The sequence below is a fragment of the Eurosta solidaginis genome, chromosome 4, assembly GCF_040869045.1.
Source record: "Eurosta solidaginis isolate ZX-2024a chromosome 4, ASM4086904v1, whole genome shotgun sequence".
In the NCBI taxonomy this organism is placed as follows: Eukaryota; Metazoa; Arthropoda; class Insecta; order Diptera; family Tephritidae; genus Eurosta; species Eurosta solidaginis.
The window spans coordinates 11,502,850-12,656,282 of NC_090322.1; the positions used below are offsets into that span (position 1 = coordinate 11,502,850).

A 1,153,433-nucleotide genomic window follows, 5' to 3' on the forward strand; every position below is an offset into this window, starting at 1 on the left:
TTTTTGTAAATAACTTTTTCGTTTTAACAGTTTTTTTCTTAATGTTGTTTTTTGCTTTAACATTATTTTCAGCTTTTACGCTAACAAATTTTTTTTTCTTTTGTTTAAAAAAAACAATTTCGAAATTTTTTTATTTATTTTACATTTGATTTGATTTTTTTTTAAGTTTTTACAACTAGTTATTTTTTCCAAAAATGTTTTCTTAATATTAGTTATAACTTAATAATGTCGTTATAATTAAAGAATTTTTTTTCATTTTTTAAATTTTTGAGATGTTTTCTTTTTTATTGCGATTAATAAAAATCTTAAGCTTTTAAACTTCATCATGATTCGAGTTTTTGTTTTTCAACTTTTTTCAGTTCGCGGTTTTTTTTATTGATATTAGAGAAAAATTGTAAGGTTTACTAACGGCGATGGTTACTAGAACATGTTTCTGAATTTGACTTCTTCATCAGCTAGCTTTTCGGTAGCTGAGCATTGAACTCGAATCTCCAACATTCATATCAGTGCAAAGGCAAATGCCTTTAGCTACTGAGCGATATTAATGTCCCGTTGCTCGCTGTACTATTGGTCTCTAAGAATTGTCTTTTTGTTTCTATTCCTTTTAGTCATCATGTAGGCATTTTTTTATAGTTTTTAAAACTTTATTTTATATTTTTTATTAACAACTTTTCCTGCAACCTAAAAATCTTTTAAAAAATTTGAATTTCAATCAAATTTTAATTAGATAAAATTTTATTTAGTTCCTCTCCTATTTATATTTTTTTCTATGTTTAATATCTCTGTCGTATTTTTTGAGCTTTTCAATATTCTTTGAAATCTTATAACAAAGAAACTCTCTTTCAACGCAGGCTTAGAATTATTTTGCTAAAAAAAACGTTTGCACTTCTCTTGTCCGGCTTAATCACGCAATAATTGTTTCTCCTAGAGCTCCTTGTATTCCCTCTCCCTACGTTTCCCCGTCTTTTTCATTCCATTTTACATGTCTTTTGCCAGCTACATTGCCGCCTCATGCTGTTCTCCGCGCTAGAACCATTTTTCTTATCTACCAACTCACTGTCGCAAGCTCAAATATTGTTTGTCATTGTTGTTAAATGTTCACTCTCGAATTGTATGAAATTTAAAGTTTAATTCGATTTGCGTTTTTTCTTGGTCTGCGCTCAACTTGTATTTATTTAAATATTGCCATATTGCACAAACTTCAGCAACGATGTGTTCGCTGCTTGCACCTCTTTGAGCTGGGCGGGGATGTCAAATTATTGCAAAAAACAAAACTTTTACAACACAATGTAACAAAAAGGTTGGTTAAGTTGTTGATGTTTGTATGTGTGTATGTAAGTGTATAAGTTAGGCGGAGGTGAGTAAAAAAACGCAAGTAGGCTTAGAAAGCAGTTGTTGCTTTGAGGTTCGACGTTGCGTATGAGTAAGTTTTGGTAAAAGTCATGAATGAAGGTTGAGGTTTCACAATGAATCAGAAGCATTTTGTGTGTTAAATACGTTTAAGGTTTTTTCAATGATTTCAATTGAGCATTTCAATAATGTTTATAGAATAAATAAATTTTTCCAAATGCTTATGTAATCTTTTATGTACACAGTTTACTAAAGGCCATGAGAGATTATCGCCTCAGAAACTCATTCTCTAACCAAAACAGGGAAGCTTAGCTCATTATAGTTCTTAAGCTCTACTAAGCATTCCATTTTTCGTCTATTAGTTTGGTTTAAAACTTGAATATTGTAAATAAATATTTTTTTTTTTACTTACAAATTCTTTTTTAAACTTTTTCTACTTGCAGGTGAGTTGACTTTTAATTTCAATGAATTGCTTGTCCAGACGCGCGAAAACTAAAATATTAAGATCAAAGAAGGTAAATAAATAAAGGAGAAAAAAAGGATAAAAAAAGTTCAAAAGTTTATAAATAAAGACAGACAGTGACCATGAAATGCGAAAAAAATGTGAGAAAAAAATTTACAGCTAGGCACTGACAAAAAGCGAAAAGAAAACTTGCACGTAGTCAATATACTGAGGAGACTGGTTACTTTCATTTTGGTTTTATTTAAGCAGAACAATTAAAGAAAAAACTAATAATTACTAGGAGACCCGACACACGTTGTTCTGTCCAAAATATCGCGCATTTTTTCCTATTGCATCCCTCTCTTCGAGAAATAGTCCTTCACCTATGTATCAATTACTGTGGGTAATCATACAGTAACCGTGCGATTTTTCACTGTCACTCCTTAATCGCAGTGAGTTTTATCTCACAGTGATTTCAGTGACAGTGCTCAATAGTTAGTGTTCAAAGAAATGTATTATCTAAATCGCAATTCACAATCACGATTATCAATAATGGCACATACAGTTTTTATCACAGCAGAACATAAGCTGCGACATTACGATTCAGTTAATCTGCCATGTGTGCTGCTAACCACCGCCTGATGTCGCAGTAAGTAAGCTTCAAGTGAGGATATTTGCATATTCGACTACTAAATCGACTGCCTGGTCATGGCAGAAATCACAGGCTAATTCGTTCATATTATCGCCGCTTGTGTTTCCTGTGACGAGAGCTGTGATTGCGATAATTGGTTAGTGTGATACAGAGCGGCACAAAGACGATACCACAATCAGTTAGTCACTGTGATTTTTCCTTAGCTGTGATTTAATCTGACCACTCAGTTGCTGTGACAATTCGAACATTAATGGAAGTACCATAATCTTCCGGAGAACTTTTCCCTTGAGTATTCAAATACGAAGTGCCTATATCAACGTCGTCCATTATTTCGAGCAATACGTAACGAAAAGTATTCATGAGAGATTCATATAGCGTGATTTTTGTTCGTCAACGTGCGACTTTACCTTTCAATTGCCTACTCAGTTCAAGAGAGCGCTTGATAGCAAATTGATAACCCGTTACAAAATAACAGGTACATGAATGTTGTCTAATTCTAGTATTAATGCTGCTTTCAGACACGAAACCCAAGAAATTCAAATTCTTTTTCAGGTTCTGGGATCTAGAAGGGCGACTGTCTCAGCGTAGATTACTTTGCTTGCTAGCAATGAAGATTGCCTCTCGATTTTCGTGTGATTTTCTTTGTCAGAACTAATTTTATTGGGCAAATGCATTTGGTGCATTCCACCGTCCTCCCAGCATTGCAATCCTTTCTCCCTTAACAAGTAGCTGATCTACTAATACCTTTACCGAAACTTATTGACACTTTCAAATGATTTCGGGAGATCCGATTCGAGCAGAGCTTGTAACAAGCTGATTTCAATAAAAAAAATGGCATTCATTATGACAACTTCTTTTGCAACCATTTTCACTCCTTTGCTTATACTATTTTTACTACCATTTATACTACCATTTTTACTGCTAATTTTCCTAGTATTCCTACCACCAATTCTACCAAGTAATTCTGCTACTAAATCCACTTCTCTTTTTAACACTAACCCTACTACTTTTGCTTCCATTATTTGCAATCCTTATTCTACTACTATTTCTACTACCAAGCTTACTGCCATATCTGTTACCAATTTTATCACTAATTCTACTTCATATACTATTTTTACAACAAAAAATACCAAAAAATTCGCTACTTCTTCCACGAGTTCTACTACTTTTTCTGCTACTAAATTTGCAGATATTTTTTCTACGAATACTTTTGCTACGTAAAATGCCACTTAATTGAGCATATTGTATTGTCTTCTCTCTGATGTCGAAATGATTTAATTTAGACTTGAATTTGTATACTCAAACGAGAGCTAATTGGAAAAGTTTTTGATTTCCACTTAAAATGCTTTAACTGCTAAACTGACTTTTCTGCTACGTTCTTACTTATAAAAAGCAGCTTCAACTAATTTCTTTTATAAATTCTATAATTTAACGAACTTACGTAAATTCAAAAAACGTAATCAAATTTGGCTGCCTAAAAGCTTTTTGAAATGTAACCACATTTATAATTAGATTTTAACATTTTATAAACGTAGGCATTCTGTGAAGCTGGCTAATAAATTAAGAAAAGTTACAACTACAGCAATATATGTACATGGCGGGGAAACCGTCTTCAACTTTTTTAACGACATTTTAGTGTATACCAAACCTCAGTAATATTTGATAGTAACAAGCTTTCGATATAAAAGCTTGAAAGTAATTGTTATCCCAGATACACTCAAGGCACGTGCAAAGCTTACTACATTGCCTTTTTAAAAATTTACTTCTAATTTATTATATAATATGTAGGTTATATGTCATGTCCTTTTTTGCTTCGAAATGTCAAGGTCACACAGAAAAGTAACAGCCTTTCCAGCAACTAACAGCACAGATTCTCTAATTTTTCAAAAAGCAAAAAATTTCATGGTCAGACAGAGTAAAGAATCAAAAGTAGCAGATAAACTGAAAACAACTCCAGCTGTATTAAGTTATAAATAATTCAAGACAGTAAAATTTAAACTATATTATAATGTGCTAAAGTTGGCATATTTCAAGCGCTACTAAAAAATTAAAGTTTTATTACAAAACACTTAAGAGCATTTACTGGTACATGACGTAGGTCCACAAGCTTGTCTGTGTGTGTAGCTGCGGCAGAGAAAAACGAATTTCGAAAAGCACTTACTACAAATGCTAATATCTACTAAATACGCCTGCTAGCGCATACTTTTAGGCGTTTTGCAAAAGCTATGCAAATAATGCGCATATGTTTGCATCCCCTTCTTATGCTCCAATTACCTCCACCTCTTGTAAAGTGTAAAACTGCTAGCAAAACCGATTATCGCATAATTAGCGAGACTTTTAATTACCTCAAACTATGAGTTGCTGACGCGCTTAAAAGTGTGCATTAAGTTTAAGTGAACAAGTAAAGTTCTCCTCTTGCAGGTATAATAAAAATAGCTAAAATAAATGGCAAGGAAAATTAAAGCGGAAACTTTTAATATGATTTTATATGCCTAAGGCAAGGCAATAATCATCAATAGCATATTTATAGGCGCAAGCAAGCTAATAGCAAGCCAGAAAGTGAGTATTTCGGCATAAGTAGTGGAAAATCTGAAAGATCTTGTACTGTATGAAGAGGTCTCTTGAACAGAAAGTAAAAAGGAAATTTACATCAAAGAGAAAAGGCAAACATTTTGTTTGTGAATTCGTAAGCTACATTAAGGCGCTTTTTTACTAATTAAGTTAATTAAGCGGCAGTTAAACTAAAAAAGGCCGCTTTATCTTTTATATTTTTGCTTTTGGATTGGATGGAACGAGTACTGACTAAATATCCGTTTTGGTGTGTCAATATTTATAGGATTAGCGCAGAGTGTTACAATTTTTATATATCTTGCTAGTTTGTCTGTCTAAATAATTAACAATTCCATTAAAATAGTAAAAATATTTTTAAAAATGCTTGAAAAACTGGTTTGCTATGAAATATGAAAGAATGTTCCATGTGGTGGCTTGTATACATACATTAGCTTTTTCCCAGCTAAGTCAATTTTCCCAGAAGCATATACAAAGCGTTATTTCAAAAACAAAAGCACCATATGTCCTGTCTAAATTATATGAGGCCTTTTGTTATCCTGTCAAAATATCGTAGAAAACAAAATTGCTTCTACTGTGCGCCTTAATGCATGCACTTCATTGGCATTGTGCACTAAATGTATTTGCTCAAGATAAACTATTGTCATCTGACAACTGCATTGTGCAAATACTAGGAAAAATTGCAGGATTAATAAAGCACTCTACTTGACGTGGCAGTATTGACGTAAAACATGAATTTGTTGCATACTTTAAGGCGCTTTTTAAATTTGTTTAAGTGTACTTTCCACCAAAAAGGCGTAAGAAAAGTGTAAGCGCTTATGAAATAGGAAACAATTAAGAGTTTAAATGAAATTTTCTAAAACTGTCCACCGATGAAAGGTCTTTAGGGTTTTTTGAGCTTTTGTGAAAAAGCTTCTATAGCTGAACATTCTTCCACAGCTTTAGCATTTTTCATCTCGACCCTCCAAGACAAAGGCCTTGCAGTGTGGACACACTTGATTTCCAAGTTATTAAGTCAGTAAGGAAGGTCCTTTCACATCTATCTATTAATTTCGCTTCGTTATGTAACATTGGCGCCCAACGTAGGGCGCATTGCTTGAAATAACCCTCGGAAGCTCCTTTGTTTTTGAGACAAGACAAGTTGTAGATTTCATTCTAGATTTCTGCATTCAAACATTTATGTTATGGAAATAGAACATTCATTGCTATCTAAATAAAAAAAATAAATAAAGATCGCGGGTTCGAATCGAGCTCAAGGCCTAACAATAATTTTTTATCATTATTATTGTTATAATAAATTTTTTCTTAATTGAAAAAATTTTTAAATTAGAATAGAAAAAACTTTTTCTTTCTTCTATTCTATTCTAATTTAAAAATTTTTTCAATTAAGAAAAAATTTATCATAACAATAATAATGATAAAAAATTATTGTTAGGCCTTGAGCTCGATTCGAACCCGCGATCTTAAATTCAGTAGGCCGATATAACAACTAAAATTGTTAATACATCCCAGAGCACGGGGAAAAAAGTGTCAATAAAATATGACACTATGGCAGCATTGCCAACAAACAAGTCCAATTTTCACAGCCATTCTGCAACAGATGTCGCAGTGTTGTGAATATCAATTGGCACGAACCAGAATAGAAGTAGGATTAACGAAGACAAACAAAAAACCGCTGTGATGGCTGAATGGTTATAGCAGCGGCACCTAAACGTTGCCGATGAAGGAATTTAGCAGTTCCCGAAATGGATCTATACAACGAGCTTTGGCAGTTGTCTAAATTTTTTCTTTCTTCTATTCTAATTTAAAAATGTTTTCAGTTAAGAACAAATTTATCATAACAATAATAATGATAAAAAAATTATTGTTAGGCCTTGAGCTCGATTCGAACCCGCGATCTTAAAATCAGTAGGCCGATATAACAACCAAAATTGTTAATACATCCCAGAGCACGGGGAAAAAAGTGTCAATAAAATATGACACTATGGCAGCATTGCCAACAAACAAGTCCAATTTTCACAGCCATTCTGCAACAGATGTCGCAGTGTTGTGAATATCAATTGGCACGAACCAGAATAGAAGTAGGATTAATGAAGACAAACAAAAAACCGCTGTGATGGCTGAATGGTTATAGCAGCGGCGCCTAAACGTTGCCGATGAAGGAATTTAGCAGTTCCCGAAATGGATCTATACAACGAGCTTTGGCAGTTGTCTAAATTTTTTCTTTATTCTATTCTAATTAAAAAATTTTTTCAATTAAGAAAAAATTTATCATAACAATAATAATGATAAAAAATTATTGTTAGGCCTTGAGCTCGATTCGAACCCGCGATCTTAAAATCAGTAGGCCGATATAACAACAAAAAATAAATAAATGTAAGGTGCGATAACCTCCGAAGAGATCTAAGGCCAAGCTTATCTTTCAACTTGCATCGTGCTCCTCTTGATTTTCCCTACAAATTGGCCGGACGGGACCTACATAATTTATGCCCACTCCGAACGGCATCTGCAAGGCAGATGAGTTTTCACTGAGAGCTTTTCATGGCAGAAATACACTGGGAGCGCTTGCCAAACACTGCCGAGGGGCGACCCCGCTTAGAAAAAATTTCGTCTAATTGAAAAACCTTATTTCTAAAATTTTGATGTTGCTTTGCCCGTGGTGTGAACCCAGGGCATACGGTGTGGTAGGCGGAGCACGCTACCATCACACCACGGTGGCCGCCAATTAGAGCTATAACGAAAGCATAATAATAGTAAGTGCTATCTAGAAAGCATAATAATAGAAAATCATAAGGGCTGATTTTTAATCTGTTTAGGAATGATGTATTGATCAGCCAGCGCCATTATATGTGGTTGTAGCTAATCATTTATGCCATCGTATGTCACGCTGCGTATACGTGCGTTAAATCGCAGTTTAAAAATTATCGAAATTCACTATAGCTCGTTAACGGTATTATTTGGCCATTATAGTGAAATTTTTGGTAATTTCATGATTATGCTCTTTTGCCTTTATTTAGATTAAAATCAGTGTACAAATTTACGTGCAATTTTTTTAGTTGGCATTGTGCTCCTTAATCTCCGCATAGATACTATCGGCAAAAACGTGAGCAAATAAGGCGGCTTTGTTAGTAAGACAAATATACGGGTAGTTATTTATTATGCCTTGAGACAAAAGCAGTACAGGAGTGCTGGATATTGGAAGAGAACAAGAAAAATGAAGGAAATGTGTATAAATCGCGTGTACTATGAGCAGCAGTTTAGTTGAAGGCGAGTAAGCTAATCGGGTCGCTCAATGGTTTCCGCTAATTTCATATGACGGCTAACAACAGTTAGGGGTAACAAGGTTAAGAAAATAATGCCTCAGTGTTTTGCAGAGGAGGTTGTACACATTGCCACAATTTACTCTAATCTATAATATGGATAAAGAGATTGTCGATATTTGTTAAAGTATATCCTATTTTTCCCCTACTGTTTTCACAAATTTTATTTCTTATGATTTTTTAAATTTATTCTTTTTCCAAACACAATTGTGTATTAACTTCCATTTTATTGATTTTTTTCTTGCACTACGCTCAATTTCACACCATTTGGCATTTATTATCAAATTGTAATGTAATTTGGTATGACAGACACATACGTTTAAACACGAATTTACTTGCTTAATAAATAGCATATCTCACGAATAGACTCAAGCTTTTTCTAATTTGTTTGTCTTCTTGCCTTGTCAATCCCTGGCGGCTGTACAAACTGCTGTCACATGTTCAAGATTAATGCCAGCTTATATTTGTGCGCACTTACACATACACATGTACTTGCATATATATCGAGATTTTGTTATATATATAAACCTTTCATGAGTGATTACATTCCTTAATATGTACCTTGTACTTTTGTTAGAAATCAACCTTTGCCCCTCTCAACACCAATCACTTGCTTGTTGTCAGCTTAAGTTTAGCATACCTTTTTGCTTTGCACTTTAAGTTACGATTGACATATATGCCTTTGTTAAAGTAAGCAAAATCGAATAAAGGCAGCCATAATTAGACTGAAGTTCAGGAATTACTCAAGAGGTCGATTTGGAGTACCAAATTTGGTATGAAGGAAACGCGTTTTCGATAATCGGTCATCCTCAGTGTAATTTTTCGTTCTGACTTTGAAGATGATCAAACTACTTTCTGAAAATGTCAAAAAAAGCAGCAAAAAGTCAAGCTGCAGCTATTTGCCTGAAGTCCCCTATTAACGCGGTAAATATCTAACCGTAATAGCAATATTAATTTGGTTCGTTATAGCTCTAAATAGACTTAAGTCAAGCTCTTCTCTCATGTCCAGGGAAGACAAACACTTGGAAAATTTATTAATGCATTTCAACTCTGTTAGAAAATTAAAAAGAAATCGAAGAAGAATATAATTTTACAAGTGTGAAGTTGTAGAGGTTACTAATGCTGGTAAAGGTCAGAACTGGATTTTTGTGCATTCGCATCTTGACTCAAGTATCTTCTGAGTTGCCACTGTCGTGATCCAAAATAAGTACTTGACCTCTAGGCCTAGCTACTACTAATAATGGATTTCCGGCCTTATTGGGATATCTCCTTAAAACAGTCTGACTACCATAGGAGCGTCTATCTGCGAACTAGAAGCTAGCAACTCAAGTGATTACTATAGATTTTTCCCTCAGGCCGAGTGTTCCGCGCGTTTCTGACCCGTACATAAAACCCCACCCCAACAATGATAACTATTAAAGAGTTTCGGATAGAAGGTGGCCTTGTTTTGATGATGATCTCGTGAAATCGGTTGTGGGTTTTAAGGCCTACGATTTGAAGCTTGCATTTCCGGTCACTTAATAGGAAAGTGTGAACGGCTGTTTGATGCCTTCATTTCGAAGCAAAATATTATGTCAACGCCATCCAAAAAATTCTGGGGAAGAGACAAGGAAATCAGTATTAAAGCTCTGCGAAGTATACTGGAGTAGTCATGAGAAAAAGAGAGGTTTCTTTGTTTAGAAAGAAGGTAAAGGGAGATAGAAGGGGAGAAGAGGTAGACAAGGAATAGTATTTATTTACATAATAATGTGATGATGTGTGGAAAGTAATAATGTTGCTAGTGATTGTCTTCACTATGAAATGAAAATAAACATAGTTTAAAAAAACTAAAAAAACACGCAAAATATGGTGCCGTTTTGTATCTACAATCCACTTAGATATTTGATGTTGATAGCACCGCAGCACAGAGGTTCGTGTCTCCGCTATTAAGCACAACTCGTTTTGTAGCGAGTTATTTAACCTCTTCAATAATTGTCGCTAGATGTGTCTAACTCTCCTTGTCATCAAAGTCGTCTAACGGAAGTCCAAAGAAACTAGCAGTTTCAACAGCGGTGGATCATAGTGAGGTTGGTTTTAGTACGGTCTGACGAAAGCGTTTACCGACCAAGGGTTGTCATTTTAGTGTAAACTCCTTTTAATTTGTTGGTTAAGCCTTCGGTAATGTTTGCGGGCATGGTTTAGACTACAGTTATTGATACGATGAGCATGGTGATAGTTACAATCCTGTACTGTTACTTTTAGGCTAATACTTACTACTACGCCCAGTTTTTTTTTCTTAAAGCAACTGTTCCGGCTGTGGCTGCGGTAAAAGTTACGGGTACGGTTAAGGCTAAGCGATGACTTAGGCGATGTTTAAACTCTTGGTTACAGTCATTGCTGCGGATATGATTGCGATTATGGCAACACTTACAATTATTATGGTTACGGTTATGGTGACAGCGTGCAGAGCGTTATTATGGTGGCCGGCCCTATACAAGCAATACAACATTAAAAAACGAAACAAGATGCAGTGGCCAGCTATCAGGAGTACTTAAATCATGTTCAACGGACGCGCAAAGTGTTCCAGCTGTCATTAAATTTCAATTGAACTTCCAAATACGTCTGCAGCTGGAACGAAAATCAGCTACATTAGTATTCTAAAGTTGCTTATCCACGCAGACTCGAAAAAAATTATATTTCGTGCACATTGAACTTTGACAGCAGTTTAAAGGTAACGTTTGCCTCAAGAAGATTACCTTGCTAAGGTTGACATGGTTTGCAACTAGGTCGCCATCTCACTCTACACTGACGGGTGCAAATGGGCTGTAGTGTTGGTGCAATTACTTTCTCCGAACATCTAAAAGTCTCAACCTCAATGCGTCTTCCAAACTCAGCGATTATTTACCAAGCGGAGCTACTTGCAATAGAGAGGACCTATAATTTTCTTTTTGAGAATAATTTCATCGGAGAAGCGCTCAAGCTTAGATTTACCGTATACGATCTCTAAGGCCTTCGGTAAATGTTGGACAATACTACTCGAAGCAGCAAACCTTGTGCCAATCGCACTTACTTTTGTATCTGGCCACAAACATTGACGGCAATGTAAAAGCGTAAGAAGCAGCTAAGGCCAGTGCATTCTTTAGACATCACTGTGTCAGTCACTGTGCATCGGCGCATACAATGAAAAGAGATATTCATACCAATCGCACAAAGAGCAGAGAACATGCTTAATAGGTTTAGGAAAGAGATATTCAGGATCACTGCCACAATTAAAGTACGCTACCTGTTTTGCCTACATACGGAAGGAATTATAATCCCCTTCAATTAAAGGTGTAGGAGCACTTAGGTATTTTTATAAACAAGCTCCAGCAGAATGTGTATCAAGAAAGCGCCAAGAGCGCTACTTCAGCAACTTACAACCAATCAAATGAGCACAATTTAATTAAAACAAGTAAGGGTGGGACTGTCTTCGGCTGTGCCGAAGACTTCGTACCTTTCATCTTATCCCATTCGTAATATCCAAATAATCGGCTGTATAAGATATGAAATATATATATTAGGGTGGGTCGATTTGTATGGACGAATTTTAACCGATATCGCGCCATCGATTTTTCAATAGGATTTGGGCTCAAGAAAAAAAGATCCACTACGCATACCCAAAAAAATAATTTTCGAGCCTGCGCAATTTAATTTTTTTGACTTTTTTCGGCTTTGAATTTTAAGGTTTTTTTTCATGACCTGCCAAAAAATTTTTCATAAAACATATTTTTTTTTTTCAAAAAACTGATCGCCACCGTTTTTAGCGGAAATTTTTGGGTCGGGCAGGGGTATACATGAACGTTTTTTTAGTAGGTCATGAAAAGATTCTTAAAAATCAATGTAGAAAAAAATCAAAAAAACGAAATTTCGCAGGCTCGATATCGGTTAATAAATCGACCCACCCTAATATATACCTAAGCTATTTTTAAGATAAATATAAATTAAAAAATAGGTAGGTACTTTGTGTGAGGATGCAATGTTGGTATATATACTATATACACTACCGATCATACAATTTTTTCAGACACCAACATTGTACATATGGTGAAGTTTGAAGCTTCAGTCTAATAAATTGAGGAATATATGATAAAAGTCCGGTTTTCTGTAAAATACGTTGTTTGGGGGATATATGCTTTAATGGTCCGATCCGGTCGGTGTCGACGACAAATGTCTAATTGTACACCTAAATATACCCACTCACCAAATTTTATTAAGACATCTCTGGCGGCCACCGTGGTGTGATGGTAGCGTGCTCCGCCTACCACGCCGTATGCCCTGGGTTCACACCCCGGGCAAAGCAACATCAAAAATTTTAGAAATAATGTTTTTCAATTAGAAGAACATTTTTCTAAGCGGGGTTGGCCCTCGGCAGTGTTTGGCAAGCGCTCCGGGTGTATTTCTGCCATGAAAAGCTCTCAGTGAAAATTCATCTGCCTTGCAGATGCCGCTCGGAGTCGGCATAAAACATGTAGGTCCCGTCCGGCCAATTTGTAGGGAAAATCAAGAGGAGCACGACGTAGATTGGAAGAGAAGCTCGGCCTTAGATCTCTTCGGAGGTTATGGCGCCTTACATTTATTTTTTATTTCAAAATTTGAGGGACTAGTTTGCATATAAACAGACAGACGGACATGGCTAAATCAACTCAGCTCTTCAGCCTGGTCATTTCGATATACTTATTGGTGGGTCTATCTATTTTCCTTTAAGGACTTACAATTTTGAGGTTCGTGACAAAGTTAATATACCATTTCATTTGCATGAAAGTTAAAACAATTCCTACAAGCTTTTTCAAAAAATATTTCCAAAACTTAATTTTTAACTAAACATTTCAAATACTTCATTTAAAAATGTAAATTTATTAATACATTTACTACACTTTGCATAATCACATGCAGCATTTAACTGCGCTTAATTACAGCTCATATTACCAATTACACAACTGAAATTAATTAACAACAAAGCAGCTAAGCAAATATTTGTCAATTTTTTTGGTACACCATGGCGTATACGCAACGCATAATTAAGCATTAATCGGTAAATGAGTTTGCTGTTTGCTGTTTTCTATGCATTTTGTAATAAAGTAATGCAAACGAAACAAATTAAGTTAAATTTCAATTGCAGAAGACTCAGTAGAGGCAAAGCTTTAACACCTTTTTAATTTTCACTTTAATAGCGCGCACCTAAACGTTCATAATGCATAAGCGAAGCATTTAATTTTATAGTCGCTCGCTTTTGTGAAATGCACACCAAGCACATCATTTGATTATGCTTAAATTCATTGCACATATTTGCAATACCAATGCAACAAAAATGCGCATTATAATGCAAATATTTACAATGACAGCACAACTCCCAGCATTTTCGTCTCCTTTCATGTATACGCACTGCTTATTTGTTATGCAAATGCGCTATTTTATTTGAATACCTGTCAGTTTGTCTGTCTGCATTTGATCCCCATGGATTATGTTAATTTTTATGCCTGCCACATATATCCCGCTGCGTATTATTTTTCTATATTGAAGTGCTGTTGTACGCTTTTCATTCACTATCACCATTTTGCATAAAAACTTCCATTTATTCATTTGTATATATTTTTAGCATTCATTTCATGTGCACGCATAAGAGCCGCATTATATGTGGCGTGCATTGTAATAGCAAAAAGCGTGACATATATACAAATATAAATTAAAAGTATAATAACAAATACTTTTATTGCAACAACAAGTAAATATTACAATTTAAGTCAGTTTGGCTTGTAAATTATAAATTATTTTCTGTGTCGTAATAAATTCATACACACACACACTTTAATATTTACACTTGCACAGCAATTAAACGAGCGCTTAGTGCAGTTGCAATGACAGTTTGTATAAATTTGCGGCAACTCGTTTGCAGCCTTTCATTGCCTGCGCGCCGCTTGTTTCCCCTAGTAGCGTAGAGTTATGAGGTATGAATTGGGTTAAGTATCATTTAAAATGTACTATGTTAATAACTTTTTGTCATTGCATATATAATGAGTCTAAGTAACCAGCACTCTTTGTTTATACTAACGACTTGTAGAAAAGAGGGGAAGTGGAGTAAAGGAAGGAAGAGAAACTGAAAGTAAAGGAGAGAAAATGAAATTTTTGTTATTGATGTGTTATTGACGAGCTTTCGACAAGTTATCGACTTGTTATCGAGGTGTTGTAAATTTGCTATTGGCTTGTTCAGTTGTTTGATGGCCAATTTTTATCGTTTTTAGGTTATTTTGTATAAGAGCTATTTGGCCGGTGGTGCTTAAGCGAAAAAATGAAGTTTTCCTTAACCTTAGAACCGTGAGTTCGGCACTCAGTGCCCATATTAGGTTTTGATGTTGAATTACTGGGGACCGGGAAGTCCTATTAAATTTCTTTTTGGCAGACTGATAAATTGTAGATTTGTTTATGGGATTTTAAAATTTCAGGTGTATAACTGTTAAAATAAAATAGTAACGGCATTTCATATGGTTGGTTCTCTGTACGTGAATTGGGGCACTCAGTGCCCATAATATTTCTTCATATATTTTGTATGGAAACATAAAAATTTCTAACGGATTTTGGAGGATATTCTGCATTTTTATCAGTTCTGCCTAAAAGTTTCAAGTGAACAGTTTGATTTCATATTTTATAAAAATTTTGTTTGAAATGAGTGAGCAATTAGCAGTTTATTTGGCAAACCTACGCCGTGAATTGACTGAAGAAGAAGAGCAAAATCTTGCAAATTATTTCAATGATCACGAAAACGATGATGATGATGGTGGAATCGACCCTACATTTGAAGACGATGATGAACCAATACCCAGTGACCAGTCTGACTTTGGAGACGAAAATGCACCGCCCATTCCAGACCCACGTTTTGAAGAATAAGAGCACGAGGAAGCACCGCTAGATATGGATCCCGCTGAAAACGTATCTTTTTTAAGTTCAGCTATTGGGAGAAACCGTGGAGAAAAATATTGTGGTCAAGGAAGGAACGACCGAACTGTATGGTGGTCAATGCCAAGTCAAACTGAAGAACGGCGAACAGAACTGGCATTGGAAATGCCCAGACAATCAACGTCCATATGCACGGAAAGATTTGAGTCAACAAGAGGCGCATTCGTACGTGTTTTCCCAGTGTCTCTTGTTGAAGGTATTGCTCTTGATACGAATAGGAAAGCTAAAAGAGTAATTGAAGCCAATATGCGTCAAGCAGTTCCAAAAAAATAATTTTATACGCCGGTGCTGAAAAAGCAAACTTAGTTTAATCCAAGGGACTTTTTCACAAAATGAACATGCCCTTTTATAGAGCAGTGATGTCATCGGTTTGAGCAATTGTGCCGCTTTTTACGCTTTGACGATTCCAGGACTCGCGCTGAGAGATTACGGCAAGAATATAGCGCCTATTCGTCATGTATGGACATTATTCTTGGAGAATTTTACGACGCCCTAAATTCCATGTAAAGAATTGACAATTGATGAGCAGTTACTTTCAACAAGAAACCGATGCAGTTTCCGCCAATATATTCCATCTAAGCCTGGAAAATATGGCATAAAAATATGTTGGGTTCACAGCTTAATGATCAGAGGTCTACTGGTATCGTGCGCAGTCTCGTAATGCGACTCAGTAATCGCTATTTGGATAAGGGTGTAAATTTCACGATGGACAACTTTTTCACAAGCTACAACTTGGCAGAGGAATTGCTTGCACGGAATACGACCTTGGTGGGCACAATAAGAGGAAATAAGCCCCAATTGCCAAAGCTTTTTACATCTTCTGAAGAAGCAAAAAAAAGGGGTATATTTGAATCAGTGTTTTGCTTTTCAAATTCAATACAATTGGTAAGCTTTATATCACATTAAAAAAAAAACGTCCTACTGCTTTCAACAGCCCATGCCAGTGAAGAAGTGAATCCTGTGACAAAAAAACCACAAGTCATACATGACTATAATGAGCATAAAGGAGGAGTCGATACGAGACAAAATGCTACGCGGATTCACAGGCAAAAGAAAAACAAACCGCTGGCCCATGGCATTATTTTATTATATGCTGGACGTTGCTGCACTTGCTGCACTCAGGCTTTTTGAGCATAGTAACCCTACATAGAACATCCATAAGTCTGAAAGGCGCAAAATATTTTTGAAAGACTTGGCAATGGAGCTAGCACAGAAACAATTGCACAATCGATGCAAAACACAAATTAATTCTACAACTAAAATTTCAATGAACTTGATAGATTTTAAAATAGTTCCTTCAGCAGTACAGGTAAGTTTTCTTAGATTATGTAATTTCAAAATAATTTCATTATTTTCCTCTCCCAGGTAAACACTTTGAAAGGACGTTGTCAAACCTGCAGAACTGTTAAAGCCGACAACAAAACAACGGCAGTTTGCGACCATTGTCTTACTCCGACCTGCACCAAACACTATTTAAGGACTTGCGAAAAGTGCTACTTCAAAAAATACAATGCCGATGCTCCGCACGGCATCCTTTTCGTTACTGTATGAGTACAAAATTTTGAAATTTTAAAATTTTGTACTCATACAGTAACGAAAAGGATGCAGTGCGAAAATATATAGCTTTGACGAAATTTTGTAAATTTAATTTAATGTAATCTAAGTGAAATCCTTAATGTTGTGTTAAAATGTTTATTGTTTTATGTTTATATTGTTTTTGTTATGAATAAAAATAGATCTCCCTGAGGAAGGTACAAAATGTACCGAAACGCGTAGGAGGATTAAGGAAAACTTCGTTTTTTCGCTTAAACACCACCGGCCAAATAGCTTTTGGCAATTTATCGAAAATTTATCGATTTACTTTCGAAAAGTTATCAATTATCGATCGTAAAGGTGTCGATGTATTATCAGCAATTTATACCAATTTGTTACTGTTGTGCTATCGATTTTTTACCGGAAACCTATCAATATGTTATCGAAAATTATTTATTTCTTATCGCAGTGTTACCCATTTGTTGTCTGCATGTTTTCGTTTTTTATCGAAATTTTATCGATTTCCTATCAAAACATCGATTAGTTATAAAAAAGCTTAGTGTTACCAATTTATTATTTGCGTGTTTTCTATTTTTTATCGAAATGCTATCGATTTGCTATCAAAAAGTTATCGATTAGTTAGAAAAAAGCTTTCGAGCAAAATACATGCACGACTGGTCAACTGCGTCAACTGGCAGCCGCTGCTAACATTAGCATCTAACCACCTACCCATACTTCTCCCGCTGGGGCGATCAGCAGATTTCATTACGTCTTAACGATGCACTTCCATCAACTTCAAATAAGGAAAGTACACAGACAATATTTTTGCTCCCAATCCGAACTTATTTCCTTCAAAGGGAACATGTTTTCCGTTAATGTCATTGAATCCGCTTCGGCTCGTTTTATTCCTGCTTGAAGAATACGGCTTTCAAAAATACCTCTAAGTTTTCGGAAGCCGCAACCTTAGCGAAAGAGCGTGACCTTGTGAGACAGCAAAACTTTTGCGACCCCCACATCCGAGACAACAAACCTTCGCATGAGACATCTTACTGCACAGTATACTCAGACTCTCTTCCATTTCTATGGAACCATCGGCGAAAACGTGTGTCGCCTTGTCTGCCTTTTTAGCGGTCTTGCATCAACCTTTCATTTCTATTGTGGGAGCCCCATCCATATATATTAACTCGGTGTATACGTGTGGGTATTCAATTGCACATATGCATTACTAATATATATGTCTTTGTGTAATTTCCTTTACACAAATGCTCATAACAATGGCGTTGTAATCACAATGACACAACGAAATTTGCAATAAAGGCTACAACAACATTAATAAAGACAATTACAATAACAACGGCTTATGAAATAACAAAAACATCGTTGTTTTGACACACAACAACAACATGTCATACACATCAAACAAAAACAAAATCAGCGCTGAATGCCAAAGTCTTCATATTTGCGATTTCACTGCCATGGCGTATGAGTAACATTTGCGTGTACAGCGACATATGCTGACTGTCCAGCTGCTGCTAAACAATGACATGACATTTGAAGCGCCCATCATGCATTTCCGTTTCCGTTAATGAAAAGGCAGAAGCAACACATGCAGCAAACAAACTTGGAACCAATGCTACAACAACAAAGTTAACATGATTAAACGATACTAACAAACACCACAGCTTAAATTTCCTGCGTTCGCCCAAACAATAATATTGAACTGATGCAAATATATATTTTCAATGTAGTAGGAGTAAAAACAGCCCCTCTCACACATGTGCACATAAGCTTACACATCTTCAATTGAAGCACTCAACACCAGCAATCTGTCGTGAATGCTGTCCACCCAATCGACCGCCAAATGCTTTCCATTGTCATTTGTATTTGCTCGTATTTTGTTGTTTTGATGTACAATCTAAACTCGGTGTCGAATGTGGGTACTTCTCTTGCTGAATGATGATATATTTGCCCAAAATCCTAGATTGAGGCATTGTTGCTGCGAAATACGCTTTGCAGTGACTACGGCTGTCGCTATCGCTTCTTGTTACTCGCTGACATTTAAGACCACTTCATGGATGCGTGCAATGAGCATAAGCATAATCGGGGTGTGAATATGAAGACATACTCTTATGCGTATTCAATTTGTAGAGCACTTTCATATGCGTGTGTACATAGCTCCTACTTAGCTTCATACTATTTCAAAGCTTTGTCCAAGTAATTTTGACACTTTTGACGTGTTTTGTGTACTCTAGGGCTTTTATCAAATATGTACACATATGTAATTTATCGCTTTTTCATGCAAAAAATGCCAATATCAATGCTGTAAAAGCACAGATATGCACATAAAACAAATTTTTAGTGTATCACACAATTAAATGCGTCCATTTAACTTGACTATGGGTCAGTTGGGGTTGTATGGGTTAGTAAGCCATTTTATATTCCTATATAGATATAGCGGCCGGTATGTTATAGAGTTAGTGTGCTAGCCCTACCAACAGAAAGTCCGCTACTCATATGTGTTCTATAAACGACCAAAGTTCTCAACCGATCTTAATTTCCACGCCCCCAAGTAATTTAAATTTCATTTTGTCAAAAATCCGCCTTTTTTTTGCCTCAAATGATATTTGAATGTATGTACTCTATAGGCCGAGTGGAGGTAAAGAAGTAGAAGGTAGTTTGGTGGGAGTAGGAGGGAGGAGAAGAATGAGAAGTTTATGGTAGGTAAGGGAAAAGAAAGAAGCTCGGCCTAAATCTCTTCGGTCTTATCGCGCCTTATATTTATTTAATTTTTAATGGACAAGGAAAGAGAAATGGAACAGCGAGTAGACCGAAATCGGATGGATAGTGACAGCGCAAAGGGAATGTACGAACACGAATTTTCGGGCAGGACAACATCTGTCGAGTATGCCAGTATTTGTAAACAGTGGTCGATTTTGTGCAAGTGGTTTTGAAACCATTTTGAGTGCATAATATGCATCTGCCTAGCAGTTAGGGATTACTCCCCATTATAAACAAAAGGATCTTACTACCCTGTAAGAGGCAGTGTTGGCCCACCGTTTTCTTAGCTAACACGAGGCTCATCTATAAAGGAGCAGATCACAATTGACCAGGGTTACTCCTAACTCCCTACAGCTACCTACATTCGGTGCAGTCATAACCGTGCGCTCTAGAGATCCGCGTGACACTTATCAGAGATATATGCCGGGGCCCAGATTGTCTTACTTTTGAAGCAGCTCGCGGTTACGCAGGCTAGGTCAGGCATACTATCTCATACTATCGATCGCACTACAGATGAAATTAGGGATTTATTGTCTTTCGAAGTGTATGTTAAATCGCCTAAACGTGGTACAACTAGACAGCCCATCACATCAAACGCATGTTTAATAGCAACAACTTTCACTTGAAAGAGTCAGTTAAAAAATGGGGCTTACATCGAGCTCTTGACAGAAAACTCCTTCAATCTTCCCGTCCAATTTTGATCCATCCGTGAACCAGTTAAACAGTCCACTGCCCCAGATTATTTTCTTTCGCTACTTTTCTTTCGAGGGTAAGACTCTTCTGAATTTTGCACAAGTAGCAGTTATTGGCACGCAGTCTTGTCTGATATGAAGTCAAACTTATCAGGAATGTTGAAGCCTGATCACCGACCGATATATGTTCAACATGATATTTAATGTCAAATTAGGCTTCATTCTAAGGGCGTGGCTGATACCAACTAGTGATGTACGTTGAACTGGCACTAATAGATTGGTAATACTCGCCGTTTCAAGTGCGTTCCACTAAACCATTATCTCATATAGCTAGATCGGTATGACTACCATTTCATAAAGCCAGTTAACTACCTTTGGCGAGAGTCACTTGGTCTTATCGATGGCTTCCTGCAGTAGTACAAGGAAATCGAGGCCTTGCTAACCGTATCTCCGCATTGGCTCTGCTGGACAGTTTCCTGTCTAATATAATCCTAAAATACTTAACTCTTATCATAATGTACGAACGATAATCCCTTAATCGAGGATGTTCTGAAAGCGGGGATCTTCTAAAAAAAAAAAATCTCCCCATAAATAGAAAAGTTTCGGTTTATTGCCAGTCCACACGAGAATTCAAAACATTGCACAGGATGACCAGAAATTTATCCTTGCGACTTCTAATCCCGCCAGGGTATTTTCAGTGGCAACTGGCAGGCCATGGAACTAGAGGATGGGAGGCGTTATGGGATTCAAGGGGTTGTGTAGCGCAATATATAGCTTCTCCAACCCAATTGTCAACCTCACCTTCGAGCGGCGAATCCCGTTTCACTAACAGACGAGGTTCTGGCGACCCCAAGCTCCTCATGGAACTTGGGGGTGGGGGAGGGAGGGATGGCCTGAAGGTTCAATGTGGCCATATAAATCGTTCCCGAGATGGTCGGGCCAGCACCTTAATGGTGCTGTGTTACCGGAGCGTATCGGATCTGTATTCGACAAAGGACCATCACATCGATAACACTCCCCAAAGCCTTCGGGGAGTAACCTAATCGCTACAACAACAACAGCAACAGGCGTTATGACATAGAAGGTTAAATGTGGACCTTATGACGTAGAAAATTAAATCTTTCCCGAGATGGTCGGGCTTGTACTCTAATGTTGCTGATTATTCGAACGTACCGGATCTATATCAGGCAAGGGCCCATCAACATCGATTAAACTCCCCGAAATCTTCGGGAGTGTCTTTTCCGCTACAACAACAATACTCGTTACTTTTGCGAAAATATATATTAAAATCTTTCTATTCCAAATTTCTTTTTCTGTAAATATGTTTTCTATAGTAAAGTATGGTATGTGATGGTGAAGTAGACATTTTGTCCCCCAGATAACTGCAGTTTATGAACATTACAATTTATACCTCAACACAATCAGCTCGTTATATTATGCACTTACCAGCACCTAACGAATGGACAATTTTTTCTAGTCAAACCACATTGTGTTCAACCAACAAATAGGTGTTTGTATCTCTGACTCGCAATTAAGTCATACATTTATTTGAATACCTCACATAGCAGACGCCATGCTGACCGACCAGTAATTACATATTAAATTTATTCGCTACAAAGCACAGTAGCAACCATGTTATAACGAGTATCGCCAACGACCAAACAACATATGGTGTTAGTATAAAGTAAATCGCCATTGAATTGTTGTTGAATGATATTTGCTAGTGGTCAGAGAATTAATGAGCTGGTGTTAGGTTGGAACACCAAAGGCATACACACATATACACATATACACATATGTACTCGTTACTCGTTTGCGCTTGCATTTGCGGTTGGAAAACGTAATTTAGGGTTGGCTATGCACTTATTTCCATGTCATTTAGATTTTCGTTTTGTTGTTAATTGTTACTCGACCGGAATTTAATACAAACGACACCAAAGGCAATGCAATATACATATACCTAGAGAAAACAATAACACAAGCATACCAATGTGATTTATAGGCAAGCTATTGCATACTTTCAGGCACTCTGCCGCACAGAAATGGCAAGCAAGTTAAACGCATGGGATGTAGCTTTTTGTTTAGGCTTTAGACGTTGGTATCAGCATACCACAGCACATATTGAATAACTTCAACGATAAGCTGATGTGCATGTTGTTGTTTGTTTTATTCGCATACACGCACTCGCTACATCTCTAACTAGGGAGATATACACTTTCACCTCTTTAGCCACATCCAGGTCGTAACCAAAATTGTATGTGGCGTTGATTTGATGTAAATCTGATTGAAATTTGTCGGTTTGTTTTAGTCGTCAAATTACGAAAATGCGTGTCATTCGCCTTTACTGCATTCTTCTCGTAGAAAACGTGTGAATGTTAATATGTGGAATGAAAATTTGTGCTTTTAATGCAATCCTCTATTCAAAGTTGTGTTCATATGTACTGTTAGTGCCATTTGTGAATTTTTGTAATTTAATTAGAATATGAGAGTTAATCCATTTATCGAGGTCAGTTGTTAGTCGTTGTGGGTAAGACACTAGAATCTTACAATATATACTGAATATGAAACCGGTTTGTATGATGAGTGAAGAGTGCTATATAACAACAATCATGTTTTCTCTAATCAACTAAAATATTGGTTTTTTTTACAATTACTCGTTAGAATTACTTATAGGTTTCTCATAAAAGTTTATAAAAACCGCGCTGTGAGTTAGAAACGATGGAAATGCGTTGAATCTAAATCACCTCTAATTATCATAAAATATTTTTGTTTAAATCTACTCGTTACTCGTTAGGTTAAAGTTACATGCGATTTCTGGTTTAAACTACCAGCGATTCTTACTAACTATTTTATAAAAGGCCTGGTACGTAAGAATCTTCTTATCCTCGTACGCAGATATTGACGTTGGAGGTGTTTTTTCACTTTTTTTCTCGAAAAAAACGTCTACTCGTTACTTTTCAAAAATTGATTTAAATTAAAAATAATTTCATTATTCGGACAATTTTTCCCGCTCATATTTAAAAATTCAACACCTGACATGTCTGATCTCTTAGAGCTCATCTTTTCGCCAACAAAGCCTTTCTTTGACCGTATCGCTCGGTGTTAAGCTTGCCCAAAGTTTTGTATGAGATTTTCCAATAATTTTTGTATTGGAAAGAAATATGCTATTGGCTACACGTTGATTTCAAAATGTTTTTTACCGAAAAAAAATATACTCGTTACTTACAATGCATGCTGCTTCCTCATACTCGTTATTACCATATTAATTTCTTTCCTATTTTAAAATTCAATGCGTGCAACTGACATGTCTGATCTGTCAGTGCCAACTTACTCGCCACTCGTTGATTTTAGAAATTTCTCCATTTTATCATCAACTTTGGCTGTGTAACTTAGTTTTAAGCTTGTCAAAATTTTTGTAAGATTTCCTCCAACAAATTTTGTATTAGCAAAAAGTACTCTATTCGCGACTCGTTGCTCTATAAAAATGCCTTGTAGTCTTGTGGCACAAACTTTAGTGATGTTTTTTTTTTTAGATATTTTCTCTATCGTTTCCCGCCTTACATTTACATGCAAACGACTTTTGTTGCTTTTTGTTATTCGCTACTTTCTAAAAATCTGTTGAGATGAAGCAATATTATTTTATTATGACGATTTGTATCGTTTCTATCTTAAAATTCGAAGCGTGCAACTATATTGTCTTACCTCTTAGTAATTTATTGCTCGCCAGCCACTCGCTGATTGCAAATCTTGTTTCTGTTCTTTCAACAAAGCCTTTGACATTGACTGTATTACTCAGTTGCACTTGTTCAAAGGCTTTCAAGTAAATTTTGTATAATAAGAAATACTTCACTCCACACTCGTTGATTTCTCTATCAATTTTTAACACTTAAACTATTACTTTTATGAAGATCGTCTTATTCGCCTACTATTTGTTGTTTTTTTTTATTACGCACTCTGTTGAAAATATACTACTACTGGACTACTCGCCACTCAATACTTTTTACCCTTTATTTTTTCTATGTATTCGATTAACGTGCTCTTTTCCTACTTTTATTTCAATTCATAAAGAAATTTGGAAATAATTTTATAACAGTAGCAATTTTTATCAAATTTCGAACTGTTTTTCGACTTTCGAACGACTTTGTTACGTGAAATTATGCCAACCAATCAGAAAAAACGTTTTCGAAAAAATTCGAAGAAATTTTGTTCGAAATTTTCGTAAATATTTACGAATTTCCGAAATTTTTCGAAAACGTTTTGAGATTGGTTCGCATAATTTGAGTTACAAAATTTGTACAGGTTTTTTCTTTAAGTATCGAAACTAAATTATTGACGAATTTGAAAAAAACTTACACTGCAATTTTTTGTTCACTGCTGTACATATTTATTACACAATAAAAACATATCAACGATTACAAATGTTTTTAATGTTCTCATATTAACAAATGACACTTCCATGCTACCCTTTATAAGTGGTGCGTATTCCACCCACAAGGGACAAGCCAAAGCTATTGCAGCTGTATTAACAATCGCGCTCTTTCAACTGCTCCCTCTCTCATTCGCTGTGTTTGTCGTTGCACATATTTAATTAATATGTATTTTTATTACTACATATTCTTTTGTAAAAAACTTAAATTATGTAGTTAGTGTTTTTTCCACACATCCCGCTCGCTGCACTTTTCCTGGTAGGCGAAACCTTTCGCACATTTGTTTTCTTGATTTTTTTCTTCTGCACTTTTGTGGTGAATGCATCGTTGGGCTCTGCGGAGATGTCTTTCCGGGCACTGCATATAACTGCTGGCATTGGTCTGTGCTGTTGCCAATGAGTTCATTAGTGCGCTCCAACATTTATGAGAGACAAACAAGTCGCATAACAATTAGTCTACAGTTATTATTGTGTTATGACTATTTGATTTTCCTTTTTTTTGATTTCGCTTAACTCAAGCCCGTTTCTTATGGGTTTTGTTTTTGTTATGTGTTGCAAACTTTTGCATTCCTTGCTTTTTGTATCTTAAATTATTATTTTTAATTAACGCATTATGATAATGAAAGCATTCCCTGTTATAGTGATATCGTATTCTTAATCATAAATTTATTTCACCCTTTGACCTCTCTCTTGCATTTATGCAAGTTCATTATAATTAATAACGACATTTCTACTTATTGCACATAATGAGCTTTTCTCGCTATACTTTTTATTACTGGGTGCAATTATTACACGCGTGTTGGAAGCTCTTTCTATAAGAGCACTAAAAGTTTCTGTAACGAGGATTTTTTAATGTCGCAAGCTCGTTTAAAAAATAAGTTTTTTTTTATTTTTAAAAAAGTTATGATAAAGAAACTGCGCGACTTGAAGAGCTTCACTCGCGAGAAAAAGCTTCCTTCGGAAAAAACATTCAACTTTTCGAAAGTTCAAAAACTCTAAGTAAGATCCTTCTGTTACGAAAATTCCTTAACCTTCTTTACACCGAAGCTTTCATATGAAAAGCATGCAACTTAAACTTTATTTTTATTTTGTTGCCATTGACCATTTAGAAAAAAATATAAATTAATGCATACTTGGCGTCATTTACCTCCGGGAGATTTAGGACGAGCTTCGTCGCTTCCAATCTGTGCCGCGCTCATTTTTATTTTTTAGTGCAAATTAACGGGAGGGACCCACATATTCATCCTACACATACGAGGCAGGTGAATTTTCACTGAGAAGCTTTTCATGGCAGAAAATCACTTGGAGTATATATATGTCAAACCACTTCCGAGGGGGCGACCCCGCTTAAAAAAACTTGTATTCTAATTTAAAAAACTTGCTTCTAAATTTTCGATGTTGCTTTTCCCGGGACTTGAAGTCGGGAACTTCGGTAGGGTAGACGTAGCACGCTACTACCACATCACGGCAACCCCCTTCGTTTTAAAGCTTTCAAAAATTTCTGTCACAAAAAAGTTTTGTTTCAATCAGTTAAAGACACATGTGAAAATTTACCGTGGAAAATGTAATAAATTTTATGAAACTTAAAAAGGTGGAGAGCTTTTGCTTTAAAGGAAATTTTCGGATTAAAATAAGTGGCAAAAAGCTCTTATTGATTCAAAATCTTTCTCCCAATGAAATTATACTTTCTTAGTCAAAATAAATATGCAGGTACCAGGAATATTGGCGTACAAAACAAAACCGCCTAAGCTTTCATAAATAGGTTTTAGGAGTCAGAACGAAAAATTTATCAGAATTTAAGAAAAAATCTTGTATATAAAAAGCTCGGTAGACGCTTTAAGGACTCTCAGTTTCTGCTTTTTTACAAATATCTCTCATTATTTAGTTGAAGTTGGCGGTGAAATTAAAGAAAGTTTTTGGAAAGCTCGAAACTTCACCCTCTTAGAAAGCTATGCCAAGTAAGCTTTGAAAATAAAAGTGCTACTATACGAAGTTTTGAGGATAAGGTAAAATGAGAAAGAAAGAAATTACCAATCTCTTTATTTTTGTTCCCAAAGAAAACTAAATAAATAAGCTCCAAATTTCAACTTTTAAAAACGTTTCCTAATTGAGCTTTAAAAAACCGCTGATTAAGTTTTAATGGAATATTTCCACAGATATCTTTGAAAACTGGACAAGATAAGAACACACATAAGCTTAAAGCTCACTTTCTCAAAAGCTTTCGCAAGTAAGCTTTTTTGCATAAAAACCCTTATTATTTATTGGGTGTGAAATATTCGAAAAACAAGTTTAATAAAGTCAAAAATTAAATAAAATCTATTTAAAAAGTTTTAAATTTCACCTTCAAGGCGTTTTCTAGCGAAATACCAACTGCCGTATTCATAAAGAGTACAAAAGCTTAACAAAGCTTTTTACAAATATATGCCTTAAAATATATATATATTAAAGCTTTCAAAATCATAGCGCCTAAAGGTAGGCTACACTTTTCTGTTTAAGTGATTAAAAGCAATAGGAAAAGTAACTTTTCTTTGCTTATTTCGCTCTTTTTGTGATGATTCGTAACGTTTACTATCATAAAGTAACGTAATAGAGGACTAAACAGCAACAACAACAGGAAGAAAATAAATGAACGAATGCAAAACGGAATAAGCAAAACGAAATGAATGCACTCAATAGCGCTTTAAATCGGCTGAGATCAACAGATAGATGGAAGTGTCAATAGGGTAGGCAAAGAAAGTTTTGTATGATGATGTGATGGGCATGCAACATATGATTTCGAACCATCAATGCATATAACTTGATTCAACTTTCCTTGCAAGTCCATCAACACACAGATATGCTTACAAAGCTGTAGTGCTGTCTTTGACAGTTCGATGGAGTAATATTTTTGTATACCAAAAACACTGAAGGAAAGATTATAGCTTGAGTGAGTGCCATTTTAATTTTCCCAAAGCCAACAACAAACAGGCAAAATTCAAGTCAGCTTTCAGGCGTTGAAAGCTTGAATATGAGTTGAATGAAAGTTGAGCGATAGACGAAGGCTGCCTAGCCAATTGGATGTCCGTACTGTAGCTAAAGTGTTGGCTAGGCGGAAAAAGCATCGTTTAACGCCAAGCTTTATTTTCCTCTTGTTGCTGTGGTATTGCCGAGGTTGTTGTGCCGTTGCCAATGACTGCGGTTAATTTCAGAGCAGTCTTCATTGATTGCATAGACATATGGCCGATGTATGGAGGAGAAATAAAGCAGTAGAACAAGCGCTCAGCTCAAAAACACTAGGCAACAAAATGATGCTTGATGCTGTGTTGGAGATTTTTTTTCATTCATTAAGTTTTTATATAGGCGCTTGTGTGTAGAAGTTGAAGTGCATATCCTCAAAGCTTGGTATGTGCGTTTTAACGTTTGTCCGTACGTCGGTAGGTCTCGATGTTGCTGGTGACTAAATGAGCGTATGAACTCAAGTGCCTCTTGTGTCGATACAAAGGTGTTTATACTTGTGTTGGAATGTATGTGTTTGTGTAAATATCGCTTTAATGTCTTGTTAACTTCACTTAAGTATGATTTTCAATTTATTGTTTTATTAAAAAAAAAAATTTTTGCAATTTACCCACGCTTGCTTGAGTGCTTAAAAAGCAGTAATTTCAGCACTTACTCCTTTGAACAATGATAAAATCACTGGTGAAGGCGATGGAGTAGTAAATTGAAAATAAATAAGAATAGAAATTATGGCGGTTTTTGGCTATGCCGAAGTTGAGCGGTAGCCACTCCGGAAGGGAAGCTCACTTGGAAAACATGAAATTGTGATACCAACCGTTGCGTGGCAATGATGTGTTTTCTGATAAGACCGATTTCGACCATGTATAAGTTCTTCGAATATCGTAATGAGACAAGACCGACATATGTTCGCCCAGATCTGGCAAAAGGGGGACAGTGAATTATGAAGTGTCACGATAATTTGACCTCGTTATCCTCCTTGCAGCTGCGGAAAAAAAGCTTCTTAGTATGCTAGGAAAGTGATCCGTCAAAACTCGAATCACACTTGATAGATAATAATTTCAGTAGACCGCTTGCTAACTACTTCCGACCAAAAGGATCTCGCTACCCTGAAAGAGGCAGTGCCCACCCAGCGTTTGCTTGGCTGACTCGAGGTTCATCTATATAGGAGCAGATCACAGGTGTCCAGGGGTATTCCGTATCTCTACAGCCAACTACAATCTGAGTTACACCCATGCGCGCTATGAGGTCCGCGTTGCAATTGCCAGGTGCATTGCTATGTCAAGGGATTCAGATGGTATTAATTTTACAATAGTTCGACACAACCGCAAGCGAGGTCGGACATTCCGGAATTCCAGGGGTTGATAAGCGCAATTCAGAGCTGTACGCTGTCACAGCTTCCGCAACCCATTTTTAACCTCACCTATGCCAGGTTACAAATTTGAATTAATCATACACATGTGTAGGAAGAGGAGAAACTCTGGCGACCCCAAGTTGCTCATGCAACTAGGGGTTGGGGGCTGGATGGCATAGAAGGTTGAACTCTTCTCTGCATAGCCATAGTTGAGGTATTTCGCGACGATATCAACCCGGATGAAGACGACCCTGAGCAGGTAGAAGGAGCAGGTCAACTGCTGTATGATGTCAACATCTTGATTGGAGCTACAACAGAAAACAAAATGTGTACAGATTTATCTGCAGCACTCCAAAAGTGCCACAGATAATCCAAAAGTCCTTTTGAGTGAGGAGGATATCCACATCAGTCTCATACAAGAATTCTGGCTCAGCAACAAAAAGATCATGGGGTTATTAGCAGTACACACAATCTGTTCTACAGGACAGGTGAAGGTAAGCCACGAGAGTGCATTTTAATTAAAAAAGATATAAATGCTTTCTAATGTTAAAATTACAGCACAGCAGACGTAACGGCAGTAAAGATAGAGGGTGAAACCAACCAGAGTTGAAAAACTTCACACAGTGGTGATATAGTAATCAGCAGTGATGCCAATACAAAACACATGCATTGGGAAATATCCTCAACCAATGAAAGAGGTGAATCCCTTCTTCACTATATTCTTAAGTCTAGTTTATGCGTTTGTACCACCGGCACTACGCCAACATTTATATTACCTAGTTCGGATAGGTTTAACGGCTGGGAGGAAGTCCTAGATCTAACTGTGTCAATCGCAGCTGGTTCGGCGTTCCTCCCACACCCCACTCATTCCCCTCCAGATATACGATATAAATTTAATGTTGGCAGCTATTGAAGAGATGTCTTTAGAGCATTTAGGCATATCGACGGCGCATATCGAAGAAGCTTTGGTTATTAATTTGTCATAACTTCACTCCTTGAAAGACCAAGGTAGCACGCAACCCTAACAAAATGCTACTTCCACGCTTAGACTTACCTTTCCTTAAAATGCACTAATTCACTCTCCTTGTGTAAAAAGTAGCTTCTTTTCTTTGACAATCACTTTCACAGGCAAGACGTTTATCATACCTATTCTTATATATGGCGCCCGAGCGTGCACGATGGCTTATATCAGATTAAACGACCACTTCTTTTTCGAAGTATTTATGGGCTTGCTCGCGGCCCTGGCGGCGAGTGTCTAGCCAGATTTTAAATCAGCGATTAACAATAGTGAAGGATCCATGTTAAGCGAATACATGAAGATGCTCTGGGCCGGAAGACATGGAAACGTTAGCCCATCGCTGCGTTGAAAAGCTCAAGTAGATTGCGACTATAATGTCAGCTCGTTCTTGGAGCTTTATTTTATTTTTTTTTGGTCATTTAAATGTTTCCCTCTTTTTTATATTGAAACTAACTTACAAGCCCTTATTTTGCTTTTTTTTTGTAATATGTGAAAGGCAGTATTGAAGTTAGCACATAAAATATGCCCTAGCAATGTTAAAAAAAAATATGACAATACATTACTCATCTTCTAATTTCAATGCTTGTAATGCGTGCTGCGCATATTGAACCCTTACTCTGCATTAGATTTTTCATACCTTAAAGGCGAATGCTATTCCCTAAGCACTAAGCGAAAACAATGATGACGCGCCTAAAAGTAGGTTATCCTTGGCATTCCGCTTCCACTGCTACCTCTTTACATAATATACCTCAGTTAACCTTAGGCCACCTTTTCTATCTCTCATCAACTAGTAAGCCTTAAATTATGCTAAATTTATCAGCACCGACTCGAATTTCTCATTTTTCGAAATATTTCCTCATAAGGGAAATAAATTAACATAAACATTTCGAAATATACCACTTTGAGTATATACGAGTATATTCATTACATAAATCTACGGTTTGCGCCTTCGGTACTCATGAATTATTCATAAACTTTTAGGCGCTTGAAACAAAATTAACATAAAGAGATTAATTTGGGTAATATATGCAATATAAGCAGATATGTATGATAGGTGTGTTGGCGTCAGATAAGAGAAACTCTATAAATGTCGCGTTGTTGACGGCCTCTTGTTCGGGTTGAATAGCTCGAAGCCATATGTCGGATTTGGCAGCATTAAATTGGTGTAGAGTAACCTTAATTTTATGCTTCAGTTTTTACAGCCACCACTGAGTAGGCTTTAAATTAGATTCAAAAAAATTAACTGATTCCATAGTTGCAGTCTGTATCTTTTTTTCGACCTTTTTTCCCTCACGTGTTAGTTGAAGGGTTAAAATAAACAGAAGAGCAGTTGTCTCTAGCCGACTACCAACACAGGAAACATCTTCAAGCCTGCGCTATCGAGAAGGTCATTGTACGATTCTGGGGCCCATAGTGCTGTCGTTCATCGATTTCCCAACTTTTCTGGATCATCGGCTTTTCGAAGCTGCGCATCAGCTCAAATAGTGTACAAATCCACAGCGTTAGGCTTACTGCTGCTTCATTGTCGGCACTGTGCTGCAGAAATTAATATTTTTACTGCTATTTTACCAGCAATAATTTGGGAGGTATGTTGGTTTAGTCTGATCCTAAACTACTAGTCCACCTGTCGTGTTATTTAATCTCAATTATTTCAAGTCATCTTGCACGTCATGCAGTCAGAAGGATATCCGATACTGGCGAACCCCAGGCCTTTTTAGCTGCGAGTTGCTTGCATTTAGGGGCCGAAAACGTTTGGAAATTCGTATTAGGGAGATTTAAGTGCCTCACATACTAGTGACCTCGATGCTTATGGCACGTTGCGTATTTTATAGTTCAGTATATTTAAGTAAATCGAATACTTTAGATACATGTATGTATGTATACATATTCTTTATCATTAACCATTTGTGTGTAAAATATACATTTTGTATAACTTGTTTTTTGAACAATAGTTTACTTAATTTTTATGCTTTGACATGTTGCATACCTTAAGGCTTATCAAGTGGTCAGTAGCGAAGAACGCTAAAAGCATAACTAGATCTGCTTTAAAGTTACCAGCTATGTATGCACTATTACCAATTATACCACAGTTAGCACGATGACTGTGAAACTTTCCATTTTCTTAGGCTAGTTGTATTTCAATTAGCAATAGCATACCATAAGGCGCACTACATTTTGTGAAAAAAACATCAACAAGTTTTCTCCCAAAAAAGAGCTGGAATAAACTCGGGGATAATGGTTCTTTTAGGCGCATTATATTGAAACACGGTTTCTCCGTATTTTGGATATGTTTTGTTTCAATAATCTCTACACTCATTTTAAATGAAGTCTTCATTGTTTATTATTTATTTATGCAATACTTTTCTAGGTTAACTAACTTTTAAACCACCGAGGCCAAAGTAGTTTAAGCACAACAAATCATACAAGTATACTTCACAATTCGTAACACAAACGAGCTAGCATATAAAACCTTTACCACATGGATAAACATGATAGCGTGAGCAACTTTTGCATTGCGTGTGGTGTGCTTTCAGGCGTTAAATTGTTTTGTGTACAACTATGCCAACAACTAGTTTACTTCGTATACTCTTATCAGTACAATAACCATCATTAACCTGCTTTTATTTCCGCTCTTTCACAACAAAGCTGAATTTGTTATATTTATATTTTGATTAAACTTTTTTATTGTTATTTTTATGACCAAATTTCCAGCTTTTGAACTCTGTATTTTTTCTAACTTTTTGTTCAACAACTAGACTTCCATGTCATTGAGCGCTACAAAAAACCTACTTTTAGACAAAAACCTGTAAAAGCGATCTATATAAACGATATGTGTCGGCATGTGTGTACCTACAGTTCTTCTCTTTACTCATCTCCGACTTGAGAGCATCAAAGTTAGCCTTTTTACACATATTTACTCGTAACCTGTGGCTATATGTCTAATTGTATGCCACTGTTTTCATTTTCATTGCATATTTTAGACATCCAGTGCCAAGAAGCAGTATAAACCGAGGTAAGACGAAAATAAAATTAAAGAAAAAAAAACTTTTTTAAAAATAAGCTTTTATTATTTTGGTTAATAAAATAAACTAAAAAGTAAACAATAAATTGACTCTAAAGAAATATAACACTTTATAAGTTCATTGTAAGCTTAAACGATAATTAGGCTTTTTCGTCTGCGACAAAAAAATTCTATATTGTACATAATTATATATTTTTAACATTAAAACTTTACACCTAAATTATTAAATCTTACAGTTGATATCACAGTCCTAATTGTTCTAATAAAAAACGTGTTGAATTTTGATGGTATAATTAAGAACATTTAGGATCTCCTTTTCTTGCTATCGCAATGTAACACGCTTTTATTAGAACAATTAGGACTGTGATATAAACTGTAAGATTTAATAATTTAGGTGTAAAGTTTTAATGTTAAAAATATATAATTATGTACAATATAGAATTTTTTTGTCGCAGACTTATAAAGTGTTATATTTCTTTAGAGTCAATTTATTGTTTACTTTTTAGTTAATTTTATTAACCAAAATAATAAAAGCTTATTTTTAAAAAAGTTTTTTTTTCTTTAATTTTATTTTTTACTTTTTAGTTCGTTTTATTAACAAGTAATAGAAGCTTGTTCTTATAAAAGCTTTAAACATAAGTATAGGGGGTGAAACAAAAACACATATATCAGTTACATCTGCGTATAATGCGTATTGGAATTTATTATTACACATTTTATGCGCAGCAACTTCAGAGGTGTATTTAAAGTTTAAAGCATTGTAAATATAAGTATTGAAGTCATGAGCCTGGGCATTCGCGCAATTTTAGTGATGTAAATTGCATGGCGCCAGCGCCAATGCGGTGCCAGCTCAATGGTAGCTCATTGACGAAATTACTCCAAGCGAATTTTTGACGCTTCTTAGTAGTGAGTGCGTAGTACATTTTACTTGCGCTATTGAGTGAAACGACTTTTGTGTGTCAGGCACGAGTTTGGTGTTATTGGAGCTACTGGCAGTGATGACACTGAGCTGTTGACGGTAGCGCTGGTAGTTCAGATTTTGAATCAGAGAAAGAATTGATGACCCGTGTGAATTATTATGGCTTTGGCCGTGTAAATTATTATGGTGTATTTGTATATTTTAGATTTAATGCACAATTAATATTTGTGTGTTTGAGCGGCCAAATAATAACAGTAGTATTGCTAAAGTGCTGCTTAGTTGATGGAATGTCGCTAATTTCTTAGCGATGATCAGCAGATTGTCAATATTTCGTTCAACGGACGCGCGAAATTGCCACATCTGCTCAAATTTTCCAAAGATTTTCCATTCTTGATTTAACTTAAGCTGTTATGCCAATATTTTTCAGCCAGCTTTTTTCAAATAGGTAAGTTTTCCAAAAGCAAAATAAATTTCAGAAAAGATTACAGGGTTAAACAGCCTTAAAAATTCAGCTATGTTGGTTATACACAGAAATACAACAGAGGGTTGTGTCTCCGCTTTTCGCAAGCGATGAGATTCACCACGCGTGACACGTGATTCACCACGTCCAAATATCACAATCCACGGATAGGTACCGGCGTGTTTGTATGGGACTTAAGCTGTTATGCCAAAGTAAATACAAATCTTTACCGATAACTGTGTTATCGATTAATTTATCGAATTCTAACAAAGTAATATTGCATTGTCATCGGAGTTATACATGTGTGCAAAATTTCAGCTCAATCGGACACCGGGAAGTGTATCAAATTTAACTTGTAAGATTCCATTACAGACAACAAAAGTGAAAGTAAATAAAAGCTTATAAAATACCTTTTGTAGCTCACAGTTGCACTTGTAAAGGCATATCTGCGCTAAAACTCATGCTTTTGCCTCCCCTCTACTTCCAGCGGCATCAGTTCTATTTCGAGATACCTTAGTTGGCATTTGAGGGTCGCATTTTGTGTGGTAATTTTTTGCTTGTTTTGTTTTAAACTTTCATATACTGACAGTTGACCGCATTTCCAAATGCAAAAAACAAAGAATAATAAACTACGCGTAATTGATTCAGCTGTTACCAAGTCGCATATAGGGAAATGAATGACTGTAAATAGAAACTCTTGAAGCAACAGTGTAATAAATTGAATGGAAACTGTGTCGTATTACCGGAAACAAATACTTTAATGCATTTAATAAGCAGAAAGAGGGCTGCTTAAGTTTATTTTGATTGACAAATGAAAAGTGAAAATCGCGTTTGTTATTTTATATGAAAAGGGAAAATGTGTTCACTTAAATGAAAGCTCTGAAAGTGAGTCATAGACGTCGAGCTTTGGAGCTTTCTTAATGGATATTGAAGTTTACTAACTTAAGCTTTTCCATCCACTACTACGAATGCGTTCTTAAGCGGTATATGTACGATATAAAAGCTCCAATTTCAGCTCGAAATTTTTGCTTTACGAAGGCCTTCAACCAAAATTATTATTTGAGAGCTGAGGTATATTGTTCCTTAATTTTGGACTACCTGGCGCAGTACCAAAGTGCGCAAAAATCTAGGTTAGAAATATAGTTTTATCTGCTTTTCCTAGCTTGATAAAGCTTTTGAGCAAGCTTAAAGCTTCGGACCAACAAACGTGCAAAGAAAGCGTATAGCACTCCTTTTCCATCTCTTAACATTTGGCAGCTTAAATTAAATGCAAGCTTAGTCTGAAGAACTTAAATTTACAGAGGAAATGTCCAAACAACTGAAAGATTGTTTTTTTTCATATGCTTAAATATTTTCTATTTTAAACTTCACTTGCTGAATTTTTCGACAGAAACGCTGCAGTTGGCATTTAAGGATAAAAAAAAGCTTACATATTTAAGTAAAATCGTATAGCTCATATTTAGTTTTTGTCGAAATCATGCATCATACGACCCCAAGTCCATCATGGGACTAGGGGGTGGGAGCGAGATGTCCTAGAAGGTTCAATGTGGCCAAAATAAATCTTTCCCGGACGTTCAAACTTGTAGCTTAATGTTTGTTGCCGGAACGTACCGGATCTTTACCCGGCAAAGGACCATCAACATCGATAACAGTCCTCCAAACCCTCGGGGAGTGTCTTTATAAATACAAGAACAACAACACGCCTAAAGTACTCCTTAAATAAACAACTTATCCTAATTCACCATAACAACATTTTTTTTAAATGTGCTAGAATGAGTAAATTTTATGTTTTTCACTTTTTATAAAGATTACTACATAGGTTTTAGAAAAATAAATTAAATTCCATACATGTCTCAAAAAAAAAGTTTGTGTGCAAAATAACACTTTATTTAAGACTCTTCAATGAGCTATTCAAACTTTTACCTAGAAATATGCGAAGTAGTGCTAGTGCTAGTTCCTCCGTCATGAAGTTTCACTTTTTCCCAAGCAATCACCATCAAATATTGGCTTCAAAAACATTTAAATGTGGATTTTGCCGTCACTCATTTTTAAGCGCCTATATTTATTTAAGAGATAGTGAGCAAGCATTTTTTTAGCCTGATACCTAGATTGAGTTCACACAAAATTTATATTGCTTTGAATATACTTAATTTAATTTTTTTAATTAGCATGTTAATATTCTAAGCATAATCAGCATGTTGGCTAATTCGCTTCAAATTTCTAAAAATATCTACGCAGTTTCCTGAAAATAAATGAATTTAATAAATAATGTAGTGAATAATATTTTCGGTATTAAATACCGCTATCCATTTAATGAAAACCAACTTAAATGGAAATAGTTTGATTAACAACCAATGGAGTGTATGCGCCTAAAATCATGCTAAAATAAATTTCTTTGCATTTATTTGCTAAATTTGATCACAAAGCAAGGAGCATTTTTTTCGTAGTAAACTACATAAATTGAATCATTAAATTCCTTTATTTTTGTATTTAAGGATTCAAAATTGTTTTTTTTTTTAATAAAAAAATTTTCACTAAAATTTAATGTAAGCTTACTTAAAATTTGCCACCAAAGGATAACTGGTGTTTTAATTAAGTTATGACAAAATATTTTTTTCAGACGCATTATTTTTTTGCTTTTTGTATTTTTTTGCTGAAATTATGCTGCATGAGCTAGTAAAAGTGTCATTAAAAAAAACTCATTAATGTAATTAAACATTATATAATTACAAATTTATCAAAATTCATTGTACATCGAAACTCGATAATAACTTATAATAAGGTTGGCTCGAAACAAAAGCTAAAAACAAATGCAACAAATTAAGTAAATGTAATTTAAAGTTAACGCAAAATTTATACGCATACAAAAATGGCTATCAATTGGTTCTTTTTTTCAATATTTTGTTTTGTATTTTTGTAATGAAATCCATTCTGACTTACATTGAAATTTCAATAGGCATTTGTTAACAGTATGCATGAAAAGTATGTTTATTATGGTTATTTTATTTTCATTCCCCGTAGAGAATACGACTAGATGATCTTATAACTCTTTTTAATAATGTTCGGTCGTTTTACATTAATTTGAACTGACTACTAATTTTACAAAATGATAATGCAGTAACAAATCAGTTTGTTTTAAAGTTAGTTTGTAACTAGTCTGCTAATGTAATCATTTTGATGCTGTTAGTATAAAAGTTCCTTTTTAACTAAATTAATCAATTGATTGTGAAAATTGCGATTAAACTGAGATACCCGAAAGAACTTTGCATGACTTTAAAGTCAATTAAAAATGTCATTTGTTGAAATGGCGCCCGAACTCATACGCGCTTTGGCAAATGCATATGTGGGTTTTTCATTCACCTTCCGATAAACAACTAAATCACACCCTGCTGTATGCGAGCAAGCCGCGCTAAGCAATCAAGTGAAGATCTACTGAAGAAAATGAAAATGGAGGTCAACGAGTAGGAAGAGAACCCGATAATGCTGCCAACAAAGCCAATTCCCACGATTCAGATTGGGTGTTCCACTCCGCAGTCAAGGGAGAAAGGAACACATATTACCAAGACAAAAAGAGTTGAGCGACACTGAATAAATAAACGCGGTACGCCGCTCGCGCAATATAATTTGCCAGAGACAATGTGCTACATAACTTTTTAGATTAGGAAATAGCACAAAACTATCTTATTCCAGTAAGCCGACTCCTCTAAAAGCCTCCCCCTGTGGGTTAGCGGTTAGAATATGCCCACGGTAGGTATACCGGTCGTAAAAGGCGACCATAATACCATGGGTACCCAATCCATGAGTAAGGTGTTTTACTCGAAAGGTAGCAGGGTGGACGCGGTGTATCACCCTGTGGGACCCTAGGCAAGGTCTTTATAAAAAGTGCTACCGCGGGAGCAGGAGAAGCCAGTGTGATCTGGTGCACTGCATCGAACGATGCTTTGTACTCAGGTCTCACCTCCTGTCCTGGGATGGCCCCCTTGTGGGAGCATCGCGGTGGCTGTGGTTTCAAACAGAGTTCACTTATGACACACGCTCTGAGTAGACTTGTTTTCCCTTGGGGGCCCAAGACCCAAGGGAATTCGGTCTCATGCTTGCCACGGCGGTCCCAATTTCATTGAGAAGCTGACCCTGAGGGGCAGATGATAGGTTGGTCACATCCCTTAAATTGTGACAAATGCTGAAAATAGTTGACGAAAGATGGTGTAAGAGCGCATGTCTATCGTCAGCCAAAAAGCAATCGATAATTGTACGAGTGGGCCGGTGCTCATCTCGTCTTTTGAGATGTTTTGAGGCTGCTTTAGACTGCGCAAGCGAATAGAAGGCGTTCGCTGTGTGGATGGCCACACCCTATATGTGGCAAGATTTGACGATGTCAAATCACTGTAGTGTGGCGGACTGCAGTGCAAAGATGTTGCTGGGGCAGGTACTCGGTACTTACAGGTCTGTGAGCGGAAAAGGTTGGCCACATCCCTTAATTGTGGTAGGAGTGTATTTGGAAGGAGTGGAGTGTATTTGGAGGCAAATTGGTGCATAATTGTTGTGTAATTGAGTGGAAATTGGAGCGAAATTAGTAGCGAAAATGGAAGCCAATAGAAGACGATATGGCACACAATGTTTGTCAACGTAGTGTGGCCTCAAGCGATGTCGAGGGGCATTGTTGAGGCGGGCACTCGGCACTCACAGGTCTGTGTGCGGAAAAGGTTGGTCACATCCCTTGATTTAAATTGTGATGGTGTTGGTGTTGAGGACGGCGCATAATTGGATGCCAAGCTCACTTCGTTTGTCAACGTAGTGCGGCCCTTAAGCAACATCTAAGCAAAACCAAGCGCCGCTAAATATCTCAATCTGGTTAACTTGTTAACCAGATACTGAGATATCAAAATCAATGAAAGAGGGACCCTGAGGCAAGCACGGAACTCGCGGTGGAGTTGCCGTGCAACCGGGTGCCATTACCCGAAAATGGAAGAGGAGGATGGATAGTCCTCCTCGGCCAAACCAAGGCTGGTTGACTTGAACACCCCAGCTCACCGCATTGGTACCAACTTGTTGGGCCGAAGATCAACGGACATTGATCTGTGTTTTACACCGGAGGTAAGTCTTCACGACAGGGACTCCCGTAATTCACGTTCTTTCTTTCCTCTAAAAGCCCTTCGAGCTGCGCGATAGCAATTCAATGGAAGACTGAAAAAACGCCTTACAGACCCGATTTTCTCAAGCCCATGACCAAGTGCAGAGGATCACTTCAAACTAACCTTAACTAGCGTACGCTGGGATGACTGAAGAGCTAAGCTTCTGTCACAACTCTCTGTGTTGTGAAATCTTGTACTTAGTCCCATCAGGCAGCACCAGTTGTATCCCCGAAATAAGGGTTGCTTTGAATTTAGTCACCTCTCACCGTCTTTAGCTCGACACGTAAGCCTAAAAGTATGCTAAACTTTTCAAAAAGAAAAAATATTTTCAACAAAGAAACAAAAAGGACAACTCATCTTCCATACGATTTTCGTTGGCATACATATGTAATATGCTTCCTTTTTGTACATACTTTTAGGCTACATGCAAAGAACAAATGCTGTTAGGCTGTAAAAAAATTGCATCGATATTATTATCTTCTTGAATGAGTTAATTTACTAAAAATGTTACATTCCAAGGCTTGGTTGTGCTTTTAGCGCGCTGACATAAAAACGCCTAAATGTATATAATACGTCACGGATTGCTGAGAAACTGCGTAAGAGTTTAACTTTTGCGATATAAAATAGATATTACTGTTATGTTTAAAATATTTGAGATCAGCAAGATGTATAACTTAAAAAAGGTTTTATCGGCGTACTTGATTGCATACTTTCAGGCACTCAATAAAAAGGTTAGTTAAAAGTACATAAAGAGCTTAAAAAGATTCATGGTTGTTTAAATTTGCTTAAGCAGCTAAAAATCTCGCAAATTTACTGCTTTAAATGTGTATGTATTTTCTTTATATGTATTTTGACATGTGCGTTTCCTATCGTGTGCTGAGGCCATTCCACTGTACGCCTTTTGATGTCAAATACAAACCCACTTAAAAACGCTGCTTCGACACACCTCCAATAATGAAAGCAACAGAAGGGATATGGTGAGAGTAAGACGGCATGAAAACACTGCTGCTCAATTGGAAAGAAAAATGAGAAGAAGAAATCAGATGACGCAAGGAGGGCGGAGAACGGAAGGAAAACATAAAAGAGGTTGGGCATGCACTTGAAAAGGTAGAAAGCCACTTAAAGTGTGACAGCAAATATTTGGTATGAGACATACGACATAAGCTGTCGTGGCAACCTTTCCAGAAAAACGAATAAGAGGAAAAAAATGTAACGAGAGTAAGCTGTAAGCATTGAGGGCATAAACGCTTTAAACGTAAAATACACAGAGAAATATACAGACAAATAACCAACGCTTCGAATAAATAGGCTAACAGCACGATAAATGGATAAACAAATAGTGAGACGATAGGCGAGATATAGAGCGACGAAACAAGTAATGGAAAACATGGTGGGAAATACTAGCGCTGCTAGCAAAACTGGTGGCTATGTAGTGATGGGAGTGGTTGTGAGACAGGTTCGAATGCCGCAAAATTAATAATATGGGCGGTGGGAAAGCCAGCAAGCTCCGGAATACAGCAAACAACTGCGCAAGTGACACAACATGCGACAGACTTTCGTGATTAATTGGCAGAATTTAAAGCCACTGAGTTTAACACGCACACAACTCTCAACGCCTAATATTAGGCTACAGAAAAACAAAAAAGAGCAGTAAAAGAGCATATTCTTTATGTGTCAGTTAATGGCACTTTAATGTTGCAGTAGCGCATAGCAAATGACAACAAATACTCCTTGAATAGCGGAAATTCCAGTAACGCTCATTGAGTAGCTCACAAATTCAATGGCTATGTACAATTTTGTAAACCGAAGACGATTAGCATTTTCGGTAACATGTCTAACAGCAATTTGCGATATTTTGCTCTACTTCTGATGGGCTTTGCCAACAAAAAAGCAAGCGACTAAACCTACTCCTGGCTAAAATGCTTTATTTGTTTTTGGAGATTTTCTTAACTTTTTATACCCAACTGTACTTGTACACAGGGTATTATAACTTTGATTGGATAACTTTTGGTTGTACAGGCATAAAGGAATCGAGATAGATACAGACTTCCATATATCAAAAACATCAGTATCGAAAAAAAATTTGATTGAGCCATGTCCGTCCGTCCGTCTGTCTGTCCGTCTGTCCGTTAACACGATAACTTGAGTAAATATTGAGAAAACTTCACCAAATTTCGTACACGAGCTTATCTGGACCCAGAATAGATTGGTATTGAAAACGAGCGAAATCGGATAATAACCACGCCCACTTTTTATATATATAACATTTTGGAAAACACAAAAAATCTGATTATTTAGTAAATAATACACCTAGAATGTTGAAAATTGATGTGTGGACTGATATTGAGACTCTTGATAAAAATTTGAAAAACAATTTTAAAATGGGCGTGGCACCGCCCACTTGTGATAAAATAAATTTTACAAATATTATTAATCATAAATTAAAAATCGTTAAATCTATCGTAACAAAATTCGGCAGAGAGGTTGCCTTTACTATAGGAAATGCTTTGAGTAAAAATTAACGAAATCGGTTAAGGACCACGCCAACTTTTATATAAACGATTTTTAAAAGGGTCGTGGACGAATAAAATAAGTTTTATCTTTGCGAAAAAGAGCTTTATATCAATGGTATATCATTTCCCAAGTGGATTTATAACAATAAATAGGAAGAACTTCAAATTAAAAAAAAAAAAAATGGGCGTTGCCCACCCCTTTTATGACTTAGCAATTTTCTACGTTTCGGGAGCCATAACTCGAAGAAAAATTAACGGATCGTAATAAAATTAGGTACACAAATATTCCCTATAGCAGGAAATATTTCTAGAAAAAATGGACGAGATCGGTTAAAGACCACGTCCACTTTTATATAAAAGATTTTTAGAAGGATCGTAGACGAAAATAATAAACTATATCTTAGGGAAAAAGAGCTTTGTATTTATTGCATTTAAATTTTTGATTTGAACAGCGCCTAAAAGTATGCAATATTCAGCGAACGAAGGAAAAACACAAAGATATTTCTAAAGAAACTCATCTGGCAGTAATTTGTATTAACTTGAAATTTTGTAAACTTAATAAAATTTATAAACTTAATAAAATGTAAGCATGCAAATCCCTCAACTATTGCATACTTGTAGACGCTATACACAGTCAGGAAAGCAGTCTTGGAGAGCATGCATTTTGCTTCAAGAAACAAAAAAAGTTTTTCATCATTTGTTTTTAAAACTTGCAGAAAAACGTCAGTTGCATACTTTTAGGCTCTCGAATTAAATAAGACAAGTTTTTTGAAAAATAAACTAAAACTTTATTTTTATGCCCATTATTCGATTTTGATATAAATATTTTATATACATATATTCAAAATTCTCAAATTAACAACTACACCAACATTGACGCATATGCTAAGGCGTAGAACATGGTTTGCGAAGGCTTAACATTTTCTGACTTAACAGCAGTACTGCTAGACTTAAAATTTTGAAACTTACCTCTACACCACTCTGTCATTTTATACACCGAACATAACTGTTAAAAAGTCCCTGTGAGCGATACCGTTATCTAGCTGCTGCAAACGGACGGAAGACCGCCATATGGTGAAAAGTGCTAGGACTTTAAATTTGTCTAAGTGGTAGAATTGCTAAAAAACGAATGTAGATTTGGAAAAAAGTGATAGATTTCGATGGCAATTGAAATATTTTCAGGGAATGAATCTATAACTACGTATTTATAGAATAGATAAGTTAGCGTATTTTTATACAAAGATATATTGTCTATATGTACATATTTAGTATATAACACCTCTAACTAAAACATTTTTTTTCATCTTTTAATCATTTCAGAATTTCAATCATCAAGAACCAATGGACGAAAACTATGCTGATTCGTATCATCCATTAGTTCCGTCAATTCGGAAATACGAGATTTTTATAAAATGCAGATACTAACTTGGAGAGCGATATGGCAGTTTGCTGGATTTCTGTCGTAGCCTTGTGCGGAATGGAGTTGCCTCAGCGTCATGTTTACATCGTTTATGGCGACCGATAATACCATCAATGTAGGTCATCTTAATATCGTTCTTTTTTTTACCAAGATTATTAGTCTGCTTCCCTTTTTCCAGATACAAGATGTAGTAGAGCAATTGCGCCACCCACCCGCAGTTAGTTTTGTGGTATATCGGCAAATATAACGAACGTTTTGAGAATCGTTAAGGAAATCAAACAAGTTTATTAATATTTTTAAACAAAGCGTGGACTTTATACTGAACAAAGAAATGGCACAAGTTTGCATTTGCATTTACTTTTCTTAACTACTTACAATTTCAATGAAGTTATGGTAGAGTAAAGCTCTTCATACTTACCACGAATTTGTTGTTGTTGCTGTTGTGGCGATGACAATACTCCCCGAAATTTTACAATGAGTGGGTCGAGAGACCCACAAGGAATACTTCCTGCATCAGGTCACACAAAGTTTGAGGGACTTCGCCTCATTAAGCAATAGCTATCAGCATATAGCACAAATGTCACGTGCAAAACCGGTTTGATAAGCATTTGCATCCAATTAAGTTAGGTATCTTTGGTGCGAAATGGCCAATTAGTTGTCATTTAAGGATCTGTACTATTTCGAGACTTGGATTCCTCCAGTTCAGTTGTTGTTGTTGTAGCAATGCTCGCCCCACCTAATAGCCGCGACCGATCACAAATTGTCATCAATATCCTCTAACGGGAGTCCAAGGAAACTTACCGGTTTCAACAGGGGTGGACCATAAGGAAAGGGGTGTTAGAGGCGTTGGTTCCATATTACAATTAAAGAGATGGTTGGTGTCATGTGGTGACACATTGCAAGCGGGGCATACATTTTGTATGTCGGGGCTGATTCTGGATAGGTAAGAGTTTAACCTGTTACAGTATCCAGAACGAAGTTGAGCAAGAGTGACACGCGTTTCCCTGGGGAGTATGCGTTCCTCTTCCGCGAGTTCTGGATATTTTTCTTCAAGTACTGGATTCACCGGGCAATTCCCGACATAAAGGTCCGACGCCTGTCTATGGAGTTCACCAAGGACCTGCTTGTGTTTTTTCGCTTCATACGGCTGGGTCCTCAGGTGCCGTATTTCCTCAAAATGCTTACGGAGATGACTCCTTAGGCCCCTAGGCGGTGGTGCTGGTTCGTCAATCAGATGTCTGTTGGGATGCCCAGGTTTCTGGGTATTCAACAGAAACTGTTTGGTCAGCATCTCATTTCTCTCCCTGTTGGGGAGTATTCTCGCCTCATTATGCAGATGGTGTTCTGGGGACATAAGAAGACAGCCCGTGGCGATTCTGAGAGCAGTATTTTGGCAGGCCTGTAGTTTCTTCCAGTGGGTGATTTTTAGGCTTGGCGACCATATGGGTGACGCGTAGCACGTAATCGGCTGGCTAATTGCTTTGTATGTAGTCATGAGCGTTTCTTTATCTTTTCCCCAAGTACTGCCAGCAAGGGATTTGAGGATTTTATTACGGCTCTGAATTCTCGGAACAATTGCGGTTGCGTGCGCACCAAAATGTAGATCCTGATCAAACGTCACACCCAAGATTTTGGGGTGTAGGACAGTCGGTAGCGTAGTGCCATCGACGTGGATGTTCAATATGGTCGACATTTGGGGCGTCCATGTTGTAAATAAGGTCGCGGAAGATTTAGTCGGTGACAATGCAGGTTTCGCGAGGCGAAAAAACTGGAGAGATCACTGTCATTTCAGTGTGACCCCATTTAATTCCAGTTCAGTAAGTTGCGCCAGTACGTTAATGCAGATAGTGTTTCATTGGTTATCGAATTTAAAATCGGTGGGTTCGAGGACATGTGAAAGGAGATAAAACACAGATATGACAATCAGCGTCTTCTGATAGAATCGCAACTTCAAAAACTTCGCGATGGCATGACAGAAGACGCTTCCTCTTGCGGTTGATACCGTTCAAAACGTTATGCGAGCTTAACGTGTCTTGGGTCTACCGATGAATCAAAGGGACGCAGTCATTGTGTTGCTTCTTTTCCAATAACTACCAACCACAACGCACGAATGGGATATGAGTCGCAGATATACCAACTCTGAACGAATTTCCAATCTACATTGAGCTGGGGTGAGTAATGTTCATTCATATCTGATTGATGACAATTTCTGGTCGGTCACACTTAATTGGATGGGGTAAAGCACTACTACAACAACAACAACATATCTCTTCAGTTACACAAAACAGCGTCGAATTAAAGAAATCTCATGGTAGGGGGAAACCTTGCTTAGTTTCGAACGTTTTCACTTCTGATTGATCTCATTATCTTGCTCAACGTTAGTTTGCACAGCGTATACGTTTTTCGGGGACATTAAATTCAGACTTAGTGGAATAAAGGCAGCTCCTCTTCGTGTTGTTAAAGACAATCTAAGGCAAAGAGGTGTTGTGTGTAAATTATTTTTTAAGTTTTTTTTTTAAGTTTCTTGCGTAGCAAAAATTTGGTCGATGGCACATTTATAGAATCCTTAGCTGCACTGATTAGGTACTCATACCATTCGCTAGCATAGAATGTACAAGCTTGCCAGCTGTTAGAGTAAATTATCCTAAATGTAGCAAAAAAGACCAGGCATACGACCATCATTTTCCCTTAGGACAATTCAATGGGCACACAAATTTTTTCTCACTTGCCCTCAAGCAAGTATTGTTATCCCTCTCCCTTAAAGAAAAAAAGGTTTTCGCTCAATAAGTATAATAATTCTTAGATTTCGGATATCATCCATATTTCTTTTACATTTTTATACTCCTTACCCCTACTGAGCTTTTACGCTCAAAATAAGTTTATAAAATTTATATAGTGCTACATTGGCATGAAATTGATATGAGGGCAAAAACGGTGAAATAGCTGTGACCCTTAATCCACACTAAGCATTATGATGATAGCTAAAACAACAACATCATGACTTTTCTAAAGGTATATATGAACGTGTTTACTTTGCCATTTAATAAGGGGATGATCAAGGGCATAAATGCGTATCTTGTATTTAGTTATACGAGTAGACCCAGCGGGTGTTGGATGGTCGTAAACTTCATGCGAAAGGGATATTAAAAAAGAAATAGTGAAAGCGGAAATTATTGGCATTTACTGTTATCTTATGGATTTTTCGGTTACACGCTTAAATGCTTACAACTCTAATAAGACATATGCGTAATATAAAACTTTGTTTCGCCAAAGCTTGATGGAAAGGATAATAAGGATATTACTGCTATGCACATATTTGTTTTAGGGTATAAAGATTGGACAGAAGTCGAAAGCTTGAACTGAATTGCGGTAGGGTACAATGGAAAAGTTTCAGATTTTTTTATTAAGGACCTTAACGAGGATCATATTTCATGTCGGAGGAACAAATAAATAAATAAAATGGGCATGCCAGGTATACTGCACGGTGCATTGCCCCCTAGTCATAGCTCTTGGATCGCTTATTATGCTGTCATCTGAGAAAGCATTGCTCTTTTCAAGAAAAGCACCTTTCCTCAAGTTGCCTCATTTTTATTATGCCCTTTTAACCAACAACACTCGAAGGTAAGCAAACATACCTAAACACCCGCGCACCTAATACACAATAACAAACATTCAAACTATAAACTAAATCCCATTTATATGACCTATGCAGCGGTTGCGTAACAAATAGGCCTCATAGCGGCGTTACGCTACATAAGCTTAAGTCCTTTACGCATCGTTTCTCTTTGAATTGTTTGCTACTGTGCTTAGAAAAACCTAAAAAGAAACACAACTGCTTGCGCGGAAAAGTCAAAAAGTAGAAAACATTTTAATTTTGAGCTGGGGTTAATATGGGTTCACACACACCGAACTACAAGTATAGCTGCTAATGGAATATAAGCATTATGAAGACTTCGTGCGCTTTATGGAGCATGTGATTGCATGACTGGGAGTAATTTTGCATGAGGGGAGCTGAAGAGCTGAAGTGGAGATTTTAGCTAGGGGTTGGCTGTTGAGTACGGAATATTAAGTGCGTTAGAAAAATTTTGATTGCTTTGAAAATTTGAACACTTTCAAAAGGCTTATCTTAAAAAATGTTGTCTTGGCTGTATGCAAGTCTGCTGCAATAGAATTCATATTCATATTCATATTCAGTTTATTCAGTCTATGATTTACATCTTACAGACTAGATATAGAAATTATAAAAAAAAAAAAAAAGTAAAAATTATAATATGCATTGATAATAGCTAAAGAAAGTATATGCATAATGATAGAAAAAAGTTAAATTAAATATCTAAATGTAAAAGCAAAAGTATTTGGGACTTGAAAACATCCCTCGACTGAGAGAAATCAATATTTAGCCATCTCGAAAGTTTATTGAATTCTGCTAGAGAGCGAATAATAGGATCGAAAAGGACATAGTTCATTCTTAAAGAGGCCACATAAAAAGGTAGGGAAAACGAAGTGATCTACTGGGCACATTGAACGTGATTTTCCCGAGCAGGTCAGGGCAGTTTACCAAACCTGCCACGAGATCAAACACGAACATAAGCCCGTGCAGGGTTCTTCTAGAGTGCAGGGGTTGTAGGTTAATCAACGTACACCGAGACACATAAGAAGGCAGCGGATCCATGAAATGAAGAGATCCAAGCCCAAATTGAACAAATTTCCTTTGAACCCTTTCAATTCTAGCCGCACGACAGCTGTAAATAGGGTTCCAAATAATAGAAGGATACTCGAGCTTTGAGCGAACTAAGGAAATATATAAAGTCTTCCTGGTATAGGGATCCTTAAAGTCCTTAGCATAACGACGCAGGAAAGCAAGGTTTCTATAAGCTTTCGGAAGAACATAACAGATATGATTAACAAAAGAAAAATTAGTATCAAATACAACACCAAGATCAACAAATTCGTTGACTGCATTCAAGAGTGCTTTCTAAATAGAAATGTGAAAAAAAATTATTACTAGACTTCGAGAAAGACACGTGAAATATTTTTTAACGTTTAGGTAGAGCATGTTAGTATTACACCAGTCAACTAGATTATTCAGGTTACGCTGCAAAAGGAAAACATCTGATGGACTATCAATCCTACGAAAGATTTTCAGATCATCAGCAAAAAGTAGAAAATTGGAAAACTGAAAGCATGTCATTGATAAAGGTAACGAACAAGAGCGGCCCAAGGATACTACCCTGAGGAACCCCAGAGGTTGCCACAAAAGTGTGCGACTTACAATTCTCAATATCAACACAAAGGGATCTATTAGACAGATAAGACTTCAACCAACTCAAGAATACCGAATGGAAACCAATGAACTCCAATTTCTTCTGTAGAAGCTGATGAGACACCTTGTCAAATGCCTTGGAAAAGTCAGTATATATGGTATCCACTTGCGAACCGACTTTAAAGGCTGATATGCAAAAGTTCGAAAAAGAAGCCAAATTAGTGACTGTAGAGCGACCAGAAACAAACCCATGTTGGCGCGGATCTATAATGCTCTTAACAACAAAGAAAAGTTTTTCCTTAATAATTATTTCGAAAAGCTTAGAGCAAACTGAAAGCTTAGCAATGAGTCTGTAATTAGAGACATCATTCTTATGTCGAGACTTAAAGATCGGCGTGATTGACGCGGACTTCCACCTGTCAATAAATAATCCAGAAGATAGAGAAAAATTAAATATGTAGCAAAGCGGAATGCATAAGGTTGAGCTACAATGCTTCAGAACAAATGCACAAAGTCCATCAGGATCACATTTTAGCGAGGGTTTTAACATGCACATAGCTTTACTGACATCCTGCACAGATAAAGACAGTGAACCGAAATCTATGCGTTCAAATAAGTATGAACTAGAGTGGAGGGTATCCTGAATAGTAACTTCATCTTCGAAATTAGATTTGAAAAATTCTGCAAAAAATTCAATAGTGTCATTTAGAGACTGTGAGCAATTGTCATTGTACTTCATGTAAATAGGAATATTGGAAGAACCACGCTTGGACCGAATAAAATCCCAAAATGCTTTTGGATTTTCTTTCAACTCCGATTCTACCTTACTCATATACCGATTATATAAAAATTTATCAAGAACATTGAACTCCTTCACACTGTTTAAATACTGATCTCTAAGAGCAGAATTCGAAGAATCATCCTTGTAAAATTTTTCATATTTATTACGTTTGTTTTTCAACCTTTTAAGAGTAATATTGTACCAGGGTAATTTATGTATTTTGGGGACTCGCCGAGGCACCTTATCAGAAAAAACTTGAGCCAACGTCCTCAAGAAAATCTCGAAACAGACACTAACATCATTAGACTGCAAAATAGTTTTCCAGGGTATATCACCAAAAGTATTATTTAGTTCACCGAAAATTAAAAGAATGGTTACTTAGATCCGAAGAGATCGGGATGGAATCAATATTAAAAAGAATAATGACGAGCGGAACATGATGCTATCAGGTTCCCACAACAGAAAAATGCTTTCAGAGAGGCTAAAAATCGAATTTTTCATCAACAAAAACAAGATCCAAAAGCTTAGCAAGTGCATTAAATACATTACTAATTTGAATGAGATTACAACTTAAGAGGCTATCTATAAAATTTATATAAAGAGTACGCGTAACATTAGCCGGAATATTATGTTTCCGTTATTTTGAAGATCTAACCAAGTAAAATCGGGTAAGTTAAAATCCCCGAGAATACAAAAATGAGCATCACAGTTTCACAAATATTAACAATGTTTTTGATGTGAGAGTTATATAGGCTTTCCGTACTATTTGGTGGAATATAAGATATACAAATGAATGTAGATCCAGCGGAACCGATTATGTGAACACAGAGTTGGTCAATTAACGAATCATTGTGTAAAAGTTGATATTCCGAGTAGCGTAGATTTCTTCTTATGGCGATAAGAACTCAACCTCCTTTACGGTGCCCAGTCTTAACAGAGTCCCTGTCTTTCCGAAAGGTATGAAAAAGACAGGGGCAAAAAACTCTTCGTCGAAAAAGTCACTATTCAGCCATGTTTCAACGAGGACGAAAACATCATAGTCCAAACGGGACGTTACTAACAGAATTTCTTTAGATTTTGTGCGCATACCACCCATATTTTGGAAGTAGCATTTGAGGGAGGTATCATCATCAATAACAGGAACATTAAGATAATTATTAGGATGTGATCCAATTGCACTACATGTCGCTGAATTTACCTTGAAAGAAACGAAATGGCCGAACAATTATATCAGCCGGCCACACATTTGGATTCAAAATTTTGTCATAGAAGGCCGTAGTAACTCCCAGCTTGAAATTCACGCTCTCTAAACTATCCAGCGGAACACCACTTTTTATTAACTTGCGGCAGGATAAATGACTCCGGTCAACACCGGCATACTTCGAAACATAATCAATGACGTTCAATTCAGAGACAGTTGGTTTGAATGAGGAAACATGCAGCCATTTCTTCTTAACAACAACTTCGGGCTCAGCATTTTCATTACGGCCATAAACGCCCCTAATGCCCCTTAACTCATTGCCATTATTGACTCGCACAGTGTTATTATGATTGTAGGGAATAGAAGTAAGAGGCGCAGAGGTAACAGTAGCAACACGAATAGTAGCAGTATCACTATCAGATGGGGTGGCCATGCGACTAGCATAAGTTATGTTGTTAGACGGCGCGACTGCGGGCGTAGAGGAAACAGCAGTCGAGGTAACAATGTCAGCTACGGCAGAGTTGGCTATGCTATAGATTGGAGTAATCCTAGCGAGGGAAGGCGAGAAAAGCGCTTTCCAAGGGAGCCGGTTCTGTGTACCGGGGTTTTTCCCGACCAAGGGCTGCCTTTGTACCTTAAATCCAGAGCCGTAATAAAATCCATCAGCACTTGGGGTAAAGACAAAGAGACGCTCATTAGCACTTGCAGAGCAATTTCCCGGCCGCTTGTATGCTACGCGTTCCCGATTTGGTCGCCAAGCCTAAAAGAAGAAAATACAGGCCTGCCAAAACACTGCTCTCAGAATCACTCTTATGTCCCCAGAACACCAACTACACAGGGCGGCGAGAGTACTTTCCATTAGGGAAAGAAATGAAATGCTGAACAAACAGTTATTGTTGAATACCCAAAAACCAGGGCATCCCAACAGACATCTGACTGAAGAGGCCACACCTCTTAGGGGCTTAAGAATTCATCTCCGCGAGCATTATGAGGAAATACGTCACCTGGGAGCGCAGCCGTATGAAAAAAAAAAACAGAAAGAGGTCCCCAGTGATATAAACAAACAGGCGTGGGACCTTGATGCCAGGAATTACACGGCGAACCCAGTTCTTAAAGGTGGATTCGCTGCACTCTCAGAAGATGAAAACACTATCCCTAGAGAGACGCGCGTCACTATAGCTCAACTTCAATCTGGATACTGTAACAGGTTCAACTCTTACCTATCCAGAATCAACCTCGGCATACATAATGGCCTGCTTGCAATGCGTCCGAACATGACTCCAACCATCTCTTTAATTGCAATGTAGAACCATCGCCTCTAACACTCCTTTCACTCTGGCTCCACCCCTGTTGAAACTGCAAGTTTCCTTGGACTCCCGTTAGAGGATATTGATGACAATTTGAGAGTCGTCGCGCCTATTGGATGGGACGAAGCACTGCTACAACAACAAAAACAAAGGCTTTGTCAAATGAACTTGAGCAACAGCTCTGCAAGAAGCGGTAAGAACCTTCCAAGACCATTCGAACGAGGCTTTAGACCAGGCGACTTGTTATTGTACGATTTCTTTAATCTGGTGATAGAGAAGATTGTCATAACACCAGTTCTAAGCAGCCAAGGTATAATCAATTACTCAGATTGACGTCCATAGTTTGCTCAGAAAGCATCACCGACCATAAATAAAGACAATTAACAGCAAGAATTATGTAGAAATAACAAGTATATCTTTTACGCCGAATCCACAAGCTTGCAATAGCTACGAATAATGGACACTTGACCACAAGAACGCTTAGGCAGACAAGCGTGTAAATGGAGCACTTCCGTAGATCCATTAGCAACAAGAGTGATAGCAGCTTACCTTACACCTTCTCAAGCTAAAAATAAACATCTTCCCATAAGACTAACAAACGTCCGAACTTTAAGTGTTTGCTTTCGCTGCAAGCCCTTTCCACAGCTTGTGAGGCTTCAGCGGGGGTATTTAGCTTAAATGATGTTTGCCACATTGTGCTTGGCGTTGCTTGTAATAAAGTGCAGTAGTCGACTTTGGCTATAGTTGACCATGGGGGAAACCAATATGACAACAACTATAAAGTATGAATGGCTTGCAATACATTATAAAACACTAAGCCTTTGGTCATTAAGTGTGGTTTGTATTAGAGTGATTTGCGGTGTGTAAACAAAAACGGGTGGCTCTCGAGTTAGATGTGAGAGACTCATACTCGCAGAAATGTGTGTAGCTAAGGCTTAAATCAGACAAGAAAAGAACCATTGTAAGCGCTGTTGTAGCTAAAATATTTTTATTTTATGTGAACAAATGCACACTGAGGTTTGAACTAAATGGTGATCTCTTCTTTAAACAAACATGGTTAAAGGGGCCATGTTGAGGAGCCTTCGTGCTGTGAGGGAGTGTAGCGTAAAGCGAGTTAAATAAATATAAAAAGAATAGGAGAAACTAGGGGGAGTAAACAATTTTTACGTAAGCAAACAAACTGATAATCAATTCTGCCAAAGTTTTTATATTCTCTAGCTTTCAATCGGCGGAGAGGGCGACAATATTTAGCAAAAATATACTCCACCGTGGGCTCGACGCTATTAATTACTGTCAGGTCATGAGCAAAATCTGACACGAGAGAATTGTCTACCTCCGTTGCCGACCATTGAATATCGCAGCAAATTAGAGTCGGATGCTTCATTGGGTTAAACTCTGAGCTAATTTAACTGTTTATTCGGACCTTCCAAGGAAATGTGGCGAATGTAGGGAATCAAAGCGCGATATAAATTGCTTTTATTTTCAAGGAGGAATTCGAAAGTAACGTTTAGTGTGTTTGTATTTTCAGGTATCGTCGAAGCTATGTCGAAAATGTCTTCAAAGTAATTTTTGATAAGAACACTTTAGATTAATTTATTTCGCCTCAACAATTTTATTTATATAATCATTACAAGGCAAAAAAAGCTAAAAACATTTCCTTAAGGGTTTTTTTTAAAAGGCTATATTTCAAAATTATGCTAAAATTTAAAAACTGGAATGCAAAACTGCAAAAAAATTTTTGATTCTAGTACTTAAATCGCGATAAATTATCTTCGTCTCTAAAATTTGATTTATATAGTTATCATGACACAAAATAAGCTGCGGTAAAAAAATTTCCCTAAGGGAAATTTTCAAAAAGACCCTACTTCAAAAACTATGCTAAAGTTTAACAACTAGAATGCTACACTTTTAGTTAAGGGAAAACTTTAACTTATAATTAACCCTGGAAAAAACTTTTGCTTCTATTAACAAAATCTAGATAAATTTTCTTACTCTCAAAAAATTTTATTTCTGTAATCATTACAAGGCAAAAAAACTAAAACATTTTTTCTTAAATTTCCTTTAGGGAATTTTTTTAAAGGCTTCATTTCAAAAGCTATGCCAAAATTTAACAGCTGGAATGCAAAAGTGAAAAAAAAATTTTGATTCTAGTACTTAAATCCAGATAAATTATCTTTGTCTCTGAAATTTGATTTATATAGTTATTATAAGACAAAATAAGCAGCGGTAAAAAAATCCCAAAAATGTACCTAAGGGAAATTTTCCAAAAAGACCCCAATTCAAAAACTATGCTAAAGTTTAAACAAATGCAAAACTTTTAGTTAAGTTAAAATATTTAAAATTTCCCTCGAAGGAAAACTTTAACTTATAATAAATTCTGGAAAAAAGTTTGCTTTTATTAACAAAATCCAGATAAATTTTCTTGCTCTCAAAAATTTTATTTCCAAAATTTAACAACTGGAAAATAAATTTTGATTCTAGTACTAAAATTCAGATAAATTATCGACGTCTCTAAAATTTGATTTATACAGTTATTATAAGATAAAATAAGCAGCGGTAAAAAATCCCAAAAATTACCCTAAGTTAAATTTTACAAAAACACCCTTCTTCAGAAACTATGCTCAAATTCAAAAACTGGAATACAAAACTTAAAATTCATTTTAAGCCTAAATACATAATAATAATAATAATATTTATATAAGCATTTCAATGCAAAAAAAAAAAAAATCTAAAAAACATTTCGCTAAAATTTTCCTCAGGGGATTTTTTTTATAAAAAGCCATCGTTCAAAAACTATGCAGAAATTTAACAACAGAAATGCAAAGTTAAAGTAAGGTAAAATACTAAAAATTTCCCTCAAGAGAATGCTTTCACTAATGATAGTTTAAAAAAATGTGTGCTTTTTTTACCAAAATCCGTCACCCACCAGTTCAAATTTACACCAAATAAGATATAATAATAATTTAGCACGATATAGTAGTGTAACGAATTTAGTGAAATTCCTCTTATTTGCAACATTCTGCTAACGTTCGTATCGCTAAACTGTTGAATAAAATAACTCCAATATTCAATAATGAAAAATAGCCTTTATTAGACTACTTGAAAATAACACTTATTCTTCGCAATTGATAGCTTGCTTAAATCAAACTGATTGTCATGCCTCTACTGTTGCTGCTTTTATACTCCGTGATTTCTCGTTCGCATACTTCTAGGCGCTTCCAGAATTTACTTAGTTACTGCTATAAAATTATAAGTACAGATGCACGTGTATAGCTTCTCATATGCGCGTGTATAGGTTAGTGACACTTCCACAGATAATTGCCTACTTTTGGGAGCATCTCAGATAAGATATATGCATATGTATGGACATATGGGTAGACATAACGATTGATTTGTTGATGTGCATACGAGTCACTGCTTAATATCGGCTTAGAGATGATAGGACCCCTTAGTGTTTGTAGTATTCGTCACAGTACATATGAACAATGTACATACATACAAGTATTTGATGAGATTAAAGCCGAGCAGATCTTTCAAATTATAATGATCTTTTTTCATACAAATTGGACGAACTGTATGTTTTACGACTAAAGAAGATGCTTTTGCTGAAAAACAAAAATATATGATTTAGGCCCGGTTTTTCAGTTCAAGTTCAACTCAGTTTGTCAGTTAAACTACGCTTAAACTTAATCTGCAGTTTTTCAGACTACTTTAACTGAAGTTCAAGCTAAGCTTAAGCGGCCGATCTGCCAGGGTTAAACTCTAGTTAACCATAAGTTATTTGCGCTTGTACGAAATTGCGTAGAATATACCCAACAAGCATTTGGGCTTGAGTACCATTAGAGGTCATGTTGATAACTAGGCATACTTCTAAAATCTCAAGAGTTGTTTCGAAACAGTGGCTCAACTCGAGAATCATAGCGTACTCAGCAAAAGAGGAAATTTTTTATAAAGTAAAAAATGGTATTCCTTAAGTTTAATTAACAACTTGTGGGTCTCTAACTGGACTCGAACGTAAGATTCCATACTACAGTATTTTCACGAAAATAAAATGAAATGTATATAATTTATAATAAAATGTAATTTATTTTTGATTAATTACGCTTCATTACTGCTATCAACCAGGTGTTTGTTTCTCAGAATAAAGAGCTGTTGGTTTTGGTGGTACCACCTTGGAGATTTTTTCAACTCCATCTCAACTCGATATATAATGTAGGATTGTAAAGATGTTAATATAAATAAGAGAAGAATGCCGATGTGTAGCGTTAAAAAATGATTGTTCTTAATTACCGAAATCCATTTCTATCTATACAAAAGTTCGTAACCTACATATACATACATACTTACATTAATGCTTACGTACTAAAAGTATTTGATTTCATTATGAATAATTATTGTATTGACCTACATAAAGTCAATATGATCCGAGCGTAAATTGGTTGGTATGACGAATTAATATGTTGGGCGGTTTGGCAAATGCGAATGAACTTATAGTGGTTATCTGGGTCAGTTAAATATGAACGTTGGTATGTATGTATATTTGTAACGTTAAGCGCATTCGAAGTGAGGTGAATTCCACGCAACACTACAGGATATCAACTAGAGAAATGTGTTGAATATTCATTTGAGCATTGCACATTTCTCAAAATCTCGAAATTGGGATAATAATTGGAAAATATTAATTACGTTGGAAATCAACTCGAAACCTCTTAATTTTAAAAATTTCTCAAAAGTTGGTAGTATTGGAGAATGAAGTTAGATATCAACTCGAGAACTATCCGGTTTAAGAATAATTAAGTAATGATGTTGGATATCACCTCCGGAACTAGATATATATTTCGCTGGAGAAATATTTTCTCCCTGTCTGTTGGGTAAACAAAATCCAGCTGTTGCCGTATCTACAAATAATCTAGATAATAAAAAAACAATGCTGCCGCACACAACAGCATACCCCAGAGGCGGCCTTAAACTGTGACTGAAAAACTGCTCAGTAGTTTAACTGGAGTTTAAATTTGACTAGAGTTTAAGCAAACTTAGTTTAAGCTTGGCTTAACCAACTACTGAAAAAACGGGCCTTAGTCCAATATAATTTTAAAATTTTTCCATTAACCAACGCCAATTATTCCGTCTCCTCTCACCAAATAACTGCAGTTGACAGATTTTTTAACGACAATTCAATGGCAATCATGCAGAAATATTTCATGTATACAAAATATTTCCCAAATAATAAATAAATTCAATAAAGTAAAATTTTATTTGCGCACAAAAGTATGCAGCATAGCGTTGGCGTGGACTTAGTATGCGAATGCGCTGCACAACGTGATTTAAAGAAAATCATGTGTAGCTTGTACTAGCACACCATAACTGAGGATGCTAGAAATGTGGGTTGAGAGCTGCTTTCATTCAATATAATAAATAACACATGACTAAATGAAATTGAAGCCCAATTGCAAATATAAAAGTTTATTTATTGAAAAAGTATAAAAATTGTGTAAGCATAGATGCAATAAGTAGCATTGTGCGCATTTTGGATGCATACTTTTTGGCGCTACATAAGATATCGCGTTTGCTATTGTGCTGTCAGGGATGGGAAGTGCGTGAGCGCTTTTATCGAATTTCATGTGGGAAACAATGTTGCCGGTGGAAAGCGGAAAATCAAAGAAGAAAAGAACACAAAAATTTCCACTGTCGGTTTATAAAGAATATCCTGAGACTTTTTCTCAAAGTTATTTAAATGTTTAATAAAGCTCTCGTTGCTGATATGTAATGGGCTGACAATTTTTCGAAACTCCTGACCTGTGTACCTCCAAAACTGTATATAGCAGTAAAAAATGGGGCCCAACGTTGGACACATAAACTTCGATCTGATCCAGAATTGTGAGTGCTAACCAACAATTTAGTGCTTTCATCTATTCAATAAGTGGGATCACACACAAACCAACGGCTGTAAAACTGAGTTGCAGTTCCAACAGAGTTTGAAATTGAAAAGACGGTATCAAGTGAGGGTCCAGTGGGGACAAGTTTCATGCGAGACATTGGTAGGTCGGGGTTGATTATAGGTAAGCAAGAGTATAATCTATTGCAATATTCAGTATCGAAGTTGTGCCAAAGTTATGCGCATCTCCCTAGGAGGACTGCTTGCACAACTGCGAGTTTCGGGTATTTGACATTAAGAACGGGATTCGACGAAATTTATCGGCATAGGACCTTGCCGACTCTGAGGACCCTTTTATGATCTTTTCCTTCAAACGGCTGATTTCTTTTATGTCGGATTTCGTCGTAGTGCTTGCGGAAGACGGAACCTCTTCAATCAGACGTATGTTAGGTTTCCGAGTATTCAACAAAAACTGTTTGCTCAGCATTTTCTTTATCACCTTTATGAGTAGTATTCCTGCCTCTTTACGCAGATGACACAAAAAAAATCTCATAGCAGTTCTAAGCGCAGTTCTTTGACAGACCTTTAGTTTCCTCCAGTTTGTTTCCTTTTTAGCATAGAAGCGGCTGGTCAATTACTTTGTAAATAAGGTCTTCAAAGTTTGGACTGTGATAGGTCTAAATATCGTGAGGTGAAAAAACTGGAAAGCATGTGAAGACAGTTGTTAATTTAAGAGTAAAGCTCATTCATGGAAGAGGCTTAGGAAACGATGCTCACTCTTTCTGATGGGGGTAGGGGGCTTAGATGTGTACAAAAAATAAATAAATAAATGTAAGGCGCGATAACCCCCGAAGAGATCTAAGGCCGAGCTGCTCTTCCAATTTGCGTCGTGCTCCTCTTGATTTTCCCTACAAATTGGCCGGACGGGACCTACATGTTTTATGCCGACTCCGAACGACATCTGCAAGGCAGATGAGTTTTCACTAAGAGCTTTTCATGGCAGAAATACACCCGGAGCGCTTGCCAAACACTGCCGAGGGGCGACCCCGCTTAGAAAAATTTTCTTCTAATTGAAAAACCTTATTTCTAAAATTTTGATGTTGCTTTGCCCGGGGTGCGAACCCAGGGCACACGGTGTGGTAGGCGGAGCACGCTACCATCACACCACGGTGGCCGCCAGATGTGTACAAATTAAACAAAATTGGCGTTAGGACACTAGTAAAGTTAGGAGAACAAAAGGTTGATTGTGGGAAATAGAAAAAACTGCATATAACTGCAGCAGCGCGTTCATATTCGGAAGGTCATTTACGAAGTTCATGACAGCTCCTAAAGAAAATTTCTTGTATTGAATTTTTGGGAGGAGTGACTACCATGACACGACGGTCCATTTTCTGCAGAGGTGGCGTCAATAAAACGGCAAGTTCATTTGGTAATGGGGACTCAGTTAAAGCGGTCGAGAAAAACTTTTTAAGTTAAACTTAAAGTTCAAAAATCTTTGTTTTGATAGCAAATCCATGCATCTGGCAACCTGCATAACAATAAACAATGAAAATAATTTAGCTCATACTTTTTGTTATTTTTCGCTTTATTGGCTTTATCGCTATCGTTGCATACTTTTGGTTGTTTGTTTTGTAGGGATACTTTTCTATTTTAAATTTGATTTAAGAATACTTCGCCAACCTTTTCGAAGGCAAACTCCTGAGCTTACAGTTTTACTAGTGCTTAACTTTGAGCCTGAACATAGGCAACAAAATATTGAAATTTGTTCCAAAACCTCTAAAAGCTCATAAGTTTTATACCAAGGCGTTGAGCTGAAATCATCACAACAGCAGCTGTGCCCTAAATATCTATATTTAAACTTTTAGCTAAACGCCAATAAGTATGATATGCAATTTATGTGGTACTTGATGTGCTTTAAGGAAGCTGAAACGCCACAAAATATATTACATCATTTCTTTATGTTAATAAACTCCGTAAGCAAACACAGCTGTTTAAGTAATAAAAACCTTTTTAAGCTACGCAGAAACTCCCTCCCTTCAGTAAGTGAGTGAGTAAACTTTTGCGGAATCACATTTTAACTGTCAACAGTTGTCATTACATTTTCAAGTGTGCGCATCATCAACTAATTATTTCGTTCAGGCGAATTTTCATTATGTTCTAAAATTCAATTTCATGCAATTTTCAACAAAATATTTGTTCCACACACACATTCGCTTTATATCCATCAAAAGTTGCACAGTAAACATAATTCTAGGCGCTTCAGTGGAGCAAAACATTTTGTAACATGTCAATCATAGTAACTTCTAAGACGATTACTTGTTAGCTGTGGCCCGCATACAAATTTGAAACTGCTGCAACAGCTTAACTGCATGTAATTGTTTATAGCATACAATTAGGCGTATAGTAGAAATGTTGCTAATGCTTATGCTACTTGCTTGCATATGTCTGATAACAGCTGTATGCGCATGCATTTGTGTATGTGCGCTAAGTACGTTTTAACCCTGCAGCTATGTCAACTGCAATTGGTCGTAATAATAGCAGCATTAGACATTGTAATTTCAACTGAGGCGTGTGATAGTGTAAGAAAAGTGTGAGGAGAATGTCAGAGCTTAAGTCTAGAAAAAAAATTTGTATATAACAATTATTTAGACATGCTGTAGTTTAGTGCAGAAATTTCGCCGCGGTTTAGTAGTGTCAAATAAGGTTCACATAAATAATTTTGTTAAACAAATTTTTGTTGTTGCAAATTGCAGCTGCTTGCCTATAAAGTAGCCTAATTACGCCGTTGCAGCTGTTGGCGTTTGAGTTAAATCGTAAACATAAGTCTCGTTTGATGGATTATTATAAACTACTCATGCTCATATGTATGAGTAAATGAGATTACGCCAAGCTATGATGTTATATAATAGTTCCTTTCAATACATATTTAAGTCAAAATGCATATTAGACCTGCTTTGTCTGCATTTCGATTAAAACTTAGTTAGGTAGCAACAAAGTTATTTATATAAATTATTAACGATAAATGCAGAGCAAATATTATCAAAAAACAAAATAAATTTGCTAAAATAAGTGTATTTTATCAGCTGCGGTGTCTGCTGACAGTTTTTCATGTGCTGAATGCAATAAAAAAAATTTCCCTCGTAGGAAAAATTTCCAAAAAGTTTTTCAGAGCATCTCGATCGTTTATTTTTTTATTTTTGAATAACTGAATAAAAACTAAAATTTCATTGTTATTCCATATTTTGTAAATAATGAATAATAACTCAACTCTTTATTCAAAATTTGCAAAAATAAGAATGGGCGTTTATCATCAATTAGAATATTTTGAATAACGAGAAAATGTTATTCATTATTCAAGAAATGCTTGAATAAAAAATAACTTTTTATTCATCAATTAGAAAATTTTAAATGATGAATAATTTTTTATTTTTTATTTTGATTTGTTTCATTTCAAAATGACTCAACCCTGATCTACATAAACGAATAAAACATTATGTCTACACATATGTACGTACACGCAGCAGAGAAGAGATGCTCCCAAAATATGCAATTGTAATTGTTGAAGTGTCGCTCACAAATACACGCATATGAGAAGCTATATAAAATATTTTGATTTTTTGCGAACATTTGCGCGAACTGGCAAACACCACCATACACGACAGAAAAGGTCGCAGAAACATGGCATAACGGGAATGTTCACGGAAATCTTCGTGTCGTGTGTTTGGCGCTTTACGCATACCCAAGAAAATAATTTTCGAGCCTGCGAAATTTCATTTTTGCCTTTTTTCAACTTTGATTTTTATGGTTTTTTTCATGACCTAAAAAAAAAGATATCGGTTAACTTTCGTCTATACAAATCGACCCACCCTAAAGTGAGTAGTTACAAGGAGGCACAAAAAAAGCTTATAGATAAGTTTGTACTCTTCTGTATTTGAAAAAGGGCTAGGTTAGGTTAGGTTGAACTGGCCGGTCCATGAGGACCTCACATAGACTGAGGACCTCACATAGAGTCCGTAGTGTTACCAGAAGTTTGTTTTAACGACCAAACTGAAAAACCCTATCAAAAACCACGACCAATGTTATAAAATAACTCCGTCCTCTTGGCAAATACTAGAAGCTTCCTAGGGCTTAAGCCATTTGCTACTTCTAGATCTGACAGCTGTATCACTATTAATAGCTGGAGTCTTAGCATGTCAAGTGCAGGCCACGAGCATAGAACGTGCCCGATCGTTTCCTCCTCCAACCCGCACTTCCTACATCTGCTATCACTGACCAAGCCTATTTTAAAAGCATGTGACGCCAGAAGGCAGTGTCCAGTCAGAATACCCGTTATGAGTATACAGTCCTCTCCTTTGTTAGTCTAAGGTTGTAAGACCTACACATAATCTTCGACACATAATCTTCAACAGCCCCGCGCTTGAACCCACGCCTTTCCCGCTTGGTCGATCATGTGCACCTCACGCCTTCGCTTAATCTCGCCCAGTCTAATTGAGACGTCTACGGAGCAAGCTTCAAGGGATGCACCCTTTTTAGCTACTTCGTCCGCTTTTTCATTCCCATCTATTCCCATATGCCCTGGGACCCAATATAGATGTATGCTTCTGCCTGTCCCGATTCTCTCCAGAGATTACTTACACTCTAACACGCATTTAGATGCTGTGCTATGCGAGATTATTGCCTTAATTGCTGCTTGACTATTAAGCTATTCTCTTCCAGGGTTTCTACTGCTTTGGTTACGGCTAATATTTCCGCTTATTTCTGCTTATTTCCGGATCAGCACAGTATACCGCAGACCCTACTCCTTCCACTACTTTGGAATCTTCTATGTACACACGTATCGACTCATGCGCCATTTACACACCTTTGCGCCAACCGTCCACCTCTATTGTGGCCTTAAGATCTCCCTCGAAGCACAGAATCAGGTAGTCTGTCCGTCTTGTGATTGATGACGCTATACTACTATGGACATATGGTCGGCGCTCAAGCTACCCCGCGGCACCGAGCCTGGTTGCGGACGTTAACGCTTTGTTCTTTGCTACCAGGTCTACAGGTGGGATGTGCAAAATGGCATACAGTGCAGCCGTCGGGGTTGTTTTCAGAGCTCCCGTAATGCTAAGCATCGATAGTCTGCATACCCCCTCTAATTTTTTGAGGTATGTTGTTTTTTGTGTGGCTTTCCACCAAACAAGAACTCCATAGTATAAAATAGGGCTTACAATCGCTGTAAAAACCTAATGAGAAAGAGAGGGCGATAGGCCCCACGTATACCCCAGCATTCTTTTACATGCATAAAGTGCCGTTGAGGCTTTCTTTACCCTCTCGTCCACGTTGAACTTTCATGACAGCTTACTGTCCAGAATTATTCCTAGATATTTTGTTCAAGGTTTCTCCTGTAAGGTCACCCCTCCTAACTTAGGCCTGGTCCAATTTGGGACCTTGTACCTCTTTGTAGACAAGACCATATCCGTCTTCTCCGCATTTACTTTCAACCCGACATTAAATGCCCAGGTATGAATGTCCCGAAGCGCGCGATCCATCAAAGAACTAATCCTTGGAAGGCACTTTCCACTTATAACAATTGCAACGTCATCTGTGTAAGCCGTAAGTTTTACGGGTCCCTCATCGATTGGCCTGAGCAGTTGGTTGATGACCAGCGTCCACAGCATAGGTGATAGCATCCCTCCCTGTGGCGTTCCCCTGTTCACTGATTTCGTGGCCTCGTACAATCCCCATTGTGATGTAATCTTCCTGCAATTTAATATGCAGCGGATCTATCTGGTTAAGGCTGGTTGTACTTTAATGTAATTAAGACCATCCATAATCGCCCATTTAGAAACATTATTGAAAGCCCCGGCAATGTCCAAGAAGACTCCTAGAGCATACTCCTTATATTCCAGGGATTTCTCTATGCTTATTACCAACCTATAAAATGCGGTGTCTACCGACTCGCCTTTGGTATACGCATGCTGTGTTGTGGAGAGCAGCTTTTCATCCACGTTGGACTTTATGTACACATCTATCAGCCTCTCAAATGTTTTGAGCAGAAATGATGTTAAGTTAATGGGTCTATAGTCTTTGGGATACACGTGACCGATCTTCCTCGCCTTTGTTAGGAAAGTTACAAGAGCAGTTCTCCAAGAGTGCGGTACATGATCCAGCCTTATGCACCCATCGAATATTATTTTAAGCCATTCCACGACGGCCATACTTGAAACTTGCAGCATGGCCGGGAATATACCATCTGGGATCGGCGATTTAAACTTAGAAAACTACTTCACTGTCCTTTCGCTCTTGGTATCCGTCACCAAGCCCGGCACTACCTGCTTCGTTATTGAAGTGTGAGTGATGTCTGCTGGCTCTTCTAAACCGTCCTCCGATGGGAAATGTGTGTCGAAAAGCACCTCAAGGGATTCCTCACTATTACGTGACCATTTCTCGTTCTCTTTTTTTATTAGTCCCTGGACTATGTTTCCCCTTGCTAGGACTTTTTTCAACCGTGCTGTGTCGCTGGAGCACTCTATGTCCGTACAGAAACTTTTCCATGAGATTCTCTTCGCCCTGGAAATTTCACGCTTGTAAATCCTCAGTAGATCCTTCTACTCGTCCCGACACGCTTCTCTTTCCGCGGTCTTTGCGAGCTTAAACATTTCTTTTACCTATTTTCTTAGAGGAATCAGCTCATTGCTCCACCAGGGCGACTTTGCTTTTCCTCTAAATCTTCTTAGAGGGCAAGCTTTGTTATACGCAGTCATAAGCGTCTTTGTTAGGAATTCATTCGACTCCTCTAGTTCCTCCACATTGGCAACCTCTTTGGGTTGTTCCAGTTTTGTTTCTGCCTGTTTCTGAAATTTAGTACAGTTTGTTGACCTAAGGTTTCTAAAGGATCCTCCCTTCTCTACCCTCTTTAGGGGGATGGTGAAGCTGATATACGCATGGTCGGAGAAGGATGGTCTATCAAGAACCATTCCATCATACCTTGATATATCACGCTCGGAGCTCAATGTAATATCCAGGGACATTTCCCCTATTGGATATCTGCAAATTGGTTTGCAGAATGTAACAAAATAGACATTCGCTTCTCTCGTTCGTATCTGCTGCTCCCCACGTATTGTGGTGCGCATTTGCATCTGCGCCTATGACCAACCGCCCTTTGCGCCCTTCCTCCTGTACTAGCTTTTTGCGCTCCGTCGGTGGAACTTCCGCAGTATGGGCCATGTATCAGGATGCCAGGATAAAAACCTGCTTATTCTTTTACTCAATGGCCACCACTACGAGGTCCTCAGTAGTGAAATTAGGCAGCATATATGAATGCAGCTGTTTTGTTACCATTACTACAGCTCGCACCCGTTCTTCCGTTTGTGCGTAGTAAACGCCAAACCCGCGTGCGCTAAGTCCAGAAACTAAAATAAGTAAAGCATGAAGTAAGCATGGATAAATTGGGTTTCAAAGTTTTTTATGGTTAAGCTATGTACATCTGCGACGCATGTATATATTGTCATATGTGTGTGTATATGCAGTTCTGAGTATTTATACAAGAGATGTTGCAGTGCATATCCATGTTTTGTATACTCAGCGTGCTCTGCAACGAAAGAATATTAACTTTGATTGGATAACGGTTGGTTGTACAGGTATAAGGGAATGGAGATAGATATAGACTTCCCTTTGAAAATGGGTGTGGCACCGTACCTTTGAATCAATGATATTTCACTTATCAAGTTTTATTGTAAGAAGAAATGAGGAGACATTTTTTTTTAAACGGGCGATGCCACGTGTTATGTAGAAAAGTAATTTATCTGAAATGAAATTTACAATTGAAGCTCACGCTGAGTATATAATGTTCGGTTACACCCGAACTTAGACACCTTTACTTGTTTTGTTCTGTATTTGTTTTATTTATTTAAGCTTCATATACCGCAAAATGTACAAAATCTCTTCATATTTATTTGCAAAAATATTGCAAATGACTTATGTGGGTTTGCCCTTTTTGTCGGCATCCTTTTTTTTGCGGAACACATAAATTATAATAATACCAAGCAACAATAGCAATATGTATAGATTCTGTGAAAACATGCAGGTGAGTGAAATTAGTAAAACAAACAATGATCATTTTGAAATTTTTTTTTTAAAAAGCTCTTATTTTAAACAAAAGTTTATATATGTATTTGCAAACCTAAAACAAACATTTAAACTTACTCGAGCTTTTTTTCACACAATTTTATAATAAAAGTGTTTAACTTATTTCGTAACTTGAATTTTGATTTTAAAGTTATCATATTCGTAAATAAAAATTTACCAAAAATTTCTCTTCTGGGAAATTGTGCAAGAAAGCAAAAAAAAAAAAACTAGAAAGCAATATTTCTAAATTTAAGATGAAATAAAGCAAAGGAGATCAAAAGTTTTCCTTATCTACCAATGCTTAATCTACATGTGTTTAAAATAGTGTGACGAATATTACCATCTCTAAGGTTATTAAATAAAGGCACAACAACAGACACATTAAGCAAGCTACATAAACACAATTATCATCATTTACCCACATATATACAAGGCAACGAAGAGATAACTCCCATACAGATGTAGTCATCGGTGGGAGTATTACTCACATATACACGCGCATATGGCTATGCGAGAGGCTATAAATGTGTATCTGTAGTTTATAGTTGGTAGCGTATACCTGGTAACCAAGTATAAAATTCTAGCAAAAGAAACGTCTAAACATTTGGGCACAGAGTATAAAAGCAGCGAAAGCTTAGTAATCTGTAAGCAGTTTCATTTAAGCACGCTATTAGTCGCGAAGTAAAGTTTAATTGCGAAGTACTCCTAAAGTAGTCTAATAAAGACCATTTTGTAATACAGAATATTGGAGCGTTTTATTCAAGAGTTTAGCGATACGAACGTAAGCAGAAGGTTGCAAATAAGCGGAATTTCCCTAAATTCGTTACAATTGGTGTCAGAAGAGGAATTGTTGAATAAATTCCGAAGATTTTGAATTTAACTTGGACATGGCAAAGTTAAATGAATTAGGGATCTAGCAACTGAAAAAGGAGTTGGAGAACCGTGGATTGAATACAACCGGCAATAAGATCGAACTTCAAGCACGGCTACGAGAGGCAATGGAGTCAGAAGGAATTAATGTGGACGCTGATGTCTTTCATCCTGATGGGGACGATACAACAACAAAAATTGAAGAGAAAAACGAAACAACGCAGACAGTTACAAGCACAGACTTGAACATGATTTTGGCTGCAATATCTGCTCAAATATAAATATAATAACATTAACATCTCAACTGACAGAACAGAAGACATATATGGAATCGCAAGAGACACGTTTCACATCCAAGATGGAATCACAGGAGATACGTATATCTGAAATGTTGTCACAAATAACATCGATGATTGAAGCACAAGAAACGGGTATTTCAGAACAGATTACATCTAAGATGGAAGCACAAGAGGAGTGCTAATTATTGCAGGTGGCACAAATGTCTTCGCAGTTAGAAGCACAGGAAGCAAGTGTAACATCAAATCTGGAAGCACAGGATACAAGAATTGTACAGCTAGAGGACAAAATTGATGCCGAGATAGAAGCTTTGGGAGGTCGTATACAGGAGTTGCAAATAAATCGCCCAGCTGTTTCAACGAGTAATCCAAAGGTAAAGACACCACCCTTTGACGGTTCTGTTCCTTTCCAGGTCTTTCCAGGTCCAGGCTACAGTTTGAGAAGACCGCAGCAGTGAACAGACATTGAAAGATTTGCTCTTCATGCAAATGCGGACGCACCAGTGGAATACACTGAAAGGGTAAAGATTCAGAGTTTTATAAATGGCATACGGGATGCCGAAGCGAAGCGAGCTACATACGCAAACCCAAACCTAACATTTTCTGAAACGGTATCCCATGCACTGACTCAGGAAACAGCGTCACTTTTGAGTAAGCCAGCATACAAAGCCCATCGTGTGGAAGTGGAAAGACCAGAGTGGGTAGACGCGATTTTGGGAGCATTCAAGGGAACGCAGCAGAAGAATAATGATGCAGCTAAAGGAAAGCCAGGGCATATTGCACGTTATTGTAACACCAACCCTAATAGTTCCAAGAATGTGGGTGGTCGTAAACGCAGAGCTGAAGGAGATGAGCAATAATCTCTATCTCGCAGATTGGAAGAAGGTCGAGCAATCTTACTGTCGGAGGACATGTGGATGGAAAGGAACGTTTACTGACTGTAGATACGGGTGCATCTCATTCCATCATTCGATCGGATTTAGTCAACAAGAAGATAATACAATTACGTACAGCCACGGGAGAGGACACCCAGGGAATTGGAGAAGTAGCATGTGAAGGAGCAATTGGGAACGTCACGGTACTACACAATTTTATAGTGGCAGAGATTGTTGATGAGATCATAATTGGAGTGAACTTCTTAATCGACAAAGGCATCAAGATCGACATGCAAAGCAAGACGATGCGATATAAGAACATGGATGTGCCACTTAATTACGGCTACGAGAGAGACTACAGCAGTAAACGAGTGCTGGTGGAAGAGAGTCAGCAAATACCACCAAAATGAGAAGCAGTCATCTGGGCAAAGGTTGATGGAGATTGTGGGACAAACAAATTGTGGGTTGTCGAAGCAGCAAACAAATCAGCACCTAACCTAGTTGTAGGAAAAACCCTGGCTATAACAAAACAAGATGGACCTATCCCGGCAAGATAACTCAATGAGTTCTAGTCACCACTCAAACTGACCAGAGGAGCTATTTTGGGAAGATGCCAAGAGGCTGAAGTAGTAATCAATTGTGAACAGCGCCAGGAATACGTATCAACTAGCAATATTGATCTTTCAGATGGCATAATGGCATGGACGGAGGGACTAGAGGAAGACTACCTAGATGACATCATCGTATTGGGAAAAAACTTCGAGGAATATCTGAGGAACTTGGAGGAGATTTTCCAAAGAATAGCTGGTGCTGGTCAGAAACTTTGTCCCAAAAAGTGTTCTATGTTCAAGAAGCAATTTAGTTGCTTGTGTCATAAAGTAACAACAGAGGGCATCTGCACCGCGAATGAAAAGATAGAAGCAGTAAAGGATTGGCCAAGACCACAGAATCTTCATGAGTTAAAAAGTTTCCTTGGGCTGTGCACATATTACTACCCATTTGTACCAAATTTTGCCAGCGTAGCCCATAGCCTCCAAGAGGTTGCGAGAAAAATAAAGCTTTTGGAAGAAGAAGCAAGAAGTGGTTTTCCAAACATTGAAAGAGCGTTTGTGCACTGCCCCAATGTTGGCATAAATGTTGGCACATTTATTCTAGATGCATATTACAGCCGATCAATTGGAAAACCAGAGGAACTATTGCGTTACATGGAGGGAGCTGTTGGCATTGGTAGAGCGCATTAAACATTTTCGCAAGTACCTCTACGGGCAGGGATTCCGCGTCAGGACAGAAAGCGTCAGGACAGCAGCGTTGAAAAGGCTAATCCAGAAGAACAATTGGAACGGTGGATCGAGCGACTACAAATCTATCACTTTTCTATTGAACATCGAAAAGGTAGTACCCATGGAAATGCTGATGCAATGTCACGAAGACCATGTAGTTTGGAATGCAAGCACTGTTCACAGGCCGAGGCTAAAGAAGACATTATAGATGTCCGGCTAATGACTATAACATGTACAGATGACAAGGAACAGCTAAGGAAGTGTTCGCTAGAAGAAAGAGATATGTTATGCATGGGCTCGAACGAAACGAAAGACCAAATAGAGAGGAGATGTCAGCAGAGAGTCCCATTGCGAAGTCATATTGGGCACAGTGTAACAGTTTAGAATTGATATCCGGTTGCCTTCATCGAGTATGGGAGAGTGAGGATGGTCAAAGTAAGGGGAAACTGATAGTTGTTCCAAGGAAAAGAATTCCCGACGTTCTCAGTGAGATACACAACGGTCCAAGTGGAGGTCATCTTGGAATTACGAAAACGCTCGAGAAGATTAAGCAGAGATTCTATTGGGTTGTTGCCGTCAGTCGGTCACTGAGGGGATTGCCAACTGTGATGTTTTCAGCAGAGCGAAATGACCCAAAACCCGGAATCATGGCCAGATGAAGCAGCATATTTCAGGTGCACCATTTGAAAGGATCGCAATGGATTTCGCAGGTCCATTTCCTACTAGCAACCGCGGAAACAAATACGCACTGGTGTTTATGGATAATTTCAGTAAATGGCCAGGGGTATACCCAATCCCAAATCTAGAAGCGGAAACAGTGGCAGAAGTGGTTACAAACGATTGGGTTGCAAGGTATGGTGTACCAATGGAGTTACATTCTGAGCAAGGCAGGAATTTCGAATGGGGTGTTTCAAGAAATGTGTAAGAAATTGGGCATTCGAAAAACACAGAGAACTGCATTTCATCGTCATTCCGATGGTATGGTGGTACGTTTCAATAGAACCTTAGAGGACACTTAAGGAAAGTAGTCGACAAGTACCATAAAGAGTGGGATACACACATATCATTATTCTTGATGGCTTACCGATCGGCAGTGCATGAGACAACGGGCCAAACTCCCGCAAAGGAAATTTTTGGCAATGACCTTCGACTGCCAGCTGATTTGATGTTTGGGACAGATGCCGATGCGGAGAGACATGCCAAGAAATCCACTGGTGTCTTGGAAGAAGAGATGAGAGAAATACACCATCTTGTAAGGCAACGAGCAAAGATTATGAGTGACAAGATGAAACCCAGATATGATAAAGCAATGAATTCCGAAGGTTTTCGGGAGAGAGATGTGGTGCTGCTATACAACCCACTACGAAAAAAACTTTGTCACCGGAATTGCAGTGTAATTGGGAAGGCCCATACAAAGTTGTAAAACGAATCAACGATGTAGTTTACCGCATACAAACAATTGGGAAACCACCAACCAAAATGAAAGTGGTTAATTTGGAAAGGCTGGCAGCGTGTAAAATTTGTCTGATCGGGACGATCAGACTTAGGTGGAGAGCAGTGTGACGATTATTACCATCTCTAAGGTTATTAAATAAAGGCACAACAACAGACACATTAAGCAAGCTACATAAACACAATTATCATCATTTACCCACATACATACAAGGCAACGAAGAGATAACTCCCATACAGATGTAGTCATCGGCGGAAGTATTACTCACATATACATGCGCATATGGCTATGCGAGGGGCTATAAACGTGTATCTGTAGTTTATAGTTGGTAGCGTATAGCTGGTAACCAAGTAGAAAATTCTAGCAAAAGAAACGTCTAGAAATTTGGGCCCAAAGTATAAAAACAGCGAAAGCTGAGTAATCTGTAAGCAGTTTGTTTTAAGCACGCTATTATTTGCGAAGTGAAGTTTAATTGCGAAGTATGTACGGTTAAAGTAGTCTAATAAAGACCATTTTGTATTACAGAATATTGGAGTATTTTATTCAACAGTTCAGCGATACGAACGTAAGCAGAATGTTGCAAATAAGCGGAATTTCCCTAAACTCGTTACAATAGCATGTTTTAATGATACTTTCTTGGAATACAAGGGCTTAATTAATTGTGTAATTCGCATTTTGCTTTTATAGTTATAATGCTAAAAAATAAGCAAGCAGTAAAAATTTCCCAAAAAGTTCCCTTCATGGAAATTTTGTAAAAAGACGTAATTTCTAAATTTTAGGCCAAATAAGGCAAAGGAATCAAAAAGTTTTAGTTATGACTATTTGTTGAAAAGTTCCCAAAAGGGAACATTGTTAACAATAATTTATTTGTAGAAAAACAAATAAGCTTTGCACTAAAAATTCGCTTACCCACGCCCTGACAGTTGCAACTCGTTCTAAATAAAAACTGCATTAAAATACATATCTGCGTAGTTGATAAATTAAAAACGATCAGTGCAATTTTCATACTTGCATACAATCCTACCTACCTGCTTTTTTACGCATATGTTTGTAAATTTAGTTCAGATTTTTAATTGAAACCGTTGCAATAAAAATGTAATTGCACAATGAAGATTCGCGCAAAAACATCACCAACTGTTTATTGTAATGCATAAAATTGTAGCGATCAAATTGAAATATATAAAATGTGTAAAATTGTGATATGACTGATGAGGTGTACTAAAAATGGTGTAGTGCAAATAAAGACCATGAAGTGGGAAATTGTAATTAAAAGTGTAATTACGATGGTTCCAAAAGTAAAAAGAGGAAGTAAATTAAAAAGGGACTTGAGGGAGAAACACAATGACACGTTTTGTTGTCGTCTCAAACGAAAGTTGTGCAAAGATTTAAGAATATCCGCCAGAGAACAGCTTATCTGAAATACAACTTCGAAGCTTATCTTCGAAAACATACTCCGATTTTTTGATATTGTAATCGGGTCTTAAGAAGGCTTGTGGACCATGTAGGTGGAGGCAAGTAAGGTAGGTATAATGGCTGCGACCTAGACTACTCAAGCAGCTAATGAAAAGTCGCTTTGCTGCCATAAAACACATCTGAACCCACTAAGAGTTACTCTCGCTGATAAAATACAACAAGTCTGAGCTGTTTATAAAATCAAAAATATTTGGAAGGCTTATTTCCGGTAATCTGCCCAGGTGTTTCTAAGGATCCAGACGTGTTCTAGCTAGAGCCGGGCATTTACACAGAAAGAGGCCAACAGTCTCTATGATAATTACGTCTTTACAACAACAGATCGCTTTAAGTTCATGGGTGTCGGCTGTAGATCTACCCACTAGACTCCTAATCCTACTGTAATTGTAGTCTGACACTGTAGCCCTTGAAATTGCACAGCTCGTGCTGCTCTTCCCTTTTTGCTGAGCTTTGTACATATACAAATTTCGAATTTCGCTCTTGGCTGTCCTTAGGGGTATGCTTACCTCGACGCTGGTTATTCCCTCATTTCCCCTGAGCCCCGATGTACCAGTTCTTCCGTCATTTCATTTCTTCAATTACTCTCTGACGCGAAGCCCAGATAACGGATATTTCTAGAGTGTCCCTTAATGCATCTACTATAAGTTGCTTGCATGTTCCTTCTAGTTTTGAGTTAGTGTATGGTGTGGTGGAGCCTTTATTGCTGCTTGGCTGTCAGAAAAAATAGACACCTTTCTAGTTATGTTCATGATCTCGAGTGATTTACAGGCATGCCAAATCGTGACGACTTCCGCCTCAAACACGCTGCAGTATAATGGCAGTTTGGACGACTTAGTTATCTCTAGAGAATGCGAAAAGATTCGCCCACACTTAAGTCCATTTTGAAGCCGTCGTTATACCGTTATTAGCTGGAACCACGCCCCTGTTCTAATCTTTGGAATTAGCGGGGATGATAATATATTTCGAAGTTTAATGTTCGCAGCGGAAGTAAAGTAAGGACACTGCTATACCCTTTTAGAGTATCTTCCCAGCACCCAGAAACCCTGATTCTCAGCGCGGCTTAAGCCGACGTACACAGTATGTGCATATCTATCGGAAGCAGTGTTAATATGGGGACAGGTGCGACAGGCTCTGGTGGCATCAACACACGCAGTGCCCTGGACTTTCTTTAGGTTGGTGAGATTATCGTTCGTATTAATGGCGTCCCACCATACTGTCCCTTACGATCATAACACCATAATTGGCTTGAAACTTTCTTTTTTATCTAACGTCGTCTTACAGGCGTAGAAAGCTATGCTGGCTTTCTGTACCCGCTCCTCGATGCGCGCTTTCCAGTTGAGCTTACAATCGATACCTAGCCAAGTTTCTGGTACTATTTGATAGTTACCTGTTTAGCTTTGGTAATTCAAAAAACCTGATTTGTACTTCCTCGTGAAGATCCTTCTCCGGGTTGATCCCAAGGCCACATTTCTGTGCCCACCTACTTGGTTTTGTAAACGTTCTTCCCAAGATCTCACTCATCACGAATGGGAATGGGCCAGAAATCAGGCTAGGCACATCGTACCATTTGGGTCGAATTTTGCTAGAACATAATTTATTGTAAAGGAAAGGAGGAATGCAAACATTGAATTCAAGCTTTCACTGATTCGTCTTATATGGGAAACGATTTTTTTCGAAAAAGTTCGAACTAAGATCTGAATTTTTCGCTATTCAGTTCAGTACACAAATTTCAGAATCTTTTTACTTTTTTTTCTTTTTTCGTGGTTATTTTCACTTCATTCCAGATGGAAGAAAATTGGGGTTCCCACTTCTTAAAAAATACTTTTACTTGTTCTTAACTTTGAATAAAAAGATGTACTATTTGCAAAATTTAGCTAAAAACACAATTTTTTGGTACCAAAAGTTATCTAAGACAAATTTCTATTTTACTTATGTGCAAATAAAATTTCCTAGAAAACTTCCCATTTGGGAAATTTTTCAAAAACCCTATTTTCGAACAAGAAATACTAGCGCAGACCTTTAAAGACGTGTTTCAACATAATTAAGTGAAATAAAAAATGTCCCTTATGGAAAATTCAGCAATACAAATATTTCGAATCCTTAAAGTGCTAGTTATAAGAAACGGTTAAAATGGTATGATTTAAAAGCAAAAAATAGAGTGCAAACTTGATGTAATCTTTAAATACTTTTCAGTTTGAAAATAATCGGTTTCGGAAAAATGTTTTTGAGAAATCGGTAGATAAAAAAAATTTTCCGATTATGACAGACACCACCACTTTTGGGTAAGGACTCTCAGAAAGACATGAGATAAGTTAGCTCGAACAGTTAGCTCTGGGGGTGTATTCAATGTAAGAAATGTGACTCATTGCCCACAATAGAGCGCACTCAGCACTCTTAATACATTTTTACTGACATTATATGTGTATCTTACAGCGCTGCTATCTTAAAGGGTGGGTAACGAGTTTCATGAAATTAGTTTCTTAAAAGGTACTATGATGACCTGGGTCACAATTAATCCACCTACCTAAAGGAGATTGCAAGTCTGTACTTTTAGCAATGCAATGTAGAATTTCATTTGATGTGAAAATAAAATTTTTATTTGCTGAACTCGGTTCATGAATTGCTCTACAGGAAACTCAATTATTGAAAATGACTGTCAAAGCGATATAAATTTATAGATAGCATAAATAAAAATAAATCGCATGCAATTATTTGCAAACAATTAAAGCACTTTGGTTAAGTTTTCATGTGGCATTATCAACAAATCGTTGTAAGTGGAAAAATTAAATTGATAAACAATTTAGGTGGCTATACGCCAGAGGTTGAAACGAATGTATGAAAAATATGCGAAAAATTCACAAGGGCTGGTTTATTACTATTTTTAGAATAATTTGTTCCAAATTGAATTCTGAGGAGTTTTAGGCCGAAATTCTCAACTATTGCATAAAGCGTATTTTTGCCCATTGTGAGTGCCCTCAGTGGGTGCGAGATAGCGGCACATTCGTCCAACCAGATTACTTCCTCTTTGATTTATCTGATGAACCTGAGTACTAGTCTACTTTGCCAACCCCTTCCAGTCATTTTGTTTGCAGTCCTGGACATTGGCATAGAGATGAATCTACTACCCTTCCTCCTCATCCTGACAGCTTCTGCCGAGGGCGCTTGTTGGTGTGCCCTACGACGGAGCAATGACCTGTGATGGCACCCGTTAGTATTTTCACTACAAATTTGTGCAGCTTGAGAAGGAAGCTAGTTGCTTTCCTATGCAAACATGGCCATAAGCACTTTCAGACTTCCAAATCTTTCGATTGGTCCATAACAAGACCGTTATCCTAACCCAGCGATGTTCACACGGCGCAGTCCGTATCGCTTATGTCCATTTCGGAACCTTTACTAAATATCGCGCGAAGTTAAAAAAATTTGCCTTTCCAAAGGTAAAAGCTCGCTTTCAATAATTTTTTTTCGCTGTCGATTAGTCAATTTTTTTTAAGTTTACTGCGTGTTTCAATTTATTGGCATCGTTTGCTGTATTTTGTTTCAATCCTTGTTTTTTTTAATGGCTACCAATTTTTTATTTGTTTCCATTTTTTACTGTTGTTTTCACATTGCCTCATTTTACGTGCTCTCCTCCACACACATTTAGCAAATATTGACAATGCCATTGAAAGCGGTTGGCAACGCTACACCAGAAGGAAAATAAAGTAATCGATTACAGGCGCAAATTCAATTCGATTTGTTTTTGCTGCTCGATTACATTTCACGCAATTCCTCTGTATAACGGCACCTTTGCTTTTGTTAATTTTCAATCGTTAGATTTTCAAGTCTTTACAATTGCAATCGAAATTCGCTGCAAGCAAATTGTGGGCGTTTGATAGAATTGTACTCAGAATTTGGGGTTTTAGCATCATTTACTGCCATTGTTATTGTTATTGTACTTTGTTTTTATAGCTTTTGTCTAAGCAGTGTTCTATTTAGATGCAATTTTCGTTTACAAACTGGCATCAAAAGAAGAGGAAGCAGCAACAATGCATTGTAACGATGTATTTGTAACGCACAATGCTTTTGTTCTAAGAAATAAAGCCTTGTTGTTGTTGCCGTTTTTGTTGTTATAATTCTTTTGGTGTGTCGTTAGTTTTTTGTTTCAACTTATTTCATTGAGTTCTTTTTGTGTGTTCGAATTTATTGCGGTTTCCTGTGGATCTTAAACGCATGATTGCACTTTTAAGGTATCATTGCGCATAGACGGTGTTTATAAAAAGAATAAATGTAAGGCGCGATAAGCTCCGAAGGGATTTTAGGCCGAGCTTCTCTTCCAATTTGCGTCGTGCTCCTTTTAATTTTCCCTACAAATTGGCGGGATGGGACCTACTTGTTTTATGGCGACTCCGAACGACATGTGCAAGGCAGATAAGTTTTCACTGAGAGCTTGTTATGGCAGAAATACACTCGGAGCGCTTGCCAAACACTGCCGAGGGTCGATCCCGCTTAGAAAAATTTTCCTTTTATTGAAAAATCTTGTTTCTAAAATTTTGATGCTGCTTTTCCTGGGGCGTGAACCCAGGATCTTCGGTGTGGTAGACGGAGCACGTTACCATCACACTACGGGGGCCGCCAGAGGGTGTTTGTATAGAAAAAATTTTAAGAAATTTTATAACTAGAATATGAAATCGTATATGATGTGTGTGTGTGTGCGTGCATTTTATACGCGCCCAAAGTACTCAACCGATCTTCAGAAAATATTTCAGGGTATGTTACGTGATTACCCGGTATTTTTCTGGCTATATAAAATTTTACAAAAAAAGGCGGTGCACTATGGATAATCCTAGAACAACTGCTGATTAAAAATGTTTTTTTTTTCAATGTCACTACTGGCATGCTTTTTTTACCATAATCAATAGTTTAAGGACCAAACTAGACTATAATATCAAACAATTATACATATTATACTAGCAGACCCGGCAGACATTATTCTGCCCTAAATTTGGGCTATCTGCATACATTTTAATAAGCTTTTTCCGTCTAACTCTGCCCTACCCCTTTACACTTTTTTCTAATCTTTTTATTCACTCCTCCCTCCGTCTTTTTCGCTTCATCTCCATCTTCGTCTCATTCTATCTCTTTCTCAGTCTCCTTTTCTCTTTTCTCTTCTCTCAAGTTTTTCTCCTTCTTCTTCATCTCTTATTGCCAGTCCCAGAGGGTGGTATGTATTTTATTCCAGTCCCATTCCGAGCCTCAGTCCCAGTCCCACTCCCAGTCTCAGTCCCAGTCCTAGTCCTAATCCCAGTCCCAGTCCGTCTCTGGTATACTTCCCGGAAAAAAGCATCGTAAATACTAATATAGGCAAATTTATATACGAAATTTCAGGCAAATCTAATAGGACGTATATAAATAGGTATGTGGTTATTATTAATTCTTGTCTTTATTTCGGCTTCGCATGCATATTTATCAGTTTTGCCAGGTTGATGCGACTAAATCGAATATCACAATGAACTTTAGAGCTCTCAGCAACAGCTTTCATTTGATATCCGTAATGCACACACATTCTAGGGGTATCTGGGTCCATGGTTTGGCCTATATCTCGAGACCGTAGTCACCCAGCGGTGTAAAACTTACTCTGTACTAAAGCATACACCAACAGCTTCAATTTGATACCCATAATGAAAAAACACAATCTAGGTGTATCCGGGCGCACGTTTTAGCCTACAACTCGAGACCCTAGTCACCCACCCAGCGGCATAAAACTTACTCTGTACTAAAGCACTCGTCAACAGCTTCAATTTGATACCCACAATATAAAAACATTGTCTAGGCGTTCACGGGCCCACTTTTGGCCTATATCTTCAGACCCATATTGTATAAACACATTCTAGGGGTACCCGGGTCCACATTTTGGCCTATATCTCGAGACCCTAGTCACCCAGGGGTATGAAAATTACCCTGTACTATAGCACTCATCAGCAGCTTTCATTTGATATCCATATTGTATAAACACATTCTAGGGGTACCCGGGTCCACGTTTTGGTCTATATCTCGAGACCCTAGCCTCCCAGTTGTATGAAGATTATCCTGTACTATAGCACTCATCAACAGCTTTCATTTGATGTCCATATTGTATAAACACATTCTAGGGGTACCCGGGTCCACGTTGTGATCTCAAGACCCTAGGCACGTACCCAATATGCTCATAAAATTTCATGAAAATCGGTTCAGCCGTTTCGGAGGAGTTAAGCCTCTAACACCGTGACAAGAATTTTATATATTAGATATATATCACCGAGTTTCACGTTTATACTTTCTAAATTGCGGCAGGAATGACCAAAATCGTCTTATCTGTACGATCGGTTGTATGGGAGATATATGTTATAGTGGTCCGATCCTACCGGATCCGACAAATGTCTAATATAATACAAAAATACATCCTTGTGCCAAATTTCATTCAGATATCTCAAAATTTGAGGGACTAGTTTGCGTTCAAACAGACAGACGGACATGGTTATATCAACTCAGTTCGTCGCCCTGATCAATTCGGTATACTTAATGGTGAGTCTATCTTCTATATTTCTCAACGTTACAAACATCGGACCAAAGTTAATATACTATTTCATGTTCATGAAAGGTATAAAAAGCTGCGGAAATTTGTGATTTTCGGAGTAACTAGTAAAAATGTGATAAAAGTCAGAAAACGGAAAACCGCTCGCTATCTATTGGGGTTTCAAATGTTTCTATTTACATCAATAGTTTGCGGTAAGTTTTGTAATTTTTCAATGATACTAGGACGTTTATCTTTTTTGCACTCATGTTGCGTGTGAAAATATTAATAAACAAGTTACACACCAGAGAACAGCGCTGAACGATTCTTCTTTCTTCTTAATAAAAATCCCAGTTTTTTGTAGTGACCGCGAAGGGTTGAATACAGTTTTAAACAATAAAAAAAGTAAAGCATTATCTTTTCAAACATCATAACAAAAACACTAAATGCAGTTTTGCCTAAATTTTTGAATTTCAGTTGGCGGAAATATATTATTACTATGTAGGTATTATTCCTATTGTTTATCAATAAAAATTCCAGATCTAAGAATTTGGTTATAGTCAGAATATTCAGTAACTTTACCGAACTCTGAAGACGTTACAACCGACTCCACACCATCTACTTCTTCTAGAAAACGTAGGAGACCCTGCGCATCTTATCCAGATTTGTCAGAATCCAGTAAAAGGAGAAAAAATACAATGGTACTTAATGAATATGGATTTGAACAAATCTATAATGCATATCTTCAAGGGTTACGTTCGATAGGAGAAGGAACAGAAGCTAAACTTTAAACATTAAGGTTTGCTGACAGTGAAAATAAGACTTTATTCTCGAATATCATAGAAGACACAAGGCAGACAAAAATGTTAACGGATGAAGAAGCATTGAGCGTATTTATTGACTTTGATTTAACGAAAGCACAATATTTGTACTTGGGAAATTTAACGAACGAACGAAAACGTTTTGTGTTTCCACCATATCACAAAGTGCAAGAAGTTAAAACTACTTGCTATCCACCATCTTCAGCTATGGAAATTACAGACACAAGTGCAAAAATAGTAAGGCTTCAAGATGTATTAGATCACACTGCAGCTAGAATATTGACAATAGATTCAGTGTATAGGAATGGAGATGTGATGGCTCATCCAGTCAAAGCCAGTACAAAAAAAACTGCCAGAAGAGTCTGAACTAATTGATGCAAACTTATTTATCACTTTTTTGGACAAAATTGGGACTGGGTCTGGAACTGTAGCTGGTACTGGAGCTGAGCCTATGACTGGGACTGTCACTGGAGCTGGGGCTGTGACTGCGACTGGGATTGGGAGTAAGGGATGTAGTAGCATAAAAAGAACTTGAGAGACAACCATGGAAGGGGGAAGAGACTGGGATGTGATAGTGTTAGACGAAGATAGAGGGATAGGGATAGATGCCCCCCACCACTCCAGAAGGATAGAGCGCTAGAAAGAAAAAATAGGAGGGAAACGACGAAGAGGGCGAAAGAGACGCATAGAGAGGAGTGAGTAAAAATATAAAGAAAGGAGGGAGAGAGGGAGGGAGACTAAGAGGTAAAAAGTTATTAAAAGTTATGCATCTGAACTATAGTTAGGGCAGAGCAACGTCGAGTATATTATATAAACAAATTTTTTTTTTTTTTTAATAAAATAAGCTGTTTAAAAAGGAAGTAAGTTACTTGGGTTACAAAGTAACGACTGCGAATGAAAACATAGAAGCTGTAAAGGATTGGCCAATACCACAGAACCTGCATGAATTGAGAATTTTCCTTGAGCTATGCACATATTACCGCCGATTTGTACCAAAATTTGCCAGCGTAGCCCATAGCATCCACGAGAAAATTAAGCAAAGATCCTATTGGGATAGTTGCCGTTAGTCGGTCACTGAGTGGATTGCCAATTACGAGGTTTGCAGCAGAGCGAAATGGCCCAAAACCCGAAGTCATGTCAGATGAAACAATATAACACAGGTGCACCATTTGACAGGATCGCTATGGATGTCGCAGGTCCATTTCCTGCTAGCAACCGCGGAAAAAAATATGTACTGGTGGTTATTGATTATATCAGCAAATGGCCATACGTATACCCAATCCCAAATCAAGAATCGGAAACAGTAGCAAAAGTATTTATAAACAAGGTTTGCAAGGTATGGTGTACCAATGGAGTTACGTTCTGACCAAGGGAGACATTTTGAATCAGGTGTGTTCCAAGAAATGTGCAAGGCATTCAAAAACCACAAACAACTGCATTGCATCCTCAGTCCGGTGGTATGGTAGAACGTTTCAATGAAACTTGGAGGAGCACTTAAAGAGAGTAGTGGACAAGTTCCATAAAGAGTGGGATACACACATATCATTATCCTTGATGGCTTACCGATCGGCAGTGCATGAGACAGCGGGCCAAACCCCGCAAAGGTAATTTTTGGCAATGACCTTCGACTGCCAGCTGATTTGAAGTTTGGGATAAATGCCGGTGCGGAAGGAAATGCCAAGAAATCCACTGCTGTCTTGGATGAAGAGATGAGGGAAATACACGATTTTGTTAGACAACGAACCAGGATTATGAGTGACAAGATTAAAGCCAGATAAGATAACGCAATTAATTCGGAAGGTATTCGGGAAGGAGATTTGGCGGTGCTATACAACCCACAACGAAAAAAAGGTTTGTCCCCGAAATTGCAGTGTAATTGGGAAGGCCCATACAAAGTTGTAAAACGGATCAACGATGTAGTTTACCGCATACAAACTATTGGCAAACCTTGAAACAAAATGAAAGTAGTTCATTTGGAAAGGCTGGCAGCGTTTAGATCAGAAAATTTGTCTGATCGGTACGATCCGACTTAGGTGGAGGGCAGTGTGGCGAATTTTAGCATCACTAAGCTGTTAGTAAGTAAAGGCACAACAGCAAAAACATTAAAGCAAGCTACACTTGTGTACATGAACATATAAATCGTCATTTATACACAAACATAGAAGGTGCCGAAGAAATAGCTCACACACACACATGTAGTCATCAGCCGAAGTAGTTACTCACTCATACACACTCATGTGGCTATAAGCTACAAATATACACGTATAACTGGTAACCTAGCATCAGACACAATTGTTCTCGAACTGTTCGCAAAATCTCTAGACCTTAGGCGAAATGGGTGAACGAGAAAACCGAGAGCATAAAAGCAGCGCAAGCTGAGGAATCAGTATTCAGTTTGATTTAAACACGCTATTAGTTGCGAAGTGAAGTATAATTGCGAAGTATAATTGTACTACTCCTAAAGTACTCGTAAGAAGAGAATTTTGCTGGACATGTGGTAAGATAGGCGTGCTAACTCGTGATTGTTGTCGTAAGCCACAGGGAAAGGACCAGAGACCACATTGGAACCGAGGGTTGGGGTCTTCGGAGATGCAACCTCGTAGAAATAAGAAACGTTCGAATACACAAAGGGCCGCATCTTGGTAACAACGTATGTGAACGGAGAAGCCGTAGCAGCGATTAACACGGGAGAGACGAGGAGCTTTATAAGTGATGCAATGACGAAGAGATTAAAAGCTGGCAAATTCAAGGAAGTAAAGACACGAGTAAGAATGGGCGACGGTAGAGCAATAGCAATGAAAGAAGCGGTAGATGCAGAATTAATAATTGGTTATAAAGTACAGCGGAACGAGATGCTAATCTTACCGGTACTGGGCGATGATGTGGTAATTGGAGTATCTGGTGAAGGTAAACCTGGAGATGAGATGTGGTGGTCAGAAAATAAAGTTGAGAGCAGACGAACGGAAGCAAGAGGTAGGTATATGTACAACTATGGTCGAAACGAATAGCGAAGATTTCGAGGAACACAACCCAGTAGCGTCGATAGCTACTAGCAAGACGCAGGATTCGGTGAGTAAATTTCCGAGCCAAGAATTACAGGTTTTGGCAAAGATGTCAGGAGTATCCCATGTGGCCACACACAAAATAGTTATGAGAGACGACCGCCCAATTAAGCAAAGGTACTATCCGAAGAATGCAAGAGAGGGTTTTGTACCCTCATAACATATAAATACATACATATACATTTTTAAATATAATATTTGAATTTTATAACCTTGAATTTTTAACAAGATTAGAATTTGTAACTTATACATTTCCTATGAAGTACCCGAAATATATATTTATCCTTATAAATTATCCGCCAAAATATATATATTATCTTGTATATTGAATTACTAACTACCAAATTGAAGTAAAATTAGACTTGCGCACCTTTGCACGCAAGCAAAATATTAACATTTCCGTCCCCATAAATTTTTAATATAGGGTCACCTTAATGTGCACCTAATATTTAGAGAAGAAGTCGCCAAAAATAAGCGCCGCTACTAATTGGAATTTTGCTATACATACTTACGCACCAGCATACGATACACCAACACACGCCGTACAACAGAAGTCAAAAGCATCGGGCAAGGCAAACACAACGTTAGAATCATGTGACAACCAACAGATGTACAAACACACAATAGTCCATAGCGGAACGATACAAGGTGGCAGCATGGTGACATACTTACAAACATAAGTAAAAATTTCATGTATTTTGTTTTTGTAAATTCGATGGACAAATGTCAAAATCGTACTGCGCCGTATTTTGATGTATCAAATCAAATAAAAAAAGCTTAAAATCAGCTGCCCCATGCTGCCACCTTGTATCGTTGCGCCATGCAATAGTCAAAGCGGTGGCTGGAAAACGTATGCGGGAAAATGCAAATACATTGTAGGAGTATTATGGTGCATGGATATTTATGGAAAGAAATATTCACCGGAATAACTGTTTTAATAGATTGTTAATATTATTAGATAGAAATTGTTATTATAAAATAACCGTTTGCCTGCGTGCAAAATGAGTATATAAGTGCGACGAATTCGCATTAAAATTCAGAGAGATTAGGAGACAGGCATACGAGTCGGTAGGTTTTATTACTACCGACCAAGAGTACACCTAAAGGTTTTGACTTCATTTGTACTTAAAGTATACTCATCTGGAGGCTTTTTTGCTCCATTCAACCGCAGAGGTTGGCCTAGGGTTTTGTTACCTCAGTCACCTTTTACGCAGCTAGGGAGCGAGCTAGGAGTAAAAAGTTTAATTTGATGAAATAAATATTTATAACGTTATCTTACACGAAATTAACAGGGTTATTCATTTTCGAAGAACCGGTAGGAATTTTTATTTTCAGGAACCCTGGACGGACTGAGGCCAACCCCGGCAAAACCGAAGGAAAAGTCCGTCACAATTTTAAACCAAATTTTTGTTGTTGTACAAAAAAGTTTAATATTTAGGCTCAAGCTTTCAGCCGTGTATTTAAATTAGGTCCATTAAATACAAATGAGTTAAGGTAGTCATTTTTCTTATTAAATCACAAATCGTATTACAGAACATACTATTTCAACCTTATTGAAAAGGTTAAATCAGCACTTTATTTTAAAAATAATAAAAGAAAATTGTTTAAAGGTTAGATATAATTTTTTGTATAATTACATACTATCCCCATTTTTATAAGAAACATTTTTCTCGCACCAAACTTTTAAATATATTATTTTCCAAATTTTTTAATTAATCCTTCTATGAACTTCAGAACTGCTGGATCAGCTACATTTGTATAAATTTGCCGAAATCCTAATTTGGGGTCAACAACCCTAGATATTTTCAAAGCACAAAGTTTTTGATCCATGATGCCCGGTGCTCCTTCCGCTATTATATCACTGGCAGATTTCGTACAATACATATTTTTCCCCAATTTGATTTCGCAAGCACTACATTCCTTGAAGTTTACTGTACTTGCTTCACCTTTTATTAATTCAAAACCTGGGAATAGTATTCTCACTGCAATAGTTTCAATAGTTGTGCCATCCCGAAGTGGTTCTTTGCAAAGTGGTATTAGCTCCACTCCATCATTTTTGTTAAAGGCCTCTTTCAGTTCAATTCCAGCTATATACTCATTGCCTAATCTGTCTTTTGGTATATTTTGCAAATGTATTTCTTTCACTTTACGACTTGGTCCACAGTTAATTACTGATTTAGATGCAGCAACTAAATCAGCTGCAACGATGATTGAATCTTTAATTGCATGTTTGATGTAAACCGAAGTTGTGATCACTATATTCATATTGACTAATGAGCCAGGGCATTTATACTTTCCTTGAACAAGTACTGCTACAAAATAACACCAACTGTCTGTACTTGAAGTTGGGCCAGTACTTGAATTTTGGCCATTATAAAGTCGCAATTGTGAATTTACATTTGTCATAAGACAGGTAAGGAGAACAACCAATATAGTGATATGACTGTGTAAGTTCATTTTAGGGTCTGCCTCTCCGCTACTTGCAAGAAATATAAATTAACTAAAGCAAGACAAGTTTTGTGGACGCTATTTATACATATTCCTAAAGCTTGATTAATTTTTCGTGTGCAAGTACACCGTTAGAAATCTGAGCCAAAATTTTCAACCATTCACCGGTTTAAACACTTTTTTCAACATTTTGCTACTAAATTGGAAACCTCTCAATTTACTACAGTACTTTTAAGTTTTTTTCGATTTCAATATAAAACTTGTTTGAACAATAATTTTAAAATGTTAAAATTGTTTTAAAACAAAACCAAAAAAGTTTCAAAAAATTCAAAAATACAAACTTGTAGTCACTTCTGGGTTTGAAACGAAAGCAAAAGGTTTCAAAAATCTAAAAATAGAAACTTGAATAAAAACGTCTGGTTTTAAAACTTTATCCTAAAGGTTTAAAATTGGCTCTCAAAATTTAAAAATAACACATTTTATTTGTAAAAAGTGCTGCAAGTGTGCTGCTTTTTCAAAAACTTTTGTTATACATATAAGGTGTTATGAAATGATTTCTTACACAGTAGGTAGATCAACGCTGTAGGAAACATTTCTATTTCAAAACTGGTGCGTTTCTCGCCCTCTATATCCTTTACATGCTCTTATTGTCGAATTTAACATGGCTATTTCCTAGTTTGTTCGAGTTGCATTAACTTTTCTATAGTTCCGGGCTAGATACATATTTCCACTTTAGAACTAATTGGTGTATTGTAGCTCTTTCGGTAGTTCCAAACTAGTGTAAAAATACAGTTTAGTGGTTTTCTTGTGACTATTTCGTTGGCTCCGAACCGAAAAGAAATTCTAGATGCTGCTTCTAGTACGATATTAGAACATTTATCGACACCTCCGAGCCAGTGGGAAAGTTTGGGAAAAGAAATCATACTTATAGTCGAAGTTAATTAAATCTGGTAGTAAAATTTATCAATAAAATTTATCAATAACAGGCTTTTCTGATCTAAGTCCAGCGTGCAAATAAAACTAGATTATTCCACTATTTTCCCAACGTTTCGCTAATCTTTGTTAGCATCTTCAGGGGGTATTTATTTTAAAAAAGTATAAGTAAGTATTTATTTTGTTGATAGCATATTTGTCAAAAATAAAGGACCCGCGCTGTCGATTTTATGAATGGGTAAGTAATCTTGTTAGTACCAAACTTGTAATTATTTGGCAATTTAGGTCTAGTTCCGAACAAGAAATGTATATCACAAGTTACTCACTGAAAGACTTTCAGGAAACCGCCCACTTTTTTTTATAGCTCTAATTGTAGGCATCTCCAGTTTCAAATTGAAACCCAGTTCTATGCACTCATTTTCAGGAAGACCGGTATAATCTATATTTTAAACAAAATTTCGTTTGGTCATATGCCTTCAATGTTTCAGATTTAGGCTCAAACTTTTAACCGTGTGCATGACAAAATTTCAAACCTTTTATTGATAAAAAAGCGGCCGCCGTGGGGTGGCGCGACCGTACTGCGCATACCACACCGAAGGCCTTGAGTTCAAGTGCCGGCCAAAGCAATATTAAAAATTCAAAAGAAGTTCTTCCAATGGAAAAATATTTATCTAAGCGCGGTCGCCCCTCGGCAGTGATTTGGCATACACCCCAATCGTATATCTACTATGAAAAGATTTTCAGTGAAAATTCATCTTCCTTGCAAAAGCTTCCGTATGGAATCGGCATAAATCATGTAGGTCCCGTCTAGCTAATTTGTAGGGAAAATCGAAAGGGAGCAAGACGCGAATTCGAAGAGAAGTTCGGCCTAAATCTTCTAGGAGATAAATACCACCAAGTATTAATTAATTTGGTTTTCTTTTTAGTTTTGTATGGTTAATGTGTCAAGCATAATGCAAATTCTAAATCAGTTAAACAAACAGCTTTTGGTCTACCAAACTAACAAATTCAAGGTAGTTATGTTTATTCTAGTGAAATGAAATTAGCGCGTATTTGTTACAATATTTTTCTATTCTTTTTCAGAGCAAAATTTAATTGTACCTACTTGCTGGTTTCCTTATTTGTACAGCTGAATTGTGGTATTAACTTCATATAAGTTAAGTGACATGTGTACAATATGGCCGTATTTTTAACCCTTTCACGCATATGGCACACCGGTGTCCCACAAATATTTCCAAAAAATTTTGTTATGAAGGTATGGCATAATCTTCTAAATAGTTCGACTTGTGCGTTACGTAGCTAAATTTTTTTGACCAAATATTGAACTGTCACCGAGCTTTAAACTATATTTCAGGTCTCAGGTCTCTAGATATCCAGGAAGTTAGTTACAAATCGATTGCAAGATTCCCAATGTAAAACTAGTTTCTTCAATATCTCGATCCATGCGCCACCCAGCGGAATTTTTTTGATAAAATATTGCATTGTTTCATGTCAAGTTTCATGTCTCTAGCTCATCGGGAAGTTACTCGAAAATCGATCGCAAGATTCCCCCCGCTTTTAAAGGATTTGCAGTTATCTTGGCTAGCGCCCCCCTCCCCCCTAACGGAACTTTGTTTTCTATAAGTTTTATTGTCACCAGGCCTCTAACTAAGTGCCAAGTTTCAAGTCTCTAGGTAACCGGGAAGTTAGTTAAAAATGGATTGAAAAATTCCCGAATTAAAATTTGTTTTCTTACTATCCGATCCGCGTACCACCTAGCGAATTTTTTTTGATCAAACGTTGCATTGTCACCGGGTTCTGACCCACGGCCCAAGTTTCAAGTCTCTTGCTCACCGGCAAGTTACTCAAAAATCGATCGCAACATTCTCCTCGTTTTTCAGGCATTTGTAGTTATCTCAATTAGCACGCCACCTAGCGGAACATTGTTTTCTATAAATTGTATTGTCACCGGGTCTCGAACTATCTGCTAAGTTACAAGTCTCTAAGTAACCGGAAAGTTAGTTAAAATTGGTTTGAAAGATTCTCAAATTAAAACTAATTTTCCTAATATCACGATCCATGCGCCACCTAGCGGATTTTTTTGATAAAATATTGCATTGTCACCGCGTTCTGACTTGAGGCTCAAGTTTCATATCTCCAGCTCACCGGGAAGTTACTTAAAAATCTATCGAAAGATTTGTAGTAATCCCGCTTAGAGCGCCACCTAGCGGAATTTTGTTTTCTGTAAATTGTTTTGTCACCGAGCCTCGAACTGTGTGCCAAGTTCCAAGTCTCTAGGTCATCGGGAAGTTAGTTAAAAATAGATTAAAAGATTCCCAAATCTAAACTAATTTTCTTAATATCTCGATCCATGCACCACCTAGCGATTTTTTTTTTGATCAAATATTGCATCGTCACCGGGTTCTGACTCACCTCCCAAGTTTCAAGTCTCAAGGTCACCGGGAAGTTACTTAAAAATCGATCGCAAAATTCCCTGCCTTTTTCAGGGCTTTAAGGGATTTTCGTTTATCTCGATTTGTCTGCCAGCTGGCGGCATTTTGTTTTCCACGAATTGTAGTGCCATCGACTCGCAAACTATGTGCTAAGTTTCAAGTCCCAGTCAAAATTCCCATTTTAAAATTAATTTTCTGTATATTTCGATCCGTGCGCCACCTAGCGGGTATTTTTTCACTTGCATTGTAATGTCTCCCAGATCTGACTATGGTCAAATATCAAGTGTCTAGCCTAACGGGAAGTTACCGAAAAAGGTTTTTCCGTGGGTGAAAAATTCCTATGGAAATGAGGGGACAAACATGAAAGCGACTTAATATAAAGGTAATAAAAAAGGACTATCTATAACTGAGTAAAATCTTGTTAGCATCAAATTTGTACTTATTTGGCAATTTAGGTCTAGTTCCGATCCAGTAATGTGTATCACAAGTTACTGACTGAAAGGATTTCAGGGAACCGCCCACTATTTTTTTTTATATTTCTAAGTGTAGACATCGCCAGTTTCAAATTGAAACCCAGTTCTATGCACTCATTTTCAGGAAGACCGGTATAATCTATATTTTAAACAAAATTTCGGTTGGTCATTTGTTTTAAAAGTTTCAGATTTAGGCTCAAACTTTTAACCGTGTGCATGACAAAATCTCAAACCTTTTATTGATAAAAAAAGCGGCCGCCGTGGTGTGGTGCGACCGTACTGCGCATACCACACCTAAGGTCTCGAGTTCAAGTGCCGGCCAAAGCAACATCAAAAATTCAAACAATTCTCCAATTGGAGAAAAGTTTGTCTAAGCGGGGTCGTCCCTCGGCATTGATTTGGCATACACTTCAAGCGTTTTTTTTTTACTATTGTAACGAAAATATTTCTTTGGAAACTGAACTTTCAAATATATGTCATTGTGAAAATTAATTTAGTGAGTTTTCTTGAATTCGTTCGTGGATAAAGAATCAATTTTTCTTATATAAATTTTATTCACGATTTATTTGATTGGCAATCTAGGGATACATTTTTTTTCACCCGTAACAATTGGTGTCAGAAGTGGGATTGCTAAACGAATAAGAATTGCAAGTTCGAAGAGTTGCGAATTCAACAGCTTAGATCAGAACTAGAAATTCGTGGTTTGCCAACAAACGGAAATAAAATCGAACTACAGACACGGTTAAGGGAAGCTGTAAATCCGATGGTTTAGATGTCGACGCTTTTAATTTTCGCGTTTTAGATTTATCCACCAAACTTGAGAACGTAGAAGGAACGTCGTCTTCAGTAAGTACATGCTTCGACGATTTGCTCATGGCTATTCAAGACCAGTTGGCTGAGAACTCTATAGAAATGGTTGAGAGCTTGGAAACCCGACTGGCTGAAAGATTATCTGAGAATTTATCGAAAATACACAGCGGATATGGGTGAGAAAGTTACAGCAATTGGTGAGCAGGTAAAGCCGTTTGGAAAGAATCGTCGAGAAGATTCAATCTATCGAAGAAAAAGTTGGGTGTTTAGAAAACCATGTTTGCGCAGCGACAACAACGGTTTCTGGTGGAATTTAATTTAATTTAATTTATTTGGATTAAAGTCGACACAGACACAATGCGGTCGACTACTAAGATATATAAAATATAAAATTAATGTTACAATTAAAAATAATTAAATTCAACCATACATATGAAAGAAAGTACAAAATATCAGGCCAGACGTGACAGTATTGAATTATATAATTCGGAAAACGAACATTCAAAACTGATGCAGTTATACAAGTTGTTGTAGTGCGAACACCAGCTTCGCAGTGGATTATTTTTGGCAAAATTTTGCCGGCAAAGTGGTAAATAAAAAGGCACAAAGCGCCAGGAACAGCAAACAAAACAGCAGAAACTAACAAGATCAGATGAGTCGATCTCGCCCATAATAAGCTTGTGAATGAACATTACCCCGAGTAAATCGAACCAGCTGGAGGGGGGTCAAGCTGGTTCCTGTGAGAGGATATACAGGTGGGGAAGAACGTATGCTGACATTGGGTACAGTGTAATGTCATATTTAATTGTAGCTGGCAACTCCCCCTCTGGAAAAGTGCAGGATGCAACCATGCATCAGATGCACTTGGCATCACCGAAAATGTTGGAGTCGAATAACGCGGAGAATTTCTGATTGGTTGAATCTGCCATATAAAGGTTCTATTTTAGGAACAAGCAAAGAATTATTCTACACGCACCCAACTATACGAAAACTCGCACTCACTTATTATTTTAATTTTCCAAGTCAATAAAACTGTTTTTCTTTTTAGTACTATCAAAACGTATTTTTATTTATACATTTTTAGTTCAACCCTCAGTTTCCCACTCAGCATTTAGGTGATTCAATTATGAACTTCCCTACATATCAATACAATTTGTCTAAACTTTCTGACTAAATAATGAGTTATCATACAACTGAACAAAAGAAATAATCAAATATGAATACTTTTGATGACGAAAAACTAAAAAGCATTTTTCGATCACTTTTTGGAATCATTTTTGAAGTCCTTTAATGACTAAATTTTAATATTTCATAAAAACCAACAAAAAGAATAATCAAATATGCTTACGTTTGATGATCAAAAACTGAATTTAATTTTTCAATCACATTTTGGAATCATATTTGAATCAAATGTGTTTACTTCAGGTGATCAAAAATTTATAATCATTTTTCCTTCAGCTTTCTGAATCTTTTATGAATATATTTGTTGACTGAATAATGAATTTTATACTTGTTGAAATTTTACTTTTCATTAAAAATTTTATTTTTTTCACATACACATATTTTTTCAATCATGAAGCTAAGAAAAAATATATAAAAATTTTATTATTTATGCAAAAGATATTCTTCAAGACAAAAAAATTGTAATGCTGGTCGTGAACGAAGATGTCCCCAACCATTTCTCCCCTTCAGTTTCCCAGAAAATGCATAATGATTGGACAATACAAAGTTTGTGAGCTACTTGAACCCCAGGTAAGTGAAACTCTCTTGACATATGTACCTGGATATGTCTTCAACATCCCGTGCCGTATCGTATTTTAAGATATTGACGATCATATCTGATGTTGGATGTTGTAGTCGCAGGTGTATATCGGTCAAGTTTGTTTGCGAGTTAGCTGTGGTTCGAATAGCTCACTTTCGTATGCTTTCTTCCCCTGATGAAATAAGATTATTATGCAGTACCCAATTTTGAATGAGATATGAAGAATAAATGCATTATAATGGCATTCAAAAATGATTCAAAAATCTCAACCAAAACGATTGAATTATATTCACGAATATGATCAGAAAATGACTGTGAAAAGCAGTCAAATATTACTCTAAAACAATTAAAGCTAAATTTTACAATGATATCAAATATGAATAAAAAGCGTTTAGAAATAGGAATAATAAATGATTATTCAAGAATAATCACATTTATGGTACATTTTTCTCCCGACGATACGTTAATTTTCGAATAGAAAATGCTTTTAAATTTGAAAGTTTTTAATCATGTTGGGGTTTGATATTTAAATATTTTTTGATCAAAATTTTCAAAAAGTGCTGGCTAGGTTCCTTTTGTTCTTAGCACAACTGTATTTTTGTAGTTTTATAAACGTTTTAATTTCGCCGTTTGCTTGCGGACTTAAATTTTTCGCGTTCGTTTAGCTGCCGGTTTTCTTCAAACTCCATAATAAAGGCAGGGTTGGTTAAAAAGAAGGTGAAGCCACTTATTGGAGCAAAACTGTGTACTGAAACTTGCGAGGAAACATTTTTAATAGGTGAACTTACTTGTGATGTGGCGATTGAGAATATGACAGCTTTACGTGATTTCATTGTGGCGGATATTGCTGACGAAATTATAATTGACGCCGATTTATTGATGGCTCATGGGATCAATATCGATTTGGAAAGTATGATAGCGAAGTATAACAATAGTGAAGTGAAGCTTTGTTACGGTTACGAGAGATCTCACAAAGTTCGGCAAGTACATGTGGTGGATAGTCAAGAAATTCCAGCCGTATCTGAGGCAGTTATTTGGGCGAAAATTAATGGGAATTTGGGCGGAAACAAGTTATGGATGATTGAAGCGGCACAAAACTCTACACCGAGCGTATTGGTTGCTAAAACTTTAGTAAATTCAAATAACGACGGACTTATTTCGGTAAGAGTTCTTAATGAAATTTAATCACCTAAACATATTTGAAAGGAGCTCTGTTGGCGGAATGTCAAGAAATCGGGGTTATGGTCAATTGTAATGGAATCCCCGAAAATGTGAAATGAAATGTTGCTGAAAGTAAAATGTGTAAAGAAATAAGCAATTGGACAGAAGGGTTAGAGTTGTTAGACGTTGGTAAAGCCAAACAACTTTTACGCAAATATTGTGGTATATTTGATAAGGGTACTAATCCAAGTAGAACTAATATCGTAAAACATCGGATTGATACCGGTGACGCAAGATCCATTCGACAGCCTCTTCGAAGCCTACCCTTGCGAAACTTGAAGTTGTTAACCAAATAGTTAGTGATATGAGTGGGAATGATGTTATCGAAACGTCAGCCAGTCCTTGGTGCTCACCCGTAGTACTCGTAAAAAAAAAAAGATGGAAAAATTAGGTTATGTGTCGATTACCGTAAACTCAATGGTGTAACCGAGAAAGATAGTTACCCTTTGCCAAGAATAGATGATACACTTGATTCACTAACTGGAACGGAATGGTTTTCTTGATTTAAAGAGTATTGGGAAGTAGAAGCTGACGAGGCAGATAGGGAAAAGACAGCATATAGTGTAGGCGAGGGTTTGTGACAATTTTCCGTGATGCCTTTCGGCTAATGCAATGCCCCTGTCACTTTTGAGAGGCTAATGGAGCATGTTCTTAAACGAAAACTTGCTTGATTTACCGCGATGATATAATAATCGTCCTAGGGAGAAGCTTTGATCATCTAAAGAATTTGGAAGATGTCTTGCAAAGAATAGCTTGTGCTGGCTTAAAGTTAAATCCAGACAAGTGCTCGTTTTTCAAATGAGAGGTAGACTATAAATAAATAAGGTAACGGCAGAAAGAGTATCTACTGATGATCATAAAATCAAAGTTGTAAAGGAATGGCCGAGGCCAGCGAATCAGCATGAGCTACGAAGCTTCCTTGGATTGTGCATTTATTATCGACGATTTATTCCAAACTTTGCTAATGTAGCTAGTTGTCTTCATGATCTTACTAAGAAAAACCGACACTTCAAGTGGGGGGAACATCAGGAGGTTGCCGATTATGTACTGCACCAATGTTGGCATAACCCCATACCTAGAACGAGGTTTATATTAGACACTGATGCGAGTGGTTATGGTATTGGAGGAGTCTTGTCGCACGTGAAAAGTAGGCAGGAAGAAGTTGTTGCTTATTATAGCAGAACTAGAGGAAAACCCGAGAGCAACTACTGTGTTAAGCGCAGAGAATTACTTGCTTTAGTCGAATCTATTAAACATTTTCACAAGTATCTTTTATGGAAAATATTTCCATGTACGGACCGATCATGCAGCATTAAAGTGGCTACTTCAGTTCAAAAACCCCGAGGGAAAATTAGCAATATGGCTTGAGAGACTGCAAACTTATGACTTTTCCATAGAAGACCGTGCGGGTAGCTCACACGGGAATGAGGATGCAATGTTCTGTCGACCATGCAATCTGTAATCTAAACATTGTTCGAGAGCCGAAGTTAAAGAAGATGTTATTGATGTGCGGTTAATGAATTTGGGTGGATCCCAACAGGAAGACGTTAATTTGGCATTTTTAATTAAGGCCATGGTCATGAACAAACGGCCAACAGAAGAGGAGATGCTACCTGAACATTCTTTTGCAAGACCATATTGGGCTCAGTGGAGCAGATCTGGATGGTATCTGGTTGCCTTTATCGAAATGGGAAAGCTAAGACGGCCAAAGCTCCAAATCGTTAATTGTTGTCTCAAACGTGCGAATACCAGACGCTCTTGATGAATTACTTAATGGGCCAAGTGGAGGGCACATGGGAATCACTAAAACATTAGCCAAAATTAAGCAGAGATTTTATTGGGTTGGCTGTCATCAATCCGTTGCTGAATGGTTTGGTAGTTGCAGTGAATGTATGGCGGCTAAGGCCCCGAAGCATAGAAGTCATGGACAGGTGAAGCAATTTAATTCAGGAGCTCATTTTGACCGAATCGCCATGGATGTAGCCAGATTGTTTACAACCAGTAGCTCAGGTAATAAGTATGTGCTTATGGTTATGGACTATTTAATAAATGGCCGGAGGTTTATCCGATTCCAAATCAGGAAGCCACAACAGTAGCAGAAGTGTTTGTTTTCGATTCGGTGTGCCTTTACAGGTACGTTCCGATCAAGGCAGATATTTTGAGTCTGCTGTATTCAAGGAAGTATGTAATATTCTGGGAATTCGGACAATTCGTACAACAGCCCTCCATCCCCAATCCAGTGGCATAGTGGAAAGGTTTAACAGGACACCGGATGAGCATCTGAGGAAATTAGTGGAAAAGAACAGCGAGATTGGGATGTGTTGTGATTACTGACTTTTAATGGTAAGGCGGAGGTGGCATGTGGCATGGTTGCAAGCCCCTGCTAGCTCGCCGAATGGGGTGGGGTTTTGCACACCTGCCTTACCCGCAGTTATCTCAACAAAAAAGGTGGTTCATGCCTAGAAGTGAATACATAAATAGAGGGAAAGTAGGAAATGGAAGAAAAAAAGGAAAGAAGGACCGTCCAGAGTCAGGGGGAGTCTACCCACCCTCTTCGCGTATCTTACGCAAAGCCATGGGCGCCGTGCTGACTCCTCTAATTTTACGACGCCCCCAATACCTGACTCAAGTTCGTTTGTCTAAGGGTCCTTCACGTCACTGTCCCTCCCACTTCCCCTCTTCTTACCTGGAACAACACCCACACCAAAGAGTTGAAAAGTTAGCCTTCCATTACCGAAATAAATTTAGCTTCAACCTTTCAAATTTGCCAACGTTATAAACATTATTTTATTCAATTTTAAAGTCGCAAACAAAGTAAATGGATGATACCCTAACCACTAGTCTCAAATCTACGTGTCAGAAAAAAATTATCGCAAACAAAAGGCTAATAAAGTATTTTGACAATTCTATTTAGCAATACAATATATCTATTTAAACAAGAGCTGGGCATCCTCAAATAATTTTTCAACCATAATTCAAAAAAAAAGCAATCCAGTTGGAAGCAAAAAAAAGATAGTCGAATTCAAACAAAATTATGTGAACGATATTGAGGGTTGTGTATAACTCGTCACCCCCTAATGTATTCCGTATTAGGAAGATACTTTGCTTCTACAAAAAAAATCATTGTCATATCTTTCCTTCTAATAAACCTCAAAAAGATCTATCAGTATGTATATATATAAAATAAAGTAACCAAAGCAGCTAAAGTTAATGGAAATTCCTGACCTAGGCTAAGGGATTATGTACATAGGAATATATATAGGTCAATGTTTGTATACGTATATATGTAAAGAGAAGAATATGATAGTTTTTTTTTCTTTGTTTTTTTTTGTTTTTTCTTTGTTTTCTCACTCACCTGATCTCAGCACATCAGCATTGTAGGCGCCTTCAAGCTGTGGGGGACCTGTGAGGGAGGAAAAGTTTACATGCATACGTCTCTTCCCATTCGTACAAATACCATACGTTCATTGCCTAAGTAAGGTTCAATGGAATTTTGCAACCGACTCCACGCTCACTCACTCGCGGTAGCGGGCGTCGAGTGGGTCACAAAATTAAAAAAAAAAATAAATGTAAGGCGCGATAACCTCCGAAGAGATCTAAGGCCGAGCTTCTCTTCCAATTTGCGTCGTGCTCCTCTTGATTTTCCCTACAAATTGGCCGGACGGGACCTACATGTTTTATGCCGACTCCGAACGGCATCTGCAAAGCAGATGAGTTTTCACTGAGAGCTTTTCATGGCAGAAATACACCCGGAGTGCTTGCCAAACACTGCCGAGGGGCGACCCCGCTTAGAAAAATTTTCTTCTAATTGAAAAATCTTATTTCTAAAATTTTGATGTTGCTTTGCCCGGGAGTTGAACCCAGGGCATACGGTGTGATAGGCGGAGCACGCTACCCATCACACCACGGTGGCCGTCACAAAATTACGCGGCCGAAAAAAAGGAAAAAGGAATAAAAAAATCACACAAAAAAAATATGTAAGTGTAATAAAAACTTGCTTATAGAAAAAAAGTATTATTGGTGGCTGGAATACAAAAGTGTGTGGAGATAAAATAGTTAGACCACCAAAAAAAACCCAAAGAAATCCGTGTGCGAAGGAAAAAAAAAATGGCAAGGAAAATATCAAAAAACTAAAGCCCGAAGGCTAACTTAGAAGCCAACAAAATGTGCTTACTACAAAATAAAAAAAAAGATAGTGATACTTAAAGAATTTCGAAATTAACAAATGATTGTGAGGCAAAAAATAAAAAAAAAAATGTGTTCCCTAGGCCCTCCTTGGGCTTTGGTGGTGGTGACGTCGCTGGTGTTGCTGTCGGCGTTGCTGACGGTGGCGATGCTGTCGCTGCTGCTGACTTTGACTGGTGTTCGCTGCTACTGACGTTGGCTGGTTCCGCTCTTGAATGCTGGCATTGGCGTTTACGCTGGCTTTCGCTTGCATGCCACGATCACGCTCTAGCTTGGAAGTTTCTCTCTCGTTCCTCTCTTTCCCTGCTCTCTATGACATTCCACAGCAATCCAGTGCGCTACATATGTCGTTGGAACATATGTGTTCCAAAACTTCCAATCACTCCCTTTAAAAAATGTTTGTAAATGCGGGTAAGTATGTGCCTTAGCCCCATCCTAGGTCCTGCCCCCAAATCTATAAAAGAAACACAAAAAAAAACGAAAAATTGTCTACAGGCTGAATATCATGTCTCGTTGTTTCCTTTATTGCTTCTTGTACCCATGTATGTATGCCCAGCCATACCCTGCATACCCTATATACATGCAATAAAGCAAACCAAAGAAAAAGTTGTTTCTTTCTGTTTTCACCTACTAATCTCTTTTGAACTTCAAATTTTTTTCCAAACCAATTATCTTTGGTCCCTTTAACTAATTTCAAGTTAATTTTATAGCGTTTTCTTTTCTGTAAAAAAAAATGTTGCCCTCATGTTGCCCTCTTAAAGTCTACCTTTTGATCTAGCCACCTGCCGCGATGCAAAAATGGCTCTTCTTCGTAGTTAATGGACCCCTTTTCTTATTCGGTGGAAAATGTTTTTTTTGAAAAGAACAAACAAACTCACAGGGAAGCTGGGAAAAACCAACAGGGCGACACCATTTCCAGAAAAGAAAAATCCATTAATTTAATTCGGATTTTTACTTTAACTTAAATTAACTTCTGCTACTCAAAAATTCAAACTCAAAACAAATTCGGATTAACAAAAATTGTTTTCTTTTTAATTTTTTTTTCTTCGGTTTATTAAATTTTTTTTTTTTTCGTTTTACCCCAATTTTATTTTAACTAATTTCTAACTTTCAAAAATTTAAATTTTTTTCTACCTATTTATTTTTCTATTAATTAAATTTTTTTTTAATTAAATCTTAGCCTGTATTTTAAAGGGGTTATTTTATCTTCCACTTATATTTAATACAAAAAAAAAATCTTTAGATTAGGTTTAAGTTGAAGAAAAATTAGCTAAATTTTAATTTATGTCAACTGAGGGAATAATTTATATGATTTTACCGCGGCGAAAAATAATGTTGCTAAAGTTCAACTATCTGCAAAAAAAATTCTTTTGCGTCATTTGAGATCAAGGTCTATTTTAATGATTTTTACATTTATTGCCAAAGGGAAACTTCGCTCAACTTACGAGTACAAGAAGGGTACATAAAATCGAAAGACGATGGGCTTTTAAATTTTTTCAAACTTTAATTTTAAAACAACAACTACTAACAACTACTACAAAACTAACAAAATAACAAATTCAATGTTTTTATATTTATTCCACCAAAATGAAATTAGCGCGTATTTGTTAAAATATTTTTTTTTTATTCTTTTTCAGAGCAAAATCTAATTGTGCGTAATTGCTGATTTCCTTATTTGTACAGCTGAATTGTGGTATTAATTTCAGATGGGTTAAGTGATATATGTAAAATATGACCGTATTTTTAACCCTTTCACGCATATGCAACACCGGTGTCCCAAAAATATTGGCTCTTTGATTTTAGCACCCCATTTCTGGAATTTTATAAAAAAAAAAACATTTGCCAAATAATTGGTCACTAATTGGTCAGCATTAGAAAAAATGTTATGGAAATTTTAAAATTTTCATGTTCGGGTGTGGGATGTTAGCACCCGATCGGTGGATTTTCGAATCGAAAAGTATGCCAAATAATTGGTCATGATTGGTCAGTGTCCCAGTAATTGGTCAGCCATTGAAAATTTTTATGGCCATTTAAAAAATTTCCATAAAAAGAATTTTCCTGTCTAGACACCCATTATACAAAAATTTTCGAAAAAAATAAATGGTCGCCAATCTTATCACAATATTAATAATATTGTAAATGGGAAAGTTTACATGTTTAAATGTCCAGACGTTTGTTTTCGTGACTCAATCACGCAAGAACGGCGGGACGGATTTGGATGAAATTTCGCACACATATAGCCAATAGTCTAGAAGGATCTACTAGCTATTTTTTTAAAAGGGGGGAGGTCCCCGCCCCTAGGAACAGTTATAATTTAATTATTGTATTTGTTCGTCTTTGACGAAATTTGGGACACAGACAATAGTCTACCGGCGAATTTTTTTTTCGAACATGGTAAGGGGGCAGGGGTCCCACGACTCCTTCGAATAATTACTTTTTAATAATATTTACACATTATAACTTTACGTATACTGACCTTCACCCATATTAGAAACTCAATGGGTCAAATAAGTCGAGGGCTTACAAAGTGAGCAGTGACACCATCCTCCCCCTCTGGTGCAAAATATATACTTTATTACAACTCAATATAAATTTTCTCCTAAATCTATAGTTTTTGTTATCTGGCAAATACGATCGAGATCTAAACAATTTTGGAAAAACGATCGGAGGTACTCTCCGTCTCCGCCCGCCATCCTCCCTCCTTCAGTTGTTTTTATCAGCACGCTTTTATTAACTTTACCTGTATGTTTGATTCTAACTCTTCATTCGCTTCAACACGCCTGCTGCCTTATTCACATGCTTTTATAATTAGCTTCACCTTAGAGACCCTTCCGTGATCATTTCTGTATAGTTTTTGGGATCCGTCCGGGATCCCGTCGGGGTTATTTTGGGACTTTTTCGCGACTATTGCGGTATCATTTCGGGATCCTTCCGGGATAATTTTGGGACTATTTCGGGATTATTTGGGGACCCGTCGGGGTAATTTCGGGAATTTTTCTGGACTATTTCGGGATCATTTACGTACCCTTCAGGGATCAATCCTAGATGGTTTTCGGGATCCGTCCTTCATCCCGCCGGGGTCATATCGGGACTATTTCAGTATCACTTGAGGACTCTTCCGGTATCATTTCTGGGTAGTTTTCGGGATCCGTCCGGCATCCTGTCGGGGTAATTTCGGGACTTTTTCTGGACTATGTCAGTGTCATTTCGGGACTTTGACGGGATCATTTCTGGATGGTTTTCGGTATCATTTTGGGACCCTTCCGGGATAATTTCTGAATGATTTTCGGGACACGTCCGGGATCCCATCGGAATTATTTCAGGATCATTTAGGGACCATCCCGGAATCGTTAACGTATGGTTTTCGGGACCACGTCAGCGTATTTTCTGGACCTTTTCTGGATCATTTGGGGACCCTTCCGGCATCATTTTTAGATAGTTTTCGGTATCTGTCCGGGATAGGGTCATGCCGCGACTATTTCGGGATCATTTGGGAACCTTTCGGTAGGATTTATAGATGGTTATTGGGATTTGTCCGGACGAAATGAATTTTGGTAATTCGAATAACTGTAATGTACGTAAGCGTGCCTTTCAGGCTAACAGCTCGTTTAGTTCTTTTTTTTTCTACTCTATTACAAAAATAAAATACACTGACAAAAATAATTCTTAAACAGATAACTTGATATGCAGGTTAACGTGAAAAGGGCGGGGCCGCGGGTAAAGGCTATAATCATATTTATGACTTATGGCGTTTCAAGTATTTTTGACTAATTAAGGGCTTTTGACTAATCAAATAAAACGTAGCGAATTATAAGTAACACTTTTGAATAACAACAAAGACTCCACGTAACTCAATAGGAAATATATTTTGTTTACTGTTATGATTTTTTTTTGTTTTTGAAAAAAGTGTTTACACACTGACACGTGGCTTTAGAACAATAGTTTAATTAGTTAAAAATAAGAGTTGTTTGCTGCGAAAAATCACGAAATACCGTTAGATCTGAAAGTGGAAATTTTTTAGGCTAGTTTGATTACATTTATGACTTATGGTGTTTCAAGTGTTTTGACTAATTAAGGGCTTTTCACTAATCAAATAAAACATAGCGAATTATATTTAACACTTTTGAATAACAACAAAGACCCCACGTAAATCAATAGGAAATATAGTTTGTTTACTGCTATGATTTTTTGTTTTTTTTTTTATGAAAAAAGTGTTTACACACTGACATGTGGCTTAATAACAATAGTTTAATTAGTTACAAATAAAAGTTGTTTGCTGCGTAAAATCAGTAAATGCCGTCAGATATGACTAGCAGTCCAATCTATATATGGGCGATTCTCCGCGAGCTCTCAGTTTTACTAACCCAAAATGGCGTTTCAAGTGTTTTTGACTAATTAAGGGCTTTGAATAATCAAATAAAACGTAGCGAATTATAATTAAAACTTTTGAATAACAACAAAGACTCCACGTAAGTCAATAAGAAATATATTTTGCTTATTGTTATGGTTTTTTTTTTTTTTTGTTTATGAAAACAGTGTTTACACAATGACATGTGGCTTTATAACAGTAGTTTAATTAGTTAAAAATATGAGTCGTTTGCTGCGTAAAATCACGAAATACCGTCAGATCTGAAAGTGGAAATTTTTTAGGCTAGTTTGATTACATTTATGAGTTATGGCGTTTCAAGTGTTTTTGGCTAATTAAGGGCTTTGAATAATCAAATAAAACATAGCGAATTATATTTAACACTTTTGAATAACAACAAAGACTCCACGTAAATCAATAGGAAATATATTTTGTTTACTGTTACGATTTTTTTTTTGTTTGGAAAAAAGTGTTTACACACTGACATGTGGCTTAATAACAATAGTTCAATTAGTTACAAATAAGAGTTGTTTGCTGCGTAAAATCAGTAAATGTCGTCAGATATGACTAGCAGTCCAATCTATATATGGGCGATTCTCTGCGAGCTCTCAGCTTTACTAACCCAAAATTTTGAAAAATAAAATTCGATTTTCAAATATTTTCAATCATTTTTCTATGAGTTTTTATAGCTAAAAAACATTCCCAAATTGGACGAGCTACAGCTATTAGTTTCTGTTTTTGATACTGAAATCTGCCACGGCTGTGACATTACACGCGTGCCACGGTTGTGACATTTTGACAATAAATTGCACATTAAAAAAAGCTAGTACGACTTGCAAGATTTTCCGTAAAATTTTAAGGTTATGTCAGCAAACTTTAAAGAAAAATGGTACAATAGACGGTACTTAACTTAAAACTACAAAGATACAAGTGCCACGGTTGTGATACAATTTTTTGATACGTACCGTTCTTCAGTGTCTAAAAATGGATATTAGTTATTTTAAGACTGCAAACATTAACATGGAAAAATGCGGGGTCACTTGCTGATCAAAATTCACACTCACACAAAATTCACACGTCACAAACCAGTGTGCAATAAAGCAGGACCAACCTAACGATTTGAATAAAATTGTTTGCTCAAAAACTCATGGACACTTTTCAAAATCAAATTACAAAGGCAAAACAGAAATGTTATCATTAAAACAACATTTAGTATTGCAGCTTAGGTGAAGTATTTAATATAATGACAGTTTATTACTCGTGTAATTAAAGATTAAAAAAGTTACCACCTAAAATGTTATGAAAAATGTGGTTGTGGACATGCCACGGTTGTGACATTTGTAGGGTATTATGAACTATAACTTCATAAAACTCATGACCATTCAATAAAATTCAACATGAAACTTTAAAATAAACATAATTTTAACTCAATTACATAATTTAATTCATAGAAAATGCTTTAATATATTTCAAATTTCGAAAAGACTCAAAACTGTAAGCTCGCGGATAGATATATATAGATCGAGTTGCGTCCTAAACGGATCGACCGATCACAACCAAATTTGCACCACCCACTATAATCCTTCCAAGGATGGTCATAGGCTAAAAATAATATCGATATATAAAAGGGGCGTGACACCTCCCATGCAAAATGAATATTTGGTACTACATAATTTTGAAGGTATTCATGCTAGAACATTGAAATTCAGTAAGAAGTTATATGAGGTCAATTCCTAACACCACCAATAAAATATGGGGTGGGGGAGAAGGGGGCGTGGCACTTCCCATATAAATGGGATTTTTCATTCTGCATATCTCTGGATGTAGTATTGGTAGTATAATGAAAACTGGTAAGGAGCTATATGAGGTTAAGTCCTAACACCTCCAGTAAAATGTGGCATTGGGGAAAAGGGGGCGTGGCACCTTCCCTACAAATGGGATTTTTCAGAACTATGGCTGCCATCAAAGTTAGGTTTTTATAACAGCTAAAGTTTGACTACAGAGTTGTTTGGCTGTTATTCCTTTTGGATGTTTAATAATCTTCCGCCGTTAAAATTTTTTGTTAACTTGAGTCTATCCACATCTTCTATCAATATATATATAAAGTTAAAATTATGAATGTTTGTATGTAGGTATAAATCGGGTTGCGCCCTAAACGGATCGGTCGATCACAACTAAATTTGAATCACCCACTAGACACCTTCCAAAGATTGTCATAGGCTGAACATAACTTCAATATAAAAAAAGAGGGTGGCACCTACAATACAAATGGAATAATGAAAATTGGTAAGGAGCTATATGACGTTAAGTCCTAACAGCACCAGTAATAAATGGAATTAAAAAAAAACAAGTAAGGATGGGACTGTCTTCGGCTGTGCCGAAGACTTCATACCTTTCATGAATGGGGCTGAACAATAATCTTATCCCGTTCGTAATATCCAAATAATAGGATGTATAAGATAGGAAATATATAGTGAACAGATGCACATACCTAAACGATTTTTAAGATAAATATAAAATAAGAAATGGCAAAAATCCCCTTATCTGAACGATCGCTTGTATGGGATATATACTATATACAGCTCCGATCAAACTGATTTTTTCAGGATATCTTCTATGATATATTGGAATATATATCACCTAGCTTCACGTTTATACTTTCTAAATTGCGGCAGAAATTACCAAAATCGTCTTATCTGAACGATCGGTTGTATGGGAGATATATGTTATAGTGGTGCGATCCTACCGGATCCGACAAATGTCCAATATAATACAAAAATGCATCCTTGTGCCAAATTTCATTGAGATATCTCCTAATTTGAGGGACTAGTTTGCGTTCAAACAGACAGACGGACGGACAGACGGACATGGCTTATCAACTCAGTTCGTCGCCCTGATCAATTCGGTATACTTAATGGTGAGTCTATCTTCTATATTTCTCAACGTTACAAACATCGGATCAAAGTTAATATACCATTTCATGTTCATGAAAGGTATAAGAACAGGACAAATGGGACTTTCAGAACTATGGCTACCTTAAAAACTTAGGTTATTTCAGCACGTAAAGTTTGATTGCAGATTTGGGTTTGGCTGTCATTCCTTTAGTATTCTTTTATGTTATCTTTAGAGTTGGTATTTTTGGATACGCCTGGAGGAATCGGAAAAAACATTTCTGTTTAATTTGACTAATTGATGTAAGAGCAAAAAGAGAAATCACTTTGGCAGTTGCTTTCTCAGATACCGCGGATACCCTTTGTGTGGTGGACGTACAACTCCGCATTTAAATGACCACTGTCTGCAAACATCTGATACACCGACGTGGAACATAAGCAAACGGTCAGGTCAAAATGAGGGTGTGCGATGTGTGCCCCATGACTCATAAAGAGTCGCTGCAAGTTTCAGACCGAACCCTTAAGAATTTAAGGTGCAATGATCATCCCAAAGGTGATGCTTTCCTGTTACTTGCTGGAACAGCTGCAATTGAAGTAAATGCGTGCTTTTTCTATAGACGTTTTTACGTACAAAAATTTACTCTCTTTAGAAATATGAGAGGACATTTTGGCGGAAACACTTCAGCAGCAGCTTTTGCTAAACAACTTCTTGAAATTAATTATGGCAAAATTCCTATTTCTTCACTAACATATTTAATTTCTTTTCTTGCAAGTTTTTGGGAAATTATGACATCACCTGAATCTTTAATATCTAATGTTTCTTCCAAATATTGAATCTATCTTTACAAAATATAAATGGCTTTGAGAAAAGGCATTTTAGGCACCTTAAAATGAGGATGTTAATATCACTAGAACCAAGACAACTTATCACTCTATTAACACAGTCGTGGAAGAGTTCCAAGCTGTGCATATCCGATTAAGTTTATCAGCTCTTTTGAGCCATCAGAAATTTCTCCTCATCGATTGATCCCTAAAAAAGGGCGCATAATATGATAATATTTAAGCTTCGTTATTTCGATTCGCTTATGTAGTGGGACAGGGCTTTTCATCACAAAACGTTTACGGATGTTATTGAAACAATTCATTTTATCGGAAAATTTCGAAAACACAAAAGTTTAAAACCAACGGATATATTTGTCTTTTCAATGCCTAAAATTTCCTATCCCTATCAATGAAGCTCAAGGGCGGTCATTAGATGCGAATCAAGGGATTGATGAGCGCAATACAAACCTTTATGGCTTCAGAGCTTCTGCAACTCAATTGCCAACCTCACCTACGAGAGGAGAATCCTGTTACATATATGATTATATCATACAACAACAGTCATTAGCTGTAGCAGAAGTCCACCTTACCAACTCATGTTTTACCCATGGCCAGTTACGCGTAGCTTGCATATTTTTATAGAAACGTGGGGTAAAATCCACGGGCATAAGCTAGTTATAAATATTTCTTAAGAGTTCAACATATAAGTTGCCTTTGGATTTTGGGAATAATACTATAGTTTTTTTCGTTATCTGGAAAACATAAAAAAAGTTAAAAAAACGTTAGACGGCATATCGGGCCTTTTTTGGAAATATTTCGGGATCATTTGGGGACCCTTCCGGCATCATTTCGCGATGGGTTTCGGGATCCGTCCGGCATCCATTCGGGGTAATTTCAGGAATTTTTCTGGACTATTTCGGGATCATTTGCGTACTCTTCAGGGATCAATCCTAGATGGTTTCCGGGATCCGTCCTTGATCCCGCCGGGGTCCTATCGGAACTATTTCAGTATCACTTTAGGACTCTTCCGGTGTCATTTCTGGGTAGTTTTCGGATCCGTCCGGCATCCTGTACCTGAACCCTTCGGGATGATTTATGGATGGTTATTGGGATTTGTCCAGACGAAATGAATTTTGGTAATTCGTATAACTGTAATGTACGTAAGCGTGCCTTTCAGGTCAACAGCTCGTTTAGTTCTTTTTTTTTTACTCTATTACAAAAATAAAATACACCGACAACAATAATTTTTAAACAGATAACTTGATAAGCAGGCTAACGTGAATAGCCCATATATTTTATTTTCTGATTGCGGGCGGGGCCGCGGGTAAAGGCTATAATCATATTTATGACTTATGGCGTTTCAAGTGTTTTTGACTAATCAAATAGAATGTAGCGAGTTTTAAAAAACGCTTTTGGATAACAACAAAGATTCTACGTTAGTCAATAACAAATATATTTTGTTTACTGTTATGATTTGTTTTTTGTTTGGAAAAAAGTGTTTACACACTGACATATGGCTTTATAACAATAGTTTAATTAGTTCAAAATAAGAGTTTTTTGTTGCGTAAAATCAGTAAATGCCGTCAGATATGACTAGCAGTCCAATTATAAATATTTCTTAAGAGTTGAACTCTAAGTTGCCTTTGGATTTTGGGAATAGGTTAGGTTAGGTTAAACTGGCCGGTCCATGAGGACCTCACATAGACTGATTCAGTCCGTAGTGTTACCAGAAGTTTGTTTTAACGACCAAACTGAAAAACCCTATCAAAAACCAGGACCTATGTTATAATATAACTCCGTCCTCTTGGCAAATACTAGAAGCTTCCTAAGACTTAAGCCACTTGCTGCTTCTAGATCTGACAGCTGTATCACTCCTAATAGCTGGAGTCTTAGCCTGGCAAGTGCAGGGCACGAGCACAGAGCGTGTTCGATCGTTTCCTCCTCCAACCCGCACTTCCTACATCTGCTATCACTGACCAAGCCTAATTTAAAGGCACGTGACGCCAGAAGGCAGTGTCCAGTCAGAATACCCGTCATAAGTCTACAGTCTTCTCTTTTTAATGATAGAAGCAACAGTGTTAGTCTAAGGTTGTAAGACCTACACATAATCTTCGACACTTTACAGCCCCGCGCTTGAACCCACGCCTTTCCTGCTTGGTCGATCAAGTGCACCTCTCGCCTTCGCTTAATCTCGCTCAATTTAATTGGGGCATCTACGGAGCAAGCTTCAAGGGATGCGCCCTTTTTAGCTAGTTCGTCCGCTTTTTCATTCCCATCTATTCGCATATGCCCTGGGAACCAATATAAATGTATGCTTCTCCCTGTCCCGATTCTCTCCAGAGACTGCTTACACTCTAACATGCATTTAGATGCTGTGTTATGCGAGATTATTTCCTTAATTGCTGCTTGACTGTCAATATAAAAATTAACACGGTTGCAGCTTAAGCTATTCTCTTCCAGGGTTTATACTGCTTTGCTTACGGCTAATATTTCCGCTTGGAAAATGCTACAGTAATCCGGAAGCCTGTAGGATCTGCTTGTTTCCGGATCAGTGCAGTATACCGCAGACCCTACTCCTTCCACTACTTTGGAACCATCGGTGTACACATGTATCGCCTCGTCCGCCATTTGCGCACCCTTGCGCCAACCATCCTCTATTGTGGCCTTAAGATCTCCCTCGAAGCGCAGATAGGGAATCATGTAGTCTGTTCGTCTTGTGATTGATGACGTTATACTACTATGGCCATATGGTCGGCGCTCAAGCTGCCCCGAAGCACCGAGCCTGGTTGCGGTCGTTAACGCTTTGTTCTTTGCTATCAGGTCTACAGGTGGAATGTACAGAATGGCATACAGTGCAGCTGTCGGGGTTGTTTTCAGGGCTCCCGTGATGCTAAGCATCGATAGTCTGCAGATCCCCTCTAATTTTTTGAGGTATGTTTTTTTTTGTGTGGCTTTCCACCAAACAAGAACTCCATAGTATAGAATAGGGCTTACAATCGCTGTAGGAACCCAATGAGAAAGAGAGGGTGATAGGCCCCACGTACACCACAGCATTCTTTTACATGCATAGAGTACCGTTGAGGCCTTTTTGACCCTCTCCTCCGCGTTGAGCTTCCATGACACTCTAGGATGATTCCTAGATATTTTGTGCAATGTTTCTCCTGTAAGGTCACCCCTCCTAACTTAGGCTTGGTCCAATTTGGGACCTTGTACCTCTTTGTAAACAAGACCATATCCGTCTTCTCTGCATTGACTTTCAACCCGACATTAGATGCCCAGGTATGAATATCCCGAAGCGCCCGATCCATCAAAGAACCAATCGTTGGAAGGCACTTTCCACTTATGACAATTGCAACGTCATCTGCGTAAGCCGTAAGTTTTACGGGTCCCTCATCGAATTGCCTGAGCAGTTGGTTGATGACCAGCGTCCACAGCAGAGGTGATAGCACCCCTCCCTGCGGCGTGCCCCTGTCCACTGATTTCGTGGCCTCGTACAATCCCCATTGTGATGTAATCTTTCTGCAATTCAACATGCAGACGATCCATCTGATTAAGGCAGGATGTACTTTAATGTAATTAACACCATCCATAATCGCCCATTTTGCAACATTATTGAAAGCCCCGACAATTTCCAAGAAGACTCCTAGAGCATACTCCAGGGATTTCTCTATGCTTATTACCACCCTATGCAAAACGGTGTCTACCGACTTGCCTTTGGTGTACGCATGCTGTGTTGTGGATAGCAGCTTTTGATCCACGTTGGACTTTATGTACACATCTATCAGCCTCTCAAAGGTTTTGAGCATAAATGATGTTAAGCTAATGGGTCTATAGTCTTTGGGATACACGTGACCGATCTTCCCCGCCTTTGGTAGAAATGCTACACGAGCAGTTCTCCAAGAGTGCGGTACATGATGAAGTCTTATGCACCCATCGAATATTATTTTAAGCCATTCCACGACCGCCCCGCTTGAGACTTGTAGCATGGCCGGGAATATACCATCTGGGCCCGACGATTTAAGCTTAGAAAACGTCTTCGCTGCCCACTCGATCTTGGTATCGGTCACCCAGCCCGGCACTACTAGCTCCGTGATCGAAGTGTGAGTGATGTCTGCTGGCTCTTCTAAACTGTATCCCGATGGGAAATGTGTATCGAGAAGCACCTCAAGGGATTCCTCACTATTACGTGACCATTCCCCGTTCTCTTTCTTTATCATTCCCTAGACTATGCTTCCCTTTGCTAGGACTTTTTTCAACCGTGCTGTTTCGCTGGAGCACTCTATGTCCGTACAGAAACTTTTCCTGGTAATTTCACGATTGTAGATCCTCAGTAGATCCCTGTACTCGTCCCGACACTCGTCGCTTTCCGCGGTCTTTGCGAGCTTAAACATTTCTTTTACCTGTCTTCTTAGAAGACTCAGCTCATTGCTCCACCATGGCGGCTTTGCTTTTTCTCTGAATCTTCTTAGAGGGCAAGCTTTGTTATACGCAGTCATAAGCGTCCTTGTTAGGAATTCATTCGACTCCTCCAGTTCCTCTACATTAGCAACCTCTTTGGGTTGTTCCAGTTTTGTTTCTACATGTTTCCGGAATTTAGTCTAGTTCGTTGACCTAGGGTTTCTAAAGGTACCTCCCTTCTCTATCCTCTTTAGGGGGATGCTGAAACTGATATACGCATGGTCGGAGAAGGATGGTCTATCAAGAACCATCCAATCATACCTTGATATATCACGCTCGGAGCTCAATGTAATATCCAAAATATTGCTGGATGTTGGACCAATGTATGTAGGGACATTTCCCTTGTTGGCTATCTGTAAATTGGTTTGTAGGATGTAACAAAATAGAGATTCGCCTCTCTCGTTCGTATCTGCTCCTCCCCACGCATTGTGGTGCGCATTTGCATCTGCGCCTATGACCAACCGCCTTTTGCGCCCTTCCTCCTGTACTAGCCTTTTGCACTCCATCGGTGGAACCTCCGCAGCATGGGCCATGTAGCAGGACGTCAACGGCCACCGCTACGAGATCCTCAGTGGTGTAATTAGGCAGCATATATGAATGCAGCTGTTTCCTTACCATTACTACAGCTCGCAGCCGTCCTTCCGTTTACGCGTAGTAAACGCCAAACCCGCACACGCTAAGTCCAGAAACCTTTCCTCCCGATGAGAGCCACGGCTCCTGGATCAGCGCCACGTCAAACGAGCCCTCCTCAAGGGTTAGGAGGAGTTCGCTCGACGCCACTTTACTGTGTTGGAGGTTTATCTGTAGGACTCGCAGCACCATTGGGCTGTTTGTCCCCCTCCAGCACCTTCGCCTTGACGTCGTCGTCCTCCCCTTGCCCTTTTGGTTTAGAGTATTCGAGGCCCCCTTCAGCCTCTCGTGACTGCTGTGCCGGGCGTTCCTCTGTGCGAGTCACAGCACCATTTAGCGGTTGGTCCTCTTCTAGCACGTTCGTGGTGACGTCGGGGACCTCCACCTGTCTTTTTTCCTTAGGCTTTTGAGGTCCTTTTCGACTTCGCCCACCTCTAGCGTGTTAGGGTTTTTATCCTCGGGGCTTATTTTCCTGAGTCGCGTGCCAAAGGACATTTTGCCAAGCGGCGTGTACAAAATATCCTCCGCCTGCTTGTTTATTTGGAAGATGTAGAACTGATCATCCTCGGTAGGCCGAGATACAGTAAGTACCTTCCAATCCTGTGTCGGTATGTTCGGATTCTGATTATGCAGAAGTCGCAGTGTATCCTCCGACTTCACCACGCATGGTATCCATACCTTAACTTTTAGTACCGTGGGGATTTGCGCTTTATCCACCACCTCAAACCGCGCGTACGTGCCTTGCCTTTGGAGGTTTGGAACCACTTCCTCCAGCCATCGCACGCTCGCGATGTTGTCGCACGCTATCATCTTCACACCATTATACCATCCCCCCGAATCAAAGGTTGGAAGGGGCTTACTTGGTTGTTCCCGCATCATCTTAAGCATTAAGCTAATAAGCTCCCTTTCCATAGATCTCCACCATTCAGTAGTCATTTGTCCGAAAGGACTGCTACGATCAACCAGCGCCACAGTCAGTGACTGCTTTGCCACATCACTCATCTTCTCGGGAAAAGCAGGAGTCTTAGTGTTATCTCCCTTTGGCACCTCCGAGAAAGCCGGAGTCTTACCGTTAACTCCCTTTAGCGCCTCCGAGAAAGCTGGAGTCTTAGCGTTATCTCCCTTTGGCTTATCTTCTACTTCCGTAGTTGGAACTTCCCTCTGACTCGCAGCTTTCGAGGTAGTTGCTACCTCGCTATTGGGGCCCATCTGTCTTACAGCTTCGGGCCTACTTGTCTTGTCTATGCGACTGCCCTGCCTCGCGGCTCTAGGACTGGGTCCTTTCTGCCTCTTGAAAGCAAGCTTGTCGCCTTCCGCCGAACGTTGCCTCTTCATTCTGCCATTCGACGCTTCTTCCTCCTCGTACCGGTTGCAGAACCGAGGGTTTCTCGCAGCAAACCTTTAGCACTGCCTTCGATCTACTTCTACAGCTTCATGGGCCCATTCCAAGCGCTCGATCTCCACTTCTGTTGGGTCGACCACTGCTCCCAAGCGTTGTACAATTCTTAGTGCTGCACGGTACTGCGAGAGAGCTCTTTTACTTCCTCTGCTCCGTACCCTTCTCCACTCTTCTACTCCGTTTTCATTTGTGTGCTTCTCCAACACGGAGTTCATTGAATCAGCACTACTCTCGCTCCCCGAGTCCGACGCATCGCCTAATTCGTATTTGTCGTCCTTGGATTGCGACTCAGTCCTCCTCTTTACATCGTCCTTATTACAATCAGGTAGCGAGTCATTCATCTTGGTCGTACGACCACCTGCCCGACAAGGCGGTCTCAGCGTTCCAATATTATATACGGGGAAAGAGCCGTCCGCCATAGCAGCGCCCCTTACTGTGGTAAGGCCATAAATACTTCCAGAGGAGACCCGGTATCGGGAAGGCTCCGTTCGAATACAGCCGAATTTGTCCCCTGGCTGCAAATCGTCCAATAGGCACGGTCCGCATAATACCCTTGATTAGGGGGTTGGCAGTTCTTGGTCACCGACATCCCGCCGCCCTCCTATGAGGCGAAACGGCGTAGATGTCAGTCCTAAATGGCTCCGCCTCATAGTCGCGCGCTATGGAGTTCGGCTAAGCCCTCACACCAACGACAAGGTGCCTACCCTAGTGAGGGGGATTTTGGGAATAATACTGTAGTTTTTTTCGTTATCTGGAAAACATAAAAAAAGTTAAGAAAACGTTAGACGGCATTTCGGGACTTTTTTGGAACTATTTTGGTATCATTTTGTAGCCCTTCCAGGATCATTTAATAAACCTTCGAAACCGGTATTTCAGCACACATGCCTTTTTTAATTATGAGCTTTTATGGCCATGGATTTACTGGAAATTATTCTTTATGTTTTATCGTTCTATTCTTGAGTTTTTTAAATGAACACTGTAACGAACTGCTATAACTATATTATACTTTTTGTAATATTTTAACCAACTAAATACCCGAAAAAGCAACACTATTTTCATTTACAAAATTCTCTTTGGTTTTAGCCGGGATCCCGTCGGGGTTATTTTGGGACTTTTTCGCGACTATTCCGGTATCATTTGGGGATCCCGTGATAATTTAGGGACTATTTTGGGATCATTTGGGGACCCTTTCGGCATCATTTCGGGAGGGTTTTCGGGATCCGTCCTTGATCCCGCCGGGGTCAAATCGCGACTTTTTCGGGACTATTTCAGTATCACTTTAGGACTCTTCCGGTATCATTTCTGGGTAGTTTTCGGGATCCGTCCGGCATCCTGTCGGGGTAATTTCAGGACTTTTTCTCGACTATGTCAGTGTCATTTCGGGACTTTGACGGGATCATTTCTAGATGGTTTTCGGGATCCCTTCGGTATCCCGTCGGGATTATTTCGGGACTATTTCGGTATCATTTCGGGACCCTTCCGGGATAATTTCTGAATTATTTTCGGGACATGTCCGGGATCCCATCGGAGTTATTTCGGGACTATTTCGGGATAATTTGGGGACCCTCCCGGAATCATTAATGTATGGTGTTCGGGACCCAGTCAGCGGCATCATTTTTGGATAGTTTTCGGGATCTGTCCGGGATCCCCTCAGGGTCATGTCTGGACTATTTGGGGATGACTTGGGAACCCTTCGGGATGATTTCGGGATGGTTATTGGGATTTGTCCGGACGAAATGAATTTTGGTAATTCGAATAACTTTAATGTACGTAAGCGTGCCTTCAGGTTAACAGCTCGTTTAGTTCTTTTTTTAACTCTATTACAAAAATAAAATACACTGACAAAAATAATTTTTAAACAGATAACTTGATAAGCAGGCTAACGTGAATATCCCATATATTTATTCTCAGCTGAGCAGAGCTCACAGAGTATATTAACTTTGTTCGCATAACGGTAATCCGTAACGGCATAAACTAATCGAGATAGATATAGCCTTCTATATATCAAAATGATCTGGGCGAAAAAAGAAATTCATTTAGTCATGTCCGTCCTTCCGTAAACACGAGTAAATTTTGAGGTATCTTGATGAAATTTGGTATTTAGGTTTCTGGGCACTCATCTCAGATCGCTATTTAAAATGAACGAAATCGGACTACAACCACGCCCACTTTTTCGATATCGAAAATTTCGAAAAACTGAAAAAGTGCGATAATTCATTACCAAAGACGGATAAAGCAATGAAACTTGGTAGGTGCGTTGACCTTATGACGCAAAATAAAAAATTAGTAAAATTTTGGACAATGGGCGTGGCGCCGCCCACTTTTAAAAGAAGGTAATTTAAAAGTTTTGCAAGCTGTAATTTGGCAATCGTTGAAGATATCATGATGAAATTTGGCAGGCACGTTACTCCTATTACTATATATGTGCTAAATAAAAATTAGCAAAATCGGATGACGAACACGCCAACTTTAAAAAAAAAAAAATTTTTTTAAGTCAAATTTTAACAAAAAATTTAATATCTTTACAGTATATAAGGAAATTATGTCAACATTCAACTCCAGTAATGATATGGTACAACAAAATACAAAAATAAAAGAAAATTTTTAAATAGGCGTGGCCCCGCCCTTTTTAATTTAATTCGTCTAGAATACTTTTAAGACCATAAGTCGAACAAAAATTTACCAATCATTGTGAAATTTGGTAGGGGCATAGACTCTATGACGATAACTGTTTTCTGTGAAAATGGGCGAAATCGGTTGAAGCCACGCCCAATTTTTATACACAGCCGACGGTCTGTCCTTCAGCTCGGCCGTTAACACGATAACTTCTGCCATTTTTTAAATCACAGTAGCTCCGAAATTGTGTATCGGATTAATGAAATATGTGAACTAGGGCCAACGCATACTCACTAGATCCGTAAAATATTATTATTTTTTTATCGCTTGTGTTAATATAGTTTTAGATCCGTGATCGTATGTTACGATCCAAGCCCTGTTTGCGGGCGGGGCCGCGGGTAAAGGCTATAATCATATTTATGACTTATGGCGTTTCAAGTGTTTTTGACTAATTAAGGGCTTTGGACTAATGAAATAAAACGTAGTGAATTATAATTAACATTTTTGAATAACATCAAAGACTCCACGTAAGTCAATAGCAAATATATTTTGTTTACTATTATGATTTTTTTGTTTGTTAAGAAAGAAGGGTTTACACACTGACATATGGCTTTATAACAATAGTTTAATTAGTTCAATATAAGAGTTGTTTGCTGCATATAATCACTAAGTACCGTCAGATCTGAAAGTGGAAATTTTTTAGGCTAGTTTGATTACATTTATGACTTATGGCGTTTCAAGTGTTTTTGACTAATTAGGAGCTTTGACTAATCAAATAAAATTTAGCGAATTTTAAATAACACTTTTGGATAACAACAAAGATTCTACGTAAGTCAATAGGAAATATATTTTGTTTACTGTTATGATTTTTTTTGTTTGGAAAAAAGTGTTTACACACTGACATGTGGCTTAATAACAATAGTTCAATTAGTTACAAATAAGAGTTGTTTGCTGCGTAAAATCAGTAAATGCCGTCAGATATGACTAGCAGTCCAATTATAAATATTTCTTAAGAGTTGAACTATAAGTTGCCTTTGGATTTTGGGAATAATACTATAGTTTTTTTCGTTATCTGGAAAACATAAAAAAAGTTAAGAAAACGTTAGACGGAATTTCTGGACTTTTTTTTGAACTATTTGGGTATCATTTTGGAACCCTTCGAAACCGGTAGGTCAGCACACATGCCTTTTTTAATTGTGAGCTTTTGTGGCCATGGATTTGCTGGGAATTATTCATTAAGTTTTATCGTTCTATTTTTGAGTTTTTTTTTTTGTAATGAACCATGTAACGAACTGTTATAACTATATTTTACCTTTTTGTAATATTTTAACCAACTTAATACCCGAAAAATCAACACTATTTTCATCTACAAAATTCTCTTTGGTTTTAGCCAAGCATTAAATTTGACAATACCTGCTCATATACCTACGAACTATAAATACAGGACAAACGACAACAATGGATCAGAACGAAAATCGAAACTGATGATGGCACAACGCCGACCGGTTTGTCTGGAATACAAATTTGACAAGGGATGACGGAAAATCGTTCTAATATACGTCATTTATCCACCCTGTCGGAAAATCAACAAAACAAAATAAGCTAGCAATATTATTGTGGTAACTTATACCCTCGCCTTTATAGTAATGGAACACACCTATTGATGACAAAAGGCCATCACTAATATATATAAACATAGTGAGAGTTCACGCATATCCGCTAGCTAATTAACCTCGGCAATTATTCAATAAAAACGTGTGCTTTAAGATTAACCGAATTGTCAGTGTTTTCCTCACGCAAGAACGGCTACACGGATTTTGATGAAATGCGAAATTTTGTTCGAACATGGAATGGGGGGCTCCCACGACCCCTTCGAATAATTACTTTTTAATAATTTTTACACGTTATTACAAACTCAATGGGCCAAATAAGTCGGGGGCTTACAAAGTCAGCAGTGACACCCTCCGTCCCCGCACCCTTCCTTCCCACTTTTCACCTCTGGTGCAAAATCTATACATTGTTATAACTCAATATAAATTTTCTCCTAAATCAATAATTTTTGTATCTGGCTCATACGATCGAGATCTAAACAATTTTGGAAAAACGATCGGAGGTACACTCCATCTCCTTAGCTTCACCTTATTTGTAACCCCGTCAGGGTCATATCGAGCCCCTTCCGGGATCATTTCTGTATAGTTTTCGGGATCCGTCCGGCATCCCATCAGGGTTATTTTGGTACTTTTTTGTGATCATTTGGGTAGCCCTTAGGGATAATTTCTGTATGGCTTTCAGAATTTCTCCGGGATCCCATCGGGATTATTTCGGGACTTTTCGGGACTATTATAGTATCATTTTGGAACCTTTCCGGGATTATTTAAGGACCCTTCAAAACCGGTAGTTCCGCACACATGCCTTTTTAAATTATGAGCTTCTATGACCATGAATTTGATGCAAATTATTCGTAATAAATATTCGGTATGTTTTATCTTTACTATCTAACACAGCTTTTTCTCCAAATAATTGGTCATAATTGTTCAGCGGGTCCCACTAATTGGTCAGCCATAGAAAATTTTTTATGGCCATTTAAAGTTTTCCAAGGTAAAAACAATTTTCCTGTCTAGACACCCTGTATACATAGATTTTCCATAAAAATATGGTAATTAATTGGTCACTAATTGGCCTGCAGGTTTCGTTAATTGGTCAGCCATAAAACTTTTAAATTCGTTTTTTAAGTTTTTCTTGCTATCGAAAGTTGTATCGGCTAGGATGTTAGCATCCCATCGGTGGATATTCGATTCGAAAAGTATGCTAAATAATTGGTTCCTAATTCGTCATAATTGGTCAGCGGGTCCCACTATATGGGTTAGCCATAGAAAATTTGTTATGGCCATATAAAGTTTTCCAAGCTAAACACAATTTCCCTGTCTAAAAACTCTGTATACATACATTTTCCAAAAAATTATGCCAATTAATTGTTCGGCAGTGTTTAGGGGTGTAGCTCGTTTACCTGGCTGTGTTGGTTGCAGCGGTGATGGCAATAGCTCCGTTGATGGATGATGGGCGAATTCCGTTTTCTGCTAATCTGCGATGGCAGAGTGCGTTCCTAAAGTTTATGGTACTTGCAGCACACTAAATGTAGAGAATACTTCGCGAGCGAATATTGTTCAAACAAAAAAAGGCACTTTATGAATTAAAAAGGGAAACTAGGGTTTTAGCTTTAAAGAAACTGTTTCTTTTAATATAAAAAGATTTTACAAAATTTTTTAGCGTCACACGCGGGATGAGAAAAAACTCGAATATGTTATGCAACCTTACTAGTATACTTACTATGGGCTGACAAATGTTTTAAAGTTGTACCAAGTTTACCTGATGGCAAGAAGAAATTGGGCGGTGTCTGCCCGTATGCGTCTAGCTGTCCCGGAGCTTCAGCCACTTATGTGGATTCGTTAAACAAACAACCAACCAAACCATCAGTTGAGAAAAACCCAAGGCCTAACAAGAAAAATTTATACGCACACGTAAGGGTTGAGAGGAAATGATTTCATCACTTAAAATGACCATCGAATAAAATGTTAGCAAAAGTAACACAACACTTTGCATACACAACACTTTGCCTCGCGGTTCTACTGCCTATAACTTACCGCGCTTAACCCACCCAAATATAATAACAACAGCAATTGATTTCAGACCATTATAACAAATTAATTAGCAATCCATTTTATTTATATCTAAATAATCTCATTAGCTGTTAACAAAATGTATTTTAACATATTGTAACGAATTTAGGGGAATTCCTGCTTATTTTACACCTTCTGCTAACGTTCGTATCGCTAAACTGTTGAATAAAAAACACTCCAATATTCTGTATTTCAAAATGGTCTTTATTAAGAACCTGATTACTCAGCTTTCGCTGCTTTTATACTCTGTTGTCTCGTTCACAAATTTCTATACGTTTCTCCCTCTAGAATCTACTACTTGGTTACCAGATATATGCATGTATATTCGTAGTTCATAGCCTCTCGCATAACCATATGCGTGTGTATATATGTGAGTGCTACTTTGGTTGATGATTACATGGGTTTGTGAGTATTTCTCCGCTGCCTTGTATGTACATATGTGTATGCATAATTATTGATTTGTTTATGTACATACAAGTGAATGCTTAGTATCGGCTTAGAGATGATAGTATCCCTTAGTGTTGCTAATATTCTTCACAATATTGTAACGAATTTACTGCAATTCCGTTGAATAAATAACTCCAATATTCGATAATGCAAAATGGTCTTTATTAGACTACTTTCAAAATAACACTTCTATAGCTCGACAGATAGCGTGCTTAAATCAAACTGATTTCATTATCACTTGCACTGCTCCTCTTTTATACTACTCGGTTGCCTCATTATTATTTCTCTCAGTGTCTAGATTTTTCGCGATCTGATGCTTATTTACTTCTCCGTCTCTAATTACTGTGGGTACATGTGTTTGTGTATCTTGTCTTAAGCTAGTTGTGCTTGTTGTTGGCGTATGCATGTATGACGTTACGTACATGAAGTGTGGATGCATGTGCAGCGCTTTTTGCTCACATTATTGTTGTTGTTGAGTAGCATTTATTACTATCGGTATAGTGATCTCACGAGCCTACTAATTCGCCACAATATAAATGGTTGATTTCCGTACTAAATTTTTTGTACATACGGGGAACGATATGAAATCGGAACAATATGCAAAAAGGAATCTTACAAACTTACTAAAGAGTGCGTGATATTTAAAAAGGTGAAATATTATTAAGACAGAGAAATGAATCTTATTAAATATAAGGCATTTGATTGAAATTTCCGCGTTTTTCAGTGTATTTTACGAATTCAGTATTAGGAAATATTAATATCAAAGAATCTAAATACATTTCTAATACCAATTCGTTTCATAGATTCTCTCGTTTCTCTTACGATGCACTGATCATATTTAATGATCATTAACACGGTAGTTAAATAAAAAGATGTATGTACATAAGTATGCAAAGAAAAAAACAATGGTATGAAAATATAAAAATTTGATTATAAGCTTACGTGCATTTTGCAGGAACTCGATGAAGGCCTTCTACGATGCTTCTGCTTAGCTGAAAAATGGGACGTTAGCACATAGGTGAATTTTCTAATTAGAATTCGATCTTGCAATTGCTTCGAGTTGCAATTAGATTTTTATTTTCTTATTCCGATTGGAACGCCAATAAGACATTGGAAACTCTCTCTCAAATCACTTAAAAAATATCACTCTCCTCTTTTCTATCTTACCCATTTAATTATAATAAACCATATAATTTTTTCTAATGTTACTTTAATTTTCATGAGCCATGAGAATCAAACAAATTATAAAAATCCTTGTTAAGTTCAAAGGAAATTCATTGAAACTTTAATACAAATTTAATTTAGTAAAGTTATGTTGCCTACACTATATTTTTCTCTCTCTGTCATATTAAGTATAGACTTGTTTCTTTAACTTATTATACAGAAGTAAGTATAAATATTCGAATATTTATACTTTTATTCGAAAGATTTAATATTTTTACATATTTTTATACTCAGTTGAGCAGAGCTCACAGAGTATATTAACTTTGATTGGATAACGGTTGGTTGTACAGGTATAAAGGAATCGAGAAAAATTCGATTGAGCCATGTCCGTCCGTCCGTCCGTCCGTCTGTCCGTTAACACGATAACTTGAGTAAATTTTGAGGTATCTTGATGAAATTGGGTACGTAGGTTCCTGGGTACTCATCTCAGATCGCTATTTAAAATGAACGATATCGGACAATAACCACGCCTACTTTTTCGATATCGAAAATTTCGAAAAATCGAAAAAGTGCGATAATTCATTACCAAATACGGATTAAGCGATGAAACTTGGTAATTTAGTTGAACTTATGACGCAGAATAGAAAAATGGTAAAATTTTGGACAATGGGCGTGGCACCGCCCACTTTTAAAAGAAGGTAATTTAGAAGTTTTGCAAGCTGTTATTTGGCAGTCGTTGAAGATATCATAATGCAATTTGGCAGGAACTTTACTCTTATTACTATATGTCTGCTTACTAAAAATTAGCAAAATCAGAGAACGACCACGCCCACTTTTAAAAAAAAATTTTTTTTAATTCAAATTTTAAAAGAAAATTTAATATCTTTACAGTATATAAGTAAATTATGCCACCATTCAACTCCAGTAATGATATGGTGCAACAAAATAGGAAAATAAAAGGAAATTTCCAAATGGGCGTGGCTCCGCCCTTTTTCATTTAATTTGTCTAGGATACTTTTAATGCCATAAGTCGAAAAAAAATTTACCAATCCTTGTGAAATTTGGCAGAGGCTCAGATTTTAGGACGATAACTATTTTCTGTAAAAAGGGCGAAATCGGTTGAAGCCGCGCCCAGTTTTTATACACAGTCGACCGTCTGTCCTTCCGCTCGGCCTTTAACACGATAACTTGAGCAAAAATCAATATATCTTTACTAAACTCAGTTCACGTACTTATCTGAACTCACTTTGTATTGGTGTAAAAAATGGCCGAAATCCGACTATGACCACGCCCACTTGTTCGATATCGAAAATTACGAAAAATGAAAAAAATGCCATAATTATATACCAAATACGAAAACAGGGATGAAACATGGTAATTGGATTGGTTTATTGACGCAAAATATAACTTTAGAAAAAAACTTGGTAAAATGGGTGTGACACCTACCATATTAAGTAGAGAGAATGAAAAAGTTTTGCAGGGCGAAATCAAAAGCCCTTGGAATCTTGGAAGGAATACTGTTCGTGGTATTACATATATAAATAAATTAGCGGTATCCGACAGATGAAGTTCTGGATCACCCTAGTCCACATTTTGGTCGATATCTCGAAAACGCCTTCACATATACAAATAAGGGCCACTCCCTTTTAAAACCCTCATTAATACCTTTAATTTGATACCCATATCGTACAAAAAAATTCTAGAGTCACCCCTGGCCCACCTTTATGGCGATATCTCGAAAAGGCGTCCACATATAGAACTAAGGCTCACTCCTTTTTAAAATACTCATTAACACCTTTCATTTGATACCCATATCGTACAAAAAAATTCTAGAGTTACCCCTGGCCCACCTTTATGGCGATATCTCGAAAAGGCATCCACCTATGGAACTAAGGCTAAAATACTCATTAACACCTTTCATTTGATACCCATATCGTACAAACAAATTCTAGAGTCACCCCTGGTCCACCTTTATGGCGATATCTCGAAAAGGCGTCCACCTATAGAACTAAGGCCCACGCTCTTTTAAAATACTCATTAACACCTTTCGTTTGATACCCATATCGTACAAAAAAATTCTAGAGTTACCCCTGGCCCACCTTTATGGCGATATCTCGAAAAGGCATCCACCTATGGAACTAAGGCTAAAATACTCATTAACACCTTTCATTTGATACCCATATTGTACAAACGCATTCTAGAGTCACCCCTGGTCCACCTTTATGGCTATATCCCTAAATGGCGTCCACCTATAGAACTATGGCCCACTCCCTCATAAAATACTCTTTAATGCATTTCATTTGATACACATGTCATACAAACACATTCCAGGGTTTCCCTCGGTTCATTTTCCTACATGGTTATTTTCCCTTATGTTGCCACCATAGCTCTCAACTGAGTATGTAATGTTCGGTTACACCCGAACTTAACCTTCCTTACTTGTTATGTTAAAAATTGCTTTTCCGTATTTTTTTTCTCAACATTCTATATTATGAAATTTGTTTAACTTCAATTGTTCTATTTTTTTCTGGATTTTCGCCTAGAAAAAGTAATTGCAGTCAGACTATACCGCGACAAAACTAGTTCTGTACTAGAAGTTAAGAGGAATTTCTCGATTTCTCACGACTCTTGACTGCATTTACTTATGTCATCATGCACTTTCATTTTCATTGGCAGCCCTGTCCTCTCACTTCTATTATTATCTACTCATTCATTCTTTATATTCATTCTCTCTTTACTTTGTACTGAAATATTATTCCGAGCTTAAGTTGTCTCATTTTATGAAATGTAAAGGGAGGCATTCGTTACACTGAATTCAATAAAGTTGGTCATCCAAAACAGTCGTAGTGACACTTATGTATGTATATGCCTTTTTTTCTTAAATTTTGTTTAAAGGGTTTAAGTGTTAACTATTTTAACACTCAAAATTTCGTCACTGCAACCAAGCCTGCGAGTTTTCCGTGATGAAGTTGATGACGATGTAGCCCCAATCCTTGTTTTCATTGCGAGTCCCAATCCGAACATTGATTGCCATTTAAAGTCTTATTGTTTTAATTAGATTGCGGTTTTACGCGTTTACCTTTTCGAAAAACCGAATTATTATTCCTCTAGGGAGGATTAGCGCACATTTAACTTTCCGCTTTACCTGCGGAATTTAATTCCGAACGATTTTTATACTTTTGGCCGATACTAAGACCATTGCGCGAGTATACGTTTAAAGCAAACTTTATCCAGCAAAAATTACTGATATTGGAAAATCTGTGTCTTATAAAGACACGAAAAAGGTGGCGTGATTTTAGAAGAGGATAGTTAGATAGAAATTATCATAATATATCTGCAGCTGTCACTAAATGAGTTTTTATTTGCCAAGATTTAGATTAACCCTTGCATTGCTTGATTCTGGTTGCCAGAGAGGTGAAGTATACGCAAGTGTTATACTGCGCACAATTTCATTAGTTATAATCCATGAGTATATAATGAGTATAAAATATAATGACTACGCGACAGTCCTCAACCATCGTCCCCGTCCTAGGCGCGTTCAGTGGCTAGAGCCTCTGCGATTTCTTGAAGCGTCCGTAACGCATCTCGTACTAAAAGCTCTGACACATTTCCCCTGAAGTTGGCAGTCTGTAGCCCTTGAGCAGTGCACCGAATGGTGCGTCGAGGGGTAGTAGATGCTGGCGGTGGTGCGTCGGTAGTGGGCGAGAACGAGGTCGCACGGAGGGGGCAGAGGGTACCTCAGGTGGTACTGCTTGGCGACCAGGCCGGGGTGCCTGGGTATGACGTGGGGTGCTCGGGGTTGCATCCCGTCGAGTCGTCGTGAATACAAACGCATTCACCGATTTTAGGCTCAGTTTGTGGGTTTTTCCATTTTTGCCGTTTCTGGAGATCTTTTAGGTAATCTTCTTTCCATCTTTTGCTACACTGGTGATAGATGCTTTTTACCCATTGCCAAAGGTTCATAAGGGACAAATCTGCATGATCCATTTCAGGGATGGCCAGGAGAGGACAGCCTCTGAGAAATTGACCGGAGGTGAGAGCAGTGAATTGAGAGGGGTCTTGGGATAGAGGCGAAATCGGGCGAGAGTTTTAGACGGCCTCTATCCTCACTAAGAGGGTGGTGAATTCCTCAAAAGTGAAATTATGAGTTCCTGCAGTACTTTCAAAATGATATTTAAAACTTTTTACTGCGGCCTCCCACAGACCACCCATATGGGGAGCACCGGGGGAATAAACTGCCAATTAATACCTTGAGTGGAGTATTTCTGTATAACTTCTCGTGAGTTTTCAGAGGCTTTTATGCGGAAAGTCAACACCGGTGATAGTAAAATGCGGAGCATAAGTGCATTGTTCCGGGGGAAACGCTGCCATGATTTGCGAGCGCATCTGCTGCTTATGGAGGGTACAGGTATTGCATTGGTGTATACATTTCTTTATAAGTGGTTTTGGCCGGGGGATATAGACTTCCTGCCTTAGGCATTATTGCAAGGGACGTGCCTGGGCGTGGAAATAGCTCATGCGGGAATTGAATATAGAGAGTCGGGAATCGCGATTTTTCAGGGAGGATGATATAGGGCTTCGTTTGTCTATCACCTTGGAGTTTTCTAAACATGCTTTTTTACGAGAAAAGGAGCGGGTTTGCGTGAAGGCTATACTCTTACATTTCGCTTTATGGAGATCATCGTACGAGAGAGTGGAGGACGCGGAGCGTGTGCCTCCTGTTCGATGACCCAGGTTGCGGATGAATTTTAGGACATATGCCATTACCCTAAGGGTTCGTGAAAAAGAAGAGAAAAGGTACAGAAAATCAGCTTCATCTTCAGTGGCGTGTAAAGCTTCGACTCGGCGTACCTCCGGTGTGTTGGTCTTTCGCATAATGCGTTTCGGCCAGATTTCCGGGGGCAAAGTCAGCCACTCAGGGAAATTCCACCATAACGGAGAACTAGCCAAGTCAATTGATTTACAGCCTCTAGTACCCATGTCCGCTGGGTTATCGCGAGAACCGACATGTCTCCATAAAGCATTTCCGACGAGATCCATTATTTCAGCGGTGCATTTAGATACAAAGGTCTTCCAAGTATGGGGGGATTTTCCAGCCATGCTATAACTATTCCCGAGTCAGACCACAGTGTTACTTTTGTAATAGAGATGTTGTGGTTTGACTGGACAGCGACTAGACGTGCCAAAAGAAGAGTCGCGTATAGTTCTAGCCTTGGCAGGCTGGAAGTACGAAGGGGGCAACTTGACCCATGAAAACCAAAAGATGAGAGGAGGTACTGGTATCGTGAGTGGTCCTAACATATATATTGGGGCAGTATGCCTTTTCCGATGCATAACAGAATCCATGCATTGCATCTTTCTGGTTGGGGTTATAGTCGACCCATCGTGCTATCTTAATTTTCGAGATACCGTACACATTTTTACTGAATTGAGTCCACTTTATAAGACGGAGGGGTTTCACTTGCTCGTCCCAGTCGGTTCCGTCTGTCCACAACTCTTAGAGGAGAATCTTTGTCTGAATCATTATCGGCGTAAGCCACCCTGCGGGGTCAAAAAGTTTAGCGACAGAGGAGAGGATCTGACGCTTTGTCCTAGCAGACAACAGGAGTATAGAGTCGACTGCGACGAATCCTGCTGAACCGAGCGCTTGGATGAGAGAAACTGTTCAGCCGTTTGCTTTCGTTCAATTTTTCATGGGAACCCGTTTTTCCATATGATCGAGGTGTGTCCATTTCGTTTGAAGTTCGTTGGTATGTTGGAAGTTGGGGAGCATCTTCATCAGCTTAGGTAATACTATTGCTTCCGCATTTATTTTTGTCTGCATATCGGCGGAAGCTCAGGTCAGGGAACACAGTTTATTTGAGGTTTGAACTAATTCCCCCCCCCCCCCCCATGCCAGAGATTTCAAATTTATACGGTTTATAAGGGAGTCTGATCCTGTCTTGGGCTCTTGTGGAAATAAAGCTTCTTTCAGATCCCTGATCTACGACAGCTCTAAGTTTAAAAATCTCCCCTCTATGTTCTACCGGGACGATAGCCGTGGGCAAAATTATTTTGCAATCGGTTTCTGCGCAGAACGATTGGACTTGGCTTTTCTGCGAGCAGGAAGGTCCTTCATCCAGATCTGCTTGATCAGGAGTTTTATCGGATGGATTAATGGGGTTTGTCGTTGTGCTTTAGGAGGTTGTCTTTTGCGCTCGGGAGGGTTGTCCCTTTGGCGTGGGTGAAGTGTCTTCATGAAGCACTAAGTTGTGCCGATCTCGACATTGATTGCAGGTTTGAGTGCTACGACAATCTTTCAACATGTGTGACTGGGAGAGACATATTGTTTTCTTCCTGTGGTCAGAGGTAGACAATTTATTAAATTTAAAACAATTTATTAAGGGATGAGGAGAGGTTTTGCACATTGAGCATTTGTACATTGTTCGATGCTCTGTTATGTGAGACTGAGTCTGAGCGGTTAATCTATATTGGAACGAATGTGGCTGTTGAGGTTTAAATAGCGGCCTAGTTTGAGGAGTGAATGGGCGCCATTGAACAACTCGTTCTACCACTTCGTATCGAGTTGTGAGGAACTGGTTCATTTGGGCCCAGTTGGGAAGTTCTCTTCTTGAAGTCATAAATTGCCCACAACGTGACTGTATTTCTGGGAGCTTCGAGGTAACCAGATAAATAAGTATCGGGTCCCAGTTACCTGTGGCGAGTATCTGAAGACAGTTGTTAACAGAGGATTGCAATTTTTGAATGTCTTCACTGTTCTCAAATATAATGGGCTTTAAATTCATCAGTGTCCGTATTTGGTTATCTACGAGAACACTTCTGTTTTCATATCGAGCTTTTAAGGCTTTCGTCGCTAAAGCGAAGTTTTGGTCAGTCAAGGGAAATTGCTTGACTATTTCAGTGCCTTTCTTTGGGTTTTGTATCTGAGGTAATACAATTTTTCCGCTTGGGAGAGTTTAGGGTGGTTAATGTAGACCGCTGTGCACATGTCACGAAGCGAGGGTCATTTTTCGTAACCACCATAAAATGTTTCGGTATCACAGGGAGGGATTTTTTAACCGGAGTTGTCAGATGGGCCTGTTGTCACGGTAGGGGGTGCGGGGATTTTCGCTTGGTTTATCAACTGAAGTTGGTCCTCAATCTGAGCCTTTGTTTCCTCATAAGTTATGAGGCGGGTCGTGTATTTTCTATGAGCAGATTTTGCAAATTTTTCGGGCATGTTCAGATCCTCGGTTTCTACCACTTTATCGAACGCTTTCGAGTTTTTAACGTGAGAGAAGACTCAGTTTTATATTGGAAGGACGTTGACTTAAACCGAGCACAATAGTCCATGAAAATATCCGTGTCGGTAATGAACTTTTTAGGGGCAGACGAGAACTTAAATTTTTTAACTCCTTGATGGTTGAAGCCACTTTGCCTTTGTTCATCGTCACTAATTTTTACTTTGTGTTCTAAGGCTCTTACCGTTGAGAATTAACAAAATTTAACTTATAGAGAAAACAAAATTTTTTAAGAGTATTTCTTTTAACTGGGTGTGAGGGAGTTAAGTTTAAATATTCACGTTAAATAGCAAGAGGGAATAATTAAAAAAAAAAACAAAAAAAAAATTTTTTAACGTATATTTTATTTGAGGGGGTGACCGAGCGATTCTGACCACTGTGCCGCCTTTCCATTATATTTAATACAGTAGTATCTAATTTAATTAACTATAGCTCTATTTCGTTGCTAACTATTACAATTAAAACACTAGCTAGCTTACCGAATTGCATGGAAAGCAACAATAAAAAGTAATCGAGTTGAGTTGGCTAAGCGGTTTCTATTGAAACCGCTTGGGTAATTGTCGACCTGACTAATAGTGTTGTGTAGTATTGCATATTCAAAAATAGGGCACTATTGTGATATAAAAAATCACTGTCCCGTTTTATTTACTGGGTTATCTCTCATCACAGCTACATATTTTTTAGTGAGTGCATACGCAGTTTGTTGCTAAACGAAAACTAACATCATAACCAAACAAAGAAAATTGATCTTCGGCTTTAACTGAATTCACTAAGTAGCATTATACTTAGATATTCTTTGTTATACTTATTTGTGTAAAGTGGGCGTATTGTTTAGTTTTTATAAAAAATTTAAACCTTTATTTAGCGTGCACTCGGCGGAAGTGTAGACGTACAGGGGCTAAACTAGTATGGGTATTTCCATAATATGCAAATTGTTGGTGAAGGGACATATATGTATGTGTATTAGCCTAGCGTTATATTTTGTATATAATCTCTTGGAAATAATTCATTAAGGCTAAAATGCGCAGACTACCTGCCGCTTACATATTCAAAACCGAATCTTGGGTTCAGATTCAGTTCAAAATATATGCTTTTGGTAAAATAACAAATAAATCTATATATGTATATGTATATAAATGAAATGAAATGTCCATGTTTTGGGGCCGATACGAGGCCAATTTTATTCGTTCTTTTTTCATATTATAGGGATCAAATAGGGGAAGGTCTTTAGCAAAAAAATTTTTTTTTAATTTCTAGGGTCTTGAGATATAGGTCAAAACGTGGACCCGGATAACCCTACGATATGTTTGTATAATATAGGTATCAAATGGAAGCTTCTGATGAGTACTTTAATATGGAGTACTTTTCGTACCCCTAAGTGAAAAGGGTCTCGAGATATAGGCCAAAGTGTAGACCCGGGTACCCCAAGAATGTGCTTATACAATATGGATATCAAATGAAAGCTGTTGATGAGTTCTTTAGCAGAGGGTAATTTTCATACATCTGCGTGACTAGGGTCTAGAGATATTTCCCAAAGCGTGGATCAGAATAACCTTAGGATGTGTTTTAACGTTATGGGTATTAAAGGGAAGCTGCTAATGAGTACTTCAATATGGGTATAAAAAGGAAGCTGTGCTGATGAGTGGTAATATTTCTCTGGGTGACGAGCGTTTCGAGATCATTTCATGTGTACAACATTTTTTCAATAAATATACGAATTTTTTGATTTGTGTCGTGCTGCTAAGTTGCAAATTTTTTTCGAAGGAGAGTAAACATAAACACCGAGGGTTGGACACTGTTTATGAGAGATGCTTCAGCACGCATACACAAACGCACCTTGAAAATGGCCAACGCATTTATTTTACTCCCGAAAATGCAGCGCTTAGAGCAACAAGTGCACCGTCTACAACTTGGACTGCCTTTTTTCATTTATGTCAATCGGACGATTTTGCAAGAACATTGCTATATGCAGAAGTGCCACAATATTTCACATGGGATAAATCCAGGAAAACATTTCAAAGGCGAAAACAAAGAAAACCAGTTCAAGGTTATCCTAATGTGTTCCCAACATATGCACTAGGACGCATTTATGCAGTTCATCCAAATAATGATGAGTGTTTTACTTGCGATTGTTGTTAATTAATGTTCGTGGCCCAACATCATTCCAAACTTTAAGAACAATTAATGGTGAATTGTGCGCTACATATCGTGAAGCATGTCAACAATTAAATTTGTTGGGGGATGATAAGCATTGGGAAGACACCCTTGCCGTTTCAGTCCACATCAAATACGAACATTATTTTCAATAATAATTGCAATGTGCTCCCCATCTAGTCCATTGGAATTATGGAATAATTTCAGAGATTATATGGCAGATGATATTTTAAACCAAATGCGTCGAAATACTGCAAATATTTTGAGTTGGAATTCACATTGGAAATTTACAATGAAGCATCAATAAGGATTGACGACATTAGTTTGTCGATGTCAAACAAATCGTTAGTACAATTGGCCATGCCAGCAGCAAATCGTCCAATGCATGATATGTTCAATCGAGAACTGGAGCGTGAATACCATTATGATTGTAATGAACTAAACACATTTGTAACATCAAATTTAACGAAATTGAATGACCAACAGCAACATGTTGATATACAATCATGAATAATGTTAGCCATGGAACTGGTGGATTGTTTTTCTTGGATGCTCCTGGAGGAATAGGCAAGACCTTTGATTTCATTGATATTAGCAACATTTCGATCAGATAATAACGTTGCATTGGCACTCGCTTCTTCCGGAATTGCGGCTACATTACAGGAAGGCGGTCGCACAGCACATTCTGCATTAAAGTTGCCTTTGAATATGCAGGTAAATGAAACACCAACATGTAATATTTCGAAAACATCTGGAATGGCAAAATTTCTTAAAGTATGTAAGCTCATCGTATAGGACGAGTGTACTATGGCACACAAGAAATCATTGGAAACACTAGAACTTTGAAAGATTTACGAGGAAGCCAAACAGTCTTTGGAAGTGCCATGATTTTATTGGCTGGAGATTTCAGGCAAACGTAACCTGTGATCCCAAAACCCACGACTGCAGATGAAATCAATGCATGTTTAAAATCATCGTATTTATGGAGACATGTATACACGCTTACACTTACTACAAACGTACGTGTTCAACTACAAAACGATCCGTCAGCAGCTGAATTTTCACAGCAATTACTGAAAATCGGAAATGGCCAAATGTCTGTCGATCCATCAGGAATGATTTCATTGCCTAACAATTTTTGCACTTTTGCACAGTCTAAAGAGGCATTGATACAGAGTGTATTTCCAAACATAGTTCAACATTACAAAAAATAAGATTGGCTCAGCGAAAAAGCAATTTTAGCTGGGAAAAATAAGGACGTCAATGGTATAAAAGCAGCTATTCTGGATCAAATATCATAGTAGCATATACGTCAGTGGACACTATTACAGATCAACATGATGTCGTAAATTATCCAACTGAATTCTTAAACTCACTCGATTTGCCAAGCCTACCACCTCATAATTTACGATTAAAAATTGGAGCACCGATTATTATGCTGCGCAACATTAATGTGCCACGACTTTGCAACGGTACCAGACTCGCTGTGAAGAAGCTAATGGTTAGCGTTATCGAAGCAATAATTTTGAAAGGGAAGTACAAAGAGAAGACGTTCTGATACGCAGAAGTCCACTGATTCCGACGGATTTACCATTCGATTTCAAACGGTTGCAGTTCCCTATTCGTTTGCTTTCGCTATGACAATTAATAAGGCGCAAGGACAGTCTCTACAAATGTGCGGTATTAATTTAGAATACCCAATTTTTTCTTATGGACAATTGTATGTAGCTTGCTCACGAGTAGGCAAACCATCGTCATTATTCACTTACGCGAAAGATGGAAAAACGAAAAACGTTGTCTACCCAAAAGTGTTACAATAAAGTTCGAATGAAATTGTATCAAAGAATTTGCTTTGTTTCGTATTAATTTTATTCTCTTTCAGCAAAACATTGAATTTATCACCTAGCGAAGCGGGCAAGGGTACGCTAGTTATTTATAAATTTTGCACAACCAAAAGATTCTAGCTTTACGGCAAAAAAGTTTCGCATAATATAATGAAGAATGTACTAAAATCGGTTATTATTAATAATTATTATTTCCTTATAGATATACAGATACATAAGTATGTACGGGTACTAACGTTGTTGCTACTGTAGTGATACTAGGTAATAACATAACAAAAACCTAACCTACTCATTTAACGCAAAGAAAACATGTAAATGTCCTTACCGCACCCATTCACAATTTTCCCCAAACAAATGTGCAGTTTTATTATTATACTCAGTTGAGCAGAGCTCACAGAGTATATTAACTTTGATTGGATAACGGTTGGTTGTACAGGTATAAAGGAATCGAGAGAGATATAGACTTCCATATATCAAAATAATCAGGATCGAAAAAAAATTTGATTAAGCCATGTCCGTCTGTCCGTTAACACGATAACTTGAGTAAATTTTTAGATATGTTGACAAAATTTGGTATGTAGATTCCTGGGGGCTCATCTCAGGTCGCTATTTAAAATGAACGATATCGGACTATAACCACGCCCACTTTTTCGATATCGAAAATTTCGAAAAATCGAAAAATTGCAATAATTCATTACCAAAGAGGGATAGAGCGATGAAACTTAGTAGGTGCGTTGAGCTTATGACGCAGAATAGAAAATAGGTAAAATTTTGGACAATGGGCGTGGCACCGCCCACTTTTAAAAGAAGGTAATTTAGAAGTTTTGCAAGCTGTAATTTGGCAGTCGTTGAAGATATCATGATGAAATTTGGCAGGAGCGTTACTCCTATTACTATATGTATGCTTAAAAAAATTAGCAAAATCGGAGAACGACCACGCCCACTTAAAAATTTTTTTTTTTAAGTGAAATTTTTACAAAAAATTTAATATCTTTACAGTATATAAGTAAATTATGTCAACATTCAACTCCAGTAATGATATGGTGCAACAAAATACAAAAATAAAAGAAAATTTCAAAATGGGCGTGGCTCCGCCCTTTTTTATTTGATTTGTCTAGGATACATTTAATGCCATAAGTCGAACAAAAATTTACCAATCCTTGTGAAATTTGGTAGCGACTTAGACTCTAGGACGATAAATGTTTTCTGTGAAAAAGGGCCAAATCGGTTGAAGCCACGCCCAGTTTTTATACACAGTCGACCGTCTGTCCTTCCGCTGGGCCATTAACACGATAACTTGAGCAAAAATCGATATATCTTTACTAAACTCAGTTCACATAATTACCTGTACTCAGTTTCTATTGGTATAAAAAATGGCCGAAATCTGACTATGACCACGCCCACTTTTTCGATATCGAAAATTACGAAAAATGAAAAAAGTGCCATAATTCTATACCAAATACGAAAAAAGGGTTGAAACATGGTAATTAGATTAGTTTATTGACGCAAAATATAACTTTAGAAAAAAACTTTGTAAAATAGGTGTGACACCTACCATATTAAGTAAAAGAAAATGAAAAAGTTCTGCAGGGCGAAATCAAAAGCCCTTGGAATCATGGCAGGATTACTGTTCGTGGTATTACATATATAAATAAATTAGCGGTACCCGACACATGATGTTCTGGGTCACCCTGGTCCACATTTTGGTCGATATCTCGAAAACACCTTCACATATACAACTACCACCACTCCCTTTTAAAATTCGTATTAATACCTTTAATTTGACACCCATATTGTACAAACACATTATAGAGTCACCCCTGGTCCACCTTTATGGCGATATATCGAAAAAGCGTCCACCTATAGAACTAAGGCCCACTCCCTTTTAAAATACTCATTATCACCTTTCGTTTGATACCCATAATATATAAACGCATTCTAGAGTCAACCCTGGTCCACCTTTATAACGATATCCCGAAAAGGCGTCCACCTATAGAATTAAGGCCCACTCCCTTTTAAAATACTCGCTAACACCTTTCATTTGATACCCATATCGTAAAAAATTCTAAAGTCACCCCTGGTCCACCTTTATGGCGATATCTCGAAAAGGCGTCCACCTATAGAACTAAGGCCCACTCCCTTTAAAAAAAAACATTATCACCTTTCATTTGATACCCATATCGTACAAATTAATTCTAGAGTCACCCCTGGTCCACCTTTATGACAATATCTCGAAAAGGCGTCCACCCATAGAACTAAGGCCCACCCACTTTTAAAATACTCATTAACACCTTTCATTTGATACCCATATCGTACAAATTAATTCTAGAGTCACCCCTGGTCCACCTTTATGGCAATATCTCGAAAAGGCGTCCACCCATAGAACTAAGGCCCACCCACTTTTAAAATACTCATTAACACCTTTCATTTGATACCCATATCGTACAAATTAATTCTAGAGTCACCCCTGGTCCACCTTTATGGCAATATCTCGAAAAGGCGTCCACCCATAGAACTAAGGCCCACCCACTTTTAAAATACTCATTAACACCTTTCATTTGATACCCATATCGTACAAATTAATTCTAGAGTCACCCCTGGTCCACCTTTATGGCAATATCTCGAAAAGGCGTCCACCCATAGAACTAAGGCCCACCCACTTTTAAAATACTCATTAACACCTTTCATTTGATACCCATATCGTACAAATTAATTCTAGAGTCACCCTGGTCCACCTTTATGGCAATATCTCGAAAAGGCGTCCACCCATAGAACTAAGGCCCACTCCCTTTTAAAATACTCATTATCACCTTTCGTTTGATACCCATATCGTATAAACGCATTCTAGGGTCAACCCTGGTCCACCTTTATAACGATATCCCGAAAAGGCGTCCACCTATAGAACTAAGGCCTACTCCCTTTTAAAATACTCATTAACACCTTTCATTTGATACCCATATCGTATAAACGCATTCTAGGGTCAACCCTGGTCCACCTTTATAACGATATCTCGAAAAGGCGTCCACCTATAGAACTAAGGCCTACTCCCTTTTAAAATACTCATTAACACCTTTCATTTGATACCCATATCGTACAAACAAATTCTAGAGTCGCCCCTGGTCCACCTTTATGGCAATATCTCGAAAAGGCGTCAACCCATATAACTAAGGCCCACTCCCTTTTAAAACACTCATTAACACCTTTCGTTTGATACCCTTATTGTACAAACGCATTCTAGAGTCACCCCTGGTCAACCTTTAAATCGATATACCGAAAAGGCGCCCACCTATAGAACTAAGGCCCACTCCGTTCTAAAATACTCATTAACACCTTTCATTTGATACCCATATCGTACAAACAAATTCTAGAGTCAGCCCTGGTCCACCTTTATGGCGATATCTCGAAAAGGTGTCCACCTATAGAATTATGGCCCACTCCTTCTTAAAATACTCTTTAATACCTGCCATATACGCATGTCATACAAAGACATTCCAGGGTTACCCGAGGTTCATTTTCCTACATGGTGATTTCCCCTTATTTTGTCTCCATAGCTCTCAACTGAGTATATAATGTTCGGTTACATCCGAACTTAGCCTTCCTTACTCGTTTTAATTTTAAAATAGCCAAAATATTCAAAAGTTGTCTACCACATAATGCTGTTATCTTTTCACCTTATAGATCATGTCGGATTCAGGCACAAACTCAATTCAGCTAGTGTGCAATCAAAACAAAATTTTCGTCAAATGTGATTTCTATTTATTTGCCTCATTAAGGAATTGAATAGTGCACAAGATGGGATGACCTTATTATGCAGTTTCCCAATGTGCGGTTGAGCATGATAAGAGTATTTTTCGTAAACTACCCAAGTACACAGGTAGTTGCATTAGTCGCTCAGTTTTACTGCTACAAGCACAATAACGGCATTTAGACAATCGATCTCGCGACACAAGTATACAACCTTTTATATATGTAGTAGTGTGCCTAAGTTTGATGCTTATTATAGCGTTCATTATTATGTGCGGAAAAACAGCCTTTCTATCACATTGAGGATTGTCAATCTTGCGAAATAATTGTATGTATCCATATATGGGTCATTATTTTACAAATCGTACGGATTTGTAGAAAAAAATTTCACTTTTTTAAAAGACACCAAATTTATTTGTTGGAATCTTTTCGCAATTTAAGTCAACACATATAACAGGATTTCCTCGAAAAAAATAAAAATAAAATAAAAATTGTTTCAGAGATCTGCACGTGCTCAGATTCGATGGGTAAGCAAACTTGCCCACATTCATAATGCTATATCTTTGGTTCCACTCGTTGTATCTTATTCATTTTTGTTTTATTTTGAAGGTAATATTATTTACTTTATACCTGCGTTAAAAAAATATTTAATTTTATAAAATCAAAATGAATAAAAAATGAATTTTTTAAATAATTATTACATACTGTTTTCCCCCACGAATATTTTCGTAAAAATATATATAATATGTGATACACTTTCATCTAAAACCCCTTTTTATTTTAAGTTGGACAATTTTGTGGTTAAAAAGATATTAACTCATTTCTGACCTGACCTCGAACAACTTGCAAACGTTTTCAATCCTACTCAAAAAAAGATTCTACTTGGCTCCATTTACTTCCGAGGAGATTTATCTGAACATTCCTTCTTTTTTGTGCTGCCTTTGAATTTTGACAACAAAGTTTGAATTTTGTCAGCAAACGGCAGGTACTAGAGAAATGCATACTTACTAATTCCATTGCAGAGATACACTCGAAATATTTACCAAACCAGACCGAGGAGCGAGCCCGCATAGAAAATGTTTTACTTATTGATACTAGAGAAGAATTGCAAAGTTTACAAACGACAATGGTTACTAGGACATATTTCTGAATTTCACTTCTTCATCAGCCAGCTTCTTGGAGGCTGAGTATTGAACTCGAAATCTCCAACACTCATACTTTATACTACTGTAAAGGCGGATGCCTTTAAACACTCAGCCATATGAAGATCATGCTGCTCGCTTTGCAATTGGTCTCTAAGTATTGCCTTTTTGTTGCTATTCCTTTACTCACCATTTAGGTACATACTTATTATATATGGGGTATTCCATCCCATTTCGACCAATTTTGAACCCGACCCCTTTAGAATTGGCTGAAAGTTTTTCTTCTTTTTCTAGCTTACGAAAGACGTTTTTCAGAATTTTTTCAAATTTTTTCATCCAACTCAAAAAAAGTTATGAATTTTTAAAAAACACCGTTTTTGTTTTCAAAATGCTATAACTTTTTCAAAAATTGACCGTTTGGGATCTTTTTTTTTAATGTGTTTTTAAATGTACTTTTCGGAAAAAATACAAAAAAATTTTTAAAGTTTTTTTTTTATTTTTCAGTTTTTCGAGATTTTTCGACTTTCGCCATTTTTTTTTTTTTCTCATAAAAAACTTCACTCAAGCCTGCAATCATCCCCACTAATCCCGGAGTGGGCCGATTTTTTTTATATTTTTTTTTATTTAATTGAAAAAAAAATTTCAAAAATAAATATTTTTTTTTATCAATTTTATTTATATATTATGGTAATCTACGATTAAAATAACCAGGATTAATGACTGACACAGTATGTAAGTTTTCTAAAAATAATGTAACATATATAAAGAAAAGAATACTTAAAAATCATTTTCTTACATTTTTTTGTTATATAAATAAAATTGATAAAAAAAAAAAATTTATTTTTGAAAATATTTTTTTCAATTAAATAAAAAAATATATAAAAAAAAATCGGCCCACTCCGGGATTAGTGGGGATGATTGTAGAATTGATTGAAGTTTTTTATGAGGAAAAAAAAATGGCGATATTCGAAAAATCTCGAAAAACTGATAAATTTAAAAAAAAACTTTAAAAATTTTTTTGTATTTTTTCCGAAAAGTACATTTAAAAACAAATTTAAAAAAAAGGATCCCAAACGGTAAATTTTTGAAAAAGTTATAGCATTTTCAAAACAAAAACGGTGTTTTTTTAAATTCATAACTTTTTTTGAGCTGGATGAAAAAATTTTAAAAAATTCTGAAAAACCTCTTTCGTAAGCTAGAAAAATTAGAAAAACGTTCAGCCAATTATAAAGGGGTCGGGTTCAAAATTGGTCGAAATGGGATGGAATACCCCATATGCTTTTTAATCCTAATTGTGTGGAATAATTATAGGCGCGCTCCAAGAGCTTTGTAACATTGGGTGTATAGCATTGCTTTTATAATCAGTACTTCCACTGTTCACTATTATATCAATATTATTATCTGTATTTAATTAGCGATACATGCTCATATTGCTTTATACAATTGTTTTTGGTTTTGATATTAGAGAAGAATTACAAAGTTTACAAACAGCGCTGGTTACTAGGAAGTTTCTGAATTTCACTTCTTCATCAGCTATCTTCTCGGGGAGCTGAGTATTGAATATATATTAAATACAGATGAAAATGTTTTACAATTAAACGAATTCTTATTAATTTTGTATGTGGGCGGAGCACGCTACCACCGCACCACGGCGGCCTACTAAGCTACTGCAATTTTCTAAATTAAAATCCATCAGCAACGAAGCTCTACTAAGTCCTCAAAAATTATCGCACAAACATATTTCCTACACAAAAACTTCAAATGCCAGCAAATCCCTTTTATACATATGCCAATGCAATTTCCAAACAAAAGCTCAGACACAAAATGTTATTGATGCGCGGCTGTTAGCGACGTCAGAAATTATTTGGCAGCAAATCCATTACAAATACAACAAAAGCGTCACAATCGATATTCTATGCGTTGAGGTATTACACAGCAAAAGACATTCATTTGTTGTGTTGTTGTTATTACTATTGGCGTGTATTAGCGTGTAAATGCATCCGTCCGCTCAGGAAAATCCGCACATATGAGGCAGGAAAAACAAAAATAACAAAAAAAGTGTGTGTAAAAAAGGTAAAATGCAATAAAAAGGAATTACGAAGCATATACCATACAAAGTGGTTGTTGTACAATATGTTATTGCTGTCTTTGTTGTTGTTGTTATGCTTTGTTACAATTGTTAAATCGCTTGTTTTGTTTGAATGCCACACGATAATGCAAAGTCTACATCTTACTTTGGCTAGAAAAGTTAGAAAGCAACAACAAAAATAAAAGAAGGAAAAACAAACTTTGCGAAAATTTCACAAAACAATTGAGCTCACATGTGTACGCGTAAATACGGAAATTGCTGTAAAAAAAGAAGTTTCAGTGGCGATAGCAAACAAAAGTTGCAGATTAAATTGTAGCAGGTGCACGCATGACGCTTACTTTACAAACACAACAATAGCAACAATGTGCACGTGTTAAAGGATCGCCTGCATTTCTACATTTCACGCTGTACCCATTTTAGTATATTCTTTGCTCATTCACATGTTGTTTTATTGCATACTTCTAGGGGCAAACCAAATATACCAATATTTGCTTTTCACACAATACCAATAACAAAAATGAAAATATGCTCGTGTGTGTGTGAAAAAAATAACAGCAATCGTCTATAGCACAACGCAGCTGCTCTTTTGCTTACTTCTATTAAAAACAAGTAAGGAAGGTTAAGTTCGGGTGTAACCGAACATTACATACTCAGTTGAGAGCTATGGTGACAACATAAAGGAAAAAAACCATGTAGGAAAATGAACCGAGGGAAACCCTGGAATGTGTTTGTATGACATGTGTATCAAATGAAAGGCATTAAAGAGTATTTTATGAGGGAGTGGGCCATAGTTCTATAGATGGATGCCATTTAGGGATATATCCATAAAGGTGGATCAGGGTTGACTCTAGAATGCGTTTGTACGATATGGGTATCAAATGAAAGGTGTTAATGAGTATTTTAAAATGGAGTAATCCTTAGTTCTATAGGTGGATGCCGTTTCGAAATAACGCCATAAAGGTGGACCAGGGGTGACTCTAGAATGTGTTTGTACGATATGGGTATCAAATTAAAGGTATTAATGCGGGTTTTAAAAGGGAGTGGTGCTTGTTGTATAGGTGGTCGCCTTTTCGAGATATCACCATAAAGGTGGACCAGGGGTGACTCTAGAATGCGTTTGTACTATATGGGTATCAAATGAAAGGTGTTAATGAGTATTTTAAAAGGGAGTAATCCTTAGTTCCATAGGTGGACGCCGTTTCGATATATCGCCATAAAGGTGGACCAGGGGTGACCCTAGAATTTGTTTGTACAATATGGGTATCAAAAGAAAGGTGTTAATGAGTATTTTAAAAGGGAGTAATCCTTAGTTCCATAGGTGGACGCCGTTTCGAGATATCGCCATAAAGGTGGACCAGGGGTGACCCTAGAATTTGTTTGTACAATATGGGTATCAAAAGAAAGGTGTTAATGAGTATTTTAAAAGGGAGTAATCCTTAGTTCCATAGGTGGACGCCGTTTCGAGATATCGTCATAAAGGTGGGCCAGGGGTGACTCTAGAATTCGTTTGTGCAATATGGGTATCAAACGAAAGGAGTTAATGAGTATTTTAAAAGGGAGTGGGCCTTAAATTTATAGGTGGACGCCTTTTCGAGGTATCGCAATAAAGGTGGACCAGGGGTGACTCTAGACTTTGTTTGTACGATATGGGTATCAAATGAAAGGCTTTAGTGAGTATTTTTAAAAGGGAGTGGGCCTTCGTTCTATAGGTGTTCGCCTTTTCGAGATATCGCCATAAAGGTGGACCAGGGGTGACTTTAGAATATGTTTGTACGATATGGGTATCAAATGAAAGGTGTAAATGAGTATTTTAAAAGGGCGTGGGACATAGTTCTATAGGTGGACGCCTTTTCGAGATATCGCCATAAAGGTGGACCAGGGGTGACTTTAGAATATGTTTGTACGATATGGGTATCAAATGAAAGGTGTAAATGAGTATTTTAAAAAGGAGTGGGCCTTAGTTCTATATGTGGACGCCTTTTCGAGATATCGCCATAAAGGTGGACCAGGGGTGACTCTAGACTTCGTTTGTACGATATGGGTATCAAATGAAAGGCTTTAGTGAGTATTTTTAAAAGGGAGTGGGCCTTCGTTCTATAGGTGTTCGCCTTTTCGAGATATCGCCATAAAGGTGGACCAGGGGTGACTTTAGAATATGTTTGTACGATATGGGTATCAAATGAAAGGTGTAAATTAGTATTTTAAAAAGGAGTGGGCCTTTGTTCTATATGTGAACGCCTTTTCGAGATATCGCCATAAAGGTGGACCAGGGGTGACTCTAGAATGAGTTTGTACGATATGGGTATCAAATTAAAGGTATTAAAGAGAGTTTTAAAAGGTAGTGGTGGTAGTTGTATATGTGAAGGCGTTTTCCAGATATCGACCAAAATGTGGACCAGGGTGACCCAGAACATCATCTGTTGGATACCGCTAATTTATTTATATATGTAATACCTGCCAAGATTTTAAGGGTTTTTTATTTCGCCCTGCAGAACTTTTTCATTTTCTTCTACCTAATATGGTAGGTGTCACAACCATTTTATAAAGTTTTTTCTAAAGTTATATTTCGCTTCAATAAAACAGTCCAATTACCTTACCATGTTTCACCCCTTTTTTCGTATTTGGTATAGAATTATGGCATTTTTTTCATTTTTCGTAATTTTCGATATCGAAAAAGTGGGCGTGGTCATAGTCGGATTTCGTTCATTTTTCATACCAAGATAAAATGAGTTCAAGTAAGCACGTGAACTAAGTTTAGTAAAGATATATCGATTTTTGCTCAAGTCATCGTGTTAACGGCCATGTGGAAGGACAGACGGACGACTGTGTATAAAAACTGGGCGTGGCATCAACCGATTTCGCCCATTTTCACACAAAAGAGTTATAAAAAAAAAAACAGTAAAAAATTATAATATGCATTGATACCTAATAGCTAAAGAAAGTATATGCATAATAATAGAAAAAAGTTAAATTAAATATCAAAATGTAAAAGCAAAAGTATTTGGGACTTGAAAACATCCCTCGACTGAGAGAAATCAATATTTAGCTATCTCGAAAGTTTATTGAATTCTGCTAGAGAGCGAAGAATAGGATCGAAAAGGACATAGTTCATTCTGAAAGAGGCCACATAAAAAGGTAGGGAAAAACGAAGTGATCTACTGGGCACATTGAACGTGATTATCCCGAGCAGGTCGGGGCAGTTTACCAAACCTGCCACGAGATCAAACACGAACATAAGCCCGTGCAGGGTTCTTCTAGAGTGCAGGGGTTGTATGTTAATCAACGTACACCGAGACACATAAGAAGGCAGCGGATCCACGAAATGAAGAGATCCAAGCCCAAACCGAACAAATTTCCTTTGAACCCTTTCAATTCTAGCCGCATGACAGCTGTAAATAGGGTTCCAAATAATAGAAGCATACTCGAGCTTTGAGCGAACTAAGGAAATATATAAAGTCTCTTGGTATAGGGATCCTTAAAGTCCTTAGCATAACGACGCAGGAAAGCAATTTTTCTATAAGCTTTTGGAAGAACATAACAGATATGATTAACAAAAGAAAAATTAGTATCAAATACAACACCAAGATCAACAAATTCGTTGACTGCATTCAAGAGTGCTTTCTAAATAGAAATGTGAAAAAAAATTATTACTAGACTTCGAGAAAGACACGTGAAATATTTTTTAACGTTTAGGTAGAGCATGTTAGTATTACACCAGTCAACTAGATTATTCAGCTCACGCTGCAAAAGGAAAACATCTGATGGACTATTAATCCTACGAAAGATTTTCAGGTCATCAGCAAAAAGTAGAAAATTGCAAAACTGAAAGCATGTCATTGATAAAGAGAACGAACAAGAGCGGCCCAATGATACTACCCTGAGGAACCCCAGAGGTTGCCACAAAAGTGTGTGACTTACAATTCTCAATATCAACAAAAAGGGATCTATTAGACAGATAAGACTTCAAACAACTCAAGAATACCGAGTGGAAACCAATGAACTCCAATTTCTTCTGTAGAAGCTGATGAGACACCTTGTCAAATGCTTTGGAAAAGTCAGTATATATGGTATCCACCTGCGAACCGACTTTAAAGGCTGATATGAAAAAGTTGGAAAAAGAAGCCAAATTAGTGACTGTAGAGCGACCAGAAACAAATCCATGTTGGCGCGGATCTATAATGCTCTTAACAACAAAGAAAAGTTTTTCCTTAATAATTATTTCGAAAAGCTTAGAGCAAACTGAAAGCTTAGCAATGAGTCTGTAATTAGAGACATCATTCTTATTTCCAGACTTAAAGATCGGTGTGATTGACGCGGACTTCCACCTGTCAATAAATAATCCAGAAGATAGAGAAAAATTAAATATGTAGCAAAGCGGAATGCATAAAGTTGAGCTACAATGCTTCAGAACAAATGCACAAAGTCCATCAGGATCACATTTTAGCGAGGGTTTTAACATGCACATAGCTTTACTGACATCCTGCACAGATAAAGACAGTGAACCGAAATCTATGCGTTCAAATAAGTATGAACTAGAGTGGAGGGTATCCTGAATAGTAACTTCATCTTCGAAATTAGATTTGAAAAATTCTGCAAAAAATACAATAGTGTCATTTAGAGACTGTGAGCAATTGTCATTGTACTTCATGTAAATAGGAATATTGGAAGAACCACGCTTGGACCGAATAAAATCCCAAAATGCTTTTGGATTTTCTTTCAACTCCGATTATACCTTACTCATATACCGATTATATAAAAATTTATCAAGAACATTGAACTCCTTCACACTGTTTAAATACTGATCTCTAAGAGCAGAATTCGAAGAATCAGCCTTGTACAATTTTTCATATTTATTACGTTTGTTTTTCAACCTTTTAAGAGTAATATTGTACCAGGGTAATTTATGTATTTTGGGGACTCGCCTTATCAGAAAAAACTTGAGCCAACGTCCTCAAGAAAATCTCGAAACAGACACTAACATCATTAGACTGCAAAATAGTTTCCCAGGGTATATCACCAAAAGTATTACTTAGTTCACTAAAGTCAGTTGACCGAAAATTAAAAGAATGGTTACTTAGATCCGAAGAGATCGGGATGGAATCAATATTAAAAAGAATAATGACGAGCGGAACATGATGCTATCAGGTTCCCACAACAGAAAAATGCTTTCAGAGAGGCTAAAAATCGAATTCTCATCAACAAAAACAAGATCCAAAAGCTTAGCAAGTGCATTAAATACATTATTAATTTGAATGAGATTACAACTTAAGAGGATATCTATAAAATTTATATAAAGAGTACGCGTAACATTAACCGGAAACATAATACCATTATTTTGGAGATCTAACCAAGTAAAATCGGGTAAGTTAAAATCCCCGAGAATACAAAAATGAGCATCACAGTTAGTTTCGCAAATATTAACAATGTTTTCGATGTGAGAGTTATATAAGCTTTCCGCACTATTTGGTGGAATATAAGATATACAAATGAATGTAGATCCAGCGGAACCGATTATGCGAACACAGAGTTGGTCAATTAACGAATCATTGTGTAAAAGTTGATATTCCGAGTAGTGTAGATTTCTTCTTATGGTGATAAGAACTCCACCTCCTTTACGGTGCCCAGTCTTTACAGAGTCCCTGTCCGAAAGGTATGAAAAAGACAGGGGCAAAAAACTCTTCGTCGAAAAAGTCACTATTCAGCCATGTTTCAACGAGGACGAAAACATCATAGTCCAAACGGGACGTTACTTGTGCGCATACCACCCATATTTTGGAAGTAGCATTTGAGGGAGATATCATCATCAATAACAGGAACATTATTAGGATGTGATCCAATTGCACTACATGTCGCTGAATTTACCTTGGAAGAAACGAAATGGCCGAGCAATTATATCAGCCGGCCACACATTTGGATTCAAAATTTTGTCATAGAAGGCCGTAGTAACTCCCAGCTTGAAATTCACGCTCTCTAAACTATCCAGCGGAACACCACTTGTTATCAACTTGCGGCAGGATAAATGGCTCCGGTCAACACCGGCATACTTCGAAACATAATCAATGACGTTCAATTCAGAGACAGTTGGTTTGAATGAGGAAACATGCAGCCATTTCTTCTTAACAACAACTTCGAGCTCAGCATTTTCATTACGGCCATAAACGCCCCTAATGCCCCTTAACTCATTGCCATTATTGACCCGCACAGTGTTATTATGATTGTAGGGAATAGAAGTAAGAGGCGCAGAGGTAACAGTAGCAACACGAATAGTAGCAGTATTACTATCAGATGGGGTGGCCATGCGACTAGCAAAAGTTATGTTGTTAGACGGCGCGACTGCGGGCGTAGAGGAAACAGCAGTCGAGGTAACAATGTCAGCTACGGCAGAGTTGGCTATGCTATAGATTGGAGTAATCGTAGCGAGGGAAGGCGAGAAAAGCGCTTTCCAAGGGAGCCGGTTCTATGTCCCGGGGTTTTTCCCGACCAAGGGCTGCCTTTGTACCTTAAATCCAGAGCCGTAATAAAATCCATCAGCACTTGGGGTAAAGACAAAGAGACGCTCATTACCACTTGCAGAGCAATTTCCCGGCCGCTTGTATGCTACGCGTTCCCGATGTGGTCGCCAAGCCTAAAAGAAGAAAATACAGGCCGCCAAAACACTGCTCTCAGAATCACTCTTATGTCCCCAGAACACCAACTACACAGGGCGGCGAGAGTACTCCCCATTAGGAAAAGAAATGAAATGCTGAACAAACAGTTTTTGTTGAATACCCAAAAACCAGGGCATCCCAACAGACATCTGACTGAAGAGGCCACACCTCTTAGGGGCTTAAGAAGTCATCTCCGCGAGCATTATGAGGAAATACGTCACCTGGGAGCGCAGCCGTATGAAAAAAAAAACAGAAAGAGGCCCCTAGTGATATAAACAAACAGGCGTGGGACCTTGATGCCAGGAATTACACGGCGAACCCAGTACTTAAAGGTGGATTCCCTGCACTCTCAGAAGATGAAAACACTATCCCTAGAGAGACGCGCGTCACTATAGCTCAACTTCAATCTGGATACTGTAACAGGTTCAACTCTTACCTATCCAGAATCAACCTCGGCATACATAATGGCCTGCTTGCAATACATGACACCAACCATCTCTTTAATTGCAATGTAGAACCATCGCCTCTAACACCCCTTTCACTCTGGCTCCACCCCTGTTGAAACTGCGAGTTTCCTTGGACTCCCGTAAGAGGATATTGATGACAATTTGAGAGTCGTCACGCCTATTGGATGGGACGAAGCACTACTACAACAACAAAAACAAAGGCTTTGCCAAATGAACTTGAGCAACAGCTCTGCAAGAAGCGGTAAGAACCTTCCAAGGCCATTCGAACGAGGCTTTAGGCCAGGCGACTTGTTATTGTACGATTTCTTTAATTTGGTGATAGAGAAGATTGTCATAACACCAGCTCTAAGCAGCCAAGATATAATCAATTACTCTGATTGACGTCCATAGTTTGCTCAGAAAGCATCACCGACCATAAATAAAGACATTTAACAGCAAGAATTATGTAGAAATAACAAGTATATCTTTTACGCCGAATCCACAAACTTGCAATAGCTACGAATAATGGACACTTGACCACAAGAACGCTTAGGCAGACAAGCGTGTAAATGGAGCACTTCCGTAGATCCATTAGCAACAAGAGTGATTGCAGCTTACCTTACACCTTCTCAAGTTCAAAATAAACATCTTCCCATAAGACTAACAAACGTCCGAACTTTAAGTGTTTGCTTTCGCTGCAAGCCCTTTCCACAGCTTGTGAGGCTACAGCGGGGTATTTAGCTTAAATGCTGTTTGCCACATTGTGCTTGGCGTTGCTTGTAATAAAGTGCAGTAGTCGACTTTGGCTATAGTTGACCATGGGGGAAACCAATATGACAACAACTATAAAGTATGAATGGCTTGCAATTCATTATAAAACACTAAGCCTTTGGTCATTAAGTGTGTTTGTATTAGAATGATTTGCGGTGTGTAAACAAAAACGGGTGGCTCTCGAGTTAGATGTGAGAGACTCATACTCGCAGAAATGTGTGTAGCTAAGGCTTAAATCAGACAAGAAAAGAACGACTGTAAGTGCTGTTGTAGCTAAAATATTTTTATTTTATGTGAACAAATGCACACTGAGGTGTGAACTAAATGGTGAGCTCTTTTTTAAGCAAACATAGTTTAAGTGGGCATGTTGAGGAGCCTTCGAGCTGTGAGGGAGTGTAGCGTAAAGCGAGTTAAATAAATATAAAAAGGATAGGAGAAACTAGGGGGAGTAAAAAAATGTTACGTAAGCAAACAAACTGATAATCAATTCTGCCAAAGTTTTTATATTCTCTAGCTTTCAATCGGCGGAGAGGGCGACAATATTTAGCAAAAATATATTCCACCGTGGGCTCGACCCTATTAATTACTGTCAGGTCATGAGCAAAATCTGACACGAGAGCATTGTCTACCTCCGTTGCTGACCATTGAATATCGCAGCAAATTAGAGTCGGATGCTTCATTGGGTTAAACTCTGAGCTAATTTAACTGTTTATTCGGACCTTCCAAGGAAATGTGGCGAATGTAGGGAATCACAGCGCGATATAAATTGCTTTTATTTTCAAGGAGGAATTCGAAAGTAACGTTTAGTGTTTTTGTATTTTCAGGTATCGTCGAAGCTATGTCGAAAATGTCTTCAAAGTAATTTTTGATAAGAACACTTTAGATTAATTTATTTCGCCTCAACAATTTTATTTATATAATCATTACAAGGCAAAAAAAGCTAAAAACATTTCCTTAAGGGTTTTTTTTAAAAGGCCATATTTCAAAATTATGCTAAAATTTAAAAACTGGAATGCAAAACTGCAAAAAAATTTTTGATTCTAGTACTTAAATCGCGATAAATTATCTTCGTCTCTAAAATTTGATTTATATAGTTATCATGACACAAAATAAGCTGCGGTAAAAAAATTTCCCTAAGGGAAATTTTCCAAAAAGACCCTACTTCAAAAACTATGCTAAAGTTTAACAACTAGAATGTTACACTTTTAGTTAAGGGAAAACTTTAACTTATAATTAACCCTGGAAAAAACTTTTGCTTCTATTAACAAAATCTAGATAAATTTTCTTACTCTCAAAAATTTTATTTCTGTAATCATTACAAGGCAAAAAAACTAAAACATTTTTTCTTAAATTTCCTTTAGGGGATTTTTTTAAAGGCTTCATTTCAAAAGCTATGTCAAAATTTAACAGCTGGAATACAAAACTGAAAAAAATTTTGATTCTAGTACTTAAATCCAGATAAATTATCTTTGTCTCTGAAATTTGATTTATATAGTTATTATAAGAAAAAATAAGCAGCGGTAAAAAAATTCCCAAAAAAGTAACTAATTTTCCAAAAAGACCCCAATTCAAAAACTATGCTAAAGTTTAAACAAATGCAAAACTTTTAGTTAAGTTAAAATATTTAAAATTTCCCCCGAAGGAAAACTTTAACTTATAATTAATTCTGGAAAAAAAGTTTGCTTTTATTAACAAAATCCAGATAAATTTTCTTGCTTATATAAGACAAAATAAGCAGCGGTAAAAAATCCCAAAAATTACCCTAAGTTAAATTTTTACAAAAAGACCCTACTTCAAAAACTATGCTCAAATTCAAAACCTGGAATGCAAAACTTGTAGTTAAGTTTAAATATTTAAAATTTCCCTTGACGGAAGACTTATGATTAATTCTAGAAACAAATGCTTGCTTCTATTTACAAAATCCACATATGTTTTTTTTTTTCACCCTTAAAAAGAGTTTTATTTATATAAGCATTTCAAGGCAAAAAAAAAATCTAAAAAACATTTCGCTAAAATTTTCCTCAGGGGTTTTTTTTTATAAAAAGCCATCGTTCAAAAACTATGCAGAAATTTAACAACAGGAATGCAAAGTTAAAGTAAGGTAAAATACTAAAAATTTCCCTCAAGAGAATACTTTCACCAATGATAGTTTAAAAAAATGTGTGCTTTTTTTACCAAAATCCGTCACCCACCAGTTCAAATTTACACCAAATAAGATATAATAATAATTTGGCACGATATAGTAGTGTAACGAATTTAGTGAAATTCCTCTTATTTGCAACATTCTGCTAACGTTCGTATCGCTAAACTGTTGAATAAAATAACTCCAATATTCAATAATGAAAAATATCCTTTATTAGACTACTTGAAAATAACACTTATTCTTCGCAACTGGTAGCTTGCTTAAATCAAACTGATTGTCATGCCTCTACTGTTGCTGCCTTTTATACTTCGTGATTTTTCGTTCGCATACTTCTAGGCGCTTCCAGAATTTACTTAGTTACTGCTATAAAATTATAACTACAGATGCACGTGTATAGCTTCTCATATGCGCGTGTATAGGTTAGTGACACTTCCACAGATAATTGCCTACTTTTGGGAGCATCTCAGATAAGATATATGCATATGTATGGACATATGGGTAGACATAACGATTGATTTGTTGATGTGCATACGAGTCACTGCTTAGTCTCGGCTTAGAGATGATAGGACTCCTTAGTGTTGCTAGTATTCGTCACAGTACATATGAACAATGTATATTAGGCCGGGTCGATTTGTGGGGAGGCAAAAAATCGCCCATTGCTCTGTGAAAATCATATTCTAGGGATCAAAATAAGAAACTTTTCCGAAGGAACCATACCTCTAAAACGAATTCTGATGCCCCCCCCCCCCCTTTGGGTCGTAGGGGCAAATTTAGAAAAATCCCACTTTGAAATGCCTATGTTTTTTCTTTTTGGAGTTCACTGTGATGTATTTGCATGTCGTAAACATAGTTGTGTGGGTTTTTTATTCAACCGTTTTAAAAAATGAAGGTATCACTGTGACACAATTGCAGATCGTAAAATTGCTTGTGTTGTTTTTTTAAGCCACCACAAGACACAGCAGGTAGAATTGAAATTGCGCCTACCCAAAAGTTCGACTCAAAGGGGGGGCATCAGAATTCGTTTTAGAGGTATGGTTCCTTCGGCAAAGTTTCTTATCTTGATCCCTAGAATACGATTTTCACAGAGCAATGAGGGATTTTTAAATCGACCCGCCCTAATATACATACATACAAGTATTTGATGAGATTAAAGCCGAGCAGCTCTTTCAAATTATAATGATCTTTTTTCATACAAATTGGACGAACTGTATGTTTTACGACTAAAGAAGATGCTTTTGCTGAAAAACAAAAATATATGTTTTGGGCCCGGTTTTTCAGTTCAATTTCCACTCAGTTTGTCAGTTAAACTAGGCTTAAACTTAATCTGCAGTTTTTCAGTCTACTTTAACTGAAGTTCAAGCTAAGCTTAAGCGGCCGATCTGCCAGGGTTAAACTCTAGTTAACCATAAGTTATTTGCGCTTGTACGAAATGACGTAGAATATACCCAACAAGCATTTGGGCTTGAGTACCATTAGAGGTCATGTTGATAACTAGGCATACTTCTAAAATCTCAAGAGTTGTTTCGAAACAGTGGCTCAACTCGAGAATCATAGCGTACTCAGCAAAAGAGGAATTTTTTATAAAGTAAAAAATGTTATTCCTTAAGTTTAATTAACAACTTGTGGGTCTCTAACTGGACTCGAACGTAAGATTCCATACTACAGTATTTTCACGAAAATAAAATGAAATATATATAATTTATAATAAAATATAATTTATTTTTGATTAATTACGCTTCATTACTGCTATCAACCAGGTGTTTGTTTCTCAGAATAAAGAGCTGTTGGTTTTGGTGGTACCACCTTGGAGATTTTTTTCAACTCCATCTCAACTCGATATATAATGTAAAGTAAAAAATGTTATTCCTTAAGTTTAATTAACAACTTGTGGGTCTCTAACTGGACTCGAACGTAAGATTCCATACTACAGTATTTTCACGAAAATAAAATGAAATATATATAATTTATAATAAAATATAATTTATTTTTGATTAATTACGCTTCATTACTGCTATCAACCAGGTGTTTGTTTCTCAGAATAAAGAGCTGTTGGTTTTGGTGGTACCACCTTGGAGATTTTTTTCAACTCCATCTCAACTCGATATATAATGTAGGATTGTAAAGATGTTAATATAAATAAGAGAAGAATGTCGATGTGTAGCGTTAAAAAATGAATGTTCCTAATTACCGAAATCCATTTCTATTTATACAAAAGTTCGTAACCTACATATACATACTTACATTAATGCTTACGTACTAAAAGTATTTGATTTCATTATGAATAATTATTGTATTGACCTACATATTGTCAATATGATCCGCGCGTAATTTGGTTGGTATGACGAATTAATATGTTGGGCGGTTTGGCAAATGCGAATGAACTTATAGTGGTTATCTGGGTATGTATGTATATTTGTAACGTTAAGCGCATTCGAAGTGAGGTGAATTCCACGCAACACTACAGGATATCAACTAGAGAAATGTGTTGAATATTCATTTGAGCACTGTACATTTCTCAAAATCTCTCGAAATTAGGATAATAATTGGAAAATATTAATGACGTTGGAAATCAACTCGAAACCTCTTAATTGTAAAAAATTTCTCAAAGGTTGGTAGTATTGGAGAATGAAGTTAGATATCAACTCGAGAACTATCCGGTTTAAGAATAATTAAGTAATGATGTTGGATATCACCTCCGGAACTAGATATATATTTCGCTGGAGAAATATTTTCTCCGTGTCTGTTGGGTAAACAAAATCCAGCTGTTGCCGTATCTACAAATTATCTAGATAATAAAAAAACAATGCTGCCGCACACAACTCAGTAGTTTAACTGGAGTTTAAATTTGACTAGAGTTTAAGCAAACTTAATTTAAGCTTGGCTTAACCAACTACTGAAAAGCTGGGCCTCAGTCCAATATAATTTTAAAATTTTTCCATTACCCAACGCCAATTATTCCGTCTCCGCTCACCAAATAACTGCAGTTGACAGATTTTTTAACGACAATTCAATGGCAATCATGCAGAAATTCTTCATGTATACAAAATATTTCCCAAATAGTAAATAAATTCAATAAAGTAAAATTTTATTTGCGCACAAAAGTATGCAGCATAGCGTTGGCGTGGACTTAGTATGCGAATGCGCTGCACAACGTGATTTAAAGTAAATCATGTGTAGCTTGTACTGGTACACAACAATTGGGGATGCTAGAAATGTGAGTTGAGAGCTGCTTTGATGTCAAATTATAAATAACAGATGACTAAATGAAATTGAAGCCCAATTGCAAATATAAAAGTTTATTTATTGAAAAAGTATAAAAATTGTGTAAGCATAGATGCAATAAGTAGCATTGTGCGCATTTTGGATGCATACTTTTTGGCGCTACATAAGATATCGCGTTTGCTATTGTGCTGTCAGGGATGGGAAGTGCGTGAGCGCTTTTATCGAATTTCATGTGGGAAACAATGTTGCCGGTGGAAAGCGGAAAATCAAACAAGAAAAAAACACAAAAATTTCCACTGTCGGTTTATAAAGAATATCTTGAGACTTTTTCTCAAAGTTATTGAAATGTTTAATAAAGCTCTCGTTGCTGATATGTAATGGGCTGACAATTTTTCGAAACTCCTGACCTGTGTACCTCCAAAACTGTATATAGCAGTAAAAAATGGGGCCCAACGTTGGACACATAAACTTCGATCTGATCCAGAATGGTGAGTGCTAACCAACAATTTAGTGCTTTCATCTATTCAATAAGTGAGATCACACACAAGCCAACGGCTGTAAAACTGAGTTGCAGTTCCAACAGAGTTTGAAATTGAAAAGACGGTATCAAGTGAGGGTCCAGTGGGGACAAGTTTCATGCGAGACATTGGTAGGTCGCGGTTGATTATAGGTAAGCAAGAGTATAATCTATTACAATATTCAGTATCGAAGTTGTGCCAAAGTTATGCGCATCTCCCTAGGAGGCTTGCTTTCATCAACTGCGAGTTTCGGGTATTTGACATTAAGAACGGGATTCGCCGAAATTTATCGGCATAGGACCTTGCCGACTCTGAGGACCCTTTTATGATCTTTTCCTTCAAACGGCTGACTTCTTTTATGTCGGATTTCTTCGTAGTGCTTGCGGAAGACGGAGCCTCTTCAATCAGTCGTATGTTAGGTTTCCGAGTATTCAACAAAAACTGTTTGCTCAGCATTTTCTTTATCACCTTTATGAGGAGTACTCCTGCCTCTTTGCGCAGATGATGTTCCGGTGACACAAAAAAAATCTCATAGCAGTTCTAAGCGCGGTTCTTTGACAGACCTTTAGTTTCCTCCAGTTTGTTTCTTTTTTAGCATAGAAGCGGCTAGTCAATTACTTTGTAGGTAGCTGTAAGCGTTCCTTTGTCTTTTCCCGAAGTGCGGACAATGAAGGAGTTGAAGATTTCGTTACATCCTTGAACTTCAGGTATAATTGCGGCTATATGCTCGCCAAAATTTAGGTCACGATCAAAGTCACAACTAGTATTTTTATATGTCGGACAGTCGGGAGCATAATGCCATCGATGTGGATGTCCAACAGCGCCGATGTTTGCCACGCCCACGTCGTAAATAAGGCCGCCAAAGTTTGGACGGTGATAGCTCCAAATTTCGCGAGGTGAAAAAACAGGAAAGCCCATGAAGATAGTTGTTAATTTTAGAGCAAATCTCATCCATGGAAGAGTCATTATCTGATGTCATTATGGTGCAGTTATTGACCTAGGAAGCGATGCTCACTCTTTCTAATGGGGAAGTGGGCTTATAAATGTATAAATTAAACAAAATTGGGGTTAGGACACTAGTCAAGTTAGGAGAACAAAAGGTTGATTGTGGGAAATAGAAAAAACTGCGTATAACTGCAGCAGTGCGTTGTTCATATTCGGAAGGTCATTTACGTAGTTCATGACAGCTCCTAAAGAAAATTTCTTGTATTGAATTTTTCGGAGGAGTGACTACCATGACACGACGGTCCATTTTCTGCAGAGGTGGCGTCAATAAAACGGCAAGTTCAGTTGGTAATGGGGACTCAGTTAAAGCGGTCGAGAAAACCTTTTTAAGTTAAACTTAAAGTTAAAAATTTTTTATTTTGATAGCAAATCGATGCATCTGGCAACCTGCATAACAATAAACAATGAAAATAATTTAGCTCATAATTTTTGGGAATTTTTCGCTTTACTGGCTTTATCGCTATCGTTGCATACTATTGGTTGTTTGTTTTGTAGGGATAATTTTCTACTTTCAATAAACTCTGCACTTGACATCCAACTTCTTAATTGGACTACCCAAAAATCTGAAGAAATTTCATTTAAGAATACTTCGCCAACCTTTTCGAAGGCAAACTCGTGAGCTTACAATCTTACTGGCGCTTAGTTTTGAGCCTGAACATAGGCAACAAAATATTGAAATTTGTTCCAAAACCTCTAAAAGCTCATAAGTTTTATACCAAGGTGTTGAGCTGAAATCATCACAATAGCAGCTGTGCCTTAAATATCTATATTTAAACTTTTAGCTAAACGCCAATAAGTATGCTATGCAATTTATGTGGTACTTGATGTGCTTTATGGAAGCTGAAACGCCACAAAATATAATACATCATTTCTTTATGTTAATAAACTCCGTAAGATAACACAGCTGTTTAAGTCATAAAAACCTTTTCAAGCTACACAGAAACTCCCTCCCTTCAGTAAGTGAGTGAGTAAATTTTTGCGGAATCACATTTTAACTGCCAACAGTTGTCATTACATTTTCAAGTGTGCGCATCACCAACAAACTAATTATTTCGTTCAAGCGAAGTTTCATTATGCTCCAAAATTCAATTTCGTGCAATTTTCAACAAAATATTTGTTACACACACACATTCGCTTTATATCCATCAAAAATTGCATAGTAAACATAATTCTAGGCGCTTCAGTGGAGCAAAACATTTTGTAACATGTCAATCATAGCAACTTCTAAGACGATTACTTGTAAGCTGTGGCCCGCATACAAATTTGAAACTGCTGCAACAGCTTAACTGCATGTAATTATTTATAGCATCCAATTAGGCGTATAGTGAAAATGTTGCTAATGCTTATGCTACTTGCTTGCATATGTCTGATAACAGCTGTATGCGCATGAATTTGTGTGTGTGCGCTAAGTATGTTTTAACCCTGCAGCTATGTCAACTGCAATTAGCCGTAATAATGGCAGCATTAGACACTGTAATTTCAACTGAGGCGTGCGATAGTGTAAGAAGAGTGTGAGGAGAATGTCAGAGCCTAAGTCTAGGACAAAAGTTGTTATATAACAATAAATTTAGACATGCTGTAGTTTAGTGCAGAAATTTCGGCGCGGTTTAGCAATGTCAAATAAGGTTCACATAAATAATTTAGTTAAACAAATTTTTGTTGTTGCAAATTGCAGCTGCTTGCCTATAAAGTAGCCTAATTACGCCGTTGCAGCTGTTGGCGTTTGAGTTAATTCGTAAACATAAGTCTCGTTCGATGGATTATCATAAACTACTCATGCTCATATGTATGAGTAAATGAGATTACGCCAAGCTATGATGTTATATAATAATTCCTTTCAATACATATTTAAGTCAAAATGCATCTTAGGCCTGCTTTGTCTGCATGTCGATTAAAACTTAGTTGAGTAGCAACAAAGTTATTTATATAAATTATTATTGGTAAATTTAATAGCCTTGTTCAATATAATTTGATAATTTTGATTGAGCTTTAGGCCAGATTATTGAATAAAACTTCTTTTTTAGTAGTATTCAAAATATATTTATTTTTCGATATTTCGACTTCAATCTGAAGTCATCATCAAGAATCTACGAAAAGAAAACAATTAACATTTTTAAACATACATTTCCGTAGCAAAAATACGACTTACACATATGGATATGTATGATCGACTGAACAGAAATTATGACAACATAATTTTAGTAAAAACAAAAGAGCGAAAAATATAAATAAAGATAAATCAAAAACTCCCGCGAATATAAACAATTTCATGTACTGCAAGTGTAAACAAAAAACATATGTATACAATAAAAAATGTGTCAACAAAAGTTAAAAATATATATATATATATATATTGTAACGAATTTATTAAACTCTACTATTGGCCGCCAGATCGTGCGCTTAATCAATAACTCATTGATTGCTCAGCTCAAACTGAATTACTTCTTACTCGCCTGCCCCGCTTTTATAGTTTACGCTACATACTTCTAGGCTCTTCGATTTCCAGAAGTTACTAGTTAGTTCGGCTAAAAAATCGCCAGCCACAACTACGTGCACAAATTATTGCTCTCTCTTGTGACAACTCAGATAAGATATATGCATGTGTTTGTGCATTGCCGCTCCGCTGCTCGTATACGTACATATGTGTAGATGCAATTATTTATTCGTTTATGTAGATACATAATGATTGAATTATTTATGTGAATGTTTGTAGTTTACAGTCTCTCGCGCATACATAGGCGTATAAGTAAATGCATCTGTGTGTGACATCTTTCGGCTGCCTTATATATGTGTATACATGATTTGATTATTGACGTAAATAATCGTGGCCTTGGCATCGCCTTAGTGATGGTATAACTTAGTGATGTTAATATCCGTGACAATATGTATGTATGTACGTATTTAATGTATGTTATGCTCTCAGCATTCCTAGAGTTATGGTTCCAGCTTAAGTTTAGTGAGTGTGCTTAACTGACAGCAGCGTGATGTTGTTGTTTTAAGACCAAATTTCTGTAGGTTTGTGCACAATGGTCTACATCTGATTTAAAATTCATTTTTATATCATTAGGGGTGTTCAAAATGTGTAAGGTTTCTAAAATGAAGCGCTTATTATAGTGTTTTTCATGTTCCAGAATAGTTACGTTTTCAAAATCTGGATAGTGTCCCGTGTCTTTGCAATGCGCAGCCAATGCTGTCTTGTTTTCTGGATTATTATTTCTCAATTTAATATTCGATTTGTGGGCGGAAAGCCTCGTCTTTAGTTTAAGTTTAGTTGTCCCTACATATACTTGTTCGCATACGTGGGACCCGTCGCCGTTGCATGGAATTTTGTACACCACGTTGGATTTCTCATGATTTGGTATTTTGTCCTTTAAATTACTATAAATTGGTCGTAGAGTGTTGTTGTAAGTAAACGCGATTTCATATTTCTCTTTGTCATATAAATTTGAACCCTTGATTCTTTCAGACACTCCCGGGATATATGTCATTGATTTATAAATTTTATCACCTTTCTCGGTTGTATTATTATTGGCGTTCGCTTTGTGATGTTTGTGAATCAGTTTGTTTATAAGGGACCTGGGAAAAGAATTTTGTTCCAGGGTTTTTCTAATTATGGCTATGTTTTTGTTGTGAAACATCTTATCACTTATGTTAAGAACCCTTCTTATAAAATTTTTCGCTGTGTTCAAAATAAATTTGCTAAAATAAGTGTATTTTAGCAGCTGCGGTCTCTGCTGACAGTTTTTCATGTGCTGAATGCAATACAAAAATTTCCCTGAAAATTTCCCTCATAGGAAAAATTTCCAAAAAACTTATTTTTTAAAGAAACATGCAGAACGAAGCATGGTGCACGTATCCCACATCACTTAAATAAAACAAAAAAAATTCCCACATAGAAAATTCGGCCATAACAGTTTTTTATGATGCTATAAACTGGTATTTGTCTTAAAAGTAGCAAGAATGTTTATTAAATTCTTAAGTAAAATTTTTGTATTTATGTACATTGTTCAAACCTGTGTCGAAATTTTACACCTGCAAACATTTTTATACAAAACCGTGTTAATATCGAAAAGCGCCCAACTAAGATTTTAAAAACTATTTTTAAATCACCTAAATTGCATTATGGTCTTAGTAAAACCCTTTATCACTGAGGAAATAAGCTAAAAACGGGATATTTTAACAACTGTCAGTAGTCTCTGCTGGCAATATTCTACTAAATGATTGGCATCGAAATTTCATTAAAAATATGGAAGACATTTTTGTCTAAAATACCAATTTTACACAGCAGATTGTGTTTGTTTCTATATAAACAGAGTTTTCAAGACGTCTATCACAATATTAAAATAAAATCAAAAATTTTTCACATAGCCAAAAAGCGATTTCTTAAAAAAATGCTCAGTATTTACAAATATTTCAAATACTTAAAAATCTTTTGTACGAAGTATATTTATTCCTGGAAAATACAAAAAGAAACTGTGTTGTTCAACATTGCATTCCACCAAAATTCCGAAACTCCGAATTTCGGTACTGTTTTTATAAAAATATGATTCAAACTTTTATTTACTTTAGTTTTATTGGAATAATAGTGCATTTCGTACAACAGTGGCATATAAGAAAAATTTCCCAAAAAATATCCCTTGTAAAATAAATTCTTTGGTGGCTTGAAATTTTTTCCATATACAACGACAAGCTTGTGAAAACTGCTTACTATCTTCACTCAACACTTGTAATAAATAAACTAACAATGGGATTTTCTTAAGATGAATAAATATACATACTATGTACATATGTATTTACATGTATACATATGTAGTATATACTAGACTAACGGTGAATTTTATTTATCACTAGCTTTACGAGGCGCACGTTGTAACGCCCGAGATCGAATGAATGTTGCGTTATTTTTTCTGTTTTGTTTGTTGATAATTTAATTTATTGTTCTGTAAATTGAATTGAATTTTGCACGCATATTTGGTGGAATTTTCTGTTAAAACATTTTATTCTTGTATCTTATTGTATCTTATTTTATATTATTGTATTGCTTTTACCGCTGATGATTGTTGTTTTGATTACATTCCGAAGAAGCATGACTGGTGAGCCAATTTCCAAAGTTGATATATGCGCAGGCATTCCTTTTGGTTCTAAGGAGTATAGAAATTCATTTGGATAATTCACAATTTTATCTTCATCTGTAACTGTGTCGATCGATTTATATTTCGTTACTTCACCAGGAAATTGATTTTGAAAGCGACCATTGATTTTGTTAACATGACCATTTTTGGGAGCTAAGATAGTTCTTTCGCATAGCCAAAAAACATTTAAATTTAAAATTCTTAATTCTGAAATATGAAAAACTTTCATCTTGATCGAAGGAACCTCGAGCCAAAATTTGGTGATGATCGAAGTATAGCAAACACGTTTTCATAGGGAACACACACACAGAATTTGATTTTTATAGAAGATGTAGATAGACTGAAGCTAAACAATTTTTTTAACACCGGCAGATTACTAAACGTCCAAAAGGCATAACAGCTAAACTCAACAATGCAGTCAAACTTTAGGTGTTAAAATAACTGAAGTTTGTACGGCAGCCATAGTTTTTCCCCATTCCACATTTTACTGGAGGTTTTAGGACTTAACGTCATATAGCTCCTTACCAATTTTAATTATCCTACCATTACGACATCCAGATATATGCAGTATAATATATTCCATTTGTATGGGAGGTGCCATGCCCCCTTTTTCCCAATTCCATATTTTCTTGGTGGTGTTAGGGATTGACCTCATATAACTCCTTACTGAATATCAATGTTCTGGCATGTATACCTTCAAAGTTAAGCATTACTAAAGATTCCATTTGTATGGGAGGTGCCACGCCCCCTTTCTCCAAATTCCGCATTTTCTTGGTGGTGTTAGGGATTGACCTCATATAACTCCTCATTGAATTTCAATGTTCTGGCATGTATACCTTCAAAGGTATGCAGTACCAAATATTCCATTTGTATGGGAGGTGCCACGCCCCTTTTATATATCGAAATTATTTTTAGCCTAAAACCTTCCCGTTGATCGAAGGAACCCATAACCAAAATTTGGTGATGATTGATGTGTGGGAAATACGTTTCCAGAGCGAACACACACACACACAGAATTTGATTTTTATATATATATGCCTAAACCGATTTGGGATTTCAAAATCAACTAACCATCACCTCTCCTTCCTGTATCTTTCCTAAAAATTTCATGACAATCTGGCGAGCCGTTCTCGAGTTATGGAGTGACAATAAAAATGTACACTTGTTTTTATGTATTGTAACGGATTTACTTGCAAATCCTCTTATTTGCAATCCTTTGCTAAGTTCGAATCACTAAACTGTTGAATAAATAACTCCAATATTTAATAATGCAAAATGGCCTTTATTAAAGTACTTCACAATAACACTCAAACTTTGCAACGAATAGCTTGCTCAATAACCAAACTGATTGATAGCTCAAATGAAACTGAATTCTCGCCTCTACTGTCGCACCTTTTATACTTTTTGATTTCTCATTGCATAATTCTAGGGTTTTCCATTCCAGAACTTACTAGTTAGTTATCAGCTACAAAATCGCCAGCCACAACTACGTGTATAACTTCTCATTTGAGTAATACTTGCACAAATTATTACCCTCTCTTGTGACAACTCAGATAAGATATATGTATGTGTTTGTGCATTGCTTCGCTGCTCGTATACGTACATATGTGTAGACGCAATTATTGATTCGTTTATGTAGATACATAATGATTGAATTATTGATGTGAATTCACGTCACTGCTTAGCATCGGCCTAGAGATGGCAGTACCCCTTAGTGTTGCTAATATTCGTAACAATATATAGATATTGCTTTATAAACACAATTGAATGTATTCATAGTCTTCCAGAGTATTAAAGGATTTACTGGCAACCATTAATACCGTAAACCCACTATTTGTTAAAAATCAGGTACTATATGTACACACGTACATATGTATGTATGTAAATATGTATGTACATTAGACTGGGTTGATTTATTAACCGATATCGCACCATCGATTTTTCGATAGGATTTGGGCTCAGGAGAAAAAGTTCCATTACGCATACTCAAAAAAAATAATTTTCGAGCCTGCGAAATTTCATTTTTTTGCCTTTTTGTCAACTTTGATTTTTAAGGTTTTTTTCATGACCTAAAAAAAAGATATCGGTTAACTTTCGTCCATACCGATCGACCCACCCTAATGTATGTAGTTACAAAGAGGCACAAACAAAGCTTATAGATAAGTTTGTACCCTTCTGTATTTGAAAAAGGGTTAGGTTAGGTTGAACTGGCCGGTCCATGAGGACCTCACATAGACTGATTGAGTCCGTAGTGGTACCAGAAGTTTGTTTTAACGACCAAACTGAAAAACCCTATCAAAAACCAGGACCTATGTTATAAAATAACTCCGTCCTCTTGGCAAATACTAGAAGCTTCCTAGGACTTAAGCCACTTGCTGCTTCTAGATCTGACAACTGTATCACTCCTAATAGCTGGAGTCTTAGCCTGGCAAGTGCAGGGCACGAGCATAGAACATGCCTGATCGTTTCCTCCTCCAACCCGCACTTCCTACATCTGCTATCACTGACCAAGCCTAATTTAAAGGCATGTGACGCCAGAAGGCAGTGTCCAGTCAGAATACCCGTTATGAGTCTACAGTCCTCTCTTTTTAATGATAGAAGCAACTTTGTTAGTCTAAGGTTGTAAGACCTACACATAATTTTCGACACTTTACAGCCCCGCGCTTGAACCCACTCCTTTCCTGCTTGGTCGATCATGTGCACCTCTCGCCTTCGCTTAATCTCACCCAGTCTAATTGTGACGTCTACGGAGCAAGCTTCAAGGGATGCGCCCTTTTTAGCTAGTTCATCCGCTTTTTCATTCCCATCTATTCCCATATACCCTGGGACCCAATATAGATGTATGCTTCTCCCTGTGCCGATTCTCTCCATATACTGCTTATACTCTAACACGCATTTAGATGCTGTGCTAAGCGATATTATTGCCTTAATCGCTGCTTGACTGTCAATATAAAAGTTAACACGGTTGCAGCTTAAGCTATTCTCTTCCAGGGTTTCTACTGCTTTGGATACGGCTAATATTTTCGCTTGGAAAACGCTACAGTAATCCGGCAGCCTGTAGGATCTGCTTATTTCCGGATCAGCACATTGTACCGCAGACCCTAGGCCTTCCACTACTTCGGAACTATCTATGTACACATGTATCTCCTCGTCCGCCATTTGCGCACCCTTGCGCCAACCGTCCACCTCTATTGTGGCTTTAAGATCTCCCTCGAAGCGCAGATAGGGAATCAGCTAGTCTGTTCGTTTTGTGATTGATGACGCTATACTACTATGGCCATATGGTCGGCACTCAAGCTTCCCCGAGGCACCGAGCCTGTTTGCAGTTGTTAATGCTATGTTATTTCCTACCAGGTGTACAGGTGAAATGTGCAGAATGGCATACAGTGCAGCCGTCGGGGTTGTTTTCAGGGCTCCCGTAATGCTAAGCATCGATAGTCCGCATACCCCCTCTAATTTTTTGAGGTATGTTGTTTTTTGTGTGGCTTTCCACCAAACAAGAACTCCACAGTATAGAATAGGGCTTACAATCGCTTTAAAACCCTAATGAGAAAGAGAGGGCGATAGGCCACACATACACCCCAGCATTCTTTTACATGCATAAAGTGCCGTTGAGGCCTTCTTCACCCTCTCTTCCACGTTGAGCTTCCATGACAGCTTACTGTCTAGGATGATTCCTAGATACTTCGTGCAAGGTTTCTCCTGTAAGGTCACCCCTCCTAACTTAGTCCTGGTCCAATTTGGGACCTTGTACCTCTTTGTAAACAAGACCATATCCGTCTTCTCCGCATTGACTTGCAACCCGTAATTAAATGCCCAAGTATGAATATCCTGAAGCGCGCGATCCATCAAAGAACTAATCGTTAGAACGCACTTTCCACTAATGACAATTGCAACGTCATCTGCGTATGCCGTAAGTTTTACGGGTCCCTCATCGAATCGCTTGAGCAGTTGGTTGATGACCAGCGTCCACAGCAGAGGTGATAGCACCCCTCCCTGCGGCGTGCCCCTGTCCACTGATTTCGTGGCCTCGTACAATCCCCATTGTGATGTAATCTTCCTGCAAATTAACATGCAGCCGACCCATCTGGTTAAGGCTGGATGTACTTTAATGTAATTAAGACCATCCATAATCGTCCATTTAGAAACATTATTGAAAGCCCCGGCAATGTCCAAGAAGACTCCTAGAGTATATTCCTTATATTTCAGGGATTTCTCTATGCTTATTACCACCCTATGCAAAACGGTGTCTACCGACTTGCCTTTGGTGTACGCATGCTGTGTTGTGGAGAGCAGCTTTTCATCCACATTGGACTTTATGTACACATCTATCAGCCTCTCAAAGGTTTTGAGCAGAAATGATGTTAAGCTAATAGGTCTATAGTCATTGGGATACACGTTACCGATCTTCCCCGCCTTTGGTAGGAAAGCTACACGAGCAGTTCTCCAAGATTGCGGTACATGATTCAGCCTTATGCACCCATCGAATATTATTTTAAGCCACTCCACGATCGCCATACTTGAAACTTGTAGCATGGCCGGGAATATACCATCTGGGCCCGGCGATTTAAACTTAGAAAACGACTTCACGGCCTATTCGATCTTGGTACCGGTCACCAAGCCCGGTACTACCCGCTCCCTGATGTAAGTGTGAGTGATGTCTGCTGGCTCTTCTAAACCGTCACCCGATGGGAAATGTGTGTCGAAAAGCACCTCAAGGGATTCCTCACTATTACGTGACCATTCCCCGTTCTCTTTATTTATTAGTCCCTGGACTATGTTTCCCCTTGCTAGGACTTTTTTAAACCGTGCCGTGTCGCTGGAGCACTCTATGTCCGTACAGAAACTTTTCTATGAGATTCTCTTCGCCCTGGAAATTTCACACTTGTAGACCCTCAGTAGATCCCTGTACTCATCCCGACACGCTTCTCTTTCCGCGGTCTTTGAGAGCTTAAACATTTCTTTTACCTATCTTCTTATAGGACTCAGCTCGTTGCTCCACCATGGCTTTGCTTTTCCACTAAATCTTCTTAGAGGGCATGCTTTGTTATACGCAGTCATAAGCGTCTTTGTTAGGAATTCATTCGACTACTCCAGTTCCTCCACATTGGCAACCTCTTTGGGTTGTCCCAGGTTTGTTTCTGCATGTTTCTGAAATTTAGTCGTTCGTTGACCTAGGGTTTCTATAGGTTCCTCCCTTCTCTACCCTCTTTAGGAGGATGCTGAAGTTGATATACGCATGGTCGGAGAAGGATGGCCTATCAAAAACCATCCCATCATACCTTGATATATCACGCTCGGAGCTCAATGTAATATCCAGAACATTGCTGGATGTTGGACCAATATATGTAGGGACATTTCCCCTGTTGGCTATCTGCAAATTGGTTTGCATGATGTAACAAAATAGAGATTCGCCTCTCTCGTTCGTGTCTGCTCCTCCCCACGTATTGTGGTGCTCATTTGAATCTGCGCCTATGACCAACCGCTCTTTGCGCCCTTCCTCCTATACTAGCCTTTTGCACTCCATCGGTGGAACCTCCCCAGTATGGGCCATGTATCAGGATGCCAGGATAAAAACCTGGTTATTCTTTTGCTCAGTGGCCACCACTACGAGGTCCTCAGTAGTGAAATTAGGCAGCATATATGAATGCAGCTGTTTTGTTACCATTACTACAGCTCGCACCCGTTCTTCCGTTTGTGCGTAGTAAACGCCAAACCCGCGTGCGCTAAGTCCAGAAACTAAAATAAGTAAAGCATGAAGTAAACTTGGATAAATTGGGTTTCAAAGTTTTTTATGGTTAAGCTATGTACATCTGCGATGCATGTATGTATTGTCATATGTGTGTGTATATGAAGTTCTGAGTATTTATACAAGAGATGTTGCAGTGCATATCCATGTTTTGTATACTCAGCGTGCTATGCACACAGAGTATATTAACTTTTAATGGATAACAGTTGGTTGTACAGGTATAAAAAAATCGAGATAGATATAGACTTCCCTTTGAAAATGGGTGTGACACCGCCCCTTTTATGACTAAGCAATTTTCTATGTTTCGGGAGCCATAACTCGAAGAAAAATTAACATATCGGAATGAAATTGTGTACACATATTTTCCTAATAGCAGAAAATATTTCTAGTAAAAATTGACTGGATCGGTTAAAGACCACGGCAATTTAGATATAAAACAAGTTTAAAAGGGCCGTAGACTAGAATAATAAGCTATAACTTAGCAAAAAATAATTTTGAATCAATGATATTTCACTTATCAAGTTTTATTGTAAGAGGAAATGGGGAAATATTTTTTTTAAAACGGGCGTTTGCCACGAGTTATGTAGAAAAGTAATTTATCTGAAATGAAATGTACAATTGAAGCTCACGTTGAGTATATAATGTTCGGTTACACCCGAACTTAGACACCTTTACTTGTTTTGTTCTGTATTTGTTTTATTTATTTAAGCTTCATATACCGCAAAATGTACGAAATCTCTTCATATTTATTTGCAAGAATATTGCAAATGACTTATGTGGGTTTGCCCTTTTTGTCGGCATCCTTTTTTTTGCGGAACACATAAATTATAATAATACCAAGCAACAATAGCAATATGTATAGATTCTGTGAAAACATGCAGGTGAGTGAAATTAGTAAAACAAACAATGATCATTTTGAAATTTTTTTTTAAAAAAGCTCTTATTTTAAAGAAAAGTTTATATATGTATTTGCAAACCTAAAACAAACATTTAAACTTACTCGAACTTTTTTTCACACAATTTTATAATAAAAGTGTTTAACTTATTTCGTAACTTGAATTTTGGTTTTAAAGTTATCATATTCGTAAATAAAAATGTCCCAAAAATTTCTCTTCTGGGAAATTGTGCAAGAAAGCAAAAAAAAAAACTAGAAAGCAATATTTCTAAATTTAAGATTAAATAAAGCAAAGGAGATCAAAAGTTTTCCTTATCTACATGTGCTTAATCTACATGTGTTTAAAATAGTGTGACGAATATTACCATCTCTAAGGTTATTAAATAAAGGCACAACAACAGACACATTAAGCAAGCTACATAAACACAATTATCATCATTAACCCACATACATACAAGGCAACGAAGAGATAACTCCCATACAGATGTAGTCATCGGTGGGAGTATTGCTCACATATACACGCGCATATGGCTATGCGAGAGGCTATAAACGTGTATCTGTAGTTTATAGTTGGTAGCGTATAGCTGGTAACCAAGTAGAAAATTCTAGCAAAAGAAACGTCTAAACATTTGAGCATAGAGTATAAAAGCAGCGAAAGCTTAGTAATCTGTAAGCAGTTTCATTTAAGCACGCTATTAGTTGCGAAGTGAAGTTTAATTGCGAAGTACTCTTAAAGTAGTCTAATAAATACCATTTTGTAATACAGAATATTGGAGCGTTTTATTCAAGAGTTTAGCGATACGAACGTAAGCAGAAGGTTGCAAATAAGCGGAATTTTCCTAAATTCGTTACAATTGGTGTCAGAAGAGGAATTGTTGAATAAATTCCGAAGATTTCGAATTCAACTTGGACATGGCAAAGTTAAATGAATTAGGGATCCAGCAACTGAAAAAGGAGTTGGAGAACCGTGGATTGAATACAACCGGCAATAAGATCGAACTTCAAGCACGGCTACGAGAGGCAGTGGAGTCAGAAGGAATTAATGTGGACGCTGATGTCTTTCATCCTGATGGGGACGAGACAACAACAAAAATTGAAGAGAAAAGCGAAACATCGCAGACAGTTACGAGCACAGATTTGAACATGATTTTGGCTACAATATCTGCTCAAATATAAATATAATAACATTAACATCTCAACTGACAGAACAGAAGATATATATGGAATCGCAAGAGACACGTTTAACATCCAAGATGGAATCACAGGAGATACGTATATCCGAAATGTCGTCACAAATAACATCGATGATTGAAGCACAAGAAACGCGTATTTCAGAAATGTCGACACAGATTACATCTAAGATGGAAGCACAAGAGGAGTGCTAATCATTGCAGGTGGCACAAATGTCTTCGCAGTTAGAAGCACAGGAAGCAAGTGTAACATCAAAGCTGGAAGCACAGGATACAAGAATTGTACAGCTAGAGGACAAAATTGATGCCGAGATAGAAGCTTTGAGAGGTCGTATACAGGAGTTGCAAATAAATCGCCCAGCTGTTTCAACGAGTAATCCAAAGGTAAAGAAAAGACACCACCCTTTGACGGTTCTGTTCCTTTCCAGGTCCAGGCTACAGTTTGAGAAGACCGCAGCAGTGAACAGACATTGAAAGATTTGCTCTTCATGCAAATGCGGACGCACCAGTGGAATACACTGAAAGGGTAAAGATTCAGAGTTTTATAAATGGCATACGGGATGTCGAAGCGAAGCGAGCTACATACGCCAACCCAAAGCTAACATTTGCTGAAACGGTATCCCATGCACTGACTCAGGAAACAGCGTCACTTTTGAGTAAGCCAGCATACAAAGCCCATCGTGTGGAAGTGGAAAGACCAGAGTGGCTAGGCGCAATTTTGGGAGCATTGAAGGGAACGCAGCAGAAGAATAATGATGCAGCCAAATGCTTTAAGTGTGGAAAGCCAGGGCACATTGCACGTTATTGTAACACCAACCCTAATATTTCCAACAATGTGGGTGTTCGTAAACGCTGAGCTGAAGGAGATGAGCAATAATCTCTATCTCGCAGATTGGAAGAAGGTCGAGCAATCTTACTGTCGGAGGACATGTGGATGAAAAGGAACGTTTACTGACTGTAGATACGGGTGCATCTCATTCCATCATTCGATCGGATTTAGTCAACAAGAAGATAAGACAATTACTTACAGCCACAGGAGAGGATACCCAGGGAATTGGAGAAGTAGCATGTGAAGGAGCCATTGGGAACGTCACGGTACTACACAATTTTATAATGGCAGAGATTGTTGATGAGATCATAATTGGAGTGAACTTCTTAATCGACAAAGGCATCAAGATCGACATGCAAAGCAAGACGATGCGATATAAGAACATGGATGTCCCACTTAATTACGGCTACGAGAGAGACTACAGCAGTAAACGAGTGCTGGTGAAAGAGAGTCAGCAAATACCACCAAAATGAGAAGCAGCCATCTGGGCAAAGGTTGATGGAGATTGTGGGACAAACAAATTGTGGGTTGTCGAAGCAGCAAACAAATCAGCACCTAACGTAGTTGTAGGAAAAACCCTGGCTATAACAAAACAAGATGGACGTATCCCGGTAAGAGAACTCAATGAGTTCAAGTCACCACTCAAATTGACCAGAGGAGCTATTTTGGGAAGATGCCAAGAGGCTGAAGTAGTAATCAATTGTGAACAGCGCCAGGAATACGTATCAACTAGCAATATTGATCTTTCAGATGGCATAATGGCATGGACGGAGGGACTAGAGGAAGACTACCTAGATGATATCATCGTATTGGGAAAGAACTTCGAAGAATATCTGAGGAACTTGGAGGAGGTTTTCCAAAGAATAGCTGTTGCTGGTCAGAAACTTTGTCCCAAAAAGTGTTCTATGTTCAAGAAGCAAGTTAGTTACTTGGGTCGTAAAGTAACAACAGAGGGCATCTGCACCGCGAATGAAAAGATAGAAGCAGTAAAGGATTCGCCAAGACCACAGAATCTTCATGAGTTAAAAAGTTTCCTTGGGCTGTGCACATATTACTACCCATTTGTACCAAATTTTGCCAGCGTAGCCCATAGCCTCCAAAAGGTTACGAGAAAAATAAAGCTTTTGGAAGAAGGACCAAGAAGTGGCTTTCCAAACATTGAAAGAGCGTTTGTGCACTGCCCCAATGTTGGCATAAATGTTGGCACATTTATTCTATATGCATATTATAGCCGATCAATTGGAAAACCAGAGAGGAACTATTGCGTTACATGGAGGGAGCTGTTGGCATTGGTAGAGTGCATTAAACATTTTCACAAGTACCTCTACGGGCAGGGATTCCGCGTCAGGACAGAAAGCGTCAGGACAGCAGCGTTGAAATGGCTTTTGCAGTTCCGTAATCCAGAAGAACAATTGGAACGGTGGATCGAGCGACTACAAATCTATCACTTTTCTATTGAATATCGAAAAGGTAGTACCCATGGAAATGCTGATGCAATCTCACGAAGACCATGTAGTTTGGAATGCAAGCACTGTTCAAAGGCCGAGGCTAAAGAAGACATTATAGATGTCCGGCTAATGACTATAACATGCACGGATGAATGGGACAAGGAACAACTAAGGAAGTGTCCGCTAGAAGATAGAGATATGTTATGCATTGGCTCTAACGAAACGAAAGACCAAATAGAGAGGAGATGTCAGCAGAGAGTCCCATTGCGAAGTCATATTGGGCACAGTGGAACAGTTTAGAATTGATATCCGGTTGCCTTCATCGAGTATGGGAGAGTGAGGATGGTCAAAGTAAAGGGGAAACTGATAGTTGTTCCAAGGAAAAGAATTCCCGACGTTCTCAGTGAGCTACACAACGGTCCAAGTGGAGGTCATCTTGGAATTACGAAAACGCTCGAGAAGATTAAGCAGAGATTCTATTGGGTTGGTTGCCGTCAGTCGGTCACTGAGGGGATTGCCAACTGTGAGGTTTGCAGCAGAGCGAAATGGCCCAAAACCCGGAGTCATGGCCAGATGAAGCAGCATATCTCAGGTGCACCATTTGAAAGGATCGCAATGGATGTCGTAGGCCCATTTCCTACTAGCAACCGCGGAAATAAATACGTACTGGTGGTTATGGATAATTTCAGTAAATGGCCAGAGGTATACCCAATCCCAAATCTAGAAGCGGAAACAGTGGCAGAAGTAGTTACAAACGATTGGGTTGCAAGGTATGGTGTACCAATCGAGTTACATTCTGACCAAGGCAGGCATTTCGAATGAGGTGTTTCAAGAAATGTGTAAGAGATTGGGCATTCGAAAAACACGGAGAATTGCATTTCATCCTCATTCCGATGGTATGGTGGAACGTTTCAATAGAACCTTGGAGGACACTTAAGGAAAGTAGTCGACAAGTACCATAAAGAGTGGGATACACACATATCATTATTCTTGATGGCTTACCGATCGGCAGTGCATGAGACAACGGGCCAAACTCCCGCAAAGGACATTTTTGGCAATGACCTTCGACTGCCAGCTGATTTGATGTTTGGGATAGATGCCGATGCGGAGAGACATGCCAAGAAATCCACTGGTGTCTTGGAAGAAGAGGTGAGAGAAATACACCATCTTGTAAGGCAACGAGCAAAGATTATGAGTGACAAGATGAAAGCCAGATATGATAAAGCAATTAATTCGGAAGGTTTTCGGGAGAGAGATGTGGTGCTGCTATACAACCCACAACGAAAAAAAGGTTTGTTACCGAAATTGCAGTGTAATTGGGAAGGCCCATACAAAGTTGTAAAACGGATCAACGATGTAGCTTACCGCATACAAACAATTGGGAAACCACGAACCAAAATGAAAGTGGTTAATTTGGAAAGGCTGGTAGCGTGTAGACCAGAAAATTTGTCTGATCGGGACGATCAGACTTAGGTGGAGGGCAGTGTGACGATTATTACCATCTCTAAGGTTATTAAATAAAGGCACAACAACAGAAACATTAAGCAAGCTAAATAAACACATTAATCATCATTTACCCACATACATACAAGGCAACGAAGAGATAACTCACATGCAGATGTAGTCATCGGCGGAAGTATTACTCACATATACACGCGCATACGGCTATGCGAGGGGCTATACACGTGTATCTGTAGTTTATAGTTGGTAGCGTATAGCTGGTAACCAAGTAGAAAATTCTAGCAAAAGAAACGTCTAGACATTTGGGCTCAAAGTATAAAAATAGCGAAAGCTGAGTAATCTGTAAGCAGTTTGTTTTAAGCACGCTATTATTTGCGAAGTGAAGTTTAATTGCGAAGTATGTACGGTTAAAGTAGTCTAATAAAGACCATTTTGTAATACATAATATTGGAGTGTTTTATTTAACAGTTTAGCGATACGAACTTAAGCAGAAGGTTGCAAATAAGCGGGATTTCCCTAAATTCGTTACAATAGCATGTTTTAATGATACTTTCTTGGAATACAAGGGCTTAATTAATTGTGTAATTCGCATTTTGCTTTTATAGTTATAATGCTAAAAAATAAGCAAGCAGTAAAAATTTCCCAATAAGTTCCCTTCATGGAAATTTTGTAAAAAGACGTAATTTCTAAATTTTAGGCCAAATAAGGCAAAGGAATCCAAAAGTTTTAGTTATGACTATTTGTTGAAAAGTTCCCAAAAGGGAACATTGTTAACAATAATTTATTTGTAGAAAACCAAATAAGCTGCACTAAAAATTCGCTTACCCACGCCCTGACAGTTGCAACTCGTTCTAAATAAAAACTGCATTAAAATACATATCTGCGTAGTTGATAAATTAAAAACGACAAATTCAGTGCAATTTTCATACTTGCATACAATCCTACCTACCTGCTTTTTTACGCATATGTTTGTAAATTTAGTTCAGATTTTTAATTGAAACCGTTGCAATAAAAATGTAATTGCACAATGAAGATTCGCGCAAAAACATCACCAACTGTTTATTGTAATGCATAAAATTGTAGCGCTCAAATTGAAATATATAAAATGTGTAAAATTGTGATATGACTGATGAGGTGTACTAAAAATGGTGTAGTGCAAATAAAGACCATGAAGTGGGAAATTGTAATTAAAAGTGTAATTACGATGGTTCCAAAAGTAAAAAGAGGAAGTAAATTAAAAAGGGACTTGAGGGAGAAACACAATGACACGTTTTGTTGCCGTCTCAAACGAAAGTTGTGCAAAGATTTAAGAATATCCGCCAGAGAACAGCTTATCTGAAATACAACTTCGAAGCTTATCTTCGAAAACATACTCCGATTTTTTGATATTGTAATCGGGTCTTAAGAAGGCTTGTGGACCATGTAGGTGGAGGCAAGTAAGGTAGGTATAATGGCTGCGACCTAGACTACTCAAGCAGCTAATGAAAAGTCGCTTTGCTGCCATAAAACACATCTGAACCCACTAAGAGTTACTCTCGCTGATAAAATACAACAAGTCTGAGCTGTTTATAAAATCAAAAATATTTGGAAGGCTTATTTCCGGTAATCTGCCCAGGTGTTTCTAAGGATCCAGACGTGTTCTAGCTAGAGCCGGGCATTTACACAGAAAGAGGCCAACAGTCTCTATGATAATTACGTCTTTACAACAACAGATCGCTTTAAGTTCATGGGTGTCGGCTGTAGATCTACCCACTAGACTCCTTGTCCTACTGTAATTGTAGTCTGACACTGTAGCCCTTGAAATTGCACAGCTCGTGCTGCTCTTCCCTTTTTGCTAAGCTTTGTACATATACAAATTTCGAATTTCGCTCTTGGCTGTCCTTAGGGGTATGCTTACCTCGACGCTGGTTATTCCCTCATTTCCCCTGAGCCCCGATGTACCAGTTCTTCCGTCATTTCATTTCTTCAATTACTCTCTGACGCGAAGCCCAGATAACGGATATTTCTAGAGTGTCCCTTAATGCATCTACTATAAGTTGCTTGCATGTTCCTTCTAGTTTTGAGTTAGTGTATGGTGTGGTGGAGCCTTTATTGCTGCTTGGCTGTCAGAAAAAATAGACACCTTTCTAGTTATGTTCATGATCTCGAGTGATTTACAGGCATGCCAAATCGTGACGACTTCCGCCTCAAACACGCTGCAGTATAATGGCAGTTTGGACGACTTAGTTATCTCTAGAGAATGCGAAAAGATTCGCCCACACTTAAGTCCATTTTGAAGCCGTCGTTATACCTTTATTAGCTGGAACCACGCCCCTGTTCTAATCTTTGGAATTAGCGGGGATGATAATATATTTCGAAGTTTAATGTTCGCAGCGGAAGTAAAGTAAGGACACTGCTATACCCTTTTAGAGTATCTTCCCTGCACCCAGAATCCCTGATTCTCAGCGCGGCTTAAGCCGACGTACACAGTATGTGCATATCTATCGGAAGCAGTGTTAATATGGGGACAGGTGCGACAGGCTCTGGTGGCATCAACACACGCAGTACCCTGGACTTTCTTTAGGTTGGTGAGATTATCGTTCGTATTAATGGCGTCCCACCATACTGTCCCTTACGATCATAACACCATAATTGGCTTGAAACTTTCTTTTTTATCTAACGTCGTCTTACAGGCGTAGAAAGCTATGCTGGCTGTACCCGCTCCTCGATGCGCGCTTTCCAGTTGAGCTTACAATCGATACCTAACCAAGTTTCTGGTACTATTTGATAGTTACCTATTTAGCTTTGGTAATTCAAAAAACCTGATTTGTACTTCCTCGTGAATATGCTTCTCCGGGTTGATCCCAAGGCCACATTTCTGTGCCCACCTACTTGGTTTTGTAAACGTTCTTCCCAAGATCTCACTCATCACGAATGGGAATGGGTCAGAAATCAGGCTAGGAACATCGCACCATTTGGGTCGAATTTTGCTAGAAAATAATTTATTGTAAGGAAAGGAGGAATGCAAACATTGAATTCAAGTTTTCACTGATTCGTCTTATATGGGAAACGATTTTTTTCGAAAAAGTTCGAACTAAGATCTGAATTTTTCGCTATTCAGTTCAGTACACAAATTTCAGAATCTTTTTACTTTTTTTTCTTTTTTCGTGGTTATTTTCACTTCATTCCAGATGGAAGAAAATTGGGGTTCCCACTTCTTAAAAAATACTTTTACTTGTTCTTAACTATGAATAAAAAGATGTACTATTTGCAAAATTTAGCTAAAAACACAATTTTTTGGTACCAAAAGTTATCTAAGACAAATTTCTATTTTACTTATGTGCAAATAAAATTTCCTAGAAAACTTCCCATTTGGGAAATTTTTCAAAAACCCTATTTTAGAACAAGAAATACTAGCGCAGACCTTTAAAGACGTGTTTCAACATAATTAAGTGAAATAAAAAATTTCCCTTACGGAAAATTCAGCAATACAAATATTTCGAATCCTAAAAGTGCTAGTTATAAGAAACGGTTAAAATGGTATGATTTAAAAGCAAAAAATAGAGTGCAAACTTGATGTAATCTTTAAATACTTTTCAGTTTGAAAATAATCGGTTTCGGAAAAATGTTTTTGAGAAATCGGTAGATAAAAAAAATTTTCCGATTATGACAGACACCACCACTTTTGGGTAAGGACTCTTAGAAAGACATGAGATAAGTTAGCTGGAACAGTTAGCTCTGGGGGTGTATTCAATGTAAGAAATGTGACTCATTGCCCACAAGAGAGCGCACTCAGCACTCTTAATACATTTTTACTGACATTATATGTGTATCTTACAGCGCTGCTATCTTAAAGGGTGGGTAACGAGTTTCATGAACTTAGTTTCTTAAAAGGTACTATGATGACCTGGGTCACAATTAATCCACCTACCTAAAGGAGATTGCAAGTCTGTACTTTTAGCAATGCAATGTAGAATTTCATTTGATGTGAAAATAAAATTTTTTTTTGCTGAACTCGGTTCATGAATTGCTCTACAGGAAACTCAATTATTGAAAATGACTGTCAAAGCGATATAAATTTATAGATAGCATAAATAAAAATAAATCGCATGCAATTATTTGCAAACAATTAAAGCACTTTGGTTAAGTTTTCATGTGGCATTATCAACATTTAGGTGGCTATACGCCAGAGGCTTGAAACGAATGTATGAAAAATATGCGAAAAATTCACAAGGGCTGGTTTATTACTATTTTTAGAATAATTTGTTCCAAATTGAATTCTGAGGAGTTTTAGGCCGAAATTCTCAACTATTGCATAAAGCGTATTTTTGCCCATTGTGAGTGCCCTCAGTGGGTGCGAGATAGCGGCACATTCGTCCAACCAGATTACTTCCTCTTTGATTTATCTGATGAACCTGAGTACTAGTCTACTTTGCCAACCCCTTCCAGTCATCTTGTTTGCAGTCCTGGACATTGGCATAGAGATGAATCTATTACCCTTCCTCCTCATCCTGACAGCTTCTGCCGAGGGCGCTTGTTGGTGTGCCCTACGTCGGAGCAATGACCTGTGATGGCACCCGTTAGTATTCTCACTACAAATTTGTGCAGCTTGAGAAGGAAGCTAGTTGCTTTCCTATACAAACATGGCCATAAGCACTTTCAGACTTCCAAATCTTTCGATTGGTCCATAACAAGACCGTTATCCTAACCCAGCGATGTTCACACGGCGCAGTCTGTCTCGCTTATGTCCATTTCTGAACCTTTACTAAATATTGCGCGAAGTTAAAAAAATTTGCCTTTCCAAAGGTAAATGCTCGCTTTCAATTTTTTTTTTTTCACTGTCGATTAGTCAATTTTTTTTTAAGTTTACTGCGTGTTTCAATTTATTGGTATCGTTTGCTGTATTTTGTTTCAATCCTTGTTTTTTTTTAATGGCTACCAATTTTTTATTTGTTTCCATTTTTTACTGTTGTTTTCACATTGCCTCATTTGACGTGTTCTCCTCCACACACATTTAGCAAATATTGACAATGCCATTGAAAGCGGTTGGCAACGCTACACCAGAAGGAAAATAAAGTAATCGATTACAGGCGCAAATTCAATTCGATTTGTTTTTGTTGCTCGATTACATTTCACGCAATTCCTCTGTATACCGGCACCTTTGCTTTTGTTAATTTTCAATCGTTAGATTTTCAAGTCTTTACAATTGCAATCGAAATTCGCTGCAAGCAAATTGTGGGCGTTTGATAGAATTGTACTCAGAATTTGGGGTTTTAGCATCATTTACTGCCATTGTTATTGTTATTGTACTTTGTTTTTATAGCTTTTGTCTAAGCAGTGTTCTATTTAGATGCAATTTTCGTTTACAAACTGGCATCAAAAGAAGAGGAAGCAGCAACAATGCATTGTAACGATGTATTTGTAACGCACAATGCTTTTGTTCTAAGAAATAAAGCCTTGTTGTTGTTGCCGTTTTTGTTGTTATAATTCTTTTGGTGTGTCGTTAGTTTTTTGTTTCAACTTATTTCATTGAGTTCTTTTTGTGTGTTCGAATTTATTGCGGTTTCCTGTGGATCTTAAACGCATGATTGCACTTTTAAGGTATCATTGCGCATAGACGGTGTTTATAAAAAGAATAAATGTAAGGCGCGATAAGCTCCGAAGACATTTTAGGCCGAGCTTCTCTTCCAATTTGCGTCGTGCTCCTTTTAATTTTCCCTACAAATTGGCGGGATGGGACCTACTTGTTTTATGGCGACTCCGAACGACATGTGCAAGGCAGATAAGTTTTCACTGAGAGCTTGTTATGGCAGAAATACACTCGGAGCGCTTGCCAAACACTGCCGAGGGTCGATCCCGCTTAGAAAAATTTTCCTTTTATTGAAAAATCTTGTTTCTAAAATTTTGATGCTGCTTTTCCTGGGGCGTGAACCCAGGATCTTCGGTGTGGTAGACGGAGCACGTTACCATCACACTACGGGGGCCGCCAGAGGGTGTTTGTATAGAAAAAATATTAAGAAATTTTATAACTAGAATATGAAATCGTATATGATGTGTGTGTGTGTGCGTGCGTTTTATACGCGCCCAAAGTACTCAACCGATCTTCAGAAAATATTTCAGGGTATGTTACGTGATTACCCGGTATTTTTCTGGCTATATAAAATTTTACAAAAAAGGGCGGTGCACTATTAAAAATGTTTTTTTTTTCAATGTCATTACTGGCATGCTTTTTTTACCATAATCAATAGTTTAAGGACCAAACTAGACTATAATATCAAAGAATTATACATATTATACTAGCAGACCCGGCAGACATTATTCTGCCCTAAATTTGGGCTATCTGCATACATTTTAATAAGCTTTTTCCGTCTAACTCTGCCCTACCCCTTTACACTTTTTTCTAATCTTTTTATTCACTCCTCCCTCCGTCTTTTTCGCTTCATCTCCATCTTCGTCTCATTCTATCTCTTTCTCAGTCTCCTTTTCTCTTTTCTCTTCTCTCAAGTTTTTCTCCTTCTTCTTCATCTCTTATTGCCAGTCCCAGAGGGTGGTATGTATTTTGTTCCAGTCCCATTCCGAGCCTCAGTCCCAGTCCCACTCCCGGTCTCAGTCCCAGTCCTAGTCCTAATCCCAGTCCCAGTCCGTCTCTGGTATACTTCCCGGAAAAAAGCATCGTAAATACTAATATAGGCAAATTTATATACGAAATTTCAGGCAAATCTAATAGGACGTATATAAATAGTATGTGGTTATTATTAATTCTTGTCTTTATTTCGGCTTCGCATGCATATTTATCAGTTTTGCCAGGTTGATGCGACTAAATCGAATATCACAATGAACTTTAGAGCTCTCAGCAACAGCTTTCATTTGATATCCGTAATGCACACACATTCTAGGGGTATCTGGGTCCATGGTTTGGCCTATATCTCGAGACCGTAGTCACCCAGCGGTGTAAAACTTACTCTGTACTAAAGCATACACCAACAGCTTCAATTTGATACCCATAATGAAAAAACACAATCTAGGTGTATCCGGGCGCACGTTTTAGCCTACAACTCGAGACCCTAGTCACCCACCCAGCGGCATAAAACTTACTCTGTACTAAAGCACTCGTCAACAGCTTCAATTTGATACCCACAATGTAAAAACATTGTCTAGGCGTTCACGGGCCCACTTTTGGCCTATATCTTCAGACCCATATTGTATAAACACATTCTAGGGGTACCCGGGTCCACATTTTGGCCTATATCTCGAGACCCTAGTCACCCAGGGGTATGAAAATTACCCTGTACTATAGCACGCATCAGCAGCTTTCATTTGATATCCATATTGTATAAACACATTCTAGGGGTACCCGGGTCCACGTTTTGGTCTATATCTCGAGACCCTAGCCTCCCAGTTGTATGAAGATTATCCTGTACTATAGCACTCATCAACAGCTTTCATTTGATGTCCATATTGTATAAACACATTCTAGGGGTACCCGGGTCCACGTTGTGATCTCAAGACCCTAGGCACGTACCCAATATGCTCATAAAATTTCATGAAAATCGGTTCAGCCGTTTCGGAGGAGTTAAGCCTCTAACACCGTGACAAGAATTTTATATATTAGATATATATCACCGAGTTTCACGTTTATACTTTCTAAATTGCGGCAGGAATGACCAAAATCGTCTTATCTGTACGATCGGTTGTATGGGAGATATATGTTATAGTGGTCCGATCCTACCGGATCCGACAAATGTCTAATATAATACAAAAATACATCCTTGTGCCAAATTTCATTGAGATATCTCAAAATTTGAGGGACTAGTTTGCGTTCAAACAGACAGACGGACATGGTTATATCAACTCAGTTCGTCGCCCTGATCAATTCGGTATACTTAATGGTGAGTCTATCTTCTATATTTCTCAACGTTACAAACATCGGACCAAAGTTAATATACTATTTCATGTTCATGAAAGGTATAAAAAGCTGCGGAAATTTGTGATTTTCGGAGTAACTAGTAAAAATGTGATAAAAGTCAGAAAACGGAAAACCGCTCGCTATCTATTGGGGTTTCAAATGTTTCTATTTACATCAATAGTTTGCGGTAAGTTTTGTAATTTTTCAATGATACTAGGACGTTTATCTTTTTTGCACTCATGTTGTGTGTGAAAATATTAATAAACAAGTTGCACACCAGAGAACAGCGCTGAACGATTCTTCTTTCTTCTTAATAAAAATCCCAGTTTTTTGGAGTGACCGCGAAGGGTTGAATACAGTTTTAAACAATAAAAAAAGTAAAGCATTATCTTTTCAAACATCATAACAAAAACACTAAATGCAGTTTTGCCTAAATTTTTGAATTTCAGTTGGCGGAAATATATTATTACTATGTAGGTATTATTCCTATTGTTTATCAATAAAAATTCCAGATCTAAGAATTTGGTTATAGTCAGAATATTCAGTAACTTTACCGAACTCTGAAGACGTTACAACCGATTCCACACCATCTACTTCTTCTAGAAAACGTAGGAGACCCTGCGCATCTTATCCAGATTTGTCAGAATCCAGTAAAAGGAGAAAAAATACAATGGTACTTAATGAATATGGATTTGAACAAATCTATAATGCATATCTTCAAGGGTTACGTTCGATAGGAGAAGGAACAGAAGCTAAACTTTAAACATTAAGGTTTGCTGACAGTGAAAATAAGACCTTATTCTCGAATATCATAGAAGACACAAGGCAGACAAAAATGTTAACGGATGAAGAAGCATTGAGCGTATTTATTGACTTTGATTTAACGAAAGCACAATATTTGTACTTGGGAAATTTAACGAACGAACGAAAACGTTTTGTGTTTCCACCATATCACAAAGTGCAAGAAGTTAAAACTACTTGCTATCCACCATCTTCAGCTATGGAAATTACAGACACAAGTGCAAAAATAGTAAGGCTTCATGATGTATTAGATCACACTGCAGCTAGAATATTGACAATAGATTCAGTGTATAGGAATGGAGATGTGATGGCTCATCCAGTCAAAGCCAGTACAAAAAAAACTGCCAGAAGAGTCTGAACTAATTGATGCAAACTTATTTATCACTTTTTTGGACAAAATTGGGACTGGGTCTGGAACTGTAGCTGGTACTGGAGCTGAGCCTATGACTGGGACTGTCACTGGAGCTGGGGCTGTGACTGCGACTGGGATTGGGAGTAAGGGATGTAGTAGCATAAAAAGAACTTGAGAGACAACCATGGAAGGGGGAAGAGACTGGGATGTGATAGTGTTAGACGAAGATAGAGGGATAGGGATAGATGCCCCCCACCACTCCAGAAGGATAGAGCGCTAGAAAGAAAAAATAGGAGGGAAACGACGAAGAGGGCGAAAGAGACGCATAGAGAGGAGTGAGTAAAAATATAAAGAAAGGAGGGAGAGAGGGAGGGAGACTAAGAGGTAAAAAGTTATTAAAAGTTATGCATCTGAACTATAGTTAGGGCAGAGCAACGTCGAGTATATTATATAAACAAAATTTTTTTTTTTTTAATAAAATAAGCTGTTTAAAAAGGAAGTAAGTTACTTGGGTTACAAAGTAACGACTGCGAATGAAAACATAGAAGCTGTAAAGGATTGGCCAATACCACAGAACCTGCATGAATTGAGAATTTTCCTTGAGCTATGCACATATTACCGCCGATTTGTACCAAAATTTGCCAGCGTAGCCCATAGCATCCACGAGAAAATTAAGCAAAGATTCTATTGGGATAGTTGCCGTTAGTCGGTCACTGAGTGGATTGCCAATTACGAGGTTTGCAGCAGAGCAAAATGGCCCAAAACCCGAAGTCATGTCAGATGAAACAATATAACACAGGTGCACCATTTGACAGGATCGCTATGGATGTCGCAGGTCCATTTCCTGCTAGCAAGCGCGGAAAAAAATATGTACTGGTGGTTATTGATTATATCAGCAAATGGCCATACGTATACCCAATCCCAATTCAAGAATCGGAAACAGTAGCAAAAGTATTTATAAACAAGGTTTGCAAGGTATGGTGTACCAATGGAGTTACGTTCTGACCAAGGGAGACATTTTGAATCAGGTGTGTTCCAAGAAATGTGCAAGGCATTCAAAAACCACAAACAACTGCATTGCATCCTCAGTCCGGTGGTATGGTAGAACGTTTCAATGAAACTTGGAGGAGCACTTAAAGAGAGTAGTGGACAAGTTCCATAAAGAGTGGGATACACACATATCATTATCCTTGATGGCTTACCGATCGGCAGTGCATGAGACAGCGGGCCAAACCCCGCAAAGGTAATTTTTGGCAATGACCTTCGACTGCCAGCTGATTTGAAGTTTGGGATAAATGCCGGTGCGGAAGGAAATGCCAAGAAATCCACTGCTGTCTTGGATGAAGAGATGAGGGAAATACACGATTTTGTTAGACAACGAACCAGGATTATGAGTGACAAGATTAAAGCCAGATAAGATAACGCAATTAATTCGGAAGGTATTCGGGAAGGAGATTTGGTGGTGCTATACAACCCACAACGAAAAAAAGGTTTGTCCCCGAAATTGCAGTGTAATTGGGAAGGCCCATACAAAGTTGTAAAACGGATCAACGATGTAGTTTACCGCATACAAACTATTGGCAAACCTTGAAACAAAATGAAAGTAGTTCATTTGGAAAGGCTGGCAGCGTTTAGATCAGAAAATTTGTCTGATCGGTACGATCCGACTTAGGTGGAGGGCAGTGTGGCGAATTTTAGCATCACTAAGCTGTTAGTAAGTAAAGGCACAACAGCAAAAACATTAAAGCAAGCTACACTTGTGTACATGAACATATAAATCGTCATTTATACACAAACATAGAAGGTGCCGAAGAAATAGCTCACACACACACATGTAGTCATCAGCCGAAGTAGTTACTCACTCATACACACTCATGTGGCTATAAGCTACAAATATACACGTATAACTGGTAACCTAGCATCAGACACAATTGTTCTCGAACTGTTCGCAAAATCTCTAGACCTTAGGCGAAATGGGTGAACGGAAAAACCGAGAGCATAAAAGCAGCGCAAGCTGAGGAATCAGTATTCAGTTTGATTTAAACACGCTATTAGTTGCGAAGTAAAGTATAATTGCGAAGTATAATTGTACTACTCCTAAAGTACTCGTAAGAAGAGAATTTTGCTGGACATGTGGTAAGATAGGCGTGCTAACTCGTGATTGTTGTCGTAAGCCACAGGGAAAGGACCAGAGACCACATTGGAACCGAGGGTTGGGGTCTTCGGAGATGCAACCTCGTAGAAATAAGAAACGTTCGAATACACAAAGGGCCGCATCTTGGTAACAACGTATGTGAACGGAGAAGCCGTAGCAGCGATTAACACGGGAGAGACGAGGAGCTTTATAAGTGATGCAATGGCGAAGAGATTAAAAGCTGGCAAATTCAAGGAAGTAAAGACACGAGTAAGAATGGGCGACGGTAGAGCAATAACAATGAAAGAAGCGGTAGATGCAGAATTAAGAATTGGTTATAAAGTACAACGGAGCGATATGCTAATCTTACCGGTACTGGGCGATGATGTGGTAATTGGAATATCTGGTGAAGGTAAACCTGGATATGAGATGCGGTGGTCAGAAAATAAAGTTGAGAGCAGACGAACGGAAGCAAAAGGTAGGTATATGTACAACTATGGTCGAAACGAATAGCGAAGATTTCAAGGAACACAACCCAGTAGCGTCGATAGCTACTAGCAAGACGGAGGATTCGGTGAGTAAATTTCCGAGCCAAGAATTACAGGTTTTGGCAAAGATGTCAGGAGTATCCCATGTGGCCACACACAAAATAGTTATGAGAGACGACCGCCCGATTAAGCAAAGGTACTATCCGAAGAATGCAAGAGAGGGTTTTGTACCCTCATAACATATAAATACATACATATAGATTTTTAAATATAATATTTGAATTTTATAACCTTGAATTTTTAACAAGATTAGAATTTATAACTTATACATTTCCTATGAAGTACCCGAAATATATATTTATCCTTATAAATTATCCGCCAAAATATATATATTATCTTGTATATTGAATTACTAACTACAAAATTGAAGTAAAATTAGACTTGCGCACCTTTGCACGCAAGCAAAATATTAACATTTCCGTCCACATAAATTTTTAATATAGGGTCACCTTAATGTACACCTAATATTTAGAGAAGAAGTCGCCAAAAATAAGCGCCGCTACTAATTGGAATTTTGCTATACATACTTACGCACCAGCATACGATACACCAACGCACGCCGTACAACAGAAGTCAAAAGCATCGGGCAAGGCAAACACAACGACGTTAGAATCAGGTGACAACCAACAGATGTACAAACACACAATAGTCAAAGCGACGGCTGGAAAACGTATGCGGGCAAATGCAAATACATTGTAGGAGTATTATGGTGAATGGATATTTATGGAAAGAAATATTCACCGGAATAACTGTTTTAATAGATTGTTAATATTATTAGATAGAAATTGTTATTATAAAATAACCGTTTGCCTGCGTGCAAAATGAGTATATAAGTGCGACGAATTCGCATTAAAATTCAGAGATGTTAGGAGACAGGCATAGGAGTCGGTAGGTTTTATTACTACCGACCAAGAGTACACCTGAAGGTTTTGACTTCATTTGTACTTAAAGTATACTCGTCTGGAGGTTTTTTTGCTCCATTCAACCGCAGAGGTTGGCCGAGGGTTTTGTTACCTCAGTCACCTTTTACGCAGCTAGGGAACGAGCTAGGAGTAAAAAGTATAATTTGATGAAATAAATATTTATAACGTTCTCTTACACGAAATTAACAGTTTTATTCATTTTCGAAGAACCGGTAGGAATTTTTATTTTCAGGAACCCTGGACGGACTGAGGCCAACCCCGGCAAAACCAAAGGAAAAGTCCGTCACAATTTTAAACCAAATTTTTTTTGTTGTACAAAAAAGTTTAATATTTAGGCTCAAGCTTCCAGCCGTGTATTTAAATTAGGTCCATTAAATACAAATGAGTTAAGGTAGTCATTTTTCTTATTAAATCACAAATCGTATTACAGAACATACTATTTCAACCTTATTGAAAAGGTAAATCAGCACTTTATTTTAAAAATAATAAAAGAAAATTGTTTAAAGGTTAGATATAATTTTTTGTATAACTACATACTATCCCCATTTTTATAAGAAACATTTTTCTCGCACCAAACTTTTAAATATATTAACTTCCAAATTTTTTAATTAATCCTTCTATGAACTTCAGAACTGCTGGATCAGCTACATTTGTATAAATTTGCCGAAATCCTAATTTGGGGTCAACAACCCTAGCTATTCTCAAAGCACAAAGTTTTTGATCCATGATGCCCGGTGCTCCTTCCGCTATTATATCATTGGCAGATTTCGTACAATACATATTTTTTCCCAATTTGGTTTCGCAAGCACTACATTCCTTGACGTTTACTGTACTTGCTTCGCCTTTTATTAATTCAAAACCTGGGAATAGTCTTCTCACTGCAATAGTTTTAATAGTTGTGCCATGCCGAAGTGGTTCTTTGCAAAGTGGTATTAGCTCCACTCCATCATTTTTGTTAAAGGCCTCTTTCAGTTCAATTCCAGCTATATACTCATTGCCTAATCTGTCTTTTGGTATATTTTGCAAATGTACTTCTTTCACTTTACGACTTGGTCCACAGTTAATTACTGATTTAGATGCAGCAACTAAATCAGCTGCAACGATGATTGAATCTTTAATTGCATGTTTGATGTAAACCGAAGTTGTGATCACTATCTTCATATTGACTAATGAGCCAGGGCATCTATACTTTCCTTCAGTAACTACTGCTACAAAATAACGCCAATCGTCTGTACTTGAAGTTGGGCCAGTACTTGAATTTTGGCCATTATAAAGTCGCAATTGTGAATTTACATTTGTCATAAGACAGGTAAGGAGAACAACCAAGATAGTGATATGACTGTGTAAGTTCATTTTAGGGTCTGCCTCTCCGCTACTTGCAAGAAATATAAATTAACTAAAGCAAGACAAGTTTTGTGGACGCTATTTATACATATTCCTAAAGCTTGATTAATTTTTCGTGTGCAAGTACACCGTTAGAAATCTGAGCCAAAATTTTCAACCATTCACCGGTTTAAACACTTTTTTCAACATTTTGCTACTAAATTGGAAAAAGTTTCAAAAAATTCAAAAATACAAACTTGTAGTCACTTCTAGGTTTGAAACGAAAGCAAAAGGTTTCAAAAATCTAAAAATAGAAACTTGAATAAAAACGTATGGTTTTAAAACTTTATCCTAAAGGTTTAAAATTGGTTCTCAAAATTTAAAAATAACACATTTTATTTGTAAAAAGTGCTGCAAGTGTGCTGCTTTTTCAAAAACTTTTGTTATACATATAAGGTGTTATGAAATGATTTCTTACACAGTAGGTAGATCAACGCTGTAGGAAAAATTTCTATTTCAAAACTGGTGCGTTTCTTGTACATGAGGAACATCTACTAATTCGCCCTCTATATCCTTTTACATGCTCTTATTGTCGAATTTAACATGGCAATTTCCTAGTTGGTTCGAGTTGCATTAACTTTTCTATAGTTCCGGGCTAGATACATATTTCCACTTTAGAACTAATTGGTGTATTGTAGCTCTTTCGGTAGTTCCAAACTAGTGTAAAAATACAGTTTAGTGGTTTTCTTGTGACTATTTCGTTGGCTCCGAACCGAAAAGAAATTCTAGATGCTGCTTCTAGTACGATATTAGAACATTTATCGACACCTCCGAGCCAGTGGGAAAGTTTGGGAAAAGAAATCATACTTATAGTCGAAGTTAATTAAATCTGGTAGTAAAATTTATCAATAAAATTTATCAATAACAGGCTTTTCTGATCTAAGTCCAGCGTGCAAATAAAACTAGATTATTCCACTATTTTCCCAACGTTTCGCTAATCTTTGTTAGCATCTTCAGGGGGTATTTATTTTAAAAAAGTATAAGTAAGTATTTATTTTGTTGATAGCATATTTGTCAAAAATAAAGGACCCGCGCTGTCGATTTTATGAATGGGTAAGTAATCTTGTTAGTACCAAACTTGTAATTATTTGGCAATTTAGGTCTAGTTCCGAACAAGAAATGTATATCACAAGTTACTCACTGAAAGACTTTCAGGAAACCGCCCACTTTTTTTTATAGCTCTAATTGTAGGCATCTCCAGTTTCAAATTGAAACCCAGTTCTATGCACTCATTTTCAGGAAGACCGGTATAATCTATATTTTAAACAAAATTTCGTTTGGTCATATGCCTTCAATGTTTCAGATTTAGGCTCAAACTTTTAACCGTGTGCATGACAAAATTTCAAACCTTTTATTGATAAAAAAGCGGCCGCCGTGGGGTGGCGCGACCGTACTGCGCATACCACACCGAAGGCCTTGAGTTCAAGTGCCGGCCAAAGCAATATTAAAAATTCAAAAGAAGTTCTTCCAATGGAAAAATATTTATCTAAGCGCGGTCGCCCCTCGGCAGTGATTTGGCATACACCCCAATCGTATATCTACTATGAAAAGATTTTCAGTGAAAATTCATCTTCCTTGCAAAAGCTTCCGTATGGAATCGGCATAAATCATGTAGGTCCCGTCTAGCTAATTTGTAGGGAAAATCGAAAGGGAGCAAGACGCGAATTCGAAGAGAAGTTCGGCCTAAATCTTCTAGGAGATAAATACCACCAAGTATTAATTAATTTGGTTTTCTTTTTAGTTTTGTATGGTTAATGTGTCAAGCATAATGCAAATTCTAAATCAGTTAAACAAACAGCTTTTGGTCTACCAAACTAACAAATTCAAGGTAGTTATGTTTATTCTAGTGAAATGAAATTAGCGCGTATTTGTTACAATATTTTTCTATTCTTTTTCAGAGCAAAATTTAATTGTACCTACTTGCTGGTTTCCTTATTTGTACAGCTGAATTGTGGTATTAACTTCATATAAGTTAAGTGACATGTGTACAATATGGCCGTATTTTTAACCCTTTCACGCATATGGCACACCGGTGTCCCACAAATATTTCCAAAAAATTTTGTTATGAAGGTATGGCATAATCTTCTAAATAGTTCGACTTGTGCGTTACGTAGCTAAATTTTTTTGACCAAATATTGAACTGTCACCGAGTTTTAAACTATATTTCAGGTCTCAGGTCTCTAGATATCCAGGAAGTTAGTTACAAATCGATTGCAAGATTCCCAATGTAAAACTAGTTTCTTCAATATCTCGATCCATGCGCCACCCAGCGGAATTTTTTTGATAAAATATTGCATTGTTTCATGTCAAGTTTCATGTCTCTAGCTCATCGGGAAGTTACTCGAAAATCGATCGCAAGATTCCCCCCGCTTTTAAAGGATTTGCAGTTATCTTGGCTAGCGCCCCCCTCCCCCCTAACGGAACTTTGTTTTCTATAAGTTTTATTGTCACCAGGCCTCTAACTAAGTGCCAAGTTTCAAGTCTCTAGGTAACCGGGAAGTTAGTTAAAAATGGATTGAAAAATTCCCGAATTAAAATTTGTTTTCTTACTATCCGATCCGCGTACCACCTAGCGAATTTTTTTTGATCAAACGTTGCATTGTCACCGGGTTCTAACCCACGGCCCAAGTTTCAAGTCTCTTGCTCACCGGCAAGTTACTCAAAAATCGATCGCAACATTCTCCTCGTTTTTCAGGCATTTGTAGTTATCTCAATTAGCACGCCACCTAGCGGAACATTGTTTTCTATAAATTGTATTGTCACCGGGTCTCGAACTATCTGCTAAGTTACAAGTCTCTAAGTAACCGGAAAGTTAGTTAAAATTGGTTTGAAAGATTCTCAAATTAAAACTAATTTTCCTAATATCACGATCCATGCGCCACCTAGCGGATTTTTTTGATAAAATATTGCATTGTCACCGCGTTCTGACTTGAGGCTCAAGTTTCATATCTCCAGCTCACCGGGAAGTTACTTAAAAATCTATCGAAAGATTTGTAGTAATCCCACTTAGAGCGCCACCTAGCGGAATTTTGTTTTCTGTAAATTGTTTTGTCACCGAGCCTCGAACTGTGTGCCAAGTTCCAAGTCTCTAGGTCATCGGGAAGTTAGTTAAAAATAGATTAAAAGATTCCCAAATCTAAACTAATTTTCTTAATATCTCGATCCATGCACCACCTAGCGATTTTTTTTTTTGATCAAATATTGCATCGTCACCGGGTTCTGACTCACCTCCCAAGTTTCAAGTCTCAAGGTCACCGGGAAGTTACTTAAAAATCGATCGCAAAATTCCCTGCCTTTTTCAGGGCTTTCAGGGATTTTCGTTTATCTCGATTTGTCTGCCAGCTGGCGGCATTTTGTTTTCCACGAATTGTAGTGCCATCGACTCGCAAACTATGTGCTAAGTTTCAAGTCCCAGTCAAAATTCCCATTTTAAAATTAATTTTCTGTATATTTCGATCCGTGCGCCACCTAGCGGGTATTTTTTCACTTGCATTGTAATGTCTCCCAGATCTGACTATGGTCAAATATCAAGTGTCTAGCCTAACGGGAAGTTACCGAAAAAGGTTTTTCCGTGGGTGAAAAATTCCTATGGAAATGAGGGGACAAACATGAAAGCGACTTAATATAAAGGTAATAAAAAAGGACTATCTATAACTGAGTAAAATCTTGTTAGCATCAAATTTGTACTTATTTGGCAATTTAGGTTTAGTTCCGATCCAGTAATGTGTATCACAAGTTACTGACTGAAAGGATTTCAGGGAACCGCCCACTATTTTTTTTTATATTTCTAAGTGTAGACATCGCCAGTTTCAAATTGAAACCCAGTTCTATGCACTCATTTTCAGGAAGACCGGTATAATCTATATTTTAAACAAAATTTCGGTTGGTCATTTGTTTTAAAAGTTTCAGATTTAGGCTCAAACTTTTAACCGTGTGCATGACAAAATCTCAAACCTTTTATTGATAAAAAAAGCGGCCGCCGTGGTGTGGTGCGACCGTACTGCGCATACCACACCTAAGGTCTCGAGTTCAAGTGCCGGCCAAAGCAACATCAAAAATTCAAAACAATTCTCCAATTGGAGAAAAGTTTGTCTAAGCGGGGTCGTCCCTCGGCATTGATTTGGCATACACTTCAAGCGTTTTTTTTTACTATTGTAACGAAAATATTTCTTTGGAAACTGAACTTTCAAATATATGTCATTGTGAAAATTAATTTAGTGAGTTTTCTTGAATTCGTTCGTGGATAAAGAATCAATTTTTCTTATATAAATTTTATTCACGATTTATTTGATTGGCAATCTAGGGATACATTTTTTTTCACCCGTAACAATTGGTGTCAGAAGTGGGATTGCTAAACGAATAAGAATTGCAAGTTCGAAGAGTTGCGAATTCAACAGCTTAGATCAGAACTAGAAATTCGTGGTTTGCCAACAAACGGAAATAAAATCGAGCTACAGACACGGTTAAGGGAAGCTGTAAATCCGACGGTTTAGATGTCGACGCTTTTAATTTTCGCGTTTTAGATTTATCCACCAAACTTGAGAACGTAGAAGGAACGTCGTCTTCAGTAAGTACATGCTTCGACGATTTGCTCATGGCTATTCAAGACCAGTTGGCTGAGAACTCTATAGAAATGGTTGAAAGCTTGGAAACCCGACTGGCTGAAAAATTATCTGAGAATTTATCGAAAATACACAGCGGATATGGGTGAGAAAGTTACAGCAATTGGTGAGCAGGTAAAGCCGTTTGGAAAGAATCGTCGAGAAGATTCAATCTATCGAAGAAAAAGTTGGGTGTTTAGAAAACCATGTTTGCGCAGCGACAACAACGGTTTCTGGTGGAATTTAATTTAATTTAATTTATTTGGATTTAAGTCGACACAGACACAATGCGGTCGACTACTAAGATATATAAAATATAAAATTAATGTTACAATTAAAAATAATTAAATTCAACCATACATATGAAAGAAAGTACAAAATATCAGGCCAGACGTGACAGTATTGAATTATATAATTCGGAAAACGAACATTCAAAACTGATGCAGTTATACAAGTTGTTGTAGTGCGAACACCAGCTTCGCAGTGGATTATTTTTGGCAAAATTTTGCCGGCAAAGTGGTAAATAAAAAGGCACAAAGCGCCAGGAACAGCAAACAAAACAGCAGAAACTAACAAGATCAGATGAGTCGATCTCGCCCATAATAAGCTTGTGAATGAACATTACCCCGAGTAAAGTTTTTCAATTTTCTAAAGTTGGCAGATTTATAAGGAGAAGCCTATTTCTATATGGTGGCAAATGCACACTAGAATCCCAGTTAAGACCACTTAGTGCAAATATAATGAATTGCTTCTGTACTGACTCAATACGCTTTATAAAGTTTTGATACCCTGGGCACCAGACACACGAACAATACTCTAAGATTGGTCGTACCAACGATGTGTAGAGGGTCTTAGTCAGATACGGATCATTAAACTCCTTAGCCCATCGCTTCACAAAACCGAGTATACCCGTTGTTTTGCTTACCATTGATGAAATATGCGTATTAAAAGTCAGTTTAGGATCAAAAAGAACGCCTAGATCACTTACGACAGATATACGCTCCAAAGGCGTGCTGTTTAACGTATACGATGTCAAACTTGGCTTCACTCGGTGAAATGTCATTAGTTTGCACTTCGAGCAATTCAAAAGTAGTAAATTTGCAGTACACCAGCATTGAAATGAGTCCAAGTCTGCCTGAAGAAACTCCACACGGGAAGACTCCGAAGGCAAGTATGAGTAACAAAGTTTAACATCATCCGCATACATAAGAGTTCGGGAATGTATGAGAGTTTGTGGTAAGTCATTTATAAACAAGGTAAAAAGTAACGGACCCAAATGACTAATGAATGAAATTTAAAGTTCCTCCTTATGATGGGACTATTGCTTATTAGACTTTTGAGAGGCAGCTTGAGTCGGCAGCAATGAGCAATAACTGGTGTGACTGATAAGGCAACGGCTTTGATCCTTTCGTTGAAAGGGTCTGCAACAGAGGTTTTGAGCATAGTACCTACGGGTGAAGAACGCAGTTTTACGGCCATAACGAATGCACTCGAGAAGAAATTCGGCAGTGGACACCGGAAAAATATTTTTCAAAGGAATTGTTATAGGGGAGACGTTACAGGACTTGGCCACAGAAATTGAACAGCTGTAACAGTGAGTTTATTGAACGTATTAAAATTCAAGCGTTCATTCCCTTATGCCATGCTGAAAACAACGTTTGCGGAGACAGTTGCACATGCATTGACTCAAGAAACAGCCACACTCCGCAGACCTTCGTATCGCGGACGTCGTGTAGATGTTGAGGAAAATGAGTTGCAGACAGTTTGTAATGCTCCTAAATCTGTTCTACCAACTTCGGGGGCTCAGAGGAAGTTTGAAGGTAATGGTTTTAAGTGTGGCAGGAAAGGAAATAAGCTCGAATTTGTGTTGTTGTAGGAGTCAAATCCTCAGCAAAATAGAGCAAGCACTGACAGCACAGCAGACATTTCATTAAAATAAATCGAACCAGCTGGAGGGGGGTCAAGCTGGTTCCTGTGAGAGGATATACAGGTGGGGAAGAACGTATGCTGACATTGGGTACAGTGTAATGTCATATTTAATTGTAGCTGACAACTCCCCCTCTGGAAAAGTGCAAGATGCAACCATGCATCAAATGCACTTGGCATCACCGAAAATGTTGGAGTCGAATAACGCGGAGAATTTCTGATTGGTTGAATCTGCCATATAAAGGTTCCATTTTAGGAACAAGCAAAGAATTATTCTACACGCACCCAACTATACGAAAACTCGCACTCACTTATTATTTTAATTTTCCAAGTCAATAAAACTGTTTTTCTTTTTAGTACTATCAAAACGTATTTTTATTTATACATTTTTAGTTCAACACTCAGTTTCCCACTCAGCATTTAGGTGATTCAATTATGAACTTCCCTACATATCAATACAATTTGTCTAAACTTTCTGACTAAATAATGAGTTATCATACAACTGAACAAAAGAAATAATCAAATATGAATACTTTTGATGACGAAAAACTAAAAAGCATTTTTCGATCACTTTTTGGAATCATTTTTGAAGTCCTTTAATGACTAAATTTTAATATTTCATAAAAACCAACAAAAAGAATAATCAAATATGCTTACGTTTGATGATCAAAAACTGAATTTAATTTTTCAATCACATTTTGGAATCATATTTGAATCAAATGTGTTTACTTCAGGTGATCAAAAATTTATAATCATTTTTCCTTCAGCTTTCTGAATCTTTTATGAATATATTTGTTGACTGAATAATGAATTTTATACTTGTTGAAATTTTACTTTTCATTAAAAATTTTATTTTTTTCACATACACATATTTTTTCAATCATGAAGCTAAGAAAAAATATATAAAAATTTTATTATTTATGCAAAAGATATTCTTCAAGACAAAAAAATTGTAATGCTGGTCGTGAACGAAGATGTCCCCAACCATTTCTCCCCTTCAGTTTCCCAGAAAATGCATAATGATTGGACAATACAAAGTTTGTGAGCTACTTGAACCCCAGGTAAGTGAAACTCTCTTGACATATGTACCTGGATATGTCTTCAACATCCCGTGCCGTATCGTATTTTAAGATATTGACGATCATATCTGATGTTGGATGTTGTAGTCGCAGGTGTATATCGGTCAAGTTTGTTTGCGAGTTAGCTGTGGTTCGAATAGCTCACTTTCGTATGCTTTCTTCCCCTGATGAAATAAGATTATTATGCAGTACCCAATTTTGAATGAGATATGAAGAATAAATGCATTATAATGGCATTCAAAAATGATTCAAAAATCTCAACCAAAACGATTGAATTATATTCACGAATATGATCAGAAAATGACTGTGAAAAGCAGTCAAATATTACTCTAAAACAATTAAAGCTAAATTTTACAATGATATCAAATATGAATAAAAAGCGTTTAGAAATAGGAATAATAAATGATTATTCAAGAATAATCACATTTATGGTACATTTTTCTCCCGACGATACGTTAATTTTCGAATAGAAAATGCTTTTAAATTTGAAAGTTTTTAATCATGTTGGGGTTTGATATTTAAATATTTTTTGATCAAAATTTTCAAAAAGTGCTGGCTAGGTTCCTTTTGTTCTTAGCACAACTGTATTTTTGTAGTTTTATAAACGTTTTAATTTCGCCGTTTGCTTGCGGACTTAAATTTTTCGCGTTCGTTTAGCTGCCGGTTTTCTTCAAACTCCATAATAAAGGCAGGGTTGGTTAAAAAGAAGGTGAAGCCACTTATTGGAGCAAACCTGTGTACTGAAACTTGCGAGGAAACATTTTTAATAGCTGAACTTACTTGTGATGTGGCGATTGAGAATATGACAGCTTTACGTGATTTCATTGTGGCGGATATTGCTGACGAAATTATAATTGACGCCGATTTATTGATGGCTCATGGGATCAATATCGATTTGGAAAGTATGATAGCGAAGTATAACAATAGTGAAGTGAAGCTTTGTTACGGTTACGAGAGATCTCACAAAGTTCGGCAAGTACATGTGGTGGATAGTCAAGAAATTCCAGCCGTATCTGAGGCAGTTATTTGGGCGAAAATTAATGGGAATTTGGGCGGAAACAAGTTATGGATGATTGAAGCGGCACAAAACTCTACACCGAGCGTATTGGTTGCTAAAACTTTAGTAAATTCAAATAACGACGGACTTATTTCGGTAAGAGTTCTTAATGAAATTTAATCACCTAAACATATTTGAAAGGAGCTCTGTTGGCGGAATGTCAAGAAATCGGGGTTATGGTCAATTGTAATGGAATCCCCGAAAATGTGAAATGAAATGTTGCTGAAAGTAAAATGTGTAAAGAAATAAGCAATTGGACAGAAGGGTTAGAGTTGTTAGACGTTGGTAAAGCCAAACAACTTTTACGCAAATATTGTGGTATATTTGATAAGGGTACTAATCCAAGTAGAACTAATATCGTAAAACATCGGATTGATACCGGTGACGCAAGATCCATTCGACAGCCTCTTCGAAGCCTACCCTTGCGAAACTTGAAGTTGTTAACCAAATAGTTAGTGATATGAGTGGGAATGATGTTATCGAAACGTCAGCCAGTCCTTGGTGCTCACCCGTAGTACTCGTAAAAAAAAAAAGATGGAAAAATTAGGTTATGTGTCGATTACCGTAAACTCAATGGTGTAACCGAGAAAGATAGTTACCCTTTGCCAAGAATAGATGATACACTTGATTCACTAACTGGAACGGAATGGTTTTCTTGATTTAAAGAGTATTGGGAAGTAGAAGCTGACGAGGCAGATAGGGAAAAGACAGCATATAGTGTAGGCGAGGGTTTGTGACAATTTTCCGTGATGCCTTTCGGCTAATGCAATGCCCCTGTCACTTTTGAGAGGCTAATGGAGCATGTTCTTAAACGAAAACTTGCTTGATTTACCGCGATGATATAATAATCGTCCTAGGGAGAAGCTTTGATCATCTAAAGAATTTGGAAGATGTCTTGCAAAGAATAGCTTGTGCTGGCTTAAAGTTAAATCCAGACAAGTGCTCGTTTTTCAAATGAGAGGTAGACTATAAATAAATAAGGTAACGGCAGAAAGAGTATCTACTGATGATCATAAAATCAAAGTTGTAAAGGAATGGCCGAGGCCAGCGAATCAGCATGAGCTACGAAGCTTCCTTGGATTGTGCATTTATTATCGACGATTTATTCCAAACTTTGCTAATGTAGCTAGTTGTCTTCATGATCTTACTAAGAAAAACCGACACTTCAAGTGGGGGGAACATCAGGAGGTTGCCGATTATGTACTGCACCAATGTTGGCATAACCCCATACCTAGAACGAGGTTTATATTAGACACTGATGCGAGTGGTTATGGTATTGGAGGAGTCTTGTCGCACGTGAAAAGTAGGCAGGAAGAAGTTGTTGCTTATTATAGCAGAACTAGAGGAAAACCCGAGAGCAACTACTGTGTTAAGCGCAGAGAATTACTTGCTTTAGTCGAATCTATTAAACATTTTCACAAGTATCTTTATGGAAAATATTTCCATGTACGGACCGATCATGCAGCATTAAAGTGGCTACTTCAGTTCAAAAACCCCGAGGGAAAATTAGCAATATGGCTTGAGAGACTGCAAACTTATGACTTTTCCATAGAAGACCGTGCGGGTAGCTCACACGGGAATGAGGATGCAATGTTCTGTCGACCATGCAATCTGTAATCTAAACATTGTTCGAGAGCCGAAGTTAAAGAAGATGTTATTGATGTGCGGTTAATGAATTTGGGTGGATCCCAACAGGAAGACGTTAATTTGGCATTTTTAATTAAGGCCATGGTCATGAACAAACGGCCAACAGAAGAGGAGATGCTACCTGAACATTCTTTTGCAAAACCATATTGGGCTCAGTGGAGCAGATCTGGATGGTATCTGGTTGCCTTTATCGAAATGGGAAAGCTAAGACGGCCAAAGCTCCAAATCGTTAATTGTTGTCTCAAAAGTGCGAATACCAGACGCTCTTGATGAATTACTTAATGGGCCAAGTGGAGGGCACATGGGAATCACTAAAACATTAGCCAAAATTAAGCAGAGATTTTATTGGGTTGGCTGTCATCAATCCGTTGCTGAATGGTTTGGTAGTTGCAGTGAATGTATGGCGGCTAAGGCCCCGAAGCATAGAAGTCATGGACAGGTGAAGCAATTTAATTCAGGAGCTCATTTTGACCGAATCGCCATGGATGTAGCCAGATTGTTTACAACCAGTAGCTCAGGTAATAAGTATGTGCTTATGGTTATGGACTATTTAATAAATGGCCGGAGGTTTATCCGATTCCAAATCAGGAAGCCACAACAGTAGCAGAAGTGTTTGTTTTCGATTCGGTGTGCCTTTACAGGTACGTTCCGATCAAGGCAGATATTTTGAGTCTGCTGTATTTAAGGAAGTATGTAATATTCTGGGAATTCGGACAATTCGTACAACAGCCCTCCATCCCCAATCCAGTGGCATAGTGGAAAGGTTTAACAGGACACCGGATGAGCATCTGAGGAAATTAGTGGAAAAGAACAGCGAGATTGGGATGTGTTGTGATTACTGACTTTTAATGGTAAGGCGGAGGTGGCATGTGGCATGGTTGCAAGCCCCTGCTAGCTCGCCGAATGGGGTGGGGTTTTGCACACCTGCCTTACCCGCAGTTATCTCAACAAAAAAGGTGGTTCATGCCTAGAGGTGAATACATAAATAGAGGGAAAGTAGGAAATGGAAGAAAAAAGGAAAGAAGGACCGTCCAGAGTCAGGGGGAGTCTACCCACCCTCTTCGCGTATCTTACGCAAAGCCATGGGCGCCGTGTTGACTCCTCTAATTTTACGACGCCCCCAATACCTGACTCAAGTTCGTTTGTCTAAGAGTCCTTCACGTCACTGTCCCTCCCACTTCCCCTCTTCTTACCTGGAACAACACCCACACCAAAGAGTTGAAAAGTTAGCCTTCCATTACCGAAATCAATTTAGCTTCAACCTTTCAAATTTGCCAACGTTATAAACATTATTTTATTCAATTTTAAAGTCGCAAACAAAGTAAATGGATGATACCCTAACCACTAGTCTCAAATCTACGTGTCAGAAAAAAATTATCGCAAACAAAAGGCTAATAAAGTATTTTGACAATTCTATTTAGCAATACAATATATCTATTTAAACAAGAGCTGGGCATCCTCAAATAATTTTTCAACCATAATTCAAAAAAAACAATCCAGTTGGAAGCAAAAAAAAGATAGTCGAATTCAAACAAAATTATGTGAACGATATTGAGGGTTGTGTATAACTCGTCACCCCCTAATGTATTCCGTATTAGGAAGATACTTTGCTTCTACAAAAAAAATCATTGTCATATCTTTCCTTCTAATAAACCGCAAAAAGATCTATCGGTATGTATATATATAAAATAAAGTAACCAAAGCAGCTAAAGTTAATGGAAATTCCTGACCTAGGCTAAGGGATTATGTACATAGGAATATATATAGGTCAATGTTTGTATACGTATATATGTAAAGAGAAGAATATGATAGTTTTTTTTTTCTTTGTTTTTTTTTTTGTTTTTTCTTTGTTTTCTCACTCACCTGATCTCAGCACATCAGCATTGTAGGCGCCTTCAAGCTGTGGGGGACCTATGAGGGAGGAAAAGTTTACATGCATACGTCTCTTCCCATTCGTACAAATACCATACGTTCATTGCCTAAGTAAGGTTCAATGGAATTTTGCAACCGAATCCACGCTCACTCACTCGCGGTAGCGGGCGTCGAGTGGGTCACAAAATTACGCGGCCGAAAAAAAGGAAAAAATACAAAAAGGAATAAAAAAATTACACAAAAAAAAATATGTAAGTGTAATAAAAACTTGCTTATAGAAAAAAAGTATTATTGGTGGCTGGAATACAAAAGTGTGTGGAGATAAAATAGTTAGACCACCAAAAAAAACCCAAAGAAATCCGTGTGCGAAGGAAAAAAAAAATGGCAAGGAAAATATCAAAAAACTAAAGCCCGAAGGCTAACTTAGAAGCCAACAAAATGTGCTTACTACAAAATAAAAAAAAAAGATAGTGATACTTAAAGAATTTCGAAATTAACAAATGATTGTGAGGCAAAAAATAAAAAAAAAAAAATGTGTTCCCTCGGCCCTCCTTGGGCTTTGGTGGTGGTGACGTCGCTGGTGTTGCTGTCGGCGTTGCTGACGGTGGCGATGCTGTCGCTGCTGCTGACTTTGACTGGTGTTCGCTGCTACTGACGTTGGCTGGTTCCGCTCTTGAATGCTGGCATTGGCGTTTACGCTGGCTTTCGCTTGCATGCCACGATCACGCTCTAGCTTGGAAGTTTCTCTCTCGTTCCTCTCTTTCCCTGCTCTCTATGACATTCGACGGCAATCCAGTGCGCTACATATGTCGTTGGAACATATGTGTTCCAAAACTTCCAATCACTCCCTTTAAAAAATGTTTGTAAATGCGGGTAAGTATGTGCCTTAGCCCCTTCCTAGGTCCTGCCCCAAAATCTATAAAAGAAACACAAAAAAAAACGAAAAATTGTCTACAGGCTGAATATCATGTCTCGTTGTTTCTTTTATTGCTTCTGGTACCCATGTATGTATGCCCAGCCATACCCTATCTTTCCAATCCCAATTGGCACATAATGCAGTAAGTATGGACATACATACATACATATATGCATGCAATAAAGCAAACCAAAGAAAAAGTTCTTTCTTTCTGTTTTCACCTACTAATCTCTTTTCAACTTCAAATTTTTTTCCAAACCAATTATCTTTTGTCCCTTTAACTAATTTCAAGTTAATTTTATAGCGTTTTCTTTTCTGTAAAAAAAAATGTTGCCCTCATGTTGCCCTCTTAAAGTCTACCTTTTGATCTAGCCACCTGCCGCGATGCAAAAATGGCTCTTCTTCGTAGTTAATGGACCCCTTTTCTTATTCGGTGGAAAATATTTTTTTTGAAAAGAACAAACAAACTCACAGGGGAGCTGGGAAAAACCAACAGGGCGACACCATTTCCAGAAAAGAAAAATCCATTAATTTAATTCGGATTTTTACTTTAACTTAAATTAACTTCTGCTACTCAAAAATTCAAACTCAAAACAAATTCGGATTAACAAAAATTGTTTTCTTTTTATTTTTTTTTCTTCGGTTTATTAAATTTTTATTTTTTTTTTCATTTTACCCCAATTTTATTTTAACTAATTTCTAACTTTCAAAAATTTAAATTTTTTTCTACCTATTTATTTTTCTATTAATTTAATTTTTTTTTAAATTAAATCTTAGCCTGTATTTTAAAGGGGTTATTTTATCTTCCACTTATATTTAATACAAAAAAAATCTTTAGATTAGGTTTAAGTTGAAGAAACATTAGCTAAATTTTAATTTATGTCAACTGAGGGAATAATTTATATGATTTTACCGCGGCGAAAAATAATGTTGCTAAAGTTCAACTATCTGCAAAAAAAATTATTTTGCGTCATTTGAGATCAAGGTCTATTTTAATGATTTTTACATTTATTGCCAAAGGGAAACTTCGCTCAACTTACGAGTACAAGAAGGGTACATAAAATCGAAAGACGATGGGCTTTTAAATTTTTTCAAACTTTAATTTTAAAACAACAACTACTAACAACTACTACAAAACTAACAAAATAACAAATTCAATGTTTTTATATTTATTCCACCAAAATGAAATTAGCGCGTATTTGTTAAAATATTTTTTTTAATTCTTTTTCAGAGCAAAATTTAATTGTGCGTAATTGCTGATTTCCTTATTTGTACAGCTGAATTGTGGTATTAATTTCAGATGGGTTAAGTGATATGTGTAAAATATGACCGTATTTTTAACCCTTTCACGCATATGCAACACCGGTGTCCCAAAAATATTGGCTCTTTGATTTTAGCACCCCATTTCTGGAATTTTATAAAAAAAACATTTGCCAAATAATTGGTCACTAATTGGTCAGCATTAGAAAAAATGTTATGGAAATTTTAAAATTTTCATGGTCGGGTGTGGGATGTTAGCACCCGATCGGTGGATTTTCGAATCGAAAAGTATGCCAAATAATTGGTCATGATTGGTCAGTGTCCCAGTAATTGGTCAGCCATTGAAAATTTTTTATGGCCATTTAAAAAATTCCCATAAAAACATTTTCCTGTCTAGACACCCATTATACAAAAATTTTCGAAAAAAATAAATGGTCGCCAATCTTATCACAATATTAATAATATTGTAAATGGGAAAGTTTGCATGTTTAAATGTCCAGACGTTTGTTTTCGTGACTCAATCACGCAAGAACGGCGGGACGGATTTGGATGAAATTTCGCACACATATAGCCAATAGTCTAGAAGGATCTACTAGCTATTTTTTAAAAGGGGGGAGGTCCCCGCCCCTAGGAACAGTTATAATTTAATTATTGTATTTGTTCGTCTTTGACGAAATTTGGGACACAGACAATAGTCTACCGGCGAATTTTTTTTTCGAACATGGTAAGTGGGCAGGGGTCCCACGACTCCTTCGAATAATTACTTTTTAATAATATTTACACATTATACCTTAACGTATACTGACCTTCACCCATATTAGAAACTCAATGGGTCAAATAAGTCGAGGGCTTACAAAGTGAGCAGTGACACCATCCTCCCCCTCTGGTGCAAAATATATACTTTATTACAACTCAATATAAATTTTCTCCTAAATCTATAGTTTTTGGTATCTGGCAAATACGATCGAGATCTAAACAATTTTGGAAAAGCGATCGGAGGTACTCTCCGTCTCCGCCCGCCATCCTCCCTCCTTCAGTTGTTTTTATCAGCACGCTTTTATTAACTTTACCTGTATGTTTGATTCTAACTCTTCATTCGCTTCAACACGCCTGCTGCCTTATTCACATGCTTCTATAATTAGCTTCGCCTTATTTGTAAACCCGTCAGGGTCATATCGAGACCCTTCCGTGATCATTTTTGTATAGTTTTTGGGATCCGTCCGGGATCCCGTCGGGGTTATTTTGGGACTTTTTCGCGACTATTGCGGTATCATTTCGGGATCCTTCCGGGATAATTTTGGGACTATTTCGGGATTATTTGGGGACCCGTCGGGGTAATTTCGGGAATTTTTCTGGACTATTTCGGGATCATTTGCGTACCCTTCAGGGATCAATCCTAGATGGTTTTCGGGATCCGTCCTTCATCCCGCCGGGGTCATATCGGGACTATTTCAGTATCACTTTAGGATTCTTCCGGTATCATTTCTGGGTAGTTTTCGGGATCCGTCCGGCATCCTGTCGGGGTAATTTCGGGACTTTTTCTGGACTATGTCAGTGTCATTTCGGGACTTTGACGGGATCATTTCTGGATGGTTTTCGGTATCATTTTGGGACCCTTCCGGGATAATTTCTGAATGATTTTCGGGACACGTCCGGGATCCCATCGGAGTTATTTCCGGATCATTTGGGGACCCTCCCGGAATCATTAACGTATGGTTTTCGGGACCACGTCAGCGTATTTTCTGGACCTTTTCTGGATCATTTGGGGACCCTTCCGGCATCATTTTTAGATAGTTTTCGGTATCTGTCCGGGATAGGGTCATGCCGCGACTATTTCGGGATCATTTGGGAACCTTTCGGTAGGATTTATAGATGGTTATTGGGATTTGTCCGGACGAAATGAATTTTGGTAATTCGAATAACTGTAATGTACGTAAGCGTGCCTTTCAGGCTAACAGCTCGTTTAGTTCTTTTTTTTTCTACTCTATTACAAAAATAAAATACACTGACAAAAATAATTTTTAAACAGATAACTTGATAAGCAGGTTAACGTGAAAAGGGCGGGGCCGCGGGTAAAGGCTATAATCATATTTATGACTTATGGCGTTTCAAGTATTTTTGACTAATTAAGGGCTTTTGACTAATCAAATAAAACGTAGCGAATTATAAGTAACACTTTTGAATAACAACAAAGACTCCACGTAACTCAATAGGAAATATATTTTATTTACTGTTATGATTTTTTTTTTGTTTTTGAAAAAAGTGTTTACACACTGACACGTGGCTTTATAACAATAGTTTAATTAGTTAAAAATAAGAGTTGTTTGCTGCGAAAAATCACGAAATACCGTTAGATCTGAAAGTGGAAATTTTTTAGGCTAGGTTGATTACATTTATGACATGGCGTTTCAAGTGTTTTGACTAATTAAGGGCTTTTGACTAATCAAATAAAACATAGCGAATAATATTTAACACTTTTGAATAACAACAAAGACTCCACGTAAATCAATAGGAAATATATTTTGTTTACTGCTATGATTTTTTGTTTTTTTTTTTTTATGAAAAAAGTGTTTACACACTGACACGTGGCTTAATAACAGTAGTTTAATTTGTTAAAAATATGAGTCGTTTGCTGCGTAAAATCACGAAATACCGTCAGATCTGAAAGTTGAAATTTTTTAGGCTAGTTTGATTACATTTACAAAATATCTAGGAATCATCCTAGACAGTAAGCTGTCATGGAAGCTCAACGTGGAGGAGAGGGTCAAGAAGGCCTCAACGGCACTCTATGCATGTAAAAGAATGCTGGGGTGTACGTGGGGCCTATCGCCCTCTCTTTCTCATTGGGTTTTTACAGCGATTGTAAGCCCTATTCAATACTATGGAGTTCTTGTTTGGTGGAAGGCCACACAAAAAACAACATACCTCAAAAAATTAGAGGGGGTATGCAGACTATCGATGCTTTGCATTACGGGAGCCCTGAAAACAACCCCGACGGCTGCACTGTATGCCATTCTGCACATTCCACCTGTAGACCTGGTAGCAAAGAACAAAGCATTAACGACCGCAACCAGGCTCGGTGCTTCGGGGCAGCTTGAGCGCCGACCATATGGCCATAGTAGTATAGCGTCCTCAGTCACAAGACGAACAGACTACATGATTCCCTACCTGCACTTTGAGGGAGATCTTAAGGCCACAATAGAGGTGGACGGTTGGCGCAAGGGTGCGCAAATGGCGGACGAGGCGATACATGTGTACACCGATGGTTCCAAAATAGTGGAAGGAGTAGGGTCTGCGGTATACTGCGCTGATCCGGAATTAAGCAGATCCTACAGGCTGCCGGATTACTGTAGCGTTTTCCAAGCGGAAATATTAGCCGTAACCAAAGCAGTAGAAACCCTGGAAGAGAATAGCTTAAGCTGCAACCGTGTTAACTTTTATATTGATAGTCAAGCAGCAATTAAGGCAATAATCTCGCATAGCACAGCATTTAAATGCGTGTTAGAGTGTAAGCAGTCTCTGGAGAGAATCGGGACAGGGAGAAGCATACATCTATATTGGGTCCCAGGGCATATGGGAATAGATGGGAATGAAAAAGCGGACGAATTAGCTAAAAAGGGCGCATCCCTTGAAGCTTGCTCCGTAGACGTCCCAATTAGATTGGGCGAGATTAAGCGAAGGCGAGAGGTGCACATGATCGACCAAGCAGAAAAGGCGTGGGTTCAAGCGCGGGGCTGTAAGGTGTCGAAGATTATGTGTAGGTCTTACAACCTTAGACTAACACAGTTGCTTCTATCATTAAAAAGAGAGGACTGTAGACTCATGACGGGTATTCTGACTGGACACTGCCTTCTGGCGTCACATGCCTTTAAATTAGGCTTGGTCAGTGATAGCAGGTGTAGGAAGTGCGGGTTGGAGGAGGAAACGATCGAGCACGTTCTGTGCTCGTGCCCTGCACTTGCCAGGCTAAGACTCCAGCTATTAGGAGTGATACAGCTGTCAGATCTAGAAGCAGCAAGTGGCTTAAGTCCTAGGAAGCTTCTAGTATTTGCCAAGAGGACGGAGTTATTTTATAACATAGGTCCTGGTTTTTGATAGGGTTTTTCAGTTTGGTCGTTAAAACAAACTTCTGGTAACACTACGGACTCAATCAGTCTATGTGAGGTCCTCATGGACCGGCCAGTTCAACCTACCTACCTTGATTACATTTATGAGTTATGGCGTTTCAAGTGTTTTTGACTAATTAAGGGCTTTTGACTAATCAAATAAAACATAGCGAATTATATTTAACACTTTTGAATAACAACAAAGACTCCACGTAAATCAATAGGAAATATATTTTGTTTACTGTTATGATTTTTTTTGTTTGGAAAAAAGTGTTTACACACTGACATATGGCTTAATAACAATAGTTTAATTAGTTACAAATAAAAGTTGTTTGATGCGTAAAATCAGTAAATGCCGTCAGATATGACTAGCAGTCCAATCTATATATGGGCGATTCTCCGCGAGCTCTCAGTTTTACTAACCCAAAATGGCGTTTCAAGTGTTTGTGACTAATTAAGGGCTTTGAATAATCAAATAAAACGTAGCGAATTATAATTAAAACTTTTGAATAACAACAAAGACTCCACGTAAGTCAATAAGAAATATATTTTGCTTATTGTTGTTTTTTTTTTTTTTTTTTGTTTATGAAAACAGTGTTTACACAATGACATGTGGCTTTATAACAGTAGTTTAATTAGTTAAAAATATGAGTCGTTTGCTGCGTAAAATCACGAAATACCGTCAGATCTGAAAGTGGAAATTTTTTAGGCTAGTTTGATTACATTTATGAGTTATGGCTTTTCAAGTGTTTTTGACTAATTAAGGGCTTTGAATAATCAAATAAAACATAGCGAATTATATTTAACACTTTTGAATAACAACAAAGACTCCACGTAAATCCATAGGAAATATATTTTGTTTACTGTTATGATTTTTTTTTTGTTTGGAAAAAAGTGTTTACACACTGACATGTGGCTTAATAACAATAGTTCAATTAGTTACAAATAAGAGTTGTTTGCTGCGTAAAATCAGTAAATGCCGTCAGATATGACTAGCAGTCCAATCTATATATGGGCGATTCTCTGCGAGCTCTCAGCTTTACTAACCCAAAATTTTGAAAAATAAAATTCGATTTTCAAATATTTTCAATCATTTTTCTATGAGTTTTTATAGCTAAAAAACATTCCCAAATTGGACGAGCTACAGCTATTAGTTTCTGTTTTTGATACTGCAATCTGCCACGGCTGTGACATTACACGCGTGCCACGGTTGTGACATTTTGACAATAAATTGCACATTAAAAAAAGCTAGTACGACTTGCAAGATTTTCCGTAAAATTTTAAGGTTATGTCAGCAAACTTTAAAGAAAAATGGTACAATAGACGGTACTTAACTTAAAACTACAAAGATACAAGTGCCACGGTTGTGATACAATTTTTTGATACGTACCGTTCTTCAGTGTCTAAAAATGGATATTAGTTATTTTAAGACTGCAAACATTAACATGGAAAAATGCGGGGTCACTTGCTGATCAAAATTCACACTCACACAAAATTCACACGTCACAAACCAGTGTGCAATAAAGCAGGACCAACCTAACGATTTGAATAAAATTGTTTGCTCAAAAACTCATGGACACTTTTCAAAATCAAATTACAAAGGCAAAACAGAAATGTTATCATTAAAACAACATTTAGTATTGCAGCTTAGGTGAAGTATTTAATATAATGACAGTTTATTACTCGTGTAATTAAAGATTAAAAAAGTTACCACCTAAAATGTTATGAAAAATGTGGTTGTGGACATGCCACGGTTGTGACATTTGTAGGGTATTATGAACTATAACTTCATAAAACTCATGACCATTCAATAAAATTCAACATGAAACTTTAAAACAAACATAATTTTAACTCAATTACATAATTTAATTCATAGAAAATGCTTTAATATATTTCAAATTTCGAAAAGACTCAAAACTGTAAGCTCGCGGAGAATCACCCATATATAAAATTCAAATTATGTATGTAGGTATAGATCGAGTTGCGTCCTAAACGGATCGACCGATCACAACCAAATTTGCACCACCCACTATAATCCTTCCAAGGATGGTCATAGGCTAAAAATAATATCGATATATAAAAGGGGCGTGACACCTCCCATGCAAAATGAATATTTGGTACTACATAATTTTGAAGGTATTCATGCTAGAACATTGAAATTCAGTAAGAAGTTATATGAGGTCAATTCCTAACACCACCAATAAAATATGGGGTGGGGGAGAAGGGGGCGTGGCACTTCCCATATAAATGGGATTTTTCATTCTGCATATCTCTGGATGTAGTATTGGTAGTATAATGAAAACTGGTAAGGAGCTATATGAGGTTAAGTCCTAACACCTCCAGTAAAATGTGGCATTGGGGAAAAGGGGGCGTGGCACCTTCCCTACAAATGGGATTTTTCAGAACTATGGCTGCCATCAAAGTTAGGTTTTTATAACAGCTAAAGTTTGACTACAGAGTTGTTTGGCTGTTATTCCTTTTGGATGTTTAATAATCTTCCGCCGTTAAAATTTTTTGTTAACTTGAGTCTATCCACATCTTCTATCAATATATATATAAAGTTAAAATTATGAATGTTTGTATGTAGGTATAAATCGGGTTGCGCCCTAAACGGATCGGTCGATCACAACTAAATTTGAATCACCCACTAGACACCTTCCAAAGATTGTCATAGGCTGAACATAACTTCAATATAAAAAAAGAGGGTGGCACCTACAATACAAATGGAATAATGAAAATTGGTAAGGAGCTATATGACGTTAAGTCCTAACAGCACCAGTAATAAATGGAATTAAAAAAAAACAAGTAAGGATGGGACTGTCTTCGGCTGTGCCGAAGACTTCATACCATTCATGAATGGGGCTGAACAATAATCTTATCCCGTTCGTAATCTCCAAATAATAGGATGTATAAGATAGGAAATATATAGTGAACAGATGCACATACCTAAACGATTTTTAAGATAAATATAAAATAAGAAATGGCAAAAATCCCCTTATCTGAACGATCGGTTGTATGAGATATATATTATATATAGCTCCGATCGAAATGATTTTTACAGGGAATCTTCTATGATATATTAGAATATATATCACCAAGTTTAACGTTTTTATATTGGAAATTAAGGGGGAAATGGCAAAAATCTTTCTATCTGAACGATCGGTTGTATGGGCTATATATTATATAGCTATATATAGCTCCGATCGAAATGATTTTTTCATGAAATCGTTTATGATATATTAGAATAAATATCACCAAGTTTAACATTTTTATATTGGAAATTAAGGGAGAAATTGCCAAAAATCTTTCTATCTGAACGATCGCTTGTATGGGATATATACTATATACAGCTCCGATCAAACTGATTTTTTCAGGATATCTTCTATGATATATTGGAATATATATCACCTAGCTTCACGTTTATACTTTCTAAATTGCGGCAGAAATTACCAAAATCGTCTTATCTGAACGATCGGTTGTATGGGAGATATATGTTATAGTGGTGCGATCCTACCGGATCCGACAAATGTCCAATATAATACAAAAATGCATCCTTGTGCCAAATTTCATTGAGATATCTCCTAATTTGAGGGACTAGTTTGCGTTAAAACAGACAGACGGACGGACAGACGGACATGGCTTATCAACTCAGTTCGTCGCCCTGATCAATTCGGTATACTTAATGGTGAGTCTATCTTCTATATTTCTCAACGTTACAAACATCGGATCAAAGTTAATATACCATTTCATGTTCATGAAAGGTATAAGAACAGGACAAATGGGACTTTCAGAACTATGGCTACCTTAAAAACTTAGGTTATTTCAGCACGTAAAGTTTGATTGCAGATTTGGGTTTGGCTGTCATTCCTTTAGTATTCTTTTATGTTATCTTTAGAGTTGGTATTTTTGGATACGCCTGGAGGAATCGGAAAAAACATTTCTGTTTAATTTGACTAATTGATGTAAGAGCAAAAAGAGAAATCACTTTGGCAGTTGCTTTCTCAGATACCGCGGATACCCTTTGTGTGGTGGACGTACAACTCCGCATTTAAATGACCACTGTCTGCAAACATCTGATACACCGACGTGGAACATAAGCAAACGGTCAGGTCAAAATGAGGGTGTGCGATGTGTGCCCCATGACTCATAAAGAGTCGCTGCAAGTTTCAGACCGAACCCTTAAGAATTTAAGGTGCAATGATCATCCCAAAGGTGATGCTTTCCTGTTACTTGCTGGAACAGCTGCAATTGAAGTAAATGCGTACTTTTTCTATAGACGTTTTTACGTACAAAAATTTACCCTCTTTAGAAATATGAGAGGGCATTTTGGCGGAAACACTTCAGCAGCAGCTTTTGCTAAACAACTTCTTGAAATTAATTATGGCAAAATTCCTATTTCTTCACTAACATATTTAATTTCTTTTCTTGCAAGTTTTTGGGAAATTATGACATCACCTGAATCTTTAATATCTAATGTTTCTTCCAAATATTGAATCTATCTTTACAAAATATAAATGGCTTTGAGAAAAGGCATTTTAGGCACCTTAAAATGAGGATGTTAATATCACTAGAACCAAGACAACTTATCACTCTATTAACACAGTCGTGGAAGAGTTCCAAGCTGTGCATATCCGATTAAGTTTATCAGCTCTTTTGAGCCATCAGAAATTTCTCCTCATCGATTGATCCCTAAAAAAGGGCGCATAATATGATAATATTTAAGCTTCGTTATTTCGATTCGCTTATGTAGTGGGACAGGGCTTTTCATCACAAAACGTTTACGGATGTTATTGAAACAATTCATTTTATCGGAAAATTTCGAAAACACAAAAGTTTAAAACCAACGGATATATTTGTCTTTTCAATGCCTAAAATTTCCTATCCCTATCAATGAAGCTCAAGGGCGGTCATTAGATGCGAATCAAGGGATTGATGAGCGCAATACAAACCTTTATGGCTTCAGAGCTTCTGCAACTCAATTGCCAACCTCACCTACGAGAGGAGAATCCTGTTACAAATATGATTATATCATACAACAACAGTCATTAGCTGTAGCAGAAGTCAACCTTACCAACTCATGTTTTACCCATGGCCAGTTACGCGTAGCTTGCATATTTTTATAGAAACGTGGGGTAAAATCCACGGGCATAAGCTAGTTATAAATATTTCTTAAGAGTTCAACATATAAGTTGCCTTTGATTTTGGGAATAATACTATACTTTTTTTCGTTATCTGGAAAACATAAAAAAAGTTAAAAAAACGTTAGACGGCATTTCGGGACTTTTTTGGAAATATTTCGGGATCATTTGGGGACCCTTCCGGCATCATTTCGCGATGGGTTTCGGGATCCGTCCGGCATCCATTCGGGGTAATTTCAGGAATTTTTCTGGACTATTTCGGGATCATTTGCGTACCCTTCAGGGATCAATCCTAGATGGTTTCCGGGATCCGCCCTTGAGCCCGCCGGGGTCCTATCGGAACTGTTTCAGTATCACTTTAGGACTCTTTCGGTGTCATTTCTGGGTAGTTTTCGGATCCGTCCGGCATCCTGTCAGGGTAATTTCGGGACTTTTTCTGAACTATATCAGTGTCATTTCGGGACTTTGACGGGATCATTTCTGGATGGTTTTCGGTATCATTTTGGGACCATTCCGGGATAATTTCTGAATGATTTTCGGGACACGTCCGGGATCACATCGGAGTTATTTCGGGACTGTTTCGGGATCATTTCGGGACCCTCCGGAATCATTAACGTATGGATTTCGGGACCACGTCAGCGTAATTTCTGGACTTCTTGTGGATCATTTGGGGACCCTTCCGGCATCATTTTTGGATAGTTTTCGGTATCTGTCCGAGATCCCCTCAGGCTCATGTCGGGACTATTTCGGGATCATGCTTAAACATTTCTTTTACCTGTCTTCTTAGAAGACTCAGCTCATTGCTCCACCATGGCGGCTTTGCTTTTTCTCTGAATCTTCTTAGAGGGCAAGCTTTGTTATACGCAGTCATAAGCGTCCTTGTTAGGAATTCATTCGACTCCTCCAGTTCCTCTACATTAGCAACCTCTTTGGGTTGTCCCAGTTTTGTTTCTACATGTTTCTGGAATTTAGTCCAGTTCGTTGACCTAGGGTTTCTAAAGGTTCCTCCCTTCTCTATCCTCTTTAGGGGGATGCTGAAACTGATATACGCATGGTCGGAGAAGGATGGTCTATCAAGAACCATCCAATCATACCTTGATATATCACGCTCGGAGCTCAATGTAATATCCAAAATATTGCTGGATGTTGGACCAATGTATGTAGGGACATTTCCCTTGTTGGCTATCTGTAAATTGGTTTGTAGGATGTGACAAAATAGAGATTCGCCTCTCTCGTTCGTATCTGCTCCTCCCCACGCATTGTGGTGCGCATTTGCATCTGCGCCTATGACCAACCGCCCTTTGCGCCCTTCCTCCTGTACTAGCCTTTTGCACTCCATCGGTGGAACCTCCGCAGCATGGGCCATGTAGCAGGACGTCAACGGCCACCGCTACGAGATCCTCAGTGGTGTAATTAGGCAGCATATATGAATGCAGCTGTTTCCTTACCATTACTACAGCTCGCACCCGTCCTTCCGTTTACGCGTAGTAAACGCCAAACCCGCACACGCTAAGTCCAGAAACCTTTCCTCCCGATGAGAGCCACGGCTCCTGGATCAGCGCCACGTCAAACGAGCCCTCCTCAAGGGTTAGGAGGAGTTCGCTCGACGCCACTTTACTGTGTTGGAGGTTTATCTGTAGGACTCGCAGCACCATTGGGCTGTTTGTCCCCCTCCAGCACCTTCGCCTTGACGTCGTCGTCCTCCCCTTGCCCTTTTGGTTTAGAGTATTCGAGGCCCCCTTCAGCCTCTCGTGACTGCTGTGCCGGGCGTTCCTCTGTGCGAGTCACAGCACCATTTAGCGGTTGGTCCTCTTCTAGCACGTTCGTGGTGACGTCGGGGACCTCCACCTGTCTTTTTTCCTTAGGCTTTTGAGGTCCTTTTCGACTTCGCCCACCTCTAGCGTGTTAGGGTTTTTATCCTCGGGACTTATTTTCCTGAGTCGCGTGCCAAAGGACATTTTGCCAAGCGGCGTGTACAAAATATCCTCCGCCTGCTTGTTTATTTGGAAGATGTAGAACTGATCATCCTCGGTAGGCCGAGATACAGTAAGTACCTTCCAATCCTGTGTCGGTATGTTCGGATTCTGATTATGCAGAAGTCGCAGTGTATCCTCCGACTTCACCACGCATGGTATCCATACCTTAACTTTTAGTACCGTGGGGATTTGCGCTTTATCCACCACCTCAAACCGCGCGTACGTGGCTTGCCTTTGGAGGTTTGGAACCACTTCCTCCAGCCATCGCACGCTCGCGATGTTGTCGCACGCTATCATCTTCACACCATTATACCATCCCCCCGAATCAAAGGTTGGAAGGGGCTTACTTGGTTGTTCCCGCATCATCTTAAGCATTAAGCTAATAAGCTCCCTTTCCACAGATCTCCACCATTCAGTAGTCATTTGTCTGAAAGGACTGCTACGATCAACCAGCGCCACAGTCAGTGACTGCTTTGCCACATCACTCATCTTCTCGGGAAAGGCAGGAGTCTTAGTGTTATCTCCCTTTGGCACCTCCGAGAAAGCCGGAGTCTTACCGTTAACTCCCTTTAGCGCCTCCGAGAAAGCTGGAGTCTTAGCGTTATCTCCCTTTGGCTTATCTTCTACTTCCGTAGTTGGAACTTCCCTCTGACTCGCAGCTTTCGAGGTAGTTGCTACCTCGCTATTGGAGCCCATCTGTCTTACAGCTTCGGGCCTACTTGTCTTGTCTATGCGACTGCCCTGCCTCGCGGCTCTAGGACTGGGTCCTTTCTGCCTCTTGAAAGCAAGCTTGTCGCCTTCCGCCGAACTTTGCCTCTTCATTCTGCCATTCTACGCTTCTTCCTCCTCGTACCGGTTGCAGAACCGAGGGTTTCTCGCAGCAAACCTTTAGCACTGCCTTCGATCTACTTCTACAGCTTCATGGGCCCATTCCAAGCGCTCGATCTCCACTTCTGTTGGGTCGACCACTGCTCCCAAGCGTTGTACAATTCTTAGTGCTGCACGGTACTGCGAGAGAGCTCTTTTACTTCCTCTGCTCCGTTTTCATTTGTGTGCTTCTCCAACACGGAGTTCATTGAATCAGCACTACTCTCGCTCCCCGAGTCCGACGCATCGCTTAATTCGTATTTGTCGTCCTTGGATTGCGACTCAGTCCTCCTCTTTACATCGTCCTTATTACAATCAGGTAGCGAGTCGTTCATCTTGGTCGTACGACCACCTGCCCGACAAGGCGGTCTCAGCGTTCCAATATTATATACGGGGAAAGAGCCGTCCGCCATAGCAGCGCCCCTTACTGTGGTAAGGCCATAAATACTTCCAGAGGTGGCCCGGTATCGGGAAGGCTCCGTTCGAATACAGCCGAATTTATCCCCTGGCTGCAAATCGTCCAATAGGCACGGTCCGCATAACACCCTTGATTAGGGGGTTGGCAGTTCTTGGTCACCGACATCCCGCCGCCCTCCTATGAGGCGAAACGGCGTAGATGTCAGTCCTAAATGGCTTCGCCTCATAGTCGCGCGCTATGGAGTTCGGCTAAGCCCTCACACCAACGACAAGGTGCCTACCCTAGTGAGGGGGATTTTGGGAATAATACTATAGTTTTTTTCGTTATCTGGAAAACATAAAAAAAGTTAAGAAAACGTTAGACGGCATTTCGGGACTTTTTTGGAACTATTTTGGTATCATTTTGTAGCGGCCACCGTGGTGTGATGGTAGCGTGCTCCGCCTATCACACCGTATGCCCTGGGTTCAACTCCCGGGCAAAGCAACATCAAAATTTTAGAAATAAGATTTTTCAATTAGAAGAAAATTTTTCTAAGCGGGGTCGCCCCTCGGCAGTGTCTGGCAAGCGCTCCGATTGTATTTCTGCCATGAAAAGCTCTCAGTGAAAACTCATCTGCCTTGCAGATGCCGTTCGGAGTCGGCATAAAACATGTAGGTCCCGTCCGGCCAATTTGTAGGGAAAAAACAAGAGGAGCACGACGCAAATTGGAAGAGAAGCTCGGCCTTAGATCTCTTCGGAGGTTATCGCGCCTTACATTTATTTTTTTTTTTTTTATGGCCATGGATTTACTGGAAATTATTCTTTATGTTTTATCGTTCTATTCTTGAGTTTTTTAAATGAACACTGTAACGAACTGCTATAACTATATTATACTTTTTGTAATATTTTAACCAACTAAATACCCGAAAAAGCAACACTATTTTCATTTACAAAATTCTCTTTGTTTTTAGCCGGGATCCCGTCGGGGTTATTTTGGGACTTTTTCGCGACTATTCCGGTATCATTTGGGGATCCCGTGATAATTTAGGGACTATTTTGGGATCATTTGGGGACCCTTTCGGCATCATTTCGGGAGGGTTTTCGGGATCCGTCCTTGATCCCGCCGGGGTCAAATCGCGACTTTTTCGGGACTATTTCAGTATCACTTTAGGACTCTTCCGGTATCATTTCTGGGTAGTTTTCGGGATCCGTCCGGCATCCTGTCGGGGTAATTTCAGGACTTTTTCTCGACTATGTCAGTGTCATTTCGGGACTTTGACGGGATCATTTCTAGATGGTTTTCGGGATCCCTTCGGTATCCCGTCGGGATTATTTCGGGACTATTTCGGTATCATTTCGGGACCCTTCCGGGATAATTTCTGAATGATTTTCGGGACATGTCCGGGATCCCATCGGAGTTATTTCGGGACTATTTCGGGATAATTTGGGGACCCTCCCGGAATCATTAATGTATGGTGTTCGGGACCCCGTCAGCGGCATCATTTTTGGATAGTTTTCGGGATCTGTCCGGGATCCCCTCAGGGTCATGTCTGGACTATTTGGGGATGATTTGGGAACCCTTCGGGATGATTTCGGGATGGTTATTGGGATTTGTCCGGACGAAATGAATTTTGGTAATTCGAATAACTTTAATGTACGTAAGCGTGCCTTTCAGGTTAACAGCTCGTTTAGTTCTTTTTTTAACTCTATTACAAAAATAAAATACACTGACAAAAATAATTTTTAAACAGATAACTTGATAAGCAGGCTAACGTGAATATCCCATATATTTATTCTCAGCTGAGCAGAGCTCACAGAGTATATTAACTTTGTTCGCATAACGGTAATCCGTAATGGCATAAACTAATGGAGATAGATATAGCCTTCTATATATCAAAATGATCTGGGCGAAAAAAGAAATTCATTTAGTCATGTCCGTCCGTCCGTAAACACGAGTAAGTTTTGAGGTATCTTGATGAAATTTGGTATTCAGGTTTCTGGGCACTCATCTCAGATCGCTATTTAAAATGAACGAAATCGGACTACAACCACGCCCACTTTTTCGATATCGAAAATTTCGAAAAACTGAAAAAGTGCGATAATTCATTACCAAAGACGGATAAAGCAATGAAACTTGGTAGGTGCGTTGACCTTATGACGCAAAATAGAAAATTAGTAAAATTTTGGACAATGGGCGTGGCGCCGCCCACTTTTAAAAGAAGGTAATTTAAAAGTTTTGCAAGCTGTAATTGGCAATCGTTGAAGATATCATGATGAAATTTGGCAGGCACGTTACTCCTATTACTATATATGTGCTAAATAAAAATTAGCAAAATCGGATGACGAACACGCCAACTTTAAAAAAAAAAATGTTTTTTAAGTCAAATTTTAACAAAAAATTTAATATCTTTACAGTATATAAGGAAATTATGTCAACATTCAACTCCAGTAATGATATGGTGCAACAAAATACAAAAAAAAAAGAAAATTATTAAATAGGCGTGGCTCCGCCCTTTTTAATTTAATTCGTCTAGAATACTTTTAAGGCCATAAGTCGAACAAAAATTTACCAATCATTGTGAAATTTGGTAGGATTCTATGACCATAACTGTTTTCTGTGAAAATGGGCGAAATCGGTTGAAGCCACGCCCAATTTTTATACACAGCCGACGGTCTGTCCTTCAGCTCGGCCGTTAACACGATAACTTGAGCAAAAATCGAATTATATCTGTACTAAACTTAGTTCTCGTACTTATCTGAACTCACTTTATCTTGGTATTAAAAATCGGCGAAATCCGACTATGACCACGCCCACTTTTTCGATATCGAAAATTTCGAAAAATTAAAAAAATTCCATAATTCTATACCAAATACGAAAAAGGGACGAAACATGGTGATTGGATTGGTTTTCTGACGCAAAATATAACTTTAGAAAAAAGTTTGTAAAATGGGTGTGACACCTACCGTATTAAGTAGAAGAAAATGAAAAAGTTCTGCAGGGCGAAATCAAAAGCCCTTGGAATCTTGGCAGGAATACTGTTCGTGGTATGACATATATAAATAAATTAGCGGTACCCGACAGATGATGTTCTGGGTCCCCTGGTCCACATTTTGGTCGATATCTTGAAAACGCCTTCACTTATACAACTAAGGGCCACCCCCTTTTAAAACCTTATTAATACCTAATTAATATAATACTATTTTGGTATCATTTTGGAACCCTTCAGGGATCATTTAGGAACCCTTCGAAACCGGTAGGTCAGCACACATGCCTTTTTTAATTGTGAGCTTTTGTGGCCATGGATTTGCTGGGAATTATTCTTTATGTTTTATCGTTCTATTTTTGAGTTTTTTTTTTTTTTTTTGTAATGAACCATGTAACGAACTGTTATAACTATATTTTACCTTTTTGTAATATTTTAACCAACTTAATACCCGAAAAATCAACACTATTTTCAACTACAAAATTCTCTTTGGTTTTAGCCAAGCATTAAATTTGACAATACCTGCTCATATACCTACGAACTATAAATACAGGACAAACGACAACAACAGATCAGAACGAAAATCGACACTGATGATGGCACAACGCCGACCGGTTTGTCTGGAAAACAAATTTGACAAGGGATGACGGAAAATCGTTCTAATATTCGTTATTTATCCACCCTGTCGGAAAATCAACAAAACAAAATAAGCTAGCAATATTATTGCGGTAACTTGATACGCTCGCCTTTATAGTAATGGAACACACCTATTGATGACAAAAGGCCATCACTAATATATATAAACATAGTGAGAGTTCACGCATATCCGCTAGCTAATTAACCTCGGCAATTATTCAATAAAAACGTGTGCTTTAAGATTAACCGAATTGTCAGTGTTTTCCTCGGGCGGTTTACAGCAATTATAAATGCGAAAATTTGGATCGTTGTGTCGTGACTCAATCACGCAAGAACGGCTACACGGATTTTGATGAAATGCGAAATTTTGTTCGAACATGGAATGGGGGGCTCCCACGACCCCTTCGAATAATTACTTTTTAATAATTTTTACACGTTATTACAAACTCAATGGGCCAAATAAGTCGGGGGCTTACAAAGTCAGCAGTGACACCCTCCGTCCCCGCACCCTTCCTTCCCACTTTTCACCTCTGGTGCAAAATCTATACATTGTTATAAGTCAATATAAATTTTCTCCTAAATCAATAATTTTTGGTATCTGGCTCATACGATCGAGATCTAAACAATTTTGGAAAAACGATCGGAGGTACACTCCATCTCCTTAGCTTCACCTTATTTGTAACCCCGTCAGGGTCATATCGAGCCCCTTCCGGGATCATTTCTGTATAGTTTTCGGGATCCGTCCGGCATCCCCTCAGGGTTATTTTGGTACTTTTTTGTGATCATTTGGGTAGCCCTTAGGGATAATTTCTGTATGGCTTTCAGAATTTCTCCGGGATCCCATCGGGATTATTTCGGGACTTTTCGGGACTATTATAGTATCATTTTGGAACCTTTCCGGGATTATTTAAGGACCCTTCAAACCCGGTAGTTCCGCACACATGCCTTTTTAAATTATGAGCTTCTATGACCATGAATTTGATGCAAATTATTCGTAATAAATATTCGGTATGTTTTATCTTTACTATCTAACACAGCTTTTTCTCCAAATAATTGGTCATAATTGTTCAGCGGGTCCCACTAATTGGTCAGCCATAGAAAATTTTTTATGGCCATTTAAAGTTTTCCAAGGTAAAAACAATTTTCCTGTCTAGACACCCTGTATACATAGATTTTCCATAAAAATATGGTAATTAATTGGTCACTAATTGGCCTGCAGGTTTCGTTAATTGGTCAGCCATAAAACTTTTAAATTCGTTTTTTAAGTTTTTCTTGCTATCGAAAGTTGTATCGGCTAGGATGTTAGCACCCCTTCGGTGGATATTCGATTCGAAAAGTATGCTAAATAATTGGTTCCTAATTCGTCATAATTGGTCAGCGGGTCCCACTATATGGGTTAGCCATAGAAAATTTGTTATGGCCATATAAAGTTTTCCAAGCTAAACACAATTTCCCTGTGTAAAAACTCTGTATACATACATTTTCCAAAAAATTATGCCAATTAATTGTTCGGCAGTGTTTAGGGGTGTAGCTCGTTTACCTGGCTGTGTTGGTTGCAGCGGTGATGGCAATAGCTCCGTTGATGGATGATGGGCTAATTCCATTTTCTGCTAATCTGCGATGGCAGAGTGCGTTCCTAAAGTTTATGGTACTTGCAGCACACTAAATGTAGAGAATACTTCGCGAGCGAATATTGTTCAAACAAAAAAAGGCACTTTATGAATTAAAAAGGGAAACTAGGGTTTTAGCTTTAAAGAAACTATTTCTTTTAATATAAAAAGATTTTACAAACTTTTTTAGCATCACACGCGGGATGAGAAAAAACTCGAATATGTTATGCAACCTTACTAGTATACTTACTATGGGCTGACAAATGTTTTAAAGTTGTACCAAGTTTACCTGATGGCAAGAAGAAATTGGGCGGTGTCTGCCCGTTTGCGTCTAGCTGTCCCGGAGCTTCAGCCACTTATGTGGATTCGTTAAACAAACAACCAACCAAACCATCAGTTGAGAAAAACCCAAGGCCTAACAAGAAAAATTTATACGCACACGTAAGGGTTGAGAGGAAATGATTTCATCACTTAAAATGACCATCGAATAAAATGTTAGCAAAAGTAACACAACACTTTGCACACACAACACTTTGCCTCGCGGTTCTACTGCCTATAACTTACCGCGCTTAACCCACCCAAATATAATAACAACAGCAATTGATTTCAGACCATTATAACAAATTAATTAGCAATCCATTTTGCTTATATCTAAATAATCTCATTAGCTGTTAACAAAACGTATTTTAACATATTGTAACGAATTTATTTTACACCTTCTGCTAACGTTCGTATCGCTAAACTGTTGAATAAAAAACACTCCAATATTCTGTATTACAAAATGGTCTTTATTAAACTTCACTTCGCAACTGATAGCGTGTTTAAAACAAACTGATTCCTGATTACTCAGCTTTCGCTGCTTTTATACTCTGTTGTCTCGTTCACATATTTCTATACGTTTCTCCCTCTAGAATCTACTAATTGGTTACTAGATATATGCATGTATATTCGTAGTTCATAGTCTCTCGCATAACCATATGCGTGTGTATATATGTGAGTGCAACTTTGGCTGATGATTACATGGGTTTGTGAGTATTTCTCCGCTGCCTTGTATGTACATATGTGTATGTATAATTAATGATTTGTTTATGTACATACAAGTGAATGCTTAGTATCGGCTTATAGATGATAGTATCCCTTAGTGTTGCTAATATTCTTCACAATATTGTAACGAATTTACTGCAATTCCGTTGAATAAATAACTCCAATATTCGATAATGCAAAATGGTCGTTATTAGACTACTTTCAAAATAACACTTCTATTGCTCGACAGATAGCGTGCTTAATCAAACTGATTTCATTATCACTTGCACTGCTCCTCTTTTATACTACTCGGTTGCCTCATCATTATTTCTCTCAGTGTCTAGATTTTTCGCGATCTGATGCTTATTTACTTCTCCGTCTCTTATTACTGTGGGTACATGTGTTTGTGTATCTTGTCTTAAGCTAGTTTTGCTTGTTGTTGTCGTATGCATGTATGACGTTACGCACATGAAGTGTGGATGTATGTGCAGCGCTTTTTGCTCACATTATTGTTGTTGTTGAGTAGCATTTATTACTATCGGTATAGTGATCTCACGAGCCTACTAATTCGCCACAATATAAATGGTTGATTTCCGTACTAAATTTTTTGTACATACGAACGATATGGAATCTATATGAAATCGGAACAATATACAAAAAGGAATCCTACAAACTTACTAAAGAGTGCGTGATATTTAAAAAGGTGAAATATTATTAAGACAGAAATGAATCATATTAAATATAAGGCATTTGATTGAAATTTCCGCGTTTTTCAGTGTATTTTACGAATTCAGTATTAGGAAATATTAATATCAAAGAATCTAAATACATTTCTAATACCAATTCGTTTCATAGATTCTCTCGTTTCTCTTACGATCCACTGATCATATTTAATGATCATTAACACGGTAGTTAAATAAAAAGATGTATGTACATCAGTATGCAAAGAAAAAAAACAATGGTACGAAAATATAAAAATTTGATTATAAGCTTACGTGCATTTTGCAGGAACTCGATGAAGGCCTTCTACGATGCTTCTGCTTAGCTGAAAAATGGGACGTTAGCACATAGGTGAATTTTCTAATTAGAATTCGATCTTGCAATTGCTTCGAGTTGCAATTAGATTTTTATTTTCTTATTCCGATTGGAACGCCAATAAGACATTGGAAACTCTCTCTCAAATCACTTAAAAAATATCACTCTCCTCTTTTCTATCTTACCCATTTAATTATAATAAACCATATAATTTTTCTAATTTTACTTTAATTTTCATGAGCCATGAGAATCAAACAAATTATAATTTTCCTTGTTAAGTTCAAAGGAAATTCATTGAAACTTTAATACAAATTTAATTTAGTAAAGTTATGTTGCCTACACTATATTTTTCTCTCTCTGTCATATTAAGTATAGACTTGTTTCTTTAACTTATTATACAGAAGTAAGTATAAATATTCGAATATTTATACTTTTATTCGAAAGATTTAATATTTTTACATATTTTTATGCTCAGTTGAGCAGAGCTCACAGAGTATATTAACTTTGATTGGATAACGGTTGGTTGTACAGGTATAAAGGAATCGAGATAGATATAGACTTCCATATATCAAAATTATCAGTATCGAAAAAAAATTCGATTGAGCCATGTCCATCCGTCCGTCCGTCCGTCTGTCCGTTAACACGATAACTTGAGTAAATTTTGAGGTATCTTGATGAAATTTGGTACGTAAGTTCCCGGGCACTCATCTCAGATCGCTATTTAAAATGAACGATATCGGACAATAACCACGCCCACTTTTGCGATATCGAAAATTTCGAAAAATCGAAAAAGTGCGATAATTCATTCCGGATTAAGCGATGAAACTTGGTAATTTAGTTTAACTTATGACGCAGAATAGAAAAATGGTAAAATTTTGGACAATGGGCGTGGCACCGCCCACTTTTAAAAGAAGGTAATTTAGAAGTTTTGCAAGCTGTTATTTGGCAGTCGTTGAAGATGTCATTATGAAATTTGGCAGGAACGTTACTCTTATTACTATATGTCTGCTTACTAAAAATTAGCAAAATCAGAGAACGACCACGCCCACTTTTAAAAAAAAAATTTTTTTAATTCAAATTTTAAAAGAAAAGTTAATATCTTTACAGTATATAAGTAAATTATGCCACGATTCAACTCCAGTAATGATATGGTGCAACAAAATACAAAAATAAAAGGAAATTTCCAAATGGGTGTGGCTCCGCCCTTTTTCATTTAATTTGTCTAGGATACTTTTAATGCCATAAGTCTCGAACAAAAATTTACCAATCCTTGTGAAATTTGGCAGAGGCTCAGATTCTAGGACGATAACTATTTTCTGTGAAAAAGGGCGAAATCGGTTGAAGCCGCGCCCCGTTTTTATACACAGTCGACCGTCTGTCCTTCCGCTCGGCCTTTAACACGATAACTTGAGCAAAAATCAATATATCTTTACTAAACTCAGTTCACGTACTTATCTGAACTCACTTTGTCTTGGTGTAAAAAATGGCCGAAATCCGACTATGACCACGCCCACTTTTTCGATATCGAAAATTACGAAAAATGAAAAAAATGCCATAATTATATACCAAATACGAAAACAGGGATGAAACATGGTAATTGCATTGGTCTATTGACGCAAAATATAACTTTAGAAAAAAACTTGGCAAAATGGGTGTGACACCTACCATATTAAGTAGAAGAAAATGAAAAAGTTTTGCAGGGCGAAATCAAAAGCCCTTGGAATCTTGAAAGGAATACTGTTCGTGGTATTACATATATAAATAAATTAGCGGTACCCGACAGATGAAGTTCTGGATCACCCTGGTCCACATTTTGGTCGATATCTCGAAAACGCCTTCGCATATACTTCTAAGGGCCACTCCCTTTTAAAACCCTCATTAATACCTTTAATTTGATACCCATATCGTACAAACACATTCTAGAGTCACCCCTGGTCCACCTTTATGGCGATATCTCGAAAAGGCGTCCACATATAGAGCTAAGGCTCACTCATTTTTAAAATACTCATTAACACCTTTCATTTGATACCCATATCGTACAAAAAATTCTAGAGTCACCCCTGGCCCACCTTTATGGCGATATCTCGAAAAGGCATCCACCTATGGAACTAAGGCTAAAATACTCATTAACACCTTTCATTTGATACCCATATCGTACAAACACCCCTGGTCCACCTTTATGGCGATATCTCGAAAAGGCGTCCACCTATAGAACTAAGGCCCACGCTCTTTTAAAATACTCATTAACACCTTTCGTTTGATACCCATATTGTACAAACGCATTCTAGAGTCACCCCTGGTCCACGATTATGACGATATCTCGAAAAGGTGTCCACATATAGAACTAAGGCCCACGCCCTCTTAAAATACTCATTAATGCCTTTCGTTTGTCACCCATAGTGTACAAGCGCATTCTAGAGTCACCCCTGATCCCCTTTATGGCGATATCACGAAACGACGTCCACCTATGGAAATAAGGATCACTCCCTTTTAAAATACTCATTAACACCTTTCATTTAATACCCATATCGTACAAACGCATTCTAGAGTCAACCCTGGTCCACTTTTATAACGATATTCCGAAAAGGCGTCCACCCATAGAACTAAGGCCCACTCCCTTTAAAAACACTTATTAACACCTTTCGTTTGATACACATATTGTACAAACGCATTCTAGAGTCAACCCTGGTCCACTTTTATAACGATATTCCGAAAAGGCGTCCACCTATAGAACTAAGGCCCACTCCCTTTTAAAATACTCATTAACACCTTTCATTTGATACCCATATCGTACAAACACATTCTAGAGTCACCCCTGGCCCACCTTTATGGCGATATCTCGAAAAGGCATCCACCTATGGAACTAAGGCTAAAATACTCATTAACACCTTTCATTTGATACCCATATCGTACAAACACCCCTGATCCACCTTTATGACGATATCTCGAAAAGGCGTCCACATATAGAACTAAGGCCCACGCCCTCTTAAAATACTCATTAATACCTTTCGTTTGACACCCATAGTGTACAAACGCATTCTAGAGTCACCCCTGATCCCCTTTATGGCGATATCACGAAACGACGTCCACCTATGGAAATAAGGATCACTCCCTTTTAAAATACTAATTAACACCTTTCATTTAATACGTATATCGTACAAACAAATTCTAGAGTCAACCCTGATCCCCTTTATGGCGATATCACGAAACGACGTCCACCTATGGAAATAAGGATCACTCCCTTTTAAAATACTCATTAACACCTTTCATTTAATACCTATATCGTACAAACAAATTCTAGAGTCAACCCTGATCCACCTTTATGGCGATATCCCTAAATGGCGTCCACCTAGAGAACTATGGCCCACTCCCTCTTAAAATACTCTTTAATACCTTTCATTTGATATACATGTCATATAAACACATTCCAGGGTTACCCTCGGTTCATTTTCCTACATTGTTATTTTCCCTTATGTTGCCACCATAGCTCTCAACTGAGTATGTAATGTTCGGTTACACCCGAACTTAACCTTCCTTACTTGTTATGTTAAAAATTGCTTTTCCGTATTTTTTTTCTCAACATTCTATATTATGAAATTTGTTTAACTTCAATTGTTCTATTTTTTTCTGGATTTTCGCCTAGAAAAAGTAATTGCGGTCAGACTATACCGCGGCAAAACTAGTTCTGTACTGGAAGTTAAGAGGAATTTCTCGATTTCTCACGACTCTTGACTGCATTTACTTATGTCATCATGCACTTTCATATTCATTGGCAGCCCTGTCCTCTCACTTCTATTATTATCTACTCATTCATTCTTTATATTCATTCTCTCTTTACTTTGTACTGAAATATTATTCCGAGCTTAAGTTGTCTCATTTTATGAAATGTAAAGGGAGTCATTCGTTACACTGAATTCAATAAAGTTGGTCATCCAAAACTGTCGTAGTGACACTTATGTATGTATATGCCTTTTTTTCTTAAATTTTTTTAAAGGGTTTAAGTGTTAACTATTTTAACACGCAAAATGTCGTCACTGCAACCAAGCCTGCGAGTTTTCCATGACGAAATTGATGACGATGTAGCCCCAATCCTTGTTTTCATTGCGAGTCCCAATCCGAACATTGATTGCCATTTAAAGTCTTATGGTTTTAATTAGATTGCGGTTTTACGCGTTTACCTTTTCGAAAAACCGAATTATTATTCCTCTAGGGAGAATTAGCGCACATTTAACTTTCCGCTTTACCTGCGGAATTTAATTCCGAACGATTTTTATACTTTTGGCCGATACTAAGATCATCGCGCGAGTATACGTTTAAGGCAAACTTTATCCAGCAAAAATTACCGATATTGGGAAATCTGTGTCTTATAAAGACACGAAAAAGGTGGCGTGATTTTAGAAGAGGATAGTTAGATAGGAATTATCATAATATATCTGCAGCCGTCACTAAATGAGTTTTTATTTGCCAAGATTTAGATTAACCCTTGCATTGCTTGATTCTGGTTGCCAGAGAGGTGAAGTATACGCAAGTGTTATACTGCGCACAGTTTCATTAGTTATAATCCATGAGTATATAATGAGTATAAAATATAATGACTACGCGACAGTCCTCAATCATCGTCCCCGTCCTAGGCGCGTTCAGTGGCTAGAGCCTCTGCGATTTCTTGAAGCGTACGTAACGCATCTCGTACTAAAAGCTCTGACACCTTTCCCTTGAAGGTGGCAGTCTGTAGCCCTTGAGCAGTGTACCGAACGGTGCGTCGAGGGGTACTATATGCTGGCGGTGGTGCGTCGGTAGCTAGGCGAGAACGAGGTCGCACGGAGGGGGCAGAGGGTACCTCAGGTGGTACTGCTTGGCGACCAGGCCGGGGTGCCTGGGTATGACGTGGGGTGCTCGGGGTTGCATCCCGTCGAGTCGTCGTGAATACAAACGCATTCACCGATTTTAGGCTCAGTTTGTGGGTTTTTCCATTTTTGCCGTTTCTGGAGATCTTTTAGGTAATCTTCCTTCCATCTTTTGCTACACTGGTGATAGATGCTTTTTGCCCATTGCCAAAGGTTCATAAGGGACAAATCTGCATGATCCATTTCAGGGATGGCCAGGAGAGGACAGTCTCTGAGAAATTGACCGGAGGTGAGAGCAGTGAATTCAGAGGGGTCTTGGGATAGAGGCGAAATCGGGCGAGAGTTTTAGACGGCTTCTATCCTCACTAAGAGGGTGGTGAATCCCTCAAAAGTGAAATTATGAGTTCCTGCAGTACTTTCAAAATGATATTTAAAACTTTTTACTGCGGCCTCCTACAGACCACCCATATTGGGAGCACCGGGGGAATAAACTGCCAATTAATACCTTGAGGGGAGTATTTCTGTATAACTTCTCGTGAGGCAGTTTCCAGAATGTCGACAAATTCCTATTTGGTTGCCCTGTGTTAGGTTAGGTCTGAGCACAGCTCAAGGTGGACAGCTTTTGTTGGAAAGCTAACAGAAACGGTCACGTAGCCTTTTAGTAGGGTGTGATACCTCGACATAGAGGCTTTTATGCGAAAAGGCCCCGGAAAGTCAACACCGGTGATAGTAAAATGCGGAGCATAAGTGCATTGTTCCGGGGGAAACGCTGCCATGAGTTGCGAGCGCATCTGCTGCTTATGGAGAGTACAGGTCTTGCATTGGTGTATACATTTCTTTATAAGTGGTTTTGGCCGGGGGATATAGACTTCCTGCCTTAGGCATTGTTGCAAAGGACGTGCCTGGGCGTGGAAATAGCTCATGCGGGAATTGAATATAGAGAGTCGGGAATCGCGATTTTTCAGGGAGGATGATATAGGGCTTCTTTTGTCTATCACCTTGGAGTTTTCTAAATATGCTTTTTTACGAGAAAAGGAGCGGGTTTGCGTGAAGGCTATACTCTTATATTTCGCTTTATGGAGATCATCGTACGAGAGAGTGGAGGACGCGGAACGTGTGCCTCCTATTCGATGACCCGGGTTGCGGATGAATTTTAGGACATATGACATTACCCTAAGGGTTCGTGAAAAAGAAGAGAAAAGGTACAGAAAATCAGCTTCATCTTCAGTGGCGTGTAAAGCTTCGACTCGGCGTACCTCCGGTGTGTTGGTCTTTCGTATAATGCGTTTCGGCCAGATTTCCGGGGGCAAAGTCAGCCACTCAGGGAAATTCCACCATAACGGAGAACTAGCCAAGTCAATGGATTTACATCCTCTAGTACCCATGTCCGCTGGGTTATCGCGAGTACCGACATGTCTCCATAAAGCATTTCCGACGAGATCCATTATTTCAGCGGTGCATTTAGATACAAAGGTCTTCCAAGTATGGGGGGATTTTCCAGCCATGCTATAACTATTTCCGAGTCAGACCACAGTGTTACTTTTGTAATAGAGAGGTTGTGGTTTGACTGGACAGCGACTAGACGTGCCAAAAGAAGAGTCGCGTATAGTTCTAGCCTTGGCAGGCTGGAAGTACGAAGGGGGCAACTTGACCCATGAAAACCAAAAGATGAGAGGAGGTACTGGTATCGTGAGTGGTCCTAACATATATATTGGCGCAGTATGCCTTTTCCGATGCATAACAGAATCCATGCATTGCATCTTTCTGGTTGGGGTTATAGTCGACCCATCGCGCTATCTTAATGTTCGAGATACCGTACACATTTTTCGTGAATTGAGTCCACTTTATAAGACGGAGGGGTTTCACTTGCTCGTCCCAGTCGGTTCCGTCTATCCACAACTCTTGGAGGAGAATCTTTGTCGGAATCATTATCGGCGTAAGCCACCCTGCGGGGTCAAAAAGTTTAGCGACAGAGGAGAGGGTCTGACGCTTTGTCCTAGCAGACAACAGGAGTATAGAGTCGACTGCGACGAGTCCTGCTGAACCGAGCGCTTGGATGAGAGAAACTGTTCAGCCGTTTGCTTTCGTTGAATTTTTCATGGGAACCCGTTTCTTCCATATGATCGAGGTGTGCCCATTTCGTTTGAAGTTCGTTGGTATTTTGGAAGTTGGGGAGCATCTTCATCAGCTTAGGTAATACTATTGCTTCCGCATTTATTTTTGTCTGCATATCGGCGGAAGCTAAGGTCAGGGAACACAGTTTATTTGAGGTTTGAACTAATTTCCCCCCCATGCCAGAGATTTCAAATTTATACGGTTTATAAGGGAGTCTGATCCTGTCTTGGGCTCTTGTGAAAATAAAGCTTCTTTCAGATCCCTGATCTACGACAGCTCTAAGTTTAAAAATCTCCCCTCTATGTTCTACCGGGACGATAGCCGTGGGCAAAATTATTTTGCAATCGGTTTCTGCGCAGAACGATTGGACTTGGCTTTTCTGCGTGCAGGAAGGTCCTTCATCCAGATCTGCTTGATCAGGAGTTTTATCGGATGGGTTAATGGGGTTTGTCGTTGTGCTTTAGGAGGTTGTCTTTTGCGCTCGGGAGGGTTGTCCCTTTGGCGTGGGTGAAGTGTCTTCATGAAGCACTAAGTTGTGCCGATCTCGACATTGATTGCAGGTTTGATTGCTACGACAATCTTTCAACATGTGTGACTGGGAGAGACATATTGTTTTCTTCCTGTGGTCAGAGGTAGACAATTTATTAAATTTAAAACAATTTATTAAGGGATGAGGAGAGGTTTTGCACATTGAGCATTTGTACATTGTTCGATGCTCTGTTATGTGAGACTGAGTCTGAGCAGTTAATCTATATTGGAACGAATGTGGCTGTTGAGGTTTAAATAGCGGCCTAGTTTGAGGAGTGAATGGGCGCCATTGAACAACTCGTTCTACCACTTCGTATCGAGTTGTGAGGAACTGGTTCATTTGGGCCCAGTTGGGAAGTTCTCTTCTTGAAGTCATAAATTGCCCACAACGTGACTGTATTTTCTGGGAGCTTCGATGTAACCAGATAAATAAGTATCGGGTCCCAGTTATCTGTGGATTCCTGTTGTGTGGCGAGAATCTGAAGACAGTTGTTAACAGAGGATTGCAATTTTTGAATGTCTTCACTGTTCTCAAATATAATGGGCTTTAAATTCATCAGTGTCCGTATTTGGTTATCTAGGAGAACACGTCTGTTTTCATATCGAGCTTTTAAGGCTTCCCTCGCTAAAGCGAAGTTTTTGTCAGTCAAGGGAAATTGCTTGACTATTTCAGTGCCTTTCTTTGGGTTTTGTATCTGAGGTGATACAATTTTTGCGCTTGGGAGAGTTTAGGGTGGTTAATGTAGACCGCTGTGCACATTTCACGAAGCGAGGGTCATTTTTCGTAACCACCATAAAATGTTTCGGTATCACAGGGAGGGATTTTTTAACCGGAGTTGTCAGATGGGCCTGTTGTCACGGTAGGGGGTGCGGGGATTTTCGCTTGGTTTATCAACTGAAGTTGGTCCTCAATCTGAGCCTTTGTTTCCTCATATGTTATGAGGCAGGTCGTGTATTTTCTATGAGCAGATTTTGCAAATTTTTCGGGCATGTCCAGATCCTCGGTTTCTACCACTTTATCGAACGCTTTCGAGTTTTTAACGTGAGGGAAGACTCAGTTTTATATTGGAAGGACGTTGACTTAAACCGAGCACAATAGTCCATGAAAATATCCGTGTCGGTAATGAACTTTTTAGGGGCAGACGAGAACTTAAATTTTTTAACTCCTTGATGGTTGAAGCCACTTTGCCTTTGTTCATCGTCACTAATTTTTACTTTGTGTTCTAAGGCTCTTACCGTTGAGAATTAACGAAATTTAACTTATAGAGAAAACAAAATTTTGTAAGAGAGAGTATTTCTTTTAACTGGGTGTGAGGGAGTTAAGTTTAAATATTCACGTTAAATAGCAAGAGGGAATAATGTAAAAAAAAAAAAACAAACAAAAAAAATTTTTAACGTATATTTTATTTGAGGGAGTGACCGAGCGATTCTGACCACTGTGCCGGCTTTGCATTATATTTAATACAGTAGTACCTAATTTAATTAACTATAGCTGTATTTCGTTGCTAACTATTACAATTAAAACACTAGCTAGCTTACCGAATTGCATGGAAAGCAACAATAAAAAGTAATCGAGTTGAGTTGGCTAAGCGGTTTCTGTTGAAACCGCTTGGGTAATTGTCGACCTGACTAATAGTGTTGTGTAGTATTGCATATTCAAAAATGGGGCACTATTGTGATATAAAAAATCACTGTCCCGTTTTATTTACTGGGTTATCTCTCATCACAGCTACATATTTTTTAGTGAGTGCATACGCAGTTTGTTGCTAAACGAAAACTAACATCATAACCAAACAAAGAAAATTGATCTTCGGCTTTAACTGAATTCACTAACTAAATAATTAATATAGAGCGGTAAACGACTCACACAATAAAGAATTAAAATTGAAACTCCTTATAGTCGTTTATATATATATATATATGTTTGTTTTATTTGGCAAAACAATTGTTTCGACACTCGCGACGTGTTATCATCAGTTGCTAGTTATCAACTAACCATTGTCTACAAATATAAACAAAGTATGCCTATGCAAATCAAACATTCAAAATTTTTGTAAAAGCTAATGCAATGCGAAAATAATAAAAGAGAGTTTAAACAACAACAACAAAATACAAAAGTAATTATGTACATATGTATGTAATATGTAATAACAATATATGGAACAATCTAAGTTTACTGGAATGCTGTGAAGAGACTCGAGTACAGTGGGCCTGTATCACGATTTACAGAATCATTTTTGTTTACATATATATGTAGAGATTCTAAAATGTTTAATTTTTTAATATTACATTCCGACTTAATTAACTGGCAATCGTCCTCACTTATTGAATGCTCATTCGCTAAAGCATGTTCAGCGATTCCACTTCTCGGATCAATATTCTGAATATATTTTAGGTGCTCAAGTAATCTGATTCGGACCTAAAAATCTCTAAGTAATCTGATTCGGACCTAAAAATCAAACATAATGTCGATGGAGCTATCGCATTCGATATATATCGGAAGCCGACTTCAACTGATCGATTTATTCCAATTGAGTCCAATCATCATTACTCCCACAAACTAACTGCCTTCAATTCCATGGCTCATCGGCTAGTAAACGTTCCACTCAGTTATGCGGCATACAAAAAAGAAAGAGATAAAATTGTGAGCATTGCAGAAACAAATGGATATAGCTCTAACAGTATAGAGCAGATAATTAAAAAGCACCACAACAAAAAAGAGCGAAGGGAGAGTAGCTCATTTGATACGTTGGACGTTGAAAACAAAAAGACTTGGTGTAGCATGACGTACGACTCTAATTATTTTAACGATTTACAAAAATGCTACAGACAAATAAATGTGAATTTGGCTCCTAAAACAACAACAAAATTAAAATCATTACTTACATCCACAAAAGACAAATGCGAAAATTTGGACAAACCTGGCGTTTATTCAATCACTTGCTCCCAGAAAAACGACAACGGGAATGTATGCGGCGCAAAGTACATCGGCCAATCGACCCGCACTGTACGAATCAGATTACTTGAGCACCTAAAATATATTCAGAATATTGATCCGAGAAGTGGAATCGCTGAACATGCTTTAGCGAATGAGCATTCAATAAGTGAGGACGATTGCCAGTTAATTAAGTCGGAATGTAATATTAAAAAATTAAACATTTTAGAATCTCTACATATATATGTAAACAAAAATGATTCTGTAAATCGTGATACAGGCCCACTGTACTCGAGTCTCTTCACAGCATTCCAGTAAGCTTAGATTGTTCCATATATTGTTATTACATATTACATACATATGTACATAATTACTTTTGTATTTTGTTGTTGTTGTTTAAACTCTCTTTTTAGTATTTTCGCATTGCATTAGCTTTTACAAAAATTTTGAATGTTTGATTTGCATAGGCATACTTTGTTTATATTTGTAGACAATGGTTAGTTGATAACTAGCAACTGATGATGACACGTCGCGAGTGTCGAAACAATTGTTTTGCCAAATAAAACAAACATATATATATATATAAACGACTATAAGGAGTTTCAATTTTAATTCTTTATTGAATTCACTAAGTAGCATTATACTTAGATATTCTTTGTTATACTTATTTGTGTAAAGTGGGCGTATTGTTTAGTTTTTATAAAAAATTTAAACCTTTATTTAGCGTGCACTCGGCGGAAGTGTAGACGTACAGGGGCTAAACTAGTATGGGTATTTCCATAATATGCAAATTGTTGGTGAAGGGACATATATGTATGTGTATTAGCCTAGCGTTATATTTTGTATATAATCTCTTGGAAATAATTCATTAAGGCTAACATGCGCAGACTACTTGCCGCTTACATATTCAAAACCGAATCTTGGATTCAGATTCAGTTCAAAATATATGCTTTTGGTAAAATAACAAATAAATCTATATATATATATGTATATAAATGAAATGATGTTCGTTCCTGTCCATGTTTTGGGGCCGATACGAGGCCAATTTTATTCGTTGTTTTTTCATATTATAGGGATCAAATAGGGGAAGGTCTTTAGCAAAAAAAAATTTTTTTTTGATTTCTAGGGTCTTGAGGTATAGGTCAAAACGTGGACCCGTATAACCCTACGATGTGTTTGTATAATACGGGTATCAAATGGAAGCTTCTGATAAATACTTTAATATGGAGTACTTTTCGTACCCCTAGGTGACTAGGGTCTCGACATATAGGCCAAAACGTGGACCCAGATACCCCTAGAATGTGTTTATACAATATGGATATCAAATGAAAGCTGTTGATGAGTTCTTTAGCAGAGGGTAATTTTCATATGTCTGGGTGACTAGGGTCTAGAGATATTGCCCAAAGCGTAGATCAGAATAACCTTAGGATGTGTTTTTACATTATGGGTATCAAATGGAAGCTGTTAATGAGTACTTCAATATGGGTATCAAAAGGAAGCTGTGCTGATGAGTGGTAATATTTCTCTAGGTGACGAGCGTTTCGAGATCATTTCATGTGTACAACATTTTTTCAATAAATATACGAATTTTTCGATTTGTGTCGTGCTCCTAAGTTGCAAATTTTTTTCGAAGGAGAGTAAACATAAACACCGAGGTTTGGACACTGTTTATGAGCACGCATACACAAACGCACCTTGAAAATGGCCAACGCGTTATTTTACTCCTGAAAATGCAACGCTTAGAGCAACAAGTGCACCGTCTACAACTTTGACTGCCTTTTTTCATTTATGTCAATCGGACGATTTTGCAAGAACATTGCTATATGCAGAAGTGCCACAATATTTCACATGGGATAAATCCAGGAAAACATTTCAAAGTCGAAAAGAAAGAAAACCAGTTCAAGGTTATCCTAATGTGTTCTCAATATATGCACTAGGACGCATTTATGCAGTTCATCCAAATAATGATGAGTGTTTTACTTGCGATTGTTGTTAATTAATGTTCGTGGCCCAACATCATTCCAAACTTTAAGAACAATTAATGGTGAATTGTGCGCTACATATCGTGAAGCATGTCAACAATTAAATTTGTTGGGGGATGATAAGCATTGGGAAGACACCCATGCCGTTTCAGTCCACATCAAATACGAAGTCCATTGGAATTATGGAATAATTTCAGACATTATATGGCAGATGATATTTTAAACCAAATGCGTCGAAATACTGCAAATATTTTGAGTTGGAATTCACATTGGAAATTTACAATGAAGCATCAATAAAGATTGACGACATTTGTTGGTCGATGTCAAACAAATCGTTAGTACAATTGGCCATGCCAGCAGCAAATCGTCCAATGCATGATATGTTCAATCGAGAACTGGAGCGTGAATACCATTATGATTGTAATGAACTAAACACATTTGTAACATCAAATTTAACGAAATTGAATGACCAACAGCAACATGTTGATATACAATCATGAATAATGTTAGCCATGGAACTGGTGGATTGTTTTTCTTGGATGCTCCTGGAGGAACAGGCAAGACCTTTGATTTCATTGATATTAGCAACATTTCGATCAGATACTAACGTTGCATTGGCACTCGCTTCTTCCGGAATTGCGGCTACATTACAGGAAGGCGGTCGCACAGCACATTCTGCATTAAAGTTGCCTTTGAATATGCAGGTAAATGAAACACCAACATGTAATATTTCGAAAACATCTGGAATGGCAAAATTTCTTAAAGTATGTAAGCTGATCGTATAGGACGAGTGTACTATGGCACACAAGAAATCATTGGAAACACTTAATAGAACTTTGAAAGATTTACGAGGAAGCCAAACATTCTTTGGAGGTGCCATGATTTTATTGGCTGGAGATTTCAGGCAAACATAACCTGTGATCCCAAAACCCACGACTGCAGATGAAATCAATGCATGTTTAAAATCATCGTATTTATGGAGACATGTATACACGCTTACACTTACTACAAACGTACGTGTTCAACTACAAAACCATCCGTCAGCAGCTGGATTTTCACAGCAATTACTGAAAATCGGAAATGGCCAAATGTCTGTCGATCCATCAGGAATGATTTCATTGCCTAACAATTTTTGCACTTTTGCACAGTCTAAAGAGGCATTGATACAGAGTGTATTTCCAAACATAGTTCAACATTACAAAAAATAAGATTGGCTCAGCGAAAAAGCAATTTTAGCTGGGAAAAATAAGGACGTCAATGGTATAAATGCAGTTATTCTGGATCAAATACCATAGTAGCATATAAGTCAATGGACACTATTACAGATCAACATGATGTCGTAAATTATCCAACTGAATTCTTAAACTCACTCGATTTGCCAAGCCTACCACCTCATAATTTACGACTAAAAATTGGAGCACCGATTATTATGCTGCGCAACATTAATGTGCCACGACTTTGCAACGGTACCAGACTCGATGTGAAGAAGCTAATGGTTAGCGTTATCGAAGCAATAATTTTGAAAAGGAAGTACAAAGAGAAGACGTTCTGATACGCAGAAGTCCACTTATTCCGACGGACTTACCATTCGATTTCAAACGTTTGCAGTTCCCTATTCGCTTTGCCTTCGCTATGACAATTAAAAAGGCGCAAGGACAGTCTCTACAAATGTGCGGTATTAATTTAGAATACCCAATTTTTTCTTATGGACAATTGTATGTAGCTTGCTCGCGAGTAGGCAAACCATCGTCATTATTCACTTACGCGAAAGATGGAAAAACGAAAAACGTTGTCTACCCAAAAGTGTTACAATAAAGTTCGAATGAAATTGTATCAAAGAATTTGCTTTGTTTCGTATTAATTTTATTCTCTTTCAGCAAAACATTGAATTTATCGCCTAGCGAAGCGGGCAAGGGTACGATAGTTATTTATAAATTTTGCACAACCAAAAGATTCTAGCTTTACGGCAAAAAGTTTCGCATAATATAATGAAGAATGTACTAAAATCAGTTATTATTAATAATTATTATTTCCTTATAGATATACAGATACATAAGAATGTACGGGTACTACCGTTGTTGCTACTGTAGTGATACTAGGTAATAACATAACAAAAACCTAACCTACTCATTTAACGCAAAGAATACATGTAAATGTCCTTACCGCACCCATTCACAATTTTCCCCAAACAAATGTACAGTTTTATTATTATACTCAGTTGAGAAGAGCGCACAGAGTATATTAACTTTGATTGGATAACGGTTGGTTGTACAGGTATAAAGGAATCGAGAGAGATATATACTTCCATATATCAAAATCATCAGTATCGAAAAAAAATTTGATTAAGCCATGTCCGTCCGCGTCCGTCCGTCCGTCTGTCCGTTAACACGATAACTTGAGTAAATTTTGAGATATGTTGACGAAATTTGGTGTGTAGATTCCTGGGGGCTCATCTCAGGTCTCTATTTAAAATTAACGATATCGGACTATAACCACGCCCACTTTTTCGATATCGAAAATTTCGAAAAATCGAAAATTGCGATAATTCATTACCAAAGAGGGATAGAGCGATGAAACTTGGTAGGTCCATTGAGCTTATGACGCAGAATAGAAAGTAAGTAAAATTTTGGACAATGGGCGTGGCACCGCCCACTTTTAAAAAAAGGTAATTTAGAAGTTTTGCAAGCTGTAATTTGGCAGTCGTTGAAGATATCATGATGAAATTTGGCAGGAACGTTACTCCTATTACTATATGTATGCTTAAAAAAATTAGCAAAATCGGAGAACGACCACGCCCACTTTTAAAAAAAAATTTTTTTTAAGTGAAATTTTTACAAAAAATTTAATATCTTTACAGTATATAAGTAAATTATGTCAACATTCAACTCCAGTAATGATATGGTGCAAAAAAATACAAAAATAAAAGAAAATTTCAAAATGGGCGTGGCTCCGCCCTTTTTTATTTGATTTGTCTAGGATACATTTAATGCCATAAGTCGAACAAAAATTTACCAATCCTTGTGAAATTTGGTAGCGACTTAGATTCTAGGACGATAAATGTTCTCTGTGAAAAAAGGCCAAATCGGTTGAAGCCACGCCCAGTTTTTATACACAGTCGACCGTCTGTCCTTCCGCTCGTCCATTAACACGATAACTTGAGCAAAAATCGATATATCTTTACTAAACTCAGTTCACATAATTACCTGAACTCACTTTCTATTGGTATAAAAAATGGCCGAAATCTGACTATGACCACGCCCACTTTTTCGATATCGAAAATTACGAAAAATGAAAAAAGTGCCATAATTCTATACCAAATACGAAAAAAGGGTTGAAACGTGGTAATTGGATTGGTTTATTGACGCAAAATATAACTTTAGAAAAAAACTTTGTAAAATAGGTGTGACCCCTACCATATTAAGTAAAAGAAAATAAAAAAGTTCTGCAGGGCGAAATCAAAAGCCCTTGGAATCATGGCAGGATTACTGTTCGTGGTATTACATATATAAATAAATTAGCGGTACCCGACAGATGATGTTCTGGGTCACCCTGGTCCACATTTTGGTCGATATCTGGAAAACACCTTCACATATACAACTACCACCACTCCCTTTTAAAATTCTTATTAATACCTTTAATTTGACACCCATATTGTACAAACACATTATAGAGTCACCCCTGGTCCACCTTTATGGCAATATATCGAAAAAGCGTCCACCTATAGAACTAAGGCCCACTCCCTTTTAAAATACTCGTTAACACCTTTCATTTGAAACCCATATCGTAAAAAATTCTAAAGTCACCCCTGGTCCACCTTTATGGCGATATCTCGAAAAGGCGTCCACCTATAGAACTAAGGCCCACTCCCTTTTAAAATACTCATTAACACCTTTCATTTGATACCCATATTATACAAACGCATTCTAGAGTCATCCCTGGTCCACCTTTATGGCGATATCTCGAAAAGGCGTCCACCCATAGAACTAAGGCCCACCCACTTTTAACATACTCATTAACACCTTTCATTTGATACCCATATCGTACAAATTAATTCTAGAGTCACCCCTGTTCCGCCTTTATGGCAATATCTCGAAAAGGCGTCCACCCATAGAACTAAGGCCCACTCCCTTTTAAAATACTCATTATCACCTTTCGTTTGATACCCATAATGTATAAACGCATTCTAGAGTCAACCCTGGTCCACCTTTATAACGATATCCCGAAAAGGCGTCCACCTATAGAACTAAGGCCTACTCCCTTTTAAAATACTCATTAACACCTTTCATTTGATACCCATATCGTACAAACAAATTCTAGAGTCGCCCCTGGTCCACGTTTATGGCAATATCTCGAAAAGGCGTCAACCCACAGAACTAAGGCCCACTCCCTTTTAAAATACTCATTATCACCTTTCGCTTGATACCCATAATGTATAAATGCATTCTAGAGTCAAAACTGGTCCACCTTTATAACGATATCCCGAAAAGGCGTCCTCCTATAGAACTAAGGCCTACTCCCTTTTAAAATACTCATTAACACCTTTCATTTGATACCCATATCGTACAAATTAATTCTAGAGTCACCACTGGTCCACCTTTATGGCAATATCTCGAAAAGGCGTCAACCCATATAACAAGGCCCACTCCCTTTTAAAACACTCATTAATACCTTTCGTTTGATACCCTTATTGTACAAACGCATTCTAGAGTCACCCCTAGTCAACCTTTATAACGATATATCGAAAAGGCGTCCACCTATAGAACTAAGGCCCACTCCGTTTTATAATACTCATTAACACCTTTCATTTGATACCCATATCGTACAAACAAATTCTAGAGTCAGCCCTGGTCCACCTTTATGGCGATATCTCGAAAAGGTGTCCACCTATAGAACTATGGCCCACTCCTTCTTAAAATACTCTTTAATACCTGCCATATACGCATGTCATACAAAGACATTCCAGGGTTACCCGAGGTTCATTTTCCTACATGGTGATTTCCCCTTATTTTGTCTCCATAGCTCTCAACTGAGTATGTAATGTTCGGTTACATCCGAACTTAGCCTTCCTTACTCGTTTTAATTTTAAAATAGCCAAAATATTCAAAAGTTGTCTACCACATAATGCTGTTATCTTTTCACCTTATAGATCAGGTCGGATTCAGGCACAAACTCAATTCAGCTAGTGTGCAATCAAAACAAAATTTTAGCAACAGGTCTATTCATCAAATGTGATTTCTATTTGTTTGCCTCATTAAGGAATTGAATAGTGCACAAGATGGGATGTCCTTATTATGCAGTTTCCCAATGTGCGGTTGAGCATGATAAGAGTATTTTTCGTAAACTACCCAAGTACACAGGTAGTTGCATTAGTCGCTCAGTTTTACTGCTACAAGCACAATAACGGCATTTAGACAATCGATCTCGCGACACAAGTATACAACCTTTTATATATGTAGTAGTGTGCCTAAGTTTGATGCTTGTTATAGCGTTCATTATTATGTGCGTAAAAACAGCCTTTCTATCACATTGAGGATTGTCAATCTTGCGAAATAATTGTATGTATCCATATATGGGTCATTATTTTACAAATCGTACGGATTTGTAGAAAAAAATTTCACTTTTTTAAAAGACACCAAATTTATTTGTTGGAATCTTTTCGCAATTTAAGTCAACACATATAACAGGATTTCCTCGAAAAAAAAAAAATAAAATAAAAATTGTTTCAGAGATCTGCATGTGCTCAGATTCGATGGGTAAGCAAACTTGCCCACATTCATAATGCTATATCTTTGGTTCCACTCGTTGTATCTTATTCATTTTTGTTTTATTTTGAAGGTAATATTATTTACTTTATAACTGCGTTAAAAAAATATTTAATTTTATAAAATCAAAATAATGAATAAAAATGAATTTTTTAAATAATTATTACATACTGTTTTCCCCCACGAATATTTTCGTAAAAATATATATAATATGTGATACACTTTCATCTAAAACCCCTTTTTATTTTAAGTTGGACAATTTTGTGGTTAAAAAGATATTAACTCATTTCTGACCTGACCTCGAACAACTTGCAAACGTTTTCAATCCTACTCAAAAAAAGATTCTACTTGGCTCCATTTACTTCCGAGGAGATTTATCTGAACATTTCTTCTTTTTTGTGCTGCCTTTGAATTTTGACAACAAAGTTTGAATTTTGTCAGCAAACGGCAGGTACTAGAGAAATGCATACTTACTAATTCCATTGCAGAGATACACTCGAAATATTTACCAAACCAGACCGAGGAGCGAGCCCGCATAGAAAATGTTTTACTTATTGATACTAGAGAAGAATTGCAAAGTTTACAAACGGCAATGGTTACTAGGACATATTTCTGAATTTCACTTCTTCATCAGCCAGCTTCTCGGATGCTGAGTATTGAACTCGAAATCTCCAACACTCATACTTTATACTACTGTAAAGGCGGATGCCTTTAAACACTCAGCCATATGAAGATCATGCTGCTCGCTTTGCAATTGGTCTCTAAGTATTGCCTTTTTGTTGCTATTCCTTTACTCACCATTTAGGTACATACCTATTATATATGGGGTATTCCATCCCATTTCGACCAATTTTGAACCCGGCCCCTTTAGAATTGGCTGAAAGTTTTTCTTCTTTTTCTAGCTTACGAAAGACGTTTTTCAGAATTTTTTCAAATTTTTTGATCCAACTCAAAAAAAGTTATGAATTTTTAAAAAACACCGTTTTTGTTTTCAAAATGCTATAACTTTTTCAAAAATTGACCGTTTGGGATCTTTTTTTTTTAATGTGTTTTTAAATGTACTTTTCGGAAAAAATACAAAAAAATGTTTAAAGTTTTTTTTTTTATTTTTCAGTTTTTCGAGATTTTTCGACTTTCGCCATTTTTTTTTTTCTCATAAAAAACTTCACTCAATCCTGCAATCATCCCCACTAATCCCGGAGTGGGCCGATTTTTTTTATATTTTTTTTTATTTAATTGAAAAAAAAATTTCAAAAATAAATATTTTTTTTTTATCAATTTTATTTATATATTATGGTAATCTACGATTAAAATAACCAGGATTAATGACTGACACAGTATGTAAGTTTTCTAAAAATAATGTAACATATATAAAGAAAAGAATACTTAAAAATCATTTTCTTACATTTTTTGTTATATAAATAAAATTGATAAAAAAAAAAATTTATTTTTGAAAATATTTTTTTCAATTAAATAAAAAAATATATAAAAAAAAAATCGGCCCACTCCGGGATTAGTGGGGATGATTGTAGAATTGATTGAAGTTTTTTATGAGGAAAAAAAAATGGCGATATTCGAAAAATCTCGAAAAACTGATAAATTAAAAAAAAACTTTAAAAATTTTTTTGTATTTTTTCCGAAAAGTACATTTAAAAAAAAATTTAAAAAAAAGGATCCCAAACGGTAAATTTTTGAAAAAGTTATAGCATTTTCAAAACAAAAACCGTGTTTTTTTAAATTCATAACTTTTTTTGAGCTGGATGAAAAAATTTGAAAAAATTCTGAAAAACGTCTTTCGTAAGCTAGAAAAAGAAGAAAAACGTTCAGCCAATTATAAAGGGGTCGGGTTCAAAATTGGTCAAAATGGGATGGAATACCCCATATGCTTTTTAATCCTAATTGTGTGGAATAATTATAGGCGCGCTCCAAGAGCTTTGTAACATTGGGTGTATAGCATTGCTTTTATAATCAGTACTTCCACTGTTCACTATTATATCAATATTATTATCTGTATTTAATTAGCGATACATGCTCATATTGCTTTATACAATTGTTTTTGGTTTTGATATTAGAGAAGAATTACAAAGTTTACAAACAGCGCTGGTTACTAGGAAGTTTCTGAATTTCACTTCTTCATCAGCTATCTTCTCGGGGAGCTGAGTATTGAATATATATTAAATACAGATGAAAATGTTTTACAATTAAACAAATTCTTATTAATTTTGTATGTGGGCGGAGCACGCTACCACCGCACCACGGCGGCCTACTAAGCTACTGCAATTTTCTAAATTAAAATCCATCAGCAACGAAGCTCTACAAAGTCCTCAAAAATTATCGCACAAACATATTTCCTACACAAAACACAAAAACTTCAAATGCCAGCAAATCCCTTTTATGCATATGCCAATGCAATTTCCAAACAAAAGCTCAGACTCAAAATGTTATTGATGCGCGGCTGTTAGCGACGTCAGAAATTATTTGGCAGCAAATCCATTACAAATACAACAAAAGCGCCACAATCGATATTCTATGCGTTGAGGTATTACACAGCAAAAGGCATTCATTTGTTGTGTTGTTGTTATTATTATATATTGGCGTGTATTAGCGTGTAAATGCATCCGTCCGCTCAGGAAAATCCGCACATATGAGGCAGGAAAAACAAAAATAACAAAAAAAGTGTGTGTTAAAAAGGTAAAATGCAATAAAAAGGAATTACGAAGCATATACCATACAAAGTGGTTGTTGTACAATATGTTATTGCTGTCTTTGTTGTTGTTATGCTTTGTTACAATTGTTAAATCGCTTGTTTTGTTTGAATGCCACACGATAATGCAAAGTCTACATCTTACTTTGGCTAGAAAAGTTAGAAAGCAACAACAAAAATAAAAGCAAGGAAAAACAAACTTTGCGAAAATTTCACAAAACAATTGAGCTCACATGTGTACGCGTAAATACGGAAATTGCTGTAATAAAAGAAGTTTCAGTGGCGATAGCAAACAAAAGTTGCAGATTAAATTGTAGCAGGTGCACGCATGACGCTTACTTTACAAACACAACAATAGCAACAATGTGCACGTGTTAAAGGATCGCCTGCATTTCTACATTTCACGCTGTACCCATTTTAGTATATTCTTTGCTCATTCACATGTTGTTTTATTGCATACTTCTAGGGGCAAACCAAATATACCAATATTTGCTTTTCACACAATACCAATAACAAAAATGAAAATATGCTCGTGTGTGTGTGAAAAAAATAACAGCAATCGTCTATAGCACAACGCAGCTGCTCTTTTGCTTACTTCTATTAAAAAACAAGTAAGGAAGGTTAAGTTCGGGTGTAACCGAACATTACATACTCAGTTGAGAGCTATGGTGACAACATAAGGGAAAATAACCATGTAGGAAAATGAACCGAGGGAAACCCTGGAATGTGTTTGTATGACATGTGGTTCAAATGAAAGGCATTAAAGTGTATTTTATGAGGGAGTGGGCCATAGTTCTATAGGTGGACGCCATTTAGAGATATAGCCATAAAGGTGGATCAGGGTTGACTCTAGAATGCGTTTGTACGATATGGGTATCAAATGAAAGGTGTTAATGAGTATTTTATGAGGGAGTGGGCCATAGTTCTATAGATGGATGCCATTTAGGGATATATCCATAAAGGTGGATCAGGGTTGACTCTAGAATGCGTTTGTACGATATGGGTATCAAATGAAAGGTGTTAATGAGTATTTTATGAGGGAGTGGGCCATAGTTCCATAGGTGGATGCCGTTTCGAAATATCGCCATAAAAGTGGACCAGGGGTGACTCTAGAATGTGTTTGTACGATATGGGTATCAAATTAAAGGTATTAATGCGGGTTTTAAAAGGGAGTGGTGCTTGTTGTATAGGTGGTCGCCTTTTCGAGATATCACCATAAAGGTGGACCAGGGGTGACTCTAGAATGCGTTTGTACGATATGGGTATCAAATGAAAGGTGTTAATGAGTATTTTAAAAGGGCGTAATCCTTAGTTCCATAGGTGGACGCCGTTTCGAGATATCGCCATAAAGGTGGACCAGGGGTGACCCTAGAATTTGTTTGTACAATATGGGCATCAAACGAAAGGTGTTAATGAGTATTTTAAAAGGGAGTGGGCCTAAGTTCTATAGGTGGACGCCGTTTCGAAATATCGCCATAAAGGTGGACCAGGGGTGACTCTAGAATGTGTTTGTACGATATGGGTATCAAATTAAAGGTATTAATGAGGGTTTTAAAAGGAAGTGGTGGTTGTTGTATAGGTGGTCGCATTTTCGAGATATCGCCACAAAGGTGGACCAGGGGTGACCCTAGAATTTGTTTGTACAATATGGGTATCAAAAGAAAGGTGTTAATGAGTATTTTAAAAGGGAGTAATCCTTAGTTCCATAGGTGGACGCCGTTTCGAGATATCGTCATAAGGGTGGGCCAGGGGTGACTCTAGAATTCGTTTGTGCAATATGGGTATCAAACGAAAGGAGTTAATGAGTATTTTAAAAGGGATTGGGCCTTAAGTCTATAGGTGGACGCCTTTTCGAGGTATCGCAATAAAGGTGGACCAGGGGTGACTCTAGACTTTGTTTGTACGATATGGGTATCAAATGAAAGGTTTTAGTGAGTATTTTTAAAAGGGAGTGGGCCTTCGTTCTATAGGTGTTCGCCTTTTCGAGATATCGCCATAAAGGTGGACCAGGGGTGACTTTAGAATATGTTTGTACGATATGGGTATCAAATGAAAGGTGTAAATGAGTATTTTAAAAGGGCGTGGGGCTTAGTTCTATAGGTGGACGCCTTTTCGAGATATCGCCATAAAGGTGGACCAGGGGTGACTCTAGAATGAGTTTGTACGATATGGGTATCAAATTAAAGGTATTAATGAGAGTTTTAAAAGGGAGTGGTGGTAGTTGTATATGTGAAGGCGTTTTCCAGATATCGACCAAAATGTGGACCAGGGTGACCCAGAACATCATCTTTTGGATACCGCTAATTTATTTATATATGTAATACCTGCCAAGATTTTAAGGGTTTTTATTTCGCCCTGCAGAACTTTTTCATTTTCTTCTACCTAATATGGTAGGTGTCACAACCATTTTATAAAGTTTTTTCTAAAGTTATATTCCGCGTCAATAAAACAATCCAATTACCTTACCATGTTTCATCCCTTTTTTCGTATTTGGTATAGAATTATGGCATTTTTTTCGTAATTTTCGATATCGAAAAAGTGGGCGTGGTCTTAGTCGGATTTCGTTCATTTTTCCTACCAAGATAAAGTGAGTTCAAGTAAGCACGTGAACTAAGTTCATTAAAGATATGTCGATTTTTGCTCAAGTTATCGTGTTAACGGCCATGCGGAAAGACAGACGGACGACTGTGTATAAAAACTGGACGTGGCATCAACCGATTTCGCCCATTTTCACAGAAAACAGTTAACGTCATAAAATCTATTCCCCTACCAAATTTTAAAAGGATTGGTTAATTTTTTTGTTCGACTTATGGCGTTAAAAGTATCGTAGACAAATTAAATGAAAAAGGGCGGAGCCACGCCTATTTTCAAATTTTCTTTTATTTTTGTATTTTGTTGCACCATATCATTACTGGCGTTGAATGTTGACATAATTTACTTATATACTGTAAAGATATTAACTTTTCTTTTAAAATTTGAATTAAAAAAATTTTTTTTTAAAAAGTGGGCGCGGTCGTTCTCCGATTTTGCTAATTTTTATTAAGCAGACATACAGTAATAAGAGTAATGTTCCTGCCAAATTTCATCACGATATCTTCAACGAATGCCAAATTACAGCTTGCAAAATTGTAAATTACCTTCTTTTAAAAGTGGGCGGTGCCACGCCCATTGTCCAAAATTTTACTAGTTTTCTATTCTGCGGCATAAGTTAAACTCATCTACCAAGTTTCGTCACTTTACCCGTCTTTTTTAATGAATTATCGCACTTTTTCGGTTTTTCGAAATATTCGATATCGAAAAAGTGGGCGTGGTTATAGTCCGATATCGTTCATTTTAAACAGCGATCTGAGATGAGTGCTCAGGAATCTACATACCAAATTTCATCAAGATACCTCAAAATTTACTCAAGTTATCGTGTTAACGGACGGACGGACGGACATAGCTCAATCAAATTTTTTTTCGATCCTGATTATTTTGATATATGGAAGTCTATATCTATCTATACCCGTAGCAAAACTAAAAAGGGAAAAGTAGAAAAATCGCATAAGCGAGCGAAAAAATAATGTTTAAATATCGTAAAATAGTTGCAGCCACCAACAACAACTAACTACTGACGGTAAATGTTTTAGTAGCACTATTTCGCGCAATGTATTTGTTGTTATTGTTGTTGGCTGTTGTTATGCCGTTGACTAGTGACAATGCCAGTAAAATTGCTGCAAATAAATCTTTCACATAAGTTGCTTGCAAACGTGTTATAATTGTTGTTGTTAATGTTGTTGTATATGTTCTTGTAGTAGCTACTCTTGCTCAACCTGCTACTTCGCTCGTTATAAAGCTCTGTTGTCCTTGTTGTACTTTTTGGTATTTGGCATTTTGAAGTGTTGTTGCACATCGCAGATTATGTTAGGTTAAGTTGGTCGGCCAATAAAGACCTCACATAGACTGAATATGTCCGAAGTGTTACCGGAATTTGTTTGACTACCCAACGAAAGAACCTCTATCAGGTGCTAGCTCTTATTGAATAACTCCGTTATATTGGCTAATACTAGAAGTTTTCTAGGACTTAACTTAATTGCTGCCTCGAGACAGAACGTTCTAAACCATTTCTTCCTGCAGCTCGCACTTCCTACACCTGCTGTTATTGACGCGACCCAACTTATAAGCATGCGACGCCAAAAATCAAAACACCCATACGCTCACATACAAAAATAAACAGATGTGCTTCTTAACAATGAATTATCTGCAGTGAATTTCCAAATACATTTTTTTCGCGTAAAATTATTTGCCAGTTTTTGACTTCATCTTACGCCCCATTATTATTTTTTTGTTCAAAAGTTATTGTTATTGTTTTTGTGCGTCGGTGAAGAAAGACAAGAAAGCTTATACATCACAGCGCTGAGCTTTGTGTGAACTTGTGTTAAGTGCTTTTGTATGCTGCTTTGTTTTTGATTTCATATAATGGAAATTGGCTTGTTGAGCGGATACTTGAGAATATAGCACCCACCCACATGCACTTGTACAAACACAGAAGCATTTTGGGCTCTTTCTTATGAGTACACACACACACACAAGTATAAATAATCTTTCACCAACGCAGCCGTTGAGTTTAACGCGGTACTTTTTGTTTCCTCTCGATATCGCTTGTTATAAGTGCTGAGTTTGCCTTTTTCCGGTCGAGTGGTTTATACTCATAAATATGCGCATACATATATACAAACATAAACATGAAGAATTGGTATGGAGCAGTAAAAGACAAAGTCTTAAGTAGAAGAAAAAATCGCTATATAAAGTAGTTGGTAAGTTCCTGTTGCTCTAACTGTACAAAACCTTCGTAAATGTCATAAAACTGCTGACGGATTGACAGTCTTTCAGCCATAAATTCTCAGGATCGATCCGCTATCGCAATTGAGACATGAGCACACACACACACGAGACAAATGTGACTTTCTGACTTCGATGGTCGCTGTCAATGAATATCGCACAAACCCCATTGAAGCATGGCGAACAAAATTCTCATCGAAGTCTAAATAAAAAGTGCAGCTGAAAGAAATTGCGAGTACAAATATGTATATAGCACATTTTTCTAATAAACAATAAAGCTTCTTAAGTGTTTTTGATTTGTTGCACGCTAAAGTTGACCCTCCAGGCATACACTCCTGTAAGTATGTTTTTATTTTTCTCCTACTCCTCTCTTCGAATTGTTGTCGCTGGCGTTGTATAGCAACAAAAGCAATAAATTCCAAGCACATATGCGTATCGTATTGCAGGATGACATGCATGTGTGTGTGTTCGAGCGTTGGTGTGTTGAAATGTACACTGGTGGATGTTATAAGGTTAATGTGGCTAAGCAGTAAAATGAGCGTATGTCTAAGGGGAGAGTGATGGGATTAATAGAGTATGTCCGCTATATGCATGTAAGTGCGCCCCTCTTTTATGCCAAGCGTATTGTTAAGTGAATTTCAAGTAACTTACAGTAAAATTCACCGCCTAAGGAAGTTTCAATTTATGAAGTTTATGCAAAAACGTTTAAATAAATTTCTCTAATCAATCAGATGGGAAGTGTTTGATTTGTTAACGGTATGTCTTAAGAAAGATAAATACAGAATGAGTATTGCAGTTGAAGTTTCTGTATTCGGAAGGGCTGCATAGAACCACTAGGCAGGCGTGCTATGAACTACGAATTGGTTTGAAAAGTAAATACTGGTACCTATTACATTTTCTAGGGGTGTTCTCAACTCCAATTAGCGCAAATCCATTTTTAAAGAATTTTAAATTCACTTCAGAGATCTCCTTGAGAGACTTTCTTTGTCACATGATATGCATTCACACATTAAAACCGAATGTCAAGACCAGCTAACTAAATGCTGAAGGGCGCAAGTTTAAATCCACGAAACTGCTAACTACGATGCAAGAGATTGTGTAGCTCAACCTCTAAAAGAGACTGCCAGCGCAATTTATAGCTTCTCCAACCTAGTTTTCAGACAACGTACCTATTGCGAATCCTGTTCATTAAGCAGGTGAGATTCTGGCAACTCCAAGTTCTTCAAGAAGAGGGTTTCATGGTCTAGAAAGTTCCACGCGGCCATATCAATTCGTTCTCGAGATAGATAGGCTAGTACCCACATGGTTGTATTTTTCGGAACGTTGCGAATCAATACTCGGTAAAAAATTATCAACATTGATGAAACTTCCCAAAATCTTCAGGTAGAATCCCTATCGCTGCAAGAAGAATAACAAGTTCCGACTTCACTTAACTACACAGGACGAACGGTCAAGTAAGTTCAGGTGCCGATTTATAGTTGGAGTATTTCAAAGTCCCTTTAAAGTATTTGCTTCTTGAGGAAACCCGGTTTCTTAAAATACAATAAGATAAATATTTCGATTCCGTCACAGTTGGTTTTATTTGATGAGCGCAGTCTACATGACCCCAGTCTATAAAAGCTCTGAGCCACAACAAATTTTCAAACACTTTAGATGGAAACATAGCAATAGCTATCAAAACGTATGCGCAGGAGACGAATCTCTCTCATTGGAGCAGTTTTTGAGTGTTAAGCTAATATAAGTATCTTTTCGACACAACATCCCTACAGCTCAGCAGCGTTCGAAAATAGTTATAGAAAACGGATAGCTAAGGCATAGAACTATAGCAGAGGAGTAGGGAGGGGATAGCACAATTCTTGGGTGCACTTCGTGACGTTCTGCGTATTTACCTTGTTTTAACGATTGGGTGGTCCGGGTCATTCAGTTTGTTTTTTCGACAGATGACACAAAATCTCGCTAGTATAGCAAGTTGCGTTATTGAACAACCCAAGAGAATTGAAAAACTTGTACAGGAATGACACAACGCTGAATAGAATGGAGCACATTTTTTCAAAAACTCGAGCTTAAAACGTAACAAGATTTTACCGAACTGATGTTGATACCAAGCGCTGACCTAAAACTATTTACTTCAGTGAGGTGCATCTATGTATATTTGAACCTTCATGTTTTAACAGAGATAGCTAAAATTGGATCTGTGTTAATTCAAATATTAGCGTCTCCATGTGAAATTCTTATCAAACCGGTCCTTTTGTAACTGCGTCTAAATTCGTGGCTTCACAACTAAATTTTAAACTGTGGGAAGTGCTGCCAAAGTCAGAGCTATTTTCCGTTTATCCGAAACTTCTGGAGAATAGCCCGACTGTTGAACAAACAGCTCTCAACCTTCTTCTTCCGCTCATTTGAAAAGTGAAAGACGAAAGGCGGCATTTTACTATACCAGCTACCAGCTTTCTTCTATCCTTCTCCGCAAATATCATAAGACATGAATTTACAATGGTATCGCACTGCAAAATGGATGAGGCTTTCTCCTTGTTTAGCATACAATTGGTCCTTAATCTTTTCAGAGTTTCATCAGTTCTTCTCTACACTGTTCTTTATTGAAGATTTTTAGGGTGAATAGATTTGAAGCTCAGTAGACAATAAGTAGATCCTTTATTTCATAGGAGCTTCATTCAGTCGTGATCTTTTTTAATTTTTTGTCATTATTATGGACTCAAGTAGCCATTCCTGTATTTTTGCATCTGTTTTCCTATTTCAAAATGATAAAACCAAAGTAGTTTTTTTTAGTGGAACCTTCGCATTACTTTTATAAGGCTGATATATTTTTCTATGTCTATAAGGCTTCATTGCTAGGCTATTTAAGAGGGAATACTAAGTGAAAAACTGCCAAGTACTCTGAATGAATTTTGTCTGCAGTAGCACCTTCTATCTATGCTAGGTGGATTCTGCGTATATAAGAATTCAATCTATTAAAGTATACCGCTCGAAGTTGTGTCAGGGTGACGCGCAGCTCCCTGGGGATATTACTTTCCTAAACTGCGAGTTTCGGTTATACGACATTTAGAACGGGATTCATTAGAGATGAGACTGATGCTCACCAGGATCAACAACTGAGCTCATATGAACCAGATTTCATCATAAAGCTTAAGAAGATGACTCGTTAAGCCTTTGGGATCAATTAGATATCTGTTGGGATGCCCACGTTTCTAAATATTCAACATAATCTGTTTGTTCAGCATTTCATTTCTCTCCTTGATGGAGAGTATTCTCACATCGCGGTGTGTAGTGTTCTGGTGACATAAGAAGACATACATGGCAGCTCTGAGTGCGCTGCACTTTCCTCCAGTAGGTTTCTTTTAAGCTGGCGTTCATATCAAGAACGCGTAGCATACAAGCTGCTTGGCAATTGCTTTATAGGTTGATATGAGCGTTTCTTTGTCTTTGCCCCAAATGCTGCTGGCGAGAAACACTTATTGTATCTGGCCAAGGTTATTTCGAGTTCCAAAAACATCGCACTCTTCGGACGTCATATTCCAGCCCCAAATTTAAAAAGTTTGAAATTTCATTATATTCCCCTTCATTTCACACAATAGCTAAAACCAGAGCGTCTAAGCCCCTATACACTTTTAGCACTTTTGTTTTTGTTTTGCTCTGAAGAATAGGCACATATACAAGTTCACACTTTGAATATTAAAAAAAAAAAAAAATCATAGCACTCCCCTGAAAAATTCGATTCATATGAAAGTGCCTGAATTTCATATGAAAGTGCAAAGAAAGGGCACTTCCGTATGAAGCCCAGGCATTTCTTACACTAACAAATTGACAGCAAAAATTTTTCAATATATTGTAGCACTGAGACAAATTTTAATTCAAAATTTATTCATTGGTCCCCATCAAAATCTTTAAACATTTAAAATCAATTTTTTTTTTATTTAAAAAGTTTTAGTGTACAGTTAATTTTGTATATGTATTGTGATTTGCACTTCAATATATAAATTTTTGAACAGCCCTGCCTAAAACCATCATTTATATATAACTTTGCCGAGGGCAATAAATGCGCAAAAAATTTTCAAAAGTCCAAACTATCAAGCGAACTGAAAAAAGTAAAATTTAAGTAAAATCAGCAAAGTAATGCCTCTAAGCAAAATCTCTACCGTTAAAATGTTTTGCTCGTCATATAAAAGATTGTTGCAAAAATAAAATATTGTAACGCTTTTACTGCAAATCATCTTATTTGCAACCTTCTGCTAAGTTCGAATCACTAAACTGTTGAATAAATAATTCCAATACTTAATAATGCAAAATGGCCTTTATTCAAGTACTTCACAATAAATAACTCTACTATTGCCCGACAGATAGCGTTCTTAATCGAAACTGACTCTAGCTCCTCTATCTGTCGCTGCATTTTATACTCTTTCATTTCCTTGTTCGCATCTCCTAGGCGCTTCCATTTCCATCAGCTATCAAATTTCTCAGCTGTAACTACAATTGCACGATTTTATAGCTTCTCTCATTGCATACTTTCGGGAGTATCTCAGATATGTGCATGTGGTTGTACGTTGCTTCTCAGCTGCGTGTACGTACATATGTGTAGAAATAATAATTGATTCGTTTATGTAGAGACATAATGATTGATTTATGGATGTGCATACAAGGCGCTGCTTAGTATCGGCTTAGAGATGGCAAACCCCTTAGTGTTGCTAATATTAGTAACAATATATTTTTTAATTTTGAAAGCAACGGGAGATAAAAAATATTGTTTTTTTAAAAACTGATGGCTGGCAAGATACAAAAAATAAAGAGTAAACAAATTATTAAAGAAAAAACCACTTAAGGAAAGTAAAGGCGCTCCCTCATTTGTACAAATTTGCTTATTTGTGTAGCCTACTTTTAGGCTAATTCACAAATAACAAATTTAAAATTAAATTTAAAGCGATCCACCCCACCAACCCAAACCGTAACTCCCCCCCTTCCTTTTATTTTGGTATCCTCGTTTATTATTTTTTTGTCCCTTAAACTTGTCCAATAGATGCGCTCGGACATTTTTGACTTTAATCAAATTAGATTGAGTTGCTTGACGTGCGTCGACGGTAGCAACAAATGAAATTTAACCAAAAGAAAAAAAGAAAAATTTATCGTGTTTGTCAGTCCTGGTGTTATTCACCTTCGGATGGTTTCATTGGTCAAATACCCGCATTTGGGGAGATTCGTGCTGTAATGGCTTCGTGTTAGAGCGTGGTTGAAGGTCCTGAATGCTGTCAAAGATTTGATTTAATTTAAATAACAACGCGCGTTCGTTGTTATCTCGCAAAGAATCATTTTTTATATTTCTATTTTGTTGACTTCTGCGCTGTTTGTTTTTGCCACTCTCCCACGTTATCGAAAATACTGATGTGTTGCTTTTTTATTAAAGCATACACTTAGGCGTTGTTATGATTCAGTTGGCTTTTGAGAGAAGATTTGTTTAGATGTTTAAATTTTAAAATATTTAATGCAACTAAACAAATTTGAAGAATAAATTACTTTATTTTTACAAAAATTAGTGGAACTGGAATTTAATATCAAAACATTTTTGAAAATTACGTGTTTTGAAAAATGTTTGTGACTTTTGAAGAAAGCAGAAGCTGTCAGGATGAGGAGGAAGAGGAGTCGATCTACCAGTTTTTCTGCCGATGTCCGGAGCTTCAAAGAAGAAGGCTCAGATTTCTAGGCTCACGGATCTTCAATAGCCTGGCAGAGGTTGGGAAGGCGGACGTCTCGCTTCTTCTTGGATTCATCAGGGAAAGCAAGTGGTTCGTTGAAGACCACTAGAATGTAATGGGGTTAAACGAATGTGCCGCCACCCTGCACTTACTAAAGGCACTCACAATGGACAAAAATGTATCCGAGTGGAAGTGTGGGTAATACCCACGCAGGCCTTCTTAACCTAACCTAACCTAACCTAACATTTGAAGAAAAATATTTCAAGTTAAAAAAATGTATATATGTACATGAAACTTGCTTGTTTCATGGAATATTTTAGAAAACCATTTATTTTGAAAACTTAGATTTTTGTGTTAAATTTTTTGTGGAAAATTTTGAATTGGAAGTAAACCAATTTCATCATCGTTATTAATTGTCACATAATCGACTAAGCGATTTTGGCCCTTTCATAACAAGTCACGCCAGCGATCGCTGTTTTGCGATAACTTACGCCAATTGGAAGCACCAAGGGAGGTCAAGTCTTCATCCACCTGCCTCTTCCAACTTAGTGGAGGTCTCCCTCTGGGTTGGCTGATTACTTAATAGACAAAGTCCTTCACAGTTTCTAATTAATATCCATTAACAGGCGGGAAGCACGGATTATTTCTTGGATGAAAGCAAGTACTTCGTTTTGTCTTCATTTACCGCAAGACCCATGGCGCGTTTGTTAAGGTCAATATTATCAAGATAATCAGCATTCAGACATAGGAGCGTACAAGCAACTTCTTTTCGCGCTATCAAAGACTGCTTTGAAGTTGATAAAAAGATGATATAAGTGTCGATTCTCTTATCATAAGTCTTCCAGGTTTTCGCACAGTAGCTAACCTTGTACGATTAGGCAGGCTGATGTCGCGTTAATTGGCGCGGTTTGCGGGATTGCCTTTCTTGTCGATTCGGCAGAGCACACCTAAGTTCCAATCTGAAATCAGGCGCTCACCCGAGCATATTTTGCTTAGGAGTTGATACATCTCTTTACCAACTTTTCACCTCCGGGGTTTGAACAGCCCGGCGGGTAGTCTACCATTCCCTGGTGCTTTGTGCTTTTTTTTAGGGATATTGTCATTCTCATTTCGTCATAGTCGGGTGCCGGAACGCGTTTTCTATAATGTTTGACTAGAGTTTTGGGTCCATCTTCTATCTCGCTAGTTAGCTATGAGGAGAACTGTTCCCTTCACAACTTAAGCACACTTTGTATGTCAGTTACAAAATTTTTCGAAATTGTAATTTTTTTTAAATTTATCACTAGAGAAACCAACTAATATTTTTGTAAAAATTTTTCTTGTATTTCTTTTCCTTTTATCATGAATTTTCTTCATTCTGGAATGTAAAAAAAATATTACGGGTGAATATAAAATTTTTTTTTTCACTTTTTACTTCGCTCCACCTCTGCTAAAAGTTCCTCAATAATTCAAAAAATCCTACTAAATCAAATATCATAAACAAACAGCACAACCTTATTTACAAGCAAAATTTTTGAGTGTTACATATATTTCTCCTTTTCTCCCTGCTTCTCGGCAGTCTTCTGTATTTCTCATAAGTTGACGACCAATAAATGTTGCTTGTTTGTTGCAAAAGTTTACAAATGCTTTTTTGTTTCAATTTTTACGAGCATTGTCGCAGGCTACATTATTCGTGCAATTAGTTGCATACTTTTAGTTGTTAGTGTATGACTTTAGATGCGAGCATGTCTGAATGTACTTGCAGCTCATTTTGTTTAAACTGATAGCGTAAAATATAGTCTGGTTTGTGAAATTTGTTTCGAATTTTGATTTATGTTATTAGTTTATTTGCTGGCATTTTTGTAATTAGCATATTTCGCTTCTTATTGCATACTTTCGGGCTGTTTGCATTTTTTAGTAAAACTAGTGGGATTTGTCTGCTGTAATTGATATATGTAAGCTAAGTTTTCAATGTGAAGTGAATCGATTCATGACCGGGCTTCACAACTGAAGTCAATTAAGTATGACCTATCGAAGGTTACCGCCAATGCAAGAATGGAAATGTAGGAGCAGCCAGTGAAAGGATGAACTTTGATGAAAGTTATGGCATACCCAAGCCCTAATTCGCTGTATATGCGTCTGGGTGTATTGTGGTCAATAAGGCAAAAGCGCTAGCTAAAATAATGCTTCCATACATAGGCTAGATGTAGCGGTCACTAAAGGATCCTTAATAGCTTTAACTTGATACCTCAAAAACTAGATTATTTTGCTTCGGTCATTGCTATTGTGCTATCTTGACACATCTGCATATGATCTACAGAGGAGAGAGGTGGAGACTTCATCTGAGGAGATGGATTTGTGAACTTAAGTACATACGTATGCATCACAGCTAAGCCAGCACAATTTTAAGCTTCTTCCACCCACTTGTCAACCACACCACCCTTCATGGAAAAAAGGGCGTTGGATGACCTTGAAAGTTCAGCGTGGTCACACCAAATCATTCTTGAAATGCTCGTTCTAGTATCTTAATGGTGCTATTTTCTGGAACGTGCCGGACCATCATCAGCCGAATGTCCGTCGACAACGTGAAAACCGACAAAACCTCAGGGAAGTCTTCTTATCGCTACAATAAGAAGAAGGAGGAGAAGAAGGTGAACATTCTACCACAAGTGGTTGTAGATATAGTGACTGGTTTGGTAATTTGTGCTCCTGCGATTAATGAATTTAATATTTACCCGCACATCCTCAGTTCAAATGTTTGGTGGTTGTAGATCCAAAGATCATGGTGGGTGGATACAATCCCTTTGAAGGCCACAAGTTGCTTCGTAAGTATCCCATCATGCTAGTACTGATGTATGGATCGGAAGTATTTTAAACAAATGTTCTTTTAAATAACTTCCCATGATGCTAGTTGCGTTTATATAAGGAGCTGTATGAGCTTTTTGTAGAAATTCACATAGTTAAGAGAATAAAAGACTGTCAGTAAAGTACATAACAGAAAAGGTATCAATTAAAGCTAAGAAGAGATTACTGTCACGATTTCCATAGTTGTCAGAATGGCCAGAATGTTAAAAACCAAGTAATGATCATGATGATGAATTAACATCAAGCCACTCACCTACCAAATGAACGTGAAAAAGAAAGTATTTTGAATCAAAGGAAGTAACAAATTAGAGGTCGGCAGGCTGCAATTTCATTGCATAGCCATTGTTTATTCTGGTTTACCTTCTTAGCTCCTGCATTCGGGCTTTAAAGTAAGCATAAAGAATGTAAATTAATACCTCACTTCACTTACTAAGCTTCTTATGTTAACTTACTGATTTAATTTCGAACAATTAAAACTTCGGCTGCTCCCTTCACTCCCATCTCTACCTGAAGAAAGCTGTGAAGTTTTAACAAGCAATTAAATGTCTTCTAAATCTTCCCATAATCCCAGCTTTTCGTTGAAGTTGCTCACCATTTAAGAAAAAAGGGCGAATTCATATACGCAGGGCAACCCATGTGCTTTTAATCTCATTTAATAAGCAATTTTAACTACAAAATAACTGCAAAAGTAAGTAAGAACAAGAATTATGTGCAGTAAGTATTGGCAAATTTTGTGGGTGGGAGGAAGGGAGAGAGAGTAAAAAAGGGACTTATTCCTTTGACAGCTGAGCCTGTAACTTTTCCCTTTCCCTGCTTCTTACCTCCCTTCTTCAAACACCTACTCACTGCACTCTCTCGCAATAAACTTAAAGGTTTATAATAATTAAAAGTCTTGACAGCTGCAGTTTTTAAAGAAAAAATGTCAAACAGTGTAGAAATAGCAGCAGGTGGGTAGGTTGATGTGAAGTAAAAAGGAAATGCAAGGAAATCGGTGTGGAAAATATAATCAAAATACATAAGAAATGTACGCACTGACAACTTAAGCAACCAGCAAGTCACAATTAAAATGTCAACATTGCAATGTCAAACGGTTAAGCTTACCAAGGTTGTAAGCTGTATTACAAGTGGATTGAGGGAGACGAGGGAGGGTTGATAAATTCGATAGGTATCTTATAAAGTTTTTGTTAATAACCTTAAGAAGGTGAGGTATGGGGGAGGTATGGCTTAGAAGGTTTAATGTGGTAATATTAATCGTGTCCCGAGATGATAGGACTAATACGTTAATGGTGCTTGTTACCGGAACGTACCAGATCTACATCCGGCAAAGGACCATCAACATCGATAACACTCCCCAAAACCTTTGATTTGTGAGGATGTGAGATATATTTTGTCCATCAAAAGGCGGTATCCTTCCGTTATAAACTCATGTATTTGTCTGGTCTGTGTCAATGAGTTTCGCCTGCTTTGCTCATATGTCCAAGGCCAGCCGAATTATAATAAAAGTCATAACTTTCGCAGTCAACTTGAAAGTGGCTGACCTATAAAACTCCATATACGCAGATTTCCACGGATACCTGAATTAGTTTGTACATCATCGGCGAATCGGGTATTGAGAAATTAGGATATCACTTTGATCTGTATTGAAATAGATTGGAAATTATTAGTAGTGAGGCAAGCCACTTTGTCCGACTGTCTCTGTGCGACTTCCCAAGGCAATGAGCACCTTCTTTGAACGAATTGAGATGATAGAAAAGGCTCATGTTTCGCACAACCTCGTTTAGGAGAGAAAAGGAACGCAGTTTCTTCTAAAACTAACAAATTAAAAAAAAAAGGATACTTGCAGGTAATATGACTGGATCCTTTACTGATCGCGTATATTTAAAAGCTCCCTATTTAGACCTGCAGAACAGAAGGAGGAGGAAAAGTATTTAATTCGTGATATTGGTTGTCGATGCAAAGTATTGCAGATAAATGAACTGAAATTTCCTAGGCATGTTCTCCTTATAAAATCACAGAATTTCGTTGTTGTTGTTGTATTAACGATAAAGACACTTCCCGAAGGCTTTGGGGTGTTTTATCTTAGAGGTTAACAAGACTTAGAAGTAAACGAGTATCATAAAAAGGTTAACAAGTATCATAAGTTTATGTTAATGTTCTTATTTTGTTTTGTTGATTTTCCGACAGGGTGGATAAATGATGTATATTGGAACGATTTTCCGTCATCCCTTGTCAATTTGGTTTCGAGACATGTTGATGTTCCTTTGCTGGATATAGGTCCGGTACGTTCCGGTAACAAAGCACCATTAAGGTACTAGCCCGATTATCTCGGGAACGATTTAGTATGACCACATGAACCCTTCTAGGCCATTCCGCCCCACCTCTAGATCCTTGAGGAACTTGGGGTGACCAGAGCCTGGCTGCTAAAGAAACAGGATTCGCCAAGAGTAGGTGATGTTGACAATTGGGCTGGATTAGCTATAAATTACTTTGGCAACCCCTTGAATTAAATTGGTAGTTTTGTCGCCTCATGAAATGCATACCTGCCGCGAGTATATTCTAAGCCCCCTAACCGGCTGGGGTTCATCTTATCTGCTTACTTTAAATGGTGCAACTGAATTTTTATTGAACTTCAGAGAGAAGGCTGTGATGCACATCCCTAAATTGTGATATGTGTAAACGTAGACAAGCAGATGACTATTGTTTGTTGTTAACAATTGGTTTAAAGAGTGTGGAGGCATGAACTAAATGCTCACTCTTCTTTTTGAGATGTTTGAACCTGCTTTAGGTTTGAAGCACAATAGATCTTACCAAAGGTCGCAGTGCATCGATGCCTAATAATAATAACTGCTTTGGGCTATTCTGATGTAGAAGCGAACGGAAATTTCGACCAGAAGTGTAAAGGTTGTAATTACACCCCTTATTGTGGAATTATATATTGTGTCTGATCGTGCCCCAAGAATCAGAACATTATGCACCATTCAATTTAAGAGTATTCATTATGGGTGAGGGAACTTGCGAGGGAGCTGCCATGAAACCAGATTTCAGTGTACTAAAGTGACCTTGTACTTCACCAAGGTAGATTGTATTAGCGTACACCTAATCTATTTATTGGAACCAACGGAGTGTCTGACTGCGTTGGGTTGGTGATCCACATAAAATTATAGAGAGGTACTCAATTTTAAATTATGCATTTAATTGTGATAGCCAGTATTTTCATTCGGTAAAGCTATAGATAGGGCAGATATATCTCTCACACAATTCTAACCATGTCGACTTGGGGCTGTGAGCTACAACTTCTAACACACCTTCTGTAGAATATCTAAATTGTTTCAGTTATTCCATCTTTCAATGCCTGGCACTTCATACTGAAAACTTTTCAGTCGTCTAACAAAGATGTCGCAGAAAAAGAAAGACAAGATGATGTACTCACTGAATATCTGAGCTCTGAGAGGGAAAGCTCCCACTGCCAAAGGCGGACGTTTTTAGTACTAGCGCTCCCGTACCCAAAATCTTGAGTCACCCTCGTAGATTACTCCAAATTCTTTAAATGACATTACTTACGAAATTAACAGAAGCTGTTCAATTTGCTAGCCGGAGTTACAGCGACATTTTCGTGACACAAAACATTACCAGTTACTTGCAGCACACTTACAACACTAATTTATGATATCAACCAAGAATATAAATTTCCCAATGTAGGGAAAATTTGTTAATTTCAAAATGTAAATTTCTTAATTCTTGCGCATCTCGCTTTACATAAAGAATTCATTAGTTTAAATTGTTGCCATACTAAAAATAATAATCGTAAAAATATTCAACACACCTGCTTTTATACGCAATTTTCAACAAATTACAAAACTTCACAAATTTACAACGCCTTATGAGCTTTGCTGTTGGTTTATGAGTTTTCCCTATTTAAAATTCAGAGTTGCATTTGAATGTGATTTTTGCAACATTTTCAGCGATGAACGACACGACGTATGGTGAAATTAATTTTCCCACAGAGTGACAAACATAATTATGAGTGGAATGGGCTGGAGGAGAGAATGCCCAAATACCCAGATGGAAATGTGAGTAACAAGAAATGTATGGGTCAGGAGAGGGACCAGTCGAATTCAGTACAAAGTAGTATAAGCTCGTCATATAATTGCTTGGTCTTGCGATCTTGCTTTCAAAATTTGACAGTAAAACGGAATCGACGCAAATTTCCTTCGGAATTGACATGCTTCTGCACAGCAAATCGGGTTGAAAACGCTCTGATATCACCTTGTAAAGATTCGCTTTGGGAGAGGGTGGAAAGAAAGGGATTTGTGGAGCGAAATTAGTTTGGCTCGAAAAAGCAATGGCCGCCAAATAGGAAAATAAAGATAATGGAAAGTCGAAAGAGCTTAGGAAAGCTTCTCGAAATTTATTTTTAATCGAATCTGATCTCAATTCGTAAGTTTTAAGATCTCAATATAAAACAGCGCTGTCAAAAATAAAAAAAATAAAAACTCCGAAAAGCATCGGTAAGACCGGTCGCTTTTGAACGATATCCTCGTGACTCCTGAAAACATCACCATAAGCATAGTGCGATAGTTGGGGCAAGTCTTGAAGACAATCGCTGATTGTGACATCTTCGACAATAGCCAGGAAAAGGGAAGCAAATACATAGTCGTGGTGTTTGTTTTGCAATGGAAAAAATATATCCCCTGCAAATACACTCGTTTATGGCTAGGAACTAGAGTCTAGCTGCGAGCCTTACCTCCTGCACGTAAGCACCGACAGACGAGGCAACTGACGTGGATGAGGACTCCTTTTCTGATAAACTGGAAAATGCTTACAATCACTGCGCCCATATTGACAGCAAAATCTCGCTTGATTAGGTTAAACCTGTCAAATTGTTGCCAGGCGGCAGCAAAAACTCGTACGCCAAACGATCGGCCGTCTCCAAATCAAAGAATACCAAACTAAATTGATTGACAGTAAGCATTGCCTCACCTGGAGGAGCGCACTATTCGAGGTGCAAATACGCCCTAAGTGAAGCTGCTTACGAAACAGAGAGGCGATGGTTTCTCCATATGGTTATCTCTTATGCGCTCTAAGAGCAATATTCGCCTCAAAGATGAAACCGAGCAGTAAATCACATTTAGGCTCACTATGTTTGCGCACTGCTGACATTATAGAGTTTTAATTAGCCTTGAAAACCTATTAGTGCAATGAGTAACCTCACGACGCCTCCCAAAAGAAGCGTGCTGCTTACAAAGCCACGCTGTGTACGGGAACAGCAACGCGTGGTGTAGTTTAGAAAAGGACTTAAAGCCGAATGTTCATAAGTGTGTAGAGCTTTTCAAATACTATAAGAGAAGAATATGTTCTGAATATTCTATCGGATAATTCGGCGGAACATATTCCTGCATGTACAGTAATGGTGGCCTTGCAACCCACTGTAGTGATAAAATTCCCCAACTTAATACGTAGCGACACATCTGGCAACGCCATTGCTGACAACGCAATATGTGTCATTGTGAATGGTGCACTCTGTAAGAAAGAGCAAGAAACATGTTCAATCATATTGTAATAAGTAGTCAGCTATTGTAATACAATGTGTAAGACAGTATGCAAATGAGTATGTAAAATAAAATATAAAAATGACGAGTGGCAATAGTGCCATTGGCATTTTTATATTTCATCATCATCATCATGGCGGCCACCGTGGTGTGATGGTAGCGTGCTCCGCCTATCACACCGTATGCCCTGGGTTCAACTCCCGGGCAAAGCAACATCAAAATTTTAGAAATAAGATTTTTCAATTAGAAGAAAATTTTTCTAAGCGGGGTCGCCCCTCGGCAGTGTCTGGCAAGCGCTCCGATTGTATTTCTGCCATGAAAAGCTCTCAGTGAAAACTCATCTGCCTTGCAGATGCCGTTCGGAGTCGGCATAAAACATGTAGGTCCCGTCCGGCCAATTTGTAGGGAAGAATCAAGAGGAGCACGACGCAAATTGGAAGAGAAGCTCGGCCTTAGATCTCTTCGGAGGTTATCGCGCCTTACATTTTTTTAATTATTCATCATCATTATAATTTGGACATCGAACACACCAACAAGTGCGAGCAAACTAAAACTAAAATATTTAAAACCCAAAAATACAAAACTAAGTCTATTGTTTAAAACTATTTATTAAATGAAGAAACTAAAACTAACATAAATAAAAGAGTCGAAAACTAAATTAAAATACATTGTTTGGTGTCTTGAGTGGAGTGAGTTGGGCGTGCAAAGCGCACATCATTTTTCAGAGGTTCCGAAATGGAACCTCACATGGCGACCGTGACAGAACATTGTTATGTTATGTTATTGGGAGAATACTTGTACTTATCCTAAACTGCGATGCCAATAGCTGACCACGGAAAATTCTTTCACTAGCTGACTTTGACAAATTAAGAGCAGCGAGATCGTACAATCACTGGCGTATGCTGATTATATTGATGTCATTAGTTGCAACTAAGTTTTTCTGCGAACTCACGCCATGGAAGCCGTGAAGGACCAACTAGTCTATCTTCGAACTGTTACTGCAGTGTAACCAATTAAAACAATGCCAGCTTTTGAATCCATTACCCTCAAGGTAGTAGTAGTTAGTAGGTATGAACATAGTACATTGAATATAAATGAGGTCGAAGGCTTCACTGACCAGGGCGTCGGTCGTGAATGAATAAAGAACCTCCACAACAGAAGAGTTTTCTTTCGACACCCAACTTACAGCAGAGGAAGGGCAGACTTCCGCGGAGTGGTTATAAATAGGTAGCGGAAGACTTGATCTTCCTTGGCGCTCGGAATAGACGTCAGTAATCGCTGAGAAGGATTGAGTGGCCTGTTTGTCTACGATACTTGGCGAGATAAAGGGCTATGAAAATGACCGCGTAAAGACATGCCTGTCGTCGATTAAAATTAAAAAAAAAAAAACAAGGTTCGAGTGGTCAAAAAAATCTTTCCACCGACAGTTGCAGCAGAACCGAAATGTACTAGACTTATATCCGGCAGAGGGCTGCCTACATTCAGAACACTTCTATAAATCTTGGGAGAGCATCTTGTGCTTACAACAAAATCACCAAGGTGGTTAAGCGCTATGTAGCCGAAATATCGTCGATGATTTTGCAAAACCGCCTATCGAAAAATCTCCCGATCGGCTCGGAATAAAGACAGTAATATAAGCTTTTCTACTATTCTGTAAGTATAAATGCCTACAGATTGACGGTTTGGAATTGGTCGGTAAGCGGATTTGCGAAGGCATCGGCGATATGAAGAAGCGGGCCTAGAGTACCATTTGGTTTTGATCTGCCAGAAAACCTCTAGGCACCTTAAACCAACCCATTAAGGACTATAGTTCTGATTTTAATTAAGCTGTTCAAGTATTTAATTTCCAACTGGGATCTCTAACACCGAAGCTCACATGAGCCGCGAATATGCGATCACGCAAAACACATAAACAACTTTGAACGCCAACAACAACAATGTTGTGAGAACATAAAATGAATGAATGATTGAATGACTGAACGAATGGTTGTGGCATAATAAAATAAAACAATAATAACAAAAACGATATTATTTGGCAGCAAAGCCAAATGCGAAGGTAGTTAAAATGCTATGACAGATTGCTTCTATGGCTACCACAACAAATGTGGAGGGGTGGAGAGAATTTTTTGTACATATTGCAGCTCCAATCCATATACTTTCCATTACATACATAGGAGATAAACTTGGCGACAGCAAAACTCATTACAAACCCAAAAACACCTGAGTGCGTGCGGAGAACGACGTCAGCTCGGTGCAGATGAAATGCAGCTTTCAAGTGCCAGCTGATTACACAATCGCACACATCACAAGAACTTGGCGCTGAAATATGATTATATGCCATTGTTGTAGTTACCTTTGAAATAGCTTTCCCTCATTTCATGTCGTCTCCCAACGTTTCGGGAAAATGTGCATTTCATCGTAGAATACATTTTATTGCTATTGTACAGGAATAAAATAGGAAACACTCATCATAAACACTTGCGTGCAAAAGCACCTCATCGTCGTAACGTCAGAAGGTATTTATGCTGTTCAAGGTGCTTTAGGAAGCCGACAGGACGCTCACGTGGCCAGGTGTTGTGTTGGTGCTGTAATACTTATCCATGCTGGCCACTTCTTGCTCCCACTATGCCTACTCAGGCGCACGTGAAAATATTTCAACCCAGCTTAGCTCTTACCCAATCTTTATGGTTCACAGTTACATTTGGCCCGTCACGTTTGCTCGTAAATGTCAGACGGAATAAATCTGAAAATTGCAATCAAATATAATCACCATGAGACATAAAATAAGATGAGATCTACACAAGATGAGCACTGATAACAGAGTTAGAGATTCATTAAAGGAGTAGAGGAGAGGCAACGTTAAAGCAAAACGGCTTCTAGAGCAACGCAGCGGGTAAGAGTTAAAATTTCCCCGTAGTGAGGCATACCTGTCGCAAAAGTCGACCAAAATCTCTGTTACATAGTTCGAGATATTGGCGCATACTCAAGTGGCAGTAAATTGTATCTTTTTACTACGCTTCCTCAACTTAGGAGATTGAGACATTAAGAAGAGTGGGACGGTAGAGCATTTTGGCGGGCAGATCATCTTTTATGCTGCTGCAGTTTAACTTTGGCTTTCCGGCCTTCTCTCGATGAATAAGTAATAGTCTGCGGAGCATTTTATATGTTTATTCCCGGCGCATTCGCTAGGACCGGTGCCTGTTGCCCTAGATTGCAGGCAGGCAAGAGCCGCAATGAACTTACATCCATGCTTCCATGAAGAGATTATGCGGTTCTCAGATAGCTTGGCGTTCTAAGCTGCTTAATTAGCGAAGTATAACATGAAACTCGCGGGACTTTTTCTTTAACTATCCTCCTGCAACTGTAAGAGCCTAACAAAGATGGCTAGCTTTTGGGCCGGTAGATCCAAGCTTTGGGAGACTCTCGCCCTCTTGAATTAACTTAATAAGACTTTGTCTTACTCAAAGTTATTGTAAAAGCAAATCTTAAGCTCTCTTCCTACCCATTAGGGCCTCGCATCTTTTTAAGTGGAGCACTAACGATTTAAATACTAGCAAATTTACCTTTTGACTGAAATTCGTTCACACACACTCTCCGACTGCGCCATCTCCTTTTCTCCACATGTGCTCATATGAAATCTTCAAAAAGCGTGCGGTCTGGAGGAAAGGCATGGACATGCGATGATGTTGGACAAATATACGACCAAGTCGACATATTGAAGAGGAAAATAAATGCCAATACACAAGGATATTGCAGACATACAACAAGTATAAACATGAGAGTCATTGAAGTTTCAGCTGCAGTTGGACATTGGCATAATGGCTTCGCAGAAGGAAGCAAGAAAACAGATACACGGCTTTAGCGTGAACACCTGTCTACACAACATGAAGAGACAAATCATTTGCGTGTGTGTGTAAGTACTCACGACATAAATATAAAGCGCGGTGATTTAAGTAGGCGCAGCTGGAAGAAAGTGTTCGGATGTAAGTGTGGATAGCTGTTGGGTTGCTTGTCTACCGAGTTGGGAGGAATTTATGTGTCCTACGTACGCGCTTAATGAGAAAGTCAAGAAGTGGGAAGCCATGAACTGATTGCGAGCTGAAGTCATCGTTATAATTATGGAGTCATGGAGCTCCAAGGCGCATTTGATGGTTGCTGGCGCTGATACCCGCAATGATGCGGATGATAATAATAGCGATGTTCGTTGGTTGAGGACTTCGATGATGTTTATTGGCTTGTTGTTGTACTACTTAAATGGTTGTGGAGATCAGGTTTTGTTACTGAGATTCTTGCGAAATTGGATTTATGCGAATAGCAAGTTATGGAAATTGTGCGGGTATAACGAAAGTGAAAAATTTCCTAAAGTTTGTGCGGTGGTATAAAAACCCATGTTTGAAATTGTTTTTTCCCCTTTAAGGGATGTGTACATTGTGTGCAATTGACAATAGGCCATGGTGAAATGCGTTGAATGACTGGATGAATGATACATGATGCTCTCAGACGCACAGGATGGCGATTGTATGAGAACAAACAATAAAATTTCAATAGCAAAGGTATGATTTGGACCACATTTGCGGAAAGCAATTGAAATGACACAGATCACAAAAAAGATGAACGTATCTTCTTTTTTGGTCGAGATGTCGGTGGTCTAAAACACAGCGGCTACGTTGGCTAGGTCATGCTATGCGATTGAAAGATGATGATCCGGCCAAAAATGTATTCTTATCGGAACCTGCATATGGAAGTAGAAAAAGGGGACGGCCTCCACTCCGGCGGAAGACCAGGTGAAAAACGATCTAAATTCCTCTGTTGTCATCAATGGGCAACAGTTAGCCCAACGAAGAAGCGGCAGGGGCGCCTTGGACGGCCATAACTGTTTAAAAGGTTAAGCGCCAATTTAGTAAAAATGTAAGTCGGCGCTTTAAGCCGCATCAGTGTGAGACTTTTCCACACTGGGCCCCATAATGTTACCGACTCGGCCAACTTCTAGCCAGTGTTAAGTTTTGCATCTAAATGCACTTTGAGCCGCGGTATAACGGCCAGTATCGCTTGCATTGCGTAGGAGTTCTTTCCAGCACTCCTTCCTAATATTTGTATTGATTTTTTTTTATTTGTACCCGCTCTCAGTGGCCTACTGCTACTGCTGCTTATTGAGGAAATTTTTTTGTCGCTCAGTCATATTTTTGCTTTATATGTTATGAGCTTCCCACGTTGGGCCCAGTTCAAAATTCGCATAAAATAAAATTTTATTATGTTCTGGGTCTTAGGTGAGGTTAGGATGGACTTAGTGAACTTTACTAAGAGGACCTGTAATGCAAAAGAGATTTTTTTGAAATAAAATAGTTTTAAGCGTTCTCTTTATCATCTGGAGCTAGGAACGGAAATCTTTGGCAGACGGTATTCGCGCCGAGAAGGTTTGGAAGAAAGTATTAAGGCAGCTGTTTCCTAATAAGGAGTGCCATGGCTCGGGAAGAAAAGAGAAGATCATGGGATTCATCAAGTGATATCTCTCCAAAAGAGGGACGTGGTAGCTAGCGTATTCGTCCCTACGCTGAGAAAATGCGAAATCTTTGATGGGATCTAAGTACGAGTCGTGTATTAAGAAAAAGTCCTATAAGACCAACCAACTAACCACACTTCTTCTTTACTAGAGGAGGGCTCCACTTCATGCTAAATAGCACTGATTTTCTTTAATAATTTGGGAAAAATTTAAACAACTTGACATCAGGACGGACAAGGCGACAGCTGTTTCGATTATACCTTGTAAATCTCTTCAAAGCCTTTTCTCCCGGGAGTGGGAGTCGAACCCGCACTCCTACGATAGTTGAAATGGTTACAAACGCATTCAGCTACGTCATGTCTTAGTTGTTGTAAAGTTTTTCCCAATTGCCTTCTTTTTGCATATTTTAATCTTTTACACATTGCATACGTCGTATGATTTTCATTTGTAATTACACCGGATTTTCTAGGAAAACTTTGTACTTAAGGGCATTGCCCAATTTTTATCTCAATTTTGAGGAATTTCGTTTGAATAACGTTCCTCCCGCCACTTAGCCCTACTAATTCAAAGTTAATACTCTCAAGTGAAATCCATCCACAATCTCCCCTCTATATTCCCCGAAGATACTCTACTTCCACTAAAAGATTTCTCAAGCTTTCACTGACTGCTGAGCTTAAAGGATGGCTTCCGAATGTGCAACCTAATATCTTAAAATCTAACTCTTTGCACATATAAAACATTCAAGGGCAGACTATACAGTCTTTGAGCTCCTTCCAACTGCGCCTATGGCTGCTTGTATTGCAAAGAATTGCAGCAGCGCATCGATTTGCTTTGGCAGCAAAGCCCACTACACCCACATGCACGCGGGTACATGTTTTCCCTTTGAGCAAATTCACAAAAATTCCAAAACGTTTTTCACTTAAAACACTGCAGGCAAAATTCTTGGACATAAATTATGCAAACACATACATCCGCACCCAAATGTGCACCCACACATTTGGTGCCGCGTCTGTGTTTGAAATAAAAGACTTGTAAAACAGTAAACTACTTGGCTGACTGCAATGTCGATGAAATGGACATCTTGAGCAGGAGGAGCAGCCGTAGCAATAGCAGAGGTGAGATATGTGAATCAGTTCAAGTTCGTAGATGTGTCTGTCCGTCTCCCGTATGCCAGTTTATCTGTCGTCTAAGTGAATTTAATAGCATTTAAAGTTGCATAAAGTTTCAGGTGCAGCGGTGCATCAGCGTGTGAATTCAGATATTGTGCTAGTATTTAAATCACCGTGTGCTGATGGTGCGGTGAAAAATAGTGTGAAAGAAAGAATCTCGACAGATAAACATATCAGAACTAATGAAAAGTTTAAATGAAGTGCTTCAAACTGATGTTTGGCAATAAAAATGGTCGTGGGCTTGCAAGTGAGGTGCCTGATTTCTGAAAGTGTATGAGTGCTTGGACAAAGAAACAAGAAACTTGTGAGGAACAAAGCAGAACTTATGGAATTGAACGAAATGTAGGGGAATTGTAAAGATTGAGATGAGAAACGTTTGGAAATAAAATTTCCTGAAAATAATTTTGAAAATGATGAAAAGGCGCAAAGTACCGACTACTTGCGAGGGTTCGTAAAACATTCGGTTGTCGTTACTGTACCGATGACCGAAAGTTTTAGGAAGTTGATTTAATATCAGCTTCTATAAACCTAACCTGATATCGAGCCTTTATGATCTCCACATGTATGATCTTCAAATCCGTCCGGTTATTGACTCCTTTAGAGCTTTTCAACTTGACTCTCACCTCTGTACTGCACTTTCTGAACTGGAGAGTTTTCTTCTACTTACCTTAAGATGTCAAGTTGTTTGGTATAATAGAACGTAGTTTTTTCTCTCTTGGAAGTTTTAACTTGGGGTACCAGAGAGCTACACAGCAATCGTATCGACTTAGAATCCCTGCATGTGAAACAAGACTTTCGAAGCCTTTTTTTACCTACGAAAGAAGTAACAACCACGTACAGCATATAAATATGATACGCTAAAGACGAAATACGTTCCGAAACTAGCTTAGCTGTCGTGAAAACGATTTCATGTGACCCCCAGAACATACATCCGGTGGATATTGCGAGCAAGGCCGGCTGCTATATGTTCGCTGATCAGGCTTCTTGAAAAGACTTAATGGCTTTCTCAACTGGGGCATTCCAGCAATCTTAACAACTTTGACTACATTCCAGAGATGACAGACGATTGTGTGCCAACAACTGCCCCCTGTGCAAGCGTCAGGACATTCTTCCCCTCGAAAGATTGTGTGGAAAGATACTAGTATGTGACAGTAGAACGAGTTAACTGGTTCGCGGGTGCGCGGAATTTCTACGGGTCTTCAGCCCACCTTTTTTTTAGTCAGGAGGTCAATACAAGCCTCAAGTTTAACTTGCCCGCCCACGGCAGCGTCTTCCGAGCGAAAGTTGCAGCAACTACTGATTCGGGAGATGAGATACTGTCCAGTACTGCTACGATTAAAGATTTTAGCTTCTACTGACATAGCACAGTGGCCATAAGTTCAACAATGGTGATATAGAAGGTGTTATAGGAACATTTGAACTCCTTTGCGGTTGCGCCACATAATTTTAAAATTAATATCATCTAGCTCCCAGGTAATAGCAGTATCCTTGTCAACTATCAAGAAGATCTCCCAGAGTACATGGTTACATTTGAACGAAATATAAATGGCTGAATGGAACACGAAGTACCTCTAGCCACCTGTAGGCTGTTTATCCAGATGAGCCTCGAGTCAGCTAAGCAAACCATAAGCAGACACTACCTTTTGCGAGGGTGGGGAGATCTTTCTGACCGCAAGTGAATGCCAGGCAGTTTTCTAAAATTTTTTGATTCATCAAGGCGCATCCATCAATTGTGATTGGGGTTTTGACGGTCACTGTCCATTGGGACTCCAAGCGGTACGTATCCGCATACTGCAGCTGCATGGATGATGACAAGGTGGAATCATCGAGAAACTTCATGCTTTACTGACCAAATTTTTGCAGAATAAGTCGAAAGTATTTTGTTCTCGGCTCACTAAAACCTCCGAAGGACTTATTTTGGGTCGAGAAGGGACTTATTCGAAACTACATTGTTGCTGCGCAACGACTAACTAAGTACCCTGCAGCGAAAATGGGAGACAGTCACGCAAAGCACCAGTTTCGCACAACAGGTTTAATGATTACCTCCGAACTGGTGATAATTGGATGCAGAGTGAGACAGTTGCTAGCCATACTTTTCAGAGTTACGACTGAACCAGTTAAGAGCGGGTTCAAAAGGTCTGCAAAGGGGGACAGTTGTCATTTCGTAGGATTTCACAATGTTAAAAGTGTCAGTTGGAAGCACTGCGAGGGGATAGAACTAGAACTAGTTCCCTCTCCTAAGGTGATAGTTCTGCGCTAATTATGCAGTAGTGCAATTTCTTGAAGTGTACCTATAATTTACGTCACCGTTATCTATGTGAAATCACAACGGAAAGTGACGATCCCCTGCTCGAGTGGTTACCACTCAATCTAACTTAATCGGGCTCCCGGCTATGATTACTTCTAACTTTTTCGTCTGTTCTCCAACTACGTCTTTCGATTTTACCTGTGTAACCTTGCGTTAAGTAAAACGAGAAAGTTTTTAGGAAAGGTCCAAGGCTTCATATCCCCAGATGGGTTTCACTTCACTGCTCAACCTCGTCACGTTTAAAGTTGATCCAGGACCAACGTGTGCCCTATGTGGTACTTATAATTACACTTCAGGAGATTTCCGTATATTGGCTAGTTACTAATACAGCTGGCAGCCTGGGAGAAAGCCGATTTTTCAGGATGAGGGACTGTTGTTAATGCTGGGCCAGACAATGCGATTGACCTCAAGTTCCCCTTTAGCAGTTTTCCGAACAGTAATGGTCAATCAAATCTATACTAACACTGAACACAATTACACCTCCATTTTAAAAAGCGTTGCTACAGCTGTTCAGCGTAGATCGGATGCTGCATAGGCTTGAAGAGGCTAAACATCGGGTGGCTTTAATGTTATGGTTGGTTTATAATTGTTTTGAATATTCTAAATGTATCGAAAATCCATAACCGATTAATACAGCGGCATAGAGTTTTTTTTAATTCCCCTCCAAGGAATATTTTCGAGGTCTCCAATATCCACCAATTGCAGAAGAATTAGGAAACCACACAGGGAGGATCGTATTACGTTGCCTCTTACCGTATTACATTTTACGATCAGTGGCTGAAAACCATTTCCATTCAAAAGAAAGCTATGCATCTGACGAACTATTTCTGAAAATAGTAATAAGTTATGGATCCAACGAGTACTATTTGTCACTAGTTCAGGCTATTGTGATTTAAAGAACGAGTTTTGATCACTGATGGTAAAACGCAATACGGGCCCTCCTATACGCAACAGTCTTGATATCAGCCTACATTTACCCTATATACCATCTCATCTAGTAATTTATTTTCCGCTGTGATCCAAGCTTGATGATAAGACGATCTCGAAAACAATGCATGACTGTATGAAATGAACTAAATGCTGATACTGCACAATCCGGTTTGTCGACTTAATAGTCGGTATCAATTTCCTATGCTGTGAAATCTTACAAGCTTATTGATCTTACATAGAATGTTGAATATAATTTTTGTTTAAAACTTATTTTCTTATCATCTGACATACCCTGTGCCTTCAAATCCACTTTTCTCAATGCATAGCCAAATGCAACTTATTTACAGCTACTCTTCAGACAGCAAATGGCAAATATCCACTCCGCCCTACTAAGAGAATTTTAAATGCAGCTACATACTCACCAAAGAGCGTATGAGATGCGCTCATTGAAAACCAGCCTCTATTTAGCTCGCCATTAGCTCACTACTAAATACACAACCGTAGCAAACAAGCTAAATAGAGATTTTGATAACGTTGCTATAAAATTGTGTGCGGCGGACAGTTGTTAGGTAGGCCAACTTGTACGGTGTAGTGAATCTGTATGTCAAACAAATGTGCGTTGGCTAACTTATACCGTGTATGGTTGTATTTGCATAGGGCACAACATTGGCGTCTGCTGATGACCTCAAGAGCACAAAATTTCAATTGTTCGCTTGCAAGAGCTCTGTGCGCTCATCAAAACAACTATGAGCATAGTTGCCGTTTTGTGCAATTGAAAAGAATTTGTTACATTTATTGTCAGAAATCAAATACCCAAAACTAGGTTTACGTCAGTACATATGACGAGACAAGGTTACATCACATCGATTCAAGCTATTGGCAACATAATTCAATATACCCAGATCACATCAAGGAAACTAGTTGACAACTTTGTTTCTTTCATTAGATCTAATGATGTCATATCATTATATTAGGTTATACAATATCACATCATCTTAACGACTCATGCCATCACCTCACCTGCAACTATGTCGTAGAATAATATAATAACAGTTAAGCTCACTTCAATCAAATCAAAAGAGATCAAGCCCGATAAAAGCTTGCAAGTTCAATTTTATACATCCGTGCCAGCCATATCACATTATCTAAATAATAGCACTCAATTTCTTATTCAATAACATCATACTAGATCACATCGTCGGCTTAGTTGAAGATATACATATATCGGCTGCCGTTTCAAAAACTCTCAATAAATGATACAATAATGGGACTAAAATATTTCGCATTGCACTATATAAGATCAGTCCAAAAGGGCGTTTATAAAATTTAATCACTTTTAATCGGCTCAAGCCATATTTCCTATGCTGTGAAATCATAGCATACCAGATCAGGTGATATCACACCAAATTGTGCCATATTAAACAAGGTTATACCATGTTCCCCATTGTATAAAGTAATGCGACCCTAATGCAAATAGGACCAAACCAATAAGAGATTAGGCTTTGTGAGAAAACTTGACGTAATTTACAAAGAGACACTGTACGATATCACATCTACACTTAAGACACTTGATGTCAATTTTACAACGATATTTTTAGGAAAAAATTATCAGACTACTTTGGTACCTAGTTAAGGGATGAAATGTGTCTTAGCTGAAATGAGATTTTGTTGCCAAAATATTTTGCTCCCAAATACGGCTTCTCCACAATACTGTGCGGTACCATCTATTGTGGTTATCGCTTACACTGATTTCATCGCTTTAAGAGCCACAGGAAGGCATCCTCAGACCCTATGCGAGCTACTGTAGATCGTATTAGCTCTGGTAGAGTGCTGGACCCGTGCAAGCGGCCTCAAAGTGAATCCTGCGAAGACTAAAACGCTCCTATTCACCAGACGTTACAAAATACCACCGCAATTAAACGGGACAACTCTCGAATTTTCACCAGAGGTTAATTACCTTTGAGTTATTTTACAGTAAATTGAACTTAAAAGAGCATGTCGAGGACATATCCAGAAAGGCCATAACTGCCCTTTACGTTTACAAAGCAGACGTGGGTAAAATGTGGGGCTCAAATAAGCTACATATTTTTTATTGGTTGTAAACCGTGATAGCTAGACCCATCATCACGGTTGTTAGACCCGGAACAACGATTTGGTGGCCAGTACTCGAAAGAAACAGCACAGCCAACAGGTTGACTGGGTGCGACGTCGGCAGAAATGCTTATATCATTGACACTAACTTCCAGGCCCACAAAGACGCTAGCGATTATGCTCAACTTCCTCCCAATAGACCTGTATGGTAAGCTCCAGGTGAGTAGTAATGCGGTAAGACTGAATACAGTGCTGCCTTGCAGCGACATTAGATTTAGCCGTACCACCATTCTGGAAATCGACCCAAAAAACTATCTTCAAATTAATATTATAATAGTCCGATCCTTCCTGTAGATAACAAATTCTCTATCAGAGTCCCTGAGCGGCACGAACGGCTTAGTATCACCAATTCGTACACAGAATTAACAGCCGTCTTCACGGAGTGCTCCTGGCTGACAATGTGTGTCATATAGGAGGCTGCCCGATGGTTACTATCTAAGAAACTCACGTTCGTTGCAATTTACTCTGACAGTGAAGCAGTGATCAAAACTCTTCAAGGCAGGAGCAGCTCCTCAAACGTTGCAATAAAATCTAGACAGTCGTTATATGAACTAGTATCTCGGTGCACTACAATAATTATGTGGTTTCCAGTTCACAGTGGTGTACCTGGAGACTGTGTTGCTGATAAAATAGCGAGGAAACCCACTTCGGTTAAACCACATCGCACCGCCTTTTGCTACGTGCAAACTCTTTAACATGTTTATATTTACCGAGAAAGCCAATGTCAGATGGGTACAAGAACATACCTGTGAAGTATCTCGACGAACTATTTTTACATCAACAAGTTCATTTATTAAAATTTAGTCATGTTTACGATCTAACAACTAATAAAATTCAAATGATATCACATCATGTCAATTCATGTTGCTGGCAATATCAAATGATTTCATTTGGATTGACATTGAGTTGTTGTTATTGAAATGCAGCAATTGAAATTTATAAATTTCATTTAGAGTGGGAAAGTATTAATTAAACGGCAACCATGACACAGTGTATACACAGAAAAATTCGCAAGCCACAAGTAATATAGTGAGGGTGGGTGGGAGTTGGAAGGTGTGCACTATATGTGTTTGTGTATACTTTGCTGCTAGCGCTATTGCCACAGCTAGCAGTCGCATGGGCATGGCATGTTTGTTTGTAATTCGTTTATGTTGATTCGCTTGCTCGCTAGCTGTTGCTTTTCGGCATTTCATACAAATGTAAGGCGAGCGCTGCTCATTGAAACTCGTTGAGTAAGAGCAGTTTTTCAGCTGTCATCTATCAGTAAAGTTCTGTTATCGTCGTTGTCGCGTTGTTGTTCGTTGTCGACTTATCTTGCTTGCCTATGCGATTGGGGTAATGTTTACTTATATATTTTCGATTTTTTTGTGTGTGTGATTTGTGAAGCGAGCGCCCTTGCCGATTATAACTCGGTGTGTAATAAATAAAAAAAAAAAAAAAAAAATAGTGCCTAGAATTTCATTTTGATTAATTTTGCTTTCTTCAAGTAAATTTTCGCTGCAATGCAAATAAAAAGAAGAAGAAGCATATAATCGCTGGCGTGTAAAAAAGTAATAAAAAAATGATTTAAAATATTTTGTTATACGCAAGTACGTGATGTGATGAGCTGAAAATTTTGCAAACGCAAGCTAAAATAACAACAAAAAGCAAACGCGAGTGAAGGGTGCAAATTGAAGTTGAAAAGTTACAAAGTGCATTGACGCGCTGTGGGTGTGTTTGTAAAATGTGGTACAAATTTGCATGAAAATTCATGTAGTTACATACATGTAGGTGCGTGCTTTTGCAATTTGTATGCTTGTATGTATGTATGTGCATACGTCGCATGTAAAAACATCTGTGAGCGGCGCCGTAAATCCAGTAAATATTTGTATATTTGTATGAAACTCGTCTAACGAACGAAAAATGTGCTTCTGACAGCTGCTGACCTCAGCAAACATGTGGCAAGCAAGCTAGTATTAACTTGAAAAACAAATAAAAAACAAAACAAGTGAATTCCCAAATCCCAATATGTAAAACAAATATGAATTAAATTCTCCATGAGATAATTTGTGAGATTTTAAAAATTGTGCGAAAAATCGAAATTCAGTACGCGTTGAATTTAAGAAAATGTGATTGAAACGAATGACAACACGAAAACCAACTCCCAACATTCTTTGACGTTTTTCGCCTAAAACAATAACAATAACAACTACATAAGGCCACCTGCTGGCACTGCCCAAGTCCTGAGGTTTGCACCCACCAAAAAAAAAAGAGCAGTATGAGCTAGAGAGCGTTCGGGCGTACGAGCGACCTAACGAAGCACCGAAGAAGCCTTGCTGAGAAAACGTGGTGAGTGAACATTTATGTAAATATTTATGCAGTAAAGATAACGTGCATTTCTGGGAAACCAACTTTAAAATATTAGAACTACATCATTCAATATGATCACATTGAACTTTCTAGGTCATAACGCCACCCATGGCTACATCTCTTGTGGGCATGGATCGGTTTTTCCTTAGGGATAGAAAGTATTTCTCTTATTGTGCGTCTGCTGATCACGTTGGGCGACCACTTAAGTAAGACGTCTTTTTAGAAGCGCAAACCCTTTCTTGGGCAGTGTCATAGGATGATCCTGTGAGTTTCGTCAACTTTTTGTAACTAACATTGATATCATTCGTCCAAATGTACAACATTATTTTTACGTCGCTACTTGTTCGCATTCTTATTTATCGTTTTTGAATGCTAAACTTCAGAAGATAATACATTTTGAAAAATTTCATGAAACACCAATTCAAAAATAGTTCATTCAAAGCGTACTAGGTATGTCATTACTTAAAAACTTATAGTGAATCTAACTTTGCAGAAATTTCTGTACCAGATCTTATACCAAACATCGTTGCTCTACATAACAAGAACCGAAAAAAGTATACATATATTGTGGGGACACCCTCCACTTGTTTTAGTGGCTAGGAAGAAACCCGGGGTAGGCATTAGCAAAAGGCGACTTAAACTCACCGAACCAAACGCTCGACAGGTCAAAAAAAATCAATCCCAAGGTAGCAAGGCATTGCCCCTTCTGTTACTAGCCCCATTTAGAATTTTAGTCACCTTTTGCATCAGGCATGTCTACTGCGGGTATATTCTTAGTCCCGCTGGGGAAGCGAACCGGACTTACATATGGGAAAGAACTACATACTCACATCTGCAATCTTCTTTACTTTTACTACAACCAGAAGGAAGGCGCATTTTCGCCTCAGCAGCCTGATCTTTAGCAGGTATAAATTCTAGGCTAAGAACTATTCCTGTTATGCAAATGGACGAAGGCGCTCCGACCAAGATAGTAGTTCAGGCGTCACCGCAGCTTGGTAGCAGAGGAAGGGGGATACCTCCACTGCGGCAGGTGGAGGAAGACCCTGCCTCACATGGTGCTCTCAATTGGCAGCAGTTATCACGAAACAGGTATAGTAGTTAAAGACGTTCCCGAGGTGGTCGGGCTTGGTACCGGAACGTACCGGATCTGCATCCGGCAAAGGACCATCAACTCGATAACACTCCCCAAGGCGTTAGGGGAGTGTCCTAATCGCTACAATAGCAACAGCAACAACGTACAATATAAATTCAGAGCTGGAGTATTGTGCTTTTTCATATGGTCTGGTCTAAGCTGTGGAGCGCGGTTGATTTTTGAAAACATTGCAAAAAAAGCTGGCTATTCCAGAAAATTTGCGTTAACTTCTGCTCCGAATAGAAAGTAAATTAATTCGCTTATGACTTACAGTTAAAATAGGTATTTCATTGTAACAAATGTAATTAAAAAACAATAACCAGTTGAAGACAAAAAGCAAATAGGTATGATTTGTTGAATGAATTTCCCACGATACAGACAATGGTGCATTGCACCCACTCTCTCTGTACTTACACGTTTTTACTCTCACGTACATGTATGCATAGACGCGACGCTCACTCTTTCTCATTATTAAACAGTAGCTCTTTGAGTATTCTCTAGTAATTCGTTTGGTATTTATCTTTCTCCACTACCCAACTCAACTGCTTTGCTGCCACGCTGCTTCATCTCTACGCCGCTAAACGTTAACTTTGCTACCGTTGCATTTCAATGAGGCCAACAACCAACGACGCCATTCAGTCTGCACGTTTTTGTTATCAGTAGGGATTAAGGTTTAAGGATTAAAGGTGCTTCAACTGTGAAAAAGGGGGCATACGGAATAGTATAAGTAGGTAGCAAAAAGCAAACATATAAATAACTAAAAACAAGCGTGGAGTAGCATCTCAGTCAGGATAAACCGGCTTGCTATACTCTTGAACGCACAAACACAGCCATGTCGTATATGTCAAAGCAATCAGCTGTCAAGTGTTAGCAGCCAAGAAAAAATTTTCTTTTTGGGTTTTTCTGAGCATACTTGAGGCAGATGTTATATGTATGTTTGTAGTTGTACCCATTCACTGTACACATCACAATTCTACGTGCTATTCCATCAAGTCTCCGTCAACTTTTGCTCTTACTTTGCCGCAACATAATTTTAAGTGGATAATTTACTTTTTCTGCATAAGCATAACATAAATATATGCATATATGCAAGCGGAAGTTAGGTCGTGCTTGTACTGTTGACGAAGCTCCGGCGTCATTGCAATGCTTGCAAATCTGAATGTTTCCGGTTTGAGTGCTTTGCTTAAATTATAAGGGGACAAAAGTGTTAAAGCAAAACTTTTTAATAAAACGCAATGTTAAAGTGACTTAAACTGCCAATCATTTTTATTCCGTTTGTTCCATTAGCCATTGAATGCGCTTGTAATTCTCAACTAGTTTGAGATATATTCTAAAGACATAGTTAAACAAAATTTTGTCGCGATTCGGGTGTTTTTATAGCAAAATGAGGTGGCTCAACACGCAGTCAAACCTCAGAGCCCAAATGCTCGCTCCCTAATAGATCCATAAAAGGTAAAATACATAGAAAGATGTAACAGGAGTGTTACAACTTTTGTTATTCTACGCAGGAACAAACAAATAATTTAATTATAAAATACGATTCGCCCTCCAAATTACCAAAGCTTAGATATCGTCCTTCGAACGGGTTAACTGGCTCATATGGAAGTTTCTCTAGACGACTAAGCCGTCTAGGTGGGCGAGTATGTTTAAGTGACTTTAACTATGAACTTCTTTCTTTCGTTTGTTTTATAACCATTGAGTGCGCTTGTAATTCTCAACTGTTTAGTGAAATATTCTAAGGACATAAATAAAAATTTGTATCCCAAATCGGGGTTTTTCATAGCAAAATGAGGGGGCTCAACACGCAGCCGAGCCTCAGAGCACAATCGAAGTTGATGTTTGTGCAGAATTTAAAAAAAGCTACTTTAAACCATTTTTTTTTTTGTAAGAAAGTGCTTGAATATGTCGTACAAAATTTGTTTTTGTGACTAACGGTGGAAGGGTTAAACATTTTCCCTATCATACATTTCCAAAAACTCCTGTCTCCCCGAAAAAATATATAGTTTAAGGCAGTCCGAAACTATAAAGTCTTGCGAAACTGTTTTAGGGTATTCGCGATAAACAGCAACCAACTTTTCGCAGCATCTACAGCCACCTTAAGGCACATCATTAATCATTTCCAAAATAAAAAATATTTGACACACATTTTCTTCGGTGGCTGCCTTGCTGCGAAAAAGGTAAGGGGAATCAATTGTTGTATTTTCTCTCATAATCATTCTTTTTTGTTTCAGCACACACATATGAATTGCACTGCAAAAGAAATCTGTGTCACTTGCATCATATTTTGTGCAAAATAATGCACATCATGGAATAATAGAAAGAAATGATTGCTAAGGCATGAAACAAAGAAAATGATGAGAAGAGAAAAGGACCAAAAAAAAAAACAAAAAAAAAATAAACTGATAAAAAGAAAAAATTTTACGAAATAAAAAGGAGAAGTAAAATGATGTAAAAAGAACAAAAAAAATTTATGAGAAGGGAAAAAATGGCATCCGTGACTACCTGTTTGTCTGTGTCGCACTGTCTGCATATTCAACGCCATTATTGCCATTGATTTTTCTTTCGGGAATTGGCAGTGTCTATGTCAACTTCAATAAACTCCTAGCTGGTCCTACGACTTTATTGCGCCGGCAAACAGCTATCCTTAGTGGCTGGCTGCTACGTGCTCCGACTACATTTCTAGTACGATGACTGGGCCTATTGCTTTTATCGAGTTCTTGTGTTTCTCTTGCGGCTACAAACAAAATGTATGCTAATGCAGCGGTGCTTCTGTTGCTATTGCTGCCGATTTAGTTAAACATAGTTTTTTTTTAGCGTTGTCAATGTTGCTGCCATTTAAGAGTAATGGTATTGAGGCAATGTTGCGCAGTTTATGCCGTTTCTTTTAACGCCCTGTTGTGGGAATTTTGATTATTTTGCCAATAAAGGTGTTGCTATTCAAATCTCTTAAGGTGTTGAATGTTGGATGTTGAAGTGTTGAATATATGTACATAAGTTGATTTATAGCCGTCCAACAAGGCGCTCCAGTCGCATCTTCATTGGGTTAACTGGCGCCAATCGATCACAACAAGTGAATTTAAATCGTTTTCCACCTGGTCCTTCCAACAGAGGTGCCGCCGTCCTCTTCCTTTGCTGCCATAGTCGGGTTCCGATTTAGATCTATTGTACTTGACATTTCAGCCTATTACTGTATGTGGAGGCTTTTAATGCATTTAAGTACCTCCTCAGGTTTTTTACTCCAGATAAGATTGAAGAGTTACGCTACCTATAAGGGAGAGTCCCTGTCTTGGCAGAGCGACGCATTTGCAAAGAACGTTAACCGTTAGTGATGTTGTAGACTCCAGGGTTCCATATAAAACGCAATTGGAGCTCCGCTTAGATTAATGAGTTTGGCTGATACTCTCGTTGCTGGAAGTATAAACAATTTAGGCTGCAGACCACTTAGGACTCCAATGGATTCATCTACCAACTGCATGTAAGGCTGCCTCGCTGTTTGACATAATAAAGATACTTCTTGAGGATAAGCTTCGTCGTAGACATTCTTTACCGAGTAGCAACCCATTGGTATCGATTTTTTGAAGTTCGGCACATAGATGCCAGCTCGCGTCTTTCCGTAATCAAATTTTGATACATCCGCGAAACAGACCTCTTTGACAGGGTCAGTATCGGGTGGAGTCGAATCGGCGCTTCGCTGTTAAGGGGAACATTTCAACACACAATACAACGACGATTCTAAGTTAAAAGGTAGGGTTGGAGGGAGGGTCTATTCAGAGGATCGAGACCTCTTACTCTCTTTCACACTAAATGATCACTGAATTGTCTGTCAAGCAGCGGACAGCCAAGCGGCTGTTAAATGAATTGACACTTACTCATTCTGTTCTGAACCTACATTAAACTATCGGCCATCTCTTCACCACATCGCCTAACAGAGCCGTTTACATCTCACATGAGTGCAGATGCACAGAGACATTGAGGTAAAATGTATTGCCGCGAACATGGCAGGGCATAACAAAGCAGATTCTTCCTGACACAGAACGTTTAGAAGTTCATCTATCGTTAAGCCAATAATAGATGGCTAGAAATGATGGCAAAGAAGAAAAGGAGCAAACGGTCCATCACCTCATGTGCAATTGTCCGGCGGTAAGTAGTGCCACACAGCGTTTCTAAGTAGCTCCCTTTCTAAACAAGCCAGGTCGTCGAGTACTTTCTTGCCTTTGTCAGGTGTTCGAAAGGCCTCCGCGGCAGCCACTTCAATTTAATCTAGCGCTCTTCTAGGTCTTTCAAGTTTGCAGTAATGATTCTGAGGATAAGCTCGCCTTTTCCTATATATGTGCACCAAAAAATTAACGCAATGCAATTTTAACGGAAGTGCCTTTACTTACTACTTCAAAGTCTAAACTATATATAACTCACCCTTTCAGTCAGTTACCTTCCCCTTTATCCACTGAAGACACAAGCCCAGCCAGTCTACATTGCGAAACAGCGGATGTCTGTAAAAGCGACCTTGCAAACGCCCGCAGCTAGCTCTGTGTAGCCGTTGTAGCATTTTGTTGCTGTTACTACCCATTTTACCATTGCAATTATTTGCATTTGGAATAACAAGATTTCAACGCTTATCGCCAATTTTATTTAAATATCCACATTGGGAAATTTGCCGACACTTCCGGTTGCGTTGTTACTTATTTAAAGCGCTTGTAGTACGTTTTTTGTTCTTGTTTTTTTTTCTTCTATAAAATACTTTTTGGTCTGTCTGGACAGAGCAATTCGTTCAAAGAACTTTGTCTTGTTTCTTGTTTACTTGCATGCTTCCTCTTCTTCCTTTGGCACAACAAATGTCAACACCCATTTTAACTGTACTTCATTACAGCCGCTAATGCCCTGCTGCTACTCTTACTCTCTTTCCTCATTATTCAAATGTTCTTTGTAGTTTAATATAAAGCAATGGACTAGGGTAACCTCTTAGTGCACTGCTTGTTAAATATTTTGTTCTTTCGCTCTTACTACTGCACCCACATTCCATAACTAGCACTGGTGTTGTTTATTTGTTTGCTCTTAAAGGCTGGTTTTGTTTGTTTGATTGTTGTTGGTTGTCGTTTTTGTTGTTGCAGAAGTTGTGAAAATATATTGCAATTGCATATGTCAGGCAATAAACTTGGCCGACATGCGAAAAACCAAAATAAACACCCACTCGCAAGTGCTCAAGCATTCGTGTGTAGGAATGTGCACTGAACAACACTGGTGGTCACGTCATTAACACGAATTCAGAAGTAAAAACAGGTCAGGTGGTCTTCATGCTTAGAGACAACTTACCGAATTTTAGCAATTTTTGTAGCTTTGGCGGTTCTTGATCGCTCTAGTACTCAGACCCGAGTACTGGAGTAGGTGTACAAAAAGGACGCACTCTTCAGGTTACTCGTTTTCAATGATAAACATTTGAGCAAAATGAAGTGACCTATTTTTCAGTACGAACTAGTTCTCACAACTATGTGGCCTCCTCAACTCGGTTACTCTTCTCTTTTCGTTTTTTTGTTGTTGCGGTTGTGGCGAAAGTAATTGCTTTCAGACATATAACTGCTACGGCAGTGACTGATTCTGATTTGTTGTGGATTCAGGTCGTTCCGCTTTTAACATATATCCTATCTGACAGTCAATAATGCTGCCACAGTTAGAGATATGTATATACCAAAACGTTACTAAATAAGCACTTTATTCGAGTTTATTCGTAGGTTCTACATGGTACAAACTCTAACGCATCCAAGATACATATTTTTTGTTCATAAGGGTTAAAAAAGTACTCACTAGGAGCCGTTTTCATCAACATTAGTTGTTCACTTCTCTAGAAGTTATTGAAATATTAGAGTTGTGCTTTTTCGTTCATTTCAGAGATTCGGTTCTTTCGTTCTTTTTCTGATGAACGAACAAGGTGTTCTTTTTGTTCATCTGTTCTTTTTTTTCAAGCAAATTTGTTCACTGCTGCTTGCACCCGCGAAAAAAGCTAACAAGTATAGATGGGGGTGTGTATGCAGCAATGCTTTGTGTAGGTATATTTAAATGTGTTACGAATAAATAAGTTAATATGTATATGTATAATTAACTTCAAAAAAAGTTACAAATTTCGGAAGATCCAGGAAATTGAAAGAGTAAAGAAACAAATTGTAAATATGAACTTTTCAAGTTTAATAAATGTAATAATTAGTTTCTTACAAAAGATGTTTTTCATAAATAGTCCATACATATTGTAACGAATTTACTTGAAATTTCCCTTATTTGCAATCTTCGACTAAGGTTCGAATCACTAAACTGTTGAATAAATAACTCCAATATTAAATAATGGAAAAACGGCCTTTATTAAGGTACTTCACAATAAAACGTATAGCTTGCTTAATTAAATCAAACTGATTGGTAGCTTAAATGAAACTGATTATCGCCTCTACTGTCGTCGCCTTTTTATACTCTCTGATTTCCTCGTTGCATATTTCTAGGCTTTTCTAATTCCAGAACTTACTAGTTGGTTATAAATTTCTCAGCTACAACTACAGATGTATAATTTTTATAGCTTCTCTCATACCCCATGCGCTTGTATGTGTGAGCAACACTTCCACAATTATAACTGCATACCTTTAGGAGCATCTCAGATAAGATATCTGCATGTGTTTCTGCATCTCTTCTCCGCTGCGTGTACGTACATAGGTGTAGACAAAATGATTAAATTATTGATGTGCATTCACGTCACTGCTTAGCATCGGCATAGAAATGGCAGTACCCCTTAGTGTTGCTAACATTCGTAACAATATATTGTTGTGGCAGTGCCACATACAAAGATAACCACACATATCTTTAGTGTAGTGTAAGTGGCATCATCGACATTTGTGCTCACTGTGAATTTCTGTGTATGTATGTATGAATTTACAATGTTCGCGAACGAGAAGAGAGAAAGAATAACATTAGACAAAACGAACTAAAAGAACAAAAAGAACCGAAATCGAAGATCTAGTTCACTTGTTCAGTTGAGAGACCCGGTCAATTGAACAAATTCAGAACGAAACGACCCAACTCTGTGAAATATTCGTTTTCTCCATAGTTACTAAATCTACGCGTCTCAGTTAAGCGCAAGGAAAAAGTCCTCTACAGAATATTAAAAATTGACGATTTTACAGGGGGTTGGCCATTCTGTGTTGGTGAAAACGAAAATTTCAAATGCAGCTTTCTGATAGTTTATTATCCTTAGGGCCGTTTTCATCCTCTTCAATTAAGGTAGAATTAATCTGGAAGATAGCAATGCCTACATTTTTCACCAACACAGTGTGAGCAAGTTCCAATCAAATCGATAAATGTTTTTGAAACAAATCGCAAAATGTTGTAGATACGCGAAAACCAACAAAACAGCTGACTTTTGTTTAAACTTCATCCTTGTACCTAACTGACAGTCGATGCTTTAGTTAACATGAAGAAAACGATAATTTTAGTATTTTATCGATAATTGATTGTAGAGAAATTTTACCTTTCTGCTTTGCCTCGTCCAACGTGCTTCCTGTATGGTAATGATGTCGGACTTTGTCTTGAAAAAGGTTAGCAACTATCCGGAAGGGTAGGGCGTCGATACCTTCTTCTAAAATACCTTCTTCTAAAAGAGTGTGGACGTTCCAGGCTCAGTCACTCAAATCATGGTCTTTAAAACATAGTTCGTTAAAAGTTTGTCATGTTCTTCATCTGAAAAAAGACTTCTCATCCAAAGTTTGTTGTTTTTATGTTTTATTGGATGGCGTTTTTGCGTGGCAGACCCCAAGCCTAGCGCACGACCCAGAATTTTAGTCGCTTTATACGACAAGCATACATATCTTGTTATGCAAATGGACAAACACGCTCCGGCAAAGAAACAGAGAAAGGAGGGTAGTTGGGAGAGGCAGGTGGATAAAGACTTAACCAATAAATGATGGTTGATCTTGAATACCCTAGAAATAAGGGGTATCAATCGAAAAGTAATGTCAAGCGGGTTTCTCCGGCCCAAGTAGAATTTTTTACACTAAAGTTCAATTTTATTGTACTGTTCTAATCGTCTGACCACAAGTGTTCAGACATTCGGTCAGAGAGGTGCTGCAGCATAAGAATTTCAAACACTAGCCTTACATAAAAAGGAAATCAAAAATAAATAAAACGATTTTGTCGTAGACCATAAATTAGGCTTTTTCTTGTACTAGCGTATGTTTTTATAATGACATAAATTTAAATTTCTCTTTACAGGATGTTCCTACAAATAAACATACACGCATACATAAAAGAAACTATATATGAATATTTATATGCAGAGATATTTTTCCTTCAACAGTTCTATGCATTTACAAGATTTTAATGCTAAATTGAATGGTTTTTGTATTTATTTAAAATATCCTATTTTGCATGCAAATGACGTGACAACACAATAAATAAACAAGATTTGCGAATAATGCCGAAACTTTTGTGGATATTGGGCGTTGCTTTGAAGTTGCTCCGTTTGTTTGTAAAGTTCTGTATACAAATTCTTTCATTTTAAAAATATGAGATTTTCTCTATGACTAAATTTGCCAACCTCTTTAGTGTTGCCATGTTGATTTCTTGATACAGATGTAGCTGAGATTTCCACGTGTACTAGGCATCTCTCGATGAATTGTAATCATCTACCCACCTACACTGACATCAGTTAATCTTTCCACTAACAGAGAGCTATCTTCCTATAAGTCAATAAAATATGCAAATACATGTTATTGTTTGAGGCCGTAAAGACCCCAGACCCAGACAAACTCGTTATATGTCAGAAGGTATTAGTGGGTTTTTCCTAGTGGGATGCCAGCACATTGTAACTATTTCTACAGAAGCTTGTAGCACATAGAAATGGTTGTTATGCAAACAAAATTTGCCTTTGTGCTGAACTAGTTAAACATGGACCTAGCTATCTTAAAAATATCAGCATCTCTTCAGAATTTATCAGTAGAGAGGCTTTACTTTATTTCTGTGGTTCAGTGGTATATCGAAAAGAATCAAAAGAATCCGTAAAGGAAGAAGTAACTACTTCCCTGCAGCAAATCGTACTAGTTCTAAACTAGCACAGCACATAGAGACCGTACTAGTTCTTACTATATCCCGTTGCATTGCTTTTAACTGACACTTTTAAAAATGCGATGTCCTACGAAATGGCAGTTGTCCCACTTTGCAGACCTTTTGAACGCGTTTGTTTCTGCTTCAGACGCAGGTGGTAGCCATTTAATTTATTTAAACTCGTTTTCTATCAACTGAGCTGTACTGCCTACGACTGACACCAGTTCGGAGGTAGTCATTTAACCAGAAGTACGAAACTGGTTCTCTGCGTGACTGTCCCCATTTTCACACTATTCTCAAAATTTTTTAATAATATTTTTAGTAGGATGATAATAACAGATAAATGATAAATCACAGAAAATAAATTATTCCACTTCTGAAAAATACAGCAATAAAGTTAACACAATTAACATACATATTTTACAAGCTGTCTTACGATTACCAATTATTACGTTTAAGCTTCTAAAATCAAATATACGTTTTGGGCCCGTTTAGTTGGTCGCTTCAAAGCTGTAGCCGTTACATCTCCACTACAACACAATGCAAGGCTTCCATTAAAAACACACTCAATTCCTTCACCAGCATTCTCTATCTGCTTTGTTTTTCCAGCTCGTGTTCTCACACGTGCTAACTTACAATACATGCAGCTCTAAAGCACAGCATAGCAGTTTACCGTTTTCAAACCTTTATAGGCGGTCATTTAATCAATTATTAAAAAAATTATTCACAATAAAAATGAACACCTTTTAAGAGCGTAACAACACTAACGTCAACCACTTACTTGGATGACAGCTATACGAATACTAAGTGCCAGCAATAAAAGCACTGATTATCTTGTGTTGTGCGGTATGTGTACGCTGAATGAGAGTGAACGTTTACTGCTGCAATCATCACCTCACATAACGGCATCACCTTACACGGGGCCACTACCATCACTGGCGAGATGTTTGCTGCTTACATATACATTTGCAAATATCTTAAACTTTTGCTTAGGATGATGTGCGTCGCAGTGCCTGCCTGCTTCTTTACTGCTCTTTCGTGTTTGTGCGTCGTTGCTATACCTTTTGTATGGTTGTTGCTGCTTATATTATTTTTATACTCAGTTGAGCAGAGCTCACGGAGTATAGTAACTTTGATTGGATAATGGTTGGTTGTACAGGTATAAAGGAATCGAGATAGATATAGACAAATTTGATTGAGCCATGTCCGTCCGTCCGTTAACACGATAACTTGAGTAAATTTTGAGGTATCTTGATGAAATTTGGTATGTAGGTTCCTGAGCACTCATCTCAGATCGCTATTAAAAATGAACGATATCGGACTATAACCACGCCCACTTTTTCGATATCGAAAATTTCGAAAAACCGAAAAAGTGCGATAATTCATTACCAAAGACGGATAAAGCGATGAAACTTGGTAAGTGAGTTGAACTTATGACACAGAATAAAAAATTAGTAAAATGTTGGACAATGGGCGTGGCAACGCCCACTCTTAAAAGAAGGTAATTTAAAACTGTGATAGACGGACGGCATACCTCCAGTGTTTTAGATGTGCGCACGATCCGAGGACCTAACATCGGCTCGGACCATTATCTCGTTGCAGCCAAAATACGCACCAGCCTCAACGCGGCTAAAACCAAGGAACACAAAACACAAGGAAAGCTAGACGTCGAAAAGCTTCAATCACAACAGACTGCCAATGATTTCGCAACTCGACTCTCACACTTGCTCTCTGAGAACACAACTCATCCTGAAGGAATACAGGAGCAGTGGGAGCATATCTCCAAAGCACTTCGTACTGCCGCCGAGGAAAAAATTGGTTAGCGGCGGCCACGAAAAAACAACTGGTACGATGAAGAATGCCACGTTGCAACCGAAAGAAAAGATGCTGCCTACAGGGCTACGTTAAAATCGAGCGCGACAAGAGGAGTGTGTGAACGCTATCGTGAGTTGAAAAGGGAAGCGAGATGCCTTTTCAGGAAGAAAAAAGCAGAAGCAGGAAGGCGTGAGTTCGAGGAGCTTGAGCTGCTAGCCACCAGGAATAACGCCCGAAAATTCAACCAAAAAATACAGCGACAGACGGAAGGTTTTAAGACCGGGCAAACTCCTGTAGGAATGAAAGCGGCGACCTTGTAACTGATGTCCAGAGAGTGTTTAGATTATGGAGGGAATACTTCTCTGCTCTCCTAAATGGAGGCAGCAATTCACCGCGCAGAGATGAAGAACCCGATCCCGCAATCGATGATGATGGAATATATTTCCCCCCGCCCGATTATGACGAAGTTAGAATAGCAATAACCAGATTGAAAAACAACAAGGCCGTGGGCGCTGATGGATTGCCTGCGGAGCTATTCAAGTACGGCGGCGAGGAGTTGATAAGGCGCATGCAGCAGCTTCTTAGCAAAATATGGATGGACGAGTGCATGCCCGACGGTTGGAATCTAAGTGTTCTTTGCCCAGTCCACAAGAAGGGGGATATTGCAAAATGCACCAACTATCGTGGAATCAGCCTTCTTAATATCGCATATAAGGGCCTTTCAAGTGTATTATGCGAAATATTGAAGCCCACCGTGAACCGGCTGATTGAACCTTATCAGTGCGGCTTCAGACCTGGTAAATCTACCATCGACCAGATTTTCACAATGCGCCAAATCGCGAAAAGAGAATCGACACACATCACCTCTTCGTCGACTTTAAAGCCGCCTTCGACAGCACGAAAAGGAGCTGCCTATATGCCGCTATGTCTGAATTTGGTTTCCCCGCAAAACTTATACGGCTGTGCAAAATGACGTTGAGCAACACCATCAGCTCAGTCAGAATTGGGAAGGACCTCTCCGAGCCGTTCGAAACTAAACGAGGTTTCAGACAGGGTGACCCCCTATCGTGCGATTTCTTTAATTTGATGCTGAAGAAAATTATACTAGCTGCAGAACTTAACCGCACTGGAACAATATACTATACAAGTGTGCAATTACTGGCATATGTTGATGACATTGATATCATCGGCCAAACACCCGCGCTGTTAGTTCTGCTTACTCCAAACTGGAAAAAGAAGCGGTAAAGATGGGTTTGATGGTGAATGAGGACAAAACGAAGTACCTGCTGTCATCCAGCAAAGAGTCAGCGCATACGCGCCTTGGCAACCACGCTACTGTTGGCAGCCATAATTTCGAAATAGTAAAAGACTTCGTTTATTTGGGAACCAGCATCAACACTAGCAACAACATCAGCACTGAAATCCAGCGAATAATCAATCTTGCCAATAAATGCTACTTTGGACTAGGTAGGCAATTGAAAAGTAAAGTCCTCTCTTGGCGAACGAAAATCATACTCTACAAGTCACTTATCGTGCCCGTCCTGCTATATGGGGCAGAAGCATGGACCATGACAACAGCAGATGAAGCGGCTTTGGGAGTGTTCGAGAGAAAAGTTCTTCGAAAGATTTATAGACCTCTACGCGTTGGCGATGGCGAGTACCGAAGAAGATTTAATGATGAGCTGTACGAGCTATACGCAGACATCAACATAGTCTAGCGAATTAAAACGCAGCGGCTGCGCTGGCTAGGCCATGTTATGCGAATGAAAGATGATGCTCCGGCCAAGAAAGTGTTTCTATCGGAACCCGCCTATGGAAGCAGAGGTAGAGGGCGGCCCCCACTCCGTTGGAAGTACCAGGTGGAAAACGATTTAAACTCCCTTGGTGTGACCAATTGGCGCCGGTTGGCGGAGCGAATGAGCGACTGGCGCGCCTTGTTGGACGGCCATAACTGTTTAGACGGTTAAGCGCCAATTAAGTAAGTAAGTAATTTAAAACTTTTGCAAGCTGTAATTTGGCAGTCGTTGAAGATATCATGATGCAATTTGTATGCTTAATAAAAATTAGCAAAATCCGAGAACGACCACGCCCAATTTAAAAAAAATTTTTTTAAGTCAAATTTTAACAAAAAATTGCATATCTTTACAGTATATAAGTAAATTATGTCAACATTCAACTCCAGTAATGATATGGTGCAACAAAATACAAAAAAAAAAGAAAAGTTCAAAATGGGCATGGCTCCGCCCTTTTACACTTAATTTGTCTAGGATACTTTTAATGCCATAAGTCTAACAAAAATTTACCAATCCTTGTGAAATTTGGTAGGGGCTTAGATTCTAGCACGATAACTTATTTCTGTGAAAACGGGCGAAATCGGTTGAAGCCACGCCCAGTTTTTATACACAGTCGACCGTCTGTCCTTCCGCTCGGCCGTTAACACGATAATTTAAGCAAAAATCGATATATCTTTACTAAACTCAGTTCACGTACTTAGCCGAACTCACTTTGAATTGGTATAAAAAATGGCCGAAATCCGACTATGACCACGCATACTTTTTCGATATCGAAAATTACGAAAAATGAAAAAAATGCCATAATTCTATACCAAATACGAAAAAAGGGAGGAAACATGGTAATTGGATTGGTTTATTGACGCAAAATATAACTTTAGAAAAAAACTTGGTAAAATGGGTGTGACACCTACCATATTAAGTAGAGAGAATGAAAAAGTTTTGCAGGGCGAAATCAAAAGCCCTTGGAATCTTGGAAGGAATACTGTTCGTGGTATTACATATATAAATAAATTAGCGGTATCCAACAGATGATGTTCTGGGTCACCATGGTCCACATTTTGGTCGATATCTGGAAAACGCCTTCACCCATATCGTACAAACACATCCTAGAGTCACCCCTGGTCCACCTTTTTGGCGATATCTCGAAAAGGCGTCCACCTATAGAACTAAGCCCCACGCCCTTTTAATACCCATATCGTACAAACATATTCTAGAGTCCACCTTTATGGCGATATCTCTAAAAGGCGACCACCTATAGAACGAAGGCCCACTCCCTTTTAAAAAGACCCATTAACACCTTTCATTTGATACCCATATAGTACAAGCAGTCTAAAGTCACCCCTGGTCCACCTTTATGGCGATATCTCGAAAAGGCGTCCACCTATAGAACCAAGGCCCACTCCCTTTTAAAATACTCATTAACACCTTTCGTTTGATACCCGTATTGTACAAACGCATTCTAGAGTCCCCCTGGTCCACCTTTATGGCGATATCTCGAAAAGGCGTCCACCTATAGAACTAAGCCCCTCGCCCTTTTAATACCCATATCGTACAAACAAATTCTAGAGTCACCCCTGGTCCACCTTTATGGCGATATCTCGAAACGGCGTCCACCTATGGAACTAAGGATCACTCCCTTTTAAAATACTCATTAATGCCTTTCATTTGATACACATGTCATACAAACACATTCCAGGGTTACCTCGGTTCATTTTCCTACATGGTTTTTTCCCTTATGTTGTCACCATAGCTCTCAACTGAGTATGTAATGTTCGGTTACACCCGAACTTCCTTACTTGTTTCTCCTATATTTTGTGAATTAATGCTGTGCTTTGTTTATTTTGTTTTCTAACGCAGCTGCCATCTTGTCTCTCTTTTGTGCTTGTTTTTGCTTTTCTTTTTGCAGCAACACGTAGCGTCGCCTTGCATTAATAATTAATTAAATATACAAAACTAGTGTTGCATTCACAAAGACTTATTCTCTTCTTTTGACGCTATCTGCTATTTGTTATTATTGTTTTGGACTTTGTGCAAATATGGCGCGACAGTTGTGAAAGTATTTTTTTTCTGTGGCGTTTGTTGAAGTATAAATATGGGGTTGACTTGCTTTGCTTTAAACTTTTACTTTTTCCATTTTAGGACATTCCTGTTTTGTTCCCTCTTGATTCCCTCCTTAGTTACCTCTAACAACTTCTTTTGAACAAAAATGGTTTAAAAGGTATTAGAAGGCTACTTCAAGATGGATGGTCTTCAACGCAGTAGGCCAATAAGTGGGATTTAAAAAGACTACAATATTGTAACGAATTTCGGGGAATTCCGATTATTATGCACCTTCTGCTAACGTTCGTATCGCTGAACTGTCGAATAAATAACTCCAATATTCAGTATTGCAATATGCTCTTTATTTAGTCTACTTTGGGAGTAGTACGATTACTTACAATACTTCAATATCACGTACTTCACAACTTATAGCGCGTTTAAATCAAACTGATTACTGATTCCTCAGCTTGCGCTGCTTTAATATTCTCGGTTTCCCCGTTCACCCATTCCTCCTAAGGTCTAGTAATTTCGTGAACAGTTGTAACTACTTCGGCTGATGATGACGTCGTGTATGTGTGAGATATCTCTTCGTTGCCTTGTACATAAGTGTTGCCGCTTGTTGTATTTGGTTGTTGTGATTACTTACTAACAGCTTAGTGATGCTAATATTCGTCACAATATCAAAGGCTTTAAGTAGTTCAGGCTGAGTTCTCCATTAATATATGTATCTAAGGTCTTATTAGCGTCATTCCTCATTTTCTGTCAAATTAATACATCCATTTGTTCCATGATGGTGCAATTGTGCCCCAGAGGTCGCTATACTTTTCGGGGGTCTTCTCCGATCGCATTAATTGCACTGTTGCTAGGGCTTCTGGAGACGGATACAATTTGTTTTGTTTGACTCTTCAACTAGAGTTGCGGGCTGCAGGAAGAAACAATTGAGCATATATTGTGTATATCGCAAGGTCAAGGCTGCAGCTACTATGGTCGACCGAGTTGCCAGATCCCGAGGCAGTTATTAAACTAGTTCCTATAAAACTTCATGCGATGAGGACGGAGTTATTTTATATCAGTAGTCCTGGTACCTTATTGGGGTTTCCCCGTTCGGTCGTCAAACAAATTCTGTTAACTTTGTGGACAAATTCAGTCCATGTGAGGTCTTTATTGACCTGCCAGTTCAATCTTACCCAACATTTCAACTGCATCCCGATACTTATGTTCAACGAAGCCCACTGCGTAAGAATCCATGTTTGTGGTTGTTTTGTCACCAAAGTCCTTCAAAGTCGGCCTAGGAATTGTTATTCCACATATCCCTTGACAAGTCCTCGTACGCTGGAAGGTCTTATGATAACGCCACATCAAATGTCGATAGGAGTCTGGTCGTTTCCCTGTATGTTATTGAGTCTTGGAACCCAAATTAAAGGTATGCAATGTCGGCTCACATGAAACAATGTTTAAAACGACTCGTGGCATTACTATCTGAGAATATTGTTATCCTATTGCACTTGCTTTTGGGATGGACGCGTTTTTGACGTATTTGAGATTAGGTTGCCCATTTCTCCTTTTGTTGTAGTAACGAATTATAGGTCGCATTGAAGACGGTGAGGAGATCAACTTTTAGCATGTTTCAAAACCCATTTAGTGGCTCCGTAGGACACGACCTAATCGATCCCAGGTTTTTGGTTGGATACTACTTCTAGTGCCTGACAAGATATTTTCTAAAGATTACGCTTAAGAGGGGAGTATAGTTATCGCAAGTCTAGCAGCCCCAAAATGATAAGCTAGCAAGTTTTGGGGTGTTAAGGGTCTCAGTCAGCAAACTTGTCTTATCAATTTCCAATCCACCACAGATAATAAGGTTAAGGGCGACTTAAAAGTTAAACTAAAGACACAGAAGTTTTCGAGATACAAGCAACAAGATAAATGAATCAAGAAGTAAAAAGTTTACCAAATATAACGCGCAAGAGGAAGAGTAACAAATACTCGCAAATGGGAAACTCGTAAAAATCAGACAAAAAGTTATTTTGAGCTTTAAATATTGCTAAATGATACTGAGAGAGAGGGAAAGAAAAAAAGAAGCAAAACAATGCTACTAAAAGGGTACGAGGTCAAAGAGCGAAGCAGGTCAACAACGAAAGCAACAACATGTGCGAAACAAATACAAAAGCCATGAACCACAAAAGCAATAATAATAGAAAAATCGCATAGCAAGTGACATTAGGGAGCGAGTACGAGTGACAAGTTAATGGAGGAACAAAGGCGGAAACATCACAAAGCTAAAAAGACATTGAGCTTCACTGCAGCTTAAACAAAATCAAGGCGGCTAGCAAGCTAATGACATTTTTTGAGTGCATGCAAGATAGACTTAAAAACAATGGAAAGGCGTAAAAGCAGTGTAGTTAGGAAAAAGTGGTCACATGGCACGTGCAGACAGAGAAGAAAGTGTGTCCTCATTGGCAGCAGGACAGTGGTGCCAACAGTTGTCAAATGAGAGGCAGTGAAGCGGCTAACGAAGATGCTAAAGATATTTGCTTAAATAGAAAAATTTAGCCGGTGTGAATAGGTGTTGGAGCAGGAGGGAAGAGAAAAAGATGTAGGTAGGGAATAAGGCGAAGCGAACAGTAACAATTTTGAAAGAGACATAAATGCAGAAAAGTGTAGCACTAGACGATGAATTAGTGAGTGAGATAGAGGGCAGAAAAGTGTGCGCAGGCAAGAGATGAGCTAATAGTTGCTAGAATGGGCATATTGTTAGTTAATATTTTAGCCCGCATACAACCTTTTATGAACATATGGTGGGTAATAGAGGTTTACGCCGATCACTTTATCGGCGGCGGCGGCGGCTCTATCATATACCGGTGTTCTTACTTTAAAAAGCTCGCTCTCACGCCTCCTGACCTTCCCACCATATGCCAGCACAGAAGCTATAGGACTGCGACTTCGAACTCATACCTTCGTCGACGTCACTTTCCTTGAAGCTCTAAGTTCAGCTCCGAAGACTTTCTAGCCGATGTTTTTGTCGCGCTATGCTGCCGAGCTACACCGAGAAACATCTTGAAACGTTAGGGAGTGACTATTCGGCCAAGGATGCCCCCTCGAAATCATAAGCAGTCTAAGTGGATGTCATTGCGTAACTCATGGGTGAAAATCGTATAATCCTCGTCGCATCTACATAATTAAGTTTTTACAAGGACCCTGGATAAAATTTTTAAAATGTAGACCAAAGTTTGCAGACGTTTGTGTTCACAACATTGATTTCAATAGTCTTCGTTAAATTAAAACGGTATTTTAGAATGAAAGTCGACCGATTTTAAGTTGAAAGATGTTAACTGCTGTTTTCCGGCCTTATGATTGCTTCACCACTTTGAGTGTTCTTGCGAAGGACAAAGCCTCACCTGGTAAATATATGTGCCTATGTATTCACATTTGTAAAAGGAGCCGTAACGTGTAGGCGAAACTTGGTTGATAGGCTATAATCAATGTGATTAACTCCAAGGGACTAGTTTTGAATAGGGCCGCCAACTTTAGAAAATGTCAAACCGGGAGACTTGGGTGTTGAAGGATGAAGTGGGAAAATAAAAATTTAGATTTCAGACGCTATTGTATAGTTTCGCAAATAAATAACAGATGTGTGAATGTAAGCCCAAGTGATTTTTCAAACCTCTCTCATACGTGCATATATCCTCATCTTAAGTATGAGGTAAGAATCATTTCAAAGGAGTGTTTATGCTGCAAGAGCCTATTAAAGGATTTTGCATCACTGATTTCGCTTATTCTTTCAGCCAGTCGCAATATAAAATAATAAAAAAATCGGCACCTTTTTTTGGGTATTTTGTTTTTTTTAATAACTTGACGACAATTTGAAAACATGTTCGCCTTGGGTCATTTTATTTCAGTCATTGTTCATTATTAATTTTTTGAAAAAAAAATATGCAAAGTGAGGATATAAACTCTAACTTGGTGAATTGGGTTATGCCATGTCCGTGTTTACGTGACATCGGAAGCCCCCGTTTATTAAAATAACTTTTGAACAGTTAGAAAGAGTTAAATTTCGCAATTAGTTTCTTATAACTGGCAGTGATGCGCACCCGCTGATACCTCTTCTGGCCGTATCCGACCAATTTTCGACATGAACAATAAATGGCCTAAACAGTCTTAAACGAGTAGAAGTTTTTGACATTCGGCGGCGTATATCTCTAGTGGGTAAGAGGTATGTTGCATAGTGCAGCACACGAGTGAGGCACATTGGTGCTGTTGATGGTAGTGGCATAGTGAATGTCAAGTCGGCTTATTGTTCAACATAACAAGTCTCTGATGTACCCAAAGATGAGATGTGTTGTTAGTGTAAGAGATTTATGATAGTTAGAAAAGGCTGAGCTTGCACTATATTACAAGCAACAAATGCAACAATGAGCAAACCACAGCTAGCTACACATTGGCAGTGAAGTGTCTCGGCACTATGCCTTTGGTGAGTATTGACGTTGCATGTTTACAATGTTGCATTTTTTGTTTTAAGCTTTATTCATCCATTTATACGCACTTGCACACGTGTGCAGAGGATAGTACTTGCTCGCGTCATTTTCAAGTTTTTCTCAGCAAAACTAGTCAAATATTGGCGAATGTGTGTGTGCCTTTTGAGTGCAAAAAAAAATTGTGTTTTAGCTTTTTATTTTTGTTATTGCATATCTTAGCTATTTGTTTGACTACATAAAAGCGTCAAGTGCACACAACAAATGTAAACACACACACAAAAGTGTAAGCGGTAATGAAGAACAAATAAACAACAACAAAGTTCAAGCCACAAGTGAAAATATTGCAAAACCATGTATAAGTGCAAGGGGTGCGACACCTAAAAGTATTTCAAGTTTTATGTTTCCCCCTTTGGTTTTTTTTTTTTTTTTTTGAATTTTCTGCTTGTCATTATTGTCGCTGCTAATGAGCAGCGCGTTCTATAACACAGTAGGGCAGTAATTAGTGTTGTCATGAGCGTGTGGGCGCATGGGAGACAAGTGAGTGATAGATGACGTGTGGTGTCATTGAGAAGTGTTGCATATTTTTAGGTTGTATTAGCATGGGATTTTCAGTAATAAAATATTATATGGCTACGCCCAATATTTTGTGCAAATGAATTAGCCAAAACGAGGTTACAGTGCAGGAGGTCAGTGATTTAACGATAAGGAAGCATTTGGAACAATTCCTTAAATATTAAGGAATTAGATTGCTGGTCCTCTTTCTATTAGACGAGTGCACGACAAAGATAAAAGTAGATGCCTCTTTCGCGAAAAACTGTCTATTTCCAGTAATCTTTAATTTTCTACCTGAAATCTAAGAGATCTATAACGCTAAGGCAGCTATATTTAATTATTCAAATCAAGTCTGTACACGCATTTGCTCTTTTGTCTCCGTATGGCTCGCAACAACATCACCTTGGCTTCGAAGTGCTCCCAACAACCACATCGATTTCGCTAGAATAACACACGCAATCAAATATCGAGACTAAAATCGAGCACGTGATCCTCTCCATTGAACAACGATTAGAAAGCGTATCTCTTAATCAAGTTTTTTACACCTGATGTGACCTTTAGATTCATCCAGTCTTGCTCTACTCTTCCTCCTTTTATTTATTGTATTACCATATGAGAGAGAGGGCTTAGAGGGTATGCTCTGGGGATTTGGGTGAGTGCAAATGCATCCGTAGGTTGTCCCCTCATAGGAAGTAAGGCGAGGCCAACTTGCCGCCGTTTGAATACGCTTAGCTCTAGAAACTTTCATAGTATATCTGCTGAGAAAATCCTGAAGATTTCAACAGCTGGCTCCTGCCGAAATATCCCAGACAGCTGGAATGTAGTACCGAGAACCAAATTCCGCGAAGGGCTAGAAAAAAGTGTATGCTGTTCTCGCATGCTTTCCACCGAGAACCAGATTCCGTGAAGGGATAGAAAAAAGTGTATGCTGTTCTCGCATGCTTTCCACCGGAAAAACTTAAGTCTCTATTCTCTTCCATTAGTCCATCCTATCAAACTCGATGTGCAATTTTTCGAAGAGATCCATTTACTTCCACTGTATTGGCTCACTTTGATCTCCATCGTGGCGTTACCGCAGTTGGTTGTTGGTATACTTGTTCATTTGACATTTTCACATCCCTGGCTCAGATATTCCGGTGTGAATGCTAAGGCAGAGCAATAACTCGACGTGGTTCAAGGCGAGTGCCAACTTGTTTTATCTTCAGAAGGATGACATAGTTTTAATTTTGTATAATGATGATACTCGCACCTTAGTAGCCGCTGAAAAATGTTCAATACTCTCTTAACTATGTTTATTTAAATTTTTTTGAATCTTGCTTCATTACGAGTATTATGCAAACCATTTAAACGACTTTCATTTACCAGTTGATTGTTGCTTCCTCCAGCGCAGCTGAAAAACAGAGAAAAGAATTTGCATAAAATGCCGTTTGAAGTTTTTGACACCACCAGCAGCCAGCAGTAGCAACAAAAACCAATCAAATTTCTGCTGTGTGTTACTCCGTCAGTGACACAACTGCCATGTACATATACACACATGCATTGATATTTACCTATTTATATGACGTGAGTGAGTAAAGCAGTCAGACAAGAGAATCACATCGCGACACGTTTGTTGCTTTTGAAATGCAAATTAGTGAGTAGTGAAATAGCAGGGGAAGATAATAGATTTTAGTATTTTACGTGAGTTCTAAATCCAATAACTTAATGTAAGGGGTGTTGAAATTTGTATGCAAGTATGTAATTGAACTGAAATAATCCGTTTACGGTTTGCTGCAGCACGTTTTGTATACTAAATTTGTGAGAGTATACGGAATTGAATTTTTTAATAAACATTTGGAGTACATTTGTTATAAGCTGACAAATTTTATTAACAGCTTGAATGGACTATAATGCCTGATGGGTTGCAGTAGCTAGTCACAAATTTCAGAAGTGGAATAATTAAACCTCGAAGACAATGAGAACTGAGTTTGAAAATAATTAATAAAAGGAAATGCAAGGCGCGATTTGAGGCCGAGCTTTTTCTCCTATTTGTGTCGTGCTCCTTTTTAATTTTTCCTATAAATTAACAGGGCGGGACATACATATGTATTTTACGCCGACTCCGAACGGCATCTGCTAGGCAGATGAGTTTTCACTGAGAAGCTTTTCATGGCAGAAATACACTTGAAGTGTTTGCCAAATCACTGTCGAGGGGCGACCCCGCTTAGAAAAACTGTCTTTGAATTGAAAAAACTTGTTCCTAAAATTGTGATGCTGCTTTGCATAGGCGTGAACCCAGGATCTTCGGTGTGGTAGGCGGAGCACGCTACCACCACAGCCGCCAAAGAAAGTAATTAAGTAATATATTATATTATAATTTAAATGATCATTTTAATTTTACAAAACGAAAGGGTGATCTTACTGAAGAACGAATACGGACTGCAAATGTTCTGTGACAATAATATTTTTAAAATTAAATATCAAAAGCGTACCAGGCTTATCTGGGCTCGAATAGTATTTTACGATCATGTACGGAAAAACGATTTCACTCAAATGACAAATATGAATCCGTCAAACTTTTCTCAAAAGTGAAAATAAATTATGTATCTAAAGAGTACGAGTAGTCGCTTGTTCACGCATGTCTTGAATCTGATTTACCAAAGGTGTTGTGATTTAAAAATTAATTTCGATCACGGATCGTATAACACGATACGGTACCTGAGCTGCGCTTTTGATAATAATACCTGAAAACAATAAGGTTGTGTTGTTGTTGTTGTAGCGATAAGGACACTCCCCGAAGGCCCCGGTGAGTGTTATCGATGTTGATGGTCCTTTACCGGATGCAGATCCGTTACGTTCCGGTAACAAGCCCAACCATCTCGGGAACGATTTGGAATAACCACATGAAACCTTCTAGCCATCCCGACCTCCCAGCCCCAAGATCCATCAGAGGTCGGGGTCGCCAGAGCCTGGGCTGCTAATGAAACAGGATTCGCCGGTAGGTGAGGTTGACAATTGGGTTGGACAAGCTATATATTGAGCTGGCAACCCCTTGTATCAATTTGGTTTTTTGATCGCCTCTTATGACAGGCATACCTACCGGAGGTATACCCTAAGCCAGCTGGCGTAAACAATAAGGTTCCTGTGATCCTCTTGGTGCAAAATTGTCCATTGCGTAGAGATGTCTACTTAATCACTCGAGGCATGCGACTGCATAAATGAAAATACTGCAGATATGAATCTGCAAACTTGAGTCAGATCTATGTACACTCGGTTGCTAAACAATTCCAGCCGCTATGCAAAAAATTAAAGGAACTCCGTTAGTTACAAAGAGGCTTCCATCGCAAGTATTATTTCGAGACGCGTTAATAGTTGTTGGTAATGGAAAAAGCGCTATCCAAGTTGGAAAACTTGAATAGATGTGGCCTCTTATAGCCTTAGTAGTAACCCACAAACTAGAAATAGTTAACGCGCCTGTTTTGGCTCGGTTAAACGTTTAGCAAATCAGGAAGAAAACCAATAGACCCAAAATCGAATTGCCAATATTATCTTTTTCTTTGCACTATCCAAGAGATTTCAGTATTCGCTCGAAACTGCGACAGCCTTATACCTCAATATTGGTGTTAACATGCTGCAGCTATTGAATCCCGTAAAGAGATTGATTGATCTTCTCAGAAGTCAAATCTGTGAACAACAACTTTTCATGAAAGCTTTTCAATCAACCAAGGGTGCAGTTTTATGTCAGACTGAAACTTTGAAACCGAATGTGGATTTCTTTTCTAGAATGCCCAATTCATTTCCACTGGTTGAGGGTAGTCGATAATATTTTTCGCAATCATATTATCACTTGAATTTCGCTTATTGCCAGCAGCCTAAAATGACGTCAAGCCGTTTCATTACATCTACAATTTTTTTGTAATACTTAAGAGCTTATAATACTTGAGTACGAAAATATTTCCTTAGCCAACAAGTGTCTGTGGGCAGGAAATCAAGCAATTTAAATATCGATGAAACAAACGCTATGAAAGAAAAAATAATATAAAAAAAAGTAAACAGATTCGCATGTTTAGAACAAATAAATTTTAATAGCTTTGTTTTTGTATTACTACATCCAATAAGAAATTTAATTCAAATGGCGTCCCGAATGACCCTGACCTTATTCGATCACATAAAGCAAATGGTTGTACATAAAATCTTGATTACCCGCTTTGAAGAATTTTAATTGGCTGTAAATTAACGAGCTGTGGCGCTTCGGCAAAATACAGAAAATTGTGTATATTTATAAATTTATATAGTTGAATAAACACAGCATTAACTACATAAATACCATACGAATTGCAAAACACAATTAACACATCCTGAAATTACAACAATAGGGGGACTCATGTAACCGTATAAATGCCTTATAAAGTGTGTAAACGTAAAAATTTATCTAGTTTACGCAGGAGCTGTCAAATTTTGTATGAAAAATCATTTACACAATTTGTATAAATTTACGCGCACATTTCATTGTGTAAACGCGGTAAACTCAAAGGAATGCAACCTTGCAGACATTACAGACGGCATTTTCATCAAAAATCTCCAACATCAGCAAGTAAAGGCGTTTTAGTTTTGATTTTACACTTAATCTTGGTATTTTTTAATTTGTATAACAATCAAAAAAATTTTTTTGGAAATAATACAGCTGAAAAACAATCAAGTTTATCAAGAGTATTACTAGGTGCGTTCATATAACCGCGTGTGTAAATGGATATAATTTTACACCTTATAAGTTTATATGCTATCATGAGTCCCCCTAATATAACCAGGCAATCATAAATTATTAAAAAAAAACCAGCAGTTGGCAACGCGCTTCATCTACTCTCAGTGACAGATCATTTCAATTATAATAAAATTAATGGAGTCGTGCGTTTTAGATGTAACTAATTGAATGCAGAGCAATAAAAAGCACAGCAAATAATTGTTAAGTGCTGTAGAAAGAGTGGGTGTGCAAATTAATAGAAATAAAAGGAAATAAAAAGAAAAAAATGTAGTGCAATTAATAAGACGCCGCCATTGAAAAGCAGCCAGTACAAGAAAAAGAAAATATGGTACGCAGTTAAAATGAAGACGCGCTTGATAAAATGATATAAAAAGAAAAAAACTTTACATTTAATTGAAACCTTTTACAGCATGCGGGAAGGGACAGCATCTGTCACAATTGTTAGAAGCCGCACAACAAAAGAACGAAAATTAGTACAAAGTAGGAGCAGAGGCAATACGAAGTAAGCGTCGGCAATTTATTTTCTAGAAAATTACATGATTATGGATTACGTCATGAATGGAAGAATGGACAATAGATTCTATGTGAGGTTCTGCTGAAATAAAATGTATTTTTGCGCTCACTTTATCATCTTGTAGCAATAAGGGGAAGATTGGGAAGTTTTATCGATGCTGTTGGTCCATTGCCAGTTATTTATCCGGTACGTTCTGGAAAAAAACAACGTTGCGATGCTACTGGGGATCGATTTGATTCGATCGCATTGAACCTTCTTCCGTAAGGAACATAAGGTTGCCAGAGCCTCGCCTGCTGAAAAAAAAACAGAATTCTCCGCTGTTAGGTGAGGTTGACGATAGGGTTGGAGAAGCGATGAATTGCGCACATAACCCCTGGATCCCTTCTTCTCTTGCTGTTAGGTGTTTCTGTCTTGGTTTAATGTTTCCAGTCTGAAGTCCTCCTTTTGAATTGTTTGATACCCAACTGTAGGAGCTCACTAATACCCCTGATAGTATCGGATTCATATCTAGGAAAGGACTATCCCTTTCTGCAACGCCCAGAAAGCGTTCAGTAAATGTTCTCGCTGTTAAAACCACAACCACAGCTCAGTTATATCATAAGGTTGAAAAGGAGTTAATAAGAATGTAACCACTATCTTATTTATAAACTCAGTAATGGCTTCTTGAATTTTTAAACATGTAAATTTGCTGAAAAAATCCCAAGAAACGAGAAACCTCATATCGGTTCATATTTCTTTTCATAAATATTGTGCAATATATGTATGTAAGAAAGGAAATCCAAACGTCAAAATGTGTTTACAATGTTACTTAAGCACATATACACTGATATAGAATTATATATGTATTTACTTATATCCAATTCAATTGTATATTCCTTGGAGAGTACCCCAATGTCAAACCTAGGCGTTTACCGCATGCCATAAACAGCTGTTCAGCATGACAGCTGATGTAAGCATCCTGAGCGCAGTCATACAGACTTAAGAGCGTCCATGAAAAGAGATTGTGTAAAAGAGTAAAACTACGTTCGCGTATGTGCAGCGCACTACAAGAGTGTTGAAATTCAAGAGAACTGTTGCCAAATGCAATGAAAGAAATAAACAAATTTTCATGTTACTACAAATTATTGGCATTTTGGATATTTCTTAAAGTATCATTTTCTGAATATCAATCCAGTTCTGAAGTTATTGAATGTTTATGGTTTTTATCGGCTTCGTCAATTTACTCAAGTAATATCTACAAGAGAAGCGATAACTCCGTTACTGATTCTACATTATGCAAGCAAGGGAGCCGAAACGAATTCAGGTTTTAATGTTAAATATACATACATATGTACATCTTATGAAGTTAATGTGCTTGACAGCATCACTTAAGCTGGAGTCATTGGTGCCGTATGTCGTATCGCTGTATCCGTATCCATAACGTAATCAGCTGTTTATCGTTACGGCGGTAAACTAAAACCCAATTGGTTGGCTACGATACGGTTACGACTTTAGCGGCACCAATAATCGGTTGCATTGATTCTCCTAAGGTTGGTCGAATCAGCTGTTAAAAGGTTACCGATACGGTTACCGATAAAGCACCAATGTATCCAGCTTTATTTGGGAATAAAACAGGTATGTATATTAACCTGGGTCGATTTGTATGGACGAAAGTTAACCGATATCGCGCCATGGATTTTTCGATAGGATTTGGGCCCAAGGAAAAAAGTTCCACTACGCATACCCAAAAAAATAATTTTCGAGCCTGCAAAAAAAAATGACGAAAGGTAAATTTTTCGACAAAACACTCCCCAAAACCCAAAAAATATTTTTTTTTTTCAAGGTTCGATTCGAGCTCAAGGCCAGAACAATATTTTTTTTCTAATGATAATTATTGTTATTTTTTAATTTTTCTAAATTTGAAAAATTGTATTTTGTTTTTGGAATAGTAAGTAGAAAATTTTTCAGACAACCTGCCAGAGCTGCGCAGATAGATCCATTTCGAAGGGTGCTAAGCCTTCCTCATCAGTACGCTTTAGGCATGCTGCGCTAACCATTCAGCTATACAGCGGTGGTTTCTTTGACTGGCAAATTTTCTACTTCTATTCCTTTTTACCAACTATATTTATTTATTCAGTGTTGCGCCATCTGGTGCAAATCACTGATAATGCTGGATTTTTGTTTATTGTCAATTACTTTGTTTGACATTCCCAAGTGCTCATGGTTTATTAACAATTGTTTTTGTTTTTATCGGCCTATTGATAAGTGATTCAAGGTTCGATATTTTTTTTTCTTCAAAAAACTGTTGCAAAAACGTTGGCGATAACAGTTTTTTGAAAAAAATATTTTTTGGGTTAGGGGAGTGTTTTGGTCGAAAAATTTACCCTTTCGTTCTTTTTTTTTGTCAGGCTCGAAAATTACTTTTTTGGGTATGCGTAGTGGAACTTTTTTCTCCTGAGCCCAAATCCTATCGAAAAATCAATGGCGCTATATCGGTTAATAAATCGACCCAGTCTAATGTATATGGATTTATTGCGAGTGTACTTCCAAAAAAAACGGTTGAAAGTCTAGAGTTCGAAAGGTAGCAGAAACGGAGACTTCAACTGATAGACTACGTAGACACACAAATTCATATCCCGAAAACGTCTCTAGAAAAAGTCGATCCGAAAAGAAATGAAGCCCATGTTTCTACGAAACACGGTGGGTAATGTGGCCAAAGTTGGATAGGGCATACATTTCTTTTTAAATGACGTCGAAGTCGCTATATAAATTTGGAATAAGTAAGACTTGAGATGAGTACATTTACAATGAGACCTAGTCGAATTTAGAAGGAATTAATTCAGCCAGAAAAGTTCAGCAAAACTCTGTACCCGATCATAACAACGTAGAGGGAAATGAAAGCGCCAATAAGTTTGCCTAAAGATACATGTATGGGAGATAGAAAAAACAACATGAGTTGCTAATGATCAATGAAATAAAAAAGATGTAGCATCAAGGGCGAAGCTGCCAAATCCAGGGAAAGGAAAAGAAGTTAAGGGCAAGGAAAGAAAAGGATATCGCAATCGGACGACGTGATATCAATTTGTTATCGATCGGGGTTTTGGCATCTTATTCGTTTCTTATAGAAGATTTTTCGGTTTGTTATAGGCATGTAATCAACGAGGTACAGACGAACTATCGATTTGTTATTAGCTGTCTATCAAAACGTTATCGACCTATAGGAAAGTTACCGATTTGTTATCGAAAATTTAGCGAATTTTCATCGAATCAAAACGTTATCGACTTTTTATTAGAAAGTTATTGATTTTATATCGAAAATGTATGTAATTGTTATCGAAATGTTATCGCATTGTTATCGAATGTGATTGATTTACTAACGAAAAGTTTTTGATTTATTATAGACAATTTATCGCTATCATAAAGTATCGGCCACCGTAGTTTGGTGGTGGCGTGCTCCGCCGACCACACCGAACATCCTGGGTTCAATCCCCAGACAAAGTAATATCAAAAATTTAGAAACAAACTTCAATTAGAAAAAACACTTTTCTAAGCGGGGTCGCCCTTCGGCAATTAACCAACTCGAAATAAAACAAACTCGAATACGTCAAACGAAATAGAAAAAGGGAAACAAGTCTAAGAGGTAGCGACTCGGTGTTCATTCAATGAATGGCCGGCAATAAGCAACAGGTGTGAAAAGCAAAGAGGGACGAGAAAATGAAACAAAATAAACACCAACAACTGTAAACAAAATACCACCAACGCCACCACTAATACGTGGCAAACGAGTGGCCGACAAACACAGCTACGAACAAAGAAACAAAGAGGCATGAAATTAAATAATAATGAGAAAAAGGGGTTTGTGCAATTCCATTTCATGTTATAGGACCGTCACATAAGATTTTTGATGTAGCATTGTGCGCTTACAGATGAGTAGATTGCATGTATTTGCACAGAGCTCACCGAGTATAATAATTTTGTGCGCATAACGGTACCCCGTAACGGCATAAACTAATAGAGATAGATATCGACATCTATATATCAAAATGATCTGGGCGAAAAAAGAAAACCATTTAGCCATGTCCGTCCGTCCGTCCGTCTGTCCGTAAACACGATAACTTGAGTAAATTTTGAGGTATCTTAATGAAATTTTGCATGTTCCTGGGTACTCATCTCAGTTTGCTATTTAAAATGAACGAAATCGGACTATAACCACGCCCACTTTTTCGGTTTTTCGAACCTAAAAAGTGCGATAATTCATTACCAAAGACGCATAAAACGATGAAACTTGGTAGGTGGGTTGACCTTATGGCGCAGAATAGAAAATTAGTAAAATTTTGGACAATGGGCGTGGCACCGCCAACTTTTAAAAGAAGGTAATCTAAAAGTTTTGCAAGCTATAATTTGGCACCTGAGTATGTAATGTTCGCTTCTGCATAAAAACTCATGGGAAAATTCATTGTGACGCGGCCATTAGTTGGTAGTTAAAATGCATTCAGTAACAGATATTTTGTAGTTGTTGTTAAGTTTTAAAATTTGCCCAACATCAACGTGATTTTTTTTTTGCCAGACGCTACAGTCTTGCTACAACAAACCAGCGGTGTATGTACATAAAACAACAAAATTTTTGACAGCTGAATACTTTTAGTGATGAATTGGAATGATGAGCTAAACGCAAGAAATAACAGTATAAGCGGCAAATAGCGCGGGAAACAGTTGACGAAACACTGAAGCAAAAAAAAAACTCAATAAAAACAAAAAAGTGAAATAAAAAGATATAAAAAACATTGTGCAATTAAATGAGTGAGTGAGTGACCTGGCTGACAGCGCGCTGTTAAGTAACGTTCAAATATGTGTAAAAAACGAAAAAGAAAACAATAATAATAATGAAATAAAAAGGAAAAAAATTGGCATGCAGCTTTTTGAAGACTTTAGTTTTGTTTTCAGAAGCAGCAAAAATAATAAATTGCGTGACGTTTTAGGACGGCGACGCCACCAAAGTATTTTGAAAGCAATATTGCGCCACATTTCGTTAGCTGGAACAGGTTTTATTGTTGTTGTTTTTTTTATGTGCTGTACTTGTTATTTTGTTTTTGGTTATTTATTTCATGCCTGATTACATTTTTATTGCTTTTATTAGCTTTAGGTTAGTGTATAAGATTTTCGTTTGCCGGTGACATAGATTTTCAGTAATTGAATTTGAAATTGAAATGCGCCTGACAAACAATTTGACAGCGCGGGAATAAATAAGGATTGAGGTGAATATACTTAGATAGATTAAATGCGGAGCTGCATGTAGGAGAGCTGAAACTTAATATAAGACAGGCAGCGGGAAAAAAATTAAATAATCCAAATTAAAGCAAAAACTTTCGAATGCAACAAAGTTCTGGTAAACGAAGCAGACAGCAAAATTGCCACCTCTAATTAATTATGTAATAACATATTGCTGTCCCGAGGGTGTTTTTTATTGTGCTATTGTTTTCATTCATATTAAGTGATTTAACTTAATAATTGATTACTTAGCGGTATAAAATATATCTGAGAAATGTGAAAGCGAAAACAACAAAATCAAATGATAGTGAAACTCATGTTGATATGAAATGTATGTAAGTGCAATATTGGATGTAATTAGAATGTAAATTATTTGCAGGTGGAATGAACATTATGCCCGATAAATCGCAGTAACAAGTCAAAATATTCAGAAGTGGAATAATTGGATATTCAAGTTTATGAGAGCTCAATTTGCAATGCATTTAGTAATATATTGTATTGTGATGCAATTGAACTTGTAACATTTTACAAAACGAAGGGATGATCTAACTGAACGCCAGCGGGTTTGGGGGCTTAGAATATACCCGCGGTAGTTATGCCTGCCGTAAGAGGCGACTAAAACCCCAACTGATCCGAAGGGTTGTGTAGCGCAACTCTTTCCAGGGAAGTGTCAGCGCAATTTATAGCTTTTCGAACCCAATTGTCAACCTCACATAGCCGTGGTGAATACTGTTGTCGAGCTTTTAGCGACCCAAAGCTCTTCATGGAACTAGGCGGTGGGGGATGGCCTAGATTGTTCAATGTGGTCAAATTAAATCGATCCCGATACGTTCGGGCTAGTGCCTTAATGGTGCTTTTTACCGGAATGTACCGGATCTATATCCGGCAAAGCATTATCAACCTCTATAACATCCCAAAACCTTCGTGGAGTCTCTTTAACCCTACAACAACGACATGATTTAACTGAATGCTGAATATAAACTGCAGATTTCAAACATTTCATAGATTCCAGCGCTGTGCAAATGTTCTGAGAAGTGAAGTCCTCTTTTTAAAATTTTTAATTACAAACCAAAGGCGAATGATGCGAAATTTGAGATTTATAAGAAAAGATTTTTGCCCACTGATGGTTATAGTCAAAATCTCGAATAGAAAGTCGATTCAGTTAAAAAGGGCTCTAGATTGCCTCATTATTGGCGGGACGGGATCTACATGTTTTAAGCTGACTCCGATTGTCAGCTGGGGCGCAGATGAATTTTCACTGAGAAGGTTTTCATGGCAGAAACACACTCGTAGTGTATGTCAAACCACTGCATAGTGGCCAACCCTGTTTAGAATTTTTTTTTTTTTCAACTCAAGATCTCTGGTGTGGCATGTGTCACAGCATGGCTGCCGTCGACTACTTACCCCAATAATAAAGGAAGGGCTATTACAAACTACAGATAGTGTGTTGGGAATGTATTGTAAATTTTGTAGGGCCTACTCTGCCTTATGAAGCTATTTTACTCCCAAAGATCTCCGAATTTTTATATTAATTGATCTGTGTCACTGTGTGTTATTTCTTAGTTTCGTTCCCTTGCTGAACTTACCTTACCAAGCCAGTAATTCGTCATTACGCATTCCTAGAAACCAAATATAGGCACTACAATTGTCTGGACAGCCTTGAGAATAAGGTCTAAAACTTAAAGTATGCTTAGCTGTAAATCGATCTGAAAAAGCTCTTCGCCTGCAGCTGATATTTCTTGAGTTCTGGGAGGTGGTAGTGAACCCGTCAATGTCAAAGTGTCTCTTTCCTGAGCTGCTGATATCATTTTATCAGCCAAATGAAATTTTAATGTTAATGTGTTAGTGGAACAATTTTTCCTCAAACATAGTTTGAAAACAAATCGGGTTTGACCTTGTGCCATCTTCAGTGTTATTTTTACCAAAAGCAGTACTATTTAGACTACGACTGCAATCTTTCTGTCGTGAAAGTCATTTTGGTATTTGAATACATTGTACGCAGCGCCTGAACATTAAAGTAGCTTTAGAAACCACAGTTTGATGAAAAGCTTTCTGAAGACACGTATCACTATCGCTAAGCTTGAAACTTGGGTAGTCTCTCACTCGTAGTATTTTTATATCTAAGTCTGCTAGTTTATCGTTTACCTTAACTTCCGACACTGACATCTAAATTTTTGACTCCTTTGGGGAGCTCTCCGCATTTCACATCTCTGTTATAATATTTGTATAAATTCTTTCTAAAAACTCTTTAACAGCCAACTTACACTAGCTCCCTAACCTAAAAATGTCAAAAAAAAACTCCAGCCTTAAAGATATTAAAGCACATTTCCAACAGATTTGAGATACTGCCTCAAACATACTTTCTTATTAAAGTCAGTAGGTCTAAGCATAAAATAAATTTTCTATTTTTCTATGTGCTCTTTATGCAAATTGCGCAATTTATTACAAATAAATGAGGTCAATGGATCCAAAAACCAATTCGAACATACAAAACGTAACAAAACTGTCAGCTTAAAGTCAAAAGATGTATTTATATCTGAACGAGTATTAGGAAAGTAGTGTGTATGCTAGAGCAGTGAGCTGCTGTTCGTGGTAGAATTAACCCAGAATGCAAATTACAATGAACATTGAAAACACTGGTGACAACGATTGAACGATGAACGTATGGAAAGAAGAAGGATAGGTGAGGTAAAGAGGGAACGAGCAGCAGCCCTAGGGTGATATAAGCTATAGGAAGAGTCATGATAGTTGGGGAGGAAAGTATATTCGTTAAAAAGAGTGACTCAATAAGGACGTTTGAGGTTAAGGGATACGAACCACTATACTATCGAGGATTCAGCTAAGAGCAACAGCAGCAGAGCTTTACATAGCACATTTATTATATATAGTACAAACCTTTTAATATTGAGTCTCGTTGTATTGCTAGAAAAAACACATAAATTCTGATAAATATGCAACAGCAGCAATTTCATTCAAGTCCGCCTGCCGTCGTTGAGTCATTAATTCGTGCCCTGCTACTAACCAACGGTTTGCAGAGTACACACAGTTTATCCACCGAGACAGTCAGTCAGTTGGCGAGTGAGAGACCAGAGTCAGTCGACTATGGCTTTATTCATTTGTTGGAATTTTTTTTTTTGGTTTTGTTCCATTTTCGCTTCTGCCGCATTTCACGCCTTCATTTTTTATGTCGCCTATATTTTGCAATATTTAAGCTGCAGAAATTTGCATAATGCATCAAAGTCAGCAATTGTAAGAATGTTAGCGGAGAAAAAAGTGGCTAAGAAGAGCGTAAGCTGAGGAACAAAAGGAAACAAGAAACAATAACACTCAAATGACAACAAACAATGAGGTTAAGGTAAAATATTGCTACCACTTGCAAACCCAATATCTACTCTTTGTTCAGTGGAACGGAATGTTGGCTCAGAGGACATTAAGAAAAGGATTGAAGGCTGCGTTGACGGTGGCGCGCATTCAGCTCAGCTCGGCTAGTTCAATATGACTATAACAATACTTGCCATATCCCATATTGATTCTTGCTGTGCTCATCTGTGGGCTACGCGCATAGATGGTTGGTCCTTTGGTAGATGTATCGACTTGATAGCGTTGTGGGTCCAAAAAAAATTAAACAAACAAAAAATGGGAAAAGACCCAAAGAGTTGACATGTGCAGTGGATTAAGCACATGGAAATTTATATGTCTAAGGGTGATAAATCAACGCAAATCACAAGTAGGAGTTAAATGGAAATGAACATAACGCTTGAAGAGAAACAGCTTAAAGGCTCTGAAAAGTAGCCGATTTAAACTGCGGATAAGTATTACGAATGGAAAGGATTTCTTAATGAACGAAATTCGAGGCTGTTAAGAGGCCGTGGCAGCAGTTTTCCGTCATATCTTAGCAGCTACATTAGATACTTTTCTGGTATTATCGTATCAAACTAGACGTGCAGAGATATGAACATACATACGTATAGAGAGATTCGATTGCTCCAACAGAGGCACCCCTGGTGCTAGTATATCCGGAGGTCATAGTAAACTAATTACTTTGGGCACTAAAAATGTGTTTAACACTGTGAACTGAATGAAGAAAATAAGAGCGCTACGAAACTTTGCCACACCTGCACAACTGCGAATAATATTTGTGTCCTTCCCTTTGATACAATTAAGGGAACAAGAAAGCACAACATCACCGGCGGCTATCCTCAGGCATCTGTTCTAGGGCCAACGCTATGGAATGCGATAAATGGCGGTGTGCTACAAAGTGACCTTCCTAGAGACACGTACATTACCGGCTACGCAGATGACATTGTCGTCATAGCAGATCCCAAGAAAATGGATCTGCTCCAAGCATTATGCAATGACGACGTAGGAAGCATAAAGAAATGGCTTACGAATGTGGGCTGGAGATGGGTAGCAATAAGACAGCAGTGGCTTTCGTGAACTCAGAGCGGACTGTGGATGAGTTAGTCCTAACCATTGGAGATTATCAAATAAATGCAAAGCTTTACTTGAAATATTAGGAGTAAACATTGACCCAAAACCAACTTTTAAGGAGCATTTTAGGGCAATGGGAAAGAAAGTTTATAAAGTGGCGAATAGTTTACAACTTCGGCGCTCCAGGCGAAGCTGAACTTCTATACAAATAGCAGTTGCTTAACGGACGGTGTGCGGCGACGCGATCCTTGCTTCGTCTCGGAAGTAGATCTGCAAATGGTCAATCTGTTTGACATTGGAATCGGGCGGCCATCTGAAGAAGCCTAGAAAGCGCAAGTCACGAAAAAAAGTTGGTTGGCAAAAACGGGAGGAATCTAGGAAACGGCGTTGGACTTGCACATTAGTTTGAAATAAAGCGGAATGGTATGAGCGGAAGCAAGGCAAACTGAACTACAACCTCTTGCAGATATTGAGGGCATGGTGGTTTCAAGAGGTATTTACATAAGGGTAGGATAGAGGAGGGTATTTTCTGTACACACTATCCCACCGAATTGGACAACGCAGAACACGTGATATGCCATTGCCCTAATTTTCTCGACGAAAGACTCACTGTCACCAGAGCGTTTGAAAAGGAACCATCTAGGAGGAATTTAGTCCACTTTATGTGCAGAGACCTACATTTTTGGAGTGTTGTGAGTAAGATGGCATTTATAGTTATTACGCGATTGATGCATTACGCCTAACGGCGGTCGCATAGGGTTTTGACACATGAACAGGATTTAATAGGGGCGCTGTCACAACGTCGAAGATAAAAAAAGACACTCCTGTATGAATAAACACTGTAAATCTCAGTGAGTTCTTAAGTCGAGTATGCTGCAGTGGCGTCACCGATAAATATTTTTAATAGCATCAAAAAGCTTATTCGCCTATATAACTATAGCTTTATTTACACTTCAAATAAGATTTTTCAATGCGTAAGAAATTCAAACTGTCAATTTTGTTGCTGTTCGTTGTGCGTGCTTAAATACCGCAAATTTCGTTGCTTTTTGTAATTTTTATTTAATTTATAATAATCCACTTCTTGCTGGAAACCCAAACGCTTTGTCAACAACTTATCACTTTTTCTTCTTCTTTCTCACTTTTTCTTCTTCTTTCTCACTTTTTCTTGTAGTAAAATATGCGCTTAAGTGTCGCGCATTTTAATTGATATTAACGCAACCAAGAGAGATGCTCTAGCCAAGGCAGATAGGGTCTTGCAGGTGACTTGAATATGAATATGAAGCATATGTATGTGTATTTTGCATTTGTGTTTGTATCTATGTGCTAGCCCATAGTAACTGTTGGATGCACTATAATAGCTCGCTGAGTATGTGTTACATAGTGTTTTATAATATTAGTTTTACATATGAATGTATATGCGTATGCTTGTATATTTGCATGAAGTCCTTGGGGAACGAATTGCTAAATCAAATCTGTAATGGCTCCACAATATATCACAATCCTATATTACAAAGATAAAATAATATTTAGATATAAGTTGTTTTGCGATAAAGACTGATTTCGAAATCGGTTTGATCCAAAGTCTATGAAATAATATCATTTAGCGCCTAGAAGTATGCCTCAGTCAGTTTACTTCTCTAAAGTATATCATTTGACGCCTAGAAGTATGCAATATTCAGTACCACTTTATAATCCAGTAATAGGTCGTATTGACAAAAATTAAGCAACTGCTTAATATATCTACCATATACGCCAATTTGTAATTATTCTCCATATAAATTTATCTAAACTTTCTACGATATTAAGAAAACGCAACTCTTTTTAATTTTTTATTAATATGACCAACAATGACGCACTCGTATTTAACATAATTCGTAAACACACTATTTGATTGGATGCAAGTCATAAGCATTTTGTGATACGATCTATATTTCCCTTATCTAGTATCATGCGATCTGCTTATGTGCAAACCTGATAAGGTGATATGATCAGATCAAGTTATAATAAGACAAATAAAATTATGCTAAAATACAAGATTAGATCACAAGAACCGAGCTGTTTGCGTATAATCTAAGAAAAGTATTTTTGGTATGAATTCTGGCCAGAAAATATGGTTTGATGCGATGTCACATGAGCTGCATCCTCATCATTAATTAGCGCTTAACCGCCTAAACGGCTTTTACTGTTTCGTATCAAGGAACGCGACCAAGTAAGATCAAGCCTTCTTCCAACTGCCTCTCCCTTAGTTGGTATAATAACCGATTATGGCATTTGATAATAGCAACGTGATGCCATGTTATGAAATGTGATTTGTTAAATATTTTTGGCAAAACTAGCAAAACAAGGCGACAGCTGTTTCGCTTATACACTGTAAATCTCTTCAATTCTTTTTCTCCCAGGAATGGGATTTGAACACGCACTCCTGCGATACTAAATTTTGTTGACAAATTGAAGTTTGTAATGTGATGCGATATTATGTTAAATGATATGATGTGATGGGACATTATGTCATGTAACAAGATTTGATCTCAACCATTTTTTCACAATATACATAGAAATTTCTCGAAGAATTCTACGAATGATTCTTTTTTTTTTCGTTTTAATTTTCCCTTTCTTTTTCTCCCCCTTCTCATTCAATTTTCGCTTTCTATGTATGCTTGGGTTTATGTACACTCACTGAGCTTTTTTTATTTCTAGCTGCTATCATTTGACTTAAACTATGCATTGTTCAAAACTTCTAAGTAGGCTCTATTTCCTAAAGGGTATTGGTATCAAAGTGCGTCTTACAATGTCATTTCTTATTTTTATTATTGAGTATGTGTTACATAGTGTTTTACAATATTAGTTTTACATATGAATGTATATGCGTATGTTTGTATATTTGCATAAAGCCTTTGCGGAACGAATTGCTAAATCAAACCTGTCATGGCTCCACAATATATCACAATCCTATATTACAAAGATAAAATAGTATTTAGATATAAGTTGTTTTGCGATAAAGACAGATTTCGTAATCGGTATTGATCTAAAGGCTATGAAATAATATCATTTAGCGCCTAGAAGTTTACGTATCTAAAGTATATCATTTGACGCCTAGAAGTATGCAATATTCAGTACCACTTTATAATCCAGTAATAGGTCGTATTAACAAAAATTAAGCAACTGCTTAATATATCTACCATATACGCCAATTTGTAATTATTCTCCATATAAATTTATCTAAACTTTCTACGATATTAAGAAAACGCAACTCTTTTTAATTTTTTATTAATATGACCAAATATGACGCACTCGTATTTAACATAATTCGTAAACACACTATTTGATTGGATGGAAGTCATAAGCATTTTGTGATACGACCTATATTTCCCTTATCTAGTATCATGCGATCTGCTTATGTGCAAACCTGATAAGGTGATATGATCTGATCAAATTGTAATAAGGCAAATAAAATTATGCTAAAATACCAGATTAGACCACAAGAACCGAGCTGTTTGCATATAATCTAACAAAAGGATTTTTGGTCTGAATTTTAGCCAGAAAATAAGGTTTACTCCGATGTCACATTAACTGCATCCTCATCATTAATTAGCGCTTAACCGCCTAAGCGGCTTTTACTGTTTCGTATCAAGGCACGCGACCAAGTAAGATCAAGTCTTCTTCCAACTACCTCTCCCTTAGTTGGTATAATAACCGATTATGGCATTTGATAATAGCGACGTGAAGCCATGCTATGAAATGTGATTTGTTAAATATTTTTGGCAAAACTAGCAAAATAAGGCGACAGCTGTTTCGCTTATACACTGTAAATCTCTTCAATTCTTTTTCTCCCGGGAATGGAATTTGAATACGCACTCCTGCGATACTAAATTTTGTTGACAAATTGAAGTTTGTAATGTGATGCGATATTATGTTAAATGATATGATATGATGCGACATTATGTCATGTGATGTCATGTCACAAGATTTGATCTCAACCATTTTTTCACAGTATACATAGAAATTTCTCAACGAATTGTATGAATGAATCTTTTCTTTCGTTTTAATTTTCCATTTCTTTTTCTACCCCTTCTCAATCAATTTTTGCTTTCTATGTATGCTTGGGTTTATGTACACTCACTGAGCTTTTTTTTATTTTTTTTAGCTGCTATCATTTGTCGTAAACTATGCATTGTTCAAAGCTTCTAAGTAGGCTATATTTCCTAAAGGGTATTGATATCAAAGTGCGTCTCACAATGTCATTTCTTTTTTTTTACATTAATATGTTGCACTTCTCTGTACATGACTTACGTGACAGTGACGCCAACGCGCCATGGCATTTATGCGCTTATTTACTTTGCGTACAAATGCGACTGTCGGTCGCCCTTCGTTTGAAATGCTTAAAGAGAGAAAAAGAAACTCAAATGGTATTCAAGTCGAGTACATGGCAGTTTCCTTCAATTGATTTAACCCCAAAACGTTTACTCCTTCTTCCACTATGGTCAACCTCGGTCAGTATTAGAAATATAAATATTTCGAAGAACCTTTCACTCCCAGAACCGCCTCATTCGTCATCGTCCATGCCCCTGCACATAGCAGGACGGGTCCGCTAAGTGACTTGTAGAGCATGGCTTTCGTTACCCAATAGAGGACTTTACGTTTCAGTTGCCTACCTAGTCCAAAGTAGCATTTGCTGCCAAGAGTAATTAGCAAATCTCCCAAAAAAAAGCACTTAGAACAGCGCAACTAATTACGTATAATTTGCGGCAAAATATCGACCCACCAATTTTTTGCTCCGCCGAAGGTGCTTCGCTAACTTCACCTTCATCTTCAGCTCATAATTCATTAAATAGTTATAAAATTACGCAATTCGAAAGCTGTGCTTTGGCAAAGAGTAGAAATCGAATAGAAAAGAGCAAAGCGCATTTCAAAAGTTTTATTACATAATATGGAGAGATAAATGCACTTAAACACATACTTTCTGGAGTGTGTATACTTAATGCGATTATAAACTTAGCGTAGTGCAATTGAGCTTAAGACAGTCGGAACTGAATAAACCCACCTGCAAAAGCTGGATAGTGGATATCTTTCATTTTAACAAGAATTTAAGCTTTGTGGATTTAATAGGAAATTTTTCGATAGAAAATCAATTAGAATTTTTCGTTTAGCGCACATGAGGCATATGCTTAAGATACAAAGACATGTGATGTTCGCTTACTAAGGCTACACACTCAAGTGAATTTCAGTTGAAATTTGTGTGAGTTGTAAAGGTAAAATGTATAAGCTGCTGCCTTATGCTTATATGCATACATACATATGTCAGACATGCAGCTCAATTACATTCCCTTAAGGATGCAATGCCATATTTGCTGGCTCCCATTGCAAGTGCTCTTAATAAATTTAATTATTTTAACAATTTATCAACTCAGTTTCGAGCAAAGAGCTTGGAGACAATAAGGACGCTTGCATATGATATTCATAATAAAGCTTATAAGCATAGAAGTACATTGGATGTATGTACATCTGTTTGCATGTGCTATTCCTTCTGTCACATGCTAGCTATTTTTGCATCTTGCCTTTCATTAACTTCTTACATATTTGCTCAAAGCAAACTTCTTACAATTTGCCTTGTGTAAAATATCATTTCGAAGGCTGTTGTTGTTTTTAAGTTAGGGCTCTAGCTAAACATTTTCATTTAAAAATCCTTCAAGCAAAATTTGTTAACAAGAGACCCAAAAATTGTTGCTGCATTTCAGGCCCAAGGGCAGTGAGTATCCATACATCAAAAGATATGTGTTTTAAGAAGAATACATTTCAAATAAATTACAAAGTTGTAGTTGTTGCACACACACACATACATGCACACTTTCTGTATCACACGCTTATTACACATTTCAAGTTCATTGCCAAAAAATATCTAGAACAACAGCACCAATAATTTAAGCAACCCGACTCTCATATTTGTCCGTTAAATTTTCCTCCTCTTTCAAGAGTGCACAATTTCTTTGCTGTTTATTAGTTTGTGCTTACTCTTTTGTTGTTGTACTTTAAATTAAAAGTTCAAAAGCCGAACAATCAGTTCAATAAATCTTTAGAAAAGGTTTGAATATGGGTGACGTAATTTTTTGTCTATTGATGTAGTTGAGAATGCAATTTAGTAAGTTTTTAGAGTCGAAGAGGAAGTAAATACAGAGGTAGAAAATCTATTCTCACAATAAATACAAAATAAGTTGATCGCAATGAGATCAAGAGGCTCATCCGCATATTGATAATTACATCCTCTTTTCCGCAATTCGTGAGCCGCCGGTTTTGAAGATGCGGTTGTTGTTGTTATTGTAGCATTAAAGACAGGGAGTGTCGCTGTCGGGTGCGTTATCCCTGTTGATAGTCCTTTAACAGATATAGATTCGGTACGTTCCGGTAACAAGTACCATTAAGGCACCTGCCCGACTATCTCAGGAATGCTTTCATGTGACCACATTGAACCTTCTGACCATCCCACCCCCCACCCATTGTTTCCTTGAGTAACTTGGGGGGGGGGGGGGGGGGGGCAGAGCCTTCCCTGCTAAATATGTGTATGATACATTCACATTTATAAAAGCGTTCCCTACTGGTAGGTGAGACTAACAACTGCGTTGCGGAAGCTTTAAAGTTATAAAGATTTGTATTACGCTTCAACCCCTTGAATCCCTTTGAAATGCGGTTATGAACCCATGTGAGATGTCGGTTCGCAAGGCCTTTCCATATACCGTAGCTCGGTTGAGCGCTGGGCTTGAAACCCGCCACTTAAATACCACTACTAATGAAATGGAAGACAGTGAAACCTCGGTGACAATGTTTGAAGTGCATTTACCTAGAATGGCCGGCCCCTTCTAAGGCAGGTACTGCTGAATAAAACAATTCCGTCTTGCAACGTCTAGAGCAGTTGTTGGCAACATGAGAAGGGTAAGCTGGATTTTATCGAAGGTTGAGGGTAGCACTCAGTCAATCCGGGGTCATGTAGAGGTCCCACAGCCCCCTCATCGAATAAAAACTTAGTATTTATGTGCTAAGATCGAATACACACACCACACACGTATGAAGTGTAAGGAAGGAGTGTTAGCTTTCCGTACTAAGAGTGTGGGGAGCGAGTGACCGAGGTGGCCTGGGTCATAAGCATGCGACGGACGGAGTAGTTGAGAGCAGACGGTATCGGAGGTTACTCCTAAGGCGACCAACAGTCGTAGCAACGAGGGGTGTCAGCACAATACGAGCTCGGTGGCGGTATGTAAGCGGCCGCCAAAGCTAAATTGGCGAGCTGACGGTATCGCGATGGCAACAGCTACGCATAGCCACCATAGCGGAAGAACGAAAGTGTGGGAGCAGAGGCTTGCTTTACCTTTTTACTCTGGCGGTTCCTCGAGGGTAGTTTGATTTTTTGAGGGCGGTTTGAGAGGATACCACCTCCATTGCTTTACGGTGGCAAGATGAAAGGCGGAACTCCGTAGGGCGATCACTGGGCCACGCTAAAAATACCGCAGTAGTCCGGAGTGTTTAGGGTGAGCATAGGCGCCAAGCTCTTCCTCAATCCTTCTATCATGCAGTAAGGGGGCTGCTCTAAATAGGGCGACTACCTCTTCAGCCTATACTTCAAGGAATGAAGTGCAATAGCAAATTCGCTACTGGTTTACCCTTTTCGTTATAATGAATATGAGAATAAAACTGCTTATTTGACTTTTCAATGAATTGCCGTTGCAGTGGTTCGTCACCTGCAGAATGCTTTATTGGTTTTTCCAACCTGTGTGATATTTGCCATGAATGACATATAGTCTATTTGTGGTTTCTTGCCCTTTATGCTTTGATATAGTCTAAAGCGCAGGTGTGGCTACAGTGGAGGTCGTACTATTGTAACGCCACGTAACAGGTTTTTTTGAATTCTATGGAGAAATGAAAAAAGCCTGCTTTTATGACTGAACCCGCAATGGTCAACATGATGGACGGGTGGTGGTTTGAATAACAGTGAATGACTAGAACAATTGGAACGCATGGGATTGAGAGTAGCGTGGAATTTGAAGCACATACATTAAAAACGCCATGATGGCGCCCGAGCAGAGATGAGTGAATGGTATTGACTCTTGCAAAGTAACCCAGTGAAAAAAGAATGACAGGTGTAGGCGATATCTGCTTAAAGAGATAGGGAGACGCTACAACCCATGTGAGGACAGAGAACATCAATAGCCACCATATACCTAAGCGACGGTACAACAACATGAACCTGAAGGATAATTTTAACTCAGACCTTTTTTAGAGGTCATAATTTTGGATTGGTTGTGCTGACAAAAGCCGAGCTACATTATGCATCCCTCGATAAGGGTCTCAGAAGAATTAAAAAAAGTTTGTGGCAGATAATGTACTCTCACTACCTATTTCACATTTTATTTCATCCCTAAAGTCGAAAGTTCAATAGCCGAACATGGCTTATTCCATTTACCATCCAAGAGGTGGTAAACCAGTTTGAGGCGGAAGTTGGGCACTCAACGGTGTCCTCATATTGGTTTTGAATAGAGCACAAAGAAATGTGGTGAACTTTGTGTTTCTTCGAACAATTGGCCTAGGTCTGCGCTCATGTTGGAGTCCCGGTGCTAGCATAGATGCTCAGGAAAGCTTTTGAGTCTGTTTTTATATTGATTCTGATATGTAGCGTAGATGATTCATGGCACTCATGAGAAGGATAACATCATTGACATTATACGGAGCTCTCTGTGAAACCTGCGACTTTCAACTCAAAGCTCAAAGCTATCAGCGAGGCTCCAACGTGAACACACCCGAAGTTGTATGATGCTGTAATAAAGTGTGTTTGGCCTCGCCTTGGCTGAGCCTTTGCATATCTTTCTTGGTAGGATGAAGATGAATATATCAGAAATAAATCCTGTCTCTACTCCATTCGAATCGGGTTTACTTGGATAACCATTGAGGTAGTCAGCGGAAATCGATTACCATATGTAAGCACCTTTTTTTTAATTTAAATCAAATTTGCAACAACTGTTTGCAATGCAAATAAAAAGGATGTTATGACGAATTTGTAATTAGCTGGAGCTTTGTTTAGTTAATATTATGCAGTAAGTGGTGAATTGTAAATGAGACAACGCTGGCGTCAACCATATCGAGGCGATCAAAGAGCTCATTTCGAATTCAAAATATGCGGTTTCCTGTGCGCAGTCGCAAACAGTTGTGACCCAAAGACCGGAAGTTTTGTGAAGTGGCGAAAATTTCATTTAGTGATCATTTTTTCATGCAAATAAATATTTTATGGTCTATATATATTTTCACCAAATTACTGAATATTTAAGCTTTAACCAAACTTTTTTCTTTCTCTATCTTTACAGCTGCACTATGCTCGAGACGAGTACGCGCATTTGTTTGAGCCGATTTTGAACTCAATAATTTTGCGATGCGCATTATTTTGGCTTAAACTGCTCCGCTACCCAGGGAGCGCGCACAAATGTCTGACGAAGTGCCTTCGGGGCGCTTATCGGAAATTTTTGATTCCCTCACAAATTTGCAACAACAGCTGCAGCAAGCGCGCCGCCAATCAGCATCCTCATCATCAACCTCACCCGTCAACTCAGGGCGCGCCACACCATCATCGGGCGCAAGTGCTACACCACAGCCATTTGCGTTTCACCATCAACAATTTAGTAATCATGCCGCGCGTGCGTACTATGCCATGCGCAGCGCGCATGATGGCAACGCATATTTGCATACCTTTCCGGCGGCGGCGTCGACGCACGCGCATCATCATCATTATATGCATCACATGCAGGCGACACACTATTACGCGCAACAATCGATCGCACAAACACCACAACAATTGCACCTCCAGCAACAGCTTATGTGCAGCGGCGCGCAGTTACAACAGCAACAAATGTCACTGCCACCCATGTATGCCTCACAATCGTTGAATTCATCGCCTTTACTCACGAAACGCGCTACTTCATTTAGCGGTAATATACCGTTGACGCGCGCGCATTGTGAAAACTTTGCTGCTATGCGTTTATCTGCAGCAACTGCGACGGGTAGTGGTGGCGCTTCCCAATCGACACCAAACAGTCCACGTTTAATGCCGCGTCGTTCGCAGCGTCCACCGCCTATACCCGCAAAACCAAGCGCAGCAACGCTACAAAGCGCTAGCGCAAGTGGTGGGGTTGCTGGCAATGGTGGCGCTACCTCAAAAAAACAAGCAGGTGTAACAAGTGTTAGCGGAGCGGAACAACCAGATTCAAGCGCTGTTCAGCATTCATCTGCGATAGCTGCAGCGGCAATTAATCCAGGTTTAGCTGCGCTGGATACTGATGCGCCTTGGCCGCATTTTTCTACGCTAACAGAGCATTTAGATGTACATCAAGTGAACAATTACGCGCAACCAGTGCCAGAGGTAAGTGAAGCTTGACACCAAGTACGTTGTGAGAAAAATTTTATAGGATCAAAACTAGGTTTTGACTTAAAACTAATGTCAGCCCATCTATTAGCCGGTTTCATTTTGAACGATCTCAGTTCGTTTATCGACAAGTCTACGTCCGCAGCCCATTTTAGAACAAAATCATCGCCATATATTCCGTAGAAACGCCATGTAAGTGCTCTCCGCAACCAGCCGGTGCTCATATGTTATTAAATGAAATATAGTAAATATGCCATATACTCTTACATTTTTATTGGACCTGTCCATTCAGCATGGTTGTCCTTTGTATGACCACAACACGATCTTTCAAAATCTTTTGAAGTGCTCGAACAAAGACGTCAAGACAAACCCATATCTTCAGATGCTCAATTTTAAAACAGCTTGCCTAATGAAATTATAATGAGCTATATATCAAATTATAACTTTTTGTGAAAATATCGCAGCAAGCCCTTATAAGAAGAATTTTAAAGATTATCTACTCTAATTAAACTGGTAGTCCGCCTCTGGTTTCAGAATCTTCGGCGCGGTGAATCTTTAATGAAGTTTAATAGGAGCGCCATCAATGATAAACGTTTTATCGGAATGCGAAAGGTAAAGGGATTCGATACGGCGTGTTAGATAAATAGATAATTGTTGGGGATTGCACTGCGACCATTGGTCTATTGTCTTTAATCTTTTTCACACCACCTTATCCAAGTTATCTCCCTTGATGAAGCCTAGTAGTTTTCTTGGCGTCCGGGTTTGAAAGTGGCAATACTCTGGCCGTGGTGAGCGCATAAACTGAACCCTATGTCTTGTGTCGGTTTCCAAGAGGATATGCTCCGCCGTCTTTGCTGAACGACCACAGAATCGGCAGGTGCCATTCGATTGCAATCAGACCTTAATAGTGTCGAAAACTGGTGTACTTTAAATCGTTTATCGTTAAACATTAAAAAGTGCTTTAATGTGACTTTCAAAATCAGTTAATACCCTTCGTACTTGCTATAGTATCGCTGGCTATACATTGCAATCTGTTGAAGAAATCAAAGACCTAGGGGTGTATTTTGATACTAAATTTAATTTCTCTACGCACATAAACTATGTCATAGCTCGATCATATGCAATGCTTGCGTTCATACGTCGTACCTGTTCCGCGTTCACTAGCCCCTACACTCTGAAGTCACTATATCGTGCCTTTGTCAGATCGAGGTTGGAATATGCGGCTGTCATTTGGAGACCCTACCAAATTGGCCTCACTAATCGGCCTGAGCGTGTTCAGAAAGTTTTTTTACGATTTGCTCTTCGATCTTTAAATTTTTCTGAACCAATGTCTTCTTATGAATGACGATGCCTTTTAATTGCACTAAACACGCTTGAAAATAGACGTTGCATTCTATCTTGCTCATTTGTCATTGGCATAATTTCAGGGACCGTTGATTCTCCATCACTTCTTGATAAAATTCAGTTTTATGTACCATGCAGAAACCTCCTACAGTTTGAACCCTTAAAAATTAGGTTTTCTAGAACTATTTATGGTGTAAATTCTCCCATTTCTAGGGCTTGTGCTGGTCTGAATACGTTCTTTAACTCCTCAGGTGCTGACTACACTTTTCCTTACGCTGCCTTAATTAACAGTTTAAGATCTTATTTTTCTTAGGATTAAGTTGATGTAAGAATTTGCATAATATATCCTGTAAGAATCTATAAATTCAAAGACTCAACTTAAATAAATAAATAAATAGATTGTATGTCCAAATCCTGCATGTGGCTGTTGAGTCTACAATGTCCTAAAAGAATAGCTGTTAGGATTCCTAGGTTTTTTCGAATGGTAGCCCTGTTCTGATTTGTAACATTAGCTTAGGAGGGTTCGCTTCGCTGACTGCTGTATTGCTAGGTTTAGCGGAGTTATTTCGAGGATAGCCTCTAGCGCTGTTGTGGAGCATGTAAGCATATTCCTCGTGATGCATAAAGTAAATGATTGAGTTCGCAAGACCTCGAGTACCTTCGGAAGTCTATTTAAGGAAGAATCTACATAAACGCTCTGCTCTAGGACAATACAATATGAGTACCACCTGGTTGTAGAATTTTCAATAAAGTAGGTTTCCGTATTTAGCGCGCCATCTATGTGTCAATATCGCATTACATAAATTAATTTGTTCCTCAGTAACACTAAGGCAACATACGTCTACATATTAATCCCTTGTGAAAAACGCTTTATAATCATTGTTCAGGCGTAGCAGTGGTTGAAGCAAATCTGCCTAGCACTCTCTATATTGGAATGGACAGGCTTAGGTCCTAGGACCATTGGAATGTGATTGAAACCTCAGAGTTCATATGCTCGTTGATCCCAAAGACTCATTGGAACCAGGATTCAAGGGTTGATAAGCGCAATACAAAACTTTATAGCCTCAAAGTTTCCGCAACCCAATTGTCAACTTCATCTACGCAAGGACAATCCTGTTACAAATAATAATGTATCGTACACATATTTAGCAGGCGAGCCTCTGGCGACCCTAAGTTCCTCCTGGAACTGGGGGGATGGGAGCGGGATGGCCTACAAGGTTTAATGTGGTCATATTAGTCGTACCTGAGATGGTCGGACTAGTACGTTAATGATGCTTTGTTACCGGAACGTACCGGATCTATATCCGGCAAAGGATCATCAACGTTGATAACACTCCCCAGAGCCTTCGGGAGTATCTCTATCATTAATCCCCAACAACAACGTATTGGAACCGGAAAAGCTAAACGGCTTTGTCGTCGCACTTTCCCAAAAATTGTTCTCAGTAGATGGCGCTGTTCTCAAATAATAACACCAAATGAAGGGCTCAGAACCAAAAGGATCTAAGTGACATATTTTTTAAAATTGAGTTATACCCATATTTGTATATTTAAAATAGTGTCTATTTGTTGACAATGCGATCCAAGCCATTTTGGACATTTTAGTGCCATATATTTGCCAGGCCAAAAACGTACTAAATTTTATTGCATTCATGATTGGAGCCAAAAGGATTTAAGTGCGCTCCTCCAAGCAATACAATTTAATTGCTCGGCCAAAAGAACATGTAGAATTTTTTCGAGTATGCAGTCTTGTAGCTCGTTTAATTTTAGTATAATAAAGTGCTAAACTTAAGTTCGTAGGAAGTCTCGCTGATTTTTGGCAATTTTTTTTCTACGAACTTAAGTTTAGCACTTTATTATACTAAAATTAAACGGGCTACAAAACTTCATACTCGAAAAAGTTTTAAATGTTATTTTGGCCGAGCAATCAACTTTCGAAATTTTATTGCAACAATTTTTGGAGCCAAAAGGGTCTAAGTGCGCTTGGATCCAGAAAAAAAATTGCCAAAAATCAGCGAGACATCCTACGAACTTAAGTTTTGCACTTTATTATACTAAAATTAAAGGGGCTACAAGACTGCATACTCGAAAAAATTTTACATGTTCTTTTGGCCGAGCAATCAACGTTCGAAATTTTATTGCAATAATTTTTGGAAATTTTTGCAATAATTTTTGGAAATCCATCTGCAGTAAACATCCTTTGAATTAGTTGACTAACCTGCATTCATTTAGACAGGAATCATTTCAAACGCATTTACCCAGAATTTACAGTAAGTAATTTACATTAACCTTAATTATCTCAATTCAACGTCGATGTTACTTAGATGCTTTTGGTTCTAAGCCCTTCAAATATGTTTGCTTTGCTAAGTTTGGAAAAAAATTAATTAAATCATTGGCTAGCAAAATATTTGATATTCCAAAATCGTCTTATTTAAATTTACAGATAAACTGGCAGGAACGGTGTTTGGAGTTGCAGCTTGAGTTGCATCGTTCAAAGAATCAGGCCGGACGTATACGTGATATGCTGCGTGAAAAGGTGAGTGCAAATTAAAGAAAATTAAAAATAGAATAAATTAAATTAAAAATTAAAAAAAAGTGGTAAATTAATTTAAAATTTCAAAAATTTGTAACATATTCTCAAAAAAATTACAAAAAAAAAAATAGTATACAAATTTTTGAGTCGAAAATTAGACAAGAAAATATTTACTCTAGCCAAGGCTCTTGCATCTTTGAAGGAAAATTCTAAACAATCCAAGCTCCACTAGTCTATATTAATATATATATTTTGTCTGTACCTGTGGGGGGATTTTAGTGGTAGTTAAGGAGAGAAGGATGGAGGAAGTCAAATGGGGAAGATACGGAATAAAGACAGGCCACAAACATGAAGGTGAGGAGGGAATTTAAAAGAATTTTTTTTTGTAGAAGCTACAGTGTGGCAAGTGCTCTGTAAACAAGAAAGTATATACGTTACAGAGAGGAATATTATCTTATAGCTATGTTAAGCTGAATGCGAAATTGTGCCTGTGTTGGTGTCATAAAGTTGTGTAGAGGTTCAATATATTGAAATCGGACAGTCAAGTGAAGCAGGTATTCCATTTTTGGTATAGGAATTCCAAATATAAGGCAATTGAAGTGAGGCAGAGAGTGAGGGAGTGGGAGTGGAACTGGTAATGGGAGTGGTAGCGGGACTAGGGCTGGAAGTGGAAGTGAGGGTGTGTTAGTTGGAGAAGAAGTGGGTGTGGGAGTAGGAATAGGAGTGAAAGTGGAAGTAGGAGTGTGTGCGAGAGAAAGAGTGGGAGTGGAACTGGGATTGGGAGGTAGGAGTGGAACTGGGATTTGGAGTGGCAGTAGGAGTGAAAGTGGTTGTGGGAGTAAGAATGGGAGTGAAAGTGGAAGTAGCAGTGTGTGCGGGAGGAAGATGGACAAGTATAGGAAGGAAAATGGAAGATAAAGTTGAAGAGAATGGGATAGAGCATGAGGGGAAGAAAGGCTCACTTTTGAAATGCAGGCAAACTAATTTTCGTGCAGGAAAAAGTTTTCCGGATACTCTAGTATCTATGAAAAAATCTATAAAAAAGAACGAAAAAACTAAAAAAGGCACATAATATCATAAGTTTTGCGCTTAAACTTAGACTAGACATACTTTTAGCGATTCGTATAAATCTCCTGTGCTTCAGCGCCAATTCGCCTGTACGCTGTCACGCATAATGAAAATTAAGGGCGCTGATGGGAATAATTAAAATGAACATATGAAATGAATAAGCACGAACACGAAATACCTAAAAAAGGAAAAATACTGTAAACCCAAAAAAAGTCAGGTTCAGCATTAGCACGGAGATAAAAAACAAAAAATGGCAACATGCAGACGAGAAAATGAATAGGGCAAAAATTAAAAGGAATGTTTGAAAGTTTTTGGGAATTTGGCAGTGAGAACACCCTTTTTTCGGATGTGTTTGATTTGCATGACAGTATTTATTATGGTGCGTAATTTGGGTGATTTTCTTAGTCCTATAACAAAATGGTAACACTCCGTTAACAAGTCGATATCCATAACTTTTCTGTAAACAATCGATCACTTTTCGAACATAAATAGATATATTTTCGATAACAAGTCGATAACTTTGGTAACAAAGCCGTAATTTTTAATAATATGTCGATAGCAAATTGGTCACACTCTGATAACTTTTCGATGACCAGTGAATAAGGTTTTGATAACACATCGATAGCTTTTCAATAAATAATCGATAAATTTGCTATAATATGTTGATAAATTTTCGATAACAAACCGCTTACTCGTTGATAAAAAATCAATGAGTCATCGATAACCTACTATAGCACGTCTATACCTTTAAACCGGCATTCTCCAGCTCAGAAAAACAACAGATTTGTGTACTGGATATAGCTTATATAGGTGATATCGAAAACTAGAGCGTCCCTTATAGTACCCAGTCAGAGTTCGTAAGTCCTCTTTGCTTGGATTAATAAGTTTGGCTCATCGCTCTTGTTGCTGGGATTATAAAAAATCCTTACTTATGGTTTCCCTAGTGTTTGCTTTTGTCAGTCCACAGTAGGGTTCTGTACCATAGAATGCTGCTATAGCACTCTGCTCGGGTAGGTAGTCCGCCTGTTCATTAACTTCATAGCCTTGAAGCCCGGGAACCCATTTAAAAAAACCATGTTTTTGTCGCGCAGATCATTTAGGACTCCAATGCAATCATCCATTAGCTTAGAAGTAATTGGTTAGGACTGCAAAGCACGCCGGACTCTGCCTGGCTATCTGACATAATGAGCATGAGTATACACCTCAAGGACAAGTCTCTTCGTAGCCCCTTTTCAACTTAAACTTCTATTCCATTGATTTCTGCCTGAAAAATAGTAAGATAGCATCCTGATGGTGTCGACTTCTTGAAGTTCGTCCTATAAGTACCACGCCCCTTTTTCCGCCATCAAACTTCGATCTATCCGAGAACCAGACCTCTGAATCAGGGCAAGTATATGGATTGCCTGTTTATCAAAGAGCTCTGTCCACAATGGACACCTCAAAGTTACATGCTATTCTCACCGTAGGGGTCATTATATGACAGTGTTGCAATATTCATAGGATATTAATTTTCTTATAACCTTGTCGCAGTTCAATTTTGAAGTACTTGATACTCCTTCCCAAAAATATTTCAACTTTTAAATACTTACTCCAAAATTATCACCACAAATTGCGCCCACCCTAGTGTTTCTGTAAGTGTATACTGTTGTACTGTTCTCGCTTGCAAATTTTTCATTTGGTATGTTGGCAGTCGTATGAATATATGGCTTCATGGCCATTTTCATTTTCATCAAAGGCTCCTACGGCTTAATGGTCATTCATACCAAGATTCCCACGCATATTTGTATTTGAATAGTGAATTTGAATAGTGACTAGATGGAGTTTGCGGAGGATACATACGTGCATATATTCAAATACACATATATGAATATATGTAAGTGAATCCCAGTACCAGATGAATCTTCACCGAGCTCTCAATGCCCTTTCAAAGGTCCGCATCCGCAACAAATTAATTTATCCCTGATTAAACTTCATTTATGCGCCTGAAAATATGCAAAGCATCTGTGACTCGAATTTCATTGCAAAAAGATATTCGTATGTTTGTGTTCAATATTGATGGGGTGGATAACTGTCTTGAAATTTGCGTGGCTGAAATACCAATAAAAGCTTTCACACGAATTACACCCAAATTAAGCACGAAAGAAAGGGGAGACGTGGTTGCTTGCATATGCTGAGCTGCTTAGATTGCGAGAAACTTTAAGATATGTAAATGCACATCTTGAAGTAATATGTTAATATAGAAGTTGGATTACAATGCAGCAAAGACTGAAGACTGAGAGCAAAACTATCAACTGTTAGAATATAGGAATTGATTTCAATATAGCGTTGGCACATACCAACAGCTCATATCGTTTCCGACCACAAGTGACTGTCGTTTACCGTCTTACTCCCCCCTCGTTCTGAAAAATATCTCTCTGGCTGGTCAAGAAAGATCTCACATAGAATCAATGTGTCCGTAGCGTTGAGCTTTGTTACGTGTCTCTTTCTCTTTTAATTTCCGAAAGTAACTAACACGTTTCGGCAGTTGTGCCACCATGTGCCAGGTAATGTAATAAATCTGGCATCTGCATGACGTTCGGGTGTCAGTGATAGTAAGTACCAGTATTCGAATGTTGATTTTTGATCTTTTATTGCACAGCGTAGCCCTTTGGAACAGTTAAACCATTTTCGCATGTGGGAAAGTATTTTTATCTGGTCATTCAAGATGGGAAGCTAATAGTGTTAAACGCTTTAAAAAATAAAAAGTTCCTACTTTAAAACTCTCTAAAGGCTTAAATAGCTCTCACTAGCTTCTCATAAACCTTTCAACCATTAAACACCGCAAAATTGTTGGCGTCATTAAATTTTGATTGTTGGTTTGTGATTTGGTACTTTGACCATTTGCTGCATTGTGCTGCACTACTTATTACACTTTTGCGGATTTTGCGCTATATTTTTATTTGTTTTTTGGGTACTAAAATTTTATTTTATTACCTTACAAGAATGTTGCAAAACGTTTGGTCATAATTTTGGCGCTGAAATACATTGCTGCAATTTGGCTGTTGTTTTGGGTATTTGGAAGAAGTTTTACTTGGTTGCATCGGAAACGCCTAAAATGCTGCAACGTTTTTAGTGGGCATGTGGTTTATGGGAGCTTAATAAAAAAAATTATAAAAGCATTTAGCTACAATTTATTACGTTTGATTATTCTATTGCTCTTTCAATATATTTGCATTTCGATTTTAGTAGTAATTATGGGAATTTTAGTTTTCAATTCATACTGCATTTTTCTCCTATTAATTCTCTTACTTTGTCTAACCTTTTTACTCTTCCCGGTCTACCTTTCGCAGCTCTTTTCCACTACTTCTTTCTCACGTGCTTGTTAATTTTTCTATTAATTTTGCACCTCAATTATTTTTTTTTTCTACTTTTCGCGTCTATCTGCACTTTCCTCAGCAGCCTGGGCAACCAGCCAATTGTTCTTTTCATTGCTTGACATTTTACTGCATACTTACAGGCGCAACATTGTTTGCCAAATTCTTGGGCAGCTCAAAAAAAAAAAATTTATTGTTTTGTGTGCAGCATGTATTTTCACTTTTATTGTCACTACGCTTTTGTTGTTGTTGCTCTTTTTGTAGCACAACTATTTATTACATTATAAATTGCTTGATTGTCATGCTAAAAATATTGGCGCTCTGTTACGCTCCATTTACATTGTTAAAGTTTTTATATATGCCGGATTTCCAGAAAATTATGATCCTTTAATATGCAGCAGTGTTTTGTGCAGGTGTAGGCATAGCTCAAGTGTGAAAGTTCTTAAGTGCATGGTTGAAGTCAAAAGGTAATCGTAGTCTGATCCCATCCTCTCTGCTTTCCTACCTAATGACTTCCAGACGCACCTGATGCATCGGCTTTTTTTGCTTTCTAGAGATTTCATCTTTCTAGAGCCAATAAATCTGTGATGTTGGTTCCTGTGTTGACTTGTACAGTTTATCCGTATACAAAATTAAAAAAAATAAATATTTGGCGAGAGTCATGACTTTTTTGCCTGAGACTTTAACCCAGGACATTCGGTGTGGTAGGCGGAGCACGCTACCACTATACCACTGCGGTCGTCATTCTTTTCCATGCAATTACTGTAGGCTACCCTCAGATTAGCGTTCGCTGTTGTTAATTCTCACCTTGAGTTTTTTGCTCACAGTTTGGATCCACATAAATTTTGGCTTTAAAACTATGCAGGTTTAGATACTTTCCCTTTCTCACGTTTCGAAGCTTATTTTTGCCAGAATGTATTATAATTTTTTTAAGAGTATTAAATCTGCCAGCACCTTTACAACTCGCCATTTTTCGCTTATCTTCATCAGGTTTTAGGTGCTTCCTTATTCTGTGTCGGTATGTCTTCGGCTATCATTGTATCATCGACACTTATGAATTGAAATTTTCATCACAGCTGATGTTCCATAAGTCAGGATCATAAATTTATCCTTTTACTACTCGATAAGTGACTTAAATGCCCCGCAGTCCTTGATTTGTGTGGATGCAATCTCTTATATAGCACCATCGGTCAGCACCTTGTATTTATATCTACTTGAGATGTGACTTAGATGGTCCGCAGATCCTCGATGAGCGGATCCTTGTGAGGCTGCAATCTCTTAGCAGCTTATCAGAAGAAGAGGGACGGTCATAACCGTTCAAACGGTTAAACGCCAATAAAGTAAGTCATATTTTAGATATCTTCCAATAACACAGTGTAGGGAGTATATTGATTGGAAATTGTTGCTCCAAAGCATCTCTTACAGCTGAGACGAAAACGAGCCTACAGTACTTTTAAAATTTCTGTAGCGCCTTCTGCTGTGATGCCGTCTAACAATGGTGTTGTTGTTGTTGTTGTAGCGATAAGGTTGCTCCCCGAAGGCTTTGGGGAGTGTTATCGATGTAATGGTACTTTGCCGGATACAGATCCGGTACCACAGCACCATTAAGCTGCTAGCCCGACCATTTCGGGAACGATTTATGTGGCCACATTAAACCTTCAGGCCATTCCTATGACGAAAATTAGCCTTTCTCCTTTTAGTTTTTGAGTGGTTGTGTCCGTCTCAAGCGCTTCATGGGGGTCTACTACGAGAAAGATATATATGAAGTCGCTTCCAGTGAAATCTCGAAATCCCACTTTCATACCAATTAAAAATAAAAATAAATGTAAGGCGCGATAACCTCCGAAGAGATCTAAGGCCGAGCTGCTCTTCCAATTTGCGTCGTGCTCCTCTTGATTTTCCCTACAAATTGGCCGGACGGGACCTACATGTTTTATGCCGACCCCGAACGGCATCTGCAAGGCAGATGAGTTTTCACTGAGAGCTTTTCATGGCAGAAATACACCCGGAGCGCTTGCCAAACACTGCCGAGGGGCGACCCCGCTTAGAAAAATTGTCATCTAATTTAAAAACCTTCTTTCTAAAATTTTAATGTTGCTTTGCCCGGGGTGCGAACCCAGGGCATACGGTGTGGTAGGCGGAGCACGCTACCATCACACCACGGTGGCCGCCATATCATACCAATTACTAAATGTTTTAATTGACTTCTTTGTGGTGTCTCTTCTAAAATATTTGACGCGCATTTTCGTTGTCATAAAAATCTAACTCATTAAAGCATTTTTAACTGCTTTCAAAATTCCCAAAACTTTATACCCACACAAATTTATGGTTGCCTTCGGTTTCAATCAATGGCATTTGGATTTATTGAGGGGTTAAATTTTCGTCAGCCTCAATTGACATGCAAAAAGCGTACATATCTTTTGGTTAGTAAATGAATTAAAATTTGGGTGCGTGTTTGACGACGAAAAAATGCATTTAAAGGCTTTGAAGTTTAATGAGTTATTGTCTGCTTGAAAATTCTTGTGGTGAAAAGTGCAATTAAAAAGTTTATAATTGAAATTGTTCGAGGAAATTAATAAAATAATCAGTGGAATTATTGAAAACAATTACTGATCTTAATTGAAAATATTTGAGGTCATACTTCAACCCTTGCACAAAATGATTCGTCGTTGTGGAAAATCTAAGACATACGAATTTCGGAGTTCAGAAAAGGTTAACAGTTTTTGGAGTGGAATAGTTAACGGTATAGAAGATCCACACCCTTGTAGTGAAATCTAAAAACCTTTGTGTGTTCTCAGGTCTCTATTTTAGCCTACGGGTATATAAAACTCTAAAGAAGAGAAAAAATCTTTCGCAGACACCCCCATAGTAAAACTTCACGGAATATACCCAGAAGCATCAAAAAGCATTTGAGAGGTTGGTAGAGGGTTAACGTGCTTCAAAAATATATTCATTGGAAGTATCTGCTCCCTTAGACGAAATCTTTTTTGCAAAGTGCAAAAAATGTATAGAGAGTAAAGGAAATGAAATTTGGCGCCTTAAGGTATGCATAAATTTTTCAAGAACACTTTTGTTTACATTTCCTTCGGCGACGGACATTCCTGGAAAGTGGTTTTTGGATATATCTTAAAAGTAGCAAATAATATGTTAAACCTAGAATAATTAAATAAATATGCTGCATGTTTCAGGCGCTATCTTCTGAGGATAATCTTTAAAAATAAATATTTCTGCTAATAATCGGAAAATTGCTATTATTATGAAGGAAATAATAATTACTCTTTCTAGTGGGGATTGGAGCTTTGATATACAGAAATTAAACGAAAGTGGAGATAGGACACCATCCTATGATATTTCATCCAATTATCCTTTTTCATCTGTGCCAATTGATTTTGAAGGCTTAGCCTTTTTGATAGCTTCATTCACATCGGTTGGACTGATGGTAGTGGACGACACGTCGTGCTTGCGTTAATAACCCTGCAAAAATCCGATTAGTGCAGGGTGAGTCCGGGTTGAGTGACAAAGGAGAATGCGACTGTGGCCAGTTTTGATCTCGTAGTGGTCTATTTTGTTTCAGGATATCCTATGGGGAGACTATTTTCACCTGTTTATGCCTTAACGAATTTAGGGGCACTGTCAGTCAGGTCATCTTTTTAACCATAGGATAGATTTTCTTTATCTGCATTCGGGACAGTTGCAGTTTGTACGGTCTTAAAGGACTAGTCATCCCAAGATATTGCAGACATAGCAACCTTTGAGACTAGGCATTATCAGTTCGTTTAAGACGTAGTCATCCGTTTTTCCACCGAGGCGCTAGAACTGCACAGAGAACACGATTGAGTGTGCCAGTTTTATTTTTGATATCTACGAGTCAGGGTAGTTGCACTACAAGGTCAAGGTCTATAGTAGAAGTATAGTAGTATGCTTCACTTAGCGCTTATTCATATTACTTTTTTTTGTTTTTTTTAGGGACCCCAGCGGTTTAGAGGGACTAGAATACGGCAGGTATGCCTGCTGTAAGATACGACTGAAATACCAAATTGATTAAAGGGGTTGTGTACCGCAACCCGCCAGCACAATATAAATCTTCTCCAACGCAATTGTCAACCTCACCTACCCGTGGCGAATCCTGTTTCCTTAACAGCCGAGGCTCTGTCGAACCCAAGTTCCTCATGGATCTAGGGCGTGGGAGGGCGAGATGATCGTACCAAATCGTTGCCGAGATGGCTAGTACCTATATGGTTATTTTTACCTGAACGTCCCGGATCTGCATCTGGCAAAGGACCAAAATCGATAACACTCCCCAAGGCCAAAAAAAAAAAACCATTAAAACGTCTGCATAACTACCTTCAGAGATTTCTAACAAATTCCACTTAAAATTTGCTGCATATTTTCAGGCTGTTATTAAATTCAAATGTTTAGTTTACCCGCTTAATATTGTATTCAAGTGAATGAAAACTACAAATAAATGAGCGCAACTATGAATTGATATAAGAATACAAATATAAAATAATGTATCAATGAGCTTTTGCATACTTTTTGGCGCATAAATTTGATAAATTTTTAAAGCCGAAAAGCCTGAAGAGCACAAAAAATGAATTAAAAAAAACATGAATTAATATGAAATAAATTGATTTAAAGACTATGCGGCATCATTTGTGGAAAAATATAAAAAAGCTATCCGAAAATAACAGAAAAAAAAATTTATAAAAAAACTAAAAACAACAAAAAAATAAATTGTATAAAAAGGCTACCTACATTTATTGCTTGCGTCAATGGAGTTTGTAGCAAATCTCAATACGTTTCACCAACGCATAAAATATTTATTCTCTTACTATTTCCGATTCATGCCATCAGCAGTTTTTTAAATTTTAATTTTTTATTACGCATTTTTTGCGCTACCACGCTTACGTTTCCGCAGCAAATAGTAGCTGAAATAGAAATTTATGTTTGATGACATTGTTGTTATTTATTAATGAAGCTTTTTTCGCTTTTTGCAAAAAACCATAAAGTGCTCATGATTGCATTAAATACCGCATGACAAACTGTCAGTTTTCAACATTATTTGATGTGGTTGAAGTTTCCAGTTTTGACTTGAACGACAGTGAGTTGTTAGTGTTGTAAAAACTGATTTGCTGAAGCGGATACTTTAAGTACAAGATCAGAGAGTTAAACAAAAATATATGGAAAGTTAAGATAACCGTCGTGTTCCACACCAGTTGCTACATACGTTTTGTTTTACACCTTCCATCGTATGCCTTTATTTTGTCTTAATCTTTCGCTTATCTGTATTTCTTCACTTTATAAATGGACCTGTTCGGGCACCAGTTCAATTTCAAAATCTTTATACCTTATGCAACACCAGTTCGCACACTTATTCTCGTATACATATCTTTATTTCTAAAATTTCCGTAATTTACGCTCATACCAATTTAAATTTTCCTTTTCCCAGTATTCCTCTTTATTCTAAGTATCCCAGCTCGGGCGCCGTATCAATTAAAAACCGGTACTTAAATACCATTAGCAACACTAGGTCGGATTCGCTTACATATACGAAAATTGCACTCTAACGAAATTTAAACTTTCCTCTTCCCATGCAATCTTATGTAAATAAATGCAGCAAAACACGCACAATACACTCGCATTAGCATAAGCACAGGCACCGCCTCAACGCCATGTATGTGCTACATTTGCTAAAGTCGTATTCATAATTTCCGCACTCCATACGCTCAAGCGTTTATATGCTTTCAAGCCTATGAACATAGCAAATAAAGATTTAGTATTATGTTTATCAGGACTTGTTATATTTAAATAGACACAATGTACGACGCACAAAGCATAAGTCAATGCGCCTGAATATAGGCAATGCATGGTGTTGAGACGCATGTGAAAACGTTGTGTGTAAATAATGCAAAAGTGTGTTAGTATTTGCTTGGCTTTGTTTCAACTTAGGCTACATATGTTTATATAGACTTATTTACCGCCTGGATGTATGGAAGATAAAAGTGAAAAACTTTTAACAAACGGGTTTCCGGCAAATGACAGTCGCACGGAAGGATGTGCGCAAGCGATCGTATGAAATATGAAAAATGTATAGATATTTTTTTCGAGTTATACTAATAGGAAGTATGGCAAGTGCAAGCGTGGTGAGGGCTGCAAGGCGTACATGCATATGCATGTATTTCAATTCATCGGAAATCAGTGAAACTTACTGACACACAATCTACTACTATAAATACTTGTGTTGGCGTATAGAAATTGCAATATTTCACCTACATATGTCATTTGCGATAGTGGTATGCACAGAAGTAGCACCGTCTGTGCTGTGCTTTATCATTGCATTCACATAGGCGTTACACTTTATGTTAATTCAATGTGCTGCATTTAGACTTTTTCTTTGCAAAAAAGAAGTTTTTGAAGTGTATTGAATAATGTTGATGTCATTTGAAGTGATTTTTAGTCAAACTATTGAAGTGTATTAATCGACTTTTAGGCGCAAAAGTAGATTTACTTGAAATTTGTTGCTTAATTTGCACGTAATTGAAGTGACTTAATTTGCACGGCCACCGTGGTGTGATGGTAGCGTGCTCCGCCTATCACACCGGATGCCCTGGGTTCAAACCCCGGGCAAAGCAACATCAAAAATTTTAGAAATAAGGTTTTTCAATTAGAAGAAAAAATTTTCTAAGCGGGGTCGCCCCTCGGCAGTGTTTGGCAAGCGCTCCGGGTGTATTTCTGCCATGAAAAGCTCTCAGTGAAAACTCATCTGCCTTGCAGATGCCGTTCGGAGTCGGCATAAAATCATGTAGGTCCCGTCCGGCCAATTTGTAGGGAAAATCAAGAGGAGCACGACGCAAATTGGAAGAGAAGCTCGGCCTTAGATCTCTTCGGAGGTTATCGCGCCTTACATTTATTTTTTTTTTTTTTTTAATTTGCACGTAATTGAAGTGACTAGAAGTGAGCATGATAATTTTGTTAGAGTTTTGTGGCTTATTTTATGTTGTTAGTGATTTATTATAGAGCATTTTACTTCGGAGTGATAAGACATGCGATATACCCTAAGGCGTGAACGTGTTGATTTGCAGCGAAACTGTAATAATAATTAGTTTAGTTGTTTTATGGCTAGTACATTAAAGTTGCTAAGGTACTAAGTCGAAATTTACACATTTTTGTGAGAGGCGAAAGCAGATCTCAATGCAAAATTAAAAGGAGCTTACATCGCATGTTTTTCGTACAATTATTTAACATTTATAGCATACTTTCAGGTGCAGATAGAAAATTTATTGAAATTAGTTAATTAATATATTTCGGTTGAGTTTTATCAAGATCGTTGTGCCAATTTAGTATTTTTTTTACTAATGCAGTGAATGACCATTTTAAAAATCGAAGCATGCTTTTGTGTGCTGGAGAGTTATTAAATAGTATAAATCCTAAAAGTACAAGCTTTGAAATATTTTACTCAATATAAAATTCGTTGCATACTACATAAGGCAGCTCATAAGAATATTCGTCGCCTTGCTTCTGAACTACTCATACTTTCGTGCTTCTTATTCGAAATGTATCTATATTAGAGCGGGTCAAATTTGTTTTCCATCAGGAGTATAGCAAAAACGTAATATACAGATGATTCTAAGAAAAATTGTTGAAGACACCATAGCTGTAAGGCCGATTTCGAGTTCCCGACTTTAGCAAAATAGATATTTTGCCATATGAATGTAAGGTTTGGCCAAAAAATCGTCATAGCTTCTGATAGAATTATAGGAAAATATTATATTGGGCTTAGTTTAAAGGTATTTTACGTATATTTCAGAATCTGTATTAATATCTATAGTGTTTTTGAATTTTAGTAGAGATATCAGGCTTAAATTATGAGAAATTAGCCTAAAATGAACTTTTAACTACTATATTATCATTTTTAACAAATTTCTTAGGGAAATTTTTTTTTTACAGCTAAAATAAGTTCAGAACATTTCCAACAACTTTCATTCAGACAGTTTTTTTTTTCGAATTCGTTTTAGTAGAAAACAATTCAAAAAAAACCTATATTTTCAAGTAATAAGCAAAAACACAATTTTTTATAATTTTAACGTAATTTATTTAAAAAATTATTTTTTTACTTAGAATTGACCATTTTAACGTATTTTTCAAAATAAAAGTAATGTTATGTCATTATTTTTTAAAATATTTTTTGCTCTCCATTCGTGCTTGTTTTTCACGACTTTCTGCTGTAACAGCCATAACACCTTCACGTTTTTTTTTTCTACAACACGTTTGGAAACAGATGTTAACAACTGAACATATCTTTCTGTTCCCTGTATATGCATTGGAATATTAGGATCATCTTGTGTTGGCTCATCATAATCTAAGAATTCTACCAAGTGATCGTATGGAATATTTCTTGTGAATGCCGGTTCAGATAGTAAATTATCGTCATTCAGATCAATCATATCAGTATAATCTAAAGCATTAAAATTGATATCATATTTTTTGTAAACTCTGATTTTAGTTGGATCAAGTATTTTTTCTCTACAGTATAAAATTGTTTTGATAGCTTTATCACGAATGGCTTTTCTATCATTAAAAAACATTGTTAATAAAATGTTTTCTGGATGAGCGTAATATGAATTATTTATAGGTAACGTGTCCAACGAATAAACTTTGATAAAAGTACACTGCCGTATTCAACAGAATTATATTATTTTACACTGAAATATTGTAGAAGGATTTGGTTCATCCATTTTAAATTTAAATACAAAAATCTGTAAAGAAAAAAAAATCCATAAGAAATTTTTGAAAAATGATAATATAGTAGTTAAAAGTTTATTTTAGGCTATTTTTTTATAATTTAAGCCTGATATCTCTACTAAAATACAAAAAAACTATAGATATTAATACAGGTTCTGAAATGTACATAAAATACCTTTAAGTAAGTAAAAGGCACTCAGCAACGTATGTTATACAAAATACTGAATTGTGTATATGTTTACATTCACATAATTATTCTTTTGTATGCACAGCCATGTGTAATATTTCATTCCACAACTTATTCGTTGATGTTAATTATTTCTTGATGTTAAACAATAAGCACATTATTACCACATACACTCATATTTTTCGAAAGGAGGGTATCGCGCGTAAGCATACAAATACATTTAAAAGTATGTTTGCATGTGATTTTGTCTTAAAACAGTGACATCCCTCTGTGGGTTAATAATTCCTTTCTTAATTATGCAATCAGCAAATGGGCGTAGCTCTTATGTAAAGAAATGTATAAGGCGATGTACATAAGGAAGTTGGAGTAACAAAATGCATACGGCCACAAAATTCGTACGTAATTCATTTCTAAGTAAAATATACTTATATACATATTCTCTGCGCCTAAAAGTATGTATATGTATAAAAACATTAATTTCCTTTTAGTCTACTTATAACTTCATTTAATAGCATTTAGTGCGTAAACTGCATATATTTGTTCATATGTGGAAGGTATTATAATCCTTAAAGTGTGGGTGTGTATGTGTGTCTGTCATAATATAGAGCAGGGCTCTTCAAAATTGAAAGTGCGCCTGTATTAGTGAGAGCGAAATCGTCGCGATAATCGTGCGGGTGAATTGATTTTTCATTTATTCGCTTACTAGCAAGCAACGAGCTAACAACAAGCGTATGTATCGCGCATAATTCATACATATTTTGATACCGATCAGCCGAATTTAGAGGGCACAATTTTGCTATGAAATGAAGAGCCCTGATATAGAGAGACTAGTTTTCTCAGTCATGTAATAGTTATCCGTCTGCCTGTCACATTATTATCGCGCCACTAAACGAGTTTCCGCTTTATCAGCAAGCAAAAGTTATTTCACTACATAATTTTAGGCGTAATGGAGAGTGAAAATCATTTCTAATGACTGCGCTAACGAAATTACCTTATCAATCATTCCGTTTTTTCTATTAACATATCACAAAATGTTTGAAGCAACTTTAAATGTAAATATGTTAGAAGCCAAAGAGTTTCAATTAAAATTCATTGAATGAAACTATAAAATATCCTTAAGGGATGTGAAGTTTTAAGAATTGAAGGTTTGCTGATCCACTCTGCAATACGCGATGGTTTAAGTTAAATGATTGCTTAATAGCGCCTTAAAGTATGCTATCATCTATTAAGCACATACAATTCTAGTATCACTTTGTTGTCATGAATGAGATCTGAAACCAATTTTGCAATCGACTTGAATTTTTGTACGCATGTAGCTTTTATGAATACTACCTTGACCAAGCTATTGTAGACCCTTTCCCGAGAAGTAGACGAGTGACAAAACGACTACTTCGAGATCCTGAGACAATGCCCATACAACTACAATAAGACAGATAGAAAAGATATGATGTAATATGTGATATGGATTTAGAAGAACATATGCACTGAGGACTTGGTTGCTCAGGAACTCTATATATTTTCTTCCTGACAAACCAATTATAGCCCCTTAAAGTATGTTTCTTGGTTAATCATACTATGAAAAACTGCTATGTAAACCAAACTACAAAGCTCGAAAAAGTCTGTTAGAGATTAAAAAGCTTCTCAAAACCAAAGTAATAAGATATCTGTTCTAAAATTTGGATGTTAAGTCACCAAGTTACAAAACCAACTCCGGCTGTATTTGCAAGTATAGAAACTATGAAAACAAAATTTTCCGAGACCTTCTGCACATAAGCTTCAAATTTTGAGGCAACTTGTTTGTTTGGAGTGGGAACCAGCTCAGTCTAATGCACGATCTCAAAGAGAACCTTAGAAAATGAAGCGCTGTGACATATTTGGAAGCAGAAATGTCTTAAATAAAATAGCGTTAAAACATCTTAGAAAGTTGAGCCAAAACACGCTACTTGACTCAAGAGAGAGCAGAAGTAATATTTCTTTGCATACTTTTAGGCTTTCTCGAAATTTTTAACTAAAATTTCTATTTTTTCAAGTTTATCACTACTAAAGAAGAAGTGATCTATAATTCCTTATACTTAGGAATTTATACATTATATTAATTTTCTAAATATAGCTGATGTACCGAAAAGTATGCTTTAAAGGCAAAATCACTGTACTCTTTAGCTTTTTTACTAAGATAGTTGCTAGAACGCATAGTTCATTATTGTCATAGTTAAGTCATAAAACTTTCGAACTAACCCTTAAATTATGCTTGCTATAAAAATTGTCTTCCTTTACTTTTAGCTAGCCTTATTCAACTTTGCCAACTTTGGTAAGCAATCTTTGCTGGTTAAAGTAAAAGTGATAGGTTTTGCATTTTTTTACATATCCAACTGCTACAAATTCTCATAGCTAGCCCAAATGTATACAATGCTAACAATAATCTTTTTAGAAATTATAACCACAAACTTCTCTATTAGTGCAGTTCAAAGTTGTGGTCTTGGCTTTTACATTCCATTACATCAATTTCTTAGCCTAAAAGTATTCTTTGAAAACGAATTTTAAAAATTCAATTTTTATTTCTTTTGGACATTTCTATTTTTTTATTGCAAATAATAAAGAAAAATCTACTTCCTTAATAAGTTTTTTGAAATTAGCCTTAAAGTATGCTTGGTTAATTAATAAAGAGCTTTCTCGGCGGCCACCGTGGTGTGATGGTAGCGTGCTCCGCCTATCACACCGTATGCCCTGGGTTCAACTCCCGGGCAAAGCAACATCAAAATTTTAGAAATAAGATTTTTCAATTAGAAGAAAATTTTTCTAAGCGGGGTCGCCCCTCGGCAGTGTCTGGCAAGCGCTCCGATTGTATTTCTGCCATGAAAAGCTCTCAGTGAAAACTCATCTGCCTTGCAGATGCCGTTCGGAGTCGGCATAAAACATGTAGGTCCCGTCCGGCCAATTTGTAGGGAAAAATCAAGAGGAGCACGACACAAATTGGAAGAGAAGCTCGGCCTTAGATCTCTTCGGAGGTTATCGCGCCTTACATTTATTTTTTTTTTTTTCTCATGCGTGTCGAAGCTAAATTTTTTCATATACAAAGCTTATGTCTTTAACTAGGGGTTAAAAACGCTAAAAGTATGCATTCCTCATATTTTGCTTGCTATCTCTTTTTATTTATGTTGAACTTTTGTTTTATTTAGGCAATTTTTTTAAATTTTTATAACTCCTTAAAATATGCTAGATAACAACATATTCTTGCCCTTGTACCAAAGCAATTGTTGTGCTTTCTTTTAACATCACACGCTTTACATATTTGCTGCGCCTCAAAGTATGCAACGCAAAACAGGCTTTCAAGTTAATTGCAGAAGAGACTCCTATATAAGCCAAATCTAGTCTGAGTGCTGTATTGAAAAAAATTTTGCACAGCAAAAAATATTACAATATTATCCTTCCCCACACTCCTGCTCGTACCCTTCCTGTCATTGAAGAATAGTTTGTATTATTTGGTATAGAAATTTCAAATGACTGGCAGTTTGTCGAAAAGAGTATCCTATCATAAACTAAAAAAAGCTTGCCATTCAAGCAAGCAGAAAAGTAATGACAATAAGTAAAGCAGTAAACTAAAAAAAAAAAAAAAAACAAGTAAGGACGGGACTGTCTTCGGCTGTGCCGAAGACTTCATACCTTTCATGAATGGGGCTGAACAATAATCTTATCCCGTTCGTAAACTCCAAATAATCGGATGTATAAGATAGGAAATATATAGTGAACAGATGTACATACCTAAACGATTTTTAAGATAAATATAAAATAAAAAATGGCAAAAAACCACCTTATCTGAACGATCGGTTGTATGGGATATATATTATATATAGCTCCGATGGAAATAATTTTTACAGGAAATCTTCTATGATATTTTAGAATATATATCACCAAGTTTCACGTTTTTATATTGGAAACTAAGGAGAAATGACGAAGTTAGAATAGCAATAACCAAATTGAAAAACAACAAGGCCGTGGGCGCTGATGGATTGCCTGCGGAGCTATTCAAGTTCGGCGGCGAGGAGTTGGTAAGGCGCATGCAGCAGCTTCTTAGCAAAATATGGGCGGACGAAAGCATGCCCGACGGTTGGAATCTAAGTGTTCTTTACCCAGTCCACAAGAAGGGGGATACTGCAAAATGCACCAACTATCGTGGAATCAGCCTTCTTAATATCGCATATAAGGTCCTTTCAAGTGTATTGTGCGAAAGATTGAAGCCCACCGTGAACCGGCTGATTGGACCTTATCAGTGCGGCTTCAGACCTGGTAAATCTACCATCGACCAGATTTTCACAATGCGCCAAATCTTGGAAAAAACCCGTGAAAAGAGATTCGACACACATCACCTCTTCGTCGACTTTAAAGCCGCCTTCGACAGCACGAAAAGGAGCTGCCTATATGCCGCTATGTCTGAATTTGGTTTCCCTGCAAAACTTATACGGCTGTGCAAAATGACGTTGAGCAACACCATCAGCTCAGTCAGAATTGGGAAGGACCTCTCCGAGCCGTTCGAAACTAAACGAGGTTTCAGACAGGGTGACCCCCTATCGTGCGATTTCTTTAATTTGATGCTGGAGAAAATTATACTAGCTGCAGAACTTAACCGCACTGGAACAATATACTATAAAAGCGTGCAATTACTGGCATATGCTGATGACATTGATATCATCGGCCTAAACACCCGCGCTGTTAGTTCTGCTTACTCCAAGCTGGAAAAAGAAGCGGTAAAGATGGGTTTGATGGTGAATGAGGACAAAACGAAGTACCTGCTGTCATCGAGCAAAGAGTCAGCGCATATGCGCCTTGGCAACCACGCTACTGTTGGCAGCCATAATTTCGAAATAGTAAAAGACTTCGTTTATTTGGGAACCAGCATCAACATTAGCAACAACATCAGCACTGAAATCCAGCGAAGAATCAATCTTGCCAATAAATGCTACTTTGGACTAGGTAGGCAATTGAAAAGTAAAGTCCTCTCTCGGCGAACGAAAATCATACTCTACAAGTCACTTATCGTACCCGTCCTGCTATATGGGGCAGAAGCATGGACCATGACAACAGCAGATGAAGCGGCTTTGGGAGTGTTCGAGAGAAAAGTTCTTCGAAAGATTTATGGACCTCTACCCGTTGGCGATGGCGAGTACCGAAGAAGATTTAATGATGAGCTGTACGAGCTATACGCAGACAGCAACATAGTCCAGCGAATTAAAACGCAGCGGCTGCGCTGGCTAGGCCATGTTATGCGAATGAAAGATGATGCTCCGGCCAAGAAAGTGTTTCTATCGGAACCCGCCTATGGAAGCAGAGGTAGAGGGCGGCCCCCACTCCGTTGGAAGGACCAGGTGGAAAACGATTTAAACTCCCTTGGTGTGACCAATTGGCGCCGGTTGGCGGAGCGAAGGAGCGACTGGCGCGCCTTGTTGGACGGCCATAACCGTTTAGACGGTTAAGCGCCAATTAAGTAAGTAAGTAAGGAGAAATGGCCAAAAATCTTTCTATCTGAAGGATCGGTTCGGTTGTATGGGATAGGTATATACTATATACACATAGCTCCGATCAAAGTGATTTTTTCAGGAAATCTTCTATGATATATTGGAATAAATATCACCAAGTTTAACGTTTTTATATTGGAAATTAAGGGAGAAATGGCTAAAAATCTTTCTATCTGAACGATCGGTTGTATGGGATATATATTATATATAGCTCCGATCGAAATGATTTTTTCATGAAATCTTCTATGATATATTAAAATAAATATCACCAAGTTTAACGTTTTTATATTGGAATTTAATGGAGAAATTGCCAAAAATCTTTCTATCTGAACGATCGGTTGTATGGGATATAACTATATATAGCTCCGATCAAAGTGATTTTTTCAGGATATCTTCTATGATATATTAGAATATATATCACAGAGTTTCACGTTTATACTTTCTAAATTGCGGCAGGAATGGCCAAAATCGTCTTATCTGAACGATCGGTTGTATGGGAGATATATGATATAGTGGCCCGATCCCACCGGATCCGTCAAATGTCTAATATAATACAAAAATACATCCTTGTGCCAAATTTCATTGAGATATCTCAAAATTTGAGGGACTAGCTGGGATCAAAAAGACAGACGGACGGACAGACGGACATGGCTATATCAACTCAGTTCGTCGCCCTGATCAATTCGGTATACTTAATGGTGAGTCTATCTTCTATATTTCTCAACGTTACAAACATCGGACCAAAGTTAATATACCATTTCATGTTCATGAAAGGTATAACAAGTACAAATAGAAACATTGAAAGGCAAAGCAAAACATGACAACAAAACTGCCAACATCATTTTCAGCATGAAATGCACAAATGACAATAACTTATTGCGTGGTCAAAATAAATAAGAGAACCAACAAAAATAGACAGAAAAAGAAAAAAGAGCAAATTTTTAATAAAAGTAAATTGTGTTGACATTTGACAAAATAAATTTTTTTTACAAACTGGGTGTATGTGAGGGTAGACAAAAATTCCTTTTTGTGGCGGCATTTGCGAAATCTTCTAGCCGAATATTTTCGCTTAGAGAAGTGGGCTCTTCAGACTATCACGCCCAACAAATTAACTGGCGTGCTTTGATAGGTGACTTACTAGAAACTGGCTTGAATATTTTTATAAATAAATTTAAGATTTTTTAATTTTGTTCATTTTTATGTCGAAACAGAGTACAAAGTACGATGAAACGATATCAAAATAAGCATTATTTTTTAGTATTGAAATTTTACTTTCGTTTTTTTGGGTAAACTTGTATCTTTAGTTTGCTGTAAGCTTCAGTTTCCTATTTCAATGTATGGTTAAGTTGTGAACTATGATATTAAAGATGCGCCCGTGGGTAGGCTATATTTACATTTTCACGTTGAATAGAGCTGTAATAAATACTATTATTATTGCTTCTGTCGGATTGCCTATAAATACTCTTCAACGCCTACTCTATTGTCCTACTCTGCAAGATTCTAACATTTCTTAGCATTTCATTGGGAACTTGTCCACGCCTGATTACTAACAACAAAAGTTAGAGCAGCTTTCAGCACCGAACTCGATAGCTTCAAAATCCGTATAAGACACTATGCCAAATAAAAAGGTAATGAAAAGTTTACGTAAGTCAATTAAAGAGATTTCAACGAGAATTGAAGGCTTAGCATACAATTACACCACTTTTTATAAATATGCGCCTATGTATATGCTTCGTTTTTTGAAATGTCTGTAAAAATGCAAATCCTGCTACTGAAAATTTAGAAAAGTTTTAACTTTTTTCATATTTTTGCCACTTCACTTAAACTTTACTAACCAATGCCAGCTGAATTCTTCAATTACACTAGCAATTCGTGCATGAAAAAAACGATTGACTTCAATACTTCTATTAGATCTAACGGTAAGCTACTCTGGCATTATTGTGCACCAAAAAAATTGCTCGATCTACTTCACTTTTTTCTAACGTAAAATAAACGAAAACTGGAGCTGGCATGCTAAAAATTTTGCAGCCCACACTAACACATATTGACGCACACACACATCCGCAAACACTTTTAAATAAAGGCCTTCAAAGCATTTTTGATATGCTGAGTTGAATTTCGAATGTTGTAACATAGACAATTTTGTAGCTGTCATAAAAATATTTCTGTGCTACATATAAAAGTACGCTATGTTCGCTTTAACTTTGTATGAGCACCCAAAAGTAGGCAATACGGAAGTGAAAAGCAATCTGCGGTTGCCACTTTCACTTGTCATGAAGTTATACGTTTTGCATGAACATTTTTAACTCTTTTTGTAAATTTTGATAATGGTATGAATAGGCATTCTTGATGTTGTATGTAAGTACTTCTATGTTGCTGCTTGTTATTGTTGTTATGCCCAAATGTATGCAAACATGTTTTCTATGTCGAAATGTGCTCATAATTGACAAGAGTTCCAATTCGTTTTGCATTCTACACTTCCTCCTTGGCACTTCAATAGTTTGCCTTTCTTTATAACGTCTCGTCTTACGTCTCGCTTATGACTACACGTTTAAGTACCAACGCACTCAGCATGCCATTTTCGTATTTGTATGTTTTTAACTTTCTTCTCACCGCTCATCTCCTACTTTTTGAGGTAAATAATCCTTTTTCATGTCTATTGTCTGTTTGCTTTGCTGTTATCCTTTTTGATTTGACTGTGTATTTTTGTGTTTCTTAAAATTTGCTTTAAGGTGGCCGAATATGTTAATATGTTGCCTACTTTGAGGCGCTGGGTGTTGAATTAGAAGAGAATTATTAATTATTAAAAAAAAAAAAGTGTGAGAAGTTAACATTTTATGACTATATATTTGAGAGGTAGCTTCAATACGATAAAAGCGACACTAAGATCTACTAAGCTCCACTTCTAACTTCTTGATGTTCTGGTTGTGCCTCACTGTAAACAGGAAACAGAAGAAATCCGTCTGCCTCTCTGTCTGTTTCAACGCAAACTAGTCGCTCAATTTTTGAGATATCCTGATGGTCTGTCTATCATGCAAACGATTCTTCAGATAAGATTTTGGCCATTTCTTCCTCTAAGTAACAAGGAAAAAATCTTGAAAAATTTTGATTAGATCTGTCAACCCTATCAAAACGGAACTTTTACCTAGTAGTTACGAGGAGATGAGCTGACTCCAAACGATGCAGTACCACTGATATTGTGTGATAGAAATATATACCTCGGGAGGACATCTTCTCTCAAGGGTTAGTCAAGTTGATATTATTTCGGTCACTCTTGTGCTGTACTGCACTGGACACGGCTAGCACTGCTAAAAACCTACAACAAAGAAACCGTTGGTTGGAAGTAAAGGAGCTTTTACAATTAGACCTGTGAACAGGAAATCGTCTCCTTTGTTCCTGCATAACCTTTGCAACCACGAGAGAGGAACTCCTCTTAGGTAATGGATTGATGTAGATGTTAACAGACGCACGGGAAAATATGCGTGTGGGATTTGAGGCGAGGGGGCGCTGGATATTCTTTTGAGATTGCCTTTAGATGTTCGAAAAAACCCTTCTGTACTTCGAAGTACTTGAAAAGCTTATTCTGAAATAAGTTTTCGGAGAAATTCCATGGTTAGACACAGCTCTCTTTGGACGCGTTTTATGTAGGTAGCTTAGTCCATTATCTTTTTAATCATAACACTTCTAAAGTTTTTTATTTATTTTAGTAACTTTCTTTAAGTGGATCGGTTCTTTAGAGCTATTTTCTCAATCTCATCATCTTCAGCTACCCCTCTAAGTGTTGAGCCCTAACAGGAAACAAGAAAAAAGAAACCTTGACGTCTTGGCATCTTGCCAAAAGTAGCAAACTAAAGACCTTGATATATATCACCCCTTGCCTTATAGGAAGGGCGCCCTTCCACACATTGCAGACTTTGGGGTACACTTTTTCTGAAAATGCCACACTCTGCAGAATTTGGGATATACTTTTTCTCAACAACTTCCACGTTGTAAGCTAAATGCTCTGAAAATATCTAGCGAAAAAGCTTGATAATGGGCATGGTAATAGGGCCATGAGAAAGTGCTTGTCGAACTTGGTATCCTGCCACTCCTAGAGCAACAGGGTTATTATATAGACGAAAGAACTCAACAATAAATTCGGGAAGTCTTCTTATCGTTACAATGAGAGGAAAAAGAAGTATGTAGACGAAGTTCGTCTGTATACTGATTTTTTCTCTCTGATCTAGTGCAGGAACTTAAGAGAACTCTAGCATAGCATAACGCGTATATCTTTTGGCAAGGACCCAGAGTTCTATCCCACATAGATTTCAAAAAGCCCGATATCAAGCACAACCTGCGGAGGGCTCTACGGAATCTCAGTGGTAGATTTTGATGTAGCTCTTGCTGCTGGAGTAAAATTAGAGAAGCCTATCAAAGGTAAATCTGCTCAAAGTTTAGTGCCGCTAAAATCTCATTAATGATCGACAAAAATCATGTATTTATTGCAATGGAAAACACCCAAGCAAGCACTCTAAAAGCTCTTCTAAGCCAAATTTCCGTCCTATACGCTATCGTCTACAATCAAAACGTATGAGTGCTTAGAATGATTGTACTTATTTGGTACCAATTTTCTTCTTTGCCTAATGGGTGAACATATTGAACGTTGTCGCATTTTTTAGCTACCAGCCTTTGGTTTGGGTTATCCTTTTCAGTATCTACATATATCGTATAAAAGTTTCTACCAATCCTGGTGTACTTAAGGGCCCGTATCGGCAATTGATATGCTTTGAACCCCACGTCTTTACACTCACAGTTCGCTTCGTCTTTTTCCACATATGGCAACTTCAATATCATTTTCTATTTAAGCTTTCCTATTGGTCTCGTTCTCTTACCCTTGCACTCATGGTCACACTAAGTAAATGGAAAACCACATTTCACTTGAAAATGCATCTTCTATGCCGAGAAAGTGTAGATTTCAGAAATTTCAACGCAAACACAATCCGATTATTATTTCTTTTAGTTTCAACATAAAATAGAGAAAAAAGTGAGGAATACAGAATTAAAAAGCCAAAGTAACAGTAATATAATAAAAATATTGCTTCTAACAATGACGAAAAAACCAACAAGCTCCACACATAAAAGGATTAAATGTGCTAAATCCGCTTAAAGTGGTCCAAGCGATGTTGGCTGCGGTTGGCTTAAGAGTTAAGCTAGCTTTTTTTTCAACCCATTAGTTATTTGCGATTGCAAGATTTTTGTAGCATACTTTTAGGTAAGAGAGCCACTTAAGCTTTAAGTTGAGTAGCGTTCATAAATTATTATTTATGTTGGGTGTAAAGGTCAAAGTTTTGTGAATAGTGCTTTATATAATGCCCTTGAATAATACATTTCTTTGACCCTAACAAGGACAATGCAGTACCTATAGGGGAAAAGACGCAGGAAACGTCTTTCTTTCGAATTGGTTTTTATTGGAATTTTATTTAGTTTGAATTCATGACTAATGCACTCAACACTGCTCCCTAGTAATCACATAGATGCCGATGTAGTAAAATTATCGAACTGGTTGAACTGGCCGGTCCATGGAGCCTCGCATAGACTGAGTGAGTTCGTAGTGTTAAAATTAATGACAACTAAGAAACAATTTAAATTAAATCCCAATTCCTCATAATAACCTACTGAAGCGCGCTATTAAAACACACCACACATATACTTCTTTAAATACTGTCTAATTTTAGGCGCATATATCGTGTGATAATATCTGATTTTTCTTGTTAATAAAAGTCTTGAGCCCAATTTCATATTCCATCAGCACGTTCACTGACCCCATCCCTTTCAAGTGACGGCAGTGGAAGTCATAAAAATGAAATGAACAAAGATTTGCCTCCAACAATATCGAAGCCTAAAATAATGCCACATTTGTTTGAAATTGTTTGCGCGCTTGCTATGACTTTGGGTCTTTTAAATTTTTGGTGTTGTAGTAGGATTTGCCAGATACATTTAACTTGCATTGAAAGTTCTTGGAAGAGACTGCATCGATAAAGCTGGAAAAATATCGCTCTTGAAAATTTATTTCTTCTTAATACATTTCTACTTAAAACATTTTTCTTCCTGATTTGACGTTCTATCTCTTAGTTAAAAATCCTTTCTTCATATTTTCTTGTCCATTTCATGTCGTTTATTGTTGAGTCAACATATGTGTCCGAATTTATTAAACTTGGCGTTTTGGTTTTGATTAACAACACTTTGCGCAATTCTTCTTTTCGTTTTTGCTTTTCAAATACTATGAAATAGGAAATTTTTATGTGAGAGCGCATAGATAGAGAGCGTGATAAATGTATGCGCAGTAGTGAGCAATATAATACTGGGAAACTTTTTCTTGTGGCAAAATTGCATTTGGTTAGGTATTAAGGCGCATAAAAGTGTGCTTGCTTTTTGCTTGCATATTCGTTAAAATGCAAAAGCATAACGGTCTGTCTATCTACGGGGGAATAGGAGTTAGTGGCTATTATTGAAGCCAGCTTTCCGTGCACTGCTTTATTTTTTAAAATTTTCTAATGCAGTGACTTGGGAAAAAAAGACAAAGCGCCTAAAAGTATGCAAAAAAAAATAAAAATTAAAATTTCTTGATAATCTTAAATGTGCAAAAATATGGTTTTTATAATACTAATACTTTGAACTGATACAGATTTTCATGCGTTCCATAAAAAAATTGCATACAACCAGGACGAATTTCTCATCATAATTTAACTGTTTTACTGGCCAATATCTAAAAAAATTTTTGTTTATACTTAGTTTTGCTAATATTTTCGATTAGTGAAAAATGAGGTCGTGACAAAAGTTCTGCCTGAAAATATGCAACACATTTACTAAAACTCGCCAGAAATATTTTTGTAATTCTTACACTTTGAACGAACTCATATTATTTAACCCAATTTCTGTAAAAATTGCATACTCTTAGGGTGCCTTTGATTGAAAAAGTTCTCGAGATCAACAATTTCATTTAATTTTAAAAGTAAATCCTTTTAATGCTCAAAAACAACGTATCGGTAGCCTTATTTTCGCGTAATCCTTTTAAGGGTCCCCTTTCCACCATTTCCCTGTTTTTTATTTATATTTTGAACTTGAAATTTTGCTTACCTTGAAAAATATGCAGTTCAGCATTATCCTCTGGTCACGTTCGGGTCATGCACATTCAGAGTGCCTTGTTTACTAATCGCATGTAGCATACTTTAGCGGCAGCGCCTAAATGCATGCAAAGAATTTTGTGGTCACAACAAAATATTACTCAACTCAGCCGCATTCTCTCCCTGCCACGGCATTGCTTTACTGCAAAGAAAAATGCTTTCACTATGTCTGCACTCAGTTTCTAAGTTTCCTTTCCTTGCACTCAGTTTCTTCGTTTCCCTTCGCTCTTATTTTTTCATTGCCCACTTTTAGGCACCAATTCGCCAGCTCTCTTTCCAAATTCCCAGTATTTTCCTTCATCCTTTTTCTGTGCTTTTTGTTGACATTCATGTCTATGGAATTTTTGCACACACAGCTGGGATTCACTAAATCACAACCCCAATTGCATTAGCTGTTTCGCTGGTTTGTCAGTTCAACTTTAACTGTGAAATGCGTTGCGTGTCTTACGGCGTATTAGCGCGTGGTTTTCTGTGTACGCTCTACTATGGCGCGAACACCTTTTTTGTGCGCGTTTTCTATTTATAAAATAGAAAAATGTTTTAAAATATGAAAGTTAGAGTGCAGTGCAAAAAGTAGATTAACAAATGTATGGAAAAATAAAGAGCAAATGAAACTAAAGCCTACATTTAGGCTGAAAAAAAGTGTTAATAATGCTTGTGTCTTTTATTCGTTATCTGTGCGGTGCACGCTCGTAATAATATTTGTTGGCTGTTTCGTTGCTTGCCTTTTCTTGTCTCGTTTCATGATTTTCGCTTTGACAACATTTGGTGCGTAACTTAAACCATACAAGTACGCCTTAATTTATGCATAGAATTTTAAATTTTAAATAAATATCAGACTGCTGCTATTGTGGTTGTCCGTTGGTTTCCTATTTTATGTGTTGCTTGCTTTTTGAGTGTCTTCCGTTTGTTGCTGCGAATATGAAGTCTTTCCTGCTTTGTTGCGCTTGAGTTAAATCATGAGATATGCTTTTAGGCGTCTTATCACAATGCAAAAGTTATAAATTGTTTGTGCCAGGCATATGCTTTGTTATTAGTGATGATCTAGAGGGAGTGAAGTGATGTGGGCCAGGCATTTATTAGAATTTGTGATTGCACATTCATTAAAGAGAAATGAAAACATGCGCCTGAAAGTATGCTTTAAAGCAAAACTTGTAGGCAGGGATACTGAAATTACATTTGAAATCATAATTTAATGAATTATGGTTGAGCTGTAAAGAAAATAGCCGTATGTTGGAAAGAACGCATAGAGAACTTTCTCTTGTCAAACACTTAATTAGTTTAGTACGCCAAAAAGTATGCAATAAATTATTAAGCTTCGTAGATTAATAGTTAAGTCGTATGGTGTTCCTTCAGGTGGCTTTACCGTTGCAGTTTTTGAAATGGGCGAGCCCACAGTACCTAGACATCAAAAACATTTCAGTTGAAATGTGAAATAAGCCCCAAAATATGCAGTTTTTTTTTGTTTTTATATTGAAAGCTTGGTTTTTCTGAAAAAATTACCTGTAAACAAAATATTTTGAAATAATAGCTAGACACTGTTTTTAAATACATCTGAAAATGCAATAAATATTGCACTAATTTTGCAATTCGAAAGCTCAGTAGCTCAAGTACTTTTTAAAATATTTGCAACCAGCCTCATTCAAGTAAAAAGTGACATTTTTCACAAAAACTAATTGAAGATTTGTTTAAAAAAGTGGAATATTTATATGCTTAAGTTCTTGATATTAAATTTTTTCAAAAATTTTATTTTCATAAAACGAAAAATTTTGTTCAAAACTAATATTGCGAAAGAAATGAACTGACAAAAAAAAATATCCCAGAAATGTGGACAATTTTCAATATAAGAAAAGAAGATAAAAGTGCGTTTTTTCGATCTCTATTAACGCCAGACCATTTCTTATATTTATTTTTCAGAATATTTTTTTAAATAAGTTAAAACTATAAACTTTCAAGGTATGATATGTAAAAATAAAGTTTTAAGAATTTGTTTAGAACTTTTTTTTATTTTTTATTTCAAAAATTTTAGCTCGACAGCGCTGTTTGGCATCTTATATTGGAACATTGAACATTTTATACATTCATTTTTGGAATTGTTCTGAAATATTAAAAATTTTAACAAAAAAAACAAAAAAAAAAGCAATTTTAATGGAAAACCCAAAAAAAAGTGCCTCTCATTTTCAATTTTGTACAACGTAAAAATTCTTAAACATGTTTTCGAAAGATGTGTTTTCTCTGGATATATAAAAAAAAATTTAACTTGGTATACGAAATTCAGTTAAATTGGTATTTAAATTTTGCTCAAATTTATATCATTGAAAGTAGATGAATTTTGAAACGCTTTTCTTTTTTAATTTTTAAATAAACTTTAAACAAATTTTTTGAAACTTTCTGTAAACATCTTTAAACCTTTTTTTTTTATTTTGTATAACAAAAAAGGCAAACATTTTTAAAATTTTGAATTAAGTTTAAATAAATTTTTTTTTTATTTTTAACATTTAAATTTTTTTTCGGGTTTAATTAATTATATCAAATAAGACACGAGTTCAATTCGTGTGCTAAGTTGCTGTTAAGGAACAAAAATTTTGTACAAATATTTATTCCAAAATGTTGAATACATTTTTTTTAAACATTAGTTTTTTTGGTTTTAATTTCGTATAACAAGAAAGCCACACATTCAATTCGTGTGTGTAATTGCAGTTTAAAAAGTAAAACTTAAGTTTTTTAATTTTTAATTAAATTTTTAAAATTTTTTTTTATTATTTTGTTTTTTTTTTTGTGCTAATTTTGTATTGGAAGTTTTAACGATAGTCAAATTTATATCAAAAAATAATGAATTTCATAACGGGCTTTTAAGAGAGGATAGAGAAATAGCAAAAATGTTTATAAAAGTTAAATTTTATTTCGCCTATTGACTAACTAAGTAACGAGAGAACTTCTTTGCCCATAAAAGCTTTTTTAAATATAAAAATCAATTTTAATATAAAATTAAATTTTTCAATAATCATGTCTTTTTTTTTAAACAAAAAACTGAAATAAATAAAATCTACTTGAATTTATTATGGATGTGCATTTTTACTGAAAAAAAAAAAAACATTTTCCAATATAGAACTTTATCATACCAAAAGTAATCATAAAAGTGCAGTCCAAAAAGATTTTAATTGGTGTTTCTAATGTCGGTCAAAAAATATCACATTCTTTTAATTTTTTCCTTAATAATTAAGAAAGAATTTTTCGTTTATAAAAAAAAGCAACATTAAAAGTGATTAAATTTCGTTTAAATTGCGACAGTAAAATAAAAAAAATTTTTGAGAAGAACAATTTGTGTAAAACTTCAAATTTAGAAAGTTTATATCGATCTTCCTAATGAGTGGGATTCGAGCTCGCACTCCTGCGACCATTGAACTGATGACAAAACCGTTCGCCCGCGCCGTGCCTATGTTGTTGAGCAAACTTTCCCAGTTTCCATCTTTGTATAGATTTCTTTTGACAATCACACTTTAAATGTTAGCTTATACCAAAGCTCTGATTCGTTATGGGCGGTTTATTTGAAGAGCTGGTTTGCTTTGTTCCATCTATAGAAACACAAAATATCAATGACGTCTGCTATTAATTTATATTTGATAAATAGTACTAAACTGAACTAATTTGAGTTAAGCACTATTTCACGAAGTGAAAAAATATGTTTAACTGAACTGAAAATGAATTAAATTAAATCAATTCAAATCACATAAAACAAAATCAACTATAACAAGTAAGGAAGGTTAAGTTCGGGTGTAACCGAACATTACATACTCAGTTGAGAGCTATGGTGGCAACATAAAGGAAAATAACCATGTAGGAAAATGAACAGATGGTAACCCTGGAATGTGTTTGTATGACATGTGTATCAAATGAAAGATATTAAAGAGTATTTTAAGAGGGAGTGAGCCATAGTTCTATAGGTGGACACCATTTAGGGATATCGCCATAAAGGTGGATCAGGGTTGACTCTAGAATTTGTTTGTACGATATGGGTATCAAATAAAAGGTGTTAATGAGTATTTTAAAAGGGAGTGGGCCTTAGTTCTATAGGTGGACGCCTTTTCGGAACATCGTTATAAAAGTGGACCAGGGTTGACTCTAGAATGCGTTTGTACAATATGGGTATCAAACGAAAGGTGTTAATAAGTGTTTTAAAAGGGAGTGGGCCTTAGTTCTATGGGTGGACGCCTTTTCGGGATATCGCCATAAACGTCGACCAGGGGTGACTCTAGAATTTGTTTGTACTATATGGGTATCAAATGAAAGGTGTTAATGAGTATTTTAAAAGGGAGTGGGCCTTAGTTCTATAGGTGGACGTCTTTTCGGAATATCGTTATAAAAGTGGACCAGGGTTGACTCTAGAATGCGTTTGTACAATATGGGTATCAAACGAAAGGCGTTAATAAGTGTTTTAAAAGGGAGTGGGCCTTAGTTATATGGGTGCACGCCTTTTCGGGCTATCGCCATAAACGTGGACCAGGGGTGACTCTAGAATGCGTTTGTACAATATGGGTATCAAATGAAAGGTGTTAATGAGTATTTTAAAATGGCGTGCGCCTTAGTTCCATAGGTGGATGCCTTTTCGAGATATCGCCATAAAGGTGGGCCAGGGGTGACTCTAGAATTTTTTTGTACGATATGGGTATCAAATGAAAGGTGTTAATGAGTATTTTAAAAAGGAGTGGGCCTTAGTTCTATATGTGGATGCCTTTTCGGGATATCGCCATAAACGTGGACCAGGGGTGACTCTAGAATGTGTTTGTACGATATGAGTATCAAATTAAAGGTATTAATGAGGGTTTTAAAAGGGAGTGGTAGTTGTATATGTGAAGGCGTTTTCTAGATATCGACCAAAATGTGGACCAGGGTGATCCAGAACTGCATCTGTCGGGTACCGCTAATTTATTTATATATGTAATACCACGAACAGTATTCCTTCCAAGATTCCAAGGGCTTTTGATTTCGCCCTGCAAAACTCTTTCATTTTCTTCTACTTAATATGGTAAGTGTCACACCCATTTTACCAAGTTTTTTCCTAAAGTTATATTTTGCGTCAATAGACCAATACAATTACCATGTTTCATCCCTTTTTTCGTATTTGGTATATAATTATGGCATTTTTTTCATTTTTCGTAATTTTCGATATCGAAAAAGTGGGCGTGGTCATAGTCATTTTTTACACCAATACAAAGTGAGTTCAGATAAGTACGTGAACTGAGTTTAGTAAAGATATAACGATTTTTGCTCAAGTTATCGTGTTAAAGGCCGAGCGGAAGGACAGACGGTCGACTGTGTATAAAAACTGGGCGCGGCTTCAACCGATTTCGCCCTTTTTCACAGAAAACAGTTATCGTCCTAGAATCTAAGCCTCTACCAAATTTCAGAAGGATTGGTAAATTTTTGTTCGACTTATGGCATTAAAAGTATCCTAGACAAATTAAATGAAAAAGGGCGGAGCCACGCCCATTTTGAAATTTTCTTTTATTTTTGTATTTTGTTGCACCATATCATTACTGGAGTTGAATGTTGGCATAATTTACTTATATACTGTAAAGATATTAACTTTTCTTTTAAAATTTGAATTTAAAAAAAAAATTTTTTAAAAAGTGGGCGTGGTCGTTCTCCGATTTTGCTAATTTTTAGTAAGCAGACATACAGTAATAAGAGTAACGTTCCTGCCAAATTTCATCATGATATCTTCAACGACTGCCAAATAACAGCTTGCCAAACTTCTAAATTACCTTCTTTTAAAAGTGGGCGGTGACACGCCCATTGTCCAAAATTTTACTATTTTCCTATTCTGCGTCATAAGTTCAACTAACTTACCAAGTTTCATCGCTTAATCCATATTTGGTAATGAATTATCGCACTTTTCGATATCGAAAAAGTGGGCTTGGTTATTGTCCGATATCGTTCATTTTAAATAGCGATCTGAGATGAGTGCCCAGAAACCTACATACCAAATTTCATCAAGATACCTCAAAATTTACTCAAGTTATCGTGTTAACGGATAGACGGACGGACGGACGGACATGGCTCAATCGAATTTTTTTTCGATACTGATGATTTTGATATATGGAAGTCTATATCTATCTCGATTCCTTTATACCTGTACAACCAACCGTTATCCAATCAAAGTTAATATACTCTGTGAGCTCTGCTCAACTGAGTATAAAAAAGTGCATACATACATACATACGCAGAAATCCCAAAATTATACTTATTAAGCTAGCCTGTCTGGCCACTGTCTGCCTTAAATAAATAAATTTCAATTATGTTCATATATTTACATATTTACTTTTTTCCCGTCATGAACTGTAACAAATTCCAATCTCACACATAAATAAAAATAACTCAATTGCCAATGACGACTACAAAAACTGCATACTGTTGCATACTTATAGGCGCGTCAAATCGTGTCAATGTCAGTGTCGTTAACCAAGTGTAAGCGAGTCGAGGTAAAGCTACAGTGGGCGCTTAAGCAAGGTGCAATGGCATGAAAATTTGATTATAATAGAGGGCAAGAGCAAGAATAACAAGAACAACAATTAAAAGCGAGTAAGAAAATGTGAAAATAGGCGAGAAAGGTTTATAGTTGCGTTGGTGTGGCAAACCAAAAATGGAAAGCAAATACATATGTGTAAGGGAAAACTAAAAACTAACAATTTCTATATATTTATATAAGCAGGCGGGTGCACGCACACGCACCCATTTTTTCTTGCTATGTTTGCCTACTGATAAGACATATTACACTAGTAATTTCATGATATACACACTAGAGGTTTACGCCGATCACTTTATAGGCGGCGGCGGCGTAGGCTCTGTTATATACCGGCGGCGGCGGCGTGGGCTGCACGCCGGCATATGCCGGTGTTCTTATACTAGGTTCAAACACACGCCAAATTGGCAATTTATACTATTTGGGCAATTTATTACGCAATTTGTCATATAATAAATTGTAATAATAAATTGCCAATTTAAAAAAAATTGCGTAATAAATTGTTTCAAACTGCAAATGCAACATTGTAAAGTGTGTTTATTGAGTATATTTTAACGTCAGTTACGCATGGCTGAACTATGTGGTTGGCTCATCTCATCAGCTGATTTTATGTCTTTCTTTTCACTGGAGTAGGGATTGTCAAAAGAAGATGGCAAACTCAAAATGAAACCAAAACATTGAACACATTTTCTTACAACACACAAAAATTTCAAAGTTTTATGTTTTCATTCCATTTCATTCGCCTAATAATGTGCGTGTTCATTTTGACAGTCTGAACAAAGGTATGTTCTTGCTGTAGAGATGAGCCAACCAGCTATCAAATTACTATTGTGTAAGCTAAATCGAGTTGTATGAACAGCACTCAATTCAAATCGAAATTTCCTCAATTTATTTTTCTGTTTGAACATAGTATTACTTTTCTTAATTTTTTTTATTTTTTAAAAAAATAATATTTAGGAAAGGTTTTGTTTGTATGTATTTAAGGAAATCAACGTTTTGGCCATTTCGGAAAGATCCTGGGTTTTTGCCTCAAAATCTCGCAGATCGTTCAAAAAATTTCAGGAGTAGCTCCTTGCGGAGGGATTTTCCCCCGTTCACTTACTCCAGAGAGGCTTCGAAATTAACCCCGGTTTTTGGAATTGGTACTGCTGCGTCTGCTGAAAAGAAATAGAGATACATAAAATGGTCACACTTTTGCCTGTATATCTCGCGCAAAGCGTAGTTTCACTTGGGGTTAACTCCTAATAATCGTCGCGAACACAATTTCTTTAAATCATTTGTGGCTCCTTGGAGGTCACGCACAAAGGCGACTTACGGTTGCTATTAATGGTCTATTGATACTCATGACTCGTGGCACAGGGCGCCTCCAGTTTTCTCGGCTGTTTTTAAGAGCTACAATTCCCGATGTGTGAACAGTAACAATACCGACCACCAGGCGGTACCACGCCTCCTGCCTTCTCACCATATGCCAGCACAGAAGCTATAGGACTGCGACTTCGGACTCATACCATCGTTGATGTCACTTTCCTAGACGCTATAGGTATAGCTCCGAAGACTTTCTAACGGATGTTTTTGTCGCGCTATGCTACCTAGCTACACTAGAGAAACACCTTGGAACGTTAGGGAGTGACTTCGATGTCGCCCTCGAAATCATAAGCAGTCTAAGTGGATGTCATTGCGTAACTCATGGGTGAGAATCGTATAATCGTCGGCGCAAATACATAATTAAAATTTTACAAAGACCCTGGATAAAATTTTTAAAATGTAGACCAAAGTTTGCAGACGTTTGTGTTCACAACATTGATTTCAATAGTCTTCTTTAAATCAAAACGATATTTAAGAATGAAAGTCGACCGGTTTTATGTTGAAAGATGTTAACTGCTGTTTTCCGGCCTTTTGATATAAGAGCTCATTATGGATGGCCGCATAGCTTCAGTCTTCAGACTAGTTCGACTGTTCTCTATGTTAGGGTAGTAACACACACGGTCATTAGTTCGACTGTCTTGGGAAAGCTTTTACTTCGCCACTTTGAGTGTTCTTGCGAAGGACAAAGCCTCACCTGGTAAATATATGTGCCTACGTATTCACATTTGTAAAAGGAGCCGTAACGTGTAGGTGATATTTAAACTTGGTTGATAAGCTATAATCAATGTGATTCACTCCAAGGAACAAGTTTTGGATAGGGCCGCCAACTTTAGTAAATGTTAAGCCGGGAGACTTTGGTGTTGAAGGATAAAGTGTGAAAATCAAAATTAACATTTCAGACGCTATTGTATAGTTTCGCAAATAAACAACAGATGTTTGAATGTAAGCCTAAGTGATTTTTCAAACTCTTCTCATACGTAAATATATCCTCAACTTAATTATGAGGTAAGAATCAGGATTAAGGATAAAGGATTTTGCATCACTGATTTCGCTTATTCTTTCAGCCAATCGCAATATAAACTTTTTAAAAAAATCGGCACTTTTTTTGGGTAATTTGCTTTTTTTAACAACTTTTTATAATTTGAAAACATTTTCGCATCGGGTCATTTTATTTGAATTCATTGTTCATTATTAATTTTTTGAAAAAAAAAAAAATATGCTAAGTGAGAATATAAGTTTACCATATAACATTTCTTTTAGCATTTTGTTTTAATAACTTGGTGAATTGGGTGATGCAAAGTCCGTCTTAAGCTGATATCGAAAGCACCCCTTTTTTTAAATAACTTTTGAACAGTTAGAAAGAGTTAAATTTCGCATTAGTTTCTTATAACTGGCAGTGATGCGCATCCGTTGATACCACTTTAGCTCATATCTGACCAATTTTCGACATGAACAATAAATGGCCTAAACAGTCTTAAACGAGTAGAAAATATAGTAACGCGCCGGACGCCGCCGCCGCGCCGATATTTTTGACATTCAGCGACGGCGTGCCAAAAACGACAAAAATCGGCGTCGGCGTTTATCGGCGGCGTATATCTCTAATACACACCAAGTACCATAACAGCAGCCACTTGTTTGTGGTTTACGGAGCGTACAATCCCATACTCATTTCCTCTGCTGCCCACTTTTCCCACACATGTGCCTGTTGCATATGCATACATATACATATATCCTGTATGTTGCAAGTGTATGCGTATTTGCTTTTGCACTCTTTTGTAGCCAACGAGAAGAATAGCCACAACTTTGCTGGCCGTTTGTGGTCCATACACACATACATATGTAGTAGTGAATTAGTAGTTAGTCAGCTCATTCATTCACTGTGCGCCCCCTGAGTACGCTAAACTCAAGCCCGACTGAATTGTGTTTTTTTGCTGACGCTGCAAACTCTGGTCACCAAACGGATCAGTTGGCTCATAAAATGATAGAGTTAGTTGACATACACATATACAAAGATATATTGTGCGTGTGTGTGGGTGAATGTACTCTTGCAATATGCTTAACCAACCATAATTCACTTGAGTTATAAAATAAGTCTAAGCTTTAGACAATCTCGCAGCAGCAGCATATTTTTACACCCTCATGTGAAGCTCAAATCCTTTCAATGTCCATTTCCTATTTCCTGCACAGCATTGGTTTGTTCGGCTGCTTTGTATGGGGAGTTGTTGCTTTTTGTGGTTTCATTGTGCAGCAAAAATTGTTGTCTCTTCTTGGGGAAAAAAATATTAATGAAAGGACATTGGCGGTAGCAAAAAAAACGTAGGAAACCGCAAACACTTGTTTAACTGATAATTTGTGATGTAATTTTTTTATTTACTACAAGTTTTTTTTTTTCACTAAACATAAAGCAAATATCGAACAAAGAATGCTCAATTATTTTTTGTTTAATTACGCTTTTTGTGCAGCTTTGATTAAATAAAGTCTTTTTTGCATAATTTTTTTCTACTGTGCTCTTCCGATATTTATTTTCGTTTGCTGTTTTTCATTTAACTTTAAAATTTTATTGTGCATACTTTTTATGAGCTTTTTTATTGCAGTTTATTCTGTCATTTCGCTTTAATATAATTTGAACGTTTTATATCATCAGTATAATCAAAAGGTGTTGTACTGTAGTGAATGGTACCACAGCGCCTAAAGGAATAGATCACAGACATATATATGCTCATTTTTTCAATCGGTGCTATTTTCAAATCTGAATGTTCCAAAACGCTTCACTCGACTATAAACGGTACGAAAGTACCTAAAATTACTTATCGGACACCTTGAAGCTTCAACCCGACTCGCGCATACTTATGCACCAGAAATAAAAATAATCTTATTTTTTCGATTAATTTAGCATTATATCGGAGGGCTTTCCTATCAGTATGACTCAAGTATGATAATATACTAAAGTAGTACATGAGTGCCTAAAAGTATGCTTCAAAAAATATAGGATATTTTAAGATTAAATTGAGGCAGGTTGCCTCTAAATATATATACACTTGTTTTGCTCTCCAGCGGGCTAAGAGGCTTATACTGTTTTCACACAGACGGCTTATTGAATAATAAAGGCAGTTTTCTACATTAAGAAGCTTATTGAGTTCAATCTTCCCTACAAAATTCGAATCTATAATTATTTCATTAGTAGCTAATCGAATGCCTAATGAAGTCAAAAGCACAATGCAACTCTGTTGGGAGCGTTCAGTTTCTTAGTTAGGTGTGTCCAGTGCTTAAAAATGTCATTTGTCAAAGTAAATGTCATTGTCTGCATGGCGGAACGATACAAGGTGGCCGCATCGAACAGTTGATTATAACCTTTTTTGATTTGATTTGATACATCAACTTCCGGCGCAGTACGATTTTGACATTTGTCCATCAAATTTACAAAAACAAAGTACATGGAATTCTTATTTATATATGTAGGTATGTCACCATGCTGCCACCTTGTATCGTTCCGCCATGATTGTCTGTCATATAGCATTGTCATTTTATTCGCTTGATATTTCATCCTTCATACTAATCGAGCAGTTACTTCTGTGTGAAAGCAAAAAATTTACGATTTCATTAGAAGGTGAAATGAGATCATTAAGTTTCTCTGTGAAAACAGTATTAGAATATTCCGCGTTACACATGCCTTTCGTGCGAGGTGAAGAGAAAGTGCATTCAGAAGATTCGATGTGGTCATATCTAATCGTTACTGCGATGGTAGAGCTTGCACCTGAATGTTGCTAATTTCCCGAACGTATTACACAAATATCCATTATAGGACTATGATCATCGATAATACTCCCCAAAACCTTAGAGGACTGTTTTCGTCACTATAAAAGGCACTAAAATGCCTCAATGTATGAATCAGATTGTACAACATAGCAATGCTTTAATGATGATTGATTGATGTTTGATTTCTTAGGGCTCTGATAAGTAGAGTTGGTCAAAGTTTACCGTGATCACACTTAAATCGCTAAGATGAGAAACATACTGAGCGCCTATAAGTATGCAACATCTCGCAAATTGTTCAAGTTTTGAATTCGTCATTAAAATAAAGACATTAAAACGAGTTTCAGGCCCTTCTAGTCACGAAAATATTTAAAGGCTCTTTTTACCTAGCGAGTTCTATAGCACAACATCAAATACTCTGTTACTTCCAGCGCATTTAGAATTTTTCCTACAAAAATCCAAATGATTCATCTACATGAATATTATTTCAAGAGAAGCCTTTGTCCCATCACACTTTGAAATACAAAAGTTTAATCTGTAAAAAAACACGGTTGTAACCTTTTAGATACTTATTTTGTACCATTGTTGATAACTAAATGCACAACTTTTTCATAAATTTATATTATTTTGATACAAACTTAAATTTTTTTGCTCACAAAAGTATGCTTCAAACTTTATAAGTTGAAAGAAAAAGAACAACGAAAAAACTTATTTTCTTCTGGCACCACAAAGCGAGCAACCAAACCAGCCAACAAGCGAAATCACAAAACATGCGCATAAAAGTATGCTATAATATTTTTTTTTTAAATTTTAGGTTGAAAAAAAATTGTTAAATTGAGAAAATAAAAATGTTGCAATTCAGTGAAACAAAATAATAAAAATGAAGTGTTAGTGGCCAAAGGTATATTGTGAATTTTAAACAAATTTTGTGCAAATAACAAATAAGCAAACTAGTAGATAGCAAAAAATATAATAAAACTGCAATGCTGCAGGCCGTGCGCCAATTAGTATGCAATGATACAAGAAAAAGAATTAACGCTAACTTCTAAAAGAGTGTGAATAATGCAAATTAAAAAGAGAGATAAAAAGCAAAAAATATCTAAAAACGAAGCTTAAAAATTACTTAAGTCAATAGAAATATATTTTCAAACATCAATCCAATTAAAAAAAAATCTCAAAAATGGATGCCACAGTTATGCTTGTCGACGCCACACCAGCACAATTGGAGGCACAACAACAACATTTACGCAAAAACAGCATGTCTCCACCGATGCCTAGCAGCTCTGGCCATCACTCAAAGCTGGATTGCGAAGCCACCGTAAACAATTCGACCACCAGCAATGGCCATCAAAAGCAGCTGCACAGTGTTGCAGCCTCAACCGCCAATAGCGGTCAAGCGCCAAATTCAAATTGTTCATCAGGCAGCGGTTCACCATCTAAAATGTTACTTAGTGGTGGTGGCTCAACAGCTTTTCTACATCACAACAATCAGAATTTGCAGCATCAACATCAACATCAGCATCATCATCACCACCACCATCACAACAACAGTCATACTCACACATTACACACGCTTCACCAACATCCCGCTATTGTAAATTTGAAGCAATGCGCTGCTGGTGGAGGTGCAGGCGGCGGTGGTGGTGGTGTTTGTTGCAATTTGAGTGGTTGCAGCTTGAGTGGCAGTAGCACACCAACGCCATCGCAACAAACGTTGCATCATACGCTCTATCCGTTGTTGGTGGGTGGCAATGGCATAGGTTCGAGTGGCCCTAGTTCATTGGTCAATTCACCGGCTATGGGTAGACGTAAGCGATATACAAGCACTTCATCGAATTGCTCAAGTCAATTCAATAATAATTATGCTGGACTCGATATGGAATCGTTGGAGGATATGTTGAGAAAGGTGAGTCGATGGGAATAATTATATTGTGTATAGTTATTTAATGTAGAAAAAGCACTCAGTTTCAAAAGAAGTATTCATTATAAGGTCCTCCCCAGCGGGTTAGGGGGTTAGAATATACCCACGATAGGTGTACCTGTCGTAAGAGGCGACTAAAACACCAAATTCAAGGGGCTGTGTAGCGCAATCTTTTCAGGTTGCCAGCGCAATATGTAGCTTCTCCAAAACTAATTGTCAACCTCACCTATCCCTGGCGAATCCTGTTTCATTAACAGCCGAGGCTCTGTCGGCCCGAACTCCTCATGGATCTAGGGGATGGGAAGGCGGGAATGCCTAGAATGTGGTCGCATGTGATCGCAACAAATCGTTCCCGAGATGGTCGGGCTTGGTACCGGAACGTTCCGGATCTGCATGCGGCAAAGGACCATCAACTCGATAACACTCCCCCAAGGCTACGGGGAGTGTCCTTATCGCTACAACAACAATAAGGTCCTCAGGATTATTTTAAAGGCCCTTTAATGTGTATTTATATTAACTAAATCGGTATCAATTTTTTTTACAAAAAATCCCAAAATGGAAATTTTTATGACCTAACCTTCTAACCTTCTTATTTGTGTCAAGGATTAAAAAATTACTTTGTAAATTTGTCGCTCGTCGTGATGTGATGGTGATCCGTCTACCACACCGAGGGCTTAGGGTTCAAATCCTGAGGAAAGCAACATCAAAAATTTAGAATAAAGTTGTATCAATTAGGAAAAGATTTCCTAAGCGGCGTCGCCCGATGGCAGTGGTTTGGCAAACACTCGGAAGTGGTTACAGGATTTTTGCTTACTTGTCTAAAAGTGATATTTTTTGTAAATTGTTGCGAAATTACAGTTTTTTTACGAAATTTATTGTATTTATTTTACAAAATTTTTTGAAGGGAAATTATTTGCCTAGTTTTGCCTTGAAAGCGTGTTGTATTTTAAATTTTCAAAAATTTAGGAAGTTTTACTTGCCGTATTAATTTTTTAAGCTATATCGCGACTAAAAATGTGTCTTAATGTCAATTATTTGCTTATTTTGCAACCCTTTTCTCACTAAAAGTTAACTTGTGTTTGAAATGCCATCGCCAATTTTATTTAGTAGGTAGCTGTTTTTCCTCAACTTGGGGGGAATATTAAAAGTATCGGTGACTTTAAAAAAAATTCCCAAAAGGGAAATTTTTTGGGAAGTTTCAAGGAAATTAATATTTTGCTTGGTATGCACTTAAAATTGGGTTGGCGTATTTTCTGCAAGTTTAATTTCAAATAAAGCTTACATTCCCTCTACGAGTATGTAGACTTTTTTTGTGCCAACTACAAACAAACTAAATTTTTTTATTCATAACCTTTAGCTTTGCTTTGAAATGTGACGTACTTTATCAAACCATACTCAACTCCTTGCATTCCCATGCAATCAGGCTTCACTAATCGCGTATCAAAGCATTAAATAATGCTTTAACTTTAATGAAAAAAACTCGAATAACAAAAAAAAAAACGCCTGAATTTCTAAAAATAAACTAGCAATCGCTACACTTACATTCCTCAGTTTTGCGCGCCAAGCCAAAGTAATTTTACAGCATTTCGACACTTTTCGCTTGCACTAGATATCCTTTCAACCAATTCACATATCGGCAATCAATGTGGCCAACAATCCAACGGGAAAGTAATGATAAAAAACAGATTTGAAAAGAAAAAAAAAAATACATGAAACAAAGTAAATGGTCTAGTTGGGAATCAGATAGCCAACGTAAATGGCTAGTGATGAAATCCCAAAACGCAAAAGAATGCAAAAACATGAAATACCAAAACTAACGAACGAAAAAAAGGATTGCATACTTTAGGGAGCTACTTAAGGGCAAACCGATAAATAGTTGGTGGTGCAGGCCAAAAGTGTGTGATTGGTAAATAATGGATTGTGGTTACAGAGGCGAGGAAGGACTTCGTGCAAAGTGACTCTTTTGAACTGCTATTAAGCTACACACATAACGAAATATAAAATTTTGCCCGCATAGTGTATGTGTGTCGTGATCACATCCTTAAAACCTAGGAAACGTCCATGCTTCAATTAGGATCAAGTCTGTTCGATGAAAGATAAAAAAACAACATGCAATAAATAGCAGCTGTAGTTAGGAGGTGGTCGCTACACTACAAAAATAACAACAAAGGAAAAAACTTGAAATCACAAGAAAAAAAAAGGAAATAACTTCCCAATTGCTATATGTCCTTAAAACTCACACAAAGGACTTCCTTCTTCCGTGTATGCCCCCCAAATGGCTCCAAGTCACAGAAAACTAGGGTAGTGTGTTATTGTTGTGCGCTTCCTTCCTCTTATCCTACATTTTATTATTAGTATTTATATTTGTTAAGCTGCTTTTTGTTACAGAAAATTTTTCGCTCCAGCATTTGTTTTGACTTTTTTGCGTCAATTGCCAACAATTGTGGTATTATTAGCAAAGTAGTTGTGCTATTGTTGCTGTTGTTTTCTTATATATACTAACAGCTGTGACACAGTGAATAGTTTTAAAAATTTACAAAGAAAAGCAGAAGAAATAGTTGATCCACTTTTTCGGCAACCTTTTTTGTATGCTGTCTGCATTGCATTTATATTACGGACCTTTTTCGCCTAAAAGTAGGCAATGCAAATATTTTCAATATATTTTTTACATTTTATGAGCGCTATAAAATAAATTTTTTAAACGTATAGCTGTCTTTGCTTTAATACAAACAAATTTATACGTTTTTGCATATGACACAAGCAAACGTCCTCTTTTGCTGGTCAACTTTTAGACTCATTTAAACTTTTTGACACTTTTGTGGCATTTCTTTGTCGCAGCGTGTTTTTCTCAATTTCCCAAAACTTTCCCACCATCTTTGGAGTTATATTTTCATTTTACTATGGCTCAACTTAAAATTTATGGAACTTGGCCTAATAAGTTTTTAAGATTAGGTTGATGTTCTTTGAAACATAGTCCCCCCAAATGATTGTCTACATTAGTTCTACCAACTTTTGCTTCTATTTGGCTTATCGACCTTCATTTGTTCATACTCCCCCAACTATTATATAATGTGTATCTTAGTTTTCTTATTGTATCATGTGTCAACTTAAATTTGTAAGCATTTATTTCAAATTTAATAGCTGCAAAAGTTTTCGGTCAAATGTGATAAGTTGCTACAAATGCACCTAAAAGTATGTATAGCTAAGTTGTTTAAAGAGTTTTATCAACTTGTAAATAGAATTATTAAAATTTCGAGTCTAATAAGTTGCTGTTAAGCAAATTTGTTTCCGTATCCATAATAAGTTTTATAAGTTATGTATTTTAAGTATGTTAGGGAAATTTAAGTTAATAATGTTTGTGGGAATACCCTCAGGCATTTTATTTTATTGCTAGACACTTAAACCAACAAAAATATAATATAAAATACAAGTTTTAATATAAAAGGGATCTGGAAAATTTGTATAGAAGCTTTTTTTTTTGTTAGGAGGTAAGGAATTTCGGGCACATTTTTTCACTTAGAGAATCTTTCAAGCATTCATAAACAAAAGTCGACATAAAGTCGCCTACTACTTTACAAATTTTAGTTTATTGTATATTAACATAGGACAAACAAACAAAAAAGTACTGCAGAGGGAAATTTGAAAAAGCCAAAAATTCAGCATATATTGAATATCGCGCTATTCCTTGCCTCAGATTGCCCAAATGGCTACTAAAATAAAAATTTCCCAAAAAAGGGAATTTTTTCATGATGACGGGAATTTCGGAAATTTCCTCTGAGAATTCTTCCCAAAGACTGCTATATTTTAACTAGGCACGTTGAGGTATTTCTGCTACAATATTTCACTTACGAGATCTTTAAAATTACATTTCATATACCAGCCATCGCGTTGTATTTCTATCCTTAAACCACAAATAACGATTCCCATCATGAGAAAAACGCGCCAAAAAATCATTATATGTAATCGAATGCTTACACCATTTGCATGCCATTGCCACATTAATACTTGCCATTCGATGCGGCCTATTCCACTTCGTATGGCAAACAATATTGGCACACACACCAAGCATTGTTACCCTCAGATGGCACAAAGCAGTCGATTTGAGAATTAAAATAACAAAATCCAGTAGACTCTAGTAAATATAAAAGAAATGCCTATCGCAATAATAATGTGCGCCTAAAGTGAAACTACATAGAACCAAAACCTCTCAGTTGTGGGAAATATTGGAGAAGAGTGCGCACATTTGCATTTTATTAGCTTTAATGAAATCTCACAAGCGCGCACACATGCAAGCTTTGTGAATGCCAAATATTGCATGCACAAACATAAAGGCATATTGTGTGGCTGCGGTACACTGCGTTGCTCAGTAGTCACATATTGCATATTTTTGTGCGCATACCTGAACTTTGCTGCATTCTTTTGTGCCTGCACGTTGCAATGTATTTATGGTTGTTACAGAGGCTCCTAAGATAAGAAGTAGTGTGTGTCATTAATTTTGTGTTGTATTATTGCAGTCCACGTAGTCCACGCAACCTATTGCATACTTTTAGGCGCATGGCCTGCCTTTTTATGTGTAGTAGTGAAGAATTCAAAATTGCGTTAGGTACCACTGCTAGTGCTCAGTTTGTACTTTACTTTTGGCATTCTCCTGCTGAAGCATGACATAAGTTTAGGCTAAAGCTGTTTTTGTACACATGTCATACAAACACATTCCAGGGTTTCCCTCGGTTCATTTTCCTACATGGTTATTTTCCCTTATGTTGTCACCATAGCTCTCAACTGAGTATGTAATGTTCGGTTACACCCGAACTTAACCTTCCTTACTTGTTTTATATTTTCTTTAAGTCCCTGAGGTTGAAACGCAATTATATCATAGAAGTCTTTATGTGTAGTGATATGTGAGATGACCTATAACCATTGTATGGCGAGACAACCTTTTTGGCTATTTCGATGTGCAAACTTTCATTATGCTTTTATGGTTTTTAACTTTCCATAAAAACAAAAACACGTTCTTACCGCCTTTGCATGCCTCAGACAAAAAACAAATCCCAGTGGCTGGTGAAAGTGTACTGTCACGGAAATTTAACAAACGTTGAAAAACACTTTTCATTTTCCATAACCACCACTTGAGCAATGTGAGTTAACCTTGAAAAATTTAAAGGAGGCACCTAATCTCAAAGTTGCTATAACTGAAAATGAGTTTTTAGTCCTATTGTTCTGTTTTTGATTAAGCTTGACTTCTGAGTAGCTTTTTTTTTGTATTTCACCAGCACAAAAATAATCATTTGACATAAATCACTTTTGAAATGCAAAGTTTTTAAATGACAGGCCACATGCCGAGCTGCAATCCTGCTGAGTATGCTGAAAGCACCATATGTTGCTGGTTAGGAGATCCTTTCATTCCTATTGACTCCTGTTTCATACTGCGTTTTATTGTTTTCTCCTAAATGGTATTTATATACATACATACATGTGTTTTAGACCTATGTACATACTTTATTCTAAAGCCTACAGCTATGTACTTCTTAATATTATGTATGTATATACGCGTTTAATACATACTTATGTTTAAATATAGTTAAAGAGCACTTCAGGAATACAACTTTTCATAGCACATAACTATGTGAAATATTTTTTTCCAAAAATGTCTTAGATAAAAAAAGTCCTTCTAAAAGGGATTTTTTTGTTAGAAAGTCAGGATTTTCATTAAAGCTATATATTTGCAACACTGTTGAAAAAACATAATTTTCAAGATTTCCCATTTTGGGATATTTTCATAAATAGCGAAATTTTTTGCCAGCGATTGGAATAACCTGTTTTCAAAAAATACCTGCTATTTTCTATATTTAGAAAATAAAGTTCGGCTGCAACCGAACATTATATACTCAGCGTGAGCTTCAATTGTACATTTCGTTTCAGATAAATTACTTTTCTACATAACAAGTGGCACCGCCCGTTTAAAAAAAATGTCTCCCCATTACCTTTTACAATAAACCTTGATAAGTGAAATATCATTGATTCAAAACTATTTTTTGCTAAGTTATAGCTTATTATTCTAGTCTACGACCATTTTAAACTCGTTTTATATCTAAGTTGCCGTGGTCTTTAACCGATCCCGTCCATTTTTATTAGAAATATTTTCTGCTATAAGGAAAATATGTGCACACAATTTCACTACGATGTGTTAATTTTTCTTAGAGTTATAGCTCCCGAAACATAGAAAATTGCTTATTCATAAAAGGACGTCGCCACACCCGTTTTCAAAAATTTTAGTGTTTTCAATTTAATGTTATAATTCAATTTAAAAAGTAAAATTCTATTGATACAAAGCTCTTTTTCGCTAAGAGATAGCTTATTATTTTCGCCTACGACCCTTTTAAAAATATTTGATATAAAAGTGGGCGTGGTCTTTAACCGATCTCGTCCATTTTTTCTAGAAATATTTCCCGCTATAGGGAAAATTTGTGTACCAAATTTTATTACGATCCGTTAATTTTTCTTCGAGTTATGGCTCCTGCAACATAGAAACTTGCTTAGTCCTAAAAGGGGCGGTGCCACACCCACTAGCTTATTATTTTCGTCTGCGACCCTTTTAAAAATCTTATATATAAAAGTGGGCGTGGTTTTTAACCGATCTCGTCTATCTTTTCTAAACATATTTCCTGCTATAGGGAAAATTTGTGTACCAAATTTTATTACGATCCGTTAATTTTTCTTCGAGTTATGGCTCTCGAAACATAGACAATTGCTTAGTCATATCGGCGCCATGCCCATTTTTTAAAATTTGAAGGTGTTGCTATTTACTGTTATAAATACACTTGGGAAATGAAATACCATTGATACAAAGCTCTTTTTAGCAAAGATATAGCTTATTTTATTCGTTCATGACCCTTTTTAAAATCTTTTATATAAAAGTCGGCGTGATCCTTAACCGATTGCGTTAATTTTTATTCAAATCATTCCTTATAGTAAAGGCAACCTCTCTACCGAATTTTGTTACGATAGGTTTAACGACTTTTGATTTATGATTAATAATATTTGTAAAATTGATTTTATCATAATTGGGCGGTGCCACGCCCATTTTGAAAAATTTTTATCAAGAGTCTCAATATCAGTCCACATGTCAAATTTCAACATTTTAGGGGTATTATTTACTAAATTATCAGGTTTTTTGTGTTTTCGAAAATTATATATATAAAAAAAGTGGGCGTGGTTATCATCCGATCTCGCTCATTTTCAATACCAATCTATTCTGAGTCCAGATAAGCTCGTGTACCAAATTTGGTGAAGATATCTCAATATTTACTCAAGTTATCGTGTTAACGGACAGATGGACGGACGGACGGACGTACAGACGGACGGACATGGTTCAATCAAATTTTGTTTCGATACTGATGATTTTGATATATGGAAGTCTATATCTATCTCGATTCCTTTATACCTGTACAACCAACCGTTACCCAATCAAAGTTAATATACTCTGTGTGCAAAGCACTCTGAGTGTAAAAATGCAACGTTATTTGCCTTAGTTCGTTAGGAACTCAAAAGCCCTAATTGTTAAATTTTTTGGATATGCGGGAAAATCCCAAACTACATTAAAAATGATAAAGTAAAAAATGAAGCATAAAAGAGTTGAAAAAAGAATTCTCCTTATAGGAAATTCTTCGGAAATTTTTCAATTTCACTTGATAAATTTTGCTTCGTATGTAAACAGAAGCTTCGACAAAACTGACAGCTATCAGAAAATTACCCTTTCTAGGAATTTTTTTTCAAAGATATATGAATGTTGTGCTATAAAGTCCAGCCCATCATTACTGCGAAGTAATTTTGTCAAGGTTAGAAATTTTTAAATATGAAGGTATTTTAGGCCTTAAAGCGTAAGAGATAAATTTCCCACGGCGATAAAAGTTAAACCATTCTTTAGATCCATCTAACTTCTGCAATATTTTTCTTTAGCTTTATTAATATATTTTAAGCGTTCGCTTGAAAATACGCCTTCAGCAACACTTTTAAGTATTTAGTATAACTAAAATTTCATCAAGAAAAACGCATTGTTTAAAAAATTTACGCCACTGTCAAAGTTTTCGAAGTCGAAAGTAATAAATCTTTAGCATGACAAGTCCGTTGTAGCCTTAATGTATGCAAGTGTGTTTAAACGAATTTCGCGTGCAATAAAAGTTAAAAAACAAACGCTCTCCAAAAAAATTATATTTAAATAAAATTTTGAAAAAAGCTTCAATTCAGCCTCAACCCAGCTACAGTTCGAAATTTGAAAGAAACAAAAAAACAAAGCAATCTTTGCACGTCTTTACGAATTTCCCCACGGGCTCTTTGAGTGCATATCTTAGTGCCCAAATGTATGTAATGGTAAAATTTACATTTAATATTGCTACACGTAGTTCTGCTTGTGGTGCTGGCAAATAGTTTCGCCTGTCACAATTCCCTATTCGATTATTTCTCAAAAGTTTCTCTTCCAAATAATATTTTTGTATTAAGCGAGCAGGTGGTGCGCACAAAAGTATGCTTCTTTTTTTCTATTTTGCCAAAAAATAACAGACCTGCTGTGAAGTAGCACACATGTTGGTGAATTCAAGGAAGACTGCACAACGGTTTGTAGGGGCCTTGAATTTGATGCAGCAACCTCACACATACTCTGCGTGTACTTTTTCAATTTCAGAACATATTTATAGGCTATATATTTGGCTGCTGCTGTGTATTTTTAGTGTAAGCGCCTGTCGTCATACTACACATAGTTAAAGTTTGTTAAAAATGCGGTTTGTTAGCTGTCTTAATAACAGCCGTTAGCTCGCTTGAAATTAAATACATTTTTGGTGCTATTTTCAATATTCCCATAATACCTTTCAAATGCAAAGTGCTTGTAATACATGTTTTTGCTGCATACTTTTTGGCATAGCGAATATTTCAGTGCTGTGTGCAAAAAGGTTGAATAGAGTAAAAGTTTTGCAAAAAAAAAAAAACTGGCGTTCAAATTATTGATACGACATAATTTAATAGATCAATACGTAATATTAGGCGTGTTAATACGTTTTAAAATTTTATTGCCTTAAAATATGCAAAAATTAATTGTACTAAATGAAAATAATGTCATATTTAATTCTCTCAACGATTAGTTCCCTTACTCATTTAGTATTACAGCAGCAATTAATAACATACACATAATATCAACAATTTTACGCCTAGAAGTATGCACCTAAAAACCATACAAAATGCTTTACATGCACTAGATTATATTTGTATATTTACTTTTTAGCCGATTTAAAGTGGCATTGAGCAAATACGGGCGCATAATCATAAAATCGCTGCTATTCATTTTCATAAAATGCGCCTAATATTATGCACTAATGACCATAGAACAAAATAACTGCAAACAGAATTTCTTTACCTATTTTTAGGCTCGCACAACAAAGCCTAACAGCAGTATTACAATGCATGTAATATCATTATAAAATTTACTACTGCCGTTGGTTTTACGACAGGAGTGGCTGACCGAAAACTAACACCATCATATAGGTATTCGAACGGCATAATTAATATGCTGCCTAAAAAGTTTGTGGTAACTATAAAAGTAGTGAGTGTGGCTATGTTTTCGTTAAGCGTATGGAAATGTATGTAAGTACATATATGTGAATTGACACGCCCACCTATTAATTTTTCTATGGTATGTTCATTGTATGCCCAAAGTGCTCGTTAGTATGGCCACATAAAATGTCAATTGTCCTTTATGACAACAAAAAGCTAACGCAAATAAATTAAAATGCCACATAACAATGATAAATATTATTTGATGTTGTTGTTGTCGAACAACGGTCATTATTTAAGGCATGCGACACTTGTCTGCCTCACCACACCAACAAAGTATCTCTAACGTGCTTATTGTGGTCACTCGTGCGTTCTATCACATACTTTTAGGCGTATGCGTTGGAGATGTGAAATTAATGTTCTCTTCTCGTGTGTTACAGTGATTTGGTCAATAAAACGTGTGAGAATGTATGCACAGATGATCACTTTTAGGAGATTTTCCTTAGTTAAATTATTATACGCTTATCATTAGCTGCAACAATTTAAAATTGGATTTTGACAACTATAAAAAAATGATTTGTTTTCCAAAAAAGTTGCATACTTTTGGATGTTAAAGTTATGAGAGTTGCCCGTTTTTACAAAACTCTTAAGATTTTGACTAGAATAGAGGTACGCAAATGATGAATCTAACTTTAAACCCTAAAAGTATGCAATTATTTTTCATTGATCTTACTACAGGAAAGATTTAACTATATATCATAGGCATTCAGTAAAATTTAGAAAGAGTTGATTTAAAATCAGCTTAGTGACTTGATTTTGAATTCAAAATATCATATATAATACAAAGGCCGAATCAATTTTCTCAACACCTAAATTTATACACTTATTATGCAAAACGCCGCATAGTTCTATGGGTGGACGCCTTTCCGGGATATCGCCATAAACGTGGACCAGGGGTGACTCTAGAAATTGTTTGTACGATATGGGTATCAAATGAAAGGTGTTAATGAGTATTTTAAAAGGGCGTGGGCCTTAGTTCTATTGGTGGACGCCTTTTCCCATAAAGGTGGACCAGGGGTGACTCTAAAATTTGTTTGTACGATATCGGTATCAAATGAAAGGTGTTAATGAGTATTTTAAAAGGGAGTGGGCCTTAGTTCTATAGGTGGACGCCTTTTCGAAATATCGCCATAAAGGTGGGCCAGGGGTCAATTTAGAATTTTTTTGTACGATATGGGTATCAAATGAATGGTGTTAATGAGTATTTTAAAAGGGAGTGGGCCTTAGTTCTATAAGTGGACGCCTTTTCGTGATATCGCCATAAACGTGGACCAGGGGTGACTCTAGACTGTGTTTGTACGATATGGGTATCCAATTAAAAGTGTATTGAGGTAATGAGGGTTTTAAAAGGGACTGTCCCTTAGTTGTATATGTGAAGGCGTTTTCGAGATATCGACCAAAATGTGGACCAGGGTGATTCAGAACATCATCTGTCGGGTACCGCTAATTTATTTATATATGTAATACCACGAACAGTATTCCTTCCAAGATTCCAAGGGCTTTTGATTTCGCCCTGCGAAACTTTTCCATTTTCTTCTACTTAATATGGTAGGTGTCACACCCATTTTACAAAGTTTTTTTCTAAAGTTATATTTTGCGTCAATAAACCAATACAATTACCATGTTTCATCCCTTTTTTCGTCTTTGGTATAGAATTATGGCATTTTTTCATTTTTCGTAATTTTCGATATCGAAAAAGTTGGCGTGGTCATATTCGGATTTCGGCCATTTTTTACACCAATACAGTGAGTCCAGATAAGTGAGTTTAGTAAAGATATATCGATTTTTGCTCAAGTTATCGTGTTAACGGCCGAGTGGAAGGACAGACGGTCGACTGTGTATAAAAACTGGGCGTGGCTTCAACCGATTTCGCCATTTTTCGCAGAAAACAGTTATCGTCCTAGAGTCTACTAAGCCTCTACCAAATTTCACAAGGATTGGTAAATTTTTGTTCGACTTATGGCATTAAAAGTATCCTTGACAAATTAAATGAAAAAGGGCGGAGCCACGCCCATTTTGAAATGTTCTTTTATTTTTGTATTTTGTTGCACCATATCATTACTGGAGTTAAATGTTGACATAATTTACTTATATACTGTAGAGTTATTAACTTTTCTTTTAAAATTTGACTTTAAAACAAATTTTTTTTAAAAAGTGGGCGTGGTCGTTCTCCGATTTTGCTAATTTTTATTAAGAAAACATATAGTAATAAGGGTAACGTTCCTGCCAAATTTCATCATGATATCTTCAACGACTGCCAAATTACAGCTTGCAAAACTTCTAAATTACCTTCTTTTAAAAGCGGGCGGTGCCACGCCCATTGTCCAAAATTTTACTAGTTTTCTATTCTGCGTCATAAGTTCAACTCACCTACCAAGTTTCTTCGCTTTATCCGTATTTGTTAATGAATTATCGCACTTTTCGATTTTTCGAAATTTTCGATATCGAAAAAGTGGGCGTGGTTATAGTCCGATAACGTTCATTTTAAATAGCGATCTGAGATGAGTGCCCAGGAACCTACATACCAAATTTTATCAAGATACCTCAAAATTTACTCAAGTTATCGTGTTAACGGACGGACGGACGGACATGGCTCAATCAAATTTTTTTTCGATACTGATGATTTTGATATATGGAAGTCTATATCTATCTCGATTCCTTTATACCTGCACAACCAACCGTTATCCAATCAAAGTTAATATACTCTGTGAGCTCTGCTCAACGGAGTATAAAAATTATAATAATAATATCTAATTAATGGTATGAAATTTCCAGAGTTTTGATTAAGGAAATTTAGCGAAGTTTATGTTTGCCGAAAAGTATGCAACAAATTTTTTCATTCACATATCGCATACTATAGTATCTTTTATGTATGGCAACATATTTGACTGGCTACGTTAGACAACGCTTTTCAAAACTGTCAGATAATAACGAACTAAAGAAAGAGAATTGAATACAAAATTTCAAAATTGAATCAAAAATTCATAAATAAAACTTTGGGGACGCTCACAATAAAGTCGCTTGTGTGTGTGCGCCTCTATTTGGTATGCATTTTTAAGCGCCTAAATGTATGCAAATTTAATCTGATTTTAATTTGTTTAAAGTACTCAGGTTTGTCTGCCCCACAATCTTCACAATTCATTCACTCACTCATTTATTTTACGCAAATGGACCAAAGATTGTGCTGATTTGTATATGAAAGACACACTTTCTCTGGTTGGGTTCGCTTTTATGAACTCCACGAGACATATGAATTTATTATGTAAATATTAGTGGCAAAAGTAAACATAGGGAAATGCTGGAAGGAAAAATGTGTGCGCTTAAGTGGCGGAAAGAAAAGTGACTTATAACGTAGGATGATATAGTAGAAGGAAGAGCTGAAGTGATTGTTTAAGGTGCAAGAGAAAATATGACAAGGGTTGAAAAGGGATAATTGGGGAAAGGTGGATAAGGGAAAAGCATAAAAGGGTTGCTGGGACATATTAACTTTTTTTTAGAAAATTTATGGAGCTTTTATCTACTCGTAAGGCATACTGAAAATACTGATTTTGTATATCGCTTGTTTTTTCTTTTCTTTCAGGTGAGTCGAAAGTTTTTACATACATATGTACCACATAAACAAACAAAAGGTGGGAGAAAGAAAGTACTTCGATTAACAACCCAATATTTGGAAAAAGGGTGAGTCATTTGATGGAGCGATATTGTATATCGCACTTTTATTTAAAGTTACGCAGTTTGACATTTATTCGAAAAAACTCTTTAAAGGGGTTTGAAAAAAAGAGATGGATGAAAAATCTCAAGGTATACCGAAAATAACAAAACTGTTAGCTTTAGGGGTGTTCTAAGCTAAAATACAAATTTCCCACAAATATCCCTTAAGGGAAATTTAAAAAAAAAGCTGCAAAAATTCAATAGTTCATGCAATCAAGCTGAAAATCAATCACTTTTCCCAAAATATTTTCAAATATGATTTCAGATGAAAACTTTTTAAAAGCATTAGCACAAAAATTATGTTTCTTTTTGAAGTTCGCAAAAGCAGCGAGAAAAAACTTACCTGAAAAAATTTTAAAATGATTGAAGGGATAAAAAACAACGAGTTTTAAAATAATTCGAAGGAGGAAAAAAGAGTTCAAGCAAGAAGTCTCCCTTTGGCAGCTCCGAGAAAGCCGGAGTCTTAGCGTTAACTCCCTTTAGCCCCTCCGAGAAAGCCGGAGTCTTAGCGTTATCTCCCTTTGGCTTATCTCCTACTTCATTAATTGGAACTTCCCTCTGACTCGCAGCTTTCGAGGTAGTTGCTACCTCGCTATTGGAGCCCATCTGTCTTACAGCTTTGGGACTACTTGTCTTGTCTATGCGACTGCCCTGCCTCGCGGCTCTAGGACTGTGTCCTTTCTGCCTCTTGAAAGCAGGCTTGTCGCCTTCCGCCGAACGTTGCCTCTTCATTCTGCCATTCGACGCTTCTTCCTCCTCGTAGCGGTTGCAGAACCGAGGGTTCCTCGCAGCAAACCTTTTGAACTGCCTTCGACCTACTTCTACCGCTTCATGGGCCCATTCCAAGCGCGCGATCTCCACTTCTGTTGGGTCGACCACTGCTCCCAATCATTGTACAATTCTTAGTGCTGCGCGGTACTGCGAGAGAGCTCTTTTACTTCCTCTGCTGCGTACCCTTCTCCACTCTTCTGCTCCGTTTTCATTTGTGTGCTTCTCCAACACGGAGTTCATTGAATCAGCACTACTCTCGCTCCCCGAGTCCGACGCATCGCTTAATTCGTATTTGTCGTCCTTGGATTGCTACTCAGTCCTCCTCTCTACATCGTCCTTATTACAATCAGGTAATGAGTCGTTCATCTTGGTCGTACGACCACCTGCCCGACAAGGCGGGCTCAGCGGTCCAGTATTATATACGGGGAAAGAACCGTCCGCCACAGCAGCGCCCCTTACTGTGGTAAGGCCATTAATACTTCCCGAGGTGGCCCGGTATCGGGAAGGCTCCGTTCGAATACAGCCGAATTTATCCCCTGGCTGCAAATCGTCCAATAGGCACGGTCCGCATAACACCCTGGATTAGGGGGTTGGCAGTTCTTGGTCACCGACATCCCGCCGCCCTCGTATGAGGCGAAACGGCGTAGATGTCAGTCCTAAACAGCTCCGCCTCATAGTCGGGCGCTATGGAGTTCGGCTAATCCCTCACACCAACGACAAGGTGCCTACCTTAGTGAGGGGAAGAAGAAGTTAAATTGAAACGAAAAATTTAACTTACTACTTATTTACGTAAAGGGAAATTTTGCAAAAAATTTGTGAATGCTTAAAATTTATTGACATTAATGTTTAGCGATAGTTCAAAGCCTATATAAAAATTTCCCTAAGGGAAAACTTTTTTGGAAGAGGCGAAACTTCCATATTTCATGCAACGAAATTTGAAAGCAAAACTTTTTTCAAACATTTTGATCATTATTCCAAAACACGAAAAAGTCAGAAAAATTATGCAAAACTTCAAGATGGTGTTACAATTTTGCAAAAACTTGCTGCTCCTATTTTAGCAGTTATTGAAAATTGTCACAGTTCAGTTTCCATTGAAACTTTGAAAATTGGGTGCCTCTACTTACTCGGAAAATTTCTTACAAAATTAAAAATGAATAAAAACAGCAAATATTGTTTTCTTCATTGCATTTCAATCTGAATAAAAAAAATTGTCTAAATAAACTGTTATAGTGAAAAAAAAAATGTTTTTAGAAAGCTCCTGGAAGCCATTCTCAATAAAGAGAAAAATCATATATACTTTGAGTTTAGTTAGATTTCATTAAATAATAAACTAAATTATTATCTTGGATGGCTGATTTTTTGTGTTAGTGAAAAAAAAATCTATCTAATATTCACCTTCTAAGTGCATTAAAACTGTAAAAAATATAAGCTATGAGAAGTAAAGAAAAAGGCTGAAAAAGTATAGCCAAACAAGATTTTCAGGAAAAAATAAAATTTCCCACAAATTCCCCTGAAGGGAAATTTTTCAAGAAACTCAGAGACCCCATATGTAAAACTATTCAAGATACCTTATTTTCCAAAGAAAAGTTTCAAATCCTTGTATAAATGGGCAAATTATTAAATGCAAGCCGTTGAAGTTCGTCGCAATAAGGCAAAACGGAGATTTACTTGGATAAACGAAACAGGAAAAAATTAAGAACATATTGTAGGCAAAAAATAAAATTTCCCAAAAAATTCAAAGAAAGGGAAATTTTTCAAAAAATTCAGAAACGCTTTCAGCTGATATAACTAAACAATTCTATAAATGTAAAAGGATTCAATATGTTATTTTTAATCTAAATTTTCAATCCTTGTAAGAAAATGGGCTAATTTTGTGAGAAAAGTCGTTGAAGTCTCTCAATGAGGCAAAAAGGATATTCACTTGGACAGGTGAAACAGCTTCCTTTGGAAATAATAAATCAAGAATAAGCTCAATAAAATATTGTATTTTTTAGAGCACGAAAATACTCTTTTTAGTTTTAAAGTTCGGAAAATTTTGCTTATTTCCTTCAATTCTTTTTATAGGCAATATGTGCTCCAAATATATTTTAACCGCTTCCACAGAAACAAACTCTTCACAAATTTATTGAAAACAATCTCAGTGTAAATCTAATAAACTCCCTGCTGCTTCGGTGTAGTCTTATGCCTCAATACTTTCAATACATTCAGCGCGTTAGTACCTATTCATTCTACTGCTGTTTTCTACTTGCCTTGTATTTCATGTTTTTTACAAACAATGTTTAGTCTTTGCCAAATTAAGTACCATTCACATACATCAGCGCCTTTGAGTTTGTAAAGCATATATGTAGATACTTATACATATCCTTGCAACGAAGTTCGTGGGAATTCTTTAAACCCACAAGAAAAGTCAACAAGCCATTACTTACTGTGCTATTTTGGCAAACATCTTTTGCGGTATGCTTTGAAATTGTTTTTGGTTAAAATGCTTTGCTACAAAATAATGTGATAAAGCTAGAGTTTTGCTTACTGTTTCGTTAGGAAATGAATGTAAGAGCGATACTCAAGCTCAAAGAAGCAAGGTAGCCTGTAAGAAATGGTGGTTGATATAAGGGGCGTTACTGATCATGGTAAGAAGGAAATTGTGAGAACTTTTTCTTCCCAAATCCCTGCCCGTATCAATACATCTAAGCTCAATTTGTTTAAAAATAAAAATAAGTGTTTACTCACTTTGTCCTTGTCAGATCAATTTATTTTCAAGCGAGCTAAAATGATGAAAACTGTTGCATATTTTAAGGGGCTAGGATTGGTTTTTAGTATTCTGAGAACTTTAAGGGAGCCGAAATGATCGTTTTTTGGTTGAAATCTTGAAAATTTTGTCCGAGATTTTTTTGCTTATTCTAAAAATGTTTGTTTTAAGTTATGAAATTTAGGATGGCTATATTCTAGCGTAGTAAAAAGGAGCAAACTTTTCTTGCTTTAAAGCATATTGCGGTGGCTAACGGATCTACTTAGAAAATTTCCTATTGACTTCATTAAATAAATTACCAGCCACACATTCAGCATTTGGCTTGTGAAACACTGCAGTTAAGTTCATATGCAGGCAACGAAAGACTTTGTAACAAGTAAAGAATGAAAGAAATGCCGCCGGTTGTTAGCTGATTTTCGTTTTGTTTCACTAGAGAAAATAAAAGTTTTATACTTCCTATATGATTTTTTTACGGTACTGTTTCGATTTAAAACGATTATTTGTATGCTATCAAATGCCAACAGTCAAAAGGCGCAAACGGCGCAAAAGGACGTGTTTTTCTCAAGTGCGTTCTTCTCTTAGGTAAACTCTGTGTGTTCATCGCCTCATCATTCCATGAAAACTGCACGAGCTTTACGCGCTGTTTGGTAAGCAAACACAATTTTGTGGCAGTTTTGGCCATTTAAAGAACGACGACTATGATGATCACAACGAAACGGGTAGCTATTTCACTACATACTATGCCATGGAGCATAGTTTTAGGCTAGGCACGAGGCTTCATTTCCCTAACGTCTAACATTGTGTCTTGCAGTGCTCACTTTTGTTAGTTTTGCTTGCCTACTTTTGCTTGTAAACTTGTACTTTTTATCAATTTTCACTTCATTGCCTCACTTCATTTCGCTTCAATAGTTTACTGTAATCAATATTTACTTTGTGTCAACCTTTGACATGCCTAATTGTATGAAATGTATAATACAAGCGCTTGTTCTTTACTTATTGGTAAGCTCAGCTGAAGGAGGTTTGACGGCGCTATTTTAGCAGGATATTGTGTGGAGGTGGAAATTGTGTTTACATTTTGTTCTATTAATTGTTAAAAAGTTATGCATAAAGTCGTTTTAAAGGAGGTACAGGGCCAACACCTTTTGCGGCAGTATTTTTAAGTTTTTGTATTGTACTTAAGAAGCGCACATATGTGTACCTTTCAAAGTGTATGACCTTCTCTACTCAAATTACGTTATTAAAGAATACCTGTTATATAAAGTGGCATACTTTTTGGCGCCAATATGCATAAGTATATAAGTATCTTTTACTTTCCAGATATTTTCCTTCAGAAATAGAAACCACTTTTTCATTAACAGCCTGATTCTAATGTGGTAACAACTTTCTTCACCACGGCAACTTTCTTCATATGGTAACTTTTGTACCCTTTTGGTATTCTGCCCACGAAAGTAGCCGGATAAATGTTTACCCACTAAAATAGGTGGTAACATCGATGTAACCACACAAAAGCTGTTGTTCAGAAAAAGGCAATACTGAAAAATAAAGAATTGTGAGCGCAAATAAGTAAACATAATAGTAAAAAAGTGTTGCCTCTTGCTATACATATTTGTTTCCATGTACTTTCACAGTATATATTACAATATAGCTATGTAAAAACGTATGCATGTATGCACATATGTATATACACATCGTCCCGTTTATTCGTTAACATCGTATCTACGAATGACACATTTTCGGTAAAGCCATGGTGGAACCATACACGGTGGCAGCATGTTGTGACATACCTACAAACATAAATAAAAATTCCATGTACTTTGTTTTTGTAAATTCGATGGACAAATTGTCAAAATCGTACTGCGCCGGAAGTTGATGTATCAAACTAAATAAAAAAAAAATTATATTCAGCTGTCCCATGCTGCCACCTTGTGTCGTTCCGCCATGGGTAAAGCGAAGAAAACTAACTTTTAAATTTCACCACAGACACTGGTGAGTTTTTCGGTGATGACAGCGTTACCACTTTGGCCAGAATCGCGAATAAAACAACTGGTAACGATTTTCGGTTACATAATGTTCTGGGTACTATTTTACCGGTAACGCTAAGAATTGGGCCGTTAAGGTCAAACTAGACTTGAAATTTCTATAGTATTCTTCCAGTTGCTGTGGTTGTCATATATATTGTATATATTTGTTATCTTAACCAATATGCAGAGGAATGCGGTGTCAGAAGTACTTGCACTTGATCGTCATGTGAAGTATGTATTTAGCCCCGTTGTTCCATAATCAAGTCCACATAAAACATAGTCAAAGAACGTCTGCATATTTTTGTAGGAACTTTTTTATAAATTCGCTCAACGTCTATGGAAGGATGCCACTTTGCGGTAACCTTTATTTACCATCTGGATACTTTTCCAGTATCTAAGTAAACTTGCCGCAATATGCGATAGCTACCCTACAGCGAATCGCACAAATATAAACTAGCGCAGAACTATCACACTAATAGCGTTTTCTTTTCTGAAATAAATTGTTGCCTAAGTAAATGGTAAAGCCATAATAGAGTTACTCCTACCCCAGAAAATTTTCAACATTTATAATGCATAGAAAGAACATTTCAACTCACCATATTTACTCATATTAACAGAGTATATGTGGAACTTAAGAGCGAATTGAGAGTTTCACAGAGTTGCACTTCCACACCGCCATTTTATACAGGGTAAAAGTGTAACGCTTTTGCGTTGCGAGCAGGCAACATTTTTCACAAAAGAACGAAATACCCCGTAAAGGCGTTGCCTGGTTTTTAGAATAGAACAACAACCCTTGCGCGGCGTACAAAAAGCGTAACGCTTTAGCCAGAAAAGAAAACGTTATAAGAGACGGTAATTGGTCTAATGCTGTCCCGTAGCAGTGCTTTCAACTAACACTTTTAGTATAGTGATTTCCTGCGAAATGGCAATGGTCTCCCTTTATTGAACTTCTGAACGCGTACATAAGTGGTTTAGTCGTAGGTGGCTCTAAAATAGCCGCTGACTTTGAGTAAATAACTTAAATTCATATAGCTCGGACTTAAGTGTTACGGGCAGAAATGTGGCTGCCAACTACCCCGCTCTTGATCCGATTAGCACCAGTTCGGAGGTAGTCAATAAACCTGTGGAGCGAAACTGGCGTTTTGCGTCTCCCAATTTTGCTGTAGGGTAGTTTACCCGCATCCTCTACGACCATTTCGCCTCTGCAGATCGTATCCACGAAAGCTGATATCAGAGTTTTATGCCATAGTAACCGCGAGAGGACATCACCTTGGAGCGAGCCCTTCCACCACCACAGAAAAACTCCACAAAATATGCAGACTAATTTTAGGTGCAAACTTATTTAACTCCCGAAAGTATGCACCAAATTTTCAAAATTAAATTTAAAATATATTTAAAGCTATGCTGCTTTAATTTACTTCTCCAGCCTTTCGGAGTCGCCATACAACCCCCATCCACTCCTCAGGCACAACATATTTGTATCATTGTACATATTTACACATGCCCAAATTGCAAATTTGTCTGCGGCAATGAATAGTTTGCTTATTAATCGAACGTCCTTTGTGTATTTCCGCATACCTTTCAACGCATTCTGGTTTATAGCTGCCTTCCTGCTGCTTGCACTGTATGTATTATTCCGCTTCTTTCTCCTCTTCATATTGAGTCTACTTAAACGTTTGACTTATTTTCTTTCACAATATTTTTTTTCCTTTTCTGCAATGCTGACAATTTCCCAATGGCCGTATAATTCTTTTTTTTGTAATTTTTTCTTCGACAATTTTTTTAAGCGTTACTGCGTTCATGTTTTTCTGTTTTTTTTTTTTAACATTTTTCCACTGCACAAAGGTTGTTGCCAACAATGAATGCATTGAAAATGACAGCATATACAGAAAACGTTTCCAATTTTCGTTTCCTATTATTTCATATGTTTGTATATAAAATTTGTGCATAAATTCATAAGTTATGAAGTGGAAAATTTCGGTATCAGATTGCTATTTTCTTCTCCACGAATAGTACAAGTGAAAGAAATTTAAAATTTTAACTAAAATTTCGTCTGCCTTTCATATACCAGCAAAAGTTTTCTATACAAAATAATCTAATATATAAAATTCTTCTGTCACGCTTTTAGAGGCTGAACTCCTCCGAAACGGCTGAACCGATTCTCATGGAATTTTGTGAGCATATTGGGTAGGTCTGAGAATCGGCCAACGTCTACCTTTTTTTTCGCTACGTATCTAGGATCTTGAGATCAAAACGTGGACCCGGGTACCCCTAGAATGTGTTTATACAATATGGATATCAAATGAAAGCTGTTGATGAGTGCTATAAAAAAAAAAATAAAAAAGTGCTATAGTACAGGATAATTTTCATACAACTGGGAGGCTAGGGTCTCGAGATATAGCCCAAAACGTGGACCCGGGTACACCTAGAATGTGTTTTTATATTATGTGAATCAAATTGAAGCTGTTGATGTGTGCTATAATACAGAGTAAATTTTACACCGCTGAGTGACTAGGGTCTCGAGATATGGGGCAAAACATGGACCCGGATACCCCTAGAATGTGTGCGTATTATGGATATCAAATGAAAGCTGTTGCTGAGAGCTCTAAAGTTCATTGTGATATTCCATTTAGTCGCATCAACCTGGAAAAACTGATAAATGTGCATGCGAAGCCGAAATGAAGACAAGAATTAATAATACCCACATGCGCCTATTTACATACGTCCTCTTCGATTTGCCTGAAACATCGTATATAAATTTGCCTATATTAGTATTTACGATGCTTTTTTCCGGGAAGTATACCAGAGACGGACTGAAACTGGGATTAGGACTAGGACTGGGACTGGGACTGGGACTGAGACTTGGAGTGGGACTGGAATAAAATACATACCACCCTCTGGCACTGGCAATAAGAAAGAAGAAGAAGGAGAAAAACTTGAGAGAAAAGAAAAGAGATAAGGAGACTGAGAAAGAGATAGAATGGGACGAAGATGGAGATGAAGCGAAAAAGACGGAGGGAGGAGTGAACAAAAAGATTAGGAAAAAGTGTAGAGGGGTAGGGCAGAGTTAGACGGAAAAAGCTTATTAAAATGTATGCAGATAGGCCAAATTTAGGGCAAAACAACGTCTGCCGGGTCTGCTAGTAAAATCTATAGATTTCGAGCACTTTAAAACGCCTAAATGCATGCTAAACTGCCAACATTGTAAAAACCGTCCACTATTTACAAAATCTGGTAAAAAAAAACTTGCTAGGTAAACACATTTTTAGCCAAACCTTTTACGCAGAATATGCATTTAAACAATTCAAATGCAGTGACTAGGCGTCAGCCACATACTATGCAACTTTAGCTTACTTAGCTTCAACTGCACCCACAATAGTGAGTTTTACCAAATATAGTTTCACCAAAAAAGGCCACAACAAACTAGCAGCTGACCAGCATCTGCAACAACCATTAGCTATTCATATGTGGCTTAGATATTAGCATTGCATACTTTTAGGCGGTGCTGATGCCGCTGTCGCTGTATTCGCCATGCAAATAGATTTTATGCATTTGCTGGCAAATTTGTTCTGCAAATACCTGCATACATTTTGTGGAAAAACTAGAATATGAATCGCGCTTGTGTCCAAAAATATCCAATGCTTATGCAAGCTGTGCGATTTAGATTAGATTATGTAATGAATGCATATGCCTAGAAGTATACAAACCTTGCGGTGGTCACTTCTGTATGCTGTGCCCTCTCTTTGTTTTGTGCATGGCTTGTTAAATATTAGGTTGCGTATTTTTCGTATGTTAAATATTGATTGTAGTTAGTACTGTAGGAAAAAAATGTGAAGTCTAAAGGTATGCAATTTCTTTTTACTTGATTTATTGATGAATGCTAGATACGGCGGTTCTGCATAAACTTTACATATATTGTTTTATATAAATTTAATAACTTTTTCTCTTTACTGAGAGATGAACGCACGGTGGAAAATGTATTTGCTAGAATTTTTGAAATATTTTTATTAAGCTACTTGATCCTTTAAAGAACTTGAGAGTTTATTACCAGGGAAGTCGTTACACCAAATACGGGCACCTGTAATTCTGTCTCTCCGATTTCAATCGTCTGCGTTGGTTTAAATTTTAGTGCACTTCGCGCACTGCTAAATAATTCTGGTTAAAACCAGTTTAAGGCTGATTAAATCTAAGCGCCTGAAATTATACTTGTTAGCTTGCGCCTAAAATTTTACAAAGTTGAGTTTTTGAAAATTTCTTCTGAAGTTGATTGAGCCTGGAAAATACATGAAGGTCCTTAGGTTGATGAGTTTATCTGAAAAATGAGTACTAAATTAAGCAGCTTTTATATCTGCAATTTCAGTCATGACTTCTTTCAATCGTAGGCTCTGCTATTCACTAGTGTAACCAGCTTTTCATTGGCTGTATTTAAATGCCTAAAAGCATAGTCTTTTGTATATTCTTTTTAACTTTTTCTGCTGTCTGCCACGTCCAATCTTGAAAAATTAAATTTTATCGCGGAGCTTTAAAGTATGTTACATACTTCGGAAACGAACTTTCTGCTTCTTCAAACTTGAAAAGAAGCCCGCGTTGCCCAAAATTAGGGTTATAAATGCCAACGTTTTATTTAATACAGTTAATAAGAACTTGTTTAGCAGAAAAAATATTAACTTCCATTCACTTCTTTCAAAAAATAAATTACATTGGTCACAAATTTTTATTACGTAAAACGTCAAAAATATGCCATTTAGCATCACTCTTCTGCATTCACAACACTTTCACCTCTAGCCAATTTAGCAATCAAGGAATTAGTTAGAACTTTAGCTCCATAGATTGTTAGGCAACACAGAGCAATAAACTTGATTATTTTTGCCTAAAAGTATGTAATACTTAGCACATATTTCAAAAACTTTTGCCAACACTTTTGAATAATTAAAATGCTCCCATGTTAAATGTTGCAGGTGACAAGCAAAACGCGAAAAGAGGGAGAAGGAAACTAAAAAAGAGGTAGAAAGGGAGTAAAATGTGCGTTAAACAGTATTTGATGAATTTCGCACGCTGTCTACATCAGCTTTGTTGTGAACACAGCAGCAATACTCAACTGCGAATATCATTTCCACTGTCAGTTAAGTTGCGTTGGCTGACAGGCACTAAATGTGCATAGCTGGTTGTAATTTTGATTTTAAGCACTCAACTTCCTATATATTTTTTTCCAACGCTCTGTTGACGGTTCTTTATCCTCAAATCAATGTCTTTGCGCGTTTTATCGAGTAATGGATTTATAATATCTACTTTTAGGCTGCATTTGAGAGAGGCAAACCTGTGTTAAAGTGTTATAAAGTTAGGTGTATACTTTTAGGCGCTTCAAAGTTGAGATTGTTACTTGATGCGCTTTTCCGCTGGGGAATATCGCCTTCCAAAAGAAATCTAGAACAGTTTATTTTAAAAGTAATAATACCACCTAGCTTTCGCTGGTATCTTTTTGAGTGTAATACTGTTTTCACACAGAAACTTAATGATCTCATTTCACCTGCTAATGAAATCGTAAATTTTTTGCTTTCACACAGAGGTAACTGCTCGATTAGTATGAAGGATGAGACAGACAATCATGGCGGAACGATACAAGGTGGGAGCATGGTGACACCTACAAACAAAAAAAATTCCATGTACTTGTAAATTCGATGGACAAATGTCAAAATCGTACTGCGCCGGTAATTGATGTATCAAATCAAATAAAAAAGGTTATAATCAGCTGTTCGATGCGGCCACCTTGTATCGTTCCGCCATGCAGACAATGAGATTTGCTTTGACAAATGACATTTTTAAGCACTGAACACACCAAAAAGTAAGAAGCGGAAACGGAAGCGGAAAAATATTGTGGATTTTTTTTTTACTTATTTATTATTCAGGAGCGTGAAGAAAACTATTTTAGTTTTTTAATCGAAATCCTTAATTGTTATTGCAATTGAGTGCGAATGTTGCCGACTGTCTAAGCTTTGGTGATTCGGCGGGCGAATCGGTTTTTTTATAATTATATTGTTTTGTTATTTTGAGTGGACTGTGTATTATTTTATTGTTTAGAGAGAGGTTGCTATGCGCCTGTTACACCTTGTATGTATTCATTGGGAGCGAGCACTGGGGGCTCCAAGGTATTGGCTGCGGGTTGAGGTACCTTGTTTTGCTTTGAAAAACCCCCCATTTGGGATACAAAATTTAAACTATGTCTTTAGAATATTTCACTAACCAGTTGAGAATTACAAGCACACTCAATGGCTAATGAAAGAAACGAACTAAAAATGTTCATAGTTTAGGTCACTTAAACACCGACTTTTAGGCCTTTCCTGGGTGCCCTATTCATAAATTGGTTTTTTATATAAATTGCACTCGGGTTAGTGTAGTTTCATTCCAAGTAAACTTAATTAACTTATGCCACGCATACAAGCAGTAAATAACCTCAGTAACAAAAGTTTAACTCATTTACAGGCAACAAAATTCAGCGCAAAAAAGTATGCAACACTTTTGCAACTTTTAGTTTTCTATAGTTAAACCAAGTCAATCGCGCGATAGCGGCTACTGCAGAATGTAATAATTAGCACTTAAGGCTAAATGGTAGCAGCAGCAACAACAACAATAAAAAAATAAAAATAACAACTAAAACATAGCTAAAGCAATAACAGTGCAACAGCAAAAGAAATAAAGTTATAGTCTGGGTAAAATAATATTGTTAGAAATATTATTGATTCCACTCAACTATAATAATACTTTGATCTTGTCGAAACGATCATAGATCTTCATTGAGGTATTGGAAATTTCTACTTCAGAAATTTTCTATTTTACATCATTCAAATAAAAAACTTCATATTGTTCAAACTTAAATATTATCTTTCCTGAATATCTATATTGGAACTTAATTCCTAATAAAGGTTATGGGCTTTTTCATATAGGATCAAGGACAATAGATTGGCGAATAGATAAATCAAAATTATTATATGGAAATTTAATCAACGTTAAGAATGTCGGCTATCGCAAATATTGACAAATTATGTGGGGACAATTTTTGTAGTTGGTCAGTTCAAATGAAAGGACTGTTAATTACGCAGGACTTATGGGACGTATTCGAATTATCATGCAGTGCTGAAGCAACGGTTGCTGAAAAGGAGCAATGGCATAAACTGGATCGAAAGGCTCTAGCTACCATTACTTTATGCGTAAGGTCTTCTGAATTAATTTATATAAGAAATTGTAAGAGCGCAAAGGAGGCGTGGCAGAATTTAGAAAAGACTTACAAGGATAAAGGTCCTGGAAGGAAGGTAAATTTGTTTAAACAATTGGTGAAATTTCAATTCACAGGGGATAAGAAATATGCGACGCTATTGAACGAATTTTGTTCGATTGTGGATAATTTAAAGGAAATTGATATTGAAGTCCCCGATGATATTTTAAGTATCCTGTTGTTATGCATTTTACCGAAAGATATGGAAGGATTTGTTATAGCAATTGAAACGAGAGACGAGCTTCCCAAACTAGATCATCTAAAAATTAAAATTTTAGAAGAAGAGCAAAGACGTGGAGGTAAAAAGAATTTTGGAGATGGTGAACAAGTATTAGTTGCTAATGGTAATAATAAAAGAAAAAATTTTAAAAGCAAACAGGATAGGAAATGCTTTTCATGTGGCATGGTGGGCCATATTCGTGCCAATTGTCGTAACAGAAATAATAAAAATTTTGTTTTGAGTGCACATGGTTACAAAGATGAAGAACCAGGATAGATTCTCGACAGTGGTGCGTCATCACATATGTCTAATAATAGACAAATATTTGATTATTTCCAAGAATGCGAACAAAGAATAATTTTGGCATCTGGTGAAAGTATCATGGCAAAAGGTATTGGTAAGGTAAAGATTAAATTAGCAGACAAAGACATCTGCTTATCAAACGTAATTTTTGTACCTGAATTAAAATCGAATTTCTTATCAGTTAGTAAGATAATAGAGCGTGGCCATAGCGTAAATTTCTTTGAGAACTATGCAATAGTTGCAGATAAAAATAAGAATAAGATATTTGATGCTAACTTATCAAATGGAATTTTTGTTGCTAATTTTAGAAAAGAAAACGTTGCTATGTTTAGTAAGGAGAATTCAGATTTTGTGATTTGGCACAAACGTTTAGGGCATTTGAATGCAAATGATATGAAGGAAATGTCTGGAAAGCAATTGGTCAGAGGACTAACAATCAACATACCAAAGGATTTCAAGTATACGACTTGTGCGTTATGCAAGATAAGTTGTAAGCCATTTCAAGTATACAATAATGTAGTTAGCAAGGGAATTTTGGATATTGTGCATAGCGATTTATGTGGACCAATGCGTATTGCATCTCACGGTCAGTCATTATACTTCGTTACATACATTGATGATTTTTCTAGATATATATCGATATATTTTGTGAAACGTAAGTCGGAAGTTCTGGATACATTTAAAGATTTCAAACGAAAAGCAGAATTGGAAACGGGACAAAGAATTAAAACACTGCGTAGTGACAATGGAAAAGAATATTTCAATAAAGAATTTGACAATTTTCTACGTGAAAATGGTATAAAGCATCAATCAACTACCTGTTATACACCACAACAATATGGTATAGCAGAAAGGGCAAACAGAACTTTAATGGAAATGGCTAGGTGCATGTTGGAGGAATCGAAATTGCATTATTTATTTTGGGCAGAAGCGGTAAATTCAGCAACATATATACGAAACAGGTCACCATCGAAAGTACTTATGGGAAAAACACCATATGAATGCTGGAATGGATATAAACCAGCGGTATCACATTTCAGAACATTTGGATGCGATGTTGTTGTTTTGGATAAACGTAAAAATAAAAATAAGTTAAAACCTAAAGATGAACAAGTAGCAGATAGTTGCGATAACGACAATAATGTTTCCGTAGAAGTCAATGAAGGTTTAAAAAGAAAGCGAGGGAGACCACAACTTTAAAGAAATGGTTTACCTGGAAGACCAAGAAAGATTTACAAAACCGAGGAATTGCCTCAAGTGAATGAGATAACAGCCATGGAAAGAGATCCATTGACAGTGAAAGAGGCAATGAATAAAAGGAATGCAGAAGAGTGGAAGAAGGCGATGCAAAAAGAATATGATGCATTATGTAAGAATAAGACTTGGGAGCTTGTGGATAAGCCGAAAGATGCAGATTGGGGTTCAAATCCAATTGATAGGAGGTCATATAGCGGATACGTAATATTTATGGCAAATGGTCCTGTGGCATGGGAGGCAAAAAGACAAAATTCGATTTCTTTAAGTTCAATGGAAGCTGAATACATTGCAATGTGCCAGGGTACAAGAGAGGTTATATTTATGAGAAATGTGTTGCGCGAAATCGGTTTGCAGAATTTATGTAACAAACCTACATTAATCAAATGTGATAATCAAGGTGCAGAATTTTTAGTCAAGAATCCATTAACTCATAAGCGAAGCAAACACATCGATATCAAATATCACTATATACGGGAAAAATTCGAGGCGAATGAGATTTCGATTGAATATGTACAAACAGCTGAAAATGTTGCAGATTTGTTTACAAAATGTTTGACTAAAGAGAAACATAAGAAATGTTGTAATATGTTAAATTTAAATGTATAAGCATATTTATACATATATTTGAGTTGAGTGGAAGTTTGTTAGAAATATTATTGATTCAACTCAACTATAATAATACTTTGATCTTGTCGAAACGATCATAGATCTTCATTGAGGTATTGGAAATTTCTACTTCAGAAATTTTCTATTTTACATCATTCAAATAAAAAACTTCATATTGTTCAAACTTAAATATTATCTTTCCTGAATATCTATATTGGAACTTAATTCCTAATAAATATAACAAAAGTTGCGCAGTAAAAGTTTTGCCGCACAATTGCAAAGCTGATAACCTAGCCATATCAAGGCGCTGACACACACAAGGTCAGATGAAAACACCCATGGAAACGCAACACTTTTATCTTTCTAGTGTAATAATCTCTTACACACTGAAATAAACAATGCTGATAGTTTGCTAAGACCATAACTTAGGAGCTACGGCAACCGCCTACTTCCGATTACAATTCTACACTCCTCCCTATCACCACTACATAGATCATGATTTCTCCACCCAAAGCAGTTGTTGCGCATTTTCCCTTACTCACTAATTATACTTTCACCACGCCGCAAACAGAAAAACACGTGAAACTGCTTTACTTTAATGTTAGCAGCATATTTTCAGGTGCACCACCTTTCCCACATGCCTAGACAATGAAGTTCATCCCTTTTATGTTGTTGTGCGTTGGCAAATAATTTCAAGTTGCGCTAACGTCATAAATCTTTGTTACATCATTAATACATTATCATATTGTCACGGATATTAACATCACTAAGTTATACCATCACTAAGGCGATGCCAAGGCCACGATAAGCAGTATTTACGTCAATAATCAAATCATGTATACACATATATAAGGCAGCCGAAAGATGTCACACACAGATGCATTTACTTATACGCCTATGTATGCGCGAGAGGCTGTAAACTACAAACATTCACATCAATAATTCAATCATTATGTATCTACATAAACGAATAAATAATTTCGTCTACACATATGTACGTATACGAGCAGCGGAGCGGCAATGCACAAACACATGCATATATCTTATCTGAGTTGTCACAAGAGAGAGCAATAATTTGTGCACGTAGTTGTGGCTGGCGATTTTGTTGCCGAAAGTAACTAGTATCTTCTGGAAATCGAAGAGCCTAGAAGTATGCAGCCTAAACTATAAAAGCGGGGCAGGCGAGTAAGAAGTAATTCAGTTTGAGTTGAGCTATCAATCAGTTTGATTAAGCACGCAATCTGGCGGCCAATAGTAGAGTTTCATTTGAGTTATCAATCAGTTTGGTTATTATGCCAGCGAGTAGCAAAGTATAAGTGTTATTGTGAAGTACTTTAATAAAGGCCATTTTTCCATTATTCAATATTGGAGTTATTTATTCAACAGTTTAGTGATTCGAACTTAGCAGAGGATTGCAAATAAGAGTATTTGCAGAAAATTCGTTACAATATGTATGGTTAGATGGGTGTAGCGCATTTATTGTCTTAAATCACAACCGTCTTTTGGGCGCACAGCTGCCAATTTTTGCTATTCTGTCCTTGAAGCTATCCAACCAGTGCTGTGGTATGTTGCAAAAGGAATGTGGACACTCCTTATTACTACTAAAGCTTAATTATATGCCTTTGCATAGGGACTAAAATTGGTAGCTCCTATAAGTAGGCTATGTCTTTATTCTAAGTGTAGAGTAATATGAATTATACGAAGTAATTAAAGGCTTTACATAGGAAATTAAAGCAGCGCAAATGCGGTTAAATTATTGATACCGCATAAACTGTTGCAAGGAGGAACAGCAGTTTGAAATAAATGAAAAAACTAATGCTACACTGGGTGGAGCATGTGAATAACTCTATCTTTTCGTCTCTGGTAAGTTGTAGAGAATCGTAGGAACTGAGTTCCTTGAGGCGACGCAAGCTCGTGAGATTCCTTCCAAGATATTTACAGTGCTAAAGCAACTGAATTCCACTTGTTATTTAAATGAATAGATATTTTAAAGCACATGAAAGTAGTTTTAGCAAAAGAATTATTCATTAACCTTTGAAAGTCTAAAAGTATGCGCCTAAAAGCATACTACATGTTTCTATAAATATTAATTTCAAATTATTTTCCCTAGAACGCAAATTATTCAAACACGCATTTGATTTCAAATGATTGCCCAATAATTGCTTAATCAAAATAAATTTTCATAACTAAATATTGCATAATTTGCGGCAAAAAAACAAAACAAATGAAAAATATAAGGGAGGAAACGCCTCTATCATTAACCAAAAACCATAAAAAAAACCCCTGCACTTATTGAGCGCCCATTTGACATTTACACGTTTTTGGTGCGCCTAAAATGCTACTATTAAAAGTTTCATTTGCCAAAAAGGTCAAGCAAATTAAAGTGAGTGAATGCTGGTGTCTTACTTACCTAAATTTAGATGCGGGGAATGCTTGTGTTTCGGTTGGTCACCCAAATTTAACCTAACCAAACCCCAGCCTGACGCGGTCTCAGCAGCAACTCTGGCTAATTAATGTTATGAGATGGCATGCATCATTTGGTAATCGTTATCGATCAATTTTATTACAACACAACACACGATAAAAGTAACAAAAATAACGATAACAGCACAGCACAGCAATACAAACAATGTCAATAGATTTTTCGACACTCCTACCAATTTTCGCATTTTGCTGGTATACTTTTAGGCGCTTTGTACACTGTCATTCACATAAATTTTGTGCTTTTGTCGTTTTTATTTAATTTACGAGACCATAATAATAAAAGTTCAGCGCACAAACGGCACGTACGTTTATGGTGGACATGTGGAGGTAATATTGTTTTGTGTATAGATAAAATAAGTTTGTTTAATCATGTGTAAATAGCTGAATAATGGCAAAAAAGGCAGTCACACTGCATCAAAAAAGGCGAAAATATTGTAGTCAGCGTGTGACATATTGCCAGATTGCAAATAAATAAAGCTCAGTGTTGTTGATTCATGCGTAAAGGTAGCTACACACATAGATGTGGAATGAATTTTAGTAGGCTTGGAAAGAGTGAAAACCGCCTAAAAGCAGTCTACGTTGAAAAAGGTTTTGAATATCACTGTGCATAACTGTAACATTTGATAGTTTCCCATTGTGATCTAAATCAGCGCTGACATTATAGGTTATGCTGATAAAAAAAAATTAATTTACCTAATTTACTACCAACTACATTGTGTTACTGAGCCACAAATCTTTGGCTTTGACGTTTGGAGAAAAATGAAAGTTTAGTATGGAATGTATCTATATGATATGCCCCCTTTGGTTCGATTTTAGACAGTGAATGGTTCCTAATTGATCTAAATTCTGTTCTACGCTGTCCCGAAAAATGCTTAGCTATGACGTTCTGGGGGACTCATCCCCAATATACGCAGATATTTTTATAACGCAATTATCCGCCACCGATCTCTTCAAGAAGCACAGGGACATCAAAGGAAACTGCATTGTAGAAAAACTCGCATTCCGAGTACGGCCAGGCAGGTTCTTCCAAACCAAGAACGCTTAAGTATGCCCCTTGCCACATACAAGCCAATGCTAAAAGCCGATGACAGATGGCTACAAACACTGGGCTGTCGAACATCGGAGGAAACCTGGTCGAAATGGGACCCGTCACGCTTACACCCTTAATAGGGATAAAATTTCCATTTTAAAGGAGTACCAACTGGACTGTGTTTTATAGGTAGGCATGCAGAAAGCTTAGGAGTGCGTTATCGGCGTTGCTGCAGGAGTGTTACTGTCTTATAGGTAAGCACGCGGAAGTTGTAAAGAGTACGAAGAAGAGCAAACGGTGGTTCGACTCATCTGGAACTGTTCAGAGCTAAGTAGCGCGTAACAGCGCTATCTGGGAGCTTCATTACTGCATAATCTACGCCAGGTCGTGTATTACGACATCAAGGATTTAGTAGCTTTCATCAGCTCTTCAAAATGATTCGGAGAGGAAGACACCCGTAACTGTGTCATTTCGTGGTATCAAAGCCACTTGAAAGGGTTTTGGAAAAAATCACCAATAGTCACTAGTACTTTGCGACTGAACAATACATTTCTCCAGATAAGCTCGAACTCAGCCCAGATTCTGAAAATAGCCATTGTCGGACTCGAACCAGTTCTTTTTCTTCAAATATTAAGTTTAATTCCGTTCTTCTCTTATCTCTAGAAGAATTTGCATACTTTTGGAAAATGTTGCGTATTTTTAGGCGCACGCGGTATTTTTAAGCTTATCGAAGATTCTTTACAGTATGACAATGAGTTTCGAGACATATGAAAAAAATGTTCAGAAGAAATATTCAACTTACTGCAATGCCATACAATGAAAAGGAAGATTTAAAAAGAAAGAGATCTTAGTAAAAAAAAATCAGTTTAAATGGTACAGATTTGCAGGAAAGTCAAGTAATTTAAAGACCTTCTTGCTCCCCTTCATATACGAGTATTTAAACTTTCCTGCATTGCATCTGCAGCTTTCCGCTTTAGTATATAAAATTTCCTGTGTACAAAGTTATATACATTGTTTATAGCTTATAGCTTAAAGTCGCCGATTAAGTTCGTTAGAGCGCCAGTATAAAGAAGAAGTAAAGCAAAAGAGCATAAAGGATAAGGTTGGTGATGTGGCTGTATGAAGACGCCACCGTAGCTGTAGCTGCTGGTGATATTAACATCACTGAAACATTGTAGAATATAAAATCAGCTTAAAATAATAACAACAACTGCGGTATGTTTATGGTCGTCAGACTGCATTACAGCTGATTATGAGTCTGCTTTAAATTATGAGGTAAGCGCGTGTGTGAATGTGTGTGCGACCCTTCGTAACCTCTGTGATCTTGTTGATAGCATTACAACGCTGAAAATAGCGACAACTAAAGAGCAACAACAACAATACTAATCGTAATAACACTTACAATATTACACAAAACAACAACAGAAACTAAATCAGCAATTTACTGCAAGTGCAACAACAGCTGTTTACCTCAAGCATTTCCTGCAACGCCAGCGGCTGCGCCCATGATTCTTTCAGCAGCATGCGAAATTGTTGCTCTTAGTGCTATGGCATATAATATTCATGTGCATCATTAGCAGCAGATGCATACATACATATGTACATGCACGCATACTAATATGTATGTAAGTAAATTATGGCGCTGTATATACACTTTGGGTACTTCCAGGCTTGTACTCGTAGTAGCGAAATTTGTTTCCATATGCCCAGGCGCGCTAATTTGGTTTACGTATTAGTGGTAACAGCTATTGCAGCATTGGTGATGGCAATGTTGTTGTTGTTGGTATAAGCTAATACTACAACAACTTACAACATATAAACGCTATAATATTAGCGATAATAAAATATGCAAGACCTACTTATATTCATATAGTTACACGCATGTGTATGAATATGTGCATGAGTAGCGCACTTCATTGCTTCGCCATTCATTGTTATCATTTCATTTAACTTTATTGTTGTTTTAAGGCAAATATTTTGTTAGGGATTCACGTACGTGCCTACGGCAGCATGCGTTTGTGGAATGTATATTTGTACTGCTTATTTGATGTATGACATGTGATGTGATGACTTGCTCCATAAATATATGCTTTAAATTTGGTGTGGCTGATGTCATACAAGAAGGTTCAAGTTTGATGACTTAAAGTAACTGAACATTCATAGAGGAGTTTTTTTCTTCAGAGAGGGAAGCATTGAAACCCTGAAGGCCGGTGTAGGACTTTAACCACACTAAACCTCTAACCGTTTAAGTACCATACCTCCTGGTACTACCGTTTAGTATCTCGACCCGCAACCCATGCCTTTCAATTACTTTGCGGTTCAAAAGGCCTTATTTCCAATTGTCGATTTGCTTCTTATTTCGCTGTCTAGTCGTTATTACTGCGGCGCAGCCTTGCTAGTTTTCTGAACCACCTCATTATGTCTCCGTTGACATTACTCGCTTCCCTGCGTTTTTCATTGCCATGAAAATGTCGGTAGGGTTATCTTCTCCAAATATGCCGCGCAGTCTACAGCTATAGCTATAGTACCTCGTTCATTCTCTATTGTCCCGTCAGCACAGTGATTGCATAGAACAGATTCACTAAGAATGGATCATTAAATCTGCCTCAGAACAATGGGAAGTAAGTTGCCGGCGATCATATTAAAGCGCTAAGTAGCACTATCGCAGATAACATAAATATAAAAGTGTTCATACATACATACAATGTACGACCACATATGACAGCATAAGTAATTACTTGTGTTTAAATTTACATCGCTTTCCTTCACAAGCTCACACGCAGCTATTTATATACACACGCCAACTATCATTTTAAGCCTGGGACACATAATTGCTTTTATAAGTATTCAAAGCCATATGTCAATGCAATTAACAACAATAAATATACAATTAACAATAAATTAGTAAATGGACAGTTAGTTCGTGCTTTCCAAATTAAAGTAAGCAGAAGGTTAAAAAAGACATACAAAAGATTATATTGAAATGTAGTACAGAAATACATAGACAACTCGAAGCGAAGTATATCTTACGAGCAAGTTTGTGACGCAAACATAATTAGAGATCTAGCTCTACTTGAAATTAAAAAAAAATATCTTGAGATTTTCAAATGTAAAAAGTCACGTTATGATAAAAGTAATGATGACATCACATCTAGCTGTTCATAATCGTACAATAAGTGTTGTTTGACATGATGTTATTCGATGAATTCAACAAATTCAGCGATTACTCCTCGCGAACTTAATTGTTACAGACCAAATCATGCTATCACAAATAGTTATACCTGCTAATTCACCTTATGCCCACCATCATATGATATGATGTCACACAATTTTTCTTGTACCCAAGCAAATTTTTATGCTGCTTACTTTTCATTTTCTCACTTAGTTACATCAAGTGCTTTCACGTTCCACATCGTAGACTGCTCAATCAAATGTTATAAAAGAAAGTAGTGTGGCCATTAAGCTTAGTCACCCAAGTGATATGATATAACATAACGCTACCACATTCAATATAACTTTTATTATGAATTTGGGTGATCCAAATAGCAAATTTTAACAGCAGGTGTTTTTGTTTTTATATAATCTTAAGCATATATGGCGATATGATATCACATGACATGACAATTTTGTATATTTTTTATTTTTTCATATATTACTTATTTATACTAATTCATAATCTTTTTTAACTAACGTTTAATATCACATCATTCTCAGTGATGTCACTTTTAAGATTAAGCAGTTAAGTGATATGCAATCAAATGATGCTATATAGGTCAATACATTTTATTTTTGCTTTTGCTGTTTTTTAATATCTCACGAACTGAAAATTTAAAAACTTTGTTAAAAACGCCTAAAAGAAGGCGATTATTTAAACTTTTTATTATCTATTTCAGGCAGCATCGCATGTAATATAATAATTTTTGGAGGACCTTAACGAAAAACACATATATATAAGAGATATGGGTTATTTTTTCAGAAAACAAAACTTGTAGGCTCATATAATTTTCATCCACTTTATTGTTTAACTCCTAAGTTTTCAGTGCGACTGCTTTGTTTAACAACACATTTAATTTCTTAGTACCTTCCGACCACACTATTACTTGCTTTAGATGACCACTCTTCCACGCGCTTGTCATATATGTTTAAACTTTTATTTGACAATCACAAAGCGTGTCAACGTTTTATCGTCATGTATGTGTCGTGAATATATACGTTTACTTATATGCTTACCTTTAAGAGAAGTATACAAAAAAGCATAGCATACAAATAGGCGCATAAAAATGAACTCATATAACCAGGCGCCTAATGTATGTACATTAGTGCCTTTTGCGATTCTAAGGAAAACCATTTAAACACGCACAAATAGTACACATGCTGAAAAAAGCTAAATTATTTTGTACGTTGAAGACCGTTTCAAACCCTTATTTAAATATAAATCTGCATGTATGTATACGCCTACATATAACACTGTACACTTGTAGGCCATGTTCGGATTTCAACACTTATCTTTAAGCGTTTCCGCTTTCTTTAGAAGTCAATGACATGCTGCCACTATGCCATCGTTATGCTACTGAAGAGCACACAGCAATGTGTTTAGTATATAAATATATTGCATACTTTTAGGAGAGTAAGCAGGTGTCAAAAAGTTAAAAGCAAGCAGGTGCGCCAGTAAGACAAGAAAAAGACAATAAAGTAAGACCAAATATAAGAAATAATGAACTACACTAGAAAGGAGATATGTACCAAATCTTATCGTAAAACACGAAAACGCTTTATAGCATTTTTATGTTGATAAAAGGTAGCTCGTATGTACTGCACTTCGACGTGTGATTATCTGATGTATAATTCGGCTTTAGTGATACAGCGTACGAGGGGACAAAATTACAAATTGCTGAAAATCGCAAGTGTGTTTTTAGGCTCAGTGGCAAGTAGACAAGGCAATAACGATGTAATATTTGAAAAAAAGGAAACACAAAGGAAAAGATACAAACAAAGTTTATTGATACGCTCAAATTCAAAGAAAAAATAGCTTCTATTACCAACAAACTAACCCATTTAACAAGCTAATAACATGCAGATAAGGTATATGTGCGCCTGAAAGTATGCTATTACTTCTCTCTACGAGCTGACACTTTATAGCCAGCCCCCAAAGTGGCTGTAGCGATATATGAAATTAGTAAGCTGCGTTTTGGAACAATTATCTAGCAAGGTAAAGCTAAAAATTCTAACAAAATTGGATGGAAAAAATTTTTTTAAATAAATTGCAATAAAAAATTATCAAATTTATATTAAAGTTTCGATGCTCTAAACTTGGATATTATTTTTCTTTTAATACAAAAATGAGGCAATATAAATTTTGTACTTCACGCTTAACAGTATGCACCATGAAAGGCAAAATACAACCACAATTCTTCAAATTAAATGCAATGTGTCATCAAAGCTTGTTTATTTTAGACAAATAGCACGTACGCGTTAATTAATAAAATACACATACACACGTTCAAACAAGTCAGTTATTAATAATACATAACACAATGATAAACAAATAAGCATACACAACAGAAAACGTAAATACAAACAAAGCGCCTAAATATATTCAATGCCATTTGCTTTTGTGCATTTCGTTTGTATGTTCGTTTGTTGTCATTGCATTAATTGCCACGTGTGCATGTATTTGCATGTGTGTTTATGCTAATGCGACAAATGATAACTGATTTGACTTGAGTTGCATACTTTTGGGCGCCTTAAATATTAAACAGTTTATTAAGTAGAAATGTGCTGATTGCAGGAAGAGAATTTTAGATTAATGGAAAATTTTTGTTGTGCTTATAAATCATTAAGTTAATTTTTTGTTTGCTTAGAAGGAATCTCACTTTGAATTAAAATGCATTGCATGCAATTAGGCGCCTTGGTGTGAGTTTGTATTTACTTTCGACTTGCTGCCTTTGTTTTCTTGAATTATTTGGATTTTATTAATGTATTTTTAATTATATTTAATTTGGTAAGAAGCTAATTCATTAATACATAGTGAAGGGCAATAAATATTTAAAAAAATGCGCCATGAAGTATGCAATACTTAATTGCATGTGCAAAAAGTTGTGATGTAAACCTTTCAAAGAAAGGGCTTATCATTTGTTAATTTAATAAATTGAAAGGAAAAGTGCTTACAAATAAAAAGAAGCATAACGAAATTGAAATATTATTTATAAAGTATGCGTCTAAAAGTGTGCTTTCAGAACCTCAGCCCAAAAAAAATTAGAAAATAATATGTGGTTTCTTTCACAGTTTAAATTTGATGGGCTTACCGCCTAGCAATATTCTGTACTATGTTTTAGTCGCCTCATATTTCAAAAGCTTGTAATATGTAAACACACCTCAAAATTTCTATGTTCATTAATTGATTTGTCTATATTTATCGGCGTGATAATTTTTCACAAAATATTTGTCCTGCCACTGCGAACTTTGCAGCTTATGCGAACTTCTTCCCTTGAGTTTTCTTTTAGCTACTCCTTGCGAAAAAAATCAATTTATTTTTCGTTTAATTAATACAACCTCGTTTACAATAATTCATTTAAACTTTTGAAGTTGACTTTTATAAATGGACCGTTATAACGTGCGCCAACAAGTATGCAATGGAAAAAAATTTTGCATTTCACAAATTTGGATTGAAGAAATATTTTCAGCGTTGTAAATTTGCTATGAAAAATTGTGTACTAATATCATTAGCGCAAGATATTGGAGCCAAGGCGAGGGGCAATAGAAGAAAAGTTGAGAACAACTTTTCCTGACACTTTATTCTGAAAAAGTTTAACTCAAATTCGTTAAAAATGTTTGTTTATATTACGATTGCAATAACAATACGAACATTATTACGATTACCGTGGCTATTACCGTTACGATTACTAGTACAATTCCCCTCGCTACTGTTACAATTTTCATTACGCATACGATTACTAATAGAAGTACCATCACCATTACGATTGCTACAAGTATTACCATTACGTATTATCATTATTAACATTACCGTTACGATGACTATTTTGGCTTTCATTACGAATACGATTACTGAAAGATTGATTGATTACTATTACAGTTACCAACACGATTACCATTATGATAACGAATATGATTTCTGAAAGATTGATTGATTACCATTACGATTACTACTACAGTTCCCAACACGATTACCCTTATGGTTACGAATATGATTACTGAAAGAGTGATTGATTACCATTACGATTACTATTACAGACACCAAAACGATTACCATTTTGATTATGATTGCGACAACAATTTGGGTTATCTTATTTAAACATGATTGCCGAAAGGTATTGATTAATTATCATTACCAGTACCATTACTATTTCAAATACCATTGCGATTATCGTTACGACGCGATTGCTAATAAAATTCCTATCACCATAAAGATTACTTCTATAATTAACATTATGTTTGTCATTACGAGTACGATAATTGATAGAATTAACATCATACTAAAGCATCGATTACTAATACGGGTTTCATTACGAATACGATTACAGATAGAATCAATATTACATCGCGAATACGATTATTAAATTATTGAATAAGAGTTACCATTACCGTAACGATTACTGCTGCAATTGTCACTACGATTACTACTACGGTTTGGATTACTACTGCGATTTCTTAGCTTAAGATACGACTGCGTTTTATTATCTTAATTAAGATTAGGACTACAATAAAGGGGAAATACGGTTACGATTGCTATTACGATTAAAATTATGATGACGATTGCGAGTAGAACTACTTGTATACCTATCGCAGTAACTGCAAGTAATTATACTCAGCATGATTCGCAAAACTAGCATATTACTGAAATTATTATCATTATTATTTTTTTTTTCTCACCCCACAATTACTCTTCCTAAAATCATTAGCTCAATCACCTTAAATTATATAATTTTTTTTTTTAATAACTTAACTTCACATTGAATGACAATCTGAGTAACAAAACAGTTCTCATCATACAAAAAAAAATACAAAATTATTAAAAAGTCATAATTGTAAAGCGCTCACAAAACTTTGCTTTAAACTACTTTTCTAACTACCTGAATTCCCAAGCTAGTTACAGTTGTCCTGTCAATTAAAGTTGCTGTATTGCTTAAGCTTCGCTACAGTCTCCCTTCGCTAGCCAACACAACATATATCCCTTCTTACAGTCCAATACTCAGCACAGAAACAACTCTTCATATAACTTGATTTGACTCTTTGGCACACGCACAAGCTTGAGCATTGCTATAACAAGAGAACAACGCATCTCGTGTCCTCAACAGGAACCAAAAACTTTTTAAGTGTCTACATATACAAGCTTTACGAAAAAGTTCCGATACTATAAGACAGCAAACACAGCATGAACTCGAAAACTTTTAAAGATGTCCAACAAGACACAGGCGTACTACTGCATACTTCACTGCACAGGAACTGTGAGTAAGAAAGCAGGAAAGTCTAAGGGCGCAGGAAAGGCGATAAAGCGTAGTTACACCACAGGACACTTGCACAAATTTTCCTCTTTGGTTCGCTTGTTAGTTGGGCAAGTCAATAAACTTTTCTAAGGATATATGAAGGTGACTTGGGAAATGTATTCGAATGTCCTGGTACGCGAATTCTATTTATTTGTCGATATGTATAATGTTATTTCATTTTTTATTTGCTTCGCCTCTGTTTTGTGTAGTGATGTGAAATAAGTGAGTGAAGTGATGGCTGTTCAGCATGTTGAGTGTTTGTGAAAGATGAATTAGTTTCAAGCATGAGATGCGGAAATTGAAATCAATAATTTACTCAAGTTGATGCTTAAGCAGCTTTAAGTGGCAGTCAGTTTTGGTTTAGGTTATACGAAGCTTAAATAAAATATAGTAAATCTAATTTTTTTAAGCTTTCAGGCAACACCTTCAAATTTCAATAATTTCTCAGATTGGTTGGATTTATGGCTTTTTTTTTAAACATTACCACTGTATGAATATAGAGAGCTTCACTAGACTGAGGCAAATTCATGAAAATAATAACAGCCTCTTTAGCTTAATTTTGTCAAATGATTGACTAAATTCGCACGTTTTAGATCTTTTGTTTAAAAAAGACAACATCTTTTCCCAAATAAGAAAAATTCGTGTGAACCATTTTAGAGTTTTTCATTACTTGGTTGCCTACTTTAAGGAGCATCTGCTGGCTAACTTCATGCACACAGTTTTTCCAAGTATCTGATGCTCATTGCATTACTGGCATATTTTCTTAGTATCCTACAGCTTACGAGATTATAACGAGTTCCTTTCGATCTCAGTAAATCGAAAAAGAGCTCTCAAGAGATTTAGCTTACCTTTTTACAGCAGCGCGAAGTTTTCATATTTTTTCATTTATTTTTCTTTTATTTTATTTTATCTTTATTCTGGAATAGCCGGAATATGCCTTCGCAGCCATTAGAACAATTTCATTTAATCAAAATCTATTAAATATTTTCTACTTATTTTTTCAATTACTTTGCCTACCTTGAGGCGTTTGCTATTTCAAGCACTATCTAAGTTTATTTAATTTGAAACATCCCCATTATAAATTTCAAGAATAAAGTGCTCTACCCAAGGTTGGCTTATATAATCTAGGTACTTGAATAGGAGCAATGCAATATATGCAGTACATAATTTCAGGCGAATTTATATCGGTCCTTTTGTTTTAACATTTACAAAAAAGGAAAATCACTGCTTGCCTTCATAAAGTACACAGCTTTCTGCCTATCAATTCAATAGTGCTCTAAAACCTCTTCCCGCGCTACACATGCTTATCGATATTGAGCCAAACTCTGAAATTTGTATGTGTGCCTAAAAGTATATCCACAAGTTATGTATAGCAAAATATACTTAACAAGTACTGTTTGGGGAAAATTCCTTAAAATTTACAATCTCTGCTATTCTTTTCTTATTTGCCTACATTTTTGCTCAAATATTTTGTGGTTGGCACAATCATACCAACTTTACAGCTATTGATTTGAGTTATAAGCATATATACAACTAACGATACTTGAGCTTTCAAATGTTGCGAAAGTCAAACGTGCAAAGTTGACCAATAAATTGGCGGGCGTGCCGATATAAATATTTTGTCAACAATCCTTACAGGCATAAGCAACCGAAATTTCTAGACAAATTGACAATTTTTTCAAGGGTTCTCACATTTACAATGACAAATTTTGTTTGAACGTAAGTGTAGGCGGAAAAAATTCAGTAAAATTTATTTTTCTTTTCTATCTTGAAGTATAAGACATGAGTGAGAATAAAATTTGAAATATACTCGCTAGAAAAGTGAAATCGATTAGATGAAGTAGAGAAAGAAATCAAATTCATGATTGTTATTTATTGATTTTCGTTTTGTTTCGGCAAAATAAGTGTGAAGTTATGACATACTTTTAGGCGCATATATGATTTTATTACGCTGCGAAATTTGATATGATAATTTAAATGTGAAATATGAAGCGTGACATGTATGTCATAAAATTGGAAAGGCAGTGAAATTGTAGGAAGCGAGCAAAAAAACAGCACGCACGCATATGCAACAAATGCGCCTAAAGGAAGGTCGTAAATTTTTTATAGGCGATAAAGCGATATTGAAATACATGAATGTGACACAACAAATAAATAAAATATAATTTGTTTGTTTAATTTTGCACGAAGAAGTTCTGCGTTGAAATAGTCTCGATATGAAAACATTGTGAACAACTACAAAAATTTGTTTTTGAAAAGAAGGTGAGATCGGTGCGCCTAAATTTAGGCTTTAAAAGGATGAGAAACAGGTAGCAATTTCACAGCCTACTTCTGAACAGAAATTTCTAGTGCTATACTAAATTGCATGAGGTATTTTCTTAATAATACGCAAAATTGGTTGTGAATGCCTAAAACTAGACTGGGGCTATACTTTTTCTTTTTTAAGTTGAACCTAGAAGTCTAAAATTTTAATGTATTTTGTACTGTGCGTCGTGTAAACCTCTACCGTCTCAGACGTCTAAGTGGTTGTAACAGGGAAGTGCTAAACCACGTACCACCTTCGGTTGACAGAATAAGATCTAGGACTACTTCCCAGCCCTGAAACCTATCCAAACTAGGAAATACACATGTTGGCGTAAGCCCAGTGTCAGAGATGCTTAGATTAGAGTTGATAATGACTTTTTAGTCGGTTTTCGAGAACTCATTCATACCTCTATATTTCCACTAGTTCAAGATTCTAGAAAAGGACTTAATTAAACACTAATGAAACTGGGCCCGTATTACGTGTTACGATCAGTGACTGAAAACCATTTTCATTCAAGCGATAACTATGCCGCTGTCAAGCTTTTTCTAAAAATTATAATACGTAAAAGATCTACCGAGTACTATTTGTCGCTAGTTCAAATATGCCGTTAATCCGATCACACATTTCAGGGCTATTGTGATTTAAAAAATGAGTTTCGATCACGGATCGTAACACGTAATGCGGGCCCTGGTTAAAGGTCTTTCGATACATCTATATATTTATATCACAAGCGCCTTAAAGTAGACTTTAATAATACAAGTAGCGCACGTTCGTCTGGTATGCGAGTGAATAGACAAAACGCCCTTCAAAATTACACAAGAAAACTCTAATAAATAGTTATCAAACTTGATTAGGATTAAATAACAAAAAAGAACCCTTGGCTTTGAACTATAGTGCCTTTAAGTATGCCATAATTGAATCTATTCACAAAATTTTACAAGAAAACTACTTCCACAATATCGTGCATAAAAATTCTATAAGAGTAATCACGGTGCTTCGATAAAGCCATAATTTGCCAAAATAAAATTTAAAGTATGCAAAATCATGCAAGAACTTCGCTTCAAGTGTTTGCGAGGCTTACGAAATTAACAAACTTTTCCACTTTTCAATAGAGCTGGAAAACCAGCTGGCAGTAGATAAAGAACTTTATATATGCAGGTTAGGAAAAAAATCACTTTTACCACATTGCTACGTGACACGACAGCATAAATTACTAAGCCAACGAAAACTAACACAACTGTGAAGAGTGAAGCGCCTTCTTGCGCCCGAAAGTATGTCAGCCAAATTAATATAATGTAAAGCATGCACAGTTACAACTTTTTGTAGCTCCTTCAGTAAAATAAATTTAAAGTAATTTTTCACGATTCAAGTAAAGAAATGTGAAAAATTGTGCAAAAAAGTTGAAAAATTACCCAATTCAAAAAAAAAAAAAAAACAAAAAAAAAAAAATAAGTAAAAGCATTTTAGGCGCAGCAATCTCTTGTTTACCCAACATAAATATAATTGCTTGAAGAAAAGGGCGGTTTAAATATACACACACACACACACACTCCAGCATATTGCGCTTAAACGAATTTATCATGTGCCAATTGCATTTGATTCCATAAACTCGCACTCACTACAGTTGGCTGTGTATGTACATTGCCATCGCTCCGAATGCCTGTCTCCCTGTCGACATGCGAAATGGATACAAAGCAATCAGAGGTAGCACGTGACCAATCAGTTTATTGAGCCTGCATTTTCATCTTCACATGTTCAAGCGTTTGTAATAAATAGTTTTACTTAGTTAGCACGCAAGGCTGTGTGTCTGGAGTATGGTATACCCACATTGGGAATATTGGATTATTTTCCGTTCCCTTAATATGAGTAGACGCAAGTTCAAACATCTGGTAGACACGGGAATTCAGTTGAAGTTGGCACTAAGGCACATATAAAGCTTAATTTTAGGCGCGTATGCTTCAACAATGCTTAGCATAGTTTCAGGTGTTCGAAATGGAATAAATAAGTGAGTGATAATTTTCGAAAAAGGGTTTCAAGCACATTGGAGTCTCTTTTTAGGCGTTTTAAGAATGTTTTATGTCTTTGATAACTGCCTTAGCTAGGCTTACTTCAAATAGTTTGATAATTGGTAAACTGAGAATTTGTTTAAAAAATACTTTTTCGTGTGCTACTCATATACTCGTTGTAGTCTAATTCTTTCTGATCTTTCAAAAGTGTTTGTGGCCCACGATATTTTAAATAACCATGGTTTGTCATATTGTTCTTTCGGGCTGTAAGAGGATCCTTCAATAAAAGTCAAGATTTCGATAAATTTTCCCAGAATTTTTTTTATTGGATCATATTTCTAGGCTGAAAAAACTTGTTCAGCCTTTAAACGCCTCTAGGCAATTCAAAATTGACCAACGTATAAAATCATTGTCTGCTATTCAGTAGTCTGGTCTAGTTTACTTTACTATATTCACAGTCGTCAAGCCGTCAAAGGGTCCACCACACCAAAGGTTCCTGGGTCAAGTTCCAGGAAAAGACACATCAAAATGTAAATTAAAAAGTTTTTCTAAGTGGCTTCACTTCTGTTGTCGTTGTTTTAGCAATGGGACGAAGCCCATTCAAAAGGGTGGACCGGAGAGAAAGGGGTGTTAGAGGCGCTGGTTTCACATTGCAATTGAAAAGATGGTTGGTATCATTTGGGGTCACGTTACAAGCAGGACATAAATTTTGTATGGCGGGGTTGATTCTGGGAAGGTAAGACTCTAATTTATTACAGTATTCAGATCAAAGTCGAGCTAGAGTGCCGCGCGCCTCCCTGGAGAGGTTGATTTCCTCTGCTGCGAATTCAGTGTTCGCACCTCTTCAGTGTTGTTGCAATCACCTCTAGTGAATTTCTGAATCGAAAACCTCACAGAAAAACCTTCTGCCTTGCAGATGTGGTACTAAAAAGAAGCACCACGAAATTTTTTAATAACAGCTTGGCCTAAAACTCGTCGCAGTTAGATTGCGAAAAGTCACTATTATTTTGCAAGTCAATGCCTGTTAAATGGCTTAGGGATCTAATTTTTTTTAGGTTGTCCCTTTTGGGGTATAATTTCCGGCTGAAACAACTTTATTTCAATATTTACTTCAATTTACCCAGCTTATGAGCGGAATATGGAGTTTCTTTCAACATAATTTACACATTACTACCAATCGTTTCCTAAACATCACTCCCTTACTTGAGAATGCATCGCCGATGCCGCAATGCCAACGTTTCCCATATGTCCGTGAGCACTGCTCGTAGCATACTTTTAGGGCGTGCCTTTTGTTGGATTCTCATATGTGTATCCTATTTGTATGACCTTAAATACGTACTAGCAGTTACTCATAAATTTAACTTCATTACAAATGTTTATAGTGAATATCCAAAATCATGGAATACTTTTAGGCGCTTAGCTTTCTGAATAGATAAATATAGAATATTTTATAAATTTTTTGACTTTTAACGTAATTACTTCAATATTTTAAATGTTTTTCCCAATAAACAATATGACTTCGATAGACGAAACAAGGCAGCTTTTTCACGTGGGAAAATATGTTCCATATTTGTGCCTAAAAATAGGCCACAATTTAAATTTTAGCAAAAGTGTTCAAAGTTTGACTTTGTTCTATCATATGGCACAATTACTTCGCTTTAAACAGCTAACGCAATGCATCTAGTTTCCATATTTGATTGTATCCAAAGAGCGCCTGAAAGTATGCGCTGCGCTTCAAAAAAAATGTAGTATACAATGATTTGTTTTTATTCAAAAAATACAGATTTTTATATTCAATTTCAGTAACGAAACCAATATATGTGCACAATTTCGAATAGAATTGAATTGAACTTATATTGAATATCAATTACAACAACAATAAGTAATATTAGAATGAAAAAACGAACGAGTAAAACTACTCAATACCAATAACAAGCAGAAATACCACACAACGCTACTTCATGAAGTACTTAAGTTAATACAGGCGCAAAGAATGCAAGATATGTATTTTGTGTTCTCTTTTCTTTTCCACGGTTGCCTCCGAGCTTTAAGCATTTCGTTTAGTTTTCTGACCAAAACACTTTCTTGTCACGTACAGCAGTTTGTAGTCGCGCGCTACTTTTTCGTACGAACCAAGCCGATACATTGCGGCCAAGTATGTGGCAAATCAAGTGTGAAGAGCTGTTGTGAAGATGAAGAATCTGAAATTTATTCCACATACGAAGCCCATGAATTTCAAATTACTGTGAGAAACAAGTGCGCTATCATAGGTGAGAAATAAGAGGGATATAGTAGGCAAGGGGGAGGCACAAATCAGGAGTAAAAGTTTAGTGGTCCGAAAATCAAGTCAAGCATCAGACAGTCAATCGTGCTAGCAGTCTATTTGTGTTAAAGTGGCTTTTGGCTGGTTTGGCGTTTGCTAAAAAAGGAATGCAGAAAAAAAAAGTTGAGCGAGTGAAAAAAGTATTATTACAAACATGACTGAAGTGCTAATAGGAGTAGGTGCTAGCATAATTTTAGGAGCTGCTGACTTTTTAGTACGTTTTAGGAAGAAATCGCTCGTTTTAATAGTATTTTTTCGTGTAACTTTTAGCTAAACTTATTTCTTTCTCACTGCGAAATATAATAATAGTTTGGTGAGAAAAAGCGCTTTAATTAATTTAGGCAATATTTTGAAATACTTTCTTAAATAAATCTGCGACTTTAATAACATTTGCATGAGCACGAGTTTCGTTATATGTTTTTTTACTCATGAATCCTTTGGTTGATGTGTCCGGAATTCTTTGCTCGTTTCCAGCGTAAAGCATTCATACACGCAGGCTATGAAGTTCTACAACCGCATTTGTGTCACACGCACACAAACTCATCGTAAATGACAACCCACACGTACCTGCACTTGCTCTGCACCTGATTGATACCCCGGATTGGCTGTTTGATACTGCATCTTGCTCTATATGTTACGTGTACGCTCTAAATAATAAATGAGTACAATGGCACAGTCTGCGATTCTGAAGCTGCCTATTTTATGGCGTATCACGTTTTCTCTGCTGAGCTTTTTAAAAGCTGCTAAATAAAATCAGGTTGATATAAATGTGTTAAAGCTTTTTTCATTGGCCAGTTCAACACCTCGTTATTTAACTGATTTTATTTTATTTACATGGCATGATTTTGATACTGAGCAGTATTAGAGAAGCGCCTTAAAGTATGCAATGAAAAATTCTAAGCGGAATCTTCAAGAAAAAATTATTTTTTTCACAGAACGGACTTTGAAAGGACGTCGGAAAAAGAAGATGTTGAAAGCTATGCATTTAGGCTATTTTAGATACAAATTCGCGGCAAATTTTTACTTGGGCTTAAAAAGATAAGTGTATAAATATTTTCATCTTCTAGATACATCCCAAAAGTGTACCTTCTAATAAGGCTATTAAAAGAAAGAACTTGCTTATATTTAGAATTTCTTAAAAAATATTTTCTACGCCTAAAAGTATGTCTGTAAATGTCATTCGTGTGTACGATCATATTTGAAGAAAGTAATTTTTGGCTGAAGAACTGCTGACGCTTTCATAAAAATATTTTCAACCCTTTTTACATTCACATTTTAGTGAACTCTTCCCTCTATTACCCCTTTCGGCTGAAAGCTGCACCTTAAACGAAATCCCTTGCACAAGTTGTGACAGCAATGACTATGCCTTTTGACATTTTCAATTTTGGCAACGCTTAACGCAATCAAAGTGGAAGCTTGTATCTGAATGCTTGACTGAATACAAGTGACTGGCAGTAGAATATGTTGTGCGAGGCTCATGATGGTATATGAAACAATATTGTATGAGAGCCTAAACGGATATAAGTGAGAGGTAGAGCGCCTACAAAATGTGGAGTACATAATATAAACAAGGCAATTTATTTCTCAAATAAAGAAAATTTGCATGGAAAAGATTAAAACTACACGCAAATTTACTTTTTTCAGTTTAAGCTAACAAATTTTGCTCCTGTATGAGTAGAAAACTTAAGAAGATAATATAGCTGTAAAAGGTAGAAGGTCCAGATCCATTTCATATTAGGGTAAAATATGGGCCTTCACGTGTATGTAAGGGCTTTGGAAGTACCTTTTTTCAAATAGTCACACCTAAAAATATGCAACATTAAGTCACATGTTTCATATATCCGAAAGTCATGAGTCCAATGTTGCAACATGCTTTCCATGTAGCAGATGAAACACTTAAATTTGCATGTCCTTACGGACAACTTATACAACTTATGAGATTTTAAGAAATAGAGCTTGATTGTCAGTTTTTACAGAAATCTTAGCATGAAGCTTTTCACATATGCTGAGTACCTTTAATTACGTTAATCAACACCATATTTGAAATGCAAATTTCGACTAATAGTATCTTACATTTTCTGACGGTTCCCCACAAAGTCAGACTCCATACTTTTAGACGCAGATGATTCTTTTTTAGAAACTTATCAAGACGCAGTTTTGGCATACTTTTAGGCGAGTTTAGCGAAATTACGGCGTTGAATTTGATGAAAAATAGAAAACTACTTTAAAAGCTTTGCCACATCAAAACTTCAACCACAAGCGCAATCCCAAACCCCAGATCTATCGCATAATAAGAGCATTTCCTCAAAAAGTCAATGCTTTTGCTTTAACACCAGCTGTCTGCTGAGTTGGTTTTTGCGTCTGCATACTTCACTTCCTTGGCACCACTTGTCACTATTGTCTCTATGAGTTTGTTTTACTCTTAAATTGAGCAGCATTACGTGATGCCACACTTAACCAGCTGAACGTGTTTGAAATATTTTTATACACCAAACTTATATAAATGAAGAAAAAACTTTGCCCAAAACAATACCAAAAACTATTACAAACCTACACAAAAGCATTTGAACGCACGCAGTTTATTTATGGAGCACTTTTGTGCTTGAGAGCGTTATATGTGCTTCGGTAACTTTAACACGCCTGAAATATGAATTGCAAATAAATAAATAAATAAAATGGGAGTAAAAATTTTTAGTAACAAATAGCTAGCCATAAACAGATTCAGTGAATGAATAAATAAATAATAAACAATTTGACGTGTGTAGCAGAGCAGAGGTACCTTTTGAATGAAGAATTAAGTATTTAGTTGTCTTTTATAATATTCAAGTCGCGTTTGCTTTCAGCTTCGTATTTTGCAATGACGAATGTGGGTAAATGGTTTTTAGTTTAGTTGTATGCAACTTTATGTGCTTATAAGTGATTGAGTGGCTTATAACTGTTTGAAGTGTGAATAAATTTGCGTTTGGGTTAGTACTAAGTGAGGTTGTAGGAGGGGTCAGTATAAAATTTGTACAAAAAAATTAACCACGATTAGAAAAATCAATTGATATTTGGTAAGATTTGAGTTTTGTCAGCAAAAGGATGCTGCTTCAACCTGATATGATATGATGGGAGCGATACTATATATATAATATAATGCCATATGCTATAACATGCTATGATATGTTATGATATTATATATGATACACGACTTGATATCATAAGAGAAAACATGATATTGTGATATTATATAATATTATGTGTGATGTGGACATGATGTGATATGATGTGACATATGGTAGATATGCTGTGATATGATTGGAGAGGAGATTAGTATGGTATTTTATGACGTGTTTTGAAAATAATACTGAATGATATGATATGCTCTGATGACCCTAACGGGTTATGGGATCAGAATATACCCGCGGTAGGTATCCCTGCCGTAAGAGGCGACTAAAATACCAGATTCAAGGGGCTGTGTAGCGCAACCCTTCAGGTTGCCAGCGCAATATATAGCTTCTCCAAACCCAATTGTCAACCTCACCTATCCGCGGCGAATCCTGTTTCACTAACAGACGAGGCTCTGGCGACCCCAAGCTCCCGATGGAACTTGGTGGTGGGGAGGGGGGAATGGCCTGAAGGTTTAATGTGGCCACATAACCGGATCTGTATCCAGCAAAGGACAATCACATCGATAACACTCCCCAAAGCCTTCGGGGAGCAACCTTATCGCTACAACAACAACAACATATGCTCTGATGGGGAAAGTAATGATGTGATGCAATGTTTAAAGATTTGATATCAAATAACATGATATGAGATAAACAAATTAGTAAATTGCAGGAAAAGAACTTCAGCGGTTAATGGAAGTGAAAACTGATTTATTTAGAACCAATAACTCAAATTTTGAAAACTAATATTAAAACGTATAGATCAAACGGTAATATAAATTTATAACATTTTTCAAGCAACTTGTTTAGTAGTATGATAAAAATATTGCCTTTTTATCAAGCCTAAGGGTAGGCAATGTTTTTTTTTTAAATATAGAGAATCCAAAGTATTTTTCTTGCCTTTCCAAGTCCTTTGAACTTCATAGGTAGCAAGTACGTTTTTTGTAAATAATCTCGTCTCTTTACTTAAAACGAAGCCTAAAAGTATGCTACTCAAATACATTGGAAACCCTGGAAATACACAGCTACTTACAAAGTTATTAAAAACCTTTTACAGGCGCTAAGTAATAACTAAGCTGCTTATTTGCTACGCAAAAAAAGGAAAGAAACCTAGTAAGTTATTGAAATATAAGGAGTGCAACGTTGTCTATATTAAACTAGAAAATGCATCACATCATAAGCATAACTAGTGAGAGGAGCAGAAGTTATTTAGTATTGGAATTTTTTTTCAGTAAATGTTTACAAAACATTTGAAGTCATGGCAAACTAGCGCAAAAATATGAGTTTATTTTACCTGAGGCGCGTCAATAGAATAATGCTCAAACGTATAGCAAAATCAACTGAATGATGAAAGAAAATGTGTGAGTTGAATGGACTAAAAAATTTATAAAATATAATGATGTTGCTATCGAATTTCATAAAATCTTGATAAAACGAAAAGGAGGAAGACTGTTGACTTCATGTTCGTGTTATTTTTCCAGCGTATTATTTTTTTCTTTTTTCTTCATTTCTTCTTCTTCGTCTTAGTGCTTTTTGCAAAAAATATCAAATATCAGTGCGAGCATCAGACTGAACTTTGTTGCTTATTAACTCCAAATATATGTAATTCGCTTGGTGATTGGAAAAAAGAAGTACAAAAATATAAACGTTAGAGTATTTTTGAGCTACTATGAGGGTGTGAAAAGTCAAGATGGAGAGTATGGGAAAAAATCTTGAAAAGATGAATTAATACTTGCGTAAGCAAACTTAACTGTAATTTGCAATTTTCCTATCATGCATAGGCCAGTTTTCAAATCAAGTTTTCCGCCTCTGAAAGTATATTAAGAAACAAAGAGAATTATAAACTCATAGTTGAAAAGTGGAAGAACAAACTTGTAGTACTTGAAGAAATTCTATGATAAGGTTAGGGCTCTCGCTTCATATCATGCTGCTAATTTTTTTTACCTCAGAACTTCCACAATGATGCATACTTTTACGCTTTAACAGTATTTTTTTTTTTAAAACATAGTGAGACGTGAATATATTACTTCAGTTCGCAGGGCCTAAAAGAGAACGAAAAAATGTCACTGAAGTCAAGGCATCGCCGAAACCTTATTGTCTCCAAACTGAAATATTTCGTAGAAATTCTGTGAAGAGGCTAGGGCTCTCTCTTTCAGCATTATCCTTTTTATTTTGTTTCCCTCAACTTTTGAACTTCCGAAAATGGTGCATACTTTTTGGCTCCAGTACAGTATTTTCGGAGAAAACCAGTCGAATGCGAAAATATTAAATAATGTTGTAGTGTATAAATATCTCTAAGCCTACTTTGAGGCGGTGCGCCTAAAACTATGCTTCAAGTTATATACATATATATTCTCAAAAACGTATAACGCTGAAATGCTTTGTGAAATTCCTACTATTTATTGCCACTTAAAAAATAATTACTTTTTAATTTCAGCACAATCTCAACCCTTGAAGTTATACATGTTGCCTACTTTAAGGCGCTGTGAGATTTGTGGAGATTTCTCCATCTTCTCATAAAGTTTCACAAAACTCATAAATCAAATGCAATCAACCTTAATTAAATACACATAAAGTGGGCATGACCACAAAATATTATGCGTTTCAAATTATTTCTCATTTCACAACTTACAATGGCATTTTACTTCACCACTTATCAGCTACCATTAAGACTTATTCTCATTGTTGTGTGTTTTAGGCATGCAGCACAGAACCCACGAACTAAATGAAAAACTTTGATTTTACGCTAAAGCCTTTGCCAAACAAATAACGTAAATAAGTGAAAGAAAATGTTTGCCTGTGGGGCAATTGCTTTAAAAGGGGCTTGGCGAAAATACAGAGGTATAGTAATCAATGCTTACATAACTACGCCGTAAAATATGCTAAAAATTGTATGCTTAAGGCATTGGTAATTTGTTAAACTCGCTATGGTTAGGCAAACAAATCACCAGACAAACCGCAACTGGACTGCATGCTGGGCTAAGGGTTTTTGTGCGAATGAATGTTTTGACAAGGTGCTTTGTAAATGCTTACTCCTTTGCAAGAAGTAGATTGTACAGCATATGTTTAGGGGTGCGTTTTTGCTGAAATTTTCTATTGTAGGTTTTTTTTGTTTGCACAAATATCGAAGAAGCGCAAATCCCAATTGGAGTTTTGAAGCTGTGCAACCCTAGCCACTGCTTTTGTATCATGCACAATATCTCCACGTTTTTGACTCTGCCAGCCACGTGTAGCATACTTTTGGGGTTGCATCACCTTGTATTTTCATAGTGTGATATGAGAGCGTTGTCTTTAAAGATGCTTTAGTACTATATTTTTACCCATTTGATTTATCTTTTCTTCTTTTTAAATTCCTATAAATACATTAAAATTATTAGTATTTGGCGCTTATACGCGTGCAACACATTATAGTTGTTGCTTTCAATGCGTAGAAATTATTAATGTAGTTGTATCTCTTTTTTTTTTTGGTTCTGCTAAGGAGTTTCAAATTAATGAATAAATGATTTAATCTTGTTTGATTGAATGCGGGCCCAAATAAATGTAGTCTACCTTCAGGCGCAAAAATTTTGTTTAGTACGCGTACGTGATGTTTATTATAAAAGAAATTGTAGGCAGATTTATTCTGTCAGTGATATGATTGGTGGCATGAAAATGAGTTTTGTAATACTACATTTCGAAGATATCGAAATTAATTAAAAACATATGGATGGCGCCAAAAGTAGGCTACGAAAATTGATTAAATTTACTTTGCCTAAAAGTAGGCAAGGATACTTTTTTTTTTAAAGAAGATAAACAAAATCCTAATTTATTAGCTTTTTTTCTTATTCCGACTAGTTTCTCCAACTAACAATTCAAAAATGAAGACAAAAACCTTTCGTAGCCTAAAAGTAGGCAACGTTAATTTTTTTAAAGAAGATAAACAAATGAAAAGGTTGTGAACCTCAAATTTTGAACTCGGAAGTATGATTTCAATAAGAAGAATGAGATTTCAATATAACGCTAAATGATAAGAAACGAATGATAAAGGCCTAAAATTGTATTCGAATATAGAGCATAGTGTACAAGTACAAGTTGTGTTGACTTCTTTCTGACAGGCACTCGCATAAGTGAGTGAGCATAACGGAAAAATCTGGGTTGCCATTGTTGTTTCGGTTGAAAACGGTCAATTAGGGTTCTGTGCAGGGACGTAAAAAATTGAAACAGGGTTTATGTAGTCACAAAAGTGTTGCTCCTGTTCCACAGCATTTTAATTTTTTTCATGGCGAAAATTTTTCAGTTCAGAGTTATTGACTTTCATTAAAAATTGAATTTATTATACAAGGTTACTTTTCTAAGTGTGAAAAGCATAGAAAACGTAGAGTTTTTCAAATTATTGTGAAAAACTTTTCAAACTCAACAACAAAGTATATCGGTAAAAAATTGTCTAGGATTTCTGAATTTCTGTACCCAAGTTCATTATATTTGTGTAATAAGATCTGGTAACAGCATTTTTAAACGCAAAAACAACAATGTTATTGCATAAAAATGTATCTAATAGTTAAACTTTCATTCATTCATATTTTTGCTCACTTCTTTGGTTTGCTTCCACGCACAGCACCGTTTTATTTGCGGGAGACTTTCACAGCGACAGAAATTAAGGCGGATTTACATAGACGCTTTGGTTGTGTTGCATCGATTTGAAGCCTAGGCAGGCCCATAATATAAAAATGAGACTCCTTGCCATTTTCTTCGCTTTGAAGCGATGAGAGTTGTAAATCCTCCTTTGAGAATTTCTCAACTTTTTCAGTCCTTTAACAATCAAAAAACTTTGCTTGGCAAAATATAGGAGCTGCCATAAATTTAACTCATCTGTCGGCGAAGCATCAAAATATTTTCATAAACGATTTGGTTGCGTGCCTACGCTACAACGCCATACGAAAAACAATCAAACGCCTTGCGTTATCTTTGCTTTGATTCGACCAAAGCGTTTATATAATTTTGCTTTATGCATTTGTGTAAACAGTCATAGAAGTGAAAATTTTCCTCAGGGAAACATGTTACACGCTTTATATTTTGTTAAGTTTATCTAGACCTTTTTGACTCTAATTTAAATAAAATTTGCTTTTGGTATCTTTCCGCATTGTCGGAGGCTACAAATCTTCTATTATTTATATTTCCGCGGAAATATATGCAACTATTTCATCTGTTAAACCTACAAAGTGCGGCCACCGTGGTGTGATGGTAGCGTGCTCCGCCTATCACACCGTATGCCCTGGGTTCAACTCCCGGGCAAAGCAACATCAAAATTTTAGAAATAAGATTTTTCAATTAGAAGAAAATTTTTCTAAGCGGGGTCGCCCCTCGGCAGTGTTTGGCAAGCACTCCGGGTGTATTTCTGCCATGAAAAGCTCTCAGTGAAAACTCATCTGCTTTGCAGATGCCGTTCGGAGTCGGCATAAAACATGTAGGTCCCGTCCGGCCAATTTGTAGGGAAAATCAAGAGGAGCACGACGCAAATTGGAAGAGAAGCTCGGCCTTAGATCTCTTCGGAGGTTATCGCGCCTTACATTTATTTTTTTTTTTTAAACCTACAAAGTTTTATTAAACTATCAAATGCAACTCAGCTTAAAGTACTCTTAGGTACCAAAAATGCAACTCCAGACCTGAGATTTGCATCAGGTGAGCGAGGCTGTTTGTAATTTTGACATTTATCGCTTAGTTGACACACTGGTACGGTACACAATGGTATAGAGTAGCAGTTTTCCTCAGCTTCTCGCAGTTTTAAATTGAGGTACAGTTTCATTATTTCCCGCATTTCGAGAAACATGCTTTTTATTTTGGAGTCCTGATAATAAAGCTGAAATCAGCCTAAAAGTAGGCTAAGAAAATTGTTCCCAAATAAAATTTCAATTTCTAATCAAGTTGGCTTTGTACTTTTTTTCTTCAATAATTTATATCAGTTTTACCTTAAAATTCGTTGATAGAGACAAATAATCATAACGTTGTTGTACCAATGTTACCATTTAATATAACAATAATACCACTTAGCTGATTGCCAACTTTGTTCTTGCAAATGTTCTTTGAACACTTTGCGACACTGCTCTTTCGGGAGTAATAACTACTAAGCGAAATGTATTCTCCTTGTTTCTTTAAGCAATAACTACATCGTATTGAGATGTGTACAATGCATATGCGCCTGAAAGTATGCATGTTTGTTAATATTTCCACACATTCTTATATAAAGAGCTATTTTTGCAGCTCATAAAATAAATTATAATGGAGTGATTATTGAACGAATTGTATCAATTGAAAAACACTTGGCAAATGCTAAAAGACACAAGCAACCCTAAAAGTACACTACAAGTTTTGTTTCTGCACGGAGGAACATATTTTGTTTGTATTACATATATGTTGTTTTTGCATTGCTTTTAGCTTGATTATTTACTTAAATAATTGATTATTTATGAGTTTGTGGTAAAGTTGGCCAAAAAGCTGCTGTGGTCTTGAATTTGAGAAAAAAGGGCTACTGGCTTGTGACGGAATGTCGGCTTCTGGTTGAGGCTGCTTTTATAGCTACTTTCTTTCACAAGTAAACTTGTTAACAGAAAGTTATTTGACCTTCATCAGCCACCTTTGTTCGCTCTCTCTTTCAAAACAATATGCTCAACAAAAAAAGTTTCAGTCATAACCTTAAATTTGTGTCATCTAAAAATATATGAACCCCAATACTTGTTTCAACAAGTATAGCAACAACGTGTCTAACGACAAAAATAAATAAAAAAAAAACTACTTCCTTGCCTCCAAAAAAACTTTCTGCTTCAGTTTATTGTGTTGACATAAAAGTGTCCTTCACGCTTAATGATCAAAGATTAACTGCCAACGTCACAAACTGACCACAACTATGAAAACTGTAATTTGTTATCGGCACTTCGCCTTACATATTATGGTACTTCTATTTCCTCTCCACGCTTTCACTAACTTTTAACGTGTTAATTGATATTTTGTGGTTAGGTTTTGTTTACTGCTCTTGAACAACACTGATTGAAATGTCAGACTTTGTCGATTTTATTCACTTACCTTCTGTTTACTTATGTGACTTTTGATTACTTTTTGTTGCATACTGTTAGGCATAAACTTGCAAATTTTAAACGGGGTAATGGATTCAAGAAATTTATTGCAAGTTTTAGTTTATTTATTTTTGCATACTTTATGCAGGACTTTTAAAAAATTTTTGCATACTTTAAGGAGCAAATTTTTAAAAATTTCCAGTAAAGTTCACGTATTTAAAATCACACGTTTTTACAAAATTCCATACACAAATATTTTGAAGTTTTTAATCGCTTCATTTTGTATGTCTTTTTCCCGACTTTTGTGATTTTTAATTATTTTTTACTGCATACTTGTAGGTGGGAATATCCAAAATTTGTGTGCTTGAATGACGTAAGCTTTTCCGACTACCGTCACTTAGGTCAGCCACTATGTAAACACACTGCATAGCATTTTATTCTATTTGTATAATACAGGAATTATAGCATATTTTAAGGCGGTCAAATATATGTATCGTTCAGATTTGTTGAAGCATAGTTTCGTCGCCAGAATTGCGGTACTTTTTAAAAATGTTGCACAGTTTTAAACATTGTTGTGTTTTATTGCTGATCGGTTTTCTAATTTACTTCTTAGAAAAAAAACGAATTGTTATAAGTGAAAATAGCTAAAAAGAAGGGTACAGTGAAAAAAGTTCCAACTCAGAAATGAAGCGCATGGAAATCCGATATCTTTGGAGATTTAGAGAAATTATTGCATACTTTTAGGAGCATACATTAATATTTCATGTGAAAGTGTTGATCAGTAGTTTTTCGAGAATAACATATTCTTCCGTAAAATATAAACACATTTTTACTTCGTGAACATTTTGTTGCATATTTTTAGGCGATGACGTGGCTAAAAGCTTTTTTTGCTTAATTTTTTAAAGCAAGATAAATTTTGAAAATTGTAAAATAAGAGCCACACAGAAACAGGTTGAATGAAGAATACAAACGGTGTCATTTTGATGTTAATGCAAATACCAGTGATCTTTCGCACAGTCTGGAAATATTTGTGCACACATAACTGAGTTGATGCGATGCAGTACATTGACAATCCAATAGCAAGTCAACGCCACCAGACAGACAGGCAACTAACTCCACAAATAAATGAACAAACTTACTGTCAAAAATAGGACATACATTTAGTTAGATTAGAGTGATGTATGCTTTCAATGAAAAGTGCAAACAATCATAGTCATATGGTACCATGTGCTCCCGCAGTTCTGAACACGCAGACCTTTGCTTTTAACGATTTTATACTAGTTGCTTAACATGTTTTTCGCTATTTCACGCACAGGTAGCGCATGGGGATAATTTTGTTGATGCGCCAAAAAGCATGCTATTTTTTCGTGATTACATGTCTGCTATGCCAATGTCGAATGCACATAGAAAAGGGCACATGTGCACGTGAAATTGTTTGATGATTGTTTCTATTCTAGCCATTTTAACAATATGAGTGGGAATCTGTGAAGAGTATTTATTAAGTGCATTCAACCAAGTGTTATTTAAATGTATCAAGTAAATGTAAAGCATAAACCATTGATAGGGTCTTTTGGCAGACTAATACACAACTCATTTGTCAACTCGAATGCTGTGAAGAACACTTTGATATTAAGGGTAGAAGCGTAAATACTGTTGATGTCTCAATTCAGTTTTTTGCAGGTTGCTTTTCTAAGAAACTCACTATTAAAAAATTGTATGCTTTCTGCTTGATCAAGATTAATTGCTTACTTATGAGAGGAAAGGTTTAAAATTATTTTCTTGATAATTGAGCAAAATGCTTCAATCTCTTGGATAAGTCCAACATTTTGTTTTTGAATAAGCATGACCCTAAATGCTTACGCATAATTGGCGTGTAATCATAAAAAAAACGCTGACTCATTTTCACACACTGCGTTAAAAAAATAAATATAAAGTGTTTAACCTCCAAAGAGATTGTAGGCCGGGACGGGACCTTCATGTTTTATGCTGACTCCGAACGGCATCTACAAGGCAGATGAATTTTCACTGAAAAGCTTTTCATGGCAGAAATACACTCAGAATAAAAAAAAAATTTGTTCCTAAAATTTTGATGTTGCTTTGCCCGGGGCATGAACTCAGGATCTTCAATATGGTAGGCGGAGCACGCTACCACCACACACCGGCGGCTTACATTTATTTGAATCTCATATAAAACATATTTTCCGCATTTGACATTTATTTTTAATTTGTACCACTCCATTAACTGGAACTCCCTTTTTAATTTATTCAATTCAATTTATTTCTTTGATTTTTCGGTTTGATTTAATTTTATTTTATTTTTCATATATTGAATGTAAAATTTATTTCAATTTTTCAGCGCAGTAACAATTTGTCACAGAGCGCTGTGAAACGCCCTGACCAATAAAATGAGTCACAGACAGCAATTAGCTTAATTGATGGTAGCAACAACTGCAAATTTGGCATATTTTTAGGCGCCAGTAAAATTAATTTGCAATTATAGGGACTAGTAATCAAAAAAATCTGACTCAAGTTTTCGAATGTTTTCCTTAGGCCTAATTCATTTTTGTTTTTAAATTTTTTCACTGTCATATCAAGTTTCTTTTAACTTATACTGCTTTAAGCAATTCCATTTTGACTTTATTGTCGCCTTTTGCTAATTATGCTAATTTAATGTCTGGCGCTGCTGCGCCTGCTGGTATGCAACACTAATTACGAAAATCATTAAGAAATGACAAGCAAATATATTCAGACAGGATTGAGTAGGCAGATTATATAGATAAAGTGTAGAGAGAGCAGACACAGGGTGAAGCAAAAAGAGAGAAAAAATAGTACACATTAATGATGAAAAAAGAAATTAAAAAGAAAGGAAAGAGAGAATGAAAAAAAACTATAAAAGAGGTAGTGCTGGCGATATTGCTATATTAAGCCCAGTAAAAATCTCTTTGGTTTTTGTTTCCCAAAACAAAACTGTCGTTTTTTTGATGCCATGTCATCACTTCTAGGAGCCTGTGAGATAATGAGCGTGTATGACCTTTTGTGCAGAGGACGAGGTTAATATCTGATAAACTTCTATTTCCACAGTTCGTATCTTGTACCAGAAATCCTTACGGAACATTGCCCATTCGTCTGCTTGTGATATCAAGTCGATAGCTTCCTTACATTAGAGGTCCCTGTCGCAGGTGAAAAAAATTAATTACTTTAACTTCATTACTTAAACACTAAGAACGCTGTGCAACTCGGCTACGCTATGCATCTACGTTCACTCCTTTGTCCCAGCTTGTTGAACTGCACCAAAAACTATACGTTGAGTTTTTCCTCAAAGGGGTATTAAACCCATTCTTCATAGACAGATTCAACATCCACCAAAACGAAACACTTTTTTTAGCTTAATGAAAGTATTTTTTGACGGTCGTACTTAGTATAAGCTTCTTTTACTTCATTGTAACCCTTTTAGACTATTTCTCAAGAAACAAGCACTCGTAGCTTTTATAGCGCTCATAAGAATATTTCCACGTGGATTATTTTATATTCCATGCATTGGTTGTTATGAAAATTTTAAGATTAGACATTTCAGCTTTGATTAGGTGTACAAGTGTAAATGAAAAGTGAATTGAAATATCAAAAAAACGCAGCATAGCTGATGTCTGTCACTTTGACTTACTACTTATTAAACACGTGGGCACTAAAAGCATCAGAACTCGAGTAGAAAGCGAAAAAAATATTATTCAACGCGTCAAAAGGGCACTCAAATGTGCGTGTAGACATGCAATTTTTTATGATTTTTCTGTATTTTTTTTTTTGCGTTATGTCTGCTTTTGCAAAGTTTTTATGATCTGCGCCTAAAAGCAAATCTCACTTTATGTCCGCGCCATAACAAATTGCGATAACACATACTGCAAACGCTTAACACTCAACTCACATAATGCGTATATTTATTTTTTATGTTCTGCCTAAAGCAAAAATCAAACTTATTATATGTGCCTAAAAATATGCAATAAAAATTTGTTTTGCGCATATTTTTATTAGCTGATAACTTAATATGAAATTGTGCGCGCATTATTTTCTATTTATTTCACTTCTGTGCGAGGAAGCTGCTGTCAGCCTAGAGATAAATTTTTATGACCAAAAAGTTTGCACTCTTAATTAAATAGGAGTTGTATACTTTTAGGCGCAAAATACGGTTTTAGTACCCGTTTTTATTTACTTATTTGAAAGTGTGCAGATAACAAATTAATGTTTTGGAAAATATATTCTGGTTTTTGTTTTTGTTGCTTGTGTTTTGCGTTTTTATTACCACCATAAAATTGTTCAAAAAGATTTTGTTTGCTGTGGGAATTTTTGTGTTTTTACGCTCGATTGCATACTTTTTGGCAGCACTTTAATAATGGAATTTTAATGAAAAATTTGCGAAAAGTGTAATAAAAACAACAAGAGGTATATTTAAATTGTAATACTAATGACTTGCAATGCATAACAATATGTGAATACAACACCACGAAGCGCATAAAAAGTAAAAAAATTATATTATTTTAATGAAAGACTAGCTGATGCTCGCGACTTCGTATGCGTAAAAGTTAGAATGAAGCATCAGTATAATTATTTTTTTGAGAGCGTCGAAATAAAAAACCACTGGGACTGACTTTATTTTATATATTTATTTTAATAGGCATATAACCCGTGTAGCTGGGGCCTCGAAATGTAATGCAATTACTTACAGTTGTATTTCGTTAAATAAATAAAAATTATTTTTTCCATATTCATTAACAAAGTCTAAAGAATTTCTTTATATACAACATTTGATGTTCTTCCCATATCACAAATTATGAACAAATTGTCTGGGCTAGTAACCCTTGCGCAAGCAACATACAATTGTCCGTGTGAGAAACAGTTCGTCCTAAGATCGATACCGGCTGCTCGAAGTGTCTGGACTTGTGACTTATTAATTGTCATAGCGAAACACACGCTCACAGGAAACTGCACGCGTTTGAAGTGAAATGGAAAATTGTTTTGTATTATGGGTATGCGTGGTATGAAAACTATTTCGCCTACTCCACAACCTGTAAGAATTTCTGCTTCTATAATATTATTTCGAAGCGAAGTAACTTTAAGGCGAGTTCCATTACATAACTTTGGAGGGGATAAGTTTCGAAACAACATTGTCGGAATCCCTTTTTTCAAAACGATGCTATGAGCGGGAAGTCCGGGCGCAGAAAGAGAGTTGAGAAACTCAGCAGGCTAACTCGTAGTATCGGCTCTGTCTAAAACCGTGTCTATTGACCGGTATACCTCTTCTCCATCAACTTTCTTTAATATACTGAAATTTATTTCAGCTGCTTGATCATTTTTGGGCGTAAGTATTGCTCGTTCACAAAGCCAAGCATTGTTCTGGTGCGTTACTTGAGAAACGTCTCCATAAACGGAAGAAATAAGTTCTTCCACGGAAGGAACAATATTGCAAAGATTTTCTGGCAGAGTTACTAATCCACTCGATTCGGGAACTAAACCCTGGCCGATTTTTAGCAGGATATCCGAAAATTCTTGCGCATGGGGGTTGCCACCTATGTGCGCTCTCATGTTGCGCGTGAGATACCATTGGCCAGAGCCCGATATCTTGCATAGTGCGACTGACAGCTTCCACAGCTTTCTTGTTTGCCATCGTACACTCGTCCCAAACAATTAGGCTGCACTCTGCAAAAACCTTCGCCTTGTCACTATTTCGCGATACGGCACAAACTGGGGTTTCATTTGCGTCAAGGTTTAAGGGTATATTAAACATGGTGTGCGCAGTTTTACCTCCAGGGAGCAGAGTGGCAGCAATACCCGAAGAAGCGACAGCTAGTGCTATCTTGCCTTGTCTTCTTACCTCAGCTAGTAATAGTGTAGTCAAAAATGTTTTACCTGTACCACCAGGGGCATCAAAAAAAAATATTTCGCCGTCCTGTTGATTGACACTATTTAAAACTTTGTCATATACTAACTTTTGTTCATCTGTAAGCAGGCTGATGTTGTTGTTTACTATGTCGTTCATCTCAGAAATACTATAACTTGTCTCCGCAGCATACTCTCTGCTAACTCGCTGAACTTCAGCAGTCGCCTGTGGCTCTGGAAGTCCATAATGACACAAACGATTACCAGCAATTTAAATAACAATGTCTTGAAGCGAGCAAAGACAACGATTAATAATTCGGTGGTCAGAACCTGCCACACTTTTCCTTCTATACGCCTAGTTTCGAAAAGAAAATCTTCCAGTAGATACCGTTGATATTTCTCCCATAACTGCATAGGATGGGGAAGCCCACATAACACTATCATAATTGCAAACAAATGCCGCAGTCGACTGGGAGATTCACTGACTATAGCTTCTTCCAGAGGTTCCATCCAATTTCGGTCGTCATCCAGCAGACGTAACGCACAGCAAGCTCCGTGAAACGTGGAATGCTCCACGCCATCAACAGTATTCAAATATGTATATGAAGTGGCTCCTCTAATTGTGTGTAGTAAAAGTCGCAAATAATAGCACTCACTATTGCTTGAATGTATTGTGTACATTCGCCCCAATGAGTTATCGCGGAATACATTTGGAGATCCTTCCACAGGTTGTCCTCGTCTTCGTCTATTAAAAACTCCCGTTTGTTTATTGTACGTGTAGTAAGACGGTACCTCATTGTACAGGAGCGTTCTTGCAAAGCTGTCTTGCTGACATAGATTAAAGTATGCGAAGAGTGTTGTGCAGCGGATATTTTCTAGGCGTTCCCTTACGTTTTCAAAGTTGAAATACACCCGTTGACCGTTTTCCAAATGAACATCTAATTTCATTACTGGAGGTTTTCTTTCATGGATGGAAAAGCTAAGAATAGGCCACACTACTTCCGATGTACTAATATACCGACCTGATTGGTATTTTGTTACCTCGTCACGATCGCTACTCTGCAAACCAAATGTCGCTTGATCGCTTCCCTTAATAACATATTTGCAGATATACTTGATTGATTCCACGCTAGCGCAATACTCTACATTCAAATGAGTTTCAAAGGCACGTGAAAGTACCGGTGAATATGGTACTACCCATCGATTGTCAACTGAAATACGTTGTTCGCGAACATTTAAATCAGCAGTGAACCCGCCATTCTGAGGCGATCGGCGGCGGTATGATGGGTACCCATTTTCACCAGTAGCAGTTTCATTCGCGAAACTTTTTGGGAACCTCTTTGTGCAATGACCTTCTTTCATGCATGTGGAACTACTATTGAATGGACCACATGGGCCATGAATCATGTTCGTTGTGACAATTTTGTGTAGTGTGGGGTCAGTTTCCATATTAGGGATTTCAGCACTAATAATTTTATCAATATCTTCGGTCTGATCTTTTCCTCAAGCCAGAAAAGGTTGTGCGAATGAGGCAAGCCCCTCTTTTGCCATTCAACTGAAGAAATATAGCAGCGGACTGCTCCGAAAAGTTTTTCATTTGTTAAAAGGTCAATTAAGCGCTTTTGTTTTAAATGAAACACTCGGGAAATTAAATCATGTCTGTCCTGAGGTGCCTGCCCAGGACGCAAGTTGTTCTCTATTTCGGACCATTTTGGGTTGGTTGTCATAGTTATGAACAAATCTGCACCACCATATTTCCTAACATAACAAAAGGCATCTTGAGTACGCTCGGCCATGTATCTTGGACCTCCAGTAAATGTCGAAGGAAGAATTACCATCCTACCTATATTTTCCGCATCAGTATCTTGTTGTAGGGCATCTCTCAGGTCGATGTAATTTTCCGCACGTAGCTGCCTCTGCTTAGTTCGGATAAATACCAATCGTTCAGTTTCGATCTTTGCATATACATCCACTGAGAAATGATTAAAAAGAGCCCGAAAGCGATGTAAGTGGATGTGATCGGTCACTCGTAACTGGATTAAGAAGCTATAGAACTGCATAGCTGAAGTCTTTTTATTTATATTTAGAGCTCTTGTTGTGGGGTGTACGTCATATACGGCAAAATTGTATCCATCTTCACCTCGACAAAACATTAAAGGGTACTGCAACGAGTCGTAAGCGCGATGAGTTTCACTAATTCTCTGAAGTTGATGATCATGAGTTCGTAGGACGATGTCCCTGCGATCACATTCTTGGTCTACTAAGAGAACAGCAACTTCATTTTCCGTTGGTGCATTGTATCGACCTGGATGTAATCCTGTTGGCCTTCTATCTGCAGGTATTACAAACTTATAAGAAGTGTGATCGTCATCTGGGAGGGATGCAAGAGCAGCTTTAAAACTATTTACATACGGGTTCACATTATGAAGCATATTTTGCAGGCTGCCTACCAAGTCCGAGTCTAAATTAGGGATATCTTTTTGCCTAAGATTTGCCTGCTCTTGATAATTTTCGATGAAGTATATTTGAAGAAACCTCGGAACCTCTGTAGGTAACAAAGAGCCAATTAGATGATATACTTGAGATTAGTATAATCAGCATACTTTATACATGGCTCGTAACGAAATCCACTCTTCTCTTTATCTATCCACGGTACCTCTTCATGTTCAAAGGTAATCGACATATCATCTCCACTAGCAGGTAGTCTTAGAACAACATGCCGCAGTCGGTCTTCTTCTAATCGCATAGAGTGCATGGTGGGCGATTGTGTTTGTCGCAATTCTTGAGCGCGACTCCTTTCTTCGTCAAGGTGATGAGCGACAATTTCTTGCCTGTCATTGTACCGACTGCGAGCAGCCAATAAACGCAAGTCACACTGCTCATCAGTCTCCAACATCCGCGATATTTGATGTCGGTTACGGTCAGCAGTCAAACTCAAGTTTCTTTCCTCCTCTGTTTGTAGAGAGCGCGCGATTTGGAGTTGCAAGCGATCAGCAGATAAACGTGACTCTCGTTCGTCATTGCCTTCTTGAGAGCGTGAAATTTCATGGCGAATGCGATCTGCTGCCATACGTGAATCTCGTTCCTCGTTGGTTTGAAGAGACCGCGCTATTTCGTGTTGCAAGCGATCAGCAGACAAACGTGACTGTCGTTCCTCATCGCTTTATTGAGAACGTGAAATTTCGTGGCGAATGCGATCTGCTGCCAAACGTGACTCTCGTTCCTCGTTGGTTTGAAGAAACCGCGCTATTTCGTGTTGCAAGCGATCAGCAGACAAACGTGACAGTCGTTCCTCATCGCTTTGTTGAGAACGTGAAATTTCGTGGCGAATGCAATCTGCTGCCAAATGTGTGTCTCGTTCCTCGTTGGTTTGAAGAGAACGCAATATTTCGTGTTGCAAGCGATCAGCAGACAAACGTGACTGTCGTTCCTCATCGCTTTGTTGAGAACGTGAAATTTCGTGGCGAATGCGATGTGCTCCCAAACGTATGTCTCGTTCCTCGTTGGTTTGAAGAGAACGCGCTATTTCGTGCTGCAAGCGATCAGCAGACAAACGTGACAGTCGTTCCTCATCGCTTTGTTGAGAACGTGAAATTTCGTGGCGAATGCGATCTGCTGCCATACGTGAGTCTCAGTCCTCGTTGGTTTGAAGAGACCGCGCTATTTCGTTTTGCAAGCGATCAGCAGACAAACGTGACTGTCGTTCCTCATCGCTTTGTTGAGAACGTGAAATTTCGTGGCGAATGCGATCTGCTGCCAAACGTGAGTCTCGTTCTTCGTTGGTTTGAAGAGAGCGCGCTATTTCATTTTGCATGCGATCTGCAGATAAACGCGATAATCGTTCCTCATTCGTTTGCATTGATCGTAGGATTACATGACGGGTACGGTCACTATTTAAACGCTGTTCCCGTTCTTCCCGAGCTTGCGTGACTCGTGCTTCAGATTGGCGATACCGGTCTGCATTCAATCGACATTCACGATGTATGCTACTTTCCACACATCTTGATGAGGCGATGCGACGTCTGTTATCTCTAAGGCGCTTTTCGCGCTGAGGAGAAGTTTCTTGAGACCGGGATGCCGTGTTTCTAGACCGCTGGGACGATAGGCGTACATCTCGTTCAGACTGATTTTCTCGTTCTCTTGCCAACCGCTTTCGTTTGGCCTCAGCCGAAGCCGACGATAGGTTGGTCCGTTTTCGGGAAGGCGTTAGAAATTGTCCGGTTTTAATGCTATGCATAGAAGGAGATATGTTGTATTAAAAATCCTTTATTTGTGGTGATTTTTACCTACCTATTCAGAAATTTCGTGTCAAGTCTGTTTGCAGGTCGCACTTGGGTTGTATTCCAGGCCTGAGCTATTTTGTTCAAATAAAAATATATAATCACACGCTATTATTTTGACTACTATGAGAATCCGTTTAGAAAATGCGCTTCCCCGTATTTGCTGATGAACTAAGTAGTCGCGAATTGTTGCTTCACGGCCGCTTTCATAAAATCTGATTTTCACTAATCGCGCTGACCGTGCAATTTATGCCGATTAGAACTCGGTAAGGGGTTATCGGCAGCAGTTATTTGTAAAGCCCAAAAATCAACGGTAAACACAGAAAAATGTTCTTGACATAATTTGTCCAGACAGATAATCAATTTGATCCGAACAAATAGTGTTCAGACAAGTTTTTTTAAGCTCTGACTGAAATAAAGTGAAACAAGTAAGAACGGGACTGTCTTCGGCTGTGCCGAAAACTTCTACCTTTCATGAATGGGGCTGGACAATAATCTTATGCCGTTCGTAATCTCCGAATAATCGGATGTATAAGATAAGAAATATATAATGAACAGATCTACATACCTAAACGATTTTTAAGATAAATATAAAATAAAAAATAGGTAGGTACTTTGTGTGAGGAGGCAAAGTTTCAGGTTTTTTGTGGTCTGCGTGTAAAAACTATAACTAAGAATCACGTACTTGAACAATTTATGATGTAAACGTAACTATTTGATGAATTTTGAAGCTTCTATCCGTAAAAAAGGGACAAAAATTACAGTTTATATGGGGTATATAATATATATACCACCGATCTCTATGATTTTTTCAGACAACAATATATGCTATATACGTAAGCCTTCGGTGAAATTTGAAACTTCTAGCTGTTAAAATGGGGCTAAAATTGCGAAAATATATATATACTATATATACCACCGATCTTTATGATTTTTTCAGACAACAATATATGCTATATACGTAAGCGTTCGTTGAAATTTGAAGTCTTTAGCGCTTAAAATAGGGCAGTAATTACGAAAAGTTTCTTATCTGAACAATCGGTTGTGGGGGATATATACTATATATGCGACCGACCTCATCATTTTTTTCAGGCAACAATATGTGCAATATACGAAAGTATATGGTGAAGTTTGAAGCTTCAATCTGTTAAATGGAGTAAGATATTACAAAAATCCTCTTTTTCTGAAAAATCGGTTGTATGGAGGATATATGCTATAGGGGTCCGATCCGGCCGGTTCCGACAAATGTCTAATCGGACACCCAAATACACCCGCTCACCAAATTTTATCAAGATATCTCAAAAATTGAGGAACTAGTTTGCATACAAACAGACAGACGGACAGACGGACATGGCTAAATCAACTGAGCTCTTCAACTTAATGGTGGGTCTATCTATTTTCCTTTAAGGGCTTACAATTTTGGGTTTCGTGACGAAATTAATATACCATTTCATTTTCATGAAATGTATAAAAAGAACTAACAAAATGCTAACAAAAATTAGTTCAGAACAAAACGATTAATACACCTCTATCGTCATCCAGTAATGTAGTACTCATTTTTACCTTTCGTTTGACGCCCATGTTGGAAAAACTAATTTTGGGTCAATAATTCTGGAACCGGATAAGATATCCTGATGAAAGATGTCTTAAATTTTAGGATAGACGTCTAGTAATATAATAGTGAAGGTTTCATTCAATTTAATAGAGTAGGTTTTGTGTGTGGTGGGCATAATGGTAAAAAAACAACATTTTTGGTCACCCTGGGTCCACATTTTGGCCAATAACTCGGGAACTGGGCGAGATATCCAAATGAAGGTTATTCTAAGTTTTAAGTTAGACGTCATGTGATAGAATGGTGAAGTTTCATGCAATTCTAACCAGTAGTTTTTACGTGATGCCCGGACAATCATACAGACAAGCAGACAGACAGACAGACAGACACAAATTCTAAAAATTGTAGATTTGGGTTCCGATGGTCCAATAACGACCTCCTCTCAGTTTTTCTTGAATATCATCAATGTACAAACATCAACCTGTTACAATTTTATTATATGTAGAGATAAGTTTCCTTCCATGGATTTTAATTAAATAGAAAATCACAACATTTTTAATGTTCATAATATTTTATGTATAAAACGTTATTAACTTTGAAGGTTAATGCTCTCTTTGTCTTTGTTGCATTATTCTCCTTATCCGTGCTATTTACTATACAAATACACAAAACCTTACCCATACATCCATATCTTAATCTATTCACCATTAATTTGAATGCATTTGCCTTAACGCTTATGCTAATTACTGGTTGCCTTTTATATGGTTTACCCGCGCAGCGTCACACTCTCCTAAAATGTAACGTTGGCATTACAAAAGCAATATCGTAACTAAGGAGTTAATCCGATTATGCAATTAATTATTTTCGCTGACCCAAGCGACGCGCGTAGAGATTTTGTGGTTTTGATGCTGCTCGTTACGTCAACCCTGACTTATGACGTTTGATATCCATGGCATGTGACTATGGAGTTATTCAATATGCTTTAACGTGCGTACTTCTCAGTGGAAGACTCAACCCCACGTTGTCAAACATGGATCTAATTGCATGATTAGTGACCCAACTTTCAACTCCATTTTGCCTCAACACTTCGTAGACGAATTATTGGTACCTAATTAGCTTATAATCGTGCGTTTCAATCACAACTTTTTGCCTTGGTCTGATATGGTGTCTACCCAAGCTCCTGTCATTTGAAGTATAATGGCATCCGATTGCAAGTCAACTTCACTTTGCATTCCATCAATATTCTATACTAAGCACAATAATTTTGCTGTAACATATTCTAATGCTAGGGCTCATCAGATACATGATACAATTACACAATTTTAATACAAGTATTAGGAGAGCAACCCATTCTGAGCACCAGGAATTATAATAAAACAAAATGTGCTTCAGGTACTGTGATTCAATCTTTCCAACATATCATGATTGAAGTGTTCGTTCGCTGCGAATAACTACTTCGACGCCATTGACAATTTTGAGATGTGATTAACCTTTTCCTTGACCTTCCGCAGAAGCGTCTTTGGGATATCTATACTTACGTTAAGATAAGTAAAGGGGCAGTTTACGCTTGTGGGCTTACCAAGAGTAAACTATATGCAAACTTTGCAACGAAGAAGACCGCAAATAGACTGCATACCTTCATTAAGTATAAAGCAACTTGGTCAACTTTCCCTAAAGTGAATCATCGCCTTAAGAAAAAAACAAAAGAAAATCGAAAATGCGATATGAAACCACAGCTCGCGATTCATCTGAATCCTCAAGGCAGGAATCTCGACCTGAAAACAAGCACCAGCGAGACATTGTTTCAGGTCACAACTGGCTGGTCCTGGTCGATATACCGACCACTGTTATGTTCTTGGTCCCTAACCCGCAGGGGGATGTGGCAAGGGAGTGCCAGACATTTTTCCATACTTTTTTTTATAACAAGAGAATATAAGCTAATATATCTATATTTTTTGGTACTCATTCGTACACATTCATTTGGTCTGTTCATATTCGAGCTATGTGCGTTGTTTCAAGTCTTTAGCTCAGCGAGAAGCAGTTCATAACTTGATCACAAAAGTCTGAAATATCAAAAGAATCATTATATTCCTGCTCCATGAAGCACATTTTTTAATGAAATTTTGGTCTTTAAAAAAATGAGAATAAAATTTATTGCAAAGAATTTTGTGTCTATTAAAATCTATTTCGAAATTTCTCGGCTTTTAAGATACGAGTTTTGAACATTTTTTGCAAAGTTTCATTGCCTTGTTTTTGATTTAAAATTGCTAATAAAAATTGAAAAAAAAAACTAGCTTTTTACTTTTGTTATAATTTACGTAGGTGCTACTTTTTTATTGGCATTTACGCTTTTAAGTTTATCGCCGCTGGAGGTCTCTGAAACTTATTGGTGTAAGTATTTCATACATTTTGTGTTTGTCACTTTCACATTATTCCTTGGCTGGCATGTCGAATCCTCTATCTCCAATTAGCGCTGACCGCAATGAAATCTCTGTATGTCCTACTGGTTTCTTATTTTGTTTATTTTAAGGGTTTTCATATTTCCACACAGGCTTGCGAATGCTTCAAAATTCCAAGGTCAAAATATGGTATTTACCATTATCTTTGCAAGAGTCATATATGGCTCTGAAAATCGTCTTAAAAGAGTTTACAGAATCCGATAAATGTAGAAAATGATCTGTTTATGAGACCAATAAATGTCATATATGACTCTTTTTCAGACTCATAAGATATATGAAATTAGGCTCATATCGAACAACCATCGCAAGAAGGGAAATACGTCCATTTAGGACTCCTACTTGAGCTCAAAATGTGTGAAAATGCTCTGATTTAGGTGTATTTGCTGACTCTTTTTGAATTCCAAATGTTTGTTGGGCAAAAAATTCAATTTTTAAAATTCAATACAATTGAAAATGGCTACAAATCTGTGGTTCAGATTTTTTGATCAAAATATGCGATGAAATATTTTTAGCCTATCGAACATATGTATATGTAATACTCCCATAGCTACAAAAGGCTAGGTACATTTCCAAATATCAGAGTGCCGATATACTGCTGTTTAAATGTTTTTGTTTTTGTATTCAATAATCGAATGTACCTAAATTTAATTTTTTTTCTTGTCACACTTATGCTGCTACAATCACAAAAATTTTATTGCTGTCTTGTTTTGATTTCGATTTCAAAACACATTGCGAGCGTTTTCTATTAGCATTATAGGAGTATTACATATATGCTATCGAAACAATTTTGAAGCTCCTATCCTATTAATATAAAGATTGATTTGCGGTATTTGTGTATGTGCTTGTGTTTCTTTTTCGTATGTTAAAGCTATTCGATTGTAGCAAAAAAATTTGGAATGCCATTGATCAGGGTTATACGAAAATTTGTATATTGAAGTGCAAATCACAATACATATGCAAAATTATATGTACTCTGAAACTGTTTTAAATTGAAAAAAAAAAAAAATTATTTTAAATGTTTAAAGAATTTTGATGGCCCCCTTAATGAATAAATTTTGAATTAGAATTTTTCTGAGTGCTACAATATTTTTGAAAAATTTTTTGTTGTCAATTTTTTGGTGTAAATTTTAATATCATACCGAAGTGCCTTGGCTTCATATGGAAGTGCCTTTTCTTTTCATTTTCATATGAAATTCAGGCACTTTCATATGAATCGAATTTATAACTGAGAGCATATGGGAGTGCTATGAAAATATGTTTATATATTCAAAGTTTCAATTTGTATCTGTGCTTATTCTTCAGAGCAAAACGAATACAAAAGTGCAATAAGTGTATAGGGGTTGAGCAGCTGTGCCATTGATAAAAAGCTGCCTGCAAATGCATACATACGGTATGCTAGCATTTCAGCTGTATGCGAGTATTTGCTTAGCTTAGCCTTATGAGCCATGATGTGTCAAAAATCTGACAAAATATCAATATAAAAGAAATATTTTTTGCTCAATTCAAATGTTAAGCATTGAATTTAATATTTTCCAGTTGGTTTTAGTAAAAAGCCAGCAGGCTTATCGCATTCACTAAGCATACATACATACATAGATATGAGTATGTGTTATTTGCATATAAAATTTCATTATATTTGGTTTGAATTTGATAAACAATTTATTTTCTTCTTTTTTCTAAATCTCATACATTTTATGGCAAATCTCATATTGCATTGTAATTCAATACAAATAAATTGCTTATTCTGTGCTGCCTGGCTTTAGACCAAATCAAATATTACTCATACGCTATGGCATGCGGTTAGTTTTGTCATGCTTTGTTTATTTAAATAATTGTTTTAGGCAAACATAATCGATATTTTATCTTCTGTTTGTTAAAAAACAAAGACCAATTAATTAAACTTTAAATTTATTTTCTTTCTATTTGCAGGTAAGCCAGGATATATTCATAAGGTGATCTCTTGTTGGTATGTAAATTTATTTCTGTAAACATTTTAACCCTTGTGCAACTAGTTTGACCTAAAAGTAACAAATATTTAGGTATTTTTAATAAGTTAACAAAACTTTCATATTTAGAAACTTTATTTTAAGTGTGACTACAGTACAGTCCGAAAGTATTAGAACAAGGTGAAAAAAGTTATTTTTGTCAGTTTATCGCTTCATTTGTTAATGTGAATAATATTCACATATTCGCAGTAGTTTTGTACATTCAACGTAGTTGAATGATCCGAAGACATTTTTGATGAATTTTACTGAAAGTTCCATCAAAATTTATAAGAAAACAGTGTGTATGTTACTTTATCGATTTTCTTGAAAATGGCCACCTTTTTCTTTGATGAGTGCAGCGCACAATTTCTGAATTCTTTCGATGAGTTTTTGAAGTTTTTGATGTGAAATATTATTACACGCTTCGTTCAAACAATCCCAGAGGTCAGTAAGGCTTGTTGTTTTTTTAGTTGACCAACGCCAGCGTTGCTGAAACAGCTCTGAATCATCACTGAGCCACCGCCATGTTTCCAAGTTGGCACAATGCAATCTGCTTTGGATCTTTCATTGACGTTTTTGCGAACATATTGACGCCTATGGCTACCGAAAAGTTCGAATTTTGATTCGTCTGACCATAAAACTGACTTCCACTGACCAATCGTCGAGTCAATATGTTCTTGAGCGAACTTCAGTCTTTTCTGTTTATTTACTGGCTATAGAAGTGGCATTCTGACAGCAATGTGTCCAATCATACCTTTTACATTAAGCCGACCTTTGACTGTCGTGAGCGATATTATTATTATTATTAAAAAAATAAAAAATAAATGTAAGGCGCGATAACCTCCGAAGAGATCTAAGGCCGAGCTTCTCTTCCAATTTGTGTCGTGCTCCTCTTGATTTTTCCCTACAAATTGGCCGGACGGGACCTACATGTTTTATGCCGACTCCGAACGGCATCTGCAAGGCAGATGAGTTTTCACTGAGAGCTTTTCATGGCAGAAATACAATCGGAGCGCTTGCCATACACTGCCGAGGGGCGACCCCGCTTAGAAAAATTTTCTTCTAATTGAAAAATCTTATTTCTAAAATTTTGATGTTGCTTTGCCCGGGAGTTGAACCCAGGGCATACGGTGTGATAGGCGGAGCACGCTACCATCACACCACGGTGGCCGCCATTATTATTATTTATTTAATATAGTAATCTTTGAAATACAATGTTTCTTACAGACTACATAACGAATTAGATAAATTTACATTACAGAATAGTGTACAGAAGATTTAAGAAAGCCTGTTTTGTCATTGTAAAATCAATGACAGTAGTTTCTGACAAAGTATTAAATTCTCTCAAAGAGCGCACCAAAGGTGCATTTCCAGCAAATGTCGTTTTTACTTTGGGTAGATAAAATAGATAAGATACACGAAGATTACGTCTAGCGACATTGAAACATATTTTATGCAAGAGATATGGGCAATCAACGATGCCTTGAATCATATTAAACGTAAACGTTAAAGACAAGATAGATCTACGGCTTTCCAGAGATTGCAAGTTTATCAGTTGAAGACGAGCTGTGTAGGCCGGAACCGGGTTTTCAAAATTCAGAAACCGTAGGGCAAATTTAAGGAAAACCTTTTGTACACGCTCAATCCTTTGAATCGGAAGTTGATTATAGGGCCTCCACACGAAGACAGCATACTCAAGATGCGAGCGCACAAAGCTTGTAAATAAAAGTTTCAAGGTATATGGGTCTGAGAAATTAGTGCTGTTACGACGTACAAACCCCAGAACTGAGTATGCTTTCGCGATAATGAAATTAATGTGGCTGTTGAAAGAGAGTTTTGTGTCAAATATAACTCCTAAGTCTTTAACTTCATTAACATTTAGCAGAGTAACATTTGAAATGCTGTAAGACGTACTACGTACATTAAAAATTTTCGCAAAAGTCATTTTGAAACACTTCTTTATATTTAAAGATAAATGTGATTTACTACACCATAGATAAAGAGCATTATTATTGGTGAATCCAAGTCTTCATTGATTTCAGCACGAATTTGTGATGCAGATTTTCGTCGATTGGCCTTACTTATTGCATATATTTTGTTGTCGATTCTTTGATTTGTCTTTCTTGGTCGACCATATCGTTTTCTGTTACTATTTTGTCCAGTTTCCCGATATCTTTTGAACACACCGCCGAGGGATTGGATAGCTCAGATTCCCCGGTGGTAGTGTCGATATAAAGAAATAAAGAGAGAGAGAGAGTTTGAATCAAATAATCGTTATAATATTTATTAAATATTCAATTCATAGGCATGATATTAATAACGTTATAGAAAAAATGAAATTTTATTATAAGTTATTGCTAGATATTTAAATAGGCTTACCCGGTGGTGTGGCTGCTGCTGATCCGCTGAAGGTTGACAGAAAAGTAAAAGTCAAGTTCTTCGCAAAAGACATAAAAACCCTCGAGCCGCAGTCGACATAGCTAACCGTTTTGAGGGGAAATTACCTTTGCTAAAAAGCGCATGCAATAGGAAGAAATCCGTAAGGTATATATGCACGTATATGGATGTACATACTTCGCCATGCATTCAGGCAGATGCCTCAGCAGAGGAATGCAGGCACAAAAAAATATAAAACGGTTACCGATATGTCCATCCATATACTTACATATGTGGCAATAGGTTTGAGCGTGTGTTATCATGCTAAACCTAAGAACTGTACCGTCCGTTCATTGCTCTAAGCAGGCATGGATATGTTCGTGCATGTTATTGGTAGGCATTTGAAAACATAACAAAACAATGGTATATTAATTGTTCTGCTGACTACCAACCTGCTTGTGCGTTGCCAATGCGAAAAACGAGCGCCTTAGTGAGGCCTTAGTATTTTTGCCTGAACGGTTTATATACGTCTTACATTGGACTTAGACGTTGGGTATGTTTTATAAGTTAAGGCATTAGCCTTACCAGAATAATGCACATAAGCTATGCTTTTCTTGCGGGACTGATTTCTTTGTGGGTGCCATGGGCTAACGTTGGCTGACTGGCGATATGGCGATATGCCCAAAGGAGTGTAGGATTAGGGTGGGTCGTCCGCGAAGACATGATACAAGAATTTAGCTTGGTGGCCTAAACATGCCGGCCCCCTTGCGAAAGCAACGGCTATGGATCAGCGCAGCCACGAGACCTGACCGGGATGACTTAGTTTCTAACATATGTGCTTAGATGGAGATTTCATCCCACGTGTCGACTCGTCTTCGTTCGCATCCTTGGTTCTTGCGCTGGAATGAAAGAGTAAGCGAAATTACGAAAACAAGACATGGTTGATATTTCAGTTTGTTTGGCACATTCTTTTATTTTGGTTCTTTATGTACAAGTTAATGATTAATTGAAAATTCATAAATTAATTATTCAAGGCGCTTGCGTATTTTGCGTTTGCGTACTTGGCGTGGCGTATTTTGCGTTTGCGTATGCGTGTGCGCATACGTTGTGTTGGTTCTTTATTCATTTTAACATATGTGGTTTGCATATGATTCTTTGTTTTCAAAGTATAAGTTAATGATTGATCTTTATGCAGGGCACGATCCTGACAAGAGCCACCCAAAGATGCTACTTTGAGCCAAAAAAGGGCCCATCGTTGTTGGTTGCGCTCCGGTTAGCAACACTTCGGCGTATGCGTCGGCTCCCAGGATCAGTCGAACAGGCGCGGAGGTGTGGAAATTGGGGTCCGCAAGTCTCATGTGCGTGAACGTGCTAGCGATCGACGGATCAACGTTTGCGGTTGGACTTATCACCGCGAAGTTTTGTTTGATAATAGTGTGCACCGTCAACCGCTTATTTACTCCTTGCGAACCTCGTATTCGAAGGAGGCACCCTCGGAGAGTACCGGGGGCGTCATCCGCGAAGTGTAATTCTCGCGCTAGGTCGTATGCGATGATGGAAGTTGGGGCGCAGGCGTCGATCAGCGCTCGGACCATGTGAAGGCGTCCGCGTGCCTCTATTTTTACCAATGCAGTTGGTGATATTGAAACGAACGGCCTCAAGGCGACCGGTAGCTGCGCGGCTCGGGAGGTCGTTCTGGCTACCGTGCGGACAGGAATCATTTGGCAATGTGACGATTTCTTTTCGTGCGGCTTGCGTCGAAGTTGGTTGGATGGGCGGAAAGTCCGTGATTCCGCTCCACGCCGAGGTGGTGGACGGAAAGTCCGAGATTCCGTTCCAAAATGGCGTCGTTCTCTCGTAGGCCGGCGGAAAGACCGCACATCCGCTCCCCGCTGGCGTTTCTCTCTTATGGGTGGACGGAAAGACCGATATTCCGTTCCACGCTGATGTTGCTTTCGTATGGGTGGGCGGAAAGTCCGAGATTCCGCTCCACGTTGATGTTGTTGTTGTTGTAGCAATGGGCGGAAAGGCCGCGATTCCGCGCCACGGCGCTTCTCATGCGCAAGAAGAGGTCGGAAAGTTCTGGCTTCCGTTTCCCTCGGGGGGGGCCGGGCGGAAAGTCCGAGATTCCGCTCCGACTTCTACAATTTCCCCTTCCTCAAGGTCGTCGGTTTCAATGCCAGATGCATCTAGGGTCAGCCAGTGTTCATCTTCTTCCTCGCTCTCCACTTGCACACGCCACGGTCTTGTGTCGATTTCTGGCTGGTCTTCTCCGTCGATGTGTAGGGTTGTGTGGTGTTTTCCCTGACACCTATGGCACCGTCCTTGGCTGGTACATGCGCCGGCGCTGTGCGATATTGACAAGCAGTTGCTGCAAAGCCGTTCGACGAGTACCTCCCTTAGCCTCTCTTCGGGAGTTTTTGCCCTATAGCTTGGGCATAGACGAAGGGGGTGATTGCCTTCGCATAGGTGGCATGGTGCGGGATATCGTTGTGCCCTGCTCTCTGCCTTTTCCCGCAGTGCCGTAAAGCGAGTCATGTTGAATCTGGAAAGAAAGGTTCGCTAGATAAACCAATGCATGACCGTCGATATTTTCCGATGGGTTGGGTGGCGAGCCAGTCAGAGATTGACAGGAATCGTGAGAGGTACGGGGAATTATTGGGCAGCTGGTGGTTAATTTTGCATAATAAATTCTGCGACCTATCATGCAGGCCATCAAGATATTGCTTTATGTTCGCCTAGTCCCTGATTTCCCGTGTGCCTTCAACGATCGGGTTCGTGCAAGCTGAATGCGCCTATACGACGCGACATGTAGCGACGGGACTGTCCCGCACGTATTCTTATAGAAACAGATCTAGCGACCGTCAGACGACACGACACAATCAAGTTGACCAACTAAGCAGAGTGCGCACCATACGACGCGACATGTAGCGACACAATTTTCCGTGCAGTGTCGCGCCGCATAGAGTTCAAGCGCCCCTATTAGGCAAAAAATGCCGCGAGTGCTCAGGGGTCCCATTCGCCCATTGTAAGTTTCAAGAAATTGTGTAAACTTTGAAATTATGATTCTGTAAAGCGAGTCGTGAACCAAAAGGACTCGCTGATAAAAACTTCGTGAGTTTTCTTGGCAGCCAGTGTACACTATTGTGACATTCAAAACTCATACGCTCTGTGACGGAATGACCTTTTTGTTTTCATGGCGTTTGATGAGTATTTTCTCACTGACATAAGACCTTTACTCTCAGCGCTCATTCAGCGAAACAATGTGCACAACAATTTACAGAATCTCATGAAAATTTAAAGGGTAAATTATGTGGGCAGATGAGTTTTCAATGACTGAACATTCTTCAGTTTTTCACAGTTAGGAAATTGACCCCCTGTAGTTCGTGCCGCAAAGTGTCGCGCCGCTAAGGGTTGCGCCGCCTAATGTCGCATGCACCTTTATCTCTTACTGGTGGTGAGCAAAAACGAAAGTATCGAAAAATCGATAACTTATAATACGATATTGAGACAGGAAGTTCGTCTTTATCCCAAATGTCTTTTGGATTAAACTCTGCTCCAGCGATCACTACGAAAATTTGAATTAGTTGACCTCCCGTAAATGTGTAATATTCCTATAAGTCTTAAGAATAGACCTAACGCTTAACTTGGCAAGTTTGTAGTAACTAAGTTTCGTAGTGCGATTGGACAGCGACCATAAAAACGCCAATTTCTCGCAGTTATATTGTTGAAAGATTGAGCTGAACCAGAAAAATATCTTGTCATCTTTAAAACACAAGTTTTCTCTTGGGAAGTGCACCTAAAGGCTGCCGAAAGTACCCAATCAGCAAGGTGAACGCAAGGTAAGTGTCCAAAGCTCTCCTCAACTATATAAATACCCATATATATACATAAATATATATACACATGACCTTACAAAAAATTTCAAGAATCAAAATGCAGTGCAACAGAATAAAACAAAATTTGCGTCATATCAAAGAAGGGCTTGGAGATTGCTGAAGAAAGTCTACCAAATGGGCCAGTTGGTGCGCATATGGCTAAATTAGCTATTGACGAAGGCTTGCGGGTTGCTTTGACTACTGGGTGTTCCATGAGGAGATATGCTATTCACAAGTTTTGCCAACTACAAATTGTTTGGACGGTTTGCATGCGTTTGTCGAAAAACGAACGCCGGTCTACACGGGAGAATCAATTCGCTATTCATCTTTAATTTTGTTTACAATGCAGATTGTGGAATTTTTTCTTAAAAAAGACATAAATAAACTGCACGATGTGTAATTCGAAATATTTCAAAGCAAAGCTGCAGTTTTTTCATAAATACGCCCTAATTGAATAATGTGCTTAGTTTAGTTGAGTGTGCTTTCAAGGACACCAACTACTTGTCCACTCAAAGGTACTGGGGTGTTCCTCACAGAGCCCTTGAAACTTATGAGAGGCATTTTGCATTTGTTCAGTAGCAAGGCTTGAAGCAATCCATAAATTAAAGGGTCATGGCGCGCATAAAGAAGTGTAGGGTTTGTAAATTTTAAATGAGTACTATAAATAGAAAAAGTGGTTGTTATATATGTAGATAGATAATGTTGTTGTGGTGATGATGAAAATGATTTCAATATCAAATGTGAATGTGACCATGTTCAAGAGATGGAAAAATTACAAAAAATTTGCAAATGACAAACAACGATCAAGTTGCGTTGATGTGGTTAAAACCCATAGAGGCATAGGTTATGTATTTAGGGCGATAGAAGATGAAGTTGAGAATGGGTCTGGTACTGGGTGGGTTGCTGTTGAATCACACGTTTGTTGTTATTCATCTTAGCGTTCATTTTCAATTTCATACTATTGTCATTGCCCATTAACGAAGACTCCAATGGTTCGCATATCTACTCTTTGAACAGTTTGAGAAGTTGAATAACAACAACCATACCAACGACAATACCGATGTCAGCAGCACTACTGAAACCAAGTCGAAAGAGGATGAGCTGATTGGCTTATCGTCGGACGAATATACCTCATGTTGAATGAGTATAACGTATTACCAGAGGAATATCATCCTATATTGCTGTTGCCGAGAAAATCCCTGACGTGATGGCCCCGTGTATATTTCGCGTTGCCTTGAAATGTGGTATGAGCGATCTTCCGATGTATTATTCTCAGCAATAAGTCTTGTTGATCGCTTTCTAGATCGAGTGACCGAGAAGACGAAGCCTATGACCGGCGTGAGTGTTTCGTCATTTAGCAGGGCGGTTGCACAGCTGGATTGGGAGTGTATGGCTTGTGTCATTGCTAATAATTTGGGTGTCCAAATAGGTACACCGGTTGCTGCCCTCCCCATTTTGCATGTTTTCTTCCTTAATTTAGTCCAGGGGAGAGAATTCTATGTACTTTTTTTTGCGTATTATCAGATGTATTGTAGTATTATCAGTTATTTTTCAGGTAGGACGATCAAAGTATAGAAGAGTAAGCAAGAGAAAGAAAACCAGAAAAGCAGAGTTTGCTATAAATCGATAAAAAGTTATCGTGTAGAAGTTGAAATAAAATAATTTTGTAAAGGAAAATTGAAGTTGTAAAACGTCAATGACACCATACTCTGCATGACACAATAACAGAAAATTAAAACAATCAGCCAACGCGAAACCGTCAACAACGTAAGAACCTGGAACAACAACCCTGATCAGCATGGCTTAACTTTTCATTTTGTCGTCTAAACAGTAACACCCAACTTTCCACTGCGATGTACTTATGTATATTTTGCTATGCAACGTAATAAAGAAAGATCTTGAATTTGTTGGACTTTTCTTTTCTTACAAAGTATTTGTGTGTACGTAGCTTGAGCGTAAGAAGAAGAAAAGGAAGAAAGGAAAAGACAATTAGAAAGGGATTAAGAGCGAGCGCGCAGTTGAAGGGAAAGAGGTTTGATTCTATTTCAAATCTTAAAAAATAACGCGAAAGAGAATTTTTATAAACAGCTTTCCTTTCAATTACTAATTCCAGTATTATAGATGTATGTACATACAATAAGACTTGCAATTCTCGTCCATTCACACGTTCTCGAAAATAATTATTTTCCCACCTTATAGCATGATGGCCCGTAGTCTTATTGTGTTTTTGTGAACATTTCCAATTTGCTTTCAGAATTACGCAAAACCTGTCCAGCCCTTGACAAGGAGAAATTACCTTTACCTTTGCTAATTCCATATGTGCAAATAAGGAGGAAGCTTGAGGAAAGTCGCCAGGACTCGAAATAAAGTAGGATATTGGTGAGTGCCGGAGGCGACAATACTATAAACTAATCATTCGTCTTTAATAGTATAATTTAATAGTATAATTATTAGAATAGTACCTAGAGTAATGCAAAGTAGTGTATGTGGTTCGTAGTATAGCAGTACGTTAGTTAGTAAAGTAGTTACTTTCCCTGTGTATATCGTTGATATTTCAATAAATACTTGACCACATTCTGATGTGGCTGACAGTCCCTGTAACCGATAAATGAATTCTTGTTTTTTGTTGCCGTAAGCTACCGCACTTGATAGTTCAGTTATGCGGTCATTATAGCTCGTTTTTTGAAAAAATAATCTTCATTGTTGCAAAAGCAACGATAACAAATCTGACCTGTCAAGCAAGATGTGCTGTTGTTTGGGTTTCGGAACCTTAAAATGTGTGTAGTTTTGTCCCGGTAGGATGCGTTGTTGAGTCGTTTGTCTTGTGACTGTACTATTTGTTAGCCTCGTGGTCCATTAAGGAGCCGATGCGTTGATTGGTGAAAGGGAGTAGATGGGCACGTAGGTAACCCTTACAAATTAACTCATTCGGGTTTCTTTTCCCTTTCCAGAGTCATGTCACGCGTGGATTTTTCGCTATTATTAGCTGAGCTCCCGGGGGATTATACGGAAAGCCAGTTTCCCGTGCCATTCAGGCAGTTTATTGAGCTCACCTTTTGGCAGCGGGTGGTGCGCCACGTCCTCATGGATGTCCGTGACGCCACGGGTCTAGATTTAGTTGAGGATAATCTTTTCCAGGACAGGGTTCGATGGAACTACTATGTTCTCTTCTATGAGTGTCCACGGGTGAGGGAAGTTTATCCTTTGGAGCTGAGGCCCGCTCCCCGGAGCGTACGAGAGCTCATTCTTAGAGTGCCGAGGGTGCGGGACAGTCCCGTCAGCTCCAGGGACATCCTCCTCCCCCCGAGCCTGGCGAGCGGGGATTCCGGGACGCCCCCCGCGGCCGCCCCCCCCCCCCCCCCCCCGCACCCGTTCGGCCGTTCGCGGAAATACGGTTGACGCCTGGAAGCTCGGCTTCCGTCACCGTATTTTCGGGATCGGTCCGGATAGTGCGGGAGGGGTCAGCGCAGGGGACGTAACCTCGTTTTCCCGCTCGCCCCTGGAATAAGATACAACCTTTCTTTTTATTTTTTTTTCTAAATCAACTTGCATAATAAAGTAATGAAAATAATCTTGATGTCTCATTCATTGTCATGTAATAAGATGGAACGCTCGTTTTCGGATGAGCGGCGGTTTCTTTCTGGTGGATGTTTGTTTGATCGCATTGTCAAGCTCGACGATTCGGGCTTGTTTATATTTATATTTTAGTGAGCAGTGGACTGTATCAGGTTTTTTTTTTTTTTTTTTTTTTTTTTTTTTTAAGTGGGAGATGTTAAATTTTAAATTAGGAGGAGGTTGTCGAAGCCTCCTCTTGAGTGGAGGGAAGCAGAACGAGTTTCACCAGGGGTCTCGTCACTTGCCCTCGAGATGTCCGGACATCGACCACGCGGATGCGATTATCGGGACCGGGGTGAACATCGGTGACTCGGCCCATTCTCCACTCATTGGGCGGGAGATTGTCTTCCTTGATGACCACCAAGTCCCCGACCTTCATGTTGGTTTTCGGGAACTTCCATTTGTTTCTTTTTTGCAGCTCCATTAGATACTCGGATTTCCATCGGTTACAAAATGAGTGGTGTAGGGCCTTTAGTCTCTGCCAGCGGTTGATGACTGATGACGGGCTCTCGCTGGCATCTGGCTCAGGGGGGGCTAGTAGATGTCCCCCTGTCAGAAAATGACCAGGAGTAAGAGGCTCTAGATCGGTCGGATTGTTGGAGGAAGGAGTGAGGGGTCGTGAATTGAGGCAAGACTCGATTCTGCACAGCAAGGTGGCGAATTCCTCAAAGGTATATTTGTAATGAGACGCTATCTTGTTGAAATGCCTTTTAAAACTTTTCACGCCAGCCTCCCACAATCCGCCCATATGCGGGGCGGCGGCGGGGATGAAGTGCCACGCGATTTCTTGATGGGAGTAGTACGCTAGGGTTTTGTCGCGGGCGTGAGTTAAAAACGCTTTGATTTCGTTTCTTAACGACCTCGCTGCCCCGACAAAGTTGGTTCCATTGTCGGAATAAATGTTTTTTGGACAGCCTCGTCGTGAAACGAACCTGGCGAAGGCTGCCAGAAACGACTGAGTGCTCAGGTCTGTTGTAGCTTCCAAATGTATGGCCTTGGTCGAGAAGCATACAAATAAACAGACATATCCTTTGGATACCCTACAGCCTCGTCCCTGAAAATTCTTTATTTCGAATGGTCCCGCAAAGTCGATGCCAGTGTTCGTGAACGCTCGGGAGTAGGTAGTCCGCTCTTTCGGCAGGATCCCCATCAGCTGCGATTGCGAACGTTTGCGGTATATCGTGCACACTTTGCAGTTATGGATTACTGACTTGATCATGTTTTTTACACGGGGAATCCAATACTGCGTTCGGATTAAACGTAACATAAGTTGGTTCTCTCCGTGTAATGATTCCTTGTGGACAGCCTGCACGATTAATCGAGACAGTCGGCAGCTGTATGGCAAGATTATCGGGTGACACTCGTTATAGGACATATCGCGAGAAGCTCCTAGACGTCCGCCCGTCCTTATAATGTTATCTGAATCTAGAAATGGGACAAGAGATAGTAGTTCACTCTTCGAACCTACCGACTTGTCCGCTACGAGTGCAGCGTATTCTGCCTGGAAATGGCTGCGTTGGACATTGATTATTACCTGAGACATAGTTGACTTAATTTCCTTTGGAGAGATGGTAAGGGATTCTTCATGAAAAAATGCCTTTCTGCTAGGATGGGTTCGATGATAGAAACGCATGACATATGATAAGACCCTTATCGCTCTACGTAACTCCGAAAATCTCTCTAAAACGTCTTCGCCGCTGCGGCTGGTTTTAGCTATGTGTGCCTTTACCGCTTTTTCTTCTATGAAGGTGTGGTAGTCCAATTCCTGAGTGGGCCATTGGATGCCGTTCTGTTGTAACCAAGACGGTCCTTCCCACCACAGGGAATTGTTGACCAGTTCTTCCGCTGGCAGTCCTCTGCTTGCCAAGTCTGATGGATTGGAGGCTGAGTCTATATGACGCCAGTCATTGTTTCCTACTCGGTCAACTATTTTCGTTATGCGGTGAGCAACGAAGGTGGACCACGAGCATGGCGGTTTTCGTATCCACGCTAAAACAATAGTTGAGTCCGTCCATAAAAAGTTTGCATGCTGGCCTAGGTTGAGGTTATTATTTACCGCCTCCATTGTTTCTGCTAATAATACGGCGCCACATAGTTCCAATCTTGGCAGCGATATGGTTTTGACAGGCGCTACTCTCGATTTGGCTAAAAGCAAGTTTATAAAAACTTTATCATTTATTTCTGTACGAAGGTAAATACAAGCTGCGTATGCTTTTTCAGAAGCATCGCAGAAACCATGAATTTCCACCTTGGCCGTTGGTGAAAAATGTACCCAGCGAGGTATGCGAATCTGTTCAATGTGTCGGTAGCTGTCTGTAAAGTTTTGCCAACGCTCCATGGAGCTTAAGGATACATTTTCATCCCACCCGGTTCCTTCAAGCCATATGCCCTGCATTAAAATTTTTGCGATTACAACAAATGTGGCTAACCAACCTAAAGGGTCGAATAATTTTGCGATAGCTGACAGTATCGACCGCTTTGTATAGATTTCCGGATTTTCGATAGGCTTAGTAGTGAAATAGAAGTTGTCTGAGTGGGCGTTCCAACGAATACCTAAAGCCTTGACCATGCTTGCATCTTCGAAGGTCAAAAAGTCTTCATTCAGAAGATGGGTTCGGGGTATCCCTTCTAAGAGCTTATCGCAGTTGGCCGTCCATTTTCGTAGAGCAAATCCCGCGGATTCCATGGCTGTTGTTATTTCTTCCCTCGCCCTGATCGTTGCCTCTATAGTGTGTTCCCCTGCCAATATGTCATCTACATACATTGCCCTCCGTAGGATGTCGGCTGCAACCGGAAAGTTACCTTCCACATCGTCGGCTAGCTGAAGTAATGTTCTGATCGCGAGGTAGGGGGCACAGTTCACTCCAAATGTGACTGTCTTCAATTCATAGAGTTGGGTAGGGTGCGAAGGATCCGTGCGAAATATTATTCGCTGATATTTTGTATCGTCGGGATTTAATAGAATTTGGCGGTACATTTTTTCAATATCGCTATTAAAGACATATCTAAAGAATCGCCATCGTAAGATTAAAATGGTCAGGTCGCTTTGTAGGACTGGACCTGGGTATAGAACGTCGTTGAGGCTGACCCCATTAGTGGTGCGTGAAGATGCGTTGAAAACCACTCTTACCTTTGTGGTGGTACTGTCCTCCTTTCTGACGGCGTGATGGGGGAGAAAATAATTATTGCATTCTTCTCCGTGAATGCGGTCGGTGATACGCGACATATGTCCTAGGGTCTCATATTCGGTTAATACTCTATTATATTCTTTTTGTAGGGGTGGATCTTTTGCTAACCTAGTTTCCATTCTAAAAAATTGTGAGCAGGCAATTTTGAGCGACGGACCCAACTGTACGTCGTTTGGGAAATTTTTTTTAAATGGAAGTGACACCACATATTTTCCCTCTGTAGTTCGTTTCGTCGTTCTCCTGTACAGCTCTTCGCAGTAAGCGTCATCTTCACTGTGTGGCCTCTTATTAGGTACGTTTTCTAATTCCCAAAATGAACGTAGAGTTTTGTCTAGTATTACATTGCTCACAAATGATACACACTTTTCGGAAGGGGGTGCTATTTCAGTTTGGCCGGTCAGTATCCAGCCGAATACTGTTTCCTGGGCGATTAGAGTCCCTAATACGTCCTTCTTGATGCCCCCTAGCATCACCTGCGCGTAGATGTCGCCGCCTAATATCAGGTCGACCGGTTCGTTAATAAAGAAGCGCTTGTCTGCTAATATTAGGTCAGGGAAAGCTTGCATAGTGGTTGGATTCACCTGGCAGGTTGGAAGGTCCCCTGTCAATTGTGGTAAAACCAACGCAGTTGTACTAATTTGTACTAAAGGATCCATTGGTGATCGCAGTTGGAGAAGGCACGCTTCCTTCACTTGCGCAGACACCTGATTAGTGATGCCCGAAACTTGTGCAGACATCTTTTTAGGCGGCAAGTTAATACGGCGCTTAAGCCTTTCCGTTATAAACGTACATTCGGACCCAGAATCTATCAAGGCGCGCGCTGAAAAATTGGTATCGTTGTGATAGATGTTAACGCGTGCTGTGCCTAGTAAGACACCTTTGTTGGTATTTGAGAAACATGATGTTACATTATTGACGCTGTTTGCATGCTTGTTTGCAACATCACGTTTCTGCTGTGCCTGGGCCGAAGTGCTTGGGGAGTTGTTATGGGGGTACGACGTTGTAGCCCTACCCGCTGGTTTTGGTACAACTGCCTGAATATGGAGAAGCGTATGGTGTCGTAGGTGGCAAGTGCTGCAATTGTACGAGCTCGTGCACTTAGACACAGTATGTCTCGGGGATAGGCAGTTGACGCAACTATTGTTATTTTTAATAAAATTAAGTCTGTCGAGGGGGGTTTGATTCCTGAACCTCGGACAGTTTTGAAGCCTGTGCTCATTTGATGTGCACATCTTGCACGAACCCTTGGACACACTCGTTTGGAATGCGCCAAGCTTGCGGTGCGAGGTATCGGTAGTTTGTTTACCAGGTTGTTGTTGTTTCGGGGCTGTAGTGCTCTTGCTACCTGTAATGCCCGAGACCGTTTCCAATGTCTGAAACCTATGGGACAAGAATTTGTCCATGTCCTCCCATTTGGAGACTTCTGTCTTATTCTCCACTGTTTGTTCCCAGAGCGCCAAGGTGCTTTCTGGTAACTTAGTCGAGCAGAGATATGTTATGATCGCATCCCAGTTGGAGATGTCGATTTGATGGGTTTTGAGTGACGCGATACAATTGTTTATTTCGCGTTGCAGCTTTTTAATCGAGGCGCCACACTCACATTCAATTTTCCCTAAGCTAAATAAAATCTTCAGTTGTGTGTTTATCAGAATGCGTTTATTTTCGTACCTGTCTGTTAAATTTTTCCACGCCGTGGCGAAACCATCGTTAGTTAACTGGCATTTTTGCACGATTTCTTTTGCTTCCCCCTGAGTTTTCTGATTAAGGTAGTACAATCTCTCAACATTTGAAAGGCTCTTGTTTTGAATGTATATGGCCGTGAACATATCACGGAATGTTGGCCATGAGAGATAGTCTCCCTTAAAAACTTCTGTGTCGCAAGGAGGTAAACGGATATTTCGTTCGCGCTCGCGCTCGGGTCGTTCCTCTCCATCAGTTTCTTTCTTATTTAATGTTGCCTGAAGCTCTGCCATATTGGACATACAGCGGAGGAAAATTGCATAAGCTGCTTTATGCTTTATTTTTACTGCCGCAATATTTTTTGCCTCCAGTGTGTCTGAGTTTAAAAGGTTTTCGCACGATACCTTCGCCTTTTTCCATATGGCTTTTAACTCTTCTTGTTGGATGGCAAGGGTGTGTTTTGTGTGGTTAGCCTCAGGCATGTCATTGTAGTCAGACTCGAATTCGATGACGGCATCAGCCAGCCTGATATATGACTCCATAATTTCGGTTGAATAAAGGACACGATTCTAATCAAGGAGGGGGATCTGATCCTTTTTGTTTTCAAAGCAACAAAAATGTGCTTTTCGGAGAGCTTTCTATACAGACGTATATATGTATTTTGCAAGGGATAACTGAAGGTTGGAATCGTTTGGCAATTAGTCTCGCCACCCAACTGCCACTAATATTACAATGTTTTTTGTTTCGCTAACTTAACGTATTTTATGAGTGCTCTGGAATTCGTTCCCGAATATGCAGACCGAGGGAGGATTACGGAATTTAATTCCTTCACTTTGAGCAGTATCCGGAACCCCTTACCACTGGTGGGGGGAAGTACCAGACTGAATCAAAGTTTCGTCGACGCAGAGGTATAGAGCACTAGGGAGTCGATTCGCTAACCTGACCAATAACTAATACCCCTTACCGCTGGTGGGGGGAAGTACTAGAGTTGCTCCAAGTTATTTGCGAATTGAACGGAGTGGATAACGAAGTTTTGCGCAGGATCTGATACCCCTTACCGCTGGTGGGGGGAAGCAACAGACTGACGCAAGGTTTTGCCTTTATTGGCCGAGACTCAGGATTGTTTTTGCGCAAGTTCTGGCACCCCTTACCACTGGTGGGGGGAAGTGCTAGAAATTTACGCAAGAAAGACAAAAAAAACACTACCGCGGGTTTTATTCTTGGCTCTGGGCCGTATCTTCGTTTCTATACCGTTTATATAGCCTAAGTGCCACTGAAATACAACCACGTACCTTTTAATTATTTCCTTGACTTGTATTATGGTGTCTGTATCTGCTTCTAATAGCCTCTATTTGCTTGCACGCCTTTGTCTCGCTTTTCCAAAATTATATGGTCGTATCGCCTGAATGCTTTTTATATATTTTGTCGCTTTTAACCAATTCGATGGATGGTGGATTTTGGTGCCGATCTCTATAGTTCCCGGTGAGTAAGGACCATGAACACACCGCCGAGGGATTGGATAGCTCAGATTCCCCGGTGGTAGTGTCGATATAAAGAAATAAAAAGAGAGAGAGAGTTTGAATCAAATAATCGTTATAATATTTATTAAATATTCAATTCATAGGCATGATATTAATAACGTTATAGAAAAAATGAAATTTTATTATAAGTTATTGCTAGATATTTAAATAGGCTTACCCGGTGGTGTGGCTGCTGCTGATCCGCTGAAGGTTGACAGAAAAGTAAAAGTCAAGTTCTTCGCAAAAGACATAAAAACCCTCGAGCCGCAGTCGACATAGCTAACCGTTTTGAGGGGAAATTACCTTTGCTAAAAAGCGCATGCAATAGGAAGAAATCCGTAAGGTATATATGCACGTATATGGATGTACATACTTCGCCATGCATTCAGGCAGATGCCTCAGCAGAGGAATGCAGGCACAAAAAAATATAAAACGGTTACCGATATGTCCATCCATATACTTACATATGTGGCAATAAGTTTGAGCGTGTGTTATCATGCTAAACCTAAGAACTGTACCGTCCGTTCATTGCTCTAAGCAGGCATGGATATGTTCGTGCATGTTATTGGTAGGCATTTGAAAACATAACAAAACAATGGTATATTAATTGTTCTGCTGACTACCAACCTGCTTGTGCGTTGCCAATGCGAAAAACGAGCGCCTTAGTGAGGCCTTAGTATTTTTGCCTGAACGGTTTATATACGTCTTACATTGGACTTAGACGTTGGGTATGTTTTATAAGTTAAGGCATTAGCCTTACCAGAATAATGCACATAAGCTATGCTTTTCTTGCGGGACTGATTTCTTTGTGGGTGCCATGGGCTAACGTTGGCTGACTGGCGATATGGCGATATGCCCAAAGGAGTGTAGGATTAGGGTGGGTCGTCCGCGAAGACATGATACAAGAATTTAGCTTGGTGGCCTAAACATCTTTTAATGGCCGTATGAACTGAAGACAGAGATATTTTCAAACGTTTGGCTATTACTCGATAGTTTTCCCCTGTATTTTGCAAAATAATGATTTGGGCTCGTATCGACGGATAATCCTTTCGCTTGACCTTTTCCAATCTGGAAAAATAAAATTCTGAGGCTATTTCATCAACATCTTTTTTATCTTGTTCTAATACTTTCCGACCGTACTGTAGTATGTCACACCAGTTGCTTAGCGACGTAGGTGCTTATGGTGTATTTATGACAGTTGACTCTGTTGGAGTATATTCACACAAATAAAATGAAACAAATACGAAAGTAGAAAAGAAATAGGAATGCAAGTGTAATTGAAACAAATTCATAAATACCAGCAGCATGAAAACCCTAACCCAAGGAAAAGTAGTTGTACCAAAGACAACAGAGCTACAAGTAAAATACTTCATAATTCAACTACAGCTAAGCTTCCAGCGCCTTAGTGCACACTACGAAACTATTTTACCATTTAAACTAAACAAATTCTTCTACTTGCGCATCGAGTACTTAAAGCAGTGTTTATCTACAGATAAAGCATTCCGCGACTGATATTGTAGATAGTAAATTTGTTTAGCTTAAAACTTGAAAGCATACATAACCTTTGACTGAACAAAGCAGAATTTTCATCCTCAGCACGTGTTTGTTAGCTACTTGCAGCAGATATGAGAGCGCAGAAGACGATGCTTAAAATAGTTAATCACAGCTTGTCGCAATTATTAAGCATTCTGAATAGAGTATCCTTCTGTTTTAGCTTCCTAGCCTGGTTTATATGGATTCGCTAAATCCGACGAGAGGGTGATGAAGGAACTTATAAATTTTCATTTTAGCGCATTGTTTGTACATTTGAAACTCCTCGTGCGCTTTTCTGCATGGCATGGAGTCTGCGAATTGTTGCTTTCTGCTTTTATTGTCTTCGGGTGTATTTGTAAAGCTTTGTTACGCATGCTAGAAGTTGTTGCCAATTTTTCGACGCATTTTCTGCTATTGCAACAACAATTATTTGCGTTGCTGTTTTTGGAAATGTACAGTAAATGGGTGTTGTTCTGCAAGTTTTCTATTTTCCGTTAAGAATTTTATTCGCATTCGCTTTAGAACTTTAAAAAAAGCTACAAAATTTAATTGTTTGTGCCGCCTATAAGTATGCAAGAAATATCTTAAAGAGTAATGTATCCTGCAAACAGTAAAGTTATTAAAGATGCTTTAGTTCGCAATCGGAAACAGAAGTTGGGTAAATAAAGTTCTACAACGCCTGAAAATTATAGTGACGAACAAAAAATAGCAGTGCCAATTTTTTCTAAATTTCGTCAATCAAGTTCTTATTTTTATTTTCGGTACTTTGCGAAAAAAACCTTTATGAATTTTGTTACTAGAGTTCGAGCGTGGGCTGTACAGTGTCGAAGATCATGTGTAGGTCTTAAAACCTCAGACTTATAAAAGCACTCTTATCGTTAAAAACAGAGTACTGTAGCTTCATGACGGGTACTCGGGCTGGACACTGCCTTCTGGCATCACAAGCTTTTAAATTAAGCAGCTATAGCAGATGTAGGAAGTGCGGGTTGCAGCAGGAAACGATCAAGCATGTTTTGTGCTGGTGCCCTGCGTTTGTCAGGCTAAGACTCCAGCTATCAAATCTAGGATATCTTTTATAACTTAGGCCCTGATTTTGGCAGGGTTTTGCAGTTTGGTCGTTAAAAAAACATCTGGTGACACTGTGGACTCATTCAGTCTATGTGAGGTCCAGCCAATTCATCCTAGTCTTTGTTACTGTAGCTCTGCAAACACGTTTTCAAAAAAATTTGATAATTCGAGAAAATTTAACGAAAGCTTCAAAGCTTTTATTTAAAGTTTTTGAAGTTTTTAGAGTATGCGGGTTTGTAGCCCAATACATTTTAGCTTAATAAAGTACATGTCATAGTTTCCTCAAAATTTGCATTGGTTTTTGACATTTTTTTCCGACTTTGACAATTTGACAGACCAAAATTTAAATTGAAAAAAAAATAAATAAAATAAATAAATCTGAAAACTCTAAACAAAATGTTGGAAATTTTTCTCGTTTTTTTACGAAAAAGTTTTGGACATTGGTTTACATAGTTCCAGTGCATAATTCGTACAAGTTTTTTTTTCCAAAAATTTAAAAAATAAAATAAATTTGAATGAATTCAACCGGACAGAGCTCTTCATTGGATGAATTTTCCGTGGGGTGAATTGTTCTTTGGGAGGAATTGTCCGCGGGATGAATTATCTGGTATGAGCTGTGGATACATTGTATGGATATTATTGGGCTTGGTATGAAATCTTCGTGGGTTAAATATTACAATTGTGGGATGAATTATCCATGGGAGCAGTTGTCGGGGGTATAAATTGTCAGCGAGATGATTTGACCACGGGATGAGTTGTTCGCAGAATGATTTTTTTTTCTATTATTCTTGTATGAATTTTCCAAGTATAAAATGTCCGTGGGTTGAATACTTAAATTTTGTTTGGATGAATTTTCCGTGGTTTGAATATTAAATTTTTTTTATAAGTTTTTATAAATCCGCAATTTTTTGAATATTTATACTTTTTAACAACATTTTTGCTTTTGTTATTGTGTTGCACTTTTTAATTAAAAAAGAGGTAGCAAATTGCGCAAGCTTGTTTATTGCTGCAATTGCGGTATCCACACATACATACAAGTGCGTGACGCCTCTTATGCCATAACTCATGCTAACTAACACACATACATGCAAATATCAACAAACAAATTCAGGAATGAAAATAGCATTGCTCCTCATTTTAGATTACGTATACCACCTGTACGTCCTGTCTACGTTACTCGTTCGACCTCCTCTGCCTGCTAAGCTGTGAAAATTGAAATTTTTAATGAATGCAATTGTTTTTAAGTATTTTTTCGTTCAAACGTTTCCGCGTCCTTTGACAGCAGTAGCAGCAACGCCTCATATTTCTGTTTTTTTTTTTTTTTTTGTTTGTCGTTGATATCTGTTGCTCGACTAGAAATTTCCAGTATTTGCTTGCATTTATTACTTTGCTTATTCATACTTTCGACTTCGTTTGGTTTGTTCGTTGGTTAGTTAGTGGAGTTGCGGTGCACAAAGCCTTGGCGACAATGCGGCCCAATGCACACCATAATGAATGTCCTCTTACGTTTTTCGTGCGCAAACTATTTAAGCAGGTTATGCAAATTATATGTGTTTTTGAGGAATTTTTTCTTTGGTTTATTTGTTAAATAATAGCATTAATAATTAAGAAAAATTCAGGTTGACTTTGTATGGTTTTTGTGGTTTTAGTGCTTAGTTGCGTGCATTTAAAACTTAGTTGGTACAAGGACTGTGAAGTATACGGAGAGCTTAAGTAATTAAACTTGGGCTTTTGGTACCTTGAACAGGAAAGAGGCATCCAGCTTCTGTCTTGAATACGCTCAAGCTTTTAGGTAGAACAAGTTTTTGGGCATAAATAAAGGTCTTTTGGTGTGCACAGCTATCAATTATAATGAAAAACAAAAAGATGCTTAATAGTAGTCGGCTTTTGAAGATTTTTTTTTCTCACAAATTCTGCTGAATACATAAAAGTATAAGAATGATGAAGTGGCCATTCGTTCGGAAAAAGTTTTGCAAAATGAAGGGAAATAGCAAAAAAATAAATAAAAAGCACAACAAAATTTCGAAACGTTGTGTACTAAATTTTTCAAACGCATAAGGACAGATGAGAAAGTTCGTGTCATTAAATGATTATTCCAAGCAATGACCTCTGCCTCGATCAGTTGACTTATAAAAGCTTAGCCCGTTTTCTGGATTAGCCTCAGTATTAATTATTTGGAAAAATATGTTCTAAATATGTTTTAACTTTCGTTGAGCTAGAAGAAGGCTTCACAGAATGAATAAAACTTATTTTTATGTTTATATTCATTTATAATTTATTTGGTCCATATTTCGACTTCAATCTGAAGTCATTATCAGGGACATATGTATATGTATGATCGACATATAAAAAAAAATAAGTTTTATTTGAAGCGTTCTATCTCAACAAATCTAACAATTTACATTATTCAAGGCTATTAACTTTTATTAAAAATGTTTTAACTTTCGTAATTCGTACATCAAATATATATAAATGCTAAAAACGAGTTTACTTAACACGATTGTACAGAAATATTTTTTAAAATAAAGATTCAAAAATTGTATTTTCTTAAAAAAATATACAACTAATATGCTTAATCAAAACTTTGCTCAAAGGGCACGAAATTGGTTTTTTTTTTTTTTTTTGATGAAAAATCTATTTTGAAATTTTGTAAAACATTTAATACAAAATGTCAATTGTTATTGAATATCTATTCGAAAATCTACGCACTAAAAAAGCAGAAATGAGAAACCAATATTACCGTAACTTAGTACTATTTGAAATTGTACTAAAATATTACAAACTATCACCATATAAAATGCTTACTCTCCAAAAAAAAAAATATAATATATACCAAACGGTGATAAAAATTGCTTGAAAACTTTGTGCCAGCCTTTGCTTAAAATAAATATTAAAAATGGATATACTAAACTGAATTTTTCACTAAACTAGTTCGTACTAAAAATGGGAATTCCTTTTAAGCAGAATTTGGTTTAATATTTTATACTAAGAAATTTCAAATAGTTTTTTCTACAATTTCCTCAAAAAATATAGTTGTGTACTAAAAAATCCAGAATTTATAAAAAATTTCTACAAAATTCGATACTAAGTCAATTCTAAAATTCAATTTAGTAAATTGAAAACTCATAAAATTAAATAAATTTTGAATATTTAAAAATTGGATGTATTAAATTAAATTTCGAACAAAATCATTTGGTCCTGAAAGTTTGAATTTTTGAAAAGTAAATTTTTTAACCCCCATTTCCTTCAGAAATTAAAAAAAATCTATTATGGTAGTGGTGCTAAAAACCGTGTGTCAAAAAATTATATAGTTAATTTAAAAAACTTGTTCGCCACAATTACCTTTAAATTAGTTGAAAAGTATATACTTAAAATATTTTGTAGAATAGTGCGTTAAATATACTACTAAGCTAGAGATGTGTCGTTATACTATGCATCATTCGTACACGTGTTTAAGCAACTTGCCAAAAGTATTTCGAGAGCAGAGTCGATATATTAGTGCTGAAACCCGTCCATTGTAAGCTTAATTCATAAACAGTTGTATTGAAAGCAAAAAGCATTTCTTTTATTTACTCGCTGTCTTTAATATCAATTTGAAACCATTTGCTGAATTTTTACAAAAGCAACATGCTACTCGTAATAAAGCACGCAACAACAACAATGAACATTAGCAACATTTTACTGTACTAAATCAACATCACTCAACGCCATGAATAGTTGCATTTGTTTTGCAGCTGCAACACTGACTTTTTAACATTACCGATATCACTCACTTCTCAACAGAGCGCACCGCGTTGCATACGTCGCCCAATATGCCATTTCGTAAGCGATTTGAAATCAAGCGACTACCAACTTAATAGCAGCATAGATGGAGCATATCAAATAGAAAAGGTAGCAAGTAAATGACGGCAGTATATAGTGAAATCACGTTCGTTACACGCCATTAAATACGCGCTTTACTTGCCACAAATACACACACCCACTCATGCTAACATCAGTAGACCTTGGAGCAACTTACACCTGCCACACTACTAACTATTCTGCTGCACCCTTCAGTATTTACCGCGTGCCATGGAGTGTATTTTATGTTCGAAATCTTCGTTTTTGGATCGTCTAAATTGTATGCGTTCCCAGTTGAAGTCCCTTAGTATATTTGTCTTTGGTCACGACTGGCGGTGTTGTTGCTGCTGCTACTGTGTTTAAAGCGGCTGGACGTTAGCAGTTTTACTTATTTCGTTTTCTTTGTTTTTCTTCCTGCATGAGGTATAATAGTAATGCTTTTACAATTTGGATTTTCTTTAGATCTTGCCTCCTTTTTTAATTTTATACAAAGTTTTTATTTTTGATTTGTTTTTTTTTTTCTATCTTCTTTCACCTGCACATCAACGCATTTCTCATGTTTCGAATCTCCCTACTCTGCCTCTTAGTACTCCTTAGCTTGGGAGAGAATTTATGCAATTCACTTACAGCATGTTGCAAGCCTGAGTTGCAAGTACATATAAAAAGCTCCTACACATGAAGTAAATAAGCGACATGAACAGAACGGCAAGAAAACAAGTTAAATGTATTCAAACTTTGTTGTTGTAAAGGTGAAGTGAGATACTAATATGTAACAAAATTAAGCTACGAGAATATCAATTCATCTATCATTGCAATGAACTTGCAAGATGTGCAGTTTTAAAAATCGATGGAGATGCACAATCGTGCAGAATATACGCAGTTTCTGCTTGAAATAAACTTTGTTTTAGCACAAATCTTTGAAATATAATTCTAGTACTAATTTTTAGTACTAAACTTTTAGAACTAAACTCTAATGTTCGTGCATTAAACATCCAATCTTCTTTAAATTTATTTAAAATATCAATTAAGAAGTAGTTAAATTTTGGTACATAGTTTAGTTCATTAATTTTTAGTAGGGAGTCGTATATATACCAGAGTTTTATTTTGTACTAACCACAAATAAGTCGTCAACGTATTTGGTGAAAAGTCTGGGTTTTTGCCCAAGCTTTTTACTAGTAGTATCCAACAGCTGTTCCATTATAATATCGGCGATCACAGGCGAGGTTGGTGATCCCATTGGTAATCCTTTAAGTTGTGTATATATTTTGTCGTTGAATTTAAAATACCTGTTATCTTGGATACAAAACGTCACTATCTCCATAAATATTTGTTTCGGTATTTTCGTATGTTCCTTTATTATTGCCCATTTTTCTCGTATAACGTCCAGCGCCAGTTGTATTGGTACGCTTGGGAAGAGTGACACCACGTCAAAAGAAACGAGTGTTTCATCGTCGCAAATGGGTGTATTATTAATTTTTTCCTTGAAATCGATAGTGTTTTTCACATTATATACTGAGTTGGCTGTTACGTTCTTAAGGATATTTACAATATACTTGCATAGACCGTGCGACGGGGACCCAACGGCGGAACATATGGGTCTGAGTGGCATTCCAGGTTTGTGTATTTTTGGGAGCCCATAGATCTCCAACCGTAAAAAAATAACAATAATTACAAACAATTGAAATTTTAATACATACTTCAAGTGGTACTTTTTGAAATCTGAAAGGCGAACTAAGTGCTTATATAACAAACTAAGCATAATTTTAACTCTAAAATTAATGATTTCTAGTATATATTCATGTAGCTTAAGGCACTAACTTTTAGTAATTAGTAGGTACAAGAATTTTAATACTAAACTTATATTTTCAAGTATAAAATGAGTTTTTTCTAGAAAAGTAAATTAAAAGAACAATATTTAATTAGTTATTTCTTGTGCGGAGTAATAATGATTTTCTACTATACTTTTTAGCACTAAACCGCAAAACTTCACCTGTTATTTATTTCCTTAGTTTGGTAAAATGAAAATAAAAAGGAACTAAATGTTTAGTTTATATTTCAGTACCAAATTTTGGTTCGTATTCAAATTCTGAAGGTCAAATTTCAATTCATTATAGCGAGCTAACTAAACCTGTAGTTTAAGTATGGCTTTTTTTAGAACTTAACTTTAACTAGGAACATATGCTTAAAGTACTAATCAATGTTTCAGTATTTAAGTATTAAAATTTTATTTTTCTTATTCTAAAGCAGCTTAAGAAAAATGTACAAAAGGCGTAATTTAATTTCGGTATCTATTTTAGTACATACAATTTTTTGTTCTAATTGATATTTATTTTTTGCTTTATCTTAACTAAAACGCTAATTTTTCAGTTTTTCCAGCCAACTAAACTATACTAGTAGTTGACCAGAAACCAGTTTTAGTACACATTTGTACACACTTGTTTTAGCACTTTTGCGCCATTTAAAAACTTCCAAAATTGGCGTAAAAGTAAGGTTATTAGAAAAGGTAACCAGCAAAAATTACTACAAACAAAAAATTCTTAGAAGAATTGCTTCAAATAAAATTTAGTACATATTTGTTTTAAAATTCTCTTTTGTGAAACATAAAACTTTGGCACTTTACAAAAATTAGCTTTCAGTAAAAATCTTTCCTTAGGTATATACATTTTTTCTACTAAAGAATGAACTACTAAGTAAAAATTTATTAGTACTAAAAATTCTCTTTTGTTTTGTACTAAATTGAAAACTTCCTCGTCTTGTTGAGCAACTCAATTTCAGCATCGTTGATTATTAAGTGAAAACTCGTAGCAAATTTTGGTATAAAAAATTTTAGTACCAATATTTTAGTACTTTTGTAATGTGTACTAAATGGAAAATTTTGACATTTGATTAAGAAATTCAACTGTCAGAATATTATATTCAAAATTTAGAACTTATTTTTAATCAATACTAATTACTCTCTGTTTTTTTTTTTTTTGTGAATTATCTCTATAGGGAAGTCAGTAACTAGTGATACAAATTTGTAGTTGACATCTAGGCCTTAAGTACCAAATAAGAACTTGTTCGATGGTAGTTAGATTCTCTCTAGTTCGGAACTATAGAGAAAGTAGTGCTGCGGGGGACAAATTACACCACCTAGGACATCGCCATGTAAAATTCGTCAGTTGAAAACTTCGAAAAGGGATTGAGGGCGAACTAGTTATGGTTCTGTATGTACTAGAAGTGCACCTTTTCAGAACTAGACATTTTCCTCACAGGGATATTATATATGCAAGTAATGTTTTCTCTTGAAATTCGTAGAGATTACTTTTCATTTATGTATCTTTTGTATTATTTTAATATCCATTATTTAAAATCACACCAAATGTCAAACTTTAGTACTCACAATAGTTTACAATCCCACCAGCAATGCACAGTTGACTATTTACTGGTACATGCAAAAATTTTTAATATACAAAAAAACAAACACACTTTTAGGAGCACAACAGCAACACAAAACTAGAAAGTTAGCAAAAGCACAAACGAAATAAAGAAGAATAAAAACGTATTATTTGTAAAACTGTGTACTAAATATTTAGATGTGACCAATGGTGACTGTTGAATGTTAAATGCGACACAGCAACAGAAACTAAAAGATAAATAAACGTAAAACAAAACAAAAGCAAAGCACTGGACATGCTAGGAATTAAACAAGCACTTGCAGCTGCTCAATAGACTAGAAAAACAATAGAAGGAATATGAAATTTCATTAGTTGAAAAATGGAAGGAGGAAATAATAAACAAAGTAAACTAAATGGAAACACGTTGACATGGAAGTGAAGAAAGAAGTAAAGAAGAGAATCACTTTGAATTTTAGGATAGGTGTACGTGGCTATAATTTAATACAGTTCTGCCGTCGGTTTTAGGGCGAGAGTCACAGATTATTTGTTAAAGCATTCATTTCGGTCACATTTGTATGCGGATTTGTTTCGGTGTTTGCTAAGAAAATTAGTGCGCATTTAGGCGCAAAACCGCAGAAACAAGCTTTGCGCGAGTAAGTGGGCGGCGAGTGGTGGAGCAGATCTACAGACGCTGTAGAACCAAAATTCTTGGGGCAGAATTTATTTTGATTTTCTTTGGTTTTGCTTTGGTACTTATTTGTGTTCCGTCGATGAATGGGGAGAGCAGAAAGGTAGGACAAGGCAAGCAGAATCAATTGATTTCGAAATCGCAGCTACTGAAGCGATTTGGATGACATCCTCTTTTTTTGTTATATTGGTAAACTATTTTTGAAACATATTTTAAGGTGCTTGAAATTTACTGAAATAGAAGTAATTTTGTTGAAAATGCATGGAACTAAACAACTTTGTAATTTTAATAAGTATTTCAGTTGATTGGCAAATTTATAAAATGGAAAGTCTGCATTTATTTGAAGGCATTCTCAAATATTTTTTAGAATCTTAAAAAAAAACTCTGCCGTGAATATTATTACAAGAAGTACACCCAACAGCATTCTCAGTTAATTTGTGTATATTTATTTGTTTCTGTATAAATGTAAATGAATTCGTAACCAATATATTTGAGAAATCATTAACCACAATTTCGACAACCTTCCAAACAATGCGCGTTTCACTCATTTACAACTTTGATCTAATTTCCGTTGTTGCACATTGGCACTTCCGTTTCGTTCGCTGAAAAAATCTCAACTTAATATCCTTTTTTAATTTCCTCAAAGGTAAAAAGCGTGCATAGAAAAATATTTATCATAAACAATCTAAGGGGAATGAAATGGGAACTTTGAAAGGCGTTGAAGGTGGCATGATGGCGTAGCAACGAATAGAAAGCCAGTATGAGGAAGAAAATCGTAAAATCTTAGAAATGAAAGCTGATAATGCAAAGTATTTTAGAGCGAAAAAAGCAAAACAAAAACATAGTGAAGGATGTGAAGTGATTGAAGATTGATAAATGCTCAAGGCAATAGTTAAAGATGAAAGAGATATGGCGCTACTATAAGGAGAAGAAAACATGAGAAAGCTGTCAGTTGCTTGCAATATTTAAAAAGCAAATTAAGGGAACTATACGCAGCATATTTTAATTTATTTCAGTTTAAGAACGTCTGTAGTTTTCTTTCATTTTAATAACTTCGTCCCTCATTTTTGCTAGACATACATGTGTAGGTCCCTAGGCCTCAACATGCAAGTTGTGACACATCACCTCTTTCATTTTCTAAAATCACCAGCAGAGGTATAAAATCAAATCCCAGGAGATATTTAGGTTTAGGAGTATTTTGTTTTGGTTTAAGTACAAGTATCGACCCAATATAAAAGATAAAATTAAACTTAAATATTTTATATTAGCTTTTGTTAGCCAATGTTTGAATCCATAGAAGTCATGGTAGGTCAGTCATGTTAGAAGCCTTGTCCAGATACAATTATGATACTCTTAATCATAATGGACGTATACTGTGTAACGTAAGTTGTATTCCCTAGCGCCGACAGGCACTCAGTGCATGAATCCGGGCACCTAGATCACAACTTTTACCCAGGACTAACCACTCATTAACCGTATGAATCAAGTCCACCACTTATTTATCGATAAGTCTTTCAATTGTAGCTCTCCTTCACACATTTTATTTAAGCGACATTTTTTGTTTAAGCCGCCGTTCGGGAATGAAAAATCTTAGCGACAAGCGTATGTTCGAAATCTAGCTACCCCTCAGTCTTTAGAGCTTGTGTCCCATAATATCAGGTATGTGGGTGAGGGTCCCACGTTGGGCGCCATTTCTGACGGGGCAGCTCATGTTTGTGGACGAGAAATCATGACAATAAGAGAGACAAATATACTATAGGTAGTCAGCTAAGACAAACTTCAATAAGAATTCAACAAACTTTCATCTTTTTTCCTGATTGCCTCTTACCACTTCAAAATCGTAAACTATGCAGCTTTTTCTACTCGAATGCTGAGCGCATGAAAGGACTTCTTCAATTTGTGTACGTTTGATGAAGCTACCTTACAGCTTATGCAATCACAAATTGTCACTGTGGCTCGCGTTACCGTCAGCATTCCCAAAGGGGCGGACTATCATTTACATTCAGCGTTCTCTATTCCGTAAAGCATAATCGCCACTATCGTTGAGAATTTTCCAATTTTTTTCAACCTTTTTTTCCTATAGCTCTGCAAAAATATGCAAATTTAATGCTTCAAATATTTTATTTGCTATTCTTTTCCTAGTCCTTCTCCCTATTTATTCCGCTTTCAAAATTTGTAGTTTAGCGTAAAAAAATCTTGACTCATTTTCTCTAAGGGTAACTATTATAATATTATCGATGTCATGTTATGAGTTAGAGCATAGTGGAGCAGCGATATCATTTTCATCACCTTTAAGGTTTTTGTTGGTATTTTTGGAAGTGATGACGAAAATCACTCAACATTCACGTCGATGTTAAGACATTTGGTGCAGTGCTCTCACTTTTCCCATGCATCTTGTATATTGTCTATCCTGTAATCATATTTCGATGTAAAACTTCAAAATGATTGGGCGATGCATGCATAATGAAATTAAAAATAGCGAAAGGAACAAAATAACCCCCCTCTCTTTGTCCACCCTTGATCCTAACTTAAAAACTGCACCCGATATTCTGGTTTAACTATCTTTTATATTCGTTGCAAAATCTTAAAATTTTATAACATGCGCCTTAGAGTATGCAATATTTAGCGGTTTAAAAAGTGGAGTTAGAAATTTGATATAGATCAAAGATTTCAAGTCTTGTTAGTATTATGGCGGAACTTATAAGACTTATAACGTTCAAATTGTAGTGTGAGGCTTGTAGGATCAACAATGCATTAAAACTAATCAGTTCGTAGAATAAATTCCAGGAAAGCTTGAGAATGTTATTGAATGCAAGTTGGGCGTCCTAGGTTAGGTTAGGTTAGGCTGCAAAGCCGCTGTCTCAACCAAGGCCCACTCACTCAGCATTCAGCTCACTTGATCACTTTTATGGTCCGTTGTGATCATACAATACTAACGCCGATACTGTCTTCTTATCATTAAGGAAATCGCTGCCTAGAAAACAGCGATTCTGAAAATTTCCCCGGAGATGCGTATGAATCTATCGTTTTGCCAAAGTTCAGCAGTTAAGTATATAGTGATAAGATGGTTCTACGTCTTCATCCAACATACAACTTATAGAGCTCATGGATTGTCCCGAATAGTAAGTCGCACCGCATTGATTGCTCTCCCCCAGTAGTCCGTCGGTACTCCAATCGCCATTGAACGATGTAGTGAACCCTAGTAGTTCCGTTAGGCGCTTGGCATCAGCTAATAGCTAGAAAAATATTGGAATTTGGCAAGAGGTGGTGTCATCGTTCAAGGTTTAGTTTAGTATGTGATCGATTTTAAGCCCCCAACCGAGCAAAGTTCTCAACTTTCCATAGGAAATCTGTTCGAACTATTTAAAGGAATTATATATGTATATCAGTCTAAAGCTTTAGAAAAGTGAGCGATACCACTGCCTAGAGAAAAATGGAAGAAAAGGGAAACAGATATGGAGAAAGAGAGAGGGAGAAAGGAAAGTATGATAGGGAGTGGTAAAGGGCGATGGAGGGAGAAGGGAGAGAGAGGCAGAGAGAAGTATGGAGAACTATTGGAAAGAAAAGGGTGGCTGTCAAGGGAGGGGGAGAGTGTGATTGAAGAGAAATAGAGAGGGAAAAGGAAGGAGTGGTGAAGGGAGAGGGTAGTTATAGACGGGGTGGAACTGGGGGAAACGTTTTAAATGAACTAAATGTTTTGTAAATGTTTTGAGTGATCTTCAACATAGTTTAACATTTCGGTATAGCCACCATAACATAAAGAGCTTAATTCGTTCTTTTTCTGAGGGAATACCATATCCTTGAAATTAGTTCAAAGTGTCTTCTTATTGTACTCACGCTCTTGCTATCCGAATTCGAGAATGTAGAGGGAAGATAAATAGATTCGGTTTACCTTTGCTGCTTCTTAGGAGGTCACTGGAAGGCACTGACCTCTCTGAGCAATGCCAGTAATTAACTTTATGGCTATTAGTGTAGACCAACTTATCTTCCCAAGCATAGTTTGAAGAAAGTAAGAAAAAGACAAAGACCCTGGCGATTTTGAGAGCTGTGTCAATGACAAAATATTTCTGCTGAATCGCTCAATTAGAACTCTTAGGTTTGCTGATTGAAAGAACTTTGCAATCCTTGCAGTGTAATTTAGAATCCTAGACGATAACTTCCTCTCAAGCATTCTCGTTGGCGCTAAACTCTTTAAACGGTTATTACAGTCCTACCTCCTCCTGTACCGCTTTTATTTCTGCCGACTTTTTAGCTCCCCCGAAACCCGAGTGTTTAAAACCGTAACACTGAATTTGCTTTTCTACATTTTAGTTTTACTATAACCCTTGTAACTCAAGTCAAATCTACAAGCAAAAGTGAATACAAAATGAAAAAGTAACAATTGCCAATTGCAATTACCGTTGCCTGCACGACTGACCGCAACCATAAGCTATGTACATGCACCCATACGCAACCCCCTCAGTTGCACAAAAACCAAGCGAACAGCGGGCGCGAGCCAACGCTTAATGGCACTTCATCTTCTGTTATGCTTTCACTTGCATATTTCGGGCGACAAGATTCAAGTTTCGCGAGTATCTCTTGAAATATTTACTTGCACCTACATACTCACTAACACAAGCACCAGCGACTCACCGGCGTCATTGATAGTGCAATCTGAGCCACGTTTAAACAGAAAAAGTGTCTGGGGTCAATTGATGTTGTATGGATTGCAATTGGCGTAAAAAAAAAGAAAAAATTGCGCGAGCTCCAAATAAACTCAATGAATGATAAAAAAGTAAAAGGTCAAAAACAACAAGAAAGAAAATGCAAATTAAAAACTGAAATTGAAGCATCACCGGAAAACAATTCGCTCGGACTTCGAACCCAAACAAACGTGCAGGAATGTTGAACGTTGTTGGTAAGCGGACAAAGCGCTGTGCTTCGGTGGAATGATGTTGCGTTGTGGGAGATGAAATGATGCGCTCTGCTTTGGTACGATGTAATCCGAAAACGCGAACTCGTAGATCCAATCGACTCTTTTAAGCGAACTCGCTGCGTTGTTGATCTGTTTGTTTGGGACAAATAAAATAGTTGATTGGTTTTTTATGCAGGAGTTGATACGTTAAAGGAATATGCGGATAGCATACTTATTTTGTAGCTCTACGGGCATTTCGTCCATTATGTTCATCGCGCTGCTAGCCATGTCCCTAGCACAAGGTCATCTATCTCCTTTTTGGATGGCGCAGCGCTCGTTAATTACCTTTTGAAAAAATAAGCATTTGAAATTTAAAACTTACATTATTATTGCACACAGTTCATTTTCCAATGGCGCAGACAGAAAAAAAAACAAATACAATTAATAGCAACAATAACATTGGTGTTACAAAAAATATTTAAATCAAACTGCTAAAGCAAATTTTCAAACGAGAAGACAAAACTTGATTGGGTTGTCCAAACAAGCGCCCAATACATTTTTAAATACGAAGAGATATAAAACGAAAACCCAGTACTCCACTCCCTAGGTCAGACCCACAGCATATGGCGCATTCGATTTCGCTACTTCACCCACTGGCCACGTGGAAGGGATCAATGCTTTGGCATAACATACCCTTCTCGCTCGGCATGTACAAGGCTGTATTTGCGGGTTCTTCGCCCATCCTCAAACTGACCTACCGAGAAAACCTTGACACACTTCCACTCGTGTTTTGGCACCTACGATGCTAGTGTCTGTTAACAGTGAGTGGGAGGTGCTCAATACGCCAATAGGATGACGAGATCTCTTTAGGGGATATGGATCTGGTTGTATACCATATAGTGCACACAGGGGACTACCGCTAAGCATGCATTGTGTGCTCTTCATTCGGAAGCTTTCCAAGTAAAATTCGAATGTGGAAGCGTGGTGCCCAAAGGGAGAGCCATCATCCTCTGATAAGTTTCCTTAGTCTCGTCCTAGGCGAATACCCTCTTAGCTATATATCTACCAAAAAAAATCAACCGAAGGACGCATCCGAATGGTAAAATTATACAGCCTCTGCGGTTTTTTTCTATATTTACAGCCACATATCTCAATTGAGTAGCTGCAACCCCACTCGTCCGCCCACTATTCAGATGCGGCAATATGATACCATACCTCCGATCACCTGTTGCCATCCTCATACTCCCTGCTCCTATACGACGGTTGGTTGACCGCTATTACACTTAAGCCCACCAGTTGCTGTGGACATAGGGCCTCTTGCTACTTCGACCGGTGGTCGCAACGCAGTTGTCGTTCCGATACTACTCGTTGTTACCATCGTCCGTGGTAGCCTCAATTTTTAAGCTTCTCTTGTAGTCAATTTGCTCAGATGTTGCAGACCCAACATACACCACTGCTGAAACAAATTCCGATACTGTCCACTCCGAACTCTTTCGTCCATCGCTCGTTTTGTACGCAGAACGTCTGTCATTCTAACACCACAGTCTTCGAAAAACCTCACCTCATACCTGATACCGCTACCAGAAAAAGTAATTTCCCATGAGATTTTTTGGGATTGGGCGCTTAGTAAGCTTGCTACAACACTTCGCTCCTACGTAATAACTCACCAAGTTCTACTGCTCAATATAGCAAGGTAGAGGTATTTAGCTTTAAATAGGAAAGAAACCTAAGATAAACATTTGGTCGAAGTTCTGTTATCTCAGATTTCCAAAAGTGGCACACAAAGACTGTTATCGGTCAAAATCGCACGCGAGATCATACAATTTGCAACCTTGTTCACAGCGCAAGTTCTCTTTTACTACTTATATTAGCGATTTCATGACAGAGTTGCATTAACTTCATTACATTACGCATCGCTAGACCTCTTTAATTTCACGAAGCCCATTTTCATAACAACGTAATTCAAACATCAGGAACGCCTTAGTCAAAAGTTGAGTTCAGTATATCAGATTTTTATTTCCTCTTTAGACGGATCTAACGTAGCGAACGGCCAAGATAGTTAGGTCTACGGTGCCAAAACTAGGTTTTAATGAATTCCTGAAAATTATTTCAGACACGGTGAGAATGCCGGAGATCTATTTAGCCTTCGTACCAACTTCTGCTTTATTAGTCACTCCATCAACGAGGTAATTGTTTCCTACCTAGATCCTCAGAACTTCATCGAAAGTGAATACGCTGCTTCTTAAACTTCTTAAAGTCTGATTTAAATAAAGATTTTTGGAAAGGGGAATCTGAATATTGTCCCCGATGTCGACACCATGTTTTGGCTATGCTGCACGTATATATTCATTATTATATTTTTGTTGTTGCTGTCATCACCTTGCAAGCTATTAAAATATTTCAGAGCTACCAAAAGCAAACATTATCTCTCTCCAGCTCACTTAAGTACTACGATTGAGCACTGAGCACGGAGCTACAGTGGGCGTTTTTCGACAATGATGCCATTAAATATTTACAACGTAAACAAAGAAAACATAAATATAAACGTTACTTTTTATTGCCGGCAATCATTGCTTGTGATTATTATAAGCAGAAAGCAGTGTTGGTGAAGCGAGAGAAAGACCAGGAAAGTTACAAAAGTAAAGACAGCTTAGTGAATTGGAAAGTTGTGGGTTGCTTTTTGAACCACATACCTGCTGAGTAAGGCAAAGTAGTTATCAACAGTTAACTGAATGCGAGTGAGCTGCTGTCCGGCTGAACTCTCGTAAAGTAAAACAAACCTAGAATAACTGTGTACTCAACACTTTATTAAGCATAAATGTATTATTACATTTTCTTTTCCCCTTTTTGCTTAAGTGCTTTCTCGGCTTACTACACCCATCCATTGCTTCATGGACAGATTTCCCCATAAATGCGTTTGTGTTTGTTTGTGTTCTTTTTACCTTCTTCTCGTCCTAACGTCATTTCAAACTCTTCATTACTTTCCTATTTACTTTCGCAAATACTTACCCTTTTATTTCAATTAAATCTTGAAAATGCAAAAGAGAATCTTTGTGTTTTCTTTAAAGCAAACTTTAACATAATTTTAGGCGCATTTAAATGAAATTGCTTTATTATTTCAAGTTAATGTAATACGTTTTTTGCGCAGCAGTTACTGTCTTTTTTTAGATGTAGGATCTGGCTGTGAGGCTTCAAAATTTAAATGTGTTGTCGTATTTATTAATGCCTATTTTTAGGCAGATTACTTTTCATTTATGTCTTTTTTTAGATATAGGTTCTGGGTTTGAGGCTCAAAAATTTAAATGTGTTGTCGTATTTAATAATGCCTATTTTTAGGCACTGATTGGGATGTGGGATCAAAGTGTGAAGTTGATTTATTGTATTAGTTTAAAAATATATTCTTTCGTATTAAAAAAATCTAGTTTTGCACAACAGGGTGCATAATCTGTAACCCAAAACTGAACTCTATACATCTATAATAAGTTGAATATGTTTAGAGAATTTTTAAACTAATATTGCTACCATAAAACTAAACTAAATCATTAACTAAAAAAATTTAGTACAGCATTTTGTTTTTGCAAATATATTGCTTCCACTTTCACCACCTTCAAATATGTGCTGCGAATTTCTATGCGCTGGTAGCAATTTGTTCTGACTTATCTTAATAACATCGAATAATTTGTCGGCTTTTCGCGCAGGCATATGAAAATAATTCAGCTGGGCGTTGAATATCTTTTTACAAACACTTTTCAGAAGTATTATTTTTATTTTTATCTTCTTCCACACACCCTGTGTTTGTCTAAAAATATTTCTCTAAAAAGTTGCTTCCTCATTAACGATGCACTTAGATTAATTTTTTAATACATTAAAATGAACGCGAATAATAGTAATATTGCTTTTTTTCTGTATGCTGCTGCACTCAATTGCCTTAGCGCTGTTGTTGCCTACTTTTAGGCCCCAAGTTAAAGTTGAGCACACAGGGGGCAATCTCTTTTACCACTTCTTTGGAAATTTTCTTTTGTTTCGTCGATCAAACGATGTTCTTTCCAAAATAAGAAAATTTTTTCAAAGTCGTTCCACTTTTCCCACAAATTCTCCTAAGGAACAAAGTTTTTGACAATAAAATAGATTTTCTTAGTTTAAATTTATAACTTACATCTTTTTTATATTTTTATTTAACTTATTTATTTCTTGTAGAAATATTCAGTTTATTTACTGCAATTAAATAAAACATCCCGACCCAAATTTATATTTCCGATTCTGTAAAAAATTCCAAGTAGTTTTTGGCATTTTGAATGGTTCAAGAACAACGAATTGCCTACTTTTAGGGGCCATGCTAAATTATTGCTTACTTTGATTTTTTTATACAGAAGTATTGAAAAATCATTCCCTTAAATACTTAAAAGATAAATATGTTAGATCTAGACACCACGTTATGTTGTTTTATAAAAAAAACTTTTACTCATCGCCTTTTTTATAATTATTTTTTTATGAGGTACGCTCTGTGCTTTTTTATAAGCAATAAATAAAATATTGAATTTTTCTAGCTTAATAGCGCATGCAAATTTGTGTCGCGCCTTTAAGTGTATCATAAATAGTGTTGCCTACATTCCGGCGCCATATTTTAAAACCATTTCATTCAAATAATGTACATAAATATGGTTGAAACTAGATTATGTAACTACACATTTCCATTAAAAACGAATAAATTTAATATATTCTTTCTGGTAACACACTTTTTATTCATTAGACCTACCCTGTCGGTTGAAATAAAAAAGTTATGGCCTGTTGAGAGATCTTCTTTACAAAATAAGCTTTGGTTAGTTCTAGATCGCCGTTTGAAATTTATGGAAAACTCGTTTCCACTCAAAAATTTATGCGCATGTCCTCGTTTAAGTTTTTGTACTGCCTACTTTCAGGCTTATTTTACATCGAGAGCTATGTAATACCAATTTTTTCTAGCGCACAGCTTTATTATGCAAATTTGAATGCGAAATAATTGCATACAATTTTTTTGTGATTTTTGTCGTGATTATATCACCCTGTGCTTCATAATGTAATCAATTTCCAGGCGCAAAATTATTTAATAAACCTTCTTGCTTGCTCAATTGAAATGCCAATTCACCTAACTAGATTTCTAGTGAATTTCTATAAAATTAATTTGCTTAAAACTTGTTAAAAACTAATTGAAATCAAATCGAAGTATTTCTATCTAGGACTTCCAATTCATATTCGTGAGTAATTTTTAATCAGAAACTGCACATGAGTGAGCACAAAAATTGTTTTTTTGAATGCAAAACAACGAGCGACACTAATTTCATCATGGTTCAAAGGCATTAGCTATTTGCTTACTGTTTTAAACCATTTTGAACTCCCTGTGCCATACATTCCTCACACAAAGCAATCAAATTGAAATTTGAAAATTTTATTATGAGCAAATGGCAAACAAAGAGAAAAGAGCGGAAGTCAGAAAGAAATTAGAACAAAAACAAAGTTCAAAGTGCAACGCCGAGAGTCGAGCTGTCGTAAGGAAGTAGCAACAATACAAAAACTTACGAAAAGTTAGTAGGAACTTGAAACTGCAGCATGGCTAATTTAAAACTATGAGAGAACAGTGAGTGAGGCGGGGAGAGTATAACGGAGTATTCAACCAAACAAATAAACTTTTCATATTTTCATTAACTTTTAAAATTTCAATCAAACATTGACGTATGTTTGAGCGTAGTTGACTGACAACGATTGATGTATATATAGAGGTGACTGTGTGAATATAGAGGTGACTGCATGATTTTGTAGAGTCACGAATGCACAGTGCATGCAACGCGCACATTTCGGCAGAGGTTCCTAAGTAATTTTGCCAATTACGCGCATAGCAATTTGAGCCAAGGAACTGGAACTGCGCTCCCGACCTACTCAGTCTACCACTTGCGCGCTAAACTTATATTCTTCTTTGCCTTTTCATGACTCGCATGCAAGGTTGCATTTCTTACACTCCCATTTGTGCAATCATCATGTAATTGGCATGCTATGTGTAGATGTGGCCAAGTCAACTGAGGAATTCAACAGAGCTAGTGAAATTTTGCGAATTCAAAAAGTAATACAATTTTGCGAAAATTTCATGTATTTACAAAGTAAAAGACGAATATGAGATCACATATGTAAATTAAATTTATTGTTGTAATATAAAAAGTAAAGCGCTGCTTTTGTGCTGCTCGGCAATGCACTGGTGAGCTATAAGGATGAAAGAACAAAAATGAAATGAAATCTGAATGCGGAACAGGGCTGGAAATTCGAACTTAAATTTCGCTGGAATTATTTAATAAAACAATAGAAGTTTTAGTTAATCGAGTACTCACTACAATATGAAATGCTCAGCTGAAGCATAAAAGGCTCTGGAATATTCAAGAATCCATGTGAAGTTATTTGACGGTACCAAAACTGCACTCAATAGGTGCTACCGGCCACTCACAAATTGTCATCGAAGTCCTCTGACGGGAGTACACGTATACTGTCATTCAATATGATTGCACCATGGGGATGTTGCTATTAGAAGCGTTGGTTCCGCATTACAATTGAAAAGATAGTTGGTCTCATGTGGGGACAGAGCTGTTGGTGTAAGTGCTGAAAGGAGAATCACAATGACGGACGGAGGTACCGCACTCAAGTCTTAGGGACGATCAGAAATGCTAACCGTAAGATGGTTGACCAATCCAAGTTCTTGCTGATCGTTTATTACAGTGAGGTGCATACAGTGGTGAAGACTAGTTGTGTAAACACTTGTGATGTTACTGAAAGCAGCCTAATGATTTGGTATGTACGTAAATAATTTCGATGCCATTGTATTACCAAGCAGCATGGAACTTTAGGCTATAGCAAATTAGGAGCTATTATTTCCAGGAGGAGACAAAATTATTGATTCATAAGAAAATTTCCGCCACGGGAAATCTAAAATTAGTAAAGAAAAAATAATGTTTGCAAACTGAGTTAAGCACCTTTAGTGATTCAGTAGTCCGCGCCCAACGTCGGTCTCTGCTACTATTTTCGTCAAATGTCGCCAAACATATGTAAGTTTCAAAAACGTCAAATAACTACTCCACTGAAGCTCAAAAAGTATCTGAACTGATGATCAACTGAACCATTGCCTACAGGTGTATATTAAGTTAAGACGTTACTTACATGGTGTTTGGTCTCATTGGTGCGCTTTTCAATTTAATTTTCAGCTTTGAACCATTCTGCCTGCATCGACAGGCGTTATCAAAAAGTTTGAAATGGTTACTGCAAACAAGCTAAATTCAGTCCTTTAAAAAGAAAAAAGTTTCTTTCAACGACCCGTGGCTCACAATTTCAATAGGTCAATAGCCTGCGCCCAACGTTGGCCTCTGTCACAAATTGTTCTCCAACTATTGTTTAATACAAATCGCAATAGTTAATGAAAACACGAGCTCAAGAAGAGGTGCTGCAATGCAAAGGCCCTACCAAACTTTAGTTTAGCATACGCTATTTGAAACCTTCTTTCTCACCAGAAATTGGTTAACCTATGACTGCCTAATTATATCTACAAGAGAAGGCAATGAACTTAGCGAGTTAGAAAATACCCAAATGCTCTTTTAAAACTACAATAAGTTATCAGAAATGCGCTTTGTACTTAGCAGACCTATTTCGTCTTCGTGAAGTTCTCATCTTTTGAAACCAAATTTGTGTCTTTTTAAATCAGTGGTGACCATACCTAAACACTTGACTTTGGAAGGCCACCACTGCATCAAATCTTTTGTTCTTGGAAATTTCGAAGTGACATTACACGAAATAAATCTTTCGAAAAAGATCTGGTGAGATAAGTGAAACTAAAAAGTCTTTACACATAAAGAACGAAAAACTTGGGAAAGTTAGCTTAGCGACCAAAGCAACAAGCATAAAGCAAAAAAATCTACCCAATTTAACACTGATGGGAAAATTTAAAGTTATATACAAATTGTATTGATGTACGTAAAATCGGTAGTCATATCAAATGGTTCAATTTTAAAACAAGCGTTTTTGTTTGCTATATATCTTTTAAGACTCAACAAAAACTGGTGAATGTAAAAATGAAATAACAAAAAACAGCTGAGCCGCTGCTAAAACCAGATGCGAACATCGATATTATATTAACTATCAACATCACTATCAATAGCTGCTACATTCTTATGTTTCGTATATTATAATTTTTAGTAAAACTTCACTGGCCTCCCTCCACCGTTGCTCTAATTGTGCCTGCTCGCATTGCTTCACAGCTGAGTCTCCCACAACGCTTGTTACAACTGCTTTAACGACCGCCGTTTTAACGCTGCCATCAAAAGCGGCATCAAAACAATAATAACAGCAACAACATAAAAATTAATATCATCGTATATTTCCCCCACCCACGCGGCTTCTTTAGATTTTTGAACATTTTTATGTTTTTATCGCAAAATATCGCTTACTTTTGTGAGGTTATGGGAAACTCAGTTCTAAATTCAGCCCTACATTAACATTAATCGCTACCGGCAAAGTTTCATCGCTAAGGATAGTTACAGTATTAAACCGCCTTAAGGTATGCAGTAGGATGGAGTGATACCCTATGGATTTTTTTTTTTTTTATAATGGCCTAGCAATGAAAAGTTGTCTTTATAAGAGTTAACCTAAACCACCAAATATTATTTTCGTAGGATGGCGTTTTGAGGTTCCCCCAGCCCCAAGAAGTAGAGCAAAATAATCGCGATTTTACAAGGCTCATTATTTACATATTTATTTTATTTCTTTTTTAATATACATAGCTTTAGTAAAATTACATATTGTCACGGATATTAGTATCACTAAGCTATACCATCACTAAGGCGATGCTAAGGCCATACCAAGCAGTATTTACGTCAATAATCAAATCACGTATACACATATATAAGGCAGCCGAAAGAGATGTCACACACAGATACATTTACTTATACGCCTATGTGTGTGCGAGAGACTGTAAACTACAAACTCACATACATCTGATAGACGATGAAAAGTAGAAAATTGTAAACAAGTAGAAACAATATGAGAACTATAAACACTCGAAATAGTTGGTAAGTTCCGGAAATAGAAGAGCCTAGATGTATGCAGCGTAAACTATAAAAGTGGCGCAAGCGAGTAAAAAGAGATTGAGTTTGATTTGAGTTGTCAAGCAGTTACGACTAAGACGATATCTAGCGAGCAATAGCAGTATTATTTTGAATAGTGGAGTTTCATTTGAGCTATCAGTTGGTTATTAAGCTATTCGTTGCACAGTTTGAGTGTTATTGTGAAGTATTTTAATAAAGGCCATTTTTCCATTATTCAATATTGGAGTTATTTATTCAACAGTTTAGCGATACGAACCTAGCAAAAGGGAAATAAGAGGAATTTGCAGCAAATTCGTTACAATATTATAACTAAAAACGACTATTTTTAAATGTTTTATAGTTTTTTGTTGATAATAGTATGTTTCTAATCAAGTGTATAAGTAAGAGTTTGACAGGCAGATAGTAGGCCATGAAAATCAGTAGGCTTTGAAATCAATAAGCACAATAACAGCAAGCGAAAGTAAATCAATGACAACAAAAAAAAAACACATTTGTACCTACCGTCTTTTTCAAAGTTTAGTTGCGTTGGGGCACCTCTAAACATACGATGAGTGAAATAAAAATGTTCAACCTTATTTCTTGTCTAGAAAGGCAACTTTCTGTAGGTCAGCCAAAAGCGATTTCAAAAAAAAAAATAAATTCACTCCACCCTAGTGTGCAGTAAACTAGTAATATTTTGTCGGAATTTTAGGCGAATACTTCGAGTTTTTGAAAACATACCGAGCCATAAACGCACAAAGGGCTTAACCGACATTATTGTTGATATTTTGTTTTTGATGGAAACCAAAAAGCCATTACTATATGCACCAGCTCAAAAAAAAAATCTAAGTCCTACGAAATACCGATACGAAGTTATAGATAAGCCGAATTTGGCTCAAGTGCACAAAACACTTTGTTTATATTTTTTTGTGTGTGTAGGTTAAGCCTTTTTTTCCGAGAAATTTTGTCATTTTAATACAAAGTTTTTACATTTTGGTATGCGTGTTTCGTAATTTTCGTGTTTTTAACTTAAATATGGACTTCTTGCAAACACAGATGATTATTTTTTAGATTAAGATTTTTCTTAATAAGGATTATAATGAATATAGCCAAATGATTGTCGCAGATTTCAAATAAAGTTGCACTAGTTCCATAAAGCGACACCTATTCTTCAGAGGAAATAGTTGTAAAAGATACTTGTGTTGGGAAACGAGGTAGGAGGATCCCGAAACCACTACCCAAAAGAATTCTACGAAAGTAGGGACCTTCTACTTCAGTTTATACAGCAGCTTACAGAGAATTTCATCGTTAAATTAATAAGATTTGAAATCACTTTGTAAAAAAATGTAATTCCTGAAATTTTCCACAGAGAGTACCTCAACTTAAAACACAACTATTTTATCACAGATACATTACCAGTTACTGATGTAGAAGACGGCAATGTGAAATGAATAGATTGTACCTTAGTTATATAGTTTTTATTTAGAAAAACTTAGTTTAGTTGTAAATTTAAAATATTTGTTAATCAGTCTGCATCTTTAAATATGGATTCCGTCTTGAAATCTGAATAAAAACGTTGATCTGCATCACCAACATTGTTTTTATTGTTTTCAAATGTGTATTTTTTATTAGTTAGGCATAACCGACACTTTCAAGTAATGAAATCTTTTTTTTTTTTGGAAAGCAAAACGGGCGTAAGCGACAAATGCGCCATTATTATTAAAGAAATGCAAAAAAATCCCACATTAGTATACGTCAATTATATAGTCTTATATACACACCAACTTTGACGTTACTATCTAAAGTAATCGCAATATAAATACAAAAAAGGCGTCTACTGAACAATTTTGTTTATGCCGGTTAAGCCCTTTCTGCGGTTATGGCTCGATACAAATAGATATTGCATGCTTTTAGGCGCATGCTTTCTACTTGACACATTTTTCTACACAATCGAATTTTGTATTTCACTAGCCCCCTTGTTGTTTGTGCCGCATTTTAATAATCATTGCAAGATCTTTAATACCTTGGATTCAATTTTATTGAATAAAATTACTTTAAACAAACAAAATGATAAAATGTGAGAGTGGCACTGAAATGCGTCGTGCCCAACCATCTGGAAACGATTCATTCTAGACATTGTACCTCATACAGTAGATATGGCGTGTTACTCGGAATCTCGTCTACTTCGACAGCATCACTAATCCATACTGTGGATGTAGGATGAAGGCCCTGCAATAATTTTTTAAACTAGTTGACTCGACAGAGCTTGGAAACACATCCGTTCCGACCTTCCTATGAGATTACACTGCGGTGCTCGCAAAAAGCGTTAATTATATATATATATATATATGAGACTGATGAATAAAAACCGTTGAGATATTATTTTAGCGATAGCTTTTGGGGGACCCCAGCATCCGAATGCTGCATTGGAATTTCTCTCTCATTTTACTTATTATTTGAATACCTGTCTTTCGGCTTAAAGGCGTGTGCTAAGCTCTGCCGCATACTTCTAGCTATCACTTACCCCATTTTATTTTACTCCACCCCCTCCATGGCACCCATTAATTCTTAAGTATCGCAGGTACAACATGAAAAAGTTTTATGTTTATGATTTGAAAATAAATATTTTATTGCTAATGCATCACACATAACTACTCACACATTCCCTCACGCTTGTATTTGCAAATAAATTTATGCTCAAATATAATTCTTAATCGTAAACTCATATATGAAAACTGTGGATAATGGATAAGCTTAGCTGCTAACATAAATTGAGTGGAAGGAAATTTATGTGTAATCTTTATGATTCAGCTTTACGAGTAAGCTATAGCAGTAAGTTTTGATATTCAATTAAAATTAAAGCGTCAATGCGCTGATGGTAGCAAATATGAAAATCTTAAAATTTCTCTCTCTTAGCTCAGCAATTTTAAAACCAACTCTGCCAACTTAGCCAGTGTAGAAAGTGAAGCTTGTGAAATGAAGCTGGAGAATCGACAAAGAGTTTCTTCAATTTGGGTGTCGGCCATGTACGAGATCGTCCATCTGATTTCCTATAAACTAGCATGCGCCACACCCAAATTGTCTACACTGGCTTAGCAGATGTGGCGGTACAGTTGCTGAGCTAAGGAGAGAAGCATCGATAAGTTATCAGTGAATTTATACATACTCAAAAAATATTGAAAAAATATTCCTCATATGAAATTTTAAGAAATTTATAATTTTCAAGTTGATCTCCAACATCATCTTAAAGCTCTCAAGTTGATCGACTGTTTAGAACAGCGCTTAAGATTTGAAAAGTATGTTAGTATTGAGCTTTAATGTGACTAAAGTTTAGATGCTTATTGAAAGTCATGTCACATATTCCCCCTAGATAGCGAAGATTTCAGCTTGAAACACGTTCGCTTAGGCGGCAATGCGCATAGTTATGGGCGTGGCTGAAGTCTCACACACATATAACTCGGGATCCATAAAAATTGAGATTCGGTATATTTACGTGAGCTTCCCATATTTACATTCCATCCTTTTGGACTGCCCTCGTCCATTTGGTCCGCAATCTGAGCTAGTTCAAGCCGACAATTTTACCGAGCTTGTTCTATTTACTAAAAAAAGCTATAACTCTTGAAACTTTATCTGCGCTTTGAGTTTTGGAAAATCTGTCTACGTTTTTGGATCTCAAATATCTGTCTGCAGTTGAATTTACCGAAGTAAATCACAAATTACCTAGTCGTAGCTGGGACTTAAAGAAGAGGTGCCAGTAAATAGCAATACTAAGCGCCTTAACCCAGATATGCCGACGGACCTCCTGGTGAAGCAATTTCCACAATTTTTTTTAATACCGTTCTTTTAAAATAAAATATTACAGAAATTAAGATAAATTAAAAAAAAAAAAAATATTTTTAAACGATTTTGCAGGGTGTACTACATGTAGTAAGTACGCTAGCCACATACACAAGGAAAAAGTAGTAATTTTTGGTTATACAGGAAAAATCGTTTTTATTCTTCTACAGTACTTATTATTTCATTTAAAGTTAAAACTGAAAACAAAAAATGTGTTGTTTTTTTTTATTTTTTTTTTTTTTTTGTACTCTAATGCCGAGCGTACTACATGTAGTACGCCAGCAAATAAATCAACAAAAATCACATATAATTGGGTTTTACACTTCGACTACTGGTGTACCTCAATTTCGACAACTATTTTTAATAAAAATATACAAAAACTAGAACAAAACAAAATAGGCGTAAATATTTTTTTCTTACCGATTACGCGACATTTTCACACTTTTGACAATTTCACAAAACTCGCATTTTTGATATTAAAAACGGCAATCAAAGAATTGCAACAGAAATTTTTTTCAAAGCCAACTATGATGCCTGTTTTGTACAGTAGCACATCGACAGGTTGGTTACTTAGTTTAAATTACTGTTTACGAAATATTTTGAAAATAACAGGTGTTCTACATGTAGTACGCTCGGCATATCTGGGTTAAAATGCACCATTATGTAATTTATTTAAAGACATTTTTAGTCATAACAGCTATGAAATTCATTTTATTTGGTTAAAGACGCCGTGGTCAAGGAGTGCGTTATATTGACAAATAAGTATCAAATTTGTAGTAAAAAAAATATTGCATATTTTAAGGCGCATATCTTTGCATATCTTTTGGCATACAAATCCGCTGACTAATTCTTTTCTCCAGCGTTTTAACCGTCTACCGACTGCGATTTATGTTGATCTGGTGTCTCTGAGGCGCTCGGATAAATTGAATGAGTTCGTATTGTCTGCGACTTTATCCAAACTTTTAGAAAATATGAGTCAAAGTGAACTTGATAAAATTTTCAATTGCTTTTCGAATTATTTGCCAACTACAATTTTGCAATTATTCTGAAAATTTTTAGATTAAAAATATCAAACTAAATATGAGGTAGAAACATGATGTGAGCTGAAATTGCAAGTAGCTCTCAAATAAAATTTAAATTATTGCCTCTTAAAAATGTTTGGTTGTGTGCTCAATTCAATTTTTTTTTTAATAAATGTCCAATCAAGTGAATCTATTTTTGCTTCTACTTTTCTTTTGTCTTTTTTATTATTATTCTTTATTAAGCGACGTGACCCTAACTCAAAAGTGCGCCTTTGCATATGCAACGCAAAATATCTTTGCACAAAAAAAACCAATGCTTCTGAAATTTTTTATAGTATTTCAAATCTACATACATATTTACATATTTTTACAAGCAAATGAAAGGAAAATATTCTGCATACTGATGCTCCTTTATAATCTCTGTGATTAGATATGTACTGTATACTATGTGTGCATATTTTCCTACCATACACTAACACAAACACATTCTAATGCTTTAATACATGCACACCCACTGACCACTCAATCAACATGACAGTTCAAGCGTAGCATTCTCTATCAACAGCATAGTACAAAATAAAAACTAACAAATGACAGCAGGTTGTGCAAAAAAAACGCATTCACAAGAGCAACTCTGCTGGAAACTCTGTAGCCGAAATAGCCAACATTTAACCAAATTTTTAACTATTTTTTCTGGAAGCTGCGTGATAACATGGCATACGAAATTCCTTATCGAATGAAAATGCGCCTTTAAATATGTAAGGATTTTTTGCTGGTTTTTATTAAGAATACAATTTAAGTTTGAAAAATATGTTGCATATATTTAGGCCAATGATGATGTTGAGTGATGCCACGGCGAGTATCGAAGAAGGTATAGTGATGAGCTTTACGCAGATATGACGATAGTAATAAAAAATTGAAAGGCTTCGCTGGCTAGGTCATGCTATGTGATCAACGACACCGCAGTTTGGAAGCAGAAGGGCGGAGACCTCCACTGAGTTAGGAGAGACAGGTGAGCAAGACTTGGCCTCCCTTGGTGCTCCCAATTGGCGTCAGTTATCGCGAAACAGGGATAGCTGGTGTGACTTGTTACGAAACGGCCAAAATCGCTAAGGCGTTTAAGGGAAAGTAAATGATTATGATAATTTTATGCGAAGCATAGGATTTTATATTTCGCTCTCATATTAATTTCTACCCTTTTGGCACTTATTCTTAAGTACATTAAGGCTTTAAAGACTGTTTCCGGGATAATTGACCATTTTAAACAAGTTCTAACAAGAAGAAGGTACGCATCTAAGGGTCCCCCGCCATAAGATATCCTATTCTATTCAAAGTAATGCTTTCAAGGGACTGCCACGCTCAAATCAAATGTAGTTCGCACCTTCATCGAGTATCTCAACGTCATTTCGTAGACTAAGCTGAGATTAAAAGTGACGTCAATTCGAAGAAAGCTGTAAGCGTCCTGTTTGTCCTAAGGTATAATATACCAGAAAATTGTGGAAAGCGTACTACAGCATTTTAATCTCTTGTATGAGAAACAAATTTCTGACGAGAATTTCCGAGAGTTAAGAATCAGAGAACATCATTACTCTGAAGCTTTAATCCACACTCATCATCACGAAAGCTATAACCTGACTACCAAGGTGCACAGTGGTTTTTACTTGGAAGATCTAAAACTCCTCAAAAGCATGAGTCTATGCAGCTACTGCAACGACTTTTAGTTGGAATATACAACCGTAAAGGAGGCTGCATGATGACTACTTTCTAAAAATCCTTAGTGTGTTGTTTTTCTCTGCGAGTCGAAGTGCCAGCAGGACAAGAATACTTGATCAGACAAATCAATTAAGTACAGACACTCACTTAGCGATAAAGCGACGCTGTGCACAACATAATGGTGTGGTTCTCGGTTAAAAATGGTATACTTGGGCACTATGTTGACTACGATCACACCGAGGGGAACTATTCGATGAACATGGTTGGTGCTATTACCTGCACTTACTGAACCCATACTCGCAAGGCATTCAACATTTCCGTAATACTCGCCTTAAACCTTCCCGAAAGAATCCAAGGGAAGCGCAGTACATAACTTTGTAACACCTTCAACATAACTGTTACGTATACATGCCCATATGTGGCAGGCGAAGGTATGGCGACACCTTGATTGATACATAGAAGATTAGCCGTGGTCGGATACTAAGCTCAAAGTGCCAGTTCCGGAGAGTGCCGGATCTATACCCGTAAAATCGCTGTAACCTCAATAACGCCTATAAAATCTACTGGTGGTGACTCGGTTTAGCGACTACAAAAGTAGATGCTCGTCATACTGGTTGGAGTCTGCCGTCATTGGGAAAGTAAATGTGGGATGAGATGTATGCGCTCTTAACAGGGTTTTGCCACATAGTGAAAACATGAGAAACTCTTACTAATCTCGCAGCTCAATGAAAACGAAGGCGATACAAAGTATTGGGCTCTTCCTGTTAAGGGTACTTGCATATGTAAAGTCCGAATGAGTACTTCACTGACTGTTAAACTCAACTATTTTAGCTGGAATGCAAGCATATTTTGGGGCTTAAAAGTCTGGGACTTCAATTCTGAGTCTAAGTAATTCCGCCTTCAGATATTGGATATTGGTAACTTCGTTCGTCATACTTCAACTAAGTACTTGTCAGTCCATAAATATCTAGTTTGTAGCTAGCTAAAAAAATACTGATTTTTTCATATTTCGATTATGTGAAATTAGTCAAATATAAAACAATACTCCACTAACCACCTACAGGTCAGCTAAAAGTAAATAGTTTGTAGTTAGTTGGAAGGAAACTAAGTTTAAACTAGTCAAGTCTGATCTTTAAAGTATTCAGTTATGTTCAACCTGATAAGCAGAACAAAATCGTATGTTTTACAAAGTTTATTCACATTCGAGTTCCTTCAGGGCATTTATTAACATTCATATATGTTCACATATATTTGAAGAAATAGAAATAAAACAGATAGCACAGCTATTTGAAAGAAAATCAAATGTTGTTTATGTGAGAATATGTGAGTAAAGGACAGTGAAGCATGCCAATGAATGGGACACTGGACTATAAATGAAAGTCTGTGCATATAATAGCAACAACAATATCTCAATGAAAAATGAAAGGCCATAAGGTCGAGTTAAATACAGAGCATTTGTGTTATAGAAAGTCATCTAAATCAAAGATCTCATGTCATAAATTGTCAGTTGACCGTTTTGATTTGAGATGCCTTTTCTCTTTTTATTTGGTGAACTATTTTTATTTTCAGCTACCGGCTGTTCACTGACTCTTTTGACAAAGCGTTGGTTATTTTAGAGTTTATAGTCCCTCATTATTCGGGTGGCTACACAACTAATGTTTTCTAGTTTTTGATTTTCCTTTCATACCTTTTCTAATAAAACACAGTATGTGCATGCTCACGTAAGAAGCTCACTCATAATTGACCTCGTCGTCCCCGATATGGTTTGCGAGCCTAAAGGGTACTCACTGCAAGAAAATACAGACCTGTTAAACTGCTCTCTTAACCGCTTGGGGCTGTCTTTTTATGTTCCCAGAACACCACCTACTTAGTGAGGCGAGAGTACTTCTCATTAGGGAGAGAAATGAAATACTGAATAAATAGTTTCTGTTGAAATTTCAGAAACCTGGGCATACCAATAGACATTTGATTGAAGAGGCCCAGCCTCCCAGGGACTTGGGAAGTCATCTCCGTAAGCATTATGAGGAAATACGGCAACTGAGATCTTAACCGTATGTAGAAGAGGAGCACAAAAATGTCCTCAGGATATCCACAAAAGGCGTCGGACCTCTATGCCAGGAATTTCTTAAAGTTAAATATCCCGAACTAGCAGAATACGAAAGCAATCTTCCCAGGGAGACGCGCGTCACTCTAGCTCAAATTCGATCTAGATACAGTAACGGGTTAAACTCTCACCTATCCAGAAAAACTTTTTTTGTGAAAATCACCCTTAAATATATTTTGAAATATTTTTGATTTAATTAAAAAAATATAAAAAAAGTGGAAAAACCTTGAAAAAAATTATTCTATATTCAACTTGTTTTTTCTTTGGCCACTACTCTATGTTTTTACTTAACTAAGGACATCAATCATTTTCTCGCCCACATTTGCTAGCAATCAATCTCACACGACCAATTCTTAATCCACACTGCAATTACTTGCCATTCATCCTACGAAATTACTTCTGTTTTATCAAGCCATCAAGAAACCCAAAGTAGTAGAAAAAGAAAAGCAATAAACAAATTGAGGAGGAAATAAAAGTAGGGAAATTGAACATAAAATATGGAAAACTTAAAATAGCAAATGAAAATTATGTATAAATAGGGTACTGAAGGAAAATTCATTTTGTAGGTAATGTCGAAACAAACGCGCGAGTAGCAGAAATTTAATATTCAGTACATGTAAAGAAAGGCTATATGCTATCACAGGAAAGCAAAAAAAGTAATACTAATAGTAAAACCACAAAAGATCCAAGATTAAAGCACACAAACACACCACAGAGCTCAGAAACTACAACATTAGCTCCTGCCTGAAAAATGAGTGAATGAGCGATAGATTAAATGAGGAAGCAATGTTGAAAAAAGCTAAGGTCAAAAAACGTCATGTGTAGAAATAAAAACAAGAACGAAAAGGTAGAAATTGTTGAAAGCCAAAGAACAAAAAAACCAAAGCAATTTGCACAGCCACAGGAAATGGACATGTGAAATGAAAAATTAAATGAAAATTTGTGAGATTTCAGTAAATGTAAGAATGTAGATATTTAAATCTGCGTGTGGGATCGGAATGCCTTGCAGGGCAGTTTTTTGAAGAGTAACGATCAAGTGTGGTAATGCCTTTTCCTGATTACTCAAAACATTTCTCTAGCTTTCCTTTTAACTTTGTTTTCATTAAAGGGCGAATAAACGCAAATTATGCTTCAACATTCATCAACCAACAGCCAGTTTTAGAACTGGCCATTTCATTGATATAGCTCTAAAGACTGTTTCCAAAAATCAGAAAGTTTGCATCTTCAAGAGAAGCGCAGGTTTACAAAATATGAGGTGCTCTCGCAGAAAATGAAAGTGCATATCCATAAAGTTTTAGTCGCATAAAGAAAGACAAGTTCTAACTCATGTACAGCCAGAACGTAGAGACATTTCATTACCTAAATAAAACCATTATCCAAACAGCAGTGGCGCCCAACGTGGGGCTGCGTAGTAGGAAAGTAGAAAAGTGTCCCTAATACGATGATATATGCTGGTATTCTTCGTTGCCAGCTAAAACAAATAAAAAAAACCACCCACGTAACTTATTGTAAAACATGTAGGGATCTACTCTGTTTCCTTTTCCTTGTTCTGACGTAACCGAATCAAAGTGTTTTGATTACTTTTGTGTAAAGGTAATTTGTGTGGTAACAGAGCATATTACTGAGAAACTTATGAAAGTGAGAAGAGAGTGTTGAACAAATAATAATAACAAATCGAACTGATTCTGATGTAGCACTAAGTCAAAAAAAGGCCAATCGAATACGAATTTCAAACTAGAAATCTATTATAATTTTTTTGTTTTATGCCAACAATAGATAAACAAACTAACGCCGAATCGATAATTGGACAGAAAAGCTTGCGAATACATTTTTCTGTCTCAACTTTCACCACCTCTCTGGTACCATCTCAATAACTTACTCAACTCCTTACTTAGGCTACTTGAAAACAGCCACCAAACTTAAGCAATAAAACTGGCTCAACTTCTCCAGCAATACTCGCATTTTTCTCTTCTGTATATTTGTACTTTTTTTCTAACGCCACACTGCTTTTAATTTAGACTTTTTCGTCTTTATCGTTAATGCAGCGCAAACATGACTTTGAGCAAAAATTACAAAGTTGTTTGGCAAAAACATATAATAAAGTTCAAAGTCAAAAACTAAAGGGAAAATAAAAATTCGTAACAAAGTAAGCAAAAATTATTTTTGAAGTACTTAGCTACACGAAGGCAATTGAAGGTAAAAACGTGGCAAAATCATTTTTTTTTTTTAATTTGCTGCCTTTAGAACAATTTTAATATTTAAAAATATATTTCTTTGTATTTTTACGGCTTGTGGATTTATTACATTTTTTGTTGAAGTTATTTATTTCGAAAACCTCTGCTTTTATTTGCATTATATTTTCGCACAACATAGTTTCAAACATACTGGGTTCATTATATCGTAATTTTTTAAAATTTGCTTTAACTTTATTTTTTGCCTTCTCTTTGGGTTTGATAAAATTCTCCAGGTTCTTAGAAGGTTTTTCGATTTTCTGTTTAAGAAAATAAATATAGTTCTAAACAATTTTGCGGTTCTTAGATTTTATATTTAATTTTTAAGCTTTAATATTTTAACATTTTGGATTTTTTATGTAAAATTATTTTAATTTTTGAATTTTTTAAATAATTTTTTTTTATTGTTTTATATTTTTATTCGTTCTTTCTTGTTTCATTTATTTACCTTCTTATTTAGTACTAAAGGTTTTTTTTACTTTTAAAATATATTTGTAGCTTCCGTTGAATTTTTATTTAAATATTGTTTCTCTAAAATACAATATTTTGTAGTTTTTGAACTTTTTTCACAAAGTGAATTTTTTTATATATCTAACCTTAAATTTACGATATTTTTCAAATTAAGTTTTTTTTACTCTGATGCTTTGTAAACTGCTATTTGCAAAATTTTCATTCTTTTATAAAAGATTTTGTAAATTAAAATTTTTTTAACTTCCTGGGAATTTTACATTTTGTTTTTAATGTTGCTCAATTTTTTTAAATTTTTTTCATTTATCTAAAAAAAATTATTTTCAATTTTTATATATATTTTTTGCAAGAGCTACTTCTTGATTTTCTTTTTTTTTTCAGTTACCACAGTTTGTTTATTTTTATAAATTTGCTTTTATTAAAAGCTTCAATTTAACAGTTTTTGACATTTTTAAAATTTTGGTCGCTGTGTTTTATTTTCGAGTTGGAAGCATTGAAATCATTAGTTTCTGATTTTTTAATAGGTATTTATCTTACAATTTTTAAAACTTTTATCTCCAAATATGACAAGAACATTTCAAATTTTTTTAGATTTATTTAGCTATTTTAAAATCTTTTGAAACTTTAATTTTATTATGTTATAATATTTTTTTAATTGCAAAACTGTTTTGTTTAAAATTGTTTGGCACTATTTTTCTTTTGAATCGAAAACTTAAGATTTGCACATGCTTTAAATAATCTTTTTTTATATTTTAAAAGAATGTTTCTTCAACTAATATAATTTTTTTTGTTTATTTTTATTAATAAATAAATAAATAATAAATTTTTTAATTAATAAAAAATATTTTTTATTTCTTTTTAGCTTTTTGTTAGCTTTGTTTTACTATTATACGGTGGGCAATTAGAGTGTTAGGGTTTTATGTTTTTCCCAATTGTTTAATTTTTTATTTAATAATTTGGGAAAAATTTAAACAACGTGACATCAGCACGGACAAGGCGACAGCTGTTTCGATTATACCTTGTAAATCTCTTCAAAGCCTTTTCTCCCGGGAGTGCGAGTCGAACCCGCACTCCTACGATAGTTGAAATGATTACAAACACATTCAGCTACGTCATGCCTTAGTTGTTGTAAAGTTTTTCCCAATTGCCTTATTTTGCATATTTTAATCTTTTACACATTGCATACTTCGTATGCAATTATGTGTTAAAACTATGCTTGTTGGTACGGCGGTTTTCAAAGAAACTTTGGTATTGTTGCTGTTTTTTTAAACGGTTTTATTTAGCTTGAGTTGACAGGCCGCATGGCCGCATGCACGGCTGCACGGCCGTTGTGAACGAATCTTGTAATTGAAATTTAAGTAACTTCCCGATAAGCTACAAACATGAAACTTGGAATATAGTTCAGAACCCGATGACAATGCAATAATAAGAAAAAATCGCCGCTAGGTGGCGCATGGATCGAGATATTCGCAAAAATCGTATTTGTGGACCGATTTGGCTCATATTTGGAACACTTAATACATACAAGAATAGAAATCGACCTGTGAAAAAAATCGCCGCTAGGTGGCGCATGGATCGAGATATTCGCAAAAATCGTATTTTTGAACCGATTTGGCTCATATTTGGAACACTTAATACATACAAGAATAGAAATCGACCTGTGAAAGTTGGACGCGTGATATTTCTACTGATAGTCATAAGTACAACTAACTGAAGCTTAATCAGTCACATTTTTAGAAATTTCACGCGCCCAACGCTTTTAATTAATTGTCTGATCAACGCCATAGATTGATAAGGAGTGTGATGACTAGTACCTAGGACCTACCTCATTATTTTCTAGCTTTTCGTATTATTATTACTTCATGTAAGTATTGTTTTCTATAAAACCGTTTAACTTAAAAAATTTTTTTTAATTATTTTATATTAGATATTTTTGTGATCAATATTATCAGCATTAGGGTCGATAGGTAAAAAGCAAAGTTTTACGAGCGTTCGAGTGAGTGTACCGCTTTGCGTACGCAGGTCAACTACTCGGATGTGACCGGCGGAGCCATAGTGTACCTTTACAATGCTGCCTGGCCGCCATTCAGTTGGAGGGAGACATTCGTCATGAATTAGGACGTATTCTCCAATTTTTGGGGCTTCTTGTGTATTTTTCCATCGATATCGTTTAAGGAGGTCTTTTAGATATTCCTCCTTCCATCGGCGACTGAATTCGTGATGGATAATTTTAATTCGTTCCCATCGATTTATGAGGGATAGAAAGTCCACATTTGCGTCAGAGATAGCCAGAAGTGGAGCTCCTCTTAGAAAATGCCCAGGAGTAAGGGCTGTAAAATCGGAGGGGTCTTGCGAGAGCGCTTAGAGTGGCCGGGAATTTAGAACGGCTTCGAATCGTATTAAAAGAGTCGTAAACTCCTCAAATGTAAATTTATTATTGCCAGCTGTTTTTTTAAAATGTAACTTAAAGCCTTTTACTGCTGATTCCCATAGTCCAACCATGTGTGGTGCACTGGGGGGAATAAATTGCCAATTAATGCCTTGGGGTGCGTATATTATCTATGGTCCTTAGCAAGCCGTAAAGAAAGGCACTTATGGACAGTGAAAACAAAATTTATCAAAAGAGACAATACAGTCCACCAGCAAAAAATAATTCAAAGCAAAGAATATTAAAGAAATAAAAAGCCCAAGTGAAGAAAAACATTTTAAAATTCATAAACAACAAAAACTACAACATACAATATAACTAGAAACTTAAATATCAAAAATAATACGGGCACGATAAATATTTACAAAAACAAAAAACATATACGGGTCTTAAAACACAAAAAAATCACATAAAATAAAACAAACAGAACGGGCGCGAAAACCTTAAAAATATATAAAAACATATATATATACATAATGTGAAACTGGATACACATTAGGGTGAAGAAAAAATTAAATAAAAAATCCGCAAAACACAATATTTTAAATTTTTATTAAAAGTTTAAAAAATTAAATTGAGGGTCAAGTATAATTCCGGGCGTGTATTTATAACAAAAAAAAAAAAAAAAAAACAACACTAAAACTTGCTTAAAAAACTAATACCAACAACACAGGTACCCACTCAAACCCCCTAATATATTGCGGTAAGTTGTATCTAAACAGTTATAGAATTGCCTTAGTGGAAAAAGGAAAATAAATAAAATAATAAAAAAAAAAATTTAAGTTAAAGGGTTTTATTGAAAACAATACTTACATGAAATAATAATAATACGAAAAGCTAGAAAATAATTAGGTAGGCCCTAGCGTTGGGCCCGTGAAATTTCTAAAAATGTGAGGCGTAGCATAACCTGATTAAGGTTCACTTGGTTTTACTTATGACTATCAATAGAAATATGACGCGTTCAACGCTTTTATTTAATTGTCTGATCAACGCCCTAGATTGATAAGGAGTGTGATGACTAGTACCTAGGACCTACCTAATTATTTTCTAGCTTTTCGTATTATTATTATTTCATGTAAGTATTGTTTTCAATAAAACCGTTTAACTTAAAAATTTTTTTTAAATTATTTTATTTCTATTTATAGAACTACAACGAATTAACCAATTTTGTCTGTTTGTATTATTTAATCGGGGATTGCCCGTATTGTTTTTTTTTTTGTTTAAATGTATGAAAACGTTTATTTGAAGCAATTTTTAATTTTATAATTTATTTAATAATTTGGGAAAAATTTAATTTTTTGTTTTAAATATTTGTTAGCATTCTCTTTCATTTGAATTTAAAACTTAATTATTACAAATGTTTTAAAACATTTAAAACATCGATAAAATATTTTATCTATATCTTCCAATTCATTCAGTTTGTAATTTTTAAATATTTCGTCTTTTTAAATTTTTGCTGTAAAATTAAAATTTTAATTAGTTAAATTTTTTCATTCGCTTATTTTTCATTTGAATTTGATTTAACCGCAATTTTTCAATTTATGCATTTTGGTTTTTTAAATTTTCTTATTTTAAGAACTCTTAAATGTCATGTTTTCAAAAAAACCGAAATCCAATTTTAAAATAAAAAAAAAAAAATTTTCACTGCTTTTTATCTTGCCCTTATTTTTCGAAAATGCTGTTAGGTATAAATTTTCCTTTAGCTTTGAGACTGTTTTTTTTTTTTAATTTGCGTCTTATTGATCCATTCTTAAAAGCTTTTTCAACCAACATTTTAAAATTTTCTTTATTCGTTTATACTGTTTTAAGGCTTACTTACAATTTTCAAACAATTTTTGGGAACCTTTTCGATTTTGTAATATTTTTTCTGTTTTTGTATACTTTTTTCTGTTGTCCCACAATTTTTAAAACTGTCTATTATTTTATGCAGATTTTTACTCAAATTTTAAGAACTATCAAAATTTATTTACAGTTTAAGTTTGCTTATTTTTTTTCTATTTATCGCTTTTTGCGTTCTTCTATTTTATCGTTTCCTGCTGTGGGTTTTTTAATTTGCATTTATTTTTAATTTTTTCGTAAGCAAATTTGAAGTATTCAATATCAGTGTTTTGTATCAACCAACAAAGAAACTCTCTTTCAACGCAGACCCTCCATTATACGAAAATCCCGTATTCACTTCTCTTGTCTGGCTTAATCGCACAATACTTGCTTCTTCTATGGCTCCTTGTACTCCTCCTCCCTTTGTTTCTCCGTCTTTTTCATAACCATTTGACATTCTTTTTTTTCAGCTACATTGTTTCCACCTCATGCTGTTCTCTCGGCTAGAACCCCTTTTTTATCAACCAACACACTGTCGCAAGTTCAAATATTGTTTGTCATTGTTGTTAAAAATGTTGTTATTGTTGTTAAATGTTGACTCTCAAATTGAATGAAATTAAAAGTTTAATTGGATTTGCGTTTTTTCTTTGCCTGCGCTCAACTTATATTTAATTAAATATTGTCATATTACACACACTTCAACCACGATGCGTTCGCTTCATTGCCAAAAACAAAACGTTCACAACACAATGTAACAACAGGTTAGTTAAGTTGTTAGATTGTTGATGTGGTGTATGTATGTGTGTATAGGTTAGGTGGAGGTAAGTAACAATAGCGCAAGTAAGTCTTGAATGCAGTTGTTGCTTTAATCCGAACAATGTTAAGGTTCGACGTTGCGTATGAGTAACTTTTGATAAAAGTCATGAATGAAGGTTTAAGATTCCCAGTAAACCAGCAGCTTTTGTGTGATAAGTTAAATTAAAGTTTTTTCAATGATTTCAATAGAGCACTTACATACATAATGTTTATAGAACAAAGCTCAGTTTACTTAAGGTCATGAGAGATTATAGCCGCAGAGGTTCGTTCTCTAACAAAAACAGCTCTATTAACCATTCCATTTTTCGTCAATTAGTTTGTTTTAAAAATTGACTCTTGTACATAAATATTTATTTATTTACTTACTTACAAACTCTCTTTTCGGCTTCTTCTACTTGCAGGTGAGTTGACTTTTAATTTCAATGAATTGCATGTCCAGATGCGCGAAAACTAAAATATTAAGTAAAAGAAGGTAAATAAAAGAACGAGAAAAAGAAGGCTACAAAAACATTCGAAAGTTTATAAATAAAGCCAGACGGTGACCATGAAGTGCGAAAAAAATATGGGAAAAAATTTGGAGCTAGGTATTGCAAAAAAACAAAAAAACTTGAAGGTAGTCAATAGTCACTGGAGGCCTGTTACTTTGCAATTTGGTTTTTTTAAGTAGATCAATGGAGAAAGAACTTATAATTACCAGCAGGCGTTGTTCTGTCCGAAGTTTGGTTTACAAGCATAACTTTAAAAAACCTTCAAAAATATTTGATATCTTCCGTTCATTTTTACTCCTCCTTTCAATAGCATATTTTTATCGGAGAAATAATGCACTGCACGTTGTATCAATTATAGTTGGCAGATCCCGAAATATTTGAGTCCCACGTGATTTTTATTTAATACCATAACTGAATTGTATTCAAAGACCAATATGATCTACATCGCAATTGACATTCCCGCTTACTAGTAAAAGCACTCTCAGTTCTTATCACTGCAAAACATAGGCTGCGATAATATGAGTCAATTAATCTTGCGTTTGTGCTGCTATCTAACGGCAGATGTAGCAGTAAGCTACAGGCAAGGACATTTACAAACTCGACTACTCTCCATTACCCGCTGTGACGAGAGATTGACATAATTGGTATGTGTGATTTTGAACGACACGTATATTGCATCACGATCAATTATTCACAGCGATTTTTCACAAGCTGTGATTTACTGCTACCAATAAGTCTATGTGACACAGCTATTATTATAATCAGTAAGGGAAGTACATCATTCCGTTCTAGTCAGATCGTCGGAGTGGTCGTGCAGTGTCATCCTTGGCTAAACTGCAATTTTTCGGGCTTTTTTGGTTGAGCTGAAAATTTAAATAGGCCCCAAGGTTGGCTTTGTGCTTCCTTCTGGCGTTTTGGCGGAGTTGAGAGATGCAATGCTTCCCTTATCTGCAGTCAGGGTGGTGGTTTTGCACTCCTAACAAGAATAGTGAATTTATAATTAATCGCATATTGAAGTTTAAAAACTGATGTGGTGCCATTTAAAACCCCAAAAATTTACATTTCGAGAAATAACGGAATTTAAATAATATTGAATAAGGGAGCTATTTTGAATAACGGAGGAACATGTGAAATGAAACGACAATCTAGAAAGACCATTTTGATTTTGTACTTGGCGCTATGGTCATAGAACCCTAGAATCTCATGTAACGTAATTTTTTTTTCGTCGAGAGTCGACATAATACTACAATTCCTTAATCAGTTCAAAGGCTAGCAAAAGTGATCGTGATTACAGTTACATGAATATTGCCTAGGTCTAGTATCAATTCTCTGCTTTCGGACACAAAATCCCAAAAATATAACTTCTTTTTCTGGTTCTAGTATGTAGGAGGCGGTCTCAGCGTAAATCACTCTGCATTGCTAATGATGAAGACAATCCTATGATTGATTTGTGCACGATTTTCTTTGTCATAACTACCACTCTCGGGCAAAATCATTTGGTTGATTCTAGCGCACTCAACACGTCGCTCTCATTTTCTCCAACAACAGCTAACTTGAGGCTGCCAAACTTTGAGTCATCCGCAGACTTCGCATCTTTACTGTCTTTCAAAAGAGAGCGGTTCCCCTATTCAAACAAAACTACTGTTACGAATACTTCCTTTGTAGTCATTACTATTCCTCTACTCTTTTACTACCATTTATACTACCCTGTTTACTACTAATTCATACTATCAATACCGTTTTTTTTTTCAATGAGTAATGCTGCTGACTAATTCTTTATCGTTTTGGACCATTATTTGTAATACTTATTCTACTAATATTTCTACTACTAATTTCACTGTCATTTCTGTTATTAATTTTTTCAATAATTCTACATCTTCCGCATCTATTTTTACAAACAAACAAAAAAACACGAATTCTACTACTTTTTCCGCTCCTAAAACTGCGACTAATGCCACTTAACTGGGAATATTGAACTGTTTTCTCTCTTATGTCGAAATCAATTAATTTAGACTTGAATTTTTAATCTCAACGAGCTAATGGGAAAAGTTTTTGATTTTCACTTAAATTGCTTTAGCTACCAGATTAACTTCTCTGCTACGCTGTGAGTATTCATTAAAAAACAGCTTGAAATAATTACTTTTACAAATTTCATCAATTAAAATGCTATCTTAAATAAAAAAAACATCATCAAATTTGGTTGTCTAAAGCTTTTAGTAAGCATATTTATAATTAGAAGTAACATTTGTTAAACGTGAAAGTTCTGTGAAGCAAGCTAACAGATCAAGTCAAGTTACAACAACAGCTACATATACACATCGTTTTCAACTGTTTTTACGACATTTAAATTTATATAAAACCTCAGTAACATTTGGTAGTAACAAGCTTTCGATATAAAATCATAGGTTATATGACATGTCCTTCTTTTGCTTTGAAAAGTCAAGGTCACATAGCAAAGTGACAGCCTGTCAAGCAACAGGCAGCACAATTTTTCCTATTTCTCAAAACGCAAAATGTTTCTTGGTCATGAGGAGTCAAAAGTAACAAATAAGCATAAAAGCAGCGCCATTAAATTATAAATAATTCAACACAGCTAAATTGAAACTAAATTGTAATTTGCTGTACGTACCCCGCTTAGCGCTGACATTGCACTTATTTCATAGCTTTTTTTCATGCACAGTTTAAGCTGGCATACTTTCAGGCACTAATTAAAAATTAAACTTTTGTAAGCCAAACACTTGATAAAATTTGCGGGTACATGACATACGATTCAGAAGCTTCTGCGTGCGTGGAAGGTAAAAACTAATTTCGAAAAGCATACAAATATGTACCAATTGGGCATGCTAGCGCATACTTTTAGGCGTATTGCACAAACTATGCAAATAAGCCTCACATGTTTGCATTCCCCTCTTATGCTTCAATTACCTCCACCTCTTGTAAAATGCAAAACTGCTACTAAAAGCGATTAGCGCACAATTAGTCACGCTTTAATTACCTCAAACTATATGAGCAGCTGCGCCTTAAAGTGTGCATTAACTTAAAGTGAAGAAGTAAAGTTTTCCAATTGCAGGTATAATAAAAGTAGATAAAACAAATTGCCTGGAAAATGAAAGCGCAAACTTTAAATAAGTATTTATAACAGCCTAAAGTAAAGCAATAATCCCCGTTAAGCATGGCATATTTAGAGGCGCAATCAAGCTAATAGAAAGCCATAAAATGAGTGCTTAGGCAGAGGTAGTCAGAGATATAAAAAAGCAATTACTGCATGAAACATTCACTCAAAGAACAATTAAAACAAAAACAAGATCAAAGGGAATATGCAAAAACTATGGTTGGTAATTTCTAAGCTACTTTTAGGCGTTTGATACTAATTAAGTTTATTATGAGGCAGTTGAAATACAAATTGTTCATTTCATCTTTATATTTTCTTATTATTGCCATAAAGCGAAAGAATGCTGAAAAAAAGCTATGTTCTGGTTAAATTGTGCTTAGTTACGTTAAATGTGTTGCATATTTTTAGGCTTATAAAAATAAAATAATTTTTGCATATATACTACTTATTCCAGATTGCTAAGCTGTCGTACAACTCGCTAGTTCGATTGAATTACTAGATCATATACCGTTTTTGGAAGTGCTTTAAAACTCTTAAACAAAAGAAAGCTCCATTGTGCAGGTATTCCAAACAATACCGCTCTTTTTTGCCATTCTGTCAAACCAATTTTCCTAGAAGTATTTAATAACCATTACTTTAACTAAAATAAAAGCATCATCTTCCGTAAATTACATGTTTCTTTTTGTTATTCTGTCAAAATAGCGTATAAAGCAAAATCGCTTCTCCTGTGCGCCTCAATGTGTGCACTTCATTGGCTGTGTGCACTAATTGCACTTGTTCACTATACTATTATGATTTAACAACTGCATTGTACTAGTACTAGGAAAAGTAGCTGGAATAATCGAGCACTCTACTTGGCATGGCAACATTCATTGTTGCATACTTTAAGACGCTTTTTAAATGCATGTAAGTGTACTTCCCATAAAAAGGCACAGCAGTTGTGTGAGCTTTAAAATCCTTTTAATGTCCAGTTTTGAATTTAAGCACTCGCGTTGTATGCATGCTGGCATGCTTAGACACCAAACTACTTCGTCGTTGAGGAGGTTTCTTTACTCTAAAAATATCACTGAGTAATATGACATTGGCGCCCAACATAGAGCGCATTGTTTCAAAGAAAAATAATCCTTCAGGTCCCTTTTATTCGCGGAACAAAAGGAGGGTTCTTTTTTACTTACTCTAATAATTTAGCTGTGTGATATTATATTGGCGCCCCACCTCAGCCTGAAAAAATATGGGAAAAGAGTAAAAATACAACTACAAATACTATAAAAAACAAAAATACAAAATTATATATGTATAAGTAGTCATGTGCCTTGTACAGCTAAACAAACGCATATGTTACGCTGCGCATACGTGCGTGAGAGCGCAGTTTAAAAATTGTCGAAACCCACTGTAGCTCGTTAACGGTATTATTTCGCCATTATGGTGCAACTTTTGGTAATTTCATGATTATGCTACTTGTTTGCTTTTATTTAGATTAAAATCAGCGTACAATACACGTGCGATTTTTTTTTGGCATTGTGCTCGTTAATCTCCGCATAGACATTATCGACATAAACGTGAGCAAATAAGGCAGATTTGGTAGTCAAAGAAATATTCATGGGTAGCTATTTATTATGTGTTGAGACAAAAGCAGTATAGGAGTGATGGCTGTTTGAGGGTGAGGTGCAAGAGTAAAGAAGAAAATCGATTGTGCGTGAGTCATGTGTACTATGAGCAGGAGTTAGTTGAAGGTGAGTAAGCTAATCAAATCGGTCCGGGCCTTTCGCTTGTGGCTGTGGCTGCTAACAACCGTTTGGGGTAACAACGCTAAGAAAATTATACTTTGTTGTATTAAGTCAATGTATTTTACGGATGAGTTTGAACAAGTTGATACAATATTTATTATAAGGTATTGTGGCGAATATTAGCAATTTCGATACATCACTATGCCGCTAGTAAATAAGTGCTACACAACAACAGCAAGCCATATACACATACACTCATACATAGAAGAAAACGAAGAATATTTCACATACATAATTAGCAGCTAAGAGCGAAGAGAATATTTCACACACACTTAACCAGCAGCTAACAGCGATGAGAATATTTCACTCACATGTAGATGGCAATGGAGTGCGCTTATGGCCTTACATAAACAAGAAATAAATAAGCACCTATCCGAGACGGCTGTTCGCGAAAAGTCTAGACCCTGGGAGAAATGGGTGAACAAGGCGAACAGAGAAAATAAAAGCAGCGCAGTCTAAACGATGGTCAATCAGTTGGATTCTAATACGCCATAAGTGAAGTGCGTGAGCAGTCTAATTGTGAAGTGTTACTACCAAAGTAGTATAAATAAAGAATCTTTTGTGTACTGAATATTTGCGTTACTTATTCGATAGCTCAAAAATTCGAACGATAGTAGGATTGCAGAATAATCAAGAATTTCTGTATATTCGTTACATTTGGTGTCAAAAATGGAATTGTTGAATACATTTCGTAGTTTTAGAGGACAGCAAGCACATGGCCAAGTTGAGAGAATTGAAGATCCAGCAACTGAAAAAGGAGTAGCAGAACCGTGAGTTGAATACAACGGACAATAAATCTGCACATCAGGCACGACTACGAGAGGTTATGGACTGGGAAGGAATTAACATGGAAGAGTATGTCTTTCATACTGATAGCGACGAGACAACAACACCGCAGATCATGCCGAACAAAGACTTGAACATGATAATGGCTGCAATATCGGCACAAAAGTCCACAATATCTTCACAATTGGAAGTACAGAAAACTTATATGTCATCACAACTTGAACAAGAGAAGATTTACATGTATTATATGACAACCCAACTGGAATCGCAGGACACACGTATAACATCCAAGATTGAAGCACGAGAGACGCGTATTTCAGAAATGTCGGCACAAATGTGGAAGAACAGAAGACGCATATGACATCTCAGTTGGCCGAGCAGTTTAAAGCACAAGAGGCTCATATTTCTTAGTAGCTGGAAGCACAGGTGTCAAGGGTATCATCTAAGCTGAAGGCACTGGATAAAAAAATTGTATAACTCTAAAATAAAACTGATGCCGAGATAGGAATTTTGAGATATCGTATACAGGAGTAATCCAAAAGTACAAACTCCATCCTTTGACGGTTCTGTTCCCTTCCAGGTTTTTAAACTACAATTTGAAAAGACCGCAGCAGTGAACAGCTGGAATTCTGAAGATAAAGTTGCTGCATTGTTCGTTAAAAGGGCCTGCTGCTGAAATCTTATAGATGATTCCTGAGGGATTATGAGGCATTGATAGGCGCTCTAGACAGGCGATATGGAAGCGAGCAAAGGAGACAGATACACCAAATGGAGTTTTTGAACCGCTTCCAGAAGGCTTGTGAAACAATGCTAATATTCGCCACAGTATAAACTGGATATGGTAGTTAGTAGTTTTTTTAAATCGCTTCTTGATTTTTTTTTACAAATTTTTTTTGTAATTTTTTTGTTGGGAATATTTTTTGTAAAATTCTCTTTGCTTTTTTTTCCCACCAATTTTTTTAGAATTTTTTTTTTTTTCATTTCACTTTTCTTGTTTATTCACACACACACAACTGCCATTTTATCGAGTTTTTGGTTGTACTATGCTCAATTTCACAGCATTTGGCATTTACTATCAAGTTGTAATGTAATTTGGCATGACAGACAGTGATACAGTGCTGCACACATTTGGAGACACATACGCTTACGCACGAGTTTTCTTGCTTAATAAATAGCATATCACAGACTTTAGCAAAGTTCACAAACACACTAACGTTTTTTTTTCTTTTTTTTTTTTTGTCTTCTTGCCAGTCCCTGGCGGCTGTACAAATTGCTGTCACATGGTTAAGATTAATACCACCACATATTTGTGTGCACACACACTTACTCATGTACTTGCATATGTATCAAGATATTGGAAGATATATACACCTTAGCATGAATGATAACTTTCCTTATTATGTATCTTGCGTTTTTAAGCAACCCACCTTTGCCCCTCTCATCAGTAATCACTTGCTTGTTGTCAGCTTAAGTTTAGCATACTTTTGTGCTGTGCCCTTTAAGTTACGTCTGACATTAATGTTTCACTTAAAGTAAGCAAACGCAAAGAAAGCAACGACAAGAAGACTGAAATAATGGAAATTACTCATTCTAGAAGTTGATATCTCTCGTAGCTGAACCCGGTTTGGAGGCTACTTGATTTCGGCCTTAAAGCCATACTCAGTATAAATTTTTGTTTTGAACTCGAAAATACCCAGGAAAGGTAGGAAAAGGAAATTTCCCGGTACTTGCCCATATACATCAAAGAAGTAGAACTCAATTTGCATCATTGTCTATATAATTGTGTACGACCAGGAAGAATAGTTTGGATAAGGTTCCCAAAGCTCATTACTTTATCTATCCTCTGAGGAGCCATTGAACATCCGTTTGCTGGTGAGCCTAGGTGAACACTTTACAGCCTAACAAGAAAAAAACTCTTGGCGCGCTTTACGTCCGGAAAGATTTAGGCCGAGCTTCTCCTCCAATTTGCGTAGTACTCCTTTGCATGTTAAATGCCGACTCCGAACAGTATCTGCAATGCAAAAACATTTTTACTGATATATATAAGCTTTTCATGGCAGAAATACAAGCAAGATTTTATTTCGTAAGAAGCAGCCCCCTATACAAACTTTTTATATATAATTCAGTGCAGATTGTACATTCGGCTCAGAACCTGCTCCATAAAATCACATTCGAATGAAAACTATAAGACCATGGGAAATATGTATTGGCCTTCAAAAGCCCATTATTAGGAAAGGTAGTTTATGACTTCATAGAAACCAGATCTGATGTTACCACCATCCAAGAATGGTCCGGATAAGGCAAAGAAATGTGACCATTAAGTCTTTGCGATATCTACCGAGCTGATGACTTCAAATGAAATTGTGGGTAAGGAAAGTTTAAAATACTATCCCCATAGTCGGAAAGTTCGGTCCTCACAACAGACATACATATCCTCATATTTTAACGCATGGGAAACCAAAGCAAGGCAAGGAAAGGAAAAAAGGTTAAGAGTGGAAAGGACAGATAAGAGCTCTTAACCGAAACCGGACTCTATTTTGTCTCGAAATATTGCCTGCTATAAGGAAAATATGTGGACCCAATCTTATCACTATCCAGTAATTTTTCTACGAGTTATGGCTCTCGAAAACATTAGTCATAAAAGGGACCGTGCCACGCCCATTTTCACAACTTTGAATTTTTTTCCTATTTCTTGTTATAATTACACTTGGGTGAAAAGAAAAATATATAACTCTAGTCAACAAGAGAAATTACTTTGAAGTCTAACTATTTAATTTAGATGTATTTTGGCCCCCTAAGTACAAAAACACCCAAAATTTTAAATTCTATGGATACAATTTTTATTTTTATTTTTTTCTAAAATCACGAATTTTCACAGAGGTCTTTCCATTTATTTTATCATATCTTGGAAATTACTTATCTAAATTCCTTGAGAGAAACCATTGGATCCATTTGGATTCACCGCAAAATTTTCTTCAAGTCTTGATAAGAAATTTTGTTTATATGATCGACGGTTGTGGAGTTATTCACATAAAAATATAAAAAAAATTTCTTCAAAAATTCATAAAAAATCTAAGGTTTTAAAAACTTACCAATTTTATTTCGTAAAAATACATGAATAAATGTTGGTTTTATTGACAATAAAGTGAAAATACCCAATTTAGCGAAAATTTTGCATATCAAGCCTGTTATAGTTTTTTACAAACAAATTATTTAGGTATGACATTTTGCGCAACTTTGTCTTTTTAAAGCTTACTACGGGCATCGCCAGAAATGAGAAAACTCCATAATGACACTCAAGAAATTTTTCCCCGTCAATTTTTCTTAAGGCAAAATGCAGATCATAAGAAAAAGTGCCTCATACTGTATGGAAAATTTAAGTTGCCAACGCGGGTTTTCGTAAGAATGAAATATGGTCATATATATTTGTTATCAAATAAATACAACTTTTTCCTTGAGGCATTTCTTGCGATGTTCTTAGAATGCTTAAATCATAAAAACAAAAAAAATCAAATTATCACTCCGTCATAGAAACTGTTATACCTACCTACTGAACATCCCAGCTTGCACAGGCCATATAGCATATGAAGTTTTTTTGAAAAACCCTTTTTTTCATACCCTTTCGCAGGTAGTGGTTAAAAAATTTACAGACTCATTAGATGCCTGCCCTGTATGGTATATTGTCGTCGATTGTGACAAACTTAACGAAAAAAAAGATACATACTTTTGAAAATCGAAGTGGCCTGCGACTATTTAAAGTAATTCATTTAGTTCATTCAATGTTATTTAACTAGCATTCCTGATCGCCAAAAGTCAAGTTGTCAACAACAGCAAAATACTATTAATTGGTTTATGAATTTTAAAAAAATGAATAATAACAGTAGAAAATTTGTCTGCAAAAATTACCCGAACATATTTTGTTATGTATGTGGTCTTTACACTACAGCAAAAGGACGGAGAAATTTCACTATTTCGCTACAAAATTCATGTAAGGATTATTTTAAAATAGATTTTGAGAATTTGAGCCAATATTGGACGCCAAATTCAATTTGTGATAGCTGTATATATATTTTAATGAAATGGAAATCCTACCCTCAGTAAGTAACGATTACATTTATTAATTAAAAATATTTATGGTACTCATTTTTCACAGAGAAAACATGCAAAAAACCTATGATGTGGAGAGAAACATGTTATCCTACTGTTACTTTTATTTAAGTAAAAAAAAGGATTTGGAAAACATGATTTGGTCTTATCCCACGATTTCAGCTGGTAGTTTTACTCTTCCCGTGCTAGATTCAGATGGAGTTCCACGTCCTGAAAATCAACATGATACGTATACTGAAGTTCCTCCATCGCCTATTTCTTCGTCTTCAAAAATCTCCAGCGTATCAGATGAATTTTGCCCAAAGCCTCTGACACAGTCCTTGTTAAACGATCTTATAAGAGACCTAGAGCTTCCAAAAGATAAGTCAGAGCTACTTGCATCCCGTCTAAAAGAAAGACATTTATTAGAAAAACAGGTTACGATAACTACCTATCGTGAGCGACATAAGCCATATGCTTGTTTTTATAGAAATAAAAACAATATATGTTTTTGCTATGATATAACTGGACTTTTTGGAAAGCTTGGCCAAACATATGACGCAAGTGAATGAAGACTATTTATTGATAGTAACAAAGAAAGCCTTAAAGCAGTTTTATTACACAATGTCAATCAGAAGCCATCAATACCCATCGCTCACGCCGTAAATATGAAGGAGACTTATGAAACCATGTCCAAACTTTTAAAATATATTCATTATGAAAAACACGATTGGAAAATATGTTGCGACTTGAAAGTTGTAGCTTTACTAACTGGACTGCAAGGTGGTTACACAAAACATTGTTGTTTTCTTTGCCTTTGGGATAGCCGAGATCGAAGCGCACATTATGCAAGGAAGGACTGGCCAGCAAGAACCAATCACGAAGTAGGCACACACAATATAAAATATGCTGCTCTAATAAAAAAGGAGAATGTGATTTTTCCGCCATTACACATCAAGCTTGGATTAGTCAAGAATTTTGTTAAGGCGCTAAACAAAAATGAAAAAGCATTCGATTATATTCAAACAATATTTCCAAAATTATCCGCTTCAAAAATTTCTGAAAGTGTTTTTGATGATCCACAAATCCGAAAACTACTACAGAGCTCAACATTCGAGACGTTACTATCACCCGATGAAAAGGCTGCTTGCAATTCATTTAGGCCGATTGTTTCAAAGTTTTTAGGAAATAATCGGGGTCCAAATTATAAGGAAATCATTTCTGATTTATGAGGTGGGTTTGGCCAAAGGCTGAGGTATGCTCAAGTCGATCTAGAGTCGGATGGATGTCCCACTTCCCCCACCTAAATAAATACACAGTAAATTAGTACCATCGGCAGAACCGACCTTGTAACTTTTACCCCCCGTCGACCCAAAGGGAGTCCCTGGAATAAGTGTTAGGGCTGCCCAATAGGCCGGGGGGGAGTACCATCGGCAGAACCGACCTTGTAACTTTACCCCCCGTCGACCCAAAGGGAGTCCCTGGAATGTATTTATATTGGCTCGGGCCGTGTGCCAGGGTAGTGGCGAAATCCGCCCCGCCACTGGCGTTGGGACGGGTTTCCTTCCTACCCGAGAAGGCTGCTCGTGCATTACCTTTCCAGTGAGTATAAGGGATGTAAATCCCGTCATACTCGCCGGAAATGTGGGTAAACCGGCAGGGCGCCCGATAAGCAGGGGGGCGTACCATCGGTGGAACCGACCTTGTAACGCACCCTCCTAACCCAAAGGACACCCCTTGTCGACCGCCGATGGCGGCCGATACGCACTTCACTTACCTACGGCGAAGTGTGCCTGGTGTATTCCGGCCAATCATTATATTCATATGTAACTATGAACACATTGAGAATTATGCTCGCATTGTCGCGCACAGCGCGCCACGAACGAAAATTCCTAAGCATTGTGCGTTCACCATCGCTGGCTTGTCTAGTGCTTGCGCGATGGTTGTTGGGCCAGTATGTACGTATATGTATGTCGGTACATACAATACTAGGGGTGGGCAGTAAATGGAAAATATAACGTTAGGGGTGGGCGCTAAATGGGAAATAGATATTGTGGCGTAGCATTTGCTACGTTACAGATTTACTAACCAACTATTCGAAAATCGGTAAGTAGGAATATGATATGAGTTTTGTATATTCATCGTAATTGTAACCTCTAAATTACATATACATATAATTTCAGGTGCAAACATGTCTCTAAAAATGCATTTCTTACACTCCCATTTGGATTTTTTCCCTTCAAATCTTGGTGATGTCAGTGACGAGCATGGAGAACGATTTCACCAACAACTTAAGTCAATGGAGGAGCGTTATCAAGGATTCTGGAGCGAAAATATGATGAGGGATTATAATTGGTTTCTTATACGAGAATCAAATTCAGAAAATTACAGTAGACAAGCAAAAAGCAGAAACTATTTTTAAATATTTCAAGTACTAAATTTTGTAGAATTTCTTTAATAAAGGTATCTTAAATAGCTAAATAAACAAAAATATTAAAAATACGTATTTTCCCTTCATTCACTTAATTGCTAATAATATTACCGTTTATCCATGGATTTTCATGAAGTAAAGCTTGCCTTATTTGGAATGTTCACAGTTTTAATCTAATAAAAGTTGTAAGTTTTTGTCTCTTTTGATTTTTTACGAATAAAAGTGGGTGTGGTCCTTAACCGAATTCGTTAATTTTTCTTCGAAGCATTCTTATAGTAAAGGCAATCTCTCTGCCGAATTTTGTTATGATAAGTTTAACGGCTTTTTAATTTATGATTAACGAGCCGGACCTATGCGCATCTTGCGCAACAAATATAAAAGTCTCATATCAAATATCAACAGAAATCAGCTGTTCTATCAATCAAACATTTATAAACTTACATGCGCTCGCGCTGCCATCTGGCGAATGTTAGCAACTGCCGGTAATGCAGTGTTATTTCTAATCAAATATTCAAAATAGTGCCATAGTACAAATAGATTTCTTTTTATGCTCACAATCGTTTATTTTTAACAAATTATTTTAATAAAATATAGCTAAACAAACGCACTACGACTAAGAATGCCCAAAGCTCGCTAATAGCACGAATCTCCATCTTTACAACCAAAACTTTATTTATAGATTTGGATACCAAATAAAAACGAAAAAGGGACCTGTACATAAAAACAGCAATTAGAAATAATATATAAGAGAGTATTTGTAAAATAGATTTTATTACAAGTGGGCGGTGCCCTACACGCATTTTCAAAAATGTTTTCAAATTTTTATCAAGAGACTCAAATCAGTTCACACAACAAATTTCAACATTCTAGGTGTATTATTCACTAAATAATCAGGTTTTTTTGTATTTTCCAAAATGTTATACCTATATATAAAAAGTGGGCGTGGTTATCATCCGATTTCACTTATTTTAAATACCAATATATAAACTGTAGGGTTAATAAACTGTAAGGTTTAATAATTTAGGTGTAAAGTTTTAATGTTAAAAATATATAATTATGTACAATATAGAATTCTTTTGTCGCAGACGAAAAAGCCTAATTATCGTTAAAGCTTACAATGAACTTATAAAGTGTTATATTTCTTTAGAGTCAATTTATTGTTTACGTTTTAGTTAATTTTATTAACCAATAATAAAAGCTTATTTTTAAAAAAGTTTTTTTTTTCTTTAATTTTATTTTTTACTTTTTAGTTCGTTTTATTAACAAGTAATAGAAGCTTGTTCTTAGAAAAGCCTTTTTCTTAAATTTAATTTTAATAGGAATTTTTTTAAATTTTTAGTAGGGTAAAATATTGTTTAAATTAGTTCCGTAATCTTTACTTAGTTATTTGTAACGTTTCTCATTCTATCCATTTCTTTTAATGCATCAACTTACTTTTTAGTTAATTTTATTAGCCAATAATAAAAGCTTATTTTTAAAAAAGTTTTTTTTCTTTAATTTTATTTTTTTCTTTAATTTTATTATATCATAATCCGAATATATTGGGGCATATTCATAATCGAAATAAAATGTGACTAAGTTAGTTGAAGCATTTTTGACAGAGAGCACATATAAAATTATGTCAAACAGTGTTAAATAACTTAACTTTGCCTATGCCGCGTTCAGTTTACAACTACTTATTGCAGATCTCTCATCTGTGGGTTAAATCTGTTTTAAAATAAATTTCTACTTTCGCTTAGCTAAAATTCCATCGCCAAAAATCTGTAAAACAAAATGAAGTGCGCAGAAAAGTATGCAACACTTACCGATAATAGCCTAACGGCGTTAGCGTTCGTTGTATCGCAGAATTTTTACACTTTGAAAATGACGGCTGTTGTTTGCAAGGTTGCATTCCTTTGAGTCTTCGTTTTCACCATCTGGATTAACAAAGTCATGAGCCTGGACATTCGTGCAATTTTAGTGATGTAAATTGCATGGCGCCAGCGCCAATGCGGTGCCAGCACAATGGTAGCTCATTGACGAAATGACTCCAATCGAATATTTGACGTTACTTAGTAGTGAGTGCGTAGTACATTTCACTTGCGCTATTGATTGAAACGACTTTTGTGTGTCAGGCACGAGTTTGGTGTTATTGGCGCTACTGGCAATGATGACACTGAGCTGATGGCGGTAGCGCTGGTAGTTCAGCTTTTGAGTTGTATATTTTAAATTTAATGCACAATTAATATGGGTGTGTTTGAGCGGCCAAATAATAACAGTAGTATTGCTAAAGTGCTGCTAAGTTGTTGGAATGTCGCTAATTTCCTAGCGATTATCAATAGATTGTCAATATTTCGTTCAACGGGCACGCGTAATTGCCACATCTGCTCAAATTTTCCAAGTTTTTCCATTCTTGATTTAACTTAAGCTATTATGCCAATATTTTTCTGCCTGTTTTTTTCAAATACGTAATTTTTCCAAAAGCAAAATAAATTACAGAAAAGATTACAGAGTTAAACAGCCTTAAAAATTCAGCTATGTTGGTTATACACAGAAATACAACAGAGGGTTGTGTCTCCGCTTTTCGCAAGCGTTGAGATTCACCACGCGTGACACGCGTGATTCACCACATCCAAATATCACAATCCACGGATAGGTACCGGCGGGTTTGTATGGGACTTAGGCTGTTATGCCAAAGTAAATACATATCTTTACCGATAACTGTGTTATCGATTAATTTATCGAATTCTAACAAAGTAATATTGCATTGTCATCGGAGTTATACATGTGTGCAAAATTTCAGCTCAATCGGACAACGGAAAGTGTATCAAATTTAACTTGCAAGATTCCATTACAGACAACAAAAGTGAAACTAAATAAAAGCTTATAAAAATCGCCGATTTTTTGAAATGTTTGTATGGTGAACCCCCAGGGGGGTTCCAGGGGGTGTGCCACTGGCATCGGTGGGTCGGGCCTCCAAAGTTAGTGGGGGTCTGCCATTTAGAGTGCTCCAATCGAGTCCAAATGTATGACCGACCCCCACTAACTTTGGAGGCCCGACCCACCGATGCCAGTGGCACACCCCCTGGAACCTCCCCCTGGGGGTTCACCATACAAACATTTCAAGAAATCGCCGGTTTTGCACTTTACATGCACCTTACCCCCAGGGGGGTTCCAGGGGGTATGCCACTGGCATCGGTGGGTCGGGCTTCCAAAGTTAGTGGGGGTCGGTCATACATTTAGACTCGATTGGAGCACTCTAAATGGGTCAAAGTGGGGTTTTTCAAAATTTACCCTTACCTGGGGGGGGGGGGGGGGGGGGGGGGGGGGCATCAGTATTCGTTTTAGAGGTATGGTTCATTCGGCAAAGTTTCTTATTTTGATCCCTAGAATACGATTTTCACAGAGCAATGAGCGATTTTTAAATCGACCCGCCCTACTGTACAACCAACCGTTATCTTACCAAAGTTTATATACTCTGTGTGCAAAGCACGCTAAGTATGAAAATTCAAGTCAATTTTAAAACTTTGGATATATCATATTAAAATTTTAATTTATGAAAATAAATTTATTGTATATCTATTTGCGTAATCTTATTCGACATTTTGCGGCTCTTAATTACATCTCATATTACCAATTACACATAAATTGATATTAATTAACAACAAAAGAGCTAAGCAAATATTTGTCTATTTTTCGGTAGACCATGACGTATACGCAACGCATATTTAGGTATTAATCAGTAAATGAGTTGGTTTTTCTCTTTTTATCCTTTTTGTTTAATAATAACAAAGCAATGCAAGAGAAATTATGTCACATATACAGTACCGTCTGAAAATATTAGAACAAGATAAAAAAGATGTTGATGTTGAAATAGCCTCAGAATTGTATTTTTCCAGATAGAAAATGGTCAAGCGAAAGGAAAATAACCAAACTTTTGAAAATATCTCTGTCTTCAGTTCATACGGCCAATAGAAGATATCGGGAAACTGGACAAAATACTAACAGAAAACGATCTGATCGACCAAGAAAGACAAATCAAAAAATCGACAACAAAATATATGCAATAAGTAAGGCCAATCGACGGAAATCTGCATCTTCTACGGCCAGTAAATAAACAGAAAAGACTGAAGTTCGCTCAAGAACATATTGACTGGACGATGGATCAGTGGAAACCATTTTTATGGTCAGACGAATCAAAATTCGAACTTTTCGGTAGCCATAGGCATCAATATGTTCGCAGAAATATCAATGAAAGATTCAAAGCAGACTGCATTGTGCCAACTGTGAAACATGGCGTTGGCTCAGTGATGGTGTGGGGCTGTGTTGGTCAACTAAAAAAAATTGAAGGAATTATGAAAAAAAGAGCAGTATCACAGTATACTCTAACGTCATCTGGCACTAATTTGATTGGTCGTGAATTTACGAACAAGATAACTATCCGAAACATACATCAAAACATTGTACTTCTTATTTAGAACGAAAAAAAGACGCAGCTGACCTTGATACAATGGAGTGGCTACCAAAATCCACCGATTTAAATCCCATCGAGCTATTGTGGGAAGGATTGAATCGACGTGTGAGAGATCTAAAGCCAACAAGCCTTACTGACCTCTGGGATTGTTTGAACGAAGCGTGGAATAATATTTCACATCAAACACTTCAAAAACTCATCGAAAGAATTCCGAAATTGTGCGCTGCAGTCATCAAAGAAAAAGGTGGCCATTTTCAAGAAAATCGCTTAAAGTAACATACTAACTGTTTTCTTATAAATTTTGATGGAACTTTCAGTAAAATTCATTAAAAATGTCTTCGGATCATATAATTACGTTGAATGTACAAAACTATTGCGAATATGTGAATATTATTAACAAATGATATGATAAACTGACAAAAACAACTTTTTTCATCTTGTTCTAATACTTTCGCGCTGCACTGTAGTCACACTTAAAATAAAGTTTATAAATATGAAAGTTTTGTTAACTTATTAAAAATAAAAATACCTAAATATTAGCTTGTTACCGATTTGTTGTGTAAATGTTGTCGGTTTTTTTTCAACAAATTTTTTATTGTAATTGATATTAGAGAAATTTTTTATTGATATTAGAGAAAAATTGTAAAGTTAACAAACGATGGTTACTAGGACATGTTTCTGAATTTCACTTCTTCATCAGCTAGCTTCTCGGGAGCTGAGTATTGAACTCGAATCTCCAACATTCATACTTCATACTGGTGTACTAGTAATGCTCCGCTGTTCGCTTTGCAATTGGTCTCTAAGTATTGCGGGTTTGCTGCTATTCCTTTTATTCACCATTTATATACATACTAATTCTGTATGCTATTTAATCATAATGCAATTTTTCTCTAAATCAATAACAAAAACAATTCTATAAAACAATATGAGCATGTCTCGCTAATTAAATACAGTAAAATATTTTGATTTCTTATCAAAGAGTTATCTATTTGATATTACAAAGTTATCGATTTTTTATCGAAGTGTAACCAATTTGCTATCGACTTGGTATTGACGTCTCATTGGTTTGTTACGAGGTAGATACTGAAAAAACTAAACTACAAAATCGATGATATGACGACAATAACTCGCCGATAATAATTTCTGTCGATGATAAGTCGATAATAAAACAACTTATCGGCATCGATTGTTACAGATAAGAAGCCGACGAAGCTCCTCTTAAAAAGTCCGAAATTAGATGTTTCTACTAAAAGTCTGTTGAGGTTTAACTTCAACGCCTGAGCGAGCTGTAGTTACCTCAAAAACCCACCGCCAACGCGCAGAGGTCCGTAAATCTTTCGAAGAACTTTTCACGCTCAGCGCTGCTTCATGTGATGTTGTCATGGTCTATGCTTCTGCACTATATAGCAAGACGGGTACGAAAGGTGACTTGTAGAGCATAATTTTCGTTTGCCGCGAGGGGGGACTTTACTTTTCAATTGCTTAACTAATCCAAAGTGGCTTTTAATTGCAAAATTGGTTCTTTTGAATCCGCCTAATTTATTTAAAAGTGAAAAATTATATAAACTTTTTGAAACAAGTAAGGGTTCTAAGTTCGGCTGCAACCGAACATTATATACTCAGCGTGAGCTTCAGTTGCGCAGTTCATTTCATATAAATTGCTTTTCTACATAACACGTGGTAACGTCCATTTAAAAACAAAATGTCTCCCAATTTCCTCTTATAACAAAACTTGGTAAGTGAAATATCATTAATACAATACTATTTTTCGCTACGATATATGTAGCTTATTATTCTAGTCTACGCCCCTTTTAAAATTGTTTTATATAAATGTGGGTGGTCCTTTACCTTTCTCGTCCATTTTGTCTAGAAATATTTCCTGCTATCCAATCTTATCACGATCCGGTAATTTTTCTGCGAGTTATGGCTCCAGAAAACATTAGTCATAAAAGGGGCGGTGCCACGCCCATTTTCAAAAATTTCAATTTTTTCCATTTCTTGTGATTATTTCACTTGAAAAAAAATATAATAGATATAAAGCTTTTTTTGCAAAGTTATAGCTTATTTTATTTGTCCATGACCACTTTAAAAAGTGGGCGCTGCCACACCCATTTTCAAAAATGTTTGCAAATTTTTTTCAAGAGTCTCAATTTCAGTCCACACGTCAAATTTCAACATTCTTGGTGTATTATTTACTAAATAATCAGGTTTTTTGTGTTTTCCAAAATGTTATATACATAAAAAGTGGGCGTGGTTATCGTACGATTTCACTTATTTTCAATACCAATCTATTCTGGGTCCATATAAACCCTTATACCGAATTTGGTGAAGATAACTCAATATTTGCTCCAAGTTATCGTGTTAACGGACGGACAGATGCACGGACGGACATGACTTGATGCATTTTTTTTTTCGAGACTGAAGATTTTGATTTATGGAAATCTATAACTATATACCTCGATTCCTTTGCACCTGTACAACCAAACCGTTATGTTACCAAAGTTTATATATTCTGTATGCAAAGCACGTTGAGTATAAAAATTAATGTCAATTTTAAAACTTTGAATATGTCAGATTGAAACTTTAATTTATGAAAATAATTAATTGTATAACTATTTGCATAATCCTATTCGACATTTTGCGGCGCTTAATTAGTGCTCATATTACCAATTATACAAAAACTTAAACTAACAACAAAGCAGCTTAGCAAATATTTGTCTATTTTTCGGTACGCCATGGCGTATACGCAACGCAGAATTTAGCATAAATCAGTAAACGAGTTGGCTTTCCCTTTTTAGCCTTTTTGTTTAATAATAACAAAACAATGCAAGCGAAATAATTTGACATATAAAAAAGGTGGATTAAACACTGAAAAAAATTTGATTCATTAAATTTTAGAAAATTTATTCAAACGAGATTGAAAACATTTTTACTTTTCGTTTTAATGAAGCATTTGATTTTACTTACGTTCGTTGTTCTGTAATGCACTCCAATCAATTAATATCATTTAATTACACTTGCATATACTGCACACAAATGCAGCAGCAGTGCAACAAAAATGCGTATTATCAAGCAAAATATTTGCAAAGAGACACCAGCAATGAACACAACTCCACGTATTTGTTTCTCTTTTCATTTATACGTGCTGCATATTTGTTATGCAAATGCACTATTTTATTTGAGTATCTGTCAGTTTGTCTGTCTGCATTTGATTCCCATGGATTATGTTAATTTTTATGCCTGCGACTTATACCCCACTGCGCATTACTTTTCTTTATTGAAGTGCCTTTGTACACTTTTCAGTCGCTATCACCATTTTGCATAAAATCTTTCATTTATTCATTTGTATATATTTTTAGAATTCATTTCGTATGCACGCATAATAGCCGCATTATATGTAGCGTGCATTGTAATAGAAAAGCATGACATACATACAAATATAAAAAAAAGCGCCACAACAAAAACTATTATTGCAACAACAAGCAAATATTTCAATTTAAGTCAGTTTGGTTTGTAAATTATAAATCATTTTCTGTGTCGTTTAATTTTGTCATAATTAATTATGCACTCAAACACACACATACACACACACTGGCTCTTTAACATTTACACTTGCACAGCATTTAAACGAACTCTTAGTGCAATTGCAATGCCACTTTGTATAAATTTGTGTCACCTCCCTTGCAGCCTTTCATTGCTCGTGCGCCCCTATTTCGCTTCGCTTTATTGCAAAGAGTTACCAAGTGGGTTAAGTATCGTTTAAAATGTGTTGAATACCTTTTTGTCAGTGGGCATTTAATAATTCATAGTAAGCAACACTCGTTGCTAGTACCAATGAGTTATAGAGTTGGGTAAATAAAAAATGTACTCGCTTTAATGTAGCGAATAGCTTTGTATTAATCGTTTTTATTGCTCAAAAGGCCTGATACGTTTTCTTAAGCTTAGGTTAGATTAAGAGAGTGTGCCTGGGTATTACCCACACTTCCACTCGGAAACATTTTTGTCCTTTGTGAGTGCCCTCAGTAAGTGCAGGGTGGCGGCACATTCGTTTAACCCTATTACCTTGCAGTGGTCCTCAACGAACCACTTGCTTTCCCTGATGAACCCAAGAAGAAGCGAGACATCCACCTTCCCAACCTCTACCAGGCTGTCGAAGAACCGTGAGCCAAGAAATCTGAGCTTTCTTCTTTTCTAGCGGTATATTGACTCCTCTTCCTCCTCATCCTGACTGCTTCTGCAGAGGGAGCTTGTTGGTATTCGCCACCGTCGGAGCATTGGTGCGATAGCACAATGACCTGTGATGACACCCGTAAGTACCCTCACCGCAGATTTGTTCAGTTAGAGAAGGAAGCTGGTGCCTTTCCTATCCAAGCATGGTCATAAGGACCTTGAGACTTCGCAGTCTACCCTTTTGATCCATAGCAAGTCCGTTGCCCTGTTCTCATATTCCTCGATTCTCCCCAGGAGATAATCCAGCAGTGGTCGGCCGTAGCTGTCCACCTCACTTATGCCCAAATCTGAACCTTTCTTATCAATCTCATCTGCGAGTTCATTCCCTTCAATACCACTGTGCCCAGGGACTCAGCAAAGAGACATTGAGATATTGATGGTGCTTTTCCAGTAACAGATCCAATATGTTGCGGTAACAATTTAATAAGACCACATTTAATCTTCTAGATCATAAAGACCCCACTCCCTAATTTAATGAAGAACTTGGGGTCGCCAGAGTCTCACCGGCTAAACATGTGTAAGATACATTGATATTTGTAACAAGATTCACCTCGTGAAGGTTACCAATCGGGTTAGGGAAGTTGCGAAGCTATAACGCTTTGTATTGCACATATGAAACCCCTTGCAACCCTTTTTCACTCGCCAAACAGTGCAACTCGAGCAACTGTGACATGCATAAATGCTTCAGCACTTCATAATGGGAAAACAGCGCCCGACTATATGGCTGAGTCATTAAGGGACCTGCATTTAAACCGCTTCGCTTCATAGGAGGGCGGGCATACCTGTTGGATAATTTGCAGCCGAAGAGCCTTCACAGTATCGGGGTACCTTGGGACGTAAAGATAGCCTTACTACAGCAAGGGATGGTGCTGTGGTTAACGTTTATTTATCGCTCAAAAACTTCGAAACAAAGGATATATGAGAAGGAAAGAGCAACAGGCTTAAAAGCCGGGGAAGAGGAAATCGTTATCAGTGATAGATAATTCGGACGCAGATGGCGAGGAAAGTGTACATTCACTACGCTCGGTAGAGGAGTGGTCTGCCAGCCTGGACAAATTAAGGATGTAACGTGACAGGGAGTTTATTAATTGTGCAGCACTTGGCTTTAGTGGTTGACCCAACCGACCGTTAAAGAGAGCGTGTGACAGTAGACGAATGTCGAAGACGTTCACTAACTAAGACTTTGCTACGAGCAATCATCGATTTTGCAACAATATCGAGGTTTAAAAAGTTCCGAGTTGGAAGTAGAAGCAGGATCGACTTAAGCCGACAAGCATACCTTCAGGATGCAGAAGGGGAAGGACAAACGCAACAGTCCCGAAAATCTAGCCGGCATGACGGCACTCACACTCTAGATCCGGCAAGCAGAGCGAAGGAGAAAACAATCAGGCCCTAGTTTACACCGTTGTCAATTTTTTGGATTATTTTCATAGAAAGCCTCTTGAAAATTAAGGGACTCTTACTTCACTAGATTGTGTTTATTTATTGTTTATTTTCAAAAGGTTTTGGAACTTCGGGTCTCGTAAGAATTCGCTTAAGATCTTCTAGAATGATCTCTGGATTCGAGATATTTTATGAATATTTTCGTCAAGCGTTGTGATTAGTTTGAGATCATTTTGGAATGACTTTTGTACTTTTGAGTAATAAATTTGAAACCTTTTCCTAATGACGTCGGTGCTGCTTCAATAATAGTTCGAATATCTCGGGGTTTCTCTTTCGGAAGTATTTTTCGAATTGTATCCGTTTCGCGATTGTTGGGACTTTTCCGGACTCATATTAGGAATATTTGAGAATAATTTTGATCACATATTGTGGTTATTTAGAGACCATTTTCGGATGCTTCGGACAAGCTTCGACAATACTTTGAGACTTTTTCACGATTGATTTAGTCTTTTAAAGTTTTTCGCAGCAACAAATAAAAATTACGAACTATTTGCCCCCATCGGGTTAGGGGGCTTAGGAGATACCCGCGGCAAGTGTGCCTATCTTAAGAGGCAACTAAATTAACAAATTGATTCAAGGGGCTGTGTACATCGATAACACTACCCAAAGTCTGCGGGGAGTGCCCTTATCGCTTCAACAACGAATTAGTTGCTTTATTCGCACTAATTGTAGCTTTTTTTTTTAATTTTCATTTAAGTGTTCATAGAGAATTTTTAGTGTGCGATACCCCTTAACCATCTTCAATCGGGACTAAAATATATCAGTTATATATTTGACCAAGGTATTTATATGTCAAGGTATGAGACTGGAAAACTGTTTATTTGATCTGCAAAGACCACCTTAATGAACATTTGTATATATATCAACTCATTAATAGCTTAATTGGAAAGCAGCGAAAGAGTTTGTTCTACTATTTGTGTTTAACATACACAGAAAACAACAAAAACACAGTCTGGTTTAATTGGGATTCAAATTCTTCTCATTTAAATGTAAATGATAAGCCATGCAAAGGGTTCAGGGATTCATGCGGCATAAACTCACTTCTATTACAACTTCTGCTGTTTTAGTTCCTTTGCTTTAATTATTTACTCAGCACCTGCCGAATTCCTTTTCCTTGTCCCTCCTTTTATTTCTCTTCTTTCCTGTATCACATTAATTGTTTACAGTTGCCAAAATTTGTAACTTTAATTAACTTTAACAAACAACAATTAAACTCTACTATTTCCCTTTTCCCAGTTCCTTCCTTTATGGGTTGGCTCGCTGACATTTGTCATTTGACAAACAGAGGAAAACATTCCTTCAAATACAAATTCAAAATGTACCAAAATATATTTCCACTCCTTCACCCTAACTACTTCAACCGCCGGTTTCCTCAGTGCTTGCAATACCTGCAATAAAACTCGCTTTCTCACACCCTCTCTTGTCTTTTATCGCTTCGCCTCCTTAACCTTTCTCCTAAAACCATTTTAAGTTTTATCATTCAACAAACTCCAATTAGCTTTCGTACACATTTCGACTTTTGTGTTAATGACTTTGCCCCGTATCATATAAACTCGGTATCTACAGCAGCACAATCTTTGTACATATCTCGACTTCACTACCTGTGCTTCACTCGCACTCGCTCGTATGCCCCAAAGTCTTTTTGCTGAAATGTCAAATGTTTTAATGCATGCGCTTTGACCGTTGACATTTACAATAATAATATTGACACACAAGCTCACTCCAGCTTGCTCAGCGCTCCGTTTTACTAAAAACGTTTTCATTATCTACTTCTGCGCTCATCCAATCATACTCTTTATCCTTATTGTCCTTATTTTCGTTCATCGATGTTAAATTTTATTGCAACCCCTTTAACAGAACTCTTTGCTTTTCATTTACCGTTTTATTAATTGCAGTGCTATGCTTTGCTTTTTGAAGCAAATGGAAAGTGGGTGATATATATGGGGCGCATCAATTCATTCAATTGTAATATTTACTTTGAGTTCGCACCCGCACTCGCACTCGATACTTTTGTATTCATTTCAAATGAACAGTGCAACTGTATGATGTGTCTGTTGAAGGTACACTAATCGATTGACGAAAATTGTGTTCATTGATTTTTAGCCCATTGGCCCAATTATAAGTCACTCGGTACTAGTTGGCGTATAAAATACACGGGAGCAAATTAGTGAATTAGTTTATAATGTAATATCTTCGCTTATATTTAGTTCATGAGACAAGTGTTGCCTGCACATTCATATATTATGCGAAAGTATTCCGAAAAGGAAACAAAAAATAGAAGAAAAGAAACAAAATAGAAGAAAAGAGATAAGGGAAATGTATGTATCATGTATATATAACAGGTGAACATACGTTAAGGTTATGGTAATATTCATACTGTGGCGAATATTAGCACCACTATGCTGTTAGTAAATAACACAACAACAAAATTAGCAAGCGGCTACACTTATGTTCATGTACCCTTTAAAGCAAGCAACCACACTTATGTACAAGGCAACGAAGAATATTTCATACATATAACCAGTAGTTTGAAGTAGAGAGATTATTTCACATACATATATGTAGCCGGCAGCTAAGATCAGAAGTTAATACTCACACATACACACGCATATGGTTAGAAGAAAAACATAAAGTACAGATATACATACATGTATATAGCTAAATAATCAAGCATGTGATACAACTGTTCTAGAAGGCATGTTTGTGAAATGTTTAGACCTTAGGAGAAATATGCGAACGAGGCAACAGAGAGTATAAAAGTAGCGCGAGCTGAGGAATAGTAATCAGTTTGAATTAAACACGCTAAGTATAATTGTAATCGTACTACTCCCAAAGTAGTCTAAATAAACACCCTTTTGCAATACTGAATATTGGAAACAGTTCAACGATTGGAGCGTTAGCAGAAGGCGTATAATTATCAGGAGTTCCTCAAAATTCGTTACAATACCTAAGCCAGGGAAATCCGAGCAACTGCCCTCGTCATATCGACCAATTAGCCTCAGTTAGTTTCCTATAAAGGGTGTCCGAACAATTTTGGATTAGCATAATAGGGAGGTCAAGCTAAATAAACTCCCTCTGTGTAGGATTGAATTTGCTTATCAGTCACGAAAATTCAGAATACGACTATTGAAAAGATTGAAAAGGCTTTAGAGTCTAAAAATATAGCTTTCTGCGGTTTTATTGACTTCTCAGGGATTTTAGATAACAAGACACATCAAGCTATCGAACAAGATATGATTGGCAAGAATACCAGACCGTTTATTATTCACTATCCATGCCAAAGGAAAGAGATGTCCATTTTGCACAGGACTCTTTAGAATACATATGCTGACCCTGACTCAGATGATGCCCGAAAAAACGGAAGCTGGCATCTATGGGCCGAACTTCAAGAAATTTATATCAATGGGATGCTACCTTACTATTTTTTCAGCTAGAAATCCATGCAATAAAAGTAAGCGCTAGAAAATGTCTACGGTGAGGTTTATCCTCGAGGTGTGTCCTTATTATATCAGCTGCCTGACTGCCTTATACAATTACTTCTAATCTAGTAGATGAATGATTGCAGTCCCAAATGATCTGGGGCCCAAAACATGGTTTTGTTATGATTGTTTCCCAGCCATCAGAGACATGAAGGTATTGAACAGAGAGACTGCCCAGCTTCAATGTGTTATAGCAAAGTCCTTCTGGGGACTCACAGAGGCACACACTCCAAAAACTATAGGTAGCTGGGAAAAAAATCAGTTTAGGCAACATTGGATTGAATGCCCATGGCAAAGACAGGCTCTCAGCAACGAGATTATCATCATTAATCTAAACATAGAATACTCTCTCTGGGTACTATAGGACTGTATTGAAAATATAACAATGAAAAGCAAAGAAGGGAAATACATAAAAATTTATAGAAAAATTTAAATAAAGAATCAATAGGAAAGAATTAAAATCAAATGGAAAAAGTAAAAAAGATGTACTGTCTTTATGTGGTGCATTGTTTTGTTTTAGTGATCTTTGTTACAATTTCTTCTCTCTATCTCTCCGCAAAGTTCACAAACTCTTGTTTAGGTATGATGGAACTGCAGAGCCAATAATAACCAATATAGACTGAATGCGTACATAGTGTTACCATAATTTGTTTGACGATCAAACGAGAAGGCAGGTAGGCACCAAGTTTTACGTTACAAAATGTTGCCGTTCTCTTGGAAAATACCCGTAGTTTTCTAGGACCTAACTTCATAGCTGCCTCGAGATCCGGGAACTCTGCCGTCGCTAGAAGTAGGGGCCTTGATTTCGCGAGCGCAGGACACGAACACAGAACGTGCTCAACCGTGTCTTGCTGCAGCTCGTCTATTGTCGAGTGCTGCACTCTCCTTTGCCAACCCATTGGCACTTTTGTTACCTTCTATTACCTTATGACCTGGGACCCAATATAGTTGTATACTCCGGCCAGTGAAAAGTCTCTTCAATGCTACTTTGCACAAAGTCTGTTCAGCATATAAAAATATTCAATCATAGACTAGAAGTACGCCTGCAGGATTAAAAATGTGATTACTCGAATTCGATTCTGAACCCGTTTCTTATAGCCATACATACAAATATGTCGGAAAAGTAACTAAAATTCGACTGCAATCCTTCCCAACTTTCCAGTGCCAAGATTGAAAAAATATCTTGTTTCTCACCACAGCTGGCGAAATCCTCTATATTTGGTATTCTCATGGTCTTCTGAACAGTGTTCAATGTTTCTAATGCATAGCTCAGAGGGACTAACTTGGCACCGAACTTTTGTGGGAACTTTTATTTTTTCAACACATTTTTGAGAGTACTTTCAAAAAGAAACTTAATTCAAGTCATAGTGTGCACGTGGATTCCTTTTCGTTTTCAAACTGCAAAACGCTTAAAATTTTAGTTAAAAGGTCATATTCTTGTCTCTTCAGCCTGTCCGTATGTAACTTGATTTGTTGAATTGAATTCAGTCGCGTTCTAGCGCACACAGAGAAATATTGATGAGCTCACATTAATGCTATTAACTATTTATGTAAATGAATCTACATATGGATATACATATATATAATAACTCGGTGTGTACACGTATTGATGCTCAAATGCATTACTAATAGATATGGCTTTGTGCCATTTCCGTTACAACAATGGCGTTGTAAACACAGTATGCTTCAATAACACAACGAAATTTGCAATAAAGGGTACAGCAATAATAACAAAGACAATTACAATAACAACAGTATATCATATAACAAAACAACGCTAGTATCAACACACAACAACAGCATGCCATAACTATCAAACAAACACAAACAAAATCAGCGCTTAATGCCAAAGTCTTCATATTGTCACGGATATTAGCATCACTAAATTATCCCATCACTAAGGCGATGCTAAGGCCATGCCAAGCAGTATTTACGTTAATAATCAAATCAAGTATACACATATATAAGGCAGCCCAGAGAGATGTCACACACAGATGCATTTACTTATATGCCTATGTGCGCGCGAGAGACTGTAAACTACAAACATTCACATCAATAATTCAATCTTTATGTATCTACATAAACGAATAAATAATTGCCTCTACACATATGTACGTATACGAGCAGCGGAGCGGCAATGCACAAACACATGCATATATCTTATCTGAGTTGTCACAAGAGTGAGCAATAATTTGTGCACGTAGTTGTGGCTGGCGATTTTGTAGCCGAAACAACTAGTAAGTTCTGGAAATCGAAGAGCCTAGAAGTATGCAGCGTAAACTATAAAAGCGGCGCCAGCGAGTAAGAAGTAATTCAGTTTGAGTTGAGCAATCAATCAGTTATTGATTAAGCACGCGATCTGGCGGCCAATAGTAGAGTTTAATTTGAGTTATCAATCAGTTTGGTTATTAAGCCAGCGAGTAGCAAAGTATAAGTGTTATTGTGAAGTACTTTAATAAAGGCCATTTTTCCATTATTCAATATTGGAGTTATTTATTCAACAGTTTAGTGATTCGAACTTAGCAGAGGATTGCAAATAAGAGGATTTGCAAGTAAAATCGTTACAATTGGTGTCAGAAGAGGAATTGTTGAATAAATTCCGAAGATTGGGAATACAACTTGGACATGGCAAAGTTCATTGAATTGAAGATCCAGCAACTGAAAAAGGAGTTGGAGAACCGTGGATTAAATACAACCGGCAATAAGATCGAACTTCAAGCACGGCTACGAGAGGTAATGGAGTCGCAAGGAATTGATGTGGACGAGGTTGTCTTTTATCCTGATGGGGACGAAACAACAACAAAAATTGAAGAGAAAAACGATACATCGCAGACAGTTACAAACACAGACTTGAACATGATATTGGCTGCAATATCGGCACAAATGTCCGAAATGTCATCACAAATATCCACCAACATGTCATCCCAACTGGAAGAACAAAAGACAAATATAACATCCCAACTGGAAGAACAAAAAACAAATATAACATCCCAACTGGAGTCACAGAAGACATATATGGCATCCCAACTGGAATCACAGGAGGCACGTATTTCAGAAATGACGTCGCAAGTGTCATCTCAACTGGAAGACCAAAAGACATATATGGCATCTCAATTCGAAGCGCAAGAGGCACGTATATCTGAAATGTCGGCAGAAATTTTGGAACAGGTATCATCAAAACTGGAAGTGCAGGATGCAAAAATGGCTCAATTTCAGGCAGAAGTAAATGATTTAAAAGGTCGTATGGAGCAGTTACAACTAAATCGCCCAGCTGTTTCAGCGAATAACCCAAAGGTAAAGACACCATCCTTTGACGGTTCTGTTCCTTTTCAGGTCTTTAAGCTACAGTTTGAGAAGACCGCAGCAGTGAACCAATGGAATGCTGAAGATAAAGTTGCAGCTCTGTTCGTGGCACTGAAAGGGCCTGCCGCGGAAATCTTACAGCCCATCCCAGAGTACGAGCGGAACCATTACGAAACATTGATGAGCGCTTTAGAGAGACGTTACGGAAGCGAGCATAGAAAACAGATATTCCAAATTGAGTTGCAAAACCGCTACCAAAAAGCAAATGAGACATTGCAGGAGTTTGCTTCAGATATTGAAAGATTGGCTCATCTTGCAAATGCGGACGCACCCGTGGAATACACTGAAAGGGTAAAAATCCAGAGTTTCATAAATGGCATACGGGACGTGGAAACGAAGCGAGCTACATACGCAAACCCAAAGCTGACATTTGCTGAAACGGTATCACATGCATTGACTCAGGAAACGGCCTCACTATTGAGTAAACCAGCATACAAAGCTCATCGTGTAGAAGTGGAAAGACCAGATTGGGTAGACACTATTTTGGAAGCACTGAAGGGATCACAACAGAAAAATGCCGGAGTTATTAAATGTTTCAAGTGCGGCAACCCAGGTCATATTGCACCACATTGCAACAGCAGTCCCAATAGCTCCAACAATGTGGGTGGTCGTAAACGCAGAGCAGAAGGTGATGAGCAAATATCCAAGACCACTCAATCGTTAAACTAAATCGAGTCAGCCGCAAGGGGCGACAGCTGGCTCCCGCAATTGAATGCCCCATAATCTCTATCTCGCAGATTGGAAGAAGATCGAGCAATCTTACTGTTGGAGGACATGTGGACGGAAAGGAACGGTTACTGACTGTAGATACGGGTGCATCTCATTCCATCATTCGAGCGGATTTAGTCAACAAAAAGATAAGACCACTGCTTGGAGCAAGATTACGTACAGCCACGGGAGGACACCCAGGAAATTGGAGAAGTAGAATGTGAAGTCGCAATTGGGAACGTCACGGTAGTACACAATTTTATAGTGGCAGAAATTGTTGATGAAATCATAATTGGAGTGGACTTCTTAATCGACCAGGGCATCAAGATCGACATGCAAAGCAAGACGATGCGATATAAAAACATGGATGTACCACTTAATTTCGGCTACGAGAGAGGCTACAGCAGTAAACGAGTGCTGGTGGAAGAGAGTCAGCAAATACCACCAAAATCCGAAGCAGTCATCTGGGCAAAGGTTGATGGAGATTGTGGGACAAACAAATTGTGGGTTGTCGAAGCAGCAAACAAATCAGCACTAAACATACTTGTAGGAAAAACCCTGGCTATGACAAAACAAGATGGACGTATTCCGGTAAGAGTACTCAATGAGTTCAAGTCACCACTCAAACTGACTAAAGGAGCTATTTTGGGAAGATGCCAAGAGGCTGAAGTAGTTATTAACTGTGAACAGCTCCAGGAACACGTTTCGGCTAGTAATACTGATCTTTCAAATGACATCACGGCATGGATGCAGGGGCTAGAGGAAGCATATCAGAGTAAGGCAAAACAACTGCTCCTAAAGTACGCGAACATATTTGACCAGGATGATTCTAAACCAGGCCGCACCAACGTTGTGAAACATCAAATTGACACTGGAGATGCGAGGCCGATCCGTCAAGCTCCACGTAGTGTTCCACTGGCGAAGCGGGAAGTTGTGAGTCAAATCATTCAAGAAATGAGCGACAGCGGCGTCATCGAACCATCAGCTAGTCCATGGAGCTCACCGGTAGTACTTGTAAAAAAGAAGGATGGAAAAATGAGGTTTTGCGTGGACTACCGGAAGTTGAATGACGTAACGAAAAAGGATAGCTACCCATTGCCAAGAATTGACGACACTCTGGACTCGCTATCTGGTACGAAATGGTTTTCCACGCTGGACTTGAAAAGCGGCTACTGGCAAGTGGAGGTGAAGGAGGAAGATAAAGAGAAAACAGCCTTCAGTGTCGGTGATGGTCTTTGGCAATTTACAGTGATGCCTTTTGGACTTTGTAATGCACCAGCTACTTTTGAGAGACTCATGGACCAGGTACTGAAAGGACTACATTGGAAAACATGCTTGGTGTACCTGGACGACATCATCGTATTGGGCAAGAACTTTGATGAACATCTTAAGAACTTGGAGGAAGTTTTCCAGAGAATAGCTGGCGCTGGTCTGAAGTTAAGTCCCAAAAAGTGTGCGCTGTTTAAAAAGGAAGTCAATTATTTGTGTCACAAGGTAACGACAGAGGGCATCTGCACTGCGAACGAAAAAATAGAGGCTGTAAAGGATTGGCCAAGACCACAGAACCTACATGAATTGAGAAGTTTTCTTGGGCTGTGCACATATTACCGCCGATTTGTACCAAATTTTTCCAGCGTAGCCCATAGCCTCCATGAGCTTACAAGAAAAAACAAAGCTTTTGAATGGAAGAAGGAGCAAGAAGTGGCTTTCCAAACATTGAAGGAGCGGTTGTGCACTGCCCCAATGTTAGCATATCCGATTCCAGGAGCATCATTTATTCTAGATACAGATGCGAGTGGATATAGGAGGCGTTTTATCACAACTGGTCGATGGACAGGAGAAGGTAGTTGCATATTACAGCCGTTCGATTGGAAAACCAGAGAGGAACTACTGTGTTACGCGGAGAGAGCTGTTGGCATTGGTAGAGTGCATTAAACATTTTCACAAATACCTCTACGGCAAGCGATTCCGTGTCAGGACAGATCACGCAGCGTTGAAATGGCTTCTGCAGTTCCGTAATCCGGAAGGACAATTGGCACGGTGGATCGAGCGACTACAAAGCTATGACTTTTCCATAGAGCATCGAAAAGGTAGTACCCATGGAAATGCTGATGCAATGTCACGAAGACCATGTAGTCTGGAATGCAAGCACTGTTCAAAAGCCGAGGCTAAAGAAGACATTATAGATGTCCGGCTAATGAATATAACATGTACAGATGCATGGGACAAGGAACAACTAAGAAAGTGTCAGCTAGAAGATGCAGATCTGTCACGTGTTATGCAAGGGCTCGAACGAAATGAAAGACCAAACAGAGAAGAGATGTCAGCAGAGAGTCCCATTGCGAAGTCATATTGGGCACAGTGGAACAGTTTAGAATTGATATCCGGTTGCCTTCATCGAGTATGGGAGAGTGAGGATGGTAAATACAATAATAAACTGATTGTTGTTCCCAGAAAGAGGATTCCTGATGTGCTCAGCGAGCTGCATAATGGTCCAAGCGGAGGTCATCTTGGAATCACGAAGACGCTCGAGAAGATTAAACAGAGATTCTATTGGGTTGGTTGCCGTCAGTCGGTCACTGAGTGGATTGCGAACTGCGAGGTTTGCAGCAGAGCGAAAGGGCCCAGAACACGAAGTCATGGCCAGATGAAGCAATATAACTCAGGCGCGCCATTTGAAAGGATCGCCATGGATGTCGCAGGTCCATTTCCTACTAGCAACCGCGGAAACAAATACGTACTGGTGGTTATGGATTATTTCAGTAAATGGCCAGAGGTATACCCAATCCCAAACCAAGAAGCAGAAACAGTAGCAGAAGTGGTTAAAAACGAATGGGTTGCAAGGTATGGTGTACCAATGGAGTTACATTCTGACCAAGGCAGGAATTTTGAATCAGCTGTGTTCCAAGAAATGTGCAAGAAGCTGGGCATTCGGAAAACACGGACAACTGCATTGCATCCTCAGTCCGATGGTATGGTGGAACGTTTCAATAGAACATTGGAGGAGCATTTAAGGAAAGTAGTAGACAAGTACCATAAGGACTGGGATACACACATATCATTATTCTTGATGGCCTACCGATCGGCAGTACATGACACAACGGGCCAAACTCCCGCAAAGGTAATTTTTGGCAATGACCTTCGACTGCCAGCTGATTTGAAGTATGGGATAGATGTCGATGCGGAGAGGAATGTCAAGAAATCCACTGGTGTTTTGGAAGAAGAGCTGAGAGAGATACACAATCTGGTAAGGCAACGAGCAAAGATTATGAGTGACAAGATGAAAGCAAGGTACGATAAAGCAATGAATTCGGAAGGGTTTCAGGAAGGAGATTTGGTGCTGCTATACAACCCACAACGAAAAAAAGGTTTGTCCCCAAAATTGCAGTGTAACTGGGAAGGTCCATACAAAGTTGTAAAACGAATCAACGATGTAGTGTACCGCATACAAACCATCGGTAAACCACGAACCAAAATGAAGGTGGTCCATTTGGAAAGGCTAGCAACGTTTAGATCGAGAGATTTGTCTGATCGGGACGATCAGACTTAGGTGGAGGGCAGTGTCACGGATATTAGCATCACTAACTTATCCCATCACTAAGGCGATGCTAAGGCCATGCCAAGCAGTATTTACGTTAATAATCAAATCAAGTATACACATATATAAGGCAGCCCAGAGAGATGTCACACACAGATGCATTTACTTATATGCCTATGTGCGCGCGAGAGACTGTAAACTACAAACATTCACATCAATAATTCAATCTTTATGTATCTACATAAACGAATAAATAATTGCCTCTACACATATGTACGTATACGAGCAGCGGAGCGGCAATGCACAAACACATGCATATATCTTATCTGAGTTGTCACAAGAGTGAGCAATAATTTGTGCACGTAGTTGTGGCTGGCGATTTTGTAGCCGAAACAACTAGTAAGTTCTGGAAATCGAAGAGCCTAGAAGTATGCAGCGTAAACTATAAAAGCGGCGCCAGCGAGTAAGAAGTAATTCAGTTTGAGTTGAGCAATCAATCAGTTATTGATTAAGCACGCGATCTGGCGGCCAATAGTAGAGTTTAATTTGAGTTATCAATCAGTTTGGTTATTAAGCCAGCGAGTAGCAAAGTATAAGTGTTATTGTGAAGTACTTTAATAAAGGCCATTTTTCCATTATTCAATATTGGAGTTATTTATTCAACAGTTTAGTGATTCGAACTTAGCAGAGGATTGCAAATAAGAGGATTTGCAAGTAAAATCGTTACAATATGTACGGTTTAAGTGACTGCCATGGCGTATGAGTAGCATTTGCGTGAACAGAAACATATGCTGACTGTCAGCTGCTGCTAAACAATGACATGAATTTGAAACGCCCATCAGGCACTTCCGGTTCCGCTAATGCAACGTTAATGCAAAAGTAGAAGCAACACATGCAGCAACCAAACTTAGAACCACCAAAACAGGGACAACAATAAGGGTGACTTGATTAAACGTTACTGTCAGTCATACAGCACGGCTGAAAAAGCCTGCGTTTGCCCAAACAACAACCTTTCCCTAATACATGTGTAGTAAGGATAAACACAAAACTCCACACATACGTGCGCATAAGCTTACATATCTTAAATTCAAGCACTCAGCATCATCAATCCACCGTGAATGCTGTCCACCCAATCGACCGCCAAGTGCTTGTCATTGTCATTTGTATTTGCTCATATTTTGTTGCTGTGAAGTGCAGGCTAAACTCAGTGTCGAATGTATGTGTATTTCTGTTGCTGAATGATGATATATTTTCCCAAAAGCCTTGATTGAGGCCTTGTTGTTGTAAAATTCACTTTGCTGTGACTGCGGTTGTCGCTATCGCTTCTTACTCGCTGACATTTAAGGCCAGTCATATGTGCATTCAATTTGTACAGCACTTTCGTATGCGTGTGTATATAGCTCATACTTAGCTACATACAATTTCAAAGCTTGCCATCATCTTTGCCCAAGTGATTTTGACACTTTTGACGTGTTTGATGTACTCGAGGGCTTTTATTAAACACACATATGTAAGTGAGTATGTATTTATCGCTCTTTGAGAAAAAACAACTCCATATTCGAATGCTGTAAAAGGCACATAACGTACAAAGAACAATCAATTGTACTACAGATAAAAATTTGGCACACAGTTTTTGATATTAGTTAGTAGGCAATTGAAAAGTAACGTCCCATCTCAACGAACAAAAAACACGCTCTACAAGTCGCTTATCATACCTGTCCTGATGTATGGCTCGGAATCATGGACGGCGTCGATTGCAGATAAGATGACTCTTGCAGTGTTCGAGAGAAAAGTTCGCCGGAAGATGTATGGTCTTGTACGATATGTCTGGGCTCTACGCAGGTATGACTATAGTGCAGCGAATAAAAACCCAATGGCTTCGCTGGCTAGGTCATGTTATGCGAATGGAAGAAAACGGTGCGGCCCCGAAAATATTTCAGTCGCCACCTCTCGTGGTCACTCGGTTATTTTCTGGCTATACATATTTTTAGGAAAATTGAAAAGGGCTACGAACAAACAATTTAAATTTCATCCAGAAATTCGAGTTTGTTAGTCTTATTTAAAATTATGTAAAAAAGTGGACGGCGACAAGCCCGCAATTATTTGAAGCAGATGTCGAATAATCGGTAAAGATATTCCATATTTGTGTTAGGCAATTGAGGTTTGCGTGGTGGAGGGAATGGAAGTGGGAATAAAATAGGAAGAAGGTTGGGGTAGGAGAGGAAGTAGGTTTGACGGTGAGCATACGAAAAAGACGAAGAATGTGAGAGATAATGCGGCCTGCATCAAACTCCATGCAATTCTGACCCGGCCGTGACCTGTTAACCCGTCCACTTCCTCAGATTAACTTCTTTCCTCACACATCTCTCGAGGAGATGACTGTTCTGAACCGCAGTTGTTAACACGCAATAGTTTGTCTTGTCGGGGAAGAAGTCAAAGTTGATAAAAAGGCTGAAATGTCCTGGGTGAATAAGTTTATAAGAGCTATATCATCTTAACTACCGTTTCATAAAGCCAGTGTACTACCTTTCTCGAAATTCCCTAGTTCTTACCGATGGCCCCCGTGCAGCGGCAGAGGGCAACTCAGGCCTTCAACCTAAGGGTATCCTGAATCCCTCTCTACTCCTAAGCTAACCAGGGACATTTTCGAAGGCCCTGGAAGGACATTGTTAAATGCTCCTTCAAAGTCAATAAAGGCACCCCGAACAAATTTCTTGCGTTCTATTCTATGGACCCACCGGCTCTAGTTAGTGCAAGTCTAAGTTTCTTCAGAAGTCTCTTTTTGGAAAATCCGGATAGGTTATTTGAAATTGAGATCTCAGATATTCTTGATTGTATAAACATCACGGCCTTATTCTAAAAAGTATACATTAGCTCCCTGAATTCTCAGACGAGTTGTATGGCATACAAATGGCTTTTCAATAACTGCTAGGTCCTGAGTCGCAGCCATTATACCTCCCACCCTGCCTACTCGCTCGTTCATTTTACTACTTGGGTTTCGGCTTTCGATATTTTTGCTTGAACAATTTACTTGTCCACGTGATTAAACAAATGCAGATGGCGAAAATTTTATTTATTCGCTACTCGTTACTTTTGCGAAAATTATTTCTAACATCTTTCTATTCTAACATCATTCGAGTGTTTTCTACAGATAAATATGGTGTATGATGGTAAAGACAATTTTGTTAACTACTCGTTGCTTCTCACGAAAAACGTCTACTCGATTATCTGAGTATATGATTACAAGTTCAATTTATTAGCTACTCGTTGTTCTTGCGGGGAAAAAATTATTTTATTATATGATCACATTAACTCGTTTCTTTCAAACACATTTTAAACTATAATTAAAACCATTTTGAAATATTTTAAGTACGCCACACAACTCAATTTTACGCGCATTAGCAGTTAAATGTATACCCAACACAATCAACTCGTTGTATTATGAACTTACGAGTACATATGTATATACCGTGTGCAAATTATTTTCCAGTCAAACCACATTGCGTTCAACCAACAAATAAGTATATCTATCTGCAACTCACAATTAAGTCATTCATTTACTTGAATACTTCACACAGCAGACGCCACGCAGACCGACCAGTAATTGCGTATTAAATTAACTCGCTACGAAGCCCAATGGCAATTATGTAACAACGAGTATCGCCAATGACCAAACAACATATGGTGTTAGTATAAAGTAAATGGCCATTAGATTGTTGTTGACTGATATTTGCTAGTGGTCGGAGAATTACTGAGCTGGTGTTAAGTTGGAACACCAAACGCACACATATGCACATAAATTTATTTGCTACTCGTTTATGCTTGCATTTGCGGTTGACAAACGTAATTTATTGTTGGCTATACACCTTTTTTCATGTCATTTAGATTTGTTTCGTTTTGTTGAAAATTGTTATTCGAGCGGAATTTCATACAACACAACACCAAATATACAATGCGCATAAACATTGACAACACAAGCATACCAATGTAATTTTTAGAAAAGCTATTGCATACTTTCAGGCATTCTACCGCATAGAAATGGCAAGCAAGTTAAACGCATGAGATGTAGCTTTTTGTTAAGGTGGTATCAGCATACCACATCACATATTGAACAGCTTCAACGATAAGCTGATGTGCATGTATTTGTATATTTTATTCGCATACACGCACTCGCTACATCTCTAACTAGGCAAATCTACATTTTCACCTCTTTAGCCACATCAAAGTCGTAACCAAAATTGTATGTGGCGTTGATTTGATGGAAATTTGATTGAAATTTGTCGGTTTGCTTTAGTCATCAAATTGCGAAAATGCTTGACATTCGGCTTTACCTCATTTCACTCATTGTAGAAAAAGTTTGAAAGTTAATATGTGGAATGAAAATGTGTGCTTTAAAAGCAATCCTCTATTCAAAGTGACAATCAAATACACTTTAAGTCTCAAGATTTGTTGAATTATTGAAATTTACTAGTTACTCGCTGATGGAAAGAAACCAGGGTTGTACAATTTCGAGTATACATATGTATATGAAACAGATTTTAGTTGATGACTGACGAATTCTATATAACTGCAATAATTTTTGCCTTATTAAACTAAAATACTCTTTGCTTATATATTAATCAGTTTAATTGCCTTTAGTTTTCTCGCAAAAAGTGTACAAAAAAATTCTACCCGTTACTCATTACTAGCGCCATGCGATATGTTTAAAATTCCCAGCGATTCTTACAAACTCTTTTACAAAATACAAGAGTTTTGTAGTTTTATTTTTTTATAAAATGTATTCTTGGCGGCCACCGTGGTGTGATGGTAGCGTGCTCCGCCTATCACACCGTATGCCCTGGGTTCAACTCCCGGGCAAAGCAACATCAAAATTTTAGAAATAAGATTTTTCAATTAGAAGAAAATTTGTCTAAGCGGGGTCGCCCCTCGGCAGTGTCTGGCAAGCGCTCCGATTGTATTTCTGCCATGAAAAGCTCTCAGTGAAAACTCGTCTGCCTTGCAGATGCCGTTCGGAGTCGGCATAAAACATGTAGGTCCCGTCCGGTCAATTTGTAGAGAAAAATCAAGAGGAGCACGACGCAAATTGGAAGAGAAGCTCGGCCTTAGATCTCTTCGGAGGTTATCGCGCCTTACATTTATTTTATTTTGTATTCTTGCAACAAAACTTTTGTTTCATTTGAATAAATAAATAAATGTAAGGCGCGATAACCTCCGAAAAAAATTTAGGCCGAGCTTTTCTTAATTTTTTTCATTTACTCGCTATATTCTTAGGCTCGACCGAAAAATGTTTACAGTTTTTTGGTAATAATTCCAAGTTGTTCTACAAAAATGGTCTTTAAAGAAGTTTTTAAAGATACGATGCGGTTCTGCAAGCAAAAACTATTTCTATGCTACTCGTTACGCTCCGAAATTCGACTGAAATCAGGTAAAGTGATTTTATTAGAAGGCATTTTTATCGCTGTTGGTTTGAAATGTTGGGTATGCAGCGAACCTCTAAGTGACGACTTACTCGCCACTCGCTGATTTCAAAACATTCTTATGTTTTTTTTAAGTAGCTTCTACTTTGACTGTTATACTCAGTTCCAAGCTTGTTTGAAGTTATATATGACTTTCCAGTAAATTTAGTATCGGAAAAAAAAATTTATAATAAAAATTAAATTTTTCAAACACTTTTTGTTGCTTCTCCTTACTCGTTATTTCTTGAAAATCATTTGAGTGCACGCAACATGATTTTATTATTATAATAATTTCTATCTCACCTTTTCTTAAAATGCGGTGCGTGCAACGGACATGTCTGCTGACATTGCTGCTTGCTTACTCGCCACTCGCTGATTTTAAAAATTGGTCCGCTTTATTCTCAAATCTTTTACCTTGACTGTGTATCCACTGGCCAAATTTGTATAAGATATACTACAACAAATTTTTAATAGCCAAAAGTACTCTACTCGCTACTCGTTGTTCCAAAAGATGCCTTGAGTTCTTCTTACACAAATGTGGGCGTTGTTTTTGTAAATTTTTTTTATTGAAAAAATGTGTAGACGTTACTCGCGTGAGTACATGCAATAAACTTTTAATGCTACTCGTTACTTTTCAAAAATTTAAATCGAGTAACATCATTTTGTTATGACAATGCTATGCAAATATAATTTCTTATCTCTTAGTAATTTATTTCTAGCTGCTCGCTGATATCAAAATGTGCTTATGTGTTTTCGACAAAGCCTTTATTTTGACGGAATTCCTCAGTGCCAAAGCTTTGTCTAAGTTACATATGAGGTTTTCTAATAAAATTTGTTTAAGGAAAAACTCGCTACTCTATTATTATATATATAGAATTTATATACAGATCGTATTATTCGCTACTCGGTTTCCTTTAATTTCACTTGCAATTTTTCTTCTGATAACATTTCCTCTATTGCACACTTTGTGCCATTGGACTACTGCTCGCTTTTCGTTACTTTTTACTCATTACCTTTTTTTATATTCGACTAGCAGACCCCGTTGCACTTCGTAGCAACCAACCAAAAAAAGAAATGAAAGATTATAAATTTTTTTTATGAAATGAATGCATTGTATTTCAAAATTATTAATGTCAATCCAAAACATTTGGATATACAATATTTTTAGTTTGCCCATTGGAAGCGAGCACAAACAAACAATTTGGAGTTCCAACTCTTTAGCAGGCCACGTATAGCTGTCCATGTGAAAAGCACGGCTCCTCCAAATTTAATCCGCATATTTGAAGCGTTTGTCCTTGTGCCTTATTGATGGACATGACAAATGATAGACGCACTGGGAATTGCAAAGGCTTAAATTCAAATGGCATGTCTGTTGGAATCAGTGGAATACGTGGTATGAGTACAATTTAATTTTTCGCTGTTCCGGTCAATATTGTCGCTTCAATTAAATTCGGCATCAATTTTTTTACTACTGCCTTTGCACAGTTTTGGTGCATTTAAATTCCGCAGTAAAATAATTGATGAGCCAACCTTTAAATTCAAATAATGCGGTGGCATACCAGGTGTTTCCAATGAATTCAAAAATTCAATTGGATAATTCACTGCATCATCTGCATTCATTGCGCTATCAACAGATTTATATGATGTCACTGCACCTGGCAATTTTTCTTGAATCTGATAATTGATTGCATTGACGTGTAAATTTTTTTGGTGCCAGTATTGCGCGTTCTCTCAACCAATTGTGATTCCTGTAATTTTGAACAATATTTGGAAACACACTTTCAATCAACTCTTCTGTTGATTGGAGAATGGTACAGAAATTGTTCGGCAATGTAATCAATCCATTTGTATTATCGACTCGAACTTTTCCATTGCCAATATCTAATAATTGCTTCGAGTGGGAGTGAGTGGGAGTGCAGTGCATTGAGGAATATGCGATAATAGCAAAATGATAAAAAAAAGCGAAAAACAAAAGCGAAGACGGAGACGTTAGATTGTACAACAAAAGCATGAATTCGTGCGATGAGTGGGAGTGTGTGTTTGTATGTATGCAAATTATTAACTTAACGAAGATATGTTGGAAAGGCAGGCGTGAACAATAGTTACCATCAGAAGATAGTGATTGATAAATATTTGCATTTGGACAGGTTCATCTGTTTAACATTTGTATGCTGTCGATGAAATTAACTTGTAATAGGTTGGATCGATTTTTTTCGTTAGTTCGGACCGAAATGTAAACTTTTTTTTCAAATTTTGAATTTTTTCTAAAAAAAAATCATAACTCAAGAATGGCTAAACCGATTTGGGATTTCAAAATCAACTAACCATCATCTCTCCTTCCTGTATCTTTTCTAAAAATTTTATGGCAATCTCTCTATCCGTTCTCGAGTTATGGAGTGGCAATCAAAATGTACACTTCTTTTTATATATATAGATACAAACATATCAACGAGTGTATGTAAATATTTTTTATATATATATATTTTTTTTGTATTTACAAATGACAATTCAATACCACCCAATCATTATGAATGGTGAGTGTGCCGTCCACAAGGGACAACCCAAAGCTGTTACAGTTGCATTCACCACCGCGCTATTTCACCTGCTCTCTCTTCTCTCACGCGTTGCCTTTGGCATATTTAATCGCTGCACATATTTCATTAATATATATTTTTATCACAACATATTCCTTTGTATAAAAAGTATAGACCAACAACAATGTCGCAAAATGGCGTGCCATTAAAAAGTGGTTGTGCAGTTAGTGTTTTTTCCACACACTCCGCTCGCTGCTCCACAGCAACGAGTAACGCGCAAATAATAAAAAATGCAGGTCTTTCGCACATATGTTTTCTTAGTTTTTTTTTCTTTTGTTGTACTTTTGTGGTGATTGCGCCGTTGGACTCCGCGGAAATGACTTTGGTGGCGCTGAACATAACTGCTGGCATTGGTCTGCTCTGTTGCCAATGAGTTCATTAGTGCACTCCAACATTTATGAGAGATAAAGAAGTGGCATAACAATTATTCTACAGTTATTATTGTGTTATGACTATTTGCTTTTCTTTTGTTTTTAATTTTTTTATTTCGCTTGACGCAAGCTTTCGTTGTGTTTTTACACCACTGTAGGTTTCTCTTAGTCGTTTTTTTTTTTTTGTTTCCCTCCCCCTTATGTGTTGCAAGCTTTTGCATTGTTTGCTTTTTGTATTCTGCAGTTTTTAATTAACGCATTATGATAATGAAAGCATTCCCTGTTATAGGGATATCGTATTCTTAATCATAAATTCATTTCACCCTTTGACGTTTATCTTTTATTTATGAAAGTTCATTACAATTAGTAAAGACATTTTCACTTATTGCACAGCTTTTTTCGCGATATTTTTTATTACTGTCTGCAGTTAATGCACTCGTGTTGGAAGCTCTCTCTATAAGAGCAACAATTAATTAAACGCTTAAGATTGGCGCAGCAAAACTTTGTTTACCTACAGATCTTTCTAATTAAGCTTCTATAATGAGCTTCAAAGCTCCCAAGCTTATTTAAAAGAATGGGTTAAGAAGTGAGAAAAGGAAACTGCACAACTGGAAGAGTGTTCAAAAGCTCAAAGATCATTCTGTAACAAAAATTCCTTAACCTGTTTCACACCAAACCCGCCATATGCAAAGCATGCACCTAAAGCTCCCAAGCAGTTTGAAAAGCTGTCGTAAAGGATCCTGATGTTTTTGTTAATGACGATCTAAAATCTTTTCGAAATATCTCTCACAAAAAAATCGGTTTCAATCAGTTAGACACATGCCAAAGCTTGCCGTGAAATGATTCAATAATTTTTATGAAACATGAAGCGGTAGAAGGCTTTCGGTTTGAAAGAATTTTTTGAATTAAAAAAAGTGGTAAAAGCTACTATCGATTTGAAATATTAAAATTTGATTATTAAGATTTGAAATCGATCTCCCAATAATACCTCTCACTCTTAGTCATAGTAAATTTGCAGGTAATACAAACATAGGCTAACAAAAAAACTTTATGAAAGCTCCCTTAAAAGCTTTTTAAAGTCCTTTATAAGAAACAGATGAAAAGCTCTTGTAAGTCTAAAGAATAAATTTGTCAGAATTGAAAAAAAGCTCCTAAATAAGAAGTTCGAAAAACTTTCTAAGGGCTTTAATACAACGCTCTTGATAAAAGATGAGAAACCGTTCAGTATTAAATTAAAAACCGTACTTCACTTGGTGAATGGATTTTCGAATTAGAATTTTTTACTAAAAAATTTCATTACCTAGTCGGAGAAACGTTTTTTCATTTAATTAATTAAAGAAAGCTTTGCCAGTTGAAGTTTTGAATAAAAGCGCTTTTATTGAGTTTTAGTCGAATATTTGTATACGGTGATTCGAGAACAAGCGAAAGCAAGAGAGAATTAAATCAAGAATTTCGAAATCGTTCTTATTAACTTTAAGTGAAATACTTAAAATTAAAAGTTTGAGGTTTAAAAAAAGTTACAGAAATTTTAATTAAGGAAATTAAAATTTTGCGCTCCCAACAGAACTTTTTTCAATAAAAGCGCCATATTTTAGTTGTAATAAAATATTTTCCCAGGAAATTTTTATAGTAGTGGAGGATAAGAGAAAACATAATTAACAAGCTGCAAATTGCGATTTCTAAGCATGTTTCATGATTGAGCTTTTTTTAATAAAAGAGCTTTTATTTGGTTTTTATGGAATATTTCCACTGATAATGTTGAGAGCTATCCAAGATACGAAAAATTTATTAAAAGCTCCAAATTTCACTTTACTAGAAGCTTTCACAATTAAGTTTCTTTCAATTAAAGGCTTTATTATTTATTTTCAATGACATATTTTAAAGAAATATATACGAAAGTGAAAAACCAAATAAAATTTATTTTAGAAGTTCTAAATTTCGCGGACAAAGTGTAAAGAGTACGAAAGCTTTAAACAACTTTTTAAAATGACGTAAAAGTTTCCAATCGTAAGAGCTTTATATACTTTTAAACACTTTGTGAGTAAGAGGCTTAGTTTGAGCTGATAATAATAATTGGAGTTATTCTCAAAGTTTTTTTTTCTTTTCATTATTTTCGCAAAAAAATGGTTTAAAAAATGTATCATTAAAGCTTTCAAAATCATAGCGCCTAAAGGCAGGCTACTTTTTTCCGGTTAAGTGTTTGAAAGCAATACGAAAAGCAATTTTGCTTTTCTTATATCACTCTGTTTGTGATGATTGGAAACGCCACAAGGTAACGTAAAAGTTGTCTAAATACCAACAACAGGAAGAACATTAATGAAGGAATGCAAAACGGAAAAAACAAAACGAAATTAATTCACTTAAAAGTGCTTGAAATCAACTGAGATCAACATATAGACGAGTCAAAGGGCTTGCCAAAGAATTTTTTGTATAATGATGTGATAGGAGGGGAAAATATAGAACAGCATAGAGGAACAGAAGCGGGTAACAAAGTGGTTAAGGCTGTAAAGGAAGATTGTGAATTGAAGGCTACACAGCAGGCTATATTTACCTCAGATGGGCATGTAAGATATGATTTAGAGCCATCAATGCAGATGACTTGATGCAACTTTCCTTGCAAGCCCATCAAAACAGACGTACATACAGAGCATTGATGGAGTCAAATTTTTGTATACCAAAGACACTAAAGGAAAGATTATAGCTTGAGTGAGTGCAATGGCAATTTCCTCATTTCTAACAATAAACAGGAAAAAGTAAGGTCAGCTTTCAGGCGAGGAGTTGAAAGTTTGAATGAAAATTGGGCGGCAGACGAAGATTGACTAGATCTGCAACATAGCTGATGTGATGGATAGGCGGAAAATGACGTTTAAAGTTTTTTTTCTTTTATTGCTCTTGGTGTTGCTGCTGCTGTTATGCTCTTGCCAATGCCTGCGCTTAATTTCAGAGCAACCTTTATTGATTCCACAGCCATATCGCAGCCGCATAGAGGAGAAGTTAAGCAGTAGAATAGTTGCTCAATTCAGAAACGCAAGGCAGCAAAATGATGCTTGATGCTGCGCTGGAGAATTTTTTCCATTCATTAAGTTTTTATATCAGCTTTTGTGTGTTGAAGTTAAAGTGTATATCCTAAAGCTTTGTATTTGCACGTTAACGTGTTTTTAAACTCATCGAAAAAATGTTGGTAGTCGTTACGTCGTTATATGCATCTCGATGTTGCTGGTGACTAAATGAGCGTATGAGCTGAAGTGCCTCTTGTCTCGATGCAAAGGTGTTTATACTTGTGTTGGAATGTATTTGTTGGTGTAAATATCGTCTTAATGTCTCGTTAACTTCACTTAAGTATGGTTTTCACTTTATTATTTTATGCATTTTATAAAAAAACTGTTTTGCAATTTTCTTACGCTCACTTAGGTGCTTAAACGACTGTAATTCCAACACTTTCTCTATTGAACACAGAAAATATGCACTGGTGGTGGAGCATAAGTTTTGAGGTAAACATAATGATGATACAAATAACGGAGTAAACTCAGGATAGTTTTCGGGTATGCGGAATTCCTCTTCCCTCGTTTGTTGCACAACTACTTAAGATGACATTCCCCCCCCCCCCCCCCCCAGCGGTTTAGGGGGTTAGAATATACCCGCGGTAGGTATGCCTGTCCTAAGAGGCGACCAAAATACCGGATTCAAGGGGTTTTTTGTAGCGCAGCACTTTCAGGTTGTCAGCGCAATACATAGCTTCTCCAAACCCAATTGTCAATCTCACCTATCCGTAGCGAATCCTGTTTCATTAACAGCCGAGACTCTGGCGACCCCGAACTCCTCATGGATCTAGGGGGTGGGAGGGCGAGATGGCCTAGAAGGTCGCATGTGGTCATAACAAATCGTTTCCGAGATGGTCGGGCTTGGTGCCGGAACGTACCGGATCTGCAAAAGACCATCAACTCGACAACACTCCCTAAGGCCTTCGGCGAGTGTCCTTATCGCTACAACAATAACAACATGACATTTGCTCGGGTATGCTCACTCCTAGGTTTGGTTATGTTTGATTGAGTGATGGTAATGGACAACATGAAGGTCCGTTTTGATACCAAGCGATGTTGTTTCAAATAAGACCGATCTCAACTTGGATAAGTCCTACGAAGATTCTTTTGAGCCGAGACCGAAATACTTTTTCCTAGTTATAGCAAAGCTGTACAGTCAAGCATGAAGTGTCTCCATGACTTCACCTCGTCATTCTTCATGCTGCTGCGGTATGAGGGGTGCACTCCCAATGGACAGTGACCCGTTAAACCCCGTCATGCGAATGAATAAAGTGCTCTGAACCAGTAGATATAGCAACGGTTAGCCATCACTGAGCTGAAAAACTCAAGTAAATTGTGGCAAGAACTCAAATCCTATTTCACGCTTTTTATTTTTGGCCATGGAACTGATTTCGTTTTTTCTCTTGAAGACTAGCTTAGAATTCGTCGAGTATCATACGCTTTTTTTAGTGCTCTATGGAAATAAATTATGGCAGCACAAAAGTTAACGCCTAAAAGTATGCCTTAGCAGTGTTAAAGTTAAAAAAATAAAATTAAAACACATACTCAACGTCTATTCATTTCACAGATTGCAATACGCTAAGAAAACTTAACCTTTACTCTGTAATAGGTCCTTACAGCTTAAAGGAGAATTCTATTCCCTAAACACTAAGAGAAAGTTGTGATGACGCGCCCAAAAGTAGGTTAATATTGGCATTCCGCTTCAATGGCCTTCAGCTGCACTACTCCCGTAATTATGCAAATATTTCTTGATATTTACAATTTGCTGAAGTGAACCTTATTTCACCTTTTGTATCACGTAAATATGCCCTGTACACAAATCTACTTTCATGTATTATGAATGAAATTTTAGGCGCAACAAAACTAAATTAACATAAAGAGATTAATTTGTGTAATATATCCCAATGAATACAAGCAGGTCTGTGTATGCTAATATTCAAAGCCACGCTCTTGACGGCTAATTGTTCGGGTTGAATAGTTCGACGTCAAGTGCAGAATTTGGCTGCATAAAATTGATGTGGAATAACCTTAATTTTATACTTCATGAATACTCAAATCCGAATGGCAAAAATATTAATGAGTAAATTAAAGCTTATACTGTTTCCACACAGATACTTAATGATCTCATTTCACCTTCTAATGAAATCGTAAATTTTTTGCTTTCACACAGAAGTAACTGCTCGATTAGTATAATGGATGAAATGTCAAGCGAATAAAATGACAATGCTATATGACGGACAATCATGGCGGAACGATACAAGGTGGCAGCATGATGACATATGTACCTACAAACAAAAAAATTGCATGTACTTGTAAATTCGATGGACAAATGTCAAAATCGTACTGCGCCGGTAGTTGATGTATCAAATCAAATAAAAAAGGTTATAATCAGCTGTTCGATGCGGCCACCTTGTATCGTTCCGCCACGCAGACAATGACATTTACTTTGACAAATGACATTTTTAAGCACTGAACACACCAAAAACTAAGAAGCGGAAGGCTGCCAACAGAGTTGCATTGTGCTTTTGACTTCATTAGGCATTCGATTAGCTACTAATGAAATAATTATAGATTCGAATTTTGTAGGGAAGATTGAGCTCAATAAGCGTCTTAATGTAGAAAACTGCCTTTATTATTCAATAAGCCGTCTGTGTGAAAACAGTATTAGATTGGTTTACTCTAGGCATACCTAGCTGAATCTTTCTCGAAAGGGTAGCCAAAAAATCACAAAGCTGAAAAGTGCGCTAATAATGGTCATTTGAAATTCTTACGCTTGCGAGTAAACTGAATTTATTAATAAATGTGTTGTATTATACCGTTATAAGTCTATAAATTTTTTGAAAAGTTAAGTATATTTTATAAGTATCGTCCACTTAAAGGCGTAGAATTCATACATAATAAATGCAAATTAGTTCCTACGTTTCGGTGCTATTTAATATTGCGCAGGTACATTGACCTTTGCATATTTTTAGGCGCAGAATAAACTTAACATAATTTTATAATTCATTATTATATAACATACTTTCAGGCGCATTTAATAATACGAATTCTTGTGACCACAGAAAGCATTTTAATTTAGTATGCTTTTCGGCAAAAAAGTTTCTGCACGAGGTATACTTTTAGGCATACAATTAGTTTATGAATGCCCATATGTACAGTTCAGTGAACTACGGCTATAGTTACAGCACATTCGAGTTAAAAAACCGCTCCAAAACTGTCATTCTACTTCCGCAGTTCCATCTTCATCCAGGCTCTCTGCTTCACACTGCTATGATTATAGTATTAGCAACATGATAGTAAGGTATCTTATGTGGTTGGGGCTTTAGTTGTACTTGACAGGCGCACGCAGTGGCAACACGCATGGCAAGTACAACTGCAGCCAACGTCACACAATAGAAAGAAAAAAGAGAAATAAAATATACACGGGCGGCCATTCCAATTTTGACCGACATCGTGTCTAGTACAAACTTTCGCGAATAAAATTAAAAATAAGAAACAAACATTTTTGAGTTTTTTTCTAAAACGTTATTAATAACAACAGTTGACTTGATGTTCTGGCGGCGAAGGCCCCCTCGCGTAATATAAATACCGATACCACAAAAATGGCAACAATTTGGAGGCGGCGACCTCCCAAAAGAAGGCTTCCATTTTTGGAACGCCACATGATCATCAGTCGCTCTTTAATTGATCCGCTGTTCCTGCAGTATATCTGTTATCGGTATCATGTAAAGATAGTTCTGGAAAACGGGGAGCCGCAATGAGCTTAACAATGTGTCGGCTCAAAAATAGTTCTTCTGGACGCCGTTTGACTTACTTCTACTCTCTACTCGCTGTAAGAGGACATGTTCTTCTCTAATTCTACCTTTTGTATGTTGTTATACAACTACACCTTTTTTTGGCCAATTCTCCTTGCTAAATAAATAAATAAATAATCAACTCAGCAACTAAAATATGCCTGTATATCAACTCATCGAGCTTCACGTCGTCTGTAGAAGAGAAATCCCTTTCCTACCGGGATCTATTACTCTGGTCATCACAAGCTGAGTCAGGAGCGGCAGATCTTTAGTGCTTTCTTCCTTTAGTTACCTCGATGCTTTAGCACGTTGCATCCTTTTAGGCTGAATATATTGAAATCAAATACTTTGTGACCATTTAAGTAAACAACTGTACTTAACTTTGAACTGTCAATCCCCGAAATAAATCTTCATTAAACTTATTAGTTGTGAAACCTTGCTTTAAAAATAACCCCTTCCGGAGATCTGGAAGAACCGGATAAGTAGTTTCTAAGGAAAAGAATGCAGTATACGTTTAGGCACAATATATATTAAGTTAAGGCTAAACAAAATGCCTTTAATATAAGGCGTGAAAGTATCAGTCAATAAATTCGTCGTTGATGGAACTTTGTTTACTTTTTGGGGCATTTTGTTGAAACTTTACCCACATTTTTCATTATTCTTTAGTGTTCTCTTATTTAAGCAAAACTTTGCTTAGATAACTAGCTATTTAACAGCTGCAGTCAAAGTACTTCAAGCACAACAAATCTTACAAGTACACTTCACAATTCGTAATACAAGCGAGCAAACATACAACAACTTTTACACTTGGGCAAAAATAGTGGCTGAGCAACTTTTTTCATTGCGTGTGGTGTGCTTTCAGGCGTTGTGTGCTTTTGTATACAACTAGGCCAACAAATAGTTTATTTGGTATACTAAAAAGGGCACAATAACATTCATTAACCTGCTTTTGTTTCCGCTTTAGCACAACAAAGCTGATTTTATTATGTTTAAAATTTGATGAAACTTTTTTATTGCTATTTGTATGTAGCATACTTTTAGCTGCCACCAAATTTACCACTATTGTTCTAGGTATTTTTGAGTGCTCTTCTAAATAACCTACTTTAAGACAAAAACCAACAAAAGTTGTGTATTTAAATGATATATTTCGGCTTGTGTGTAATTACAGTTCTTCTTTTCGACTTGAGAGCACCAAAAGTATCATTTTAGCATGTGTTTACCCACAACCTGTGGCTATATATGCTCAATTGTATGCTACTGTTTTCATTTAGCTTGCATCTTTTTAGGCATGCAGCGCCTAGAGGCAGCAAAAAACGAAATAAGTAAACAAAAACTGCATTTTTGAAACTCATAGTTGCACTTGTAAAGGCTTAACTTCTCTAAAACTCATGTCTTTACCTCCCCATATTTCCTTTAGCCTCAGTTTTAGCTTTAGATACCTCAGTTGGCATTTAAGGGTCGCGTTTTGTGCTATTGTCTTTTGTACTTTAGCTTTGTACGTTGAAACATTCAATGACTGACAGTTGACCGCGTTTTGAGTGCAACGACAACGAATAGTAACAACAACTAAACGTAATTGACACAATTGTTAGTAAACCGCTGATAGAGGACTGAATTACTGTAAATAGAAACTTTTGAAGCAACAATGCATTAAATTTAATGGAAACAGTGTCGCATTTCCGGGAAGAAATGTTTTGATTCATTTAATAAACATAGAAAGGGCTGCTTAAGTTTGGAACTTTGGCGCTTTCTTAATAGATATTGTATTTTGCAAAAAAACATCTAGTTTACACAGATAGTTTTATTTTATTTCACTGATTTCACATTGTATGTATGATATATTTACTTTTCTTGCCATTTTGCTGGCATTTTTGGCTTGCTAAAGCTTTTGAGAAAGCTTTAAGCTTCTGAGTAGCAATGAAAAGGTCTAATGAGCTTTCCCCACAATCTCCATCTCTTTACTTTTAGCAGGTTAATATAAACTCAATTTTTCATGCAAAGCTTTATTAGTGAAAGCTTACCCAGGAGCTTACATGAAAGCTTAGCCTTAAAGCTTTTCTACTTTCAAGATCAATTGCTAAAGGCAATTAGAAACATTTGGATTGCCACAATTAAGGGATGTGTCCGACTGTTTCAACTGTGAGGTGACACCTATATTTTAACTGATGAGAAAATCGTGCCTTTATCACTGCTTTTCTTTTTATAATAAATTATCCCAAAAATGCTTTTCGGCAAGAAAAAAGTACTAAGATTTATTAATGAGCGCCAAATGATAGTACTTATAAAACTTTCTCCTTTCAGAGATTACGTTTTTTACAGATTTTAAATAAGTTGAAAAAGATTAAAGCTTTCTGTGAGCTTAATTCATGGTTTCGAACGAAGGCCCTTGGAAAGAGCTTTTCTAAGGCTTAGTGAACATTCTTAGACTCTTTGAAGAACTGCTTAGGATTTTACTCAAGCACCCTCAGTGATAGATGTATATTGGGATGATTTTTCGTCATTCTTTGTAATTCGGTTGTCGGTTTATGCTTTTAAGGACTTAAGGGATCCGATATTCCGAGTTGTCCTTTCAAAATTTTTACTTCCTCAAAACCAAATTTAAGCTTTCACTACTGTTGTTTCCTAGAAACTTAAAATTCTATAAATTTTACGGCCGTTAAAATGCCCCCATACCTCAGCGCCTAAAAACATACTACTTTTTACTAATTGTATTATATAAATAAGAGATTTTGATTGAAGATTTTCAAGCATAAAGCAAAATTGTATTTGTTCAAAATTGAATTTATTGTAAATATAATTAAGAACAAATATTTTTAAGGTTGCATGTAATTGTTCTAAAAACACAATAAACAACAAGAGCATTTTGACCAATTCGCTTAAAATTTCTAAAAATATCTATGAGGTTTCCTGACAATAAATGAATTAGATAAATAATGCGATGGATAATAGTATTTTGTGTATTAAATGTCAGTAACCATATAATAAAAACCTATTTAAATGCAAATAATTTGATTAACAACAAATGTGGCATATGCGCCTAAAAGCTTGCCAAATTACATAACAAAATGTTTGATTAGATTAATGCTAAATTTGAGTATAAAGCGCATATAGCACACGAATTTATTCAATATTTTTTTAATTTTTGCTGCAAGAGTTAGAAAAATTTTCGAAAAAAAAACACCAATATATGTAGTTTAATATTTACATATAATTACAAATATATTTATTATCTTTTGTGCAACGAAACAATTCCATAACCACGTTGCTTCGCAATAAATTTACTACAAAAAAGGAAACAATTTCAATAAAATACAGTAAATGTAATTAAAAGTTAACGCGAAAATTATACGCATATTTTTTTTCATCTTTTATTGTCCTCGCATAATTTTGTAATTAAATCCATTATAACTTACGCAATGAAATGTCAAAAAACATTCGTTAACAGTGCACAGCAAAAATATGTTTACAAGCGATTACAAGCCAAGGTTATGAAAATGTATCGTTTGCTTTATAAATATTTATTTATGAATTGAAATCAAGACTCATGAAGACACCCTGTATGAAATGCGACTTGTTATAAATGGTCTATTAGCTCAGCATTTTATGCAATTATGCCTCAACTATTCAAGCTTCAAGTTTCAACATTATTTTTAACTGTATTTTACTTTTAAAGGACGAAAAGCAATGACAAGTAAATTTATTTGGAAGTAACTTCAAACTAGTTATTATAAAGCTAATTTGTAACTAGTTTATTAGTGGAATCTTTATGGCACTGTAAGCTAAAAAGCTTTTTCTGAATTAAATTGAAAAACTTAGCGATAAAATCTCGATAAAACTGATATATCCGATTTCACACCGCATGACTAAAATAAATTAAAAGTCTCCATTTTTGAAATGGCGCCTGAGCAGGTACTCATTTCAGCAGATGAATTTGTTATTCAATAAAACACTATCCCATGAAAAACTTAATCAGAGCCTAATACTGTATGGAACCAAACCGCATTTATCAACTACGTGAAGATATACTGAAGAACAGAAAAGTGGAGGTCAACAAACAGAAAGCAAACCCGGCAACGCTGCTAACAAAGTCGATCCCCATCATTCAAATAGATAGATCTACCTTACAATCAGGCACAAACAGATGAGTGAAACCGAATTGATGAACGCGGTACGTCGCTGGCAGCTATAATTTGCCAAAGGTAAAATGCTACATAACTTTCTAGATTAGAAAATAGCACAATGCTATCTTATTACTTCTCCTAACACTCACCGAACCGCTAGATAGCATTTCAATGGAAGGTAGTCTAAATGAAACACAAAGGTTGTTTAAAAAGCAACCACAATAACCAACACAACACAAGGCCGGAAAGAGAAACAGCCAATGATCAGTCGGCACGAACAGACTCGGCGAAACCAGCCATCTCTCGCGCCCGCCTATGAAAGCAATACTATGGTTACATTACATGTCAAGGATTCTACCAATAAAAATTTTGCACAGTCCGCAATTTTTTTAATCCTAACACCTCCTGTCCTGTGCACTAAGCTTCTGTCACAGCTCTTTGTCTAGTGTAGTCTTGGACTACGTAGCCCTTTAAGATAGTACAAGTTTTAACGTCCAAAATGAGTGTGCTCTAAATTTAGTCACTTTTCACTTTCTCTAATTTCGCACGTTAGCCTAAAAGTATGTCATGCTTTTCAAAAAGGAAAAATATTCTCAACAAAAACGAAACAAAAACTAGGGTGGCATATGTAATGCCTCTCCTTTTGTGCATACTTTTAGTACTTAGGTTTTATTGTATTTTCTTATTAGTTAACTTGCTGATAAATTTATGCTCCAAAGCCTGTTTGTTCTTTTAGCTGACCTTAAGGTGCCTAAAAGTATGCAATCCGACGCAGATTGCTGCAAATTAAAATTTCTGCGAAATAAAATAGATAATAATTTTATGCTTGGAGAACTTGAGAGCAACCACAAGATACATGACATAAAAAAGTGTAGATGTACACCTAAATTTACTGCATACTTTTAGGCACTCAATAAAAACGCTAGTTAAAAATATAAAAAGAGCTAAAAGGGATTTATTGGCATTTAAAGTATCTTAAACAACTGAAAAGCATGTAAAATACTGCTTTGAATAGAGCTATGTGCGTTTTTTGCATGTACATATGTCTTTATATTATTATACACCTATATTCATGTTTGTGTATATGTTTCCTGTCGTGTGTTGAGACCATTGCATTGTACGGCTTTCGCTGTCAAATACAAATTCACTTAAAAATGATGTGTCGACACACCTCCAATAATGGCAGCGGCAATAAAAATACTATGAAACGAAGATGTTAGGAAAACACAGCTGCTCAATTCAAAAGAAAAATGAGTAGGAGAAGTAAGATGATGATAAGAGGGCGAAGAACGGAAGGAAAACATAAAAGAGGTTGGGCATACACTTGAAAAAGCAGAAAGCCACTTTAAGTGCGACATCAGAAATCTGGTGGGAGACATACGACATAAACCGCCGTAGCAACCTTTCGATAAAAACGATTAAGAGGAGGAAAAAAGTAACGAGAGTTAGCTGTAAGCATTGAGTGCACATACGCTTTAAGCGTAAAATAGACTGACAAACACACAAACAAATAACCAACATTTCGAATAATAGGCTAACACCACGATAAATAGATAAACAAACAGAGAGACGATAGGCGAGATGATGATGACGAAAGTAGTGGCAGGAAAAGCGATGCAAAATACTAGAGCCGCTAGCTAAACTGGCGGCTATGAAGTCATGGGAGTTGGGAGTGGTTTAGGGACAAGTTAGAATGACACAAAAATCAAGATATGGGCGACGGGGAAGCTAGTGAGCTGCGGAATACAGCAAACAAGAGCGCTACGAACACAACAAGCAAAGCACTTGCGTGATTAATTGATAGAATTTGATGGCACTAAGCTTTAGGCGCACATAACTCTCAACGCCTAATATTAGGCTACAAACGAAAAATAACAGAGCAGCAAAGAAATTTCCTTTACGTGCAAGTTAATGGCACTTAAATTTAGCGGCAGCGTATAAAAAATGACAACAAAAGTCATGATTCTCCTTAAATGCCGGAAATACCAATAAAGCTCATTGAGAAGCTCACAAATTCAATGGCCCTGCACAACTTTGTAAATTGAAGTGGATTGGTATCATGTTTAGCTTCCATTTAACCTATTTTGTTCTACTGAAGCAAGCAGCCAAGCCTACTATTGCACGAAATGTATTTTGTTGTTTTTTACTTTTACTTTCGTGTTCGTTCTAAATTTGTTAGGTATTCGTCTATGTGCCATTTTTTAGCTATTCCCATGGTGCAACTATTTTGGGACATTTATTGTCCTTATTTTTATATTTTTAGGTTGTTTTTTATATTTTAGCTGCTTTGACTTTTTAAATTGGGTCACAAAGAGCTAAAATTTACTGAGAGCATGAATATTGATTTTATTTTACTTAACAGCGTAAAGTTTTACTACTTAAAGCTAAATTTGAATGATAATAGAAAGAGCTAACAATTTGATATTTTAACGCTACTCGTTTATTTTTTTGTAATCATTGCATACCTATGGGTGCTTTACATAAGATAGAAAACTAGACTTGTCAGGGAAGTGCGTTTTCCTAACCTTTAACCTATAAACATTTTAAAATTAATAACTGAATGTTATATAATACGCGCGCAAATCTCATCTTCATTGCATACTATTAGGAGATATGCATAATCCTGAAACTATATTTTTATAAACCCTGCATCTAGCGTGAAAAAAACTAAGATATGTCGATAATAAGTAAAAGGCTTGTAGAAGGACTCTAGTAATATTTGCATACTTTAGGCGTTTTAAACAATAAAGTTTCATTTATGAACCTAATACTTCTAACTTAAATACATTAACAGCAAAGAACTCACCGCTACCCTACAGCATCTGCTAAAGTTTAACATTGCCTTACACAGCTTCTCTGGTGGAGTTGAGATTATAGATATTTACATTGAGTCTGTAACTTTATTCACCACCGATAAAAAGTCCCATCTTAAAGTGACTGAGTGACTGTTAAAAAGACCTATTGTGTAACGGAGCCACCTAGCGGCCACTATTAAAAGTATCGCTACGATGTGGTGAACAGTGTTCGGACTTTAAGTTTTTTTACATACCAAACTATAATATGGTCGTCTAGTGTGTAGATTTTTTCTGCAAGTGTTTTTTTTCACCCTCGATTGCAATGATAGCTATTCAATTAACATACAACGAACAAAATACAAGCCAATTTAAATTTTCACGCAAAATTTTGTTCTCGCGTATTTTTTCCCGTTGAAAAATTCTCCAAATATTTTCTCCTAGGGAAAACTATTATTGGGGAAAAGGAATTGCTAATTTTTGAAGACAGCTGTTTAGCCAAATGACATTTCATTACTCATTTCTACTTTTGTTTAAGAAATTCAATAATTTAATTCTTGTTACGAATTGTTTTCAAATATAAGAATAAAATGCATAGTAGTGCGTTTCATAAGATTGTGTACAAAATTTACGATGAATTAGATACACAGAATCATTAACAGGGCAGTTTAGGAAGAAGTCTCCATAGAAGCGCAACTTCGCTGGAACTGCCTTCGATTCACAATGTATTTTGCCTAAGGCCCTGCTGAGTTCAACCCTTCTTCAGCTTTGCTTCTTCTGAGCCCTTTAAAAACAAATCTTTTCACAATTTCTCGACGATTTTGCTTTAAATTTCCGAACAGGTGTATCTGTTAGCATTACTTTTAAACGATTTTCCGTCAATTTTCGTTTGGAGAGAAATCAGTTTTGGCTTTGTACCATCTTCAGTGATCAATGTCATTGTTCTATCTGCTATTAAGTTGCCCTTTTGACTTTAAATAAAGATTATTATAATAGAATTGTAATATATTTTAGAAAATATTTATACAAGTAAGTATTCTTTCATTAAAAACACAATTAACTGCAATATCTTTGCTACGCTGCTTTAAAATAAACAAATAAAAAATGTCATAAAATATGTCAAGGAAATCTCCTCTTCACTTGCATTAACAATTACTTTCTAAACTGGATTCCCTTTTTCGAAAATTGTTCAGATTAACATGAAAGGGAGAAGTTAAAAAATTTCGAAGTTTTCGGAATAGAAGTGAGCCACTGTCTAGCGGTCGTAATATTGCGCTACATTTTTATATTTGATGTGTTCCACTAGCTTTTTATACACTAGAGCGTGGGTCTCCAAATATTTATAGTGATTGCCCTTTCGTATACAAAATGAGGTGGAGCAACTTTGAAAAGTTGCTTCTGTTAAGCTCAAAGATCTAAGTGGGTGCGCCGATTTTCGATCTTTTTTTGTTAAAAATATATATCTGTAATACCATTTTTTCCCCCCATGTCATTGGGAAGCTTCTTCGGAAAACTTTCAAAAGAGATGATTGGTTTCTCATATATGGTGACAGAAGCGGTGGAATCTCCTACGAGCTAAGACTTAAGGGGTGCAGGTCCGAACACTGGTGGTGAGTAGTAAGTAGCGATGTAAATTTGGTGGGCATGGGAAATGTTAATTTCCCTACAATGGGTGTTGAGCGGACTAAACGAAAATTTGCCAATTTAAAGGAAATTAAAAGATGCAACGTGGATACATAGGCAGTTCACCTAGCTGTCTTATTCGTCGTATGTGCTTTATTTTAATCAAATTATATATTTCAAAACTTGAAAACAACTTAAACTTTACGACTTTACAATGAATATGAGACTCTTGTGAATTGACCAATGACGAGTTCAGAAAAAAGTTAACAGCGAAAAAGAACCAGAGGACAAATAAGGAATAATAAAGGGTTGATGGAGAAAACATCGGACACGTTTTGTGCTCATGCCCTGCGCTCGCCAGGCTTAGACTCCACATATATGGAGTGATACAGCTATCAGATATAGAAGCAGCAAGTGACATAAAGCTTCTAGTATTTGTCAACGGACAGAGTTATTTTAGAACAAATGTCTTGGTTTTTGAAAGGGGTTTTCAACGAACGTATAGTGACTTCTGGGGACTCATTTATTGAGGTCCTCACTGACTGGCTAGTTGAACCTAACCTAGCTAGAATGCAATACCGAATATACGCCTCTTGCCTACTCAGCTGTTCCATCACCATCTATATTGCCAAGGCGTTTGGGGATTTCACCCATTCTTAATTTTTTTTGTCAGTCCTTTTTTTTTTTTTTTTCCTAATTAAAGAAAAATGTCACTGGTTATATTTTTATGATTCAAAACTGCTCTTGCCTTCTTATCAACAGCTTTGCATTCCTTTATAAATCAAAGCCAATCCAAAATCAGGCTAAGATTCAATTTCTACTCAACTTCAAACATTTCAAAATCATTAAATTAACTTCATTAAGTACCCACATACATTTTCTTCAAAACTCCGTTCATATCTGTAGTACATTTTCACATTTTTTATTGCATACTTTTCAGCGTGAATCACTCACTCCACTATACATACCAAATCAACCCTGAAATAGTCTGCCTGCAGTAAAAAAAACAAATTCCTCTTATCTAATTCCACATCATTTGACTTTTATTATGAAAACTTCGCTAACCCAACTCTTCAATATTTTCTATTATATTTACAGTTATCTGAGTTGGAGCAGCGCGTCATCGAGGCGGAAGAACGTGCAGAGGAAGCTGAGGATAAGGTAAGTGAAAAATATGCATTAAGTGTGTAAAATCCATGATAAATGTAAATGATGGAGAAAAGTTGCGAAAATAATACGCAATTTTTTTTTTTTATTATTCGAAAAATTTGGCATAAATTATTTAAAACTTTTAAATTGCAGAAAAAAGGTTGTTAAACTGATATTTCATGTTCTCACCTAAACATTTTTCAGTAGTTTAAAAATCCTCAAATTTTCATGCAGTGAACTCAAACCCCTTTTTGTGGGATGTGTGCGCCTTAAAGTATGTTTTCTTTTATGTAAAAGTAGCGTATGCTATAACAGCATCACTGTATGCTACTGAGTTACATACTTTTAGGGTGTCTTTCACCATTTTCTATTTGTGTCTACCTTAATCCTTAAAGCATTAACGTGGAAACCACGAAAAATAAATCAATACAAGCATTTTGCCTAATTTTACATACATAAATTTGTAAATCTTACAACATTCACTTAAGTTTCTTTTGGTGCGGGAAGCCCAAAAAATATATGGGCACGTGCCTGAGTGTATGTTAAGGATTTGTATCTTGTTTCATTAGTAAGCACTCGAAATTCACAAGTAGTCAAAATAATTTGTAAAATCGAAAAAGGGAGAGAGAAAAAATTTAAGTAAAAAATCAAGGGAGATTTTGAGAGCTTGTAGCTGATAGATGCTTGAAAGCAAGCTTTTGAAAGAATGTATGAGACATATGCCGCACAACTGGATCTCGTTTCAGATTACTAAACTTTGTGTATATTTGAAGTAGGGTTAGGCTAGGTTGAACTGGCCGGTCAATAAAGACCTCACATAGACTAAATGTGCCATAGTATTACCAGAGTTTGTTTGACGACCAAACGGAAAAACATCAAATATTTTTAGTTTTCTAAAACCTTGGTTAATTGCTGCCTCGAGATCTTAACACAGTGCCGTCCCTAGTAGCTGGAGCCTTGACCTCACTCACGCAGGAGACGAACACAGAATGTGCTCAACCGTTTCATTCTGCAGATCGCACTTCCGGTATCTGCTATTACTGACGAGTCCTAACTTATTAGTATGTGATGCCAGCAAGCAGTGTCCAGTAAGTATGCCCATCGTGAGCCTTAAGTCCTCTCGCTTTAGAGTAATGTGGAACTTTGTTGGTCTAAAGTTATAGGATTTGGTCACGCATTTTCTGTTCTATGAGTCACATGCGATTCCCGTCTTCTTTTCATTTCTCCCAAACCGATTGGGACATCTGCCTTTGATTCATCGAGTCCTGCAGCCTTCTTTGCCAACTTTTCGTTACCTTCTACCCTGTATAAACGAAAACCCATTATAGATGTATGGTCCGGCTTGAGTGAAGTTTTTCCAATGCTTCTATGCATTCTAGGATACTTCTTGATGAAGTGCTGTGTGAGGTTATTGCCTTGATCGCCTCTATGACTATTAATATATACACAGCTTAAACCCGCTTCCTTCAGAGTGTCTGTTCTTTATGTCTATAATTTCAGCCTGAAAAACGCTGCAGTAGTCTGGCAGTCCATAGGATTTGTTTATTTCTGAACCGACAGAGTAAACAGCTGACTCATTAATTTGGAAACATCGGTACACACGTTTATAGTATGTTCTACCATTTCTGCACCATTGTGTTAACCCTCCTAATCAGGCCTCAAGATGTCTTTGGAAGCTCAGACACCTCAGACACGGAACCATGTAGTCCGTTCTGCGTACATTTTACTGCTATACCTATTGGATCTGCAAATGGGTTGTGCGGAATGGCATGCAAGGCCGCTATCGGGGAAGTTTGCAGGGCTCCCGCTATGGAAATCATTGATAATCTGCTTACCCCCTCAAGTTGTTTAGTATATGTACGTACTTTTTTGTGTGGTTGTCCACCAAACTTGGATCCCATAGTAAAGTACGGGTTTGACAATTGCCGTAAATACCCAGTGTGAGAGTTTGTACGATAGGCCGTACTTGCATCCTAGCATTATCTTGCATTCATACAGTGCCAGAGGCTTTTTTTGCTCTCTCTTGCAAACGGGGTTTCTCCTACAACTTGTCTGGTATAACTCCTAAATACTTTCTGCTATACTTTTCCTGTAGGGATACCAAGCTAAGCCTTAGTCCAATAAGGGGCATTATATTTCCTAGTAAATAATACTAGGTTTTTCCGCCTTGGCGGTTAACCCGACTCCAGATGCCCAGTCAAGTACATCCCGAAGCGACTGATCTATCACTGAGCTGATTTTACCTGCCGCTTATGATAGCGTTTGATTGGGCCTCTGCCGAACGGCTTAAACAATTGGTTGACGACCAGTGCCTACAGCATTAGTGATATTACCCTGCGCCCACGCATACACTCCATTGCGACAAAATTGAAGCTAAAAATGGTTCGCATACAATTTCTCTCAACTGCTTTTAATTTTCAATTATACGTTATCTTTTTAAAAGCGCATTTTTTTTAATAGCTTGTCCTCTAACCGACTACTCATTGAAAGGAAAATTATGGAACAACAAAGCGCGCTTTTCTCTCTACCACATCCCTTCCCATAATGCTTGCATACAAGCAACTCTAAATCATAATTAAAATTAATGATGAAGTTGTGTTAATTATTACTCACATTAAGCGCAATAGCGGCGCCCAACATGCGGCGCAGACTAGAAAGAGCAACAAACACAAGCAGCAGGTAATTATCTATGCCAGCTCAACACCATGCAAGCGAAGGGATGTACAGTAAAATATGCATAGCAAACAAAGAACAGTTAACAGCAACAAAAAAAAAACATATATGCAATACTTTACTGCTGAAGCTGAAATACAACAACAAATTAATGTTGTGAGAGCTATTAGCGGCAAGCAAGCACTGTACTCTTACTACTTTGTGCGCACTACTCCGACTCCGACTTTTACTCAGCATCATTTCATATTAAGCATAAGAACGCGCAGCAACAAAAGTGATAGCAAAAAAAAAAAAAACAATTACAACAAAAGCATTTTTTGCACTCTCAGTGGCTGGCTTGTTGTTCACCAAACTGACTTACACTCAAACCAACAACAAAACATGATTCATTTCTCCTGCCACTCACCTCATTTCACTGCACACGAAACACTCTGAGGCAACCTAGCTACGATAGCAACAGTAGCAAACCGGAACTACGCATTAAATTCAGTGAGCGTATGAAGGTGTGAGTGTTTGTACATAAATTACTCTTTATGTGTATGTGTGTAGGTGTGTTGTGCATGCTTTGTAAATGCTCTATAAGCGCTGACATTTGGAATGGAGGTGGTGGTCGAGTTGAGACCGACTTTTGCGGTTGTGTTGCAGCATAACATTCAAGGATTTATGCCAGTTTACCTTTTTGTTGTTATTATTGCTGATTTGGCTGTTGCTTTGGTAACCTTGTAGTGCTAGCATCCCTGGCAATGAGAGTTCTTACACTTTGCTCCTCTTCGCCTTGCCTCCAACTTTATAAACGCAGGCAAGCCATTAACGTTGAACTTTGTTTCGCGCGCACCCACAGCTTTTGCTTGGTCGTTGTTGATGGGAACACGAAATGTGAGGGTGAGTAGAAAGGCACTTTTATATATGCATACAATGTTGTGTAAAAAATAAGCAACAAGCATTTCTTATTTTAATGTGAGTAAATTGTTCATTTCATATCAAATCGGCTTGGCAATTTTCTGCATGTAACAAGAATACTGTGTGCCGTGCCCTGCGCTTGCCAGGCTAAGACTGCAGCTATAAGCCGTCAGATCTAGGAGTAGCAAATGGCATAGGTCCTAGAAAGCTTAAGTATTTGCCAAAGGACGTAGTTATTTGATAACATAGGTCCTGGTTTTTGAAGGGTTTTCAATTTGGCGGCAGCCACCGTGGTGTGATGGTAGCGTGCTCCGCCTAGCACACCGTATGCCCTGGGTTCACACCCCGGGCAAAGGAACATCAAAATTTTAGAAATAAGGTTTTTCAATTAGAAGAAAATTTTTTTAAGCGGGGTCGCCCCTCGGCAGTGTTTGGCAAGCGCTTCGGGTGTATTTCTGCCAGATGCCGTTCAGAGTCGGCATAAAACAAGTAGGTCCCGTCCGGCCGATTTGTAGGGAAAATCAATAGGAGCACAATTGGAAAAGAAGCTCGGCCTTAGATCTCTTCGGAGGTTATCGCGCCTTACATTTATTTATTTTTTTTTTTCAGTTTGGTCGTTCAACAAACTTCTGGTAACACTACGGACTCATTCAGTCTATGTGAGGTCCTCATGGACCGGCCAGTTCAACCTAACCTAACGAGAATACGGGTGGAATTCTTGTCCATAGAAAGTGCGGCCTCCTATAAGCATTTGGGTCGATATGTGCTGCTGAAAAATATTTATGGGCCAGTTAAGAAATCGTGTCGTAAACCTAACATTGTGTCTTCGTTCTTCCTCCGTTGTTTAGGCGGCCTTTAATCCAACAATGGCTTACTTGTTCTGTTTTCTGTTTACTTGAAAGTGCAAAGTACCAATATGTTACCATCCAATTTGGATACGCCATCTTCTCAAATTATGTAGCGTCGCTCGGTATCGGTGAATCATTTGAACAGAAGTCTACTTTTTCCAGTATTACAATGGATCTATAAGGATTTGGGTCGCCTTTTACGACAGGCAGACAGTGTAAATATGGCAAATATTAACCCGTTTGGGTTAGGTAGGGGTAACTTACTAATAATTAAAACATGAAGAAGTGCCTTTGGCTTATCAAACATCTCTTTCCCGGAAGACCTGATCCCCATGACGAATGCAACTTTTCTAAAAATTTGTAGATTTGGGAGGAATAGTCGAATATTTAGTAGGACTTAGAAGCACACAAGAGGGTGTATAAAATGGAAGAAATTCTGAAAATTCTATACATTTTTTTTGAAATTTCTAAGAGCTTCCAAGCTGCTTGTTGCAATTTTATTGCACAACGCTGTTCGCACATGTGTATGTGTAGCTCGGTTTTAAGTTGAGTGTGAGAAACTGTTGAGAGTGGGGTATTCATGACAAACAATGCTGCTGCATTAACACGTCCCGAGGGTATTTTTCATTACGCAACCAACAACACCGTTTGTAGCTGCTACTCCCAGGCCAGAAAAAAAAAACAACAATAAATGGCAATCCGTGTGCTCACATCCTAACACGATACTTTAAATCATACAACGTTGTATTTGTAAACGTATGCAAATTTATTTTTATCGGAAGTTATTTAGACTGAATTGACCATAGGAAAAAGCGTTGGTCATTTACTTATCGTACGGTTTGTCCTTCATTTATCACACGAATCACCTTAACTCAGCCTCATTCTAAAACTCTATCCTCGATACTTGCCTATTTGCCTCATATCCTTCGGCAATTTCCTGCTGACCTTCTATTTTCCTACTTTGCGTTCCCTTACTCTGTTTTTCACTCCCTCACTTGCGCATCCGCCTGCCTCACCATTTCTCGATTATCTCCAACTCTGTTTACACAGTCCTGTTTAGGGTTGGACTAGCCTATTGTTCAACAAATTGCATTTACCTTATTGCATTTATTAAAGTATTTAAAAATTAATACTACAGAAACGCACTCCTTTGCCACAAGGGAATAAACAAAGCCTTAATCTCTCTACTCAAAGCTTTTGATGGTATTCTGTATGGTAGTAAGTATTCTTGTTTGCGAACATAAGCCCTTGTCACTCATAATATTTATTCACATGATTCGTTTGTCACATTGACTAGCTCACGCTAATCTCACTCGGCCTGAAATGAACTACTAAAAGACTCCCTTGGGTATTGAGCAAAATACTGGAAAATGTTTTGATTGGAGATTCTTCTCTTGGTTTTAAAGCGTACATTTAAAAACGCTGGTAGCATGCTCTCTTCTCATACTAAAGGTCCTGGGTCAAGTCCTGTAGTATCAAGTTTTTTGTTTTTTAAAACTCTGGAGCTACTCGCTCCGTGTTTTTAGTATTAGGGTATACTTAAGGAATTTATGTAAAGATAATTAAACTTTTCACTACTACGTGACGCCCCTGAACTTTTTAAGCCGTAGATAACACTTTTGATGATATCTCGCTAGAGCAATCTATGTCGGTCTGGTAATTTTTTTATGAAACACTTAGCCGTGTTAATTTTTTTTTTTATATCCTCAGATCATTCGTATACTAGTTCCAGCATCTCTCGCGTTTCGCTTCCCTTGCTAATTGTTCTCTTTTGCAGTTTTGTTGTGATACTAGAACTCTTTCAGGCACAGAAGCTGTTGTGAGCTTTTATTAACGTCTTGGTTAACATGATCTTCGTCAAAATCTTCTAAAGTCGCAGCAGGTTTTAGGTTATCCAAGATTCCTCTCTTACTATCTGGAATTAAGCCCGGTCCATTGGCATAGGGTTTCTAAACAAATTCCACTCTCTCTTCCTATTTTAGGGGATATTGAAGCGGATAAATGAATCATGGTCTCAGAAAGAAGGCCTGCCAAAAGCCCTTCAGTCACACATTGATTTATGAAGTAAGTTTTAAATCAAGAACATTACTCACCGCCCAAAATAATTATGAACGCTACGGCTTACCCTCCCATCCTAAAGTAACATTTTTTATACTCAGTTGAGCAGAGTTCACAGAGTATATTAACTTTGATTGGATAACGATTGGTTGTACAGGTATAAAGGAATCGAGATAGATATAGACTTCCATATATCAAAATCATCAGTATCGAAAAAAAATTTTATTGAGCCATGTCCGTCCGTCCGTCTGTCCGTTAACACGATAACTTGAAAAAATTTTGAGGTATCTTGATGAGATTTGGTATGCAGGTTCCTGGGCACTCATCTCAGATCGCTATTTAAAATGAACGATATCGGACTATAACCGCACCCACTTTTTCGATATCGAAAATTTCGAAAGCTGAAAAAATGCGATAATTCATTGCCAAAGACGGATAAAGCGATGAAACTTGGTAGGGGGGTTGACCTTATGACGCAGAATTGAAAATTAGTAAAATTTTGGACAATGGGCGTGGCACCGCCCACTTTTAAAAGAAGGTAATTTAAAAGGTTTGCAATCTGTAATTTGGCAATCGTTGAAAATATCATGATGAAATTTGGCAGGAACGTTACTACTATTACTATATATGTGCTAAATAAAAATTAGTAAAATCGAATGAAGAGCACGCCCACTTTTTAAAAAAAGTTTTTTTAATTCAAATTTTAACAAAAAATTGAATATATTTAAATTTCAAAATGGGCGTGGCTCCGCCCTTTTTCATTAGTTTGTCTAGAATACTTTTAATGCCATAAGTCGAACAAAAATTTACCAATTTTTCTGTGAAAATGGGTGAAATCGGTTGAAGCCACGCCCAGTTTTTATACACAGTCGACTGTCTGCCCTTCCGCTCGGCCTTTAATACGATAACTTGAGCAAAAACCGATATATCTTTACTAAACTTAGTCCACGTACTTACCTGAACTCACTTTATCTCGGTATTAAAAATGGCCGAAATCCGACTATAACCACGCCCACTTTTTCGATATCGAAAATTACGAAAAATGAAAAAATGCCATAATTCTATACCAAATACGAAAAAAGGGATGAAACATGGTAATTAGATTGGTTTATTGACGCAAAATATAACTTTGGAAAAAACTTTGTAAAATGGGTGTGACACCTACCATATTAAGTAGAAGAAATGAAAAAGTTCTGCAGGGCGAAATCAAAAGCCCTTGGAATCTTTGCAGGAATACTGTTCGTGGTATTACATATATAAATAAATTAGCGGTACCCGACAGATGATGTTCTGGGTAACCCTGGTCCACATTTTGGTCGATATCTCGAAAAGGCGTCCACCTATAGAACTAAGGCCCACTCCCTTTTAAAATACTCATTAACGCCTTTCATTTGATACCCATATCGTATAAACACATTCTAAAGTCACCCCTGGTCCACCTTTATGGCGATATCTCGAAAAGGCGTTCACCTATAGAACTAAGGATCACTCTCTTTTAAAATACTCATTAATACCTTTAATTTGATACCCATATCGTATAAACACATTCTAGAGTCACCCCTGGTCCACCTTTATGGCGATATCCCGAAATGGGAAATATAGAAATATGGCTTACTCCTTTTTAAAATACTCTTTAATACCTTCCATTTGATACCCATGTCATACAAACACATTCCAGGGTTACCCGAGGTTCATTTTCCTACATGGTGATTTTCCCTTATTTTGTCTCCAAAGCTCTCAGCTGAGTATGTAATGTTCGGTTACACCCAAACTTAGCCTTCCTTACTTGTTTCTTACTATAACTGAATCTTGGTTGAAAGTAAATTTTTTTTAATTAAATGTCGAAATTCCGCACGCAGGACCAAAAAACTTTCACCCACATGAGAGCCCTTATTCTTCATCGTATGAACGCTCCTTAAGAGTCAGAACGAGTTCCATTAGCTATTGTTCCCTATCTAACAGCATTACCGTCTAGCTCTTCAAGGTTTGCAGCTTTCTGTCAACCACCTTTGCGTCCCCTGTACCTAGGGCTTGGTTTTTTTCCGAGAGCTAAAAACTACTTATTATTCATTGCAGCTTCGCTAACCCTGTCTGTGGCATGATCGCTGATTTGTAAGACACAGTGCTTTCCCTCTGTGGTCGACTGTGCATCAATTGACTTCACCACAAATGGATGCCATACTTGTCTTTTAGTATAGTGAGGATCTACGCTTTATGTTTAAAATCAAACTGTGAGCTTGGCCCTTGGAGGTTCGATACCACTTTTTTTAGCCATAAGTAAAGTCTAGGATAGTTTATCGTCGTAATTTACACCGTAGAGTTGTGATTTGATAGCGCTTCCATATTACTTGAGTATGTCACTGAATAGATCCATCTACATAGATCTCCATCTTACCGTATCAGTTATCCCATAGGAACACCTAACATACGTCGCTCATCCTATCGAAGAAAGCTGGATTCAGGGCGTTAGCCTTTTTTACTTTCACCTAGTTGCAGGGTCGCAAGTGTGAGTAAACGCTCGCTTTTTAGACGGGGCTCATTGAATTAAGAAAATGGTCAAGCATTTTAATTTTTAACCGCCCAAAAAAATCTAAATCAAAAGACATTTCTTCTAAATTTTTTTAAATAAGAATTATATGTAACAAAAATATGATCCCTTTTCCTTTTGAGCTATTAAATCAGTTTCGTCTCAACTTTCAATATTATCCTTTCATTTTCAGCAAATATTTCCCGCAAATTTAAATTTCAAAGGTTGCTTTGGCAATAGATTTTGCTTTACTCACGATGCCTGAAATATTTTTCCCAATTAATTTTACTTTTCTTTCGTTACTTGGTTACTCATACACTTAATTGAATATTTGACATAAATGCTGCATACTTTTGGGGATAAAATCAAAAGGAACAGGACTTTAAGCTAACAAAGAGAAAGCAAGAGTGAGGTGATCGAAAAAAGTTTTGCAAATATATACAGCAGCGAACAGAAAAACAGCAGTGGCTACTATTTTCAGATTTTCCAAACAATTTTAATATTTTTGTTGCTTTAAGAAAAAAACTTCTTTAAATTTTGTTACTGAAACTACGTACTTTTGAGACTAGCAAAAGCTTTTTCGAAAAAATTTGAGAACTCGAAAAAATTATTAGAAAATTTTAAACTTTTTATTTGGAGTTCTATAAATTTTGTTGGTATGCAGTATTGAAGCAAACAGAAACATAGCAGTAGCAATATTTATGAAATTTCCTCAATTAAATTCATCTTTCTTTATATTTTCGATGATTTAAGAACAAAATTCTACGAATTTTCTTACTAAAACTATGCAAACCAATCTCAAAAATATTTTCGCAAAACTTCGAAAATTCGAAAAAATTTTGTACTTTTTATTTGCAGATCCCTGAATTTGTTTTAGTAGCAGTTCTGTAAGGTGCGATAACCACCGAAGAGTTTTTAGGCCGAGCTTCTCTTCCAATTTGCATCGTACTCCTTTCCATGTTCCTACAAACCGGCCGGACGGGACCCACTTGCTTTATGCCGACTCCGAACGGCATCTGCAAGGCAGTGAGTTTTCACTGAAGAGTTTTCCATAGCGGAAATACACTCGGAGTACTTGCCAAAAACTGCCGAGGGGCGACCCCGCTTAGAAACATTTTCTTCTAATTGATAAAACTTGTTTCTAAAATTTTAATCTTGCTTTGCCGGGGCGTGAACCCAGGATCTTCGGTTTGGTAGGCGGAGCACGCTACCATCACACCACGACGGCCGCGGTTGGTTGTTGGTTATTGGTCTCTCAAAATTCACATTGTTTATTTAGAGTTTTTTTCCGAAGGGCGTTTTGGATTTTCCTACATATAAAAAACATGTTTCACACTTTGTAAGGAGAAAGATCTAAAGCAACCTTCGAAAAAAAAAAATTGACAAAAATCAATGCGAATTTCGAGGGGCCTATAACTTGTACTTTTTGGACCAAAATGTTTTGGGCTAAAAGGCGCATGCTCAAAAACATTAAGAATACCTCCAATAAAAAGTTCGAAATTTCGAAAACGTTTTTAAGATTTGTATGCTTAGCATCCAAAATAAAAACTATTTGGGATATACAGTTCTAAATTTTCAAAAAATTTTATGTCTCGCACTTTGTAAGGAGAAAAATTTAAAACACCTTTCGAAAGAAAATTGTCAAAAATCAATGCGACTTTCGAGGGGCCTATAACTTGTACTTTTTTAGACTGAAGTTTGTTGAAAACTGCACGTTCAAAAAAACTCATAATCTCCGTTCCCAAGCTCGTAATTTTTTTTGCTTGATATCGAAAATGAAAATATCCCAAATAAAAAGTTCGAAATCAAAAAAAAATTTTTGAATTTTTCGAGAAAGTTTTAGAGATTAGTTTGCAAAGTTTTACCTACAAACGTGATACAATTTGCTTTTTAAGTATCGAAAATAAAATTGCTTGAAATAAATGTTTTCATACATTTAAAAAAGCAATACGATCAATCCCGATTAAATCATACAAAAAAGAGTTGAGTTGACATAATTTGAAAAAAAATTGTCAATGCTATTTTTCTGCGCGCTGCTGTATACTGCTATATACCAACGCTGTCTGTCTATTCTGGGTACATTTCTGTTGCTTTTTTGTTCATTTAAATTATTTTCTTAAATTTTTAAAATTCTACTTTTCTTTGCTTTTATATTTGAATTTATATTCTACGCATTATTTTCATACTAATTTTACTCTACAAAAAATTTCTCAAGTATTCTTCTCAGTGAGAAGTTCTCACTCTTCTAAAATATTTCAAATTTCAATTACTTGTCAAACAATCATACCAAGTTATTTGCGATTCTCTAATTGCACATTACTCAGAATCTCATAAGCTGCTTCATTTTATTGTTTGAAATTCTTTTCTGTTTCTTACAAACTCTGCAAGGATTTCATTTAATTTTAGCATTTTTTTTCCCAGTATAATTATTCCATTTGCTGTTTGTTAGACAATTCAACGTAACATTTCTTTTCTTTTTACTGTCTATTCATTTTTTGTTTTCCTCAACTAAGAAGTAAATTTTCTTTTTCCTCTTTCTTTTCATAATTTTTCTTTGTTTTGTTTGCTTTTTATTTATTTTTTTTTCTCGCCACTTCCTTCTCGGTTTTATGTTGACTATCTCATTGAGAGCAGCAGTTTTTACATTTAATCCTTCGAAATGGTTTTCCTCCTCTTCATTTCCTTTCCATTCAGTTATTGAAGCCATCATTTTGTCCTTCCTTTCATTCTTTTATTTCTTTTTTTCTTCGGACCCCCTTACAGTTGCCGGTCATTATCTATCTCATTATGTTGTTGTTCAGAAAATATTAGTCATTTGCTTTACGTAAGTATTTAAATGGTTTTCTTAATTCAATATTCCTGGCGGAAAGAAGAAATGCATTTAGTTTTAAGAAGCTCAAGAAAACGAATAAGATTGTTACTTAATCGCTACTTTCTATTTATTCAAAACGATGCAACAGCGGTCTTCCGCATACGTAATGGAACCACCCTAATGTGCTATTCGTTTTCAGATAAACTTCTTTGATCTCTTTTATTTTTGTATTATTGGCTAAGCATTTTGGAAATAAGTGGCAATATATTGAAGTTATATCCGAACGAAGCTTCTAAAAGCTATAATAGCTGTATTTCGTTGCAAACTATTACAATTAAAACACTAGCTAGCTTACCGAATTGCATGGAAAGCAACAATAAAAAGTAATCGAGTTGAGTATGTAATTGTCGACTGATAGTGTTGTAGTGTGTTGCATATTCAAAAATAGGGCACTATTGTGAACGAGCGAATGAAATGAACATACGAATGTGCAGATAAACAAAAATAACAAAATAACAGCGTGCTTAGATTATGGAGGGAACACTTCTCTCCTCTCCTAAATGGAGGCAGCAATTCACCGCGCAGAGATGAAGAACCCGATCCCACAATCGATGATGATGGAATATATGTCCCCCCGCCCGATTATGACGAAGTTAGAATAGCAATAACCAGATTGAAAAACAACAAGGCCGTGGGCGCTGATGGATTGCCTGCGGAGCTATTCAAGTTCGGCGGCGAGGAGTTGGTAAGGCGCATGCAGCAGCTTCTTAGCAAAATATGGGCGGACGAAAGCATGCCCGACGGTTGGAATCTAAGTGTTCTTTGCCCAGTCCACAAGAAGGGGGATACTGCAAAATGCACCAACTATCGTGGAATCAGCCTTCTTAATATCGCATATAAGGTCCTTTCAAGTGTATTGTGCGAAAGATTGAAGCCCACCGTGAACCGGCTGATTGGACCTTATCAGTGCGGCTTCAGACCTGGTAAATCTACCATCGACCAGATTTTCACAATGCGCCAAATCTTGGAAAAAACCCGTGAAAAGAGAATCGACACACATCTTCGTCGACTTTAAAGCCGCCTTCGACAGCACGAAAAGGAGCTGCCTATATGCCGCTATGTCTGAATTTGGTTTCCCCGCAAAACTTATACGGCTGTGCAAAATGACGTTGAGCAACACCATCAGCTCAGTCAGAATTGGGAAGGACCTCTCCGAGCCGTTCGAAACTAAACGAGGTTTCAGACAGGGTGACCCCCTATCGTGCGATTTCTTTAATTTGATGCTGGAGAAAATTATACTAGCTGCAGAACTTAACCGCACTGGAACAATATACTATAAAAGCGTGCAATTACTGGCATATGCTGATGACATTGATATCATCGGCCTAAACACCCGCGCTGTTAGTTCTGCTTACTCCAAGCTGGAAAAAGAAGCGGTAAAGATGGGTTTGATGGTGAATGAGGACAAAACGAAGTACCTGCTGTCATCGAGCAAAGAGTCAGCGCATATGCGCCTTGGCAACCACGCTACTGTTGGCAGCCATAATTTCGAAATAGTAAAAGACTTCGTTTATTTGGGAACCAGCATCAACATTAGCAACAACATCAGCACTGAAATCCAGCGAAGAATCAATCTTGCCAATAAATGCTACTTTGGACTAGGTAGGCAATTGAAAAGTAAAGTCCTCTCTCGGCGAACGAAAATCATACTCTACAAGTCACTTATCGTACCCGTCCTGCTATATGGGGCAGAAGCATGGACCATGACAACAGCAGATGAAGCGGCTTTGGGAGTGTTCGAGAGAAAAGTTCTTCGAAAGATTTATGGACCTCTACGCGTTGGCGATGGCGAGTACCGAAGAAGATTTAATGATGAGCTGTACGAGCTATACGCAGACATCAACATAGTCCAGCGAATTAAAACGCAGCGGCTGCGCTGGCTAGGCCATGTTATGCGAATGAAAGATGATGCTCCGGCCAAGAAAGTGTTTCTATCGGAACCCGCCTATGGAAGCAGAGGTAGAGGGCGGCCCCCTCTCCGTTGGAAGGACCAGGTGGAAAACGATTTAAACTCCCTTGGTGTGACCAATTGGCGCCGGTTGGCGGAGCGAAGGAGCGACTGGCGCGCCTTGTAGGACGGCCATAACCGTTTAGACGGTTAAGCGCCAATTAAGTAAGTAAGTAACAGCGTGACGGCAGGGTGACATACATACAAACAAACACACGCATTTCATGTATTTTGTTTTTGTAATTCTCTGGTTGAGTGTCAAAAACATACTGCGCTAGAAGTAGAAATGTCAAAGGAGCTAAAAAAAGTAACCATCTGTATGGTTTTGCCATAATGAAACTGTTTAGCTAGTTGGAGCGTTTTTTTCGAGCTCGCGTAATAAAAAAAACCCCTAATATATATAATATATTTAATCTAATAATTTGGGTATGTCAGTAACAGGTTAAAATTTGTTATAGAACTAAAGGGTTAAAATTTGTACTGAGAAAACTTACTATTTATTATTACTATTTTCTGAAATCAAATTCTTATACAAAAAACCAATAATTGGATTTATAAGACGTCGTATACAAATATTTTCTTTCAAGAGCGCCCAACATCGGGCCCAAATGTATTGAGTTTATAGAAAAGCATTCTTCAGCTGAATTCTTATAAGCCACTCTCACTTTTCCTTATCAATGTTCCGATTTTGCTTCATTAAGGATAACACTCTCCTATCTCCATACAACTTTTTCGAAAATGTATAAGAAATATATGATAAACTAAATGGCGTTTTCATGCGGCAGCCGCGTTATTCGTTTTCTTATTCCAAATGTTTTCGTCTGACCTAGCTAGCGAAGCCTTCGAGCTTTTATTTCTCTGCGTTAAGCTCCTAATATTTATGGTTATACCTCCTTAAATTCTCTCCCCCGGCATCACGGATAGGGCCGTATAATAACTTTTCTCTCAAACATGCCAAGGGCCATCCCATAGTCTATCGACACAGTCCATGCTTCCGAGCTAAACATAAGGACTGTTCTTTAAAAGCATCATATCTCTGTTGTGGGTGGTTCTAACACTTCGAAGTTTTTACTGTAGATGTACTTTAATATATCATCCCAAAATCTTGTGAAAAGCGCGTTTTTGAAAAATCTGTTTGTTAGGGCCTTTGTGAATTAAAGTAACGGTATGGAGCTCTTTTTTTTTATGGAGCTCTTGTCTAAGAAACTGGCTTCCTTAAAAAAGCTAAATAAATTCGATAGTACTTACGGGCGTCGTAACAAGTCATTGCGCTATTGCACCAATACTCCGACGATGGCGCATACCAAAAAGCTCCCTCCTCAGAAGCTGTCAGGATAAGGAAAGCGGAGCGAGGAATACAGACCCGTGCGACCACCTCTGGGCTATCTCCTGAAGGAAATCGAGTAAAATAAGATTAGACAAACAGGCTTGCTGTGAACCAACCGAGATAATTGCGAGGCCTCAAGGTCCTTACTTCAATGTTTGGATAGAAGAGGAACTAGCATCCTTCATAGGCGATGGCGCATACCAACTTAGTCCCTCCGCAGAAGCTGTCAGTATACAAAAGAGGGAGACCACTAGGCAGTAATCTGGTGTGACGACTATGTCGCCACCTGGCACTCACTAATTTCCACGCACGCCGTCTTAACCTTACCTAACCCAACCTTCTCTTTATCTCTCTTTCTCACCCTTCTTCCCATTTCCTGATTTGCCTCTTCTTACGATTCATCTTTCTCGACAGCGCTTTTTTCGTGTTTTTTTCCGATCTTTCTCTTTGTTCTCCTTTTTTCTTGTTATTCGCTCCAATATCTTTCCTCTCAACTAAATGAACATGTTATGGCTCATTGTGCCTATTTACCTATCTTGAATAATACAGAAAGAACTCTGCCGCTTATGTTAGCGTAAAATTTCTTGAAGCCCGGAATAACTTTAGTATCAAAATCAAAACACTCTTACACCGTTAATTTTACCCGATTTTCCACTTCGACATTGCTCCATCCGGAGGAAACATACCCTTAACATTAGCTTTGTCATTGATAAACTTTGTCTTATCTCTTTACAAAATCGATTTATTCGTAAATCGACCAACTTTTCCAATGCTTTTCCGTTTTACTTTTCGCTGCATAAACTTTGCGTTTGCCAAATGGAAAGCTTTCACGCTTAAAACTTTCCCCGCTTTACATTGTACAACTTTGCATTCTCGATTTGGTTTTAAGTGTCTTTGGAAGCTATGTAGCAACTGCATCACTTTGTAATGCTCCTAAGGTCGTTAAAACTCTCAGTAGTAGCCGCAAAATTTCAAAGTAATGGATAACGTTTAAGTTAAGCGGATTTCATGTAGTATCAGCTGCTGATGATGCAACAAATGATGTTATCTCAATTAAATAAAAAGATGATACAAAAATTTTAAGGACTACCTCTATATAAATGGACCAAAAAATAGAAGGCAATTTTTCCTTTAATACAGACATAATCTTGTTGAATTTTGACTAAAAAACTTTAACAATAGCTCTTGTAAAAGAATTTTGGGATTTAAAACTATAAAGGTGGAGCGCAATTTAAGGCAAGCCATGCACTTGGGATTAACTAATTGATTATTTAAAATTTAAGCATGCGCTCTACTTTATAACTTTATATCCCAAAATTCTTTTACAAGAGCTATTGTTAAAGTTTTTTAGTCAAAATTCAACAAGATTATGTCTGTATTAAAGGAAAAATTGCCTTCTACTTTTTGGTCCATTTATATAAAGGTAGTCCTTTAAATTTTTTTATCATCTTTTTATTTTCACGTTTTTAGTGCTGCCTACAAAAAGGCATTTGGAATTTTGGGTTCTGACTCACGGCCAAAGTTTCAGGTCTCTAGCTCACCGGGAAGTTACTTAAAAATCGATCGCAATATTCCCTGCGTTTTTTCAGGGATCTTCAGGGATTTTCGTTTATCTCGATTCGTTTGCCACCTGGCGGTATTTTCTTTTCCACGAATTGTAGTGCCATCGACTCGCAAACTATGTGCTAAGTTATTAGTCTCTAGGTGACCGGGAAGTTAGTTAGAAATGGATTGAAATATTCCCAAATCAAAACTAATTTTCTTAATATCTCGATCCATGCGCCACCTAGCGAAATTTTTTTGATCAAATATTGCATTGTCACCGAGTTCTGACTCACGGCCTAAGTTTCAGGCCTCTAGCTCACCGGGAAGTTACTTAAAAATCGATCGCAATATTCCCTGCGTTTTTTCAGGGATCTTCAGGGATTTTCGTTTATCTCGATTCGTCTGCCACCTGGCGGCATTTTCTTTTCCACGAATTGTAGTGTCATCGACTCCCATACTATGTGCTAAGTTTCAAGTCTCTGCATCACCGAGAAGTTAGTTAAAAGTCGATCGCAAAATTTCCATTTTAAAACAAATTGTCTGTATATCTCGATCCGTGTGCCACCTAGCGGATTTTTTTCACTTGCAGTGTAATGTCTCCCAGATCTGAACTATGCTCTAAGTATCAAGTGTCTAGCTCAACGGGAAGTTACCGAAAAAGACTTTTACGTGGGTCAAAAATTCGTATGGAAATGAGGGGACAAACATGAAAGCGACTTAATATAAAGGTATAAAAAATACTGATTTGTGTGCCACTGTCTGTTAAAATAGGTATAAGGACAAAGTGAAAGAGTTTGAAACTATAATGACTTCTGAAAAAAAAAGGGGAAGATTTGACACAGTTGTAAGCTCTAGTTTGAGTTTCTAGTTAAACGTATTGCCTATATTGATATTTAATTTTTTTAATAATTCGGAAATAATCGTCTTTATGGACTGTATAACACTTCGTATTGCCCCAGTCCACTTCACTCCCTTGATGGTAATGGTCACCACACCAGGGAGTACATGGGAACTTTTGACATGGTCGATCACGGCCCGTTACTGCAAGACTTGGAAGGATCTACCCTTCTACCTAGTTTCAAAACGTGAACCGCAAACTATTCAAGTTTAGGAACGCTACATCCATTTTTGCAATCTCGAAGTTCTCTTCGCCACCAGAAAGAGCTACCATCTTTTCCTACGCTCATGACTGCACGCTAATAGCAACAGGTGCTGTCCTACCATAGATAAGCTATACTCTAAAATTAAGAACTTTCTCCCTAGTCTTTCCGTTTTTTTTTTGGTTAAGAAAAAAATAACTGGAAGAAGCAACAGGTCTATACAAACACCGCGGCCAGAACTTCCACAGATTGTATTCTTATGGCGCCAGAACAACAACTCTCATTAAGGCGATAATTGAATTGCTGGACAAACAGTTTTTATTTATTTCCCAGAAACCTAGATATCCTAACAGAACCCTGATTGGTATAAGGAAACATAAGGATATAAGGAGCTAATGCATGCCGTTTGAGCCAGAAGAGCATAAAAAGACACTCTGCCTCATGCACTAAGAGTCGACAAAGTTTTATGCCGGTAAATTGCGGTTTCCTGGGGGGATGCGTATCAATTTGGCACAACTTCGATCTCGCTCCTGTAAAAGATTAAACTCTTACTTATCTGGAATCGAGTCCGACATACAAAATATATGTTTGTCCTGCATGTAGGGCGTCCCCACATGATAACAAGCACCTTTTCACCTGTAAAGTGGATCCCATGCTCTAACACCGAAGTCTCTTTGGTCCAACGCTTTTGAAACTGTAAGTTGCATTGGTCTTAAGATCTTGATAACCATTTGTGAATATCGCACCTATTGTATGGGGCAAAGCAGTGCTTCAGGAAGAAAACGACCGGAGAGAGATAAATGTAATGCATCTTCATTATTGCTATCATAGCGATATTCGTACCAAACTAAGTGGCCAATTGAGTTTAACGGCCTGAGCTTTCCACAGACTTGAAGGAATTTAGCCTCAAACACAGTATTTGAAGATTGAACTTTCTTTGCTGGTTTTAGATGTCTAAAACCACCTCAAGCCCAATCTCGTAAGGTCTTTTGCCCATTCGAGGCCCTCAGCTGTTTTTTTAGCTTAGGTAACATATTTTAAGCAACATTATCTATGCAAAACTCATAAATGGCAATGCCTTGTCTGTGGACTACAACCTGCTTAACGAGAAAATATCCTTTCTGAGTGATTGAATCCACGTTTTACTCTTTAAGGGTTGCACTCAGCTATTGCCTGCGAAGAGAGTTGAAAACTTTTAAACAAATAAGCGCTCCGTGCGTAAAGTTCATAAAACTCTATACAAAGAAAAGGCAATTGTAGTGACTTAGTTTAAGGGTTGAATTCCACAAACCGATTTGACAGAACAGAATGAAAGAATATTAAAACAAAGGATATAGCACAAATTGAATGGGATGTTGGCGAGCGTGTGAAGATGGGAATGAAGAAACACTCAGATGCAAGGTTAAAAGTAGCAGCATATAAAGCAAAAACGGAAAATGGTGAACAAATTTAGAGGCGATAGACTAAAAGTTCAACTTACATGTTGCATAAATATCATGGTAAAATTTTAATTGACATGGAAAGCAATCAGAGCGAAAGAAGTTTATGATGGCCTAAAAACCCACCACTAAGGCGAACAAGTAAGTAAGTAAGTAAGGCGAACAAACTACTGCTACCGTGCCATGGCATTCAAATGCGAGTTAATCTGAATTTCTTCCAACCGCTTCAGTTAAGGATACACTCAGAAAAAAATTTCTCCCGATTGAAGAAATATGGGAATGAAATGGTACTTAAGAAATTTTTTCCTCATTCGCATGGCCAAATTTCTACAAAATGAGGAAAAGTTCTTCAAATTGAGCAATTTTTCCTCATTTTGAAGAAATTTTGGCCATGCGAAGAGGAGTGTATAGATTTGGAGACTACTGTCGGCTCCTTTGCCGAATAAAATAAAGTAATAAAAAAAAATCATATGTATTTAATTAGCGAGCTTTGCTCATATTGCTTTATACAATGGTTTTTGTAATTGATATTAGAGACCAATTGTACAGCGAACAACGGGACATTCATATGGCTTAGCAGATAAAAAGGCTTGCACTGATATGAATGTTGGAGATTCGAGTTCAACGCTCAGCTCCCGAAAAGCTAGCTGATGAAGAAGTGAAATTCAGAAGCATGTCCTAGTAACCATCGTCGTTTGTAAACTTACAATTTTTCTCTAATATCAATAATAAAAAAAATGTTTAAGTTGAATGGTTTTATTGAAAACAATACTTACATGAACTAATAATAATACTAAAAGCTAGAAAAGAATTAGATAGGTCCTAGGTACTAGTCTTCACACTCCTCATCAATCTAGGGCGTTGATCAGCCAATTAAATAAAAGTGTTGGGCACGTGAAATTTCTAAAAATGTGAGGTATGGCATAACCTTATAAAGTTAAGTTGGTCATATATATGACTGTCAATTTGACGCGTCCAACGCTTTTATTTAATTGTCTGATCAATGCCCTAGATTTATGAGGAGTGTGATGACTAGTACCTAGGACCTTCCTAATTATTTTCTAGCTTTTAGTATTATTATTACTTCATGTAAGTATTGTTTTCAATAAAACCGTTAACTTAAAAATGTTTTTATTATTTTATTTTCAAGTTTTTAGTCTTCATTTAATTGCCTGGGTATTGTCACCTATCGGAGTTTTTTTCTTATTATTACATTGTCATCGGGTTCTGAACTATATTCCAAGTTTCAAGCTTGTAGCTTATTGGGAAGTTACTTAAATTTCAATCACAAAATTCGTGCCGGCCAGCCAGCCACCCTGTCAAGTCAAGCTAAATAAAACCGTTTAAAAACAATTCTCGGCTATTTCGGTTCGCTTGATCTGGTGAACGAGCTTTGTGATATCTTCCTGTTTAGTTTGAATATTGACTTTCATTTGCTGTTGTTGTTGTAGCGATAAGTACACTCCCCGAATGCCTTGGGGAGTATTATCGATGTTTGATGGTCCTTTTCCGGATGCAAATACGGTTCGTTCCGGTAACTAGCACCATTTAGGCACCAGCCCGACCATCTCAGGAACGATTTAGTATGACCACATGAAAACTTCACGAAATTTCGGCAACGAAGGTGTTGATGTGATGTCCCACGCCTAAAAGCCTCCCGAAAATATCACTGCGACCATATCCCTAAAGTTACAAGAATGTGTCAAACAAAGGGTTACGGTCGAACAAGTTACATTTTCACGTATGTGGGCATCCACTGGTAACTGCTTCAAGGCTCCGGATAGTGCGACAATTAGTACGAGACTTACCCATACTACATGACCAATAAATGGTATCTTAATAATACAACTCTATCACAAAGGGAGTGAGACAGAGCCTTAAGTTTTTATCACATGGTCAATATACTCTGAGAAATAGTCATGTTTGCAAAACGGGGTTCACGTAGAATGGGTACGTTCACTTATCGTCCTGTATGCTATTTTGAATTGTATGAGAGCTGTGTTTAGTCACATAACAAGTTTTGATTTTAAGCACTGGTTTCTGGTGAACAAGCAGTGCTACTATGTTAGCCTTCTAGTCCAGTCTTCATGTTAAGCGGGATGTTGGTGCCATTAAGTGAAGCCAGTCGAAATTCCCTCCGTACTTCAAACGCAAAATGAGTAATAAACGCGTTGCCGAAGATCTTGAGGGTATGAATTTTGGCACAAATAAGTCTGAATAAGAGCGAGAACCGACGTAGCTAATTACAAAAACGGAAGCTATTTGACTGAAAGTCGAAGTCCCAAATGCTAGAAGACTCTTCCTATGCCTACTTAAGCAAAAACCCATTCTCATAAAATGAGAAGAGTTGAAGACTACATATCAATAATTTATGCAACTTTTGCAAGATTGTTCCACTGTATTGTTCAACATGAGCTCGCGCCTACTTTGAGACTCAGTTGAGCAACGAAAATTAACATAACCGTGGTGTATTTAGCATACAAGAGAGCGCACAAAGCAATGGCGAAATGAGTGAGTACAAACTTTAAAGGAATTTTTTGTTGTCTATGTTGATGTTCGACGCCGAAGGCTCGTTTTTTCTGTCGGGATAGTAGAAGGCACTAAAACTAGTATTTTACAAAGCAAGCAAACGCCAAAAAAGTGTTAGTAATAAATTTTATAATTTCTTTATTTTCTATTTATTTACATGAATTTGATAAAAGCAAAAAGTACGCAATTTATGAGGTGCCATAAAAATATTGCAAAATTAAAAAAATTTATAATTTCAAGTGGTGTGAACTAAAGCTGCGAAAAAAGTGAAAAAATCGAAGTAAGCGATGTTGTGAATGCAAATTTGTGGATAAAAGTGTCTGCACCGTGCATAAAATACTCACTTTTTTCGAAAAGCTCGAGATCCAATTAATAAAAAAATGGGAAGACCGAAGACATTTCACCAGCTCCTTGGTTTTATGTAGAGTCTGAAAACGTGAAAGAAAGACAAATTGCGAAGTGAAAAAATTTAATTAAAACATTTTCGAAAAGCACTCAATGCTATGAGTAAATAATTTACAAAGTGCAAAATTAATAGATCATAGATAATATGAATTTAGTTTAACTTTTTCAATGTACTTAAAGTATCTTCAAATTGCTGTGCAATAAAGTTAGCTAAATTCTTTTGAATCCTACAGGAAGACCAAACATATTTCTTTAACAGCAGCCCACTTGCAACCCCTGAAAGCGTATACCACACTTCACTTCACTCATACATACACAAACAAACAACTGACGACACAGCCATAAAACGCGTCAGCGGCTCCCAATACATTGAGCTGTCGCAAATCAAAAAACGATTTTCCTCATTATTATGTTATTGTAAATTAAAATAGACCCTGATTAAGGGGCGAACATGTGTAGAAAAGCGTAGGATGAAATAAACCTGTGCTTCTAAATAAAAAGTCGGTCGAAAACGCCACAAAACTGTAAAGGTTTTCCTTATAACACGGCATCTAAAAGGGTAACCCAAGCAAAGATATCTTCATAAAAAATAAAAAAAATTTTAATTAGTTGGATTCTTCTAGACGAACCCCATGTATGAAAGAAAATAGAAAAATTCTGTTTCCAGCGTTAATATTTTGGCCCGAACTGTGGTTAGTAATATTAAATTGATAAATTTTGTATACCTTACATGACAAGAAATCGTATTGCAACGAATTTAGGGAAATCCTGGTTATTATTCACCATCTGCTAACGTTCGAAAAGCTGAACTGTCTAGTAAATAGCTCCAATATTAAGATTGCAAAATGGTCTTTATTTGTACTACTTTGGGAGTAGTACAATTATACTTCAATATCACAAAAGCGTGTTTTAATGAAATTGATTACTGATTCCTCAGCTTGCACTGCTTTTATACTCTCGGTTTTCTCGTTCACCCATTTCTCCTAAGGTAATTTCGCGAGGTTGTATCTCGAGAACAGTTGTATCTCATGCTGCTTGGTTACCAGCCATATACATGTATATTTTTAGTTTATGCTTTTCTACTAGCCATATGCGTTTGTATGTGTAAGTAACAACTATTAGCTGATGATTGATGTGTTCATGTACACAAGTGAGGCTTGATTTAATGTTTTTGTTGTTGTGATTATTTACTAACAACATAGTGATGCTTTCAGTATGTTAAGTTTGGTCCGATATTTCTCGAAAATTGTAAGTCATTGAAAGAGATGAGTTATGTTCGTCTGTCTGTTTAAACACAAACTAGTCCGTAAATTTTTGCAATATCTTACTAAAATTCAGTGAGCGGGTTTATTTGTGTTTTCGATTAATCATTTGTCAGAACCGACCGAATCGGACCACTATAACATATATCTCCCATACAGCCGGTCTCCCGGATAACAAGATTTAAGTAATTTCTTCCTCATTTTATTATGAAAAAAATCATAAAGATCGGTCGTATATGTTATATAAATCCCATATAACAGAATGTGTAGTTTCTGTGCATTTTTGAAAGTTCATCAGATTATTGTCAAAGACAGTCCCGTCTTTAATTCAGTTGCTTTCGCTAGAAAACGATAGCAAAGAAATTATCTTTAAAAATATCGAAAACGAATGAACAGATCACTTATCACAGGATTAGAGAAACGTAACTAAACTCGGAGTGAGTGAAGAGCGACCCCGCTTAGAAAAACCACGGCGGCCTTTGTTTTAGGTTGCTTTTACGTTTGTCCACGAATTGCAGTACGAATTCGCGGTCTCTTGCTATGGATTTTTGTGTAACTTCCAGTAGGTCTAGAATCTTGAAACTTGGATCGTACTTCAGAACTTAATGATAATGCAACATGAAGTTAAAAAACCATCACTAAGAGACGCAGGGAACGTGATATGTTATAAACTCGTCCGAATTTGGAAACTTTCGCGGTCAAGATATAAGTAACTGCGTAGTAAGCAGGAGACTTAAAACTTTGAACATAGCCTCGAATTCGAATAAAATGCAATTCGAAGTAATACATACACCAAGATGGATCAGGGATCGAAATATTCAGAGATCCTTGGAAAATCCATACAAAGTTAATGGAATCTTGCGATAGTTTTTTAAGTAACTTCGTATTGAGCTAAAAACTTCAATTAACGTAGATCATGGCGCGGCACGTCGAGAACCCGTTGACAACATATTAAATAAGAGGAAAAATTCCGATAGGTGGCCCGGGCATCTATCAAGGTCGTTTTCCCTAGAGTAAGACTTGAAGCTTTATTCAATATAACAGCCTTTTCAACAGCTCCATTATTGATATTAGAGAAAATTGCACAGCTTTACAATGTGCAGGTCGAAGTTAAGCTTCTCTTAACTTTTCTTCTCGAGTTCATACTGAAATGCAAACCAATGCCCCAAAACTAGGGCTAGTGTGATAATCCACGCAACTACCTGAAGACCTGTATTGGTAATGTGATTTTGCTCTAAGTGCTGTTTTATTAAAACAAGTAAAGGTGTCTAAGTTCGGGTGTAACCGAACATTATATTCTCAGCGTGAGCTTCAATTGTACATTTCGTTTCAGATAAAGTACTTTTCTACATAACAAGTGGCACCGCCCGTTTAAAAAAAATGTTTCCCCATTTCCTCTTACAATAAAACTTTATAAGTGAAATATTATTGATTCAAAACTATTTTTTGCTAAGTTATAGCTTATTATTCTAGTCTACGACCCTTTTAAACTTGTTTTATACCTAAGTTGCCGTGGTCTTTAACCGATCCCGTCCATTTTACTAGAAATATTTTCTGCTATAGGGAAAATTTGTGTACCCAATTTTATTAAGATCCGTTAATTTTTCTTCGAGTTATGGCCCCCGAAACATTGAAAATTGCTTAGACAAAAAAGGGGCGGTACCACACACATTTTCAAAAATTTTTGTGTTTTTCCAATTTAATGTTATAATTCAATTTAGAAAGTAAAATTCTATTGACAGAAAGCTCTTTTTCACTAGAATATAGCTTATTATTTTCGTCTACGACCCTTTTAAAAATCTTTTATATAAAATTGGGCGTGGTCTTTAATCGATCTCGTCCATTTTTTCTAAAAATATTTCCTACTATAGGGAAAATTTGTGTACCCAATTTTACTACGATCCGTTAATTTTTCTTCCAGTTATGGCTCCCGAAATATAGAAATTTGCTTAGTCATAAAAGGGGCGGTGCCACAGCCATTTTATTAAATTTGAAGTTTTTCCTATTTATTGTTATAAATCGACTTGGGAAATGAAATACCATTGATACAAAGCTCTTTTCTGCAAAGATATAGCTTATTTTATTCGTCCACGACCCTTCTAAAAATCTTTTATATAAAAGTGGGCGTGGTCCTTAACCGATTTCGTTAATTCTTCAAAGCATTCCTTATAGTAAAGGCAAACTCTCTGCCGAATTTTGTTACGGTAGGTCTAACGATTTTTGATTTATGATTAATAATATTTGTAAAATTTATTTTATCACAAGTGGGCGGTGCCACGCCCATTTTAAAATTGTCATCAAGAGTCTCAATATCAGTCCGCATATCAAATTTCAACATTCTTGGTGTACTATTTACTAAATTATCAGGTTTTTGTGTTTTCCAAAATTTTATATGTATAAACAGTGGGCGTGGTTATCATCCGATTTCGCTCATTTTCAATACGAATCTATTCTGGGTCCAGATAAGCTAGTGTACCAAATTTGGTGAAGATATCTCAATATTTACTCAAGTTATCGTGCTAACGGACTGACGGACGGAAGGACATGGCTCAATCAAATTTTTTTTCGATACTGATGATTTTGATATATGGAAGTCTATATCTATCTCGATTCCTTTATACCTGTACAACCAACCGTAATCCAATCAAAGTTAATATACTCTGTGTGCAAAAAATTATGAGTATAAAAAATTAAAATTGAAAACCACCTCTCTTCGTCACATTGGGAACCACTGATATAGACAGACAACCGATTGTAGCACCAGCGCAAGAATTTCAGATAAAAGCAAACAAACAAATATATAAATTGACAGTTTGGGTTCCACCACTTTGAACTAACACAACACACATGAAACATGCAAACAAAAAACTATAGGGAGCGTTGCAAAAATGAGAGCGCATATAAAAAGTGCAGTGAGCATTTCTTGCTTTAGGGCGCCTAAGCGCCCGAGTGAATACAATTCAAAGCAAACTGAACGTAAAGAGAATTTGCAACCCCTTTTTTCAGTCGATATGTTCATACAATTGCTGTCAAAGTGCCGCACCACACTAACAACAAAAACAGTATAGCGTGTAAAAAAATTCAATTTTTTTTTCTCAAACTCCAACATGAAATTTTACGCACAAACGAAATGCTGCCAGCGAAATTGACAAAAAAAGTTACGTAAAAATAACAAATAAATAAATGTCAATACATAAGTTTGTCGCGTGTATACATTGACCACACTGACACATGTCATTGACAGCTGACACATTTTGTGTTGTTGTTGCCTTTGTTGTTGTAGTCAATTTTGATTTTGCATTCCGTGGTGTATCTTTCACTGAGCTTTTGATTACTGTTTTAGTGAATTGGGTCGTGCTGCTGCAGATTTGGAAAGTTTTACATAATCGGAAAATGTTATTAGAAAAATTTTATATAAAAGAAAAAATAAAAATACTTAGAAATTTTAATTAATTAATTGTTCGCTAGGCAGATATTAAAATATATGTAAATAAAAGGAAAAAAATTGCTTTTTGGTTTTTTAAGTTGAAAAGAAATATTTTTTATTGGCTTTTAAACAATTTATTAAACGAAATTTTTTTTACATCATAATTTTCTTTATTTTTGTTTTCTTTAAACATTTTCTTTATAATTTCAAATTTTCTTCCACAAATTAATTTTTCTGTAAATTTCTAAAGAATTACTTTGTTTAATTTCCTTCAAAATAGCTGTGCTGGGATTAAAAACAAGCTTTGTTTTTATTTATTTTTTTTAACTGGCTTAAAAAATTATTAAAAAAATGTTTTTTAATAAAAATTTTTTATTTGTTTTAGATTCAAAACATAAATTTTTGTCACATAATTTTATTTTTTTTTTTTTTGTTTAACCATTTTCTTCTATTTCAAATTATTATTCCAATTTTTTTTTATTTTTTTTATGAATTTCAAAAGAACACAATTTTATTATTTCCTTAAAAATAGATATCCAGCATTAAAAATAGTTTTTATTTAAATTTCTTATCCCTCTTTATGTCAATTTCATTTTTAAATTTTTGTAAAATTTTCCATAATTTTTTATTTGTATTTACTCAGTTTTTATTTATTTCTTTTTTTAACTTTTTTTGGTAAAACAATTTTTTTTTTTTCATATTTCGGACAACTTTTTATTCTATTTATTGGTAGTTTTTTAACACTTAGATCGTTTTTCACTATTTATTTTTTTACTTCAAAAAATTACAAATTATTTTGATTGAATTTTCTTAAAATAAAATATATTTTTTCTATAATTTTTTTATATGTACGTCGAGCATTTTTTTAGTTGCATGCATTTTTATTTCATAAAATTTTATTTATTTTTTTCTTAAAAACTTCGCAACTTTTTTTTTAAGTTTTCCTTCAAAAATAGTGTGCTCTCTTCCGCGCTTAACTTATTGTGGAGTTTTATTATTCTTTTATAAATTGCTTTAGATTTTCAAACACTTCTTTGATTAGTTTGCATTTCTCAGTTTTTGTTTTTCTTTTATTAAATTTTTTTTTTTATTTTTGGCTAAGCATTTCACAATGGTTTACGGTTTTTGATACTTTTTTAATTTTTCCTTTGCTATATTTAAATCTTTTTTTTTTTCATTTTACAAAATTTTTTTTTTAATATAATAGATATTATCTTGAAAGTTTTTATTCATTTAAAAAAAATGTATTCTGATTTGCCAAAAAATACATTTTTTTCTTATAGAAAGAGGCTTTAAAGATATATTTTACTAAAATTTTTTTCAACTTTTAAATTTTTTCAGCCTTTTTCTAGTTTGGTTCATTTCTTAATATCTTTGATTTTTTTTTTTGTAATACCTCTTAAATATATTTAAAATTTTATATTTTTTTATTTTTATTTCAAACAAATTTTGCCATTTCATTAATCTCAGCAAAATTTTTTAACACTATAACCTTTTGTCTTTGTAAAGTTTTATTTAGTGTGTGGCTTTGCTCTTTACGTTTTTTATTTATTTTAATTTTTAAATTGTTTAAGCTAGTATAATTTTAAAATCTCTGATTTTCAACTAGTTATATATACATATCTAATATTTATTATCAAAATATAAATTTTTAATATTTAATAACTAATATTTCTATTGTAACCCAAAACTCTTTTCAATAAGTTTAATGTAATTCATTGATTAAACTTCTATTTAGCTTCGACCTTTTTTCCTTCACCTAATTTAAAGCATATACACTGAAACTTGAAATATATTCTTTGGTGTTTTTTTATAAATTATTTTTATTTAATTGTGTAGCAGTTCTATTAAAATTGTAACTTTTCATATGTAAAATAAACTTTTTATATTTGATAAACTTTTATTTTTTATTTTTATTGTTTTAAGGACTTTTTTTATTTTTTCTTTTTTGCTTTAATTTCTTTCCAAAGTTTTTATCTTTTTCGGTTAATAATACTAATTTCTAACTAAACTTTCTTTAAATTTCCTGTTAAAATTTTCCTGTTAATTTTTTTATTTAATTAAAACTTTTTTGGTTTGCTGGGTTGAGCTTATTGGTCGTCTAAATAAGCAAAATTTGTTTTTGTTTAATTTGTTTCAACGCGTTTCAACGCTTCATGCGTCATCCTCAGGAAGCTATTTATTGAAATATTTTATTAGTTTAACAATTTTTTCCACAATTCTTTAAAATACAACTCTTTAAAATTTTTTTGTTTTAATTTTTTTTTTGGCTGTAATGTTTGATATTCATTCAAAGCAATTTCAAGTCAAAAAGAAATAAAAAAAAACTTTCAAAAAATTTATGATTGTGTTAAATTAGTGCTGGTTGCGAAATGTACAATCAAAAGTGAGCTTAATACAGAAAATACAAATAAAAAACTTTAGTATGAACTTTAATCGAAATAGAAAAAACAACAACGAATTTTTGTAGAAAATCATATTACTTAAAACTGAAATTGACAATCATTTCAACACCGCTAACATCTGCCATTTAACTGTGACATATCAACAAAGCACGACTGACGATCTGTATACGCTAAGTAAGATTTAAACAATTATTTAACAAATTATATTTAACTAAAACTTAAAAAAAAAGACCAAAAGTCTCAGAAGTCGTCCAAATATTAAAAAAAAAATATCAACGTTCGCCGCCACACATATGCTCAAACGCCAAAAAGTAGACAACTAAATATATTTATGAACCACGCATGCGCCTCAATACGAGAACGAAAAGGTATTGCCAACCCCAACACTATTTCAAATGTCAAACGCCAGCAAGTGAATGTAAGACAAAGAAGAAAAGAATTGTGAAAAAATGTGTAGTTGAAGCAGCTGAAAAATCTGTGTGTGATTGATTAAAAGCAGCAAATTTTTTTTAGAATGAAAATGTGAAAAAATTTCATTGTGCGCCTAAAAATGCGCTACAAGAGCAGAAGGAAAAGTTTACTCAAACGAACTTTCTTAAGGCGTGAAAAAATTGTTGAAAGAAGACGTGTACGAAGAAAATGCGTGCAACACTTGGCTGTGAATAAAATGAAGCCCTACACTTAGGCGCATTCCATCATCGCCCCACATACACAAAAAAAGTTGTAGAATAAAAGGCAAAAGCAAACGCAAACAGCAACAACTACAAAGTACAACGAAGCAACGAAAAGCAAACAACAAATACTATACAACACTACAAAGCAAGCAGTCAACGCGCTCTTTAGCATCCACATAGTCGTTCCACAAAGTAACGTTGTTTCACATAGGGAGAGAAAACAACGTTTTATGAATGGACAACTACAGGAAGAAGGTGGGTGTAATTTTAATGATTTCTCCGACTCTTTGTTTCAGTTGCATGTGGCTCCTAAAATAGGCTGCATATATTAGGGGTTAATTGAAACAAGTGTGTATTTTTACATATGAGTTAAAGTTTTGAGGTATGATAAATATAATAAAAATCCTCTCTTTTAAATTTTTCTGCGGTACTAAGCCTAAAGGTTACCTTAACCAGTTTCCTTTTTTACGCGCATTTTTGCTTAATTTTGGAGTATGCGGAAATACGTATATTTTTTCATTGGAAAAAAATAATTACTTTCTTTTGCTTTATCAAAAATTAAATTCCAACGAAATAATTTTTTATATAAATTTACACCAAAACCAATACTTTTCTTGTGCGCTCATTAGCTTCGAATGTCGAAATCGTTGCATGCTTTAAGGATTTAAGTAATATTTGAATGCGATGATAATGTTATACGTCTGACAAAATATTTTTATTCTTATATCAATTGACCCTGCGTACGATTTGGATGATCTGATTTCATATTCCACTAAAAATCAACTCGAAAATTCTTTTAGAATCTTCGAGAGTTTTTTTATTATTACAAATACAAACAATGAAAGGTAAAAGAATAAGTTTTACACAATTACTTCTAAGCTAGTGGACGAATGCATTGGAGTCCTTAATGATCTGTGAGCCAAAAGCAAGGTTTTGTTAGAATGGGTTCCCGGGCATCAAAGATATGAAGGTAATGAGCAGACAGACTACCTAGCCAAGCAGGGTGCTTTAACAGCATTCTATCGTCCAGAGCCCTTTTGTGAACTCACAAAAGGAAACAATAAGTAATTGGGAATCAAACCAGTTCAGACAACACTGGATTGAATGCCCCTGGCAAGAACAGGCCAAATTGTTTATACTCCCTGGAACCAGAGTTTCAGACAAACTCCTTAATCTAAGCATAGTCCTCTAAGTCCTCTCACTTGGTACTATAGAGGAACATTCTTTTGTAATGCGTCACTCTGGCAAAGCAGAATCTCTCCCATCTAGGTTGCGTGATGCTTAATCCCTTTATGATATGAAGTAAAAACCCTTAAGGATTCTTAAACTCATTAAAAGCCTCCATATACCGTAATTACCTGCAAGGTAAATCACGATAGGTCGCAGTGCATTGAGGCCTTATAATAATAATAGCATTACCGCTGAAATGCCTAAAAGTATGCAGATGTATTTCTAGCTTCTCGTAGAGATCGTCTCCTCATCTTCTGTTCTCATGTATCCATTCCTACCTACCTTTTCTCATTTTTTTTTTGATTTTTGATCTATTTGAAACTATACGGTATACATAGGTGTATTAATCAATTTTCTTATCAACACCTAAAAGTATGCGATTTTTCTTCCGATTTTTTTTAAATGTGTTCTCCGGATTCTACGTCGCTTATAAAATATGTTTCCATACACATTTCTCTGGGTTCTCTTTTGGAATTAACATCTAAGAAAGGGATAGGAAAATTGAATGAGCGGATTAAGGTAAACTAGAAAATGCAAAGGGGAGAGGAACTATGAGAGGAAGAAGGTTTATAGGTGGATAGATGAGAGAGCCAGAACAATGTCCGTCGGGTCTTATCATACGGCTAAGAGTATTTAATGTTTCTCAGGGTTAGACAGAGCTGCTTAAAATAAAGTTCTGTTAAGGCAAATTTTTTTATGAAAGGCATACAGTTACGGAATATTTTATTCATAAATTATGTAGATACTCAAACGAATATTTTTCGAAAACACCTTTCGATCTATTTTACATAACTTTCGTGATACAAAGCATTAAAGTGTTTTCTAAGATTAATGAAAAAATAATGGTTGCTTTTTTTTTGCTGCTATTTGTGTGCACGCAGCTGTATATGGTCACTCTGCATACAGAAGAAAACCAACAAACACAATAAAATAGACAATCAAAGAACTAAATCAATTAACGCCAGCAAGTGAAAAGCTGTGGCTTATCTTTTCAAAAGACAAATAGAAAATGAAATAAAAGTAAGAAAATAATACAAATTCAACGAAATGTAGGGCACAAACGAGAGTGGGAAATTTATCACATTGATATATAGCTGGCGGGGTCTACTCAATGACGAAGCGTGGGTGTTTGTGGATTAAATGTTGAAATGAAGCAAATTATAGTGGCATCGTATTACAAAACATACAAATATACAAACACACAAACACATTGTCAAAATTGCATATGCATTTCTCATCATATGTTTAGTTAGATAAACTTAATTACCGATACCCTGTAGGAAATACTTATGGACGTAGCACTTAAGAGTCGCAGTAGCAATTTTTTTGATGTATATTGGAACATTTTCCGTCATCACTTGTCAAATTTGGTTTCGAGACAAATCGGTTTCGGCGTTGTGCATCATCAGTGTCCATTTTCGTTCTCATCATCATCATCTGTCGGAAAAGCAACAAAACAAAATAAAGCAATTTTTTTATTTGGAATATCTTTGCATTTTGAACTTTTCTGGTTTTTAAATACGATTTGACTTCAACAAGGGGATCAAAAATGTAATCATTGTATAGTAAAACGTTGTCACTTTTGCAAATTGCCACAAATTTCAATTCTGTTTTGACCAACAATTCCATATATTCTTCTTCAAGGGGACATTTTTTTTACATTTAATCACATCAATCCAAAATTTAAGTTCTTAGATATAACTCGACTCCTACGCCCACTATCCTTAAAAATTATTATTCTAACTGACTCCAAAACGATCTTAACTATCGAACTTTAGCTCAATCTATTAGCTCGTTTTACCAGTAGCAAACAACGCGAAAAAATTGCTATATTTAAGTATAGACGATTTTTATACATATAAATGAAAACTTTAACAATTGCATCGTTAAAAGAATTTCCTACACGGTGACTTTACACTTTGTGCGCTGAGTGATTGACCCTTTAGCATGTTGCAGTAAGAAACAATTTGCTTCCCACATAAGCACACAAATAAATGCATGTGCGTGTGTTTGTGTGTGTATGTTCAATTGTAGTACAACTTAACTGCACAACGTTGACGTATGTATGTCACTGATTGATTGCCTTTAGTAAGCGCGCAAAGAAATTGACTTATTTGCCCTGCATGCCTCTCGCACCTCTTGCACAGTCACTTAATCAGTTTGTGCCTTAGTCAATCACTTCATCAGTTCATCCATTGCCTTGTTGTATTGGCAATCAGCAAAATGATCGGATTTACATTCGCGTGCTCAGGCGCCTCCGAGCAAAATGAGTTGTGATTTTCATTTCATTTCCACCCACGTTTGAATATTTCTATTAAAGTTGTACAGAAGTAAACTTGAAGAAGTAGATTTGATTTCATTTTACATTTCAATTGTAATTCGATTTTTTCCCGTTGTTTTTATTTTCTAATTCAATATACATATGTACATTAGGGCGGGTCGATTTAAAAATCGCTCATTGCTCTGTGAAAATCATATTCTAGGGATCAAAATAAGAAACTTTGCCGAAGGAACCATACCTCTAAAACGAATTCTGATGTCCCCCCCTTTGGGTCGAACTTTTGGGTAGGGGCAATTTCAATTCTACCTGCTGTGTCTTGTGGTGGCTTAAAAAAAACAACACAAGCAATTTTACGATCTGCAATTGTGTCACAGTGATACCTTCATTTTTTAAAACGGTTGAATAAAAAACCCACACAACTATGTTTACGACATGCAAATGCATCACAGTGATACCTTGGTTTTAAAAGGGGGTTGTAAAAACGCCAATTTCTAATAACCTTTTTTAATTTCTTTTCTATTACTAAGTTAAATTCATTTTTTCATTTACATATGTTCTGACTAAATAAATTTTTAAAGAGAAAAATAAACTCCAAAAAGAAAAAACATAGGCTTTTTAAAGTGGGATTTTTCAAAATTTGCCCCTACGACCCAAAGGGGGGGGCATCACAATTCGTTTTAGAGGTATAGTTCCTTCGGCAAAGTTTCTTATTTTGATCCCTAGAATATAATTTTCACAGAGCAATTGGCGATTTTTTTGCCTCCCCACAAATCGACCCGGGCTAATGTACATATATTTGACCCTATGGGTGGAATTTGATTTGTCCTGCATTCTTTATTTGATTGCTTTTTGTTTATTATCAATTGTAAATTTTAATATAATAGTAGTTTTTCCTATTTGTTTTCTTGTAACTTTTTAATTTTTTTTTACCTTTATTTATTACATTTTTATACTCAGTTGAGCAGAGCTCACAGAGTATATTAACTTTGATTGGATAACGGTTGGTTGTACAGGTATAAAGGAATCGAGATAGATATAGACTTCCATATATCAAAATCATCAGTATCGAAAAAAAAATTTGATTAAGCCATGTCCGTCCGTCCGTCCGTCTGTCCGTTAACACGATAACTTGAGTAAATTTTGAGATATCTTGACGAAATTTAGTATGTAGATTCCTGGGTGCTTATCTCAGATCGCTATTTAAAATTAACGATATCGGACTATAACCACGCCCACTTTTTCGATATCGAAAATTTCGAAAAATCGAAAAATTGCGATAATTCATTACCAAAGAGGGATAAAGCGATGAAACTTGGTAGGTGCGTTGAACTTACGACGCAGAATAGAAAATAAGTAAAATTTTGGACAATGGGCGTGGCACCGCCCACTTTTAAAAGAAGGTAATTTAGAAGTTTTGCAAGCTGTAATTTGGCAGTCGTTGAAGATATCATGATGAAATTTGGCAAGAACGTTACTCCTATTACTATATGTATGCTTAATAAAAATTAGCAAAATCGGAGAACGACCACGCCCAGTTTTAAAAATATTTTTTTTTAAGTGAAATTTTTACAAAAAATTTAATATCTTTACAGTATATAAGTAAATTATGTCAACATTCAACTCCAGTAATGATATGGGGCAACAAAATACAAAAATAAAAGAAAATTTCAAAATGGGCGTGGCTCCGCCCTTTTTCATTTGATTTGTCTAGGATACATTTAATGCCATAAGTCGAACAAAAATTTACCAATGCTTGTGAAATTTGGTAGCGGCTTAGATTCTAGGACGATAACTGTTTTCTGTGAAAAAGGGGAAATCGGTTGAAGCCACGCCCAGTTTTTATACTCAGTCGACCGTCTGTCCTTCCGTTCGGCCATTAACACGATAACTTGAGCAAAAATCGATGTATCTTTACTAAACTCAGTTCACATAATTATCTGAACTCAGTTTCTATTGGTATAAAAAATGGCCGAAATCTGACTATGACCACGCCCACTTTTTCGATATCGAAAATTACGAAAAATGAAAACAGTGCCATAATTCTATACCAAATACGAAAAAAGGGTTGAAACATGGTAATTGGATTGGTTTATTGACGCAAAATATAACTTTAGAAAAAAACTTTGTAAAATAGGTGTGACACCTACCATATTAAGTAAAAGAAAATGAAAAAGTTCTGCAGGGCGAAAGAAAAAGCCCTTGGAATCATGGCAGGAATACCGCTCATGGTATTACATATATAAATAAATTAGCGGTACCCGACAGATGAAGTTCTGGGTCACCCTGGTCCACATTTTGGTCGATATCTCGAAAACGCCTTCACATATAAAACTACCACCACTCCCTTTTAAAATTCTTATTAATGCCTTTAATTTGACACCCATATTGTACAAACACATTAAAGAGTTACCCCTGGTCCACCTTTATGGCGATATATCGAAAAGGCGTCCACCTATAGAACTAAGGCCCACACCCTTTTAAAATACTCATTATCACCTTTCGTTTGATACCCATAATGTACAAACGCATTTTAGAGTCAACCCTGGTCCACCTTTATAACGATATCCCTAAAAGGCGTCCACCTATAGAATTAAGGCCCACTCTCTTTTAAAATACTCGTTAACACCTTTCATTTGATACCCGTATCGTAAAAAATTCTAAAGTCACCCCTGGTCCACCTTTATGGCGATATCTCGAAAAGGCGTCCACCTATAGAACTAAGGCCCACCCACTTTTAAAACACTCATTAACACCTTTCATTTGATACCCATATCGTAAAAATTAATTCTAGAGTCACCCCTGGTCCACCTTTTTGGCGATATCTCGAAAGGGCGTCCACATATAGAACTAAGGCCCACTCCCTTTTAAAATACTCGTTAACACCTTTCATTTGATACCCGTATCGTAAAAAATTCTAAAGTCACCCCTGGTCCACCTTTATGGCGATATCTCGAAAAGGCGTCCACCTATAGAACTAAGGCCCACCCACTTTTAAAATACTCATTAACACCTTTCATTTGATACCCATATCGTACAAATTAATTCTAGAGTCACCCCTGGTCCACCTTTATGGCAATATCTCGAAAAGGCGTCCACCCATAGAACTAAGGGCCACTCCCTTTTAAAATACTCATTAGCACCTTTTATTTGGTACCCATACCGTACAAACAAATTCTAGAGTCACCCCTGGTCCACCTTTATAACGATATCCCGAAAAGGCGTCCACCTATAGAACTGAGGCCCACTCCCTTTTAAAATATTCATTAAAACCTTTCATTTAATACCCATATCGTACAAACAAATTCTAGAGTCACCCCTGGTCCACCTTTATGGCAATATCTCGAAAAGGCGTCAACCCATAGAACTAAGGCCCACTCTCTTTTAAAACACTCATTAACACCTTTCGTTTGATACCCTTATTGTACAAACGCATTTTAGAGTCACCCCAGGTCCAGCTTTATGGCAATATCTCGAAAAGGCGTCAACCCATTGAACTAAGGCCCACTCCCTTTTAAAATACTCATTAACACCTTTTATTTGGTACCCTTATCGTACAAATTAATTCTAGAGTCACCCCTGGTCCACCTTTATGGCAATATCTCGAAAAGGCGTCCACCCATAGAACTAAGGCCCACTCCCTTTTAAAATACTCATTAACACCTTTTATTTGGTACCCATATCGTACAAACTAATTCTAGACTCACCCCTGGTCCACCTTTATAACGATATCCCGAAAAGGCGTCCACCTATAGAACTAAGGCCCATTCCCTTTTAAAATACTCATTAAAACCTCTCATTTGATACCCATATCGTACAAATAAATTCTAGAGTCACCCCTGGTCCACCTTTATGGCAATATCTCGAAAAGGCGTCAACCCATAGAACTAACGTCCCATTCCCTTTTAAAATACTCATTAAACCCTTTTATTTGGTACCCATATCGTAAAAATTAATTCTAGAGTCGCCCCTGGTCCACCTTTATGGTAATATCTCGAAAAGGCGTCCACCCATAGAACTAAGGCCCACTCCCTTTTAAAATACTCATTAACACCTTTTATTTGGTACCCATATCGTACAAACTCATTCTAGACTCACCCCTGTCCACCTTTATAACGATATCCCGAAAAGGCGTCCACCTATAGAACTAAGGCCCACTCCCTTTTAAAATACTCATTAACACCTTTCATTTGATACCCATATCGTACAAACAAATTCTAGAGTCACCCCTGGTCCACCTTTATGGCGATATCTCGAAAAGCTGTCCACCTATAGAAGTATGGCCCACTCCCTCTTGAAATACTTTTTAATACCTGCCATTTGATACGCATGTCATACAAACACATTCAAGGGTTACCCGAGGTTCATTTTCCTACATGGTGATTTTCCCTTATTTTGTCTCCATAGCTCTCAACTGAGTATGTTATGTTCGGTTACACCCGAACTTAGCCTTCCTTACTTGTTTCAATATCTTTTGAGGTACTCTTTTAAATCTTTTATTGTTTTTGTTTGATAATTTTTTTATCTTTTTTTAATAATTCTAATTTGTTTTTAGTAGTTGAATAGTTTTTTTTAATTTTTTTGTTTGTTTGACATTGTTTGAAGAATATTCTCTCATATTCAATATATTTTTTTTTTTCATTTTTTTATATAATTTGCTTTCTTATTGTTTTGTATATATTTTTTAATACCTTCTTTAAACTGATATTTTGAGGATAAATTTTTTAGTTTATTGTATTTTTGATAATTTTGCATATTTTTTTAATAATTTTTATTTTTGACAATTTATTTTTGTTCAAAATCTTTTTGGTGGTTTTTCTTTTTAAACATTCTTTATGTTTGGCCTATAACTCCTTTTTTGAGGGTCTGGAGCCACAGTTAGGAACTGAACTTCGTCCGGTTACTGGTACATCTACCCTATATAGGGAAAATAAAAATATTCTTGCGCATTTTCTTACCTTCTGAATACCTCGCTTTAGTCGGAAACCGTACTTTTGGAAATAAGGCTAAAATTACATATCACAATTTGGTCGGCTTAGTTGAAGACAGTACGACCGATTTCCATAATCTCCCCATATTTTTGAAGTTTGTTGCACTGTGTAATTGTTGCACTGCAAAATTGAGAATTGCTCGTAGTAAAGTCTTTACCAGCGAGCAGTATTCGACATTCTTTTGCTGTCTCACGGGCCCATGCCAAACGCTCCGTTCAAATACAGCCTAAAGTCCACCTGCCTGCAAATCGTCCAATATGCACGGTTCGCATAGCATCCAAGATTAGGAGGAAGGCAGTTTTTGGTCAGTGCCGCCGCTTTCATATAAAGCGAAACGGCGTAAATGCAGGCCTCAAAACCGCTCAGCCCCATAGTCCGACGCCGTGAAGTTGTGCTAAGCCCTCACACAATCGACAAGGTGCCTGCTATAGTGAGCGCAATAACATTTAACAACAACAACTAATGTTTTTTATCCTATTATTTTTGGTTGATCATTTTGAGCATATTTTTATTTCATTTTTTTTTTATAATTTGTTTCTAAGTTTATGCTTGCAGATATTTTGACAATTTTTTGTTTGTTTCTATAATTTCTCTTTAGTTCATAATTTTTTTTTATCGATTGTGAAATTTACATCGGTATCTTCATGATAAATTTATAAAATCATATCAGCTGCGCCTAAAAGCCTGCTATATTAATCCCTTGAGTTACCGGAATCTGCTGATTACGTTTGACATTATACTGGAAATTTAGCCAAAAATTGCATACATTTAGGCGTGCACAGTATTCGTGTAGGTTTTGGTGGATATCGAGCTTCATACTGTTTTCACACAGAAACTTAATGATCTCATTTCACCTGCTAATGAAATCGTAAATTTTTTGCTTTCACACAGAAGTAACTGCTCGATTAGTATGAAGGATGAGACAGACAATCACGGCGGAACAAAAAAATTCCATGTACTTGTAAATTCGATGGACAAATGTCAAAATCGTACTGCGCCGGTAGTTGATGTATCAAATCAAATAAAAAAGGTTATAATCAGCTGTTCGATGCGGCCACCTTGTATCGTTCCGCCATGCAGACAATTTGCTTTGAAAACTAAGAAACGGAAACGGAAGCGGAACGCTGCCAACAGAGTTGCATTGTGCTTTTGACTTCATTAGGCATTCGATTAGCTACTAATGAAATAATAATATATTCGAATTTTGTAGGGAAGATTGAGCTCAATAAGCGTCTTAATGTAGAAAATTGCCTTTATTATTCAATAAGCCGTCTGTGTGAAATTAGTATTAGCGTTAACAATTTACAGAACTTGGAGTGGGTTAAAAATAAAAATAAATGTAAGGCGCGATAACCTCCGAAGAGATCTAAGGCCGAGCTTCTCTTCCAATCTGCGTCGTGCTACTCTTGATTTTCTCTACAAATTGGCCGCACGGGACCTACATACGTGTTTTATGCCGACTCCAAGGCAGATGAGTTTTCACTCAGAGCTTTTCATGGCAGAAATACACACGGAGCGCTTGCCAAACACTGCCGAGGGGCGACCCCGCTTAGTAAAATTTTCTTCTAATTGAAAAACCTGTTTGGCCGACCGTACCTTCGATTTTTTTTTACTAGGGCTTATCGGTTCTCTAAAAGATGGAAGGTTACAATGTCGCACATGGTGAGATAAAGCAGAAGATTGAACTCGGTTACAAAGAAAGGAACGTTTTTGTACGCTCAATTCTTAAAGCAAAAGCTACTACCCAATGCGTTAGCACTCGCTTTATAATTTAGCCAAATTTCCTTTCCCTTTTTTTAAGCATTTTTCTTAAAGAAGGATACAAAGCAGCTCTACAGCAATTATTTTTCCTTAAAGACTAAACAATAAAAATTCCAAAAAAGTTGGCAGAAAGACATTGCGTGCTTTACTTATTTATTCCTCATTTTGAAAGAACAATACAGAACAGCTGGGAAGATAAATGTGTCTATACAATTGAACTAACAAGTAATCCAACAATTCGACTACACAACAACAACAAAACAGCATAAAAGCCAAGTACCAAAGAACTGACATTCTAAGATTAAGACTTTTTTTACACGCATACAAAAGTTTACACATGTACGGTAAAAGAAAATTAAGACACATGTTCGGTCGCACCACAGTCGCACGCAATTTTTATAAATTTCTTTCTTTGGCATATCCGAAGTTTTTCAATATTTAATATCCACCTTGCTACTGCTGCTACTTTGATTCCTTTTGTTTCTCTTCAATGAAGTTGTTTTTCTATATTTGTGTATTTTTTCATCTTTTTTGATTCTAAATGTTGTATTTTCTTACTTCGCTATTTCACGCTGCTTTATTGCTTTTCTTTCTTGTCAATACATACAAGCATAGTGAAGACTCATTGATTCGCTGCCTTGCCGGAAGTGCAATTGACATTGTTCGTTAGATGATGTACATCGTCGCTTTGCTCTTAAAATCACCGCCCCAACCCCCTCACTCATAAAAAATGTAATAGTAAGGAAAAACTTTGAAAAAGCTGTTCAATTTATTGTTAGCCAAAGTCGTTATATGTTTTTGCTCATATACGATGATTCATACCACTAGCATGGCGCCTAAAATTCGGCTTCAAATGTGCGAGAGCAAATGTGACTTTTTTAAGTCTGGTGTAAGTTTTTCATTCGCATTTCTACTATGCCAAAATCGTTTAAAAAGCATTAGCTCTTTAAATAAAATATTTTCATACTAAAAAAACTCTTTTTTATGAAACAACCTGAAAAGGTCGGGTTAATATGGTCCAGGAAACTATTTGGCAGACAATTGAATAAGAATTTTGCTCAAACTAAAACTAAAAATTGAGAACACAAGCCCAAATACCTAAACAGTGAGTTAAGAAAAACGTCGCCTAGAAGTTTGCAACATTTACTTGCACTTCATAAGCTCAGTGAGTTATGACTATAACACATAAGCACGAAAAATTTCTGAGACGCCCAACTACGATTATAGACTGGAGGATATAATTTTTTTTTATGTCCTTGATGGTGTTTGGTAATTTGAAATTTTCCTTTTCCAGTGTAGTCTTTTGGGACTTGAGACTTTACAATCATACTGGTTGGTCCACAGTAAGTCTTTTGCTCCACTCTCATATTCCTCGATTTTTCTCTGGTGATAACCCAGCGGTGGTCGTACGTAGCTTTCCGCCTCTGAACCATTCCTGGTCATCTCGTCTGCAAATTCATGCTTTTTCAATATCGCTGCTCCCCAGCAAAAGGAAACATTTAGTTGCCTTGTGGACGCCAGCGAGGTTCGACACCTCCGCACGATATTCGACCTTATCAGATTCTAGTCACTAGATTCTAGCTGTCGACAAAGATAGTTACATTGAAGTCTGGAACCGTCCTATCCTGGAGCAGTCCGTGTGCTCTCTCTATAGCATAAATCTCCGCCTGGAAGACTCTGCATAAGTCAGGAAGTAGGTCTGATTGATTACTTGAAAATGCTTTGAGTACATTACAGCTTCAATTCCCGTTTATATTTGCATTTAATCAGACTCCAAATATTTCCTCCGATACAACTTCATTTCTCAGCTGTATGACTAATATTTTGGCTCCACTTCTCATGTTTACTACCAATAAATGGTCCATGGAAACTTGTCACACTTTTTTGTTGTAATTTAAATTACTATTTGAACATTGGCTCTTGCTGTTTTTATGCCTTTCGCTGTAGGTATGTGTCATCACCATCATCATGGCGCATATGCGATGAAGCAACAAAACCAACCAGACGTCGAGACTCTTTGGCAGCCAAGTGATGATTTTAGAACTTGGCGCGCAGCAGCCGAGACGTTATGGAAAGGGAAATTCGTAAAAATTTATTGAATATTTAAGTGTTGATATTCGTTTAAATTGAACTCAGCTGGTGACACAGTTCGAGTATAATGTCGACGAAAATTGAAGATGGAGATTAGGGAATAGAAACCCCCTTAGGGAATAGAAATACCCCTAAGATAGAAAGGCGGGTAAGGCGTGGGTTCAAGCGCGGGGCTGTAAAGTGTCGAAGATTATGTGTAGGTCTTACAACCTTAGACTAACAAAGTTGCTTCTATCATTCAAAAGAGAGGACTGTAGACTCATGCCGGTTATTCTCACTGGACACTGCCTTCTGGCGTCACATACCTTTAAATTAGGCTTGGTCAGTGTTAGCAGATGTAGGAAGTGCAGGTTGGAGGAGGAAGCGATGGAGCAGGTTTTGTGCTCCTGCCCTGCGCTTGCCAGGCTAAGACTGATACAGCTGTCAGATCTAGAAGCAGCAAGTGGCTTAAGTCGTAGAAAGCTTATATTATTTGCCAAGAGGACGGGGTTATTTTATAAAATAGGTCCTGGTTTTTGATAGGGTTTTTCAGTTTAGTCGTTAAAACAAACTTCTGTTAACACTACGGACTCATTCAGTTGATGTGAGGTCCTCATGAGCCGGCCAGTTCAACCTAACCTAACCTAAGATAGATATGTAAATGTTTAGAAATTCTAATATACTTTCCTTGCCCACTTATACGGGTGTGGTTTTCAATTCCCTAGCATAGCATAGACTTATAATTCGCAACATGTTTATGAAATGTTTTTAATATGGCAGACAACTCAGAAAATCTGGTATTATGAGCGAAAACCCGCGCCCATTGACTTTATCATATATTTTTTCTAGAAATAGAACTGAAGTGAGGGACTCACTTATCAGAATCTCGGGGCACGCCACATGTTCAAGCTGCCCCATCACTGTGATTTCATGCAAGCGTGAATAGCCTCAATTACGGTTCTGGTAGATGACATGCTAGCCAGTGGCACTATGTTTAGGAAGCTCAACATTTTCTCAACTAGCCAAGCGCCAGTTAAGTCTCTTAACTATAACTTGCTACGATTGCATCGTTTTCGAATGTCTTGTACCATTTTCAGATTAGTATCATCTGGGTACAGCCTCATATCAATGTCCTGGCAACTGTCCTGCGGACTTTTAGCCTGAAATAGGAACTTGTGTACCAGAATTTTCGTGTATCCACAAACGCTTTTCATTAGATACCAATCCAATTGGCCATAAGAACTTGAATGAAATGGATTAAAACTTAAACTCCCATCTAAAGCTGTAACTTTAGAATAATGTGCATACATTATATATATATGTACAAGTGTAGAAAGAAAAAATCAGCCCAACACCAATCCTCTCTCATTTTCTTCTCTCCCAATATTTACTTTCTCACTTCATACGCACAGTGCTCTTGACTCTCCGGGAAATATCTAAAAAGTAGCATCCCTGCATAAAATATCAATTTGAATTATATTTTCTTATATATGTCGATACTAGTGTAGCTAAAGTAACAACAACAATTGTGTGTGTTTTCGTGCCAGAAATATTCCAAACACTCGCTCGTCTATTATCTACTTTTCCTACCTTTTGCACAAAATAAGCGCCTCGTATTGTGAGCGTTTGTTGTGCTTTTCAGCCGGCGTCTGGTCTCCTGCTATCACGACAAGCTACACGAATCCAATTGGAACTTCAATGCGTCAGTCTGAAGTTGTTGGTTGCCTTGTCGAGTTTACTCGTTCGCAAGTGAATACGTGTTGCAAAACATTTTACCAAAAATGTGATTGTGAAAAAGAAAAAAAATTAATTTTGAAAGATGTATATAAAAACTGAAAAAACAATTATTTTTTGGAAAAAACTGTGATTTTGTGAAAAACTAAATTACTTAGTTTCGAATTTTTATTGGAAAAACTGTGTATGTAAAAGTTCTAAATAATAAGTTCTAAATAATACTGCACAACCTTAATTTATTATTATTTTTGTAAATATTTATCTTAAGTAAAAAAATAACAAAATTAAAATCTGTTAATTTTGTAAAAAAATTCAATGTTTAAAAAAATTTTTAAATCACAAAATTTAGCAAAAAGATACTCTTTGTCAACCGCAAAACTTTTACGTTAAAACGACAAAGTATGAAAATTTGTTTGTTTTACAAATTTTAATTTTAAAAGGCTCATAAGTTTAAAAATGCTTGATTCATAAAAATAAAATAAAATAATAAATTAGCAATTAAACTTGCAATAAAAAAAAAAACTTTTGAAAATTCAAAAATTGGACTGTAAAAAAAATTAAGACTGTAAAAAATTAAAAAGAAAAATTTAAAACTTAAAAAAAATTCTGAATTTTAAAAAATTTGACTGCCAAAAAATTCTGACATAATGACATAAAATGTAACAAATTCAACAAAAATTTAAATTAAAGTTACTAAATAAGAAAAATCATATCATTTTTACATATAAAATTTAAAAGCCAGTGAAGACTAAAATTTTAAAGCTCTGTGCTCCTAAAATAATTTAAATAAAAATTAAATTAAATAAAATAGTTTAAAAAACTTTTCCTGGTAAACTTTAGTAATAATAACAAAATATTGTTCATTATTATTATTATTTTTTTATTAAAAAAAGTATTTAAGATTCCAATAATATTAAATCTAGAACAGCAGTCCAAAAATACTAAAATTTAGACAAATTAAAGTTTTGATCTCGTGCTATTTGAGAAATCAAAAAATTCGAGCTGAGGTAGTCGTACTGTACTTTTTAGATTTTTTAAAAATGTATTTACATGCTTAGGTTTATTTTTTTCGTTTTCATGGCTGTTCTGTTCCTTACAAAAAATTTTATTTTCCAAGATTGTAGTACCTGGACTTGAATTTGAAAAATCTAAAATTTAAAACTTGAAAGTTTAGAAATTTTAGAAATTTGAAAATATGAAAGTTAAATAAAAAGCTGTTTCAGCTTGTCCGTAAAATTCAGTACAAAAATTTCTGTTTTACTTTCTCATACGTCACCCAGGACGATACCATTTTTTCGTACGTATAGCCAATTCCTGAATAAAATTTTAACAATCTTAAAGTTGAAAATGGTTTTCTTATAAACAATTTTAAATTTAAATTATGAAATTTCGAAAAATTATACAAAAAATTTCAGTTAAACAACTCAGCGCTACAAACAAAACAAAAAAATTTTTGGGAATATTTGTTTTTTTCGTTTCAAGAGGATCAATAAAAGATAAAACATATTATTGTGAAAACATTTTTTTAACAAATATCTTTTTTTTTATTTAAATAATTTACAAATTGACGAATTTTCTTTAAAAGACACTTAATATTTTCTAATTTTAAAAATTAATTGAGTAAGAACAGAAAATTTGAAAAAAAATCTAAAATTAAAAAGTATTTGATGAAAAATTTTGAAAAAATTAATTGTGCAAAACAACAAACATATGTATTTAAAAGTTAAAAAACAAGATCAGCAGACACATGCATAAAAAAATTCATGCTAAAAATATAAATAACTTATTGAAAAAATAACAATTCCAAAATATGTTAAACAAATAACTCGAGTTATTAAACTGAAACATTTTTTTACTGTAAAAATTTAAATTACAAAATACTTATTTATGAATGATGAAGATAAAAACAAAAATGGAACCAAATTTTATATGAATTTCATTCACACATTTTTACATATGAATGTACCTACAAAAAACTTTAAATTTTAATTTAAAGCTTTTTAAGTCACAAAATATAAAAAGTATACTTTCGGAATTTGAGAAGTTAAAAATTTCAATTTTGACAGTTAAAGATATTTAAATTTGCTATCTGAAAAATTATTTACTAAAATTTTTTTTATGAAAAATTAAAATTAAACATTTAGAAGAAAATATTTCTTAAAATTTTTGTTACATATTTGAAATTTGTTTTTTTTTTTTTACATTTTTATAATGACATCAGTTCGAAATATTTCAAAAAGTTGTCAATAATTTTTTATCTGCTGCATCCAAATCGTGTTAAAAAGAATAAAAGATATTTCATAGTTTTTTTATCTAAAAAATTTCTACCATAAAGCCAAAGTTGTTTTAGAATAATAAACTCTTATTAAATTTTTTTATATTTAAAATAAAATTTAAAAAAAAACCTAATAAAATTGTTGAAAAATTTAGTATTTGGTCATGAAATGTTTCATAGTATCATTAATTTTTTCTTAGAATGAATTTAAAAATTTGTTTACTTCTTTCAATTTTTTTATTTCGATATTAAATTTTTTTAATAATAATACTTTTTTTTAATAAAGACTATATCAGTATAAGTACTTGCTGTAGGATTCTCGATACTCCACTTCAAAATATTTAATTAATTTTTCTTTATACAAAATCTTATCATATCAACCGCTTCAAAATGAAAGGAAACAAACAAAAAAGAGGAAATATAAATTTAGTTCAAACAACTGTTCGCTTAAAATCATAAAATTAAAACAATTCACCTAAACAAGCAGTCACCCCTATGACAGCCAGCAACCCTCTTTCAAGTTGACTTACATTACATAAATGAGTTAATGTTTGTATATATTTATAAGCACATATGTATACTCATATGCGAATGCATACAACCTATGTTTGGCCGAAATTTAACCAAAATTTAGCCTTGCGCCTACAAATATATTTCATTTTTCGCAGCGCCCGCAGTACAGAAAAATACGCACCCTCGGATATGTTGCATTGTGTTGAACCACCAAAGCAGCGTACGCGTCATCATAACTGACACCTCATATGATATTCGAGGAATAACAAAAATTTACAATTAGTCACCTCGTTTTCAGCTTTTTTTTTAGCTCACTCACCCTCGCAGACCGAATTTTTAGCCCTTGCACTTGGTATGCGCTGATTATGGCTATGCACTCTTACCTCCAACCCTTAAAGCCAAGGCCGTCAGCTTTGCTATAACAATAATAAACATAAATAAAACCTTTTAATATATGGCATATACTATTCGACTAACACCCCTGTTTTTGTTTGTTATTATTATTATTATTATTATTTTTTTTTTTTTTTTTGAATTGCGTCAATCTCTTCTTTTCTAATACTTTAGTCACTTGCGTTTTGTTTGTTTCCTCTTAATTTTTCTCATTGTTGGTTCGGTGTTTGTTATTGTTTTCAGGTTTCTTATGGGAAACGTATTTTCCAGTTGGAAATCAGGGGTGCAACATTTTGTATGTCACACGTGCATCGTTTGTTAGCCTTTTGTTGCCTGTTTGGTAGATTTATTTTTAGTATTTTCAAAGATTTTTTAGAGCAAAGATTCTTGAAAATCACAAAATTAAATAATAAAAATAAAAGAGAAAATGAAAATAATTAATTTAATTTACTTTACTAAAAAAAATTTAAAAAGAGTTTTGAACATAATTATTAAAAAGAAATTTTAACTAAAATAAAAAAAAAGAAAAATATTGGAAAATATTGGAAAATTAATAAAAATTTAGAAAATTATTTTCTAAAAAATTAAATCGTAGGCATTAAAAAAAAAATAAGAACGCAAACAAAAATAAAAAATATAAAAACAAACATTGATCAAATTAATTAATTTATTGAAAAAACCTACGACAGTAAAACAAAAAATTTAATAAAAATAAAAACGTATAAAAATTTTGAACATAAATATAAAAAAAGATAATATAGAAAAAAATATGAGTAAAACTTTAAAGGAAAATAAAAATGCAAATTAATAATAAAAAAACACTAAAAAATATATATTATTATTACTGAATTAACTAGAAACATTATTTAGAATTATTTACAATTTTGCAGTAAAAAAAGCTAAGAGCAAACTTAAGCCACAAAAATTAAGATTTTCAACTAAAAATATACAAAAACAAACCAATCATTTTTATTTATGAAAAAAAGAGATCATTACCAACAAAAAAAAATAACAGTAATGCCATATAACTTTTAAAATCAAAATTAATTGGTTATTAGCAAAAAAAAAACTTTCAAAAAAAGTGCAAATCAACAAAGAAGTGTTCTGAAAATTGTGAATTTGATGTGAACGCATTGTACAAAACAAAATATTGCAAAAGAAAGCTTATGAATTTTTAAAGCTAATAGTTCAAATTACCGTTTTCATTAAAGTTTGCGCAAAAACCGGAAAAAAATGCCACTTCCGCTTTTGCCATCAGCTTCAGCCGCACTTAAGTGCCAAGCAGCAACAAATATGATTATGAAATGTAGGTAAACATATTATTTCAAAAAGCTATAAATTTAACTCAAACATTATGCGATTAATACATTTATGTTTTGGTTCAGCAAATCTGACTGCCACAATTATGACCAATCTTTGATTGCGAAAACCATATATATGGATATAAAGTAATACATTCTACCTATAATGCAACCCTGCTGGACCAGCGTCGCTTTCAAGATTCTATGAGCTACTATACCTAAACAAAAAACATTATTTAATATTTCAGATGTCCCAAAGGCGTTGAGTTGATTAGTTCTGTCTGGATAGATTTTTATGCCGTTTGGCCTCTCTAACTTGGGCAACATAACTTCTGTGTCTTATTTGTGTTTAACAAACAAGCGTGTGTGCATCTTGCCGAGTTGTTCGTTAATCAACGACTAAATCACCACCACTACGCTGATTTTACTCTTACCCACACAGCCACAATTTCAATTTTGGCGACTACTGATGTTGTATATGTTTTCGTTTGAAAAATATTTTGCTGTAAACTTTGAAATTAATATTTTCAAAGTAGTAAAGCAAACAAAACTACGGTAAAACCAACAGCAAAAAACAAATCACTTTTCAACGAGTTTTTACGCTTAATTAGGCACAGCGACTGTAAATCATGTCTCCCCCAACTAACGGTCTCACTCCCATATCAACAACATAATAAAACAAACAAAGAACAACTAAGAAAAAGTTTGAGGAACGAGTGAAAAACTCAGACAAACAATGTAAACACACCGGGCAGTGGGCGCACCCCGTAAAAGTTCTAAACTTCATTCAAGCAGAAAAAGGTGTGCGGGACGAGTATGGTGACAGTTGAAGTTGTTATGGATAAGCCGTGCTTTGTATGCAAACCTTTGAAGATAATTGCTTTGTTTAATTTTTTTCTTTTGATACTTCTATTTTATTTTTTCTTGTGATAACTGTTTGTGTTGTTTTGTGATTATAATGGAAATTTTCTTTGCCTTTCGCTTGGTCAGTCTTTATCGATTTAAAGACTTCTAGAAACTTGCCAATTTTGAGCAACTTTTTTATAAATAAGTTTTATTTTCAATTTAAATATTTGTGTAACGCATACAGTGATATTGTTTTCTAGCTCTTCTAACGGTCGATTAAAAACTTTAACGCAAAAGGGACCGAGTTTGAAAAAAATTTAAATAAAATAATAAAAAAAAAAGTCATTGCTTGCAAATTCCATGCATTGGTCGCATTGGCTCGCTCCATTTATTGCAGCCGCTCTCGCCCCAACGCAACATTCCGCACATCACAACAACTTTTTATTGAATTTTTCTCAACTTAACGTTGCCTTTGTGTCTGCCACTTCCCTGCAAAAATCGCGAGTCTCCATGCACGCATGTACTCGCTATGGACCAACCGAGTGCTCCAAAATTAACCCCAATTCATAAATCGCGAGTACTCCATGCACGCATGTACTCGCTATGGACCAACCGAGTGCTCCAAAATTAACCCCAATTCATACAAAGAATATGGTCCAATTAACATTGCGATGTCCTAGGACTGGGCCATATACTCCAGCTCCGCATTACATCAGAGTAATCCATGGAGTACCCACAGTCCAATAAACATCGTGTAGTGATTACAATCGTTAAAAATGTGCAATGATCGGCTTACAATATGTTCGTGTAGAAACATGAGTTGGTCCATTGCTGCATTAGGTTAGGTTGAACTGGCCGGTCCATGAGGACCTCACATAGACTGATTGAGTCCGTAGTGTTACCAGAAGTTTGTTTTAACGACCAAACTGAAAAACCCTATCAAAAACCAGGCCCTATGTTATAAAATAACTCAGTCCTCTTGGCAAATACTAGAAGCTTCCTAGGACTTAGGCCACTTGCTGCTTCTAGATCTGACAGCGGTATCACTCCTAATAGTTGGAGTCTTAGCCCGGCAAGTGCAGGGCACGAGCACAGAACGTGCTCGATCGTTTCCTCGTCCAACCCCAACTTCCTACATCTGCTATAACTGACCAAGCCTAATTAAAAGCATGTGACGCCAGAAGGCAGTGTCCAGTCAGAATACCCGTCATGAGTTTACAGTCCTCTATTTTTAATGATAGAAGCAACTGTGTTAGTCTAAGGTTGTAAGACCTACACATAATCTTCGACACTTTACATCGCCGCGCTTGAACCCACGCCTTTCCCGCTTGCTCGATTATGTGCACCTCTCGCCTTCGCTTAATCTCGCCCAATCTAATTGGGACGTCTACGGAGCAAGCTTCAAGGGATGCGCCCTTTTTAGCTAGTTCGTCCGCTTGTTCATTCCCATCTATTCCCATATGCCCTGGGACCCAATATAGATGTATGCTTCTCCCTGTCCCGATTCTCTCCAGAGACTGCTTACACTCTAACACGCATTTAGATGCTGTGCTATGCGAGATTATTGCCTTAATTGCTGCTTGACTGTCAATATAAAAGTTAACACGGTTGCAACTTAAGCTATTCTCTTCCAGGGTTTCTACTGCTTTGGTTACGGCTAATATTTCCGCTTGGAAAACGCTACAGTAATCCGGCAGCCTGTAGGATCTGCTTATTTCCGGATCAGCGCAGTATACCGCAGACCCTACTCCTTCCACTACTTTGGAACCATCGGTGTACACATGTATCGCCTCATCCGCCATTTGCGCACCCTTGCGCCAACCGTCCACCTCTATTGTGGCCTTAAGATCTCCCTCGAAGCGCAGATAGGAAATCAGGTAATCTGTTCGTCTTGTGATTGATGACGCTATACTACTATGGCCATATGGTCGGCGCTCAAGCTGCCCTGAAGCACCGAGCCTGGTTGCGGTCGTTAATGCTTTGTTCTTTGCTACCAGGTCTACAGGTGGAATGTGCAGAATGGCATACAGTGCAGCCGTCGGGGTTGTTTTCAGGGCTCCCATAATGCTAAGCATCGATAGTCTGCATACCCCCTCTAATTTTTTGAGGTATGTTGTTTTTTGTGGGGCTTTCCACCAAACAAGAACTCAATAGTATAGAATAGGGCTTACAATCGCTGTAAAAACCCAAAGAGAAAGAGAGGGCATAGGCCCCACGGACACCCCAGCATTCTTTTACATGCACAGAGTGCCGTTGAGGCCTTCTAGACCCTCTCCTCCACGTTGAGCTTCCATGACAGCTTACTGTCTAGGATGATTCCTAGATATTTTGTGCAAGGTTTCTCCTGTAAGGTCACCCCTCCTAACTTAGGCCTGGTCCAATTTGGGACCTTGTACCTCTTTTTAAACAAGACCATATCCGTCTTCTCCGCATTGACTTTCAACCCGACATTAGATGCCCAGGTATGAATATCCCGAAGCGCCCGATACATCAAAGAACTAATCGTTGGAAGGTACTTTGCTACATTACAGTGGAGTATAATGGTAAGTGGACCACATGATCCAACGATTTTTGCAGGGTTTGTGTTCGGACTGCCATAGCGCGTAGCCGTTTTAATTACACTCAACTGCGAGCATCTATCATAATTTCTCCATTAGCTTATGACCATGCCTGTTTTTATTTTTATTTCCTTTTATTTAGCCACTTTATAATCGGGAGTGAAAATTAACCAAATGCATTAAGCTAGAACTCCATAACAGAGTCCACTCTGTGTAGCAAGACCTCAAGACTCACCTAAACCATACATTGAACTCAGTAAAAGGTTACTTTTTAAAAACTTTATTTTTATTATTTTTTCTTTTAAATTTTTTTCCTATTTTGTTTCAACTTTCTCTTGTTACTCCTTGAAATTAGTTACATAAATTTAAAACTGTGTTATCTCAACTCTACCAATAAGAGGCTAGTGGGGAACAATTAAAGCACTTTTTAGACGAAAAAGACTAATTGCGGGCCACTACCCTTAGGGATTAGTCGTGGGCAAAAATTTTTAATTTACAACTAGAAGTTTTCGACTAATATCAAACTTAAAAAAATCAATGCAAGGCAGATGAGTTTTCACTGAGAAGCTTTCCATGGCAAAAATACACTCGGAATGTTTGCCAAATCACTGCCGAGGGGCGACTCTCTTTCAGGCAGTGCTTTAAGTTTTAATTGAAACTTCCGATATATTCGCGTATGGGACGCTGTTGGTTGAGGCTACATACTTCTATTATCTCAGCATTAACAGTGTTGGTGGTTCTTTAATAGGACAAGAGTAAATATGACGGTCATTAGAACTCATCTCAACAGAGTTTCCCAAGGTTTAGTAAGCAAGCCACTCTGCCCGACTTTCATATAGGGAGAAAAATCAGTTTCCAATGTTACCATGAGAACAAACAAGAAATCTTTTCAATACTTGTGTTTCTCTTTAATCCCTGAAATATTTTAAACTTGCAAACGAGGCTTTTTGAATTGCACTTTTGAAACTTTGAGTAACAGGCTAAGAGCTATGCAGCTCACATTACAACGGTCGCAAAAAACCAAGTAAAAAGCCGCTTCAAGCCAACAGCCAGCTCTGCATGGAGCAAAGAAAAAGAGACGTTACTGGAAATGTACAAAGGGAGAGGCCGGCCGATTTTGAATGATATCTGAATGATATCAAGCTGCCTCTCTTGCACACAAAAAATTTTATTGGTAACAACGAAGCAAACTAGAAGCTTTCAATATGCAGACAGCTCGGCAGCGAATCAAATGATTTATGAATCCATGTCTGCTTGTGTGTTAGGAATCTCAATATGACACCAATTTCTCTACAGTCCTAACAGCTACTTCATATTTTCACTTATTTTCTAACTTCTCAACCTTTATTGTATAAGCCTAGAGAATCACTGCATTTTCTTGTCCCACCTTTATATATATTGGTCGACGTAACGCTCGAAGTACTCGAAAAAGGTCGATATGCTGGAGCTCAAGCTGGAAAATGTTCGAGCAAGTGTGCGAGTACTCGTTGCACCAATTCCCGGGCTGCTCGAAACTGTGCGCATAAAGTCGAGAGCTCTAGTAAACATAGTGAAGAATATAATTCAGTTAAAGAGGGCCTTGTCTCAAATGCTTTTCGAAATCAAACTCTCTATCTAAGGAATCGGCTGAAGAGCACTATAACTCAGTAATTTTTTTTCATAAGTGCCCTATTTCAGCTCAATATGTACCAAGTTTAGGTTGAGATGTGCAGTGATTTGAATTCATAGCGTTATTCTCGTAGATATCTCATAGGAAGGTGTGAGGTGAAGTTTACCAATACCCTTGAATGTACTGTCCAGGAGATTTACACGAAAACTACCCTCAACTTGAGTTAGCCATTTCAAAGTTACAGTCCCTTTTCGAATATGATGCCAAACATGACAAAGGCATAAACATTTTTACCAAATTAGCAAAAGGGATCCTTGAAACCTATCTTAATAGCGTAGTAGGCGAGCACTATAAATATCTAAGATGAGGATTTTTCGATAATCGACTACAGTCCTTCTGCACGCCACCTGCTTTTTATTTAAGGATGCGCTAGTTGCCTTGGCTTAAGAGCTATTTCATTAGCCTATTATCAATTCAACTTCTGAATTACTTTGCAAATTCCACTGTTGAATTACTAAGCAAATTACACTACTGCTTTAGAAAACGCTTCCATATCGCCTGATTCCTAAATTAAACTGCTTCGGTACTTTCCACCTTACACCACACTTTCTATTATGGCTTTTCCGCTACCACAAAAAAGTTATTAATTTCTTACTGATTACTTATCTTCTTTCCCGTTACGTTCACTGCATCTGTCAGCTAATTTTTAACATTTTCGAAATTTTATCTTATGACTTTGCTTCACTCTTATTCATTCCATTCACAAAGTACTTTTGGCACCCTTTCATTGTTGCTCAAATCCATTAATTTTTTTTGCTACTTTTTTGCTGCTTTTCTTGTAACAAATCATACCTCCGTGGATACTCAATTTCCAAATAAATTTTCTTTACTTCAACCGTCTTTTTGGCAGTTCATTCATGCGTGGAATTGTGAGGGATGCCGCTATTCATTCCATTCACAAAGTACTTTTGGCACCCTTTCATTGTTGCTCAAATCCATTAATTTTTTTTGCTACTTTTTTGCTGCTTTTCTTGTAACAAATCATACCTCCGTGGATACTCAATTTCCAAATAAATTTTCTTTACTTCAACCGTCTTTTTGGCAGTTCATTCATGCGTGGAATTGTGAGGGATGCCGCTCCTCATGCTAACTCTACTAACTATTACCGTCATTTGCACTATATTTAGCTGCTATTAACTGTCAGAAACAACAACGAATGCCATATATCCGTATAATAGGTGAATGCGGTAGTTGACGAATGTAGCAGCGTTGCCAACTTAGCTGGTGTGAAGGGTCGCCCAATTGTTGTACTTAGGTTTTTGGTTATGCAAGATATGTAAGATTTAAAAAAAGATTCCTTTTTCTTTAAGTCGTGGTGTATTTGCGAATTTGCCTGCAACTTCCATTTACTCGGCATATTACACAAAAGTGCTTCCTTCCATTATGTTCACAAAAGTAACTTCAAAATCACATACTGTTACGCATTGCCGACGCCTGCTTGTCGTATAATTTGTGCTCCACACCTCAAAAGTATTTTCCTGCCTTCATTTGTGTCACTTTCTTGCGCTTCTTTGTTGTATTTCCAACATTTCGGCAGTATTTTTATGTTTTTTTTTTCACTTCACAATATTTGCTGTAAAGTTTCCATTAATGTTGAGTGTCAATATTTCTTAAGCAAATATTACAAAATGTACTCTTCTATGTTGTGACATTTGCCAAATTGAAAGTATCTTCCGCTATACAGCGTTGCATGTCTGTGGTGCAGTTGAGTATGAGTGTGTAAAGCATGCGGCAAATTGTCGCTAGGCTCGCTGTGCATTATGATGGCCTGTCACTTGACGGGCTTGCTATGAAAGTGGTGAAACGTGATTTTTTCGCTAATTTTAAATTTAGAAATGAGAAAGCAAAAAAAAAGAGCCGAAAATTATGGTAAAATATTTTGTATATAGAAACGAACGATTCAAAAACCTTTGCTTTATAAATATATAAAGAGATACGGTGCAATTTGACAGCTATCCCCAAGTATTATTTTTATTATTAGACCACGGTGCACTAAGACCTTTATATTGATCTATTGTACATGAAGTTTAAGCCTGTTACTGGATGTGGAGGCTTTCAATATATTTAAGTACCTCTTCAGTCTTTTTACCTCATATCACAAAGGGATTAAGAGTGACGACACTTAGATGGGAGCGTCTCTTTCTTGCCAGAGCAACGCATTTGCAGAGAACGTGAGCCGACGTTTCGTTATCCAGCTCGCAAAAACGGCATATATCGGATAGATTTAACTTACCTAAGTAATATCGTAGACTACCGTATCCGATATAGTACCGAGTGAGACTTCATAGGTGCTCTCTGCTTAGATTAATGAGTTTGGCTGATACTCTCGTTGCTGAGAGTAAAAACAATTTGGCCTGCCTTTGCACTCGTATTCAATCCAGTGCTTTGTTTACCAGTTACTTATGGTTTCCCTAATGTGCAACTTTGTGAGTCTACAGCAGGGCTCTGGACCATAGAATGCTACGTAGCCTGCTTGTTTATTACCTGCAAATCCCTAATGCCCGGGACGTCATCCTAGGAAAACCTGGTTATTAGCTCACAGATCATTCATAACTACAATGCATTCGTCCACTAGCCTAGAGGAATCCCCTAGTGGCTCCAATGCTGCTAGGCCCTAAATGCCTTCTACTCTCAGAAGAACAGACCCCACCAATTGCGACAATTCGGCACATTAAAATAACTGGGCAGAAACCATAACGAGGTTTTATTTCGGTGTATATAAGATAGATTTCTTGTTACCTTTTCCAGATTTCGTTCGCAGACAAACCGGTTTCGGTGATGGGCCATCTTCAGTGTAATTTTTCAATTTCTGTCTTAAAATCAATAAAATGAGCTTCTCCTTTCGTCATTTTCTTGACAGTTTCTAACCCTCTAGAATACCAACAACACTTAATTTAGCATGGTGCTTACCACAACTCTCAAATGTTTTGTGCTAATTAAAAGTAGCCCATTTAAATGTCAAATACATTACGCAATGCAAAGAAAAGGTCGCAAAACAATAACATGAATAAATGAATAACAAGGACCCATAAAAATGAAAATAAAAAAAAAATTCTGATGATAATATCTGAATGAAATGAGCTCAATGCCTACAAGCGATAGGAGGAGGAAGTAGGTATTTGAAGCTACAAAGGGCAGTAGCCCAAAGTTGAGCGTGAGCAAAATTTGAGTGCAGATCTTCTTTCAGAATACACTCCATCATGCGACGTACGTCAACTTAAATGTCAAGGCAAGCAGACGTACCGAGATGAATCGAAGTGGCACGAAAGCCATAAAAGACCATTACTGAAGTAGAAGAGACCAAAGCAATTTATGTTATGCGTCGCGTGGGTAGCTGCAGCTCAATGTTTGGTTGGTGTGAGTGCAAACATACAGCGCGTATATAGCATACAGTCCGCTTTAGCGACGCTTCTTATGCTGCAGCGAGTACTCAAATATTTATGCTGACAAATGGTCAGACAGAGTCAGCAAATAGACAGACAGTTCAAAGTGCTGCCACTTCAGTGAGTATGTTTGTGAAGGAGAAGATACTGAAAAAAGCGAAGGGAGCGAGGAGTCAAAACGCATGGCTTGCGCGCTGATATAACCTCTTTTTACACGCTTGTGAGCTCGAGCAATTTTAATTAAAATGCATTCCGGAAATGAATGTTGATATTAATTCTGGGTGATTTATTTTATACATAGATGGCATGAAAAGTGTTTACTAGGGCAATTTTTTTATCTTTGGAAGATCAATTTATAACAGTATGATGTGAAGAACAAATAAAGTCGCTCGAAAATTTCGTCAGATTCTTGGAGAGCTCATTGTCAAGCGATCTATCACTTAACTTAAGTCCAAGCTGAAATAAATATTTCAACTGATTTTCAAAATATGGCATTTATGGTTTCTAAGAAGCAGCTGAAGATGAACTTTGCGCAATCAGACACCTCAACAGAGTCGGAAGTAGAGTTTTAGTGTTGGAATTGCAGGCTAGCTCCATGCGACAAAATGGAAAGTAAAGATGTGCACGTGCTCTGGAACATCGAAACCCCGAAAAATACAAAAACCTATTCATAAGGAATGAATTGGAAGTAAATTTTCTAGCGCCCAATTGTAAGTGGAAGATTATACGGTATCCGTGGCATCAAAAACCCCAAAAATATGTAAGAAGTTCGTTATACGAGGTTTAGTCGAAGCTAATATTCATGAGATAAAAGATAAAGCAGCGTTCAAGTAAATGAAGTGCGAGAGAGAATCCACACGAAGGAATGTAAATAAGATATATGTATGTATATAGATTCGGTCAAAGGCGTAGCAGAAAGCAGAAAATTATAAAAACTCTATCATAAGGAATTGCATCTGCATGCGACAAAGTGGAGTATAGGGTCTTTGTGAATTGAGTCGTGGTCAATTTCTTCCAATAATATCTGAGATAGCAATATTACCAATCTTAGATGCAGATGAAACTGAACTGATGTTTATTTGGGGGCACAAACTCTTATTTATTGAAGTGTAAGTGATAAGCAGCTTTAATGAAATCGAGCTCATCTATATGATTCCTGAGCTGGCCCTTATCGGGTGAGGGGAGTTCTAAAAAAAGGCTGATAAGCATTTCTTCTTGAACTGAATTTTCTGCATACAATTAAATTCACGAAATGTGGGGTAGACTGGGTCGATTTATTAACCGATATCGCGCCATCGATTTTTCGATAAGATTTGGACTCAGGAAAAAAAGTTCCACTACGCATACCCAAAAAAATAGTTTTCGAGCCTGCGAAATTTTATTTTTTAACTTGTTTTCGACTTTAATTTTTAATTTTTTTTCATGACCTACTAAAAAATTTCATTTGATTGTAAAATTTTCATGTTAACTTTTGTTTTCAAAAAACTGTTATCGAAAACATTTTTAGCAGAAATTTTTGGGGCGGAGAGGGTATACATATAAAAATTTCGCAGGCCCGAAAGTTATTTTTTTGGGTATGCGTAGTGGAACTTTTTTTCCGGAGCCAAAATCCTATCGAAAAATCACTAGCGCGATATCAGTTAACTTTCGTCCATACAAATCGAGCCACTCTAATATGGGGTATTTCTATAACTTTGCGGCATTACCTTGCGCTGATCTAAGTCAGATCAGGTTATAAGAATATTCATAGGAAATCCTCACGTAATTTGAGGTGTCCATTGTGAACAGAACGCTTTGTAAAACAGGGAATACATATACTGACCCTGATTCAGAGGCTTGGTTGACTGGCGAACCATTATCCTGAACATGTGCTTTCAAGGCCCTTCACCCAAAAGATACTTATAACACGATATCTCTTTTATTTTTGAACAACCAGCATATATAGTAACTTCATTACCTCTTCTCCGGTCTATGCCTTTCCCTTTTCTTTGATATGGATTCTAGATCGTACGCTCTTAACCTTAGAGCTCTTTTTGCTGCAACACGTTCTCATAAATTAAAATTTTTTTAAAATATCAAATATTTATTATGGCATCCCCATGCTCTCAGGCACTTTGTTGTTCCAAACTCAAATATGAAAATTGTACGGAACAGGGAGCTGTCATTTTACTGATGTGCTCATAATAAATTAATCTAAGCATCAACTCACATGTTTACTTTTTTTATCTTCCACCAACTTTCAACTCTTACTCCAACAACTCTTTTTGTCTCTCCCCTCCCTTCGTTTTATCTTCACGTTGCTTAGAGTATTTACTCAGCCAACAAGACTGAAAACCATTTGTCAAAGTGCACATACACATGGACACCACCCCATCTCCGCCTACAATTTGTTAGCTCTCTGTAGCACAAATATGTCAAGAAACATGTGTACTTAGGTCTGTGTACTTTGGTATGTGTGAAGCTACTTGACTGCCTGTCTCGGCGTGTTTTATTTAATGCGTATTTGGTAAACATAAATTGAATTGAATTGTCACACATTACGAGCTCGCTAGTAGCCCACAAAGGGGAGCGTACGTAGAGTATTAGATGACAGCTAACGGAAATGTTTGCAATTTCATTTTATATCCACCAAATAATGCTCAAACAGGAAATTACATTCGTGCAAATGGCAACGAAATGCAATCGTGCAAGCAAAATACTTAGCATCAGCTGTTCAATTCTGCCACAACTGTCAATATGACGAAGATGATATTGGCAGGAGATTTATGGGAGGGAGTTTAGAGAGGCGAAACTTAAAATTCTTTGCGGAAAAAATTATGGCACTATGAGTGGGAGACCGCCCACTTTAATTCCTTCTCAATATTTTTCAAACGCTCCAACACTGGACGGGACAGCTTTCCCAACCTACTCCATCAGTTGAAAGCGCTTTTCACAAAATCTTTAGCATTCTCGTGACATCTCTGAGCTACAAGGAGTGCACCCAGGTAGTTTTAAATACCCTTAAAACGAAGGCCATCCTTAGGGTACTTGCACGACATGGAATCGAGGACTCTATATTAGCATGAGTGGACTCTTAGCTGAAGTTCAGGGTCAAGAACGCAACCTCGGACGACTGCTGTGTAATACAAAACGACATGCACTCCTCAAGTAGAAGTCGTTTCGTCACTCCTGTAGATACTGTTACTAGAGCGAAGCTGGTTGCATACGCTGTTGACTTGCTGATACTTATCACAGCTAGATAAATAAAATTCCCCACCGTCCTCCAATTTTTCCGAGACAGAACGACAAACTTGCGTTAATGAAATAGCAGTCTACTCAGGCTGATATATGAACAAGAGAACTATGTCTGGGCTATGTTCGAGGTATCTACAGGTCTGACAATCCTATCGGCATTCTTACTCTTACAAAGTTTCCCCAAGCGGTTGTTTATGCTTAACAAAAAGCAGCTAGATTGAGAGTGAAGTTCCAGCGACATATCGCTTAATAGACAGTAAGGCTACAAAAAAGGCATTGAGATCCTCTTTGATAAAATCGGGAATTTGACACAAGTGTCAGGCCTCGCAGCTGTCCATAGAGCACCTCAATGCCCGTTCTGGTCTCCGACACAGCAATATCGAAAGATATGAAATTGCAGATGAGGTGGCTTAGAAAAACTTCAAAATTGGTGAACACGAGGCAGGGATTCCTGTACGATCAGAATTGAGATATCTTCAAAGGAAAATCGAGGAATACACTGTTAAAGCTTTTATGCAGATAACCTTAAGAGCAGAATATGGTACCGGTGGCAGTCGAGCTGGTACCAGAATGTGCTAGTACCTGATCAATATCCGGCAAAGAATCGTCCCAACTGTTCTTGGAGTGTCAGTCGGTGTCATGTTCCATATCATGTCATTTCATATATCGGATACTAAGGGCTCTTTGATCATGACATTTTCCTCAAAGACAAAAGGAACTCGACTTCACCTGGCTTGCACTCCAACTGCGGCTCTCATTACTTACTTACGTACTTAATTGGCATTTAAACGGTTATGGCCGTCCAACAAGGCTCCTTCGCTCCGCCAACCCGCGCCAATTGGTGACACCAATGGAGTTTAAATCGTTTTCCACCTGGTCCTTCCAACGGAGTGGGGGCCGCCCTCTACATCTGCTTCCATAGGCGGGTTCCGATAGAAACACTTTCTTGGCCGGAGCATCATCTTTCATTCGCATAACATGGCCTAGCCAGCGCAGCCGCTGCGTTTTAATTCGCTGGACTATGTTGATGTCTGCGTATAGCTCGTACAGCTCATCATTAAATCTTCTTCGGTACTCGCCATCGCCAACGCGTAGAGGTCCATAAATCTATCGAAGAACTTTTCTCTCAAACACTCCCAAAGCCGCTTCGTCTGCTGTTGTTGTGGTCCATGCTTCTGCCCCATATAGCAGGACGGGTACGATAAGTGACTTGTAGAGTATGATTTTCGTTCGCCGAGAGAGGACTTTACTTTTCAATTGCCTACCTAGTCCAAAGTAGCATTTATTAGCAAGATTGATTCTTCGATGGATTTCAGTGCTGATGTTGTTGCTAGTGTTGATGCTGGTTCCCAAATAAACGAAGTCTTTCGAAATTATGGCTGCCAACAGTAGCGTGGTTGCCAAGCCGCATATGCGCTGACTCTTTGCTCGATGACAGCAGGTACTTCGTTTTGTCCTCATTAACCATCAAACCCATCTTTACCGCTTCTTTTTCCAGTTTGGAGTAAGCAGAGCTAACAGCGCGGGTATTTAGGCCGATAATATCAATGTCATCAGCATATGCCAGTAATTGCACGCTTGTATAGTATATTGCATCAAATTAAAGAAATCGCACGATAGGGGGTCACCCTGTCTGAAACCTCGATTGTTTCGAATGGCTTGGAGAGGTCCTTCCCAATTCTAACTGAGCTGATGGTGTTGCTCAACGTCATTTTGCACAGCCGTATAAGTTTTGCGGGGAAACCAAATTCAGACATAGCGGCATATAGGCAGCTCCTTTTCGTGCTGTCGAAGGCGGCCTTAAAGTCGACGAAGGGGTGATGTATGTCCATTCTTTTTTCACGGGTTTTTCCAAGATTTGGCGCATTGTGAAAATCTGGTCGATGGTAGATTTACCAGGTCTGAAGCCGCACTGATAAGGTCCAATCAGCCGGTTCACGGCGGGCTTCAATCTTTCGCACAATACACTTGAAAGGACCTTATATGCGATATTGAGAAGGCTGATTCCACGATAGTTGGTGTATTTTGCAGTATCCCCCTTCTTGTGGACTGGGCAAAGAACACTTAGATTCCAACCGTAGAGTATGCACTGTTCCGCCCATATTTTGCTAAGAAGCTGCTGCATGCGCCGTACCAACTCCTCGCCGCCGTACTTGAATAGCTCAGCAGGGAATCCATCAGCGCCCACGGCCTTGTTGTTTTTCAATCTGGTTATTGCTATTCTAACTTCGTCATTATCGGGAGGGGGACATATATTCCATCATTATCGATTGCGGAATCGGGTTCTTCATCTCTGCGCGGTGAATTGCTGCCTCCATTTAGGAGAACAGAGAAGTGTTCCCTCCATAATCTAAGCACTCTCTGGACATCAGTTACAAGGTCGCCGTTTTCGTTCCTACAGGAGTTTGCCCCGGTCTTAAAACCTTCCGTCTGTCGCCGTATTTTTTGGTAATATGTTCGGGCGTTCCTGGTGGCTAGCAGCTCAAGCTCCTCGCACTCACGCCTTTCTGCTTCTGCTTTTTTCTTCCTGAAAAGGCGTCTCGCTTCCTTTTTCAACTCACGATAGCGTTCACACACTCCTCTTGTCGCGCTCGCTTTTAACGTAGCCCTGTAGGCAGCGTCTTTTCTTTCAGTTGCAACGCGGCATTCTTCATCGTACCAGCTGTTTTTTCGTGGTCGCCGGTAACCAATTTTTTCCTCTGCTGCAGTACGAAGTGCTTTGGAAATATGCTCCCACTGCTCCTGTATTCCTTCAGGATGAGTTGTGCTCTCAGAGAGCAGGTGTGAGAGTCGAGTTGCGAAATTATTGGCAGTCTGTTGTAATTGAAGCTTTTCGACGTCTAGCTTCTCTTGTGATTTTTGTTCCGTGGTTTTAGCCGCATTGAGGCGGGTGCGTATTTTGGCTGCAACGAGATAATGGTCCGAGTCGATGTTAGGTCCTCGGATCGTGCGCACATCTAAAACACTGGAGGCATGCCGTCCGTCTATCACAACGTGATCGATCTGAGTGCCAGTATTTCGATCAGGAGACAGCCATGTAACTTGATGTATCTTTTTATGCATGAACCTCGTGCTGGATATGGCCATGTTTCGAGCACCGGGTAAGTCAATCAGCCGCAGTCCGTTAGGAGAAGTTTCATTGTGTAGGCTGAACTTTCCGACTGTAGGACCAAAAACACCGTCTTTGCCCACCCTGGCGTTAAAGTCACCAAGCACGACTTTTATATCACGACGGGGGCAGCGCTCGTATGTGCGTTCCAATTGTTCATAAAAAGTGTCTTTCACCTGATCGTCTTTCTCCTCTGTCGGCGCATGGGCGCAGATGAATGATATATTAAAAAATTTTGCTTTTATTCGGATAGCGGCGAGACGTTCGTCCACAGGTGTGAACGCCAGAACTTGGCGACAAAGTCTCTCTCCCACCACGAATCCGACGCCGAAACTGCGCTTATTCGTATGGCCACTCCAATATATGTCACAATTTTTGATCTTCTTTCTTCCTTGCTTCGTCCAACGCATTTCTTGGATGGCGGTGATGTCAGATTTTGCTTTGACGAGGACATCAACCAGCCGGGCATCTGCACCAATCCCATTCAGGGAGCGGACGTTCCAGGTGCATGCCCTCAATTCATTGTCCTTCAAACGTTTGCCATGGTCGTCATCAATAGAGAGTGTATTTATCCGAGGCTTATTGTTATATTTCATTGGAGTATGGTTTTACGTGGCGGGTCCCAAGCCCAGCGCACAACCCGCTCAGCGGGGGTGAAAATATTACTTGTCACGTTTATATAGCGAGCCGCTTGCTCCAAGACAGACGCCCGCTTGCAACCGCACCTAGAAGTGTACAGACGCTGTCGATGAGATCTCCCCCGGCTAGCCCTTAAACCGATTATGTCAGAGTGGCCTAGCCAGGTTGTCGCCTTCTCACATTAGCTCACCCAGAGACTACCCAGAGGATACTTGGCCGCAAGCGACCGGCAGTAGTGAGCTGCTTGAACCGCATGCTAAAGAATCGCTCTTGCCATTCCCAGGTGAATGGCGGTCAGAAGCTTTCCCCACTTTCGTGGACTTCTACACGCGGCTCTCATTGTGCTACTCAAATATTCATGCCACAGAAAAAACTCCACTCCTCCTCCTTATTGGGATAATAATATTTTTTCTTAACAATTTAAGCTTGTGATACACACAAATATCAATGCTAAGCATACCCACATCGTAACCAATACCAAATCCCAACAAAGCTGCCATATCTTAATTAAGCCTCCTACTTAAGCGGAATTTCATTCAAAAAAAAAGGTAGTAAAATAAAAATCTGAAAATTTAATATTTTTTTACGAGCGCTTAGTCGATGTTATGAGCGGTTTTACTGCAAAATGTGCACATGAGATATGTCACTCTTAAATGTGCGATTTAGATGATGTTGTTGGAAAACAAACAAAAGTACGAAAATCAAATTGAAATTTCCCATTTCAATTGCCTTCGTAGAGTAGGTAATGTGCTTGACTTGCATGCAAAAGATCACGAGCCTGAACTCGAAACATTAAAGAGATTTTTGAAATCGGTAGCTGTTAGAGGGGTCTGGTTAGGTTGGCTTAGAGGCAGCTTAACTGTTGTAAATCCTTTTATTTCGATGGTGAAAAAACAAAACAGTAACCGCGTGTGCTTCAAAAAATAAGGAAGAGTGATTCGAATCTTAGTCCACGAGCGACGGTTTAGAGAAAAGGGAGCAAACTCTATGGGCACTCTTCAAGCGTGGTTCATTGGCTGTGATATGGTGTTCTAGCCGATTCTCGTTTATGGCATTCTGGTCTGGTGGAGAGCACTAGACACATCTTCTACGGTCAAAAGCAATGCAGAGATTGGCGATGGTTTGAATAAACGCGGCTCTTAGTATAAGCAGTGCTATGCACCGCACTGTCACTTAAACGCAACGTAGACAAAATGGCCGCAGCCGGCCGTTAATACGCTTTCGTGACGCGGAATATAAGATTGTGACCGACTTTGACTTCTTCACCCCTTTTAAGGTAGACTACTATGCGCCGGCTTCCGCTTCTGTTGCCACATTCAGCAACCATATTCCCTCAATGGAGGAATGGAGTGTGGAATTAATATGGGACGAGAGTCTGTTGAACCTGTTCATGTATGGATCCAGGCTGTACGGGAGTGTTGGGGTAAAACATTCTGCCATAAACTTGGCGTTAGCCGGAAATTTAGGCTGCCCTATCACTGCAACGTATTCGAGGCGGAGGATGATGTTATAAAGTATGCGGTAGATGGGATGTAATCCGTCATTCTAACTTTTTTTGATTGCAAATTATATGGGTGCCGGGGCCTAACGCTATCCCTTGGAAGTCAGCATAGCAAATGCTGGGCTAACACCACCTTTTGTGATGTGTCGACGCCTTCCCGGCCCTCTGTTGACTCCAAACGCTCGGCGGAGCTTTTAAGGTTTACTAAAGCTCATCTATCCATGGTTTTTGAAGTGTTTACAGGGCACTTCCCAATGGTAGTCCGTGGGGTGCGCCTTAATGTACTAGAAAGGCCTAGCTGTATTAGCTGTGCGGGAAATGATGACTTGGAATCATCAAGTCGCTTTATGATCAACTTTCCGGCCTTTCCGAGGACAAAGCATAAATATCTCGGTCGGCGCGTATTCGACGAGTGATATACAAGATCTATGTGTGCCTTATTCGGAGCTTTATCATTGCCACGCAGTAATTCGCTAAATAACTGGAATTTCATATCACCTTTAATGTCGTGGTAACAAAATAGACCAAAAAAATGTTCAAGTGATCTATCCTTAAACTGGACACAACCCACCACTCAAACTGACTTAACCTTACCTGTTGTTGGCTCAAGCGATAAAGATAGTATTTCTGGGCTGTGTTCAAGACTTTCACACTGAGATTTTCCAACTATCAAGACCGAGTGCAGTATTCAATAAAGCCAGTATCTTTTTTTGCTGATCTTAAGTTTTATCATGAACTTGATGTTTCACTGATCCAAAACTGTTAAAACAAAATTGTTGCATACTTTGAGGGATGCACTTAAGAAGCGATTTTGAACTAAGACTGCGAAAATGTTTGTAGGTTAAAGTGCTGAGTTTTTGACCCTGAGTTCTAATCATCTCCCCAATAAAATATTCAGTAATTTTGTACAATTTCAATATGAAAAATATTTTCCTTTTTCAAGAAGCAAATCTTTCCCCACTCTTGTAGCATTCCAAGAGTAGAAAGAAATACGCAGCATACAAATCACGAAGGGCTTAGCCAACTTAACGCACATTTACGGACATAAATATAAATGCCATTATGTATGTGTGTGTGTATGAGCTTGCAGCAAGACAGAGATGGCCAAGTGGTAACCTATTCAAATATAAACAAGTAAGGATGGCTAAGTTCGGGTGTAACCGAACACTACATACTCAGTTGAGAGCTTTGGAGACAAAGTAAGGGAAAATCACCATGTAGGAAAATGAACCTAGGGTAACCCTGGAATGTGTTTGTATGACATGTGTATCAAATGGAAGGTATTCAAGAGTATTTAAGAGAGCCATTGTTTTATAGGTGGACGCCACTTAGGGATATCGCCATAAAGGTGGACCAGGGGTGACTCTAGAATTTGTTTGTTCGATATGGGTATCAAATGAAAGGTGTTAATGAGTTTTTTAAAAGGGCGTGGGCCTTAGTTCTATAGGTGGACGCCTTTTCGAGATATCGCCATAAAGGTGGACCAGGGGTGACTCTAGAATTTGTTTGTTCGATATGGGTATCAAATGAAAGGTGTTAATGAGTTTATTAAAGGGGCGTGGACCTTAGTTCTATAGGTTGACGCCTTTTCGAGATATCGCCATAAAGGTGGACCAGGGGTGACTCTAGAATTTGTTTGTACGATATGGGTATCAAATGAAAGGTGTTAATGAGTTTTTTAAAAGGGCGTGGGCCTTAGTTCTATAGGTGGACGCCTTTTCGAGATATCGCCATAAAGGTGGACCAGGGGTGACTCTAGAATTTGTTTGTACGATATGGGTATCAAATGAAAGGTGTTAATGAGTTTTTTAAAAGGGCGTGGGCCTTGGTTCTATAGGTGGACGCCTTTTCGAGATATCGCCATAAAGGTGGACCAGGGGTGACTCTAGAATTTGTTTGTACGATATGGGTAACAAATGAAAGGTGTTAATGAGTTTATTAAAGGGGCGTGGACCTTAGTTCTATAGGTGGACGCCTTTTCGAGATATCGCCATAAAGGTGGACCAGGGGTGACTCTAGAATTTGTTTGTACGATATGGGTAACAAATGAAAGGTGTTAATGAGTATTTTAAAAGGGCGTGGGCCTTAGTTCTATAGGTGGACGCCTTTTCGAGATATCGCCATAAAGGTGGACCAGGGGTGACTCTAGAATTTGTTTGTTCGATATGGGTATCAAATGAAAGGTGTTAATGAGTTTTTTAAAAGGGCGTGGGCCTTAGTTCTATAGGTGGACGCCTTTTCGAGATATCGCCATAAAGGTGGACCAGGGGTGACTCTAGAATTTGTTTGTTCGATATGGGTATCAAATGAAAGGTGTTAATGAGTTTATTAAAGGGGCGTGGACCTTAGTTCTATAGGTGGACGCCTTTTCGAGATATCGCCATAAAGGTGGACCAGGGGTGACTCTAGAATTTGTTTGTACGATATGGGTATCAAATGAAAGGTGTTAATGAGTTTTTTAAAAGGGCGTGGGCCTTAGTTCTATAGGTGGACGCCTTTTCGAGATATCGCCATAAAGGTGGACCAGGGGTGACTCTAGAATTTGTTTGTACGATATGGGTATCAAATGAAAGGTGTTAATGAGTTTTTTAAAAGGGCGTGGGCCTTGGTTCTATAGGTGGACGCCTTTTCGAGATATCGCCATAAAGGTGGACCAGGGGTGACTCTAGAATTTGTTTGTACGATATGGGTATCAAATGAAAGGTGTTAATGAGTATTTATAAAGGGAGTGGGCCTTAGTTCTATAGGTGACGCCTTTTCGGGATATCGTTATAAAGGTGGACCACGGTTGACTCTAGAATACGTTTGTACAATATGGGTATCAAATGAAAGGTGATAATTAGTATTTTAAAAGGGAGTGGGCCTTAGTTCTATAGGTGGAAGCTTTTCGAGATATCGCCATAAAGGTGGACCAGGGGTGACTCTAGAAATTGTTTGTACGATATGGGTAACAAATGAAAGGTGTTAATGAGTATTTTAAAAGGGCGTGGGCCTTAGTTCTATAGGTGGACGCCTTTTCGAGATATCGCCATAAAGGTGGACCAGGGGTGACTCTAGAATTTGTTTGTTCGATATGGGTATCAAATGAAAGGTGTTAATGAGTATTTTAAAAGGGCGTGGGCCTTAGTTCTATAGGTGGACGCCTTTTCGAGATATCGCCATAAAGGTGGACCAGGGGTGACTCTAGAAGTTGTTTGTACGATATGGGTATCAAATGAAAGGTGTTAATGAGTTTTTTAAAAGGGCGTGGGCCTTAGTTCTATAGGTGGACGCCTTTTCGAGATATCGCCATAAAGGTGGACCAGGGGTGACTCTAGAATTTGTTTGTACGATATGGGTATCAAATGAAAGGTGTTAATGAGTTTTTTAAAAGGACGTGGGCCTTAGTTCTATAGGTGGACGCCTTTTCGAGATATCGCCATAAAGGTGGACCAGGGGTGACTCTAGAATTTGTTTGTACGATATGGGTATCAAATGAAAGGTGTTAATTAGTATTTTAAAAGGGAGTGGGCCTTAGTTCTATAGGTGGAAGCTTTTCGAGATATCGCCATAAAGGTGGGTCAGGGGTGACTCTAGAATTTGTTTGTACGATATGGGTAACAAATGAAAGGTGTTAATGAGTATTTTAAAAGGGCGTGGGCCTTAGTTCTATAGGTGGACGCCTTTTCGAGATATCGCCATAAAGGTGGACCAGGGTGACTCTAGAATTTGTTTGTTCGATATGGGTATCAAATGAAAGGTGTTAATGAGTTTATTAAAGGGGCGTGGACCTTAGTTCTATAGGTGGACGCCTTTTCGAGATATCGCCATAAAGGTGGACCAGGGGTGAGTCTAGAATTGGTTTGTACGATATGGGTATCAAATTAAAGGTGTTAATGAGTTTATTAAATGGGCGTGGGCCTTAGTTCTATAGGTGGACGCCTTTTCGAGATATCGCCATAAAGGTGAACCAGGGGTGACTCTAGAATGCGTTTGTACAATATGGGTATCAAACTAAAGGTGTTAATGAGTATTTTAAAAGGGAGTGGGCCTTAGTTCTATGGGTGGACGCCTTTTCGAGATATCGCCACAAAGGGGGACCAGGGGTGACTCCAGAATTAGTTTGTACGATATGGGTATCAAATGAAAGGTGCTAATGAGTATTCTAAAGGGAGTGGGCCTTAGTTCTATAGGTGGACGCCTTTTCGGGATATCGTTATAAAGGTGGACCAGGGGTGACTCTAGAATTGGTTTGTACGATATTGGTATCAAACGAAAGGTGTTAATGAGTATTTTAAAAGGGGTGGGCCTTAGTTCTATGTGTGGACGCCTTTTCGAGATATCGCCACAAAGGTGGACCAGGGGTGACTCCAGAATTAGTTTGTACGATATGGGTATCAAATGAAAGGTGCTAATGAGTATTTATAAAGGGAGTAGGCCTGAGTTCTATAGGTGGACGCCTTTTCGGGATATCGTTATAAAGGTGGACCACGGTTGACTCTAGAATGCGTTTATACAGTATGGGTATCAAACGAAAGGTGATAATGAGTATTTTAAAAGGGAGTGGGCTTTAGTTCTAAATGAGTATTTTAAAAGGGAGTGGGCCTTAGTTCTATAGGTGGACGCCTTTTCGAGATATCGCCATAAAGGTGGACCAGGGGTGACTCTAGAATTTGTTTGTACGATATGGGTATCAAATGAAAGGTATCAACGAGGGTTTTAAAAGGGTGTGGTGGTAGTTGTATATGTGAAGGCTTTTTCGAGATATCGACCAAAATATGGACCAGGGTGACCCAGACCATCATCTGCCGGGTACCGCTAATTTATTTATATATGTAATACCACGAACAGTATTACTGCCAAGGGCTTTTGATTTCGCCCTGCAGAACTTTTTCATTTTCTTATACTTAATATGTCTCACACCCATTTTACAAAGTTTTTCTCTAAAGTTATATTTTGCGTCAATAAACCAATCCAATTACCATGTTTCATCCCTTTTTTTCGTATTTGGTATAGAATTATGGAATTTTTTTCATTTTTCGTAATTTTAGCTATCGAAAAAGTGGGCGTGGTCATAGTCGGATTTCGGCCATTTTTTACACCCATACAAAGTGAGTTCTGATAATTACGTGAACTGGGTTTAGTAAAGATATATCGATTTTTGTTCAAGTTATGGTGTTAACGGCCGAGCGGGAGGACAGACGGTCGACTGTGTATAAAAACTGGGCGTGGCTTCCACCAATTTCATAAGGATTGGTAAATTTTTGTTCGAATTATGGCCTTAAAAGTATTCTAGACGAATTAAATGAAAAAGGGCGGAGCCACGCCCATTTTGAAATTTTCTTTTATTTTTGTATTTTGTTGCACCATATCATTACTGGAGTTGAATGTTGACATTGTTTATTTATATACTGTAAAAATATTAACTTTTTTTTTAATTTGACTTTAAAAAAATTATTTTTTTAAGTGGGCGTGGTCGTTCTTCGATTTTGCTAATTTTTATTAAGCATATATATAGTAATAGGAGTAACGTTCCTGCCAAATTTCATCATGATATCTTCAACGACTTCCAAATTACAGCTTGCAAAACTTTTAAATTAACTTCTTTTAAAAGTGGGCGGTGCCACACCCATTGTCCAAAATTTTACTAATTTTCTATTCTGCTTCATAAGTTCAACTCACCATCGCTTTATCCGTCTTTGGTAATGAATTATCGCACTTTTTCGATTTTTCGAAATTTTCGACATCGAAAAAGTGGGCGTGGTTATAGTTCGATATCGTTCATTTTAAATAACGATCTGAGATGAGTGCCCAGGAACCCACATACCAAATTTCATCAAGATACCTCAAAATTTACTCAAGTTATCGTGTTAGCGGACGGACGGACGGACATGGCTCAATCAAATTTTTTTTCGATACTGATGATTTTGATATATGGAAGTCTATATCTATCTCGATTCCTTTATACCTGTACTACCAACTGTTATCCAATCAAAGTCAATATACTATGTGAGCTCTGCTCAACTGAGTATAAAAATTGTCATTTTAGTGTGACGCATCGCAATTAAAATTCTATACTCCAATTATGATGTCAGCCACAAAGGCATTTTTAATTTGTTTTTCTAAGCTTTTTTGTTCTTTCTGCTCAATTTCAAAAAATATTAAAATTATTTGGAGTATTAGTAGAATTAAATTTTGCCAGCCCTTTGTATTTTAGGCACGCCATTTTTATAGCCTTCTATAATTTTTTAATTTTTATTATTATTTATTTTTCTTCTAAATTTGTCTTTTCTTTATTCTTCCATTTTTTTTCTTTTTTTCTTCCCGGTGTTATTGCTACCCATCGCTACCACTTCATCTACTCGATTTTTTCGAGTTTATGTCGCTACAACTGTTATTTATAGCCCTCAATTTCTCCCAACACACATACATACATACATACAAAGTTCCTCGCTAGCATACTCACACACTTAATGCATACTTTCAAATCTGCATACATATTGGTGATGTTACGAAGCTTCTATTACGATACCGAAGCGTTAGAACTTCTGATTTATTTATGCTTCTGATTGTGGTCGGTCTATGTCAAACTGCCAATTCGTTTCCCAATCGGTCAGAAATCTGACTCGTGCAAAGTAGTCCCATAACGTATGTGCATTTCAGTCGGTCCTTCATCATACACAGCAGTGTTATCCACTTTAAATAATATTTTGTATGCATTATTACATGAACCGGCAAACGTTCAACATCCTACATTCGTCTTCTCTCGCTTGCTTTTCTTCTAGCATCCATCGCATTATCCCTTTTTTCTTTGTCCTCTTCCTATTTCCTCATCCCCCTGCAGAATAGGGGTTTAGAACATACCAGTGGCAGTTTTGCCGGGCGTAAAAGCCGTCCCAAATTCCACGAGTACCCAAATCAGAATAAGGTGTCTTTACTCACTCATAGGAAGCAAGCTGCGACGTTGTGTATCTCAACCGAGACCCACCATGGTCTATAAGAACTAATGCCACGGGTCGTCGGAGGTCAACGGGTGATCTGTATATATTGTATACTTGTATACAGGTCTCATCTCCAGCTTGCAATGAGAGCACCTAACAGGGAGTTTCGCGTTGGCTGTGGTTACCTTATATGCGGAGAGAGTTCTTTCATAGACTCGCTCGGAATAGAGTATGCAGTTTTCCCCTGGTCTTATTCCTTCCATGAGAATTCGGTATCGATGCTTGTCTGACGCTCTTGATAATGTTGAACAAGCGATGTAGCGGATGTATATCGTCAACTGAAAACATAGGAGTGAGCCAGTGCTCATGTTGTATTTTTAGATGTTCAAAGCTGCTTTAGGCTATCTTAAAAAGGACTTTTATTGTAAATAGTCGTATACCTCCCATAGCTGGGGTTGGAATTTACGGTTGTTATTTTAGTTTGAATTTGACTGTTTACAGCGGCAGGATAACTGCCTATTGCGAAGCCATTGTTGAATCGAAAAGTTTGACCGTAGCCCTTAATTTTGGTTTGAAGATTAGACGGTTAGAAGATGAATTAAAATGGATAGGGTTAAGTAAAATCGTTTGAGTGAAACCCATCTTAAGTGAAAAGTGGATTGTTGTCAGCTTAATTGTGATAGATACACATATATCACATAATGAGATCATATTGATCAATGTGAGGGATACTGAGTCAAGCTTAGAACTCGCAGTGGAGTTGCCGAGCAATCACGCATCATTACCCAGCAATATAAGAGCTTTAGATAGGCCTTGGGCTTGAACATTCAACCTCGTTCCATTGGTACCAGCAAAGTTGGGCCAGTGATCAAAGAATATTAATCTATTTGTTTGTTTAGAATACGGCCATACTTGGCAGGCACCCACGTAAAAATACAATATTCCCCTTCTATTTTTCCTGCTTTTGTTTCCCACTACGTCTTCCTCCTTCCTATCCCCTCCTACTCTTCATAAATTTAATGCAGTTTGATATATACAACACGAACATCTAAATATTATGTCACTTTTCCAAAACCATATTAAGAGATCTGAGACAATTTCTTAAAATTTTACTGAGAGCTCTAGAGGCCAAGAAAGCACACATAGTGACAGTCATTTATATTTTGATCATATTTTGATACATGGGTTGAACTGTCTGGCCCGTGAGGACCTCACATAGACTAAATGAGTCCATAGTGTTCATTTGTGTTCATAACCTACTTACATTTTACATGCATATGTGTCTCCTCTACCTTGCTTCGACTTCCGACTTCGATTCCCAAAAATTGTAAACTCCAATTCCGGTAAACTCACTTGCGTCGCATCCCTAATACATATACACACATCTACAAACAAATGCTGCGTTATTAATGGCACGCGTCCGCACTCGTTTCATCTTGTCAACGCGGTCGGTTGCGTCCCGTTTCATATTTACTGCACCCCATATCACTGATGGCTGAATACTTTGCTTTCCAGCAGCCTTTGAGTGCTTAAAATGTACTTATTAAACGCACACAGAAATGACATTGCATGAGTATGTGTGTGTGTAAGCGTGCATTTATTTTTTTATGCATACTTCATAAATTTTATTTTTTAAAAATTTTCTCCTGCTCATTTGAAGTGGCTGAGTGAAAAAACGCGAATAAATAAAAATGAATCAAAGCACTTACAGTACAAAAATAGAGATAGCAAAGTGAAATGTACCTACCTAAATTGCTTTAGAATCCATTCGTATGCCACCACGATAAATCAAGAATGCAATTAAGTTTTTTTGTACAACTTGTGACTATTTATATATTACTCGATTAATATATCTCATTGGAGGTGCAGTTTTTCCTCCTCCGCTCGTAGCTGGGTAAAAGAAAAACGTCAGACATTTCAATATCTTACGACATTATTTCGATACTCTTCTCACCTGATGACTGTGGCTTGAGCTTGATAGATTCGAATATGTAAATAAAGTTAAACATCCACAACATTTTCACAATTACTAACATAAATACTTCAAAACATTTTCAAAAAAATTCAAAACTGTTTTTAATTTTCAAGTATACAGTTCAAAAGATTTTTATAAGCTAATATTTCGTGCTAAATTCGTTCAAATTCATCATATTTGCGTATACATTTTTCAAAAGGTTTTTTTTTCATTATTGAAGATTTTAAAGTTTGAATTTCGAAAGATTTTGAGATTCTGAAGTGTGGAAGTAAATATGGAATAAAGTTTAAGTCTTGTTACAAATTCGTTCAAATTCTCTATATTTGCAAAAGCATATGTATGAATATATAAAAATTTCAAAACGTTTTTCACACGATTTTAGGAAAAATGTTCAGGATACCGATTGCAAGATTTTAAAATGCTCAGCCCGAAAGTGTGAATGAAGTTAAAGTTTAATGCAAAAATTCGTCGAATTCACTATATTTTCAAAAAAGCATTCAAATATTTGTTTAAAAAAGTTTCAAAACTTTTTTTATGCATATGAAGAACGAAATTCATTATAATTGCAGACGCACACACACAAAAGATTTCAAAATTTTTTTTAAATTCTCATGTTTGCAGTTTCTATTCTATGAATATGTGAATAAGGTTAAAGTTTTGTGCAAAATGCGTTAAAATTCACTATATTTTCAAAAACGCATAAAAAGATTTAAAAAACATTTTTTTTTTCAAAAAATCTCAAAACTTTTCTAAATTTTTTTTTAAATTTTCCAAAAAAAGATTCTGTATAATAAAGATGTGTATACGCAATAAGACGTGCGCAATAAAAAAATTCCTAAACTAAAGATTATATTTTTCGCAGTTTTCTCTATGGTGTGGTGGTCACTTGCTCCGCCTATCTAAGCCGAGAGTCCTGGGTTCAAGTCCCGGACAAACACTTCGAGTGTATTTCTGCCCTGAAAAGTTTCTCAGTGAAACATCATCTGCCTTGCGGATGACGTTCGGAGTCGACATAAAACATGTTGGTCCCGTTCCGTCAAATTTTAAGGAATATGAAAATGAACACGACGCAAATTGGAAGAGAAGCTCGACCTAAATCTCCTCGGAGGTAAATCGCGACAAGTATTCATTATTTTATTTTGTCTCTCAAATATGTAAATAAATTTTAAATTTCGTACTAAATTCAATCCAATTCAGTTGAAACTCATACAAATATTTCAAGACTTTTTCAAAAAATTTTAAAAAATTCTCTTTTATAATTGTGTGTGATAATGTGCTTGTATCTAAATATGTAAATTAGTTTAAAGTTTCGCTCTAAAGACTTTCCCATTCAATTCAAATTCGAAAACTTATACAAATAATTCGAAACATTTCAAAAAATTTCAAAATTTTTTGTTTTTCTAATTTTGTGCAATAATATGCAATGAGTTGCCTTGACTGCAGAGGATGAAACAAAGCGTCAAATGCTTCATATTTATTTAAAAACGTTTGTAAGGAACGTAAGATATTCTTTCTAGACGTGTCTGCAGCGTGCGCAATATAAAATATTGCTAAACTGAAGATTGATTTTTTCGCAATTTTCCCCATCCTAAGTACTCCTTTTTCCCTTTGCTGCGGATTTCACTTGTATTTGCGTTAGTTAAGCATTTCAACACTTAAAATTTTCTACTCAAGAAGCCATAAAGTTACAAATAACGACTTGCTAAAAATAAAGCCATATTTACATACGACGTAAGAGTGTATTTATTTATGTGGAAATGTTATGACGTTAAATATTTGCTATTGAAGACATTTATGTTAAGCTTTAAGCAACACGACTCGATTTCTTTCTTCTACGAATGTCACTCTTCACATGTCATTGCGCTTTTTTATAGTTCATTGAACTGTTAAATACTTTGTTGGCAATTTATTTACATACGTGCAGATTTTCCTCGAGATTTTTCTTATTTTTTATATTTTTTTTTTTTTAGAATTTGTATGAGTGCTGCTAAGTGCCAATCTTTGGTTGAATATGAATCCGTCTCATTCCAATATCTTAAAACGACTGTTGTGCAAAAGATAGCGTGCTGATCCGTTTTTTCAGTTGTGTTTGGGAAATATACCCCGCAGGCTGATTTAAAACTACTTGTTAATAGTGCACTTATAGTTAATTCATACTTAAATCAATTTCCTGCAGGGGCTGCTATTGTACATTTGTACAAATATTTGTATAATCGTCTGAGTTCTATTCCGAAAGTCATGTCTTTTTTCGAGAAAGGAGAAAGGAAGTAATCTCATGTATTATTAAGCTCTATGCGCATACAAATGTGAGAAAACATTAATCTTTTTGTGAATGAAAGTAATACTTTAACATTTATGTATGTAGTGCTTAGCATAAGTCCGGAACTGAATTCTTTTAAATGCATGCGAGTAAGTAATGCGATGTTATTGCTTTTATCTGGGTTGGGGTTACTTAAGAAATTACAAGCATGTCAAAAGGGATGTGGTGTTTGAGAATGCAAAAAATGGAAAATTGGTTTATCTTAAATATCAGAAAAAGTATCTGTATACATTAGAGTGATCTTGGATTTAATCGTCTGTTCATCTATTACTGCAGCGAGCAAATAAAAATATCAACAATAACAGCGTTTATGCCGTTGACTGAGTTAAACAGCATACAAACAGATTGAGTCATAGCCTAGTCGTAGGCCTGTGGGATTAGAAATTTGACGACTCGAGCTCAAATCTCAGCTCGGGGAGAATATGGCTTCTAATTTGAAAATACAAAGGTATCTGGAGAGATCTTTCGCAGCCAGTAATCTTCAAATCCTTTCCATTTTTATACCTTTCATGAAAATGAAATGGTATATTAACTTCGTCACGAATCTCAAAGTTGTAAGTCCTTAAAAGAAAATAGATCGGCCCACAATTAAGTATACCGAAATAATCAGGATGAAGAGCTGAGTTGATTTAGCCATGTCCTTCCGCCCGTCTGTCTGTTTGTATGCTAGTCCCTCAATTTTTGAGATATCTTGATAAAATTTGGTAAGCCAGTATAATTAGGTGTCCGATTAGACATTTGTCGGAACCGGCCGGATCGGACCACTGTAGCATATATCCCCCACACAACCGATTTTTCAGAAAAGAGGATTTTTGTCAAATCTTCCTCAATTTATCAGATTGAAGCTTCAAACTTCACCATATGCTTTCGTATATTGCACATATTGTTTTCTGAAAAAATGGATGAGATCGGCCGTATATATAGCATATGTACTTTTTTATGTGATTCCGGAACATACCTCACACCTTGTCGACTTTAAAAAGTGCGTCATTAATCGATTGTAAAGTCATGCAGCATTACCATAGCAACCACTGTATCTGTGAAATTGAAAAAAAGTCAAAGATAAAATAATAAATGTTCTCTTTTTATATCGTTTTTCATATAATTTCGTAAAATTTAAAATTTTTTAAAAAACGTGGTCCAGGTATCCAACTTGTAGGTATAACGCAGTTCTGCTTCTTTTCACGCTGGTAATTTTTTAGGGCTACTTTAAATAGCAAATATAACCAATCGGAAAAATTTCTTTTTTTTTTTTTTTTGAAAATTTATTGCGCTAAACCCTCAAATTGTTGTATTTTCTATATAAAAAATTAGGTTTTCAGGTAGGCCAGCAAAAAAAAATTCCTAAAAATGAAACACCCTAATGCACATACCTTTGTACTTAGTCTATTTTTGTTGGTTGTTGCTTTTTTTGTTTATGTACGACAAAGAAGTGATTTATACTACAAATCAAAACATACTTGAGGCTCCAGGGTACATTTATGATTATAATAGACGCCTTTCTGGAACGGAAGGGCAAATTAGGCTGAGAAGATGGAGCGCGATAAAAAGTTGGAGGTAAAAGTTCAAAAATCTGCTATAGTTTAATTTAAAATACATTTCACGAGTTTTAGAAGGCAAACTTTGTTATAAAAAATAAAAAACAAAAGCGAAATTTCGCTTAACCCTTTAGTGCAAACCAGCTCAAGTGTCAACGTTTTACGGTTTATAATTTCCATATTTCGACATACAAAACTATATATTTGTACAGTTAATAATTGGTAAATATATAAATAGTTTTGTTCGTTATATTTTTAAGGACTGCCTAAATTCGACGTTATTGCGTTAATTTCTTCTGTTTTTTTTTTTTAAGTTTTTATTTTTCATATTTATGTAATTAAAAAAAAAATCAGTTGTAAAATTTAATAAAAAATTGTATTTTCTTTTTTTTTTTTAATTTAGTAAAATGTATTCTTTTTAATAATTTGGGAAAAATTTAAACAACGTGACATCAGGACGGACAAGGCGACAGCTGTTTCGATTATACCTTGTAAATCTCTTCAAAGCCTTTTCTCCCGGGAGTGGGAGTCGAACCCGCACTCCTACGATAGTTGAAATGGTTACAAACGCATTCAGCTACGTCATGCCTTAATTTCTTTTTAATTAAGTGGCAGCATAACACAAAGTTTTTTAGACAATAATAATATTTAATTTCTTTTTTTGTATTTTTTTTCGAATTTGAAAATCGACAACCCTAATCGATAACAGCTTATTTCTTCAAGATTTCGGATGCATACAATTTTTTTTTAAATAAGTGGCAACATTGCGGGGGGTAAAGATTTTGGTTTCCTTTTATAGAACTAACTCTAAATACAGCCAAATTTTTGTAAACAAATTTTCAATAAACTTTGTACTTCCAAACTGTGATGGCAAACGGCGAGGTGTAGAGATAGTGTGCCCCGCTTACCTCGTAACAGGTCCTAGGTTCAAGTCTCGGGCAATGCAACAAAATTAGAAAACAGTTTTTTCAATTAGAAAAAAATTCTTAGCGGGGTCACCTTTTACCCCTTTGCCCGGTCGCAAGAAAACCTCACTACGCCACTGCTCTTATAGAAGTTTCACCACACCTAAAGCTTCTTTCTTGACAACTTCATAGTTTATTATCCATTTAAGTGCCAAAAAATACGCTCAACTTCCATGGCTTTGTACTAAATACATAAATTCTGCTGACTTTCTTATTTCCCCAGCTGGCTCACTTACATCTTCCTCTCCCGCACATTCCCCTCTCCCTCACATTCTCAATTGACTGCCCCAAAAAAATCTCCTCTTTCAATCATAAACTACAAAACTATCGAAGTTCACGCTACTGCAATGCCTAAAAAGAGGCTATTAATTTCAAACATCAGCAAAAGAAATCTTAAAATTTTTTTTTTGTCGACAGCGGCCACGACAGAGTTTGCATATCGAAAAGCGTCAAGTTAGTCTGCCTGTTATACGCCTTCAAAAAGTGTTTACTTCTTTGCGCTTTTAAAATCACTGCTGTGTAACAACTTTAGTGAAGCACTTGCAAAAAACATGAAGCCATTTCGCTAGCAGATTGTGTACCAAAGTGGCTTTTAAGAAAGTCGACAAGAATATTGCAATTCCCTTTCTTATCGCTCGCCGCGTGCCATTAAAGCAACCAATTCAACTTAGGCCTTGCCATTGAAAATATGTTGCATACTTTTGTGCATATAATTATAGAATAGAACTACAAGATATTGTAGCAAGCGGCGTCTAAAATGTCACCATGAATTCTATTTACTTATATAAGAATATTTAGCACTGAACTTTTGCTTTGTGCGCTTGTTTACAAATACTTCCTGCCAAGTGTGAGCAAACGCCTGGTGTATGCGTGAGGATTTCTTGTCGCCTAAAAGTTTGTCAGTAAGCAAAATCTCACGCGACTGTCATGACGGCGCCATTAACAAAAGTAAAAAAAAAATACTTTGCATGCATGCATAGCTTGACATGTGTATCGGTTTGTAATCTAATGCATGTTTTTTGTCCATTTCACGCTTAAGCAACTTTTGTTGCATACTTTTTGGCGTTTGCAGCTTAACAGCTTTTTTGTAGTTTTTTTGTTTTTGCAACTTATTGGTTAACTGTCTGCTTAGTGGTTAGACTAAAGTTTTATTTGATCCTTTTTTTCTCGCACGAACATGTAATGAGCTTAACAACTTTTGCAAGAAGCTTTGCTCTGCATGCTTTTGGGACATAAGAAAATGCTCTTATGAATATCGCATTCTTATCGCCTGCACAATTTTTATATTGGCCAAATATTGTGCACTGCTACAATTTGTTACATGTAAATATTTGTATGCTTTATCGCTTTGGTTATTATAACGCTAACCACTTATTCTTTACCAAGGGTCATTGCATACTTGTGTGCGCATGAAAGCGACATTTTCTGCTCATTCTCAAAATCACAAAGTTTTAAAAGTTTGTCCGCATTTGCCTTAAGCACTCTTGTGGCACAAGTAATAAAATACATTTTGAAAATTATCTCTTTTTTATATTTTTCTTCATTCGCTGTTCATGCGCTCTGCATACCCCTAAATGTATGCAACAATATTTTGTTTGCATAAAATATTGCTTGTCGTTGCATAAGATAAGGCGTTCACACCCTTGTAAAAGTCTATGAATATCTGCATTTGCATATTTATCGCTGTCTGGGCATATTGGCATAATATCTTTTGCCGTTAGCCAAAATTGCAAAGAAAATATGGCGAGAAATTATCTTGGTGACTGCGTCGCGACCACTACTCCACCTTCACCCGAGGCATCTTTTTACAATGTTGGTCGACAGTATTGTTAGCGATTAGTTATACCATCCTTTGCAGTCGATGGAAGTTCGGCTCCCGCTTCTTCTCATTTCCCCTTTATACTTAACTGAACTTTAAAGACTTTAATGGCTATTATCAGCGTAAACAGAAGCAACTTATTTAATTGATATAAATTGTAAATTAGTAAGATTAATTAATTGATTTGCGATTGTGTAACCTGACTAGAGATGAAAGTTATTTAATTGTTTAATTGGTTAATTGATACAAATAGCAAATTTTTCAGTTAATTGATTAGCGAGGATTAGAACTGCATTTTATTTAATTGTTTAATTTGGATGAAATAAATAGTAAATTATTCAGGACGAATTTACCTATTAGCGACTATTTTAGCTGATTAAAGCTGAAAGTTCTTCAATTGTTTAATTGGCTATTTAGTTATTTAATTGATATAAATCATAATTTATTCAAGATTAATGAATTGATTTGCGATTGTGTAATCTGATTTAAGATGAAGTTATTTATTTTATGGGTTATTAAATTGTTTAATTTATAAAAAAGTAAATTATTCAGGATTAGTTAATTAGCGATTGTGTCAATTGATTAAAGGTGCATTTTATTTTATTGCTTAGTTTGGATGAAATAAAGACAAAATTGTTCAGGATTAATTATTTGATTAGCGATTGTGCAATCCGACTAAACTAGTTTTCTGAGAAAGATTTTTCGCTATGAATTTCAAAAATTCACTTTTCTTAAGCGACTAAATAAGTAGCAGAGGTGTGCTGCATTCATTTGACTTCAAAATCATAACTAGCCTAAATTTCGGCTTTCTCATTTCAAAAATGTTCTATATACCAGCATATCAAGCGCTACAAACGCTTCAATTACATGTTTAGCTATTTTTGTGACATTTTTAATTTATAAGCACGAACACTCAAATCACTGCACGCCTTTATTAGCATGGGAATTTGCTAGCACAACTGACAGCTGCATTTTATTACTGACAAAAATAGAAGAAAGTTTTGCTTATGTCAAACGAAAATTACATTTCCGTGTGCTTTGAACAAACTAAAGAAATTTTGGTGCCAAAACATGGTGCTTGTAGTTATTCTTTTTTATTTTATTTTTTTTTTTTCAAGTAAGTGTATGCATACAAACTTTCTGAAGAAATCGCTGTAAAATAAAATTTTACGATTAAAGCTACAAAAAAAAAAAAATATATTTAAGAAAATATGTATCCGAAGCAAGTTCGATAAAATAAAATTATAAGCCTTTAGGCTCCAAAATTTGCTTACCTAAAAATATGTTTTTGCTGAAATAAAATTTGTTGTAAGGCGTGCTAGTGTAGTTCCACTTTTGTCACTAGCGGCCAGGTGTGAATTTTGGTACTTGAAACAAATTACCGTAGAAAGCACTTGCAAGAAATAATCAGAAACCCACGATGCATTGAAAGCACTTGCAATCGAACTATTACAAGCAGCTATGGAATCGTAACATACGATTGCTTTGATGCAGCTTTTCGGCCAAGAATTGGGGAAAGCAGAGTTAAATTTCCCCTCCTACGCGTTTCGACGCTTTCTCGTCTTCTGCGGGGAGCTCGATAATTTTATTAAAAAAAAAACACGATCATTAGCAACAAACATACATAAATAAACTCAAATAACAGAGGAAAAATTAATCTTGCATTCTTTATTCTTTCCCAAAAAGCAAAAAATTAAAGATTTTTTGTTTTTCCCGGCGGATTAAGGTTAGTATTGTGACGAATATTAGTATCACTAAGCGATACTACCATCACTAAGCCGATACTAAGCAGTATGTACATAAACAAATCAATCATCATCTACACTCATACATACATACAAGGCAAACAGAGAGATACTCCCAAACGCATGTCAGCATCAGCCGAAGTAGTACTCACATATACACACGCATATGGATACAAATTACAAATATGCATGTATATAGCTGTTAAACAAGCATCAAGTTCACGAAATTACTAGACCTTAGGAAAAATGGATGAACGAGGAACCCGAAGAGTATAAAAGCAGCACAAGCTGACGCATGACTATGCAGTTTGATTTAAACACGCAATTAGTTGTGAAGTAAGAGTTATTGTGAAGTACTCTCAAAGTAGTATAATAAAGACCATTTTGCATTATTAAATATTGGAGTTATTTATTCCAGAGTTTAGCGATTGGAACGTTAGCAGAAGGTTTGGAATAAGCGGAATTTCTCGAAATTCGTTATAGTATATTTCCGCGGTAGGCGCACCTATCATGAGAAACGACTAAAATACACAGACCTAGAAGCTTCAATGTGGTCATATAAAATCCTTTCCGAGATGGTCTGTGAAGCTTCGTAGTGCTAGATTACGGAACGGGGAGTGTCTTTATCGCTACAAGAAAAAGAAGAAGAAAGCTAATTTTTTTTTCGTATTTACTTAGTCGTAGGCCTTTATTTTGTCAAATGCCTTACAATGCAGCTCGCAATTTTTCATTGGGAAAGAAAATTCATATGATATAAAACCTTCACAGACTTAAGTGAATATGGAGAATGACTGAGCTGCAAATTATCACGGTACGGTGCCTTCAAACTCTTGGCCGGTAAGCTTAGAAAGTGCGTCATTATCTGTACAAATTAGCTTCCTGTGTCTATAAAAGAGCTTTGCCACCACATTTGATACCTAAACTTGTTTTTCTTCGTCTAATACGAATCCAACTTCACTCTACTTTTCAGTGTTGAGGTTCACTGTTTGCGTTGTCAATTTACGACCTTTGTCTAAGATTTGCAGAGTTTATGTCGAATGAGTTCCAAGCAAGCGTTTTAAAGCTTGCAACCAGTTGAACTACTTCGGTTGTCAGAACTACTGTACCACACAGCTTTTTTATTCAATTCGATATCCTACCCTAGTCTTATTTCTTATAATTTTCCAATAAACTTTTGATAATCAACCTTTTGGATACCCTTTGGCAGCCACTGTCTGAGGTTTTTGCAAGGGAAAAGCAGCTACGATTTTCGATTTGGTGAAGTGTACTTACTCGTTAATTTTTTTTGTCTTTTCGATCATTTTTTATGTTGATGAAGATAAAGAAGAGGCCAATCAAAATATTTCTAAGGTATAGCACGGTCAAAAGATCTATGATTTATAATATTTGATAGTTAATTCCACATTCGTGGTGCACAAACCTCCACAGCACAGCATCTTCCATGTTATGGTTGAAGGCCTTTCTGTGGGCTTCCCAAATAACACGTAAGTGCGTGCAGCCATGAGTTACTGGGAAACTAAATAATTTAGGCAACACTAGATAGACTGTTTAGGACAACAACATGGCAAACTATAAGTCGCTGGGTCTAATAAGCCTTGATATGGCTAGGGAGACTCTTTTACCTATGTAATTCGTGTGCCTCTTAATTCATTACTGAAACATCAAACTAGTGTACTTTTTCCCATGTCATTCGAATTCTGAAATATTACGTTCTTCAACATGAGATAGAAGGTTTTTAATCAGAAGCCAAGATAGGGTGATAGTCCACTCAGTCGATGATATCTACTTTTGGCTCACCATACACAACTTTGCATCATTCACAAAGCCTCTTTCCGTTCATATACCCAACCGATCTCCTTTTATAAGTTAGCCCGTAAAGTTTCTAAACTTAATTCACAACTTAAAACCGTAAATCTTTCACAGCGCCATATCCCACTTGCCCTACTTGCCTACTGAGCACCTTATCACCTTAGACTACATTTACACTCAGCCATCTTCTTACTTGCAGTAGCACCCGCATAATTAATGAGTACAAATGGCGCAGTTAATTCTTAGTACACTGCAATCCACAAATTCCAATTTAAAATTGTACATATATATACATGAAACCGATATAGCCGTGTTCTCTTTTCAGCAAGAAAATAAAAATCAAAAAAACTTGAATGAAGCCGTTAATACCAATGTGCTCGTAAACGCCTTATAAAAATCAAAGATTCGAAAACTTTTTGATCTGCTGCTTTCATACCTCAAGCGACGTTGTTATGTGCAGCATAGTCACCTTTATTGGCTTCTTTTTAAGCGTTAAATTCAATGCTCCGCAAAATGAATCCTTTCACTACCCACACGCCGATGAACCCACAAAAGCACGCCGTTAATTTCTTATCAACTTTTATCTCATATAAACTTAATTGCTTTTGTTCTTGCAATCGGCAGTGCGTGATTGCTATGTTATAACTAAGGGGGGTCAAGCAGAGCAGATGGTTGGAATTAGTTTTTTCGTACTTTAGTAGATTGTATAGACACAAATATAGAGATATCAGCACAAAGGAAGATTCAGTTTCTATTCTACAAATCCTAACTAAGCAATAAAGAAACATATAATTCCAAACCACGATTTTACTATAGGCTACTGGATTTTGCCTTAAAGTAATTCAGTCCTTAAAAGGTCGGAGGTACAACATAATCTGCCTCTATCCGAATTCCGTGTGGTATGTCGGTTTTGAACCTATCGCTAGGATGACGCTTTCTTCTACCAAAATCAGAGTTCGAGGCGTTGTCGATTCTACTGGCGAAATTTGACGATGTTCCACTTAGCCGTTGGTATGTTGTTGTTGTTGTTGTAGCGATTAGTTACTCCCCGAAGGCTTTGGGGAGCGTTATCGATGTGATGGTCCTTTGTCGGATACAGATCCGATACGCTCCGGTAACACAGCACCATTAAGGTGCTGGCCCGACCATCTCGGGAACGATTTATATGGCCACATTAAACCTTCAGGCCATCCCTCCCTCCCCACCCCCAAGTTCCATGAGGAGCTTGGGGTCGCCAGAGCCTCGTCTGTTAGTGAAACGGGATTCGCCGCTCGAAGGTGAGGTTGACAATTGGGTTAGAGAAGCTATATATTGCGCTACACAACCCCTTGAATCCCAGCCGTTGGTATATTGTCATCATTTGAGTTTATGTGTCGAAAAGTCACACAAAAGGATATTCTTCTCAGTATTCATTGGTATCAGAAGAATATAGTATTAGGTGGGGATATATCTATAGAAAATGAGTAAATTTATATGAATTTTAATATAGTTTCACTCATTTGATGATAGGATAAGTTTTCTGCAAGCTAAACGAAGAAATAGCGTATCTCCTTTTACTTTATTTCCTACTTTTCATTACATATACGGCAGGTTTTACCTCGTTCAAAGTTGGAACTCAAATGGTCAACAGCTCTTCGGTTAGCTAACCTAAGACAGTCGAACAGAGTAGATAGATATATCTTCCATGGTTTTCGGCTTGCGAGCAGGCAAACTTACATATTGTAACGAATTCTGAGAAATTACGATAGTTATACCCCTTCTGCTAGCGTTCGTATCACTTTTTGGTAACGGTTTTGCAATATGGGCTTTATTTAGTCTACTTTGGGAGTAGTACAATTATACTTCAACATCACATACTTCACAACAACGTGTTTGCATCAAACTGCTTAGTCATTCCCCCAGCTTGCGCTGCTTTTATACTCTCTGTTACCTCGTCCGCATATTTCTCCTAAGGTGTCGACGTTTCGCCTTCTAGAACAGTTGTATCTCCTGCTTGTTAATTGAGCTATATGCGTGTTCATGTGTAAGTAACAACTTCGGCTGATTACTACATGTTTGTGTGAGATATCTCTTCACATCGAGCTTCTGGTTATGTGTGTGCATGTACATACGTTTTGCTACTTACAGTATTTGTTGTTGTGATTATTTACTAACAGTATGGTGATGCTAATATTCGTCACAATATATAAACTTTGCCTAATCGAATTGGGTGAGTTAAAAGAAATACTCCGAACACAACGTTAATCCTTTTCTTCCAGTCATCAGTAGACTGCACAAGCTAAGTTCAAACAGTAGACAGTTTTTGACCTCTCCAGATGGGAAGATCAAAGCCTCCAAATCTATACACCTTAACGACATTTCATGTGTTAATTTTGAAGCCTGGGCCTTGGGCCTAGAGTTTACTACCAATGTCGTCAACCTCACGCAGGCCAATTATGCTATTCGCGGCGTTTAGAAAATGAATAGTCTCGCCATTGCTTGAACCAGCATTTTAAATATTAAACGTTTCATAATCTATTGCTGCTTTCTTTAGAATCGGGAATTTTTGAGACTCTGCTAACTGTATTAAACGTCATACTTGCCTCCTGCCTCGCAGTAGCATGACTTTCGAAAAGTTCTTAACACGAACATTGCATACAAGAAGCTCACAGCGTTAATCTAGACAAAACTTCTTTGAGTGCCATATTTGAATTATTCAAGAACTTGTTCAAGGTTAGTCATGCAATGCTTCCGAAGGATATTGAGAACTCCATCCTACTACTCAATGTTCGGTGAAGCACCGCGAGGTACCGTATTTGGTCTACAAAAGTTAGTCATACTGCGAGATCACGTATCTAATGCCAGAAGAAGGCAAGGCATGTCGTTGTTGTTGTTGTAGCGGTAAGGACACTCCCCTTGGGGCATGTTCCGGTAACAAGCACCATTAAGGTACTAGCCCGACGATCCCGGTACCGAATTGGTATGACTACATAAAACCTTCTAGGTTATACCGCCCTCCCACCCCCTAGATCTATAAGGAACTTGGGGTCGGCAGAACCTCGGCTGTTAAAGAAACAGGATTCTTCACGGATACCTGAGGTTGACAATTGGGTTGGTCAACTATATATTGCGCTGGCAACCCCTTGAAAGGGATGCGCTACACAACACCTTGAATCACTTTGATATTTTAGTCGCCTCTTACGACAGGCATACCTGCGGCGGGTATATTCTAAGCCCCCTAACCCGCTGGGGTAAGGCAAGGCATCTCACATGTTGGTACCCTACCTTAACGAAGGTGAGCGCATAACCCTCATCGGACCTAGACGTCCTTAGGGAATATCTCACAAATCAACACAACACCAAACTTTCTTTCACATACTCACTCAGATCAACTCAAACGATGTCATCATATCTATCGCACGGCCCTACAGAAAAAGCATTAATCTCGGCTTACATTAAGATGAGTCGAACGACGTCTGATGACTTCTAGACCTGTCCTGTCCAAAAAAAACAATGCATACTTGATGGACTCCCTTTTTTCTTTAACTTTCCTATTCACTTCACCTACTACAAAAACATACATTGCCCCTTGAAATCCCATTCTCTTCCCTTTTGTGCTTATAAAAATTATGCCAAGGCACGATAACTTAATTTGTCGTTTGCATGGGTCGCGATTCGTGATTTTATGTGCTAAAAACAAATTTAGCTAAACGAGTTGTGGAATCTGCAGTGGTGAGCTAAAAGCGCTAAGCAGTTGTATTGGTTCTAAGCTTACATACTCATTCAGCGCACACTTAGTCGGTGAACAACAAAGAACACAACAACTTACGAAAATGTCTAAGTTTCACGCGACTTCTTTTTACTAAGCTCCCGTGCTTGCCGCTGTAGCGTGCATCAAGAACATGCTATGAGTCTATCTGCGTTTTTGGTTCGGCTGTTATGCCATAAAATGTCTTGTACCACAACACGCATTACTATTGAGACATTACAGTTGAACCCTACCTCTCTCTCGTTGCCCTTAAACTCATTCACCTCACAATCGTCGACTTTAACATAAAGTTGCTGCGCTACGCAACCCCTTTTGAGTACATAAGAAAGTGGTAATTCGATCTGAGCGTTCCTTTGCAGTTAATTAAATTTATTCGCTTCGCGGGTGTAAAGAGACTCTCTCAAAAGTTTTAAATTAAATTAACTTTATCGCAAACTGGTTTTGGGTCGCTAACTATTAATTGGTGTTAGACGATATTCAAATGCGGTGATATGTACATCGTGGGGGCGCTGTGGTGTGGAGTATAAACAAAAACTTTGCAGACAGCCACAACAGAAGGGTTGAAGTTAAAAGGCGAGCTAACAACTTTGTAAACGGGCAATATATTGAAAAACTTTTTAGAACTTAGAAATACTAGAATTTTGTGATTGATTGTGAGGTTATAGGAATGGGACATAGAAAGATATAAGTTAACATGACAAGAGAATTATGACCTCTTCCATGAAAAATAAGACGACGTCGGCGCCTGCTCATAAAACTTTGTTAGGCCATTCGAGCTTCTTCGACTTTGCATCCTCCTGTGAAAATGCCTCATTGATTTCGAAGATTTCATTATGAAGTACATAAAATGATTTCTGAAGAAAAACCTTCACCGCAGTTCCGAAACAACTAGTTTTGTTATTTGCCAAGAAGCAAACGTGTCTGACTTATCAGCAAATTATGTACTTATATCTTAAGTTACTAGGAACCAAACATACTAGCGGTCTTTTCCCACCTCCCTTGTAGCGCAGCCCTACTTGTTGATTGAAAAATGTTTTCTGCTGCTCGGAAGCGCTTCCATTTCGAGTGGTTTTCAACCCCCAGTAAAATTCTGCAGTGTTTTCAGCTTACAAGTATGATTCGCTATGGCTTGAACAAGCGTCTATTCCGACAACATAATCAGTGTATACAAATAAACTCTACTTAACCAAATTATAGTACGAGATTGCTGTAGATAGCCAGATACGTCCTTCGACTGTTCTGAGATCGAAAGTTATACTGCAAGAAACTAACTTTTGTGTTAGTCATCACTAACTTTGATTCACCTCACATTCAGCAAAGATCGACGCTGAGGAAGCCTCATCTTTAAAAAAAAATATGATTGGCGCGGTTAACCTCCAAAGTAATTTAGGCTCTTTTTCTTATATTGTCCTACAAATTGGTGGGACGGGACTTAGATCTTTTATGCCGACTCCGAGTGACAGCTGCAGGGCAGATGCATTTTCACTGAGCAGCTTTTTCAATGCAGAAATACTCTCGGACTGCCGAGTGGCGACCCCGCTTAGAAGAACTTTTTTCCATTTGAATTTTTTTTTGTTTTGATGTTGCTATGCCCGGAACATAAACTCAAAACTCTCGGCGTGGTAGGCGGAACACACTACCACCACACCACGGCTAAGCCTCTTCTTACATGCAATTATTTTCCTTTGAAGTTATTTTTCTACTCTACTGCTCTTCTCTTGGATATACTTTTTTTAAACTTTATTTTTTGTAAAATCCAAATGAAGAGCGGCATCTAAAAACAAAAGAGGTCTTAATCTTCTTTTGAAAATATTGAGTCAAAATCTTCATGTCCTGTGCCCTTTCGAAAATATTTTCAGTTGGTCGTTCCAAACTTATCCAGTCTTTGTCGGATTTCCTATGGGCCAGCCCTCCTCCCTGAAACAGACGGACTTTAGCTCGCGATCGACCCGCATTCATATCTAACCAAAGACAATTTTCAAGATCTTCGGTGACTATTTTTGTCCTACAGCTTAGATCAATAGAGCAAAACTCCTGCTTTGAGGACCTCGAATTTCGTCAGATCATGACAGACTGACTTTCACATTTGATCCTAACTCTAAGCTTCTCTAGACTGGATTCCATTGCACCAAAGAACTATAACCTAAGATGTCGTCGGCGTCACATTTTGCCGGTTTTCTGAATCATGCATCCTGAAGGGTAGGCGAAAGAATACCTTTAGCTTCGACATAATCTAAACTCTTGGGAACTTTATCTGTTTTATCTGAATCCATTCGGGATGTAGAATAGAATTGTTTCTTCGATATTCGGACCTATATTACTCGAATGGTCCGGACTCGTATCCAATTTAAAACTCTTGCACAAGAGACTATACCAAACCTCTGTGGGTATTTGGGATATCGTAAGTATCATCGTATTAGTTGCTCTATTTAGACTGACTTTTTCCGGTATCATCGCTAACCAATTCTTAATAATTTACTAATCAATCTCTTATTCCTTCTTTTACTATCATTTCAGGTGCGGGCTATGGAACAGCGGCTGAGTGAATGGCCCAAACCACCACAGTCAGCCACTAACTCGCCTATTAATCAAAGCCAATTACAGCAACAACAACAACTAGCCGTAGTTACCGCACAGCAAACCGTAAGTCTTCCCAATCCCGAAGCTGAGAAAACCATAACCTCATTGGAAATACAAGTTGAAGAACAACGTCAATTGCGTCTACACGACGCGCGACAAGTCGAAGCCAAAGCGGCCAAAATCAAAGAATGGGTTACCAATAAACTACGCGAACTCGAAGAACAAAATCAGCTGCTACGCGAACAAAATGTCAAATGTAATCAGCAATTGGAGTTACTAAAGAATCATATCGCTAATCAATCGAACCGACATAGCAGCGTCGGTCCACATCCTGTACGCAATAGTCTTAGCTTGGATGTACAAGAGTTTGCCGACTCAGCAGATAGCCGTCGACGCAGTGAAAGTTTAGATCCACAAGAGATAATCCATCGTCCCTTGACTGCTTCATATCCACATCATCAGCATCGACGCAATCTCAGCATGGAACCGCAAGAGCTTGAACGCAATTTGGTTGCAGCTGTAGATGGTTTAACGCTTACACCACTCGCTAGTATATCGAAAGTTTCCTCCACGCGTCCTGATAGTTCGGATACAGATACAGCGCACGACTATGCGGAGATTTATACGCCGTCGTGTGAGAAGTTACCCGCTTGGATGAAGAATAATCCAGCGTTGATGGCAAGTGGCGGTAATTCAAGCACCACAACTACAACTAGCGAATTGGGTGTGCCACGCCCACCAACGCCACCATTACATCGTTTTCCCAGCTGGGAGGCGAAAATCTATCAAGTGGCCAATGATGGTTTAACTGGCGTGAGTGAGGAGAGTCTGGCACAGCATACGCAGCAACAGGACGTACACCAAACGCAGTCGCACCCACAACCACAGCCGCCACCCGATATACAAGAGTCCACTAACAGCGCAGCTTCGGCAGGCAGTAACAGCGCTTGTAATACGTTAGCGAATGGTGGTGGTCATGGACGCGCGACGCCAGCCAACAACGGCACGCTGGGTAGCACGCGTGGTGAGAGTGGCGGCGGCGCAACACCTGGTAGGCCACAGCTGCCCACACGCCAGCAGCAGACAGCGAGTGGAGGTTTCTGTGATATTTCGGTGCCCGTTTATGCCACGGTTAAAGGGGTGAGTGCGATGCTGGTCTTTGTTTCTCAGCAAAATTTAAACGTTCTTTTAATTTTTTGCAGCGCGCTTCCCAAATACGTTCCATGCCATTTACGGGTGACTCCAGCGATGATTCGAGTGATGGCGAGGATCATGCCGTTATGTTAACGCACAACTCACACAATTCATCTAGCACAGACAATACGGAAACGTCTACCTCGGGTAGCGCTTCAAGCCCATCGAAGAGCTTGAAAACATCGTCGAGTTTGAGTCCTGCGAAACGTAGTGGTTCGGAGAGTCCAAAGAATACAAAAGCGCGTGGTATGTATGGAAGCATGTGATGGCGTGTGAAGCCTACCTAGTTGATTGTGCCTGCAGACCCTACAATGATAACAACTAACCACTAGCAACTATACACCCACGCTCCCTTTACAACTAACTCTGCTATACTTACCTTACCCCTCTCCATCTTTTTTAAGCACTTTTTTATGTTGGTGAAATGTAATATTTTCAGAACCGTAGGTTTAAAAGTAGAAGCTTCAGTATCCTGTAGTCTTAATTCCTTATTTTTATTCAGCTATTAATATATATTTATACTACAATATTTCGACTGCTGGGTGGAATTTCACGCTATCTCAGCCACCATTTCGAAAACGCGCTACCTCTGCAGAAATTTAAAATATTTGGAATTGAGCTGGGGCATTTATACAAAAAATTCTGTAATGGGGCTTTCAGCCAAGATAGGGCGATGTTCCACTCAGCAGTCTGATATGTAATACTCCGTTATTGCTACAACAATATGCGCGCAATGAGTTTTTAATTCACGAAGTATTTTGATTGAAGCAGTTCAAGTTTTACAATAAAAAATTATAATTTAGGTAAATATCCTCATAGAAAAGAAAAACGAAAACATTTTAACAGAAATATATTAGCACTCTGATGTTTGCGAGTGTACGCTCTCTGTACTCTTTGTTTCGAAGTATTACATAATTTTATGACAGCATTTAATTTATAATACCACTTATGTACATCCCGTTTCTTCTTCTATATACAATCGAGCAGGACTTTCAACAGATAAATCTGTATATAGCATTCTCGAATACATGAAAAGACTTCCTGCCACAGCACAAAGAGCTCCGTCCACAGCGCCCGGTGCTCCAGAATCTACTCCAATTGTTACTTCATATCCAGAAATCTCTGTACTTCTAAATCTTCCTTTGTCGTCATAGAAAACACGAAAAAAACTGTAAATTTCTCCTATAGTTTCGCGAGTAGAACGGATATTATCACCTTGTCCACTTCGCGTATAAAATCCACTAACTCGCATTTGCTTGCCCGCTTTTAATTTAGTTTGGCAAAGTCCTATTGTTCCCACTGTAGGAACTTTGTCAAAGGGGGTTTTCACTTTAATTATACTTATATCCAAATAGTCGCTTCTCTTGACTGGTTTATGAAGAACACAATCCACTTCGCGAACTTGCCCCGTTTGAGATATACTGTTTACACCAGCTTTAACTGTCCTTTCCGCTTGTGTTCCCCTCACGCATTCTAAATTTGTAACCACGTATTCCAAAGTGATCAATGATCCAACACAAGCATATCTTTCGTCTTCATATATTGCCACCACATATGGTGTATCCTCTGGATGCACAGAACTGCTAGAACTACCAGCGCGAAATTGCGCATTCGTGTAGGTGAAAGGGAAGCTAAGCGCGACCAACAAGAGCCCAAAATAATTTCTTAAACTCATTTTCAATTATAACCTTTTGAGACGCTTGTTAAATATTGAGTAAATCAAGATAAGTTTTGTAGGCGGTATTTATACATTAGTGGATTGTGTGAATAACAAATAAGTAGAAACTTCTAGATTCAGAAAATGGGCACAAAGCAAATATTTGGCAGTTTTCAAAAGAAAATTTCCTTGTGATATGTTTGGATATTTGCACAGTTTAATTGTGCTATTGAATTGAGAAAGGCCACGTGATATAAACCAGAGTTCGAAGCAGTGCACCACGTTTTGAGCAGCAACGTTGCTCGAAGTTAAGTTGACTGACATAAGCAAGGTCATGTGTTAACTGTTTATGAGACGTGAATTGGTTGTGGACCTACACGTTTGTTCTTCCTTCCCATATTCGTAAAATTTAGTCATTTCTATAGCAATTTCACACAGAGGATCAATAATATAATTAGCCAAGTTTTCTACATTAAATCCCTTAATAAAACGAATGTTCCATACAAATTTGTAGGAAAAAAAGAGGAGCACGACGCAAATTGGAAGAGATGCTCGGCCTTAGATCTCTTCGGAGGTTAATGCGCCTTACATTTATTTATTATTTATTTAGTTTAAGTTTTACAATAAAAAATTATAATTTAGGTTTATTTCCTCATAGAAAAGAAAAACGAAAACATTTTAACAGAAATGTATTAGCACTCTGATGTTTGCGAGTGTACGCTCTCTGTACTCTTTGTTTCGAAGTATTACATAATTTTATGACAGCATTTAATTTATAATACCACTTATGTACATCCCGTTTCTTCTTTTATATACAATCGAGCAGGACTTCCAACAGATAAATCTGTATATAGCATTCTCGAATACATGAAAAAACTTTCTGCCGCAGCACAAAGAGCTCCGTCCACAACGCCCGGTGCTCCAGAATCTACTCCAATTGTTACTTCATATCCAGATATCCCTGTTATAAATCTTCCTTTGTTGTCTTCGAAAACATGAAAAAAACCTGTACATTTCTCCTATAGTTTCGCGAGTAGAACGGATATTATCACCTTGTCCACTTCGTGAATAAAATCCACTAACTCGCATTTTCTTGCCCGGTTTTAATGTAGTTTTACAAAGTTCTATGGGTACTACTGTAGGATCAAAGGGGCTTTTCACTTTGATTATACCTATATCCATATAGTCGCTTTTCTTGAGTGGTTTATGAAGAACACAAGCCACTTCGCGAACTTGCCCCGTTTGAGATATACTGTTTACACCAGCTTTAACTGTCCTTTCCGCTTCTGTTCCCCTCACGCATTCTAAATTTGTAACCACGTATTCCAAAGTGATCAATGATCCAACACAAGCATATCTTTCGTCTTCATATATTGCCACCACATATGGTGTATCCTCTGCAATCACAGAACTGCTGGAACGGCCACCTCTAGCGCAACCAACAGGAGCCCGAAATAATATCTTAAACTCATTTTCAATTATAACTTTTTGAGACGCTTGTTAACTATTGAGTAAATCAAGATAAGTTTTGTAGGCGTTATTTATACATTAGTGGATTGTGTGAATAACAAATAAGTAGAAACTTCTAGATTCAGGAAATGGGCACAAAGCAAATATTTGGCTGTTTTCAAATTTAGATATTTGCATAGTTTAATTGTGCAATTGAATTGAAAGGCCACGTGATACAATGTTTGTATTTTTAATGAACAAACACAGAAAAATACAAAAGGTGCACTAATTAGTTTTATCTGTTTCCAAACTACTAATTTGTCTATTTTATACCCCCACAAAACCAGAGTTCGGAGCAGTGCACCAAGTTTTGAACAGCAACATTGCTCGAAGTTAAATAGGCTAAAATAATCAAGGTCCTGTGTTAAGAGTTAATGAGACGTTCATTGGTTGTGGACTTTACCGTCTGTGCATCCTTCCCATATTCCTAAAATTTAGTGATTTCTATAGAATTTCACACAGAGGTTAATGATATAATTAGCCAATTTTTCTACATTAAAGCCCTTAATAAAACGAATTTTCCATACAAAATAAAAATTCTTAATTATCTCATTATTGCTTTATTGAGTGCCTAATGGAGTCTAAAATCTAGACGGTTTTGAGGGCGGTATTTATACATTAGTCGATTGTATAAATAATAAGTAGAAACTTCTAGATTTCAGGAAATGGGCACAAAGAAAACATTTGGCTGCTTTGAAAACAACATTTGCTTGTGATTATTTTAGATATTTGAACAGTTTAATTGTGCTATTGAATTGAGAAAGGCAACGTGATATAATATTTGTATTTTTAATGAATAAACACAGAAAAGTACAAAAGGTGCACTAGTTAGTTTTATCTGTTTCGAAACTGCTAATTTTTCTATTTTATTTCAAATCTTGCAATACCGCGTACATTATTGAAGTCTATTGACTCGAAAGCGGGCTTTGGGCATACCCATCACAGTGAATTCTGGCACCTGGAATAACCGGAGTCATGCATCCTATCCGGCAACGCTTCCAATGCTCTTTCCCAATTTCTTTTGTAGCAAGCAACGTAGCCCATGCACTGACCGCTTTACTTCGCCTCGTGACTTTATTTGTGCTCGACCCCAAAGTAATATTGATGTAATTTCGTCTGAGACAGCCTTTTTCAACTCTATATCATACTTTAGGTCATTGAAAGCCACAAAAATATGAGGGCCCAATAGAACTTTTCCCAACCTAAACACAGAGCTCAGATTGTATTTGCTTCCATGTTTACATTTTCCGCAAAATCCATATCCATAGCACTCTCATTTCTAGTCTCAACAAAGGACGATGTGTATAACGGTTATGGCGCCTCTCAGTTCTCACTATAAATATCCTGATTAAGGTTGTTGTGGCAATTCGACAGTTCGAGAGCCGAAATAGTTCGCTCCAGCAGCATTTTGTAAGAATACCGTCTTAGGTATCACTCCCGCAAACAAAAGCGCTGTTTGCTATCGTTAAAATAGCATCCGACCGTTGCAGTCCTATTTACTGAAGAATTAAACTGAAGTTTGCCTCATGAAACTCCACGTTCGCAAGGTCATGGGACTGCTTCATTGTTCCATATTGCTTCTCATTTTGTTGATAAAGTATTCGTATGATGTTCTCTTTATAATCTCTTTGCTTTATATTCGTCAGGTGCCTCTACAGCTTCACTGGGCATTTTGCATGGTCCCATAATCTAGAGCGGAGGGAGAGAAAGTTTCCGCAACATTGAAACTTTCAGAGTGAAACATTTTGGCGTGGGACCACATCAACGTCCTACATCTAATAGTTCTGCAATATATACAGTAGATGATACACAGAAAGCTGTAAGCCATATCCCGTGCTTTAAAAGAAAATAAACTTCTTGGAAGGGGCAGAATGTATTAATCCTGTGGAGACAAATGTTCAGTAAATCCTTTCCCCTTCACGAAATTTATAGCAACTGTCACAAAATTAAAATTGAACTGATTAAAACGGACCCAATACCAGAAAGATCTCCAGTGACGCAAATGATGTAAATTACCACTTAAGAGTCATCCTAGTTGTGCATCCTTATTCACCATTTCAGTTGCCCTGAAGGAGCAAAAAACTGAAATGATACCTTTCGAAATTATTCCCAACTCAACGACGTACAAAATTCACACAGCTTTCTCAAAGTCCACAAATGAATGTCTGGATTCCCCCACCGTGACTCATCACAGGTCTACCACCATAACAGCTATATGGTGTTAAATAGTCAACGCTAAGGCCAGCTACGTGTAAACTTCCCGCCTTTTTTTTATATAATAGTACCGGAGCGAAACGCGATAAGTCAACTTTTCCCTGCAGGGTTTTTGTTAGGGTAATGAAGATTCAGCCGATTGTTAGGCAGCAGTTAGATTGCCGGAATGTTTTTATGCAGTCGTAAGGTTTCCGGTAAAGCATTTCAGCCATAATTTTGATTCACTCAGAGTACTTATACTCTTATAGATGCTATTTTGAATATGCTTATGTATGTACCTATACGCATATTTGAGTCACTACACAGGGTTCTATAAAAAAGTTCCGTGAGATCACAGTTAGAGTATGGCGGTTTTTTAGTCGTCCACTAAGGCTAAAATTCCTAAAAATGTTCACTCCGTCCATCACCAAATAATAGTTGTCCTTCTTAGCAAAAGGTCTTAAGCAGTGTTGGAAAAGCTGTAGGTTTCTTTAGTTACTCAATGAAATCTCAAACTCATTGGCTATTCTCACGTATAGTTCATAAGACTCGCCGTTCTCACAATCCCTTCAAGAAACGTTTCCAAACTCCCTCTCTATGTAGTATGCCTACAGTTTAACTCTCTTTATTTTTTCCGCATCTCAGTAGTTATTAATTGACTTCGCTTCCACGTTTCCTTCAAACTCCTTGAAACCTTCTTATCAATTAAAAAAATATTTTACTAAATGGAATTTTCTAATAATTTACTTTTTATATGCGCCCATTAAATTTTCCTCTCTCATTAACCCTCTCCGTAAAAATATCAAACTTTAATAATTTGGCATTCCTTTCCTTCCAATCTTTTTTGGTCGAAAACATTTCTCTCACGAAGGTCACCAAACGCACCTCTCCTCTACACAAATCACCAATACCAATAACAAACACAACAATCATTACAATACAATGCACTCATACAACAACACCAATAAAGCACATGTCATGGGTACATATTCCAATACACAAACATTACCATTACCTATTCACAACAACAACAACACCACCAACAATCATCTACGTCTTCCCCACATACGTGGAACAGTAATTTCAGATATTTCATTTGAATCAGGCCTATCGGATGATTATGCTTTACCACCAGATGCAGTTTCCGAATCCACATGCATGGACGCATCCATGCCCTCGTTGTTAATGCGTCAATCGTATGTGGATTCGCCAAGTAAGAAGATTGAATCATTGGAGAAAGTAAGTCATACACTCACACTTAATACAGTTCACTCTTTTTTAAAGCGCGCTCCTCCGCTTACTACAGGTGGGGCATCTCGCCAAACTTGGCGGCAAGTTGAAAACATGGCGTAAACGTTGGTTCGTTTTAAAGAATGGTACCTTAACCTATTGGAAGAGCCAACATGACGTTAATCGTAAGCCACAAGGTCAAATAATGTTAGATGAGGCGTGTCGCATAAATCGCGCTGAAGGTGCTTCCACTTTTGAGATTGATACGGGCAAGAAGGTCTACTACCTCACAGCTGATTCGAATGCGACAATGGATGATTGGATACGCGTGCTGCAGAATGTGCAAAAACGTAATGCCACAAAGCTGCTGCTGAGTCGTGAAGATCAGAAACCCACCATACAAGGTTGGGTAACCAAAGTGAAGAATGGTCATGCGAAAAAGTGTTGGTGTGTGCTGTTGGGTAAAATGTTCCTGTACTTCAAAGCGCCGGGTGAAACGGTAAGCCAAATTTTACTTTTAGATCATTGTCTTTGGTAACTAATTCATGCCCTCCTTACGCACAGAATCCACTCGGTCAAATAAATATGCGCGATGCTCGTGTCGAAGAGGTTGAACACGTTTCGGACTCTGATTCGGAGGAGCGTGAAGATCCTACACAAAGTCAAGCACGTTTGACAGTAGCCATTTATCCAGCACATCAAGGTCCTACATACCTTATACTACCCGGCAAACAGGAACGTGATAATTGGCTATACCATTTAACTGTAGTTTCGGGTGGTGGTCCAAATGCGGGCACTCAATATGAGCAACTCGTTCAAAAACTTATGGAGACTGATGGAGATCCCAGTGAGTATTTGCTTGTTTTCGTGAAAGCTTAAGAAATGTGCTGGGCATAAAAAGATTAGGAGATTTGGGTGGTGCTTAGGGCATTTGACACAACGCACTGACAACAACCGTCTACTGATTTAGTGGGAATTGAAGCGGTAGGGGGTTGCATTGATTGGAGGAAAGTAAGCTTGAGCTGCACGGCTTTTAAAGTTTAATGTTTCAACAGCATGGAAATAATATCCAACGGTATTTATATTGGTTTGTTCTCGAAGGAGAACGGACCCAAAAGAAATGTTTGAGGAAGTAGGCGGAGAATATACCAAACCAAGCAAGGTTTATTAAGGGTCAAACTGCAATGGGGGTCCTACTTCATCTCAAATCCGAGACCTTAAAACTTGTCTGTTGGAGATACCACTGAAAATAACAACAATAAAACGCATATTTAACCAAATTGTAATGGAATCCGAGTATACATGATTTTTGTTTCAGACCGGAGCCGTATCACTGCAATGACTTTTTTACTGCAGTGGAAAGGTGAATACTGGTAACAGTACCTAGTAGTTTCCAGAGCACATATGTCATTAGTTCGGGCTAATGAGGACATTACGGGCTTATAAATTTTGCTTTACTTATAATCAGTTTTCAAGCAGCTGTCTCTCAGAATAGCAGCCTTCAGACTCTTTTTCGCCATGTGTACTTACATCCCGAAATCCCTCAGTCCTGCAGCCTTTTCCATGGAAAGCTACTTTGAGACTATAAGTTTTGAGGGTTAGAGTTTTGAATTTAGTAGAACAGGTCTTTCGTGTGGGTTTGATTGAACAACAACTATAATAAGACTTTCTTAAACTTTATATTTTCAATCTCTTCCAGATTGTGTTCTATGGCGGCATCCAATTTTATTACATACCAAAGACGCCATCACATCACCACTTACCTCGCTGCACACGGAAGCCATGCAACCAGAAGCTATTAAATTATTTAAGGTAAGCTTTAAGTTTAGCTCTAAAGATTTTATCCTATTTCACGCTTCCTTGAAATGAACGCTCTCTACTCTCTCTCGCTCTCTCAACAGAGTATTCAGTTATTTATGTCGGTCGCTGTTAATCAACCCGGCATCGATTATCATGTCGTGTTGGCACAAAACGCTTTACAACACTGCCTGGACATGCCCGAATTACAAACGGAAATGATTGGTATTTTAGTTAAGCAAACATCACGGCACACGGGTCAAAAATTGAGTGTCGGCGTCCAGGTAAACAAGAAACTGGGCAAGCAAACGCGCGTAAGTTTTTTTTAGTTGCAAAAGCTTTTCATATTTAGTTCCCTGTTGTGTTTTTGTATTAGTTTCATGAATTTGTTGTTGATTTGTTTGTATAGATTCAAATAGTTTTAGTGATTTGTCGATTCTACTAACCCAATTGAACTAAAACCAGTGCACTAAATAGTAAAGTAGATCGGTAGTTTTTTTTTTTTTTTGTTATTTGTATAATTTTTTTAATTACATTTTTAAAATAGTTTTCTATTACCGGGCGGGTTCTTCCATATATTTTGTTCCAGAAGGCAACTTCTACCCATAGACCTTTAATGCACTAAGCCAATTGGAGCTATTATCCGTATACTTGCTGTCCGTTGGAGCCCGAAAATGTCCCGCTGGAAGTAAACACGCAACTCCGCCTTTCAGGATTGACTACATATGGAGTATTGCTCAAGGAATAGCTCGAAGGCTCGGTTCATCCTTGAAAAAAACCTGAACGTTAATTGTACAGAATCTTATGCCAAGCGAAAGAATAAGCTTTTAGGCCGTCGGTTCTATGTACCGGAGCGACTCGGGATTTTTCCCGACCAGGGACTGCCATTTCAGTGTAACCCCATTTAATTTGTTGCGTCACTCCCACAAATTGTCATCCTCCCAGCAGCTCCTGGCAGCGGGACTGCTCCATATTCTCTTGCTCCGGGAAGGTATCGAACCCAATCCGGGTCCGTCTCCTGACCCCGATCCTGAGAAATGGTTTTGCTGCATCTGCCGGAAAAGAATCTTTTTAGAACGGTCTTACTCTTGTCAGTGTGTCTCGTGTAAGGGATGGTTGCATCGGACAGGTTGTTCTGGGCTAGACCCCAAATCCAGACGTCCACGTAACTTCTATATATCTTTTGTGGCTCCTTGCTGTCCACGTCCTAGGACGTCCCGTAGACTGCGCCTTAGCACCCCCCCCCCGCTACCTTCCAGCAGCCCCGCTGCTCAACAAGCCACAACAAGTACCCGCTGTTGCTCGAGCCCCACGGCGCCACCAACTCACACGGCTGCTCTCACTCATACCTACAATCTCCGTAGTAGAGTCGGGAGCAACGCCGAGCATCAGCCCCTGCCCCCGTCTTCTTCCCCCTCTTTTCCGGCAGCAATTGTGTAGGTCAGGGAAACAGACTCTTAGTCCCTACCTCCCTTTGCACGGTTTGCCAGCACAGAATATATACGTTTGCGACATCCGCCCAATGCAGCTCCTGCCATGGACGGTGCCACTTTCCTAGATGTTCTGGTCTCCGCGACGGCAACCCCCCGACGGCTTTCATTGCGCCATGTTGCCAAGCCGCATACCCAAATACACCGGGTACCCCAATGCCTACCCAAGGACGTCTAGTCCCAGGGCCTCAACAGCAACCGCGTTCTGGCCTTCCACAACCCAGGCGTAGTCACCCGTCACTTACTCCCAGAGTGACGACCTCTCCCCCTATGCACTTCAGAATTCTGAACTCACAGCAAGATCTGCATTGTATACCTGTTTTGGGTATAATGTCCACAGAAAATATCGCGAGAGCGGAAATGGAGGCGGCCTCGCGTTTATCATACACCACATTGTGCAATATCATATATTTGATCCCGACATCGACCGCAGGGACAGTGTCTTGGAACGTCAAGGATTATCTATCCGGTCGGGCGATGCAAATCTAGAAATCATCAACATCTACATCCCTCATTTCACCTGTTGCCCCAGTGGATACCGCCTTGATATCAGCGGCGTACTCACTGGAAATAATCGCATTATCTTATGCGATTTCAATGCCCATCACGATCTATGGCATTGAAACTTGCGGGTGGACAGTAGGGGTGAGATGTTATCGAATCAAATAGAAGAAACGACGTTCTGCACTATAAACGGAGACGCCCCCACACGTACGGTAGGAAGCTGTGACAGTTCGCCGGATATTTCAATCGTGAGCGCAGAACTCGTAAACTGCGTCAACTGGCACCCGATGGTAACATTGGCATCCGACCACCTGCCTATACTTATTTCACTCGAGCGTCCCGCCGACTTCATCGTCGCAGAAAAACGCACTTTCATTAACTTTAAAAAAGGAAAGTGGGACGAATACAAATCCTTTACAGACAACCGCTTTGCTGCCCTCCCTATCCCAACTGATGCCTGGCAAGGAGAGCGTGCTTTCCGCAAGGTCATTGAATCCGCCTCGGCTCGTTTCATTCCCGCCGGTAGAATTCCCGAAATTCGGCCCCACTTCCCGGCAGATGCCGCAAGTTTAGCGAGAGAACGTGACCTTATAAGACAGCGTGATCTTCGCGACCCCCAAATAAAGGATATAAACCAACGCATCAGATTGCTTGTGGATGAACACAAGCGTGCGAAATGGGAGGAGCACCTAAGCGGTTGTAACCTCTGCCGGTGTAGGTAAACTTTGGTCCACTGTAAAGTCCCTATCGAATCCGTCTAGGCACAGTGACAAAGTTTCTATCGCCTTTGGCGACAAAGTGCTGTCGGATGCGAAAAAATACGCGAGCGCTTTCTGCCGACAATACATAATGCATTCTACGGTCAAAAATAGACGGAGGGCCAACAGACACGCACGTAAACATTAGTTCAGCGCGTCACCAATTACCATCACCGCCAAAGAGGTTGAGGATGCCATCGGTCATGCTAAACCATCCAAAGCAGTGGGCCCAGACGGCATAGCCATGCCGATGCTTAAAAGCCTAGGGAAAGAGGGTTTCAAATATTTAGCACATGTCTTCAACGTGTCTCTTTCCACCTTAGTCATACCCGAAAAATGGAAAATGGCCAAGGTGGTCCCGCTACTAAAGCCTGGGAATCCAGCTAACATAGGAGAGTCATATCGCCCGGTATCTTTCCTATCGCCAGTAGCGAAGACGCTTGAAGCTATTTTTTGCTCCCCCACTTCAAAGCAAATTTGCAGCTAGCCTGTCATCAGCATGGCTTTAGAAAACTCCATAGCACTCCCACCGCGCTAAATGCCATTAGCACCCAGATAAATTGTGGTTTAAATCAGAAGCCTCACCATAGAACAGTACTCGTAGCGCTAGGCCTATCAAAAGCTTTTGATACGGTCAACCATGGCACGTTACTGCAAGACTTGGAAGAGTCTACCCTTTCCCCATGTCTTAAAAGGTGGACCGCAAATTATCTGGGTAGTCGGCAGGCATCGGTGAAATTCAGAAACGCAATATCAAAGCCAAGAAGAATTAAACAAGGGGTGCCTCAGGGTGGTGTCCTATCCCCACTTTTGTTTAATTTTTACATATCAAAACTACCTTCGCCACCAGAAGGAGTTACTATCGTTTCTTACGCCGATGACTGCACAGTAATGGCCACAGGCCCGGGCCCAAAGATCGATGAGCTTTGCAACAGAATAAACGGCTACCTCCCTGATCTCTCTAGTTTTTTCGCCACGCGAAACCTGGCATTATCACCGACTAAATCATCCGCGACCCTATTTACAACCATGTCGACCATTTTGAACATCCACGTCGATAGCACTACGCTACCGACTGCCCTACACCCCAATTGGCCAGCCGTTTGAGTGCTACGCGTCCCCTATATGGTCGCCAAGCCTAAAAACTACCCACTGGAAGAAGCTACAGGCCTGCCAAAATACTGCGCTCAGAACCGCCACGGGCTGTCTTCTTATGTCCCCAGAACACCATCTTCATAGTGAGGCGAGAATAATCCCCATCAGGGAGAGAAATGAGATACTAACCAAACAGTTCCTGTTGAATACCCAGAAACCTGGGCATCCCAACAGACATCTGAGTACTGAGCCAGCACCGCCTAGGGACTTAACGAGTCATCTCCGTAAGCATTTTGAGGAAATACGGCACCTAAGAACTCAGCCGTATGAAGCGTTCTGGATACTGTAACAGGTTATACTCTTACATATCGAGAATCAACCCCGACATACAAAATGTATACCCCGCTTGCAATGTGTCCCCACATGACACCAACCATCTCTTTAATTGTAACGTGGAACCAACGCCTCTAACACCCCTTTCATTATGGTCCACCCCTGTCGAAACAGAAAGTTTCCTTGGACTCCCGTTAGAAGATATTGATGACAATTTGTGATCGGTCGCAGCTATTAGGTGGGGCGAAACATTGCTACAACAACAACAACAACATAAACTTTTAGTTGGTAGATTACACGAGATTTCGAACGAAAGTCCTACATGAATCTGCTTCATAAGAAATGAAACAGTTGTGTGTATAAAATACTTCCCTGTGACACCAGTTATTTAATCCTTATTGTTCTGAATGCCTAGTTTCCTAATTGTCACACATACATTCCGAGCATTCAGGTAGTTTTTAGTCCATCTCCTTAGTTTTTTAAATGATGCCCCGTCTATGATATGTAGAGAACGTATCGAAGACTTTCAACAGATCGAACATCACACTGCCGCCCTATTATAAGGGATGTCTTAAGAAATCATCTCTGACGAATATCAGACTATATGACTTTTACTGTTTAGCTGGGGACAGGTTAAAGGCGTGAACTACATCAGTGGTCTCCACTCTCACACATGCCAGCAGTTCATTGCCTATCGCAACCAGAAGAAGAAGAAACAATGAGATCAGTATAATTTAGACTACTAATCGAGCATGAACGTAGTGCCTTTGTGCGCATTGAGCGGTAATCACTTCCGCTTGGAAGTTTCTTTGCTACCTTGCAGTTTTGTGTTATTTCTTCCTGCTGTATGTGTGAAATACTAATATTCTCACAGTCAGTTTGAGAGCCATACTACACCGATACCAGCATTAGATAGTTCACTCCTGCAGAATTTAGGTTTTTTTAGCATCAGCATTCCATTGCCCACACGAAACATTGATTTGGAGGCCTAGGCCTTATTTAGGGATTCTTCAATCTCATTGGTTGGTAGGTTTTCACCCAGAAGCTTGCCCACACTAGCAATGAAGTTGCAGGTCCCTCTATTGAGACGATTCGAATGTTGCACCTGATATGCTTTCGTTAGCGCAGCTGTCTCAGCTGAACAATTGGTTTTTACCGCTGGAGGGTTCTCCAATTAAGCAAAAAAAGATTTTTATCGAACCACTTCACGATTAACGATAAACTGTTATTTCCAACATCTGCCTTATGGGCAAGCATTGTATAACGTCTGGTAGTCTGTAAACTTTTTTTAATTCTTTCTATAATTTGCATTTTGCTGTTTAATTTTCTTTTTTTTTTTAGTTTTACACTGTAAAAAATGATCAGGCTTTATATTTTGAGTTTTTAAAGTGCGCTTTTTAAAAGCTTGCGATTGCCTGAGTAAGAAATAAAAAAAATTTGGTGACCTTTTGGTGTAAAAAGCATAAACAAATTACTAACATACTAAAAACAAAATTCACAATAACATGAAATTCACAAAACCCTAACGACATTTACTTTATATATTGCATACTTTTAGGAGCAAATGTTTGTGAGTGGATAAATCTAGATAGATATTATTTTATTAATTAAGAGCCGGTTTTTCGGTGCGAGTTTAAATTTCAGTAAATGTTGACTAGTATTTAACCTTGACACTTTAACCTTTTTAACTGATATAAGTAGTACAAATTTTTATTATCGGCCAAACTGGCAACTTTAACTGAAATTTAATCTCCCACTGAAAAACTGGGCCTAGTAATAACGAGGATGCAGATAACGATTTTACGTTTTCTTTTTAATTCTTAGTACAGTGATATGGGCCAAATCCCTATAAATATGCTACACTTTTAGGAAAATTTTAAAATTTAGGGTTACCCACATAACTTAAATATTTGTTTTTTCAAATGGTTTGAAAACACATAATTGAAATTTTGTTAATATATATGTATGTTATACATTTCGGTGAACCAAACGAAAGGTAATACTTCCAAATTTTTTTACACCGGATTTCCTTTTTAAAAATTTTGAAAGTGTTACTTTTCGTATAGCAAGTCAGTTTTATCTTTTTAGTGTTATATACATTAGTTATACATACATACATACATAATTATTAGTTATAACCATATTTTTTTATAGTCTTTCTCTGTATTTTAGAACAACAAAATAGTGTTGCATGCCGCGTAGTTGTACAAATTAGAAAAATGTTTATTTCACTCACTATTTACTTGAAACAGTGTAGTTTAACCCCCTTATTCATAAAAACATAAAGAGTTAAAAGTATATTTGTAATGTTAATCTAAAACAAAACAAATGACCTAGCTTATTTTCTAAAATTTCCCCCTATAACTGTCTTTGAAATGGATCTTATTGTACAAATATGTGTGTTCGTATGTATATTTTACGGTTTCTTTTTAAAGATCAGGGGTTTGAATCGAGCTCAACGCTTTAACAATAATTTGTTGTCATTGTTATCACAATTGATGTTAAAATTTTTGGCTCGACTCAAACTCATGACCTTAAAAATTTATAGGCATATAAAACAAAAACATTTATTTTATAAAACAACTATATTTTTTTCTTTATGTCAAGTTTTAATATTAGCTGCTCCCAAAGAGAAAGACTATTTTTTACATTAAAAATTAATAAAACACTTTAAGATAAAAACAACTGTGAATACTACCTAAAAATAAAAAGTTTCCTATTTATGGGGCTACCACTCTATGTTATGGTGGTCCTTAAAAATCCTTAAAAAATGTGTTCAGTCTCGATCGTGAAAAAAATTTATATGCAGTGGTGAGGCTGAAATAATTTAATTGATTAATAAGGACCACGCTAATGTACATATATGTATGTTAGACTGGGTCGATTTATTAACCGATATCGCGCCATCGATTTTTCGATAGGATTTGGACTTAGACAAAAAAAGTTCCACTACGCATATCCAAAAAAATAATTTTCGAGCCTGCAAAAAAATATGGTGAAAGGGTAAATTTTTCGACCAAAACACTCCTCAAAGCCCTAAAAATATATTTTTGTTTTTTTTTTTTGAAAAAACTGTTATCGCTAACGTTTTTATAGCAGTTTTTTGAAAAAAAAAAATATTTTTAGGGCTTTGAGGAGTGTTTTGGTCGAAAAATTTACCTTTTCGCCATTTTTTTTGCAGGCACGAAAATTATTTTTTTGTATATGCGTAGTGGAAATTTTTTTGTCTAGGCCCAAATCCTATCGAAAAATCGATGGCGCGATATCGGGGACCTTTCGTCCAGGTTAAAGTATGTATATGAATTTAAAAATTAGAACATTCGTTGTTTATTTTAATTAGAATTGTTCATACTATTAGTTTTTTTTCACATATTAGAGCACATACATATGTACAACAAATACATGACACCTGTGTGCAAAAAAAATAGTAGCAAAAATTATTATACAATTTTGTAAACCCTTTCGAACCGACAAGAAACTGCTGGGTACACGATAATGAAACTATGTTAATGTTAAAAATTACAGAAATATAAGAACTTTCACCCAGCCAGAAAAGACAAAACGAGTAACCATCGCCGAGTGCAAATTTTGTAGTTTTTCTCTACTATCAATTACAATAAAAAATGTATAAAGCATTGAACGAACCAAAAATTATTTCATAGAATTTGGGTTGAAAAACACAGAGTAGCATAGTAGGAATATGCAGTCATCCAGTGAGTTTTACAGCTCCGGCTCACGCTCAATTCTCACGGGAATGTCTGGACCATTGAGAGACTTGAGAAGCAGATGTCGTGATATTTTCGCACACGTGAAATGTGATAGGCAGATGTCGCCGCTGTTTTTCATTTAACTCATACCGCGAAAGGCTAAGCAGCGACATCTATTTTTGAAAAAGTAGGTTTATTAAAGGCAACGTTACCAAACTAAAGACAAGTAATTAACAAATTATCTGGCTCACAAATTGAACCAGACTTCTATCTGGACTTATCTGGCTCAAATCGTTGTTGTTGCATTTACATGCAAGATTATTTATCTGGCTCAGGCTCTTTGCCATCGGATGATGGCTATAGTAACGTACAACCAATACTTAGGGCCAGTTTATGTATGACGCCGTGACACTTTGCGTCGCATTCACAGTCAAGACTATATAATACCAAAAATTGCACAGGGCCATTCAGGTTTACTGACACTCACTGAAATGAATAAATGCTGACTCATTTTGTTCTGCTGATTTTCCGACAGGGTGGCTAATTGATGTATATTGGAACGATTTTCCGTCATCCCTTGTCAAATTTGGTTTCGAGACAAACCGGTTTCCGCGTTACATGAATGAATGCTCTTATATGATAGAAATTTTGACTCACAAAAGAAAAAACGATTCATTGCGTTATACATAATTTGCTCCTTAGAGGCGAGTTACAAAGCGTGCAGCTTGCCATTCATATGGATGGGTGGATAGAGGCATCTGGCTTTACACCAGTATGAAGTATTAATGTTGGAGATTTCGAGTTCAAAGCGCAGCTACCGCCAGCTAGCTAATAATAAAAAAAAATAACCGATACCATATGTCTGATTTTTGCTCCTATTTTTGTGCACACAGGTGTCCATACATACATTATGTAATATTTACATACTTAAGCATTTTTAAAGTATTTGCTGTAAATTTTTACTACATTTTCGTCTACAACATATTCGTACATACTCAATTGTGAAAATCTTCATTAGGGATGTTGCATACGCCTACGCAAATGGATAGCTGCTGCATTAGTTCTTATATTGCATTGGCAAATTTAAAGCGTAGGATGCGTTATGCCAATTTCACACAGAGACTTATGGAAATAATTAGTCAAGTTTTCTACATTTTACTTTTTTTTTGGTTAAAAGCATAGTATTTTTTTTGCGGCTGCTTACAGATGTTCGTTAATGAAGAAAAGAAAAAAATTATTATTTTATTAAACAAAGATGTGATTTCAAAAAAGTTTCCATGTGAAATTGGTATTAGAAATATTCTCGCAAACTTTTTATGTTTGACCATTCGAACCCAATATTTGCATTCGCATGCATGAATGTCTAAATAAAACATTCGCAACATCTCTAGTTCGTACGTATGATTCTTTCACTCACCTACTAACCACTTACTCACTCAATCATTTGTTAAACTCTACCAAAAAAGTAGACGAATACTATTTTCTAGTTTCTTTTTAGTTCTCTCAAAAAATAAAATTCAAGTTTTCCTGAGCACCCAAAACACATACATTTTTTTTTTTGTTAAAAAATAATCATAAACACAAGTAAGAAAATTATTTAAAAAATGTTTCGCCACATCGTAAGGCACGAAATCATACATAGGTACACAAAACGTTTGTAATCAAACTAGTTTAAAAAATTAAAATTTAAAAATTAAAAAAAATTAAAAAAAAAATCCAAACTTTGCTTTAGCGTATGTTTTAGTAATTAATTTAAGTATTTTTTTTCTCTTAATGTAACTCATTCATTATAAATATAAAAGTATTTTTTTGTAGAAAAATAACAACCTATAAAATTAAACAAATTTGATAATTTTCTTTGTTAGTAAAAAAATGTCGTGAGTTCTTTAACGAAAAATTTTCTAAATCAATTTAAAAATCGTTCTTGTAAAAAAAATTTTAATTCGAAATTTTTTTGAAAATTTATAAATCTATACTCAAGAGTTTGTTTTCAAAAATTTCCAGTATGAAATTTTTAAATCAATCAAGTACTAGCGAGGAATCTCTCAAAATTCAGTTTAATTATAGAATTTGTTTTAAATGTTGTAGGTGTTGTTTGAACTTCCATTGATTAGACTATAAAATTCTATATTAAAAAGTTTGTTGCTGATTCTAAATTTAAATTTTAAAATTCTCCTGAAGAACTTCAAAAACTTTTTAAAATTACGAAATTTTTTCTAAAATCCTTTCGAAACGGGTTTGTATAGGTTTCAATAAGAAAAGCAGTGGATAAAATTTGCTAAGAATTGTTACTGCTATTGTTCTGCACGCAGGTGTAAATTTAAAAAAAAAATAAATTTTTATTAAGTTTAAATTTTTTCTTGTGGTTTTTGGCGAATCAATTTTTTTTTAATATCTTTTTATATTTTGTAAATATATGTATCTATGTAAATGTATTACAATACCAAGAAACGTGTAAAAATAACTACATATTTGAAAAGAGAGAGCAAAATTTTAAATTATTAGTTGTAGTCAGCAATCCTTCAGTTTGAGCCAGAGTTGGGCATTATTAGAATCAATTTTTATTTATACCATGGAATAAATAATCCCTAAATAAATTTTTGATAGATATTTTTTATAATAATTTTCCCATTGAAATTATTTTCAAAAACTCATAATTTACTCATTAAAATATGAGGCACCTTCTATGCCGATGTCCGGAGCTTCAAAGAAGAAGGCTCAGATTTCTGGGCTCACGGTTCTTCGACAGCCTGGCAGAGGTTGGGAAAGCGGACGTCTCGCTTCTTTTTGGGTTCGTCAGGGAAAGCAATTGGTTCGTTGAGGACCACTAGGAGGTAATGGGGTCAAACAAATGTACCGCCACACTGCACTTACTGAGGATTCTCACAATGGACAAAAATGTCTCCGAGTGGAAGTGTGGGTAATACCCACGCACACCTTAACATAACCTAACCTAAAATATGAGGCAAAAAATGCTTTTTTATACCCAGCTGAGCAGAGCTCACCTAGTGTATTAATTTTGTTCGCATAACGGTACCCCGTAACGGCATAAACATACGAGATGGATATATACTTCTATATATCAAAATGATCTGGGCGAAAAAAGAAATTCATTTAGCCATGTCCGTCCGTCCGTCTGTCTGTCTGTAACCACGATAATTTGAGTAAATTTTGAGGTATCTTAATGAAATTTGGTATGTAAGTTCCTAGGCACTCATCTCAGATCGCTATTTTAAAAGAACGAAATCGGACTATAACCACGCCCACTTTGTCGATATCGAAAATTTCGAAAAACCGAAAAAGTGCGATAATTCGTTACCAAAGACTGATGAAGCGATGAAACTTGGTAGGTGGGTTGACCTTATGAGGCAGAATAGTAAATTGGTAAAATTATGACAATGGGAGTGGCACCGCCCACTTTTAAAAGAAGGTAATTTAAAAGTTTTGCAAGCTGTAATTTGGCAGCTGAGTATGTAATGTTCGGTTACACCCGAACTTAGCCTTCCTTACTTTTTTTCATAATTATTTGTTATTCCAATGAAGAAATAAAATAATTTATTCGTCACTCAAATTGAAAAAATCATTTATCGAAAAAATTTTGCCCTACTCTGTTTTTAGCTACGAACAAAATTATAAAAATGTAAATACATATTAAGAGTATAGCGGATGTGTATTTTAATTAAAATGTTAGTAGAAAAAAATTTTTTTTTAGTTTGTACTATGTAGTAAGTTACACATTTCATACACTGCAAAAAAAAATTATTAGCCGTAACCGGTAAACGCTTTTGACACTAGTGAATGTAATGCAAATGTCTGTTTTTAATTATTGGTAAAACACGCAAACATAGAATTAAAATACTAAAAGCAAGAATCTAGAAAAAATCATAAAAAATTTTGATTTTAGCCTGGAAAATAGCTGCGCTCAGTGAAAATGTGACATTTCTTAGGAATATACATTTTTTACGAAAAACACTCACACACACAAAACATACACCGACCAACACTCCACTACACTGCAAGAAAACTCCTGCTATTTAGATGAAATGTACCCTGAAAAAAATATTCAAAATTTTTAACGCAACAAACAAACTTATTCTCTTGTTCTCTCCGCTCTTTTTATTTTCTTTTGTTATTTCTTGTTTTACAAATAAATTAAATCCTACAAAAAAATTAAAAAAAAATCCTAAAATTTATAACGGAACCCCATCAAAAATAAAATAAAAATGTGTACTAACCAACAACCAAATTTAACCTGCACTCGTCACACGCTCGTAAATGTATAACGAATATGCGTTTAAATATTAAAATTAAAATTCGAAAAAAAATGGTATTCGAACATGTAAATCGAAATTTACAGCAACTACTATTGTGCGCCACGCAGAGTCTATTTACTTGTGATACACAACAGGGTGGCACAGCTCAGGCCAATGGCAGTTCACCAACATCCTTACAGGTATGGGGGGAAATTTATATAAAAATAAAAAAAATATTTGCTAATTTTCTTTAAGCATAAACTAACTAAGGGTTAACTCCTATCAATCAGTTTTTCGTTTTTCAATTGCGCATGTCTTTACTCCTTACATTTTAAGCGTTCTCTTTGAAAGTTGTATTGTACTACATATCAGCTGATTGAGCTAATATTTATCTTTCTCACTCTCTCTCTCTCTCTCTCTTTCTCTTTCATACATCTAAAGGCGCCTGTACCACCACCTATAATCGATTGCAAATCAAATCCACCTGCCTATTCATTCGTCCAAGGTTGGCAATTACTCTCACTTGCTGTCTCTTTGTTCGTACCCAAATCGAGTCGCCTTTTGTGGTATTTGAAGTTGCATCTCTCGCGTAATGCGGATACTAAGACGGAAACGGGCAAGTATGCAGCATATTGTGAGCGCGCTTTAGAGCGTACTTTGAAGAATGGTGGACGCGAGACCAAGCCCTCACGCATGGAAGTGTTGTCAATTTTGCTTAAGAATCCATATCATCACTCACTACCACATGCCATACCCGTGCACATGATGAACTCAACTTATCAGGTAAGAGTATAAGAATAACGTTAGGAAAACCTACGTAGGTTACCAAGTCCCTAAAGTACTGTGAACGTTTTGTATAGCTTAAACGCTCCTTAGCTGCTGTTACTTTGGAACTATAAGAAAATTCACATTCACTCTTTGTACTAAATGCTTTCTCTTTCATTTTCTTTTCAGGTCGTGTCCTTTGACGGCTCAACGACGATCGAAGAATTCCAGACAACACTCGCTCAAGAGATTGGCACACGCGATGCCACAAACGGTTTCTGCCTCTTCAGCGACGATCCAATCGAAAAAGATCTTGAACACTATCTTGATCCGCTTGCTAAACTTTGCGATGTTATATCTAAATGGGAAACAGCGCTACGCGAAAAAGGTTCCGGCAAGTTCGAAAATACGCGCGTCATCCAGCTAACTTATAAGAATCGTCTTTACTGGCGACACACAGTCAAGTTCGAAACAGACAAAGAACGTTTACTATTTTGCTATCAAACGAATGCACAAATAGTGCAAGGACGTTTTCCGTTGTCGCGCGATCTTGCGCTCGAGTTGGCTTCGCTGATGTCACAAATCGATATGGGCGACTACTCGCACGAAAAATCGCGCGGCACGGGTAGCAATGTTGGATTGAAAGCGCTTGATAAATTTTATCCATATCGTTATCGAGATGCGCTCAATGCCGAACAGCTGAAAGAGGTGCAAGAATTGCTCATCTCAAAGTGGATGCTATTGAAGGGACGTTCAACACTGGATTGTGTGCGCATTTACTTGACATGCTGTCGCAAGTGGCCCTACTTTGGCGCTAGTCTCTTCCAAGCCAAACCACGTCATTCCGATCAAGCAATGGCTTGGTTGGCCGTCTCCGAAGATGCGCTCAACGTACTTGAACTTAGTTCGATGACACCAATGGCACGTTATCCTTACACTTCTGTTATGACATTTGGTGGATGTCAGGATGATTTTATGTTAGTCGTCTCCAGTGAAGATACGTTAGCGACTTGCGGTACGCAGGAGCAAAAGCTCCTTTTTGCCATGAGTAAACCAAAGATACTTGAAATTACATTGTTAATCGCAGATTATATGAATGCGCTTGGTCATACCGTACCCGGCACACCACAAATGAATACGCTTACACGTAATGGCTCACATCGGTCGCTACGTTCACGTCCTACAGGCGGCACTGGCACTGGTACTGGCACCGGTACTGGCGTGGGTGGTTGCGGTACCACCACAATTGGTATGTCTACCAATGCGACGACAACGGCGCATAACACACTCAACTCCCATGCGACGCATACACTCAATTCAACGCATTCGCATACGTTAAGTTCATCACATTACAGTGGTGGTGGTGGTGGTGGTGGTGGGGGTGGTACACACGGCGGGTCTCTCGGCGGCAGTCATCAGGGCACTATGAGCTCTTCGCATGGACATGGTCATCATCATCAGCCGGATATATTGAAAAGTACGCCGGATCATCAGCGTATCAAGTAGAGATTTAAATAATTTAGATAATAAGCTTTTTATGTGAGCCAAAAAGTATGCTAAGCTTACGTGTAGAAATAGTAAAACTTGGAGCTTCAATTTGCTGAATTTTTAACTCCATAAACAACTCAATTAATTAGTACCAAGTCTAAATGCAGTTGTGTGAATTGATATTGATGGGACAAGTGTAGAAATAGTACGAAGATGCGAATACTTACCGCGATTGCAGTGTTACATACTTTTAGGCGTACACGTTACATATTAGGCTATTATTCTTAAGGTAGAGAAACACCCAATCTAATTTGCTCAAAATTATTTTCGTGCTAGCATGCATTGCATGGCTTCAATCACGTTTTGATAGGTAACAATAATGCTCTACTTCCTTATATCTCTTCCCGGTTTGAGGAATTTTAAAAAATAGTCAAGTCTTACTATCAAATTCTACTAGTTTCTGGAAGTACACTTCACACAATTGAAAATAAGGATGTAGCTTTCCGTCCCGAATGCGAAATTTTACAGACTCCCGTTAGAAAAAAAAAATCAAAATTACACCCAAAACCAAAAAGTTTTGAAACTAACCCAGTTCATATAAATTTTTAAATTTACATTTCATTTCCATCGTCTGCACATTATCTTCCCCTTAACTTTTTTTCTATTTGGCCTCCTCTATTCCCAAATCTCCCACCTTTTCCATTTTCTGCAATAGTTGTCCTTCTAATTTTCCTCTCTTCCTAGCTTTCCCTCCCCTCTTCGTATTACATGGGGAATATGCCATCTAAACAGCCAAGTTATTTTAACCAAGAATCACCCAAAAAGTATTTATATTTAGCTATAAAAACTATGTAAGACATAAGAAATAAAATTTAAGTTTGATATGAAAAAATGCAATCAAGAATCGAAAGTCGAACTGCTATGTTTCCTATTTAAGATACAATAAAACAATAAATTTAATAGAATGTGAATGTACATATACAAATAAAGTTATAGCGGTAGGTTGATGCTGTCAAAGCTCTTCGAAATTAACACAAAAAAAGCTTGTTAAAGTTTTGGATTTTCAAATAAAGTTAAGACTCAAAAATGTACAGAAAGCTGTTCAGGAAAATGAAAAGCTTACGCTATTTTAAAGCTTTAAAAAGCACAAAATTGTTTTTAAAAAGCATGGTTAATAAACTTCTCACATTTATCGTTTTTCATATTTTCGAATCAAATGAAAGCTTTATAAATATATGAAAAGCTTAGCAATTGAAATGGCTACAATTATTAATTTAATTGAATGTTGGTTTGAAGAAGCTTACATTGCTAGAACGCTTTATTTAGAAAATTATGAATTTAACAAAGCAACGTTTCAAAAGGCTATGCTATGCAAAAGATTTAAAAAAAATTTAGATTAATAGAATTGGTTTTACTAAAAAGGTTACAAGTTTGTCGAAATTCTAGCAAAAGCTTTAATCTATTGAGCCAGACTTTGAATTGCTCAGCAAGCTTTCTTTTTCTTCCCACATTTCAAGTTTAAGAAAGCTCTTTCTTTTTCTTTAAATTCATTGCGTTGCTGTTGTTGTTGTAGTGTTAACGACACTCCCCGAAAGTTATGTTGATGGTCATTTGTCGGATATAGATACATTACGTTCGGGTAATAAGCAACATTTAGGTATAAACCCTAACATCTCGGGAACGCTTTAACTGGACCACATTGAACCTTCTAGGCCATCGCGCCCCCACCCTCTAGTTCCATGAAGAATACGGGATCGTCAGAACGTCGGCTGCTAACTAAACAGGATTCGCCACCGTAACATTTGAGTTGGAGAAGCTACAAATTGCGGGCAATTGTACACCGACAAATTCCCATCTTCGCCTCAAGGGTTAATGATGGAACTGTATATCAAATTGCCTATTGATCTAAAAGTGAGTGCCTATACATTGGAATAACAAAATCTTTGTCATTTGGCTTGGCTCAAGAGATATACACAAATTTACTGTATTTTGTGGGTCATCTGCACTTTGAACATATAACGTCAGCCTAAAAGTATGCAACGTTCGTTTTGAGTTAGAGGAAGCAACAAAATTTGACACACCCACGCGTATTAGTGAAAATTGTCTGCTTTTGTAGTTCTGCGCGCCTCGTAGTTTATCAATGTGACCAATGTAGAAAAACGAAAAATACGAATGGAAAAAATTAGCCGCCAGGGATGTTTCTGTTCTGTGTGGAGTAATTTTGGCAAATACAGAAGTCATTTCTGTTGGTAAAGATGCTTAGCAGAGATTCCGAGTTCAGTAGGGAGGGTCGCTCCATAAAGGATTTAAAAAAAGCACAAAGTTGTGGAAAAGAAGACATTTTGATGATACTTGCCTCGCTGAAGTGCAATGTAATCTTCGCCGTAACCGCTAATGGTAGAACTTGGAATCAAATTTTGGATTAATCTATAAATACAAAAGATATTAAAATTTTGCTTTGTTCAAGAGATATACAAAATAATCGGTTTAGTCGTCAGCGCTGATCGATCAGTCGCACGTAGAAATTGAACCGTTAGTGATAGAATCTTGAATGAAATTGCATTATATAGCCACCTACTTGTAGATTAATCTACAGTTTGATATAAAGTTCCATCATTAACCCTTCAAGGCAAAACTAAGAATTATCGGTACACAAATTATCCAGCACCCAAATTGCCTTATATGTCGCGAACCAAGCAAGATTTTCAAAATTCTTTTTTTTTGCATTACCCAGCCACCTTCCTTTAGATTCATCCACATTTTGCTATAAAGTTCCAGCATTTACCCTTCAAGGCAAAAATGAGAATTGTCGGTATACAAATGACCCAGCACCTAAATTATTCAATATCTCTTGAACCAAGAAAGATTTTCTGAATTTACAATGTATAGCTACCTTCTTGCAGATGAAGACACAAGTTTATTCAAGGTTCCATCATTAACGGTACCAGCGCTATGTGAGATAACTGTTTGCCGAAAACTACCAACCGATTACTGTGTATATCTCCTTAACCAAGCAAAATTTCAAAACTTCTTATTGCATTATGTAGCAACCAACCCGTAGATTGAGACACAATTTGACTTAGGGTTCTATCGCTAACGGTTAAGGCGCTAAGTGCATTAATCGGTTTTTCGATTATTACTGTTCCTTTTGTGCATATCTCTTGAACCAAGTCAAAGAGAATGCTGAGACAAATTGTGTCTTAATCTATTTGCTGGTGGCTATAGTATACAAAAATAGTTTAGAAAATCTTGCTTGGTTTAAGAAATATAGGTGTTGAATCAATTGTGTACCGATAAATTTCGATTTTCGCCTGAAGGGTTAAAGATGGAATTATATATTAACTTGTCGATTAATGTACGACAAAATTTTATATTTTTCAAAAACAAAAGCTTTGTCATTTGGCTTGGTTCAAGAGATATACACAAATATACAGTAGTTATGTGGGTAATTTGGAACATATAACATCGGCCTAAAAGTATGCAACGTTTGTTTTGAGGAAGCAACAAAATTTGACACACGTATTAGTGAAAATTGTGTGCTTTTATAGTTCTGCGTGCCTGGTAAAATTCAGCAGTTCGAAAAACGCGAATGCAAAAAATTTCTTCGCGGCGACGATGGCATTTTTTGATCTGTGAGTTTTAGGGACCATTTTATTTATAGTTCGTAAAGTTGCTTAGTGAAGATTCTAGGTTCAGTTTTTAGGTGGGCTTTGCACAATAAACGATTTGAAAATAGCAGAGGCTCAAAACTGGTTTATGACATTCCTTTTTAAATTTCCCATCCATTTTTTGTTTTAATGCAGAAGATGCAAACTCTCTTTATCAATTCCACAATACCTTTCCAAATAATTGTGGTGTCACCAGCGGTTAACCAGATTATCGAGCAAAAGATCTGATTTAACGACGTGGAACCCTACAAGTCTTCTTGCCTTCAAAAGTCGGGTAAGTAGAAGTCGTGGAGCGAGCATCGTTCTTGATCCCATGAAGATCAGTGTACAGGCGGTGTAACCAGTCTGAAAACTTCGTTCTGCAAGCACTTTGACCACATTTCGGCAAAGAAAAGCTTCGAAATATGCCGTTCGGATTCGGCATAAAAACTCAAGCGTGAAATGTACAGGTGTGGATCGGTTTAAATCTTCTCCGAGTCTTCAATCTTCACATAATGGACTTTAGTTTGGGCGGTCTGAGACAGGTAGAGATTAGAGTTATTTACTGACGGTAAGTACCGCGTGGCGTGTTGTGTAACCGCAAGAAATTTTTACTCTTCCGACCTTCCTGGCAATGTGCCAAGTAGTAAGAATACGGAGCCGCAGTATGTGTGCGTATTTCAGAGTGACCCGCTTTAAATTCTCACTGATGTATGCAGCTTCTACACATCGGTACAACTACAAGGTCTGGTCAATTTTGAGCCCAGCAGCTCGTTTAATAAAATTGGAAATTGTATTCACCGATCCCGAAACCTATCTACTACTTAACATAAACGCTTTAGCCACTTCAATGCGAAGAAACAGGCAAGGCGTTTCATTGTCATCTTATGACGGTGTAAAGGCTTAAAGGAGGCTTAAGAATTGCAACTACCAGAGATTGTTAAATACTGTAGGTGGCTCGATGCAAATGCTTTTGTATATGACGACTTTCGTACCTAAAGCCTTTTTTATACCCTGGTCCCGATGATTATATTGCACTTCAGCGAGGCAAGTACCATCAAAATGTCTTCTTTTCCACAACTTTGTGCTTTTTTTAAATCCTTTATGGAGCGACCCTCCCTACTGAACTCGGAATCTCTGCTAAGCATCTTTACCAACTATTCCACAGCGGTATCAGAAATGACTTCTGTATTTGCCAAAATTACTCCACACAGAACAGAAACATCCCTAGCGGCTAATTTTTTCCATTCGTATTTTTCGTTTTTCTACATTGATGAATTACCAGGCTCGCAGAACTACAAAAGCTGACAATTTTCACCAATACGTGTGGGTCTGTGTGTGTGTCAAATTTTGTTGTTTCCTCTAACTCCAACGCTCATTGCATACTTTTAGGCCGATGTTATATGTTCCAAATGGCCTACATAACTAATGTAAATTTGTGTATATCCCTTGAATTAAGCCACAGTTTTTGTTTTTGCAATATATAGGTACGTACCTCTAGATTAATCCATAATTGGATACCAAGTTCCATCGTTAACCCTTTAAGACGAAAATGCGAATTGCCTTGTATCTCTTGAACCAAGCCAGATTTTCTAAACTTTTTTGCTGCCTTATATAGCTACCTATTTGTAGATTAAGATACAATTGGATATAAAGTTCCATCATTGACTTACGTAGCACCTTACTCGTTACGGCTTTTAAGTAGCGAACCTCCACAACTTGTTGCAGACTTCTGTTGTTGTTTGATGATCTATCAGGTAGTATTTTCAGGTTGTTTTTTCAACGAAATTTACTTTCAATCTTCGGTGAAAATATTTCATAATTATAATTGAACGTAAAACGTTGTGTAAATATTGTTTGTCGGAAAACTTACGTATATCCATAATACAAGAAAACACGTTATGCAATTTTTTTTATCATTTTTTATTTATCTTAAACAATTTTTCAACAAGCGTCCTAAAGCCCGTCGAACAGTTTTTTGTCTTACCAACAATGAAAGATGAAATTTTCCGCATTCGACGAGAATTTTTGAAACCTTTAACATAAAAGTCGCTACAAGAAATAAGAGTATTACAATCCAACTTCACACGCAACAAACGTAATTGATTTCAAAAAATTTCCAAAAGCACTGAACTTCCAAAATTTGAGCACAAAACGCTCTCGCGGTTTCAAATTGATGTAACTTTTACTTAAATATTAAGAGAGTAGTTAAAAGTTGTATGCCAGCAAAGCTTTTCGAGCTTTTAGTTACTGTGGCAGCACCAAAATACCGTTAAAAAGCGAAAGCGAGGTAAATAAATCAAAATAATTATGTAAACTAAGAAAAGTTGATATTTTTTCAAAGCTAAGTTGCACTCATTATTATGCTGAAAGTCACAAACTTATTTGCTTAGTACTGAAAAGAAAAATTAAAATATTAAATATGCATATTTATTAAATTCTTTATATATAAATGAGTAAATTCTAAATGTAAATTTTCGCACTGTATTATTATAAATACAAATTTGCAACAAAAAAAATTGTTAGAACTAAAAAAACTTTGCGAAGAAGTTTTAGTAATTTATGTGTGTAAGGGTTTTTGGGGCATTTTTTTCGATTGTGAAGGGGCATGGGTATAAGGGAAAACTTATTTGCTTGCATACCAACTCATACTTTGTGTATTAGTAGGTTATGGACTTGTTGTATGTACTGTACATATTTATAGAGGCAAACAAATAGAAATTCAAGGTTCGATTCGAGTTCCAGGCAAGAACAATGATTTTTTTCTTTTGTTTTTTTAAGCTCGAATCGAACCTTGAATCTTTAATCAATAGGCCGATAAAACAAAAACAATTCCAAATAGAAATTGTAATTAAGTAATTTTAGTTAATTTAAAATTATTTTATAAACCTTTTTTATATTTTTTATGTTTACAAACTTTTTACGATTATTGTTGAAATAAAATATTTGAAGACTACTGTTATTTAAAATATTAAATATTTATTATTTTTAATTATTTTACTATACTTTAAGTTTTTTGACGTACACTCGCGAAAAAAGTAGTGTACAGAAGGACTTTTTGCTGTTTTTATCTAGTTTTGCGTAAGAAACTTAATTTTCACTATTTTTTATCAAGACAAGTAAAAATATGTAATCAAACCAATATTAGCTAAAGTTCAGAACCGTACACAAATCAAAACACGATTCTTCAATAAAATCAGTTCAGCTGAGAGCGCCAAAAAATATTCCACACAATTTGGACTAACAACATATAATGTACATGTATATGTACGTGCAGCATTCAAAGTGTGCAGCGGGGCATTTATATGATAAAGTGTTAATCCAAATCCTGTAAAAAATTTTCATTATTTTCTGCAATTTTTTTCTATCAGCTGAATTGAGCGTTTTCTTTCTTATAAAAAGCTATTCCTGTAGTATTTTCGGCCGTGTGAATGTTATAATTTAAGAGAATTGTCGAGCTCCAGGCCACAGCTTTATGTTTAATTAAACAAAAACAAAATACTTTTTTGCGTTACACATTTCCTGTCTGTTTATTTTTCCAATATTTCGACGTCAGTTAGAAGTCATCTTCAGGGACGCGCGAATACAAATTGTCGACGTCCCTGAAGACAGGAATTGTGTAGCGCAAACATTTATTTTGTTTTTGTTTAATTAAACACGAATCTGTGGCCTAGAGCTCAATATCTCTTAAAAAAAATTCTTTTATGTGTGGATGAAATGCTCAACTCATCTGAAAAATTGCCAAAAATTATGAAATTTTTTAGAGGATTTGGATTAACACTATCTTATAAATGCCGCGCTGCACGCTTTGTAATTGGTCTCTTAGTATTGCCTTTTGTTGCTTTTGTTTTTATACACAATTAGGAACATACATATGTACATATACTATGCGTTTTGTATACAAATTGTGTGGAATATTTTCAGGCGCGTTCAACAGAATTGATTATATACTGAAATTCAATGAGCCACAAAACTGCATACTTAGAAAAATTCTAAAAATTCTTGGTGACAATTTTAAAACTTTAAGATCTTAAACTTTAGTTTATATTGACGTTATTAAATATTTATACATGGTTTAATGTAAAAAAGAAGAGAAATTTATTTTCTTTGGCAAAACTAGTAAAAAAAAAAGCAGAGTCCTTGTGCCAATATATATTTTTTTTTTGTGTGAGTGTATGTATTTTAAAAACAACCAAAATTACTAATATATGCAAATCAAAAAAAAATATATTCAGCCCTATTCTGCATTTCGACTTGGATTGGAATTTTTTCGTTTTGGCAAATTTGGTATTCTGTGTTCCAATCTCTTTCGATCCAACTTCAAATCGTTCGATTTTTTGTATTCTGCATTTCGATCGTAGTTCCGTTTTTCTAAGTTGCAAATTAGTTAGCGGAAAAATATTTTTTTTAATTTTTTTTATTAATTTATAACAGAATTTTAACAAAAATGTAAGTAAAACTTGTTAAGAAACGTACAAGGCTTGATGATGATTGTTTTTTATATGTTTCCAGGTCAAAAATAACATGTCGATGTCGAAGTCCTTGGACGTATTTGCCCCGCAAAAGTATCTAGCACATACTTGAAAGCATCCTTGTTAAGTAGAAAGTTTTTTTGAACCTAAATAAGAAAATAAGTCATTAAACTTTACCACTTTTAAGTTCAATTTCTTGCATTTCGCCACTCATCTCAAATGGATTACACAAATCTCGCAATATTTGCCTTTCCATTCTCGCCTGGCAATTTTCGTATGCGTTGCTTTCCAACTCCATAAATAATGCCGCGGCTATTGATTCCATTATAATTTGTGTCTGTTCGTTGGGTCCAATTATATGCCAAAACAAGCTGCTGGCGTAGAGGAAGGTGAAGCGGAAACGTAAACAATCCTTGCGGAAAGAACAAATAAACCTTTATAAAGTATTTTAGGCAAGTGCAATGAAATTAGCATCCTTAAAATACAAAAATGTCAACTATATTCGTGCAGGAATCCGTTTTAACAAAACTTGGTGGCCACTGCAGGGAATTGGCCAAAAACGACAAAAACACACTTACAATTATGAAAGCACTTCACTCAAAAAAATATAACACTGCGGCAATATATTCTATTGCTTTTTTTTGTGCAAAATGGTGTGCATAATAAAATATAAACGTTTTTCAGTGTTTTTTACAAATTTTCTTTAATTTATTTTGTTCCATTGTTCACACATTCCTTACCAACAGCTTATTTCGAAAAATCATTTGATCTTCCTCTTCTCTTTACGATTCCGTCGTAATGCAGAATACCAAACTTCGATTAAAGCGGAGCGTAGAACGGGAACGTAATCGAAATGCAGAATAGGGGTGATTTACTTACAAATTCTTGTTTCTCGTAAGTTTTATAAATCAGTAAAAATTAACAACAAAAAATACTCTACACACTGTTTATAAAAAAAGTAGCATAAATTCAAACTTATTTTTCCATTAAAAAATATACCAAGCAAACATTTGTTTATTTAAAAAAAACGAAAAAAATATACCAAAATATTATACAAAACCATACAAATAATTGTCTAAAGGTACTAGAGTTAATCATACATATTTACTATGTATCGTAGTTGTAATAAATATTTATATTGTGTGTAGTAATATAAATGATCGAACAAGGAACGCGTATTCTACTCGCAATTATTATTATATATGTATGTACTATTTACATAATTATTTTAATTTTTATATAATCTATAAGTAGCAGGGATATAAACCAAAACAACTCCAAAAAATTAATAAAAAATTATATATTGAAAAAAATTTAATTTCTTTTTAAGAATAAAGTGATCAGGTAAGTACTTCGTATATCTGGTCCCAAAAATTCATTTAAAAAGTGAGCCGCGCTTCCCCTCATTTCTCTATACCATTCTCGATTACTTTACCCTGCATTTTTTTTTTCTTGTTATGGTCCATCGTCTTCCATTTATCTCCATCACATTTCCACTGCCACTTAGACATTAACTCCTGCTCCAACTCTCACTCCACTTTCCATTCCGACTCCCACTCCCAATTCAACTCTCACTCCCACTTCCACTGCACCCCCACTCATATATGGAATCTCTGTAATAAATTTTGGATACCTTCTTCAAATAATTGTTGTTATAAAGCGATTTTAAATGTTTCACTCCCACACGCGGTCTCACTCACTCTCGCTCTTACTCCAACTCTCACTTCGACTCCCACTCTCAATACAATTCTCACTCCCACTCTCACTCCACGTCCGTGGCAGCGCCCACTTTCCCAACATTTTTTTCCAAACCACCCATGAACTATAACAAACAAAACATTTAGAGCACACGTCCAGGACGCTCGAACTATTCCTTCGGCGGAACACGTAAATTTTTACGTTTTTAATCACGAGAAATCCGGTTAGCTTCATGGTTATTTTATTCCTAAAGCTGATGCTACCGTTTAGTTAATTTTGCGCTAGTTGAAGTCGACCAGCTCCGACGGGGTGATCTGTCTTACCCACCCTGCACTATAACTGGCGTAGCAAAGGCCGTTATTTTCTTGTTATGGCCCATCCGTCGTATTTCTTGTTTAGCGTTGATATCAGCAACTACAGTCACAGCAACCAGCCGCGCAGAAGAACTTTGCCTGGTAGTATAAATTTCTTACTGAACAGTTTGTTAACTATGAGTTATCGTTTAGTTATAGGTTTGTTATCAACGAGGTATAGATTTGTAATCGAAGTTTTATAAATTTGCTATACATAAGAAAAGTTATCAATCTTTAAAAAGAAGTTATATATTTTTTATCGAAAAGTTATTGATACATATACGCTATGGTTATTTGTTATCAGAAATTTATCGATTTATTACTGAAAAGTTATCCAGCCAAATTCTATACAAAAATTCCGTGAGGGTTTTTTTCCTTCTCCCATTCCTCGTATTCTAAATAAAAATTCCTTGTGAGTTTTTTCACTTCTACCTTTCCTCCTATTCTGAACAATGTTTGAAAAAGCGGAAACCGGTTATAGGAGAAAAGTAGGTGTTCTGAATGTGAGTGAGAGGGAGATTTCTCTGCCATTTCTTAGGAGTTTTTTCACTTGCTAAATTAAAGGGAATGCATCAAAATAGTTAAAGGAAATTTGTTCTTTTAAGAAAGAACACTTATTTGTACAAATTTGTGCTAAAATGTGTACATTCTACCACAATATTCTTTATTTTAAGTCGAAAAGTATAGCAACGGAAGAGCTCTCGGTATATTTGATGCAGCCATCCAGAAATTGCGCAAGGATTTTTTAAGAAGGCTTAAATAGATATTGGCATATGACGAAAGGCGAATTCAAGTCGACTTTACCGCCAGAAAATTGCTTTGCTGAATGGAAGCAGGCAACTCCGGCGGATTTGTGTTATCCCGCCGTCTTCTTCTTCTTATGCTCCTCTGTTGATGTTGCTGTGGCACCATTTCATTACTCATTTCAGTGAATACCACATGAAATGCAATACTGTGCATTATTTATATTTTATTTATTTATTTCAAACAAATTTGCAACAATAATTAAACTTAAATTTTTTAAACAAAATAAGAAATGCGCAACGAAATTTCAATTGACAAAACAGCTGACTTCGAAAATTCGAAATTCCTATTCCCCAATTATTGTTCTCCCTAGGAGAAAGGAATTGGAGGAATTTTTCTGCGGGATTAAAAAATCCGCGAGAACAAAATTCCGAGGGAATATTTAGAATTGGGCTGATCGATTTTTTCGGAGTGTTTTGAAACACTATCGGCATTTAATCAAAATGTTATGTATCTTAAGAAAATTTGCAGAGTTAGTTCGTTTATGAATAAATTATCCCTGAATAAATTTTTTTAAGGATAATTTATTTTTGAATAATCAAAAAATCAAAAAAAAATTTGTTTTCAAATATGAAGCAAAACAAAATTATTTTGTATACTAACTGAAAGAAAACAAGTGTTCCTTTTCGTTTTAATTTATTTAGGCAACTCATAAGGTCTCCTATGTGCTATGTCTTATTCAAATTTAATATTGGAAACCATGGAAACATCTCAAATCTTAAAATTTTAGATGAATACGACACCCTAGTGAATTGCACAATTATTCGAATAAAGAACAAAATAATTTATTCGTGACTTACAACAAAATTTCTTTAAACAAACAAAATTATCGCAAATTCGAAAATAGCCGACTAAAAAGTTATTTATCTTTTATTCGTTATTCGAATAAATTTTTTTCATACATATAACTCAGTAAAAATAAAAATGAAAAGAAATGAAAACGAAAAGAAAAGTGAAAAATCTGTTTGCCACTGTTTTTATGTGATTATTTATTTATTAAACTAATTATTTTTTTTTTTTGTTGCAGCAAAGTTTATATAAATTAAATTTAGTTATCATCGTTTCGCATTTGTATTTGTTTTGTCTTTAAGAACTAAAACTATTTAACAATTTCTTTAAGCAAAATGCTGTTCACAAACAATTACAATTACAATATTTTATATAATAATTATATGCATATATATATATACGTCTGTATGTAGGTATTTTTAATAATATAGTGATAATATTTTTAAGAATCGTTTATTTAATAATATATAAAAATAAAAATAATTTAAACATATAAACATATAGCAGCAATAAACATATATAAATTGTATACGTATGAGCGTGAGTGTGTTTGCATTTGCATTGGTTTATTTATTTTTGCTATTTTTCTTTATTAAAATTACAAATTATTATAAGCAAAATAGTTATTTATTTAATTTTTATATACGTATATTTAATGTCGTAATTGCGTTGCATAGTTTTCATCGCACACACACTGTATTAGTAACAACAATTTTTGCTTTTGTTTTAACTCTTAGAACTACATACGTACATACATAAATATTTTAAGACAATTAACCAGTTTCCCATTTTTTTATATTTTTTTTAGGTTTTTTCTACTTAGCAACATTCACTTTTTTTAATTTTTTTCTCAATCAAATTTTGCCTTTCGCTTAGAGTAGTGCTATATATAGCTTTATCAAAACACAATTTAATTGCTTAAATAATTTTTTTTTTCCCTATTTCTCTAAATTATCAATTTTACTCTGTAAATTTTTTTTCAAGCTTTTCCGTTTTCGGTTGAATTTTATATGTTGTGGTATATGGTATCTGTAAGTTGTGCATGTATGTGTGGATGTCTACCTCAACTTATCTAATAAGCACCACCGCCGAATTGATTTGGATTGTAGAATTGTGGCACCTGAAATAGAGAGCAGAGGGAAGGAGATTTCGTAAATTTTTTTATATGGTTTATTGGTTACAAAAATAATAAAGAATGTATAATTATAATATTTTTCTTATTTTAATTTTCCTTTTTCGTCTAATCTTTTATATTTCATGTTCATATTTTTCTTTTCTTTTTTTATATACTTTTTCATTCATTGATTTTTTTATTTATTTAATTTTTTTTTTATATTTTTTATAATTTTTTTATTTACACTTTTTAATTTTATTTTTATTTAGATTAATTTTTTTTTTACTTGTTATTTTATTTTATTTTTTTGTGGTATTAAGCTCATAAATTCATAAAAATTAAGTAAAAAAGAACGCACAACTTAACGTACAAACATTGTTTTTATTATTTTTTTATTTAAAAATTTTTTTGTTTTTATAATTTTTTATTGTATTTTTTTTTATTTTCTTATTATATTTTTGTTTTTTATTATATTTTTGTTTTTCTATCATATTTTTTGTTTATTTTGTTATTGCATTTTTTTTTTTTTTGGATATATTTTTTTTATATATATTTTTTATTATACGATCATACGATGTTCTCTTTATTGTACGATATTTTTTTGTTTTTTTTGAAGGGTTACTCCGAAAAAGTTAGTTCGTTTATCCGAAGTAAATAAACAGCAAAAAATAATAGAAAAAAATATAAGCAAAAAATATTCGACTTCTTTTTTTAGTGTCAGAATTTGAGTAGCGTTTTTTTATATTCAACATATGAGACTTATATTAATTGTTTGTTTTTAACCCCAATTTTGACGTTTTTAATCCGATTTTTAATAATCTGGTTTTGACTTTTCATGCCATACATTTTCTATTATCTAATAATACGACTTTTTAATATATTTTTTTAAAACTTTCGCATACACCCAATTTTTATTTTTTTCTTTTATTTATATATATTTTTTTTATTTCTTATATTTTTTTAACCTTTCCGTTAATTTTTATTTTTAGTTTTTCTACTTCTGTGTTTTTAACGTTTTTTTATGGTTTTTTTTTTGTTTTTTGTTCTAATTATATTTTTTTGTTTACTTAGTTGTCTTATACATATTTATTTTCTAATCAATTTTATTAAAAAAATTTATTATTTTAATGAAATATTTTTTTAAATTATGATGCTTTATTTAATTTGATAAAAATTACGTTTTCTTTCGATCTGGGGCCGAAGCGTAACATAGGATAAAAAAGAAAACTACGTTATGCGTTAGTCGTAGAAGTTAAATGGGATTATAGCATACGAAAGCAAACAAATCTCAATTAATTTTGAATAAATTGCACTTTTCAGGACCAAAACTACCTTGGAACATATATTCCATAGTTGGTTTTCATTACAAACTCTAACTTACATCTTGTTGTAGCATTGGTTGTTGTTGTTGTTGCTGCTGCTGCTGATAGGCGCCATCATCATTATTGTCACCTGTCGCAGCTACGGGCGCCGATCCCGGTATAAAAAAACCACTTTGAGGCAAAGCAGCCGGTGGTAAAGCCGGTGCCAGTACATTTTCTGTAGTTTTCATAGGTGCACCTGAGGGATTGAACACATCAACGTAGGAGTTCTTCAAAGCTGAAAGGAAAAAAAACAAAAGGTCACATACAAAATTTCATGACTTGCCGCGTTTTCAAGCTTACTTCGATTACGTTGCATTTTAAACATATTCGACTGCAAACTAGGCGTTTTAGTTGTGCCAGCAGCATCAGCACCAGTCAGCGCATGCGCACTATAACCAGAGATGGGTGCTGGTGCTGGTGCTACAGCTTGTGATGGAACAGCACCAGCATATTGATGTGTATCGAGTAGAGGCGAAGGTTGAGGTGCTTGTGTTAATTGTGGTTGCGGTTGTGGCTGCAGTTGTTGTTGTTGAGGCATTTGTTGCAGTTGCTGCTGCTGCTGTTGTGGGTATGACTGCGAAGGCAGCGCTGTGGGTGGCATTTGTCCCATTATATCACTCATTTTTGGTGGCGGCTTTAAACTTTCTTCGGTTGCCTCATCGCCATCAGTATTCACCCAGCGTTTCTTATCAGGATCCCAGACGATGCTTGGATTTTTGTCATCAGGCAATATCATTTGATTTTTCGGCTTCAGTGATAGCTTATTAAAAATGCCACCAAACCAGCCGGAATTTTGATTGCCTTGCTGAGAGCTGTGAGAAAGAAGTAAAACTATTTTGTTAAACATGATGAAATCGAAGATGAAAGCTTTGTGAAAGCTCATAAAGTAGAGTAGAGCTTTAAAGCGCCAACGCTTAAAATAATCTTCAATGCACGCGTTAAATTTTTCGAGCTATTGTACAAAGCATTTGAAAATCTTCGAAGAAGTGATTTACTAAACTTACCTTTTGTTTGTTTCTTTTTCATTTTTGGTGCGCTGATCGTTCTTCTTGTCGTTGGCGCTATTCTTCTGCTGATTTTGTTGTTTTTGTTGCTTATCCCCATCCGAATCATATATTTTAGATTTTGGCATCGAGATGGTGGGGCGCGCATTCTAAAGGTTATTTATGAGTTTTAATGCAACATTTTTTTAAGAAGAATATTAGATGTGAAAAGGAAATAACAATAACTGTACAGATTAAATTTGACGGAAAGAGTTAGTTGCGTTTATTTACAAAATAAAAAATACAGAGAGAAAAAAATGCAAGCTTGAAAGCTTCCTTCAAGCAGTTCGAGTGCGCAGCGGTTCTTTTTTTTTCCTAATGCTGCTATGTCGCTTGCAGCTTTCACAGCTTCCACCAAGCAGCTGCTTTCGATGAGATTTTGACGATTTTGTAGCCGAAGAATTAAAAATTTTTCTTAGGAGCATGTTTTTATTTATCGTTTCTGCAAAATCATAACATTAATATTCTTGACTTCATAAAAGCTTTCAAAATCGATTAATGAAGTGCTTTCGGGCGTGCTTTCACTGACATAACTTGTATGGTTTATCCCCGTTCAATGCTTTAAAATATATTTCGATTAGACATTCACCCCTATTCTGTATTTCGATTACGTTCCCGTTCTACGCTCCGCTTTAATCGAAGTTTGGTATTCTGCATTACGACGGAATCGTAAAGAGAAGAGGAAGAGCAAATGGTTTTTCGAAATCAGCTGTTAGTACGGAATGTGTGAACATTGGAACAAAATAAATTAAAGAAAATTTGTAAAAAACACTGAACACGTTTACATTTTATTATCCACGCCATTTTTACAAAAAAAAGCAATAGAATATATTGCCGCAGTGTTATATTTTTTTGAGTGAAGTGCTTTCATAATTGTAAGTGTGTTTTTGTCGTTCTTTTGGCCAATTCCCTGCCGTGGCCACCAAGTTTTGTTAAAACGGATTCCTGCACGAATATAGTTGATATTTTCTCAATTTTAAGGATGCTAATTTCATTGCACTGGCCTAAAATACTTTATAAAGGTTTATTTATTCTTTCCGCAAGGATTGTTTACGTTTTCGCTTCACCTTCCTCTACGCCGGCAGCTTGCTTTAGCATATAACTGGACCCAACGAACAGACACAAATTATAGTTGTCTATTATAACGGAATCAATAGCCGCGGCATTATTTATTGAGTTGGAAAGCAACGCATACGAAAATTGCCAGGCGAGAATGGAAAGGCAAATATTGCGAGATTTGTGTAATCCATTTGAGATGAGTGGCGAAATGCAAGAAATTGAACTTAAAAGTGGTAAAGTTTAATGACTTATTTTCTTATTTAGGTTCAAAAAAAACTTTCGACTTAACAAGGATGCTTTCAGGTATATGTTAGATACTTTTGCGGGGCGTATTTGCCAAGGACGTATCTGCCAAGGCGTATTTTCCAAGGACTTCGACATCGAGATGTTGTTTTTGACCTGGAAACATATAAAAAACAATCATCATCAAGCCTTCTACGTTTCTTAACAAGTTTTACTTACATTTTTGTTAAAATTTTGTTATAAATTAATAAAAAAATAAAAAGAAAATATTTTTCCGCCAACTAATTTGCAACTTAGAAACCCGTAACTACGATCGAAATGCAGAATACAAAAAATCGAACGATTCGAAGTTGGATCGAAAGAGATTGGAACACAGAATACCAAAATCGCCAAATCGAAAAAATTCCAATCCAAGTCGAAATGCAGAATAGGGCTGATTTTTTCAATACATAATCTTTTTAATTAATACTCGACAGAGTTCTTTGAATTTGATTTCATTTATTTCACCTAAAATAGAGAAAAATAACAATTCGTGTTCTATTTTTGTGTGTTTTTACAATTACAATAAAATATTTTTTTTGAAATATCACATCTCCAAGACAAAACAAATACCTTTTACTGGCGAAACTTAATAAATATTATTGTTTATTTTTTTATTTTGATTTATTAAAAAAAATTATGATAATTAAAAATACTGAATATACGTCATTTTAATTTTGAAAAATTTATTAAATTTTGCTACTTTTGCCGAGTGCAAGATCACTAAAGATTTATAAAATAATTTTGTGTTAACGAAAAATAAAATGTAAGTAAAATTTTATATTATAACAACAAATAGTAAAAACACAACAATATCAAGAAAATATTTTAACACAACAATAAAGAATTAATAAACTAGAATAAGAATGCAGATTAGTATTTTGGAAAATTCACATATACATTTATTTGAAGAGACAGTTTTTAAAAATTTTATTTTTTTGTTTACTTTTTTAATTAATTTTAACAAATAATTTATAATACTTGACATTTATGTAAATAATTTTGAAATACAATTTATTTGTTTTCGAGGTTGTTGTAACAGCTCAAACAAAGAAATAATAGCGAAATCAAGGAAACTTAAACAAATTTTAAGCAAAAAACAAAATATTAACTACAACCTATTCAAAAAATTAATTGAGAGATTACAAAATGTCTACACATCATCATCATCATCATCAGTAATCGCCGCTTAATCGCCTAAGCGATTTTGGCCGTTTCGACACAAGTCACGCCAGTTATCCCTGTTTCGCGATAACTGGCGCCAATCGGAAGCACCAAGGGAGTTCAAATCCTCCTGCACCTGTCTCTTCCAACTTAGTGGAAGTCTCCGCCTTCCTCTGCTTCCAAACTAGGGTATCGACTGACCTAGCCTGCAAAGCCCTTGGGCTTTTATACGCTGCACTATCCTCATATCTGTGTAAAGCTCATACAGCTCATCTTTATACCTCCTTCGATACTCGACGCTGTCCATGATTCCGAACCATGCATCAGGACAGGTATGACGAGCGACTTGCAGAGCGTCATTTTTGGTCGTCGAGAGAGGATTTTACTTTTCAATTGCGTATTTAGTTCAAAGTAGCGCTTGTTGACAAGAATTATTCTCAGTTTGATTCCTAATCTGACATTGTTTTGCTGTTACTGTGTAAAGTGGCATTTCGATGCCACTTAATTTTGGGCATACAGCCCCTCGCGCGCCCACACACGCAAAATAAATAAACACCGCACTTGCTTTAATTTTAGTTACTTTTTTATTAAAGTTCTCTTATGTTTGTTTGTTAAGTTGCTTTAAGTTTTATTTGCACAATAAATGTTTAGTTTTAATAAACCTAGTCCTTAGTTATTTTATTCTTAGTTTTATTAACTACGCCGTTCTTTCTCGCGTGTATTGCGGCAGCCGGTTCACTTCAAACTCTCCCCAAAAACTCAAAACTGCTGACGCTTCAAAGCAGCCCTGCCGCTATGCCAAAAGTGCATAGCGGTAAAATCGCATGATGCAGTGGCGTGATAGAGTCGAGTAACGGAAGATTCAGCCAATCAGAATTCTCTCCGTCATTCGACTCTCTCACCCAGTAACACCAAGTGCATACATGCATGGTTGCATGTGGGGGTGATGCCAGCTATTTTAGTTTTTAGTTTTATTTTAGTTTTTAGTTGGCTGGCACTACATGACGCTACATCATCCCCCTTTGGAAAAGAAGAATTTGGCAAGGTGATCAGTCTTGCCAGATTCTTCTTTAGGCTTTACTAGGGTTAAGATATAAATTTATAAGAAAATGAAATATGTAAAAAATAATGTTTTTAGTTTGAAGTGAACCGTTACTATTTATATGCTTATTATTAAATTGAGTAAATATATATTTATTAAGTATTTCAATTTAACATATGAATTTTGTACATTAGGCCGTATTAAGAATTAACATTAATAGTTTGTTTAGTTTGGCTTTCATTGGCGTGTTCTTAAAGTAGGTTTATATTTAAAGATTATTTTCGGCTATCAATTTAATTAATTTTTTGTATACGATTTTTGTGTACAATTTTTTCAATTTTATTAATTTCATCAAAAATTTTACATTTGGTCCATCGATATTCTTTATTATGTAGGGACCTTGATATATATTTCTATGTTTATTTCTCGGTTCTGTTTCCACTAAAACCCTATCATTAATTTTAATTTCTAAAGGCTTAGCCGTTTTATCGTATAATTCTTTATTTCTAATTTTATGTTTACTAATCAAATTTCTTGCCATTTTATGAGATTTTTGCATTCTATATTTTAGTTCTTTTGTATAATTTTCTACGTTATAGATCGGATCGATTTGTTCCTTTTGTAATTCATGTGGCATTGTAGATTTTCTGCCAAATATTAATTCGAAAGGAGTAAATTTATTATCAAAAACCGAACTACTTGTAGTATTATGTAAAAATGTAAAATACTTCAAATACGTATCCCAATCTGAATACGTTTCATCTAGATATGCACGTAAATATTCGTTAAAGACTCAATGGTTTCTTTCAACAGTACCAACAGTTTCGTGGTGATAAGCTGTTGAGAAATCATGATTAATTTTTAAAAGTTTTGTTAATTCCGAGAATAATTCATTTTTGTATTCCGTCCCTAAATCGGATCTAATGGCTCTCATTGTACCATATGTTAGTATAAAGGTTTCAAAAATAGCACATGCGATAGTTTTTGCTGATTTATCTGGTACAGCTACTGTTACCAGGTATTTAGAAAAGTCACAAATCATAGTAACAGCGAACTTGTTACCATAGTTTGATTCTGGAAGTGGACCTATTGTATCGATAATCACTATGTCAAATGGTTTACAGGGTGTTGGAGTAAGGACAAGATTTTCTTTTGTTTTTGGTCTCACTTTATTTAAAAGACATTTATTGCAATTTTTCACAAATTTCGCTATATCACGTGTCATGTTTTTCCAGTAATATTTAGTTCTTAATTTGGCATATAACCTTTTTGTTCCGCAATGGCCTCCTAACAGTGGATCTTCGTGATAAATTGTCATAAGTTTTTGTTTCTGTTCATTGTCTGTTACGGTCTCTACAGGGTCCGTCAATATTATTTGTAATGATTTTATAATTTCATTTCCGCGGATTTTAAAATTCGTAATTGAAAAATTATTGAAAAAGATATCATTTTTTGGCCATTCTAATTGTTTAATATTGTGATTGTCGGCTGCTTTTTCCAGCCTCGAAAGTAACTCATCTAAATTCGTTATTTCGTTAACAGTCACGAGATTAAGCAAATTGTATTTTTTGTGTTTTAAATGCGCATAAATTTGTAAATTGAAGATCTCCTTATGTTTATTATATTGTATTGTTGATTTTACTCGCGGTATCTTTTTTGAAAAATCGTATGAAAATTTATCATAAACTTGTACTTTATTATCGTTAGAGGTCGTATCATTTAAACTTATTTTTTCATTTTGTAATTCTTGTTGTTTAATTTGTGATCGCGTTTTAACGGGTAAAACGTGTTTTGTCGAATCTTTAATCTCGTCTATACTTATACGCGAAAGAGCATCAGCCACAACATTCGATTTTCCTTTAATATATTCAATTGTAAAATTGTATTCTGATAAATCTAATCTGATTCTAGAGAGTTTCGAGGAAGGATCTTTCATATTGAATAGATAAACTAATGGTCTATGGTCTGATTTTACCGTGAAATCTGTACCGTAGACATACGGCCGAAAATGTTTTATAGCAAAATGTATTGCTAAAAGTTCTAATTCTATGATTGCCTTTTTTCTCGGCTTTATTGAAAGATTTTGATGCAAAGCAAATCGGTAAGTCATTATCTCCATGCTTTTGGCTTAATATAGCGCCACAACCACTCTTAGATGCATCTACAGTGATAATAAATTCTTTTGAAAAATCAGGGTATTGTAATAATTGAGGAGACATTAATGATAATCTTAATTTTTCGAAAGCATTTTCGCAAGCATCATCCTAAACAAATTCAACTTTTTTTCGATTTAGACGATTTAAAGGGGCTGCCAGTGACGCAAAGTTAGGTATAAAACGCCTATAATAATTTGCAAATGCAACGAATCGCCTAACAGCGTCTTTGTCTTTTGGCTTATTGTATTTTTTAATTGCGTCTATTTTTGAGTCATCTGGCAGCAGGCCTTTGGAGGTGCATTTATGGCCTAAAAAAGTTACTTCAGAACGAAGGAAATTGCATTTGTTGGGATTTAACTTTAAATTGAATTTTCTACAGGTTTCGAAAACTTTTTCTAAATTTTTGAGGTGATGTGTCTCGCTACATCCGATGACGATAACATCGTCAATGTACATAAAAGCTTGATTTGGCGAAATGCCTGAAAATGCTAATGACATCATACGTGAAAAAGAGTTTGGTGCTATATTTAAACCGAAAGGTAAAACTTTCCAACGAAAAGCTCCTCGATCTGTACTGAAAGATGTAACGTCTCTAGAATTAACATGAAGTGGTATTTGGTGAAAACCAGAAAAAAGATCTAAAGTCGAAAAATATTTGGCTCTGCCAAGATTGTCGAGTATGTCGTCTACGCGTGCCAACGGAAATTTGTCTGCGATAAGCTTTTTGTTGACTGCTCTGAAATCAACGCACATACGGTAAGACTTTTGGCCTGTAGGATCCTTTTTCGGCACCAAAATTAAAGGGCTGTTATAATTAGAAAAGCTGGGTTCTATTAAATCATTTCGCATTAAATTTTCGACTTGTTTATTAATTTCTTCACGTTGTGTATATGGTAAACGATAATTTTTTATATAGACTGGATTTTTATCAGTTAAACGTAGCTTTTGTTCGTAAAAGTTATTTAAAGTCATACGATCAGTTTTTAAAGCGAATACATCGGCATATTTTAAGCATAAATCTAGTAATTGTTTTTGAGCATAACCCGGCATTTGATTTTTCAAAATTTTCGTTAATTCCTCTAAGCGTTTTTGATCTTTTGAAGTTTCATTGATTTTGTAGACATTGTAGTTGGTGATATCTTCCGTTACGATATTGCAATTGTTGACATGTTTTACTTCGTCAGTAATATTTAAAATTTTTATAACTGGATTATTTGTGTCAACAATGCACTTTGCCGTAAAAACACCATTACAGATTTCTTGCGAGTCTACAAAAACAGGATTATCGCATTTTGGTAATTTAAATAACCGATAAACTTCACATCTCGGAGGAATAACTAAAGAATCGTTACTTGTGCCGTGTAAAATTGGTATATTTGCGTTATCTAATCCGGTATTAATGGTTATGCTATCGCTTGCGTAATTAATAATGCATTTATTAAATTTTAAAAAGTCTTTGCCGAGTATTCCTGAAGTCTGAAGGTATATTGAAATCGTCGTTAACTACATGTAAAGTATGCGGTATTAAGAATTTATATGCAATTAAGTTGGTTTTTAAGGTTCCTAAAGTTGAAATTGTTTCAGGCGTTACGCCTGTTATGTTTGTTATTTCGTTAGTATTAAAGTTACAATTTTGAGATAAACTTGAAATTTTGATTAAAGAAATATCTGCTTGAGAATCTACTAGAAAAGTACATGGTTTGTAGGAATCGCTACATTGAAGTTCAATAAAATCTGAATAATTAAGGTTCAAGCAGTAGATGGATTTTAATATTTTTGAAGAAGATTCGTTTAATTGTCTAAATCGTGATTCCGATCCCCCAGTGTTCGCTCCTGAGGGTCGTTCACGTTTAAAGCGCGTACATTGGCATTACTTCGTGAATTTGAACGTCTATTATTATTAGCCATATCGTTACTACTACTAGGCTGATTGTTTCTATTAGTGCTATATCTGTCATTATTACCTCTATTAGAATTATTGTACCCGTAATTATTATTGTTGTAATTATTTCTATTTTTATTGTTGAATCTCGCATTTGGATTGTTGTATCTATTATTGAAATTATTACCTCTATAATTTCCTCGAAAACTATTTTGCCAATTACCACGAGTACGGAATGCTAGTACTTGTCTCTCTTTTACCTCATTATTACGTTCGACTATCATTTTTGCAACTACGTCTTTTGAATCACTGAAGGTAGTTGAAGACAGGATGGATTTGACCAATTCTGAACGAGTGTTCAACCTGCACACATTCACTGTTTGCTCTACGGCCATTTCATGTGCCTTGGCTTGTGTCATACCTTCAATAATCAAAGAACGTTCCAATGCGTCGGATAGTTCTTCAACGCGCTTAGCAAAGTCTGAGTAATTATTATTGATGACATGTAAAGACGCGATTTTACCAGAAACAACTTTCGAGTTGTCGGGTTTTATTCTATTTCTCAAGGCAGTCTTTATGTCATCGACTGAATTTATTACGGTTGGTAATGCTTCGCGTGCTTTTCCCTCAAGTTTGGATTTCAAAAATGCAATAAAAGTACTATTTAAATTTTCATCTGAGAAGACTTCAATTAATTTTATTTTGTCGATAAAAGATTCTAATGCCAGTGGATCGCCGCTGTAGTTGTCCCTAATAATTGAGGCGCAACTGGTAATGAACACCTTTTTCTGTTCTGAGGTTCCATGATTGAAATATTGTTATTCGATTGTAAATCTGAAGAATTATTTGTTGAAGGCAAATTAGAAGAATTTGAAGTAGAGTGAGAATTGGAAAAGTCAGTTCCTGACTGAAAATTGGAAGTGCTAGTTAGTAGGTTGTCTGAATTATTAGACGAATTTGCTGAAGGCTGAGTGTTTATAATATTAGTTACTGACTGAAAATTTGAAGTATTATTTTCTGCGATATCTGAATCATTAAATCCTAAAAAATCTTCTTGACGAGCTAGTGAACACCTTCCTTTAGGGCTTGATTTATCGCTGGAATTGCCCTCAGAATCGGACATGTGTTTGAAACAGGGTAATTTTATTGAAAATTATTTTAAGAGAAAAAATTTTGTAAATCAGGTAAATATTTTGTAAATATTATTTGAAAATCCGGTTAATATTTGTCGCGTTTGGTATGAATTTTATAAAATGGTAAGTCTGGTTAAGAAAATTATATAATTTGTTTTTTTTTTTTTTTTTTTTTTAACAAAGGAACATCCGGTCTGCGGATTTTCTCTAAATTATAGGCTAGAGAAATGCCTACCCCCCTTCCGTGCCGAACTTAGTCGGACTTACCGACTGTCCCCCACTAGGTTAGCCCCGCTAGCTAACCAATGGACAGGTTGTCCTAAAAAGGACACTTGGTCTGTGGTTTCTCGCCCCCCAGAATGGGCTTTGCAAAAGGAAATAGGCAAGCGTGTTCCGGTTTTATTTATTTTGTAAAAACCGAAACAGGCTGGTATATTTTTTTTTCGGACTATTGGAAAAAAATATAAAAAACCCGCACTTGTTTCCACAAGCCTAACCAAAATTTTATTTTTTTTCGAATATACGGCGATGTTTACGTCCACATCGCTTTATATTGAAAGTATGAAAAACGTAGTTTGTATCACGGACGCACTGCTTTCTATCAATCTTCTATTATATTGCGGACGCACCGCTATTAATAAAATCTCCAAACTGTTTCACGAGAACATGTATATATATAATTTCTACAGCAAACGAAACGCTTTGTTTAAAATTGTAGTTGATGAAAATTTTTTTTTTATTTTTTTTCATATTAAATTCATGTGTTATATAAAGGCAAAAATTTCATTTTATGGCATATCATTATATATGTATTAGTGTATGTAATGTATTAAGACTTTTTTTTTTGTATTGAGGGGATATGTTTCTACGTATTTAAACTGTGAAATGTTACTTGTAAATGTTTACAAAAAATACTATTAATGGTTTGAAAGCATTTGAGAAATATTTGGAAAAAGTTATATTTATTTAATTTTTGAAAACCGCAATCGGTTGATTTTCAGCATTTCTAGGCTACATAAAAATAGTACATAAACCTTTGTATGGCGCTTACGATTAAAACAAGTATTTGAAAATAAAATACATACTTTGCTCCTTCCCTTGATATTTCGTGGTTCATCTGCAGGTTGACATCTTCACCGGTACCTTTTAATTGTATGGCTAATGGGTGTTCCACGCCTTTCGAAGTGTGATGATAATCTGCCTTTATGTAATTTTCATTTGTTTCCAGGCAAGTGATGAATTTTGGATGATTTTTTTTTTGTTGAAAAATTTTAGAATCCATGTATGTGTTTCGTAGATTTCTTTTAAATGTAAATGTTTATTGTTGCCATTAATTCAGTTTCTTCGCTTTGAAATCTGTTTTGTTTTTTTTTTTTTGTGTGATTGTGTAATTTTGAAAATTTTTTTTTTTTTGCTTTAATTTTTCAGTTTTTGATTTTTTTGTATTATTTCCAGTTTTTTCAATTTCTAGATTTTGTACTTTTTTGTAGATTTTATATATAGTATATATACATATATGTCTTTTTTTTTTGGATTATTTTTGTAGTTTTAGTTCAGTTCACCCATATCTTTGTATATTTTGTTGATTTAAGCATATTTTGTGTAATTGTGTAGTTTACAAATTTTTTTTTGTAGGTTTTGTATTTTTTGAAGATTTTCCTTTTTAACACTTGAGTTCGTTTAAACTGTATTATGTATGTACAATGTCGCGCCGTAATTTCGGAGCTCTAAAACGACACCGCAATTTCCAATTTTTTTCCTTTGCGAAATTTTTCCATCGACGCCGCAACTTAGGAATTGAAACGTAATTTTTCCCATATTAAGGTAGCAAACTCTCACCACCTTCACTTTTATTCGGTGAGAAACCATCACTGTGATAATGTTGATATTTAAAAAAATGTTCAACATATTTTTATGGCAAAAATTATTTTTGGAAATCTTTTGTTTCTGCGATTCGCAATCAATTTACGTTTTTCCACGCCTACTTTTTGGTATTAAACGGTATCAACTCCCCATGGGACTGTACTACGTTAGGCACAATAATTTTCACTGCTACTGTCTTCTGATATCCCGTTTCGTGGATTTTCGGCACCGTCATTCGGTTATTAACGCGAAGCGTAGAAAATTAGTATATATATTAAAATATGCTGCACTTTGAAATAAAAAGTTTTGGCGATTTTCTTACACAACAGTTTTTATTTTTTCCGAGTTAAAACATGGAAAAGAATCGCATTATTCTAACAAAAAAAATTCTTTCGTTGCGAACGCATGTCACGGTCGCCATGTAAAGTGGCATTTCGATGCCACTTAATTTTGGGCATACAGCCCCTCGCGCGCCCACACACGCAAAATAAATAAACACCGCACTTGCTTTAATTTTAGTTACTTTTTTATTAAAGTTCTCTTATGTTTGTTTGTTAAGTTGCTTTAAGTTTTATTTGCACAATAAATGTTTAGTTTTAATAAACCTAGTCCTTAGTTATTTTATTCTTAGTTTTATTAACTACGCCGTTCTTTCTCGCGTGTATTGCGGCAGCCGGTTCACTTCAAACTCTCCCCAAAAACTCAAAACTGCTGACGCTTCAAAGCAGCCCTGCCGCTATGCCAAAAGTGCATAGCGGTAAAATCGCATGATGCAGTGGCGTGATAGAGTCGAGTAACGGAAGATTCAGCCAATCAGAATTCTCTCCGTCATTCGACTCTCTCACCCAGTAACACCAAGTGCATACATGCATGGTTGCATGTGGGGGTGATGCCAGCTATTTTAGTTTTTAGTTTTATTTTAGTTTTTAGTTGGCTGGCACTACATGACGCTACAACTGCCGCTTCCGAAATATACGAAATCATGCACATTCTCGAAATTATATCCGTCAACAGTGACGACATTTTTTAACTTCAATAAAAGTTAGTCTGATTGTTTGCAAATTTTCGTAAAAGATATAAAAAATCTACACAGCGTCATTTTAAAATCTACATAAATGTCAACGATATACGAAACCTGTTTAAAAATTACGGATTGACTGGAGATCGTTGTAATAGATTTACAAATGTTTGCACAACATTTTTGGGAGGTCTCAAATTTCAGCCAACGAGTTCCGAAAAAGCAATCGGTAGAAAACTAAAATTCATGTGAAGCAAAAATAAGAACTGCGGTGCAGAGACTGGTATCGACGAAACCCCCCGCAACAAGAACGGTTTATGTATACAACAAATACTAAACCGGTCTACGTTTATCATACGATTTATAAATACATGCTTTATCGCTGTGTGCGCCCTCTATTCAGGAGATAAAAAGTATGGAAAATTGTATACAGTTGTTTTTTCGCGAATCGATTACAATAATAATATAATATAGCTAATGTAGACAGCCTAAGAATTTAAAAGTCTACACAAAAGTATTCAATATTCAAATACCGATTACAAGAAAAAGATAGGAATGATCAAGAAAGTTTAAACAATTAACGGCAATGCTGGAATTTTTTTTATAAAAGTATTTGAAGCAAGCAAAATAATCAAAAAATTGCGATCATAATTAGAGGCAAAAGACATCAGTACAAAGAATAGGCACATTGGAGTTTTTAAGCCGTCACAACAACCAAAAGGGAAACATAATTTCAAACGAACGACAAATGTTCGATAAGGGAGCACAAGTTTCGAAAATGTTTTATCGGTTGGTTATAAAAATTTTGTTTGTTAATAATAATAATTTTAAAAATGTATAAATTATAATACATTTACAGACCCATTCATAAAAGTAACATATTTATTTGTAAATATTTAATTTCTAACTCAAAAATAACACATGTAGTACACATACATAGTTACAGTCTAAGCTACGACAAAGCACTAACTAGTAGGTAGAAGGTGTCTGTATTCAAATTTCAAATTTCTTTGTATGATGGAGAACACAGATTTGCCATATCCACATTCGCGCTTACGCATCCAACTTTTAAATTTTCTTCTTAATATCTAGCTCCTCAACCGGACCATCGATATCAAAAGTACGCACTGGCTGCTTCTGCGTAGTTGGCTTGCGCTGTTCAAGTGTTTTCGAATCCAGGTACTTTTCAAACGATGTCAAACTTTGCTCAACTTCATGACACATTTTTTGATAGTTCAAAGGTATAGATGGATTAGCGATTAGCTCCTGCATAGACCAAACTGCATGATGTTTATTCTCATCACTCCCGCTATTAACCAGCGGCGACTTGCTGGCAATACTCGACTCTTTTAAAATACCTAATCTGCTTAGAAAACTAAGTTGTGGTCGTTCATGTGGCGTTATAAATTCTTCCATAGCATTTGGCAGACGCTCAACGTCTTCAGCAATATTTCCATTCTCATCTTCGACATCATCTTCTTCGTCATAGTCCTCATCGTCATCGTCATCATAAATGAAATCTTCGTCATCCTCATCTTGTTCCGCTACATCGTCCAATATATCACATTCATCCAAATCATAATCGTTCAGCATATGCGCATATTTAAGACGCGCTGATTCTGCATTCGCTTCGGGATCGTAATCGCGCGCCAATACCTCGAAACGTGATTGCAATGGCAAATCGATGGGATAAGTGCCATTGTAAACGATTCGTTTTTGCGGCGAATGCGTGTAATGGTGGTGCAGAGATGATTTTTTATTGCTGCTTAAGCTAGTATAATTGGAAGCCCCGCGCTGAGTGTGCAATAGGGAGTTAAGTGGTTTGGAAGCATCAATATATGTGCTACTCGTTTGCCGATAGGTGGTAAGCGTTTTATTAGATTGAAGAGCAGCTTCCAAGGGCAATGCTGAGATGAACGATGTGCCTGATGTGGAAGCAACTGGGGTTTGGTGTGCACTCGTGGATTCGGATGTCACTATATTTTCGACCCTACTACCTTTATTACTGCTACTACTAACATTTCTACTACTACTGCTAGCTTTAGTACTTAATTTATTAACACTGTGTAAAGGTGGAGGTAGCCCTAGCTTATTTTTTGTCCCCTCTACGCCCTCCACAATTTGTGGCAAATCGAAATTAACACGCTTTATGTGCGCACTAATATTCGAAGTTTTACTCGAATTCGTATATAATTTTTCATTAAATACATTAATATTTGTTGCAAGCTTTGGTTGTTGTTCTAGCTGTTTATGCGGCATTTCATTTAGTATTTGTTGCGCTGGCTGCTTTATTTCAATTTGCTTTGAGTGTTGTTGTAGCATGTCAATATTTGATTTACTTACATTTGGCAATGTACTAAGAAAAGATGTGGTTTGTGATGAGGATTTTAGTTGTTGTTGCTTCTCCGAAGAACTAGTTGTACGCTGATTGTTGATATGATTAATATTAGCCTTTTTCGCAACAAGCGTTTGTGGACCATCATAACTGTTATATAATTTGGCTGCTGCTGGTGTTATTTTTATTGGTTGTTGTTGTATTTTATGGCTACTCTCCAATGTTGTTTTATGTGCTTTAGTTGTTGGCATATCCTTCGCGAGCATTTGCTTTAAAGCCAATATTTCGCTGGATTTTAATTTCCGTTCAATATTTTTTGTAGAATCGTAAGGTACGTGTTCTGAAGCAGTTTTTGTTGTTGTTTCTAGCGCTAAATCATTCGCAGCGTGCTGGAGTAGCACGATTCGAAACCATTCCAGTAAATGTTATGGTAAGCATGCGTACAAATTGGTATTAAGATGATATATTTGAGTAAAAGCTAATCAGATTGTTGCTAAATATGTAAACAAGTAGTCAAATAAAGTGAAATATTGGAAGATTATTTACAATCTACACTATTTTCACAAAACACAAAGCTACATCATTACTGTTGTTGTTGTGTTAACAGTGCTTCACCCCATTCAATAGGTACTACCACTCAAAAAATTGTTTATAACGGGAGTCCAAGGAATCTGGAAGTTTCAACAGGGTTGGACCATAAAAAGATGGTTGGTCTCATGTGGGGGCACATCCCATGCGGGGCATACATTACATATGTCGGGGTTTATTCTGTACAAGTAAGAGTTTAACCTGTTACAGTATCCAGAACGCATTTGGACCAGAGTAACTCGTGCCTCCCTTGGTAGTCTGCTTTCTCTTTCTGCAAGGGTTGGATAGTGTATATTGATAACGGGGTTTGCCAGGCGCGATTTAGTGAAGGAGTTTACCGATTATGTGTGCTTTAGGCTTAGGGCCACCTTATGTTTATCTGGAACAAGCGGCTGAGTAGTCCAAAGCGGGGCTACATCAACATTTGTTTGCTAGGTTGTCCACGTTACTAAAAACAATTAACGATTACCACATTCGGGTAATATAGAAGTCTACATATATCAGCAACATTTTTAAGCGCGTTCAAACTCCTCTGAATATTTGACACACATTTCTAAAAGTCTATAACAACTTTAAATGCTAAAAACTAGTAGACTTTATACACAAAAGTCTCTAAAACCCGAAAACGGTTTGAAATGGTATTTAAAATCACTGACTAAAATCCTTGCTTACCTAAATATTAGAAATTCCACCAGATATTTTCTTAGAAAATGCTACCAAGTCTACAGATAAGTAGCGCAGTGGCTGCTTTAAACGAAGCAAGACTTTTTCCGCAGCTTTATTTTACCACTTTAATAATATCGGATTGAACCAACAAAATTTCTTTCCCCCGCGTTTGGTGAATGCTTTAAATGAATACTATGAAACTGTAAAAATGTTTCCACATGCGAACATAGGACATTTTCGTTCTTAAAACTACACTAACTTGGAAATTTTAAATGAGATTTTTTAACTCTTCACTTACCGCATCGCCATAGCTGCCCTGTTGTTGTTGTCGTTCTTGACCCCAATAATCATATGAACCAGCATTATTTTGTGTATCTACTGCTTCTGTGCCATAACCTTGATAAGCTTGCTGTTGTTGTTGTGGCTGAAGTTGTTGTGTTGGATCATAATACGGAATTGACGTGGGTTCTTGTTGTTGCTGCTGTGGCTCAGGCTGCATATAATGTTGTTGCGATTGTTGTTGATTATAATAAGCATATGGATCGTTGGCATCTGCAGGCTTTTCAGCCATTGCATCAGTCGAGTGTGCTGCATTTACTTGCTGGCTATTGTAATCAGCAGCAACTGCTGTTGGTTGCTGCTGCTGGTGATTATAATCATTATGTATGTGTTGTTGTTGTTGTTGTTGTAGCTCTTGCTGTTGTTGCTGCATTGTGTCAGGATTATAGAACGTAGGCACTTGTTCTGTATTGCTGTGATTATTGTATTGCATATTCAGCGCATTAAATTGTTTATTCAGCTCCACAAATTGTTGATCGATTTGAGTTTGAGCGTCGGGTATTGGATCGTAGCCAACTGCAGCAGAACTGGTGTAAACGGTCTAAAACAAAATATTTTTTGTTATTTTAACAAAAAAGTGAATCATATGTTGCATTAAATGATATCAAGAATTGAATAATACGCGCAGTTAAGTTTAAAAAAAAGGTGAGACCAAAATGATGAGATCAAGATGACAGCAATCTGTAATAACAACAGCGTTGCAAATGTATTTCTTTACGAGCCCGTCTATTCAGGCTTGCAACTTTGTTGTAAGTGTTTTATTTAATTTTTACATGTAAAACATTTATAATGTATCATAAACTCATTAAAAAAAATAAGGCCTATTAAATAAGTAAATATTTAATGAGCAAGTGGTTTAGTACTATCAAATATTCATAAGCCCAGAAGTGCGTGAAGACTATAATTGTGGGCTTAAAAGGAACAAATTGGAGATATACCCTTGCGCTACGTAAATTATGAATTATATGAGTTACTAACAAAAAAGCGTTGAACTCATTTTAAAAACTCACCTTATGTTGCACAGCTATGGCGCGCAAATCTTGCAACCATTTCTGCTCCTCGAAATTTGCCAACTGATTATTATTTGAATTATCATCTGCATTTTGTTGTTGTTCATCCAGTGAGCGCTCCAAAACAGGGTCATAATATTTTAAACGATCAGCAAACTCATAAATCTTTGCAGCAAAAAAGGAAGTGTAAAAGAGTAAAGTTGAATATTTGTTTTGATTTTTCATTTCGTTAAAAATGTATGTCTTAAATGCCAAAAGTAAGCTCACCTTATTTATGAAGCTTAGCTCATATTTGCTTGGATCACGTTGTATATGCAACGCAATTTGTTCGAAATACATTAAACTACGTAGATGATAGCCATAGTCAAGTAGGCGTGTGGCCAGCAGATATTTATAAGGCTAGAAAATGATTTAGATATTGATGACTAGATGCTAAAGGGGAGAAAAAAAGTTAGAGATTACCTGAAACTCTACTAATGAAAATTTCTCATCATTCAATGAGCAAGCATACTCATAAATCTCGGTCATAATAATGGCTTCATTTGTGGCAAAATCATTGAAAGTTTTATAATGCGACGTACCAAGCAAAACGAGTCTGAAAAAAAATTTTATGAAATCAGATATTTTTTCAAGAATAATATTCTACTATGAAACCTTTTAAACAAAATAGTCTAGGCTTTAAACTTACTTTGGCAAATGCTGCTGTAACGTGCTCTCTTGCGTAGCGAACTCCTGATAACGCCCGAAGCCCACCTGTGCCATGAGATAACAAAAATGTGCCGCAAATAAATCACCACGATTCAACAACGAATCACCAAGTGTTGTTATAGATTTACGATCCAATTCTGGTTTTTGTGACGTATTCGATAGTATCATTGAAAGATGTGGGCGCCAGTCACCCCATTTCTCATCTTGCACGCTTGTCACGCTAGAGGGCTGACGGCCGCTCATTAGCTGGTAAAGCGTTTGCAAAGGATCGTTCAAGGATAGCTTATTAGCAAACTTCATCATAACATTTGCATGTGAGCGCCGATCGACCTTGGAGGCTAGAAAAAGTGCATGACCCCACAAATTGTTATCAGTGGCCCAATCGAGTGCCTCATTAACATTGCCATAAAGCAAATAGTTGCGAAACTTTTCAGTTATCTCAACTTCACTAAGAGTTGGTGTATGGCAGATATTAGTTGTAGATTTTGGCGTTTGCTTCATAGCTGTAGCATTTATATCGGTTTCATGTATTACTACATCTTCGGACTTACGCTGCTCTGCAGCGGTTAATTCAATTTGTTCCACTTCTGCTTCATCGCTGCTGAGCGAAGATACATTTCCATCGCTATTTTCAATTTGATAGGGAAATTGTTGTTGATTCTTCAAAAGTAACTCAGCTATATCCGTGCCAACGACCATCTATGAGTGAGTGAAAATAAAAACAAAATTTAATTTTTGGCACACCAACTTTCAATTCCAAACAACAAAACTTACGCCATTTTGACGCAGCAATAAAATCAATAAATTCCACATTAACGTGTAGGATCCACGATATTTCTCAATATTATTGCACACCAGCTGCTTGGCATATATAGTGGTCTCCATGGGTCCCATACGTATTTGCTCTTCGCAGAATTCAATAATTGTTTTCTTATGTGTAAGACCACGTACCAACGGACCAGGGTAAGCCTGGAAAAGTTGGCGCGTCGCATCGTTAGCGCCCAATCGATGCAATTTAACAATATTACTAATAGCACCATGCGAGGTGTATTTCGGTTTAACGGTAACAATTATACCGGCCGATAACGTAACGATTGTGTGTTCGTTGACGAATTTACGTGGTGTGAGTCGTTGTGGATCGGATTCGGCAATGGCATCAGCATCGCGCAACGACAAATGACCAGATCTAAATCAGAGATGAGTAAAATTATAAATTAGTAAACCTTGCAGAAAAAGTTGTCGAATATTAATATGACAAGACATTTATATAATCTGAAAGTAATCGAATCTTAAATTAAAGGAAATTGTAAGCAAGAAAAGGAAAACAAATTTAAAACTAGAAGCATATATTACATTTTTTAAATTTGTATTGTTGCACATGCGCATAATTCTGTATTCATAAGCAAAAATCGCCCAAGTCCCATAAAAAAAGATAAGACTCAGTCAATTATTGCTTGTGACCACAGAATGAAGAACATGTATCTGTCTTAAAATCATGCATTTACTAAAAGATTTGAAATTATGAAATATGTAGATTTGAACCTTGAACAAAAAGACACTTGATTGTATTATAGAGCTAACAACGAAGCGCACTGTCTAAAGATTTATAGTTCCTTTAACCTTTTTGATGCAGTGACGGTTTATCACAAATTTCTGTTGTCTGAAATATAAGAAGTTTTTTCCAAGAATCACATCTGACCTATTGAATATAAAAAATGTTACCAATTGTTTGCGAAGTACGAACCGTAAGTTGCATGTTTAGCTCAAAAACGCTGAATTCTGGACACTCTTTGCAGTAGGAAAAAAATTTTGTTTTTTTTTTTTCGAAAATCGAATTACTTCGAATTCGAATTTTTTGAATCACTGATTTGACCAAAAATATAATTTCAAATAATAATCTGCTCTGCTTTTTTTTTTAGAAAAATTTTATTCAATCCTCTGAGCACATTAAAAACGCTGAAATCTTCAGACTTTATGTAGTTGAAGAACAAATTTCGATTTTTTTTAACTTCGAATTCATTTTTTCTAATTTAAGTTCAAATCTTTCTATCATTGCTTAATCCTTTCTTTTACATGACAATTTTTTTTTCACTTTTCGAAGAGTTATTAGTTGTTTTGTTAACTCAGTTCAAAAAATCAATTCGCAGCACAAAAAACAATGAAACAAGATATATTTTTTGAAAGTATATAGTTTATCAGATTGGATTTTCAGCCCTTTCAGCATACGGCTAATTCACGTTTTTATTTAAAATTGCTAAAGTTTCTCTGCTCTTTACATGCGAAAGAGCACTTTCGTTTTTTTCGAACTACAAGTATATTTTTCTGAATTTTTTCAAACTGAAAACACAATCTAAAGTGACTTATTATCTTTCCTTACTTCACGCTTAACTATTTAAATAGTTTGGACTGCAAAGAGACTTGCCTACAAAAAATTATGGGATAAAATTGTTGAACTGAACAAAAAAAAACTTTTCTTATATTTTTTATACGCCTACTTAGAGGTCCAAGTTCAAAAATGCACTTTCTTCTAAAATAAAATGCCTTGATTTGCAGAAATGTGCTCTAGACTACGAAATACAAAAATTCTGGTAATTTACACTTTAAAATTTTTTTTCGAATAAAAGCTAATTATTTGTAACCAAAAAAAAAAAATACCGATTTTTCGAAGTTGTTCGAATTGAGAATTTGTAATATACACATAATCTATATTCAGAGCTGCTCAACCCCTCCCTATACACTTACAGCACAAAAGTTTTTGTTTTGCCCTGAAGAATAGTTAGGCACAGATACAAAATCACACTTTGAATATACATACAAAAAATTCATAGCACTCCCATATGCCCTCACATATGTATAAATTCGATTCACATGAAAGTGTCTGAATTTCATATGAAAGTGCAAAGAAGAAGCACTTCTATATGAATCCAAGGCACTTCGGTATGATATTCAAATTTACACTAACAAATTGACAACCAAAAAATTTTAGAAAATATTGTAGCACTGAGAAAAATCTTAATTCACAATTTATTCATTAAGGGGACTATCAAAAACTTTAAACATTTAAAAAAAAATTTTGTTTTTCAATTTAAAAAAGTTTTCGTGTACATCTAATTTTGTATATGTCTTGTGATTTGCACAATATAAAAATGTTTGAACAGCCCTGATTATATGTATGGAAAAAATTAAGTCTGACTTAAGATCATAGATATTAAATTAACTATATATTTTATTTTAAACATGCAATTTAGCAAAACTCATTTTTTTCTTAAATAGAAACAAATGTTGAAAATGTGCCTTGGGTTCGATCACTTACTTCATGTATATTTCAACAAATTAAAAAAAAAAAAAACAAATGCTACGCAATGAGCGATACATTTTTGTTAAGGTATTCACTCAGGGCACAATTCGTTCGAAGAAATCCTTTACCCATCTGGGGTCTTATTCTGTAACTATATTCAAAAGGAAATGCGAAAATGTGAAAACTAAAAACAAACGGAAAAAATATTTAAATAATTTCAAATTATCAATACTAGGGATGCTCACAGTCTTCATTTTGGTAATTTTCACATTTAACCATTTTTAACATTAAAAAAAGTAACTGTGAGTACCCTAATAGTAACAAGTAAGGAAGGCTAAGTTCGGGTGTAACCGAACATTACATACTCAGCTGAGAGCTATGGAGACAAAATAAGGGAAAATCTCCATGTAGGGAAATTTACCTAGGGTAACGCTGTAATGTGTTTGAATGACATGTGTATCAAATGGAAGGTATTAAAGAGTATTTTAAGAGGGAGTGGGCCATAGTTCTATAGGTGGACGCCATTTAGGGATATCGCCATAAAGGTGGACCAGGGGTGACTCTAGAATGTGTGTTGTACGATATGGGTATCAGATAAAAGGTGTTAATGAGTATTTTAAAAGGGAGTGTGCCTTAGTTCTATGGGTGGACGCCTTTTCGAGATATCGCCATAAAAGTGGACCAGGGGTGACTCTAGACCTTGTTTGTACGATATGGGTATCAAATGAAGGGTGTTAATGAGTATTTTAAAAGCGCGTGGACCTTAGTTCTATAGGTGAACGCCTTTTCGAGATATCGCCATAAAGGTGGGCCAGGGGTGGCTCTAGAATTTGTTTGTACGATATGGGTATCAGATTATAGGTATTAATGAGGGTTTTAAAAGGGAGTGGTGGTAGTTGTATATGTGAAGGCGTTTTCGAGATATCGCCAAAATGTGGACCAGGGTGACCCAGAACATCATCTGTCGGGTACCGCTAATTTATTTATATATGTAATACCACGAATAGTATTCCTGCCAAGATTCCAAGGGCTTTTGATTTCGCCCTGCATAAATTTTTCATTTTCTTCTACTTGATACAACAATTGTTTGCGAACATTTTACAAAGTTTTTTTCTAAAGTTATATTTTGCGTCAATAAACCAATTCAATTACCATGTTTCATCCCTTTTTTCGTATTTGGTATAAAATTATGGCATTTTTTTCATTTTTTGTAATTTTCGATATCGGAAAAGTGGGCGCGGTCAGAGTCGGATTTCGGCCATTTTTTATATCAATACAAAGTGAGTTCAGATAAGTACGTGAACTGAGTTTAGTAAAGATATATCGATTTTTACTCAAGTTATCGTGTTAACGATAACTGTGTATAAAAACTGGGTGTGGCTTCAACCTTTTTCACAGAAAACAGTTAACGTCGTAGAATCTAAGCCCCTACCAAATTTCACAAGGATTGGTTGATTTTTGTTCTACTTATGGCATTAAAAGTATTCTAGACAAATTAAATGAAACAGGGCGGAGCCACGCCCGTTTTGAAATTTTCTTTTATTTTTGTATTTTGTTGCACCATATCATTACTGGAGTTGAATGTTCACATAATTTACTTATATACTGTAAAGATATAAAATTTTTTGTTAAAATTTTACTTTAAAAAAAAATTTTTTTTTAAGTGGGCGTGGTCGCTCTCCGATTTTGCTAATTTTTATTAAGCATACATATAGTAATAGGAGTAACGTTCCTGCCAAATTTCATCATCATATCTTCAACGACTGCCAAATTACAGCTTGCATAACTTTTAAATTACCTTCTTTTAAAAGTGGGCGGTGCCACGCCCATTGTCCAAAATTTTACTAATTTTCTATTCTGCGTCATAAGTTCAACTCACATAGCAAGTTTCATCGTTTTATCCGTCTTTGGTAATGAATTATCGCACTTTTTCGGTTTTTCGAAATTTTCGATATCGAAAAAGTGGGCGTGGTTATAGTCCGATATCGTTCGTTTTAAATAGCGATCTGAGATGAGCTCCCAGGAACCTACATACCAAATTTCATCAAGATACCTCACAATTTACTCAAGTTATCGTGTTAACGGCGGACGGACGGACATGGCTCAATCAATTTTTTTTTCGATACCGATGATTTTGATATATGGAAGTCTATATCTATCTCAATTACTTTATACCTGTACAACCAACCGTTATCCAATCAAAGTTAATATACTCTGTGAGCTCTGCTCAACTGAGTATAAAAATAAAGAAAGGCCCAATTTCGCTGCTTTTACAGGGTGCCGAAAATGAATTTTTTATATTTTTTGAATTCTTTATAAGGTAAGTGTTCAAACCGGGTGGGCAAATTTTCAACATTTTTTATTACACTCATACAACGTAATACGCTTTCATGTACACGTCTACAAAAACATATATAAATATATACATAATTTTAATTATATTAATTTAAAAAAAAGTAAATAGGCCATTGGAAAATTTAAAACACCCTTCGGGAAAAATTTGTCTAAAATCAATGTGAATTTCAAGAACCAAATCTCAAAAAACTTTTCGAGAAAGATTTACGAACATTACGAATTTTATTTTTGTACTTTTTACTTGTACTTTTTGAAACTAAAATTGTTTGATCTACAACACTGTATGCTCGAAAATGTTCAGAGAACTACAAAAATAAAATTCGTAATGTTCGTAAATCTTTCTCGAAAAGTTTTTTGAGGTTTGGTTTGCATAGTTCCAGTTATGAAATTAATGGAATTTTACTGTTAAAATTCGAAAATAAAATAGGCGAAATTTAATCGACGAAATTTGACAAACATTGAATCAACTTAAATCTTCTGCGTTTCGAGATTTAATTTTGTATGATAAAACTTGCAAAATTTTGCGTTAAGTCCTTTCATATGTCTAAATCTCGAATAAAGCTCTAAGTGGAGATTGCTATAAGAAGTCATAGTATAGTAGTTAGCTTCTTTGCCACGGTTTAATTGAGTTTTTAGCTTAACATTTTTTTTCGCCTCTGCATGGGTTAATGTCGAAAGGATTCGCTTAATACAAATTGACCTACACTAATATACATAAATGAATGCATACATGAAGATAGTAAATGAATACTCATACATTTAACAGAAAGTTTTGCCAAAATTAATTAATTTAATATCGTCCCTGTGACAAGAAAAATAATTAGATGTTTTTCAGTTATTGATTAAGGAGCTGAAATTTTGTTTAGATCGTTTATACTTAGTACTTTCAGCGCACGACAGCTTTTGATTACTTTTAAACCAAAAGATATATCAAAAAATGGTCAAAGCAGAAATAAAGATAATATGTATTATGTATCTTATATAAATAATTGGAGAAAATAATGTTATGACTATTGGCACAGCGACGATATAATCCATTATAATATCGCATACCAAGTTTTAAATAACGTTAACTCAAAAAACATATTTTCCGAAAAATGTGAAAAACTCATAGCCACAGTCAATTGCGCTCTTTCAGGTTTATCAAGATTTTTCTCCCTCAAAACAAACACATTTTGAGTTACCTCTATTAAGAGCTAGGTATGCGATATATATACATAAGAAATATTTACTTATTTTTATGCAAATATAAAATATGCAATTATGTAATGCCACTAAAACTAGTTTGCAAATATTTACCAAAGCCAAACAGTTTGTACACAGAAAAGCCAATAAAGTAGTTCAACCCACAATGAATAGATATGATTAATGGGTATTCACAGTGTAATTAAATGTGCAAGTAAGTAGTATGCAGTTTTCTTTAGAACCCAAGCAGGAAAAATATGCATGGAAAAGTGTTTAATATGAATAATTTGTGTATGATGTAAGGAAAATCGTTTAATCAATACTTATTATGGAGCTCAAAAACCATTAAGCAAAGCCACTGAAGATGACATATAAACTGTCTGAAAGTCGAACAAGTGTAGTGAAATTTTGATTTCTGGAACTACTTCACAGGAAGTGTTCAATTTTGGAATTTTTTCTGTTCATGAGAAGTTTTCCATATGTGGAACGACTTGTTTGTTGAGTGAACTATATGTATGTTTTTTTTTTTATTGTAAGCGAACTTTATTGAGCAAAATTCATTTTTCAAACGAAATATTCAACCCTTTCACATACAACTTGCACACACAACCCACTGTGAATACCCTAAAAAAGTGTATGTAATTATTTTCTCGAATGTCTTCTATTTTTACTAGCAAAACGAAAATAGAAAATAGTAGTTGAAGTAGTAGTAGTAGTTGTAAAGTTGTTGCATGGCAGCACCTGGACTCTGCATAATCGGAGCGCGCATAGTAAGCACCAGCAATTCCGCCAACGCCTGCATAATATGCCGTCAAACCACTAACACCACCGCCACCACCACCAATGCTGCTGCCGATTTGTGATAAATTGCTTGTAGAGCGTGCTGTGTGCAATACTTCAGCTTTACTGTCATCTAGCATAGTTGAATTTAGCGACATATTCGTATGTTGTTGCTGGCTGTAAATCATGTTTTGTTGCGTATGCATATGTCGCTGTTGCAAATGACGATGATATTCATTGGCTTGTGATATGTATGCATGTGTATACCTAAAGTTGATTGGATGGATGATTTGCATATTGAATTTCAACAATTTATTTGCTTATAATTTTCATCTTTTTTTCAAACTCAATTTATGTATTTTTTTTTATTCTCCGTTTTATTGCGTATTTTGCTCTAAATAGTAATTATTTTTTTTTAGTAATTACAAATGTATGACAACCACGTAAGGTTGAGTGCTTTTTTTAATTAGTTAGTAACACAATTACGGGTTTCAGATAGGTTTTAGATACTACAAATAAGCCACACTCGCACACATTCATACAGACATACAACACTAAGTTAAAGGGATCAATATTTGAATACTTTCACTTCCTTCGCTTTATGTGAGCAATATTTATAGCATACTTTTAGGAGCTGTTAAACATACTTTTCTTGCAGCCCTAAATGCACCATCACATAAGATTTTTGATGCAGCATCGTGCGTTGACAGATGAATAGATTGCACGTATTTGCATGGAGAGCGACAAACAGCGCATCAGCAGCGCCATATGACACGAAAAAATAGCCTTCCAACTTTTTTTGCAAACCAAACACAGGAAGAAGAATTTTACACGTGTCTTGGTTATGAGCGCTTTCAGACTTTGCAAGTGTAACTATTTTTCCCACTCGTTGGTACTTTTATAACATTTTTCACAATTAAAAACTGCATTTTAACAATGAATAGGAGCCGAAATATGTTAGCAAGTGTCTTTTTAGTATAGTGAGAGTGTTTATAAATGTGGTTCGAAAAAATTTTTTGTGTGAATTGGCAAGCCGTAATAAATTCCAACTGCTAAGTCTCAAGTTCTTTTATATTTATAAACTCAATATCTTGCGCGATTGTGACGATGTGCGCTTTTGCATCAAAACTCATGAACATGGGAAATTTCATTGTGACACGGCCATAAGTTTTAATGTACTGTGATATGTTCCTAAAAGAATGCAACGAGTTTTCAAAGTAAATAGGGAATAATAAAATATTTGCACATCAACCAGCCTTTGTTAAGGATGAAGACTAGAGTGGAAGCGAGAAGCATTGCTATAATAGGACGCGAGAAGCATTGCTATAATATAAGAAAAGGAAGCTATGGAAAACTAGAATTACTTATCGCCTAGCATAGCTTATAGCGCGCAGTCTGCCGTCAACCTTTGGTTCAAACGAAAAAAGTTCTAGTCTGGATTAAGTTGATAGTAAGAGAGTGTAGATGCTTTTATGTATCGATAGTGGAAGGAAAGTTGTAATAAAAAACGGTTAGGCAAAGATTTTGGGACTTTTAATACAAATTATTGTACTTTTTCTTGTAAATTAGTTATTGTTAGGCATGCAGTAGCGAGCACGAAAATAGCAATTCAATTTATTTATTACGTTCTTATTTTCGATGATTTAACTGAAATTATGCAAACCCATCTCAAAAACATGTTCGTAAAAATTCGAAACAAATTTCACGAAAATTTCGAACTTATTATCTAGAGTTCTCTAATCCAATTTTAGTTCAAAAAAAGACAAGTTATAGGTTTCTCAAAACTTGTATTGAATCTTGGCAATTTTTTTTCCGAAGGGTGTTTTGGATTTTCTTTCATAGCTTAATTTTTTACATGTAGCAAATTCTGAGACACCCTTCAAAAAAAATTTTGTTAAAAATTTATGCGAGTTTTCAGAGACCCATGACTTGTACTTTGTTAAAATGAAATTGATTGGGTCAAAAAACTGCATACTCAAAAATATACAAAAAATACTAAATAATTTTGTTTAATGCTTTAAGATTGGTAGTTTCAGTTACAAAATTAATAGAACTTTGCTTAAGCTATCGAAAATAAAAAAGAACAGTTTAATTGATGAAATTTGATTTTAAAAAAGTTGCCACTGCTATTTTCATATTCGCAGCTGTATATGTATGTATTATTGACTGCATATTAGGTATTTCGTGCATTTTTCTATGGTTAAATTAGTGCGGAAATCAACTCGGGTTATAAAAAATTTTAGTTTAATACATCAGAAAAATGCATTTCCCTATAACATATGAAAACAAGTCGAAGACTAAAGACCGCCGCCTGAATTTTTTTTACACAAAAAATTTACGAGATTTACCTTTTTTCTCTGATCCATATAATTAATATAAAAATGTTACATACTACAGAATAAATACAAATTAAAGAAAACGAAGATAATGATATCTGATTAACAAAAAACAAAGTGTTAAAATAACATACGTAAGCATAAAGTAAAAACAGCTTTAAAGAAACTGATTATCACGAAAAACAATTGACGTTCTACATCTATAAGCTCTGTAAACACAGCTACAACTACTTCCTACTCATCTAATTAAACTATTACCAAGAGATACCTACAAAGTTTTCAAAATTTCAAATATTGTAAATCAAAGCTTAGTAATTCAATGATAAAGAAAACAAAAACAAAATAAAAAGTAAATCCATCATGGAACGCGAAAATAGCAGCGGCATTTTTTTTTTTTTTTTTTTGTTGCAAATTTCTTCAATTACATTCTTCTTTTTACTATTTTCGTTTATTTTAGGAAAAAACGTTCATCATTTGTGTAGCGGAAACTAGTATGCAAACCAATCTCAAAAACGTTTTGAAAAATCTTGAATTTTTATTCAAAGCCTTATTTTTTAAAAGCAAAACGATCTGAGAAACCCTTTGGAAAAAAAATTGTCAAAAATCAATGCGAATTTCGAGAGACCCATTACTGATACTTGCCCTGAAGGGAGTCGTACTAGTTCCAAACTAGCGCAGAACTATCTCATTAAGAGACGAGTACTAGCTCTAATTTTGTCCGCTCGAAATGGCAATTGTCCCCATTTTGCAGACGTTTTCAACGCGTTCTTAATTGGTACGGTCGTAGAGGGTTCTAAAATGGACGCTGCCTTTAAAAAATCAATTAAAAATAAAATAAATGTAAGGCGCGATAACCTCCGAAGAGATCTAAGGCCGAGCTTCTCTTCCAATTTGCGTCGTGCTCCTCTTGATTTTCCTTACAAATTGGCCGGACGGGACCTACATGTTTTATGCCGACTCCGAACGGCATCTGCGAGGCAGATGAGTTTTCACTGAGAGCTTTTCATGGCAGAAATACACCCGGAGCGCTTGCCAAACACTGCCGAGGGGCGACCAGCTTAGAAAAATTTTCTTCTAATTGAAAAACCTTATTTCTAAAATTTTGATGTTGCTTTACCCGGGAGTTGAACACAGGGCATACGGTGCGATAGGCGGAGCACGCTACCATCACACCACGGTGGCCGCCACGGTGTTACATACTACAGAATAAATACAAATTAAAGAAAACGAAGATAATGATGTCTGATTAACAAAAAACAAAGTGTTAAAATAACATACGTAAGCATAAAGTAAAAACAGCTTTAAAGAAACTGATTATCACGAAAAACAATTGACGTTCTACATCTATAATCTCTGTAAACACAGCTACAACTACTTCCTACTCATCTAATTAAACTATTACCAAGAGATACCTACAAAGTTTTCAAAATTTTAAATATTGTAAATCAAAGCTTAGTAATTCAATGATAAAGAAAACAAAAACAAAATAAAAAGTAAATCCATCATGGAACGCGAAAATAGCAGCGGCATTTTTTTTTTTTTTTTTGCAAATTTCTTCAATTACATTCTTCTTTTTACTATTTTCGTTTATTTTAGGAAAAAACGTTCATCATTTGTGTGTCGGAAACTAGTATGCAAACCAATCTCAAAAACGTTTTGAAAAATCTTGAATTTTTATTCAAAGCCTTATTTTTTAAAAGCAAAACGATCTGAGAAACCCTTTGGAAAAAAAATTGTCAAAAATCAATGCGAATTTCGAGAGACCCATTACTGATACTTGCCCTGAAGGGAGTCGTACTAGTTCCAAACTAGCGCAGAACTATCTCATTAAGAGACGAGTACTAGCTCTAATTTTGTCCGCTCGAAATGGCAATTGTCCCCATTTTGCAGACGTTTTCAACGCGTTCTTAATTGGTACGGTTGTAGAGGGTTCTAAAATGGACGCTGTCTTTAAAAAATCAATTAAAAATAAAATAAATGTAAGGCGCGATAACCTCCGAAGAGATCTAAGGCCGAGCTTCTCTTCCAATTTGCGTCGTGCTCCTCTTGATTTTCCCTACAAATTGGCCGGACGGGACCTACATGTTTTATACCGACTCCGAACGGTATCTGCGAGGCAGATGAGTTTTCACTGAGAGCTTTTCATGGTAGAAATACACCCGGAGCGCTTGCCAAACACTGCCGAGGGGCGACCAGCTTAGAAAAATTTTCTTCTAATTGAAAAACCTTATTTCTAAAATTTTGATGTTGCTTTGCCCGGGGTGCGAAATCAAGGCATACGGTGTGATAGGCGGAGCACGCTACCATAACACCATGGTGGCAATTCATTTAACTCAGACTTTAGCGCTGTTGGTATAAGTATGACTACCAACTATTCCGCTCTGCATCCGAGTAGCACCAGTTCGGAAGTAGTCTTTAAAACTGTATTGCGAAACTGGTGCTTTGCGTGCATGACTGTCTCTTAATTTCGCTGCAGTATGCAATTCATACATTTTTTTTCATAAATTATCGAAATTTTAATAGAAGAATAAAGTTTATAAAATTTGAAAAAAAATGTCCACTGCTATTTTCGTGATCGCAACTGTTTATACATATTACGATTAGAGTAATCCACCCGTCTTATCGACCAAAGCACGAAACAAGATAATTTGCAATGACTTTGCAATTGTTGAAATAAAAAGGTTTTTACTTTAATACTTGTGACTGCATATAGTTTAATTTATGTTCTTATTATTATTTAAATCAAATGCAGAATGCTAGCAGACCTGCTTTGTGAACTGTCGAGTTTTTAAAATTAAGATAAGAAATACAAGATAATGATCATTAAATGATCATTAAATTCATTGTGAATTCATACAAGTGGCGAATGTTTGAAAACCCGTTCACAACGGCAAAAAGCCTATTAAATCACTGTTCGACTACTTGAATTATTTGCTCAATAGTTTTATTTGACCATTTTTTTTAAATGACTGGTATATTACTTTTTTACATATTTCAACATGTTTGCTTAACTGAATGCTCATATTTTCTCTAATAACAACACTTTAAAAATTCCCAAGAAAAGTTCGTATGAAACACAAATGGGCAGCTCATGGAAATTCAACTTCTTTACCACGGGAAAACAAACAAATCTCTCTATCATCCGCGATAGCCATTCTCCCTTTCAGATTATTTGATATTTACATAGGTATGCCAATGGAGGAATGAAAAGATTCACTTGTAGGAATTCACAATGATAAAATTATTCTTCGTGATGCACTGCTAGACGTGTTCCTTAATTTTAAGATTTGAAAACAATTAGATATCGAAAATTTCGAAAAACCGAAAAAGTGCGATAATTCATTACCAAAGATGGATAAAGCGATGAAACTTGGTGGGAGGGTTGACCTTATGACGCAGAATATAAGATTAGTAAAATTTTGGACAATGGGCATGGCACGGCCCTATTGCAAAAGGAGGTAATTTAATTTGCAAACTGTAATTTAGCAGTCGTTGAAGATTTCATGATGAAACTTGGCAGGAACGTTACTCCTATTACTATTATATATTCTATATAAAACTTAGCTAAATCGGATGACGAACACGCTCACTTTTAAAACACAAAATCCAATTTTAACAAAAAATTGAATATATTTACAGTAAATGAGTAAATTATGTCAACATTCAACTCCAGTAATGCTATGGTGCAACAATATACAAAAATGAAAGAAAATTTCAAAATGGACGTGGCTCCGAACTTTTTCATTTAATTCGTCTAGAATACTTTTAATGACATAAGTCGAACAAAAATATAAATTCTTGTGAAATTTGGTAAGTGCATAGCCTTTATGACGATAGCTGTTTTCTGTGAAAATGGGCGAAATCGGTTGAAGCCACGCCCAGTCGACACAGTGTTACACAGTCGACCTTCTGTTCTTCCGCTCGGCTCTTAATACGATAACTTGAGCAAAAAACCAAACTTAGTTCACGTACTTATATGAACTCACTTCATCTTGGTATAAAAAATGGGCGAAATCCGACACCGCCCACTTTTTCGATATCGAAAATTTCGAAAAATTAAAAAAAATGCCATAATTATATACCAAATACGAAAAAAGGGATGAAACATGGTTGTTGTTGTTGTTGATGAAACATGGTGATTGGATTGGTTTTTTAGACGCAAAATATGACTTTAGAAAAAACTTTGTTAAATGGGTGTGATACCTACCATATCAAGTAGAAGAAAATGAAAAAGTTCTGCAGGGCGAAATCAAAAGCCCTTGGAATCTGGAAGGATACTGTTCGTGGTATTACATATATAAATAAAATAACAGTGCCCGACAGATGATGTTCTGGGTCACCCTGGTCCACCTTTATGGCGATATCACGAAAAGGCGTTCACCCAAATCCCTTTTTAAAATACTCTTTAATACCTTTCATTTGATACCAATGTCATACAAACGCATTCCAGGGTTACCCTAGGTTCATTTTCCTACATGGTGATTTTCCCTTATTTGACAAAGGATGAAGGAAAATCTTTCAAAAAAATGTCACCCTTGGTCTACAATTTGGTCGATATTTCCCAAACGTATGTGATATGGAATTAAAAACCACTCAGCTGAGTATGTAATGTCCGGTTACACCCGAACTTAGCCTTCCTTACTTGTTTTTCCCTAACATCAATAACAAAAAATTGTGGAAAGCAATATAGCCTGTCTCCCTAATTAAATACATTTTTTTCATTTATCTTTTTTTCTTCATTTCTGTTCTATTTCTTAGTTATCATTTTATGTTTCATTATTCCCGTGTATAACGTATTTTTTCTTTCCTAGGATATTTTTTTTAGTTTGTGTTCAACGCATTTTTTTTTTGTAATGTACACTAAGAAAATAACGGTACATAGTAAGCTATGCTCAAAGTTTTTTTGTAAAATAAAATTTAAGTATGAGTCGTAATACAGCTAATTGAATGCAACATATTTTTAATTAACCCGTTTATTTCATTATTTTTAAGTGAGAATATGTTTAAAGGGAACAAGTTAGTATTCCATTAAAGATTAAAAGTGAAAATGATAAGAAGGTAGTAGTAATAGTAAAAGAACAGCAACAGTTACGGCAGAAACTCTACAAAAATAGAACTCAAACATATGTGCGCACTTCAAACACGCGTCAAGCTACATTTTTTCGCATAATTTTACATAAAGCAAAGCATAAACAAAACAAAAACGAAATATAGTTAAACTCTAATAAATTTTAAAACTCAACTAAAGCTTAATAACGCAAATTGGAAATCCAAACTGAAGTTATAACTTAAAACATTTAAAGAAAAAAAGAAAAATGTGTATTACAAAACATTTCAGCCAACTTACCGCTCTTTGTCGTTTTGCACTGAGCTGCGTCCGGAATGCACCGACTCACGCCCATCTGCAGTCACTGCTGCCAATGAGCTGCTATTTAAACTAGCATGATCGCCACTTGCTGTGGCATGCACACCACCCAAAGTCGCAGCTGTTGTTGCCGCCGCATGACCATAGTACTTTTTGTACCACTCTGAATATGCTTGCGGATTAGTGCGTGCCATTTGCTCATAGTAATATGAAGCGTATGGATCATAACCATACGATCCAGGCGCGTAACCATACATAGCGGCATGTCGTGGATCATAACGTGCTCGTTCCTTTTCCAAATCAATTTCGCGTGCATTACGCGAGCTTTGTTTACGATATTCTTCGTATTCGCGTGCGTCGCCGCGTTCGGCGCGCATTGATTTGTCGCCGGCGCCCGCCCGATGTCGCCGCTCAATTGTATCATAATCATTACCACGCTCAGGACGTGTACGTCGCTGCTCTCGTCGCTCATCTTCTACATATGTGCTACGGCGTGCTTCTCGTCCATCGTCGTTATTCTTATCGACCACGCTACGCTTGTTTGCGCCACGCGGACGACGATTGTAATCATCATATTCGCGTTCACTTCGATCGCTGCGCCCAGCGCGATCCTCATTGTGATGACGCGCACCGCTGCGCCGTGATTGCTCTTTACGCCGGCCCGTCACATCATCTACATTCTCTTCATATTGACGATTGTGACGCGTGCTACGGCGGAATGCATCCGATTTGCCGCTTTCGCGAACATAATACTTGTCACGCAATTTGTCGCGTTCGTGTTCATCACGTTTGTCACCGCCACCACGACGGCGCTTATCTTTAGCATATTCACGCTCTTCACGTTCACGATCACTGCGTACACTACCCTCACGATAGCCTCGTCGACGTTCACGATCTCGCTCGTTATCACGATCACTCGAATAGGGTTCAGTCCCGTCGAGTTCCAGATCATCACTTTCATAACGATCGGCAGAACTGCGTTGTTTATCGCGACGCTGATGACGGTCTGTCACTCTGCGTTCCAACTCGTCGTTCGAGTGTTTGCGCTGCTTGTTGATGCCGGTGTAACGCTCACCGTGATGGTGAAGATGCTGATTATCAGTCAATGGATCACTCTCATCATTGCCTGTCGAAGCGTTGGAGAGATCCTTAGATTTCATTTGGTGATGATGATGATGGTGATGCGTTGTATGGTGATGATGATGATGCCCCTCTTGACTCTCTGCAGCGACAGGTGCCGTTGGCTCAGCAGTGGCTGCTGCACCCTCCAAGGGGGGCTCATCGCGACTATTTCCCGGAAGAAGTGATTGGTGCAACTGTTGTTGATCTTCCAAATTTTCTCCATCCAGTTCGATTTCACGCCGCCCACTAGCAATTTGTGGCGGTGGCGGGATCGCATTAGTTTCTGGTGACATTTCAACGCCTGTAACAACCCGCGGTTCGTTATGGGCATTGCTTTCGCCGGGAACCAAATACAAATTACGATCTGTGGTAATATCAATAGTGTTGTTGTTGGAAGCAGATGTGGACGACGCTGTGAAACAAATATTGAAAATGCGTTATTTAACATCAAATATGGTCAATAAAAAATACACTACCTCCCACACTAGTGATACGCGATGAGACATTCAACAATGCCACTGGTGGCACCTGCTCTAGCGATGTATCCTCCCCATCAGCATGACGTTCATCTCTATGCATATTCGCCGGCTCCTCCGTGCCGGTTACCATACGCTGTGACCCCTCCAATAACTCAGGCTGCCCCAGCACTAGTCGCGAAAGACCTGGTGGTGGTAAGCTATCTGCCTCCAAATTTAGTTCCTCATCGGGGTTCTCTGACAGCGGGCTTGTTTGCAAGTATTGATTGCGTTCATCGTTTGGCGGTGGTTGTAACGCGGCTTGTGCAACACCTGGAGATTCCATTGAAGCTCCTGGCAAAGTAATTGTTTGCGAAGTAGGGTGTACTATAAGTGACGGTGATGAAGATGACATGGTTATACCCAAAACTTCTTGATTTTCATGCAAAATTTCCGAATTATCTGGTTCTAAATGACTAAGCAAAGGATTAGCAAAATTTGCTGGTGGCGGTGGTGGTACCGTAAAGGCTGTGGCAATTGCAGCAGTCGGTAACTGTTGTACTGTTGTAGCAGTCGCCGATGTTGCCAAAAGACCAACACGATGATGCTGTGGGGCGCCAGCACGTTTAAAAGGATTACCAGCAGCGGCACCAACACCAGGTGGTGGCGGCAAATTGCTAGGCGGTGTCATGGCAGGTGATGGTGTTTGCAACGGTATACTGCTGTTGGCAACAGCTGGAGGTGCCGCCGATAGTACCGTTTCCTGTTGTGTTGGAGATATTTCATTTTGAAATCCTTGTGGTGGTGTTAATGCATCCACTAATGGATCATTTGTTGGACTAGCAACGCCTGGTGGTGAAGCGTATTGGCGTGATGGACGTGAAACTGGTTTAGCTTGTGATACATAAACAGAGTTGGGGATGTTGGTATTAGTTGTAGCAGCAATGCTGGCGACTGACAATATGGGTGCAGAAGAATGTGCGCCGGAACTGGTATTGTAGTTTTCATTGGTTATTTCGGAGAGAGGTAGTGAAGTGGGTTTAGCTGCAAGAAGAAAATATACGAATATGATGATAAAATGTAAATTGAGCCTGTTTTTAAAAATAACCTTGAAAATTGCCAGAAGACTCTGTCTCTGCGAACTCGGCAATTTTCTGCTGTGGCACTTGAACAATATTTGCAAGTTGTCGCGGCACTTGTGCCGTTTGACGTGAATTTGTAGTTGGCACTTGGGATGGTTGAGTTTGTGGCTTTTCAAGCGTTACCGTATTTGCATTGGTGTTCACGCCATCCCCCAAGTTCCAATTCCAATTATCATTTGGTTGCGTACTAAAGCTGTCTGCAATTACATTTGAATTTGCATAATTCGTTGGTTTTGAATCAAATGCTTGATGTTGATGCTCTGGGTGAGTTGGTTTATGAATCGGTAACTGTGTGGGTTGTTGGTGTTGCGATTGCTGCCCGGCTACGGCTTGTTCAACTACTTCACCACTAATTACATTACCATTATCATTCCAATCCCAATCGCCCCAGCCATCACTTTTGTTTGTATTATTGTTATCGAAAAACTCAGCGACAGGTTGAGTTGGCAGTGATTGCGGCTGTTGCTGCTGAGGTTGAAAATAATTGGATTTATCATGTGGTAATGACTGCAATGTCTGCTCATGTTGTGTAGGCTGTGCTGCGGGTGGTAGCGGCAGCAGCGGTAGCAGCTGTTGCTGTTGAATTGTTTGATTTGCCGAAAAATAGTTGTCATATGTTGTTTGATGTGAATATTGCTGCTGTTGCTGTATTGGTATATTATTGGATGCAGGTGCCGCTTGCACATCTGGGGGTTGCCAAATGTTATGCTCAGCACTTGAATGCTTTTGATTTTGTTGTTCTTGTTGTTGTTGTAGCTGCTGTGATGGCCAATTGTTGGCTGCAGCAATATTCGGTTGCATTATTTTTGTTGGTTGCACGTAAGTTTCTTGTGGCCAAGCAGCAGATGCTGTTGGTGGCTGCTGGAGAAAAGAGAAACCATTTTGTTAATAAAATGGTACATATTTTGAGATAGTATAAATACTGTTATCCTGAAAAAAATCAAGGAAACATTCATTTGAAAAAGATATATATAAAAAAAGTTAATGAGAAACTTGCGCCTACCTATCTTAAACAAGCTACAAAAAACGTGAAGACATTTTAGATGAAGAGACCTCTTCGGCGACATCTGCCTGTAACATTACTTGCAAGTATCCCGAAAAAAGCTTTCTCAGGGTAACGCCGTTTGCCAGAAGCGTAAATTTTTGGCAAGGGGATATTGATTCAGGAGGAGGTGTTTTAAAATATTTTGGCTGGCTGAAGTGGGTGCTCTAGTTTGTCATTGGGGGTAACCACAGATAAATTCAGTCATTTGATACATATGAGCGGTACAAAGACACTCAAAAAATTATAGAAGGGGTTAAAATGTTCACCCGCCCCCCCTCTCGCAGACTTCCATGCCGATAAGGCTCTAGAGTTCACATTAATGTTAATGTTTTCCCGCAAAATACCTCCGATAAGATCAAGGCCGAGCCTCTTTTTCTTATTAGTATTATGATTGTCTGGTCACCTCTACACTAAGGCGGTCAAAAGTGCAAGGGGTCAAAATAAGAGTTCCTGAGGCAGTCATATTTTGTAAACATTTTTTCACCGTTGCACCGCAATATGAATTCGTGGTTACCTTATACTTAACCCAAGAGGAAAAGTAACAAGAGATTCCTCCTTATTTATTTGTCGGGATGGGGCGAGCAACGCTGAGGGGAGGACTTATGAGCCGGTTACAAATCGAAGTGAGCATGCATCTTAATCAATCTAGAGACGCCTTGATATCTTACATTTGTATTTCAACTGCTGAGTGGACGATCATTCTGCTGCAGAAAACAATACCGTTCAAACACGTTTGCTAATATGTATATATGTATACCTTTACATGTACATATGTATGTATATTGTGAAGAAATTGCAATGCAAATATTGTCACGGATATTAGCATCACTAAATTATCCCATCACTAAGGCGATGCTAAGGCCATGCCAAGCAGTATTTACGTTAATAATTAAATCAAGTATACACATATATAAGGCAGCCCAGAGAGATGTCACACACAGATGCATTTACTTATATGCCTATGTGCGCGCGAGAGACTGTAAACTACAAACATTCACATCAATAATTCAATCTTTATGTATCTACATAAACGAATAAATAATTGCGTCTACACATATGTACGTATACGAGCAGCGGAGCGGCAATGCACAAACACATGCATATATCTTATCTGAGCTGTCACAAGAGAGAGCAATAATTTGTGCACGTAGTTGTGGCTGGCGATTTTGTAGCCGAAACAACTAGTAAGTTCTGGAAATCGAAGAGCCTAGAAGTATGCAGCGTAAACTATAAAAGCGGGGCAAGCGAGTAAGAAGTAATTCAGTTTGATTTGAGTTGTCAAGCAGTTGCGATTAAGACGATATCTAGCGAGCAATAGCAGTATTATTTTGAATAGTAGAGTTTCATTGAGCTAGCAATCAGTGTGGTAATTAAGCAAGCTATTCGTTGCACAGTTTGAGTGTATTGTGAAGTACTTTAATAAAGGCCATTTTGCATTATTACAAATTGGAGTTATTTATTCAACAGTTTAGTGATTCGAACTTAGCAGAGGATTGCAAATAAGAGGATTTGCAAGTAAATTCGTTACAATTGGTATCAGAAGAGGAATTGTTGAATAAATTCCAGAGGACAACAAGGACATGGCAAAGTTCAGTGAATTGGAGATCCAGCAACTGAAGAGGGAGTTGGAGAGCCGTGGATTGAATACAAGCGGCGTTAAACTTGAACTTCAGGCACGGCTACGAGAGGCAATGGAAGTAGAAGGAATTGACGTGGAAGAGTATGACTTTCATCTTGATGGCGAGGAAACAACAAAAATGGAAGAGACAGTTACGCAGACATATCTGCTCAAACATCGACAATGTCATCTCAACTAGAAGAACAGAAAACGTATATGTCATCTCAACTAGAAGAACAGAAAACGTATATGTCATCACAGATGGAATCCCAAGAGACACGAATAACATCGAAGATGGAAGAACAGAAAACACACATGGCGTCACAAATTGCAGAACAATTAAAAGAACAAGAGGCACGCATAACATTACAGCTCGAAGCACAAGAAGAGCGTATCTCAACAAAGATGGAGGCACAGGAAACAAAATTCTCATCGCAGCTGGAGGCTGTTAGTGAACGACAAAATAAAGTGGAGGCCGAGATGGATGCTTTGAAAGATCGAATGCAGGAGTTACAATTGAACCGTCCAATCACTTCAACGTCTACTCTGAAGGTAAAATCCCCAACGTTTGATGGTTCTGTTCCATTCCAGGTATTTAAGCTCCAATTTGAGAAGACGTCGGCAGCGAATAACTGGAATGCGGAAGATAAAGTTGCTGCATTGTTCGTGGCATTGAAGGGACCAGCAGCGGAAATCCTACAGACGATTCCCGAAGGAGAGCGGAACAATTATGAAGCATTGATGGCTGCTGTAGAACGACGTTATGGAAGCGAGCATAGAAAACAGATATTCCAAATTGAGTTGCAAAACCGCTACCAAAAAGCAAATGAGACATTGCAGGAGTTTGCTTCAGATGTTGAAAGGTTGGCTCATCTCTCAAATGCGGACGCACCCGTGGAATACACCGAGAGGGTAAAAATCCAGAGTTTTATAAATGGCATACGAGACGTGGAAACGAAGCGAGCTACATACGCGAACCCAAAACTGACATTTGCTGAAACGGTATCACATGCATTGACCCAGGAAACTGCCTCCCTATTAAGTAAACCAGCATATAAGTCTCATCGTGTAGAAGTAGAAAGGCCAGAATGGGTAGACACAATTTTGGAAGCACTGAAGGGATCACAACAGAAAAATGCCGGAGTTATTAAATGTTTCAAGTGCGGCAACCCAGGTCATATTGCACGACATTGCAGCACCGGTCCCAATAGCTCCAACAATGTGGGTGGCCGTAAACGCAGAGCTGAAGGAGATGAGCAAATCTCCAAGTCCACTCAATCGTTAAACTAAAGCGAGTCAGCCGCAAGGGGCGACAGCTGGCTCCCTCAATTGAATGCCCCATAATCTCTATCTCACAAATTGGAAGAAGGTCAAACAATCTTACTGTCGGAGGACATGTGGATGGAAAGGAACGTTTACTGACTGTAGATACGGGTGCATCTCATTCCATCATTCGAGCGGATTTAGTCAACAAGAAGATAACACCATTGCATGGAGCAAGATTGCGTACAGCCACTGGAGAAGACAGCACGGTTCTAGGAGAAGTATCATGTGAAGTCGCAATTGGGAACGTCACGGTAGTACACAATTTTATAGTGGCAGAGATTGTTGATGAAATCATAATTGGAGTGGACTTCTTAATCGACCAGGGCATCAAGATCGACATGCAAAGCAAGACGATGCGATATAAGAACATGGATGTACCACTTAATTTCGGCTACGAGGCTACAGCAGTAAACGAGTGCTGGTGGAAGAGAGTCAGCGAATACCACCAAAATCCGAAGCAGTCATCTGGGCAAAGGTTGATGGAGATTGTGGGACAAACAAATTGTGGGTTGTCGAAGCAGCAAACAAATCAGCACTGAACATACTTGTAGGAAAAACCCTGGCTATGACAAAACAAGATGGACGTGTTCCGGTAAGAGTACTCAATGAGTTCAATTCACCACTCAAACTGACTAAAGGAGCTATTTTGGGAAGATGCCAAGAGGCTGAAGTAGTTATTAACTGTGAACAGCTCCAGGAACACGTTTCAGCTAGTAATACTAATCTTTCAAATGACATCACGGCATGGACGCAGGGGCTAGAGGAAGCATATCAGAGTAAGGCAAAACAACTGCTCCTAAAGTACGCGAACATATTTGACCAGGATGGTTCTAAACCAGGCCGCACCAACGTTGTGAAACATCAAATTGACACTGGAGATGCGAGGCCGATCCGTCAAGCTCCACGTAGTGTTCCACTGGCGAAGCGGCAAGTTGTGAGTCAAATTATACAAGAAATGAGCGACAGCGGCGTCATCGAACCATCAGCTAGTCCCTGGAGCTCACCGGTAGTACTTGTAAAGAACAAGGATGGAAAAATGAGGTTTTGCGTGGACTACCGGAAGTTGAATGACGTTACGAAAAAGGATAGCTACCCATTGCCAAGAATTGACGACACTCTGGACTCGCTCTCTGGTACGAAATGGTTTCCCACACTGGACTTGAAAAGCGGCTACTGGCAAGTGGAGGTAAAGGAGGAAGACAAAGAGAATATAACAAGTTTAGTGCTGCTTTGAGTTCGAAGGAAACCTGGAAGTCGATTAAACATATTGGTATCGGAAAATCCAAATGTGATATTTCTGTCCTCCCTGATGTAGACATTAATGAGATAAATATAAATTTTGTAAATCTGCCAATCTCAACTGACAATATATGTGCTGATAATTATTGTATTCGCGCTAATGTTGATTTTGGTCCTCTTGAGTTTGCTAGTGTCGATGATTGTGATGTCGTTCAAGCCATTCTTTCAGTAAAGTCTAATGCTATGGGGTTCGATGGTATATGTCCGAAATTTTTAAAAATAATTCTTCCTAAAATCTTTCCTCACTTAACCTACTTAGTTAACTCTGTGCTGACGTCCTGTGTATTTCCCAAATGTTGGAAAGTTGCTAAGGTAATCCCAATCCCCAAGCAAAACAAGGAGTATAGGCCTATAGCTATTCTGCCTTTCCTTTCCAAGGTCGTCGAACGAATTTTGCACTGCCAGATAAATACTTATGTGCAGAATAATAACCTTCTCACAGATTCCCAGTCTGGATTCAGGTCAAATCGTAGCTGTAAAACGGCGCTCCTATCGGTGATAGAGGATATTCGAGAACAAGTTGACAAAAATTTTACTGCTTTCCTGACATTTCTCGACCATTCAAAAGCGTTTGACTCGGTCGACTACACCGTTCTCTGCAAGAAGCTGGACAACCTATTTAATTTCTCCAACTGTGCAACAGCCCTAATCAGATCGTATTTGGCCGACCGAACTCAGGCAGTAAGTGTTGGTAGCAGAAAGTCTGACTTCGTCAGTGTTTTAAGAGGAGTCCCACAAGGCTCAATCCTTGGTCCCCTGTTATTTGTTTTGTATATAAACGATTTGCCTGGTGTTCTCAAGTATTGTAATATTCACATTTATGCTGACGACGTACAATTGTATATGTGCTGTCCTAGTGATCGTACCAGTTCATGTATTAATAACTTAAATTACGATTTGTGTCAAATTGGTACGTGGGCTTCTATGAACGGCTTATGTCTTAACCCTAAGAAGTCGAAATGTATAGTCATTCATAGAAGGTCACTAGATAAAAGTGGAATGGAAAATTTAATTTTAGACAACACTATTATAGAATACGTTGACACGGCAAAAAATCTAGGTATAGTTTTTAACAAAACCCTGACATGGAAAGATCACATCTTCCTCACAGTGGGAAAAGTGTATGGGATGCTTCGTACACTCTGGCTTACACAATATTTTACTCCGTTACATATTCGTCTACTAATAGCAAAAGCGTACTTAATACCTACGCTCCTTTATGGTTGTGAGGTTTACTCCAATTGTGACTATGTATGTAATAGGAAACTTAATGTTGTGTATAACAACATTGCTAGATACGTCTATGGGTTGAAAAGACTTGACCACGTCTCTCAACATGCTTACAGGTTGCTAAACATTTCTTTCGATAACCTTATTAAACTTAAAACGCTCACTACGCTACATAAATTAATATATATGAAGGAACCTGACTATCTGTATCGGAGGCTAAATTTTCTCCAGTCGTCTAGATCTGTTCTCCTTACCCACTTCAGACATCGTATGCTAATATCTGATCGCCAGTTCTTCATTAATTCCATACGTCTTTGGAACTCGCTCCCTTCTAGACTTAGGCTTATAAGCAATGCTCTGCTCTTCAATAAAGAATTAACAAGTTTCTATAATAACCTAGACAATTAAAATACTGATTCCTTCTAAGCAAATGTACTCTATCATTCCTTTATTTATCTATTTACTATTTATTAAATATATTATTCGTTGTAACCTTTTCTTAGCCATAGTCATTAGCTTTAAGTTTCAAGATTAGATTGTTCCTATTTTATGCCTTTTACCGACTAGCACTGTAAAATAATTTTTGTCAAATTGTTGTGCTGGGATGAATTGCCTAATAAATACAAATACAAATACAAATACAAAACAGCCTTCAGCGTCGGAGATGGTCTTTGGCAATTTACAGTAATGCCCTTTGGACTATGTAATGCACCAGCTACTTTCGAGAGACTCATGGATCAGGTATTGAAAGGACTACATTGGCAAACATGCTTGGTGTACCTGGACGACATCATCGTATTGGGCAAGAATTTCGATGAACATCTTAAGAACTTGGAGGAAGTTTTCCAAAGAATAGCTGGCGCTGGTCTGAAGTTAAGTCCCAAAAAGTGTGCGCTGTTTAAAAAGGAAGTAAATTATTTGGGTCACAAGGTAACGACAGAGGGGATCTGCACTGCGAACGAAAAGATAGAGGCTGTAAAGGATTTGCCAAGACCACAGAACCTACATGAATTAAGAAGCTTCCTTGGGCTGTGCACATATTACCGCCGATTTGTACAAAATTTTTCCAGCGTAGCCCATAGCCTCCATGAGCTTACAAGAAAAAATAAAGCTTTTGAATGGAAGAAGGAGCAAGAAGTGGCTTTCCAAACATTGAAGGAGCGTTTGTGCACTGCCCCAATGTTAGCATATCCGATTCCAGGAGCAACATTTATTTTAGATACAGATGCGAGTGGATATGCTATAGGAGGCGTTTTATCACAACTGGTCGATGGACAGGAGAAGGTAGTTGCATATTACAGCCGTTCGATTGGAAAACCAGAGAGGAACTACTGCGTTACGCGGAGAGAGCTGTTGGCATTGGTAGAGTGCGTTAAACATTTTCACAAATACCTCTACGGCCAGCGATTCCGTGTCAGGACAGATCACGCAGCTTTAAAATGGCTACTGCAGTTCCGTAATCCGGAAGGACAATTGGCACGGTGGATCGAGCGACTACAAAGCTATGACTTTTCCATTGAGCATCGAAAAGGTAGTACCCATGGAAATGCCGATGCAATATCACGAAGACCATATAGTTTGGAATGCAAGCACTGTTCAAAAGCCGAGGCTAAAGAAGACATTATAGATGTCCGGCTAATGACTATAACATGTACAGATGAATGGGACAAGGAACAGCTAAGAAAGTGCCAGCTAGAAGATGCAGATCTGTCACGTGTTATGCAAGGGCTCGAACGAAATGAAAGAACAAACAGAGAAGAGATGTCAGCAGAGAGTCCCATTGCGAAGTCATATTGGGCACAGTGGAACAGTTTAGAATTGATATCCGGTTGCCTTCATCGAGTATGGGAGAGTGAGGATGGTAAATACAAGAATAAACTGATAGTTGTTCCCAGAAAGAGGATTCCTGATGTGCTCAGCGAGCTGCATAATGGTCCAAGCGGAGGTCATCTTGGAATCACGAAGACGCTCGAGAAGATTAAACAGAGATTCTATTGGGTTGGTTGCCGTCAGTCGGTCACTGAGTGGATTGCGAACTGCGAGGTTTGCAGCAGAGCGAAAGGGCCCAGAACACGAAGTCATGGCCAGATGAAGCAATATAACTCAGGTGCGCCATTTGAAAGGATCGCTATGGATGTCGCCGGTCCATTTCCTACTAGCAACGGCGGAAACAAATATGTACTGGTAGTTATAGATTATTTCAGCAAATGGCCAGAGGTATACCCAATCCCAAATCAAGAAGCGGAAACGGTAGCAGAAGTGTTTATAAACAATTGGGTTGCAAGGTATGGTGTACCAATGGAGTTACATTCTGACCAAGGCAGGAATTTCGAATCAGCTGTGTTCCAGGAAATGTGTAAGTCATTGGGCATTCGAAAAACACGGACAACTGCATTGCATCCTCAATCCGATGGTATGGTAGAACGATTCAATAGAACATTGGAAGAGCACTTAAGGAAAGTAGTGGACAAGTACCATAAAGAATGGGATACCTGCATACCATTATTCTTGATGGCTTACCGATCAGCAGTGCATGAGACAACGGGCCAAACCCCTGCAAAAGTAATTTTTGGCAATGACCTTAGACTGCCAGCTGATTTGAAGTTTGGGATAGATGCCAATGCGGAGAGAAATGTCAGGAAATCCACTAGTAATTTGGAAGAAGAGCTAAGAGAAATACATGATCTGATAAGGCAACGAACAAAGATTATGAGTGACAAGATGAAAGCCAGATATGATAAAGCAATTAATTCAGAAGGTTTTCAGGAAGGAGATTTGGTGCTGTTATACAACCCACAACGTAAAAAAGGTTTGTCCCCGAAATTGCAGTGTAATTGGGAAGGCCCATACAAAGTTGTAAAACGGATCAACGATGTAGTGTACCGCATACAGACCATCGGTAAACCACGAACCAAAATGAAGGTGGTCCATTTGGAAAGGCTAGCAACGTTTAGATCGAGAGATTTGTCTGATCGGGACGATCAGACTTAGGTGGAGAGCAGTGTCACGGATATTAGCATCACTAAATTATCCCATCACTAAGGCGATGCTAAGGCCATGCCAAGCAGTATTTACGTTAATAATTAAATCAAGTACACACATGTATAAGGCAGCCCAGAGAGATGTCACACACAGATGCATTTACTTATATGCCTATGTGCGCGCGAGAGACTGTAAACTACAAACATTCACATCAATAATTCAATCTTTATGTATCTACATAAACGCGTAAATAATTGCGTCCACACATATGTACGTATACGAGCAGCGGAGCGGCAATGCACAAACACATGCATATATCTTATCTGAGCTGTCACAAGAGAGAGCAATAATTTGTGCACGTAGTTGTGGCTGGCGATTTTGTAGCCGAAACAACTAGTAAGTTCTGGAAATCGAAGAGCCTAGAAGTATGCAGCGTAAACTATAAAAGCGGGGCAAGCGAGTAAGAAGTAATTCAGTTTGATTTGAGTTGTCAAGCAGTTGCGATTAAGACGATATCTAGCGAGCAATAGCAGTATTATTTTGAATAGTAGAGTTTCATTGAGCTATCAATCAGTGTGGTAATTAAGCAAGCTATTCGTTGCACAGTTTGAGTGTATTGTGAAGTACTTTAATAAAGGCCATTTTGCATTATTACAAATTGGAGTTATTTATTCAACAGTTTAGTGATTCGAACTTAGCAGAGGATTGCAAATAAGAGGATTTGCAAGTAAATTCGTTACAATACGTGAAAGAAACGGTGAAAGAAAGCGGTGAAAAATATGCGCATATTCTAAAATCTTTTTAAATTAGTTATACGCACTAAATATTTGTGAGAAATATACATAAAAACTCTAAAATTCAACTACAATTAGCGGACATAAATGTTCTGCAGTTATTTGATGCAAAAACATTGTAAACTACTTTTATAATAAATTTTGTATATGTGTAAAGAAGAATGGAGAAAAAATGTGACAAATGCAAAAGTAATATACGAGGAGAAGCGTCAAAAATTCGGTGTGAAGGGGTGTGTGGTAAATATTACCACCTAACAACAAAATGCTCAGGCTTGGATCAATACAGCGTCACCAAACTTGAAGAATGTGAGATGCTTAGGTTTATGTGTACTGACTGTGTGCAGTATGTACATAACGTTGATGACATCCTTAAAGATATGCAAATGGTGGTAAAGCAGAATGGACAACAATTAGCAGAGTATAGAAGTGAGTTTGATAATTCACTAAAGAAAAATGAGCGAGAGATTAAACAAGTACTTAAAGCAGTGGAAATTGCATTTAGTGAAAGAATCAAAGCAATGCAAAAAGCTCAAGAATCTTGCGAAAGAAGTGTGAAAGAAGTAAACAAAATCCGTGAAATAGCAGAAGGGTTCAAGCGAAGCAGTGAGCAAGTATGCGAAGAGTTAAAAAGCAATAAAAATGACAATAAGAAAATGATTGAAACAATTAGTAATGAAAATAAAAAAATATGCACAGAAATAAAGAGAAACAGCAATGTTGAAGCCAAGGCATCGTATGCAGCTGTAACAAAAGCGTTGCCAGAGATTAGAAAAGTTGTTCCCTTAATAGTTAAGCCAAATACAAAGCAAGGTGCTGAAAAAACCAAAAATGATCTAAACTTGAATGTCGATCCAAAGGAGCTACAAATTACAAATATAGTAGCAAGACAAAGCGGTGTAGTGATTGTAGAGAGTGCAAATGACCATGATCGTGAGAAAATAAAAAATGCTATTGAGAACAGCCTCGGAAATAACTACAATGTGAAGATTCCTATGAAAGTGAAACCAACCGTTATTGTAACTGGTATAAATTTCAAGTATGATAATGATGAGCTTACCCAGAGAATTAAACGTCAGAATAATTGTCTATCCGAAACAGATATAAAAATTGTCAAGCAGTATGAAGTTAAAAAAAATGAGAAAATTTACTATAATGCCGTACTTGAAGTGGAGGTTGAAGCTTTTATGAATATACTAGCCGGAGAAAGGCTCAATGTAGGCTGGGAGCGGTGCAGAGTATATGATGCAGTGCAAGTACTATGTTGTTTCAAATGCAAAGGCTTCAATCACAAAGCCAGTGACTGCAAAGAAAAAGAAGTATGCACGAAATGCTTGGGTGAGCACAAATATGTGGTATGCAATAAAGAAGCAATAAATAAATGCATCAACTGCATCAGGGCAAATAAAGAATTAAATTTGGGACTGGACGAAAATCACGATTCCATGGACAGAATGTGTCCTGTGTATCAACAAAAGCTCATAGCAAGGAAGAGGAAGATTGGCTATTAGCAACCAACGAGGGAATCTGTAACCACAAAGCACAAGTCAAAAACTAAAACAAACCTGCGTAACAAAGTGCTCAACTTGGACTGTATATATCTTAATATTAATAGTATTACAGCAAATAAGCTAGAGCTGGAACATCTTATAGAAATAAAAAAACCCAGCATTGTTTTATGCGCGGAAACATGTACAACAGATAAAATCATGGATTCTGAGCTATGCATTTCCACATATAAATTCATCCGCTGCGATTCCCACAGTAGACATACAGGTGGTGTTCTAATGTATGTACATGAAAATTTACAATATAGCATAGTGTGTAATAAAGCTATTGACAGGAATGTGTGGTGCATTGTCATAAAACTTAAAAAATATGCGTTAAAATGGCAAATTGGTGTACTCTATCACTCACCAAATAGCAGTGATGCTGACTTCATGACATACTTAAACAATGTCATCAATGAACACCTCAGGGAATCTGACAACATTATAATAGTTGGAGATTTTAACATTAATATGAATATATCATCAACATACTCAAACCAGCTTATAAGTTTATTTGCACAAATGGCTATGGTACAAAGAATAAATTTCAACACAAGAATAACTGAGCACTCCTCTACGAAAATAGACTTGCTCTTCAGCAATAATGAGCAAGTTAAAACTGAACATGTAAGTGGATATAAAATTTCCGATCATGAAACAATTCATTTCAAAGTACCAACAGCTAAATATTGCAAAATGAGAAAAGTTGCTACTGTCACCAACTGGGAGTACTATAGCGCAGAAAATCTTTTAAATCTGCTGCGAACGTGCGACTTTAGCTCTGTGTCTCATGTAGGAATAGAACGTAGAACTGAGATCCTGAACAATATTTTAACTGGAGCTATGCAAGCATTGACGTATGAGAAGAGGATCCAAATACAACTGAGGAATAAGTGGTATGACCGTGAGCTAAGGGAACTGCACAAAAGAAAAATTGAATTCTATAATACTGCTAGAAATACTGGCAACTGGGTGGATTATAATGGCATAAAAAAAAGATATAAAAAAACTGTTATGTATAAAAAGAAGAAATATATGGAAGATAAAGTGCTCGATAGTGCAGGAGACATGAAGCGGATGTGGAAGTCTTTAAAACATCTTGCTGAGCTCACCGATGACAGAAAGGTCGTTAGCAAAATAGTAATTAACGGTGAATGCCTCGAGAAGGAATACGATATAGCCAATGCCCTAAATACATTTTTTATACAGAGCATAGCTGAAATTAATGATAGCATTGAAATAATTCCGATTGCGGCAGAAACAAGTGTAAATAATGCAATTGAAACTTTTCAATTCACCGACGTAGAGTTAGATGATATAATGAACATTTCTAAATCTTTTAGAAACAAATATGGTGGAAAAAAGCTTTTGTCGGAGGGGGTATTTAAAGATGCCATGATTTACATTGCTCACTTCTACAAAGATATAATAAATGAATCAATAAACAGTAGCATTGTTCCAAATTGCTGGAAAGTATCAACTATAGTACCTGCGGAAAAAGTCAAAAATACAGTAAGGCCAGAGGAACTGCGCCCAATTAATACGCTACCCGCAGATGAAAAAATTATGGAAACGGTGGTTAAAAATCAATTAGTGGCATATCTAGATAAATACCAAATTATTATACCTGAACAATCTGGGTTTAGGAAAAGCCATTCTTGCGAAACCGCACTGAATATGGTTATTGCGGAATGGAAAGAGGATATAACTGATAAGAAAGTTGTGATCTCAGTCTTTTTAGACTTAAAACGTGCTTTTGAAACTGTGGATAGAGAGGAACTGCTGAATGTTATGTTTAATAATGGGATAAGAGGAAAATCCTTGGAATGGTTCAGAAGCTATTTGAGTAATAGAAAACAGAAGACGATAATTGGAAGTGCAGTTTCACCGGTTGCTGATGTACATATTGGGCTACCGCAAGGTTCAGTATTGGCACCGCTATTGTTTACAATATATATTAACGATATTAAAGAATGCTTGAAATATTGCAATATTCGACTATTTGCGGATGATGCATTGATAACCATTAGTGAAAGAAGTGAGGGCTTTGCGGTATCGAAAATGCAAGAAGACTTAGACTCCCTTTACAAATGGCTATGCCATAGAAAGTTGAAAGTGAACGTGGATAAAACCAAAAGTATGATATTTTGCAAAAATCAAAGCATTATGGGTGCCAATACCCTTAGCAATATTACTCTGAAGATAAGAAATGTTGAAATTCAGCAAGTAGACAAGATCAAATACCTAGGAGTCTGGATCGACAAAAACCTTAGATTTGGAGAACACATAAATTATTTAGAAAACAAAATTGCAAAAAAAATTGGTTTTATGTACAGAACTTGTAAATATATTAGTCAACGACACAAATTATTAGTGTATCGATCAATTATTGAACCGCACTTTATCTATTGTCCAACAATCCTGCTATTAGCAAATGACACACAAATAAAAAAACTGCAGATACAACAAAACAAGGCAATGCGATTAATTTTAAAATGTTCGCTTAGAACACCAAAAACTACAATGCTAAATATGTTAAACTGGCTCAGTGTAAAACAGTCGATATATTATTTCACATTGAAATTTATACATCATATGAAATTAGGAATAACACCGAATTATCTGAACGGGAGAATACATTTTAATCATGAAATACATAACTATGGAACTAGAAGCAGCGGAAATATAAGACTGCCTAGAGTAAGAACGGAGTTCGCGAAGAAGACTTTAGAATATATAGGTTATAAAAAGTACAATGAATTACCAAATGCGATAAAAGACTGTGAAAATATTAATAAGTTTAAAGCAAAATTATTTTTATACTGTAAGTCATTAAGCATTTAATGTATACAATTTATTTATATATATATATATATATTTTTTTTTTTTACCTTGAACTAGGTCTTAAAGACCGTAAATAAATAAATTATTATTATTATTATTATTATACAATATGATAATGTGATCATGAACTGGCATTGTCAATGTTCATTGCATGTAATCAGCAATACCCAATACAATAACAAAATAAAGTATAATCATATAAATTATTACGAAAACAAGATAATGGGCGAAATTGGGAAAACGTTTCAATAGTACCTATTCCCTAGCCGCACATACATACGTCTGACCCAGCGATAAGACACAAACAAATGTACAACATGTACATACATTAAATTCATATTAACGAAACCCATAATAAAATTACCTGTTGTGCGCCGAAATGACCCGGCTGATGCTGCTGCGTAGGCTGTTGATGTGTAGCACCGCCATTGGCATGCATTTGTGACCGTATGGAATTATGTTGGGACTGCAACGCATTATAACTATTGTTGTTGTTATTAGCTGTTATCGGTTTGTTTAAATAAGCGCCTGTGGTGGGAGGCAAATTGGACACAAGGGGCGGTGCTGGTGCTGCTTTTAATTGCTGATTTGTATTGGAGTTTGCTTGTGCCAATGATTGTTGTTGATTATTAAATGTTTGATGTGGCTGTTCTGTCACAGGATTTGTTTGTAATTTTTGTTGTTGCGAGTATGGATTTTGCTGTGACTGCTGAGGTGGTGGCTGCTGCGCTGGTGGCTGTGGCAGCGTAGGTGCTAACGCTGGTGGACTTTGCGGCGCCCAAGACATTTTTTTTTTACAATTTACACACTAAATTTTACGCTGAATGCAGAAAAAGATTGGAAATAAAAAAACCAGGGCCGCAAAATTGATTATTGATATGTATGTACATTTAACGGCACATGATATATATTTATTACTCAACTGTCATTGACCGTAATAATTTGAATTAAAAACCAGTTGTGCAAATATGAAGTATGAATGCATGCATGTAAGTGATGAATAGGGGTGCATGAAAAAAATACAGTAATAAGCTATAAATATTTTGTTGCTGTTGTAGTGGTAAGAACACTCCCAAGAGGCTTGGTAGTGTTACCGACGTTGATGGTCTTTTGCCGGATAAAGATTCGATACGCTCCGGTAACAAGCATCAAGGTATTGGCCCGACCAATATGACATCATTGAACGTACCCCAGCAGGTTGGGGGCTTAGAATACACAACGACTCGGCCCAGCAGTCGGAGTAGTAGTACCAGAAAGCGCTGGTAGGGAAGCCCACGGGACTCATATCCGGCAAAGAACTGCCTGAATTCACCCTGTTACAGTATCCAGATCGAAGTTGTGCTTGAGTGACTCGCGTTTCCCTAGGGAGTGTGCGTTCCTCTTCTGCAAGTTTAGGCTATTGTTCTTTGAGTACATGATTCACCGGGCAATTCCTGTCATAGAGGTCCGACACCTGTTTGGGGAGTTCACTGAGGACCTGCTTGTGTTTTTTGGTGTTCTCAGGTTCCGTATTTCCTCATAGTGCTTACGTATATTACTCCTTAGCCCCTGGGCGGGGTTGGCTCATCAATCAGATGTCTGTTGGGATGCCCAGGTTTCTGGGTATTCAACGGGAACTGTTTGGTTAGCATTTCATTTATCTCCGTATTGTATGGGGCGAAGCACTGCTACAACAACAAAACCAACAACAAGCAAAAAAACTCAAGCAGGTCGTCAGTGATATCCACAAACAGGCTTCGGACATCTATTCCAGGAATAGCCCATCTAGTTTTTAAAGAAAAATACCCCGAACTCGCAGAAGCGGAACGCACTCTCCCTAGGGAAACGCGGTTACTCTACCTCAACTTCGATCTGGATACTGTACAGGATACATATCCAGAATCAACCCCTACATACAAAATGTATTTCCTGCTTCCCATTTCTTCAATTGCAATGTGGAACCAGCTCCTCTAGCACCCCTCTCACTATGGTTCACCCCTGTTGAAACTTCAGTTTCCTTGGGCTCCCGTTAGAGGATATTGATGACTGCTACAACAACAATGACATAGCAGTTTCCTATAGTACTACAAAAACAACATCCCTCTTTTCTAGTGGTCGAAATTCACCAATGTTGACTGTGTTTTCGAAGTCCCCAAGAGCATGTATAGGAAAGCAAATACCGTTGCCTCTCTGCTTTCATAGGCACTTTAGATTTTGGTAGAAAGTGATTATTGGATTCTGTTCCTGCTTGATATGATCGTATATACTTAAGGGCTATTAATCATAGCTCGCCGAAAATGGAAAGCCGAAATTTGCGTATTGTACTTGTTTTTTATCGTATGATCTTTAAGTGCTCTGAGGGCCACATTTACACATTTTGTAATGAGCAGAAATCAAAAACAGCTTTTACAGGGAAAAATGCCCAATAAGAGGATCGCCCTGCCATACCATATGTTTTGCAAAGAATATATAAGGCTATATATAGCCTTTTCGCTACTAAATCATACCTACGTTAATAGAATATTTATGTGCATGTAAAAATTTAATTGAAATCTTGCGCCGGATTTATTTTTTTATAATACCTGCAGCTCGCATAAGACCCCCACGTCAGAGAATTTTTTCGGGTTTTCGCGAATATCTTTTGAAAGACGCAAAATTTTGACTTCCGTTTTTGGGATTCGCGATCCTGGATCCAAACTCATCTTTTCATACCTCTCCCGATATTTTTGGAAGTTTATTAAGTCATGCTGCCGTATAGAATTAATTACCAAGTTTTCATTAACTTATTGCAACTAGGTACTCCCATACTTCAACCCTACTTTAACTATTATTGCTATTGTTGCATTTCCGCGGATGGTAGTAGGGCATATAAACGAAAAAGTTTACGTGGAAGTTTTCTTAGTTTCTACTTACGACCACGATTAGCACCACCAATGAAGTCTTACCTTTTTTTGCAGCCAATTTTTTCAGTACTTTTCGCTATTTACAGTTATCTAACATATTCTTTGTCCCTTCTGTGATAAATATTATATCCCTTTGTTGCAAAATATCTAATATATGCGATTTTTCTTGATATAAAATTTTTCCAATGGAAAAAATATACATATCACGAATGAAAAAGCACAATGCGTGAATGAATAAAAAAGTGAAATGTCAAAAGCTATGTTGAAAAGTGGCATGACAAGTGAACGCAAAAAACAAAAAGGAAAAAAAATGAGTGAAATTTGACAGGGTTGCATACTGCAATTGATTTCGGCCCAAAGGATGAAACGTTTATAAAATTTATGTGCTTGGAACTTTTTTAAGAAATTAAGATTTATAAGATCAGAATTAATAAGAAAAACTTTCTTTTTTTCGTTAAACAATTTTCGGCAACAGCTTTTCAACCACGATAATTGCTCATTTAACATGCACACTCAACTCACATACATAGCCACCCAAATCAGCCTTGGCATAATCAACTTACATCTTCGAATTTTAATTATTTTTTCTATTCGTTATGAGCATTTGCACACAATTAAATGCATACTTTCGTTGGCTTTTTAAGCTCTGCTTAACTTGCTGTCGCTTGCAATCGATTTTGTTTCGTTTAACATACGTTTTTTTAATAAAATAACATTTGTTCACAAATCGCAACTTCGTTTCCATTGTAAATTTTACCAAGTAGCGCAACTAACAGCTGATCGGTGAAAATTCGCACATTCACACGCACAGTTCTCGACTCAATTTCAAAAACAAACTTTAGATTATTTAACTCAATTTTTGAAGTGAGATAATCCTAACGAATTTATGTATATAGAATATATAAGGCGTTTTTGTTGTTATTAAAACAATAGTTTTATTTATATTAAAGCTTTTAACATTTTTTTTTTAACTTTGAAAAAACTCCGAACACCATTTCTTCATTATATGACATTCGACTGCCTAGTCCACTGCCTTCCACTCTATTCGCAACATAACCTCTATTTAAGCTGCCAAACTATATAGTAAACAATGTTCGTTTCGGTGAAAAGAAAATTTCATTGTTTACTATATAGTTTGGCAGCTTAATTCGAGGTTATGTTGCGAATAGAGTGGAAGGCACTCGCAGGCTGTGAAAATAGGCACTCGAATGGAGTGGAATGAAGAACAGTAGGATGACCAGAGTTGCATTGGATCAATCATTGCATCAATATTAAAGATAAATTTAGAAAAAATAATTAAATACTTGAGTATAAGCAAACATTTTCTTTCAATTACTACAATTAAGGTGTCCTAGATGCTATTTATTCCAAAATTATAACATTTTATGTCTGTTTAAAAATTTAACTTCAATTTCCCTAAGATTTCCGTAATATGGCCATTAGTGATGTTTGTGTGTGTGTGCAAATTTTGAGCGATCAGCTGTTAGTTGCGCTACTTGGTAAAGTTTACAATGGAAAATTTCGCTTCCAATTGTTTGTTTTGACATTTCTCTCCTCTTTCTGGGTTGCAACACAGAGTCAAGTTTATATTTTGGATTAAACTAAAATTTTAATTAAAATTCCCATTAACCTTGAAATACAGGTACATCCGATCCCAGATCACGTAGTTGCTTTATTTCCTGCAGAGATAAGGAAGCTCTCCTGTTGTTGTTGTTGTTGTTCCTTTATTCTTATTATATTCCTTGCAAAACTATTAATTTTGGACTTTTAATATATTTGGATCAAGATAAAAATTATTTTCCGATTTTTATTACCAGAGTCCGATAGAACTAGTTAGGGACTTTTAAAAATAAAAGTTCGTAAATAAAAGTTAAATCCGGACTTTTATTTTTTAAGGCCAAAATAAAAGTCCGGCTTAATAACAAAGAAACGGCGTTCCGAAATAAAAAAAACAATTTTAATTCGAATAAGCTGTTTCTTTGTTATCAAGCCGGACTTTTATCTTGGCCTTAAAAAATAAAAGTCTGGATTTAACTTTTATTTCCGGACTTTTATTTTTAAAAGTACGAGTTTAACTAGTGCTATCGGAATCAAAAAATAAAAATACAGATTTTACTTTTATATGTGGACTTTTATGGAAAAAGTTCGGAAAATAAAAAGGATGCATGATTCGACATTATATTGCTATAGGGATACCTATGAACTTAAATATTTTCACCTAGGACAATTTTTTGAGCCGGACTTTTTCGACTCCGATAAAAATAATTATTATTTTCCGTCCCTGCTCCTAAGGTTTTGGGGAGTTTTGTCAATGTTGGTGGTTCTTTGCCTTATATTGAAGCGGTACGTTTCGGAAAATAGCACCATTAATGTACCAGCCCGACCATCACAAAATCGATTTGTTATAACCACGTTAATTCTTCCAGGTCATCCAACGCCCTCCCCAACCCCCGTCTGATCCATCGTTGTATCTACATTTTATTACCAATAGCGGTTTTGGAGCCGCAAAATCCTTTTTCATTTCCCTCTAGGCAACCAAGTTGCAATTTCCAAATACTATGTCCCGTCTTAGTCATGCGCCAAATGTTCAAACAGAACAGTTTTTGGCGAATGCAGTCTACTCAAATATCAGTATTTTCCCTATGCGGCATTCACAAAAAACAAGAATACTAGCTGTGTTTTTTACATCTATAGACTTTTACACTTAAACTTTATATGGACTACTAAGCGTTATACTTTATCTACTTTTCTGAAATTGCCGCGCATAAAATTAGTACTACCAAATTTCAATACGCATTATACTCAGATACCACTGAAATATTAAAAAAAGTTTGAAATATGTGTCTATGTTTCACCTCTACACTAATTCTATATATCACCTCTTAAAATGGTGCGTGTCCACAATTCATCGCAACTGATTCAGCTATAGGTTATATACTATGGCCATCAGAGGGTTGTGTCTCCGCTTTTCGGTACACCCTGTGCTGTAGCTAGTTATTTAACCAGTGCCGCTAGATGGGTCTCCTAAGCATTATCTAACCGAGGATAAGGCGTTTTTTACGCGCAAACGTAAACGTATACGCGTGTAAAAAATTTTAAAATACAATTCTGTGTACAACGTACATATTCATGCAACCCTAAACTTTGTCTGTTCTTTTTTCGCTTTGTATCCATTTTAATATATTCGGATTCTCATGCCCCTATTACGGTATACAACTCAACTTAGTTGGGTTGTAATTAAAACAACTCAACTTTCAGACAACTCAACTCCTGTTTGGTATTACGAATTACAACTTATTTCAGTTGAAGTTGAATTGGCGTTGCCAACCTTGGAAAGTGATGATTTGACAGATAAATGAACAGCTGCTCAATTTGTGGCTGAAATTTAAGCATTTGCAAAAGTGATTTTTGCCGTCTTTCAGTGAGTTTTACAGCTCCGGCTCACGCTCAATTTTCAAGGAAATGCTCTGGTTCATTGAGAGACTTGAGAAGCAGATGTCATGAAATTTTCGCACACGTGAAATGTGATAGGCAGATGTCGCCGCTGTTTTACATTTAACTCATACGGCGAAAGGCTAAGCAGCGACATCTATTTTTGAAAAAGTAGGTATATTAAAGGCCGCGTTGCCAACCTAAAAAGAAGTAATTAACAAATTATCTGGCTCACAAATTGAACCAGACTTCTATCTGGATTTATCTGGCTCAAATCGTTGTTGTTGCAAAGGATTTTGCCACCGGATGATAGCTTTTGTTATTACAAGAATTATATAATATGAAATCTATTTTATAATGGCGAAAATGTTGGTAAGTGACATGTCGCGAATACGGAAAACATTCGCGTGATCATTCCAATTCCTTGGAACTACTTAGCACCAAGTAAGAAAATTTTAAAGTGACAAATGATGAGGTACCAGAGTCTGCAGAGCAAGCATTATCAAGTAAATATGCTAAAAACTGGTATGAGGTCATGCAAGACGAGTATAATTCTTTATTAAAAAATGAAACGTGGCAACTTACAGAACTTCCTAAAAGGCAAAAGGCTGTAAAGTGCAAATGGGTATATGCGATTAAGAGAGATACGAATGGTAACATGGAACGTTTCAAAGCTAGGTTAGTCGCAAAAGGGTGCTCACAGGTATATGGCGTGAACTACGACGAAACATTTTCACCCGTCGTTAGGTATACGAATGATTTTTGCGATAGCAGCAGAATATGGATTACATCTCCATCAAATGGATGTGTCCACCGCATATTTAAATAATGAGTTAGGCGATAACATATACATGAGTCAGCCGGAAATGTTCGTTAATAAACGGTTCCCTAATCATTGCTTACAACTGAAAAAGGCCCTGTATGGACTTAAGCAGTCCGGGCGTCAATGGAACTTGAAATTAGATACAATTTTAAAGAAGATTGGTTTCCAACTATGTAAAAGTGAACCATGTGTATACGTAAATCACCGAAATGGGCAAATGAATATTATCGCGGTCTATGTTGACGATTTGCTGATATCTAGTTCTGACTATAAGCAAATGCATGATATCAAAGCCAGTATAGCAAGGGAAGTAGAGGTAGTCGACAAAAGACCAGTGCAGCATTTTCTAAGTATGGAAGTGAATCGTAATGGTGAAACAGGTTCTATATCCATTGGGCAAAAGGCTCATATCAGAAAAATATTAAATGATTTTGGAATGATGGACAGCAGACCAATTGCTATTCCCTTGGATGCAGGGCACCAGGTGAATTGCGATAAGAAAAATTGTAAGAAAGTCGACCAGGTTCAGTACCAATATTTAGTCGTTAATGTATTTAGCTGTGTGCACACGACCAGATATTTTGCATTCAGTTTGCAAACTGGCGCAGGGAAATAATGATCCGCATTCCGAGCATTTAGCAGCAGCCAAAAGAATATTACGATATTTAAATTCAACGCAAGATAAAATGCTAACATATCATTGAACGGGTAAAGATGTGCAATGCTTTGTAGACGCAGATTGGGGCGGAGATGGTAGTGATCGCAAATCATATACGGGATATGTGTTTATACTAGCTGGCGGAGTTTTTTCTTACGAGTCGAAAAAACAATCAACGGTAGCGCTCAGCAGTACTGAGGCTGAATACATGGCTCTTACATCTGCAGTTAAAGAGGCTGTATTTTTACGACAAATTATAGGTGAAATGAAGCTCGAGTTCCCTAAGGCAATCGTAGGAAATGGAGATAACCTCAGTGCTATGAATCTTGTGAAGAATCCCGTATACCATGCAAGAAGCAAACACATCGACATTAAATACCATTATATACGAGATATCTATAGAGGAGGCGACATTGATCTCAATTATTGTTGTAGCAGTGACATGGTTGCTGATATTTTGACTAAGAATTTGCCTAAACCTAGCCATGAGAAATTAATGATGATGCTAGGTTTAAATTAATTGAATGTATATTTTTTATTTAATATGCATGCATATGAACGTTGAGGAGGCGTGTTAAAATACAATTCTGTGTACAACGTACATATTCATGCAACCCTGAACTTTGTCTGTTCTTTTTTCGCTTTGTATCCATTTTAATATATTCGGATTCTCAATTTGAACTGCAAAAGAACAAAACGCATAATTTTTAAGCATTGTGCTTGATTTTTTCACTTGGACATACAAAAGTAAGATAATAAAATTCCAACAAAAAAAAAGTTCTTAAACCAAAATTTGTAAAGAAATTACTCCATCCATCAATGCACCCCTGCATATTATCACCCCATTCAGCATTTCGATTACGTTCCCGTTCTACGCTTCGCTTAAATCGAAGTTAGGTATTCTGTATTACGGAATCGTAACTAGAAGAGGAAGAGCAAATGATTTTTCGAAATCAGCTGTTTGTACGGAATGTGTGAACAATGGAACAAAATAAATTAAAGCAAATTTGTAAAAAACACCGAAAAACGTTTATATTTTATTATCCAAGCCATTTTGTACAAAGAAAAGGAACATAATACTGTGCTGCCGTGTTATATGTTTTTGAGTGAAGTACTTTCATAATTGTAAGTGTGTTTTTGTCGTTCTTTTGTCCAATTCCCTGCCGTGGCCACCAAGTTTTGTTGAAACGGATTCCTGCACGAATATAGTTGATATTTTCTGAATTTTATGGATGCTAATTTCATTGCAGTGGCCTAAAATATTTTATGAAGATTTATTTATTCTTTCCGCAAGGATTGTTCACGTTTTCGCTTCAACTTCCTCTACTCCGGCAGTTTGCTTTGGCATATAGCTGGACCCAACGAACAGACACAAATTATAGCTGTCTATTATAATTGAATCAATAGCCGCGGCATTATTTGTGGAGTTGGAGTGCAACGGATACGAAAATGGCCAGGCGAGAATGGAAAGGCAGATATTGCGAGATTTGTGTAATCCATTTGAGATGAGTGACGAATTGTAATAAATTTAACTTAAAAGTGGTAAAGTTTAATGACTTATTTTGACAACTGTGTTTTAAGCTGCAGACATTGGTGCTTTATCTGTAACCGTATCGGTAGCCTTATAACAGCTGATTCGACCAACCTTATGGGAATCAATGCAATCGATTATTGGTGCCGCTAAGGTCGTAACCGTATTGTAGCCAACCAATTGGTTTTTGGTTAACCGTCGTAACGATAAACAGCTGATTACGTTAGGGATACGACTACAGCGATACGACATACGGCACCAATGACTCCCGCTTTAATTTTTTGACCATATGTGCTCAACCCAGCAAACACTTATTTTCTTATTTAGGTTAAAAAAAAAACTTTCGACTTAATAAGGATGCTTTCAAGTATGTGTTAGATACTATTGCGGGGCAAATACGTCCAAGGACTTCGACATCGCGGCCACCGTGGTGTGATGGTAGCGTGCTCCGCTTACCACACTGTATGCCCTGGGTTCACACTCCGGGCAAAGCAAAATCAAAATTTTAGAAAATAATGTTTTTCAATTAGAAGAAAATTTTTCTAAGCGGGGTCGCCCCTCGGCAGTGTTTGGCAAGCGCTCCGGGTGTATTTCTGCTATGAAAAGATCTCTGTGAAAACTCATCTGCCTTCCAGATGCCGTTCGGAGTCGGCATAAAACATATAGGTACCGTCCGGCCAACTTGTAGGGGAAATCAAGAGGAGCATGACGCAAATTGGAAGATAAGCTCGGCCTTAGATCTCTTCGGAGGTTATCGCGCCTTACATTTATTTATTTTCAGCCCTATTCTGCATTTCGACTTGGATTGGAATTCTTTCGATTTGGAAATTTTGGTATTCTGTGTTCCAATCTCTTTCGATCCAACTTCGAATCGTTCGATTTTTTGTATTCTGCATTTCGATCGTAGTTCCGTTTTTCTAAGTTGCAAATTAGTTGGCGGAAAAATATTTTCTTTTTATTTTTTTATTAATTTATAACAGAATTTTAACAAAAATGTAAGTAAAACTTGTTAAGAAACGTAGAAGGCTTGATGATGATTGTTTTTTATATGTTTCCAGGCCAAAAACAACATGTCGATGTCGAAGTCCTTGGACGTATTTGCCCCGCAAAAGTATCTAACACATACTTGAAAGCATCCTTGTTAAGTCGAAAGTTTTTTTTGAACCTAAATAGGAAAATAAGTCATTAAACTTTACCACTTTTGAGTTAAATTTCTTACAATTCGTCACTCATCTCAAATGGATTACACAAATCTCGCAATATTTGCCTTTCCATTCTCGCCTGGCAATTTTCGTATGCGTTGCTTTCCAACTCCATAAATAATGCCGCGGCTATTGATTCCATTATAATAGACAGCTATAATTTGTGTCTGTTCGTTGGGTCCAGTTATATGCCAAAGCAAGCTGTCGGCGTAGAGGAAGGTGAAGCGAAAACGTAAACAATCCTTGCGGAAAGAATAAATAAACCTTTATAAAGTATTTTAGGCCAGTGCAATGAAATTAGCATCCTTAAAATTCAGAAAATGTCAACTATTTTTGGGCAGGAATCCGTTTTAACAAAACTTGGTGGCGACGGCAGGGAATTGGCCAAAAGAACGAAAAAAACACACTTACAATTATGAAAACACTTCACTCAAAAAAATATAACACTGCGGCAATATATTCTATTGCTTTTTTGTACAAAATGGCGTGGATAATAAAATATAAACGTTTTTCAATGTTTTTTACAAATTTTCTTCAATTTATTTTGTTCCAATGTTCACACATTCCGTACCAACAGCTGATTTCGAAAAATCATTTGCTCTTCCTCTTCTCTTTACGATTCCGTCGTAATGCAGAATACCAAACTTCGATTAAAGCGGAGCGGAGAACGGGAACGTAATCGAAATGCAGAATAGGGGTGAATATTTTTCCGCCAACTAATTTCCATGGTTCAATTATGTACAGGTTGGCTCATCTCATCAGCTGATTTTATTTATGTCATTGCATGGTCGAAGGGATTGTCAAAAGGAGATGGCAAACTCAAAATGAAACCAACACATTGGCAACATTTTACTTACACATACAAAAACTGCTAAGTTTTATGTTTCCATTCCATACCATTCGCACCAACACCAATACACAGATTTTGACAATTTGAACAGACATATTTTGTTGCTTTACAGATGAGCCAACCTGTATATAGTTGAACCATGCTAATTTCCAACTTAGAAAAACGGAACTACGATCGAAATGCAGAATACACAAAATCGAACGATTCGAAGTTGGATCGAAAGAGATTGGAACACAGAATGCCAAATTTGTAAAATCGAAAAAATTCCAATCTAAGTCAAAATGCAGAATGGAGCTGTATATTTACGCAACAACGCATTTTGATTAGCCGATTTTGACATTTAGCTGACGTGTTCGAATTGCTTCATAGACGTAAATTTCACCAAATTGCAGGAAAACGGAAGCTTTAGTTGTTTTGTTGTATTCTGGCATTAATTTATTAGATATTTTGCTTTAAAAGAAACTTAACTATTGAACATAAAAAGTTATAATATTTATAAGAGACAAAACCATAACTCCAAACAAAACAGCAAAAGCTGTAATGCGAGCAAAGTGTGCTGCTTGGAGAGAACAAAAGAAGCAAATTCCAAGGGACTACATGAATCATATCCTATAACAAGGAAGCATTAACAAAAATAAGATGGCACTTTTGACATTGATTGCGCGTGTAATCGATGGACTTCCATTGGTTGGTACCATGCCAGATGACGAACAGGTAAGGCAAATGGCGTAATTTAACTTTTGAACCGTTTGTCACTCCCCACTAGGAAAAGAAATGGAATGCCGAACAAACCGTTTATGTTGAATACTCAGAAACAACAGACATCTGATTGAAGAGGTCACACCTCCCAGGGGTTTAAGAGGTCATCTCCGTAAGCATTATCAGGAAATACGGAACCTGAGAACACAGCCGTATGAAAAAAAAAAAAACAAACAGGTCATCAGTGATATCCACAAACAGGCGCCGGACCTTTATACCAGAAATTGCCCGGCGAATCCAGTTCTTAAAGAAAAATACCCAGAACTCGGAGAAGAGGAACGCACTCTTCCTAGGGAAATGTGCGTCACTCTAGCTCAACTTCGATCTGGGTACAGTAACAGGTAAAACTCTTACCTGTGCAGATCAAACCCGACATACAAAATGTATGTCCTGCTTGCGGACCAACCATATTTTCAATTACATAGGGAACCAACGCCTCTAACTATGGTCCATCCCTGTTTTATTTATTTACGGGCTTGTAGACCTAAATTAGGTACATGTATGTATCAGATCATTATCTAAATGGTAGTGCTTTGCAATAGTTATATAATAATTTCTTAAATTTATTGATATTTGGACATTGTTTTATTTCACATGGTAGATCGTTGTATTCTCTCAATCCCTCGTAGTATATATTGTTCTTGTCGAATTCTGATCGAACAAATGGCAGACGAAAGTTATTTCTGTTTCTTGTGTGGTAGTCATGAACCTCGTTGTTGTATGTTACTCGGTCATTTAAATATTTCGGCAGGTTGCCTAGTTTCATGTTGGGTATGAATTTTAGAGTGTAGTATACAATGAGTTGCTTTACACTCAGCCAATTTAAACTTTCTAGCATTTCATGTATTGCGGTATCATATCGTTTTCTAAGAATAAACCGCATTGCTTTATTTTGTTTCACCTATAGTTTTGCGATGTTCGAGTCGGCTAACATGAATAATATCGTAGGGCAGTATCTGAAATGAGGTTCTATAATGGACCTATAAACCATAATTTTATAATATTTGCTGGCGTGCTTGCATGTGCGGAACAGAAATTCAATTTTTTTTTTATATTTTTGCATCTGTATATTTAAGGCGCTCATGCTTAAGTTTCTCATCAATTATAATTCCTAGGTATTTGATTTCTTTGACTTTTTGTATGGTACTGTTTGCTATTTTCAAGGCTATATTATTTTCTTCTGCATTCTTTCTTCTCATGATCATCCACTTCGTTTTTTTCAATATTTATTTTAAGATTAGCTTGACACAACCTGTTATAAACAGCATTCAATTCCGCTTGCATTTTAGATATAGCTTCTATCTCCGACGACCAACTTATCGTCAATAATGCATCATCCGCGAAGAGTCGTATCTTGCAGTGGCTAAGACAGTTCTTTATATCGTTTATATATACAATGAATAATATTGCAGCAAGAACAGATCCTTGGACCTATTTCAACATCAACTTCCGGCGACGATGCGCTTCTAATTATGGTTTTCTGTTTTCTGCCAGTAAGGTAACTTTTAAACCACCGCAGTACTGTATTACGTACCCCAATGTTATGCAGTTTCCTCAGTAGGATGACCCTATCGATGATTTCAAATGCCCTTTTTAGGTTGAAACTGCCAGTTTCCTTGTACTCCCGTTAGAGGATATTAATGAAAATTTGCGATCGTTCGAGCTTATTGTATGGGAGGAAGCACTGCTACAACAACACCAACAATGGGTTTAATTTGAATTAATAATGATTTACATATCAGCATACATGCATAAGCACTGATTGTTAACTTTGTTTTTCTTTGCGCACTATCAATTAGTCCGGACGCAGCATACTGGAGTATCAAAATCAAGCAAAAATGCTCTTCAGAAAATTAAGTTCACAATCGCCAGCGCGTTGCAGCATTGAGACGGGACCATATTTATTCCAGTAAGTTCATTACTGAGCTACAAAGTTGGGTGCAAAGTGCATATCATTCGTAAATATTTTTTACCCAACTTATCTGTTTTTTTAAAAGCACTTTCTCAATAACTTTACGTTTTTTTTATTTTAGTTACCTAATAGAAAATGATGTTTGCTATCTGGTAATGTGTGATAAAATGTACTCCAAGCGTTTGGCCTTCAATTACTTGGAGGATTTGGCGCAAGAATTTCATGCGACCTATGGGCGACGTGTCAATTCTGTGACGCGACCATATGCATTTATCGCATTTGATGTTTATATACAAAAAGCCAAAAAGCAGTTGACCGATCGAAGAAGAAATATTAATGCAATTAATACACAGCTACAGGATGTGCAGCGAATTATGGTAAGTTATCTATACATACTAATTCATTAAGCAAGAAAGCATATTTAATTCTTTCTTTTTTTAGGTACAAAATATAGATGATGTACTGCAGCGGGGTACAGTGCTTTCAGGTAAGTTTTTTTTTTTTTTTGTATTATATCTTATGGCATATACGTATATTAAAGAAGCATTCTACATTTTCAGAATTGGACACTAAAACGCAAAATCTTTCAATGATGTCACAGAAATACAAAAAAGATGCAACTTATTTAAATCGAAAATCAATGTATCTAAAACTTGGCGCCGCTGGTATTGCTATAACCGTATTTATTTTATACTTTTGGGTTTTGTAATAATTGTTGAATGTTTAATTAAAAAAGGAAAAAATTTATTAAAAAGTCTTTGCGTATTTTTAGCATCAGGAAGTATGTATCTTATGCTTTGGCGACAATTTAAATGTTTACTACATATATGTACATATTTAAATATTTTTTTAGTGACAATTGAACGATAAGCTGTTTATTATATTTTTATTTTAAAATTAAAATTATGTGTAGTTTTTCATAGCGATGTTATAACAAGGGTTAAGAAAGAGTTTATATTCGATTTTAAAATACATATTTTAATGCTATAATTATTAAACAAATATTCAAAACTAGAATCTTACTGCATATGCGTAAACAATATATTTTTACGGTCATTTTGTTGCTGAAACGGTCTAATGTCTAAGAGCGTTAGTTCATCCATATGGATCGGTGCTCCGCTGCATTATTAACTTTTACTGTCCTCCTCAGTTTCAGCACCCGAGGAAGAAGACGATAACATTTCCCATAACTGCTCGTCAGAGAAGAGAAAATTACTAGGCGCTTTCTCAAACTCTTCACGCTTGCGCGCACGGGCTTCACGACGTTTTTGAGCTAAAATACTCGCCAGCTTTTTAGCTTCAAGCGCCTCTTCTTCTGCATCTTCACTTGCTTCAGAATTTTCCTGTTTCATTGCATTTTTATCTGTCGAATGTTGCTTGTGTAATGCTTCTATAGCAGCTTCATGATTCTTTGTTTCACTCTCAATGTCTTCGTCTGTTATATGCAGTTTCTTTATACTAAAATCAATATATTTATATAAAAACTACTTACCGCTATCAATGATATCACAACCTGCAGGATTTTTCTCATAGCTTACGTAGATGCAGGGAAATTCTACTAAGGTTTTGCCTGCTAAATTGTCTTTCAAAGTTTTGCGCACATCCAAAGCATGATAACGTGTACGCGAACACTTTATACCCTCTGCTTTAAGAAGCAGCTATGATATAAGAAAGAAAAATGGTTTAGTTTTGAGAAATTCTTTGTCTCCTACCGACTTACCTTCGAGCCATAAACTCCTGCACTTTGATAGTATTCTAGTGATTTCTTCTGCGGCACCACCTCTATACACTGCACATTCACATATTTCTCAAACAATTGTGCCAATAGCATGTCTTCATCACAACGCTCATCCACATACTGCAAACAACCCGCATTCACAAATACCCATTCAATGCGCCAAAAAATTCTACGTAACTTCCAATCATAAAACGTCGTATTACATTTGTGGCGTGTAAAATTTGGCAATAGAAAGCGTAGGATTGTTTGCCTCTCAGCTGCTGCACCTCGCAAACGAAACAAGTGTGTTGGCAAGGTTTTATTGTAGCGTGTAAAACGTTTGATTTTATCACTTTTTCTGTCAGCCACATAACGTGTGCATTCCTCTAAAAAGTAATAATCATTCATAAAGTCCATTTTGGTCATTTTACGCAAAGGAATGTATTTTGTGCGGTCACGTATGCCATCACAATCGAGCTCTTTCTTATGTATTTGTACGCAGCGCAGGCAACAGGTCTTCACCTCGCATTTTGGGCAGCAGTAACGTGCATTCGCATTGGCACAAACTTCACATTTTCCCAGGCGTGGCGTGACGTAACTGGAAAGAGTTGATATATGGTAGAAACTATTTGAAATACTGATACACGTGCATTCAAAAGGCAAGCAAGTAGTTTTTCTTAAATTCTAGCTAGTGCTTTAATGCCCCCTTTTTCTTATCATATTCCATTTGTTATCAGCTTGTTTACCTCGTAGCACGCTTTCATACCTGCTGTTCAGTGCTTCATTATCGTCATCACTGCTGCTGCTCTCATCTTCGCTATCATTATCTTCCTCCGAGGCGCAACTGTCATCTTTTTTAGCAGCCTTCTCCTTATCGCCATCAGTTGAATTTGCAGCTTCAGCTTCGTGTGAGCGCTTCATCTTTAAAGTCAAAAGTAATCTTAGAATAAAAGAAGGTTGCAAATGTGTTTCGTTATTAGCCGACAATTTATCGTTTAATCAATATTGTTTGACCGTGTGCGCACTTTAATCGTTTGCTTTTTCTAATATTTTTTTGCCACCAATCAGCTGTTTGTACGAGTTTTGTGATATTGAGTTGCAGCAAAGGTTGATTGTGGAATAAATTTGATGGTATTTTGCATAAAACTAAATATTACTGTGAGTGTTGAAGATATTATATATGTAGCCATTAATCAATTGTAGATGCTTTTATAAACTAACTTAATTCATCTGCTTGCCGGGGCTGTCGCTGGAAACAATTATTTGCAAAGTATACGTACTAATTATCATAGTATTGAAAGGCTATTTTTTATGTTATGCGCATTTTCAACAACCGTTTACAAACTGTTATTAATGATAATCGGCGATGAAATATGAAAACAAAAAAGGTCACTGGTGATAATTTATAAGCGAACCACGTGCACACAGCGAGTTCTAAAAAATTGTGTCTCCTTTTATGTTGTTGTTTCGTAAACAGTTTTTTTGTTGTTGTCTTTCATCCACTTTCATCAAAAAGATTGGACAACTTAACCCAACAATAAAAATAGAGAAAATACAAAATAGATAAAATAAGCAACCCAGTCGTCTAACATGCCAACCTAATATAAACGCACGCAAGTCATTTTCTGTCTAAAATGTCTCATGCACATACAACTTGTATGAGAGCAACCCAAATTGAATTTGCTGCGTGAAAACCTAACTCGATTTCCAATTTTTGTTCTGCGTGACATTTAGATTTGACGTTTGCACACATGCTTGACATTGTCGCAACGCATGTTTATTCGGGTTCGGGCAAAAAACGCCGGTTATTTGCGTGCGCTAAAAAACTCAGTGCGGTTTTATTAGGTTGGCATGTTAAATATAGTTCCCAATTCATACCAAGAGCACGTTTACACGTGCACTAATCTACAGTAAGCCCATAATAGTTAATTTACGCGTTTACATATACCCCATCCCTAGGAACTAGACTACTAGCTGTAAAATTGTCACGTTTCTCTCTTATGTCGTGCTTCAATTCAGAGATGGCACTAGGAATGGTTCTAGATCTAGGAAAAAGGTAAAAGTCTAGTTGGGGATCGACTGCTAATACGCTACCAAAAATATCGAGAGAGGTGTCAAAAGACGCGTATTGACCTCGACAATAATAATCCAAAGGCGGAACAGAAAAATTTTATCTACGTCTGGAGATATTTGCAGTTGAAGTTGGCGATTTTCGTGTGGTTGTTGTAATGTTGGGGTACCCACAAAACAAATTGTGAACATAAGTGTTTTGTGCGGATATAGTTTTGGTCTCCAATCCGGTGTCGGACCCAACCCGGGTAAATTTTTATAGGCGCGGCCGAAGGCCGCCAATACCGAAAAGTGTTCTGCGCAAAAATACTATGGATCCCACCTCCGGTTTCGGAGGGACCCGCGGGTAATTTTTCGTTTTTTCGTTAATATCTTTTAAAATACTGAAACATTTTTATTTTCCGCCTTCGGGTTATTAATACTGATGTCAAGACGCGTCGTTTGACACCTCTCTCGATATTTTTGGACGCGTATTAGCAGTCGACCCCTCAACTAGACTATTACCGGAAAAAAAATCGGCATCTAATTTTTTTCATAATTACCGATTATAGAAGCAAAAATTTGTATGGGAAATCTAGTTATTTAACTGCCGATTAAAATTTTGTACGCAAATGAAAAAAAAAATAATCTTTTATATAAACTAAATTTAAACGATAATTTCAGCATTGTTTTGCTGTTCAAGAAAAATATCAATTCAAAACGAATTTACTGGAAAACACTTTCGCGCTTCGAGTTTCAAGGTGTTAAAGGCGTCCTTCACACGACTAGATTTATTTGGTCGATTTTATGATTTAGACCTAGTTTACATCTAACGATATTATATTCATCTTCGTACTTAACTCCTAATCGTTAAACACCTAGGGTTTTCCATATAAAACTTCCCCTTCGATAATCGGTAACTATGAAGAAATTTTAGGGATGCCGATTTTATCATAGCCAAAGAACCACCTCTAGCAACGTAAAAATTTGACAGCTTATAATCTAGTTTCTAGGGATGGGCTGTGAACTGCATCCGGATTTTTCAACTATCCATATAAACCGGATATTCGAATAACCGGATAGCTAAGCAAAAAATCATAAATGGGAAATCCGGATATCCGATAACGTGCTCCGCCTACCGCACTCTTTGCCCTGGGTTCACACCCCAGGGGTCGCCCCTCGGCAGTGTTTGGCAAGCGCTCTGGGTGTATTTTTGCCATGAAAAGCTCTCAGTGAAATTCATTTGCCTTGCAGATGCCGTTCGGAGTCGGCATAAAACAAGTAGGTCCCGTCCGGCCAATTTGTAGGGAAAATCAAGAGGAGCACGACGCAAATTGGAAGAAAAGCTCGGCCTTAGATCTGTTCGGAGGTTATCGCGCCTTACATTTATTTTATTTTAATATTAAATAAACATATATGGTACATCAATTTGTTGCTTTCACTGGATATCCAAAAATACGGTTATTAACCGGATCTTCATAAATCCGGATAGTTTCACAAACGAATATTAACCGGATATCCATGCCGCACGGATTTTATCGGTGTCAACGGTTATCCGCATGGATATCCGGATATTCGAATATGCGGATAGTCTCAGCCTTAGCTACGTGTGAACGCTTAGATTAACTATTGCGAATTTATTCTAGACTAGTGCATGTGTAAATTTGGGTTTAGACCATCAATGGCCTGATAATTTTCGTTGAACATTTTAAAATAGACTATTGTACAATGACCCTAAGAAAAGTAGCACCAATACAGAGTATGTTTTATAATTAATGGGTTTTCTTTTTTGAAAATAATGTCGCCATGTTGATTCTTTTCAGCTTTCTTGCAATTTTGTGTGCTTCTTTCACAAAATATTTCCCTTTCAGTAAGAAAAGGGGTAGTGTTACTAGTGTTCTGTTTGTAAACAGCTTACAGTTTCGTCAAAAACATCTATTAGCTATTTCACGTCACTGCATCCGGCTTTATAATAACTTCCTAAATTCTTTCACTAGCTGTTCAAGGACTTTTTCTCTCTGTTCTAAGCTTTTCGCCTCTTATTACCTTGTTTAACAAAATTCACATACGGAGCGCTGCCACTTCTCCTTAATAATTAAACAAATATGTAACAGGCCATTGAGAAAATTGAATCGTACAACAATTTTCACAAAAGAACGAAATACCCCGTAAAGGTGTTACCTTCTTTTTAGAACAGAACAAAATATATTTACAACCCTTGCGCGGCGTACAAAAAACGTAACACTTTTGCCAGAAAAGAAAACGCTATTAGTCTTTTATAACTGGAACACGACTCCCAAATACTAAACTTTTTTGTAATTAGCATACATGTGTAGACAATTTATGCTCTAGCTTTCATGCTTATAACATGACAACCATTTTTTGAGTACAGCGAGTTCCACCATATGCCCAAAACAGATGAAGCATGCGTGCAACATTTCTTGACAGATAGCTCAAAGAAAATTACGTCAAAAAGCTGCAACTAAATTTAAAACCTATTTTATTTTAACTATGACTATGCGCCAGAGTACATACATATCTTTAAAAATAGACGCACATAGAATTATTTATTTTTTTTTTATTATCTCAGTTCGCATCAGGTCTAGTTTTCAGCTCGTGCACACGCAAAATGTCTCGACGGACGCTATTCAGTCGCTTGTCAGCACTCGATGATCGAACTTGTTTTTCGCGTTTCTTGTCTACGTCTCACTCACCTTGTCGTTCCTACACCATGCTCAGCACTGAAAAGCCAACCGCAGTGGGCTTGATACTGCAAGGAATAGCTATCGGATCGAAATCACCAACTTCACATTATTTTTCCACGCAAAATCATCAAAATCTACCAGAATTAAGTATCGATCTGCAATATGAGGTAGGTCGAAGTATGTTTTGTACATATAATGGACGCATGCGTTTATTCTGCAAAAACTCAATGGTCATGTTGCACCATTACGTTTAACGTGCAACAGGCGCGTAACGCCAAATACATTTGCTTAAGTGATTTCTTTGTGGGCTATAGATGTATTGTTGTTGTTTTCTACTGTATTTTAATAATCTTTTAATTTTTAGGAATGTATAGGTGATCTGAATACACTGCAATCTAATGCGATAACGATACGACGGTCAATTTTAAATAATAATAAACAAATGCCGCTAACAGACATGTACAAATACATGGAACGAAGTGGGCTTTGTTTGGATCAATTAGAACAGATACCTTTCATACACGTGTCTGGTACCAAGGGCAAGGTGAGTCGATAAGATAATACTTATTTAAATAGTCATTAGGTACACCTTTACACTAGACACTTACAGAGCCGAATTAACCCTCAACGGGGCCCTAGGCACTGCCTATTCTGCCTACTTGTTAATCCGGCCCTGGACACTTACTATACATTTGGTACCAAAAATTGTTGACAGTGGTAAGAAATGATGCTTTCGAGTGAAAACGAAAATTAAAAATTTACTTGTAAAAAAATTACATATTGCAAAACCCGAAAAACCACCCTGGTAGTACCCGGATCCATAGTTTCTGTACAGAACACCTTGCACAAGATCATGCAAAAAACAGCCACGTGCAAATTACTGCCGATTTTCATTTTAAAAATCAGTTGGTCGGTTCTATTTGTTAATTTGACGTTTATGCTGAAGATATTACACTTGTATTATCCACAATTTAAGTAATTTCTCATTGGAATTGGAAACCTCGTATCTATAGAGCGTTTTTTAGTAGGACAATTGGAGCAGGATTAATTTTAAATCAACTTTTTTTCAAATTTAAGAGTTGTCTTATCTTTTTGAGGAAACTTAAGTGTAGTATCTGGTATATTTAATTATTCTTTTGTTTCGGCGAATATCGAAATATGATCATGTCAGCAATAGCAAGCCGCCAAATTGCAAACTTTGCTACCGCTTAAACTCCATCGCCAAAAATCTTAAAAAACTTGATACTTTGGCATGGAGTCCCGGGAATCCCGATTCCGGGATTCCCGAGCCATCTTACAATCCCGAGATCCCGGGACTAAAATTTAATAAAATCCCAGGAATTCGGGATTTCTTTATCTAAGCACAATTTACTGATAACCGTATGATCCCAATAAACACAATTTATAATTTAGAAGTGCCATTAACCTGCAAATATGCGATTGCAGTAAAATGATTTGGGATGTGGTTTCAGAAAAGTTAATAACATTTCCCATTGTACCGTGGTTATGTAGCCTTAAAACTAGCTTTCATATTACCCCAGGTTTTTCAGCAGGCATAAACGTGCGAAAACACTTTCTTTCGCGACCCTTTGTCACTGGTAACAATTTCCCCGTTCAAGTCTACAAATTTGTAACCTATAGGCTAATGTAAAACCTTTTGCTCAATGGGCACTTTCAGAAAACGCTATTTTTGTTGATACGAGGCAAACATTTTTCCGTAAATTCTGCCGTCTTAGTAAAGAATGTGGATTAACCTGGGTCAATTTGTATGGACGAAAGTTAACCGATATCGCGCCATCGATTTTTCGATAGGATTTGGGCTCAGGAAAAAAGTTCCACTACGCATACCAAAAAAAAATTTTCGAGCCTGCACAAAAAAGGTGGCAAAAGGGTGAATTTTTCGACCAAAACACCCCCCAAAACCCAAAAACATATTTTCTTTTCAAAAAATTGTCAAAAAACAGTTTTTAGAAAAAAAAAAAAATATTTTTTGGGTTTTGGGTTTTGGTCGAAAAATTCATCCTTTCGCCATTTTTTTTACAGGCTCGAAAATTATTTTTTTGGGTATGCGTAGTGGAACTTTTTTTTCCTGAGCCCAAATCCTATCGAAAAATCGATGGCGCGATATCGGTTAATAAATCGACCCAGTCTAATTTGGGTATCTACATGTCAACTGAAATTAAGATAATGAACATAACGTGTTTGCATCTGCACCTTTCAACAAATGTTGTTTTTTTAATTAAAAATTAAAGATATAGACTAATTTTGATGTGATCTTTGGGATTATGCAAAAAAAATTAAAACTTTGACTCATTATAGGCGAAACTGTAGATACTAGGGTTGCCAGAGTTTTATTTCGGGTTCCCGGGACAAACCTCAAATTTGAGCCAAAAGATTTTTTAAAATTTTCCGGGACATTTGAAAAATAAGAAACACCTACATATATAGTTTCGTATGGGTTGCTCATTCGGCGAAATAATTTTTAGATAGAATTTAACTTTTTAAACTCATTTATTTATAACAAATATTTTAATGAAACAGGCTAATAATTAATACGTTTTCTGTGTTTAATGCGAATTCAATATTCTATGGATTCATTTTCCAAACTTTATTTTAAAATACAACACTTTCCTTGCAAAATGAATATTTAGGTGTGCGAAATGTCAAACATTAACAATATTCAGAACCACAGTAGGGATGAATTTTTTTTCTTTACAGAGTTGCATGCAATATGCTAATGAGCTGCATACAATCGAAGCCGCAATTATGGCCATGTTTTCTAGCAGATTATAATTTGTTAATTTTGATATTGTGAAAATGCCGGGACATAGCATTTCCCGGCGGGACACTTTAAAATTTGTGAAAAATACGGGATGTCCCGGGCAATACGGGACATTTGGGAACGCTAGTAAATACTGCTATACAATTTTTTATGTACATTTTTGTAGATACGGCTTTCTATAAAAGGAAAGTAGTCATACAGAAGCTGGCAATACCTATGAAAAAGCCGTATCTGTGTAGATACGATGGTTTTTTTATTAATGCCCGGGTTTTCAGTGCGAGTTTAAACTACAGTTAAAGTTGACTAGAGTTTAACCTTGCCACTTTGTTTGATAACAAAAAATTTTGCTGTAATTTTGTTTCATGAGCGGCGAGTTGAGTCAACTCTAAAATGAAATAACTATTCTTAAATTTTGAGGATAAGGACTTCTTAAATTATTTTTTCCTGTCACCATAATATTAAGAGGAAAAATGTTATTCATAACCAACACTTTCAAATGTTCAGATGTTATCACTCAACGACTGATCCACAGCTGTCTTTTCTGAAAGCGCCCAATGACTGGTTAAAACTCATCGGAAGAAAATAGTCGCCGCAAACCTCCAACTAGTTGCTTAAGTACTCACCTTGCATTCTGACTCCGGGTAATTTTTTTCTTTTTATGTCAATTTATTTTAGGGTTCAACTTGCGCCCTCACTGAATCTATACTGTGTGCACATGGCATTAAAACAGGATTCTTCAGCTCACCACATTTAATATCCGTTACCGAAAGATTACGCATCAGCGGTCAACCCATATCGAAGCAAAAATTTGTGCGGGCATTTAAACGTGTCTACAATCGCTTGCATAGCCAAAAACAGTATGAAGATGATATGCCGGCATATTTTAAGTTCCTAACGATACTTAGTTTTCATATATTCCTTGAAGAACAAGTGCAGGTCATTATTATGGAGGTTGGCATTGGCGGCGAATTGGATTGTACAAATGTGATAAGGTAACAACTACCTAGAATGAAATAAGAAAAATGTATGTCATATTTGTTGGGAATATATATATATTTTTCTTTATTAATTGTGTATACGTATAATATAATACATATCCATTCTCAAAAGAAATTACATTTTTGTGCGAGCATCTACTTCATCTAATTTATAGTTTCCGCGTATACAGTTGTGCTGATAAGCTTATCAAAGATAGTAAAAGAATAATACATTAATTATAATAAATAAAAATAAATTCTTGAATTAAAAATTAAGAGAGAAAGAAAGGGTCTTATATGTGGCGCGAAACGCATAACAGAAATTTCTTATAAGTATTCTTTACAGTCCGTAGAAAAGGAATTTATTAAAATTGAATTCTATTAAAATTGGGATTTCTTAAAATTTATTCGAGTTTTTATTATTATTTTTTTTTTAATTTATTAAAATTGGTCGATGCCGAAATCATAGCTTTGAAGTAAGAGCATTATCACATTTTTCTTAAAGGCATTAATATTTAGACATGCTCTGACATCTTCCGGCAATTTCTTGAACAATCTAACACCATAATTGCGAATAGAGTTTGCACTTTTCCCGGTTCGAAGAAAGTTGTCCTAATATTTGTAACACATCGCAGACTATATACCGATCGATCTATTATGTTGAGTTCTATGTTGTGCTTTATCAAGTTATTTTTAATTTTGAAAACTACTAAAAGTGTTTGTAAGATACATATTTTTTTAATGTCTAGTCTGTTCTCATAAAGGTTTGCAGTGGAAGTTCTTATTGGTAAAGACAGTATATTCTTTATTACTTTGTTTTGTAAACGCTGAAGTTCGTTTATTTTATATTCTGCACACCGATTCCAAATTGGGTTTAAATAGCTGATCTGCGACATGAAATACGCGTTGTATAAAAGCCACAGTTGTTTTCGGGGAATAATGTTTCTATTTTTGTATAATGCGAAGTTAAAGGGAATTAGTTTCAGTTTTAAGTTATTTATTTGCTCGCTCCAGTTTAAGTTGGAGTCCAACCAAATGCCTAAGTATTTAAGCTTTTCTTCCCTACAAATCTTCACATTGTTAAACATGATCCTGGAAAATTCATTAATTTCCGGCACTGGCTAAAGATAAAACCAGAACAACTATTGTTTACAACTATTATTCACTCGCGCTAATTGATTTGTTTGGCTAGAAATTAAATAAGCGTTAAAACGATTGTGAATTCATACGTATTAATTCACAATGGTTAAAACTTTGTCAAAAACACCGCCTACTTCCAACTTTTTTTTCATTTCAATAATTTCAAATCTGACAATTTCTAACGATAATAGTAAATCGATATTTACTGTATCGATTTTATATGTCCCAATAATTTACTTAAGATGTACACAGATGGTGACTAGAAGTTGTAAAGAGATCATGCTTTAAAAATAATCAATTAAATTGGCGTATAACTAGTCATAGTCAAATTAAAACAGGTTCTAAATTTAACTCCAGCTTTTAACAAAATTTTCTTTGGCAAAAAAGCTGCAAATAAATAAAAACCTTCTTTATTTTGACTGTGACTATGCGCCATTGAGTTAATTTTTTGTTTTAGAAATACCCAAACGGTTGGCATATCTTCACTTGGGCTCGAACATACGCATCTGCTAGGTGATACACTACACGAAATTGCTTGGCAAAAAGCCGGTATTATAAAGGACCACTCGGACGTGTATACATCGGTTACGCAAAAAGAGTGCCTCGATGTCATCAAAGAGCGTGCGAAGGAACGTAATGTAAGTAAATAAAACTTCGTTTGTTTTAATATTTCATTTCCTGGAGTTCCGTGTTATGTAGCCCATAGAGCCGGAAGGTTTTGTTGCACTCTTTTTCTGTCAATGATTAATCTAAAAGTGGCAGTTTAAACTATTGAACGCGTAATTCATAATTTCGTAGGTCAAGCTTTCGTACATAATGGTTGGAAAATATATCAACTAAAATCTAGACTTATGTTTAATTGAAAAACAAGTTAGTGGTTTTAGGCCGTCAGCTCAGCATAAGGAGTCTATAACTGTAAATAGAGACTGAGTTCCAAGACACGAATCCGCAGATTTTCGTATGATGGCAGCAGGATCAGTTTTTTTCTAAATTTGAGTATGTGAGCGGCTTCGTATATTTAAGGACCAACGTTAAGCGGAGCTTATGAAGCTTATGAACTCACTTTTTCCAGCAAGCGCTGCTTTGCAGGGCGTAGGCAATTGGAAAATAAAGTCCTTTGTCAACCGCCAAGAATCACACTTTTTGAATCTGTCATCATATCTGTCCTGATATATGGCTCGGAATCTGGTGTCAGAAAAAGATGGGATAGGCTTTGGAGTGTTCGCGAAAAGAGTTTAGCAAAAGATTTATGTTCCTCCCGGTGAGCCGTATGTACTTTACAGCGATATGAACATAGTACGGTGAAAAAAGTGGCTTCGCTGGCTGATTAATGGATGAAGACGTTCCGAACTGGAAAGTATTTTTATCGACAACCGAGGTGATGATGATAGGGATCTGCTTCATACCGATTTCCGATCAATTACACACCCAATTTTTATAAAACTTGTTTCCCCTATCCTTTCAGGCTTCGTTACACATTGTACCTGAATATAAGCAGTATATTGATAAACCGGAAACTGAAGAGTTACTCTCAAATCTCAATGAAGTTATTAAATTGAATGGGTCTTTGGCTATTCAACTTGCCTACGACTGGTTGCGTAAGAATGGTTTTACAAGCTACAAACAAATCAAACCCACAGAATTGACTAGCGAAGTGGAAATTGCTTTGAAACTTTGCAGATGGCCGGGACGTTGCGAAATCTTGAGCGTTGAAAATTTAAAGTGAGTGGAAAATTTGTAATCCAACGTCTTCCTTTATAAATAAAATGAACATTTCTTATTACACAGTTTTCACATCGATGGCGCACACACTGCGGAGAGTATGCGTGTTTGTACAAATTGGTTTAAACGTGTGACCGCAGAGAGGTTAGTTGAAAAAATCTGTAAAAAATCCTTCACCAGCCGCCTTTTTCTCTCCTCAGCCCGAATCCACGCGTTCTCATCTTCAATACCACCGGAGAACGCGATTCACGTCGCCTGCTTGAGATCATACATGCAAGCAATGAGTTTGCTATAACTTGCTTCGTTCCCAATATTTCCTCAGGAGCATCAAATCACAATGATAATAATTCCGTTTTTGGTATAACCGATCAGCTGAAACGCGCGCGTCTAAATTCGAGTATTTGGTATCAATTGTGTATGGAGTCGGGAGAAGCGGATACGTCGATGACTTTTGGCTCCATTTTAGATTGTTTGCAACATATACGTGCGGCATATGGCGCTCAACAGCAGGTGGATATATTGGTAACAGGTTCCTTGCATCTGATAGGTGCTACAATGACGACGTTCCAGAAATTTCAAATAAAAAAAGGATAGCATATGTAGAGTTAGTTTCCGTATTTCGAAGAGATCGGTATGTGTAATTGTTTATAAAAAAAGTTAAAAAATTAGATTTATTAAAAGAAGGAACTGCCGAAAACAATAAAAAATGTCTGTGCTAAGAGTTTGCTTGCAATTCTCACTCGGTTTTTAGTACTAGGCAGAAGGTCTGATGGATTCAGTAAGTAGCGTGTTTTTATTTTTATTGATGTAAGAAGAGTGCGCTGGAACCATAAGTAGTCCTTTCACAGATAAGAAACAGTGATCTTTCAGAACGGAAAGTTAATGCTATGTACCACCGAATGTTCAAGAGGCACACTTTTAACGGCGCATTCACACAAGTCGATCTTTTTAGTGTTCACTCTACAATACGAGACAATTAAAGATTGAACATCAAAAAACTACTATTAAAATAAGCTAAAGTTCGCAGCACAGCTCCCTTTACTTGGATAATACAACTACAGGATAAGTTACGTTACACACTTCATTAAGGGATAGACATGTCGGCTTCATACGGCGATAATGGTTTGTATTGCAGATAAGACTTGGTTTGACAACGCAAGGTCATTGATATGATGAGGTTATTACTACGAAGTGTTAAGATCATAAGGACAGCTACAATGCGCGTATCACGATTAATCTGGATTTGATGAAATAATGACAACTGTGGCCTGGACAATTAATCCAGTGTTACCCAAACAACAAGACTCATCATTAATATTGGCGACCTTTACAGGCCACCCAATTGTGCCAGAAGGTCTACCATAACATTATATGTCACAATCCCCTATTGCGTGAATCACTGCCTGATAAATGTGATTGCGTAAGATCCTGAGCACATGAACTATTGTATCACAATATAAAAGTGTGAGATTATTATTATTATTATTATTATTATTATCTACCGGACATAGTCCTCACAGATATGTAACAACTTAAACAAAAATTATCGAGATAAAAAAATATATGGTAACAATTTATAAATACAACGACATTATAACAAAAAATTTTTGTAAAAAATTCGCTACTGCTTAAATAAAACTATATGTAAAAACATTTATATAGTAATACGAATACTGAAACATATTAATTGAAAAGAAAGTAATCAATAACATCAGCTTTAAAATGTTCTTTACATGAGCTAAAATCGGCATGATTGCAAACAGAGTTACATAAGGAGATCATTCTGTGAATAGGTTCATTATTTCCAAAATTCGTTCTACGCGTTTGGACGTAGAAAATGTATTTGTCCCTTAGACACCTTTCAGGTGCATAGAAGGGGAGAAGAAAAAGTAGTTCCGGAGAATCGATTTTGTTGTCGTAAATGTCTTTGATAAAGAAAATACCACAAATTTTCCTTCGAGTATTAAGGCACTGAATATTTAAAATTCTACATCTTAGTGCATAAGATGGCATCGATTCAAAAGTGAACATTCGTCGAAGCGCGAATTTAGTGAATCTCCTTTGAACTCTTTCTAACCGGCTGGAATGTGTTACAAAGTCTGAGTCCCAAATGATGCAGGCATATTCCAAAGTGGATCTTACAAGGCTAATGTAAAGACTTCAGCGTTAGCGGATCAAAAAAGTCTTTGGAATTACGTTTGAGAAAGCCGAGTTTTGAATTGGCAGCACTGATTATGTACTCCCTATGAAAGTCGAATCTAAGCTTCGAGTCTAAGTATACTCCTAAATCCTTAACAGTAGTTGTACGATTGAATGAGTCGCTATCGTTAAAGTAATAGCTGTTCATTATGCATGCGTTTCTCCGAGTGAATGTGATAATGTTACACTTGGAGAAGTTCAAGAAAAGACCTTTACTATTACACCATTTTATCAATTCCAAGATGTCTTGCTGTAGCTCTATGCAGTCGCTAATGTGTTTAACTCTGTAATAAAGTTTTAGATCATCAGCGTACATCAGGCAACTACAAAATTTAAAACATTGGCAGATATCATTTATAAATAAAGAAAAGAGTAAAGGGCCCAGATGACTACCTTGTGGTACTCCTGATGTAACGATTATAGGCTTGGAGAGATTGCTGCCGATCTTTACTATTAATTTCCTGTTTTGGAGATACGACTCAAGCCAACTTAGGGCGTTGGAGTGGATTCCGAGTTTCTCGAGTTTATTAAGTAAAAGATTATGATTGAGACTATCGAAAGCTTTTACGAAATCAGTGTACAGAGTGTCCACTTGTTCGCCGTCCTCAATCGCATTAACCACACAATTAACAAATATTGTGAGATTTGTGCTGATGGATCTCCCTGGATAAAAACCATGCTGTTGAGGAACAATATAGTTTTTAAAAACTGCAAATAGCTGGTCATTTACAATTTTGTCCAGCAGCTTTGGGATGATGGATAGCTTGGCAATGGGTCGATAGTTGTCTACCTTGTTTCGAGGGCCAGACTTATAAATTGGCGATAAGAATGCCACTTTCCATTCGTCAAGGAAATTACCACATTCAAGGGACTTGTTAAAGATTTTAGTAAGAGGCGGATAGAGTGAAACCGCACAATTCTTTAAGAACAAGGGTGGCAGAAGATCGTATCCAGCCCCCTTAGATACATCAAGGTTCATAAGGGACTCCAGGACTTCTTCCTCTGTAACCGTGAACTGACCAATATTTACAGACTCCGCTATGGCAGTTGTATCACATGACGTACTAACTGTCCGGAACCTGTTAAATACCGACCCGAAGAAGTCGGCAAATAGCTGACATGCTTCCTGAGTTGAGGAAGCAACTTTGCCTCCAAACTCCATTGATTTCGGCATACCGTTATATTTTCGTTTTGAGTTAACAAAAACCCAAAAAGACTTCGGGTTGGCTTTTATGTTAGTCTCAAGCGAATTAATATATTTATCATGAAGGAACTTGGATAGGCATTCAAATTTCTTCCTGCACTCAGCAAATTTTGCTTCGTCATCAGCAGAGCCAGTTTTCTTAAATTTTTTATGCGCTTTGTTTCGTTGGTTTTTTAATCTCAAAAGTTCTTTTGTGTACCATGGGAGATTGAAAGATCTCTTTTTTCTGTGGGCTGGGACGTATAAGTTAAGGCTTTCTTCTACTACGCTCTTGAACTTTATATACATATTTGATAAGTCTAATTGCTCAAAGATTAAATTCCAATCAATGGAGTCGAAAAACGCATTCAGAGCCGTAAAATTCGCCTTATAAAAATTGAAGTAGTACTCGGGTTCAATGGAGTTATTATCGTATTTATAGAAAGAGAACTGGATAGAGATTGCTTTGTGATGAACCGATTCACAGGTGAGTGGCATATCACACTTATAAATATCACAGGATATATCATTGTTTATAAAAATTAGATCTAACACTCTGTTTAAATCATTTCCAATGTCGTTAATTTGAGATAGGTTAAAGGAGTACAATGTATCACAAAGTAAGTCCTCGACATCCTTTTTAGATGTAAAGGGGGTTAAAAAGCCGTCATCAGGATCTCTCACCCATTGAATAGAAGAACCCAGATTAAAGTCACCCAAAATACAGGGCGTTTGGTGAGGTAATAGAGAATCAATAATAAAGCTGATATTATCAATATGTGACTTGTACATTCCATAATTGTTATTTGGTGGGATGTAACTAGCAATAAAGAAAATTTCATTTATACTATCAAGGAACGTTTCTCCTATATTTACAGAAATACAAATTTGCTCAATGTTGGCATCATTAACGTGTAGTTGCACTTCACGACTTGCCAGAGAAGATGCTACAGCCACCAAAATACCGCCCCCTCTTGTTACCCCCGGTTGCAGTACTCTGTCCCTTCGATAGACATTATAAAAACGATCAAAAAGCTCTGATGATAAAAAATCTGCAGTCAGCCAAGTTTCCACGAGTATGATGACATCAAAGTCGTGGGTTGCTGCCGATTGAAATAGCTCATTTGTTTTTGTACGCAGACCACCGGCATTGTGATAATATATTAGGAGCTTTGGACTTGTGATAGGCGCATCACTCACTGTCCTCCCTCTGTCGAGACAAACTTTTGAAAAAACTCAAACGGCCGGATTTTGACATTTGACGGCCACAGCCCCGAGTCCATAATTTTTGCTCTATCTGAGGACGGAACTCCAATTTTGAAGTTTACTTTACTTACTGTCTCTACCGCTACATCTTTTTTTATTAATTTATAGCATGATATAGAGTTTTCTTTGATGCAAGTATGTTTTGCTATATACGTAGCGATGTCAGTAGTTTCTACGGACGGTTTGAACGATCCTACATGAAACCATTCCAGACGAGCAGCGACATCAAGCTCACAACTTGTTCTAGTACCAACAACAACTTTACGTGCATTATAGGTGTTAGCGGCAGCAGAATTATTTTCAAAAGCATTGGTATTGGTATTAGCAGTAGCAGATTTATCACGAGCACGCTCACTGGTGTTAGCGGACGGTGACGAAGCGACAGACGCAAATGAAGGAGGGATAGGTGCAGCGGGAGCTGTTGTTGTTGTTGTTAAAGACGATGTGTTATTAGCTGTCTGTACCACCGACCCAGGCCGAGAACTGTTGAGGGGAAGAACAGCAGACTGCGAACGTCGTGGAATAGGTGAAGGCGAGAAAGCAACTAAATCTAATGCACCATTGCAATTGTTATTATTGTTGCCGTTGTCCGAAATGAATGCATATGAATTAACAGCTGTTTTAACACCGCTGTTACCGCACGGGAAATTCTTGCGATTCCAATCATTGTAGACAGACGGACCGTCTTAAATATGGGCTTCAATCCATAAAACCGAGGGATGGAAAGAAGCGCAACGCTTCGCTGGCCTCTTAAGGGGTGCGGGTGCACGCGGCCGTATGGAGGGTACGACATTATAGATAAGGTGAACAGAAGAACGCCTAAAGTTTAAAATCAATTCAATTTTGTCATCAATGAGATAAAACCAAGTTTAAATGGATTGACGACTCGCTTTCTTCTCAGACTCAGAACAACTACCGTGAGCCATATTGGCTACTGCACCGACGCACCGACGATTAAGTTTAGGAACAAGCCGTCTCTACCAAATGTGTCCCCCCATTATTAAGCGGAATTTAACTGTCTTAGAGATAATGTCCGTCTCATAGCAAATTATGCAATCCATCGTTTTAAACGATAACCAACTCCAATTCGCAACACCAATTAACACAATTTGTCTTCCACTTAGACTTTTCAACTTAGCGGTGAAGACCTTCCTGTGCTGCCAATTCCGGGTGTCGATGGGAATACTTTTTGGCCCGGGGGATATATTCGCGTCAAACGCACACATTTCGACAAGAAATTTAGGTGTATTCGAAAAAGCATTCAACCCACTTATACAAATATTTGCTTCCCAAAACATAATACCTGCCTGAAATATCGATTTAGGAAACTTTTAGCATTTTTTTTTTTATTTGAATTGGTTTATCCATAAACCTCCTAACAGTTATCTAGCTTATCTTGTATAATCGTTCAGCTGTTGATTTGAGATTCCGCCTCCAATAAAGCAAGTTTGTGAAATCCGATTCCTTTCCCGGGAATATCACTTAAAGAAAACCTTTGTTGATATCAGGCTAAAATATTAACATGTATATATATAAGCGGAATAAATTAGTTGTACAACGCGCAGGAGATCTTCGCAACTCTTTCTCAAGTGCGCCACTCTGCCCAAATAATGCAAAATTTCTACCTAATTAGGCTGCATGCGTTCGCCAGTTGACCTTCTCAAATACAAACTACCAAAATGGTGACCGGAAAAGGCTAAAGTTGGCAAAGCAAAGCTTAATGCGATTTGCCTAAAATGCCAACAAATTATGCTAAGCGCGCCCACATCACACACATAAACGAACGAGAAATTTGTGTGAGGACGAAGAAGAAAAAATTAAATGGGAACATTTATAAAATCAGCAGGGGGTTGCTAAACGGGCGACCAATCAACGTAAAGCGTGTTTTAAATGTGCATTAAAGGACGAGTTAACGTTGGGTGAGTGGGTGGAGAAGGATAACAGTTCAATGAGCAGAGAGAGAGAGAGAGAGAAAGCAAGTATCGAGCTAAGCAATGGAGTGCGCAAAAGTGCGATTGAGTGAACAACGGTGTTTTTATCAAAAACAAAATGGCCAACATATGCCAAGAGTGGGTGGATGGTTAGGTGAATGCTTAAGTGGTGGAGAGTTACTTACACTTGCAAAGTGAGAGCGCATAGATACATTTGCAATAGAGATAAGCAAATGGTAGTTGCCAATTTCACGGCTGGTGTTTTGGTACATTTGGGCCAAAAATGGTGGTTAAAATTAATATTTTAACAATTGTTTTTGTTTTATCGGCCTATTGATAACTGTTAATAAAACCAAGAGCACTTGGGAATGTCAAACAAAGTAATTGACAAATCCAGCATTATCAGTGATTTGCACCAGATGGCGCAACGCTGATTAAATATAGTTGGTAAGGAGGAATAGAAGTAGCAATTTATCAGTCAAACAAACCACCGCTGTATAGCTAAATGTTAACACAGCGTGCCTAAAGCATAGTGATGATGACTTAGCATCCTTCCAAATGGATGTATCTTGGATGGATGTAATTTTCCACTTATTATTCCAAAAGCAAAATACAATTTTTCAATTATAGAAAAATATAAAAAAACAATATTAATTAGAAAATTATTGTTCTGGCCTTGAGCTCGAATCGAACCTTGAATCGTTAATATTTTAATATATTTAGTCATCATAGCGTAATCTGAACTGTGAAATATTCCGTTTCCAATCGGGACCAAAATTTATATGTGATATCGCCAATTATTATTATTATTATTGATTTTGGGTATGCGAAAACAAAAGATTTATTTAAATTTTTTGACTCCTTTTAGAGAAATCTGAGCTTGGATCCCTGTGTTGGGAATCGTCTTCAATCGGCACAAAAAATCTATATGTGATATTTTTGGCCTTGATTTTATGAAGTGATGAGACTGGAGGAAGTTGCAAATTTTAGTTTAAAGGATCACCCTAATGTATTTATAATTGTTAGTGCGATTTCAATTAAAGTACCTTTTTTAGCATTACAGAAAGGTGGAACAAATTTAGTCCTCATTTTTGAGATTTGGTTCTTTTTTCAATGAATTTTGGCCCTAAAGATGTGCATGGTATGTCAACCGTGGTCAATTTGCATATGGCAGGATATTAGCAAATGATGAGCGATGGAGAGTATTTTATTGACGTATGCGTGTATAGAATAACGGTTAACCGTGATGCTGCCTGAGATGGTAGCTCAGACGTTTTTTTTTTGGTTTTGTGCTCTCATAACTGCAAGTTAATTTGTTTTTATTAGAAACGCTGTCAACAATGGTAAATATTCTCGCTACCGTTATCCTGTGAGCAAGAAGGATTAGTAATTTAATATTTAAACTGATTTAACGGCACATTCAGTTGTTCATTTGACTTCGCTTGTAGCGGTTATGAGTAAACGGCAAAAAATTGTGCTTTGAGAAAAAAAACCGCAAAAAATATTGTTTGTATTAATTTTATAAAATTATATAAAAATCTTTAAAAAAAACACGAGCGCGAAATTCTTTCAACAAAGTTTAAATAAATGCCCGTGACCGTGTGACCGTTTAAATAATTAGATATGAAGTAAATTAAAGTCACGTGGTTATAAAATATTACAAAAAAAAAATAAATAAAAAAGAAAAATTATAAAATCTATTTCAAAATAAGCTTAAGTAAACTACAAATATTTTATTTAACGAGAAGAACGCAATCAAAGACACAATAAGGATTTGGTGTTATTTACTAAAGTAATAAAATAAAAAATTACTTTTTAAATAAAAACTCGTTAACAAAATAGTAAGTGTCTTAATTTGAAAATGCATCATCATCCGAGCGCCAAATCGTTTTTGATACGGGATCTGTTAGGAGATTTGATAAATCAGCCTTCGCCGGATACCGGTAAGTTTAAAACAAATCGCGTTTTTTGTGTTCGTCTCAGTAAATGATTTTTTACTCCTTAAAATTTTTTGTTCTAAAGGAAAAAATTTGTAAGGGAATTTTTTTACACATTAAGGCAACTCAAGAAAACTCGCTAAGCCTGCAAATCGTGTAAGGACCGTTTCTCAACGTACGGTTAACGCTAACCGGAGAACTGTCAAATAGTTAATCAACCTGTCGGCATTAAGCGGATGTTGAAAAGGCCTCTCAAACTTATAGGTAAAATCGTTTTACTTACAAGGTTTACGAGACATTTGCGAGTTTAAATGAGTTGCTTCATCTTACTAAGACCATATTTTTACACATGCACTAATCTAGAATGAATCCGCTTAAATTAATCTGCACGTTCAACTATGTCCCATCCCTAGAAGCTAATAAGCTGTTTCGAAGAAACTTTACGCCTCTCCTAGTTATATGTAGGCTCATTTTTGCCTACGATCTTACGTGTTACCTATAAATCAAAAACGAAATAACTTAACACAGGTCCTACTCCAGCTAGTATTTCCAAGGCTGTTCTTCCGCCGAAGAAACGGCAGGAGAAACATAAAAAGAACTAGGGCTTAGGTTATAAAATAAATATGTTCTCAAGACAAAGTTAATTGCTGCTTCTACATTTGATAACCGTATAGCTGAGCATGCTAGGCCGGGGCAAGATCTAGCCAGCGAAAACTTCGGGCTTTTATTCGTTGTTCTATCTTCATATCTGATTAAAGCTCATACGGCTCTTCATTATTCCTCCATCGATACTTGCCGTCGGCAACTTTTCTCTCGAGCACTTCAAGGGCATTTTCATCTAAAGTATGGGGAGCGACTTGTAAAGCGAGATTTTTTCAATTGGCTACTCAGTACAGAGTAGCACTTGTGGACAAGAGCTATTCTTCGTTTGATTCCTAAAGTGATATTGTCTTCGCCGTTATTGCTGGTTCACAGATAAAAGAATTCCTTCGAAGTCTTGTATACCTATAAGTCTTGGATTACAGCAATTGCTTCGCCTTATTCTCGTTAATGGCCAGATTGTTTTTACCTCTTTATCCAGATAAAGTAGAGCTCAAGGCACGTTTTTTAGGGCCAATGATGTAAATATCATCAGCATACATCAGCAATTTAAAGCTCATGTACCATCGCGGTTTAGATCTGCTGCTAGAACTTTCTTCTCCAGCATTAAGTTAAATAATCGCACAAACAATAGTTGCCTTGTCTGAAGCATCGTTTGGTGTCAGGATTTACAGAGCTGGCGGTGTTGCTCAACGTCGTTTGCAATGCCCAGGCATACTCCCTCGGTATAAAAATTATATTAGAGAAAGTATTATTAGTTTTTGAAATACTTTACCTGTGTTCATGAATTTTTGAGCCCAACACCCGTTATGTGGAATGCGACGTTAATATTCAATAACGTGGGAACATTGAGAAGACACCGTATACTTATTTTTAAACGTTTTTTTTTAGCTTGACTTGACAGGCTGGCTGGCTGGCACGAATTTTGTAATTGAAATTTAAGTAACTTCCCGATAAGCTACAAGCTTGAAACTTGAAATATAGTTCAGAAGCCGATGACATTGCAATAATAAGAAAAAACTCCGATAGGTGGCGCATGGATCGAAATATTTCAAAAAATCGTATTGGTGGTCCGATTTGGCTCATATTTGGAACACATAACACATACATGAATAGAAAGCGACCTATGATGTCCGATTTGGCTCATATTTGGAACAAATATTACATACAGTCCGATAGAAGTGACATCAAAATATTCGAGGAGGGACAAGCATACGTGGCGCAGAGTCGAATAAAGTGTTGTAACAAATTGTCAGGAAAGAGTCCTTGTAATAATGAGTCACTAAATGAACTAAATATAACGATAAATAATAGGCAATTAAAGACTAAAAATAGAAAAAGTCGGTCCCAGTTTAAAATTTTGTAGCTCCTTTTTTGTTTATTGTAAATAATGGCATTTTTCTTATACACAGAGAGATCTACTTCCTTCTTTCCCGTTTAGACTAGAGAAAGGCAGAATTACACTCAATATTCTTTTAAAATAGGATTCGTCATTGGTTGGATCTGCTGCTCGAAATATTTTCTTCAACGCAATGTTTTTTAGTCTGAAACATATTTTAGCCGCTAATGAATCAGAGAGATTAGATCTTTCCCAATCTAGGCGTAGCTGGCGGTGTTAAAAATTTGTGAGTTAAGTCTACTTCAATTTGCATCGTGTTTCATTTAATCTATCCTACAAATTGGTAGGACGGGACCTACATGTTTTATGCCAACTCCGAACGGCATCTGCAAACAGATGCATTTTCGCTGAGAAACTTGTCATAGCGTGAATACACTCCGAATGTTTATCAAACCACTGCCGGGGACTACACCTAGAATTTTTGTATCTAATAGAACACATTTTTTTTTTTTAAGATTTTGCTGTTGCCTTTCACGGGACTTGATCCCAAGACCTTTTGTGTGGTAGGGGTGCACGCTAGCTCCACATCAAAGCGGACGCAACTGGTGGTGTGGGTCAACGTTATTAAGCACTTTTACCCGCTATATGGCTTTTCCTCCTGTGAAACCATCTCTCCCCCTCGATTGCCACCACTCCTTATTTTTCGCTTAGATCTTGTTTTGTCCATGACGTCAATATACATACCTGTATATATAATGATCATATAGTTATTGCTGTCATCAACACAATGCACAGCCAATTAGCGACGTATTGTTTGAAAATAAACCGCATACAAATACCGTTAATAGGACAAAAATCTGTTGTGGTGTAAAAGTCAAAAAGTCATTATGGCAAAACAAAAGATAAAACATTAGGCAAGGATATGCACGCATACTCCCACATTTGTTTATAGAAAAACGAAATGCCTGAGGTAATAATTTAATTTGTCGAATTGAGAATGTTAACGCGTTCATAAGCAATTTGTCACGTACAACCACTTTGCGGAGCTGGAGCAGTAACAAAGCTGCATAAATAGAAATACCCCCATACGGTTAAGAAAGATGAAATAGATCCCCCCTCGCTTTGATTTTGGCCATTACTGAGGTTTGCTATTACGATGCTGGTGCAGTTGCTGCAATTTTCTACTTGTTCCAGTGCAATGCTTCTCTTCCTTCATTTAGATCAGTAGTTTAGCCACGCATTCGGTGTAAGCTCGTACTGAATCCAATTGCGAACTAAGCTAGAGCCATCGAAGTCTCACAGAAAGTCCAAGACAAAGAAAGAAACAAACAAATAAACACAAAGCAGGAAAATGGAATGAAAAGGCCAAAATTTTGTTATTGGGTACAAAAGATGTATGTAGAAGTAGCAATGTGCTAAACATAATATTGCAGCTCCAAACTAGCACTTTCCAATCTGCTGCTGCGAATCGAATGACGAAGGAGTGAAGAAGACCCGTGTAGACAGTACACTTAGCGAAGAAAGTAGTTAATTATGTCCAGCCCTAATTAGATATCGTGTGGGTAGGCTTTAATATTCGATCTTTAATTCTTTAAAATAATGCAAAGTTCGAATTATCGCAAGTGGTTCTATTTCGATGTAAGTAACTGTATGAATGCACACGAAATTGACACATTATTCAACAGCAGCCGATTTTCATAACAAGAATGCCTAAAAACGGATTCAGCTGCCGACAATTATCGCTGAGTTGGCTGTGGATCTCGAAACTGGCTCGCAAAGGCTATGCTTTTTGAGCGGGGGAGTGTGGCATGCAACTTTTAAATGAGTGCAACTTATGCATTCACAGTGCTATTTGTGCATTGCACGTATTCTTAGTAATATTTTGTTGGCAATTAAAATGTAAATATTCCCCCAACTCTCTCCTCAACCCACAACACTGCCAATTATCTGCATATGTGAGAGGAAAAGTGCCTACAGCGGGTTAAACATTTGCATATGTGTCCTTATAAGTATAGCTCCGAGTGTATCTGTGTGGTAAGTATGTATGAGTATATGTCACACACATGACTAATATCAGGCCAAGTTGAATGCGCTGCTTTTTCCATTCACACTAAAGTGTGGCAACATTACAACATTGTTCAGGCAATTAAAAAACTATTTATGAGTTAAATGCAAGTTTAACTGTAATTTATGGCAGTTGTGGACGAGCGCTGAGTCGTTTACTTATTCTGATTGTAATTTTGTATGATTACAAAAATGAGCACTTCACAGCATTGCATGATGAATGCGTGATGGGTGGTTGACATATTTTGCAGAATGTCTCTGATGAGTATTTGCTAAAAATGCCAACTTAGCAACTTCACAATAAATCTAAAGGTTGAAAGAGAACTTTTTAGAACTATACATATGACAACGAATTCGAGTGTATCTTGCAAGGGATACAAAGGTAGCCGCAGTCATTGCCCAAAAGGCATTTCGAAAAGTTCTATAGAATATTGCTAACTTTTGAAGTTTCCTCATTAGTTCCTTTATTGTATTGCTTACCCTATAATATTTTGGACTGTAAAGCTTATCAGTCAGTATCCCCAATCACAAGGATGCGAAAGTGATCTGGCAACCATTGCAAATTTCAGACTCAGAGATGAGTTACTGGGGGTAAGGGTCGACTTTATTAATGTCTTTGGCATAAAACTAAATTTTTTTCGAGACTAAACAAAATGGAAATATATAAATTCAAACGAAGTAGAAACTTCCCTTTATATATCGGGGACAAAAAAGCATACAAGAAAACAAAAACGATCGAACTTACAACTTGCCTGGATGGCTCTAGGGTTTACAGATGAGGATTTTTTTTCTTTTGTGCGCGGCGACGAAACACAGCAACCCTATGTCACATTGTAGGATAAGTGGGGTTACGATCCGAGCTACTGCTTGCTGTACACGTTTGCCCAATTCGATTGGGATGTCTACGATACAAGCTTCGAGGAGTGCGCCCTGATTAGCTAAGCTCATCCGCTTTTTCATTTCAATATATTCACATATGCCTAGAGATCCAATAAAGATGTATATTTCTCCCTATCCTGATTCTTTCCATGGATTTCTTACACTCTGTAACACACTTTTAGATGTTGTGCTATGAGAGATAATTGCCTTAATTGCTGCTTGGCTGTCAATGTAAAAATTTACGCGGCTGAAGTTTTCCTCCTATTAAGCGCTTTCACTAGTTCCGCTTGAAAAACACTACAGATTTGGCAACTTTTAGGATATGTTCAGACCCTCCTCCTACCATTACTTTAAAACCATCGGTGTACACTTGCATCGCCGCATTTGCCAATTAAGCACCCTTTTCCTAACCTTTCACCTCTATTGTGGCTCTAAGAGAACCATCGTATTGCAGGTAAGGAGCTAGGTAGTATTTTCGTCCAATATTTTATAACGATTTACTACTATGGCCGCATGATCTGCGCTCAAACTACCCTGAGGAATTGAGTCCCGTTGTAGTTGTTAACGCTATGTTTTCTGCCACCAGGCCAGCAGGCGGAAATTGCAGAATGGCATACAGCACAGCCGTCGTGGTTGTTTTCAGGGCGTCCCTCCACCAAACAATGATCCCATAGTATAGGAAAGGCTTTACAATCGCTGTTAATATCTAATGAGTTAGAGAGGGCGATGGACCACACTCCCTAGCACTCTTATACATGTATAAAGTGCCGTCGGGTCGTCTTCACTCTCTCCTCCATGTTGGGCTTTCACTACAACTTACTGTCTAAAATGATTCCTAGATATTATGTACAAAGGTTTTTTTTGCGGGGACACGCCTCTTAGCTTAAAACGTTTTTACGCAGCCGTCCACTAAACAAGGATCTCAAAGTATAGCATGGGCTTTACAATCGCTGCAAATATACAATGAGTTAGAGGGGGCGATAAACCCTACGTACACCCCAGCATTCTTGTACATGCACAAAGCGCTATCGAGGGTTGCTTCCCTCTCTCTTACATGACAACTTACTGTCTGGAATAATTCCTAGATATTTTGTACACCGTTTCTCCTGCGAGGACACCCCTCTTAGCTTAGGCAATTCGGGACCTACTAGGAGGTATAGTAAACAAAATCATATTCATATTTTCCGCACTGGCCATCAAAGCGCTAATTGCTGGAAGGCACCTTTCACTTGTGACAATTGGAACGTCATCTGCGTACGCCGTAAGTTTGAATTTGGTCTAAAAACTTTCAGTGAGGAAGAGGAAATGGCATATCGAAATCAATGTGCTATTAAATTTTTTTACCCCTCTATGAAAGAGGAAAATCTGTATTGACTTGTGATTGCATCCAAAATTGATGCGACGTGACTTTTTTCAAAAACATACAATTTTCTAAAGCCCGCTACCCCCCAAACGGTTTCATCATATGTAGAGACATACATGCATACATACATATAGATGTATTCTTACTGAAACATACATATTACGAATTTCATATGGACTATCTAATAGTTACTCCATAAAGGTAGGAGCGAATTTCTTTGTGGTACATCCAAAGCGCCAATATGAATGCGTGACCCAGTAGGAAATTTTATGTAGCTCAAAATTCAAAATTATCAGGCATATACTGGAAATCGATTTTGTTTGGTATTTTCGGATTTTTTCATTTTTAAATAAAACGAATATTTTTATGAATTGTATCGAGTGTTCAAAAATTTACACATTGGGGGTTTAACGTGTTGTATAATTCAAAATCGCTTAAATCTTAGTTTGTGGAAAAATCGCAAAGCCATTAGAAAATTTGACCACATCTCCTAGAAAAAATACAGTGTTTCAACCGCAGAACATGAGGAGAAATATTCAGTTTTGTTAAGATTCTAGAATTTATTACTTGATACGACACTGGCTGTCATCAGTTTGATTGGTAGGTTACGTTACGTTAAGCTGGCTGGTCTGCGAGACTGAGTGAGTGTATAGTGTTACCAGAAGTTGGCTTAACGACCAAACTAAAAAATGCTCTCAAAGGCTAGGATCTATGCTATAAACTAATTCCGTCCTCTTGGCAAATACTAGAAGCTTTCTCGGACTTATGCCGCTTGGTGCTCTTGGATCTGATAGTTGCATTACTCCTAATAGCCAACCACAGTAAACCAACCTAAAAATGTGCTATCACTCAAATTCTAATGAATTATCATTCATACAAAGCAAAGTCAAAATTCGTGTGCAAATCCCACAGCTCCAGCGGACGCTGCTAACATGCATTGTGATGAAAATCGGTATTTTGCTCATTAGCATCCCGTTGAGTTGCGCGTGTAAACGCTTAACCGCCCATGCAGAATATGCTAACGTTGTGAACGTATAAAAATAGCGCATAGTATATAAAGTGCTGCAAGCCCACTCAAACAAGTTTATCATATGAAAGGTTTGATAGTCTCGGTGGGTCAACACTTAAGTGGTATTGCAGACTGTTGTTCAAAGACAATTTCGATTTATTTTTAAAGTAGGTAAATCTTATTTGCGAAATAATGTTATGAAGGTATGTTCACTTGTGTATGTGATTGTTTTTTTTATACATTACTGTATTTTTTAAGTGGATGAACGAACGTGCAAGCACTGCATTAGTACTGTGTCTTCGCAGCAGTTTTACGTTTTTTAAAACTTTCAATGAAACAAAAAATAATCGAAGCATCCATTAGAGGCAACACTTGAAGTACCTCGATGAACTCGTACCCTGCCGCCACTTAAAACACACATACGAAAGGATACAACAAATAAATTGGTACATCATCTACGAAAACCTTTCAACCACTTCACATTGACTTTGACTTCTTCAAGTCAACATCAATTTGTACGCAAAAAATGAATGAAAATTGAACAATAAAAATTGGCATATAAAAAGAATCAGCATTTTATTTATATCCGCCGGAGATATGTGTATATCCTGCGGATGTGCGAATGCAGCCCAACAAGTTATTTATGCACATGTGTACAGATGTGTGTCATTGTATATCTGCTTTGGCACTCACCGCACCACAGGCTGATTATATTCACGTGTCGTCGTGGTATCCTCAATCATTCTCTCAATTATTATTGTACTACATACTTTCCTACTGGAATCTTTAGCTACAAGCGTTTTTCTTACGAACCCCCACCCAACTTAATCGCGTTCATTCTAATTTTATAAAAACAAGTCAACTCAGTCAGGCACCTTTCGCGCTATGATATCCATATGGTGAAAGATATGCGTAGGCTATCACGTGTGTGTCTGATGCACAGCAGGGACGCACTCGAGCACGAAAAATCCTTTGGTTTGTAGTTTAATATATCCGTATGACTTTGAAAATTACACTTTAGAGTCGATTATTATTTTTGTTATTTTAACCCCTATTTATAAAATTGGGATTTTTATTTTCGCTCCCTTTCTTTCTTAAATATTTTCGACTCTTTTGCAAGTCTATTTATGTGGTTGTTAAGTACTAAAGCAAAGGGATTGAATTAGGTGAGTAGTTCATACTAAATCACTAAACAGGGACGCTACTTAAAATAATGTGCTTTTTTTAAACTGACACGGCTTGACCACCAACGCGGAGAAGACGGACATGATCTTGTTTACAAAGTGATACAAGGTTCATACGTCCTGGTTTTTGATAGGGGTTTTCAGTTTGGTCGTTAAACAAACTTATGGTAGCACTATGGATTCAGCCAGTTGTTGTTGTTGTTGTAGCGATAAGGTTGCTCCCCGAAGGCTTTGGGGAGTGTCATCGATGTGATGGTCATTTGCCGGATACAGATCCCGTACGCTCCGGTACCACAGCACCATTAAGGTGCTAGCCCGACCATCTCGGGAACGATTTATGTGGCCACATTAAACCTTCAGGCCATTCCCTCCCTCCCCACCCCCAAGTTCCATGAGGAGCTTGGGGTCGCCAGAGCCTCGTCTGTTAGTGAAACAGGATTCGCCGCGGATAGGTGAGGTTGACAATTTGGTTTGGAGAAACTATATATTGCGCTGGCAACCTGAAGGGTTGCGCTACACAGCCCCTTGAATCTGGTATTTTAAGCGCCTCTTACGACAGGCATACCTTCCGCGGGTATATTCTGACCCCCTAACCCCCTGGGGGCGGATTTATTCAGTCTTCGTGAGGTCCTCACGGACCGGCAAGTTCAACCTCACCTAACCTAAAAGTGACACGGGGCCTCCTGCTTGAGTCAATCTTAGGTATGAAGGAGGGTATAGATTTCGTAGGACCTCCGCCTGTCTCCAATACTTTCAATGGAAATACTCTCTATCGCTTTTAGTTTTTCGCACATCTCTACATAGGGAACTCACCAATAGAAGCTTAATATCGCATTTACACTGCACCAAATTTTGGGTGAATTGCGAAGCATGTCTTCATACAAATTGCAATACCGAAAAGATTCATTTGTTCGCATTATATCGTATTTGGCATGCAAAAGTGATCCACGCACCATAAACCCCACAAGAACATAATGGTTAAATGACTCATTTAGAAGTAAGCATTTGGGGCCAGTGTAACTGTAATAAAAATGATCTGAGGGCATTCCTGTGCAGAAAGTTTGGTCTAAAAACTCTTGGGAAGATATCATCACCTTGAAAGGACTATTTGCATTACATTTTATGTTACGAATTTAACCGGAGTGTTTCCAGAAGATGTCGAAAGTACCCACAGTCACGTTTCATCAATTATATTTATGGATTTGTCTCTATCATCCACATTAGAGATTATTTAGCTAATCGACTAGTCGAGTAGCAATTTTTACATTGATTGAAAATCGAAAAGCTGGTATTCGATTTCAACAAAGCATGCAATCGACTAACAGTCATTATTCGAATACTGAATACATATACATAGTAAATTTGAATGAAGTTGAAATGAATTTTTTCTGCAAAATGTGATTCCGAAAACGGAGCTAGATATTGAATTTATTTTACAGTTACAAAGATGCCAAAGAACCAAAGTGCAAAATATCTGAGCTGTAGATAGCTTATCTATATTCGGATAGTCGAGTCCATCACTAGTCGAAGGCAAATACCTTGTCGGTTAGTGATAATCGCTTAATTTAATAACAACTTTTGCCAATCGATTATACGAATCGATTATTATTTGAATAGTCGATCACATACCTCAAATCTAATACTTCTTAACGTTACTATCATTTCAGACTCCGATTTATCTGATGACAATTCAGAAATCGATATCGAGGATCGTTCCTCACCCGATTCGGATATGCTACACAGCCATCAATATGGCACAAATGCGCATAACAATGGCCAATTAAATTTTATGGTCAATGAATCCAGTATCGAATCAAATCAACACTCACCCAATGTTGAAGAAAACACCAGCAATCGCAAATCAAATTCTACCACCACCATTTCAAACACATCAACCAATAACCATTTGGATCTACCCACAACACACCTGCAGCAGGCACATGGTTATGGTGGCAGTAGCGCTGGCGAACACATGCACAAGTTGGGCTTAAATTTATACAAAAGTGGACGGAAACCACGACGTCGACGCACTGCTTTTACACACGCACAGCTGGCATATCTTGAACGTAAATTTCGTTGTCAAAAATATCTATCAGTTGCCGATCGCAGTGATGTTGCAGAAACACTCAATTTATCAGAGACGCAAGTGAAAACTTGGTATCAAAATAGACGGTGAGCGTGATGCAAATGTTATTATTTTGTTCTTTTTAGGTCTTTTTATTTAAAACTAACTAACTTTCAACTTTAACTTACCCACATACAGCACAAAATGGAAACGTCAAAATCAATTGCGCCTTGAACAATTGCGACATCAAGCTACACTAGAGAAGGAATTTGCTGGTGATGGTACTTCGGCTACAGCGTTAGGTTGCTGCCCGACGGGATTATCGACTTTTAGTTCAACAAATCCATGCAATTTTCTTACTTCAGCGGCAGCGGCGGCGATTTTTCGTAATGTGGGTTATGTGCATGGTTGTCCGCTGTAAGAAAAGAAGAAATATCAAATTTAGTGCAAATTTTAATTTAGTTCCAATAATTTGTGTTTATTTAAATTGTAAATATGCATTATAAAATTTAGGTTTCTGTGCAAATGTTATATTAAAATTAGTAAGAAAAGGCAGCAATGCTATGAAATCACAAATAAAAAGTGATACAAGTAAAATTAAAATATTTAAATATAGATAAGAATTAAGTGTAACAAAATAATTGCTGTTATCGATAAAAATAAATAAATAAATATAGCTCATGTAAGCGAATTCCTGAATTAAAGTGCGTGCGCACTAAGCGACGCGACACGTAGCGACACGTTCCACAAAACATTCGCGGCATTTTTGCCTAATTGGGTTTATTTACTTAGTATCAGATTAGTGATGTGAGTATCACTTAGTGTTACTAATATTCGTCACAATATAATAAGAGCCGTCACTCGTTATTTTGTGGCGAGTAACGTGACGAATGTTTTCTATGAGGGACATGTTTGAATTGTCTCCCATTTATCCATGCGGTGTAGGCACTTTATGCAAACGTGATTTTTGGAAAGAGAATTAAATAATTAATTAAATACTGTCGGAAAAATAAACACAAATACCCCATGAAAATGTATAGAAGACATTTATAAACATCTCGCCCAAAAAAAAAGTAAATGCCTAAAAAATATTAATTATTATATTTATCCTCTTTGGTCGGACTATTAGCTACCAGGAATGTTCTAAGACCATATTTACACATGCCTTAATCTACAATAAATCGTCAAAAGATAATCTACGTGTTTACATATGTACCATCTCCGGGAACTAGATTAGTTCCTATAAAATTTTTACATTTCTCTTTTATTTTGTGCTTCCAATTAGGGATTACTCTGGAGGTAGATCTTTTTCTATGAATAAAAAATGTATATGGGAAATCTAGTTATATAATAAACGATTAGAAGTTAAATACAAAAATGAAGATAATCTCGTCACATGTAATCTAGGTATAAAAATAAAAATGTAAGGCGCGATAACCTCCGAAGAGATCTAAGGCCGAGCTTCTCTTCCAATTTGTGTCGTTTCCTACAAATTGGCGGGATGAGACCTACTTGTTTAATGCCGACTCGGAACGGCATCTACAAGGCAGATGAGTTTTCACTGAGAGCTTTTCATGGCAGAAATACACTCGGAGTGTTTGCCAAACACTGCTGAGGGGCGACCCCGCTTAGAAAAATTTTCTTCTAATTGAAAAAAACTCGTTTCTTAAGTTTTTGGTGTTGCTTTTTTCGGGGTGTGAACACAGGATCTTCGGTGTGGGCGGAGCGCGCTACCATTACACCACGGCGACCGCCGTGCACTCAAAACACACTCAAAACGCCGCCGTGGTGTGATGGTAGCGCGATTCACCTACCACACCGAAGGTGCTGAGTTCAAGTCCCAGGCAAAGCAACATCAAACTTAAAAAAAAGTTTTATGAAGCGGGGTCGCCCCTCGTCAATGATTTAGCAAACACTTCGAGTGTATTTCTGTCATGAAAAGCTTCTCAGCGAAAATTCATTTGCTTTCGGAGTGAGTGGAGTGCTGTTCGGAGTGGGCATAAAATATGTTGGTCCCGTCTCGCTAATTTTTAGGAGAAACTAAAAAGGTGCATGAAAAAGAAGATAAAAAATTAAAAAGGAGTACGGCCTTATCTCCTCCTTATCGCGTTAAGTATTTATATTGTTTTTTATATTTGAGGTGTGTTCAGAATATTTGTCGTAAGAACTTCTTAGAGGTTCCATAAGTTTTGGTTTCTTGGCCTGGTTTGGGGTTTATAGCTCCACTTTTCCTCTCGGAAGGGTATACCGCATCATTCCAAGCTAAACATTCGTAATCTGTACCACACTTTGTTTTCTGATTGACTGCGTGCTCTCTCATCCGAGCCTAGCTAAATACATATGTACATATATGACCATGGACCAGCGGGTTAGGGGATCAGAATATACCCGCGGTAGGTATGCCTGTCGTAAGAGGCGACTAAAATACCAGATTCAAGGGGCTGTGTAGCGCAACCTTTCAGGTTGCCAGCGCAATATATAGCTTCTCCAAACCCAATTGACCTCACCTATCCGCGGCGAATCCTGTTTCACTAACAGACGAGGCTCTGGCGACCCCAAGCTCCTCATGGAACTTTGGGGTAGGGAGGGAGGGAATGGCCTGAAGGTTTAATATGGCCACATAAATCGTTCCCGAGATGGTCGGGCTAGCACCTTGTTGTGGTACCGGAGCGTACCGGATTTGTATCCGGCAAAGGACCATCACATCGATAGCACTCCCCAAAGCCTTCGGGGAGCAACCTTATCGCTACAACAAGAACAACAACAACCCTGGACTCTATATCGAATGCATGATATCGAAACGGCTCTTTTTGTTTTGTTTGATACGGAGCTCCTTTCAAATATCGCTTTACAAAATCGAAACAAAACGACTCGATACCAATATCAAAAGGTTAAATTTTCCGATACAAGTAGGGTTGGTAAATCCTAATCTTGAGACAAAGTACTCGATACCTAGGCAATACTGCCTTTTCAGGTTCCTGAAGTCCTCGAAGGAAGAGGCGATTGACTGGTTGATCTATGTGCTGATAGAACTTAACCCCGATACTTCAACTAGGAAAATAACATCCTTGTAGATTTAGTATCGATGTTTTAAGTATCGAGTAATTTTCCTTCGCTGTCTTTATATAACTGATATTTTTAGAGAGATACTGAATATTGGCTTCAAAAGAAATGAGCTTGTTCTACCGTTTAGAGAAAGTCTTCTCGCTGGATGATACTCGTGGTCATGTATTTTTCCATTATTACCATTACACTCACGGCCGACACGCAGCTTCTCCACAAAGAATTCTGCTGCTCCTATTTGGTAATAGCTCCCACGGGTCTGCACTCACGCTATCTTATTTCTTTCAAAAACAAAGATGGTCGGATATCGAAACAAGTAAATGAATACTTATATATTTGTCTATAATTAGTTTTATTTAATTAGTTAAAAGTTGCTTATATACGATTTGGTTGTCAACGTTCGACCGGTCAGTTTAAATGCGCGTCAGCCATAAAAAAATGAAATATTGACCTTAGCGTAGGTGTACGCGATAAAAAAGTTACGCCGAAATCGCAACCTGAAAAACTCACCAGGAAAATTGTTTGCGCTGACTGCCGACGGCGGGTGAGTATTACTATGCCGATGTATACCTGAAAGTCATTGAAATGTTTTTCTCTCTCAGTCAGTTTTATTGAGGTGGAATAATGTTTTTGCTTTTAGTATGCAATTTTAATAATAAAATACCAATTTTTGATGGGGGTTTTCAGTTTGGCAAACTTCTGGTAACACTATGGACACATTTAGTATATGTACCATAGTCCATTACGCACCGGTCGTGTATATAAGAACATATTTAGACAAATCTACGTCTGTGATTTCTTTTGAATGATTTTCATACATTTTATATTCACTACACATAAATGAATTTATCGTGCCACCATTTGCTTGGTAAATGTACAAGAAAATACTTTTTTTTCTCTCCAATTAAAATATGGAAGTCATTCATTGCATCGCACCCCTCCTGCCGAAACCATTGAGTCTTTTGTATGAGCTTTATTCCGATTAAAAAATTATTTCAATCATAAAAAATTGTTGCAAACACAGATATAAAAGGTTACAAAAACAAAAGCATTTGCTGGTTATTTGTGGTTTTATGCGTTTATTAAAAGTTCCATAAAGGAAGCTGCGCTCTCGTTAGACGGAGCTAAAAGTGATGATGAACTGAATTAAGTGTTGAGCAGCGAAAAATTCTGTACAATTTTCTGCCACTTGCGAGTGCAGGAAAAAAATGTTTTTTAAGTATTCGCTATATACACAAATACAGAGGTTTTTATGTATTATATATGTACATGGAAGCAGAGTTTCTCTTAGATCTAAGTCATTAACGCTGAAAAGGATGTACAATGTATTTACATAGCCACTAAACCCAAACATTCAAATTTGTCGGAATCACAACTTTTTTAGGCATTTCGTAAAAAAGTGGAATGTCCATACAGTCTGCGTCGGGCAGAGCTCCTTTTTGATACCCAGATAATAGACATTATTAAATATTTTTACAGCTTCCTCCATCGTCGTATTTAAGCTGGTAAGCATACGCACATAGATTGATCCTTCGATTTACAGACGATATCTTAATTAAAACCTTAGGTGGAATACAGTTCTGGCAGTCCCATGTCACTTTCCCATATTGTTTCCGGCAAGTAGGTCACATATATAACTTCAAACGCCGAGAAGGGCGAAGTGTACAAAGTCAGAATTGGTATTGTTGTTGTAGCGAGAAGAACGCTCCCCGAAGGCCTTGGGGAGTTTTATCAATATTGATGGTCCTTTGCTGGATGCAGATCCGTTACGTTCCGGTAACAAGCACCATAAAGGTACTAACTAGCCCGACCATCTCGGGAACGATTTGGTATGACCAAATGAAACCTTCTAGGCCATAGCGCCCTCCAACCCCCTAGATCCATCAGTAGTTCGGGTTCGCCAGAGCCTCGGCGAGGCGCTACACAACCCCTTGAATCAATTTGATATTTTAGTCGCCTCTTATGACAGGCATACCTACCGCGGGTATATTCTAAGCCCCTAACCCGCTGGGTGCAGTCAGAATTGGTAAACATGGTAAGTATGTACTACTTATATATCCTCCTAACGCTTGTCACCTTAGCTAACTAAGAGATCTTCAGTACTCTACCATTTTCGCTTATAAGTCTGGCATGTTCGAATACACGAAATAAGCACAGAAATTCCTCTGATTTCTGCAGCTGCAAAGTGTGTCAAAATTGCATTGGTCGATAGATGAGTGTTGGGAATGGAATCGCCAGGATAGGTCGAAATGGATATAAATGAGACAGGCAGTTCTGTGTGACCACCATTAGATGATCTCTTGAGAAATATCAAGGAATAACTATTTTTTCAGCGAGCTTGCTATGAACCAAACGGGGCTACTGGCATGTATAAAGATCCTTATGACTACGTTTGGATAGGAAAGGGACCTCGTCATAAACTAAATGAATCTGCACTAAGAGTGCCTACATTGTGAACTTATCCCTATGACGATAGCATATACCCACAAGCTCAACCTGCAGAGAATGTCAGGATAAGGACGAAGGGGGCTCGATTCAAGACTATCTCTGGTGGTATTTAGGACTATAGATGACTCTGATTTCTGGATGCATGTTTTTTCAATAGTCGAGCGGAAAATATGAGTGGTTTAGTTGGGATTAATTGGGAAATATATAGTTTTATGAGGAATGTATTCCCGTCCGGTACTCATTGAGAGCGTTCATGTACAAAGACCTCTCCGAATTGAAGGAGAGATTCCCTTGCACATATTATAACTTAATCCTAACTTACCTACCACTCACTCAAATATAAGGGTAATGTTTTTCTTTTTTTACTCCAAAGGCAACACACAATGAATTTCATTTGAATTCGACGACGTGCTGAGAAATCACGCACTCGTTTCTCCCGTTTGCTGAGGAATTCATCTTCGACACCGAACGTTATTTTCCAGCCCATTCCACTAACTCAGGGGGTTCCGTATTTAAACTGGATATATCCGTCCAACGCTTTTACAGAAGTGTAACTGCGAATTGAGCTTTTACACCCAACGTTTCCCGTTCCTGAGGAATTTAGCTTCTACACAGAACGTAATTTTCTATCCCCCCCCAGTAACTCAAGGAATCCCCAATTTAATATGTATATATCCCTCCAAAGCTTCGACAGAAAACTAAATATGGTTGTGGGACAACTAACTGATTAGGTTCTTGACGTTGTCAATATGTGAAATACCTTCCTGTAATTACTTTGCGGAGGATCTGCATGCTGCTTATGTGTCAAACTAATTATATAAAGAAAACTGAGACCACGGGCTAGCGGCTACTCAATTCGACCTAGTTTAGTGAAAGTTGGATCGGCAGCTCGAATAGTTTTATCCCTGACTTTGAGAGTTTTAACAAATCATTATCGGATGAGGGCACAAACACTGAGGCTTCGCAGCACGTTCCCTACGCATCAACTGCCTAGATTATGATAAGCTGAAATCTTATCTTCAAGTACCTTGAATTTAATGGGGTAATGCAAATGTACTTCAAATCAAGTTTTATTGCGTATACTGCATAAAGCCTCAGCTACTGATCATATTTACTCTAGATCCGATGCCACCGTTCAGCATGGCATAACGCAGTTTCAAACATTTCAAAAAGAGGAGTGAGCACAAACTCCCTATAACAATTATCAACTGTTATGTTGTTGTTGTATTAAAGATACAGACACTCTCCGAAGGTCGTGGGGGGTGTTATCGATGTTGATGGTCCTTTGCCGGATATAGATCCGGTACGTTCCGGTAACAAAGCAGCATTAAGTTACTAACCCGACCATCTCGGGAACGATTAATACGACCACATTGAACCTTCGGGGTCATACCGCCCCGCAGTCTCTAGTTCCAGGCGGAATTTGGGGTCGCCAGAGGCTCGCCTGCTAAATATGTGTATGATACATTCATATTTGTAACAGGATTCTACTCGCGTAGGTGACGTTGACAATTGGGTTGCGGAAGCTTTGAAGCTATAATGTTGTGTATTGTGCTTATCAACCCCTCCAATATCAGTTGTTATCCACAAACGATAGGCATCTACTTTGTCACGATTTATATCCAAGATACAACGCACAATTTAGGGATGTGATCAACCTTTTTTTACCTTCCGCAGAAGAATCTATGAAAAATGTATGCTTAGGTTAGAATAGGTAAAGAGGTCGATTTACCCTTGTGAGCGAACCAAGGGATAACTTTATTACCAACTTTCCAACGTAGAAATCCGATTACTCCGAAGAGAATGCTTAATTGTCAACTTCAGCGGTGAAGAGACTGCATAGCTCCAAAAGTGAACTCCCTTCAAATTGAGCCCCTCGTCTCTATAAGGAGGCGAACCCAAGGACAGGAGCTGAGACCTGTATATAAGTATCTATGATACAGTATATACAGATCAAAACTGGCTTCTTCTGCTCCAGCTACGGTTTTTAATAACGACCGTGAAAGAGTCCCTTTCGAGCATACACCATTCATAGATTGGATAGCCATGGTATTTTGGTCGCCTTTCACGACCAGGTATACCGTGGGCATATTCTAAACTCCTTACCCGCAGGGAGAAGTCACTCAAAGTACATATGCACACATTCAGTTATTTTGAAAAGTTATTCAATACAAATAAAAAAATACTTCTCAAATGGGAAAATATACAAAATGTAGCCGACTGGAAAACCTGAAACAAGGATGGAATTTTTAAGCACAATAAAAAATGTTATGTATGTACCTTTGCATACTAATATGTACATATGTATGTATGTTTCTATTTATGTACATGTAACAACAACAAATGTAATCAATCTATACAAAAAGTGATACATTTTTATGCATATTTACACCGCGATAAATAGAAATAAAATTGTACATCAAACAAAGAAGGATGAGAGAAAACGAGGCCTGAATGCCATGTAATGGTGGGGCAAGAACCAACTAAATGCAGTTAACAAGTAAAGGGATGTTGGGAGGTGCACTTATGTATGTATGTATAAAATCAAGTGCAGAGTATATAGAAGTACATATTGCTGCAGCAAAAAAACAACAACAACAACAACAAATTAAAAATGGTGTAGAAAAATTGCATGGAAGCATTTTATTTCTCGCACAACATTTCATATTTTTAAACGAGGCAAATTGAATGGCGAATGTCGAGTGGCGATTGCCGACTACAGACTATTTCAGAATTGAAAAGGATGAACGTGAGGTGGTAAAGAGACGGAATAATGGAAAAAGTTATTAAATAGAAATCTCGAATTCGTTACATTCAAAGCATGTACAGACATGTGTATACATGTTTCAACGCTAATTAAAAGCAGCCCAACTTGAGGATGCTCGGGGAAAATCAGTGCAAATCAAATGCAGGTGAATTGGAAGGAAATAAATAGTAATGAGCTCAACAAAAAAAAAAAAAAAAAAAAAATACATCCTTTTTATAAAAGAAAATGTGGAAAATAAATTTGAGTGGAAAATGTTGAAAATAAATCAGCGCTTAATGTTGCAAATTATCAGTAGCAAAGTTGTTGATAAAAAAAAAAAAGTTTAATGAGCATTAAAATTGAATAAGCGCAAATTGCGAAAAAGGAAAATGCGCGCGTAAATGTATTCATGAGCTATAAAGCAATGTTTAGTGTTGTTTTTGTTAACCAAGCAATGCAATCGACACAATTTATTTATGGCTCTCGATAATGGCGAGAAAATTTACCATGAAATTGGAAAATTTTTACACTCAAAGCAAATTGAAAAGAAAATAATTTATGCAAATAGTGCTGAGGAATTGAATGCAAAAATTGTTTTATATTGGTTTGAAAAATAAATAAACTAAACCCGTTTTCAACTCCAGAATCGGTGCAATATTGAGTTAGCTAAGGTTGAACTGACCGGTCAATAAAGACCTCACATAGACTGAATGTGTCCATAGTCTTATGACCCAATTAGTTACCAGGACTTATGTTACAGAATAACCACGTCCTCTTAACAAACACTAGATATTTTCTTAATTACTGCCTCGAAATCTGGCAACCCTGCCACCCCCAGTAGCTAGAGCCTTAACCTTGCGAGTGCAGAACACGAATATAGAACGTGCTCAACCGTTTCTTCCTGCAGCTCGCACTTCTTACATCTGCTGTTACTGACGAGGCCTGACTCATAAGCATGTGACGTCAGGAGACAGTATCCAGTTAATATTACCATCGTGAGCTTCAATTCTTCTGTCTTAAGTAATATGAGTCACGTTGTGAGTCTAACGTGGTAGGATTCGCTCATGATCTTAGACATTTTGTAGCCCCCCACTTCTATCTACGTCCTGTCCTACTTGATGTATTATATGCAACTAATTCTTCTTTTGGTTTCTCCCAAACTACCGTCGATTCATCGAGTTCTACACCCATACAGATTGTCTGGCCCCGCATAGACCCCATTGCGACGTGATCATTCTGCAGGTTAATATGGGGCCGGTCCAATTTGTTACGGGCGGATGTACTTCAATCGAGTTGAGGCTGTCTATTAATGTTCGTTTCCAGACATTGTTGAAAGCCCCGACAGTCTCCAGAAAAACACCTAAGTCATATTCATGGTGTTCCAGGGCTCTATGTTCATGAACACCCTATGCAATGCAATATCGACTGACTTGCCTGAATATTGATTCAAGGACTGGACTGGTTTTGAAAGTGTTACGTGTAAATATTTAACCTATCCCGTGTGCCCGGCATACTATTGTTAAGGTCGATAGTAAAATTTTTCCTAGAACTTAATTTTTTTGTTTTTTATTGACAAATTCCTAGAACTGAATTTCCACACCTCGTATATTTTCCAACGATAGCACAGGCGTATACATAACCTTTTTTCAAGCACCCAAAACTCTCCAAGGGCTATGTGGGGGGCTGGCCAAATGTTTATTTCTTTCGTGCCAAAAATGCCACATTTCAACGTTAAACTTTCTGAATCATTGCCCTTCTTTATCCCTTGAGAAACTTGGGGCCGTCAGAGCCTCGCCTTCTAACTAAGTGTCCGAAAATTTCATATTTGTAACAGAATTTGCCTCGCGTAGGTGGAGAAGTTACATATATACTACGCATCACGATCCCTTGAATCCCATGTTTTTTATACTCAGCTGAGCAGAGCTCACAGAGTATATTAATTTTGTTCGCATAACGGTACCCCGTAACGGCATGAACTAATCGAGATAGATATAGACTTCTATACATATATCAAAATGATATGGGCGAAAAAAGAAATTCATTTAGCCATGTCCGTCCGTCCGTCTCTCACATCGCTATTTAAAATGAACGAAATCGGACTATAACCACGACACGACCACTTTTTCGACATCAAAAATTTCGAAAAACCGAAAAAGTGCGATAATTCATTACCAAAGACGGATAAAGCGATGAAACTTGGTAGGTGGGTTGACCTTATGACGCAGAATAAAAAATTAGTAAAATTTTGGACAATGGGCGTGGCACCGCCCACTTTTAAAGAAGGTTTTTTAAAAGTTTTAGAAGCTGAGTATGTAATGTTCCGTTACACCCGAACTTAGCCTTCCTTACTTGTTTTAGTTGTAAATCGTTGTAAAAATATGTATGTATGAATGTGTGTATGCAATTTATTCCACTTCAACCCATCGCGTTAATTATTTTGATCTATATGCCTCGCAGCACAAATACAATTTGTAACAATTTTCCAAACGGATAATACTCTAGCAAACATTTTAATAATCATCAAAGCTAACAGAAGCCAAGAGTCACGAAACCCACACACCTACAAATGCAAACACATCCCAGCCATCATTTTTTGAAAATTTTGATCAAAAAATATTTAAATATCATACACCAAAATGATTAAAAACGTTCAAATTTAAAAGCATTTTCTGTTCGAAAATTAACGTATCGTCGGGAGAAAAATGTACCATAAATGTGATTATTCTTGAATAATCATTTATGATTCATATTTCGAAACGCTTTTTGTTCATATCTAATATCATTGTAAAATTGGGCTTTAATTGTTTTAGAGTAATATTTGAATGCTTTTTACAGTCATTTTCTGATCATATTCGTGAACATATTTCAATCATTTTGGTTGAAATTTTTGTATCATTTTTGAATGCGATTATGATGCATTTATTCTTCATATCTCATTCAAAATAAGATACTACATGCTAATCTTATTTCATCAGGGGGAGAAAGCATGCGGAAGTGAGCTATTTGAACCACAGGTCACTCGCAAACAAACTTGACCGATATACACCTGCGACTACAACATCCAACATCAGTTATGATCGTCAATATCTTATAAAACGATAAGGTGTGGGATGTTGAAGCCGTATTCAGGTATGTCAAGAGAGTTTCACTTACCTGGGGTTCAAATAGCTCACAAACTTTGTATTGTCCAACCATTATGTATTTTTTTGGAAGCCAAAGGTGGAGAAATGATTGGGGACATCTTCGGTTACGACCAGCATTTACAATATATTTTGTATAAATAAAAAAAATTTATATATTTTTTCTAACTTCATGATTGAAAAAATGTGTGCACGTGAAAAAATAAGATTTTCAATGAAAAGTAAAATTTTAACAAGTATAAAATTTATTGTTCAGTCAACAAAGATAGTCGGAAATGATTCAGAATGCTGATTGAAATATTATTAAAAAATTTTGATCACCTAAACTAAACACATTTGATTCAAATATGATTCCTAAATGTGATTGAAAAACGATATTCGGTTTTGATCATCAAAAGTATTCATATTTGATTATTTCTTTTGTTCACTTGTATTATTTAGTCAGAAAGAGTAATCTAATTGTACTGATATGTAGGGAAATTCAAAATTGAATCACCTAAATGCTGAGTGGGATGTAGTTATATCGTTCTAGAGACTTTGTAAACAAATGCAGTATAGTGTGTGTGGGCACATGGCTGCCCGTGTGTGTGTGTGTGTGTGTGTTCACGCACTTGAGTTCTAAATAAAATGAAACCACAAAACGAAGTTTTATCGACACTCAAGCAAACATTCAAAGTAAAACAAAAAGACACAAAGATAGCGAGGAAGTGTGTGAGTGGAACTAAGTGAGCGAACAGCAAACAGCAAGAACAACTAAAAAACAACACAATGTGAATTTGGAGCAAATATGAAGCATACGCACAGGCGCAAACTCCCGCTAAATTACTCATAATCACACACACACAAATGTACAAATCAAGCGCTACCAAATTGGTGGTGTCTATATAAAATTTTACGCAATATGGCGAGTCCTTCAGCCGGAAGTCAAGTGCGGTATTCACTAATGATGACATAATAGCTTGGGCATTTGACGTGCTTTATGCTTTTTTTGTTATTGTTGTTTTTTCTTTGTTATACTGTTGTTATAGCTTTTGCGGTTATGCTTGGAGTGGTTGTTTATGCTATATACTTTTGTTATTGCTTTTGACATTGTTGTTGGTTTTTTTGATGAGACCAACCGCTGTGCTTCATTTATTTGGTTAATTTTAAAAGTAGAAAAGTTTAAAAATCATTAAAATCAAGTGCCGCAGGTTATAGAAAGTCGAAAAAAACGAACAAAAATGATATTCCAATTGTACAAATGACAGTTGGCAAATTGTTAACCGTATTTTTTAACATTTGCCATATTCAAATTGTGGTCGTATTTCAAAACCGACTACATACATGATTTTTTGCTGCGGATAGGCTTTAATAAAAGAGGTAGATGTAGATTTAAAGGTAGAGATCAGGATAGGCTCTGACCTAAAACACCTACTCGTCAAGTTGGGTTGCTTTCTTACGGACTGTGGGGATGGAACCAACTAAAAGACTGGTCGAATCGTTCTAGACACAGCAAGTACCTTAAGCTACTATTATGAGACTTTCCCATACCCTCTTAACATGGGCTGTGTTTTTTGGGCCCTTCTTTTTTGAATATCCATACACCTGTTACTTTTCGAATGTTAATATTTAACGCGTAGTCCAATTCAACTTAACATCCAAACATCGCAGAAAATTGGCGCATGGAATATTCAACGTTTTCTAATGTTGCTTGCCTTAGCAACTGGTTCTGCATTCGACCGCGGGGAGCCTCATGCATTTGACAAGTTTACACGTCTGACGGATCCTTGCCCTTATTCCACTTAGTTGCCGTATGGAAAGCCATTTTATTGTGATCTTGATTTTGTTGTCATTGATACGGATCTATATTTTTCTAGCTACCCCACATGTAAAATCTTACGGCTGGACTATTTGTTAATTCCAAACAAATAAAATCCTCTACGTCACTTACGGCCACACTTTGATGAAGCTCACACTGGTTCTAATTATAAAAGTTGATAACACACTAAACCGAACTGCAAAGAATCTTGTAATGTTGAAAGTGACTTGCCATTTTTTAGAAGCATGGAACGTGTCTATGACTATAAGAGGAACCCGGAAAAGTGCTTAAGAATTTATAAACTGAAGCTGAGTGAAATTAAGATCACTACATCCAGGTTGGATGGGAACATTTTGTTGTTGTTGTAGCAGTGATTCGCCCCATCCAATAGGTGCGACCGATCACAAATTGTCATCAATCTCCTCTAACGGGAGTCCAAGGAAACTTGCTGTTTCAACAGGGGTAGACCATAATGTGAGGGGTGTTAGAGGCGTTGGTTCCACATTACAATTAAAGAGAATGTGGGGACACATTGCAAGCAGGGTATACATTTAGTACGTCGGGGTTGATTCTGGATAGGTAAGAGTTTAACCTGTTACAGTATCCATATCGAAATTGAGCTAAAGTGACTTGCGTTTCCCTGGGGAGTGTGCGTTCCTCTTCCGCAAGTTTTGGGTAATGTTCTTTGAGTACTGGATTCACCGGGCAAGGATGGTCCGATATCCAGATAAAGGTCCGACGCCTGTTTGTGGAGTTCACTGAGGACTTGCTTGTTTTTTTTTTGCTCATACGGCTGAGTTCTCAGGTGCCGTATTTTCTCATAACGCTTACGGAGGTGACTCTTTAAGCCCCTGGTCAGTGTTAGCTCATCAATCAGATGTCTGTTGGGATGCCCAGGTTTCTGGGTATTCAACAGGAACTCTTTGGTTAGCATCTCGTTTCTCTCCCTGATGGGGAGTATTCTTGCGAGTATTCTGGATGGGAACATCTTTCGATTCTATCCAAGTACTATTTCATCGAAGAGTCATTTTCGTTTTATGTGGGAACTTACGACGGCTACTACTTTCATTACCAATGCACTACAACACCTTAATAGTCCAAACTGGATCCAGAGAGCTAGAGGCAGATCTTAAAATATTTTTTAATTGGATTTTTGCATCAAGAACGTAACCTAGAGGGGTCAAGTTGCTTTTATATTTGAAATAGGCATTCGTATTCAACGCTCCATGGTTCTCGATGACATAGAATAGAAGGAAAAGAAAAGGCCGATGAGTTGGCAAAGGAGGATGCAGTACTCGATGAAACGATGGTATCGTCCTAATCAGCTTGAGAGACATTAAAAGGAGAAAGAAGTTGCTACATCAAGACTCACAAAGTTGCTCATATCCCTAAAAAGGAGCGACTTAAAGCTCACAGTGAACATACTAACTGGGCACTCCCTTCTAGCGCCACATGCTTTTAAGTTAGTAACAGCTGATGTAGGAAGTGCGAGCTGCAGGAAGAAACGCTTGAGAACGTTCAGTGTTTGTGTCCTGCGCTCGCGAGGTCAAGGTTCCAGCTATTAAGGGCGGTAAAGTTACCAGATCTTGAAGCAGCAATTAAGCTTAAGCCTTAGAAAACTTCTAGGATTTGCAAATAGGACAGATTTATTCTGTAACATAAGTCCTGGTACCTAATTTTGGTTTATCCGTTCGGTCGTCAAACAAATTCTGGAAACACTATGGACACATTCAGTCATGTGAAATATTTATTGACCGGCCAGTTCAACCTAACCTAACCACCAACTCACAAAAAGATATTGGGTTTCCACAATTTGAGGTAAATTCGCTCAAACCACTGCTTCCAAAACCCTCAAAGCTTATTACTCTTTAAATTTCCTTAAATCAAAACAAAAACACCCCATTAACACAACTAAAACTGTAATAGATACTTAAATAAGTCAACAAACAAAATCTCTTCAATCAATGTACGCACGTGGTGGGTGTCAGAGGATATAAAAAAAATCACTAAATACGCCCATGACAATACGTTATGCACACTCCCTTTATGTGACTCGAAAAGAGAGAAGCTAAGCATATGCAAACTACTACTAATTACTCATATTAGAGTTGATTTTCATGATTTTTAACGGAATTTACATTTCGGGATTGGTGATGTATTACTAGAAAACAAATTATCACTTCATTATTTAAGTGATGTATCACATCGCTCGGCTTCCGATGCGAATACGCCCTATACTAGAAAACCCATATGGGCTTAGTTAAGGCCCAAACACATTCGACTTTTGCGTCGTTTTGGCGCTTACGTTGCGTTAACAGTTGCAGTTTTTTCTTTTGCATTCAACGTGCGTTGTTTCAAAGTGACGCCCGCTCGATATCGACGCAATAGTCGAATGTGTTTAGGGCCTTTAGTTTTGATAAATTGTATCCCCTTTTTTTGTCAGAGTCAATGATGACAATGATTTTATATCACTTGAAAATTTCAAATATTATAAGTAAATTCAAATAAACAAAAAGACTTCACTGCAAGAAAACAGAAATAAGGAAAACAAAATTTATAATTTTTTTGGTTCTCCTATATGACAATTTTTGTTGTTATATCGGCCTACTGATTTTAAGATCGCGGGTTCGAATCGAGCTCAAGGCCTAACAATAATTTTTTATCATTATTATTGTTATGATAAATTTTTTTTCTTAATTGAAAAAATTTTTAAATTAGAATAGAAGAAAGAAAAAATTTAGACAACTGCCAAAGCTCGTTGTATAGATCCATTTCGGGAACTGCTAAATTCCTTCATCGGCAACGTTTAGGCTCCGCTGCTATAACCATTCAGCCACCACAGCGGTTTTTTTTTTTTTTTTGTTTGTCTTCATTAATCCTACTTCTATTCTGGTTCGTGCCAATTGATATTCACAACACTGCGACATCTGTTGCAGAATGGCTGTGAAAATTGGACTTGTTTGTTGGCAATGCTGCCATAGTGTCATATTTTATTGACACTTTTTTCCCCGTGCTCTGGGATGTATCCCATTTCGGGAACTGCTAAATTCCTTCATCGGCAACGTTTAGGCTCCGCTGCTATAACCATTCAGCCACCACAGCGGTTTTTTTTTTTTTTTGTTTGTCTTCATTAATCCTACTTCTATTCTGGTTCGTGCCAATTGATATTCACAACACTGCGACATCTGTTGCAGAATGGCTGTGAAAATTGGACTTGTTTGTTGGCAATGCTGCCATAGTGTCATATTTTATTGACACTTTTTTCCCCGTGCTCTGGGATGTATTAACAATTTTTGTTGTTATGTCGGCCTACTGATTTTAAGATCGCGGGTTCGAATCGAGCTCAAGGCCTAACAATAATTTTTTATCATTATTATTGTTATGATAAATTTTTTCTTAATTGAAACAATTTTTAAATTAGAATAGAAGAAAGAAAAAATTTAGACAACTGCCAAAGCTCGTTGTATAGATCCATTTAACTGCTAAATTCCTTCATCGGCAACGTTTAGGCTCCGCTGCTATAACCATTCAGCCACCACAGCGGTTTTTTTTTTTTTTTTTTTTTTTTGTCTTCATTAATCCTACTTCTATTCTGGTTCGTGCCAATTGATATTCACAACACTGCGACATCTGTTGCAGAATGGCTGTGAAAATTGGACTTGTTTGTTGGCAATGCTGCCATAGTGTCATATTTTATTGACACTTTTTTCCCCGTGCTTTGGGATGTATTAACAATTTTTGTTGTTATATCGGCCTACTGATTTTAAGATCGCGGGTTCGAATCGAGCTCAAGGCCTAACAATAATTTTTTATCATTATTATTGTTATGATAAATTTTTTCTTAATTGAAAAAATTTTTAAATTAGAATAGAAGAAAGAAAAAATTTAGACAACTGCCAAAGCTCGTTGTATAGATCCATTTCGGGAACTGCTAAATTCCTTCATCGGCAACGTTTAGGCTCCGCTGCTATAACCATTCAGCCACCACAGCGGTTTTTTTTTTTGTTTGTCTTCATTGTTCCTACTTCTATTCTGGTTCGTGCCAATTGATATTCACAACACTGCGACATCTGTTGCAGAATGGCTGTGAAAATTGGACTTGTTTGTTGGCAATGCTGCCATAGTGTCATATTTTATTGACACTTTTTTCCCCGTGCTCTGGGATGTATTAACAATTTTTGTTGTTATATCGGCCTACTGATTTTAAGATCGCGGGTTCGAATCGAGCTCAAGGCCTAACAATAATTTTTTATCATTATTATTGTTATGATAAATTTTTTCTTAATTGAAACAATTTTTAAATTAGAATAGAAGAAATAAAAAATTTAGACAACTGCCAAAGCTCGTTGTATAGATCCATTTCGGGAACTGCTAAATTCCTTCATCGGCAACGTTTAGGCTCCGCTGCTATAACCATTCAGCCACCACAGCGGTTTTTTTTTTTTGTTTGTCTTCATTAATCCTACTTCTATTCTGGTTCTCCTATATGTATTTGTTCGTTAGAACCTTTCTACATTCCATCAACTATATGTAAGTATTTACTCACTACCAATAAAACAAGCCGTTTTTAAACGTAGCGCATGGCCCGTATTACGTTTTCCAATCTGTGACTGTAAACCATTTTCAGTCAAGCTGTAACTATGCAACTGTCAAATTATTTCTTAAAATTATAATAAGCTATGTATCTAACGAGTACTATTCGTCGCTAGTTCACATACATATGTTATTAATCCGATCAACCATTTCAGAGTTATTGTGAATTCAACAATTAGTTTCCATCACGAATCGCAAAACATAATGCGGGCCCAGATCATTTCGGGCTTGACATCTCGCACACACATATATTACGTGCTTAGCACTTCTGGCGCGGAAACGGAAATCGCGCTGTTAATAGTTATTTATAGACTAATAAAAAAGTGTTATCAATGGCTTGCTTATGAACAACCCTATTAAGGGTTTAATTTGTTTGACAGTTTTTTCAGTGCCAATACAAACGACACTGCCACTGTGGTAATAACGAAATTTTTGTGTGGCTCTTGTTGCTTTTTTTGGTTGTATAGTATATTTAAAATGATGAATGTTTTTATGAATGGATAATGGAATTATTGGGTTCTTTGTTGTTGTATTTTTTTTTTTTAATTTCATATCTTCAGAAGCTAATGAAAGGGCACTTGTAGCAAAAAATCACTGCTTGCTTAAATTTTACGCTTCATTTAATGGGAATTGATGTACTACAAATTGTGGGGTAGAGTCACCCCTGTAAAATATACAATAGCCGGTGATTTTGGTGTTTTTTTTTTTTTGGTACATATAATCATTATTATGCGCTTCAAATTATGTTGTCATTTTATATTCAGAGCGTCTGAAGTGGTGACAACAAATTACTATAATGCTTTTTGCGAATATTTCAGTGTTGCTACTCGCAGCCTCAAGCACTTGTTACATGCTATTGCATATGAAGTGACTAATGAATGTTCGATGGGATATGTGGAAGAATTTGAATACATTGGAATTGTGATTTCTCTGTGAAATCTTTGATACGTAAGTCAAGCACTCAAACTAAATTCTATATAATATATAATATAAAATAATAAATTCTATAGTTTCCCGGAGGCGAGAAGAAGCAAAGTCCGAATTACTTTCCACTTGTCAGTGCCATTGCTAGGCCGCTAGTTCTTACTTAATTGGCGCTTAATCGTTTAAACGGTTACGGCCGTCCAACAAGGGGCGCCAGCCGCTCTTTCTCTCTGCCAACCGGCGCCAATTGGTTACACCAAGGTAGTTTAAATCGCTTTCCACCTGGTCCTTCCAACGGAGTGGGGGCCGCCCTCTACCTCTGCTTCCATAGGCGGGTTCCGATAGAAAAACTTTCTTGGCCGGAGCATCATCTTTCATTCGCATAACATGGCCTAGCCAGCGCAGCCGCTGCGTTTTAATTCGCTGGCCTATGTTGATGTCTGCGTATAGCTCATACAGCTCATCATTAAATCTTCTTCGGTACTCGCCATCGCCAACGCGTAGAGGTCCATAAATCTTTCGAAGAACTTTGCTCTCGAACACTCCCAGAACCGTCTCATCTGATGTTGTCATGGGCCATGCACCATATAGCAGGACGGGAACGATAAGTGACATGTTGAATAGGATTTTCGTTTGCCGGGAAAGGACTTTACTTTTCAATTGCCTACCTAGTCCAGTTCTTCGCTGGATTTCAGAGCTGATGTTGTTGCTAGTGTTGATGCTGGTTCCCAAATAAGCGAAGTATTTTACTATTTCGAAAATATGGCTGCCAACAGTAGCGTGGTTGCCAAGGTGCATATGCGCTGACTCTGTGCTCGATGACAGCAGGTACTTCGTTTTGTCCTCATTCACGATCAAACCCATCTCTAGTTCTTAGGTGCATAAAAAAGTATACCTCGCTATATAGCTATTACAAAAGAACCACTCGTTGCTTTTCGTTTGTGCAGTATCCTATTAAAATATTCGGAGAACTGCAATTAATTAGTTCAGATAGCTTTTAGCGTTAATACCTGACTATAAGAATCTCTCTACATTACTTCAAAATTACTTCAGAACCTTTTTTGCTAGCCATCGGATCACCGGTTAATAAAGGCTGCAAGTAGATGTCAGAACTCCGATGAGCCTTATGCGATCTTCACTGACAACACGCAGCAACATGAAATCGCTCCTATCCTCGAGTTATTGACTACCAAACTTCGTTTCACACATGATCTAAAGTTCAGCGCTAATTTCCGGAGTATGGATTTAATATCAAGAAACTAAAACTGCTTCACGTCTTACCATAGTATAGTTATTGTACTCTGCATCTACCGAACTTTTGTTAAATTAAATTTGTTATTTTTAGAATTGTTATGCGCTGCGCTCCTTTGTTATTACAGCATTTTGGTTCATATGCTAATCACCTTTATTGTTCGTTTATCAGACACACTTACAAGACGATGTATTGCGTAAGTCGGAGGGCATGTAACCGCATTAAAACAAACTGCACTAATTCACAAAATGTCCGTTTAAGCTTTGAAAATAAACCGCGTCATCCAATTTTGACACACTTGTTGTATTTCCGCAATATTTGGTTAGAGATCACAGTAGCGATAGCGATAACTAATTATCCCCGATTACAGCTGTTTGACATTTGGATTAAGTGAATAAAGCATTAATTGTGTAACAAGTGCGCAGTTAACATTTATTATCAGATAAGATATACGATAAAAAATACTGAATAGAGTGAATGTGTGTAAATTGAAAAGAAAATCTGATGTGCAGACAAAAATTGTGATATTTCACTTATAAAAGGATATGAAAGGAAACACAAGTGTCTACCACATTTGTGGGAACACATTCTTGTGTAAGTTCGCTGCACTATTTTAATGACTACCTTTTGCATTCTGAATTTATTTATGTAGTTTTGTATGTTTTTAAAAAGATTTAAATAAAGCTACATCATAACTTTGACATATTTCTTTTTAATTTGCACACAAGTTGCAATAAAGTTTTCTAGCCATTTTTTTCTTTATACATAATTGTTGAAGTGAGCAACGCAACTATGCACTTACAACATAATTTGCACAGTAATTATACCAAACGTGCTGAAGAGTTTTCTTTCACACACATTCGTTTATTTCATTTCATATAGCGGTTTTGAGCACCAGACAGAATTAGTGCTTGGATTTTTATTTGAATATAATAGATAAACGCGATATACATACCACAGATATTCTGAGCCTCTCTTCCAATTTGCGTTCGTGCTAATTATACTCAGTTGAGCAGAGCTCACAGAGTATATTAACTTTGATTGGATAACGGTTGGTTGTACAGGTATAAAGAAAGGAATCGAGATAGATATAGATTTCCATATATCAAAATCATCAGGATCGAAAAAAAAATTTGATTGAGTCATGTCCGTCCGTCCGTCCGTTAACACGATAACTTGAGTAAATTTTGAGGTATCTTGATGAAATTTGGTACGTAGGTTCCTGGGCACTCATCTCAGATCGCTGTTTAAAATGAACGATATCGGACTATAACCACGCCCACTTTTTCGATATCGAAAATTTCGAAAAACCGAAAAAGTGCGATAATTCATTACCAAAGACGGATAAAGCGATGAAACTTGGTAGGTAAGTTGAACTTATGACACAGAATAGAAAATTAGTAAAATTGTTGACAATGGGCGTGGCACCGCCCACTTTTAAAAGAAGGTAATTTAAAAGTTTTGCAAGCTGTAATTTGGCTGTCGTTGACGATATCATGATGAAATTTGGCAGGAACGTTACTCCTATTACTGTATGTATGCTTAATAAAATTTAGCAAAATCGGAGCATGACCACGCCCACTTTAAAAAAAATTTTTTAAGTCAAATTTTAACAAAAAATATAATATCTTTACAGTATATAAGTAAATTATGTCAACATTCAACTCCAGTAATGATATGGTGCAGCAAAATACAAAAATAAAAGAAAATTTCAAAATGGGCGTGGCTCCGCCCTATTTCATTCAATTTGTTTAGAATACTTTTAATGCCATAAGTCGAACAAAATTTTACCAACCCTTGCGAAATTTGGTAGGGGCTTAGATTCTAGGACGATAACTTTTTTCTGTGAAAAAGGGCGAAATCGGTTGAATCCACGCCCAGTATTTATACACAGTGGACCGTCTGCCCTTCCGCTCGGCCGTTAACACGATAACTTCAGCAAAAATCGATATATCTTTACTAAACTCAGTTCACGTACTTATCTGAACTCACTTTGTATTGGTATAAAAAATGGCCGAAATCTGACTATGCAGGGCGAAGTCAAATCTTGGCAGGAATACTGTTCGTGGTATTACATATATAAATAAATTAGCGGTACCCGACAGACGATGTTCTGGATAACCCTGGTCCACATTTTGGTCGATATCCCGAAAACGCCTTCACATATACAACTACCACCACTCCCTTTTGAAACCGTCCACCTTTAGGGCGATATCTTGAAAAGCCGTCCACCTATAGAACTAAGGCCCACTCCCTTTTAAAATACTCATCATCATCATTATCACGCATTCTAGAGTCAACCCTGGTCCACCTTTATAACGATATCTCGAAAAGGTGTTCACCTATAAAACTAAGGCCCATTCCCTTTTAAAATACTCATTAACACCTTTCATTTGATACCCATATCGCACAAACAAATTCTAGAGTCACCCCTGGTCCACCTTTACGGCAATATCTCGAAAAGGCGTCCACCTATAGAACTAAGGCCCACTCCATTTTAAAATACTCATTAACACCTTTCATTTGATACCCATATCGTACAAACAAATTTTAGAGTCACCCCTGGTCCACCTTTATGGCGGTATCTCGAAAAAGCGTCCACCCATAGAACTAAGGCCCATTCCCTTTTAAAATACTCATTAACACCTTTTGTTTGATACAAATATTGTACAAACGCATTCTAGAGTCACCCCTAGGCGCACTCCCTTTTAAAATACTCATTACCACCTTTCATTTGATACCCATATCGCATAAACAAATTCTAGAGTCAACCCTGGTCCACCTTTATAACGATATCTCAAAAAGGTGTTCACCTATAAAACTAAGGCCCACTCCCTTTTAAAATACTCATTAACACCTTTCATTTGATACCCATATCGTACAAACAAATTCTAGAGTCACCCCTGGTCCACCTTTACGGCAATATCTCGAAAAGGCGTCCACCTATAGAACTAAGGCCCACTCCATTTTAAAATACTCATTAACACCTTTCATTTGATACCCATATCGTACAAACAAATTTTAGAGTCACCCCTGGTCCACCTTTATGGCGGTATCTCGAAAAAGCGTCCACCCATAGAACTAAGGCCCACTCCCTTTTAAAATACTTATTAACACCTTTCGTTTGATACCCATATTGTACAAACGCATTCTAGAGTCACCCCTGGTCCACCTTTATGGTTATATCTCGAAAAGGCACCCCCTATAGAACTAAGGCCACACCCTTTTAAAATACTCATTAACACCTTTCATTTGATACCCATATCGTACAAACAAATTCTAGAGTCACCCCTGGTCCACCTTTATGGCGATATCTCGAAAAGGCGTTCACCCATAGAACTAAAGCCCATTCCCATTCAAAATACTCATTAACACCTTTTGTTTGATACAAATATTGTACAAACGCATTCTAGAGTCACCCCTAGGCGCACTCCCTTTTAAAATACTCATTACCACCTTTCATTTGATACCCATATCGCATAAACAAATTCTACAGTCAGCCGTGGTCCACCTTTATGGCGATATCCCTAAATGGCGTCCACCTATAGAACTATGGCCCACTCCCTCTTAAAGTACTCTTTAATACCTTCCATTTGATACACATATTATACAAACACATTCCAGGGTTACCCTAGTTCATTTTCCTACATGGTGATTTTCCCCTCTTTTGTCTCCATAGCTCTCAGCTGAGTATGTAATGTTCGGATACACCCGAACTTAGCCTTCCTTACTTGTTATTGTTAGAAATTGAAAGGCAGATGCATTTTATCTAAGAAGCTTCGTGCGATCCCGATTAAGGAGACATTTTATAAAGTAGATTGATGCATAATTCAATTACAAAAGGTTTCGCATGTAGCTTTTTTAAAAATGTGACACTCCGCACTCATGGTTGCTTTTAAGAAGAAGTGGAGAAGGGGGAAAAATTAAATCCCCTTTTTCAAAAAGGCACAAATTCGACAAAAATCTCCTTTTGAGACATGACGATTGATAAAGCTTTAGCCAAGGGCTTTGTTAGAGAATGTGGCCGTAATAAACAACCTGTTAGTCACATTTGACACTGAGGGAAAGTGATGGTGTACATAACGCGTCATAGATAAATCCTATGATGGATATATGGACTGTGGTTTAAGAGCTGACAGCTTCTCAGCGATTTTAGCTGTCGCTGTCAGTCTGCCTTTCAAACTCGGCTAGTATCTTCCAAGCAGAAGTTCTGGGGTTTTATCATATATTCGAAGAAAATTGCGATTCAAAAGCCTTCAAATCGAAAAATTTTCTTTTTAATCCGAAAAAAATTTCTTTCGAATAGAGTTACATAATAACACACCTGAGCACTTACTGAAGCAGCGCTCATGACGCTTATCTCCTCCATCACTTCGTCTAAGATCATCAGCAGCTGAGAGAGGGCGCTTTAGGCTGAAGCTAACTACGCAACAGGCACCGATGAATGCAGCGTAGGTGGTCGAGATGCATAATTTAAGAAAATAAATCTTTAGGATCATTGCCACAATCACTGGCCACTGGCCTGCATGAAGAAAGAAGGGAAATCAATCCCTTTTACAGCATTGGCATGAGAAACTATCAACACTAAAAAAGTGTTCCCAATAAACATTTTTTTTTTCGGGAAAGTGAAACTTTCAGTACTGTTTTAAAGTTTTGTTCATTATTCAAAAAGGAGTTTGAAAAGAAATAAATCTTTTCATTTTTAGGGGCGACTTGGGAGTTTGGAATGTGAAAAGGCTGTATGGGTAACCTTTAATAATTAAACCATGGATTGATATTACTTCTGCCGGGACTTTAGCCCAGGAACTTTGATGCGGTAGGCGGATACGTTAGTTCCAGGTCTCGATAGAACTTTGGCTAAAGAAATCCCGCGAACATTCTATTCAGTGTTGTTAACCGTCACAATTGTATCAAATGTTAAATTTCCGCCGTGAAACCGCATAATCGGTTAGTACCCATTATTATATCAATCGAAAAACCTAACATCATCAGATTTTACAGGACAATTTCGGCATTCTGACGTAAATTACCGGAAAGAAGGCCTTGACCACATAGTTTTCCAACGGTTTAGCTGTGTAAGATTCCTTCCCTGATTTCTGCTTTACTATCGTGCGTACAGTTCTAGCAGCATCCGAATTATAGACATTTTGTCTTAACATTTCTAACCCCATTTTGAGGATGTATATAGTTTCTTTTATTACGGCGGCAGCCGTGGTGTGGTGTTAGCGTGCTCCGCCTACCACACCGAATATTCTGGGTTCTTGCCCCGGAAAAGCAACATCAAAATTTTTGAAACAAGTTTTTTAAATTAGAAGAAAGTTTTTCTAAGCGGGGTAGCCACTCGGCAGTGATTTCGCAAATACTCCGAGTGTATTTCTGCCATGAAGATGCCGTTCGGCGTCGGCATAAAACATGTAGGTTCCGTTCCACCAATTTGTAGGAAAAATAAGGCCCCTATTATGAGACAAATTCGATCTTCGACTGTGGTCGAAAGAGCTGATCGAACGAATTTTCATTCGGTATTATGACGCGCGTTCGATGAAGGCAAGCGTTGTTGTGAATTTCGATAAATTCAAAAGTTCACAATAGCACATTTCCAATACTCTGTCAAATAAAATAAATAAACAAAAACAGAACTAGTTATTAAATGCAAATAATAAAAATAAAAGTATGACTACGACGGGATTGTGGTTTGATGATTCGTCAGATGAAGCGGAAAGCTTAGTGGAGCTAGCCAGAAGAAGAAGACGGGTGAGGGATGCTTCAAATCCTTTGAATATGAATTTTATCACGTAAGTGTAGCTTTATAAATAAGTTGGTTAATTGTTGAAATTATAAGTTTTGTTTATAGATTTATTCAAAACTTCAGACTGTCCAAAGAAGCGTTCATGGACTTGTTGTCCAGTACAGATGAACTGCTGCAGCAATGCAGAAGAGCCAAGTCTATTCCTAATATTCTAAAATTGGCAACAGTTCTCCGATTTTGTGCTCAGGGTTTCTACCAACTGAGCTTTGGAAACGAAAATGCACTCGGACTTGCCCGGCCGACTGTGTCTGTGGTACTATCAGAGGTGTTGAATGTCTTGGAAAATTTTATTTGTGAAAGATGGATAAAATTGAAATACGAGGAGGCTGAGCTGCATCAAGCAAAGTTGCATTTCTATAATGTGCAAGTTCCTTTTGCTATATGGGGATTTTGTTCCATAATTGAAACCAGTCTTTCAAGCTGTTGTTTTGTACTCACGACCTTGGACCTATATAAAATTAATTCAAATAGTTTAAAATTACGACTAGGTAGTAAAAAAATAGAATATAAATACAAAAAACTTGTAACGAAACTTTTCCTTGCCCCGGTGCTTCTTCAATAAGTAATGTAACAAAATGTAATAAAAGAACGATGTGTATGTATGCTTCACTTCGTTTGATGCTTGCTCTATGATTAGTGCTGGGCTAACGGTCCCTCGTGTCCCGTTAGGAGCGTTCCGTTAGGACGCCTTGCTGGTCGCTGCCTGAATATGTGTAAATGTATCTCAGTGACGCCTTGCGTCGGCGTGTTTCTCTTACGGTTAGTGACTGCGCTGTCTCCGCTGCGGCTTATGTCGGTGCGTCTGCGTGAGTGTAGCTGTGGTACGGTCGATGTCGTATGTTTTTATGTAGAGTTTTATTTGTGTTAAGTTGTCTGTGTTACTGATCCTGTGGTGTGGGCGGTGGTTTCTGTGTGCGCCAAATTAATGGTTTATATTTGGTCCTCACAAACTTGCAATTTAAACAATTCTTTTTCTATTCTATACAGCGTCGACAACAAATTTCTATTCGCTTGAAAATTAGATACACAACGAAAATTTCGACAGAGATGAGGTGTCATAATACCAATTTCAAATTCGATTTTCGATGCTCATAATAGGGGCCTAAAAGTAGCACGACGTAAATTGGAAGAGAAGCTAAATCTCCTAAAATCTCTTCGGCGGTTATCGCGGGGGGGGGGGGGGGGGGGGGGCTATTTCCTGTTACCCTACTTTCGAAGAAGAAGAAAGTTTAGACCCCAGTGAAGCTAAACCAGCGCGTTTGCCTAATGAAACGCAAGATATCGTTTGGGTTTATAGATTCAAGCTCCGCAAGGCACAGAAAGGAGTGTCTGTGGAGGCATTGGTACCTGGTTTTTGACAGTGCGGGACAGTGGCACAGATAGTGCTCTACGCTTTCTATCTCATCCTCGTCCCTACAGCTGCGGCAGAAGTTATTTGTCTGCAGGCCTATATAGGCACCGTGAGTGCCCATGAGACAGTGACCTGTAAGAAGGCCCACTAGTGGGCTTATAGAGATACGGTTTAACAATATCACTGATTGCGATCTCTTTTCATCCAGCTTAGGCCAGATTTGCTTGGATATACTACAAGTAGGTTCCTTGGCCCATCTGACGTTTGCCTGCTCCGTGAAAAGAGATCGCAGGCAGTGTTTGCAAGTGTTTAGAGGAGGGCTGGCCCAACCCGCGGAGCATATTGTTTGCAGGTTGGTGCCTTCCCTAGCTAGCTCATCCGCGGCGCAGTTTCCTGAGATGTCACAGTGGCCAGGAACCCATATTATGCTTAGGTTGCAATTTTCAGCTAGTTTGTTGAGGGTTTCTCTGCACTTCAATGCCACTAGTGACGAGGTGTTACTGCATTTTCCTAGGTCTAAGCACATCTTGATTTTTAAAAACCAAGGGCTGTGAGTAATATAGTCCCAGTGGCTTCAATTCGTGCTACCACTGTATCTCATATAGAGCAACAGCTAAAATAATCTGACTATCGAAATGCGCAAGCAATCTTTTATGCAATTTATACAAGCAAGTGTCATTGTCCAACTTCTTCAGTCGCATCTACTACTTAGAGAACGCGCTTCCCTCTACATCCTCAATTTTTCAAAAGCTTGTAAGATTGGATGTTCTCTGTATGTTGGTACTAAATTTGTATACTGAATGAACAGATGTACATATATCATTTGGGCACTTGTAAATATCTTATTATAAATTCATATTTTACAATTATTTTTTTATTGCTGCCATTTTTTCCTACCTATTTGCACTCATCACTGATTTTTTGCACCGGTTTCTTAGGAAGCGCTTGACTGTTTTCATTCAACTGCCTTTTTCAACAATTTTTTCCGTTAATTTATTCTTACATGTGTACCTTTTTTCTGTTTCGCTATCAATATGCAGACAGTCAACGTAAAGAAAAATTAGGAACCGTTCATGCTCCTCATTATTAACCCTTTTTTAGAGATTTCGTCTTAAAATCAAAACTAACTCTTCCTAAATGAAGACGAACTACTTAAGTATTCTAAAAGAAGGACCCAACGGCCGTCTGACCAGGCAAAGCTCTCTGCACAAGGTGAGTATAGGCAAAACGACGGGTGTAAAAGTATGTTCTTCAGATAACGAGTCCAAAATAGCGCATCACATTATTCAATAGTACATCTCTTAATTCTGATGCACGAACACATTATCAATCCCATCCCAATAAGTGAAAACTAATATTTTTGACTGAAGGCCACATAGTCCGCACATAAATTGATTGAAGTGATATTAAAACCTGGCTAAGGGTGTTTTAGATTATTTCAAACGGGTATTGTTTCTATTAAAAAATATGATATCGATACGGTCTAGTACAGTGCATTATCTATAAGTGAGTTTAAATTTTAAATACCATAGATACAAATCATTGAAAAATTCTCCGAAAGCTGCCAGTAATTGAAAAAGGTGGTATTATTTCATTGCCTGCAAGGGTAGCAGGTACATGAAGCAGGCATGAGCAAACCCTCATAAGAAAAACACGTAACAACAAATGGCTAACGAGCAACAACATTCACTTATCTTCTAGTACTTAATGTCGCTGAAGTGGGATATTCGCATAGTAATGAAGTTACTAGGCGCTGAATAGGTGGGTAGAGTAGAATTGCACTCGTACCTATTTCTTTAGTTTGCGTTTCTAGTTAAAAATTTTGAATTTTTTCATGTTTATTTAGATATTCATTTCAATTATACATGTACATGAAAGGATTATCAACTTGCAAACTTATATGACGTTTGCTTACGAACTCTTTTATTTGTAAGGATGATGTAGGACTGCGGCCGTGATGCAGTTGCAAAAAAAATGTTAATGCATCTTTTAGAGCAGATGACACAATTGTGTTTATTACGGTTTCATGTCAAGTATAATTTGTACAAAAATGGTTAGAGAACACCAAAACGGGAACCGAATAATATATTTGAGAATATGGCATGTTACTGAAGAACTTTAATTATCAGTGAAGATCGTGATGGACTGTAGGTGTGTATGGTTGAGTAACCTTGCAGAAAACCAGTGTCCACTTTATCATTTAAGGTCAAATTGTGTATATGTAACGCAACGAATAATTGTATCTCCTGTGAACTGAAATTCGTAAGACATAGGAACATTCACTTGTCACATTACTTTGAATGCACTTCTTCAATGCATTCTTGATGGTATAATATACACTCATATCGACCACCCAAGTATTCAAGTTAAACTGACACACATAGTTTGAACCCAGCGGGAGTTCAACATCCGACGCACACGACACATATCTGTTTACATTTGTTAACCCGTTCCATTGACCAACACACTTATCGATCAGTCACGCAGATCGACATATCTGTCTGTTGGTCATAGTGACTGCCAAAATATTGTTACGAATATTAGCAACACTAAGGGGTACTGTCATTTCTAAGCCGATGCTAAGCAGTGACTTGTATGCACATCAATAATTCAATCATTATGTCTACACATATGTACGTACAGCGGAGAAGCAACGCACAAACACATGCAGATATCTTATATGAGATGCTCCCAAAAGTATGCAATTATAATTGTGGAAGTGTCGCTCACAAATACCGCGCATATGAGAGCTACACACGTGCATCTGTAGTTATAATTATATACCAGTAACTAAGTAAATTCTGGAAGCGCCTAAAAGATGCAACGAGGAAATCACACAGTATAAAAGCAGCAACAATAGAGGCGCGAAATTCAGTTCGATTTAAGCAAGCTATTGGTTGTGAAGTATCAGTGTTATTGTGAAGTACTTTAATAAAGGCCATTTTGCATTACTAAATATTGGAGTTATTTATTCAATAGTTTAGCGGTACGAACGTTAGCAGAAGATTTAGAATAAGCGAAATTGCAGTAAATTCGTTACAATATTTATATGCATCTAATTACATGTGTCCATAAATAGGTCACCATAATAATATGCTGACTTTGCATATATGCACTATGAATTAATGTACTTTTTAGTTTGTAAGTATAAGTGTAAACACATATTTCTAATATAAGAAATTTTGTACGAGAGGCAATGGAAGCAGAAGGAATTAACGAGGGGTACTTTCATCTGTAAGCCGATGCTAAGCAGTGACTTGTATGTACATCAATAATTCAATCATTATGTCTACACATATGTACGTACACGCAGCGGAGAAGCAAGGCACAAACACATGCAGATATCTTATCTGAGATGCTCCCAAAAGTATGCAATTATAATTGTGGAAGTGTCGCTCACAAATACACGCGCATATGAGAGCTACACACGTGCATCTGTAGTTATAATTATATACCAGTAACTAAGTAAATACTGGAAGCGCCTAGAAGATGCAACGAGGAAATCACACAGTATAAAAGCAGCAACAGCAGAAACGCGACATTCAGTTCGATTTAAGCAAGCTATTGGTTGTGAAGTATTAGTGTTATTGTGAAGTACTTTAATAAAGGCCATTTTCCGAATATTGGAGTTATTTATTTCAACAGTTTAGCGATACGTACGTTAGCAGAAGATTTAGAATAAGCGAAATTGCAGTAAATTCGTTACAATATTTATATGCATCTAATTACATGTGTCCATAAATAGGTCACCATAATAATATGCTGACTTTGCATATATGCACTATGAATTAATGTACTTTTTAGTTTGTAAGTATAAGTGTAAACACATATTTGTAATATAAGAAATTTTGTATAAAAGAGAAAGTATTTTCTAATAAAGATCAATTATTGTCAGACTCTAACCAACGCCGCTCGTCTTTTAATTCTTTTATATTTCACACTCAATTTAGTGAGTGATAGTACCCTAGTGCCCTTGTAAAATTTTTGGTATTATACAGTTGTAAATGTAAGTGTGAGCTACTGCGACGCAAAGTTTCACGATGTCGTACAGAATTTACCCCTTAATATTAAGCTGCAGGAAAATAAAGGCGGTAGATAGTCACGCTCTATCTAAGCGCAATTAAAAACCTCTACAGGAAGAAGTTCGTGCAAGTCTGCAAAAACGCTGATAGCTACACCTTTTTTAAATTTCCGATATACTTGTATCTAAGCTTCAATTTATAATCACCTTGAGGACATACTAGGCAGAATCGCTTCTCTAGATATGTCTTGTTGTCATATTCAGTCTATGTGAGGTCTGTTATTGACCGACCAGTTCAACTTAACAGAATCTTTAAGGTACCGAAATAGTTATACCCATATGTCAGTTCATTGTCGGCATATACGGTTTCTAAAACCGCCTTGCCCTATGACCTTCTTTTATGACGACTAATTTGGACAGCCAGTTAAAGAAGACTATCATCATAGACAACTTCAATCGTAATCTGTTTAGTGATGACCATCCTAAGAAAATAAAAAAAATCTACCGACCTGTAGGTTGAAGATGGTGCTGTTGTTGTTGTTGTAGCAGTGCTTTGCCCCATCCAATAGGAGCGACCGAATTGTTATCAATATCATCTAACGGAAGGCCAATGAAACTTGCTGTTTCAACAGGGGTGCACCATAATGAGAGGGTTGTTAGAGGCATTGGTTCCACAGTACATTTAAAGAGATGGTTGGTGTCATGTAAGGACACATTACAAGCAGGACATATGTTTTGTATATCGGGGTTGATTTTGGATAGGTAAGAGTTTAACCTGTTACAGTACCCAGATCGGAGTTGAGCTAGAGTGGCTCGCGTTTCCCTAGGGAGACTGCGTTCCTCATCTGCTAGTTTTGGATATAGTTCTTTGAGTACGGGCGGTATAGGCTCATCGATCAGATGTCTGTTGGGATGCCCAGGTTTCTGGATATGCAACAGAAACTGGTTGGTTAGCATTTCTCTCCCTAATGGGGAGTATTCTCGCCTATTATGTAGATGGTGTTCTGTGGACATAAGAAGGCAACCCGTGGCGGTTCTGAGGGCGGTATTTTGGCAGGCCTGTAGCTTCTTCCAGTGGGTCGTCTAAAGGCTGGGCGACCAAATCGGGAACGCGTAGCATGCAATCGGCTGGCCAATTGCTTTGCAAGTGAGCGTTTCTTTATCTTTACCCCAAGTACTGCCTGCAAGAGATTTGAGGATTTTATTGCTGCTCTGGTACAATTGCGGCTGCATGCTCACCAAAATGTAGATCCTGATCGAACGTCACACCCAAGATTTTGGGGTGTAAGACGGTAGCGTATTGCCACTGACGTGGATGTTCAAAGTGGTCGACATCTGGGACGTCCATGTTGTAAATAAGGTCGCCGATGATTTGGTCGGTGAGAATGTCAGGTTTCGCGAGATGGTTGGTATCATGTGGGGTCACATTGCAAACAGGACATACATTTTGTATGTCTGTGAAGATAGTGCTAGTAACGGAGAATATGGGATTCGCTATCTGTGAAAGGGCTGCCCATATCCGTAACTTTCTCTAACTCTCGGGACTATTTTTGCTGTGACAGTAACAAAAACAATCAGTTTTACCTTTGTATCTTGATGGCATTTAGTTCTATTCTGTAGGGCACAGAGTATAGCATAATGCGATTGAATTCGAATAAAACTGTCTTTGGTAGGTAATAAAACCTACTTCCTTTTAAAACAAATAGGCGAACGCTGTATAATAGGGTCCACTGGCTAGTGTTCTTGCTTGCCACACGAAACAATTTGAGCAATCCCTCCACGCTTCCCAAGGCAGTCGGTTCTATGTACCGGAGCGACTCGGGATTTTTCCCGACCAAGGACTGTCATCTCAGTGTGACCCCATTTAATTTGTTTCGTCCCTCCCACAAATTGTCATCCACACAGCAGCTCCTTGCAGCAGGACTGCTACATATTCTCTTACTCCGGGAAGGTATCGAACCCAATCCGGGTCCGTCTCCTGACCCCGGTCCTGAGAAATGGTTTTGCTGCATTTGCCAGAAAAGAATCTTTTTAGGACGGTCATACTCTGTTCAGTGTGTCTCGTGCAAGGGATGGTTGCATCGGACAGGTTGTTCTGGGCTTGATCCCAAAACCCGACGTCCACGTAACTTTTATAAATCTTTTGTGGCTCCTTGCTGCTCACGCCCAAGGGCGTCCCGTAGTCTACGCCTAAGCGCCCCCCCCCCCCCCCACTACCTTCCAGCAGCCTCGCTGCTCAGCAAGCCACAATAAGTACCCGCTGCTGCTCGCGCCCCACGGCGCCAACAACTCAAACAGCTGATACCACTCATAACTACTACCTTCGTAGTAGAGCTGGTAGCAATGCTGAGCATCAGCCCCTGCCCCCGTCTTCTTCTCCCCCCTCTTTTCTGGCAGCAATCGTGCAAGTCAGGGAAACAGACTCTTAGTCCCTACCTCCGTTTGCACCGTCTGCCAGCACAGAATATATAGGTTTGCGACATCCGCTCAATGCAGCTCCTGCCTTGGGTGGTGCCACTTTCCTAGATGTTCTGGTATCCGCGACGGCAACCCCTCGACGGGTTTCATCGCGCCATGTTGCCAGGTCGCAAACCCAGATCATCCGGGTACCCCAATGCTTGCCCAAGGGCGCCCAGTCCCAAGGCCAAAACAGCAATTGCGTCCTGGCCTTCCACAACCTAGGCGTAGTCACCCGTCACTTACCCCTAGAGTGGCGGCGTCACCCCTCATGCACTTCAGAATTCTGCAGTTAAACTGTAATGGACTAACTGGGAAGATTACGGAGATAGTCGATTTCATGAAGCGGCACAACATCCGCATTGCTGCGATTCAAGAGACTAAACTCACAGCAAGATCTGCATTGCAGACCTGCTCTGGGTATAATGTCCACAGGAAATACCGCGAGAGCGGAAATGGAGGCGGCCTCGCGTTTATTATACACCACTCTGTGCAATATTATATATTTGATCCTGGCATCGACCGCAGGGACAATGTCTTAGAACGTCAAGGCCTATCTGTTCGGTCAGGCGATGCAAATCTAGAAATCATCAACATCTACATCCCTCCTGTCACCTGTAGCCCCAGTGGATACCGCTCTAATATCGAGGCCTTACTCACTGGCAACAATCGCACTATCTTAGGCGATTTCAATGCCCATCACGACCTATGGCATTCAAACTTGCGGGCGGACAGTAGGGGTGAGATGTTGGCGGATCAAATAGAAGAAACGACGTTCTGCACAATATACGGAGACGCCCCCACACGTATGGTAGGAAGCTGTCATAGCTCGCCAGATATCTCAATCGTGAGCGCAGAACTCGTAAACTGCGTCAACTGGCAGCCGATGGTAACATTGGCATCCGACCACCTGCCCATACTTATTTCGTTCGAGCGTACCGCCGACTTCATCGTCACCGAAAAACGCACTTTCATAAACTTCAAAAAAGGAAAGTGGGAAGAATACAAATCTGCAACAGACAGCAGCTTTGCTGCCCTCCCTATCCCGACTGATGCCCGCCAAGGGGAGCGTGCCTTCCGTAAGGTCATTGAATCCGCCTCGGCACATTTCATTCCCGCTGGGAGAATTCCCGAAATCCGGCCCCACTTCCCGGCGGGATATAAACCAACGCATCAGATTGCTTGTGGACGAACACAAGCGGGCGAAATGGGAAGAGCACCTAAGAGGTTGTAACCTCTCTACCGGTGTAGGTAAACTTTGGTCCACCGTAAAGTCCCTATCGAATCCGACTAAGCACAAAGACAAAGTTTCCATCGCCTTTGGCGATAAGGTGCTGTCGGATGTGAAAAAATGCATGGCTTCAGAAAACTCCATAGCACTACCTCCGCGCTAAATGTCATTGGCACCCAGATAAATTGCGGTTTGAATCAATACCCCCACCATAGAACAGTACTCGTAGCGCTAGACCTATCAAAAGCCTTTGATACGGTCAACCATGGCTCGTTACTGCAAGGCCTGGAAGGGTCTACCCTTCCCCCATGTCTTAAAAGGTGGACCGCAAATTATCTGGGTGGTCGGCAGGCATCGGTGCAATTCAGAAACGAAACATCAAAACCAAGGAGAATTAAACAAGGGGTGCCACAGGGTGGTGTCCTATCCCCACTTTTGTTTAATTTCTACATATCCAAGCTACCTTCACCACCGGAAGGAGTCACAATCGTTTCCTACGCCGATGACTGCACAATAATGGCCACAGGCTATGCAATAAAATAAACGGCTATCTCCCTGATCTCTCCAGTTTTTTCGCCTCGCGAAACCTGGCATTGTCACCGACTAAATCTTCCGCGACCTTATTTACAACATGGACGCCCCAAATGTCGACCATATTGAACATCCACGTCGATGGCACTACGCTACCGACTGTCCTACACCCCAAAATCTTAGGTGTGACGTTTGATCAGGATCTACATTTTGGTGCGCACGCAACCGCAATTGTTCCGAGAATTCAGAGCCGTAATAAAATCCTCAAATCCCTTGCTGGCGGTACCTGGGGAAAAGATAAAGACCCGCTCATGACCACTTACAAAGCAATTAGCCAGCCGATTACGTGCTACGCGTCACCCATATGGTCGCCAAGCCTAAAAACTGGAAGAAACTACAGGCCTGCCAAAATACTGCTCTCAGAATCGTCAGGGAGAGAAATGAGATGCTGACCAAATAGTTTCTGTTGAATACCCAGAAACCTGGGCATCCCACAGACATCTGATTGACGAACCAGCACCGCCTAGAGGCCTAAGGAGTCATCTCCGTAAGCATTTTGAGGAAATACGGCACCTGAGAACCCAGCCGTATGAAGCGAAAAAACACAAGCAGGTCCTTGGTGAACTCCATAGACAGGCGTCGGACCTTTATGTCGGGAATTGCCCGGTGAATCCAGTACTTGAAGAAAAATATCCAGAACTCGCGGAAGAGGAACGCATACTCCCCAGGGAAACGCGTGTCACTCTTGCTCAACTTCGTTCTGGATACTGTAACAGGTTAAACTCTTACCTATCCAGAATCAATCCCGACATACAAAATGTATGCCCCGCTTGCAATGTGTCCCCACATGACACCAACCATCTCTTTAATTGTAATGTGGAACCTACGCCTCTAACACCCCTTTCCTTATGGTCCACCCCTGTTGAAACGGCAAGTTTCCTTGGACTCCCGTTAGAGGATATTGATGACAATTTGTGATCGGTCGCGGCTGTTAGGTGGGGCGAGCATTGCTACAACAACAACAACAACAACAACAACAACAGCAATCCCTCCAAATGCCTAAGCAGATCCCTATCAGAGCTAATTTGTAGGAAATTCCTCCGCAGAACTAAAAGCCAAATTAAACTTCCTTAACCCTAACGCCATAGTCGTAACCATACCCATATCCATAACCATCTCAATGTGATCGATTAATGGTGCCTTAACCTAAAAATCGTGAAAATTTCATAAAAATGCTGAAAACGCAAAAAATTATAAACATATTCCACAAAAAATAAGTATCTTAGTCATAACGTATCCAAAACAATGAAGAAAATCTAAAAAAAGTTATTAAATTCACCAACTCAAATATTTTTAGGTTATGGATATGGCGAGAAACCAAAAACCAATTGATTGTTTATGGCGTTAGCGTTATGGTCTGGCACCATTAATCGATTACATTCCTTTCCATAAGGTAGGTTCGATCAGCTGATTTATCTGGTTATGGCTTTATGGTTATAAGTCACCATTAATTCGCCCTTAATCCCCCAAACTGGTTTGGAGCCACTGTATTTCGTGAGAATATCTTGTGATATAGAGTGCACCTTATACCACACAAGTCAGCTGATGAACCAATTAACACCCTGTGTTTAACTTAACCAAACAAATTTGGCATTTCACCTTGGCAACGTAAACAAACACCACCCAAAAAGGCGCCTTAACCAGGATATCAATATGGAAGGCAAGGACGATCGATCGAAAGGGTGAGCATAGCACGAAATTTGCACTGCTGATGAGGTCATAATCTGAATAAATTTTCAGTAAACGCAACAACATGAGACAATATCGTAAAAAGCCGCCACACCAACACCACAATAATACTTCTTCCAGTTCGCAAGTGAAGGTGGTTCGCGGCGTGGTCGATGTAGCTGATTCCAGTGATGACCGTTTCATTTCACGACGTGCCTGGACCTCATCTCGACCAAATCCGCAAACTCGCCGATTTTCATTGGACGATGAAGAAACTGACTTGAATGAAATCGAATCAGCACAAATGCAGGCAGGAGATTTTGGTTTAATGGCACAAATGCCCAAATCAGTTGGTGGACATTTTCAATTCTCATCTGAAAAGAATTGGGAAACAATCGAAGGTGAACAATTGCTAGACAACACCGAAGCTAGTCAATACTTCACACTCAATTTGAAACTATTAAATGTGGGCTTGCAAACGATACCATTTCATAAGCGTATGGATTATGATGCATCCATGTTTACGCGTGAACAATTGCAAATGATGGAAGAAGCTGCGGAAGAGGCAGAGAAAAAGCTATCAAAATGTTTTGCGTGAACATAAAACAAATCCACGTAAGGTTAATAGTGTCAGCCGTAAAAGTGGATCAGGGCGTTCGCAAAATAGCACAAAAGCGCCTAAATCACCACCAGCGAAGCGGATGCACCAGATGAATTAGATGAGTTGCTTAATTTGACAACGGCTGCTGTATCGAAGGTGGGCATAAGTGAGGGAAGTGGTAGTGGTGCAGAGAATGCCGCAACGCCATCGATGAAAGCGAATGCAAAAGCCAACAATGATGACATACAAGATTGGTTGGACAATGTGCTGGAGGAATAGTAACATTAAGTAAATTTAGTTAGCGTTTTTTTGTATCACTGAAGTTATTCTAATGCCTGAAATTTCTGTAAACTAAGCGTAGCACAGTTACTACGTTGTGGTAGTATGTCATTTGCGTCGGTTGGCTACTGTTTCAGCTCTTATCTATCATTGAATAATGCTTTATGAATAACTATCGCATATATTATTATCCACCTCAAAACATCCAGCGGGGTTTCATCATAGCTATTTATTAGCGCCTTTGAGCATTACTAATCATCTATGAATACTAATCAATTAAAAATAATTGAAAATAAAGTTACTGTAAAAAAACACATTCTTCTATATCTAATTTAAAATAATCGAGAGATGAAGACAAGGAAAATTATAGAGTAAAATCTGCTTTGAGGACTTACCTTTTTAGAAATCATACTGTGAACCAATCTGCCAGCAAGAATTGAACTGCTGAGAAGCTTTAAAGATTTTCACCCCGTGATGCCCACATTTGACGCTGAACAAATATCTGACGCCGGAAAAGGAAGATGTGCTTAAGTACACTCTCACGGGTGAAAGTCCTCTCGATATATGTCTCATCATTTTTATATCAAGGCGCAATAATCTTCCAAATGTTTCTGTATTTTGGTAATACGGCGTCAACAGACTATATGCATTCTTAAGTACAAATATGACTTGAAATGTTGATTTCTTTTATAGATACATTGGTCGCACCAAGATAATATTGTACGATGATATTAAACATTTATACACATGGTCACAATATGAAAAACAAAAACTTTGTGTAAAAATCCACAATAATTAAAAATTTTGCTTTTACACGATGTATTATGTTAACAAAATCCTGATCGAATTGGCGGGCACACGAAACTGCTGCTTAAAGGGCCAATTATTGGTGACTTATAACCATAAACCATAACCACATAACACAGCTGATCGAACCTACCTTATGGAAATCAATGGAAGCGATTAATGGTGCCATACCATAACGCTAACGCCATAACCATATCATAGCCAACCAATTATTTTTTGGTTTCTCATCATATTCATAACCTAAAAATATTTGAGTTGGCGAATTTAATAACTTTTTCTAGATTTTATTCATTTTTTTGGATACGTTATTACTAAGTGACTTATTGTTTGTGGAATATGTTTGTAATTTTTTGTGTTTTCTTAATTTTTATGAAATTTTCACGATTTTTAGGTTAAGGCACGATTAATCGATTACATCGAGATGGTTATGGATATGGGTATCGTTACGACTATGGCGTTAGGGCTAAGGAAGTTTAATTAGCCCTTAAAAGCCCGGCCAAACTTGACTTAAACATAATACCTTAAGGGCTAATTAAACTTGCTTAACCCTAACGCCATATCCATAACCATCTCCAATGTGATCGATTAATGGTGCCAAAATCGTGAAAATTTCATAAAAATTAAGAAAACGTAAAAAATTACAAACATATTTCACAAAAAATAAGTCTCTTAGTCATAACGTATCCAAAACAATGAATAAGATCTACAAAAAGTTATTAAATTCACCAACTCAAATATTTTTAGGTTATGGATATGGCGAGAAACCAAAAACCATTTGATTGTCTATGGTATGATTATGGCGTTAGCGTTATGATATGGTACTATTAATCGATTACATTGATTTCTTAAAGGTAGGTTCGATCAGCTGTTTTATCTGGTTATGGTTTTATGGTTATAAGTCACCATTAATTGGCCGTTTAGTCACAAACATATTTTTACTAAACCGTATCTATTGGCACCGGTTATAATAAAAATGATTGCTTATGAGAAAAATTTTGTCAAAATGAAACTAAAACAAGAAATAATATATGCAAAAGTTAATAAATTCACCAACTCGAGTATTTAGGTAACGGATATGGTGAAAACCAAAAACAAGTGGTTGACTATGGTATGGTTACCAATTACATTTATTTCTATATTGTTTGTTGAATCAGCTGTTTTATATGGATATGGTATAGGAAAACCCAGAAAAAAATAAAAAGAAAATATTCGAAAATTTTATTCCGAATTTTCCGAACGCATAGGGACAGCCTAATTTATAATTTTCACTTATTTTCGAGTAATATGGTAGCCTTTGTAAAGGCCTCCTGCGATTTACAACGAGATTGACTGAATTTTTGTATGTGTGCGTGTCGGGTATTTGACGCTTGCCCCGCGTAACCGTAGCGTTCGGTCGTGAATATGTCGTCATCGGATGACGATTTTTTTACTTGCACTAAAACAGTTGTATTAAAAAATTTTAATAAATAATAATAAAAGCTTTACATTCAATAAAGCTGCTAAACATTGATGATTTGTGGGTACAACACAACGACAACAACATTAAAATCGTCAACTTCAACTGCAAATATCTGCGGACAGAGATAAAATTTTGGCCCAACTTTAGGGTGGGTTCCAAAAACTGCACTACTACCGAATTGCTGTTCTTCCGCGCACTTGTGCATTTTGAATGTAGACACAAACTAAATACAACACTGCTGTTTTGTCAATCACACCCCGCGACTATCAAATAAGCAAGCGTCAAATGAAAAAATCAAAAATTTTTGTAATGACTTTTTCCGGTCAATTTATTTATAGAATTAAATTTTGGTTAGGCTTTTTTGACCAATGTATTTTAGATGCAAAATAAAAATTTTTGATTTTCATCAACTTGTAGCCGACAACAAATACGTGCATTGTAAATTTTACCAAGTAGCGCAACTAACAGCTGATCGGTGAAAATTCGCACATTCACACGCACAGTTCTCGACTCAGTTTCAAAACAAAACTTTAGATTATTTAATTCAAATTTTAAAGAGAGATAATCCTTACATATTTATGTATACAGAATATATATGGCGTTTTTGTTGTTATTAAAACAATAGTTTTATTTATATTAAAGCTTTTATCATTTTTTTTTTTAACTTCGAAAAATCTCCCAACACCATTCCTTCATTATATGACATTCGACTGCCTAGTCCACTGCCTTCCACTCTATTCGCAACATAACCTCTACTTAAGCTGCCAAACTATATAGTAAACAATGAATACGTGTGTACGTACCCGACTGCACTAACCCACACAAAATTCAGTCAAGTCCGTTGTAAATCGCAGGAGGCCTTAAGCCTAGTAGACAATATGGCACCGTTACAAATAAGTCAGCTGTCAACCTTTTTTTCAGATCGTTTCTTTCATTGTTTACTATATAGTTTGGCAGCTTAATTCGAGGTTATGTTGCGAATAGAGTGGAAGGCACTCGCAAGCCGTGAAAATAGGCACTCGAATGGAGTGGAATGAAGAACAGTAGGAAGACCAGAGTTGCATTGGATCAATCATTGCATCAATATTAAAGATAAATTTAGAAAAAATAATTAAATACTTGAGTATAAGCAAACATTTTCTTTCAATTACTCCAATTAAGGTGTCCTAGATGCTATATATTCCAAAATTATAACATTTTATGTCTGTTTAAAAATTTAACTTCAATTTCCCTAAGATTTCCGTAATATGGCCATTAGTGATGTTTGTGTGTGTGTGTAAATTTTGAGCGATCAGCTGTTAATTGCGCTACTTGGTAAAGTTTACAATGGTTTCTTTGTTTCCTTGCACTCTGTTTAATTTGGAAAATATAAATAATTGTGAAATTGTTCAATTTTTATATTAGATTCCCCAAGAACGAGTATATCAAATTAAAGAAAAAATAACAAATTCAAAATGTCAGCTTTCACATGCATAAATTGCTGCGTAAAATTTGCATCAGCCGATTTGCAGCGCGATCATTACAAAACCGATTGGCATCGATACAATCTAAAACGTCGCGTTGCCGAACTGCCACCCGTCAGCGCTGAAGCGTTCCAGGAGCGTATGCTCCTCATGCGGCAGGAGAAGGCCGCCGAGGAGGCAGAGAGTCAAATGAGTTTCTATTGTAATGCCTGCCGCAAACAATTCGGTAATCAGAAGACACACGATAATCACTTAAACAGCAAAAAGCACAAAGAAAATCTATCGCGCTTCGAACGAGAGCACGAGGATGAGGGCGAATTGGAGGTGACCAAAAAGTGTGTGATTCCACAGAAACCACATCCAGCATTAGCGGCAGCTGCCGAAGGTAAAGGCAGATTTGCTTTGCATAAGCAGCAAGGGGAGAAGACAACAACGGAAGCCGAGTATGAAGATATGGGGGACGATAATGAAGAGTTTGAGGATATAGAAGTAGAAGAGGTAAAGATACAGTTTTTGAATTACAATCAATTCACATTTTTTTTTAGCTTATCACTATGTTGCCGTTGTAGTTGTTACCCAAGCCATAAGGCATGGTAAATACAGCTATTAATTGTTGTCTGATTTTTCTAGCCCTATGCCCAGAGAATTTGCCGTTTTTATATGGCTCATGGAAAGAAAAGTCAATTTGGGTGTTATAAGGTGATTGTCAAAATATTGGATATTCGTTGAGCTCAGTGGACATTGAAGTCACGTTAATTCTGGCTGCTTTATTGCATGATGTTCTCAGTTTGCCCACTGCGTTGCACTTATTGCCTGTGTCCGTCCAAAATTTTTTAAGATTTTATGAAAACTTCTGCAGGCTGCTAAGATTGTTTCCACTTTAGTGCTTGAAATTCCGCTGTGTTTGAATTATGAGTGAATTAGGATCCAAGCCTTCAATACTAACCCGTTGCACCATTAAGGTTCTAGTAATAATAGTTAATAGTATTGTTATATTTCGTCATTTTTCGGGTATACGTTCGGTATTTTGCCTTTAGCACCATTAAGGTACTAGCTTGACTATCTGCGGAACGTTAACACATCGCACACGTAGATCAAAACATGGATCAACTCCAAAAATCACAATGTTCAAAAACCCGGAAAAACTGACAGCGTTTCCCATATGCGGCGATGTACTTTTTTTTTTAAAAAAACTTTCCCGCTTAGTAATTTTATGTACGTATTTAGCTGGGAAGCCCGGACGTACTCATACCTTCAAAATTTCAGATTTTAGAGTTAGCACCCTATTGCCCTAGATGTGCGATATGACTACAAGGCTATCCCACCAACCCTCTTCGTATTCATTCATATTTGTAATATGATTCGCATTAAGCTGTAAGGTCAAATATGGGCGAGAGAATTCCGCGCGATTAGACAAATAGCCATACACAACCCTTTGCTGCGTAGAGAGCCATGGTAGCCGAACTCCTGATAAAGGGAAGAGTATTTCGGCTGCTACAACAATATCACTTACCGGAAGCATAATTTCGCCCTAGAAGACGCGTGTTAGGTCCGAACGTAGTAGGGAACCATGTATGTTCTTACGCCATCACCAAGTCCATAGATAATTCCTCCCAACTGCTTTCATTTAAATTTATATGTATGTACATGAACTTCTTACAGGTCGAACAATTTGACTCAGATGAGTGGGAGAAGTTGGCTGAAAACCCCCTCACCGAAAAGGATTGCCTATTTTGCACACATGTCAGCGAAGATATGGTCGAAAATTTGAAACATATGTCTGTAGCCCATTCCTTCTTCATACCCGACACAGAATTTTGCACTGATCTGGAAGGCTTACTCTACTACTTGGGCGAGAAAGTGGCAAATTATTTCATTTGTCTTTGGTGTAATGATCGCGGTAAAACATTTTATTCGCTAGATGCAGTGCGCAAGCATATGGTGGATAAGGGACACTGTCAGATGTTGCACGAGGGTTTAGCATTGGCTGAATATGCAGATTACTATGATTATAGCTCCAGTTATCCAGATCATGTAAGTATGCATGTTCCTATTGTAAATTTTTTAAGTTATTTAATAACCATCGTTTATTATTCAAAATAGCAAGAAGGCATGGATGCCGATGAGGAAGTCGTACCCGATCTACTTGATGGTGATGAATATGAATTGGTTTTACCTTCTGGCGCTGTCATTGGGCATCGCTCGTTACTGCGCTACTACAAACAACGTCTAAATCCGCAACGTTCAGTGGTACCCAAAAAGTCTGATAGGCGTTTACATAAAGTGCTGAGCGAATATCGTGCATTGGGCTGGAATAATATGCAACAACAGGCGGCAGCACGCAAAGCTCGTGATTTGCATCTTATGAAACGTGTACAAGCTAAATGGCTAATGAAACTTGGTTGCAAAGCAAATAAACTACAAAAACATTATCGTCCACAAGTTCCATTATAAGTGCGGTGATCTTTATAATTTATTTCTTTTAAGCATTTTTTATTGCTGCTACTACGATTTTAATTTGCATGGAAATAATTTCTCTTCATGTTGTAGATTTGACATTTCTCTTGATAAGCTGGAAGTAATACATATTAAATGGAAATATATGACTATTTGAAATGTAAACCCTATACACTTTTGGAGTTTTTCTTATTTGCTTAAAGTATGTATACTAGGGTGGTCCTTTTAAATCAAGTGCACGATTGTTTCCAGTCTCACCCATTCAGATTATAATACTTAGGCAAAAAATATCACATATAAATTTTGAATGCTCAAAACATTAAAATAGAATTTTTATGTATTGAGTCTTCATAGGACAATCTGAGCTTAGATCCATTTAAAATACGCCTTAAGCGTTTCCGATCGCGATCAAAGCTCATATCTAATGATATCTGGTATTGAAAATCAAAAAATTCAATTTCACTTTTTGAACAATCTTAACCTCGGCCCCTATGGGAAACCCTTTAACGGTCTTCAATCTGGACCAAAACTTATGTGTGATATTTTTGATCTAGGTATTATCGTCTGACGGACTGAAACTGTAAAAAATCGTTTATTTGATTTATAAGGACCCCACACCCAAAGGAAAATGATTGTAGATAAGTAGATAGTAAGAATTTAGGAGCGCTAAACTGAAAGGACAACGTCGGCCGGACAAATCTCAAAACTTAGTCCGATATAGCCCCGTTGAACCTTCTAAGTCATCCAACCCGTTACCATACGTGAGTCGGAATCGCCGAGCCTCGCTTGCTAGGTAAAGTGGATTTGCCACGCATTGGAGAACCTATAAACTGCGCAACGCCTTGAATCCCTGAAGTACTTCATCAAGTAAGGAACAAGTATTAACACCAAAAACAAAGTCTGTCCACGCACTTCAGGTCATATTCCGATCTCAAGTTTTTCATCACCTGCAATATGCTTTTCAACCTCTATAATGAAATAACACATCTTTAAATCTGTAAGTTTAACGGTTGCGTTTAGTAAATAAAACTATGGTGAAGGCTTCTTACACTTATCATAAATGAGTTTGTATATTTCCAATGAAATATAGTAAACATACGTATATTATAGGCTTTGTAATTAAATAGTTAGAATATGTAGATTTTTGCGCAGATAAACGAAATTTTGTTTTTTGTTTGTCAATAAATTTGTTTTTAGCTTTTTTTGTTGTTGCTTGTTTTTTTTTATGTAATTAGCAAAAAGCGGACCTAAACTTGTCTTTACAAACTATATGTAGGTATATTTAACGTTTTAATTGCGAGAGAATATGTTATATAATGTAAGTGGCATATATATTTCAAAGTAAGGTATGTTAAATAACTACACTAGAATACAAGTTAAGAGTAGTGTCGATTGGCTGAGCAAATATATGAAACAGCAAAGCAAAGAAAAATATATATAAATGTATAATAATAATAGGACGTATGATGAGGCATTTACAATTGTACAGCGCAAAACAAAATAAGAATATAATATATAAACTAAATTAAATTAAAACTATAATTATTTAGTATACTTTTTTTTTTTTGTCAAACTACAGTATTTGACGGCACTTCTCCCACTAAAGATAAGGCAGACAACACAATTTTTGAAATACATATTTAAATTTAAATTACAGCTATTTAAATTTAATCAATTTGAAGCAAATTGATTTAAATGTTTTGTTCCACAATAGTAATAGAGTTGTTGCTGCCGGCAGTTGAAAGCACATATCATAATTACATATGCGCACGCACCTAAGTTTTGTTTATTTTGTATGTGTGTGTGTATGTGTGTGTGTGTGTATACAAGTGAATGGGACCAAAGTGGTCTTCCTAAATTCCTCGTTTAGGAAAATTTTTAATACAAATGCGTTACTTAAAAAGGCTGTTTGCTAAAGCAAACAAATGTGGAACCCATTTGTAAGGTGAGTCAAACTATTCCAATTAAGTTTTAATGTTGGTATAGGCATGAATTGATATACGAATTTTGTATGGAACGTATGTGGATTGTGTTACATACTCGGTTGAAACGTAGCACATATGTATTTTTAGTTTTCCACATTTAATAATCCAACAAAAATAATAATTTTATTTAAAATTCAGTACATGCTCGCCAAGAAACACAGCGCTTAATTTCTTCCAAAAGCTTATAAGTTCCACAAATATTTGCAATAAAGTGATGAACTTGACCGCAAAATAGTTACAGGAGAGTAATAGTAAACGTACGAAAAACTTGTGGATCGTGTGCAGCTGAAACTACACATTAGGGCCGTTTTCAAAGTTCCGAGTTAACTTGCATTCCACATTTATCAGACTTGAATCACGATTCACATTATAGTTTCTAAGTAGAGTTTAACTCGCCAACATTGAACGCTTACACTTTAGTTAACATGTAAATTTTGAATTGACTGTTAACTGTGGAATGCAAGTCCACTCTCCACTGAGAAAATGACCATAACAAGCTCGTTAGAGGAGCTCTATTGACAGAAATGTAAATGCTAATATGATATAATCGCTCGACCGGTTTCGTCGATTTAAGCTTCACAAAGTCTGTATAAGGTGGAAGACCATGCATTGCAGGGGCCTCAAAGTGGATATACACTGAATCATTTACCCATCCTTCCTTTGACAGATGCGGTCTCGCTACTCAGTGTTTTTGGAAAATAAAACGAGGAAAAAGTTTAGATATTTGTAACATCTAATATCTGTCAACGTCGATGTTACTTTATGTCCGTTTAGCAGGGCATTTTATTGTGGATCGCGATTAAGCAGTAAAATACATTTTTTTACATACTCTTGCTATGCAGTGAGTAAAAATAAATGTCTATTGTGCATGAGTGTGTGTGTGTGTGTGACGATGTGTTGCTATTTCTTCACAATTTAGTTTAACGCGCTTTTTAAATTAAATACAAATATATTTAGAATTTATATATAAATTCATATACATATATCTATGTATACATACATACGTAGACATTATCATATTTATAATAAACTAATTATTTAATGAATTACTACAGGACTCTGTTGAACACAAACGCCAACCATAGGCGACGAAGCCTCAGCACCGCCAGCACCAGAGCCACCAGCAGCGCCTCCACCATTACCACTACTAACACCACCCCCACCGCTTACACCAATATTGCTGCCACTAATAACACCAATGCTGCCTGACAAGCTGCCACCACCGCTACCGCCCATAAGACTGCCACTACCGCCACCGGCTCCAATCAAGCTGCTGCCAGCAAAGCCAGCGCCCCCGCTACCGCCACGCCTTAAATTTTGAGCATGCTGCTGTTGTTGTTGTTGCAAATGATGGTGCTGCAGCGAGAGGTCACCAACAGACATCATATGTTGCATTGGTGTCGAAGCATACATATGCGAGGACGGCGCTTGCAATGGTTGATGCTGCGACTGTTGCTGTTGTTGCTGATACAGCAAAGACGTATAAGAGGATGGCCCAGATGTATTGCCAGCTGCGCTAGCCGATATAACACTTGAATCGGTCATCATGAGATGAGAGGCAGCAGCTGAGAGCGGATGATGCTTCAATTCGACCGGCAGTGTGTTGGGCGCATAGCTGTTATGTGTTGTAGACGGTTGTTGATGTGGCTGTGCGGAGGCGAGGAGTTGTTGCTGTTGTGCATGCGATGGCTTTTGTGGTGGTGTAATAAACGTATGATGAGCAGAGCGTATACGGCCAACACCACTACCACCACTGCTACCACCGCTATTGCTGCTATTCGAAGCAGATGAAACCGAGGAAGAGTTGGACAAAGAAATGCCGCTGGTGCCGATGAAACGTGTCGGTGGTGGCATTTGTGGTGGATCACAATCCATGGCATGTGGATAGCTGTTGTTGTTATTATTGTTGTTATTACTGTTTTGCTGATTACAATTACTATTACTACCGACGCTGCTGCTGCCAATGCTATTGTGACTCGATGCCGACGGTGAAAGTAACGCTTGTAGACCCTGTTGTGCTGCAAGCAAAGCGGCCGCTTGTGATTGTTGTTGCTGCTGCTGCTGCTGTTGGCTCTTATACACCGATTTCGGCATAGAATATGAATTAGATAGTGCAGCGTTACCACGTAAACCGCTGCGACTGTGTAGCATGCTATTCGGATGTTGTAGACCCGTTATACTGCTGCTGCTATTCAAACTACCCAAACTGTTTGGCTGTTGTTGGCTGATATTGTTGTTGCTATTATTAAGCGCTGCCGAACTTGCAGTTGTTAAATTAGAAGAGGACGAATGCGAGCCGAGATGCAGTAGCATGCCTGCAAAAGAGAGAGAGAGATAGAACGTGAAAAGGATGGTTTAATAAAGTGAAAACTTATTGAGTTGAGAAAAAAAGGTTAAAATAAATGAAAATGAGATGATTTTTGTTTGTTTGATATTTATTTTAATACTTAAAGCTTAATAAGTCTAGCTTTTAAAAAATTAAAAATGTACATAAAAAAAATATAAAACACTAACGTGCACTATTAACATTTAATAGAAAAATTTATAATTTGAATAATACGCACTCTGCTTTCCGTTTTTTGGCTGCATGTATGTTCAAAAAATTAGAATATATGCATTTATTGTTTGTGGAACGCATGTGGATTATAGCTGCAACTGTTTAAATTGCCTAGCAGCGCTTAAACTACATGCAGCGTTTGAAAAAGTAATCTTAGGGAAGTGGCACGCGTGTGTTTTCTAGCTGAAACTGCCTCTGCCGCTCGGCGGAATGTTTACATTACCTGTCTTTCAATGACAAAACAAACGCCTGGTTTTTTTGTTGATTATATCATAATATTTTTATTAAAGATTTTGCAATTTTTTTGTTTATAATTGTTTTTTTTTTCAACTTATAAGTTTCTTACTTTTAATTGCCACCCTTCAAATGCGGCATTAGCGATTTAGCATTTTTTAGTTGTATTTTTGCTGAGTTTACTTGCATTGTTATGTATAATTTAGTTTTACTTTATACGCGTTTTTATTTTTCATTATTAGATAATCAATATTTTACTTTAAATGGAATCTTTATGCGTCTAATGCTGCTTTTGTTGTTCGTTCTCGTTAATGTTTATTTTTTTGTTTTATATCGCTTGTTATTGTTGTTAGTAAATATTTTCATATAATTATATAAACTTAAAATCAGTAAGTCATATTTATATATTTTTATTTTTGGTATGTGTATGTATGTAAATACATATTTGAATGTATGTATGTCAATTACAGTCGCCCACTATTTGCTGTATACCACTTTATTCACTACTTCACAAGAGAAATCAAATTTTTAATCTTCGTTCTAGCCACAGATAACTCGTTTTTTATTTTAATGCATTTATTACTATTGTAATTGTATTTTCAATAAATTTTGTATATTAACGCTGGTTGCCTTGTTCTACGCGCAAATTTCGTGAAAATTTAAATATTTTTTGACGAAAAAAAAAAAAACAAAACACTTAAAAAAAAAAAGAGAAAAAATAATAAAATAAGAAAAAATTGTAATTGATTAATAATAAAATGAAATAAAAAAGAAAATACAAACAACGAATAAAGTTAAAAAAAATGCAAATTAAAAAAAAAATAAATATGTAAATACAAATTAAGAAAGAAAATATAATAAGTTAAAAGCATGAATGTAAAAATATGAATAAAAATATATATATTAAAAAAATATAACGAAGTTAAAAAAAATATGAATGAAAAATAAAAATTTAAAAAATGTAGTAGTAAAAATATATGGGAGCTTCGATGAGAAAGAAAACCTCAGACCAAAAATTTGTTTTTTATTAAAACTAACAAACCCTTGCGAAAAACGCATCCGAAAAATAACAAATCTTAATCTTTTTTACTTTTTAAAGTAAAGTATTTGGCCCGCATTTTTTGTAAGGATGAATAAGGTAGTTTTGAAATAGCTTTCAAATTGTTTGTGGTTCTCAATTCAAGTGAATGATAATTGTAATAAATACAGGAGCTCGTCTTTATTTAATAAAATTTAGTTTTATCTCACATTGGGTAAGTTATTACTATTTTTTGTACAATAAATAAAACAGTATCGGCCTTGTCCCACCCGTGACAAAAAAAAAACAAAATTTCTTTTTTCCTTAATTAGTGATGAAAAGTTTTTTTCGTGTTTATTGCCTAAAACTAGAATTATATTGCGAATGTATACCACAATTGGAATTTCGTTTATACAAAGTTATTTAAGAGATATGAAGTAGTGAAATATGCCCCATCCGTGACAGATATGGGTGGGACAGATTTTGCTGAAAACTATAGCGTAATAATGCAAGATGAGATTCAGTCTGCATATTGGGGCCATGCGCAGTATTTGCTGCTTGTGTATGGCTGGCTGAAGGTAAAAGATATTCGTACGCCATTGTTAGTGACGTTTTATGTCACGACAAGTATAATGTGTATGTATGCCTAAAAAAGGTTATCGTGTCACTAAAAAATTAAATCCCCGGACTAAAAACAATTAAAGTGTTCTCTGATGGTGCAGCATCACAATTTAAAAACAAGTATACCCTATCGAACCTTTGTTATATGCCTACAGATTTTAATGTACAGGTAGAGTGGTATTTTTTCGCCATTTCCCATGGAAAAGGAGCAGTGCATGGAGTTGGCGCCGTTGTGAAAAGGTCGGTGTGGAGTCAAGTACGGCAACGTAAGGCTGATATCAATAATGCTGTAGATTTCATGTTAACTGCTAGAAAGGTTATAAAGAATATTGAGACTATGCATTTATCTGAAGAAGAGGTTGAAGCTAACAGAATCATGCTTGACCGAAGATGGAACGATGTACTCGCTATTAACAAGGTTCAAACACACCATTTCTTAAAAAGATGTAGTCAAGAGGATCATTCTATGGGGCTTACATTCAAGTCAAAACTTACTAGTCTTAAAGTATTTAAACTTAACGTAAATAAAATTGATTCCGACGATGATGAAAGTTCATGGAACGAGTCCGACTCTGAACCTTTGGCATCTTTAATTTATGGTAAATCATCGAACGAGTCCGATTCTGAACCTTTGGCATCTATAAATTATGGTAAATAAGCTTCCAAAGTACTTTAAGTTCGAACGTGTCCCACCCGTGACACTACAATTTTGAATTATTATTATAAAAGTAGAAACTGAAAGTAAGCTAGTTTTATGTTATTATATTCCATATATGTCAGTGCAAGTGGAGATATTTAAATAAAATGAATTACTTTTATAAATTCACAGTTTAACTAATACTTTATGTGACTTGAGAATAGCTTCTTTTTTGTCTCACCCGTGACAATTTTTAAAATTAAATTCTTTCCAAATTCGTGGTAATTTTACGGTTCTTTTTTTAATTGGTACATTAATAATTGACGATATTTTCCAAAATCTATATTTAAACTAGGAAAAACTTGTAAAAATTATTAAAATCCTTTAACAAACATGCAATTATGCGTACAAGAGTCCCACCAGTTACGATGGAATACCCCATATAACTTAAAAAAAATTATTACAAACTTAAAAAAATCAAATAAAAAAATATTTTGCAAATTTAATAGAGTGAAAAAATACAAATTAAAAAATAATATCACAATGTAAGAAAAATTAAATTAAAAATTTTTAAATTATTATTATTAAATTTCCCATGGAAAAGGAGCAGTGCATGGAGTTGGCGCCGTTGTGAAAAGGTCGGTGTGGAGTCAAGTACGGCAACGTAAGGCTGATATCAATAATGCTGTAGATTTCATGTTAACTGCTAGAAAGGTTATAAAGAATATTGAGACTATGCATTTATCTGAAGAAGAGGTTGAAGCTAACAGAATCATGCTTGACCGAAGATGGAACGATGTACTCGCTATTAACAAGGTTCAAACACACCATTTCTTAAAAAGATGTAGTCAAGAGGATCATTCTATGGGGCTTACATTCAAGTCAAAACTTACTAGTCTTAAAGTATTTAAACTTAACGTAAATAAAATTGATTCCGACGATGATGAAAGTTCATGGAACGAGTCCGACTCTGAACCTTTGGCATCTTTAATTTATGGTAAATCATCGAACGAGTCCGATTCTGAACCTTTGGCATCTATAAATTATGGTAAATAAGCTTCCAAAGTACTTTAAGTTCGAACGTGTCCCACCCGTGACACTACAATTTTGAATTATTATTATAAAAGTAGAAACTGAAAGTAAGCTAGTTTTATGTTATTATATTCCATATATGTCAGTGCAAGTGGAGATATTTAAATAAAATGAATTACTTTTATAAATTCACAGTTTAACTAATACTTTATGTGACTTGAGAATAGCTTCTTTTTTGTCTCACCCGTGACAATTTTTAAAATTAAATTCTTTCCAAATTCGTGGTAATTTTACGGTTCTTTTTTTAATTGGTACATTAATAATTGACGATATTTTCCAAAATCTATATTTAAACTAGGAAAAACTTGTAAAAATTATTAAAATCCTTTAACAAACATGCAATTATGCGTACAAGAGTCCCACCAGTTACGATGGAATACCCCATATAACTTAAAAAAAATTATTACAAACTTAAAAAAATCAAATAAAAAAATATTTTGCAAATTTAATAGAGTGAAAAAATACAAATTAAAAAATAATATCACAATGTAAGAAAAATTAAATTAAAAATTTTTAAATTAAAAATTTAATAAAACTTTATTAAAAATATAAATTAAAAAAGTATAAATATATATATATATATCAAAATATATATTAAAAAATATAAAAAAAAAAAAAAAATGTAAGGCGCGATAACCTCCGAAGAGATCTAAGGCCGAGCTTCTCTTCCAATTTGCGTCGTGCTCCTCTTGATTTTCCCTACAAATTGGCCGGACGGGACCTACATGTTTTATGCCGACTCCGAACGGCATCTGCAAAGCAGATGAGTTTTCACTGAGAGCTTTTCATGGCAGAAATACACCCGGAGTGCTTGCCAAACACTGCCGAGGGGCGACCCCGCTTAGAAAAATTTTCTTCTAATTGAAAAATCTTATTTCTAAAATTTTGATGTTGCTCTGCCCGGGAGTTGAACCCAGGGCATACGGTGTGATAGGCGGAGCACGCTACCATCACACCACGGTGGCCGCAAAGTTAAAATAGATATAAATTAAAAAATATGACGTGAAAAAATATAAGTTAAAAAAATATAGATTAAAACAATGAAAATAAAAAAAAAAAAAACAAATGCAAAATAATGTAACAAAGTGCAAAAAATATAAATTAAAAAAAAAATATAGACTAAAAAATTTATCAAAGTTAAAAAATACAACAAAGTTGAAAAAATCATAAATTAAAAAAATTTATAAATAAAACAAAAATTTCCCAAAGTAAAAAAAAATATAACAAATTTAAAAAACTATAAATAAAAAAATACAAATTCAAAATATATAACAAAGTTCAAAAATATATAAATCAAAAAACAATTTGATAAATTAAAAAGGTAAAGCGGATAAAAATATTCAATCAGAGTGAAAATAAAAAAAAATATAAGGTATATAATGAAAATAAATACAGGTTTCCATATTTTTCTTTTAATAAGAACACAAAAAATAATTTTTAATAGCTTATATTTATTTATTGAAATTTGCAACTTTAATTAAACAACAAATTAAAACATTAACAAATTTAATCACTTAATAATTTAGAGATTTAAAACTAAAATGGGGTGAAATATTTAAAGGTTAAATATATTTTTTAAATTGTTTGAAACCTACAATTAGGTAATGTGAAAAACGATAAAACAACCTATGTATGTATATTGTTTTTAATTATAATAGAATAAAACATTAAAAAAATTACATAAATATGTAATAAAATCTTATGAAATTTGAAAACATCTAAAAATAAAATCAAGATGTTAAACAAACTGAAAAAAAGTTTATATACTAATAAAAAAAGGCCCAGGTGCAAATTCGAGCTCGACCAATACATTTTTTTATTTTTTAAATATATAAAAAAAATTTGTGAAATAAGTTACACCTTTTATGAAAAATAAAGCATTAAATGTTTTATGTAACTTGAATGAGCCGATCAAACATATCCAAAGTCAAAATGGAATTAATGCAAAAATTAACAAAAAATATATATGAAAACAAATAAATAAAAACAAAATGCGCAGACCTTTAGCTGTTGTTGTTGTGTTAACAGTGCTTCGAGAACGAAAATCGAAACTGATGATGGCACAATGCCGAAACTGGTTTGTGTCGAAACCAAATTTGAACAGGGATGACGGAAAATCGTTCCAATATACATCACCATTATCCACCCTGTCGGAAAATGAACAAAACAAAATAAGTGCTTCGCCCCATTCAATGGGCACGACCACTGACAAATTGTCATCAAAGTCCTCTAACGGGAGTCCAAGGAAACTGGCTGTTTCAACTGACCGTTAGCTCAACAAACCTAACAAAATAAAATGTGCGTAAATATAATATACAAAAAACAAATACACAAATAAAAAAATGTTAATATTTATAATAAAGAAACATACTATAAAATTATGAGAAAACAATTAAAAAAAAAAAAAAAACTTAAAAAAATATAACAAAAATTCAAAAACACTAAAATTGAAAAAAAAACTGGAGGGTCTTTCTAAACTACAAGCAAAAGAAAAAACACTGATCTAATTTACAAAAGAAAATCCAAATTTCAAAACAAAAATTAAAAAAAAAAGTTTGTAGTTTAAAAATATGCAAAAAAGTTTTTTTTAGTTTTTTTCTTCTTGTTTATAAAATAATACCTTTCAATCAAATTTTATACAGTATATGAACTGCCTAATAAAAATATTTTTAGTATGAAGTTAAAAAAAAATTAAACAATAATAATAAAATAAAAAGCACAAAATGCAAAAAACAAAACAAAATAAAAAACAAAGAAAAAAAGAGTGTAGAAAAAAATAAAAAAAGGTAATAAAAAAGTGAAAAAATTAAAATAACCATAAAATTTGTGGATCTTAAAAATAAAACATAACTTTATAAAAAATTTTGATATTAAAAATAAATGAAAAACGCAGAGCAAAATCCAAAATAAAAAAACTGTGAAATTTGTCGCTTGAAATTACTAATTTTCGCTTTGAATTATTATTATTATTGCGGCTATTTGCTCTCTAATAAATTTTGCATGCATTCAAATTAACACATTTTTCATTTCTAATTTTTATCATAAATATAATTTTATTATCTCTTCAATTATTTGCTTTTCGTTACTTTTATGTATATTTTTAAGTAAACTCTTAATGGTAATTACTAAATGCTTACAATTTCTTTTTATTCTTAAGTTATTATATATGTATGTACTATATTAAATAATTACGTAGGCCTAAAACTATAAATTGCATATTTAACTTTTTACATGTGATGCTGCTTAATTACGATTTTTTTTTTTTTTTAATTTTAATTATGGTTTTTATGTATGAAGAGCTTTTAATATGACCGATTTTCTTTTATTATTTCTATTTTATTTCATATTTTTTACGCGTTTTTTTTATTTATATAGTTTTTTATTTTTGTCTGTCAATCTAATTTGCTTGCTAAAATTACTTGCTATGATTTGTAGTTTTTCATATTGTTTATAAATATTTTTGTTTTTTATTACATCCTAATAATCGCTTGCTTTACAAATAAATTAGTTCGTGTAGTATATTTTTTGTTTTCTTGTGTTTTTCACACTGTACATACATTCCTACTCAAATCTTAATTTTTTAATTGTATAAAGTTTTGTAGTTTAACGCATGACGTTCTCCCTTTTTAATTTTTTTACAGTGTAATTCTTATTTTTTTTTTTCTAATTTGTTGCTTATATTAATTATTTCAGTTTTTTTAAATTTATTTTACAATTTTGTCTTGCTTCAAATTTGGTTTATTTTAAATTTAATTTAATTTTTTTAGCCACCTGTTATGCAATTTATATAGAAAACGCTTAATGTTTGATTTTTTTATTCAAAGTTTTATTTAGGTTTTAAATTTATATCATTATTATTGTTTAAATTTTTTATTATTTTTAAAATTTTATTTCTATATAAAGCTTTGTCATAATTTTTTTATTTTTTTCATTTTTTATTATTTTATTGGTTTGTTATCTTTTTTTTATTTCAGTGGCTTTTATCCAAAAAAAATTTTGTTTAATGTTGCTATAAATTCCATTTTGTTAATTTTTCTTTTCCTATTATATATATATATATATATATTTTAATTTTTTTAAACTTTCATAATTTCTTACTCTTTTATTTTCTTTAAAGCTTTCTTGAACTTTTTTTTTAACCTTTTTATTGTTTTATTTTTTAATTTTTATTATTTAAATTTAATTTTTTTGTATTAATTTTTTGTTGTTACCTCTAAATGGTTTTTTAATTCTTTTTATTTAGATAAATATTTTATTTGTACTTACATTTTTTTTATTTGAATACTTTGTTGCTAGTTTTTATTTTTTCCGCGTATTTGCTTTTTTATATCTATTTTTAAGTTTACATTTAATAATCAATCAATACTTTTATCGTTACTTTTTTTTGGTTCGTAATGCAGTTTTTACTTTTTATATTTTTTTATAGCTTTATTTATTTTATTTATCTTTTAGTTATTCGCATAATCGGCTTTTCACGGCTTATTTGTTGTTTTTGTTCGTATTTGTAATGATTTTTTATAACTATTTTTGTATGGTATGTATGTTTGTTAACAGTAGCCTTAAATTATGTTAGTTTAGTGAATAAACTGTAAATTCTATGGTGGCAAATTCACCTATAAATGCAATTAATTTCGTTATGCCTTATTCAAATTTATTTATTATTGTTCTCAATTAAATTTTTTCTTGTTTATGTATAAAGTTTTTGAATTTAATTGTTTATTGTTATTTTTATTCTATTTTATTTTTAAAATATGTATTAAGTTGCGCACTTTTTAGGGTTTATGGCGTGGAATTATTTTACACTGTTAATGAAACTTATTTTTTTTTTGTTTATTTAAAAAAAAAACGCTGTTTCCAATCATCTGGAAATTATAAATACTTCGAATAATGTTGTTTTTTTCTTTCGAAACTTGGAAAAAATTGAAACAATGTGGCATCAGGCCGGACAAGGCGACAGCTCCTTCGATTATATCTTGTAAATCTCTTCAAGGCCCTTTCTCCCGGGAGAGAGAGTCGAACACTCACTACTGTGATAGTTGAAATGTTACAAACACATTCACCAAGGTCATGCCTTTGTTGTTGTGCAACTTTTCCCAATTGCCTTCTTTACATAGTTTATTCTTTATACAGTATACACTTTGTATGTAAGTTTGTATCAAAGCTAAGTTTTTTTGGCGGTTCATTTCTAAGAACTGGTTTGCTTTGTTGTATTTATAGAAATACAAAAATTGTTTTCTTATTCGTCCGAGAAACTTATTTTAGTATCATTTTTCTGTTTGTTTTTATTTTTCTTGTGGTTTTGTTTGCTTTATTTGGTTTTTGTTACTAGTGTTTCTTTTGGCGTTTCTTTTGTTGGGTATAATTTAACAAGTTTTCCGGAAGAATAAGAAAAAATTATTCGTTCGAAATTTCCGTATGAATAGCTACTTACTAATAAAAAATTTAGCTCGATTGAAAAAAAGAAAATGTTGTTTAGGTTAGGTTGAACTGGTCGGTCCATGAGGACCTCACATATACTGAATGAGTCTGTAGTGTTACCAGTTTGTTTTAACGACCAAACTGAAAAACGCTATCAAAAACCAGGACCTATGTTATAAAATAACTCCGTCCTCTTTGCAAATACTAAAAGCATCCTAAGACTTAAGCCACTTTCTGCTTCTAGATCTGACAGCTGTCACTCCTAATAGCTGGAGTCCTAGCCTGGCAAGCGCAGGGCACAAGCACAGAACGTGTTCGATCGTTTCCTCTTTCAGCCCGCACTTCCTACATCTGCTATCACTGACCAAGCCTAATTTAAAGGCATGTGACGCCAAAAGGCAGTGTCCAGTCAGAATATCCGTCATGAGTCTACAGTCCTCTCTTTTTAATGCTAGAAGCAACTTTGTTAGTCTAAGGTTGTAAGAAAATGTTGTTTAAAAGAAGTTAAAATTTACATCACATTTTTACTACCAGGTAACACTATGGACTCATTGAGTCTATGCGAGGTCCTCATGGGCCAGTCAGTTCAACCAAACCTAACCTTGCTAAAAAGTCAATGTCGTATCTTGAAACGGCATGCTTGAATATCTAGACGGGTTGTGGTCAGAATAAATATTCAGTACGAATTCTTTAAATTTGAGCGAAAAAATTACTATTCGCTGACAAAATATGTGCTAAAAAGCATAGTTGGGGGTAGTTCACTAAATTTTGATTGCATTACACTATATTGGAAAAGTTTGAGTACGCACTTTTTTAAACAGCTTAGTGATAGTGCTGCCTTTCTCCAATTATTGGAAGTTTTCTATGCTCCACTCAAATGAGTGAATAATACATTTTGTACACTAAATTGAAGCTTTCAGATTTCCCCACCACAGAAGCTCAGTGAGGCTGATATTTTTTTGCATTACCACTGCACTGTGAGTGAAGGCTGGTGCATTAATGCACAACCCCCAACTCTGCTAAAAAGCATACGCACCGCAACGAAAGCAAGACTTTCCCGACAGTCAATAAAACGTTAAGTTTTCAGGCGATAGCAATATATGTGACCCGGTCTATGAAAAGGTGGCTTATGACTGTTAACAGCTGTTTCTAGCAATTTCTTTTTTGAGTCATAAGCCACCTTTTCATAGACCGGGTCACATATGTGGAATTGTAAGAAATCTGAAAATTGATCGTCAACTAAAAGCAAAATTGATTTTTTTAAATGCAGATATTTAAATTAGGTTTACTTAAACTAAATTAATTTATCTACAGCGCTGTGATGACGGACGGTAAATGGTGGCATTAAAGTAGTTAACAAAAATAGCACAAAAAAAATGTTATGTAAATTATCATTTTTTCCCACAATACATTTACAACATATATCGGATTTAAAATTTAAAATGATTGATTGCACTGATATACTTTAATATTGTATTAAATTGAAATTTTTAAAGTGGTTTACAAATATTGATTAAATATATTCTTAAAACTTAAAAAAAAAATTTACTTATTTTTAAAAGTAAAAAAATATTTTTTAAAAACTTTAGAAATTGACAAAACAACAACTAAAGAAAATTATATATATATTTTATTATTATAAAAAATTCAAAACTTCGGTATTCTGAAATCCTGAGAAAATTTAGTTGCTTAATTTCAACTAATAAGGCCCAATACTTAATTTATGGGAAACATTCAAATAAATTGTTAGTTAAAAAATAAGAAAAAAGAATGAGAAATTTTTACGATATTTTTATTTCAAATATAGATTTTTTTATTAAACACTGCCACGCCATTTACCGCGCCAAAAGCACAGATTACAAATCTATTTATTGTTTAGAGTGCTAAATAAAAATTTTTATTTGTTTTATTTTTATTACTTTTTAATGCAATTGAATAACGGAATTATCGGATTTTTAGGTATTTTTTATTGGTTTTGTTTTGAATTTTATTTATTTAAATAGCACAGACCGACAAAATTTGCAGACCCAGAAATGAGCCGATTCCTTTAGAAAGCCCTTTGGTTCACTTAATCTGAATAACGAAGCAGATTTTTAATTTTTTTCTTCGTTTTCGGCTGCAGTCAATACGTAATTTTGTCGCGAAAACTAATTTTTATTAAAACTCGACATAATATGTTTGAAAGCAGAATCTTTTCCCTTACAAACGCTGTTTTATCCCTTTCGATATATACTTTCAGACAGAACCAGAAAGGATATCAAAATTCTGAAACCGGATTCAGATTCAACGTTTCGAAGGTCTTTGGAAAAGTGTATACCCTTTCTGGGTCTAAAATTTGTCAATCTGTGTAATTTTTGCCCATTTTACATATGTATATTTTTTTAGATTTTTGTTCGTAATTTAAATTTAATATTTTGAAGGTACTATTCTGTAACCGGCATTGAAGGAGTATGTTTTGGAAGTACTGGTTTGGTATTGGTTTTGGATTTTGTTTTTTTCGTTGGTGTTCTTTACATTTTCTTGTTTTTTCCTCCTCTTTTTGTTTTAGTGAAATTGAATATTTTTTATGTAAGTGGTTTCGGTTTTATTACGATAAAGGAATGCTTTTTTACAAAATGTATTTTTTGAAAAAAAAAAAATAAATAAATAAATACGAAATTTATGTCAACAAAACTTAAACTGAAGTCTACAGAAAATGGCGTCAGATATTGATTTAAACCAGCAATTGAAGGCACCAAAATGGGTGGGACAAATATGTTTTAATTTACGTTTATTAGCTGCTGTATCGATCAAAGTCTAAAAGTATGCAATGTGTGAATGTGCGCCCAAAAGGGAGCAATATCCTTTGAATGCAGATGTGACATTGAAAACAAAATTTTCAAAACCCTCATGTTAAGAATATCACAGTCGCAATTCAAATATTATTGCTGATTTCGATTACTTAACTCATTCTGAGACAAAAATATTTGATTCAACGAAAGCCGAGCATTCGGGGAAAAACATATTTAACTGTGTGTCGATATTGGCTGACATGTTCACACTCACCATAAACAAAGTAAGAATTGCTAAACTAAACAACTCTCTGAGAACGAAAAGAGTCGTCACTGGTCAAGCGCCGATTATGTATTTCGTACTATTGTATCTCGAATGTCGTTATTGGATCGTGAAGGTTCGACGAGGTCATATCAAAAATCTCCCGAGGTAGTCGACTAATGCTTTAAGGTGCTAGTTCCAGAGCGTACCGGATCTACATCCGACAAGAGATATCAACATCGTTAACACTCCACAAAACCTACGGTGAGAGTGTTTACTGTTAATGCAACAACAGCAGTAGCCGTCGTAAGACATATCAAGTCTGTCACAGTTTCGATTTGCATTATAAAAACGATTTATGCGGTCTGAAAGACACATATGCAATGGATGGCCTTATAAAAAATAACAGATGTACGCCAATCGCGTAGAGTACTCTGCGTCGTAAAAATAGCATAATTTTAGGCTTTACAATTTTCGGCTGCTAAAATTAAAATTCTATGATTTTAGCAAATCTTGCAGCAGCTTATAACTAAGCAAACTTTTGCCTGTTTTACGCTAAGAACCTTCAAAAAAAAGCTGCTTGAGGCTCTGAAATTAAGGAGCCCTAAAATTGAAATTATATTTTAGTCAAACTTAAGCCAATATTTTGTATCTGCCCTATTTCGTGTGCCTTCAGCTGCGCTACAATTTAACACTGCGCGATCAGTTGGTTAAACATTGCCATAGAGTGCCTAAACATGACTGCATTTTTTTAAATCCCTTTTTTATTTGTTTATTTATAACAAAATTTCTTTTTATTTACATATTTTCATGGTCAAAAGTGCTGAAATATTTATTTTTGTTTAGCCGAAATTTTTTACAATATTTCTTTTTTTTTTGTTCGAAAATTATGCAACACATTTATCTGAAAATAGTAGCGTCTATGTGATTATTTTTTTATTAATTCTATATACGTTCTCGAAAGCGCAGAAAAGTGTTTGTTTTAGCAAAGCAACTGAGTACTAGTGAGAGCTGTTTTTTTTTTATATACGCAAAGCTATGTTCTTTCGTTAAAGTGGCAATTGCATAAATTTAGTTTTTGTTAATGAAATAATTTTTTTTTCTTTAATATTTTCCCAACGTTTTTATATATTTTAATATGCCGAAATATTCTCTTTTTAATTTAGCTGTCTGTCTTAAAATATTTTTATTTTTAGTTTTTTTTTTTTTGTATCTGCGTCATAGCTTTTTTTGCCGAAAATTTATGTTTTATGTCTGTTTTTTTTTTTTTTATTTTAACAAAAATATATAAAATTTAAGTTTCTTATGCTACATTTTCACCCACAACTGCTCTGCCTTTTTTATAGTTAAATTTCGTTTCTACCAAATAGTAACTTTTGTCTGTTTTCTTAATATTTTAACATAGTCCTACGTGTGCCCCTTTTCTTCTATTTATCTGTGTTTTTGCATTCTCCCCTTTTTCAATTATTACTAATCATACAAATTTTAATTAAATTTCAATTACGACAATGTCTAACCCAACTAATCCCTTAAACTTTAACACTGGTCTATGAATTTTGCATTATTTCGATTTTTGGTTGCTTTGTTTTGCATTTGGCTGCCCTAAGAATAGTTTTGTGCTAGCCAACATCTTTATAAATACAAATTCTGTCTGCATAAATTAAGAGAAGCTCACTTTAAGATTTCTACCTTTACATTTTTGGTTTTTTGATAAATTCCATGTTATTTACTTTGTTGGCAGTCAAACGAGCAATTTATATATTTTAGTATGAAATATTTGGTAGTATATATTAGTATATGTATAAATAGTAGTAGATTTAGTAATTAGTACATAGTAATGATGTTATAAAAAAATTAGAATAATAATTCTGGTACTCAGCTTTGTATTTTTGTATGTATGTATGCATGTAAATATGTGTTACAATGAAAAAAAGCGAGTGCAAAATATTATATACAATATTTTTAAAAGCTTAAGGGGAGACAAAAGCCCAAAAAAAATTCACTGAGCTTGTGATTAAAATCTTAAAAATATTTCAAAGCTGTAAAGAGATCTAAAAGTTTAATAGTATAAATAGTAAAAAAGGCGCGAAAAAGATCCTTTCAAGAGAAAAAAAGCTCTAAGTTACTCAGCACCAACCGTCATGATTGAAAAGTCTCACCCTCAGAAAAAAGCTTAATATTGTTCACGTGAAATCTGAAAAAAGGATGTAAAAACACTAAACAGCTTGCGAATTTGAAAGCTCCATAAAAGCTAAAAGCTCGTAAAAGCACTTCTCAGTAAAAAAAAAATCGTAGCTCAAAAGCAAACGAAACCTCGAAAAAAACTTTTTCAAACAAAAAAGTTGTAATTGCGTCAAAAAACGCGCAAACCTCTTAAGAACAGCTCAAAAATCTCATCCGCATGACGAAGTAAAAGCGCAAGGCAAAAAAGCATAATATCGCACGTTTTATTGTAAACAGAAGTAGTGCAAAATTTTAATTTTTTGGGAAAATGCAAACAATTTTTATTTTCATAGTTCCATTATAAAAATTAGATTCAAAGGCAAACTATGTTCACTATTGTGGTGTTTTAGGTATTCTATAAATGTACAACATAATCTCGTCAGTTGCGTTATCTTCGTGGGTCATAATATCTAAAAAAAAATCAATACTTCCGAGTTGAATCAGTTTACAATAAAATCAATTTAGTCATAAAAACCTCGAAAGCTCTAAATATCTGAAGAGCTGCAGCAAGCCGAAAAGGCTAAAAAAGTAGTATCTCAAAAGAAAAAGGCTTAGGAAAAAAGCTGCAAAACTTTCAAAATCACCCTCTAGAGAAATAAGTTTTATATGTAAGAAAAAAATCTTGAAATGTCTAAAAACATGGAAAAACTCTTAAAACTGAAAAATTTTGCGAAAATCAAAAGCAAGAAAACACAATTAAGAGCATAAGCAAACTATTTAACTACCAAAACAAAGCTTTCTAGCCTGCGACGACAATCGAACGAATCACTGCAAAAGTATGCGTGCTGTCAACCTAGCAGTATGTCAGCAACTTTCAAAATACTTTGACATTAAAAAAAGCTTCAGATATTTCGAAAAGCTCACTCTCACGAACTTTCTAAAGATACTTTGGCACTAAAAAAAAGCTTTATAAATTTTACAAAGGAAAAATTCGCATAATTTGTAAATATATTTTTTAAACGTATCAAAAAAAACTGTAAATCTCTAACGTGATAGCAAGGGAAAATAGCCATAAGAAATTAAGAAACTCAAAGTGAGTGTGTAACTTACAAAACAGAGCTTTAACATGTTCTTATGACAATGGATCGAAAAGTCCGACAGTTTTAAAAGTGCAGAATACTGGGGAATGATAATCGAGTTTGATAAAAGTATCTATCTTTTAAATTGAAACATATTTCCATTATCGCTTCTACAATTTGATCTGACGACAAACCGGTTTCGGGTTTATGCCAACTTCTGTTGAATTAAAACAATGTAGGGCAGTGTTTGCAGCGATTTTTTGCGAAAATATTTTACTAAGGGAATGAAAAAAAATTTAGGACTGTAAATGGCTTATTTGTACGTAAAAACGGCATTGTATGTAGGGATGTACGTACTTTGTTTGGAGCTAGGGTTCGCTGATTGCATAATAATTTGTGTTTATATATGTATGTATGTATGTTTATACTTTTTTTTGTTTTAAGCAAGTATAAAAAAAGCATTGAATTTTTAGTACTTTTTAGTACTTTTTTCTTCGCCTAGCTCTCATCAATTTAATTCCACTCTATTTATCAACACAATTGCTGCTTAATGCCTATATGTTTTAGTTTTAAATTTAAGTGTTTTTTTTTGTTTTTCTAAATATATTTAATTCCACATTCGCATAAATGTTATTAAATATATGTTAGTATCTATATATGTATATTATTTATATTTAGGTATGTATGTATATATGTATAAGTAAATGTATGTGTTTTGTATGCAATGAAGTGTTTTGTTGTAATGTTATAAATATATACAAAATATCAATGCCTATGCTCATGATAAGGATAATGGTGATGCTACTGATGATGATGCTGACTAGCTAATGATGTCGTCTTTAACACAATTCTCTCTTGACTCACTGACTGACATGTCTGCTAACTGACTGTCGGACCACCCCTTCTCCTCTCTCTTAATGACTACTTGACATTTTTCTTTCAAATTCCTATGCAAGCATCACATCTATTGTCACACATGTGATGGTAGAGTGTGTTTGTATGCCAGTGTGTTGGTGTATGAGCATGTCCTTAATTTCACAGTGCATTTTTTGTCTATTTTTTTCTGTTCATTCACTTAAACATAGTGTTGTGTCTGGCCTGAACCGCCGACGCCACTGCCACCATATGCTCCGGTCATAGCTGCTGTTGTTGAACCGGAGGAGGCCGTTGATGATGAAGATGATGATGCTAAACTGCCTTGCTCCCGAGGCATTACCGGTCATCGGCGATCATCTGCGACAGGATGAATATGTATGTGTGTGCGTTAGTTGTTGTATATTAGTTTTTTTATTTCAAATGTTTTTAATTTGAAAATTTTGTTTATAAAATTTTTATGCAATATTTTTTATTTTTTTTTTTTCAAATAGTTCGATTTATAAATTTTTGGATATTTTTTTTTAATTTTTTATTTGCGAATATTTAAATTTTTCGGTTTTTTATAAATTTTTTTTTTTAACATTAAAAGAAGAAAGAGAAAAAATTACAAGTTAGTAGTTGTTTTTGTGAAAATATTCTAGGTACATATATTTATTTGCATACATTTAATGAAGAAATTAAATTGCTTAAGTGAAACTAAAGATGTATAGTATAAAACAGAATAAACAATTATGGACTCCCAAGTCAAATTAACATTTTTTTGTGAATAAGAGGGGCACTATTTATGTTTCGGAATAAGCCAATTAAAACACACACATTTTGAATAAAAACGACTTTATTCTTTTACGTTTTGTAAATGTTCAATACAATGTGACATTACAAGTACCATTATCACACCCATTCAACTACCACCAAACATGAGTTTTGAATGGATCAACAGCTTTTTGCGCATAGAAAAACGTGCCAAGTCAGAGGTGCTCGAAAAATTATCCGCTGATTGCGAGATTATTTGTTTGAATGTGTGAGAGCTCGCATTGTCATCTTCAGTCTATGCAAAATCTTGTATAGGCTTGTCGAACTAATGATTCGGAATTCCTCGATTTCACGGTTGGTCACTTGACAGTCCTTCAATATCATTTCAGCCACCGATTTTAGACAATCTTCGCGGAATTCCTCGAAAACCGAAGTATAACCATGCCTGATTTAGCTGTACCATCTATGTATCGCAGTTTTTCTGAGTTCATCTACACACCCTTTTAATATAAATAGTACCCCTCGTAAATGTAAGTATGTATGTATGTGAATTGAAATTTATTATCAACCTCGGCCTTTAGTTTTTGTCATAAAAAAATTTATATTTTCTAATATCATTATTTAAAAGCCTGTAAATATCGAAAACTCAGTGTTTGCCTGTTTCGTACTTCTTCGAAAACATGTCTAAAAATATCGGGAGATGTGCGAAAGACGTGTTTAACCTCGGTATCAATAATGTGAAAGCAAAAATCAAAAATTCCATTTGTCAAGAGATAATTTGTATAAATGATTTGGCAAAGACGGAGTTTGGGTTCGGTGTAAACGTAGTATACCTCGGCTGCCAGTTCGAAAGCGCTCTATCTAACGTCTCACAATATTAATGTATGCTTAGATAAAGTGTTTTAAAACCAATTCTAACGTAAGTTTTTTTTTTATAAAATTCGGAGGTGGATAGGCAGATATGTCGATTTTCAAAAATTTTCTAAGATAGGCATTCTCGGAACGGCTGCTAAGATAGCGTGATATTTCAAAACAAAACGTACTGTAGTACAATATCTAATGTATGGTTTGTTCTTCAATATTGACATAAAAAAATGTATCATCCCACAAAATTATTTTCCATGATCATGTCAAAACTGTTCAGTGTTTGTGTTTGAATGTGCTTGTTTGTTACATATTAACGCTTTATTTGTACTTGATTAGGTTTTACAAAAAGTTGTAAATTTAAATCATAATTAAATTATTAAATTATATAAATCTTGTTAAGTAAATATGCACATATTTGTATGTATGCATGTGTATTTTGGAGACAAAATATGGCTGTTTTTCTGAATCTGTTACAAAGCTATGACCGATAATAACATATACAATTTTTATAATTTTAATAGTACAATACCGACAACTGAGTGGAAGGACGCTCATTTCAACAGAGCTCTAGCACAGCAATCGATTAATGTATGTAATGATGAATGTATGTACTCAGGATGTTTTTGAAACTTATTCTGATATGTGGCAGTCTTCCACTCAGCTTCTGATTTCCAAAAAATAAAAATCTTAATTTATATGAAACTAATTTTTGGGTAGTAAGCTTTAAAGGGCTATTAATCCTACATTTTACTTTTGAAAGAAAAAAATCATGTGATCGCGAATGTGCAAAATAAAAAATTTGTTAAATTTTCTATAACATCTTTTAAAATTTCGATTTTTTTAAGTTTTTAAAGTTAATCGTAATAAAGCAATAAATAATTTTACATTTATACTAATGTAACTTAAGTAAATACTGAAAATGGCTAAATATCAAATGAAGGGTTGGCTCGAAAAACGTTGTAAGCGTCAATCATAATTGTTTAGGAAAGCAAAAAAAAACTTAATTACATTATTATTAATTTTTTTTCATTTTATCATCATAAGCTTTTCTTTCAGTTTTCGAGCCGACCCTTTAAATAACACAACACTAAACAAATCTTAATTAATTTGTTTTTATTTTAAGCTTATTAACATAACGCTTAAAAATTAAAAATCTCAATAGGACTTTTTACTGTTTTATTTTTATTTTTATTGTGAATGAATGTGAGCATGAGCGTATGTTTTACGTAAATATGTGTGAGTGCACTTTGTATGTATGGTATGGATATGTATGTATGCATGTACCATTAGTTAATAGTATTTAGTGCGTTTAAACCACTCACCGTGCGATTGTTGCTCTTGATGTTGCAACGCACCGGCCGACACCAACTGTTGCTGCTGTTGTGCCTGTTGACTTTGTTGTTGCTGACCACCAACTACCATCCCTACAGACGATGATGTCGAACTAACCGACGGCGATGATATTGCTATACTCGCTGCCGTATTCGTACCTTCATCGGTTGTACGTTTAAAGAAATTATGTTGCAAGGCATAATATGGTGTGACACGTGTTTTTGGATCAAAATCCAACATTCGTAATATTAAGTCTTTAAATTTCAAATAATCAGCTATTGAATGCCCGGGCTCATCCAAACGTCGTCCACCCGGTCCGCCTGTCTCAACACCAAGTATATCATGCAGTTTACGCGAACCTGGCGGTTTATATTTACGTCCATTTTGACTCTTCTTCAACACATACGAACCATCAGATACGATTTTGTCGAAGAATTTGCGCGTCTTGTGAGCTTGATCAAGTAAATATTTTGGCGGCATGCCGAGCACCTCGACAATTTTGTTCATTTGATCGACTTCGTTGCAGCCAGAGAATAGTGGTTCGCCGGTATGCATTTCCACTAATATGCAGCCGAGCGACCACATATCGATCGCCAAATCGTAGGGGATACCGAGTAACACTTCCGGCGAACGATAGAAACGTGATTGAATGTATTGATAAATCTGTGAAATAATAAAAGAGCTTTAGTATTTGAATTTTAGTGATATAAAGATAACTTGGACGCCTTTTCGTTTGCAAAAAAAAAACGTTAATTTAATATTACCGAAAAATTAGTTTGGAAATAACAATCCCATTGCGCATTCTAAAAATTCGAAAATAACTAAGCAGTTCAAGCAACAGAACTAGTCAAATTTTATATTTCAAAGATTTCGTTTTTCTTTTTAAATTGGACCATACTATATGGAATACCACCCTATCTCTGTTGCCAGTTTGAAAACGCCCTATCTGAGAATATTTTTCAAAAACACCCAATTTCAGAATATGCTTCAAAAACGTCCTTGCTCAGATTTTTTTTCATAAACGCCGCAGCTGATCACAAAATGTGTTTATTTTAAGTTCACATAGGGAGTTTTCAAAATAAACTATGAGATAGGGCGTTCTTCAGCCGATTTCTGAGATAAGGTGTTTTTAAATACAATTCTGAAATAAGGTGTTCTTCAAAAAGCTTTTTTAAAAATGGCGTTTTCGTAACGGCAGTCGAGATAAGGTGATTTTTACGCAGCAGTCGATATGCATATACGTTTTTGAATTTTGACTTTTTTCGAACTATACTCAATTGAAAACTTAGACCTTCGAATCAAATTTTCAAAATCGATTGTTTTTGGTATTTAACTAATATTCAGTGTTCGGTATCTTTGAATATTTAATTTTTTGCGAGTTCTGAACAATTTCGAACAAATTTCGTTATATAAATTTTTTGTCATAGTATTTACTCTTTTGAATTTCGAAAATGTTTAAAAATTTTGATTCTTGGCAAAAGAACTATTGCATATTGGTATTAAGGATCGAAATTATTTTAATCCTGAAACTTCCTGTCATTTTATAGTTTGAAAATATTTTTGGTGGCTGACTCGTTTGAACTAACCAATTCAAACCATTTTTTTTTTTGCAATTTATAACTTCGAAATATAGAACAACAATTTTTTAATATGCGAATACGAGCCGGACCCGTGCGCAGCTTGCGCAACCAATATAAAAATCTCTTATCAAATATCAACAAAAATCAGCTGTTCTATCAATCAATTAAAACCTATAGCTTGCGATGCCATCTAGCGTATGATAGCAACTGCCAGTAATGTAGTGCAAATATTCACAATAGTGCCATAGTAAAAATTATTTTAATACAATATAGCTAAACAAAAGCTCTACGACCAAAATTGCACAAAGCTCGCTAATAACCCGAATCTCCATCTTTACAACCAAAACTTTATATATAGATTTGTATTCCAAATAACAGCGAAAAAGTGACCCGTACATAAAAACAGCAATTAGATATATATGTATGATTTTTAAATCGTTCATTCAAAATATGAATACAAATTTCTTCGAAAAAAATGAATACCTAAGCATTTCGTATAAAATCGGCCACCTTTTTGCGCCATTTATACTCACCCTTTGCCCCAGTTGACATGAACTGCCGAAATCGACAATCTTAATTGCAGAACGCTTCGGATTGCAAAGTAATATATTCTCGGGCTTAAGATCACAGTGGATTATATTCAGTTCTGGTGTACTCAAAAAGAGTAGTGCAGTGCAAAGCTGTTGGGCAAATTTACGTGTTAGATTTAATGAAACACCACGAAAATTCGTATTCCGTAGTAAATCGTATAAATTGTAGGACAACAATTCAAAAACTAAACATAAATGATTGCGCCACATGAAATGTCGTTTTAATTTTACTGCAAAATATGAGGAAACAATTTAATTTAGCATTTATCAAACAAACGAGCGTAATCAAAGCGTAAAACTGCTTTAAACTCACCAATATAATATTTGTTCTCTGCATCTGCACGATTCATCATTTCCAGTAATTTTACTTCGATTTGTGCCTGATTTAGGAACGGTTTCTTATTTTTAATTATTTTTATCGCTACATGACATTGTTCTTCATGATCATACGCTTTGACCACTTGTCCAAAACTACCTTTGCCTATAAGAGAGTAAAAAAATCATAAGTATATACGTGCCGGATAGCTTTCTCAATCAATACTCTTACCAATTAGTGAATCAATTTCATAACGATCCAGAAATTTTTCACCATTCTTAATTATATAATCGTGATTATCATCATCGTAACCGTCGTTATATAATTTACGTTCTTTCTTGTTCGAAGAGTCATCCTCGCCTTGTGTTTGCTGAGCGCGCCGCTTCTTTTTCGCATAGTAAACCTGTAGAAAGTTCAAAAATGAAAATTTAGTTGGCAGCTAATTAAGTTTAATTAATTGCAATATTTTGTATATACTTGATTTAAAATTCTCTCAGTTGTATAATTGACTAAAAAATACATATATTTAACAGAAGTGCTGTAATAAAGCTTTTTTTTTTTGAACTTCGATTTTCTTACAACTTTCTTACGACTATTTTCGAATCCCATAGCAAAATAAAAAACTCAAAATATACTGAAAATTTTTGAACATTACTATAAGACAACATGTCAGAATTTGACGTTTTTATTTGAAAAGTCGAAAACGAAAAAATATGTTGTTTTTGTTAGTAAAAGCTCTGTAGGAAAAAGTTCGTTGCTTACGATTAAAAAGATTTAAAGAGGCGCTCAATAATATCTTCTTCGAAATGTAGTTCAAATCTTTGCTTATATAATTTATGAAGCTTAAAGCTTTTGACTTTCACATGAGCTTTCGCTTTAAACTATACAAAGCTTGAACTATCATATGTTTCTATCTTTGATTAAGGAACTAAAAGAAATATTCTCTGCATGCATTCATTACAGCCACATTCCGTTCTTGTGGAGGAAAACAGTGTAGTTTTCATCCCAAAGTCGGGAAGGAGACATGAGCTGGCCAAAGATTTCAGGCCAGTAAGCGTGACAACTTTCGTGTTAAAAACACTCGAGAGATTGTTTGATATACAAATAAGGGAACTTCTTGATGCAACTCCCATTTCCACGGCACAAAATGCGTACCTGTGGGGAAAATTTCGCTTCTGATTTGGTTAGTTACAATAAATGATATCATAGCAAAGCTTGACACGAATGGTGTGAAGTATGTGGCGTACACTGACGATCAAGATTTCAGGTACATTGCCCTCCGTGATGAGTGACATAATGGAAAGAAAGTGGGCAAAACTAAGTAGGTGAGCACAGGGATATGTCATACGGCTCAAACCGGCGAAGACGGGTCTGTTATTATTTACGAGAAAGTAAAAACCGCCTTCCTTTGAAATACCTGGGTTAAATCGGCAACAATTAGCCCTACCATATTAAACCTGCTTCCGATAGACATGCACTGAGACTCAGGGAATCTGAGTGCTGGAAATATACTCAGAAAGGGCATAGCAGTATCCTTACTTTACTTCTGGTGGGAACATTCTACTCCGAAATAGTATATTATACCCGCAAATCGCAGTTCGAAGGCAGCGTTATTAAAAACAAAAATAAATGTAAGGCGCGATAACCTCCGAAGAGATCTAAGGCCAAGCTTCTCTTCCAATTTGCATTGTGCTCCTATTTTTTTCCTACAAATTGGCTGGATGGGACCTACTTGCTTTAATGCCGACTCCGAACGACATCTGCAAGGCAGATGAGTTTTCACTGAGAGCTTTTCATGGTAGAAGTACACTCGGAGTGCTTGCCAAACACTGCCGAGGGGCGACCCCGCTTAGAAAAATGTTCTTCTAATTGAAAAAATTTGTTTCTAAAGTTTTTGATGTTGCTTTTTCCGGGGCGTGAACCCAGGATCTTCGGTGTGGTAGGCGGAGCACGCTACCATCACACCACGGTGGCCGCAGCGTTGTTACTATCATTCAAAGTAGAAATGATTAGGAGGGATGCGGTTCGAGCTAATAACTGTATACAAATCCACACCGACGGCTCAAAAATGGTGGGTTTGGGGCTGGAATCTAATCGCGTTCTATAGAGATATCTATCAGGCGGCAAGGGACTTAAAGGTACATTAAAGGACACTACAGAAAAAGGCGTTTTCTTGGTTCCGGGTTATAGGGGAATCGAAAGAAATGAGATGGCGGATGAGCTGGCATATAGGAGCTCAGCGGAAGGAAATTTTTTGGAAAAATGGAAAAGGAAGCACGACGCAAATTTGATAATATATTGCGCTCTGTATTTATTTCTTTATTTTTATATTAATGATGTCCCTAAAAGTATGCAATTACATACTTTTAGGATGTTTCTTATTCAATTCATGCTTCGCAAAAGTATGCAAGCACACTACAATTTGAAGTAAAGAAAGGGTTGTGCAATGAAAGAGGGAAATGCGATTTTTCATAGAAAAACACTTCAAATAAATGCATTTCTAAAATTCATTTCCAACGAAAACAAAATTACAAAAAAATAGATTCACTAAAAATTCTAAAAATCTTAATACAGATGAAAAAAGGCAAAGCAGACAAGTGAAAAAAGCGCACAAGAAAAAGCAATAGAGATTGTGGCTGGTAGGTACAAAAGAAAGAAATAGCAGAAGAGAAATGTAAACACTAAACCGGCGCAACGACGAACAATGAGTTAAAAAGTCTGGTAGACGGACGGAAAATTGCCATAGGGGGTAATCAAGGGAAAGGAAGAAAAGCATACGGTAAGGTCCTAATATTTTTTAGCGAACAAGGTAAGGGAAACGCTACATACAGGGGTAGCAACAGTGATAATCCAAAAAACACACACGCGCACAAGCTGCAGTAGAGAAATATTTACAAATCTATATGTATGTTTGCTAAAATGGAATGAAAACTCTGGCGAACGAAAGAATGGCAAAACGGAAAAAGTTGTTGCTAACGCCACAAACATTAGCAGGGAAAGTCAAAACGTCGATAATGCTCAGAAAATGCGCGCGCCTTGTTTATATGTTTGACAGAGTGTGTATTTTCCACAATATGTATGTATGTGTATGTTTGTAACTGAGCTAGCTAGCTAACACACGTTCGCAAATATAAATGGGTTGATGCGCATGCGCGCGCAGTGTATCTATACTGTACTTGTATATGTAAAAGGACGAACGACGGCGACTGCAAGGACAGCGACTATGATGTCGCTATACATATGATGAATGAAAATGAAGGATACGAGAAGAATGATGCTGCAACATTTTGGAGAGATTTGCAGAATCCCAAAGGCGCTGAGAAACAGAAAACACTGCGCATGTAAATATGCAGAGCTGCAAGTAGTGCAAGATAGTGAGAGCGAGAGAGAGATAGTCAGTTGCATTTTAGGCCACTTTCTAGTTGCTGAGAACAGTTGCTGTACGCTTTATATGGAGCAAGTTGCAGACGCCTTGTGTATGCGCCTAAAAAGCTGCAAAGCATAACGACGACTGATTGCATGATAGCTGCAGCGACCGCACCACAAAACGAGCCGAAACAAAGTAGGGAAATTGTAGAAAAATGTAGAGAAATAGAAATGCTTAAAAATGGGTGTATGCCGACGCGTGGACGCCAACAGCGCTGCAAACGTAGCAGCATGCAGCAAGGCGATAAGCGACGACAGCTAAGCAGTCAACCAACAAGCAAGCAAATAACTAAGCAGGAAAGACCAGACAATCCTGTGATGAAGAGGGTAGACAACAACCAATTGGGCGCTGCATAGAAGGGTCTATGATAGCAGACAGTGGTGGTGGTGGCGGCGTTGACAGCGGTATTGGTGCTGGTGGCAGCAACAGCCACTGAAATGTGAGATGTTTGCTGATGTTGAAGGCAAAAACGCGTCCTCCGTTGGTATAGAATTTCCGTTAAGGGAAAAGTAACAAAGGGAAAAAAGTATTCTAAAAATAAAATTAAAATAAAAAACAAAAATGATAAGCCACAAAAATAGCATAGCAGATGTTTTTGAGGGGACCATGTTGTAAGTTAAGACGAACAAAACGGCATCAATTGACGTTTGAAAAGGCAAACCAAAATAGCCTGTTTGCTGGCCGAGACACTGTGGTTGCGAAAATTTGAACGAATGTGTACAAAAATGTATGTGGCTGGAGTGAGAAGTCAACCGGGGATTTTGAATATTTTCGCGTGTGACTCTTGGCTGTTGAAATTATTTGCCGCTATCATTGTTGATCTCCCCAGATGCTTTGTACATACATACATGGGTATATGTGAATTTGTATGTATGTTGCCTTTAGATTCAATATTTCCAGCTCTTAAAATTCTGCTAAATTTTAGCTACATAATTACTCAAGTAAAGGCATAAGAGCTAATTAAGAGGTAATTATTTTTTTACTTTAGGTCCTTGGTGGTGGTTAAAATCTCAAAATAAATGGATTATTGCAAAAAAATAATATTGAAAATCAACGAGATATTCCTACACACATCTAAATTTGGGTACATACGTATAATTAAAAACAAAAGAATAAAAAAAAAAATAATTTATTAAAATTGATTTATAAAATAAAAATATTAAAAATAATATTACTAAAATCAAAATAAAAAGTGTTTAAAGCTAAAAATTGATATACAAAATTTAGAGGTTAAAAAAAGCAAATAAACCATAGATATTGAAAAAATTTCAAAATAAAAAAAAATACTTAAAATTAATTACGGATCAAACAAGAAATTTACTTAAGAATTAAAAAATTATAAAAATAATAAAACTAGAAAAATGTTCAACAGGAAAAAATCCAAAAAATTAAAAATATATACAAAAACTAAAAACATATACAAGAAATTAAAAATATTTACAAAAGATAAGAATATATACAAAAAAATTTAAAATATATACAAAAATTGAAAAAAAACCTACAACAAAGAATAAAAAATAGAGTACAGAAAAAATTACGGAGAAAAATCAGAAGGTATCTAATTAATAAAAATTACAAAAATTAAAATAATAAAACGAATAAAAAAACTAAAAGAACAATATTAAAAGATAGACTAAATTGAAATAAAAATGTTTATTATAGACAAACATTTTAGTAGGAAAAATAAAAAGAATAAAATAAAAAGTAGTTAAAAGAAATACAAAAAGAAAAAGAAATACAAAAAAGTAAAGAAAATAAAAATTTAAATGTTAGTGCAGAAAAAACTACAAATTAAAATAAGAATCTTACCAAAAAAAAAATTTAAATTAAAACTAGCAAAAAATAAAAAAAAAAATTATTAAAATGGTTAAAAAAAATACGTTTCTTACAGACAAAAATTTAAAAAATACAGAAAAAGTCAGGAGAAATCTAAAAATAATCTAAAAACGTTTGAAACAAAGGAAAACTAAAAAATTTAGCTAATATTTATTAAAAGTTATAAAAAAAACAAGAAGAAATATTATACGAGAAAAAAATTTATGCAGACAAAAATCAAATATATAATATAAAAATTTACAAATAAAAAAGGTCATACATAAAAATGAGAGATACTATATTAATGTAGAAATAAAAAAATTAAAAAGTTCCGGATTAAAAATATTAATTTTATTGTAGAACAAAGATATTTTGGTAGAAATATAATCAATAACTTATTAAAAATTTAGAACTATAAAAATTAGTTTTTTATTAAAAAAAAATTTGTTAATTAAAATTTATTTTTTTTTTAATTCCAAAAAAATTAATACCGAGATTAAAATTTTGTGCAATCTTTGTAAAAATTTCCTTTATCTTTGGGTTTCTCTTTTTTTCGAAATATCAAAAACCTAAAGAAATAATTTCGAATAAAAAAAAACTATTAATGCCTGTCCACTTTAAGTCAGGCGCCCATTCATCTATTATTTAAAATCAATTTGAGAATCAGATATTTAAAATTTTCCGATGTCGTCAATTGTTCTTGCCAATTATAGTTAGCTTTTTTCTTTAATCAAAACACGCACACGGACGCCAATCTGCATACATAAAAAAGTACGATCGCCATTGAAGAAAAAAGAAAGAAAGCTCATTGCGCCAATGGACGTAATTTGGGGCTTAGATAAAAGGAACAGCTTCAAATAATAATGAATCCGAAAAAACATATACCCTACATAGAAACATATTAAACAATGTAGATATGTACACAGCAATGGCCACAGTAAGTTTAGAATTACGCAGACCTTTCCTGTCCGTACCCCCTCCGCAGTTCGCTCCGTATGTGCGAGCATTTCAAGGAACAACCAGCAAGGTCTCTTAAGCTAGCCCAACCTTTTCAGCCCAATCAAAAAACGAGACCGTACTAAATTGCACAACATTTATTACTAATTTAGTACCGATTAATTAAATTTATTACCCTTGTATTTTAAAAAATATCGAGGGTTGGGCTAGCTTAAGTTTAAGCCAGCCCAACCCATATGCACAATCAAAAAACGAGACCGTACTAAATTGCACAACATTTATTACTAATTTAGTACCGAGTAATTAAATTTATTACCCTTGTATTTTAAAAAATATCGAGGGTTGGGCTAGCTTAAGTTTAAGCCAGCCCAACCCATATGCACAATCAAAAAACGAGACTGTACTAAATTGCACAACATTTATTACTAATTTAGTACCGATTAATTAAATTGATTACCCTTGTATTTTAAAAAATATCGAGGGTTGGGCTAGCTTAAGTTTAAGCCAGCCCAACCCATATGCACAATCAAAAAACGAGACCGTACTAAATTGCACAACATTTATTACTAATTTAGTACCGAGTAATTAAATTTATTACCCTTGTATTTTAAAAAATATCGAGGGTTGGGCTAGCTTAAGTTTAAGCCAGCCCAACCCATATGCACAATCAAAAAACGAGACTGTACTAAATTGCACAACATTTATTACTAATTTAGTACCGATTAATTAAATTGATTACCCCTGTATTTTAAAAAATATCGAGGGTTGGGCTAGCTTAAGTTTAAGCCAGCCCAACCCATATACACAATCAAAAAACGAGACCGTACTAAATTGCACAACATTTATTACTAATTTAGTACCGAGTAATTAAATTTATTACCCTTGTATTTTAAAAAATATCGAGGGTTGGGCTAGCTTAAGTTTAAGCCAGCCCAACCCATATGCACAATCAAAAAACGAGACTGTACTAAATTGCACAACATTTATTACTAATTTAGTACCGATTAATTAAATTGATTACCCTTGTATTTTAAAAAATATCGAGGGTTGGGCTAGCTTAAGTTTAAGCCAACCCAACCTATATGCACAATCAAAAAACGAGACTGTACTAAATTGCACAACATTTATTACTAATTTAGTACCGATTAATTAAATTGATTACCCTTGTATTTTAAAAAATATCGAGGGTTGGGCTAGCTTAAGTTTAAGCCAACCCAACCTATATGCACAATCAAAAAACGAGACTGTACTAAATTGCACAACATTTATTACTAATTTAGTACCGATTAATTAAATTGATTACCCTTGTATTTTAAAAAATATCGAGGGTTGGGCTAGCTTAAGTTTAAGCCAGCCCAACCCATATGCACAATCAAAAAACGAGACCGTACTAAACTGCTCAACATTTATTACTAATTTAGTACCGGTTAATTAAATTTATTACCCTTGTATTTTAAAAAATATGAAGGGTTGGGCTAGCTTAAGTTTAAGCCAGCCCAACCCATATGCACAATCAAAAAACGAGACCGTACTAAACTGCTCAACATTTATTACTAATTTAGTACCGGTTAATTAAATTTATTACCCTTGTATTTTAAAAAATATCAAGGGTTGGGCTAGCTTAAGTTTAAGCCAACCCAACCCATATGCACAATCAAAAAACGAGACCGTACTAAACTGCTCAACATTTATTACTAATTTAGTACCGGTTAATTAAATTTATTACCCTTGTATTTTAAAAAATATCAAGGGTTGGGCTAGCTTAAGTTTAAGCCAACCCAACCCATATGCACAATCAAAAAACGAGACCGTACTAAACTGCAAAACATTTATTACTAATTTAGTACCGGTTAATTAAATTTATTACCCTTGTATTTTAAAAAATATAGAGGGTTGGGCTAGCTTAGGTTTAAGCCAGCCCAACCCATATGCACAATCAAAAAACGAGACCGTACTAAACTGCAAAACATTTATTACTAATTTAGTACCGGTTAATTAAATTTATTACCCTTGTATTTTAAAAAATATCAAGGGTTGGGCTAGCTTAAGTTTAAGCCAACCCCACCCATATGCACAATCAAAAAACGAGACCGTACTAAATTGCACAACATTTATTACTAATTTAGTACCGAGTAATTAAATTTATTACCCTTGTATTTTAAAAAATATCGAGGGTTGGGCTAGCTTAAGTTTAAGCCAGCCCAACCCATATGCACAATCAAAAAACGAGACTGTACTAAATTGCACAACATTTATTACTAATTTAGTACCGATTAATTAAATTGATTACCCTTGTATTTTAAAAAATATCGAGGGTTGGGCTAGCTTAAGTTTAAGCCAGCCCAACCCATATGCACAATCAAAAAACGAGACCGTACTAAATTGCACAACATTTATTACTAATTTAGTACCGAGTAATTAAATTTATTACCCTTGTATTTTAAAAAATATCGAGGGTTGGGCTAGCTTAAGTTTAAGCCAGCCCAACCCATATGCACAATCAAAAAACGAGACTGTACTAAATTGCACAACATTTATTACTAATTTAGTACCGCTTAATTAAATTGATTACCCTTGTATTTTAAAAAATATCGAGGGTTGGGCTAGCTTAAGTTTAAGCCAGCCCAACCCATATGCACAATCAAAAAACGAGACCGTACTAAACTGTTCAACATTTATTACTAATTTAGTACCGGTTAATTAAATTTATTACCCTTGTATTTTAAAAAATATCAAGGGTTGGGCTAGCTTAAGTTTAAGCCAACCCAACCCATATGCACAATCAAAAAACGAGACCGTACTAAATTGCACAACATTTATTACTAATTTAGTACCGATTAATTAAATTTATTACCCTTGTATTTTAAAAAATATCGAGGGTTGGGCTAGCTTAAGTTTAAGCCAACCCAACCCATATGCACAATCAAAAAACGAGACTGTACTAAATTGCACAACATTTATTACTAATTTAGTACCGCTTAATTAAATTGATTACCCTTGTATTTTAAAAAATATCGAGGGTTGGGCTAGCTTAAGTTTAAGCCAGCCCAACCCATATGCACAATCAAAAAACGAGACCGTACTAAATTGCACAACATTTATTACTAATTTAGTACCGGTTAATTAAATTTATTACCCTTGTATTTTAAAAAATATCGAGGGTTGGGCTAGCTTAAGTTTAAGCCAGCCCAACCCATATGCACAATCAAAAAACGAGACCGTACTAAACTGCTCAACATTTATTACTAATTTAGTACCGGTTAATTAAATTTATTACCCTTGTATTTTAAAAAATATCAAGGGTTGGGCTAGCTTAAGTTTAAGCCAACCCAACCCATATGCACAATCAAAAAACGAGACCGTACTAAACTGCTCAACATTTATTACTAATTTGGTACCGGTTAATTAAATTTATTACCTTTGTATTTTAAAAAATATCGAAGGTTGGGGATCACGTTTAATGCTAAATGCCGACCGGACAATAATAAAGTTATAAGCAAAACTTATGTATATGATTCGATCTACGGAAAGGGGGTTTTGGTCCCTAACTCCAAATTTTGGGTATTTTTTGGAAATTATAAAAATGCACTTTTTGTATACTCGAGCAGACCTACAACTTGATGTATAGATCGCAAGAAGCATACTTAAACTTTTTTTATTTTGTCACAGTTTTATTTATAAGTTCTTTTATATCAGTAATAAAAATAATAAAATGAATGGTGTTTTGTATTTGTTTTCAAAGTTTTATATGGAATTATCTTGGTGTACATTGTATATGTACATCCAATTTTTCTATAAAATGAAATTTTTAGCCTTTGTTTTAATGGAATATACATATATAACATTCGTAAAAGCTAAAAAAAACTCAAATAAAATTATTTAAGTACGTTGTTCGTAATAAAAATTGTAAATGCTTCGAATATTTTTAAACGTCCGGGAGCCCTGAAATGGTGAAATTTGCGGGGCAGATAATTTCTTTAGGTTCCAACTTTTAATTTGGACACACAACAAAGTTATAATTTTTAGTTCGGACACACCTTCGTTCAGCCAGATAATTTGTGCGAGATAATTTGAGCAAGATAACTTGTTTAGTTTGGACTCTACCAATGATGAATACTATTTCAAAGATAGATGGCGCTGCTTAGTCAGGTAGCTATTTAGTGCCAAATTATGTAAAACGCGGGGAAAGGACTCAATTTTTGTCTTCAAAATCAAAGTTCGTATTTTATCACAGTGTTCACACCCCCAGTAAATCAGAGGTTAAACATAGACACATATTTCAGTTCAATCTGAGTATAATGGGTATTGAAATTTAGTAGTACTAATTTTATGCGCGGCAATTTCAGAAGAGTAGATAAAGTTTGACGCTTAGCAGTCCATATAAAGTTTAAGCGTAAAAGTCTATAGATGTAAAAAAACACAGCTAATGATTGAAGCGAGATAAATCCAGATAGATGTCCATAGCCATCATCCCGTCGCAAGGATCCTGAGCCAGATAACTAATTTTGCATGTAAATGCAACAACAATGATTTGAGCCAGATAAATCCAGATAGAGGTCGGCTCTATTTGTGAGCCAGATAATTTGTGAGTTTCTTATCTTTTGTTTGGCAACGCTGCCTTTAATAAACCTTCTTTTTTCAAAAATAGATGGCGCTGCTTGGCATTTAGCCGTGTTAAATGAGATGCAATGGCGACATCTGTCTAACAACTCATATGTACAAAAATATCACGACCTCTGCTTCTCAAGTCTTCCAATGATCTAAAGCATTCTCGTGAGAATTGAGCGTGACACGGTGCTAGAAAACTCACTGGATGATGGCTTATTTCGATTTGTTAGCCAGATAATTTGATTCACCTTCAAAAAACGCGAGTACTCCATAAATAGTGTAAGGAATACTCCATTAGGAGTATAGGAGGGAGTTTTCCAAAACTAATCTGTATTCATAAAAAAATGTGCTCCAATTAACATTGCGATGTCCTAGGAGAGGAGTAGGTGATCCCACTCTCGCTTTGTTTGTGAGTATTCCATAGAGTACATACGTGAGAATACTTTCCAAAGTAATAAACCGACTTTTTCAAAAATAGATGCGCTGCCTGTCCATTAGCCTTATTGCCGCGTCACGATGCTATTTCTCATGTTCATGAATTTTGATGCAAAGCCGAACATCGTCACAATCGCGCAAGATGTTGCGTTTGTAAACATAAAAGAACTGCAGACTTCGAATTATTTCGGCTTTTCCATTCACATACAATTTTGTTTGAAGCATTTTTATAAACACTCATTTGTTAAAATGCAGTTTTTAATTGTAAAAAATGTTAGATAAGTACCAAAGAGTGGGAAAAATAATTTCACTTGCCAAGTCTGGAAACACGCATGGCCAAACCAATTTCAAATTCTTCTTATGCTTTGTTTGCAAGAAAATTTGAAAGTACGCTACTTGTTCATGTCAGATGGCGCTGGTGATACGCTATTTGTATATTTGTCAGTAAGTAATGCAATACATACCTACTCATCTGTCAGCGTACCATGCTGCATCAAAAATCTTATGTGACTGGCCTTTTATGTGTGGAATAAAACACAACAGCGGCACCTGCCTATCACAACGCATATATACAAAGATTTCAGGAACTGCTTCTGAAGAGCGTTCCCATAAGAATGGAGCGTGATGCGGTGCTAGAAAACTCATAGAATGATGGCTAATTTGTTTAGTTTGGGCACTAACCATTGATCAAACGATTTTTTCAAAGATAGGTGACGCTGCTTCGCCATGAACCTATTTAGTGCCAAATTATGTAAAACGCGAGGAAAGGACTCATTTTTGCCGTCCTCCAGTGAGTTTTACAGCTCCGGCTCACGCTCAATTCTCACGGGAATGATCTGGATCATTGAGAGACTTGAGAAGTGGTTGTCGTGAAATTTCCGCACACGTGAAATGTGATAGGCAGATGTCGCGGCTGTTTTTCATTTAACTCATACGGCGAAAGGGTAAGCAGCGACATCTATTTTTGAAAAAGTAGGTTTATTAAAGGCAGCGTAATCAGGCCTAATAGAAGTTACTGCTACACAAAGTGGAATTACCTACCTCTGCCAATGAGAACTCATATTTACAAAAATATCAGGAACTCTGATTCTGAAGTCGTTCTCATAAGCATATCGAAATGATCAGGATGACGAGCTGAGTTGACTTAGCCATGTCCGCCTGTTTATCTGTCCATATGTCTGTTTGAACGCAATCTAGTCCTCCAATTTTTAGATATCTTGTAAAATTTTTTCAGAAAATAGGTTTTTTTGTCATATCTTCAATTTATGAGATTTAATCCTCAAATTTCACGAAAGCAGTATAGAGCACATGGGGATCATCAGCATACTGCAGGAAAGTCAAAACTACATTCTGAAAATTCTGGCCAAGAAGAAAAATTTATACGCACCAAATGTTCAACGTAATAGAGCATTAAAACTACTGGATGCCAATTCCATTTTCAAACTAACGGTTTTAAATGAATTTTATGATGAAAATGACTTTCAGGTCCCACTATCTCACAGTCATCTCATCACATCTCGTTTTTTGATTGTGCATCGATATTTTTTAAAATACAAGGGTAATAAATTTAATTAACCGGTACTAAATTAGTAATAAATGTTTTGCAGTTTAGTACGGTCTCGTTTTTTGATTGTGCATATGGGTTGGGCTGGCTTAAACTTAAGCTAGCCCAACCCTCGATATTTTTTAAAATACAAGGGTAATCAATTTAATTAATCGGTACTAAATTAGTAATAAATGTTGTGCAATTTAGTACAGTCTCGTTTTTTGATTGTGCTTATGCTGGCTTAAACTTAAGCTAGCCCAACCCTCGATATTTTTTAAAATAAAAGGGTAATAAATTTAATTAATCGGTACTAAATTGGTAATAAATGTTGTGCAATTTAGTACGGTCTCGTTTTTTGATTGTGCATATGGGTTGGGTTGGCTTAAACTTAAGCTAGCCCAACCCTCGATATTTTCTAAAATACAAGGGTAATAAATTTAATTAATCGGTACTAAATTAGTAATAAATGTTTTGCAGTTTAGTACGGTCTCGTTTTGTGATTGTGCATATGGGTTGGGTTGGCTTAAATTTAAGCTAGCCCAACCCTCGATATTTTTTAAAATACAAGGGTAATAAATTTAATTAACCGCTACTAAATTAGTAATAAATGTTTTGCAGTTTAGTACGGTCTCGTTTTTTGATTGTGCATATGGGTTGGGTTGGCTTAAATTTTAGCTAGCCCAACCCTCGATATTTTTTAAAATACAAGGGTAATAAATTTAATTAACCGGTTCTAAATTAGTAATAAATGTTTTGCAGTTTAGTACGGTCTCGTTTTTTGATTGTGCATATGGGTTGGGTTGGCTTAAATTTAAGCTAGCCCAACCCTCGATATTTTTTAAAATACAAGGGTAATAAATTTAATTAACCGATACTAAATTAGTAATAAATGTTTTGCAGTTTAGTACGGTCTCGTTTTTTGATTGTGCATATGGGTTGGGTTGGCTTAAATTTTAGCTAGCCCAACCCTCGATATTTTTTAAAATACAAGGGTAATAAATTTAATTAACCGGTACTAAATTAGTAATAAATGTTTTGCAGTTTAGTACGGTCTCGTTTTTTGATTGTGCATATGGGTTGGGTTGGCTTAAATTTTAGCTAGCCCAACCCTCGATATTTTTTAAAATACAAGGGTAATAAATTTAATTAACCGGTACTAATTAGTAATAAATGTTTTGCAGTTTAGTACGGTCTCGTTTTTTGATTGTGCATATGGGTTGGGTTGGCTTAAACTTAAGCTAGCCCAACCCTCGATATTTTTTAAAATACAAGGGTAATAAATTTAATTAACCTATAACCGCACTGCGTTACACGCTTTACGTAACAAAATGCACCCCTGCGTGCAGGTGGCATCGCCGTCAGCTGTTGCTGAACAGCAATGCCAATTGCACTCAGCAGTGACAATTGCCTTCAGCTATAGGAAAAATGGCAACGCAGCGTGGATATACATAGAGACGAGAACAGTTAAGTAATAACCGGTAAATGAGACACGACAATTAAAGTGAAAAATAAGTGACTAGAAAAATTGAATTAAAGTTAAAGCTAGACACTAAGTAGAAACTAAAACGTGTACAAAACAAACTATTGCAAATAAAAATCAATTAAATTTAAAACATTAAAATAAACATTTATTGAACTAAAAGGGAACTGAAGAAAAAAAGTAAGTGTGTATCGTGGTGAGTGTGCGTGTAGGGTGCACAGCATAAATTTTTGGATGTCCAAAATGGGCATCTTAAATGGCGACCGTGACGCCGGGCCTCGACATTGCGGCCATAGTGGCAAAGAGGCACGAAAAATAAAAAAGAAAAAAAACCTAAAAAATTAAAATCCCAAAAAAAATATTTATCAAAAATGAATTAAATTATCAATATTACAAAAATTTTTTTCTCTTGAATTAAAATTTAATTTACAAAACCACAAAAAAAAAATTACAACAAATATTACATATATACATATATAAAATATTACACATATACGAAAGAAAAAGTTACAAATAAAAATCCAAAAAAATCTACAAAAAAAATCATAAAACCAAATAAAAATCCAAAAAAAATACAAAACTTATAAAAACCCTACAAAAAAAATATAAAAATGCAAAAACCCTACAAAAAAAAAGTTCCTTTGAAAACTATAAACAAAATTACAAAAAAATTACAAAATTTAAAAACCATTACAAAAAAATTATAAAACTCAGAAAAATTGTCACAAAAAAAAATCTTTAAATCCTACAAACTACACAAAAGATATTCTTTCAAAACTTTAAAAATTACAAAAAAAATTAAAAAAAAAAAAAACCTTTACAAAAAAAATGTTCTTTCAAAAACTTTAAAAATTACAAAAATACAAAAATTTGAAAAATCATTACAAAAAAATTACAAAACATTTAACTAAAATCTCTACAAAAAAAATACAAAATCAAAAAAATTACAAAAAAATACGAACATTTAAATCAAAAACGAAAAATTATTAAAATTAGCAAGGAAAGGTGGATGGCAGTGGCTAGTGAAAAATTATCCTAATTTAAAAGACATGTAAAGAACATAATACAAAAACTAATTTAAAAAAAAAACGAAAATAATAAGAAATTGTTTTATTAATAATAGAAAAACTAAACGGCAGCAGAAATAATACATAATTTAACATTTACAGTTAAAACAACAAAAACTAAATTTCAGTAAAACTGTACCAAATTCTTGGTGAAAAAACAAACGGCACTAGCCACGCCACATCAATAACGGCAAACCACCGTACGACCCGAATAGCGGAAAAAATAAGGGACGCCATCTAAATGCAGCAGCATCAGCAGTAGCAGAACTCAAAGCCGGCAGGAGAACAACAAGTACAGCAAGCGGTAAATCTATCCAAGCAGTAACGGGTATGGTGTGCAAAAATTATACATTATTAAAAATAAGCTTAATATTTTCAATTTGCCTAATATTTAATATTTTTCAATTTTCTAAAAACACATTTCATATTATATTCACATTTTCATTTTTGACACTAATTCTTCATACTCATTAAAATGTAACATATTTTATATTATACTCATATCTTTTTCTCTTAAATTTTCAAATATTATTTTTGCAAACTCATTACAAAATACAAATAAAAATTAAATTAATCAAATTAAATTACTCACAATACTTAGTACAAACAAATTTTTCTTGTATTATATTCATACATATTTTTATATGTGTAGGATTATAGGTAGGCACTGTGGGACAGGGTCGGACAAAAACAGAAAAAAAATTTTTTTTTTTTCCATAATTGCATTGCTTCAACGTTTTGATTCTTAAAACAATTGCCAAAACACAATAAACGCTTTTTTTCTAATTTTAGTCCCACTCTGCCCTACAGTGGGCTCCATCAAAGAGAAAAAATAACATGAAAAATATTTTTTTTGCATAAAACGGTGGTTCCGTAATTAACCAAAAAGATTTTTTTTGCGTAAACGGTGGTCCCGTAAACAACCAATGTAAATTTTTTTAATCCCGGTGCGTCCGAGGATATTCGTAATACAAATTTTGAAAAGATGCGGTGCGCCCGTATCTATAAAAATAAAACCATACAATTTTAATAAAAACGGTGCGTCCGTTATTACACAAACACATTGAGATCTTTTCAATAAAGCGGTGCGTCCGTTATCAACAGCCAAGTCCTTTTATCAAATTAAAATATTTTCCTTTAAAAGCAATTTAAATTAAATTACTTCAATATACATTCAATTTATCATTAAATATTCAGTCTCTAATTAAATTACCGAATAATTCTTTCAATATTACATCAACATTCAATTCAATTTCAACTTCTGTTAAATTTTCGTAAGCAATTTCTACAAATTCGACTTTAATCAATTTAAATATTTCTTCCTTTGCTTCCTACTACATATGTTCCTTAGAAATCAAAAAGTGGTTCCTAGAATTTCAGAACAAAACTCAGATTCCGAAAATTCCAAAAATTCAGATTCCAATTCCAAAAATTTTAATTCCGAAAGTTCCGATTCCGAAAATCTCAATTTTAAAAGCCCAGTTTCCGAAGGCTCAACCACATATTCGCCCAATACAATCAAAAACCTTGTTGTTAGACTTTCTTTGTCCGGAGAATTTCACGGATTTGAGGAATTGCCCGAAACTAATATTTCAAATCCTCCTAATTCCGATACAAATATGGCGACTCCTGAAGAAAAAAGAACGTTTATCGGCATATGTGCTGGTATTATGCGTGAAAATTATAGCGGTGAGCCCCTAGGTCTCGAATCTTTCATTACTAAAATTGAGTTAATCGAACAATTTGTCGACGAAAATTTAACTAGCATTTGTATTTCATATATTAAATCCAAACTCGATGGTAAAGCTCGAGAAGCGATACCAACTCAAGTACTTTCAGTTAACGATATAAAAATAGCACTACGTAACCGTATAAAACCCGACAACTCCAAAGTTGTGGCCGGAAAATTCGCAGCTTTGCAAGTTAATAATAATAATTACACCGATTTTGCAAAACGCGTTGAGGAATTGTCTGATGCTTTAGAGCGTTCGCTCATTATCGAAGGGATTACTCAGACCAAAGCCCGTGAAATGGCCATCGAGCAAACAGTTAACGTTTGCCGATTGAACGCAAAAACCAGTTTAGTAAAATCAATCCTTGCTTCAACCAATTTTTCTGATTCCAAGGACGTAGTAGCCAAACTGATTGGAGAGCAATCAAATGAAATAAAAGAACGTCAAGTTTTGGCATTTAGAGCGCGGAACAATAACAATTTTAGAAATTTTCAAAGTAATAACCGAGGTCGAAATTTCCAAAATCAAAATCGTAACTTTAACAATTATAGACAAAATAGACCATCCTTTAGTAACAGTAATTATGGCAACAACTTCAATCGCGGCAATCAAAGGCAAAATTTCCGTTCCAGCGGCGGAAATAGGAATCAGCCTAATAATAATAATAATAATAGCAACAATAGTCGTACTAGCAATAACAACGGTTCTAACACTTCCAATAATAGAGCTAGAAATGCAAACGTTCGGGCTTTAAACAGGGAAGCCCCTCAGGAGCGAACACTGAGGGAGGACGAGACAAATTACTAACTGATTCAGCTCACAATTTTTCTTCAAAAAACATTTATTGTCTTAACTTAAACTATTCCGATTTTATACAATTAAATATTACTGGCTCTAACAAATTTTGTACATTTCTAGTCGATACACAAGCCGACATTTCGTTAATTAAAATTTCCTCTCTTAATACAAATTTGTCAATTAATAACAATGATACAATTAATATTACTGGAGTAACTACAGATACAGTTTCTACATTAGGTACTTTTACAACTAACTTACACTTTTCAAATTTTTATATCAAACATACGTTGCATGTGGTAGACAATGATTTCAACATTCCATCAGATGGAATACTTGGTAAGGATTTCCTAAAAACAAATAAATGCGATATCAGCTATGCAACAAATTGCATTTCCTTCTGGATAGGCAATGAAAAGATCGCACTTCCCATCCATCACGGAATGGAAAGCGATACATTTGTTATTCCACCTCGTTGCGAAGTTTATAGAATTTTCGCTTTAAAAAAAGACTCAGAACCACTTTTCGTGGATTCTCAAGAGATTTCCGACGGTGTTTTCACAGCGAAATGTATAGTTGATTCCAGTAATCCGATCATTAAAGTAATAAACACCACAAATAGCGTAAAATACGTAAACAACCACAACATTCAAACCGAAAAACTTTCTAATTATCACGTTTATAAAATTAATAATCCAGTAAAGCAAGATAGTCGTATTAAAGAACTTAAAAGCATTTTAGAAAAACAAATACCTAATTATGCTGAAAACAAACTTATTAACTTATGTTTACAATATTCCGATATTTTTGCGCTAGACAATGATAAGATGACAATCAACAATTTTTATGAACAAAAACTAAGACTAAACGATACGACGCCAGTATACATTAAAAATTACCGCCTACCGTATTCTCAACGTGAAGAAATCAATAAACAAGTTAATAAATTATTGGAAAACGATCTGATTGAAAATAGTTGTTCGAATTATAATAGTCCCTTGATTTTGGTACCGAAAAAAGACCTAAATGGCCAAAAATCGTATAGAATGTGCGTTGACTTTAGGGCTGTAAATAAAAAGTTAATTGCCGATAAATTTCCTTTGGCACGTATAGACGATATTTTAGATAACCTTGGCCGTGCGAAATTCTTTTCTACATTAGATCTTTTTTCGGGTTTTCACCAAATCCCACTTCACAAAGATTCAAGAGACATAACATCTTTTAGTACTGACCGCGGAGCTTTTCGATGGAAGGTTTTACCATTTGGTCTAAACGTAGCTCCAAATTCATTTTCAAGAATGATGTCAATTGCATTTTCTGGTATTTCACCCAACCAAGCCTTTATGTATGTAGACGATATAATAGTAATTGGATGTAGCGAAGCACATCATCTCAATAATCTAAAAAAAGTTTTCGAAACCTGTAGGAAGTTCAACTTGCGACTTAACCCAAAAAAGTGTAATTTTCTTAGACCTGAAGTAACTTTCTTAGGGCATAAATGCTCAGCAAATGGTTTGTTACCAGACGATTCAAAAATTGAAGCAATTAAAAGGTATCCTAAGCCACGCGATAAAGATGCTGTCCGAAGATTCGTGGCATTTGCAAATTATTATAGGAGATTTATCCCAAATTTCGCTTCTTTAGCAGCTCCACTGAATCGTTTGAGTAGAAAGAAGGTTGAATTTAATTGGGATACGGCATGTGAGTTAGCTTTCGAAAAACTAAGAAAAAGTCTGATTTCTCCAAAACTTTTACAATATCCAGATTTCACCAAAGAATTTTTAATTACGGTTGATGCTTCAAAGTTAGGGTGTGGTGAGATACTGAGTCAAAATCATAATGGTAACGACTTGCCAATTTGTTTTGCTTCAAAATCCTTTAGCAAATCAGAACAAAATAAAGCAATAATAGAATTAGAACTTTTGGCAATACATTTTGCAATAAAGCAATTTCGTGCATATATTTATGGCACTCACTTCAAAGTTAAATCAGATCATCGTCCACTAGTTTATCTGTTTAATATGAAAGATCCGTCGTCGAAACTTTCCAGAATCCGTTTGGAATTGTCCGAATATAATTTTACCATTGAATATATTAAAGGAAAATCTAACGTAGGTGCAGACGCATTATCGCGAATTTCAATCCAAGAACTAAAAAATTCCAATAATCAAATTTTAGCGGTACAGACGAGGTCTATGACGAAACGTCACGAACAATTACAACAATCGGCTGAAGACGTAAACGAAGATAATGTCAAATTACAGGTAGTCGACAAGTTTTCATATAATTTTTCCAAGAAAATCCATAGGATAAAAAGCCAAATATGTCACGACAACGACAATGATAAAATCAATTTAAAAATATATGCGCATTTAAAACATAAAAAACTCGAGTTACTTAATATTGTGTGTACTAACAAAATAATGCAATTAGATGAATTACTTTTGAAGCTTGAAAAAGAAGCTGGTAAACACAACATTAAGAAAGCAGAATGGCAAAAAGATGATCAAATATTTAAATATTTTTCTATTTCAAATTTTAAAAAGACAGGAAATTCAATTTTAAAAAATTTAAAAATACTATTAATAGAACCTGTTGAAACAGTTACAAACAACGACAAAAAACTTAAATTAATGGAAATTTACCACAATGACCCGATATCAGGAGGTCACTGCGGAAATAAAAAGCTTTACGCAAAAATACGTACGAAATATTATTGGAAAGGTATGACCCGTGACATTGTCAAATATGTCAAAAATTGCAAAAAATGCCTTTTGAATAAAGTCAAGCCAAAAACCAAAGAAAATTTAGTGCTTACACCAACACCCTGCAAACCTTTCGATGTCGTAGTTGTAGATACAATAGGACCTTTGCCTGAGTCGAATAATGGGAATAGGTTCGCGGTTACCATTATGTGCGACTTTAGCAAATACCTTGTTACCATATCAGTCCCTGATAAGACAGCAAAAACAATTGCAACAGCCATTTTTGAAAGCTTCATCCTCATTTATGGCATAATGAAATCAATTAAAACCGATTTAGGAACCGAATATAAAAACGAAATTTTCTCTGAATTAACCAAACTCCTAAAAATCGAACATAATTTTTCTACAGCTTACCATCATGAAACCCTAGGTACAATTGAAAGAAATCATCGGGTATTTAATGAATATTTACGAGCTTTTTTAAATGATAACTTCCCCGAATGGGACGTTTATTTGAAATATTTTACATTTTTGCATAATACAACTCCTAGTACAGTTTTTGATAATGGATTCACTCCATACGAATTAGTATTCGGTAGAAATGTTACCTTACCAAATGAAGTTCAAATGGAACAAATCGATCCAATTTACAATGTTGAAAGTTATGCAAAAGAAGTAAAATATAGACTACAAAAAACGCATAAATTAGCAAAAGATTTAATTAATAAACATAAAATTAAAAATAAGGATCTTTATGATAAGAGGGCGCGTCCGTTAGCTATTAATATAAACGATAAGGTAGTAATACAAAAAGAACCTAGAAATAAGCATGAAAGCATTTACCAAGGACCATATATAGTCACAAAAATTGATGGAGTTAATGTTACGGTTTTTGATGAAGTAAATAAAAAGGAAAAAACCGTTCACAAAAACCGAATCCATAAGGTAAATTAAAAATTTTTTTTTTTCTCTCATACAAATTTATAAACCAACTTGTAACTAATTTTAAATTTTCATTACTTTGTTATTAAAGCATGAAATATCAAATTAAAATTTATATTAATATTAATATACAAAAACAAATAATTTTTTCAATTTGCATGTAAATAAAATCAAAAATTAATATGCACGCACTATTTGTAATAAATATATAATACAATAATTTAGTGCAATAGAAATTAGAAAACAAATTACATGTAAGTAATTAAATTAATATTAACTAAATTTCATATGTGAAAGAAAAAAATTGTTCTGATTGAACGAATGAGGAAAAAGGGGAGGAACACCCTAATATCATACATTCATTCAACCAAAACAATTTGAAAGTCAGAGAACAAGAAGAATATGACAAATCTGATCAACTTGTCAGATTCTTCTTTTTCTAAGGAAGGGTGGTATAACCGCACTGCGTTACACGCTTTACGTAACAAAATGCACCCCTGCGTGCAGGTGGCATCGCCGTCAGCTGTTGCTGAACAGCAATGCCAATTGCACTCAGCAGTGACAATTGCCTTCAGCTATAGGAAAAATGGCAACGCAGCGTGGATATACATAGAGACGAGAACAGTTAAGTAATAACCGGTAAATGAGACACGACAATTAAAGTGAAAAATAAGTGACTAGAAAAATTGAATTAAAGTTAAAGCTAGACACTAAGTAGAAACTAAAACGTGTACAAAACAAACTATTGCAAATAAAAATCAATTAAATTTAAAACATTAAAATAAACATTTATTGAACTAAAAGGGAACTGAAGAAAAAAAGTAAGTGTGTATCGTGGTGAGTGTGCGTGTAGGGTGCACAGCATAAATTTTTGGATGTACAAAATGGGCATCTTAAAAACCGGTACTAAATTAGTAATAAATGTTTTGCAGTTTAGTACGGTCTCGTTTTTGATTGTGCATATGAGTTGGGTTGGCTTAAACTTAAGCTAGCCCAACCCTCGATATTTTTTAAAATACAAGGGTAATAAATTTAATTAACCGGTACTAAATTAGTAATAAATATTTTGCAGCTTAGTACGGTCTCGTTTTTTGATTGTGCATATGGGTTGGGCTGGCTTAAGCCTAAGCTAGCCCAACCCTCGATATTTTTTAAAATACAAGGGTAATAAATTTAATTAACCGGTACTAAATTAGTAATAAATGTTTTGCAGTTTAGTACGGTCTCGTTTTTTGATTGTGCATATGGGTTGGGTTGGCTTAAACTTAAGCTAGCCCAACCCTCGATATTTTTTAAAATACAAGGGTAATAAATTTAACTAATCGGTACTAAATTAGTAATAAATGTTGTGCAATTTAGTACGGTCTCGTTTTTTGATTGTGCATATGGGTTGGGTTGGCTTAAATTTAAGCTAGCCCAACCCTCGATATTTTTTAAAATACAAGGGTAATAAATTTAATTAACCAGTACTAAATTAGTAATAAATGTTTTGCAGTTTAGTACGGTCTCGTTTTTTGATTGTGCATATGGGTTGGGTTGGCTTAAACTTAAGCTAGCCCAACCCTCGATATTTTTTAAAATACAAGGGTAATAAATTTAATTAACCGGTACTAAATTAGTAATAAATGTTTTGCAGTTTAGTACGGTCTCGTTTTTTGATTGTGCATATGGGTTGGGTTGGCTTAAATTTAAGCTAGCCCAACCCTCGATATTTTTTAAAATACAAGAGTAATAAATTTCATTAACCGGTACTAAATTAGTAATAAATGTTTTGCAGTTTAGTACGGTCTCGTTTTTTGATTGTGCATATGGGTTGGGTTGGCTTAAACTTAAGCTAGCCCAACCCTCGATATTTTTTAAAATACAAGGGTAATAAATTTAATTAACCGGTACTAAATTAGTAATAAATGTTTTGCAGTTTAGTACGGTCTCGTTTTTTGATTGTTCATATGGGTTGGGTTGGCTTAAACTTAAGCTAGCCCAACCCTCGATATTTTTTAAAATACAAGGGTAATAAATTTAATTAATCGGTACTAAATTAGTAATAAATGTTGTGCAATTTAGTACGGTCTCGTTTTTTGATTGTGCATATGGGTTGGGTTGGCATAAACTTAAGCTAGCCCAACCCTTGATATTTTTTAAAATACAAGGGTAATAAATTTAATTAACCGGTACTAAATTAGTAATAAATGTTGTGCAATTTAGTACAGTCTCGTTTTTTGATTGTGCATATGGGTTGGGTTGGCTTAAACTTAAGCTAGCCCAACCCTTGATATTTTTTAAAATACAAGGGTAATTAATTTAATTAATCGGTACTAAATTAGTAATAAATGTTGTGCAATGTAGTACGGTCTCGTTTTTTGATTGTGCATATGGGTTGGGTTGGCTTAAACTTAAGCTAGCCCAACCCTTGATATTTTTTAAAATACAAGGGTAATAAATTTAATTAACCGGTACTAAATTAGTAATAAATGTTTTGCAGTTTAGTACGGTCTCGTTTTTTGATTGTGCATATGGGTTGGGCTGGCTTAAACTTAAGATAGCCCAACCCTCGATATTTTTTAAAATACAAGGGTAATCAATTTAATTAATCGGTACTAAATTAGTAATAAATGTTGTGCAATTTAGTACAGTCTCGTTTTTTGATTGTGCATATGGGTTGGGTTGGCTTAAACTTAAGCTAGCCCAACCCTTGATATTTTTTAAAATACAAGGGTAATAAATTTAATTAACCGGTACTAAATTAGTAATAAATGTTGAGCAGTTTAGTACGGTCTCGTTTTTTGATTGTGCATATGGGTTGGGCTGGCTTAAACTTAAGCTAGCCCAACCCTCGATATTTTTTAAAATACAAGGGTAATCAATTTAATTAATCGGTACTAAATTAGTAATAAATGTTATGCAATTTAGTACAGTCTCGTTTTTTGATTGTGCATATGGGTTGGGCTGGCTTAAACTTAAGCTAGCCCAACCCTCGATATTTTTTAAAATACAAGGGTAATAAATTTAATTACTCGGTACTAAATTAGTAATAAATGTTGTGCAATTTAGTACAGTCTCGTTTTTTTATTGTGCATATGGGTTGGGCTGGCTTAAACTTAAGCTAGCCCAACCCTCGATATTTTTTAAAATACAAGGTTAATTAATTTAATTAATCGGTACTAAATTAGTAATAAATGTTGTGCAATTTAGTACAGTCTCGTTTTTTGATTGTGCATATGGGTTGGGCTGGCTTAAACTTAAGCTAGCCCAACCCTCGATATTTTTTAAAATACAAGGGTAATAAATTTAATTACTCGGTACTAAATTAGTAATAAATGTTGTGCAATTTAGTACGGTTTCGTTTTTTGATTGTGCATATGGGTTGGGCTGGCTTAAACTTAAGCTAGCCCAACCCTCGATATTTTTTAAAATACAAGGGTAATAAATTTAATTAATCGGTACTAAATTAGTAATAAATGTTGTGCAATTTAGTACGGTCTCGTTTTTTGATTGGGCTGAAAAGGTTGGGCTAGCTTAAGAGACCTCAACCAGCAAGAGCTCGTTGACTTTTGAATAAATACACGCAAAAAATGTATATATGCATGTACGTATGCAAGTGCATGATGTAAGAAGAATGCGAGTGTATGTGTTTATGTGCGCACGCTGACGCAGGTGGATCGAATACATGCATATGATAGGAATATCTGCTATAGGTGTTGTTGTTGCTGCTGTTTTTTGGGGCAGCTGATGACTTGGGTCAAGGACGGCGGCATACAACTAACGTTCAGTTGAATGCGTTTCGGGTTTGATTTCGTCGATGCTTCAAAGGAAAGCAGTGTGTTGTTGTGCAGCATTTTGTTGTAGCTGTCAACAGCAGTAAATATTATAAGGATAAAAGTACAACAACAGCAACAAGAAAGTAAGGATATCTAAAACCTTGACTTTTTTAATTTAAACCACTAATAAAAATATTCTGTAGAACTAATTCTCTTTCTCGTCATCCCAGCATGCGTATATGAAAGGGAAGTCAACGGAGACCGCCTTATATGCAGTTGTCTCCCAGATCGAGAAATCCTTGGCGTACAAGGACTTCACACTCATAGCTTTTCTCCACATTGAGGGAGCTTTCAACAACGTTACGTCTGCGATAACTGATGCACTAATCGGCTTGGGGACCGTTTCGGGGCTAGTCGAACTCGTTCAGCAGTTGCTGTTGCGAAGAAAGGTTCAAGTTGACGCTCTTGACAGAGCTTTGTAAATCCGGCCTGATTTCAACTTGTTTTTGACAAATCCAAAGATATATTAAGATTTCATTTCGAGATGTATTACTGATCCGCACACGTGTCTTGTCAATTCAGCATCGATACTTTAAGTATCGAGTCTTTTTAATTCGATACTATTGCGTTCCCGATACTTGTAGAGCAATACTTGATATTTGTCCCGTATCGATACTTTGCATTCGGTATCTTGTCCCTAATAATCCCATCTTCCTTACAACGATTTGTTTCAATTATTATCTAATTATTCTTACAATGTGTTTCATTTAACCTTTTAAGCACTTTATAAAACAATCATTTATTTGGCTTACCTCATTTATATGTTTGTAGGTCTTAATTAAATCTACGCTTAATTTTCGCAACGGCGCCGAAGCTGGATCACGAAAATGTGTTGGAATTCGTGCCTGCATTGCACGCACCTCAGACGATGACGTCGGACTAGATCGCTATTGAAAAAAAAGGAAATTATTATAATTAATTGCTAATAATTATGAAAAAATTGATATTAATTATGAAAAAATGTAATAAAACTTAGGACCGCTTTCTCATGTGAGCTTTAAGGTTTATCCGTCCGATAAAAACATTTTATGTGAACGAAGTTAATAAGAAAGATAAATTTTAAAGTTCACATGAGAAAACTGCCCTTAGTAAAATTTTATATAATCTGGTCTACAAACTTTGACTTTATATAAAGTTCCAAAACTTTTGCCATTGACATACAGAAAATAATCAAGAAATATTCGTAAAATACTCCGTCTTTTACGTGATTTGTTCATCTTTGAAATGAATTCCCCATTCGTCCTTTAGATGAATTTTTCTTCGTGTTTTAGATGAATATTTCTCCTTCATCTTTTGTATGAATATTGTATCCGTCTTATAAATAAAACAATCGCAAAATATTTCGCCTTTTAGATGATTTGTTCATCTTTTAGATACATTTTTTATTCGTCCTATCCATGATTTTTTATTCGTCCTTTCGATGAATTTTGCACCATCTTTTAGATGAACTTTTCTGGTTCATCTTTGTATGAATATTTTATTCATATTATAGACACAATTTTACTGGTATTTGCGAAGGATATTTAGTGCTAATATCGAATCGTGCATTTTAAAATTAATGCATCTTTTTGATGAATAAAGCATTCAGTATTTTCTACGCTAGGGGTAGAAAATGTATACTAAAAATACGTAGCACATTGAACAAACATGGTAAATAACTTAATGAAATGCCGGGAAAAACAGTGTCTAACGTTTAAGAATTTTTATGTAGGCACTTTGGATAACTAGTATAATCTCCACTCGATAAAATCTTTAGAAAACTACGCTATTAATCGAGTCGAGAATGATAAAAGAACTATTGCAAATTCAGTTTACATTTGGATGCCATTAGAGAAATACATTAGAATTCGATTGGCGAGCTATAATTTTTCTTGATTCGATAATTAGATCCCATTTTGTCTGAGAACGCTATGTTTCTCCAGTTTTTCTGGAGTCGACTGCTAACATTAGAGATTCGAGAACAGGGGTAGTTATCTAATCTTTCTCTAACTTCAGTATTTTTTGAGATGATGTCTCGATTCGAATCCAAATTAAAGTTCTAATTTTTTAAAGCATGCTTTTAAGTATTCGTATATCCTTTTTTTGTTGACTTACGTGATGCATAACATCTCGATGTGTTGCAGGAAGCTCTTCTTCGACTACAAATCGTCCGTAGAGCGGCGCATGACGTTGACGTCCCGACTCAACACCCACTGCCGCACTGGATACATAAACTGCGGATACTGAAATATAAGAAAAAATTAAGCATTAGAAAAATCTAGCAAAATATGCGTTACGACTATAGACTGGGAGGTAGAAGGAGCAGAAGTGCCTCCTCTTTATGCATTTTGCTTAGGCTTCAATTTTGTCGGCTTTAGTGGCTCAGCTATGTTGCGAACAGATCCAACTCCTTTGGGTTGATTTGAAATTTAAATAAGCCAGAAATTATGATTTCCAAAATAAGCTCAGTGTCGGGAAAACACAAAGGCGGTCAAAATAAAGGTAAGCAAACGAATACTCTTATACATACATACCTTGGGGAAAACTTGCTATATATATAAGAATACATTGCTTTTGTTATTTCTAGTCATAAATTCTCTGTGATTATAACAACCATACAACATATTAAACTAAATATTTTTCACATCAAAATTGTCTGTTTATTAGCCATTCATTCGCAAAATTATATGTACAAACATTAGTCCACATGTTGAAGTCAAAAAATTGAAAGTGCATTGCACCGCTTAAAAAATGTAACAACAAAACAAAACTTATAAAAATTTGACAAAAAATGTATTTTGATATCGAGCACACACATAAAGCGATGATGACAACGGGGACAGTCAGGTGCCGGTCGGATGATGTTGCCACCAACGGCGAGATGTCACATACATAATTTTGAGCATCACCTAAATACCGGGTGCTGTCAAAAAGCTAAGTAGTCTCGTGAATTTGAGCAAACACACATATACACAGAAAAAAAATTGCTTTAATAAACAGGCAGGTAGGCAGCAAATAAAAGAGGAATGCGTTTTACGACCGTGGGCGACCTAATAAAAAATGTTGCTAAAAAAAGAGTCGCGAAATGGAAACAAAACAAATAGAAATTCTGACGACAAAAGCAATATTTTTGTTAAATTTTTTTTCTTTTTTGTAAGAAATACCACAAAATAATTTATGATATTCGAAAACCTGTGGCTAAACTCATTAAAACAAGTGTGTGTTTGTATGTTAGTAAATGACGAAAATAGCTGCACATAATGCCGTGCTTTCTTCCTAGCTCACAAGTTTGTATGCGTATATGAGAAGATTAACAAAAGTTCGCTTGTTTGCAAAGCCTTTAATAAATATTTTGTTCTAAGACAGAAGTTTAAAACGCTTTGCGTGCGTTACATTGAACTGACTGGTTCGAAGGGGCTCCACATAAACTAAATGTGAGGTTAGGTTCGCCCAACTAGACTGCTTCCTAATGATCCTCAACAAACCACTTGTTTTCTCTGGTGAATGAGCCACCTTACCAACCACTGCCCGGCTGTCGTGAGCCCATAAATCTGAGTCGTCTTGTTTGCTGTCCTGGACATCGGCAGAGAAAGTGATGAACCCACTCATATTTCTCCTGATCCTGACAGATTCTGCAAACAGAGCTTGTTGGTATGCGCCACCGCCGGAGCATTGGTGCAATAGCACAATGACCTGTGATAACACCCGTAAATACTCTCACTGCATATTTGTTTAGCTTGAGAAGCTAGTTCCTTTCTTGTCCAGATGTGACCATAAGGATCTTAAGGTATCGCAATCATCCGGGTTGATCCACTTCTCGATTATCCTCAGGGGATAACCCAGCGCTGGTCGTACGCTTCGCTTTTGTTAATTTCGTAAGCTTTCCTGCCATCTCATGTGCAAATTCATTACCTTCGATGACGTTGTGCCCAGTGTTCCAGTCTCTTATATGAAGGTGCCTTATGAACGCCAGCGAGGCACGACACCTCTAATTCATTTAAGGTAGCCTGGCTGTCGACAAAGATCGTTACATTGATGTCTTGCACCGTACTATCCTGTAGCAGTACTGTTGCTCTCTCTATGGCAAAAACCTCCGTCTGAAAGACACTGCATGAGTTGCAAAGTCGGTACGATTGATGCATCTTTTCCATTTTGGAGCTGTCCGTGTGAATTGTTATGCCCCCATTCCTCCATTGCAGGATATATTCTGCACCTGAAAGTCAAAATCCGCTGTGATATAGTCGGTATTGGATGTTATGTCAGTAGTCATTCTGAATGACTGCGTAGCACAGTTCCTTTTCGAAAGCCCATTTACTGGTGTGGTATGCTGCCAAAGCTTTCTTTGATCTTACCCTAAGATTCTCTTTCCAGCTTTATTTGGAGTCGAGAAATTTATCGTTTTGCCCTTTAGCCTCGGTAAGTTAAAGGAGATTTTCGTTGTTTTTGTGAAGATGCTAGGTTTTTGTTAGGTCCGTCAAGCTGGAATGTTACTAAACTTTCAAAAGCGCGCCTAAAAATCATATCCACACCATTAGGAATAAACTACATACAGAGTGTATGTGCCTACATGGTGATCAAAAGGAATATAAACAAAAAGGCAACTCTTAGAGACCAATTGTACAGCGAACAACGGGACATTCATATGGCTTAGCAGCTAAAGGCTTGCACTGATGTGAATGTTGGAGATTCGAGTTCAACGCTCAGCTCCCGAAAAGCTAGCTGATGAAGGAGTGAAATTCAGAAACATGTCCTAGTAACCATCGCCGTTTGTAAACTTACAATTTTTCTCTAATATCAATTACAAAAACCATTGTATAAAGCAATATGAGCAAAGCTCGCTAATTAAATACATATAAAAAAATTTTGTGCTCAAAATTTAAGTACTTTTTTTTAATCTCAAAATGGGGGGTCCAGCTAGACCCCCCCCCCCCCCCCTCATAAGCACTAGGTCAAACAAAAAAATTTAAATGTGGGAATTATCTGCTATTTATGTTCTCCAACATAAACTACGGTTTGTCCAGAAAAACAAAGGGTTGGTAAGGGGGGAGCGGGGCATATAACCCCAGACGGCAAAATCGAAACGGAATAGGTGCAGAATTTTGTGCTATTTATGGGCTCGATAGTTCCAAAAACTATTTACGTGCTCAATAGTGCCAAAAAGAATTCGGTTTTTTGACAACTTTTAATGATTTTTTTAAAACTTCAAAAGGGGAGGTCCAGCTGGACGTCCAGCTAGACCTCCCCCCCCCCCCCCCCCTCATAAGCACTAGGTCAAAGAAAAAAATTTAAATGTGGGAATTATGAGCTATTTACGTGCTATATAGTGCCAAAAAGAATTCGGTTTTTTGACAACGTTTAATGATTTTTTTAAAACTTCAAAAGGGGGGTCCAGCTAGACCTCCCCCCCCCCCCCCCCTCATAAGCACTAGGTCAAAGAAAAAAATTTTAATGTGGGAATTATGAGCTATTTACGTGCTATATAGTGCCAAAAAGAATTCGGTGTTTTGACAACTTTTAATGATTTTTTTAAAACTTCAAAAGTGGGGGGTCCAGCTGGACGTCCAGCTAGACCCCCCCTGATAAGCACTAGGTCAAACAAAAAAATTTAAATGTGGGAATTATGAGCTATTTACGTGCTATATAGTGCCAAAAAGAATTCGGTTTTTTGAAAACTTATAATGATTTTTTTAAAACTTCAAAAGTGGGGATCCAGCTGGACGTCCAGCTAGACCCCCCCTGATAAGCACTAGGTCAAACAAAAAAATTTAAATGTGGGAATTATGAGCTATTTACGTGCTATATAGTGCCAAAAAAAATTCGGTTTTTTGAAAACTTATAATGATTTTTTTAAAACTTCAAAAGTGGGGATCCAGCTGGACGTCCAGCTAGACCCCCCCTGATAAGCACTAGGTCAAACAAAAAAATTTAAATGTGGGAATTATGAGCTATTTACGTGCTATATAGTGCCAAAAAAAATTCGGTTTTTTGAAAACTTATAATGATTTTTTTAAAACTTCAAAAGTGGGGGGTCCAGCTGGACGTCCAGCTAGACCCCCCTTCATAAGCACTAGGTCAAACAAAAACATTTAAATGTGGAAATTATGTGCTATTTACGTGCTCAATAGTGCCAAAAAGAATGCGGTTTTTTGACAACTCAATGATTTTTTTAAAACTTCAAAAGTGGGGGGGGTCCAGTTGTCAAAAAACCGAATTATTTTTGGCACTATTGAGCACGTAAATAGCACATAATTCCCACATTTAATTTTTTTTGTTTGACCTAGTGCTTATGAGGGGGGGTCTAGCTGGACCCCTCACTTTTGGAGTTTTAAAAAAATCATTAAAAGTTGTCAAAAACCGAATTCTTTTTGGCACTACTGAGCACGTAAATAGCACATAATTGCCACATTTAAATTTTTATACTCAGTTGAGCAGAGCTCACAGAGTATATTAAGTTTGATTGGATAACGGTTGGTTGTACATATATAAAGGAATCGAGATAGATATAGACTTCCATATATCAAAATAATCAGGATCGAAAAAAAATTTGATTGAGCCATGCCCGTCCGTCCGTCCGTCCGTCCGTCCGTTAACACGATAACTTGAGTAAATTTTGAGGTATCTTGATGAAATTTGGTATGTAGATTCCTGGGCACTCATCTCAGATCGCTATTTAAAATGAACGATATCGGACTATAACCACGCCCACTTTTTCGATATCGAAAATTTCGAAAAACCGAAAAAATGCGATAATTCATTGCCAAAGGCGGTTAAAGCGATGAAAATTTGGAGATGGGTTGAAGTTATGACGCAGAATAGAAAATTAGTAAGATTTTGGACAATGGGCGTGGCACCGCCCACTTTTACAAGAAGGTAATTTAAAAGTTTTGCAAGCTGTAATTTGGCAGTCGTTGAAGATATCATGATGAAATTTGGCAGGAACGCTACTACTATTACTATATATGTGCTAAATAAAAATTAGCAAAATTGGATGAAGAACACGCCCACTTTTTAAAAAAAAAATTTTTTAAATTCAAATTTTAACAAAAAATTTAATATCTTTACTGTATATAAGTAAATTAAGTCAAAATTCAACTCCTGTAATGATATGATGCAACAAAATACAAAAATAAAAGAAAATTTCAAAATGGGCGTGGCTACGCCCATTTTCATTTAGTTTGTCTAGAATACTTTTAATGCCATAAGTCGAACAAAAATTTACCAATCCTTCTCAAATTTGGTAGGGACATAGATTCTATGACGGTAACTGTTCTCTGTGAAAATGGGCGAAATCGGTGGAAGCCACGCCCAGTTTTTATACACAGTCCACCGTCTGTCCTTCCGCTCGGCCGTTAACACAATAACTTGAGCAAAAACCGATATATCTTTACTAAACTTAGCCCACCTACTTATCTGAACTCACTTTATCTTGGTATAAAAAATGGCCGAAATCCGACCATAACCACGCCCACTTTATCGATATCGAAAATTACGAAAAATAAAAAAAAATGCCATAATTCTATACTAAATACGAAAAAAGGGATGAAACATGGTAACTGGATTGGTTTATCGACGCAAAATATAACTTTGAAAAAACTTTGTAAAATGGGTGTGACACCTACCATATTAAGTAGAAGAAAATGAAAAAGTTCTACAAGGCGAAATCAACAGCCCTTGGAATCTTGGCAGGAATACTGTTAGTGGTATTGCATATATAAAAAAATTAGCAGTACCCGACAGATGATTTTCTGGATCACCTGGTCCACATTTTGGTCGATATCGCGGGAACACCTTCACATATACATCTAAGGGCCACTCGCTTTTAAAAGCCTCATTAATACCTTTAATTTGATATCCATATCGTACAAACACATTCTAGAGTCACCCCTGGCCCACCCTAATGGCGATATCTCGAAAAGGCGTCCACCTATAGACCTAATGCCCACTCCCTCTTAAAATGCTCAGTAACAGCTTTCATTTGATTCCCATATCGTACAAACACATTCTAGAGACACCCCTGGTCCACCTTTATGACGATTTCTCGAAAAGGCGTTCACCTATAGAACTAAAGCCCATTCCCTTTTAAAATACTCATTACCACCTTTCATTTGATACCCATATCGTACAAACACATTCTAGAGTCACCCCTGGTCCACCTTTATGACGATTTCTCGAAAAGGCGTTCACCTATAGAACTAAAGCCCATTCCCTTTTAAAATACTCATTACCACCTTTCGTTTGATACCCATATCGTACAAACACATTCTAGAGTCACCCCTGGTCCACCTTTATAGCGATATCTCGAAACGGCGTCCACCTATGGAACTAAGGATCACTCCTTTTCAAAATACTCATTAACAGCTTTCATTTGATACCCATATCGTACAAACATATTCTAGAGTCACCCCTGGTCCACCTTTATGACGATTTCTCGAAAAGGCGTTCACCTATAGAACTAAAGCCCATTCCCTTTTAAAATACTCATTACCACCTTTCATTTGATACCCATATCGTACAAACACATTCTAGAGTCACCCCTGGTCCACCTTTATGACGATTTCTCGAAAAGGCGTTCACCTATAGAACTAAAGCCCATTCCCTTTTAAAATACTCATTACCACCTTTCGTTTGATACCCATATCGTACAAACACATTCTAGAGTCACCCCTGGTCCACCTTTATAGCGATATCTCGAAACGGCGTCCACCTATGGAACTAAGGATCACTCCTTTTCAAAATACTCATTAACAGCTTTCATTTGATACCCATATCGTACAAACATATTCTAGAGTCACCCCTGGTCCACCTTTATGACGATTTCTCGAAAAGGCGTTCACCTATAGAACTAAAGCCCATTCCCTTTTAAAATACTCATTACCACCTTTCGTTTGATACCCATATCGTACAAACACATTCTAGAGACACCCCTGGTCCACCTTTATAGCGATATCTCGAAACGGCGTCCACCTATGGAACTAAGGATCACTCCTTTTCAAAATACTCATTAACAGCTTTCATTTGATACCCATATCGTACAAACATATTCTAGAGTCACCCCTGGTCCACCTTTATGACGATTTCTCGAAAAGGCGTTCACCTATAGAACTAAAGCCCATTCCCTTTTAAAATACTCATTACCACCTTTCGTTTGATACCCATATCGTACAAACACATTCTAGAGTCACCCCTGGCCCACCCTAATGACGATATCTCGAAAAGGCGTCCACTTATAGACCTAATGCCCACTCCCTCTTAAAATGCTCAATAACACCTTTCGTTTGATACCCATATCGTACAAACATTCTAGAGTCACCCCTGGCCCACCCTAATGGCAATATCTCGAAAAGGCGTCCACCTATAGACCTAATGCCCACTCCCTCTTAAAATGCTCAGTAACAGCTTTCATTTGATTCCCATATCGTACAAACACATTCTAGAGACACCCCTGGTCCACCTTTATAGCGATATCTCGAAACGGCGTCCACCTATGGAACTAAGGATCACTCCTTTTCAAAATACTCATTAACAGCTTTCATTTGATACCCATATCGTACAAACATATTCTAGAGTCACCCCTGGTCCACCTTTATGACGATTTCTCGAAAAGGCGTTCACCTATAGAACTAAAGCCCATTCCCTTTTAAAATACTCATTACCACCTTTCATTTGATACCCATATCGTACAAACACATTCTAGAGTCACCCCAGGTCCACCTTAATGGCGATATCTCGAAAAGGCGTCCACCGATAGACCGAAGGCCCACTCCCTCTTAAAATGCTCAGTAACACCTTTCATTTGATACCCATATCGTACAAACAAATTCTAGAGTCAGCCCTGGTCCACCTTTATGGCGATATCCCTAAATGGCGTCCATCCATAGAACTATGGCCTACTCTCTCTTAAAATACTCTTTAATACCTTCCATTTGATACACATGTCATACAACCACATTCCAGGGTTACCCTAGGTTCATTTTCCTACATGGTGATTTTCCTTATTTTGTCTCCATAGCTCTCAACTGAGTATGTAATGTTCGGTTACACCCGAACTTAGCCTTCCTTACTTGTTTTGTTTGACCTAGTGCTTATGAGGGGGGGTCTAGCTGGACGTCCAGCTGGACCCACCACTTTTGATGTTTTAAAAAAAGCATTAAAAGTGGTAAAAAAACGAATGGTTTTTGGAACTATCGAGCCCATAAATAGCACAAAATTCTGCACCTATCCCGTTTCGATTTTTCCGTCTGGGATTATATGCCCCCGCTCCCCCCTTGTCTCCCCTCTGTTTTTCTGGACAGACCGTGACTTATGTTGGAGCACATAAATAGCACATAATTCCCACATTTAAATTTTTTTTTTTGACCTAGTGCTTATGAGGTTAAAACAAAAGTACTTAAATTTTGAGCACAAAATTTTTTATTTTGGGAACAAATTAGCACATAAATAGCACATAATACCTGGCCTACCAAATTTCGAATCCATCGTGGGGAGGGGGTTTCCAGCTTGACGGACCTGTTTTTGTTGCGTTTATCCCGCGCCAGTTTTGCTCTGCCCTTCGCGAAATGCCGCAAAGTATCGTATCTATAAACTCGTTCCTTCAGCTCAAAGATTTCTAGAATTTCATTAGCATCCAATGTCCAAAGAAGAGGCGATAGCACGTCGCCTTGCGATGTGACCCTGGTAGCCATTTTACAAACTGAGCCAACTTCTACCCCTGATCCATGCAAATATAGTCTTGGGTTGCATAAGTGCACTGCAGATGGCCTCCGTTTGAACGTTATTGAAGACACCCTCAATGTCAAGGAAGGCTACCAAAGTGTATTCTTTGTAGTTCAATGATTTCTCCATAACGCTAGCTACCTCGTGAAGGTCGATAAGTCTCCCCATAATTTTAAGGATAATGGAGGAGGGGCTTATTGGCCCCTAGTCCTGCCTTCCGTGTAGTTTAGTTTCCCTGCTTGCACACACAAAAAATTGTGTGCAGTATTAACACCTTTCGGAGTAATATCAAAACTAATTTGGAGTCAACGTGCTCGTTGTATTCAGATAATGGCAGATGTGAACAGCAATCTGCGGGGGTGTGGTGGTAGCGTTATCCGCTTTTCACACCGAACGCCCTGGATTCAAGTTCCGGCCGAAGCAACATCCAAGTTATTATAATTTAAATTCTATTCTTAGAATAATTTTTTGGAGCAATTCTTGGGAATGATAACACAACATTTCGCACCAATTTTTTTTTTTGGGAATAGTTGAACCAAGAAATAGCGAAAAATGGAACAGTTATATTAATGAGTGGATAGGTCGTGATAATTCAGAGAAATATCCCAGCAATTCTCGCCATGTCAAGTTTTATAATTTTGCTCTAATATACATAAATAAAACAAGCGAACTTTTGTTATGCCCCACGCACATACATATGAGGAAGCTAAATTATTTAACCTGTAAGAATATTACATAATTTTCATACAAAATTCGAATATATATTTGGCTGCAATTGAATTGCAACACACACACCTATATCTAGCATATACAAACGTACATATACGTATATGTCAACCGAAAAAGTAAATTATACATATATAAAAAGCCAAAATTTCTTTGCACAGTTATGCTGTTATCGCGATAGTATATAATACAAATGTATGTACACTTATGTGTGCTTTGCAGCTGAGTATTTATATTTATGGCTCATTTTTGATTTGCCGGCCACCCACTCAGTGTATTCCTTTTAGGAATTGTCAACGTCAAATTTGCCCACACATGCATATGTACATACACCTACACATATTATTTGTGTTGATTAGGTTGGTGGCATTGACTTGTGGGCGGGGCAGCGGTAGCTTTCAATTTAGTTTTTGATGTATGTACCTTACATAAAAATTGGGAAATTTGCAAAATTTGGCAAAATAATGCGTGCAGCTGCGCTTACATGGCGATCGTAAAATTTTGTCAAGAAATGTATACAGAAAAGATTTGATTATTTAAGTATTTTTCATTATTTCGAAATTCATTGTAGATCTTATTTTAAGTGAATTTGACAGTAACAACATTAATTGAAACAAAAAAAAAAAAAAAAAATATTTCAACTATGAAAGAAAATGCTACTTTGTAATTGGTCAAATTAAGCAAAATTGTATAAAGGATTTGAAATTGTCAAACTTTTTCAAATCAAAAATATGTATGCATGCAAAAAACATTCTAAATTCATAAAAATACATATATTTAACAAGTAAAAACGAAAAAAAAAACAAAAATTATTATGCATGCACGCAAATAATTTTATTTTAAATACATAAAAAACGTAGGAGAAAAATGTATTAAGAAAAGCAAAAGGCTTTCATCAAATATTTAAAATTAATTAAAATAAAGCAAATAAATAAATAAACAAAAAAAGAAACAAAAAAAATTAAAAAAAATAACAATATATATAAGAAAAAAATTTAAATAAGAAACGAAACAAAATAAAATATCAATAAATAAAATACTAGAAATAAAAATAAATAAGTAAACAAAAAATTTAATAGACAAAACAAAAAACAAAAAAAAAAAATAGAAAAAAAATTAAAACAAAAAAAATATATATAAAAAATAATAATAAGCAAGTCAAGAAGGTACCCCTGTGTCAAATTTTAAGAGAATCGCATAATAATTACTATTTTTTAGTAAAGGTTAGTTCCTGGTCTACTTCCCGGAATGAAAAGTTTCTCATAATATTAAATTGACCACAGAGGTACCCTTTTATGAAATTTCAAGCAATTCGTAAGAGAACAGCCCCTGATTCCCTTCCCGGAAATATAAGGGAAACGGACCAAATTGTGAATCGGAAACATCCTCAAATACCCTTGAAAACACACCCAAAATTTCATCAAAATCGGTCGAGTCTTTTAAAAGGAGTTCAGTTACTAACACATGTACGTGAAAAATATATAAATTAAGGTGTATTTTTTCTCAAACTCTCCATGAGATATAGGTCAACGGTGTACCTGGTAATCCCTGATATTTTTTTGTAAAATATAGGCATAAAAGAAAAGTTCTAAACACGTGTATTTCACAACGGATTATTACCAAGGTATAGCAGGGGAGTGAGCGAGGGGTTGAGGCTTGTTTTGCAGCAGTATCGTCACGCTACATAGTGCAAAAGCATGGACCATGACAACATCAGATGAAGCTGATCTGGGAGTGTTCGAGTGAAAAGTTCTTCAAAGTATTTACGGACCTCTACGCGTTGGCGATGACGATTACTGAAAAAGATTTAATGATGAGCTGTACGAGCTTTACGCAGACATCAAAATAGTCCAGCGAATTAAAATTCATCGGCTACGCGGGCTAGGCCACGTTATGCGAATGAAAGATGATGATCCGGGTAAGAAAATATCGGAACCCTCCTATGGAAGCAAAGGAAGAGGGCGGTATCTGCCAATGCCTCAATTCACTATTTTACATAACTTTTTTGTTTATAGTTTTTTAATATAACATAATTTTTTATTATCTTTTAACCTACGGTTTCTATACAGCCGCTTTTGTTGCCCATTTGCGGCAAATTCATTGCTGACATTGAATTTTTGGTGGCTTTCAACGTACTCGCCGTAAATGCCATTGCTTTCATTGTGATTCGAGTTGCTGGTAGCGTTGCTGCCGCCATCCAACATATCCCAATCGTTATTGAGTTTGGCGTTGGTGGCAAGCGATGGCCAGTAGCCCAAAGCGGCTGCAGACATGACAATTAGCGAGATGTAGGATATTTTTTTTTTTACCACAAAATTCGATCGGAAAAGTTTATGGATTTTTCTCTTTAAGGCGGCACTCAATGTCACTTTAAAAATGGTATGAAGTTATTTTTAAACTCTTAAAAAAATTGTTTGTTAAAAAAAGATATTTAAAAATATAAAAATATATTTTACATTGAGGTAAGTCTCTTAAGTTTTTTAATTTTTATTTTTGCTTAAAAAAACGATTTATCAAGTCAGCAGTTTAAATGTAGGTGGTCTATGGCGACTAGCTTCTTTTGTTTTTTTTTTTTAGTTCTGCGTCCCTTTCAGTTTTCATAAGCGCTTTGTATACATTTTTGTTGTTATTTTAAGATTTTTTTGTTTTAACTTTTTATGCAAAATACACGATTCGTTTTTTTAAATTATTATTTTTTTTAAGAATCGTCGGCTTTTTGTTTATTTATTATTTAATTTTTCTTTTGCATCTACAAATATATTATATCATGAAGCTAGCACCAATTTCATTTGTTTAAAAAAATCACTTTAAATAAACTTATTCTTTCACACATTTGTCTTCTGTGCCGCACAAATTTCCACTGAGCATTGCAAATTTTCACCACAAACGTCGACGAAATTTCAACGCTGCTCCGTCTGTCAGCCAAATATGTTTTTGTCTTCAAAAATAGCGCAGAAAAATCTGTTTATGTGTGTTTTCTTGATTTTTTGCATTTCGTAAATACAGCGCGCATAAAAAGATTAAAAAAGTAAAAGAAAGAAAAAATTTAAACAAAAAACGAAAGCGCAAAGTGAAAGAATCAACCAAGAAAGTGCGAAATGCAATCTGTGATGCGTCTGAGAAAAAATGTATGAAGAAACAAAAATAAAAAATAAAAAAAAAACTAAATCAAGTGATGGACAAAAAGAAGCAAAGTCACTTAAAGAAAAAGCTGGTAAATTCAACCGAATTACGAGTCAATACAACCGATATTTCTGTCAATGTTTATCCATGGAAAATAGCTGTTGAATCAACTACGCACAAATTGTTGATTTTGTTTTGAATGTTTCAACAGTCGAATCAAAAAAAATCGTCATCACAGCTCGTTAAAAAATCAAAAATAAATACAATAATTGCGCGGCATCACCGCTAAGATTTTTTTTAAATAACCTTTGGTTAATTTCGTCAAATTGATCGCAATATAGTTAGTTCAACCACCGATTTTGTGTTTGCGGTATGGCCTAGAAGGAGTTGTAAAGAGAAGAAAACAGTGGCTCACCTCAGCTGCAACTGCCCGCCACTAAATGGGACAGGCAAGGGCTTTGTGAGAGCTCCCTCTCAGGACAATCTGCACCAGGTCGTAGAATATGACATCAAGAACTTGACAGCCTTTATGAGGTCCTCAAAATGGTTTGAAGAGGAAAGATTATGGTGGCTTTTCGTGGTATCACAACGAGCCTAATGTTACTGGGCTAGGTGTGCCATCGGGCAGCCACTTTCAACATAACCTAACCTAGTTTATTTACTTATATCTACCTTATATAAATTCATTTCTTTGTAAAAAACTGGCATAAATTTAGTACATCACTCTGCTATTTTATTGCTCAACACTGCATTTTAATGCAGGTAAAGACTCTGGTAATACTCGGCACATTTGTTACAATTTTAATATAAGATAAAAAGGCATAAGGAACCAGTGTACATAAGTAAATACATCAATTTTTTCAGACTGAAATCTACCATAATTTCCATCGCGTTGTGTTCTTTTGTTGAAAAACGTTTTAAATATTTCATCAACGATTATTATTTTCGCGCAGGTACACAAAGGATTGTAAAACAACACAATAACGATGAACGTACAGTGGGATATGATTGTCATAAATGGTATCAAAACATAAGTTAATATAAGCTAAAATACAAATTTCGTTTGAGCAGGAAAAAAATTCTTATGGCCTGAATTCAATGACCTTACAATCTAAAACTTTACAAAACCAAATGTTTCTGCACGAGCTTACGTTTTTCAGTGTGTATTAGCAACCCTTTTTTTTTTTAAAAAGTACCCACTGTGGTCTTTGTCCTGACGCTAATTATCGCCTCTTTCTTACCTGCTTTCCACCGAAACATGTATGCATAATATGTTTCATTAACAACATTACGCATAAATACGATAACAACCGTAATATGTCAAGCAGTTGTTCAGTGACTTTAAGAATGCTAACATGTCTTGGGATTCAAACTTTTCTACTTATTTTATGATATTCATGACAGAGAATCGCCATTAGATGACTTGTGTAAGAAAAGGGGTACACACGGACCATCTCGATAAAGCTTACATGAAACAGAAGATTGGCATCGAATAACTCCAGAAAATTGTGAATCTGAAAAAAAAAGATAGCAGAAAGAAAATATCTATGCAATATCACGAAAATGAGCTGAAGTAGCATACGCGTCCTTTTTTCGCAAATGGAGCAGATTTAACATAACATTACTCTTCGGCTTAAAATAGAGACGCAATGACGCGTAACAGAGGCGCTATGACACGTAACAAAATACATGAACAAAAAGCAACATCGTTGTTGAACTGCTCCGCCGTTCAAGCCATTGATGAAAGATGCGAACTTAAAAGTTTTCAAAAGTTAAAATTTACAGGAATTAATGCGAGCACATTATCACCAACAACGCCGAGCCTAGAGAGGTTGCGAAAATTCGAAGAACAAGAAAATTACAACGGAGTTACGTACGAAGGGACAAGCGCATCACCAGTGCCTATTTCACCATCAAACTCTGTCGATATTTCTACCGATAACATTTTGAGTACAATGAAACCGATTTATATTTCAATAGTAGACAGTTACGATTTTTCTTTCCGACTTTATGGCGAACTGCCTGGTGTGATGGAGGAGAAAACTTTTAACCAGCTTTTAGATTGTTTGTTTATACCTGATAGGCTGTTAATGCCATGTTATAAAAGAAATTTATAGAAAAAAAAAAGAAATGTTTACTTTGTTTCATTTTGTATTTTGAAATTTTTAGTTCGTTATTATGCATAATTCAAATGCATCATTTTTAGTTTTCTTCAAATCAAATTAATTTAAATTTTTTAATTTTATTCCTTATTCCAATGTTTTATTATATTTTTTTTTTACTATTTTTAATTATTTTGATTTTCATTATGTTTTCGCTTTACTGTTTTTATTTAATTTTTTTAATATATTTTATTTTTTACATTTTTTATTAGCTTTATTTATATTTACTTTATGTTTTTCCAATTTTTTATTTGTTTTATTATATCCTTATTATCGGCTTTTAAATAGTACTTTTTTGAAGATTATTCGAGCTCGAGGCCAAATACATATGGGGTATTCTATCCCATTTCGACCAATTTTGAACCCGATCCCTTTAGAATTGGCTGAAAGTTTTTCTTCTTTTTCTAGCTTACGAAAGACGTTTTTCAGAAGTTTTTCAAATTTTACTTCAGTTACGCAAATTTATCAAATTGAACTATCAACGAAACCAACGGAGAAAAAACAACTTAGTACGAAATCTTCTTCAGCTAAAAAACAAGAACAATTTATGTACCCTCGTATAGTTTTTCGCACTTCTACGTGAGAACCCCTTTACAAGCAAGTTGTGGTGCAACACAGTCAAAATGTCAAGTGCCAAATAAATGTTTGGTGACAATATGGCGACGCGTTGCAATGCTAAACGAACTTTGTTGTACTTTTTTTAATAAAAATCAATTTCGACGCAACAAAATAAGAAGGAGCTATTGGGAAGCAAATGGCAAAGGAAGGTCAATCTAAAAAGCTATTTTTAACTAAGTAAGTGCACGCACCAAATAAAATGAAACAGACTAAAATAAAATGAAAACGAAAAACACAAGCAACGTAAAAATAACGAATATTATATATTTACTGTTATCCCTTTTAGCTTGCGCCAAAAATTCGTTGATATTTTACGTAAAAAATTAGAAAGTCAAGCAGCAAATATAAGCAATTTGCGTCAAGAGCCAGACTTTGCGCTTCAACTACAAAAACAATGCAGCAAAATTCCCACACTTCATTGCTTACTATTTTTAGTTGAGTTTTGCCGTATTTTGCTATTTCACTTTGCTGTTTCTCCCTAATTTTAGGCGTTTTAATTTTTTCCACTTGAGTTCAATAAACCTGCGGTGTGATGAGTTGCTCTTTTTTCTCAAAGATTTTTTTTCGTTTTTTTTCTGTTTGTTTTGGCATTTGCCGCCAGTTCTTGCGCCTAATTTTAAACAGCTGTAATGCGTTAAGCGTTCAACGGCAGGCTGCTAGCAACGATTTTATTTCTCATTTCCCCCTATATTCCCAGAAAATTTCACATATGCCACGTTCCCTTCACTTTTTACTTAATTTTATTTTCTAAATGTTTTTATTTAGTATTTACAGCTAAGCATTTGCACATTGAACCCCTTTCTTATGCGTCGTCAATTTATATTTATGAACGCCCAGCAGGCGAAATGGTCCCCCTAGCTACCTTCCCTTACCAATTTGTCAATTTGTGGCATTTTTATTTACTCATTGCTTAACGCACTGTCGCTCTTTTTTTCGAATCTAACTAAATGTAACATTTACCGTTTATTCAACCGTTGCTTTGCCATTTACTTTTTTCGTACAAAATTAAACTTTTGATTGCTACTATTAGAGCGGGAAGTTTTGTTTATCGAAAGGATGACAAATAATGTTTAACGGCGTTAGTTAGAGCAGTGTGAAGAAATTGGTATAGAAACAGAGAATTAAATGAGTTGATAAGAAAGAAAATGAAAGATCGAAAAAGAAAGAATATAGAGTAGTCCAAGTGACCCAGAATTGATCATCGAGAACTGTCAATCGTAACATCAAAATTCATAGTCGCTGGAGTCATGAAATGCTCTGACAAAATGTGTATCACCCGGCTTTGCGATGAACGTGAAGTTAACGGAGCATTTTTGACGGATCAAAAAATTACTAAGTCGGTATTTTGTCGCAAATTATCCTCTAATTAGTTGCGAAAAGTGTTTTTTTGTTGTGCTTAGCTAAGTTGACGTCGAGTTAGCGGTTTCTTTTCGCAACTGATTAGCGCCTAATACGCAACAAAATCCCATGCAGGTCGCTTTGCAATCAATGAAGGGTATACGTTTTTACGAGGGTGCTTCGCTAAATTCACAAAGCACCCAAAAATAAAAGCTTTTAAATACGAGGACACAATTTTCTCCTCGCAACTAATTAGCGGCTAATATGCAACAAAATACCAACTAAACGCAATTCGATGAGAGAAGTGTAAGTCAGTTTTCAAGAGGCATCAAAAGAAAGCACTTAATAAGGTTGCAAAAAAAGCACTCAGAAAAGCGCGGCAAATTTGTTCTCTTCGAAACTAGTTACCGAATAATGTGCGGCAAAATACACAGCAGTTATTTTTTAGATCCGCCGAAGTTGCTTCGCTAACCTCACGTTAATGGTTTTGCGCGTCTTTAAATGTGATTTATGTGTTGATTATTTTTATTTTATGCTTCGGTGGTGTTTTAGAATTGAGTTACCGAACTACTTATACAGCGTGGTGATGTTCATTGTATAAGTTGAACGCCTCTCCATATAGTTTGTTAGCTATAAAACTGATACCAACTTCAAGCCTCGTCACCTGGGGCCCGTTTCAAAAAAAAATATATATGTAAGTTTTGTAATACAAGTAAGATTTTTCAAAAACCAAAATTTTCACAACAAATTCGTTGTATTATAAGACCTGTATTTTAGTGAAACGAACCCATGATAGTTTGTTACAATTTCTACACTCCTTTAATGGGATTTTCTTTTTTGGGTTCTTCATGTAAGCCATTGCGTTTTAAAAAAGACAAACTCCAACTCGGAGCAATCTATTCTGACGCATTTCGAAACATAAATAGGCACCTTAGTATTCCGGTGTTGAAAAGTTCTTCACTTAAGTTTCTAAAATCTTTTATACTTATCCTTATACATTCTAAGACTATGAGTTGCATCTTCATTCGATACTTTTATTTTAAGGTATTTTCTGTTTTTTATTTATTTATTTTTAACACTCAATGTAGAATAATTGTCATTCTTATCACTTCTGTTTTTTTGCTGTTCTTTTCCTTGTCGCCCTTTGACACTCCTTCTCAAGCAAGTATGCGAACACTTTTTGGTTAACGTTTGCCCGTGCGGCCACCGTGGTGTGATGGTAGCGTGCTCCGCCTATCACACCGTATGCCCTGGGTTCAACTCCCGGGCAAAGCAACATCAAAAAAAATTTTAGAAATAAGATTTTTCAATTAGAAGAAAATTTTTCTAAGCGGGGTCGCCCCTCGGCAGTGTCTGGCAAGCGCTCCGATTGTATTTCTGCCATGAAAAGCTCTCAGTGAAAACTCATCTGCCTTGCAGATGCCGTTCGGAGTCGGCATAAAACATGTAGGTCCCGTCCGCCCAATTTGTAGGGAAAAATCAAGAGGAGCACGACGCAAATTGGAAGAGAAGCTCGGCCTTAGATCTCTTCGGAGGTTATCGCGCCTTACATTTATTTTTTTTTTATTTTTTTATTTTTTGATTGACCATCTTGAATTGTTAGTCGCATTTGTTGTCATTGCAATCGTTTCAGCACCATCCATTTGGTGCGTTCTTTCTTTCTTAATTTTGAAACTTAAAAAAAAAATACAGCTCTTATAGTTCATATTCTCACCCTTTCTCCGTTTTTTGCGCTTTAATCATGGTTAATAGAAAAAGATGAGCGATTTCAACAGTTAATAGTGTACTTTTATTAGGTCTTTAATTTCGATTCGACTGACAAATGTGCTCTTTAAATGTGGACGTGGGTGTTGTAGACTTTGTCATGACAATGAGAAAAGATTAATAAATTAAAGAGCATCAATTAATGGCAGATTTTGTTGTCAAAAAATGTATTTTTACACATTTAATCAGCTTTGGTGACCTTATAGGTTTATTATAGATAGCCGAACAATAAGCAAGCACTTAGCCAGAGAAACACCTCAGGGCGGCGGGCTATCGCCTCTTCTTTGGATACTAGTAGGTAATGAAATTCCAGAAATCTTTAGGGCGATAGGAGTAAGGGTAATCGCGTACGCCGACGACTTAGTGACTCTGATGACAGGCAAATTCCTGCCACGAATAAATCTCTCGTCTGAAGCCAAATATCTTGGCTTGATACTCGACTCCAAATTAAGCTGCAAAATGAACCTTGAGGTGACATCATAGAGTGCTTTAGCAAGCAGCATACTAAACCTGCAATAAGACTTTTGGCTGGAACTGGGGCTGCCACCGCATATCATCCATGGTATGTACAAAACAGTCATTCGACCGATACTAACGTATGGAGCACTTTTCTGGTGTGGAAGGTGCTAGACAAAAATAGCATTAAAAAAACTAGCATGCCTGGATATGTCAGGCGCAATGAGCAGCGTACCTCAGGAAGTGTTAGACGTAATTTTTCACTTGATGCTTCAACAAGCGTTCGTGCAGATTGAAAAGCTTTTGAAGCGAATGAAAAAATTAGTTGTTTGTGCAAAAAACTTTGTAAAAAAATAATTTTCCTATTTAGAAAAATGTTCTCGTATTAAGTAGAACTAAAAAAAAACAATAAAGATTGCAACAATTTGTAGTGGTAATGCACAACGGACAATAAACTGCCGAAAACCCACATACACATACCTACACTTGCTTGTAGATAACAGAGCATGAATCACCCTAAAAATAAATATAAAAACATAATAGTTAATGAAACAAAAAAAGGCCACCAAACGAGACCAAAAAACCAAAAGCCAGATGGCAGATAATTAACCGAGGTGAATGTGTTTTGGAAAAGGCCAAAGTGGGTTGTTGAGAAATTTGTATAAAAACACAATAACTCATAAGCTAAACCAATGACAAAAAAAAAACGATTATATAGTACTTGAAAACAAAAAATTTGCCTTTTTAAGTATAAAAAGTTTTACAAATTTCGTAGTGAAATACAACGCAGCTAACAGTTTTGTCATCAGCAGAGTCTTTTTGCCCTCCAAATACGTAGGAGGCCACACCAAACTTAAAATTAAAACAAAAATTAGAGTACAAGTATTTATTGTAAAAACTGCAAAACAATGCATGACTCACAGGGATTGGCGTAAAATATTTGTATTTGTAATTGGGTTTAGTAGGTATTATGAGATGACTCATATCTCAGAAGTGGTAGGTTCAAGTTCAATGTTAGGCAGTACTGAATATTTTTTTAAATAATCGCACTTGCTAGCAGACAGTGGCAGGTAATGCAATTTTTTTTTATTTTTATTTTAACGTAGTACATTTTTTTTTTTTCAATTTCTTAATTTACTTTTCAATACGATTTTTTTTGCAAGGAATATGCTTTCATTTAAGTTTTTTATAACAACATTCCTCCTTCATATAATTTTTTATCACTTTTATTTGTAGTTTTTTAATTTTATTGTGAATCCTCATTTGATCATTTTATTTAATATGCTTATATTGCTTCTGAAGCTTTTATTTTAAACTTTTTTTTTTTGTTGATTTTCCGACAGGAACGATTTTCCGTCATCCCTTGTCAAATTTGGTTTGGAGACAAACCGGTTTTGGTCTGTTGTCATCTTCAGTGAAATCTTTCGTTTTTATTTTTTTAACTAATTTTCTTAGAAAATTGTTTTTGTTATTTTTCAATTTTTTTATTTAATAATTTCTATTTTTAATTTTTTCTTTTTTGATTTTCTTAATTTATTTCTTTAGATTTCTTTAACTTTTTTTCTAAATATATTCATGCATTTTATAGTTCTAGTGAAAATTGTATCAAAGCAAGAAAAAATTAAATTTGTTAATTTATTATATTTTATATTTTAATTTGGTAAGCTGTTTACAAAAGCTATAGTAAAAATTTCAAAATCAAAATTCTGTGTTTATGGATAAATTTTCCGATGCCTATTTGTTCTTTTGTTTTTAGTTTTTTGTTTATAGTTGTTATATTCCTTTTCACTGTTTTTTGTAGATTATAGCCTTTTGCTTTTATATTTTTATTTACACGTACACATTATTCTTTTTTTTATTTAGTTAATTTTGTATTCTTATACTTTTTATACTTTTTTATTTTTATAAAATTTTTTAATTTTATACTTTATTTTTTATTGTTTTATTAATTAATTAGAATTAATTTATTTATTAATAAATAGTACCTGGGCGACCGAGCTTTGCTCGGCAATCTTCGAGTATGCCGCATAACATACTTTGTTCTACATGTCATCAGTAGAGTACTATTTCGTCTAACTACCCCAACTCTAAATGGTAACCCTACTCAAAAATGTCCCTATTGTAATGCGGAGTGAAATACCTTTCGTTTGACACCCATATCGGCATATCTCATGCATTTTTTTTTAATTTCAAACAGGTGGCAACCTTGTGAAACATTCTGAGTGGCAACACCTAGGTAGAAAGTCTTAGAAGGTGATACATTATCTCTGTGCCAAATTTCATTTAAATCGGTTGAGCCCTTCCCGATATCGTTCGGCTATACAAACATACATATATACGAATATACAAATAATATACATATACAAATGTCCCTATTGTAATGCGGAGTGAAATACCTTTCGCTTGACACCCATATCGGTGATACATTATCTCTGTGCTAAATTTCATTTAAATCAGTTGAGTCGTTTCCAAGATCGTTCGGCTATACAAACATACAAATATACAAGAATTGCTCGTTTAAAGTTATACGATTTATTTAATTAAAAGTTTTTATTCTTTCATTTCTTTTATATTTTTTATGCTTCCTTTTTTTTTTTTTTTTTGTAAAAACTTTTTTTTGTTGATATTATTAAATTTTTTATTTTTTTCAATAGTTTATTTTTTTCCTTTTTTAAGCAACCTTCATTGAATGCTTAAGCAAAACATCTTTCTTAAACATACTTGAAAAAACATTTATTAATATTTTTACTTACATTTCTGCTTTGTTTTGTCCATTGCGGCACCGCTGGTATCCTCTATTCTATACATAAATGTATTTTTTTTATAACAGCTGCTTACAAAAAAATTCTTTAAATTAGCTTACACAAATACGCAAATACGCCGGTAGAGGGAATTGGGGATTTTTTTATTTGACACAAACAAATATGTACGTTGATTTGATATTGCAAACAATTTTTTTAGTGAGATTTCTTTTATAATTTTATTCTTGCTTGCGCTTTGTTGACACGTTTTAACACACTGTTGCTGTTTGAAAGCCAGCAATTTTTATACAAATTTTTTAACAACTTTTTTTATTTTCGACTTTTGACATTTATTTTGTAGTCGATTTATATTTCACGGCTTTTAATAATCAATTATTTGATTAATAATTATTTTTCAATAATGTTATGTTTCTTTCGTTGTTTCACATGCACACCACTGCACTGTGGTGTAAAATTGTTGGTTTTTTATTATGCCGCAAAGTACTTTGTCGCATTTTGACATTCAGAAATAACGATGACATTTTGACGCTTCACTTTGGGTTTTCCACTATTTTTGACTTTATTTTCGTTAACAACTTTAATTGTTTAAAGTTGACATTTAAACATTACTTTAATTGATTTTAGACTTAATTTTTACATTAACGGTGACGCACAAAATTACTGATACTTTCTTTGATCCTTTTTCGGCTGGAACACTTTCTTTTTTTTAACTTTATATCTTTGTAAATATATAAATTTTTTATGTAATTTCAGTACTTTCTTAGTACCTTATGTCAAATTGATTTAATATTTCGTTACCTTGTTATTGTAATTGCTTACAACTTGTTGTGACTTGTAAAAATATTCCAAAGATATTAGGTGCTAAGAATCTTTTGATTTGGAGCATTTAAAGTTGGGAGCTGACTGTAAAGAAACAGAAAAAAAAAAATGAAAGTTAGTTACACAATTTATGCTGTAGTTTGAGAATAAAATCAGTCAAATTTGAGTATAGTTATTCGCAAACGACATAAAGAGTTCCAGACTACCGGAAACTTGAAGCCATTCGATTTATAATGATCAGCAATCCTCAACTCACATTGGAATTGACATAAATAAAACCGCTTAAAAAAAAAGATGTTATTGATATTAGAGACATTACAAAATTTGCATATTGATAAAATAGTGAATATCGGAAGGATTGCTAATAAAGCATTGCTATAAAACCAATGTCACTGATCAAGTTCTGTTGAATGAGCCAAAAAATCTTCCCAACAATTTGTGTTTATCTACCAAACTGTGAATTAAAGGAATAGCTATACATGCAGCGGGACATTGAAAGAGCTGAGTGGATAGAGGCATCTGCCTCAACATCAGTATGAATATAAGAACTCAAGTTCAAAACTTATCAACCAAAAAGCTAGTTGATGAGAAAGTGAAATTCAGTCGTGTAATTTTGTAATTTTTCTGTAATATCACTAACGGTTAGATTTTGTTTTAGTTTTTTAGTAGTGCAGATATTGAGAGATCGGTTGATATTAAATTAAGAACTAGGGTAGTGTAACGAGTTCTGGGAATTTTTGATAATTATGCACCTTCTACTAACGTTCGAATCGCTGAACCGTTGAATGAATAACTCCAATATTCAGTATTGCAATTGGGAGTAGTACAATTAGACTTCACAATTATACTTCACTTCACAACTTATAGCGTGTTTAAAATCAAACTGATTACTGATTCCTCAGCTTGCGCTGCTTTTATACCCTCGGTTTTCTCATTCGCTCATTTCTCCTAAGGTCTAGTCGTTTCGCAAACAGTTGTATCTCATGCTTGTTTACCAGCTATATACATGTATATTTGTAATTTATATTTTTCTTATAGCCATATGCGTGTGTATGTGTGAGTAACTATTTCGGCTTATGACTACATGTGTGTGAGTGAGATATCTCTTCACTTCGAGCTACTGGTTATGTGTGTGGAATGTTCTTCGTTGCCTTGTACATAGTAAGTGTAGCTCCTTGCTGTATTTTGTTGTTGCGGCTATTTACTAACAGCGTAGTGATGTCAACATTCTCCACAGTAGTATGCACGTTAGTTATTTGTATAAAATATAGCTAATATAAGTCTGTTGAGAATTTCAAAGAATCGCTAAGCGTATGAAATAACTCTTGAGCATCATGGTTTATCACTTTCGAAAGAAGCAAATTGCATTCCTCCCTATCACTCTTTGAAATTTACACTTCCAAAATTAGACACAAATCCATTCACTTATTCATTAAATAAGTACATATCAGCACTGCATTCTCAGTTCTGCTTCAGGTTTCGGCGAGGAACGGCTTTAACCAGATTTTCAAACTTGCTTAACACTTATTGGGATTTCTGGTAAATTTCAATAGAAATAAATTTGAGACAAAAAACCAATCAATCATATGATTTAGTCAACGCTTATATTACCACCGTTTTAATATTCGTATACAATCCCGAAACCGGAACACAAAAAAAGTAACCAAAGGAGAAATCATTGAAAAATATGATGTAAAAACTTAGCAAGAAGATTTTGAACATCAAAACAAAGTTAATAGAAACAAACACAGCAGATAAAACCATAAGCGATAAGAGAGCACCCACATGGGTGCTTTACTTTTAAAGTATCCCAAAGTGTTTTAGACAGAGCATGGCAATAAGGCTTTCGAGTACCTTGGAAGTCCTACATAAGAAAGCGGTTGAGAAATCGTTGCCCGTTATTCTATGACCAATCCTTTCCGAGCTTTGAAAGAGGCCTGTTTAGCGCTTCTAAGTATTGACGGATGCATTTAGGCCGAAAATTTACCTGATTAGGGTGGATCTTAGAATACATATTGGGAGTATAATAGCAATGGAAGTATATCCACTGTAAGTGACGATGGAATGAAGACTATCTTTACCAAATAGCACGACTAATGTCGGCCACAATAAAAATATCTCATAATTCCGATACAGACCTACATAATTCCTTACAAGCTTTTTCTCCACATAAACCCCCACACAAGATGCGCTGCTAATACCATAAGGAGGCAATTGAAACATATAAATCAAATCAAATTATGGTTAGTGTGTAAGCAAATCGAACAGCTGCAACGCGCACGCGCGACAGTCTTACCACCAACGAACAAGCGAACACAAAACTCAAGAAGAAAAAATTATGTACATTAGGGCGGGGGAAAAAAGCTTCAGGTGCACATCCAGTTTCTGAATCTATGGGTCATACTGAGTAATATTGTCCATGGGACCATACGTCTGAAATGAATTTCGAACCTCCCTAATTTTGTAAGAAAATTTTATATCCCAATCCGAATCCGAATTGGACATTTATTTTCATGTATTTTATTTGTGAGAGCCGCTATTCGGATTGGGATAAAAAATTTTCTAACAAAATTAGGGAGGCTCGAAATTCATTTCAGACCTATGGTGCCATGGACAATATTACCCAGTATGACCCATATATTCAGAAACTGGGTGTGCCTTTTCAGCAATAAATTTGACCCACCCTAATGTACATATTATATTATATATGTAGGTAAGAAGTCAACACATGTATAGCATGAACTGTAATAATATGCGCCTGACTTTTTTGCCCACGCCAAACAACACGCACCACCAACAAATCTATATATGGGGTATTCCATCCCATTTCGACCAATTTTGAACCCGACCCCTTAATTGGCTGAAAGTTTTTCTTCTTTTTCTAGCTTACCAAAGACGTTTTTCAGAATTTTTTCAAATTTTTTCATCCAACTCAAAAAAAGTTATGAATTATACAAATGAGAACAAAATGCGTACATGACTCAAAAGCCTAATACTTTCCAATGCGCCCATTTTGGACGTCTCTGCGCTGATGTGATGATGTCCCCACTTTCGTTATTATTATAGTTAAGACAGATTGTTTTTGTAATGACGCTAGTTGTTGCTGGTTTTATTTTCCATCAACTGTTGGCGCAATCAGCAAATTAAAAGATTTTCAGTGGCTCAAAGAAGGTACGCGTGGTTTGTGTTTATTATAAATACAAAGATATGGAAGAATATGCATGTTTGCACTGGGGCAGCGGAAGAAAAGGAGAAGCAAGTTCTAGCATAATAAAATATAAGATTATTGTTGTTTCCAAAGCAACAACGTAAAGGTTAATGCTCGAAGAAGACGCTCAAGTTTGATAGCAAGATCATTGAAGTAATGAATAAACATACGAATACAAAAATGAAAACAGAAACGAAAGCAAAGCGTGTAGAGGTGGAAAGTAAGTGATTACGAGGGAGCAAATGTTAAAATAAACCAGACTTGTCGAAGCGTACAATAAAGAAGCAATAAGATGGCACGAACTTACAAGTATTGGGAAGGGTGACAATATCAACAGCAGCAGCAGCAGACAAGATAGCAAGAAGATACAAAGTATAATTTTATAATTTACTCTCTCTTGGGTATAACTGATATTTTTGTATAACGCCGCTCTGCACGAATTAGGGCTACGTGACCCGTAATTCATCAGAATGCGGCCCCTTTTGTCATTTCGCTCCAAAGACTTCTTGATTTATTTGCACGAGATCTTCGCTCTGCATAGCAATTGTATTTCTGAAATTTATTTACTTGCTTTTCCAATTCCTTATTCTTTTTTTTTTTTTTTTGTCAAGCGTACTGATCGCTCACGTTTAGGTTTTATGTTGTTGGTTTCAGTTCCGTTCGTGGTTGTTTTTGTTCGGTTCATTCATCTTCATCTTATCCACTTTTTCATTGCTTCGCGTGTTTTTTGTACCGGTCTGTATTGTCATTCTTTCGCTCCTGTTTAACGTGTTTTTACCACTTTTTTTCTATGGCTTTCTATTTATTTTTCCGTTCTTGCACATGTTATACTGATTTTTCGTGGAATTATTTTTATATATTTTATTATTATTATTTTTGGACATTTCTCTTTGCTGTTATCGCGCTTTATTTTTATTTATAGCCTTTTAAATAGTTTACTTTCGTGTTTTCGAATAAAAAGTGAATGAGTTCTTCGTTGTTGTTGGGTGACGCAAAGCAATGCTTATTTTTGCAAAAGAAAAAACATAATTTGTATCAAGCGACGAGTCTGAACCACCAGCCGTCCAACTAACCCCAAGTTTTTTAAACTTATAGTGTGTACATACGTACATATACGTACCTTGCTGTGTTTTTATATGAAGAACGTCAGAATGGTGGTCTGGGATATTAGTGAATTTGAAATTGTTCGTTGTTGCTAAGCGCATACAGACAGAATGTGTTCCCCAACTTCAAATCGTTGTCAAGTGTTTATTTAACTTGAAGATAGGTTAACTCAAAACGGTTTCTATTTGTAGGTACAAAGAAACTAGAAGTACACGTCCAACGTTTTTATTTAATTGTCTGATCAACGCCCTAGATTGATGAGGAGTGTGATTACTAGTACCTAGGACCTACCTAATTATTTTCTAGCTTTGCGTATTATTATTACTTCATGTAAGTATTGTTTTCAATAAAACCGTTTAACTTAAAATTTTTTTTTAATTATTTTATTTTCAAGTTTTTAGTCTTTATTTAATTGCCTATTATATCTCATTCTTTTTAGTTTATTTAGTGACTCATTATTACAAGTCCTCTTTCCTGACAATTTGTTACAATCTAGGTCCTTAATACATAATCCTTCCAAAGACTTTATTCGACTCCGCGCCACGTATGCTTGTCCCTCCTCCAACTCCAAAATATTTTGATGTCACTTCTACCGGACTGTATGTAATATTTGTTCCAAATATGGACCAAATCGGACCACAAATACGATTTTTTGAATATCTCGATCCTTGCCGTTTTCTATTCATGTATGTGTTATGTGTTCCAATATGAGCCAAATCGGGCATCATATGTCGCTTTTTATTCTTGTATGTATTATCTGTTTCAAATATGAGTAAAATCGGACCACAAATACGATTTTTGTGAATATATCGATCTTTGCGCCACCTAGCGGCGCTTTTTTTATGGGTCGCTTTTTATTCTTGTGTGTATTATTTGTTTCAAATATGAGTCAAATCGAAGTTCAAATACGATTTTTGTGAATAACTCGATCATTGCGCCACCTAGCGGCGATTGTTTTTCATATGTCGTTTTCTATTCTTGTATGTATGATGTGTTCCAAATATGAGCGAACTATTTTCCAAGTTTCGAGCTTGTAGCTTATCGGGAAGTTACTTAAATTTGAATTACAAAATTCGTTCACAACGGCCGTGCTGCCTGTCAAGTCAACCTAAATAAAACCGTTTAATAAAAATAAACGATTGTGAGCACACAAATAAATCTATTTGTACTATGGCACTATTGTGAATATTTTCACCGCATTACTGGCAGATGCTATCATACGCTAGATGGCAGCGCACGTTGTAAGTTTTAATTGATTGATAGAACAGCCGATTTTTGTTGCTATTTGATAAGAGATACTTTTATATTGGTTGCGCAAGATGCGCACGGGTCCAGCTCGTTTTCCATTAATTGTTAACTACTTGACTTTAAATTGTAATTTGCTTTAATCAATTTAATAACATCTGGCTTTTCGGTGTGCTTGATGATGACAGACTTTTAGCAGCTCGTCTGGCAAAAGCACGATTCCTCTTTCCCATATGTGGTTTTCCGCCCCTTTTACATGTTCCTCGCTTCATCTATAAATCGTATAAAATAAAGTCGCTAAATGCCATGTACGCACATAACATCACACAGAATGATCCGATTTTAAAACGGTTTTTTTGCATTTGAAAGCTTAGCTACGTGAGATGGTACAGTTAATATAATTTGAAGGTATATATTATAGGGGCGTGGCAAATTGCCAAAATGTAGTAAAAAATCATAAAATTTTTGTTTACACAGCTATAACTCATAAACGGATGGATGGATTTAAAAAATGCTACTTTTCAGTAAAACTTTGAAATATTTACCTTCGATCTGGATCAAAAAAAAAAATACTTGATTCCTTTCTTATATCAGCCAAATTGTTTAAACAAAAGTAATATTTTTAACAAAAAATGCGTATGTGTGGTTGTTCGCTGTGAACTGTGCGCGCTAATTGCTTTTGAGTGAGGCATGATGCGCCACATACATACGTACATATATAGCATTCGCTGCGTTATTTAACTTCGGGCATAGGTTTATAGGTATGTATGAATGTACATCACTACATAGTATAAAACAAAGTCGCTTTTCCTGTCCCTATGTCCCTTAGAATGCTTAAACCTTTAAAAATACGCAACGGATTTTGAGGCGCTTTTTTTTAACAGATAAAGAATGATTGAAGAGGAAGGAACGGATGAACATATTTCGCTGAAAATTGGTGGAGGGGTAGCTTAGAACCAGAAGACAGACATAGCATAATTTTTATCCCGTTCTGGATAGGGCTTTGAGATCAAAACATGGACCTGGGTAATCCTGGGATATGTTTGTACAATACGGGTATCAAATGTAAGCTGTTTATGAGTACTTTGATACGGGGTATTTTTCGTACCCGCGGGTAACTAGGGTCTCGAGATATAAGAGAAAACGTGGACGCGGGTACCCCTAGAATGTGTTTATAGAATATGGATAACGAATGAAAGCTGTTGATGAGTGCAGGGTAGTTTTCATACCTGTTGGTAACTAGGGTCTCGAGATTGAGGCCAAAACGTGGACCCGGGTACCCCCAGAAAGTGTTTATACAATATGGATAACAAGTGAAAGCTGTTGATGAGTGCTTTAGTACAGGGTAGATTTCATACCTATTTGTGAAGGGTCTCGAGGTATAGGCCGAAACGTGGATCACTGTAACACTAGGATGTGTTTTTACATTATGGTTATCAAATTGAAGCTGTTGATGAGTGCTTTAGTACAGAGTAATTTTTATACCGCTGGGTGACTAGGATCTCAAGATATAGGCCAAAACCTGGACCCGGATACCCCTAGAATGTGGGTGTAATATGGATATCAAATGGAAGCTGTTGCTGAGAGCTTTAAATTAATTTTCTTTGTGATATTCGATTTAGTCGCATCAACCTGGCTAAACTGAATAATATACATCCGAAGCCGAAATAAAGACATGAATTAATAATACCCACATAACTATTTACATACGTCCTATTCGATTTGCCTGGCAATAAGGGATGAAGAAGAATGGGAAAAACTTGAGAGAAGAGAAAAGATGGAAGGACACTGAGAAAGAGACAGAGTGAGACGAAGATAGAGATAGATGACGCGAAAAGACGGAGGGAAGGAGTGAATAAAAGGATTAAGAAAAAGTGAGGGGGGAGCAGAGTTAGACGGAAAAAGCTTATTAAAATGTATGCAGATAGACCTAATTTAGGACAGAACAACGTCTGATGGGTCTGCTAGTTATGTGTATAAGAGCTAAAAAACACTTGTTTGATTTTCAAGTTTCGAATGCTACGCCTCGATCGGAGCTTGTGTTTGGCGATCGTATTGGCACGTTGAAAGGATGCCCCTTTAGAGCCCTTTGCTGGCACTGAAACTTTTGGTATCCATGCTCCTTATAGCGTCCGCAAAATTGTTATGCTTGACCTCATCGCTTTTCAGAAGCACTAATTGTTGAGCTCTATCAGGCTGAGGGCAGAGTATTTGCTACATGCTATGCTAGGCGTGAGGCGATATTTGTTTTCATATATATTTTACAAGCTGTCATTTCACAGTTTTTGCAATTTTCAATAAGAAATAATTTCTTAGGTTTTTTATCTTTGTATTAGAGCAACGCTTCTCGCTTCCACTCTGTTGTTTTTCTCACGACATTCCCCGAAAGTTTGGGGAAATGTTATTTATGTTGATGGTCCTTTGCCGGATATAGATTCGGTACGTGCCGGTAACAAGAAACATTAAAATACAAGCCTAGCCATCTCTGGAACGATTTAATACGATTGTATGATGACATTGAACCTTCTAGGCCTTCAGAGTAGCTCATATCATAGTGTCTTCCCGTCGTTATTTCTCGAACTCTAAGTCTGGATTATGCATACTGTCTTCGTTTCTAACTTGATGAGCTTTCTTTGTTTCTGCTTATTGTTAACTATTGTTTAACTTTGCGGCCGTGATGTGGTGGTAGCGTATTCGCCCAAAACACCAAAGGTCCTGGTTCAAGGCCCATGAAAAGCAATATTAAAACATTTTAGAAACAATTGTTCTAAAGGGGGTCGCTTCTCGGCAGTGGTTAAACAAACACTCGGATTGTATTTATGTCATACAAAGCTTCCCACCGAATAGTAATTTGTCTTGCAGATGCTGTTCATACTCGTGTCACGTTAAGTAAAATACAACTACTGTCAAGCCAAATATGAATAAAATATGTACTCTGAAATACTGTTGCATACCACCAAATTACTACTCTGAAAAATAATACGACGCTACCGACTTAGTTTAAAAAAGTCGAACCGAAGATATTGTACTGACGAGTAGAAAACGAGTACGCGACCGGCTAACATAGAAATCTTGGAAAATTGTAAACTTTAATTCAATAAAACCTAAATATCTATGAAATATACTAAAATACCCTAAAATAACAACTATTTTTCTCTTATATGGACATCCTGAACGGTAAGAATAATAGCGTATAAATGAACGTATAGGACATTTCATTTGCTACACTCGGGATAAAGCATGTGGTCGCCGTCGCGCCAATTTGTGGACAAAAGTTAAAAGTAGCGCGAGAAGTTCGACCTAAATCTCTTCGATGATAAAAAGGGCTTTGTATTACCTATTTTTTGTTTGTTTTGGTTTATTGAGCAGCCTTCTTTGTTTTCCTATTTAGAAACAGCTCAAAAGTCAGATTTTATATACAGCGGAAACATAATGCGCATGCGCCAATTCAAAGTGTGTAATAGACTTAAAGAAATGTGCAACTGTACATGTAGAGGAAATATGGAGAGAAGCAATTGTAGAAAACAAATAAACATGGTCTAAAAATAGCAAGAGACGCGATATATTTATTATGCATCGAATCCACCTGAGACACAAATAATAGCAACTGCATAGTCACAGTCAACTCTTCTAATGTGAGAAGGATGTTTAAAATTGACGCAAAGCGTGGTATGCTTGATCAGCGGAAAGGGCCTATTTTCAAGAGTTTATGTTATTTTCGCTTCCCCATACAACCAGAACGTCTTCAAATTGAACTGTCTCACGCAGGTTAAAGTAAAGAAACCACAAAACACTAACGCAGGCGCAACAGAAGCAACATTTACATTTGCCTCGCCTTTTGCAGAATGGAGCGAGTAGCAAAGGGCAAAACAAAACGTATCGGCGAACGAAGTCAACAACCGGGCAAATGGTTAAACAAAAGACAGTGCAGCACACGCAAAGTCCGGAGTTGTTTCGGCTACGCTTAAAGTCAAGTTTTTATGAAGGAAAAAATTTAAAGCAGCTGCAACTTTATTGGTGGGTTATTCCGATTGCTGCGAAAGGCAGGCAGTATGGTTGATTAGGTCCGGTATATGGATCACACATTGGTATATGCATTTGGAGAAGGTACAATTATAGGAATAATAAAAGCAAATGAATTAAAGGCAAATAAATACGCATTTATACAGGGTGATTGAACAAAAGTACTACTGATTCGAAAGTCGGATAAAAATGCGTGTCATTCTGGAGCTTTAGCCCGACTATGATGGGAAGTTTTTTAGAAGGGTTCCCGGGCAACAGGCACATAAAGGTAATGAACAAACATACTACTTAGACAAGCAGGGTGCTATAGCAGCATTCTATGCTCCAGAGCACTAATGTGAACTCACAAAGGCACAAAATAGGGAAACCATAAGAGTCTGGGAAGCAGTCCCCAGCCTGAGTTTTCTCGAGAGTCTCGACCTGGAAAACAATACTTCCTTTCGTGAAGACGTCACGCCGGTTGCGAACAACGCCCTGGAGGGCCACCAAAGGCTTAACTAACAGCCCCCTGCTAATAAATATTTCTCTTTGCTCTCTTCTAATCTATTCCTTCTCTGTCTTTTTCTCCACCTACAACATCACAAAATCATTAATTATGTTGTTAGCCAAATTCAGTGTAAATCATTCACTTAATTATTTTTATAATGTTGGTCTGCGATAATGAGTCCCCGAGTTCCAAAGACTGTCTATCTACTTTGTTGCGCATAGTCAGTAAAAAAGCCAACGGGCTGAAAGTTATTCATATCAATGCGCAAAGCCTTTATAAAAAGCTTGACGAGTTGAGGTTTCTGTCAGAAGGCTCCGATATTGATGTCATATGTGTTTCAGAAACATGGTTTTCTTCGTTTCATAGAAATGATATGGTGAAGATAAATGGCTACCAACTTTTCAGAGTTGATAGAAGTGGTCATGGTGGTGGTGTTGCGATATATGTAAAAAGTAGTGTGTCCTGTAAATTGTGTTGTTGTTCTAGTCCAGGTGATCCTGTGGAATATGTGTTTGTTCATATGTTTTCTGATAATAATAGTAGGCTTCTTATCGGCTGTGCATATAGACCGAATCGACTAATAGATTTTTCCGCGTTTATTGAATTTCTTCAATCGTTACTATTAGACTATGACAATATTATCATCGCTGGAGATTTTAATAGTAACCTACTGGTGGATGCCACTTTAAAACAAAACATGGAATCTCTGGGACTTTTTCCCACAAACTGTGCTATACCAACGCATTTCACAAATACTAACTCTTCTCTATTAGATTTATTTTTTGTCAATGATCTTCATAAAATGATTCACTACACGCAACTATCCGCCTCCTGCTTCTCAAAACACGACCTGATATTCCTAAACTACAACTTCCAAACATCATGTAGGCCAAGTTCGTTCGCGTATCGCGATTACAGAAGTATAGATTATTATTCCCTTGCTGAGTCCGTTGAGTCGGTTGAATGGAGCTTGATTCGTACGTTAACATCGGTTGATGACCAGACAAAGTTTCTGCAGGATAATATAAATAAGTTATTCGATGATCACGTTCCACTAAAAATAAAAACACTTAAATACAAGAATAGCCCTTGGTTCAATGCTACATTAAAACACCTTATCCACCATCGTAACCAAGCCTACTCACGGTGGAAAAGGTACAAAACAGTCGAAGCGCATAGCTGCTTTAAAACAGCTCGGCTTATTGCAAACAAAGCCATAAGGCTGGCCAAGGCAAATTATTTTAAGTATAAGTTTAGTTCTGCTTTGAATACAAAGGAAAAGTGGAACAAAATCAAACAAATAGGAATTGGTAAGCCCAAAAGTGACCTGTCTCATCCCCCTGATGTCGACATCAACGAAATAAATAATACTTTTGTAAGACTACCAAACTCAGCCGACAATGTGTGTATTGATAACTACTCCGTGCGTGTTAATGTTGACACTAGCCCTTTCGAGTTTGTTTGTGTCGATAATTGTGATGTTATCCAAGCCATACTTTCTGTGAAGTCTAACGCAATGGGGCTTGATGGTATATGTTCAAAGTTTTTAAAAGTCATTCTTCCCAAAATCCTTCCCCACATTACTTACTTGGTCAACTCAATTTTGACGACCGGTGTCTTCCCAATATACTGGAAAGCTGCAAAAGTTATTCCAATCCGTAAACAAAATAATGAGTATCGACCAATAGCCATACTCCCTTTCCTCTCTAAGGTCGTTGAACGTATTCTACATGGGCAAATCGTATCATATGTACATGAATACAAGCTCCTGTCAGATAGTCAGTCCGGTTTCAGGTCAAAGCGGAGCTGTACAACGGCACTATTATCTGTGACAGAAGAAATTCGTGAGCGAGTGGATGAAAGTTACATTGCCTTCTTAACACTTCTTGACCACTCCAAAGCTTTCGATTCTGTAGACCACACTCTGCTCTGTAGGAAGCTGGAAAACCTATTTAACTTCTCTGGTCATGCAGTTGCCCTTATAAGATCATATCTTGGCGATAGGACTCAAGCAGTATGTATAGATGGTGAAAAGTCTGACTTCCTTCATGTCTTAAGAGGCGTCCCTCAAGGCTCTATCCTGGGTCCTCTGTTATTTGTTCTGTACATCAATGACTTACCCGATGTCCTTAAGTATTGTAATGTTCATATCTACGCTGATGATGTGCAGTTATTTACGTGTTGTCCTCGTGATCAAACTAGCTTGTGCATAAGTAACTTAAACCACGATTTGAATCAAATATTTTCATGGGCTGCTATGAATGGCTTATGTATAAACCCGAATAAGTCAAAATGTATTGTTATTCATAGAAGGTCTTTTCCCACTAATGATTTAGAGAATGTAGTGTTCGACAATTCCGTTATAGAATACGTAGATACGGCGAAAAACTTAGGTGTAATTTTTAACAAAACATTGACATGGAAAGACCATATTTTTAGAACGGTTGGGAAAGTGTATGGAATGCTTCGTACACTATGGTTAACACAGTATTTCACGCCTTTGCACATACGACTACTTCTGGCTAAAGCGTACTTAATACCTACGCTACTCCATGGTTGTGTGATTTACTCAAACTGTGACTATCTGTGCAAGAACAAACTAAATGTTGTTTACAACAACATTGCTAGATATGTTTATGGGTTGAAAAGATTTGACCACGTATCTCAACATGCTGAAAGGTTGCTAAACATTTCTTTCGAAAATCTTTTAAAAGTCAAAACACTGTCCTTCCTCCATAAACTGATACACACGAAGGAACCTGACTATCTATATCGTAAGCTTATTTTTCTGCAATCATCAAGATCGGTGCTTCTTCTTAAGCACATCAGATACCGCTCGCTAACCTCTGAGCGCCAATTCTTTGTTACTGCAATACGTCTTTGGAACTCGCTACCTACTAGTCTTCGACTCTTAAGTAATGCTCTGCACTTCAGAAAAGAGCTAACATCATTTTTTAACGACTCTTAAACTGGATCTCAAATTGTTGTTGTTAAAATGTTCATTTCTAAGTCCTTTTCCTTTCTCTGTGTCTTCTTTCTTTGTTTGTTAAATACTATTCAATCTATAACCAGCCAAAGGTTATCATCACTACTGCTGTCTTTTAATATTTATTAACTACTTTTCTTTAGTTTTAAGATTTACATTTACATACATAAATATTTCACTATTGTCCGCTATATTTAATTTAATTTGATTAATCTAATTTATTATTATAAATGTTCAATTTTTATAGCTCATGCTATTCATGACTAGCACTGTTAAATAATTTGTCAAAATTGTTGTGCTAGGAACAAATTTTCAAATAAATACATACATACATACAAAGCAGTTCAGACATCACTAGATTGAATACCCAGGAGAGAGCCAGCCCAAGTTATTTATACTCCCAACAACGAAAGTATCAACCAAACTTATTAATCTAAGCAGAGAGGAACTACGAACTCCCACCGGGTACTATACGGGGCACTGTATTCTATATCACCTAAAAAATAAAATTAAAAAATAAATGTAAGGCGCGACAACCTCCGAAGAGATCTAAGGCCGAGCTTCTCTTCCAATTTGCGTCGTGCTCCTCTTGATTTTCCCTACAAATTGGCCGGACGGGACCTACATGTTTTATGCCAACTCCGAACGGCATCTGCAAGGCAGATGAGTTTTCACTGAGCTTCTCATGGCAAAAATACACTCGGAGCGCTGAGCTGCCGAGGACGACCCCGCTTAGAATAATATCACCTAAGTAAGTTAAATTTTAACTGATACGCAATTCTGGTACTTTTGTGAGCTGGAGTATGAAACGCCGGTTCACGTTCTCTGTGAATTCGCCGCTATGGCAAGACAAAGACTCTCCCATCGAGGTGGCGTGAGTCTCCATGCCTTCGTAACATAAAGTAAAAAAGCCTGAAGAGGTACTTAAAAACATGAAAATCCTCCACATACGGTAATAAGCTGAAAGGCCAAGCACAAAAGATCAAAGTAAAGGTCACATTGAACCGAGATCCAATAATAATAATAGTGGGAAGTTTGTGTGAGAGATAAAGATAGTCCTATTAGCTAGTTGGAAACAGTCAAACTTACAGCAAAATATCTTAAAGAATCTATGAAATATGACAAATAACTTTGCAACATCTCATGTGAAGCTTTTTTCATTAAGATGTATCCCAAATGCAAATTAAAAATGAAACAATCTGTCTAAAAACGCTGTCCGTGAATGAGAAACTGTAATAAACAATTGCAAGTTTATATTGTTATTTTTTTGATTCATTCAAAGAACAGCTTATCATCATCATAATCATCAAGGCAAAGGCCGAAAAAGTTCAAAATAATCACAAATTAAAAAAGGTCTGCTGGTGAGCGCAACAACAAACAAATAAGCAAAGATTTCATTCAACGAATTGGCATCAACACCATTGGCGTTTCCAAGCCGCAATAACTTCGGCAAAACAGTCAGAGTGCAAACCGGACAGTTGCACCGAATCAGACCGGATTAGCAGCACATCATCAGGCGGTAAATGGTAAACATAAAATAAACAAGCGACGTTCACACCCAAATACATATACACATATTTCTTACATGTATACATACATTGGTCAAACCGATAATGAACTGACAATGCCGAACCAACAAATACATGTGGTAGGAAATAAAAGTTGCTGTTGTTGCATGGCTTGGGCGATAATATACAGGTATGCCCTGCCACGCCGCCATAACATCAACCATCATCCTCACCGTCACTGGCGCTGCTTGCCACCGCAGTTGTGCTGCAACGTGTCTGGCGCTTAATCCAACACCAACCAGCAACCAGTTCGTCGCAGTCTTAGTCTATAGCCTGTGTCGACCAGCCGCACAAAAAAACTGGTTTATCGATATGCATTTGCGCCTACTGCCTGTGTTTTGTTTGTGTACATATGTTGTTGCTCTTATAGTTGTTTGTGTCGCCACGTTGTTGGTTTTTATTTGTGCTTTTCAACTTCTTGCGTTTATATTTAACTTTTTGAGCTGCTACTTCTTCTTGGATTCTGCGCTAGTCGTTATGTTCACAGTTAAGTCAGCGGTGTTACATACACAAGTTTCGTGCACATTTTTTGTCTCTTCTTTGTAATTGAATGTTACACTTTGCATTTCCTTTTTTGAGTACTTTTTCCGTTTCCGCTTCTGAGTTCTTTACAGAGTTTTAATTCTTGTCATATTTGCTGCATTACTAATTGGTATATTATCGTATATATTTCATAGTGGCGTGGTTCGATGGTAGCGTGCTCCGCCTACCACACCAAAGATCCCGTGTTCACGCCTCGGGCAAAGCAGCAGAAGAAAGTTTTTCTAAGCGGGGTTGCTCCTCCTCTGTGTTTGGCAAGAACTCCGCGTGTATTTCTGCCATGAAAAGCTCTCAGTGAAAACTCATCTGCCTTGCATATGCCGTTCGGAGTCGGCATAAAACGAGTAGGTTCCGTCCCGCACATTTGTAGGGAAAATTAAAAAAGGAGCATGACGCAAATTGGAAGAGAAGCTCAGACTAAAATCTCTGCGGATGCTATCGCGCCTTACATTTATTTATTTAAGTTTAGTGGATACGATGCTGCAAGAATCGCCCAATAAGTATTTGCGGTTTACCTCAATAACGGATTGGTCAGCCGATAAAGTTAACAAAGGAGGCGTACGGGTTCAAAATGAACAGTGTCGTTGGTGCGGGGGTTTTCTGCGAACAGCTAAAAGTCGCTATATACATTTGTCTTCTTAAGTCAAATACTATCTTCCAAGCAGAGATACTAGATATACAGAGGGCCTGTATTTTCCTGTCGGAGAATCGAGTAAGCTCAGTGAGATACGCATATACTAACCAAGTGGCGTTCAATCCGCTAAATGCACCATAAACGTTCTCTTAGGCCGTCGACAGCTCTAATAGGGCAGCAAACCTAACCCTCATCACGCTCACTTGGGTATCCGATCACAGGAACATTGGCGGAAATGAAAAAGCAGATGAACTGGCAATGGCCCGTGCATCGTTAGACACCGTTATTAATAAAAAAAAAGCAATTTGCGATTGATACTCTGCGGAGTATCTGCTGAATATGTCTAGGAAAAAGATGTTCAGGATCACATTGGACCACACGCGGAAAGAACGGTAATCCCCTTCCACGACATGTGCAGGAGCTGTAGTGAGGACGGTTGAAAGGAGACACGTCACCCATTTCCTCTGCAATTGTACAGCCCTAGCAAATGAGGTTCCGATAGTTTTGCGTTGTAAAAATTCTCCATAAAGGACATCAGAAGGTCTGAGTAAGCACAAAGGGTACATTATGCAATTGGTTCCAGGAGAATGTGCATCAAAATGACGCCTAGAGCGTTACTTGGGCCCGGCCGCAGTACTGTAAGTAACCAAGCATTCGCAGCCTATGAAAAATTGAACGCCAACATAACTCATTGAGTTGGCGAATGCCGATTAATGAGTATGTTTAATCAGCAATGAACTTCATTGAGTAGTAGATGTCGCCATTGCTTGCGAAATAAAACACTTAATAAATTTGATTGCGCATAAAAATGTTGATAACAAGAAGTAAACTCAAAGTTCAATAGATAATCCAATACGCGCCTACTCACTCGCATGCTTCCTCACTAACTTTGCTCTCGCTGTCCGAATACTGTTTTAGAATATGTATGTAGGAAAACATCCTATTTTCATACATACAAACACTTTCGTGTGAATCTTCAAGATACATATGTACAAATGAAGAGCAACCACCCGCCCACCAAGTTAAACACACAAATTTCTAGTGCTCAGCAACAGCGCTGAAGCAACGATATGCATAGTTTTGCAGTAATGTTGTGCGTCGAAGACGTAGACATTAAGTCGGTGTGTTGAGTGAACAGACTTTTAGACAAAAAAATTGGCCGTCTGGCTATATGGTCAATCGGCTGGAAACACGAGCATGTAGACAAACCGACAAATTGTTTATTTGAATGTGTATTGAAATGTTTGTGCATGCTTGAAAGCCGACAGCATTTAATCGGCCCGGCCACTCGTTCGTCATCATAGTTGCCGCTGTCATCGTCGTCGTCATGTGTGACCTAAATTTTATTAAATTTGCTGCCACCACCAACAACGCTTTGCCGTTCGGCCGACTTTTAATTTTATGTATGGTTTTGTATTAAAAAGCACTAGTTTTTGTTGTATTGCACCTTTTTCCGCTCACACTTACCTATTGTCCAAGTATTTTTGGTTGATTAATTTGTATGCTCAATTATATGTTGGTGTTGTTTTTAGTTTAATTTTATTTTCTTGATTATTAGTAAAATGGAAATGAACGATTTATTTTTAATTTCGAAAAAAAAGTTGAAGATTTGTTGGCCGTTTCGTAACAGATCAAGCCAGTTATACCCGTTGCTCAATGCCATTTGGCATAGCCTTATTAACTTTGCAGGGAACTCAAATTATGGCATAGCAGCATATATGTATATATATATAGGCTTTAAAACCGACGAAGAGCTGATGGATGCCAATTCTTGTTTTTGGCGCATAGTGAAAATCTGGTCGATATAGTCTAATCAGCCTATTCGCGGTGGGCTTTAATTTTTCGCACAGTACTTTTGTTAGGATCTTATATGCGATACTAAGATGGCTAATTCCGCAAGGCGCAGTTTGCAGGATCCCCCCTCTTCTGGACTTGGCAAAGAACACTTAGATTCCAATCGTCGGATATGCACGCGTTCGACCATATTTTGCATAGAAGGTAATGCATGCGTCTTACCAGGTCCTCGCCGCCTGTACCCTTATTTTTTAATGTGTTTATTGCTATTTTTACTTTGTCGTAGTCGGGTGGGAGAACATCATTAAATGCGGGCTCGGGTTCATCATCTTCTCTTTAGAAGCAACAAGAAGTGTTCCCTCCATAATTTCAGCGCCATCTGGGCATCGGTTACAAGGTCGCCGTTTTTTGTTTTTACAGGAGTTTGCCACGGGCTTAAAACCTTACTGTTGGCGGTAAAAAGTGCTTTATTCTCCCACATTTCCAGCATTCCGCCGGGTTATCCAGTGCTCTCAGAGAGCAGGTGTGAGAGTTGAGTTGCGAAATTATTGGCATACCGTTGCGAAGTAAAAGTCTGCTTACTTACGTTGAAATACGAGTTTCGTGTTTATTTCTACGCCAGATGTGTTCATTTTTTTCTTTTTAAGTCCTTTTGTTTTCTTTTTTCAAAGGCTATTTACTTATTAAGTGTACTTACCGTCTTTCCTTGGGCCTGTTTCTTTAAACTTTATCTTTTAACTCTTGTGTATAATTAATATCTCGTGTTGATCTTTCTTTGTTTAAATGTATTTCTTAATAAAGCGTGACATTTTTAGTGCGTCATTCCATTTGGAATTTCTGACGTTACGAATTAAATTTGTTATCAGGTCTTTCATCTGCGTACACCTTTTTCTGCAAGTTAATTCTTACCAGCTGAATGACTCCACATAATTTTCGCACATTTTGGCGATAAACAGTTCTATGTCTCCAATTTCGTCTCAATTCAAAATTTTAAGAATTAAATGACAAATTCTCTTACTGGAGCTGGTGCTACTGTGAATGATCAACAATTATTTAAACTTTTTGTTAACTTGTAGATCATCTCTATTTAAATACGAGAGGCAATAAGCCACACTGCTAGCACGATAACAAAACATAAGAATACGCGCAGCTACCCGATTTGAGATCAAAACGTTTAAAAGCTGTTGAAGTCATTGAATTTCGAGTTTCAATGTTGTTGTAGCGATAAGGACACTCCCCTAAGGTTTTGGGTTTATGGTCCTTTGCCGGAATTATGTCCGGTACGTTTCGGTCGCAAGCACCATTAAGGGACTAGCCCGACCATCTCGGGAACGATTTAGTCTGATTATATGGAACCAACTAGGCCATACCACCCTCCCATCCTCTAGATCCTTGAGGATCTTGGGGTAGCTGGAGCCTTTGCTGCTAAAGAAACAGGATTCGTCACGGATAGGTGAGGTTGATAATTAGGTTGAAGAAGCTATGAATTGCGTTACACAACCCCTTGAATCAGTTTAGGTATTTTTAATCGCCTCTTACGACAGGCATATCTGCCGCGGGTATATTCTAAACCCCTCACCTGCTGGGGGTTTCAAGTTTCAATTTTTGCTGCTTATCGCTGGTGAGGTGTTTATGCAGTCGGTAGACATGAGATAAGAAGACTGTATCTTCCTACTTTTTTTTTTTTTGATTTTCATGGACGTTGAATCTCTTATATTTAGAGACCAATGTTCGGCATGTAATCATTTTATCTAGAAGATAATTGCCATTCTATATTTAAACTGAAATTGCACCTCGAGTTACTTAACCAATATAAATCTGTACAAGGTGATGGCAAAGCGAGTTCAACCCAATTCGCCGTGCAGAAAAATTTCGATGATTCCAATTAAGTGATATCTTGTTGTACATACCAAGGCTTTGCTTTTCCAAGTTATTAAGAAGAAGCAATCAGCTGATGGGATACACCAGCTTGTATTGAATTCGCCTTGGACCTAAGAAAGAAAAAGAAGTGGATTAACAGTGTTTTTTTTTTTTTTTTTGGAATATTTTAGTAATATGTACTGTGTAGATCTAGCAATTATTCTTACCCAAGGCGAATTGCCAAAAGCAAAGCGAAGTGCTATCTCATCATCTGATTGCTTCTAACACACAACGGCTTGGTACAAGTTCACTTGTTGAAATCGGTGCTAATTTTATTTTGACTCAACATTGTTCTGCACGCCGAATTGAGCTGGATTTGGTTTAATATCACATTGTATCCAGGCGAAATCAGTACCAGGTGTTGTTATCCCAACAGCTGATTGCAATTAGCCTTACCCAAGACGAATTTACACATGTCAAAACCAAAGCGGAAGTGCTATCTCATCATCTGATTGCTTCTTTCTGACATTTTCCATAAAACGGCTTGGCACAACAGGATGTAACTTAGTGAAATCAGTGCTAATTTTATTTTTACTCGACATTGTTCTGCACGGCGAATTGAGTTGCATTCGGTTTGATATCACATTGTATCCAGGCGAATTCAGTACCAGGTGTTGTTATCCCAACAGTTGATTGCTTCTTCATGATTATTTTCCATACAGCGCCTTGTACTTTAATATGCCAGTTAATCGAAATCAATTAAAATTTTCTTTTGACTTGACATTCTGCATGGCGAATTGGTTGAATTCCCTTTGCCACCACCTGGTATGGATTCGCCTTGCATTGTATAGATTCGCCGTCGCGCTATTGATAGCAAAGCGATGCCAACTCAATTCGCCGCAGAGTAAAACGCCAATACCAAAGAAAATTTACGTCGACTTGGTTTTACTGATATTTTGCTCTACCAAGGCGTTGCGTGGAAAATATCAAGAAGTAGCAATCAGCTGATGGAATAACAGCACCTTGTATTGAATTCGCCTTGACATTTACTAAGCATATGAAGCTGTCAAAACACATTTTCACAAAATATGTTCACACGAAAGAAAAGTAGTGTGATTTTAAGTAACGAATATCACACAAAAATTAAGAATAATTTTCGATTTAGGAAAGGTGTAAAAAAGTTTAAAGGGTTTCATGCGCCTAAAGCAGAAATAACGAAGTGCAGCATAATTTTGATTATGTTATAAGAAAAAGTGAACAATTAAGATACAAACCAACAAACGCCGGTGTAGACGCTTGCTCAAACAAACTGTTAGATGCATATAAATGTAGTTTAAGTACCGTATTTCATTGAACAAAAGGCAGTTGCATACAAAATGAGCAAGACTACGAGGAAGACGGGAGCAAAAACTAATCATTAAATAAAAAAGCGTGGAATTCCATATTATTGACTGTCGGAACATTAGTGAAGTAACAAGACAGCAAAAATGCGGTGAAAGAAATGAAGAAAGTATGAGCGAAAAGCAGCAGTTACATTTGCTGTTAATTTCATCGTTAAACATCTTGGCATGTTTTGGAGATTTAAACGTTTATGCTGCATATATAGACGAAAAACAACGGTGATAATGAATGAAAAAAGGAAGGAAATGCCGGGTGACTGTTTTTGGTTTATGACTACGATAAACTGCCTGCAAAGTCATTGTTAGAAAGTTAACGCATAGAAAGTTGTAAGCAAAACTTAATGAAGAACGTGAAAGAAACGAAAAAAACACTTCGAAATGGCAACGCAAGACGAAAAGTTAGAATAAAAGAAAAATGCTAACATAAAACTGTGTTATATAACCGTGGGAATGTAAAATGTTATTAAATTAACACGTCTAAGCAAAAGGTCTTAAATAGCTGCGCAGTAAGCGAACTGCTGAATGAAAGCTGGAAAATATTTAATTTTTTTTTTGTTTCGCTACAACACGCAAGAAATTATGAATATGGAGCAAACATAAAGTGGTACAAGCAGTTGGTGAAGGCACAACAAATGATTTTATGGGATTAACAAGAAGCAATCAAATGATGTTAATCATTAAAGTGGTTTATTTTGTGAGATAAATGAATAAAAGTATAATTCAAAGAAAAAAAAAACCAACAGTTACCCGAAAAAGTGAAGTGGGAAAACTAAAGGCGCTACAAAGAAAAAACTGAGCAGGCACATTCACCCACACGCACCACACATAAAGCTCTACGGTGCGCCGACACATGCATGCGTGCACTGAAAGAAAAATACTGGTAAAATCAACCGAAATACGGGTCAATTCAACCGAAATTTCTGTCAATGTTTATCCATCGCAACAAGATGTTGAATCAACTGCGCACAAATCGTTGATTCGTAATTGACCGTTTTAGTAGTCAAATGAACAAAAAAAAGCTGTTGCGACAGCTTTGTACGAAAACACCTATGTTGCGGCATTTGCAAGGCAGAAATACACTCGGAGTGGTTGCCGAACAGTGCCGAGGGGCGACCCCGCTTAGGAAATTTTTCTTCTAATTAAAAAACCTTATTTCTAAAATTTGCGGGGTGTGAACCCAGGGTCTTCGGTGTGGTAGGCGGAGCACGCTACTATCACACCACGGCGGCCGCCATATACATACGTAAATATGTGCATACATATAGTACACAGCATACATAAGTACAAAGCAGAGAGTGCAGTGAGCGTAAAATTCTCTTTGAAATTTGCTCATGTATTGACTGTTGATCGCTGTTGAAATGACCAGTGAGATCAGTTGTGTTAACAAAAAAATCAGATTGATTAGTAATCTGTCAATTTTACAGAATTTTGTTAACTTAAGAGCGACCGTTTCTCTTCTGTTGAAATGACTGAACTAATTTGTTCGCTTGACAAAGAACTCGGTCGAATTAACCATAATTCGATCAATTTCACCGAATCTCCGTTAAGTCAAGAACAACAGAACCGATTTCTTGATTTTACTAGCAACAGTGTGGAGTACTCGCGATTTCTGTAGGGCCGCTTTCGAGTTTTCATCTGACGTTTTCTAATTTAAAATTGATTAGTCTTATTTTCAACTGACTCACGCTGAAATTAATATTCAGGTGTTCTCATCCCATTGACGTTTTCCTTTATTCTGACAAGTTCGGCATGCATAATTTTGAGGGGTCTATCAAGCATAACTGCCTTTGAATTATACTACGATCGGAGTAGATTTTACTATACGTTTAGAAATATAATAACTATGTAAGACGCTACCAGAATTGTTTAGACATAAACATAGACGTAACTTTGTATTCCCTAAAAGATTATAGACAAAATTTTCCAAAACTTTATTTTTGAGGAAATTTGTATGAAAAATTTAGCAATAAAAATTTCGTACTTTTGTAGTACAAGTAAATACTGGCAAATAGAGCTGCCGAAAAAGTGAGGTTATGTTGTTGACATCACCTTTATTATTTCATCATGCAACTGACTCTTTCTCATTTACTCTCCGTATGCACTCTTCTTCTGCTTCCATAGGCAGGTACCGATACGAATACTAGTTTGGCCGGAGCATCATCTTTCATTCGGATAACATGACAAAGCGAACGTAGCCGCTGTGTTTTAATTTGCTGGACTAAGTCGGTGTTATTTCATCTTCTTCAGTATTAGCCGTCACCCACGCGTAGTAGAAGCCCATAAATCTTTCGAAGAATTTTTCTCTCGAACACTCCCAAAGGCGGTTTATCTAATATTTTCATGGTCCATGCTTCTGCACCATATAGCATAACGGCTACGATAAGTGATTTTTTGAGCATGATCTGCGTGTGTCGAGGGAGAACTTTATTTTTCAATTGCCTACTAAGTTCAAAGTAGCATTTTTTAACAAGTCATTCTTCGTTGGATTTCTAGATTGATGTTAATGCTTGTTCCCAAGTAAACGAAATCCTTTACTATTGCGAACATAGGGCTGTCAACAGTGACGTGATTCCCAAGGCGCAAATGCGCTTGATGACAAGGTACTTCGTTTTGTCCTCGTTCATAACTGAACCAATCCTTTGCGCTTCTTTTTTCACTTTTGCGTAAGCAGAACGGCCAGGTGATGATGTCAATGCCGTTACCTTATAGCAATGTCGTGCTCTTTTAGAATATTTTTCCAGAGAAGTATAAGTTTCTTCAGCATCAAATTGAAGAAATCGCACGATATGTGGTCACCCTGTCTGAAACCTCTTTTAGTTTCGAACGGCTCGGAGAGGTCCTCGCCTATACTGACTGAGCTTATGGTGTTGCTCAAAGTCATTTTGCCCAGCCGTAGTTGATGCATACACCTCACGATCAGCGCCCGCGGTTTTGTTATTTTTTAATCTGATTATTGCTGCTTCGACTTTGTCATAGTAATTATTTATTAGTACCCTCATCATCGGTTGTAAGCTCGTATTCATCATCTTTCTGGTTGTTTCATCGCTATCTCCACTTGGAAGCACCGCAAATTGTGCCCTCCATAATTTAATCACTATTTGGACATCGGTTGCCAGGTCGCCGTTTCCGCCTTTACAGGAGTTTTCCGCGGTTTTAAAACCCTTTGTCTGTCGTCGAATTTTTTGGTAAAATTTGCATGCGGTATTCCTGGTGGCTAGCAGCTCAAGCTCCGCACACTTACGCCATTCTGCCTCTGCTTTTTTCCTCCTTTAAAGGCATATGCCTTTCCTTTTCAACTCGCGGTAGCGTTCACACACACTCTTCTTTTATCGTTTGCTTCAGCGTCCTTTTTTAGGTTGTAACGCGGCATTCTTTTTCGTACCAGTTCTTTTTCCGCCGTCTTACATTTCTTGTTTTATTTTGGCTGCGACAAGTTAGTGATTTGCGTGGATTTTAGGTTCTGGAATCGTACGTATGTATATCTAAAACACTTGAGGCACTTTGCGTTACTACAATCTCCTTAATAAGAAATATGACGTCTTACGAAACTTTTTAGTTCGTCGTTATTTGCGTCGCATTTGCAATTTATACTAAAAGGTTAACAATCAGTAAATGTTTGAGCAATAATTATTCACACTAACATTAATCGTGTGCTAAATTCCCAGAAGACCTTTGCCATCAACGATAATGCATTTTTTTTAATAATCGGGGATTGCCCATATTGCTTTTTTTTTTTTTTTTTTTTTTTTTTTTTTTAAATGTATGAAAACATTTATTTGAAGCAATTTTTTAATTTTATAATTTATTTAATAATTTGGGAAAAATTTAAACAACGTGACATCAGGACGGACAAGGCGACAGCTGTTTCGATTATACCTTGTAAATCTCTTCAAAGCCTTTTCTCCCGGGAGTGGGAGTCGAACTCGCACCCCTACGATAGTTGAAATGGTTGTAAACGCATTCAGCTACGTCATGCCTGTTGTGAAGTCTTTCCCAATTGCCTTCTTTTTGCATATTTTAATCTTTTTACACATTGCATACTTCGTATGCAATTATGTGTTAAAGCTATGCTTGGTACGGCGGTTTTCAAAGAAACTTTGGTTTTGTTGCTGTTTTCGTTCTATTTATAGAACTACAACGAATTAACCAATTTTGTCTGTATGTATGATTTTTAATAATCGGGGATTGCCCATATTGCTTTTTTTTTTTTTTTTTTTTAAATGTATGAAAACATTTATTTGAAGCAATTTTTTAATTTTATAATTTATTTAATAATTTGGGAAAAATTTAAACAACGTGACATCAGGACGGACAAGGCGACAGCTGTTTCGATTATACCTTGTAAATCTCTTCAAAGCCTTTTCTCCCGGGAGTGGGAGTCGAACTCGCACCCCTACGATAGTTGAAATGGTTGTAAACGCATTCAGCTACGTCATGCCTGTTGTGAAGTCTTGTTGTGAACAGCAACAAAACCAAAGTTTCTTTGAAAACCGCCGTACCAAGCATAGCTTTAACACATAATTGCATACGAAGTATGCAATGTGTAAAAAGATTAAAATATGCAAAAAGAAGGCAATTGGGAAAGACTTCACAACAGGCATGACGTAGCTGAATGCGTTTACAACCATTTCAACTATCGTAGGGGTGCGAGTTCGACTCCCACTCCCGGGAGAAAAGGCTTTGAAGAGATTTACAAGGTATAATCGAAACAGCTGTCGCCTTGTCCGTCCTGATGTCACGTTGTTTAAATTTTTCCCAAATTATTAAATAAATTATAAAATTAAAAAATTGCTTCAAATAAATGTTTTCATACATTTAAAAAAAAAAAAAAAAAAAAAAAAAAAGCAATATGGGCAATCCCCGATTATTAAAAATCATACATACAGACAAAATTGGTTAATTCGTTGTAGTTCTATAAATAGAACGAAAACAGCAACAAAACCAAAGTTTCTTTGAAAACCGCCGTACCAAGCATAGCTTTAACACATAATTGCATACGAAGTATGCAATGTGTAAAAAGATTAAAATATGCAAAAAGAAGGCAATTGGGAAAGACTTCACAACAGGCATGACGTAGCTGAATGCGTTTACAACCATTTCAACTATCGTAGGGGTGCGAGTTCGACTCCCACTCCCGGGAGAAAAGGCTTTGAAGAGATTTACAAGGTATAATCGAAACAGCTGTCGCCTTGTCCGTCCTGATGTCACGTTGTTTAAATTTTTCCCAAATTATTAGATAATGCATTGCTTTCGTGTCACTCACCTCCATGTAAAATTATAAACAAAATTGTTCAACAATATACGCCGTGTTTTCCATTGTCTGGAATATTTATAATATTTTGCATTTGTTTGCAAAAATCAAACGTTCTGTTTACATGTTGCTTTCACTTACACTTGACGACGACGTCACACATCCGGTAAACAGACTGTGAGATATCTATAAATAGTCGCATTATCACATGGCGCTTAGAAGCTTGGAATTGCAACGGCGCATTTGATTTCCCGGAAAATCCAATAGAAAGACTTGTTCTCTCTTGTCGACTAATTGCAATATTGTTTTTAAGTTTCTTGCATGCTACATGCTCTATCCCGCTCTTTCAGGTGGCCTCCTTCTAACACAGTGGTGCACTCGTCAGCTTCGGGAAGCTATTCGGCGTTCACGTACATGCGCGTGAGAGCAGCGGCAGAGATTCAGTAAAGCAAGCAGTCAATCAGTTTTAGCCACGGATGCACCTTAACGTTACGCTAATCGTTTATCAAAAAATGTCCACCGTTTCCGTTGAAACACTTCGAAATATCGATAAAGAAATTATCAAGATAAATTGTATCTCGTTTTTAACCGAAACGAAAAGCATTCGTTAACGATAAAAACGTTAACAAAAACGTGATACTTTATGTTTGATGGCAATGCTATAGCCATGGTGAAGCCGTAAGGTGCTAACAGCGAGCGAACATACACGAACAAACTCCATGTAATTTGTTTGTGTAATTCGTTGGTGGTAATGTCAAAAATACTCTGAGAAATGTTCGTACTGTCAAAATTCATGAGAAAAGCTGCAATCAGCTTGGCTAATGCTTTCAACTTTAATGACTCCGCCATCAATCAGCTTTGCCAGCATAGCTTGAAATTAATAATCAACATAAACGATTTGATTTCGTTTTGATATGGCAGAAAACGAAACAAAATCGTTTCGTTAATTTGACGTTCTTAACGCTAATAAACGAAACGAAATGACTTTGTTTCGTTTATTAACGTTAATTATCGTAACGAAATGATATCGGTTCGTTGTTTAAGCATGCCTGGTTTTAGCATAGATTAATGGATTTGCGACTCTTTGTTTCGAGAGAGCGCTGTCAAAATACACATTTTTTCCAACATCGCCACTCCAAACAAAAATGAATAGATCTGAATATGGGGATTTTTGACATACATTCCGGCGATTTTATAGTTTCAATCTTTAATAAAAATGATTGTCGAAAAATATTAATTTCTTTAAACTTATAATACGATAATACGACTAGTTAGAGATAAATATAAACAAATATAAGTAAAATTTACATTTTAATTAAATTAATTAGTCAAATATTGTAACGAATTTAACTCAAAGTGAAAACTAAACCTTCTTTTGAAATTTGAGTAAATCGGACCCAGGATATAATAGTTAAGATCATTTAGTGGATAGGGTTTATCTTACATGTCTGACGTTCCAGGTTCTGTGATCAAAATCGACTGGTTGCATCGGGACTTCATATTTACAAAACCTGGTTTTAGTGATAACTTTTGAATGGGAAATAATAATTACCCTACACCTTCGATCTAAATATATTTACACTAAAATAAGTATTTTTATCTTTTTCCCATAATTTGTTAACGCATTTCTACAGTTGTAGGTCAAACTAAAGTTTACCGAAATTTTTGGCCCGTTTTTCGTTTTAGCTGGCACATTTTTTGTTCTGGCCCCCGCTTCAGCTGACCCGAGGGATTTATCTGTGATTGTTGCCAGCAAAAATTTGAGATAAATACCTCGTGAGAACGAAAAAAATTAGAGCGTAAACAAATGTATCAAGTCATCTTTGAGTTTTAGCTTGTACTTCAAGCAGCAAACATGTCATGCGTGAATTATATGCTCACACAATCTCCATGTAAACACATACTACTACAAAAAAAAGTTGCGTTTGTATTCGATTCTCTGTCGGCATTGTGCACCACTGTTCGAATTACAACGTTACACATAATGTATGCGTTTGTATAGATTGAGCACCCTACGTATTTCTATTTAACTTACCCTTCCAACAAGTAAGTTATCAGGCGCCCTGCAATTTTTCCAGTGTTGCGTTGTACTTCTTTATTATCTGTTGTCGAAATACAAACTCATACATAGTAGGTGTTTCCTATGGGTTGTACGTTGGTGTAAAGTTCATTTTGTTTACAAAATTCAACGTTTCATGTTTTCTCTTGCACTTTTCATACAACGTGCAAATTTTTTGTTTTTATACTCAGTTGAGCAGAGCTCACAGAGTATATTAACTTTGATTGCATAACGGTTGGTTGTACAGGTATAAAGGAATCGAGATAGATATAGACTTCCATATATCAAAATCATCAGTATCGAAAAAAAATTCGATTGAGCCATGTCCGTCCGTCCGTCCGTCTGTCCGTTAACACGATAACTTGAGTAAATTTTAAGGTATCTTGATGAAATTTGGTATGTAGATTCCTGGGCACTCATCTCAGATCGCTATTTAAAATGAACTATATCGGACAATAACCACGCCCACTTTTTCGATATCGAAAATTTCGAAAAATCGAAAAAGTGCGATAATTCATTACCAAATACTCATTAAGCGATGAAACTTGGTAGGTGAGTTGAGCTTATGACGCAGAATAGAAAACTAGTAAAATTTTGGACAATGGGCGTGGCACCGCCCACTTTTAAATGAAGGTAATTTAGAAGTTTTGCACGCTGTTATTTGGCATTCGTTGAAGATATCATGATGAAATTTGGCAGGAACATTACTCTGATTACTTTATGTCTGCTTAATAAAAATTAGCAAAATCGGAGAACGACCACGCCCACTTTTTAAAAAATTTTTTTTTTAAATTCAAATTTTAAAAGAAAAGTTAATATCTTTACAGCATATAAGTAAATTATGCCAACATTCAACTCCAGTAATGATATGGTGCAACAAAATACAAAAATAAAAGAAAATTTCAAAATGGGCGTGGCTCCGCCCTTTTTCATTTAATTTGTCTAGGATGCTTTTAATCCCATAAGTCGAACAAAAACTAACGAATCCTTGTGAAATTTGGTAGAGGCTTAGCTCCTAGGATGATAACTGTTTTCTGTGAAAAAGGACGAAATCGGTTGAAGCCACGCCCAGTTGTTATACACAGTCGACCGTATGTCCTTCCGCTCGGCCGTTAACACGATAACTTGAGCAAAAATCGATATATCTTTACTAAACTCAGTTCACGTACTTATCTGAACTTACTTTGTATTGGTGTAAAAAAATGGCCGAAATCCGACTATGACCACGCCCACTTTTTCGATATCGAAAATTACGAAAAATGAAAAAAATGCCATAATTATATACCAAATACGAAAAAAGGAATGAAACATGGTAATTGTATTGGTCTATTGACGCAAAATATAACTTTAGAAAAAAACTTGGTAAAATGGGTGTGACACCTACCATATTAAGTAGAAGAAAATGAAAGTTTTGCAGGGCGAAATCAAAAGCCCTTGGAATCTTGGAAGGAATACTGTACGTGGTATTACGTATATAAATAAATTAGCGGTACCCGACAGATGATGTTCTGGATCACCCTGGTCCACATTTTGGTAGATATCTCGAAAACGCCTTCACATATACAACTAATGGCCACTCCCTTTTAAAACCCTCATTAATACCTTTAATTTGATACCCATATCCTACAAACACATTCTAGAGTCACCCCTGGTCCACGTTTATGGCGATATCTCGAAAAGGCGTCCACATATAGAACTAAGGCCCACTCCTTTTTAAAATACTCATTAACACCTTTCATTTGATACCCATATCGTAACAACAAATTCTAGAGTCACCCCTGGTCCACCTTCATGTCGATATCTCGAAAAGGCGTCCACCTATAGAACTAAGGCCCACGCCTTTTTAAAATACTCATTAACACCTTTCATTTGATACCCATATCGTACAAAAAAAATCTAGAGTCACCCCTGGCCCACCTTTATGGCGATATCTCGAAAAGGCACCCACCTATAGAACTAAGGCTCACTCCCTTTTAAAATACTCATTAACACCTTTCATTTGATACCCATATCGTACACAAAAATTCTAGAGTCACCCCTGGTCCTCCTTTATGGCGATATCTCGAAAAGGCGTCCACCTATAGAACTAAGGCCCACACCCTTTTAAAATACTCATTAGCACCTTTCATTTGATACCCATATTGTACAAACGCATTCTAGAGTCACCCCTGGTCTACCTTTATGGAGATATCTCGAAAAGGCGTCCACCTATAGAACTAAGACCCACTCCCGTTTAAAATACTCATTAACACCTTTCATTTGATACCCATATCGTACACAAAAATTCTAGAGTCACCCCTGGCCCACCTTTATGGCGATATCTCGAAAGGGCATCCACCTATAGAACTAAGGCCCACACCCTTTTAAAATACTCATTAACACCTTTCATTTGATACCCATATCGTACAAACGCATTCTAGAGTCACCCCTGGTCTACCTTTATGGAGATATCTCGAAAAGGCGTCCACCTATAGAACTAAGACCCACTCCCTTTTAAAATACTCATTAACACCTTTCATTTGATACCCATATCGTACACAAAAATTCTAGAGTCGCCCCTGGTCCACCTTTATGGCGATATCTCGAAAAGGCGTCCACCTATAGAACTGAGGCCCACACCCTTTTAAAATACTCATCAGCACCTTTCATTTGTACCCATATCGTACAAACAAATTCTAGAGTCACCCCTGGTCCACCTTTATGGCGATATCTCGAAAAGGCGTCCACCTATAGAACTAAGGCCCACGCCCTTTTAAAATACTCATTAACACCTTTCATTTGATACCCATATCGTACAAAATAAATTCTAGAGTAACCCATGGTCCACCTTTATGGCGATATCTCGAAAAGACGTCCACCTATAGAACTTAGGCCCACTCCCTTTTAAAATTATCATTAACACATTTCATTTGATACCCATATCGTACAAAAAATTCTCGAGTCAGGCCTGGTCCACCTTTATGGCGATATCCCTAAATGGCGTCCATCTATAGATCTATGGCACACTCCCTCATAAAATACTCTTTAGTGCCTTTCATTTGATAGACATGTCATACAAACACATTCCAGGGTTACCCTAGGTTCCTTTTACAACATGGTGATTTCCCTTACTTTGTCTCCACAGCTCTCAACTGAGTATGTAATGTTCGGTTACACCCGAACTTAGCCTTCCTTACTTGTTTTTGTTTATTTTTCTGTCTTTTTTATGTGTTTTTATTTCCATTTATTAATTTGATATACAATTTATGCAGTGTCAATGCCTCATAACATTGCAATTTGCACTTTCAGTGTCAAAACTTGAACTTTCACTGAATTTATTTTGTTCTCATAATAGATGCGTTGCTCGCTTTTATGAATTATCCAACCAGCTCATTGATGAGTGCCTGACATCCTTTCTCTTTGGCCACAATGTTCAGTCGGCACTTGTCACTTCCGGCGTGTGTTCATTGATTGACTGGAATTTTTGGTTTTCTCGCGCGTGATGCTATGATCGCTCAATCTCAGACTTCTCGTTTCGACTCTCTGTGGCCTCTAAAATGCATGTGTTTGATTGTGTTTTGTCTGTCAGCACAATTGGAGCGTTGCACTTATTTATTTGTGTTGTTGTTGTTGCTGCAAGGTGATGTCGTGTAATGCGCAGATTGCAGGCATGCTTAACCAACGAACCGATATCATTTTGTTACGATAATTAACGTTAATAAACGAAACAAAGTCATTTCGTTTCGTTTATTAACGTTAAGAACGTCAAATTAACGAAATGATTTTGTTTCGTTTTCTGTCCTATCAAAACGAAATCAAATCGTTTATGTTGATTATTAATTTCAAACTATGCTGGCAAAGCTGATTGATGGCGGAGTCATTAAAGGTGAAAGCATTAGCCAAGCTGATTGCAACTTTTCTCATGAATTTTGACAGTACGAACATTTCTCAGAGTATTTTTGACATTACCACCAACGAATTACACAAACAAATTACATGGAGTTTGTGTGTGTATGTCCGCTCGCTGTTACCACCTTACGGCTTCACCATGGCTATAGCATTGCCAGCACAATTCAAACATAAAGTATCACGTTTTTGTTAACGTTTTTAACGTTAACGAAGCTTTTCGTTTCGGTTAAAAACGAGATACAATTTATCTTGATAATTTCTTTATCGATAATATTTCGAAGTGTTTCAACATAAGCGGTGGAAATTTTTTGATAAACGATTAGCTTAACGTTAAGGTGCATCCCTGGCAGATTGCAATTCATTACTGCTTGTTTTGCTGTTACCGATCGTTCCTGTTTCTTATTCTCTTTCGTTTTTATTATATATTTTTATGGCTTTGGCTCTTTAATCGCACAAAACAAACAAGTCTGCAATATTTTTGTGGAATACTTTGGTTTTTCGTAAAATAAATCAAAGCGCGTCTATCTGTCCAATCGATGATTGTCTTGTAACTACCAGTTTGACGCTGTCGCCGTTAAGCCGGAGTCATTGGTGCCGTATGTCGTATCGCTGTATCCGTATCCCTAACGTAATCAGCTGTTTATCGTTACGACGGTAAACCAAAACCAAATTGGTTGGCTACGATACGGTTACGACCTTAGCGGCACCAATAATCAATTGCATTGATTCTCATAAGGTTGGTCGAATCAGCTGTTAAAAGGTTACCGATACGGTTACCGATAAAGCACCAATGTCTCCAGCTTTAATTGATGGTTGCGTTTCTTTGTCGTTCCATTTATAACGCATTTTTTCAGTTTTTCTCGGAAATGGAGAGCAAAAGTCATGAGTCAGCAGCGTCACAGCCAATTGTAAAAGCCAGCACGTTTAAAGCTTGTTCATCGCATGCTTCCAACAGCTTTATATTTATTTGTACATTTTTGCCTTGCATTGTTGCAGCATTTTGCTTTTTTATTAACTCATACTTATTATTATATTTTTAACATTTTTTTTGGCGTTGTATTCCTTTGTTTAATTTCTCCATGTTGCTGGCTTAAATACTGCGTTGTTGTTTATGTCGCCCACGAACGCTGTACATTATTTTCCTTTTTGTCTGATGCAGCGCTTTCTTTTCTATGTGTCATAATTCGCATACAAATTTCTTCATTTGTTTGATGCCGTTAATTTTATTAGTTTGCTTTGTTTTTATCTTGATGCTGGCTAATCGTCAAGATTTTCTTTGTCATCGTCTACCTGTACGGTTGATTTGTTTCACTGTCACTAAGTTGTCTGGTTTCATTTCAAGCTTGTTTAATGCGCAGTAGCTATTGTTGCGAATTTCAGCAATTGTCGAGTATTATTTGCGTTCTGCTATATTTCGAGTCACTAAACTAATGAATAAATAAACTCAAATCTTCAGTATATTAAAACTTTATTTATAGCATTACTATGGTAGTAGAACATCTCAGTTGAAATTGTTCGCGTACTTCACTTACAATGTTTTAAAATCAAACTGATTGACTATTACATAGATTGCGCTGCTTTTACACTCTTAAATTGCCTCATCCGCTTATTTCTCCCAGAGTCTAGACTTATCGCTAACAGCCTTCTCGATTAGTTACTTATTTACTTCTCTCTGCATCTCACACAGTGTAGCCACTTTACCACAATTAAAGAGGCAAGTTATTTTTTTAGTTCAGAGTTGATTTAAAAAGTGTATGACTTTAACCCCTCATGTGAGGTTAACTCTGAGTTAAAAAGTTAACTTGTCCTTCTGCTACTGGTCCTAAGATTTTCATATTAAAATCACGCAGAAAAAATATTTTAGCGACCTCGGTTGGCATTTTCTAGCACACTGAAAATCAATCGACTTCTTAGGAACAAGAACTTATTTTAAAAATTCAACCACGCTTTTTTAGAGATCTACCACGGTTTTTTTTTAAATCTACAAGTGACGACACTGATTCGTAGATGTTTGTTTTCTCATTTGCCTAGATTGCTGATGTAGTTGTGCAGCATTTATTTACTAGCGGCATAGAGATGTGTCGGAAATGCTAACATTCGCACTAAACTTTTTCTTTAACCAGCTTGCATTCTAATCTCTCTTCCGTGAGGCGAGAACATATATATCGTATCGCCTCATTCTTATTGTGAAAACGTGATTGATTATTCCAAAAATGTTTTTCTACATTCTGCAAGCTCGTAACTATTATGGAAATGACAAAATATAGCATTTTTAAGGGATAAGTTTCTCATGCAAAGCGCAAATCTCTCGTAAAAAGTTTTTAATTTAATGAGTTCCATTCATGAAAGTATGAAAAACTACGCTCCTTTTGTGAATTTAGTGCAATTCATATATACAACCATATATTTATTCTCCACGTCTTCTTTTGCACTCGCTTGCTTTGTGTTCTGTTGTAAGGCGGCGTCATTTTTTATTCGCCATTCGAGGTTCTGAGTATCTTCACCTTCATTGATAATTATACTTTTGTTATTCGTGTTTTTTTTTTTCATATTTGTTAATTATATTATAGTTATTATTGTTGGTAAACCACTAACGACGCCTCTATCGTATATTATTTTTGCGGTTGCTTGCAAATGTTATATTTGTTATTTTATTGAGTTCCTCTTAATTGGTTATTTTAGATGGATTTTAAAGCATGTTTCCGAATGCACTATAACTAAGTGCACCAGTCCAGAACCAAAAATTTTCTCCTACAATGTACTTGACCCCAGCATGAAATGAATCAAAAATCAGACATGTTAGCCTAGACATCACTCCATAAGTATAATTTGTTTCTATTTGTATTATTAAGAGGAGAGTGCCCTTATTGCTTCTAATGTATGAAATAATTGTTTCATTGTTAGTTTTTCTCTTTGTTTCGTTACTTGTTGATTCCTCACCTTTTCTTGTTTATTTATTAAATGATATGGTGTAGTCAATATTAACTTTCCTGAGTATATTATGTCTATCTATCTGAAAGCCAACCATTTTTGTGATTCTTAATTCTTATCAAATAGTTTTCTTTATTTTATGTTGACAGTTATTCTATTTTATTTTATTTTGTTTACTAATTTTAATTAAATAGCATGGCGCCAAGCACGCAAGTGCTTTTTCTCAACGCATGCTTTATAAAAAGAAAAAAACAGGTGTTAATATAGTTTCCGTATTAAATTTATAGTCACATCGGTAGACAGTAAAAACTTATTTTTAGTACCACCAGAGAGTTGTTCCCTATGAGCTCAGCAGTTACAATCTGTCACCGTAAATAGGTGTGCCATTTTCCATTGAAAGCACGTACATGGCGTGAACTATGACGGATGCCACGGACTGAAGCGTAGGCGTTTACCATTAAAATAAACACAGCCAACTCTGCTGTCAGTGCCTTTCTTGTTCGCTAAGTAAAGCGGGAGTCATTGGTGCCGTATGTCGTATCGCTGTAGTCGTATCCGTAACGTAATCAGCTGTTTATCGTTACGACGGTAAACCAAAAACCAATTGGTTGGCTACGATACGGTTTCGACCTTAGCGGCACCAATAATCGATTGCATTGATTCCCATAAGGTTGGTCGAATAAGCTGTTATAAGGCTACCGATGCAGCTTAAGTGACATATTGAAACGTGCTGATTGTTTTCGACTAACGTAGTTACAATTTAGTTTTTCGTTGTTGGGCTATTAACGGCTGTTGGGATACTAAGGCCCGGTTTCACCAACTCGACTTAACTTAGTTAAGTCATATTTTTTAATTTTTCTGTTTCACCACCAATGCTTAGCTAAGTCGCAAATTAGCCTACCTGTTAGCTGGCTTATTCTCGACTTTCAACAGTGTTGCTGTAGTACAAATTTTGAGTCGAATTAATTGGCAGTATTGATACTTATTTCATTATGCAAATATAGCAACCACGCTATTGTTGACATCTGCAATTTCTCGGAAGTGGCTTATTTGTATTCTCGGTGGAATACAAAGTTTAATGGATCTTCGAGATTCTGATGAGTGATTCCGATTTTGAAGATCTGCAGGTAATCGTGCTTCGACGAAAAAGAAAAATTAAAGAGCGTCCTGACTTTTTTCATTATTATGACGATGTTGACTTTCGCGAACGATTTCGTTTGTTTGTTTTTTCTTTAATAAAAGACAAAATTTATCTTGGAGCACGGTAAGTTTACATCATATTTTATAAATGTTGCCCTAAATTACTTCTTCGTTTACAGCAACAACGCAATGCAGCCACGTCAAATGTTTTTCATCGCACTCCGGTTCTATGCTTCAGGATCTCTTCAGCAAATTGTGGCAGACCTTTCCGGAGCTTCAAAAGCAAGTGCCTCACGTGCAATTACGCTAGTTTCCTACCATCTAGCATCCTTGCGACCAGATTTTGTGAAAGTTCCTCAAACGGAACAGGAGCGCTTGGAAACACAGGCTGCTTTTAAAGAAAAGGCAAATTTTCCGCGTGTAATTGGGGCAATGGACTGCACCCATGTTAAAATCAATTCCCCAGGTGAATATGCGTGAATAGTAATTGGTAAACAATATCTCTATATTAATTTATAAACGCTTCCCAAGGCAGCCGGTTCTGTCCGGCTTCATTTCAGTCTAATCCCATTTAATTTGTTGCGTCCCTCCCACAAATTGTCATCCACCCAGCAGATCCTTGCAGCGGGGTAAAATTTTAGTTGAGGGGTCGACTGCTAATACGCTACCAAAAATATCTAGAGAGGTATCAAAAGACGCGAATAATCTCGAAAATAATAATCCGAAGGCGGAAAATAAAAATTGTATCTCAGTAATGAGATATTTGCAGTTGAAATGGGCGATTTTCATGTGGTACAAACCGGTGTTGGACCCACCCAGGGTAATTTTTTATAAGAGCGGCCGAAGACCGCCAATGTAGAGGTGTTCTGCGCAAAAATACGATGGATCCCACCGCGGTTTCTGAGGGACCCTCGGGAAATTTTTCTGTTTTTCGTTAATATCTTTTGAACGAGTTAAAATACTGATGTCAAGACGCGTCGTTTGACACCTCTTTCGATATTTTTGGACGCGTATTAGCGGTCGACCCCTCAACTAGACTGTTACCTGCAGCGGGACTGCGCCATACTCTTCTGCTCCGGGAAGGTATCGAACCCTAAGGGCGCCCCGTAGTCTACGCCTCAGCGCTCCTCACTACCTTTCAGCTGCTCAACAAGCGACGCCCCACGGCGCCACCAGCTCATACGGCCGCTTCCACTCATGACTACAATCTCCGTAGTTGAGTTGGTAGCAATGCCGAGCATCAGCAACCGTCCCCGTCTTCTTCTCCCCTCTTGGAACCAACGCCATTAATAACCCTCATTCATACGGCTGAGTTCTCAGGTGCCGTATTTCCTCAAAATGCTTACGGAGATGACTCCTTAAGCCCCTAGGCGGTGTTGGCTCATCAATCAGATGTCTGTTGGGATGCTCAGGTTTCTACAGGAACTGTATTCAACAGGTATTCAACAGGAACTGTTTGGTTAGCATCTCATTTCTCTCCCTGATGGAGAGTATTCTCGCCTCATTGTGTAGATGGTGTTCTGGGGACAAAAGAAGGCAGCCCGTGGCGATTCTGAGAGCAGTATTTTGGCAGGCCTGAAGCTTCTTCCAGTGGGTCATTTTTAGGCTTGGCGACCATATGGGTGACGCGTAGCACGTAAACGGCTGGCCAATTGCTTTGTATGTAGTAATGAGTGTTTCTTTATCTTTTCCCCCGGTACTGCCAGCAAGGGATTTGAGGATTTTAATACTGCTCTGGATTTTCGGAACAATTGCGGCTCGTGCTCACCAAAATGTAGATCCTGATCAAAAGTCACACCCAAGATTTTGGGGTGTAGGACAGTCGGTAGCGTAGTGCCATCGACGTGGATGTTCAAAATGGTCGACATTTGAGACGTCCATGCTGTAAATAAGGTCGCCGAAGATTTAGTCGGTGATGCCAGGTTTCGCGAGGCGAAAAAACTAGAGAGATCAGGGAGGTAGCCGTTTATTCTGTTGCAGAGCTCATAGATCTGTGGGCCTGGGCCTGTGGCCATTATTGTGCAGTCATCGGCGTAGGAAACGATAGTGACTCCTTCTGGTGATGAAGATAGCTTAGATATGTATGTTTAATTATTTTTGGTTTTGATGTTTCGTTTCTAAATTGCACCGATGCCTGCCGACCACCCAGATAATGTGCGGTCCACCTTTTAAGACATGGGGGAAGGGTAGACCCTTCCAGGTCTTGCAGTAATGTGCCATGATTGACCGTATCAAAAGCTTTTGATAGGTCTAGCGCTACGAGTACTGTTCTATGGTGGGGGTTTTGATTTAAACCGCAATTTATCTGGGTGCTGATGGCATTTAGCGCGGTTGGTGCTATGGAGTTTTCTGAAGCCATGCTGATGAGAGGCTAGGTGCAAATTTGCTTGAAAGTAGGCAGTTATTAATGATCAATAATATGTCATTTAAACCGTTAGAAATAACTAATTTAAATATTTTGAATTCCAATTTCAGTGATGAACGATCCTCTGGAGCACGCAACCGGTATTAAGAAGCGTGAACTTTTAGCCAAAGCTGCTGGCAACGATAATCCCTTCGACATGAAAGTGTTCAAACGTGGCGCAGGCACCAAAGAAAACCCTAATCTGATACCATCCGCATTTGATGCACGTATTGTTGGTTGCATCTGTGAGTGAAGAATAAATAGCACAAGCGAACAAAAACTATTTTTTTAACATACTAAACATTTATTTTATATTATTTCAAGGCAAAGAAGATCAAACTTATGTGCAATGGGTGTGGCTGCAAAAAGGTACATTTACTTTTAAATAAATGCAAATATATTTTTATTAAGAAAAAAGTAACCAAATAAATTCACAAAACCAACAAATGAAAACATGGTGAGATATTTAGTAAAAATAAAACGAATATAAGTGCTTACAAGTAAACAGCAAATGGAATAGAAAACGTACATTTGACGAGAGCTGCTTTCAGTTTAGCCAACAAACAACTACTGGCATAATATTATTAATATAAATAATAATAATTTAATACTTTATAAACACTGTAATTAATTTATGTTGATTATATTTAGTGACTGCTTCCCAAGGCAGTCGGTGCTATGTACCGGAGCGACTCGGAATTTTTTCCGACCAAGGAATGTCATTTCAGTGTAACCCCATTTAATTTGTTGCGTCCCTCCCACCAATTGTCATCCTCCCAGCAGCTCCTTGCAGCGGGACTGCTCCATATTCTCTTGCTCCGGGAAGGTATCGAATCCAATCCGGGTCCGTCTCCTGACCCCGGTCCTGAGAAATGGTTTTGCTGCATCTGGCGGAAAAGAATCTTTTTAGGACGGTCATACTCTTGTCAGTGTGTCTCATGTAAGGGATGGTTGCATCGGACAGGTTGTTCTGGGCTAGATCCCAAAACCAGACGTCCACGTAACTTCTATAAATCTTTTGTGGCTCCTTGCTGTTCACGCCCAAGGGCGTCCCGTAGTCTACGCCTAAGCGCCCCCACTACCTTCCAGCAGCCCCGCTGCTCAGCAAGCCACAACAAGTACCCGCTGCTGCTCGCGCCCCAAGGCGCCAACAACTCAAACAGCTGCTACCACTCATAACTACTACCTTCGTAGTAGAGTCGGTAGCAATGCTGAGCATCAGCCCTTGCTCCCGTCTTCTCCCCCCCCCCCCCCTCTTTTCCGGCAGCAATCGTGTAGGTCAGGGAAACAGACTCTTAGTCCCTACCTCCGTTTGCACCGTTTGCCAGCACAGAATATATATGTTTGCGACATCCGCCCAATACAGCTCCTGCCTTGGGTGGTGCCACTTTCCTAGATGTTCTGGTCTCCGCGACGGCAACCCCCCGACGGGTTTCATCGCGCCATGTTGCCAGGTCGCAAACCCAAATCATCCGGGTACCCCAATGCTTGCCCAAGGACGCCCAATCCCAGGGCCACAACAGCAATTGCGTCCTGGCCTTCCACAACCCAGGCGTAGTCACCCGTCACTTACCCTCAGAGTGGCGGCGTCTCCTCTTATGCACTTCAGAATTCTGCAGTTAAACTGTAATGGACTAACTGGGAAGATTGCGGAGATAGTCGATTTCATGAAGCGGCACAACATCCGTATTGCTGCGATTCAAGAGGCTAAACTCACAGCAAGATCTGCATTGCAGACCTGCTCTGGGTATAGTGTCCACAGGAAAGACCGCGAGAGCGGAAATGGAGGCGGCCTCGCGTTTATCATAGTCAGGCGATGCAAACCTAGAAATCATCAACATCTACATCCCTCCTGCCACCTGTTGCCCCAGTGGATACCGCCCTAATATCAGAGCCTTACTCACTGGCAACGGTCGCATTATCTTAGGCGATTTCAATGCCCATCGCGATCTATGGTACTCAAACTTGCGGGCGGACAGTAGGGGTGAGATGTTGGCGGATCAAATACAAGAAACGACGTTCTGCACAATAGACGGAGACGCCCCCACACGTATGGTAGGAAGCTGTCACAGTTCGCCAGATATCTCAATCGTGAGCGCAGAACTCGTAAACTGCATCAACTGGCAGCCGATGGTAACATTGGCATCCGACCACGTGCCTATACTTATTTCGTTCGAGCGTACCGCCGACTCATCGTTACAGAAAAACGCACTTTCATAAACTTTAAAAAAGGAAAGTGGGAGGAATACAAATCTTTTACAGGCAACCTCTTTGCTGCCCTCCCTATCCCGACTGATGCCCGCCAAGGGGAGCGTGCTTTCCGCAAGGTCATTGAATCCGCCTCGGCACGTTTCATTCCCGCCGATAGAGTTCCCGAAATTCGGCCCCACTTCCCGGCGGAGGCCGCAAATTTAGCGAGAGAACATGACCTTATAAGACAGCTCGACCCGGGCGACCCTCAAATAAGGGATATAAACCTTCGCCCCAGTGAAATGGCTCTGTAAGATAACCTACGCCTTTTAAACTCTATTAATCAAAATCTTAAAACGGGTAATTTGATAGCAGACTTCTTTTTTTGAAGCATTTTTAGCCTGATTTTCTACCAAAGCCTAAGAATCCAAGAAGTTAATGCATGTCTTGTCTTAAGCCGGCAGAGCTGCGAACGCCAACGAACCTTTTTGTAGTATTTAGTATGTATTTGCGTGGAGAATGTTTGAGCATGGAATTCACGCATATCACCAGATGTTTACTGCTTGATGTACAAGCTAGAGCTGATTCGACTGCTTGCTTTATTGAAAATCTCTCTCGTTGCGCTTACATGACATGTAGGTGAGAGCTGAATAGATTTCCGAAGCTCTCGAGTGCACCACTAATCTAATTTCGTAAAATAACACGCTATAACGGCTGTAATTCAGCAACTCCTTGCCTCAGAATTTGTTTCAAAAACGCCATATCTAAGAATTTAATTGAAGAAGGTCTTATCTAAACTAACAACACATTGACTTCGTATTGAGATAGCGCATTTTTGAAACATAACTAGAGATAGACCTGAACTGAATTCTAAAATAGCGTGTTTCCAATTGAAATTCCGGGTTAGTGCGTTTTTGAAAAGCTTGCCGCATTTCATTCATTAGTCTACTTCCTTTTGTTTAAATTTTTTTTTCGTTGCCTTTCTGTTAACATTATTTCCTTCAGTTTCTTATTCGAAGAAGCTTAGTGCATACAAAAAAGAGTAAGAATATATTTCTTAGTTCAAAATCGTACTTTGTGAATATATTAATGGAACGCAGATAAATTAAAAGTCACGAGAAACAAATAAATGATAAACAAATAAGTTGCAAAAATTACGTCCGAGTACAACGACCCAAAAAGTAAAAAATGCTATATATTGCTGAAAACAAAAAATTATTTAAAAAAAGCTGAAACGCTAAAAATAACTGAACACACGCAAATTAGCAACGCAAAAACCGCTGCGAAAGCGTGCGAAGTAAAGCGAAATTTAAAGAATAAAACAAAAATATAAGAAAGAGGTACATATTTATAAAAAAAATGTATTTAAATATTTGAAAAAGAAATAAGCGCAAAATATTCGATGGAACGTATTAAAAAGACAAAGAAGAAAATTACGCTTTTAATATTTTTTTGGACCCGATAATTCCTACCTACAATCCATCGCCTTACTCATCAAATGCTTAGTTAGGCCAATTATTGAGAAAGTCGTAGGAAGCCAAATAATTTCGAAAAATTTCACCAGCGGTTTTCTCGGAGAAAATCTTTGTAAAAGGAACGTGTGACACCATAGAGAATGAGAAATGAAATTTGCCGCCTAAAAGTATGCAATCATCTAAAATCCAATTTTTAAAATATAAAGCTTTTAAACACAGAGCTCTATAAACCTCAGAGGACACTTTTCTTTTTTCTACAAATTGGCTGGACGAGATCTACAAACATACTTTATGTCGACTCCAAATGGCATCTACAAGCAGTGGGTCAGGGGGCTTAGAATATACCCGCGGCATACCGTCTGTCGTAAAAGCTGACTAAAATACCCAAATGATTTAAGAGGTTATGTAGCGCAGCCCATTCAAGGGTTCAAGGGCCTCACCTTATCGTGGCGAATCCTGTTTCTTTATCAGTCGAGGCTCTGACGACGCAAAGACCCTTATGGAAGTATGGGGTGGAGGGCGTCATAGCTTAGAAGGTTCAATGTGGTTCTCTAGATGGTCGGGCTTGTACCTTAGTGGTGCTTGTACCAGAACGTATCGGATCTATATCCGGCGAAGGATCATCAACATCGATAACACTCCCCAAAATCTTCGGGGAGTGTTTTTGTCGCTACAACAACAATAATCAGAATTTTCGCAGAGAACCCTTTTTGGCAGAAATACACACGCAACGTTTTCCAAACAACTTCCGACGGTTGGCCCGCTTAGAAATTTATTATGATAGGCGTAGCACGTGGATCCTAGGCATTCTATTTAGAGTTGGAATCAAGTAGAACTCAGACGGTTACTTTCAAATTGTTGCACAATGTAACCGGCAAAATAAACGCTGTTCCGATCAAATTGAAATTATTCAAATACGCTCACATTCTTTACAAAATCAATAAGATCACACGCCTGAGATTTTTACAAAACTTCCTACCGCAGAATCGCATTCCAGCAACAATTTAACGGAAATAAACAACAGAGGAAATGACCACGGGGAAAAGTAGCGCTTACTCAAGTGGAATTTCCGAACGGCACAAATTGTCATTGACATCATCTCTATATGCGAAATACTTATTAATACAACAAAAAAGAAACAACATTAAGCACGCAAAACGCCAGACAATAAAATACGCCAACCGCTGACGACTTGATAGCAGCTCGGTAGAGCTCAAATATAAAACGCTTAGCAACCATATGTCAGAGAGGTGGGGGTTTAATAATAACGATGAATGTCATTTGAGCTGTGAAGTTAGGCGAGCGCGTTGATGCGATTGTGGCGCTTTTTTTGTTGTAGCAATTTCTTTTTTATCATTGTTGCAATTAATCGCAAGACGGCGGCAAAGTACAATGCCCACTTAAACAACGACGCAATTGCGCGCACAACAAAAAATATGCAAAAAATAAAAAAATAACAATAAGCACGAAATCCAATTGATCTGTGGTTGTTGATTTTTTTTTTATTATTTATGACTGGGGTCTTTTTTTTCTTTTTTGCACACCTTTAGCATTAATTTTATATGCGCACAAATTGCGCCTGTTCAAGCAAAAATACACAAATGTAAATCTAATAAAGTGAATATAACAACAAAGAGCGTGCAATAAATAAGGTCGCTTATCAACAAAAAAAAAAAAACAAAACAAAAACACCGGCGCCACACTGCATTGAATGAGCGCATACTCACATCTCCTCTCACACCCACTTTCCATTCATTCTCATGCGCTAGACGTCTAATAAAAGCTTGCTTTGGTAAGCACTTCTGCTATTTAACAAACCAATGAATGGCTGAGTAAGCGTTGTTAGACAGAGCGAAAAATTTGATATGGAAAATGTTCAAATTTTTAATAACGCGGAGATTATTAGTCTAGGAATTCGTTGTTCTAAGTAGAGATTGCGCAAAAATAGTTCCCGAATGGTTTAAGAGCGTATTGCGTATGTGGACAGTATTTTGAACCATGCGGTACTAGAACGCCTGCCGCAGGAGCGATTTGTTTGGCTCCTTTAACCTTAGGGGTCTGTCTATTATCTAATATTTCAGCATTACTTTAAATCAAGTTCGCATATGATTCATAATTAGTTGTCTTAACGCCGAATTTCCTTTTTTTATTTATTGTAGTCATTGAATCCTTGGAAAAAGAAACTCCATTTTGAGAATCAATTTACTATGCAGTTTATCAAGAAAGTCTTTACATACGTGTTTTTCTTTCGGTCCTGTTCTTTGTTATGATAAAGAATCTGATCTTCATACAGTATTCCGCTGGTTTCCACAATAGAGACAGGGATTTAGAGCCGTTGGTCCCACACTGAAATTGAAAAGTTGGTAGGCACACATTACATGCAGGACATACATTGCGTATGTCGGGGTGATTCGGGATGGGTAAGAGTTTAGCCTATTGCAGTATCCAGATCCAAGTTGTCGCATAGTGACGCTCATCTCCCTAGGAAGGCTTCACTTTGCCGCCTCTTTGTGGATGAGGCCGAGGGCCTTTTTATGCCTTTTTGGTTCAAACAGCTGAATTCTTGTGTGTCAGATTTCTTCATGTTTCTTACGGAGATGAAATCTTCAATCATTTGTAAGGTTCCCCAGGTATATGGGTATTCAACAGATAGTGAGAAAACTAATAAGGCTAGTAGAAGGGCCGAAACTGTTGCCTTTAATGGGCAGTCATCGGCGAAGGAAACAATTGTAACTACTTTGGATCATTAAGAAAGTAATGATGACAATTTGTGATCGGTCACACCTATTGGATGGGGCGAAGCACTGCTACAACAACATAGGGCACCATCCTTCCTATCCCTTGTTTAATTCTTCTTGGATTTGCTGTTACGTTGCTGCACTGGATAATTGCCTTCCGACCATCTAAATAGCGGTACAATTTTTGAGACTAGGTGGAGAGGTATACCCTTCCAAGTCTTGCAGTAACGCGCTGAGTTTGACTGTGACAAAAGCTTTTGGTAAGTTTAGCATTACGAGTTCTGTTGTAGTGGGTTTTTTGTGTGTTGATGACATTTAGCGCGGAGGCTATGTATGTATTTTGCACACATTATTTTGGAGGTAAGAATTTGAACTGATAAACCGCTCCGACGGCGAGTAGATGATAAATAAAATACAAACAAAAATTTGTTTGGATATAAACATCGACACCGCCTTAATTTAAAGTGGTCCTTTAAACATCTGTTCTATCATACTCAGAGTTCCGGAGAAGTTTTATTATTCCACCTGCCTACGTCTAAAATGAAAAGAACACCTGCTTTATCTTCGACAGAGGATTATGAAAATTATTCCACCAATATCAATAAAGCGACTCAATAATTTTAGTTCCAAAAATATAAATATTTCGACTCCACGATGCAAGACTGCGTAAACAGCGTACGCAAAGGCAAAAACAAAATATCAAATCGCTCACTGAAACAAAGTCAGAAAGGAGGTGAGAAAAGCTTAACAACCACAACCACCAATATTGTATTTACAGACAGCCGTGGTAACGAACAGTCAATAGAAAAAATGTACGAAACAGCAACGCGGTAGCAACAACAAAGGCCAACCAAGTGAACAACCAAATAAAAAAACAATGAGTCCGCTACTTTCAGCACCACCACCATCGCCTCCACCACTACAATAACTTTATAAATGACGCTCATTCGCCACAGCAACAAAACTTGAATTCAAAGTTATGGGTTTGGTTTTTTTTACTCTGTCCTTCCCCCTTTGCATTAAATTTAATTTCTGTTGGATATGTATTTGTTTTTGTTGGCATAAGTATTCCCAGCAAACAATTGTTTATGCCAATTTCTTGTATATAATGAACACGCTATGTGTAATTTGTCCCGTCCTCTCTTCTAAAAACAATAAAGAAAGGCTGTTGTACCAGAGGCACACCACTGGCTTCAGCGAGTGGCTATGTTGTATTTTGTATTTGTATTTATTAGGCAATTCATCCCAGCACAACAATTTGACAAAAATTATTTTACAGTGCTAGTCGGTAAAAGGCATAAAATAGGAACAATCTAATCTTGAAACTTAAAGCTAATGACTATGGCTAAGAAAAGGTTACAACAAATAATATATTTAATAAATAGTAAATAGAGAAATAAAGGAATGATAGAGTACATTTGCTTAGAAGCAATCAGTATTTTAATTGTCTAGGTTATTATAGAAACTTGTTAATTCTTTATTGAAGAGCAGAGCATTGCTTATAAGCCTAAGTCTAGAAGGGAGCGAGTTCCAAAGACGTATGGAATTAATGAAGAACTGGCGATCAGATATTAGCATACGATGTCTGAAGTGGGTAAGGAGAACAGATCTAGACGACTGGAGAAAATTCGCTTCCCAAGGCAGTCGGTTCTATGTACCGGAGCGACTCGGGATTTTTCCCGACCAAGGACTGTCATTTCAGTGTAACCCCATTTAATTTGTTTCGTCCCTCCCACAAATTGTCATCCTCCCAGCAGCTCCTTGCAGCAGGACTGCTCCATATTCTCTTGCTCCGGGAAGGTATCGAATCCAATCCGGGTCCGTCTCCTGACCTCGGTCCTGAGAAATGGTTTTGCTGCATCTGCCGGAAAAGAATCTTTTTAGGACGGTCATACTCTGTTCAGTGTGTCTCGTGTAAGGGATGGTTGCATCGGACAGGTTGTTCTGGGCTTGATCCCAAAACCCGACGTCCACGTAACTTTTATAAATCTTTTGTGGCTCCTTGCTGTTCACGCCCAAGGGCGTCCCGTAGTCTACGTCTAAGCGCCCCCCCATTACCTTCCAGCAGCCCCGCTGCTCAGCAAGCCACAACAAGTACCCGCTGCTGCTCGCGCCTTACTCAAACAGCTGCTACCACTCATAACTACAATCTTCGTAGTAGAGTCGGAAGCAATGCTGAGCAACAGCCCCTGCCCCCGTCTTCTCCCCCCCCTCTTTTCCGGCAGCAATCGTGTAGGTCAGGGAAACAGACTCTTAGTCCCTACCTCCGTTTGCACCGTTTGCCAGCACAGAATATATATGTTTGCGACATCCGCCCAATGCAGCTCCTGCCTCGGGTGGTGCCACTTTCCTAGATGTTCTGGTCTCCGCGACGGCAACCCCTCGACGGGTTTCATCGCGCCATGTTGCCAGGTCGCAAACCCAAATCATCCGGGTACCTCAATGCTTGCCCAAGGACGCCCAGTCCCAGGGCCATAACAGCAATTGCGTCCTGGCCTTCCTCAACCCAGGCGTAGTCACCCGTCACTTACCCCCAGAGTGGCGACGTCTCCCCTCATGCACTTCAGAATTCTGCAGTTAAACTGTAATGGACTAACTGGGAAGATTACGGAGATAGTCAATTTCATGAAGCGGCACAACATCCGCATTGCTGCGATTCAAGAGACTAAACTCACAACACGATCTGCATTGCAGACCTGCTCTGGGTATAATGTCCACAGAAAAGATCGCGAGAGCGGAAATGGAGGCGGCCTCGCGTTTATAATACACCACTCTGTGCAATATCACATATTTGATCCTGGCATCGACCGCAGGGACAACGTCTTAGAACGTCAAGGCCTATCTGTCCGGTCAGGCGATGCAAACCTAGAAATCATCAACATCTACATCCCCCCTGCCACCTGTTGCCCCGGTGGATACCACCCTAATATTAGAGCCTTACTCACTGGAAACAATCGCATTATTTTAGGCGACTTCAATGCCCATCATGATCTATGGCATTCAAATTTGCGGGCGGACAGTAGGGGCGAGATGCTGGCGGATCAAATAGAAGAAACGACGTTCTGCACTATAAACGGAGACGCCCCCACACGTATGGTAGGAAGCTGTCACAGTTCGCCAGATATCTCAATCGTGAGCGCAGAACTCGTAAACTGCGTCAACTGGCAGCCGATGGTATCATTGGCATCCGACCACCTGCCTATACTTGTTTCGCTCGAGCGTACCGCCGACTTCATCGTCACCGAAAAACGCACTTTCGTAAACTTTAAAAAAGGAAAGTGGGGAGAATATAAATCCTTTACAGACAACCTCTTTGCTGCCCTCCCTATCCCGACTGATGCCCGCCAAGGGGAGCATGCCTTCCGCAAGGTCATTGAATCCGCCTCGGCACGTTTCATTCCCGCCGGGAGAATTCCCGAAATCCGGCCCCACTTCCCGGCGGAGGCCGCAAACTTAGCGAGAGAACGTGTCCTTATAAGGCAGCTTGATCCAGGCGACCCCCAAATAAGGGATATAAACCAACGCATCAGATTGCTTGTGGATGAACACAAGCGGGCGAAATGGGAGGAGCACCTAAGAGGTTGTAACCTCTCTACCGGTGTGGGTAAACTTTGGTCCACCGTAAAGTCCCTATCGAATCCGACTAAGCACAAAGACAAAGTTTCCATCGCCTTTGGCGACAAAGTGCTGTCGGGTGCGAAAAAATGCGCGAGCGCTTTCTGCCGACAATATATAATGCATTCTACGGTCGACAAAGTTAGACGGAGGGCCAACAGACACGCACATAAACACAAATTCAGCGCGTCACCAATCACCATCACCGCTAAAGAGGTTGAGGACGCCATTGGTCGCGCTAAACCATCCAAAGCAGTGGGCCCAGACGGCATAGCCATGCCGATGCTTAAAAGCCTAGGGAAAGAGGGTTTCAAATATTTAGCGCAGGTCTTCAACCTGTCTCTTTCCACCTTTGTCATACCCGAGAAATGGAGAATGGCCAAGGTGGTCCCGCTACTAAAGCCTGGTAAACCAGCTAACATAGGAGAGTCGTATCGTCCGATATCTCTCCTATCGCCAGTAGCAAAGACGCTCGAAGCCATTTTGCTCCCTTATTTCCAAGCAAATTTGCAACTAGCCTCCCATCAGCATGGCTTCAGAAAACTCCATAGCACTACCTCCGCGCTAAATGCCATTAGCACCCAGATAAATTGCGGTTTAAATCAAAACCCCCACCATAGAACAGTACTCGTAGCGCTAGACCTATCAAAAGCTTTTGATACGGTCAACCACGGCTCGTTACTGCAAGACCTGGAAGGGTCTACCCTTCCCCCATGTCTTAAAAGGTGGACCGCAAATTATCTGGGTGGTCGGCAGGCATCGGTGCTATTTAGAAACGAAACATCAAAGCCAAGGAGAATTAAACAAGGGGTGCCACAGGGTGGTGTCCTATCCCCACTTTTGTTTAATTTCTACATATCTAAGCTACCTTCACCACCGGAAGCAGTCACAATCGTTTCCTACGCCGATGACTGCACAGTAATGGCCACAGGCCCAGGCCCACAGATCGATGAGCTATGCAATAAAATAAACGGCTACCTCCCTGATCTCTCCAGTTTTTTCGCCTCGCGAAACCTGGCATTATCACCGACTAAATCTTCCGCGACCTTATTTACAACATGGACGTCCCAAATGTCGACCATTTTGAACATCCACGTCGATGGCTCTACGCTACCGACTGTCCTACACCCCAAAATCTTGGGTGTGACGTTTGATCAGGATCTACATTTTGGTGAGCACGCAGCCGCAATTGTTCCGAGAATTCAGAGCCGTAACAAAATCCTCAAATCCCTTGCTGGCAGTACCTGGGGAAAAGATAAAGAAACGCTCATGACTACATACAAAGCAATTAGCCAGCCGATTACGTGCTACGCGTCACCCATATGGTCGCCAAGCCTAAAAATTACCCACTGGAAGAAGCTACAGGCCTGCCAAAATACTGCTCTCAGAATTGCCACGGGCTGTCTTCTTATGTCCCCAGAACACCATCTACATAATGAGGCGAGAATACTCCCCATCAGGGAAAGAAACGAGATGCTGACCAAACAGTTCCTGTTGAATACCCAGAAACCTGGGCATCCCAACAGACATCTGATTGACGAGCCAGCACCGCCTAGGGGCTTAAGGAGTCATCTCCGTAAGCATTTTGAGGAAATACGGCATCTGAGAACACAGCCGTATGAAGCGAAAAAACACAAGCAGGTCCTTGGTGAACTCCACAAACAGGCGTCGGACCTTTATGCCGGGAATTGCCCGGTGAACCCAGTACTCAAAGTAAAGTATCCAAAACTTGCGGAAGAGGAACGCATACTCCCCAGGGAAACGCGTGTCACTCTGGCTCAACTTCGTTCTGGATACTGTAACAGGTTAAACTCTTACCTATCCAGAATCAACCCCGACATACAAAATGTATGCCCCGCTTGCAATGTGTCTCCACATGACACCAACCATCTCTTTAATTGTAATGTGGAACCAACGCCTCTAACACCCCTTTCCCTATGGTCCACCCCTGTTGAAACAGCAAGTTTCCTTGGACTCCCGTTAGAGGATATTGATGACAGTTTGTGATCGGTCGCGTCTGTTAGGTGGGGCGAAGCACTGCTACAACAACAACAACAACAACTGGAGAAAATTTAGCCTCCGATACAGATAGTCAGGTTCCTTCATATATATTAATTTATGTAGCGTAGTGAGCGTTTTAAGTTTAATAAGGTTATCGAAAGAAATGTTTAGCAACCTGTAAGCATGTTGAGAGACGTGGTCAAGTCTTTTCAACCCATAGACGTATCTAGCAATGTTGTTATACACATTAAGTTTCCTCTTACATACATAGTCACAATTGGAGTAAACCTCACAACCATAAAGGAGCGTAGGTATTAAGTACGCTTTTGCTATTAGTAGACGAATATGTAACGGAGTAAAATATTGTGTAAGCCAGAGTGTACGAAGCATCCCATACACTTTTCCCACTGTGCGGAAGATGTGATCTTTCCATGTCAGGGTTTTGTTAAAAACTATACCTAGATTTTTTGCCGTGTCAACGTATTCTATAAATGTTGTTGTAGCTAAACAGATACTCCCCCAAAGTTTTGAAGAGTGTTGTCGATATTAATGGTCCTTTACCGTATATAGATCCGCTACGTTCCGGTAACAAGCACTATTAAGGTACTAGCCCGACCATCTCGTACGGAGGCTCGAATAATGCATTGACCTTTAATATTTACAAAAAAGCACAAAGATTTTTAAATAATTAGTGCAGCGCTCAGCATATATAGGTTCCATACCTGAATGTTATTCTGGATCGTTTCCTTTATCATTAACTAGCAAGACACATCTGAAGGGTCTTGGTTAGTATTACAGATGGATAATAATAGCTGTTTTTTTACATCTATAGAAGTTTACGCTTAAACTTTATATGAACTGCTAAGCGTCAATCTTTAAATACACCTCTGAAATTGCTACGCATAAAATTAGTAGTACTAAATTTCAATACGCATTATACTCAGATGTAACTGAAATATGTGTCTATGTTTCACCTCTTAAACTAACTCAATGTATCACCTTTTAATATGGTGCGTGTCCACAATTTATCGCAACTGATTCAGCGATATGTTACAGTATGGCCATCAGAGGTTTGTGTCTCCGATTTTAGGTACACCCTGTTCTGTAGACAGTTATTTAACAACTGCCGCTAGATGGTTCTCCTAAGCATTATCTAAGCGAGGAAAGGCTTTTTTTTAAGCGCAAACGTAAACGTATATGCGTGTAAAAAAAACACTAATATGAAGGTTCCCAAGTTCCGCATGAAACGAAGATACCACTCTCTCAAATCACCGGGAGTGTCTCTATCGCTACAACAATATACACCGGACACGAATGTAGTACCTTAAAATACTTCCTGACTATCTTGGGGAACTATCTAATACGTTGAACCAATGGCCCCCTCTTTTTTTTCTGTTGTTAACTTCGAATCTGCAGATGCTCAATTAAACATGTGAACATATGGTGGTCCCGAACAATGGTCGACTGCTGGTACGAGTTCAAAAATATCGGTACTGCGTCAAATCTCGCGTTGTTGTTGTTGTTGTATCAGTGCGTCTTAATGCCCACTATAATAAATAGAAGGCAGAAAAGAAAAATTTTAACTTTATCAATAGATATTTGCAAGATCATTTTGAAATGTACATGGGATTGTTGTCATTTTGCTGTACACCAGAATAAAAGTTTTGTGTTTTGCGCCGATTTAATTTTGTACTCAACCCGGTGTTGGGAACACCCAGGCCAATTTAAAAAAAAAAGATGTTAAGCGCAAATATACTCCGAATCCCAGTCGCGGCTTCGGAGTTGCTGGGTAATTTTCCGATTTTGCTTCACATATTTTTATAGACGCAATTATTTGTTTATTGTCTTCAGATTATTGATACTGAGGTCAAAACGCAACTTTTGACCCCCCTCCGATATTTTTGGACGCGTATTAGAAGTCGACCGGTGTTCTGCCTTGTTTGCACTGGCAGACCATTATTAAGAGTCAACTCAACGCGTCGTATTTGCGTGGGCAAATATTTACTTTCAAAGAATAAGCAATGTCATTTGCTCATTGGGTTGTTTAAGCTCTCACTAAAATGTTTTTGTATTATTTTTTTTGTTGCTACCGCCACTGTTATTGTACCTTTGTTCTGCTCATGGCCATTTTCTCTCTCTCTTCTCTCTCTCTGCGCACTCCTTTTTTTTAACACAATCCAGGGTTGGGAAATTACATTTCATGAATTGTACTAAATCCACTCAAAAATCGTACTTTTGTTCAAATTGTACTGAATTTTTTTGTGTATGGATTTACATATATTGCAATATTACTCATTTACTTTTTTTCGTTTTTATTATCAAAATAAAAATACGTGCTTAATGTGTGTATTCATTCGAAATAAATTTTTCTTTTTATTTAGAAGGAAACATTTTTTATAGTTCAATAAGAGTTTTTGATTATTGATATAAATATTCTTTTCTCATACATAAAACATATTATTATTACAAAGATATATTTTAAATATTTGCATATATGTATGTATGTTTGTTAATCAAAAAACTGTTCATCCTCGTCAACGATTAAACTTTGTTCATCACTAACTCCCTTATCAATTTGCATATTATAACAACATTGCCCACTGGCCTTAATAAAATCCTTTGTTTTTATCAAAGAAGAAACTGATTCAACGAGTAAACGATTTGTACACCTGGTTGTAATTATATTCTGTATCGAAAATATTCTTTCAACATTCGTTGAAGAATGTGAAATTGATAAAACCCCCTGTGCAATTCTGTATATATTTGCAAAAAACGGCTCGTTCAGTTCATTTTTCAATAATCGCACCTTTGCCCAAAACTCAGAAATGAAATGATTTTTAAGAGCACGCAATTCTTCGTGTTCTGACAGGACTCGATATTCCGAATTAATTTCCTCGATTTTACAATTTCACATGTAGGAAGTAATTTAGCAACCAGTGGAACAATGCTAGTTATTTCTCCTGATAAAACAGTTTTAGGAGCAAGCTTTGTGACCCAATTCAAAATTTTATTATCAAAGTCAATTTTCGTCTGTAGGTTTTTACAAAACTCCATAAATAGTTTGACGTTTAGTTTAAAATTTTTCCAATAAATTTTTACAAATGAATAGATCTACTTCAGCGTCGCAATATATACTATTAATATCCATATGGTTTTTGTTTACAATTTTTGAAATAGTAGTGTTATCCAAATATTCTTTTTGATTTCAGTGAAAAACAGGTGGGTTTCATGCATTTGCATGTAGGTACATATTATTTCAAACTAATTATTGCTTGAAAAATCGCATGTGATAAAGAGAGACAGTGCTAATCGAACTACTAGTGCAAGTACACAAATGAAAGCAACGTTGTCGTTTGTTCGAAAGGTTGCCATAGCGTCAAAATACAAAATTAGAATATTAGCTGTAGGCAAAATTGTACCAAAAATGGCAGCGTAGTACTTTGAGTCAAATTGTATCAAAAAAGTACAATTGTATCGAAAAACCCAACCCTGACACAATCTCAAGCTACGCCGTCTGCATCGAGCGACTACGCAACAGCAGCGAACGCAGATACGTCGATATTCATTTCATGCGCTTTTTGCGACGCGTCTGCACAATTTTTCTCACATTTTCATATTCCGTTTTAAATCTCTTTTTATTGTTCATTTTGTTTTAAGCTAAGCTTCTTTCTGGTTTTTATTTAATAATTCTGACTTCCACTTCTTCATATTTCCACCTTTTTCTGTCTGCTTTCAATGGTTCAGGTTGCGGCTGCCACGACTTCACCGACTGCGACAGCTTTCTGCCGCAGCCATTACCGCCGTCACTGCACCCAGTAAAAAAGAATTTCTTAGCTTGAATTTCTTTTATATTAAAGAGTTTTATGTCAAACTCAAAATAAATATGCTGAAATTACTTTGTTTTGAAGATTTAATAGAATATTAAGTTAGCTAACGCACCTTTTATCCGTCTACCCGGCCGCAGGGCATCAAATTGAATGGTTGCCGAGTCGCTGTTAGCTGATCGGCCTGCGTTGCAGGCGTCGTCCGCGCAGCGGCACAGCGACGACTTGGTATACAATTAAGAGGGCCTTGCTGTTTTATAGAGCCCCATTGATGCTTGCCGCTTAAATACTTCAGCAGCCACTAACACCATTTAACAGTTTTTGTATTTTATTCTATATATAATTTGCAAATCACCGTTGTTGCCACTTTCAAAAAGTATTTATGGTACACACAAACACAGGCCAAATACGTTATTAAAACCACAACAGTCCAATAACTTAAAGGCGGCGACAGCGATGACGACGCCGACAACGACGACGCACCAACGGCTTTGAGACACACAATCGCGCGCACACACACGGCCACTGGGCGCGGGCGGCGCTTCGCGGGACAATGAACACCGCACTTGCAAATGGCTACACGAAATTTTTTTCTTTTCACCAACAAAATGTTGATAAATATATATGTAGCCCTCTTACATTTAACAATTTCACTTTTATTGCTATTTTAAGCTTATTTTAAACATTTTTTAATGCATTAAAACACTATTTTTTTTTAGCTTGGGCCAGTGAAAATTTTTTGTATTGAAATTCACACACAACACACACAAAAGAAAGATTCTCTTCTTCTTTCTTTGGTAATTTGACCGGACGAGTGAAGAAACGAACTGATTTTGCATCTGAAATTTTAGAGAATGCAATGAAAAAAGGAGATACACGGTTGCTTTTGGAATTCCTAAATGGACTTTAACACGCCAGTTTTATGCTTTTTTAATATTTCTTTGTTATATTCGCTGTTGATCGTCCCCATGTAAATCTTTCATTTCTTATTTTTTTACAAATAAACGTAATTACAGCATTTAGCGTCTGAATTTGGTAAAACTTGTTTGGCTTAAACAGCGCAATTCAACAATGCAACTCTGTTTTTAAATACCACAAAGTGGGCAAACATATTTCTCTGTGGATCTGTGGATTGTGTTTCAGCATTTGCTTTGAATGCTGCTTCAATGAGTGAGACGACAATATATTAATCATTGTAAATCTTACCAAGTAGCGCAACTAACAGCTGATCGGTGAAAATTCGTACATTCACACGCACAGTTCTCGACTCAGGTTCAAAAAAAACTTTAGATTATTTAGTTCAAATTTTAAAGTGAGATAATCCTTACAAATTTATGTATATGTAGAATATATAGGGCGTTTTGTTAAAACAATATTTTTATTTATATTAAAGCTTTTATCAGTTTTTTTTTAACTTTGAAAAAACTCCGAACACCATTCCTTCATTATATGTCATTCGACTGCCTATTCCACTGCCTTCCACTCTATTCGCAACTTAACCTCCATTTAAGCTGCCAAACTATATAAGCTGTATTTCGTTGCAAACTAGTACAAATAAAACACTATCTAGCTTACCGAATTGCATGGAAAGCAACAAGAAAAAGTAATCGAGTTGAGTTGGCTAAGCGCTTTCAGTTGAAACCGCTTAGGTAATTGCCGACCTGATTGATAGTGTTGCATATTCAAAAATAGGGCACTATTGTGAACGAGCGAATGGAATGAACATACAAATGTGCAGATAAACAAAAATAACAAAATAACAGCGTGGTGCCAGGGTGACATACATACAAACAAACACACGCATTTCATGTATTTTGTTTTTGTAATTTTCTGGTTGAGTGTCAGAAACATACTGCAGAAATGTCATAGCAGCGAAAAAAGTAACAATTAGCTGATAAACCTCCACCATCTGTATGGTTTTGACATAATGAAACTGTTTAGCTAGTTGAAGCGTTTTCTTCAAGTTCGCTTGAAAAAAAATACACCTATAGTAAACAATGAGATTAAAGGTACGCGCACATTAAGCCCCCATTACTGATACTTAGCATAGACTTGACTTGACTTGGCGTAAACTTGACAACTTAGCCACGATTATACTCCACTTGGCGCATAAAATCTGGCATCATAATCAGCGTTGAAATTTATTTTTAAATAAATGTCAATTTGTATGACAAAATGTCAAAATGAAATGGAAACAAACAAATGGCATCTCGAAATGTAAACGTCACTTAGAACTTACATAGAAAATCAAAATTCAACAGACTGCTAAGTCAAGTTAAGTTTTGAGTAATCAGTAACATGCAATGTTAATTTAACAGAACTGTAAGTGACAGTTCGCAAGCCAAGTCAAGTCTATGCTAAGTATCAGTAATGGAGCCTTTACGCTGCGCGACACGTAGCGGCTGCGGCGCCCCACAGTACGACATATTTTGGCAATTCACATTAAGTGGCAATCGAGCGACATATTGCGACAAAAGTTTGTGTTTATTTTTGTTTGCAAAATGGACGACACAGTTTTTGAAGCTGTAATTATTTCATTTTTGTGCGAAGAAGAGGAAAGGAAAAGAAAAGAGTCGCGGCTATGGGTGCACGACATCTCATCCTCAAGATATGAGGAAGGAGAGTTCCACAGTCTTTTGCCCAGATTGAAAAAAGATGGTGCAAAATTCTTTGCATGTATTCTTATGAGGCAATTCACACCTAGCGGCAGCAGCACTGCGCGACACTTCCCAACGCGGCTTTTTTGCCTAGTTGATGAAATTTGCCGCGCTGTGCCGGGTCGCGCAGTGCTGCTGACGCTAGGTATGAATTGCCTCATAAGAATACATGCAAAGAATATTTTGTAGTGCAGTGCAGTGCTGCGTAGTGTAGCCTAATGTGGCCTTACCTTAATGCTGTGAGAGTAACTAAAGGGTGTATCAATTGCGTAAATTGATTTATCACTAATAAATTCCAAAATCCACACTGGCAATTATTTAATGCTTGAAACACAATGCCGAGCGACGATGATATACGACGCGTCGGGCGATGACATTTTTCAAATTACGCCCAGGCATTTCGTCCACTTAAAAAACAATGCCCGGCGAAATTGACGGTGTTTATTCAGAGTGGCCATTATTTAGAAATAAAGATGAAAAAAATTAAAACTTTTTTAATTCTCTGCTTTAGCACTTGACTGCTAAAACACGCCCAAAATGTTGAGAAACTAACAAAACAAAACAAAAATGTTAATAAATTAAATTAAAAATTATATGTAAAGGAAAAAAATTTGTTTTTGGATATTATGTTTTCTTTTTTATACTTAAACAAGTAAGGAAGGTTAAGTTCGGGTGTAACCGAACATTACATACTCAGTTGAGAGCTATGGTGGCAACATAAGGGAAAATAACCATGTATGGAAATGAACCGAGAGTAACCCTGGAATGTATTTGTATGACATGTGTATCAAATGAAAGGTATTAAAGATTATTTTAAGAGGGAGTGGGCCATAGTTCTATAGGTGGACGCCATTTAGGGATATCGCCATAAAGGTGGATCAGGGTTGACTCTAGAATTTGTTTGTACGATATGGGTATCAAATGAAAGGTGTTAATGAGTATTTTATAAGGGAGTGATCCTTATTTCCATAGGTGGACGCCGTTTCGTGATATCGCCATAAAGGGGACCAGGGGTGACTCTAGAATTTGTTTGTACTATATGCGTATCAAATGAAAGGTGTTAATGAGTATTTTAAAAGGGAGTGGGCCTTAGTTCTATAGGTGGACGCCTTTTCGGAATATCGTTATAAAAGCGGACCAGGGTTGACTCTAGAATGCGTTTGTACAATATGGGTATCAAACGAAAGGTGTTAATAAGTGTTTTAAAAGGGAGTGGGCCTTAGTTCTATGGGTAGGACCCTTTTCGGGATATCGCCCTAAACGTGGACCAGGGGTGATTCTAGAATGCGTTTGTACAATATGGGTATCAAATGAAAGGTGTTAATGAGTATTTTAAAAGGGCTTGGGCCTTAGTTCTATAGGTGGACGCCTTTTCGAGATACCGCCATAAAGGTGGACCAGGGGTGACTCTAGAATTTGTTTGTACGATATGGGTATCAAATGAAAGGTGTTAATGAGTATTTTAAAAGGGAGTGGGCCTTAGTTCCATAGGTGGATGCCTTTTCGAGATATCGCCATAAAGGTGGGCCAGGGGTGACTCTAGAATTTTTTTGTACGATATGGGTATCAAATGAAAGGTGTTGATGAGTATTTTAAAAAGGAGTGGGCCTTAGTTCTATATGTGGACGCCTTTTCGAGATATCGCCATAAATGTGTTTGTACGATATGGGTATCAAATTAAAGGTATTAATGAGGGTTTTAAAAGGGAGTGGCCCTTAGTTGTATATGTGAAGGCTTTTCGAGATATCGACCAAAAAGTGGACCAGGGTGGTCCAGAACTTCATCTGTCGGGTACCGCTAATTTTTTTATATATGTAATACCACGAACAGTATTCCTTCCAAGATTCCAAGGGCTTTTGATTTCGCCCTGCAAAACTTTTACATTTGCTTCTACTTAATATGGTAGGTGTCACACCCATTTTACCAAGTTTTTTTCTAAAGTTATATTTTGCGTCAATAGACCAATACAATTACCATGTTTTATCCTTTTTTTCGTATTTGGTATATAATTATGGCATATTTTTCATTTTTCGTAATTTTCGATATCGAAAAAGTGGGCGTGGTCATAGTCGGATTTCGGCCATTTTTTACACCAATACAAAGTGAGTTCAGATAAGTACGTGAACGGAGTTTAGTAAAGATATATCGATTTTTGCTCAAGTTATCGTGTTAAAGCCCGAGCGGAAGGACAGACGGTCGACTGTGTATAAAAACTGGGCGCGGCTTCAACCGATTTCGCCCTTTTTCACAGAAAACCGTTATCGTCCTAGAATCTAAGCCTCTACCAAATTTCACAAGGATTGGAAGATTTTTGCTCGACTTATGGCATTAAAAGTATCCTAGACAAATTAAATGAAAAAGGGCGGAGCCACGCCCATTTTGAAATTTTCTTTTATTTTTGTATTTTGTTGCACCATATCATTACTGGAGTTGAATGTTGGCATAATTTACTTATATACTATAAAGATATTAAGTTTTCTTTTAAATTTTGAATTAAAAAAAAAATTTTTTTTAAAACGTGGGCTTGGTCGTTCTCCGATTTGGCTAATTTTTAGTAAGCAGACATATAGTAATAAGAGTAACGTTCCTGCCAAATTTCATCATGATATCTTCAACGACTGCCAAATAACAGCTTGCAAAACTTCTAAATTACCTTCTTTTAAAAGTGGGCGGCGCCACGCCCATTGTCCAAAATTTTACCATTTTTCTATTCTGCATCATAAGTTCAACTAACTTACCAAGTTTCATCGCTTAATCCGTATTTGGTAATGAATTATCGCATTTTTTCGATTTTTCGAAATTTTCGATATCGAAAAAGTGGGCGTGGTTATTGTCCGATATCGTTCATTTTAAATAGCGATCTGAGATGAGTGCCCAGAAACCTACATACCAAATTTCATCATGATACCTCAAAATTTACTCAAGTTATCGTGTTAACGGGCGGACATGGCTCAATCGAATTTTTTTTCCATACTGATGATTTTGATATATGGAAGTCTATATCTATCTCGATTCCTTTATACCTGTACAACCAACCGTTATCCAATCAAAGTTAATATACTCTGTGAGCTCTGCTCAACTGAGTATAAAAATTGAACAGCAGCAACTCTTGGGATGTTTGTCGTGATCGCCCGGCGGCGACGATAGAAATAAATCTATCGTCGCAAAATGACGTCGCGTAAATTTCGCTGTTGGCGTTCATTGTGTTCACCTTCATGTAATTATGGGGATTCTATTTTTGACAAGGCGATGTTCGTCGCGTTTATTTCGCGGCGTCAGGGCATTGTGTTTCTAGCTTAAACTTAAACATATTGATGCATAATCATAGTCAAAATAAAATAGGTTTTAAATTTAGTTTCAGCTTTTTTGACAGATAGCTCATAGAAAATTATGTCAAAAAGCTGCAACTAAATTTAAAACCTATTTTATTTTGACTATGATTATGCGCCTCTGAATCTGCAAAACGAAACTGTGAACAAGAAAACTCACTTAAAAACCTTCGTGAGTTTTCTGTGACATTCGAAACATTGAGACCGATGATTCTTTTGTTTTGATGGCCTTCTATATATATTTCCTCACTGATATCCTTCACATTGTAGCGGCGAAATATTGTTCGATATTTTGGTAGATAACTGTAGGAATGACTATTGGGGACGATGAGACAACTTCCGGTTTTTACAAACTCTTGATTAGCACTGCTAAGTCATACATAATTTTATATTATATTTTTTATCTTACAACATTCGGGAAACAATATTTACATCAAAGACGGTAAATATAGCGATGGAGTGGAGTTGGGCATCAAATTTACTCTCTGAGCTCCCACAATAAGGTCACAGGCCTGAAAATGGAGCGAAAAAATTAAGCCATTTTAGGGAAGGTTACGCCACAAGCTTTTTCCCAATTTTTCCTCTTCCTTGATCTTGCGGGGTAATTCTTTTCTTTAGCTCACAACTGCAAAAACTCGTGCAAAAATATCGGGAGAGGTGTCAAAAAAATGCGTTTTGGACTCAGGACGACGAATCCGAAAGCGAAAATTAAAAATTTTATTTCTGTCAAAAAATATTCCCAAAAAACTGAAAAATGGCACCGGAGCGCTCCGAAACCGGGGGTGGAATCCATAGTATTTTTGCGCAGGTAATAGTCTAGTTGAGGGGTCGACTGCTAATACGCTACCAAAAATATCGAGAGGGGTGTCAAACGACGCGTGTAGACATCAGTATTAATAATCCGAAAGCGGAAAATAAAAATTTTAATTAATTCAAAAGATATTAACAAAAAACCGAAAAAAGACCCGCGGGTACCTCCGAAACCGGGGGTGGGATCGATGGTAATTTTGCGCAGAACACCTTTCTGCGTTGGCGGCCTTCGGCCGCGCTTATAAAAAATTACCATGGGAGACCAAATCTATATCCGCGCAAAACACTTTTTCCCACAGTTTTTTTTTTTGTGGGTACACGACACCATCAAAATTACAACAGCCACATGAAAATTTTCAACTTTGTAAATATATCTGGAAAGAAATAAAATTTTCAATTTCCGTTTACGGATTCGTGGTCCTGGGTCCAAAGCGCGTCTTTTGACACCTCTTCCGATATTTTCGGACGAGTTTTAGTAGTTGTGAGCTAAAGAAAGAATTACCTAATAAATTTTCACATCAAAAGTAAATAAACAAAAAATGTAAACATAAACTAAGTTTGACATTTTATGACCACCTTCGAATGAAAAAACATGTAAAATGCAACTCTGATGCTTTTACCTGGTTATTGTACCATGGTCAGTGCCATAGCGGAATGATACAAGGTGGCAGCGTGGTGACATACCTACAAACATAAATTTCCATGTACTTTGTTTTTGTAAATTCGATGGACAAATGTCAAAATCGTACTGCGCCGGATGTTGATGTATCAAATCAAATAAAAAAAGTTTATAATCAGCTGTTCCATGCTGCCACCTTGTATCGTTGCGCCATGGTCAGTGCAATGTCAACCATCCTCCAAAAATCCAAAAGAAAACAAGGTGGGTTTGTAAATTCTCCCATTCGCCATAAAAGGACTATTATAAAAGCGAAGACGGGAAAGGATCAATGTAAATTGTTCATGAAAATATATTAATCCCAAGCTTTCGCTTATGCGAACGTAAGCGGCAAATAGGAGCAGAAAATAAGGAAAACGGTATATTCACATGCTAAAATTTTTACCGGTAAGCGGACTATGAGAAATTATAGGAAAATCGACAAACGCTCATCTGCACATCTGTACACAGGCCAATTGGGGGTTTGAAGGTTATTTCTAATTAACATTTACTGCTGACAAAGGCAAAAATAAAAGCAGAAGCTGCTAAGATAACAAAAATAAAAGAGCGAAACACGTAAAAAAAGTAATTTACAACTGCAGCAATGACGCCCTTCGACGATTTTGCTTATCTCATTAACCATGTATTGCTTGGAGATGAGCCGGTAAGTGTATGCTTTCTTTTACATATCATTAACTGTTTGATTGAAATTATTAAATTTATACAATGCCGATTTGTTGCTGATGCATCTTTAAAATGGACATTTGGTAGACGATTGAGGATTTCATACTTTTGGTGGGTACATTGGTGGCGTTTATTGCATTCATATTATGGTGTTGCTTTCCCATACAGCCAAAGGTAAGTGATTAAATGCAGAACTTTATATATCGACTGCGTGAATATCTCGACTGCCATTTCAAAAACGATATTTTTATCTCGGAAACGCCCTATGTCAAGTCGAAATGTATTGAATTTATGTTCAAGTAAGACAGCTCTGGAACAAGTGCTGAGATAAGGCGTTATTGAATATATTTCTGAGGTAGAGTTGCTCTCACTAGTAGATATGAAGTCATAAGCTTTTTGAAATCAGTAGATCGAAAATGAATTACTTGAAAGATTTTAATCGCATCCCTTCTTATTCAGGATACTACAAATCGTCAATTCTCCTGCAAATCCATACAAAATTCACTCGAATCCGCACAGGTGCACAGCAGCTATAGCAAAAGTAGCCCATTGGCGCATAATGAATACGCTATGAAAAATGGTGGGCACACCTATCATTGTTGCACCTAATGAGAGAGCGAATGTGATGGATTTATGTTTCTACAAATACTTCTATTTAGATTTTGCTGCGTAGAGATGACAGTGTCACAGCGTATGATTAAATTTAATTACAGCCCCCAAACGGTGAAAAACGCCATCACTAAACTTAATGTACCAGCAGCGGCGCCTAAAAGGATGCAACATTTAATATCATTACATGATAGACATACCGTAAGGGCCACTATTTCGGTACATGTGTTTAGAAGTGGTCGCTTACAAAAATTTGCTTTGACCATTTTAGTTTAAATGGTAACTAAATTTTGCATAGTTTAAGACGCACATGCTATTTCTTTGGCATCGTATGGTGATAGCGATTCGTCGATGACGTAGTAGAACATCTAAGTATAGGCTGGCAGTGCTTGTTAGGATAGTAATCGGTGGCTTTCCTCAGTACTTTGATCTGCTTATCGTGGGAATAACATAAAGCACACACCGTGTCGGTGCTTAACTGTCATGAAAGAATCCTTGCATGAGCAACAATAAAAACTATGTTCACTATTACCAAGCTTAAAAGTCTCAACGCAATATGCGCGAAGAAAAGTAAGATATCGAAAGCAAGATAAATGACGCGCTCTAAACCGTTTAATTTAAGATACATAATTAGAGCGCAAAAATGAGTGAGGAAGTAGAATATATAGGAGAAAACGAAAACATCAAGTACTATTGTAAAATCATATTTATTTAAAAAATATTTATATACCTAATACATAAGGAAGCAAAAATCAGAAAAAAACGAAGAATAGTCAATGAGTCGAATGTGCTCTATACATATACATATTTAAATTTATTTATTTTTTTGAGAATAGTTGTAGTACGAAAATAAGTCATTGTAGACCTTACTAAGAAGCTGTAATTTAGACAAAGAAGAAGACTGCGCTACATTAAAGCGCCTCCGTTCATAATGAACGTTAAATAAGAACGCTAATGATAAAACTTTTTTAAATTATTTATTCAAATGTAATTGATGAAGCATGTGTAAATAAAATTTTGCATTAATAATGTATACATACATTCATTAAAGTTATTAAACATTTATACCCACATAAAATCAATAATTCATTTACGAAATAAAAGACGTTTAAAAATTTAATATGACTGTAATAATTAAAGTAAGAGCGCTTGAAATGCCGATTTGATGTGATTTTAATTTATTTTTATTTTTTAAATAAATATTATAATTTTTTATACGACAGCTGAGCAAAAATTTACTGAAATATTATATTCAAATGTAGATTAGTTCTAAACGCTTAATATACAATATTTGCAGTTCATTTATTTTCTTTTATTAAGATTGAGCTTATATGCTCCATATTTTGTACTTGCCTTTTCTTTAAATGGTTGCCTCTAAGTTGTATTTAAAAGCTTTAATATATTTTTTAGCTAAATATTTATGTATAATACTTTTTTTGGCAAGAGAAGATATGTATGTATGTTAAGTAATAATAAATGAAAATTTTGTTTAGCCTTAATTAGTGTAAAAAAAATATTGCATAATACTTAATTTTCATTACTGTTTAAACAAATCTTTAAAACTTCGCAAATATTCAAGCAAATCCTTTTCGAATTATTTTTAAGCATTCTTTTATGTGTTGCCAAAAAATGTTGCTAGGAAGAAATCCTAAAAGCCTGTTGTGGTTTTCGATTAGCCAACAATCTCCGGAAAACTGAGAACTGAGATTTCCTGATTGCATACTTTTCCAACAGGGATTTCAGAAAAGGACAAAGCCCGTATCCGTGATCGAAATCAATTTTATAAATGACAATAGCTCTGCGATGGTAAATTGAATTAAGGAACCATTCGAAATAGGAGCTATGCGTACTTATTAGATCCATAATTTATTATCATGTTTACGAATAATTTGACAGATTCTTATTCATCGTTTGAGTGGAGGCCCTGGAAAACTGAAATTGAATCCACAAAAGAGCGAAAGTTTTTCAGAAACGCTCAAATGTATTTCAGAAAAGATCAAATGTATTTCAAAAATATCACCTTTCTGAAAAATATTTGCTCTTTAATGAAATTCCTATAGCATTTTCTAAAATACATTTTCTATGAAAACCAGAGCAGGGCGGTAAAATTTATTTTATTAACGAAGTTTCAAAATTTGTATTAAATTGAAAAAACCCTCGTCAATATTGTATATATAGCGAACACAAAGAAGTATAATTCATACTAAATATGTTAAATAAGGGTGGGTTGAAACACAAAATATTGTATTCTTACAAACCAAATTAAAAATAAAAACTCCAAAAAAATTTTCCCTTGCAAAAAAAATAAAAAATAAACGTTGTGACATCGTACTGCCCTCAGAGGTCCAATGAAACTAAAATTCGTATATGTACTCAAAAATATCGAGTTGAAGAAAAAATTATTTGAACCAAAACGATGAATTTATAAAATTTTTAAATATTTATACATCAAAAATGATTGTTGTATCCCGAATTTCCTTTTTTTTATGCTAAAAACTGCCACCCCGATAATTTAATTTTCATTTCATATTTCGCTCACTTCTTATATTCATATACAGCGATTCATATTAAACACAATTGTATATACATTTTTTCCTAGCGCTATAAACAAACATTTACTCAGTAAAATTCAGAAAATCTTAACAATAATTATACCTGCTAAAACAAGTAAAACGCCAAGTGAAAATAATAAAAGTACGAAATTGAAAAAAAAAAAATTTAGAATACAGAGTTTTTATTCGGATCTGTCCAAAGGAGTGAAAAAAAAAGTTTCAGTATGATAATTACCTCGTGCTAAATGCCACATAACGTTGACGCTGCGTCAAAGAAGGTACGAGTTTGATGCGATATTGTAGATCCAGGTTGTGATGCAAACCTGTTGGGAGGTAGGGAAACCAAGATTCGGGTTGTCCCATTTATCCGTTTTATGTTTCCTAGCGAGGGCACATGAAATGGGTGTGGAAAAGTCTCACCGATTGCTTAATCGCGATTCTACATGAAATTCGGAATAAGGATAATCACAGACAAAAAATTATAATTTTTTCTCATTCTAGCTCGGGCGCCAATCAAAAAAGCTTTGACTTGCAAAATTCTCTTAAGTAGTTTGTGATTTTTTTTTATACAGCCCAATTCTAAACGAAAATTCCGTGCGAGTTTTTTCCCTTCTCCCATTTCTCGTATTCTAAATAAAAATTCCTTGTGAGTTTTTTCACTTCTCCCTTTCCTCCTATTCTGAACAATGTTCGAAAAAGCGGAAACCGGTTATGGGGGAAAAGTAGGTATTATGAATGTGAGGGAGAAGGAGATTTCTCTACCATTTCATAGGAGTTTTTTCACTAGTTAAATTAAAGGGAATGCATCAAAATAGTTAAAGGAAATTGGTTCTTTTAAGAAAGAACACTTATTTGTACAAACTTGTGCTAAAATATGTATTTACATTATACCCCAATATTCTCACTGTTAATACAACATCAACAACAACAACAACCACAATATTTATTTTAAGTCGAAAAGTATATCATAAGCAACGGTAGAGCTCTTGGTATACATATTTGATGCAGCCATCCAGAAATTGTGCAAGGATTTTTTAATAAGGCTTAAATAGATTTTGGCATATGAAGAAGTAGGAATTCAACTCAACTTGGCCGCCAGAAAATTGCTTTGCTGAACGAAAGCCGGCAACTCCGGCAGATTTGTGTTATGCGGCCGTCTTCTTCTTATGTTCCGCTGTTGATGTTGCTGTGGCACCAATTCATTATTAATTTCAGTGAATACCACATGAAATGCAATTAATACTGTGCATTGTTTATATTTTATTTCTTAATTTCCAACAAATTTGCAACAATAATTAAACTTTTCAATCTTTTAAACAAAATAAGAAATGTGCAACGAAATTTCAATTGACAAAACAGCTGACTTCGAAAATTCGAAATTCCTGTTCCCCAATTATTGTTCTCCCTAGGAGAACAGAATTGGAGGAATTTTTCCGCGGGAATAAAAAAATCCGCGAGAACAAAATTCCGCGAGAATATTTAGAATTGGTCTGATAGTAAATTTTTTATTACTTCCTTTATTTAAAAAATTTATTTTATACAATCTCTTTTAACACATCGTTTGCTCAAAATTCTAGTTCGTTTCATTTGTTTTCACTTATGCCTTAGCGGATATATATATTTTTTATTTTTTCGGGTTTATATATTATTCAAATAAATACAGTTGTTTAGTAAAAATATATTGAGGAGATATGTATAAAAGACTTAAAAAAATATGTACAAATTTTTTCGTTGTAGAAAGGTTAAAAAAATAATTTTTTGTTTATATGTATATGGCAAATTTTATGGAAAAGTATTTACTTTGTTTTTTTTTTTTGGGTTTTTACATTTTATTATATATATATAATAACTGAAATTATGGAAGAGTATTTAATTTTTTTTAATTTGATTTTTTTTTTATTTTTAAAAACAAATAAAAAAATTTTTACAGAAAATTATAATTGTTTGGATAAATTAATTATGTAGCAATAACTAAGTGAATTTAAAAAAATTGCAATTTTCAAGTTTTTTATGTTTTTAGGGATTTAAACAGATTAAAAAAACGTTTTAAATTGTTTTAAAAGCTCAAAAGGTGTTTAGTTAAAAGCTTTCAACTATTCAACACTTTTGAAATTCAAATATTTTTGCAAATATATTTAAATAATAAAAATCGATCAAAATTAAAAAAAAGTTCTTTAAAGAAAGAATATTACATGTAATTTTTATTTCATCCATTCTATATAAAAATTCCAACGGTTTTTATTTTTTAATTTTTTTAAATTTCGGTTTATGAAAATACATTTTTAAACGATGAAAAATTTTGGAATCTCAAAAGTTGTTTATAATCAAAAAGAAACAAAATTTTCAAGTTCCAACTATTTCTTTTATTTCATAAAAGTAAAAAAAAAATTTGTTCAAAATGAATGAAAGTAAAACATTTTTATATTTAAAAAAAACTAAACAAAAAATTTGTAATTTCAAATATTTTTGCAGAAATATTTATGTTCGCTTATAAAATAGTCAAGTAAGAAATAATAATAAAATTTAAAATTAAAGAAAAGGATATCACGTAGTAAATTTTATTTCGTCAATTTTATGTATTACATTTTAAAACGATATTAAAATTACATTTCCTTCATTGAAAAATTCTATGGGGCTTTTATTTTTTTTCACTATTTTAAAATTTAAGTTTTTTGAAAATAAATATTTTTTCATGACAAACAATTTTGAAAACTCAAAAGTTGTTTAGAATAGAAAAGAAAAAAAAAATAATAATAATAATATTTTAAGTTTTCAGGTTTTTCATAAAAGTAAAAAAATTTTACAAAATAAACTAAAGTAAAAACTTTTAATATTAGACATAAAGTTTTCAAAATTGCAATTTTTTGCAGAAATATTTATGTTTGCTTATGAAACAAAAAAGGGTAAAATTTCAAAGTCAAGTACAAAAATTCTCAAATATTTTAAAAATTTAAACAAAAAAAAAATCTCAAAAATTATTACATGCAATTTTCATTTCGTTCATTTTATGCAATACAAAAGTTTTAAAACTAAATTAAAATCATCTTTTCACTGTTAATTGAGCATATATTCTCTCATTAAAAAATTTTAAAGGGTTTTATGTTTTTAAATTTAATATATCGCACACTAACTATAAAAGAGTCACAACTTGGAAAATGTAAATGTTCAGGAGAGAAGAAAAACGGTTTATGTGAAAACGTCTGTAATGTTATACTAAAATCCAGTTTTACAAAGAAGGGGACCTTCATTATAAAATGAATTGACGAAATTTTGTTGTAATTATTTGTTTACGGACAAAATATATATCAATTTTGAATTATGACTAGTAGTCAGTACATTCACAATTATTTTATCAAAAAAGGCACATTTCACAATAATACAAGCAAATTTACTTACTCTTTACGTATAAAAAGACACAATTTTAATTAATACACAACAAAGTTAAAACTTTTTTGCAACAAGATAGTCAGAATTTAAAATAATACGCTTTATGCGTAAAAAAACTGTTCACTTGTTCTTAAGCACATTGACACAACTAAAAATAGTACTCATTTGTTGATACAGCGCAAGCGATGCAATCAACACCAAAACTGGCATAACGGTAATTTTCCAGTTAAAGAAGAAAATAATGACAACGAAATTTAAGGGGCAGTTAGAGATGTGTACTGTGAATTGGTTCATGGAAAAAACCGATTTTGAAAAATTTTAAGTTATGACTCTTTTGTAGTTAGTATGTTCATAAATTTATATATTATATTTTGTTAAAACTGATAAATTTTTAATTTAGGCACGAATACAGATACATATATTTCTAGCATTTAAGTTTCGCAGTTTTTGTGTTTTTTATTTTTATCTTAAACAAAATTTTTTATTTTTCGCATTTTAGACTTCTTATTTTTAGTTTGTGTTTATATTGGCACTATTAATGTACATTTTCTATAGCACTAAATTTCTTGACTAATTTGTATTTTTGAAATCGCTACACATATATATACATTACATTTTTTAAATATTTTTCAACTTAAAATTAACATAACCTTAAAATTTAAAAGATAAATTTGGCTTCATATTTTGTCATTTAATCAGTGTTGGCCAAACGCAGACGAACATATTTCACCACACACAAAAAAATGTTTAAAGAAATGTTCCGTCCATTTGTATGAAAGTTTAAGAAGCTCCAGCACCCGAGCATTATTTGGCCACCACTGTATTAAATAAATTTGGTAATTTTATCGCACTTATAATACTAAACAGTCTTAAAAAGCTCGCTAAATTTTACACACATAAAAACAATTATGGCGGTACCTTACAGGTGATGGCCGGAAATCAGCTGGTTGGTACCTTTATGAAGCTTTGACACTTAAACTTCCGGCGCAGTACGATTTTGGCATTAGTCCATCGAATTATAAAAACAAAAAATGTTTTATGCTTGTATGTGTGTCGACCTACTGCCACTTTGTATGGTTCCGCCATGAAAACAATAATTTTAAAATTAACTGGAAAATAGCCATTTCGCACGTTTTCATAAATCAAACTTCCTCTCCATGAGCACCCAAGCTTTGTACCATGAAAACAATAATTTTAAAATTAACTGGAAAATAGCCATTTCGCACGTTTTCATAAATCAAACTTCCTCTCCATGAGCACCCAAGCTTTGTAGCACCAGTGGAATTTTCAATGCAGTTGACTTGGATTATTTTAAAAGGAAATTATTGCGTTCAGAGAGTTTGGTGGGAGTTGAGAACATTTTTGCTTTTCACTCACGTTCAGAAGTTTTTGTCTTTAACGTCCATCGTCAGTTCATATACTTCGCGCAAACTGCACCCATGTTCTTTCGTTAGCACTGCTTCGGGAAAAGCACATTCATCTCAATTAAAATTTGTAGCACAATAAAAACGCAATAGATTAAGAATAATGTTATGCCAGCACGTTTAGTCAAACGATAACCGCTAAAGCTCAATACAATAAAGAGTGAGATGGTGCACAAAAGTAAAATGAGTATATTAAGCTCAATACCCTGTGAAGCGATCTTGATCATAGAGTTGCCATCTGTTTTGGCATAATCCATGCAATTTTTAATAAACCATGGCACACCCAACGACAGTAGAATTGCAAGTGAGTTGGCGCCAAGTGAATTAGATACGCCAATGCCGCTTTCACCTAGATGAGGAAGAAAGAGAAAACGATTATAAAAGAAAAAACGAGATAGGTATATAAAGAAGTATGATGAAATCGTGAAATTATTAATGTTTTTTTTTGTTTTGTAGTCGCTGGTAAGAATAGTAGTGAAATCGGAGGAGGCTGTTGTTTAACAAATAGGCGTGTATATGCCTTGCCTCGTTGCTCGTTAATCAACAACTAAGCCACCATTACTACGTTGGTAATACTCTTAGCAACACAGTCACAGTTAACATTTTGGTGATCACTGGGTTAGATCGATAGGTCAAAGGAGCAATACTTTACTTAGATTGCTATTTTGGATATATGAGTGTGCTTAAGGGAAGTACAATTGTGCGAGAGTTTCAACAAAAAAAATATAAAGAACATGCTTACTGCAAAAATGAGTTAAAACTTGAGTGCCACTTATTCTAAAACTTGAGTTTTGTTCTGGAAACTTACCATTTCGCAATGAAATCAAACTTGAAACCGCTTCCGGCATGGTTGAACCCGCTGCCAAGAAAGTGAGGCCCATAATAATTTCGGGCACATTTATCGCAACACCTAAAATGAAAAGAAAATAAAAAATAAATAAATTATTAGAGAACGAAAATATGTAATTGAGGCAGACAAAAATAAGGACCTCATTCTCTATTGCGAAACGAATGTTCGCTTCTCCCCTGGGAAGACGGCAAAATATCATTTGACAATTTATTTCGCCGTCTTTTGTGACAAAAGTGAGAAACGTTAAGACCGAGCGAAAATTACAAAGACGCCTATGTAAGAAAGATGCATAACTCCCAAACTAGCAAAACAATTTACGAAAAAATGTACAGAATTGTTCGGTTCATATCAATGCAGTCGTTGCTCAAGTGCGACATTGGCAGCGTTTATGTAATATCGGTGAAGAATTACATGAAAAATGTATACTATTTAAGGTGATCATAGCATTCGCACTCAGATTTTTCGTGACATCACAAGACATTGTCTAAGATGACATCTAAGCGCCTCAGCGCGATCCTTCATAACATATGCAAATCATTACATCGGCCACCATTATTTTACATCAGAGCACTGTTAACCATGCCATATTATATCATCGCACATTCACAATATCACAGCCCACCAATCACATCTTATAGGTAAGTGATTGGCGGCCACCGTGGTGTGATGGTAGCGTGCTCCGCCTATCACACCGTACGCCCTGGGTTCAACTCCCAGGCAAAGCAACATCAAAATTTTAGAAATAAGATTTTTCAATTAGAAGAAAATTTTTCTAAGCGGGGTCGCCCCTCGGCAGTGTTTGGCAAGCACTCCGGGTGTATTTCTGCCATGAAAAGCTCTCAGTGAAAACTCATCTGCTTTGCAGATGCCGTTCGGAGTCGGCACAAAACATGTAGGTCCCGTCCGGCCAATTTGTAGGGAAAATCAAGAGGAGCACGACGCAAATTGGAAGAGAAGCTCGGCCTTAGATCTCTTCGGAGGTTATCGCGCCTTACATTTATTTTTTTATTTATATCATATTATAATACATATTCTAATACATCACATACAGCCAAATTATATAAAATGACATCACAACACATTTTATTTAAGCGGATCATATCATTCGCACTCAGGATTATTGGCTGAAATCATAAAACATTGTTTAAGATGAAATCTAAGGAACTCAGCGTTATCCTTCATTACATATATAAAACATCACATTGCATATCATTATTTCACATCAGAGTATCTCAGCTCTATGCTTCATAACATTGTAAAACATCACATCGCATATCATTATTTCACATCAGAGCACAACCAGCTGGGTCACATCAAATTATGGCACATTAAACATATCACAGCACATCAAATCACATTTTGTAGGTAAGTGCGAGACATTAAGATTGTTCATAAAGTTCATGATTAAATAAGATGATGTTAGGCCACACATTTATCACCATATTTTGTGACTTCACTTCGTATTTTATATCGCGGTTTGTAATATCACATCACAACAGATGACATCACCTCACATTATAATACAGCACATGCATTATAATATAAAACAAAATGACATCACTACATATTTTAGCATATAAATATTGCCTATTTATCTTGGATCAAAGAGCATAGATCTTTATTTCCTCGTTGTTTTGATCTAGGTGTGCGATATCACATCATATCGCACCAAATTAAAAGCATTTTAAAAGCAATAATACCTTCTCAATCGACATTATCAACAGCACTGAACACATCTGATCACTTTATTTCTTCTACTAATAAATTAAGTATATTCCGAAGAATCCGCAGATTCTAAGATTTCTGCTTTCATATCGTCTAAGCACTTATTAAACCTATCAAAATAATTAATCTCAAAGCATTTTAAATTGACGACAGCTGCACTATAACTTTTACTTATATTACAAATGTTTAAAATGATTATCTAGAATTGAGTATTCATCATATATTTTAGTCTTGGAGTTCTCCTTAGTATTTACTAATCATATAAGCAAAATTAAAAAAAGGCAAACAAAAAGTACTCCCTTCCACTACATTCAATTGCCAATAATTATTTATAGCCGCGATTTTCGTTTGAACTTAATAAACTTGACTGTAGTAATAATTGAAATTAAGTCAAATTTTCCATTATATTTGCCAATTAGCATAACTTAGCAAATAAATAAAAAATAAATATTTACTCACCAACTGCCGTTAACATCCAGACGATCATATAAGCATTTATACCAATCGCTAAAATGCACATAACAAACGATAGTGGATACAGGCGACGGCAGTAGTGGGGATTTGGTATAATCAAAGTGAGTGTAAATTTGATGGGAAATACGAAAGCCCACCAGAATTTTTGAAACATTGTTTCACCATGTGGCAAAGAGAAGAGTTTTGGCGGTAATGGGGAAACATCATCGCTTTCGTCGCTGACCCCTGAAATAGGAAGAAGAACAGAATAGAATTTTTCATTTAGTTTATATAAACATTTTTTTCTAATATTTAAGACTTAATTTTATTATTATTGATTTTTGTTTTTTTATTTAATATTTTAAATATAAAATTTTTATTCCCAATAATTAGTTTTTAATTTTCGCCGTTAAGTTAAACATTTTTTTAAATTTATTTAAGAACTTCGGAAAACTTGGAACAACGTGACAACAGGACGGAAAAAGCGACAGCTGTTTCGACTATACTTTGTAGATCTGTTCAAAGCCTTTTCCCCGGTAGTGGGGTTCAAACCCGCACTCCTGCGATGCACGGTGGGGTATTTGATCAATCTAGCTGGCCAAAAGTCGATTTTCCAAAATATTCCATTTTTTTTAAATATACTCCCTGGCGTTCCTAGATGTCCACTGAATAGGATACATACCCCAAAACCCATCTGCATCGTCAACGGAGTTAACCGCGCACATCTAAAGTTGAATAAAAATTGTGTGCAGTTCGATGTATTTTTGGATTAAAAAGCAATATGCCTTTCTAACCTAAATACTTGTTCACTTGTTTAGCGTAATCAAATCTAGTTACATTTTCTTTTAGGACAGGTAAATGTGTTTTTAATTCATATGTTAGATGTTTTATAGCGCATGTTTTAACTCATTTATTCTACTTGTAATACTAGTACTTTTCAATATTAAATTGTTTAAAAACCTTGCAAACAAAAAGATATATCTTTTTTTCATGGTATATCATGTCAGTAATTTTTTGGCAATACATAAGCTTGTGCTTGTTTCAAAGTTTAATAACAAAAACAACTGCGCATACCCGAGCTTTTTTGAGTGGTGATCAATTTTGTAAGAGACTGATACCCTTATTGGCAAATGGTGGCAACCTTGTGAAAAGATCTTCAGTGGCAACACCTAGGTGAAAATTCTGAAAATGTAATACTATATCGATGTACCAAATTTGATTCAAATCGGTTAAGCCGTTTCCGAGATGGTAGTGGATATACAAGGAAATATAAAAAAGAAGGTGAGGTGGCAACCCTACTTAAAAGTATCAATAGAAATGCGGAGTAAAATACTTTTCGTTTGATACTCATATTGACATACATATCTCATATAAACCCAAAAAATTACCCGGGTCCCTCCGAACCCGGGGGCTCGATCCATAGTAATTCTACGCGGAACACCGTGAATTTACTGTCAAATATTTCCTTTCATAACAATGAAGTGAGACAACTACTTTTTAACAGAAATAGCTGCTGTTTTAGTTTTGGCCAGCTAGATTGATCAAATACCCCACCGTGCGATGATTGAACTTTTGACGAACACATTCAGGCAAAGCCATGTCTTTGTTGTTGTGCAAGTTCTCCCCATTGCATAGAATTATTCTTTGAACAGTCCTGCTTTTGCTTGTACCAAAGCTACGCTTTTGTTGTTGGCAGTGCATTTTAGAAACTGGTGTTGCTTTGTACTCTTTATAGAAATACAAAGAATAAACGTGAGGGAATCGCTTTAAATGTAAAAATTTTTTTGAAGAAATATTTTAATATTAATTTATTTCATAATATGGGAAAATTAAAACAATGTTAAATATTTTTCAGCTATATATTTTATGTTTAAAAATTTAAGTCTTTTTAAATTTTTTTATTATTTTTTTATTTTTAACTTTAATTTTTGGGTTATTAATTATACTCAGTTGAGCAGAGCTCACAGAGTATATTAACTTTGATTGCATAACGGTTGGTTGTACAGGTATAAAGGAATCGAGATAGATATAGACTTCCATATATCAAAATCATCAGTATCGAAAAAAAATCAATTGAGCCATGTCCTTCCGTCCGTCCGTCTGTCCGTTAACACGATAACTTGAGTAAATTTTGAGGTATCTTGATGAAATTTGGTATGTAGGTTCCTGGGAACTCATCTCAGATCGCTATTTAAAATGAACGATATCGGACAATAACCACGCCCACTTTTTCGATATCGAAAATTTCGAAAAATCGAAAAAGTGCGATAATTCATTACCAAATACGCATGAAACTTGGTAGGTGAGTTGAGCTTATGACGCAGAATAGAAAACTAGTAAAATTTTGGACAATGGGCGTCGCACCGCCCACTTTTAAATGAAGGTAATTTAGAAGTTTTGCAAGTTGTAATTTGGCAGTCGTTGAAGATATCATGATGAAATTTGGCAGGAACGTTACTCTTATTACTTTGTGTCCGCTTAATAAAAATTAGCAAAATCGGAGAACGACCACGCCCACTTTTTAAAAAAATTTTTTTTTTAATTCAAATTTTAAAAGAAAAGTTAATATCTTTACAGCATATAAGTAAATTATGCCAACATTCAACTCCAGTAATGATATGGTGCAACAAAATACAAAAATAAAAGAAAATTTCAAAATGGGCGTGGCTCCGCCCTTTTTCATTTAATTTGTCTAGGATGCTTTTAATGCCATAAGTCGAACAAAAATTAACCAATCCTTGTGAAATTTGGTAGAGGCTTAGCTCCTAGGACGATAACTGTTTTCTGTGAAAAAGGGCGAAATCGGTTGAAGCCACGCCCAGTTTTTATACACAGTCGACCGTCTGTCCTTCCGCTCGGCCGTTAACACGATAACTTGAGCACAAATCGATATATCTTTACTAAACTCAATTCACGTACTTATCTTTGTATTGGTGTAAAAAATGGCCGAAATCCGACTATGACCACGCCCACTTTTTCAATATCGAAAATTACGAAAAATGAAAAAAATGCCATAAGTATATACCAAATACGAAAAAAGGAATGAAACATGGTAATTGTATTGGTCTATTGACGCAAAATATAACTTTAGAAAAAAACTTGGTAAAATGGGTGTGACACCTACCATATTAAGTAGAAGAAAATGAAAATGTTTTGCAGGGTGAAATCAAAAGCCCTTGAAATCTTGGAAGGAATACTGTACGTGGTATTATATATATAAATAAATTAGCGGTACCCGACAGATGCTGTTCTGGATCACCCTGGTCCACATTTTGGTAGATATCTCGAAAACGCCTTCACATATACAACTAAGGGCCACTCCCTTTTAAAGCCCTCATTAATACCTTTAATTTGATACCCATATCGTATAAACAAATTCTAGAGTCACCCCTGGTCCACGTTTATGGCGATATCTCGAAAAGGCGTCCACATATAGAACTAAGGCCCACGCCCTCTTAAAATACTCATTAACACCTTTCATTTGATACTCATATCGTACAAACAAATTCTAGAGTCACCCCTGGTCCACGTTTATGGCGATATCTCGAAAAGGCGTCCACATATAGAACTAAGGCCCACGCCCTCTTAAAATACTCATTAACACCTTTCATTTGATACTCATATCGTACAAACAAATTCTAGAGTCACCCCTGGTCCACCTTTATGGCGATATCTCGAAAAGGCGTCCCCCTATAGAACTAAGGCCCACACCCTTTTAAAATACTCATTAACACCTTTCATTTGATACCCATATCGTACACAAAAATTCTGGAGTCACCCCTGGCCCACCTTTATGGCGATATCTCGAAAGGGCATCCACCTATAGAACTAAGGCCCACTCCCTTTTAAAATACTCATTAACACCTTTCATTTGATACCCATATCGTACAAACAAATTCTAGAGTCACCCCTGGTCTACCTTTATGGAGATATCTCGAAAAGGCGTCCACCTATAGAACTAAGACCCACGCCCTTTTAAAATACTCATTAGCACCTTTCATTTGATACCCATATTGTACAAACGCATTCTGGAGTCACCCCTGGTCCACGTTTATGGCGATATCCCGAAAAGGCGTCCACCCATAGAACAAAGGGCCACTCCCTTTTAAAACACTTATTACACTTTTCGTTTGACACCCATATTGTACAAACGCATTCTAGAGTCAACCCAGGTCCACTTTTATAACGATATTCCGAAATGCGTCCACCTATAGAACTTAGGCCCACTCCCTTTTAAAATACTCATTAACACCTTTCATTTGATACCCATATAGTACAAACAAATTCTAGAGTCACCCCTGGTCCACGTTTATGGCGATATCTCGAAAAGGCGTCCACATATAGAACTAAGGCCCACGCCCTCTTAAAATACTCATTAACACCTTTCATTTGATACCCATATCGTACAAAATAAATTCTAGAGTCACCCCTGGTCCACCTTTATGGCGATATCTCGAAAAGACGTCCACCTATAGAACTTAGGCCCACTCCCTTTTAAAATTATCATTAACACATTTCATTTGATACCCATATCGTACAAACAAATTCTCGAGTCAGGCCTGGTCCACCTTTATGGCGATATCCCTAAATGGCGTCCATCTATAGATCTATGGCACACTCCCTCATAAAATACTCTTTAGTGCCTTTCATTTGATAGACATGTCATACAAACACATTCCAGGGTTACCCTAGGTTCCTTTTACAACATGGTGATTTCCCTTACTTTGTCTCCACAGCTCTCAACTGAGTATGTAATGTTCGGTTACACCCGAACTTAGCCTTCCTTACTTGTTTTGAATTTAAATTTTTTTACTCAGTTTTTATTTTAATTCTTAACTTAGATTTTATTTCTGATTTTAAGTTTGTACTGTGGAATTTTTTCTTTTTATTTTGAACTTTCAATTGCAGTTTTACATTCTGAATTTTTAGCTTTAGTTTTTAACTACTAATTTTTAATATAATTTTTTTTTTTAATTTAAATCTTTAGTTTATAGCTTGTTGCTTTTTCTAATTTTGAATTTTGAATTAATTTTTCAGCTTCATTTTTACTTTTTAGTTTTCGAATGAAAGTTTTTGGTTTTTCTAGTTTTTTATTTTAAGTTTTTTTTTTTCATTTCAAAATTGACTTACAACTTTTTGAATGCGTCAAATTTGCTGTCGATGACATGGTCGATGTATTATCCGGTAAATTTACTACAAACAGGCCATCGCCGCCCAAAGGGTCTGTTTTGAGTGGAAGGCGTGCTTTTGCGCTATTCTCTGGTGGCTCGGTGAGATCTGTGGAACAAAAAAAAAATATTTTTATAACCTAAAATATCAAAAAAAGAAAAAAAAAATCAATTATGAGAAAAGTGCGTTTTAAAAAAAAAGAGCAGAAATTGTATTAAAGCTGTTCATTTTATTAATCCCAAACTGAACGGATACTTTTTTATTAATAAAAAATCTAGTGAAGTAAAAGAGATGGTCTTAATGGTATAAATGGTATTTTGTTTCTGCAGTAAAAAAAACCAATTTTGTAACCCCTTTGAAAATTTCCATGAGCTTGAAAGCTTTCACAAGCTTTTACAAATGTTTAAAACAACGGTTTGATTTAATTAGATATTGACTTATAATGAATGAAATACTAAAGCTAAGACATCCTTCAGAGGGGAGCTTTTTTAACTAGGGTTTGTTGCTTTTATAAAACCTCACTTGCTTAGCTCATAGGAAAATGAAGTATGAGATTTTTTTTAAATATGAAAGCATAGAATTAGATACTGAAAACTGTTTGCTTTAAATATAGTTTGAAATGGAGCTTTCGCTAAGCTTTCTTAGAACTGCTTGTCGGTTTCAGCCACCCAAAAATTTATTCAAATTAAATAGAGTTTTCTTTTATGAGAAGTTGTGCCGTTGTGCCGAATTTTTTCAAACTGCAGCCTCGTCATAAGGCGCTTTTTCTACAATACATTTGATAAATAAAAATATTTATTTGTTTTTAATGCAAATTGTGTGGAATATTTTTAGGCCCGTTCAACGGAGCTTGAATAGTGACATTTGATTTTCTAGCAATGTATATATTAGCAATGCTTCTGCTGTGACCTACTGTTAAATATATTTCCTATGTATAAAAATAATTTAAAAAAATATTAAGAGCTAAAAGTAATTTTATTCTAAAAAATAAATCTTTTTTTTTTTTTGAATTACTACTAGCTTAAAAAATTATCTTTAAGCTTACTTACCGTATCGCTTCGAAATGCAACAATTCAGCTTGTCTTCCACGAAAACACGAATGGCAGGCATAAATTTGTTGTTATTAAATGTAAGTAAATAATAAAAAATGAGAAAACCCATCATAATGCAAGATTCCACAAAGGTGACATAGCCACCCCATGCGAGTACAACAAGTACAATTGTATTAAAGCTATAGATGACACAATCACGTGCTATAGGCCACCAATCCAATTGAATGGGCTGCAAGAGAACGATAAAGCAATAGACGAAATCAAATAAAAATCCAACGCGCAAAATTAAATATTTTACCTTTTTAATGCACACCGCCGCCAAAGCGGCCACGCCCAGCGTATTGAACATTAACGAACCAATTATAGTGCCCAAGCCCATATCCGAATCTGTGATAAGCGTACTTATTGTATTCGTAAAGAATTCAGGCATTGAAGTAGCAGTAGCCATAAATGTTGCAGCAGCGACATCTTTCGATAAATTCAAGTCCTCACATATACACTCAACAGTAGGCAGGAAGTAATCATTGCAAATAAAAGCGAGGAGTATGAAAAAATAGACGGCGGCAAAGGCATGCAAAGCGACCCAGCCTTGACGCAGTTCCTCCACTGTGAAAGAGTGGGAGAATACAAAATTTATATATATAATACTTCGAATGTTATTAATGGTCGTAGTTTTTTTTTTTAATTCATACACAGATGGCGCGCTGCATATTGTTTTTGGATAAGCCTTAGTAAAAAGTAGCGTTTCGTTTGAAAAATTCAATAGTAAATAAACCGCAACTTTTTTTTGGCAGCATTTGCTTGTTGACAAAAACTTTGTAAAAAGTATAACGCTTTCGGCCAAGAGGACGTAAAATTTTTAGCATAAACACTTCAAAGAAAATTTAAAGTATTGATGGCGCACGATAACGAATATGTCAAGAGGTTTAAAATAGAGCACGATAGGAACAATCAAATAAAAGCAGTAATTGTTGAAGAAAGGAACCAATAAAACCGATAAATTGTAAGTGTGAAGGTAGTAAAGTACCAAAGCATTTAAGAGTATTCAAAAGTATATTTTATCTTCTGATTTTTTGTGTGTTTTTTGAATATACGAAATTAAGGGAGATGAAAGAAAATCAACCTTTTTCAAGGAATCATCGTAGTTTTATCGATGACTCATGTGAGTGTTGTTAATCTATTGTGGTTGATTATCGGCCTGTTAGCTCACTGTTTTGTTTTTTTTTATAGCTCACTATTATCAGTTTTATTTTATTTTTTATTTTATTTTTGTTATTGAGCAGTTATAAATTTTTTATCGATAGCAAACGTCATCGACGACTTAACGGTTTATTTAAAAAAAATAGATTTTTTATAAAAAAATTCGATTTGTTGTCGAAAAAGGAACGCATGCTTATCGAAAAACTATCGATTGCTTACCGAAAAATATCTGTTTTCTATTGAAAAGTTATCGATATTCTTTCGAAACCAATCGAGAATGGATCGATAACTTTTCTATAAAAAATTTATATACTTTAAACAACGGATCGATAGCTTCTCGATTAGAAATCGTTATATTTTCAATAACACATCAATATCTTTTTAGTAATGAACCGATAACACGCCGATAATTCACGCAAAATATACCGATAACAAACTAATAACTTGCCTAAAATAATTCGAAAATAGTAACAGCCCGATAAATTTTAGTATATAAATACGAATTTTTCCGAACCCTGCTAAATGATTCTTAAATGGGTCCGGAATGTGATCCCTTACCGATCTCAAAACAGGATAATCCCGAAATGTTCCAGAAATAGTCGTGCAAATAATCCCGAAATGCTCCCTAGCACCTTCCTAAAATGATCTCGAAATAGCATCTAAAACAATCCCGAAAAAAAAAAACAAAATTGTTCCGAAATGATCTCAAAATAGTATCGGATTAACTCCAACATTACTACAAAAAAGTCTCGAATCTATACCAAAGCTATCACTGAAGTATCCTGGCATGCATTTCGAAATCGTCCTAGAAATAGTATTTGCATGACCCCAAATTTTTTTTCTGGTTTAAAGATTGAGGTATAACAATTATCTGCAAACCCAAATACTAACATAAAGTTAAGTTTACACTATGTTGATTCTAACAGAGCAGACGAGAGATTTACCATTCCCGAACCCTATTTCTGTTTCGAAATAATAGTTTTGAAATGAACGTAGGTAATAAATCACATTAAACGATCTCAGTGAAAGTGAGAAAACATTTGAAAATAAAAATTAATCACTACGAAAGATCGAAAAAAGTTCAAAAATAAACATATCTCACCGCGAAAGCCCTTTTTTGTATTTCGATATCAGTTGTTATCTGTCTTTGTTTCTGTTCTGAATATGTAACTTGCTAGGCTTCCCTGACAATAAAGTATGTATGTCCTTTTTTGAAATAGTAGATGCTAAAAAGTACTTGCTTCCTATACAATTTGAAATGGAGCTTTCCTAGAACTGTTTGCTTCTACGAAGCGGCTTGGCGGTTTCAGCCACTTAAAAAAAATTATCAAAAATAAATCGAGTTTTCTTTCGTGAGAGGTAGTACTGAAACTGCTGCCTCGTTCTCAAATACCTTTTGCTGAGCTTGTAGTATGATATATTTTTTTTTTGCATAATGAATGACTTTGATAGAGGTTTAGGCAAGCATTGAAAAAGGAGCTTTCTTAGTATTTAACATTTAGAGTTTTTCAATAGAAAAACTAAGTGATACAAATTTTAAAATTTGTGAGTAAAACTATATGCCAGTAACCGATGAAATCTGTTCACTTTTCTAAAAAGCTGAGTCACGTTAATTAAATTTTCTAGAAAAATATACTATTTGTTTTTAATTCCAAATGGTGGGGTTGTTCAAAAGAACTTGATTAGTGACATTAGCTTTTATAGTATTGGGTTATTAGCAATGCTTCCGTTGTTCATCATTATTAGCGCTGGGACTATCTGCATATTCGAATATCCGGATATCCGTACGGATATCCGTTGACACGGATAAAATCCGGACGGCATGGATATCCAGTTAATATTCGTTTGTGAAACTATCCGGATATGCGGATTTATGAAGATCCGGTTAATAACCGTATTTTTGGATATCCAGTGAAAGCAACAAATTGATGTACCATATATGTTTATTTAACATTAATAACAATATATTCGTAGGGCATTTAAATCAATTAACAGCGTTTTTTCACAATATAACCAAATGGCACTGTTCTTATTTTCACTTGTTTGTAAAATTATAGCTTTTTAATTTTTGACGTTAATTTAATAATCTACAAACATATTTTGTGAATAATTTTTCGATGTTTGCTTCATTCAATTCTGATATGCAGATATTCAACTTTTATATTCCAGTATCCGGACATACGGATATCCGGATTTTTCGTTTACGTATCCGGATATCCAAACAGCGGATATCCGGATAGTCGGATTTTTTGCTTAGCTATCAGGTTATTCGAATATCCGGTTTATCCGGATAGTTGAAAAATCCGGATGCAGTTCACAGCCCTAATCATTATATCAAGTTCAAATGAGCGAGCCTAAACATATTCCCCACAATTTGAGATTAAAAACATATAGTATATATTTGGGTAGATCATGAGTAACAAGAAAAAGGCAATGCTTAAAAATAAATTTCAAAGCACGCAGCGGGGCATTCAATTGGCTGAGTAGATAAGAGGCACCTCCCGTAACACCTGTAGGAATGCAGGTGATTTCGTGTTCAAAACACAGCACCCGAAAACCTAGCTGACGAAGAGACGAAATTCAGAAATACGTGGGCTAGTAACCATCGCCGTGTGCAAATTTTATACTTTTTCTCTAATATCAATAACAAACACCAAATTATTTAAAAAGATTTTAAGCGCGCCATCTATGTGTCACATTGCGATTGCTGATCTGAGAATCTTTTATCGCATTAAATTCATTTAATCTTAACTATTTATGCTTCAAATATTTAAATATCACTAAAATATTTACTTACATGTAAAATATTCAGGAAACTCGTCTAATGGCGAGCCGGTAATATCATCCACGCACAAATCGGATGCGTGTGCGAAGGGTTCATTCAATACAAGCTCGATATAATGGATTGTTTGGTCCAGAAAAGTCGCATTATGAACTGCAAGAAAGTGAAAAGAAAAAAATATTAAACTAAATATGCAAAATTATGTGATAAAATTAATTTAGGTTTATTTGTATTATAAATCGGGGAGTGTCCATTATTGTTTTTGTTTTTAATGTATGAAAATATTTGTTTATAGTAATTTTTATTCTAATTTATTTAATAAAAATAATAAAAACAAAGCCAAGATAGTGTGGTGATAGCGTGCTTTACCTACCACACCGAAGATCCTCTTTCAAAAAAAGTTTTTCTAAGCGGGGTCGCCCCTCGGCAATGATTAGGCAAACACTCAGAGTGTATTTCTGCCATGAAAAGCTTCTCAGTGAAAACGCAACTGCCTTGCAGATGTCGTTCGAAGTCGGCCTAAAAATGTAGGTCCCGTCTGGCCAATTTTTCGGAAAAATTTAAAGGAGCACGGCGCAATTTAGAAGAGGATTTTAATCTCTTCGGAGTATATCGCGCTTTGCGTTTATTTATTTAATTAAAAAAGAAGTCATTTGTTAATTATTTGTATAAATAGAACAAAGCAAAACCAGCTGTTAAAATGAACCGCGAACAACAAAAGCGTAGCTTTGGTAAAAGGAAACACACAAAGTATGTACTGTTCAAAGAATAAACTATGCAAGGAAGGCAAATGGGAAGTGTTGCACAACAACAAAGGCGTGGCTTTGGCTTAATTTGTTTATAACAGCTCAACCATCGCAGGAGTGCAGGTTCGATTCCCATCCCCGGGAGAAAAGCCTTTGAAGAGGTTTCCAAGGTACGTCTTGTCCGTCTTGATGTCACGTTGTTTAAAAATTAAATTTGAATAAGCTTTATTCCAGCTTAATAATCATTTGCTTAAGAATCGCCATCGAACTTTGAAAAATAGTCAATAAAGAAAAAAAATATTTGCCTAACCGCCATTAGCTTGAATTAAATGTTTGTTCTTTCTTCAAATACCAAGAATCGGTTAATCTTTATGGCTTAAATTAGTGTTGTTTATATCGTAAATATTGTCAGATAATTTGGCTGATTACGCATATTATTTAAATAAGATTTCCAGCAGGAAATACTCATAATTTACCAGTTCTCTTTTAGTGAGTGTAATTTGTTTGCTTTCGAAATATTTAGAAAATGGCTTTATTTTTTATAATGAAGAGATTAGGTATTTAACAAAGGCTTTTCGGAGAAATGCCATCATATTTACTTATTGAGGGGAACTTTCTGTATTCACAGTAAGTAATGAAATTGTTCTGAAAAAATGTATAAATAAACTTTTTCAAGAAAATTATGTACTGTGGAAGATTCGCTCTAAATGACTTCAGGGGTTTCTTTCTCGTATCTTACTTACTTACTTACTTAATTGACGCTTAGCCGTCTAAACGGTTATGGCCGTCCAACAAGGCGCGCCAGTCGCTCCTTCGACCGCCAACCGGCGCCAATTGGTCACACCAAGGGAGTTTAAATCGTTTTCCACCTGGCCCTTCCAACAGAGTGGGGGCCGCCGTCTACATCTGCTTCGATAAGCGGGTTCCGATAGAAACACTTTCTTGGCCGGAGCATCATGTTTCATTCGCATAACAAGGTCTACCCAGCGCAGCCGCTGCGTTTTAATTCGCTGGACTATGTTGATTTATTGTATTGTATTGTATTGTATTTATTAGGCAATTCATCCCAGCGCAAAAATTTGGCAAAAATTATTTTATAGTGCTAGTCGGTAAAAGGCATAAAATAGGAACAATTTGAACTTGAAACTTAAAGCTAATGACTATGACTAAGAAAAGGTTACAATAAATAATCTATTTAATAAATAATAAATAAACGAATGATAGAGTACATTTGCTTAGAAGAAATCAGTATTTTAATTGTCTAGGTTATTATAGAAACTTGTTAATTCTTTATTGAATATGTCTGCGTATAGCTCGTACAGCTCATCATTAAATCTTCTCGCTACTCGCCATCGCCAACGCGTAGAGGACCATAAATCTTACGAAGAACTTTTCTCTCGAACACTCCCAAAGCCGCCCATAAAGCAGGACGGGTACGATAAGTGACTTGTAGAGTATGATTTTCGTTCGCCGAGAGAGGACTTTACTTTTCAATTGCCTACCTAGTCCAAAGTAGCATTTATTGGCAAGATTGATTCTTCGCTGGATTTCAGTGCTGATGTTGTTGCTAGTGTTGATGCTGGTTCCCAAATAAACGAAGTCTTTAAAAAAAAAAAAAGTCTTACTATTTCGAAATTTTGGCTGCCAAAAGTAGCGTGGTGGCCAAGGCGCGTATCTTTCACATATGTACCGGCAATTACCATCTGTCATATATTATACTAGCCGGAACCGTGCGCATCTTGCGCAACAAATATACCTAAAAGTCTCACATCAAATATCAACAGAAATCAGCTGTTCTATCAATCAATCATCTTTCAATAAAAACTTACATGCGCTTGCGCTGCCATATGACGAATATTAGCAACTGCAGGTAATGCAGTGTTAGTTCTAATCAAATATTCACAATAGTGCGATAGTACAAATAGATTTCTTTGTGTGCTTACAATCGTTTATTTTTAACAAATTATTTTAATAAAATATAGGTAAACAAAAGCACTACGACCAATAATGTCCAAAGCTCGCTAATTGCACGAATCTCCATCTTTAAAACCAAAGCTTTATTTATAGGTTTGGATTCCAAATAAGAGCGAAGAAGGGACCTGCACATAAAAACAGCAATTAGAAAAAAATAGGCCAGGTTATATAATTTTAGGAGCATTACGACTGCTTGGTGGAATTCAACCCTATCAGTGCTGCAGTTTTGAAAAAGTCTTATCTCAGATAAATTTTTCATAACGCTCTTTTCCAGAATTTCTTCTAAAAACACCCTATCTGAGCTTCAATTAATTTTGACATTAGCAGGGAGTCTTTGGAAAAAACTCTCTCATACGTAAGATGAGCTTCGAAGCGTGAACTTCTCCAATTCAACACTCGATTTCCTTAACAAGCACTTCCCTCAAGAACTGAAAAGTTTGCCAAACATCTCGTTTGGACGGTAGTTTCCCAAACTAATATAAATAAATAGCATAAGAGCATGTTGTTTTTTTACTGTTTTAGGAGTCTCAGCAAACAATGACGTTTAACCGCCTAAGCGATTTGACAGTTTCATGACAAGTTAAGCCATAACTGATGCAAATGGAGAGCCCCAAGGAAGGTCAAGTCATCCTCCACATGCCTTTCACAACTCAGTCGGGGTCTTCCTCTGCTTCCAACTTGCGTTGTCGACTGAAATACTTTCTTGGCTGGAGCGTCTTCGTCCATTCGCATAACATGGCTTAGCGAGCGAAGGCTTTGGAGTTTTATTCGTTGCACTATCGTCGTAGCTACATAAAGCTCATACAGATCGCCATTTCAACTCTTTCCATACCAGGCATGCTTAACCAACGAACCGATATCGTTTCGTTACTATAATTAACGTTAATAAACAAAAGACAGTCATTTCGTTTCGTTTATTAACGTTAAGAACGTCAAATTAACGAAATGATATTGTTTGGTTTTCTGCCATATCAAAACGAAATCAAATCGTTTATGTTGATTATTAATTTCAAACTATGCTGGCGAAGCTGATTGATGGCGGAGTCATTAAAGGTGAAAGCATTAGCCAAGCTGATTGCAACTTTTCGCATGAATTTTGACAGTACGAACATTTCTCAGAGTATTTTTGACATTACCACCAACGAATTACACAAACAAATTACATGGAGTTTGTGTGTGTATGTTCGCTCGCTGTTAGCACCTTACGGCTTCACCATGGCTATAGCATTGCCAGCACAATTTTTAACGTTAACGAAAGCTTTTCGTTTCGGTTAAAAACGAGATACAATTTATCGTGATAATTTCTTTATCGATAATATTTCGAAGTGTTTCAACGGAAACGGTGGAAATTTTTTGATAAACGATTAGCTTAACGTTAAGGTGCATCCCTGTTCCATACTCGTCGTCGACATCACGGATAGGACTATAAATCTTCTGGATAACTTACTTCTCACTCCAAGAGCCATCTCATCTTCTCCCGACACCGTCTATGACTCCAAGCCATATATCAGAATAGGTAGGATGAGCTTCTTGGAGAGAGGACTTTATTTTTTATTTGCCTACTCAGTCCAAAGTAGTTTTCACTGTTTAGGCTGGTTCCCAGATAGATAAATGAAGTCCGTCACAGTCTCAAACCTGTATTCGTCAACAGCGTTTCTTTCTTGCCTTCTCCTTGTTTGCTTTAAGACCTATGACTTTGCCTCTTTATCTAATCTTGAGAAGGCAAAACTGTCCTGCCCACCTTTTAAGGCCAATAATATCAATATCATTAGCATATGCCAGTAGCCGTACCCTCTCCTAATACTTTATGTCATCACGGCTTTATTCTGCTGCTAGAATTATCTTCTCCAGCTTAATTAAACGTCTATCATTTCGTGGCTTATCGGATAAAATGTTAGGTTCAAAAAATTGACTGTTTACTTCACGTGAGAACTAAGGTCGGATAAAACATAAAAACGCCTAAAAAACAGAGTTCAGACAAGTCAGCAAATAGCAACGCCAAAACCCCAAAAAAATAAAACAACAACAAAAGCAGGGATGCACCTTAACGTTAAGCTAATCGTTTATCAAAAAATTTCCACCATTTCCGTTGAAACACTTCGAAATATTATCGATAAAGAAATTATCAAGATAAATTGTATCTCGTTTTTAACCGAAACGAAAAGCTTTCGTTAGGGTTAAAAACGTTAACAAAAACGTGATACTTTATGTTTGAATTGTGCTGGCAATGCTATAGCCATGGTGAAGCCGTAAGGTGGTAACAACGACCGCACATACACACACAAACTCTATGTAATTTGTTTGTGTAATTCGTTGGTGGTAATGTCAAAAATACTCTGAGAAATGTTCGTACTGTCAAAATTCATGAGAAAAGTTGCAATCAGCTTGGCTAATGCTTTCACCTTTAATGACTCCGCCATCAATCAGCTTTGCCAGCATAGTTTGAAATTAATAATCAACATAAACGATTTGATTTCGTTTTGATATGGCAGAAAACGAAACGAAATCATTTCGTTAATTTGACGTTCTTAACGTTAATAAACGAAACGAAATGACTTTGTTTCGTTTATTAACGTTAACTATCGTAACGAAATGATATCGGTTCGTTGGTTAAGCATGCCTGAACAAAAGTGTCAATGAATAACTTATATAGCAATCTGTTTATTATGTTTTACTTTAGTCAACAGCAAGTACAAATATCATATATCACCAAATAGCGGCAGTTTTAAATTTTCTTTAATTTATTTTGTTTGTTAATGAGTGATAAAATCAAGTTGAGTGTGTGTGGCGTGAGACAAGAGAGCGCTGAGTGGATAGAGCGCTAATATGTGCTGCCAATGGACAAATTGTTGAGTGACTTGTGTGGTGAGATAAAAAAGGATTGGCTAATGTGGTGAAGTTTTTTAAGGGCCCATTACTGATACTTGGCCTAGACTTAGCCACGATTATACTCCACTTAGCGCATACAATCTGGCATCCTAATCAATAAATGTCAATTTGTATGACAAAATGTCAAAATGAAATGGAAAGAAACAAATGGCATCTCAAAATGTAAACGCCACTTAGAACTTACATAGAAAATCAAAATTCAACAGACTTCTAAGTCAAGTTAGGTGTTGCTAAGTTTTTGAGTAATCAGTAACATGCAATGTTCATTTAACAGAACTGTAAGTGACAGTTCTCAAGGCAAGTCAAGTCTATGCTAAGTATCAGTAATGGGCCCTTTAGTATTGCTGCTGACAGCCAACCAACAGCATAGGCTCAATTCTTGTTGGTCAGCTGTTTGAGTAGCGCAAATGAGTGCGAGTGTAGGTGCGAGTGTGAGTGCTTGTGTATGACTTCTGCTGTATAAAGCTCACAGAGTATATTAACTTTGTTTGCATAACGGTAATCCGTAACGGCATAAACTAATCGAGATAGATATAGACTTCTATATATCAAAATGATCTGGGCCAAAAAAGAAATTCATTTAGCCATGTTCGTCCGTCCGTCCGTCCGTAAACACGATAACTTGAGTAAATTTTGAGGTATATTGATAAAAATTTGGTATGTAGGTTCCTGGGCACCCATCTCAGATCGCTATTTAAAATGAACGAAATCGGACCATAACCACCCCCACTTTTTCGATATCGAAAATTTCGAAAAACCGAAAAAGTACGATAATTCATTACCAAAGCCGGCTAAAGTGATGAAACTTGTTTTTCTTTATGAACGTGCATTTGTACTTTTATTTTGTTAAGTGGCTGTCTGCTTTAAATAATTTATTACCATTTTATTTAAGCCTCTTCAACCAATGTCAATTTTTCGCGCCACAGGTGTTGAAATTTTTTTATCATGCGCTTGAATGTATGCTGATATATTTTTTTTAATTATTGTCGTGCAGCAGTACAGTGGCGTTTGAAAAAGTAAGAACATGTTTTAAAACGGCCATATTTGTTTGCCATATGATTATTTGTTTGTACTATTTAATTATCTTTTCTAAAAATTTATTCGATATAAAAAACAAAACACACTGATTAAATTTCCAGCGCACTTCTTACGAAAAGATAAACTGCCTAGGTAATATATTTTTGCCTTCGGGCTTTCAAATACTTGAGTTAGAGACTTTTTAATTAAAAAATAAATTAAAGCCGGCTTGGGAAAGCATTCCAACTCGTCTTATCTTTTGCTTAACCATGTTACTTGTAACGTTTTTCGATGCAAGTCTTAAAGGAGAGCGACCCACTAAAACATATAGAAACCACACTTCGAGACTCGATCTGTCTCATGGAACTTGGGGGTGGGGAGGGAGGGATGGCCTGAAGGTTCAATGTGGCCATATAAATCGTTCCCGAGATGGTCGGGCCAGCACCTTAATGGTGCTGTGTTACCGGAGCGTATCGGATCTGTATCCGACAAAGGACCATCACATCGATAACACTCCCCAAAGCCTTCGGGGAGTAACCTAATCGCTACAACAACAACAACAACAACTCGATCTGTCAATTCATCGCGCTTAGAATTTTTTCATCTTTTAAGTTTGATTACTTTTTCATTGTTTAAAAATAAGGTTTCAGAGGATAGCGATCGCGCTTAGAGACTCGGTTCAGTTATTCTTCATGAGTACTTCTTCATCAAAACTTCTATTGCTTCTTCACTATATAAAAGTCAAGCTTTAAAATAAACTGATATCTGAATTCACCACACTGCAATTTCTGCGTCTTCAACTTTGTTTGCTTAAAAATCCACTTCGAGACTCGATCTGTCAATTCAACGCGCTTAGAATTTCTTCACATTTAAGTTTGATTGCTTTTTCATTGTTTAAAACTAAGATTTCAGAGAGTAGCAATCACGCTTCGAGACTCGATCTATCATTATCCTGGGAACTTTTTATCACTACAATTAGTAATTTCTTTTTTTAAAGTGTTTCATCTCACTTCTTCAATTAAGCTTTTATTTTATTTTTCCTATACAAGAGCGTTTCATTTCTTAAGTAAAGTGTCTAATCACTACTGAAGAAGGTGAATTTCGGGACTTATGCATAAAAGAGCTTTTGGGCACTGGGCTGCACTTTAAGTAACTCTGACGTTTGAGTCGATAAGTTGATTTTTTAAATGTTTTCACACCAACAACAATAATCTAAGCTATAGTCAAAATTTTGGAAAAATTGAAAATTCCCGCCTATGTGAATGATTTTTAGTGCTATTTTTTTGACCACAACTGTATATACATACATACCCTTAATTTTGCTAACGTAATTTGCGTGTGTTCTTGTCAACACCTTACGTGTTATTGAAAAGCAAATATTAATTAAAAAATATTAAATACATATAAAAAGCTCTTAGTAACCTGATCACGTTGCTAAGATAGACCGTTAATATCAATGATAACGTGTTCTAGACCGTTCAAATAAATTATTTCATTAAATATATTATCACAATTGCAGTTGTCATATCGTTAGCTTAATGTGAAAATGTGCTAAGTCACTTTTTTGGAAAAATCGAATTTTAATGCAGTTTTAAAACTGTATTCAAAACACATCGATCACAAAAAAAAATATTTAAATTTTTCATTTTACGTGCTGTGGGCAATGATGTGTAAATGTGCTATAAGTCAACCTGTCAATAATATCAATCTGAATTACTAGTAATTTTTTTGTGCGTGCATTTTATTTGTTTATTTAATTCATTCAGTCTAAAAGTACATGCTTTGTTGTTGTTGTTGTTGTATTAACAATAAAGAGACTCCCCGAACGCTTTGGTGAGTGTTACCGATGTTGATGGCCCTTTGCCGGATATAGATCCGGTACGTTCCGGTAACAAAGCACCATTAAGGTACTAGGCCGACCATCTCGGGAACGATTTATATGACCACATTAAAACTTCTAGGCCATACCGCCCTCCCCACTCCCTAGTTCCATGAGGAAATTGAGGTCGCCAGAGCCTCGGCTGTTAATGAAACAGGATTCGCCACGGATAGGTGAGGTTAACAATTGGGTTGGAGAAGCTATATATTGTGCTGAAAACCCCTTGAGAGGGTTGCGAACACAACTCCTTGAAATTGGATTTACCCAGTTGAGACATGGCTTTGGTGTATGATAAATGCTTTGCGCTGACTATAATCTACTTCAATTCTTACATGTCGATAACTGCATGCTTTCTTACAGACTAGTTAAAAATAGAAAACAATTCAAGCTTAAACTTATATAAGCTGTTATTAAAATTAATAATACTACTGAATCGATTTTCTAGATGTATAATCCTATTTATAGATTAATTCGTAGCATAATTCGTTTTATGAGTTATTTATGCTAAAGTTTATTACATTATAGGCAAGCATGAGTGAGATAAAAGTTCTTCTGTCATGCAAAGCCTGAAGACCAAGCAATTTGTGACTGCTGGTATATGATGGGAGGCCGTCTGGCCAGTGAAGCATACGTAAAGCAATTTTGTAAAAAATTTTTGAACTTTCTCAATTTTATAGCAGTTAAATTCATAGAAAGGATTCCATATTATTGAGCAATATTTAACACCACTTCTGACCAAGGATATATAAAGTGCCTTCAACGTCATAGGGTCCTTAAAATCACTTGTGTTACGTCTACTGAACCCAACCATTGCAGCAGATTTTAAAACAACGAAATCAATGTGACTAGAAAAAGAGAGTTTGGAGTCAAAAATTACACCCAAGTCTTTACTCTCTTGGCAACGATTAAGAGATTTAGCATTTAGTTTGTAGATAAAGTATATGGCAGTTGTCTTTATGGAATAAGACACAACACAGCATTTGTTTGAATTTAAAAATAAGTTAGTGTCTGCGCACCATCCGGCAAAAGAGTTCAGATCGGAACCATTAGAAATAAAACAAATAAATAAATGTAAGGCGCGATAACCTCCGAAGAGATTTTAGGTTTTTTTTTTTAATTTTTCCTACAAATTGGCGGGACGGGACCTACTTGTTTTATGCCGACTCCGAACGGCATCTTCGAGGCAGATGAGTTTTCACTGAGAGCTTTTCATGGCAGAAATACCCTCGGAGTGCTTGCCAAACACTGCCGGGGGGCGACCCCGCTTAGAAAAATTTTCTTCCAATTGAAAAACCTTATTTCTAAAATTTTGATGTTCCTTTGCCTGGGGTTTGAACCCAGGGCATTCGATGTGGTAGGCGGAGCACGCTACCATCACACCACGGTGGCCGCCAATAGTTAGAAATAGTTTGACAAATAAATAGTATTTTTTGTGAAATATATAGTTTTAGTGTTATATTTCAATAATTAAAAGGGAAGAGTGATGGGGAAACATATTGAGTAAAAAGTGCTGTCAGGAGAAAAAAATTGTTTTGAGTGAGGAAATTGTGCTAAGTCAAAAAATAGCTGCTGGGTTAGCATACATGATTTTTATTTATCTTTTTCAAAGCTTCTTCACTCAAAAGTATTGCAACTAAGGTGTACTCATTCACAGTTTTGAAAAAAAAGGTTATTTCAAAAATTATTCAGTTTTTCTCGTCTTCTGTAACATTCGTAAAAAGTGACTTAGCACATTTTCATTAAGCTCTTTTTGCTACAATTTACAAAGGGCATAGAATTCATAGCTTATCTTAGACATATCTATGACTCAGTATATACATATGCTGCAACTAGCCTGGACGAGCCTATTGCTGTTAAAGCGTGATACTTGTGCTAGCAAGCGTTTGCTAGATTTATGCACAGATAACCCCATGGCTGTAACAGTGTTAAGATAACTCCTCATGGATCTAGGGGGTTGGAGGGCAGTATGGCCTAGAATGTCGCATGTGGTCATAACAAATCGTTCCCGAGATTGCCGGGCTTGGTACCGGAACGTACCGGATATGCATCCGACGAAGGACCATCAACATCGATAACACTCCCCAAGGCCTTCGGGCAGTATTCTTATCGCTACAACAAAAACAACAACATATCTCTTCTGTATGCCTCTAATCGACGCAGACGACCGTGCTAAGTAAAATCCTCGTAAACAGAAGCAGCAAGCACAACCGCACCACTAAGTACCAGCAAAGCACATCATCTTCAAGTTGCTGCAATGATCCTAGGCGGCTTGGAACTTCATTGATGGGCAAAAAACTGAGATGGTCCACAAGTACCTGATGGAGCAACAAACTCCAGTTTTCGGTGTTACAGTGTAATCAAATGTGCGTAAAGTTTCTTATAAGAATGTCTCTAGAAATGTGCTATTAATATCAGCAACGCATTTGATGATCTTTCGCTGCATCGCAATGACACCCTGGGGCACACTACCAAAAGCAAAAAAAGTAGAGGGTCGCTAGATGAGAACCTAGAGGGTATTCCAAATTCCAATATACTACAGATGCGGCCCAACCAAACTGTTGATATTTACCAAGGTCATTCAAGGCCAAGATCATTGTTATCTTCCTAGTTCAAGTGTCGTGAAACTGGCACAAAAATATAATGAACCTAATAAATAAATGCAAGGCGCGAGGAGAACTTAGACCGAGCTTCTCTTACAATTTGCGTCGTTTTCCTTTAAATTTTTTCTGCAAACTGGCAGGGCGGGACCTACATGTTTTACGTCGACTCCGTACGGCAAGGCAGAAGAGTTTTCACTGAGAAGCTTTTCATGGCAGAAATACACTCGGAGTGTTTGCCAAATCTCTGCCGAAGGGTGACACCGCTTAGAAAAAATGTTTCTAATTGAAAAAACTTGTTTATAAATTTTTTATGTTCCTTTGCACAGGAATTGAACCCAGGATCTTCGGTGGGGTTCGCGGAGCACGCTACAACCAAACCGGGTTTCCTCCCATGATGAAGGCTCTCACTTGGTAGGAATGAAATCGTTGAAATCTAACAATAAATTCGGTATACATGGAAGATCTGGTAATGTTAACTGAATGAAGTAGAGTTCAAATAAAGCTTACTTCATCAACAAGTCTAGTAGGTTCATACATTAAACGATTTCATCTTAAGTACGTTTTAACGATATTTATCGGTCTTGGTAGCTACTTAGGTGACCAGACTCGTACGCCGTCCTACCTACCTACCTACCTAATTATCTAACCTACCTTCCTATCTGACATACCTTCTTGTCTAGTTATCCTACCTTGTACACTACTAGTTTTATGTATTACAGCTATTTTTAACTGAAGACGATCAGTGGGAAAGTCACAAACGATAGCAACTTCTAAGTTATGGAGGTTACGGAGCTACTAATCGGGCTACGAACCTGCATTTTTCGGTTTCAAATGTTTAAATTGCATTTTTAACAATCATCCTAAGGGCAAATCAATTGAGAAATCTGCCAGAAAATCGACTCGTGCAAACTCAATTTAAGGCATACTCGAAAAAACATATACTTCGTAAGTCACCAGCCCTAGGCTCAATTATTCAAGCCGAGTTATTAAGTGCTAGTTTACACTGCAATTAAAGCTGGCTTGCATTTAAATCTGCAATTTTTGACTCCTAGGGTCAGATTTTCAGTTGTTTTTTTTAGTTGCGGCTAAAGTAGACCTCAGTCCAATCTCGCTGCTTTTAGAGTTTACTTAAAATCTTTTTGCTTAAACTGTAGTTAACTTAAGCTCGCACTAAAATTCGGGCCTTAATCACTGCTTGAACAACTTTTAATATTGAACGCTGCGTTGACTTCAGATTTTGGCTTTTATTCCGATTAAGTACATACGTAAAATCTGGTGCTGAAAAACTCACTTCTATACCATCCCTAATCCAAGTAAACTAAAGATGACAGGGCATATGCGTAACATTTTTATGAGCGCTTTTCTTTGTAGTTTAAGAGGAATTTATGTGACTTGGAAGGCACAAACCAAAGTTTGAATATTTGAATGTTTTAAATCAGATTTTGAATTCTGCTTTTCTTTTTAAAGTTCTGTGAAACGTTCATGGTAGCTATGGTGTAAGCTCGGTTTTCTGTGGAAGTTTGCGGAAATGCAATTCAACACACTGGCAAGGAATTGAAGGGAAGAATAGGTTTTTTGCATTTTCTTCGGTAAACTATGCACTCCCCTGCATAAACAATTTATATATACACATCAACATCAGCATCTTTTCTCTCCCATACTGTCCCTCTTCTCCATATTTCTTACTTTTTATACCTTTCATGAACATGAAATGGTATATTAACTTTGGTCCGATGTTTGTAACGTTGAGAAATATAGAAGATAGACTCGCCATTAAGTATACCGAATTGATCAGGGCGACGAACTGAGTTGATATAGCCCTGTCCGTCTGTCTGTTTGAACGCAAACTAGTTTTGAGGTATCTCAATGAAATTTGGCACAAGGATGAATTTTTGTATTATATTAGACATTTGTCGGATCCGGTAGGATCGGACCACTATAACATATATCTCCCATACAACCGATCGCTCAGATAAGACGATTTTGGTCATTCCTGTCGCAATTTAGAAAGTAAAAACGTGAAACTCGGTGATATATATTTTAATATATCATAAAATATTTTCTGAAAAAATCACTTTGATCGGAGCTATATACAGTATATATCCCATACAACCGATCGTTCAGATAGAAAGATTTTTGGCAATTTCTCCCTTAATTTCACATATAAAAACGTTAAACTTGGTGATATTTATTCCAATATATCATAGAAGATTTCCTGTAAAAATTATTTCGATCGGAGCTATATATAATATATATCCCATACAACCGATCGTTCAGATAAGGGGGTTTTTTTATTTTATATTTATTTTAAAAATCGTTTAGGTATGTACATCTGTTCACTATATATTTCTTATCTTATACATCCGATTATTTGCAGATTCGAACGGGATAAGATTATTGTTCAGCCCCATTCAGTAAAGGTATGAAGTCTTCGGCACATCCTGTTCTTACTTGTTTCACTTTACAATCGCATTAATCACAAATCCCATAAAAAATTATAAAAAAAAATTCCCACTCTCCTAAGTGATTGATTATATTTATTAAGCCCATTTAATATCTAAACAAAAACTCTGCCAATTAGCTTGTCAATAAATAGAGCTAACTCATACATAAATGATTCATGCACTTTTTTGCTTTCTTAACATAAATAATTTTTCATATTGATTCATACCATAATTAATGGCTGTGAGAAATTCAATATGTCAATGACAACTCGGCTGGGATTTGAATAATATATTCTTTGTTTCATTGTTTAGATTTTTTCAAAAGTGAATTACGCAAGAAGCTTTACATGCATATTTAATTTGATACTTACTACAAATTGTAAAATTAAAGTAATTAAATATTGTAAAAAAAAAAACAAAAAAAAAAGTATGTGCAATAGCACGCGACTCTTAGTGGCATTCGCACTTACACTTTCGAATATATTTCAGCAAATGAATGTGTGCTAATAAATGAATTCTACATTTTTGTAATTTGGATTGAGAATTTTTTGTTTTATTGCCGGGTATTGGGTCATTTACCCTATGAATCAGCGTTATAGCTGTCATTAACTCATATGAAAGTTGTTTATAGATTGAGAAATATTTATGAATGAGTTTATTGGGTAGCTATTACGAAGCAGTTTTGATGCCATACAACTAGCGAAAACTTAGAGAATGTTGAAACAAATGTATCCTATAAAAAGGGGGTGGTTACCAAGTACTCGTGAAGTTCGAAGTGTAAACATAAATTTTTCGTCAAATTAACGGTTAGTTATCGGCTTGTTATTAAAAAGAGAGGACTGTATACTCATGACGGGTATTCTGACTGGACACTGCCTTCTGGCGTCACATGCCTTTAAATTACGCTTGGTCAGTGATAGCAGATGTAGGAAGTGCGGGTTGGAGGAGGAAACGATCGAGCACGTTCTGTGCTCGTGCCCTGCACTTGCCAGGCTAAGACTCCAGCTATTAAGAGTGATACAGCTGTCAGATCTAGAACTAGAAGCAGCAAGTCGTGCTCGTGCCCTGCACTTGTCAGGCTAAGATTCCAGCTATTAGGAGTGATACAGCTGTCAGATCTAGAAGCAGCAAGTGGCTTAAGTCCTAGGAAGCTTCTAGTATTTGCCAAGAGGACAGAGTTATTTTATAACATAGGTCCTGGTTTTTGATAGGGTTTTTCAGTTTGGTCGTTGAAACAAACTTCTGGCAACACTACGGACTCATTCAGTCTATGTGAAGTCCTTATGGACCGGCCAGTTCAACCTAACCTGACCTATCGGCTTGTTATCGCTAACGATTTTATATTGAAGCTTTATCGTTAAGTGTGTCAATATAAACCGATGAGTGGTCGTTTATAAATCAATAACACACCGATAACAAGTTGATTGAGCTCCGATAACAAATCGATAAACTTTCGATAGCGAATCGATAACTCTTTGATAACATATCGATAACTTTGAGATAAAAAATTGATAAGCTTTTGGTAAAATATCGATAACTTTTTCATACATTATAAAATTTTTTCATACGAAATCGATCTTTTTTATAAAAAATCTATGAATTTTCAATAACATATCGAGAACTTTTTAATAACAAATCGGTATATTTTCAGTAACAAATCGATAATTCGTCAATAAAGAATCGATAACTCATTAGTAATTAAGTAATTAAAAATAATTAAAACCAAATTTATAGCACTTCGATAAGGAATCGATAACCCTTCTATACCTAGTCGTTAACACACCTATTATAAACCTTTCCTTTCTTTTCCCTCTCTTCCCTTCCTTCTACCCTTTCCTTTCCTTTTCTTTCTTTTCCTTTCCCTTCCTTTCCTTTTCTTTCTTTTCCTTTCCCTTCCTTTCCTTTTCTCTCCTTTCCGATACTTTCTTTCCTTTCCTTTCTTTTCCTTTCCCTTCCTTTCCTTGCCTTTCCTTTCCTATCCTTTCACTTCTTTTTATTTCCTTTCACTTCCTTTCCTCTCCTTTCCTGATTTCGCTCATATCAACTCCACCATGTACATTGTTCCACCATTACGCTACACTTACGCTTACGTTTTGTATTACTCCATATATCATACCAATACCCCACACTACGCCTGCATTCAGTATTCCCCCATACCATGAGGTAAAATTTTACACATCAATAAGTTCGAGTTGTTGATGAAATCTAGACTACTTGGTTCCGATATTTCAAATAACTCTACCAAACCTCCCATCATAGAGGCACTTCCACAGGTCCTCAGAATTTACAAAGAAAATACGAGCTAGAAAAAAATGTCTTTTACAGAACCTTTCTTCAAAGACTAATTAACAAATCAAGTGGCAAAATACTTATGTAAAATTACTGATATTGCAGCGTGTGACTAAAAATGTCAACGTAATTTATAGTTACACAAAATTAAATTACAACAGATATTACGATGGCAATTGAATGATAAGAAAGTTAAAGGCAATAATTGTATACAAATAAGCAAATTCATATGGAACGTATGCGTATATAGTATGTATGTGTATACACCGAAAAAAATTAAGCTAGTAAATTAAAAAAATCAGGTTTGTTCTTGAATTAACAGACACTCAGTAAACTTAATAGCATTATGGTTAATTCAAACGAGTTTATTGTCAAGAGGACAAGCTTGTGCGGTCATTTCAACAGAAGAAAAACTGTTGATCTCAAGTTTACAATACAATGACAGATGCTTAATATATCTAATTAATTTTTCTGTCAAAGCAGGGATGCACCTTAACGTTAAGCTAATCGTTTATCAAAAAATTTCCACCGTTTCCGTTGAAACACTTCGAAATATTATCGATAAAGAAATTATCAAGATAAATTGTATCTCGTTTTTAACCGAAACGAAAAGCTTTCGTTTACGTTAAAAACGTTAACAAAAACGTGATACTTTATGTTTGAATTGTGCTGGCAATGCTATAGCCATGGTGAAGCCGTAAGGTGGTAACAACGAGGGCACATACACACACAAACTCCATGTAATTTGTTTGTGTAATTCGTTGGTGGTAATGTCAAAAATACTCTGAGAAATGTTCGTACTGTCAAAATTCATGAGAAAAGTTGCAATCAGCTTGGCGAATGCTTTCACCTTTAATGACTCCGCCATCAATCAGCTTTGCCAGCATAGTTTTAAATTAATAATCAACATAAACGATTTGATTTCGTTTTGATATGGCAGAAAACGAAACGAAATCATTTCGCTAATTTGACGTTTTTAACGTTAATAAACGAAACGAAATGACTTTGTTTCGTTTATTAACGTTAATTATCGTAACGAAATAATATCGGTTCGTTGGTTAAGCATGCCTGTGTCAAAGGAACTGATTTCATTCATTCGTTATTTCAACGGCGAACAACTATCAATATTGTAACGAATTTTGGGAAATTCCTGATAATTATACACCTTCTGCTAACGTTCGAATCGCTGAACTTTCGAATAAATAACTCCAATATTCAGTATTGCAAAGTGGTCTTTATTAGACTACTTTGGGAGTAGTACTTCACGGTTACGATAATCACCCTTATCGCGAGTTTTATTTTCCCCCGAAAATATTCACAGTTTTTGTTCACCCCATCGCACAGGGTGGCGAAAAAATTGTTCGTGTTCGAAAAAGATTTCACCTTATCGGCAACTCTTTGTTCGGGCGAAATGAACAGCGGGAAACCCAAATTTGTTTACTTATATTTTACAGGCGAACGAGAGGAAAAGAAAATGTAAGTAATTTTTTGTTTTGAAATTTGATTCTCTTATAATTATATGTACTTTTATTATTAGAAATAAATCAATAAATAATGCACAATCGGAAGCTGAGTGGAAAAAAGTGAAATTCCTGTATTGCTAAGTATGTAAATTCTATTTTTTATGACAACGTATCAATCGACCAAGTTATCCATTGTGGACAAAGCGACGGTTCCAAGATGTTGAGCACCGCACTGAAACAAGATTGGCTAAGACCCAGTTCATGGTCCTTTCCAACGCCTTTTCCCTAAGCGAAAAAACGAAGACATGTACTCAACTTAACAATTTGTGGAACTCCAAATTTTTGCTTCAATGGTGGCAAGGAGTTGGTAAGAATATCTAGCAAATATTAGAATGCCGGCTTGTTTAGCTTGTTCCAGGTTCAGCTGAATGAAAACGATCTTTTAATTCGTTGCCTGTTTTTGCATGACTCTCCTTAGAACTGAACAAAATCTCTGTTTGAAGTAAGTTCCCTTTGGCCCACTGATAAAAAGAATCGCAATTAAGAATTTGACTATCCGGTGAAGCTTGTAAACTGGCACGCCTTGCAAGTCTTTTCAAGTTTCCACCAACTCCATCACATGCGCCTTTGCCATGTGCACTAGCATAGAAATGCCATTCTGCTGGAATACCGAAATCTTCCTCGTGATGTACAAGATTTTGAAAGTTATACTTGTTTTTAAAATGTTGTGCTGCCTCGTCAGTAAAGTATATAATTCTGGTAACTTTGAAGTTGTTAGTTAAATACTTCATCAGTAGTTGTTGGAAAGCTTATACAGCTACTATGTCATGTTTCCCTAATCACTGAACTGAATCCATGGTTGAAGCGACCGCACGGAGAGGTAGACTTTTACCTGACCCAGTTTCTAACGGGACATGGTTACTTCCGCAAATACCTACACAGAATGGGTAAAGTTGATAGCCCGAGCTGCCTGTACTGTGGGGAAATAGACGATGTACGCCACACCTTCTTCGAATGCAGGCACTTCTCCCATCAGCGAAGGAGGGTAGAAGAGGTACTTGGCGACCTATCCCCGGGCAGTGTCATTATTAACATGACCTGTCGAAGAGACAAATGGGATACGGTCAGCACATATGTGAGGCATATACTTACCAGTAAACGAGAAGACGGATGCCTAGCCCATTAGCGTGAGAGTAGCCATAGAGCTCACGTAGCGCGCACCCGTACCCGAAGTAATGCTAAACGCGGTCCCAGGTACGGGGATTTGCGCGGGCCGTGGGAGGTTAGGTTTTAGTGGGTAGGCCTTCATGGAAGAAGGGAGTCCTACACTCGGAGAGTCTCGCAGTGAGGCTTAAATATCCCGGTCAGTGCATAAAGCATTTCCTCCTTCCACGAAAAACAACAAAAAAAAAAAAAAAAAAAAAAAAAAAAAAAAAAAAAAACTATGTCATGTTTCAGACTATCTGATAAAATTGCCATACTTTTATGTGAAACAGTATTTCCTTCCTTATAATAAAAAACGACAGTGAATATCGTCATCTGGTCATTATTCCAGTGAAAAGATTGTGCGCATCTTGAGCAATGAAAGAGTAATTTTCAGCAAAGTCACGTGTTACGAGAAATTCACCTTCTTTTAGGTTTTCTCTTCTATCTTTGAAAAAGCTCGACTGTTGTTTGGCAATATATAAATGAGGCTTTAACTTGTAAATGCGATCGCATAGTTCTTCCACAAAATCTTCCAAATTCGAAACTATAGTGAGCAATGTACATCTGTGTGTTTGTTGCCAGCTTACACACTCTACTTTTTCTATATCTTTATTTTCAAGAACTGATTTTAAAGACATTTTAAATATCTCAACTCCGGGACATTTTTGACACTCATTGAGATTGCATTCCGCAGTATTACTTCTGCAGTTAATTATTTTAAAAACATATTCATAACTTTCAAAAGGAAAGTCAGTTCCAAGAGTCACTTCTTTGAAGTTGACAGATTTCAGCATAAGGTTTACGTTTTCGTGATGGACGCAAACACACACCGTGTGAGTACCACTGGCATCAGCCAAAACACAGTGGCGTGGCCTTAGGCGGGAAAATTTTGATAAACCAATCTGTACTTCGGGGTGTATATTTTTGATTATATTTATTTATTTGTACAAAACTTTATTTTTATTACAATTTATTAATATTTTATACAATGAAATAATGAAAATAAAAAAAGCTAGTTAAAGCGCGCATAAAAAAATTGATACATTTATTCTGTACCTCTATGATGTTAAAAAAAAATGTATCAAAGAAATTATCGGGCAGCATAACAAGATAGGTATCATTTTCAAGGAAAAATATCAAGCTTTTATTTAAAAATAGAATAAAAATACATAAAATGTTCAAACTTGAAAAAAAAAAAATAAAAAATAAAAATTATAAAATTTATGGGTGAATTTTAGCTGGAACTCTATATGTTTAAAATAAAAATGTATTAAAGAAATTATCGCGTGCCAAAATAAAATAGGTATCATTTTAAAGGAAAAATATCAAGCTTTTATTTAAAAATAAAAATATGAAAAATGTCCCTCTTTGAAAAAAATTAAAAAAAAAATTTTTTAATAAAATTTTTACTAAAATTTTTCTAAAAAATTTTTTATATTCATATTCGAAAAGAATGGAAAAAATACTTTAGAAACTGTTTTATTCATTTCTTCTTAGAAAGCCAATTAAACGACTTATGATTTATAGAAAAATGGCTTCCACAAAAAAAAAATTGAGAATTCAGACGCTTATATCTTCGTAACCATCCAAAATTTAGGAGCGAACTTAAGTGAAATTAACACTGCTATATAGCACAGCAATTTCACCAAATTTCATTCAAATCGAAGCAATGAAGCTTTTTAAGTGGAATGATTGATATACTTTACCCCTTATATTTCTTACATAAAAAAGAAAGAAAAAAAAAATTGGGTAAATTTGCGAAAAATTAAAACAATGTGACATCCGGACGGGCAAGATTTCAGCCATTATACCTTTTAAATCTCTTCAAAAGCCTTTTCTGGCGGGAGTGGGGTTCGAATCCGCTTTTGGCGATGGTTGAACTGTTGATAAACACCCTCCTTTGTCAACTAATCGGCCTTTTCGTTAGCTTCCCTTTATGGCCAGGAACCCAGTATAGATGTATGATCCAACCTGTGCGAAGTCTATCCAATGCTTCTTTGTATTACAGGACACTTCCTGATGACTCAAGAGCTTGAGTCTAGTTTAAAATTCAATTTTGACATAAGTTAGCATTAAAAATTAAAATTTGTCTTTGTTCTTTTTTCCTGTCAAAATACAAATTTAAAAATTACTTTTGACAGAAAAAATTAAGTAAAATTTTAACAAATTCTTTTCATCTCACATTTTGAATTGAAGTTTCAAAAACATAACCTTAACTCGGTCCTTGTTTTGTTAGAAAAAAACTGCAAGAAAGCAACAACAAAATAAATTATTTGCACATATCTAACGTCTAATGTTCATAAACTAATTAAGACAATATTTAACATTTGTGATTATGATAAATAACAACAACGAAAAAGGTTTACAAACCTTATACAATATTTGATTATAACAAATACGAAAACAATTGTAAGTAATTGTAAATACAATAATAACAAACATCTAAACAAATAGTGACTAGTTGCAACTACAACAACAACACCTTTCACTCAACTCAGCGCAAGTCGAGCGATTGCTGAGATATGCCAGACTATTTCTGATAGATGACTGTTTAATGATTACTAATAATTGCATGTTTATGACTAAATTTATTTGTGGCCAAGAACTAAGTAATCTAGAAATTATCCAAACAAAAATAATCATATGAACAAATTTTATGCATTTTTAATCTTTTTTGTCGCTAAGGTAGGAAAAGTGAAAATAAAATAATTTAGTCATAACTTCTAATTTGTATATATGTTATAATTACTCAGATAGCCTTTTTTATCTTTCCTGAGCTTTCAAAGCAGCCTATAAAGGTTGCAAAGTTATCAAAATATTGAGCAAGGCAATAAAATTCTAGTTACAGTTAATTAGAGGCAATTAGCGGCGTTCTAGCTGTTAGTAAATATTAAGTCGAGAATATACTATGATGATGTAGATATTTATGTATAATATTTGGGGTTAACAAATTTTATGAATTATTTCTTTGAAAATTGGGCGCGTTCTTTAGCAAACCAGTTGCAATAAAACCAGGGACGGAAATTAATAATTTTTCTTTTTCGGAGTCGAAAAAGTCCTGGTCAAAAAATTGTCCTAGGTGAAAATGTTTCGAGTTCCCAGGTATCCTTATAGCAATATCATGTAGAATCATGGATCCTTTTTATTTTTCGAACTTTTTCCATACAAGTCCACATATAAAAGTAGAATCTGTATTTTTATTTTTTCAGTCCGGTAGAACTAGTTAAACTCGGACTTTTAAAAATAAAAGTCCGGAAATAAAAGTTAAATCGGGACTTTTATTTTTTAAGGCCAAAATAAGAGTCCGGCTTGATAACCGGCTTATCCGAAATTTTTTTTTTTTTAATTCGGATAAGTCGTTTCTTTGTTATTAAGCCGGACTTTTATTTTGGTCTTAAAAATAAAAGTCCCGACTTAACTTTTATTTCCGGACTTTTATTTTTAAAAGTCCGAGTTTAACTAGTTTTATCGGACTCAGGTAATAAAAATCCGAAAATAATTTTTATCTTGATCCAAATATATTAAAAGTCCAAAATTAATAGTTTTTCAAGGAATTATATTATAAAAGGAATAACAGTTTCGGCCCCTGAATAAAACGCCCTGTAGTAAACAGAAACGCATGTAAAACAACAACAGCAAATATAGTGAATAAGCCGTGTTAAATGTCTCCATTGTGAAAGGAGTGTAGTTAATAGAAAGGGAGTTTCTTAGGGACTAGTGTGAACAAAAACCATGCTATGCTTTATGAATACCTCATTTAAGAGGCAACTCTTTTTCGCATTGTTAAAATCAGCATTGAGCCTACACAAAGGTGAGGTCGTATTGAATCCTCTATTAGTGGTACTCTTCAAGATTTGGCGTATCTTGAAAATCGTTTTGATAGTAGACCTACGCGCTTTGAAGCCGTACTGATAATTTCAATTCAGTTCATGGAGCTTAGTATTTCACACAATAAGCCACATATAGTCATATGTGCAAAAATACGAACTCATTCAGTTTATATGAGGTCCTCACGGACCGACCATTTGAACATAATGTTATATACGACATTAAATAGAAGCGGTAATTGGCGCAGAAGCATGCGCTCCATCAACCATATTAGGCAGTAAGAGTGTATACATACTTTTACCAGCTCTTCAGCTACGTGTTTGAATAGCTTCCCGTATGGTCAAATGTAATTTCTATCCTTAGGGATTGAGCTATCGAAGTCAGCGTATTATTTACTTTTAGTCATGGGAGGTTAGTGTTAAATGCATAAAATAGTACGACCATCTGGGGAACGATTTGTTGCGCTATACAACCCCTTGAATCTATTTGGTATTTTAGTCGCCTCTTACGACTGGCACACCTACCGTGGGTATATTCTAATCCCCTAACCCGCTGGGGGGAATTTAAGTACGTCTTATATGTACTTCTGTTACCATAGGTCGCAATTTTTGTTCCAGCAAAAATATGTTACACACTTGAAACCATCTGTTATCTGCCGGAATTAGGATAGCAGTTTCGGTTTTGATTCCTGTCAGCCAGAAGCGGAAGCTCCTGGAACAGACGACTGTTGACCTAATCTTTCTATTTTCTCACTAAGCGTATCTCTTCGCTCCACATGACTTGGCAATACAGAGCGAGCCGTTCTTTCATCACACCACTTGTTCTTCCAAGCTCACTGAAGTCATTTAGCTGAAGTTTATTTCGGAGGTACGCAGTACTAATTTACTACTCAGTTACATCATTAGCTTTAGTGCTATGCCTGGCGTCAAACATGACGTGATCACTTTGGCTTAGCGTTGATTGATACAAGGTGGTGCTATCCTATCAGCAGATTGCTTGTTCCTACAATGTTCCTTGCAAAATTTGGTACAACAAGACATCACTTAACCGAAATCAATTCAAATTTTTGGTTTTGACTTGACACTCTGCTACACGGCGAATTCGGTTGAATTCGCTTTTCCATTACATTATGTAGATCCGGCTTGGGCACAGCCAGCCAATTGGTGAATTGGTTTACGCTGATAGTATGGCCTTGAAGGTCCAAACTTCAGAGAGAATCTTTATTTCTACAACCACAACAGCAACAACAACAACATCTTTTCATGCTGGAACTGTATTTCCCACCGCAATGAAGTCGATCCTAAGATTGTGTAACTCTGTGTGGTGTTGAGCTATTTCGTTTTGTATGATAGGTGGCCTCACAGACGTGAAGCACTTTTTCTCAATAGCGCAATGGCGCTAGCCAAACTAAAATTGGCAACACTACAACTCAATGGCGCAAATATCTCACTTATGAATGCTAAGAGCAAAGGAAGTGAGCGACATCTGTAAAAACCTGGATTCGGTTAACGAAAGGTGTTGCGTTTGGCGAAAGCTGTAAGGAAATCAATTTTTCGGTTTAAAAGGTCAATTACGAGCGGTTCCGCCCTTTTCATCTTTTACAAAACGTTAATTGACAAATACTTAAACTCAATGACGCCGGGGCCGCTAAATCTAGCACTGACAGAGAAATTTGCTTCGTTCTGCGCTAACCAGCGCTGACTTTATTGTAGCAGCGTTAAAAACGGCGCCAATATTAAATATTAGGAACATTGAGGGCAACGAGAAGGCAGCGGGTTAGGGGGCTTAGAATATACCTGCGGTAGGTATGCCTGTCGTAAGACACGACTAAAATACCAAATTGATTCAAGGCGTTGTGTAGCGCAACCCTCTCAAGGCGTTGCCAGCGCAATATAAAGCTTCTCCAACCCAATTGTCCTCACCTACCTGTGGCGAATCCTGTTTCATTAATAGCCGAGGCTCTGGCGACCCAGAACTTTTGAAGGATCTAGGGGGTGGGAGGGCGGTATGGCTTAGAAGGTTTCATGTGGTCGTTCCCGTGCTGGTCGGGATAGTACCTTTATGTAGCTTATTACGTACACGGAACGTACAGTCTGCATCCGGCAATGGACCATGAACATCGATAACACTCCCCAAGGCCTTCGGGGAGTGTCCTTACCGCAACGACATCAACAGAAGGCAGACGAACTTGCAAAGGCAGGGACACTGCTAGATGCGTCTGAGGCACTCGAGATGCATAACCTAACACCAATCAAACCATACAAGACAGACTCAAGAAGTTAGCGGTCTGCAGCTGGTACTCCTTGGGCGCCTGTGAGATAACCATGCAAATCTGGCGGAATTATGATAGTAGGAGAACAGAAGACCTACTAAACAGATGAAGGAAAGAAATCTTTAGGATCATTGCCACAATTACGGCACACTGGCCGCTAGCCTGTATGCTGAAATAATAGAAATTCCTTTAAACAGTCGCGCACTACCTGTATGAATACGCAGCCTAGGTACCCATTAGGTTTCTAACTATGGGCAGTTATATACTGCCGGAAATACAAGAGGTATGGAAATGCTCTGTAGTAGACATCGGCAGGTTCAAAGTCCCCGCCAATTCGTATGAGCGAAGCACCGATAAGCCATACTTAAACATTGCAGGAGAATGTGCATCATAATGGCGACTGGTGCGCTACTTGGGTTTGGGTCTTTTCTATGTGTGCGGCACAGCAACCATCTAACCAACCAGCTCAAAATTAGTCAGTCAACAGCATGATGTTGGAAGATATTACATTGTGCTGACAGAATTTTTCCACGGTGGGTGTTTAGACCGCCTACATACATAATTAGACAGCGGCGCGCGCCATCCTTACGCGCAGCCGTGCGCGGCGATATAGAGGGCGCCAACACCCACGAAGGGCCATCGCCATCAACAAAACGGCAACCGACCAGCAGTCATGCATTATCTACCGGCAACCGCATATCGTGGACAAATTAAAAGTTAAATTGTGAAGTTGAAGTTTATGAATAAATAGAAACTGGATTTATAACGTTTTTAAAGAAAAACATAAACCTCTTTATTAAAACTTCTAAGTGCAACGAAGAGAGGCCAAGTTATTCAGTGGGAGGCAAGCTTTCTTTTTTGTCCGCTCTAGCAATAAAGTGCCCAATATTAATGGCTCAGAAAGTACAGCGATCGTACGCGTTCTCAACCACTGCTACAACAATAAACAGCTTATTATTTATTCTTAGCGCTTAGCATACATACATTCGCAACAAACAAATCAATTGTGCATAATCGCCAATTGCGTGGGGTGGGGTTGACTTTGAAATTTTTTTGTTTGTTTACATTTTTGTCGCTACGCCAAAACGGCTAACGACATTTGGTTTACATGAATAAATAATTACCGATTAGTATTGTTGTTGTTGTATATCTACATAAAAGTGGTAAATTTATATATTTTTTACTATTTTTTTCCCGTGCAGCCAAATGGCCGCAATTGAGGCCAAGCTTACAAAAATAATTCCCATTTAACAAAATAAAATGAAGGTAGCATAATGAAATAATTTTCAAGCGCACAAATAAAAAAAGGCCATGCAAAACAATGCAAATAATAATAATAGTAAATGTATTTATTTACAAACAAAAGTGCTGCCAACAATTGGTAATAAAATTAGCAATTGCTAATATTGTGATTTGTTTGTTGAAAATAAAGGAATTTGATATTTTCACAACATTGAAAAAAAAAAAATAATAATAAAATAAAAATATTAAAAAAAATTATTATTTAATTTTAATGAGAAAAAAAGTAAAAAAAACAATGCGTCTTCAAGTCCACATCCGAATTTATATTCACGCACATTGAACAACACAATATTTTGAAAACTTGTTTTGCACTTTTCCTCGCTGTCTTGAGAAATTGATTTTTATTTTTTCTTAATTAATTTAATATTTGTTTAATTGTTTTTTTTTTACTTGAGTCGCGTGCTTAAGGTAAAAGCGTGTTCGAAAGACCATAAGCTTTTTAATTTAAAGTTTCTTTTACCTTTTTTCTTGTATTTCTCTTTATCTCCACTTTCTGACCTTCTTTTTTAAATGCAATTGTATGCAGTTTATTGTTGTTGTACCTCTACCTTTATTATGGATTTACACGCATTGAATAACACTTAGCAGCTTTTTAACCTTCCTAACAAAAAAATGTATTGCTGTTAAATTTGGTTTGTGAGTTTTTGCTACAGTTTTATACCCAGCTGCACTAGAGGGTGTTGTTGTTGTTGTAGAAGTGCCGCACACCATTCACACTTACAAATTTTCATCAACACCCTCTAATAGGACTCCGAGAAAGCTTGCAGTTTCAACATGGTTGAACCGTTGAGACATGGCCGTTAGAGGCGTGCTCCACATTGCAATTGGGATACATTACATGCAGGACATACATTGGGTATGTCGAAGTTAAGAGTGACGCTCGTCTCCCTGGTGATATTGCTTTCTTCAACTGTGAGTTTAAGGCATTTGTCTGGAAGAACGGAGTTCACCGAGCATTTGTTCGCTTAGTAATTTGACGACGTTTTGTGGTTGGCTCTGAAGGCATTTTTATGCTTCTTTTCTATATACGGCTGACTTCTTGAGCTCGAATTTCTTCATAGTACTTACGAATATGACTCTAAGTTCCTGGGAGGCGGGGCCTCTTCAATCGGATGCCTGTTGGGTAGCCCAGATTTCTGTTTCTGAAACTGTGCAGCATTAAATTATCTCCTCCGCCAAGGAAAGTATTCTCGCTTAACTGTGTAGATGGTGTGGAGACATAAGAAGATATCCCGTAGCAGTTCTGTTTACAAGTTTACAAGTGGCAGGCCAATTCCTTTATAAATAGCTGCGAGCTGTCTTTGTCTTCGTTCCAAGTGCTGTCAGCGAGGGACTTTGTTACGTCTCTGAACTCAAGTTACAATTGCTCTGCATGCTCATCAAAATATAGGCCGTGATCGAACGTACCACCCAGTATATTTGGGGTTACGATAGTCCGAACCGTAATGCCATCGACGTTGATGTTTAATTTTGCCAACATTTGCCTCATTGGCGTTGTAAATACGGTCGCCGAGTCGCAACTTATAGTAAAGCTCATACATGGATGGCGTAAGACACAATGGCAACTCCTTCTGGTGGGGAAGGGGCATCAATATGTTAAAGTAACGAAAAGTGGGTATAGGACAGTTCCTGCGGCACTCCTTGTTTAATTCTTCTGGGTTTTGATGTTCCGGTAACAAAAGCCCCACCATCTCGGGAACGATTTAATATGACCACATTAAACCTTCTAGGCCGTACCGCCCCCAACCCCTAGTTCCATGAGGTATTTAGGGTCGTCATGCTAAAGAAACAGGATTCGCCTCGAGTAGGTGAGGTTGACAATTGGGTTGGAGAAGCTAGCAGTTTTAGATCTTGACGCTTAACGAACCACTGCGTTGGCGAAAATAAAAATTTAAAAAAATAGTGAACAGGACTAGCCTGGTTTCATTGGGCCACTTGTGTGCTCATTTACGAGATATTAAAAGCATTTAAAATAAATTAAATTCATATCTCTTCTTTAAAAAAAATTAGTTTTTTAGTTCAAACCGTTTAAGCCGGCTTCTTGAATAACGGCTTTATTAATGATTTCGACATCTTTAGCAGAATGTTTGAAATTGATTAGGATAGTGCGATGTAAGAAAATTGCTTTGTCTCAGCGACTAAAGATTCTTAAAATTTGTTAAAGCCCACAACTAGGTATAAAATATTCGGTTTTACTCGAAATAAGATATTCTTACTTGTTTAATTGAAACTCGTTTCATTGTGTCTCTTTTCCTTTTTGGCAAATGGTAAATGTTTTATATATTTAAAAATTTTTTATTTTCCAATTTTATTTTGTTTGTACTGCTGTTGTTGGTTGTTATTCTATATCAATGTTTTTATTATTTGTTGTTGCATATATACAGTTATGCCGCACTTGATTTTGTTTTTTTTAGCTGCGAAGTCGTAAAACGTCCGAAAATGTCAAACAATTTAATTTTCCACATCATTTTGCAGATTTTATTTAATCTGTTATCTATGGAGAAATCCAATTTTTCCAAATAATCATGAATGTAATCTTATATGGAAGTTTTTATTGCTGTATTGTTGCATTTGTATTTACTTTATGGTGTTTTTAATTCTTTTTCTTTACAAGTATTTTTGTGCTGTTTTTTCTTCATTATCTCAGTTTACCAACTAGTACGAGGTGTGGTAATTAAATTCGAGAAATTTCTGAACTTTATGCGTACAAACCACAAACAAGAGCAACTCTTGAAAGCGCGCAAACCTCTCCAAAAGCCCCAAAACAGTGTAAAATTTAAACTTATATGAAAAATGGTTTCATTTGCAAGGTTTTCATGGTTATTACGATCTTATAGACTAAAAAAAAGCTGGTAAAATTAACCGAATTTCGCATCAGTTCAACCGACATTTTGTAATTATATTTTTTCGTAAATAACAGACGAATCGATTCGCGAAAGATTTTGATTCTGAATTTAGTGTTTTTTATTTAAACAATTTTTCCTAAAGATATTAATGTTGCTTTTTCCAGGCCTTGAACCTTTACATTTTCGGTGTAGCCCGCTACCATCCTACAACGGTAGCCGCCTAGCTCTGCTCTGCTAACTAACAATTATTAATGTCACCCTGTTAAAATAACAAATTTCCGTCTACCTTAGATTAGCAGTGGCAGTTGATATGATAAGGATTTAGGGAGCGCCGTGAGCGTAAGTTTCTCTTTAAAACTAGCTGTAGACAGTTAGATTCATTGAGAGTATGTAATTTTTACAGAAGCGGCGTAGTTGTGTATTGGATAGATTAAACTTACTTAGGTTGTCTCTGCTTAGATTAATGAGTTTGGCTGATACTCTCGTTGCTGGGCGTATACAAAATTTGGCCTCTCTTTGCCCTGTATATTCAAGCCAGAGTTGTCTGAATTGCTTTGTTTCCCAGTTACTTATGATTTCCCTAGTGTGTGATTTTATGAGTCCATGTAAGAGCTCTGAGCTATAGAATGCTGCTTTAACACCGTGCTTGACTAGGTAGTCGTTCATTGTCCCTGATGCCCAAGAAACCATCATAACAAAACCTTATTTTTGGCTCTCAGATCATTTAACACTCCAAGGCATTCATGCACTACCTTAGAAGTAATTTTGTAATACTGCAAGGCGCACAAGGCTGTCTGAGGATACTGCTCGAGGCTCCGCCTCCTCGTTGGCATTCTTTACCACAAACTTCTATTGCATGGATTTCTGTCTGAAAAACATAGCATCCCATTGGTATCGATTTCTTAAAATTCGGCCATAGATGCAAGCAGCCGTTTTTAGTATATGGATTCCTTGTTTCTCAAAGAGTTCTGGCCACAATGGACACCACAAAGTTATACGGGATTCTGAGCATTAGCGCGATTGCATTACGTATCTGAAATACGAAATTTCTTATAAATTTTCTCCTTAGTTTCGTATGCCCTATCACGTCTCCGCTCTTTAGCTCAGAGAGCAGCAAGTGTTCCTTCTTTCTCTATTAGAGTAGGGAAGGAAGGTGTTCCCCCTAAGGAACTCTAAGTACGTCAGCAGGGACGTTCTCATCGCATTCGTTATGCCAATAAAAACTAGTCGCTGCAGTTTGTTTAAGTAACTTTGTTATTGCTGTGCTTTGCGTGGTTTTCGGCCACCAAATTAAGGAAGCATAGGTGAATACTGGCTTCAAAACAATATTAAATTGCCAGTATACCATTTTGGAATATAGCCCACATGTTTTGCTATAGATTCGGGTGCAGGCGAAGTAAGCCCTTTACATTATTAAAGCTTCAACTTTCTAAATTAAAACTAGCAGTGAAATCATACAAAACTTAACATAAAATGGCTAAGATAGAAAATTATCTGGGAAATCTATACATTAGCTGGGTCCGCTTTGATAGATAACTCTCTCTAGGGTATATACAGGCTTTTAGCATGAAAGTCGTATGTTTTCGTATTCACGGGCAATGAAGATTGTTTTATATGTTGTCCTACAATTGAATTCTGTCTAACTGTCGTTTGTGCCGCGTTCAGGTATTTCTAGATTATTTTTGATATATCCAGGCGACCTTTTTATACCTTTCATGAACATGAAATGGTATATTAACTTTGGTCCGATATTTGTAACGTTGAGAAAAATAGAAGATAGACTCACCATTAAGTATACCGAATTGATCAGGGCGACGAACTGAGTTGATATAGCCATGTCCGTCTGTCCGTCCGTCTGTCTGTTTGAACGCAAACTAGTCCCTCAAATTTTTAGATATCTCAATGAAATTTGGCACAAGGATGTATTTTTGTATTATATTAGACATTTGTCGGATCCGGTAGGATCGGACCACTATAACATATATCTCCCATACAACCGATCGTTCAGATAAGACGATTTTGGTCATTCCTGTCGCAATTTAGAAAGTATAAACGTAAAACTCGGTGATATATATTCTAATATATCATAGAAGATATCCTGAAAAAATCACTTTGATCAGAGCTATATATAGCATATATCTCATACAACCGATCGTTCAGATAGAAAGATTTTTGGCAATTTCTTTCTTAATTTCCAATATAAAAACGTTAAATTTGGTGATATTTATTCTAATATATCATAGAAGATTTCCTGAAAAAATCATTTCGATCGGAGCTATATATAATATATATCCCATACAACCGATCGTTCAGATAAGGGGGTTTCTTGCCATTTTTTATTTTATATTTATCTTAAAAATTGTTTAGGTATGTACATCTGTTCACTATATATTTCTTATCTTATACATCCGATTATTTGGATATTACGAACGGGATAAGATATTGTTCAGCTCCATTCATGAAAGGTATGAAGTATTCGGCACAGCCGAAGACAGTCCCGTCCTTACTTCTTTCTTTTTATATTAAACTTAATCAGGGCTGCTCAAAAATTTTTATATTGAAGTGCAAAGCACAATACATATACTCAAGTATATGTACACTGAATCTTATTTAAATTGAAAAGAAAAATTTTAGTATTTAAATGTTTAAAGAATTGTGATGGCCTCCTTTTGAATAAAAATTTTTCTAAGTGCTAAACAAATTTTGAAAAATTTTTTTGGTGTCAATTTGTTCTTGTAAATTGGAATACGATACCGAAATGCCTTGGCTTCATATAGAAGTGTTTTTTCTATGCCGAAGACAGTCCCGTCCTTACTTCTTTCTTTTTATATTAAACTTAATCAGGGCTGCTCAAAAATTTTTATATTGAAGTGCAAAGCACAATACATATACACAAGTATATGTACACTGAATCTTATTTAAATTGAAAAGAAAAATTTTAGTATTTAAATGTTTAAAGAATTGTGATGGCCCCCTTTTGAATAAAAATTTTTCTAAGTGCTAAACAAATTTTGAAACATTTTTTTGGTGTCAATTTGTTCTTGTAAATTGGAATACGATACCGAAATGCCTTGGCTTCATATAGAAGTGTTTTTTCTATGCACTTTAATATGAAATTCAGGCACTTTCATATGAATCGAATTTATACATATGTGAGGGCATATGGGAGTGTTATGAAAATTTGTTTACATTCAAAATGTGAAAAAAAGTATTCGACAAACCATTACCTTTTTCCATTTGTACTGAAATAATCGATTACTATAATCTCATAATAAGTAATCCAGTTGTTGCAAAGTGTAATTTGACTATTTTTAATAAGTTCACTTTCTTTTGCACAATATTTTACACTTAATACCGCAATTTGCGGTTTTTCATATATAATTTGATATATATTAAATAATTTACGAAATATATTTAAATTGTTGGTATCCACAACACTTGCAACTTTTTTTTATATTTTGATTTTTTTTTCTCTTTTTTTTAATTATTTGCTTACGCGCCTTGCCGTAAATTGCGGCGCGCACAAATATTGCTTACGCGTGCGGTGTCAATAACGAGCGCGGTGCACATTAATCTGTATGTAAATAATAACCAAACTTAGTCAATTTACACCGGCGTACGATAAGACTCGTCAATAAATACGAACAACGAATTAGTTGTTGTCTGTTTAACGATTAACAGCTAAATAAGAGAACTATCTAGTTTTACTGCTGTTTATAGTGACAAGAAAGGTGCTGGCTTGATAGCACAGAAAAAGCACCGGGAGTTCATAGAGCACCGGAGCGCAAAAGACCATAGACGAGCAGCAAAAGAACAACATAAAACATTAATAAACAACAATCAAAAGCATAACAGAGAACCGGCCATGCAACTAAACGGTAGTTTTAAAACAACAAAGCAGCATTAAAAAACATCAAATCTTGTAATGTAACTTAAAAGCAATGCAACTCAACAAAACTAGTCTAGCGCAACAACGCTCTCGTTGCAACACACACAGCACGTGCTCTCAACACACAAGTTCCAGAGTGCTGATCAACTTGCTCATCTTAGTTAAGTGGTTTTTGGTGGCTTGGTTTATTTTAAGCTTGGTTTTATTTTTCTCATTTAAAGTCAGCACTTTTTGTGACACACACCTCTTACCGCACCTACAACTGCAGCAGCACAAGCCTGTCCAGACAGCTGTGCAATTAAACAGATTCGCACTTTTTCTGCTTGAAATACTTTACTTTGTTTTTTGTTTGCGGTTTGAATCGATTTCACTGCCATTAGCTAACAGCGCGCTTACGATTAATTTTTTAAATAATTTTCTTTTTAAGTATTTGTTGTTTCTGGTAGTGAGATTGATATGAAAAAGGTATAATTAGGTGAATCAGACTTTGGAGTTTAGAAAATTTCGAAGCTTGAATAGTTGCGCTTGTTTTTTGTATATACTTTTGAAACCGGGTTTAAATTGAGACGATTATTACTTTTAAGTACGATCTTTTCTAGATTATGGCGTGACTTTTTTTGTTATATATATATAAGGAATATACAATTTTTAAAATTTTTCTCTGTGTACATGCATTTCTTGACGTAAGCTGTGTTAGCCTTTTGAGGAACCAACCATCTCTATCGTTTTTTTAAGGTTTGATTACTTGTCCCCTTAATGTATAGTTTCGTGTGCACGCCGGCATCGAGGTTACTTTAAATTACCGATATTCTCATAATTGAGAGGTATCTTTAAAATTTTCGTCCATTTTCGAGCAGATATAATCTACATGAGGGCGGTATGGAGCGAATCGCTGAATATATGCATAGTTATTTTATTATTCTTTTTTTAGGGCGACGACACTCGGCAGCCGTGGTCAGGTCTTCCGAGTGTCAATATGCTTAAAGTTTCTTGATAGCTAAATAGGCAGGTATAATATATGCGACCCAGTCGCCCAAGTACCTAGTGAAAAGCCGTTTTGATGACATAAAACTCATTTGAACCTACTGAGTGCTGCATTGGATATGTACTACAGCCAGCATGAGTTGTTTATAAAATCAAGAATATTTGGAATCCCTGTTTCCGATAATATAGCCAGATTTTTCAAAAGAGGCTACCGAAAGATCTTAAACGTGTTCTAGCTAGAGCCGGGCATTTACACAGAAAATGCTCCACAGTGTCTTCTGCAGTTTCGTATTTAAAAGTTCTGCAGTGTTCGTTATGCGAAATACTCCTCTCTTCCGCTTGCGTGCCTGTAGCCCTGTATGGGTATCGGCCCTAGATCTGCTCAGTATACTCCTTTTCCTCCTTCCATTGTAGTATGGCCATGTAGCGCAGCGCATGGTGCTCTTCCACGTTTGATTCGTAAATATTTCGAATTTGCCCCTTGGCTACCCCCAGGGGTTATTCCCTCGGTTCCTTCGGCTAAACTCCTACGTGTCATCAGCCATATTACTTCCTTCGATTTCCCTTTCCCTATAAGTTGCTTGCATGCCCTACTAGCTTTGAAGTAGTGTATGGTGTAGATAGCGCCTTTATTGCTGCTTGGCTGTCAGAAAAGATAGATAATCTGCCAGATATGTTCCGGACCTCGAGGACTTCTGCTTTAAACACACTACATTATAACGGCAGTTTAAATGACGTGGAAATCTCTAGGTAATGCGGTTTGTGCCGACGTATATAATATGTGCATATCTATAGGAAGCAGGTTTAAGACTGGGTCTAAGCCGCAGTGGGGTAGGTGCAGTAGACTCCGGTGGCACCAACGTACTTAGTGCCCTGAACCATAGCACCATCTTTGGCCAGAGACCTCAGACCTTCAGACATCGTCTAATGCATCGTCCAGGACATGAGTCTAACGCCATGATTTTTTCGAAAAAAAAGTGGAATTCAGGAATATTTTAGTTTTAGGGTCGAGGATGAGTTTTGAAGTTGGCCATCGACGAAATTGTTCACAAACGAAGAGTGTTGTAGTCCTACTTCCTTCACTCCTCATACCTACAATCCGCTGAAAACATATTGGGTACAACTGGAAATTTGTTTCAAAAATGCTCTCAGAACCACTGCGGCAAAGCTTTCCTTCGCTGAAGCGAAGTACCGTGTGTGAATGTAAGTTTGAAAGGGAGTGGGAATTTTAGTTTGAAGAGGAGTGTAAGTAAGAGTGTAAATAGTAAATAAAGTGGTAATGGAAATGGACAAAAGAGTGGGAAAGTTGTGTGAGTATTCGTCAAAGTAAAATAGGAAGAGGGAGCAATAGTGAGGTGTGCATACAAATGAGCGTAAGAGTGAGAGTCTGCGTTGGAGAATGAAACGGAGAGGCCATGGAGATAGAGGAACAGGAACATGAAGGACAAATGACCGAATATAGTAGAAGAGGATGGGAAACAGAGTGGTAACAGGAAGAGAGGGACTCATTTTCAAATGTAGGCAAGTCATATATCGGGCTGGACTACTTGTACTGGGTATTTTAGTTACTCATCGATATATGCTATAATCATGTGTATAGGCGAATCGAAAACCACTGCATACGAGTTGTCATGCAGAGTTCTTGATACCAAGTTAGGTAAATAAAGCGTAAAGAGACCAATATTTACAAGCCACTTATGTGACATCAACGACTGAACTGTTGCTGGCAGCTTTATACTTAAACGGAAGATCTGCCGACCATTTATGTTAATATCTGCGGAGGAAGATGAAGCGTAAAATGCAGTAATTGCTATATTTGCATATCTCAATCCAATGCAAATTTCTGCTTGTGGTCGCCATTAGATCCATAAGTTACTGCTCCTGCCAAAGGTCAAAGAAACCATTTTTGGGTATTAATGGCAATATGAATACACATGTAAGTCAAAACTTACTATGTAAGTTCTCATACTTGAATACGTATGTAAATGAGTTTGTACCAAAGATTGTAACTTGAAAAACGAGCAAATTATACCTATATATTTTTCCTACAAAAAATTGGAAATTGAGAAGTTCGCCTACAGCATCCCGGGTTCAGAGCAGTACTCCCTCACTTTGTAACAAACAAAATTGATTGCTCACTGTGAGCATCTCTCTTTATGCTCTCAAACCATAGTCGTACTCCAGCCGCTCCCAGCTCTTCAGCTTTGGTAGCTAGCATCTGTGCAGCGAATTGAGATACGCCTTATGGCTATTTCAGCTTTCCGTTGAAACGCTTGGATGAGTTAAATAAACTGGAATTGTACTTTACCATTTTTTAATAACAACAAAAAAATAAAATTAAATTAAAATAAAAGAATTTCATAAGAAAACTAAAAAATAAATAAAAATAAATGTAAGGCGCGATAACCTCCGAAGAGATCTTAGGCCGAGCTTCTCTTCCAATTTGCGTCGTGCTCCTCTTGATTTTCCCTACAAGTTGGACGGACGGGACCTACATGTTTTATGCCGACTCCGAACGGCATCTGCAAGGCAGATGAGTTTTCACTGAGAGCTTTTCATGGCATAAATACACCCGGAGCGCTTGCCAAACACTGCCGAGGGGCGACCCCGCTTAGAAAAATTTTCTTCTAATTGAAAAACCTTATTTCTAAAATTTTGATGTTGCTTTGCCCGGGGTGCGAACCCAGGGCATACGGTATGATAGGCGGAGCACGCTACCATCACTCCACGGTGGCCGCCAAACTACAAAAATACTACTAAAAAATACAGCAAACATTTATAAATTTGCATATATTTACTTTATGAACAAGTATATAGCTATCTATATACATATGTGTACAATGTATGTTTGTCAGTTTGCCTCAGTTTGTTGGATAAGCATTGTTGTCTTTAAGTATCTGAACTTTGCGATTATTCCCTTTATTGCTGTTGCATTTATTTAAACGTACCTAAATCGCTATTGTTGTTGCAGCAGCAGCATGCCATTGGCAATGATTTTTAAAACCAAACTGATCACTTACGCCGGCGCGTCGCATTGGGAAAAAACGTGAATTTAGTTATGTCATTGTAAGCAATGAAAAAAGCCAACTAATAATTAAGCGAGTTATGTAATGATCGGAAATCAATGCAAACACAATAAAATAAAAAAAAAATTAAGGCTGTAGGGCTGCTCGCTAAGTGTGAAGTTCACAAGCTCATTTGTATAATTTTGTTTAACTTGTCTAAGCCTTTTTAAAATTTTGCAGATTTTGTCTTTTAATTTCTTATTTTTTTTTAACTAAAGTTAATTTTCGGTTAGGTTGTATTAAGTAAAATAAAAATAAAGAGGATATTCAAAAAATAAAACATAAAAAGCAAGAAAAATTTAAATTTTCTCTTTAATAAAATAATATCTAAAAAAAAAAATACTAATTATATGTTAGAAGAGAAAACAATTTTTTTTTATTAATATCATTATAATAATATATTATTGATTTTTAGAAATTTAGTTTTGTTACTTAACTCCCTGAATTAATTCTATTTTCATTTTTTTTTATTTAAACACATTAAATTTATTTATTTTTACTTTTTGCCTTATTTTATTATTTGCATATGTTATTTTTTGCATATTTTTATATTGTAAACTAAAATTTAAATTTTAGTTATTTAATCTTTTTAAATTTTAGGTTGCTTTAACTTTTCTTAGTTAATTACATGTTTTATTCTAGTTAACATATTTAATTAATAATTTTTTCCTTATGTATTTAATTATTTTAGTTTATTTAACATAATTCTTTATATTATTTCAGTTTCTTTTTATTTGATTTTATTTTTTTTAATTTATTATATTTATTTATTTTTTTTTGGTTTTATTTAATTGTATTTTATTTTGTTTTTTTTTTTACTTTATTCTATTTTATTTTGTTTTATTATATTACATTTTGGTTTATTTTATTTTACTCCGTTTTATTTTATTTCATTTTATTTTATTTTATTCCATTTTATTTTGTTTTCTTTTGCTTTTGTTTTGTTTTCTTTTATTGTATTTTATTTTTTTTTAATTTTATTTTATTTAATTCAATTTTATTTTATTTTATTCCATTTTGTTTTGTTTTACTTTATTACATTTAATTTTTTTATTTTTTCCGTTTTATTTTATTCTATTTTATTGTTTTCCATTTTATTTTGTGTTTTTATTTTATTTTATTGTATTTTATTTTATTTTAATTTATTTTATTTTATTTTTTGTATCTCATTTTATTTTTTTCCTTTTGGGTTATTTTATTCCATTTTATTTTGTAATATTTAATTTAATTTAATTTAATTTTATTTTGTTTTTATTTAATTTACGTTTAATTATTTTTGTAATTTTTTTTATTTTGTTGTATTTTATTTTTTTCTTTTATTTTATTTTTATTTAAATTTATTTTACTTTATTCCTTTTTATTTTATTTTATTTTATTTTATTTTATTCCATTTAATTTTGTAATATTTTATTTTATTTTGTTTTTATTGAATTTAATTTTACTTTTTTTTATTAAATTTTTTATTTTGTTCTATTTTATCTTATTTTATTTATTTTTCTTTTATTTTAATTTTATTTTATTTTTATTTTATTTTATTTTATTTTTATTTATTATTCTTTTATTTTATCTTATTCCTTTTTATTCTATTTCATTTTTATTCATTTGAAATAATACAAATTTGTTTGCGGCGTTGCGCGTGCGCAGTCAGCTTCCAGTCTTTTCATCAACATTGTGTGAATTTTATTGCAATTAAATGGGTTTTTATTGCTGGTGCTTGTTCTGCTTCCAATAGTTACATTTGTTTACATTTTTTAGTATACTTTTTTTATATTTCTGAACTAGCAACTGCATACTCGCACAAGTTTGTTGAACTTGTTTGGCATTGTACCAGTGCAAGCCGGCTGGGGGAATTCCAATAAGACTAAAACATGCATAGAAACAAAAATAACAACAAACAAGTAAAAACAGAATTAATATAATCTATTTTTATACCTATTTCGAGATGTTGCATTTTGCATAGGTAGTGATCATCAATATGGAATATGTGGTTTTTTCCCCTCGAATTACTTTTAAAACAAAGCAATAGTGCAGCTATGTTTATTTCACAACATGAATGCAGTTGCTTGAGTACCGTAAAAAATTACCAAAGAACTGTGGGGAGTTCCAGGGAACTTATTGTCCTTAGATAGAAACAAAAGTCGTAGGGTGAAAGTCAAACGACTTAGTATATTACGAAAGATCGTAAAGGACATATATATCGACGACTTAGTGAAATATCGGCCTAACTCGGCTGTCCGTTCGAAAACGCCCTACCTCCGAATTTAGTTGCAGAACGCTCTATCTTAGAATTTTTCTCATAAACGCCCCAGCTAATGTCAAAATGTATTGAATTTAAACCCAGATATGGCGTTTTTGAAACAAACAATGAGATAGGGCGTTCTTCAATCGATTTCTGAGGTAGTGAGTTTTTAAAACAAATTCTGAACTAGGTCGTTATACAAAAGATTTCTGAGATAGAACGTTTTCGAAACGGAAGCCAAGAAAACGTGATATTCACTCAACAGTTATTATTTTTGATTAATTTTGTTTTGTTTTTGATTTTATGTTTTGATTTTCCGCCATACCTTGTCGTTCGATAGAAAAATGACACTGAAGATGGCATAACGCCGAAACCGGTTTGTCTAAAAACTAAATATTGCAAGGAATGGCGAAAACATTAGTTGAGTTTTGCTTGAAATTAATCTTCCCTAAGACTTTACACTTCTACTATAATAATTTATTTCATCGTAATTGAATACAATTTAATTGCTCAATCATGATTATCATTATCAGTTTAGGTATTTCGAATTTCGACAATTTATTTTGATGAGTCTCTATTTTTTCTGAACTATTTGCAATATAAAATGCCATTTAAACGGTCGATTTGTTATAAGCAATTACTTCAACTTAACTTGAGAAGGTTTTTTATACGAGCTTCGACGTAACTGTCGATATGTTAAATAGACGTTAAAAAAAATCCCAACAATTAATTTACGTTTTACTAAGCGTTGTTAACAGTTTTCTATGAATAAAAGATGGGGGAATGCTACGAGCTCCCTGGATCAGTGGGATTTTCTTTTACATGCAATGAAAAAATGTTTAAAAATAATTGTAAAAAAAGTGCCGTGTTAAATGAAACACTTGTTTTTTTTTGTTTTTTGCTTACGACAAGCGCGCACTTTATGATGTCTACTTAATGTGGTTTAATTTGTTTATATATTTTATTTTATATATATTTTTAAAAAATACATTACAATAAGTTGTTGCTAACATGTTTGTGTGGGTACCCGCTGGAGGAAAAACAATTAATTTTTTAGGCACGTTTTTAAATTGTGTTTTATATATATTAGCGTGTAGTGAGAATTCCCCTTTTTTATTTAAAGTGGGGGTGTATTGACATTCCTTTCTTTACAATTTTATTTACTTTACTGATAGCGAAAGTGCGCACATAAAATGGTATCGATTATTATTTAGAAAATAAGGGAACGTACGCAAACTACGTGACTCATTTTCTACAAATTTTTATCCCCCGCCCCCTCGGTGACCGCGGTAGTATATTTTAAGACCTCCCCCTTTAGTTTTCACGTAGTAGTTCATAAGTATGATTTTAAATTATTTTTTGCTAACTTAAAAAAAATGTATTTGATTTATATTTGTTTTTATTAATTTAAGAAGAATAAATAATAGTTTAAAAAAATTAAAAAAGCACGCTTTTATAGCTAACCGAACTAAAAAACAGAAAATAATTTTCAATTAAAAAGAGTTTATATAACAGTAGTAGAAGGTCAAACAATCATTTATATTTAATCACCTCAAAATAAAATTATAATAAAATTTAAGTTATTAAAAGAACAATTTGCTGAACGCGTTAACAAAAAAATAAAATAAAATTTCGAAATGTAGAACTTCGTAAGCCAATATCTATTTTTTGGAGGCTAAGTTTGAAAAACAGAGATAGTACTTTGCTTACTTAAGCCTCAATCTCTACGAAAAAGTGGGTTTGTCCAATACCCAGAAAAAAAGTTGATTTTGTCGCATAGTGTTATTATTATAAATACGAAACAACAGGTTTGACTCATTTATTTACTTTGACTTTCCCTATTCATGATATTTGGCATATCTTTATTAACTTTTCAATGCAAACCCTGCAATTTTTCCTCCAAAAATATCATGAGTTTCAGGTCTAAGTATAATAAGAATCAGGTAAAATAACAGTTGCAATAAATATTGAAAGTGCTATAACTTCTTTATTTATTATTTTAGTAATATGGTTTCAAAGCAACATTTTCTTGAAATTTCAAGTACTTTCGTTTGGTAAGGAAAAAAACATACATTAGGGGGTAACATTTTTAGCTGACCTAATCATGTGAAAACGACTTCATAGCTTAAAAGGACATTGAACGGAAATGTGAAGCTTCTCAAGGCCAAAATAATGGCATATTCATTTTAAAAATCGGACGTCAAATAACCAAGTTACAACGAAAAAACCTTTTTGGCTGTATTTGGAAGGATGGAAAAAAATTTAAAAAAAATTTTCCGAAACCCTCTCAATATAATCTTCACATTTAGGGGCGGACATTAGCAACTTTTCTTTTTTTTGTATGGGGACCAACCCAGTCTAGTATATACGTTGGTACTTAATTGTGTATGAAAGGCATAACAACAAAAAGGCAATACTTAGAGATAAATTTCAAAGCGGACGGCGAGGCTGTGTGGATAGAGGTATCTGCCTTTATACCAGTACGAATGTAGAAGATTTCGAGTTCAAAATTCAACTCACGAAAAGCTAGCTGATGAATTTAAAATACAATTTCGCAGTAGCACCCTAGGTTAGGTTAGGTTGAACTGGTCGGTCCATGAGGACCTCACATAGACTGAATGAGTCCGTAGTGTTACCAGAAGTTTGTTTTAACGACCAAACTGAAAAACCCTATCTAAAAACAGGACGTATGTTATAAAATAACTCCGTCCTCTTGGCAAATACTACAAGCTTTCTAGGACGTAAGCCACTTGCTGGTTCTAGGTCTGACAGCTGTATAACTCGTAATAGCTGGAGTCTTAAAGCGGAGTCATTGGTGCGTTTGTCGTATCGCTGTAGTCGTATCCCTAACGTAATCAGCTGTTTATCATTACGACGGTAAACCAAAAACCAATTGGTTGGCTACGATACGGTTACGACCTTAGCGGCACCAATAACCGATTGCATTGATTCCCATAAGGTTGGTCGAATCGGCTGTTATAAGGCTATCGATACGGTTACCGATAAAGCACCAATGTCTGTAGCTTTAGCCTGGCAAGCGCAGGGCACGAGCACAGAACGTGCTGGATCAACTCCCTAACTCCAATAAAATATTCTTAATTGATATGCAACAAACACCGAAGTGTTAAAAAACACTTTAACACTTTAAAATATTAGTGGGTATTTTTTTTTTTCAAAAATGAGCTAGAACACGTTGTAGCTAATAAATCACAATTACAGTCATTAGAACGCCTGCACCAAGCAATCTTACAACCTATTCTCTAGTTATGTATGATAATAAATATATTTGATTATTCGTTCAAAGTATCTCCCTCAATAACACTGAGTAACAATGTTTGCGGAATGTTAATAAAATTTCCCCTTTTAAGGCCTAATTTATAATACAAGTCAAATATATTCGTACTACAACAAGCAGGTGTACTTTTGTTTGTATATACAACCGCATTCTATGGCATTCGCAATTTTCTCACTAAATGCTTGATAAAAAATAGAATTTCAAAAGAAATGTGGGCTTTTTTTATTGGGCGTGTGAATTACAAAACTGGGGGGAAGTCATAAATTTATAAAGAACATAATCATTTGTCTTAAGAAATATTGATATATGTAGACATAGTTAAACATATTGTAACGAATTTACTTGCAAATCCTCTTATTTGCCCTTTTGCTAGGATCGTATCGCTAAACTGTTGAATAAATAACTCCAATATTGAATAACGGAAAAATGGCCTTTATTAAAATACTTCACAATAACACTCAAGCTGTGCAACGAATAGCTTAATAACCAAACTGATATCTTAAAGGAAACTGACTTTCAAAATAATAGTGCTATTGCTCGCTAGATATCGTCTTACTCGTAACTGCTTGACAATTCAAATCAAACTGAATTACTTCTTACTCGCCTGCACCGCTTTTATAGTTTATGCTGCATACTTCTAGGCTCTTCGATTTCCAGAAGTTACTAGTTGTTTCGGCTACAAAATCGCCAGCCACAACTACGTGCACAAATTATTGCCCTCTCTTGTGACCACTGAGATAAGATATATGCATGTGTTTGTGCATTGCCGCTCCGCTGCTCGTATACGTACATATGTGTAGACGCAATTATTTATTCGTTTATGTAAACACATAAAGATTGAATTATTGATGTGAATGTTTGTAGTTTACAGTCTCGCGCACACATAGCCGTATAAGTAAATGCATCTGTGTGTGACATCTCTCTGGGCTGCCTTATATATGTGTATACTTGATTTGATTATTAACGTAAATACTGCTTGGCATGGCCTTAGTGATGGGATAACTTAGGGGTGGTAATATCCGTGACACTGCCCTCCACCTAAGTCTGATCGTCCCGATCAGACAAATCACTCGATCTAAACGTTGCCAGCCTTTCCAAATGGACCACTTTCATTTTGGTTCGTGGTTTACCGATGGTTTGTATGCGGTACACTACATCGTTGATCCGTTTTACAACTTTGTATGGGCCTTCCCAATTACACTGCAATTTCGGGGACAAACCTTTTTTACGTTGTGGGTTGTATAACACCAAATCTCCTTCCTGAAAACCTTCTGAATTAATCGCTTTATCATATCTGGCTTTCATCTTGTCACTCATAATCTTTGTTCGTTGCCTTATCAGATCATGTATTTCTCTTAGCTCTTCTTCCAAATCACTAGTGGATTTCCTGACATTTCTCTCCGCATTGGCATCTATCCCAAACTTCAAATCAGCTGGCAGTCTAAGGTCATTGCCAAAAATTACTTTTGCAGGGGTTTGGCCCGTTGTCTCATGCACTGCTGATCGGTAAGCCATCAAGAATAATGGTATGCGGGTATCCCATTCTTTATGGTACTTGTCCACTACTTTCCTTAAGTGCTCCTCCAATGTTCTATTGAATCGTTCTACCATACCATCGGATTGAGGATGCAATGCAGTTGTCCGTGTTTTTCGAATGCCCAATGACTTACACATTTCCTGGAACACAGCTGATTCGAAATTCCTGCCTTGGTCAGAATGTAACTCCATTGGTACACCTTGCAACCCAATTGTTTATAAACACTTCTGCTACCGTTTCCGCTTCTTGATTTGGGATTGGGTATACCTCTGGCCATTTGCTGAAATAATCCATAACTACCAGTACATATTTGTTTCCGCCGTTGCTAGTAGGAAATGGACCGGCGACATCCATAGCGATCCTTTCAAATGGCGCACCTGAGTTATATTGCTTCATCTGGCCATGACTTCGTGTTCTGGGCCCTTTCGCTCTGCTGCAAACCTCGCAGTTCGCAATCCACTCAGTGACCGACTGACGGCAACCAACCGAATAGAATCTCTGTTTAATCTTCTCGAGCGTCTTCGTGATTCCAAGATGACCTCCGCTTGGACCATTATGCAGCTCGCTGAGCACATCAGGAATCCTCTTTCTGGGAACAACTATCAGTTTATTCTTGTATTTACCATCCTCACTCTCCCATACTCGATGAAGGCAACCGGATATCAATTCTAAACTGTTCCACTGTGCCCAATATGACTTCGCAATGGGACTCTCTGCTGACATCTCTTCTCTGTTTGGTCTTTCATTTCGTTCGAGCCCTTGCATAACACGTGACAGATCTGCATCTTCTAGCTGGCACTTTCTTAGCTGTTCCTTGTCCCATTCATCTGTACATGTTATAGTCATTAGCCGGACATCTATAATGTCTTCTTTAGCCTCGGCTTTTGAACAGTGCTTGCATTCCAAACTACATGGTCTTCGTGACATTGCATCGGCATTTCCATGGGTACTACCTTTTCGATGCTCAATGGAAAAGTCATAGCTTTGTAGTCGCTCGATCCACCGTGCCAATTGTCCTTCCGGATTACGGAACTGCAGCAGCCATTTTAAAGCTGCGTGATCTGTCCTGACACGGAATCGCTGGCCGTAGAGGTATTTGTGAAAATGTTTAACGCACTCTACCAATGCCAACAGCTCTCTCCTCGTAACGCAGTAGTTCCTCTCTGGTTTTCCAATCGAACGGCTGTAATATGCAACTACCTTCTCCTGTCCATCGACCAGTTGTGACAAAACGCCTCCTATAGCATATCCACTCGCATCTGTATCTAGAATAAATGTTGCTCCTGGAATCGGATATGCTAACATTGGGGCAGTGCACAAACGCTCCTTCAATGTCTGGAAAGCCACTTCTTGCTCCTTCTTCCATTCAAAAGCTTTATTTTTTCTTGTAAGCTCATGGAGGCTATGGGCTACGCTGGAAAAATGTTGTACAAATCGGCGGTAATATGTGCACAGCCCAAGGAAACTTCTTAATTCATGTAGGTTCTGTGGTCTTGGCCAATCCTTTACAGCCTCTATCTTTTCGTTCGCAGTGCAGATGCCCTCTGTCGTTACCTTGTGACCCAAATAATTTACTTCCTTTTTAAACAGCGCACACTTTTTGGGACTTAACTTCAGACCAGCGCCAGCTATTCTTTGGAAAACTTCCTCCAAGTTCTTAAGATGTTCATCGAAATTCTTGCCCAATACGATGATGTCGTCCAGGTACACCAAGCATGTTTTCCAATGTAGTCCTTTCAATACCTGATCCATGAGTCTCTCGAAAGTAGCTGGTGCATTACATAGTCCAAAGGGCATTACTGTAAATTGCCAAAGACCATCTCCGACGCTGAAGGCTGTTTTCTCTTTGTCTTCCTCCTTTACCTCCACTTGCCAGTAGCCGCTTTTCAAGTCCAGTGTGGAAAACCATTTCGTACCAGAGAGCGAGTCTAGAGTGTCGTCAATTCTTGGCAATGGGTAGCTATCCTTTTTCGTAACGTCATTCAACTTCCGGTAGTCCACGCAAAACCTCATTTTTCCATCCTTCTTCTTTACAAGTACTACCGGTGAGCTCCAGGGACTAGCTGATGGTTCGATGACGCCGTTGTCGCTCATTTCTTGTATAATTTGACTCACAACTTGCCGCTTCGCCAGTGGAACACTACGTGGAGCTTGACGGATCGGCCTCGCATCTCCAGTGTCATGTTTCACAACGTTGGTGCGGCCTGGTTTAGAACCATCCTGGTCAAATATGTTCGCGTACTTTAGGAGCAGTTGTTTTGCCTTACTCTGATATGCTTCCTCTAGCCCCTGCCGTACATGCCGTGATGTCATTTGAAAGATTAGTATTACTAGCTGAAACGTGTTCCTGGAGCTGTTCACAGTTAATAACTACTTCAGCCTCTTGGCATCTTCCCAAAATAGCTCCTTTAGTCAGTTTGAGTGGTGAATTGAACTCATTGAGTACTCTTACCGGAACACGTCCATCTTGTTTTGTCATAGCCAGGGTTTTTCCTACAAGTATGTTTAGTGCTGATTTGTTTGCTGCTTCGACAACCCACAATTTGTTTGTCCCACAATCTCCATCAACCTTTGCCCAGATGACTGCTTCGGATTTTGGTGGTATTTGCTGACTCTCTTCCACCAGCACTCGTTTACTGCTGTAGCCTCTCTCGTAGCCGAAATTAAGTGGTACATCCATGTTCTTATATCGCATCGTCTTGCTTTGCATGTCGATCTTGATGCCCTGGTCGATTAAGAAGTCCACTCCAATTATGATTTCATCAACAATCTCTGCCACTATAAAATTGTGTACTACCGTGACGTTCCCAATTGCGACTTCACATGATACTTCTCCTAGAACCGTGCTGTCTTCTCCAGTGGCTGTACGCAATCTTGCTCCATGCAATGGTGTTATCTTCTTGTTGACTAAATCCGCTCGAATGATGGAATGAGATGCACCCGTATCTACAGTCAGTAAACGTTCCTTTCCATCCACATGTCCTCCGACAGTAAGATTGTTTGACCTTCTTCCAATTTGTGAGATAGAGATTATGGGGCATTCAATTGAGGGAGCCAGCTGTCGCCCCTTGCGGCTGACTCGCTTTAGTTTAACGATTGAGTGGACTTGGAGATTTGCTCATCTCCTTCAGCTCTGCGTTTACGGACACCCACATTGTTGGAGCTATTGGGACCGGTGCTGCAATGTCGTGCAATATGACCTGGGTTGCCGCACTTGAAACATATAATAACTCCGGCATTTTTCTGTTGTGATCCCTTCAGTGCTTCCAAAATTGTGTCTACCCATTCTGGCCTTTCTACTTCTACACGATGAGCCTTATATGCTGGTTTACTTAATAGGGAGGCAGTTTCCTGGGTCAATGCATGTGATACCGTTTCAGCAAATGTCAGTTTTGGGTTCGCGTGTGTAGCTCGCTTCGTTTCCACGTCTCGTATGCCATTTATAAAACTCTGGATTTTTACCCTCTCGGTGTCCGCATTTGCGAGATGAGCCAACCTTTCAACATCTGAAGCAAACTCCTGCAATGTCTCATTTGCTTTTTGGTAGCGGTTTTGCAACTCAATTTGGAATATCTGTTTTCTATGCTCGCTTCCATAACGTCGTTCTACAGCAGCCATCAATGCTTCATAATTGTTCCGCTCTCCTTCGGGAATCGTCTGTAGGATTTCCGCTGCTGGCCCCTTCAATGTCACGAACAGTGCAGCAACTTTATCTTCCGCATTCCAGTTGTTCACTGCTGCGGTCTTCTCAAACTGTAGCTTGAAGACCTGGAAAGGAAGAGAACCGTCAAAAGATGGAGTTTTTACCTTCGTATTGCTCGCTGAAGCAGTCGGCCGATTAAGTTGCAATTCCTGTATACGACCTCTCAATGCATCCACCTCTGCCTCGAATTTTTCTTCAAACTGCGTTATTTTCTCGTCCATACGCGCTTCGAGTTTTGATGATATACGCGCCTCTTGCTCTTTCAGTTGTGTTTCCATCTTTGATGTAATCTGTGTCGACATTTCTGAAATACGTGTCTCATGTGTTTCCAGCTGGGATGCCATATATGCCTTCTGCTCTTCCAATTGTGATGTTATACGGGTTTCCTGCGATTCCAGTTGGGATATCATATACGTCTTCTGTTCTTCCATCTGTGATGACATATACGTTTTCTGTTCTTCCAGTTGTGATGACATGTTGGTGGATATTTGTGATGACATTTCTGTTATACGTGCCTCTTGCGCTTCCATCTTAGATGTTACTGTCGATGTTTGAGCAGTTATTGCAGCCAATATCATGTTCAAGTCTGTGCTGGTAATTGTCTGTGATGATTCGTTTTTCTCTTCAATTTTTGTTATCTCCTCGCCATCAAGATGAAAGACATACTCTTCCACATCAATTCCTTCTAATTCCATTGCCTCTCGTAGTCGTGACTGAAGTTCGAGTTTAATGCCAGTTGTATTCAATCCACGGTTCTCCAACTCCTTCTTCAGTTGCGGGATCTTCAATTCATTTAACTTTGCCATGTCCTTGTTGTCCTCTGGAATTTATTCAACAATTCCTCTTCTGACACCAATTGTAACGAATTTACTTGCAAATCCTCTTATTTGCCCTTTTGCTAGGATCGTATCGCTAAACTGTTGAATAAATAACTCCAATATTGAATAACGGAAAAATGGCCTTTATTAAAATACTTCACAATAACACTCAAACTGTGCAACGAATAGCTTAATAACCAAACTCATATCTTAAAGGAAACTGACTTTCAAAATAATAGTGCTATTGCTCGCTAGATATCGTCTTACTCGTAACTGCTTGACAATTCAAATCAAACTGAATTACTTCTTACTCGCCTGCACCGCTTTTATAGTTTATGCTGCATACTTCTAGGCTCTTCGATTTCCAGAAGTTACTAGTTGTTTCGGCTACAAAATCGCCAGCCACAACTACGTGCACAAATTATTGCCCTCTCTTGTGACCACTGAGATAAGATATATGCATGTGTTTGTGCATTGCCGCTCCGCTGCTCGTATACGTACATATGTGTAGACGCAATTATTTATTCGTTTATGTAAACACATAAAGATTGAATTATTGATGTGAATGTTTGTAGTTTACAGTCTTGCGCACACATAGCCGTATAAGTAAATGCATCTGTGTGTGACATCTCTCTGGGCTGCCTTATATATGTGTATACTTGATTTGATTATTAACGTAAATACTGCTTGGCATGGCCTTAGTGATGGGATAACTTAGGGGTGGTAATATCCGTGACAATATATATATTTGATAAAAATTGCAATCGGTCAATTGCTAAGAATTATCGCGAAAACTTTGCAATGTTTATTATTTATGTAAACATACAGGGTTAGGTCTAGAAAACTTTTCTAACTAGAGCGTGCATAAGAGTTGAAGTTAACAGAACAAATAATTCCGAGTTGTTTGAGAGAGGTTCGTCGGCTTTTTATGGATAACAGGTGTTAATTTATTATCGGCTTTTTATGTTGTTGTTGTGTTAACAGTGCTTCGCCCCATTCAATGGGAGCGAACACTCAGAAATTGTCATCAAAGCCCTCTACGGAATTTCAAGGAAACTGGCAGTTTCAACAGGGGCGGACCATATAGAGATTAGTGTTAGAGGCGTAGTACAATTGAAAAAATAGTTGGTGTAATGTAGGGCATACATTACGTATGTCGGGATTGATTCTGAACAAGTAAGTGCTTAACCTAATACAGTATAGTTTGGACCAGCGTGACTCGTGTATCCCTTGGTAGTGTGCTTTCTTCGCCTTCTGAAAGAGTAGGATATTGCATATTAATAACAAAGTTCACCGGGCGCGTCCTGGCAAAGGCGTTTACCAATTCTGTGTGGATTTGGCTTAGGGCCTGCTGCTGGTTTGAATCAAACGATGAAGCAGTTGTTTGCTAGGGTGTCCCGGTTTGTGACAATTTATCAAAAAAAACTGCCTGTTAAGCATTTCGTTGTGCTCTTTAATGTTGAGCTCTTTGGCCTTACTTAATGTTCAGGGGGCACAAGCATTTTGACATGCCTGCAGCCTTTTACGGCTTATTATCGAAAGCAAATGTATTGTCGAGTTATTCGTTTGTTATCGGCTGGCTAGCTTCGATACAACAGCTTCTTATTGGTTTTTTATCGGCTTACAATCGACGCTTTACCTGTGTATTTTCGCCTTGATTGAAGTTTTTCGGTATCAGTTTCGTAAAAAACCGAAGAGTCAGCGCTAAAAACAGATAACAAATTGATATGTTTTTGATTATAAAATGTCGATAACTTTTCGGTAACAAAGCGATAAAACGAAGGGAACAATTCGATAAAATATCGATAAATTTCCGATAAAAACAAATAGTTTTATGATAACATGGCGATAACTTTTCGATCGTTTATTGGTTACTTTCGATAATAAATCGATAAATTTTTAATAAAAAGTGATAAAACACCGATAAAAACTGATAACACTCCGATAAAAAATCTACAACTTTTGATAATATTTTCGATAAATTGTTCACATTTTCCGGTAATAAATCGATATTAAACCAATAAATCGTCAACAACAAATTGATAACCTGTGGACCTCAAACTCGATATCTTTTTCTGTCTTTTTTGAAAAAAGGATAACTTCGCCCACTTCCCAAAAAAAATATTAAACCAGGCAAAGAGGTACACCATTAGCAAATTTCAAGCAAATCGCCACAAAAATACAAGTTTTTTAAAACAGGCATGGCTCTGGTCCACTTTTCGGAAAAAGAAAAGCCTAGTTAAAAAAATACTTTATGTGTCGCTTGGATTGAAATATTAGGAAAGCAGTTATACATATGTAATGCCATTTGAGGTGTATTTGAAATATTCATTAGCCATAAAGTAAGGAGAAACATATTTCCAGTGGATACAGAATTTTGGGCTAGATGTCACTGGGATCGAAATATTTATTACGCATATGTTCTTTGGAAAAAGTAAGATCATATTCACTTCAGAGCAGTAAAAATTTGTAATGCAAACTACTTTGTGCCGCTTAACATAGGTTGTTTTTACTGAATTACTGCTGTGATAATTCTATTAAAAATAGTGGGAACCTAAAGCGGAATAAGAACTCTAAATTAATGGGAAGTTTCACTGATCCAGAATCGAAACCTTTGCACCGTAACATCACTACTTTCAGTGTTTATATATAGAAAACAAAAAAACACTTGTAGTTATTAGCGCTGGCGTAAATGTCACTTTTTATAAGCTTTTATTTAGTTTCACTTTTGTTGTCTGTAATGGAATCTTGCAAGTTAAATATGATACACTTCCCGGTGTCCGATTGAGCTGAAATTTTGCACGCATGTATAACTCCGATGACAATACAATATTACTTTGTTAGAATTCGATAAATTAATCGATAACACAGTTATCGGTAAAGATTTGTATTTACTTTGGCATAACAGCCTAAGTCCCATACAAACCCGCCGGTACCTATCCGTGGATTGTGATATTTGGACGTGGTGAACCACGCGTGGTGAATCTCAACGCTTGCGAAAAGCGGAGACACAACCCTCTGTTGTATTTCTGTGTATAACCAACAAAGCTGTTTAACTCTGTAATCTTTTCTGTAATTTATTTTGCTTTTGGAAAAATTACCTATTTGAAAAAAGCTGGCTGAAAAATATTGGCATAACAGCTTAAGTTAAATCAAGAATGGAAAATCTTGGAAAATTTGAGCAGATGTGGCAATTTCGCGCGTCCGTTGAACGAAATATTGACAATCTGCTGATCATCGCTAGGAAATTTGCGACATTCCATCAACTAAGCAGCACTTTAGCAATACTACTGTTATTATTTGGCCGCTCAAACACACATATATTAATTGTGCATTAAATCTAAAATATACAAATACACCATAATAATTTACACGGCCAAAGCCATAATAATTTACACGGGTCATCAATTCTTTCTCTGATTCAAAATCTGAACTACCAGCGCTACCGTCAACAGCTCAGTGTCATCATTGCCAGTAGCGCCAATAACACCAAATTCGTGCCTGACACACAAAAGTCGTTTCACTCAATAGCGCAAGTAAAATGTACTACGCACTCACTACTAAGTAGCGTCAAAAATTCGCTTGGAGTCATTTCGTCAATGAGCTACCATTGAGCTGGCACCGCATTGGCGCTGGCGCCATGCAATTTACATCACTAAAATTGCGCGAATGCCCAGGCTCATGACTTCAATACTTATATTTACTATGCTTTAAACTTTGAATACACCGCTGAAGTTGCTGCGCATAAAATGTGTACTAATAAATTCCAATTCGCATTATACCAAAGATTTTTGAATATAAAGATATTGCATTCGCGAACTTCGGTGGAAAGCAGCGGAGCGTAACAAAATTCTAGTAGGTCACTTTCACCACACCAAAAACTTTAACACAATTTTTAACATAATTTAAGCACAGAAATACACTGATTGGAGTTTTAGTGAGTAAAAGTTAAAATTCTGAACACATTAGCTGAATAAAAAGTGTACAAATAATTATTAAATAACAAATACAGACAGTGGTAGTTTAACAAATTCTGCTGTGGTAAGTGGTGAATGTGACCTACTAGAATTTTGTGAAGCTTGCCTCACACGATTTTTCGTCTATGCAATGTCTCTATATTATATCGTTTCTGATTATACGCAGATGTAACTGAAATATGTGTTTTTGTTTCACCTCCTTTACTTATATTTAAAGCTTTTCTAAGAACAAGCTTCTATTACTTGTTAATAAAACGAACTAAAAAGTAAAAAATAAAATTAAAGAAAAAAAAACTTTTTTAAAAATAAGCTTTTATTATTTTGGTTAAAAAAATTAACTAAAAAGTAAACAATAAATTGACTCTAAAGAAATATAACACTTTATAAGTTCATTGTAAGCTTAAAAGATAATTAGGCTTTTTCGTCTACGACAAAAAAATTCTATATTGTACATAATTATATATTTTTAACATTAAAACTTTACACCTAAATTATTAAATCTTACAGTTTATATCTCAGTCCTAATTGTTCTAATAAAAGCGTGTTACATTGCGATAGCAAGAAAATGAGATCCTAAATGTTCTTAATTATACCATCAAAATTTAACACGTTTTTTATTAGAACAATTAGGACTGTGATATAAACTGTAAGATTTAATAATTTAGGTGTAAAGTTTTAATGTTAAAAATATATAATTATGTACAATATAGAATTTTTTTGTCGCAGACGAAAAAGCCTAATTATCTAATATAAAACATCTGTTTTGTTGAAAATAAGAAGAAACCTACACAAAAATTGAAGATACTGATAGAATTATTAACATTTAAATGTTTCGCACGTGAACAAACTATTTATTTTCCTTACATTTTCTTCAAGTTGTTTACTCTTTCCGTGGTTTTGCTTTTAAATATGGCGAAATCTTTTATGTATACACATATGTACACATATTTCTTTCAGTGCTACCATGGCTCAACTATATGGTTGGCTCATCTCACCAGCTGATTTTATTTTTTTTCATTTCACTGGAGTAGGGATTGTCAGAAGGAGATGGGAAACTCAAAATGAAACCAACACATTGACAGCATTTTCTTAATACACACAAAATGTGCCAAGTTTTATGTTTCCATTCAATTACATTCGTCTAACACCAACATGCTGATTTTGACAATCTGAACAAAGGTATGTCGTTGCTGTAGAGATGAGTTGATAGTTGAGCCATGAGTGCTACCAACTCAAAAGTGGTTAGCTGTCAAAAAATCTATTACAGAAAACGAAACGAACAGAACTGCTATACGGATCAGAAATTGAACCAGATAAATATTAGGATGACAAAGTTGTTGTTGCATTTGCATGTTAAATTTCTATCCGTATCTGGTTCACGCGTCATTGGAATGTAACTAAAAAGTGTGTAATATTTCAGGCTTTTTTTTTTCATTCAATAAATAACAAAAATGTTACGCATACGCCATGGCGCGCGAAATCCGCATAAATGAACGACAATGTGAAATGATTCTTATAAATATTCAGCTTTTACGTCAATAAAATATTACTATATATACACAACATATATTATAACACAATTGCATATATACAAACTCATATATTTTGCACTAAAATTTTCTATTGTAAATCCAAGTAAAAATTCACTCATACGTACCGTTGCACTCTATTCTAGTTGCTAGCAACACCCATGCGCCTAGCAGCAAATTTAAATGTTTAGCCATAGCTTCACTTAGTTTTTTGTTGTTTTTATTTGCTAATTTCACACTTTCACTTTTAATTGAATTAGAATGAATTTTCTTTAAACTTTTACCGCCGCCTTTCAAATGGCCGCTTAATGATGTTGTTTTCGTTGCTGTGAAACGCAGTTAGCTGTGTGGCGTTTCGTAAATTCGCTTGTTTATTTAGTTTAAAACAGTTGTTGTTTTTTTTAAAGAGTGTATATTAGCTGTGTTTTACCAGCAATTAACTGAAACGTAGAATTTAATTGCGCTCGCTATTAGTTTAAACAATTCGATATTTTGATTAATTATACGTTTTAAAATCGTAAATATTGAAAGTGGAAAAATTTGTATTGTTTAATTTATTCTACGCAAATGAAATGTAAATAATATAACGGCACTTTTTCGCATATTTCTGCATCAACTTATGTATGTGTATGCGTAGCATCTAGAAACTGAGGTCCATGAATAAAAGCGTGGTTCATAGAAGGGGTTTCAAAGGTCGCTTGTTTTAAGAAAAGATAGCAGAAAGTTCAATTTTGAGAATTGCTGGGGTTCAATCAAGCTCTGAGCTCACTTTTACCCAGCTAGTTCACAATCACTTCGCTTTAGAATTGAGTGAAATTAAACCTGATACAATTTGCGATAAACAAATTTGAATAATCTAAAAATATTTTTTTAATACAAATTTTCCATGACATTTTTTGAATACTTTGTAAGTTCTATACTACATATTAAACAAATCTTTATTTTATAATTTTTTAAAATTTGATTTTTTTTTATACTTTTAAAATTTCAAAACAAATATTTTTCTTGCATTTTTTACAAAGTAAAGACAACATTTTTTGTTGATTTTTTAAGAATGTGTGTTCTACATATTAATAATTAAAAAATTGTTACTCCATTTTTTGCTTTCGAAAATTACAAGAAAAGAATTTATTAAAAAATATTGCTTTTTGGGTTTTTTTAGAAAATAGCAGCACAATAATTCAAAAGTAATTATAAAGAAAACTTACTTTTAATAAAAATTTGGAATTATATCTTTTATTTCATTGTTATTATTACACTAAAAAATAACTAACAATTTTTTTAGATTTCGAAAATTTAAAAAATTTTTTGTATCTAATACTACAAAATTTTTCCAGGCAAATTTGCATACATGAACGTTTTTAAAAAATGTATTGCACTTAATTTTTTAAGTAAATTTTTATGCATGCATACGAAAGTAATAATTATTTTTTTTTTTTCAAAAATCTTTAAAGATTAAAAAAAATTTAATTATTTTTCAATTATAAAAAAACTAAAACACAATATTTATCACAAAAATTATTGTTGTAGGCCATGACCTCGAATCCGAACTAAGTATCCTTAATCAACAGGCCGATAAAAACTTAAAGCAATTATTAATATTTTTAAATTAAAACAAGTAAGGAAGGCGAAGTTCGGGTGTAACCGAACATTACATACTCAGCTGAGAGCTTTGGAGACAAAATAAGGAAAATAACCATGTAGGAAAATGAACCTAGGGTAACTCTGGAATGTGTTTTTTTTGACATGGGTATCAAATGGAAGGTATTAAAGAGTATTTTAAAAGGGAGTGGTCCTTAAGGTGGACCAGGGGTGACTCTATAATGTGTTTGTACGATATGGGTATCCAACTAAATGTATTAATGAGGGTTTAAAAGGGATTGGCCCTTCGTTATATATGTGAAGGCGTTGTCGAGATATCAACCAAAATATACTCCCGTAACTGATGTCCAGAGAGTGCTTAGATTATGGAGGGAGCACTTCTCTGCTCTCCTAAATGGAGGTAGCAATTCACAGCGCAGAGAGGAAGAATCCGATTCCGCAATCGATGTTGATGGAATATATGTCCCCCCGCCCGATTATGACGAAGTTAGAATAGCAATAAACAGATTGAAAAACAACAAGGCCGTGGGCGCTGATGGATTGCCTGCGGAGCTATTCAAGTACGGCGGCGAGGAGTTGGTAAGGCGCATGCAGCAGCTTCTTAGCAAAATATGGGCGGACGAGTGCATGCCCAACGGTTGGAATCTAAGTGTCCTTTGCCCAGTCCACAAGAAGGGGGATACTGCAAAATGCACCAACTATCGTGGAATCAGCCTTCTTAATATCGCATATAAGGTCCTGTCAACTGTATTGTGCGAAAGATTGAAGCCCACCGTGGACCGGCTGATTGGACCTTATAAGTGCGGCTTCAGACCTGGTAAATCTACCATCGACCAGATTCACAATGCGCCAAATCTTGGAAAAAAACCCGTGAAAAGAGAATTGACACACATCATCTCTTCGTCGACTTTAAAGCCGCCTTCGACAGCACGAAAAGGAGCTGCCTATATGCCGCTATGTCTGAATTTGGTTTCCCCGCAAAACTTATACGGCTGTGCAAAATGACGTTGAGCAACACCATCAGCTCAGTCAGAATTGGGAAGGACCTCTCCGAGCCGTTCGAAACTAAACGAGGTTTCAGACAGGGTGACCCCCTATCGTGCGATTTCTTTAATTTGATGCTGGAGAAAATTATACTAGCTGCAGAACTTAATCGCACTGGAACAATATACTATAAAAGCGTGAAATTACTGGCATATGCTGATCACATTGATATCATCGGCCTAAACACCCGCGCTGTTAGTTCTGCTTACTCAAAACTGGAGAAAGAAGCGGTAAAGATGGGTTTGATGCTGAATGAGGACAACATGAATTACCTGCTGTCATCGAGCAAAGATTCAGCGCATACGCGCCTTGGCAACCACGCTACTGTTGGCAGCCATAATTTCGAATTAGTAAAAGACTTCGTTTATTTGGGAACCAGCATCAACACTAGCAACAACATCAGCACTGAAATCCAGCGAAGAATCAATCTTGACAATAAATGCTACTTTGGACTAGGTAGGCAATTGAAAAGTAAAGTCCTCTCTCGGCGAACGAAAATCATACTCTACAAGTCACTTATCGTACCCGTCCTGCTATATGGGGCAGAAGCATGGACCATGACAACAGCAGATGAAGCGGCTTTGGGAGTGTTCGAGAGAAAAGTTCTTCGAAAGATTTATGGATCTCTACGCGTTGGCGATGGCGAGTACCGAAGAAGATTGGGTATACGAGCTATACGCAGACATCAACATAGTCCAGCGAATTAAAACGCAGCGGCTGCGCTGGCTAGGCCATGTTATGCGAATGAAAGATGATGCTCCGGCCAAGAAGGTGTTTCTATCGGAACCCGCCTATGGAACCAGAGGTAGAGGGCGGCCCCCACTCCGTTGGTAGGACCAGGTGGGAAACGATTTAAACTCCCTTGGTGTGACCAATTGGCGCCGGTTGGCGGAGCGAAGGAGCGACTGGCGCGCCTTGTTGGACGGCCATAACCGTTTAGACGTTTAAGCGCCAATTAAGCAAGTGAGTAAGTATATCATTAATGGAGATGACTGTTGACATAATTTACTTATATACTGTAAAGATGTTACATTTTTTTGTTAAAATTTGACTTAAAAAAATTTTTTTTTAAAGTGGGCGTGTTCGTCATCCGATTTTGCAAATTTTTATTTAGCACACATATAGTAATAGGAGTAACGTTCCTGCCAAATTTCATCATGATATCCTCAATGACTGCCAAATTACAACTTGCAAAACTTTTAAATTACCTTCTTTTAAAAGTGGGCGGTGCCACGCCCCTTGTCCAAAATTTTACTAAATTTCTATTCTGCGTCATAAGGTCAACCCACCTACCAAGTTTCATCGCTTTATCCGCCTTTGGTAATGAATTATCGCACTTTTTCGGTTTTTCGAAATTTTCGATATCGAAAAAGTGGGCGTGGTTATGGTCCGATGTCATTCATTTTAAATAGCGATCTGAGATGAGTGCCCAGGAACCTACGTACCAAATTTCATTAAGATACCTCAAAATTTACTCAAGTTATCGTGTTTACGGACAGACGGACGGACGGATGGACATGGCTAAATGAATTTCTTTTTTCGCCCAGATCATTTTGATATATAGAAGTATATATCTATCTCGATTAGTTTATGCCGTTACGGATTACCGTTATTCGAACAAAGTTAATATACTCTGTGAGCTCTGCTCAGTTGAGTATAAAAAATTTCCAAACGTTTTCTTCAAATTTTTTTTATTATTTTTTAAGTTTTCTTTTCAAGAAATACTGACGCAATTTTTCGTGATTTAGGTAGCGGCACAGCTCTGTTTTTATGTAGTCCTTTCAAAAGTTTTATTGAAAAAAATTTTTTAAAAGATTGCAGCATTGTTTTTTAGTCCTCTATCTTTAAGGTTTTTTGTAAAAAATTGTATCAAACAAATAACAAATTTGATTCGTTTATCTATCATATGAACAAATATACACAGAGGTATTTTTTTTTTTTTTAATTTTCAAAAATATTAAAATATTTAAAAGAAATTTTAATAAAATTGTATCTTTTTTGTACCAATTTTTTAATTTATTTAATAGTTTGGAAGAAATTAAAAAAACGCCACATCAGGGCTGACAAGGCAACAGCTGTTTCGATTATACCTTGTAAATCTCCTCAACGCCTTTTATTTACTTCAAAATATTGCTTTTAGAAGACATAATTTTTTATAAAACATCAAAATCTTGAATTTTGTCTATATATTAAATGTTTCTTATAAACATTATTAAAACAAAATCTTCAAAAAATTTCTAAATAATAAATTGAAAATTTGAATTCTTTCAAAATACTATTTACTTCTAAAAATGTCTGCATTTTGTTCTTTTTATCAATTATTATGTAAATATCCAAACACATTTTTTTTATTTATTTTTTTTCCAGACAAAATTTGATTTTTAACAATTTTTTTTTTTTAATTTGCACAAAATTTTAAAATTTTGAAAAATAAAAAAATCTCATTTTATAACATTATTTTATTTTTTTATATATATATATATTTTTTTTATAAATACGATATTTCTAAATTTTTCCAGTATAATATTTCCTTTTATTAACCATTTGTATTTTTTTTTTTTTTCAATATTTCCCATGCTTAAATTTTTTATGCTATTTTTATTTTCTATGAACACTTTATCGCTTTTCTTCACTCAATATTTTTTCGGAAAATTTAACACCTGGAATTTTTCAAACCGCCCTAACTAATTTGCGTTTGAAGCACACATTAGCAGTACAACTTTTTTAGGTATTTGATTAGCGCGTAAACGAAACGCTCTTTTCCAAAATTAGTTTTTTTTTATATATTCGTAATTTTTCAAGTTTTAAAATTTGTATTTTATATTTTTCAGGAAATTTAGATTTTTAATAAGTTAAATTTCTGTTTTTATGTAGTTGAAACTAAATTAAAAAAAATTGTTTAAGACTTTTTGACATTTGTAAAATATGTTTAAATACAAATTTTTTTATGAACTTTTTTTTTAATTTTTCTACTTTTTTAGCTTTTATTGTTTAATTTAATGAAATGTTTTTATTTATATTACTTTGGCATTAGCCCGTAGCATCGCTCTCATACCCATTTGTTAAATAACGGTAAATTAGATTAACGGCAGAACTATACGCTAGACCGTTAAATTGGTTCGATTTGCAAAACTCATCCGCGTGGTTAGAATTATATCGTTCAACTAATTAAACGAACGCAAAACTCTGCTATATTAAAGAGACCTTTTGTCAAATAAATAAACAAACAAATAATAATCAGCAATTTTTGAAGTGCCCACTAACTGTTCTTAGTGTTATTGCTGCTTTCTACATGAAGCAATTGTTGTAGATTTCTGTTTAGTGGATATTGTTGTTGTTGTCCTGCCTTTATTTATCATTTTGTTTTATTGAACTGCGAATGAAACGTCTAAAATGCGAGTAAATTGTGTATGTATGTATGTGTGTATGTTGATAAGCGCTAATTTATCTCTGGCGTTGTTCGATTGCAGTCAGTTAATACTGATATCACAGCTGCTATTGTTGTTGTATTCAAATAAAGCACTCCACTCAAAAAGGTTACCCTGTTTAGTAGATTTGTTGTTGTTATTTTTGATACTACATGTGCTGGTGTTACAATCTGTTAACATAGTAGCAGGTAGTAGTCAATTGTATCTGTATTGTATGTGATGAGTTGATAAGGCGGCGCAAGATAAGCCAGCTCAATATTTTTGAGTGAAATACAGTGAAATACTTTCATTTTGATTCGATAGTAAGACCGATAACGTAAAAGTTTTCAAGATTACCGAAATCGTGAGTAAACACGGCGCTGCTTTGGAAACAACATCAGAAAGGCCGCGATTGAGAAAACGAAATTACCGAAATCGCGAGTAAACACGGCGCTGCTTTGGAAACAACATCAGAAAGGCCGCGATTGAGAAAACGACATTGCCCATACAGCTGATGGCCGGAAATCAGCTGATTGCTACTATTTTTTAATCTGACATTTCAACTTCTGACGTAGTAAATGAAGCCAAAGAATCATAAAAACAAAATACGTGGACTTAGTATGTTTGCTTGAATAGTTCCGCCATGGTTTCCACGAAGAATGCTGCCGTCGCACCGTTACTGAGCTGTCACAGTCGAATCATTGATGAATGAACGTTGTAACCTACAATGAATAATCTACAAGGTTAATAACGTAGCTCCTACTTGAGTTTTGGGAAACTCAGATAATATCATAGTCAGCGTAGGCCCAATAAATTTACCGTATTGACCGACTAACGCTGCCAGCTCTACCAACGTCTCCTCAAGATTTTGAGATAGGCAACCTCTATTACCTCAAATATCCGCTTCTTACTACACATTTAATTTAATCAAGACTGCGATTGCTTCTCTAAATACGCCCTCTCCGCTTCGAAACATGCTGCACATTAAGTTCTGCAAAGCCTTGGCCTGAGGTGTGGATGATTTTGCTTTGCCGAGACGAGGGGTACAAACCTTAGCCAGATAACGTTGCCAAGTACGTCAACACTACCCATATGATTGTTGAGTCATGGAGGCCAAAGGTGATGTAAGAGCATATCTGAGAACATCTGCTGGTGGGGGGTAAGATCGTTCAAACAAGTCCTTGGTGATGAGCGAGTATACTTAAAATTCCAGCATCGAGCTACCGGACGGAATATGAGTTTAGGACAATGGGTTCAAGGTTCTTATGGCCATATTTGGATAGGAAGGAAAGTAGCTTCCTTTCCAAGCTGAACATATCTGTAGAGAGAGTACTTACAGTTGGCATCGCAGGCCATTGTGCTATTGCAGCGATGATCCGACGGTGGCGCATCCTCAAAAGCTACGTTTGCCGGACCGGTCCAGATGGGGATGAAGACGAGTCGATCAACACTTTTTTCGCTGATGTCCAGAACTGCAAACAAGGCGACTCAGATTTTTGGATGCACGGTTTTGACAGTCTAGCAATGGTTGGGAAGGCGGATCTTTCGCTCCTACTTAAGGTCATTAGAGAATGCAAGTGGTTCATTGAGGACTGCTAGGAAGTTATCTGGTTGGATGAATGTGTCGCCAGCCGGTACTGACTGAGGGCATCAACAATGAACAAAATTGTCTCCGAGTGAATGTGTAGGAAGCTCCCGCCCTCTTAACCTTAGCTAACTTGACCTAGCCATTCGGTTAGATAAATGTTGAAACTATCACGCAGACCTTCCTCTCACTAGCGCAGAAACTATCAATAAGAAAAAAGCCTAAGACACAACATTGATTGACTCTAACTGCTGATTGAATCTCAATGCTAACGCTGATGAAAAACTCCAACCCTCAAGGATTAAGATTTGTAATAAAGGTCCTGTCTTTGTTCACTATTCTCATTTCTGTAATATGGCAACAGTGTCCGTCAGTAAGGCAGAACATGTGAATAGCCAACTACTTGACCACGTATCTTTTCGATATTATCTATTTCTTCAGATTGCAAACTTGAGGTCGTCACTAGCATATCTCAGCGGAGGATACTTTTTTGATGCCAATTTACTAATGTCTTCCCACCTACCAAAAGTTCTGGAACTTACTGTGTTATTCTCTTTATCATTAAGGCGTAGGTCGTTAGGAGCTTATCGCCCTTCACGGCTAACTTTATCGTGAGAACTAAGCTTACTCTATGGTTAAAGACAATTGTCTTACAAACACCAGCGCTTAGGTTCCAGTGCTTTTCACTTCTCCCCTCCCTATCATGTCAACGGTCAAGTGCAGTTAGACTTGGTAAAAATTTAATTTTTAATACAGCCAGCGATGGAAACTTTTTGTTAAGTGACCACGTCATACTATTGCGTTGCGATAAGAGAGATATTTTTGATTAAGATTGGTCAATACTTTCTTCATTCAGGTTGTTATGAATTCTGACCGTGCTCGTACTGTTTCAAAGCCTATTTCTACAGCTATAACTTAATTTTAAATTATCTGAAGGTCTTTGCCAGTCAGATAGTTAGAAGCTGTGTGGAACCTCATTTGACCTGTAATGATGAGGAGAGACCCGACATATACATATATGAAAATCACTTAGTACCTTATTTGCTTAGTACCGATGTAATAAGTAATTTTTATATAACCCGCTTAGGCGACCATCTACTCTAAGCAGATATTGAGAACTAAAGTATCCTTGCGGAAAACAACTACCCTATGGTTGCCTTCTGTTATCTTTCGAATCACTGAACTGCCGAATAATACACTAAAATTTTCAGTATATCAAAACGTTCTTCATTTACAGTACTGCTATGGTAGTTGAACTTCACAATTGAAATTATTCGCGTACTTCACTTACAACGCTGCTCTTATACCCTCAGCTGCCTCGTTCTAGACTTTTCTCGAACAGCCTTCTCGAGTAATGCTTATTTATTTCTCTCATCCCTCTGCATTTCGTATTTCGCGTTTTGTTTCTTCGGCCAATTTATTGAATGCTCACAAGCAACTTTATGAATGTGACGTAGATGCTCCTTGGTGTCCGATGTCAGCGTGATCTTCTTTATGAATGTTAAATCTAATGGTTTCGTGGTGAATATTTTTTAAAGGCTGTCTGTGTTTATCATGGCAGAACGGTCGCTTGGAACAAGCGGTTCCTTTAACTCACCAATTAAATAGTAACGATGACTTCTGATAACCTGGTAGATGTTTTAGAGCAGACCAGATGTTTCTCTGCGGTCATGTGGTAAGCAGGAGTAATGAAGAACGCATTGAAGTCTCCCACGCTAGAATAGTGTATTTAGATTCGGAGTGATATGTAATAAGGTTTCAGTCCATGGGTTTGCAGTCCATAGCACAATTGTGCTCTCATTTTTTAGGTCAGTTATGTCGAGCTCTTCTTTTCAGTCTGTCCCTTGAAGACCATACTGGACTGTCAATGACAGATGCGATGCTGTCGTCACTACCAATATCGCAGTCCTAATGTAGTACGCTCGAACTTTGGATACTCATAAAATGCCCTGGCTGATTTGGTTACTGGTTCATGATCAACAACATCTATCTACGCGAGCTAAAGGTGTCAGTGGTCGGGTGCAATAATATTTCGCCGTTTTCATGTCAGAGAGGTAGGTTTACAGAGCGGGATGACCGCATTGAGCTTGAAAGCCTTTAGCAAAGAACGTGAGTGTTAGGTGCCTAAGCCTTAGTAGGACCTACGAAACCGCACTTAAAAAAGTCAAGGCGAAAGTGGCTTGCAATACCGAAGCTGTAGAGATTAAATTGTTTTGCTTCCAGGAGAGTGCTGGTTTCCACAAATAGCGTATCTGTTTCTACACGTGATAATTAAGTTAAGGTTTCTGTGACAGATTAGCCACCTTTGTTGGCAACATTACTCTCGTAGGTCTCATAAGCTTCAACATATGCGCTGCCAGTCTACTGTGGTCTACAACTTTGTAGACTCTTCTCTTTATTAGTATTTATTCGGTGAAATAAGTTAAGACGATTCTTATCTATGCTCTACTATTGAGGGTCAGAGTTTTTAATGTAGGTATCTGCAAAACGATTACGAATTGCTTTAAAGTGCAAATTTGGAGTTTCATGGAGTATCTCAAGTATGCAGCTTTGAAATATTGGCACGTGTTGTATTTACTAAAAATAGAATAAAAAGTTCCCCTCTTCATAAATCAGGACTTGATATTACTTTGACATTAGCAATGCTTCACCGCAAAATAGTATGACGTTTTTAATAACATTATGTATATTATATTATACTTGTGTACCCGGCAGACTTTCTCCTGCCCGAAAACTTATTTGCCTACATTCAAAAAGTGAGCCCCGAGCCTGGTATAGAAAGAGAACAGGGGAACTCTTTCTATACCATTATCGTCTACTTGATCCTCCATTTTTCTTTTAGTCCTTGCTCATCCCTTATTCCATTTATCTCATTCCCACTAGCATTCCCGCTCCTACTCCCGCTCTTACTCCCATTACAACTCTTACTTACGTTCTCACTCCCATTCCCACTCCAACATCTGTTTAAGCTCATACAGCTTATTAAACTTCCTTTGAAACACGCCGTTGGCATCACGTGAAGGATTATAAATCTAATGTAGAACTTTCCTTACGGGCCCTCCCATTTGCTCTTCACGACGTCTATTATGCTTTATTTGTTGACAAAAAAGATTCTCTGTCGTATAACTGGGCTGACATTGTTCAAGCCGGTTTCTAAATAGCCGAAGTGCTTTACAGGTTGAAGTTTACATCAGTCAACAGTCATTTGGCTTCTAAGCCGTAAACGCGTCGATTCTTTCATTCACCTTGTCCTTGTTCAACGTAGGTTCCACTCCTTCATTTCTTTATCTGTATCAACGAAAGGAAACTTATGGCGCGTGTTTTTAAGCCAATTTTGTCAAAGTTATGAGCTTGCGGAAGAAAGATATATATAACAGATGTAATAGATAGAGCCATCGCGGATTAGACTTGCACAAATCAAGTCGCCTTGATAGAAGCCCCTTTTGATTTGAATAGCTGGGAAGTAAATTTGAGACAATGCTGAAGTCGACAAGAGGATGGTTGCAAGTCAATACTCTTTTCTCGGGTACTTTCCTTTTGTGGAAAGTGGGTTTCAGTATTTTGAAGGTTAAGCTCGGAGGGAAATCCGCCGTTTCCCAGCGGTTTAATTTTAAGCCAACCGGGCTATTGTCATACCTACATTGATATAGTTCAGTGGTTGAATTCATTTTCCGTTGTCAGTTACAGGAATATCGGGTTCGCCATCTCTCTCCCCATCCAGTATTGAGGAGTATTGTGGCCCTCCATTTTTGTGCCAACATGAAGCTGCTCTACCTGTGTAACCTTCCGTCATCGAACGGATTTTCTAGTAAAGTTTTCGAGTAATATGTCTATCTAAATCTCCCCACGCTGGGGACCTAACATCTTCACGTCTCTTTTTTCTAATAAGCGTCTATGTTTTTTTCGCGTCACGATAGCATTGATAAAATCCTAAATGTCCTAGGCGGTGCCGCACTCCTAATCGCGCTTGTTGCTTTTCCAAGCCCTCTAGAGTGCCTTATTTCTGCAGCGCTTGGAATAAGGTGAGTGTCCAATTTACTCCCATTACTCGTTGACATTGTTATCTAAATTCATAAATAAAAAGATTGCTCTCAGAAAGCTGATGCGAGAGGCGGGTAGATAAATCACATCAGCTGCCTATTCCGTGAGCAGTTTGTCGACAGCAAACTTTTGTCTCGTCAGTGCATGCACTTCCCTGCTGCACGGAGTCCAAGTTGATACCTGTCCCTCTTGTAGAGTACGCAATGACCTAGAATACTCAGCAGAAGTTTTGCTGTCTCAAACTGACCGGTTATTGCTTTGATAAGATAAGAACACCCAAACTACTACCAAAAGAACGTACTTCTAACTCATTGCGAAATTGATCACATCAAAACTCTTTTAAATGCATTTTTTACTTATTATTTTTATTCTTTTTTAATACTCACACACCGGTAAACTCACCGGAAAAAATACATCAAGCTCTATCAATACAGCACAGACTATAAAACACAAATATAAAATGGCGCAAATGACGCCCACCTTCTTATTCAGCATAAAACGATGCGTACGCAATGTTAGAAAGAGACAACTGACGGAGGCAAGTAGAAAACTAACTGAATAAGTAAATCCTTTAGAGACGGGTGTTACCCACATTTCATCCGGTTTGTTGGGTAGAAAATAGGCTTTTATAAACCAAGGTACGCTGAGGCAAAGCAGAATATCGAAAGTATTCGAACCTATAGCATTGCTAATACCCATAGCGCCATCTCCTTGCTTCGTAACAATAATACTCGATACGGTCTCTGGAACACTCATGCCGGCCGAAAGTATAGTGAGGCCCATTACAGAGTCTGGTATGTTAAGTGTGTCACCTGAAAGAGTAAAGAGAAGAATGAAATGAGGATGAATTTTGTATAAAGAGCTAGGAGAGTCTCAACAAAGCATTCGTGCCTTAAATTCACACATTCCGTGAGTGCCTGGAGACAACTTCCCTGACAGAAGAATCGCACAAATAGAATTTTAGGGCTTCGTATTTACTGGGTGGTGTAGACTTTGTAAAGTGCGCATAATTCAATTGGGCCAGCGTGACACATGTATCTGTGAATAGTCAGTCCGCTTTCCTCTTCTGCGATGCTTGAAAATTTGGCTCTGATAACGGAGTTCAACATGCTTGAGTCTGCATAGGAGAAAAGTGAATCGGTATAGATGCGAAGGATAGGACCGACAAGGCCTTGGTCGACATTTTCAGCTGCAGGGTGGGCATTGGCTAGCAATAGGTGTACTTACCAAGGCTCGTAATATTGTTAATAAAGTGGTGCATTAGTCAATATTTGTCAGGCTTATTCAGGCCACCAGTCCACAGCAGCATCTTTCAGTCGGTAATCGCCGCTTTTAAGAAAGTTGTAACGGGTATGCGATATGATTAGTTTTAAAGCATATGAGAAGTATAGCGCTCAGAGATCGGCTGACTGCCTACAGCCTGTTCTAAGGCATGTGGATCTCTACTCAGCTAATCAAGCTCTGCCATCATCACCTCTTTTATGGTAGTAAGATCCTTCGGATGAGATGTTGACGTAAGGTGCCTTACCGAACCCGAACTTATCGGATTCTTTATGACACCTTGTCAACTGTTCAGCAGTAGTCCCTGCAGGCACCTCAACATTTTATAGCGCCCGTTTTGCAGCAGCTGCATAGAGAATGACACATGGAACATTAGCATCACTTATAGCTTAGTTTATGCGAGGTAGATTACTTCGATGTTGATTATTTAGAACCTCCGATGGTCTCATCTAGGAACGTGTGATACCGCAACGAACTTTTTTGGTTTCTAAGTAGGCTTCCCCTTAACAGGTGCAGTTCCGTTCCACCTTTCCATGCCAAAGAGTAGGTTATTGGTGGATGTTCTTTCGCACCGACTTATCACTTTTCTATTCGATAACTAACGCTAATCGGGAGCACCAAGGGAGGGCAATGCTTTCTCTACCTGCCACTCCCCACTGCTGTGTCGATTGAAATACTTTCTTGGTCGAAGCGTCTTCGTTCATTCGCATAACATGACCTGGCCAGCGAAGCCTTTGCACTTTCCTCATATCTGCGTAAAGCACATAAAGCTTATCATTATACCTCTTACGATACTAGCCGTCAGCATCACGGACAAAATCTTAAATCTTCCCAAGAATTATTCTCTCGAACACTCTAAAAACCATCTCATCTTCACTCGATACCGTTCATGATGCCGAGCAATACATCAGGAGAGGTATGATGAGCGACTTGTAGTTTGAGATTTTTGTTCGTCAGGAGAGGACTTGTGGGCGAGAGTTACTCTCCGTTTCCGCAATTCTACGAAGTTAAGAACATACAATTTTTTGGAAACTTAAATGTGTGTCTTTAACGGGGCGCTGAGAGTACCAAACTTGAGAAAAAATTCAATTGTTCAATTGTTTTTAGGATCAGAAAATAAGATAGAGAAAGAGAGGTTGAATTAAATTCTCCACGCCATATCTAGGCTTCACTGTAACAGTTTCTCAATACTCACCTATCACAGTTATCGCATAAGCCACGACGTAAGAAAGCACAGCAATCCACACAACTGCAACCACAATCGTAAAATATTTAGCTCTCGGATGTTTGCGACAATCAGGTACAGTTAGATATAACAAAAACGTAATAGGCCAGCGTAGTAAAAAATGCAACCATGCGTCTTCGTTACGTTGCCAAGGTATATCAGCTACATCTGTAGAGATAACTGCAAAGAGAAAAAGAGATAGAGAAATAGATAGAGTTGAAAACATGTTTGGCTATTTTTTTTTAATTTTTACTCACCACTACCACTTCCTTGAACTGTCAAGCTGCTACTGTCATTTCGTATGACATCTGTTATTTGACAGTTCTCAATATTCAAAAGATCAGGATAAATTTGTGTATTGGATGTTGATATATAAAATCTTACAAGATCATTGTTAGATGCACAGCTGTTAATGCTATGTGTAGATGTTGCAAATGTGTGCTGGGTAATGTTGGTATAAGTTTGTTGACGCCGCAGCATTGGCGTTAGTTCACTGACCTCACGATAGGAACGCACGAAATGTAGTTTACGTCGATATGCTGATATAAGACGACGCGCCGATCGTGCCATCTTGTCGTTGTGGAACATAACTAGAAAAGAAAGAGTGAGAGGGATAGACAGAAGGCGAGATGGGAAGTAACGCGGAAATTAAACTGTGCTTGAGCAACTTTTAGTCTTCGTAATAAACAGTACCACCTACACAAGAAAGTAAATTATTCGGCAGTGCCTGTCGTCATCGCAGGATGCCGAAGACTAGACAATGGAAACAGCTCTATGTTCTACTCAAGTGAAGGTAATTCGCCCCTGACGTCAAAGGAGGTTGTAAGGCACTCTGTATAACCTTCTTCTGCAGTATTAACTGCGTGTGGTCAATCCAAATCTCCCATAGTGGCTGTCAACCGTAGCAAAACGGATCTCATTGCTTATCGCTAGAACGTTGAAATCCCCGAGCTCACATCAGCTTCAATTTTTATCTGCTTCCTTAGAGGAGAGAGCGAAGTAAGATACTGACAATTTCTGGGGCCTCTTGACTATGGTTAAATGAAGTATTGGTATATCCTATCCATTTCTTCGGGGCATTAGTCTGGTGGAAAGTTATAGGGAGGTGAAAGTACACTTCAGTACCTGCAGCAACGCAATCAAAATCGATTACTTTGCGATGGTGGACTGGGGTGGGAAACTTATATAGAACGTGTAATTGGTGAACTTGTTTACGGATAGATTTAGGCTGGATGAGGAGCTTTTTCGGGGTTTTTTTGTTTTTTTTTTTTGTACCAAGGTGCAAACTTAGACTGCACTGTGGTCTGTGCACGTAGGGGCTTCCTTAAATTCTGTCCTCATAGCTTATACTTCTGATTTGAAAGAGTGCCCTTTCCTCGTTGAAATATAGCTCTCGAATAGTACATTTCAATAAGATCTCTCACCATACGAAAAAAAGGGCTAGGGCACTGCTACAAGAAGAAGAATAAATGCGAGTTCCATATCAAAAATCGCTTTCTTCTTACAGGGTTACTAGTTTTTCCATATTTTAGAAAATCGATAAAGCGAGATATAGAATTTTAGGGCGCGGACAGACATTTTCATAAGGTTCTCCATGTAGTTTGATTTTGCCTGTAAATATGCGCTTCTAGTGATCCTCATAAAGGCTACTCTTTCAATCAAATCACATATATGGTTAAAGCTCAAGCTCTCTACTTAGAACCTCTCTTAGCAACCAATATTCGTGGAAGCTTTAATGTTCGTATACAAATATATATATCTCTTCCTTAAACTTACCTGCCATATAAAGGAAGTAGGCCATAAAAAGTAACATCGACTCATACCACATCACTTTGCCATCCCACAACGTACCGATCAAGCCCAAAACAGCTAAAAAATACATAAAACAATCGCGACTTACTGGCCACCAATCCAAAGGGACACATTGGCTTACAAATATACCACAACATGCTGGTATAGCCAATAGACTAAATACAGACGAACCCACAATGGTGTCGATGCCAAGATCACCCTTTGTCACAAATGTACCAATGCAGTTCATAAAGAGCTCCGGACTTGAAGTGGCAACGGCCATAAATGTAGCGCCAACCACATCGGCTTGCATGCTTAGTGCTGATGGAAAGAAAGTAACAAATATATGGTTCTAGGTTATAGAGCTCAAAAATGCTATGACTCACCTTGACATATTAATTCGATTGCTGGCAAAAAATAGTCATCACAAATTATAGCCAATGACCAAAAGCAATAGAGCGCTACCAAGATGTGTAATACGATCCAACCGTGTTGTCTTTGTGTGCGTGTTAAACCGTCGGCGGGAAATTCCAAAATCGCGGGTGTAGTGCAGTTCACTGCTTTTGTGGCATTTGACGACAGAGAGACTGGTGTTGTCTTATCAGCTATCTTATGTGTGCCGCTTTTATCAGGCAGAGCTTCAGTTACACCCTCATTTTCTCCTGAGTTTTCCAAGTCAACAGCGATTGTATTCACGATGCTGAGTAGTTGTCTAGTGAGCTGATATTGCTTGAGAGGCACTGTATGGATTTAAACTTAGTTAGATAGGTGCTTATGCCATTCAAAGCTACTTTTCTGTAATAAATCGAGCTTTTAAGCTTAGCTTTATTTAATACGGCTTTTAATGGCGGTTTATTTTGTGGTTCGAAGTTTAAGTAGGATGCTTAGAGGCGAAATAAATACAACTATAACTTATGTCTCCAACAATAGTCTGATTACTTTAATCAAAGCTGAATCCCTCTATAACCTAACCTTATATAGCAGACTGCAGCTTTTGTCACGTCAAAACTAGGACCGCGAAAATCTATAGTGGTGCCAATTTAGCTGACAGTGACACCAGCTGCTAATTATTTTCACTCGCATTGTTTAACTACTTTAGTTCTGTCTTCACGCAAGACCTCTGGATATTTGAATAAAGCGAGATGGTGGCACCGCTGCCTTGGCTTTGTAACAACTGAATACCTTGGCATTATACTGTGAGGTGTTATTCTGTCTATCTCACGCCTGTTCCGGAATATCGCACCGCTGACTTCTATCAGTGGATTCAAGGGGATGTTTAGCGCAACAACAAGGGATTGCCAGTGCAACGTATAGCTTCCCGAATCTCGAGTGGCGAATCCGGTTTATTAAGCAGACAAGGTTCTGACAATCCCTAGTTCTTCATATCAAATCGTTCCCGATTTGGTCGCGCTTAATGAAGATATTTTCCATAATGTGTCGGATCAATATTAATAGAACAATCAGCATCGATAAAACTAACCAAAGCCTTCGGGAAGTCTTGCTATCGCTGCAAGAAGAAGATGATCAGGATTTCTGATATAATTGAACTTTCTAGAGCAGATTTTCAAAAATCAAACAAGGTCCTCATACTTATAGCACATCCGTGAAAGTCAGTAGAAGATAGCTCTGCTTCTATTTCTATAAGCCAGAAGTTGATATCTTAAGCCCGAAAATATCATATTTTTCTGACGTACACTCTAAAAATTAAGTAAAAATGCTATTGTATTTTGCCTAACATCCGATAAATAGACAAAAATGGGAAACCGTTTACACAAGCATACTTAGGTGATCCTCCAAGAAAAATTGTGAGCTACACTCTTAAAGCAATCAATCTGTGGTTGAGCACCAGAGAAAATCTGAGGGCCTTTATAGCCAAGTCTTAACGAAAAGAAGAAGCTCTCTTCTTAAGCTAAAGAAAGCTACATTGGGCACTCACAGAAGCTATCAAAAGGAAGTGGAAGAAAGGCTGATTCAACTCTTTCTTTGTTGATGTACCGAACTGCAGGCCATGCGACTCAGTTTTCTGCGCTACGATTCTCGATATTCATTTGGAAGCAAGCGAAGCTGGGGTTTCGCTATTGATGTGGGTTATTCTCAATTTCACTCTATAAGAGTATCCAATATGGACACGATAGTTTTAGGAGGAAGTTTGAGTTAAATCAATACGTGTTCACAGCAAAGCAACAACTGAGGAAAGCATGGGGATTCCCTGAACCTGCTCATTTCAGAGAGGAGTAGACAGGTAATTATATACATAGGTCCTGTATTAAAGAACCAGTACATATTTCTGGGAAATAGACCCTAGTGCTAACGCAGATACGTTTTCGAAGGCTTTTCGTTACATGGAACAACTCACACATATTAAGAGACGAAATAATTAGTCCCGCGGGATAGGAGTTATAATTATCTAATGCATCTTATCATCTTCATTCGGGACATTCTGAGCATCTTATACATATATATGTACCTTCTTCTTTCTGCTCTCTTCCTCTCAAGGCCGCATCGAACCATAAAAAATTTACATAAAAAAATAAAATTACACCAACATAAATATAACAACGTAATTTCAAGCGGAATTTCGAATTTTGTCTTTTCGATTTTTCACAAACACTTTTCACGAAAGTTTGACTTTCACATTTTTCCAATAAAATTTCGTCCATATTATTTACAGTGGGAAAATTTTTTGAAAATCTTCGTTAAAAATTTAGTTTTTTTTTTTTGTAATTTTGAACTTTTATTTTTTTATTGTTAAAATTTCAGTTTTTTCACTTTTGTTATTGCACTTCACTTTCTTTATTCGGTGACTTGCTCCAGCGTACTAAAATGCATTTCATGGATAACTGTTATATTTGTCGCAACAAAAAAGAGCTGAGGATTGATTATTTATGATGTAGTGCTAATGAGCAATTCCACATAAGAATGTACATAACTGGCACAGGAACAATGGGTATGAGCGTTCGTGCAGTTTTTCGTTCAATATGAAGTCTGTGTATTGAATATTCTTTTGCTTCAGCGTGAAATATGCCCATGCATTTATTTGATAAGCATAGTTATCGAATATGCAATAAGAAGTACATTTATATACACACAACTAGAGATGTAGCGAAAGTTCGTTGCCCCACGCGGAGAACTATATTTTTTGCAATTATAAAATCAGAAAAAAGCTAACCCCAACTGTGTGAACGAACATGTCAGAAGCTTAAGAATGTACACCAATTATAAATGTCCTTAGTACTTAAATCCAAGAATGATAGAGCTTTTCTATAATTGTCAAATCGCTGTGTGAGTGAGACGTGATATTATCATATTATTATTTGTAGAACACTACAATGCATTTGTTTGATTCTCTCGCCTACTCACAAGTGACTTTGCTAATGAGATTAGGGCGACGAACTTGATGTGGACCAAACAGGGTGATAACGAGGTCTCTACGTCTTTTTGGCCATATTTGGATAGCAAAGGAACAAGTTCCTTCTTTACCTAAACAAAACTGCAGTCAAAGTACTTACAAGTGTAATCACAGTTCATAGCACTATTCCACCGATGCTGCGACGGTGACGCATATCAAAAAGCTGCCGTTGCAAACGAAGATTAGTCGATTCATCACTATCTCTGGCGATGTACAGGACTGCAAATTGACAGTTTGGCAGAGGTACGGAAGGTGGACTAGGAAGTACTCTGGTTGAACGAATGTGCCGCCAACCGACATTAACTGAGGGCATTTACAATGGACAAAGATGTTTCCGATGCATGCCCGCTTAACCTAACCTAATCTCACCTAATACAAAACCGAAACCCAAATCGAAACCGAAATTTAATGCAAAGAAGGAAAATACGATACTGGAAACGAAATCGAATCGGTTTAATTAAGTGTATCTAAGCATTCTGATTTGCATCCACAGAAAACTGTACATTCGCAGCATCCCTAATACAAACAATACGCTTTTGTTTCCAAAATATTTTTATTTGCAGCGCACAGTGGAAAATTTCATGCTACAATCACAGTGGCGTAGTTCTGCTTTAGTGTTAAAGGTACGGAGTCTATTATAGAAGTGCTGAGCAGACGAAATGCTAGCAAGAGAAATGCCAGCCACGAATGTTTCAAATTAGCGTTGTTTAGATACTTGAGTTAATAAAGAATCTACAAAGGCTGAGCAGACTCGATATTTCCACTGTATGCTCGAGAGTCTAGAGCAGCCTGAAGAGAGGCTTGACTATCTGAGAAGATGGTTTTCCCATACTGAACATATTACGAGGCTACTAATTTCTTCCGTATCCTTAAAAGAACCCCTACCCAGCAAATGTAGGAAGTGCGGTCTGCAGGAAGAAACGGTTGAGCATGTGTTTTGTTCTTGTCGCTCGCGTTTCTAGGGGCGACAGAGTTGCCACATCTGTAGGCAGCTATTAAGCTAGGTCGTAGAAAGCAAATGCTACTAAAACAACATATAGTGTATACTGGTGCCACTGGCAATACTAGGCACTAGCTTGATCATTGGCAATGCTACCGAGTAGCAGCTTATCATTACAACTGTACTCAAATAATTAATGCTAAAAGCGCGAAAATATTCCTACTAACTGAGGGAAAAAGTAAATAGAGGACTTCCCACACTTTCTATTCAGTGTTCATGGAAAGGATTTTGGCAGTAGTATTGAGGCGCCAAAATATCAGACTATAGATGACGTATTTACATATATACCTAAGACAAAAACAAACTTTATACAGAAGTGAAAATAATACTGGAGCTTTGCAACTTGCATACCTCCACTATCCCTGCCTCTCCCAATTGAATGGAGATCTCTCCCTTCCTCTGCGTCCAAACTACGGTATCGAATCAAATACTTTCTTGGCCGAACCCACCTAACATGACCTAGCCAGCGAAGCCTTCGAGCTTTCATTCGCTGCACTGTCTTCACATCCGCGTAAAGCTCCTACAGCTCCTCATTATACCTCCTTCATCTACATTAGCTCTTGTTGGCAAGAGTTAGATAGACGAAGCCCTTCATATTCTCGAATTTTTAACCGTCAATAGTGAGATGGCTGCCAAGGTGCGAATGCGCGGATGTGAGAAGTTCCCAGAGTCAAGTGGGATGAAGAATATTGCTAGAGATTTCAACTCTGAAAGGCGTCACTAGCTCAGCTATGTACATTTTTTTTTTTTTTTTTTTTTTTTTTTTTTTTTTTTTTTTTGCGGGGAGGCTGAAAAATGCCTAATGCACCATAATTGCTGCCGTCGCAGCAACCGTGTGTCCGTAGACTAAAAAACAGCCCCGTTCTGGAACCGTCGCCCACCCCGGCACCACTTTCGCATTACTTCAGGGTGGCGTTCCATATTTCTCATTTTTTAAGAGCCTACTGTTGTCCCTGCGTCCAGGTTCCCGCTATTTGCTCTGAGTGTCCATTTAATCACCACTGCTTCGCATGCGCATTTCTCTGCGCTCCCTCTCAACATCCATCAGGCGTGTCATTACTATAAATGCCATTTTGCTCACTGCAGTCCAGCATTCTTTCCTGCTGCACATAAGTGAAACTAAATTTCTCGTGGTAGGTTCCTCCCCAAAGACTCCATGCAAGGTGAGTCTTTCTTCGTGGAAACGGGGGCAGTAGAACATGACGTGTTCTGCGTTTTCTAACTCTGTGGTACACATTGGGCAATGAGGATCTTCCTCTATCCTACGCTTCCATAAATACTCTTTGAAACCGCCATGTCCACTCATTATTTGCGTGAGATGGTAGTTCAGTTCGCCGTGCTTCCGCTCATTCCATTGAGCTACGTTCCAAACTAGTGTGAAAGTCCAACGCCCTTTACTCGAGGCCTCCCACCGTTCTTGCCACTTAGCTATTGTTTGTGTCCTTGCTCTTTTCTTGTCTTCTTCAGATGGTCGCTCGATATTAGTGTTATACAGATCGGCCATTTCGCTTGCCAGTAAGTCCACTGGGATTTTCCGGGTTAGAACCAGGATCGCGTCGTCGGACACCGTCCGATAAGCACTTGCTATTCTTAAAGAAGCAAGTCGGTACGCTGCTAATATATATTTTTGATGGGTCTGTTTAGATCCATACCACAATGGTGCTGCGTATAGTATTATTGAGCTGGTTACTGTGGACAATAGCTGACGTATAGCTTCGCTCGGACCACCAATGTTAGGCATTATTCGCATAAGTGATCCATTAACTTTGGTAATTTTCTCCCCCACCGCTCTGAAGTGCTCTTTGAAAGTTAACTTAGAGTCAATGTGCACTCCTAAGTATTTTAAGGAATCCTTTGAGGTGATTTGATGATCCCCGACAGTTAAGACTAACTCGTTCGCCGACCGTTTGGAGCTTACTAATAACACTTCCGTCTTTTGGCTAGCCAACTCCAGTCCTGTATTGGTCAGCCATTCCTTTATTCTTGCTACGGCGTCATTACATAATGCTTGAAGCAGGTCCAGTTTCTTGGCCACTACTACCACTGCAATATCATCAGCATATCCCACAATTTGCGTGTTTTCTGGTAGATCAATCTTTAGCACCCCGTCATACATTACATTCCAAAGCGTTGGACCGAGAACAGATCCCTGTGGGACGCCTCCTGTGATTTTGTACTCTTCAGCTCCTTGATCCGTGTCAAAAAGAAGTACTCTGTCTTTAAGATAGCTACCTATAATTCTGCGTAAGTAAGCTGGAGTGCCGAAGCTTTGCAGCGCTGCCATTATCTGCATCCAGTTCGCAGTGTTAAAAGCATTCTTGATGTCCAACATAATCAGTGCACAGAACTTCCTTTTATTTTGGCCTCCAGAGATAGCTTCTCTAGCTATATTGATGACTGTTTGTATTGCATCTACGGTGGATCTTGATTTGCGAAATCCATATTGACTATTCGATAAGCCACCTGTTCTTTCTAGAGTCAGCTGTAGGCGCTCACTAATTATACGCTCGAAAATCTTCCCTAGGGAATCCAGCATACAAAGTGGCCTATATGAGGATGGTTGGTCCGGCTGTTTACCACGTTTCAGCAATAGGACAAGTCTTTGTCGTTTTCACGGGCGAGGGAACACGCCTTCTTGCATACAGGCATTAAAAAGATCAGTAAATAATGTAGCCCTAGTTGTAATCGCGGCTTTAAGGGCTATGTTTGGTACTTCGTCGGGTCCTGGGGATTTGTTATCAGCAACTCTTTTTGCAGCGTCCAGCACCTCTTGCTCTGTAATTTGCGGAATTTCCGTACTTTCTAGATCCTCGCTTGGATAAGTCCAGCGATCTTGCGCCGGGAAAAGTGTTTCAACAATAATATTCATCAGTATCGGGCACGTAGGTTGCTGTGATATCGGTCCTTTAACTTTGGCCATCACAGTTCTGTAGGCTGATCTCCAAGGATCTAGGTCGACATTATCCAGCAGTTCCCTAAAGCATAACTTCTTGCTCTTTTTTATGGCATTTTTATGTGCCTTTCTTTGTGCGACATAGGTGCTGTGTAGCTCTGCATATCGTGGTGATGAGCGTGGCCTCTGCGCTATTCTTCGTGCTTTGTGGCATTTTCTACGCTCTTCCGCAATTCGTCATTCCACCAATATACCGGAGTGCGCTGTGCTTTTCCGCGACTTCTGGGCATGGCAGCATCACATGCCATACATAGCAACTTAGTGATTTGAACCGACTGGTCTTCCGCATGCGATTCTCGTACTATGGGGTCCTTCCAGATAATGTCAAATATTTGTGGGTCGAAAAGGTGCTGTTTCCATTTCCTACTTTGTCGATGTCTTGCTGCTACCGTTCGTGGAGTTTCGAGCAGCTCTACGCTAATAGCTTTATGGTCGCTGTGTGTGTAGACGTTGCTTATGGACCATTTTGCTCGTCTTGCTATTTCGCTGCTAGCGAAAGTGAGATCTATAATGGATCGTCTGGTACCTGTATCGAAGGTATATATCCCTGGTTCATTTAGGAGTTCTAGCCTCAAAGAAGTAAGACTTTCGGGGAGAACTCTCCCTCTTTCGTTGGTTCGTCTACTTCCCCACACAGATGACCATGCATTGAAGTCTCCACACACTAAAAGCGGGTGTTTACCTCGTGCTTCAATGGTGATCCCGTATATCATGTCTTCGAACTCGGCGATGGTCATGCTCGGAGGGGCATAGCAACTGAAGACGTATATACCGTTGATTTTTGCCCACGTGAATCCTGCTACCGTTGGCGTCATAATTTCCTGTAGGAGAAATTTCCCTGGTGCCCAAATTGAGGCTTTCCCTGCTGAATCTGAGAGCCAACCCTGCTCCTGGCGATTTTTGTATTGTTCAGAGAGTACCACTATGTCATATCCTCCTTCATAGACTGTTTGGGATAATAGCTCTTGGGCTGCCTCGCAATGGTTTAAAATGAGCTGCAATACCCTCATGAGACAGTCATTTTGCTGCCCTCTCGTTGTGGGCATTTAAAACTGCCTGCTGAATGTTGTCCCCCACATAGCGCGCATTTCGGTGCATTTTCGCAACTTGCAGCCTTATTACCTTCCTGGCCGCATTTCCTGCATAGGCTAGACCTATCTACAGTCTCCTTACATTTCTGAGCTATATGCCCGTAGCCCCAGCACCTATAACAGCGTTTTTCTTGCTTGAGCTCTCTAATTCGGCAGGAAACCCATCCTACCCGGATTCTTTGCGTATTAAGAACCGCCTTGGCATCATCCGCTGTAAGGCTTATAAGTGCCGACTTCGTGCCACTGTACCCTGTGCGTATGCTTTTTATGGCAGCCACATCTGGAAGTTTGATGTTGCATTGCTGGTGGAGGGCGTTGCAAATCTCCTCGGGCGTAGTAATCTCATCGAGATCTCTGCACTGTAGCGTGACCATTTGGGACTTTGTTATAACTTTAGCCGAGTCCTTTAGTACCGCTTCAATTTCTGCTTGGTACGCGCTTGTTTTCCCATCTTGCGATTTTTTCAGCTCTAGTAACAGCTCTCCTTTCGCCGTTCTTCTAATCGTTTTGACGTCATCACCCAGGGATTTTAATTCGTCGCATCTTCTCACTTTACGCAATATGTCGGCGTACGTCGCATCCCCCGCCTTGGAAATGATGATTGCATCCGGCCTAGCCTTAAGTGATTTTTTCTTGCTCTTCTTTTTGGCTAACTGCCACTCTCCCGTCTTTTGGGCTGCAGTTTCCTCTTTCCGCTCCGTCTTCTCTTGCGTTTCTTGCCGTCGTTTGTGTCCACCCACGTGCCCTGGTAAGACATCTTTTAGAGTAGTAGTGGGTTTTACCACGTTGTTCTCCTTGGTCGAGTACGAATTATTCCTCGGTCGCTTTCCGGGGGGTGATGGACTTCTATCCTTGGCGCATTCGCTTGCACGCAATTTATGTTCTAAATTCTTTACCTCTAGGGCCGACTCGATGTACAGCACTTTTATTACGGAGGCCAAGCGCTTGATTTCCGCGTGTATATTATTACGCCCTATGAAGAACTGCATCAAGTCCTCAATCGCCTTGCCTAGCTTGGTCATCTTTTTCTCTCCAGGGGGGTTTTGCTGATTTAACGCAGCTGACGCCTGCTTAATTAGCTCACTTAATAATGGTGTGCCCGTTTGAGCCTTGCTGTCGGAGTTCTTTTTGCAAAGCTTCGGTGTAGCACCCGGCGACAACGCTCCTTGCTTGCTTTCGGCCTCCGCTCCTTTGGGTTTCGTTACCACTTGCGACGAAATGTTAAGGCCCCCAGCCGATGGGCCACGCCCTTCTGGAGAGCGAGCTAGCTTCCTTCCTACAAATGGATTGAACGCCATTTCATTCTCCTGTGTTTGGTTTTTTATTTTAGTATTGTTGTTGCTCATCATTTATTTAATTGGGTCCCCACTTGAGGCCGCTATCTTGGTCCGAGTGTGCAGTTACCTATATAGATCCCGTGGTTGTCTATGCGAAGGCAGGGAGGCCACGTGAAGGTTGACGCAGTCCCTCATGAAGACTGCGTTCAGAGCCAGATCAGTATTAATCGGGAGGATCTCAACCGAACCTGCACCACCAACTTAATGATGACGGACTTTGAACGTACCCCAAGGCCTGCCAAGGTTTTAACGGGACGGAGACGAATGGGACATTAACCGGAAAGTCATTTCGACGGTGTGTCAAGCCGTGTACTGAGATTTCCGAATGCCACATTCGCCAGCCCTTAACAAACATATCCGAGTCGTTGATTCCAGTATACCTTAATTAAGACCTTACTGGGCTCAGTCTTAATGTGACAATCACCTTAAATTTACAAATAATTTACCTCTTTACCTTCCTGAGTGTGTATCCCACGTCGTATAGTTGCCTCCCTATCTTGGGTAGGTATTCCCTCGAAGCAACCCCGCACTAGGCTGTGGATGCTTAATTCAGGGCGGCATCTACTCGCCCTGTCACTGGAGGTTCTCAGGGTGCGTTAGGCCTTTTAAGCCAAACCCTCCTCACCAGCCGCTCTTGGTCGAGGGCTGCTTATTTGATATTCGCAGCTAACCTAATTAATAGGCCGTTCACTGTCCGCCAGCAGTGACCCCCTTGGCCTGAGCTCAGCCATGCTCAGCTATGTACATAAGATACCGTTGCGATACTGATAGATTGCGTTCGGGCTTTAGTGTTAAGTACCTGGGCGACCGAGGTTTGCTCGGCAATCTTCGAGTATGCCGCATACATGTTCTACATGTCATCATGAATCAAACTCCACTTTTTTTATATGTACATATATTATATTTTTACTTACCAATATTTGATTTCCTCAAAAATAGATTTCAAAAACATATCAAACACTAACCGCAAAATGAACTGGAATGAAAAATTTGAAATGGGTAATTCCAGCCTATAGTATAAGGGATTGTTATGACAATTAGTGCAATCGAGAACTAAGTTATTTAGGTCGAGTATCTTCAACGGCACTATGAAAGTCTCACAATTTTATTACATTTAAAAAACTTGTAAATTTCACGAATGACAACTATCAGTTAGTTTAAAATGTCAACTTACTTCCCTATGAGCCATCTGTTGGTAAGTAGTTAAATGTTTAGATGTCGTTTTCAAATTGAACATATGCCTCTAGTGTTCAACGGTAGCAAATTACCATGGTGATATCTTTTTGCTATGGTGAAAAATCTTTCTAGTAGTAATCTGTGAGAAATTGCAATTATTCATTTCATATTTGCCAAAAATATGCATTTAAGTATATTTTGCTAGAATTTGCCACGGTGCCTTGATATTGCATTTCAATTTTATTAGCGTGTGTGAAATTAAGAAAATTAAGTCGAATCATGTGTAAGATTTTTTTACGAAGATTTTTAACTTTAATGTTCTCCTTTAAATCTTTAATAGAATATGAGTAAATAGAGTACTATTTCGTCTAACTATCCCAGCCCTAAATGGCAACCCTACTCAAAAATGTCCCTATTGTAATGCGGAGTGAAATACCTTTCGTTTGATACCTAAATCGGCATATCTCATGCAATTTTTTTTTTTAATTTCGAATAGGTGGCAACCTTGTGAAACATTCTGAGTGGCAACACCTAGGTAGAAAGTTTTAGAAGGTGATACATTATCTCTGTGCCAAATTTCATTTAAATCGGTTGAGCCGTTGCCGAGATCGACAAATATACAAGAATTGCTCGTTTAAAGTTATAAGATAAACGTGGGCGCCACTTGAGATGATCTCGTACTCAACGCCACCGATTTGTGCGTTTATTACTATGCGGAACAAAGATATTGCAATTATCAACATAGCAGAACAACTACGTAGTTTGAGTAGAAGACGTCACAACTTAACACATATGTACATATCGTCGGTCCAATGCCAAAGGCACGAATGTGCATATTTGATGTGTTGAGAAAAACGCGTAAGACATTGTTAAAAATAGAGATTTAATTCATAGAGATTTAATTTGGTATTTTTCAACCACTATTGGAAGGTTTACTTTTGTAAACCACTAAGTAATGTTAATTGAAAAATGATTTTTAAATTTTTTTTTTTTTTTTCAAAAAAATGCACATTTGTTGTTTTGGCTTTGCAAAATTTGACATATATAATATTTCGTTTAAACAAAAATGGCACATTCGTGACTTTGGCATTGTACCGACGATATGTGATTAATTTATGAGAAAGTGTATCAATTTCCTTTTCTGATTCTTATCTTTGTTTCTGTTATTCTCTTTGTTCAACATTATCTATTCGGGGTAACCACTTAAGTGTGTCAAAATTAAAATGTGTCAGACGAAGTGACGTCATACAAGCTGACAAATTACAGGTAAAAACCTGGTAAAAATTAAATATAAAAGGTTTATGCCGAGCTTTCTTTCGACATTAAAATTTTCTTACACGTTTTCCCACTAAGGCTAAGGGCGCATTTTTAATGTCAGAAATTCACACGCAAAGTTTGTGATAATTTCCAAAGCAAGAATGTTCTTTAAAAAACAAGCTTGAATCTCTTTGTTGTCGCGTCTTCAAATCAGGATCTTTGGCAAGTATGTCAATCAATATACCAAAATACTGCGGCTGTCACAATGACGTTTAACTTTTTAGAAAAAAAACTAGCATGTCATCGACAAGTGTGATTGCTTTCTTATCTGCAATCTGATTTTCTTATTTAGGCTAAAATTAATTAATAGTTAATTTCTAATTTCATTCGAAATATTTAGTTTACACAAATTAAGTTCGTTCACACTTATCTGTCATCTATATTTTGAGGCTAGGTAATACATACTTATCTCACTTATCATTCATTTAGTCATAGATTAAACTCACTTATTTAATTTTATGCTACTATTTCTATTCATGGCGGAACCATACAAGGTGGCAGCACGGTTACATCCTTACAAACATAAATAAAAATTCCATGTGCTTTGTTTTTGTAAATCGTTGGATTTATGTCAAAACCGTTCTGCGCCTGAGGTTGAAGTGTCAAATTATATTAAAAAAGTATCAATCAGCTGATTTCGGGCAGTCACCGGTTAATGGCTCCGCCATGTTTCTATTTTTTAAATGAATAATAAATGAGCGCGAAACTAAGGCCCAGTTCTTTAGTTAGCTAAGCTTAAACTTCGTTTGCTTAAACTCTAGTTAAACTACAGTGCAGCTTTTCAGTCATAGTTCAAGGCGTCCTTTGGGGTAGGCTATTTTGTACGGCAACATTGGGTTTTTATTATCTAAATAAGTTGTAGATACGTCAACAGCTGATATTGTTTACCTAACAAGTATGAAGATAATCTCTCCACGCTGGAGTCAGAATGTGAAGAGAGCTCTATAGTGCCAAAATGTTTTCCACTCTCATCCCTTTCGCCTAAGATTCAATCAAAAAACAAACAAAAAATAGGGTAAACTGTGTGAGAACTATTTATTTATTAAAATAGCCGAACCTAAGGTTTGTAGTCTAACAAAACTTAAAATGATTTTTTTTCCATTTCCTTTATTGACTACAAAATAAGGGGTTTGCTAGTCCTTTTGTTATGTATGTTGGCTTTCGTAGATATTTAGAGTTTCCATTCCGGAGCACAGAAACAAACATAGATTTTGTTCAGGTCACACTTGCAGTTGATCCCATAAATATTTATCGAACACCTCAAACTTTTGCATTTTGATAAAACAACAAATTGTTATGTAAGTCAAATAATATATATAAAATTCAAATTACGTATGTATGTATGTATGTAGGTATAGATCGAGTTGCGTCCCAGTCGGCAATTTGGCTAACCACAAATAGATTTAAAGTAGAGTACCTCGCACCCAGTACTGTTTGAAAAGTTGACTACTTTATATGAAACTATCTGACTATTTTTACATGGCGATGGCCTAGAAGGTAGTCAGCTGTGCTTTCTTCTGCATGACTTCCAGCTGACTACAAGACAACTTTTTAACGTCAATTAAAAGTTAACTATTTTGGGAAAAATTTTCGTTCGCTTTTTTGATTTGCTTTTAAGCCAATTATGTTATTATAATTTTTAGTTAGCTTTTTAAAATAGATTTCTAGTCAGACAGCTTCGATATGGCTTTTAGCTGACTAGTTCGGCATAGCTTAAAGTCGACTAGTTTTAATTAGGTTATAGTGAATCCTCTTTCTGTAGCTTTTGGCAGATTTTATTGCTACCCAACCTTAAAAAAAGTACGACAAGCTTTTTAATAACAATTTCTACATTTATTTTTTATAAGTTTAAAATATTGTGCAAACATTCATAACGGAAGTAATAAATGTTAACAAATAATAAAATTAGTACAGTTTAACAATTAAAAATGTTATGTTTGTCGGGTGTTAGCCGTAGCTCAATCTTTATTAAACATAAAATAACATACAATTTACAGGTCATAATTACATAAAAAACAAATACATATATAAAGTCTTACCGCGTATTTAATTACCAGTTATTGGATGTTCGGCAGACAGAAAAGGAATATGTAACGTTATATCCTTTGACACTTATTTATACATTAGCGATGTCACATACATATTTAAATGAACGGCACAATACAATAGTAGATACTTATACAAATACATTTGACAAGTGAACATTTTCGGAATTTAATCTACAATTAAGGGTTGCCAACATCCCTTTTTCTTTTAGTTAGATGGTAATCTGGAGTCCAAGCTGGAGGTCTCTTGCGTCTCGTTGATCTTCTTAACTCTTGAGAAACTGCAGGTGGTTCAGTAGTTGACTCTCGAGCATCTGTAGGTGTATCATTGCTAACTGCTGTTAATGATTCGTTAACAGGAATTTCTATATTCGGAGACTGTGTCTGTTCCTCGGCTGGATTACTTAGCGTTGACTCTTGCCCTGTGGCAATGTCACTTTCTTTAACTCTTGAATTGGTTGAATCGGAATTCGAAGTTGTTGGCTTAGGTGGAAGCTCAAAATAATCATATAAAATATCCAATGTGTTGTTTGGTGTTTTTACGAATCTTGGTCGAAGCTGGTTTGAATGAGATTTTACCGCTCTAAATATGTAGAGTTTTCGATTTTAACCTCGTAGTTAACTTTGCCTAGAACCTTTATGATTGTTCCGGGTGCCCAATAAGATTGGTTAAGTTTATATAACTTTGCGTAAAGTAGATCTCCAACTTCATAATTTCTTTCTTTAGCTCCATGTCGCTTATTAAACTGTTGTTCCATGTGTTCGTTACGTGACTCATTGGATGGCTTCGAAATTTTAAGCATGTCGAACTCTGTACGTAGTCTTCTCCCAACGAATAATTCAGCTGGCGATTTCCCTTGCGGTGCATTGCGATTGGGTGTGGTGCGATATGTTTGCAAAAACGTTTGTAAAATTTGGGTTGGCGTTCCCGCGTCCTCCAATTTCTTTAAAGCTCGCTTAAGTGTGTCCACAAACCGTTCCGCTTGACCGTTCGACTGCGGGTGATACGGCGCTGTGAATGTATGAGCGATACCATGACTTTTGCAAAAATCCGCAAACATTTTACTGGAAAATTGTGTACCATTATCGCTGACAATTAGCTCAGGATTTCCAAACTGTGATGTAAAATCTGAAATGCACTCTAAAATCTTTAATGATGTGATCGACTTAATTTGATATATTTGAGGCCATTTCGAGTATGCGTCGATTATTACCAAATAGTATCAATATGAATGCGTTGCATCGGATGCTCTGCATTACGCCATGAAGAAAGAGTTGTTTTTGGTAATGTTTTAGCAACAGTTGCACATTTTTCACATGATTGAATATACTGCTTTATATCCTCATCTATACCCGGCCAGTATACATAACTTCGTGCTAGCGCTTTTGTGCGTTCAATTCCTTGACGACCTTTATGCAGTTGCTTTAGGATTCGATTGCGAAAACACTTGGGAATAACTAGACGATCTTTTAGCATGATGCAATGTTCAACCATACTCAGACTATCACGATGTGTATAGAAACTACGTAAATCGTTGCTGATTGTGTTCGGCCACTTACCAGTCTTCACGTGTTTTGTAACATCTTGTAAAAATGCGTCTTGCATTGTCGCTTTTTGTACCATCTGAAAAGTAATTGGCAGAAATTCTATGGCATCAATTGTAATTTGCTTAATATCACGTTCAAGCTGGCAACTTGCTATGACTGTTTCTTCATTAGGTTTTGATGTGCTTCTAATAAGACGTGAAAGTACATCAGCTGCACCAAATTCATTGGTAGGTACGTATTCTAAAATAAAATCATATGACATCAACGTTAAGGCCCATCGCTGAAGGCGGTTTGCAGAGTGTGAAGGAATCCCCTTCTTATTACCAAATATGGCAAGTAATGGCTTATGATCTGTATGTAAATAAAATTTTCTTCCATACAGGTACTTATGAAACTTTACCACTGCAAATACCAAAGCCAAGCCTTCTTTTTCAATTTGCGAATAATTCTTCTCAGCTTGTGTCAGAGCTCTTGCAGTATGCGCGATTGCTTTTTCACTACCATCTGCGTACAAGTGACAAATATATGCACCTAGACCCACGTTAGAAGCGTCCGCTGCTACCTTGATTGGCAGTTTGGGATCGTAGTGTGTTAGTAAGAGATCTGATGAAAGAAGTTTTTTAAATTTATCGAAGTTATTCTGGCATTGTGTGGACCAGTTCCACTTTGCATTCGTTTTTAGTAAATTATCCAAAGGGTTCCTAAGAACGCGCATCCCTCGGATAAACTTTCCGTAATAATTTATGGCACCTAAAAACGATCTTAATTCGCTGACATCTTTCGGTGGTGGAAGTTCCAAAATTTTGCTGATTTTATTCTTATCTGGCCTTACGCCTTTCTGATCGATGTGATATCCCAAATACGTACAAGATTGTTGAACGAATTTACATTTATTGAAATTGACCGTAATGTTGTGGAGATTAAAACGTTCAAAAAGTTTAATTACTGCGCTTATATTTTCTTCTTTAGTTTTAGTAGCTACAACAACATCATCTAAATAGGGAAATACTCCAGAGAGTCCCGAAAGTAATGATTCCATAACAAGCTGAAACGCTCCGGGTGCAGATTTAACTCCTGGTGCTAAACGATTGAATGTATATAACCCGCGATGTGTGTTGATTACGAGAAGTTTTTTTGTTTCCTCGTCTACTTCTATTTGCATATAAGCATTGTTTAAATCGACTATAGAAAAATATGAACAGCCGTTGAAATTAACAAAAATTTCGTCTGGTAGTGGCAATGGAAATGTGTGAGGCTCAAGCTGTGCGTTGAGGCCTGTAGAATAGTCACCACAGATACGAATTTTACCTGAAGCTTTTTTGACTACCACGATTGGAGCTGACCATTCGGAGAAATTGACTGGAGTAATAATACCGTCATCTTCTAATCTTTTCAATTCCCTTTCGACTTGTTCCCTTGCTGCATAAGGTATTGGTCTTTTTGGGCGAAACACCGGCACCGCTTAAGGCTTAAGCTGTAAGTGAACTTTGTATGCCATACAGTGACCTATTTCATCTCTGAAAACAGTTGGAAACATCTGACGTAAATTCGGTTCGACTAATCGACTGCTAGTTTGGATGCTTCTGCATGAAGTGTAATCAGTGATGGGAGTGTCCCAAAGATCAAACAGAGAAATTATGTCTGTGCCTAACAAATTTAGGTTAGTAGAAACTGTGATGGTTGCTCGCTTGTTTTTTCCATTCACCACGACATTCGCATCAAATTCGCCAACAATTGAAAGTGGATTTGCTGAAGCGTCGCGAATTGATTTTCTAACCGAACGTAATTGTGGACTGCCTATGCTGGCCCAGTTTTGTTTGGAAATAATGGTGATATCCGACCCGGTATCGTGTTGCAATTTAACTGTTGTGTTGTTAATTTGTATTGCCACGAAACGTCGGTTTTTAGCACCATTACCACACATTGTAAATACGCTTTTGATTGATTTACGCGTTTTCTTACTCTTTTTCTTCGTACTAGCAATTTTCGTTTTACGTTCCGAAAAGCACGTGCAATACCCTTCTTTATGTCCGACTTTACCGCATTGAGTACATTTGTGGTTACTGAAATTACAATCACGCACGAAATGCATACCTCCGCATTGCCAACAAGGTCTACTTGGAGTTGACTTGCTAGGTAATTTACTTTGTTTATGCTGAGCTTGTGAAACTGCTTGAACCTTGGATTGCTGTTCAGCTACGACCGCATCACTTTTCAAATTTCTAATACGCTGAATTTCCGCGACTAAATTATCTAGTGTTAGTGGTCTATCTACAGTTTCAGAGTCGAACATGCTTAAAAGTCGAGCGCGAAGATCTTCATCACGTGTCGATTGAATACCCTGAACGAACATCAAGCATTTAAAATTATCAGCCGTGCAATTCTGTAGCGAGAAATTTTCACATAACCTATTTACTCGAGCTGCATACGTCACAATGTCTTCATTTTCTTCGCGCACATTCCGCATACATTTCACTCTCGTACTAAATTGTGATTCTTTCTTACCAAACAATTTTTTTAATGTAGCAATTGTGTCTTCAAAATTTAAATCGCGTGGCTGTGCAGGCAAAATGTAGTCCCGGTATTTATCGAACACATTTGTGCTTACCTTGCGTAAAAGCAAACGTACATTAGCAGCATCGTCTAATAATGCAGCATCAACTGTGAAGTTATCTTCATAGCGCACATACCATTTGGCAAAGGTTTGTCCTTCTTCCGCATCATAGCAAAATTCACGAATACCTTTCGAAATTGTTTCCATAATAGCCTCGGAACTGCCCGTTGTGCTTTGTGTTGCATTCCTACCATTTTGCTCATTTGGAAATGTTGCAGCGATCAACCGCTCCAATAGTTGTTTTTGTTGATCTGCGGTTTCTTGTTGCCGCGCCAGAAGTGTTGCTACCACTTGCTCCAATGGGTTTGTCATTTTGGTACTGCTTTTATTAAGAGCCTTTTATCTCGTTGCCACTGCTATGTTTGTCGGGTGTTAGCCGTAGCTCAATCTTTATTAAACATAAAATAACATACAATTTACAGGTCATAATTACATAAAAAACAAATAAATATATAAAGTCTTACCGCGTATTTAATTACCAGTTGTTGGATGTTCGGCAGACAGAAAAGGAATATGTAACGTTATGTCCTTTGACACTTATTTATACATTAGCGATGTCACATACATATTTAAATGAACGGCACAATACAATAGTAGATACTTATGCAAATACATTTGACAAGTGAACATTTTCGAAATTTAATCTACAATTAAGGGTTGCCAACAAAAAAAAAAAAAAACAATAAAAAGCTCAATTAACGGTTATATTCTAAAATTACATTTATGTTTTATTTTTATTTTTAATATGAATGGCATGGAAATGGCGTTTTTTAATAACTTTCATAGCAGCCCGTAAAGAAGTTTCGGGATCTTCTGTAGACACTGAACGAATTGCCTCTGTTGAAAAAAAAAATTTTACTTAATGAGCTCAAGAACATAAAAACTAATAATCATTAATACTTCAAGTAATTTATTAATTACCTTTAAGTGTTTCAAATAAGTGCTTAAAATCTTTTAGGCATTTTTTACCGTGCACTCCGTCAATATTAATTTCAATTATGACGTCTTTAAATATTAATTCCACCAAAGTTTTTGCAAGCCGGCCCTTAAGGGATTTCATAACCTTTGTCTTCAAAAGAAACAACGGTATAATTACCGTCACTTACTAAAATGTCACGGTAAAAAAAAGTATGCTTACATAAATAGCTCGGCTTCCCTCTGCTATGGCACTATTTAGACGGTCCACCTCATCCATGAAAGCTTTTCTGACATCGTCAATGTCTTTTTCCTGTCGCAAAAGCCTATCTGACAATACTTTCTGAGTTGCCAAAGCTTCCATAGTAACTACGTTTGCGAGACTACAGTATCTAAAACGATACACAAACAACACATGCACATACACATAATTATATTAACAACAGCAATTCTTACCTTTCAGTTCCTTTAGTATTTCTGTCAAATGCTGAAATTTCTCTTCAAAAAACGTCCTCAGATTAGTGCAATTTCGGCAAGAATTGGTCTCGATGTAGTCTAAAAAATAACGTTTTAAATAACATTTAATTATGTTATACCTATATAAGTATGTACATATAAATATATGAATAATTATACTTACATTGGGTAGGTAAGCTTTGGTTTGCATTAAAGGGTTGCATTTTATATACCCTTCAAATAATATTTGTTATTGATGTTATTTAATGTTTATTTTCAAATATTTGTTTTTTTTTTTTATTGAGTAGCTATTTATGTAACTATATTAATATAAATTTGTAACGATTTTATTTAGTATAGATTCATTTTTTTTATGTATAAAATTTCATTTGGTTATTTTATATACGATTATTTTAGTTACATACATGTAATAAGGGCAGCAGGAGAACTTCTACGTTATAAGGCAGTCCGATAAGTTTAGATTCAATGTTATCTAAGTGGAAGTTTTCTTCATCCCCAACATTAGTAGGATGGACTAAGCAGGTACCCATCATTTCTAAGAAATTAAATGGTTCCGTGAAAAAGGGGTGAAGATATTTTAACTTTCGACCTACAACGGTCCCGGTCCGTTTGCATCGAAACCCGTAATTACTACAGGAATGAAAGGCCGAATCGCGCAGAAGTTTTTGGGACTCACAGCAGTGAAAAAGAAATGTTTAGTTGTGAGACTAAAAATAGTTCCTCGTTTTTCCTTAAACTTAATTTGTGTTTCGGCTGTAACAAAGTTTTCGTGTTGAACTCTTTCAAAAATTTGCTCAAGTATTTTGGACGGTTTTTTAACATAGCGTTTCAGAACTTAAGTAAATACTTCTTAAATGGATAACCAGAGAAACTAGTTAATGGTCCAAATGCCTTAACGTAACTACTTAACTGTAGTAAACCGTGCGAAAATTACTAAAAAGTTGTCTACAAAAAGTTCGAGCATAACTTGAGCGTTATCGGCATTCTTTTGACAAGTCCTAGGGCAGGAAAGAAAACGAGAAGCACAGTGAAGTAATAAAAACTCATAGTAAAAATTTTCATGTACATGTTGCTCTCCAATTTGCCAACTCTTCAAATCCCCTGGGTAAACGAACAAACTCTTTGGGAATATATTTTCGCAAGGACTTTAGATGATTAGATATTTTTTCTTTTTCCCCATTTGTGATATTATAATTTGTTTTGTTCTTTATTAAACTCATCAACATCTTTTTCATAACGCCTAAATCTAAAAGATGCATTGGTACTTGAGAAACCATCGCCAAAGTGATTAATTCAAGAGGAGTTTTATTTTTATCGAATTGTTTTTGATGATGACTCAAGTATTTTCGACAATTAAAGTCATTATCACAAATAAGGTCCTCAGACTCTGTGGCATAAGTCAAAACCGTGCCAATTTTTTTCCTAACCTATTTTCATTTTGTGCAACCATGACTAGACACATGGTTAACTATGCCACATATGAACGCATCGCAAATAATTGCTCTTACACTGAGAGGAACAACCTTATCTCCGACAACTACTCCATTAAACTCCAATAAACTCTTTAGTTCTTGTATAAGTTCCGATAAAAATTCGTTTACATCTAATGGTTTTTTTGTACCAATATAAATACCAACTGGAAACACTCACACTTCGGACACATTACTACTATAAAGTGTTCTACATTGTTTGCATTAGCTAAGACTTTACGCAATTGCTTTAATAGCCCGAAATGGCAATATACTCAAGATATTTTACGCAACTGCAGCTTTTTTCGACTTATACTAAACGATTTTGCACTCAAGGGTACGTTTAAATTCTCCCCCCACTAAAATCGCTAGAAGGTCCTCAAGGCATTCTCTAGTAGGCCTATGTAAAAAATACCTATCTCTTATCTTATCCCTTAATTATTTTTTGGTTCACTCTCCATTTCAAAAACCACATTATCATTGTTTTTGCACATGTGCACAATTTGGCTTCTGTAATTTTTGAACATATACTTCTCTTTCTTTTTTAAACAGCCTTCGTAGGTTTCTCCTGCTGCACCCCCTTATGATTGACAATATTAACAACTTATTATTTATATGATTATATCTTTATTAACTTTTATTTAATTTTATATTGCAATTATTGAATATTTTCATTCACCAAATTTTTATTTATTTATTTTTTTTTTTTGAAGTTACTGAGACTTAACGCATAAAGAACTAATTCTCAAAGATAAAAAAAGCAGAGTAGTTCTTTTATAAACTGTTTTTTTCTGCAATATTTTATGGTTAGCTAAAAGTCTGCCTATATAGACTTGCAAAACGAGAATAATTTTATTCTCCTATTATTTACTTCTGCATGACTTTAGGCTGACTAAAAGTCAGCCTAAAAAAACTAACCAGCTGTTACGAACTTTTTTCTTAAGTTGTTGCCTTCTGCATGACTTTAGGGTTAGCTATAAACCAAGCTAGATAAATTACCTTAAAGTTATTTTTTTGTGAGGCTGGCCACAAAAGTCCCGACTGGGGTCCTAAACGGATCGACCGATCACAACCAAATTTGCACAACCCACTAGAAGCATTCCAAGGATGGTCATAGGCTAAAAATAATATCGATATATAAAAGGGGCGTGGCACCTCCCATGCAAAATGAATATTTGGTACTACATAACTCTGAAGGTATTCATGCTAGAACATTGAAATTCAGGAAGGAGTTATATGAGGTCAATCCCTAACACCCCACAGAAAATGTGGGGTGGGGGAGAAGGGGGCGTGGCACCTCCCACATAAATGGAATTTTTCATTCTGCATAGCTCTGGATGTAGTAATGGTAGGATAATGAAAATTGGTAAGGAGCTATATGAGGTTAAGTCCTAACACCTCCAGTAAAATGTGGAATTGGGGAAAAGGGGCGTAGCACCTTCCCTGCAAATGTGATTTTTCAGAACTATGGCTGCCGTACAAACTTAGGTTATTATAACAGCTAAAGTTTGACTACAGAGTTGTTTGGCTGTTATTCCTTTGGGATGTTTAGTAATCTTCCGCCGTTAAATTTTTTGTTAACTTCAGTCTATCCGCATCTTCTATCTTTATATATAAAGTTAAAATTATGAATGTTTGTATGTAGGTATAAATCGGGTTGCGTCCTAAACGTATCGGCCGATCACAACTAAATTTGAATCACCCACTAGAAACCTTCCAAAGATGGTCATAGGCTAAACATAACTTCAATATAAAAAAGAGGGTGGCACCTCCCATACAAACGGAATAATGAAAATTTTTATGTAGCTATATGACGTTAAGTCCTAACAGAACCAGTAATATGTGGAATTGAAGAAAAAACAAGACAAATGGGACTTTCAGAACTATTGCTGCCTTAAAAACTTAGGTTATTTCAACACGTAAAGTTTGATTGCAGAATTGGGGTTGGCTGTTATTCCTTTAGTATTCTTTTATGTTATCTTTTGGGTTGGTTTTGGATACGCATGGAGGAACCGGAAAAAAACATTTCTGTTTAATTTGATATTGATGTAATTTTAAGGTGTAATGATCATTCCAAAGGTGGCGCTTTCCTGTTAATTGCTGGAACAGCCGCAGTTGAAGTAAATGCGTGCTTTTTCGTCTATAGACGGCTTTATGTACAAAAATTTACTCTTCTCTTTAGAAATATGAGAGGGCATTTTGGTGGAAACACTTCAGCAGCAGCTTTTGCTAACCAACTTCTTGAAATAAATTATGGCAAAACTCCTATTTCTTTACTAACAGATTTGATTTCCTTTCCTGACATCACCTGAAGCTTTAATATCTAATGTTTCTTCCAAATATTGAATCTACCTGTACAAACTATAAATTGCTTTGGGAAAAGGCATTTTAGGCACCTCAAAATGAGGATGTTAATATCACTACAACCAAGACAACTTATCACTCTATTAACACAGTCGTGGAAGAGTCCCAAGCTGTGCATATCCGATTGAGTTTATTAGCTCTTTTGAAGCTCAAGGACGATCAAGAATTGATGAGCGCAATACAAACCTTTATAGCTTCAGAGCTTATGCAACTCAATTGTCAATCTCACCTACGGGGATGATTATATCATACAACAACAGTCATTAGCTGTAGCAGAAGTCAATCTTACCAAGTCATGTTTTACCCATGGCCGGTTACGCGTAGCTTGCATATTTTTATAGAAACGTGGGGTAAAACCCACGGGCATAAGCTAGTTAATAATAAAATGCAACCAATCCAACGATTTATAACAAAACTTGTACACAACAACAACAAATAAATTATAAAAAATCCTATAAATAACAATATTGTTATATAAGAAATTTGCGCAGACATGGTAAACCTTTGAAACTTGTCGGGCAAAAAAAATGCAGCTGCAATCTCTGTCAGATAAGAGAGTCCCAGATAGAAGAGCATTTTTATGTTATTTATAGCTAAAGCGTAGTAAACTCCTCTCGCGCTGTTCGCTGAAACAGTTTGAATTCAGGTGTATTGAAACTTTTTATATATTTCTTTCAGATCTTACCTTCGCGCATTAATATAACGCAACTGAATAAGTCCGGTATAGCTGAACCGCAACTAAGTAATGTTAGGCCAACAATGGACATTGGTATGTAGAGGTGAAAGCCTGAGGAAGAAGAGGGAGAAGTTTCGATTAAAAAAAGTGCAGCCGCAGTTTAATGTAAGACAGAAAACATATACATCGGCTATGAAACTCTCAGTGACTTTCCTTTACTAAAAAAATTACTCCATATTGCGAGCTCCATGGATGGTTTTGAGTTGATTGGGCTATTGGTGTTAATGGTTCCTTTTCGGATATATATATATAGCACTATTGAGGTACTAGCCCGATAATTTTAAGAACGATTTGATAAGACCACGTTGGATCTTCTATATTATGACAACCTCAGCCTTTCGTGAGGAATTTGTGATCACCAGAACCTCGCCTGCTAAATATGTGGAGAAGCTACGAATTGCTTTGGTCAAATCTGTGGTCATAGTAGCATATATGGGAACTGTCATGCCTATTACTAGTCAGAAAGCCCAGTAATCTGATCGAGATAAATGCGTCGCTGAATATCAACGAAAAAGGCATTTCATATCCATGGTCTTAAGGTAAGTCTGTTCTCGTATCAATAAAAACTGATCAAGTTCTTAATAGGCATTACTTTTCTCCCTGTAGGTCGACCGGTTGGAGTATGACCATTGTAAGATAACTGTCCATATAAGGCTTTCGACAAACCACTTTTGTACTAACTGATCAAAACCGAGTTTGGAATGTTTGCTCAACCATTTCATTGGTTGTTGAGAGACCGTAGTACGAAAGCAATGGTTCAGTTTTTTTTCTACATCTAAAGAAGTCCGCCTCTAGCGCATATCAGTGGCCTTAAAATTGCTTATTTTTCAAATCGGGAAGTTGCTATGCGAAGCTATGCAAGATACACCAGCAACCTCTGGGTTTTTTGATACTGACCACCAAAGTAATATAATACACCCGTTTCGGGGACAGCGTAAGGAAATGATACTAGACGGAAAAGCTTGTTGCAGCTTCAGCGACGAAGGAAGCTTATATGACTTGGGGAACGGCGAAAACTCTCAGGATGGCATCTAGTAAACAATCGTAGATAAATTCGGCCAAGTACTATCATCAAGCTGTTGCCGAGCCCTACATGTGACAAGATTTAAACGTTCTATTATAAGCAATCAGTCCGAGAATTAGCCACCGTCTTCGAAGCAAGGGTAATTTTAGTTCGGTCAAACGACTCTCTACGCTCCCTCTCCATATCATTGCAATAGAAGAACCCTAATTTTGTGTCAGGAAAGCCTGGTTCATATTTTTCCCCTCTGTATACTCACTAAATATCGCCGCACACCACATAACTATAGGCGCAACCTATATAACGGACACTACTAACTGTGAATTCTATGGCGCGCTTGAGCTTATGTCAGGTCTATGAAAACTTATGAGCGACCTTCACAACCAATAAGTCAGTCGTCTCATTTCCAGGAACATTTATAACTGATCCGCAGCTTGTTGTGACTGCCTGTCACTGCAGATGAGTGAGTAAATCTCCCCACATGATATACATAAAATACTGCATGCTCTTTACCGAAAAGGTGACATAATATCAACGACACCTTCAAATAGCAAAAAGATCAATTGAAATTATGACATCATAAAAAATCCATGAAAAAAGCAAAAGCAGAAAGGCGTGAGTGCGAGGAGCTTGAGCTGCTAGCCACCAGGAATAACGCCCGAAAATTCTACCAAAAAATACGGCGACAGACGGAAGGTTTTAAGACCGGGGCAAACTCCTGTAGGAATGAAAACGGCGACCTCGTAACTGATGTCCAGAGAGTGCTTAGATTATGGAGGGAACACTTCTCTGCTCTCCTAAATGGAGGCAGCAATTCACCGCGCAGAGATGAAGAACCCGATCCCGCAATCGATGATGATGGAATATATGTCCCCCCGCCCGATTATGACGAAGTTAGAATAGCAATAACCAGATTGAAAAACAACAAGGCCGTGGGCGCTGATGGATTGCCTGCGGAGCTATTCAAGTTCGGCGGCGAGGAGTTGGTAAGGCGCATGCAGCAGCTTCTTAGCAAAATATGGGCGGACGAAAGCATGCCCGACGGTTGGAATCTAAGTGTTCTTTGCCCAGTCCACAAGAAGGGGGATACTGCAAAATGCACCAACTATCGTGGAATCAGCCTTCTTAATAACGCATATAAGGTCCATTCAAGTGTATTGTGCGAAAGATTGAAGCCCACCGTGAACCGGCTGATTGGACCTTATCAGTGCGGCTTCAGACCTGGTAAATCTACCATCGACCAGATTTTCACAATGCGCCAAGTCTTGGAAAAAACCCGTGAAAAGAGAATCGACACACATCACCTCTTCGTCGACTTTAAAGCCGCCTTCGACAGCACGAAAAGGAGCTGCCTATATGCCGCTATGTCTGAATTTGGTTTCCCCGCAAAACTTATACGGCTGTGCAAAATGACGTTGAGCAACACCATCAGCTCAGTCAGAATTGGGAAGGACCTCTCCGAGCCGTTCGAAACTAAACGAGGTTTCAGACAGGGTGACCCCCTATCGTGCGATTTCTTTAATTTGATGCTGGAGAAAATTATACTAGCTGCAGAACTTAACCGCACTGGAACAATATACTATAAAAGCGTGCAATTACTGGCATATGCTGATGACATTGATATCATCGGCCTAAACACCCGCGCTGTTAGTTCTGCTTACTCCAAGCTGGAAAAAGAAGCGGTAAAGATGGGTTTGATGGTGAATGAGGACAAAACGAAGTACCTGCTGTCATCGAGCAAAGAGTCAGCGCATATGCGCCTTGGCAACCACGCTACTGTTGGCAGCCATAATTTCGAAATAGTAAAAGACTTCGTTTATTTGGGAACCAGCATCAACATTAGCAACAACACCAGCACTGAAATCCAGCGAAGAATCAATCTTGCCAATAAATGCTACTTTGGACTAGGTAGGCAATTGAAAAGTAAAGTCCTCTCTCGGCGAACGAAAACCATACTCTACAAGTCACTTATCGTACCCGTCCTGCTATATGGGGCAGAAGCATGGACCATGACAACAGCAGATGAAGCGGCTTTGGGAGTGTTCGAGAGAAAAGTTCTTCGAAAGATTTATGGACCTCTACGCGTTGGCGATGGCGAGTACCGAAGAAGATTTAATGATGAGCTGTACGAGCTATACGCAGACATCAACATAGTCCAGCGAATTAAAACGCAGCGGCTGCGCTGGCTAGGCCATGTTATGCGAATGAAAGATGATGCTCCGGCCAAGAAAGTGTTTCTATCGGAACCCGCCTATGGAAGCAGAGGTAGAGGGCGGCCCCCACTCCGTTGGAAGGACCAGGTGGAAAACGATTTAAACTCCCTTGGTGTGACCAATTGGCGCCGGTTGGCGGAGCGAAGGAGCGACTGGCGCGCCTTGTTGGACGGCCATAACCGTTTAGACGGTTAAGCGCCAATTAAGTAAGTAAGTAAAAAATCCATAACGCCTGCTGCTCTCGATATTGTTTGGTCATAAGATCAAACAGAAATTTCTTAAATGTCCACTAAGTCAAGTTAAAAAGATCACAAAGTCAGTTGACCTTATGGCTATTTGAAGTGGTCATAAGCCCAATTGAGCGTATGGCTGTTTAAAGTGATCATAACGTAAGTTGTCTTTATGGCTGTTGACCTTATGTCACCTCCCCTCTTGAACATTACAATACTTCAGATTAAAAACGGATGCGCACTTCATAAGACGAACGTGGAGTTATCTTCGAAAAAGTTCTAAAGATACTTTTGGAGCCGACAAAAGGGGCTGGAAAATGTAATTGCGGTCGCAGTTTTGAAACTAAGCTAAAGGCTTCACGGCAGTTTTAAGAAATACTGCTGGTTGTACGGGCTTTTATCGTATTCTTGTGTGTCCAGACAAAAGCATTTGAGGCGAACCCTCTAGGACTTTAAAGTCCCTTTTTCTTAAGAAACACTCAGATCACTATAAGGCGTTGTAAAGAAATCAACGCAGTGCGTTCTGTTTAAGTGTTTGAACAGCTCTAAAAAATCGGTCTTCATTACTAAAAAACGCTATTATCTTATCACGCAATCTTTCTTGGATGATCTTATCAAAAAACATGTAGATTGTATAAAAACAGTAGAAGAGTATAAGTAGAGCTGATTCAAAAAGTGCGATGTTTCCATTTCCAAGCATAAATACCAAAGGTATTACAGCTAAACAAGCAGCGCTCAAGTCGCGAGTAGTTGTCCACCAATCCAAACTAAAAGACTGAAAGTCAGAACAAATGGTAAGATAACATGACCACATTTTGAAGATGCGTGATAACGTCTATAGAGATAGCAAGTAAGCTTGGCTCGCCTTTCACAACTAACCTCCTTTGCGATCAATCCACACATCCCCACAATAGCAAAACTATTGAATGCCACCGAACCGATTACAGTGCAATACCCCGTATCCGTTCTAGCCACAAGTATACTGATAATACATATACACAACTCAGGTAAGGTTGTTCCAAAGGCATTTAATGTGGCATCAGCCATTACAATGGTCACATTAAGTCCTAAAACATAGTGGAATATAATAAGGAATAGATATAAAGGCTAATTTCAACTCACAATAGCAAATCTCAATTAAGGCTGGCATTAGATACTCCTCGCAGACAATGGCGAGTCCCATAAAGGCGCATGACATTACGAATAAACTAACGACAGCTATAGCATAACGGTGCTCTGTATGAGCAAATATTTCAGGAACATTTTCGATACCAAATTCTGACCTGTTAGCAGCTACAAAATACGAGAGAATGTAAGGAGAGCTTGCGTTTTTATTTAATATTATGGTAAAGTAATGGATAAGCTCACCTCTTTCCATGCTATGGAAGTTTGTGAGATCTCCTCGTATGTGAGGGAATTTTTTGAATATATTTTTTTAATTTTTTAAAAATATTTTGTGTTTTTATTTTTATTTTTTTTTTTGTTTTATTACTGGCATGGTTCAACTATATGGTTGGCTCATCTGTACAATAACAAAATATGTCTGTTCTAATTGTCAAAATCTGTGTATTGGTGTTGGTGCGAATGGTATGGAATGGAAACATAAAACTTAACAGTTTTTGTATGTGTAAGAAAATATTGCCAATGTGTTGGTTTCATTTTGAGTTTGCCATCTCCTTTTGACAATCCCATCGACCATGCAATGAAATAAATAAAATCAGCTGATGAGATGAGCCAACCATATAATTGAGCCATGATTACTGGAGAGTTTTTCAGAGTTTGCAAAAGATTTTTTTTGTGTGTCAAATTACTAAGCCCCCTTTCGTTGTTTTAGCCGCAAAAAACACTTCCTTGATGCTAATTAGAAGAGTATGGATATAGACAGTCCTTTTTCTAATATGAATCCGGTACGATTTGGCACAACCAGCTTCTGGCACTAATTCGACTGCCACGAGGTGTCTTCTTTAACCTCAGAACCTTTCGATAGACACAATGACTCGCATTGGTGTGTTTGTGCTGCAATACGTGCTTGGAGTTAAGAGCGCAAGCCGAGTTTCATAGTGAGGAAGGATTTAATCATACTCGTATATCATACATCGCTTCACACGGACACCAAAGCGTATAAGCTGATCGGTTGATCGGTCAGTTTTGACTACTAACTGATTTTTGTGTATTTCTCTTGAAACAATCCAAATGACAAAGTGGTTGTTTGATGTAAAGTTCCCTCATTAACCCTTCAAGGCAAAAATAGGAATTTATCGGTACACAATTGACCCAGCACAGATGTAGGCCTATATCTCTCGAACCAAGCAAGATTTTCTTAACTTTGTTTTTGCATTATATAGCTACCAACTTGCAGATTAAAACGCAGTTCTGTTTAGCTCGGTTCAAGAGATATACACAAAAGGAACAGTAATAATCGAAAAAACGATTAACCCACTTAGCGCCTTAACCGTAGCGATAGAACCCTGAGTCAAATTGTGCTTCAATCTACGAGTAGGTACCTACATAATGCAACAAAAAAAACTGTGAAACTTTGCTTGTTTTAAGAAACATACACAATAATCGGTTTAGTGGTTGGTATTTTTCGGTAAACAGATATCTCACGTAGCGCTTGAACCGTTAATGATGGAACCTTGAATGACATTGTGTCTTTATCTGCAAAAAGGTAGCTATATATTGTAAAAAAAGTTCCGAAAATCTTGCTTGGTTCAACAGATATGGGGCAATTTAGGTGCTGGGTCATTTCTGTACCGATATTTCTCATTTTTACCTTGAAGGGTTAATGATGGAACTTTATATGAAAATGTGGATTAATCTACCGGTAGGTAGCTGCCTAATGCAAAAAAAGAATTTTGAAAATCTTGCATGGTTCACGAGATATAAGGTAATTTGTGTGTACAGATAAATTCACATTTTCGCCTTAAAGGGTTAATGGTGAAACTTGGTATCCAATTATGGATTAATCTAGAGGTACGTACCTATATATTGCAAAAACAAAAACTGGGTCATATGGCTTGATTCAAGAGATATACACAAATTTACAGTAATGTGTGTGGGTCATACGGAACATATAACATCGGCCTAAAAGTATGCAACGTTCGTTTTGAGAAAGCAACAAAATTTGACACACACACCCACATGTATTAGTGAAAAGTGTCTGCTTTTATAGTTCTGCGCGCCTGGTAAATTCAGTAATTCGAAAAATGCGAATGCAAAAAAAAATTTTTCCTAGGCTACGATGGCATTTTTTTGATCTGTGAGTTTTAAAATAAATAAAATAAGTGTTAGTGAGTTTTAGGACCCATTTATTTACAAAGTTCGTAAAGTTGCTTAGTGGAGATTCTAGGTTAAATTTTTAGGTGGTTCTTGCACAATAAACGATTTGAAAATAGCAGACAGTCAAAAACTGTCATTCCTTGTTAAAAGTTTCCCATCAATTTTTTATTTTAGTGCAGAAGATGCAAACGCGCTTTATCAATTCCACAACACCTTTCCAAATAAGTATGCTGCCTGCTTTCCGTCATATCACGGATCTATCAATTAAAATTGTGGTGTCACCAGCGGTGGGCTAAGCCAGACCATCGAGCAAAATATCTGCTTTGACGACGTGGAACCCTATAATTCTTCTTGCCTTCAAAGATCGGGTAAGTAGAAGTCGTGGATCGAGCATCGGGTTCCTGATCCCTTGAAGATCAGTGTACAGGCGGTGTAATCAGTCTGAAAAGTTCATTCTGCAAGCACTTTGGGTACATTTCGGCTAAGTATAGCTTCGAAATATGCCGTTCGAAGTCGGCATAAAAATTCAAGCGTGAAATGTACAGGTGTGGATCGGTCTAAATCTCCTCCGAGTCTTCAATCTTCACATAATGGACTTTAGTTTGGGCGGTCTGAGACAGCTAGAGATTAGAGTTATTTACTGACGTAAGTAAGTAGCGAAATCTGGCGTGTTGTATGACCGCAAGTAATCTTTACTCTTCCGACCTTCCTGGCAGTGTGCCAAGTAGTAAGGAGATGGAGCCGCAGTATGTATGCATATTTCAGAGTGACCCACTTTTAATTCTCACTGCTTTAGGCAGCTTCTGCACACCGCTACAACTACAAGCTCTGGTAAAATTCACTCCTTTAATAAATTTGGAAATCGTATTCACCATCCGAAACCTATTTGTTGTGCTGAGTTTAGTAGCCACTACTTAACATAAACGCTTTAGCCAATTCAATGCGAAGCAACAGGCAAGGCGTTTCATTTTTATCTTATGACGCTGTAAAGGCTTAGCAACGCAACAAAATCGTTAAGCACCACAAAAGTAGTACTTGGGCTTAAGAATTGCAACTACCCGAGATTGGTAGACCGTAACATACACTACAAGACGAATTCGTTCAACTGTTTTCCAAGTTCATCTCCATTGTCTACAACAAATGCTCCAAAGCCGTAAAAAACTCCTCAGTAAATGCTATAGTTTATTGTAATCTTATGAGATTGGGCTCTCACGTGAGTGCATATCCGCAGCCCAAGCAATATGCATCCAATCACAATCTTGTTATACCATCATCCTTTGCCTTAAATACTGTAGGTGGTGTTAGGAACTCGATCCACATACTTATGTATATGACAACTTTCGTACCTAAAGCCCTTTATATCCTCTGATCAGCAAGAGAAATATAATCAAAATGTCTGCACAACTTTGTGCTTGTTTTAAATCCTTTATGGAAGGCGACCCTCCGTACTGAACTCGGAATCTCTGCTAAGCAAGCAACTTTACCAACTATTTCATAGCGGTATCAGAAATAACTATCTGTATTTGCCAAAATTACTCCACACAGAACGTCATATCCACCCTGTCGGCTAATTTTTCCATTCGCGTTTTTCGTTTTTCTACATTGAACACTTCATGAATTTACCAGGCTCGCAGAACTACAAAAGCAGCAGACAATTTTCAATAACATGTGTGGGTGTGTGTGTCATATCTTGTTACTTCCTCTAACGACCATTGCATACTTTTAGGCCGATATGTGCAAAGTGCAAATAATAAGATGACTATTGTAAATTTCTGTATATCTCTTGAACCAAGCCAAATGACAAAGTTTTTGTTTTAGCAATATATAGCCACCTACCTCTAGATTAGTCCGCAGTTTGATATAAAGTTGCATCTTTAACCCTTCAAGGCCAAAATGGAGTTTATTGGTACATAAAGACCAAAAAAAAACCCACGTCTCGGCTTTACGGGCGTCTTAATGAGCTAGGAAGCGGTGAGGGAGAAGGAAATGGGGTTGGCACAGCAAGGGAGATTGAGAAAAACACTAACAGATCATTAAAAAGTTTTTAAATTTGAATTTATTTACATTAAATTATTGAATACATTTTAATCACTTAAATCAACGCTCTTTAAAGGCACAAATGTAAAATTAGAAGCAAAAAATAATAATAATGATAAAAAATAAAAATTAATACAAATCTAAACGAAATTTGATTTTTAATACAACTTATAAATAATAATAATAATACCCTTGTCCAACATAAAGAAGAAGAACAAATTGTGACACAAACAATTCGTACTTATAACACACTAAATTATAAGCAAATATTTTGTTATTGTTGTGACTATAGCGCTATTTTACAACAACAATATTTTTGTTATTTTCATAAACGCTGATGTTGCTCTCGAATTTGTCTTCTTTCATGTGTTGTTGTCTCTCTCGCTTTTACATTTTAAATTTGTACGTAAAATGCGCGCAAATACCAATTCTTATAATTTCTTCTCATTTTTTCTCTCTCGCTTCGCTCACACATATTCGCCTGCGCTCTTCAAAACGACTGCGGCACTTCACGAACGTCCGCAAGTTGGCAAATTAACTCGAAAGAATACATTTAATTCTATAAGCGATGCGAAAATCATGAAAACCAAATACATAAACAAACAGGCTATGCCGACTTTTCGATCCAGCTTGAACTTATTGAAAGAGAATGTTATGTAGAGCAAAAATAGTGTGGAGAGTAACGTTATCGCAGAATATTCAAGACCGGCCGAATTGATGCCGACAAAATTTTGTCCCTCTTGTATGGGAAAGAAGACAGCTTTAATGAGCCATGGCACACCCAGACAAAGTAGAATATCGAATGTATTCGAACCGATCGAATTGCAAATACCCATGGAGCCGTGACCTGAAAAGAAATTAGAAAAGAGAGAGAGTGTGTGCATATAAACATAAATATAGTACTTCGGTGTATGTAAAATAAGCCAATCTACAACAAAGCTAAGTGAGATGTAACGGAAAAATCAGTTTGCTGATCCCCCTCAGACATATCGTGCGGATTGTAACAGTACCTATTGGGGTCGGTGAATACTTCGAAGAAAAGAACTCTACTCTCGGCAATAATACATATATGCGGGAGGAGTTAGGCGCGGGTTCTGTTTGGCCTGCGATGATGACCTTTAAGTATATTTAAGCTCTGTGCTGTTACTGGTTAGGTAAGTGGCTATAGAAAAGTGTGCATTCTCTGGAAGCATTAAAGTCCCTGTTGTGTAGAATTTTATCTCTTTATTTCACCAAGGCAACTATCGGCATCCACTAACTTTCTTTACCCAATGAAGTCAGTTAACACAACGGATACCAACCACGATGCAAAGGCTTGTAGACTCCTGAGCCAATTATCACGCCTTTACTGTTTTCCATAATTTTGCATTCGAATAGAAGCGATCTTTGGAAGCAATCCGACATCTTGCATGCAGAATTCTCTGTCTATTTTACTTTTTTCCATCGGAGCAGTATAGCTTTGAGTCAATTGGTTGTTTCCTCGCTGCTTATAACTCTCCTCAAACAAGGTATTCTTCGACCTTGATTGAAGCAAGGTATCTAGTGACTGACTTAGTTACTCTGAAATAGCAACGATATAGACCTTAGGTTTGCCTTCCTGAAACATTTCCTCGCCTAATGGGGTCCTTTCTAGTCCTATGGTGCGGTTGAAGCCTCTGCCTGGAGGAGTTTGCGCCTTCTTGGCTTGGTGACTATGTACCACTTAAATAATTTATGATTTTGTCATTTTCAAGAAACAATCCTTTCTCCGGTTTGAAAGAGCGTTACCTATAAGGACAGTCCTATGCACGAGATTACAATATGAGCCATAGGCAGGCATATTTTCATGTCACTGAAGCTCAAATAATAATAGGCAAATTATTCTGATGTTTATCCAGCAGTGAACGCTACGTTCTTTTCTTATCATTTCAAAACAAAAGGTTAAGCAGGGATCTTAGTAATGCATTTAAAGTAGAACTTCCAGTGTGACGTTAGAAATTGAAAGCTAAGAGCACAGCCATATAATGATATGAAGCCCCATGATCTCCACCAGGCCTATGTGAATGCTGAGTAGTATCGTTGCTTATTCATCTTAATTTTTGTTTCCTGATCGACGGCACTGTCAGTTTTTCAGTTGCCTAAACATCAGGGCTGTTGAAATAAATCAGAAGGATTGAACTATCCGAGTTTGTTAAGATGAACAGTCCCGAAAACCCCAGCATGAATGTAAGATCTCACTGCATGTGACACGTTATGAGTTTCTATACAAGAGCCTAAATTAATTACTTACCTCTCTTGGCCACAATAACACTGGATACCGCCTCCGGTACACTTGTACCCGCTGCTAGGAAAGTAATACCCATCACGGAATCTGGTATTTTCAATGTGTCTCCTGCAAAAGAAGGCATAACGTTGGACAAAGTGAAATCTACTTTTCTTCTCCATTTTGCTTCAAAACTCACCTATAATCGTTATCATCCAAGCGACCACGTATGACAATGAACCAATCCACACAATGCACATTATGAATGTCAATGGAAAGATTTTATTATTTTTCGTTTTCTTGCAGTCTGGTATCGCTATACGAAATAGTAAATGTATTGGCCAAATAATTAGCCAAGTAAATTGTTTAAAGCAACTTTTATCCTTGGGATAAGTCAGCAATTTAAAGTGTTCCTCTTCCGTTTCCTCCTCATCATCACTCGTTGATGCTGTAGCAGCTGCGCCGGGAATATTTGCACTCGCCACACTATGCTGCAACTCAGCAACTGATTTTTCTACTGAAATTGTGGTGGATATGGCTTTGGTAACGGGCTGCTGTGCTTGAGGTGAGTTGGAAATTGCTGTTGTGCTGCCTATATTCGTATGAGAATTCGTATTTGTATTGGTGTTAGAATTTGTGGGTGCTGTAATTTGTACGGGAAGCGGTGGTGATGCCAACTGCTGCTGTTGTTGTGGTATGGTGGGTGGTGGTGTTGTAGTTGTTGATGTATTCGAACGAGATTTGATGGTTGGATTGGTGTTAGAATTTATGGGTGCCGCAATTTGTACGGGAGGCGGTGATGCCGTCGGCTGCAATTTAGGCGGTTCATTATTGACGCCACCATTTAGTTGTATAGTGGAGAGTTTGTGGCAAATGCGATTCTCGACGAGGTCTGAAAGATAAGAGGGGCGTTTTAGTGATTTAGGTTTTTGATGGTGGTTATTAGAATGTGGATTGTGTAGTTTGGGTTTCAATGTGAAATTTGAGCTGAGTTAAAGGAGTTTAGAGGCAGCGTGAACTAAATGTGGAGATAGGGAGAAAGGCATGCAGAGACCAAAACTTAAAAGGGAGCGCGAAAGTCGCAGTCTGCCTCATAGAAGGTGAGAATAAAAGAGCCATAGACAAATCCCAAGGTGGCGAATGAAGGAGAAAAGAAGACAAAGAAAATTAAGAATCAACAATGAAAATAAACAGAGGAAGATAACAAAATAAGAGACAATAGGGGAAGATGAAAGAGGAAAATGCAGAAATTGATGTAAAAATCTAACGACTAAACCGATTTTGATAAAACTCTGTAGGTGTGTTCGAGGGGATTTGAGGATGATGATTTAGATTTACCATTTGATTCGTTTTCATTCTCATCTTTCCGGGAAGTGAACAAGTGCCAACTAATTACCAAAAAAAAATTTATGGTGTGCGATTTCCTTCATTAACTTATTATTTCCAGAAAGTGGGCCAGTGCCCGACCTATTGTGCTAAATCTTATTGTGGGGCGATTTGCCTGAGAAGGGGGTAACTCTTTGTCTAGCTTAACTTTTTCTCCCGGAAAGAGGACCTATTGCAGCAATTTTATTTATGGTGTGATTTTCTTGAAATTTGGTACAGTGCTTCCTCTTCGACAAGCTTAATATTTTTCACAGTCACCCTACTTCCTTGACAGCTTATTGTGGGAAACTTTTCTTTACGGGTAGTGGACCTCTGACCGACAGAGGTTCCTCTTTGACCAAGCTAATATTTCAGAAAATTTTCATAAAATGGAATAAGGCATGGACAAGAGTAGAAGAAAAATGGAAGAGAAAGGAGAAGAGAATGAGATAGAGAGCGAGGCGATGCTCACTTTTTAAATGTAGGCAAAGCAATTTTCGGGCAGAACAAAGTCTAACGGGTACTCTAGTAATATATTGTGACGAATATTAGCATCACCAAGCTGCTACTAAATAAACAATAACAAAAAAGCAGCCACTCTTATGTAGAAGGCGACGAAGAGTTAACTCACACACACAAACATGTAGTCATCAGCCGAAGTAATTACTCACACATACATACGTATATGGCTATGGGAGAGGTGTGGACTACAGATATACATGTATATAGCTGGTAACTAAGCACGCACAACTGTTCGTGAAAATACTAGACCTTAGAAATGGGTGAACGGGGAAACCGAGAGTATAAAAGCAGCGTAAGCTAAGTAATAACGAGTCAGTTTTGATTTAAACACGCTATTGGTTGTGAAGTATAATTGTGAAGTACTACTCCCAAAGTAATCTAAATAAAGACCTTTTTGCAATACTGAATATTGGAGTGATTTAGTTTAGCGATTCGAACGTTAGAAGAAGTTTTCAAATAAGCGGAATTTCACAAAAATCGTTACAATATATAAAGAGTAAGGGGAACGGAGCAATTGAAGGTAACGAAAAAAAAAATAAGTAGGACTAAGAAAAGAAAACAATAGAGATGTAAAGAATTTGTAGAAGTATCTAAATGAAGATAATCAAAAGAACGATGTAAAAGAAATCAAACTTGAATAGAAGCGATGAATTTGAGAAACACAAGATAATTGGTAGTGGAAGATATAAGTAGGTGGTTATATGGTAACATTATTTTATATAGCCCTGTGTTTCTATGTATTAGTAAAAGGTACAAATGTGCATGTAAATATATGTTTGTATATAGAAATTTGTTAGTATTTGCGCTGCTAAATGTATGTATATATGTATGTAAATGTCCATCAACCTGGTTCGTTTTCTTTGCTGTTCTTTGTATGCATGCTGCAATTGGATGAGCGACTCCGTGTGCGAGCCTGTTTCACACCACCTAAATGTGTTGAAAAAGTGTAAAAATATATGTGTAAATGTCAATTAATATTTTTAACTGTCATAACCAAGTGTAATATACAATGCATGTTTGTATGTATGTAACTAACTATTTATATTTTTATTTGTAGATAATTTTATCGCAGAAAAAAATCATCATACCTTTTGCGCATTTTTGGAAAGTTTTATCAAAATACATCACTGCCAAGTAAACAGCATAAAGTGAGACCAATATCAGCGCTTCATACCACTCGACACGTTCATCATGCATAACACAAATTAATATAGCGACTGTGATGCCATAAGCTATACTATCGCGTGTCAATGGCCACCAATCAAGCGGTACGGTCTAAAAAATTAAATGAAGTATGTAAGATACGCTTATGGAATGAATAAATGTAATGACAATTAAAATGCATATGGGGCATTCCAGCGAAAGCGGAGCAAACATCGAAATTTCGCGATTGTCTCAGGGTTATTATTATTTTTAAACTCGAATGGAGCTACAGAGGAAAATACTGGAAAACGTCAAAACACCATAAAAACATTTTCAGCAAGGAAAAATTTAGGTCTTAAATGTTTTTTATACTGGGAAATTTTAATATTTACGATATAAAAATTTATATTTTCTGGCGCATTTAAATATACAAATTTTAATGACTTCGAAAAATGCAAAATGTTTAATAAAATTTTGGTTTTGAACCAGAGATATGCTTAAATATTTTTTAATTAAGAAATTTTTAAAATTACAATTTAAAACTTTTTATTTTCAATAACAATTAAATATACAAATTTTTATAACTTCGAAAAAATTTGAATAAACTGTAGTTTTTGAATCAGAAGATGTAATTAAATATTTTTAAAATTTGGGAACTAAAAAAAAAAAAAAAATATTTAATTTTTTATAACATTTACAAGATAATTTTTTTATTTCGAAAATTTGGAAACTTTATAATTCTGGGACGTTATTTAAAATAAAAATTCCCAAATAAACTTTTGGCGGTTTAACGATTTTAATGAAGTCTTAGTTTTTAAAGCTCGGTCTCGCCTAGTTAAAGATATTATTCAACATTTAAATTTTTCGAAAAAAATTTATTTAGTCATTCAAGTTTTCTTGCATTGGAGCTAGTTTTTTTACGGATTTGTAATTTTCAAAAAAAAAAAAACAACTTGTAGAATTTATAAAAAGAAAGTGCCGAAGATTTCGAAAATCCGAAATTTTTAAATTTTGAGACATTTTCAAAAATAATAAAGATTTAAAAAAATTAGGAAGGTTTTACAATTTTTATGAAAAGTCGAATAGTTTTTAAAGCTTGTTCTCGACGAAGCTAATATTTTATTCAAAATTCAAATTTTCCGAAAAATATTAATTTAGCGATCCAAGTTTTCTGACATTGGAAACAAAATACTTTTTGAAGGTTTGAAGTTAAAAAAAATTGTAATATGTACATATTTACAAAAATAATCTTCACGATTTCGAAAATCCGAAATTTTTTACTGATAGAATATTTAAAAAATTCAAATTTTGAGAAAAGTTAGGAACGTCTTACGATTTTTATGAAGAGCCTGAAGTTTTGAATTATTTAAACTTATTGTAGATTAGTTTGAGATATTGTTCAAAATACAGTATTTTCCGAAAGAGTATGACGAAGTTTTGCAGTTTTCGAAAACTTGAGAAATACCAAAATTGCATGGCTTTCGAATTTTAATTTGTTTCCTTGGCACTACTAGATTCATTAATGTAGAAAAAGTTTAAACCAAAATCCACTCAAATAAAAAACGGGCTAAATTAGGTGGAGTGACCCATGGTAAAAGCTACACCCATTAAGGGTAAATTTTTAAATACTTACCATACCCGCGCCAATCCCACAACACGCAGCCACCGCTAATATATTAAAAACCGCCGAACCGACAATTGTGCCAACGCCAATGTCACCCTCTGTAATGAATGTACCTATCACATTGACGAAAAGTTCAGGCGCTGATGTGGCCGCAGCCATAAATGTGGCGCCGGCTACATCATTTGACATATTTAACGCTGTTGATGTAAAAGATAAGCAAAAAAACAGTAGTAATAAGTAATTAATCCATTGCAAAGCTTCATCGCCTTAAAGTATGCAATGTTTTTAATGCGACGTTTATACTGTCAGATGTAATCAATTGATTCTGAAGTTATGATTTTCATGTAGCACACTTAAAGGCGCTGCTGAATTTACTTTGACAATTTCTTGACGTTTCAGTTTAAGCGCTAGCTATTCCTAGAATACGCAAACAGAACTTGAAGCACTTACCTGCACATATTTTTTCGACTGCGGGCACAAAGTACTCATCACATACTACCGCTAATGCCAGAAATAAATATAAACTGGCTATCACATGAAGTACAACAGCACCTGACTGCCTCTGCGCCTCGGTAAATAGATCTTTGGGAAAATCGTCGATGGCGGGTTGTGTGCAATTTATTTCTATAAAGAAAAAGAGTAAAATGGTTGTTATAAAAGTTTGCAGCGAGTTCTTTAAAAATTTAATCTTTACGGGTAGAGACAAATAATTTGAATAAGTTTTAGACTGCTCAGGGGAGGCAATAAACTCAGAGTATTTTTTGCTTGGGTTGCTAATAACTAAGTCCCAATCTTCGTTCAAGAGTTTAAATCAGGGGTCTGTATTTCATAGCACAATTATGCTCTCATTTCGCATGCGAAAGGGCAACTACTTTAATTTTAGTTTAATTTCAACTGTACAGCGGTAAGGCCATTTGGAAATGCACCAGGATAAGGGGTTTAGAATATTTTCGTGGTAAGACATGCCTGCCGTAAGACGCGATTTCATAGAGCCGAAGGTTCGGGTCAAAAAAGCAGTCAGAATAGCTTCAGACGTTTTTTTTGGTGTTTATGAAGTTACAACAGCAAGGCCAATTAGAGTTTTAAACGGAGTGATATCACAACGATCCCACAGGCCTCAGTCAACTCAGTTTGTAAAATGTCCTAACCAAACTTTATGATTCATAAAACATAATACAGCGAAGCATATCCCCCAACTTGTTTCCAGTCATTCCGCAGGCTCTGAACTAAACTATAAATAAGTTTATAAGTCTTTATCCCATAGCAAAGGCGTGTGGTTCCCACTTAGTTCCCAAAGGACAATCCTCACGACAAATTGCGCGGTTCAAGGTTAGAAATGTGAGCCTTAATTTTAAAGCATTCATGGGGGATTGCCTTTATCGCAACAACAACAACAAACATGCCTCGAAGAGGTCATACCAGTAATAAGAAAAAATCCGAAAATCTGTGTCCTCTCGAAAACAAGTGTTACAAAAGAATCACCGATAGGGAGGAACGAAAGAACTGCTGTACTCTAGACCCACAATCGTCATATGCTGTCACACATAGCTCGAAGAGGAGTGACAGGATTTGTGGTTTTTAGTTATTAGATCTACCACTTCATTTAAGCTTCATAGTAGCGAGACACTATAGTGTTGTTTAAGCTTTAGGCGGCTTAATTGTTATACTTTAAAAACATGCTGATTTGACTACAGTGACAATAAACAAACGACTAAAACACGCTGAAAGAAAAAGACTGGTAAAATCAACCGAAATACGGGTAAATTCACCCCAAATTTCTATTAATTTTTATTCATCGCAACAAGATGTTGAATCAACTGCGCACAAATCGTTCATTCGTAATTGACCGTTTTAGTAGTCAAATGAACAAAAAAAGTTGTTGCCACAGCTTTGTACGAAAGTACCTATGTTGCCATATAAATAAATAAATGTAAGGCGCGATAACCGCCGAAGAGATCTAAGGCCGAGCTTCTCTTCCAATTTGCGTCGTGCTCCTCTTGATTTTCCCTACAAATTGTCCGGACGGGACCTACATGTTTTATGCCGACTACGAACGCCATCTGCGAGGCAGATGAGTTTTCACTGAGAGATTTTCATGGCAGAAATACACTCGGAGCGCTTGCCAAACACTGCCGAGGGGCGACCCCGCTTAGAAAAATTTTCTTCTAATTGAAAAACCTTATTTCTAAAATGTTGATGTTGCTTTGCGCGGGATGCGAAACGCAGGGCATACGGTGTACGTGTACGGAGCACGCTACCATCACACCACAGTGGCACTTACTAACTGAACGTCAATTAGGCTTACATCAAATATGCTGGCACACATTAAACATTATACACCTTATTATTTTGTTTTATTAAACGCACTTTCACCAAATTTTATATTTTATAATTTATTTCATTTATAGTTTTGAACTTCGCTTTGCAAATAGAAATGAAAATAGTAGTCACAAAACTGATTCTCTATTCTTTCGGTTGCGGCTCAGCTCATTCTCAATTTCTTCTCTCGCATGTAGTTGCCACACTTGATTGTTTCTAACAAAACTTGTATAAATGTTTTACATAACATTTTGAATAGAGAACTTGTAAGTTATAGAAAAGTAAAGAATCAAGTCGCTAGAAGTTAATTCACCACTGGAGTAACTTTACATGTAATTCGGCAAGTTTAATTTTCGTAACACTTTAAGGTGAAACGATTCCAAAACAACTCAAACTTTTATGTTGTCGGAAACACCAACAGTAAAAAAGGATGTTTTTTATTATCTTATTAAATTCGTTCGCGTGAGGGAAAATTCGTAAAAACTTGAACAAAATGTTACTAACTGGAAAAATCCGGTTCGTTCAAACAAAACTTTTGCAACAAGGGGCGCAATTTTGCATTTCGCTTGGAGAAGTTGCAAAATTGTACACGATAAATAGGAGTCCCAGTATCTCATAATTTTTTGCACAGTAAATAAGTTTTTGTATTGATAAATGAAAAACTAGTTTTTTGTTTTCCCATTTTGTGTGTTTTTTCGATTTGGTGCTTTTCTTATTTTGGTATTTTTTTTTTTTTAAACAAGTGGCACCATCGTCATAAGTACAAAGTAGAGAGCGCAGTGAGCGTAAAGTTCTCTTTGAAATTTGCTCAAGTATTGACTGTTGATCGCTGTTGAAATGGCCAGTGAGATCAGTTGTGTTAACAGAAAAATCAGTTAGATTGACCAGGAATCTGTAAATTTTACAGAATTTTGTTAACTTAAGAGCGACAATTTCTCTTCTGTTGAAATGACTAAACTAGTTTGTACGTTTGACAAAGAACTCGGTCGAATTAACCGTAATTCGGTCAATTTCACCGAATCTCCGTTAAGACAAGAACAACACAACCGACTTCTTGATTTTACTAGCACCATTTCTTTCAGTGCAGTTAGCAAGTTAATGCATCACTAGCCGAATTGGCCTTTCTTTGAACCACAGTAGTGGTATGTGTTCATGTTTACGAGGACATCACGATCCCGACGAGTCAAAAAAGACACTTGCCGGATGCAAGTACTGGCTTGAATATGCCTTCACCCAGAAAGAAATGCTAGATGGGCCGTAGAAGCCGCATATGAGGTGTCCTGCGAATTCGGCCTCGCTTCAATGTGCTCTCAAAACCAAGTTCCTAGTTAATATTCATCTCATGGATCTACCCCCACTCGAAGGGATATTAACATTGCTTCCTTGAATAAGAATATGAAATGGAGTATTCTCAGGACTTAGATAAAATTTTCCGAAACTATAAGAGAACAGTTTTGAGGCCACTGATACTTTTTATTTACTCTAGATTTGGACTGGCGATACCCTCGCTCTGCTCTAATAGACCCCGCAGCTTTGAGCTAAAGTAAGAGGGGCACACGAGATCGAATAAAAAAGTGATACAGTATCATCCTTAATCTTTGCCTCTTCATTCAAATATCTCACTCACGAGCCCAAATATTCTATATATGTAGAACAGATGTTATTGATTTGTATATGATTTGTTTCCGTTAAGCTCGAATTCCTTCTGAAGTACATATATAGGTATTTACTCAAAGTCATTTAATGAGCCACAAACAAACAATTTTATAGTTTTTCACACCTCGTAAAAATTTTCTGGGCCAATGCCTTCGGAACTGTAAAATTGCTCGATCAAGGTGACAGCAATGTTTGCAAGTAAAGGTGTAAATGCACAAACTAGAAATACAGTGTAATGATAATGAGTGTATTTTGGGAGGTAATTAGTAGTGGATTATTGGAACCACTGAGAAACTTCAGCGAACATGTCAATAAACGAGGTTACCGCCGCACAAGATCAAATATGTTTTACGCCGACTTCGAGCGGCATATGCAAGGCAGGTGAGTTTTCACTGAGAAGAAAAATGTGTTTCTAATTGAAAAGCTTCGTTTCTAAATATTTGATGTTGCTTTGCCCGGGGGGTGAACCCAGGATCTTCGGTGTGGGAGGCGGAGCACGATACCACCACACCACGACGGTCGGCAGATCTTTGTAGAGGATAAATTTAACTTACTTAGGTGATATTGTGTCTACAGTGTCCCTTATAGTCCCCAGTGAGAGTTCGCGTTATTGAGCACTCGATCTTTTTTTGAATCGATATAAATCTATAGTTTTCTAGAGCACACAGCAATATCTGCCGGTGACCACAAGTACATTAGACTGGGTCAAAAAAAAAGTTGCTAATGTCCCAAATTTAAAGATTATGTTGAGAGGGTTTCGGAAAAATTTTTTCAAATTTTTTTTGATCCTTCGAAATACAGCCGTAAAGGTTTTTTCGTTGTAACTTGGTTATTTGACGTCCGATTTTTAAAATTGATATGTCATTATTTTGGCCTTGAGAAGGTTCACATTTTCGTTTAATGTCCTTTTAAGCTGTGAAGTCGGTTTCATATGATTAGGTCAGCTAACAAAATTTTATCCCCCCCCCCCCCCCCCCCCCCCCTCAAGTATCATTTTTTCCTTACCAAACGAAAGTACTTAAACATTCGAGAAAATGTTGCTTTTAAACCATATTACTAAAATAATAAACAAAGAAGTTATAGCACTTTCAATATTTATTGCAACTGCTATTTTACCAGATTTTATTATACTTAGACCTGAAACTCGTGATATTTTTGGAGGAAAAATTATTATTAGGGTGCCTTTGATGGGGGTGTTGCGCCTTGCACTCACCGGCATCACCCCAAATCGTCGACTCGTAGGTGTTTTTTGCACCCTCCCTCCCTCATAGAGGGGCGGAGCCTCCTCGTGGTGGCACCTGGTAACGCTTCGGCGGCGAATTTGAAGGCCGAGAGATTATCCGGTCCGAGTAGTCCGAGGGCCAGTACCTCTCAATGAGGGGGTACTGACCGGGAAGCCATCAGTGCCACTAGCGACCCTCCCTTGGCCCGCACCAGCAGGCCTTCCACCCAGCGACAAGCGTCTGGTGGGTCGATTGCTGGGGTCATAGGGCAGTGGGTGGGATGGGCTATAGGGCCAAGGGCCAATCTAGGCAGGGTACGGCTGAGAGAGAATCCAGCCCGGGGAGTCCGAAGGCCGGTACCTCTCGGGGAGGGGCTACCGGCCGCTGGGGGCTCCAGGGATGTGGGGGTGGCCGGCTCTAGGGCCAAGGGACATAAAAAGCCCAAGTCACCAAGACAAGCGCTGCGCTGCCCGGATCCAGGAATGCCTCCTCGCCGATAAGGGAGGAGGAAATGTCTGCGGAGGACTGGGCGAAGGCGCAGCGTGATCTTGTGTGGTCGAAACAAATGCTGCCGGACTTCAGGCTGGACTGGGTCGAGAGTGATGAAACCTCGAAACGCCAGCGGTCCATGGATGATTCCAACCCCACGGCACCGAAAAGGGCCAAGACGCAGGGACGCTGGACGCGGTCTTTCGCCGAAATTGCCAAAGGTCGGCAGATCTTTGTCATTATAGATGAGAGCAGCGATGATGGCAGGATCTCGAAACAGCAGTGGAAGTGGATCGAGGCCGCGATCGCTACGGTGGCCGTCAAGGTTAAAAAAGACAACCCTGGTCCACCGCCATCTTACACCGATGCAGGTTGGTTCCAGAGCAATGTTAAGCTAATTGCCTGTGGCGACGCCAGGTCGGTAAACCTCTATAGAGCCGCCGTCACGCTGATAGGGGAGGTATATCCGGGCACGCGCCTCAAGGTAGTGGGCTTTACAGACCTTCAAGCCCTATAAATCGCCGGGGCCGGGTGGAATTTTTCCGGCTCAGCTACAGTATACTGCCGAACTTACAAGGCCCTGGATAAAAGGGATGTTTATAGGTTGTCTTAGGCTCAATTACATACCAACATCGTGGAGAGAAGTTAACGTGGTCTTTATCCCCAAGGCAGGGAAAGCCTCCCACTCTAAACCAAATGATTACGCCTCATGGAGGCAGAAGGTCACCAAGTGATCGCGAATGCAGATGACATCTGCGTCAACCATGCGGGGGGAAATTTCCGCAAACTCTTTGCAACCTAATGGAAGGGGCACTATCCAAAATTTCGCACTGGGCCACAGCCACAGGTTTGGAAGTCAACCCGGATAAAACCGAGCTTGTCCTCTTCACGAGGAGGTACAAAGTACCAAATCTAACACCACCAAGAATTGGGGGTACGTTTTTAGTGTTTAGCGATCAAGTCAAGTATTTGGGAGTCATTCTAGATAGGAAGCTATTATGGAGTGACCATATAGTGGAGCGATCCAAGAAAGCAGCAGCAGCGCTGTCCACCTGCAAGGGGGCAATTGGCACCTCCTGGGGATTCCCCCCCCCTGCACTAGCTAAAAGTACCTATCTTAAAATGCTTCAAAAGGTGCAACGGAGTTCGGAGCTCTGCATTACCGGGGCTCTCGGCTCCACCCCATCTGAAGCACTCAACGCAATGCTATACCTTCCACCTCTTGACCTGGTGGCGAAGGAAATAGCGGTCATCGCCGCTCTACGCATAAGGGAAACATGTCTCTGGTCAGATGGATCTAGTGAACACGCAACAATCCTGGGCACGAACGCCCCAGTCCCAATACCGGTACGCACTGACTACTGCACGCCAAAGAACGTCTTCGTTAAAAACTATAGTATATATATACCATCGCGACAAGACTGGAATACCAGTCAACATACGGTACCGGGTGCCACCAACATATTCACGGATGGTTCTAAGCTTGACGGGAAGGTGGGAGCAGGCCTCTTTTCACCGGATCTGGGTCTAGAGGTCTCTTTTCGCCTACCAGATCACTATAGTGTTTACCAAGAGGAAATGCTGGCAATACATAGGGCTGTGAATCATCTCGGGTCTATGCCTAAGGATGGTAAAGGGGGGTTTATTTTCTCAGACAGCCAGGCCGCATTAAAAGCCCTGGACTCATTCGTCGACAACGCAAAGTCGATCACCTGGCTAACCTGGCCCTCAATTGACAAGGGGCGCACAAGAGCGCTTCTGATTTTAAACAAATCGGTTCTATCGTCCCTGATAAGGGTTCTAACAGGGCATTGTTTAATAGGCACGCATGGTGATAGAATGGGGGTAACGACCTTCGACTACTGTCGCAGCTGCAGATGTACGGAAGAGGAGCAGAGTGTTCAGCACCTTCTCTGTCATTGTCCGGCGCTTAGTAGACGTAGGTCGTCCATCCTTAGTAAACCTTTTCTACATGAACTTGCTGAGGTCTCTAGCTATGAAGTCAAGGCTCTAGCAAAATACATAAATTCCACGAAGTTGTTTGAACCGCTTTAGGCAGGGTATGGGTCCTCTTTGAGGCCGTATAGGGTATTACAATGGGCCCATTGGTGGCCTAAGTAGTAAGCTGTTACCATAGTGTCCAGCTCAGCCCTCGCAACCTAACCTAACCTAACCTTGCATTGAAAAGTTAATAAAGATATGCCAAATATCATAAATAGGGGAAGTAAAAGTAAATAAGTGAGTCAAACCTGTTGTTTCGTATTTATAATAATAACACTATGCGACAAAATCAACTTTTTCTCTGGATATTTGACAAAACCCACTTTTTATATTTTATATTTATATTTATTCAATACTGTCTATGAAAGAACATTTCTTACAGACTAATAACAATGGTGTAGGTTACAAAATGATACATACCTACTTAAAATAAGAGATTAAAATATTCAAAAAAGCTTGTTTTCCCAAGGAAAAATCAAGGAAAATACTCTGAGATAGAATATTAAATTCGCGCATAGATCTTGCAAGAGGAGCATTACTGGCAAATTTAGTTTTGACTTTTTTCCTGTAAAAAGGATAGGTGACGCGAAGATTTCGCCTTGGAATGTTAAAAGTAATCCTTTCCAGAAGATAAGGACAATCTATCGTACCATGAATAACATTAAACATGAAAGTCAAAGATAAGATTGACCTACGGGTTTCGAGAGATTGTAGGTCAAGTAGCATAATACGGGATGCATAGGGTGGAATGGGAGTATCAAATTTGAGGGACCGTAAAGCGAAATAAATGAACACCTTTTGAATACGTTCTATTCTTTTTATTGATATCTGGTTATACGGCCTCCAGACAAAAACTACATATTCAAGGTTTGAGCGATTGTATGGATTGAGGCTTAAGTAAACCAAGTACTATCTCCGTTTTTCGAAGTTAGCCTTCAAAAAATAGATACCGGTTTTCGAAGTTCGAAATTCTACATTTCGAAATTTTATGTTATACCAAATTTCTCAAAAAAAGAATTCAGCCCTTCAAATAAGGGAAAAGAGCGGACCACGACCACATTTTTACTTTTTCAATTGAACGCGTTAACAAAAAAAAATAAAATTTCGAAATGTAGAATTTCGAACTTTGAAAGCCGATATCTAGCGGACATTAGCAACTTTTTTTTTGTATGGGGACCAACCCAGTCTAAAGTACATGCATCAAAAAAGAGAATACCGCCTTGGGATTAGAGATGTCACACACATCAAAATTAACAATCGATTTTTTAATCGAGTCAAAATGAAAATTATACATTATTCATACACTTTTCAAATGAACCACTGAAAAAATTAAAACAAATCAGAATGAAACCTATATGACACTACTTTATTTTTTCTTGAATTCCAAGCTTGAAAAACTGACGAAACTTTATCAGAACATCAAATTACAAGAACAATTTCGCTCAGAGAAAGCGAAACAAATATAAACGAAATTGACATACTATTGTTTGCTTTATTAAAGTTTTGTCAGCGTCAAATTGAAGTAGTTTGTTGAACTTTTTAGATCGATTCACAAATCGAATTGGAGCCAAAAAACGACGGAAAATCGAATCAGATATTATTGACTAATCGATCCTTGATATAATCCATTGATAAATGACATCTATAAGTAGTAGGGATACCTTAAACAAATAAATACCAGCAAATATCTAGTGACCGAAAATGTCGGCCAACAAGAAAAAATCCCACCATGTTCCCCAAAAAACTGTACGAGCAGTGCAACCCTATAGCTTGTTTACATTTCGACAATGCAATGCCCTATATGTGTGAGCAGTATGGGCAATCACATTAGGTACGATACGGAATGAAATGGTTACAAAAGTTCCCGATGCTCTTAAAAAATCTTACAGCAGATTTTACGTGTTTCATCGTCCCAGGTAGGGACATTTTACTTGCTAATTTAAGAGGATACCTTTTGCTGGGTAGTTACCCGATTACTAGTAAAATGACACAATAACACACATCACTAACGCTGCGTTCAGCGCCATGCAAGCGGCAAACTGTCAACACAATTAAAACATGTAGAAAAATAAGAAAAAAAAACGTCCGAATGAAATTGAAATCAACTTTGAGCAAAAACAAAAAAAAACAATAACGAATGAAATAAATAGTAAAAAAATAGCAAAATGACGACACGAATAATTAATAGAGGAAATGCTATTTGATGCTAGTAAGCTATGTAAATATTTCTTTCATTGTATAGTATGTACGAAGATTATAGGATAATACGCTTGATGGAAGGCAAAAACTAGGATATGTATCCGTATGTGCGTACGGAAAATTTAGCTTCCACTATCATGCAACGGTTTCAAATTGATCGACTTCGAAGCAACTCGAACTGTGGTATTTTCTAGTATAAGGTTTCTTAAATCTCAATCAAGCTACCTGGATTACTATGGATACCATCAGTCTATGTTCTGTTCTCACATACTGACCAGTTCAACCTGATCCAGCTGGATGTCTCGTGATCAAAAAAACACGAAACCGAATTCATCATGAGGACCACCACGACACATATAACAACAGTGTCCTGGATTTGCACAATCTACGAAAAAGCCGAGCCACTCAGAAAATAAAGGGCTTCTGATTTTTTTTTTGCTCGGCTCTCACACCTGCTCTCTCTGAGAGTTGTCTTCGAGTAAAATACGCTTTTTGGTGTTGCGTATTTCCAATGACGTAGCAAATGCATAGCCGTGTATTTTGTTATTGTATTGTAAAAATCATGACATGCAAGTTTGCAATGCAATAATGCTAGACCATTTGCACAAAATCCTGAACTCCCTTATTAAGGGTATAATTTTGAATGTCGCTCATATATGCATTTCGAATTCCAAGCGAAAATTGAAGGCGGCATGCCACATTGACGCTAATGAATTGAGCGCCACAAATTTTGTTTTCATAGCGGCTAAAATGCGGCTAGGCACATACATGCATGCATTTATAATTAACTTTTTACATTCTGATAATTGCCCTCATTAGCTGATGTGGCAAGGCGGCTGCAGTGCGCATGATCGATTTTCGGTGGCGGCTCAATCGATTGAAGCAATGAAAACAACTCATTTATTAATACATATGCTCCCTGTATATAGCTGCTGGTGATATACAATTTCAAGTATTTAAAACACCCTTGCGAGGCGAGTCCTATGTTAAGCGAACGCAGAATTTGAGCCCGCTTGCTACTAAGGTAGGTTAGGCGTAGGATATCTCGTAATTTATGCCTGTTAAACAACTTACTTTTCCATACCGACAGCTGATTGGAATATCTCCTCGGACGTTTTGGAAATATCCTATCTCACATACATAGGAATTTGTTTAAAGAACTGTCTATTTCAGAATCTTTTCACACACTACCCATCTCAGAATTGTTGTGTTTGGTACCAATGATTCGGCTGCGAAGTGTTTTGCTCAGGGAACATGGAGCCCATAGTTGGGCCACTGATCATGTAATTGATTCGTTGTCTTGACAACGTGAGGTTGAACGTGAAGTCAGGTACTCAGGTTAAAAGTACTAGTTGACAGAATGACGCACCTCTTTTAGACAGAATCCGCTTTGTTATATTACCTAACAGCCGAGTCAACTGGACTTTCGAATTATCGCTCTTCAAAGCTTGCTGCAGTAAAAAAATGTTCCGAGGAAAATAGAAAAGATGCACAGACAAATTTCTTGACCATTTTTTTTTATTTAGAGAAAGTCGCTTCCCGGATAATTTTTGTTTTGTCGAAAAAGAGTCGTTTACAAGGCTTTCGAAACTTAACCTGGGTTCTTCTATAACCCTTTTTGGTTTTTTTTTTTTTTGAAATCTAATTCGGTTTCTTTAGATACATTCTAAATCCAGTTGGAACCGAATTTCAGTACGCTCTCTTTTTTGGTTGTTACAAGATTCAGATATCGCACGTTTTATTTATAACGATATAAGTCAAGATTTTAAATTTTCAAGATCTTATGGTAGCCCAAAAGCAGCCAGCTTGAGAGATTACTATAAGATACTTACATACAAGAGTCCAATGGACAAAACTGTACAACATAGCTGTCCTTGAGGTTCATTCAGCATCACTTGTATGTATATAACTCCTTATAATATAAAAAAGAGTTACGTACATATATGCACCGGTACCCGCCTTTTAAGGTGGTACAACTACATATTATGGGGAATATTAGCAGTTCTATACATCACTATGCTGCTAGTAAATAAATGCACAACAACAGCAAAATAAGCAGCTGTTCGAGAAGGTTGTTCGTGAAAAGTCTAGACCCTTGGACAAATATGCAAACGAGGCAACAGAGAGTGTAAAAGCAGCGTATGCTGTGGAAAAGTTAATCAGTTTAATTTAAGCACGCTATTAGTGAAGTACGCGATAATTGTAATTATAAATTACTACTCCCAAAGTAGTCTAAATAAAGAACGTTTAGCTTTACTAAATGTTTGATTTACTCATTCGACAGTTCAGAGATTCAAATATTAGCAGAAGCTGCAAAATAATCAGGAATTTTCCAAAATTCGTTACAATATGTTTGAGTGTAATTGGTTGGTTTTTCATAAAATAACGAGCTAATTACAGGTGAAATAATAAAATGTTGTTTACGTTTTCCATGCATGTGATTTTGTAAAGAACCCGTTTATGCCCATTCGGTTGCTCGATTCCGTACAACACTAGCCGCAGCACGCTAAATCTGTCGTTTGGGGGAGTGGATGTGAAGCGGCATTTTCTCAGCTAAAAAGCATTTACAACCGCTAATCACAATGCTAAATTACTAAATTAGCAATGAAATTTTGCGAGTGACGTAGCTACATACATACATATGTAAATAGAGCTTAAGCCAACACGGAAACATACAGATCCGTCTACACTCTTGTACTGGATTGTGTTTTTCATGTACTTTTTGTATGTGTGTGATTATTTATTGTTCATTCGGCTGCTGCATTGTTATTGTTTTGGTTAATGTTTCCTAAATGTAATTAATTTTACGTTTTTCACATTGATGTCGAAACTGGCACTTTCTTCATAATTAATGGAATTCTTTTTATACCCAATACACATTAACAGCGCTTTTCCAAGGGATTTTCATACTTGCCTACTTTGAACTGGAAGTAAATTTAGCCTTGTAAGTTCTTCATTACACGGCTCAGAATCGTGGTGGATGGGATGGCCCAAGAGTATTCGAGAGAAAGAAGAACTCTCCGAAACGAGCTTCGTGCTGATTTAAGAATGCAGCAAATCAAAGTCCAGCGGCTTCTCTGACTAGGTCATGTTATGCGAATTAACTTTGAAGACGCTTCGGCCCGACAGGGAGAAGGTATGGTTGGCGTGCTTCGGTGGTGAAATGAACCTTAATGTTTCAATTTACTGAAGCAGAGGCTCTGGAAAATTAGTATGCAAAAAATTATAGCGGATGTTCACATGGCTGTCATTGATCTTCGAATTAGGAAACAATCAAAAAATATTGCACGGTAATACTTCTAAGCGAAAGCGGATGAGCTAGCTGAAAATGTGCAAATTCCTCGAAAACTGTACCGTAGATTTCCCAATCAGATTAGGCGAGATTAAAAAAAAGCGAAAGTTGCGCAAAGTATCGAAGATTATGTGCAGGACTTACAACCGTAGATCAACAAAGTTATTCTTATCATTGGAAAGTGGGTCATAAGCTCATGATGGGTTCGAAATTGATTAAAAATGTCTCAGTTAGCCAAGCCTCGGAACCAAACCTTACAAAGGTAATTGGACTTGAGGGCAGCAGATCAGTTGCCCAGAAAAGGTACGACTGAACGCATTCTTCCAGATAATATTCAAACTCTGATTACCTGTTTCAACTTGTGTGGAAGTTCCTATAAGAAACGACGCACACATAAACTTCTGACTCTGAATAAGCTAGTTAGTTTGTGCTGTCTATAGGCAATCGCCATCGGTTTATAACCTAAATGCCTCAAGTGAACCCATTGTTCTACAAAGCCAAAATTCTCCTTTTTTGTGTCATCTGGACCAAAAGAATCGGGAACTCACGCTTATGACATTTGTTCACTATCCTTCTAGTACTTGAAGAGTTTTAAGAGTCCTGTGAACTTTCTTCCAGCATCAAATTCAGAGGCTCGTCTCTTTTGGTCATTTTCCTTTTATTGATTTTGAATACAGAAGCGGCTTCTCATTTCCTATACTGCCACATATGGAAAACTATTTGGGCGTTGGAGAAACTTTTCATCAGAAGACACACAACATTGCAAGCTCTTTTACCTATGTATTGCCAAATATACTCTTAGAACGTTGCCACGTATTTGAAAGGTATTTTACATATCTACCGAACATACAGAATAACAAAATATCGAAGATCACCGCTAACATCAAAAATATTGAAAATAATTGTTCAAAAACGGGGTGCTTCTCGAAAAAGCTCGGCAAGACCTTCTAGTGTGTTTCGGAGATGCAAACCTCATGAGAAAAAATTCGGCCCCCAGTCTCCATCAACCGTGATCACGATTTTTGCGGAGATATTTAGAATTTAAATAAAAACAATGGCTAAATTTATTGAGCACACAAAATCTCTCGACCCACGTGGACAGGCCTAAGCTTACTTAAATTTATCTAGGTTTGCTTCTCTGGTTTGGCTGCCGAGTGCCTACGATCTACATACTTTATCGGACAGCATAGAGGAGAAATGCCAGACGAGAGCGATCCCACACACAACTTATTCACAGCTGCAGGAATAAAGTTGAAATGTTCGGTACTTATCATTTTACCAGCCTCGTATGGACTAAAACTTGTTCATTCTGGCCGAACTAATTAATGATTAAAATTTTCATCATGATCAAGTTCAAGAGTATCTCAAGGTAGTTAAAATGGCATAATAACGATAAAGTTGTTTTACTTTCATAGTTACCCAATAATGAAGTATACTTTAGCATTTTTGTGGGTAAAAGGTCGTGAAGTACGTCTGTTTGTAGTGGCTTTTTTTCACACAGCCCATTCGCTCTGTTCTCTGCTTTCACTTCTCGTATCGAGTACGAGAGCTCAGTTTTGATTCCCTTTTTCCATTTTCATTTTTGATTCCTTATCCATTTATAATCTACGTAGCGATTTCACAGATTTAAAAATGATTAAAATTGTTTTTGGCACTTGCGAAATTTAATTTGATGTGATTGATTTGCTTCCGTGTACATAAACACAAATGATTTTGAGATTTTTAAGCATTTCGAATTTGCATAATGACAATATGACATTGATATGAAGGCAATCGTTTGTGATATTAAAAATTGTGATCTGGAAATGGTTCAGAGTTTTTAGACTTAGAGAGTCAAAAAGTCAGGTTTGGCGAATAAAATATCTCTAGGCAGAGGGGCAGTAAGAGGAATAATAAAAAATGTTAGAGCTTTGAGATACCAGATATAATCAGCCCTATTCTGCATTTCGACTTGGATTGGAATTTTTTCGATTTGGCAATTTTGGTATTCTGTGTTCCAATCTCTTTCGATCCAACTTCGAATCGTTCGATTTTGTGTATTCTGCATTTCGAACGTAGTTCCGTTTTTCTAAGTTACAAATTAGTTGGCGGAAAAATATTTTTTTTTTATTTTTTTATTAATTTATAACAGAATTTTAACAAAAATGTAAGTAAAACTTGTTAAGAAACGTAGAAAGCTTGATGATGATTGTTTTTTATATGTTTCCAGGTCAAAAACAACATGTCATGTCGAAGTCCTTGGACGTATTTGCCCGGCAAAAGTATCTAACACATACTTGAAAGCATCCTTGTTAAGTCGAAAGTTTTTTTGAACCTAAATAAGTCATTAAACTTTACCACTTTTAAGTTCAATTTCTTACAATTCGTCACTCATCTCAAATGGATTACACAAATCTCGCAATATTTGCCTTTCCATTCTCGCCTGGCAATTTTCGTATGCGTTGCTTTCCATCTCTATAAATAATGCCGCGGCTATTGATTCCATTATAATAGACAGTTATAATTTGTGTCTGTTCGTTGGGTTCAGTTATATGCCAAAGCAAGCTGCCGGCATAGAGGAAGGTGAAGCGAAAACGTAAACAATCCTTGCGGAAAGAATAAATAAACCTTTATAAAGTATTATAGGCCAGTGCAATGAAATTAGCATCCTTAAAATTCATAAAATGTCAACTATATTCGTGCAGGAATCCGTTTTAACAAAACTTGGTGGCCACGGCAGGGAATTGGCCAAAAGAACGACAAAAACACACTTACTATTATGAAAGCACTTCACCCAAAAAAATATAACACTGCGGCAATTGCTTTTTTTTGTACAAAATGGCGTGGATAATAAAATATAAACGTTTTTCAGTGTTTTTTACAAATTTTCTTTATTTTATTTTGTTCCAATATTCACACATTCCGTACCAACAGCTGATTTCGAAAAATCATCTTCCTCTTCTCTTTACGATTCCGTCGTAATGCAGAATACCAAACTTCGATTAAAGCGGAGCGTAGAACGGGAACGTAATCGAAATGCAGAATAGGGGTGAATACTTCTTTTCAAACACCTTAAAAAGACGCAGACAGAGATCTGAACACTACAGCACAATCTTACCCCTGATGCGAATGAGGCGCTCAGATCAGTGCGCCCAGCTTAAAGGGACAGCACCAAGAAATCAAGAAAACTGTTAAGGTTTAGAGTACAGTAGCAAAATTTGACTACAATGAATATTTTTTATAATCCGAGAGGTATTTAAGTTATACATGGCGTAGACTGTCCAGCAGAACTTTGGTCTCCACACAGATTGATACCTACAAGCTTTAAGTCACGTCTTGGAAACAAAAAGAATACTTTCCACACAGGAGCATCCCCATTGGCGTAACAACGTCTTGCCAGCGTAGACTCTGTAGAGTCCATAAAACTACCGAGAACTTTTATATATACCCCTGTTCAACTCGTTACCTAGCATCAATGTCTAGACTGCCGATAAAGCAGAGTAAATTATTTCGCTGCTGTAACCGTAAAAATGTTCATCGAATGTTTACTGTTTCGGTGTTAGCAGAAAATTTAGGATAACCGGTCGCTCATGTGGAGAACGCCGCTATTAAGGATACGGTGGATGGGATTCTATTCGCCGCTTTAACTGTTAGAAATTTGTATAGTGACTCAGAATTCGTTTCAAGCGTTTGAATTACAAAAATTAAGGGAGTGGCAAACCTTTCAACAGACCGTCGTAAATCGTCAACTAATGCGGCTATCAAAGCGCTAAACTCCGTCACTACGTGGTTAAACTACTCCTTAATAAAACTTATCTGAATGTCAGGTCATAAGGAAATCCCCGGCAACTGTCACGTTGATGTCTTGGCGAGAGAGCAACTACGAACTGAACCGAGCTGACAGTAGGGACTTTGGGATTCCGCTGAGCAAATTTCCCTCTGCTTCTGAATAGGTTGATTTCGTGCCACCAAAGCAAGCGCTGGGACGACACCACCTCTTGCTAGCTGTCGAGGGCACTGCCCGAAGGGAGTCATTTCAGTGGATCCCAGCTATTTTAACTGTATTGAGGACGACGACGTGAGTTATGCTGTCTTTGCGGGATCGAGGCGTAAATATTCGAAAGCTGTTTTTTCAACTCCTCAGATAAAGTATCAGAGATGAATATCTGCCTTATCCAAGGCTTTACTAAATAATTGGAAGCTAGTGTCACCTTCAATTTGACCCAATCTAAAATGACCGAACCTACTTTGTCAGAAACATAAACATTAAAGAAGGCTTAAATGAAAGTCAATATCAACACAGAAGGATTGATTTAAGAGATAAAATTCTCACTAAGCCTGCAATTTGGAGCCGATTTTAATTGACTGACATCCTGTACTCCATCATTCTCGCCGATAGTCAGAAATGAGTAGCATAAAAAAACAGCGGCTACAACATCCAACGCATCTGAACCATTCCTTGAAAGAGCTCCGCAGATAATGAGTTGTCAACTCAAGGAAGATGAGAGGAAACTCAAAGAAACAAATTGACGGCGTCGACCCACAAGTTTGCGACATTTTGAACTCTTCTTTTTAAGATATATAATCAAATAATATAAGGCGATCATTCAAAGATAGACTTGACATTTTCTTAGGGAGCTTCATTCGGTTATGTGATATGACGATAAAAGACTGCTGGGCATATTATTTTTGAGTGTTCTGCACTTGGCGACCACCGTGGTGTGATGGTAGTGTGATCCACCTACCACACCGTATGCCCTGGGTTCGCACCCCGGGCAAAGCAACATCAAAATTTTAGAAACAAGGTTTTTAAATTAGAAGAAGATTTTTCTAAGCGGGTCGACCCTCGGCAGTGTTTGGCAAGTTCTCCGGGTGTATTTCTGCCATGAAAAGCTCTCAGTGAAAACTCATCTGCCTTGCAGATGCCGTTCGGAGTCGGCATAAAACATGTAGGTTCCGTCCGGCCAATTTGTAGGGAAAATCAAGAGGAGCACGACGCAAATTGGAAGAGAAGCTCGGCCTTAGATCTCTTCGGAGGTTATCGCGCCTTACATTTATTTATTTTATACACTTTTTAAGGGAACTAGGATTAGATGAAGTTTTGTGTAGAGAAAAGGGCATAATATAATTTTTCCAAAGCGGATGTTGCCCGAACTATTTTCTCTGGTCTAAAGCTAAAGAACTAGATGTATGGTTCTAGTTACATGGTCTGAAACCTCATCTTGTATCGAACGAGCCGGAGATGATGTCTTCAATAAGCATTTTCCAACAAATCTGAAATGGCAGGCGAGATAGGCTGATATTCCCCTCAGCAGTCGTTATGCAGTTTTTAGTAATAAATCGACTGCAGTGCCACCTAATCAGTCCCAGAAGTTTGAATTACAAACATCTGTATTAGAAATCACGATACGTTTTTTCGAAATATATCTTTCAACTGCCACGCGAACACTAATTCTATCTTAATTTAATTCTTTGTCATGTCTACACGTTTCACTCTCTTTTTTCTATTTATATTTTATACTTTGCATGGTTGTGGCCCGTTAAATTGGGATCAATTCATTAAACAAATTAGTTGTGAAGTCAAATGAAAAGTTGACGTCGGCTACAATCAAGAACAAAGCGATCGAGCAATTATTTAATTGAAGGAATTCTTAAAGTGTGCAATATTTAACAACAATTTTAATTTATTTATATGAGAAGCGAGTATGAAAAAAGTGATATGAGCGTTTGCATAAATCGCATCAGAGCAAACATTCATAGGTAACCTAGTTAGCAATTTGTTTGGCAGGAATTAAGTAGTTAAGCGCCAAATACACGACACGAACATTTCCGCGAACATTCCGCAATCTTGTTCGCAGCTTTGGCCATACACCATACGAACTTTTGGCCGAACATTAGTTCTCTTTCAGACAGCGATGAATACGGACAACAATTGTGCTGCAGCAATGTTGCTCGCTGTGGCAATTAAGCGTAAAAAAAGAGAGAAGATCGCAAAAAAAGAATTTGATGCAAAGAATGGTTTAAAAAACGAGCAGTTCTTGGATAAAGTGAGCTTATTAAAGAACTGGAATTCACGTCACAAAATTATTTTAAAAATTACGTTCGTATGAGCAAGGCAACATTTGACCAACTTTTACAAAAAATTTTGCCACTCATAACGAAACGGGATACAATAATGAGAGAAGCGATTCCCCCTCATCACCGCCTTGCTTTAACTTTGCGCTTTCTAGCTAGTGGCAATAGCTTTTTTTTTATAACTGTATCCTTTGTGGCATCAGGATCTACTTCTTTTAATTTTTCGATTAAAGTCGCATAATCATTATTCTTTTTAATTCTATTACAATAACCTTTGCTTTTTACTTGCCACAATGATGGCAAAGATTTATACATTTCAATAAATTCACTCAGAAATTTTTTATTGTCCATTTTACTTTTCCGCGCACGTCTGTTCCGTTCAGAAATTACTACGATTATGAGCTATTTCGCCATACATGCACGAACAGTTCGCGCAAATATTTTAATTTTTGGCGAAGATTTGCGCGAACTGGCAAACACCACCATACACGACAGAAAAGGTCGCAGAAACATGACATAACGGGAATGTTCGCGGAAATGTTCGTGTCGTGTATTTGGCGCTTTACAGATCTGTCGAAACGAAAATAATTTAAAAAAATGGAATTATCGTTTTTACCTCTGTGCTGCTCTCGTCAGTAAAGTTAGAATTCACAGAAATTTGCTTCTTTTGGTTTAATGGGTAAAGCACACTTCCTTGAGGCGTGCAGATAGATATCAGCTAAAGAGAACAATTGGAAGAGATTAGCTTGTTGCAAGTATTTTAGTCACTTAACAAAATATAGTCTTAGGCCCGGTTTTTCAGTAGTTGGTTAAACTAAGATTACTCTAGTCAAATTTAAACTCCAGTTAAACTAATGAGCAGTTTTTCAGTCACAGTTTAAGGCCGCCTTTGGGGTAGGCTTTTTTGAACGGCAACATTGGTTTTTTATTATCTAGATAATTTGTAGATACGAAAACAGCTGGATTTTGTTAACCCAACAAACATTTAAAAGATATTTCTCCAGCGAAGTATATATCTAGTTCCGGGGGTGATATCCAACATCATTATCTAGTTACTATTCTTAAACCAGATAGATAGATATAATTGGTATGCAACTTCATTCTCCAACCACTATCCAACATTTGAGAAATCTTGTAAAATTTATAGTTCTCGAGTTGATCTCCGACATCGTTAGCATTTTCAAATTATTATCCAACCTTTGAGAGATTTTAAAAAATGTACAGTTCTCATATGAATATTCAACACGTTTCTCCAGTTGATATCCTACATTGGATATCGAGTTGTGGTGGAGTTGAAAAAAAATATCCAAGGTGGTACCACCAAAATCAATAGCTGTTTATTGTGAGAAATAAACACATGGTTGATAGCAGTAATGAAGCGTAATTAATCAAAAATAAATTATATATATTTTATTTTCGTGAAATTACTGTAGTATTGGAATCTTACACCTGAGTCTAGTTAAAGAACCACTAGTTGGTAACTATCATTTTTTCTAATTAAGTAATAGCATTTTTCTTTTATAAAAAATTCCCTCTTTCGCTGAGTACGCTGATTCTCAAGTTGAGCAACTGTTTCGAAATAACTCTTGAGATTTTAGAAGTATGCTATTAAACAACATGAGCTCTAATGGTACTCAAGCCCAAATGCTTGTTGGGTATATTCGTCGCCATTTCGAACGAACGCAAATCACCGATAGGTTAACTAAAGTTTAACCCTGCTAGATCGGCCGCTTAAGCTCAGCTTAAACTTCAGTTAAAGTGGACTGAAAAACTGCAGAATAAGTTTAAGCGTAGTTTAACTGACAAACTGAGTTTAACTTGTACTGAAAACCGGGCCTTAATTTGATAAAGTTTCGAAATTTCAAAAATCTGCCTAGATCGCTGGCTAAGAATTCTGCACAGTCTATCATAAAAGGTGATTATGCTGAATCTGAAGGAAAGCACATTTTTACTCGTGAATGCCAAGCTATGTAGTGGGTGCGCGAAGTAGGAAAAAAACGACGGCTAGAATATTATGCGGATCGTAGAAGTTTTATAGACCATACCTGCTGCGAAGAGTTTGTGCTGAGGGTTGAGTTTATTGAAAAGTAATCAAGCCATTGTATTCGATTTTCCTATCCCCATCTCCCATTTCCTACCGCTTTCCGTCTTCCTGTACCACTCTTTCTCTTTCTCCACTCTCCTTCAGCCCCCCCCCCCCCAAATTTTTCACTAACCCCTGCCCTCTACACACCTTCATCCTTTCCTACTCCCTTCCTTCGTCCCCTCCCTCTTTTTTGGCTTCGTCAGTTTTTATTGCTTTTCCCTCCCTTGCTCCTACCCACTTCTATACCATTCCCCTCCCCTTTCTTTTTCTTTGGCTTGCTCTACCCTTCCACTGTACTATATATATAGGTTCTGCTGAAATCGAGAATGTTCTGCTAATCTAAAGGAGGAAGTGCTTTATCTCATATCAGACAATGGTACGGCTGGCCTAAGTGTGGCTTTCTACCATGTAGCGAGATAGGCACCATGACATAGCCCAACTAATGCGCATAAATGACGATGCTCAATCCCAAATGGAATTCTTTTCGACAACCAACAAACAGTAATTCAAGTTTTCTCTAGATATGACATTTTAGAACTATTCTGTTAGCTATGAAGCTAAGTTCTGTCTTTCTGTCTGTCTGTCTTTCGAAAAAAGTACCCTGCTTTCCTCTTCAACTAAGAATCCGGATAAGAATATGCGTACATCTATATTGGGTTCCAGGGCATATGGAAATAGATGGGAATGAAAAAGCGCATCCCTCGAAGCTTGCGCCGTAGACATCCCAAATATATTGGGCGAGATTAAGATAGCGTGAGTTGCATATGATCGATCAAGCGGGAAAGGCGTGGGCCCTAGCAAAGTTACTCCTATCATTAAAAAGATATTAATTCTGACTGGACACTGCCATTTGGCATCACATGCCTTTAAATTAGACTCGATCAGTGATAGCAGATGTAGGAAGTGCAGGTTGGAGGCGGAAACGATGGAGCACCTTTTGTGGTCATGCCCTGCTCTTACCAGGCTAGGACTCCAGCAATTAGAAGTGATACAGCTGTCAGATCTAGGAGCAGCAACAGGCATAGGTCCTAGAAAGCTTCTAGTATTTGCCTAGAGGACGGAGTTATTTTATAACTTAGGTCCTGGTTTTTCCCTTTGGTCGTTAAACAAACTTCTGGTAAAACCACGGACTCATTCAGTCTATGTGAGGTCCTCACGAGCCGGCCAGTTTAACCTAACCTTCCTCTTCAACTCACGCAGCCTCAGCGAGGCTCATTTTAAAAAACTAGATGGGGTATGCAGATGATCATTGATAAGTACAACTGGAGCCTTACATACTACCCCGACAACAGCATTACATCGCATTCCTCGAGGCAGCTTGAGTGCAGGTCGTATGGCCATAGCAATATAGGTACACAAATATAGGACGAACAGACTACATAACCTTGTGTCTAAGTTTCGAAAGAGATCTTGGGCCCACGACAGAGTTGAAGTGTTGGCACAAGGAGGCAGAAATGGCAGAACATACGGTCCACATGCACAGCGGTAATTCCAAATTCACGTAGGAGGTCAGGTGTCGTGTCGATTCAGAAATAAGAAGATCATACAGGCTGCTTGAACACTGAAGTGTCTTTCAGGCAGAAATTGTAGCCGTAAAGAAAGCGGAAGCAGCAGAAATTGTGAAGAAAGTGTGCTTAAGCTGTCACCTACTACCTACTAGATGTGAATGTGATTTAACAGACGAGGCTCTAATGACCCCAAGTTCCACATGGAACTAAGAGGTGGGAAGTGGGATGAAGAAGATTAAACGTAGTCATTCAAATTTCTATACAAACGACCATCAGCAGGGACAATATTCGACAATACCTTCGTGGAGCGTGTTAATCGCTACGAAAACAAGAAGGTGAAATTGAAAACTTTTCTAAGAAAGCGGAATTTATTGAAACAAAAGTCCTAATATTCAGTGTATAAAGAAGTCACTTACTAACTGGCCGGTTCAACCTGCTTTACATTGCAACGCTTCAGGGTTAAGTTCATATTTGCATATATTACGCCGGGTTAACTTGTGCTCTCAGAGAGGAAGTTCAAGTACAGAGCTGTGAAATCATTAGCAACACTTCGCGTACAGCAACTTTTGCGTTGCGGCTCTGATCTTGGCCGAGCCGATTCAGTGATCTGATCCTTTCTGGTGTACATTGGAAGGATTTTTCGACATCTCTTTGTCAAGTTTGCTTTGGAGACAAGCCGGCTTCTGCGTTGAGCTATCTTGCAGTATTATTTTTCTTTCTATTAAGTCTTTGTATGTGCAAATTCTTGCATGTTTTCTCCTAAGCGTTGATTGAGTGTATTAACACCGTACAAAATTATCAAAAAACGCGAGAGGAAAGAAACAATTCCAAAACAAGTAAGAAAGGGTGTAACCGAACATTACTTACTCAGCTACAAAATTACAGCTTGCAAAACTTTTAAATTAACTTATTTTACAAGTGGGCGGTGCCACGCTCATTGTCCAAAATTTTACTAATTTTCTATTACCAAGTTTCTTCGCTTTATCTGTCTTTGGTTTCGAAATTTTCGATATCGAAAAAGTGGGCGTGGTTATAGTCCGATTTCGTTTATTTTAAATAGCGATCTGAGATGAGTGCCCAGGAACTTACATACCAAATTTCATTAAGATACCTCAAAATTTACTCAATTTATCGTGTTTACGGACAGACGGACGGACGGACATGGCTAAATTAATTTCTTTTTTCGCCCAGATCATTTTGATATATATAGAAGTCTATATCTATCTCGATTAGTTTATGCCGTTACGGGGTACCGTTATGCTAACAAAAGTAATATACTCTGTGAGCTCTGCTCAGCTGAGTATAAAAATCGTTTTGGGCTTTCTACTATTTTGTATTAGTGGCCAAAGTGTAAATGAAAGTAAATTGTAGTACAAAAGCGTATCATTCTGAAAAAAAATTATAGCGGTGCCAAATAATCAGAGTACACTATATTTATACGAATACGAGTAGCGAGATAAACAGAAGTATATAAGAAAATATGTAATGGTAGTGCAGAAAAATATTAATGAGAGTGATTGGACGAATATGAGTTGGTGAGAGGGTGCTACATGAGCCACAAGCAAGAAAAGAAATATGACGTTAGGTAAGGTGAAATGGAAGAATTAGAAACACGATCATCTTAGAAGGAGAATGTGGAAGATAACGATTTCGCTGGCGAAAAAACTAAGCTGAGCAGCACTACGTTGTCTCTCCCTAGATTCAATTAGAAACTAGCGGCTGAATTCAGTAATTCAGTCTCATCTCAAGTCTCTAAATTTGAGATTTTCCTTTAGAGACAATTTTTGTGACTTGAGATGATTTCGGTATTCAGTAAACGAAAGTCACAAAAATAATTCACCATATCAACGAAATTCACCAAAATGACAATTTACTCATACATTGAACAAATAATATAGCATTGCATTTTGTCAACGTAGTGTTGAGTGGTGTTGTGGCTGAGTTCGCTAAGACGCCGTTCACAACTTTTATAGAAAAACCCAAAGTGAGTAGGTTCGAATCTCAGCGGCGCCACATAGAGTTCGATGTTTTCTTTTAAGTATTTTCTGTTTTTTAATTTTTTCTATGATTATTTTAATTTGAAGAATAAAAAAAAATATATTTAAAGCGTTTTTCGCAAATAATTTTCATATTTTTCTGAAAATTTCACGTTTGTGAGTTGCCCCGGCCCAGCTCACAAATTAGTGATTGTTTTTGTGAGGCTGGAGACACGAGACAGCTTACAGAATGGCAAATTGTCTCAAAAGTAATTTTCACCCCAAATAGTCTCTAATAGTGACTAGAGACGGCTTACTGAATTCAGCTATAGCTCACACTTCAGCGCCAAAAAGGATACTTAAAAAAGAGTGAACGAATTTGTCGCGCTACAAATTACAAACTACATAGCCGGCGAGCTACAAAAGACCGAAACTGAGCAAAATTATCTCTCATTATATAGCTGAGCACCATTTTTAGTGTGTGACTAAGAATTGAAGAAAGTCTCGAATTACATTTAATATACAAACATACGTTTATAACTTTTATATATGTACATATATACTCGCACGACTGAAGTGTCAGTTGCCTTCACACCTACTGTATGTGGATGCTTAATTCAGACCTTAAGTGAATTTCTTAGCATTTACATGAGTTTACGTATAAGGGGATATTGGCATCTTTAGACAAATTCGTGTGTGAATATATATGTGTGTGTATGCATTTAAATACACACATACATTCATAAGTCACTGATTAAATTAAAGTGAACTTAATTTAGCGTGATTGATATCGTTTTTTTTCTGTTCATTCTGTTATTTTCACAGATTTCACAAAAAAGTGTATTATTATTATGTGTGTGTGCATGTGTGTGTGTATGTAGAGCTACTTCAGTACATGCGTACTTTACATGTATTTAAAGCAGTTGGATATGAAACATCATGTTTTTAAAAAGAGATTTAATGGTATGCTACCTCAGCCGGCAGTATTTGTTCTCCCAGAACTTCGCTTCAATCGAATAACTTAAAAAAAAATATCGTAAAGTTTATACGGCTACTTTCCCTCTCCTATCTCCTCTCCCCTCTCTCGCCTCTTTCCTTCTACTTCACTGCCTTTTCCTCTCCCCTTTTTAACCTAGTACCGCTCTTTCCTACTTTTACTCTATTCTTTCCTACTTTTACTCTATTCTCTCAGAGAAATTGTTCCGACGAAATATGATATTACATAGTTTATTTGCATAGGAGATGTCACACCCTTTATTTTTAAATAATTTTACTGAGCCTATATTCTTCTCTTTTCCACTACCTATACCTTAGCCAGTGTTGCCAGAAAAAAATTTCTTTGGGGCTAGAATCTAAAAAAAAGGGCTAGAATCTAAAAAAAAGGGCTAGAAATAGCTAACTTTCCTCAAGAAAATCCAAAACCCGTTGCAAAAAGAGCTAAAAGTATATGTACATATATTTTTCAATGTAAGTTGTCACAATGGTTTTTGTAATTGATATTAGAGAAAAATTGTAAGTTTACAAACGGCGATGGTTACTAGGACATGTTTCTGAATTTCACTTCTTCATCAGCTAGTTTTTCGGGAGCTGAGCGTTGAACTCGAATCTCCAACATTCATATCAGTGCAAAGGTAGATGCCTTTAGCTGCTAAGCCATATGAATGTCCCGTTGTTCGCTGTACAATTGGTCATTTATTTCAAATCAAACTTAAACAAAGTTATAAAAAAGGTACAGTGAAAAAAACAAAAAAAAAAACAATAAGCTACAAGACAGGTACATAAATAATACTGTTTTTATAGTTCATTTTATATTTTTTAATAACAAAAATTGTTTTCTTTTTAACTTTTGTTTTGCTCTTTGGCGGTAAGTTATCGCTAAAAAGTAAGAAGTATTTCTCACACTACAACAATGACGGCACGGCTATAGGTTTGCCAAAATGCTGGCCGATGAAAATTAATTTAACTTTCTTCCAATTTTTTTACTCAATTTTTAACGTCCTACGGGTGTACGAATCACCAATCAAATACACGTGTGCGATATTCAAGTTTATGTTGGGACGAGATATGTTGGAAGGGCCTTAGACTTCAAAATCTATGATCTCGTCCTCAGAAGATGAATTATTATTTTTGCTACACTCATAAATATTTTTTTTTTGTTCATTAATTTTAAGCAATCGTTCTTTATTTAAAAGCCATGACAGCATTTATTTAGCCGTTTAAGACCACTTCTTATTGTCAGAAGAGAATTCAACATAACTAAATTTTTCCCAAATTATTAAATAAATTATAAAAAATTAAAAATTTCTTGAAATAAATGTCTTCATACATTTAAAGCGATACGGGCAATCCCCGGTTAACTCATATAGTAGACAACATTTGGATAATTCGTTGTAGTTCTATAAATAGAACAAAAACAACAACAAATACCAGGTTTCTCTGAAAACCGCCTTACAAATAAGTATAACTTCAACACATAACTACATACGAATTATGTGATGTGTGTAAGATAACACATGCGAAAAGAAGGCAATTGGGAAAAACTTTACAACAACTAAGGCATGACGTAGCTGAATACGTTTGTAACCATTTCAACTATCGTAGGAGTGCGGGTTCGACTCCCACTCCCGGGAGAAAAGGCTTTGAAGAGATTTACAAGGTATAATCGAAACAGCTGTCGCCTTGTCCGTCCTGATGTCACGTTGTTTAAATTTTTCCCAAATTATTAAATAAATTATAAACTCATTTTGTTTCTATGTATGCTTTTAATCAAACTCATGTTTGAAAACGTTCTTCTGAAGTTAGCATTCCTTAGTGGCAGCACAAAATCGACAAGCTTTTGGAATTATAATGTTTAACATCAAACCAAAACCTTAATGTTGAAGTCACATTTTTCCAATTTTGGAAATAGGTATTTTTCCACTGCATTTGTAATCTCGTTATTTCATCAGTGCTATACTTATTTTTTTCATTTGTGAAATATGAAAACATTTGTGTTTTCAACCGAAAAGAAATCTATTTTGCTAAGCGTTTCTATATTGCACGGCAAGCGTTGCTTAATTGCTCTATTAATTTAATTATGAAGTCGCGACATATATTACGTATCTTTCTTTCAATGAATTCATCTATACATTTAACTTATTTTTTAATTTAATATATATTCTTCAAAGGTATAATGAAAATAAGGTACGGGAGACAAAAATTTATTATAATCTGAAATTAAAGGGTCGAAACTCTTACAAGGTGACACTATGCTGTTGCACAAGCTGGAAAGCAAATATACAACCTCACGACACAGTTTATCGATTAAAGTTTTTGTTATCAGTTGAGTACCGAGTTGCAACATCATACATAACGAAACAAATAAAATAAAACTTCGACACACATAAATCACATTACAAATTTCACAATACGTACTGCCGAAATAGATTTAGAGCCAAAAAGGGGCAAACATTTTAAAAAAGGCTAAAAAAAGAGCTAGGAGGTACATCGTAAAGCTGAGAAATTTTATAAAAATCGTTAGATCGGTAGTATCTAGTAGTAAAACAGCAAAATGAACGAAGTGTGTAGGAGAGCACAGTATTGTCTAGCACTGAGAAGAAGAGTAGTATAGCTGGCTATGCAGCTTAGGTTAGGTTGAACTGGTCGGCCAATAAAGACCTCACATATACTGAACGTGTCCATAGTGTTACCAGAATTTGTTTGACGACCAAACGGAAAACCCGAATCAGGTTACACGTGCTATGTCCTCTTTACATATACTAGAAGCTTACTAGAACCTAGCTTAATTGCGGCCTCAAGAACTGTCAACTCTGCCGCCCCTAGTAGCTGGAGCCTTGACTTCGCGAGCCTAGGATACATACGAACACAGAACGTGCTTAACCGTTTCATCCTACAGCCTACCTACAGCCTTCACATCTTACATCTGCATCTATTGACGCGGCCTAATTTGTAATTGTGTGTCAGTGTCCAGTTAGTATGCTTAGCGTGCGAATTCGGACGTCTGCGGCCGATTAACTGAGTGCTGTACTCTCTTTTGCCAACTCATAGGATTTTTTGTTAATTTCTGTTCCTCTATAACGGGAACCTAGTAAAGATGTAAGGTCCGCCTTGAGCAAAGTCTCTTCAATGCTTGTTTGCATTCCAGAACACTTCTTGAGAAGTACTGTGTGAGGCTATTCCGCTTGACTATCAATATATACATTGATTCAGCTTAAGCACGTTTCTTCCAGAATTTCTGCTGCTTTCTTCACGGCTACAATTCTCAACTGAAAGACATTACAGTGATCTGCCAGTCTGTGGTATCTACTTATATCAGGATCAACACCGTAAACAGCAGACCTACTCCTTTCCGGTAATTTGGAACCATCGGTATAACCCTCCTACTCTATTGTGCGCCCAAGTTCTTTTCGAAGCTCATCCATGGGAGCATATAGTCTGTTCGCCCTTCATATATTAGATGACGCTATACTTCTGAGCCCATATGACCTCCAGCTGCTCCGAAGCATTAAGCTTTGCTGCAGTTGTAAATGCTATATTCTTGGCCATAAGATCTGTAGCCGGGATGTGCAGAATGTCATGCAATGCTGAAACATTTTTAGGGTTCCCGTTTATATAGTTTGTGTACCCACTTTAATATTTTGGCTTACGTACTTTTTTGTGTGGCTGTACTCCAGAAAGGACCTTATAGTAAAGTATAAGCTTGAGTGTAGCCGATAGGCCTTACGTGCATCGTTTTGCAGGCATACGGTGCAACGAAGCCTTTCTTCGCTCACTCTTCCACGTGGAGTGTCCACGACAATTTACTACTTAGTAAAATTCCTAAATATTTTGTGCTGTATTTTTCTTTTAGGATTAGAGCTACCAGCTAAAACGTAGTCCAATTCGTGACCCTATATTTCCTAGTAAGTAATACTAAATCTGGTTTTCCGCGTTGCCACACCGATTTTTGCAATTAGAAAAGAAAATTCCTAATCGTGGTCGCCCCTCGGAAGTGATTTGACAAACACTCCGACCGTATTTCTGCCATGAAAAGCTTTTCAGGAAAGTGCATCTACCTTGCAAATGCCGTTCGGAGTCGGCATAAAACCTGTAGGTCCCGTTCCGCCAATTGGGAGAGGAAATTAAAAGAAGCACGACCCGAATTGGAAGGTAAGTGCGGCCTAAATCTCCTCGGAGGTAAATCGTGCCAAGTTATTATTTTATTTGATTGTTGGCACACATCTGCCACTTATGATTAGTGAGTTGGACTCGCCCTTTTCGAACCGCCCAAGCAATTGGTTGATGATAAGGGTCCACCTGAGGCGGAAATATTGTCTGCAGGAGAATCGCTGCCAAAACCAAGTTAGCAAAAAGCGCAGTAGAAGAAGAAGAAGACACTCGCAAAACAGTTGTTATTATAAAAAAATATTGCTTATGGTCTTTTGTTTCACGTTCATATTCTACATTTGTATAGAATTGGGTTTCCTGTATCCAACAAAAATGCAGCGCAGTAAAATTTTGTTTGAGCAGGTCATGCCACGCTTTATATAATACTAGCAGACGTTGTTCAGCTCTAGCTTTGGTCTATCTGACTTTCTCTTTTTCTGCGTCTCTTTCCCTCTCTCTCCGTCTCTTCCGCTCCATCTATACACATCTCTCTAACTTCGAAAAAAAAGTGTCGTAAATACTAGGATATAACAAATTTCAGACAAGTCGAACCGTGAATAGAATTTGTTCGAATAGATCGGTTGCGGGCCCACTTCCCGGAAAGGGGCTTTACAGGAACGCTATCCTATCTTTCAAGTTGGATCAAACTACAAACGGTATGCAAATTTGATTAAAACCGGTTGAATAGTTTAATAGTCCATCGCGGACAAACAACGTGACACGACATTTTTACATATTAAGATGGTTCATAATTACCGATTATCGATTACCGATTATCGATTTGTTCATAATTACCGATTATCGAAAGAAAAATTTATATGGGAAATTTATTAATTAACGATTAAGAGTTAAGTACAAAAATGAAGATAACCTCGTTATATGTAAACTAGGTCTTAGCATGTTAAAAAAAAAAATTGTAAATGACTTTTTACAATTTTGTTTACGCCTCTGTATTTGTTATTATTTTGTATTTACAAAATTATTTACTGAGTTTACAATTCAATTTCGCATTTATTCTAATTTTCATTGCTATTTACTATCTTATTTTTAGGCAGTTTCGCTTCATTGCACTTGTTGTTTTGTTTTCGTTTTCAATGTTTTACTGTTTACACATTGGCAGCGTGCACTGTGGAGTTGGTTACGCATACGCCCTGTCATACATTTAATAAATTTTTTTTTTTTTTTTTCATACAAATTCCAAGCACAATTTTTATCGTTTTTATTTCAATATTCAGTATTTAAGGAAGGTTTTTTGTATTTTGTCAAATAATTGCTGACAGGGGGAGAACGGCTGTCGCGAATGACCAGAAAATGGAAGAAAGGTTTGTTTTTTGCTCGCGGTTAATAAACTAAAGTGCCATGAATTGCCCATTCATGTTTCAAACGAACTTTTCTTATAAATGAATGTACAGAAAATGAGACTACAAAATAAATATTGATTTCTAAAATCCAGTTAATGGAGAAATATTGAGCAGCTAGTCAAGCAAACATTTTAAAATATGTAATTCAATACAATATACCAGTTATTTACAAAAATGTTTAAAAACACTATTAAGCAAATGATTTAAGCAATAGAACAGCGATTCAACAGGTGATCCAGGCTGTTTACTATTGTGAACGTTTTTTTCAAACATTCGCCACTTGTATGGATTCACAATGGATTACTTAAGGCATTTGCTCAATCGTGTTTTCCAAACATTTTTGTAAATAACTGGTATATTGTATTGAATTACATATCTTAAAATGTTTGCTTGACTAGCTGCTCATATTTTCTCCATTAACTGGATTTTTAAAAACGATTATTAAATTTAGTCCGTTTCTCTGTAAGCACATTTAAAATAAAAGTGGTTTGGAAACACAACCGGGCAATGTATGGCAATTCAATTTATTTACCGCGGGCAAACAAACAAACCTTTCTTTCATTCTCTGGCCATTCGTGACAGCCATTCTCCCTGTAAGCGTTATTTGACAGTTAGATATGGCAATGGAGGAAAAGAAAGATTCTTCACTTGTAGGAATTCACGATGGTATTCGATCTTCGCTGAGATCAGATGATTGATCTAAACCTTTCTATTTCCTTTCCCACTTTCATGTTGTCCCCACCCTGAAGAAAAAAATTATCAATTGATAAAAAAAGCTACTTAATAATTGACTATTTTACGGGATACCGGAAAGTAACTAAGTCAGCTGTTAACTGGTATTAAAGTCATGCAGCATTGCCATGTCAACCTAAGTAACTTGGAAATTGAAAGAAATCAAAACAAAATATTTCGAAGTCAGAAAATTATTAAAAAAAAAAGTTGTAAAATATAAAAAATATTTCATCTAATCAAGGGGTAAGCATATTATTTTTTAGACTTTGAAATTTTCTTAGCAATTACAAAAAAAAAAAAAACATTTAAATAATTTATTTAATAATTTGGGAAAAATTTAAACAACGTGACAGCAGGACGGACAAGGCGATAGCAGTTTCGATTATACCTTGTAAATCTCTCCAAAGCCTTTTCTCCCGGGAGTGGGAGTCGAACCCGCACTCCTACGATAGTTGAAATGGTTATAAACGCATTCAGCTACGTCATGCCTTAGTTGTTGTAAAGTTTTTCCCAATTGCCTTCTTTGGCATATATTATCTTCTACACATCACATACTTCGTATGTAGTTATGTGTTGAAGTTATGCATGTTTGTAAGGCGGTTTCATAGAAACTTGGTTTTATTGCTGTTTTTGTTCTATTTATAGAACTACAACGAATTAACCAAATGTTGTCTCTTTATATAAATTAATCGGGTAAATGCGTTTGTAACCATTTCAACTCTCGTAGGAGTGCGGGTTCGACTCCCACTCCCGGGAGAAAAGGCTTTGAAGAGATTTACAAGGTGTAATCGAAAGAGCTTGTTGGACGGCCATAACCGTTTAGACGGTTAAGCGCCAATTAAGTAAGTAAGTAAGTAATCGAAAGAGCTGTCGCCTTGTCCGTCCTGATGTCACGTTGTTTAAATTATTCGCAAATTATTAAATCTTCTATAAATCTTATAAAATAAAGTCGCTAAATGCCATGTATGCACATAACTTCACACAGAATGCTCCGATTTTATAACGGTTTTTTGCAATTGGAAGCTTAGCTACGTCTGATGGTACAGTTATTATAATTTAAAGGTATATATTATAGGGGCGTGGCAAATTGCCAAAATGTAATAAAAAATCATAAAATTTTTGTTTACACAGCTATAACTCATAAACGGATGGATGGATTTAAAAAATTCTACTTTTCAGTAAAACTTTGAAATATTTACCTTCGATCTGCATCAAAAAAAATACTTGATTCCTTTCTTATACCAGCCAAATTGTTTAAACAAAAGTAAGATTTTTATCAAATAATTCGTATGTGTGTTTGTTCGCTGTGAACTGTCCGCGCTAATTGCTTTTGCGTGATGCGGCAGCTACTCACCAACGTACGTACCAAAAACGTGTCAGCTGACACGACCTATCTTATGAGTGTGCAATGTAAACGAAAACTCATTGACGTGCAAAGCCCGTACGTACGTAGCGCGGAACGTAGAAATCAAAACAATTTTGATTTTTTCCGTAAGAACGTGTCAGCTGATCGCTCTCTCACTAGACATAGTTGCCTAGTAAACTTGTGTGCGCTAATTTTTGACCGTTTGCAGTTTTATGCAAAAACGCCTAATTAAAGTTTGAAAAGTTGTGAAAATAATTCGAAATAATTATGTAAAAGTGCAGATTATAAATATGTAATCTATTTGTATTAATTTAATATTAATTCCAGCCTTTTACAACATCAAAAATTAAATTGGAAAAAGTTGATGTTTCCATAAGCATGTATGCAAAATGGTCAATGGCAACAGTGCTTATCTGTAAACAATACAAACACAAATATGTTATGTACATGTACACAGACGCACACATTGATTCCTACGGGCTTGAGGGTTCGGTCAAACGTGTTTTGTACGACAAACGTCCGTACGTACGGCACACGTCGGTGGGTAATTGCCGCATAAGGCTTGATGCGACACATACATACGTACATATATAGCATTCGCTGCGTTATTTAACTTCGGGCGTAGGTTTATAGGTATGTATGGATGTACATCACTACATAGTATAAAACAAAGTCGCTTTTTCTGCCCCTATGTCCCTTTGAATGCTTAATGCGGCAGTTACCCACCGACGTGTGCCGTACGTAAGGACGTTTGTCGTACGAAGCACGTTTGACCGAACTCTCAAGCCCGTAGGAATCAATGTGTGCGTCTGTGTACATGTACATAACATATTTGTGTGTGTATTGTTTACAGATAAGCACTGTTACCATTGACCATTTTGCATGTATGCTTATGGAAACATCAACTTTTTCCAATTTAATTTTTGATATTGTAAAAGGCCGGAATACATATTAAATAAGTATAGATTACATATTTATAATCAGCACTTTTACATAATTATTTCGAATTATTTTCACAATTTTTCAAACTTTAATTAGGTGTTTTTGCATAAAATTGCAAACGGTTAAAAATTAGCGCACAAAAGTTTACTAGGCAACTATGTCTAGTGAGAGAGCGATCAGCTGACACGTTTTTACGGAAAAAATCAAAATTGTTTTGATTTCTACGTTCCGGGCTACGTACGTGCGGGCGTTGCACGTCGGTGAGTTTTCGTTTACATTGCACACTCATAAGATAGGTCGTGTCAGCTGACACGTTTTTGGTACGTACGTTCGTGAGTAACTGCCGCATAAACCTTTAAAAATACGCAACGGATTTTGATGCGCTTTTTTTTAATAGATAGAGTGAATGAAGAGGAAGTAACGGATGAACATATTTGGCTGAAAATTGGTGGAGGGGTAGTTTTCATACCTATTGGTGACTAGGGTCCCGAGATTGAGGCCAAAACGTGGACCCGGGTACCCCTAGAATGTGTTTATACAATATGGATAACAAATGAAAGCTGTTGATGAATGCTTTAGTACAGGGTAGTTTTCATACCTATTTGTGAAGAGTCTCGAGATATAGGCCAAAACGTGCATCAGGGTAACACTAGGATGTGTTTTTAAATTATGGGTATCAAATGAAAGTTGTTGCTGAGAGCTTTAAAGTAATTTTCACTGTGATATTCGATACCTGGCAAAACTGATAAATGTACATGCGAAGCCGAAATAAAGACATGAATTAATAATACCCACATAACTATTTACATACGTCCTAATCGATTTGCCTGACAATAAGGGATGAAGAAGAATGGGAAAAACTTTAGAGAAGAGAAAAGAGGGAAGGAGAAGGAGACTGAGAAAGAGATGGAGTGAGACGAAAATAGAGATAGATGAAGCGAAAAGACGGAGGGAGGAGTGAATAAAAGTATTAAGAAAAAGTGAGGAGGGGGGCGGCAGGCAGAATTTGACGGAAAAATCTTATTAAAATGAATGGAGATAGACCAAATTTAGGGGAGAACAACGTCTGACGGGTCTGCTAGTAAATTATAAAATTAAAAATTGCGTGAAATAAATGTTCATACATTTAAAAGCAATACGGGCAATCCCCGATTAATTCATTTAAATAATTGTTTCGTGTAATTTGTTTAAAATCCATCTGATTTCGGTTTTTAATTGGATATGAATGCTTTGCAACGAGGAAATACTTTATTATAACAGTTACATATAACAGTTGGTAATAGACTAAGTTATATTTCCACTAAAACTGGAGACATTGGTGCTTTATCGGTAACCGTATCGGTAACCTTATAACAGCGGATTCGACCAACCTTATGAGAATCAATGCAGTCGATTATTGGTGCCGCTAAGGTCGTAACCGTATCGTAGCCAACCAATTGGGTTTTGGTTTACCGTCGTAACGATTAACAGCTGATTACGTTAGGGATACGGATACAGCGATACGACATACGGCACCAATGACTCCGGCTTAAAATTAATAGAGTACTGGTTAGTTGATAAGTAGTGCAAAAATTATTACGCCTGACTTTTTTTCCGTCATTTCCAAACAAATGTAGTTAGATTTTTTCAAAGAAAATAACCTACTTATAGTTAGCTTGTCATTACACTTTTTTGGTGTTGGGCAAATTCCAGTACGAAAATCTTACATATGATTATTGGGTAGTTTTCCCTGAAGCTAGAGTGTTAAAGATTGAAACACTCTTCCGAGCTTAACGGCAATGCACCTTAAGGGAAAGTACTGCCACTAGGTGGCGCGTAGCTCGAATACATAGAAATGTGCAATACATATTGCAAAAAGTTTCGCGAGGATGCGTACGCATCTAGATATTTATAAAATTGTACAGACTTAATACTTCATACGTACTTGATATCCGTAACGATGCATTTAAAAGCGGAAAGTTTCGGCTTGATATCGCCCTGGGGGAGATATTTAAAAATTCGGTACGATTTTTGAATACATATGTAGGTTCTCAGTGAACTGGGGAAAAGTTCCACTAAGTGGTGTACGGATTGAGATAGTTATATGATGAATAAAATGAATGAATGAATGAAAATCGTACAAAGTGGAGTAGGCGAGCTCTTTCGATCTGAACACATATGCAGTTCACAACACTGGGACAATGCAACAAAAAGAAGTATCTCCGCTAGGTGGTGAACGGATCGAAATAATTCGAAGATTTGTAGGGGATTAAACATTTTAAATGGTTTTTTATTTCATAATTTGGGAAAAATTTAAACAACGTGACATCAGGAGGGACAAGGCGACAGCTGTTTCGATTATACCTTGTAAATCTCTTCAAAGTATTTTCTCCCGGGAGTGGGAGTCGAACCCGCACTCCTACGATAGTTGAAATGGTTATAAACGCATTCAGATACGTCATGCCTTAGTTGTTGTAAAGTTTTTTCCCAATTGCCTTCTTTCGCATATATTATCTTCCACACACCACATAATTCGTATGTAGTTATGTGTTGAAGTTATGCATGTTTGTAAGGCGGTTTTCAGAGAAACTTGGTATTTGTTGTTGTTTTTGTGAGTTAACTCATATAAGTAGACAACATTTGGTTAATTCGTTGTAGTTCTAAAATAGAACAAAAACAACAACAAATACCAAGTTTCTCTGAAAACCGCCTTAAAAACATGCATAACTTCAACACATAACTACATACGAATTATGTGATGAGTTAACTCATATAAGTAGACAACATTTGGTTAATTCGTTGTAGTTCTATAAATAGAACAAAAACAACAACAAATACCAAGTTTCTCTGAAAACCGCCTTACAAACATGCATAACTTCAACACATAACTACATACGAATTATGTGATGTGTGGAAGATAATATATGCGAAAGAAGGTAATTGGGAAAAACTTTACAACCACTAAGGCATGACGTAGCCGAATGCGTTTATAACCATTTCAACTATCGTAGGAGTGCGGGTTCGACTCCCACTCCCGGGAGAAAAGGCTTTGAAGAGATTTACAAGGTATAATCGAAACAGGTGTCGCCTTGTCCGTCCTGATGTCACGTTGTTTAAATTTTTCCCAAATTATTAAATAAATTATAAAATTAAAAAATTGCTTGAAATAAATGTTTTCATACATTTAAAGCGATACGGGCAATCCCCGGTTAACTCATATAAGGTTTTTTATTTCATTCAGGAAAATCGTAAGGAATCTCTCATTGTTCTACAAACTTGCAGTCTCACACATAGCTCACAACTCTGTACCTATACAACATGAAGGGAAAGAAATTACGTTAGGTGGCGCACGACTCGATATAATTACAACACTCTTTCAAAGTTTTTTTAAGTACCTACCAGATAAGCCAGAAACGTCAAATTTAAAATGTGGTTCAGACGACTGCGGCAATGACAATACATATCATAACTACTGCAGATATCTTGTGAGGGGAGGTCGAATTAATACGCGAAAAAACAGTTTAAAATATAATAATGGACATTTTATAAATATTTTTTTATTCAAAGAAATATATTAAATTGTTTTTATTTTTAAACTCTACCCCGAAACGTTTTTTTCGCGAATCAACTCCCACTGCCTCCACAAGGCATTCGCCGGACATCATAGTAGGCATGATTGTAATTCAAATGTTGGTCGCGTCTACTTTGTAGATGGCCCATTCGCAAGGTTCCCATTTTCAATTAAAACCATATATCGTTATGACGAGGCCTACATGTTTTATGTCCACTCCGAATGGCATCTCCAAGGCACATGGATTTTCACTGAGCAGCTTTTCATGACAGAAATACAGTCGCAGTGTTTTCCAAACCCCTGCCGAGGGGCGACCTCGGTTAAACAAATTTGTTTCTAATTAAAAAACTTGTATCAAATTCTTCTATGTTGCTTTTCCCGGGACTTAAACCCAGAACCTAAGGTGTGGTAGCTTGCACCACACCACAGGGGTCACTGATAAAAGAAATTTCTACACATTGTGGTGGAAAAAAAGCAAATAATTAAGGCAAAACTGCTAAGTCCGTTAATTTTCTATGCATTTTAAATTGCATAGGCTGTGTGTAACAGTTCTAATTGACTGTTTTTGTTCTACTGAAAAATTTTGTTAGATAGAGTTGGCAGATTTATCACAGAATTTCCCATATAAATAGACGTTTTCCTTTACATAGACCCATAATTTTTTTCTAAGTTGCCCCCTCAAAATACCAGTTGTCGTGCTGAGACCCCAATAGTCCTCCATGTTTGTGCTTTTGTCTGCGCTCCTTTGCTGTCGATATGCGTTATATCACTTCACTTTTATCACTGAAGCGTTGATGCTGCCTTTGAGTGCACTTGTACTCAGCAAATTTAGTGTCACCTTCAGTGCAAGCCGACACGTTTTGTACAAACCGCTATCGAAAATACTTTACGCAAAATATATCGATTTCGTAGTTGCGCGATTTCATATAGATTTAATTTTTGGCTACCCAAAAATTTGTTTTTTAATATACAAAATCTTCTTTATCTTTAACTGTGCCACTTTTTTTCCATCACGCAGCGAATAAAACACTTATTTCCAATGTGCACTCGCGTACTGTTTGACGAATAATCCAAACGCCACCAATAGAATGCTTACACTGCCCGTTAGATTTAATTAACTTACTCGCTGTAGCAATATTGTAAGCGTCGTCTTCGTCAAAGATCGAGTATACGCCACTCGCTACTATAAACGACCGGATACCGTTAAATCCCGCATAGTTGCTGCAACTTTCGGCAAATCTTCTGAGATGATTACAAAACGGCTTAAGCGCATCCGCGGATCCGCCACATATGCACACACACACTCAAACACATAACCACCATACACATGTGTCGGTAAAAATGTCAGTAAAGGAAAGCTCTCGCGCCTTTCCGCCTTCGTTTATGCCGCGCTGTGCTTTGCCGGCTTCTTTTTGCTATTTGCTTTGTTGTTGGCGCCTTAAATGTTGACCTGAGCACCTTTATACACTTAACCGTTTTGCGATCAATCGGTTTTGTTTTTTTTTTTTTTTTTAATATATTTTCGGCGTTTACTCAAAGGAAATACGTTTTACCAGAAAAAAATGCCGCATTCTAAGCTATAACCGCCATTGCCTTTCCCGTCGAGTAACATACTAAACGAAGGTTCATCGCAATCCAATGTTCCGACTTAGTGACAACCAACTAAAAAAAATGCTCCGTCGCCGCATAATCCACTACAATTGACAATGATGAAAACAATTGCTTCTACTACAACAACAATCATACAAATAATTACAGTTCAGCGGCAAGTCGCATGAAAAGCGTGGCAAACGGAAAACGCTATTTGTTGGCACTTTGCGGGTGTATGGGTATGGGTGTTTTTTTTTTTTTTTTTTTACGAGGAGGAAGCATCGAAAGCCTCATAGTCAGTGTGGGACTTTAACCGCACTAAACCTCCTACCGTCTGAGTACCATTCAGTTTATATGTGCATTTGTGCTGTGTGCGCAACAACGAGCTGCTTGTTAAGATCAACGCTGTGTTGGCGAGTCTGAGTGATGCGCAATCACCGTTAATGTTGGGGTCGCGGCAAAGTAGTGCTTTTGTGCGCGCACCCACCCGTCTCCCGACATTCAGCATCAGCTCATAATCAGAAGCTGGTATATTTTTAGTGTATAATATTTGGGCACTTACAATTATTTGAATTTGTGATTGTGCGGGTTTGTCAGAAGTGATTTCTTAAAAATTTCGGGATATTTGTGTGTGTAGAGGCACAAGAAATAGAAACCTAGCCAGTATGGAGCGAAGTAGTGCTTGAAATCAGGTAGGTTTTATTTCGCGAACCTTTATGATGCCCTAAATAATGAAGGACATACGATAAGAGATTCGACGTACATTACATTTTCGCCGACTTCAAATGTCTTAATTTAAGTTCCCTTCAAAGCTTATAAGCCTTTGTCAAATGATGTTGAAAAACACCACCAGCTTCACAAGGACCACTTCGAGTCATTTGAAACCAAACAAGGTGTCAGGCGTGACGGGTCTGGGGGCTATCCACTGGTTACAGTTTAAACACATTTCTTGAAAATATAGCTGAGTGCAAGTGTGCTGCGTCAAGGACTTTAAAGGCTATTTTACGTTAAAGGCTATATTACGTTCTCGTCTCGACTTTATATTTATCAGATACAAAAGACGCCCTACACCAAGCATATATGCATGTATAGGTCAAACAAATATGTATGTATAATAGGGTCGTCCTAGTAAATCAAATAAACGACTTTTTCCAGGCTTACCCCTTAAGACCGTAATACCTATTTCGAGGCCGCACAGTGGTTAAAATTCAGATTTTACTATAATGAGTTTTCATACCGTAATTTCAGCTTAAGTAGATCCCTGTAAAACACGCCTTAGCCATTTCCAATCGAGACCAAACCTTATAACTGATATAGCCAAATATAGTAGTCTTGATGTTTGTTATTAAAACTCAAAAAATTTAAATTTAATATTTTTCAATCTCGTATAAAGAACACCCTAATGTATGCACAATAGACTGGATCGATTTATTAACCGATACCGCGCCATCGATTTTTCGATAGGATTTGGGCTAGGGAAAGAAAGTTCCACTACGCATACCCAAAAAAATAATTTTCGAGCCTGCGAAAAAAATGGCGAAAGGTTTTTTACAACGGTTTTAAAAAAAATATTTTTTGGGTTTTGGGGAGTGTTTTGGTCGAAAAATTGACCCTTTCGCCATTTTTTTTTTTTCGAAGGATCGAAAATTATTTTTTTGGGTATGCGTAGTGACTTTTTTTCCTCAGCCCAAATCCTATCGAAAAATCGATGGCGCGATATCGGTTAACTTTCGTCTATACAAATCGTCCCAGCCCAATACACATATATGTATGTTGGGATGACCGCCGGGAGCTGGGACTTCATATTAAAGAACATATTTCACACTCTGTTGTTATACTCATACAACTACAAACAAAATACTGCCTCAATTGACAACAATGTATTGTAAATTGAATTTACAAAAAAAAAAAAAATCAACAGCAAGAATGCAGATGAAGCTAATAAAATGGCGGCGAGCAGAATGACAAAAGTCAACAAATAATTTATTTGATGAACCAATCATAAGAAAGACGACAACCCGCAAGAGGCTCACGAAAGGTGAAAGAATTTAAGAATATACCATGAATGCAATAATGTGAGTGTGTATATGTGTTGTAGAATACATCACAAAGTCTGTGAAAATCAGTCACCCAACCATTCTATTCAACTAGGCAACACTGTCCAGTCACCCAGCGCCATACGTTGGCATGTGTCGCGATCAAAGCGTACAATTTTTACATACTTAGATTTGTACCATAATTTAGAAATTTTCTTTCTTGCTTGCTTTGCTGTCACAGGCATTATTAAGTGATAATAACGATTAAGAGGATGGCGACAATAGCGACGCCTATGGCTTTTGTAAGTCGTATTTGTAGCACTTCATAATAAGCTTTTGAGAATAGTTTAATCTAAATACAAAAGAGATGAATGAAAGGCCAAACACAAATTTGTAAGCAAAAGTGAGAAATAATCATATGACAACTGATTTATGAACTTTGCTATTGTTTATATAGGAAGTTATGATATTGAGAGAAGACAACAAGCAGGTTAAAAACAAAACTATCCCTCATTATAACACTAGCTCTTCATTGAGGTGCCTTCCTAGCCGATACCATACTAGCATGAATTCTTATGTTTGGTCCAGAAAGCACGCAGTTAAGACGGGGGTGTTTTTGGCTGAAGGCTTGTAGTGGAGTGATCGCTCTACAGAGCCAATGAATTGTTGCTGTTGTTGTTGTAGCTCATGAAGGCCAGTTCTAGTCGGCCTTCAGCTTTGTGGATAATAGGTCAGAGTGAATCTAGCTCTGTAGAGAGCGTATCATTGGGTCACCTAGCTTTTGAAGCATCTCCGGTAAACCCTCTGAAGGGCAGAGAGCTCATGCAATGAGATTCTTTAACTGGTGTGTCTGATCGCATCCTGAGAAGTGTGTATTTATGAGGCTGTTCAGGGAGTACCCTGCCAAGTTCGTCCAAACTCCGTGCTCGCCTCTTAAGAAATTGTCGTTGTGATGGTCTTTGGACAGAATTTTAGTCAGTTCAAGGGCTCCCGAGCGCATCCCTGTATGACTCCCAGACTTTGCTGTGTAGCATTCATTTAATGCTTTTCCTACTGCTGTTCTAAGTTTCCTGAGATCACACCAGGATAGGAACTTTTTTTACGAATACTAATTGGAGTGGATTCGGTACATGAAGTTGTTATGGCTACCTCACCTAATTTTTGAGGGCAAGCGATGTTAGAGTATCCCACAACTTTAATGCGGGATTTGTAAGCCCTCTGGAGTCGTGTAAAAACATGTAGTTTCCGTCCCGCCTATTTGTTAATTAAAAGGAGTACGACGCAAATTTGAAGATAAGATCGGCCTAAAGCCTCTCCGGAAGTTATCACGCCTTGAATTTTTTTTTGTAAGCCTTACAAAATCTCAATTAGTTTTTCTACGGTTACTGTAGCGAAGAGTATGGCCAGATCTGAACCTTCGGTCGAAGAAAATCCAGCGGTGCTCTGAAAAGAAGTTTGATCCGACACTCACCAGTTTTCGACCAACGCCGAACCAGTTTCGATTGACAGAATTTGATCTAGGTCACCCTCCCCGCCCTTAAAACCCATCCGAACTAGGGAAAATAATGCTGGCGTAGTGCGCGTGTTACTGATGCTTAGATTAGAGTTAAGAATATAGTGAAGAAGGGACTCACCTCTTTCATTAGTTAAGGAGCTTCTTCGTAACGTGTGTTTTGTATTGGCATCACTGCTGATAATTTTATCGTCAGCGCTGCTGTTATTAGTGAAGTTTGTCAGATATGGAGTTGAGACCTGGTTGGTTTCAAGCGCTATTTGTACTACCGTTACGCCTGCTTTGCTGTAATTTGAACAAAAGAAAGCATTTATACTTTTTTTGATTAAAATGCATTCTCGTTGCTTACCTACATCTGTCCTGTAGAACAGATTGTATGTGCTGCTCTTTAACCCCATGACCTTGTTGTTGTTGACCCAGGGTCCTGGGATGAGACCTGGTCCTCCCAACTGAGTGGGGGAGACCCCCCTTTCGTCTACTGCCAAATACGGGTGCCTATAGGAATACTTTCTGAACCGGAACGTCTGCTTTCATTCATATGAAGCGTAATCGCAGATAACGTTTTAAGCGTAAATTTTTTTAATAAGTTTTTTTTTGCAAATTCTCACTAAACAGAAGCGTTCCATCTAATATTCTCACGACACCTTCGAAAGTTCCGAGCCATAAATCATTCCCGGAATTAAGATCGATTTATAAAGCATGATTTTTATTCGTCGAGAGAGGTCTTTATTCAGTCCAAATACACTTGTTGGCAAGAATGAGTCTCCGTTTATTTCTAGATTTAATTTATTTTCACTGTTAATGCCACTTCCGAGATAGACCAAGTCCTTCTTCACAATCCCAAGTTCATAACCTTCAACAGTGGCTGACAAGGCGCGAACGTGCTTATTCTTTCTCTGAAGACAGCTAGAGAAGTCTCCTCCAGTATTTTAAGTATGCGAAAGTTTTAATTTTTGCAAACCCTTGATCTAATCGATAGTAGATTTACCTCGTCTGAAATCGCACTGATAAGGTAAAAGTAGTTCATTGACTTTGGGCTGTAGGTAGGTAGGTAGGTATAGGTAGGTAGGTATAGGTAGGTAGGTATAGGTAGGTAGGTATAGGTAGGTCGCCCAAGAAGCTAATGAAAACCCGTCTTGATGCCATAAAACTCGTCTGCACCTACTGAGTACTACATGGATGTGTTTTACAACCAACTTGAGTTGTTTATAAAATCAAGAATGTTTGTCATCCCTATTTCCGCTAATCTTCCTAGATCTTCCAAAAAATGGCTCCCGAATGATCTTAAACGTCATTGTGCGGAATACCCATTTTTTCCGCATGCGTACCTAAAGCCCAGTAACCAGTGCAGACCGCTATAAGTCTATGGGTTTCTATACGTGCCAGTTCGTCAGCCATCTCATTTCCCTCGATTCCTCTATGTCCCGGAACCCAGATAATGGATATTTCCAGAGTGTCGGTCAGCTGTAGTCTTTAAACAGGACTTTATATGTGATATTAAACAGGTTTCTTCCGCGGTAATTGGCGCGGTTGGCGCCATCAACTTTCTTGTGGACTGTGCAGAGCACTTTTGAATTCTAATCTGCAGGCATGTGCTCGAGCGACCATATTTTACAATGGTGTTGTTTGAGCAGCTTGGTTGGTAGTTCGTCTATTTTGGTAGTTGTTGCATGCTAGAACGTTTCGGTCACATTAACGGAAAAGGTGTTCAAATTCGCCACACACATTTTGAAATGTAAGGTAGCCAATTGCAAGCTATTTAGTGTGAAAAATTGGTAGACCTGTGATTACAGTTATTAATATTATAAAGTATTTTAAATTCTTAAAATACATTTCATAAAGCAATACAACAAAAACTAGAAATCTCGCATAAAAAGATGTTATCTAAGATATCAGTTTGAATTAATTAAATATGATACATGAGAAGAATCGAATTTACTGGATATTTGAATGTGACTGAACTGAAAATACATATACCCACTTGCATATACGTATGTATGTGCCGTGCCGGGCTTCTCACATATAGAACTTACAATGCGAGATCTCAAATTTTCTACGAATGAAAGTTATTTATTGAAATGTAAATAAATGTACTATGCGTTAGTAGTAGTCGATTTTTAACTTATTCTTATGCATTCCAATTGACGAGGCCAAGCATATAATAAACATGTGCCTCTCACTCCTTGCTTATATAGGCATACATAAATATATCCAAATATTGTATATAACAACTTGGGTACCTTAGTAGATGTGATATAAAAAAGCAATCAAAGCTTGTTTGTTCAAACGATCCTCATACATATATGTGATACTAAGAACACGGAATGAGTATAAATATCCAGCGAAATATACGTTTGTGTGTAAATTAGTGCCAGATATAGGTCAATATTATACATACATATGTATATCAAACAGCCGCACTAGAAATATTATAACTATATTTTTGTTAGCGCCATCATTGGCTACTGCAATACATACATATCTGAGTGGTGTTTTTACTTTCATAATTACACATTTTTATAGTTCAATCAATTTACATTATGGGATTATACGGCTAGCAATTTTAAAGTAAATATACTTAAGTGTATATGTTAAAGAATAATTGTATGCTACTTATTACTAATGAACAAATAAATTACATTGTCGGCGTGAATGTTTTACTGTATTAAAAAAAAAAAAGAACAGAAACAAAAAAGTGTATTCTAATATTGTAATTATGCGTGACACTTTATTGAAAGATCTATCAGTGCGATAACGGTGATACACTCATATATAGACGATGATGATATGAAGTGGTGTTGCCTCTCCGCTTCCGAAGGAATGAGTTCGCTTCCTTGCCTTGATGTAAGACAGCACCTTTCCGTTGCACAACGAACATCTTCTTTTCTAACGAATAGCTCCCTCTTTCAAAAAGAGCACAGGAAGCAGCAATATCACTGGAGCGTGGAGAATAAGTTTGCTTCGATTGCAGGTTTGTTCGAGTCGACAAATAATTACAGAAATGCTGCTACAATACTTATTCACCCCTATTCTGCATTTCGATTACGTTCACGTTCTACGCCCCGCTTTAATCGAAGTTTGGTATTCTGCATTACGACGGAATCGTAAAGAGAAGAGGAAGAGCAAATGATTTTTCGAAATCAGCTGTTGGTACGGAATGTGTGAACATTGGAACAAAATAAATTAAAGAAAATTTGTAAAAAACACTGAAAAACGTTTATATTTTATTATCCACGCCATTTTGTACAAAAAAAAAGCAATAGAATATATTGCCGCAGTGTTATATTTTTTTGAGTGAAGTGCTTTCATAATTGTAAGTGTGTTTTTGTCGTTCTTTTGGCCAATTCCCTGCCGTGGCCACCGAGTTTTGTTAAAACGGATTCCTGCACGAATATAGTTGACATTTTCTGAATTTTAAGGATGCTAATTTCATTGCACTGGCCTAAAGTACTTTATAAAGGTTTATATATTCTTTCCGCAAGGATTGCTTACGTTTTCGCTTCACCTTCCTCTATGCCGGCAGCTTGCTTTGGCATATAACTGGACCCAACGAACAGACACAAATTATAGCTGTCTATTATAATGGAATCAAGAGCCGCGGCATTATTTATGGAGTTGGAAAGCAACGCATACGAAAATTGCCAGGCGAGAATGGAAAAGCAAATATTGCGAGATTTGTGTAATCCATTTGAGATGAGTGACGAATTGTAAGAAATTGAACTTAAAAGTGGTAAAGTTTAAAGACTTATTTTCTTATTTAGGTTCAAAAAAAACTTTCGACTTAACAAGAATGCTTTCAAGTATGTGTTAGATACTTTTGCGGGACAAATACGTCCAAGGACTTCGACGTCGACATGTTGTTTTTGACCTGGAAATATATAAAAAACAATCATCATCAAGCCTTCTACGTTTCTTAACAAGTTTTACTTGCATTTTTGTTAAAATTCTGTTATAAATTAATAAAAAAATAAAAAGCAAATATTTTTCCGCCAACTAATTTGCAACTTAGAAAAACGGAACAACGATCGAAATGCAGAATACAAAAAATCGAACGATTCGAAGTTGGATCGAAAGAGATTGGAACACAGAATACCAAAATTGCCAAATCGAAAAAATTCCAATCCAAGTCGAAATGCAGAATAGTGCTGATTAGTTGATACTTATGTATACTTAATCAAAATAGTTAAAATTAAAAATAAATTACTAAAATAGTTAAAAATTAATTATTATATAAGTGATATTCTTAATTATATATATAAGTGATATTCTTAATGGTAAAAAAAAGCGATTCCAATATTGTCAGCGGTATATGAAATTTTGAAATTGTGAGTCTCTAAAGTTCCTACCTCTTTGTGATGAAGCCAAGAGAGTAGCAGTTTTAATCCAAACACAACATTTTCACTAGGATTCTGGTTATCAGCGGAAGTTCAATTGCTTTGTCCTGCATGATGTCTTTTGTGTTAGTGTTGCGGCTTAGTTTTTTAGATCCGTATGCCTATAAGTGATCGTTTCTGCTTTGAAAGTACGTCGAAAAGTAACTCATTAACATGATTATTTATTTACTTTTTCATCTTCCTCCGTTGCAGAAATAACCGACCTTGGGGCGAGTTTTTTTACAGGCTGTACATATTCATTTAGAGCTTTTTATACTGTATTATCCATTTTTTTGTTTAGATTTTCTTTTTAGATTGTTCCGCTGGACCAGGCTCATATTTTCCGAGCCTTGATGATAAGCCGTCATGCGTTTAGTCGGCTAGACGGTCTATGACCTTTTTTTTTTTTTTTTTATTCTAATTTAATCATTTTCTATGTATGAAAGTTTAATATAAAATAACTTGTAAACTATACATTTTACAAAATTAACCCGGTCTTGAACACGAAAAACTAATATAAAAATGTATTACTCATAGACCACTAAAACCAAACATAAGTTTAAAAAAAATTTTAATATCTTTTTATATATTTATAAAGTATAATTACAAAGCTAATTTTTTTCGTTTTGTTCTAGGTTTTTAGGTATAAATTCAAAACTCATTTTCATGCATTCCATTTTAATGAAATTTCATTACACAGAAAAAAACCTATCGCTTGCACATTTTTGCCTTTCGTCATTCGTCTTGTAATATACATATAAACATTCAACATTATTTTAACTCTTTAACTTATTCAATTCGCATTTTGTCTAACAGATGCTAAAATTAATAAATTTAGTAACGCACTCTAACATCTAAGTTTTAACTGCCTCTGTCTGTTTCTTGGTGTTATTGGCCATTTTATATCAACTTTTAAAATATAATTAGTGATAAAATTATAAACATTTGTGTTCTTTACGCAGTTTTTCAGGTATAGTAGTAGTGTTTCCAATAATTTTATTAAGGAAAACATATCCTGTTATTTTTACTAATGCTTTCACATACAATCGTAAGCATTTGTACTATCCTAATTGCGCTTAAATTATTATAAGTTACGTTTGCGTTGCTCCTTACAAACATTTCACTCTGTACCATGCTCAATTTGGCATTTTTAAGCCCTGTTGAAACTCGAGCGCTTGTTGTTGTTTCTTTACTTCATCCTGCATTTCCATTGCCAATTTTTTGTATTTTTCTGCTTCTTTTTCATTCTTTTCAGTTCCATCACCACGCGCATACATTTGACTTAGATTTGCGCATGCGTACATATTTCGCAGCTCACATGCTTTAGACGCAAAATCGAATGCCTTCTTCATATCCTTTTGTAGTATATATCCAGTGTCTTTTGTCTTAACTTTTTCGGCGCTACTAAGTGGTGCAGAGCCTTCCGGTTTCTTTTGTACACCGGAGATATGCATGCCAGAGAGGTAGAAACAAGCGGTGGCGTTATTCATGTCACAGCTCTTTGACAGAAAGTCGATGCCCTGAAAGGAATAGAGAAAATTTATTATTATTATTATTATTATTATTATTATTATTATTATTATTATTATTATTATTATTATTATTATTATTATTATTATTATTATTATTATTATATTTATTTATTACGGTCTTTAAGACCTAGTTGATGTTAAGTAAACATTTGTTTCATTAAATATTAAGTGTTTTACAATATGAAAATAATTTTACTTTAAACTTATTAATATTTTCACAATCTTTTATCTCAGTAGGTAGTTCATTGTACACTTTGTACCCTGTATATTCTAAAGTCTTCTTTGCGAACTCTGTTCTTACTCTATGCAGTCTTATATTATTGCAGTATCTAGTTCCATAACTATGGATCTCGTGATTATATAATATTTTATTGCTCAGGTAACTCGGTAGCATTCCTAATCTTACATGATGTATAAATTTCAAAGTGAAATTTCAAATGCAACAAAACAAGGCAATGCGATTTATATTAAAATGTCCCCCAAGAACATCAAAAACTATAATGCTGAATCGGTTAAACTGGCTTAGTATAAAAGTAAGTCCTGTTTTATACTAAGCCAGTTTAACCGATTTATATTTTTTGATGTTCTTGGGGGATATTTTAATATAAATCGCATTACCTTGTTTTATTGTATTTGTAGTCTTTTAATTTGCATATCACTCGCTATCAGCAGAATTGTAGGACAGTATATAAAGTGCGGCTCCATAATTGAACGATACACTATTATTTTATGACGTTGACTAATATGTTTACATGTTCTGTACATGAATTCTATTTTCTGCGCAATTTTTCTTTCAAGATAATTTATATGTTCTCCAAAATTCAGGTTTTCATCAATTAAAACTCCTAAGTACTTCATTTCATTTACTCTTTGAATTAAGTTGTTTTTTATCTTCATGGTTATATTGTTTAAATCGTTATTACGTATGATGTTCTGGTTTTTGCAAAATACCATGAACTTAGTCTTATCTATATTTAACTTCAATTTTTTAAGGCACAACCAGTTGTATAGAGAGTCAAGATCTTCATGTGCTTTCTGCATTGCACAGTCGACATATTTCTCACTGATGGTGAGCAGTGCATCATCCGCAAATAGACGTATATTGTAATATTTTAAGCATTTTTTTATATCATTTATGTACAATGTAAATAGTATCGGTGCAAGTACTGAACCTTGTGGCAATCCGATATCTACATCCACAACCGATGAGACTGCGTTTCCAATTACCGTCCTATACATGAAATATATGTTTAAGGCAGACCATTTAAGGTCTCTAAGCGCAACCAACTTTATGCAAGTTCAAAAAAAGGCCTTTGCGTCTTCAAATTTATATTCTGGGAACAATTTTTCAAAGGTGTACGAGGAAGTAGTACCATCAAGCAGTGTTAAAAAAATTGCGGGCTAATGCTGCAAACTCTTCTCGAATTTTAGGAGAGTGTTGCATTGAACAATGCTTTCCTACATATGAATCCGATACGTCTCGGATTGGATAGGATTGTGGTAAGCTGGTTATGTTGTCTGAGGAACGCTCTTTGTCAGATCATGTTGTTGTTCTTGTTGTAGCGGTAAAGACACTCCCTCAGGAGTATATAGATCCGGTAAGTTCGGGTAACAAGCACCATTAAGGTACAAGCACGACCACCTTGGGATTCGCTACGGTTAGGAAAGGTTGACAATTGGATTAGATAAGCTATAAATTGCGCTGGCATTTTGAGTCAATTGGATATTTTAGTCGCCTCTTACGAAAGGCATACCTTTGTAGGTATATTATAATGGTATATGTACATTGTTTTCAAAAAATGTCAGTCGTTTCCTCGTCATCCCAGCATTGTACCAAATCCAAAGTGCTATTTAGAGCGTAGGAAAGTTCTACTTCTCAAACTTACTGCCTATAATTGTTAATAAGCAATCAATAGTATTGTCATAGTTGAGAAAAATCACCTAGCACTACTAAAATGCATTTTGAATTACTACCATATCCAAACCAAATACTTCCTACAAACCTTTGGAACATCGCGATCGATCTCCTTATGCATGGAGCGTGACACTAATAATAATCCTGAATGTAAACATGCATCAGGATCATTTAGCTGACAGCCCTTCTCATAGTATGAATATGCGCTACGTGGATCACCTTTACTGCCACTCTTGCCTTTGCCCAAAAAGCTATAATTGCCAAATTTGAAACAGGATTTGGCATAACCATAGTCATCACATGTGGATTTGTATACTTTGGCCGCTTTTTCAAAATCTTTCTTAATGCCCTCCAAATAATCGCCCAACAGATGACAAACTGAAATGTATACAAAGTACTCAAATGGAATATCAGTTAATAAAAACAGAAAATAAACTGTAAATGCTTGTGAAATAGGCGCTAAAACAATGAAAGGTTATGTTCGTGCTCCTGACACTACCCCGCTTAATAGGTTAAGGTTTTATTACTTCGAATTGATTGCATATTCAATGGTATTGTTGGTGTTATACTCGTGTTTTTTGTGGTACCTTCAGGTTTTTTCTCTGAATAACAACCAAATCGATATTCGATGCCTAGTTTCTCAATGTACTCCTTAACATCTGATTCCTTTTTGAGATCGTAAGCCATAATTTGTTGCGTTTATTACTTTTAATTTCACAAGCGGCAGGAAATTTTACAATTTGTTAAAATAAACTTTTTACCGAATGTCAGTGAAATGTCAAAATCAGTTGTGAGCTGAAAATGCGTTGCCAACTTTATACGAATTTAGCGAACAAAAAAACGAAAAACCGTTACACTGCTTATAAGCGGTCTTGTCTGATGAAGGTAATAATAGGATATATACTATGAGGAAAACTATCTAAATAAAAACACGAAAATGTCAATAAGAGGAACATTTATTTTGTAAGAAATTGTACAAAACAGTTTCTGTCTTTGACCAAGCAAAGGTTTAAAATGATTTTTTTGCATATTACTTGTGTTTCGTATTTGCAGCCAGGAATTTTACATTTTCGTTTTCCTTTTACGTCCTTTACCTCCGGCCAGTGTCCAAATTGATTAAATCGTATTTCTGGGGGTGATAAATATGTCTTATTTCCACGAGGGCAACTACGAACTGCTTGTTTTGGCGGACTGCCAACGGTATTTCCTTGCAGCGCCACCTGGAAACTGGTAAGGACATCGGCGACAAGGAGTCTGAAATCAGGAAGCTCGACGTGTTCATTATCTCCGCCATCCTTGTGTATTCGGCGATAAAGCAAGTACGAATTAACTGCAATCATATCGATGAAATGGTAAAACGAGCGATAAGGATAACTAGGTGTCTTTAGTCGAATCCTGTACCGTCCAAGTAGTCCATCCATAGTGTAAACTCCACCCATATGCGCATTATATTTATTATTGGATTTAGTGTCTATGTCCATAGCATTGCCAGTGAAACCAAGATTATTTGTTTGAACTTCTGGACCTTCTACGTCATACTGTGGTAGGGGAGATCTTAGCCGTTTAGGAGGTTTTTGGACAAACGAACTACTGTTGCTGTTACTATTTCTGGGTCAATCCCTGCTGCTGATGTCGATGGGTGCACGACTGGTGTAGTTGGCGAAGTTACTGACAACGAAACCTCAGTCGGAGTGGTGCGCACTGCATGAGCAGAGTTATCAAGATCACTTACGTTGCTCGTATTCAACATCTGGTTCAATGGTTGAACAAGGAGCTCAGAGGATTTCCATCGTCCTAAATCGAAAACACATCATCCAATTTGTGCTTCATCTTCTTGATATATGTCTTCCAATAAAAGACTAACACTTCTTTGTTCATTTTCTGGATGATAATCTTCATCACTGTCTTCAACGAAGCCTTTACAATCATACTCAGCATCCGACTGAATTTCCTCCGGATCTCCAGCCATCAAACCATTTATTTCTTCATCAGTTAGAGCACTGATTTCTTCAAAAGTCCACCTGTTGCGCCCCAAAACTCGATTCCGTCCCATGAACATTTCTCTGCAAGAAAATCACCAATCACCATATTAACATGATTCTTTGAATAATTCAACCGCTAAAATTTGCCTGTAAACGGCAAAACCGCTTAGAATCGGTATTTGTAAAATGGAAGCCGTAACTCGTCCATTTAACATATCACAGTAAAAAAATCACATATTTTCATAAGAACAATATTTACTTACCAGTAATAATTTTTTCAAGTTCCACAAATGAATTATTTTTGTGTATTTAGCTAAATAACTTGTAAAATATTTCACTCTGAATTTTACATGCACATGCACTGACTTCACAAGTTCAACTGACTATGGGGCAATAAGTAAATAACCGAGAGAACTTTTTTTTTGGAAAAGCTTAACAACGGCTGCGTTATTTCAAGCTTTCTTTAAATAGTAAAAATCTATGACGTGTTACATGAATTTCGCTTTCTAACTCTTGACCCCTTATAAGCGGTCTTGCCAGGTTGAGGGTTAATATAAACTACTTAGAAATGTGACGAATGTAATTTTCTAATACCCGCCAATCAGATACGTTAAAAATGGAAATCGAAGTGACGTCTCTTATTAGCCGTGTTTTTTTTTTACACGCGTATACGTTTCGTTTGCGCGTGAAAAAAAAACGCCTATCCTCGCTTAGGTAATGCTTAGCAGACCCATTTAGCGGCTGTGGTTAAACAACTAGCTACAGCAACAGGGTGTACCGAAAAGCGGAGACACAACGCTCTGATGGCCATAGGGTATAACATATAGCTGAATCAGTTGCGATGAATTGTGGACACACATAGAATACATAGAATTAGTGTAGAGGGTGAAACAAAGACACATATTTCAGTTACATCTGAGTATAATGCGTATTGAAATTTAATAGGACAAAATTTATGCGCAGCAATTTCAGAGGTGTATTTAAAGTTTGTCGCTTAGCAGTCCATATAAAGTTTAATCGTAAACGGATATACGCGTGTTAAAAAACACGGCTATTATATCAATCCTCTTTGATTTAACAACACGGCTCAAGGCCAAGCAGCGACATCTATTTTTCAAAATTAGGTTTATTAAAGGCAGCGTTGCTAAACCAAAGATAAGAAATTAATAAATTATCTGGGGATGATGGCTATAGAAATATTTGCCGTCTTTCAGTGAGTTTTACAGCTCCGGCTCACGCTCAATTCTCACGGGAATGCTCTGGATCAGTGAGAGACTTGAGAAGCAGATGTCGTGAAATTTTCGCACACGTGAAATGTGATAGGCAGATGTCGCCGCTGTTTTTCATTTAACTCATACGGCGAAAGGCTAGCAGCGACATCTATTTTTGAAAAAGTAGGTATATTAAAGGCCGCGTTGCCAACCTAAAAAGAAGGAATTAACAAATTATCTGGCTCACTAATTAAACCAGACTTCTATCTGGATTTATCTGGCTCAAATCGTTGTTGTTGCATTTACATGCAAAATTATTTATCTGGTTCAGGATTTTGCCACCGGATGATAGCTATTACATATGCAACGCAAGCCAAAAACGGGGATACCCCGTATTATTTGTTATCGCCGATCTCCCATTCCTAAAACATACTTACACCAATAGATGAAAGAAATTGTGTTAAATCAAGAAAACACTGATGACCTGATATGAAACTTCTCGCTCTCTGAGAGCACGTGAAAATGTGCATTTTTTATAACGTTGGCCATAGATACCATCATACTCAAAATAAAATTTGGGCATTTCAGAAAAACTTTGGGGTATTTTAGATGGTAAAGGTTTAATTTATGATTTTCACCGAAAATTTACTCAAGATTGTCAAATGGAATATCAAAAAACTCAAATTTTTGTCAGTATTACAAATCCAAAGAAAAAAATAACTCTTTTTCATCCGTGGAAAATTTATCAGTGACAACACCTTTCAGCGAAGGGCCGCACACGAAACGGGTTTTTTATTGTATGTGGATATACATATGTATGTACATAAACGTTTTGGTCGCATCAAAGTGAAAAAAGGAAAAAGGGACTAGCCGCTTTTTGTTATCTTATGGCGGTGCCAGAGCAACAAAGCAAAGCAACGCAATTGAAATATACTATTTCATATTTTTTCACTTATCTACCACAAAATATTTCTACAAAACTTTACCTTCTTTATAAATTTTAATAAGTTTTTATCAGCTTACTTGCTGATTTATTTGAAAATAATGAAACCGAACGGATTTATTGGAGAATTTTTTTTCCGTATTTCAGGCAACTCTATAGCCATCTGACTCCAGACCCCATTCTTGGAAACGAATGAACTTTTGTTTACAATTGAATGAACAGACAGCTGATTTCAAGCCCCTTTCCTGGAAACAAAATTGAGAGAGAATGAAAGTTTCGTATCAGGTCATCAGCACTGATGACGTCATCAGTGCAAGAAAAGGTTGTAATTCCTAACGCAGATAGCACCATTTTTGAATTCTTCAGTTGAGTGATAATTAGTGAAGTTAACGATTTGCCAAGTTTTAAAGCAAACCAGTATAATTTTGAAAATTGGTAAGTACCAGCGGTGTGAATTTTGTACATGCCAATGGCGGTAAACTATATAGACAACCATGGCATACTTCATCATAAAATGACGGACAAAAGTGTACATGCACTCTAATTTCGTTCAGAAAGGCAATAGTCTAGTTGAGGGTTCGACTGCTAATACGCTAACAAAAATATCGAGAGGTGTCAAAAAACGCGTATTAATCTCGAGAAGAAAAATTTTATCTCTGTCCGGAGATATTTGCAGTTGAAGTTGCCGATTTTCATATGGTTGTTGTTGTGCGGTACCCACAAAAAAAAACGGTAATTGTGCAGTTTAGGGGCCCCACCCTAAAACTGGGCCTTTTTTTTGAGTGAGGTATCAAAAGACGCGTATTCACGTCTAGATCAAGAATCCGAAAGCGGAAGTTAACTTTTTTTACCCGTTCAAAAGATATTAACGAAAAACCGAAAAAAACCCGCGGGTACTTCCGAAACCGGGGTGGGATCCATAGTATTTTTGCGCAGAACACCTTTCTGCGTTGGCGGCCTTTGGCCGCGCTTATAAAAAATAACCCTGGGCTACGCCATGCCAAGTCCGGGTAAGTGGTATAACCGTGGCTACCGCCACGGTGATGCACAATTTTTTTTTGTGGGTATCAACACAACAACAACCACATGAAAATCGCCAACTTCAACTGCAAATATCTCCGGACAGAGATAAAATTTTTCTTTTCCGCCTTCGGATTATTGTTCTCGAGATTAATACGCGTCTTTTGATACCTCACTCGAAGATCTTGACCCAACTTTAGGGTGGGGCCCCTAAACTGCACTACTACCAAAAAAACTTGTGCATCATCGTGGCGGTAGCCACGGTTAATACCACACACCCGGATTTGGCATGGCGTAGCCCATGGTAATTTTTTATAAGCGTGGCCGAAGGCCGCTAACGCAGAAAGGTTTTGGAGGTACGCGCGGGTCTTTTTCCGGTTTTTCGTTAATATCTTTTGAACGAGTTAAAATTTTTATTCTCCGCCTTCGCATTATTAATACTGATATCAAGACGCGTCGTTTGACACCTCTCTCGATATTTTATTGTTGTCGAGATTAATACGCGTCTTTTGACACCTCTTTGATATTTTTGGACGCGTATTAGCAGTGTCATGCTGTCGTATATAATTACCAATAAAGCAACTAAGTTATGACGAAACAAGTAAAGGTGTCCAAGTTCGGGTGTAATCGAACATTATATACTCAGCGTGAGCTTCAATTGTACATTTCATTCCGATAAATTACTTTTCTACATAAGACGTGGCACCGCCTGTTTAAAAAAAAAATGTCTCCATTTCTTCTTACAATAAAACTTGATAAGTGAAATATCATTGATTCACAACTATTTTTTATTTATTATTCTAGTCTACGACCCTTTTAAACTTGTTTTATATATAAGTTGCTGATCTTTAACCGATCCCGTTCATTTTTACTAGAAACATTTTCTGCTATAAGGAAAATATATGTACCCAATTTTATAACGATCCGTTGATTTTTCTTTGAATTATGGCTCCCGAACACATAGAAAATTGCTTAGTCATAAAAGAGGCGGTGCAACACCCATTTTCAAAACTTTTAGTGTTTCCCAATTTAATCTTATAATTTAATTTAGAAAGTAAAATTCTATTGATACAAAGCTCTTTTTTGTAAAGATATAGCTTACTTTATTCGTCCACGACCCTTTTAAAAATCGTTTATATAAAAGTGGGCGTGGTCCTTAACCGATTTCGTTAATATTTCTTGAAAGCATTCCTTATAGTAAAGGCAACCTCTCTGCCTAATTTTGTTACGATAGATTTAACGATTTTTGATTTATGATTAATAATATTGATTTTATCACAAGTGGGCGGTGCCACGCCCATGTTAACAATTTTTTTTAAATTTTTATCAAGAGTCAATATCAGTACACACGTCAAATTTCAACATTCTAGGTGTATTATTTACTAAATTATCAGGTTTTTGTGTTTTCCAAAATGTTATATATATAAAAAGTGGGGGTGGTCATCATCCGATTTCGCTCATTTTTAATACCAATCTATTCTGGGTCCAGATAAGCTCGTATACCAAATTTGGTGGATATATTTCAATATTTACTCAAGTTATCGTGTTAACGGACGGACGGACATGGCTCAATCAATTTTTTTTTCGATACTGATGAGTTTGATATATGGAAGTCTATATCTATCTCGATTCCTTTATACCTGTACAACCAACCGTTATCCAATCAAAGTTAATATACTCTGTGTGCAAAGCACGCTGAGTATAAAAACGCAAAATATAAAAAAAATATAAAACGCCAAATTGTACATACAGCACCGGTTACTTGTTGTGTTGTTCTAGCAGTGCTGCGCCCCATCCAATAGGTGCGACCAATCACAATTGTCATCAATGTCCTCTAACGGGAGTCCAAGGAAACTTGCTGTTTCAACAGGGGTGGACCATAATGAGCGGGGTGTTAGAGGCGTTGGTTCCCCATTACAATTAAAGAGATGGTTGGTGTCATGTGGGGACACATTGCATGCAGGACATACATTTTTTATGTCGGGGTTGATTCTGGATAAGTAAGAGTTTAATCTGTTACAGTACCCAGATCGAAGTTGAGCTATAGTGACGCGCGTTTCCCTAGGTAGAGTGCGTTCCTCCTCTGCTATTTCTGGGTATTTTCTTTAAGTACTGGATTTCCCGGCATAGAGGGCCGACGTCTGTGTTCTCAGGTGCCGTATTTCCTCATAATGCTTACGGAGAGGACCCCTTAAGCCCCTGGGCGATGTAGTCTCAGCAATCAGATTTCTGTTGAGATGCCCAGGTTTCTGGGTATTAAACAGAAACTGTTTAGCATTTCATTTCTTTCCCTAATGGGGAGTACTCTCGCCTCATTGTGTTGGTGGGGTTCTGGGGACATAAGAAGACAGCCCGTAGCGGTTCTGAGGGCAGGATTTTGTCAGGCCTGTATTTTCTTCCAGTGAGTAACCTTTAGGCATGGCGTCCATATCGGGGACGCGTAGCATGCAATCGGCTGGCCAATTGCTTTGTAAGTAGTAATGAGCGTGTCTTTGTGGGATTCAAGGGGTTGTGTAGCGCAATATATAGCTTCTCCAACCCAATTGTCAACCTCACCTTCGAGCGGTGAATCCCGTTTCACTAGCAGACGAGGCTCTGGCGACCCCAAGCTCCTCATGGAACTTGGGGGTGGGGAGGGAGGGATGGCCTGAAGGTTTAATGTGGCCATATAAATCGTTCCCGAGATGGTCGGGCCAGCACCTTATTGGTGCTGTGTTACCGGAGCGTATCGGATCTGTATCCGACAAAGGACCATCACATCGATAACACTCCCCAAGGCCTTCGGCGAGTAGCCTAATCGCTACAACAACAACAACAACAGCGTGTCTTTGTCTTTACCCCATGTGCTGCCGGCAAGAGATTTGAGGATTTTATTATCCAATCAAAGTTAATATACTCTGTGTGCAAAGCACGCTGAGTATAAAAACGCAAAATATAAAAAAAATATAAAACGCCAAATTGTACATACAGCACCGGTTACTTGTTGTGTTGTTCTAGCAGTGCTTCGCCCCATCCAATAGGTGCGACCAATCACAATTGTCATCAATGTCCTCTAACGGGAGTCCAAGGAAACTTGCTGTTTCAACAGGGGGGGACCATAATGAGAGGGGTGTTAGAGGCGTTGGTTCCCCATTACAATTAAAAAGATGGTTGGTGTCATGTGGGGACACATTGCATGCAGGACATACATTTTTTATGTCGGGGTTGATTCTGGATAGGTAAGAGTTTAATCTGTTACAGTACCCAGATCGAAGTTGAGCTAGAGTGACGCGCGTTTCCCTAGGTAGAGTGCGTTCCTCCTCTGCTATTTCAGGGTATTTTCTTTAAGTACTGGATTTCCCGGCATAGAGGGCCGACGTCTGTGTTCTCAGGTGCCGTATTTCCTCATAATGCTTACGGAGAGGACCCCTTAAGCCCCTGGGCGATGTAGTCTCAGCAATCAGATTTCTGTTGAGATGCCCAGGTTTCTGGGTATTAAACAGAAACTGTTTAGCATTTCATTTCTTTCCCTAATGGGGAGTACTCTCGCCTCATTGTGTAGGTGGGGTTCTGGGGACATAAGAAGACAGCCCGTAGCGGTTCTGAGGGCAGGATTTTGTCAGGCCTGTATTTTCTTCCAGTGAGTAACCTTTAGGCATGGCGTCCATATCGGGGACGCGTAGCATGCAATCGGCTGGCCAATTGCTTTGTAAGTAGTAATGAGCGTGTCTTTGTGGGATTCAAGGGGTTGTGTAGCGCAATATATAGCTTCTCCAACCCAATTGTCAACCTCACCTTCGAGCGGCGAATCCCGTTTCACTAGCAGACGAGGCTCTGGCGACCCCAAGCTCCTCATGGAACTTGTGGGTGGGGAGGGAGGGATGGCCTGAAGGTTTAATGTGGCCATATAAATCGTTCCCGAGATGGTCGGGCCAGCACCTTATTGGTGCTGTGTTACCGGAGCGTATCGGATCTGTATCCGACAAAGGACCATCACATCGATAACACTCCCCAAGGCCTTCGGGGAGTAGCCTAATCGCTACAACAACAACAACAACAGCGTGTCTTTGTCTTTACCCCATGTGCTGCCGGCAAGAGATTTGAGGATTTTATTGCGGCTCTGGATTTTAGGTACAATTGCGGTTGCGTGCTCTCCAAAATGTAGATCCTGATTAAACGTCACACCCAAGATTTTGCTGTGTAAGACAGTCGGTAGCGTGGTGCCATCGACGTGGATGTTCAATATGGTCGACATTTGGCGTGTCCATGTTGTAAATAGGGTCGCCGATGATTTAGTCGGTGACAATGTCAGGTTTCGCGAGGCGAAGAAACTGGATAGATCAGGGAGATAGCTGTTTATTTTGTTACAAAGCTCATCGATCTGTGGGCCTGTGCCTGTGGCCATTATTGTGCAGGCATCGGCGTAGGAATCGATAGTGACTTTTTCTGGTGGTGAAGGTAGCTTTGATATGTAACCTCATTTAATTATATATTGCGCTGGAAATCCCTTGAAAAGGTTGCGCTACACAACCCCTTGAATGAATTTGGTATTTTAGTCGCCTCTTACGACAGATATACCTGCCGAGGGTATATTCTAAGCCCCCTAACCCGCTGGGGGATGTTATGGCCCATGCTTCTGCACTATATAGAATGACGGTTAAGCTTCTGTGCGGTCCTGCTACATTGGAAGCATTTACCTTTTTATTCTGAAATTTGGTAAAGCTCTTTTCAGTTTAAGTATTCATGTATGTGTTCCGGATAAACCGTTAATTTCCACAGCAGGGTGAATGGAAACGAGCCAACGGAAGGCCTGTCCGGGAAGGCAGCGGCCGAAAGGCCAATGAATGAATGAAGCCTTAGAAGTTTAAAAGGTCACGGCAGACTAAAGAGCCACATGCACAAACTGGGTATGCATAATTCCACAACAAACTATCTAAGGACGGATTTATATAAACGTTTTGCTTTGCTTTGACATCGCATTGTCTTTTCATAACAATGAACCGCCTTACCGCTTATTTCATAAGATTTCTCCGCTTGTTTTATATATCAATGTTTATTTAATTAATGAAAATGAGTTAATTGTACATTGTAAAATTAATGCGTCGAATTATATCGAAAAAGTTGTTATGGTCCGCTTGGGAGAGTCAACCTTGGAACGTACCAGTTGGCTAGTGATAGGGGAAAAGGTAGGATTCACCCTCACTCATGTCTGCCTGGGGTGGTTAAAACAAAATTTTGTTAGTTTCGTGCGGGTGGCATCGTCAAAATTTACCATGACTGATGGTGTAGGTGGCTCATCTCATCAGCTGATTTTATTAGTTTCATTGTACTGGCATAGAGATTGTCAAAAGATGGCAAACGCAAAATGCAACCGATGCATTGGCAATTATGCACTGTCGTGGTGGTAAAATTTTACCTAATTTAGCGCACGACGTTCCCACAACACACAAAAGCCACGAGCGCAACCACCAGCATTTGCGCCAACCACGTCGGCAGTGCCCACAACAACCACCTACTGCAATCTCATCGGTCTGCTGCAACGCCAGCTTTAACACCAACAGCAGGGCCGCGAACATAAGTCTGCTGCAACACCACCTATAATAGCCGTGTTTTTTAACACGCGTATATCCGTTTACGCTTAAACTTTATATTGACTGCTAAGAGACAAACTATAAATACACCTCTGAAATTGCTGCGCATAAATTTTGTCCTACTAAATTTCAATACGCATTATACTCAGATGTAACTGAAATATGTGTCTTTGTTTCACCCTGTACACTAATTCTATGTATTATATGTGTGTCCACAATTCATCGCAACTGATTCAGCTATATGTTATACCCTATGGCCATCAGAGCGTTGCGTCTCCGCTTTTCGGTACACCCTGTTGCTGTAGCTAGTTGTTTTACCACAGCCGCTAGATGGGTCTCCTAAGCATTATCTAAGCGAAGATAGGCGTTTTTTAACACGCGCAAACGAAACGTATACGCGCGTGTTAAAAAACACGGCTAATAACAACGAGGTTGAACCATCGGGTGAGTTCGTTCCGTACTACGGACAACTTAATAATAGTACTACCTTGTAAACTCTTAGTTTAATATAAGCAGTTTTTTGTAATCAGGAAATTTGAATTATGTTAATCTCAGCATAAGCGGGTTGCATCAACATTTGATGAATTTGAGATTCAGTTTTTTTCTTTTATTGAACCACTGTAACCACGGTAATCAGATGTATTAGTGGCTCACTGAAATGTTTTTTCCTTTTTGAACGCGTGCTACTTCATACGCAACTAATTGATTATGTACCGGCCTTGCTTTTCTCAAACCCGTATATTTTAAATAACAATGCACGGAGTGTTAAATTCATATACGGTTCAATGCCTACCGCAGACCGCAACCCAGCAAACCAACAAACGATTTTTGCATCCAGCTTATGTGATGCAAGAGGACTATCCACTTCCAAGCCTGAGTTGTAGAGTTCGTTTTCAAGGTATTTAGAAATTCCAAACCCTAGCATAATCTCCGTTTCGTTGAGTTTTTTTTGTGCTGTAAACTGGTAGGGGATAGTAGAATTCAACGCGTAACGACAAATTAGTACATATTTCAAGAAAAGTTTGCTAAAGTCGAGCAGAATCACGTAAGCTGGGTGTGACGGTTTATTGTATCATGCTCATGCTGCGTAGCGTTAAAAACGAGTTCATTTTAAGGAAACTGATTCCATATGAATCTCTTCCATTTTTTTCTAATAGTAAAGTTATGCATAATGTACTTAAAATACA

General features: G+C 36.8%; 16 protein-coding genes and 1 pseudogene across 55 annotated transcripts in view; 8 read left to right on the plus strand and 9 right to left on the minus strand.

Annotated features, from left to right (window-relative positions):
* The first annotated feature begins 270,463 nt into the window (after window positions 1-270,463).
* LOC137249035 (uncharacterized protein CG43867) lies at window positions 270,464-674,992 on the plus strand. Of its 16 annotated transcripts, XM_067780129.1 has the most exons (15): window positions 270,470-271,528; window positions 308,530-308,617; window positions 316,703-317,751; window positions 321,539-321,631; window positions 550,690-550,752; window positions 641,521-642,723; window positions 642,786-643,023; window positions 649,008-649,375; window positions 649,443-649,865; window positions 649,931-650,213; window positions 651,066-651,178; window positions 651,268-651,477; window positions 663,408-663,503; window positions 663,745-664,086; window positions 664,258-674,991. In XM_067780129.1, the coding sequence occupies exons 3-15, from the start codon at window positions 316,819-316,821 to the stop codon at window positions 665,572-665,574; spliced, it is 5,682 nt and encodes a 1,893-aa protein (XP_067636230.1). In that variant the 5' UTR covers window positions 270,470-271,528; window positions 308,530-308,617; window positions 316,703-316,818; the 3' UTR covers window positions 665,575-674,991. The 16 variants fall into 16 exon arrangements, with proteins under 16 accessions (XP_067636231.1, XP_067636230.1, XP_067636228.1 ...); XM_067780130.1 differs by lacking the exon at window positions 308,530-308,617 and having other exon boundaries at window positions 270,464-270,535; XM_067780127.1 differs by lacking the exon at window positions 308,530-308,617.
* Window positions 674,993-676,671: 1,679 nt separating this feature from the next.
* On the minus strand, window positions 676,672-815,738 carry LOC137249034 (uncharacterized). Of its 9 annotated transcripts, none has more exons than XM_067780121.1 (19): window positions 815,333-815,736; window positions 777,157-777,383; window positions 754,734-755,113; window positions 731,173-731,628; window positions 716,090-716,981; window positions 715,003-716,025; window positions 713,387-714,938; window positions 705,665-705,970; window positions 698,860-699,271; window positions 698,066-698,784; window positions 697,840-697,972; window positions 697,645-697,776; window positions 697,378-697,542; window positions 696,327-696,908; window positions 694,783-695,163; window positions 680,802-680,950; window positions 680,098-680,609; window positions 679,815-680,032; window positions 676,672-678,439 (listed from the first exon to the last, which is right to left on the minus strand). In XM_067780121.1, the coding sequence occupies exons 4-19, from the start codon at window positions 731,593-731,595 to the stop codon at window positions 678,392-678,394; spliced, it is 7,647 nt and encodes a 2,548-aa protein (XP_067636222.1). In that variant the 5' UTR covers window positions 731,596-731,628; window positions 754,734-755,113; window positions 777,157-777,383; window positions 815,333-815,736; the 3' UTR covers window positions 676,672-678,391. The 9 variants fall into 9 exon arrangements, with proteins under 9 accessions (XP_067636222.1, XP_067636218.1, XP_067636224.1 ...); XM_067780117.1 differs by having other exon boundaries at window positions 716,090-716,984; XM_067780123.1 differs by lacking the exon at window positions 705,665-705,970 and having other exon boundaries at window positions 716,090-716,984.
* LOC137249039 (uncharacterized) lies at window positions 693,438-694,775 on the minus strand. The gene has a single exon (XM_067780146.1). It carries the CDS (start codon window positions 694,759-694,761, stop codon window positions 693,508-693,510), a length of 1,254 nt encoding a protein of 417 aa, XP_067636247.1. The 5' UTR covers window positions 694,762-694,775; the 3' UTR covers window positions 693,438-693,507.
* Sec22 (vesicle-trafficking protein SEC22) lies at window positions 742,463-745,611 on the plus strand. Its single transcript, XM_067780152.1, has 5 exons — window positions 742,463-742,900; window positions 744,745-744,854; window positions 744,979-745,234; window positions 745,299-745,344; window positions 745,418-745,611. The coding sequence occupies exons 1-5, from the start codon at window positions 742,826-742,828 to the stop codon at window positions 745,564-745,566; spliced, it is 636 nt and encodes a 211-aa protein (XP_067636253.1). The 5' UTR covers window positions 742,463-742,825; the 3' UTR covers window positions 745,567-745,611.
* On the minus strand, window positions 745,729-748,494 carry LOC137249040 (box C/D snoRNA protein 1). Of its 2 annotated transcripts, XM_067780149.1 has the most exons (5): window positions 747,796-748,494; window positions 747,341-747,730; window positions 746,578-747,172; window positions 746,350-746,515; window positions 745,729-746,292 (listed from the first exon to the last, which is right to left on the minus strand). In XM_067780149.1, the coding sequence occupies exons 2-5, from the start codon at window positions 747,493-747,495 to the stop codon at window positions 745,985-745,987; spliced, it is 1,224 nt and encodes a 407-aa protein (XP_067636250.1). In that variant the 5' UTR covers window positions 747,496-747,730; window positions 747,796-748,494; the 3' UTR covers window positions 745,729-745,984. The 2 variants fall into 2 exon arrangements, with proteins under 2 accessions (XP_067636250.1, XP_067636249.1); XM_067780148.1 differs by having other exon boundaries at window positions 747,341-748,494.
* Fpgs1 (Folylpolyglutamate synthase 1) lies at window positions 747,554-758,671 on the plus strand. 2 transcript variants are annotated; one of them, XM_067780144.1, is made up of 8 exons: window positions 747,554-747,732; window positions 751,214-751,495; window positions 751,693-751,872; window positions 754,786-755,102; window positions 756,685-756,865; window positions 757,693-757,949; window positions 758,016-758,093; window positions 758,150-758,671. In XM_067780144.1, exons 1-8 carry the CDS (start codon window positions 747,703-747,705, stop codon window positions 758,541-758,543), a joined length of 1,719 nt encoding a protein of 572 aa, XP_067636245.1. In that variant the 5' UTR covers window positions 747,554-747,702; the 3' UTR covers window positions 758,544-758,671. The 2 variants fall into 2 exon arrangements, with proteins under 2 accessions (XP_067636245.1, XP_067636246.1); XM_067780145.1 differs by having other exon boundaries at window positions 747,657-747,816.
* LOC137249042 (homeobox protein B-H2) lies at window positions 765,938-777,622 on the plus strand. The gene is made up of 3 exons (XM_067780151.1): window positions 765,938-766,471; window positions 776,571-777,075; window positions 777,167-777,622. Exons 1-3 carry the CDS (start codon window positions 766,390-766,392, stop codon window positions 777,387-777,389), a joined length of 810 nt encoding a protein of 269 aa, XP_067636252.1. The 5' UTR covers window positions 765,938-766,389; the 3' UTR covers window positions 777,390-777,622.
* Aven (Apoptosis and caspase activation inhibitor) lies at window positions 813,988-815,243 on the plus strand. The gene is given in 4 exon segments (XM_067780150.1): window positions 813,988-814,071; window positions 814,130-814,628; window positions 814,630-814,747; window positions 814,750-815,243. Coding segments are annotated over 4 exon segments (834 nt in total). The 5' UTR covers window positions 813,988-814,042; the 3' UTR covers window positions 814,938-815,243.
* A 2,775-nt stretch (window positions 815,739-818,513) lies between the features above and the next one.
* Window positions 818,514-821,293, plus strand: LOC137247631 (cytoplasmic 60S subunit biogenesis factor ZNF622). The gene is made up of 3 exons (XM_067778604.1): window positions 818,514-819,164; window positions 820,329-820,700; window positions 820,770-821,293. Exons 1-3 carry the CDS (start codon window positions 818,658-818,660, stop codon window positions 821,118-821,120), a joined length of 1,230 nt encoding a protein of 409 aa, XP_067634705.1. The 5' UTR covers window positions 818,514-818,657; the 3' UTR covers window positions 821,121-821,293.
* A 1,634-nt stretch (window positions 821,294-822,927) lies between these two features.
* mnb (minibrain) lies at window positions 822,928-952,506 on the minus strand. 3 transcript variants are annotated; one of them, XM_067780161.1, is made up of 9 exons: window positions 951,546-952,506; window positions 897,045-897,149; window positions 874,700-874,827; window positions 873,358-873,492; window positions 847,506-847,677; window positions 847,272-847,439; window positions 846,902-847,188; window positions 844,779-845,451; window positions 822,928-825,423 (listed from the first exon to the last, which is right to left on the minus strand). In XM_067780161.1, exons 3-9 carry the CDS (start codon window positions 874,706-874,708, stop codon window positions 824,147-824,149), a joined length of 2,721 nt encoding a protein of 906 aa, XP_067636262.1. In that variant the 5' UTR covers window positions 874,709-874,827; window positions 897,045-897,149; window positions 951,546-952,506; the 3' UTR covers window positions 822,928-824,146. The 3 variants fall into 3 exon arrangements, with proteins under 3 accessions (XP_067636262.1, XP_067636261.1, XP_067636260.1); XM_067780160.1 differs by having other exon boundaries at window positions 896,238-897,149; window positions 951,546-952,505; XM_067780159.1 differs by lacking the exons at window positions 897,045-897,149; window positions 951,546-952,506 and adding an exon at window positions 886,080-887,106.
* Window positions 952,507-959,049: 6,543 nt separating this feature from the next.
* LOC137249050 (uncharacterized) lies at window positions 959,050-962,629 on the plus strand. The gene is made up of 4 exons (XM_067780162.1): window positions 959,050-959,289; window positions 959,353-959,545; window positions 959,653-959,739; window positions 960,025-962,629. Exons 2-4 carry the CDS (start codon window positions 959,486-959,488, stop codon window positions 960,172-960,174), a joined length of 297 nt encoding a protein of 98 aa, XP_067636263.1. The 5' UTR covers window positions 959,050-959,289; window positions 959,353-959,485; the 3' UTR covers window positions 960,175-962,629.
* Window positions 962,630-965,209: 2,580 nt separating this feature from the next.
* LOC137249051 (sodium/potassium/calcium exchanger 4) lies at window positions 965,210-1,040,981 on the minus strand. 9 transcript variants are annotated; one of them, XR_010952240.1, is made up of 10 exons: window positions 1,039,747-1,040,981; window positions 1,034,688-1,035,206; window positions 980,784-980,921; window positions 977,085-977,392; window positions 976,784-977,015; window positions 975,696-975,842; window positions 970,572-970,811; window positions 968,346-968,447; window positions 967,491-967,886; window positions 965,210-967,413 (listed from the first exon to the last, which is right to left on the minus strand). XR_010952240.1 is itself a non-coding variant. In XM_067780169.1 (9 exons), exons 2-9 carry the CDS (start codon window positions 1,034,752-1,034,754, stop codon window positions 967,564-967,566), a joined length of 1,557 nt encoding a protein of 518 aa, XP_067636270.1. In that variant the 5' UTR covers window positions 1,034,755-1,034,999; window positions 1,040,261-1,040,981; the 3' UTR covers window positions 965,210-967,563. The 9 variants fall into 9 exon arrangements, 8 of the variants coding, with proteins under 8 accessions (XP_067636270.1, XP_067636268.1, XP_067636267.1 ...); XM_067780169.1 differs by having other exon boundaries at window positions 965,210-967,886; window positions 1,034,688-1,034,999; window positions 1,040,261-1,040,981; XM_067780167.1 differs by having other exon boundaries at window positions 965,210-967,886; window positions 1,034,688-1,035,199; window positions 1,040,261-1,040,981.
* A 5,601-nt stretch (window positions 1,040,982-1,046,582) lies between these two features.
* On the minus strand, window positions 1,046,583-1,053,435 carry LOC137247633 (sodium/potassium/calcium exchanger 5-like). 2 transcript variants are annotated; one of them, XM_067778605.1, is made up of 6 exons: window positions 1,053,003-1,053,435; window positions 1,050,922-1,051,275; window positions 1,050,521-1,050,856; window positions 1,049,002-1,049,334; window positions 1,048,715-1,048,924; window positions 1,046,583-1,047,050 (listed from the first exon to the last, which is right to left on the minus strand). In XM_067778605.1, the coding sequence occupies exons 1-6, from the start codon at window positions 1,053,193-1,053,195 to the stop codon at window positions 1,046,614-1,046,616; spliced, it is 1,863 nt and encodes a 620-aa protein (XP_067634706.1). In that variant the 5' UTR covers window positions 1,053,196-1,053,435; the 3' UTR covers window positions 1,046,583-1,046,613. The 2 variants fall into 2 exon arrangements, with proteins under 2 accessions (XP_067634706.1, XP_067634707.1); XM_067778606.1 differs by having other exon boundaries at window positions 1,052,892-1,053,019.
* A 16,874-nt stretch (window positions 1,053,436-1,070,309) lies between these two features.
* On the minus strand, window positions 1,070,310-1,079,828 carry LOC137248408 (sodium/potassium/calcium exchanger 2-like; annotated as a pseudogene).
* Window positions 1,079,829-1,083,762: 3,934 nt separating this feature from the next.
* LOC137249052 (sodium/potassium/calcium exchanger 3-like) lies at window positions 1,083,763-1,134,188 on the minus strand. Of its 4 annotated transcripts, XM_067780176.1 has the most exons (9): window positions 1,134,050-1,134,188; window positions 1,133,822-1,133,985; window positions 1,091,113-1,091,286; window positions 1,090,672-1,090,859; window positions 1,088,984-1,089,170; window positions 1,088,742-1,088,822; window positions 1,086,208-1,086,900; window positions 1,086,036-1,086,137; window positions 1,083,763-1,084,613 (listed from the first exon to the last, which is right to left on the minus strand). In XM_067780176.1, the coding sequence occupies exons 4-9, from the start codon at window positions 1,090,849-1,090,851 to the stop codon at window positions 1,084,276-1,084,278; spliced, it is 1,581 nt and encodes a 526-aa protein (XP_067636277.1). In that variant the 5' UTR covers window positions 1,090,852-1,090,859; window positions 1,091,113-1,091,286; window positions 1,133,822-1,133,985; window positions 1,134,050-1,134,188; the 3' UTR covers window positions 1,083,763-1,084,275. The 4 variants fall into 4 exon arrangements, with proteins under 4 accessions (XP_067636277.1, XP_067636273.1, XP_067636276.1 ...); XM_067780172.1 differs by lacking the exons at window positions 1,133,822-1,133,985; window positions 1,134,050-1,134,188 and adding an exon at window positions 1,129,249-1,130,457; XM_067780175.1 differs by lacking the exons at window positions 1,133,822-1,133,985; window positions 1,134,050-1,134,188 and adding an exon at window positions 1,092,968-1,093,092.
* A 4,784-nt stretch (window positions 1,134,189-1,138,972) lies between these two features.
* Coa7 (Cytochrome c oxidase assembly factor 7) lies at window positions 1,138,973-1,142,297 on the minus strand. The gene is made up of 3 exons (XM_067780177.1): window positions 1,142,108-1,142,297; window positions 1,141,609-1,141,898; window positions 1,138,973-1,139,593 (listed from the first exon to the last, which is right to left on the minus strand). The coding sequence occupies exons 1-3, from the start codon at window positions 1,142,205-1,142,207 to the stop codon at window positions 1,139,210-1,139,212; spliced, it is 774 nt and encodes a 257-aa protein (XP_067636278.1). The 5' UTR covers window positions 1,142,208-1,142,297; the 3' UTR covers window positions 1,138,973-1,139,209.
* A 3,644-nt stretch (window positions 1,142,298-1,145,941) lies between these two features.
* LOC137249056 (kelch-like protein 1) overlaps window positions 1,145,942-1,153,433 on the plus strand; it is a 50,999-nt gene continuing 43,507 nt past the window's right edge. The window contains exon 1 of the mRNA XM_067780182.1: window positions 1,145,942-1,146,091. The gene's annotated coding sequence lies outside the window, so the exon portion shown is untranslated. The remainder of the gene's footprint in view (window positions 1,146,092-1,153,433) is intronic.

What these genes read in the sequence shown, in the direction of transcription:
- LOC137249035 (XM_067780130.1), top strand. Translation starts at nt 316,819, where the DNA reads ATGTCTGACGAAGTGCCTTCGGGGCGCTTATCGGAAATTTTTGATTCC. An exon ending in ACGCGCAACCAGTGCCAGAG is followed by an intron (nt 317,752 to 321,538) that starts GTAAGTGAAGCT and finishes TTAAATTTACAG; the next exon opens with ATAAACTGGCAGGAACGGTG. An exon ending in CAGAGGAAGCTGAGGATAAG is followed by an intron (nt 550,753 to 641,520) that starts GTAAGTGAAAAA and finishes CTATCATTTCAG; the next exon opens with GTGCGGGCTATGGAACAGCG.
- LOC137249039 (XM_067780146.1), bottom strand. Translation starts at nt 694,761, where the DNA reads ATGCTACAACAACACTCAAAGCAAATTGAAATAAAGCAGCCAGCGCAA.
- LOC137249034 (XM_067780117.1), bottom strand. Translation starts at nt 731,595, where the DNA reads ATGTCTTGGGCGCCGCAAAGTCCACCAGCGTTAGCACCTACGCTGCCA. An exon ending in TTACAGCAGCATTTGCCAAA is followed by an intron (nt 697,973 to 698,065) that starts GTAAGTTTAAAG and finishes ATTTTTTTTCAG; the next exon opens with ACTCGTTTTGCTTGGTACGT. An exon ending in CCATAGCTGTGCAACATAAG is followed by an intron (nt 696,909 to 697,377) that starts GTGAGTTTTTAA and finishes ATTTTGTTTTAG; the next exon opens with ACCGTTTACACCAGTTCTGC.
- Sec22 (XM_067780152.1), top strand. Translation starts at nt 742,826, where the DNA reads ATGGCACTTTTGACATTGATTGCGCGTGTAATCGATGGACTTCCATTG. An exon ending in ACGGGACCATATTTATTCCA is followed by an intron (nt 744,855 to 744,978) that starts GTAAGTTCATTA and finishes TTTTTATTTTAG; the next exon opens with TTACCTAATAGAAAATGATG. An exon ending in GCGGGGTACAGTGCTTTCAG is followed by an intron (nt 745,345 to 745,417) that starts GTAAGTTTTTTT and finishes CTACATTTTCAG; the next exon opens with AATTGGACACTAAAACGCAA.
- LOC137249040 (XM_067780149.1), bottom strand. Translation starts at nt 747,495, where the DNA reads ATGAAGCGCTCACACGAAGCTGAAGCTGCAAATTCAACTGATGGCGAT. An exon ending in CAGGAGTTTATGGCTCGAAG is followed by an intron (nt 746,516 to 746,577) that starts GTAAGTCGGTAG and finishes CTTATATCATAG; the next exon opens with CTGCTTCTTAAAGCAGAGGG. An exon ending in TTGTGATATCATTGATAGCG is followed by an intron (nt 746,293 to 746,349) that starts GTAAGTAGTTTT and finishes TGCATATAACAG; the next exon opens with ACGAAGACATTGAGAGTGAA.
- Fpgs1 (XM_067780144.1), top strand. Translation starts at nt 747,703, where the DNA reads ATGGTATTTTGCATAAAACTAAATATTACT. An exon ending in TGTCTGGTACCAAGGGCAAG is followed by an intron (nt 751,873 to 754,785) that starts GTGAGTCGATAA and finishes AATTTATTTTAG; the next exon opens with GGTTCAACTTGCGCCCTCAC. An exon ending in GATTGTACAAATGTGATAAG is followed by an intron (nt 755,103 to 756,684) that starts GTAACAACTACC and finishes TTTTTGTTTTAG; the next exon opens with AAATACCCAAACGGTTGGCA.
- LOC137249042 (XM_067780151.1), top strand. Translation starts at nt 766,390, where the DNA reads ATGCATCATCATCCGAGCGCCAAATCGTTTTTGATACGGGATCTGTTA. An exon ending in TCAGCCTTCGCCGGATACCG is followed by an intron (nt 766,472 to 776,570) that starts GTAAGTTTAAAA and finishes CTATCATTTCAG; the next exon opens with ACTCCGATTTATCTGATGAC. An exon ending in ACTTGGTATCAAAATAGACG is followed by an intron (nt 777,076 to 777,166) that starts GTGAGCGTGATG and finishes ACCCACATACAG; the next exon opens with CACAAAATGGAAACGTCAAA.
- LOC137247631 (XM_067778604.1), top strand. Translation starts at nt 818,658, where the DNA reads ATGTCAGCTTTCACATGCATAAATTGCTGCGTAAAATTTGCATCAGCC. An exon ending in AGGATATAGAAGTAGAAGAG is followed by an intron (nt 819,165 to 820,328) that starts GTAAAGATACAG and finishes AACTTCTTACAG; the next exon opens with GTCGAACAATTTGACTCAGA. An exon ending in GCTCCAGTTATCCAGATCAT is followed by an intron (nt 820,701 to 820,769) that starts GTAAGTATGCAT and finishes TATTCAAAATAG; the next exon opens with CAAGAAGGCATGGATGCCGA.
- mnb (XM_067780159.1), bottom strand. Translation starts at nt 886,296, where the DNA reads ATGTCTGCAGCCGCTTTGGGCTACTGGCCATCGCTTGCCACCAACGCC. An exon ending in CCTACAAACATATAAATGAG is followed by an intron (nt 847,678 to 873,357) that starts GTAAGCCAAATA and finishes AACTTTCTACAG; the next exon opens with GTTTACTATGCGAAAAAGAA. An exon ending in CATGTCAACTGGGGCAAAGG is followed by an intron (nt 845,452 to 846,901) that starts GTGAGTATAAAT and finishes ATTATTTCACAG; the next exon opens with ATTTATCAATACATTCAATC.
- LOC137249050 (XM_067780162.1), top strand. Translation starts at nt 959,486, where the DNA reads ATGACGCCCTTCGACGATTTTGCTTATCTCATTAACCATGTATTGCTT. An exon ending in TATTGCTTGGAGATGAGCCG is followed by an intron (nt 959,546 to 959,652) that starts GTAAGTGTATGC and finishes GACATTTGGTAG; the next exon opens with ACGATTGAGGATTTCATACT. An exon ending in GCTTTCCCATACAGCCAAAG is followed by an intron (nt 959,740 to 960,024) that starts GTAAGTGATTAA and finishes CTTCTTATTCAG; the next exon opens with GATACTACAAATCGTCAATT.
- LOC137249051 (XM_067780169.1), bottom strand. Translation starts at nt 1,034,754, where the DNA reads ATGGCTAAACATTTAAATTTGCTGCTAGGCGCATGGGTGTTGCTAGCA. An exon ending in TTGCATTTCGAAGCGATACG is followed by an intron (nt 975,843 to 976,783) that starts GTAAGTAAGCTT and finishes TTTGTTCCACAG; the next exon opens with ATCTCACCGAGCCACCAGAG. An exon ending in TTTGACGCATTCAAAAAGTT is followed by an intron (nt 970,812 to 975,695) that starts GTAAGTCAATTT and finishes TTCCTATTTCAG; the next exon opens with GGGTCAGCGACGAAAGCGAT.
- LOC137247633 (XM_067778605.1), bottom strand. Translation starts at nt 1,053,195, where the DNA reads ATGGACGAAATTTTATTGGAAAAATGTGAAAGTCAAACTTTCGTGAAA. An exon ending in AGTTCAAGGAAGTGGTAGTG is followed by an intron (nt 1,048,925 to 1,049,001) that starts GTGAGTAAAAAT and finishes TTCTCTTTGCAG; the next exon opens with TTATCTCTACAGATGTAGCT. An exon ending in TTATGCGATAACTGTGATAG is followed by an intron (nt 1,047,051 to 1,048,714) that starts GTGAGTATTGAG and finishes TTACTCTTTCAG; the next exon opens with GTGACACACTTAACATACCA.
- LOC137249052 (XM_067780172.1), bottom strand. Translation starts at nt 1,129,282, where the DNA reads ATGGAGGACTATTGGGGTCTCAGCACGACAACTG. An exon ending in AGTCGAAAAAATATGTGCAG is followed by an intron (nt 1,090,860 to 1,091,112) that starts GTAAGTGCTTCA and finishes TTACATCAACAG; the next exon opens with CGTTAAATATGTCAAATGAT. An exon ending in TTTCCAAAAATGCGCAAAAG is followed by an intron (nt 1,088,823 to 1,088,983) that starts GTATGATGATTT and finishes CAACACATTTAG; the next exon opens with GTGGTGTGAAACAGGCTCGC.
- Coa7 (XM_067780177.1), bottom strand. Translation starts at nt 1,142,207, where the DNA reads ATGGCTTACGATCTCAAAAAGGAATCAGATGTTAAGGAGTACATTGAG. An exon ending in TTCAGAGAAAAAACCTGAAG is followed by an intron (nt 1,141,899 to 1,142,107) that starts GTACCACAAAAA and finishes TATACATTTCAG; the next exon opens with TTTGTCATCTGTTGGGCGAT. An exon ending in TCGATCGCGATGTTCCAAAG is followed by an intron (nt 1,139,594 to 1,141,608) that starts GTTTGTAGGAAG and finishes TATTCCTTTCAG; the next exon opens with GGCATCGACTTTCTGTCAAA.